The sequence below is a fragment of the Periophthalmus magnuspinnatus genome, chromosome 7 (assembly GCF_009829125.3).
Source record: "Periophthalmus magnuspinnatus isolate fPerMag1 chromosome 7, fPerMag1.2.pri, whole genome shotgun sequence".
Taxonomy (NCBI): Eukaryota; Metazoa; Chordata; class Actinopteri; order Gobiiformes; family Gobiidae; genus Periophthalmus; species Periophthalmus magnuspinnatus.
Window position 1 is genome coordinate 27,786,090 of NC_047132.1, and position 1,149,231 is coordinate 28,935,320.

Genomic DNA, 1,149,231 nt, shown 5'->3' on the forward strand with positions numbered 1-1,149,231 from the left:
GACTTACTGTGACCTTTGTCCACACCTACTAAATGTGACTTAAGTTTCGATCATAAGTTCAGTTGTAAGCTCCACGTGTTAATAATAACTTATAATGTATGCTTTACATTTGTTGGTAGTTGAAGAAATAAAATATTCTTTAGGCAGAATTAAAATTGTGTAGTGGAATTTTCTTTGCGATGTTGTAAAAAGCAAAGGTTAACCTTTTTATTGAGAAAGTCGTGGTGATTCAAAATTATCTTTAGATTAACATCCAACTGCTCTTTGAAGACATGAAGAAGTGTTTGATTTTCGGGGAACCCTTCCACGGGACATGAGTCACTGGTGAGGGGCGTGAGGGGGCAGGGTGTTCCCTTTAGGATGAGTTTCAGCAGGGCTCTCCTCACAGGGCTTCTGCTCCTACATAAGTTTCCACTGAGAGTGACTCCAGTTTAACATAATCTCAAATGAAACAAACAGGGTTACACTTCCTCAAAATGATTTTATAAACACACACCACAAGCCAATGATTCATGTCACTAGTTTCATCTGTGAGTGGGAGCGACAAGATGAACACACCAATTTAGTTTCACTTTTACACTATTTACCATCAATATCATTGTATCATGTATTTCACTGCACTGTTACTCACTGTTGAACTGTTTTGCATGTTTCATCAGCTGTCAGTTATTTTCTCTAAGTCTATATAAAAGCATTAATAACATTACATAGTGGCTCTCAAAGTGTGTTTAGTGGTGTTTGCTGTTTTAGTTTGGTGTAGAGTGTTTACAGCTGCTCTTGTCCTTGATTAATCCTCATGTAGACCTGTGTTTTCTTTGTGTATTCCATTTTGCTCGGTGTGATGAGACTAGTCACTACGACAGAACATCAATGCCTCAGATAATGCTTCAGGTGGACCCTTGTATTAAGTCATGTGTTTTGGTTTTTCGACTTGGCTGGTTGACTGCTGTGGTTTTGGCCCTCCTGCTCGCTCCATCCGCCCGTGCGGTGGCCTGCCTCCTTCCTGTGCGTCCGCGGCAGTTTGGCCTGATTTATGGCTCTGACACAGGCCTGGACCCCACCTCGGAGCTGGATGGCTATTCCATGTGTCGGCCGAGCTGCGAGCTCCACCTGGGTGTTCCACTGATGGGGGTCAGATGTGGTCCATGAGCCGGCCTCACACACCACTGCAGACCTGTAAAATCAGTATAATAGTTAGTACAGATAGACCACCATTTATCAAGAGTAACATGGAACGTAACTTTATGTAATTTGAGTTTTTGTGGTGTGCAGATAATTTTAGGTTTGGTCAAAACAAATAGATAGGTTTACTTATGTCTGTTACTTTCATTGGTGTTGTTTTTATTTACACAAAACAAGCAAACCATGAAACTTTGAGGACATACTTCTCTTTAAAGTGCCAGTATTAATGTCTGTCTGTGAACATTGTGTAACGTGTTGCCTAAAACACATAAACTGCTAAGATAAGACATTGGACAGGGACGTTACAAATAAACATGGCCACCAAAACTGTGACTGTCATGCACAATACAGGGATTCTAGCCATAGGCTTGTTATTTTATCAGTCAGTAGGCCTACTGTCCTCAGAGGTTTACATAAAGCCGTGTTTATATCGTTCATATAAACTTATCTATTTAGTGTAACGCCTGGACTTCTTGCTTCCTCCCTTCTCTGCGCCGGTCGCTGCTCATTGTGCCCTGAGCGCTGCCCGTGGCTGTACCCCCTGCTCTCTCGCTCTCTGTTGTTAAAATGGGCCAAGCCGAGGAGCGGAGAGTGCAAATCTTGTTTGGTCTGGGGCTGTGAACTTCAGCGTGACTTGACGTGCACGGGGGCTAAAAAAATTCCATCCAAACTTACGATGCGTGGATGTGCTCAGTTTGAGTTCAAATAAGAGCTTATAAATGACTTTGGCCAGAGAACAACAACTTGCAACTTACAGTGACAATAGTGATCCAAATGTAGGCTCATAACCAGGGTTTTATCCTTTAACTAATAAAAACTGGTTACAACTTTAAATCCATCTTATTGAAAACGCTGTCCGATAACTGTCTCCGATTCTGTTAGAAATGCTTCATAAAAGCACCAAATTGTCCAGTCAGTGACGTGTGCGCGAGTGACAAGCCTCAGATGACTGGCCAACACGAGGTCCGCGCTCAGAGCTTCCCGCAGCACGCAGGACTTAACAGAGCGGCTGAGATTAGATGTGGGAGGTAGGAGCGGCGAACTACTGAATGGGAATCTATCCGGCAACTTGAGCACAGTGCTGTCACACGGCGACACGCGGGCTCTGCGTAAAACCAAGCAGCGCGTCTCCAAGTCTGGCTCAGCCCCTGCGCTCACACACAGAGAGGACGCTCAAGTTGGATGAGGGCAGCCGCTGCTCAGTCACTCCTCTCTCGATCATGCCTGCGATCAAGAAGGAGCGGCTGGATGGAGACGACATGGCATTGACCGCGTTTAACCAGACCGAATACCTGGCCCCTTTAAATGCCACCGCTATCCCCGTGGTGACCCCGCATCCGCCGCCCTACGAGCACATTTTCGCCCATCACCGCGCGTACTTGGGGCTTCACGACTCGGCGCTGCATCACCAGCACCTCCACCACCACACGGACGACTTAATGCTGGAGCGGTTCTCCTCCATCCCGGACTTTCAGCCCTTTTTTGACAACGGGGAGCCCTGTATCGAGGTGGAATGTGGCGAAAACAAGGCTTTGCTTTATATCAATAAATTGTGTCAAGGAAGTAAGGGACCGTCTATTAAATACAGGGGCGAGTGGCTCACCCCAAACGAATTTCAGTTTGTGAGTGGACGGGAGACGGCCAAGGACTGGAAACGCAGTATTAGACACAAAGGTAAGGATAAGTGGTTCTGTTCGGGTGGTTTATGATGACAAATGGCACGCGTGTTTTCTAATGGCCACTTTTGTTGTTGGGACGAACTTGCTCTCTGGTTTGTTCTGAAGGAGTTACATTCGGCTGTGCGTATTGACGCGATCTTCTACGATGCTGGAACAGAGTGTGGTCATAGATCCAACACGGAACCAGGGCCTCCGAGCTCGAAAGTTTTCGGTCCAGGGGCAAAATATTAGTTTGGGTTGAGCACTTTGTGTGCCACAGACTGTAGCTGTGCCTTATGTTTGTTATATTGCCCGATGCGTAAAGGCGCACACGTGCACACGCGTCACATGTTCAACCCAGAAATTGTTTATGCATCTTTTAATGGCACGATTTTTAGAAATGCTTTAGATACTCGTCACTAAGAGTTACTGAATCTGAAGAATTTCTCTGCGTGATAGGGTTTGCTCTTCCCTGTTATTAAAACTTCCACTGCAACATTAACGCATAATTGCGTATCTTGGGGGCCCTTTCGCCACACACATTAGGTTAGTGAGGCAGAACTGACACGCGTTTGGATGAGGGGGGAGGGAGTCACCCTCAGGTCAAAATTAGAGCCTAATAGTTTGATAAAGCATGCCCACAGACAGATGACAGTAGGCTGTTGTCTCTGTCTCCTCTCACTGCTCTTTAGACACATAACTGAAGATCTGTATCACACAACTCTTTAGACCAACGCTCCACACTATTGTTTAAGTCTAAAACTGACAAGAGATAACTTTTAAGGGTACTTCTCTGTGTTGTAGGGAAAAGTCTGAAGACGCTCATGTCCAAAGGGATTTTACAGGTGCACCCTCCGATCTGTGACTGTCCAGGCTGCAGGATCTCATCTCCAGTGGTAAGATCACTCTCTCAGTCTGTGCAAACTTTTCTACTTTTATGGCCAACAAACTGATCTGAACCAAACAACAAATGAAATGTAATAAAAAAAAAACATTCTGATGGTTGACCTGGTTTTAGTTGGTTTGGGTTTAAGCCGTTTCAACAGAGATAAAAGACATTTGGAGGAAGATCTGCTCATTTTAGTTATACTGCTGGATTTGCATATATCTTTACTAAAACATGTTCCATCTGACTTTATAAAGATTAGGAGAATTTTAGAGGTGAAATCTGTACTGCTAAGTTTCTTTCTCAGTTAAACCCGACATAGTTTGTGTTATAAATATCAAGTATTGTCTGGTTTGTTTGCAGTTGCTATTCAAAGCTGCTGTTTCTGAGCATATCGTTGGTGTGGCTTTTCTGTCCCATTGCCTCCATTTGTCACCTGGCTCTTGAACTTTTGTTTGCCGTGCGTTTCCCTGGGGGCTGGACTGGGGCGCCATGCCAAAGCTGTGGGCTGCGCAGGTGTGTCACGCTCACACCATCTCACCGCGGCTGTCTCTGTGTGTTTGGGCTTTGAGCTCGCACGCCGCCGGCTCAGCGTCGCCAAATCTGTTCACGCAGGTGCAGCGGGGCGTGTTTTTATCACCACGAAGCGCATCTGTCGACGCTCCCAAGCCTTAATCTTGAGGGAAGGGTGTAAGAGGCTTAGCGAGCTACTGAGCGTGGCTACTGCTGATTATTGTGGGCGAGACACGCAAAGGCAGAGGCGGTTTAGATAAGCCAGAGGTGTTTGAGCCGTGCAGGTAAACTGTGACATTTCTCAGGGCCAAGACGTACTTCCTGTATCCATGAGGTATGCAGTAGAATAATGGAGATAAACTGAACTTTAATGTGTATTTTTTATGAGAGAAAGTAGTTTGCATACACGTACATAGACCTAGACCTGGAGTAAAAACACTATCTTAATATATACGTGCTATATATTTGAACATTTTGACAGTTCCGGTTTGAAATAAAGTACCTTAAAAGTGCTGACAGATTCTCACCTTTATGAATCAACACTAGTTTTTTGATGAATATGTGCTGATAAAGTAAAATAGTGAATTTTAATTACACCTGGGACTTAATGAGCTTTGCTAGTCCTGCCTTTTTATGCTGAAATGCTGTTGAGGTTGCTTCCTACAAACATATGAAGCAGAGAATTTGGGTCTTTTTTTGTTGTTGCCTGGGAAACAGTTGGATTTTTCAAACTTCAAACTGCATAATGAGTTGATGATGATAAAAATGTGTTGATCTAGCCAAGCAGTCCCCCCTTTCCTTCATTTTATGTCCCCACTTAATAAGATATCCCAGGTATGGACTTGTGGCCTGTTGGGGCTTGTGCGTCGGTTATTGCTGTGACGAGGCGAACTTTGTATTGACGTAAGCAGGAATATGAAAGGCCTTAAGGTTGTTGTTTTAGCCTTCTACCCTGTCTCTCTCTCTCTCCCTCCACCTCTCGTACTTCCCTTGTCTGATGAAGCTTGAAGTCTCCGAGCGAATACCACGGCGACGCTCTCCCCCCTCTCCCCCTCAGCCCCCCCTCCCCCTCTCTCACATGCTCGGTTGTTGTGCTGGCAGCTCCGTGTGAGAGGCGGCAGCGCGGGCGGAGGCAGGAGGAGTAGGACTTGTATGGCCTGTGCTCTCTTCCCTCGGGGTACGCTAGCATCGCTCCACTGATGAGCGGCGCGCACACACTCGCTCACGCCTTCTACTGACACAAATTACCTCATGCAGACATTTATTTTGAAAGTTTGATGGCTGAACTTTGAGTGATCTTGCTGGGCTACAGGCACGAGGAGGAAAGCGTTCAGGAAAAGTACAGCAGCGGGTACAGAGATGTCTCACCTAGACGTCCTGGACTCACTGAAGTTAATTTGCTGTGTCGGCACAAGTGTAAAGTGTTTGTAATGATAAGGTGTGTTGTGTAAAACTCAAATGTACTTTTAGAAAATGTCAACATATATACTTTTGGCATTCATAAGAATTCATTACTTCAAGCTAGCAAGATATTGTGCAATTCAAACGTGCTTTGTGTTATCCCTGCTTCCTGCTTTACTCAAACAAACTAGATGTTTTATTGATATGTAATATGGTAATTTGGTTATATCTAACTTTTCTGGGAGGTGCGATCTACTTGTTTTACTTGAGACGCTTTGAATGTTCCACAGTATGGAATTAAACTTACTTGTCCTTGTACTTGCGTTTATTCAAGTACAGTTGTTTTTATTGCTCAGAAATGGATGGGAGTTGGATTGCCTCTCCACGGATCTGACATGTGATTTAGTCTGGTAGTGAACTTTTAAGGTAATTGTTCACTCAGTACTTTGAATGTTCTATAAATTAAACTTTTCCTCATATTGTCAGATCATATGTTTTGAGCATCAAGATAACAATTTATGATAGGACTGGTGTTAACGTGTTATCAGTGTATGTTCCTCTTATATTAAGCCTATTCATATTTAGTAAACAAGTCCAAATGATCTCTTTATGTCTCACATCATCCATTGCCCGTGTTATTGCCGTGAATACACACATTTTCCATTATTTACACATTTGGTATTGTATGAAATCGCAGTCGTTCATGTTGCGTGTTAGTGGCTCTTGGCCTGACTCTTGTGTACGGTTGTGTACGTACTGTATTTGTGTGCATGTGTGCGTGTGTGGGTGGGGGGGGTGTCTCCTCCGGGGAGAGCACGGCTTCCTCTGCTCTGTTATTTCAGCGGAACTCGTGGAGGCCGGGAGGAAATTACATTCCCCTCCTCCGGCTCGTAAAGACCTCCTCCAACCAAGGGCCTCTCTGCTCACAAACTATCACACATGCGCAATCCCACTCAGCACAAACTTTATATCAAGTTCCCCAAGGTTGAGTTGAAGCTCAAACTGATCAAATCTGACCTATCTCACCTATAGATTTAGATAAATATTATATTATTCTGTATTTCTTGATCAAGCTCAACAAAACTGTTCACTGAAGTACTCATTGTGTGCAGCCTCCTCATCCTGGATCCACAAAGATTCAGCAAAAAGCAATTTTCAAAACTGTGCAACTGTGATTTTGACAAAGCTGTCCCAGTTTTGTAGAATACTTGAAACTACAAACTTTGTGACGCGTTTTGAAACATTTTCTTATGTAATCATCAATTGGTTTCTGACAAAGCAGCAGAAGTTCAAGTACACAAATTCATTTGGCCAAAACTGTGTCAGTCTTTCATCTCCATGTTGTTGGCAAGTTTTGGGCATGTGTATTTTAAAAGTAACTACACACCTGTTCAAAGGAGGGTATGCCACCTTCTTGTGTCCATGGAGATGTTATTGCTTTGCCTATAATGTTCCACGGTACGGCAGTAAACTCATCTATCGCCCTGGAGACAAACGGGTAACGCCTCCAGACCGAGTCACGGGTCAGTGGTGAGGCGGCCCCTTTCACAGTAAGATGTAAACATTTAGCTGAATAAAACATTTGTAATCGAATACATGCAAAATAGTTAAGTTTAATGCCATACTGTGAAACATTCCCGGCAATCAAAAACATCTTCATGAGGCAGCACTTTTGTCATAAATATAAACTGTTTAAAATGATCTGCCCACTGAAAGCTAAATGCTAATTATCCCAGTCAGCATTTCTCTCTTTTCTCTCCCCTGGCAGTTATTCAAAGCTGATCCTATGCAAAACACATTAATATACAAAACTAAACCATAAGTCTAAATTGTTCTAGAAGTTTCCAAACCTCTTATTAGTTGTTTAGCTACAGAGTTGGGTATTACTGAGTTACGTTTACTCAAGTAACATTTCATAAAACTGCTGTTCTTGGAGTAGTTTTCAAATATTTCACACTTTTACTTCTACTTGACTTATATTTATTTATTTATTTGATTTGTTTATTTATTTAAATTAGGACAGTGCATATTAATCAACATGTCCACAAACAGCATCAGTGTAAATATGCTGGAATTAGCGTAATAGCTCGTTTACATCCGTTGTCCTAAAACAGGTCAGAAACAGAGAACATTTAGAGAAACACACAGATGAGACAAAAGTGCACATAGACATGACGGCAAGTTAACCACAATAGACCATTCTCTGAGTTTAAGAGGCCCCAAGAAGAAAAAAGTGTGCTTATCCCACTGTGAAGCATCTGTGACAAAAGCTCTGTGTTGACAATATTAAATGATCTGAGGGTTTGTGTTCCTTGCGCCGCTCCTTACATTTATTTCAAATTATAGATCAGTTGCCGTGTCCAGATTTACTCAGTAGTTACTTCGTCAACCACTTTTTTCTTGGACCACTACTTTGTACTTGTACTTAGTAATATTATGAAGTAAAAGTACCTATCCTGCCCACCTCTGTGTACCCGACTCTATTTCCTATTTGCTAAAGTGTTTAGTGAGGTGATGTCTGTACACCACTGCCCTGTGACCTGTCCTTAAGCCCTCTCTCTCTCTCTCTCTCTCTTTCTCTCTTGGCGGCAGCAGTACAAACACTCAGAGCGCCCTGTGTGTGTATTTGTGTGCGTTTGTGTGTGTGTTAGGGGGTTGGGGGGGTTGGGGTAGGCTTCTGCTCGCCTGACTGCATTGCCACTGACCTCCCCACACACCCCTCCACGTCTCCCCTGCCCTGTGCCGCTCCACTGGGCTGCGACTGCCGGCTGGGCTCCGCGCGTGGGGCCATCGCTGTGTGCATGTGCGTGTGTGTGTGTTCATATGTATGTATATGTGTGTGTGTGTGTGTGCGTTCGTGTTTGTGTATGAAACGGTCGCACGCTTGCTCTCCCCAAGGAGCTTTCTCACTTTTTTCACTCTTCTCTCACACGGCCTCAAACGCCCAAGTGTTGCCTGAAGTCTGCACAGCACCACATGCACATGCACAGTCCCAAACGAGCAGAGCGGCAAGTTTTTGTCAACAGAACGTGGCATTACACTTAATTTATGTATATATTTTATTTTTATATGACACAGCTTCAGAATATATAGCTACAACAATAATGCATCCAACTATATACCACTTTTGTTGGACGCAAAGTCAAAGTATTTTACATATATTGTGATATTGTTTGGCGATACTGTATCGTTAACTGCTGTGTGAAACGTCTCTATGACTCTGTTGTAGTAGTTACCGTGCCAATTATCAAAAATAACTGTATTTCTTGTATATTGAGGTACTGTATATAGATGTTTTCGCTCAAATTGTGGCTATAAGTTCGTACGTGCGTGTGATAAACCTGTAGATTAGTACCGCCATTTCTGGATAATACTGTGAGCCTTATATTGCGTAATGTATAGAATCGTGAGATACGCTATAATTCCCAGCCCTAACCTTTTATAACCTGTTAGAACATGTTAAATATAATTAGTAGCGCACGATCATTATGTAAAAGTTGAACATATAGTGTACGCTGCATACATATAGGCAGCTCTGTACTACACAGGCTACTCCACACCTTGTTGCAGCTTTTTTTCATAGCGATACAGCCAATATTTTCAACATCCACAACTCCGACCAGTGACCTCCCGCCCCTCACACGCTTATCACAATCGATACACGTTCATAGTGATACATCTATAGCGATCCGTGTATACTGGTGCAGCGGTTCTCTCTCATGTGAAACCTAAAGGCGTGTTTTTAAGAGAAACCTGTTGATATTATTAAAAACAACTCTCCTTTTGTTTGCTGCATAGATGTTTGTTGTGTTGCGTGTTTGTTTATACATTCTGGATATTAATGGGTTTGGACATATGTACGGTTTCCCAGTGTAAAGTGTAAAGGGACATTGTTTTGATTTTGTTTACTGCTATCTGAAGATCTTAAAAGTATAGTGAGTGAGTGTGTTTACTGTGCTTAGCATCTTAGCGGAAAACAACTGAAATGTGAAGCTGCTTTTTGGGATTTTACTGAAGACAAACATAGAGATAAGCACATAGTCATATTATAGCTATTAACACCATTGGTAAGGCTTGGCGATATGGGATATAGAACTTGACTTTCGACTTGACTCATTAATAAAAATCCAAAAAGTCAAATTATTCTTCCAAAGTGTGAACTCGTCTCCAAACCACATGTTTTTCCTGACAGGGGCGTGTCCGTAGAACGCTCCATTAACAAGACCCAAGCTGATCATTAACTATTAAATGTGAGTGAATCTTAATCTCAATTCAAATTTGAGTAACAGCCCAGGCCTAATCGTTGATATACAGAGTAAGTAACTGAATACATTTACCGGAAATACGTATCCTGAATATTTTTGTACAGATACTCTTTCATTTGGTGTTTATCTTCAGAATACAGTTACTTTTCTAAATTATAAAGAACACATGACGGTACTTCATTGAGTAATTTTGGCTTTGAAATGCGCGGTTTTAGTGAGAAAAAAAGAAAACACAGCTCTTGCAGTGTGATTTTTCATCTCCAAGTAGACACATTAATGCAAAACAAACAGTGCAACAAAAAAAAATAAAGCTGTTTGTAATTATATATCACGTTTTGTTCTCCATAATATAATTCAATGCTGTCTAAAAGTATTCCAAGGATTCTGATTGGCCTTTGTAATGGAATATGCTACAGAATACGTTTTAATTTGGTTATTCAGTGTTCTGTTACTAAATCAATTTTCAAAGTCTTCTTCCCATCACTGTCGGTATATGTATATAAATGGTTGGCTTGGTCTTATGAGCTGATTTTAAAGAACCACTCAGACATACACCTGTTAAAATGTTTGCTAATGTGCTAAGCAGTAATGTGTTTTGTATTCCAAATGGTTAGCTTTGGCCTCGCTTCTGAGCCTGCCGTAATGACCGCATCCCCCCGTAACGCACATACTTTTTCCCTGCCTCCTCCTCCTCCTCCTTTCCTCCGCCTCTCCCTCCCTCTTTCCCCAAGCGCTCGCGCCAAGTCGGGCCGCCATCCCGCCTCCACACACACATACGCACACTCATACACACACAAACACGCTGCGAGGTAACGGCAGACAGGCGCGTGACTCATTAGGCATTCGTCCCGCGGGGAGATCGCTGGGGGGGCGCGTGCAAGGGAGAGAGAGCGCCGCAGCTGGAGGAATGTCACGGCCGGCTACCGCTGTGTGTCTATGTGTGCGGTTGTGTGTGTGTGTGCGGTGTGTAGTAATAGTATTTGTGTATGTGCTCACTAATGCTGTTGGAGCCGGCGGCAGGGCACTGCACCTTTCAGGAAATAACGCAAGGAGGAAGAAAAAAAACAGTCCTATTAGTCCTGTTTTCCACCCAGAGCTCATTTAAAAGTCTGAAGTAAATTTAGCCAGAAAAATTGCTTTGTAATTTCTGCTTTATTTTAAACAACTTTCCTTAGCCACAAAGAAAGGCGATATTAGCTACTGTTTTCACTTAAAATTGCAGATCATTTTGTGGTTTTCCATTATGGTTTAGCCTTACATAGAAAAACGAAATGGCAAAATACTTGGACCTATAACTTAACTATTGTTTCATTTGAGTCCATTTGAAGTACATAAAGTGGTTTTGTCACAGAGCACAGAGGTTACACACTTAAAGGGCCCGTATTGCGCTATTTTCTGATTTATGTCATAATGTTGTTTCCTCTTCAAAAACAGACCTGGAGTTGTGTTTTGTATCATTCATGTTTAAAACTTAAACCCTGCATATTTAGGCTGAGTTCTTCTCTCAAACAGAAAACACTCTGTTCCACCTTGTGATGTCATCATGTGGTAATACAGGAAGTGCTCCACTGTGTTTTTAAACTCTATACACATTCAGTAGAATCATTTGGATAGTTTCAGCCCTGGAATTGCCAATCTCTCCTGGACTAAAGGTAAATCGTAGCTGTTTACATTGAAATTTAACGCTTCATGACATCACAAGGTGCAACAGAGCATTTTGAGCTTTGGAGATGTACAGACTAATAATAAAGTGTTACTCAAACATGTGTGAATGAAACAAAACACAACTCTAGGTATGTTTTTGATTAGGTAACAACATCTAGCAAGGTTTAAAGCTCACAAGAGTTGATTTTGCGTAATATAGGACCTTTTACTATCACTTAATTTCAGTCCATTTGAAGTACATCACGTGATTTTGTCGTAGTACACACTTACACACTTAACAATTAGAGACTGCATATACACTTGCTGAGAATCACACAATACAAAGGTGTTATTGTTGGTGTTACAGGTCAAATGTTGATAGAAAATGTCAGTATTGAATTGAACTTTGTTGTAATTTTTTGTTTGAGATGTTACGCTGCAACATTTAGTGAACAAATAATACAGAAAACACGGCTTGATCGGGAATCGACTTCATGATATTGGTTCAGCTGATATCCTAGTTGGGACTTTACAGAATGTAATAAGCAGTGATGGAACAAGTACATACTTTACTTAAAAATAAAAGTATCACATGAAAAATCTACTTAAGTAAACGTAGTACCAGTTTAAAAATGTACTTAAAGAGTAAAAAGTGTTTTATGCAGTTTTTGAGAGCTAATAAAGCTTCTAATGTGTTGGTTTTGATAAAGATTTATGCCAAATTTTGTTCAGTAGAAACAACTGAATCAATCTTTTTTATTCTAGTTGTGTATTTTTGTTTGCTGAAATTATGAATTATAAATAAACCCTCAGCCTTTTCAGCAGGGCCAATATTAAAATAATTAAAAATACTTTTACTTTTCAGCTCTGCAGTATCTGTCCAACAAAGATCAGATACCTGCCCTCAGATGTAGTGAAGTAAAAGTAAAAAGTACCAGAATGTCTCTTTATTCATACAAATCTGTTCTGTGTTTATTTGAAGGACAAATAACAGTTATGTAACACAACTGGAGCCATTTGTAATAAGTTCACTGTTTTTTGGTTCTTCGCTGGTTTTGGTTAATACCAGGAATTGGCAAATACCTAAAGTATCAATATTGGTATCAGAACAGAAAATGCTGGATCAGTGCATCTCTAAATCAAATACAGTTACATTCTCTAATAAAAGTTATCTGGGGCAGGTATCCGGGGTAAGTTGCCTTATCCACATAGAAAAGTGATTTTTACCATATACTAAATCCATAAACCTGACGTGGTTTGACTTTTATGCCATTTTTGTTTGAAATTAAAGTGAGAAAAGAGAAGCAAGTGGCACAAATCTGCCTTGCTGCGCTGGCTTTTCAGTTGCATCCTAATGAATCACCATATTCCTCGTACAGTATATGTGCATATAAACACAGGTCTATTTTTTTACTCCCACAGTGTTGGGCAGAACGTGTGGGCAGAGATATTCTTAGAGGTGCTTTCATTGGGTTTTTATGAGCGACTTTTTCCATGGCTGAGCAGACCCTGACCACACACAGTAACCCGTGAATGTTCAGGTGACCTTCCTCTCGGCGCTCCTCTTCGGGCTGCCGGGGTGCTCTTGGTTTGGTGTTTTTGTTTGGTACAGCCCTCCCTCATGCACAGGAAGTGTTGCCGGAAGCAGTGGGAGCTCACCCCCGGTTCTGCGTCATTGCCACCAGAGAAAAGCATAGGGGCTTTCCGGGGTGCGTCTCAAAGGGGGAGCACGGGGGAGGAGGAGGGAGGAGCAGGAGAGGAGGGAGAGGAGGGAGAGGAGAGTCGGGTATGTCACAGCCATGTGGGCTGTTGTCCACAAGCCTACACAGTCACTGCGACCACTGTTCAAGTGTTGTTGTATCGTACAGTGTCTGGTTAGAGAGTGACGTCTTAGATCTGGAGGGTATTTTTGAGAGTTTTGTGTGCAGTGACTGTTTTATGAATGAAGGAGTAGTTGGACAAGATGGGCATTTTCATTCAGTACATGAAGAGCTTAGGCTTAGCTCATATATTCATACGGCTCCACAAAATATCAACGTTTGAGTTGGTGCAATTATCAAATCGCAAAGGCAGCAATTATTCAGATAATAGAAAGAACAAAAAAAAAAAATGAAAGTAGGATCTTGTTGTACCTGTAGTTTAGAGCTCTACACATACCGTCTAAAATGAAGGGATTCATTTCAGTCTTTCAGTCTTTACGTCTTATAGCGTGTTGTGTAGTATTACAGTCAAATTTGCCTCCACAAGAATACAAAAGCTCCATTCTGTTCTATGTTCGATGATATATATATATATATATATATTAATACAGTCCAGGTATTTAGTTGTGTTTTTAGGACATGAGCAAAGACACAAAAAGTCTATTATAGTATAAATATATTTGTAACACTTTATATTAACTTGATCTTGATGAGCCTTAATAAAGCATGAAGAAAGTCTTAATTATAATAATATTTCAAAAGTCCCAAAATAGTTTATTAAGAATTATTCTAACTTAATATCATAATAATGTAATATATTTTGTATATTCTAAACCATTAATTAACTACTTATTAAGCCTGGGTCATTCTTAATAAACTACTTGTTCATTTTGAATTAAGTCTGTCTTCATGCTTTATTAAGGCTGTTAATAGTATAATTTCTTGAGCAGGTATTTTGCCGAACTTGTTGAACTTCTGTATTGTTAATGTAACTTAGCAAAAGTAACAGTAAACTGATCTGCTGTCATTTGGTGCTACTGCTGTATACAACTTCTTAAAGGAAAGAAAGAAGGAAAAAAGTGTTTTCCTGGCGAGGTTTTAAAAGAGAATTGTGCAGAACTGTGGCCTGTTCGTCCTCAGGGATGTTTTCATCTTCCTCTGTCTCCCCCCAAACTCTTTTTAAAGTCTGCCATTTGAGAGACTCCAGAGGGGCTGCACCTGTTTGCCTCTTGGCTAGGAGCCCCCAAATCCCTCCTCCTGCCCCCGCCTGCCACTCAGGCTGCCGCGCCTCTCGGGACAGGGGGAGGAGAGAGGAGGAGAGGGGCGACGGGCTGCGCGTGGTGGAGGGATAGCTGCAGGGCTCAGAGGCGTCCGGGAATAAGAACCAGGATGTGGGCAGGAGAGAGAGAGAGACTTTAAACCCAGGTCCAGTGTCCCACATCGGGCTGGGCTGCATCCGTGTAGCCTCTTATGTCTGGACTCGGCACAGTCTCTTTCATTTTTACATTTCTCTCACCTTCTGCAAAAACAAGTCCGCTCTGCTCACTTCCCTCTGTACCTCAGCCCAGAGTTTGCCCACTTTCTCTCTCCTTCCTCTTCCTGTGTTCTTCTCATCTCCTTTACTGCTGCAGCCTGGTCTGTGCTGGACTTTCTCTGACTGACTTTTCCAAATCAGAGCCGTCAGGTCACATTAAAGGTCATCCAGCATGACTTCCTGAACCCACCATCCAACATACGCAATGATATATTTACATTATTTTATCAGTTAAAATGGTTTGTTCTGTTTATGTGGAGTTATACTGTACATTTAATGATATTCTATGAAAATAAGTGGTTTTATTATGATGTGCGGTAACATAATTGGTGTGGAGAACTGGTGTTAAATTAAAGTTAGCAACATGACAGCGCTCTTACTGGGTATTTCTCATTTTTCGGTCCTAGTCAGATAACCCTTTGTCTTTTTATTACTGTTATTAAATAATTATATACACAAGTCTAAAAAACTTTTCACATTGTTGCATGAACTTCTGAACTTCTTACTAACTGTGATTTGTAGCCTATGCTATATAAAGTGCCTTGTTTTGCACGCAGAACCGGGGGCGACTGGCTGAGAAGCGCACCATCCCGCTCCCTCCAAATCGGGTGCCAAAGAAGGAGCTGGCCTCTATCTTCAGCAGTGACGACAGCGAAGGCAGCGAGCGGGCCAGCGGGGACCATGCCCACATCAAGCAGGAGGATGAACTGCATTTTAGTATCATGAGAAAAAGGTGAGACACAACCTCCTCTTTGCTGTTTTTTTTTGTGCCATTGAAATCTCTCATGTTAAAGTGGGTGTATAATTCACATGTATGTTGTGAAATGTCACCCTAGCCTTCGACTTGTCACTTCTCTCTCTCCTACGTTCAGTTTTGTTTGCTTCTCTTCACTTCCTGTTTAAAAGTGAGCCCTCACCTAATGATAGAAATTAGTTGTTGTTACTTTTAAAAGGATTTGGTGTAATTTATATGTGTTATATGGCTCTGACAAAAACGCCTGTTTTAAAAATGCTCTTACAGCTTTTCTTTGCACTGTCTAATGGAAGATGTGCACGAGGCTCGCAAAGTGTTAATTGGTTTGTTGTTTGTGTTTGGTACAACTGCTGCCAAGAATCACTATATCTGTTCTGTCTTATACTGAAGGCCTGCGTATACAAGGTTTCTACTTCAGCCAAAGTTGTGCCGTGATCGGCTTTGTCTGGAAATGTACATTGAAAGTGCTTTCAATTTAGGCTTATTTTGTATCAAAGGCTAAAAATATACCCCCAATAACAGCAGGACCTGATTTATTTATGAAGCCAAACAGGATTTTTATGTACAAACATTATGGATGATGGACTAATTGTCACAACTGGATCGTTAGAGTTTGTGGAGTATTTTGTGAGCTAATTAATCACATAATTCATAATTATGTTTACTAAAACATGTTCTACTTTAAGACTTTCATTAAGATGTGCGCAGATGGCCGTCCACAGAGACAGAGGTTTATTTCATCATGACATTTGTATTGGACAGTAATAAGGATGCTGTTTGGTTTGTGAGATTCACATAATGCTGTTCATTGATTAGGCCCAGTGTTTCTGTCTGCATCATAAGCCTTCAGCCTCATTACAGAGGATGTTTTTTATTTCTGAAATGAGCGTGCGACACAGCGGACAGCGTGGCAACTGCGCGGCTTTAAATGGATCCACTAACCTCGTTTAAGAGGGCTTCCCCTCCCCCTGACACTTGTGCTGCCGGCGCGTTAAGATGATAATGAATTTAAAGAACACTTATGACTAATATGTCAGGCTTTTACCCTTTGAGAGGCGACGGACTCGCTGGAGCCGCAGCCCCAGTCTGTCCCGGGCTTTAGCCCTCTATGTGAGTCTGGATGGGCCGGATAATGGGATGTCCAATCACGGAAATGTGATTTCCATTGACCGCAGCTTCGTAAGTGAGTCGTAGAAGGGTCTTAACAAATTGGATTTGGCCAATGGATGTGAAAAATACAGAGGCTGTGTATACATGTGTGTGAGGGTGTGCTGGTCGCCCTCACATCATCAGCCACTGGGCCTGATCACTGTCATCTGTCACTCAGACTGGTATTAGCACTGCTCATTCACAGAGCCGTGTCCACACTGCACTTTCCTTTTGAAATGCAGTGATGGACAATAGACCTCAAAATGTGTCCACTCAGCAGCATTTTAATAACAAGGACCAAAGTTTAATATTTGAATCTGGAGCTGGAGCTTGTGAGAGAATTATTCAAAACTATAATTTCTCCAGAGAAAGTGCTTTGACCTCGGTGGAGTTATAGATGTTTTTATGTGACTCACTGGTTAACACTGATTTATAGATTTCATCTCGGGGACTAAATATTTGATAGCTCTAATTTAGGATTGTGTGTCTTACTCCCGGGAAAAGCCTTCTTTGGTTTTAGATAACAAGTGCTTTATTGAAAGGTGCTGAGTCAGTCTCTGGATAATTGTTACGCTGCCACTTTTTGGATATTGAAAACCTTGCCTTGTAAAAACCTTTCTTTGGTAAAATAAGAGAAGTACTGAAGACCTTTCACTGTTTAAAGTCCTAAATGTGGTGAGAGTGTTGTATATAGATAGAACATATAGGAGCAGTAACATTGTTTGACTTTGGGTCCCGTGGCTTTATTGAACGCTGTGTCATTGGCTGATGCGTGTAAAGGTCGTGGACAGTGAGACATTACTGGAAAAGCATTGCCCTAAAGCACTAATTAGTCAGGCTGAGGAGGTTTTATAGTTTACTGGAGGAGATTTCCACTTCTAGAAAATGTGGCCTTATTTACACTCGTTTCCCATGACAACGCAATCACACCAGTTTAATTCCTTACAAGGCGTTGGCTAACAGCAAAACATTATACGCATTCTACAATTGGCTAATTGCATTATCAACATAAGATGGAAAGTCACGCACTGTTGGCTCGGTTTACATTATGTGGCTGTGTTGTAACCTTGTGTTGGAAGCTGGATTGTCGTAAAGTTTGAGTTTTCAAACTGAGGAGCATCCATCTTGTAGTGCTCCCGCGTATCCATTTGACTCTGCCCTTTTGGCTTTTGGCGCCGAGCAGAATGTGCATATGTTCCAACAAAATACTTTTTATTAATAACTGCTCAGTAGTTTTGGATTTTCCCAAGTTAGCTGTTAGTTGGACAATATAGAGTAGCTATGGTAGACTCTTGAAACAGTTTATTTTACTGTCTTCACATTTATTTCAAACCCCTCTAATAATTCTCCAAATGTTACGTATTGAAGACATATAGGAGAGGATATATCAATATTAGTCCATTCTTTCAAAATCTCCTGTTTTCCCTGGTATGTTATATTGTTTATTGTGAGCTTTACTACAACCTTTTCATTCTGTATATCACTTGATGCGCTTCTTTTGGTGCTCAGAGGCCAATGTCCCATTTTATCTGATATATGAAAATTAATTGTTTATAATAATGGATAATACTCTGCTGTATCAATCATACTCCCTGTTTTATACCCCACGCTGTACTCTTTTTACGGCTTTGCATATGAAACGTTGCCAGGACTCTACCTGATCCCACCTTATGTCGAAGTTGCTGACTATTGCCCACAATCTGCTGGAGTTTCTCAGTGCTGCTGCGGGCCACATGTGCCGGCTGGAGTGGGCTTCAATGGTCATGGCTGGAGGAGGGAACAGCATAAGCCCTTTAAGCACCAGATGTTGGAACTCTTGTGATAGTCTTGGGTCTATCTCCTCTCCTCCCCTTTTTCTCTCTCCCCACTTCTCTCTCACTTCTCTCTCTCTCCTCCTGTTTGTGTCTCAGTGTGAGAGACGTGGCGACTGGGAACTGCCACTCTGTGCCAGCTCATGCAGACACCTCAGCCCCTGGTGCCAATGTTTCAGTAGGGCAGCGAGAGGATCTTACACACAAGCAACAGACCAGCCAGGGAAAGGCCATAGTGAAAGTGCTGGTCTGCTGCTCCTAACATATATATGACATAAACAAATCAGATCTTAAATAAGGTCAGACAGCAACATATTACGAAGAAAAGCGTAAAGCAAGACAATATTTTTAATGTGCACATGTTTTTCCTCATCATAATTCGTTCTTACTTGGGATTTTTGGAATAATTTAGACTCCAGGCCATACACGTAACCGCTGAAAATATATTGCTTGCTCTATGGTGAAATACAACTATGAAGAGACAGGACTAGCAGCAGAGAATCAGTATTGGGGTTTTGAACAGGAAGTTAGTGGATTTCTTTCTATTACAAAGTCAATTTTAGCTCACCATTAAGGTTAAGAGTGAACGAAATGTAAAACAGTGAGTGAGTTTATTGCAAAATACTAGGTCTAAGTCTAGGTCTAAGTCTAATATGACTGATTCTAAAGTTCTCAAACAAAACCTCTTGACTATACACAGTATTTATGACCCATTACATTCATGATACTACTGTCTGAATACCTCATCCTCCCTAGTGATCTCTCTATTATTGGTAGTATCCATGACCCGTTGTGTATCTTATAGCACGTATTAGCCCGGCTCTATCCAGGTCAGTTTGTGTGTGCGTGTGTGTGTACGTGCACTTGGGGGCTGTATTCACCGCTGCGGGCCGAGCGGAGGATGAGATGAGGGTGGCGGGCGTGCACCTGGACGATAAGACCGGCTCATGTCCTTCTTAGCTCCCAAAGCCTCCAGACATTTTCCCCGCGGCGCCGTCCTTCCCGCGCTAACCCCCGCCTTAGCATCTCCTCAGGGAGCGCTGACTCAGGTGACTGGGTTTTAGACACCCTCCCTCGCCCCCCCTCCCTCCATCGTCAGGCCTATAATATGACCTTGCCTTTGCCTCCTAAAGATAGCACAGAGGTGGTGAGGGAGGGGAGGAGGGGGGGGGGCAGAGGTGGGGGGGCAGCGGGACCAAGCCCTCATTAGCTGGAGCACAGGCGGGACGGCTCAGGAAAAGTGCGTCTAATTACCCCACTAACTATGTCCTTGCAGCTTAAAACGGCCTCTTTGCCATTGGATAATAACCCCAACACGCGCTGATAGCTGGAATAGCTGGGGAATCTTATAGTCTACAGGGTGTGTGTTGTGTAAGTCAATGTACAAAGACTTTTTCTACAAATATTTTAGTAAAAACTGTTAGAAAAAGTCATTGGCATTTGTAAACATCAGTTACCTTTTTGTTAAAATAATGTGTATCTTTTTTACATTTAATTTTATTCTTGGGACACTGTGTCTTGAAGTCATGCGTAAACCATAGACTGTATATATAAATGGACATAGCTAACCTGCTAGCCGCTGCATTCCAAATAGGAAGTGAGATTGGGCGCGCTTCCGTTTCCATCGACTCTGGTTCCAATTCACTTTGCGTTCAAGAACTGTCACCCCTCTCTCTGTAACTGTTGTTGTCACGCTCGTAGTTTTGGTCTTAAAATGCTTGTATTGACCCACTTTACATGATCCTGGTATTTTTATTTCTCTTTCGTGTCCGTAAATCAAGATAAGAACTACTGAGCGTTACCAACAGTTTTGATTGACAGCTAAACCAGTGGTGTGGGCTGGAAGAGGTGTTACCGTCAACAGCTCGCTCCGGATTGGCTCTTTGGTTGCTATGATACAACTTGGCTCCAAATTGACCCCTATAACCGCTAGCGTCTATGAACTTCATTTGACTGGAGCCGAACTCTACGGATGACGTCACACTCACTTAGTCCACTTCTTTATACAGTTTATGACCTAGACTCTTGTTAAAGTTTTAATTTGTGAACATTTGAAACACAGCTGACACGCATCAGAAATATCAATATATAACATTTTCTCCACTGGCACAACTCAAAAATGGGTTGGCAGTAGGGGTGTGCAGTTAATTAAATTTTAATTGAGATCCAGTTATTTCTAATTGTCCACAGCCGATCCTCTGTCCATAAAAGTATGCGGTTTGGAGCGGAATTCAAAAGTCTGTATTGTTTATGTTTCCAAAATGTTTTATTGAAAGCCTCTTTTATTTGTTCTAAACAGACCAAATTAAATCAAATTAAAAGTGGTTCAATATGAAGAAAAAAATGGTAGTTTATGTTTCTGTCATATCACTCAGCCCTAGTTTTGTTTCTTTTCCTGGTAAAACATTTAGAGGTAAAACACATCTTTATCCCATTTACCTTTTGGTACTTTTAGACCGAAAAAGCCACTATTTAAGTTAATTTAAGTTCCTTACTAAAATAGAAATAGTGATTAGTCCAAAAATGATCATAGCAACCAACTTGGTGACAGTTTGGTCCTGAACTTTTCCTTTCTCCTTGAACAAGTCCATCTCTGACTGAAAGGTGCCCGGGTGCCGCATTAAGCCCTCCGCTCTAACCTCCATCTCCGCGGTGGCGTGTGGAAAACAGTCTGGCGACCGGTAGCCTGACATTACAGCAGCAGCCTGTAATCACAGGGCTGTAAAAACCCAAATGCAGCAGCCACAAACCGCGTGTCCCGTCACAGCGGTGCAGCCACTCAGCGCCCCTGTCCCAACGCTCCACAGACCCCGTCATAACCAGACCCCCGGCACAGATCACGCCGCCGCAGTAAAGAGGACACACGACAACGGAGAGACGTGATGTCAGCCTTATGTCTAGACCTGTCACGATAATTACTGTATCGACTTATTGTTCAATGAAAGCTGGAATAATATTTTTTAAGTGCAGTTTCTTTTTGCACTACTGGAAGATTTTGGGTTATTTTTTGCCGAAATGATGAGATTTAAGCTGTAACGATTATTTTTTCAAGCCACATTAAATAGTAAATAGTCACATTTTTATATAGCGCTTTTCCACCCTCAAGGCATTCAAAGTGCTTTACATCAAGGAACCACTCACCCATTCGCACACACATTCATACACTAATGTACGCAGACACTGAGCGAGGAGGGTTAAGTGTCTTGCCGAAGGATACAGCGGCAGTAATCATCTGTGGGAGCTGGAATCGTGCCGCTACTGACCTACTGCCTTCACTTTACTATATTACTTTAATAGAACCTCCCTTCTGTAACACAGAATCTTCATCACTAAGAGTTTTTGTGTTGCCCGACTCCAGATTCAAACCAGCAACAATCATTTTAAACAGAAATAACTGTCACGAAACAAGTTACTGAGTTGCATTACCAAAATGGTCAGTAGTCATGTTCCTCTCACAGAACACTAAGCTACAACAGTCACAGACGTACAAAGAGTCTTTAAGCTGCTGAAGTTCTTATGAGTTTGAATATGGTGGTTAATACATCCTAATATGGCTGATGAGATGGGATGAGACCCAAAAGTGCTGGATACAGGAGTCTGTCAAAGTGAGCATGTATGTAGTACACTGTAAATACCAGTGTATATTGTTTGTACGTTAGCTCGGATTTTGATTCTAATATTATTTTTGTGTTGTGTGTTGCAGTCGGGACAGTGACCTCTCCACAATAATCTCCAACCTTCACCACACGAGGCAGCACGGCATGTCTGAGAGCCAATCTGAGCGCAGCAGCACCGGACAAACAGGTGGGACCAACTACCCAGACTTGGACACTACACATGCTCTGTGTTTGTTACATGTGGTTAGGTCATAATGCAATTTCCTAAGTCATTTTTCAAGGTTTTCGGGAAAATACTTGCTTGGGATCAAGAATACACATTTCTTCAATACGTTACGAAGATGTGAGTTTGAATCGTTTTCAAATAGGTGTGATTGACAGGTGAATTAGCCAATTGGGGACATGCACGGTCTGTCTGTATCGGAAAAACTAAAGGAAAAACATGGCGGATTTCTCCAGCGAAGCACTTAAACTGTGTTAATCTGAGCTGAGATACATTTGATTTCATTTGTAAATCGTAGGTGACCATTGAGCTCCTTCGTTTCACATGTGTCACTGAAAAAAACAAATCTGATTGGGCGATCACATTTGACGTGAGACGCAACAGAGAACGTGGAGACCAGACTGATATCAATCTACACAAAAATACAGAGAGACGTCATTCTGGATTTGCCAGGCAAGGAAAATACTAAAATAAACTGTCAGTAAGATGACTGGGGCGGTTTGTGTTCTTTAAAAAAAATATATTCTAATTGGCTGAGGAGGGAGCCAGTAACACCTACAGATGCAGCAGGGTCTGGAGAGTATAATGAGACAGAAAACTCAATTTGGCTAAAAGAATGACTTGGGCAGTTATGCTGTGACGCCGGTGATATTGGATATTAGGTTCTGCAATTACAGTATTTATCTGCTTCCAACTACTATTAGCTTTGGAGTTGTATTTTGTCTCTTATGTCTGGTCTGCTGTTCTTTTCCAACCCCTCACCTTTTCTCTCTCCGTAACTCATGTAATTATTCCATTATCCATCTAATGCACCCTAATTTGTGTGATTGGGAGAATTTAACATAAGCTTATTAGTCATTCCTGATGGTGGCTCTCAACTTGATTACTTAATGTTCTTCCCACATTTCCTGCTGCACTCCAGGATTTTTGCTAAAGCCCCTGTTTTAAATTACCTCTGAATAAATAGCTTTGTTTGCCATTAATCCATTTGGTTGTGAGCAGAAGAAACCGGCGTGTGTGCTAAGCTAAGAGCCTTTCCCTTGGCTTACAGACACAACACAGACAGAGTTTAATCACAGCTATTTGTCAAGGAGCTCGTATGAGGATATTGTGCTGTGACCAGGATATATGGCTGTGGCTGGGGCATTGGTAAGGCAATGCAGACTGGGTACTTATGTGTTATTTGCATATTATTTAGGATACTCTTGAATCTCTTTTATATTGTTAGTCCATCGTAAGCAATATCCTGTCATATTATTGCACCAGTTCAACTTAAAATCAACTCAACACAAATATTTATTCATCAGGCATCAAATAGTGGCAAAAAACCTCAAAATTCAACTCTAACTAAGCATTTTATCAGTTGCAATAATGTTACACTATGTCCTTTACTTTGTTGTATATTACGTATACAGCCAACCCTTCACTCTCACTCTCACTCACTGGACATTACAGGGAATTGTTGTACATTTTTTAAAACTTCACAATGCATCTCTGGTACTACCTGATTTTCCAGTTTAATCTTGCATTACAATGACCTATTGCCGCCCGTTGTGCCCCGACATAACCCCTCCTCTTATCCCATTAGCCGATGGCACAGCAAGTGGCATCGTGAGGCCAGACCCAACACCTCAGCCGCCCCTCTCTGTGTGACCATCTCGACGAAGAGATTAATTATCCATACGGTCAGACTGGGTGGGGGGTGTAGGGTATTACTCACAACTCATAAGACCTGAAGTTTAGGGATAATACGAAATAATGAACAAATTATTACATATAAATACAACTTCTTGCAGTTCTATAACCATACAGAAGGAAAAAACACAGTGTACATAGTCCTATTGTTGTTATTAAAATGGTGGATGTACGAGGGGAGAACATAGGGGAGAACATGCTGCTGCTCCAGTCTGAGGGTGCCGGGGCCCTAAAAGCTGTTAGTTTGGGCGTTAGAGGCAGATTTAAAAGGTAGTATTAGCGGCTAGCCTGGTGTCTGTAAACAAGTCAATCCGATCAGCCCTAAGTCTGACTGTCAGTGAAACGCACATATCCACAGACTCACCATTTAACATGGTAGAGCCCACGCCAAAGGAACAGGAGGACCGCCAACAGGTGGGTGTCAGAGAAATAAAGTTTGAGAGTAAGTGCAAAGAGGATTAAAGGACTCTTTTTGTTATGTCCTCTCCTATAGCAGTCCTGCTCTGGACATACAATAGTTTAATGATTTACAGTAGAGCTCTGAAAGAGCAGAGCAGATTAAAACACAGTGATGGGTGGAACATTTGGAGACAGACGCTGAAGACGAGAGATGAATGAGTGTGGTGTTGGGGGAGGCCCGCGTCGCTGTGGCGGCTGCTCGTCTGTGTGTGCGCGTGTGCATGTGGAGTTTGTGTGTGTTTATAGTTTGTGTGTGTTCAGGTTTGGGTGTGTATGGGTCAGGCGGAGGAAGCAGCGCTGGGTTCTTACTGTGCCGTAGCGGGCCGTTAATTAAATCTGAGGGACAGACGGGAGGGCTGCCTCCCCCTCTCTCTTTGCTCTTCTCTCTCTCTTTCTCTCTCTCTCTCTTGTTCTCTTTCTCTCTCTCCCTCTCCAGTCGGTGGTGAGGTGTGTGAGTGTGGAGGGGGGCGGGCGCCTGGCTGCCTGTGGAGACTGTAAACTGTGGCTCTGCGGTCAGACCGGAGACTCAGGCAGATAAGGTGTTTTTGGACCGCTCTCTCTCGCTCTCCTGCTCACACTCCCACAGGCAGTTACTGCTGTGTGTGTGTGTGTGTGTGCACTTAAGCACACACGTGTGTGTGCATTTGTGCACCTTTAAATGGCTGGTTCAGGCAGAGCTCGCGTGAGCCAGCCCAGCGTGTTCGTGCAAGGCACACATGATGATTAGTTTTCACCAAGCACTTATTACACCATTAGCATAAAAGGCAAAGTCAAATGGTTAAGAATCATGATTGCACTGGTCGGCATGTATTAGAATATAGTATTGAATTTGTTGAATTGGGGAAGGCCATAGAAAGAGTAATAATCCTTCATACTCATTATATCTTTATACAAACTATAAATTCACTGTGAACAAAGGAGTGTGTTTTTATAAGGAAATTAATATTCAGCATTAGCTTGATTGTTCCCTAGCAACAGTAACCAAAAGTGAACGAGTGTGGATTAGCCCTCGGATTGCAAAAATAATTAACTAATATTAATGAAAGAAACAAAAGAATAAATATAGTCCCACCATTTTTAAAATGTAGCCTGACTCAAAGTTAGACATATGCTAATAACTTTTTTTCTGTTTTCTAAGCCCTAAAACAGTGGCTTCAATTGAGTCTCATTTGTGTCAGATTTGGTTGAAGATCATTTACTGAAGTTGACTAAAGGAAGTGATTTTACCAGACCTGTTGTTTCATGTAGTGATGAGTGCACACTTGAGCGCTCCATGTGTGACACTCGTCTTGCAGCTTCTCTAAATTGTGTCTTTATTTTGACCTCTCAAGCTCAAACATGTGTGACCCAGAGGAGCACTGTTTGTAGATTTGCATGTGTTGACAGCAGCGTCCCCTCAGCGCATGCCTCCGGCCCCTCTGCCCGTCCCCCCCCTCTGCCCGTCCTGCCGTCGGCCGTAAGCCAATCAATGGCAGGGCTTTCAGGGCCGGCGGAGGCCCCCGTCGCACGCGGAGGGATCAATAAGTTATTAGCACCATTCTGTCAGCTGTAATGTGGAGATTGATCGGGGGTCTGCGGCTAGAGGCCCACCCCTCCTCCCCCCGCCCGCCCCACGACCAGCCTGATAAAGATGACAGATTAACGGAGTAAGAGAGGAATTAAGGAGTCTGGCTGTCTGAGCTGTCACCACGCTCCACGGGACGGAGCGCCGACAGGACGACAGCTAAAGTTTGAGGGAGGAGCGGAAATCATAGGCTGAAAGGAAAAATGACGGTCGGCTCCACTCTGTCAGATCAGCCAAAGTGGTTTAAGTCCCTCTGTTTTTTCTAAGACCTGGCCTGATCCCTGAGGAAAGACCAATGTGTAACAGGTTAGAGACAGAGGGTCTAATGTTGAACAAGGACCCTCCAAGCACATCGCCAACTTTAGAGCCAATTGACTTATTCAGCCAATGGAGAGTCAAAACAACTCCACAACATCCAAAGAAATATTGGAAGTTTTTGTGCTTCATGTAACATAAGCAGTTTGTAACTCCAACTTTAACTTTGTAACCTCCAACTTTAACTCAACAGCATTCAGAACATTCAGAATCCATCATTATTTTTGCTGCCCCAACTTCGTAGCCCTACTAAGAATGAGCCACCAGGGGAGAGCCTGAGGTAGCCGACCTGACTGTTAGCGCTGCTGGTAGGAGTAACAGGGTTAGCGGATTGAGCTGGGAGTCGGGCATTAAAAGGAGCGCTGGTGCTCTAAGAAGCCCCATTTAATTGGCTTTAAAAGCTTTCCGCCCTCAAATCTCTGGCCCCGGGGCCCGGAGCAGGAGACGCAGTGTCTTGAGTGAGGTGGGCCTGAGAGACGACTCAAGTGTGTGCGTTTGATCATGAGAGGGCTGTGGGTGTGTGTGCGAGATGGAGTTTAACTAATGGGGGTGTCTTTGTTGTTGAGACATGAAGTATTTTTTGAAAGGATCGGTGAACGAAAGAAACATTATTTGGAAACGAAGGAGTGAGATGGTAAAGGAGGTGAAAAAGGTGTGCGTCCATTAACCTCATCCAGTGTAGACCTACTGACCCTGCCTCAGACACACACACACACACACCCCCACACACACACTTTGGGCCAGTGGATCTCCTCGGGAATGGCATATACTTCAAACGGTAGATCATTAGTGAACCTCCCCTCGCCATCCTCTGTTCCTCCATCTTGTCTTTCCCGTGTGCAGCTTTCATCGACACCACGGCTTCTGCAGTGGCTCCAACAAAGTCCTCAGAGCCCCCTTTAAGTGTTCCCCCTCAGCCCAACTGTCTTGTTACGGAAAAGAAAGGACACAAGTGTGGTTGGGAATGATATAGGAAAGGTTAAGGGTCAAAGCGGCTATACATTTAAACAACCACTTGCAAAGGCTATCTGATCAAAGACGAGCATGTTTTTGATGCCGAAGTGCAGGTAGGTCCCCAATGTTCAAAATGTGCTGTTTGTTTCACGTGAAGGATCTGATTTTTGAGGCTGCAGGTGCTCTATTGACTAGCTGTGCTGTGAGAAACAAGCGATTCTCTCACTCAGTCCAGCCTGCGCTTATAGTTGTATATAATGTTTGAAAAGGGTAAAGACATTCCACTTTTTTACTCCATAATTACTAGACCTCTTCTCCCTGGCATTTAACACTCGCTAGACAGGATAGCTTGGATTTTTATTGTTCTTTCCCTCACTTTGGGCAGCTGAAGTTGTTTTTATATATAAATGCTATATAAATGAAATCAAATTCAAAGTCTTCGCTGGTATTGTTTTTAAAATGTTTCCCTTGGATGGAGGTGGGATTAGGGATTTTTCTGTTAAAATAAAACAGAATTTAAGTCGAAATCATAAAGTAAATGGCATTTTATAAAATTCACATATTAAATTATAAAAAAAAACTTTCTCTGAACCCTTGCTAAGCTCGAGAGTATTTAAAAAAAACAACAGAATAATAGCTACCTCTAAAGCAGGAACAGTGGCTGAACAGTGGCTGAGGCTGTTAGCGAAGGTGCATGAAATAGATACTATTAAAAGAGATAGAACAATGACAAACAGCCTCTTCCTTCCTGTGTGCTCTGCATCCCCTCTCTCGCTGATTAGGGCCCTATTGATTGGAGGTGTGTTTAGGGGGAGTGTGAGGAGGCAAAGCGAGGAAAGAGGGATGAGGGAAGACGAGTGAAGGAGTGCTCTGATTGTACATAATGTGAAGGAGGGAGATGGGGATTCTGATGAGGAGCCTTTAAAGACCCTTGAAAGGAAAGAGAAGGAAGGAGACAAACTAAGCCAGGGATTGATACCTAATGATACCTAAAACAGCGATACCCCATGTATTGTTTTTACGAAGGTTTATGACGCACCGGACGACCGTCTTTCCAGCTTTACTTTTCATTTAAATTTCTGTTTTTCTTTTATTATAAATGTGAATGTTAAAATTATAGCGTTATAGTATTGTTGGCTTGAGCTCACATAGCAACTACTCACCTAGAAATGAGCGACTCCAAATAAATGTCCAGTCTTTCCCCAATATTTTTCCATGATTCATTGCCTTGTCAAAAATAAAAGACCGAAAACACTATAATTCACGCTACTGATCCTTTAGCAGCCACGGAATATGTATATAATGAGATCAAACTTTGCTGTATTTTGCCGCAGTTTAACACGGGATCTTTTGATTGCTTTGTCCTCGCTGACTTTCCTGTTGTGTTTTTGGTTTTTCAGACGACCTTCTGGGCAAAAGACGAAGCTTCTCTCCGAACAGCAGCAGCGACTGTCCCTCGGAAAGCAAGAAGTCACGTAGCGTTTCTCCTAAAGGTAGGACAACTGCGGTGCTGTGGGTTTGTGGTGTGTAGCTACTGAGAAAGCTAAAGCTATAGCTATATTTTCATACTGATTGCTGTTGTAATGAAAACAACAATGCATGACTCCGGACAGTGACATCCCGTATATGTAATAACGACAAATACTGACTTCACTGACATATGACATAAACAATACACTTCATAGTTTTGGTCTTTTAGCAGTAGCAAAAACTTGTGAGAGTTTTATATAGGAGGATTTTTTTCAGTTGTTATATAGCATACGCCTTGGCAAGGTCTGTGCCCATAAAGCGCTTCTAGTTTGCAAGACGTAAATTATTGTTTCATTTTTCATTTCATTTATCTTTATTTATACAGGGAGAGGCCAATGACAATACCAGACTCTTTTTCAACAAAACAAACAACTGCATAGGGCCATTTAAAACATTAAAAACAGGAGTAGGTGTGATTATAAATGATCACCAGATTATTAAAGCGCATTAGTGGCACCGATCTATCCAGTTTTGCTTGTCCTTGAAATGTATTCCATTTCCAGGAAGCAAAAGAACCAAAAGCTTTTTCCCCATTTCAGTTGTAGCGTGGTGTTTTTTCAGACATAGGCAATCATGAATTAAAAGCTCCTGTATCAAAGTTCAACTAACAAGTCAGACATTCGGGCAATTTATGAAGTAGTCCCTTATAAATACATGTTATACAGTGTTGTTCTCTTTTGACTGATAGAGATGGCCGACCTACTTTTTCGTAGAGTGTTGTTAATAACGTTTACCATCAAATAACAGTAGTTAGCAGACAGTGAAAACAACTATATTATAATTTTACTGTGAAAAAAGTTGTTTAAGCTCTCACTTTTCATGTGTTTTTAAATATTCGTAGTTAGTTACCGTACTCTTCTGTGTCCTATCTGTATTAGTTACTTATTCATATATTTCTTGTGTGCCAGTTAGCTAAGCCTGTCCATGTGGTCACTTCCTGGAGCTTTAAAACAGGCAAAACCAAGAGCAGCTCACCACACATCCGTCCGTTATTTCACATAGAAAACACACTCTGAATCTAACCTAAACTCTATTGATTACTACACACCAGTGATGCTCAAATACAGGAAGAATAGATCGAAGCCGATTTGTTTGCTTGAACTTTGACCTTTTTGTGGCCCTGCCTGGAGCTGTGTGTTTCTGTGTCAAGAGAAGCACTCACTCATGGTTTTTCACTCGACCCAAGTCCGAGACGATCTCCTGAAAGATGTATGGCCCAAAGAGCAGTGTTACTATGAGGCAAGAGCGGTGGCCTCGTTTTAGGGCAAAGTGCATGTCTTTTTACAATCTACTCTACCAGGCAAAAGTTTGAACACACCATCTCATTCAGTGTTTTTTGTACTTTATTTTTATATGCAAACAGAAGACATCAAGTATATAAAGTGAGATGTTTGGAATTAGCAAAGAAAAAAGTTAAACAACTCTACTAAATATATACATAATTCCATATATCTTGCTTCATATATTTAAAGTCTTCCATATGTATATAAAATGTAGAAAGTAGAAAACATTGAACAGCATTGAACAACACTGAATGAGAGGGTGTGTCCAAACGTGTGTGTGTGTGTGTCGTGTCCGACTGGTTGGAAGTTTTCTCAGCTTCTTCTCAGTGTTACTGTTGCATTTACCAGCGGGAGGGCTGTATGTAAGTTTGCACAACTTTTGTATCGGCTAAAAAGTGCATAAAATAAAATTGAAAGTCAGAAACTAGTAGCTAAACATCACTGGAACACCCTGTTAAAATACCCACTGGAGCATGGGTCTTGAATATCTTTTAGGCTAAGGTCCCAGAAATGACAGTGAGATGAGGTGGGGATCCCCATCTTTCACCCAGAGTATCAGATTATGTTTATACGTCTGTTGAGTATTATATTTTATAGTTTAGTACAAATGTATATATAGAATACAATTTGTAATTTGATAGTGGAAAGCATGTACGTTTAAACATTAATTGGATTTAGGGGAAATGAATAATGCGTCTGCTCTATGGTTATAATCTATGACACCTGTGGGTCATTATGTTACAATTTGGCCATTTAAAATCGCAATATTAATAAAAAATGATGAAAATAAAAGAAATAAGTCTGCAGATTTCCATGTTAGAAAACCGCAGTACACAATGGGAACTGACACCGCTGTAAACGTCATCACAACAAAGAGTCGGCGTAGGATATGGATAGATGCACATCAAGCCAACAAGCAGAAGATTTTTTTAAATTTGCACCAAAATGACTATGTGATGCTGCCAAATCCTACTTGTATCACTGATTAGGAAAATAAAATTGGAAAAAACGAAGTAAGTACATAGCAGTGGGCATATACCGGGGACACGAGTTGATTTGCAATATGGAGTCTTGAAAATAAGCGATTAAAGATTGCTCAAATATGCACAAATCACTCCAAATACAACTTCTAGAGGGTAAATGGTGAGGAGACAACAACTACAACATGGTTAAAATCTTTAAAGAGTCAATTTTGCACAATTATATTAAATAAACTACATTATTTTGCTACCCTACCATCGTACTTCACAGCCAACTTTGAACACCCTTGCACTATAGTATGAATCATGAGTAGTTTTTTGTACGTTTCTTTGTCGTCTTGTGTCTGTTTGCATTTATCCAGACATCCAGACACTAACTTGGGACTTCCGGCTTCTAAAAAAGTCAAATCAACCTTCAACAATTCCTCGCCATCACATTTTCAAAGTCTCGTGTTTGCTGTACGTCTGTTGAGGCTTTATTTGAACATGGCTGCTGCTGCTGTGTTGAGTGCGCTTTCGTCCAGCTGAAGTGCCTTTAAGCCGTCAGAAAACACGACTGATCCAGTGTGTTTAACCCTGATCTGCCTCCCCTCCCTTCACACCGCACCTGTGTGTCTCTGCTCGTCACATCCCCATATCCTCTTTTCCGTTTTGGCAGCACGCTCTATCCCTTAATGACCAACGCAGGCGGAGGAATAAATTGCGAGTATAGTGGATGGCCTGAGCCTCAGAGACCGGCCTCCGCTGCGTAAATGATGTCTGTTTTTCTTCTTTTCGGTGCGAAGACGGCGCCCCTGCTGTGACTAAACGCTCAGCAAAGTTTGGGCAGGCACACACTAGTTACACACAAATACAGATGAGCAGACATATAGGGATTCTGCATATGCTTGGATTAGCTAGAGAGGTGGAAAACATACTGACCTGAGTTACCTTCAAAGAAATAGCAGGTAACTCAAGTTGAGGTTGAGGTGGGCGGCCATAGTATTGATAAATAGTAATAGAACATATGTGTATCTCCAGTGTTTTTTAGATTCTCCGTATGACTTCCTGTTTTTGCTGTAGATCCGATAATGCTGACGCTTGCCCGTAAATCCCATGGCTGAGTGTAACACAAATGAACCACAAAAGCCACAAATTATTTCTAGAATTTCACCAGCATCTTTTTTGTTCATTTTCTTTCTTATAGCTTTCTTAGTAACAAGTAATGAAAGTAAAAAGTTTCAGTTCCACGCTTACAAGTTCCTTTCCTTTTTTCCCTCCTACTAATGGCTTTGGGGCAGATGGGGCAGCACCCCCACCCTCTCCCGCCCCATCCCGCCACTCGTTCGCCCGGGGCCGAGCTCAGTGTCAATAGGGAGCGAGAGAGTATAAGTAAAAATAACCCCAGCTTCCCAGCGCTCCCGCCTCCTCTGTCTTTCCCCATTCCCAAACCACCTCCCGCCACCCGCACCTCAGATCAGGTTACTGTTGACTGAGGGGGGCAGGGGAGAGGAGAGGGAGAGGGAGGGGGCATAGGAATTAACAACAGAGAGAAATCAATCAAACACAGCGTCATTTTTCCAAAGACACTAAAGTAAAAGCACAACAACACAGAGCTTTTATGCTTTTTATGTGTTGCATGTTAAAGTTTACACCATCATTTCACTTCAATACATGTTTATACTTTTCAAATCAGTTTTAGCTTTTTAAATTTCTGTAAACTGCACATAGATGTCTTTAATTCAACCATGAAAATACGCCAGAAAGAATTATATTTCTTTTGGGGTATTTGGTCACATCTTTAGTCAATACTGGATGTAGAGTTGGAAAAATCCTGTACCAACCCTCTTTTACTAACCTCTCACCTGCAGCCTGTGAGCGCTGGGTGCTGCCGTGTCTGTCAGAGCAGAGCTGGGTTCAGGCTGGGGTCAGGCTCGGGGCATTAACTATGCATGGACATGTGTAGAGCTTCATCTGCAGAGGCTTCTATCTGAAAACATGGACTCCTCGGTGAATGATACGCGCCGAAAACTGTCTTGTGGTTCAGTTGTAAGAGCCAGTCTGCTGTGATTGGAAATGTAAACTCAGCGGTTTCCAAACTGCGGGTCAGGGTCCTGTCCAGTTCACTTTGAAAATAGTTTAAATGGAGTGAACGAGTTGTATTAAGTAAAAAAAACGAAAACATTCTTAAAGCAGAACTAAATCACTTCTACGATAGAGCTCCCCCTGCTGCTCCTTTGTGAGAATACACTGTAAAAGAACAGCTCCAAAAGCGTTTGTTTTGTCTCCTTTTTCTCTTTTACTGAAATAAGTCTGGATGATCACATACAAAAACATTTAACATTGCCAAATATAAGAAAGCCGAGGTTTCCCTGGAGAATTCTTTCTTGATTGGAGTCGGCCACGTTGCGAGGCTGGTTTTCCGCCCGGAGATAGCAAGGAGAAGCAAGGAGAGGCCATCACAGAGACTTACAAAGACGTTTAATAAGGTATTGTCCTGGTTTAGTTGACACATAGCTAATTAGTTGTGAGACGAGGGAAAAAGGAATGGGAAATATACTTCCAGAACCTAAGTGGTGCGCAGTCACTGTTGAGCTCCTGAACACCAGAAATTCCTTGGTCTGGAAAAGTTTAAGGTTTTTAATAGTGTTTGTTCCCCTCTATCCCTCAGAGAACCCGCAGAGCCCGGTGGTGGAGGCAGGGGGCAGTGTGGGTCACATGAGTCCTGAAGACCACTACAGAAGGATGATGTTCAGTCTGAGTGAGCAGGGCAGCTACGAGGAGCAGCAGCAGAGACTGTACCAGTTGGCCAGCAGCATGGGCCTGCCAGGACACGGTCAGTACAAATAAGCTGCTGTCAGTGGGGGAAGGGCAGATTTAGATTTTTTCATGTCAGTTAAGCTCAAATAATACAGTTTTACTTCTTGGTCTGGATCAATTTTAGTGTAAATTACTCGGTTTTTTTTTAAATATTTGTCTATATCTGGACTAACTTTGCTATCAGCTGTTGTAGAAGAATAATAGAAGTAGGCAGGGGACTCATGAGAAGTTTATCCACCACTCAGCACATTGCGGTAGTATTGTCCATTCAAATGCTTCTGTTGTAGAGCGTACGTGTAACACTGTACTGAGTCACTTTTTTCACAAAGAGCTTAAAATGTGTGTCATTTTTTGGAGCTGACTGAAACCGGTGAATAGTTCGATTCAACGCAACCTACATTTTGAAATTAGATGTTTTGTGAGGTAAAAAAATTTGTAATAAATTCTACTTGATGAATACGTTGGAGATGGAGGTGAAGCCACAATCAGAAAGTGTGAATTTGTAGCTTTTTCATGAGATTGTCCTGTTGGTCGACTATTGACATTTTTCTTCTGTCTCTATAGAATTGAATTATTATCAAAGGAATATATGACTCCTATTATGCAGTTATGTCATTTAAGGATAGGCATTTCTGATTTTACTTCCGATTATCCTTTTAAAGCGCCCAAGCAGCATTTATAACACCTCTGTCCTTCTGAGTGAGCGCTCAGTGCTCTGGGTGCCGTGCTAAAGCGTGCCACGCTGCTGCCGGCTCTGCCCCAGCCACAGTCGTGCTGACATTTCTATTTGTAGAGCTTGCCCACCCAGCGCCAATGTGTCACTCAGGGTGATTTCTGACCACGCGCCTCTGTGTTAACACCCACAATCCTTTGCATGCATCAACGGCAACCATTGATCGGACTCTTGCTGGCCCAGTGCCAAGCCTAGAAATCTACTTGTCCTAGTTTTAACTCAGTTTCTGTCAACACACACAGAAACACACACACACAAATATTGTTTTTAAGAGAATAGTAGCTCCAATTGGGAATCATGCCCTGTTTGAGTTTTATAAGTTAGTTTTATGTATGTTCACTGCGTTTTCCATTAAACTGTAACCTTTTCGCATTTTTCTACAGAACATACATTAAGCCATTGCAGTGTTTACGAGCTCTTTTGCTGAAGCATAAATCCTCGCAGCGCCCGCCTGAATTGTACTTGGAGCTACTTTTATTTTTATTTGATTAGTAATGATTTTTAATTGCCGGCTGCAAATCTAGGGGGCGAAGCTTATAAACACGTTAATAGCCTTTTCCTTGTGTCTTGGAGGAGACGTGGTCGGGGCAGGGGGATTTTATGACGCAGGGTAAAGTCTGATGGCGGCTTCCTTTTCCCAGAAGCCTCGGCGCTTGGAGGCAGACGTTGTGGCGCAACTCAGACATGCTGCTCACTTCCACATTCCTCACTTTGACAGTTTCCACACTATTCTTCTATACTCTTCAAGGGAATTTAAAAGTTAGTCGGAAAGTGAACTCACATGATGGTTTTATTTAAAGGAAACGCATGAGGTTTTACCAAAAAAATAAGATGTTGGAATGTCAGCAACTTTGACTTTTTCAACTGAATTTAAACTTGTAAACACATACATGGACTGGTATACTGGCACACAGCTTCAGCTTGTATAAAGATTTTATTATACAGACAGTGTGAAGCATGAAATGGGGGCAAAGAGTGGGGAGAGACATTCAGAAAATTGCAGTCGCCAGAGAGACAAAGAGAAAAGGCATGACGCTGGAGTTCTAATTTAAGAGAAGTTTATTTACCATCAGTACGTGAACGTGAACCCTCAAGACATTATGATAGTGTTGTCCATTCCAGTCTAGTACAGTCCAGTCTCCCTATGCTTCTGTTGTAGGGAGCATTATACCTCTGATGACGCAGGCTAAGATAACACGGACTGAGCCGGCAGTGAAAGCCCTCAGTACAGCATAGAAATTTCAGATAATACAACTAAAACCTATAGAGCAGAATGTAGTTTTTTGTTCCTTATACTGTTGAATAATTTTTTATCTGCACTGGGCAACAGATTTGAACTCGTCCATTCACCGAGCCTGACCTGGACTCATCATCGTCAAGCTACGTCCACTCGTATTTAAGCAGAAAAGGTCAAAAGCTCCATTTTGTAATTTGTCAGTCTATTGTAGCTGTACTTTTCGAATATAACAAAAGCAGGTGGTAAAGACACAGTTTGCGATTGTTGATAGAAACAACAACGTTTTCAGGTATCTTTACTTTTACCATCTGCCAAAAAGACACGGAAATGAGTTACAGCAAAGTGTGAATAACTCCAATCAAAATACAAGTTTGCGCTTCATTACCGTTCTCATGGAAGTGTCTGCATCTCCTCTGTTTTCTCTATCAGATCTTTTAAGTGGATGGGCCTCACAGCTTTTGCCAGCACTGCTCACAGCCAAGTTTTGTGTTGTTAACGTTTAGTTCCACACCTGGCTACTTCCTCTGTCTGTCCCCTACACCATTTACAAAGAGAAAACTTCTTCTAACACTACCCCCACATCTATCCTTCTCTAATTAACAGTTTGGAGCTTGTTAAGAAACTGAAACTTGCGACGTACAAAACAGTTTGACATAGAGACAGCTGCTTAGACCCATTGGGATATTGAGACCACTTTGTTAAGAGAGTCCTTGGCGTTGACCTTGCGTAGCCCGGGCCCCTATGACCCCTTGCACCCTCACTCGTCTCCTACACTCCACAAGTACTGCTTTCAAAACTCCCTTCCTATTTTTTCTTGTACCCAGCACCACCTCCAGCTTTCCCTTTAGCCTTGGTCCCTGCAGAGCATCCTTTCATGTGTTTGAAGTGTGGGGCACAGAAAATGAAAGTGCGGAGGGGGTGTACCAGTGAGCAAGGTGTTTTTGGAGAGGCCCTCGCCGGACCTGATGGGCCGAGGAGGAGAAAGAGAGAGGAGGGTGTGTGGTGGGGTGCAAATGGCTAGAAGGGCTTTCCCGCTCACCTCATGATGATGAAAGGAGAGCCGAAAAGAGGCGGAGCATCCAGATGAAAAAGGAAGCATGGGTGGGGTTTTGTCCCATGTTAAGAAGCTGCACACAATTAGTTTGGAGGTGAAATTGGTCCAGCGCCTGTTACAATGATAAATTTGGACCCAGGTAGAAAGATTGATGGTGTCTTTGTCTTAATAAAGGGTTAAATTGGTAAGAGTAAAAGTTGGTCGGCTGGAGATTAACTGGCCGGGATCCAAGGTCTGCCTCATGATGAAGGGATCTCCAAGGCACCTATGAGCTCTCTTAGGACAAAGTGTGTTTTTTATGTTTTCTGACTGCTTTTATGTCTAATAAAAGCAGACACAGGTTGGCCTAGTGCAGAAAGTGTATTTGTGCATTGTTTTAGTCCTTACGTTCAACATTAAACCGACTCTTTCTAACATTCAAGCCATCGACTGTATATATATCAATGGACATAGCTAACCTGCTAGCCGCTGCATTCAAAACAGGAAGTGAGACTGGGCGCGCTTCCGGCTCAATCGACTCTGGCTCCAGTTCATCTTAAATTAGAAAACTGTCACCTCCCGCTGTAACTGCTGCTGTCAGGCTGTCCGCAACTCAAGATATGAACATTAATAACAAACAAATCAGGCGCCTTTGTTCCCTGAGGTTGCTCCTGCTAGCTTTAGCAACAGGTTTGATTGACAGCGTTTAGCCTAGCCCGCTCTCTGCTAAACCGGTGATGCAACCGGGAATGGGCGTTACTTTCAACAGCTTCGCTTCAGATTGGTTCTTTGGTTCCTATGATTCAAATATCAATATCAGTAGTTTGTGCAATGAATGTTCAACGTTGGCCATCGCAGCGACCCCAAAGTGTGCTGTCCAAAGTCTATACGAGCTGATTGAGCCGTCATTAAAGAGCAGGGATGCACCGATCCAATACAGATATTGACGCCAGTGCTGAAAATTAGCTGGATGAAATATTAGCTTCCAAATATTGGTTCAGCTGTTATCCCGGTTGGACATATACATTGATGTAATTAGACTATGTACTGTTGTAGTCTCATAATGTTTGAACTTTTTTTTATACAAAGTTGTTCTGTAGTTATTTGTGGGGTAAATAACAGCTACATAACACATAAGGATTAGCTTTATCTTATTTTGTTTTTGTTAAAAGGAAATAAATGCCGTTTTCAGTCTCTGCACTTATATCGCCCGATATCAGGAAACGGCAGATATTTACAGCTTTAGTATCGAAATCGGTATCAGAACTGAAAAGGCTGGATCAGTGCCTCCCTATTAAAGAGTTAAACTAGATAAAAATATGCATGCACTGGTTTAAAACAGAACCAAATCACCAATCAGATATAGTGTACCTTTTATTTAACCGCATGATTCTGGCAGTAGTAGAAGTGTGTCTTCTTGATAACATATTTACTGCTGTATGGAATACCAGTTGGATGCCGTCTTTTGTGTACCTGCCAATGCTCAAATCCTCCACACGTCTGGCTGGTCGGCATGTGCTCACTACTATTCCATATTCTCACGCAGAGGAAAACCCGGCTTAACCACGGGGATTTAGGCCTAACTCCAGGAGCGATGGCAGAGAGGAAAATGGGATGGCACAATGGAGGGATAAGCTGGATTGGTCTAAGTGGGAAACTGGGACCTCCCGAAATAACTCCTGCAAACTCACAGGCAGAGATGTGAGTGGTATGTGTTATTGTGCTCAATTAGGACTCTCATTTCCACCACAGAGTTTAGCCTGAAACAGCAGCTGCAACATAATGAGTTTTAGAGAAGGGGGATCTGCGCATATGTTATACAGACACCAAAGCGGAAGCATAGGTTTTTGGTTGCCTGGGATCCAGACTGGTGCTCGCTGTATATTTTTATGCACCGATCTTTCAGTCTGGTCTCCACCTCCTCCGCAACATCTCACGGTAAACTCACAATGAGCCGTGCAATCAGGTCTGCTCATTTCAGTGACGTTTCGGAAATGAATACACAAAATCCAACTTCTCTCACCTCAGATTAACAGCATTTACTACATCACCCATTGATTTTACAGTATTTTTTAGTGTTTCCTCATGTAAAAGTATTGGAGAAGCATGTATTTTTGGCTGGCCTGGCATTTCCAGCAAAATTTCTGGCTAAAATGATTGAAAAAGACGGACATATCACTCCTTTGAGCATGAACAAAGTAGAGTCCAAGAAGCATCTCTGGCTCAAACATGAGGACTAAAATCTAAGGAAACAATAAGCACAGTTGCTGACTTCTTGACAATTCAAGTTAGATCTTGCACCTCCAACCAGCTTGGGATGCTGCATCTACTGGTTCTTGTACCTGTTAAAGGGGAGATGAAAGTTTGCATTTGGCTGTGTGTGAAGGTGCAAGTACCAAGTTCACTACAATTAAGTAACTGAGACATGTCACACTTAAGCTGTACTTACTCTATTGAACACTTCTATGTTTGCATCTCCTCCTGCGAGTACTCGGACCAAACCACTGATACCGCTCTGTATTTTTCAGAATGAGGACCATAGATGTAAGCGCTCTCGAGGCTCTGTAGACACTTAAAACATCCTGATAATGACAAAAAGGCCATTTGTGTTACCTCTTCTACCTTCATTTAGCCTTTGGTGCGAATGCTGAACTTGGTAAAATGACTACGGAGAGAGTGCAGTCTAACAACAACGCTAACACGACAACAGCGCTAACATGGACTTTGTTTACTCTGCATAATTATCCACGTGCTCCGAGGATGAGTGTCTTTTTAGGCATCGCTGTTGTTTTTATCCAAGCTCTGTGGGAGAAAGTGACAAAGTAGAAAAGTAAAAGTGCTTAAATCAGCACATCTCATCATTATACATTTGACTTTAACACTTAAGTCTCAAAAGCTTTTTTATTCTTGTAGATTTTCTTTAGAGATAGCCTTTTAGTAGATTTAGTTTTTGTTCCATTCTACAATTGATTGATAGTATCGTATTGGATTTAAAAAATAAACAACTTAACTGAACAATAGTACTTACCAGCATTTCTGTCACTGTTACTACCCCTTCCACTACTTCTATATACTTTTACTATCGCTAAAAAGTACTTCTCAAGTTACTTCCGGCATCTTTTGTATGAATTTTGCCATCAGTGTTAATAGAAGTGCCATGGAAAATTGCCAGAGTGCCCCTTTAACCGCGCCGGCCGTACAAAATAATTGGTGAGGTGGGATCGTGACCACAGGAAACTCTCAGAGGTCAACCTGCCACCCCGGCAATGCACCCACCCGCTCATGTGTGTGTCCGATTCCCTCTGATGTGGGCCTTATCTCTCTCTCCACCCCCCTCTGCCTCACACACACACCCTCGTCTGCCGCCAGCCTAGTCCCCCGCGGCCCGGCGCAGCAAACAGATCGATACACCGGAGCTCGGCCGCATTAATATCTGTCGCCTCTCTACCCCCTTCTATCCCGGCCCCTCCCCGCCTTCCCTCCTCCCCCCTTCCCCGCCCGCCTCACACACGCGCACCTAAATCACACACACACAGGCGCACATCACACCCCGTACCGGCAGCGGAAATGGCCCCTAGCTCCCGAGGGATCTGTCTAATTAAAAAAGTGGGGGCGGCGGAGTGGAGCGCGGAGATAGATTGAGGTAGCGAGTGAGAGGAGAGGGAGAGAGAGAAAGAGAGAGAGGGAGAGAGGGAGGGATGGATTTTTCTCTCATTAGAAGCCGTGTCTCCTGGTGTGGCCGGGCCGGCGCTGATAATGATGAGGCCTCTTCTCCGGAGAGGGCAGGAGGGAGCAGGGCATGCTGGGAGAAATGGTGGAAGGAGGGGGAGGAGGGGTAAGAGATAGAGCAACGACAGTTCAAGGTGAGAGGGCTACGAAATCCCCGGACCAAGGGAACATATACATAGGGACTGGCTCTTTTAAACAACGGTGGTCAAAATAAGTTCAAAACAAGCACAATATAATAAAGCTATTCAACAGTTAAAGGTGCGGTACGAGATTTTTACTTCAAAACTTAAGAACTTTGAAAAACAGAACTAGTTTTAAACAGTTTGCAGAGGTGAACTTCTTCATTATTCACTGTGATAAGCTTATAAGCTCTTTTCTCAACTCTCACAGACCAGAGCGGAGGTTTGCCATGTTGGTAAAGGTAACAACTAGCATGCTAACGTGTGCTTCCTGATTGGCGGACAGTAAAATGGTACAGGCCCTTTAAGTGACATAATTCCAGCAGTCGATGGTCACCTCCATTATGTCTGTCTGCTATTGTGTGTTTAAAGGATTAGAAGAACAAGCATAACAGTAAGCGGCTTAGTGGCTGATTTTGGATTGTCGTTTACTACTTCTATTTCAGTTCAAACCACAGCCATATTGTTTTTCATGTGACTTGCAAACGGGTTGTTGTAAAACTGAATCGTCTTATCGTCCCATTCTCTCGCCTTGTTTAGATCTGCTCAGAGCTCGTCAGGAGGCGCTGGTGGCTGCAGTGAGGAGTCCGGCTCTTGAAGCTCATCTGCCTTCAGGAAGTTCATCCTCGTCCAGCCAGAGACGCAAACAGGGCCTGCCTCAGCACCGGGACGCGCACTATTCAGACAGGTAACACAGTCAGCGGTCTGCTTTCCTATAGTCCTATAGTTTGATGTCATCCTTATCTGCCAGGTCAGTCCAGTCTGAAAAGCCAAGTTTGAGAAGATAAATCACTAACTTCAATGTAAATATCTATGCATTAGCTTGAATTGATTATGTACTTATCAGTGTTGAAGACTAAGTACACATCAGAGTGACAATTTCCCTATACATGTCTTTTATGGGAAGAAAGAAGAAACTGTGAAGGCTGAATCACAACAAAATGGGATAAAAGAAGTAGACTGAACTTTCATTTTAATGTTTGTTTTTCTCCAGCCTCACAATATCAGCATATATGAGCAGGCTAGAGTTAAAATTATATGCTTTATAACCAACCTAGGTTTGATAATGCGTCCTTCACATGGAGTAGCACAAACAAGCTGAATCAGTTATCTTTGACTAATCTGTCGGATTTGTGAAGTGCTTCCATTTCCTGTTCCACTGGACCACAAACATACTATGTAGCATGTTCTCGTGTTGGTATATGGAAGAAGTAGCATAGTCTCTAAATGCAGAAAGTGGCACACGTGTAAAAATCGGTTTATTTCCGTGCCTGTTTCTATCCGCAGTTTCCTGCTACTTTCTTTGCTTGATCCAATTTCATTTCTGGCTCATTGTGCTTCAGTGCACGTCTGTGTAAGACCGTGTGTACGAACATGGCTAAACTAAGGATCCAATAACCTCTTGGCTACTGCTGTGGAGCCGCACGCCTGCATCTCTGGCTCTTCCTCCCCGCCCTCCCCCCAGCCACGGCCCCTACGCCTCCCAAACAAAGCCGGGGGCAGCGGGAGTGGGCGGGTAATTGCTTGTCGATTATTTATGTGGCGCGGGGAGAGGCGGGGGATCGATAATAGGCCGGCGGTGCAGCAGCGGGAGGGTGCGTGTATGTGTGTATGTGTGTGTGTGCGTGCGGAGGCAGAGGAGGAGGGGGTGGGGGGCAGGAAGCGCAGTGGCCGGGCAGGCGCTGTGGTGATGGGGGCTGTGTGCTGAGGCGGGAAGCACAGATTCGCCTGTTTGTTTGCTCCATTTCTCGAGCGCTGCGTGCTCATCTGTGCGCACAGAAATTGGGTCTGTTTGTGTGAATATGTCTGCTAATTCTTGTGTGTCCAGTGTTAGGTGCAGTCAGCCTGTTCTCCGACAGCAGAGTAATTAGCCACTCTGGAGCAGGGGCGAGTTAACTAGGCCTCAGCCCCTCCCTCCCCAGCACACTCCAGGTGCTCTTTAACCCTTGCAGATTCACTGGACGTTTTGAGTTAAATTAAATGGTTAATAGAAGTATAGGCTCTTCAGATCATTCAGCTTTTTTTTAAGGAAAAAGCCATGCTATAATTGTAGCATCTAAAACAACACAACAGGGACTCACAGTTTATGCCACAAAATAATTATAACTTACCTACCCAGCAACTGTCTACCAACTTAGCTTTCTACTTGTATCTTTGTTATCAGGCGCTACAGTGTTGACTTGTTTTTAATTACTTAAATGGGCATTTCTCTGTATAAGGAGAACTACTAAATGTTTTGTATTATTTCAAACATTGATTTCTTGAATAAGATACATGTGCATGACTGCAGCTTTAGTTGACCAAAGAAATAAATGAAGCTTTACCCAGAACAGCTATTAATGATAATCAAACAAGCAAATGTAGTATATACACGTTTGGGAGACGTGATGATGTAAAGTCCAATGCAACTAACTTAACCTAATGCAAAATGATGAAGATTTTACAGAAAAGACTTAAAGCAGATACATTCAAAACTACAGAGACACAAATTGAAAAAAAAAAAATGGAAAAGAAGTAGTATAATTTTTTAAAATTCTCAGGGACACTGATCTGATGCTGAGGAAGTGAGTTAGAGACGCCGCTCCCTCGCTCTGACTGTGGCTCACCTTTCCATCGACCCCTCATCATTGATTATCTGGGGCCCATTAGGACCCATTGTTAAAAACAAATCATTAGGGCCGCTCGATGGGCTTAGAGCCTGGCGCTCCATTTGTCTGGCCTTAAATGGCACTAAGCTCATGAGCATCTGCAAGGCAAATAGGAGGAAGACAGAGGCTGTGGAAAACAGGATAAAATAAAGCAAAAGATACAGAGGAAAGGAAGGAACAAGTGAGAGATGAAGCGAGGAGGAGAGCGTGCGATAGGAGGCGGCGGGCGCTGTGCGAGATACGGGGCGGGAGAGCACGAGGGAGCCTCATCCATTTTAATGAGCTTCCTGTGTAAATGTGTTCCTGCGGAGAAGGAGCCGAGGGCGTCCGCGCGGCGCTCCTAATCCCCCCACGCTCCGTCATTAAGGGCAGCCCTGTCACAGCGCGCTCTCCGCGCCCCGGCTGCAGCGGGACGGGCCTGTCGCACTCTGACAGGTCGTCACACTCCACTGAATTCCCCAGGAGCCCCTGGTCTCACTGCAGGCAGGAGACACAGCATCCAGCCAAATAGTTTGATTATGAGCCCACCTCTATCTGAGTCTTCAGTCCACATGCAGAAAGTAGGCTATGTGAGGTGTTTGTGTGGCTCTTTTTATAGCCTGTTAGTGGTTTGTGAACAAAATGCACAGATAGGCCGCCCTGACACATGAAGACGCAGAGACACATGGAGACAGACAGACAGGCAGGCGTACACGCAAACACACAGCCCAGAGCAAAACGACATGTCTGACACTCCTCCCTCAAAATTGCCTCCTATAAAAGAAGAAAGACAGGAGAGATAGCGGAAGGGACTGTCTCTCTGCCTGCGTCTCTCTCGCTCCCCGTGATTAGGCCTAATTATGGTGGCGCAGACGCCTGGCAGCCCCAGTCATGCAGCTTTAATTGACCGTTATTCATCTGCGGGCGAATGCTCGCCGAGGGTAGGCGGTGCTGAGTGGAGAAGAAAGCAAGGAGGGAATCAGAATGGAAGGGGTGGGGGTTGATGGGACACTGGCATTCTGGAGTCATGGGGGGCTAAAGTGTGTATGTTTTTTTTTTTTCTTTGGCGGGTGCCTTGGCGTAGCCTAGTGGAACTGTGCGTCGCAGGGCTAATTGCTAGCCTCCAGGGATTAGGCCAGGTGATTACACACTGGGCGGTGTAATTACATAAGCAGCGGCTAGCGAGGCCCCAGCTCACGGCGTCGGGGTCACGCGCCGCAGCCCTCACCCAAGATTAATTGGAGCTGCCACTGGAGTGCGAGGCACCGCCAGAGAGAGCGGTTATACGATTAGCATTAACATTTCAGCGGCGGAGGCGATCGATGAATGGCCCCCACCACTTCCTCCTCCACCCCTTCTATATCTCATCTCCACACTCACTCTGCCTTTCCCTCTGCTCCCTCACCATTTAGTGAGGCGGGAGACATACAGGCGCTAGGTAATTTGAACACGGTTGCAAAACAATATTTGCGGTTGCATGCGTCCCCATGTTGGGTCTGATTTAGTTGTTTTCCTCAGCTTGTTTCTCATGTAAGCTTTGTGAGGCGGCCGTCACACACAGCTGAGCCCTGATTGGTGTGATAGCAGCAGCTCCAGAGCACAGACTGGAGAAACAGAAAAGACCCGTGAAGGTCCCTGAGAATGGATCTTACCAGAGTGTGCAGTTGTACTGAAAAAAGTGGGAGGGAAAGTACCTATCCATTCTGTGGGAGGCCAGCCAGCTTAGCTTAAGTTGGTGTTATTTTGAGCTCCTAGTGATAATGCATGTTGAAGGCCTGCATAGACCACCCACTCTGAATCTCTCAAACATCACCTGGTCAACATCGCAGGGCAAGGTGATGCAGGGTTCAGCTTTTTATGAACTAGATGAAAAACATCTCCAAAATGTATCCAAAATGAGAACATCCACTAAGGATGGTGTTGAATAAGGACATTTACAGAAAAGCTAAAATCTAAAAGTATGTAAGAAGACAGATGAAGACCACATCAAAACCTACAGCCAGGAATAGAAGGATAAAAAAGAAAACTGATGAAAAAGGAAGAACAATTCTAGAGGTCGTGTAGCCACTGCAGAGACAAACAGCAAAAAGATGGTTTAGACAGAGCGGAGACAGAGAGCAGCTTGGAGAGGTGAGAGGCGCCGTTCCCCCTGAAGGAGGACAAAAGATGAAGCCAATAATGGAGAAGAGGCCTTTTCAGAAGTGGAGGTTGCAGGACGCTCCATCCTTTTCAGCGGCCCAGAGAGCGCGAGGGAGCGAGGGAGGGAAGAAGGGCGTAAAAAGGGAGCCGAGCGGAGGGATGAGTGTTAATTAGGAGGTCCTTCAGCCCGTGGCCCGGTCAAGACGCAGGGGCCGCCCCAGCTGTCAGAGCATGACACACTGGCATTGTGCATTCAGCCCTCATTATGTGTGTGGCTCCGCTGTGTGTGCGTGTGTGTGCGGGTGTGTGTGGGGGTGTGTGTGTGTGTGTGTGTGTGTGTGTGTGTGTGTGTGGTGGCAGGGGAGGGAGGCTGCGTCCAGGGTACAGCTATGGCCAGCGGCGCTTGCTGCGGCGTGACAAGACTGATGAGGCGCTGGGGCGACATGGAGGCCTCTGAGCCGCTCTGATAAAAATACTCCACATACACTGTGCCCCTGCAGAGGAGAAGTACAGCAGCTCCTTACAACAATTACACCTCTGCTACTCTATCAATATTAATGACCCATTAAAATATTTGTTAAAACACAGACATGAACATACTACATTTTGTTTCCGCAGGGATCTCTCTCAGCCTCCTCCTCTGCTGTCTCCCCCCACGGCGCCCCACATCACGTTAGGACCTCACCTGCGGCCTCCTTTTCTGGGCATGCCCACTGCTCTGTGCCAGGCGCCAGGTGAGTTAATGTCATCAGCGAATGATAAAAGGCAGTTGAGTCATATAGCGGCAATGGTCTTGAAACCAGACGTCACCTTCTGATTAGCTCTGCCTCAAGTCGAGTCGAAGGCTTCATCAGTGAAGTCACCCACTGAGGCGACTGATTGGATGAAAAACTGCAGCCTCTCAAAGGCTCACATACTGTCGATACAGTCTATGTTCAGAACTTAATAAGTGTGTATGTGCAATGGTGGAAGACACTACTGATTCCTTTATATACATGTTATAGCTTGAACTTAAGGTTCAGCAACTTCTGACCCAATTAAAAATATATATTTTGTCAACTGTAGGTTTTGGGTTCCTTCCGCCTGCTCAAGCTGAGATATTTGCCCGTCAACAGGAGATGCTGAGGAAACAGAACCTGGCCAGGTGTGCATTATTATGATGTTTTTATGTTTACATATACCACACACGTTACTAAAAGAAAGTCAATACGTTGCATAAGCATTTTGTCAAACATTGTGTTTAGATGTGTCCATTTACCTCTTTTGGTGCTTGTGTGTGAACAGACTGGAGATGTCTGCAGAGCTGCTGAGACAGAAGGAGCTGGAGAACCTACGACAGCAGCGCCTCTTGGGCTCTGACCCTGTGGGGGCCCTTTCTGGAGCGCTGCCTGCTGACCACCCTGCCCTCCGTAACATCCAGGACCTGCCTGAGGGGCACCCACTGCGGGAAGAACTCGCCCGTCGTGCCAGTGCCATGCTGGTGCTGCGTCATGGGGCCACGCCTCCTCTGCTCTCTCTAAACCAGCCACAGTCAGGGACCTCCACACCTAAAGACCCCCACGGACATAGCTCGGCCACTGGCTCTGACTCCCGCAAATGCCCCAGTGGAGGTTCGGGGGGTCCGCCAGGGCCCAGGCACCACCAAGAGGAGGACTCTGACAGTGAGGCAGACACATGTGAGGACAAACCGGAGGGAGCAGAGGCCAAGTCCAGAAGTAAGCTCCAGGACAGGGAGAGGGGGGAGGGTAAAGAGGCCACTAAGGGACTGTGTGTCAGGGCTAAAGAAAGCACTGAAAGCTCGGGTCGAAACAGCGCCCCCTGCAATTCATCAGAGATAGACTCACCGAGCCGCCTCTTCTCTGCGGGACAAGCCAAAGACGTCAAGTACCACCTTCCACCCGGCTTCATGCCCCCGCTGCCTGCACTCCATGGACAGAGCTTCCCATTCGGCTTTCCCTACGCCAACCCCTACTTTCACTCGGGTGAGCCCTGCACTGCGACCACCTAAACACAAACACTGCAGCGACATGTGAAAGCCATTAGCGTCACTGTGTGCTCCTCTCTATGAGGGGCCCTGTATGACCCCGGTGTGACCTCAAGCCACGTGGGCAGAGAATCCGCTTAAATACACGCACCCATTTAACCTGAAAAATATTGATTTTGTCATTAGGTCTAATACATAAAATATACATTTGGTTGGTTTGAATATTCTTGACAAAGGTCTATGTTCTGATGTGTAGATAGTAGCTTATAAATGACAAAAACTGAAAACAGCATTACCTAGCAATATGCTGAACGATGATTGTAAATGACGCCTTTATAGGAAAATATTTAAGAATTACCGAACTAACTTAAAAAATTTAAACTTCAATAAAACTTTTTATATGGACACACGGATTGACCCAGTGCTGCTCCTGTAGGTGCAATGGGAGGTCTTTTCACGGATGGGGAGGACTCGTCCACAGCAAACCCAGCGGAGGACATCAGCAAGTGGAGTGTGGAAGACGTGTGTGGCTTCATAAGCAGCTTGGCCGGATGTGCCGAGTACACACAGGTGAGATAGAGCACAGGACGGTGAGAGGGACCCAGGGGCAGGCTAACTTCAAAACCAAAAACATTTTCAGTGTTTAGAAGTGATGTAGTGATTTAGGTTGTAGTAAATGCATTTAAGTTGTACTTTCTGCATGTGTGTCTGTGAGGAAGGCTTCAGCAGGTCTGAAATCAGAAGCTTTGGCACCTCTAAGTAACTCATTTCTACTTTCTTTGGTCATCTCAAAAACATATCTGCAGTTGTGTGTGTTTCTGAGGCTGAACAGAAATACTCCACGTCAGACCACTCTCTGCAGGATGTGACATTCACTGGACTCATTCTTATCTTGGTGAATAATGTGGTTGTTAATAGCTGTGCTGTTAATTAACCATTTAAACACATTATCTTCACATTTTATATTATAAAACATGAATTACCACGAATGCATAAGCCGCACATTATTTTATTATTTCTTAAAGACTGCATAAAGCATAATGTGTGATATTTAATAACAAAAACAGAACTATTTCTCTTATTCATACTACTCATTCAAGTTTTGCTCAAACATTATATTGTACACGGCCTGTCTTTCAAAAATATATTTATCAGTTTTACTTTTAGTTTTAGACCTTCAGAAGAACCTTATCATATCAAACAAATGCAGCAGGAGAGGAGCAACTATCCAAACATGTCGAGAAAACCTAAGACAACAAATCTCACTGCGACAGGCTGATGCGATTATGTTTAGATTACTAATGATCCCTCAACATGGCCACACAGGTGGATAACTATTCTGACACCAAATTCAAGCATTTGAAGTATTACTAGTGCAGAAACTATGTAGAAGTGAATATCAAGAGGGTACGTCACATCTCCTGAGGTGAGCAGTGTAGGCAGCGTGGCAGCTGTGTGGATGTGGGTGCCTGTGCTCTGGCTGCTGTGGCTGAAGCAGCTGTGTCTCTGCCAGGTGTTTCGGGAGCAAGCCATTGATGGAGAGACTTTACCTCTGCTCACCGAGGGGCACCTGCTACACTCCATGGGACTAAAGCTGGGCCCGGCACTCAAGATCCGCTCTCAGGTACAGCCCGCCTGCCAGGCTCCAGAGTGACTGGGACTGAAGAGAGTGAGAGAGGCAGTAGGACAGCTCAGTAGTGTAGCTCAGATTCATGTCAAAGTAGCCTGCCCCATAGAAACCCTTTCTTTTTCTTTCTGTAACATTGGCGCGATCGTTTTTCATAAGCTAGAAACACATTTTTATAATGCCTTGTTTGTTCCATAGGTGGCTCGGCGCTTTGGTAGACTTTTCTACATGACTGGCTTCCCCTTCGCGTTCCCTTTCCCGCCGGCTATCCTGCGGCCTCCAGAGCGAGACCTGAGCACACCTGACTCCTCTCTGCCCCCAAACACATCACAATTGAACAGACCCACCTCAACAAGCAGCAGCTCTTCTCCATACAGTGGCCCCACCCCTGGAGGCTCCTCCCCCAAACAACAGAATGGTACAAGCTCAAGTATGGCAACACGGTTTGAAGCGAAAACGCCTTCGTAGGACACACAGGGACAGATACAAGTGAATCAAGGCTGCTCATATTTGCTACTTTTACCAGACTTTGTCCTGACCTCTCCCATCGCCTTGGGATCTTTAAAACTGATTTCATGGAAAAGTATTGGATTGGATTAAAAGGCAAGAGGACGTGGTGTTTTTTCCGTTTGTCTGCATTGTGGCAGAATCCAAAGAAACAGAGTTTGGAGCGGAGACACGTGAAGTGACAGAGGAATAGAGAAAAGGAAAGGGAGACAGCTGGTCACAGACAGCCTGCCAAAAACCCGGAGCGAGCGGCACACATGCGACATTCTTGCGAGTCAGACACAGGCGGAGCCGAGTCCTTCCTTCCTGGGATGGAGGAAGCTCTGCGTTCCCTTCTGCCTGTTTCTCTGTGACTGCTGCGAGCACAAGCACTGCTCCCTCCTCTCGCCTTTCTCCCGGAGCCAAACAGCAGCGAGGGGTCGTCTCTTCAAAGGCTGGAGTCCAAGCATACGGCCAACAGCACACGATCTGACCAGCTCTGGCTTAGCACTGCTAACTATGCATTCCACTGTCCCGATACCAAAGATGACCGGATGTGTGGAGTTGAACACGTTTCACATGGTGTCTGCCTCATTTTGCATTAAGAAAAGACTATTTGAACCCCGTGAACATGATGCACTCTGTGGCACTGAAGTCGAGGTGGTGAAGCCTTGACAGTGTCTGTACATGTGCTGACTACTGTTGGTGAAGGACTACGATGCAAATTGTACAGAATCATGATGAAAAAACCCTGAAGGTTACATGCGTGGTACTTTGACTTTTGTTATTTGTAGTTGCACGAAAAGTTTTTCTTTACTGAAAAATGTGACTTGCTGAATTTATGTGGTACTTTGACTTTTTGTGTTGCCACTTTTTAAAAAGGTAATATTAAGAGATGCTCCAATCTTGAATGCTCCTTCGGCATATAAATATGAGGACAGATATTTATAGGACTTTTGATGTGGTAGATAAAGCAGAATATGATATGTATTATAATTAGCCCTTAAGATGGATCCCAAAGATAATTTTACTTTGTTTTCTCTTGGTTACAGGGGAAAGAAAGGCACAGAGCTCTTAATGCAAACATGTTGAATTTGTTATGATTTTTTTAAAGCAATGAATTAAAAAAGATCTCTAGATTTCCCTTCAAAATGTTTGTCTTCATCCTATTTTTCTATTCACCACGCAGGCGAAATAAATCCTAAACAAACAGCGTTGCTACTTGGTCTGTTTATAAAGACTCTTTTCTCCAGGTAACTCAGCGTGGGTTGTGTGGAAGTGACCGTGAGCCACACTTTAGGTCAACAGCAGCTGTCGCAGAGCGAGGTGCAGCCCCAGGCCAGGCCCTCAGAGCCTGGGGGATAACCTGACCCCCGTCACACCATGCACTTTTCTCCTTCAAATACTGAAGCTCTGCTCTCTCCACTGGGACCTCCCCTCGCTTTAGGCGGGCCCTCCACCATGTGTTCACCCAAAGTGATGCACTAAAGCCTTTCACAAAATATTCCAAAATAATGCTCACTCTTGTGATGCTTTATTCACACTGTACACACATCAACAAATGAGCAAAGTGCGCCAGCTAAACTTTAAAGGTGCTATATGTATAAGGTAAAGTACAGGAGCTAAAAACAAATTACATCAGTTCTTTAGAGCCAAGATCACAATTTCAAGTTCCAAACTTTCTTCTCATTTGAGCTCACACTTTGCTATCATTGGTTAAATCCACCCGTCACTCAGTGAGAGCACGTCAGAGGTTGACCAATAGGAGGAGGAGGTGGAAAAAGTGTCAATGTTTAAGCAATGTTGCGTTACACAGGAGTGCGGAAACATCATTTCACCAAAATGGCATATTGACACAGATCACGATTACATTTTCGTCATATTACCCTGGATGTTTTATATTGTGAATAAATAAACATGAATATTATATGTATAATCAATATTTGGGACTCAATTGGGTATGAAATCACTAGATATAAATTCCTACTTATTCCATGTATTAAGTGGAAATGCATCAAAGTCGCAGTAAAAACTTAATAGATTTACACCTTGTCTCTTGTTTAATAAATCGATCAATTTATTACTTTACTTTCATTTGTATTAAAATGAGCTTAAATATGCAGTTGGCTTGTTCAGAGCCGTGCCTACAGACAGAGGGGCCCGGGTGGGTGGGGGGCGGGGCTGGCACGCAGACAGACCAGCCTGTGTGCGGCTCCACCACCTGGGCAGAGACACTTGGCACAGCATCAGACGGGACCCTGGCAGCCTGGCACCGCACCGCACCCCCAGGCCTCCTCGCCCCCCCTGCACCCCTCCTCACCCCTCCCCTTGGCCCGTCCAGTCTGGCTTGGCCCATCGCAGTCATCCCGCTCCAAATAGCCCCTACTCTGAAGGCCTGGGGGCTCCTACAGGTGTGCACATCACCAGAAATGGCTTGTTTTTTGAGGGAAAGACATGCTCTGGTAGTTTAACTCATTAGCAGCTGAGAAAGGCAACACTTTCTGTTGAGTTTTTTGGAGTTGTTTATGTAGTTTCAATGTTAATAAAATGACATCACATACAAGTTTCCACTGTACATATGAAGCAATATAAAACAGGAGCAGAGGAAGTCCAAAAATAGTTTGTAGTACGGATGGAAGAAAGTGTCTCAGGTGAGCTCGCTGTGTGCTGCCTGAACTCAGTCATCATCAGACAGCTCCAGGTCCTCCACCACATCCTCTCCTCCCTCGGCCAGTTTTATCAGAGCATCTGAAGACAGAGGCTGAGGAGCGCCCGAGGCCTGCTCATCCTCCTCCTCTTCATCATCTTCAGCACCTGCAAAACAAGCAAAGGAACAAACATTTCAGAGCTCCAGGAACCACAAGCAAAACAGAAACAGCATCTAGATGGGATAGAATTATTATTTATCAGTATGCAAAATGTATTTTAGTAATAAACAATCTTTTGCACTCTGCCAGGACCTACCACACATCAAATCCTGTAATCAAAAGATAGTTTTTTTTTGCATCATACTGGTACCTTTGCACAGCCCTTCACCAAAACATGATATTTTATACCTTTTACTACAAAATAAAAGTGCAAATGAACAAGTAGTACAATATATAGACCGGACAGACTCCAAGTTAATGACATTAAAATTAGTAAAACTAGCCAGCATTTTCTTTTGTGTTAGATGTCTCCAGAAATAGATTACAAGGAGGAGTAAGATTTGAACTCTGTTTGTTGCACATTTTACCAGTTCAGAGCCAGAAGAGAGACCAGTTTGGTAATGTCTCCCATAAATAGGACGATGCTGTTATTTAAATAATCTATTAAACATTACACAAACCTGAGTCATCCTCCAGTCCCTCATCTTCGCTCATATCTGACAAGTCTTCAAGTTCTTCATCATCATCATCATCATCTGAGCCGCCGCCACCGCTCTTCTTACCTGGAGGGAGAAGCAAAACAAAATATCAAGACTTGTGCTTTCAGATGGCGTGTTACTTTATTGGGATATTCCTCTGCTCGGCACGTCTGACGTCTAAAGGACTTCGGAGACACCTGTATGTGGGGCAAACATCACAGGCAGCTGGAGGTGTCTATTTCCTCCCGAGATGGAACGGAGAGTCGATTACCAACCAAACACCCATGACAGTTTACTACCGGCAGTTTTAGACATCTTAACGCTCATGGCCTAAATATAGAAAATGAGATAGAGAGCGGGTTCCATAGCTGCAGTGATGAGAGTAAGGAAGTTTGTCTAAAAATGTGTTGCAGGATGTGCTAAACAGGACAACCAGGTCCAGTGGCTTTGATGTGGAAGTGTGATGAGACCAGGACTGGGATGTAAAACTGAACAACTGCTACGTGTAGGGGATACTGTATATAAAAAACATTTGCAAGTATAAATTGCAAAATATATAATTATAATTTTATGTCCTTATTTGAAAGATTACAAATGATATTAAAATAATTTATTTTTATTATAGATGATAGACTAGATATTCTCCAAAACAACAATTGTTATATTATCCTTTTGTTATAAAAATAACATTGTGTGAGTGGGGTAACTCCCTCAAGCACAGACACTGATGTAAACAAACATATGCTGCATAGCTTAACCCAGTATGGTCCTATGGCTTCCCTCTACATCTCTATCATGCGCATATCTCTGTCACTTTCTTCTGTTCCGGAGGCTCTCAGACCTGTTGCCTCTGCAGTTGCCCCCAGATGACCTCCAGACTTGCCCCCTCCACATACGCAAACGCACACACACACGCGTACACACAAATCTAGTCTAAATCGGCGCTGGCCCCCTCCTCTTTCACTCCTCCTCTTTCCGGGACTCAGAGCGCGACCACAAAGGGCTTTGGTGAGCTGCCTGAAAAGATTCTGGCTTGTGGAGACTGGACGTCGGGGAGGTGGGCGTTTGCCGGCGCTGCTCTGTGAAAGCACGTGTTTTAAGGACATGCGGGGGCAGCTGCTCTAGCCCAATGTGAATGATGGAGCGAAGAGATTAATGAGAAATAAGTAGGAGGAGACCTAAGCACCTAATGAACAAAATAGTTTGATGATCATACTTTACAAATGTGGATCACAAAACTTTGTGTGTTTTATGATAAGGATCCCAGCGAATTCAGTCCAAGGGGCATTTTGGCATCCACGGTGCAAAATCTCATATTTCACATTTTTATTAGCCCTCAGGCCTTCTGCTGAACTGGCCCAATTGGTCATAGCCAGTCATTTTTACAGCAAAATGAAGTATTTCTACCACTATAACCTGAATAACATCACACTGTATTGTGATACAGACCCAAAAGTAACGTTTCAAGTCTTATTAAAGGGAAGGTGAAGGCGATGGTGTCAAAACTATATCGGAATGATCCATTGTACTGACCCCTGGTCTGTGGCCCTCTGCTTCCAATAGGTTTCAAGATGTGGTCCTCATTGAAAAAAAGTTTGGACATCCCTACTTTAAAGGATCCCACAGCTTTATTTCGCATCAGCCACTTATGCTCTTATCGAATATAGAAGAAATGACACAGTTCAATGCTGAAATTATGTGGCATAAAGAGAAATATCATCGAACAAAAATGTGAAAAAAGGGAGAGAGTGGTGTGGGAGCGGCCACCTCTGGCTGTTCCACTGGGCTGGTTTGAATTAGGCTCTCCCGCTGGGATCCAAGCCTGTACTTCCTGTGTGGGGTGTGTGGGGTGTGAGCGTGCTCGCTGCAGCTGCCCATGCGCTCATGGGGACTCTCCCTTCAATACAGCGCAGATGGATTAAAATCCCCGGCTGCCTCCATGTGTCTGTGCGCGGCACTTGAGTGTAAAGCTGTCACAGCTCAACAGCAGCTGAGTGTGACCTGTAGATGACCTCTGAGGAGACAAGGCCAGAGAGCCCAGAGCCAATCAGAAGCTCTGATTGAGGACAGATACCAATAAGGTAAAATGAGCATTAGTGAAGTATTAAATGTGTTTTCATAACACCTGCCACTGCATATGTGCCTATAACATATTAAAATGACTATAAACAAGGGGAACACCAAATGTTGAACTTGAAAGGAAGTTGGAGCAAAACACAGCCCTCTAGAGGTCACGGTAGGCATTGCAGATGAATAGGTAGTGGTTCAGAACAGACTAATGACCAAAGCAGGACAGAGCTCACCTTTGATTTTGAATCCAGAGTCTCCCTCAGAGTCACTATCAGAGTCAAACAGGTCCTTGAATTCCTTCTTGTCCTCTTCTTTCTTCTCCTGAATCTTCCTGCGCTTGATTTCAGGAAGGTTCAGATCCTCCATCTACAACACACAAAAGTAAAGACAGAAAATAAGAACTATGCTCCACAGAAATGACTCCCCATTACGCCCATAATCTAAAAGTGAAGGGGACAAACACTCACTCTTTCTTTGCCAGAGATCTCCAGCTGGATTTCTTTCTCTCTGAGTTTCTTCCACTGGCTGTAGTATCTGCTCAGGGGGGTGCCTTCTTCATGAACCTGCTTCTCCCATTCAACCTGCAACAGACACATCACTCACAATGTGGCCAGCTAAAGAATACAGAATTTACTAAAAGTTATTGTTTTTGGTATAAAATAAAAATGTAGGAACTTGAGAACAAAGTAAACACAGAAGACGCAAAGTGATTGATAGGGAGGAGTAAACCAATTGAAGGAAGCTGAAAACGGAGACAGGCGGATCTTCTCCAGCCTTCCCCTAAAGGTCTTTGTGGATGATATTGATTAGACCCAATCACATTATCCAGCCAACAAATCCAATTGAGCGCACCGACCACAGCCTCCCGCGCCCGCCTGCCCGACACATTTACTACAATTTACTGTGCTGCTATTAAGATGGGTGACATCGTATGAGAGAGGAGGAAAAACAAGAAAATAAAAAATAAACTCAGCCTGGAATCAGACACATAACAAATGCAGAGGATGAGCAGCACAGTGAAGTGACCGGGCAGGCAGGGCAGTAATTAGGTGAGCTGTGGCATTGGGGACATGTTGTGGGGGGTGTGGGGCCAGAGGGGGGTCGTGACCTTTTGCACATCAGCAGCAGAGGACAGTCCCGTTAGCCCGCAGTGACAACTGCCGCTGCCACCGTGCCACACGGGAGCCGCGCTGTCTGACTGCTCTAGTCTGACACACAAACCTCTGTGAGCACACACACTTTCTCAGAGTCAAACACACACAAAACATTCCCTTTAATTTAATGTTAAAATTCTCTGAAATATTAAACAGCACTTCTACTGCAAACAGATTCATGTGTTTGTACCGGTAACATGCGCATACTAATAACTGCTCAATCAGGACAAACCAAGTACCAATAGAAGCCTGTAGCCGTGAGTGTAGCAGGGATGTGCTTTTGTGGAACAGAGCATTACAACACCATATTTCTAGTAATGAATTTTCTGCATCTGTTTTCAAAAGAGCTAATCGTGGCTTGTAGGATTTTGAGGTACAAACAGTGTAAGGTTAACTAAGGACTTGGGAATGACAGCAGGTGAGATTGGGACAAGCCTGAGCTCTGTGGCCCCTTTAAAAAACTCACCACAGCAGCAGTATCAGCGACTCCGAACGCCACCTTCTGTCGCCGCGATGTGATGTAGCTGCTGTTCTCCTGCACCTTCTCCAGCAGCTGCCGAACCGGCTTTGAGTAATTGGCCACTTTGCATTCCTTCAGGAAGGCTTTCAGCTGTAGGGACCAGAGCAGAGAGAGGGGGGCACAGGGAAAGAACGGTTCAATTTAAATCAAGTTGCGTATGTTATTACCATTTATTAAGAAAAATAGCAGCAATAAGAGTACATTCAATCACTGACCAACTTTTTAATAAACCAAATTTGCACAATTCCTTCAGTTTAATAAATTACTTCAAATACTTTAAATTACAAATACTTTGAATTACATGAACTGGGACTCATTTGAGGGGGTTAAATGCCTTTTGTGTTATCATTAAATATTAAACATAATATAAAAGACATTCTTGGTCAACATAATTTGATTGTAAGACAGACAGAAGTTTGTATGTTTTGTCAAATATTCTAAAATAAAATGTACTGAATATTATGTGACTAGAACTGTGACTAGAACTGTGACTTTACCTGAATAATTGTTGGAAGGGCGATCTCTGGGAAGCCAATCGAGTTGTGCTGAGTGTAAAAATACTCCAGCATGATGTCATACAGCTGGTCAATCAAACCATCCTTTGAAAAAGAACATTAACATTAACTACAAAAATCTGCGCTCAGAGTATTGTCATATGTGATTGGTCAAAAAAACTAAAACTCTGTCACGTTTTACTTACTGATAAGTGAAATGCATCAACTGGTTTATTGAAAATTTACTTTGAGTAAGTAGACAGCACCAGATGCATTTTGTTTTAAATCTATAATGACTAACACAACATTTTCTTCCATTAAACATTAAGTTACTTTATGACCAAGTCAATATATCTATTAGAAGTTCTTTCAAATGGGTAACCCAAATATTACAGGTGATTTAGTGCTGTATTAGGCAGAGCCCAGGTACAGAGGTGAGACAGCAGAGACAAGGCCAAAGATACCAATAAACCATAACTTTTTAAAAGAAATATCTGACAACGTATTAGTGAACAGATTTGTAAGAATCAACAGTACATGAGTTAGGAACTATTTATTGTCCTGTTCACAGTGTGTGATGTGCAGTGATGTGCATTATGGGAGTTCTGGGGAGAATTACTTTTATTCATCCCTGAAGGGAAAAATCACATGCAGCCAACCAGCAAAAGAATGAAGTTATCAAAATAAAGTTAAAAAAGTAAAAACAAGTGTTAATAAAATTACATTGTAGCTTTAATGATAAGAATATAGTATCCTCATAACATATTACCTCTTCATATACAGTTGAATGAACAGAATATTGCAAAAGGATTGTACAGTGAAACAAAAGTCCTCTCAGTTTTAACAGATTGGTCATAGGGCTATAGACCTGGTATGAATATGGACTACCAATCCTTCATAAGTAGCAGACCTATTTTTTTTTAATTATTCTTAAAACTGCCATTATATACATCATTAATAGTCTTTCAATAATAACTTTACACTTACCTTGTATGCTTTCTCCATAAGGTTGACTTTGCCAAGTTTCAGAATAACTGCAAAGTTGATTGGCTTCTTGCTCATGCGGCTTGGTTTCTTGTTGAAGTCCACTTGTTGAAAGATCTGAAATATAAAAGAAGCTCTAACACATGTCGAGGGTTTGAAACTACAAAAAGAAACTGGAGTTTAACACCATCACCATCTCAAGTGTAGAACAGATTTTCAGAGAACAAAATAAGAATTTTACTTTGTAGAAAATACTGATACAATTTATACTGTATCTTTCATAACACAATTGGCAACATTGCTATGAAATGCAAAGTTTACAGCAGTACACCCTGTCTGAGTTGACACTAGTGGTTGGTGATATTTATCTTGGACAGTAAATAGAGTTGATTGTACACAGTTTTGTTACACTGTACTATGGCTGTATTACATGTGACTCTTTGTGAAAGTACAGCCAACATGTGGGCTATCTGTCTTCACTCTTCAGCTTTCACATCTGCCCACATGGAGCAAGCGAAATTTGTGTATTGGTGTATGAGGCTATTTCTGCCAGCTGTATCGCCGTGTACTTCTGTGTGTGGTCGTTAATGCACACGGCGTGTGAAGCAGAGCTGCGCTGCTGGCCGCTGCTGTCTGTACAAACATCGGATGTGGTGGCGGTCTGTGGGGGAGCCAGGGGGAAGTGGGAAGGCCTGGGCCAGTCCTGAAGCACGCACACACACACATACAGTGGAGCAGGAAGCTCCAAATCATACGCCCCCCTCGGAGAAGAACACACAGACGCAGACAGAGCAGGGGAAGGGGCTGCTCTAATTAAAACAGTAGCAGTGTACCTCAGTCAGCTTTAACAAGGGGAACAGCAGAGCAGAGAAACAACACAGGAAACACGGTGCGTCATAAATAAGCGCTGCTTGCTGTCGGAGGGAGAGAGGGAGAGAGGGTGGGAGGCGGGTGGGGGGTCATGGGCTGAGAGGATGTGGGCCGTGCAGCGTGTTGGGACTCGAATGTAAACCGCAACCTGCCTTTGTCACTTTGGTCAAACTGTTGCAAGCACAAACAGAGGGGGCTGGACCGGTCCCTATCACCAAAGCATGCATGAAACAACAGGAGGCAGTCATGTGGGGAACACCTGACCTAGGCACAGGCTGGCGGTTAGGGGCTGCTGCCGCTCTGATAACAAACCAGAGTCTTATATGAACAGCTGAAGGCTCTGAGGTGCTTCCCTTCAGTTGTGGCCGTTGAGTCTTTCAAATGCCGATGAGATGTTTCCACGGCGAACCACCATGGAACATTTCATCACCTACTTTTTCATTGTTTCCATATGTGACAACAACAGGTGGCTCTTACTCCTACACTTCATTGCTCTGCTGTATACTATTACATTAACTTAACTAGAATCTCTGTGAAAATGCCATTAAATAGGCATTTATGTGGATGGATGTCTTACCTCCAACAGAAATGGCACCACAGGGACAAATGTGTTGGTGCTGCTGGATAACAAGGTAAGAGCTCTGCAACAGTGCATCCTCAGAGGGTAGTAGTTTGCAGTGGGCACCAGCCTGTTCACACACAGGAAATAAAGGGTCAATGGCTCCATCTTGTGGTTGCATTAAGAATTGACAAAGAAATCTGTGCTTGGTTGTAAATTAGAAATATCAGAGAAAAAAAAGCATAATACAAGTATGAAAAATGTAATTGCTAGCACTTTCTTACAAGTCAATTTATGTTAATGTGTTAAGTGAAATAAGACAAAAACTGCATCAAAATGAAACAAATTTAGGACTAAATAAAAATTCATAGATAATTTAAGGTTTAATATTTAAAATGGTCTACACGATTACAGTACTAACAATACAGAAAAAACTCAAATAAACACACTTACTTGATAGTGCCTAAGATGACCTGGCAGAGTGGATAGATGAGAGGCTGAAGGACATCACTGGGATATAATGTGCTCAGGACACGGCACCACAGATACAAACAGTGAACGAACTGCCAGTTATACACCGACTGGTACGTTTCCTATCAAAAAAGCACACACTCTTATGGACTATAGGAAAAATGTACTTCTGTGTTATAGTTCATATCTTGGTTTAGTGAGGCACATGGATGTGTTTTGTGTTTGCTAACCTTTTTCTTCATGGTCATGGCATTCCTGAGGTGGATGGCCAATTGCCTGATGTAAATGAATGCATGCTGGTATGTGGCCGGCGTGTCCAAAGCATACATCTCTGTGAGAGACCTCTGCATAAAGTTGATCATTGGCAGCACATTGGGAGATGTGAACTTGCAGTTTTTTACATAGGCAATGTACATTTGCTGAAATATGAAGAAAAAATGGGAATGGAACCAAAATGTGCACATTCAGATTTTAAAAACAAATGTACTCAGTGCTTTTAGCTCACCTTAAGTATAGAGTTTAGGTAAGCATCTTGTTTATGTCTGCAAATTTTGTTGAGAGCTAGAAAAGCTAGAACACGACTCGTCTCCTCTCCTGTACTCCACTGCTTCAACAATTGCTATTAAAAATGACAAGAATATTGAGAAACTGTGCCAACTAAGTCAAACCACCTTTGGGTATGCACTACACATTTCACAATGATTTACCTTGATAAGGTGCCGACACTGTTTGGGCAAACACAGATAATAAGGAATAAGTTGGTTGGCGTGCCTGAGGACAGCACTGATGACTGTGCTCTCTGTGAGACAAGACAACAACTGCAAAACAAACGTTTGAGATAAAATTTGATAAAAATTTGAGCTTGCAAAAAAAGACTGCGATTTTAAAGGACAATTTTGATGCCCTTAAGGCAGTTAATTAATTACACACACCTGAACAACTCCACTGAGGTACATCTTGATGTCTATCTGAATCTTTTGCCATCTTGGACTAGATGATGGCAACACCAGCCTGAAAGCAGAACATATGTAGAACATTTACATTTTAATATAAAACACATAAAAATAGTAATAGAAAATGCAATATGTCTAATACTTTTTGTCATCCTGATTGGCTTTCAGTGTAAGCATTTTCTGAAGCGCTGGATGGATATCTTTGATGCAAAACAGGACCAAAGCATTGAACACTGCAATCAACACAGAAAATATAAACAACAGTTTTGTTTAAATGGATTTGCTTGTTTCAGCTCAAAAACAAGTATTTAAAAAACTTTTGCTATTTAAATAATATTCAACTAATTTACTAATTGAATAATCATTATCTACTATGCACAGACTCCAAAACAGGACGTGTGGTGAGAGATGGTTTAATGACAAAGCAGTAATTACATAGAAATGATACCGGAAATGTGTAGAATTAGTGTTTTTGATCGTACTGTACTTTCTGTAAGCATACTCAGCCAAGATGTCCTCAAGCAGCATCACTTTCTAATTCTGTAAACATTTTATTTATGATCTAACAAATTTTAAAAATGCATTTGATGTGATGCATTTACCTGAACTGTCAGCTATTTTGTACCGGCACTCTCCAGCTCCCTCTCCTTTGGTTGTGGCCACAGCAGCTTTAAAAGCCTGAGTGACTTCTCTAAAGAGTCGCTGATTTGGCTCCTTTTTCAGGGCAGCTTTCCATTCTCCAACCATTTTGTCTGTAACTTTAATTGTGTCGTCCTTATTGGATTTCTTTGAAACTTTCTGATCATCGTCACCGTCCTCATCACCTGAACTGGCCTCCTGTAAAAACATTACAATACACAGCATAGACTCTCAATTTAGGTTTTGGCTTTAGCCCTGTTTCACAAATGAAGTTCAATTAACTCTGGCTGTATATATAACATTAGAGATTTCACCTGTAACATGTAGCAAAGCATGAATATGCAAGGCTCATTGTACAAATTGTTTTCCAAATGCATTAATTCAAATAATAATTAATGTATTAAATTTCAGTTAAATAAACAAAGCAGAAATCTCAGTTTTATCAAGTGCCAAAATATCAACAACTTGTTAATCTTTTTTATTGCTAGTGCATCAATAAACACAGCAGAAAAACTCATGTTCAGTTTAGCAAAGTGATGGCTAATATTGTACTCTTTGAAAACCGCAACAGTTTCTTGGCATATTGGGCATACAAGCCTTTGATTGGACTTCAGCGAAAAAATATTTTGTTGTCCACTCCATATTAAACACTCGGCGCTCACTATCCACTTTACTTTTCTTTGATAAGCTAATTTTTGCAGAAGGGCTGATAAGAGAATAGGAAAGTAATACACGCAAAGCAGGTTGATATAGCTGAAGTGCACCATCTTTTGGGGAAATGTTGGCATTACAGGAGAAAGGTAAATTGAACAAGGTTTACCCTGACCTATGTTAATATAATTTGGCACGTTCGGTGGGCCTGGATTAATAAGCCCAACGAGCCGTGTGTAGAAACCGGGCCGTAGTTCGCCCACCCCTGACCTAGTCCATCTGTGACTGGCCGATTAGAGCTCTCCTTCAGGAGCAGACTCTGGTCAAACTCAGGGTTAGAGGAAAAAAACAGCTCTGGACTAGGTTAGGTTCACAGAGTGAGTTACCATGGCGACTGGCTCAGATTTTAGGTTAACTCTGTGAAACAAAAAACTCTTTTCAGGGTTAAAAAGTCTAAGTTTGGCCTAAACCTGCTTCATGAAACAGGCCTTTGCCTTTTACACAGAGCAGTAACAAGAACAACATACCTCCAGTTTGGATGGCAGTTTGTGGTACTTCTTCTCATCTTCATCCTCAGAGCTGTCCGTGTCGTCGAAGTTTAACAGGGTTTGGTCGTTGTCTTGTAAAAATTTGTAAAACTCAGGATCTTTGTTTTTTAACCTTGATAGCTGTTCTTTGTGCTCTGATGCCTTGCCCTTTTTCTCATCAGACCTTTAAAAATACATTATGTACAGTAGCATATACATGAGTGAGAACCTTAAAAAACAATATAACAACACAATACAAAGTCAACAAAAGTGTAACTCACACATTATTCATAGCTATAATAGTCTGCATTTATAGTGCTATTTTTATACTTTTAGATTTTGGCAATTTAAACGTAACATTTTAGATAAAGTATAGCAAACTTTTATAGCACAATTTATAGCTCAACATTACAGATTCTCTACTTATTGTGCATTTTTTGCCATGCTGTACACCCACGGATTTGAATATTGAATCAGTAAAGATGTTAGAAATAAAGTTCAAGCTCTTATTTTATATCCTTGTCCAAATGGGTTCACATGGACTATCTCACTTGTTCTTGAGTTCTTTCTTTTTGCTGGTCTTCTTTTTTGTATCACTCTTTTTGGGCACCTCTTCCTCGGAGTCATCTGCTCCATCATCATCTGAGTCAAAGCCTGACAGCAGAAACTCATCCACACTCAGGTCCTCCAGCTTTCTGCAAGAGGACATGGGAGTAAGATATTACTACTAATGATGTGCAGCCAACATCACAGCGAAATTACAGAAACAACATGGGTATATTTCAGAAGATAATCAATCAATCAATCAATCAACGTTTATTTATAGAGTGCTTTACAACACTCATGGTGACCAAAGTGCTAAAAACTGTTCTAACCAGGGGTGTTTTTAACTCCAAATGTGAAAAAAATACTATCATAACCTAAGTAACTAGCAAGAGAAGAAGTTTAAGTCTGTCAAATGGACAAATTGTTGTAAGAGTGAAGACGTTTCACTGCTCATCATTCAATTTTGGTCAGATTGCTGGTGGACACTGCCTTATATCTATCTGAAGAGTGGGGCTAACTAAACTGAAACTGTAAACAGTCATTATCTCCAGTTTCAGACTTTAATGTTCTAGTTCAACCTTTAATGGCCTTACTCTTGCTCTATTTTGTTTCTGTAGTTTTGGGTCTGAGGATGGAATCACAGATCTGTGAGAGATTATCATGTCCCCATTCCTGTTTAAGGAATGGTTATCTTTCCTAATAAAAATAGCTTCTTGAACTCCACTCTCAAACCATTTCTTTTCTCTGACTATGATCTGAACCTCACTATTTTCAAAGGAGTGGTTAGTGGCTAAGTAGGTAACTAAACTTTAGATGTGATACAGGCCTAAAATAATTGCCCCAAGCCTTATTAACTGGTGGTTCAGTCAAACTTAAATTAAATACAACCTTTTGAATGATTCACTTCATTGTTTCAATATGTGGTGTTCTGTGAAAAAAGTTTAGACACCTCTGTTCTAACCCAACAACTAGCACAGGGTTTACATTTTGCTAGACATGACACTACATAAACCTCTACAAGTGTGACTAAATCAACAGTGTGTCATGTGAACATTTATCCGATAAGCGAGACAAACTTCTCATCATACATTTCTAGTAATAAAGGTGTTATACACGTGTAAAATCGCATAAAATCCAACGTACCGCTTCTGTTTGGTTGCCATGCTGCTAGCACAACGTGACTCCTGAGACGCATTACCCACAATCCACCGCGGCGCAGAGAGGAGGTTGGTTTAACGTTTCACGGACAAAGTCAAACGGTTAAGTTTAGCCCAAAACTTAAAACCACGAAACAGAGGCGTCATTTATAAAGCAGAAAATACGTAAAGATGCTTTTTATCTTATAACAAACGAAAAACACAACAATAAAATGAATAAATACCGAAAGAAACACTTTTTAAACAACGACTGGGAGAGGATGCTAACCTCATTATTAACGCGGTGGACTCAATGAGACAAGAGAAAGCAGTGTTTTGATTCTACACGTGAGCTTTAAATTGAATTATCGGCTCTATTCACGAGACAGGAAGCGAGAACCGAATCGTCTTATGTATTATTTGTCATTTAGAGGAGATACGCGTCCATCACAAAGCTGGGCAAGCTCGCAAACAAGAGAAAGGCACTGCTGTCAGATCGACACAGGCGACGGCTGCTAGTGAGCTTGCATACATTACAGTAAAGCTGGCTAATCTCACTCAGCTTCCTCTATAGGTCAAGATGGATGCTCTTTATGTACATGCAACCCACCAAGTTGCGCTGTACAACATGTATTACTCGGTGTTGCAGCATCCTTCCTGTAATGTGCTAATTATGGGAAAACCTGCTAGCTTTATTATCCATGCAATGTTTTTCACCTTTCTCGTGTATTAAATTTCTTCCCAGGTGTCTTTAATATACAGGCAATACGTTTTAGGAGATAATAGTTTGATTAATTGTACAGGGTTTTTTTTACGTGTGAGTCAGCCGGTCCTAGGGGCGGGAGGATGGGTTCCGTCTGACCAATCAGAACGCGCCTTTGCAACAAACCCCGCCCACCGTGTTACCATAGCACAATTTATTCAACACACTTCCGGAGTTAAACCAGACAAAAGACGTCGTTTAAGGTCGTTGTTGTCTATTTCATTGATGATTCATTACTACGTGTTAATTCGCGTCTGTGTTCGTATACTTGCTGTTTCATAGACCCGCAGGTTCTCCACTGTGACTGGATGTATTATTTCTGCGTTACTCGGGGCAACGCCTCTTCTACATACGGCTGTATCCGCTCCACCTTAACAGCCCCATGTCAGCGTTCATACAATGTTTTTTGCATTGACGTCAACTGCAAAGGGCACAAAACAGACTATGGACAGATAGTCAGACATTGGTGCCAATTTTAAACCAATCTGACAACGACAGCCGCAGATTCACAAGCATCACATCGAGGGAGACAGGCTGGGTCCGACCACCACCGCGACACAGGCACCGGTAACGACATGACATCTCCATCCGCTGCTGGATCACTGCAGCTCTTATTCAGAATATACGCTGTGGGGGCTGGGGGTCCATTAGATCACAAAAGGAGACTGTTATATGATCAGAATTGTATGAGGTGTTAAAGATGTTACCGCATGACAGCTGCGTCCTCGTGCATCACTGCACGCGCTGTCTGCTAAAGAGCCTCAGTGGAGGCTTCTGGGATACAATAGAATCATATTTAGATTTTATGAAGCCAGCTTGTGTACGCCAGGTTAGTGTCAGTGCTGCTTTAGTCCGTTAGGTTTAACAGTGCGGTTTTTGGTTCTCCATCCTCCTATCTTTCGTCTCAGTTTGCAGTATTGTCCCATGTTTTTCCCCAGAGGTTTTGTCCAGACAGGAACACGCTTGTTGTGTTTTTGTGGTCTATTGTGCTGTGGAAAGTGGAAGCCCTTATGGCCAACGCTGAGCAGCTGTGCTGCTGACATCTGAGATAAGTGTTAATTGAACACTGTATACAATTTGTACAAAGCTTTATTTAAACCAGATGGCGTCCAAGGTGAACTGTACAACCTTTATAAATGCTATAGGTTGCTGCATTATTAGACTATTATTGTTTTGTTTGTTTTTTTGTTGTTTTCTTCAGATTCACAAAATAAACAGGTGCTGTTTATTTTGGAGCATGGTCACTAACTAAACGAAGTATCTTAACTTGGAGGCACGCTGTTGATACTTTCCTAGGCTGCTTGTCTATACATTTTCCCTGATAACATTGCAAGATTCATCCATGTCTTTTTAAAAAGCTACAATCAGTGACCACATTTATGGTTTCTCACAATTGTATAGGGCATTGTTGATATTTAGAAGAAAATTGCCTTTGAAGTGCAGCGTGATGATGGTTATGCAACCGTCTCTGAGTGAGGGGCGGATGAGAGTGCCAAGGCAAAGGCAAACTCAGGCTACAGCCGCCTCTCCGCCCACCCTCCTGCAGCTGGGATGAGGTGGAGATCGAACAGCTTTAACTCTAACCATTTTAATCTTCTGTCTAGAAAAAGATAAGCAAATGTTATTACTTCAAATTCCAATTTTAGACTTCTGAATCTCTTCGTTGTACTGAATGTTATTGCCATCTCTAAGGACATCGTAAGGATTTTCTCATGCTAGTCATCTGCTGTCGCTGTCAAAATGGTCACTACTTGAATGACAAAATGTGATGTGATTTTTAGGGCACCTGTCTGGACACATACACACCTACAATATCTTACACAATGAACTTTTTGATGACTAAATGCATTTTCCCTCAGCTGTCATGTCGTTCACAGATGAGTATTTTAACACTGAGTGACATTGTGTCCGTTCTGCTTCATCTGCTTCAGTTGCCCAGAGTGCGGCCCAGGCAGGAGCTCATGATGGAGGGGGGTATGCAGCTGCTGAACCGCGATGGCCACAGCATCTCGCACAACTCCAAACGCCACTATCATGACTCCTTTGTGTCCATGAACCGCATGAGACAGCGGGGCCTGCTCTGTGACATCGTCCTCCATGTGTCCAACAAAGAAATCAAAGCTCACAAAGTGGTGCTGGCCTCGTGCAGCCCCTACTTCCATGCCATGTTTACAAGTAAGTCCCATAGAATCTGTCTTATAAGTTTCTATTCAACTCAACACTAAATACACATGTTTTTGTCACAATACAAAAATTTCAAACTCAATTTTTGATACTGGGGAATAGACATTATTCTAAATACAGATTCCAATATCACAGCCATAATAATAATAAAAAAATAAAACAACACTCTTTATTTAGACAATAGAATGTCATTTTCAACATTATATTTCTTGTTATATTGCCATGTGGCTGTATGCTATTCTTTTAGTATCAGTTAGTATCTGATTTTTGATTTTTGACAACCCTAACTCAAAATGCGGTAACAAATAAGATAAGATAAGATATGTCTTTAGTGGGGAAGTCCCACACTGGGGATGTTGTTTGTACATAGGAATCAAAGAAGCATCTGGCATATAACCAGGTCTTAAACTAGCAGGGCTCCAGAGTGCGCCCATTTTGTCTGATGCAACTAAAAATTTTCCTTGGGCACACCAGTGCATTATAAATGCTGATTAAATTATATAGAACGCACTTTATTATTATTGTTTGTTATTGTTTAATTGACAACTAAAAAAAAAGGTGTTAATTCACCCTCTCTCTCCTCACCTCTGACCAGACCTATAATGTGAGTCCGAGTGGTTAAAGCCAATGTGCTCAGGTCGCGCTCTGGTGCAGAGCTTAATGCACTGCAGAGACCATAAGTTTGACTTTTTCATCTATTAAAAATAAAACTTCAGTCAAACGACATCAAAGATCAACTACTGAAATTAAGAGGACTCACTCTGAACGTATGATAACTACAGTCAGTGTAGTGTAGAGAATAAATTGTACATTCAAGTTAAGTTTATTAAGTCATTTATTCAGCCCTTACATAAAGATGACTTAAATAAGCGACGGGCTTTGGTGCACTCAAATCATGTTCTGGTGCACCCAAATGAAAAATTTTGACGCATCGGTGCACCCCACTCAGACTGTTAGTCTGGAGTCCTGAGGAAGTTAAACGGGTCAATGAAATGGGGAAGTAAATATAACCACTGTACCAATTATTAGGCAAAATCAAATACAATATATAAATGCACTGGAACATTATTTGGTCTCAGTTCTGCTTTATAATATTTCAACATTAGTCTATGTCTAAGTCTAAATTGAGAAAGGACTGTGTAGTAACATTACCATAACAGTTTTTATGCAAGTTTAGATAATTCTGTTAACATTAGTGAAACACTGGAGGCAGCCTATTTTGACCCCATCAAACATTTGGTCTAGATCTGTTTTTACATCAGTTAAATTTGGCAAAGTCTTCATTAGGTTTAGGTTTGTGGATATTGACATTGCCCTATTGCCTTGAACAGTGGTATTTATATAATCACCATTTTAAATAAAATGGAAACTTGAAGGCACTTAATACCCAGAGCCAAGAAAATCAAATGAGATCTGACCAGTCCTTGACCACTGTGTATTCCAAGCAGTATATTGTGTGTTATGTCTTTCTTGCAGCTCACATAGTTTTATATCATTGTTCCATTCCCCCTTTTTACTACTTGGCTCATTTATTCCAACCTCTACTGCCACAGTCCTGCTTTTCCCATCTGTATTATATTTTCACACTTCTGCGATATTTGTTTGGCCTCGTCGATAGGTGTTTGGCCTGGTGGTAGATTTAGGGAGTGTTTTATCTTGATGCAGTTCAAAGGGTGTGGATGTGGTTCAGGAATTTAAAAACATAAAGTGAAAGTGCAATAATAAATCACCACGGTTTATATCAGGTTGTATAATTTAAGAAGCTAGCATTTGCCAGCAGACCCTCTTCATTAACACTCAGGCGCAAACGCCGTTGTTGTTTACAGTGATTATTATGGAAGAGGCTATAATGCATTGCTCTTTTATGCAGATGAGATGTCAGAGAGCCGTCAAACCCATGTGACTCTTCACGACATTGACCCTCAAGCCTTGGAGCAGCTGGTGCAGTATGCCTACACCGCTGAGATCGTGGTCGGGGAGGGCAACGTGCAGGTTGGTTAGACAAAGACAAGGACAAATTAGTGATGGATTACTGTTTAAATCAAAGCAGCTAAATGTTAATAACACTCAAGAGTTTTAAATGGAGATGGAGGGTAGGTAAAAATGTTATAGTTCAAACGTCTAAAAGTGGTGGTGGCAAAGGTTTCATCTGGGTAATGTTTTAGAAATCGAGACGTTTACTGACATACGCTTGTCATTTTGAATCTGATGTCATGTCTAAGTGGTATAATTTAATCACTGCTGTTAAAGACTGTCCCATTAATACAGAGAGCTTGTGGATCAAGAGTACAAGGTGCATGCATCCTTGTCATTAATCAGTTTTTACATCATCAACTCAGGCTGTCCAATTTTGAAAATTATTGGGCGTACAACGATACCAGTATTATTAGGGATGCACTGATCTGATCAGCTGAATCGGTATTGAACAGCCAATATCTGATCGAGCTAATTTTTCAGGTTTCTCGTTTCTGGTTGGGCCAAGAAACTGATGTAATAAGACTATTAACTGGTCGTAGTCGGCCAAGAAAGTCTCATAATGTTTGAATTTTTATTTATACAAAGCTGTTCAGTAGTTACGTGAGAGATAAATAACAGCTACATAACATATCTGGATCAGTTTTGTCTTATTTAATTTTTGTTTAAAGTAAATAAATGCTTTTTTTAGTCTCTGCACTGGTATTCATTGATATAGGATATTGGCAGATACTTAAAGCTTTAGTATCAAAATTGGTAAAGGAACTGAACTGTGCATCCCTTGGTATTACTGCAAAATTCATATACACTTTTAACTCATTAATTGTAGTTGTAATTAAACAAAATTGGTAAAAAAAATAATAAAATAAAACACAAAAAAAAAATAAAAGACAAAACAAGACTAAATCAAGGCTAATTTTAATAAAAGTTTTATTCAACATTTTCATTAAAAACAGTACATTCCTGTAAGTTGTCATTGTGATACTAGATGTATTGTACAGGCTTATAATCAACATGACAACACTAAACTGAGAACCTACTGCCCTGTGTTTAGACATTACTCCCGGCTGCCAGCCTTCTGCAGCTGAACGGGGTGCGTGATGCCTGCTGTAAGTTCCTCCTGAGTCAGCTGGACCCCTCCAACTGCCTGGGCATCCGGGGCTTCGCCGACACTCACTCGTGCAGCGACCTCCTCAAGTCTGCACACAAGTACGTCCTGCAGCACTTTGTGGAGGTGTCCAAGACTGAGGAGTTCATGCTGCTGCCACTCAAACAGGTCTGTATTTGTCTGCCTGGTTTAAAGCAGGCCTGTTAACTTTTCACTTTTAACCATCATGCCTTTTTCAATGATGCTATATATTTTTTAAATGGTTTAGCATACTAGACTTATCCCAATTTGTTATTGTGTCAGTGGCATAAAAGATAATATAGTTCCAATATTATCGTTTATCGCAATATTCCTCTGTAGCTATATCATGCTTCAAAAGTTGTTATTGTGACAGGTCTAGTAATCAGAGATGTTATAAGCCTCTGTGAATCTATGTCTCCATTATGCCAATGCAGACCATCAGCTGAGCTTGGCAGCAGAAGCACTGTGGTATGTTTTTCTATGGGGGTCATAAGGTAAGAGGGATCGTTATCCATAGTGGGGATCGTTATCCATAGTAGTTCTAGGTTGTTTTAGGTTTGAATAGAGGAAATGTAAACTGCTGGAACTGGAGGCCTCACTTTCTAATTATCTTTTCGCCTTCTAAAAAAAGTATCTCAAAGCAACAAAAAGGCATCCCCCCAGAGTGTAAATGCTACACTTTGCACTCTGTAGAAAGGAAATGCCACCAAAATGTGTGGGCTCAGTCTATAAAACACTAAAGATTAGCAGCAAAACAATGGTTTAAAAATAACACTCCTATTCCTGCTCTGTCTCATGTCTGTGACTATTCTATTCTCAAATCTGCACCAAGTCTAGATTTATGCATTGCGTAGATTAGGAGACTCCTATTTTTCACTGTGTGAATGACTAGTGCTATTTGCATTTGTTCATAAATGCAGCATCACATGCAAAGATAATAAACCCTGCCAAGGATGGTTGCATCATAATTTGACTGAGCTGCACGAATGCGTATTACACACAGGCACATGTCAGTGAAAATCATGTGAACTGCGTTTAGTTTTGAGAAGATGAAGACACTTGTAAGCCTGTGTAACGCAGACTGCACACAGAGCTGGAGGAGGTCTGCAGGGCGGGGCAGCACAGTGGCTGTGGATTAGAGCCTGTTCCTGAGGCTGATAACCGTTGCCTTGATCCGGACACAAACACAGCAGCAGCTGCTGGCTCTGGCCCCACCCCTCTCTGTCAGCTCTGGGCTGCACTGGAACACAGCCAGCCACTCACACTGCACCACTCACCAATGCACGCATATTGTTCAGTATCCCAGCAATTTACTAAACATGCACATGTTAACAACTTATCTGGTTTAGAATACCAACCTTACCTTGTATTTGTCAAAAGAATTCACGTTTGATAAACCTTTTCAGGCCAAGGAATCCTGATCGATTTGAAAATATCTCTCTTATCGTTCTCCATGTTGGCATCACAACAACATTCAGAAGTTTAAACCAAGAATAAAACCAAATTTGGAGGAAACATTAATTTCACATAGTCCTTATTTTATTGGTGTAGTTGTTTCCATAAAAACATATGTTTGGGATTGTATATTATAAGAAACTGTAGTATTCAAGTAATTATTTGTGATACCCACATTTTTGGGATGTTTGCAACTCATGACCCAGCGGACCCCACTTTGACAACCACTGTATTAAATCACATAGTCTAGCATTATTATATATATATACAAAATGTTGTACTCTTTGGTCGATTGTGTACTTGTAAACTGTAAACATGTTACTGTGTCCTTGTCTCAGGTTCTGGATTTGATCTCCAGTGATAATCTCAATGTGCCATCTGAAGAGGAAGTGTATCGATCAGTACTCAGTTGGGTGAAACATGACATAGATGGCCGGCGACAGCATGTTCCCTGGGTAACAACTGCTCTCGTACCGTCCTTTTATATTTAGACCTGAACATTTAAATAAAAGTACTTTCCCCACAGCTGATGAAGTGTGTGAGGCTGCCGCTGCTCAGGCGTGACTTCCTCATGAGTAATGTGGACACTGAGCTGTTGGTGCGGCACCACTCCGAGTGTAAAGACCTGCTCATCGAGGCTCTCAAGTACCACCTGATGCCCGAGCAGAGGGGCGTCCTGAGCAACAGCCGCACCAGGCCACGCCGCTGTGAGGGGGCCAGCCCAGTGCTCTTCGCTGTAGGTCAGTGGGATCTTTTGGAAACTAGTTTTCACTATAAGGCTTTTAGTATTATAGCCTTACATTACAAACACTGCATTTACAATATGCAAATAAAACAAATTATACATTTAATCTATTTCCAAGTGTTGTTAAGTAGGTCCACAGATTACTGTAAAGTGTAGACACTTCAAAATATTCACACCAATAGGCAGACACATTTGAGCTGAAGCTGAAGTACCCAAACAGCAGCTCAAGCATAAAGGCCATTCTGAATTGGTCTGCAGTTTCAGCTGTCATTAGATCCAGTGTGAAACCTCAATCATTTTGGGTCTTGGCCAAAATGACTTCCTTCTTAAACCTTGGAATTCCTAAGATAGAAAATGTTGTAATGTCCTTGTTGTTTCAAGAGCTCCTCTTCTGTTTATTACTGTGCGTCAGGTGGGGGCAGCCTGTTTGCCATCCATGGAGACTGTGAGGCCTATGACACCCGGACAGACCGTTGGCACATGGTGGCGTCTATGTCTACTCGGCGGGCACGAGTGGGAGTGGCTGCCATCGGGAATAGACTGTATGCAGTGGGAGGGTGAGTCGAGCTGGGGGATAATGAGGAGGTGTATGAAACTGTAGTGAGCTTCTTTCATCATCGCCCCTCCCTCACTTAGGTATGATGGGACCTCTGACCTTGCAACTGTGGAGTCATATGATCCCATCACTAATGCCTGGCAACCCGAGGTTTCTATGGGAACGAGACGAAGCTGTCTGGGTGTGGCAGTACTTCACGGCCTGCTGTATGCTGCCGGAGGCTATGACGGTGCTTCCTGTCTAAATAGGTACAAGATTATTCTCTGATGCATTTGGCTAGTATTATCTATGGTGTTCACACTAGAAAAAACATCATGGAGAAAGATAATAATATAATATATAATAGTAGCTACTAAAATGCTCAAAGTAGCATTAAAGTTATAGATTTTAAGTATTTAACATTATCAGTCTAAATTATTAATAAATCTGTCTTTATGTCCATATTAGTGCTGAGCGCTACGACCCTCTGACCAGCACATGGACCTCCATCGCTGCCATGAGCACCCGCAGGAGGTATGTGCGGGTAGCTACTCTCGGTAAGATCTCTACCTCAAACTCAGCATTTTTAAACAGAACATTGTGTTTACTTAAAATGCTGTTATCTTGAGCTAACCTTCACTTTGTGCCTGTTTCTTCCAGACGGCAGCTTGTACGCCGTGGGAGGTTATGACAGCTCTTCACATCTGGCAACAGTGGAGAAATATGATCCACAGGTATGCTCTGCGCTATCACTGTTATTTATCAGTGGTCAGGTGAATAAGAAAATAAACAGTGCGAGAAAGGTTTTCAAGGAATCTATGGTAGGCCTGTGCAATTTAAATCGAGATAGACGTTCAGTAATTGCTAATCATCAATGACATGCTTGGATCTTTTTAATCAGTAAAAACATATGGTCTGGAGTAAGTCTAAGTTTGAACTTTAGAGAAAGAAATCTGAATATTGTTTTTGTCTTGCTTATCAGGAAATTAATATGCATTTTTAATAAGACAAAATCAAAACTAACCAACAATGTTTGATCAATATGAGGAAAACAATTTGGTTACAGTGCGTTTTTTGTTATGTCGCTCTCATCTGTCATGTTGTGGTTTGAACAGAGTAACACTTGGACAGCCATTGCCAACATGCTGAGCCGGCGCAGCAGTGCGGGCGTGGCGGTGCTGGACGGGATGCTGTATGTGGCAGGAGGCAATGACGGCACCAGCTGTCTCAACTCTGTGGAACGATTCAACCCCAAAACCAACACCTGGGAAGCAGTTGCCCCCATGAACATCCGCAGGTCAGACACATCACACATACTCCAAACTTTACACATCTACTTATGCATTTCAGATTACCTGGCCTTTTAGCCTGGGTGAATTCTGTATAAGATATTTACTTTGCAATTTCCCTACTATCAAATGATATATTTTGTATGATAGAATAAAACCGTGATTATATTTTGCTTGGTAGAATTGAGGCTGAATCACTTCCATGCCTGAAATTTGCATAAATACCAAATGACCTATTTTCCACCACAGATGGGTTTCCCTTGGCCTAAATCTTGAAATTAGCCATGAGCTTGTCAAACAGACCGACACAGTGACAGTCAACAACAACTTTCCCAGTTTTGTTTTTTTTTTTTAGCAGGAAAAGATGAGCAAATTCACCAGGCGCCCTGAATCTAAGCAGACATTACTGTGTGAGTGGGCCACTGTAGGAGGAAACCTGACAACAGCTGACGGTCCACCCCATGAATAAACCATGGTGTAATCAGTCCTCAGCCTTTTCTTATCCCGTTGCCATGAAGCCCCATTTACATAAACAAAACCAAAACACAACTAAAATCAAATCTGACCTGATCTAGTTCTAATGCCAACGCAGACCTGTTCATCTCATGTTAAATATACATATTGTTTCTTCACAACAGGAGCACCCATGACCTCGTTGCCATGGACGGCTGGTTGTACGCAGTGGGTGGCAACGACGGCAGCTCCAGTCTCAACTCCATAGAGAAATACAACCCGCGCAGTAACAAGTGGGTGGCTGCGTCCTGCATGTTTACGCGCCGCAGCAGTGTCGGGGTGGCTGTACTGGAGCTGCTCAATTTCCCTCCGCCCTCATCGCCCACGCTCTCTGTCTCCTCCACCAGCCTTTGACACGGGGTCACGGCCTGGCTGATCTCTGCCTCTGCTGCTACAGCCCAGACCGGCTCTGGGAAGAGACGCAACTGCTCGGTGTAATAATGGGGTTACAGGAGGTAAAGGTGCAAAGAGTCACTGAGGGTCTATGCAAAAGACAGAAGTGTAGTTTAAAAGTGGCACATTTGGTGAAGAAAGGAAAACAATGCTATTATGAATTAAGAGTCACAGACCAATTCAGTCCTGTAACAGTGCACTAGTTAAAGGATGAAAAGCGGGTTTTAAATTACACGCCCAGGAACCAGTTCTTGAGGCGTGAACAATTTGGCACTTTTTCAAATCTTTTGCCACTAACACATTGATCGTCTTGGCTGAAGCCTCACTTTACCACTGTACTACGCAGATCACAGTTGTCATATCTATAGGAGCATGTTGTAAAATATTTGTCCACCCAATGAGTGTTTGACACACTTACCTTGAAAGTGGTGGTTGATGTTGTGTTTTGCAAATTTTGTTTACTCTTTTTTTTTGCAATATTGTAACAAAACAAAAAAACAGAAGAGGAGAACCTGAATGCTTTTAATTTAAGGAATGTATCTTTGCCTGACTCTACGCTGCATGTTCATATCAGCATCAACTCTCAACAAGAGAGAAACACGCTGTAGTGCCGCTGATCCACGCTAGGTGGCAGTAAGAGGCAATGTTGTCACAGCCCTTATTCAAGAGGACAAAAAGCTATGAGAATTGTAATGTTTTTTTTGTACTCAAAGATTATCAAGTTGGTGACATCTATTTATAAAGTCTAATATATTCTGTTTAAAAGAGCTTTAGAGAACAGAGCAGACCTATAGAAGAGTGTATTTATTTAGGTGTGCAGATATTTGGTCATGAATGTTTTGTGTAAGAGAAGTAGTTTGCATTTAGCGATAGTTCAGAAAAGTCTACACTGCAGAACAGTTTCTGTTCTTTCTTCACTGCCTCATGCACGATCTCACCAGCGTATGGTTCAGTCACATCTACACAGTGCTCTCCACCTTAATGTAAATGTGAAAGGTGATGGATCTAATCTGCTGCAGTGTCAGCTCTGTCTCACATGACACTGTATAAATGCTTTAGTCGTCCACAGTGTATCCACACTTGACTCAAATATGTAACGCTGGTGACAGATGCTGTCAGATTCCCATCCACACTGCACTTGACCGAGTGTGGTGTCCTGTTCTTTTACCTCATCACTGGAAAGCATCCAGGCTATTGCTACTCCACCAAGTTTACCCATAATAGAAATACTTAGACTTACCAAAACAACAGTTTGACTGGCTAACACATGTGGGTACAAATACCAGCAGGTTCAGTTCATGTGTATCGCAGTGTTATCATTCACTTCTGAGAAGTTGCCTTTTTTTCCTGTTTTAAAGGATGTTAATTATTTGGCCTGGTTATTTTGTATGAGTCAGTCCCCAGTGGAAGGGGGAGTAGTTTGTCTTATGGAAAAGTGTTTACAGCAGGCACTAAGAAATGGGCACAAAAACACATTGGCTTCTTAGTAGTAAATTGAACTGTAAAAAAAAAAAAGACTTGCTCTCAGCTAATTTGTGCAATTTATGTGTGGCTAGCTTTTATGTTTATTTATGTGGTGACCTTGTTTATTTATTAAATGTTATTTATGAAAAAATGCACTATTGCAAACTGAAGCAATACACTGTAAACAAAAATAAATCTGTTTTCAAACGTGAATGTGTTCTTTCCTTATACAGACTCATACATGAATCTTTAAGTACTTCTCACTTTCACTTCCATGTCTTGTCTGTTCAATGCATAACTAAAGAGACTAAATAAGTGAAAAGTCTGGTAAAGTCTAACATGCACACACTAAAGCTTCTGTTGAGCATAACACTGTTGCTAGGAGCGACATACACTGTTACCTTCTCAACGTGCTCCTCGTGCTCCTCTTTCACAGTGATCTGAGTGGACAGCTGAGCACTCTCCCTTACCCCTCCTGACCTCAGTCACATGGCATTTACACCTGTGCCGCTCCGGACCCCAGCCCCAAATGCACACAAACAGAACGTGTGTAGAAAACATGCTAAACACTAAAGTATATTTGAGTTTGTGACATGAGGGAGAAATACCTGGAGGGCTCAGAGCAAACAACCTGAAGGGACAATGTAGGACTCATGAGAAAACAGGTGAACTGCACATTTTATGCTTATATTAATAGTATAATTATAATAAATATATTTTAAGCTGAAGACAAATACAGTTAGATAATAGCAGAAATAGTCAGAACATAATAATTAACTGTGTTTTTTGGAAAGGGAGGAGTAAACATGAGGCTTGTGAGAAGAATCCGGTTTGATTTTTTGTGTTTACATTTTTGCTTTTTTACATTTTGCAAAATGTAAAGTAAATATTTAAATTAATTTAGCTGTTTTTGCTGTTGGATCCACACTTTTTACATTTTGAACTGTATTTTATGTTGTTTTCTGTTATTTTTGTTTTGTAAAATCTATCAATAAATATTTAAATTAGAAACTATTGTGTCCTTTATGTCTTTTTTTTTTTTTTTTTCTATGGTCACAGGAGACTAAACCAAAGCGTCTCCCAGCGGCTTGGGCACAGGACAGGACTCACTCTGCACAATCAAATGCTAATTGCGGGGCTAACACAGACATGCACTGACAGACAACCTCAGGCAATTACATGGGCTGGGATGGAGAAATCATTTGACCAATCTGCCAACTAGTCTGTGGACTGTTACTGGAACCAAGCCTAGAGGTAACTACCTATTATCCATGACTTCACACATAATACTAACCCAAGCTCATGACCTCCGTCCAACAAAACAGTTATCTTTTGTAAATACACCCTTTTAGTTTATTTTGGTCTGTTTTTCTCATCTCTTCTCGCTGACGTCTTGCAGCAGTAGCAGTGAGTGACCTGGGCTGGTGTGAAAACTCTAATGACTTTCCAGTGTGGTGTAAATGAATGTGCTCAGTGTGGAGGCTGCAGCTGCCCTCCTCCCTCTGTCCATCCCTCACTCATTTACTCACTCTCAGAGCTTATCAGGTCAGAGCTAGTCCATGCCTCCTCCTCCCGATAAAACCAACTTGCTCTGAAGAATATCAACGTCATCAAGTAGAAAGAAAGACTTGGTTACGTAACACTGGCTCATTTTCAGGAAGTTATGATCTATTTTACACCTATTTCCTAATAAAGCTCCTATTTCATTGGCAAATACAGTACAGACTCACTGACTATGTTAACATGCGCACAAAATACCTGATCATTATCTGATTTCTGGAGTTATCAGATTATTGAAATGCAAATTGTTATCTTTGATGTGGGTGATCTGATTTCTGTCTGATTGTTCACACGTGTGCAGGTTTTGACAAGAAAAATATACAAAAAAATGACAAACTAATGTGGCAAAGACAAAATGCGCTATTATAAAATACACTAGCTTGTCAGATCCAGGGTTCTACATGCACCAAACTCACTGGTAAAAGGGCAAACATCCTGATGAACAATGGACTGATATTTGATCTTTAGTATGAAACAGCACTCACACCTTTAAAGTAGCTCTTATCTACCAAACATAAATACTTTCCTCCTGAATCAGTCGTGTTTATTCACAATTACACCACATTATTATGCCCAATAAATTCCAATGTAATGTTTTGTTGTTGTTAACTGTGTTTTTGCTTCACTTTACAACAGTAACTCTAGATACCATAAGCTACATTATAATTAAGAATGCTTCACTTGAGATCGCAAAGTTGACGTAATCTTGCTTCAAAGAGAGCACAGGGTCCAATCAAGCTTCCTTTATGGCGGTCCCGTGTGAGAACTTTGGCGCGTGGGGTCCTCCGTCGGACGCCTGATGTTGGGGGCCCAGACCTCAGGCTCCACTTTACTGTCCTGAGGTGTGACTTTCACACTGTGGCCTCATCAGCTCTGTGTGGATAAACACCAAAGAGAGAGGGAGAGACAGAGTCCAGGCCCCACACCAGGAGGGGGTCTGTGTGAGCGTGGACACACGGGATAGACTCATGCCAAACTATTCACTTAAAGTCTCATTGCAGCAGTTATTCAGGAAAATGAAACTAAGTAGCGAGGCAATTTAAATTATTGTAAATGTACTGTTTTTTGAAATATCGTGTCCAAAACTGCAGTAATATTTTTTGATATGTAACACTGCCCATTTTATCCTGAAAATAATAATAATCTAATCTAATAATCTAAGTTTATATATGAAAATCAGCAACAACATTTTTAAAAACACATCATTTCTGTGTCAGTCTAACCTGAAACACAATGGCTTTTAAAAAAATATTGTATACGATTTTCAACAACTGAAATTCTTAATTTTGTATTGAGAATTACTTAAATAAATTTCCTATGTGTGTTGGGAATTGTTAGTTATATCAACCTACATCTATTGGGTTCATGTGTCACAGATCCTTAAGACTGGACTGAAAACCCATCTCTCCTCCCTGGCATTTAACACTAACTAGACAGGATATCTTGATGTTTTATTATTTTTGTTCCTATGTATGGTATTATCTGTATATTTGTTGTTTTTGTTGGATTTTATGTGAATCACTTTGAGCAGCTGAAGTTGTTTTAAATGTGCTACATACATAAATAAACTTGAATATGAATGAATAATGTTACTAGAAAAGTGCATTTTAGATAATAAGTGTGTCCATATTAGTCTCGTTCATTTGTCCTGTTGTGTTTACACTTTAAAAACTTGCACATAATGATTTTTAATATGCGTATGGACTGTAGGAAACATACTGTGTTGGACGTGGTGACATTTTATTGTATTTTACTGCAGATGTTAATGATAAACTGTCTTATAGCGTCATTGCAATGAAACCTGCCGAGGAACTATACATGGAAAGAGGCAGTGGCTAAATATTGGTACAAATATTTTTTTCTTTTGTAATGAATTTGTAGATGGTCCCTGACAAATAAAGAACATGTAAAGACAACCGAAAGTATCCATGAGCTTATACTAGTGTGCTTTTAATGGGAAACTATGCGGGGTATTCCGTGTACAGCTCATTCAGGAATGATGTGGCCACTGTTATAAAGTAACGTGAATGAGCTGTTATCCTTACTCCGTGTGGTGTTTCTTTTGGCAAAGCGCTCCCTATTTCCCCTTCCTCTTCCTGTTGTGGCAGCGGGACGCAAAACCATCACGATCCCACTGTACGACTTAATCTGTGAGACAAATGTGTGATACCGAGGAACGTGTTGTAATGGATAATGACGGAGTATGTGAAGTGGATTTCATGCACCTGTAATTTGGAGCAAAACAATTGAAAGAGTTACACTGGGCTTGTTCAAACATGAGCAGAAACATAACAGAAACTGGATTGACCTAGGTATGAAATTCCCAGTATAAACTTACCCCTTACATTTTTCCTGTCTTAAAGAAATTGTGTACGCAGACTGAATCACTTCACAGGTACAGTGATGTCATGTCCAATCACCAAAAACTTCCACATATATTATGCCCAACACTTACATTTCCAAGAAGCTCAGTGAATTTATTTAGTATGTGATCAATTTCTAAGGAATGAGACACAAACGGCCCGATAAGGACATTTACTTTATCAGAAATGGAAGGAGAAGACTCATCGTTATTCAAAAAACTGTACACTTGAATGAAACTTATGCATAGATCTGTCACGATAACATATTTGAACTTTGATATATTACTGAAGTAAACATTTCAAACCAGTTTATGCCACTGATGCACAAACCAAAGAGCGGATTTAACCTGATTTAAGTGTACGATATTGTCGAAAAAATCCTGAGCTGCACCAAATAAACAGCGGAATGAAACACTTTAGTACTGTTTACATCTGTAATGAGTCATAGAAGTTATGAATTCAACCTTTTACAGCTTCTTATTGTACTAACAAAAACTAACTACCGTATAAATGTCCCACTCCTGCAAAGAAAATGTGCAGATGATAAATATTGGTGACATGAAACTATGAAATTATGTACAGGGAAAATAATATAGTTGGAGCTGGAGTCAAACGGCTCCACTAAACTAATGATCTAATCTATTATTGCTTTGTGAAAGAAAGTATTTTGTGTTATTTTTCGCATCAGAATCTACAATTTAAACTTTAAAATAACATATTTTTTGTTAATACCACGCAATATGCGCTCTAACAGTAAGTTTTAACCACAATCACATTAATAGCTTGCAGTCAAAACATAAACAAATCCAGTTTTATCAAGCAATCAACCAAAATGTATTTATAGAGCACATTTAAAACAGCCAAGGCTTATCGAGGTGCTGAGCAACAAGCAGAACAAGTACAAGTAGTATTTACAATAGAATAAAACATACTAGTAAACTAAATAATCATAAAAAAACAAGATTTCAAGGGGTTTCTTACTACGTCGGGTTAAATGACAACGTCCTCGACACAGTCTGAGCTCATTTATGTAAAACTAACAGGTATAAAAACTCGTCCATAAAACTGATTAACAACATGGAGCGATTGTGCAGATATCTGAAGCCTGAGTGACGGTATATTGTCCAGTTTTTTTTGTTATGTCATGTCTGTATGTTAATGCTACTGACCCCTGCTCCGACTCAAATTACTCCACGAGGAGACGGAAATAAATGAAACCTGAAACCTGAGACTTGAATGTGATGTTATAATTGTTACTGAGCACATCCACTTTTACTTGTTGTGTTGTGGGTTCACTTTTTGTACGCAAACCACATCATGATTTGGACTAAACCCAGAACTAAACCAAAACTAGGAACAGGAGCAAAACAAATCTGCATCAGGACTAAACTGAGCTCAAATCTGGACCAAACCAGCTCACAAAACATACCGCATGACTAAATACTGTACATACATTCCGGGATGTATTTCCTGTCCCTATATTTAAATGAAAAATGTGAAATGTGTGTGTTAACCAGTCGTGGAAGTGCTGTACTTAAGTAGAATATTTAGGTATCTGGACTTTACTTAAGTACATTTTACAGTGGATACGTTTCTGTTTTACTTCACTACATCTGAGAGCAGTATCTGTACTTTCTACTCCAGTATATATTTGAACTGGACTGAAAAGTAAAAAGTACTTTTCATATGACATTCTGACTAAAGTTTTCGAGTTCAAGCTTCGTCAAACAAAATAAATACGCAAAATCCATGAGAAAAATTAAGAAGTTGATTTGTCTTGCTGCTGTTGTCTAAAATAATTATCATTTTTAATCCATTTCACTACATTTAACGCTTAATAAGGGAATAACACTTGTGTAAAAATACCTTTACTAAGTATATTTTTAAACAGGTACTTAAATACTTTCCCTTAAGTGGATTTTTTCATGTGATATTTTTACTTTTACTCAACCAGACTGAGTGCTTCTTCCACCACTACTGTATGCTAACACATGTAAGCGCAGACATGTCCCTCGAGCCTGGGACATTAGATTAGTGAGCAGGTTAATCTGACACGCTTCACACTTCGTCCCGTGTATTAGCATAACAAACAGCACCCCTGAGTCTCCATCTATCATGTGATGAAGAGGGATTATCCAGTTAAAGGGGATCACTCCTTAACCCCTGATCATATTATGTGTCTGTGAAGCACTTTTGATTAGTCCTGTCTCTCACATGTGTTTTCACTCATCTGCACCATTAAAGCCGTGGAGACTTATCACTGTGGCACGATTGAATTAGGCCAACAGTGCAGCATTGTTAGACAGCGGTTTAAACATGTGTGCATGACTGTTGCAGCCCGGGGTGCAAACGTTGGAAAACAATCCGGTTGGACTGGTTGGCATCAGCAGGACGCAGCTCCCTGGATGTTACAGACCACAGACAGGTTAATTTACTCCGCAAACATCGATCCATCAACAAAACGACTTCACGCTCGGAAAAAGCTGTCAAACTGTGCATTCAACCTTTACTGATATGAATCGTAAGACAAATAAACACATATAATTTAGATTTTTTTGGAATATAAAGCCAAAATAGATGTAGCCATAGTTCTACAAAAGTTGGAGTAAAAGAAGTAGCAGGAAGTACGCAGACATTTTTCATCGTAACAATATCTTTCATTTGGGACATATACGTTAGAGCTGTTTGCACACAGCTCTGTTTAAACCTCTTGACTTAGGAAAACGAGTCTTTGAATACACAAACGTACTGACACCCTAACTTACATGCTGTTCACAGATTATTGAGGGTGAAAAGGAAAGAAATTTAGTAGCATAGCACCAAAAAGTATAAATATCTAAAGCACATGCAATAAATGTGCAATTATACACAGTTATTTCATGAATGGGAACAGCAAAGTTGATTCCTACTTTATAAACAGGTTGTCTAATTGGTGGTTTTCATATTCCAGTGTGCACTCTGCTCTTTAAATGTTACTTTTATGATGATTATTTCTGTTTTAATTTGTTTGAATTGTGATTTTAATGTTTTTCTTATTCTGTAAAGCACTTTGAATTACTTTGTGTATGAACTGTGCCTATTGATCACATTGTACTTTCCCATGAAATATCCAAGAGGTAAATTCACAAATGTTGAACCTGATCATTTGCATTAGTGTCTAGACCCTAGAGCTCACTATACTGCAACAGAAATCTGCATTTTAACCATATAAATTTTAGCTGCCCCCCATTTGTATTAAATATTATTGGGTTATAGAAAGTTGTGACGTCATCTGAAACTACGGATGTAAAAATAACCAAAATATTGTGATATCGTACTGTCAAAAGTCACACAAAAACATCAATTTACAAGTCCCTTTACTTAAATTCATTGTTATGGTGCAGCAATAGGGAAGGAACTACATAGACCATGATCCTTTGCTCTGTTTCATTGCAGACTACATGAAGAAACAACTGTTATTAAGCGCTTTTATACCTTAGCTCTTTGGATTATGACAGAACTAGAGGCTTGTCCAGGCATTTTAAAAGGAAAAAGTTGCATATTCATAATGTTGTTAGACTCCACAAAATAAATATCTCAATAAATATCAACCCGGGAGATTTGGATATCGTTACATCACTATCTCAAACTGAGCCATGGTTCAAACATCTGTTAATCAATGTTGGTTAGTTTACATTTTAGTAGGAACTGAACATATAGAGAACTTTAACAACCCATTTACTGTATATTAGGATGTGTATTCATTATTTTCGTACATATTGCCTATAAAAATGATGTCCAAATCTCAATCTCATCACAATTTGTCCTTTTGTTTTAACTAATTGGTCACTAATTCCTCCAAACTGCAATATCACATTTTCCACACACTAGTTAAGTTTCAAATTGATGTTCCTTAGTTTCATCATAACAAACATATTTCTTCAGGGTTAAAGAAAACCACGAGTCTGGACATGTGTTTTGGTTCCCATCTCTATTTCTGACTGACGCACACCGAGTAACCATCAGCAGTGCCTTTAGTTCACCATCATCCCAGGGTTAAGCGCAATAATGAGCCCCATTTGGCCTCTTGAAGGTGTGAAACGGCACGCTTCGACCCTCTCCCTCCTCCTCCTCCTCCTCTCCCTTCCCCTCCCTCTTCTGGTCTTTGTGGGACTGCTACATCAGACAGTAGGTGTGTGTGTGTGAGCCTTGATTATTCACTAGTCTGTCACAGCTTAGCTCCTCCCCCTTTACGCAGATAGCCCTGTCTAAACAGCCCTCAGCGCCTGCAGGAGTCTCACTACAAACTGACTTCAGCCGGGAGCACACTACTGTACGCTTCACTATAGGATTACAGTCATCCATCAGCTCAGGACTGCACAGTTTCTCCAGGAACCAACACCAACTGTAAAGGGCAGCATGGGGACGAGCATGTCATGTGTCCCCCAGCACAACTTCAGATTCTCCAGCAAGAGTTTCATTCGCAGAAACAGGTAAGAAATGTCCATTATAACTTCATTCATGTCATTCATTTGTGCCAGAGTGTCTACAGCCTGGCCTTGACTGTCTGTCGCTGTTATTTTCGAAGTGGAAGGAATCTCTGGTATTTGTCAGTGTTTGAGGACTTGAGGTGAAGCAGGGGTTGTGAATTTTTAAAGGGAGATCATGAATCAAGCTTAGGAGGATCAAATTGAAATGTAACAGGAAAGTCCCATACCCTGTGTCCCGTCTCTGGCCGTGAAGGTGTCACTGATACAGTAACCATTTGACTCCCGTTTGCATCTCTGTGAAGATGATCCAGGCAGCTGTCGGTGAATCTGGTTTCTCTCTGAAATCAGACTGGACTACACTTTCTTTTACTGTAACGTGTGGGTTATAAAGTGAGATTGATTAGAGAAGGTAAAGAGGAGGAGGTATGAGTTTGCTTTGGATGTGAAGTGCCAGATCAAACAGTGTTGTATTCAGACCTGTCTTCGCTTTTTGGATGACAACTTTGGGCATCTTAATATTTAAAAATGATTTGAAACAGAACAATGTCAATACTGTGCACAAGCTGAGACTCCACGCTCCAAAAAAAGTTAAATATACTGTCACGTTTTTAAAATATTCCATGTTAAATCAACATATTTCAAGCAGATCAACTTGAAATCTAAATTATTATTACTCTGAATCAATATTAAGTGCAAAAAGTGACATTGTATATTTAAATACGATCAACAATTCCTTTAATTTTTTTTTTTTATGCAGTTTTGGGGAAACATTCTGATCTAAAACTTATCTTGTATTTAGTAGTTTTTATCATCATAGTTTTATTCTTATTTTTTTCTTAACTACTGACTACTGGAGCTCATTTGTTGCAATGTAAACAGACACCACTTTAAAAAGTTTTTCTAATTCAATGTCCAATGAGAGCAATAACAATTTAGACAAACTAACACCAGGAATGTCAAATTTCTGTTAGTTCTGACCTTGCTTTCTCAGCCTGTGGAGGTTTTTGCCAGGACACGTTCCCCGGGTCTCAGTCCACTCAGCTGGACCCACACACCTGACTCTGATTAGCCCACTGCTGCGCTCTGGCTCAGGGCTGGACTCCTCTCCGCATGTGGCCAGAGATTTCAAATCAAACAGAACCGTTACACACCTTTGAAACGCGGCGGGAGTTTGAATGCTGATACGTTCAAATTTAGATAGGAACAATACGCCCTGTGTCCCCGTTTCCTGAGGTAACCACCCCCTTTTTGTGCAGGGAACCAGGCCGGGCTCAGGTATTCCCCACTGTGGATTCGTCCTGAATACCACGGCATCATGTTGTCAAAGAGCGGTCTACCTGTCTATTATCCACATTCCTCTTTCACTTTGCACCGGTGCATTGCATCAGCAGCAAACGATTTCCATATTTTTAAACTTAGCACAACTTTAAAGGGCATGACTTGGTGAACTCCGATGTAGATAATAATTAATAGTGGCTTCCTGATGAGATGGACCTTGATTCCCACAACCTGAACAAAGGCGGGTCTTGTTGCCTTAAGGACGCTGGCACACACATGCACAGATAAGCGGATATGCTTCATGCTGAGATTGTAAACGCAGTCATCGCCATCTTTATCGCTGCAGTGTGGGAGCTTCCCCATCCAGATGTGACACTAATGGTAACAGATGGGGGCCAGTCAAAACAATGAGAGACATTGAAGCTCCATTTTCCTATGCATATCCCTTTGCTATCACAGACACAAACCCTTATTGTTCCTATAGTTTTAAATGACCGAGGAAAGCATTAGCAGGAAATTATTGTACAACAGGAAGCACAAACTAAAGGCATCAACTTTTCTAAATGACTGAGCTAAAACAAAGCGCCAATTTAAAATGCAAATCACTAAAGTTTGTCTTGAGGTCACAATACTTTTGACACCAGTGAACTTGTTTTTCAGTACTGACTGCATTTCAGAAGTGAATCAAATAGAACATAGGCCCATTTGTAAATGTTAATTCTGGTAAACAGTGTTATGTAAATATGCCAATGCTAATATATGTTTTTCTTTGAGCAGCAGTCGTCTGTTTCGCAAGAAGAATCCCCAGGAGGGCCAGGAGAAGTCCAACAGTATCATCAATATACTGTGTACTGTCACACCCAGAAAGGTATGGACATCCTTGTTATAAACCCATTCACTCACATACCAGAGCAAATACTTTGTCATAATTAGCTTTAAACAGCTGGTTTGACTGGTTCTAACTGCAAATGTACATTGTCTATTTGCAGGAAATGTCACATAAAGACCTGCAGACAATAGAGAACATCAAATGGGATCCTCCGTTTCCCTACGACCCGGCAAGTGGCTGGAAGAAAAGCAGCATCAACGTCAAGAATTACGGACGAATGATCCACAGCTCCAAAGTTCGGTTTCGCTTCCAACATTGCCAGGTTAGTAACACAATCAGCACCCGCAAACAAAGAGCTAAGGCGTTGGTTCTTTCTCGCAATGGCCAAGAAGAGATAAACTCATATCTCACAAAAGCAAAGAATCCCCCCAAACTTATCATTCCCTCCTGTACTGACCCCATGTGTCTGTGGTTTGTATCTTTGGCAGTAGTGAACGCTTTCAAATACCTCAAGCCAGAGTTTAAAGTCTTCTACGAAACCCTACGCTCTCCTAACTTTCCGGAAAATACATTATAATACATATATAACAGTTTATAATAACCACAATAAATCAGAAGACTCACAAACCAACTGACCAATGAGCAAGTCGATAATAGGAAACGAACGAAATGACGCATGTAACACCACAGGAACGCGAATTACAAGAACAACAAAAACTCAAAACCCAAAAAATGAAAATAAAAAGAATGACCCAGCCTTTAAATGCCACACCATCCCTGTCACCCACCACTGCAGTAAAAAGTCTGAAAAAAAAATAACAGGATGTACTTTCTGAGTCCCACATGTATTGTAACTCTTTGCGGTTGATATGATGGTTGTTTGTGAATCGGGCAAAACATTTTTTTTCTCCTCACCACCGCAGCCTGTGTCAGGGCACGCTCCTCTGCGCTACAGTTGTGAAAGACTGTTCAGAAAACCTCAGGGTAGAGAGTGTTCTTCTGATCCCAAAGCCTGATACGGGACGCTGCGGCTCCTCCAACGTGGGAACTGTAATTTGTCAGAGCGGGTGACACAACAGACCTGTCAAAAACATGAAAGGAAAGATTGATATGAGGAATGTTCGGCGAGATAGTGACGAAACGAGCGCAAAGTATTTAGGAGGAGAAAAGAAAAGAAAAGGAAGTGGTAGAATTTTGAACATGTGGGTGATTCATTTTGGATGAGCAATTAATGTGGTTTCCTAAATTACATGTGGGTCTATAGGAACAATGCAGACGTCATGTTGTAACACTGGGACATTTAAGGACAACATGTTCTATACAACAACACCGGCTGTAAAGTTCTTTGGCACTTTTTATAACAGACTATAAATGGCCGAGTAAGCAGAATTATACTGTAAGTAAACAACTTAAATGACAGCAAAAACTTGTCTCAGATTCGGTCTGTCAATAAGGCTGAGCGGCAAAGCAAAACAAAGACAAATAAAACAAACCGATGTCTTTTCAAAAACAAATAAGGCTTTCAACTTAAACAAGATAAGAGTGAGACATGTGGACATAAACAAAATAAAGTCAGAGCCGCTACCTTTTAAAACCAAAAATAGCCAAATTTCTTCCTCAAACCACATGCTTTTACTGACAGAGGAGAGAGTTTCCATTAAAAAAAAACAAGAATATCATTTACAGATTGTTTTGAAATGAATGATTCAGCTCAAATTTGGTTAAAATCCCTAACGCCGCCTGCATTTATCGCTCAGATCTACTAAAGTGGGGCAAAAAACCCAAATCATGCTTCATTGTGCTCTTTGTGCAGCTGGGTGAAGTTATTTTAGACAATGGCCAACTTCTTATTCCCCTGGCAGTTTATTGTCTCATAAAAAGAGTTGAGCAGTTGATCTAACCTGTCTCCTCTGTACCCTCAGGACATACACGACTGTTACCTGGACCTTTTCCAGACGCACCTCCATTTTGTGTCCAACAACACCACAGGCCTCACCTACCAGGTAACTATTCACTATCTCACATCCATTTTAAAGACATTTTTGTTACTCCTTTGGGCCATAGGTTTTATGTAATGCTATAATGGGTGAGACGTGCGTTCCCTGTCTACCTCCTGAGTGTTAGTAAACAGAGAGTATGATCCCATACCTTCACCTGTCTCGTAAAGTTGAAGCAGCATTAATCATCACTGCAATGAGTCTGTCTGGACAAAGTAAAATATCCCCAAGCGTGTGTATGTTAGTCAGGAGACGCCGACGGTGAAGACAGTAAGTGCTCGACCGTAAAGATGACTTCATCATAAAATGACTTAATTATTTGAAAAGTTAAAATGGAGCCGTCACGCTTTCGGCAGTGACTATCAGGCCTTAATAACTGAAGTTGAAGTAAGGACAAATCTTAATAATGCACAACATCTAGTATTTCTGAAAGATAGACCACAAAAAATAGAAAAAACTAAAACATATTTGAAGAAACGGTTCAAGAAACACGAATGTTCAAATCAATACTGTCAATATTACCTAGACAGGGTGATAAGAGTAACTAAAACTTTTACTCAAACATTTCTGAACTGGACTGAAAAGTAAAAGTATTTTGAATTTGATAGACTGTAGCTGTTTATTTGTATATTTTTGTACAAATAAAAGAAAAATCACGCAAAATTCAGCACAAATCTGTATCAGAATCACTACTTCTGATGCTTTTTTACATCTCAAAATCTGCGAGAAATACTTTTTACTCTTTAAGTACATTTTTCTTACTTTTACTTGAGTATTTTTTTGCACTGTACTTTTACTTAAGGAATAAAACTGAGTACTTCTTCCACCACTGCTTAAGTAGGAGTAAAAGTATGCCGTCTCGAAAACCACTCTTTCAAAAGTTAATACGTAAATGTACCCGAGTACCACCCACTTCTATCTTTCAGTTATTTTTAATTATTTTTTTGTTGAATTGCAGGGAACGCTTCCACTGAAGGAGATCACAATATGCAACCTCCAACAGAACTGCAACCACAGCCAAGCCCAGGAATTCAGTTTTCAAATAAACGGTAAGAAACATATGGTTACAGTATAATGGGTGTTGGCTCAAACCACTGAAATGCAACTTAATTAAGGCGTTTCATTAATTGGCAGCGATCTAAATTATAAAAACAGGATAATCCGCTCTTCAATGTATTACATAGTTTCCCATGCAAAACTCATCTAGTAAAAATCTACAGTATGTCGCTCCTCCCTTTTCCCAGTGCGATGAAACAAAAAATTGTCCAAAACTTAAGCGAACACAGTTGCCCGTTGCTCTATTTCCGCTGTAGTCGCATTCCAGTCACTTAAAGGTGCTGTGACCCTCTTCACCTCCTCTCAACCTAAAGACTAACTAGAACGGGGCCTCTCACCCTCGGTCACGGGGCCCAGCGAAGCTCCATAGTGCTCCACTTGTTAGACGACAGGTGCACTTCAGTGGGCCCAGCTGTCGCATACAAAAGACCAGATACCGCCCATAGCCGTGTCACCACCAATAATCTATGGCACATTCCCGCATCGACTCAGGTTAATGCCTCGGAGTAACGCCACTTATCTTTTCAACTCCACCGAGGCTAAAATAATCCCAAACTGATTTATTATTATTGGAGATGAAAAGGTTATGGGTGTGGTGAACCGAGAGCTTTGATTCTGCATTGGGTTAACATTTAAAACCGGTGAAGTCAAGGGGTTAAGGTAAATTGCCATACAAACTCATTCTCAGGCAAAGCATCTCACTTTCATCTGAGCCGTCTTGAAATCCGAACTGGTTCCAAATATTGACCTGCTTTGAGGATTACTGATTATTTGTAATATTTCCCAGATCTAGCTTGTTATTTCACGGCATTGTGTTTCAGGCTGAGCTTACCACAGAGAGGCTGATAACATTTTATACAGGAAGTATGACAAACAACTGAGTCAAGTAATACATTTGAGTTTAAGAGTGATTTTTTCCTGTGAGACCACTGCTTCCGCTCACCAAGCTGAAAACGTGAATCAGCTGTCTGAAGTGTGAGTTGGACGTGACGTAGAAAATTTGAACCAAATGTGTGGAAAAAAATACTTGGAAGTCCTCACATGGTTTTAATACCTACAGCTGAGAGTTACATAATGGATGTTAGTTAGTTTAAAGGCTTTGTCTCACTCAAATTCATTGCCAGTGTGGGAATAAGAGCCGGAATCGATCTAAAGTCAACAAACCAGTAGCAGTGGTTGCTTATGAAGTAGCAGCCCGTCGACTACGTTCTTAACAAGCACAACACAAAGCTTTGGTTATCTGTGCTGGTTATCTGAGGTATGTGTGGGGCGGACAAAGGGAGATTCCAGCTCTTTTCATGCAGCTCTGGCTCTCTGCTCTGAGGAAGCAAACTTTGGGAAGACATGGATGTGCCAAAAGCAACAGGTCATTGAGAATATACAATAAAACTCAAGTTCACTAAATAAAAATCACCCTGCTGGATTTTACTTACTTGCTGAACACCTTGTAAACATTAAAGGGAGTGGGCCACTCAGAGGTTGAGATGTTAATCATTGCCTCTGTGGCCTTCGCAAGCCTCGGTGACACTTTCCCTTTTTGAACTTGTGCCCTTTGACCCCTGCAGGTGTAAGTCTCAATCCCATTATCGTCTACTGTGCAAACCAAGAAGAAATGGACCAGTGGTTTGGACTTCTGAAAGAAAACATTGAAGCAAATGGAGGCACTCCGATTGCACCAGAAAACTTCACAAGGGTCAAAGTAAGTGTGATATTTTTGATGTGAGTCTGGTATGTCTGCTGACCTGCACAAGTTCAACAGAGCCTCATGTTCAAACACGTTGTGCGTGTGGTCAGGTTTAATCCACAGAGGATTAACAAAAACAGCTATGGCCTCCACAGCTGAGATAAAACAGGATGTGTATGAACATGTGAGTTTATGAGTCAAGTGGGTCAGTGCTGGCTCTCCCTGAGGGCTGAGAGCAGGGAGCGGCCAGTGCCCGTCACATCTGGGGCAAAGTGCTGACTCCACACACACAGGTGGGACGGGGCTGATGAAACACAGAGACATACATGTGTCACAACAATAGAAACCATGATAACTGACGATGAGCTATTTTCACACACACAAATCTACGTCTATTCTGGAAAACACAGTGATGTCATCAACATGTGCAATGGCCTGATGGGGTAATAATGTGTTTTTTATCTACCTGTAGTTACACCAGGAGGGGACTAAAGTCGGAAAAGAGGAGCTGAGGAACTCCATCAACAGGGAGCCTATCTACGAGTGGGAAGGCTCTCAGCGCGACAGCCTGGGCCCAATCACTTATGTGACCAAAGTCCGCCTGCAGCACCTCCCCTGTCAGGTATGGCCTCCGTTCTGTTAGGTCAAGTCACCATTTATGGTAAAAATGGACCGGTCTGTCTAGTGAAACTTGTGATGCATGGCTTAAAGTCTGGGAATAAAACCAAAAAAGATCTTTTAATCTTGGTGACTCATGAAGTTACTTCAGTAGAAAAGTATAAAAGGGCGTGGATAGTTTGACACCATTTTTCTTGTGCAAGACGGTGTAAACATATTACTTTTTCTGACTCCTGGACTGGCAAAAATGCAAAAACATAATACTGCTTCCAAAAGTTCCCAGAGCAGCCAAACTGAAACAGCAGTCATGACAGAGCCGTCGGAAACCTGCGGCTAATATCATGTGGGAAATAGCGGCAGCTCCATTGAAGCTGGTGAGATTTAGAGGCTGGGTGTGTGAGAGGCACCGCTCACCTCACAGCTGGAATGTCAGCTGTCCATTTGACACGCCCAATGAGCAGGACACCACTGCACCTTTAAATGACTCGTGCAACTGCAGCACTCACTGGGATTGAATTAATAAAACATTAACTTACACGAGTGCAACTAATGATCTATTTTATTTTATTTTTTACAGATTTTTTTACTGGTTTAGTCACATTTGCACAGATTTTCAAACTTATGTTAACTGAATAAAATAAACTGCTGTTGTTATGAGCAAATACAGGAATACATATTTTAATAGCCTTGCTTTCGATGCAAAAGCTGATCAAATGTTGTGTCAGCAGGAACAAAGTGACAGAATCCTAGTGATGTACACGTCCACACTGATCATCCTCTCAGAAGAGAAAGATGGCCTGTTCTACAAGGTATCACTCATCCCACTATTACCTTTTAAATGCAGCCATTGTGTTTTGATGCATTTAATTTTTCCAATACCCAAAAATCATGTTCGGTCTCATTCATAATTACAGGGAAAGCTTCCTCTGAACATGGTTACTGTGACCACTCCCTGCCAAGACGTCAAGCCCAACACATTTATGATTGAAGGTAAATACAGTGAGCACCAACACTCCACTGTGACGCACTGTTAGTCCACAAGTTAAAGGGGTTTAATGAGCCCATTTCTTATGCATGCTTTAACCTAAGGGTTTTTTTCACATTACGTCACAACATGAACCCCACATGAATGAGTCTGTTTTATCCCCACTGAATGCCACACTGACTTAAGCACATTCCTCTGAACAAATGGACCAATTGACATCCTTTGTGTCTGTGCTCTGTTTCAGGCAAACTGATCAACCCCATAGTAGTGTCCTGCCTGGACAGGAGTGAGTTTTGTGACTGGATACAGCATTTCAAAGCTGCTGATGTCCCAGTTCTCAGCCCCCCTCCCCCTGTATATGACATTATCTATACTCCAACACAAAAAGAGGTGAGTTGAGAACACATGGTAAAATATGTATTATTGGTACTTTGTTTATTATTAACATGACTTTTTATATGCATTTGCTCTCAGGGTCCACAAATTGACAGGTGGAGTGTTAACAGTCAAGATAAGAAGGACTCTCTGAGGTTCAGCCAGAATGGACGAACTTCTCAAAACATCCCATTTCCAATACAAGAAGACAACCCTCTTTCTCCGGGATACGCAGAGCCCCTTTGTGTGAGTAAACAGGCATAAGACTTTCAGGACGAGGTAGCACTAAGTCTACTTTGTTTTGGTAACTGGATTGCAATGCTTTACCTGGCCAAGTTAACTATTAAAGAAGGTCGGCCTGCTCCTGTTACAACACAGACTCAAGAGTGTTTTTACTCTGAAGAATCTCTGGATGAAAATAAAAGCCAATATTTGAAATAAAGGAAGATGAAAATAGCTTTGATGATGATTCATCAGAAAACTTAGCTTGTTAGCGTTACTGCATTATCAGGACTTTCTACTCCCTGAGCAAAGTTTTTTAGTGGGCCAAGTGCCCATCTAATTACTTGTGAGAAAAGCTCTCTGCCTCAAAAAACATGTTATTGGGTTATGGTGAGGAGAGTCTGACCAGAACCATCACTTTTCCAATTAGACTGATAGAGATATACTAACAGTGTATTTATTTCATTATTTAATGACTTCCTTTGTAGATACTCAAGGTCACTAGAGATAATAAACAGAACAGAACTCAAAATAAAATGTGAAATCAACAGAACAACTGCATTTGCTTTTTCAGTGAAATGTAGGCAATAGAAAAAGGATGTAGAAACTATTTTTGGTATTAATGAACCATTTTAAACCAAACTGACTGACGTTATGTGCCTTTTGCTTCACAGTACTCCAGCCGACCCTCATCCATAGAAACCGCTCGCTACGGCAGTCGAAACAACAGTGTGTCGTCTCACACGCGACCCCCCTCCCTGCGCTACTCCTCCCCTCAGCGTGGCTCCTACCTCCAGCCCAGCGAGACCTCTGCACTGTACAGCACGCCATACTCTGCCAAAATGCACCCACACGCACAGCGCCTGGAGAAAGCCCCACTCGTAAAGGTAATTTAGTCCGTCCCCTAATTCGATTACCAAATATTCTTCCAGACGGAGGACGGATCATGTGCACTGAGACTAAAATAGATGCTACATGTGGAGGCATGTAGTGAATTTAAACCTTACTATAAAATACTGATAAGTGGAGGAAAGTTATAAAGTACTAATGTAAAAGTACTGCAAGTATTTTTAAGTATCTGTTCTTTACTTTCCTCTACTTCTACTTGTCTATATGGTTAGAGACCTGCTGAAATGGCCCAGGAGTATTGAGTTATACATATGCATAAATATATATACATAAAAGTGACTAAAAGATACATGTAGTTATTGATTCTTAACACAGACATCTGCCACTATAACAGCTCCCAAAATCTTTCGTTTCATTCATTTTTCAAGTAGTTCTTCAATACTTTTACTTGCTTACTAAGTAGATTTTTTATATATTTTAACTTTTACTTGAGTAATTATTTTTCTCCTACTTGTTTTTTACTTAAGTATCAAAACAGAGTACTTCTTCTACCACTCCCAATAACTAACTCAATACTTTTGTTATTTTTCTGATCAGTCGAACAGCTGGAGCACCCCTCAGAACTCCTACAACTGCTCAATCAGCTCAAACCAGAGGCATTCAGACCTGTGCGCCCCTCGCCAGCCCCTGTCGCCCCTGTACGACGAGCCCTGCACCCCTGAGATCTACTCCCTGGAAGAGGCACTACCAACGGTAAGTGGGCCAATGACACTAGATCCACAGCCTCACTTTACATGGTACATGTCTGCTGGTCTGACATCCAGCACTGCCAACACACCACAGATACCTAACGCTAAAGCAACTGTGAAATGCACAAAATGTACGTAATCAAACAGGGCAATATACACAGTAATATAAAGGAACGTGGATGATTTTGGTTTTCCTCACAACTCAAGTAGCCTTGCCTTTAAGGGATGCAAGGAGATTTATAATTTTTTATATTTTTACTATTGTACTTTCTGTGAGATCAAAATCAAATCAAAATAGATACTTATTACAAATCTCAGTACTTTACAGGTCAAATTAAATCCACACGGGTGCCAAGTTTGGGAGAGGAGCAGTGAATCACGATTTCACTAAAATATCATAACATCACAAAGATCACATCACAATTACCAGCACATTTGTTTCGCCATATCACGAACCGAAATACTGATATCATCTTCGTTCCCTATAGTGTGAAACTTGGCAGGAGCCCATGCACAGCCACCAGCAGCCCCCACAGTTCCAGCTCAAGACCCCTCCGATGGGCCGACGCTGCCAAAGGAGCCTGGTCCTGACCAACCCCCAGGGACATGCTCTGGGGCTGGACATGGAGCTGCCCCAGAGCCAAGCGGAGAGGAGGGCGGAAGCAGTGTCCAGACTCAAGCTGCTGCCAATACCCAGCCACGTCCAAGAGCAGGTGAGAATCACAGAGAGACTCATGTCCCAGGACGCTCCAGTTTCGGGAATGCCGTAGAGCAGCTATAGTGTACGTAAACACGAGCTCTGCAGGCAGTATTTTAACAGATGCCAGAAATGAAAGAAATATTTGAAGTAGTACGTGCAATATTTGTTTGGATGTTCACAGGAAGTAACTTTGTTTTGTTATGACATTTTTTGACAGACTCTCCCTCCTTTAAACCCAGCGATGAACACTTCTCAGATGTCTTGCGGTTACTCACCAGGTAAGAACCAAAGGAATGCAGTAATAAAACAATCTCGTTTGTACATGTGTGCAGGCTATAAATACTCAAATACAATAGGCAGCTCGTGCTTAAACGTGTTGCTAGCTGTAAAATCTCTTCCTACAAAGTGACAAAAATGGCAGTTTCAAACCCATTTTAAAAAGAAGCAGCTGAGGGCCAAAGTCTTGTACTGGAATAACAACAGCTATCTCTGACAGTAGTAAGCCTCCAGACAGGGCACATCATATTTTATTTTGATAGACAACAGACGATAACCACAATAGTCCATGATCATATTTCCTAACAAGTTGTATTTAGAAACTCTGCCATGCTCCTGACTAAATACAACCAAGGGCACAGCGTTGCAGCAAACATTATACCTATATTAAACCCTGGAATCAATGACCCCGACAACAGGTTAGACTTCAGAGACTGCACCTCACAAAGTACAGGAAATGTGCAAATGCGCCAATGAAACGGAGCTCAACGCGGCGTGAAATAGGTCCCACAGGGAAGCTTAATGTAAGACAACACTGGTCCATAAACGGGATTTTTCCAGGACATTGATGGACGGCACACAGCTGGACAGGGGTTACAGTACAAGTATATTATTATGAACAGACTATAGCACGTTGTTTTACTTAAAGGTTCTACGTTAAGCAAAATTGACTCTTGTGAGTGTTTAGCCATGTTAGGACGTTGTTACCTCCTCAAAAACATACTCGGAATTGTGTTTTGTTTCGTTCACACATGTTTGATTAATCTTTTATTATTATTCTGTGCATCTCCAAACCTCAAAATGCTCCGTTCCCCCTTGTGATGTCATGAAGTGGTAGTTTACAAGTTAACAGCTCCTTTTAACTTTTGTTCGGTAGAGATTAGAAATTCCTGTGCTAAAATTATCTAAATGATTCCAGTGAAGGAGTGTGGAGATTGTGTATTGCGTACCACCATGTTTTAGCCCACAAACTGACAAGTAAAACCAGAAAAAATTATATGTACCATGACTAGGAAAAAGGTGCAAATGTGACTTCCTCTTAACTTGAAAATATTTAAATAGTTGTCCGTTTCAAAGCTGAGACGTTTCAGCCAACATAGCCTTTACTTTTCTACATTTACTGCCTAAACTTTGCATATTGTGTATTTGTATATAATATAATGGTGGTGCACATCTAGAGTCCACCTCTTATCTGGGTTTGTCCTTGCACCCTGATAAAAGCTGCATATGTGTAAGCCAAGAGAATGAATGCTTTTTAACTTTTTTAAACAGACAGTGCCTTGTTTTGTTTTTTTTATTTATTTATTTGTCTGATTTTCTGTATGTATTTTTTGAGATTTGACCCTACAGACAACTACTTTAATATTTTTAAGTTAAAAAAGCCCTCTCCAAAGAGCACCTGTCTACAGTTTTGACCTACACATGTGCCCACACAGCCCTGTTCATTGTTTTCTGTAACTTCCTCTTCTGCGTGATCACTTTCAAAGAGGAAACCAATTGCTACTCTCTCTAGACTGTGGTTTTAAGAAGCAGTTAGCATATGTAAAAAACAAAAGGAAGTCTATGTGAAATTCTACACTATTTGTTGCGTCACTGGTATTCTGTGAAAATGAGTCCAGTTCACTTTAAATTTTACATTTCACAAGTGTAAAGTTGAGCGTGATGGCTAAAGTTGAGAGTGATGGCTATTATTACAGACGGACACAGACACAATTGCAGGTGCAGCTGTGATGGCATGTGCCTGTACTGGTTTTACAGACAGATTAGATGTTGGGACGAGGCCAGTCAGAACAAAAGTTCACAGATGTTAAGGAGTTAGGGAGAGGTTTAAATGTTTAAATGGACTTTGAAACTAAACATATGAATCTTTTCTTTCCTCCAGGTCGGCATTCGTACCTTGAACCGACAGACCCAGATGACCAGGAACTCGACTATGACAACATTTGGGAGTTTGACTGTGATCCCGGGATGATTCAGCCCATGTCTGGCATTTCAACACACTGGACGGGATTAGAGTATGGGGCCAGGGGCCTTGGTGCCATGGCGACGCAGCAGAGATGGTCATAAAGCTGAACAAAAGGTCGGCACTCGTTTGGACGTGTGCTCACAGCAGATCCCTATCACAGAGACGTTAACAGTGGGTCTGTACTGTCTGTACCAACCACTCCAATGGAATCACAAGACTGTTGTGTTAATAAGGACTGAGGAATGTGACAGAGACAATTAAACATTATGAGAAATGGGAGGACGGCTCCCTGTTGTTTATGTAGCAAGTTTAAATGGTTTGTCCTGGAGAGTGAATGACTGTATAAAACAGCTTTAGTTCATAATATTTATACTGTTTTCTAATATGCTGTATGGTTTAATAGTAGCTTAACTATACTGTAAAATGCATTCCAAAATGGCATGGAAAATGGCTGTATATTTTGTACATAATGTAAATGTAATATTTTATTTTATTTTCTAAAGCTGAAAATGCTCAAAGACGTTACAGTCTGTGGTAAAGGTGTGGCTTATTTTGTTGTAATGTTTGGAATGTTTGAAGTGCTTATTTATACTTAAAATAAAAGTGGAGACTTAAACCAATTTATTCATCAGTGTTTTCATTCAGATCTATCTTCAGATCATCACCTGGTACTCTTTACTTAAAGTTACATTGCTTTTGCAGTAAGTGTAAAATAAATAAATGAATGAATAAAAAAATAAAGTTTTTTTGGCTAATGGTCCTGTGCAACCAACTGTGGACGTCTAGTAGTTTTAAATGTTGTTGCTTCAGACTATTCTAAATATACAGGCAAATTTATTCAAGTAAGCAAATTTAATGAAAAAATAATGATTAACTAAAAGCAGAATATAAAACATATTTTGCGTAGGGTTCTTATTGGTCTTCATACAAAAAAAAAAAAGAGTTTTAGTACTTTTTATACCAATTTTAACTGAGGTGAGCTGAGAATCTCTAGTTATTTGACACTGCCATCTGGTGGTAAATTAGTATAACACAAGACAAAACATTTCCAGCTTTTTTCATTAAGTTGCAACAGATATGAGAGGACAAAAAAGAACACAATTTGGACAATAAATAAATAAGCTAAATAAAAATATAAAATAAAACATTTAAATAAGAAAGTACTATTATGCAGATGACCAGATATAATTGTAACTCTAAAGCAATTTAAAAGACTGAGGTTTAAGTTGTGATCCAGAGTTATAGCGCCCTCTTGTGTGTATTTCATAAGTGACATGTTTCCAGAGCCACCAAACAGATGCGATGACACAAAAAATTAGTATACAACTTTTATTTATTGGCTTAAGACCTATATACAGTATACTTAATTCAGGAAAACAGAAGTGTTTACTGGCGCAGAAAAAGTCCCTTTAAGTGTGACTTTCAGTTTAGTTTTGTGATAAATGTGATCAAATGTCTCAGTTTCATTGTGTAATTATTTTAACATCATTACATGAAACCAAACATGCTCAAACAACAGGTTCAAACTGTTGAAACTAACTCTGTTCCCACTTGTCAAATTTCACAAGACAACTCAGTACACGTCAGACTTGACATTGACACTCGTAAAGGCATCACCATCTCTTCTTTGGTCATCTCACACTCTCTCTAGTAATCACATCCAAATAATCCCTATTCAGTCAGAACTAATGTATTTCTTTACGTAACAAAATTATGACAATATAAAAAATGTGCATAATTTTGTCATTGATTCAAGAAGAACTGAGAGCTTTGAGGTTGGGTTTCTTCTCGCCGGGTGCAGTCTCGCCTTTGACGTACTTACGCAGATACCGGATAGCTGACAGAGCACTTACATTCGCCAAAAGAACTGCATGGTAATCAGACAATAGTGTTAACTGCCCTACTAAATATAAACACAACACTGAGTCCAGTGGCAATCTGATCTGTTGTTATCATGAGATACATACCGGCCTTCCAGGCGTCTCCGACCTGTGGGTTAGCGCTCTTCAGCACCCAGGATGCAAAAGCAATGCAAATAAGGCACATGTCTGACTGTTTGAGAGGAAGCAGCGGGGCATCCAAGTCTGTAAACAAAATGTTATGTGTAAAATGGGTGAAAATAACCTAAATGATGTTGTAATTTTACACAAATATAATGGGAAACCCTTTATAAGAACAACATTAACAGCCTTAATAAAGAATAAACAAAGACTTAATTCATAATCATTTTAAATAAACTATTTGTTCATTATGAATAGTAACTACTTTTTTAGGAGTTACCCTAAATCTAAACCTTAATCTGAGCGTTAAGCCTGAATCATTCTTAAGAAACTCTTAATTTAGTCTTTGTTCGTCCTTTCTGTGGTATGACATAATGCCACCAACCAGACAATAATAGGACAGCCGATCTATTATATGATGATCTGACCTGAGGTGGAACGTAAGTAGTAAAGTACAGTACTTAATTACAACTTTTAGGTATCTGTACTTTACTTAAGTAGATTTGTGGATACTTTTTACTTTTACTTCACTACATATGAGAGCAGCTATCTGTACTTTCTACTCCACTACATTTTTTAAAAGAACTGAAAAGTCAAAGAATGTTGTATTTTTGTTTGAGACCCGCTTTTTCACGTTCATAGTTTGTAAAAATATACAAATTCAGATTCAATTTTTTTGTTATAAAATTCAACACAACATGTTTGAGTAACACTATTATTATTCTGTCTACATCTGTCTACATCAAAGCTCAAAATGCTCTGTTCCACCTTGTGATGTCACGTGGTTGTTTTCAAGTTAACCGCTCCTTTTACCTTTCGTTCAGTAGATTGGCAATTCCAAGGCTAAAATCATCCAAGATACTGGAGCAAAAAAAAAAAAAAAAAAAAAAACTTGAAAAAACCTATTTAAGTAAAAGTATTAAAGTACCAGTTTACTTGAAGAGTAAAAAGTAAAAGTATTTTGTGGAGATTTTGAGATCAAATAAATCTTCAAATGTAGTGATTTTGATAAAGAATTGTGCTGAATTTTGTTCAACAGAAACAACTAAATTCATATTTTTTCCTAGCTGTTTTTATTGGTATATTTTAGTTTGCTCTAATTATAAACGTGTTAAAAATAAACGCTTCAGCCTTTTTAGCGCATCTCAAACAAGAATAAAAATACTTACTTTTCAGTCCCCTTCAAAAATATAGTGGAGTGTAGTGTAGTGGAAAGTACAGATACCTGCTCTCAAATGTAGTAAAAGTAAAAAGTGTCCAAATTTAATTAAGTAAAGTACAAATACCTACAATTTTTACTTTAGTACAGTACTTTGCTAGTTTTACTTTGTTACATTCCAGCACTGGTTCTGTATGATTGTAAAATTGTAGATATGTACTTACTTGGATTGGCCACAGCAGTCTGCAGATTTTCGTATATTAGAGGTTGTTGTAGTCTGGTGAGGATCTCGTCATCGAAGTTACACAGAACAGAATCTGGAAACACTAAGTCTTGATTTTCCAGGAGAGTTATGGGCATTGCTTTGATACGACATGTCCTTGAGTGTTGTTTTAAAGGTCTAACATCCAAAGCATTTGTTGACATATTTTTGTTTGTACTTGTATTTCCCATTAAATTAATATTTCTAAATGAGAAAGTGGTCTTGAAAAAGTCTTGTTTGAGGTCACGGTCTGTGTAGAAATTCTCATATGCATCAGTGACGACATCGTTTGAGCTTGGTTTACGAGTGAACCGCGTAACCACTCGAATCGGAGCACGCTCTGGACCGTCTTCTTCATCAGACTCGGAGCTGGAATTATCAGAAGATGAGACGAGGAAATAATTGTAACCATCATGAAGCTTCACTTTTGATTTTGACGATCGGGAGCATGAAAAAATAGGCACCAGCTCAGGTTTGCGTTCCTCTGCGTGGAAGAAGGTGTCTGTGTCAAACTCCGAGAAGAAATGATCGTAGTTTTCAGACACGGAATCGCCACTGGTAAAATTATCAACTATATCTTCCGTTGGAGACTCCAGACTGGAATCAGGTTGTTTTTCACTAAAGAAATAACTATACATATCAGAAATAGAAAATCTGAAGTTTTCAATTATAGAGGAGCGTTTGGGATCAACATTAGGCACAGGATCTTCTGGAAGGTAACCCATATCTTTACACGCATCTTTATCAAATGGTTTTAGCGTAGACTGGCTGCTAAACATCTCTTCTTCAAGTGATCGAAGATTTTGCACGCTAATTTTCTTGGACATCCTCCTTAAACCCCTCTGAACACCTGGAGTAATTATGGGTCCAGTAATGTCATTCAGAGTTATCTTACCGTTATAATTCTTTTCTGGATGTAGGCGCTTTGGGACCGGCTCATTCTCCCACAGGACATTTCTTGACGACGTTTCACTTTTTAAACCATTACTCAAATTACCGTCTACTGGACCTGGGATGCTAGGGTGTGCGTTCTTACAATCTTGACCCAGTTTTTTGTCTTCTGTCTGAGTACAGCAGCCAAAGTCAGACAGGGCAAAGCAGTCAGGGTCATCTACTTCCTGCAAAGACGGGAGGAAACTGGATGGGGCTTTGTTCTCTTTTCGTAATCCCAAGATATCATTTATTGTCAACTTTTCCATTTCTTTCCAAAACGAGGACATGGCGAAAACTGTGTGATCTGATTTTAATACAGGTTCAGTCAGTTTCTCTGATTCGCAATTTGTCAACGCAACTTCTACCTCATCCCAACATGGCTCCTCCGCATTATCTGATACGTGCTGACTATTTCTCAGCAAATTTTGATACATTTTTCCATCCTTACTAATGACTTGTGAACGTTCTTCTGACAAACTTGGACCATCCTGACAAAGACCAGAGCATTCCAAAGTCTGTAAGATATTTTCATTTGGCAGAGGTTCAGTTTCCGGGGTATGACAAGAAGATAGTGTAGAGAATGATGTGGACCGTGACTGGTTTTCCAAAAATCCTTGTAACTCACTAATCTGATCCATATTCCCACTTGCGATAAGACTTCCTTCAACTGACTCCTGTGGTGCTTCAGTCTCACATACCTCAGTGATTTCATGGTTTGGTGATAAATCTTGGTTTAAGCCATTTTCAGTAAGATGCACTGGTTTTTGCACGTTACCATCCATAAATAGGTTACAGGTGAGTGGAGTTAGCTTATGTAATGTTGTACTAGTTTCCTCAGATGTCGTGCAAGTGCTTTGAAAGTTGTGATGTCTTGTTTTGTCATCAAGCGGATCTGTTACAGTTACAGTAGAAATACTCATAGCCGTTTTATTTGGTGGAGGTGTCATGTTTTCCACCCTATGACTCCTTTGGTGCACGATGAGACGCGGGGTTTCCAGCTGCTCATGGGGTCCGGTCTCTCTTTGACGCGGCAAGACTTTCTTGGATTCAGCCTCCTCACGCATGAACAACTCAGCATTAGATCCTCTGTCGATTTGGCTCAGAGCCGGTCTACGATCATTTGACTCAGCGCATGGGAAAATAGAATCGGTTATTGATTTGACCTCGTTCCTAGAAGTGTCAATGGGTGCAACACTTTCCACATGGTTGGCGTTAAGTTTAATGTCTTCCTTTGGTTTAGTCACCTCGTTATAACCAGCGAAACCTTCATTCGCTTTTCCACTATATTTAACTAAGTCATTTTTCACTTCATGATCAGTCCATATTTTTGGCAAAGTTGGGTCATAATTAGCTTGTGTCAACACGCTCTGGTATTGACGGTGTCTTGGGTGAGGCTGATTATCTTTAGCCTCCACTCCGGCTGGGAGGCTACTGCTGAGTGTATACTGACCCAAAGGAGGCATGAAACCACATTTTAGATGCTGGTGTTTTAAGCCAGACCAATTACAAAAGCATGGATCTATGGCTCGTCTCCACGTAAACAGCTCATCTTCAGAGTCGTACAGTCTGTCACATGTGAACAGATTCTCTACAGGTTCAACACTGAGTCTGCGCTTCTTTCTTCTCTTTCTTTTTACAGAGGTGCAGGGTGATGACTCCTTGCTCGGCGGTTTGTGGGTGCCGTCTGTGTCCGACTGTGAGACTTGGGTGCTTTTGTCCTCTGTCCATTTACCGTTCACTACTGGACTCTGATGAATACTCAAATGTGAGGTTTTCTGGTGAGCTGAATAATCTTTTACATTACATATGTGCATTTCTTTACCCATATTTATCACTTTGCTTGAATGAGGTGTAAATCTGTTGGCCCTGTTTACAGGGTCATGCTCATTTGCTGTGTTTTCTGAGCTGGATTCGATGTAGAGTTGTGTTTTAAGGTAAGGATGCCTTATGTAGAGACTGGTGGAGGATTCAGAGCTGGACTCGTCTGTTCTTACAGAGTATGTGTTACGGGGGGTGCTGACAGCTCCTGTGGTCTTTACGCCAGTAGCTGCTTTTGGGATATTTTTTGGCAATGCACGGCCATTACATCTGGCCGACAGCCCACCTCCCTTCAGCTCCCCTTGCACTGCTCTGTTTTGCATAGATCTCTCCTCGCCCTGCTCGCCTGTTCTCTTACTATCAGAGGAGCTTTTCATCTGCTCAAAGAACATATTGACAGACTGCAGGTGAATGTCCTCCTCGCTGCCAGACAAGATGCTCTCTATCCCCCTTGAGCTGTGTCTGCCTGGGCACAGCTCCTCAGCAGGACCCTCACACGGAGAACCAGCCGGCTCATCCTCCTCCAGGAGACCTATAGTGTTTAAATCACTTTTCTGAGCCTTCTTTGCAAAGAGAGCTATGTCGTCCATGTCACTCATCCCAGAGTCCTCCAGACCAGCGAGAGACGGAGGAAGTACATTACACTCCTCACACTGAGTAAAGAAGCACTCCCAGTCCCGGTCACTTATGTCCACACTGAATTCAAATTCATCCATTTTCGAGGGTCATCTATGAAAGAAATTTAAATATGAATAAATATGTTATATACATATATATATATATATATATATATATATATATATATATATACAAGAACAAAAGACAGTTATAGATCATTGTAGAGAACTGTAATCAACTTTTAAAATAAAAATAGCAAAATGTCAAATAACACAGGTAATGTATAACATAATATAATATATATATACAGTATTATTAAATAAATATTTAAGCATATATAGAATATAAATTGTCTAATGTAACAGCAAGCTATTTCATTTTAAATAAATAACAAAGCAGCCACAAACATATAGTCATATATTGCTCTGCTGTACAGGTGTCCTACCTGTTGGGTCTCCTGTGGGTCCTGGTCTGTGCAGTGCGTCTCCGTAGCCCCATGTTGGCCGTCCTCTGCTGGTCGCCCTCGTGCACGAGCAGGCCCCATGATTAGATAAATATAGAGCGGTGCTTGTGATCACGTAATACACGCAATGTTCTCACCGAGCTATCTCCCACAGAGGCATACAGTTTCAGCTCTTTAAATATAGACTTCACACCAATCAACTGCCACAAGTGTTACGCAACACACACTTTCTGATTGTTATTTATATTTGACCTCAATTTTCACAACCTTTTTTTTTTTTTTTTTCACTTTTTTAATCAAATGGGATCGCGATCCATAAGGTCAGTTTTGCACATATGTATGTGATTGTCAGTTGATAGCTTACCACTTTGTCCTGAAAGTTGATCTTGATGTTGGTCTTTCCAGAGTCAGTTCCAAAGTCCCACATGGATTAAACAGGAGCCACACAATGACAGAATAACCTGGATGACATTTATAATTGTAAGGTGATTACCAAGTCACTCAGCACAGAAAAAAAAACACCCCCAGTCACAATATACTATATCCTTCACCAGCGTCACCACGATGACGTCTCATTTTGAATATTCTCTGTATTAATTATGATACAAATGACAAAATCTTTTAATAAGCTGCTATATTTTCTTATTAATACGGAAACAAACAGCTTTTTACAAAAACATTTTCTGTGTTTATTAAACACCAAAAACAATTATCTTGGTGTAGTCTTTAATCAGTGCCCCATTGTGTGCTGAGTCTGATTTGCATTTTAATCCCCCTCATTCATAACATGACACCAGAAGCTCACAAATATTGTTGCAACAAATAAAAGATCATTATGCTCTTAGCCTTCTTCAATGACAGTCCAGATGCCAGGCAGATGCCAAGGTTTATTTTCTTCTTAAAAGTGCAATCTACAATTAGTGAAGTCTGCTTATCTGAGGTGAGGCTGGGACTTTGTTTGGGGTTATCAGAAGGACTTAGTAAAGACAATGTGATTACAGGGCCCTCCTCGCTCTTGAGATGTCACTGACACTGAAGATACAGAGATAACCTATCAGACTTGATCTCATTAGAAGCTGTTAAACTGCCCTAACAGATGCCTAATGTAGATCAACAGACACAAATAAACAAGCCTTAATCAGTCAAAGGAGGAATTAGTGTGAATATAAAATCATGATGATAAAAGCCCATCAGTGCGGCTCATAGCTGTAGTTCATATCTGCAACATCCACAGTCTTCACCAATACACTAAAATAGAGATGTTTCAGAGGACTTGACCTTACTGTGAGCTACAATAGAGGATAACTCTAAATTGAGCTGTGGTACTGAAACCTTATTGCTGCACTGGTTTGGGGTCCCTCTGCTGCCCCAAAATTAGCATTTTCTGCCTCAACACTTTCACATGCTGTAACTACTCATTATGGGTCTCATTTTCATTACTATAGATATTTATGAGAAAACATAGTCTCTAATTAGCCAAACCACAGCCCGGGCTGTGTGCCCAAGAGGGCTCTCCCAATTCACAAGCAGTGATAAAAGGACAGGCCCGGGCCTGTGAGGCTGCACCTGGGGCACAGCTTTGACTGGGGTGGGATTCTGTTTCCATCAACGGGATTAGCCACTCGTGAGTCAGGTTTGGAGTTAAGATCAGGCTGTGTTTGGACTGCTTCACTGCAGCTAATGTGAGAACATTTCATCCTAATTGTGGACTATGTCAGCTCCGCCAACTGAGCGTCGATTAAACAAAGCCCAGTAAACACACATTCAGAGTTTGAACAGAGGAGAGCTTGTGTTTGGGCCTGTTACCAAGCATCCTGCCTGGTGGCATCTTTTGTGTCAGCAGGGCCCAAATTTAATTATGGCAAACTAAAGCCTAAAAACAGAAAACACAAGACAATGATTCTTGTTACAGATCACAATACAGTTTAAACATTGACCAATGCCACACAAGTTGATGAGTCTCACACTTAAGAGAAGAGAGCGCGAGAGGACATGGTGATGAGTCATTTCTCATTCCAAGTCATTAATTTAGTTCCACAGAATCAAATTAAAAACTATGTAGGCCACACAGGTAAATTAAATCAGTAATCGTTATAAAAATAGCTCTAGTCTCCTTTAAGGGACCCCATAGCTTGAGTAGCCAATTCTGTCACTTAGATTAAAATGACATTTTGTTTACAGTAATTATTTATATTCATACAGTAAACTGGGCATTTGGCTTAGCCCCAGTGTTAAAGGCATGGTTTACCTTTTGAACCCAGGTATTTGAGCAGGAGGCCTGGATGGATCAGAATACTGAAGTGGCAGCCGCAGATGACATGAGAATCCCGTAAAGGCAGAGAGCGCCTGCAGCACCTCGGGAGGATTAAGGGCCTGACAATGGTGAGATTTGATCAGACACACCAACAAAACATCATTGTCTTCTCCTCAAACCGTCTCACTCTCAGATATCACAGCACCGACTGTTTGACTTCATGTCTTATGTGCCACGTCTGCTCCACAGAGGCCTCGGTCCATGTTAGTACAAAGATCATTTAATTTGAACAGTTATTACTCCAAAAAAGCGTCCATCCCACGTCAGAGCACGTGGCACAGCAGGCATAGCTTAATCATGCTAACATCATCCGAAGTAGTAGCCATTTATGTATGTAGCCAAATAAATTAATCTAATTTCAAAAAGGAACCCTACAAACTATCTTCATAATTAATGTACATTTTTGTTGAAAATTAATGAGGGGACTAACCAAATGTTTTGGGTGTCCAGCCCAGGCAGACGGACCGGCATTCAACGAAAAGATGAACTACAGTACCCACAATCCTCCACAAGATGGCGACCAACAACCACCAACTGTCCACGCGGCCAACGTCCCGCGTCTCAGCGTCATCACCATGGTAACCACCTCACTGCTTTTCCCTGCGTTTAAATCACACCATTAGAAATAAACTGTGAACATGTGAAAGCTGCTTTTACAAAAACTTTAAACTTTTTTTTAAATTATTATTATTATTATTATTATTATTATTACTATTATTATTTACGTGTAAAAAGTAGAGTTACTTAAATAGCTTGAGGCAATATTATTATATTTATATTAATTTATTTTATATTTGTAGTATGAATCCCATTGTGACACTTACGTTAATCTATATAGTGTGATCTTATATTATTGTAAACAACCCAGTTACACATTAGCTGTTCATTGGTCCTTTATCACAGACAAGCGGGTTGCATATTTTTTGTTTCCAGTCCTGAGGCATTCTCACCACCCTGTTTGACCCACTTTGGATTCTCAGTATGAAAGCTGAAGTTGTTCTGGAAGCAGTGGTGCTGAAGGAGGGCGGACGACGCGTGACTCCGGCGCAGGGCCCGAGGTGTGGGGTGACCTTGGCTGACACCCCCCTGTCTCTGGTTTCTGTCTGTCCCTGCAGCCGTCAGAGGGGGCAACTATCAGTGTCCTCTCAACAGCTGACATTTGTCTCTAATGGAACAAAATATTCTAGTATTAACTTAAATTATGCAAGTATGTTGGTATATCGAGGGGAAGGCCAGTTTGAGTAGACATATTCCTCTTAACTGGAAATGCTAATTTGGAAAAGCAATAATGAATACCAGTGGATCTGGTGTTTAATATATTTTCATTTTTATTGATAGCCATTTCTGACACAATATATTATGAAACAATTCCTTGGACCATATGCATTTTCTCTTCAAATGTCTCCATCGTCCCCTTGTTCCCATTAGAAAGTTGATGCGTTAGGGCCTGGGGCATAGTATCGGGGCTATAAGGTTAATTTGGGTGAATTGGTGACTCTAAATTGCCCCTTTAGGGAAAGAATGTGAGAGTGGATCATTGTTTTTCTGTCAACCCTCTATTTAAGAGTTAAAAAGTTACACCCATCTAATGACTAGAGGATAGGGGCATTCTACAGGTGACCATAAGTGAAAGAATGCAGATCAAATGATTGTTTTGGTTTGGTGTTGCTACTATCTGCTTGTCCGATATCTGACAATAGTGTGAATACCTTTTCTACAACAACTTCTCCTTAAATTAACGAAGACCTGTTGTGCTTGTGTCTGCTGTATAGTTATAATCTATGACACCTGTTGATCATTATGTTATCATTTGGACATTTTAACTCGCAATCTTTACCTAAAACAACTTAATAAAAGAAACAAGTTTGCTGATTAGACAACGGCGGTCCCCAGATCATGATGGCAAGCAACTTTTTTTTTTTGTTTAATTTATACAAAAATGACTACTCCCTGCGTATATCACTGATTTAAGAAAATAAAATTGGAAAACAAAGTAAGTAGAAAGCAGTGGGCATATGTCAGTGTCGAAAATATGGCGTCTTTAAAATAAACAATTTACGATTACTCAAACATGCATGAATCTTCACATATACAACTTGAGCAAACATTGAGAGGAAACAACTATAACGCCATTAAAAGCTCTAGAAAGTGGATTTTGTAGAACAGGTCTGCTTTAAACCCACTTTTTGTTATTGCCTCTGCACCTCATTAGACGACATCCTGCAAAACTGTTTACTCTGGTTAAGCGTAGTGACAAATCATTCATTTATCTGCGCTGCACTGGGTTAATAAGTTATCTGAACACAAAGACCTGACAAGCCTTATGCTGCTATCCATGCTTGGGCCTTCCTTCCTCCGTCTCGGGTCGCGGGGTTATCACCGACAGGGAAACAATAGGAAGTGGTCGGACCAATCCAGCTAACTTCTGGCATGCCTCTGTGGAGATTTGACAGGTGTCGCCGTGGAGACCGAGCTGTCCGTCATGCGCTGCCACTGGCTCCTGTGTTGTCATCGCTGTGGCTGCTGGTGTGTCATATGTGGTTGAACTTTGACCTCATTTATGAAGTGCATTACTCACTGTCTGGACTGGACATAAAGCAGACACACTTGTAGCTACGGTAACGTGCAATGCAAAAGAGTGTCTGTGTTTCACTGATTTGACAGCAGAGGCCAGGCTGTGCATTGAACATGACAGTTGCTTATCATTTGTTTTTGGGAAGAAACCAAGAAATTCAAAGTATTTCATGCTATCTTACAAAATTAACATTACAGTAAGATATTCAGGTTGTTATATATACAGTACCAGTTAATAACATTGTTTTATCCTCCTTCAACCCTCTACTTTTCCTATTTTTCTGGCGTGCCTTTTGCAAGTCTTTCCTTAAATCAGGTTTGGGAGTCACACAGTCAAGCAGTGGAGCATTAATTTTTTATATATTTTCTTTTACCTCCACTGCTCGTTACCTCAAAAGCACGCTATTGGGTTATTGGATTAAACTAACTACAGCCAAGCACAGTTTATTTTAAATGGGTTACTCTGCAAAATAGTGCTGTTCTATGTATGATTCATATTGAACATATTGCCCCCTGTAGTGTTAGTGACAGATTTGGCCTGTAACATGATCAGGAAGTATCTAGGCTGTCTCCTCCATACTGAGACGACATAGGGCACGGATTGCAGCCTGTCAGGAGCAGGAGTGTAAATCACTGGGGTCCAGAGGGCGCACCCACAGACCTCCTGCGTTTCCTGTTTGAGCTGGGTGCCCCTGTGCCCTCTCGCTCTGAGTAACTATTCCATCGTGGGTGGGGTGTGCTGTGGCTGTGGGGCGCCCCCTGTGTAACCTCACTCTTGTTTGTGTGGCTTTGTCTGTGTGGCAGAATGACTGGGCACAAGTTTTACAGTGCGCAAACATCCACCCCACTCTGCGGAACGCTTTAACAGCCTCCGAGTTCCTCTCAAACGCAGAGCTTGTTTGTTTCCTGACTCGGGATCACCCACTGTGTCAGGACGACTCTTGTGAAAACACCGAGCACACAGGGTTATCAATGCCTGACAGTGAGGTGAACTGTAGAGCCCACGTCTTCCTGGTTTGTTTAACTACAGCTGCTTGTTTGCTGGGAGACGCTTGTTAATGGTGCATCTCCAACAAGCTGAACACTGCATTCTTACCCTGACACTCCACATGCTTTTACTCTTGTTCCACTATTGAAGAACACTGTGGATGTAGTATAGGGTTGAAAGAAGCTAAATTGGCCCAGTCAGTCAGAGACGGCCTTTGCCACCTCCAAGTGCTGCTGAATTTGCATTGAGCTCACACCATTCATGTGACAATACACCGGGTCCTCGACAAGTGCTCCGGCTGGTCTGGGGTCGCTCTAAGGGGAGAGACTCTTCACTTGGGGAGAGACTCTTCACTTGTAGATGCTAGAGGCCAAACAGGAGCTTAGGGGAAAGAAAAGGTGAATTGTATGGTACGTGCCAAAACAGGCTGATAATAAGTAATGTAGGCTAATGGGAGCGCACACTGCATAATGACGATGTCTCAGCTCATTACTACAAATTTCGCAAACATCTTCATAGTATTTGTGAATGAATGTGAGAGTAAATTGTTGCCTGGTTGTGTTTTGTAACCTGCTATTGTCCAGGGTGTACTTTGGCTCGGTCCCAAAGCAGGAGAAAGTCTATTCTAATATTCTGATCAACATAAACACAAATATATACCTGTGTTTATATGAATCACAGGAACGAATTTAGACATTTAAATAAGCTCATTGTTTTTTCAGCTCCCTTCTCTAGATTTTCAGGGACTAAAATCGGTTGTTGTTTTGTCCAACTGAAGGGATTTTCATGTTCTGGTAAAATAAATGTATAAACGATTAAAGTGGAAGAAACAATGAGCTGTTAGACTCATTGTAAATAGCTCTGATCTGATCTTGCAGTCATACTGTATGCCGTGATGTGTGTCAGAGCTTTTGGTTTGAGTGAGGCTTTCCACACTTTAATCTGTGGTATCTGACTAAGAAGATGTAATTGCAAGCTTACAGCAAGTACCAAATTGCAAAGGTGGCACTGGAAAACCATATGATTTACACAATGATTTAGGATGTATGACATTTTATTTATTTTATTTGACTTATTTCATTTGGTTTCGAGATGAATCCTATAGTGTTATCCATAAAATTGATACTTCATCGGACTCATCTTCTGCCATTTCAAACCAAAATCTTTCTCCTGCTTTGGTTGCTCGATGTTTCTTTCTGTGGAGTTTGATTCCATAGTTTGAACATTCACTTTTCTCCTTGGGCTTTTAATTCACCGTTGACCTCTTGGTGACTGGAGGAACTTGGGGTGTTGTTTGACTCAATAATTGGTGTATCTTCACTAGTCATCTCCTCTTTTCTGTTTTGATTTGGGATCCTGCCATCATCTGTTTTTTCCGTTGAAGGATTTCTCAAAGAATCTTGATGATCATGCCCCTCGACATCTCCAAAGTGTATCTCAACTTCTGCGGCAACTCCAAACCAAAACCATCTCCTGCCTAAGTTGCTCTGCTGGCTTCTCTTTTTGTGTGTCATTTGTGTTGCTCAATGGCGGCTTGTTCAATACAGACTTGATAGTAAACCAGTCAATATCTTCAAAGTAGATTTCAACTTTTGGAGTTTTGTAAGGTAACTCCAACCGCTGTGTTACTGGAAGCACCTTAACTTGAGAATCTTTTGGAGTCAAACCTTCTACCATGACTTCCGTTGAGGTCTCTTCACTATTTGGGTTGACTGTTCCGATTAGTTGAATACTGACTTCTCAACTTCACCAAAGCAGCAGTAGTCGACATCTGGAACATCATAAGGTAACTCCAACTAATCTCGAACCTTAAAGCCTTTACGGTTTAGTTTTCTGAGCTTCATAGTACGCTCTTTGCTAACTTTTGTCACACTTTCGCCAATGTCTCTGTTTCATTATGCACAGACTCATGAAGAGTTTCACTTCTGGTTTGTCGTGTGGGATCTCCGGCATCTCCAACCAACAGCAATCATCTGTTTTTTGTTGAATCGTGCTTTGTTTTTGTAGTTTTCCACATTTCGATCGGGCTGACTGAGATATAGGGGTTGTGACCACCACCTTGACCATAGGCTGAGTCTCCTCCTTCACAGGTGACACTTCTAAGGACTTCACTAGTTACTGTCAAACTTGTGCCTGGTGCAGTGAGCGTCGTTTGGTCTGAGAGTTTGGGCCTTCTCACTCTGTTCAGACACAGCTAGGAGGGAGGACTTGTTCAATGGTCTGAAGGTGAACTCATTGTTTGATTCGTCATCGGGCATTTCGAACCAGAAGCGGTCACCGGCCCTGATAGCAGAACACCAACACTTTCATTCCAGCCGGCTTTTGTGTCGGTGCCTGAAAAGCTAAGTCCTCCTCTGTGGTAGATCTATGTCTACATTCTCAAGACACTGTTTGGCCTCTTAGTTGTTGTTACAGACCATATCGCTAAATGTTTTAAAATGCTTTCTTCATCCCATTTTGAACAGTTTTTTTTTTTATTCTGCTCAGGTCAACATTGTAAATCTGGGTTTTAATCTGGTAAAAAAAATCTCTCTTATTCTCATTTACTATTATTTACATTTATTTTTTCATTTCTTTTACTTTTTTATTTGCAAATATTAGTCTATCTCTGGTTAAAAAGAATATAACTCTGTTTTTTAAATCCATATACATCTTCATTCAACTCAAAGAAAACAAAAATTAATCTTAATTTGGAGGCTAATAGCTATTGTTTTAGCCTAATTTAAACTGTTTGCACACTTTGTTATGAATTGCATTAATTTGTAAGTTCTGAAATATGGAATTAGTTCAATACAAACATAGGACAATAGTTCAGTAGTTTGGCAGTGATTAAGGCTGAGTTTTTAGTTTGAATGTTTTATATGTTTTATATCGTGGCCTGGTTGAGTGCAGGAGCTTGAATGTTTAGTGAGCATTAAACAAGCAGTTTTGATTTGGAAATGGATTTGTGTATTTGTATTCGTAAGCAAACCGTTGGAGGAACAGTCAGGCATTTGTATATATTCTAAAATCGAGTAGTGAATAGGTATGTGTTTAACTCCTCCTTCTTTTAGTTAAAGCTTCACTTGCTGGGACAAAGTTATTTCTCTCCAGTGAGATACAGCGTAAATTGCATGAAACAAAGTTATGTCTCACTTTTTATTTTTACTTTGTGTCATACATCAGCCTGGAAATGCGTCTCTTGTCCCGACACAGTGTCATTGCCAAAAATCCCCATGATGTTTTGGAAAACTGCACAGTGTTTCCCTCATTACCACATTTATTCAGGTTTATTTAGGGCACAAACTGGCATGTAAACACTACGCTCCAACTATAGAATGCAACTGAATTTGAATAGCAAATAAGTCAACAATAGTCCCGTTCATGCTGTTTCTCTGCCCCTCTGAGCCAGATGACCTGTGCACTACCCATAGTTACGCCCTCGACTACTAGATACCTCACCGTTTTAATCAAACTACACAGAGCAGTGCATGCTGGGAGCCGTGAGAACCCCACCACATCACTTTTTTCCCTGCGAGCTCCTACTGGGATGTAATATAGGCAAAGACAAGGCCATTACTATGAGGCCGGCTGCACATGATATTAGTAAATAGTAACGGAGCCGGAGATGTTGCTGAGGTGAAGCGCTGGTTTGCAGGTGGTCGGGGGTGGAGCTGTGCAGGGAGGAACAGTTGATTAAAAGTGTCTTGGTGAAAAATTGTCCCCATGGAAATAACGGTCTCATATATTAGCTGGTGTTTCCACTGCAGTGAGGGCATGAGAAGAGGTTGAGGGACTTTTAATATGATGCCAGTGACTAGATTGCAGCTGACCCTTTTCACCCAGGACACGGGCTATTTGAGCCACTCCCCCCGGGACAGGATCCAATCGAACCAAAACCTCTTATGGAGCTCAACAGTGACAGTCTGCTCAGGTTCCGGAGGCCAGTTTTCCATTAGACCTTTCAAAAAACTCTAATATTAAGTGCTCAAAGGCTCAAAACGGTTCTGTTTAGCTCTGCATATGACTGAAAGGTTTTTAGTCTGCACTCCACTCTTTTAATATTAAATTTATGATGATTATTTGTGATTATTTATGTTTTGATTTGTTTGCATTATGATTTTAATGTCTTTCTTATTCTGTAAAGCACTTTGAATTAGTTTGCGCCTTGCCATAGTAGAAGCTAACCAGATACGTGCTAACTAATATCTATAATGCTGTAGTTTTAAGTCCAAAATGGCCATTTAAAATGCAAACTTCTGATAAATGTTTTAATGATGTTGCAGTTTACAAAGTTTCAATACAATTCTAGATCGTGTGGACATTAGTTATCACGTAGCTGATTATCCCAGAGCAAGCTTTTGAACTTTTAATAAGATTTTTTTTCAGAAAGTCTACAAGAAAAATGAATAGGGGATTTTGTTCCGGAGCTGTGGGTTGCGCGGTCACTGTTGAGCTCCATTACGAGAAGTTGCTAACCCATCTACCGCTGGGTCTAACTTGTATAATAATTAATATATTTCATTACTAGTTTGTGCCTGTTGTTCTGTCCATAGTGCACATTTAGTATTTATATTTAATCAGTTTATTTCAATTCTAATACCTTACTTTTCAGGCATACACTTTATTTGATCTCGTCTTGCACATTCCTAGTTCACTGACAAAAGCTAGAAAGCTGATTCTGATTCTAGATGAGGTATGAAAGGTCTTTGCACTTCAAAAAATACTGAAGTGATGTCGATCGCAGTATTTTTTTAGTGGCAATTTTTATTTTTTATTCACCTAAACAACTACAATACAACAGGTCTAACTTACACAACCTGTTGCGCTAACATTCCCCTTGTTTTCAGTCTATTTTGTTGTGAACTCAAGCCTGTAGTCCGTTGTGTTTTTGTGCTTTGGTTGAAATTTAAGGACGCATTTCTCAAAATTTTACAAGATTTAAAAATGACAGATTTAATTACAGACTATATTCTCTTAATGAAGTGCAGCTAGTTAATCCAGGATGTGATTTTCTAGTAAAAGGCCCACAGTGAGGAAGCCTAAACCACAAGCGTTCCTATAAAAGACGAACATTAACATTTATATTTCTACTATTGGAAGCACTCTAGTTTTAGTTAAAGATCTTCAGCGACTTCATACATGAAAAGAGAGTTGGAAAAGACCATAAGCTCATTTCGAACTCTCACATAAAGGCATGGAAATGGGTCCATAGTATTTTTTGACCCCACTGTGATAAGTAGTAAGCACTGTCAAAAGCATTAACTGACTGGCTTAAACCTTTTCATTCATTTCGTTAGTTTCAGTTGAGAATCCCCGGCCCCCCAACGCTGCGCCCCCTCTTGTTTCCACCTCAGGCTAAAAGTAAGTGTCGCTTTTACTCTTACCTTCTCTGCCCCCCTGCCAAGCCGCCTCTCTGCAGGTACAAGCGGCCCGAGGACTAGCCCCCCTGCGGTCCTGGGACAATGTTTGCACTTCCTCCAATAGCCTCCAATACAATTAGTTTTTTTTACAGTAGCGAGTCACATATGCCGGCAGTACGCAGACACGCACTCACATATGCCGGTGATCGCAGTGGAGTTGAATAGGGGTGTTTTTTTAAATTTGTTTGAGCTCTCGGCGTGAGCTCCCGGATCATCCACCTGTTGCAGTAAACCTCATTGTGAAACAAAAGAGAGGCGAAGTGAAAAGAGGCTCACAATGGACTGAACTGCAGCGTTAAGTTCAACATATACTGTTTACAATCCGGGCTTAGGCAAGAGCTGGTAGAATGAACAAAAAACGAGATGAGGATCACTGTAACACAGCAAGGGACCAGTAAATACTACAGTTTTAGCTACTTCCTCCAACACATAGATCTTGTTTTGACCAAATTATGTATTGATTATGTTTATTTCAAATCAAGTTTTTTTAAATAGCATATTAAAACAACTTCAACTGCACCAAAGTTCTTCACAAAAATGTCAATAGATGAACAAATATATAGATGACATGAATTATTGGTGTGCTATTTCAAACTGATCTGACCGAGAACAACTGAAAAACTTTGAGAAAGTTGAATAAATATTGATATTTATGGATAGACATATGGAAAGACATTTTGAACACAGTGATCAGACAATATAATCCTCTCAGTTCTATATTAGTCTGTGCTGCATGTGTCTGATCGTGTCTCCACCTCCAGATCCCTCACACGGCCGGGCCACGCACTCAGAGCCTCCCCGCTGCGACCTGCTTTCACTCCTGTGCCATTTCCAAAGCTTATATCGACAACCATGCAACTGCCCCGCCGCAATAGGTTACAAGTCCAGCTCCCCGCTCATTAGCCTCTAATTGATTGTAATCTGGCCTTTGAGAAGTGCCTGTCCCACTATGGGGTTGTTCCGCACATGCCAGCGCCCCCACTGTCTCCTGCACTTGTCCGGCGCACTCAGCAGCAGGGCTCGGACTACACTTACAATTGGTGCTCTCAGATGGAATCATTAAAACAGGCGGGATAGCATGCGGCTCTTTCATACGAGCCGCTTCTGTGGACCAGCTTGAGACCAGGGACAGTGGCCACTCTTGCCTAGTGGGAGAGCACCATCCTGGGCTGGCCATTGTCGACATCACCCCTTGACTGGCTGCCTGCGGTTCCGGCTGCATTGGCTCGATTTGTATGCCAAGGTTTTCAAGGACTAAAGAGAACCTCGCAGGGGGGCTGGGTCAATATTGGTTTTGAGAGCTTGAGGAGAAATGTCTAAATGTTAAATTCTATTGACTGTCCCCCCACTGCTATTTGTTTCTGTGGCCAAAGAGCCTAGTGGGCCGTTAGTGTAAACAGGGCTTTGTTTCAGGGCGAGGTGCAGCAGGAGGCAGCCAGCACAAAAAGATGGAGGTGCGGAGTTGACTTTGGCTTAAAATGGCTAAGCTGTGGGACCCGAGCGGGACCTTACATGACAAAGACCAGATAAAGAAAACAAACTAATGCCATCTCGGATACATCCAATAAATAATTAGGCTAAGGGTTTTGACATTTAAAATGAAATGGATAGAAAGAATGAAGCACTCTTGTGTCTTAATACTATGCTTTGTATTGGTACATTCAAACCAAATGTTCAGTATAACAATGGTAAAAAGGTGTTTTGTGTAAATTTTAGATACAATTAAGGTGGACAGTGAAGACTAAGTTATACGAGAAGCTTCAAATGAACATTACGATAAGTTTCAAGTTTCAAATGGGCTACTTTATTTTAATACATGCGTTATTTATTATTTTATGTTGCAACGTAACACCAAAGCACGTTACTGGTTTAGTTTAACTTCTCTTCTGCTGAAATACAGTAATTGAATAAACTATTACTTCATCCTTTGTTTCCCAGTCCCTTATTTACTTGGGATGTCTTACTATTTTTGGACAAGAACCACCATTTCATTATGCTAAACTACATAAATCTAGGGCTGTGCTAAACATCTATGGTGAAAATTTGGTGATGCAGTTATTTTTTTACACCGCTGCAAAGGTGTATTTTAAATTAGGTTTGTGCAGATACTGGTGGTTTAAGAAAGAAATACCGTTCTTAAAATGTATTCTTCTCAAAAAATAGTGATGTATCTCAATGTAAGCCGTTTGTTGTGTATAATATAGAATCATGAGGGGCCCTGTGAATCCCAACACTAATCTTTACATCAAAACTAAAATGGTATGGGGAGATTTGCCGCTCACTCACAATCCCGTGATCCAGTGAAGGTTTTGTTAGTGTGGACAGAACTCCATTCCCCATTGATGCTGTTATAATCTTATACTGTATGACCCAAGGCTGTATCTATCAAAAGCGTGTATGTATTCTGCATGAAACCTGCTTTCATTCGTTCCACATGTGTATCTGAGCCTGTTGTTACTTTGTTGGTAAAAGTGAAGTAAGCAGCTGCTTTACTGCCTCTTGCTCAGTCTCCACTGTCTCTTTTAGCCCTCCAGGGATACTGCAGGCCGCTATTTAAAATCACTTTTATTAACACAGGCCATAAAACTGTACTGGTCTAGTCCTTTCACAATTCTCTCTTTGCTTTCTCCACTGCTCCGAGCGTATTTCACTCACTTTATGAGAGTCTTTGTTTGCACGGGACGCTTCCTCCTCCACAGGTATAGGACAGGGGCAGGACAGGGGTAGGGTAGGGGCAGGACAGGGACACAACAGACCGGCCTGAAGGCTGTTTCCACTCTTTGACTGTAGCACATAGAATCACATCAAAAGGATCTGAAAACAAAATAACAGCAGTGAGACTTCTGCTCATTTGGGGGTCTGGGCTTTACAGGTTTGTGTCCTTTTACCAGAGCACTGTTGATGGAATATATTTTTCTGGTAGAATATCTAATCATTTATATGATTTCTCCTGCAAAGGTTCATGCTTGAAAATGTTTTTTTGACTTTTAAACTTCAATATGTACAAGCAAATCCTCCCCATGGGTTCATGCTTTGATGGAGGTCCAGGTTCTGTTCAGTGATAAACGTTTGTGATTCTGATTCTGATTGATGCAGTCACAGATACAAAATGGATTTCCAAAGAATGCCAAAACATCACTGGTACCTTAAGCAACAATGAAAAGTTCATTTGTTGTGGAAACACTGAGTTAGTGTTGACCTTGTTTGTCTGTTTTTATGGCACAGTTTAGAGAATTGCACTTGAACAACTCGAGTGAGTCCACTGGAGCTCAATGAGAGACGTGTCACCTTGCAGCGACGTGTGACTTCCCACACATAGTGTTTCTAATGACGAGTGCTAAGTAATCTATTAGCAGCTAATGCTAACTACACATGACCCTGAGGTGAGATGAGGTCGGGGTTATATGACAGCAAATCTTCACATGCAGAGAACCTTGTTTTGTTTAACTAATCTAAACTGTTTCATTTGACTGTGGCAACCAATTTACAGACCCTCACTCCAAGCTCTAAAAAAGTGATAATCTGATAGTAACCAATAGAAAGGGGGTGTTTATTGTTACGATTTTATTTCACTAAAGCACCAGAATACATGGGTAAAATTATCATTTAAAATCTGTCATATATTTCTCCGCCAAGCATAGTGTTCTTATAATGTCTGAGACCAGAGCAGCTTTAGTACTCTAATAAAAGCACTACAGCCTACACAGTATTCACAAAAGCCCAGCATAGAAAATCAATGTGCATTCAACTGCCTGCAGGTCAGAGAATAACAAACTCAGAAAGCGTCTGGATGGAAACACTTTTACAACTTGAAGCCTTCGGTTCTTTGTACATTTTTTGAAGACGTGACCTGTATTTGACCAGAGAGTATCCCCAGTTTTGTGTGAAGCTTGTCTCAGCGTATTGCAACTTCTTTAAGTGCTGTGCTTAGATCCAGGAGCACAAAAACCTACAGTCTGCACTTGTGGAAAAGACATCCGTCACCAGGGAGACTACACACACATGAAAGACCCCTCTCACTTGTAAACAGCAAGGGGCACATGTGGTCTTCACGGGACGTCCCAACCCAAACGGTGTCCCGCATACGCCAACAAACGGTCACAGCCCCCCCTTGTGTGAGTTAGATACATATTTGCTGATTGGGAATGCCAGGTCTCAGACAGGCCCTTTAGCTAGGAGAGTTAGCAAACATGAAACTGTCCCCTGCGGACATGCTGTTGTAAAACTGAGAGACCCGGGACAAAGGGAGGAAAAGAGCAGTCAGGAAGGTAAAGAAAAGAGGAGCAGAATTTGAATCGGAATAAACAGAGTGCGTTTGTATTCACTGCTGTACCAGGAAAGGGCAACAAAGTATCCAAACTAGACAATGTCCGAGAACTTTCACTCAACTTCAGCTTTGCCTAGAATATTCCACAGTATGGCATTAAACATATCTATCTTACATTTATTCAATTACAGGTGAATAATTGTTTTGAAACAGAAGCATTTTTAGTGTGAGCAGGGTTGCCTCTCCACAGATCTGACCTCTATCCTGGCCTGGTGAACATTTACATAAAATAATAACATCTCCATACATAGAGGACCCTCAACTGGAAAAGTTACATAGTGCAACTTTAAAGCGGTTGAGATACATAAGGTTTCCAATAAAAAAACAATGTACAAACACTGTCGAAAGAGCAGCTCAGGACACCAATCTGCTGCACATCTTCATCTACATGACACTGAGCACTCCTTTGAAGACAGAAAAATAGATAGTTTAAGAGTTAAAGAGGCAATTTTTGTTAGAAAAGACAATCTATCTTTGAACAAGAATGGGTGGCTTAGGCATCATTTATCCCCCATTTCTTACTCCATCCTCAGACTTAAATCAAAACAAGGAAAACAACAGTGCTAGCCAGTATGCTAATAGGCGTGAGAGCGGCCGTTAGGGGCTTGAATGATTATGCAAAATATGACTCAGGCACAGTTCACACTTGTAGTCACAGTGGAGTTCAAAAGACCTAGCTAACAAACAAAAACTGTAAACAAATAGGTGTGTTAGTTTCAGTGTCGTTAGCTCCTCCATTCAGACAGATATAAGGCAATAAAGCAGCGTCCACCGGCAATCCGACCAGAACTGAAGAAGCAACTGGTATGAGCGGCAAAACGTCTCAAAGATCTTCATTCTAAAACTTTTGTCCAGTTAACAGAATTGAATTTTTCTTTTGCTAATAAAAAAAACAAAAAAAACCCCAGAAGAAATCCCGCATATTTAAGCCTCAAATTTCCAGTTACTAATTCCCTTGGCACTGCAGAATAAAGAGTGTAAATATGCCTTACCTGTCACTTATTCATAAAAGATGGATATAACTGATATATTGGGAATGTGCTGTTATTTGAGATTTATTATACATACTCACAATAAAAATCCCCTTAAAAGCATTCCATATAAACCTGGCGTACCACATCAAAACCTTGTGAAGTAGACCGTGTATCAATCTTGAATTAAATGTCCTTTTCAAAATTGCTTTAGATTTATAACTAACGCAATGCTATAATAACGGAAGGATGTATTCAAGACTTTTATGTACTGGGAATTAATACAGTAATGGTCTATTGAGAATGCTGAGTGCCCAGGAAACAGCTGCCCATCTTTTGTCGTCTGGAGTTTTGGTTTACGCTCCCGAGCTCGTGACAAAGGGAGTCTGTGTATGACAATAGCCTAAGTAGGAGGCAGAACCAAGGGCACACTGCGCTAAGTGAAGTGCAATGTCAGGGTTTTTTACATGTTTTTACTGGCCACTGGAGTGAACAGGGAGCGGGCGGGATAGCAGTTACTGAGAGAGGGGAGGGCGCTTTCACACTTAGGTGTCTATCCTGTCATTGAACCATTAGTAATGCTGACAGGGTGAAGTGTCGGAGGAACAGGGTAGAGCCGTAGGTACACACTGGTCCATTGTGCGAGCTCTGATAAAGCTCTCACTGACTTTTATAATGACATATATATGGTCATGTGATTTCCTTTTTCAAAATAATGAGCTTTCATCGTGTTATAGAGCGCTGACAATAGCCCATTTGTGGTATTGTGTAACAGGTTGGCTGAGGTTGAGCGGAGACGCCTGCAGGGGGTGTCCAGCTTTGACTGTCCCACTTTAAACAAATAAACAAACAAACAAAAAAAACGGGATATGTTCATTGCATTTTCAAACTTGATGATCGAGTTAGGCTAAGTTGCGCCATCCCACCTTGAGAATTCCCAGTCTCGTCTGGTCCGAAAAGCTACGGGTTGAGTCCGGTTTGTACTTGAATGTTCGACCACGGGGTTGCTGGGTTCTTAAGCAAGACATTTCACCCGCTTTGACTACGTCTAAATGTGGTCTGTGGGTGTTGGGGCCGCAGATGGAATTGCTTTTTGAGACGTAGCTACACAAGACAACACGCTTTCACTGAACTGGACACTTTAAAGACTGAAATATTAGCCAGTGAGTTGAAATGTAGACAATACAAACAGTTATACAGCTTGTACTTTTGTTGTAGCACCAAGCGTGGACAGATTTCTTGGATCATAATGCCAAATCCATGTGTGTGCCGCTGACAGCAATCACCTCACACAGACTTAATCCTAAGAAGAGACTTTAGTCAAACAACTTCAGCTGCTCTTCCTTCCCTTTCAGGTTCACACTGTTTATGAAATGAGAAAAAATCCATTCATTCAAACTATTAAAGCGTGGATTACGTGTGTCCAACAAGTCAAAGCACACTGATCCGGTGCCACAGGTGCTCAAATACCTGTGTAAGCAAAGTTCAAGCTCATAAAAGCTTTGGGAGGGAGCAGGTACAAGTTCCCACACTATTCTGTTTTGTCTTTTTTCCTTCGTCAATCCAGCAGTGTGTCAGCATGAATGAAGCCACGAGGGTAACGCGGCGGTGGGGGTAGCTTGTGCCGCTCACCTGTTGGATTTTGTTTAGTATATTCATTGGGTTGGGCCCCTCCCGCAGACGCCCCGGGTTCCCAGGTACAGACGGCAGCAGTGAAGGGAGGAGAGTTCCCACCAATGCAGGTAACCGTTCTCACCGCAGCTGATTGGTGGAGCCTTACCTCATCTCTGTAACCTGACACAGGGGAGGGAGGGGGGGCAGGTGTAGTAAGCAGAGACACACGTATTGCCACACACGAGCACAAAGAGGAAAGAAAAGACAGGCGAGTTTCAGTCTGCATTGTCATACCTTTAGACTTCTGTCAAATATGCCTGCATGTCTGTGTTTGTTTCTGTGTGTGTGTGTGTGTGTGTGAGAGAGAGAGAGAGAGTGAGAGAGGAGGGGGGTTATGGGCAGCTGTGGCCAACCTCAGGGCAGGTGTACACAAACACACATACTATTTTGCCAATACATAGGCAAATCAGGCTCTTACATCAAATACTGCTGCTTTCAAGGAGCGCTGGGAAAGTAAACACTGTTTTGGGTTACATGTGTCTCAGTGTGTTTTGTACCAAGAACTGATATGAATAGAATTTACATACAACAGTGACAGAATGCAGAAGTAGACCCTTTGATTATAACCACATCAGAATCTGAAAATAAAAGACTGGTAAAGGCATTACAAAAACATATTTTAGATGAAGTATTTTGTTACTTATTATAGGAGATATATGGACTTTTATAAGAGTTCTACCTGATCATGGTGTTACCTTATCATTATAGCATACTTTGAGCTGTAATTATTCATGTTAGTCCTTGCCTGGCGAATCCAGAATGATGTCTCTGTATTTTTATACAGATTAATATCAGTCTGGTCCACGTCCTCTGTTGCCTTTCGAGCTCAGTCAATCAGACACATGTGAAACAAAGGAGGCCATTGGTCACTTATGATTAACAAATAAAAACTTATTTATCTCACCTCAGATTAAGAGAGTTTAGAACTTCGCTTATTAATTCTGCAGAAATCTGCAATGTTTTTCAGCCCCCTGCGATATGCTTATCCTTTATTTTTTCTGATATGGGCGGACTATGGCTAATCCACCTGTCAGTCACACCCATTGGAAAACAGGGAGATTCATTGGTGTCCAGACTCACATTTTTGTCAAGTGTCTGTTCTGAATCCCAGGCAAGAATTTTCCTGCACTTGAAGCTTGAGACTCGTTTTCACCTATCTCTTATCTCTGCCCACAGCTCTGTAACTTCTGGTGATTCAAAAATAAAACGTTGTCATACAAGTTCAAAAATCTTGCATAACCACTCTTCAAAAATAACAACACGTAAACAAATATCTGCAGCCAGTTCCTGTGAAATGCAATTATGAAGAGGTGGGGCCTCTTAGTTCTGTAGTTTTAAACTGGAAAAAATATGATATAGTTTACTACTAAATCGGGAAAAAAATAAATATATCTTCTTTAAATGCATTTGCATAATAAACGCTGGCATAAAAGCTGCTATATCCAAATCTATGAGAACAAACACATAGTGTACATAAATATTAACATCAAGCGATGTGCAGCCCTGTCTTTATCAAATACTGCAAAATATTCCAACAGCAGAATAACCAGGCCGATAATATTAGTTAGTTAATATTACATATACAGGTAAAATCTTTGAAAAATTCTCAGTTTATTGATTCAAACAAGCCATACTATTTGCCAGACTCCATGTTATCACTAAGAGCTAAGAAATGTCGTGAGGGTCACATAAAGGTTTGAAGTTCAACAAGTCATCCATGCCCTATCTCAGTTCAGTTCAGACTAATGTTTCTGAATGAAAAGAAGATATGAAGAAACCGCTGGTGCACCTGGGAACACACCTGAACCCTTAAGTCTACCTGAGGAGGGCTCTTATCACCGGATTTAACACCTCTGCAAACACAGATGACTCATTTCCTGGTTTTGGATTTCAACATGGCTTTCGTGCCTCGCGCGGGCATGTCCTCACCTGAGAGCACATCACCTGTGACTAATGCTGCAGGAGATATCATTAAAACTATTGTGTTTGATGCTCTTGGCTTATGTTGGACTTACTGTCATTGTGATTTACTGACACTTGTCTATGATTTACATTTCTGATTAACAGGAACAAGCCAGGCCCATTGAACAGAATGTTTGGGACCCAGGACAAGCTCACATGATCTCCCTTTGATAGAAAGTAATAGGAAGACATGTATGACGTGCATTTATGGGCCTTAAGACCCTGCAGCACTGGACAAAATACTCATTTGTCCCCCCTTGACAACCGCCCTGCATACAACATCCATCAAGTGTGCATATTTCTACAGTACCAGGCCCCCAGGTGCAGACTAAACTGACTGAAGGTGCATTCAAGTTTTAAAGCAGTGTAAACATAATACAGTTCCATTAAGTGTCATTATTTTATGTGTGCAAACATTTTAACTGAGGTCACAATGCATCCTTTTTCACTCCTGTAAACCTGGACCTGTACAGTGCAAAGGTTTATTTTACACAATAACAGATTATGTATCAAGTGCAGGCTTTTTTCACTTATGAAGGTACTCCAAAAGTCATTTTTGTGAAACATTAACCTCCATTGTTTATCTCTCCTGAGCATTAGCGCCTTAAGTGTCTCTACCTGTGGGCGGTGTGTCCATGGACTTTATTAATCCTGCAGCAGTGGTGTGCGAGGGAGGCTACCAGTCTCCTGCTCTGCTCTTGTTAATTATCCGCCGTGTGCTGTGAGCTAGGCATTGAGCCAGGCTGCGTGCCCGCTAGCCTGCTGGATCCGTGTCACTATCAGGGCTGCACATCTCTGGCTCTGTCTGTGTTGACACTCTGCCCCGGGGGAGGTGGAGGAGGCGTGGGGCGGTGTGCAGAGGTTGAGGAGAGCAGCGGTTTCCCACGGCTGCTCGGGCCCTGCCTCTGCATTCCTGGGCTGCCAGTGCTCAGTAAATGTTTGGACAGCCTTGAACAAATAGCACACCTTGAAAGGCACCAGCGCGAGCCGTGTGCAGCAGCAGCTCCCTCTTACCTCCTTAAGCTCACACATCTTTAACACCTCCCCACGCCCCTAAACCTCCCCAAACCGCAGGCCCTCTCCGCTCCTCCCGCCCAGCCACCCGCCAAGCTCCAACTTTCCCAGCGTGGCTTTCGTTGCACAAATAAACATGAGTCTCGCAGCCGCACACACCTGTGCTGGGTAAATAGACAGAAGCCTATTCTTTCTCAGAGCTGTTTGAACTTTGGAGGATTAGTTTTACATACAAACGCAGGAATGGAGAAGAAATATATTCATGAAACAAATGTATATTTTCCTAAATGTGTGCGGTAAAAAGTGTACAATGAGGCACCTATATGACTATTCCAGACCGATATTACAGAAATAACCTTATTAATGCTATAATATTAACAGTTTTACCATTCACATTCACGTGCAAAGAACAGCCCAAAAATCTGTGTCATTCAAATGTCTCTGGCACCAACAGACGCACTGATCATCCAACAGCTGTCTCCCATTATACATGGATAACACCTGTGAGACCTGACCTGATTTCTTGCTACTCCAAACTTGTTGCTAGGTGAGTTTACGTATTGTGATAAACCAATCTGTCATCAAGTAATTAACATCAACTTTGAAGCACAAATGACTAGTTTAGCAACACTGAAAGCATCCACATATTACTTACTTCATGTCTGATACTGCGGTTGAAATAAAAAAATACAGATCTTTGTCTAAGAGTTTCCAACCTTTGCTATACAGTAGAGTATTTAACAGGTCCCATGATGTCCTGATAATGCTCCCTGTCCTGCCCCGGTCTGTTCCCACACTCGTGCCCACACGTGCGGGCTGATGTCTGCCAGCAGCTGTGCCTCTGGCAGTGCTCTCTGCTTGTAACATAATCTAACATAATGCATGAGGACTTCCAGCACAGAAGCCTCTCAAACGCAACTCTGTTTCTCCTGTCAGTCCACTGGTCGGGCGACATATTTCTGTAATTTGGCCTTTGTGCTCAGCAGTTTTGCAGCTGTGATGACATTTGGGTGTCGCCCCCTTGTTTCTCACGGTCTCTCTGCCAACGCCAGGCCGCTGGCTGGGTGGCTGCCAGATCTGCCCTCTCTGAGCTGTGTACACATGAGCAGTGAAAGAAGGAGCTTGAGCAGAATGTTCCTGGCACTGGGCTGACCGCAGTGGGCCGTGCTCTCGGGGTCAGGCGGGAGTGTGCGGTGATGGAGGTTAGTAGAAGAAGGGTGTGAGGAGGTCCGCTGTACACAGACAGGCCTTGTTTGGGGTCTTTGAAGTGGCCTCAGGTGATGTTCCTCTGGCTTTTGTCGACACTGCAGTGAAAATGACGTTTTGTGGTGTTGAAAGTGAGGCGGGTCATTTGATGTATAACTTCTGACACTGCTAATAATGCGCCAGTGTTTTTTCAGTACACTGCACTCATTCATGTTCACTTCTTTTATGTCTTTGAGTTCACTTAATGGTTCATACACAGTGTTTTATTCAAGCTTTTATGCTGAAAATGAAGATGAAATGAAAGTAATGTGAATGACTGAATTATGTTGGTATGAGTTTCTTCTTATTGGTTTTTCAGACATAGTCCACCACCAGCTTGTTTCATGAAAATGTTATGATTTTGCCTGGTATGTTCCACAGTAAGGCATTGAAGATCTATGGATCATTAATGCACATTTTTCAAGGTATATTTAAGCAAAAAAACAAATAAAACTGTAATTAAATAGACTTTTAAAAATCCATGGTGTGATATTAGACTAGATTAGATAAAAATAGACAAAACTTACAAAATGCTTAACATTCTTACATTCTCCAGGTCTCTAAACAACACAGACTGACTCTACCAGCAGGAGGGACTTTCCGGTCTTCGCCAGCCCCTTGTCCTGGTGCTGACAGTGTAATGTATGCAGTTGTGTAGATGGATCACCGTATCACTCATTCAGACCGCAGTAATGATTTCCTGGTTGGGGCGTGGCCTGTAGTTTCGGTCCCAGGGGAGTGATAATGGGTGTTCCCTTTGGTTCTGTCCTGCTCTTTCTCAGCTGTCCTCCCGGAAACCTGCCCCAGCTGCTGCCCATTACACCAGGAATGTGCGCCCTGGGTCAGATGGCAGGAGTGTGGGCTGGCACATGAATAACAGCAGTGACCACGGGCCTAGGACACTTGCGAGTTATTAACAGGGGCAAACTCCAGTACCTTCCCATGCCCCCCTGCGGCCCCCGTGCCCCTAAACCCCATGGTCCTGACGGCAGCTGCTGATCTGAGCATTTCCACTGGCTCGGGCTGGAGGGAGCGTGCCTGTGCGTGTGTGTCTCTCATGAAGCGCAGTCAATCACATTAATTGGGCACAAATCCATGTCAGTAGTTCATAAAGAATTTACATTAGAACATACATCAATGCTTCTTTCGTGGCAAAAGTAATATTTGAGGATGTACTCTCGAATGGTAAATGTTAAAGGATCGGCCACTTGTTTGTCTCCATCTATATGTTAAAATTGTTCCTTGAATGTTCCGTAGTTGTCAGGATTTGTTGTTTTTTGTGTATCCTGTGCTGTTTTCCCCCCTCCCTTCTGTGTTTGAGCCTGGAGCTGAGCGGAGACGCTGGCACCGCCTCCACACACCTGTTTCTAATCAAGAAATCAAGCCTTCACCTGTGAGTAGAAAAGCACTGACGATCCAACACTCAGGGCCACATCGTCTTGTCATTTCCCAGTTTTTCTTCATGTCATGCTCCGGTTTATTTATTCGTGTATCCGCCGCGATCCCGCACCGTGGAACCACTCTGCTCCTCCGTCTCCGACCCAGCTCTCCACGTCCGATACGAACACCTCAGCCTCCGACCCTGCGACCCAACTGTCTGCTCTGTCTACCTTCATTCACATTCTGCATCTGCAAATAAACTCTGTTGAACTGTTTCCCGAGTCTGTATCTTTGGTCCCTCTGTCAGTCTTTACGACAGCAGTACGCCATTAAACTCATCTATCGCGCACTTGTTTAATTTTGCGGCGACGGTAGCAGCGTTTGCCTCTGATCCAAAGGTTGGCACTTCGAATCCATAAACATCATTGGTTGAACGTCAAATCCAGTGATCTACAGGTTGGCGGTACGATTCTAGCTCCCACAGATGGAGGCTGTCGTTGTGTCCTTGGGCAAGACACTTAACCATCCTCGCTCCCAGTGTTTGCGTACACTGGTTTCTTGATGTAAAGCGCTTTGAAAAGTGTCTTGAAGATGGAAAAGCACTGTAAAATGTGAACCTTAACCAGTTTAACATGACAGGTGTGGAAAAACCTTGGGGTCCCACCGGAGGAGCTGGAGGATGTGTCTGGGGTGAGGGAAGTCTGGGAGTCCCTGCTTAGACTGCTGCCCCCGTGACTCAGCTCCAGATAAGTGGAAGGAAAAGGATGGATGGACGGAAGTGAAAAACGTGCATTCTTACTGTGAGCAGACTTGCCTCTCTGCAGATCTGACCCCTAACCTGGCTTAACACTTGTTCACCTGATTGTTTCTATGGAGATATGTAAGTGTAATACCATACTTTGTTGTTCCACACCTCCATGGAAACGAGCATCTGGTGAACACTCCACATTGTACCTTTTAAGAATGACCATAAAGCATTAGTATCAAATGAACAAAAATCAAACCAACTATTCCATTAATCACAGTGTAATAAAGGCTCATAATGAAATGGAAAAGCCCTCGTTCTCAGCAATGGTAGAAATGTAATCCGGCTGGTTATGTTATTGAATTATTTCTTAAACCTCAAAGCAAGTGAAATGTCAAATAAAATACTCAAATAATTAGCGGTTTTAAAGAGAGACGGTGGAAAATCTCAGTGAATGAGCATGACGCATGAATGTGGTGAAGTACGGCCTCTGAGCCACTTCCTGGAGCTGCATCCACGACAACCTCCAGACAACACTGTAGCCTTTATACACCGAGAAGAGCCCAGAAGACATGTCATCGGAGCAGAGGACAGAGACGAGGTGACACATAGGTTTGAAAATGTGTTAAAAAGCCTTTCAGCCACCCATGTTAAGTTATGAATGCGATTAAATTACTGTTGCTATTGTTGTTTTTGTTAGACTTTTATTCAAAACATTTCGAACTGAATTCTAATTTCCATTATTAAAAGACAAACTTCTCCAGAGAATGATTGCACCTCATTACTTTGATTAACTGCTAATGCTAATTGTCATCTTTAAATTGTTTTTTAACTTCCTAAGACCCGAGCTCTTGCATGACATTTTTTTTTTTATTAATTTCTCTTTGTTTTTATACTTATCAGGTCCCAATCAGCCTAAATAACAAAGAATTATCTTTTTAGTTTGTAGTTTCTGAGAAAAGTGATGTAAAACGAATGTCCTCATATGTGGACGTTTTAAGCATTTTGATAAAACATTTGAATAATGATTTGCAAAAACTATTTATTATGACCCTGAACACAGCAACATTTGTCCTGAATGTAAAAACAAAATGAGAAACAACAATTGTGCCTCTTAGAACAATGTGTCTCATGTGAAGAGCTGCTGACAGGAGCAGGAAGACATGGGCCTTTACAAAAAAAATAAAAATATTCTGAACATTCTAAACTCTTAAAAAAGATTCTAAATTGAACATTTTACATCATTGCTGTTCTTGTATGCTGTTTTTCTTCTACAAATTTGCATTGTGGCTTAGACAACCCAAAATGTGTTGTCCACATATGTACACACCAGGTCCTAGGAGGTTAAAATACAAACTAAAATCTCTATTTAGACTCAAACGTGGTTAAAAGTCCTATGTAACACAAAATTGACTCTTTTATCCATGTTATAATGCTGTTATCTCATCAAAAACAGACCTGGAGTTGTGTTTTATTTCATTCACACATGTCTGAGAATATTTTTATTATTAGTCTGTATACATCTCCAAAGCTCAAAATGCTCCGTTCCACCTTGTGATGTCATGAAGTGGTAGTTTTCAAATTAACAGCTCCTTTTTACCTTAAATTCAGCAGAGATTGGCAATTCCAGGACTGAAATTTTCCAAATGATTTTAATAATGAAGGTGTATAGCGTTTAAAAACACAGTGGAGCACTTCCTGTATGACCACATGATGACATCACAAGGTGGAACAGAGTGTTTTCCGTTTGAGACAAAAACTAAACATGCAGGATTTGTGTATTTAACATGAATGAAACAAACTCCAGGTATGTTTTTGATGCGGAAACAACATTATAACAGATCAGAAGACGGTATTTTTTATCCATGGGTGTCAGAATAATACAAAATTAGGACTGTTGCCATAGCGATTAACAATTTAAAACAAAATATTATAACTTCTGAATGGGAAATAGTTCTTAAAATCTTACCAGGACATCGAAACTGTTGAATACACTCCCTGACGAAGTTTCCAAACATACCCCCCATTGTGACCCGTGTCCTAATTGTCCCAAAGACCCCGTTCTATTGAGCATCTACGAGCGGGACAGGACCTCTGGAGATTGTCCCACTGCAGTTTTTCTTTACATGATGTCTTAATATATTTAGGCTGTGAGCACTTGGGCGGGAAATTTAGGGCTTAATGATATAGCAGCACAACAAAACAACTCAAACGGTACTTGAGGAAGTTTTTGGGAACCTGGTACTAATTGCAACGGGGGACAAAAAAATCAAGCCACCCCGGACTTAATTGGCTTCTTTTCTTTCATGCTCCTATACGTGGCCATTCAAACATGAGATGGAGCCAAACAAAACGTGCACCCTCCTTGAACCACACACTTCACTAATTGCAGCAATGGGGACGTCCTATAGAGGAGGGGCTCAGCTATAAGATTCACTCACAATGGACAATCAGTGGGAAAAGGCCTGGGATAGGGAATTATTTCTGTCCTCCGTATACACCCCGGTAAATAAATATGCAGGTTTTTATATAGAAAAACGTGTGGAATACTGCGTAAGAAAAATGCCTGGTTATTATGATATAAGGGAGTGTATTTTTGTCATTAAATACAGAGGAATTATGAGTAAAAACACCGATTTGATAGGTTCGTTTTAATATTTGTAACAGTAGTAATGAGCTCTGAAAACATAAAAGACTACCTGATTATTTTTATACGCAGAATACTTCAGTTTGTGGTGTTGTTTTTAATATTTAGTATGCTTCAAAATTACCATTAGCGTTAGCAACATGTCTCTTTCTAATCACCTGTCCTCTAGCGAAGTATTCATTTTATTTGCGTAGTTTTAATATGTTTTCAGTGACATCCCCACCCTCAGCTCCCTATCCACTGCCTAATCTTAAATATTTATTCATTTTAGCGTGACAAAACCTCATAGAAATATAATTGGACAGGAAAAAGCGGCACAAACAGTGAGGTTGCTGGGTGTTGTTGCGCGCAGAGCTAATTGGTGGGTTTTTAGATACTAAAACGTGATGATGTCATACTCCCAGAAGGGGCATTAACTTGATTTTCTTACTAATTCACAAAGATTTAACCTGCTTATTTGCATTAGCGACTACACGCTAGAAAGTGCTACTGGTGGTTGATGTCATACGGCCAGATGGAGGCAAGAGACAGTTTTTCCTATTGATTATATTGTACTTTGCCATGAAATCTCCAAAAGATAAATCCACAAACGTTGTACTTGATCATTTCTATTCATAACTGGACCCAAAAACCCACTATATCGTATAATTTCTTGTTGTGATATCAGCATTATAACGTAAAGTATTGCAGTTTCAAATGTGTATGAATTTCCAATAACGAAATCACACAATCGTAGAACTTGTCGAATGTGAAACACCAACAAAGTGTCTAACTGTAAATTGCTAAATGTAAATGCGTCGTCATTGCGTCAGTAAAACTGGTTTGAAACACCAGAATTCACCTGTGGTACTTCTGAAATGAGGTCACTTGTGCTGTAGTCTAGATTCGTGTCCTCTCGCACTCCCCTGTCTGCTCTCTGGGGACGAGTTACCGCTTGGTGTGTTTGTGTGTATGCGTCTTCTGCTTCTGCTGCTGAGGTCACGACCCCGCACATTCACACATGAGGCATGACGGCTGCGTGCCAGAGCTGTGTGCGGCCGCAGTCACAGCCAATGGGGCGTGTGCAGACAGACAGAGAAACACTACCTCCACTAACGACAACCACGGCTCCCGATTCATCCAATGTAAACTGGAAATGCACGTTTACGCCAAAGGATAGTCAAAGAACTCCTGTTAGTCTAATCACTAAAGAGTTGACAAGTTGCAAGTGCAGTTGGATTATTACTATTATTAGCTCCGACACTGCCAAGTTGTGATCAATCTTTGACTTTTAAGATTATAAAAATGCAAAATTGGCAAACTTTTAAACAGTAATTCGTCAGAAATTTAGAATTTGTTCGCCTACTACTTGGATTTCGTACCGATATATATATATATATATATATATATATATATATATATATATATATATATATATATATATATATATATATATATATATATTTTTTTTTTATTATTATTTTTTTTTATGTCATAATGCATTCATTTGTCCATATATCTCTTGTATGTTAATGTCCAGATGCACAAAATAGGACAGAAGCAATAAAAAACAATCTACTTTAGTGTGTCAGTGTCATTATGCCGAGCTGCGTAATCTCTGACCCATCACTAAGATATACTCAAAGTCCCTCACACAGACTCGTCCAGACCGCCTTGCTCCGCTGCAGGGGGAGAGCCATGGGAATCGCACTCCTAATTGTGCCCTGAACCTTTTGAAAGAATATTAAGCTGCATTAGTCGACGGTGGGCCATTCATCTGGGACTTTTTTCTCGAGAGGGCTACAGCAGCTCCACTCACCCAGCGCCCCATTAAACGTGACAGGCCTTTGTGATGAACTCGGAGCAAAGTGGGAGCGGCTAACTCTGAGGCTAGCAGGTTAGCCATCCAAGCGTCTGGTTCTTGTCAAACACCAAAACCTCAGGCCTATTAGGAGCTATTTAGCATCCCAGCGGAGGCTGTGGCTATGCGCTGTTAGCCATAACTAAAGCAAGACAGATCAGAACAGACACAATACAGGGATCATTAGACCAAGGACTTTCCAGCTTCACTGATGTCATTGTTGCTGTATAATACTCTAAACACCTTGCAACAGCCCCGTCTCGCAATCAGCTCACTTCATAAAAAGGTTACCACAAAGTAAATCTAGAATTACTGTCAAAATATCAAGAGAACACTAAAGGATCTTGTACCGTTGATTTTCTTGGAGAACACGTAAGGTATTTCTTTTTAAAAATCAAATTGCGTCCAAAATTGTCAATGCAAATCAGCGTTTGGACTCGGACAAAGTTCCAGTCTGTGTGGAAGCTTTTTGTGTGGGCTTTGCATGTTCTGGCTGTGTCTGGGTTTCTAGTGAGGGTCGTAGTACAGCGTAATGACACGAAATGTAAAAAACTTGTACTGTATGCGCCGCAGCTTAATCGAAGAATGGATCAAATGTGCCAGTCAATCTAAAACATGCACGATATGGAAAAATCCTCCAGCTAAGACAACCCTGACCCGGCGTAGCTCAAGATCTAGAGATGGGTTCCCGGTTGGCACTGCTCTCTAGCACACACTGGTCCCAGACAACGTCGAGGAATGGGACAAATTTCTTTAAACGGATAACAAAGTGAGGCAAATACCATAACCTCGCTAACCTTTATGTAGCATTGGAACAAGACCAGTAATGTGGAAATCTGAGCACATTAAAATTGCCAATTGTATCTTGGATTTGAACACTGCTTCCCAAAAAACTTCCCATATACAAACTTCCAACAGTGCTGCCTTTTACCAAGCAAGTCAGACATAACCTGTTTCTCCACCGATGCCAAACTAAACCAAATTTGTTATGTCCACAATCCTAATAGCAGCCTTTAGTAACCCGAAACCCTCATTTGAATGGACGACAGAGACTTTCTTGATGTTTCGAGATGTGACTTGTATTATTTTAGACACCTGACCCGGGCGGCCTCCGGGGCAGCACCATTGTGAAGCACATTAGTGTCGTTAGGGAGAGTTTGGCGGCTCGTGTGGGCCAGCTCTGGTTAAGGCCGGTGTTAAGCTGCTGCTCTCTCTGCGTCGTCAGGCCTGGACTCGCCCCAAGCCCTTAGTGACACGAAGGGATTTAAAAGGGAATGGGGTTAGATTGGAGAGCGGTGTAGGGTAATTTAAGAGGTCACATCATCTCTGAGGGTTATATTTAGAGGAAGAGGACAAAGGAAGGACGAGGGCCAGATGGGTGGATGGGATAGTAACATATACACATTTAGACATTTATTGTGTCAGGATTCTGCAAGAGCTGGTTGGAATGAATCCGAACAGAAATGAAAGGTGCCGAGACTTTGCTTTACATATTGGCGAACAAATTTTATGTCACGTACTTTCACATCATGTTGTAACGACTGACAGGAGGGACCAAACAAACAGAACTCGTGGAAAGGTTTAACAGTGTTTATTTACAGATTTTCAAAGTGCAATATGACGGTAAATCGATTGGTGAGTTGAGAGTGGGGGTTTGTTGTGGTCCAGGGGTAGAGCGGGAGTAGCAGAGTCTGAGACGAGATGAATGGTACCGTAGAGAAGAGCAGGGTCGGAGACTGAAGAGCTGAGCGGGTCCAGAGAGCGGGATCACAAAGATACGCGGACGATCTGGCGCCGAGTGTAAGGTCCTGGCTCCTCTTATCCTCCCCAGGTGCAGCTGATTGTGGATTAGGTCCAGGTGTGAACGGGAGGAGCCAAGATCTCCGCCCAGCTCCAGGATTAGATACAGAGAAAGTGCAAAAAAGGGCAGGACTGACAGGGATCATGACACATCATTAAAAAGGGACGACATAACTGGCGACAGTAGCTCAGTTGCTAAAGAATGTCCGCTGATCCGAAGGTTAGTGGTTCAAATGACCAGTCTCAACGTAAACATCTTTGATTGAGAGGTCACATCCACTGGCCTATAGGTTGACGGTGCGATTCCAGCTCCCACAAATGAATACCATTGCTGTGTAAAGTGCCTTGAAGGTGATATTTTGCCATGACGTTCGCAAACTGTAGAAGCAAGAGAAGATGAAGTTGGCTGCTGTAAAGTAGAAAATATGGAAGGCTCAGGTACGTTAATGAGTTAATAAGGTATTGGTAACCAGGGATGCAATAAAATTATGTTGAATTTAAATTAAAGACGCAAATTGAAAGGCCTATGGTGGTCCTACAAATGTCACTTGTGGTTGCGGTTTGTTTCTCAGGCAAGGCGAGTTTATTTGTATAGCACAATTCGCACACAAAGTAATTCAAAATGCTTTACAGAATAAGAAAGACATTAAAATAACACAAATCAAAAACATAAATAATCACAAATAATCATCATAAAATTAACATTAAAACAGAAGAGTGCAGAATAAAATCCTTTCAGTCGTATGCACAGCTAAACAGAACTGTTTTGAGCCTGGATTGTCAAAGTAGAGGTCTGTCTCACATCTTCAGGAAGACTGTTCTAGGTTTTAGCTGCGTAAAACTGAAACACTGATTCCCCATGTTTAGTCCTGACTCTGGGCACCAGCAGGAGGCCGGTCCCTGAAGTCTTCAGAGTGTGAGATGGTTCATGTGGCACTAACATATTGGAGATATACTTTGGACCTACGCCATGGAGAGACTTATACACAAGCAGAGCTGCTTTAAAGTCAATTCTCTGAGCTACAGGAGCCAGTGCAGAGACCTGAGCACAGGACTTATGTGCTCGTACTTCCTGGTTCTAGTCAGGACTCGAGCAGTAGCATTCTGGCAACTGTGTTAAGGCTCGTTTGGAGAGGCCAATGAGCAGGACGTTACAGTCGTCTAACCTACTGGAGACAAATGCATGGATAAGTCTCTCTAAGTCTGGTTTTGACAGTATAACTTTGATTTTTGCAATGTTTTTTAGATGTTAAAAAGCTGCAGATGTTTTATTTGGCTGTTAAAGTTCAAGTCTGAGTCCATTATTACCCCTCGATTTGTAGCCTGATTTGAAGGTTTTAGAGAGCGAGACTGGAGGTGACTGCTGACACTTTCTCTATGTTTCTGTGGTCAAAGATGACGACTTCAGTCTTGTCTGAGTTTATCTGAAGAAAGTTGTTTTGCATCCACACACTGATCTGTTGGATGCAGTGGCAGAGTGAATCCACTGGTCCATATTCACCTGCTGCAGTGAGACATAGATCTGATTGTCATCCGCATAGTTGTGCAGCATATAATTACGTAAACAGCTTCAAACTAGAACAACACCGTAGATTAGACTGTTCACTAATATGTATTTGAACTCATTATAATTATTATTAGACTAAGACAAGACAATGCTAACCAGAAAGGGGAGAACATCACCAAACAAAAGCTCCTGCCCACTGCGATGAGTAAAGAGCCATTGTCTATTAACGCAACACATAAACAAAGCCTTTACTGCCCACAGATCTACAAGTGAGTCCATGAATGAGACCATCTCTGCCTTTCTCTCACTCATCCCGGGACTCAACTCTGACCTGGCCACATCATTACTCACCATCTGCAAATGGAGCTTCCCCCGTTTGGGACTTAAAACACGGCATATGCTGCAGTGAATGAGCCTCCATTAATCAACACTGGTTAGGTGCTAAGTAGACACGACTCGGACAAGGAAACAAAACAAGAAGTCATCTACAAAAGACAATTGAGCAACGCCAGCACCCCCTATAACTCTTATACCACTTTGTAGTACACAGTGGAAGGAAGTACTTTTAGATTTTTAACATGTACCTGCTCTTGTAGTCGAGTAAAGGTCTAGTCATGTGATTGTAATTAGTTAGATTTAAACGCATATGTCCCAATCGACTGTCTCCCTTCTGCATTTGCTCATTTCTATACCTACAAACGCACAAAATCAGTGAAATTCTGATAAAAAGTTGCTAAAGTTGTATTAAAAAGTAGCTAGTAACTTGTACTTTAAGTTATTACTTTTTGGCAACTACTTGTTCTTAATTTTTAGCCATGTAACTGTACTTTTACTTGCAAACTTCCACGAATACTTGTGTAGCCCGCAATCTACAACCCCGTATTTGAGTAAAACTATGAATATATTGCCTGTCGCATATAAGGACTTAGCAGCGATGGTCAAGAATGGGCGGGGCCTCCTTGTTGCCGACACAAAGCGGTCGCCGTGCAATCATCTCGGTGTAAAATCGCCAGGACAAAGCCAAACAAAGGCAGGGGGCTGGTGGCTGGGCCGGGACAGCTGTGAGCAGAGCCTACACATCCCGCCTCAATATGGGCCCTCCTCACATCTGTAGCAGCTTGGCCCCTGCTTCCGCCAGCGTCCCGGGGACAATGAAGACCCTCAGAGCGCCTCTTTGTGTCACATGTTTCAAGAGAGCCTTTTTAGCCTAAATCTTAAATATTTCATTAGGCCTCACCCTCGCCCCGGCTGCGCCTCTTTCTATGGGCAGTGTTTTTGGAGAGCGCCACCCTGGACCCTTGCTCCTATCCGCCCTCCCTTCTGCTAAGGTAACGCCCAACACAACAAAAGATGTCTTACAAAACAGTTTGGGACCTGTTTTACTCAAAAAACAGTTAAGATTAAACAGACAGCAGCCTCAGATCCTAAATTATAATGCATATGACGTCCACCTATTGTCTGGGGATTTAGGGAATGTCATAAAAAGTCATAAGTTTTTAAGCAGATATTACTGTATTGCTGTGTGTTGTAAAAACTAAAAATAAAAAGTTAAGCTGAATACATGTGTGCATACTTGTGTACAACTACTTATGCATTTCATTTAATTTCAGTTAAGTTTAAAACATACGGCCTTCAAATATGTCATTAATGTAACACTTAATCAACAGCAACACTTTTAATAGCCCAGGCCTTTTTCCCTTGATATTATCATTTGAATATTCTTGTGTATCTGGTTGTAATATTAGTTTGAGCCCATATATGCACATGTAAATCAGCACCCAACGCTTTCACCTATTGCACACGTGTCAAACTTATGGCCTGTGAGCCAAATGTGGCCCATCACGTCATTTTATGTGGCTCATGACAACGTAAATTAAAAGGAATGACTGTCTTAAAATGTCAGTTTATCAGGAGATACACAGTTACACAGCCATATTTTACATCTATGGAAATCCATATGCAATATTTGTAACTTGACTAAGTAATAAATTCAGAAACAGTTAATTAACAAGTTGCAAGTAGTTGCATTTATTTTACATTACATATGGCCCTTTGAAGGAAACCATTTTGCTGATGTGGCCCTTGGGAAAAATGTGTTTGACACTCCTGACCTGTTGTCTGGGGATTTAGGGAAAGTCATAAAAAGTCATACTTTTTCAATCACCGATGATAATAATGACGCGAATGAAAAATAAATGTAGTGTTATGAAAACTAAAACTAAAGAGTTAAACTGTATAAATGTGTGTGTGTGTGTGTGTGTATATATATATATATATATATATATATATATATATATATATATATATATATATATATATATATATATATATATATATGCACATTTAAATCAACACTTGACACTTTCACCTGTTGCCTGGGGATTTAGGGAATGTCATAAAAAGTCATACTTTTACAAGCACTGATATTACTGACACAACTATTTTTTTTAATATTTTTTTCCAGTTACATTTCAAACATATATATGGCCTGCAAAAGTGCCATAAATGCCCGGGCCTTTTTTCTTTTTTCTTATGTTATTATTTGAATATTCTTGTGTGTGTAATATTAGTTTGAGCCCATATACGCACATGTAAATCACATGTAAATCACATGTAAATCAGCTCCTATAGATCCTACAGTGACCACATGCCTATAGACTGTGACCACCTCATTGACACAAACTGCAGTGTATTGGTAGCAAATGTATTCATGACATTACAGAGTCATTATGGAGTGCTGAGGCTCCACTCTCAAAGCGCAGAGGGTCCGCGCGTCAGAAAGAGGTGGTCAAACACTCCCATCTAAATATTGAACACTTGCTAATAACTTTTTGGCCCCTTCTGCACAACTTCTGTCACATCGAATCAAAAGCCCTCAAAGGATTTGTCTTTATGCCCGGCTTTAAAACGTGCACGATCGGATTGGGCGACAAAGAAGAGCTTTTGTGGCAAACAGAATCGAGAGGGGGTGGGTTTATTCGGCACTTTACGAGAGCCTAATGAATAATTCAGTGTTATCATTCAACTTGATGCCCGATTATTATGTTTTTCTTCTCTCTTCACACGTGAGGGACCCGGGCGTGACGGGGGGTATGACGCAGGGGGCACCTGGGGGGAAGTAACGCGCACACACAGAGAGGCCGCAGTGCAGTCACTCTCCGTCAGCTTGATAAATATAATGTGTCAGCAATTAAAAACTCGTTGCCATTCTTTAATTCAGCGGAGCCCTTGTTAACCGCGGCCCGGCAGGAGGCTGCACTGTGGCCCCTGCCCTGCACCAGCTCCACCAGAAAGGAGGCCCCGGCGTTCCCATCCTTTTAGCCCACAGCTTGTCCCATTGGCATGTAAATAAGACATTCATTGGGCAACACTTTTCCGATAGAAAAAATGACCATCAACCTCTTTGATTTTCATCTTTTTTCCCGGAGAAAACAAAGAATTCTATAGTTTCAGATTTTTATTCAAAAAAAAACTTTTCGGGCCTTTCTTTTGGGGCATTCTCATGGTAATGGTGTTGACTCAACTTTGTACAACGTGGCTATACAAGGCATATGAACCCTAGCAGGAGTCCATTACAGAAATACCATTTAGCAAGCTGTTTCTGTGAGAAAGTCAAACGTTTAGAAGGTTTTTTTGTGGCAAACAGGGAGCAGGGTCCTGGAGCAGCAGCAGGAGGCCTTTTGGAAAGAGGAGTGAGACTAAAGAGCTGGAGCGCTGAGATCCTCCACAGCTGAAGTCACAACTGTGGAAAACGCAGCAAAAGCACTTTTCAACAATGTCCTGATCGTTGTCAGCCATGACGGCAGCGCCATTTAGCAACTGATGCATTGACATGGGATAAGTAGTTGTCAATAACACTCCATATATACAAAGAGGCTAGACGTCAATCATGAACTTAAATAGATGAGATCAGGGAAAGTCAGGGAATCAAGAGTGTAATAAATGTGAAATATGAGTAAAAGAATGAACATATCCTGCAGTGGTAACAAAAAACTGTGATAAAGACAACAGCGGATCAGTTTATGGACATAGTTTCATCTTCTTTGTTTAGGTTGACATGTAAATTACAAGTTTGCATGTTATTTCATTTGCTACACAGTTTTAATAACGAATAACACGATTTTCTGCTCAGTCCTGAAGGAGAACCCAAAGCACTTTTCTCTGTTTTGTGTCCTCATTCAAATGCCCACACCATTTCTTTGCGTCATGCCTTTTTGTTTGGACTCAATTGCTCACTGTTTAAAGATGCTGTAGTGGGAAAAATATCTGAGTTTGGACACATTTGTGAGAGCTGAATCGTAGGAATTCTGGAGGTCACTCTGCTTTATAATGCCCATTCTCTCTGTCCCTCATCAGCCCCATTCACGTCCCATAGATGGAATTTAAAATATTTGCAGAGACAAAACCCGAGGCTGGTCATCGTGGAAACATTAAAGCCTGGAGTGTAATCTAAAAGCATAAAGGCTGAACTTGTGAATCCAGCTCCCCCTTCTGCAGCCTGCTCATTATCCCTGTCACACCGGACCGGGCCCTCTTGGCACAGCCTTGCGGACTTAATTGAATTAGACATACCCGCTTGTTTAGGCATTGTGCGCTGGCATGAGAACCTCACAGCCACGGCGGCGCAGACAGGAGGAGAGGGCGGCTTCGGCGGCACTTGTGGGGCAGATCTGAGGCCCAGGCGACTACACAAGATGGGAACCATGGACCACCAGCCTCCCATTGAGGCGGGGCCAGTGCCAAGAGCACAGGGCTGGTCCGGCAGCTCATCACCACACAGAGCAGTTCTGTTAGCCAAAACCTCAGATGTCTTTGAATGTAATCCTTTATGGACATAAAGTGTGTGGTTGACTCACTTTTCTTTGAAATCCTCAGGTGAAAGAAGCTTGGCCTTATTTACTATATAATTCTATTGAAAACGTGTTTATTTAATAACAAGTGTTTTTGTGTAGAGAATATTACTCTGATGGGTGAAAGATGGGTGAGGTGAGGTGAAAGATGAAAGATGACGGAACTTTCAACCTACATGTTTAGAAACTAAACCTCATATTAACTTTGTGAAGAGCATTCAAATTTACATTGTGTTTATTATTCCAAAATAAAAATGATCCAAAAGGTAAATCAGTTAAACTCTTCAGACTCTACTGTAAATCAAACTATATTTTGAGGCTGGTTTCATTTCTGGATTCTTTCCTCGTGGTCTTTGTCAGATGGACAGCACACAGCGTGCCCGTTTAACCCTCTGACACTGCCTTTTCCAGCCTTTAAAACCCACAAGAAATCACTTTGTGTATGAAGATTTCTGTGAGTTCAGATAGTTGAGTCCCCTCTTCTAATGTGATTGGCCTTTTCCCTTTAAGCAGATGTGTTATAAATGGATGGTACTAGCAGACACCTCAGTGCTGTCACTACAGAAGGCTGCAGCTCTAACCCCGGGGTCAGGCCCAGATTGACACCATAACCCACAGCCCTGATCCTCCTTCAGTCTCTTTAGAAGTGCACCCGGCCGGCAGTAACTTTATTCACCGGGAGATCAGTCAGCCTGAAAAGATAAGCTCTGAATAATTGGGAGTCCACGGACCACGTAGAATCTGATGAGATCTGGCAGTCTTTAACTCTTTTTGTGATCTTTCTTCAGTGATGGAGGACAGCCCTTGTTAGGCTCAGAACAGGACAGATGGGACAGAAGACGGGTGACTGCGGTGGGACAGGGGTGGTGTCAGTCACGTGTTGTTGGAGTCAATGTGGAAATGAATGAATCTTAACAGCCACCAGTGGAACAGCCCCGATCGACGTGGACACCAGACGCTGCCGTACGAAGTGTTTGATTAGATTATCTCCTACAATTTCAGAGTCTCCTAATGTTAAAGACTCACCTGACATTCACTTTACTTAATGTTTACATCATATATTATAAGTAATCAAAGGAAAAAGTATGGCTGCAATGGAATTTTTGGGGGATTTATACTGATTTAAATAATAATAATGCACTAGATTTGCATAGTGCCTTTTCAAAAAACCCAAAGTACAGAACATTTACAGTAGATTTTTGATTCACTCTACACTCTGAGGTGGTAAACTACTACTGCACTACTACTGCAATGTGGATGAAGTGTCTTGCCTAAGGACACAACAACACTTTCCACTGTAGTACCTGGACTAGACAAGGAGGCCACATAGAAGAAAGATTGACGTTCTGGTTTTCAGTTCTCTCAAATTCATTTTTCAGATGTTAACTTTAACTTCTCTGCTGCATTTGTGTGTTTTGGCTGAGAATAAAGTTTAAAAAAGCCCATATTGTACTAATAAAACTCTCGAAGACTTTCCAAAATGCAAAGCAACTGTTGAGGCGCTTCATTTCACTCCACTGCTCATTAATAGAGCGATGACATTTGTCCACAGGAGGCGCACTCAAAACAATGGCCCGTGTAAACAAGGCACTTAGCTTGTGTAGCCGCCGCAGTTAATCATCCTTGTGTCAAATTAGCATTTCGCTGCTCTGCGTGGATGACACCGCAGTGGATACACAGTGCATCGTTAGCAACAAAAGCTAACAAAAGCTAACAAAAGCAAAGCGATGGGAGGTGGCAGCTCTACTGGTAATGTCAGGTCCCAGGTCAGGCGGGTACGGAGCCAGAGGAGGCCCATAATAATGTCCTAACACAAGGCAGTACTGTACCCGGGCGTGGGGAGAGACAGGGTAGGCCTCAGAAAAGGACCACACACTCATGTCTCATTACCATCCAGCACCCAAAGGCGGGTCAAAGCTTTTATCTTTCTCCTCAGATGTATGGGCAAAGACACACTTGGAGCAAACACAAGAAACACGGTTAATCTGAAGTGGAGCTGCACAAAGGGACTGATCAGAGCTGAGCGCGCAGTTAGCTTTCATCTGCTACAGGAAGACGTGATTTTAGCAATTAGCCAAAAGCTGTCACGCCTGCTGCTTATTACGGTGATTGCGGCATTACTTTTATGGATTCAGGAAAGTAAATAGTTTTTCTGGATTCTATTTAAAGAGGCTGCACCTGATTGTTTTGCAAGTAATAAAAATATGGTTATAATGTAATGGCATGTCTTCTTCTTTTTATCGTCTGCATACCAGGAAGTGCGCTGTTAGCTTGCCAGTTGTTGTTAGCATTACTGTGACTGCAAAACTCAGTACTACAACTATAAAATTTGTCTTACCCTAGTACAGTTATAATGTAATAGCATGTCTTAGGGTCAAAATGAGACCACCGTGTGCTGTCTGGATCATCCAGGAAGTAATGCTGGTGCACTGTTAGCATGCTAGTTGTTGTTAGAATTACTATGACTGCAAAACTCAGTACTAAAATTATAAAAATTTGTCTTGTCTTAGTACCAGTTATAATGTAATAGCATCTTTTAGGGTCAAAATGAGACCACCGTGCGCTGTCTGCCTCATCCAGGAAGTAATGCTGGTGCGCTGTTAGCATGCTAGTTGTTATTAGCACTATTGTGACTGTTATTGTACTAAAACAATAACATTTGTCTTGCCTTCGTACAGTTATAATGTAATAGCATCAAAATGAGACCACCATGTGGTCAGAATGAGACCATGTGCTGTCAGCATAATTAGAACATTTTTTTATCATTTACAAACCAGGAAGTAATGCTGGTGGGCGGTTAGCATGCTAGTTGTGGTTAGCATTACTGTAACTGCAAAAATCATTACTAAAACAATACAATTTGTCTTGCCCTAATACAGTTATAATGTAATAGCATCTCTTAGGGCCTGTCTGCATCATTCAGGAAGTAATGCTGGTGGGCTGTTAGCTTGCTAGTTGTTGTTAGCATTAGTGTGACTGCAAAACCCAGTACTAAAACATTAAAATTTGTCTTGACCTAGTACAGTTATAATGTAATAGCATCTCTTAGGGTCAAAATGAGACCCCCGTGCGCTGTCTGCCTCATCCAGGAAGTAATGCTGGTGCGCTGTTAGCATGCTAGTTGTTGTTTTAGCATTACCGTGACTGCAAACTCAGCTCTGGCCTCTGAAAGTTGCGAAAAGCCCATAGAAACTCATCGCACAACTTCTCTCAATATACTTTTGAGCATGAAACATGACTCACGGGGGAATTATATGGGAATATTCTTTTTTACCGTAAAACTATTGTAATGTTAACGTATAATTTGGGGATTTACAATGGCCACTGAGATATAAAGGTCTTAAACTGTACCCTTAATGTAGTCTCCAGACATCAGGTCCACATAAATATTTTGACTTGCCAATCTAGAGGCGCACCGCTTCCTCTCGTCAGAATGCACTCGCTCAGTACTGTATGTTTTATAAGTGACTTTCCTGCACTTATAGAAAGAATACACAAATGTCAGTGCAGGGAAAGCGGAGTCATAGATTAGATATGGATTGACTGACATGAAACGGTATATTACCTCAAGCGTATTGTGTCCTCACTCAGCCACGTTAAAAGAAAGTGCGTACTGTGAACATACTGTACACTTCTGGTCTTTGTCTTGATTTCTGTGGTGAAATCATGCGCAATTTCTGTTATGTTTTGCAAAAATCTACTGTTCAATCGACTGCTTTTAACCGTGTCATAGTTGTTTCCTCTTCTCCTTTACCCTCTGACGTTGTATTTAGTGTGATTCATGCATCTTTCGCTAATCGTTATAGCCCAGTATTCAACACGTCATTGCTCAAAGCTCTGTACTTTCTTTGTTCTCCGGTTTTATTTTCTTAATCCGGGACACGCATAGGATTCAGCAGCCATTTTTGTACGCGTTTTTAAAAATCCAGTGTGATCAGCAGCTGTCTATCGGAGGTGGCGACAACTTTGCGGGTCTTCTAACGGTGAAGTCGGCTGAGTTGCTTCTTTTATGAAGTCGTTTTGATGAAGATTGCGATTTACAATGTGCAAATTATGACGTAATTATCCACGGGTGTCTATTATAACTATAGAGCAGACACAAGCACAATAGGTTTTGTTTAACGTTAGTTATTATAGACAAAAGACAATGATGACTGTGTTCACTACAGAAATATAACACCACAGCTCCTCTCCCACAGTAACAGGACATATTTAAAACATCTAAAGGCCTATTTATACCAGCCTCTTAAAGCCTAGACACTAATATATTTACTGTAATATATTGTACACATACACATACATACTTGTACAAATATATTGCTATTTATTCTCTCTTTGTTAAACATTCTGATATAGTTATTGGTGAAGTCAAAGTATAAAACAAATGCAGATGTTTAACTGTTTTAAATGCTGTTCCTTTTTGTTTCTAGACACTTCATCAGCTTCATCACTTTTACATTCTGAACTGCCACACATAAAATAATACTTCATGTGTCGTCCCAGACAGTATAAATAGAGTTGTCCCTCGCTATAACGCGGTTCCGCTTTCGCGATCTCACTGTTTCGCTGAGTTTTTTATTGCAATTTTTCATGCTTTTTCACATCGTATGATCGTGCATTGTGTTCTGCGTCCTGATTGGCTAAGGGACCGTAGATAATTGTCCATCAGTCTCCTCCGTGCCGTGTCTCCTGTACAGTACAAAACATGTTCAGACAAATTTACATAAACGTTCGATCGCGGTGTGACTCTGAAGTGCTGTACGTTTGCAATTTGTTTTCTCCGCGACAAAACCCACAATGTCGATGAAACGTTCTGCACCGACGAAGATTTGAACTTTGAGAGTGTTTAAGCGAGAGAGAAATGTGAGAAAATGTTAATGCCTGTGTGAGAAAAGTGTATAAAGTGTGTGGTGAGGGGTTTTACAGCCAAAAACATCTAGAATAACTGTGAAAAATAAAGCTGATACCTCACGGATTTCACTTATTGCGGGTTATTTTTAGAACGTAACCCCCGCGATAAACGAGGGACCACTGTAATCTTAAATTGATTACTGTATAATTGCTCTATTGTAGTTTAATTAGCTCACATCCTCGCTGACATAAACGTGTACAGTGGCTCTTCTCCTCTCTCCAAGTCTGAGTGTTTAAAGTGTCTTTTATCTCCTTTACCCATCAGCGCTGAAGTGCCCCTAATTTTATAAATCAATGGCAGTTTGTAATTCTCTTCATTTAAACAAAGGCCAAGGGAATAAAAAGCCATTAAGATGACATGTGAATTGGCAGACAAACTGTTTAATTTGTGTGTGCGCAGTGAAGGGGGCTTTCCTGAGTGGGTCCAGGGGCAGCCCAAATTTACATCTGATTGGAGTTTAATGGTCCATGGACACTTTTCTCCTTCGCCATCACCATGACGACCAAGCTTTTCTCAAGATTTTTTTTTTCCAACCGGCTAAAACATCCCCTTTTTTTTTTTTTTTGTCCATTTGGGGCGCGTCATGCGAGCCAAATGGGACTGGGGGCTTGTATGTATCAATTTGTTTCTGTTGCAGCGCCCACACTAGCTCCGGCAATGAATATATGGTCCATTGAATTCGCCGGGACAAAGGCCACAGCTGATGCGGTTTCCACGGAGACACGCCCACACAAAGCATAGGAATGATGACATATGGTCCCAACCTGCCCAGTCAGGCGGACCCCCAATAGTCCCCCCCTCCTCCCCTGCATTGATGAGACAAAACCCCACGTTAGTCATTTATCCGTGCTTACTCATTTCATGGTAAAATAAACTTCTTATAAAGTTTGGGGCTGGTGAAAAAAAGCTTCCGTGTAAAGTGGGGGGGATTCATCATGAAGTCATTAACAAAGGCTCCTTTACCACCTGCTTCTGCGTTAATACGGCCATTAAGGAGCCGAGGTTTTGTTTAAGGAGAAAAGCGAAGGAGACGGAGCCAAAAAGCATGAAGTTAAAGACATTAGTGAATGAATGTCACTTTGAATATAAGCCAAAATATCAAATCAGAGGAAAGGGGGGGGGGTTTCGTATGACTTTAAACAGCTCATTAATATGAAACGACTACGAACTTATGTGTCGACTGTTAAAAGGTTTGGGTTATGTAATAAAATAGAAATAGTAATTCAAACGTTTCAAAAATCACTCTCGAACTGTTTTTTCTCTTAGTTTATAAAGTGAAGACATCGCGCTGAAACTATATTTTTATGTTACGCTGACACCATCCTTACAACAGTATCAAGAAAAGCTACACAGTGCATCTTTAATGAACTCAACCAAAAGAACAACTAAACATAGATAAGAATTAGAGCTTTCTAGTAATGTGATACACGACATTTATTACTAGTAAATCTTAAAAACATATGATGTCCTCTTTTACATATTGTACACACTTGTACACACTCAGCAGCAGCAGTAGTAGCAGTGTGTGTGTGTTTGTGTGTGTGTGGTTGTGTGTCTGAGCTGTGGGGAAGTCCCCCGTCCCTCACAGAACAGGTGTTTTGGTGCTGGGGCCTGGTGCCTTCAGGAAAGATAAGCTCTGTGTGAACCAGACGATTGGTCGAACTAAGGCATGAGTCACCGCTCACCAATGTGCTGACGTCACTCAGTCTGTCTACGGGACGCTGGGAGACTCAGAGGAGCTGCTGCATGTATGTACGCTAAACAAATCAATCCAACTAATATAATAGCATTTACTGAAGAAAACACCTCAAATGTAATCTAATGTATCATCTCAGGCGCTCAGTTATGGTGTTCAAATGCAAAATGACTCAGTGTTACATGCGTTCAGTTTGCTGGTCTGTGTGATTCTTCAGTCGTCCAGGTATGATTCATAATAAAAGAAAAGTTCAAATCTGTCAACTGAATCAGAATCAGAATCAAAAGACTTTTATTGAACACAGCTCACAAACTAGGAACTTACTGCGGTGATAAAGTGCAACGTAAAAACGCACCGAATAAATACAAATAAGGGCCTGCACAAAGTTAAAAAAGACATGCTTAAAAATGAAATAAAACACTTAGAGGTAGAAAATATATACAACAGCAGCATCAGAACAACAAAAGAGCTCCTACAACGTTTTGTCCAGTGCCAGATTTGAATTTTTTTCGTTCAGTTTGCTTGTTTGTCAAATATGTTTCAACCAAAAGATGTTGTATTTTGTGATGACCTCATGTCTCATTTACACAATCTACAGTTTTGACGCTATATCAGTGTGATTAATGTGAACGTAGAATGTAACTGTTAAGTGATGATACACAGATGATCACTTTGGTTTGAAACAAAACAAACTTTTCTCCCACGGTTTGCACACAATAAAGCTTGACCTGGTTAACTAACACTTAATTATTGATTAGTGACTAATCCCTTACAAAAGGCTTTTAAAGATTCATTGATCCCAGGGGAAATCCCGAGTGGCTTTCCCATCCCAGGCGTGAAAATGTGGAATTCTCAGGGCTACAATCTGATTCAGTTTAACACAGAAGATGGCTCTCAGACTTTGCAGTGATTAGCATTATTGATTAGGAACATGTTTAATGCTGGTTTCCATTTATGCAGTTGCTCTTTTACTAGCTCACAACGTTGAATCGATAAAATGCAAAACTCAGTAACTTCTTTTTGCCATTCATTAAACTGTTTTCGTGCTGGTTAAAATGATTTCGGGGGAATTCCTGAGCTGCATACCATCCTCTTGCCAAAAAGCATGTTTCCAAAAGTGAACATTACCAACCTGTTTTCCCTTAAGCCCTGTGTCTAGCCAGAAACTGCCACGCACGCTTGCTTTATTCATTCATTGTTTCAGAAGAGTGTAGACATAACCAGACTTGTACGCTTGTAAGTTCTGATGATAACGATCTCCCATATGTGCAAAACAAGAACGTTACCCAGTTTAAATTCAACTCACTATTTAACAAAAACTCTCATTGTGTGTTGGGTTTTGGAGATGTCAGCACCACAAAAGGACTTTCCGAGTTTTTATGACCAAAACTTTAATGCTCGTTTCCGCTGACTAAAAGCTTGGTAATACTGCGCCGGATGTTACATTTCGCTGAGCGTCCCCTCCCTCGTGCACACGCTCACACAAAGATACTATCCTCCGCTCAGGCCGGGTCACGCCACATGTCAGTCGAGGTGACGGGGGCGACAGTGACACCCGGAAGGAGAGACCGGTTGGTTTTTATGGAGAAGATGACAAGTCCTTCTGGATATGACCTGTCTATTCCCCCTCTTCACCCCGACTGACCGCCCGGCTGTCCACTGCATGGCCAGTCCCATTGAGCTCCTCCAAAGAAGAAGCACATTATTCGGGAGGGGTCAGGACCTCCAGGTGACCCCCCGAAACAGTCCAGCGAACACCAGTGTCCCCGAGCAGGGCTGTATCCGAGAGGGGCTCAGCAGGCCAATCTGGAGCTGTCACATCGGGATCTGCTGCTAAATACAGCGTGAAATTTCACATGGGACAGTTTTAGCGTCCGTCTCAATCAAAGGCAGCTGTGGCCTGAGAAAAGGAGCAGACAATAAGTAAAAGAGAGGCATTTTTGGTCTGTTTAGATCCATTATGAGCGATAGACTATTCAAACATTGTTCAATTAAAATGCCAGAAGCAAACAGTGAACTAAAGATAAAATGTGGGAAGAATTATAAGGAGTAAATCTGAAACGGTACAGATTCTGGGAACTCAAATGATAGACTTAAGTGAGGGTCATTCTGCTTCCTGATTGAGAAATAAAACACCAAATTATAACATGACTCTTGTTGAAATTATAATTGAAATCAGTAAAAAACATATTTGATTTAAACACGTGTACTGCCTCATATCTGGGACACATACAGGTCAAATTGAACTCTATAAAATTCTATACAAACAGCAACTGTCTGGCAAAACGGGAGCATAATGTTGACTTTTTCTATCTAGAATATAAACTGTTCAGCTGATTTTTTTGTAGACAAGCATGACATTTGGATTCAGTGGCTGTATTGACTGTCAGTATCCAGCGCCTCCACACACAGATCACTTGACACATGGCTCGGAGAGATTCTTGGAAAAAAAAAAAAAAAAAAAAAAGCTCTCTTCAAAGTGCCACATACATCCTGCATTAGCTCATCCGAACCTGATTCCCACACGAGCTGCACACGGCCCGCCCTGCGACCCCACACCCGCGCACACCACCCGGCATTATGCGGCACTGTGTCCCATTCACACACACTGCTCTAAAAATACCCCGGAGGGAGGAAATCCCCGCATTCCGGCGCATCGGGTCCGCATTACAAAGACGTCCGAACAATGAGCCTTCCCCACAGCTCGGAATCATCCCAGACGATTTCGGAAGAGCAATGCCTCGGTGGAGCGGTGTTCCCGGACAGTCTGTTGTGTCTAGGACCGTTGGCCATAAGAAATACTGGACAGAAGCCGTAGCACAGGATAAACATGTGGAGAAGGAGAGAAAGGGAGGTGTGGAGAAGAAGGTGAAACAGGAGAAAGGGTTAAGACACTGGAGAGAGAGGCTGAGGTTACATGTATTAGACTCATATGGTTCTATTGTTGTGCAGCTATTAGTGTCAACACATGCAACAAGTGCTTAAGTCGGGGATATACAGTAGGCAGGATTCCCACAGTGTTCATTACATTATTAACCAGGCTCAGATGCACATGAGGACAACTGGGGAATAATATTAGCAATGCCACTGGGATAACACGGAGGCAATGGATCACCTTCGGTTTCATAATGTACTCATGGGGTTCAAGCTTCCTGTAAGAGTAAGACATTTTGAGGATGTTCGAAAGATCTAATACTGTAGCGTTTCTGGTGTAAGGAAACGAGCCGGATTTCTTCTGGTTGTTTATTCTCTGAACACGAGGGCTACTGTAGGTCGTAACTCACGGCAAAACTAGAGCAAAACAACAGCAGTTTCAACTCACTAGAAACAGAAACCAGAAAGTGACCAATAGAAACTTTACATCAGCGTGTCGGCATAGCAACCAAGTGTCACATGCAAAAGTGACACATACATTAACAACAACAACAACAAAAGGTGTCAACTTTGAACTAAACGCAAAATACACTTTTATGGCGATGGCCTTAGTTTCTCGTCATTCTGACACTCATACCTCACATTTTGACATTTCACCATTAAAAAGATATAATATTTAGTTTTAAGTTGTTTTAAATAGTTTGTAAAATGAATACTGACTGTAAAAAAATACAACTTGATGAAGTAAGTATTGGATTAAATCTGGTCATTTTTTCTGGCAATATTTTTTCATTTTTTTCAATTGTTTTAATTAAAAAGAATGAAAATGAATGAAACTGAAATGTAAAATCAAATTAGGTTTAAATCTAGCAAAATATATTTAATAAAATATAGAGATAGACCAATATATCGGGTCGATATTTGGACTTTTTAGAGTATCTGCTATCAGACTTAAATCTCCAGGACAGGCTGATATTTTGTTTTGGATGATCTGCTGCACAACGCAACACTTTAATATGAAGAGATCACTGCACAAAACATGAATACACAGCTCTTATAGGTTTGTGGTAAAAAAGGGGCTTGTGGGGAGTTTGTATTAATCATATCGGCAGAGGTTATCGGTTGCTCTGTGTTCTAAACAATCAGTATCTGTATCGGCTCTCGATATCTAATTAAATACATCCAAAAATTGTTGACGTTTTGGGAATTCTAACTGTATTGATTTGCTAAATGCCGTCTCGTCTCTTCTTCTGTGGTCCAGCGTCACTCATGCGTGAGGACAGTGACTCTACAGCTCAGATCCTTCATTTAGACAAAGACGTTTAATGAGTCGAAAAACTTTTACCATCCGACACCTGACGGACACTGGCTTTGTGTGACTACCGCGTGAATGTGGAGAGATGAGCTTTTACTGTGCACTGAGCTTTGTCAGCAGTATATTTACTTCATGTAGGATGGTACATTAAAATACTTCTACATACCATTAGTAGTACAGAGTTTCAAGGGATTTTAAAGGTGTATTTGTGTGAAGTAGTGGAGCAGAAAAGGACATTTTAGTAACAGTAAGTGTTTAAATGTGCAGATAACAGTAAAGTGTCCCAACTCCAGCCATTTGAAAATAGAGCTGTGTATTGTCATGCTTTATTTGTATAATTTTAAGGTAAAATTTGTGGTGCACAGTTATATAAGAAGTATAAGAAGATGTCTGTGTAATCCGTCAGTCGTCCAGGTCTGATCCATAAAATCCAAAGTTAAATCTGACAACCGGACAAAAAGTTGTAGGGGTGAAGACGTTTCGCTGCCCATCCAAGCCGCTTCTTCACTTCTGGTCCGATTGTTGGATCAGCGTCGAAACGTCTTCACTCTAAAACGTTTGCCCAGTTACAGAGTTTTTACTTTTACTAGGCAAGGCAAGTTTATTTGTATAGCACAATTTCTACACAAAGTAATTCAAGGTGCTTTACAGAATAAGAAAGACCTTAAAATCACATCAAAACTTAAATAATCACAAATAATCATCATAAAATTACCATTAAAACAGAAGATCACACCTGGAAGACTGAGGGCTTACACAGACATCTTTATAGGAAGCCTAGTTTAAAACAGAAAAGGTGATTTAAAGTGATTTACTATTTGAAGTAATTTGTCAAATATTGGACCTGTCTGTCACGATAACACATTTTGAAGTTCAATATATCGCTGAAGTAAATACAGACAACAAACGATAATACTGAAACTCATTTACGCCACTGATACAAACTCTCAAGAGCAGATTTAAACCACAAAAACTATTCAAAATCTACAATATTGTAAAAAAAACAAACGAAAACAAAAAAACTGCCGTATGAAACACTTTAGTCATTATGCCTGTAGTTCTTGAGAAGATGTCTGTGTGCACCCTCAGTCGTCCAGGTCTGATCCATCGCAAAAGACAAAGTTTAAATCTGTCAACTGGATAAATCGTTGTAGGAGTGAGCAGCGAAACGTCTTCACTCTAACAACGATTTGTCCAGTTGACAGATTTAAACTTCGTCTTTTGCTACTTTAGTCATTAGTTTGCATCTGAAATCATTAATAGAAGTTATTAATTCAACATTCTACAGCCCAAATTTTATCACAAATCTTATCATATAACCAGAAATTTCCCAGTAGTGCAAAAACAAAGTCCACACGATAAATACTGACCCCAAAAAATACTGTTCCAGCTTCATATAGTGAACGATAAGTGGATATAGTGATTGATAACATGTAGTTTTCCCACTTTCCACTTAACCCCACATGCCACAGGATCAAGCCGGGGCAACACACCTCGTCGTGATTGACAGGTGCACAAAGCCAATGGGTGAGAGTGATTTGTCTGCGGTAGAGGTCTCCACACAGAGGTATTGAGCGGCTGCAGAGAAAGAGCACAGGACAAAGAGGGCAGTGGGATCTGGGCTGATCAATGCAGCGGTGTGCGTCAGGAGGCATCAGTGTGTATACAGTCAGACAGAGCAAAGATCAACTATTGTACAGCGTCCACGAGCTGTCACTCAGAGCACAGGCCCTCAGCGGGAGGCCAGGCCCGCTCAGATACGGGACACAAGAGACCAGAGCTGCAGCGATCAGGGGTGTGAGGGCAGAAACTGATACACAGGGACGTGACGCCAAAGGACTATACTGAATATATGACACTAGTGGTGGAAGAAGTACTGCATTTTGTTGCCTAAGTGAAAGTACAGATACCGGAGCAAAAAAATACTCAAGTAAATGTAAAAGTGTCACATGAAAAAATCAAATTAAGTAAAAGTACAGATACTAGAGCAAAAAAAATACAATGTAAAAGTATCACATGAAAAAAATCTAACTGAGTAAAAGTGCAGATACCGCAGCAAAAAAAAAACTCAAGTAAAAGACAGTAAAAGTATCACAAAAATCTAATTGAGTAAAAGTACAGACACCGGAGCAAACAAATACTCAAACAAATGTAAAAGTATCACATGAAAAAATCTAATTGAGTAAAAGTGCAGATACCAGAGCAAAAAAATACTCCGGTAAACGTAAAAGTATCACATGACAAAATCTAATTAAGTAAAAGTACAGATACTGGAGCAAAAAAATACCTAAGTAAAAGTATCAAGTGAAAAAATGTACTGAAGTAAAAGTATTAAAGTACCCGTTTAAACATGTACTTTCACTCAAGTGTCCATTTGTTAAAGTGTTAAATGTGGTGACATGGATTGAAATGATTTTGGTCCGTATCTGTTTAAAAATGCACTTTAAGAGTAAAAAGTAAAAGTATTTTGCGCTGATTTTCACACCAAATATAGTGATTTTGATACAGATTTGTGCTGAACAGAAACAATAGAATGGAGAGTTTTTTTGTGGTTGTAGTTGTTTTTATTTCTAGGTTTTTGTTTGCTCAAATTATTAATGTGTTAAAAATAAACCCTTCAGCCTTTTCAGCAGCTCTCAAACTATCATAACAAATACTTTTACTTTACAGTCCAACTCAAAAATGTAGTGGGGGAGGAAGTACAGATACCTGCTCTGTAATGTAGTAAAGTAAAAGTAAAAAGCATCCAAAGTATCCAAAGTACACATACCTGCTCTCTAATGTAGTAAAGTAAAAGTAAAAAGCATCCAAAGTACAGATACCTGCTCTCTAATGTAGTAAAGTAAAAGTAAAAAGCATCCAAAGTATCCAAAGTACAGATACCTGCTCTCTAATGTAGTAAAGTAAAAGTAAAAAGCATCCAAAGTATCTTAAGTACATCTACCTCAAATGCAGTAACGTAAAAGTAAAAACTATCCAAAGTATCCAAAGTATCTTATGTATAAATACCTAAAATATTTCCAGTACTTTACCACTTTTACTTTGTTACATTCCACTATTGGATACTATATAGACACATAAACTACAAAGAAACATGTTAAGAAAGTCTGACTCACTGAAAAAAGTCTAAAATAACGAACACAACACTTTTACAAATACTACTTCAGACAGTGTTTTTCAGGTGGTTTTATTACTATTTACCCTGAGTTCGGTGTCAATACCAGTTCAAATGAGACTCTAGTTCAGATGAAGCATTGATTACAATCTATTCATCTGGTTTTGTGTGTTATACCGACTGGTCATTCGATTGATGACTCACAGACAGTTTCTAAGACATGATCTATACAATATCACGCTCTCAGTACTGAACAGAATCCTGCGCTTCTTAAATCAAAGTGTGAATGTGATGGCGACAGTACAGACCTTTGACGTGAAGAGGAAAAGTGACAGAAGAAGAAAAGTGTTATTAATGTTATTACACACATGCACAATACAGGATCAATGCCTTTACGCAAATACTTCTTCAGAAATCCACTTTACGTATCTATTTTTAAGTTTAGAGCTCAGTACAAGCAGCCAGTGGTGGAAAGTACTGTATTTAAGTAGAATTTTTAGGTATCTGTACTGTAATAAATTTTAAAATGGGTACTTTTACTTCACTACATTCAAAAGCAGTATCTGTACTTTCTACTCTTCTACATTTTTGACCAGGATTGACAAGTTAAAAGTACTTTTCATATGATTTAAAGGGTTATTTTGACCATGTTAGCGGTAACATCTTGACTAAAGTTTTCGAGTTCATGCTCCGACTTTGAAGCAAACACAAAAAAATACACAAAATTCATTAGAAAAATACAAAAACTGATTCGTCTTGCTACTTTTGACCAAAAATATGCATCATTTTTGAATCAATATCACTACATTTTACACAAATCAACTTTTACTTTTTACTCTTAAAGTACATTTTTAAACAGTTACAGGGATTTTTTCACGTGATACTTTTACTGGAGTAACTTTTTACCTCTGCACCAAGCAACAAAACTGCGTACTTCCATCATCCATCACTGCAAACAACACACACGCACACGCAATCTTACATAACCCAGAAGCTAACCACTCTGCCACTGCGCTATAAAACCTCATCATTCAAATTACATCGTGAGAACTGTTTACACATGAACCAGTGAGACCGCAAATGTGCCTGTAAGCGTATGCAGACAAGTCCAATGGGCGACGGGACGGGGACAGAGATGACAGGAGCGTGACAGACAGGCGTCCAGACGGGCTCAGAGGGAGGGCATTATGAGCTGACAGGGACGGGGAGGACGTACGTACACAGTGGCCCTTGTGTTTGGTTGGCACTAATCTTATCAAAGCCTTATATTCATCAGGAGGAGGCCCTTCTCTGGAGCCGTGAATGTGGAGTTAGGAGGCGTCACGGGACAAGTCCAGCCACTGGGAATCATTTATTATAAGGAAAAGAAGATTGTAGCTCAAAATGCATATGACAGGTTAGACGACGGCACTAAAACTTTATTATTATTTGAGATCTTGCTTAGTTTTTAGCTATTTTGGTGAAGTTTAATTCCAAAACTATATAGCAAACTTGTCTTGCACGCTTGTCTAATTGATATTATTGTTTGAGGGATTAAAAAACACCTGTATTTTATTAAACAAATCTGTCCTTTGTGTGTAAATGGATGTTAAAGTGATGCAATTTCGTGTGTTGATTGAGTAGGCCTGTCTCGGTCTGTCACTCTGGACCCCACACACCTGCAGCACAAACTCCCGCTTCATTGCTCTAGGTCACATATGTCAAATGTGGCCCTCCACATCATTTCATGTGGCCCTCGACAGGGTAAACTCAAAGGTATGATGGTCTTAAAATGTAATTTTTTCAGAAGATACGCAGTTACACAGCCACATTTTTACATCTAGGCAAATGCATATGTAATATTTGTAACTTGAACAAGTAATAAATACAGAAACAGTTAATTAACAAGTAAAAAAAAAAGTAGTTAGATTTATTTTACATCCGGCCCTTTGAAGGCAGCTATTTTGCTAATGTGGCCCCCGGTGAAAATATGTTTGACACCCCTGCTCTAGGTGGTGCTTTGTGATCCTTCAGGGGAAAACCAAATGCTACAGGGACAGGAGCGGTGTTTAGGTGGAATCCCGGTCTTAAACAGAACCTGTGGCTTCTGCTGAGCTCACACTGTGACGACTGGAAGCTGCCTGATGTCTGTTTGAACGCACTTCTGCAAACACATTTTCCCTCGGGTAAAGAAACCTAGAACATAGAGACTAGACTATTTTCAGCTTTTTTAAAACAAATTGCCACTTGACTGGTGTAAAACAATGATATTTAGATTTGTTCTGTTGTACTGTGGTTTAAAAAAGTGTTTAACCACATTGGGGTCTGCATTTTTGTGAGTTCCGCGATCATTTGCAGACCGCTGGATTGGAAGGATTTCTTCTTTCTCTGTGGGGTTGTGTTAAAGATGTTGTATATTGAACAAAGATACAGGACACTACTGAACCAAAGCAAAAGATAATGGATGCGATTACAATCATCGATGAGGCAAATACGGGAAGAAATCCAGCCCCGTCTTGATGTGCCTCGTGCGACTAATGGAGCACATATAGAGATGTATTAAATGAGGTAAAACACCACACTTTTGGAAACCACTGAGTAGATTTTTTTTATTGTAAAGACACTTTAAAGACACCCTGTATATTTGTCATCATCACCAAACATGAGAAACTAACCAGTTTGAGTGACTGGATCAAGTTTACTCTACAATTCTATTCAGTTAATCATGTAAATTCTCCAGGATGACCTCATTTGCCGGAGCCTAGTGTTACAGACAGCGGCTGTTCTGTCCCAAAGGCCTGTTTAAAATGCCTGTGTAAAATGCCTCTAATCAGCTGTGGCCCTGCTGATCTGCTCCAAAGACAGTCTGCGTGTCTTCAGGGGAGGGGAGCAGTGAAAGTATTTGTTTAACTCGTTTCTGTCTTGAACTCAGAGGAAAAGTTTGAATTTATAACCCTTCAACGGGGAAAGATAATAGTATAATGTATAAAATGTGTATATTCAACTCAAATAATACAGTTTTTAGCAACGTTTTTGGCATCTGACAACCGGAGACTGGAGCTGAATCTGAACACTTTGAGTATGTAGGTTATGTTTACGATTGGACGACCTGCAGTTTAGAAATAATTAGGGGCAACAGATGAAGAAAAGTATTATTATCGGCGTATCTATTGGCCCATTTGAACTGAATTGTAACATGTAAGGCCTATGTTTCTACGCCATTTTGTTGCTAAGTTATATTTAGTACAAGTGCAAGTGTATTTTGTTCTACCTCACGCAGAGTTATCCAGAGAAAGTGTGTACCCAGCTGCACTCACGTTCAGGCCCATTCACTGCACACATTTGTTTGGACTGAGCCTATCCACTTCTTGACACTTGTCTCTGGGCCTCTTGCATGACAATCCAAGCAATAAAGTAGGAGTGGAGGCAGCCCGCGCTCAACAGTTACCAAAGAGAAGACAAGAGCTCAGGGCGCAAGTGTTTACCTTCCCAGGCCATGAAAAGACAAGGAGGCAAAACAGTCCGTCCCCAAAAACCAAAAAAACCACAGCGCACACGGCTCTGGTGCACTTCTGCTTAATGTGAATGAGGAAGCTGGGACTGTTTATGAAATTAGAACCTAGGAATGAATATTATCTGCTGTTTGAGGTGAATTCTGTTATTGTGAGACCTAATTTGAGTTGTGAAATCGCAGTCAGTGAAAGGCAAAGAGGGCATCAGGTTCTTTTTTAACACAATATGATTTTGCAAATACAGAATGTGCACAAAAATACTTTATATTTTGTATGTCTGTGTAAACCCTCAGTCGTCCAGGTCTGATCCATCGCAAAAGACGAAAGTTTAAGACGTTACATGAGCTTAAATCAGCAGTAAAACGACTTCACTCTTACAACAATTCGTCCAGTTGATAGATTTAAACCTCGTCTTTTGCTTTATATTTTGTAACTTATCATATATCATAAGTAAAATTTTTCAAATCTGCTTCATTTTTGCACTGTGTTTAAAACGAAACCTCCGAATCTAAAATCATTTGGATAAGAAACACAAAAACACAAAAGACGTGGGCAGCAGTTGGTTGTTTGTCTGTTTGCGGATTTAAAATGTTTGCAAGCGCTCGAATGCTAGATCTGGTTTAAGCATTTGTGTGTGTGTGTGTGTCCTGTGAAGTACAGAAGTGGGATGGGGCGGCAGGACGTCCTGTCGAGGGACAATGCCACAGCTAAAGTGATAATACAGTTGGACAGAGGGCTGTCAGCTCCTCTTAGACCTCGGAGCTCAGGAAACTGCACCTTTCAACAACTCACGGCCAGAATATCCTTTTGTCACACGGCCGTATATCAGCCACTAAATATACGACCGGGCCTGAGACTTCCCATGATCCTCTGGGGCTAGTGATGGGAATAGGCGCAAACATAATGCTAACGCTGCACTTCTGAAACATGAGCCAGCATGAGGTCAGTTAAATACATTGTTTCTGAGTCACCTGGACAATAGAAAGGATCTGAAAAGGCTGGGCAGGACCAGACATGTCCAGAAGCATCAATCGTTCACTTACTGCACTTACGTTTGTTAACTGTTGTTCATTAATAACCTAAAATTGTGTGAATATATTTATTTTACAGCAGCGCAAAACAGAAACAACAAAAAGTGTGGAAAAAAGTGTAATATTTTCCTATCATTGGGTCATTTTTTTTAATTTTTGTACTATAACTTTTCTTGTCGATAAAAATAAACAAAGAACAAACAGTAACATTTAAAGTAGCATGTCACTAAAACAAAACTCGGTACAAACTTTGTATGTCGATCTATGCATGTTTGTCTAAAGCTCCACTGTGTTTTTTACCCTAACAGACCGTTCTAGATCTCACATTAGTAAGAACATAGTGGCGTGTCAGGGCTGTGACAGTTCCTCATTTAACAGGTGTATAATTTATTATGTTAATGAAAACAAACAACCACAATCTCAGAGAAACAAAAAGAGTGAGTCAGCTCCGAGACAGTGAGGCGTCGGCGCTCGTGCAAAATATATCAGAGTCATAAAATATAAGCAACAAAAACAAAATCAGAATCAGTCTGCGGTTTAGTGATGGAAGCTGCAGAACTGGGACAAAGGCATTTTCTCACAGTGGCACCTGACCACATCACTTCCTGCCACTTCGCACCAGGACGGCCCCACCCCTCCTCCCCACACACACACACGTACACACACACACATGCCATTATGCACACACACTCCAGCCCCATGATGCAGACAGATATGAGTCAGTACGGCCTATTCTCAGTGTCACACAGGGGACAAGTCTGGGCAAGTGTATGTGACTGATGTGATGCGGTACATGAAATGGAGCCTGCATCAGCCTCGTACGACCCGTCACAAATATCATTAGGGTCGTATGGCATGAGACGTACACACACGCGGGTGGGCGGAGGGTATCAGCTAAATAAAACTGTGCTTCTCAAAAAGGCTCATTTGCGCATTTCCCCCACTTTCACTTCCACTTTTACGTTGGGAAACCGAAAGATAACAGTGATTTCAGAGGTCGGTAGGTAGATAGTGGCTGATCTATCTGCAAGAAACAGTTTAATATCACACGGTAAAACTACATTACATTCTTTTTAACAATACTGACAGCTCTATTATTAGATGTACTAGTAGCGTTTGCTTAATTGCTAATCAGTGACTAAATATTACAGAAATAAAACAGTCTTCTCTCTATGATGTTAATGTTTTGTGTTGGATTGAGGTTGTAATTAGCTTAATACTCAATTGTGTCTTCTAATAATAGTAAAATGCAAAATCAGTGTGGTCATGGCGCAGTTTGGACACTAGGAGGAGACACTGAGTTGTCCACTTTGAAGACAGAAATCTGAAGTGACCTCTGTTCACCTGAGCTAAATAATACCCTCATAATCATGCATGTTTTGAGAAGAAATAATGAGCGGATGTTGGTTATTTATATTTCTTAAAACTAATCTGAAACTGGTTGGTAAAACGTAGCAGAAATGATAAGACACAAATGAAAACCTGAGCTAAAGACTGACAAAGAGCCGGGTCACTTTTCTGTGTTAAAGGGGCGAATAGGTTCCTCTGACAATAAGATAAAGCAAATCAATGTCCACTCTCAAATGGGACCTTCAACTGTGGATAAAGTCTGGGAACTCTGGCCTTCTATTGATCTGTGTTGTCTTTTACATACCTATAGGAACAACAGGTGGAAATTAGCATATTTGATTTAATCTGGCGCTGCAGTGGTGGATGAAGTACTCAATTTTGTCACTTAAGCAAAGGTACAGATACAGAGGTAAAAAGTTGTTCAAGTAAAGATAGTAAAAGTGTCACATGACAAAATTGATTTAAGTAAAGGTATTTAAGTAGCTGTTTGAAAAGGTGCTTTAAGAGTAACGTTTTCACACCAGTGTTGTTCATTAGTTAAAGTGTAAATGTAGTGATATTTATTTAAAAATGAGACATATTTTGGTCACAGTAACAATACAAATCAGTTTACTAATTATTCTTATCAATTTAAGTCAGGATGTTCCCACGAATATGGTAAAAAGAAGCCTTCAAACCACGTGAAAAGTACTTTTTACTTTTTTGTCCAGTTCAAAAGTGTAGTGGAGTAGAAAGTACAGATACCTGCTCCCTAATGCAGTGAAATAAAAGTAAAAAGTAGTAAATAAAGTACAGATACCTGCTCTTAAATGTAGTAAAATAAAGGTAAAAAGTAGTAAATAAAGTACAGATACCTGCTCTTAAATGTAGTAAAATAAAGGTAAAAAGTAGTAAATAAAGTACAGATACCTGCTCTTAAATGTAGTAAAATAAAGGTAAAAAGTAGTAAATAAAGTACAGATACCTGCTCTTAAATGTAGTAAAATAAAGGTAAAAAGTAGTAAATAAAGTACAGATACCTGCTCTTAAAAAAAAAAAGGTAAAAAGCAGTAAATAAAGTACAGATACCTGCTCTTAAATGTAGTAAAATAAAGGTAAAAAGCAGTAAATAAAGTACAGATACCTGCTCTTAAATGTAGTAAAATAAAGGTAAAAAGCAGTAAATAAAGTACAGATACCTGCTCTTAAATGTAGTAAAATAAAGGTAAAAAGTAGTAAATAAAGTACAGATACCTGCTCTACAGATAAAGGTAAAAAGTAGTAATTAAAGTACAGATACTGCTCTTAAATGTAGTGAAATAAAGGTAAAAAGTAGTAATTACAGATACCTAACAATTCAACTTAAATAAAGTACTTCACTTGTACTTTATTACCTTCCGCCGCTGATTCACTGTCTCTATCAAACACATGAAACAAAATAAAGGTTTGGGTTGTTTGCAAACCGCAGGGGAAAACAACTATACCCAAAATTGTGTACATCCACACCACTACTTAGAGCAGAGGTGAAGCACAGGGACTTTCTGAGCTGAAATAGATCAGCAGCTGCAGACTGGTATGACCAGGATAAATCCATGGCCGAAATAAAAAGGGGAGCTCCTTGAAGGCCACCTCGGAGCCTCCGGTTTGACCTCCAGCCCCGTGAAGACACTTTCTCCCCTGGAATCTGCACACTGGCGCAGACTAGACGCGCCACACATTCTGCCTTGAAACAGGAGAGGCTGCTAAAAGCCAAAAGTGGGCTCAGAAATACGTCCTGTAGACAAGCGGTGAGGATCAACAACACCCCGCTCCTCTGATATGTGATCGCGCCTGCCACCCTGCACCACCTCCTCCACCTGCCACCCCACACGGCCTGTCACAATAATTAATATATCCACTATTTGTCCAATACAGGATCGATGGAACAATCATTTTCGGGTTTCGATGTTTATCGGGGGGGCTTTTTCCTTTTAGTAGTGGAACATTTTTGGTTATTTCTTCTGCAGTATGATAAGATTTGAGCTGTAGAAGGTTGAATCATGAACTTTTATGACTTTTTATAGATACAAACTAACAATACTGTACATTTTGAATCGTTTTTTTGGGAATAATTGTGCTTTATGGCTTCAATGTTATCGTTTATGGTCTATATTTACTTCAGCGATATATCACACATCAGCATTTTTTTTATCGGTCATCGAAAATACTCAATAAACAAGAGAGGGGGGCACCCGGGACCATGAGGAAAGGGTGGAAGGGGTTTTTTATACTTTATATACTTTATATATTAAAAAAAAACATATTAAATGATCTGAGAAACTTACAAAATGGTGGTTACTGTCATAGCCAACTAAAGAAAAAATGAAATATGTTATAAAATCCACTTAAAGGTGCTCTGTGCAACTGTTTTGAGGGAGGATACGCCACCTACTCGTCGCCATGGAGATGCTATTTCTTTGACTTGAATGTTCACAGTATGGCTTTATTCAGACTATTTCATAACGTGCAGTAAAGTGACTATTAATAACCCAAATATTGAACTACTTTTTACTTTCTTGCGTTGTTTTAGCGCCTTTTTTATTCTATGGGTTATTTGTTTGAAGCATCATTACAATTTCATACGTTTTATCACTAAGATGTAATTAGGTTGAAACAGCTCGATAGTAAAAAGCCCTAAACATTCAGCTAGACCCGTTTCTTTTTGCGGTTCAAGCGGGAACGTAAGCCAAGTACATATTTTGAACAAAGCCAGATCGTTTAACTCCAGTAGTGTTAGGAGATTTACATTGGATTGGATTAATTAGCTATAAAATACAGTTCTTCATCTTAAGACAAACAACAAAACAGGTGGAAGCAACTTTATAGTGATACCTTGTAGACGCACGCTTCCTCTTCCACTCTGCAGAAACTGGACTCTGCATCGTGCATCACTGAGGTTTATCGCCGCTGCTAAACCCCTCACTCATCACTGCACTCTTTATGGCTTAGTTGGCCGGACAGCACTGACAACTCGCAGAAAACAGCGTTGGTTCATGTTTATTTACAAAGCCATACTGGGGAAACTGGGGAAACCTTGGTAACCTTCTTAATCAACTCGGGTACCGGCTCTGCTCCTCTTTCCGTTTACTTTCCATGTGTCTCGGTGCCTCGCTGAGCTGCTAAAATCTGCTTTTTCCTGCTCTTGGAATCATTTACAGAAATATCTTAAATTGGAATCTCTGGTGTCACTTGATAAGTTCAAGAAAATTGTAAAAAGTCCAGTGACCGAGACGTGTATGTTTTTCTTGAGAGATGCCAGTGGTTTTATAATGTGATATTTGTGATTTTACTGTTTTGTATTGGTCGTGCTGGCTGCCACTTTGGCCCGGTCTCTCTTGAAAAGAAAAATCTGAATCTCAATGGGACCTCCTGGTTTAATAAAGGTCAAATAAAATAAACACATGAAAAGTTTGTCGTGTTTGTAAGTTGTGAACTCACTCAAGGAGCACACAGTCTTTTTTTTTCAAAGTTTATGTGGCTTACCTGGTTAAGTGCAAACCATCTGTCCCACTTTCACTCCTCTTAGGCCTCTTTTTTGTATCTTTCCTGTGGTATCTGCAGGTAAAACACAGAGTAGACATTTTAACTTTTACCAAAACAGTCACATTATTTTGTACATTCAGATCCAACTTGTTTCTGGGTCTATCTATCTGTCTGTCTGCGTCTTTGCCCTTTCTGTCACTGCTGAACCTCAGAAGAGCAGGTGCAAAAGGAGCGTCCCAGGACACCCTCCCCCCCTCAACACAAGGCTCAACACAACCCTCATCACAACCTGTGGCCAAACCATCCAGAACATGTGCTTCTGTTCTTCTCACAAGACTTAAGATCCAGGGACAAAAATAGACTATATTTCTCCTCAATGTAAAAGTAAAAGGACGACGCACAGATCCATATGTTTCTTAAAATGCTTCTGTCAAGTTGGGCCTTTAGTTGGGCCTATTGTCAAAAATAAAACCAGCAGCTACAAAACAACGACTAAATTACACAGTTTATACAAATAGTCACATAAATATGATGTGTTGGGTGAATCCTTAAAACTTGCCAGCTTCAAAATCTTGTGTTTGACTCATTTTTCACAAATTCTGACGAGAACTTCATGTTAAAACTACAGCTCTCGCCTTCGCCTACATAAAAGCAAACGTTTTGGATTTGGAGATACTATACCAATGGTTTTTTTTCAACTCATAGTAACAAAATGTGTGTTTTGGTCATTTTCTACTGAACTGGTGAATTGTGAGTAAGACTACAGTGAAAACCAATCTGTGCCATGTGGAAGAATAAGCTCCATAAATAAAGATGCAGCAGGTCCATGTGAAGCAGATCAAATATGGGTGAAGCGCACAGAGGTTTTCACCACAACTTGATTTCTAGAAACACCTGGTGCTGCATGTATCCACAGATGTGTCCCTGGTGAAGCTCTAAACCTGAGCACAGAGGTTTTATGTGTATTGTGCCCATGGATCAGGCTGGAGAATGTCATACGGAAATCCCCCCCGCGTGATCCATCAAATGTACTCCACTGTACGGATACTACATAAACACATTTCTGTTGACGGGGTAAACAAAACCTGGTGGGAACAAACTGCTATTTTGGAGGGAAAAGTTCTCCTAAGTTTGGCGGTAAGTTTGAGCGCGCGCCCGCCCCATTGAGTCGCTAATGAGAATGGTAATTTGTGGCCGCACTGATGACCCCTGCCCCCTTCAATTGGTGACTTCTCCCTGGGGACGCACGGCGCACTGCCCCACGGGACTCTGCGTGCCCTCTGTGGGAATCTCTTTCATCAGAGAAGGTGGGTTCCCGCCTGATTTAAGCAGTGCTCAAGAAGTCCTAGTTTGACAGTTGTTTCATTTTGGCAATTAAAGCGTTACCTCTATGGACACTCTGTGCGTAAACAGCATGTAGAGCTCGTTATTGTTTGAGAACATAGCCCTCGTGGATGGTTTGGTGTAAATTATCGGTAGGATTTAGGTTATTGCTATTTCCAAACAGTTTGGTTGGACCCAGGGACGTTGGCTTAAAAAGTAGTGGACCAGTGTGTGCGACTTCACGCTTTACATGAAAAGTCCAGTTACATGTTCTGCTGTGTGCCGGCCGTGTTTACAGGCCTCTCCGCGTCTTCACGCGTGTACTCGCCTCTTCACCTCCGCTCAGCCAGCGGGGATTTACTGTTTGGCACAGCGCCCGGCCGCAGGCGGACTAGTTCGCTCGGTTCTCACGACCTCAGCTGCACAAAGGCATCTCTGAACTATTAACTCGAAGGCACGAAGGCAGTAGTGCGACCGCAGAAGCCACACGCGCTGCCAACTGGTGTTTGAGTGTGTCTGTGCGCAGGAGGAAGCAGTGTCACGCGGAGGGCATTGGCACAGCGCGGGGTTAGAGAGAGAGCGCAACTACACAGATGAACAATGTCCAACTGCAAAGGGAAACTCGGCTGTCACGTAGGCCAATTATGGTTTCAAATTTTATATGTTCGACTTGGAAAAACAATGACTTTCAAACTGTGAGTGGAACAGGGACGCAAAATAATAAAATGATGGAGGTAGAGTTCAAAGTATCACGGGCCTGAATAACCCTGAGCTGACGCACATCACATGTCTTTCCTTCTAATATGTTGATGGTTTAGGCTCGTGCCCGTTTGGCAGCGCTGCTAGACGCTATTAAATGTAGACCATTATTATATCATTTAACTGACAGCCTACATACAACGAGAGCTAATAGTGTTCTTTCATAATTACAGTCTAAAACACTCTAAAAATGTCCTACCTGTGACAAGCCACAAAGGGTTTGTTGTTTTCTTTAATATCAGATCGTGCGCAGTGGTGAGTTTCGATCTCTTAGAACTCTCAGTGTGAAGTCAGTAAAAACACACAGCCCTGGGGAGGATCCACACCGAAACCAGTTCTTATTTCACCTGCACGTCTGCTTTACACAGGCTTTGATGTTTGACAAATTAATGCGCGTCTACTTTAAGGACTTACAGGCATGGACTATATAAATTGACAATCAGGAGTCCAGCCCTTTGACGCACACTGGACAAGTTTTTTTTTCTTTCCCGTGACTGAAACCCTGTGACTGAAGCGTCTGGCTCAATGTCTACAGGCTGAAGTGGTATTAAATGTTGTGGATGTTTAAGCGGCGGTCTCCAGTCTGAAACCTAATCCGAGGCTCAGGGGCCGCGAGCTGCAAGTGGCGGGCACACGGCCTGCGCCACGCCACGGTCCTGCAGCCCACACTGAGTTTACACTGACCACGAAAAGAACAGACTATGGCCATATCTGTGCGTAAAAGTGTCTCAAAATGTGGTCACATCCACTCTCGCTCTCAGAGTTCCCTCGCTTTTTCTTTTATGGAGGTGAAGACCTATTGAGAGTGTCACTGAACAATTGACGCACAAAAGGAAGTGAGGATCTTTCCATATTCTCTTTTCACTCAGGCAATCTGTTAGTGACATTAACCTCTGCGCGCATTTCCCAGGCTCATGAATAGGCTTTAAGGCTTTTAAAGCTCCCGCTGCATACAGGATGAGACCCTTTCAAACGTTTCATTACCTTTATGGCAATAAAAACAGGGCATGTCCATAATGTCAGGCACATTTGTCTCATTGCCTCAGATCTCTGAACCAGAAGTTAAATGTTCACATACTATCAGTTTAGTTCAGTGTAACTCTGTAAAGTTAAGCCTTACACTGCATGACTTTAGTTTAATGTGACACAGGACACATGAGTGTGAAGACAAAAAAGTAATGTTTAAAAATATCTTTTATTTAAACAATGGGTCAAGCCCACTTCTTATATTTCGTGTTCAACACAAACAACAAAGAAAAGAATATAAAACACTTTGGTTTGACAAACAGTTACAAGTCTGTACAAAACTAGACTAAGTACTTTCAACAGTGTCTCTAATGTCCAAATGCATTTACATCACTTTATCATCCGCATCCAAATGTTGGAGTGGACGATAAATTAATAATCACAGCCAGAACAGGCTCGTCCCTTAAAACGGAACAACTAGTGGGACAACTACGTCCCAAAGCACGGGTACACCCACGTGTTACAGTCCAGAACCCGGTGCTGAAATCACCAGGGCCGCCACACCGGCTCACTGCTCTCGGAGCCGGTGCTTAGGCTCACAGGGCTGACCGCCTGAGGAGCCCCGGAGAACGATGTCATGCCATGGACAGGGGAAGCTGCTGGTGGCACAGAGCTGCCATGAACCGGACTGGCGTTAACAGCCACGGGCCCGGCGTTGGCGTACAGCGGGATGACGGGGGACGGGCTGGGGATGAGGAAGGCAAACTGTCCATCAGTGGCGGGCACGAGCTGGAAGCCACCCAGGACCTTAGGGCAGGCGGCCTCGGCGGGGCTGAGTTTAGAGGCGTTGAGGGGCAGAGTGGAGGGCAGCTGCACGTGGAGAGGCTGCGCGATGTGCTGCTGAGATGGGGCCTGCTGCGGGTACATCATCTGACCCATGCAGCCGGACAGGTGGCTCAGAAGCCGGGAGCGCACCTCTGCGTTTACTCCCTCTGAGGTGGACAAGAAGCGCGTCACCTCGTTCATGCACTCGTTAAAACCAGCACGATACTTGCTCAGAACCGTAGCATCAGCGGAGAGAGCTGCTGGAAGGAAGAGGAGAAATATAAGTAACATGAAAATAAAACAACAGAGAGAAATGTTGTTATTGTGTGTAATTGTCTGTTATTGTCTGGTAAAACCAGTGGATCTGCACGTACCGCTCATCTGCACGCGCTGCAGGTTCCGCAGGTGTTTGACAGTCATCTCCAGGATGTCTGCTTTCTCCAGTTTAGAGTGTCTGGAGCTCTGTAAAAGGAGACAGGAAAAGTTAATCACTGTCCTTTAATGAAGCAAGCAACGCTTAAACCCGTAGTGTGCGTAAAGTTAACTGTAAAATGAACTTACATCTTTTTTGAGAGCGTCCAGGATGAGGGTCTTGAGTTGACCCAGACTCTCGTTGATACGAGCTCTGCGCCGTTTCTCCATGATGGGTTTGGACGACTGCAAACAGTACAAAGTTACATTAGTGGCTGTAGTGAAGTACTTTGAAAGATGCGAGTATCCCGCATCCTTAAAACCATAATGTCAGCGCAGGGATGGAGCCAGTCCTTACCTTTCTGTGCTCGCTGGCGTTTTTAGGTTTGTCCGGAGTGTGTGATCCGGACGCAGGGGCACCGGCGATTGGTGACGCGGTCTGCTTCTCCATCGTGTCTGCAGGCATCATTAACCAAACCAAGAACAAGCAAAAATAATATCCCTTTGGCAATGGAAGAAAAGGCGACGTTAGGAAAAAAGTTGGAGGAGAGTCTCCGCGTGTCCCGCTAGAACATCCAGGAGTGTCTCACGATGTGTTTATCTGCGCGTCTCGAGGAGCGTGGTGCGCTTCTGCCACTGACACGCGCCGTGGAGCTACTTATAGCCGGCCTGCGTGCTCCCAGTTCGTGTGAAACCCTCTCTGCATTCTTTCCCACACTCGCCTCAGCCAATGGCAGAAAGGACTCACCCATTGGGCGCGGGGCAGGCTGCTGATTGGACAACACCCCCGCGGGCCGTCAGTCACGCGCTGCGCAATCAGCCCTGCAGGGACAAACAACAAAGCGAGCGAGGTGCACGGCGGCGGCTGTGAAGCGATAACAGGGGAATGCGCCTTGCTCCTCGAGAAATGTAGCTGTTTGGTGCGTGCTGTGGAAGAATGTGGACTCCACACCAAGTCCAGTGAACAGAGGAGTGCGGTCTGAGGAGCAACAACAGCCACGAGATTCTGCAGTAAAATGTGTATAATAAAAAGTCAGAAACACGCAGAAAAACTTGGACTCATTTTGGAGATGAGAACGAGTCATGGATTTAACTATATTTTGAGTAGACCTGTGGTAAATCCTTGAATCTTTGAGTTTAAAATTGGCGTTAAGAGTTTAAATGAGTAGAAACATCAAAAGTTTGTCATTGAAATACAGTATTTTGAAATAAGTGTCACTTGTTTTTCGTTTGCTGCAGTTTGTCCTGATCCACATTAACCTCATGTCTCTAAATAAGTACCAGCCTATCATTTTTAAAGCGTCAGTGCACATTTATTAAACACAGTAGAGTCTTGTCTGTACGCGCCTTAAACAAACACACTTCACACTATTTTTATCCTGCTCGCGCTTCTGGGGAGCAGACGTCTGATGGCACGCGAGGCGGTTTGCAGCGGCACGCTCCGGGCCAATGGCGAGGCACCGCTTCAATGCAAAAGAGGCGCTGCAACTTGTGATTGGCTCAGCGGCAGAGGCCCTGTGTGCTCCAGCGCGAGGACCGGGAGGGTGGGGCCACATCTGTCCGCGTGCCACTCGCGCACACGGCCGTCCCCGTTCACCGTTTAGCACGTGCCGAATACTGAAACTACATCACAGAAATGAGAGCTAGAAATGTGTGATTACTCCTGGTATTGGTTGTTAAAATACACCTTTGGTCTCTGTGAGAAGAACGCGCATAAAGATGGACAAAACATAAACAGCAAAACTAAACTTGGTTAAACTAAGTAGACAGAAGTAAATACTACACATTTTTGCTTTGTTAAGATATAAATTCATAAATGGACAGCCACCAAATGAAAGATAAACTCATTTTGATAATCCGCTAGGCAAAGTGAGTAGCTGTCAGAAGATAAAGAGCGCCGCCTGCTGGTCAATGTGATGGAAAGTCAAGCAAATGGACAGTTAATTCAAGTGCAGGCCTATACAAACATTATATAAAGAGATTTCATAAATATAAATCATACAACACTTTTCACATTCAATAAAATATAAAATCCAGACAGTAATAAATTTAGAATTAAAACTGTAAAGGGAATCACTATGACCATGCACGTTTATGACCAGCAGGTGGCGCATGTGTTTATAATGCTGCTGCTATTTGATGAACAGCAGGTAAATCTAACACTTTAATGATATAAAAAACACTAAAACATAGCAGTAACAGCATCATTTCCGTGCCTTTCCTTTTATAATAATACATTTTAGTGTGAACCTCTAAAAAAATAAACTTAAATAGAGCTAAAAGTTATATATAGTGCTAAAAGTGCAGCCAACTAAGTAACTGTGAGTGAATATACTTGAATACTTGCCTGTCTGGTCCTGCGGTTTCAACTTATGCAGCAAAAAATGATCACGCTTTTAGTTTTAAAGTGTTTCATTCATAATTTTTTTTTTTTTTTTTCTGAACTGTGTCTTCAAGTAGCTGCTAAAGGTGCCAAAAAAACAGTCTTTTATTTGTTACCTAAAGCACTATGTAAGTGTCTTTGTGCTTTTGTAAACCGCCATAGATCAACAGACCATTCAATCAGCTGAAAGAAATTAAATCTGTGTCCACAATAAGAACTCAAAGTTGTCATTTTTTGGTATTTAAGCTTTCACAATGATCGGCCTGATGACATGTTTTAACCGTATATGGGTAAGTGTTTAGTTTAGAGCTCCAGACTCTGTTTCATGAGTGTCCTGTTAAAATCCAGAACAATACAAACAAAAACAAGGAACACATAACTGCACAGGTCCATTTAAAATGTTAAAAACAGGAGTAGGTGTGAGTATAAATGTATATCACCAGATTATTAAAGTGCATTAGTGGCATCGATGTATCCAGTTTTGCATGTTCTTGAAATGTTCTCCATTCTTGGGAAGCAAAATAACCCGTTTCAATTGTAGTGTGGCCAGTTTTTACATGTAAACAGTCATGAGATCTGGTATTAAAAGTTCCCGTATCAAAGTTCAACAAGCAAGTGCGATATCCAGCCAGTCTATGAAGTATTCCCTTATAAATACATGATAAATACAACATTACCAACTTCACATTCTCCTGTTACCATTTGCAACAGTGACCCTCATTCACCTCTAACATGAGCAGCATTTTCCATCTTAAACCTGTGGGCGTTTTTCCACAATGCATCAGTCTAAGGAGACCCGGATTCACCATAATCTCAGAACTAATGTCAAAGTCTGTGATCCTCTTTCGGCCCGAGTCCATTGAAAGAGTCCAAATGTAATAAAAATTTGCTAAGCCGGGCTATAGTCCAGTGTGTAGTGAAGTATTAGCCATTGTTGTAGAGCTCATGCAGCAGAGGCTCAGGCATGCCGGACACTTGTTTACCCAGGATCTGAGCTGACTCAAGGACCAGCTGTGTGTGCTTGGCTCCGCTCTCTTATTTGCACACTTCGGGGTCTTTCCAAATCATACGAGTCTAATGCTGTTTCGGATAAACTGGTCAACAGGAGGGGATCGGTGAAGGGAGATGAGGTGGAGGAGAGGCACCTGTTGAACCTGATCTAAGCGCGCCGTGATAAGACTAGTGTTTCAAAGAGTTTAAGATGGCTGGGGTAGTTTTAGTTTCTTATACCCTGGTGGTCCCGGTGTAGTGTTGCTTCATTAAACTTCTAGATTAAGTCTGGTTTACTCCTGGATCAATTCTGGATTAGTTCTCATTTGTCTTGGATTAGCGAAGATGATGACACAAACAGTTCTTGTTCAGTGCTGATTTCATCCTATTTAGGTTCAGTTTGTTCATGCAGTATCTATTTTTTTAAGTTTTTCTTTGAGTATTGGTTTGGTTTGCACAGACAGATTCAGTCCTAGTCTATTTTTTGTGTATAAATCTGGTAAAATTACTAGTTTAGTTTATATGTTTTGGAGTGAAATCGGGCCCTTGGCTTTTGCCCCGTCAGTCTTGGTTTCTTTGTTGCATTAAAACTCGCTCAATATATAGTTTTTTTTTAGTATATTATAATAAGTTACTTCTAAAATATTTTCACAACAGCTGTTTCTTCAAAGACTTTCATGATTTGTGCAAGGCAATACCCCCATGCCCTTGGACATTGCATCAAACAACAAGGTGAACCACTGAAGGGCGTATCCTCTCTAAAGAATCACGGCATAACAGAGGAGAGGTGAATAATAAATCAAATGTGATTCAGTACCTGCAATACAGACCAAGAGTTGCATCCCGTGCAGAAGGAGTACGTCTTCACTGAGGTCCTCTTGTTTCCCATCAACATGGCAGCTTCCTGTGTAAGAAAGAAGAAGACACAGTCGAGTCAGTGAGATGAACGTGAGAAAGAAATTATCTGTTATTCTAAAATATAGTTGTCCGTCCATCCATTTTCTCCTGTTTATCCGAGGCCGGGTCACGGGGGCAGTAGTCTAAGCAGGGACGCCCAGACTTCCCTCATATAATAAGAAATATTGAAAAATAAATAAGAAATATTGTTCTGTTATTCTGTTATTTGTGTCTAGTGCAGGCTTCTTGGTTTATTTCAGTTTTAGTTTCAACTTTTAAAGCACAGTATAACTTTTCTGAGGAGGGTCTGCCACCTGCTCGTCTCTGTGGATGTTATTGTTTAGTCCACACTATCTAAATAACAGGTCAGATCTGTGGAGAGGTGCTCCACTCACAGTAAGAAAGCAGGTTTTTCAAGGTGTTTCTAGTGATAAAACGTCTTTCATTGAATATATGCAACATAGATTCCTGACAAAGTAGAAACAGCCCCAAAGAGACAAGCAGGTGGCATGTCCTCCACTAGAAAAGTTGCAGAGTGCACCTTTAAGTTGGCCAAAATCTCATTAAATCCTGGTTTATTCTTGATCAAGTTGAGTCCTGCAATCAATTACGCTGGATGCCCTTCTTATACTTATCTCACTTGAAAGGAGGTTGCACACGTTTTTTTATTTGTAAGATGAAAAACATGTGATGTTAATTCAATTCACAATCCCGTTATTTGAAGTTATGCCAACATCAGTAACTCTTGTCATTCCTGCATTTCAAAACCCATCTCCTCTAACCGCACAACCAAACAGGAATTCCTCTTCACCTGAAAGAAAAGTGACAAACGATTGTGCGGTGAGAGCGTCATTAAAGTCGACGCCAGCGATGCCGGAATGTTTTTAAAAGACGATCAGCATTCACCAGACAAGAGCCAGGAGTGCTTTGCTTTTTGACTTAAGTTTTAGAAGAAGGACCCAGAAGGGCGGAGATGTCGGGCGGATGAAAGGGCCCGAGTTGTGTTTGGTGATTTGGTTTGGACTCGGGTAGCCCTGCGGTGAATGCAGCCGAGTTTCCTTTGAGCGGTGCTTGCTTAATTTGTTGTTGTACAATGAGGCGTACACTCCAAATCCACGTGGAGAATGCAGGAGCGCAGTCAATTATATGTGAATTAGCTGGTGTTGGCTGGACAATCCCTTTATACACAGTCCCCAGTCTGCACACTGTGTTTACTGCCATGAATCCTTAACATCCAGAGCCTAAAGGATGTTTGGGCGGCTCATTGTGGACACTGTGGCAATACGGGAAAGTTGGGATCAAACGCAGGCCAAATGCAGGAATGTTGGAGTGTACAGATGCAAGCTGCTTAAAACACAATAAGTCTGGAGTTTTGGACATGGGTGAACCTTTATACGTCACACAGATCATGATTTGCAATTCCAAAAAGTGAAGAAAGTTAGAAAAATTAGAAAATGAACACACTATAATACAAAATAATGGGTAGTTTTGACGGGTAGACATTGAAATAGAGATCACATTTAGCTCCAGTACTAGTGCCAGTGGTGGTAACGGTGGTTGTAGTATCTTAAATATATTTTTTAAACACCCAACAGTATTTGAAAAAGGTTTACATTCAAATTCCCATTCACTCTCATGTTCTGAAGTACCTCCCTAACTTGAACTTTTCTTGTTATTTTACAGCAAGGCTTGTTCTTTTTCCACACGAATACTGTTTTTATATCAAAAACTTGAGTACTTCCATAGTGCACGGCCAAGTAAACGAACATTTATACCAACAGAAAAGAGTACAACAACCGTCGTATTACGTAAAAACAACTTTTCTTCGCGTTCCACCCTGTAAACCCAACATCAACAGCCCAAAATGACCCTAAACAAGATTCACGCTGATGATAAAGATGACCGCCCTGTACCAAGTTTCCAAATCAGAGCTGACAACAGGACTTCAAAGCTGCAGTTAGCTGAGGTTTGTGCCTGGCCCTTTGAAACAAGCAAAGCCACAATCCCAACAGCCGCGGCCCTAAGCTCCCGTTTGAAAGGACACCTGTGGCTTCCATTCACCCCCCACTCTCTCCGCAAAGGGATTCAGACTCCCAAAACACTGCCTTGATGCGAGCACTAATTAAACTAAATATTGAGGGAACAAATATTGGGGTAAAACATGTGCACTTTTTCACATTGAGTTCAAAGCGCTTTTCTTTTGTGCCAACTTGAAATATTTTGCATGCATTGTTGCTAGGGATTGTCCTAAAATGGGAGTGGCCACATGTATTAAATTGTGGTATTAAAAATCTTCACGCTATGATCAGTTATTTGTCGTTTGATGTGTTGGCGGGACAGCAGGGGGCAGTAATAAAAAAAAAAATGTAATTAGTTATTATGAGTAAGGAAATATTTCTCTTGGTTCTCTGGAAGGCAAGGGGCCAATCAGTCAATGGCTCTAAAAGCATCAAAGCCAAATGTCTGCACCCAAAACGTGACTGAAGTGGTATTTCCCTATTCATATATTCTTCTATAATCTGATTACTCCTCTGGCTGTTTTCATACCTAAAAAAAACTGAGATCAATTATTTTTGCCTCACTTTTGCAGAGCCTTGTTGTCATTTTGCCATCTGTGGACCAGCATGTCCAGTACAATGTGGTGCATTCAGTGGAGACAGAGGCCTTTCTCTTGCTTCTCGCCCCAATTCAGCTCTTTCTTGTGCCTTTAAAGCGGCCTGTTGATGAGGTTAGTCTAATCAGATTAAGTCAACTCGCATTGGTCGCTGCAGTTTGTTTTCTCCCCAAAAGCGTCCTGACATCTCCTATACTTTTTTTAGTTCCTTTATCCTCCTTTTTGCACTTTTCATCCCTTTGAGCATAGGGCCCAATGGACTCCATTATAAAGCGCAGTTCCCCAATGATATAGGTTATTTAGAATGGGTCACTAGACGGCAATGCCACGGGAAAGGCTTTTAAAGTTGTGCACTGACGCATCGGGACGTTTTCACTGGTGTCTCTGTGAGTGCCAGAGATTAGCTAAACACAAAGGCCTAAATCGAATTTGGGGAAATTGCTAGAACCGTTAATTTGATTCCTGGGTAAATCTGTGTGCGATGTGATTTAAACTACAAGACTAATGCAATCTCACTTTTATCTGGAGTTTGGCACTAGAGAGGGTTTTCATGGCCAGCTTGTTAAGTAGTTTTTAAGTGAAATTATTTAACTCTTTAGATTGTGCTCAGTTACCACCATGTCTAAAATGTATGGTTTTGTTTAAGCCAGATTTGGAGACTTGGGTAAGAATCTGCCCATCACAAACTGTACGCAGGTCATGCAAAGGCCGGTTAAGTGTTGTTTGTTATAATAAAGGTTGAAACTTCGCCTATCACACTAAAAATACTTCTTCTTTGTGATGCTTTTTCAGCTTTGTCAATTCAACAATAAAGAAACTAACTAAAACTGGCTAAAAAGAAACAAAACAATAACGCAAAGTAAAAGTCCTATATTATACAGAATTGACTCTTGCAAGCTGTTAGCCATGTTATAATGTTCTTATCTCAAAGAAAACATACCTAGAGTTGTGTTTTGTTTCATTCACACATCCTTTATTACTAATCTTTCTACATCTCCATACCTCAAAGTGCTTTTTTTCCACCTTGTGATGTCACGTAGCGGTATAGTTTTGAAGTTAACAGCTACTTTTTACCTTTATTTCAGTATGAAATTGTCAATTCCATAGCTGAAATCACCCAAATGATTCAAGTAAAGGTGTGTGGAGTTTAAAAACACGGTGGAGCACTTCCTGTATTACCCCGTGACATCACAAGGTGGAACAGAGTGTTTTCCGTCAGCCTGAATACGCGGCGTTTGTGCGTTAAACATGTGCGAATGAAACAAAACACAACTCCAGATATGTTTGTGATGAGGAAACGACATTATAACACAGCGTAACACGAGCACTTTAAGCTAAACATTGTCGTTTTACACGGCTAATGCAAAAACACAGAACACGCAGCTTCCGCACGTAACACAGATGCAAAACATTACCAACAGTCATCGTGATAGAAAGGCTCCGATTTAAGCCCATTAGCCAAACGCGCTGCTTCGATAACAATATTGCAAAGCTCCTATTCTAACCAGGAAGCAATTATACCCACAATGCAACATTTTCAATCATATAAAAGCTGATGAACTGTCCTCTCTATAATAGACCTATAGGACAAGACGAATGCGTGGTACTGTTCCTTCACAATACAGCGGCTCGATGATTAATGAGTATTTAAACCCACATAATCCGTTGAAAAGGTCTTAATACCTACAAGGCATCATCAAAGCCTGCCCTGAATGGACAGCTAAGTTGGCTCTTGTCATTAAATTTGATTTGTTTTCCCCCGACGCCCGTTAAAATACACTCTCCACCTGAAACTGTAAAATCTCATTGCTTTTCATCATCGGTGGCACGCTGTAACCCGATTCTACGACTAATAACAGCCCTGCAAAGACAAAGACCACAATGAATACAGAGGAGGCCCTTTCAGATGACTCCAGAGACCCCCCCCTTCCCTCCTTCTGGGTTGCACTCAATGGGTTTTGGTTTGGGAGGGGGTGCAGGAGAAACAGTTCAAACTAATAGATCTGAGAGACTGTCCACATAATTACATTACACAGATTGACCATGCAGGGCCTTTGAGCTGCTGCACACACACTCCTGCGCTCCTACCACAGCCCTTCATTCATATCATAGCGGCACAGAGGAATGCACAGTGACAGATATGAGCCCCCTCGCACACCCCGGGACAGCCCCCTAGTCGCACTGCAGCCAGGCCACATCTGAAAACAGAGGGTGGTCACTACAAGACAAAAGATCAAACGTGCAGGAATGTAAAATTGACTTAGCGCCGAAGAGCAGCTCAATGAATCTATCAGAGATGCTTTGATTTCGTGTGCGTAGCTTAAAGCATGTGCACTGTCTGGCACGCGAGGTAATGAAGTCGATATAAAACGTGGAGTGCGTAAGATTTGTTAAGTCTCGGACACATTTTTCAGCTGGGTTCTGTTGTTACGTTAGGGTCAGCACACCCTGCGACAGACGCTGAATCGCTTTCAGTCATCGTCATCGTGTAATCCGAATATTGTCTATAAATAATACAGTAATGCAATTATGGGGCTCCTTCACCGAGTTTATATCTGACTTAAAAAACAGATGCCAGAACGTTTTTCTTTCACTCTTATCACATAAATATCCCGTTTACTTGCTGTTTAAAGATGCACTTTGTAACATTTTTGATAGAGGGTTCACTACCTTCTTGCTTCTATGGAGATGTCATTGCTTTGCCTGTAATGTTCTACAGTTTAGCATTGATAAGAGACAGACAAATGACAAGGTACAGGTCAGATCTATGGAAAGGAGACCCCTTAACAATAAGAATGAAGGTTAAGGTAAGGTTAAGATATATAGTACTTCATCCACAGGGAAATTTGTACTTTTGACCCATTCTTTGACGTATCCCGCTGCATATGGCAACCTGTCAGGAGCAGTGGGCGCCATATTGAGGACCCAGCTCTACATTTTGAGATAAGCTTGGTTAGGACTACCTTAGCTGGAGGATTTGACCTACTGTGCATGTTTTTGAGTACTTCAGAGCATTAAAAACCCATAATTTCAATGTGTTTAGTTCAGATTTGACTCGTTTTGTTCTTGTAACTTTGCATATGTTGTTGTTAATGTAGCTGCTTTTGTTTGTGACATTTGGTTGCTATGCCGACAAGTTGATGTGATGTTTCTATTGGTCAGTTGCTGTTCTGTTTTGGAGACTGGCTTTATGAGTTGAGGCTGCTGTTGTTTTGCTCTTGTTTTGGCGTTGGTTGTGGCCTACAGTAGCTCTTATGTTCAGAAAATAAACAGCTAGACGAAATTTTACACCAGAACGTTACAATACATTTAATTCCAGGTATAACGTCTCCATGAAAACAAACAAGCAGGTAGTGGATCCTTCATCAAAAAATACACAGTGCATCTTTGGCTTATATTCATTATATGCACATGCACTTGTATTGTACTTTTAATATTGTGTATTAAAAGCTACCTGGACATGTGAATCCCTCCACTGTGAGAACAATAACGTTTCATCTCTTTTCTCTTTTCAGATTGGCTTTAACCTACATATAACTTCTTTTTTTTTTTAATTAAAGATCCTATATTACACAAAATGGATTCTCATGAGCTTTTAGCTGTGTTATAATGCTGTTCCCTCCTCAAAAACATACCTGAAGTTGTGTTTTGTTTCATTCACACATGTTTGAGTTACCCCTATTATTAGGCTTTCTAGATATCCATACCTCAAAATGCCCTGTTCCACTTTGTGATGTCATGCAGTGGTAGTTTTCAAGTTAACATCTACCTTTTTACCTTTAGTGCAGTAGACATAGGCAATTCCAGGACTGAAATTGTCCAAATGATTCAAGTGAAGGTGTATGGAGTTTAAAAACACAGTGGAGCACTTCATGTATTACCACACAATGACATCACAAGGTGGAACAGAGTTTTATCAGTTTGACAGAATAACTCAGGGTTAATACGCAGGGTTTGTGTGTTAAACATGTGTGAATGAAACAAAACACAACTCCAGATGTGTTTGTGATGAGGAAACAACATTATAACAAAGCACAGAAAGTAGCTTAATATGGGCTGTTTAAGTAAAAAGTATTACGACTACATTCAATATATTCTGTTTTGATAATGTTGCTTTCTATCTCTCCATATTAATAGATTTTAAATAGATTTTATGACCTATCTGTGCACTTTGTTGGTTGCAGCACACGTGAACAGCCCAAGACAAGCTCGTTTTGTTTTATGAGACAGTAAAGTTTGTGTTTTTTTGTTCATTTTGACTCTTTTTACTTCAACTGTCTGCTGTTTAAGATAAGATACAGTTTATTAGAATAGTATATTGCTGCAACTTGGCCTGTCGTTATAATACTTATATTGACTTATTGCTCAATACATGATCCATGGAACAATATTTTTTGCGGATCAATAATTATCGTGGGCACTTTTTGCAGTAGTGTGATATTTTTGGTTATTTTTTGGTTATCAGGGAATAGTGTAATATTTTATACACTATTTTTATTTTTTTTGTACCGCCATCTTGGATTATCAGTGACTCCAGCTCCGCGTCTGCACGACCTGCGCAGCTCCAACAGCCCACATCCATTACATTTCAAACAAGCTCATTCTTGGCATTCCCCCGATCGACTCTTGTCCTCTTTAATTCTCACATTCTGTTTGCGAACTGTTCAGGTCGTTGTAAATAATCAGCCACTCCAACCGAAAAACCAAGCAGAAAATCAGCCTCTTTCCTCTTTTTGGCTTAAATTGAGCTTGTGTCTAATCTATTGCAAACAGCACTTTAGAAGCAGACATGTTTTTTCACACGCTTTAGTCACTGCTGTTGAATTCGACCTAAACGAGAACACAAGGCTGAGAAAGAAGCAATAGACGCCTTCCTAACAATCGTGAAGCAGGTTTGATTGATAAGACGACTCACGGATCTCCCCAAATTAGTTAAATTTAGAGTGATGTGTCTCAATTTGGCGAAACTACACAAAAGTCAGTCTATACGCCTGGAGACCGTGTGGAAAATCCTTCAGCCTGACACGACACAAAAGCTAACGTTTGAGATCTGCCTCTTTGATAGCCATATTTAATAGCGCCATTGATCCCATTATTCCTACAGAAACACGGTGCTATTTGGTTCTTTCCGCAAAAAAAAATGACTGCTTTTATATAAGGCCCAAAATCAATGCAAATTAATCCTTTCTCCATTTTCCAGTGAAGAATAGGCGTCTTGGCACTTTTGTTTGGGGCCCGCGAGCTAAACAAAATCATAAGAAAAGGTGGAGAATGGCGAGGTTTACTGGCCGGTGGAGGAGCGGGATGACCCTGTTGAAGCGCTCACAAAGAGGCCATTATGGCATTGGCGTGAACTCATGAAGAAGTCTGAGTGACCAGCACTGCGGGAGTCCCAACACGCGCAAAACCACTAAAACTAACTCCCTTTTTCAGCGCGTTAAAGGAGGTTAGGGAGCCCAGAGCTGTAATCTGCCCCATTCACACAGCTCATTCTGGGGATGAGCCGGCTCTGGCAGATGGCCAACCACCGACTGCAGCAGATAATGGACTTCAATGCGCCGCAGTGGCTCTGAAGTCCGCCGTCACACACTATAGGGTTATGAATACAGATCACGGAGTTAAAAGTGTAATAAAATAGTCCCAGTTGTAAATTTTGAGCGTATAAAAATGTCTTGTTAAGGGCATGTTTCTATTAAATATGGGAGCTATTGTTTTCTTTATAAAGGCATATGGTCTGTTATTACATTTATTGGATTAGTCGTAACTCAAATCTATATAAATGTGTCAATAATATTCAATGCGTACTGTCCAGTGGTAAAAGAAGTACGCAGTTTTGTTACTTAAATACAAGTACAGATAAGTAAAAGTATCACATGAACATCTACTTAAGTAAAAGTATGTAAAATGTACTTATAGAGTAAAAAGTAAGTATTTCATGCCGATTTTAATTAAGCTTCAAATGTAGTGATTTTGATAAATATTTGCACTGAATCTTGTCCAACAGAAACAACCGAATCAATAGCTTTTTTTCCTACATGTTTCATTTTTGTTTCACTCAAACTATGACTGTGTTAAAAATAAACCCTCAGCCTTTTCTGCAGCTCTAAGACAGTAATGAGAAATACTTTTACTTTTCAGCCCTTATTCAAAGATGTAGTGGAGTGGAAAGTACAAGATTCATGCTCTCAAATGTAGTGGAGTAAAAGTAAAAAGTATCCACTGTAAACTTTAGTTACGTAAAGTACAGATACCTACATTTTTTACTTCAGTACAGTACTTTACTACTTTTACTTTGTCACGTTCCACATCTGATATTGTCTGAATGTTAGTGAACCACTTCATGTTCAAGAGATAAGTAAGATTAATATAGTAATGGTAATATTTTTATCCACATTTGAAGCTAAATGTAAAAGATGGTTCAATATTTGTGTCTTTTTAATGTTTTAAATAATTTCATTTGATACAATTAAACAATAATGAATCTTTCTATATGTTAGCCTCATGAAATGCAAATAGCTCTTCATCAAGCTTGTCACCAGGACATGTTTTAAACCTGATCACGTTCTAAAAATATGAGGTTTAGTATCAGGCTACAGCTCCACTAAAGGTCAGAGGTAAACCCAGGCCGCTGTCAGCCCAAGTGCGTGAAAACAGGTGAGTGTGGCATCAGCGCTTGGATCAGATAGGCTAATAATGCAGAGTTTGCAACATGTTTGTGGTTACCTTGATCGTCATCCCGTGATCAAAGTCTGTCCATAACCCCAAACATGGCCGAACTTCCTGCTGCCTCTGATGTGGAGATGTGCTCTGTGTCTCTACCGCTTCTTTCATACATTTTATTTTGGGGCAAACATTGCAGAGGACACTATTTGTGTCTTTGAAAACATTGTGTATCAATCACTTCAAAAGGCCAAGGAAACAAAAGCAGAGGCTGGCAGCATCAGACAAACACTGCCATTAGTCACTGCATTGTACGAGAAGGAGGCTCTGTTTACATGGGCATATCTGACACTATACCTACCGCCTGGCTATTCAAACTAGGCCTACACAAGTGGACTACTGTGTAATTACAATAAACACAAGTATCAAAGACTCTTAGTATACACCACCTTTCTCCTCACTCCCTCTTCCCACACTCGCGGTCCATTAATAAGCCCAAGAACAGTGCGATTACGCCTCTATATAGGTCTCTCTGCTCCTTGTCCTATGCATCCCAACCACCATGCCCCCTGCTTGGTCCTGACCCAGCCGGCAGACCCTCCGTGCCCCCACCGCAGCCCCCTCCAACCCTGGGAAGAAGAGGCCCAACGCCGGAGTTGCGGCTGGGGCTCATTAACAGCGCCCACCTGGAGGCTTGAGGCAGGCTGTAATGGAAGGACCTTCATCTGGGGCCGCCGAGTGGGTCATACAGACGGTCGGGGAGAAGAGGTGGTGGTGGTGGTCAGATCGCAGGCGAATATTCAGACTTTGAAATCGTTTGCTGTAAAAGACAAACACGACTCGATCAGGCCTAAGTGTTTCCTTGCCTGACAAAAGCCCACCTCTGTCTGCGCTCCAGCCACGTGCCCCCTGTAGGTAGGACAGGGTTATGAGCGTCTGAGCTGATGCTATCACTGCAGAGAAAACAGAAGGTAAAACAATTATGGAGAGGCCAGGCAGTCGTTTACATTTAATGCTCTGCTACTTTATGCAAATGATACAAGTGATGCAAATGAGCCTGTTATCAGACCCGAGATCAAGCCTGTAGCCCTCCAGACTCAACGTGGGGCAAGAGGAAACTCGTGTTTGGGTGTAAAGGGCTATGAATATTTGACGATTACTGCAGATAAAGTTTAATTGATTCCTGTGTGCTTTTAGCTGTTACAATGCTGTTACCACCGCAAAAACTTCCCCTGAGTTGTGTTTTGTTTCATTCTCACATGTTTGAGTAACCCTTTATTGTTTCGCTGTCTACATTTCTAAAGCTCAAAATGCTCTGTTCCACCTTGTGATGTCATAAAGTGGTAGTTTTCATGTTAACCGCTACCTTTTATCTGTATTTTACTAGAGATTGGCAATTCCAGGGCTGAAATAATCCAAATGATTCTAATGGAATCTATGTATGGAGTTAAAAAAAACACAATGAAGCACTTCCTGTATGACATGACATCACAAGGTGGAACAGAGTGTTTTCTGTTTGAAAGAAGAACTCAGCCTAAATATGCAGGGTTTGCGTGTTAAACATGTGTGAATGAACCAAAACACAACTCTAGATATTTATGATGAGGAAACAATATAATATAGATCAGAGAATGGCGTAATATGAACCCTTTAAATATGTAATAAAGTTTGTATAAGAGACAAGCTAAATTTTGGCTGTTTAGACCCATTAGCTGAAATTGTACATAATCATAGGACAGCAAGTGTATTTTGATCTGTTTATCTGTTTATTTATTATGTCTTGTACGTGTGATTTAACGGAGAATCAGTGAGGAGCAGCTTTTTAAATATGTTGCACAGTTTGTGCTTCTGATTCTGATAATTGTGTAGTTGGAGCTGTCGATATAAATTTGTACATCTCCCTTTTTTGTAAAGTGCAGATGTGCAAACCATAAAGCAGTGAAGTGTTTTACCCAAAGGCGCATCCACAGTATAAGCCACAAGTTAGAATTAATTACTTGTTATGTATTGTGTGATTGACATGTTCATTTTGTGTGTCTTGTGTTTGGGGGCTCTTGTTGGTATTTGTGCAATGCTGAGATGCGCCTGTGTGTCTCAGGCTCACACTGGGCTGGTGCCACTGTGCTCCCCATATCACACGCACACACACACGCACACACACACACACACACACACACACACTGCAGCCTCACAGTCCCGCAGACAAGACCCAGGGATCCACGTTACTATTTAACCTCTCTGTATGTACACAACAGCCTTCACAGAGGAATATGCATTAAGGGAACTGCAAACAAGCAAAGTTCAAATACTTTCAATTCCTCGCAAGATCGTCCCGGTGAGGAGCTCTAATACACAAATCTACAAACATACAAATAACGCCTTCAAAACGTTACGAGATGTAAACAATCAACAAATGATTTCCTTTTGTTTTTCTTCTATTGTTAACTACAATGAGTCCTGTCTCTTTGCCTGAAAAAAGTCATAGCACTAATGATAAACAACAAAAGTAACACACACTATCGGTCAAACATTTGGACACACCCTCTCATTAATGTGACTATTTTCTACATTTTAGATGCATCCAGACGACACAAATGTATGAAGCATGATATATGGAATTACGTAGAAAAATTTAAATAACGCTACAATTTTTTTATACTAAATTCGTCAAAGTAGCCCCGTTTTTTGTGTCAAAAAATATTCAGTAGAATTATTTTACTTTTTTCTTCTTTACTACATAATTTCATATATGTTTCTTCATATATTTGACGTCTTCTATATGTATACAAAATGTAGAAATAAGATAAAATTGTATCCAAACTTTTGACTGCTAGTTTATGCTACTTTTTTGCTGTTGTTTTAAACCAAACAACCAAGATTTCTTATTTCTAATTAATCATCAATACTTTGTTTTGAGTTCAGACCCCAGCAGCACTGTGAACTTTAAAGACATGAACACGCACCTGTACCACTCAGGAGCTACGCCCAGCCCCCCCTTTACCCACCTGTCCTTTACCTCTCTGTTCTACTCTTCACTTGAGATAAAGCATTACTTTGAAAACAGATCCTGTGACGCTCTGGCTCTTAATTTCTCACATCAAAATGAATGGGGTTGGACGATGGGCTGGTCAGTATTACTGTTAAGTCACGGGCCATCAAATCAAGCATAATTAACATTAGTTAGACTCTCCAGGCTTTACCTCTTTAGTGAATAAAACCTGCTGACTGACCACATTCCACCTGCACCCTCCAGTTCAAAGCCCTGTGTGGTGGCTCCCCTCTGCAGCTACCACCTCACCACTCCTGTCTACTGCTCCATCCCACTGCCCCAGGGCACCTTAATACCCCCGCCACCCTTTAACTCCGCGGGTGAGTGAATGCTCTGTCATCATGGGGACATCCCTCTCACATCAGTGGCCTGGGTACTATACCTGCCAGCCAAGTGCCTCAGGTGATGTTTGAATGGCTCCTCTAGAGAACAGAGAGGAGCACTGAGTGAGGGAGCATATGGCAGTTTCTAGGATGAATTCCTCCACTGTCTTACAGGGCTGCAGGGTGATTGGCACGTCATGCTCCTCTTTACTAGATTAAGTCTAATAATCTGCCAGTAACGAGACTTTAAATCAAGAGCGTAAAACACCAGGCCCCAGGGATCACTTACACACAAGGGCATGTGGTTTGGTCCTTAACGTTTTATTTTATGGCCACAGGTAAGAGTTAATGTTGCTCATCCACTTTCACTTGGAGAAAGTACTGCACATGATGTCATTGTATAATGTTACAACTCAATAAATACATCTATCATTTCTACTTAACAGCAAAAAAGTAAATATGCCAGACTTTGTGAGAACTTTGTTTCATTAAAAACCATGGCTATGAGAGTGAGACTGGTCAGGAGGCCGGAGCCCAGAGCGCCCCAGGTGTCTTTGTGAAAAAATGTCCTTCATAAGTGCTGCAGGACTCCCACTGCACTGCTGCTGAGGCAAATGCCCCCAGCACGCAGCCCCCTGTCTGCAGCCCCAGGTCCCACGGCCCAGAGCCACTGTAACTCAGAGACACCATGCCTTCTTCGCGTTCTAATTTAGTCTGGAGCGGAGGCAGGAAGGAACCCCAGTGATGGAAGATATTACATCCGTGATGCAATTTGAGTGGGAGAGAAACGTCAAGATGGAAATTTTAGACAGTTAAAAATAGCTCTACCATGAATGAGCGCCCACATCCTTTTGTCTAGAAATACAGATATTCCTCAATGATGAGCCACAGCTATGCTTTTGTAAATCTGAAGTATAAATAAAAATGCATTCTTCATGTCTAATTTGGCCCTTGGTATGATTATATCAGTACCTGATACCTATCAGTACAATGTATCAGACACAAATACATCTGTCCCTGTCTGACAAATCTAGATTGTGTGTTTACACTGTGAAAGCGGTCCAAACATCAGACCTAAAAGGCCTAACCTGTGGCTGGAGCAGAGGACAATGACATTCCTGTTTGGAGACGTCCACAGGCTCCTGATGGAGCAGGGTCCAGAACGCAGCCTCTGTCTCTTTAACCTTACGGCAGACGACTGACTGAAATGCCAGGAATGCTAGACTGCTGCTCGATAGGAGAGCATGTTCCTCTTATTGGCTACTGGGGAGCAGAGCTGCAGGGACAATGTCCACCAGGGCTCCCACACAATAGGAACAAGACATTTATGACTTTTGGGCCAAAGGAAGAAGATGAAGGTTCACTAGCGGGACAGTCTCACAGGCAGCGTCCATGGGGCAGACAGCACACATCAGTAAGGCCAGAGAAAGGCCCTGTCCTGTGAGCTGATTTAAACACACTCTTATTACCTTTCCCAGACACTGTCTGTCCACTGGTATTTCAGCCTGATGAACTTTTCAATTATCTCTTACTACACATCAAATGAGACTGGTGCCAGCTGACTGAGGAGCAGCACTTCACCAGAACAAAAAAAAAAAAAGACTTCTGAAACCCTGGGAAACACAATAAGAACAGATATGTTCTTATTATCATGTTCCATGAAAATGAAAGAATACAAAAAACATAATTATGTCTAAAATTCCTTTTAACATGTGCTGTGAAAATAGTATAATATACCGTTTATTTATGTATGTGTGTGTGTGTGTGTGTTTTATTAATAATATTGTGTTTTATTAATAATATATTTTAATAATAATGTTAATAATAAAATATGCTGGATGAAAAATACAGTTTTCACTGAACAGAGGAGTTATATGGAACATTTTATGCATTTTTGATTTAGTTAGTATGGTCTGGGAGAATATTCCGGTGAAATAACACAAACCCTCAAGCCATTACTACCACCTACTGGAGGAACGCACAAAGAGCACTGAGTATCATCAGAGGCAGGCATCTACTGTGTCTATGCTACTGCTGTAATAAAAATTTAAATGTGTAATTAGGTGCTTCATCTTGGTTGAGATTATTTTAAAGCATTAAAGCATTAAAGCATATTTTAAAGGATATTTTAAAGTTCCCATTCAAATCAAAGGTGTTTAGTTGACCCAATTAGCGACCATGCCGTGGATCATTACACATTCATGCCTCCAATTAGAAGGTATGAGCGCCACCATCTTTTGGGGCGTCTTCCTCCTCTTCACTGATATCCATTGTGCTCTTTAAAGTTGTCCGGGGACTATTTAAACAGCATATACATTTCCCCAATTAGAAGCACCTTGCATTCTGATTGTGAAGGTTTGGTTTCTTCAAGACGATAGAGGTCTTTTAATAAGCGGGCCCCTCTCCTGTTGTTCTGTGAGGAAGTTTACCCACATCTGTCTTAGGCCCTAACCCCTGGAAGAGAACAGGTCAGTGCCAAGAGCAGAGGTCAGCACTTGTGCCATTGTGAGCTAGAACCAACATGAACCCCAATGTAAAGGCAGCGGTCAGCGGGACATACAGCCGGCTCGGTTTTTAGAGCCACAGACGTGTGAACTGAGCAGGAGCCGGGCTTTGAGGCGGCTCGCGGGCGGAAGCGTTTGAAAGGGACCCTTCAGGTTGCTTCGTTAAGGAAAGGGACAAATAGATGTAGAGCTTTGTTGGCCTCAATGGCAAACAGAAAACAAAAATGATTGGAGAATTTGCAGGTGTGCAGGGATGCGTGTGAAGCTAGCCTGGGGAACACACCCATGACTGTGGCTCTCGAGGAGGAGGTCTGTGTGAGAACAGATCTAGTTAAGAACATCAACAGAGAAACTGACAAAACAAGCGGTCAGGTCAGGCCATGCTAACTGTGGTCACCCAGCAGTGTTCGGGCAAATGGTTTCCAAAAAAACAGCACTCCTGTGTCTTTCCCCTCTTTCTCCTGCTCGCTCTCTTTCTGTCTTATCAGCAAGCCACCAACCATAATTGACCTGATTCCCAGATTTCTGCCGCGCTGACCACCCTTGCCGCTGCATAAAAGTTGGCAGCTTAGGTGGCAGAGGCTGCGCGGCACCTAAAAAAGGAGGTATTCTTCTAATGTCTTAAAGAGAAAAGGGGAAATCAGCATAATGACTCCCCTGCCACACATTCACTCACTCCCCTTCTACGCAGGACCTCCTCCCACTACCCCAAAAAAGTCTGCATCCAAATCTTGATTAACCTCCTCGCTCACTCCCCCTTCCCCACCCACTTGCATTCACACTTCGGGGGCCCCCTGACAGATGGGGAGAGCAGCTCTGGGGGGGTGCACCCTGGTTCAGTGTGGTGTTGTCAGGGGCTGAATTGATCCCCGGGACTACAGAGGCTTCTCTCTGCCAGTGTGTCACAATGGCAACAAGTGTTGGGAGCTGGGAGCAAGCTTGTACAGGCATGGGACCCATAGCTCATGAATGATAGCTTAGCAAATGGCCCTCTTTTCACCGGCTTTCATTGTAGGGCCATCTCTCGTCCTCTTTCATAGCCTACTCAAAAACCTGGCCCGGCTTTGTTTCGTTTTATTGGGTTTGATTGGTTTGCAATTCTGAAACGTGTCGGGTTTTGTGCCATTTTGTATTTGTGAACTTTGGCGCTGGATATTTAGAGAATAGGGTCAGGGAGGGGTGCATTTTTGTACATTTTTGCTTGTTAAATTGAGTGGTCTCACGGTATGTTCGGTCGAATGATGTAAAGCTATCCGTCATTGGCTAAAGCCGGTGAATGTGGCTCAGTTTTATATGAAAAGCACTTCCTGGGAGGTCGGGATGTTTTTCACTCGTGAGATAAACAACATGTGCACAATTTTCACTGCCCGCAATAAATTTTACAACATACCTTCAAGGCCTCTTTTCCAGTATAAAGCAACAAGTGGCAAACATAGACACGATTCCCACAATTTCTAAAACACAAAGCGATGGTTTGTGGCAGTTTGTGAAAATAGGCCTGAAGTTCAAAAGGTGAACGTTACTACTTCTGTGCTACAAGTCCAACAGCGGTGTTGTGTTTGGAATGATTTTGGGGCCTTGAAAACATCACACTGGGAACAGAATATCTACAGCTGTTGTACTTGGTTGTATAGTGTATGGTATTGCAGTGTCAATCAAACATGACTTTTATACAGAAAAAAAACACTAATAATAAATTTGTTAAATGGGGAAATGATTTAACTATAATATTTGAGGTTTGAAGACACTTTTGCTTTATTTTGTCTATGGCTAATCAAAAACATGCATTCCGCTACTACACAAAAATTGATACTGACAAATGCAAAGGCTGTTGATGGATTATACTTATCCAATCAGCATCACAAAAATAACGCAGGGTCAGAACTTCCATCGGATTACAAGAGTCCCTTTGACTGTATTTCTGTGCTTGTTCTCCTGTTGTATATTTGCTAATAGCAGCTAATATATCAGCATAATGAGCTCCTGTCTCTTCTTGCAGATAAAGCCGTGCGCAGAGTCCGTTCTGACCTCTGGCTTGACCCCTGGGAGCAGTTTACAGGCCACAAACAATTGTCCCATTGGTAAGTAACAGCAGTGTCTTCCCTGCAGCCGCACTCCATCACTGTCACTCTCTTGCGTGTGGTTAATGTTTCACTACGCCTCTATTTTTGAGCCACAAAACTGGGGAAGAGAAACGCACAGGAGGTTTGGTAAATCACAAAAGCACAACAGAAGTCTGATCGATGGATTGGTAAACAAACAGGATGGACATCCCTGAGCCACTGAAGCCGAGACGGAGCGGAGCGAGTGAGAGACGAAACTCCCTATCAGAGCCAGGTGACACCTCCATCCATCACAGCTCATTACAGACTATCAGGAGGTGATGACAGGGGCCGTCTACCTGCCTGCTATCAAATCTCACTTTAGCACTTCAGATAGTTGGGGGTGAAGCTTTAGGAATTCTAATCAGAGCCATCATTACTTTTGTACAAAGCATCAAACTCTCAAATAAAATGATGACAGGTGTCATGACGTCTGGGCTGATGACATGTTCAGTAGTCTGAGCTTTTAATCTGACTTCTTCTATGTGAAGTGTTATAGGTGAAACAATGATGATGATGAAAGCATTTGAAACTATGTTCCCCATGTTTTCAAAAGTGTGCCAAAAATTACTTCTTTTGAACATTTAGACTCTTAACTTTCAAACTAAATCAGGTAAAACTAAATCAGGTAAATTGAACACTGATCTGTTTTAATGATGTGTCATTTACAAAATGCAACACTTCACTGAAGTATTCATCTGTATTTTAATTCACATGACAATATTCAGAAGGAGAGTTTTCTTTTGAAATTCACGATTCATGAATTTTAAAACACATATTACAATATGTATGCTACTGGAAATCAGTGCCTTTAAGTGCATTTAAGGGGGGGTAATTGAGAGGAGGGGGTCATTGAATTGTGTTCTATGGTTAGATCAGTGTACATTTAAAAGACACAAGGTTTTACAAGCAGATTAAAGAAATATATTTGTGTTTTAAATGCATTGTAGAAAACATTAATTTGTTGCTTAAGCCCTCTTACTTATATTCAATAGTTTCGTTATCTTATTTATGTGCTATATTATTCGTAAGAAAAAATTGAATGGATTTGAAATACAGCATCGATAAATAGTAATTAACTTTTTTATTGCTTTTTTGGACAAAGATTTTTAAAGCTGGAGGAAGAACATTTGTTTACTTGTGTTTTAAAGCAAAATAGAAGGCCTTCTTCTGACAGACCAAAGATACAAAAAACATCCTAAGCAAAACATTTGTGAAACTATCTATTTAAATAATGCATTATGCATCGTCTCTTCCCAATTATCAAATGGAAAGTCTATTCATCCAAATGCAAATAAAGTTGAGATTTTGACTAGCCTGTATACTATGAATCTGTCTAACTGATTAAGATGCCACCACACCCATGAGCAGGAGTCTCACCGGAGCACGTCTCATACATATCTAGGTGTGAACACTGTAGAAACTGTGTGTTCTTTGTAAAGTTTGTTCTGCATAGCAATGGAAGAACACTGCAGTGAGTGGGAATCGTCAAGGTGAAGGGTGTGTATTGTTGCAGAGGCTGGGTCTGCATATTAAGAAAACACAGAGGGAGAACAGGCGACTGAATGGCTCTTTGAATGAGAATCAATTAATTTTCATTTACCTCCATTAGCACTGGGCAGGGATTTGCATCTGTGAACCTATTGCCAAACTGGCAGCGGCCCTTTTAGCCGAGGGCCACATTAGGGTAATGATGGGGGGCAGAGGGAAAGACAAAGAGCAGTGTGTGTGGGAGGCGAGGCCCGGCCATCCTCTCTGCTCATTAGCACCACAGTGGCCCACACCACTGTCACAACCAGGCCGCACAGGCAGACCATTAAACGCTGCTGCAAAATATAATAAACAAAAAGACAAAAAGAATATTATGAATATTAAGCCAAAGAAAACATTTAATTCACCCAAATGCTTAGTAGTCTAAGTACTAAAAAACTGAATTGAAAATTTTAACCAAGAAATACACATGATCAGAATGGATGGCTATGTAAATACAACTCATCTCATTAGCAACTCTTCACACTTATAGGTCCATATTAACCAAAAACAGCTAATATTAGAGTTCACGCCTCATTTTACAGGTGTGAAGTCTATACAGTGAGGCAAAGGATGCAAATATTAGCTTAAAGTCTCGTTTGCCATACGCTTTGGGTTTGTAAACTGTATGAACACATGTGGATAAATATCAAAACTTCACACACAGAACACAGGTTGCATAGTGTGAATATATCCACCGGTGGCACCTAATAAAATAAAGAGTCTTACTTTTGGATTTGTGATGTACTTAACCAAGGTTGAAAATCATGACACGATCACTATGGAGTTGCACCCTGCAGGTCTCGAAGTTTTGACTTTTTTATCTAGGCCTTTTGTACAGCCATTGTACATCCAACCACTTGCTATTGACAAAGTATATGCATTTCCGTTACAACGTCTGCAGTTTGTGAGTTACTGGTCAAGTGTCAAATCAAATTAATTTAGGATTAGTCCAAGGACCTTTCACAGTCACCACCACGCCGCTCAGCTATGCCTCCACGTGTTGGGAGGGACCCAGACAGTATGAAATGGAGCGGAAGGTATGAGCAAAGAAGAGGATGAAAAGGCCATCGAAGAGGGGAGCAGACAGGGGTGCAGATGTGACATTACACTGACAAAGGCAGCGGCAGGGCTAAAGTGTGCAGACATGCCATCTTGGTGAAAGCTGTGGCCCAGCTGTTTAGGTCACCTGTCTATTAAAAGGGAACATAATTCTTTGTGGCTTCAGAAAAAGAGACAGATTTATTAGGGTTACAAGGAGGAGGTCCTGAAGTGGTTTGATTATTAGTCTGGAGCTGTAAATCACTTGTTCTCTGCTACTGTGAGGCTGAACCATCCACATGCATCTTAGCACATGGCAGCAGAGGGACTGTTGAGTTACAGTATTGGCACAGTGTTTGTTGCGAGAAAGAAAATGCAAGGGTTGTATGTTTTGGAGGAAGTCCCATCTGGGAGGTTTTGTGTTATTTAGGGCCACATGGGGAGGGTTTTACATTTAGGGCCAGACAGATATTGAAGTGACCTCCAGCCCTTTCATGTACGCAGGCAGCTCCTCTTTAAAACAAAGCAGACTCGACAAGAGGAGAGAGGAGAAATCAGATGGCTTAATTGTTCCATGACAATTAGACCATCACTCAACACAAGACTGAGCAGCACTGCAAAAGTGGCAAAAGGGATGAGGCAGCAGAAGAAAGGGATGAAAGCAGAGGGCACTAAAACACCCACTGAGTGAGAGGGCCCAGCTATTGAGGCCCACAGCCCAAAAGGACCAGGGAGCACTTTACAATACTGTACAATGCTGCTCTGAACCATTAAGTGGTGTGGAGGGCAGGGCCTGGACAATAGCTCTCCGTCCCAAAGGAGAAGCCCAGAAAATTCTTCTTTAAGCCCATATGTTTGTGGCTCAGACACAGGATGCTGCACTTACCGTGCCGCATGCTTAGCATCTGGACACATGCAGTTAAAGAGCCACCCCTCAGTGACCACTGTCCAAACCAAGAGGGGGCTGGGTCTCCGCGGTAACACTCATAATATACTAAAAGATTCCAGGCAGCACTTGAAAGATTAAAGAAAGGAAGTACTTATAAAATCACAATTTTGTTGGATTTAGAGCCTCAGAGAAGAGTGGAGCGACCGCCCTGAAATAAATGAAAAAGTCAAAGCTGAGATTATTTTGGACAATTCATTGTAAAGTGGGAATTACTTTTAATTTTATAACTTATGAGTGTAAATAGTTTGTTGTACCAAATAAATAATTTCTACTACATAGCTTAGCTCATCAGTTTGCTACATAGCGATACTGCTTCATCTTGCTCCACTGACTTGTGTCTTGTTTGGACCAATGACAAAGAGCTGTCAGGAAGATTAATGATGGAGTTGCAGCTAAACTTTCACAAAAGACATATTTTAAATGATGTCCATCGTTAAACATGCAGATCCCATCTGAAATATTGAAGCTAGTGCAGAGAAAAGAGCTGAGGGCAGCACTGAAGAAGCATCTTAACAAGTGTTTACTCTCTTTGTGTTGCCAAGCTGTGGAGCAATAACTGAGCGTAGCAAAAGGCCCGTCCTGATCCTGGAAGAAAGGCCTCAGCTCAAGGGTCAGGGGTCACTAACTCTGCCATTGTGTCTGACGGGGTGAGCACACTTCAGCTTTTCTCCCACTTTCAAAGCATCGAGATGGGGGTGGTAAAGATAGGCCTGAAAACACTGGGTCAGGACCAGGGGCCTTGGGGTAGCCACAGCAGAAAGCTTCTGCACCCTAAAGGTTAAATGAAGAGCGAAAGGGCCCTTCTGTCCAATTACGGCGGGACAAATGCTCCCTCTGACCCGGCCGGGTTAAAGTTCAGTAGAGCCATTGGGAGCGGCACACTTTGGCTTATTGTGGTCCAGATGAGATGAACCTCCGCTGTGTTTATCTAAGTGACACCCAACCAACAACCGCAGTATAATAATATGGGGGTTGTGTGTTGCCACTTAGCGGAATTAATTTATAGACCAGGCCTATATTAGGTCAAAGCAATGGAGCAGGTAATTGTGTTCCCTTCTTGGTGGCAAAAGCGCTGTTGGCGTCAGCATTAATCTACCCTTTGATGCAGTCATGGAAAACTCAAGTTGTCCCAAGTTATGTGCAAATGAATAAATCCACTCAGTAACTCCTACTTCCAGTTTTTATCAAATCGCCCAGTTGCTCGCCCAATCAAGTGCCCATCTCGGTCTGAGGCGGCACTTGTGGTGTTAATACCTGCCGATACAAAGGCCCGGCGGAGTGTCCCATATCCGGATAGGGTTGGATTAGACTGGTCCTCAATCACTTCCTCCTAAACCCATGGGCCGCCAAGGATTAGGTTGGTGAATTTAATCATCTGTGCTTGTTAACCAGCAAAGTGCAACATATAAAGTTTTTGAGCTGAGTTAACACACAGAGATATTCTATAGAGAAAATATCCACCTTTGAAATCTGTATAGTGCAGAGGGGTTAAAACATTACTTAACAGAAAGAATGAAAGAACTCATCTATGAAGGACAGTTCTGTAATGCACTGCTCAACAAGACTAACGCATAACAAGCATACATTGAAGCAAGAAATAAAGGTTTATCTCATTTGAGCAAACCAAATATAATCTGATATTAGCTCCATAAACTTTTGCACCAAACCAGTTTTAATGATATTCTTAAACCTGTATGTAAATTCTCTTGCCTCAATATTACATTTCATAAGTATGGGACAACAAAAAGGAAGAAGTGATCAAGTAAATGAATAAAGAAAACTATATTCGGTTTGGTTAATGCTCATTTAAAAGAAGCTGGTATTTATTGGTACTGGTTTTAAGATTTCTTTAATTTTGATGCTGTTGAAAAGACAGAGTTGGTCCCAAAGGCTTTAATCTTGGTCAGCAAATGAAGTAGACTTTAGGTGAACCACAGGTGCTATAGAAAACCAAATGTCTTGTTACAAAACCCTCAGAAAACCAGTGCTGCATGGAGTCACCTCCAAGATACATTAACACAATCAAGGAGATAATCCAGAAATGAGCCTCAGAACAATCCTTCAAAGCAGAGAGGTTTGGCCGTCCGGAACACACCAAGGCCTATCAAAGCCCTAAATCTCTTCCTCTGTGAATCCATTTAACATGCTCTGCTCTGCTCTTCCAGGGGGACCGTGACTGCACCTCACTCCTCCGTCCTTGTGTGGCTAAATCTCAGCGCACTTTTCTTCTCTCTGGGACTCCACTCGGCAGGCCTCCTCCGGCCTGCATAAGCCTGTTGGACACACATCGGGCACTGAAGGGAGCCAGCGCTGGTCCCAGGGTATTACAGGCCCTTAGAAGGGACTGGATGACCTTTAATATGGGATCATAAGTCTGGATGATCCTGGGGTCCACAGGAGACCATGCCACGGGTCACCCTCCAGCTGGCTCTCCTCCTGCAGCAGGGGCCGGCACACAGGGGCTTGGGCGGATGAAGCTCTGAGTGCTGGCATGGAGTGAACATTTATGGTGCTCATGAAATCTTCATCGATCAGGACTGAACTGGTCTCGCCCTAGGGCACGTGTCGAAATGTGTCCCTCTCAGTATGCCATGAGAACACGTTTGTCAGTCAGAATTTTCACAAAAGGAACCAAGATATAAAGAATGCACGGTCGATTTAAAGAGTGAAAGATTTGTCCACAGATATATTGTGTCTTGATAATTGTGTGTTTTAGGTTGGTGGGAGATACAGTTTGTAATGACACAAAAAGAGTAGAAACAGACAAAAAGAGACAGCAACTGAAAAAGTGTTTAAATATATAATTAGGTTATAGTTAGAACATAAAGTAATTACTGTCATTGTGGTCCTGTTATAGAAGCTCACCAATAGAGGGCAAACTATGGTGGATTTACTCCTAAAACGTCCAGCTTCTGTATTACGAGGTGTTAACCCAGTCAACATATATAGTGTAAATTTACAAACAGGCTTTACATACGTATCCGCCCATTCATACACACTGTAGTCCTCCACCCTTGCACACCATCACACCCCCCCTTTCTCTTTCTCTACCCCACAGATTAGCCCCCTGCCCCCACTTGTCCCAAACTACTACCCCTCTTGCCCTATTATCATATTTGATCCACAACTGCTCACCCCTCCTAAAACTCCCTTTTTCTTATGCTCCCGCGTGCACCACCAGTAAGGCATGCCCGGCGCTCACAGAGGAGAGGCGGAGGACGGAGAGGCGGAGGATGGAGGAGAGGCTGCGGCTTTGAGTGGCGAACAATCTGCCATGGGAGACGAAGAAAGCCCGGGCACTCAATTAAGAGCTGCCCATTGAGCTTGCAGAGTGAGCCTGAATATGGGCCCCTCCAAAGGAATGAGGTCCCATGAATAGATTGCGGCCCTTCATGAAATATTAAAGAGCGCACGGATTTCCCACAATATTTGTACACCTCCCTTTGTGAGGATTTCTCCCTCCATTGAGCCTGAAACTGTTAACACATCCGCTCTTCTGGGACACGGCTGCAGACGGCACCTATAGCTCCCAATTTGGTATTTGAAAATCACTATTCTTTTACTGTTTTATCCAAAAGCAAAAGTAACACATTTTAATATAGACACTGCAGAAATTTGCCTTAAAATGGTCAATACGTAGGATTGGATGTGAATCAATGACTGAAAAGTAGTGTATACTTTTTCCTTAGTATATAAAATATTCTAATTCTGAACTATGTAATACACACAAGGACTTGATTTTTCTCTTTATTTGTTGGTACTTTCAGCTGGTAGTATCCGGAGGAGTACTCACAGCTAAAAGAATCAACAGTGCAGTAAACACCATCACCTCTCATCTCGTCCTGATCTCCACATACATCTGTCCTCCTGCACATGAGCTATTCATGAAGCGGATTACAGCACTTTTAATGACCACCTGTTCTCACCGCTGCGCTGTTGTGTCATGCCAGGCCGAGCAGCAAGCATCTTCCTGGTATTAGGAGGGTCACGGCGTTAACTACTGACCCCTGTCTTCACAAGCGCAGGGCTGACAATCCGTACCAGCGCCACAGGCAAATCTGAAAAATAAACACAAGAAGGATGTTGGCAAAATCTTGAAATGGTTTGGTAATCTAGTCAACATTTTTGTTTCAATCGTATACAAATTAGGATAATACTATGACAAGCTTCACAATATTGATTTGACACCAAGTAATACAAGAATTTCAATGTCAATCTGTGGCAAATATTGCAATATCTTTCTGATATTAGAACCAATGAGTTTGAATTATATGTGTTAAAACTCCACTCCATATGCCCTACTCTAGATACTCTAACCAAGTATTAATTTTAACACTCTACACCAGGCATGCCCAAACTGTGGTCCACTGGCCAAATGCAGCCCTCAGACCAATTTTTCTTGGCCCAGTACTTTTTACTGTACATTTCTGAAAATCTACTTTAACAAGCCCATATCAAATATTTAATGTGTCCAACTGAGGATTTATGCGTGAATAAAGGTCTAGTGGTTCAGTCTAACTTGAAATAATAACACAGATTTGATGTATTGACTGTATTGGCGGCCAGTCTATGACCCTCAATCGGCCCTCAGCTTTTTTGTGTTTTTATATGTGGCCCTTAATGAGAAAAGTTTGGACATCTCTGCTCTACACTCTATGACAAACGACTTAAACTGATCGGGTTCACTTCCAATATCCTTCCAATCCCTCTTAGAAAATGAATGTTTTACTCCGCATTAACTTTAAAACTCTAAGTTGCTTCTGACACCACTATAAGGTCACTGAAAAAAACTACACTGTTATGGGCACTTAATTATGGAACAGGAAGAAACCAAGAATTAAAATGTATATTATACCAATTTAAACCATCAGGGGGCGTCAGTCTTCCTGATTTCAGATAGTATTCATGGTGTTTTAGCGTACATGCACTTGCTCTTCAGTTCAAACCACATATACCTGCAGAGACCAGCAGAAGAGAATTTATTGCAGCCTCAAGATGCGCAGCGTTTTTGATATTCCAATGTACCATCTCAGGCAGCAAAAAGCAAGTACGGCCCTTTTATCGCTCATGTTGTCTCGACTTGGTATAAGGTTAATCAATTCATGAAGATAACAAACAAACAAACAAACAAACAAAATCCAAGACCTATAGAAAACCTACAATCAACCTGCTGCATCCTTCTATTTTTGTTTGCAGCTATATCCAAAGTATATCTCCGACATGTTAGTGCCATATGAACCATCTCGCAATTTGAGGATCTCAGGGACCGGCCTCCTGCTGGTGCCCAGAGTCAGGACTAAACATGGGGAATCAGCGTTTAAGTTTTATGCAGCTAAAACTTGGAACAGTCTTCCTGAAGATGTGAGACAGGCCTCTACTTTGACAATGTTTAAATCCAGGCTCAAAACGGTTCTGTTTAGCTGTGCATACGACTGAAAGGTTTTAATTCTGCACTCTTCTCTTTTAATGTTAATTTTATAATGATTATTTGTGATTATTTATGTTTTGATTTGTGTGATTTTAATGTCTTTCTTATTCTGTAAAGCACTTTGAATTACCTTGTGTGCGAATTGTGCTGTACAAATAAACTTGCCTTGCCTTGCCTATGTGTCCCATGGAAAATCAACCCATCCACACCATTTTAAACAGAGAGAAAAGCAATGGTATTGTCTCTGATCTCTGTGAAACTATCATTAAAAGGCGTCTTACAAACACCTGCCCATTAAACAACTTTGAAAAACAGGTGAAAGGTCAGTCTGAGTGGGACTGGACCTGCAGTTGGTCCTATGTGTCTCTGTCGTCCAAAAATCCAAACCACCAAATTACTTACTATAAATGTATACACAGGTCCTACCTCGCCCCTAGGAGACTACATATGATGAAACGTAAAGATAATGCATACTGTTATTTATGTTCAGATAATACCGCTGGCACTTCAGATGGTGTGGCAAGGTCCATACATTTTGGTATTGAATCCCACATCACTACTGGACCCATCTTATGTTGAATATCACACTCTTACTTCAAGTCAGTCAGATTCTTAACTTACATTTCTCCAGTCTTTACAAGTGAAGCATCTGATGGAAAACATTTGCCAAATCAATATTCTGCACACAGACAAACCCAATGTTATACAACCTTTCAATTCATCCAATCAATAAAAATAAAATATTAAATAATAAAATATTTTTATGTAAAATTCCAACAGTGAATTTCGCTGATATTTTCGAATAGTGAGGTGTTGCCAAATCTATGATGACATTTGTATTCATATTTCACTTTTCACAGACTTTTTCCTCTTAACTTTTTGATTTGAAAAGTGATTTGTTTTAGCACTGCTTTCTCAGTCATCCAGTCCCTTTTTCTTTTGCATCTTCTTTCTCCCTCCTTCTCTTGCCCTCTCTCCCTTTGTTCATTCCTCCCTCCCTCTCATCCCTCCTTCCCTCTCTTCATCCCTCCCTCTTTCTTCCTCTCTCCCTTTGTCCATCCATCCCTCGCTCTATCCTCTGTCCAGCCCTCCCTCTTTCTCTCTCTCTGACAAGCCTCCCCCCCTCTCCCTATCCATCCCTCCCTCTTTCTCCCCCTCTCTCTCTTTGTCCATCCATCCCTCTACCTCTGTCCATCCCTCCTTCTTTCTCTCTCTCTATCAAGCCTCCCTCCTTCTCCCTGTCCATCAATCCCTCCCCATCTCTCTTCCTCTGTCCATCCCTCCCTCTTTCTCCCTCTCTCTCCCTTTGTCCATCCATCCATCCATCCCTCTCCCTCTGCCCCTTCGTCTCTCTCCCTCTCCCCCTGTTCATCCCTCTCTCCCCCTCTCCCTCTGTCCATCCCTCTCTCTTTCTCTCTCTCTCTGCCAAGCTTTCCTCCCTCTCCCTGTCCATACATCCCTCCCTCCTCTGTCCATTCATCCCTTCCTCTCTCTCCCTCTGTCAAGGCCCCCCCCCTCTCTCTCTCTCTCCCTCTGTCAAGCCTCCCTCCCTCTGCCTCTCCCTCTCTCTCCGTCCCTCCCTCCCTCTCCCTCTCTCCATCCCTACCTCTCCCTCCCCCTCTCTCTCCCTCCCTCCCCCCTTCTCCCTCCCTCTGCCTCTCCCTCTCTCTCTGTCCCTCCCTCCATCTCCTTCCCCCTCCCCCCCCTCCCTCTCCCTCCCCCCTTCTCCCTCCCTCTGCCTCTCCCTCTCTCTCTGTCCCTCCCTCCCTCCATCTCCTTCCCCCTCTCCCTCTCCCTCCCCCCTTCTCCCTCCCTCTGCCTCTCCCTCTCTCTCTGTCCCTCCCTCCCTCCATCTCCTTCCCCCTCTCCCCCCCTCCCTCTCCCTCCCCCCTTCTCCCTCCCTCTGCCTCTCCCTCTATCTCCCTCCCTCTGCCTCTCCCTCCCTCTCCCTCCCTCTCCCTCCCTCACAAACAGAGCGTAGGAAGAGGTTGAGTGGTCTTGTATAGAGGTCCGGGGCTGTGTGGTTAAGTAGGTGGTTAAAACTTCCATTAGCATCAGAATAGGCTCATATTTGTGTCGCGAGTCAACATTAGTTCATGTTGAATTGAACTTTCTCTCTTTTACACAAGACAGGAGCACAACTACACAACAGTCTGACTTTAATCTTTATATTCTGTAAATTAAGTGACTTTGCACGGGCCATTTAACATAAACTTTTTCAAGAATACACTGCATTACTGTCAAAAAGTATTAGACAACTTATTCAACCGTTGGCAAGAAAGATGAAATTATAATGTGAAAGAGAAGCAATATGGAAGTGATTAGGACTCGTTTTTTCACCATATGCTGCGTTTTACATCCAGTACTCAATCCAAAAAATACAATTCCAGTGAAATCTGAATTAGAATATGTTTTACTGCCATCGTCATTGAGCAAAATTAAAAACTAGGAACTTGCAATACGAAATCTACTTCCAAAATGTTAATATTTATTGGCTTTAGTTGCATAATAAGTGCGTCACGTCATTGGTTGGGACACATATGATCTGTAAACTTATTAATTTAACTATCCACTACTGCTATCATACAATAAAAGTTTGTTATTTTAAAGACAAAGTGTTCACAGACTGGGAGGCGGTGGAGCGGAGAGAGTAGAGGGATGTGTGACATGAAAACATAGATTATTTCCTCATACTTTGCCTGATTTCACCTAATTCCGTGCACCCCCTCGGACGACCATGTGGCAGTATGGGACCTACTTGTCCACTGGGGCAGCTCCCCAGCTGTGGAGCACATGGCAGGGCAGCCCCTCTGGTCTGTCCCCCATATGCCGGTGTCCTGGGTCCAGGCTGTGAGTGCGGCTGCAGCACATGGGAGGGCAGCCGGGGGTCTCTGTATGAGTTAGTGGAGCGGTGGAAGGAGTGTGGGGGGGGACAGTGGTCTAGTATTGTAAAGGGCAGGACAAGGGCTGAGCGGGACGCAGCGGGAGGGAGGGGCATGCTTTCTAAAGAGTGATCAACTAGGGCTGCTTTTCTCACAGCCGGCTCGCTTTAACTGCTCTGTAACTCCTCCTCGAGCGCCCGAGTCCCCCTCCAAACCATGTCAGATTGATACACTAGTTCATACGTGATCTCCTTGACTTCTTGCATGAAACTTGACGCTATTCGTGGCCTCCTCGTCTTCACACTTGTCCATTCAGACCTCTGCCACACCGGATTAGACCAGAGCTAGTGCGTTTTGTCTTGCGATCATCTTCTCCACATCAAAGTCACTCATGAGTGGATGGTAAAAAATAGGAAGGGGGCCACGGATGAGACAAATCTCTTTGGCTTTTTAGCTGAACAATGCTTCTCATTTGAATGTGGCCTATATATTGGTGATCAGCCTTTTGAATGGTGCCCCTGATGAAGTGTTGTTTTTGACTGGAATACCAAAAGCCCCAGGGATACATTTTCCTCTTTTTGTCTTTCACTTCAAAGTTATCTGCAAAAGGACGTGTCAGGGTAAAGAAACGCTGTTCAAATGGATGTTGTTTACCAAGTCAATCAGCATCAACTATGCGGTCACCATGGGGTTGAACATAAAGCATTTTTCAGGCATGAAGCTTGTTTTCAGCCCAGACTCCTTGTAATGGGACAAACATTTCTCTAACTTTTGTTTCAGCGGAGACAGGGCCCCTCTGCTTTAGGTTATAAGGCACACCCCACCGGGCATTTACATATATGATCATCCTGTTTTTGTCCGCAGTGTTGCATTGTGGTCCCGGCTCATAATGGATAACATCTATGGGGTCACGCAGTTCATTCAATTACAAGTTTGCATTTCATGAGAACACTGCAGTTTCACTTTAAGACACATGGATTTGTAATGATAAGAACTAAAATGAATACAGTTTTACACAGTTATAGCTACCAAAAAAATAGCCAAATGGAAGCACTAGTTACAAAAGTGTACGTTAACTTATAAAAAACATACAAATATAATCTGCATAAAACAAAATTGCTGTTGCGGTTTGTAAGAAATTATTATTATTGCAGTGTTCTGATGTAAGGAAACATAACCAAATTTCTTCTGGTTGATTATTTTCTGAACACAAAAGCTACTCTATGTCGTAACCCAACACCAAAACAAGAGCAAAACAACAAGAGTCTCAGCTCACTAACTGAGGAATAGAACCATCACATCAACCAATTGTCGCATACAAAAGCAGTTACAATAACAACAAAAGATGTCAACTCTAAGCTAAACACAGAATACGAGCTCATTACAGTAATAAGAGATCATTTTTGTCAAAAGGATATTACTTTGTCTACGTTAAACTTTTAATTGTAGAGAAGAAAGTATGCTCATTGTTTGGGAATGTTCCACTGCTGCCCTCTTCTGTCACTGATGGGTATGTTTGAGGATGTAAGTTTTAACAGGCCTAAATATTGAAGCACTATTTTCTGCAAAGGGATAATGGACTTTTTATATGAGCTTCAAAACCATTTAAAACATCTTTAAAATCAAAACAAGTTTAAACAGTGATATGAATGTGTGACATGTGTGTTATCAGGTAATGTCTTTTTTTCATATTTTGCAGCTGACGTCATCAACGTTTCCTGGGGTGTGATGATAACTGTAGGCACAGCTCTGTCTGACACTGTTAATTAAGTTAGACCTTAATCTGAACACAATCTGACCATCAAACCAGCTTGCATTAGCCTATAGTTTTATAGTTAGTCACTCTCACTTTTTTGTTGAAAAACAAACTCCTGAATAGAACCATGGATGCTCAGATTGTTCACATGCTCCTGAAAATGTGTTGTTTAAATCCATTGTGTTTTTTTCTCCAGTTTTCAGACTATTATAAAACTATCAAAGTGTTATGTCACTGTTATGTCAATACACAATTAAATAAAACAAATACAATCATAATGGCACATTATTTTGACTGACCGTTTTCAGCAATTTAAAGCAAGGTGCTTAGTCGATTGATTTATTCAGAATCCTGAAATATGGAAAGCGCCCTCTGTCGTTGAACCGCTGTAAAACAACGCCCCAGGTAAAAAGCCATTGAAAAACCCACAGCTGGGAATTAAAAACAGGAGCCTACCTATAGACTCCAAACTCTAAAATATATATATACACAATAAGGCTACCACACAGTAAAAAGCAAAGCCTAAGCTTAATCGTATGACAAACGTTGAATTATGAATGACTTATGGACCGTGCACACACTCTGTTTTGATAAATGTACACATTTATTTTACACAGTCAATTCATAGGGACGTGCCTCACTTTTGGGGACAAAATCAGGCCCTCGTGACTTAAATCCTTTAGGTTATTATTGGGTCAACGACATGAAGTTGAGATATAGGTCAAAAAAGTTTATGGCAGGGTTAAGGTTAAACAAGTAGGTACTATGATTGACGTTAGGATCAGTCTCCAGGAAATGAATGTAGGTCCAGGTAAAGTCCCCTGAAACATTGGAGCCCCGTGCGTCAGGGCAGGTGCCAGTGTGCGTCGCTAAATGATTGGCTTCTGCTGACCTCTTCTGACAGGACGAGGTACTACTGTGGAAAATTGACTCATTTATAAATCTTGTTAAACCTGTTTAACTATATAGAAGCGTTAGAGTCAGTGGAACATTAAATTGTATGTATATATATTATAATTTGTTATTCTTTGTGCTCATAAAATAGGAGACATATCCTTCATCTTCGATGATTACAAAGATATATTTTTATATAACACCACTAGATGGCGCACACGTGCAGTCAATATGGTTGTATTTAACATGACGGAGGAAGAGACACATTGAAAATGTGTATTTTGAATTAGGCCTAAGTGAAAGTGTACAGCTTCAGTAAATTTTTCGAAGAAATATATATTTCACAAATTGAACACTTAAGAATAGAGAACTACAACTACTCATGTATCCCAATGTGCCTGCAATAAAAAAGGTGCTTCACTATGCTTTTAAAAACACCTTTTTTTCCTACACAATGCAAATCATGTTTTTACAACAACTAATTCAACAAGTTAAAAACAATCCAATAATTAAATTAGACACTTTCCAAATCACATAACTACAACACATAGCAACGTCAACACAATATTATTTTGGCAACCATTAGCATTTGTTTTGGTACAATGAGAACTCATGTGGAAGGGATTTTGACAAATATGATTTGACAAAGCGATGTGTCAAAGCCTCAGTGTAATCGCTGTACCAATCGGCCTGTGGTGCCAGTTCTGTGCCAAAAGTCAAGAACATACCACAGAAAAAAACAATGCATGACACTTTAATAGTAGGGACACCTGTGGCAACATCAAGTCAAGCAGGAAGTCACTCTTTTTCTAAATGTGTTGAGGGTAAAAAGAAATAATAAAAAACATTTTATTTTGAAAACAAAAAATGAATTAAGGGCTTATTAATATTTTAAACATTTTATATTTTTGTTGTGTCTTTCATTTCCTCTTCATGTGCAATGTGCTGCTACTTGTCATCACTGTCAAGCTTACATTCTTGTCAACTCAGACAATAAATGAAATACAGCTTGGAAATGTTTGTAGAGGAAGAGGCAGGTGTTGTGGGAGTGTTAACTGGAGAGGAACTGGCAATGGCTGTTGAAAAGTGTTGACAGCATCTTCTCAACAAAAGATGAACTGTGAAGTACACATCATGGGTCACTGGCATTACGACAATAACAGGGAACTTTACCACACCTTGAAAGTGAAGAGTTTTAGGAGAGCAGTGCTACTAGAAATCTATTTGTATGTGTGATGGTTTGCATTCATTTTTTTGATCATTGCCCTCTTTTCATACCTGGTAATTGGATAGATTTAGTCCTACAGTGAACAAGTTAACCTGTAAACTGCAAACGGTAAAATAAAAAGAAAGAGTAAGGTAATTTAATGATTTCACTACAAAATAAATTATTTACGATTGCAAAAACACAAGTATTAGTCAGAAGACACATGTCAGACATGATCAGATATAAGAAGTCTTTCGTATTTTTCAAACCTGAACTGAGGAACAGATAATGTGCATGAAAGGTATGCTGTCATTACGCAAGACTGGAAGTTTCTTACTGCAACAACTCCAAAGTCAATATTGTCTTTAATTCCCCACTATGCGCTTCCTGGATGAACCTAATATGTCTGTGCTGACTGACTGTTGACGACCTATGCTGGACTGTGCATAGGTAAGTCAAAAATGTTAAGTAGTCTAATGGGGACATGGAGTGATAGGGAGTGATAAGTCTGGCAGCCAATAGAGGTCATGTCTTCAGCCTTAAAAGTTTAGCTGCTGACTTGTGTGCACAGTTTGTGAAGAGCTGTACACTATTTCAGATTGATTAACAAGACAAACTTGTTGAGTCACCTTCACCTTTTCTATTATTTATTCCCAACAAACTTTATCTACAAATAAGACATCAGTCATCTTAAAAATCCTTAACTAGATTCATCATTTGTGTAAATCTATATCAAATCATGCCTCACTTGTTCGCTGTGTATCTCCAATGTTTCGATGTGTCCCTGTGTCAGTTCAGAGGAGACAGGCTGTCTGGTGAGTGCAGGTGATCATTATCTGGCTTCTCAGTGGACAGAGCTCACTGCTGTTGGTGTTTTTTTCTGTATGTGGGTGGCATGAGCTGTGATACCTGTAAGCCTTAATACTCCTCTGGTCTGTGGCATGAGCGCTGGAAAGCCCCACTCATCACTTGAGTCTTGACACCATCAACTGCTTATGCTAGCTGTAACAAAAAGTGCAGAAATGGTTCATATGTTATTGGGCATTAGATCTGGTTTAGTTAACAATATTAGAAATAGAGTGTTGATATGTATGTACACTAATGATGCTATTTCTATGTCTTGTTATATTTATACATATTTCTGGGAACATATTTATTTGATATTTCACAGCTTTTTTAAAATTACTTTCCTACAAAAGCTGAGATTAAAGGTTTCTCTTCTCTGAAGTTGGCAGCATTAGAGGCGTGTTGGTAAATATATCCAGGTGTGCTCAACGTAACTTGTAGTTGACTCGGGACAGGCACCAGAACTTGAACAAATGGGGCTTTGATTGTCTGGGAATATTTGATAACACTGATTTCCCAGGTCGCTGACCCCATCTTCAGTCTGAAACATGTAGCGAAAAGTGTGAGAAACTAGGGGCCATCAAAGTTCAAAGCACACGGTGTTTGTAGGAGGAGTTTGCACCTGCAGACACCGACCTCACTGACACAAAGGCACCGTGAATTACGCACCTTAGCCATGGACGCGACGGAGAAGTGCCCAACCGAGGAGGGAGCGCAACTACTGGACATCAGCGTCAACTCGCCCCCGGAGGAGCCCGGAGGTTCAGAAGAGAAGCCGGGTGCACTGGAGAAGCCGGGTGCGCCAGAGAAGCCGCTCTACTCCTACGTGGCTCTCATCACCATGGCCATAAAGGACAGTCGAGAGAGGAGGATGACTTTGAGTGAGATTTACGACTACATCTCGTCCCGGTTCCCTTACTACGAAAAGAACAAGAAGGGATGGCAGAATAGCATCAGGCACAACTTGTCTCTAAACGAGTGCTTTGTAAAGGTCCCGAGAGAGAGCGCTCGGGATAAGAAAGGCCACTACTGGATGCTGGACCCCGCGTTTGAAGACATGTTTGAAAAAGGAAACTACAGACGGAGGCGCAGAGTGAGGAGACCCTACTTCACCCCTGGAGTCCCATACATGCACGGGGCCACAGTGGACTACGATCCGCGATACCTGCAACCTTGTATGAGCTGCCCCTGGAGCCAAACACCACCCAGCCTGACCACCAGCGGAGCGCTCAACTCCTTCTGCCCTTCGCCTCACTGGCATCACGCGACCTACGGGACCTTTCAGCGCCACCCCGCCGCCCTGGTGCCCCACAGCAGTTGCCCTTACGGCGGAGTGACGCAGCCCGCGAGCCCAGAGGCAGCTGGGGTCTCCGTTGCGTGCAGCTACCAGCAATTCACTTCTTTCTCAACTTACCCAGATGCGCCACTTTACAAGTAAAATAGGCCTGTGAACTACAAGTTATTATTCAGAGACTGTTGTAAGGTAGGGCACGGTTGACTGATTAAAACAACCATATGTTTTTGAAATGTGCTCCCTATTTTGTTTATGTTCATGTGGCACAGTTTAAGGCTATTTGTTTCAGAAAATACAATCACAAGAATTAAGTTAAATAAAAAGAAATACAACCCAAGGTTGTAATCGAGTTCCATGTATTATTCTGTATGACGTTCACCTGTAGCCTATGGTTTGCAGAGTAATTTATTATGTTAATATTTTTGTTATGCCCAGTTCTGGAGCTGCTATGCAATACTTTGATCATACTAAAGCACTGGAAGTTAGTGAATCTGTGAATGTTTACATACAATAAATTGTGTTATTCTTATTATGTTTGTTTAAATAAACTTTTTTTTTTTTAAATTTGAGCTCATCTCATCCTTTTAGATTTATGGCTTTTAAAGCATAACATTGCCAAACAGGTCGAACGACTGTGTTTAGCTTAAAGTTAACATGCAAATGCTAACTAATTGTTAGCTAAACGAATATGGCTAAAAGTTTGTGTTTTTTATTTGAGCACATTATCGCAGTAGTGCTTGTGTAAATTGTTTCATTGATAGTAGATATAGAGATAAAGTGCATGTCAATACATGTCAAATTCGAATGAATAATACGTTACCTTCATTTTACTTTGAGTAAACATTGTATAAAAGTGAGAAGAGCATGTCTTATACAAATCTCTATGAGCGCTCCGTCGTCAATGGAAACGGTGACGTGTTTCCGTTTCCGGATGAGGGGCGGAACAAAAGAAGAGCTCATTTTGCCGCGTGCGCGCTCGCGCTGCAATTTTGTGTCTGAATCGCCACAGTTTAGTAGTTTGCAGAATCTTGTGCGTTTACTTTAGATATGGAGGCGTTAAATCAGCTTCTAGCGGAGTATCCGGAGCTGATGTTCAGCGGGATGGGCGCCACAGCTGTGGTGGCAGGAGGAGCGCTCCTCTACAAACTGTCCTCCAGGTAAGTTCACAGGACTCACCGTCGTTTCGTGGGTCTTTACTATGTTTATGGGAGTGGTTCAGTAAGCACTGATGGTCATTGTGTTCCATCTTCAAAAGTATCATGTGTCAGTTCGCAAATGCACAATGTACATGTGCGATCTGTTATATAGCTTTGTGTTGTTGTCCTTGTGCTAGCCTCGATGCTAAACACCATCATTTACGGCTACAACACCATTATAATCAGTGATAATTTAAAGATGCAACTTTCCTTTGACTTGTATAGGCCTATGTATGTCCGTGAGTCTGCATAATACTGAGTATTTTAATGTTTACATGTGATTATTCTTTGCACAACCCCTCCATCTTCCCAGAAAGAAACCGTCCCATGCCAGTGTGAACTGTTGGTTCTGTAATCAGAACAGTGTGGTGCCCTATGGGAACAGGAATTGCTGGGACTGTCCGAACTGTGATCAGTATAATGGCTTTCAGGAGGTACATTTCAAATTTATTGTAAAGGTGTTTGTCTTTTTTTTACTTGTTTTGACAATTTCTTTATCTTCTTTAGAATGGAGATTACAACAAACCTATCCCCGCTCAGTACATGGAGCACTTAAACCATGGCGTCTCTGGAAGCCATCCATCTCCAGATCCTCCAAAAACCCTGCAATGGGTAAACTGTCAGATGCTGCTATGCAGGAAGTGCAATAATAACCAAACGTCAAAGATCAAGCAGCTAGCGTCATTTATACCAAGAGATGATGTATGACCTCGTCCCTCACCATCAATATTGATATATTATATGGCTTATGTCTTCTACATTTATTTATTTTTTGTTATAGGAAAATTATGATGAAGAGATTGAAGCCTACAAGCATCATCTTGAACAGACATACAAGTTGTGTAGGCCATGTCAGGCTGCTGTGGAATACTATATTAAATATCAAAATCGTCAACTTAGGACTGTGCTGCTAAACCATCAGCTTCGGCGTAGTCGTGACACAGACAAGGGTTTTATAAAGGTCAGCATAAAAAAAATAGAGCTTCAACTTGAATAGCTCATCTGTAGTATTGATTATTTCCCCTTTTACTTTTACAGAGCCCTTACAGTGCATCTTGTCCTACAGCAGTAATACTTCTACGAATCCTTGCCTTTCTCATTTGCGCTTTCTTGTTTGCATCATCTTTTGTTGACTTGGCTGATGTGTCCACCTCGCCCAGTATCACTCCACAATCTACTGTCAACGAATCTGCTATTAAAAATCAAAGTAATGACACTGTACATGTTTGGCAAGGCCTGCTCGAGCTGCTTCCAGAAAAGACCTTTGAAAAGTCCAAGGCAGTGTTGCAGTTTGGCAAAGACAGTCAGGTGGCTGTAGTATCTCTTGGCCTGTTGATTTGTCTTACCAGTATCTTCCTAGCCGGACCCACAAGGTGAGACTTCCTTTTCTAGATGATGCACATATGTGAGAAAAACTATGGTAATCTCTCTATTAAGATAACTTGTGTATTTCCTTTTAGGTTGAGAAGAATTGATGCAGTGGCGTCCATTTTGTGGTTTCTGATCCTGTGTCTTCACATGGCTGAGAGCTTCAGACCTGGTGCCTCAGACTGGACAGATACAGCCAAACTCTGTGCCGTGTCCACCTGTTGTCTGGTCAGCTTTGGTGCAGCTGTGGCCACTCGCAAACCACTGGGTTCAAGAAGAGGCAGATACCGAAGGTCAGAATCTGAGCACTAATGGGTTTCGCAGGTGACTTTGGGTTAGTTATTTCACACTGTTAGTGGTTATTGGATATCACATCTGTATGTATGTCTGCTACAAAAACTACATAAGCACTGAAAGTGCCACACCTGTGTGACAGCTCCGGGAGCTGAGGTGATCAAATACTTTCTTCTTTTCATTACATCTTGTTGTAATCATGTCAGACTCATTCAAAGCTGGAGACAAATCTAAGAAACTTTTCCAGTTATTGTGTGTGTTGTGTTGCCATTTAGAATCACCAGCATTGCGATGATGGTGGCTTTTACATAAAGTTTGAATATTTTGGCTTTTAACTAGTTTTTTGCACTTGACATGCTCATTTTTAATATTATTGTGACAGCATGAAACAGATTTGCTAATTAACCTGTTGTGAATGTTAATGACCAGAGACTAACTTGGTTAGTTTGCTAACTTGTAGGGCTACTGTGTTTATTATATAGACAGGAATAATGTTTGTTGGCCTTTTTGCCTTTTTGATTTTCTCTTGATTTTAGTTGCACTGAAAAATGACATTTCCTGGCTAACATTGTGCCCAGCTCACTACTAACATCTTGCATGCACCCACTAACCTTTTTTCGGGGTGGTGAAGATGGTTTGATGGTAATGTGAAAGTGATACATGTTTAAACGTACTGTGTTTTCACAAAGTACTGTGTGTCCTGTAAATGGAGTTGTTGTGAAAGTGTGTTGGTGCAGTTTGTCCAGTTGATTGAGACAGTAGATGTAAAGCTTCTGATAATTCTAGACTGATGAAATGAAGTAGTTGATCTTTTTTTTTTTTTTTCAATAAAATGCATTTGACCATGTTTTTACGTGACAAACTGCATCTTGGAACTTGACAAAATGGCATTGTTTTTTGTCATTGCCAATATTTTTATGCTGTGATTTTTATGTTGTTGTTAAAGTAATTGTCTGTATGGTAACTCATAAGCTAGAATCTAGCTAGGTGCTAGATGAACATTAGCCGTATATTAACAGAAACATATTATGGCCTTTATATTACCTATTCCTGAATGTATTAACCTCCTTTGTATGTGAGTAACCTTTATAAATGTGATGGTGTGGTACTGTAGAACAAGTTGGAGTATTTAAGAAGTTATCACTTTGGTATTTGCTACCGCAAGGATTATGACAATACTTTATACAATTTACAGTATTAAAACGGTGTTTAGTGAAATTGCTTTAACAAACGACTCTTCTGTACCACTATTCCCTCATTAATAAGGGAATAGGGGTTTGTACTTTACTCCTTGAATTTAAACATGTTTTTGTAAACAAATACTCATAATAAACATGTAGAAAACATGCAGTTTTGTAATTTTTTTTGTGCACTTATCAAACACTGTTGGGGGGTTTCAACCTCTTTCCATATTTGTCATTAAATTTACATTTTACAAGCTGATGCAGGCATGGAGATTGAAAAGCACAAACTGTCTTTTGCTTGAAGCTTTTTTTTGTTTGCAGCTGCCAAATGACAACTGCAGCAGCCACATGTCAGACGCCGCCATGTCCTTCCACTCTGTCATACAGTTTGCAAACATGTTTTTCTACTGACTTCATAGTAGTGTCACGTGAATAACAGGATTACTTTAATTAAAATACCGATTGTAGACTTTTTGCATTTTGTTTTGCAGACATTTTCCCAGCGGTTTCCAGCCTCCGTTGCCTGTTTCTGACCTGACAGACTCCATTGTTCTAACTCCTCCACCCAATCTTTGCAAACTCATACACCAACAGACTCCACAGGAGCGCAAGGCCTCCCCCACATCACTCCCAGGACGCCTCAACAGAGCGCTCCGACTTGGGACTATTCCAACACTCACTCGCACAGGTAAGTTTTGAATCTTTTTTTTTTTTTCCTTTTGATAGATTGATCAGCTGGTTTTTGATGACCTCTAGTGGCAACATTTAATTGCTCTTCAATACCAAAATGTGTAGACAATGAAAGTTCTATGTTTTTGTTTTTTTTCCTGTTGTGGACTTGAATTTTGTCATTTTCAGATTCTGGTTATCTGTTCAGTGGAAGCAGGCCACCTTCGGTTTACAAAGGCTCCCCGTCTTCAGGTATGTTTTTTTATTTATTTTTTTATGTACCATATATAAAGTTTTGTTAATCCTATTTATAATCTATGCAGATTATTTTTCTCTCAAATCTGGAAGCCGGCCCTCGTCCCCTGGCCCTTCCCCGACCCCCTCTGTGGCTGGGTCGGTCACCTCCAGCTCTGGGTCAGCCCGGTTCCGTAGACCCCTCATCAGCCCAGCTCGACTCAACATCAGTGGTCAGAAACTGAGGCTTTTCTCCAATGAGAGGGAGTCGACTCTCAGGACCCCTCCTGTGTCCCCATCTGTGTCCCCCTCACACATGGGTCATGAGCCGGCACCTTCAGTCTACAACACCTGCTTTTCTTCAGACGTTTTCTCTCTGCACAGTCAAAATGGTCAGTTTGTTTGTTTGTTTATTATCACTGTCCCATTATATAATGAGAAGTTGATATTCATCAACATGTGACTGTACAGCATTTAAGTGCGCCAGAGTTAGCCAAGCAGACTCGTTTTCATCCATAGGTCCGGGTTTATGACAACACAGAAAACGGGACATAACAAGCACAAAACAGTCCATACACATGACGAAAACATTACAGTGAAATACAAAATGTAGTGATATTAGAAAAATGAGAACATGGTAAAAGCCACACAGTACAGAGTAAAGACGATGGACAAAATCACAATTTTTCAACAAGACGAACATTTAAGATGTTAAACTCATATAGATTAGTTAATGTTGGTGCACCACCTTCTTATGTTTTTTTTTTTTTTTATTAGGAATTAGGAATTTTTATTTGTCATTTTAATTAACAAAAACAACAAATATTCTGTCTTTTGCATGGTCAAAAGATCTCAAAATGCTGCATGTAAACAATGCATAGACAACACTGAGGACTGTTTACTATTTAAAAGATGTATTTTATTTAAAATGGTTAATCACTATGGCAATGGTCCTAATTTTTCATCATTCTGAAATCTACGGATATTAATTTATAATGCTGTTCAATGTAACACTTCTACCACTAGATGGGGCCATTAAATCAGACCGACCCTCAAGCAAAACCATTGTATAATACTACGTGGAATATGCTGTACAACATTATAACAATATGACGTACTTCCTCCTTTGTTTGTAATTATGTCCCTTCTATTTCTGTACAGATTTGACATTTAATTGCCGAGATGGCAGTGTAATAGAGGAGGAGAAGAAAGGAAGCTCTTCTGAATCCTCCGCATGTTTGGTCGACACTACAACACAAGGGCCAGACACCAGTTCTTCAGATAAAAGTGAGTTCATTGTAGGTTTAAACAAAACAAATGTAGCACTGGGCTTTCAAATTAATCAACATAAACGAGAAAATCTGGAAAAGCAGTCTTCTATTGAAAGTGAGAGCACCTTCTGTCCCACAATGGGGAAATTCCAATGTTATAAGGCAGAGTGCAAGAAGAGCAGGAGAATAACAAAGACTATTAAAATAGACTTAAATCTAACTAACTTGAATATTAAAATACCATTTGAATAGTTAAAGGTTCTAAAATGATAGATCACTCAACCTCAACAAAGACATACCTGGTTTTGTGTTCTGTTTCATTCACTCATGTTAAAGTAAACCTGCGTTATTAGGTTGTCTACATGTCCAAAGCTCAAAATGTCCCACCTTGTGATGTCATAAGGTGGTAGTTTTCAAGTTGACAGCTCCTTTTACCTTTTATTTTAGTAGATATTGGCAATTCCAGGCCTGAAATTATCCAAATGATTCTAGTGAAGGTGTATAGAGTTTAAAAACACAATGGGGCACTTCCTGTATTTCCGCATGACATCACAAGGTGGAGCAGAGTGTTTTCTGTTTGAGAGAAGAACACAGCTTAAATGCAGGTTTTTTTGTGCATTTTTGTGTGTGAAACAAAACAACTCTACATAATAACATGGATCAGAAAATAATGTAAAGGCTTTAAAACTAATATAGGCTATGACTGTTTGCCATATTTTAACATTTTAATCTTATTCCTCTATTGTGCCCTCTAGGTTTTTGGAGGCAAGTCATTTGGCCAGGACTGTTATTGGTCAGCCTCAGCACTAACTTGGTCTTTGGCTCTATTTATGTGTACAATAACTGGAGATGAACTTGAACTGCTGCCTCTGCTGCATTGACCTACATGTAGTGAGCGGTCCGTAGAAGCCCGGGTCCCGTCCCCTGCTCTCAGGATGCTGTGGATGTACTTCTACTCCGTCATATTTGGTTTAGGAGTCAAAAGGTTGTTTTTTGTCCTTCTCCAAGCCCTAAGTTTCGTGTACATTTAGTTTAGACACTACTGTTTGGCTGTGAAATGTGCAATGACAAAGTACTGTTGTTTTCATGCTGCTGTTTACATGTCTTAATTACCGACACTGATTGTATTTTAGGTTTAATGATCTGGACGACTGAGGGATTAAAGAGAATCTGACAAAGTAGTAAAACCTAAATATAATGCAGCATGTTTTCTATTGACTCTTAAAACATTTTTTTCTAATTGTAGTATTCAGTATTTCTATTTGTTTTCAGTTTTTCTGATGCCAAAGCAGTAAATTATGTACTACGGTATTGGTTTTCTGTAACCAACATTTTTGTTATGCATATGGTACGGTGCTAGAGGCGAGCTGTGGGTCAAACATTTCATCTACTTTTGAAGTATCACTTGCATAATGTGGCTTATTAATTTTGAAGAAAATTATGTATTAACTGTATGTGTTTTATGAATTTCATGTCAAATGTAAGTATTTGGCAACATTTGTAGTGCTTGACACTTTTGTAATGGGACGCATGTTTTTTAAGTGCGTTTGCATTTTCAATTTTTTTTTTTTTTTTTGAGCTAAAAATGAGCAGAATCAAATATGCTACTGATATAAAGTGACTACTTCTCCAGTTGTACTGTATAAAGTAGGTATTTTACAGTTTTTCTGAACAGTTTGTGCGAGTGGTGAATTGTAAATAATGGTCTGGAGACATTAGGTCTTATGCATATTGTGGGTGCTCATTGAATCAAATTGTATTTAAATTTGATTTGAAAAGATAAATTACAGTGACATTTGTCTTAATGTTTTGTTTTATGCCTGAAAACAGCATTTTAATAAATGATTTGTATCATAATCGTGTGCGACTCTTTCCTTCTCCGGACCTTAAATGTTCTTCTGGTAAATGTTCACTGTAGGAAGAGCAGAATTTGGTGTAAAAAGTACAGTTGTATGTTTGCTAAAATGGTTAATCTTGTGTTGTCTCCTGTGATTTTAGTTCACACTTGGGAATCTCAGTGAAGATGTTGGAGTCAGTGCTGAGGCGAGGGGTAGGAGCAGGTCACCTCAGTTTCTCTTTATATTCACTTTGTTTTCAGCAGCAGCTCTTCAGTCTTGTTTATCTTTTTAATGAACGATGTTTGTGTGAAACTGTACACCTCTATTTCCCCTGCATTGTATTATTGTGTGTGTTCTTTCACGCACACTTTGGGAAAAACAATACAGTTTATACAATCATTGTAACATTCACTGTAACAAATACTCTATTCTCTTCAGTTTTTTGTGAATAACATTTTACTGGTGAAGTGGGACATAAGCAGAAGTCTGCTTCCTCTGAAAACAGAAGCTCAGTGACATTACCTGGAACTGCACTTGACCACTGCCTGTATTACAAGAAAGGAAACATATTTTTGGTGTATAAAAATATATTTATTTTTACATACATATACAATACATATTTTCTTGGGTACATAGGTAAATTATATGTTATAGATGCAGTGGTGGAAAGTAACAAAGTGAAAGCGGTAAAGCACTCTACTTGAGTACAAATTTTAGGTATCTACTTTACTCGAGTACAGTTTAAAGTATTTACTTTTTGTTTCCACTCCACTGCGTTTTTGAACAGGACTGAAAAGTAAAAGTATTTTTTGTTTGAGACCTGAAAAGGCTGAGGTTTTATTTTAAACCAAGTTCATAGTTTGACTAAACAAAAGTATACACAAATGAAAAAGGCTACAGAAATACATTGATTCAGCAAAATTACTACATCTGAAGATTTATTAGATTTATTAGATCTGAAAATACAAGCGAAATACTTTTATTTACATTTTATAAGTACATTTTTAAATGGGCACTTTAATACTTTTATTTTTCATGTGAAATGAGTATTTTCTTTCAGTATCTGTACTTCAGCTGTAACTTAAATAACAACACTGAGTACTTCTTCCACCAGTGTATAGCTGAATAATCAGTTTGTCCAATGTTCCTCCAGTGTGTGGATATTTTAGACACTTTCCCTTCTGTAAAAATGTTTGATTCTTTATTTGAACATTTCCTGTGTGAAAATTCACTTATGTATTTTAGTATTTTATCCTTTTTTCTACTTACCTAGATTTAATGAACATTCTAAACTGGGTAAAGCAATAACACTTTGGAGTTGAGCAAGTGGCAGACGGACACAACCTCAGAGAAAGTTACGTAGTGCGCCTTTAAATATAAACTCTGTTATTCTTTTCATTTCAGTGTGACTCCTTTTTCACAGAAGACACCTTTAAGAGTGTTTACACGTCAAACTCGTGCGTTATTCTGGTTTGTTCTGCTGTGAGGGGCCGGCGGTAGGTGGCGTTGAACTTTGCCGGGTCCCTGCGCCCTGTGGGAGCTGTGGGCAGGACGCGCAGCTCAGGACGCGCAGCTCAGGACGCACCGCTCAGTCCGCCTCAGTGCAGCATCACATGAGGATGGACGCCAGCCCCCCGCGCGCATGAACCATCCACCGGGGGACAACCACAGCGACTCCACCGCAGCTTTCACCCCGGAACCAGCGCCAAAACTGCGGAGAATTCAGCATGACACCGCGGCGCTACAGAAACACAGCCTCCATGTTTTTACTGCACTAAGACCATGAAGAAAAGGTGACCGCGGCGCTGACAGGCAAGTGTGCGCAGTAACAGGTTGGCTGCAAAACGGTGTGGCATTTGGGCTGTGGAGAAACACTGGAATTTCATCATTTTACGCATTGCAACAACTTAAAAAAAATCTATTGCACCTATTTAAAGAGATACACCAGGTTGACACTTGCAAAACTAATTCAGACTAATGTGGTTTGGTGACATCCAGCATCTTTTTTGTATGTACAGACTGCAACTAAACTGTGGAGCTTATGTTGTAAGATAAGGAGGACTATAGGCAACCTCACTGCTCACTGTCCCTCGTAGGGCAAAGTGCTGAGTGCTGCTGCATAGCCTACATTCAGCTCAACACACAGTACACAACTTACACTGTAGACACTGTAGACACTATAGCCAACATATCTCAAGTATAGCCTTATAAGCGCACACGTACTACACTATTTTGTAATTTGAAAGCTCAGACTTCATGTTCACCTGCCGTGACCTTGATAAACCCATCTGTTATAGCCTAATTTGAAACTTTACTTCTTGTTTTGACATTACCACGTAGATGTTGTGCACCTTTCTACCCGTGAACGTTATAATCAAAAGGTGAATATCATAATTTTTGACATAAACTTGAAAAAATCAAAGCAAATCAAAGCATTGGACTCCAAATCAATACTTTCCCGTGTCATCAAATGTAGTTTTAATACACGAGCAATATATATGACTCTTACTCGTGACATAACAGTTGTTTCTTGCTACTTAAGGACTAATATTAGCACGTAAAGAAAGTCTGTAACTACTATGCGATACCGTGCAGGCCACTGACACACAAACTGCGCTACTACCCTTGTTAATATTGGACATATTAACCTCACATGTGTTTCCTCTTGTTCTCGTGAGCAGCAGCAGCAGCAGCGGTGGTGCTTTGTCGCTGACGGTAAATGCATAGCCGTCACCATGCCCCCGGGGAATGGGATGCAGGAGGAGTGGGAGAAGGAGGAGGCTTGGGACCAAGGGATCATGATGGACTTCCTGCTGCCCACTGGGATCTTCCTCAAATTCCCAGTGTCTCGGAACGACACCATTAAAACCATCAAAAAGGTACAGACGTGATTCCTCATCCTATAGAACTGACAACAGACACCGGCAATGGGATATATGATCCACTGGGCATCTGCTATCGGAACTGTCCGTGTCACGAGTCTGCTGCAGTCGGGCAGTATGGCTCTGGAAAGATGACAAAAGTGTTACTCAATAGGGACGTACAAATACGAGCGAATATATCAGAATTCCTCTTAAGAAGAAAAGAAAATAAGCCTGAATTCTATGTTAAACTGTGGTGTTATCAGGAAAAGAAACATTACACTTCATTTCACAGTTATTATTATTACTAGAAAGGTCAAATTCTCTTTTATTTTTATAGTCTTTTTTTAGGTTTACGTTTTTGGAGCAAAGGTAGAATCAACAATATGTGTTTTTCTTAGTTTTTTTTGCTTTATTCTGACTTGAACGCTTCCAATTATTGATTAAGTGAATAATCTTGACATGCATATTCATTGGTTTATGTTGAACGTCTAGACTAATACACACAGTGACTCTTTTTGCGTGTTCATTTGTGAGTTTTCCAAAATATTACCAACAAAATGACATATTGTTTCCATATTCTGCAGCCCTCGAAATCATTTAAACCAATGCACATCCATGTAACCTTTGTCATATGATATTTGCCTGGTGTGTTATATCAAAACCTTCATCTGTAGAGAAGTTTGAAGCGTAGGGAGCTCAGTGTATCTTTTTATAAGCAGCCAAATGGGTCTGCTGTCTGATGAGGATGTGCCATTGAAAGTGCTAGTTTCTATGCCAACAGTTCTGCGCTCCAGCCTGTTTGATTTTGCTGTGTTTAAGGGCTGATACTCGAAGAGGAGGCTGTTAAGATGATTAAGAGATTAGATGTTGTCAGGCTCTCACAAGGAATTTATAAAAATGTCCAAAAACTGACTAAGCTACCCCAGGATGTCCCCATTTTTTTCCCCCATGAAGTAAATTATAGAAATGGGCAATATCGTCTTTTGCTTTTAAAGAGCGTTTTTGCTTTGGCCTTGTCTAGTCTCAAGTACTTGGTGATGCTATTATCTGTAGAAGTATAAGACAAGCCTCTTCTTGTGGTCTTATATCGTGTTGATTATTATCTTTTTTTAGGTAGGCCAACACATTTTGAAACACGATATATTGCCTCGTCTCAGAGATTTACTATGATAAGTATTGAAACTACTTTATGCCATTGACACAAAGCAAGAAACTGCCAGTGGATCTGCTTTAAAATATTCTGTATTCGTTAAAAGGCTTGAGTTGCAACAAATAAATCAAAAAAACATGGAAGTTACAGTATTTATTCAACCTTTTAGAGCTAAAATCTGATCGTATCACCTAAAAATGGCAAAAAATCTCCCTATTATTGCCAAGAAATTGTGCGCACGATAAATATACAAGCACCAAAATATATTGTTCCAACTTTTATGTACTGAATGATAAGTTGATATAGTAATTGTCGCAGCAGGTCTAATTTTAGGTTTGATTATGACATAAACGCTTAAAAAATATATATGTATATGTATAGAAATGGCAAATTTGTTGTTTGAAAATGTCCCAATGTGTGTTTTCTTTTCTTGGAGATCTATCAAATTTCCAATACGTTTACAATTCCATACGGTAGATGATCACTTTCTGAATCAACGTCTTATTTTGCTGCTTTAAAATAGTCTTCCTTGTTTAGCGACACTGTTATAACTTCACTTTGACCAACCTGCATGAACAAAGACTTAATACATAATGAAGAAATTGTTTATTTAGAGTAATTCAGGCTTAATATCTACTTAACGTAATACTCTGACCACAAGGACATGTTAATTTAGAGTCTTATATGGATACGAGCGCACTCCCTCCCTGTACTGTGTTTGTTTCGGTGTTTTGTTTAAATGTAGCTAGGCCCTGCAGCCATTTATACATTTTGTTTTTATTATAGTCTAATTTTGAACATTCGGGTTGCCATTTGAACATTTTTAGCCTGATGTGTTATGAAAGTGGGGCAAAAATCTTCAGGGAGCTATGAGACGAGCACTGGCCGTTCTAGGGGAGGTAGGGCCCCCTCAAAGCCCCCCCATCTCCCTTCCCTGGCACCGCCCCTGCTTAATCATAACTTCTAATAATTAATTCAGCAGATATTAAGCCTGACTCATTCTTAAGAAACTATTTTGTTCGCTGTGTAGTAGGTATTTGTTCATGCTTTATTAAGATTAATTAAGGTGTAGTTATTATAAACTGGAACATATTATTCCTGTCAGTGGAAGTGCAGTTGAAAATTTATGTTTATAGCTAACTCTGGCACATTTACACTGTCCCATAACTAATAAATAAACATAAAAGTTCTTTATATTTTCACGCAGTGGTGGAATGTAATGAAGTACAAGTGTTAAAGTACTGTACTTTAGCAGAATATTTAGGTATCTGTACTTTGGATACTTTTACTTCCCTACATTTGAGAGCAGCATCTGTACGTTCTACTCCACTGCGTTTTTAACAGGACTAAAAAGTAAAAAGTACTTTTCATATCATTTGAGATGTTATTTTTGGCCATTTTTGTGGTAACATCATGACTAAAAGTTTTCAAGTTCAAGTTTTAGCAAAAAAAATACACAGAATTCATGAGAAAAATGAAGACATTGATTGGTCTTGTTGCTGTTGACCAAAATATGTATCATTTTTAAATCGATATCACTACATTTAACAACATTTGTGTGAAATACTTTTATATTTTACTCTTAAAGTCAATTTTTAAACAGGTACTTAAAACTTTTACTTAAATAGATCTTTTCATGTGAGACTTTTGCTCCTACTTGAGTAACTTTTTACCTTTTTATCTGTACTTTTACTTCAGTAACAAAACTGAATACATCATTAATGTATATTTTCACTGACCAATGTTTAGTGACTCTGAGTTGAGCAGTAATTCTTGAAGCTTGAGTGTTTTATACCAGACTAACTTCACTATATGTGTGGATACGGCTGTAGTGAGACTTCATTGAACACAGACTTTGGCAGAGTGTATGCTTTTCTCACAGTCGCCTTGTGTTTCAGATGGTTTGGAAGAATGCCAGAAGCGAGGCCTTGTTCTCAGCTCTGGGCGACCCCGATGCTTATGTCTTCACCTGCATTAACCAGACAGCAGAGCGCGAGGAGCTGGAGGAGGAGTCGCGGCGTATCAGCGACGTCCGCCCCTTCATGTGTGTCCTCAGGCTCGTGGCCAGAGAGGGAGACCGAGTGGAGAAGCTCACCAACGCTCAAATCAGCCTTTTAATCGGGAAAGGTCAGCAGCACCTCAGAATCATACACTGAAGTCATGTATGAAGTGTCACGATGAGTTTGGGATTTCACTGGAGGGTTCTTGTGCAATCGACTAAGTTGAAGATTAGATAAACGAGTCGAGTGACCAGAGATCAGATCTTTGTATAAGTGTTTAAACAAGTATAAGGCCACATGGTAATAATATACAAGCTGCTTTTATGTTGTATTGACAATTTACATTCTTTTGTGTAAAAATTGTGTTGTGGTATCAAAATTCTTATCGGACATTAAGCCTTTTTCTTACTATCCAAACTGCATTTTACAACACTAGCATAAGTTAATCCTGTTTAAACAAGAGCTAAAATTGCAAATTGTTATTATCTGGGAATGCGATAAAACAAAAATTGCAAATTGTCACAAATGATCACGTTTTTATCAAGCATCTTAGCATGTACTGTAAAACATATTATTTACATCACTGCCCTATATTTGTATCCTAGGTCTGCACGAGTTTGAAGCCCAAAAGAACCATGAGGTGAATGAGTTTCGGACAAAGATGCGAGTGTTTGTCGAGGAGAAAGCTCTGGAGCGGCAGCTGTTGCCATGGCACCAGTGGATGGAGTACAGTTTCCCGTGCGACCTGGAGCCCTGCTGCTGTCCACCTGATGGAGGGAGCAACAACAAGACCAAAAACACCAAGAAAATCTTTGTCAACATCAAGTTTGAGTCTTCAGATGTGAGTGCATGTATTATTCAGGTTTGACTGAGCTCTGGGTACGAGTGTTTGCACATAAGTTGACATTTTGGTGCGTTTTCTCTTCCAAACATCACAAAACTAATCCAAATCATTTGAGTTATAAAAAACAAACACATCATCTCAAAAGTAAGAGCCATTGTGAGTTATTCCCTACATAGATCAGTTCTCAAATGAAGTCAAAGATGGTGATTTTCTGGAAAGAGGTTAACGTTTTACTTATGAGCAAGTATTTGAAGTATTTTTAAGTACATTAGGATAAATTTGTTCAAGAAAAAAAATCTTAGCGTGTGCATCTTAGTGTGTTTTCCCCTTCTTCCCACTCCTTATTAATGCCTACACGTTTTAGATGATCACCCTTTGATGGGGGTGGACCTCCCAAAAACAGAATTATTTTTTCTACGCAAATATCTGGAAATCCCTCTCTTTACCTCAACCTTCAGCTTTAACCTTTGCACTTTCCCTGTTTGTTAAATGACCTTCACAGGAGAGCTTCATGCTGCAGCAGAACCCTCAGGACCGGCCTCTCTGTCTGGTGAAGAGCGCTCTGAAGAAGAAGGCCACAGTTTTCCGCTCAATTCGACAGGAGCCAGAGGACTACACCCTCCAGGTCAACGGCAGGTGGGACTTCATCTACGGGGACCACCCTCTCTGCCAGTTTAAAGTAAGTTCACTTAATAATACAGGGTAAGTCTCGTTATAATACAAAAATACATATATAAATTAGAAAGTCAATTGATAAGATATTTTAATCAGACTTGTTCTATTGTGCTCAGTGGTTTCCAAAGTTGTTTTTTTGTTTTTTTTTACTTCATTTAATACACCTCTATATCAAGCACTATCAGTCACATGACGCACATCAAGACCGGACTGGATTTCTTGCCATTTTCGCTGTAGCCGAGCCTCATCAATGGTTCAATCGCAACTTTTATCTTTTGTTTTAGTTCAGCAATGTCCCATATATTTTCCAAAACGAAGCCTCTTTAATCAACAGGACGCCTCAAATGCAAAAATGCAATGTGATTAAAAACTTGTGTAACCACTGAGTCCAACAGAACAAACCTAATTAATGTATTTCATCAATAAACTTTGCAATTAAATTAAAAAAAAAATGTAAACAGACTCTATGTAAACCCGCTATACTTGTTTAAATAATCAAAAATGTTAAAACACCCTCTCAAATGTCTGTTTTCTTGTTTTGTAGCTTAAAAAATGACGTATAAATGTATCAGTTGTCAATCATATCGAGAAAACAGCTTTTGCCACCAGATTGTTGTTGAAGAAAAACAACTACAGCAGATGACACCATTTCAAAACAGAGCTGACACAGATATTTTACGACGAGTGTTATTTAAGGTGACGGAGGGGCTTTGCTGTGCGTTTGTGTTGCTGTCATCAATTACAGCGATGAATGGCTAAATTTAGGTTTAAATTGGTTAAATATATCAGTAGATTTAATGTGTTATAAGGGCGGGTTCAGTATTTAAAGCTTTGCGTGATTTTAATGACAGAATATTCAACTTTAGATTTAACCAAGTCATACAACCTCACAGTTTATGACAATGTACAAGGACATAAGATTAAAAACAACTTAAAAAAGATCATTTAAGTTTAATAAAAAGTGCGATAATACATTTTGACTGTCACGATAACACATTTTGAATTTCGCGATATATTGTAACTAAATACAGACAATAAACGATAATTTTGAAACCAAACCAGCAGAATTATCCCCCAAAATGTTTTCTAAATGTACAATATTGTAAAAAAAATATGAGTTGCTGTAAATAAATAGCAGAATGGAACAGTTAAGTAGTTAGTCTGTGTCTATAAGGAGTTGTAAAACTTCATAATTCAACTTTCTACAGCTCAAATGTTATCATAAAACTGAAAAATAATCAAAATTTCCCTACTAGTGCAAAGAAAAAGTCCCTATGTTAAATATTGACTCCCAAAAATAATAGTTCCTTGTACCATGTGGTGAGCGATAAGTCTTTAGAGGATTTAGCGTGACAGGCTTAAGTGCGATGCCACGATATGGCGGTTTATAGTTTATTTAAAAGACCAATAACGGAAGGGACAAAAGAGTTTTTTTTAGATTGGATTTTTTTCTTCTTATGCCATTTTTACAAATCTCTTTTTCTTATACACAGTCCCCTTTAGGCCTGTCACGATAACGCATTTTGAAGTTCAATATATATATAAGTAATATAGACGATAAACGATAATATTGAAACTAATTTACACCATTGACACAATGAGCCAAGAGCAGATTTAAACCACAAAAACACTCGAATATTGTTAAAAAAAACTATGAGCTGTAAGAAATAAACAGCAGAATTAAACACTTTTGTCGTTAGTTTGCATCTGAAATGAGTCAAAAAAGTTATTAATTCAGCTTTTTATGGCTTCAATCTTATCATACAGCCAAAAAATAACAAAAAAAAATCCCTGTAGTGCTAAGAAAATGCACATACGATAAATATGAAGTGGATATAGTGATTATCGTGACAGGCCTAGTCGCTGTACGCCCTTATAAACCCACTGCGCTAACACATATACACGATCGTAACTTGAAAACTGAAGTCTCCCTCCAGTTTTGGTTCACCTTTTTTTTTTTTCGAAGTTCTGCGTCCTATTCTAGGAAAATCCCTTTTTGTGAATTTCTTGCAAATATCCATTCATCTGACACCTGTTAACTGTGAACCAAACCCCTGATACTCTACATAAGATTCACTTCACTACAACCTTTTCCATTTCCTCTTTAAAGAGAATAACCTTACTGTACTTATGCATACGCAGTGTCCGTGAGTTTCTTATAAACGTCCTCATGTGAAAATCTATTTTAAACACTTCCTCTGCTTCTATTTTATATTTCTCTAAACTCAGCAGATTCCCATTGTGAGAAAATGTGGTTGTTGCATAAAGACTTAAGTGACTTTTTCCCTCATAGTTTTTTTCAGATTTTTGATTTGCATTTTCACCAAACACCTCATTTGTAAATTTAAGTCATATCAGAAGTGGGTGGGACAAGAGTATTGGTGGCAGGAGTCTCCCATGTTGATTTTGAAACCCACTGTACCTGTAAAAGTGACTCATATCAGTCACTGCAGCAGCTGTGCCCTGGGAACTCCATCTATTGACATGTAATGAGATTAAGGCTACATTAAGCTACTGCGAATGAACAGCCTGGAGGAGCTAACCAGAGCTGCCACATCACACACACGACACGCTCTAATAAACTCCTACGCCGTTTTCTTTGTCTCTTTCAGTATATCTTTAACTGTCTAAGAAACGGCCAGAACCCTCAGCTCACTATGGTCCACCATTCGACCATCACGAAGTACCAGGAGGAGCAGGGACGAATGTGCAACCAGGTTTTTAAGAGCCGTACTTTGTCCAGACCTCCGCCACTGCCACTTAAGAAAGTAAGACGTCACTGAGCTTCTGGGAATAGAGCTATGAGCCATCATTGGTTTATCTGTGCCCTGCGTGTGTGGTGCCATTTCAGAGATCAAGGGTGTATAGTGTCTTTTTAAGTTCATAATCAAAAATTTTCAATGCAAATGTACATATTAATAGCGTAGCAAAAGAAAAATTCTGTTCTGAGTAAAGACTTTTCGCCGCTCATCCAAGCAGCTTTGTGTTCTTATTCTTTTTATAGTAAAAGCACTTAATTAAATCTGACCTTTTTTCCCATCGTCGAGCAATTACTTCCTAATTTACATGTATTTTTACACAGTTAATGTTGTCAATCGCTGCTAAAAACAACCCCAGACTGTTTCCTTTGTTCAAATACAAAGCCTAGACTAAAGATTGCGTCGTTTTTTGATTGGATAAAAAAACGCTGATGTGTTCTTGTTTATGTCATTAGCAAATAGCAGTAACTCGACCTCTTAATGGAAAACGAAGAGGAAAGGAACAAAGGAACATCTCAGATTTTGCTTACTCATTTAATGCTTACTTGAGTCTTTTGTTGGGTTCAGTTGTGTTTAAGTTTTACAGCAATGCTAAAAATTCCCACAAGAAAGAAATGGCGTATAAGGAAAACGTTCATGCAGCTTCCAAAAGGTTTATATGTTTGTAATATTTTTGATCATTTGCATTAATATCTGCACTTCTTCTACTTATTTTCCCCCAAAATAAATGGTCATTCTGGTTCAAATTATTGCTGTTTTTTTCCACAAAATACTGCTATATTTTCCGACTAAGTTGTAAGTAATTTCTCTAATCATTTTTCAGCAAAACACATCATCTCTCTGGTCCATATCCGAGCCGTTCCACATTCAGCTGCTGCAGGGGAGCCGCGTGAACGCAGACGAAGGCATGAAGGTCGGTGCGGTTTGACGGGTGTTCATCTCACTCAATGAAATGTGGAAATCTACCAATATCTCGATTTCAGTTGTAAAAACGCATCCGAGTTTGACATGTAAATGACAGGGGGTCACATGGTCCCGACCACACATTTCCCATAATTCAACTAGTCGGTTGGTTTAAAACATCAAAACAGGAAGTGGGGAGGGCCTATCTGGTTTACACGTCTCATTCTTAGCTCAGGCTTCTAAGAAAAACACTTTATCTTGCATTGCGCGTCTCACATTATGCTCCTTTTTTAAAAACAAAGCAGAGTTTCTGTTTCTATAGCCTGGTTGTAGCTGGTGTCATATTGTGTGTAGATGTCCAGTGCTTTCACATTCGCGAGTCTCATTTTGCTAAGTAAGTGTTTTTGCAGACGCTTAGACAAACAGGAAAGGCTTTGAGAGCACATGTGAGGAATTCTATCAATGTTTATCTCTAAAATTCAGTTTCATAACTCGCCACGTTACTGTTTACTCGGGTCATTAGGTTCAGATGTACTTCCGGCTGCTGCCTCAAGAGCGGCGTGACTCAGGAGAAAGTGTTCTGTCACTTAATCTACGACTAGCAAAGCGTTGACCCACACCCAAACAGGAAGTGGACCCTTATAGATACTATAGCTGTCTGGACGGTGCATGTCAGGCAGTTCTATTTATTCACACAAAATGCATCGCGCTGACACTTGCAGACGATTAGAGCTGTGGGGGTTTAGATGTTTAGTCGAAAAAATATGAGCTGCAGTAGATAAATAACGGAATGAAACACTTAAGTAGTTAGTTTGTGTCTGTAATGAGTCAGAGAAGTTCGTAATTCAATGTTCTACAGCTCAAATCTCATCGTGGAACAGAAAAATAACCAAAATGTCTAGACTACTACAAACAAAACATGTCCTCGATAAATATTGACCCAAAAAATGATTGTTCCATCTGTTATTTATTAAAATTGATATAGTTTTTATCGCAACAGGCCTAAGGACAATAGGACAATATGGTGCAGCATCATGTCATTGCCTTTATGTATATTTATTTAAAAAACAAATAACAGTATATATATATTTTAATATTTTTTCTTACCATTTTCACAATTTTTACAATTTTTTTTTTTATTTTTTTTTTACAATTAAAGCTGTAGACCTTTAGTCGTTTAGTCGATTAATTGGCCAATTGAGGCTTAGTTGACAGAAATCTGCATAATTTTATTTATATTATTAGGATTTATATGCGACAACAGCAAAAAGTAGATGTTATTGAGAGAGTTAGCTGGAGATTTTAGTTTTGTTTGGTATCTATGTGTAAAAAGGCAGATTAAACTCACGATTCACAAGTTTAATCTGTCTTTATACACATTTATTGTCTCCTCGTACATTTTTTCTGCATAAATTGTTGTTGTTTTTGCCTGAACTCCAGAGATGCTTTAACCGCTGCCAGTTTTTAGTTGACTAATCGATCGGCAGGACATGTCTACAGTCGAATACAGCCCTAAAAACAATGCATTTTGCTATGAGTACACTTTTAAAACATTTAAAATCACATTTGTCATAGCAGTTATAGCTAAATTTCAGGAAAAAAGTTAATAGTATTTTCTACAGTAAATGAATTTTTATTAATAAACTTGAAAATACGCGTCTTCCGGTGTGCGGTTGTGGAAAGAACAGATTACAAAAGTGGTAAAAAACAAATATTTCAGATGGTTTAATCAAAAGTTATCGCATTAGACTGAACCTGATGGCTTATATGATACTGTATCCCACGGGCGACGCATTTAAAACCATATAATCCTCAAAAAATCAAACTGTTGTAACTGTTTTGGGGGGCTTTTATCAATAGATGCTGCGACTTTAGACTCATTACATAAATAACACAGGAAACTCTGAATCATCCTGAAAACTTAAACATTTGACAAACAACATTCTTCACACTCAAATGCAGCTTCCAAACCACATTTCATGCCAACACAGATATGGGCAATGTGTCAACATGGCACAAAAACCACACAAAGATGCTGTATCAGATGTAGTTTGCATGTGAAAGGACCGTCTTCCGCTTATTTCGGTTCAGTGTTGCGTGCGATTTAGGCCTATAGTCTGGCAATTTTGTATTATTCTGGAATAATTATAGCTTTTGGTAGTGACAGTGAACCACATTTTGGTTAAAAGCGTTTATTTTGTGTCACTTACAGCAGTTAAAACGTGACGAGATGTGATGTTTCCTTTAATAATGGGAGAATTACACTATTTTTCCAATTGTAGGCCAGTTATGACTCCTCTTGCCCCACTGTTTTTTTTATTTTTGTCAGTTTTTTATGTCCTTGATTGTTCTTATTGGAGCCGGAAAATCTCATTTATCTTATGGCTAATAATAGTTTATCCTAATGTCGATATTCAGATATTGTGACGGCTAAAATGTGCCTATAAATGCCTTGGTTGAGGTTCAAGTATCACAAAAAACTGTAGGGTTAGATGATATTTAGAGTTTTTAGCGTATCTTCTATCAGGCTTAAATCTCCAGCATAAGCCGATATTTTGTTTTGGTCGATCTGCGAGCTAAAAATACACTTTATAGCTTTATTTTAACACTTTAATACAAAGAGATAGCTGCACAAAACGTGAGCACACAGGTTTCTTACAGGTTTGCGGTAAAAAAGGGGGTTGGAGGGAGTTTGTACAAAATTTAAATGACATAATTCGGGGAAAATAATCAAAATCGGTCCTACATTTCAACATCGGACATGAAAAAACCTAATCAAACCTTATCAACGTATTCAAATGTGCAGAAATATCATGTTATGTGAATGTTTAGAACGTTGCGTTGCCAGTTTCTGTTTAATGTATTTTAATTTTAGATGATTTACTTCTAATTTTCTCCAAAACAACAATTGCAATCCATGTTTTAATACATCTTCTGCCTCTAGTTGAGATCCTTTTGCATCTTGATGTTAGGCTTGTCAAGATATTTACTATATCTTCAATAAATGAAAGCTGTAACAGTTTATTTTGGTGCTCAAAATTGATCGTGTGCACAATTTCTTCGCCAAAGTGGGGAGATTTGGGGTATTTTTGTTGTAATACGATAAGATTAGAGCTGTAAAGAGGTGAAAAGGTAAGTTCTGTGGCTAATGATTGCTTCATTTTGCTATGTATGTGCTGCAGCTCATGATACTTAATGAAACAGTCAATTTAAAAATGATTTACTGGGATTATTTTGCTTTATTGTTATTGTGTCAGTGGCGTAAATTATTTTTAATATTATCGTTTATCGCTGTACATCTCTGTAGCAATTTGTCTTTATTGTGACAGACCTATATGAATGGCACATGTGCATGTCTCTAAGTGTAAATTCGTTAGTTCTACTTTGTTGTAATGTGCGTCTTTGTCCGTACAGTTGGTGGTCCAGGCCGGTCTGTTCCACGGCAGCGAGCTCTTGTGCAAAGTGGTGACGAGTTCAGAGGTCACGGTGTGTTCGGAGCCGCTCTGGGACCAAAAACTGGAGTTCGACATCAACGTTTCCGACCTGCCCCGAATGAGCCGCCTGTGTTTCGCCCTGTACGCCGTCATCGAGAAGACCAAGAAGCCCCGCGGGACGAAGAAGAAGAACAAGAAGGCCGTGAGTATCTAAGGCAACAAGATGCATTTAAATCTATTATTTTTTACTCTTATTTGAGCTATATGCAAACTTAGCAGCTGCAAACAGATAGGAAATGTCACACAAAGCTCAAAAGGAGTAAGCAGAAGTGCAAATAGTTATGAGAGGTGAGCCCTATCGCAAAAATCTGAACTGGCCTTTACGATATGTATTTGGATGAGTAAAGCAAACGTTTCACTTCTGATATGATTAAGCCCTTCTTCCAGACTACTACTTTTTGTGTGAAAGAGCTGAGAAAATTCATGATAAACAACGTAACATCTTCTAATAAGAACAAAACAAAATGGTCTGATGCCCACGTCAAGGCGAAAATGCAAGTATAAGTATAAGTATGCCACAGGGATGGGCAATTCCCAGTGTTAGTATTCAGACAAACACGAAATACCGTAAGTGTAAATACGGAAATGCAGTTTTTATTACAGATCTTATCTTCGTAGCTTCGTGCCTCTAAAACTACAGTTGTGATGTTATAAGTTTTCAGTCTACCTTCCACCTTTAGTATGAAGAGATAAACTTTCATTTGAATGTACACAACGAAACAACGAAACAACGAAACAACGAAACATACATGGGTGATTTTTGGGGCTGTTGTGGTTTTGGTACTTAGAACACCTTTGAACACTGTGAACAGTGTTTGTTTGTTGTTGCAAGTGTTTGTGCGTGTGTGCGTGTGTATGTATGTATGCGTGGGTGTGTGGATGTGTGTGTGTGTGTGCGTGTGCATGTGTCTGTGTCGCAGTAAACAGCTCAGTGTGTAACTGTGCAATATCTGGTTGTGCAAGTGTGTTCAGTGGCAAAGCTGTGGTCTCCATTTCATCCGCTTTTACACTTTTATCTGAGCATCAGGAAGGAATCGGCAACAATTTCAAGGAATTTTAAATTTGTCTCCGCTCATAGAAACATCGTGATGCAGACGCTCAGTCTCAGTTAATGTGACAGCCGTCATTCTGTCTGGTGTTTTTAACGCCTCGAGTCTGCTCAGCCGAGTGGATGGTTTTGATATGTGTTGAACTTTGTCTGACTATTATGAATCGACTGTTTAAGTGTAGGTTTGTAGGCACATTAAAACATTTTCCAGTGATAGATTTTCAACAGGTTTTAACTTTTTATTTAACTTAGGGAACATGTTTCGTGTTTTTTTCTGTTTTGAAGCTTTGATTTTTCCATGTGATATATTTTTATAGTGGCCAATAATGGAAGCACAACAACAACTTAAACTATATACATCTAAATATACAAATAATAACTCATCACCATGTTTGCAGCTATATTTTCTAAGCCTTGTAGTAACTGTATTTGACTTAACACACTGTAATCATGGACCAGTAACCTCATTTAAAACTTTCATTCAACCGGATGTTTTTTTCTTATCTTACTTTTGTAGAAATGGCAGTAGTTACTATAAATGTTCTACACCTGGCACGCCTACATAGTGTGTCTACAGTGTGTAAAGTGAAGTACAGTGTTCAGCTTCCTCTTTTCTGTGGCCGTGGTCTACTTGTGTTAAACCATGGGCCTATGGCACAGTGTAAACAGCCCCCCGCCCCCAGCTGTTTGTCAGGGCACTTCTGCTTTCACTAAAACTTCTCTGTTTCTCTGCCCGGAACACAAGAAAGTACCAGACATGTCAAACTTGAGCTATTTTAAACTGGAGTGACCTAAATTCCTTTATTATTTAGGCATTTGCCAGACTATATCAATACCAGGTTAATGAGGTTAATATTGTTGTTTGTTCTAAATTTAAATGTGGTTTTGAATATTTGCAAAAAAAGAAGTCTGATTTTGATTGATGGACTGGCAGTTTATGTATGAACTAAACATAGACTGTATAAAAAAGTGGAGTAAGAGAGTGTGTCGTCACCCATAGCGTTCGGCTCCGGTTAAATGAAGCTTGTTGATACTAGCGGAGTAGCAGCAGGGGAAAATTTGCAGCCGAGTTCCTTATCTGATGAAGGTACATTTCATTTTATATTAGGGTTAGGGCTAAATTGATTATTTTAAAAGGTGCAGGGTACCTTGGGTAATTAACAAACAAACAAACATCAAAACATTTACCCAATTGTCTGCAGAAAATCGACCCTATCTTGAACGCTAAAACACGTCTAAATGTCTAACTACACAATTCTAACTCCCAAATTGGTGTTGTTGATTCTTCCAAAGGACTGTCCTATTGCCTGGGTCAACACCATGGTTTTCGACTACAAGGACCAGCTGAAGACCGGGGAGTTCCTTCTGTCCACTTGGCCCTCGGTTCCCGGTACGACAGACTTTCTATTTAGTCTAAAAATGTCTTAGTCTAAAAGCATGTTCACAGCCTCCTCCAAAGCACCTGCCATGTGCCACTAAACCACATTACATAAGGTCAATGAGGGGTTTTTGAATTTCAAATAAAACCAGACCAAACACAGCTGCTGCTCTAACTACTGACCTGCGACTGGTTCGGAATATACATACAGTAAATACAACCCGCGTCAGGCTTGATTTGAACTTTTAGAATCATTTTTGTGGCCCTAAGTACATATAATGTCTCTTCTTTTTTTCACAGACGACAAAAGTGACCTGCTGAATCCTATGGGGACCGTTGAGAAGAATCCTAATGTAGACAGTGCCGCTGGGCTCCTCATTCGCTTCCCCAACATCAGACCACATCCTCTTTATTATCCACCGCTCGACAAGGTCATTTAGACGAAATTGTTTGCTAATTAAAAGTCTTTTCCTACAAAATCTGACAGAGGGTGAATGAATTTCCTGTCTGTAACCGTGTTTTTAACTGCAAACCGTGAAGTAGGCAAGGCGAGTTTATTTAGTTTGTACATAAAGTAATTCAAAGTGTTTTAGAGAATAAGAAAGACTTTAAAATCCCAGTACAACAATCAAGTAAAACAAATTATTAAAATTGTTGTATTCAAAATGTTTTAAAATCCAGATCTCCAACTTTTTTTTAATTTAAATATTACTTTTTAATTTGCACACCTTCGTAATCCTAATCTGAGTACACACTATAGCAGAGGTAACGAAGTACAAGTAGTAAAGTACTTAAGTAGAATTTTTTGTTATCTGTACATTACTTAAGTACATTTTGCAGTGGATACTTTTTAATTTTACTTCACTACATTTGAGAACAGGCATCGGTTCTTTCTACTCTACTACATTATTGAACAGGACTAAAAGTAAAAAGTACTTTTCATGTGATTTGAGGGGTTATTTTTATCATGTTCGCGGTAATATCCTGACTAAAGTTTACGAGTTCAAGCTTCGGCTTTGACAAACAGCAATAAATAATTGTTTCACACGAAAAATTAAGAAACTGATTCAAATTGATTCATTTTAATCAGTATCACTTTAACAAACTGGAAAAACTTGCGTGAGATACTTTTACTTTTCATGCAATACTTTTACTTTTGCTTGAGTAACTTTTTACCTCAGGATCTGTACTTCTACTTAAGTAACAAATCTGAGTACTTCATCCGCCACTGCTCTATACTTATTTGTAAATCCTTTCAGATCACAGATATGGAGAAGAACGGTGACGCTTCGACTGTCTCCAAAGATGAGGTAAAACTCTTCCCAAACTCGCTCTCATGTCACATCAAATTGACCATAATAGTGACTTTTTGTTTGGTTTTCTGTCTGAAGTTGTTGAGGCTGAAAGAAATAATGGACAACAAAAACTACACTGAGTTTTTTGAGGATGAGAAGGAACTGCTGTGGAAGCTGAGATACGAAGTCCGAGATCATTACCCGGAAAGTCTGTCCAAACTGCTGCTCATCACCAAGTGGAGCAAACGAGAGGATGTGGTCCAGGTACGTCCAAGTCTCAGGCTGAATGTCCGAATGTCCCCCCATCCCTTAACCCCTCACTCCCTGCACTGACTCTATAGCGCCTCATTCACGGAGCGAGTCGGACACGCAGCTCACGACATTCGCACTACGACAAACCCTAGATCTAGATGAAAAAAGTCCTCTAAACCCTGATAAAACTTGATTTCTGTAACAAATAATGATCAGATTCGACTGACACGCAAGTATATATGGACTAATCAAGCTGGATCTCATGTAAACGGACTGGATTATTCTTTTTTTTTATCTCAAATGCGGAAATTATCGCTCTGTTAACAGCTCAAGTGAAGGCGAGTGGCTAACATTAGCAACTTTACACAGCGCTGGTTTATTTAAGTGTGTTTTATTCATAATCAGTGCTCAAAAGTGCGATAAAAGAGCACTTTTATCTACTTTGTGACCAGTTAAAGACCGGTAAAGTACCCACTGATGCCTACTACTTTTCAAGGTGCATTGTGGGAAATTTTAAGTGCACTATTGTAACTCTAAATAGTGCCCCCTGTAGGGAAAAGTGTGCACATTCGGATACAGCCTGAGTATATGGTATTTTCACTGTTTTAAAGTATAACATTTACATTTATACTGCGGAGAGCTTCACTGTATTGTAGTATTTGTTGTAAAAATGACCTCGATATACAGTTTAATGATATGAACTTTAAATAGTGTCATATTATGTCTCTTATCAGATGGTGAGTTTGCTCGGACACTGGCCCGACCTCCCGGCCATCCATGCCCTGGAGCTCCTAGACTACAGTTTCCCTGACCCGGCCGTCCGCTCTTTCACAATAAGATGTCTAAAAAAACTCAGGTAACAACATTATCACAACTATTTTTTCATTTCTGGTGATATTTTCTTTGTTTTTCTTTTTAATTGTTGTATTTTGTTTCCGTAGTGACCGTGAGCTGCTGCAGTACCTCATTCAGCTGGTCCAGGTCCTGAAGTACGAGTCTTATCTGGACTGTGACCTCACCATGTTTCTCCTGGAGCGCGCTCTGTCCAACCGCAAGATTGGGCACTTCCTGTTTTGGCATCTCAGGTGAGACTTTGTCAATCACATTTAAAACTTAACAACTTTAAATACAACTTCAATTTTGCCTCTGTAAATTTTGGACATTTCTGGGTCTGAAAACTGTTTGTAAAAGGTCAGCCACCATTGGTCAAAGCTTTTCAGTGTATTAGTTATTTGTTTAAAGGTCCTATATTATGCAAATTTGACTCATTTGAGCTTTAGGCCATGTTAAAATCCTGTTACCACCTCAAAAACAGACCTGGAGTTGTGTTTTGTTTGAGTAGCTCTTTATTATTAGCCTGTCAACGTCTCCAAAGCTCAAAATGCTCTGTTCTACCTAAAGTTATGAAGCTGTAGTTTTCAAGTTAACAGCTCCTTTTACATTTTGTTTATCAGAGATGGGCAATTCCAGGGCTGAATTTATCCAGATGATTCTAGTGAAGGTGTGTTGAGTTTAAAAACACAGTGAAGCACTTCCTGTATTACCACATGACATAACAATGAACAGAGTGTTTTCTGTTTGAGAGAAGAACTCAGTGACATTATAACAGATCAGAAATTAGCGTAACATGGGCCCTTTAATCCTCTTCCCAGAGACATGCAGACGTTTAGACATTCCTCTGTGTTTTCTGTTCTAGACTTTTTTTTCTGTAGGAAAAACAACATTTATGTACAGCTCTTTTATGCACATCTGATAAGGACATTATCATCAGCACTCATTGTTGGACACAGCCCCGGGACATTTTAGGCTGTAAAACAAATTAATTTGTTTGATTTTGTAAGCTAAAAATTGCAATTGAAACAGTGCACTACAGACAATAGAGGCTTATAGTGGATCCTATTTATAAGTTTGAATGTCATCAGTTTTGAGTTATTTTTACTCTTGCTTACACTGGGTCCGTGGCTGACAGATGACAGGTCATCTCCTGGTCACTTCCTGCAGCTGCACAGATGTTTTCCTTGTGTCTGCTTTAGTTTTGTTTGTGTCCACATGAGCTGTGAGCTACATGTCTCTATGGGAACATGGACAGTACTGGACTTACATGTATTAATATTATTGTGACCAAAATGAGGAGATGTTCATAAACTTCAACAACATAAACAAAGCTGCACATCTAGTTCTACATTGCTCACCGTGTGCTAATAATAACTTTTTTTGTAAGCCTAGTGCATTGTATTCCATAATTGTTTTCCTCAATAGGCTCAACGTGACTCAACTCGACAGAAAACCAGTGGTACAAAATGTGCACTGCAGAAACAATCCTGTAAAACTATGTAGTGGAATAGGTCACTGTTACTGTAAAAGGTTTTAAAAGATTTCACTTCAGTTAAATGAGCGTTTTATTGCTTTTTGTGCATGTTACACCGCTGTGCTTTTATATAATTTGTGTTGGAATTTTCTGTGAGACGACACTGTAGCAGCTAAATGTTCTAACTAATAAGGATCATTTTTACACAAACAAATACATTTTAGATTTTTCATTCACTTCTCTGCAGGTCAGAGATGCATGTGTCCTCCGTTGGTTTGAGATTTGGCCTTATTCTGGAGGCGTATTGCAGAGGAAACATCCACCACATCAGACTTTTAACGAAACAGGTAATGTTCAAATAAGTCTAGTTGTCTTTATAAACAGGTCAGAACCTTAAAGTGGGAGATAGTGAAGGAAGATGAATCGTTATATGAAGTGGGAAATGTCTTAATTTTCTCAACCTGTTGATTAGAAGTGTGCCAGGTCACGATAACACATTTTAAAACACGCTATATTGCTACCATAGACTGTAAATATAAATGAACATAGCTAACGCCAAATAGGAGCTGATCATGAGCGTGCTCTTCCGACTCATCGACCATTTCACTTTACATTGAAATTTGTCACCCCTCTCTCCGTAACTGGTCTTAAAATCTTCATATTAACCCATTTTACATGATCCTGCTGTTTTTATTTTGTTGTTTTGTTAATAAATCAAGTTATAGACATTAATAACAGACAAATCAGGCGCCTGCTTTCCTCAAGGGAGCATTAGCAACAGATTTGATTGACAGTGTTGCTAAGCGGGAAAATAAACAAAAATATGATCCCAGTAAACCTTTTTTTGAATAAACAGTGCCATTAAAAGATATGAGCCGCATCAAATCTATAGCAGGATGATAATTAGCCATAGAAGCTACTTAGTAATTATCGTGACAGGCTTAAAGTGTATATTTATTTGTTATTTTTCATGACACAGAATGAAGCTCTGAGTAAAATGAAGGCGCTCAGTGACTTTGTGAAGTCCGGCTCACAGAAGATGACAGCAGAGGACCTAAAACTGTGCATTAAACAGGAGTCGTATGTGGAGGCTCTGTCTGACCTGCTGTCCCCCCTCAACCCCAGCATCATCCTCAACGAGATATGGTGAGGAAGACACACGGCACCAGGATAAACAGGACAGCTAGATAGAAAATGTCATATATTTGTGGATTTTTAGAGAAAATTAAACGGCGATTTTTGCGATTAGATTTGCGATATATGTTTAAAAAGTAGGATTGTGTTTAGACTGTGCATTTTCAACAACTCCAGTTTCATTAACATCTGAGAAAAGACTGAAATTTAAACTGATAAACTAATAAAAGAATCCCATGCATTTCAGAACCTGTTTGTAGGGGTCTAAGAAACACGATTTTGCTATAAAAACACTGGATATTTCGTTTTTTTGGAGAGAAAGAGAGACATTTTCTTGCCTAAATAATTGCCTAAATAATTGCAATAACGTTTGTAATATGAAAACAGTCGACTCAAACTGCAATTTTTATTTGATTGTGAAATATTGTGCAGCCAAATATAACTGACTGTGTACTACTGATATAACTAAACTACTAATAGTGTTAGCAAGTAACTGAATACATGTACCGGAAATACTATTCAGAATGCTAATGTTGAATAACTGGTGGTGTTCAGAATACAGGTAAATTAAAAGAAATACAAGGTGGTACTTCATTATGTACTTTTGGCTTTGAACTGCACAGTATTGAGTGTGTGAGCGTGTGTGATTTTTCAAGTGAACACAAATGAATGCATAACAAACAGTGCAACAATTTTTTATTTTTATTTTATTAAACCTTTAGTTAACCAGGAAAGTCCCATTGAGATTACTACACATCACAAAATGGATTCTTAAAAGCAATCACAAATCATTGACTTAATTTCCAAACCTTTCAACATAGATTTAAACTGAATTATTGAAGTCAGTTCTTGTAATTTCAAGACTTTTTGTAAATTATTCTATGTTGAAGGTGCAGAATATTGAAATGCCACTTTACCGGTCTCTGTGTGAACAGTTGGGACAGAAAGAAGCTGCAGTTTTGTGATCAAATTAAAGCTCTTTGTAATTATATAACATGTTTTTTCACTATAATATAATGCAACTCAATGTAAAAATATTCCAAGTACTCATAAGACTGTACTCTTGGCCCAGGTATACAATACTTTTTAATTCGGGTATTCAGTATTCTTTAACTAAATACATTTTCAAAGTATTCTTCCCATGATTGACGCTGATTATTCCTACTGTACTAACATGACTTGTGTTTTTGTGTTTGCAGTGCGGATAAATGCAGGTTCATGGACTCTAAAATGAAGCCGTTGTGGATGATGTACAGAAATTCAAGTGTTCAGGGAGAAATGGTGGGAATCATATTCAAGAATGGAGACGGTGAGCAGATTACTCACACTCAATTTTTTTTACTCAATGTCATTTAAATCTCTTTTGTTTAAGGGGCATTGTTCCCATCCTCAAAAAGCCAAGTCAGGTTTTAAAAATGGAAATGTATAAATTATCAGCTAAAAAGTGCCTCCAGATAATATATTTAAAAGCTTGTGACTCACGTAATAAATTGGGGTTTTATTGCCTGCCTGTATTTCTGGTTATTGTTTGTGCATTGTCATCTGAATCCTCACACTTAAGAAAATGAAATTGTAACACAACAGATCTACGGCAAGACATGTTAACCCTTCAGATGATCCACCTGATGGAAAATCTCTGGAAGAAAGAGGGATTAGATCTCAGGTAACAGCTGTGAAATAAAAGAACTGTGCACTCTTTACAAAACTGATATAAAAGGCTTGTTTTTCCCCCGAATCTCTCAGGATGATCCCGTACGGCTGCCTCTCCACTGGAAACAAAATGGGTCTTATTGAAGTTGTGAAAAACTCAGACACTATCGCCAATATTCAACGCAACAGCAGTAACAGCGCGGCCACAGCTGCCTTCAACAAGGACGCCCTGCTCAACTGGCTCAAGTCCAAAAATCCTGGGTGAGTTTTAGTTAATATTTTAGGAGGCGTTTGTCAAAATAGAAATCACAATCACAAGTATTTGATGTCATTTGTGGGTTTTAGACTGGGGAATAATTAGCAACTTAATGACACTTCCAAACAAAATATTATTATTGTATCTTTTAAATGATACTCCTCAAAATGTCATCTGTAAAAAAGGAAGCTGAAACTTTAGAATTTGTTTAAAATACTACTAGATCTTGCCACTGACTGAAAGACAGCTGTCTAAGAAAGAAAAACAGAGGAAGAGGAAGCAGGCTGAGACATGGAAAAATATTTGCAAAGCATTCAGGTCATGCATAATCACAGGAGAGAATGGTTGATGACTAAACTCAGAAGTTTAACTCTGTTTATATGTTAACTAAATGAGTCCGCTTTTAACTCAACTATAGCAGGAAATAAAACGTGTTGTTGCTTGAGGATTTGCCAGTGCATTATATCTATGTTGAGTAATATTTATAATAATTATTTACTAGAGCAGGACTAAACGCTCCACATCCCATTCTGTGTAACGCCAAAGAAGAGTAGAGTTTTCTTTGGTGCCAGGCAGTCTGAAGGTCTTATCCATTCACAAAGCTCCTTGAAGAGTGAACCATTGAATGTAATGAATCAGCCTTTGTACGTCACATTGGCAGAACAGAGCCAGCTGACTGTACAACACAACAGCACAGTAATTAGCCTGAAATGCTGAAGCGCCCAAAATGAAGCCAGAGAGATCTTGTCAAAGCAGTTGAACCCCACATACGTCAAAACCGTGAAAGGATAAAACAGCTCATTATTATTCTGATAAAGAATAGCTCTATGATTATTACGCAAATTATGCTTTAATTCATTTTTGTGGGTAATTAAATCATTACTACAAAATACCGCCGGCAATGGACCACACTCAGCTAAAAAAAAAAAAGTTGCAAAGTGAATCATTTTATTCATAATCAGTAAATAAATAATAACCCATTTGTCTTACTGTTATTCTTCACAGGGACAAATTAGAACAAGCGATAGAGGAGTTCACTCTGTCATGTGCTGGCTACTGTGTAGCTACTTACGTCTTGGGGATTGGAGATCGTCACAATGACAACATCATGATCAGAGAAACTGGACAGGTTTGTCATTCACAACCATTTTCTGTTAGACAATCTGTATTAAGCTACATTAGTTAGCGGCTTTCAGCTTATCACAAATCGGGATTTTTAAGTCTAAATAATACGAATATTGCAATTTATATTAAAGATGTATTTTAAGTTGGGGTGTAGCGGAATATTCTGGTCCTGCACATATTGTAGAAACAAGTATCCAGTACCCACCCAGTCCAATGTGCCTATTTTAAGGAAGTAAATAACCAAATTACATACAAACATAAAAAAACAGGAACCATTAAAGTGCTGCACTGGATCAAAACTTACAAACACAGGTGCTCATCAGACCAGGAGACTTAAATACTTGTCGAGATAAGAAGGATGACAGAGGCAGTGTATTTATTGGTGATCATGCCAACATGTTTTGCCTATTTTCGAGTCTTCATCAGGGCTCAAACACAACATAACACTGAACTTGGAGTAGTTACTCACACAAATACAATATAATGCAATGATTTTATGAGCTGAATGATCCCTAAATGAATTCACTTTGAAGCAGACCATCTCTTTCTGTTCCCCTACAGCTCTTTCACATTGATTTTGGACATTTCTTGGGAAACTTCAAACGAAAGCTGGGCATCAACCGGGAGCGAGTGCCTTTCATTCTGACGTACGATTTTGTCCACGTGATTCAACAGGGACGCACCAACAACAGCGAGAAGTTTGAGAGGTACTTCAACACGGTTCAACATGGGCCATTTTGAACAATACAAATAACTGCACAGGTCCATTTAAAACATTAAAAACAGGAGCAAGTGTGAGTATAAATGTTTATCACCAGATTATTAAAGGACATTTGTGGCACCAATCTATCCAGTTTCGCTCGTCCTTGAAATATATTCCATTTTTGGGAAGCAAAGTAGCCAAAAGCTTTTTTTCCGTAGACCATCATGAGATCTGGCATTAAAAGTATCAAAGCTCAACAAACAAGTGAGATATTCAGGTCGTCTATCAAGGAGCCCCTTATAAAGACATTTCATACAGTGTTGTTCTCTTCTGACGAGGGCCAGCCTACTTTTTCATAGAGTGAACAGTGATGGGTTTTAAATATCACCTGTGTATTTAAAGATTTCGAAGTAGAGGCTGAAGTTTGCTTGTTTATTATATCTCCATAATTTAGTACAGAAAGAAAGGTTGCTTGAACAATTTCTTTTCTGTAATTCAATGGGATACAAGATTTGTTTCTATAGTAAAAACATAATTCTGAGATATGTATTTTAAAGGATACGTTTTCATTAAGCCAAAACCCAAGATATTTATTGGTGGTGACTCCTTCAATACTTGGATCATTTAGTGTATAAATATTTGTATTCATTTTGTGTTAATTTTAAATCACAGTTTCTGACTTAAGATAAGCAGTTCAGTCATTTATTTCACTGTTTTCAGGTTCAGAGAGTACTGTGAATGGGCCTATAAGATCCTGTGTCGTAACGGGACACTGTTTGTGAACCTCTTTGCCATGATGAAGGCGGCTGGACTGCCCGAGCTCACCTCATTCAAAGACATTCAATATCTTAAGGTATTTGCCTCTATTTAAAATCAAGAACAAAGCGTGCACAGATAAGATGAAGCTGTGGTTGCTCACGTTGGGAGGCCACATACACAGAGTAAATCGACAAAAGTCACACATTGAACTATCAAATTCATTTGTAAAGCTACACTATAATGCACCATGGCAATTATATAATGTTTTTACTACATGTTTTTGATTTTATTTTAGGATTCTTTGGCTTTGGGCAAATCTGAGGAAGAAGCTCTCAAGAATTTCAAAGTGAAATTTAATGAAGCGCTACGAGAAAGTTGGAAGACCAAGGTGAACTGGATGATGCACTCTTTGGCCAAAGACAATAGACCCTGATCAAACAGGAACAAGCAAACACAGTATTTTAACTTATAAAAGTGTAAATGGACAAGTTGTATTTTAAATGAGGGCATCCCTGGAAACTCAAACGTTTACATCTGCCTGGCCAGTGAGCATAACATCTGCATCTTTTAAGGACAATTTATGTCGACACGGTTGTTGAACAGAGCTACTGCAGCCACAGCTCCATAAAGACTGAAGATCCATCTTTACATTCTCCAGCAGGCAGTCAATGCCACATAGATGTGTATTATTATTATTATTATTATTATTAGTATTAGTATTATTATTATTATTATTATTATTATTAGCTGATTTATTACTAAACTCATTTGAAGGTTTTATGGGTTTACAAAGTGTTGATGGTTCTAATGTCCCTGATTTAAAAAATCTCTTTGTTGTTGTGTATTTTTATTGTATTTTATTTAATCTTCACAATTTGTACATGGATTGTATTCAGTTAAAATCCTGCCTTGAAGAGATGCCATTGCTGTGCAAATCAAAAGCCACCAACTTGATGAATAGAGATGTGTCAGAGGACAGATGCAGCTAATGATCCTATTGGTCCAAGACAATCTTTGAGTGAACCCTGGACTCATGTCTGTGCCTCCACAATAAGGACTGTGCGTTAAGACCTTTATCATGAACATTCAAATGTACTGCTTAATATGATGGAGACTGCAATGTTGTTTTATGCAAACACTGTGATTTCATTGTTTTTTTAAAGTATTCTATTCAGAGGGAGCCGATGATGTACAGTGCCATTTAACTTTAACAAGCTCACCCAACCATGGCCTACTTCAGTGTTTTAGTTTTTTAAAGTATAGCAGCCATATTATATTAAACAGGGTGTAACCTTGTAGTCCAAGAAGGACAACTTGAATGAAATGTATGCATCGTCTGCCGTTAAAAAGTGCCACTGTTGAAAACATGTGCATACTCAATGTTGTTGGGTACAAAAATCTAGTTTGAAACGTTGAGATAAAATATTGACATCCAAATGATGTCATATGGTACATAAATGTGAATGTAAAACATGCAGCTAATCTGTCCATAGGCTATAAACATTGTCATTGTAAACCTGGATGACTCAAGTGGTCTGACTCTGCATGAAAAAGTACCTTTAGTTCAGTATAAATGAGTTGTTTTCATTTTTATCTATATTAAATTGTAGCTTATATAGATTTAGCCTAGAATTTCCTCTTCATTTGAGTCTGAGTTTCTCGTAGAGCTGAGAGTTTGTGCAGTGTGTAGCGCCCCCAGCGGCCACTCCTCACAGCGCAGGCTCTGCTCTGTTGTAGCTGTAGCTCAGTTCGCTGTAGCTCAGTGTGTTGTAGCTCTGTGTTGTAGCTCAGTCTGGTGTAGCTCAGTCTGGTGTAGCTCAGTTCGCTGTAGCGCTGCCGCTGGAGGGATGTGACCCCGGAACAGGACGCCTTCTTCAACAACACACCATTCAAACACGCACACAAGAAAGAAAAGCTGGACCAGGAGGGGTGAGTACGAGCCCTGACCGCAGAATAAACGTGAACTTTGTCATGTGTTATAAACGTGCTTGAATCCTGCGTGAGCCTCTGGAGCGGCACCTGGACGCGTCTCACTCGGCAACTTCATTCAGGCTTTGTCTCGGCGGCTAACAGCTAGCTCCGCTGTTAGCACCAGCAGCTTCACCGGGCTGTGCTCAGGATTTACCCCCGAACACAGGCGAGGGAGTGTGTGGAAATACAGCCGGGATATGGATCCCTCTGGAAACGTGCTCTGCCGGTTCTTTTCCTGTCTGATTTTCTCTTAATCGTGTTTTCGAGTCACGGCTGAGGCTAACAGCAGCAGCAGCTGTTTGCTGCAGTTGAACTGGCTCCTGTAAATGAAACACCTTGTTTCACATGTGCCCTCAGACTCTGCTCTCTGCTCTCTCTGTGGAGCATGGAGATGTGTTCACTGGTGATGTGTTTGTCGTACTTAGGGTCAAAATAATGTGCTCAATAACTTCCTGAGAGTTGACAGCCTGGTGATATGCTGCTTTATACCTGTGTGTCCAGAGGTGAAATAACCAGTCCAGTAGGATTCAGATCATTTGTAATGTCACATATTTGTCAAGGCTGAAAAGAGTTAAACTTGCTAACATCACATACTGCATGTTTAATTGATTAAAGTGTGGCTCCTTTCTTTCTCAGCAGGGCAGTGTAGTTTCTGAGCAGTGCTTGGACACGTCTCCTGAACAGTTGTCTATCTTTGGCTCTTTCTCCTGGTTTACATTTGCCTGGCTGTTCTGTCAGATGCTGACAGCAGAGAGGGTGAGGTGGTGAAGCTGGCACGCGGTCCCTGTGGGCAGTGATGGCAGACACAGGCTGTGAGTGTGGGACTTAGCCCAGGGCTAAGTGCTCTCACTCCTCTGGCACCTCCACACTGGTGTTCAGCACATGACAGGCCCACCTCTCACTGCACATTATCTGAGCTGCAGAAATCAGAGGGAGACCTCTGGCCCCTGAGCTCCTCACACAGGGACAGGTGCTCTGTCAGCCTGAGGGGACCTTCTCAGCTGTGAGCAAATCTGCACGGGTCTCAGGCTGTGCTTTGGCACTGCTCTCGTCATGCTATTTACATTGTAAATTGTTTTATGTTTTGCAAGATATTTGGTGCTGACTACAACAATCCCATTCATCCCTTAAGCAGCAATGTTCAGGGCAGCAGAATATTTCCCCCTTAGAATGCTGATTTGCTCCTGCGTGAGGTTTCTCCAGTCCTCATCATCAAATCATTGTTATTTACTATAGCCTATTTTAGGAAATGTGCTTATCGTCATTTTCTTCTAAAATGTATTTCAACTATAAATGTTAGGCTTCTAGTGGACATGGTATCTGTCAGTTTGTGCTTAAGATATGTAAGATTTCAGTAATTTTATATCACTACTACATTTTTTTAATATATATCTTTCATACACAACATCTTATACATTTCAGTTGCATTGTTATCTCATGCACAAAGACCATATAACTATTCTCAAATCAGAATTTTATGCTGCGCTTTGACGCTGGCGCCTTTGAAATCTCGCAGTGACAGCCCCAGGGGACCAGCTTAAGGCGGGCGCTCTAGCTTCTGTTATAATTCCTCTGAGAGACCCCTGGGGAGCGAGCCGCTATACACCAAGATCACAGTCCAGACTTAATTGTGATCTATAGTCAAGTTTCTGGAAATCTGGCTTTGTGAAATTAAATTTAAAATGCAAATCATAATATAACTCGTAGTCCCATAGCGCTACACCAGAGAAGAGGCTCGTGACTTGTTTTCCATGTCACTTTTGGCTCTTCAGTATGATTTCTGATGATTGAGACTTGACTCTGGGTTGGGGGTTTCCAAGGAGTGGTCATTACTCGACATGTGAACCAAGGACAGACTTGGACTCAGACTTGACAAGTTATTGCTGACCTCTGTGCAATCCTTAAAAGGTGAACAGATGTCTTTAAATTGGTTTGAAAATGCTAAGACTTTTAAATATAATAGTGATAATATAGCACCTGTCTTTTGCGTGGCGGGCAAAATATCCAGATTGAAGTAAACTCTGCAACTGAATCCTGAAGCTTTCCGTAGAGATATTACATAACCAGACATCGCTAAATGTTGTGTGAACGTTCTTTCCTCATTCCTGCTTTGGGCTGATGTCTGCTGTCTTTTGTATGTCAGTAAAGAATAAATACATATCCTGGAACAAGTAACTTCTATGAGACAGCTGCATATTTACTTAGCTGGTAAAAATGTCTTTCTTTCGTCCATTTCTAAGTCGATTATTGAAGGTCTTAAAATGATTCCTGAGCCATTTGATTTTCCAGCATCGGAGCCAATACCGATTTCCAGCATTGGTACATCCCAGGACTGCCAACTATCAAAGCTGTTTTCGTGCAAATGCTACACAATGGCACTTTAAAGAAGACCAATTGTGGTTGCCTGCTATATACTTATAATCTATGACACCCTTGAATCATCTTATAATTTGCACATTTTAGATCGTCTGCTATATACTTATAATCTATGACACCCTTGAATCTATGACACCCTTGAATCATGTTATAATTTGCACATTTTAGATCGCAATATTCATCTAAAACGACTTAATAAAAGAAACAAGTCCGCTATCAAAACAAAGAGCCATGTAGTTGTCCGCGCCTCCTATGGATAGCTGCAGATCACAAGTAGCATTTTTGTTTCTTTTTGTACCAAAATGACTACGCGATGCTGCCAAATCCTACACGTAGCACAGATTAAGAAAAGAAAATTGTAGAACGAAGTAAGTACAGAGCAGTGGGCATGTACCAGTGGCGATGAAAACGAGGGTTGGCAATGTGGCGTCTTAAAAATAAGCACTTAAAGATCGCTCAAACATGCACAAATCACCCCGACAATAACCTTGAGAGGGTAAATGCGAAGGCGAAACACCTATAACATGGTTAAAAGCTCTGAAAAGTTGATTTTGCAGAATGGGTCTGGTTTAATCTCAGCCTTCCAGTATGTTGGCGAAAAACGTCTGAATTCACCCCAAACGCCCGGAGCTGGGGGAGAGCTGGAGTTCATGCCTCACGTGGTGACAACAAGACATGACCTACTTATCAGTGGTAGTCCCCTTCACCGCCATTGTCCCCAGATACTGTAGCCTTTGTTGGAGGCACAGCCCATATGTGTGTCTGGGCAGTAGAGGCGGCAGGGCAGCAGGCATTCGGTAAATCCCCGTCCAGGTTGGTCTACCCCCCACTGCTCCGGGACCTCAGGCTGCCCCCCAGACCCTCAGGAGGGCACTCTGCTGGTGATGTCCATTTGGCTGCTAGCACACTGGGCAGCGTTGGGCAGCCAGTAATGCATAAGAGGCAAACTTATCAATTATTCGGTGGTCTTTCTATCTATAACTAATATCTTTATTTATATTTTGTCTGTTACTGACCCATGTCTGTTTCACTGTTGGATTTTCTAACTTTCTGTGGGTTAAATCAGTGATCCTACTAATCCCCAAGACGCGACTGCTGTTGTGAATTTGAGCTTTACAAAAATGAATTGAATTGAATACAGGGAGAGCCCAATGAGACCACCAAACCCTCTTTTTCATGGCGCCCTGTTAAATAAAACGATCCAAACAAAACCGATAATTACATGGGTCCATTTAAACATTAAAAACCTGAGCAGATGTGTGTATAAATGTTTATCATCAGATTATTAAAGTGCGCTAGTGGCACCAATATATCCACTTTTGCATGTCTTTGAAATGTATTCCTTTCTTGGGATGCAAAATAATCCGTTTCAGTTCTAGTGCGGCCCGTGTTTAGACGTAGACAGTCATGAGATCTTGTATTAAAAGTTCCCGTATCACAAGTTCAACAAGCAAGTGCGACTAATATGTTATTGTTAAGATGGCCTCCTTTTGACACACTCTGATAATCGATGACGTGGCCTCAACTAACCCCCTTAAAAATCATTGTTGTCATGCCAACCGAGTACCTTCAGGGTCTGTTTAAAATATGCACAATTTTTGGGAACAGTTGCGCTTCATTGTGATTTGGATGCCGTCCTGTATTTTTCGGCCTGTAGACTTTATTTGACAGGACGGTGTGACAAGAAACGGGGGTGAAGAGCAGGAAGGAGTCGTGATGGAACTTTCTGGTCTTATGGGATCCGAATCTTTTGGATCAATTCACTGCAAAGAGCCGTTCACATGGCTGGCTTTTGTCATATAAATAAAAACAAAAAGAGCCAATGTGAGAACTTAATTTATCTACAAACTAATCGCAGAGACAAATTATCATGACTCAGATGTGTTTAAAATTGTTCAAACTGACAGTGTGTTATTATGATGCCAAATATGTTTTTTTGTTTGTTTGTTAAAAAATCTCTCACTCGCGTCACCCGCTGTGCTTCTGTGCTGATTCTTGTGTTGGTTCGGCCTTAATCAATGTAAAAGTGCATAAAAATTAGAAAGAAAAAGGTGTAGTTCTTTAAAAAAATTAGATCTGCTTCCAGTCGTACAAGGAACCGTTCAAAAGAGCCGAATCCTTTACTAACGTCACATCACTAGGAAGGAGATTCAGCAAATAGTCCGTGTCGGGGATCATTTGACTAATGATATATCGATTTTTCATTCAATAAATAAAGTATTAGAGGGCTCTATAATAATCGTCTGTATGTTTTACTTAGAGTAGTGAGGTAAGTTTTCCTATTTTTGTAACATTTGAGCTGCAGAGGGTAGAATGATACATCTATAAGCCATTTCACTATTGCAGATGATATTTTTTACAATACAGTTCAAAAGGCTTTACTTAGACCGACTTATTGTTCCATATATGTTAGATGGAACAATCATTTTTGGGAGTCAATATTTATCGGGGTACTTTTCATTTTTGATATTTTTCTGTTCTACGATAAGATTTGAGCTGTGGAGTGTTGAATAAATAACTTCTATGACTCATTATAGACACAAACTAACTACTAAAGTGTTTCATTCTGCTGTTTAGTCATTGCAATTTGATACATTTACAGTATTTTTGGGGGGATACTCCTGCTTAAGAGTTGTTGTGTCAGTGGTATAAATTAGTTTGAATATTATCATTTATGGTCTATAATTTCTTCAACAATATATTGTACTTCAAAATGTGTTATCATGACAGACGTAGCTTTACTATCCTGCTAAAATTTCTGTATTATAATTGGTCGATATAGCAATACTAGTGTGGGACTGATGGTAAGAGACAGGCACAGTTAATAATTCTGTAATGCAATTGTTATAGATTCTAAAACACCACCTGTCTCTGCATTATTTTTGGAGATATTTGATTGTTTTTAATATATTAATGTGTACAAGCAGCAAATGGATAAGATTTGAGATGGGGGACACGCTGGGGACACACACAGGCAGGTAAACGCAACTTGGGGAGTCCTCGCAGGTCCTAATAGTAAAGTGTAGCCTGGCGTCAATATCGTGGTCATAGATGTGCGTCTTGTGTTTCAGTGCATATGACAATAAATGGAAGAATATATGTTTTTATTCGACCACAACCAGCCTACGCATGTCCAGCCATATTTATCACAAAGTCAGGACAGGGGCTGGATTTGAAAATGTGTTATTATCATTATTAGTAGTTTGCATTTGTATTTTTTCTCATGCAAAATCTTGGTTCTAAAATATAACTGTCCCACAGATTATGCACTCCTCCTGCAGCGATGTGATTCAGAACATCCCATAATATGAGGCTTACGCTCTTAAATTGCCTGTTGCGTTAGTCATCTTTGTTAATGGCGTTGGCCACAGCTGCTCTGACCCGGTGCTTGGCAGATGCACTGGCTGCCTCTCAGTGCTGGAGCTTGGGTTTCTCACACATTTGCTTTGGCCCAACGGTTTATGACCTTTTTCAACTCCACATTTTATCTGTAAAAATAATGAATGACTCGAAATCACCTTTTAGAAATACTTTAGTTTGCCCTGACTGAAGAATGTCTGATGTAAAAGTCCAGAATCATGCGGCGTGGACTTGTTGGACCGGTTGGAGCTGTGGTTTTCTGAGCCCCTCGTGAGTCCTTCCTTGGGCCAACTTCTGGGCCTATCCTATTGCACTGGACTCCTGGCACCAGCCCATCACATAGACTGCTGGGCTGGTCACTTATTTGGAACGAGGCCTCGAAATTTCAACTTGAGAAATTGGTGACACAGCAGATGGTATAGGTCTGGAATAAGAAAACCATTAGAATATTTTGCTAAAGATGTTTCAGTTCAGTTATATAATATCATAATCATAATTACTGCTCAAGCTTGTTCCAAAGATTCAAGTACTGTAGCCTTAGAATTGTTGTCGTTTTATTATTTTTTTTATGTTATACAAGTAGTTATCATTACGTGGACACTAAGGAGTTACGATTTATTAATAATTTTGAGCATTCCTCAGTGGAAAAACACAAGAACAAAGCAGAAACAAGACACACTAATGTTCTAATGACAAAATCTTTGCTTTTCCCCAGATTTAGCAAACTGTGACTTCCTCATTTGCGTCGCCGTGTTCGCCCAATCAGCATGAAGTATTTGGCTAAACCTTCCTGATCGTTTTCAAAGAGCGTAATCTTAGATGGATAATGTATAGCGTGTCAACACACATCAATCTGGCTTCTCGTTTAACAGCGTTCAACAATAAAGGACTTAACCACACGATATATACACGTCCAGGCTTGATGGATGGAGTGAGACCACGATTAGATTTAATTCTGAGATATCGCCCACTCCTCACACTGCCCCCCACCCGAGCAGTCTGATATCAACCCACTGACAGGAGCCCTATGGCGCAGTGGGACGAGGGTTTAGTCCTAGATCAGCATTAAAGAAAGCCTTTGATTAAGTCTGAAACACGAGCTGTGAGAGGGGACGGAGTATCCCCCAGAGACGAGCGCTGAGCCAGTCCACCTCAAACCTAACGAGCTCCGCGCAGAGACGAGCTCCACATCATTTAAGACGCATCGCACTGGGAGTCGTGTTTATCAGGAAAACACTAAAATAACCGCAAGATGATCAGCGTTTATGTGCACTACCAGTCAAAAGTTTGGACACACTTTTCATTTATTATTATTTTTTCCCCTGATTATTTACATTGTAGATTGTCACTGAAGCATCAAAATTATGAATGGTCATATATGGCATGTAGTAAACGAAAAATAAACTTAAAATAACTCAACACTTCTTTTAAATCTTTAAAATAGCCACCCTTTTTCCTTTGAACCCTGGTTTGGACCATTTCAAGAGACTTTATCATGAAGCTCATTGAGAGAAGGCCAAGGGTTTGCAGCATTGTCCACAAAGCAAACGGAGGATTTGAATATAAAATCTAAAAAATATTTGAGGTATTTAACTTGATTATCTTTGCTACATATATCTTGCTTCATATATTTGATGTCTTCAGTATGTATATAAAATGTAGAAAGTAGAAAACAAAGAAAACACACATTAAATGAGAGGGTGTGTCCAAACTTTTGACTCCGTACTTTTACATTTTATACATCTGATTCTTAGAACTGAACCAGCCCAATAATCAAAATACCCTGATGTTAAATACCTGAATTTGACTATGGAGACAAACTTTTTAGGTTGATTTTGATTCTGTGGGTTTCAGAGTGATGAAAAATTAGCACAATTATCATAGTAATTATCAATTCACAACTAAATATTATATCTTAAATGGTGAACAGTGGAAGAAACTGAACGCCATGAATATTATAGTACACATATTTGCATCACAGTGGGCAAGTTGCTTTTATACTGCATTTTTCTCCGACACAGAGACAGAGCCTATGTAATTGGTGAGTTACATAACAATAATATCATACATGAATGCAGCTCCTGTAGATCCACCGTCTCTTTTATGTTGAACTCGGTCTAATAAAGCATTTGCATATTCCTCTGAAGCTCCAGTTGTTTAAGTATTTTTGACACCAGCTCTGAAGTCGGCAGTGAGACGTCAACAAAGAGAGAGATGGTCCAAGGAAGAATTACAACATTTATGAGATGGAAATAGTTTGTTGGGTTTAACTGATAAGCGCTGAAGTAAAGACGTATATAACCTGGTAATACAAACAAGTGAACCTAGTTGTGAACTTGCTTGCGCCTTATAAAGTTTCATAACTCGGTAGAATAAGCAGACGACTATGATTTCTAGGTCTGACCCATTTTAGTGCACAATTAGTTATATTTAAACTTTGTGTGCAAGTTATAGCAAAGTGTAGTATATTTTCCAAACATGGACAGCTTGTTGGTGCCTAATTAAGACGTATAATATTGTGGATTATAGGCAAGTGGGCACAAATCTTCACTATATTGCCAGTCCTAATTAGTTGGTAAACAAGCCAAGCATGTGTGCCCATGTGTGCCAATGTGTGCTCCATGTCTGCAGCATTCAGGGAAGATTATTGTGAGTGGATGGCACTGAAAATTGGATAGTGTTTTAGGTACCATCTGGTCTCCTGTGGTAATTATAGAAGCTGTTGGAAAAAGCAAGTTTGTATAGCAACCTGCTCCAGCGTCATGTAATTATATAATGGTAAACCTGCTGCTACTGCGTTGGCTTAGTTTTCTTCTAGAACTTAAAATATTCTGTATAAATTATTTCTTTTAAAAAGCTATTATGCAAAAGGAAAGTATCTTTAGAACAACGTCTCTACTTCTGCATTCTAGTGGCTTACAGAACTTGGTCCTCTTTCTTCTGATGAAAATGGGTTAAAAATGAATAACGATAGTGTTGATGCACCTTCTAAAATGTCCTCTGGCCTGTCACGATAACAAAGTAAATATAGACGATAAATGATAGTAGTGAAATTCATTTTTACAACTGACACAAAGAAATGAGAGCAGATTTAAACCACAAAAACTATTCTAAAGCTACATTTTTTATTGCTAAATATCATGAGCTGCAATAAACATCAGGGTGAAACACTTGAGTAGTTATTTTGTATCTATAGTGAGTCGTAGAAGTTATTTATTCAACCTTCTACGGCTCAAATCTTATCGTATTGCCAAAAAATAACAAAATATTTCTCAGTATTTCAAAAAAAGTCCACACGAAAAATATTCACACCAAAAAAGATTGTTCCAGCTTTGATATATTGAACCATAAGCTGATATAGTCATTATCGTGGCAGATCTAACTCTGAGCCGCCTTAAGCTGATACTAAATGTGGCCAGTTTTCAAACTTCAAACGTGAACATGAGTGAATCAGATGCCTCCCTCATGAAAGCTCTGGTCCTGTTTCTGCAGAGGGGAGTCTGAGATATGGCCTTTTCTACCATCAGGAGACGCTGTTTATTTGTGAATATTAATGTATAATTCATACACAAAACTATATATCACATGTCACATATCACATATCATTAGGATCTATTAAAGGAACATGCTGCCACCTGATTTTAAAACATTAAAACTGTAAACAATTTGCAATCTGAAAAAATCTCTAGTGCATAGTTTTGTGAAACAAATTTGGATAAAAATGTGTTGCCATTGCAGGCATTTATTTTTTAAAGGAAGATTCACATTGTTGTCACAAAAATCAAAAGTACAACATTACAGAAAAGACGTTAATGCTAAAGGCCATTCAAATTGAAATTTGGATTAAACTTGTACCATATTTGCATAGTGCGCTTGGATGTATTTGAGTTTTAAACATCTTTCAAGCTGCCTAAACAAACGGCGGATGTCAGCTGATGCTGTATGGGGTCTCTACTGCATGCTCCCAAATCCCAGTCACTTCTGAGTTTGCTCTCAGCTCTTTCTCTGTGCGCTCCTCGTTTGTCTGTAGCTTGTACATGCGATCAAACGACCCCCTCCTCCACAGATTCAGCCTTTAATGCATAATACACACAGCCCTGGTCTGCTCTGGGGCCTCATCCCTGAAGCTGCACTTTGGTCCATGACTCTTCAAATTAAACCACTGCAGCTCAGCTCAAGAAGACTCCACTATGCAGTTTATAACAGATCTACTGCCCAAGCTCATACGCCTGGTGGCATCACCTGCTCGTCTCCATGGCAATAGGTAAGCTTAATGCCATACAGTGGAACATTCCAGACAAAGCCCTAACATTCATGGAGACAAGCGGGTGGTGAAGTGTGTGTCAGAAAGTTACATAGTGCATCTTTAATAAATACATATGGACTAATAATAGACTAATAATGATTTTTCCAGTTTATTTTATTAATACACGTCAGAAGAGATGAAAGACCCGGACATTTTCTAGATTTTAGCATGCCGTTTATATTCTAAATGCTATGAGAGCTATGCCTGAAGCCTCCACTCTCCAGCTGCTCAGGCCTGAGTCCACTTTATCTCCTAATGCCACCGAACAAGAGCCAATGACCAGCCACTGTGCCCGGCTCACCCCCCTCCCCCTGGGCATTTGGGACAAGACGGGGAGGGAGGACAGGGAGAGCATCGGGCTAGCTCCTCAATTAAATATAACCCCACATCAAACAGCCTGTCAACATGCATTAGCGGGCTTTTGTATAGATAAGAGGCCAAAATAAATTGCTAGAACTATAGCGGCGGGTGCCTAAAGATTTTTTTGAAAGGAGGACAATCCACGACTTGCATACTAATGTCGTAAAACCTGCCTGATACTAATTCATTGGAAGATTGGTTTTCCCCTAAATGTTTCGACATTCATTTAGCAGCTTGTCAGTCTTAAATGGAGGGAGCGCCAACACCGCACTGACAACACTAGACCTTGATATATGTAGCTCGGTAGCTGTCGCCCACATTAGCTCTGGCTGTTCCTTTCATCGCCCGCACCCCCCCTCCCCTCTTCCTACTTTTCGCTTCTTCTTCCTATATTTTGCGTGGGGCAGACTGACAGTGAAAATAGGTCATTAGTTAGATAGAGGGGAGAGAGAGGGTGCAGACAGCGGCGAGATCAGTGTGAAAACAGCCATGCAATATTAATGACAGTGGTTCAGACTGTGAAGTGGCCGACCGACGCTGACATGGGGCTTTTCCATATGGATTCTATACAGTTTATCACAACAGCTCCAGTCTGTGCTGTTGTTTACGTGTACGTTTTGACAGACCTTCATTAAACGAGATATGGTTTCATTTGAAGAGGATGCCATTACTTAGAGATGCTCCTATAGCTTCAAGTATCTGCCGGGACCCGATATCAGCTGATACCAGACTGAAAACTGCATTTATTTCCTTAAAACAACAAAAATAAATGAAAGACCAATCCAAACGTGTTATGAAGCTGCTAATTATCCCTTAAGTAACCACTGAACTGCTTTGTGTAAATAAAAAATCAAACATTATGAGACTTTTCAGGGCCAAATACAACCAGTAAATGGTCTTTACATCAATTTGTATGTTGACTTAACCGATATTTGGATGCCAGTATCTGATTAGCGCGTCCCTAATTAGACTGTAATCATTTCTGATGTATACAGTGCAAATTTTGAATGGTATTACTGCAGTTGTAAGTTCCAAACGCAACCAGGACGTTTTATTTATTTATTTTTATTTCACAGTCCTATGCCTGTATGCCTTGTATTATGATTTTATTAAATGTAGAAACTGACTATTTTTACATAATTTGATGTTTATTTTTATTTTGCATTTTTCAGGTTTTTACTAATAAGACTTATCAACCTGAAGTCATAAAAGGCAAGTAGAAAGTAGGTAATTCTTTGTAGTTTAGATACGGTCCATGCATAATTGGTGTTGGTCTGATCTGGTTTGGCTATTAATGCTGTTTTATCATGTAAATAAGCAGGTCCGTCAACAGAAATTTGGGGGCCTGGAGCAAAAAGCCTCAGATGGGGCCTTTCTAATATAAATTAATAGGAAGAGGGTTCAATTCTGGGCTTCTGAGACCCTGGGGCCCGGCACAACACACCCCTTGGCCTCACAAAGTACTCATGATAAATATTTACTGCCAAAAATGACTTTTCCATCTATCATATACTGATTGATAAGTGGATATATAATAAGTATGGTGACAGGCCTAATCACAAATCAGTGACATAAATGGTGCTGCTTTGTATTGTTTTGGTCATCTGTCTAAATAGTAATTGCACTGTGTGTTTGCAGAGCCACAGGAGCAGAGGGGATGAACCGCGAGGAGGCCCCGGGGAAGTCTCCTGAAGACATGTACATCCAACAGAAAGTGCGGGTCCTTCTCATGCTCAAGAAAATGGGATCAAATGTACGTAAAGCTCCTTGACTCTAAAGTGGTGATTTCACTGATGACTTAAGTAATAATGGTTACAGTTGGACTCAGAATAATTACTAAATGTTGTCCTGCAGAGGAAGAACATAATCATTCATGAGTAATATTTGTGGTTCAGTTTGGTTCAGCTCAGAACGCACATTGTTAAAAAAACTCCAGGAGCATTAGCATTTGAGAGAAGACTGAAATATGAACTAATAAACTAATATACATACATTTCAGAACATGTTTGTAAGGAAGGGCAAGTTTATTTGTACAGCACAATTCGCACGCAAAGTAATTAGATGTTACTGTAGAATTACAATACAAACAAATCAAAACATTATCATCATAAAAAGAGTGCAGAATAAAAACCTTTCAGCCATATGCAACAGAACCATTTTGAACCTTAAACACTGTGAAAGTAGAGGCCGGCCACATCTTCAGGATGACTGTTTTAGCTTCATGTAGAGGTCGTGACAGGAGACCAGGGGTGTCCAAACTTTTCTCATTAAGGGCCACATATAAAAACACAGACAAAGCTGAGAGTTGATTGAGGGCCATAGACTGGTCGCCAATACAGTGAATACTTCAAATCTGCTTTATTATTACAAGTTAGACTGAACCACTAGACCTTTATTCATGTTTACATCCTCAATGGGACACATAAAATCAGTGGTTCTTAACCTGGGTTTGATCGAACCCTGGGGTTCGGTGAGTCAGTCTCAGGGGTTCGGTGGAGGTCAAGACACGCACCCGACTCATATGATTTGCAGACTGCGAGCATCTCCAGAAGCCGGCCGTATCCCAATTTGACAAATGCACCCTTCGATGTGTCTATCGGAGTACCCACCTGACTTAAATGCGTTGTTCGAATGGCGCATTTAAGGGCACTTAGGTGAATTGAGACACAGCATGAGACACGGCCAGAGTGATGCCCCGGCATTGACTGGGAGGATCCCTGCGACAACTGCGCTCTGATTGGTCATCTTCATGGGACCACGAAAGCACATTACCGTAATGACAGTAACATATTTAAAGAGCCTCATGCCTCTGCTTTGACATGCCATTTGAATTTACATGAGAGCACAGTTGGTTATGGAGTTACGGTGTGTGTTAAAATGTTAAAAATAATGAATAGCATAAATACAATAAGTACATTATTGGAATACATAAGGTTAAAAATTTTAATAATTTCAGTGTGGTAGTATTAAAAAAGGTCATGTCTTTGTGAAAATGTATGTATGTCATTTGTTGTGAGTTCATGCATTGTATTGGTTTTATTCTTTGAACACAGTGATGTTAATGCACCGTTCATTTTGTGCACCAGTAAAACATACATGTCTTGAATTTGAAAAAAATCATATTTTATTTTTCAATAAAGAAGGGTTCGGTGAATGTGCATATAAAACTGGTGGGGTTCAGTACCTCCAACAAGGTTAAGAACCACTGCATTAAATATTTGATATGGGCTTGTTAAAGTAGATTTTCAGAAATATACAGTAAAAATACTGTTTAAGGTAATATGGGACAATTCACCTGGAAGCTTGAGGGCTGACAAAAAAATGGTCTGAGGGCCGCATTTGGTTCCAGGGCCACAGTTTGGACAAACCTGCAGTAGACAGTGGCACAGTTGGTAGAGTGTTTGGCCACTGATCCAAAGGCCGTTCAACTCAAGATCAACCAACCCACTATCAACATAAACATCAGTGGTTGAGCGGTCAGATCCACTGTCCTTGTGTCCTTGGGCAAGACACTAAACCCTCCTCTCCCCTAGCGTCTGCGTACACTGGTGTATGAATGTGTGTGTGAATGGATGAGTGGTTCCTTGATGAAAACCGCTTTGAGACAGAATATTTAGTTCGTCACAGAGCGCATTATTTTTGTCTTAAGATTTTATAATAGCACTAACTCAAATGGCGTTCTCAATATATTATGCTGCCCTAGTATGGTGTAATAACTGTAATTACGATTAAAACTGGAATCACTGCACAGTCTTACTCTCTTAACAAAAACATAATGAAAGAAGCCATCCACTGAGCAGCTCCTATTGACTATAATAAAATCACAGCTCCTCATCTCATGCGCGATTGACTTCAACGCCGATGTCGGTTTTCCTGAAACGTGACACTTCTTTCACAAACCTGATTCACCCTAATAACCTGGTATTGATTCAGTCGGTTTTTCTGCCTCATTTGATGTGATTTATGTCTTTGTTTCAGCTCACGCCCAATGAAGAGGCTTTCCTCCGAAACTACGCCGGGGTGGTCCACAGTCAGATGAGTCAGCTACCGCAGCACAACATCGACCAAGGTGAGAGCGTCATGAGATTCAGGCTTTTTCGTTTCACCACAGTTTTCCGTGTAGGCCTGTAAGCAGATGAACCAGCACTTGTTTGCATAAGTATTTAATTTTCCAGACACGAGACAACCTTGACCTTGAACATGCCCTGTGTTCAAATGAAGTACTAAGTCTGTTTCCTGGCTAATGCAATTGAAAGTACAGTGGGGAGACGTAATGTGCGCACTTGTTTACCTCAAATTCCTATTATTTATGGTCGGGGATTGTAAATTAAATAGTGCGCCAACATATAATTCAATTTATTTTTGTATAGGCCAAAATCACAACAGCAGCCACTTTACAAAACAGTCCACATTCATCGCTCAATAAAAGACGAGCAGATCAGCCAAGATTCATAATGGGTAATAAATAATACTAAGAGTTTTAATCAGACTTAAGTCCATCAAGTTGGTGCTTTATCCTCGTTACGATCTTCCCCAAATGTTCCAGTTTTCAGTGTTCCCAGATTTAAACCAGACAAAGTCCCCGCACGCACTCCAGTCCTCTGCAGACCCCAGCCGCTCCTGACTACTCACCAGAGATCCCCAAGCCCCTCATTAGTCATAGAGCTAACAGCAGTCTGAAAACCACTGACTCATTCTGTGTGTGTGTGTGTGCGTGTGTGTGCGCTGCATCTCTCACATACACCATCTACAGCTGTCTGCATCATGCCGTTATGCTCGTTTTACCACCAGAGGGCAATATTGCACTTTTGTGAACGATAAGCCCCTATTGTAAGCAGACGGATCTTTAGACGGTGGGTAAGATGAGGTTTTTGAGAAGCGCGGGTTCGGATTTTAGGTTTCAAAATGTGAAATTGTGACAAAATCCTAAAAGTTGCCATGAAAAGAATGCGCCAAAACTAATAGCTAATTAAATGTATAACTGTAATTCCTTATAGTATTGTTTATAAGAGTGGATTTGGCTAATTTGAATAGTTTTCCTCTGATATTCAAAAAATTCATTCTCAAAAAGTCCTGGCTATTCACAGTACGAGTTTTTAGTAGCCTTTTCTGACCACTAGAGGGCACAAGCTGAACAGAAATCCCTCCCACATCCACTGCTGTTGTCTCAAAGCTGTGGTGAATCCAGGTGATGTCTTTTTGTGTGTGGATTATCAGTTTGTCCCAGGCTCAGTCTGAGCAGTGTTGTCAGATGGAGCGTGCTGTCCTCCTGCTGGGTCCTGGCCCTCGCTGTGAGTCCATAATGAGATTCAGCCCTTTGGGGAGGCTTAGAGTCGGGAAAATTGCCCACCAGCTCGGCCTGCAATGATGCCCCTGTCTCCTTGATCATGTCCTTACTCAGTGGAGAGCCAGCCACAGCTGTTTGAAATGATAGATATGGGGATGGAAGATGGTTTTTGAGACTTTGAGATCTTGATTTTTTTGAGAATATGTCAAAAGTCAATCAATTTATTTTTCCTGAAAGTAAACGCTACAACTGGGGGATTTCTGGGCACAAGGAGCAATCAGTTGAATTAGGGATGGGATAATAAATAAAAATACAGTTTATCGTGTTAAAAAGAGTTGGCGATTATTACAATTGTGTAAAATGTCCCACAAATTATTATTGCCAACAGAGATAATCACCATTACATCACCAGAATGTGCAAAAAAAGAACTTTTTATCGCTGATGGTCTCTTCTAGATCACTGTTGTTTTCACTTATAACAAAAGTACAACACTATAACAGTTTAAACAAGTATTCATGTCCATAACATTTTTAAACTGTCAGCAACTTTAAGCATTATCTTTAATCATTAACTGCAATTATTTGGCTTTGACAATCGTGACACCAAATGTCAATATCATCCCGTGCCTTGGCTGAATCACAGTATTTTGTCAAAAGCAGAATAATTCAAACAATTATGGCTCAGAGATTCAAAAGAATTTGTCAAAGGCTAATCAGCGAGATCCTCGTTTGGGAAATGAACATTTGATTGAATTCCAATGTAATTATCAGAATGTCCTCAGTTGTATTGTGTTTTTCAGTCTGCTTTATTAAATTAATCAATGCAACTTGGAGAGAATTATAGTGACGGGCAAAAAAGTTCAGAAGAGACGTGACTGACAATCAAACTGAGATCTTTATAATGGGAAATAATGAAATACTGTAAACTAGAACTGTCACGATAACACATTTTGAAGCACGATAGGAGTATTGTAATAAACGATAATGTTGAAACTACTTTATGCCACTGATCCATTTAAAATAAAGCAAAGTAATCACAGTGAACCATTTTTAAATGGACAGTATCATTAAAAGCCCCGAGCTGCAACACATAAATAGCAAAATGAAGCAATAATTAGCCATAGAAGTCACTTATTCAAACTTCTGCAGCTCAAATCTTATCATTTTGCAACAAAAATAACAAAAATCGTACCACTTTTTCAAAGAAAATGTACACACAAGAGATTGTTCCAGCTTTCATATAGTGAACCATAATTATCTTGACAGGCCTGCTGTAAACTATAACAGAAACGCACATTACTCAGAATATCAGCTCCCTGCAGTGATTCAAGGAGTAAATCATGTAAATGTGTTTCTTATGTCAGGATTGCTCCGTCAGTACACGCTTTGGCTTCAGCGGAACAAATGCTTATAGCTATCTGTGTTGATTGGCTTCGAGCTGCAAATAAGAGAAGAAAGGACATGAGTGTAAACTGCATATTTTTGTGATTGAATGTTGTTGACATTTTCAAATGTCAAACACACACTGCTACATCTGAGCCTTTTGGTGAATGCAAATGTCTTTTCTTTTGTTGTTCTGATTAGTAGTATGTTTTACACCAGATGCTCCCTTCCACTTTAGTGCTATGGGCTCTCTCCTCTCTGCTCTGAAGTGTAACCCTACAGCTCCAGGCCCGTGCCGCGTCAATACTGCGAGAAGAGCCTTGTTAATAATGGATGCTGACTGTAGAAGGTGCTGGGCCGATGCATTATACATCAAAAAACGCACATTTAGTGTCATTTGGCCGCGTGCCACCTCCACACCGCTCCTATGAATTATTAGCGTTCTGCATCTCCTCCAAAGCTCTGTGATGAGCTCTGTGACCGTCGTCTTAATTGCTCTTAATATGGGAAACGGCTTCAGCGCGATGAGGAAGCTCTGAGGTGGGAAATACAGAAGAGAGGCTACTGTTTGATCCCGTTTACAGCTCCGCAAGATGAAAGCAGACTTTTTTTTCCTCAGTCTTGTGCAGCAGATGGGCTTGTTTTGCATTTGAATCATAAAACTATAGACCGGAGTGATAAAATATTGTACGGAGGAAGAAAAAGTGACTGTGCTATTGAGAATAAAGGCATAACAATTCATGCAAGATGTTGTTCCCTTTGGTCAACATTTGAAAGGAAACTTGCAAACACCCCAGCACAACAGATACTGCACTGTAATGAGTGTGCCTGTGTGCTTGTGTGTGTGGGGGGGTGTGTGCGTGCGTGTGTGTGTGTGGTAAATGTGGTAAATGTTAATGTGCAGGGATTTACATATTCAAGGCAAGGCAAGTTTATTTGTACAGCACAATTTGTCCACAAAGTAATTCAAAGTGCTTTACAGAATAAGAAAAACATTAAAATCACAATATAAACAAATCAAAACATTAAAAAATCATCATAAAATTAACATTAAAAAGAATAGTGTAGAATAAAAACCTTGCAGTCACACACATGGCTAAACAGAACCGTTTTGAGCTTTAGCTTTCAGTTTTAGCTACAGAAAATTGAAAGACTTGATTCATATTTAGTCCTGACTCTGGGCACCAGCAGGAGGCCTGTCCCTGAAGTCCTCAGAGTGCGAGTGGTTCATATTTGGCACTAACATGTGGGAGATGTACTTTGCTTGTGTACAAATCTCTTCTTGACCCAACACCAGAGCTGCTTTAAAGTCTATTCTCTGAGGAGCCAGTGCAGAGACCTGAGCTCAGGACTTATGAGCTCGTACTTCCTGGTTCTAGTCAGGAGCCGAGCAGCATTTGGCAGATTCATTCATTTATTCATTATTCATTTGGCAAAGACCTTATTTCAAATGTTCTTGCGGCTCAAACTTTTTCTACGTAACTTGAGCTCAACAAACAGTACCCTGGATTCTAACTTCCTTTCACTGAAGCATAGATCTTCTGCTGTTATATTCCTTTTGTCGGCCTGGCACCATAATTAATATATCAACTTATCGTTCACTATATGAAACCTGGAATATTTATATTATTTTTTGGGGGTCAGTATTTGTCATGTGTACTTTCTTTGCATTACCAGGATTTTTTGGTTACAGTAAGATTTAAAAGGACTAACACCAAGTTTTTCATTCTGCTGTTTAATTATTGTAGCTGATGATGTTTTAACAATATTGTAGATTTAGAATAGTTTTTGGAAGGGAATCCTGCTTTTGAGTTTTTGTGTCAGTGGCATTCATTTGTTTCAATATTATCGTTTATCTTCTATATTTTCTTCATCAATTTATCACACATCAAAATCTGTTAGCTTGACAGGCCTTCCTGCGTGTGGCCAGCACTGCTTTTGATGAATGAGGCTAAACTTGAGGTTAAAGTTCAACCCTGGCATCAGAGTAGAGGTGGCATGTCCTCACTAAAGAGTTTCATTTAATCCCCTGAAGTCCAAACTCTGCTTCAAGTACTCAAGTTTGTTACTGAAGTAAAAGTACAGATACACAGGTAAAAAGTTCCTAAAGTAAAAGCATCACGTGAAAATCTACTCGAGTAAAAGTATTTAAGTCGCTGTTTAAAAATGTACTAAAAGTATTTCACACAACTGTTGCTAATTTAAGTGTTAAATGCAGTGATATGGATTAAAAATGTTGCAGTACAAATCAATGTCTTATTTTTTTCTAATGAATTTTGTGTCATTACTTTTGTTTTGGTCAAAGCAGAAGGTTGAACTCAAAAACTTTGGTCAGGATGGTAAAAATAAGCCCTCAAATCATATGAAAAGTACTTTTTACCGTTCAAAAATGTAGTGGAAAGTACAGATACCTGCTCTCAAGTGTATTAAAGTAAAAATATCCACTGTAAAGTTTGCTTAAGTAAAGTACAGATACCTTAAAATTCTACTTAACTACAGTACTTGACTATTTGTACTGGCTTCAAATCACATGCTTCTGACAGAATTGGCTACACCTCTACATTAAAAACTACACTATCTTCCGACAGTACACCACACCTTTGCATGTTTCACTTGCACAGCTCTGTCCCTCTGGCTAAAACGCGTGGGTTTGCATATCTGTAGCACAAACCCTCAAGTCCTGGCTCACTTTCAGATTATCCTCGTCTGCTCTTGGATGTAACTTTACCATTGCGAATCAAACGTCTTGCTCAGTATTGGTTTTTGCTGTGAGACTGTGTGCCCCGCTCCTCAAACACAGCAGTTTCCATTCACACTCTGTTTGTCTGAGTCTGATCCAGGTCATTACTGCAGCTCTGACCTGTCTGCTCCATCTCAACAGCTGAATACAAAAACACTGTTTAATTTCCAGGCTGCTGTTGTATTCCAACTTACGTACAGGTTGTAAAATTGTTTCTGGAGGCAAGATAAGGAAGTTATTGTAAATTCACACACGTCTTGATCTTAGTTCTGACTTGAAAATAGCGCTTTTGTTTTTACAGCATATGGTGGTGTATATATATATATTTTAAATGTATCTTTATTTCTACAGGGAGAGCCCACACTCTACTTTTCATAGGTGTACAAACAAAAATACATATGGTGTAAGTGACAAGAAAAAACTTTAATAACTAATATATGTTCAAGGGCTGTAGTTGTTTAGATTAATTGGTCTATGGTGTAGATTTTGCCAGTCGACCTGTTAATTTATTTACAGTTTCTATGGCGGAAAGCAAAAGGCATGAAGGGGGTTAGCTGGAAAGTTTTGGGAGTAAATTGTGAGTTTTTTTCAGGCTTTTACATTAAAATATGCAGTTTATCAGTACTTTTCTTCGCTGGGCAGTTCACCTTATGTCATATATGGGCAGATCATACGTAGTTTTGAGGCGTTTTGATAAAATTTCACCTGCTTTTACTTGAGTTATCCGTGGACCTGTCATGATAACAAATTTTGAAGCACGATATACAGGATGTCCAAGTCTCTTTACAATTTAAAAATAAAAAAAGTTAAAATATATTAATTAGATTTGTTCTGTTGTACTCAGTGGTTCTAAAATGTGTAATCACATTGGGGTCTGCATGTTTACGAGTTCCTCAATCAAACATGGACCAGTCCCATGGCCACTACGTTCACCCGATATCACACCTTGGGATTTCTTTCTTTGTGGCTATGCTAAAGATGTCGTGTATCGAACAAAGATACGGGACATTACTGAACTAAAGCAAAAGATAACTGATGCGATTGCAACTGTTGATGAGGCTCTGCTACAGTCAACATTGCAAGAAAATCCAGTCCTGTCTTGATGTGCTTCATGTGACTAATGTTGCCCATATAGAGGTGCAATAAATGAGGTAAAACACTTTGGAAACCACTGCGTACAATGGAACAAGTCTAATAAAGATATGGTATCAATTGCATTTGTAATACATTTTTTAAATTGCAAAGAGACTTTATGGACACTGTATTGCTACAGAGAAATATTGCAATAAACAAAAGTACTGAAACTACTTTATGTTACTAATTAAAATTTAAATAATGTAAGATTATCCCAGTGAACTATTGTAAATGGACTGTTTTATTAAAAGACATGAGCTGCAACAAATAAATAGCACAATGTACCAGCAATTAGCCATAGGGGGGACTTTTTCACCCCTCCACAGCTCAAATCTTATCATACTGCAACAAAAATACCCAAATCCCTCCACTTTTACAAAGAAAAAGACTCACGATAAATATTGAACTCCAAAATCTATTGTCCCAACTTTTATATATAGAATGATAAGTGGATGTAGTGATCATCATGACAGGCCTACTAATCAGTACACAGGACAAATCTGTAGTCGATTAAGAATTTCAAGTCCATTACAGCCCTTTCATGTCCAGTAGACACAATAATACTCACTGTATATCTTTGCCCCTTCTATGTACTCGCAATCTAGTAAAATACTTTCCTTTAGCATTTCAAGCAGGTAATGCAAATGTAAAATGCTTGTTAGAGGACACTGGGGGCATCTCTCGTGGTGGGTATATTGATTAGGTTAAGGCCTGGCTGTTTGAGGAAGTCTTTAATCCAAAGGTCATTACAAGAACAGACTTGAGCCAATGTATCAATCAGATAATATAGAGCGTCTGTGTAGTGATGATATATTATAGCCGTGCAGTTAGAACTCTCCCAGAATATTTTCTCACTCAATTCATTTGCATTTTACTGAGAGAAACCAGGGCTCCATCTTGAATTATTCTCACAGATTTGACTTTCTTATCAAATATTATTCTGGTTCTCTTCTTTGAGACGTGAAACTTGGGGGCTGCCACTCAATTTTCTGCTAAGTCGAGGGTCACTAGATTTACATTTCAAATAGATGTAATTGGCTCATTAGCATACATGCAAATATACTAATTTGTTGTTCGATTTTAATCAGACCAAAGTGGGATTTGCACCAATGCCCCTGCAGAAATGTATTTTTTTTCATTGGCTTTTGTTTTGGTAAAGAAGAGAATTGTGGAAAAACAACCTCTCGGCACATTATAATATTAAGATAGTTTGTTTGAGCTTGTGGATTTTAAATTGACTATAATACTGGCCCTGTCTCGTGATGCTAAATACATACACCCATAATGCTAGTACATAGACCTCTTTTATAGTTCTGTAGGGCAAATGATTGTTCACCAGATTATCAGACGTATCAGCAGATCCTCAAAACTGGTTCATGTTCTTGTTACTGCCCTCTTGTGGTTAAAGTTGGTAGCTTTTCTCTCGTTTGTCTAAGAATAACACAGGCCTGAACCTTCTTGTCAGAGGTAATGATAACCTTTTCCGTCAAACTGAAATTAAAACGGCAACACATCACTTTATTCTTTTTTTAAATCCAACTTTTTCTTTTTGACATCTCACGTATTCAACAATGTACCCACTCAAAGCTAACAATCGGAGCACTTGTTAGCCTGTCTAATTTGACGAAGGGAAGTTTACGCCCTTCGAGAGGATGGCTCGGGGAAAGAGGATGAGAGTGGGTTGCCATGGTGATCCTGACATCCTGGGAAAACTGCATCTTCCCCACGGGCTATAGGATGTTGTTGCTGCACGCTGGGGCAGGTGCTGTTAAGCCTGAGGCGGGCTGAGCCGCTAATCGCAACAACAATTCTTCCCAACTCTTCCCTTCCATTCTTAAAAGGGTCTAAGAGTAAAACAGCCCTAGTGCAGATATGTTGCCCAAAAGTCAGTGACAGCTGAAAAAAATCCATAACTCTTTTGTTTCTAAATATTTTTCTTTTTTTCAGACCATTTATAACGACCCTTCCGACATCAATATGAGCAAATACAACACCGAGGAACGAACCCTCATTGTACAGTGGTACTTTGAGTCACATGGGTCAAATCCACATTTTAATACCAGAGATGCCCCGAGCGTAAACGCCATTAAAGGAATAATAAGTGTTTTTCAAAGACAGGGGGCAGTATGTGATCTCCACAGACCTGACTAGTCCTGATTTCTTCCTGTGAGGCGATCTTAAAGAAAAGGTGTTTGTGAATAAACCACAGACAGTAAACGACTCAAACGTAATATCGAGGATCAAATAAGAGCCATAAGCCCAGAAATGCTTTTAAATGTTATGCAAAGTGTTGGATCGGGCTGTTCAGGGCAAAATTGAAAATGGAGGACACTTAAAAAACATTATTCTTAAAAATTAGGTCATTTTTACTTTCCCTAGTTTAAGTTGTGGTAAGTTCAAGTGTAAGTGAACAATTATAAACGTATATACTCTCAAAAATCTCAGAACTTTATCTACTGCAAAAATTTGATGAGTTTAACTTAAGAACTATAGGAGCGACTGAAGATTTAAAAGTGTCAGTGACTTGAGGTCAAAATAGGTCTGCTGTGTTTTGTCTGCATCTAATACAAGTGTTTTCTTGACAAAGTTTCTGATGGTAAAACTTTCACTGGCCTCTGAAAGTTGTGAACAGCACTTATAAACTCATCACTTTGAATAATTACGACACTCAGAATGCTTAATTAAGTGAAGAATAACTTTGGACCACTGCTAACCGTTTAAATTGGATTAGTTCTGTTTTTCACTTTGAGAAAAAATGCCTCCGCGGTTTCAGATAACAGTTGCCCCGAGCATTCGCTACACAATCTTGTTCCTTTTTGTCTGCTCCAGTGTTTTCTCCTCAGACCTGTCATTTGAACTAAAGCCCTGTGAGGAGAGCCTCTTTTGTTGAACTGCTTTCACCGAGTATCGATTCCTGCTTTACTTTGTTCTTAACTCAAACAGAAAGACCACTCACACTGATTTGGCACTACTTTACTCCGTGTCTTGAATTCCTCAGTTACTGTGTCGCTATCGTGGGCAGCTGTCGTCGTGTAGTTTTGTCTTAATCAAAAAATATTACAACACTCTGAACAGTTAACTTCACTCATCACAGCACGTCAATGCAGGAGTTGTTCAGTTTTAAAATAACACGTTGACGTTGATGTTAAAGGTGTAGAGTTTAACGTTTCTGGTGGGAATATGCAACCATATTTTCTCAATGAAGATTTTATTACTTTGCTTAGAATGTTCCGCAGTATGGCATTAAGTTTTTCGATTTTGCAACTGTTCAATTACATGTGTTTTTATTACTGGGGGAAAAAAAACAAAAAAAAAACATGCATTCTTACTGTGATCCAAACTGTGACTTGGAAAACTGGAGTTACTTCCTTGTCTCTCTGGAGAAGATGGATCCGTCCAATAACATTACCATGGAAACAAGCAGTTGGGAGCAGACCATCCACCAGAAAAGTTACATAGTGGATCTTTTATATCAAAGTTGGTTATACAGCTAATTTACTGTACATGTTCACTGCGAGTAGAGTCACAAAAACTCTTATAAAGCTGTAGAAAACTCCACAGTCGAACATTGACCACCCAGGCGGCCATCTTGTGTATTTTGATATTTACTGATAAAGATCCAATCCTGCTGCTGTTGTGTAGAGACGAGTCCTGTGACCTTCTCCTCTGGACTGACCCTGACTCGACCTCAAGACCACATTTCTCTGAAGCCGTAACACCTTTTCCTCTCCTGTCTCCATATCTGAGCCCACCCTTTCCTCCTGGCCCACCTCTGCTCTGCACCCTGGCCCCGGGCGATTTTTTAGGAGAAGACTTTTAACTTCAAACGCTTTCCTTTCGAGTGGATCTAACGGCTCTCGCACATCAAGACCTGTCTCTGGAACATTCTGCTTTTATTTCTAATTTTAGCTTTACCTTCTCCGCAGCACATCGATCGTCACAGAGCAGCCTCATGTTGTTAAAGCTCCATGCGGTGTTATTTTGACAAAACAACATGAAAAGCCATTGATGGTTTGTTCGTGTTGAGTGGATCTCAGCAGCAACATCTGTTAATTCCACAGTTCGGTTGTTTATTTCTTGCTCAAATTATGTATAATGCCATTAACACTTTTCTAATCAAACTTGGTCAGGTGATATGTTAATACAAAACAAAATAAGACTTTATTATTCAGATTATTCATTGGTTTGTCTAAATGTAAACCCAATGTTTTCTTCGATATTTAATTTAATTTTTTCACGTTTTTCCAGGAGCATTGACAATACATATTAGCTTGTATTCGATCATATCTAATGCAGATACAATGCAGTTTATTTTTTTTACATTCTGCTCATAGATTGTGTATATAAGTGGGACATAGCTAACATGCTAGCCGCTTTTCAGATAGGAAATGATCATGGGCATGCTTCCAGCTCCATCGACTACACCTACAATTCACTTTACGTTTAAATATTGCCAGCTCTCCCTCTGCAATTGCTTCAGTGAATCCTGTCATTTTGGTCTTAAAATGTTCATATTAATCTGCTCTACATGATCCTGATGTTTTTATTCATCTATTTTGTTCAAGATTCAAGATATGAACATTAATAACAGACAAATCAGGCACCTTTTTCCCCTAGCAACAGGTTTGATTGACAGCTCTCTCAGCGGTGGCGGTTCATGTTAAAGGAAGTATCAGAATGTACTGCATTTTTTCACACAACTACCTCTACTTTACATATCCATCCGTATTTTTCCTTTGACACGTTGAGAAACTGACTGGGAAAATCTCTGCGGCACCTGCGCTCTGATTGGTCGTCTTCGAGGGACAACATAAACAGATTACCGTAATGACAGTAAAATATTTAAAGAGCCACATGCCTTTGCTTTGAGACTACGTCTGCGTTTGAATTTACATGAAGCACAATTGGTTGTGGCGTTACGGTAATGGAAAGTCAGCAACTGCAAGTCTATTGGCGACGATAGCATCCAACGCTATAGAGTTAAAGAGCCTCGCATCGGATTGGCTCTTTGGTTGCTATGATACTCACGCTACGGGTCACATCACACTCACTTAATCCACTTCTTTATACAGTCTACGATTCTACTCATTAAAAGTGTTAATAGATTTCATTCAGTTTATCCTATGTAAGTATTATGTAACTGTACAGGGCTCTAAAAACAACGTGTTCCTCAATAGCCTGGCATCCAGACTCATTTAAAGTTTCTATTTTTGAGTGCAGAGCTTTGAGCTATTTGTTTATGGTGCTAGAATAGTCTTGTTGATAAGTGTGATATGAATCATGTTTTCCGATGCAGATGGGCTCTTCCTCTGAGTATTTATGGAGAACTGAGGTGAAACACGACTATTGTTCTTACTAAGGTCGATATTTTGACGGTTAAACATATGGGCTATCGGCTTTAAATCTCCAGCAGAGGTTGACATTTTGTTTTGGTTTATCCGCGTGCTAAAAATACACACAGAGCTTTATATTAACACGAAGAGATGGCTGCACAAAACGTGACAACACAGCTCTTTTATAGCAAATTTATATTACGTAATTTGGAGAAAATAATCGAAATCGGCCCAAAAATATCAACAGATCTCATCAGTCATTAGTTGCTCTGTTTCTAAACAATCAGCCGTGGAAAAAAAGCTCTTGTTCTTATGTAATCCAGTGTCCAGAACAGCCCCCTCTCACGATGTCCACTGAGGGGGATCAGTGCAGGGGGGAGGATTTGGACCGAAACACCATCTGCTCCGATTGGTCGACTCTCCGCTGTCCACTGATGCTGCCTTATCTGTAGCTAGGCAACAGCTTTATGGGACCATCTCCATCCCAGCAGCTAGGGCTCATCTAAATGTGTCTGTGGTTATGGCAGGGCCGAAAACAGCTCACGGCAAAGTGGCCCAGTAAGACGGATATAGCCCAGACAGTTACCCCAGGGTCCCTTAGGTGCTAATGTATTTTCTGATTTATTTTTGGGTGACTCACGTTGCACAGTCCTACCCCTGAAGTGCTGCTGTAGAATCTAGTTTATTTTGTCCTCACTGTAGAAATGTATAGCATTTTTTTTTCCATTTTTATATTGTTTGTTTTGAAGAATAATCATAAAATACAATCGTGTTTGTGAACGTTGGCTGTTCGAATCCCGCTTTCAACGTAAACATCAACGGTTGCACCACAGATCTGCTGGTCTACAGGTTGGCGGTGCGATTCTAGCTCACACGGATGAATACTGTCATTGTGTCCTTGGGCAAAACACTTGATCCAACTCACCCCCAGTGTTTGCGTTCGCTAGTTTATGAATGTGTTTGTGTGAATACGTGAGTGGTTCTTTGATTTAAAGCGTTTTGAGTGTCTTTTGAGTGGAAAAAAAACATAATTCGCCCAAAAATATGACTTTAAGACTTTGTCAGAATCCTAGACTAAGCCAGTGTTATCCAAATACTGCAGTCACCATTGTGTGATGTTACATAACTGCCTTTGTACTGCAGTGATTACATGCGCTTAGTCTTTGGATCTGGACAACAAGTCAGTCTGTGTTTTTAATTATATCACTATTGTCTCATTATTCACTCTAACCTCATTTAGTAAGACCAGTAAGCTCCCTTAAGAACGAGGAAGTTAAAATTTCATATTAAAAACCCGCACTAATCCCACCCCTCCTCCTTTTTCGCTGTTAGCTGCGATGGTAAGACGCGCCGCAGCCTCCCCGTCCTAATTAATCTCCGCATAAACAAAGGCAAACTTGAACCAAAATGCGGTGTTTTTTTTTCCAGATTCGAGATGAGAGGGTCGACTTGACTAGGAGAAGCTCGCAGACTCTTGGCCTACTTTCATATCTTCATAATAATTAAATGTAACGAACTCTTCAGGGCTGTGTTGGAGAGGAAGACGGTGGTGGTGGGGGTTTACAGAGAAGGTGTAGGAAAGGTTCTCGTTTCTGTGAAGATGTTCGGAGGGAGTGTTAATGAATTTATACGAGGACGACTTGTCAAATGCGCTCCGTGATAAAACTTTCTAAAGTCTGCCGATAAAAAGCCCGACTTTAGACTTTAAGACTTTAATTAGACTTTAATTTTCATCTAATAAAATAATAATCGAGATGGAAATTATGACAAGGGAACAAGGAATGAGTCATTGTTTTAGCAGATTTTTGCAGTGATGATATTGAGATGTTAATCAGAGCATTAAAGGAGAGCATGAGCATGGACACATTTATTAAAAATCTAGTTTGGAAAAATGGTTATTCATAAATCAATTAAAAAATCTGCGTTAAATGACTTGTTGGGCTGAAAAATGAGGGCAAAACCAGAATTTTCTCGAAGAATTAAAGCAACTGTGATTGGAAAAGTGGTTGGATACCTCAATAAACTGATTATCAACATCTGACAAATACATGAAATCATTGTATTGTGTGTAAATGAGTAAACACGCATTGCACTGATGTTAAAAATGTCTTTCATCGTTCATGCAAAAATAGCTTTAGTGGGACTTAAAGGGCCAGTATTACGCTATTTTCTGATCTATGTTATAATGTTTCCTCATCAAAAACAGACTTTCAGTTGTGTTTTGTTTCATTCACACACGTTTAACGCACAAACTCTGCATTGTTAGGCCATGTTTTAGGCCCTGGAATCGCTAATCGCTACTAAACAAAAGATAAAACGCAGCTATTAACTTGAAAACTACCACTACATGACATCACAAGGTGGAACAGAGCATTTTGAGCTTTGTAGATGTACACAGACTAATAATAAACAGTTACGCAACTTGTGTGAATGAAACAAAACACAACTGCAGGTGCTTTTTTGTGAAAGTAACATCATAACATGGCTTAAAGCTCACATTTTGTATAATATAGGACCCCTAAAGGTGAACAGTCAAGCCTTTTTGTTAGTTCCTGAATGCTCCTTTAATTAAACAGAATAGTAATTTTTTTCTGAATAAGAACAATATAAAGCGTTTCATTAAATAGGCTTTTCCCTTGTTGCAAAATGAGCCCATAGCGGAGTGGGTTACAGCAGCAGCAGCACAGCGCTCCTCTCAGTGTGGGCCTGGAACCAAGCCGCAGAATCATTTGGCTCTGCACTAATGAAGTCTTGTTAAACAAAAACCTCTGCAGCCTCCTGGTGGGCTCTGGCAAAGATTATACAAGGGAACTGTTCAAATTAGTCAGCACTAATCAACTTGGTGAATTTCATAGACAAAAATAAGCGGTTTAATAAAACACACATTTACTGTTTAACTAACTGATAATGTTTGGTACAAGGGAGAAAGTCTTTTAAACGAGGCGCCTGTTCGTGTGTGGGATGCTGCAATACGTGAACATTATTATCCTGATGTTTTTGTCCTTGGATGTGTCAGATCTGGAAGTGGGGAAACATAATACTTTTGATTTTTACGGTCTCTTTTTAGACACTCAGGGACATTTACAAAGAAACAGTTAGACATAAGGGGTTAGACATGGGCGACAGTGGCTCAGTTGGTCCACTTTTCGTCCTCTGACCCGAAGGTTGCCGGTTCGAAACCCGCTCTCGACGTAAACATCGTTGGTAGAGGGGTCAGATCCAGAGTCTGCGTACACTGGTGTATGAATGTGCGTGTGACTGGGTGAGTGGTTTCTTGAGTAAATCGCTTTGAGTGACTTGAAAGTGGAAAAGCGCTATGTAAAAATGTGACGATTTACTTTAAGGGTGAAATTGAGTTTTGAGGGTTGTTGTGTCCAGTCTGCAGTGGTCAGTTTGTGTCTGAACAAACATGAAGAATGGTGATGGTGGGGCCTGGGGATATGACTTATTTTTTTCCTCAATTGATCACAGTTTTGAATTTGATGATATGTTTTCTTATTAACTTCCGAGGACCTGGCACATTTTGGATTGTCTAGGCCACAATATAATTTTTTAGAAGAAGAACAGTTTTGTATTGTTGCTGTTCAATTTAGAATCTTTTTTAAAAGTTTAGAATGTTCAGAATTTTTTTTTTTTTTTTGTAAAGGCTCATGTTTTCCTGCTCCTGTCAGCAGCTCTTCACATGAGACACATTGTTCCAAGAGACACACTTGTTGTTTCTCATTTTGTTTTTACTCAAATGTTACTGTGTTCAGGCTCTTAATATCAAATCATTATTCAAATGTTCTATTAAAATCAACAAATGTCCTCATATGTGGGCATCATTTTTCTCAGAAACTACATAATCTAAAGAGATAATTCCTTGTTTTTACACTCATCAGGTCCAATCAGCTCAAATAACGAAGACAAATTAATAAAATCATGCAAGAGCTCGGGTCCTAGGAGGTTAAATCAACATTTCAGTATTGGCTACGTAAACAATAGTTCCTGCAGAGACTAAACTCTGCTCGAAACCGCACGTTTTTACTGACAGAGGACTGACTGTAGATGCTTTGATTTAAAAAAAAAAAAAACAAGCTGATAAGTGTTTAGAAATGACTGAATCTCATTTAATTCAAGTTTATTTAAATAGCACATTTAAATCAAGTGAAGCTGACCAAAGAGCTTCACATAAAAGTAGGAAAAGAGCAATAAAACACCAAGATATCCTATGTAGCTAGTATTAAATGCCAGGGAGGAGAGGTGGGTTTTTAGTCTAGTCTTAAACTGCGGTAAAGACTAATTAAAATTCAAATTGCCCAGCCCTGTGATGGTCAGATATCGTGTATGATTAAACATTATGTAGTGGGTCATAATGTTTTGCCTGATCGCTCTTGTTCTCTCCGGCAGCTCCGTGAATCTTAATCTTTTCCCGAACAGAACAGCGTTGTCAGCAGGTCACGCGGTGCACTGCGGCGTCTCCCGTCAACACTTTCCTTGATGGCAGGTGCTGGCAGGTGCCGTCTGAACGCTATACATAAAAATCCACCTGCACGCTCCGATTGGATTTTCACAGCCGTTTACTGTTGGTGCCTTTTGTCCGACCGTCACACAAGACAGGATTTAACGAGCTGAGTGAGTGTCCCCCATAGAGAGCTCAGCCCACTTTGCACATCAGAATACGTTTAGTTTTTGGGGGATGACAAGTGGAAAACTGTATGTGGATTGGACGACTCCCAAAATCATTCCAAATACTGCAGTTGCGCATCTAGCGAAAGGTCAAAGGTTGAGGGAAACAATAGAAGGATCCTGTTCCAGATTATACCCGTCATCTTACAAATATAGAAATCAGTTACTCTTTCGTAAGGCAGGAGTTTCCACCGAACAAAATGACTCTCTATCAGTCTGCTGAGTCATATTTTAAGCCTTTAAAGCTGCGTTGCAAAAGTATATTAGTCATTCCTGGTTTTAGTTTATCTGTAAGAGGCTTCTAAGATCCTCACGCAAAAGGACAAATGTTAATTGTTGTGGGAGGTTTGGTTCACACATAGAATTAGAGGAAATCTGATTATCCACAGTGAGTCACAGCAAAAGTGAAAAGGGTTTTAGTGTCAAAACGGAGTCACACATAGTCAATCTGAAGCTTTCTGCGGGTAAAGAACATTCAAAATAGATCAGGTAACTGTGGCACAAGTGTTTTTAAATGTTGTTTTTTTTACTGGGAGACTTAAGAATGAATAAAAACATCTGATATCAACTAGGGATGCATCGATCCAGCTTTTTTTCTGTTCCAGGACTGATGTCTGTGTAATCACTCAGTCGTCCAGGTCTGATTCAGAGCAAATCAATCAATCAAATTTTATTTCTAAAGCACCTTCCAATAACTAAAGCTGAACGAAGTGCTGTACAACATTAAAAACAAGATTAAAAACAATAAACATCATACAAATAGGTCAACAAAGCACATTACACTATTAAATGATGAAGTGTAAATCTGTTAACTGGACAAACCTACAACAATTTGTCAGTTTTTTTCTAATACTGATGTCGATACTTTGGCTTTAAGTATCTGGCAATACCTGATACCCACTGATACTAGAGCAGAGACTGAAAGTATCGTTTATTTCTTTTAAACATAAACGGCATAAGGTAAAATGTGTTCAAATGTGTTTCGTTTTTATCATTTGAAGTAACAACAGATAAAAAAATACAAGTTTGATATTATGTCACGTTCTGGGCCAACATTTGTCCAGTAAATTGTGTTAATAAACTAGTTTTTATTGACCAAAAAAAGGGAATACTGGCTGAACCGACATCTTGGAAACCGGTATCTGATCCACTAAAACGCTCAATATTGACAGCGATACCAGATACCAGTATTGTATCTTTGCATCCTTCATATGAACTGGCATCGACTGTAACGCCCAGGTTTTACTTATACTATAATCATGTTTTATTTTTGTTTTTTTTGTGACGTCTTTGATAATCACTTGATGTTGAATATTGTAGTATTATATTATATTCAGAATCAGAAGACTTTTATTGTCATTGTCAGTGAACACATCTCACAAACTAAGAACTTTCTTCGATGATAAAGTGCAACATAAAACACTGAATAATAATAATGTATAAGTTAAAAAAGATATGCTTAAAAATATAATATAATTGGTGTGGAAAAAGATGAATATTGGACGGCCATGTTACGAGTTCAGACTGTGGGAATTAGATACGTATAACTTGCTAAAACCAGGGAAAGTTTGCAATTTCCTGATATTTTTTTAATTATTATTACACTTACAACACAAATATATGTTAATTTGTTGTTATTTATTGAATTTTTTGCCACATTTAAGATTTATTGTGATGCACCTTTTGCGTTGTTGTTGATGTTGACACTGCTCTTTAGTAATTGATCTAAAAAATTAAAAAAAATGCCTCACCTCACCTGTTTTGTGTTCCCAGGGGCGGAGGACGTGGTAATGGCGTTCTCGCGGTCAGAGACAGAGGACCGTCGACAGTGACCCAGGCCCTCCTCAACGACCTGCACTGCACCACACTGCGCCGCGCCCCACTCTGCCCCCTAGTGGTCCAGTCACACAAGTCAAACTCCCACCAACACCACACCACGAGCTCAGGAGAGACCCAGGAGAAGCCCACGAGGGAGTCGAAGAGGGTGGGATGAGACTCCTCCTCCCCACCCCCCGTCCCATAGGGGCTCCTCAAACAGGACACACCAGTACAGGACATGCACTCACGCGGGACACTGTGGGGTGAAGGGCGTTTGCTGGAAACAATAGTGTGGTTCCAGATCAATTTTTTTTTTTAGAGTTTTTTAATTTAGCGCGACGAGGGGTGAGGTTTGTCTTTTTTGCGTTGAGACAGTGTTAATTTACTGGTCACTGGAGAAACAATTGGCCAGGTTAAAGCAATGATCAAAAAGGTCAGGGGAGAGATTTTTGAATATTTTCTGCGTCGTTTTGTTCTTAATTTGTTTTCTATCATACCGGGGCCTCATTTGTAAATACTACACACAAGAAGGGATGAATAGTTAGCTTGTATATCTTTAGCTTTTTCCTTTTTTTGCTTTTTTTCTGCTTTACCGATGCTGTTGTGCGTCTCCTGGGTTACAGTGGGTTTGCATGTTAATTTGGATGGATTTGCGTCTCTTAACTCCTTAAAACGGCAACATTAAAACAAGGCTTTGTCACGTATTATAATCATATTTACCGTCTTGCGCCGTTTAGCGAACTAGAAGGCGGAAAAGCGGTTCGGGCCACGTACTAATTGTAAAAAAGTGAGCGTTTCCATGGCAACGGTGACCTAGTTTAGTTGATTTTCTCCATTGATAAAGTGATTAGCGCTCCGCTCCAGCCACACCTGTGCCCAGAGAGGTTTTTACGCATTTTAAATTGTTTTTTTTAAATATTATCAACATGTATTTTATGAAAAGAAGTCGCCACATGATGTTCCTATGACAAACTTTGAATAAATAAGCCTATAAACATTTAACAATATACCGGTTTTACTAGTCTAATTGCAGTCACCACACTCCACACAAGTCCACACTACAGGGAATATCAACTCTATTTATTTTATTCATCGTGCAAAATTAAATATATTTTGTGATTTGAGATTCGAGGCCATTGTAGTTTTACAAATGAGGCCCCTAATTCTTCTGCTGCTTTATTTCAAGTGCAACAAAGCTTTTCATTCGAGAAGCAACAACAAGTGAACACTATCCAACATAATCACTGAAACAAAATCTCCCCTATAATTTAAACCTTTTGTGTTTTGGGAAGTCTTTTCAAGTGTGTAAACGGTTCGAGAATACGACATTAAACTGATTATGCCAACAATGATTTTTTTCATTTTATTTTTTATTTTTTTGGAAGTGTAAAAACTAAACTCGAATTTAGATACGTTTTTGTAATTTATTTTGTCCCTTTTGTAGATAGCGACAGTTCATCAGCAGTGGTTTTTACAGTCATTTAAATAGTCGTTTACTACGTTTTAACTTAAGTTCAAACATACAAATACGTGCTGTACTGTATCTCTTGCACTATTATCAATGGGATATTCATACATTTTAACATTAAGCACACACATTTTTATTTTAAATTCAACTTTTAGGGTTAATTGAAGAGTTAATTTGCAAAAACAGATAAGAGCTATTTTAAAAAGTCATGGGAGGATTATAGTCTACTCTTTGTATGGAAGTATTTTCAAAAGCCAAATGTATTTTACTGAAATAAAAACAGTATTCCACCTCTCGTTGATAAAATCCACTATACAAGATCATAACAAAGAAATACTTTTTGACAATTTTTCAAAATGCACATATCTGTTTTTGAAATTCAACTCTTCAATTTAACTCAATTTAAAGATTAAGTTTGATCCAACTGGAGTTAATAAATCTACACTTTTCATTTTCCTAGTGACACTCAATACAAATGTGCAGTTTGTTAACTTGTATAACTTAAAATAATTGTTTTAAAGCATGTCTCCCTGCTTGTTAAAACCCATTACCATTATTTGTATGTTTTTGTGGACGCTGTATCTTTAAAAATCATTTTGTAAAAGTGTCATATATGGTTGGCAATAACTCTTTACTGAATGTCATTGTCGTGGCAAAGTAAACGCCAACTGCTCCTCATACGATTTTGTTTACTCTGTGTTAAAACATTCTTTATTTGTCTATGCATATTTCTTTAAATGTGTCTTATTGTATATTTTAGCAGGGTTGCTACGGCCTTGTTCAGTTTGTGTATGAACGAACGTGAGCGTGTGTGACATTTTTGATCATGAGTTGTTTAGATTTTTGGCATGCTGTGGACTGTGTGTTTTTACTGTTTTGGCTCGTCTAAAACATTTCGGTTGATCTGTGTTGCCTTTGTTTTTTGGGTTTTTTTTGGAATAGTTGGTTCATTTTTGTACAGCTGCTGAACATGTTGTGACTTAATGCTTCCAAATCCTATACCAACTGAACCATTAAACAGATTTTAAACGTGAAATTACTGTTCTTTTTGTAGTTTTTTCTCAAATCTATACACATTTTTGTATATCATGTATAGTTGAAACTGGACCACGGGGAGCCAGAGGGTTTGAACAGAACTGTTGACGGAAATTTGGGAGCTCGAGGCAAGAAACCTCACATGGGCCCCCGTAATATAAATTAATAGGAAGATCCCCTAAGATCCTGGGGCCCAAGACAAAAGACTCCTTTGTCTGCGCCTCTGTCGACTCCCCTGGGTGTAAAACGCAGAATTCTGGCCCTGGTACGAATCATCTTTATGTCCAACAGCAGATAACAGATACTGTAGAAAGATCAGAACTAAATCTTCTATGCAATGCAGTTAAATATAATGAAATGTGCTTGGTTTTTTGCTTTGGTTTCGCCTTGAGTTCAGTCATGTGGCCATAAAGAAACAGAGGGCCCGAGTGTAAAACTGGTTTAGAACTAAACAAATAGCAAATAAATGATAAAGCGCTTGCTACGTCTTGACAAGATTAGACATCAAAGCTTCACAGAGCGGCTTGTTTCTGAAAGTGTATCTGCTTTGATTTAGAAAAACTTCAAACAGAACATGCAAGTGAGAAAACAGACGAGAAAAGTGTATTCTTTATGGTCTAGTACTTTTTTCCAATAGGATTTTTTTTTAAATCACTAAAAAGTCCACTATGTAACCTTTTCTAGTGAGAGGTCTCTGTGCACATCAGCACCTGGCAACCTCACTGTTATCGTCACAACTTCTGTCCAGTTGTATCTCTGAGCTTTTTGCAGAGTCACGCTTAAATTTCTAAATATTTAAAGACGAGGCAGTGGACGGAGCTGCGGGTGAATGACACTGACGACATGTTAAACAATACGCAAATTAAATGAATACTTCACCGGAGAACACTAATGCTAATGCTAATTTTAGACATAATAAATATTAAAACAGTTCCACAAATTGAAGTATTCTACATATAAAAATAATTGGATGGTCTTTATTTGAATTAATTTGAATTTTAATAGGTTCTTTATTTAATTTTTCCAATTTTAAGCTTAAAAACACTGAGCATGTTACTTACTTTACCTATAAACGTTGCACAGTAAGGCATTAAATACATCTTATCGCCATGGAGACAAGCAGGCGATGCCACCAGGTCAAGCTGAGGTCTGATCTATGGAGAGGCGACACACAGTAAGAATGTATTTTTTCATTTAAGGCATTTCTTTTAGCAATATATATAAGTTTAATACTGTACGGTGGAACATTCCAGGCAAAGCAATAACATTTCCATGGCGACAAGCAGAAAAGCTACACAGAAAAAAACAGAAATGGTGACCTGGACGTATTTGTTTTGCAGCTGTGGCCACGTGACACTAAACATGGAGGTTATATCGTTGTTTTGTTCTGCGCTTTTACACGTTAGACACATGTTTTTTTACACGTTACACACACATTTTGCCTGTATGAGAATCCAAGGTGGCTAAAAGTAAACTGTGCCATTTTTAATTATGTTCTAATATGATCCAAACAGCAGTGACAGTGGCCTCTTAATATAGCCTTCCTCATTAGCTCGCAATTAGCCGCTGTCAGGTGTTAACATATGCCTGATGCTAAGGACGGCGATGATGTCGTTTTGAATGTGAGTCCCTGGTTTTCTGCTAATGATCAACATCTGTTCCCACATCGAACACAGAACCAGAGACGTGTTGTGTTCAAGGAAGTATCTGCAATATGAAGTACTGAGAGTAGACCACAGCAGAACACAGAGAACTAGAGACCAGGAGGTACACACGTGGAAAAATGTTGGTACCTTCCGGTTAATGAAAGAAAAAAAAAAAAAACGCACAATGGACACAGGAATAACTTGAATCTGATCTGACAAAACTAATAATAAATAAAAATTCTATGAAATTTAACCAGTGAAAGTCAGACATTGCTTTCCAACCATGCATCAACAGAATTATTTAAAAAAATAAACTCATGAAACAGGCCTTTATCCACTTTATTAATATAGCACATTTCACAAACAAATACAGTTTCCAAAGTGCTGCACAAATACATTATAGATAAAAACAACTGGTTAAGTAAATCAACATTTAGACTAAAATCAAATAGCAAAATTAAAATAATAAATATGTATATAAAAGCGATAAAACAATTACCAATAAAACAATAAAATCAAACAAAACAAGCAAATAAAATCAAAAGGAACAAATCAATAAAAGACAACATTCATTGAGTTTCAGATATACAAATCCTCTTTTGTACACATTCACTAACGGGTGCACATTTGCTTTGATATTAGCCATTTCTTTGTCACCTTTGTCACTAGCTAAACTAATAACTTAAAACAACAACAACAAAGTCACCCAGACACACAGAGAACATGCAGCTCACAGAACCCACGCCTTTTTGTAGTGAAGTTGACCCATGGGCCACTGTGCTTCCACGAGTGACATACAACATGCATTTATTAACTACTACTGTTTAACTCACACATGTTTGAGCTTGTGAATATAAACTAAACAGATAAAATATGACAAGACAACGAGATTGAACCCACAGTCTTTTTGTCACAATGCAACATATGATTAGCGTGAGTGAGAAACATTTTTCTGAAGAGCTGAGCGCGTCGACTCTCCCTGACTAATAAACGTTTTAGCTTCGATAAATGGATCTCTGAAAACTTTGGCTTAATTAATAAAGGTTAATGCATTAAAAAAACAAAAACAACTCACCATTTACTTATAAAAGATATTATATTTTATTTTAAATCGCTAATCAATTTGACAACTGTTCAATTTTTCATTTTTATATAGTTATTTTTGAATATTTTTTCGGTTTTTTAACATGTTTTTTTCAGTTTATTCGCCTTAGCTGTTCAGAAGAGAAAATCTGACAATACGGCAAAGAATGAATCCTGATTAAGTTTGCCTTGTTTGTTCACAGTTCGACGACACGGCTGATAACGAGCGAGTGTTTCTTAACTACTGAAGCAAAGATCATTTTCTAATCAACAAGTGCATATTTTAATGTGAACGAGAGGCTGATTACGCTTTGAATGGTTTGAATGTTATTGTCTTTCAATCAGCCTGTGCACAGCCTTTTCTCCGCGTTTCATTTTTCTTAGACTTGAGTTTTTTTTTAGCTACGCTGCTGCCGGGTAAATGTGCATCACTTTTTAATTATCTGATGTCTGCTGTTTGCCACTTTTGATCAGAGCAGTAATAAAAAGTTCATAAGACGGGCTGAAATGGTCCGTGTTGTGCAATAAAAAATGCAGTTTTGTGTCCACTCAGTTTAGGGTTTTGAGTTTAAGATTCATTCGGTGTTTCATTCATTGGTTTTCTGTCTTAATTTCATGATGTTCAGAAAAAAGTAATGTGTTGCTATAGTCCAGCGTGGGTGGAGTGCTCAGTTTTGTTACTTAATTAAAAGTGCAGACACAGAGGTAAAAAGTTATCACATGAAAAAATTGTAGTACCCGTTTAAAAATGTACTTTCAGAGTAAAAAATAAAAGTATTTCACTCAAGTGTTCATTTGTTAAAGTGTTAAATGCGGGGATATTGATTAAAATGATACATATTTTGGTCAACAGTAACAATACGAATCAATTTCTTCATTTTTCTTATGAATTTTGTGTATTTATTCTTGTTTGCTCAAAGCCGAAGCTTGAAGTCGGAAACTTTAGTCAGGATGTTACCACAAAAATGATCAAAATAACCCCTCAAATTATACAAAAAGTACTTTTAAACAAATGTACTTGTCACAATTCTGCCTGTTTTTCTTGTTTATCCTCAGTCCAGCTCCATTTCCAGCCTGTTCCGGTTCTTCGTTTGCTGCCTCCCTGTTTTCCCCACACCTGATGTTTATTTACTAATCAGAGGTTTAGCCTAAATGTTCTCCCTCTGTTTAGTTTGTATATATTTGGATTGTCATTTGTTCTTTTCATTCTGTTTGTTCCGTGAGAGATATGCAGCCACTGTCTTCGAATAAACCTGTTGTTTTCACCAGAAGCTGAGATGTTTTGGGGTTTTCTTTGTGTTCCTTTTAAGTCCAGTTTACCACCTGTGCGACAGTAGTGGAGTAGAAAGTACAGATACTGCTCTCAAATGTAGTAAAGTACAAAGTATCCACTGTAAAATGCACTTAAGTAAAGAACAGATACCTAAAAACTCACAGTACTTTACTATTGTCAAGATCCCAGTCTGTCCTGGGTTTTTTTTGTACTGTTTCCCCCCTCCCTTCTGTGTCAGACCCTAGAGCTGGGTGGAGATTCTGGCTCCTCCCACACACATCTGCGCCCCATCTCGTTAATCAAGCTACACCTGGGGAGGACAAAGGGACCCAGGACCCAGGATCTGACACTCAGCACCGGATCGTCTACGTATCCACTGTGGTACATCTCTGCTTGGCTCATTCTCACGTTTTGCATTTATTACCTTTTTTTGCTCCTCGTCAGATCTCGCTCCCTGGACCTGCTCAGCTCCTCTGTCTCCGACCCAGCTCTCCTCATCTCTGACCCCGCTGCCCACAAACCACCCAAGGACTACTGCAAACAACCCCGCTCTCAACTGTGTGATCCGTCTACTTCTATTTGCACGTTTCAATCTGTAAATAAACGTTGTTAAACTGCTCCTTGAGTTCTGTATCTTTGATTCCCCATCAGTCCTTACAACTATTTGTACTTTGTTACCTTCTACCACTGCTATAGTCCAGTGTATTTTTGATTTAACGCCATTTTTTCTGCCACAGGACTCACTGTATAGATAGACCTCTTGAATGACACATCACTGACATTAAAAATGGCTGAATTACTATTTTAATTCGACCATATATAATTTATTTAAGAGTTGACTGTGTGCAGCCCAAATTGAAAGAAATCAGAGCAGGAAAAGAACCGTACTGTCTCAAAATAATGAAAAAAAGAAGCCGCTTTATTGCAAATGTTTATATTTAAGTTCATTTCCGGGTGTTTGTTACGATGATTTACATTTATGACAAAGCGTGACATTATTAACATCTACACAGAGCTCCATATCTCCTGACCCTCATTAGCTCCCGCACGAACATCTCCTCTAAAAACTGACATAAAGGGTTTTTATAACGGGTCAAATGAAAGAAATATCTGCACCTTTAATCTTCAAAGGCCCGAAACGGCTCAGAGCACACAGAAGGAGCGCCGGGAGCCAGAGGAGAGCCCTGCCTACTTCTTTATATGACTCAACCGTAGTTTTATATTTGAGCTGGAGCAGTACAGGGCAGAGCTATTTATGTATTTTAAACCAACTGCTGAGAAGTTTTAGCGGGAAACCAGGCCTGTCGACAGGAATTTCAGGGCCCTGGAGCAAGAAGCCTCACGTGGGCCCCCCTCTAACCCTCTAATATAAACTAAAAGGATGAAGATAAAACCCTGGGGCCTGGGACAAAAGACTCGTTTGCCCCGTCCGCCGTCTACTTCCCTGATTGACTCCATGATTCAAACAAACGTGGACTCACTCATTTCATTTCTCTGCCTTTGTTTAAGTGACTAATTCATAGGTTTGCCTCGCCTCCGGTCTAATCTCTTTGTAGTTATTTATTGATAGAGGAAGTGGGTGAGTCTGGACAGATAACAAGTACGTGACCAGCTTTACGAAATCACACTTTCTGTAAATAAACAAAAATAATAAAGAAAAAAACTTTAGATTTAGGTGAACTTGTCTGGACTATATTGCATTGGAATGATTTATTTTTCTTCCAAAATTTGTATTATATTGAGAGAGCCTTTTTTGTGGAATCACCCAGACTATATATAACTAAAAACCCACCCGTCCACCCTGGCATTTAATAATACAAACTATCTCGGTTGAACATCTTGGTGTCTTATTGTTCTTTTCCTATGTATCGTGTTATCTGTATATTTGTTTTTGTTGACTTTTTATGCATAGACTGTATATATAAATGGACGTTCCAAATAGTAAGCGAGCACGAGCGCATTTCCAGTGATTCGACTCGGCTCAGTTCACTTTCTATTGAAAAACCGTGGCCTGTCTCTCTGTAACTGCTGTCGTCAGACTCGTCATTTTGGTCTTAAAATGTTCGTATTGACCCGCTCTGTATGATCCTGGTGGTTTTATTATGTTATTCTGTCCGTAAATCAAGATATGAAAGGGTAATAACGGACAAATCACGTGCCTCAGACTCACTTAGTCACTTCTTTATACAGTCTATGGTTTTATGTGAAGTATTTTTGTTTTAAATGTGAATTGAATTGAAATTTTTGAGTTTTGTTTTCTTTTTCATTTAACTGAATAGTCTTATCCCTCGTACAAATGATACATATTAGTATTTTTATTATATTGCAGTACAATTTAAACATGTTTGGACTCTGCTCTTGAAAAGTCTTGATAATAAATATACAACACAGTATACGTTTTACCCATTTTTCCAGCGTAATCTTTAGTACTGTTACCATAATATGCAAACTAGCTCAAGGCTGTCTCCAAATGTCAATGCACGACTTTTGTGTTTATCATCTCAGGCTCAGATCCACGATGAAACGCTGCAGTTCTTCAGCCGCGCAGACGACACAACTGATGTTTGCGTCGTTTTACTGCCACATAAAGACACTGACGCCTTCACATGTGCTGAGAAGATGTACATTTCTGCAGCACGTGTTGTCTGTTTTTTTTTTTTTCTATTGGCAGATGAGACAGAGACTAAACCCAGCAGACTTTAAAGTGGTGTATTCTTGTCTATAGCTGCTGCAAGCCGTCATGTTTTAGTAATGAAGCTCAGCAGTGGACCGGCGGAGATAACAGAGCTGCAGATGCAATGGATTCTCTTTATGCTATGTATTTTATTGACAGCCAGCTCACTAACAATCTTTCTAAAACAAATTACTCCTACACGGTGGAAAATTGGTTCTATAAATCTGAAATAGCTTCCTCTATATCGCCAACAAGTGCAACTATTGTATTGAGTTTAAGACTAGACTGTAAACACCTTTTTCCCACAAAATAATCCTTAATCTATTCCGTTTCAGTCACATCTGGATTTGGTTGTCGCTGTTTACGGTAATTTTCTTACTAAACTAAACTATATTTGACAAGTTTATTAAAGATAACAGCCTGATTTATGTGATGTTCTCCAGCTTTCTGTTCCCTCTGACCGTCTCCTCAGCCGCCCTGGAACTCACTCCCAGCTTGACCTCCGCAACATCGACTCCTTTCATCTCTTCAAATCACGATTCAAAACTATAAATTGCATATATAAATGGACATAGCTAACCTGCAAGCCGCCATGTTCCAAATAAGTAGTGAGCATGGGCGTGCATCCGGCTCCATCGATTTCGAAAACTTTCTGTAACTGCTGCTGTCAGACTTGTTTTGGTCTTGTAACAAACAGCCAGGTTTATTACCAAATTAACAGCACTTTTCACTATATGCACTTTAAATTTCACGTACGCTTTAATAGCACACAGCACTTTGAACATTATTTGCACTTTTAAAAAAAAGACAATTGCACAGAAGGATTTGAAAATGTTGATTTAACTTGTCTGTTTTTACCCAGTTTTAGATCTGGAGGCACAGTGGCACTTTAAGTTTGTCCTCTTTCCCCTCCAGGACATGCAGCTTCAATTAAAGTTAACAGCTAATTAATAAAACTGAATATGTGCAATAATTGTGCAATGTTTGTTTGGAATCTCTTTAAGTGTTTTTAGTGAAATAGTGTTTTAAAAATGTTTAATTTACCACCTCTGTCTTTGTGTCCAGGTGTCAAAGAGGTCCCCTGGGAAACAAGCTCCCATAAAAAAAGGTTCCGGGGCAAGACCAAGGCAGGGAACGCGTAGGGGAAGTATATTGGGTATTTTAAATGGTTTATGGGTTTTTTAAGTATATTTGGTGTTTGGTTTTAGGGTTTATGTGCTTAATACGTATAAAGTTTGGTTTGGTTTATGGGTTTATTTGGTTTGATGGAGGTTTAAAAAGAGGTTTATAAGAGCTAATGTTATTTTTCAAACACCCCTCTTAATTAACAGTGGCTTAATCCAGTTAGTGGGACAGGACAAAAGCCGCCTGAAACAATCATGCAATGTTCTGCTGCTGGAGGAGATGCTGCTCTTCTAACCTCCGTCTGCACAATGCACTTTGCACTTTGATAATAGATGAAAAAAAAAAAAATTAAAATTGTGGACCAGACCCGTGCTTCTGTCTTCTGTCCCACATCTTCCCGCTAAACATGATCCTAGTGTTTTTATTTCGCTTTTGTGTCCGTAACTCAAGATATGAACATTAACAAGAGACAAATCTGCTTCCTACTTTCCCTGACGTTGATCCTAGTAGCGTTAGCAACAGGTTTGATTGACAGCGTTGCTAAGTGCCCCCTCCCTGCTAAACCAGAGGTGCGGGCAGGAAGAGGCGGTAACTTCAACAAGTTCGCTCCGGATTGGCTCTTTGGTTGCTATGATACTCGCGGTCGGGATTCCAAATATGAAACTCAGCTCGAAACTGTCCGTTATAACCGCTAGCCTCGATTAGCTTCATTCGACTATGCTCAAAACTGACCTGTTCAGACAGTCCTAAACCACACATCCAATCACACCATCATCCAGTTCTGTATTAACATGTTCTGTACAGTGTCTACGGGGAATTCGGTAATGCATTATTATAATTATTGTTTTTCCATTTGTGAATAAAGTCAACCGCATCCTTCCCCCTGAATCAGTTCTTTTATATGAGATGAAATGACTCTTGTATTTCCACATCCTCCTCTTTACATGGGATAATACGGACAGGTCCATTCAGGTCGCTGTGCTTGTGTTTGTTTTCTGGCCTCTAACCAAAAGAGCAGACTAAATAAACACAGGTGCTGCCAGTCATCCACAGTACTTTATACTGTTTATTGATGTATACAAAGACACTGACAATACACTGAACTTTCTCTAACCCCGACAGTGAACGCCGTTTTATTATAAGTCTCATCTTTATGTATTAAAACAAGTTCCATCTCACCTGTGATTACACCCGAGTCCCACTTGCTCAACACCTACAATGGCACTTATCACTTTTGCTGCAAGAAAAAGTGTTGGGAAGAAACTGAATATATGAACTGCAAATGCATGTACAGAATACTTATTTTGTGTAACTGTATTCCGGTGCAGTTACTTTTCATCTGGTGGTATTCAGAATAGTTACTTTTCTAAAATCAAAGGAGCACATGGTGGTATTTGACTGTGTGATTTAGGCTTCAAACTGCACATGATCAGTGAGAAAAATAGTCAACTCTGCTTTTGTCGTGAGGCATGTGTGATTTTTCCTTCTTCAATCAGTGATAGAAAACACAGAACAAGCAGTGAAACAAACATGAAGCTGCTTTTTATCCTATGTTACAGTATAATTTAAATGCAACTTGATGTAAAAGTATTCTAAGTATTCAGAATACAGTACTCTGATTCAGTATTCTATAACTAAATACATTTTCATAGTATTCTTCCCATCACCGGTTGTACATAATGTAACATAACTAGTACACAGCCTTTTATAATACATGAAAAAGACCTTTAAAGATGCATTCTGTAACTTTTCTGTTGAGGGTGATTTGAACCAATGATTTTTTGTCACAACAGAAAATACTATTTAATCTGGCAAAAAAAACACAGATCTGATCTGGAGCTCCACCGGCACCTCCACCGGCACCACCGGACTGCACGCCGTACCAGCTGCACTCCTCTCATAATCTGTACATTATGGAATACTCGTGGCCACCGGAGCTGCACCGCGCGCAGTCTGAGCCCGGAGATACTGTCACTTTAATAATTCATCATTAAAACTAACTCTTTGAATTTTCTCTGACTGTGGGGGTTTAACAGAGTCCATGTATTCAACTATTTGATGAGTGAAACTTCACAAAAGAAAAAGAAAGTCAATCCATTTTTGAACAGGAATGGAGGCCTTAGACATTATTTATTTCTTATTTATAACTCCATCCTCCCTAAAGCCCTAAATAAAAACAAGGAAAACAATAGTGCTAGCCAGTATGCTAATAGTTGTGAGAGGAGCCATTAGGGGCCTGAATGATTCTGCTAAATATGACTCAGGCACAGTTCACACTTACAAATAGAACCTGTGAACAGCAGGTGTGTTAGTTTCAGTGTAGTTAGCTCCTCCCTCCACACAGACATAAGGCCGTGTCTGACCAGGACTGAAGAAGCCCCTTGGATGAGCAGAGAAACATCTTCACTCAAAAAACTTTCTGTCCCGCTGACAGAATTGAATTTTTCTTTTACTATTTTGTCATTTCAGCAGTTCCAGCATACATCCTCCATGTGTCATCTGTGAAGCACATCCCGCTTAAAACCAATCAGGTATATAAAATAAGACATGCTTCTGCCATTATAACACCAAGCTCCAAGAGACACATCTGCTACAACTGTCTCCCGCACATATACGACTGACAGAAGACTATTTCCTCAATGCTTTTCAGATCAGCACGTCCACCCCCTCTGTCCTCCCACTGTGACAGAAGAGGTTTACTGTGCACTGCGGAGGAAAACAATAAGAAAATGTCATCTCTGCTTTTTGCATTTAACATTTGATGAGTGGGTCACCGTGGGAACAAACCAAACCAAATCCCCGTTGAGTGTACGCACAGGAGGTCTGCTGATGTCTTTATAGTGTTATGTTCTGAACGGGGCGGTAAAGTGAGAGACAGGCTATTGAAGGAGCAGCAGCAGCGGTCACCTGTGATACACATCTGCACTAGAGACGACACGGCGACTGTACTGTATGTGAAATCACTTCCTGGTTGTAGATTATTGTTGTGGGAGATAATGCAATTTGTCATGCCCGGTCAATCAAAACAAACATTTCAACTGTTGTATGTGCAATTTAGAGATTGTGGTGTGAATAAATGAAAACAAAAAAACAGGTAATAAGAACAAAATTGGTAGATGCCTTTAATATTAAGCTACTACAAGGCTAAATCTAAATCAAAGGTACCCAAACTCTTTTTTTTATCGAGGGCGACATCTCAAAACATCTTCGAAGCGGACGACTTGTATATTAATAATCTTTAAACAAAAACATACATTTTAGGTCTGTATCACACTGATTTTTGAGGTTATACTGATAGAAATAGTTTAATTTGTTGTTAAAAGTCGGTTCTGCAGGAAGCCTGAGGGCCAATAAAAACTGGTTTGAGGTCCGCATTTGGCCCCAGAGCCATACTTTGGACACCCCTGATCTAAATAAATGAAATCACAGTACTTTTTTTTTTTAAATTCACATACTTTTTTTTTTAATAAATGCTTGAATAAAACAGATCTATATTTTGCCTGTGTAATGTGCGTTATAAACAGTAATGGGAAGAATCCTTACTACGAATTAAAATGTAGTTTGTAGCATATTCCGTTGCATGGTCTAATCAGAGTAGTGTTTTCTGACTTACTTTTACAGATTTATAGTCGTTGCTCTGTTTGTTATGCATTCATTCATGGCTAAACTCTGGTTATAAATGGCAGTAACTTAACTTAATCTTTTATTCAGCCTTGGTACACCAGACCATTAGATTATTGTGCGTCTAAACGGCTGGTGCTGGGTGACTAGAATAACTGAGGCTGTTGTCTGAGCTGTGAGACGAGGACGCAGACTGTTTGTGGAGATGGAGCAGCAGCACTGGTCCAGGTGGTGCAGCCAACTGTACTGTCTGAGTCCACACTGCCGGATCACTCTGGGACTAAGCACTTCTGCTGCTCTGTGAACATTCAACCAGGGAAAGTTTTGCCCAATGCAGATAACTATAAGGCACGTAATCGAATTAAAGTGGGACTAAACACCTAAACTCCACCCAGAAACATTTCCAAATAGACACTGTGGAAGTACCTGGAGGACTAAAGATGAGAGTGAGGGGGGACGATGGGCGGAGTCTGGACGTATTGACCTTATTACGCCCCGCCCACATTTCCCCCTAAATGCTACTAAACAGCTCTTTCCTTGTGGTGGTACGTCCGGTCAAGATCGACAGCCCTGTGCGCTATAACACAACCCGAATGACGATGGCGGCGCCCACAGTAACGTCCAGTATAAGGTGAATAAGGAACATTTTGATGGGTCTAAAATGTATCCACACACTTCCTGCTCCACCCCTGCAGCCAGGTGTTTGTAATCAGAAATACAGGCCATATACATATACGAAATACCTGGCTTTAATCAGACTAGTGCTGTGTGATGTCACGTAGTACTTGAAATTGCAGTGGCCACTAGAGGCGATACAGTTTTTGAATGTGTTTGACTCATAATCTGCATATATAACTGGATATACACTGCCTGTCCAAAAAAAAAAAAGGTCACACACTCTAATATTTGGTTGTTCCGCCTTTAGCTTTGATTACATCACACATTCACTGTGGCATTGTTTCATTTTCGCTTCTGCAACATCACAAGATTTATTTCCATCCAGCGTTGCATTAATTTCTCACCCTGATCTTGCATTGATGCTGGTCGAGTCTGACGCTGCACAAAGCTTCTCCAGCTCATCCCAAAGATTCTCAATGGGGTTAAGGTCTGGACTCTGTGGTGGACAATCCATGTGTGAAAATGATGTCTCATGCTCCTGAACCACTCTGTCACGATTTGAGCCCGATGAATCCTGTCATTGTCATCTTGGAATATGCCCGTGTCATCAGGGAAGAAAAAATCCACTGCTGGAATAACCTGGTCATTCAGTATATTCAGGTGTCAGTTGACCTCATTCTGCTGAACCTAGACCGGACCAACTGCAGCAACACCAACATATTTGCTTAGTTAAATCCAGGTGGTGACTTGACTTTTTTTGGCCAAGCAGTTCTGGCTCCAATTCACTTTACATTGAAAAACTGTGGCCTCTCTCTGTAACTGCTACTGTCACGCTCGTCATTTTGGTCTTAAAATGTTCGTATTAACCCGCTCTACATGATCCTGGCATTTTTATTTTGCTATTGTGTCTGTAAATCAAGATATGAACATTAAAAACAGACAAATCAGGGGTCTTCTTTGCCTGAGGTCACTCCCGATAGCGTTAGCAACAGGTTTGAGTGACAGCGTTGCTAAGCTAAGCCAGCGATGCAGATGGAGAAGGGCGTTACTTTAAACAGCCTCACTCTGGATTGGCTCTTTGGTTGCTATGATACTCGCGGTCGGACTTCCAAATATGAAACTCGGCTCCAAATTCGCCGCTATAACTGCTAGCATCGACGAGCTTCATTTGACTGGAGCCGAATGCTGTGGGTGACGTCAAACTTGCTTAGTCCACTTCTTTATACAGTCTATGGTTTGACTAGAAAACAGCAAATATATCTAGTTTGTACTAAATTGACTAGAAACTTTAGACACTGCTATTAAAACACCATGTACACCGTCTAGTTGCAAACAAAGTTGATTTAGTGTTTGGCTTCACTTTAACCTAACTCTTTCTCCAGAGTGGTATTCGGGCAGCTGCAGGAGCACAGTGGGTTATCGTGACTTAAAAAAAGCAGGAGGTGATAAGCAGTTTCCCAGTGGAGTTTGCACCGCAGCAGCATCTGTCTGGCATTGATCCACGAGCGCGCACTCGAAACTCTCCAGTTCAAAGCTGAATTTATGGCATCTCTTTAAAAGTCGATAAACTGTAAAAACCACAAATATAAACTCTTCAGTGTGTCACCACAGACGGACAGAGGCGTGCTTTTTTCAAAGACGCCCTGATTACAGCTTAGTTTTCACATTGATAGTGATAAACATCTTGTCTGCAGATGGGTGAATTATCAAAAACGATTTTCTTGGAGGCTGGATTTGGCTAGTTTATCACAGTACATGTTTTAAGAGGTAAGAAAAGCTCAGGCTCAGGTCTACAGAGTGCAAATGGGGGCACTGTAACCTCATTTTAAAAAGCTTGCGCTCTCATTTTTAGTGATTAAAGTAATGACACTTTGGCATTTAGGCAAGTTTATTTGTTGGTACACAAGGTAATTCAAAGTCCTTTACAGAAAAAGAAACACATTAAAATCATAATAAAACAAATGAAAGCATAAATAATGACAAATAATCATCATAAAATTAACATTAAAGGAGAAAAGTGCAGAATAAAACCCTTTCAGTCATATTCACAGCTAAACAGAACCATTTTGAGCCTGGATTTAAACATTGTCAAAGTAGAGGCCTGTCTCACATCTTTAGGAAGACTGTTCCATGTTTTAGCTGCATAAAATTGAAAACGCTGATTCTCCATGTTTAGTCCTGACTCTGGGCACCAGCAGGAGGCCGGTCCCTGAAGTCCTCAGAGTGTGAGATGGTTCATGTGGCACTAACTTTGGTGCTGGTCCATGGAGAGACTTGTTCACAAACAGAACAGCTTTAAAGTCCATTCTATACTAGTCTATACTTAATGAAAGAGTAGTGTCTTTGCAGCCCTTTGAAGCTTAAATCCCCCAGTCAGTTTTAGTCTGGAGCTGCTACTTGTAAAACTAAATTCTTCTTGTTAGTTCACTGATTGGGCACTCACTCAGAGCATGACAGACTGACCAAAAAGAAGAGTGGGTGAGATGTATTTATTGCAGAATTTATTGCTCGTAGTGCTGGACAATAAATCTAACAACACTGTGACGTAGGGTGGCTGTTAGCGGTTTGGAGTGAGCGAGGTGACAAACACAGACAAAGGCAATAATAATAATTCCAAAGTGCAGATGCAGTTTCTTCTCCAGCAGCAGAGCACAGACTGATGGACTGAGGCGACTTATTCACCTTATTAGAAACCATCATCATTCGGGTTGTATTATTTTGCATGGGGCTGCCGATCTTGACAGTTAATAACTCCAGAGAATCAGCGCAGTGTTGAACATTGAACATTTTACACAAATTAACCTACTACAGATTTTAGCTGCATAACTTTTTCCTTAACTCTCAAAGACAATAATTAAATTTATACATTTTTAAAACCAACTCTGTGCAATTCTGTCCTTTTTTCTATGTGCAAATATCTTTAAAAGTGCAGTATACTGTCAAACGTGCTATATGGGATTCAAAGTGTCTTACGTAAAGGGTGAAGGTGCCGAGTTCTGCTGAGTCCTGTTTGTTCCAAGTGCATTATATTATTTGCAGGTTCTAAGGCACATTCACAGCACTGTGAGACAGAAACTATTGAATCATGGTCAATGAACTCTCTATTCCATCCAGATAAACCCAATTTCTGGTCCATTAGGAGATTTATTCATTATTCAACTGATTCCCTGCATAAAAATGTTCACCAATGTTCCAGTGACTCAGTGTTTTATCATGAGATCTGCTCCAGCCGCCACCTCCGCCCTGCAGGTCTCTACAGCCCAGAGAGCTACTGCCCCAGTCAAAAATAAATCTACTATGAATATGAACTCCTGGATAATACCAAAAGTGACATAACCATCCTCAAGAGGGAAATGAAATGAAGGAGTCGTTATACTGCAAAATAAATCAGAGTGATGTGTTCACTGTGATGAGGAAAGAGATTCATATTTAAGGGTTTTGAAGTTTTAGTTTTTCTTTTCCGGCTCTCGCTGAAAATATTTTTGAGTTTTATGCCAAACATGAAAGGAATGCTTAAAATAGGAAATAAACATATTGTCAAATTATTTCCAACATGAATGGAGAAAATAAATCCGTTCATATAAATCCACATTTTGTTTTGGCCATCGCCCCAAGATATAGGTTCACAGAAAAAACAGAACAATAAAGAGACCTTAATATTAATGTTCATTATGATTTTAGCCTCTGACTTGTGCCTGACCTGGTGCATGACCTGTGTCTGACCTGGTGCATGACCTGTGTCTGACCTGGTGTATGACCTGTGTCTGACCTGGTGTATGACCTGTGTCTGACCTGGTGCATGACCTGTGTTTGACATGTATCTGACCTGTGTCTGACCTGGTGCATGACCTGTGTCTGACCTGATGTCTGACCTGGTGTATGACCTGTGTTTGACCTGGTGTATGACCTATGTCTGACCTGGTGTATGATCTGTGTCTGACCTGATGTCTGACCTAGTGTATGACCTGTGTCTGACCTGTGTCTGACCTGGTGTATGACCTGTGTCTGACCTGATGTCTGACCTGATGTTGACCTGGTGTATGACCTGTGTCTGACCTGGTGCATGACCTGTGTCTGACCTGGTGTATGACCTGTGTCTGACCTGGTGCATGACCTGATGTATGACCTAGTGTATGACCTGTGTCTGACCTGTGTCTGACCTGGTGTATGACCTGGTGCACTGAACATTCACACATGCAGATACAGAGCGTCCCTAAAGCTGCAGAGGCCGAGTGAACTCTGTCACTTCACAAACATTTGAGCCGATCGATGGAGCTCATCAACACTAATGAACCAGCGGCTCTTATGCAACAGTTTAAATCAGACATATTGTGCTTGTCTCTGCTCTATAGTTATAATATCTGACACCCACGGATCATTATGTTATAATTTGCACATTTTAAATTGCAATATTCATCTAAAACAACTTAATATAAGTCACAAGTCTGCTGACTTCCACATTAGAAAACTGCAGTGCCCAGTGGGAACTGACAACAGTGTAAACCTCATCAGTGCAGACGGCCGTAAAGCTGTCGGCCCCTCCTTTGGACAGCTGCACTTTTTTTTTCATTTGTACCAAAATGAATACGTGACGCTGCCAAATCCTACACCTATCATTGATTAAAAAACTAAAATTGGAAAACAAAGTAAGTACAGAGCAGTGGGTTTATACTGATGGGGATTGATCAGCAAAATGGCGTCTTGAAAATAAGCGATTAAAGATTGTTCAAACATGCACAAATCACTCCAAACACAACTTTGAGAGGGTAAATAAGAAGGAAACAACTACAACATGGTTAATGAAAAGTCGATTTTGCAGAATAATAATGTTGCACAACCACAGCCATTTTGTTTCTCCGTTCTTACACTAGTAATGGAAAGATTTCACTTATATTAATATCAGATCAGCGTATAGAAAAATGAACTACTTCTCAGTAATGTGTCAACCAAATGCCACTCTGTACATAAACATTAACATATACAGACAGTTCACGCCAATATTGCCAGCATTTATCTAAAACAATACCAATAAAAATCTAGAAAGAACTCGCAGACTGACACGCTCATCAGAAAAAGACAGAGAAACAATCTGAAACTTTAAAATGAAGAGAGATGAGTGACGGAGGCAGAGCTGAGTAAATGTGTTTGTAGAATTATGAATGATGGATTTCCTTATTAAATCCACACAGAGGAGGCGGCGCTGGTACGGCCTCCACGTCCTACTCCGGGCGTTGTTGCCACGGTAACAGCAGATGAAATCGTCCAAAGTGAATCATGAATGGAGATCAGGGCCCGACCTCTTTGGGACCCAAGGGAGCAATGACTCAGGAAACTCCACTTACACATACGAACGGCGTTAATAAGTGTAAGCTCATAACGGTGCGGGTTAGGCAAGGATATAAACTGGTACATGAGGCCAGCTGTACCGAAGTTTTATTATATTTTAAGGAAAACTAAAAGAGCTCTGCATCTTAATGAGGATAAGACCTTAAATGGCCGTTTTAGTTAGGTCTGTCTCACAAAACGCACCACAACATACCTTAAAGCCGACCTATTCTGCAAAATGGACTTTTAAGAACCATATTTAACCATGTGAAAGTCGTTTCCCTTCAACATTTACTCACCTGAAGTTGTATTTGGAGCGATTTGTGCACGTTTGAGTCATATTTAAACGCTTATTTTCAAGACGCCATGTAGCTGATCGATGTGCTTACTTCGTTCTCCAGTTTTATTTTCTTAATCGGTGATATACGCAGGATTTAACAGCGTCACACAGTCATTTAGGTATAAAAAAATAAATAAATAATCCACTATCTGCTAGCGTGATGTGCAGATATCCATAGGAGGTGCCGAGTCTTTGTTGTGTTGATGTTTAAGGTGATGTCAGCTCCTACCGGGCACTGCGGTTTTCTAACGCAGAAGTCAGCAAGTTTGTTTCTTACATTAAGTCGTTTTAGATGAATTTTGCGATTTAAAATGTGCAAATTATAACATAATGATCCACGGGTGTCATGGATTATAACTAAAGAGCGACACAAACACAACACATTTAAACATAACTGTATCAAATCTGAAATGTGGCCTATTTTTGAGCTTAATTTTGTAATTACACATTTATTTCAGTCTAATATCAATACGTATGACAAGTATCAAAGCAGCTGTGTTACGCAATATGACGTAAATATTGTGTTTTTACTGTTGAAAAAAAGAAAAAAATCAACCAGCGTTCAGCAACTTTATCCTCACATTCACACCAGCAGCTGCAGGGACTATCCCAGGACTTTCCTATCCTGAGACCGTTGCCTCAAATAGCGGGACAGAGTGACCCCGATGGAGACATGGAGGAGGGAGCCATTTTGGGGACAGGTCTACGCAAACAGCTATTTTGAACCGGCAGTAATCGGAAGACATCGTCAATGAGTGTTTACTAGTGTAACTAACATGGGTCAGCGTCCTGTTTTAGCTTTGGGAGTAAAATTAGCACGAGCGGGACGACGGGAGGGTTCGGTGATGGCGACCGCTGCGTCAGATAATGAACACGTTTAAAGGCAGACAGTGGCTTAACGCTGGATTTTAGGTGTTCACAATAAACTACAGGCAAAAAATATATACAAGGGCCCATATTAGATTATTTTCTGATCTATGTTGTAGTGGTTCCTCATCACAAACAGACCTGGAGTCGTTTTGTTTCATTCATACACTTCTCTCAAACAGAAAACACCCTGTTCCACCTTGTGATGTCATCATGTGGTAATACAGGAAGTGCTCCACTGTGTTTTTAAACTCCACACACCTTCACTACAATCATTTGGATCATTTCAGCCCCAAAATTCCCAATCTCCACTGAACTAAAGGAGCTGATAACATGAAAACTACCACTTCATGACATCACAAGGTGGAATAGAGCATTTTGAGCTTTGGAGATGTAGAGAGACTAACAATAAAGGGTTATAAAAACATGTGTGAACACAACTCCGGGTATGTTTTTGATGAGGAAACAACATTACAACATGGCTAAACGCTCACAAGAATCAATTTTTGTGTAATATAGGACCTTTAACATGGATGCGGAGTTAAAATTCACATGTTTTTTGTCACTAGAAATGATTTTACCTTTTAAAAACTACAATGCAACCGAATTAGTAGTGACTCTTACCCCGATGTGGGAGTATCACATCAAACCATCACATTCTGCATCTGAAAACCACCAGTATTTTATTTTTTTATCTTGTAAAATGGTTTTGTTGTTCATAAAAATGTTGATAATTAACATATTACACAAACAGCAGAGCAATTCTTTTATGTCAAAGTGCAAAAAGTGACTACTCTGCTGTTTCTAAGTATGTAGTTTTGTACTTGCCCTCATTTCTAAACCAATCTTTGTATATAGCTTTGCAGGAGAAACCATGGGGAATATATTATAGCGTGTTCAACCCACAGAAGTGCCGGCCCGGTCTCCCTGCAGACCTCCTAACAGTGTGGTGACAGTCTATTTACAGTTGTGTCCTGTAGGGCTGCTACTGCTGCTACTATAGAAAACATCCCAAACCACAGACGGCTGGAGCGCACATCTCTGAGCATCTGCAATCTCATTTTTGGGTTATACTTAAAGCTAAATATTGTAATTCGCTCACTTCTACTGCAGAGAAGTCGGTGATTTCCCAATGAGAGTGGTGCAGCTGCATAAAACCGTCAGCGTGAGGCGTTTAATGAGCGTTGGATTATTGATGCCTGGGAGGTGGTGCGCTGCTGGGCTCTGAGCTGCCTGTCTCCTCCGAGGGGTGAGTGTGGAGGGTTGAGGGGAGAGGTGTGACAGTGGATATGAATTACATTCCCCATTCACACCCCCCCACCAACCAACCCACCAACACCACCAACCCCCAACCTCACACCCCCCCGCTGACACTGCAGCTATTGGCCACTGGCATTTTTAATATGGAGGGAGTGGAGAAGGAGGAAAAACAGACTCAGGAAGACAGGGTAAAATTGCGTTGTGGAGGTGCGCAGGTGGTGGTTCAAGATGTTGAGTTAATTTCCTCGTGTTCCGGGGGGCGGATCTGTACTTTAATATGATCAAAACAAAAGAATTATTACATCACATCATCGTCTGTTTATCAAAGGTGCACAAGGTGTGGCTTTTCTGTCTCCATGAGCCACATTTGTAGATGCTTTGCCTGGAATGTTCCTCACTATTGGCATTAATCTGTGCTGCATGCGTTTGTGCAGTTATAGGCGTTCTACTGCTAAAAATGCATTGAAAAAACAACGTTATTTATATCTGGTGGTGTCTTTAGGGTGATAGATAAGCTTAATGCTACACTGTGGAAGATTTCAATTCAAGTTTGCTTATATCGCACATTTAAAACAACTTCAGCTGCTCAAAATGCACATAAAAGTCAATAAAAATAAATATACACAGCACGATACATAGGAAAAGAACAATTAAACAACAAGATATGATGTTTAGCTAGTATTAAATGCCAGGGAGGAGCGTGGGTTTTCAGTGTCATCTTAAACTGCGTGAAAGACTGAGAGGATCTGATTCTAGGAAAATCAAAAGCATCTCCATGGATACAAGCAGGTGAAGTTACATAGTGCATCTTTTATGTGTGATGAATATATAAAAAAACAGATCATATAGAAAGGTGTAGCATCCAGGGCTAATATTGTAACGGTTTACAATGTACACACCTTAAAACATGTACGTGTAACAGACGGTCAAAAAAAACCAAGTGAGTGAGTGAGTGAGAAAAAACAAAAACAAGAACAAAAAACTGAATATGTGCTACTGAAACACTTCGCATAGTTAGATCAGCCACTTGATATCCACAAACATACGAAATAAAAGAGTCAAAGATGTGACATGATCTAAAAAAGGTAATCAGACTTCAGTAAATTTAGAATCAGAGCGTATTTTCTCCAGTTTCGTGAAAGACCGGCCATCTTTTATCCACTGAGAGTGAGCCTGTGGGGGAGGGTCTTTCTAGCGCAACAGGACGGACCGCCTGGCCAGCAACGTAAGAAAGGCAACGAAACAGGGTGACAGGGAGTGATCGGCTGGAAGAATCCCAAAAAAGAGCAGTCGATGTGGACCGCTGAACTCTAGCATTGCAAATACAGAAAGAGAATCAAAAATAGTGTCCCAGTATCTTTAAAAATAAATGTACATTTTTCCATTGAATGAATTACTTAACTATACATAACTATACCACTTCACTGTATATAGTGGTCCATGTTAGATTATACATGCTTTTGTCTGTTTTTCTTTACTTTTACCAAAACTATTGTATTAATAAACTGTTCTGCAAACACAATTATTCACATTTAGTTCAAGTTTATTTATATTTTATATTTAAAACAACTTGAACTGCCCGAAATGCTTCACATAAAAATCAATAAAAATAAATATACACAAAGCACGATACATAGGAAAAGAACAGTAAAGCACTAACATATCCTGTCTAGCTAGTATTAAATGCCAGGGAGAAGAGGTGGGTTTCCAGTGTCGTCTTAAACTGTGTTAAAGACAGAGAAGATCTGATTCTAGGCAAATCAATAACATCTCCATGGATACAAGCATCTGAAGTTACATAGTGCATCTTTAAAAATCAACTTCCTTAACTTATTTTTCTATTGAATGAATTACCTAACTATACATAATTATACCACTTTACTGTATATAGTCTTCCGTGTTAAATTATACATGCTTTTGTCTGTTCTTCTTTACTTTTACCAAAACTTTTGTATCATGAACTGTTCTGTAAACACAATTATTCACATTCCGTTCAAGTTTGATTATATAGCACGTTTAAAACAACTTCAGACGACCAAAGTGCTTCACAGAAAAGTCAACAAAGAACAAATATACACAGACCAGGACACACGGAAAAGAACAATAAAACACTAAGATATCCTGTCTAGCTAGTATTAAATGCCAGGGAGGAGAGGTTGGTTTCCAGTCTAGTCTTAAACTGCGTCATTCACACATTATTCCCATTAAAAGTCATTGCTCCAGGCTGTTCTTCTACCCCAGTGTTACGCTCCTTCTGTTTGAGCTCATCTTTCACCATTGATTCTGCATCTCATTGACATCACCTCCCAATTCTGCGCGCGGGTATTACATCACAGCGTCCCGTATAGCATTACCGCGGTCTGAAAACTGCATAATATCACACCAGACCCTATAGGTATGGAGATCCCCGTGATCCGTGCTATATTACTATTCACATCCCAGCAGTCTGATTAAACGGTTTGCATCTGGGCCGCTGCAGAATCCTGAAAATGGGGAGTGGTTGCGGAGAGTCGGAGGGAGAGCAGGATGGAGAATCAATAATTAAAGGTCAGAGAAAAGCAGAGGCAGAGATGGAGAGATGCGAGCACAGTTTGTCTTTGCTCACTAAATATGATCTTAATCCCACATTAACATGCACCAAAGCGCCAGATCTGCAGATTTCTATAACGTCATGAACGCCAAACCAGAGAGAGGCACTTTTTTCATAGTTTGTCCGAGGGTGCGACTTATACTCAGATACGACTTATATGTATCTACGTTATTGACACACTGACGACCACGTGAGGGCTCTCCAGGTTTGTGTACCAGTATCTACTACTCCTGTACTATTGAAAATGTAAAATTTCAACATTAGTTTAATTAATTTAAAAGACATCAGAGACAGACTGAACAAAAATGCCCCTAAAAGAAAATCGTATTCTGCTGAGTCTGATGAGCCACGCAGAAGAGGAAACGGTGCTTCATCTACCTCCGAAAATGGCGAAGTTGTTCAATAGTGACACTGAGAAAGAAGAATTCAATGGATTTAGTGATTTGGAGTGAGATCCAGAGTAAACTTGTTAGCTTTTATGCTTTAGTTATTGGATTAACTGTTAATAACAAACCAGACACATGTTCAGTTCTGTTTATGCTTCATGTAGCTGGATAAATATTAGCGTGCTGTACTGATATTCAGCCTGTGGTTCTCTAATTTATTATTATTATAACTTGCCTTTAAAGATAAAATGTCTGTTCTTGGTACTTGGATTTTGTAAAATAAATTTCCTCAAAAAATGCAACTTATACTCCAGAGCGACTTATATATGTTTTTTTCTTCATTATTATGCTTTTTTTTGGTGCGACTTATACTCCAGAGCGACTTATATATGTTTTTTTCTTCATTATTATGCATTTTTGGCTGGTGCGACTTATACTCCAGAGCAAATAATGAAATGAAAATACGGTTTATAAATGGACATAGCTAACCTGCTAGCCGCCGTGTTCCAAATACAAAGTGAGCATGGGTGCGCTTCTGGCTCCATTAACTCTGGCTCCACTTTACTGGCTACTACTTTACTTTACTGCTATTGTGTCCGTAATTCAAGATATGAACAATAATAAGAGACAAATCAGCTGCCTTCTTTCCTCAGGTCGCTCCCTGCTAAAGCAGAGGTGTGGACGGAAAGGGGTCGTTACCTTCCACAGCTTCGCTCCAGATTGGCTCTTTGGTTGCTATGATACTCTCGGGCGGAATTCCCGGCTCCAAATTCGCCCCGTAACTGCTAGCATCGATGAGTTTCATTTGACTGGACGCTATAGGTGACGTCACACTCACTTAAGTCGTTTTCACACCTAATAGTCCAGTAGACTCGGTTTGATTCGGGACCAAAATTGAAACATTGTTAACATTTTCAACTGGAGCGGTTTGCTTTCACACTGCTTTTTGTCAAACAAACCAAACCTTTTGAGAAGCTTGTCTAATCCTTCACATGTGGTGGCGCTGTACCAAAAACCATGGAAGGAAACGAGACAAAAAACCATGAAGAAGAAACGCCGCTCGTCTATTGGTCAATACAACGCAACTTCTTGTCATGTATTTTTATGTATTGTTGTATTATTTATTTATAAACCTCGTTGTTTTTGTGCGTGGTCACGAGTAACTGACATATTTTCGTCAGACCATATTTCTATGAGGGCTTTTACCTCCTCTTCACTCCACGTCTGACCACGAGCCATTTCTCTGCTCCGCTAGCTTTGCACCCGTGTTTGTTTTGGTTTTATTTACCCAGAATGCTCTGCATGTAATCCGCTTCCTGTCTTTGGAGCGGCCTGTGGTCCGCTTGGCGTTCACATATGCATTCGAACCGTACCAGAGTTCGCTTCAACCGGACCGAGACCTAGGTTTTTTGGCGGACCAGAGTTCGCTTTTTTTGGACCGTATCAGAGTTCGATTGCGCATTCACACCTGACCAAACGAACCGGACTTTGTGGCCAAAAGAACTAGAGTTTGATTAAAGCGTATTAACCAGTGCTAGTATGAACACGACCTTAATCCACTTGTTTATACAGTTTATGGGCAAGAGCTAGTTTTGACTATTTATTGGTGTTTTCACATTAATTACAAAAAATGAAAATTACATTAGTGACCTGACCCTGGATTTTTAAACATTACAAAAAAATAAAGCGTATTTACCTGTGAAAATCCAGGGTTACTGCGTTCCACATTTATATCTTTTCATTTTCCTTAGCACAGGATATTTTAAAAGACAGCCTTAGAATGTGTGATTGCTCATTAGTTTGTATAAATGAATTGACTTTTGTGACAGCTGAGGTCAACGGAGATTTTAACGTGTTTCTATGGCAACACTTTGAGGTTTAGCTTCAGAGGATCAAGGAGCAGCTCAATTATAGTTGCTGGGAGTCACAAAATTGTAGTAATAATGTTTTAGATAGAAATTGGCTTGCCTGTGTCTGCAAATGTTATGTTAAGGACAAACAAAACAATCTTATGAGTTTGAGCCAGACAACTTTCTTTATTTTCCATTAAACGTTTGATGCTTTTGACGGATATTAGTCTACAGTTTTACCCCATAACATTAAGACTACTGACACGTGTTGTTTCCTCATCAAAAACAGACCTGGAGTTGTGTTTTGGTTCATTTACACATGATACAAACCCTGTATATTTAGTTCTTCTCTTAGACTGAAAACACTCTGTTCCACCTTGTGATGTCATTAAGTGGCAATACAGGAAGTGCTTCACTGTGTTTTTAAACTCCACACACCTTCACTAGAATCATATGGATGATTTCAGCTCTGGAATTGCCGATGTCTACTGAACTGGAAGTAAAACGTAGCTGTTAACATGAAAACTACCACTTCATGACATCACAAGGTGGAACTGAGCATTTTTAGTTTAATAACGGGTTACTGAAACATGTGTGAATGAAACAAAACACAACTCCAGGTTTGTTTTATGGCTTAAAACTCACAAAAGTCAATTTTTCTGTAATACAGTGATGGAAAATTTTGACCGTACGTGGGTTTGAGAATGAATCTAGAACCGTTTCCGTAGCGATTAACAATTCAAACCTACATTTTTAAACTTTTGAAATGGAGAAAACTCAAAATGTTGCATATACAGTAACACGAAGCTGAACCTCATGAATACCAAAACGAAAAGGTAATAAAATCTAACGTAATATAAACAGTGTGAACACAACCTTTTGCCGCATTTGAAGTAAAATAGCTACATCTCAAAGGACCTATCGCAAAGACTCAACTACGTTATTGAATTACGCTGGCAAATTCTCCGAGAGCGCCTTAATCCTAACAAATGACTGTAAATCACTACCTATTCAGACCCGATGGGAACATTCCTGACCCTAAGTCTTGCCCCCTTTCGTATAATGTGTTTTGTTTTATGGCGCTCATATCATGTTACTGCTATGGGATCGTGAACCCTAGTTACACATGACCACGGTATTTCCACCTCCTGACGGCCGTATACCATAGTAAACGATGTAGGGGCAACGCCGGGCTAACAACATAATGACGCCCGACCAGGGAGCAGCCCGGGCAGCGTAATGAGGCCATAATCAGCATGCTAAAGCTAATAGGTGCAAGCGATTTACTCCAATAAGACTCACAGTGATTTCTGGTGCAGTTTATGTCCCACAGGCTGAGGTTAAACTGTTAAATTATACCAGGGGAGAGATCAGGAAGAGGAAGTGGACAATAAGTATCATTAAGTGTGTACTGCAGTGGGTCTATAGGGGAGCACTGGTAGGTAAAGGCGGCGTAGAATGTAATTGTATCTTCTATAAACACAGCGAAACCGAAATGTGGGGAAAATAACTTGACCAATTTCCACAAAATTCAATAAAAGCATAAGTGAAAGTGTTACCGGACTGTATAAAGAAGTGGAATAAGGGAGTGTGGCATCATTCATAGCGTTCGGCTCCAGTTAAATGAAGCTCGTCGAGGCTAGAAGTTATAACGAGAGAATTTGGAGCCATATTTGGAATTTTGCTCGCGGTCATATCTTGATTTACAGACAAAATAGCAAAATAAAAATACCAGGATGATGTAGAGCGGGTTAATACGAACATTTTAGGCCTGACAGCAGCAGTTCCACAGAGAAGGGTGACAGTTTTTCAATAGAAAGTGAATTGGAGCCAGAATCGATGGAGCTAAACGAGCACTCATAGCAGTGCTTGGTCTGTTAGTATAAACACATTTTGGTTTAGGTATTGCATTTTCAACAGGCAAGGCAAGACAAGTGCTTTACAGAATAAGAAGGACATTAAAATCACGCAAATCAAAACATAAATAATCACAAATCATCATAAAACATTAGAACAGAGGAAACAGAAGAGTGCAGAATAAACCCCTTTCAGTCATATGCACAGCTAAACAGAGCAGTTTTGAGCCTGGATTTAAACATTGTCAAAGTAGAGGCCTGTCTCACATCTTCAGAGAGACTGTTCCAGGTTTTCGCTGCATGAAACTGAAACTCTGATTCTTCATGTTTAGTCCTGACTCTGGGACCAGCAGGAGGCCGGTCCCTGAAGTCCTCAGAGTGTGAGATGGTTCATGGAATAAACAATAACTTGACCACACAACCTGTCCTGGGACAAAAGTGTGGCTGACATTCTGTTTCTTGCACAAGGATGAAACATTACGAACTGTATGAACATGTACATTTGAGAGTAGTTCCTGTTATTCAAAGTATTGTTCTCTATTAGTCCATATTACTGTTGTCACGATTAATGCACCGATTCAATGCTGATATTCTGTTATTTATATGAAGGTCAAGGTGTGACGAGGTAGAAGGCACCGGTACTGGCAAAAAAAAACTATTAAGGAAAGAAACAAAGTGGCAAATGGAAAGAAAGGGAAGGATGGAGAAAAGGGAATATATTTTTAAAAAAGGAGTTGATAAGAATAAAAATAACCTCACTAAATCATTTATTTTTTCCTCTTCTCTCTAAATTTTCTGCCTTTCCCCTCTTATTTCTTTAGTTTTCTTTTTGTTTTATTAGTTACCTACCCCCCCTCACACACACAGACACACCCCTACACACACACACACACACACACACTCCAATATAAGAAGATAAAATGAGCAGATTATTATTGTCCCACCTCTTTCAAACCTGGATGTACATTATGCACTCCATCTTCCCTCAAGTCAAAATGTCTAATGTCTTTTATTGTTTGTATTGTCTCTAATGTCACAATGAAAAAAAAAAAAAAAAGTGATTTGAAGGATAATTAACAGTTGTATAATAAGTCAACTTTCAAACACGTCCAGTGCCAATAACTTGGTACACAATGCAGCTTTTTATACGACAATGATGATGTTTTGTGCAATAGTTTTCAACACAAGATAAGAGCCATTTATTAAACTCTTCAGGAAATGTCTGAGTACGTCCTATTAATTTATTTATTCATTCAGTACGGCCACAATGATTCAAACGAGTCCGGTTTTAATCACAATTATCTGAGAATTGATTAAACCAAACCTATTCCGTGTTGAACTACAGCACAGTCGTAACAACAGCTCCATTGTTACATAAATGCCACACTGAGCTTCTATTAATAGCGCCACGTAATGATGTCCTGATGTAACGCGCTCTGATGCGGCTCCTTCTTTGGGTCACCCCGCTCCTTTAACCCGGGGTCAAATGCACCAAAGACACGCCTCGCTGACTCTTCTGTATTTAAGACCACCTCTGATATCCCCGCCCTCTGCCCACTCCCCACATGAGCTTCACATCTGCAATCTGGACACCACATTTCCTCTGAAGCTCGCATACGGTGAGCACATTTCAATTACAAACACAAGGGACACGTTTAATAGCGACCCGGGGAATGTTACTTTGGGCCGTGGGTGGCGAGCGCGGGATGTAGGTTATTATGTTTATACGCTGGAGCTGGAGGCGGACGTCTTTAATGTGTTCCAAGTCTAACTTATGTTGGTTTTATCTGTCCAATGCATTAAACAACAAATGCATTAAGTCAACAAGAGAATGGAAGCGTCATGTTCCAGTATTATATTTAACGTGAATAAAAAGATATGTCCTAAAGGCTGACGGGGGGGACCAAAGATACAGACTCGGGAAAACAGGTCAATAGAGTTTATTTGCAGATATAGGTCGTAGGCAGTAGTCTTGGAGCTGGTCGTGAGTCGCAGGGTCAGAGGCTGAGGTGTTCGTACCGGTCGAGACGAGCTGGATCTGAGGCTGAGATGTTCGTAGCGGTTGTGCAGAGCTGGGTCAGAGACGGAGGTGCAGAGTGGGTTCAGGGAGCGGGATCACTGAGGAGGCCAAATAAACCGGAAGATGATAAGAAAATGCAGGAAGGTGACGGTCTGGCCCTGAGTGTTGGATCCTCGGTGCTTTTCTACTCACAGGTGAAGGCTTTATTGGTTGATTAGAAACAGGTTTGTGGAGGTGGTGCCAGAGTCTCCGCCCAGCTCCAGGCTCAAACACAGAAGGGAGGGGGAAAACAGCACAAAAAAAACCCCAAATCCTGACAAAATATTATAAAAAAAATAAATAAATTACTGATTTCACCTAAATCCTTACCTTAAAACAGACCTCTTGTGCTTGTGTCTGCTCTATACTTATAATCTATGACACCTGTGGATTGTTATGTTATAATTTGCGCATTTTAATTCACAATATTCATGTAAAATGACTTAATAAAAGGAACAAATCCGGTGATTTCTGCGTCAGAAAACTGCGGTGTCCAATAAGAGCTAACGTCACAGTAAACGTCATCATAATAAATACCAAATACCTTTGCATAGTCATTTGTACCAAAAGCTGCCAAATCCTACTGTCAAGATCCCAGTCTGCCATGTGTTTTGTGCTGTTTTCCCCCCACCCTTTTGTGTCAGAGCCTGGAGCTGGGCGGAGATTCGGGCTCCTCCCCTGCACACCTGCAACTAATCCGTAATCAAACTCAGCGCCAGATCATCCGCATATCCTCAGTGGTACTGCTCTACTTGGCTCAGTCTCGTTTTTGCATTCATGCCTTTTGCACTCAGGTGGACATCTTTGTTCCTCGCCAGATCCTTCCTGAACCTGCACCGCTCCTCCGTCTCCGACCCAGCTCTCCATGCCCCACTCGAAGGCTACTGCCCACGACCCCGCTCTCAATTGTCTGCTCCGTCAACCTTCATTTGCATAACGTTATCTGTAAATAAACATTGATGAACTGTTCACCCGAGTTCTGAATATTTGGTCTCCCTGTCAGTCGTTATGACACCTGCACATATCAGCGATTAAGAAAATAAAATTGGAGAATTACGTGACAGTGGGCGTGTGCTGGTGCAGGTGAAAACAGGGGTTCATCGACAATATGGTGTCTTGAAAATAAGCGATTAACGATAATTCAAACATGCACGACTCACTCCAAATACAACTTCGGGTGAGTAAATTGTGAAGGGGAACAACTATAACATGGCTAACAGCTCTAAAAAGTCGATTTTTTTCAGTCTACAGAATGTGACAAATACCTGCCCAGAATTTTGCTCATTTCTGGCCCAAAACAAACGTAAACATCTGATGATTTTCCAAGTTACATTTTCCCAAAACTGCTAATCTATTCTATGACATTTCTCACTTCAGTAAGAAAATATACAACTGTCAAGATGACCTTTAACTAACTTTAATTCAAATAAAAATGAATGAAAAAGTGACAAACTTCTATCATGATGAACTTTCAGAGAGTGGGACATCTATATGCAGCTGGCAGCTCTCACCCTTTCAAAATAAAAGTCTCTGGGGATCTGCTGCCGCCCATCAAACATGAGTGATTAGACTGGATATGACAGCCCCAGCCCCAAACTCTCACAGGCAAATAAAGACGAGCAGAGGAGAGCGCGACCCCTGTGCGACCCCCGCGTGACCCCTCCCTGTGGAGTGTCAGAGGTGACCTTCTGGAGGGGTCATAGGTCGAGGTCCTAAAACATGAACCTCAAAATAAAGGCGCTCGTCGTAGCAACTTGAGGCCATCTGCAGGAATCCACGACGCAAAACTTCTGATCAGTTAATAGTGTCTGGTGACGGGATAGACACTGGAGTAAGAGGGTCCCAGGCAGTGGGTGATGAAGTACTCAATAGTGTTACTTAAGTAAAAGTACAGATACAGACGTAAAAGTATTTAAAATGTACTTTAAGAGAAAAAAATAAAAGTATTTCACACAATTGTTGTTCATTTATTAGTGTAAATGTAGTGGTATTGATTAAAAATGATACATATTTTGTCTAAAAGTAACAATATGAATTATTTTCTTAATTTTTCTTATGAATTTTGTGTACTTATTTTTGTTTACTCGAAGCATAAACTCGAAAACTTTAGTCGGGATGTGACCGCAAACATGGCCAAAGTAAGCGCTCAAATCATATGAAAAATACTTTTTACTTTTCAGTCTTGTTCAAAAATGTAGTAGAGTAGAAAGTACAGATACTGCTCTCAAATGTAGTGAAGTAAAAGTAAAAAAGTATCCACTGTAAAATGTACTTAAGTAAAGTACAGATACCTAAAAATTCTACTTAAGTACAGTACCTTGATTTCAGATCACACATTCTCCAAATTATTGTAAAAATGCATACAAAGTAATTCTCTAAGTGAATTTCCAAGCCCTGATATCTGATTTAGTTTTCAGCAGGTTTGATTGATGTGAGGGTGTTGAATGGGACATAATCTGTGTTGTTCGTGTGCCCTGGTGCATTGTGGGTTTTTTTGTGGCGATCAAAGCTCCAAAGCTCCATCTGTCAGCTTCAGAATCACTGATGTGTGCTTATTTGGAAGAGCAATGAAAGCAAGAGTAGGTTTTGTTATTAGTAATTAGACGGTGACCCATCCCTGGATAAGCACAAGAAGATGGACAGATTAGACATTAGATTACACTAAAAACAACAACAAGCGATGAAATACAGACTTTTTTAAAGGTACTAGATTACACAAAATTGATTCCTGTCAGGTTTTAGCCATGTTATAATGCGGTTACCTCATCGAAAACATACCTGGAGGTGTCTTTTGTTTCTTTCACACATCCTGGTTTATCAGTCTGTACATCTCCAAAGCTCAAAATGGTCTGTTCCACTTTGTGATGTCGTGAAGTGATAGTTTTCAAATTAATAGCTACCTTTTTCCTTTAGTTCAGTAGAGATTGGCAATTCCGGGGCTGAAATGATCCAAATGATTGTAATCAAGGTGTATGGAGCTTAAATATATGTCATGATGCACGCAATTCTGTCTCCTGTGTTGTTTCCCTGTGTGCTTTTCCCCTCCCTCACCTGCCTGAACCTGGAGCTGAGCGGAGTTCCTGGCTCCTCCCACACGCACCTGCATCCCATCAGTACAATCATCTCCACCTGCCGTGGATAAGAGGAGCCTGGACCAGACACTCGTTGCCAGATCGTCCGCGTGTCAAACGTGACTATTCCTGCTCTGTTTTTTTGTACTCTCTTGTTACCTTTTTGACTGGATTTTGACTTCACTCAGATACCTGCTCTCTGGACTGTCCCAGCCCCTCCGTGTTCCTGCTCCGGTATTGTCTGTTCTGTCTCCACCACCTTGTCTCGTCCTGGACCCCGGCTTGCACCCCGCTTCCCGCTCTGGTTCCCGCTCCCTGCCTCCGTTGTCCCTGGCTCCGTCCCTGTTCCTGTCTCCCGCTCCGGTACTGGTTACTCCCTGTTCTTGTCCCTGCTCTCTGCGACGCATTCCTGGACTCTGGCTCGCACCCGGCTCCTCGCCTCTCGCCGGGCTAATCTATACTTGTCTGTTATTTCACAAACTGTAAATAAACACTGTAAACTTGCTCCGAGTTCTGCACCCTTTTGGTCCCACCTGCACCAGCATACGACAATATATGTAAATGAACCTAAACTAAAGTAATATTTTTGATGAGGAAACAACATTATAACATAGATCAGAAAATAGTATAATATGGGCTCATTAAGTTTTAGTTTTTAATTCCTGCTACAACTTCTAATGTGACTGAATAGACTGTTGGGGAGGTGTCTGGTAGTATGCGTGGATTTATGTGGAAATTGCACATCCAACCTTATGGAAAATGGGCAACCTGCTTCACTTCTTGCACCACTCCAAATCCAATAGTCTCTGTGTCAATACTTCCTGTCCAATAAATAATTAAAGACAAATAAGTGGAAAGGGAGCTGCAGGTGGATGTCACTGACAACATGTTAGACGCTACACAAATAAAACACTTCACCGGAGGATACTTATGTTTAGAGAAAGACATGTTTCTCTGCCTCAAGTGGAGAAGTTCAAGTATCTCGGGGTCTTGTTCATGAGTGAGGGAAGATTGGAGTGTGAGATTGGCGTCTGTAGTGATGCGGTCGCGATGTGGTAAAGAAGGAGCTGAGTCAAAAGGCAAAGCTCTCAATTTACCGGTCAATCTACGTTCCTACCCTCCCCTATGGTCACGAGCTCTGAGTAATGACCGAAAGGACAAGATCGCGGATACAAGCGGCCGAAATGGGTTTCCCCCGCAGGACGATTTGGCGCTCCCTTAGAGATAGAGTGAGGAGCTCGGTCACATGGGAGGAGGAGAGCTGGAGGACGTGTCTGGGGTGAGAGAAGTCTGGGAGTCCCTGTTTAAACTGCTGCCCCCGTGACCCGACCCTGGATAACCGGAAAAAAAAAATGGATGGATGGATGTTTGTGTCTCAATGCTAACGCTAATGGTAATTTTGAGACATAATAAATATTCAAACAACACCAAACTGAAGTATTCATCATTTAAAAACAATCAGGTAATCTTCATTTTAATTAATTTGAATATTAATAGCTTGTTTATTTTATGAGACACAGTGAGCTAGCTGCCATGCCGCTGTGCACAAAGCCTATTCCAGTTCTTTATCAGATTCATTCAGCCTCCATCTGTGCTAACCTGAAGGAAAAATGGCTGGATCATTAGAAAGAAGAACACGGACTAATCACTGCAATCGTCTCCCACCCGAAGCACTTGGATTTGTGAAGGAACACAGCTGTTTTTGGATAACACTGGATAATAGATAGTAATTTCATTGTGGGCACAGCGTTAATACAGTCAAAACTAAATTATAGATTCGTGTCTTGTGCTGTTAACTTGGCAATAAAACTGTCAGGAACCGCTAATTAAGACAAACGACTTAAGCTTTTTCAAAACAGCTTAACAATGTGTGTATGTAAGTATGCACGCGGAGCTCTGAAGTGAAATCTGGGAGCGACAGGAGGGAGCGGGATCAATCAGAGCAAGTTAAGTGTAAGGAAATCTGTCAAGTTTTAAACAGTCTAAGTGGAGGAGCGAGCGTCGGTCCACGGCTTCATGGTTCATTTGTGAATATAGCCAAAAGCACACAGACCAACCGCCCCGCTTAAAATGATCTGATACCATCCACAAGTTATGAAAAGAGATTTAATTTCCCTCCAGTCGGCAAAGGATTTTAAAATATGTATTCATGAGCGCAGACAGCAGCACCCAGGCGAAAAAGATTGAAGCTCTGTAAAAGTAATCTTTCAGCACAAATGTCTATAGAAAATTGGGCCTTACGAGATTTATAAGACAGATTTCAAATGGTGTGTTTTTCCTTGTTAGATAAATGAGAAAGGGACGGCAAAATCAAAAGAACTGGGCCATTAAAGCGGCCATTTTACGCTATTTTCTGATCTGTGCTATAAAGCTGTTTGTTCTTGTGTTTGGTGTTTTGTTTTATTGACGCAAACCCTGCATATTTACTCAAACTGAAAACACTCTGTTCCACCTTGTGATGTCATCATGTGGTAATACAGGAAGTGCTCCGTGGCGTTTTTACTCCATTCAACTCCATTCACCTTCACTAGAATCATTTGGATGATTTCAGACCTGGAATTGCCAATCTCTGCTGAAAAAAAGGAGATGTTAACTTGGAAACTACCACTTCATGACATCACAAGGAGGAACAGAGCATTTTGAGTTTTGGAGATGTGGACAGTATTACTTAAAAGATTTGTGAATGAACCAAAACACAACTCCAGGTCGGTTTTTGATGCGGTAACAACTTTATAACATGGTTTTGTATAAGACCATGTATTTTATTTTGAACTTATTCATTTTTTTCTTATTTTGATTACTTTTTATGTTTTATATCTAAGTAAAATAAAATAAAATAAAATAAAATAAAATAAAACATATATAAAATAAAATAAAATAACATTACTAAATACTTTTTTATATTTTATTAAAATTCCAACACCAATAACAACACCAGTCAAAACTTTGGCCACACCCCTTCATTCAATGTTTTTTTTATTTTATTTTTTTATTTTTATTTTACTACTCCCTTTTTATATACATAGATATGAAATATATGAAGCAAGATACATGAAATTATGTAGTAAATAAGAACATAAATATTTTCTGACTAAGCAAAGAGTGGATTTGAACATAAAATATTTTCAGCACATACCATTTTTTTCTTTGCTACATAGTTCCATATATCTTGCTTCATATATTTGTCTTCTGTGTGTATATAATATGTAGAAAGTAGAAAAAAAAACACTGAAAGAGAGGTTGTGTTGTACAAAAGACAAGGAAGCAATTTTAGTCTAGACGCATAAGGGAAATAGGTGAAGATTAACGATTAAGAGTGTGTACTGAGTAGTGGTCAGCCATGTTAGTTCAGCATAATGTCCCCTTGTCACGGTCTGTCTGGTGCAGCCACCCACAGACTGCTGCAGCCCCAAGAGAACATCCCCCAAAACGCAGTCTCGCACCCCCACCTCGTCTGCTCCCGCTCCCATCTGTGGGTGGCTGCTGCTGAGTAAGGAGCTGGACAGGTGGAAAGTTATTCGAGTAAGCTCACAAAATCCTCAGTAAGTCTTCAAATGTGTTTGGTGGACACAATAGTTTTCAGTTTTTTTTTATTTCCTTGACATTTTTTTTTTATTTTTACAATTATTCTATATGTTTCTGGCTGTAAAACCCCTCACCACACACTTTATACACTTTTCTCACACAGGCGTTAACATTTTCTCACATTTCTCTCTCGTTTAAACACAAAGTTCAAACCTTCGTAGGCGCCTTTGTCGGTGCAGAACGTTTCATCGACATTGTGGGTTTTGTCGTGGAGAAAACAAATTGCAAACATACAGCACTTCAGAGTAACACTGCAATCGAACGTTTACGTAAATTTGTCTGAACACATTCTGCACTGTACAGGAGACACGGCACGGAGGAGACTGATGGACAATGGTCTACAGTCCAACAGCCAATCAGGACGCAGAACACAATGCACGTTCAGACGCTGTAAAAAAAAATCTGCGAAACAGCGAGACCGTGAAAGGTGAGCCGTGTTATAGTGAGGGACAACTGTACTTTTTTTAAAATTTAGACAACAAGCAATAGGGATACAGGTGACGTTTTCCTTTTAAAGCATTTCCCTTCTCGAAGTTGTATTTGCAGTGATTCGTGCAGGTTTGAGCGATCTTTAATGGCAATATTTTTATTTTCAAGACGCCATATTGCCAATCAATCCCCATTTCACCTGCATCGGCGCACGGCCACTGTGACGTACTTACTTTGTTCTCCAGTTTTATTTTCTTAATCATTAATACACATAGGATTTGGCAGCGTTGCATAGTCATTTTAGTACAAATGGAAACAAGATTCGTCAGCTCCCATTGGGCAGTTTTCTAACGTGGAACTTGATGGACTTGTTCCTTTTATTAAGTCGTTTTGGATGAATATCGCGATTTAAAATGTGCAAATTGTAACATAATGATCCACAGGTGTCAGATTATAACTTTATAGCAGACGCAAGCACAATATGTCTGCTTTAAACGTGCTTGTTTTTGATAACCGCCATTCAGAGGTAAATAGGCTAAAAAGTGAATGAAGCGCACATACAGAATAAACAGTGTATATCACCCAAAAACCTTGTGAGGAAGCGCTAACTCTGACACCTAAACAAACCGAAAACAAAGCACATATTAACATCTATAGCCCATAAACCTTTAGCTCACGTGTACAATGGGACCAGCTTGTAAAACTGTTGAGAACATCTGCCAGTCACAGCAGAGTGGAAGTAACACCTCTCTAACTGTCCTATGACGTCTCTCACCTTGTCGTCGAATCATCCCGGGATCGTTTTTGTGTTTTATTCGCGGGATAATCACAGTTCCATGCCATAGACTTCAGCTGGAGGAGTTAGACGTTTACCCAGTTCACTTCATGTCCTGCCAAAGACAAACAAACACACATTGTACTGGAGAAGGGCTGCAGCTCGGACGCTCTCGCTGTTTATAGACTGGTCACTTCATTGTGGCCTCATATAGTGTAAGTGCAGCCATTCAGTGCGGTTTGGAGTTAATGGGTGTAACACTGAGTCTGGGGTAAGACACTTAGTAGCCGCACTATACTATGAGCTAAATTTACATCAGAGTCACGCGTTTCACGACTCAACACTGGAACAGATTGTGGGACGGGTTGGTAGGATGCCAAACAGTCACCAGTCCTACACCAGTCAGATGTCAAATTAATCCAAAATTGGTTCAGCTAAAGGCCCATATTATTCTATTTTCTGATCTACTGTGTGTTGTAATGTTGTTTTCTCATTACAAACATGCCTGGAGTTGTGTTTTTTTCATTCACACATGTTTAACACACAAGGCTTGAGTTCTTTTCTCAAACTGAAAACACTCTGTTCCACCTTGTGATGTCATGTGGTAAAACAGGAAGTGCTCCACTGTGTTTTTAAGCTCCCTAAAGCTTCTCAGAAAACATTTGGATCATTTCAAACCTGGAAATGCCAATGTCTAATAAAAAAAAAAAAGATAAAAGGTAACTTGGAAACTATCACTTCATGACATCACAAGGTGGAACGGAGCATTTTGAGCTTTGGAGATGTAGACAGACTAATAATATAGGGTTATTCAAACGTGCGAATGAAACAAAACGCAACTCCAGGTATGTTTTTCAATGCGGTAACAACATTATAACATGACTTAAAGACTCAAACTTGCTTTAAGTTTCAAGTTGTGATAGAATTGTATATTTGTGATAACTAGATTTTGAAGTGTTCTACTAAGTCTGCTTGCAATTTATGTTTTGTTCATGAGACTTGACATAACATTCGGCAATTAGAACAGCATCTCTGAGCACATAAAAGCTTTGGACCTGCGGAGGTAAACCATAGCTCCACGTTATTCGAAGCAAAAATATTCCCTAACGCTGTCTTTGTGAAAAACGACTATAGCTCCACCTGTTATCATGAAAATAAATGTTAAAATTGGGAGTCTTTGTCACAATATTCCTGGCCTTGCTTCCTCGCCGTGACTTGGATACATTTTACTCTCCTGATAGTGAAGCAGTGGGATCACCATATCAAGGCTGACTTATGCAAAAAACATGATGCAGACACAACAAACTGTTCTCCCGTCGGGGCGCTGCTTTCTGGGTGAGGGCTGATTAGATACAACCTGCTCTCTGCTCGGAATGCACGGCCTCACTACTCCACTGTGCATCTGTTATTGTTGTGGAGCACTCTGAAGAGAGAGTGATGAATCAATTTCACATTTTAATGATTATTTTATATCTTACATTAAATGCGTCTCAGTACTCGGTAATTACAAATAGATGAGCTGTAGCACTGTGCCATCAAATGCACTATTACTGTGTTCATCAGAATCTGAGACTTTCTTTGTTTCTTTGTACTTTCATTCCCAGTGAGTTGCTTCATTTAGCCCATGCCTGATTATGCGGATATGGTGCACACATTATGCAGATATAATGCACACACATTTGCTATTGTGACGGTCAAAGGGACAAACCGAATCAAGTTTGCAGCTAAGCACGGATTATTAACAATGTAATGTCACTGGGGCCACAATGAGAAGGTAAATGAGTGTCATTTAGAAGGTGTCAGCACAGATGTAAATGGCCTAATCCAGCATTTGTTTATTAATGGAGCGGCTCAGTCCAAACCTCAGTCCAACATGACGCATGTCCTTCTCACATTAGAGACGAATGAACAGCTCCTCATTCAGCCTCAGCAGCAGCACGTTGGCCCCGGCCTCGCCCCCGTCTCTGAAATACCCCCCAGTCTGCACGAGCTGCGCGCGCTCCCACAATAACAGTACTGACGTCACGAGCCATGGTTGGACACGCGTTGCATTCACGCGCCAGAGTCAGGGTCAGAATTTGGACTGTCTGTGTTATAGCTCTGGATATGGACTAGAAGGAATGAAAGAAGATAAAGGACAGGGAACGCGTGACTTTTTGTTTTATTTTTACATTTAAAACACCACAGTATAAGAAAACAATAAGAATACAACATAAATCTACTGTCACTGCTATAGCCAAACTGATTTATGTCTTTTTTCCTTTGTTTTTACATTATTTTCTCGATACTACAGTGCTAAACCAAACCAACCTGCTGCTACAAACGTCTGAAAAACGCAGCTTGTCTAAAATCAAATCACATGTGACAGGATTTTTACAGCCTATGTCAAATATAAAAAGGCAGTGTCACTCTTTAGTCCCCAGTTGCTATTGTGTTCCAACAATGTAGCAAATAAAGCCTCTGCATTTACTAAGAGGGATTAATAATATCTCACATTCATCATTTCTCCAAGTAAAATGCTCCATAAATCCTCTCATTCCATCTCCTCTTGTGTTCTGTCTGCACAGGGTCAACACGCACCACACGTCACTCCCTCCACTACATCCCGGGGAGAGCCTCTGGAGGGAGCCTACTCAAAACCCACCCACGTTTCCCACAGTCCCTGAACGCCTCTCAGTGCAAACCTGTGAGAAGCGCAGACAGAGGCTTGGAGCACAGAGCGGAGAGGAGAGCGCACTGGGCACGACGGCCATCTTAGGCACGCGCACCTCCCGGATTTACTCTTCTGGTTTATAAACGAAACATCCATCCTGACTGAAGGGGGAGAAGACACAAGGAGGCATCGGTTTCCACTTCGCCGAGGTTCAAACTCCAAGTCGGGATGCGGTTTCGAGGGAATAAACCTTTTGCATCCGCTGGACTGGTCCTCGGACTGTTGTTATGCGCGGCGCAGGCGGCTAAAGGTACTAAGCTGGGGATTTGTATAGCCTTGTCTTTTGGGCTAGCGTGTTTTCTTGCGGGATAGCAGTACAGAGGATATTCTTTCTGTACCAGTGGTGTAAATTGCCTTATTCTGACCTTGGCGCTGGTGTTATTGGGTGGAAACTGGGATGCGCGTTCAGGATGGTCCGCTGCGCAAGGATGAGGCGGAGTATCCAGTCCGCAGCAAGTGCATCTCTCTGCAATTCCACATTTTGATTCATTTATCCCAAAGCAAACCACATAAATAGTCCCTTGGATACACTATATTATTTTTAAACTGTTAATTCTTCACGTTAAAAATAATTCGCGCTCACCAAATGACCTCCTGTACCATCCAATCTATTCTTGGTTCCAGATCATTCTCAGTTCCACCAGTTGAAATAATGTATAAAACCTCTGTAACACTCAGCATATGCTTTATAATTTACTTTAATCTCCATCATTTTCTTCCCAATTCCTCCTTATCCACGTATGGTTTCGTTTTTACGCACAGTAGTAGACTCGTAGGCCTAATGCTTTGGCTTGGCAGCGCTCTTTGGCTACGCATTGCAGATGATCCTCTTCAAAAGCCTCTGTTTTTGTCGCTGGATTAAAAATATATGATGTGATCACCAGGATTAAGCATAATGCATCAGTGGCAGGTCCTGTTTGGGTTTATGTGACCACATAGAACATGATTTTGCACAGAGAGAACCTTGTGCTGGTGCTATTTCTATACAATGTAGCTATAAGTGGACACCATTGCAGTGACCAAAAGTGTGGATTTACTTGCTTCACATGCTGCACATTACACACTGACATTCTAGCACCTCTTATAGGCTGTTGACTTCTTAAACTGAGTCTTACCCATGCTTCTGGTAGCTCTAATTTAGCTGGATTCTGTGTTTCTTTCTTGTTTCAGTTTTGCTTTATGTGGCTTGTCCTGATTTAGTCCCTGCTTAAGTCCCATTCCTTAGTTTAGACCCGCAAATCTAGTCTATTTCTAAACGTAAGCCTATATTTTTTAACAATTTCCAAACCTCTTGTGCGTTCAGGGAGTGGAGAGGCAGGTGGGTATTGAGTCACTGGTCTTTTAAGCATGCCATAGCAGTCCCACCATGCTGCAAGCGATTTACTCCGCTGCTTTTCAGTATTTCTGTCACACCCCTTGAATGAAATAACACCGTGAAACTTATATGGTTCCTGTGAAAAACAAGACTGTAGTTTGCGTCCATATATTTTTCCCCGTTGCCAAGTCCAGAAGCAGGGAATGCACTTTGGAGCCAGCGTATTGTTAGCGCAATGGTTTATGTCTGTTTTTATTAATGCTAGCGCTGTTTCAAGTCGTCTTTTTATCTGGGGACGATTTGTGTGCGTTGACGGTGCACCTGCTGGGCTTTACGTTCTTATCTGTAAAGGCATGAGAAATTGCCAGGTTGGTGGCAGCTTATCTTCAATCATCCAAAGGTCACCACGTGCAATTATTGAGGAAACAATTTTGAGTTTTTTTTTTATGTCTTTCAAGATATTATCGTCTCAAATTGCACCCGGGGTTGCACACAAATGTTGAAAGTAGTGTTAGAGCTATTACCACATCTTTTATCAGGACTATCATATCATTTTGTCTTTGCCCCAGTTTCAAATCATCAAATGGCAGCATTGTATAGTGTATTTATTGAAGTTAATGGTCAGTTTTGCTTGCGATGCTAAAGCAGACCTATTATACTATACTATATACTATAACGCACGACACCCGTGGATCATTATGTTCTAATTTCCACATTTAAAATCGCAATACTCATCTAAAACGACTGGAATAAACTTCTACGTTAGAAAACCGCGGTGTCAAATGGGAAATGACGTCGCGGTAAACGTCATCGCGAACGAAGAGCCGTGTATCTGCAGATCACGCTAGCATTTGTGTCAAAATGGCTACGCGACGCTGCTGAATCTTATACGTATCATCGATTAAGGAAATAAAACTGAAGAATGTAAATAAGTACGTCACAGTCGCAATATGGCGTTTGGAAAATAAGCGATTAAAGACGATTCAGACCTGCACAAATCACTCCAAATACAACTTTGAGAGGGTAAATGAGAAGGAAACAACTGTAACGTCAGTGTCAGAATCAGAATCAGAAGACTTTTATTGCCATCGTCTGTGAACACAAACTTACTGCGGTGATAAAGTGCAACATAATAAACACGTTGAATAAATACAAATACAAATAAGGGCATGCACAAAGTTATAAAAGATATGCTTAAAAACAGAATAAAATACTTAGGTAGAAAAGCTATACAACAGCAGAATCAGAATAACGCGGTTAAAAGCTCTGAAAAGTTGATTTTGCAGAAGGACCAGGTCTGATTTAAATATTTATGCAGTTATAGTTCTGACTGAGGCTGGATGAATGAAGAGGGACACATGAATTTGGGCATCTGTTATAACAAAAAAAGCCAAATCACTGCTTTAATGTCTCCAAAAGAAACCCAAATATAAAATAGACACTGAATATAAAAGCATAATTATCATATTCCTCAAACATCTACATACGGATGCTTCAGTCTCTTATATCTCGCTGTGTTTGATTCACGACTTCATCAGTGCTGGTCTGTGCCGTTGCTGTGAACCGGAGCAGCCATACATCACCAGGGGCACGCCTCATCCCTCATCCCTCCGCTAAATGTTCTCAATCAATTCCTGTTCTTTATTGATTTTAACCTCCGCCGTCCGATGTCCCACAGCTGTCCGGTGTTTTGACCAGTCTAAGTCCGGGCTTTTTGGTTCAGCAGCGGCTTCTTGTGTGTAAACAGACTCGCACAAAAGAGACGCAGGCTGCTGGGAAGTTTTGTGGCTCATTCATCATCACATTAACTGATCCCACTAGAGCAAATTGGGGGCCCTGCTTCTTTGTGGGAGCTTAGTTAACATATGCATGGTATATTCAGCTGTGGGGGCATCCTACACACAAGTCCACTGAGATTACTACTGCGGTTTGAAATGACGTTAACACAGGTGGACGCTGCAAGAGAAAGAGGTTGACTAGAAGCGTGATGTTACTTTACGTCCCTGGCTGTTTGTTTTTGAGTATTGGGGTCCCGATTCTTGATGCAAAAACGATTCTTAAGTCAATTCTGAAGCTGTTTTTCGTTCAAAAACAAGAAACAAGTTCTCTGTTTTAACTATCTTTTATATAAACTATGCATCCAAACAGAAAAGAGCTGCTCAGATCAGACAAGAATCTCACAGAAGACACTTGAAATTGCCTCTATTTGTATTTATATTATTAGTTTATAATTTAATAAAAATAACAGATGTATTCAGTCATTATACAGGCCCAGTTAATTCATCCTGCAGTCATTAAACTTGAATACGTTTGCCTAAAATTATAAATATTTTCTGATAAATGCAATCACGTATTTGCCTCAAATGGAGCTCTGACCTTTTAGCTTCGACAAATTGTAGCTGTAGTTAGCGCTTTAGCTTTCCTTCGCTGCGAACATCAACACGGCAAAGCAAACCACAGCGTTAAAGCGATGCAAAGTAGCACTGATGTCCTGGTCATCTCTCCTTTGTCTCAGTGCGGTGTCACATAAGTCTCCTGCTCTCTGCTCTGTGTGTGTGTGTGTGTGTGTGTGTGTGTGTGTGTGTGTCAGTTTGCTCTAAAACAACCCCCCCACCTCTCCTCGCTCTGGACCGTGGAGAGGTGGAAAGTCCAGCAGCAAACCATGTCTTAAAACCATGAAAAAAACCCATTTAACCCAAGGCGGAGGCTTACACAGGAGAAACGTGTGTAAACTCCACAGAGGCAGTGTCAGGTGAATTTAAAGGGGGTATTTTACCGTGGCGGAAATCGTGATCCTTTTAAGAATCAATTTTTTTCAACACTCCTCTAGACTGGACTTAGTTTTGCACTTTGAGTTTCAGTTGGTGCACTGTAAACAAAATTCTCCTGTCTGACAAAATAACTTATGTAGCCTCACATTTTCACATACGGCATTGGCACCATTATGTTCATTAAGTATTATTAAAACCCGGGTACCACCATTTTATCTATTGCAAACCAGGAAGTACGAGCCGTCAGCTGGGTAGGACTGACAGTACGTTGGCTGTCTGCTCCTGCTGAGTAAAAAAAGCTCTTCTAAAGCTGTGCACGTAGCCAAAAATGTATATTAATAGTCCGATAGCAACGTGCCAAAGAGCGGTTCAAACTGGTTAGATTTAACGTCCTCCCTCCTTTTTGTGTTTTGTATTTTGTAAAACAGGTAACTTAGCTTTAATTTGTGGTAAATGGGCCTGTCCATTCCCACGCATTTAAAGTAAACCCCACACTGTTCCACTGACAGCCCTCGACAATAGCGCTCATAAACATCCCGTGACTGTTTTGTTTTGTGTTTTGTTCCTGTTACATAACCAAAGGCAAATGCTAATTGGATGTTTTACCCCTGGAAGTAGTCGAGAATAATGTTTGGTGTCACTTTTACATTGGTTAGCTCATCTTTGGGGGTAAAACCATAGATTGTGACTCCAATTCGCTTTCTATTGAAAAACTGTTGCCGCTCTCTCTGTAACAGCTGCAGAACAATGAGAAAGTATTCAGTGAACAGTTTATGTACAAATAAGCTAACTGTACAAAATACTGTTGAACAAAATGAAAATATGAACAAAATTCAACACTTAATTGTTCTAAAAACTCCATGTACGTCTTTCATTATTTAGGCTTTATTGAAATTCGCTAATAAACAGCTAATGGCGGACACATTTTCTCTAATTTTTGTCTCTTTGCCGCGAAAAATTAAGCAAATTAAGCGTCGTCGGAGCAATGGACTAAACCAACGAGTGACAACAAGGAGGGGTGGATCGATTTTTCATTTTCAGACTTATCTAATGACTGTCAACTGCGTGGATACTGTAGACGCTTTTTAAAAAAAATAAATTGTTAATGCAAGAGGAGAGGGGGACAGTGCGAGGGGAGAGCGGGACACTAGTCAGCAAAGGGGGGTCCGTGACGTCCGATTATTCTGTCAGACTCATCATTTTGCTCTTTGTTATGTTCATTTTAACCCGCTCTAGGTTACAGGTTTGATTGACAGCGTTGCTAGGCAGTGTTGGCAGGAAGGGGGGCGTTACCTTCAACAGCCTCGCTCCTGATTCGCTCTTTGGTTGCTATGATACTCGCGGTCGGAATTGCAGCTATGGAACTCTGCTCCAAATTCGCTCCTGTAACCGCTAACCTCGACGAGCTTCATTTGACTAAAACCGAACGCTGTGGGTGACGTCAAATTCAACTTAATCCACTTTTTGTACAGTCTAAGCGTAAAAGACACAATGCTTTTTTTAAACATTTATTGTAGAGTTTGGAGAAATTAGCTGCAGAATTGTGAAAAAGTCAAGTTTAAGTTCAGCCCTTACGTTACCCATAAGCTTTTGCATCATTTTAACTTCCTACAATGCAAACCTGTGCACCACCATGATGTAGTAACCCGAGCCTTATGACACCAGCGCATTTCTATCCCTCGGTCTGTCAGCGGTCACTGTGTCCCGTGTCATGCAGCTTGTATGTTATGACAAACTCGAAACTATGTGAGTTCTCACAGCTGACAATGACTGCTTTGTTCCCATGCCGCTCTCTGCACATCTGCATACCACCATTCACAATCAGTTGTTTTTCTGCAGAATGATGGCACAATACTAACATTTTGAACTCAATTTTGATTCTTAGGATGAGGTTTAATTCACAAAACTGATGTAATAATTGCATCTTTAATGTTGCGTAGTTTGATAGGAGTTCAAAAACTACTCAGGAAACATACAAATTTGGACTATTTATGTGATTTATTTTCATTATTATTATTATTTGGTCAAATGAGGATCTAGTTTTGATGCTAGTTTTAGTTGCTGGGTATCGTAATTTTGGATATCTGAAGTTGTAGGATTGTCAAAAATATCGAAAATCAGACACTAATCAATACCGAAGTTAGTATTGAAACTAAATACTCATTTGAGCAGGTATTGATAGTAAAAAAGTCACATTTACAGGAGAGAAATGAACCTTTCCTGAATATTTTTACAATGATCTTCAGCTGTATAAGACCAAATGGTGATATAAAAGAAAGTACTATGATTTAAAGTTGAAGTATTGTCTAAATAAGTAGTGTTTTTCATCATCATCGCGGTATTGGAAGTGAGTATCGAGTCTATTCCTTAGTATCGTGACAACGCAAGTGAACGTTTTTATTGTTTATTACTTATATGACTCTGCGGTAAACACCTTGCGACACTCGGAGTAGAAATGCTAAAGAAGGTTTTTATCAGAAAACAAAGGTGGCAGCTGTGAAAGAGTCTAATAGATCGCTCTTTTTGAATTGGATAAAAGAAGTCAGACATGAAATTTCCAATAATTGCTGTATTTATCTTCCACAAGGCCAGACTGCAGTTTTGAAGCCATAATTTCCCCCCAGAGTCCACAGCTAAATTGTGTTTTCATAAATGCCGTGCGGCTACGTGTAGTTAAAGATAAGAGGGCCTTTATTAACTCCGCAGCAGGTGAAGCCACATGTCACAACAGCACGGGACAATATTCACTGACAGAGTGACGCCAGATAATAAGGTGTGGTGTATTGTGGTGGAGAATGCAAAAACTATTCAGAATTCGCCGTTGACTGCATGTATGAATGGACGTAGCGAAAACAGGAAGTGAGCATGTGCGCGCTTCCGGCTCCATCGACTCTCTCTGTAACTGCTGTGAAGTTGCTCCCGCTAGCGTTAGCAACAGGAATGGACAGTGTTGCTCCTGATTGGCTCTTTGGTTGCTATGATACTTGCGGTGAGAATTCCTATTATGCAACTTAACTCCTAATTATAACTACGATGAGCTTCATTTGACCGGAGCCGAACGCTATGGGTGACGACAATCTATGGAACTCACAAAGATTTGTTGGAATACAAAGCAACTGAACAGGAAATGAATCAGTAAGAAAATACATGCAAAGTTGATGTCGTGGAATAAATTGAAATAGCCTGAGAGTTGAAGAGACGACGCATGACGCTGGATTTAAGATAAGATAAGATAAGATATGCCTTTATTAGTCCCACAGTGGGGAAATTCCAGTATTGCACCGCACAGTTAAAGAACAGAAGCAAAATGGTACATGCAATAAAACAAGATAATAGATAAATTGCTTAAAATAATTAAAAAAATAGACTTAAAAATAAACTAAAAATAGACTCTAATATAACATTTCTGACGCAGGAGAAGTTTGTTTACCATCATTACGACCCAGCACCACAGATCTGAACCCTCAAGACACTGTTATAATGGCCATTCTCGCCTAGTGCGGTCCAATCTCCCTATGCTTCTGTTGTAGGGAGTATTATACCTGTGACGATGCAGGCTAAGATAACAATAACAAGTGTTGAGCTGGCAGTGAGGCCTTCAGGACAGTATAAAAGTGGGATTTCTATAACAGTTGTTGCTTTTCAATATAAAAAAAGCCATTCCTCTAAGGTCCCAAGCTGCCTTTTTTCCAAACAAAAGACAAAGTTTAAATCTGGGAGCTGTTGACAGATTTAAACTTCGTATTTTGCCGTGGATCAGACCTGGACGACTGAGGGGTTGCACAGATATTTTTTCCAAACATTAACCTGTGTGTTCATTTCCAAATAGTCTTTTTTTTAGTTGTATTCTTGTTTAATTTTTTCAAGATACACGGCCGAAAAATGCCAATTCCATCCAAAAAGTTGATATAATTAAAGCCTGTTTGTATTCATGGGTTAGTACAGTTTTAATACTGTCACACTAGCATTTTCTACATATTTGAGAGGCCGCGGTGTGAAAAACCCCTTTATCACTACAGTTCTTGTAAGTTCACAGTTGCATTAGTTTCCATATTTCTCCTCAGATTAGTCACGAGAACAAAGGGCTTTCAGGTCCACACTTTGGCCGGGGGGCTTGTCACAATGTGCTCCCTGTTTGAAGGATCACAACTCTCAAGCCTCTTAAGAATCTGGACTAATCTTTGTGAATTGGTGCAAAGAGGTTGTTGAAGTTGAAGCGAAGTGATTTTTGTGGCCTGAGAACACTGCGCTGGATTGGGGTCGGCCCTGACTCCGTGCTCATTTGTGCCTTTTAGGTTTGAAAGGAGGCGGTGAACTGTAAAGAATGGGTCCTGCTGCCGGATGATGAGAAAGTCCAGAAGAATCGCATTTAGTTTTTATGCAAATACTACCACAGGGAATAATAACGACACTTGAAACTGTAGACTTCTGCACTTTGGTCAAGATAAAATACCCAGATATTAAATTAACATCAGAGCTAAAGCCTCAAAGCCTTAAAAGTGCTGTATGTAACTTCCACACCTGCTTTTCTCCATGGAGATGTTATTGCTTTTGCCTGGAATGTTCCAAAGTATGGCATTACGGTTATCTGGTTCCATTAAGACAAGCAGGTGACGTTGCCAGACCAGATTTGCGGCAAGGCAGGCACAAAATAACAATGCGTTTTCAATTCTTTTTCTTTTTTAGCAAGCAAATTGGCTGAACGTCTCTCCCCACTCTTTACCCCCGTGGTGCTAATTGTCCCGTCTGAAATTAAAATAAATATTTGCATCTTCTTAAACAATTTATTATACCTGATATTGTAACTATCACAGCATTTCTTTTAAAACATTCATTAAGATAAAAATCACTGCTCTAGATTTGCATTGTAAACATCATCATCTAGGCTGTATTTCTCATTTGCATACGTTTGTGGTTTGAAAATAGCTCAAAGATGAATAATTTATGAATATTTATTAGTAGTTTTGAACCGAACTCAATGCCTCTTACGCCTCCTCCCACGTGTATAAATAATGATAGGTTTGGTCAAGCCACAGGTAATATTTTGCAATAGTAGTGTTGCAATAGTGCTGCTTAAACACATCCCATAGGATTTATATAAAGCCAAGCCTCTGTGGCCTCTGTGGTTTCCCATGAGTCCCTTTGTTTCCAGGAGAGACGGTGCTGCTGCCTCGTTTTGCCGCTGCCTCTGCGCTAATGTGAGAAAAGGGGCATTAGCTTGAGGAATGGGTAACAGGAGAGGCCATTACCTGCAGACCGGAGCCGCAGGTCATCCACAGATGGTTATTAATACGGATAAACCCTGTGGTGTAGACAAATATAATACTGTTTTTGTTCAAAGATAGTCCGTTGTTGTCTTCCTGAAGATGTGAGACGGGCCTTTACTTTGACGATGTTTAAATCCAGGTTCTGTTCAGCTGTGCATACGACTGAAACGTTTTTTTATTCTGCACTCTTCTGTTTTACTGTTAATTTTATGATGATTATTTACGTTTTGATTTGTTTGTATTGTCATTTTAATGTCTTTCTCATTCTGTAAAGCACTTTGTGTAGGAATTGCGCTGTACAAATAAACTTGCCTTGCCTTTATTGTAGCAAAGATGACCTCATTGCATCCAAAACCAGAAGCTGTCCGCCCCATAGCTTCCAACAGTGCAGGAGTGTTTTACATTACATTACTAACATTTGACACCCTGGATCTGTGGCCTCGCTTCCATCAGTCTACCCCAGAGCAGTTGTGGTTACACTTTCATACCACCATCGTGTATGCAGTGACTGATGGTTTGCAATGAATGATTTGTGAACTAAATTGCAAAGTGTCAGTAGTTCAGTTGGTGTCAGATGCGCCGACCCGCAGGTTGGCGGTGTGATTCCAGCTCCCACAGATAACTGCTGTCGTTGTGTCCTTGGGCAAGAAACTTAAACCATCTCGCCACCAGTGTCTGCGTACACTGGGGTATGAGTGTGCGTGTGAATGGGTGAGTGGTTCCTTGATGTAAAGTGCTTTGAGTGGCTTATACATTTCATTTCATTTCCTCTCATTTTAATTTAATTTAATTTATTTTATTGTATTTTTATTTATTTATTTTAATTTAATTTTATTATTTATTTTAATGTATTTATTTTTATTTTATTTTATTTATTTATTTATTCAGTCATTACATTCAAATCAATCATTATTCAACTTGTATGACATTGTTGTACATCACATTTCTATCATGACCGAAAGGGTTTAGGCTGAAGTAAAAAAAAAAAAACTTACAACGCCTAAACCATTTTAATAATAACACACAAGAATTCAAAGAAAAGCAGCATCAGTTCTACAACATATGACTCAATATATAAACAAAAGAAAAAAACTACAAACCACGACAGCCCACGTTAATCATTCCTGAGTGTAATTTTCAAAAAGTAATGTTTTATACTGTACCTCTTTTTAAATGTTTCTATTGTGTAGGAGCTTTTTAATTTATCATCGAGGTTGTTCCACACACTTAACCCCTCGAACAGAAACACAATGACGTTTTTTACTGGTTCTAGTCTTAATTTTTTTGAATAAACCTGTTCATTTAAGATGATATTGACTCTTTATCTGTTTGAATAACATCTGTAAACAAGGGGGGACCTTAATGTGACAATTTTCAAGTGATTTTGATAAGAAAAGAGAAAATGGATCATGTACAAAGCAGGACAACTATGCTTTCCTGCGGTGACCCGAAAAAAACGTAACATATTTTCTCTTCAGCGTGAGAAAACATTTGAAGCTGCGTAATTAGAGATCGCACTACCTGCCGCCTAAATGTGCAGGTCAGCTGGAGTCTGGCCCCTGGTCCCTGCTCCCTCACTGTGGCCCTTTGTGTGCTTCACAGAGACCTGATTGAGTCGCACGAAACCTCAGCGACCCTCCCAACCCCCCCTCATCCTCCAGACGCGTTTCAGGCCGTGGAGGAGGGTGGGTCCGCTGCTGAGATGGCGCGTAGGACAAACAAATGTTGCTACTTGGCAGGGAAACTGAGAGGCTCTCCTGTTTGAGTGCTGAGAGGGGCCCAGGGCTGTGCGTGTGTTTTTTTTTCTTTTTTTTCTTTAAGGGCCACAAGTTTGAATCGTCACAAGTCTGAACTGCACCAGCTCTGTGCCGAAACAAGCTGTGCAAAAGATAGACAAACAAGGAAGTGTGCCTGCCAACGGGGGCTTTAGTCCGAGGTCAGTAGAGTAGCCATGATTGTACCATAGGAAAAGTACCATTACTTCAAAATAATACGACTTCAGTGGTCCAACAAATTACTCAAGTAAAAGTAAAGAGTATTTGGATAGAAAGTGGCAACCATTTATTGACTGACACCCCCCCATCCGTCCCCCTTATTTATTTTTGATTTACGTATAATATTAGTACTATTATTTATTTTGTTATGATTTATAATATATTTTTTATTATTTATTGTGTGATGCTCTTATTCATATATTTACTCAAGATTTGTGTGACTAATTAATTCATTAATTTTTGTACTATTACTATTATTATTTTATGTATTATTATTATATTATTTTATTTATTTATTTATTTTTTTTAAGTTTTAGTTCTTGTTATATAAAAAATTAAAAAGGTGTGTATGCATTTGTCGTTTTAAATGACTGTGCACTGTAATATTTGTTCACACATGAATAAAAATATGAAAAAAGAAAAAAGAAAAGGAGTATTTGGGTAAACTATGACTCAAAACTCATCGTATCGTCATCTGGACATTTGAAGTTAATGTAATTGGAATGACAAAAACATAAACTGTTGTGCAAAATGTGGTAAGGATAGACCTCAAAACTGAGAAAAATGAAATCATATGTGAAGGAGCGGGTCAAGATTATCAACATAAAGCTTTTGTCACTTGTCGACTTAGAAGTAGGAAGTAACCAAAAACTTTTACTCAAGTTAAGATAGTGAACTTAAGTAAATGAGTAAAGGCAACGAATACTTGCACCACCTCTGGCTTTACTTGACCAAGATCTGACCAGAAAAAGAGGAGGTCGGCTGCGAATATGAGCCAGACCTAAAGTTGGATCTACATACCTTCACCGATCGGGCTGCGCTTTGTTTGTCCAAGCGGGATATTTCGGGCTGAAGCTCCATGAAGGGGTTGTGTGTTTAGAAACAGACCTGTGTAACGCGCTGACCCCGACTCCTCTTATATAAGAACGTAGCATATGTTCCCTGGTCACGGTTACTTAAGATTATTTCCAGTTTGTACTAATGATGTGGATGAGAGAGTTTACAGCAGATTTACACAAACATATTGATTCATGGGAGAAATTATTTGGATTGTTGTTCTAAAATGTGTAGTCGATAATGCAGTTTAGGTCACAATTGTCTTGTTTTAGCTTCAAAATTGCACATTGTGTCATCCCACCCCTTAAAAAACACACATATTTCCACCATTTCTGTGCCATTAGAATGACTCAAGCTGCGATCATTATCCCAGCACTATCACTAGTATTATCAAAATACCCAGTGCCCAAAGACGGTACAAATAGCCTTGAATTGCCGTACAGAAGTGGCTCTTTTTTACAGCGACTGGAGTGGTTCAGATTGTTCAGTTCTTCTCCTCGTCTCCGTGGAAACACCTCGCGGTCTGCAGTGTGCCATTGGAGCTGCGACACTCCCTCCTTCTGTCCTTTTCCTCACTGTACTAAAGCAGCAAATGGGAGTATTCTGAGAGCCAACCTGGCAACACAAAGCTTTTATTTACGCCCCTGCAATAATGAGGCAGAACACAAAAAGTCCCTGAGTGTTAGACGATACAGTTACAGGTATTTTTACAGAGCGGAGATGTTGGGTTTGGCTTTACATGTGTTGATTTCATCGCGTAAAACATGTTCATTGTGATTTTTTTTACGCACTTGCGACACGAGAAATACCTGTTTGGAGCTAATACTTGAACAAAAAACCCACAATTGCATCTATGATATGTTTTAAAAGTCAATTAATCCTTCAATATTATATGTAAGCATTAAAAAACGAGCAGCTAGGTGTTACTGTCAGACCAATATCGTTTTAGGATCCAGAGAAACCAATAGCGAATTAGCTCTGCCGATATTTTTGGGCTGATATTTATGGGGCTGGTTTTGGTATTTTTACCCAAATGATCTAATTTGAATTTAGTACAAACACGCCCAACGTTTTTCTACAACAAACTGGATCTGAGAGCAGTGTAGACACATTTTTGTAGTAACATCTCTGCTTTAAAGTGTCCATATCTCTCTGTATATTTTTACGAGATGCATTTCACAGTACCATATTTATTGCGAGATTTTGTGGACGCTAGCACAATAAATATGAATATGCTACTTTTTCTTTTTAAAATGCCTTGACAAGCCTTTATTTCTGTCAAAATCCAAAGAATTCAGATATAAACGTGCTTAATAACTGCTATTTCTTCATGTAGTCTGCACTGAAACGGAGCAAAGGATCATGGTCTATGTAGTTCTCTCTGTTTTTTTAGCTGATTCTGCACCATAACAATGAATTTAAGCAAACAGACTTGTAAATTCCATATATTGTGATGACCCATGATATTATTATGAGAATTTTGACGATATGATATTTCAATATTTCGATTATTGTTGGATCTTTACTCTTTACTTGATTTTAATGTCTTTCTTATTCTGTAAAGCACTTTGAATTACCTTGTGTACGAATTGTGCTATACAAATAAACTTGCCTTGCCTTTATGCATATGGAGGCAGCAGGTCGACCAAACAAAATATCAACCTCTGCTGGAAATCTGTCTATCTCTAGTGAAAAATATTAGTTATTAGTTGTTTCTCTGTTTTATATGAAGACTCAAAGCAGTTTTATAGACTCAAAGCAGTGAAGCATTGTTGCATGTTTATCCTTATGGCAATGGCGGCAGAGCAGTGACACAGAACAGTGATTTAACTGTTTTCCGAACGACTTGTCCTTTTTGTCATGTTAACACACATCAGTTAGCATAATGGTTCTCACTGACTATTGTTTTAAAGCAGACCTATTACACAAAATCGACGTTTCAAAGCTAATCTCTTTTTTTCCAAGACGCCATATTTCCGATAAATCCCCATTTTTACCTCTACTGGTACACATTACCACATTACCTGCCCTTTATTTACTTTTTTCTTCAAGTTTATTTTCTTCGATGATACACATAAGATTAGGCAGCTTTGTGTATTCATTTTAGTACAAATAAAAAAAAGTCTTCTACTTTCTAGTGAGATCTGCAGCTCTCCGTGGGAGGGGGACATCTCTTTGTTGTGATGATGTTTTCGGCGACATCAGCTCCCATTGGGCACCGCAGATTTCTAACGCGGAACTCAGCAGACTTGTTTCTTTTATTAAGTCGTTTTAGATTCATGTTGCTTTTTAAAATGGGCGAATTATAACATAATGATCCACGGGTGTCAGAGATGATAACTATAGCGTTAAGCCCAAAGCATTTAGAAACGAAATAGCTTAAGGAACACATTGTATAGATGACCTAGTGACCCTAAACGGCACTTGTTGGTTTTTTGTTGGTTTCTCTGCAGTTAAGCACTGATTGCCAGGGCTGTCAACCTTTCCGCCTCCTGACCTGGCGCTAACCCGACGTTAACACTTGTACCGTCTTTGCAATCAGTGTATCTGTGTTATTGATTGGGAAGTGACTATATCAACTTGAGTGGAGAATCCTATAGTCAATATTATATACAAAAAAATGTATTCACTGGAGGTTTTAATCCCAAAGTAGAGCTGTAAAGAAAAGGTCAATACCCAGATAGTAGTAGATATAAAACAAATGGATATTTATTATTAAAAGATCAATCAAATGTGGAAAATATACACAAAAAAGACAAAAAAAGTACATTTACTGAGTAGTTTCGAATGGTCTTCATCTATAAAAGAATTGTTATAAAACCACACAAGTATTATTATTATTAAAAAGCTACTATTGTTTTCATTTTTTTTAGTTTAAGTGGTGTCGAAATCGGTATCTAGCATCAAGCCTTAACCTTAGTTTGTGCAAATACAGAAAGTGCAGTACAAGAAAGTATAAAACATACCTCAAGTTATACGCTTCCGGCTCCATCGACTCTGGCTCCAATTCACTTTACATTGAGAAATTGTCATCTCTCTCTGTAACTGCTGCAGTGAGACTCATCATTTTGGTCTTAAAATGTTCGTATTAACCCGTTCGACATGATCCGGGTGTTTTCATTTCGCATTTGTGTCCGTAAATCAAGATATGAACATTAATAACAGACAAATCAGGCGCCTTCTTTCCCCGAGGTCACTCCCTTTAGCCTTAGCAACAGGTTTGATTGACAGCGTTACAGGCGATGCGGGCGGGATGGGGCGTTACCTTCAACAGCCTGGCTCCGGATTGGCTCTTTGGTTGCTATGATACTCACGGTTGGAATTTAGCTTCAAAAATTCGCCCCTGTAACTACTAGCCTCGATGAGCTTCATTTGACTGGAGCAAAACGCCCTTAGTCCACCTCTTTACCCAGTCTATAGAATATAAAAGTATATACTGTTAGCCCTGTACCATAGCTGTTTAACATACCCTAAAGGTGAGTCACTGTTTGTAAAGTGTTGAATACAGTGTTTAGCGTCTGTTGTCGTGTTGGATCTCAGGATTAACGGGACTTTTGTCGGCCTTACATTCCCGCAGGAAGCGTTCTATCACGGTTATTGGTCAAACTGTATTGGTTAAGCTTCCATAAAAGATACTACAAAGCTCTTTTGTTTGTGTGCCGCATTCACTGGTCAATATGTTACCGCAGGCTTTTGGGGGGCGACATGAAAGGAGCTGGCAACCCTCCCTTGTCCAAAGTACCAGAGAATTTACACGTCCCACGGGAGCACAGGGGATGTCACTGGTCATAACTGTCTCTGTGCTCATTTGGCAAACGCAAAATAGTTATGAGAACAGTGTGATATCTATGTAACGTGAGTGTTGGCAGCAGTGGGGGATGAAGCACTCTTTGGTTACTTAAGTAAAAGTATTAAAGTACCTGTTAAAAAATGTACTTAGGAGTAAAAATAGCAGTATATCTCTACATTTAACCCTTTGACAAATTGACAAATGATTCAGATTTTGGTCCACAGTAGCAAAACGAATCAATTTCGCCATTTTTCGTAGCAATTTTGTGTATTTATTTCTGTTTGCTCAAAATCAAAGCTTGAAATCAAAAACTTTAGTCAGGATTTTACCACGAACATGGTAAAAATAATCCCTCAAATCATGTGAAAAGTACTAGAACAGTGTGACATCTATGTAACGTGAGTGCTAGCGGCAGTGGGGGACTTTTTCGTTACTTAAGTATTAAGGAGTAAAAAGGAAAAGTATTTGACGCAAGCGTTGTCAATTTGTCAAAGGGTTAAATGTAATGATAAAGATTTAAAAATGATTCAGATTTTGGTCCACAGTTGCAAAACAAATCAATTTTTTCATTTTTTCGTAGCAATTTTGTGTATTTATTTTTGTTTGCTCAAAATCAAAGCTTGAACTCAAACTTTCGTCAGGATTTTACCACGAACATGGTAAAAATACTCCCTCAAATCATGGGAAAAGTACTTTTTACTATTCAGTCCTGTTCAAAAACATATTGAAGTAGAAAGTACAGATACTGCTCTCAAGTGTAGTGAAGTAAAAGTAAAAAGTATCCACTGCAAAATTGACTTAAGTAGAATTTTTAGGCATCTGTACTTTACTTCAGTTCAGTACTTTACTACTTGTACTTCGTTACCTTCCACCACTGGCTCACAGGGCACTCACAACAGGGTTTTTAAGTTCATACATATTATATTGAGTGCAGATATCAGATAATTTGTTTTGGCGCAGCGTGGATAGTGAGTGCACCTCTACAAATGTGTGATTGGAGGGTGTCCTTGTTTACTAATGGGACATAATTAGTTTTGCAGTGGTTGCTTTTTCGTTTTTTTTTTTAGAGATGCTTTTTGTCGTTGCAAATGGTGAATAGGCACATGACCGAATAAATAAAATAAAATAAAATAAAATAAAATAAAATAAAATAAAATAAAATAAAATAAAATAAAATAAAATAAAATAAAATAAAATAAAATAAAATAAAATAAAATAAAATAAAATAAAATAAAATAAAATAAAAATTATATAGCACTTTTCCAGCGTAGAGACATGCAAAGAGCTTTACATCAAGGAGCCACTTACCTATTTACACACAGATTCATACAACAGTGTACGCAGACACTGGGGGCGAAGTGGGTTAAGTGTCTTGCCCAAAGACACAACGACAGCATTCATCTGACCGCTTAACCAACAGTGTTTACGTTGAGCGAGATTCAAATCGCCAACCTTCAGATCAGTGGACAAACCCTCTACAAACTAAGACGCTTGTGTTGTGCTAAATAGTTATTAGACGAGATTTATGTGATATTATTGTGACATAAACGTAGATATTTTGGTTATAGATTGCAAATTGTATGTTCTGAGAGAATGATTCGATTAGTATCTTCCCTTTCCTTTAGTTTCTACCATCTAGTTCCTCAAAGTACACATCATCATCATAAAGCGCATCTCCAAAAGTTCTATTCTCGGTATCCACTTGAGGTAAAAACCCATTCAACCCACTCCTGTCTTTGAAACACACAGCCCACAGACATGTGTCATTGGAGATTCACGATTTAATTCAAACTTGCGATCCGTGGCGTACCGTGTTCCTTCTGCGCTCTGGTACAGCCTGTTTCCTGTGTAAAGATGCATGTTCTTGGCAGCCCTCTTTTCGTTCTGTCTGCGCTCGACCTTGTTGTTAGTGAATGAAATCAGTGCATCCCATTATCAGATTAAATTGCATTGGCTTTATTTGCTGTAACAGGATTGAGAAGCTTCTCCTCTGTTGTTTCCTCGTCTAAGAAGGTTGCCATCTGTGGCCTTTGTCTCATTAGGACGTAACAGAGATTGTGTACTTTATACTGCTACTTCATACTATTTTACGCATTCAGTACAACTCAGTAGGTATACATCTGATCTGTAATCCACGCATTGTTGATCTGTTGATGTTAGGCCTGTCACGATAATTACCATATCGATTTATCGTTCAATATCAATATCGTTTGTACATTTTCTTTGCGAAAGTGGCAAAGTTTAGGGTATTTTTGTTGTAATACGATACGATTTGAGCTGTAGACGACTAAATAAGTCCCTTTTATGGCTAATTATTGGTACATTCTGTTGTTTTTTTGTGCTTTACTAGGGTTATCCTGCATTATCGTACTGTAGTTTCCAGCATTAAGTAGTTTCAATATTATCGTTTATCATGATATTTTTCTACAGCGATGCATCATCCTCGAAATCATGTTATCGTGACAGGTCTAGTTGATGTTTTATTTATGTTCGGGGAGACAGTTTGATTGAGGAAACGTGCGGTATTTGTCACTCCGGAGTCCATTTTATTTTAACTTGAGCGTCGGTGTATTTTCTGTGCCCTCAGGTGAGATGGAAGGTGACGCAGATTAAAAAGTCATCCATCTTGCGTTTTCTCCTGGAGGCGGGTGTGAATGATTGAGCGAGGGGGGAAATGGCATTCATGCACTTCATATGGATGTTTTTTCGAAATCAAATATGGGATCATTTCTGAATTCCTGTCACGATAATTACTATATCTACTTGCTGTTCAGTATTTGAAAGTTGGAAGTGTATTTTTGAGGGTCAGTATTTATCGTGGGTAAAATTTTTTGGCAATATGATAAGATTTGAGCTTTAGAAAGTTGATTTATAAACTTCTATGACTTATTATAGATGCAAACTAACCATATTGTACATTTATAATAGTTTTATGGGGGTATTTCTTTTTTTATGGTTTGGTTTCAATATTATCGTTTATCGTCTATATTTACTTTATATCGCAATATATCGGACTCCAAAGTGCGTTATTGTGAACTGTGGCTTGAAATGTGTTGAAAAAAGTTTGAAATTGGGCAAAGATGCATTTTTCTTCTTGTCGTTTCCTTCACCTTACCTTACTCTTGATAAAATCTGTTTTTATCATTTTCTTATTGTGTTGAAAGTTCCTGTGATTTTTATACTATTAAAGTAAAGTGTGAAAGTGTCTGCTCGATGTTTGTTACCAATAATGGGTTGGTCCCTTTGACAGATTCTTTTCTCAAATAGAATTGACGGGGTTTTTTGAGTTCATACATATTGTATTGAGTGCAGATGTAACATTACTTGTTTTGGCACAGACGGAGATAGTTGGGATAGTGAGAACACATCCACAAAGGCTCGTGGGGAGGCTGGCCTTGTTTGCTAATGGGGTATAATTAGTTTTGCAGTGGTTGCTTTTTAGGTTTTCTTTGAATAGATCTTTTATATAAAACTCTAAGTGTGCTGTTCATAATTGAGTCTTTAATGATTGCGGTTTGGACCTAATGATTTGCTCTATACCAGTGTTTGAATAACTTCTGTTCTGCTGAAAATGAGACGTCTGTATGGGTTACATCTATAAACATTATATTTTTTGTTCTAATCTTGTCGCTCCCCAACTCCAAGAAATTCTACAAATACATAACGTGATATAATGTGAGTTCTTGTTTGCTCATCTCCAAAGTTTGTGTCTTTCCGTGTTCTTTGCAGGTTTGCAGGAGGATGGTGAGCCTGTCTTGTCCCAAAGCTCTTGTTGGCGATTTCACAGTGTGTCTGTGAAAATGTGGCGCTTTGTATGAAGTCGTGTTTTAGATTTGGATTTGCACAGAAGTGTGCTCGGCTCAAAGAGGCTTTGATTTCCAGTGTGGTGGAGTTCACGTTGAATCCACCACAGACCTTCAGGGCCTGGCTCCTAATGCACACCTGCCCCACATTTTTCAGACTCCTTTTCAAGTTTAAACCTATCAGCGTTTGGCTTTATTTGATCTCGGCTTCTTAAAGACTGAATGCATTTTCAAAAAGAGTCTTTTTTTCCAACAGTATAACATTTATTCTGTGATTGCAGTTAATAGTTAAAGGTGAGCAGATTATTGAGAGATAGATCATATTCTGAATGTTGTTTTGAAGATATAACAAACTGGAAAATCAAGTAAATTGTTTGTGGATAAGTAATTTCACATTTCACAAGCTGAAGTAATCCATTTAAAGACACATTTTAGCACATATCTGTTAAGTGTCATCTGAATATTATTATACCAGAAAATTGTGTTGAAATTGCGTCTTGAGATACAGCTGATATTATACTTAGTCCTATTTCATTTGAATAATGTCAGAATCTCCATTTGAATTTGAAAGTCTAGTGCCTTGAAAAATAGAGCAGGCAGTATAATATTTAATACCATCCTCATCATGAAAAATGTGTAATGTAATCCCAGTATTTGATTAATATTGTAGTGATTTATAGCGAGATACAGTGTTATTCCTATAGGGCTTGTGAAAACGCTGTGTCGGGACGGTCCTGGTTGGGTGCCCCTCTGTCTCTGCTGCTGGTTTGATGCCATGTGACCGGGCTCAGACTGTGCCAGACTCTAAAGCAGATTACTGTAGTCGTCTGCTCTGTTGGCAATCTGTCTAAAGGTTTCCGCTCGCCAAGACGAAGCTCAGCAAACACTTAGATTTATGACCTGATCAATTTGCAAATGGCAACCGCAGCAGCTGCTCCACACGTAGCCTCACTTATAGGTCTAAATGGATTTAAAGACACACTGAGGGGCTGCGGCTAACGATTATGTTGGCAGTCGAATAGTCAGCGATTATTTTTTCGATTAGTTGAACCATAAAACTTTTGTCCAGTGACAGAATTGAAGTTTTCTTGCAGTAGATCCGAAGGACGACTGAGAGATTTCACAGACTAGTGAAACAATCGTTATTCTTATGCTTTTTATTGAAGTTTTTTTGGCATAATAGTTGGTAATAACCTTATATATGAGTTATAAATATAGCTTAATAGATAAAAGTAAAATAATAAGTAATACATAAAATCAATATATAAACAAAAAATACATTGAAAAAAACTAAAAATAAGTAACACAAACAAATAATAATAAAATGGGCAAATAAATAAATACAAATTAAAATTTAATAAAATAAGAATAATTAGCTAACAGTGAAATAACTATTTTTATTTCATTTTGAGACTTTTTAAAAAATATATAATAACAAAATAAAGACCTCTAAATAGAGAATATTTGCGAATACAGAGCATTATTGATGAAATCCGGAAATATTTAATTATTCTTTGACATTTGTCTTTTTGTTTGTGTTTTATAATCTTTAGAGACCAGATAATGATTACATTTATTACAAAATACAACTACAAAACATTTTAAAGTGCGATATATTGCTGAAACTACAAAAAACACAATACAGTACTATTAAAATATCATCAATAAACAGCAGAATTAACTCTTTAGTTCTTAGTTTGCATCTGTAATGAGTCATAGAACTTTTTCATTCAACTTTTTACGGCTTAAATCTTAACCAAAAATTTTCCAGTAGTGCAGCGAAAATGTACACACGATAAATATTGACCCCCAAAAAACCTAGTTGATATTTTTGGGCCGATATATAGGTCAGATTTAGATCAATTCCTCCCAAATCGTTTAAGTAGAATTTAGCACAAACTCAATCACAAACCTGTTTTAGTACAGATGATGTAGAGAGCAGTGTACTCACATTTGTGCAGTACATTCTTTGGTCTAAAATGAACAGATAAAGCTTTGTTGCATATATATTTTCATGTATTTTTAGGCTGCTGGCTGGACCAAACAAAATACTGGCCGATAGCTGATCTGCTAAAAACTCTGTCTCTGCTGTAGACTTTTGCCACGACTTGATATCGGTGCCTGAAAATAACCCTCTCAAAAAAAAGCATGTGCTGTTTAATTACATGGAGCTCATATTATACCAGCCCAGCGCAAATAGCTTGTAATTAATTTCCATTGATCATGAAATCATTGTAAATTACTCTAAATTAAGTAATGAGGCGTCACAAACCATTTGCTCTGCTGAAATTGGATTTGGTAAACAGACACTAAAATACTCTCTATTTTCAACTTTTTGATTGTTTTTGTCGCTGGTGAAAAACATATTTTAATGGGATGATGTATTTTATGTTGAGGTGAAGTCGTGCTAAAAAGTTCAGTGGGTTTACAAATAGGCCTGTCACGATAACACGCTTAAAAGTGCGATATATTGCAGTAAATATCGCAGATAAACGATAATATTGAAGCAAATTTATGACATTGACACAAAAACCCAAATCCCAAATCTGTTAAACCACAAAAACTATTCTACATCTACTATGTTGTTATTAATTCGACCTTTTACGGCTCAAATCTTACCAAAAATGTCCCACTACTGCAAAGAAAACGCATTGTTCCACTCATCATGATTGAAAAATTAGTTAATATTGTATTAATCGTGACAGGTTTACTTACAAATTCAATTAATCAGTACATGTTTGCTGCACCTATTTTCACGTGTAGGTTAAAGCTAATTTTTCTCCCACCCACGGATGCAGTTGCCATGGAAACATTACCTCACCTGTCATAGGTCATAATGTTATGGCTCGTCTGTGTATCGCATTGATTGTAGGTTATGTAATGCTGCACCAAAGCATAAAAAGTTTCCACGGGTGACTCAGTACTCTTTTGTTTTATAGTTTGATGGTTTCTTCTAAGGTTGTCCAAAAAAACTAAACAAAAGTGGTTTCCAGGCAAGGCGAGTTTATTTGTACAGCGCAGTTTGTACACGAAGTAATTCAAAGTGCTTTACGGAATAAGAAAGACGTTAAAATCACACAAATTGAAGCATAAATAATCACAAATTATCATCATAAAATTAAGATTATAACAGAAGAGTGCAGAATAAAAACCTTCAAACAGATAATAAAGCTAGAATCTGAAATATATAATCATTTAAGCAGTTATGAATAGTTAGTTTCAGTTTCAGCTTGTAGGAGACCATGGTAACATTAAAAAACTGGCTTTTTTTTAGGCTGAAATTTACATTAGACCATATATAAAGAATGCGTATTATTTATGTGATAGCAAAATGAGTATAAGTCACATTTTTATATAGTTTTTCCATCTTTAAGGCACTCAAAACGCTTTATATCATGGAACCACTCAACCATTCATACACCAGTGTACGTAGACAATGGGGACAAAGGGTTAAGTGTCTTGCCCAAGTACACAACGATAGTATTCATCTGTTAGAGCTAGAATCACACTGCCAACCCGTGGGCACTCTACCAATGATAAACCGTATATGTCGAGAGTGGGATTCGAACCGCCAACCTTCAGAACAGCTCGCAAATACTCTACAAACTGAGCTACCTGTATCACGTTTCATACCTTTTCCTTAGTATCGGAATCAACTTTCTGTCCCGTAACAACACTACCAGCTTGTCCGCAGCACGTAACACGCTCAAGTGGAAGTAAACGGGGGATATACTGTAAAAATCCTTCATCTTATTGGTTGAACTTTCAAATTATGCACCAGATGGTCTCTTATGTAAGTCTTAATTAAGTGCACACATATCCTGCAGTGGTTTATTCACACCTTTATTCCACCACACATACCGTACCATCTACAGCGTGTGCCAATACAGTCTTTCCAGCATTAAATAATCATGAATCTGAAGTTTCAAAGCAATGCATCTGCAGTTGTTTTCCAGTCCTGTTTTATCTCTGTAATGCCAGTAGGGTGCCTTTGAAAACAACTTGGGTCTTCTCTTTACAGTAATGAGCTGAAGGCAACAAGCGGCTTCCTCTAAAATGAACTAATGCTTCCCTGCAACATTAATCAGCCATTTATTTACTGATTTTGATGGATTTTTTGCTGAGTTGCTATAAAGTAATTTCATATTTATCACCACAAACAACAGAGGATTGGCTGTGGACTAGTCAAATAACAGACCCAAGCTCATCATTAACTCAAATTTGATTAATTACAAAGCTCCAAATGATCGTTAGCGTCAAACACCTTCAGAAAACGTGCGTTCTTATTGTGACGGGCTCTCCTTTCCATTGCTCTGACCTGTAACTTGGCTTGTTGGTGCAATCTGCTTGTCTTTATAGATATCGATACCCAATCTTTGTGTAATCTCAGTCGTTCAGGGTCAAGAAAAATCCAAATCAACTGTCAACTGTCCTTTTCCTATATAGAAACCAGGTGAGCAGCAATATCTCCATTGAGACAAGCTAATGGCAGACTCTCCACCACGAAAGTTACAACGTACGCTTTAAATATACTGAAATAATTCACGATGCCAGTGTGACTTTGACATTTTGGAGGTGCGGGTACTGTGAGGTATTTTCTAGCAGTGCAGCACTACTTCAAACTAGTATCTTGATTTACTAATGCTAAGGTAAATGACATGTGCGCACCAGTGGATATGGAAACGTGGGGCTTAAATGGACGTGGGGACAATTAGATAAACAGCTATGTTCTGGGCATGTAGGTTAAGGCCACATTTCTCATCTGTAGCCACTCTTAGTAAGGAACCCTTACTGTGTGACCCTTTGCAAAACACTCACCTTGTTCGACTGTGCCTAAAGTTTCTTAATGTGTAACGCCATGCAGATCAAAAAAAGACCTGCCCCACACATAAATACACTGAGGGACACTATAAAAGCTGTCAACATGCACATCCCAGGACTCTTTTCCTCTCCTTTCCTGAGAGTCCACTGCTTCATTGTTCACTTTACCCGTGTTGGAATTGTGTGGACAATATATAAATGTAATATTGCTTATTTTCTTATAATGGTGTAAAACTTCCTGACGCGATCACATTGTTCGACTTCCCGATTCAGTCACATTGTTCGATTGTGCTTTAAATTTCTTATCTATAGAACGTTAGCTTCTACTGCTCGAGTAACAGAAAACACTGGTGCAAGCTCAACCTTCTCCAGAATCTGTGAGATTGTGAGACTGACTTTGTTAAACCCTGGTACAATCTCACCGTGTACTGCTTTTAACCCGACTGCACTGCTGTAACCGACACTAAAGATCTACAGAACAATCCCTGTGCCTCTGCGCCTGTTCTTCATGCAACAGAACAGAAACCAACCAACAGAACTCATTAAAACCTTTCTGACTTTATGTTTCAGACTCTTGGTCCTCTTTGACGCTAACATCAGAAACGAACATTCTTACAGTACATCCCCCCTGCTGCCGGCCTGTCCTCCAGTCATCCATCACACGTTCACTCACATAAGACCCTCGTGTGTCGTCTCACCACAAACCCGGTCACATTTTGATTGTAAAACATAGAGATCGACCAATATGGGTTTTTTCATGTCCAATTCCGATACTGATTGTTTAGAATTCAGAGCAACCGATGTCCGATTAGCTCTGACGATATTTTCAAGCTGATATTTTGATTATTTTCCCCAAATTTAATGCCCTCCAAGCCCCTTTTGGTGCAGCTATCTCTTCATATGAAAGTGTCAATATAAAGTTATTTTGTGTGTGTTTTATAGACAGCAGATCGACCAAAAACAAAATATCTGGAGTCCAAATAACAACCAACCGATATATCTGCCTATCTCTAGTACCAGAGCCCCCCATCTCCGCCTTTGCCTCTGCCGTTTCAGCCCAAATGTGTCACTCAGTGCTGTTTTCTGCATCTTCACCGGAGGCTTCTGCTCAGTACTGCAGATAGCGCTACGGTTTTTAAGAGTAAACAGTACCACAAATAATCCAACTTCCACTTCATAAATCAGCCTGAAAGCCATATCCACAGACGTCTTCATCCTTTTGATACTAAACTTTAAAATATATTCACAGATTGTCAGCGTTTGTCGCCCCGAAACACTAAACCGGTGCAATGAATCAGCTTGAAAAATGTGCCTTTTGTAATTAAAGTTTCACTACCAGGCGAGATTTAAAGTGAAGAGTAATGAGAACAGACATTAAAATGACTTGCGATTTTCTCCTCAGCCTCCCTCGGTTCTTCGTGTTTTTGATGGGATTGTTAAGACCGTTGAAGTGGTGTGAGGAACAGCTCATTAGTATGCTTCAAAACCTGTTATCATGACAGGTCTATGCGGACGCACATTTGGAAGCGTTAACTTGAATGTTTATTTGTAATTAGTAATGGTTAAAATTTGATTTGAGGGCCAGAAGCAAGTTGGACGAGTTGACCTATAAAAAGAAGAAAAAAACTTTGCATTTGCTTGAATAAATTGACCTGGATTTGATGAGACTGTCAGTTTTAATATTTCGCCTGGTGTCTTTGGGGCGTCAGTAGCTCAGTTTGTAGAGTGTGATCTGAAGGTTGGCGGTTCGAATCCCGCTCTCGACGTAAACATCCTTCGTAGAGCGATCAGATCCACTGACCCACAAGTTGGCGGTGCGATTCCAGCTCCCACAGATGATTGCTTTTTTTTGTATTTATTGATATGTGCATGTATATCGTGTGCATCTGCTAAAACCATTTCCCAGTAATATTTGTTTTCAAAAGATAATCAGCCTTTTCTCTTTTGTTTCATACTGGGAGTCCCAGGGTTCGATTCAGATCAAGTAAATTGTCACTCCTTACGTAATCTAATGTCACTGTTCGTTGTTCTGCTGTGTGTCTGTGATGGTGGACACGGCTCCTTGGCCTTTGCTGACCTCGCTTATACAGGCCCACTGACCGTCCATGGACTCCTTCCACAAAGTCACCGTATTATCTCCTAACAATTTGGCTTTCATTTTGGCGTTCAAACCTTCGTAGGCGCCTTTGTCGGTGCAGAACGTTTCATCGACATTGTGGGTTTTGTCGGGGAGAAACAAAAAAACAAATTGCAAACATACAGCACTTCAGAGTCACACTGCGATCCAACATTTATGTAAATTTGTCTGAACACATTCTGTACTGTACAGGAGACACGGCACGGAAGAGACTGATGGACAATGGTCTACAGTCCAACAGCCAATCAGGACGCAGAACACAATGCATGATCATACTTTGTAAAAAAATCAGGCCGCGAAAGGTGAACCGCGTTATACTGAGGCACAACTGTACCTAGAAGTTGATTTCTATACAAAGGAAAACGCTCAACAAAGTAATAGTGCCTTTTATAATTTACATAGTACTCGTTTTGTAGTTCCGATATAGATCCAGCTTTACCCCATTTATGTAATTTCTTTAGTATCCATACATGCTCATACGAATATCTAGTTTCATTAATAGTTTTAGAATTGATTCACATCTGGATATCGATTTTATGACAACCCTATTTTATCCACCGTACACAACACGCTTGAAATTATCATGAGAATTGACAATAACGTGGATAAACTGCCTTGGACTTTCTCAAATCCCCCAGTCTGAGGTTTAAAAGTGTATGACACGATGTTGAATAGCTCATTAGCGAAGGAAGCACTTTGCCGTTCTAGACACTTCGCCTCAGGACATGGGTAATTAGTGAAGCCTCCTTACGCAGATGCTGACTCCTTCTCCTTTTTTCCTTGTTTTTTTTTTTACAGTTAATAAACACAAACCCTGGATCGAGACGACATACCATGGGATCGTGACAGAAAACGATGACAAAGTGCTCCTGGACCCTCCTCTTATCGCTCTGGACAAGGACGCTCCGCTCCGTTACGCAGGTGAGGGGGGGGATGGTCCTGAGTTTTGACACATTTTAAGGTAATATTTAACAGTTTTATAGTGTTTTTTTTTAAATCACATGTCAAGTTTGTAGAGCAAAGACATCACTATTGTGCACGGATGCTAATTGGCCAAGGTTAGCCAAGGTTTCTATGGCAACAGCATAGATACGAAAACTTTTAATGTGAACCAATTGTGATAGCATTTAAGGAACATTTTAAAACTTTTCTGTCTCTTTATTTGTCTCCATGGAGATGCTATTGTTTTGCCGACGATGTGCCACAGTATGACATTAAACTTATACTCAAGGACTACAAGAAGGGCCCACTCAGGCTAAAAATGCACGTTCTCCAAGGTTTTTTTTTTTATTAGCAATACAATAAAATCTCCTGTTATATGTACAGGAGAAATACAGGATAGATAGAAGTTTAATGCCACATCGTGAAACATCCCAGACAAAGCAATAACATCTCTACAGAGACAAGAAGGTGACCTGAAAAGTTACATGTGCCCCGTAAATTATATTAGGATTTTAATATAAATTGTACGCCCATGTGTTTTCAGTTCACGTTTTAATGCCGCACAGTCGATGGTTTTGTTCCTGTTTACTCCCAACTATCTACTGAGAACTTCTGCATTATAAAATCCTAAACTTTCACTCGTTTCACTCTTGGGTTACAATTGTGTTAATGAACTTCAAGGATCAAACTGCTCCAACACATTCCCCACATTCTGTTTTTATTAGGATTTAACTCTTTTGAAATTCAGATCAAAATCTTCTTTCATGTGTGGAACTCCCAATGGAGAGGCACAATTAGTATGCTTTATGTACGTGGCAGTGCTAGCTCTGTTAGCTTTGGGCAGCTTTAATCACACTGGGATTGACTTTGGCGGCGATTCAAGACACCATTTCTCCGTCAAGAGTCACATGAGCCCTGTGATCCGGGGGTAGACCGACTATATGCTTGGTTTTAGTCCTTTTGTGTGTTACATTTGTCCGAGCTGGATTTTGCAGCATGTGACCTGGCCTCGGATAAGTGGAAGAAAATGGAGGGATGGATGGATGGATTTTGCATCGTGTGTTCTCTGAGTGAAAAAGAATAGCTGTAGACACATGACAAATCATCCCCTTTGATAAAATGAATAAAATCTAAGTAGTGATTGTCCAGCTCTATTGTAATTGCCCTAATTTCCAATACTACTCAGATTACTGCTACTAATACTACTCAAATTTCATTATCCCCATTGTGGGACAAATAAAGGTTTATCTTATTAAATAATATTAGGGCTGAATAATGATTTTGACTTAAGCCCAGCTTTGTCTCGTTTTCAAAAGAGCTGCTTCTTGTGAGTGTGATGTTTGCTGCCTTTAGTCATTCGTGAGAGCAGAGGCTGTGGAGGAGCTGCGATGTGATTGGCTGTTGTCCCTGTGAGCTCAGTGTGAGGATTCACGTGGCAACAGGACTGACCCACTCTGCTGCCAGCCTCCTCCACACTGCAGAGAGAGTGTGAGCGCGTGAGTGTGTGGTGCGTGTGCTTGTGTGAGTGTGCGTGAGTGTGCGTGAGTGTGAGTGAGTGCGTGTGCTCACTCTGAGGCCAATAAATATAATGATACGCTCTCAAGGTGAGCCTGCAGTGGCCTCTCAGTCTGATGGATTTCTGCTGTTCATTTTGAGTGTATGACATGACCGTATGATAGACATAGAACTGGGCTCTCATTTCATTAATAATATTGAACATTTAATAGACAAACCAGTATATTTCTGCTCTTTGACGATATCAAAGATTAACTGAATGAAGAAAAATGTGTAATAGGTGAAATATTAAACATAGCTTTTGCATTATGTATTATAATTACACTTTTGATTCTCAACTGGTCAAACAGTCAAGCTTCTACTTCTTACAGAGACAAACTGTGAAAGCAAAGGAAATAAAATACAAGTTGGTTACTCTTTTGCACAGTCCTTAGTTTAATTTCCTTATTTTATTTTTAGTGAATTGGCAGGTCTAAATCTAGACGCCACTAAACTAAAATACGTCTGTCAGTTTGATTGGATTTCCGGGATATGTGTATGAACAAAGTGTGCATATATAGTAGATCATTTTAGGTCAGCCTATCTTAATCATTTCAGAGCACTTGCCAATCAACAAATCATTTCAACAGCTGTTATTCAATCTCCCTCAGAATAACTCCAGGCTATAATTGACTTGTACATTCACCATCAGTCTCAGCAGCTACGTCCGGGGACCAGGTCAAGGCCAGGATCAATACTGCGTTTGAGTTCAGACTGGAGCACAGAGGACAGAGGCGAGCTGAGGCCTCCTCATTATAACACAAAGGCCCTTCACTCTGCCGCATGACTGCCCCAGAACAGCAGCCGCTTATGTCAAACTACTGGCCCTGGGTTTGCTTAATTCCAGTGACTTCTGTAACAAACATCGGAATGGGTACTATATGATCGCAAGTATATTGTCGTCCTTTATAAAACAATACTAACTCAATGAAAGTCCATATACACTCAAACTGGGCAGGATGTAGCCTATTGCATCAAGTTATGAAACAAGAACACAGGCAGTAGATGTAGCTTTTGTAAACCAAGTCTTAAATGCAACGAGTATAGTGTTTGTAGATGAATAAACTCACAATTTATAAGATGTGAGAGTTTGTTCATCTACGTTTGATTCTTATACAGTAGTTCATATATATATTCTATGCCGCTTCTCACTCTCAGATATGTAGAAATTTCTAACTAGGTATTTCAGTATTTTGCATCATACATTTTTCTGTCATATGGAAACTTTCTGAACATGCTCCAAAAGCAACCGAGATGCAGCATTTTGAAGCCTTGCATCAGCCCCCTGTGGTGCTCGCCTGAATACTTAACCGCTCTTATCCTGTAGTTTGGGTTTTAAAAATACATGGGATTTCATACGCAGGCGGTGTCAGGTGTAATTGGCTGTTTTGTCAGTTTCTTCCTTCTGAAGCTGAGTCGTTAATACAACAGACAGGTCACGTCGGAGTTTTGTTTTACATCCTTGTCGATCAGATAGCGGTGGGCGATATTGTCAAAAACGTTTCTGCGTAGACTCTTCGCACCTGAGTCGGCGACAGGTGCGTTGGAGGAGAGACACTTATCTTATTAGCACAACGGTTCGGTTCTTCTGATACCTGAGGAAGACCAGAGCGACCCAAACGTTGCACTGGTAAAGGTGAACCGACCTGTCACGATAACACATTTTGAAGCATGATATATAACTATAGAGAAATACTGCGATAAACGATAGGACTGAAACTACTTAATGCCACTGGCCACATGCTACAAAATTAAGCAGAATTAACAAAAATAGAAGTCCATAGAAGTCATGTATTCTACCCTCTACAGCTCAAGTCTTACCTTAATCCATAAAAATGTCAAAAATCTCCCCATTTTTGCAAAGAAACTGTTCAGAATATATAGTTCCAGCTTTTATATACTAAAGGAAAAGTCGATGTAGTAAATACGGTGACAGCTTTGTGAATGAAGAGTGAGACAGTTTGCGGGAGTCTTTGTAAAAAATGATACTGTCAAAAATGAATATATCAACATTTTTGTGCATTTTCAGACAATACTTTAGCAGGAATGTGCAAAACTGTGCCTGTAAAGCATGAATGGACCATGTAATTAACCACAAAAGGACAAAAATATGTCTTATAGATTACACTAGATGTTTCTGTCTCTTTTCTAGGTTATTTTAAATCATTTTAATAATATATGATACACTCTATATTCTAACTTTGCTTATGTCCTTAACAGCAACTGTGAGCTAAACAGTATTTCTGACACTCGCTACCATCTCAAAAGTTTGGACACACCTCTTATTTAGTGTTTTTTTCCTTCACGTTTACTACTTGACTACATTTTATGCATATGGAAGACGTCAAATATATGAAGCAAGATGTATGGAATTATGTAGCAAAGACAAAAACTCAATTTTGTCGAAAAAATATTTAGTAAAGTTGTTATAGTAAAGTGTGGCTCAACAATCACTGTATCAACAAATGAAGGTTGAATTTGTGGTTATTTTTTGGCGATATGATAAGATTTAAGCTGTAAAAAGTTAAATTAATAACTTCCAAGACTCGTTACAGATGCAAACTAATGATTAAAGTGTTTCATTTTAACAATATTGTAGATTTTGAATAGTTTTTGTGGTTTAAATCTTGGGTTTTTGTGTCAGTGGCATAAATTAGTTTCCATATTATCATTTATCATCTGTATTTCATAGATCGAACTTCAAAATATGTTATCGTGACAGGCCTAGCTTGTATTAAGTACAGTTATTTAACTTTTTTTTCTTTACTACATTATTCCATATATCTTAATTCATATATTTGATGTGTTCTGTGTGTATCTAAAATGTATAAAGTAGTAAAAATAAAGAAAAATAACATTAAATGAGATGATATGTCCAAACTTTTGACTGGTACTGACTGGTATCTTCCACCTTTACTTTCAATACAAGAACTCCACTTCTCTTTTTCCTGTTTTTCTGTGCCTCTCTTTCACCGGGTCTGTCTCTTCTCCTTCTTGTAGAGAGTTTTGAGGTGACCCTCACTGAAGAAGGTGATCTTTCCTCTGCCTTGTTTCTTAGTATTAACCCACTAACGCTAAACTACATCTGCACTTTGACACAGAAATCCTGCCATGCTCTTTTAATCTCCCCATTTTCAGTTGTTATTATTATTATTTGAGTATTTTTGTTCATTCTTCTGATTCTGGATATTTTTAACTATAATGACAGCTGGATGAAAAGTGTGTTGTGGGGCTGGCTGCTCTTAGAAATATCTATGCATGAGACATCCATTGCAGTTTGCAGACCCTAACAGTGTTCAGCCGTCTACTGGAAAAAAACAAAAAAAAAAACAAAAACTACTTACTTACGAACAGGAGTGCCAGCATTTTTCCCAAACCAAAATTCCTTTACACATCAATTTGTTTCATTTCTAATCAAAAAACTGCACAAAATTGGCCTGAAAACGATTGATCTCAGTCAGATAAAACCACTCCTGTGAATCTTGTGATCTAAAGCTGCTGAGATTGTTAACAAATGCAAACTCTCCGCTAAGTTTTCTGTTCTTGCATCTTCGCCTCAGTGGACCTCTTGAGTTAATTTGCTGCCACTAATCTCACCATTATAGCATGGCTGCAGTTGTCATTTTGATGTGGATGTCGAGCAAGTTGATATTTCTAACCCCAGTTCTCATCCAGTTTTTATTTTGTTTCTCAATACTGTTGTGGGATGTTTTGTTTGGGGCTAATTTGCACAGGAAGACATCATTTAGTTGAAAAAAGATGAGGTTAATTACAAGGTTTCTGGGTTGCTTTCTTTCAGAGAGAATAGGTCTTGATGACTGAATTGTTGTGGGACCAGCGTCACACAAGTTTAACCAATCCCGTTGTTTAGTTCACGTTTTGTAATTAACGGGCTTCTTGTGATCTGCGTTCATGTGGTCTGCGGGCGGGCTTGTGTTTGTCCCCCCTCAAAACATCTACTAATTAGAAGTTAAGTGATTGGAAAAGTCAATCCAATACTTTCAAGTACATTCAGGCCTAGAGGGTTAATTAAATATAGCCATTGTGCCCTTTTTCAGCTATAAAAGTACCACGTGAATGCAGTATGCAAGAAAGTACGCTTAGAAAGAAAGGGAAAACGACAATATGCTCTACGTACTTTCACTATGATTTGAAATACCCAGAGATCTCCTGTGAAATGCCTGTCCACATCTTTCGGTTTTGCCTGCATGACTGATTGGATGCAATGTTTTCAGTGGCTTAGAAAATACACTCTATTCTGTGATATTTACTGCCCTCCTCACCTTGCCCCAGCTACCCCCGCCTCCCCCTTTTTACTCACCCATTTGAACAGTGCTCCTGGGCTGCCCTCCACCGACACTACCTCACCCCAAACTCCTCTTCCTCCTCCCCCCTTAGCTCCCCAAAAGCCTATGGCTGTGTATTATTTTGCTGTGAATTATCTAACGTTAAAGTAAAACGCCCTCCCTCTGTCTACGTCCAGTTAATGGTAAATATTCTGGCTTGTTCAGGTGAGATTTGCGGGTTCAGGATCCATGGCCAGAACGTCCCATTTGAGGCGGTGGTCCTGGACAAATCCACGGGGGAGGGGGTGATCCGCGCCAAAGACAAGCTGGACTGTGAGCTGCAGAAGGAGCACACGTTCACCATCCAGGCGTACGACTGCGGAGAGGGGCCCGACGGAGCCAACATGAAGAAATCACACAAGTACGTTACATACTAGAGCCTTTAACTCGAGTCAGGCAGCTCAAAACGACTTCAGATACATCCCTGCGTAAGTCTGTAATATGCTTTTCATGTTTGGACTTTCTCTTTCTGAAATAGAATCAGAATTGTTATCTTAATAGGCTTATACTTTTTATAATATTAGCTATATTTTCAAATACCAATTATTCCTCAAATTAAAATAGGTATAGTAAACAGGTAACACTTTACAACACAGTAAAGCCTGGTATTATCATTTATTTTCTTTAAACCAGACATGCCCAAACTGTGGTCCTGGGGCTAAATGTGGCCCTCAGACCAATTTTTCTTGGTCCTCAAGCTTCCAGGTGAATTGGCCCACATTACCTTAAACAGAATATTTTACTGTACATTTCTGAAAATCTACGTTAACAAGCCCATATCAAATATTTAATGCGTCCCACTGAGGATTTAAGCGTGAATAAAGGTCTAGTGGTTCAGTCTAACTTGTAATAATAACACAGATTTGAAGTATTCACTGTATTGGTGACCAGTCTATGGCCCTCAATTCGACCTCAGCTTTGTCTATATTTTAATGAGAAAAGTTTGAACACTCCTGATTTCAACAAACAAAAAAGACAAAACTGATCCAAATATGTTACGTAGCTGTTAATCATCCCTTAAGTAACTACTGAACTACTTTGTATAAATAAAAGTTTGAACATTATGAGACTTTCTGGGCCGACTACAACCATTATATCATCTAATTATATCAATTTACAATGTACAACCAAGATATCAGCTGAACCGATATTTGGAAGCCGATATTAGTGTGGGATTGGTGCTAAAATTATAGTTATGGTATATACTCATGGCAACTGAACACATTTCTACTTTATTTTATGCAAATTCAATTAACCCTGAATCTAATAATGTGCTAGCAAATCCGCAATAAGTATCCCAGTTTTCATTCTAATATGTGTCATGTTTTGAAAGCGATTTGAAAGGAACAAGACTATTTTTGACCATCAGAAGACACCATGTTGTTACCCATATTTCATTGATTTTTCTTTTCCCTTCCAGAGCCACTGTCCACATCCAGGTGAACGACATCAATGAATACTCCCCAGTGTTCAAGGAGAAATCGTACAAAGCCACGGTCATCGAAGGCAAGAAGTACGACAGCATCCTGAAAGTGGAGGCGGTGGATGCAGATTGCTCCTTCCAGTTCAGCCAAATCTGCAGCTACGAGATTGTCACCCCCGATGTGCCATTCTCCATCGACAAGGACGGTACGCTCCTCTCCATCGTAGTGGTTTTTATTGACACACTTCTCATTGTTTATTGATCTGGGTAAACAACAGCCTTCGCCAAATGCCCGATTGAAATTCAGAGCGTCTTTTTGCCTTGAGGAGGGTTTGCTGCTCTCCTTGAAATGACAAAACGTTGGATACTTTTCCCCCTCTGCTCTCCTGAAACTTAATAACACAGCCAATAAAAGTTTGTTATGAAAAGCAAGCGATTCAGAGGTGGAGATGTCACGCAGTGATTTCTGAATATAAACCGAGGATAGTGCCAGACGTAGAAATGTGCGATATTATAATTGTTATATCAAACACGCAAAAACACGCTGGAGGAAGCTGAGACTATATTCTTTGCACATGTTAACGGTGTGCTATGTAACTTTTCTGGTGAAGAGCATACCACCTGCTTGTTTCCATGGTTATGATGAACATTTTCTGGCTATGTTCAACAGTATGGCATTAAACGTATCTATCTCCGTGACGACGAACAGTTCACGTCGCCAGGCCAAGTTACTGGTTAGCAAATGTCCGGAGAGACTAACCTGCTCACAGAAAGAACGTTTTTGTTTGAGCGTCTGTGATTGAACACAGGCCAAATAGATAAGTTTAATGCAATGCGGAACATTCCAGGCAAAGCAAGAGCATCTCCCTGGAGACAAGTGGGTGGTGGAACGTCTACCAGCAAATTACATAGCACAACATTATCATTAACTTTTTTAAAGGGAAAAAAAACACGATTTCCTAGTTGCAATTTATTACAGTATCATAAAAGTAGAAGAGATCACGCTAAAACTGGAGGATTTGGACTTGGCAGAGCTCATAAATGAATTCAAACGCACGGTGCTTTTAAACTCCCACCTTCTCTGAATTTGAATACATCTAGTAAATTAAACACGCTTCTTCTCCCTGAATAATAACTACTACTATACCGCTGTGTTTTCTCAGGTTTCATCAAGAACACAGAGAAGCTGAGCTATGGCAAAGAGCACATGTACAAGCTGACAGTGACGGCCTACGACTGTGGGAAGAACAGAGCCTCTGAGGACGTCCTGGTCAAGATCAGCGTGAAGCCCACCTGCAAACCCAGCTGGCAAAGTACCAACGCCTCCTCCAGCCTCCCATTACATTTACTGCAACTGTATTTCAGTGTAGAACTAAAACAGGCTGCGTACTAGTGCTGTCACGATTCTAACATTTCAGATTACTGTTATAAGCAGCAGCAGACTAAGCACACATTGTCCTGCCTTTGTTTTATAATTTAAGTCCAATGTGGGCGAAAACACCTCAAGTAATCATTATAAAGTGTAGTATTGAGTGCCCCCTTGACCAGTTCCCTTATGCACTACGAACTTGTTTTCTCTTACGTCTTTAGGCTTCAGTAAGAGGATTGAATACGAGCCCGGCACTGGCAGCCTAGCCCTGTTTCCCGGCATGCACCTGGAGACCTGCGACGAGCCGATCACCTCCATCCGGGCCACAGTCGAACTGGAAACCAACCACATCGGGAAAGGCTGCGACCGGGACACTTACTCCGAGAAGTCCCTGCACAAGCTCTGTGGTAAGTCGCTGTTACTCACTGCTCTGCGTCACCATTTGATGAAGTAACCCCTTATCACTGCGGCGTTTGAGTCAATATTTAATGATGTAATCCCATGAATAATTTATGAAGCGTATTTTACGTACTGGACCCTGTATTACTCTTTTATCGTAAGTTATGATTCCGAGGTGGGGCAGTCCAATCAGGAAATTAGTATTACAAGACGTTTTTATTTTAATGAGACAAAATAAAATTGAATTGTAATCAATCCTGGGTAACAAGAGCAAGCTCAACAGAATAGGAAAGAGCACAGGGAAGATCAATGGCAAAAAGCAGTAAAAATTGGAGCGTCCTTTACCAGTTAGATGTGCACGGGATGGAACAGAATGCTTTTAGCGACAAAGAGGGGGTATAAAGTCTCATTTGTGCCTAATGCGATCTGCTTGTTAAATAAGCACTCATGAAATATATGTGTATGTGCAGCACGCTTACCTCTTTACATCTTTTAAATGTAGTGGACATTTTAACCCATTTATTGACTCTTAACCTGTGATGGAATGATTGACGTGATGGGGAACACTGTGGTTTAAGTTAAGTTTTTGTCATAATGGTCATCCCTACACTAAGGATGTTGTAGACTCAATTTTGACTTGAGCTGTCCCATTTTAGTATAGAAGAGGCAAGGCAGGTTTATTTGTATAGCACAATTTGTACACAAAGTAATTCAAAGTGCTTTACAGAATTAGAAATGATTAAAACCACAGTACAAATAATCCGCGATACATGACCATTCACACAGACAGTGTCTCCCGGTCATCCGCACCATTTGAGGAAAAACAAAAGCTAAAACACAACTCTGCCCACACCAGTCCATCTTTCCCACAATCAGGGAATAATTTAGCTCGATAAATGCTTCTGTATAAAAGAAAAATAAATAAATAGATAAATAGATCGCGGATACAAGAGATCGAAATGGGTTTCCTCCGCTGGGTGGTTAAGTGCTCCCTTAGAGATAAGATGAGGAGCTCTGTCACACAGGAGGAGCTCGGAGTAGAGCTGCTGCTTCTACACGTCGAGAGCAGCAGTTGACTCAGGCATTTGTTCAGGATGTCTCACTGGGGAGTTGTTCTGAGCATGTCCCACCAGAAGGAGAAGGGGAAGACTCAGCACATCCTGGAGGACATGTCTGGGGTGTGGGGAGTCTGGGGGTCCCTGCTTAGACTGCTGCCCCTGCGACCTAGACCCGGATAAGCGGAAGAAAATGGATGGATGGACAATACAAACAAATCAAAATATAAATAAACATAAATAATCATTATAAAATTAACATTAAAAGATCAGAATATAGAATAAAAACCTTAAAAAAGAGCAGTAAAATGTAATTACACAATTGTTATTAACCGGGACATAAACATTAGTAGGTACTTATATTAATTCCATTCTTTGTTAATATGATCCATGAACATTTCTATATTTTTGTTAAGTTGTAAAATGCCAAAAGCTTGTGAAACTATGAAACGGCAGGCATATCACACAAATAACAAAAATTGTGTAAAGATTTTCCCCGACACACTTCCTAATACATTCAAATGAATACGACCCCCATTGTGTCTGTGTTTTATTTTTAGGAGCAACCTCAGGCACCGTGGAGCTGCTGCCCGCCCCCAGCAGCTCTGCCAACTGGACCGTCGGACTGCCCACTGACAACGGCCACGATAGCGACCAGGTCTTCGAGTTCAATGGGACTCAAGCCATAAAAGTTCCAGATGGTTTGGTCAGCACCAGCCTCAAGGATCCTTTCACCATCTCAGTGTGGATGAGGCACGGACCAGGGGCGCACGAGAAGGAGACGATTCTCTGTAACTCGGACAAGACAGGTGAGCACTGCAGATATACACCGCCAGTCAAACATTTGGACACACCCTCTCATTCAGTGTCAAATCCTCAAACTAGTATCCTTTGCTTTGTCGAAAAATAATTATGTAGTAAAGAAAAAAAGTTTAATAACTCTACTAATTCCATATATCTTGCTTCATGTATTTGATGTATTCTGCATCTAAATTGTAAAAAGTAGGCAAGGCAAGTTTATTTGTTTAGCACAATTCACACACAAAGTAATTCAAAGTGCTTTACAGAATAAGAAAGACATTAAAGAAACAGAAGAGTGCAGAATAGAGACATTTCAGTCATATGCACAGCTAAACAGAACTGTTTTGAGCCTGGATTTGAACATTGTCAAAGTAGAGGCCTGTCTCACATCTTCAGGGAGACTGTTCCAGGTTTTAGCTGCAGAAAACTGAAACACTGATACTCCATGTTTAGTCCTGACTCTGGGACCAGCAGGAGGCCGGTCCCTGAAGTCCTCAGAGTGTGAGATGGTTCATGTGGCTCTAACATGTGGGAGATGTTCTTTGGTGCTGGTCCATGGAGAGACTTGTTCACACAGAGCTGCTTTAAAGTCTGTTCTCTGAGCCACAGGACACATGTGTGAAGTACTTCCTGGTTCTAGTCATGAACTGAGCAGCAGTGTTCTGGATGTACTGCAGCTGTCTTAAGGCTCGTTTGGAGAGATTCGTTTCTCCAAGTCTGGTTTTGACAGTAAATCTTTCATTTTTGACATGTTTTATGATGGTAAAAAGCTGCAGATATTATTGATTGAAGTAGTTAAAATAAATAAATAAATAAACATTGAATGAGATAGTCCTCCCGTGGACCCACCACCTGCGGGAGGAGCCATGAGGGGCGGGTGCGGAGAGATCCGGGTAGCAGTCGAAGGCGGGGACCTCGACGACCGGATCTCCGGACATGGAGACTAGCTCTGGGGACATGGAATGTCACCTCGCTGGGGGGGAAGGAGCCTGAGCTTGTGCGGGAGGTTGAGCGTTACCGGCTAGATATAGTCGGCCTCACCTCCACGCACAGCTTGGGCTCTGGAACCCATCTTCTTGAGAGGGGTTGGACTCTCCATTTCTCTGGCGTTGCCCGCGGGGAGTGGCGGCGAGCTGGTGTGGGCTTGCTCATTGCCCCACAGCTCAGCCACTGCGTGTTGGGGTTCACTCCGGTGAACGAGAGGGTCGCGTCCCTGCGCCTTCGGGTCGGGGACAGGTCTCTCACTGTTGTGTCGGCCTACGGGCCAAACAGCAGTGCAGAGTACCCGGCCTTCTTGGAGTCCCTGGGAGGGGTACTAGACAGTGCACCAACCGGGGACTCCGTTGTTCTCCTGGGGGACTTCAACGCCCATGTGGGTAACGACAGTGACACTTGGAGGGGCGTGATTGGGAGGAACGGCCTCCCCGATCTGAACCCGAGCGGTGTTTTGTTATTGGACTTCTGTGCTAGTCACAGCTTGTCCATAACAAACACCATGTTCGAGCACAAGGGTGTCCATCGGTGCACATGGCACCAGGACACTCTAGGTCGGAGGTCGATGATCGACTTTGTTGTCGTGTCATCTGACCTCCGACCGCGTGTCTTGGACACTCGGGTGAAGAGAGGGGCTGAGCTGTCAACTGATCACCACCTGGTGGTGAGTTGGATCCGCTGGCGGAGGAGGAAGCCGGACAGACCTGGCAGGCCCAAGCGCATTGTGAGGGTCTGCTGGGAACGTCTGGCGGAGCCCTCTGTCAGGGGGGTCTTCAACTCCCACCTCCGGGAGAGCTTCTCCCTGATCCCGGGGGAGGTTGGAGACATGGACTCCGAGTGGGCCATGTTCTCCACCTCTATTGTTGATGCGGCTGCTCGTAGCTGTGGTCGTAAGGTCTGTGGTGCTTGTCGCGGCGGCAATCCCCGAACCCGGTGGTGGACACCGGAAGTAAGGGATGCCGTCAAGCTGAAGAAGGAGTCCTATCGAGCCTTGTTGGCTCGTGGGACTCCTGAGGCAGCTGATGAGTACCGGCAGGCCAAGCGTGCCGCGGCTCGGGCAGTCACAGAGGCAAAAACTCGGGGTTGGGAGGAGTTCGGGGAGGCCATGGAGGAGGACTATCGGACGGCCTCAAAGAGATTCTGGCAAACCGTCCGACGCCTCAGGAGGGGAAAGCAGTGCTTCACCAACACTGTTTACAGTGCGGGTGGAGAGCTGCTGACCTCGACTGGGGATGTTGTCGGGCGGTGGAAGGAATACTTTGAGGATCTCCTCAATCCCACTGTCACGTCTTCCGAGGAGGAAGCAGAAACTGGGGACCCAGAGGCGGACTCGTCCATCACCCTGGCTGAAGTCACTGAGGTGGTTGGCAAGCTCCTCGGTGGCAAGGCTCCGGGGGTGGATGAGATCCGTCCTGAGTACCTCAAGTCTCTGGATGTTGTGGGACTGTCTTGGCTGACACGTCTCTGCAACATCGCGTGGCGGTCGGGGACAGTACCTGTGGAATGGCAGACCGGGGTGGTGGTCCCTCTGTATAAAAAGGGGGACCGGAGGGTGTGTTCCAATTACAGGGGAATCACACTCCTCAGCCTTCCCGGTAAGGTCTATTCCAGGGTGCTGGAGAGGAGAATCCGACCGATAGTCGAACCTCGGATTCAGGAAGAGCAGTGTGGTTTTCGTCCTGGTCGTGGAACACTGGACCAGCTCTATACTCTCCATCGGGTCCTCGAGGGCTCATGGGAGTATGCCCAACCAGTCCACATGTGTTTTGTGGATCTGGAGAAGGCATTCGACCGTGTCCCTCGTGGTGTTCTTTGGGGGGTGCTCTGGGAGTATGGGGTCCGGGGCTCTTTGCTAAGGGCTGTCCGGTCCCTGTATGACCGGAGCAGGAGCTGTGTTCGCATTGCCGGCAGTAAGTCAGACCTGTTCCCAGTGCATGTTGGACTCCGCCAGGGCTGCCCTTTGTCACCGGTTCTGTTCATTATATTTATGGACAGAATTTCTAGGCGCAGTCAGGGGCCGGAGGGGGCCTGGTTTGGGAACCACAGGATTTCATCTCTGCTGTTTGCAGATGATGTTGTCCTGATGGCTTCTTCGAGCCAGGACCTGCAGCAGGCACTGGGGCGGTTTGCAGCCGAGTGTGAAGCGGCTGGGATGAGAATCAGCTCCTCCAAATCCGAGGCCATGGTTCTCGACCGGAAAAAGGTGGTTTGCTCCCTCCGGGTGGGTGGTGAGTCTCTGCCCCAAGTGGAGGAGTTCAAGTATCTCGGGGTCTTGTTCACGAGTGAGGGAAGGATGGAGCGTGAGATTGACAGGCGGATCGGTGCAGCGTCTGCAGTGATGCGGTCGCTGTATCGGTCCGTTGTGGTAAAGAAGGAGCTGAGCCGGAAGGCGAAGCTCTCGATTTACCGGTCAATCTACGTTCCTACCCTCACCTATGGTCATGAGCTTTGGGTAATGACCGAAAGGACAAGATCGCGGATACAAGCGGCTGAAATGGGCTTCCTCCGCAGAGTGGCCGGGCGCACCCTTAGGGATAGGGTGAGGAGCTCGGTCACACGGGAGGAGCTCGGAGTAGAGCCGCTGCTCCTACACGTTGAGAGGAACCAGCTGAGGTGGCTCGGGCATCTGCTCAGGATGCCTCCTGGACGCCTCCCTAGGGAGGTGTTCTGGGCATGTCCCACCGGGAGGAGGCCCCGGGGAAGACCCAGGACACGCTGGAGGGACTATGTCTCTCGGCTGGCCTGGGAACGCCTTGGGGTCCCACCGGAGGAGCTGGAGGACGTGTCCGGGGTGAGGGAAGTCTGGGAGTCCCTGCTTAGACTGCTGCCCCCGCGACCCGGCCCCGGATAAGCGGAAGAAAATGGATGGATGGATGAATGAGATAGTGTGTCCAAACTTTTGACTGACTAGTTTATAGTGAAGATATTTTTGAATGATAAAGCTTTAACCTAGGAATTATTTTGCTGTAGCCTATATATTTACATATTATTACAAAACATGGCAACTCCAGTGTGTGTAAATAATATAAAAGACGCTGAAAAAATGTCCTCATCAACCAATATCCATTATTATTTTTGATTATTTTTTATAGATTGACCCATCTCAACATTATCTAGGTATTCACATATCATTTCTATTATTTTTTACTTTACATGAGGCCATTTTTACCCTAATATGTTTGAGTTATGCTTAATAAACACAATAAATAAATAATGCTTTCTGAGTTATTTTAATTCACTCTTCACAAAAACTACATATAAACTGTGTCTAAAAATGATTTGATTTATATAACATAACATAATTTGCCAAACACTGATGAAATTGGAACATGATCACTGAATCCCAGCTGCTTTACCAACTCCCTGGTGCGAGCCTATTTTTGTCTCCAGTTGTAATTTTCACACTCCTTGATCTCGTTGACTGTAAAGTCTCGGTTATATCCAGCAAAAAAAGGGGCGGGCCGATCATCAGCTTGTGTCCCATAGCTTATATAAGAAGGATCAGAGCGTCACGGGTGGAACATAAGCTCCTCTGACCACTGTCTAAACGAGAATTATGACCGCTATGCTTCTGTGTACAAAAGCATATAAAACACAGGAATACATTTTGTTGTTGAAAAATGTAACTATCACTTTATATGTCATGGAGTGTTAATCAAATCATTTGGAAATAATGAAGGGTAAAAGTACAAGCTGCTAAACACATGAGCTGTAATTGAGTTGTGATGTTGCCTTTGTTTTTATCTCTTTCAATAGAAGAATCTTGTTATACTTTGTCCTCCACAGAGATGAACCGACACCACTACTCCCTGTACGTCCACAACTGCAGACTGATCCTGCTGCTGCGTCAGGACCCCTCAGAGGCCGAGAACTACAAACCAGCAGAATTTCACTGGAAACTGGACCAGGTCAGACACTGCCAATAACACAACTATTACTTATAAGGCTTGTGATGTATCATGATATATGTGGATAATATGAAATGTATGTGGACTGCAGCGTCTCTAAGGAAAGCAGACAGGGTTCGTGGCTTATTGCTACCACTGAAAACCTAAATACTGACTGTGGAGGCTCTGCGGGGGCTAAAAACTAATAATGAAAATGATGAATAAAATAAGACGAGAGGACTGGGAGAAGAACTTATAACTATAACTTAAGTGTCATATACAATTGTAAATAGCTGTTACGTCTAGAAACCATGCTATGTCTTGGTATGTCTTGGTATATTTTGGTCTGGTTTGGTATATTTCTGACTGTCTTGGTATATTTTGGTATATTTTGGTCTGTCTTGGTATGTGTTATCACCCTTTGTCACTACTGTATACGACTGGTCACTATATTTGTCTGTTTTGCATTAAAAAAAAAAAAAAAAAAGGCCTGAAACAAGGACAAAAATATTATGAAAGCCACCATTAATTAGATTTATTTTTATTTTATTTAATCTTTTTTCAATCTTTATTTAACCAGGTAAAAACAAATTCTCATTTACCAACGTGACCTGGCCATTAAGCAAAGTTAGTTAAGTATTTCAAACAGTTATATCATGGTTTATAGAGTCTTTTATATTCTGATTAAAAAACGTTTGGCCATATCACCTTATACTGCAACCTACTGTGAAATTAAACTATGAGTTGTCCTGCTACACCAGCTCCATCTCCTTCTCCTACCGTTCAGACCTGCACTTGTTGTTTCTTTATACTTACACTTGTCTCTCGTCTCTGTAGGCGTGTGATAAAGAGTGGCATCACTATGTGCTGAATGTGGAGTTCCCAACAGTGTCTCTGTTTGTGGATGGGAACACGTTTGAACCCTTCCTGGTCACAGAGGACTACCCACTGCACGCCTCCAAGATCGAAACTCAGCTCACTATCGGAGCCTGCTGGCAAGGTACTTTACACTACTTTCATCTGAAGAATGCTTAAGTGTCATATGTGAGACTGGAAAATAAATAACGTATCAAATCCGCATTCTTTTTCTGGTTTGCTTCTGGTTTGAGATCAGTTATGTCTTGATGTAGACTTGGTTTTGGTCTTATCCTGGTCCACGTTTAATTAGTTCAGCCCCAATTATAATGTAAAACTTTGCGAGTATGAACTAAAATCTGTTTTGGAATAGTTTTTTTTAAAAGTATTTGTCTTTGTGAGTTGTATATCTCTCAAATGACAGATTATTATGTGTATGTATGTATGCTTCTTATTGGTCATATATAACTATTTAATTGCATTCTGATGTGCTATATTTTTGCTAATATATTCACTGGTTCTACTCTTTCAATTCAAGCTAATTTAACACTGACTACTCTTTTTCCAAATGTTTTTTATTAGGAACATCAACAAAGAAAACAAATTACAATGGAATAACATGTAGTTGTCCCTGGTTTTTGTTTTTGTTAATGAACATCCCCCTCCCACCCCATCTCAGCTCAACATATAAAACGCATACCACCGATTAAGTATTCACAAATACTACAGACATCACAAGAGTCAGGTACAAGCACACATTCATATCGACAACACCTGCAAATTTGTGAAATAGGAGATAAAGCATTGCCACACCTGGAAAAATCTGTCTGTACGTCCTCTTAATGTGTATTTAATTTTTTCAAGTTTCAGAAAATGCATCATATCTCTGAGCCATAGAGAGAAAGAAGGACCTTTAGGCGATTTCCAATGTAGTAACAATAAGCGTCTCGCAATTAGAGACGTAAAAGCTATAATGCCCCTCTGTGTGGAAGTCAACGCAAGTGATGAGTCAGTGATCCCAAATATGGCAACAAGAGGACAAAGTTGCAGGTTTACACCAAGAATAGCAGACATAGTGGTGAAGTAACTAGACCAATAACAGTGAAGATTAGGACAGAAAAAAAACATGTGGCTAAGGTGACAAGGGGAACCATTACACTTTACACATTTGTCTTCAATTTCTGGGTACATTTCAGAGAGTCTTGATTTCGAAAAAGTGCACCCTATGTACAACTTTGATTTGGATAAGACACAGACGAGCACAGGTAGTAGTAGATCGTATTCTATCAATGGCATCCTCCCAGAGATCCTCACTCAGTAATATTCCCAACTCCTTTTCCCATGCATCTTTAATTTTAATGGTTGAATTGTCACTTAATGACAAAATGAAGTTATACATCTTCGATATCAGCCCTTTCTGATGGGGATTATATGACAGCAATTATTCCCAGGACTCTGTAGGAAGTACGGAGTGGAAATGAGGAAAACACTTAGTAACAAAATTACGGACCTGAAAGTAACGAAACAAATGAGTACGAGGTAGGTTAAACTTGGAGGAGAGAGCAACAAAACTATCAAACACTCCAGCTGTATATAAGTCCTTGATTTGCTTAATACCACTGTTGTACCAAATTGAAAAAAATGAGTCAGCGATAGATGGAGGGAATAAGTGGTTGTTGGTTAACGGGCCTTGAGAAGAGGCAGATATAAATCTAAATCGCCGTCTAAACTGGTACCAAATTTAAGAACCACCAGATTATCAGTGTATGATGACGGTTTTGTGGGTATTGAAGAAAAAATTAGAGCTGAAATAGATGATCCTCTACAAGACAGAAGTTCCAACTTGCACCAAGGGGAGTCTGGTGATTTCAACCAATAGCAAAGTTTGTGGATATGAGCTGCCCAGTAATATGACTGAAAATTGGGCAATGCAAGACCTCCGCTCAATTTACATCTTTGCAACAATGATTTTTGGACTCTAGGTGGTTTCCCATCCCAAATAAAAACACCAATAATCTTGTCTAATAATTCAAAAAAATGTTTTGGCAGAAAAAGAGGAATCGACTGGAATAAGAAAAGAAATCTAGGCAAAATATTCATTTTAACAATGTTAATCCTATGTTAATCTTGAAATAAGAGGTGTAAAATTGGCAGATGCCAAAGTATGAAAAGAGCGGGTCACATTTACCCCTAAATACTTGAACCCTGTGGGGCTCATTTTAAAAGGTAACCCAGACTGTTGGAGATTACAAGCAGGGAGGTTTATCAGGAAGCATACACTTTTCTCCAAGTTCAATTTATACCCAGAGAAAGAGCTGAAATTATTCAGAATGTTCAAAACTGTAGGGATAGAAATGCACCAGCCCTAGCCATGTTAGGATTTAAAGTGGTCGTAGCCATTTAAACCAGATAAAGAAAATACATAAACAATAAAGAGCTGAGATGGGATCCTTCCCCCCAAAAACCCCAAAACATAAACGACACCCAAAGTCCCCATAAAACATCAGAACAGTGGAGACAGCAGTGTTATACACAATAAGAAAAAAAATGCCCACAAGATGTGAACAACTCAGCGATGTGGACCAATAAGCTATTCGCATGAAGAAAGAAAAAATTAATAGAAAAAGTGAAAAAGTGACTCCTACCAATTTGGCCGCTCGGCCACACCCCCCAACACTGACTACTCTTAATTAATTGCAATAAAATGGAGCTCTAATTTATGCAGCCTGTATAAAAGCAGGAAATAATGAGTCTCCTGTATTCTGAATCTGCTATAGCTCTTCTGCTTAGCTCCTTGGTGCAAAGTGTGCTTGTTTCTTGACCTGGTTTTAGCCTCTCCTGCAGATCCTCACCCCTCCTTTCTCTCTCCTCTTTCTCTCCTCGTCTGTCTCTGTCCTCTGCAGAAATCTCAGGACATGACAATGACACTGAAACTCCCTCTGAGCCCGCTTCAGGTTGCCTCCCTTAACTACTGTGTCCCATGCGTCACAATAATGCCCCCCCCATCCTGTTTGCATCATTATAACTCCCACCAACTCCCATTTCATTTTTGACACAGAAATGCGTTCTATTTTTAGCCTGACACGGTTTCTAATGTGCTAGCTCATATAGGTCTGCTTTTGTCTCCATCATCCCCATATTAATGTTTAGTTTTTCATCGCATTACATGTTAAAAAAAACTGAAATAGCACTGAAGAGAAATAGATACCCCACGCCTGCCTGTGGTATTTTGCATTGCTGGCTTTTTTTTCGACCTTGGGGTCAGTAGCTTCATCATATCCGATAACAAAGAATACACCGTACACTGGATGGCTGTGACCTTGAGATGTATTCACCTCAGTCTGGCCTCGTTGCAGTGGTGCAGTCTGTTCGTATTATTATCACCGAGACGCATCAGACTGTTCTTTGAGCTTATATTAAAAAGGATTTATGCATTTCACTGCTGTATATGAGCAGCTAGCAGATGCTATGTGACCTTAAGATGCTCAGTGAATCCATTTTTAGCACTTTGCATGAGTATATTTGACATCTCATTTTAATTTGTTCCACTCGAATGCTTTTGTTTTTGTATTAAAGATAAGCTATGTAACTTTTGTGGTGGAGTTCTGTGCCACATCCTTGTCTCCATGGCGATGTTAGTGCTTTATCTGATGGCATTAAACTAACTCGCTAACTTTCTTCAATCTATACTTTAGAGTTTTGTTGCTAAAAACATACTCTCCTGATTGTTTATATGGGAATTGATGTGTTTTATGCCATATTCTGCAACATTCCACACAAACTAATAATATCTCCATGGAAACAAGCTAATGCAGGACCCTGAAAGTTACATAGTGCGCTTTTAAATCCATGCACCAGCCATTTTGATCCAGATAGAGCATGTGCTTACAGTCTGTACAAGATCATTTTGTCTCGTTTGTGCCTTGAATCTCTTTTGCCGCGTTCACTAACATGCATGATTCAAGGCAGTTTCGCACATCAAGACGGCATGTTTCTCTGGCTTAGAAAAACGTCTTCGGAAATGTTTTTATTAACTACTGCTCTTGTTTTTTCTACAATGAATCCAGGTGGAAACGCTCGCATGGCCCAGTTTTTCAGAGGGAACTTGGCAGGACTCATGATCCGCTCCGGAAAACTGGAGAACAAGAAGGTCATCGACTGTCTGTACACCTGCAAGGAGGGCCTGGATGTGCAGCTGCCCGAGGAGGTGGCTTCTGCTGTGAAGGTGAAGCTGTTATTGGACGTAGAGGGTTTGTTAATATGTGAATTTTGTAAGAGGCACAGAAAAACTTAAAGGGCCCATGTTGCGCTACTTTCTGTTCTATTTTATAATGTTGTTTCCTCGTCACAAACAGACCTGGAGTTGTGTTTCGTTTCATTCACACATGTTTAACACACAAACCCTGCAGATTTTGGCTGAGTTCGTCTAAAAAAAAAAAAAAAATCTGTTCTCTTTTTGATGTCGTGTGGTAATACAGGAAGTGCTCCACTGTGTTTTTAAACTCCATACACCTTCACTAGAATCATTTGGATAATTTTACCCCTGGAATTGCCAATCTCTACGGTACTAAAGGTAAAAGGAGCTGTTAAGTAAACTACTGCTTCATGACATCACAAGGTGGAACTGAGCATTTTATTTAGACAGACTAATATTGCAAATTAATGAAAACACAACACAACTTTTTGATAAGGTAATAGCATTATAACACAGTTTAAAGCTCACAAGAGTCAGTTTTGCATTTAAAATATGGGAATATCTCACTTTATTCACTCCTTGCCATGGTGAAAAGGCTCTATAAAAAGGCCGGGCTTATCAGGTCCCCCTTTCCCCCTCAAAAACCATAATATCTTCTTTGGTATATCTTCACTATCCGCACACATGAAGTGGAATTAGGGGAGTGTCAAAATCTGAATTCCCCTCTGTAATATAAATCACTGCCCTCCATCTCAGATTATGATAGGATACAATTCTAGACCCTGAACAACTTTTATTGACTGATTTATCACAATACTCAATATTCTACCTGTGTTCTATCCAGGTGGACTTCAATCCAAACCAGTCGTCTCTGACAGTGGAGGGTGATGACATCGACGCCTTTGAGAAAGTGATGCAGCACATCTCTTACCTCAATTCCCGCCAGTTCCCCACCCCCGGCATCAGGCACCTGCGCATCTCCACCACCGTCAAGTAAGACTCAAATCTACTTACACTTTTTTGTAACATAGGAACGGATGAGTATAACTTTTGTTTTTACTTAAAAATTATGAAGAAATGCAGCATATGCCACCGGTTTACCTCATTTCCATAACAAAGAGAATAAACATGTCAGTGACTGCTGGGAGCCACAGACGCAAGGAACATTTTGTTGTTTAATTCTCTCTGATGTATTTTTGTAAGAAAGGGCATGCATTTTTTTACAGTAAGGAGTAGGGTTTGTACGCAGCAGCACGTTAGCTCGCTCACTGTGTCTCAAACTTGACAGCAACTTTTATAAAATCAGGAAACATAACATGAAATTCAAATTAATTAAAGCAAAGTCTACTCAGTTATTTTTATATGTAGAATACTTCAGTTTGTGGTGTTTTAATGGGGTATTTATTATGCCTAGGGTGACCAGATTTTCAAAATTAAAAACTGGGACACTCGGGTTGTGGTGGTTGGTATTAAAATTGTGAAAAGCGCTCGTAAATGTCATGCACTCAGCCTATTCTCGATTCACTTCTGAGTTAGTTTATAATCTGAGAGACTTCTGTCAGTACAACTAAGTAGATTCTTGACCATGTTCAAGCTCAGTTTTCTGTAGTTTGACTGAATAAATGATATATATTCTCCTCTTTACTATTGTCGGAGATCAAATTGGTCAAAAATAAGGACACCTGGGACATTTCTTGTATAAAATTGGGTCAAATTACTGGTTTTGGATAAATCTACTGGGACATAGGACTATCCAGGGTAACTAGAGATGTCTGGTCGCCCTAATTATGCCTCAAAATTAGCATTGAGACACAAACATCCCACTTTCTAAACACAGAAGAGCCCTCCAGTGAAGTATTCAGTTTATTTGTATAGCGTTTAACATCTTGTCAGTGTCATCCACCCGCAGCTCCCTGTCCACTGTCTGATCTTTAAATATTTATTCATTTCAGCGTGAATCAGCAAGAACCTCACAGAGATAAAATTGGACAGGAACAGTGAGGTTGGCAGACGCTGGCGTGTGCGGAGCCTATCGTGCATTTAATGTCTTATACGGTTTGGCAAAGAGATATAATGGACAGCTTTAGTTTGTCTCTTTGGCTTTTTGCAACACTGCATTAAACCATCTGTGTATTTGAAACGATATAGACCAAATCTGCACAAATATTACACTTTATGGCGATTCCTACAAATGTCAAACTCATCATAAAACCAAGATGGGTCAAAATAAATTCTGCAAATCCATGTGTCTGCGAGAACAATGTAATTATTTGAGAGTTAAAAGAAAATGTAACCTCTTTGAAGCACAAGATGGGGTAAATATTGTGCATTTATTCACCCGTACATGCATTTCTTACAACCGTGCAGGTGTTTCAATGAGGAGACGTGTGTGACCGTGCCAGATGCAGAGGGCTACGTGATGGTGCTGCAGCCAGAGGAGCCAAAGATCAGCCTGAGCGGCATCGACCACTTCGCCCGCAGCTCGGCCGAGTTCGAGAGCTCCGAGGGCGTCACCCTGTTCCCCGAGCTGCGCATCGTCAGCACCATCACCAGGGAAGTGGAGGCCGACCCGGAGACGGAGGTGACCGAGGGGAACGACGATGACCCTACAGGTAAGCGACCTCAGAGTGGTGATATGAACATGTAAATATATAAATAAATACCGTGACAGGAGTAGATTTGACTAAATAAACCATAAATCAAGTTTCTTCACATTTTCTGGGTGTAGTTTTGTCACGATACTAATATTTCTTGACTTGTTTTGAACTCAATTTTGCTAAGGATAAGTCTTGATATTCGGCATTGATTTCAGTAACACACTGAAAATAAAGAATGCTATTTTTATACAATATAGTGTCATTTTCAGTACAAATTAGTTGGTTATTTTATGTTAACAGGCCTTATACTAGTTCTGATATAAATGAAGATCTTTTTTACCATTCCATTTACCATCTATTGATACTTTTGTCCACCCAGTCTGATTGTGGCTTTACTTTTGCGACATATCAGTACAGCCCAGATCTCGTTTCTTAATAACTCTGCCGCACGACGTCTTTATCTGTCAAGTTTGTAATTCTCACTTATTATAATCCTCATCTAGGAAACGTTGCAGAATTTAGTTGTGTGTTAAAGTGCAAAAAAATACTTCCCGTGTAGTGACAAAATGTCCATAATGCAGAGCTAAAACAAACAGTGGAAAGACGCTCTGTGTAATTGTTTTTGAAATGTGAGAAAACATCCAAGGGCTTTTTACATTTTAGAATAAATTGACATGGAGATGCAGCATTCGGCATATACTATAATAGTTTTTAAAAGGGTTGTAGTAAGACGTTTGCAGTAAGAAGTCTGGTTTACTTACATTGCTGCACACAAATGTCATGTAATCTAAATCTCATATACAAAAATGCGGTTTCGTGGAAAAGGATGCTGCTTTAGTCACGAAAGGGCATTAAAGGTACAGTACAGAACAGATGACAGCTGTGTATATTTGCCTACAGTAGACTGGCATTTGAGGATTAACCCTATGGGAATAAATGGGATGAAGAGAAGGCCTGTTTACTACAGCCAGGGCGGGGTTATTGCACCATCTGTTAGACCTGTGTAAGTACTGAGGCCAGAGGAGACAATGGACATACACCAGAGACTGACACAGATACAGCCAGATTCAATGTCTTGTGGAGAACGGCAAGCCATAAGGGACAAAAGGGATTACAGTGATCTCTTACCTGTATTAACCCGCCCCTCTTTTATATAGGGAACAAAGGGGGGGATGTTACAAGAGGTTAGGATGAATCACAAACGATTACGTGTATCAAAGCTGGACAAGTTAAAGCTTGTTTTGCAGATGACTTTCTACCATTTGGCAATTCGGAAAACACACTGTATTTATTGTCTATCCCAGAATACTTTTTGCTGTGCCCCTAAATGCAGCCTGGACCTTTTGGTTAATGATTGGTTTTGTCACTATTGCACACTCTTACAGTTTATTGTTAATCTTAGAGGTTGTTGTGCCAAATAATGTAGGATATCCCAACATTTAACAACAAACATAACAAAAAAAACCTGGAATATCCTACATTCTTACTGACTGGGCTCACCTCTCCACAGATCTTGGCTTTAATTTGTCCTGGTGACCTCACTTGTCTTCATTCAAATCGGATCTACAACAAAAATAAGCGGAAAAAAAATCTACGTTGTGCAGAATTTTTAAAGAGCGATTCTGTGTCGTAATATTTATGAAAATGTGTGAATATTTTGCCTGTTTTGTGTTCCAGTTCAGGAGACAGTGGTGTCGGAGGAGATCATGCACAACCTGGACACGTGTGAAGTGACGGTGATCGGGGACGAACTGGACGGAGAGCACGAGAGTCTGGAGCTGGACATGTCCCAACTGCAGCAGCGTGGCCTCGAGATGAGCGCCTCTAATCTGGGCCTGGTCATCACAGGTGAACACTACACAGCAAAACAAACGGGCTGTGGGCAAAAACCATAGACTGTATGTATAAATGGACATAGCTAACCTGCTAGCCACTGCGTTCTAAATAGGAAGTGAGCATGGGCGCGCTTCCGGCTCCATCGACTCTGGCTACAAATTCACTTTACATTGAAAAATTATCACCCCTCTCTCTGTAACTGCTGCAGTGAGCCTCATTTTGCTCTTAAAATGTCCATATTAACTTGCTCTAAATGATCCTGGTGTTTTTATTTCACTATTATCCCAGTAAAATCAAGATATGAACATTAATAACAGACAAATCAGGTGCCTCGTTTCCCCGACTTTGCTCCAGCTCGTGTTAGCAACAGGTTTAATTGACAGTATTGTTAAGCGCCTGCTGGTTTAGCGGGGAACGGGTGGGAAGGGGGCGTTACCTTCAACAGACTCACTCCGGATTGGCTCTTTGGCTCCAAATCCCTCCCTGTAACCACGAGCCTGGACGTCACACTTACTTAGTCCACTTCTTTACACAGTCTATGGGGAAATACTGACCCTGCACATGGAATAGTTATGCAAACACACCAGTCCTATTTGTAGTATGTACGCAGCAGACTCAAGAGGGTTATGGATGCTGGGACAGAGAGTATTGTTAGCCCTTTCTGCTCTGTCAGTTGTATTATTTGTCTGTTATGAATTGCAAAATTGTATTTATTTTATTCTAACTAAAGCAAACAACAAACAAGGTGGTCAGACAATCAGAAATCTAAAAAATAATCCTTGTATTTCAATATTAGTATTTAGGAATAAATACCTGTGTGCATACAAGACAGTTCTGAGTATATGTTAGGTCAGAGAATTGTCTGTTGTATGTCAGTTATCATTATTTGTATATGATTAAATTACAAATACAATCAGCCTAGACATATTAGTAAAAAAAAAAAGTCTTATTAATACATATTTAAAGGCAACAGTTCAACAGTTCTTGAGAAATATGTAAAATCATAAACCATCCTGTGGGAAAATTGTATCATGTTGCATTGTACCAGCTGTTTTTGCACATAATTATGCCTGAATGAAGGTTAAATGACTATAAAATACTGCATGTTGCTAACACAGTCCTTGTGCTTTAGGTGTGAACACCATGTCCAACTACGAGCAGGTCCTGCACTTGATCCGTTACAAGAACTGGCACACGGAGGCGCTCTTCGACAGGAAGTTTAAACTGGTGTGCTCCGAGCTCAACGGCCGCTACATCAGCAACGACTTTAAAGTTGAGGTATGACCTGCCTGTGTGTTCCTCCCAGTAGAGTTACGTTGAAGTTCCTCTGGGCTCAATTTGACCCCAGTTTATTTTTCTTATAACTCAGCCATAAAATAACATACTTTTCTTTTTTTTTTTGGTTAGTAGGCCGTATTTTAGTAAAGATTGTGCATTTTTGGACCTGAAAATCTTCTGCAACTCTTAATTTTCACCACTGTACTGTGTTTGTCAAGTACAATGGTGGAAATTAAGTTGATCTGAGTTATAAGAGAAACAAATTGGGGTCAAATTGAACTTTAACGTAACTTGTTTATCAGACAGTTCTCATTGTACACTCAACATTTTTTCAAGTGGCCAAATTTTCAACCTCTTTGATGAAAAAATGTCCAAGTTCTGCTGTGAGTGAGTTATTTTTGGGGTCATAAATTACCACAGGACAACACAAGGGTTAAACCTGTAATCGTGTTAATAATTTATAAACAGGTAAGAATCTAAAACGTACATCGAAAACAAAATATTCAGAATACAAGATGCGGATTTCAATGCGGATTAGAAAAAATAAACAACTTCTTAGCAAAAATTTCACACTCTAACTTTAAAAATATAATGTAGACAAACATAAATTCCAGATAAAGTGTTTACAGTGATCCTGATGTTTTCTTTTAGGTGAACGTCATCCACACAGCTAGTCCCGTGGAACACGCCAACAACGCCATGATGCAGGCCAGCTTCATCAACCCGATTCACCACGCCTCTGTGGACCTGTCCGGACACAACCTGGTCAACGCTCACCAGGCCTCAGGTAATGGGACAGCACAGTTACTTCAAGCTGTAAATATAGGACCAAGATTAAGTATCTCGGAGTAACAGGCTGTTGTTTGGAGATAATATTTGCGATATAACCTTTTGATGATTGCTAACAGAAACTGGAATATGTCAGTCTATTTTAACACATTATTTTTTGCATGTCTTTATTTCATTTTTATCATAGTCTTATGTTTACAGCTGTTAATTGCTTTATTTTGCTCTATATCATGAAGCAAATTCCTGTTTTTTGATTTTCTTTCCTGACAATGGCAATAATTCTGATTGAACTCTTACTCTAAGATTTAAAGAACAATTTGTTTCTTATACGGCATCTATATCGACATGTAATCTTCTTATTTGCCTGATAAAAAACTACTTGCCCTTCTACCATTAGCACTGCAGCGGATTACAGCCCATAAAGCAGAAGTAGAGCACATATAATAGACCAGTTGTTTTGCAGCTTTTTTTAATGGGACAAGTTTCGGGATTATAGTTGAGTGCTTTCTCCATGTGACATCTGTGTAGGGCGCCCTGTGTGCGCAACCTTTTTGTTCCCTGATTCAGTAATCTGCTGCCTGTCAAGCCTTTCAACACACTCAAGACAGGTTTTTCTGCAAATCTGGGACAAACCGGTTGGGAAGGGAGACTGTAGCTGGTATAATAACAGGGTTCCCACGCGTCCTGGAAAACCTGGACAATAATTGGCTTGTTTTCCAGATGCAGAAAACAAATGGAAAATGAGGGAAATGTCCTGGAAAATGTATTTTTTGTCCACAATTTGCTTTGCTGAATAATTGGATATCAAATGAATAGACTTTTACTGCCACTATAGAGTTAAAATCCATCAAAATGCAAAAGATTACACCTATTCTGTAGAAAATATCTTTGACTCCCAAACTCCCAACACCTTTTTTTTTTTAATGTTACCTGCTTGGTGGAACTTTGGTGTCACATATAGGTGTCTGATATCCCTGTGTTATAAGCGCAACACTAGACTCAATGTACCATTCAAATGTGCAGAACCCGTACTTGTTTATTCAAAGTCAATATGAGTGAGCTTACTGTGCTCTCCATCTAATTTAAGTTCTTCCAGGAAATATCTTGGATCATCTACGCAACAAAATATAATGTGTTTACCATGGTGTGCAGTCTTACGCTTAGACAACATCTTTAAAATACAATCAGTATAAAAGGGGTGATCATGTGAGGCTTATTCTGCCTTCTGATTGGATAATTAGAAAGACTTGACCATCAGGCTCAACGTTTTAGCAATGAAGACTATACCAACATTACAATTATCGCCATTAAAAGCATTGACTTGAACATGTTTAAGTTGTATCTTGGGACACAAAATAAATCAATTAAATTAAAAATGCATAATTCTACATGCCCTCCCCTTAAATCTTATACTTCAGAGTGGATTTAAGCCACGTAGTCGTTGTATGAGTAAATCTTTAGGGTAAAATGTCTTAAATGTATAAAGAAATACGTGTCTAATCAGTTTATCTCTATGTAAAGCAGTTAAAATGAAAGGAGAAGTTAAAACTAAACTAAAATTGCGTTAAAATGATTGCCTGGATTACTTACCATTTAACTCCTACTGCGAAATCATTTGAGAGCATCTTTAGTGACGCACGTTTATATCCAGATGCATCACTTCACTTCTGGCTAAACATAAAAGGTAGCATCAAAAAAGAAAGAAAAAAAAAGAGTCCTCAAAAACACCTACTGTGATTTTAATAGGCTTGTAATGGAAAGTGTCGGTCTAACCTTGACAACAGCTTTACTTTACCTATAATTGCCTGTCTGTGTATTTTGCAGTGGTCCCCAGCGCCGCCACCATTGTGATCGTGGTGTGTGTCAGTTTCCTGGTGTTCATGATCATCCTGGGAGTGTTCAGGATCCGCGCGGCCCACCAACGCACCATGAGAGACCAGGAGAACGGCAAAGAAAACGAGATGGACTGGGACGACTCCGCGCTCACCATCACTGTCAACCCCATGGAGGTAACGCTTTATTCGCAAAACATATTCTAGGTGATTAGCCTGAGAAAATGTGTCAAGGCAAGCTGCTTTTTTGACGTTTAAGTTTGCGGGTTTGAGATTTGTTTTGACGTTTAAAGCCTCGGTGTGGGGATGCGACTGTGGTTTTGTTTAGTTTGGGCTGTTCTGCGGAAAGAAAAGGACATTTTTGGCAGGCTAGGGGAAAGAAATGTCCACTAAATGTGCTATCATCTCAAAATTTCATAGCTATTATAAAAACGGTCAAACTGAGAATGTTTTAACAAATAGGACATATAGTTTTGGGGGTCATTAGTGATTACTCAATTCCTTTCAATTCAACAGTCAGAACCGCAGTCGCCTCTTAGTTCTGAACATGATCATTGATTTAAACAAAAGAAAGTTAGAAAATCAAGCAAATCAACACAAAACAAGCAAATAGAGACCTGTCCCAGAGCGCCCCCTGTCCTTAGACCTTCCTTCTCAGCAAAGAAAACTCAAAAAACCCAGTGGGAAAAAGGGAAACCTGAAGGAGAGATCCACTCCTATGGACGAGCAACTGCAGATGTGTCCAGGACTAATGGGCGTCCACTTGCAGATTGTGTTCAAGTGTGTAAGGCCAGAGACACTCAACCAAAAGACAGAGGAGGGCTCAGTTACAATAGAAAGAATCTATAATACTAAACATTTACTGTTGCTGTGGACTGCATGTTGCTTCGATGCTCATGATTGTTACATGCTGGGGCCCCTTTGCCCCATTATCTTCCATATATTTTATATTTATGCTTGTTTTGGGGAGTGTCTGGTCACCGTATAAATAGGCTGCCCATCCAGTGCACCGTCCTTGTTTTACTTTGGCTGGCTCACCATGGTCCCTTTTCTTTGTTACTTTGTTTTTTGGTTGGGCACAGGGTTTAGTAAGGGTTTTTTTCCCACCTGTCTTTCACTTTTGATAAAAAACAAAGCCATATAAAAATAAACACCAGCTTGAACCCTTACCCTTGTTTCCCTGTGTCTTTTCATGAATATGTTTGATTCCTGTTTAATCCACCTGGGTCATAACAATGATCACGGTATTAATGTATTTTTTGCTTAAACCTGATCAAAAATATGCCCATAGTAGACACTCAATGGTCCATGTAGATGTGGAAATATGTCAGTAAGATCCATCAGAATCCAGACTTTCGGTAAAGATATTGGGTGATGATAGATCTCTAGTTTAGCTAATTAGATGTGACCTTTATTGTAAACATAACTCATTATTAAAAGACTTGTTTTTGAAGATGGTGTTTGGACAAGGATGAGTCAGTTCAACACCATACAGAGAGGCTATTTAAAGTGCGATGGTGACATCATAATGTGCCGTCTCCCACAGACATACGAGGACCAGCACAGCAGCGAGGAGGAGGAGGAAGAGGAGGAGGAGAGCGAGGAGGGCGAGGAGGAAGACGACATCACAAGCGCCGAGTCGGACAGCAGCGAAGAGGACGAGGGCCCCGAACCGGAGGACCAGCCCGGAGCCAGCAGACAGCAGCAGCTGGAGTGGGACGACTCCACTCTCACCTACTAAACCCACAGAGCTCCTTCCACAACACACGTCTCCACCATCGCACATCTGCAAGGAGCCCTCATGTAAAAATACAAGTCATACATTTACTTCAGCGTATATAAATACATATATATATGGTCAAGATTTTCCTGTCGTTCTTAGTGGTGGTACTCAGTGTAGTGTAGTCATCACCAGATTGCTGAATTTTACTATTTTTTTTATTTATTATGTTTGAATTCCCAGGAAAACTTGGCCTACATTTGTTTTGAACTGTTTGCGGAAGCCAACCCTGCACTTTTGTTTTTATTTCTTAATTTTAACGGCTTTCAAACTGAGTCCCAGTGTACAATATTCCTTATTGCTTTATGTTTTAGATTAGTTTGCAGCAAACCCACAGCTTGAGTTGTAGTTGACAGTGAATAAGCTTTGAATCAGTAACCATCTTTTCCCTCCTGTTTTTAGTGCATGAGTGCATTTGAGACATCACATGTAGAGAAATGCTTTTTAACATTTTTGTAAATATAAAGAAATCATGTAATTAGTCAGTGTCTTAGTGATGGCCTTTCTCCATTGGGTCCAATATATAATGCAAAGTTGTGTCCAATACTTGTGTTACAAAGAAGCTGTAGCATGTGGCTAAATTACTGCAAAAAGCTGTGTAGTCATGCTAATGCAGGAGGTGTCCATGACAAAGAGCTTTCTTTTTTCCTACAGTTTCAGCTCTCGCTTAGCTTGCACAGGTAGCAGTTCTCTTTTTCCATTCCCCAAATATTTTGATGTTGTACAAAGGGTTGTGGATATTTGGCAAATGCTTGATACAAAGCCACAGGTGCAAACTTGAGTTCAGTCACAGTGCAAATGCACATTTCTCAGCAGATATTATCTTATCAGATATTATCTTATCTTATCTTGTCAGAAGGAGAAAGAAAAGAAGCTTCTACAGTTTCTACAGTTTATGTGATTCTGGATTGGTCTGCTGGCAGTGTATGTACATTATGGAGTTGATTTGATTTTTTCTGTTTACATTTGGTAAACTGCTTTTGGTGTGGCACAATTCATTTGGGAAAATTATATCAAATCACTGCTTCTACTACTGCAACACTCCTCATTGTAAATAGTTTTCACCTCAACACATGTTAATGTTTGTCAAGGTACAGCGTAAAATTTCCAGACGTGTTTTAATTTGGAAGAAGAATGTTATTCAAATCTGTCAGTTCTTGTATGTTACAATAACCGATGCTCGTATGTTTGCTAACTTTAGTAGCACAATTGTAATTTAGATTAATTTATGATTTTATGATTTGAGTTGGTGAACAGTCTCCCTTCATGATGACCTGCACATGTTCAGGTCTGAGCTTGTCGAGATGGGAATGCCTTTTTACCAATCATATTAATTAATATTAATTTTTGTATCCATTTCTTACGACGCTGGGGATTACACTTCATAAAGCATTGATAGTTTGTGTTTCACATAGTTGTTTGTGTCCATGTTGATGTGTAGTTAGCTCCATATTGTACCTTCTATAGATATTGTACTAAATCATATTGTTCTGAATCTCAACCTCTAAAATCTAAAATGTTGTACAGAAACATGAAATATGAAAAATTGCTTTGACAGCATACATGGGTATACTGTTAAATTGACTTATTTGTGTATAGTGAGACAGTCATTTTGAAGTGTCTTATTGCCTGGGTTGTTGAGAGAGGGTTTTGAGGGCAGCATGTATTTCACAGGGATATAATGATGACGCTTGTTGACTCAGAATTCACAATTTCATCACATAAAACAAACATTATCCATAACTTCATGTATAGTATCAGAGTCATTGTCATTTTTCAGATTTTATTCTTTTATTACCAGTCCCTGTTCATTGGTTGAATTGAATGTCACTGCCTATCAATCTAACTAGCAGCCATAATGTGAAAGACAATAACAACTTACTTTGCATGACCCACAAATATTGACTGGATAATGCCATGTTGAATAGAACGCAATACACTATTTAAATCTCAGATCACATGTCCACAGCACTCCAGATGTTTTTATTTTTGTCTGTTTTCAATTTTTTTTTTCCTCAAAATGAAAAGATTCAAGTTGTTTTCAGGACGGTTGGATTCTTCCTTTGTGCTTGTTGGAGCTGCTCTCACTTTTCTACCAATTCAAAGGCAAATTGTAGTAAAGTCGATGCTTGCTCGTGAACAAAATAAAGGATGATGAGACGGGATATAAACGTGGTGTGATGTTGTTTTTCTTTCTCCACTGCAGTAGCTTCAGGTAGGACACTGCGTACTGAGGAAGGTAGACGCCCTGTTCGAAAAGAAATACATGAAACACAAGCTACCCCTAGTGGTGGTAATAGAGCAGCTGTGGAGAACTAAAAATATAGGTAAAATGTCACAAAAATATACTGGGTGAAAGTTAAAATAGTGTTATGAACGGTCTGCATATTTGATCGAAATCATTAAATATAATTATAAATCTTTTCAAGCAGTATACAGTTGTAATCAGTGGTGCAATGTAACAAAGTAAAAGTAGTAAAGGTCTGTACTAAAGTAAAAATTGTAGGTGTCTCTACTTTACTTCTATTCTAAAGTGGGTACTTTTTACTTTTACATTCACTGCATTTAAGAGAAACTATCTGTACTTGCTAGTTCACTACATTTTTAAACAGGAATGTAGTATTTTTGTGAGAGTTTGAGACCTGCTGAAAAGCCTGAGGAGTTTGTTTTTAATGTTCATAGTTTGAGCAAACAAAAATATACAAATAAAAACAGCTAGGTAAAAAAAAAAAAACATCAATTCTGCTGTTTCTGTTTATCAAAATTCAGCACAAATCTTTATTAAAATCACTACATTTCAAGATTCAATACATCTTAAAATCTGTGCAAAATACTTTTACTTTTTACTCTTGAAGTACATTTCAGCAACAGGTTCAACAGGTACTTAAATACTGAAATAAGAAAAAAATCTACTAAGTTTTACTACATTTTTTTGCTCGGTATCTGTGTTATAATATAGTTACTTAAATTCTACACATTGTTACTTAAACTGCCAAACTGTGAAATCTTACATCTATAAAAGGTGCGTTCAGTTATGTGTATGAAATGTGCAAACAAATAAAAAATCTTACATTAACCTTAACACTTTTTATCCTTAAGAACTTCACAACTGAAAACACAAAGTTTCAAGAAGTTCAGATCCACACATTGTTTATTCTATACGAAACACAATAGAAATACTACATACATAATTACAGATAATATCCACATTGTGCCAACACGGTAAACCACATTCATTTACGCATCTTTGTATTTGATTTCGTCTGTACCTTAGGACTACCTACTTCATTCTGGACAGATAAAATACATTTACAAAAGTTATAAAAGAACACTATAAAAAGTGTTAGCTCAAATAGCCACACCAAAGTGCACCAGTTATTTACAATAAAGAGTAAATTGGCACATATCATATTCACACAGAAATGACTAGGGGTGGGACAAGACACAATTTCCACAAGATGAGACATGAAATTGGGACCATGAGAACGAGACTTTAAGATCTGAACATAAGTCCTAATATATAAATTTTGTGATTCAGTTTCCAATTTTGTCCTCACAATTTTTTTATTTATTTTTTGTCATTCTAGTACTGTTTTTTGGAACTATACGAGATGTTACTCACCGACACTTTTTGCCCAAACCAAATGTAAACACATGGGCTAAAAAAATCGTATTTCTCATGTATGGACAATCTTGTGGCTATTTTGTCTTGCCAGATCTTGTGCCACGAAATCTTGTCCCATCCCTGGAAATGACTTATGCTTTGCTTTTCACACCAGAGCTAGCTAAGGCCATAATTTTATCCTCAGATCCTGAAATAAAGAAAACAGAATTCAAATATTTCGCCAACAAGTACATTTTCTCCCAAAATATGTAAAATTCTCACCTAAATTTGCAGTGATTTTTTCAAACTGGCTCAGAGTTGCTGTAGCGTTTTCTGCCAAGAACGACTCATCTTCTGGAGTAAGCTGTCAGAATATGTTCAGAAATGTTTAATTTGCAAGGAAATATAAAAATAAGAAGAGAACAAGATTTATGCAATAATTTGTTAGTAAATTTGAACAAAGGGTAAACTGAGAAATGACTAAACATGTTATCCCAGTTCCTAACAGGGTGTTGTCTTAAATTGGCAGTATCATACAAACTAAACAGATAAATCAAAGTAGACAACTTTTTTAAACAACAACAGTGAAACCAGTGAAGCTAATTTAATTAAATACACGTGACCGTTATGTACTCAAAACTAGATAAATGACAGATTGCCCAAGTCACTTTATCTGATGTGGATATTTTAAGCAGTGCAACAACAAATCTAGTTGCAGCTCTCGTTACATCAGCCCAGAGACGACCAAATGACTGCCATAAATAACAACTGTTGCACACTCAGCCTCACGAGCCACTGAATCATCCTGACCCGGGACGATAACTCTCCTCTCAAAACAGACAAGAGCCTCACCTTCTCGCCCAGTTTTCTCAAGGCTGTGAGGATTTCCATTTTCTGCTGAGTGTAGATGTCCCGTGACAATTTCCCCACCATGACATCTCTGTCCATCTGTGCAGAATGTCACACAACAGTTAGACGGGCCTCAACTACTGCAGAAGTGAATAGTTCATTTTTGAGTAAAGCACCAGGGTACTGCATGCCTTTACTTTTCTTTTAACACTCAACAGGAACATTAAAGGGCCTATATTATGCCATTTCCTGATCTATGATAATGTTGTTTCCTCATCAAAAACATACCTGAAGTTGTGTTTTGTTTTCATTCACACATGTCTAATACACAAAACACAAACATATTTAGGTTGAGTGTTTTTCTCCACTGAATAAAAAGGTAAAAGGAGCTGTTAACTTGAAAACTACCACTACATGACATCACAAGGTGGAACAGAGCATTTTGACCTTTGGAGATGTAGGCAGACTAAATAATAAAGGATTACTCAAGATGTGTGAATGAAACAACACACAACTTCAGGTATGTTTTTGATTAGGTAACAACATTATAACATGACTCAAAGCTCACAAGTACCCATTTGTGTAGTAAAGGACCTTTAAAGTATACATCATTCAGCATCCACTCTCCTGTAAAAATAACATACAACAATAATAGTTTCAGTTCTTACTTCTCCTAGCCTGGTCCTTAATTGCCCCGGCTGTTTCTTGGCAAATAATCGGATGACCTCAGGTGTTTTGAATGCTTGGCTGATGGCAGCTTGGATTGCCTGGTGAGGACATTTACACATAGCGAATGTAAACAATATGCATAATTTCTGTTCCTTACAAATATGGTTTAGATTTCTTTCATACCAGCTGCATGCCACCCAGTTCATCCACTAGTGTCATGTCCCCGGTCATGATCTTCTTCAGGGAGTCATTAAACTCACTGAGCTGCTCCAATGTCTCCTTTTTTGTCTCTTCATACTCATCTTCATCCAGCTCTTCTCTGAAAACCAAACCAAATTCATTACTTTTGTAAAACGTAGAGTACAGATTTAGAATAAGGTATTATTTTTACTAGTTTTTCATTTTTTTTGAAGATCTATACTCATGTTGAGTTAAAAAGGTTATTTAATTGTATAACATTGGCTACCAACGTGCCAAACGAACCTGCATTCTTCCAAGTCTTGAAGCTGCTGCATCAGTCTGTCAAGCTGCTCCTCCATATTCTGCCTCAATTTACCAGTCTCCGTTTTGCCACGGGATGCCATGGTTATCTGGAATATTGATAAATAACCAGTGATGCGAATAGACCTAATAATTCTTTGAAAATGTATTTAGTTGCAGAATACTGAATACCTACATTAAAATATATTTTGTAACATATTCCATTGCAGAGGAGAATTAGAATGCTGTATTCTGAATACTTGGAATACTTTTACTCCAATTTGCATAATATTATAGGGTAAAATTATAGTATTGTTTTTGTTGTCATCATTCATTTATGTCTAAACAAAGATGAAAAATCACACATGCACGCCCTGCAAGAGCTGTGTTTTATTTTTTCTCACTAATACTGTGCAGTTCAAAGCCAAGAGTACATGATGAAGTAACGGCACGTATTCCTTTTAATTTAAGAAAGTAACTGTGAAAGAGTGTACAGGAATACAGGTACTCAAAATGAGTATTCAGATTACAGATTTTCGCACACTTCCCAACACTGTTAATAAGTAATGTACAAAACTAGTAAAAGTACCACAAAATGTTAAAGTGTAAGAACCATGGCACTTTAAAACAGAAGGATATAAACAAAAACTATGAAGAAACTCGAGGCGCCCGACAGCATGCACGGGAAATATTATCTATACTCGGGTAACGAGAAGCATAACTGGGTTACCATTATTCGAATATTGTGACTGATATTATTAGATTTTGATCCTAAGTAGGATTCCTCTGTAGGAGCATTGTTGATAGCTTTGGCTAGCAAGCTAAAAAAAAAAAAAAAAAAAAAAGACTCCTCACCTGTTTATAAACCGTGGTCAGAAGTAGAATTCAGAGCTGTCAAAACGAAACAGTATTTTGTTTTTGTTTTTGAGCATTAAAATGTGTAAAGAGTTCGTAATAAAGTATGTTTTGCCATTTTAAAGCTTACTTACAGCCTGTGGGTGCGGTTCATTTGTTCCGGGTGTGTTAACCAATCACATTCGCAGCTCTCTTGCTACATTCAAGAATATCGTTCTCTTTGGTCTTATTAATACACAAACAAAAGTAGCGTATAAAATTAAATAACATGAATCATATTTCAAATTCACACCTTGTTTTTTTTTAAATAAATGCTTAAAATGTTGAGCAAATAGTTGTAGAATTGTTTCTATTGAAGGAACCTTGCTAACAAATTTAGAAATCTAGAGTTCATGAACGCGACATCAATGTAGCCTACCGGAAATCAACAGCACACTGTGGGCAAACTTCTGTCTGACCGGTAATGTATTTATCCGTTATTTTACTGGGGGTTCATCTAATAAAGTGACAGTGACTATTAGTGTCTAATTGGGCCGAATGTCTTACAAGGTCTTAGCTAACTGAACTAAGATACAAATAACTATCGCTAACCGACTTAACTGTCAAATCTGAGTTTTGTTTGTCATTTCACATCATCTCATTGACTTGTATGTGTTTGTGCTGTGGCAGTGAGTGTCGATGCAGCATGAGGCATGGATGGAACAGCTGGGACCAGAGTGGTGCTGTTGGCCTGTGGATCCTTCAACCCCATCACCAACATGCACCTGAGGATGTTTGAACTGGCCCGAGATCATTTGGAAGACTCTGGTACATACCTCACAATTATTCATTTGTCTACATAATTGAACACAATCATTGTGAACTCACTGTAGGGTTTGTTTTATCATCATAAAAAATACTATGCAGATTATACTGTCCCCCAAGTGTCAGTAGTAGCAAACATAGTTAATTAATTTAATTAGAGAAATGTAAAGACAAAGGGATAATATAAGATAATAACATTTGGATAGTGATGGTCTACTTCTCTATTAGGCCACATTGTCATATTTATTGTTTCAGGTTTCCGAGTGGTGAAAGGAATCATCTCCCCGGTTGGTGATGGCTACAAAAAGAAAGGTTTAATTGAGGCCAGACATCGGCTGGAGATGGCCCGACTGGCCTCAGAAAACTCCTGGATCACAGTGGACTCCTGGGAGGGCTTGCAGGCAGAATGGGTAGAGACTTGTAAAGTTGTACGGTGAGTTATCAGTTCAGTATCTCCTCTCCTCTCCTCTAATTATATCTTATCTATCTTATCTTATCTTATCTTATGAAAGAGAAAGCTTGTACAATGAGGAAGTATGAAATAAAAGAGCTTCTGTAAGTTACTGAACATTTATTTACAGTAATTAACTTTGAATAAATGTTTGCTACAATTATTGATAATTTTTTTTTTTTTTTTTTTTTTTTTTACAAAAAAATTACAATAAGATAAGATAAGATATGCCTTTATTAGTCCCACAGTGGGGAAATTTCCAGTATTGCACCGCACAATTAAAGGACAGAAGGAAAATGGTACATGCAATAAAACAAGATAATAGATAAATAGCTTAAAATAATTTAAAAAATAGACTTAAAAATAAACAAAAATAGACTCTAATATAGCATCTCTGTTAAGTGACTTAAGTATTGCACATAGGTGTGGTTGAATGACACATGTTCAGTGTTAACAGTGTTCATTGTACAGTCTGACAGCAGCAGGAAGGAAAGACCTGCGAAACCTCTCCTTTACACAACGAGGGTGGATCAGTCTGTCACTGAAGCTGCTCTCCAGGGCAGACAGAGCATCCTGCAGGGGCTGAGACCCATGGCCCGGCATAGAAATGACCTTAGCCAGAACCCTCCTGTCCCCCACCTCCTGCACTGAGTCCAGAGGACAGCCCAGGACAGAGCTGGACTTCTTAATGACCTTGTCCAGCTTCTTCCTCTCCCTCTCTGTGATGCTGCTGCTCCAGCAGACCACACCGTACAGGATGGCTGATACCACCACAGAGTCATAGAAGGTCTTCAGGAGTGGCCCTCTCACTCCAAAAGACCTGAGTCTCCTCAGGAGATAGAGCCTGCTCTGGCCCTTCCTGTACAGTACATTTGTGTTGTGAATCCAGTCCAGTTTGTTGTTCAGATGAACACCCAGGTACTTGTATGAGTCCACTCTCTCAATGGATGTTCACTGAGGGGGCAGTAGAGTGGCATCTGCGGAAGTCCACCACCATCTCCTTAGTCTTCTCTGCATTGATGATGAGGTGGTTCTGCTGACACTAGTCCACAAAGTCCTGTGTTAGTCCTTTGTACTCCACATCGTCATCATCCTTGATGAGGCCAATGATGGCAGAGTCATCAGAGAACTTCTGCAGGACGCAGCTGTCCGTGTCGTGTCTGAAGTCTGCAGTGTAAAGGGTGAAAAGAAAGGACGCAAGGACAGTGCCCTCGGGTGCCCCCACACTGCAGGTCATGAGATCAGACATACAGTTCTTGGCTCTCACAAACTGGGGCCGGTTTGTGAGATAGTCCAGGATCCAGTCTGCCAGGTCACAGTCCACCCCAGCGGTCTCCAGCTTTGCCTCAGGAGCAGTGGCTGGATGGTGTTGAAAGAACTGGAGAAGTCAAAGAAGAGAATCCTCACAGTGCTGCCGGGGTTCTCCAGGTGAGACAGTGAGCGGTGCAGCAGGTAGATGACGGCGTCCTCCACTCCGATGCCAGGCCGGTACGCAAACTGCAGCGGGTCCATCGCTGAGCTCACGGTGGAGGGGAGGTGGCCAAGGACCAGTTTCTCCAGTGTCTTCATCAGGTGAGATGTTAGAGCCACCGGCCTGAAGCTGCTGAGCTCCTTGGCCTGTGGCGTCTTGGGCACCGGTACCACGCAGGAGGTCTTCCAGAGTTGTGGTACCACCCTCAGCTTTAGGCTCATGTTGAAGACATGCTCCATAACTCCGCACAGTTCATCTGCACAGGACTTAAGGAATCTGGAGCTGATGCCGTCTGGTCCTGCTGCTTTCCTGGGTCTGATGTCTGTTCCTGCTATCTTCCTGGGTCTGATACTTAGCAAAGCATTATTTTTCTCTTCTGTTTTTAAAGAGTACACAAAAACAACTGACTGACTCCTGCAGCCTGTTTTGTGGCATGTTTAGTTTCCAGTAGTTTCTCAGATTTGTGGAATGTTTGGCTTTTACTTTTTAGGTCACAAACACTTTTACTGTCTCATACTCTCTACCACAGTTAGAGAGTAGAATGTAATTTCCAGCACAAAATAATAGTGTTTTCTTTACATTACCATGTGTTTTTATACTGGTATTAATACTCTAAAACTGTTAAAGAAAGGTCAGATTTGGTCATGTTTATGTTTTTTTGTTTTGTTCAGTATCAATACTTGTTAAATTAAGTATTTATTTACAGTACTGGCTTTGGTATTGATTAGTGTCTGATTTTCGATACTTTTGACAACTCCATTCTCCACACATGATGCTAGTTAGAAGCTAGACCAAAAGCTTACATAGTATACTTATAAAAATGCATGACTACCTTCAATTATTACATATGTTAAATTTATTAGTCCTTTTTTTTGTGTTTTTTTTTTTTTTTTTTCGATCAGGCATCACCACAATGAACTACTTGCTCAAGAGCAAAACAGCGACGATGTGGACACTGTCAAATACAGAAAAAAGAGACGCATTGAAGACAAATATTATGTGCCTTCATCATCTCAAAACAAAGGTAAGTCTAGTATTGCATAATGTACATGTACTTAAGACATCTCCATCCTAAACCGTCTGCTCTGGCTGTGTGTATTGCTTCACTGTATTCAGGCTTTTCACATACACAGGTCTTTGTTGGGTGTGTAGGGTGACACTTAATTTCACTGTTTGTGAGTCTGAAGAAAATAAAAACGGCTCACTCAGTAGTAGTAAATGAGGTCACAAAATACATCCACAAATCCTGTTTCCTACTGTAAATTAATCCATCCTCTAACTTATGTGTTCACTCCAAATCTTCTAGATATTTGTTTTCCTTGTTTCAAGCATTTTATAATGCAAATATTGTTTATTTCACATCTATTAATGCAGTGTTGAAAAGGTGGTTGATTAAGTTTCCATGAATTTTTATTTAACTTGACAAAGTATAATATCTCCCACAACAATGTTAGAACACACATGATCACATTAAACTATTAAAGAGACAGGCACTTCATGTTTATTCACTTTTTCTTGTACATAGATGGAACTCGTCTGATGTTGCTGTGTGGTGCTGACGTCCTGGAGTCTTTTGGTGTTCCCAATTTGTGGAAGCAGGAGGACATAGAGGAAATTGTTGGCCGGTTTGGTTTAGTTTGCATCACACGCTCTGGCAATGAACCTTTTAAGTTCATTCATCAGTCAGATACACTGTGGAAGCACCGTAAAAACATCCATATTGTCCAGGAGTGGGTGACGAACGACATCTCGGCCACTCACGTCCGCCGAGCCCTTCGCCGTGGCCACAGTGTCCGATACTTGCTGCCCGATAATGTACTCAACTACATCCATGAACACAAGCTGTACAATGAAGAGAGCGAGCAGAAAAACACTGGGGTGGTCCTTGCACCTTTCCAGAGATACAGTGGTGCCTCCTCAAGCTAAACGCTACCTACTAAGAACAGCAACTAAAAGTCTAGGAGCTACTGCAACATAGGTATAATCTTCCAATTATAATGCATTCATAGACAATGCTGTTATGTTTGCCATCATTTTTGCCATAAAAATCAGTTAATTATTGAATATTTGCCTCAAATTTATTTTCTTATTTTCTAAACATGTGAAGAATGACTTATTTTTAGTAGAGACATCAACCTTAAAGAAGCCCTTTTGTAATAATGTATGTATATGGCTGGGGCTTATTTGTTTTATTTTACAAGCTGCTAAAAATATGTCTATCTTTTCACAATCATGTTTATGCAATGGGAAAAACATTTTTAAAGTATCACATACAGGGTTTCCAGCTCTAGCTAAAACCTTGATCAGTAACTTCAATAAACTTCTCTTTGTTTTGCACTACACTGGTTTTCGTTGCCATTTTCTTCTTGTTAACATATAGAGGCAACGACAACGGCACCTCTGATTGATTAGAATGATTTACTAAAAGACTTCTTATCTTGATTGTCAGCAATTACAGTGTTCATAGCTGAAACAACTGCACTGATTAAGTGTGACTTATTTTAGCTCAACAGATTAATTTTGATTTAATTTTAATTCTCTGTAATTCCTATCTTTAGGGCGGGTGCAACATTAGAGGATGATTAATTTAAATCGAGTTGTCAGCTTTGTTAGAAGCCTGTCAACTTTAACTGCCACAAAACACGTGCTGAATAGCTGAATCAAAGCTTGTGACACATTTTCTCATTTGCAAGAGTTAGGAGATATACAAAGCTAACACTGCTGATCTTAATTGCCTATAATTAAATCAATAATCTATTATCATTTAACTGTTTTACTATTTTTAGAATATGGCGTCAAATAAACAAGGAAATATTTTTTGTATGACATGTGACCTGAGTAGATGTTTTAGATTTATTATCTCTGACACATGTATTTGGAATATTTTAGACTACACCTGCCTAGGGCAAGTGTTGTATTTACTGTTGCACCTGTCCCCAGTCTGACCCGCCCCGGCTTCAGTCCAAAACCCCGTGGTTAAGCCCCTCCCTGTTGTCATACGATGCTCAGGTGTTGGCGAATGGGATGAGAGCTCACCTATCCTTATAGCTGTCCCACAGTCTGCTTTCCCACAGCTTCCTCTGATCAGTGCTGGACCCTGTTGACTACATCTTAGGCATCACTAAGGTTTTCAGTAGGATCAAGAAGGAAGTCAAGATGCCCACCAGCTTCTGTGGAACGTGGGACATGGTCAGCAATGTCAACTTTGAGGGCTACATGATTGCACTGGGTAAGTTTAGAACAAAATTCAATTTGAAATTTGAATGACATGTGATTTATAGATAAATAATTATCAGAACAAACAACTTATTATACTTTTACTTTTGAGAAAAATTTGAAGTAGCTTTATTCTTTACAGATTTTGCTTTGATGAACTCTCATATATGTGATAGTTCAATGTGCATGCAAAAAATGTCTTGGACCACTTAGTAGGAAGTTGCATTGAAATAAATGTTGAAATAAATTGCTGCAACATGGGTGAAAAGTGGTTTTGTAAAAGCTCTGGTATGCGTGGGAATGACTGACATGTTTGTAGCCTCAGACTGACTTGACAGCACCAGTCTTTGTACAATGTGTTCAAGGAAGCTTTTTTTGGCTTTAGGTATCAGTGCATACCTCAGAAAGATTGCTCTGAAGCTGAAGCTGAAGAAGGTGATTGAGCAACAAGGAGATCAGTACATCGTCAAAACTCTCAGCTCTCTCAGAAACTACACTATCATCTTCAGAGTGGGAGAGGAGTTTGCGGAATCCACCCAGGGACTCGACAACAGACATGTCAAGGTATGAATATTTGTATGTGATTTGTAATTTCATTTTCAGCATAATTTGTAATAAACTATCTATCTAAAATCATCTAAATAATGTTATTTTCTTTCTGATGTCTATTCATAATCTCTGTTCTGTCCGTACACTAATTTACTTGCTTTTGGTGTGCCATCTGTGCAGTCCCTGGTGAAGTGGGAGGGACATAAACTGGTGTGTGAACAGATTGGAGAGAAGAAGAACCGAGGATGGACTCATTGGATCGAAGGCGACAAATTACACTTGGTATGACTCAGATACAAGCACAACTCTGTCAAAAGTGGGGCCAATACTGATCACTGCTGTCTTTTGCCTCTGTAGGAGCTGTACTGTGAAGGAGAAGTCTGCAAGCAAGTTTTCAAGAAAAATACATAAGCTTAGCTTTGTGGAAATTACACTGAAGGAATAGTTCTCTGTAAATATGGGTTGAGTTATATGGCACTGTTCTATACCCTAAAGCACAAAGCCAATTGGGTATTTTTGTATTGAAGTTTAACATAAGAGTATAGGTCTTCTACCACTAGGTGGCATAGGTGCCAAGGTTGCGGCTGGACTGTTGCTTCTTTCAGCTGGCTGAAATAAAACGAGAGTTATAATGTTTAAATATATTTTCTTATTTCTTGATACAAATTTGTAAAAAAAATAAAATAAAAATATAAATTATAATAAAAACGTGTCAAAACATTTAAGCTGTGTGTCCTCTGAAAATCCTTCCAGGTCTGTTTCCCTAAATATTTTTTTTGTCGTTATATTTGTTGTACACCCAGGATACCTTGTAAAAATTGGGAAGTGCGCACATTTCATTAGGCACCTCACACATCAGTATGTGGATCTTGGGTCACGTGACCCCGGTGGTGTAGATCCAAAATGGCCGCTGTTGTATTTTGACGTACGCTAGCTAGCCGCTTTTCTTTTTGTTTCATTCCTTGTAAAGCGAACAAAATCCTGTTTTGGGGAGCAGTTTGTTGCCATCCTATATATATTAGCGCGCTGGTTACTGACTCGAAGACAATCACTGCTGACATCCATTTACAAGAGGAGCTTGACTATGCATTTTTAGTTCAAATAGAAGCTAGCTAGCTGGCTCTGGCTGGCATACATCAGAAGGCAGTCGAAAGTGAAACAGGGAGCTAAGCTAACTTAGCTGCAATGGAGGAGTTGAGCGCAGATGAGGTAAGATGACAAAGTGTAATCACGTAAATTTAATGCATTACTCTTTTATACTAACCTTTAATTGAAATAGAATGCGACATGCATATATTTTAATGGGTTTTATTATTTGGTACTCCGTGTCTCCTGGTTACTACTGCTAACGTTACCAGTGTTAGTTACAAGCTAGCCTTAAGTTCTAAAGACAAAAATACAATGAGAGAGTGAAATGAACTACATGACAGACTTATAAGAGACTCCCTGGCGCCAGTTTAAAACTCTAATCAGAAATACAGCCGGATAGTTCTGCTCAGTTTGACAGATTAACGGTAGTCTTTTGTCAAACCTCCCTGTCACTGTTCATTATTTTCACCGGAGTAAGATGCTTACTCACTAGCGTCTACTAAATTTATCCCAATTAGAGATGGTGGTGAGATTGTTTACATGTTGTTTTCTTTAACGAATTTAGAGTTTGGCATCGTTCAATTCTGTCTGTTGACTTGATTGACGTGTCGTTTGGAGAACGCTAGCTGTCATTTGCTAACGTTGTTTTGCTAACATCCGAAAATTAGCCTGGAAGGCGACTCAGCATAAAAACAAAGTGGGCCACCATTGTGCAATCCCCGTTTCCCGGCGAGCCCGAGCATTTGGCCAATAGGACTATTGCCTCGTTTCATACGCATCATACATATTCATCTAGATAAAAAAAATCTGTTTATGTAAAACTAAGCTATTTAATGTGTAAATGCCTGCGTTGTAAGAGTTAACGTTAGATACATGTTTTGTTTGATGATGCAGTAAGCATCATCAAACAGATTTTCCTTAATTGTATATTTTTTTGTAACTCAATTAATTTAAACTGTCATTCAAGATTCGTCGAAGGAGACTGGCCCGATTGGCAGGGGGGCCTACGTCACAGCCTTGCACCCCCCTCAGCACACCTTTGACCTCCCCACAGAGAGAGACCCCGCCTGGACCCCTTCCTGGACCCTCAGGTGCAAACCAGCCCATGCCACCAGCTGCCTCTCAGTCTTTGGGGCTTAATGTCCACAGTGGTACCCCTGCCACATCCCCTATGGGCACGTCTGGTAAGAATGATCCTTCGTTCTACCATATTGTTAGCTAAGTGTCAAGGACATTTTAGCACTCTGAGATGTTGTGGCTCACATAAAAAAGACCTTGGCACCTCTCTGAAAGAGACCTTTATATCCCTGTGACCTTGACATTTGAACTGCAAAACGATTCAGGTCAAATATGTACTGCTTTGCCATGAGTGTGGCCATTTCTGTCCTAGTTCTGAAGTATGAAAAAGCAAGCTGATGATTTCATCGGCTCTAGAAGAAGCAGTTTGTGTTGGTGCAACTGTAGTGTTTTCTTTTGTTGGTGGAATACTCATGTTGTTTTAACAGAACCATCTGTCTTTGACCTCTTTTACACATTTTCACCTTTGAATGTGCAACTGTGTAGGAAGGTGATTGCTAATATTTTTTAAGCAGAATGTTGGTTTTTGTTTGTAGGAGTGGCTTTTGGGAGTCAGAGCAGTGAGGGTGTGAGTTCCCTCTCCAGTTCTCCTTCCAACAGCCTTGAGACCCAGTCCCAGAGTTTGTCCCGATCACAGAGCATGGACATAGATACAGCCTCCTGCGAAAAGAGGTACAAGTTGGTTGCATTTAACTTCCGAGAAAGTAAATATGTGCAATTTACACCAAACAGTTATGTGGTTTAAGTGGTGAATGTGAAGATTCAGTTCTACTCAGAACTACAGTTCATAGAGTCTTCCATTGCAGCATGTCCCAGGTGGACGTGGACTCAGGAATAGAGAACATGGAGGTGGATGACAGTGATCGTAGAGAAAAGAGAAACCTGACCGAAAAGGTAAATGGAAACTTTACTTTTCAGTTTTTGTTGTCAGGGTGTATTTTCTGACTGCTCTCTTAACTGCTTCAGGAAGCAGCTTCAAACTCTGATGTGTCTGAGGAGCAGGCTCTGCAGCTCATGTGTAAGATCCTGCGTGTGTCGTGGAAGGAGCAGGACAGAGACGTCATCTTTCTCCCTTCACTTGCTGTTGACTTTCAGCAGAACCCTAAAGATGGTAGGTTTGATCAACAATAGTGACCATTTAAAAACAACATGCTTCTGAATGGTGTTGCATGTTTGCTGAACAATGTTATGTTTTTGTGTAGTCTATGCTGACTTCAAAGACCTGATCAGTCAGATCCTCATGGAGGTTTTGACGATGTCCACACAGTCTCCAATCCATAACCCTTTTGCGAGCTTGACTGCCACCTCTCAGCCAATAGCAGCAGCCAAATCTCCTGACCACCGCCTGACCCTGATACAGCCCTCGAGCCAAGGTGGCAGCCCTATGGGCCCTAGTACGGCCTCCTTTGGAGCCAGTTCTTTATCCAGGCAAGTCTTAACATTTTTAACATTTAATACATAAGACTTGTGACAAAGAGTGATATGTCACTACTTTTTAAAGCTATTTATCATTAAATGTTCAATGTTATTTTCAGTCTTTATGGGTGTGGTAGTCCCCACCCAATGGCTTTGGATGCAGCCACATGGACCTCTCCATCCCCTTGTACCTCCTCCTCTTCTTTACCATCCACACCATCCACACCAGCTACTCCTCAGTTGATTGTTCCCCCCAGCCCACCCGCTGCAGCTAGTTCCAGACATGTGTTAAACTCTCCCTCTGCCCCTATGCCCATCTCCCAGCGTTATCGACCCTATGCTGTTTCTACACCTTGGGTGCCTCCTTCTCCATCTAGCTCTGGCTACAGACCATTTAGTTTCTCTGGTCCATCTCCCAGCTCAGTGGGTCCTGTTGTCCCCCCAAACACCCCGGTCCCTCTGCCCCCACCCAGCCCCCAGTCTTTGAACTCCCCCAGGGCTCCTACCCATTCATCCACAGCACCGCTTCCTATGGTGCCCCCTTCACCTCGAACAAGGGCTAGACATGCTGCATTTGCTACCAGGATTCCACCATCTAGGTATCTCAAAAGATTTGTGCATGGCCATTTGTTAACAACTAACAAAAACTGTACTACTGAAACATATTCAACTGGGTGTGGCATAGTTGAAAAAGTTGAATCATTAAGCCATGCTCAAAGTCCCTTCCCTTAAAACATACTGAGATATCATATTAGTATCTTAATGACTTTAGCACTGCATGGTTTGCTGCTGTATTATTCAGTTGAAAATGCATTTCTTTTAAATGAGTAGTTAATAATGAATACATTAAGTCTCTGGGTCAGCTTTAGCCATTGTTATATCTTGAGACTGGTTAGACTGGTCTTTACTGAAATGGCTTCAGGTTTGTGAAATGAGATTACAGGGGTCATGTGTAAATGACATTTTAGAACAATTTCTGCTACCTGTAAGGTTTTTGTGTGGCAGTTCTTTTAATATCTGTAAAATTGTGTTTTTTTTTAGCATGTTTCATATTGTCTTTCTGTTTTTATTTGGGTTTATAGTATGTTTTTCTATGTTCATCTTTCCTTCCTTTTCTTTCTTTCACTGTTTTTGTTTTCCTTCCTCACTTGTCTGGTCCACTTTGTGTTAGCCCCTTGTCGTTCCTGTTCTTTGCGCTGTCTGACATGAATCAGGACAGCAGTGATGAAGAGTCTGAGGAGGAGGAGAATTTTTCTCGGGTTCAGTTTGGGTCCAGGTACACGCTGCTGCACGGTGTGTGCTTTCTGCTTGTAAAGTGTGTAGTTCCACTAACGGCACACACCAAGGTGAAGTGAGTGAGCAATCGATAGTGGTTTAAATATAGACAGGCTCTATGTCCGTGCACCTTTTGGAGAGGTAGGGGAAGCGTTTTGAAAACGTTATCAACAAAAAGGGCTACACAGTGGAGTTAAACATGCACAGTACAACAACTATGTTAAATATTACAACCAAGTAAAATGGTAAAAGTACTTTTGATTTGTATAGTGCACTCTCAAGGCACATTACATGACGTTCTTGAGTAGAGACATGGTAAGTTCAGTACATGCTAATAATCTACCTGCCCAACTCTGGTCATAGTTAATAAAAGGAAATGTAGACTTGAAAGACTAAACTAACCAACTATTAACCAACTAGATACATTGAAAGCAATGGTTTCAAATTATTTCAAATGATGTTGCCTTTGCAATGCTATAAGCATATTGTTCATGTTACTTCATTTAACCCATTAGTTCCATGTGTTATTGTGTTTTTTCAGGTACTAGTCAAAGACATCCTGTGTGGTTCCTTTTGGAAATGGCTGGATGATTCTTCACTTGCTGTCTCATGGCTTACAGATTTATTTTTTTTCATATATTTTGTCCATTTACTGCTGATAACTAACCTTAGTGCAGTACTGACACCCACTACCATTTTGCATGTCTAAATGAAGTTGTCCTTTTTGTTTTTAGTCTTGGTGCCTGTGGAGGGAGCCTGTCCTGCAGCTCTGCAGGGGACCGCTTCACTATCGAAACCTGTAAAGAGACGGAGATGCTGAACTACCTCATCGAGCGCTTTGACAGTGTTGGTATGGAGGAAAGAAAAGCTCCTAAGGTACAATTTTTACAGTATTAAAATAGTATCTTTTCTCTGGCTTATGCTCTTAATAAGATAAACCTCTTAGCTCATGTGAACTTTCAAAATCAATCCTCTTTTGCAAGTTTAAGCCCCTTTCCCCTGTCGGTAATGAAGCACTGCACTGGTGAAGACGCAGTATGTCCCTCAAAAAAACAAGAACAGTGTGTCTGAAAACGCATTGAATCATGGGAGACTTTCTGTGAAATTGGCAGCAGCATTTTCCAACACCTCTGAAAGTGTTTTGTCCTGTGTTTTCTTAGATGTGTAGCCAACCAAATGTCAGCCTACTCCTCAGCAACATTCGCTCCCAGTGTATCTCCCACGTTGCCCTGGTTCTTCAAGGCGCCCTGACCCATCCCCGGTAAGAAGCTCATTAGACATATCTTATCATCACATCTTTGTTTATCTGTCATTTACCATTGGTACACTCTGCTCTGTTCCTTTGTATTGCTTCCCAGTCTCCATGGAAACTCCTCTTTCAGCTTGCTCACGGCCTACATGTGTTATTGCTGACTGTTCCTCTTTCTTGTGCTCATGTAGGAGTCCTCTGCAGCCTTCTCTGCTGGTCCCTTATATGCTGTGTCGCAACCTTCCCTATGGCTTTATACAAGAACTGGTCCGCATTACCCACCAGGAGGATGAAGTGTTCAGACAGGTGAAAGTGGACCCCAGTGTTGAATAACCACCTAAACGTAGCTCATGTTTTAATATACGGTAGATTCACTGTTCAACAAGCAAATATTATTATTACAGGAAACATGGTTGGAATGTCCTGGATAATAACATGGACAGGGACTGCAAAAAAGCGTTATTCTTTCATTTTAGTTGTCATTCAATTATTGTCTTGTAAATTGTAATTAAAAATGTAGTATTTTATCTCGGGTGACAGATTATCCATTTCATCGAAAAATTTTCACAGATGTAACTTTTTTCTTCTTTCAGATCTTCATTCCTATCCTCCATGGTTTGGCTTTGGCAGTGAAAGAATGTTCCTTTGACAGTGATAACTTTAAATACCCTCTGATGGTGAGGAGATTATGTTTTGTCTTAACATGACCTTCTGCAGCTATACATAGTGTTAGTAATAATGTTGAAAATAAATGATTCATGACTTAATGATTTTTGGGCAGTTGAAAGATGGATGCGGCCTATTACTGTCTCCTGTGAAAAGAATAATGTTATAAAAACGTGCTTCATTAGATCGATTCAGTAACTCATTTCTTCCTTGTTAGTTTAAATGATTTGTTTTTTATCCTCAGGCATTAGCTGAGTTATGTGACATAAAATTTGGAAAGACACATCCTGTGTGCAACTTGGTGAGTAGAAATATATATATTTACTTTGATTCTTCTCATATTCTGACAGTTTGTCAAGTCCTTGGATTAACATTTTGACATGTTTTTTTTTCTGTTTTGCAGGTGACGTCATTGCCTCTTTGGTCTCCTAAAACTGTGAGCCCTGGTTGTGGGCGAGAGATCCAGAGACTCTCTTACTTGGGAGCATTCTTCAGCCTTTCGGTTTTTGCTGAGGATGATGTATGTTTACCAACTAATGAAGAATACCTTTGTATATTCAATGCAATGAACAGACAACATGGATATTACCTAATGGTCCTTGTCCTTGCTTAGACTAAAGTTGGGGACAAATATTTCTCTGGCCCAGCCATCACCATGGAGAACACACGAGTTGTCAGCCAGTCTTTACAGCACTACTTGGAATCTGCAAGAGTAGGTCTTGTATTTGTATTCAATTAGGCAACAACTGTGAAATAACCACCTTCATTTTTATCAGGGGGACCTCTTTAAGATACTCCATAACATTTTACTAAATGGAGAAACTCGTGACTTGGCCCTCAACTACATGGCAGCTCTTGTCAACTACAATGTGAAAAAAGCCCAGATGCAGGTTTGACTTTTACAACTAATAAACCTAATATTTTCTTTTAGACTTTTTATTTAACTGTAAAAATATCCATTTCATTGGTTCATATTGTAATATTTTCTTATTCTCTTTGTCTAGACCAATGACAATCTTGTGTCGACTGATGGCTTCATGCTGAACTTCTTGTGGGTGCTGCAGCAGCTGAGCATGAAGATCAAGCTGGAGACTGTGGACCCGTTTTATATTTTTCACCCACGATGTCGCCTTGCTGTTAGTCCAGAAGAGACACGCCTCAAAGCTACTATGGAGGAGCTCAAGACTTGGCTGGCAGAACTACGTAAGTTCACCTAATATAGTTTACTTTTCTCTGTTAAAAATGAAAAAGGTTGTACCTATTTTCTTATTTTTGAATTTTACAGATGAGGACCCCTCAAAGTTCTCAGACCCCAAATTTCCCACAGAGTGTTTCTTTTTAACTTTGCACACTCATCATTTATCGATCCTACCAAGCTGTAGGCGCTACATCCGCCGGTTGCGGGCTATTCGGGAGCTCAACAGGTAAAACATTCAACAAACCTGCACAATTCTCCTTGTTATATTAACATCTGTGTAACATAATCTGTCTTTTTTGTCATTGTAGGACTGTAGAAGAACTGAAGAACAGTGAAAGTCAATGGAAAGACTCTCCCTTAGCTAGTAGACACAGGGAAATGCTCAAAAGATGCAAAACTCAGCTTAAGGTTAGATATTTGTGGCTGATATTCTAAAATATATAACAGTGTATTTATTTACATGTGTTTCATGTGCAACTCTCTTCTCAGAAACTAGTGCGCGCCAAAGCTTGTGCTGATGTGGGTCTTTTAGATGAGAACCTGCTCCGGAGATCTCTGCAGTTTTACAGCACTGTTATTCAGCTCATCCTTCGTATTGTGGACCCTGCCTACCCCCAGTGAGTCCTCAACATGTTATCATGTACAAATTCTAATGTTTTCAGTAAAGAAGAAGTGGACACAAGAATAACCCTCTTCATCTTTACATAGCATGACCCTGCCTCTGAACCCTGAGGTCCCCAAAAGCTTTGCTGCTCTGCCAGAGTTCTACATCGAAGATGTGGCTGAATTTCTGCTTTTTGTTGTGCAGTGAGTGTTGTCTCTTCGCTTTAAACTTTTACATCCTTTGACCTCATCTGACTGATCTGTTTCTTTCTTTGTTCTGTAGGTATTCTCCCCAGGTTTTATATGAGCCCTGCGTGCAGGACATCGTGACCTTCCTGGTGGTCTTCATCTGCAGTCAGAACTACATCAGAAATCCATACCTGATTGCTAAGTTGGTGGAGGTGCTGTTTGTCACTAACCCTGCAGTGCAGCCTCGAACTCAGCGATTCTTTGAAATGATGGAAAACCACCCTCTGTCTATCAAACAGCTGGTCCCAGCCCTCATGAAGTTTTATACAGGTAATTAAACCACATGACGTTTGAACTAGGCCCATTCTGCGTGCAGGCAGTAAATAATTCCATTGGTTGTCCAGATGTCGAGCATACTGGTGCGACTAGTGAGTTTTATGATAAGTTCACCATACGGTACCACATCAGTACGATCTTCAAGAGTCTGTGGCAAAACATGGGTCATCATGGCACCTTTATGGAGGAGTTCAAGTGAGTTTTAAAATAACATCTGCCAGCCTGTAGTTTTCTATTGTCATCTAACATGCCCTGCTATTCTGCCCCTTCAGCTCTGGTAAACAGTTTGTGCGCTACATCAACATGCTCATCAATGACACCACCTTCTTGCTGGACGAGAGCCTCGAATCTTTGAAGAGGATCCATGAAGTGCAAGAGGAGATGAAGAACAAGGAGCAGTGGGATCAACTACCGAGGGTTTGTCTACTTGTTTTTGTTTTTCTTCATATAAAGTACACGATTATTGTTTTAAAGTTGTGGCCTTGAGAGTTACTGTTCTTGTCTGATTTTGGAAGCCAAGTAGGGCTGTGCTTTGTTATTCATGGGGTGGGAGGTCACTCAGAATACTAGGTTCCATAGTGAGGCGGCAGTGTCTGTAGTTCATACTGTGATCATGTTCTTGGGCAAGACACTTCACACACCTTACCTCCAGTGTCCATGTACGCTGATGTATGAGTGTTTGTGAGAGTGAATGTGGGACAGTAGAAATGGGGCTCATGGCTACAATTTACAAAATATATACCATGTTATTAACATGGAGCCAGGCCTGGGGTGGGTGCTCGGCAGCGAGCGCCTGGTGGGCCCGGTCGGGCCCAGCCCGAAGGAACGACGTGGGGCCGTCCTCCCGTGGACCCACCACCTGCGGGAGTAGCCATGAGGGGCGGGTGCGGAGACATGGAGACTAGCTCTGGGGACGTGGAACGTCACCTCGCTGGGGGGGAAGGAGCCTGAGCTTGTGCGGGAGGTTGAGCGTTACCGGCTAGATATAGTCGGCCTCACCTCCACGCACAGCTTGGGCTCTGGAACCCAACTTCTTGAGAGGGGTTGGACTCTCCATTTCTCTGGCGTTGCCCGCGGGGAGCGGTGGCGAGCTGGTGTGGGCTTGCTCATTGCCCCACAGCTCAGCCGCTGCGTGTTGGGATTCACCCCGGTGAACGAGAGGGTCGCGTCCCTGCGCCTTCGGGTCGGGGACAGGTCTCTCACTGTTGTGTCGGCCTACGGGCCAAACAGCAGTGCAGAGTACCCGGCCTTCTTGGAGTCCCTGGGAGGGGTACTAGACAGTGCACCAACCGGGGACTCCGTTGTTCTCCTGGGGGACTTCAACGCCCATGTGGGTAACGACAGTGACACTTGGAGGGGCGTGATTGGGAGGAACGGCCTCCCCGATCTGAACCCGAGCGGTGTTTTGTTATTGGACTTCTGTGCTAGTCACAGCTTGTCCATAACAAACACCATGTTCGAGCACAAGGGTGTCCATCGGTGCACATGGCACCAGGACACTCTAGGTCGGAGGTCGATGATCGACTTTGTTGTCGTGTCATCTGACCTCCGACCGCGTGTCTTGGACACTCGGGTGAAGAGAGGGGCTGAGCTGTCAACTGATCACCACCTGGTGGTGAGTTGGATCCGCTGGTGGAGGAGGAAGCCGGACAGACCTGGCAGACCCAAGCGCATCGTGAGGGTCTGCTGGGAACGTCTGGCGGAGCCCTCTGTCAGGGGGGTCTTCAACTCCCACCTCCAGGAGAGCTTCTTCCTGATCCCGGGGGAGGTTGGAGACATGGACTCCGAGTGGGCCATGTTCTCCACCTCTATTGTCGATGCGGCTGCTCGTAGCTGTGGTCGTAAGGTCTGTGGTGCTTGTCGCGGCGGCAATCCCCGAACCCGGTGGTGGACACCGGAAGTAAGGGATGCCGTCAAGCTGAAGAAGGAGTCCTATCGAGCCTTGTTGGCTCGTGGGACTCCTGAGGCAGCAGATGAGTACCGGCGGGCCAAGCGTGCCGCGGCTCGGGCAGTCACAGAGGCAAAAACTCGGGGTTGGGAGGAGTTCGAGGAGGCCATGGAGGAGGACTATCGGACGGCCTCAAAGAGATTCTGGCAAACCGTCCGACGCCTCAGGAGGGGGAAGCAGTGCTTCACCAACACTGTTTACAGTGCGGGTGGAGAGCTGCTGACTTCGACTGGGGATGTTGTGGGGCGGTGGAAGGAATACTTTGAGGATCTCCTCAATCCCACTGTCACGTCTTCCGAGGAGGAAGCAGAAACTGGGGACCCAGAGGCGGACTCGTCCATCACCCTGGCTGAAGTCACTGAGGTGGTTGGCAAGCTCCTCGGTGGCAAGGCTCCGGGGGTGGACGAGATCCGTCCTGAGTACCTCAAGTCTCTGGATGTTGTGGGGCTGTCTTGGCTGACACGTCTCTGCAACATCGCGTGGCGGTCGGGGACAGTGCCTGTGGAATGGCAGACCGGGGTGGTGGTCCCTCTGTATAAGAAGGGGGACCGGAGGGTGTGTTCCAATTACAGGGGAATCACACTCCTCAGCCTTCCCGGTAAGGTCTATTCCAGGGTACTGGAGAGGAGAATCCGACCGATAGTCGAACCTCGGATTCAGGAGGAGCAGTGTGGTTTTCGTCCTGGTCGTGGAACACTGGACCAGCTCTATACTCTCCATCGGGTCCTCGAGGGCTCATGGGAGTATGCCCAACCAGTCCACATGTGTTTTGTGGATCTGGAGAAGGCATTCGACCGTGTCCCTCGTGGTGTCCTTTGGGGGGTGCTCTGGGAGTATGGGGTCCGGGGCTCTTTGCTAAGGGCTGTCCGGTCCCTGTATGACCGGAGCAGGAGCTGTGTTCGCATTGCCGGCAGTAAGTCAGACCTGTTCCCGGTGCATGTTGGACTCCGCCAGGGCTGCCCTTTGTCACCGGTTCTGTTCATTATATTTATGGACAGAATTTCTAGGCGCAGCCAGGGGCCGGAGGGGGCCTGGTTTGGGAACCACAGGATTTCATCTCTGCTGTTTGCAGATGATGTTGTCCTGATGGCTTCTTCGAGCCAGGACCTGCAGCAGGCACTGGGGCGGTTTGCAGCCGAGTGTGAAGCGGCTGGGATGAGAATCAGCTCCTCCAAATCCGAGGCCATGGTTCTCGACCGGAAAAAGGTGGTTTGCTCTCTCCGGGTGGGTGGTGAGTCTCTGCCCCAAGTGGAGGAGTTCAAGTATCTCGGGGTCTTGTTCACGAGTGAGGGAAGGATGGAGCGTGAGATTGACAGGCGGATCGGTGCAGCGTCTGCAGTGATGCGGACGCTGTATCGGTCCGTTGTGGCAAAGAAGGAGCTGAGCCGGAAGGCGAAGCTCTCGATTTACCGGTCAATCTACGTTCCTACCCTCACCTATGGTCATGAGCTCTGGGTAATGACCGAAAGGACAAGATCGCGGATACAAGCGGCTGAAATGGGCTTCCTCCGCAGAGTTTCCGGGCACACCCTTAGGGATAGGGTGAGGAGCTCGGTCACACGGGAGGAGCTCGGAGTAGAGCCGCTGCTCCTGCACGTTGAGAGGAACCAGCTGAGGTGGCTCGGGCATCTGCTCAGGATGCCTCCTGGACGCCTCCCTAGGGAGGTGTTCTGGGCATGTCCCACCGGGAGGAGGCCCCGGGGAAGACCCAGGACACGCTGGAGGGACTATGTCTCTCGGCTGGCCTGGGAACGCCTTGGGGTCCCACCGGAGGAGCTGGAGGATGTGTCCGGGGTGAGGGAAGTCTGGGAGTCCCTGCTTAGACTGCTGCCCCCGCGACCCGGCCCCGGATAAGCGGAAGAAAAATGGATGGATGGATGGCATTAACATGCAATGTCCTGACCCAATAAACACATAATTATAGTTTTGATCTTTATTCATAATGTAGGTGTAATAATTGTTCATTGCATATTGACATATTTTGTAGGAGCAGCAACAGAGCCGCCAGTCCCAGTTGACTCAAGATGAGCGTGTCTCTCGGTCTTACTTGGCCCTTGCTACTGAAACTGTTGAAATGTTTCATATTCTCACAAAGCAGGTTCAGAAGCCTTTCCTCAGACCTGTAAGTGCTGCATTCTTTAATGCTTGCAAGCAACAAAACAATTTGGTTAAAAAACGTCTTCTAAATGTAATTTTACAACATTTTTACAGGAGCTTGGGCCTCGTTTAGCTGCAATGCTGAACTATAACCTCCAGCAGCTTTGCGGCCCTAAATGTCGGGATCTTAAGGTGGAGAACCCTGAGAAATACGGCTTTGAGCCCAAGAAGCTGCTCGACCAGTTGACTGATATCTACCTGCAACTAGACTGTGCCCGCTTTGCTAAAGCTATTGCAGATGACCAGGTTAGCATTTACTCACAAAAAAAAAAAATATAAAAAAATATGAATATACTTGTTTTGATATCCTAACACTTTCCCTTTATTCTTTGTGCACAAAAGCTTAAATATCTTGTAGGAACTGTTTATACACACCATCAATCAGAGAAGACTTTCCCTGCATTTGCAGTGTTTTTTTGATGTTGTTTATTTTCTTTTCAGCGCTCATACAGTAGAGAACTCTTTGAAGAGGTGATCTCAAAGATGAGAAAAGCTGGTATAAAGTCCTCCATAGCCATTGAGAAATTTAAGCTGCTGTCAGAGAAAGTGGAAGAAATAGTCGCCAAGAACTCCCAGTCTGAAATGGACTACAGTGATGCACCAGATGAGTTCAAAGGTGTGTGCCTCTTACTTTCTAGTGTTTTATAGGGACAGGTTAATGTGGTTTTGAGGAGGTTAAAAAAAACATTGCTTTGAAGAAATAATTTGAGGACAAGCATTTCACCAAAGAAAATATTTAAGCATTTAGATTTGTAATGACAAAGCCAGTTGTATTGCCATGATGTTTACACAACCTGGTTTATAAATCTGACCCTCATGACCCAGTGAGGACAGCCAGGATCCTTGCAGCTTGTGTCTTTGTGGAATTCTAGACATTTGCAGAGGATTTTTGTGGCTCACGGAGATCATATAGTCGGCTTAGAGCTATTCCACACTCTGACCGCAGACTTAATATAATCTTGACAGAGAATGTGTTCTGCATACCTCCTTTGATATTCACATTCACCAACGAACCCACCGCCGTCGGCTAAAGTGTGTCGGACAGGAGGTCTGAGGATCAGCTTTCAATGTGGTCGGGATCCCCCGCACCAGTTTTATTTTTGTGGCGTTCAAGTTCTACTGTAACAACCTTATGACATTTCAATCTAGGCCACTCGTTTTTATTTGATACATCCACCATGTGGCTTTCATAATAACAAGCAACATTTTATACCATGGTGACCTGGTACAATTACCAACAAGAAAAAAGACTCTTGTGACTTAATTGTAGCAATTTTAGGGCTGTAAATAATCCTTATTTTAATTATAACCCCAATAATCATTGTATTTTTTCACAACTGAGCAGCCCTGGCAGATGTAGTTGATAATAAATGTCAATCCTGAGTGTATTTTATTACCCATGTGTCTTTGTGGTAACAGACCCTCTGATGGACACTCTGATGACTGACCCTGTGATGCTGCCTTCTGGGAACATTATGGATCGATCCATCATCCTGCGCCACCTGCTCAATTCTCCCACTGACCCCTTCAACAGACAGCCGCTGACCGAGAGCATGCTGGAGTCAGGTAACCACAAGCATGGTTCTGCTCGTGACCTCTGGGTAAATCCAGGCCATTATTGTCATTGAAGAACTGATCTTGATTGAAATGTCTTCTGTAGTTCCTGAGCTAAAGGAGAGGATCCATGCTTGGATGAGAGAGAAGCAGAGTGGCCGGCAATGACCTCAAGATGAAACTTGTCTAGACTTCAGCAAGGGATTGGTCCAAAATCACCCAAAACATTTTTAATGAAAAAAGGAAACCTGATTTGTTTTTCCCCATGCATTTACCCTCTTTGTCACAAACCATGATCATGGTTAAAAATATAATAAAGCTAAAACTTTTACTTTTTTTTCTCATGAGTTTTATGTAAAAATATAGTATAAATATTTACAAATATTGAACAAGACCTAATGACGTTATATGCTGCAAGAGGACTTTTCCTACAACAGGTTTACCAGTGAGGCTAGTTTTATGAGTTTTCCTTATTGCTTCTCATTTGATTGTAATACTGTGTTTTGGAGCCATTAAAACGTATCATTTGAAGTTTCTGTGTATGGGAGCATGGTTGGGGCTTAATAGAGTTGCTAGCCCTTACTTGTGACAGAATCAAGACAGTGTTTCCATTCTTCAAATAACTAGGGATATTGAAGATCTGTAACACTATGTGAACTAACCCTATAATTATAGACTTCAGGTCTAGCAACTGCACTATTGATGATTTGACATTCTCCAACTGAGAAACTTCTGTCCAAGCTAAATTTACCTGTGAATGTAGCATGAACACTAGGAGCATACTATAACCAAGGCTGTTCATATGAGCCCCGGATTTCCCTCCTCAGAAACAGCCTCTTGAATCACATGGTACCTGACATGATTTTAGTGACCTTAACTGTACAGGAAGTCATTTCATATAACATACTGGTTTTGGAAACTAAAGTTTTGATTGAAATAAATGATGCACATATGTATACAACTTGTCAACTATTTGTTACCCCGTAACATTAGGCAATGCATCATGTAATCACATATAATGCATTCTGTGATGAAAGGCTATATTTTGTTCAGATTTGCATAGAAATTCCAACAAAAAAGGTCTTCATTTTAATCATCTAAGACAGAACTAGGACTGTAGATAATCCAAATGCGCTTTTTAACCCATAATCAACTCAAAAACATGAATTATGTCCTCCTGAATTTACATAGGGTTGTTGTGGAACAAGTACTGGCAACTGATTTTCCAAGATGTTTCTAGAAATAAACCATATGCCAAATAATGTGACGCTCAAAAAGAAATCTCTAGTTGTAGATAAAGCCCTTTTTATTCGCTGGGTGGCGCTATTTATTACTGTGGTGGGTGTTGCGGTGACAGTACTGGGAGCGGTGGGAGAAATCCTGCAGTGTGGCGTCACGTTGAGGGAAAAAAAAACTAGCCCCGCCCAAGGTCTCTGATTTTCTGTCTCGCTATTGGCTACGCCGCGCATTAGTCACTAATGTCTTGTCTCTGATTGGTCGACTGAGCTGTCACTTACCACGCTCAGAGGGAGTTGACGTAATCTCTTCGGTAAATCAAGCGATACATCAATTCTTCTCTCCGCTCGGGCGCAGAAACACGTCCGCCTTGAACTGGAAAACACTAACTAAGGATTTAAACAACGATTTCAATGACCATCCGGCGGAGGATATGTTTATAATGGGTGGTTTGCATGTACGCGGAGTTATTAGCAGATTTCATGAGACGGGATTGTGATAAAAACAACACATTTTGACGGTTGCTAGCTCACGGTACTACTCGCCGCTATCCTATGGTTTTGGTGTGACCTCGGGGAGATTATTTAAGGGTAAGTAACACAATTTGATCAGCAGTTTGAACTAACTATGCACAACAGAGGTATTGCTGTTGAATAGAGTGCCTGCTGTCTCGTTGGTTTTGTTAGATTTAGCTGTTAGCTAGTCAAACACGGGTAACCGTCTGGGAGCCTGATACTTTGGTCCGTTACTTCTTAATTAGCCGTTGGCAGCCATTTGCATGTAATATTGCAACTAAACACTTTATTATTCTGCACATATCTTTAAGTTTCTGCATCTAATTATGTTTAAGTAAAGAGTAATGGGTAAGATTCCTGTAGACAAGACTGAAATCACAGCTGTCATTGCGCATTTTTGTTTTGGAATACACTACATAATCTTTACAATCAAACATACGTATTAAAATATGTTTATGAATGACTTTTATCAGAGAGCTGCTATTTGGGGGTTGTTGCAAAAGAAATAAACATTGATTTGTGTCCTTACAGCAGAAGCAGCAGTGAGGATGAGACTAGCCTACTTCCTGTAATCAGCGAATTAAAATTTTGGGACAGAGAAAGCTCGCCAGCTGTTGCCCTGTCTGTACAATATCAACATTAGATGTAGCGGATAGGCCCTGCTTTCTATCCCACTGTGGCCCACTGCAAATGGGGCAGATAGGATTTCATGGGCGTATGCTTTTAGCAAGTATGGCTGACTGACTGGCAGGACGAAGAAAACATGGGGCGAAAGATGTATGGATGTTAATTGGGTAAAGTGCATTAGTAAGACAATTGGGGTGGCATTAATAAAGGCCACACTGTTTAAAGTGACAGGCTTTTGTAAGGTACTCTTATGTTGTTTTGGTTGAAGATCCAATGCATTTCCACTGTGTTTATGACGTGCAAACAGTAGCTCAAACCAGTTCTTGTAGTCTACTGAAATATTTGAGAAACACGCAAACATGCCTGGAGGAAACCTGCCTGAAGAAAATTTCATTAAGAAAACACTTACACATATTATAAGTTTCTCTATTCACATGAACAAATGATTCTGTTGCATGTTAATTAACTTCTGCTTTTTTCTTTTAACAGGAAGGACATACATTAGTGCATAAAGGGTCGGCCTAGAGCTGCCAACATGTCCGGGGCATCTGTAAAGGTCGCTGTCCGGGTTCGTCCCTTCAACACAAGGGAGACAAGCAAAGAATCAAAATGTATCATCCAGATGCAAGGCAACACCACAAGTGAGTATCTGACTGCCACCATAATGTATACACAAATTCCATTTATGCTAAATACATGTATGACTGGGTTCAGTTTCACATGCCACCACATGCTTTTGGGCTCAAAGCAGAGAACAGCACAATGAGCAAACTGAATGGCTAACGGTTGGGGCACAAACGGGATTGAATGAGAATAAAAGGCTTCACAGAGGAAGGGGGCTGCATGCCTGAGGAGTCTGTGTGAGAAATGCTGAGTTTGGGCCGGGCTATGGGACGTGGGGGTTCACCTCGATGCCAGTGCTCCCAGTTCGATCACAGCTTTATTATGGAGTTGGTATTTGGAAAGTGAAATAGTGAAACTGTTTAAGGTTGTGTGTTATCTATTTGTATAAACACATAGAGCTTTGTACATCCATATAAATAGGTTGTAAAATTATATTGTTAGCAAATCTTTTACTAGATAAGGCAGGCAAGTTTTGTCATTCTCAAAAGGGCAGATTCTTAAGCATTTTTGTGTATGGGTATTGCTGGTTGTTGTGGCTAAAAGTCATGCTAATGCTTTGTTTGCTAGCCTTTTAAATGTAATCATCCATTATCAAAGAGTCATGAGCTTCCACCTGTTTTTGCGTGACTCACTGTGTGCTGCGCTAGCTGTTGTCGTAGCTAGCGCCGCGCTTCAAGTTCGTTCAGCACATCCCTGACATTCATACGATCCTTGTAATGCTTCCATAATATGACAGAAACCTGTTTTAACATCAACTGCTGTTCATTCGCCCATATATTTTCCTGCCAGTCTATGTTAGGCTCAACTGGGAGTAAGCCTTTCAAAATCTCCCATAACATCGTATGTCCTCCCTGTTATGCTCACTTGCCCTTTATCCTCTCCACCAGCTTTGTTTCAAATCCCCACCACTCCCAGTATATTTCTTAAGAGGTTTTCATTATGCCCAAGCCACGGGAGCTTGCTGGAGGGTGACTGGCAGTAGCTTGTAGCAGAGATGCGGATATAATATGCAGTAGTTTTAAAAGGAGAGAGTGTGTGGAGTTGGGGAGGCTGCAGCGTTGCCTACTCTACCTTTGTCACATGGGCACATTGCGGAGCAGGAGCAGAGGGGGAGGCTGGCACACGGCCACGCTCTCCTTCATTGCAGATGGTGGTATGCTGAGAATGTTACTGTCTTTAATAGGACGCAGCCAAACTGTACCTCTGACAATGCTTCCTGTTTTTGAGTTTGGTGAAGTCATTCATTCACATTTGTCCACAGGGGAAGTTTATTCTTGTTTTATGAGTTTTGAGTTTATTTATTGCAGCAAATATCCACAAATTGAAAATGTCTTATGATACTTAAAGTTTGGAGGTTATGTAAGGACAGAGCTGGTAGCAGTGAGGGAAAAAGCAAAGTTGTATGTTGTGCTCAGATGTTATAATGGAGATGCACCAATCAAGGTTTCTCTGTTCCGATGTCAATACTTTGGTTTTAAGTATCTGCCGATACCTGATATCTGCCTATAATACTAGGGCAGAGACTGAAAATATAATTTATTTCCATTAAACACAAACACCAAAAGGAAAGATATGATCCAAATGTATTTTGTAGCTACAAAACATGTTTGTATATATTCAAGTTTAATATTATGGAACATTTTTGAGTCAGTGAAACCTCTTATTATACCAATTTATAGATCAAAATGGGATATCAGCTAAACTGATACCTTGGAAGCTGATATCTAATTTTCGATATTGGTGCTGATATCTGATACCAGTATTGTATCGGTGCATCCCTAATAGTAAACCATTTTTCAATGTAAATGTCATATTAGCTGTTTTAGTTATTATTTTATTTTACAGTACTCTTGTGTATAGCAGCAGGTTTAGTGTGAAAAATGCAGTATATTGATTGAATGGAACTAGGCCTACAGGCTTGTGATTGTTAGAAAAGACAGTATTACAACTGTAAGTCGCTGACAAACGTAGAACTGCTAATAACATTTCTGACCATATTTTATGACATCTCACCCTCTGATGGCAAAGACCTTCTTCCAAAGTGTGGAGTGGTCAGCTGTAGTGTCCAGCAGATGTGCCGGTGAATGCCTGACACTCCCCTTATTGTTATGGGTGGCTCAAGGGCACAGTGCTTCTGTCGCTGTGCGTATGTCAACACCACAGGAGGAGATCAGGGGGCACCCATTGCTCCTCCTAAATGACATGCACTGGAGGCTGGGGTCAACATTGAAGAAGTTTTCATCAGGAAATGTGTTCAGAGCCAGAGTTAGAACTAAAAAAGGCCTCTTCAGTAAATACATTTAAACACACCAGAGCTAATGCAGTTTCAAAGAGGTGACATGAGCCTATTGTTTTTACTCTGTGTGCTGCTCCAAATGTTGGGTAAGACTCCATTCATTATAGGCTTCAGATCTCTGTTGAAGTTATGTAACGCATGTGGCATGTTCTGCTTCTGCCACTGAGCACCTACTCATGAATGTACGGCCAAGCATGCTCCTGAGAGGTGCCCTGCATACAGATCAACCAACCAGTGCTGCGTTTACACTGGAGGTCTGAAACATCTTTGGTGTCACGTGGATTTGTTGGTCTTTACTATTACTATTTAAGATATATATATTTAAAAAAACAAGCACTACCTAATTCCATTTATATTCCAGTCCAATTGTCAATTACATAAGAATGAAAATGCCCTAAAGCAGTTTTTTAAGAAGACATGTTGTGCTTGAGCCTTCTATATAGTTATAATCTATGACACCTTGGATCATTATGTTATAACTTGCACATTTTAAATCATAATATTTATCTTAAACAGCTTAATAAAAGAAACAAGTCCGCTGACGTCCATGTTTTAAAACTGCAGTGCCCAGTGAGAGCTGATGTTGCCGTAAACGTCATCACAACAAACAGCTGTGAAGTTGTCGGAATATCCCATGGATATCTGCACGTCACGCTTGCAAGCAGTGGATATTTTTTATTTGTACCAAAATGAGTATGCAACAGGTCAGAAAAGGTCAACAATATGTATGCTAAAACAATCTAATCAATGCTTTTACTGACAAGAAGAAACTTTTAAAGGCTTATTCGATCGGCTTATTTGATACAAGAGCAACAGGGTTGCCCCCAAGGTAAAAGGTAAACAAATTGACAAATTGATAGAACCAAGCGAAGGTCAGGCCTCTGCTAAGTAGTCACCTTTCAAACACAATTTTGCTGAATGTCTTTGAGGTCTGTGTAAGTGGATGGTGACCTTAGAAATCCCTGGAATAGCAGGCGGCTGAGTGCACATAAGAGGATAGCATTATTCCCAAATGTCAATAAAACCTCTTTGATATGCTTCAGCTGATTGGGCACGGGTAATAATCGCTGGTTTAGATTTTAGATATGGCATGTGGTGGTCACCCGGATGTTGGGTCCTCTCCAGACGAGGCCGCTGACCTGATTAGGAGCAGTAATCCTGACGACCTACTGCGCTAATCCTCTGGCCCTTGAGGTGCGTAGACCACACTTAAGGCGTTACATTCTTCAACGCACTGCACCCATTCACAAACATCAGTACATTACATTGTCCTTCACTTGGGCATTTCAGTTTGTCTCAAAATAGTTCAATACACACCTGGCCCTGTTTGTATCACTATTGTGTAACTCTTTCAGTAAAACACAGCTTCACAGCTTTTTGTGTTTTTTAAACTGTGGCTGGTTTTTGCTCATTGCTCACTGTCAACAACCGCCTTTGTCACTCACACCTTTTCTATACACTATGAAGATCGCAGATGTTGTTAGCACAAAGTGCACACTGTTTGCCAAAGTTTTGCAGCTGTTTTGGGTGATGTTAATGATAGTATAATTAAGAAAGCTCTCAAAAGTTGAGATCTGTGTAATCCCTCAGTCATCCAGGTATGATCCAAAGAGAAAAAAAAAAAGAAAAATACAAGTCTGTGAAGACATTTCACTGCTCATCCAAACGGTCTCTTCAGTTCTGGTCAGATTACTGGAGGACACTGCCTTATCTATCTGAAGGGAGGAGTTAGCTACATTGAAACTAACATCTATTTGTGTAGTTCAATAGACCTAGCTAACAAACTGTATACAAAGTGTGAACTGTGCCTGAGTCATATTTTGATAATCGTTTAGTGCCCTAATGGGTGCTCTCACACTTATTAGCATACTGGCTATCACTATTGTTTATTGGCTATCACTGTTTTATTGTCGAGTCTTCTCTAAATGGTATAGGGACAACAGTAGGCTATGTGAAATTGGCTCCTAATGGTGGCCACATAAAAAGAGTGTTATTCACTGGGTTGGATTAAACCTTTGCTTAAAAATGTTAATTCCATAACAAGCTAAAATAAATGACATGTAATAACTGTCCAAATTTGCTGGGAAATTGTGTTTAGTTGTCAAGATAATTGCTCTTGTTACTGTAGACTTCCACTCTATTCCTAAGCAAATTGTCACTAAATGTCACCTATTATATTTAGTCTTTTGAATAAAGGAGTTTTTACAAATTTTGTTCTGTTACCAATCATTCTACAATTACTATCAAAATCACACCTATTGACACCTATACCAGATTATTATTATTATTATTATTATTATTATTACACAACTCTTGGATCAAATTTAACATCAAGTATAAATCCATATCACACTGTATATTCCCTGCTGTAAACTTTGACTCAACACTTTTTTACGAGTTGGAAACGAGCGCCGAGCCACACCACGACTCTTCTCATTAGGTCTGCTGCTAGAATGTGCTTGATTTGTCGAGGTCGCGAGGGGAAAGTGATAAATGCCTTCGCTTAGTAAAATGCAGTTTCAGCTTTGCAGCGACGGGCCACTTGTGGTTTTCACTCTGCCATATGTGTGAAGTTTTTTTTTTTTTTTTTCCACTTTTAAACTTGAGATGCATATTTCCTCTGCTCATCATCTTGTAAAATATTATAGTTATAGAGAGGTTTGCAGTTGTGCTGATGTAAAGATGACCTATCGTGCTTGTGTCTGCTATATAGTTGTTATAATTTGCACATTTTAAATCATAATATCTAAAATAGCTTAATAGAAGAAACAAGTCCGCTGAATTCGGCGTTAGAAAACTGCGATGCCCAATGAGAGCTGACGTTGGCGTACACATCACAACAAAGAGGCACGTAGCTGTCGGCTTCTATGGATAGTTGCACATGACGCTAGCGATACCAAAATACCTACACACCTCTGCCAAATCCTCCACGTGTCATTGATAAAAAAAATTAAAATTGAAGAAGGAAGTATGTACAGAGCAGTGGGCGTGTACCGTTGGCGGTGAAAGCGTTGATTGATTGGCAACATGGCGTATTGAAAATAAGCCATTAAAGATTGCTCAGACTTGCACGAATCACTGAAAAAACGACTTCGAGAGGGTAAATGAGAAGGGGTAACAAGTATAACATGGTTAAAAGGTCTCAAAACTTGATTTTGTAGAATAGACCTGTCATGTCTTTTTGTTTACTTATTTAAAAAAAAAAAAGTCAACTAGATCCAAGCTGTCAATGAAATGGCCCAGTTTTAATATTGTTAGTCATAATGAATTCTGGTTTATGCTGCAGCTATTTGAGGATTTCGCGAACACAACCAAGAGCAGGCCTGCAATGGAAACACATTTTGAAGCATATATTGTAATAAATGATAATATTGAAACTACTTTATGCCACTTAAACAGGATAATCCCAGAGAACCATTTTAAAGTATGCAGAATGAACCAATATTTAACCAAGTTATTTGATCTACAGCTCAAGCTGATCATAGTACAGAAAAAGGGCTAAAATCTCCTCACTATTGCAAAAAAAAGTACAAATTATAAAACTGAGCCCAAAAATTTGTGCTCCAGCTTTCATATCTTGAACGATAAGTTGATATTGTAATTATCATGACAGGCCTAACCAAGAGTTGCCTTTCGCTAATCCATTTTCCACATCTCTCTCCTTATTGAACCACTGTGTCTGTAACAGTCTGATCAGTTCGGTGGTGACGTAGCAGAGTGGAAAGTGTGCTAGTGTCTTTTGCAGAAGTGTCTGGGTGTGAGTGGAGACTGAGGATGCAGAGCTGAGGAGGGGGAGGTGAAGGCAGCCACATCATCAGCAGCAGCAGCAGCAGACCGAGCCGTGCACTGGCCTCCATCACGTGTGCTCCAGCGTGAGGCGTTGCACATATAAACTCACAGAGGCATGATGGGAGAACACTAGGCTTTCTTGGCTAGGCTGCATTGTAAACAAATCTTTGTAAAATCCATGTTAACATAAAAATACTGAAAGTTTGCCAATATATCAAATCGGTAATGCTAAATTTAAATATTAGGTATGTTGTTTGTAATATCTCAAAGTGCTGCAAAAAGATGAGAGCTGATTTATGATGGATTTTTCAAAAGTAATCCATGGAATCAATCATCTTTTCCCCAGCATTTTAATTGTAGTTTAATAGGATGATAGTGTATTACTTTCCACTCCTGAATTGCCTATAAACACTATAATGTATGAAGTTGGTGAAACTCACTAACCCTAATGGAAAGCAAGATTACTAAGCTTTAAAAAACTTAATTTAAAAGTTCAGACCAAATGAAACAATACAACGAATCACATAATCACAATGCAGCCAGCTGTAAAGGCCAAAGCATAGTGTGCCATTGTAACAGTAATAGCAGCTGAATCATTCGTGGAAAAGTGGCGCTGTTTCATATTAGACCCAATCGGATAAAAGGTTAACAGCTGCAGACAAGTCTTTGGTGTGTTCCATTGCATTTATTCATTTTATGATGTAGGTTTGCTGCATGAGAGATTTAGGACCAATTTGGGTTTATTTTTGCTGAATGAACAATGGCTAATGACATCGTTTTCATAATTTTCATCTTTAGTTCCCAATTAGTATATATTCTGTCTTATCTGATTCTGAACAATGGAATACAATAGCCACATTACATCAGTCCTTTCTCTTTGCATATTTGCTTGTTTTGGCTAAAATCGCTGCCCACACTGTACTCTATAATGTTTTTAGCTTCGCCCTGGCTGACACTGCTCTCCCGGTGAGGCAGTGTTGTTTGGTCCCTCTGTCGTCACTGTTTGAATCCTGACTACAAACCAGGATCTTGGCAGTCCAGGCACGAGCCACATCTCTGCTGCCCAATGCTGCTCACTTGTATAATTCATGAGGACCAAGTGGAAGGCTGGCAGTGAATTATTTTTTAAACTCTAATTAATAAGTCCAGGGACCCGTATCTCCCTTTGCTTGGCTGCTCTCCTGCTTCAAAAACTGAGCTGTTTACCAACTTTGTGTAAAGGTGCATTATGTAACTTTTCTGGTGGGAAGGTCTGCCAACGGCTTGAATCAATGGAGATGTTATTGTTTTGCCTGGAAAGTTCTAGATTATGGCATTTAACTGTATCTTGTATTCAATCACAGGTTTCTTTATTTAAAAAAAAAAAACAAAAACAAAAAACAACCCAAAACTTAAAAACTTAGAGCGAGTTTGCCTCTCCACAGATCTGACCTGTAACTTGCCTGTGTGGTGTCATCTACTTGTCTCCATGGAAATAAGTTTAATGCCATACTGTTCAGCCACTGCGTTCTAAATAGGATGTGAACAGTGAACTTCCAACTCCATTAACTCAGGGTCCAATTCACTTTCTATTGAAAAACTGTCGCCGCTCTCTCTGTAACAGCTGCTCGTCATTTTGGTTAAACTATTTTGCTATTGCTATTTTGTCCTCCAAATTCACCTCTATAACCGCTAGCCTCAATGAGCTTTATTTGGCCGAACCCGAACTCTATGGGCGACATCACACTCACTTAGTCCACTTCTTTATACAGTGCTTCTGTATGCTTCTAACATGGAGGTGAGAAAAACATCATTAAACTGTAAAGTGCAACCAATCAGGGACCAGTGTTTGTGACGCCATGATGCTTACATAAAGAAAGCTTTTAACGCCAGTCTGTGGTCCCCGAGCGGAAGCGAGATGAAGAGAATCCAGGTCAGTGCGCAGAGAAATGCCTCCTGATGTCCTGATGTGAGCGCTACTGTACACACTCAACAGCAAAGGCTCATTTAGGAAGAGTTTGGTAAATGTAGTCGCTCAGTTAACATTGATTTACACAATTATTGGATTGAACAATTGTAATGGTTAGGCCTGTTACGATAAATACTACATCAACTTATTGTTCAGTATATGTGAGATGGAACAGTCATTATTGTTTGTACTAGTTGGGAACTTTTTATCATTTTTGCTGCTCTAAGATTAGATTTGAGCTGTTTGGGGATGAATAAATCACTTCTATGACTCATTATAGATACAATCTAACTACCAAATGTTTCAATCTGCTATTTATATATTTTATCTTTTGTTTTTTTAACCATATCGTACATTTAGAATTGTTGTTTGGGGATAATTCTACTTAAATTAATACATTTTTGTGTCAGTAGCATAAATTAGTTTCAATATTATCGTTTATTGTCTATATTTTCTCCAGCAATATATCGCACTTCAAAATTTGTTATCGTGACAGACTTAGTAATGTCTTAACTGGCCATATATTGTCTATTGAAATAGTTGAGAGCGAAAACAGGCAGTGATATTTGTAGATTCATGATGTGACATTTGAATACTCAATTGGGCAGTGACTTGTGCTTATGACTTTCTTGCCCTCATTGACCTATCAGTACTGGAGTAAATTTATTCAGGGGTCACATTTCAAAGGTCTCGGACTAATTTGTGACCTCGCAAAAACTCACTGCCACTATAACAAATTCTGAAGTGCGATATATTGCTCAAGTAAATATAGACGATAAGCGTTAATATTGAAACCTAACCCTAAAGCAGAATTATCCCCTATAAAAAAAAAGAAAAAAAAAAGTACTACAATAAGTAAATACCAGAATATAAGTTTTAAGTAGTTAGTTTGAGTTTATAATGAGTCTATAATTCAACTTTCCATAGCTCAAATTTGATCACAGTGCAGAAAAGTACCAAATACCGAATATTTCCCACTAGTGCAAAGATAAAGTATCCAGGATATATATTGACCCCTAAAAATAATTGCTCCAAATAACTCGTATTGAACAATAAGTCGATATAGTAATTACTGTGACTGGCTGAGAGCTACTGCAATGCGTCTTAACTTGTCAAGTACATAAAACGGTATATATTTCATGGGGACAGAAGGTACACTGCACATTTAACACCCACCATCGGTACAGTGTTTTTCTTAGGGTCACGGAGGACAGCAAATTAGCCCTTTATTTAAATGGGGAAGTCCCAGTCTGGTCTGATCTCGTCTAGAACCATGACTACGCGTTTCCATGAGACAGGATTTGTGGAAGATGACCTCTGCCCTTTGAGCCAGCACCTGTACTGGGAGAATATCATATCCTTCCTGGAGGCGCTCCATCAGAAATAACAGCTGTAGCCCCCGGTGCAGACTCGTATATCAGAGAGTTAACACCGAGGTGCAGACAGCTCACATGTTTACTGAATCAAACGCGGACATATATATCTATACATTTCAACTACATTTAATTGTCACTAAATAGATGCCGCTGATGTGTATGTAGTAGCTGACATGGCTGCACTTTTGTTCAGATAGGCCTACTGTTTGTTTAGCATCTGAATAAGTCCTGCTAGCGTAGCATATTTTAGCTGCACAGTGGCTTCTAGAAAATTCTGTGTGCCAATGTGAACTATCAGCTATCAATGTCCGTGGCCAAGTGCGATTTACAGTGTGGCTAAGGCTAAAGCTAAAAGGTTTGGTAGCTGAAATGTGTCCATTCCTTCCTGTCACTGCAGTCTGTTGGCGTTAGCGCTGGGAGCATCTGCTGCTGTATAAATAGATTGACTCAGGGTTGAACAGCTGGCACATGGGACGTCTGACTTGGCCTCTCAGATGGATCTTAAGACACTCACCTCTAGTGTACTGAATAATCTTATTAGTCCTTTGAACTGACCTGCCCTACAACTTATCATAAAATATGTTTTAATAACCTCCTATACCCACAATGATGTGTTTTTAGGAAGACCAATTTAATTAGGTAAAATCATATCTGAATCTAATTGAAATTCAAGATTCATTGCCTAGAGTGTTGGCTATAACTTAAAACTAATAAAGTTTTGCCTATTTACAATTATGACATAGGTTAAGTATTATAGTAGGAATTGTCCAGGTTTGGCGTTTAAGTACATATTTTTTCTAAACATATACAAAATAAAAATACCAGGATCATGTAGAGCTTGAATTAATTTGTACATTTTAATATCGAAAAGTGAGCCTGACAGCAGTTACGAAGAGACGGGCGACAGTTTTTGAATGAATTGGAATTGAGTGAACTGGAGCCAGAGTCGATGGAGTCGGAAGCACGTCCATTCTCACTTCCTATTTGGAATGCAGTGGCTAGCAGGTTAGCTACGTCCATTTATGTATACAGTCTATGATGCCACCTGAATATTTCTTTTATATTCTTAGGTTTTGGAATGATGAAAAGATACAACTGTTGTCATAGCAATTAACAATTCAAAACAAAAATATACCATCCTCAAAATGGCACGATACACCAGGAAGCTGAAACCCACGAATAGTTAGCTTCTACTTTACTACTACTCTTTATGAATGCCTTTAAGTCTCTGAAAGGGTCATTGTGGTGGAGGCTCTGTCTGAATACTTGTCATAATAGATTACCTAATGTGTTTAGCAGGCCCAGTTGTCAGCTGCAGTAGCACACATTCTGTCCATTGTTCTCGGATCTTCCTGTGGTTTTTCCCCAGCTCCTCTCGGCCTGTCCACACCAACACGACCAGAGCTGTATTCTGAGCAGAGGGCTTTATTGGCGCTTCAGTGACTAAGGAAATTCTTTCTTTGTGGTATAATAATAGTGAGTGTTGGAGGAAAGTGATGAGCTGTGATTGTAAAAAAAAACATGTGGTAAGTCGTAAGGCAGTGGTTCTACAAACTGGTACGCAAGCTCCTTTTGGTGGCACTCTGGGTTTTTTATATTTTTTCTTTATGCTGTAATCTATCCCTTATTATTCAAAGTGTTAAGTATTGGTTGTGGACATAATTCAAGTAGCCCAAAAGTTGTAGAGAGAGGCAGGAGGAAGTCTCAAGAAAAGTTTATTTATCATCAGTACATAAACCAAGGACAAACTAACCAAGGAAATTGCAGCATTATTGTCCATTCAAGTTTGTCCAGACTTCCTTTGTAGGGAGTATTATAACCTCTTAATGGCTTGTGTCAGATATACAGAGCTGTTGGGAAAAAAAATGTCCTCAAGGTCCAAGCGAGAGGTGTTTTTAGTTACTGTAGTGCAATTCAATGCACAATCAGTGTTCAGTTGGTTTACATCCAGTTTACTCATGTTTTTTAGGCATAGTTTAGTCCTGACTTAGATCCTAATGTGTAAGATATTTTAGGTGAGGCTTAATCCTGGTGACACATTCCATTCCATTCCAGTAGTTTTTATAGGTGGAACTTACTGTGGAAAGTTTGGAATTGTCTCGTTTAGAATGATTATTTGCAGACAAACCATATACTAGACATGGCAAAAGATGAAATAAAATAAAGCATCAAAATCAATCAGTGAGAAATGTAGAATTACAGAACAATAACTGTGAATCGCTTCCCATTATGTGACCAAAACAATGTGGCAAGACAAGTTTGTCTGTACAGCACAGTTCAGACACAAAGTAATTCAAAGTGCTTTACAGAATAAGGAATACATTTAAATCACAATACACACAAACTCTGAATAGTCATCACAAAATTAACATTAAAGAAGAAGTGTGCAGAATAGAAATCTTTCAGTTGTATGCACAACTAAACAGCCCTGTTTTGAGCCTGGATTTAAATTGTCAAAGCAGAGGCCTATCTCATATCGTCAGGAAAACCGCTGATTTCCCATGTGTGTTCTTATTTCAGATACAGCCATTTTGTTTGCTTACATTTGCCTTTTTGACAAATGTGCAGCCTTAATCTTTATGAGACAAACTTCATGACAAATGCGTTTAATCTCTAGATATAGCTGACTCCAATCAAGCCCATCCCAGCTGTTGACCAGGTGTGAAAGTGCGCGAGGCCTCTGAAAATGTGACTCTCCCATCTCTCTGTTTTGGAAATGTTGCTGTAGCTTGTTTTGGTGCAACAAGCTCAGCTGTCTGTGAAAAGTCCACGCCTTGTTCAGACTCTACTTTTAGCCTGAGCTCTGGGCCAGTGTCACCTGCTGCTGCCCTGACAACACGCCATCACAGCCTCATCACAGACACCGTAGAACCGCATGTCTGTGGTCAGCCCAAATATGTGCATGTGTTTTTAGGCCTGTCACAATAAATAGTATCTTGAAACATCGGTCTGTGGTTTGCTGGGATTTATTTTTTTGTTGGGGTTTTTTTGCTATATGAGACAATTTGAGCCATAGAAGGTTGAATTAATACATTTTTGACTCATTACAGATGCAAACTAAGTAAAGTTTTTCATTCACATATTTTTCTTTTTTTATATTGTAGATTTAGAATGTTTTTTGTGGTTTAAATCTTGTCTCGGGTTATTGTGTCGGTACATAAATTAGTTTCAGTGTTATCGTTTACCGTTTATATTTTCTTCAGCAATATATCACACTTCAAAATTGGTTATTGTGGCAGGCCTGTGCGTTCTGACGGAAAGAAGCTCAAATGTCTGCATGTGTTCTGCTGTAGAGAACCTGAATGAGCCCAGTGCACTGATGCTTAGTCTCATGTCAGCAGCAGATCAGCTCTACCACTCACCCCTAACCAGCTGTGAGCGCAGGAGGCATGTGGTAGTGGAGATACGCAGCTTTAAACATGTGCTGCTGCTGACTCGATTAACTCTATTGTATTTGAGTCACAATACAGTGCCACCAACTCTTTACACTATTTGTATACATGAAGGTCTGTATGAATAACGGTGCTTTTGAACTTGACTGTCATTTATATTCAACTATAGGTCTGCATCATTAATCAAATTTAAATTGAATCAAACAATCAATCAATTTGTTGAGGTCCTAACAAAACCGATTGGCTCATATCGGGCAGTGTCACTCCAAATGAAATGAAGAAAGAGCCGTTTTTGCCTCATGTAAGTTGTGTTGAGTGCAATGTATGAGCCTTCAGAATGTTGGGATTATGTAAAGTAGGGTTTGTTATCTAAACAGACTGAAACGCTTGTTTTAAAGGGCTGTTACATCACGCGTCAGCCCATATGCACTCACCCCGGGGAGGCTATTAAAATTCCGCCTTCAGTCGTCTGAAAAAAGCCTGCTTTGTAAATACAATCCTTAAGTTTCTGAATAGAGCCGTTTATCCATTTGCCTTTTCACAGTTTGTTCATTAGCATTATTTACGTTTGTATCCTCTTCCTGATCCACATTGATCCACTCTGCCCCAGGCCAGTCCACAGAGAGACGACAGAGATGGGAGGTAGCGCTCCACCATTTTACACTCCAATACATGTCCACTGGTCTCCGGTGAAGGAGCCGATGCCTAGTCCCATCTGCAGCTCCAGACCACCTAACAACCTAATTACCAGGCTTGGTTTGACTTTTCCTGGCTGTTTTATTGGCCTCATGTCTGACACCAGAGGGGCAATACAAAATGTCTGCCGGCCGTATCCAGCTGATGAGGTTTCTCAGATAGCAGGATGTGGTTAGTTAGACAGGTATCCAAGAGGTTTTAAATGGAGCGCCCCTGTGGAGAACCAGCTTTGTACAGTATATGGAATGGACAAGAATTAAGTGTGGTCAAATGCACATGAGTATTGGCGTGAGTATTGCCATTTTAGTGTATTCTTTTGCCTAAAGAGGATATGTTATTCATGTTAACATTGTTGTGTTCATGTGTTGGGAATGGTAAGCTTAAAACACTTTCACGGTTTACTGTCACTTTCACATAGTGACACAACTGCTTTCTGGAATACTTGAGAGTAATTTGTTTCAAGCTTGATAAACATTATCACCCTATGTGGGTTTGTATAAGAATATATTGGTTTTATACAGTCAGAATTTGTCATCAAGGCACTCAAGAACTTTACATCAAGGGAATACTCACCCTTTATACAGACACTGGGGGTCAGGTGGATTAAGTGTCTTGCTCAAAGACACAAAGACAGTGTTCATTTGTGGGAGCTGGAATCACACCACCAACCTGTGGGTCAGTGGATCTGACTGCCCTACCAATGATGTTTATGTTGAGAGCGGGATTTGAACCACAAACCTTTCGATCAGAGTCCAAACACTCACTACTAACTGAGCTGGTGTGTTAGAACCTATGATCGCATTTGTTACTGGCATTATCTTTTGCACCGTGTTAGAATGAATATATATGCATTTCATTGTTCTTTAAGCTTAAAGGAAGGTTGAAGTTAAAAGTTAAATATGATTATGACCTTGTAAAAATACATTAAGTAGCTTTACTTAAACCCTAAAGCTTTTTACTTTCTGCCAATTGCCTGGCGGATTATGAAAAATCCATTCCATTCCATTCGTCTTGGATAACTACCCTGTTCCAGTTCTTGTGTATTTTGGCTATAATTTTGAAAGAAAAACTGCGTGTGCTTCATCCTTGCATCCTTCTGTGTCACGTTGAGGTTGTTATGGAAACCGATTCTCGTCTCCACCTGTTGCCATGAGAGCACCGCATTGATGACGTGGTTTATTAGGCACCATTTTAAGGGCAGGATGTGGCTGGTGGGAATATTGGCTTTCTATAAATGGCAACACTTGATATGGTCACAGGCTTTAGCGTAGACGTACAGGTGCCATAACTTGCTGGTGTAATTATGTCAGATGTAGGTGGATGAGATGCTGAAGATCACTGGCGTAGAGGAGAGTGAGTCATGCAAAGATGTGGGGCAGTGGAGCATCGGCCTCTTGTTTTGGTGCGCAATCCAGGCAAAAATTCTTCACTTTGTCACTGTTGAAAACTTATGTTACAGGTTAATGATATAACTGTTGTAACTGTATTAAAAAAGACAGGATATTGGCAGATTTATGTCCTAAGACCTGTCCCCTTGAGAGGCTTTTGGTGACGCACGGGCCGATGCTCAGGGGAGAAGACTGCTCTGTGTGGGCACTGGAGTGAGATGTCTCCGCCACATCAAAAATCGTGACTCACTTTTGGTGGAGCACAGCAGACCCCTGCTAAGTGCTGCGAGGTGGGCTACAGACGCCTCACTCTGACAAAAAAAACCTGAGAAACAGATGGAAAATTAAAAAAAAAACAAATGAAATGGAAAAATTCTCAAGTCGGTAAATGTAATAGTTGAAAATGACCAGTGTCGATACTGCCCGTTCCATGATTTTGTTTTTGCCGATATCCTGATTGGGCCTTTAACTGGATGTAATAAGACTATTTACAGGCTGTTTCATATTGTTTTAAGTTTTCTTCATACAAAGCTGTGTAGTAGTCATTTGAAAGATAAATACCAGCTGCATAAGACAATTGGATCTCTTGTGTAAAACGTTAACTATGTTTTAAGAAAATGAGTGCCATTTTCTGTCCCTACGCTGGTATCGATTATCACCTATTGGCAGATACTTGAAGGGAAAGTACCAATATATTAGTATCAGAACTGAAAAAGCTGGATCGGTGCATCCCTAACTAAAACTGGTATCAAAACTATATAGTCATTTGAGAAAGTATCGATTATAAAAGTTGCGACTGAGGGATTACACAAATATAAGGCCACATGGGATTGGAATATAAAAGAAAGTACTATGATTTAATGTTGAAAATTATGTTTTATCGTCTAAATAAAGAGTGTTTCATCGTGGGATCAGATTCAGAATTAAGTATCAAGTCTATTCTATTAGTATCTCAGTCAAGTTTGAAATGGTATTATACACTAAAAGCTATACTATCACACATTTTCTTCTACTGTTTCACAACAACATTCAAAAAATAAGTGTTTATTTAAACCTGTAAATATTGGATCCAGCAACCTCACTTATCACGTATTATATCTTATCTTCCTGGATATTGTACAGTGCAAATCTACGGTACTTAATTAATGTTGCTGTGGTGGGGGAGGTTTTTGTAAATAATAAATGGACTATTGATTGCTACATCATTTGCTAATGCTAACGGATATAGAAATAAAAAGTAATTAGGTACCATAATTTCCGTCCGTATTGAAAGCAGAGACATTTTAAAAGATTTATTCCAAAATGCACATTAAGATTTTCTCTGATCAAAGATTATATTTGTAAACTTGTCCTTTGCACTTGCACCACGATTTCTGCATCTTCGCTCACTCAGTTGAGAATGGCCACTTGCTAATAGCTGCTGGGGATTGTTCCAGGAAAGGGGAGCAGGGGCAGTGGTAACTTTAACCCCCTCTTGGTTACTTTCTCCAATTGGCATGACTCTAGTTTCTCTTTAGAGGGAGGTCAAAGGGGAACAGGGGACTTAATTTAGCCACCTGTCGGGCTATCTTCTCTTCCCAATATGGACGCCCCTACTGCTCTCTGCACCTTAACACTCCATTGTAGCGCTTGTTCAATAGCATCTTCCTGTAAATGTAGGCCATAGCGTGCCCGTTTTCTGAGGACACTCTGTGCTCTGCTACCAGCATGTGACCTGAGGAGGGCGAAATGCAATCCCTGTCTCTCCACATCTCCTGCATTATTGATTAGTGCAGTAGCGAAATCCACAGCACAAGCCACTCTGTCGAGGGCGTCTTGATTCAAAAGCGTTTCTCGTCGAGCACCCTCACGTCAAGGAGATGAGAGCCCATTCATATCCCCATTAGACGAATTAGCATGAAATAACGCTAATCGCTAATGAGAAGAGTGCTGACGGTAACAATAGCAGAAGTGCAGATGCGTAGTTTGACAGCAGTCTTTGTATTGGTGCACTGTTTGGATGGTTGCTAGGCTCTTGAGGCCTGTAGATTACTTTTATTAGATTTTCTCCTCTCCCTCACTGTGCCTCCATATCTCTGCAGTTGCGGTGATGAAAGTATTTGGCTCTCAAGATTATGTAAAAAATGTGTTTACTTTAGATCCAGTTTATACTATTGTACTGTTGAAAATCTTTAGTTAATGCAGGGTTCCTCTCTCCTGACTGTCGCCCCTGTTCCTCCTCGGAGCAGTGAAAGCTTGTCCCAAGGGTTAGTGCGAGTGTGGCTGGGAGGGACAACATGCCAGGGATGACTGCGGATTCAGCTTCATTAACAAGCGCCTATAGCTTCACACAATGCAAGGGCAGAGCTTTAAACTACATCACTTTACTCCGAGAATAACCAGCGGGTAAATCTTTGTGAAGCAACTCTAATGTGACGATATACTGTACTGTGTAAATATCTGTAGATCTGCAGGAAAAGGCTATAGACAAAGCTTGGTACTAATGCACAAAATGTAAACTTGATTTTACTTTGCCCAAACTCAGATATCCTAGCCTAGCCTAACGATAACACATTTTTGAAGCACGATATATTGCCATAGAGGTATACTGTGATAAATGATAATATTGACAATACTTTATGCCACTGCTACAATAATAATAGATTTTAAATAGACTGTATCATTAAAAGGGCTGAGTTGCAACAGATAAGTACAAAAATGAAAAAATAATTCACCATAGAAGTGATTTATTGCATCCTGTACAGCTCAAATCTTACGATATTACATAAAAATGCCAAAAATCCTCTGACTATTGCAATGAAACTCTACACAAGAAAAATAATGAGCACCAAAATATATTCTTCCATGTGTCATATATTGAACGATAAGTCGATATAGTAATTACCGAGACAGACTAATCTTAGGTCTTGTGTTTGAATGTGTATTTCTACTTAAAAATGAATTATTACGTTGGCCCATTACTTCCTCACCCTCCATTACTTATTATTGCTGTCTAACCGAACATTTTAAAGTGGCATGTTGTGGAAACATCGACATTTTTTCCTCTGCTAAAAATGCTTTGGCAAAGACGTTCATCACCATTATCCGTTCATGTGACGTTAGTCCAAATATAGCAGTGGTAAAGTGGTGTGATTGAGGAACAAGACAGAGTTAGCCAACATGGATCAGACTGAGCTTTCTATAAACCAAGAGACAGACTTTTACGGGGATTATGAAACTGTATAAAAAATATTGCTGTTTCATGACTTTTTGTGGCAGATTTTGACAGATAATTGACTCAAACTTTTACTTTAAGATCCTTTGCCTAACGTTTGACCCATAATAAAAAAAAAAAATCAAAACTATGAGTTGACCCGGGAAAACTGAGAAGAATCCTATTCATTTTAGCCATTCTGAAAATGTAGTGTTTTTGCTAGTTGGTTGGGCAGTTTTTAGAAGGATATGGGCTATAAACATTTGTGGTGTTGAATGAGAATGAATGAATTTATACAATACACAATTATTTGGACAATTTAAACATTTTGCCGATTTATTTATACAAATTGACCCTTTTTGTTTTTTCTCTTTCAGCTATTCTCAACCCCAAAGCGCCAAAAGAACCAGCAAAGACATTCAGTTTTGACTATTCCTACTGGTCACACACTTCGGTAAGTGTAGTGTAATAAGTTATAGAATGATAATAGAATAATGTTTCAAAATGTAAAACTTCAATACTGATTTTACACATTTCTGTCTTTTTTTGTTGCACAGCCTGACGACCCGAGCTTTGCTTCTCAAGACCGTGTATATAATGACATTGGAAAGGAAATGCTGGAGCACGCCTTTGAGGGCTACAACGTCTGCATCTTCGCTTATGGCCAGACTGGAGCTGGCAAATCCTACACCATGATGGGCAAAGAGGGCCAGGAAGGAATCATCCCCATGGTTTGTGATGCCAGATTGCACATTTCTATTATAAGTTATTCCAGTACTTTTAAATGCCTAATCCCTAATCAATACTGTACATATTAGTTCCAAAGTTATAACCTTACCTTCAGTTAAAAATGTACTAAAATTATACATGACGTTTTGCTTTTATTGTGGACTAAATCATTTGTTCTCACTTAAATCTTTGCTCTGTCTGTTCAGCTCTGTGAAGATCTATTTGAGAAAATCAGTTTAGACAACAAAAAAGAAGAGCTCTCCTACTCAGTTGAGGTAAACCATAAAAAACAAATATGACAGACTGAACATTCCTGGACTTGCCTATTGCACCAAATACTTTTACTATCACAAGATAACTCTGGGTGATGGTTTGTAGGTCAGTTACATGGAGATCTACTGTGAGCGGGTCCGGGACTTGCTCAATCCCAAAAACAAAGGGAACTTGCGAGTGCGTGAACACCCCCTCCTCGGCCCCTATGTGGAGGACCTGTCCAAGCTCGCTGTTACCTCCTACACAGATATCGCAGATCTTATGGATGCAGGAAACAAAGCCAGGTATGTGCTCATAACTGTGACCACAAACTCACAAAATATATTTACTTCTACATGGAAAAATGGAAGCAGAATAGTAAAGTGAACTATACTGACAATTGGTTAATTTCACAACATTGAAATATTAGAATTGATACATTTCAGTCGATATAATGGTGGTATCCAACACACTAGCTAGGCCACTGTGTCTCAAAGCTAACAGTCACTTTTATTAAAACTGCAAAGCATAAAATAAACAACATGTTAAAATTCAAATTAATTCAAATACAGATTACCCAATTATGTTTATATGTAGAATACTTCAGTTTGTGGTGTTTTTTTAAATATTTATTATGCCTCAGAATTACCATTAGCGTTAGCATTGAGACGCAAACATCTCTCTAAACACAAAACTGTCATTTTATTTGTGTAGTGTTTAACACCAACAGATCCCTGAACTTTAAATATTTATTCATTTTGGCGTGACTCGGCAAAAACCTCAGGGAGATAAAATAGGACAGGAAGTGGTGAGGCTAACACTGAGGTTGCCCGGCGTTACTGTGCACAGAGCCTGTTGTTTACTTATTTTTACTTATCAGTATGTATGAATTTGCTTTTGTGTTCCGTTCCAAAACAACATAATTTTAGGATCTTTGCCGAGTGTATGTTGCTGTATCGCGTTAATATTGTGTTTATATTAATATTAGAATGGGTCTAGTCTATAGCTTTAATTATGGCAAGTTTTTTTATAAATGTTTTGTACCTCTGAGCAGGTGATGTATGTGTAAGTCACGGGAGCTCCCTGGGGAGGAGTGAGCCCTGTCCTAATCTTCTGTGCTGACTCAGAGGGCTTATTTCGAGAACATGCCGTGTAAAGCCACTATCTCCCCTGTGGCCGCGCTCTTCCACTCCCCACTGTATTTGTGTTCAGTATTATCCTTACACTTATCCTCCTCTGCTGTATAAAGCAGTACCTAAATTCTTCCTAATAGCCTAAAAATCCAATAGCATTTAATACATAGTGTCAAGTGCTGGTTTTCAAATGAATCCACCACACTCTATAGGCCTGTAGTGTGCCTGATTTTTACTGTCTTTAAAACATGACAAACAAGTTCATTTTGAAATGTGCAGTGGTCCAGACATGTTCCTTACTTTCTTACAGACTGAGTTATAGGCTGTTTTCTCAGCTTACAAATAACAACAACTAGCATACTAACAGGCCAATGGCTCTACTTCCTGCTTCACAGAGGAAAAACATTTAAGGTCAAAATGTGAACGTAAAGTGCTATCTGAAGAGCTGCTATTACAATATGTGTGAAAAAATTTTGGTTATAGCCCTTTTAACTGAGGTGGGAGCAGGAAAATGACTATTGTTTAATATTTTGTAATGGACCACACCCCCAGATGTCAGTGTGAACGTAATAACATTTCAGCATCTGTAAACAGACTATAATTTGTGCATTGAAGTAGAGTTAATCTTTTGTTCATGTTGAGAATATAATGTTTTTTTATTTACAGGACTGTGGCTGCCACCAACATGAACGAAACCAGCAGCAGGTCACATGCAGTGTTCACCATTGTCTTCACACAGAGGAAACATGACAACGAGACGGACCTCTCCACAGAGAAGGTCAGAGGGGACACTTTGACTTGAATTTCAATGAGTCCTTTCTCCCCAGAGAGTTTGATGTCCCACTGTCTCCTACATTTTAAAAGGATCATTTATGGCGCCGTACAGTTATGTGTATCTGTCATTTGATTGCTTTGATGTGTCCTCTGATGACGTTACTAGTGAATGAATTGTGGTAGAAAAAGTCAATTTTGATGCAAGGTTGCTTCCTGTGATTTTCATAAAACAAAGAGCCCTCTCTTCTGAAAACACATGGCCTATTGTAGTGAGCAACATCCGATTTATGGGTCTTGGTCAGCAATGAGTTTAAAGAGTTCCTATTTGAATTGTCTTAATAAAATTAAACATGATGCTAACAATTAAAATGTTTCTTTTTAGGTCAGCAAAATCAGTCTAGTAGATTTGGCAGGAAGTGAGCGCGCGGACTCCACTGGTGCAAAAGGAACCAGATTAAAGGTATGACTCATTACAGCGGTTACAATTGTCAATAGGGTTGAATGAATAATTGCAATAGAATTGAAATCGCAATTTGAATGGACTCACAACAACAAGCAACAACATATCCGGTCTTATTCTGCTTAAAAAAAACTGCTAACCCTATATTTCAAATCTGTACAAAGATGTTCTGAAATACATGTGAATCTTCTACTGTATTACTTTGTCACATTAAAATGCCAATTTTATAAATCTAATCACAATGCTTTTAAGAAAAAAACAAAAACAAAACACAATTAGATATTTTTCACAAGTCATTCAGTTCTAATTATCAATACTCTAATATATTCCCATATTTTATTGCAGGAAGGAGCAAACATCAACAAGTCTCTGACCACATTAGGAAAAGTCATATCTGCTTTGGCTGAAGTGGTGAGTGTTTTTCCATTTGCCCTTCTCCAGCTGTTATCCTGAACCACCCTGCCCTGTTTTTGGGAGGAGACAATGTTGGAAGTGAGGCATGCTGTAATATTTGCCCTTCTTTTTCTCTTGTCCTTTAACGCCTACTATCTCAGGATAACTGTACCAGCAAGGTAAACCCTCGGACAGTCCAGTCATTCGCATCTAATCCCTTCCATCAGCCTGATGTGACGAGCTGTTGCTCTGCACTAGTTCATTTCACTGCAGATTTTAGCAGCCTGTTTAGGCAGTATAATATTTATACTAGAGATCGACCGATACACGTTTTCAAACGCTGGACAATGCCAATACTAATATTTTAGGATCTAGAGCAGCCGATCGCCGATAAGTTTTGTGGACATTTCTGGACATGACTGCAAACTCAAATACTGTATATACAATGCAGTGTTCTACATAATAGGAACATTTATAGGGACGTTTAAGCTTTGTGTCTTTACTTTAAGCAGCTGTCAGCCCAAACAACCTTCTTATGCTAGAGATACGCTAAAAAGTTCAAATATCGGCCAATATATCGGTCTATCTCTAATCTGTTACAGTAGCATCAGGACATAGTATCTGAACTTTACTCATATTTACCCTTTGCTGAATGTTTCATGTGATTCAAACTTTGTAAAATGCAAGTCTATTAACCCCTCAATACTATTTTGTTTGCAGAGTAAGAAAAAGAAGAAGACTGATTTCATACCATATCGAGACTCTGTTTTGACCTGGCTTCTTCGGGAGAACTTGGGTAAAACTAAACTAATTCATCTAAAAAGCTTTCTATCACCCGGTTAATCGTCTCTACAGGGAAAAGAAAGTTTATGTAATCCATGTCCTAGTATCCATATCGTAGACAGCTAGAAAAATTAGCCACCTGCATCCTGTCAGAATAAAAAATGGAGAGGAGCAAGTGTGCGTTACACTCTGCCAATTTAAGAAGAACACTGTCAGCATGCTGTATTTCAACTTAACAAGATAAGCGCTCTGTTACCCTGCGGTCACACATGTTTACAGTAGATCTCCCATATTTGGTGCTACATGTAGTACATAGCTGTTAGGAGTCAAAACACTGCCAGCTCATACATTACTTCAGCCTCACTTCAAACAGACCAAACCTGGGCTAGCATTACTTATTATTGTGGCCCCTATCTGACCCTACAATCAATTCCAGGTGGAAACTCCAGAACGGCCATGGTTGCTGCTCTGAGTCCTGCTGATATCAACTACGACGAGACCCTTAGTACTCTCCGGTAGGTTTGAAATAATAATAAATAAATAGACTGACTGTTGTTTTTTTGTCTTCCATTTTGGCCTCAAATGAAGTTGGTAATTTAAACTTTAAAATACTTGATGTAGAGTTGTTTCAAGTCCACTCCAAAACCAGTTAGAACATATTAGTATACCTGTTATTTTGATACTTGTCCAACTTGATTTTAATACTGGAGACTCAGTACCAAATTTGATACCATGCTAATAAAAACACATTTTTAGAGTGTAATTTTAAACCCTTAATGTTAGTGTCTTTAATATTAACCCATAGTCTCATACTAACTCTGATAAAGATGAAGACTAAAACTAAAAGCTAAAAAAACTAGGGGAAAGGTAAATTTTTCAGTATTGATGCTTTCACTTATTAAGTATTTAGTTAGTATTGATTAGTATCTCTGCAACGTACATATAGTTAGTCAGCATCTCAAATTATTTTTTTCCATGTTTTTCTGTTTACAGCTATGCCGACAGGGCCAAGAACATCAAATGCAATGCTGTCATCAATGAAGATCCCAACAACAAGCTGGTGCGTGATCTTAAGGATGAAGTGGCTCGTCTGAAGGAGCTGCTGCGTGCACAGGGCCTGGGAGACATCCTGGACAGTGAGTTTTGTACACGGCAGCGCACACGGCAGCGCACACGGCAGCGCACACGGCAGCGCACACGGCAGCGCACACGGCAGCGCACACGGCAGCGCACACGGCATCTATTACTACACTTTCTCTTTTCTTCATCACCGTCCTATCACTTCATACTTTGTTTGTATTTTAGTGCATGGATGTGTACTTTGTAGGTATCATAAAACATGGCCGTACTACTAACTTTTCAATTGACCATAGGGATAACCAGAGAGATGAGAATAATAATGAATTCATATTTAAGATGTAATATGTGTAGTTAATATAGCTAGCACTGCTTCAAACCTATCAGTTCAGTGTATAAATATCATCAGATTCTTTCCAGTTTAAAGGAAACATAGTTCATTTTGAAGTTCATAGTACGGGGCAGTAAGAGTTTGTTTTAGAATATTTAAAGGGACCATATTACACATTTTCTAATCTGTTATAATATTGTTTCTTCATAGAAAACATACCTAGAGTTGTGTTTTGTTTCATTCACGTGTTTAATACACAAGCACTTCATATTTAAGCTGAATTCTTCTCTCAAATGGAACACACTCTGTTCCACCTTATGATATCATGTGGTAATACGGGAAGTGCTCTACTGTGTTTTTAAACTCCTAATACCTTCACTAGAATCATATGGATGATTTCAACCCTGGAAAGTCTCTACTAAACAAAGTATAAGGTTACTCTTAAGTTGAAAACTACTACTTCATGACATCACAAGGTGGAACAGAGCATTTTGAGCTTTGGAGAGAGAGACTAACGATAAAATATTACTCAAACATGTGTGAATGAAACAAAACACAACTCCAGGTATGTTTTAGAGGCGGTAACAATATTTTAACATGGCTTAAACCTCCATTTAGTGTAATTTAATTATTAAAAATAAATAAAAATAAATCCAATTGTGGCATTTTATTTCTTAACATTTATCATTTTGAAAAGCCCCAATTTTGTCCAGGTTAGTGTAGTTTAGATTAAACAAACTGCCCCATAGAACAGTGATTTCATGACAGCAGCACATTTGTAGAGTGGTTATTGTTCAGTGGTTGTTGTCATATTTACAACACAGTCATCGCCTCATTCAACTGCGAACTGTGGAAAAAAGAAATCTCCCCAGCTCATGTATCTGAATTATCTCATAAATCTGTTAATCAAACGCTGGACTAACCCTTTATCACATATTTAACATCAGAGTTAACAGCTCCTCATCACATTTTGTTGTGTCTGTAACGGTTTCCTCACATTGTACTGGTGCTAACACGTCTCATCTTCTCCTGCCTCCCTCAGTCGATCCTATGGGGGATGATTACCCAGGAAGTGGAATCAAATGTGTGTATATGTGCCCTAGCCAAACCTTATCTCACCGCTCTGGCCTAACTTTGCTCTTACTGCTAACATAAGCCTGCTACAAACTTGCATGCCTCTTGAGTGAATAATGTAAGAAATACGAGGGGCTTGAAATCTAGATAAGAAAAGCATGCAGCTGTTTTATGTTGCACAATGAGGGTGGAGAGGCAGCTAAATACACACAATTTAATTAGTTTGATTAAACAAAGAAATGCGTTTTTTGGAATAATTCCTGTCTCCCCAACCCCCAGTTCTTCATGCTCATTCATCTGCGTGTGTCTGTGTGCTTTTTCTTTTTTTGTTTGACAAATAATGTGCTGAAGCTGCGGCTCAGAGCTACAGAAGAAAAGGTGCATGTATTTGAATGGTAGCTAGCTAATGGTAGCAGTAGTTATAATCTCTGCTTTTTAAACAGACTGGATTCAAAAGGATCTCACTATCTCCAACATTACACCCTTGCCTAAGTTTAGTTTTAGTACCTGTGACTTTTGATAGATAAAACAAAACCTTGCATATCAAGTTCACCTGCCTGATCTGATATGGATGTAATCTGACTAGCAATCTGTGAGCCTACACTTTAATGGCTATTGTTTTAATTGTGGTTTGGATTGGGGTGAGGTCTCAGTTACCCTCCTGTCCTTGAGTGCGTTATGTTAGCATGAGCTGACCTCTAGCGAAGCTGCATTGGCTCTGTTACACTGTGTTTGTGTGGGGGTGACTCAAAATGCTTGACTGTGGGCTGAACTTTGGCTGCATGTTGCAACTATTTGTCACCCGCATTAGTATTTTGGGTTCTCCCAGCTCCTTCCATCCCATATGTGATCACTGATGGCAGTTTTCACCCTTTTTAGCTTAATACAAAAGATAACACAATGACATCAAGTGGACCAGTTTAGAATAGATGCACTGCAAATTAAGTTATCAGGGTAATTGGAATGCCTCTGTAATTACATGGGCCAAGTATTATAGTTCAGAGTGAGAGCCTAGTTAAAACACAACCTTGAATTTTGTGTGTAGCTACACTGCCAAAATGGAATATCTAACCTTGGTTATAATGATGTCAATTCAGAATATTAATCTTAATTTGAGAAGTTTTCACCAAGTTGGACTTTGTTGCTTATGTAAAACATTTTTCTAATATTTTCAACAGGTTACAAGATAATAAGGGCCCATATTGTAATCATTATTATTATGTTATAACGTTGTTTCCTCATCAAAAACCTGGAGTGGTGTTTTCTTTCATTCACACATGTTTAACACACTAACCCTGCATATTTTGAGTTCTTCTCTCAAACTGAAAACACTCACAAGGTGGAACAAAGTATTTTGTGCTTTGGAGACAGATTAATAACAGAGTTACTCAAACATCTGTGAATAAAGCAAAATTCAACTCTAGCTATGTTTTTGAGGAGGTAATGACATTCTAACATGTCTTAAAGCTCACAAGTGTCAATTTTACATAATATAGGCCTCTTAACAAAATGTATTAAATGATTTAAGTGAGAGCTCTTACTTTTGAATTGACCTAATACTTAAACTTGAAATTAGAAGTAAAGTATTGAAAAAATCTTGAAACAATAAATCTGTCAAGTAAATACAAGCTATCAAGTGAATACTACTGAAGTTAAGATAAATATTCTGAATTATTTGAAGTAACTCTTTTTGTATTTCATGGGCTTTCTGTCATTGGGTGAAAACTGCTCTATAGCTGGTCACTTAACTGAACTTGTCTTAATGTACAATGTGTGTCTTACATTGGTTTCCCCCTTTCCTTGTCTTCTCTCCTCCCTTGTTTCGTCCACTCCTTCTTTTCACCATTTGTTTTTCATTTTTGTGTGGTTTATCCTTCCTCTCCTTATCCCCGGGCCTATCCATCCTCTCTCCTCCTTCCCTTCTCTCCCTTTCTTGCTGTGGCCTCAGACCTCAAAGACATTCAGAACAATAAGAATAGATACTTGCTAGCCTCAGAGAATCAACGGCCTGGCCATTTTTCCACAGCACCCATTGGTTCTCTGACAGCCTCTCCGTCCCTGGGCTCGCTCTGCTCCCAGGGCCTGCAGTCCGTCTCCAGCATCCAGGAGAGAATCATGTCCACGCCCGGAGGAGAGGAGGCCATCGAGAGGCTCAAGGTAAATACACACGGGGCAACAATGGAGACTGAATCACACTGCTGATTGATCGTTATATGTTTACAAAAATATAAAAAAAATAGATGACCAGGGCAAGGCAATTTAATTTCATTCAAAGTGCTTTACAGAATAAGAAAGACCTTAAAATCACAATACAAACAAATCGAGCATAAATAATTATCACAAAATGAACATTAAAAGAGAAGAGGCAGAATAAAAACACAGATAAACACAACCAGACTGAGGCCTGTCTCACATCTTCAGGAAAACTGGTCCAGGTTTTAGCTGCATAAAATGAAACAATGAAAGTTATTAGAAGAAAAAATATAAATATTCAAAAAGTGTTTGGTGAAATAAAGATCTTACTCATTCAGTGAACAAGACAAGACAATACAATAACAAAACCAGAACTGCTCTTTATCTGCCTTTTTTTTGTCAAAGTTTGTGATAATTTAATATGCATTTTACAGACATTTGGATAGATTTTAAAACGTTTGAAGACACTGTGTAATTGGTTTTATACATTTAAAGGACCAACTAATTAATTCTGTATTATTACTGATAAAATTATATAAATCTTTAAACTCTAAAACAGTAGAAACAAGGAGCTGTTGGTGTCCATATAAAGAATGGTGCTCATGAGGAAGGGTACTATCTTGCCCTCATGAAATCAAGGCTTTTTTTTAACCAAGCCTGATATTTCTGTTTTTGTTATATACATTTGGTTTCGGTAATCAGCCTTTTACAAATAAGAACTAACACGGTTTACACCAACGTAATAAGATCTAAAAATAGATCCGCTACCTGGCAGTTCTTCGCAGCACATTCATCCCACGCATAAGATCTATAGTGGTTTAGCCTCACCGTTTACTACATGCTCCTTTATATTTACAACATTCACGTTTTCTTATGAAGTTCAAACACTGGGAAGCACGAAGACACAAAGCAACCCACACTCAGAAGCTGCAGTTTCCATGACAACCCCAGAGCGCACTGTCTGTCATCGAGTGACGTCAAACACCGATGCACGCACAGGGAAATTAGACCAAAATAGAACCAGACTTTGTGGCCTTTTAGTTTTGATAATGAGCCATTTGTTAAACATTGCATAGGGTACGATTTGATTACAATGTGGTATTTTAAAATGCCAATGTTTTCTGTGTCCCATCTTTTCTAAGGTAATTTGGGATTTAATACATTTTCTTTTTCACACTCCTTTTCAAGCTTAAATACAAAAAAAAAAAATCTAAAATGTCCATTAAGTGTACTGGATACATGTATACTGTCGTCTTGTGTTCATTAATCTGCTCATATAAAAAGTAAATACATTTAAAAAGTTGTAAAAATGCAAACACCGTGTATACATGTGAGTGGTATTTACAGTTGTTTTCAGATTATACAATTTTGCTGTATTTATTCATGTGTATTATAAAACATACATATTTTACCTGCTTTCATTATCGGTTAATTCGTCATGTCATTAGAAAAACTGCAATATATAATGTGTTATTTTACCCCTTTTACTCAGGAATCGGAAAAGATCATCGCCGAGCTCAATGAGACCTGGGAGGAAAAACTACGAAAAACTGAGGCGATTCGAATGGAAAGGTAAGTACCAGCCGTAGTAGATATCTCAATCCTTGTGTTTCAAGGGTGGAGCAGTTTGTCTCACGAGACATCACTCATTTGGATCCTGTCTGTCTCAAGCACTTCCCCAAAGACTTGTCTCCATCTCCACATTTTAGGTTTAGACTGTCTGCTACTATGACCATTGTGTCTGATCCTATTCTGTCCATTTCCCCTTTATATCTGTATATCTGTTGTCTGAACTTTACCCATCAAACACATGCTAAAACATCTTCATTTTATTGCCATTCTCTGCCTGTTTCTTGAATGAAATAATTAGTGTCATACTAATCAAGCGAAATAGTATAAACTAAATAGTGAAATACTATAAACTGGCTCTTTGGGGCTACAACTTTTATTTGTATTTTTGTATATTGTCATTTTCAAATCAATTTTTATTTATATAGTACACTTAAACTCTTTATATATGTGTGTGTGTGTGTGTTTTTTTTTTTTGTTGACTTTTTATGTGAAGCACTTTGGGCATCTTAAGTTGTTTAAATTAATTGAATTGTCTTATTTTTAGTCTATATTTAGCCTTGATTATGTGCCAGTTATATGCGTGTTTTTTCCAAAGATGGATTTACTGGGATATAGATAAATCCAAAATATTATAGTCATACAGTGTTATCAATGTTTCTTCCGCTGAGCAGCAACCACCTCCAGACTCGATAGAAATAGTTTTAATCTGGTGCCGGTTTATTAATTCAAGCAGTGACGCATCAAAGCAAAATGACTAACGCTGGATTTAATTTCCTTTGGGATTTTCAAAAGTTTTAGCCATCATTGATTCTTAAAGTTACGTTAATAAAAAGCACAGGACACCCATTATCAGCTGTGGGTAAAGTGGGTTTTTGGATTCAATTAGAAATGAAACCAAATCAGAGAAGGAAAATGTCACTTGAAACTTTAGGTTTGAATATATATTAATGACGTTGAAGTTATTGCGTTTCATTTATTTAAAGGGCCCATATTACGCTATTTTCTGATCTGTTATAATGTTACCTCATCACAAACATACCTAGAGTTGTGTTTTGTTTCATTCACACATGTTTAACACACAAACACTTCATATTTAGGCTGAGTTTTTCTCTCAAACGGAAAACACTCTGCTCCACCTTGTGATGTCATGCAGTAATACAGAAAGTGCTCCACTGTTTTTAAACTTTATATACGTTCACTAGAATCATATGGATAATTTCTGCCCTATAATTGCCAATCTCTACTGAACTAAAGGTAAAAGGAGCTGTTAACTTCAAAAATACCACTACATGACATCACAAGGTGGAACAGAGCATTTTGAGATTTGGAGATGTAGAGAGACTAATAATAAAGGGTTACTCAAGCATGTGTGAATGAAACAAAACACAACTCTGGGTCTGTTTTTGATGAGGTAATAACTTTTGAACTTCAACTTAAAGTTCACAAGAGTCAATTTTGTGTAATATAGGACCTTTTTTAATAACCTTTTACCAGACATAAGCAGATTTTTGTACTCGATCAAGTTCACACAAAGTCAAAATTATTGTGTTGCAGAGAGGCCTTACTGGCAGAAATGGGTGTTGCGATCCGTGAAGATGGCGGCACGTTGGGCGTATTCTCCCCTAAAAAGGTACGTCATGGACAAAGCACGACTCAGACTGGACCTAAACTGTATAAACTGTTCCATTGCTGCTGATGCTCACGTTTCAATCATCACTTCCTCTGCTGCGCCTGTGTGATCTTTCTCATGGGAACTTCCCTTCATTGTCCTTGTATTTTCTCACTCTTTATCATCTCTTTTCCTCTCTTTTATTTGCTTTGATTTTATAGCTTAGTCAGGAATTTCAGGGTCCTTTTGAATTGCCAGCCCAAAAGGTTTGTTAAATGAGTTTGGCAGTGAACAGATCTCTCTACAGTAGTTGAAATGAGGCTGATTAGTGTTGTATAATCCTGCAAAAACATATAAAATAATGCCTATAGCTTGCTTATTTTCACTCCCTTGTAATGACTAGAACTTAAAGGGCCTTTATTACGCTTTTCTTTCTAATGTATGTTAAAATGTTGTTTCCTCTTCACAAACTGATCTGAAGTTATGTTTTGTTTCATTCACACATGTTTAACACACATTGGACACTGTGTTCCACCTTGTGATGTCATTTGATAACACAGAAAGTGCTCCACTCTGTTTTTAAAATTCATACACCAATTTGAATGATTTTAGCCTTGGGATTACCAAGCTCTACTGAAGTTAAAGGTAGTTGTTTACTTAAACTACCATTACATGACATTATAAGGTGGAGCAGAACATTTTGGGCTTTGGAGATGTAGACAGACAAGGATATAAATCAGGATTACTCAAACATGTGTGAATGAGACACAGCACCGGATATGTTTTTGAAGAGGTAACAGCATTATAACATGGCGTAAACATCACAAAATGGTGTTTCTTTCTTGTCACGTCACACAATTAGCATTAGCAACCCTTAGATCAACAGTTAAATGAAAAGTTGTGTAGTTAAATGAAATGCCTCCATAGCTTTCCCCATCCCTCCTATTTCCTGTTTAACTGCATTCGTTTTTTGTTATTCTATTCACATTTGTTTGTTTTTTCATTCTCTCTTCTTTCCACCATTGCTCTTCCATGGCTTAGCATTTTGTTGAGAAGTCTTTTGAGTTCTATGTAGATCATGGGTTCTTTTCCCCCAAAAAGGTTGGTGTTTTGGGCCATAGTCAGTAGCTTTAAATGTTGAAGATATATCTGATGTGTTTCAAATTGCTTTGACTTTGATTTATTCATTACTGCATATTGATGAACAATTGATCCTCCAAAAACATGCTTGTGGTAAAATGTTTGTCTCATGTTTTGTATCTAGACTCCACATTTGGTTAACCTGAACGAAGACCCGCTCATGTCAGAGTGTCTGCTCTACTACATCAAAGACGGCATCACAAGGTAACAGCAGTTTCAATATACACTGTGAAAAACATAGAGGTCCAGGGCTTTTATAAACTACACTTCACTAAAGCCAAGTCTACTGATGAGTCACAAGCAAAAAGTGGGTTTGTGATGTTACACATGTGTCAGTTAATCAATCTTCATGTGTTGCACTTAACAAAAGCAACAACCACTGGATCAAAGTGCTTTCCGTAAGTGCAGCAATCAATACATCTGTGTGTCATTGGGAAAATTGTATATGTAAACGATTTGCACTACATTTAGAAATCTTTATTGTAAAAACTGATTCTCATGACCTATTTTTGGATTTTTCTTTATGATCAGTTATCAATACTCGTGTGACCGCAACAAAAAAGGTGGCAGACATGACTGTAAAGGTTTTAGCTCCCCGCTGAAACTTTTTTTTAACAAGTTACAATAAATATGTGCAAATTGTGGCGATCGGCTGATAGTGTGACCAGGTGGAGTGGAATCAGAGGAGCAGTGAGAGGGCGTAGGAGGCAGGTCCCATTTTATAGCACGCCTGGGTCACCTCATAACAGACAGAATTGGTATTAATAAAAAACATGGTACAACAGGGCCTGTCAAAAGGCAATTGAGGTAAAATTAAGAACTATAACAGAAAGAAATATAACAGGTTTATACTTTTGGGAAGACCAAATAATTCAAAATAAACATGTCTTTTCCAGGGTGGGTCAAGCAGATGCTGAAAGACGACAGGACATTGTTCTGAGTGGAGCTCATATCAAAGAGGAGCACTGCATTTTCCGCAGTGAGAGAAATGCCAATGGAGATGGTAAGAAAAATGTATTTGTTTTTTCATATCTAGTTGGCAAAAAGATCTGTTGACTACTTGCAAGTGGTACTGTACTAACATTTAAGTGGTTTAAAATTTCAGACATCCAAAAAGAATAAAACTAGACATAGACTAGACTTATTTTGTACTAACTATGTTTTTGATTTCTGCTGAAGTGGTGGTCTTGTTGGTGCCTTGTGAGGGATCAGAAACATACGTCAATGGAAAACGTGTCGAGGATGCCATCCAGCTCCGCTCAGGTACAACATTTACTTGGCATAAAATCAATAAAACTGTATTTCTGATGGGTAGCCACCACTAATACACTGGGATATTGAACCTGTTTTCTATTCCTCTTGTATCCAGGCAACCGCATAATCATGGGCAAGAACCATGTTTTCCGGTTCAACCACCCAGAGCAGGCGCGTGCCGAGAGGGAGAAGACGCCTTCCGCCGAGACCCCTGTGGAGCCAGTGGACTGGACCTTTGCCCAAAGGGAGCTCTTGGAGAAACAGGGCATCGACATGAAGCAGGAAATGGAGAAAAGGTGAGTGACGATATTGTGCTCGAGGTTAAAAGTTGAGTATGATAAGTATTTGAGATGACATATGGTTGTGTTGTTCAGGCTGACTGAAATGGAAATACTGTACAAAAAAGAGAAAGAAGAAGCAGATCAGCTCCTGGAACAACAGAGACTGGTGAGTGGAGACAACATTTAAGATTTCAAGTATAGCCATCCAAAGCCAGATTCACAAAGAGAGATTCAATATTATATTTTTTTTTATTTTTTAGTGCACATGAATAAAATCTGTTTCACTGATACTGTTATGTCAGCCTGTATCAGTGATTTTTTTTATTTTTAATATGGCTTCTAAAAGACGCCCTAATGTTAAAGCTGTGGTCATCTGGACAATATTTTTGAAATGATTGTCCAGATAACTTTGAAACCTTGTCTACCATTGCAAGATATATGTAGCTGAACAGTGTTTTTCCAGAGATTAAATCTCTTTGTGAAACTGGCTTATGTTTTTAAAGAGTAAAAATAAGTTAGTAAATTTTTTTAAAGTTTTTAGTTGATTGTTTATATTACCTGGATTCTATTTTGTATGAAGTGATAAAAAGTTAAAGCATGGTTTTTGGCCACCTTGAATACAGTCATTTTGGGCTTTTGGATCCTCTTGTAGTTCCCCTGGGTCTGTTTAATCCTGTCTAGTACTAATTCTCACTCTGAGCTCTGACACTGAGATGTGTGAAGCGCATGTCCGTTCTTCTTGCATGGAGGATTTTCTGGTTTTTAGACTGAAGAGCTTTCTCTCGTCTCCTTTGATTTTCCGTAGCGATTTGATTGAGTCAGAAATAGACTATGAAGCTTTCTATTTTCTCCCCTTTTCTTGTCTTTCCCATAGAACCTTAGGAATCCTGCAAAACAGCACCCTGTAGCTAATGCCAAATAGTTCAACAAAGACACAAAATAAAAAAATAATTATCTATTGAATAAAATAATGTTGTAGACCTGTTTTCAGACAACGCTGCTTTGCATGGTTCTTGTTAATAATAGCATGGTTTTTTAACTCCTTGAGTGCTGGTTCTGGACTAAAGTGAAGCCAACTTTTAGGCGGCTGTTGATTTGCTTGAATTAGATTTTCTGCTCTAGTTTTCTTGCTCTGTTTTGTCTTGAGTTTAATTTTTTCAATGCAGTTGCTGACAAGTTCAATGCATTGTGTTAACTCAATTCTTCTGTAGTTTTTACAGTGACAATGTGGTTTCTCATTGACTTCTTTGGCTACCCTTTTGCTTTTGTTTAGCACACTAGGGCTCAGCAACAGAGATTGTATTTGTCAAAGTTTTTAAAAATAATTTTGGTTTGATGTGCCATGCTATAGACACAGGAATCCCATCTCACAAAATCTATCAAATGCCACAGCGATATCCTCAAAAATGGAAGATTGGACCAGCTGGTTGTGATCTGTAATGGACTTTGTCAATAGAAATGAGAAACTGCATTTTTCCAACTAACATTTTTCTTGTAGTGGATTAACACCGCTCACATCTGCCTCTTGTCTTTCTACTGGCTTTCTGATCAGCTGCACAACTCTCCTAACACAAAGCTAACACTCAAACCTTCTGGACTAAAGGGGAAAGTTCCCAAATCGAACTACATGCATGCCACAGTTTTTGGGATCAGAAGATGAAGACGATCACAAGGCTCCAATAAGCGCCTTTGCTTCATTGATTTACTTTATCTAATATTATATACATGCTTTACCTTTACTTTTAATATCAGTATGCAACATTGGGAACAATCATGACAATCACGTCAACCATTTTTCATCAATTCCATGTATTCAGTCATTCCTTCACCAGTGAATCATTGTGAAAAAGTCTGAACAAGAAAGTCAATGAAAGCCTCTTTTGGTTGAATTTTAGTTTTAAGTTTGATTTTTGTGTTGTTTTGCATGTTGGCATACATTTTACTCATCATTGATGTATGCATAAAAACAGTACATCTTGAATGTGTTAATGCTCTCAAAAGCTATGAAATGATCCAAGCTAATGCTATTTGATTACATGAAAATTGCTCCTTACTCTGTTCCCATGTTGCATATTCATACCCTAAATCATTCTTTTAAAACAAAAGCCATCTTTTCATCTTCCTTTGATTTCTCATTGTAATTTCTCCTTTTTGGGGCTCATTTGGTTTGTTTTCTTAAGGATGGCGACTCTGATAGTGGGGATGACTCAGATAAGAGGTCTTGTGAAGAGAGCTGGAGACTGATCACATCACTGAGGGAAAAGCTGCCCCCCAGCAAACTCCAGACCATAGTGAAAAAGTGTGGCCTTCCCAGCAGTGGCAAGAAGAGAGAGCCCGTTAAGATGTACCAGATACCCCAACGCCGGCGCATCACTAAGGACTCCAAGTGGGTCACCATCTCAGACCTGAAGATCCAGGCCGTCAAAGAGATCTGCTATGAAGTGGCCCTCAATGATTTCCGGCACACGCGCCAGGAAATCGAAGCATTGGCTATAGTCAAGATGAAGGAGCTCTGCGCCAGCTACAGCAAGAAAGACCCCAACGAGCGTGATTCATGGAGAGCCGTGGCCCGGGACGTTTGGGACACTGTGGGGGTGGGAGATGAGCGCATCGAGGACGTCATCACCAACGGGACTCGACCAGGTTCTGGTGTGATGGATGAGCTCAAGGTGCACATCGATAAACTGGAAGACATCCTGCAGGAGGTGAAAAAACAGAACAACATGAAAGATGAGGAGATCCGAGCTCTGAGGAACAAGATGGTGAAAATGGAGAAGGTTCTTCCCTTCATGGACGGTCAGGAGAAGCCTCAGACTGCCCAGCCAGCTGCTCTGCCCCCCTCTTTGCCCCTCGCTCTGCCCCCTGCCCAGCCCAATGCCCAGCCCAATGCCCAGCCCCCTGCCCTACCCGTGGCCCAGTCCTCTGCTCAGAGCTCGATGAGGACTCCCAGTCCCCAAGAGGGAAAGCCTCCTGTGCCCGAAAAGTTTGATGTGGAGGAAGCAGATCCACAGTCAGGCCTCCTCTCAGGAGAGGACCCAGCCCTGAAGCGGGGGCATATGCGCTGGATGAGGCAGGAGCAGCAGCGACTAAAAAACATGCAGCAGCAGGAGATCTCTAAACAGCTGCGCAGGAACAACGGGCCACACCGATTCATCCCCCCAGAGGATCGTAAACTTCGCTTTCCCTTCAGAAGTAACCCCAAGCATCGAAACTCCTGGAGCCCTGGCACCCACATTATCATCACAGATGAGCAGGTGATTGAGCTGAAGGTGCCTAAAGAAGCCGTGCAGGAGGAAGAGGAGGAAGAGGAGGCTCAGTGCAGAGAGAGAGTGGCAGCAGCAGTGGTCCAGGTGGCTCTGCCCAGCCCAGCAGCACAGAGGAGGAGCAGTGAATCTGATCAGAGCCAGGGGCCCAGGCACAACCACAGGAACCAGCAGAAGCAGCAGTACGAACGTGGACGCAGCAACTCCTTTAACCACCGTCAGAGGGCGTCGGGGTCTATGGGATCCATAGGGTCTATGGGGTCCATGGGATCCATGGGGTCCATGGGGTCCATGGAGTCCTTACAGCAGCCTGAGCCCCGGAGGCACATACAGCCATTTTACCCCCCGCGAAACCACCTGCCCCCTCACCTGCCCCCGCCCATGTACCCTCCTCAGCAATACCACCAACCCTGCCAGTATAATGGCATGTTTTACCCTGATGGCAGCTACAGTGGTTTCCAGGAGTACCCTCACACTGACCAACCAAACCATCCAATCAGCTTCCAGCCCCCACCCCGAATGCGCAGACAGTTGTCTGCTCCTAATCTCAAAGCCAACAGAGAGACCGTGGTTTGAGTCAGTGTTAGTCCAATGTTTCTATGGACAAAGACATTACAGATCACAAACTGCGAACAACGCTGACTTTTGCACTTGAATAGTGTTTTATTGGTTGATCCAAAAATATGTGTTTATACATAGACTTTTTATTGTCATCATAATATAAGCCGTGTTATCAGTTCTGCTGCGTTGTGTATAGTCATCATTAGGATGGGAAAACTGTCAGGGGCAACTGGAGAGGGCAGACAGTAAGGAGACAGTATTAAAGAAAAACTCGTACCGACCCCTCATTAGCTTGTTTGACAATTGATGAATCATGATTTGATTTGCCAAATCTTTTTTCTGAGTTTACATATTTGCCATGTTAGTATTTGCATCAGCCGCTGCAGTTTAAATCATGATTGAATTGAATCATTTGTTTTTGCCAAGAACAAGAGAATGCTACATTTATATGGTCATTGGCCATAATAACGACTCAAAATGTTTAGCTCCCCTCATTGTTTTTTTGTCTGAAATCAGTGGATTAGATCAGGAATCTAACCTCCAGTATTTTCTTTCAGTAAATTATTTGTTGATGCATCAGTCAGTTATGATATTTTCGGTCAGTCTGTAATTGTAAACCGGTTTTGTTAGCTCTATACATTACAATATGTCTAATGAGAAATGCTGTTCATTAATGAGATTAATCAAGGCTTCCTGAATGATCTTTTAAAAACTATTGTATAATACAAAATATGCTGCCTTCTAAAAACCATATTTGCACTCCCCATTTTATAAGTTCTAATTACTCAGAGAGCACATGCAGTAACTTAAAAAATAAAATCAAAATACCAATCACATTTTCATGTTATAAAAAGCTGCTGGTATGTCCTTAGCACAGAAGTGAGCATGTCATTGTCAATCATAATTATTTTTGCTCTCATAAAAAAAAAAAGACTGCTCTCATTTGTTGTTTCATTTGTATCAAAATGTCATTCATTTTTGTGTTTCAAACTTTCACTAAATAAGCCCTCCGCCTCATCTCCTATCCAATGGAGGTCTCACAGTGTTGTCATGGTTCCCAAAGACTCGCCTTGCAAATGTTGGAGGGAAGACAAAGACTTGAACTATTTGCATAATGTTTTTTTTGTTTTTGTTTTTTTTTGTTTTTTTCAAAAAAGACTGTCCATGTGAAATGAGGTTTTGATGACTGCCTTATTGGTTTTACACTCACACTGTCTGCATAGACATTGCATTCTTTAGTCTGTTATTTGTTGTATGTCTAGAAAGTCAATCTCCAGATCTGCTGCTGTCGTAGCTTTAACTCATTCACACATCTATATCACAGATGGCCTCTCAATCAGTCATGTTGCAGCTTGGATGTCTTTTTTAAACAATCAAACATAGTCCTGTTTGATATTGAACTTATCAGTATGTTATGCCTTATTATTCTATAACAAAAACCAAATAATCTGATGCTCTGCAAGTGTCTTCCCCATGTGCTCTTCTTGCCTTATATGTTGCATGGAGTCCTCCATCTGTTATTATTATTACACATCTGTACTGGTGCTGATGGCTACCAGGTAGCTGGAAAGTAAACTATCAAATAGACATTGTACAGAAAAGTATTTTAAATATTATATACCCTTCAGTGTAAGTGTCCACATCAGGTTCATATGTTGTATGTCTGTTGTTCCGTCTGACTTTTTCAAGTGCCTCTTGTGGCTGTGTTGAAGTTCATATTTGAACAATATACTGTTTCAGTGGAATTTCTGTATTACTGGAGGTTTATTTGAAGGTATGACTGAAATAAAATGACAAGCTCTGAGTGCAGTTATTTTGTGTTGAAATGGTTTTATGAAATTATAACAAATTTAACAATTGGTCAAAAGGATGAGATCACTATCTGCCTGCTGTACCAAAAGGGCAATGAGGTTGTTATTAAAGTAGGAAAACAAAACATTCCAGCTTAACTATATTAGTAATAACACTAGACTTTACCATCAGACATTTTCAAAGACAAGTGATAATCAGACATCTCATTTGTATTTAGAGCACTATGTTGAGTCTGTTTCCACACACCCACCTTCAGTTTAGTTTTTTGTTTTTTTTTCCCTCAAGATTAAGTTGTTTTGATGTTGGCTGGATTTGAGCAAGGAAGAGGTTAATGACCAATGAATAGCCCCCATTGTTTCTCCAGAAGACACTGAAAGCACCAGATGAGGTCATTGGGACCACAGCCCGTCCTGCCCCGAAGAGAATGGCGCCCCTCATTGGATTACATAGACTCAGCTCTCACCAGCTACGTATCTACTTTCTCCCCAGGCTATGGACAGTCGGCAAAATGTGCATCTCTAGGTTTTTTAGATCAACTGTTTTGCAGTCCTTTACACCCATATATATTTTTTTTATTTGAATTTGTAGCAAAATGTCAATTTGGGAAGAATAGAAACATTGACGTGTAAAGATGAAAAGAACAGTCCTAGATAGCTGTTACTGACCTTCTTTTGCTTTTTTTCATTAATTCAAATTTATGCATCTTATTTTTTGTTGCGTAAGCTATGCCTCTTTATTATTGAGGAACTTTGCTAAAGAATGAGAAAAATAGTCCAAACAAAAATGAGCTCTTAAAGTATTTTTTTAATTCTTTTTTTATGTGCATATGATTTTAGACCAGGGACAAAGATTACTTTCCTTTAGGCACATTTGTCCTCTGCATTTAACCTTCCATTCACTCATCTCCAGATCTTGAACTAGGCTTCGTCAGGAATACGTTAGCTGGAGGATTTGACTTATTGTGCATGTTTTGGATTGAAAGGAGAAAGCGGAGTGCCCTTAGAAAACCCAACCAGACACGGGGAGAAATGTGCAAACTTCACAGAGAAAGGCCTGGACGCCCCTAGAACCTTCTTATTGTGTGGTGAGAGTGAAAACATAATTAGTCTGAGTTAAGTGAATGAAAGTGTAGAATTACCAATCCCACATTGAGGAATTGTCTTTGTTATATCAAGGGAGCAAGAAGTAAACAATATTAAGTTTAAGATTTTTATATTTGGAAACATGGCCTGTCTGATATAGCCAATTTGCAAGTAGACTAAAGAAAATAAATGTTTTAAATACAATTTATATAAATGTTGATTCTCTTCCACCTGAGTGTGTAGCAGTAGTCCATATGGCGTCTCCCTGTTTGTATGTGTCCAGGTTTACGAGAGCAAACTACAGGAGCTTCAAAAACAGGTGGAGACTCGCTCACTGGTCGCTGAGACGCCGGACGAAGATGATTTGGAAGATGAGGAGGAAGAGGAAGGTGCGTGTTGTATTTCTATGGTGGCATTATGTCTACACTAAAGAGCAGCAGAGTAAATGAATTCTGTGTTTATATTTTCTATAGAGCCTAAACTATTTGGATGTACGTATTGTTTCTATCAAAACCAATTTTACAAACCCTTCATATTAACCGTTCCATTACAGTTAGTCTACATGTGTTGCTGATAATGTCATAAATAACATTACCACCATTAAACAACTGTATACAATCATTAACATTACATAACTTTTATCTTACTGAGACATTAGTACTTATTTTAACCCTTGGTCTGCAATAACTGACTGTGTGCTGAATACAATGCCGAGATATATAGTCACATATTACACTGTTTTCTTATCTATGTTATAATGTTGTTTCCTCATCACAAACATACTTTGAGCTGTGTTTTCTTTCATTCACACATGTTAAACACACAAAAACTCCATACACCATATGTGTCAAACTCAAAGCCCGGGGGCCAAATGGTTGCCCGCTACGTCATTTTATGTGGCCGCTAGAAGGTAAATTAAAAGGACTGTCATTTTAAAATAAGTCTATGCTGCTTTAATGTGTGCACTGACAATAGTCTAATGAGATTTTCCCAACAAGTGGAACTGAGAAATATTTGAAAATAATGATCCCAAAATGTTCAGGAAGAGGAAAATTGTAGACCGGTTCAAGAAAGGTGAAGGTGAATACAAGTTTGTGCTTCAAGAAGAAAAACCTGTATGTTTTATGGTGGGGTCAGTACTGGAGAAAGTTAGCCAAGAAAGTCAAGAAAAACAACAAATTGTCCAATAATTAAAAGACTATAAAAGTCTATATTTGAAGCAGTGTGAAGGTCTGTGAGCAGGTGTGCCCCCGAACAGATTTTTAAAAATGTCAGTTTATCAGGGGATACACAATTACATAGACATGTAATATTTGCAACTTGAATAAGTATTATTTAACAAGTTAAAAAGGAGTTGTATTTATTTAAATGACATTTGGTTATATTTAGTGACATTTATACTGCCTTACAGTTACATCTGTCTCTTGATGGCAACCATTTTGCTGATGTGACTCAGTGAAAATGAGTTTGACGCCCCTGCCATACACCTTCACTAGAATCATTTGTATCATTTTAGCGGTGAGAGGTAGCTGTTAACCTGAAAACTACAGCTTCATGACATCACAAGCTGGAACAGAGCATTTCGAGCTTTGGAGATGTTACTCAAACATGTGTGAATGAAACAAAACACAACTCCAGGTATATTTTTGATGAGGTAACAGCATTCTAACACAACTCAAAGCTCACAAGAGGCAATTTTGTGTAATATAGGACCTTTTAAAGTTATTTTTCTACAATTTGAGAATAAAGTAAATCTATGTATATTGATCATTTTGGAACGTACAATAGGAAGTGGATTAGATGGACTAGAACAGATAGAAACCTATACACTTACATATCATTCATACAATAGCAGAATTAACCTGTTTAATTATATTGCTTATATATAATATCTTTTGCATCACATCTACAGTGCCATGGACCCAGCATGAGTATGAGCTGGCTCAGTGGGCCTTCAGGAAGTGGAGGTACCACCAGTTTACCTCCCTCAGAGACCAGCTGTGGGGCAACGCTGTCTATCTCAAAGAGGCCAATGCAATCAGTGTGGAGCTAAAGAAGAAGGTTGGTTAAATAATGCAATTTCATTTATTATTCACCGCATTAGATTTAACCTTATGTGATTTTTTTAAAATTGTAAATATCTTGAAATCTCCACAAAGCACAAGTTGTTTGCTAAAATAATCAAGAGATCCCAGTTGTTACATTGTAAAACAGATAGTAAACTTGTTCTAAATCAATAAACACCTTTGCCATGAATCACCACATGAGTAATATATCTGTCAAACTGTGGTGCTGGAAATTTGTCAAAGTGTATATTTACTTTAATTTATATTGTTTGAACATGGTAGGCTCCCGGGAATAGAAATTACCTCTTGACCTCGACCTCAAAAGCTGTAAATCGTGACACTCTATTACCTGTCCACTACTATTACTGCATCTTCTGATTCGAGCATCCATCAAACAAATAGAAAGCAATGTTTTTTTTTCTTCTTCTTTAGGTCCAGTTCCAGTTTGTGTTGCTGACAGACACGCTGTACTCCCCGCTGCCTCCGGAGCTCCTGCCTCCTGAACCAGAGAAGGACCGTGACCCCCGACCTTTCCCCCGAACCGTTGTGGCTGTGGAAGTCCAAGACCTTAAGAATGGGGCCACACACTACTGGTCCCTCGAAAAACTCAAGTAAATGCCATTTGTATAATAATTCACATTTGTAGGTTATAGCACTAGGAATGTAATTTTAACTATTTTCAAAAGTCTAACAAATTATCTGGACCTAAAAAGTCATATATTGGTGAAATTTCATGTATAATAAATGATTGTTTATAAGCCAATATACAGAAATTACTGTCATTATATTTACTTTTAATAGTTTGTAACAATAATGGTTGGATAAAACAATTGTCCGAGCTTTACGAGAGTCAACTGAGCATTTTTTCAGTAACGCAATATCTCATAAAATATAGATAATAATGTAGAGTTGTTGTTTTGGAGATATGCAAAATTAGAAAATAAAGTATATTTAAAATGTTCTAAACAAGGGTATAAAGTTTGTGTTGGTTAATTTTAGCACATTCTGGACGCCTTGGTGAAATGTGGTCTAAAATTATCAACATAATCTTTAAAAAAAAAAGTTGCGATATTGTCAATATTGCCTATCCCTAAAGTGCCGTAAAACTAGTGCTAGTATCAAATCTCTTGCTGAAAACCGCATGCTCTTTTGACCTCTCATTAAAATTTAATGTTTGATGTTCTGCAGACAGAGGCTGGACCAGATGAGGGAGATGTACGATCGCGCTGGGGAAATGGCTTCCAATCACCAGGACGACGGAGAGGGCGCGCTCACAGGAAACGACCCCTTCTACGACCGCTTCCACTGGTTCAAACTGGTCGGCAGGTATGTCATGCACGCCACATGTTTTATATACGTACAGCTGTGTGGAAATGTAGTTTGCATTTGATCAGTTTATCACTTTTTGGTTTCTGTTTGCTTTTTGTTACATTCATAATCATTATAATCTATGTACAGACTATGAGTAGATGTCTTTAATAAACCATACATAACACAGTTCATTTTTCATTTTGTTAATATGTTTGTACTTTTGATTTATAATTTTTTCATATTTTATTTGTAATTATATCTGTGTTTTTTTTCCATATCATCATTGTAAACTTTATTTTTTCTTTTGTTTTTTGAACCTGGCCAGCCAGTTTATGTGTGCGTTCTATTTGTTTAGAATCAGAATAAGTTTACAGTATTGCCATCGTCTGCAAACAAAATGCAGAAACTAGAAACTTTCTTGTTTCACAAACTTGCTTAAACAAAGAATAACAATATAAACTGTAAGGGCATCCATTAAATCAAGTCAAATTATTTCATATTGTGTAGTAAGTCAAGTTAGTCAAGAAACATTTATTTAAAACATGTTTCTCCAGTTGGTAAAATAATAATCAAATTGTTCTAACATCAGACTCACTCAAATTGGCCAATACCAAATGACTGGTCAGGTTACTTTTTGTTTTATTTTTATTTTATGGTACTATTATTCACTTTTTATTAATTTAATTGTATAAATTACCTTTTGACTGTTAAACATTATTGTGAAAACACCTTTATGTTCTGTTGGTTAGTGTCTCTCCTCTTGAAACCTACAGATTTGAGTATATTTATGGAAATCCTCTTAAGGCACCATTAATTTGTTATAAAATAGTGTTTCCATCCTCCCTGCAGCTTTCGGTAATACCTGCTCCAAATTAATATATCAGCCCCATGTTTTATTCGCTGTCACAGTAAGAGCTGTGAAATTATGTGTAAATTGTTTAGCGTTCTGTGAGGGGCAAAACCAATTTATGTACAAATCTGGTTTATTTCGTAGCACTTAAATGCTGCTAGGTTTGTGTGGTAGAATAGCAATCTGAAGTCAATTTTTTTGCTTTTTTTGTGCGTTGGTGGTCCTCATTAGGCCTTTTTTATAGATTGTAGATAGGCCTGTCACAATATATGAAAGATGGAACAATCATTTTTGAGCGTCAGTATTTATAATGGGGACCTTTTTCTTTGTACTAGTGGGAACGTTTTGTTATTTTTCTCTTCTATAATAAAATTTGAGCTTGAGAGGGTTGACTAAACAGCTATTTATAGATACAAACTTATTTAAGAGTTTCATTCTGCTGTTTATTTATTGCAGCTCATGATTTTTTAACCATATTGTACATTTACAATAGCTTTTTGTTCATAATCCTACTTTAGGCTTATTTTGGCAGTGGTATAAATTTGTTTCAGTATTATTGTTTATTGTCTATATTTTCTTCAGCAATGTATCCCACTTCAAAGTTTGTTATTGTGACAGACCTAATTGTAGATTTCATAACTTCTTATTGAGAGAACATTGTTATTCTAAAATCAACTATAATTCTAACGCTAAATTGAAATGCCCTTCAGACTCGTAATAGTGTCCACACCCCTTCACAAGTAAATTAGGATGATATATTTTATAGCATATTTCCTCTGTAGCTTTACTATCCTGTTTTTACATTTATTTACTATTGGCTTTCCCTGACCACCTCCATTGTCCCCAACACAACCATTCCCCCGTGCAGCAGTTCGCCCATTTTCAACGGCTGCGTGAACGAGCGCCTGGCAGACCGCACTCCGTCGCCCACCTTCTCCACGACCGACTCGGAGATCACGGAGCTGGCAGACGAGCGGCAGAGCGAGATGTCCGACCTCATCGACGACGAGGCATTTGTGGACGACACGAGTTCAGACGCCGGGACAGAGGAGGGCTCCGATATATTCAGCGATGGACAGGACCCCTTTTACGACCGCTCCCCCTGGTTCATCCTGGTGGGAAGGTTGGTGACCGCCATTTTGCACATCAGCTGAGGCAGAGGTGGGGTTAAAGGTGGTGCTGGTTTTCTGGTCGGGAGGTTAGGACTGAGCAACATAGTGTTCAAAATTTAATTATGATCTCATCCCTGTGACGATCCCATTTTAAAGAAACTGCTCTGTTTGAAATTCAGTTCAAACTCTGAGATGCGTCCCCGCCCACTCTTCCTATTGGTCAGCTTCTGTAAGGTTCTGAGTGATTGACAGGTGGATATAACCAATCACAGAGAAGCGTGAACTCTCAGGGGCAACAGCTGACTTTAGTTACCTCTTGTAGGCAATGTTAATGCTTTGCCATATTCTCCAAACTGGTTAAATAAACAATATTTGTGAAGCCCTCTGAGGTGACTGCTGTTGTGATTTTGGGTGATACAAAAATATATTTAATTGAATCAGCAAATGGCAGCAGGAGGCAAAATAGGGCACATTTTATAGTGTAGTATTTGGTAATGTAGCAATTTTAGCAGTGGGTTGCAAAAAACGTTGGGATATAATTTGATATATTGACATTACAGTTCTCGTCTAGATAAAAAGAGGCAACTATTTGTAAAAAGTTCAGTAGTAGTATTTGAAGAGGGTAGGGACTTCTGCATAAACATTGCGCCAGTTCACAGGTAAAACAAATTCTTTGCTGAGTATCATGTGTAAGTTATGAAGCATACATCTTCCGTCACTGTTCTTGTCCTAGCTTGTCTAAATTGTCTTGCAAAACATTCAGCTCACTAAGATCTGTATGACCTAGATAGCATCAAAAGCAGTGTAGTATTCCTGTTCTCTGCTATATTAAAAAAACGCAAATAAAGCAAATAAAATGATAAATCTGAGCCCTCATATGACTTCATAATTATAAGCCTTCCATGCTGTGAAAATAATTTCCAGAATCAGATCCTGTATTCATCGCGGCGTTGCAAAGATAAATGAAAAACAGCTTTGGACGAATGCGATTAGCCAGCCTTCAGCGCTTTGTGAGAGTTTAAAATCATTCACCAGAAAGCCACCGCCGTCTCCCCCCTCCTCCCCGTCTCAGCCTGACGCCTCACCCCCCACCGCCATCGCAGCGCTGACTGTATTAACTCCATCTGTGTGGCTCCGTTAAAGTTCAGCTCCATGTCACATTTGTTTTAATGACCTGTCAAACCCTTGAACCATTTTTATTTTGTCATTATGTTGTGAGCATTTGTTTTTGGTAACCTTTTATTCTTAACCACAGTGTTTTGTAAAGGTTTGGCTAATAATAACATGCAGAAACACATTTGTAATAGCTTTTGAAGTGCCATGTACATACACTATTCTTAACAGATGCAAAAACGTGGGAACTTGATGTTATTATAATGATTGGGGTACTGGGTTTAGACTAGTTTATGCAGCAAAAAAGGGAATTTTTCAGCCAGTATGATATCTGATATTTGACTGACTGTTGAGGTCAGTAACTTGAATTTGCCAAAATATTGTAAAATCCATGGCAAGACCCACAAACTGAAGTAAAATTATTCACAAATATTTTCTCTTTTGTAAAAATTATTAAGAAAAATATATATAATTTTCACAGATACATATATTTTCTTGTACTTTTTATGACGATCATGTTAGAATATCATTAGGGATGCACCAACCCAGCTTTTTCAGTTCCAACACGATTCTGATACTGGAGCTTTAAGTATCTGCCAAACCCGATATATACCGATACCAGTGCAGAGACTGAAAACAACATTTATTTCATTTAAACAAAAACAAAACAAAACTGAAATTATATAAATGTGTTATGTAGGTGCTACGAAGCTCTCAAGAACAACATTGTATTGATAAAAATTCAAACATGAGACTTTCCTGGTCCAACTATATCCAGTGAATAGTCTTATTACATCAATTTATATGTCCGGTCATGATATTTAGAAGCTGATATTCGACTCAGCAGTTTTTTCACTATCTGCGCTGATACCCGATACCAGCATCAGACTGGTGCATCCCTAAATACCATCACCGCTTTAGCTTCATCATTGCTCTTATATTTCCATTAGAAGCTGAAAAAATATTGGCCTGATCTACTGTGAAATGTTGCCAATATCAGCATTTCCATATTCCCACCAATATGTTGTCCATCTCTGTTTTTTTTAATGTCCAAGAGATTCATGATGCAGTTCTGATTATGTGGGCTTCTGACTGGCACAAAATAATACATATTTTCCCTAATATACTTTCTGTACTTGTAATTCTCCATCAGAAGTCTCCATGTTAGCTGGTAGTCTGTTAATCAAGTGAATGCGGTCACAGCCAAAGATGACGAATTAAACCAGGCACCGGGCCAAACACAGTCTCAGCTCCAGCCGTAGCTCAGCATCTGTGTCACTGTAACTTCAGACCGGCCTGATTTATTTCTCTCTCCTTCGCCACGGCCTTGGAGCGGCGAGAGCAGCAAAACATAAGCGCACAAATAAAATGTCACCAAGCTTGTAAATTGTAAAGAAAGAGACATACGGACAAGACAAGCATAAAAAAACGTACTAGATTATGTGTGGTGGTCAAAAAACACATTAAATCAGTTGAGCAGTGATGATTAATATGAAGAGATGTGCCACTGGAAATATTTAACTTTATTTTTTTTATCTAATTAACTAACTGCTGTTGTTTTTAATGTATTTATTTTTACTTTCTGTCCTCCCTTTGTTTGTTGTAAGCTTCCCCCACTCCCATTCATTTTTCATTTTTTATCATGTCATTAATTTATGTATTTTTTTCCCTTTTTGATTTATTTCTACCTTGGGTGAGAAAATGCTTCTACTTATTTAAATGCAATGTGTTTTGTGTTGTATAACCATTAAGAATCCCTAATTCATCTTAATTAGAAAAGCAGTACAACAAAAATGCAGTTATGCAGGAGTCCATTTTAAGCCTTAATGTGTTCTTATCTCCCTTTCTTCCTCTCCTCCTTTCGTCAGGGCCTTCGTGTACCTGAGTAACCTCCTGTACCCGGTGCCGCTGGTGCACCGCGTTGCCGTAGTAACGGAGAAGGGCGAGGTGCGCGGTTTCCTGCGTGTGGGGGTCCAGGCCATAGCTGGTGAGTAATTGATGAGGCTCCCAAATGAGCTGTTACAGACGCAAGCCATTTCCACACCCCACAGTATAACCCATGATGTCATATTCACCGCTTAAAACAGCTGCAGGTAGTAGTCACTGGTGGAAAATATATACACAATATTTCTAAAGGCATCAACAAAATATATATCGCAACATATGTAAAAAATAGGTGGCTGTTACCTTGAAAACTATCCCTTCATGACATAACGAGGAACAGAGCATTTTGAGTTTTGGAGATGTAGCCAGACTAATAATAAAGTGTTACTCAAACATGTGTGAATGAAACAAAACACAATTCCAGGTCTGTTTTTGAGGAGGTAACACCATTATAACATGGCTCAAAGCTCTCAAGAGTCAATTGTTTGCAATATAGGACCTTTAATATTGCAGCATGTCCCAGGGTTAGGCTGCTGCACATGTCATGAGATTGATTTTTAGTTCCAAGTATTGGCTGAATGTCTTTCCTTGCCGTGCTCCCAAGACACAGTCCTTCCAGTCCTTTACGCTAGAGCTTATGGGTGGTTAAAAAACATTAAGTGATGCCAAATACTGTGAACATGCCTGGTTAAAAAATGTTAAGTGATGCAAATACTGTGGACATTATAATTTTATGGCTTTTCGTATCAAGCTGATGATTTAATTTTCACACACATCACACATTTGTAGCTTGGTAAGTACTTTTTTTGATGCTTTTTCCTGTTTTCTTGAAAGGGTAGCCCATGTACTTGATGTGAGAGCAACAGAAACTCCCTACGTCGCTTTGATGCGCTGTCAGTTTCGGTCTGTTCTGAATTCTGCTCTAAAGCCTTACTCTGTGTTTTGTGTCTTTGTAGCTGACGAGGAGGCCCCAGACTACGGGTCCGGAGTGAGACAGTCTGGAACAGCCAAGATTTCTTTTGATGATGAGTATTTCAAAAAGGTAAGTCCTATTCACTTTAAAAAAGAGCCAGTACCGTAGAGTTTTTTTGTACCTTGTTGTGTATGTTTTCCAATATCTATTTATACAACAACTACAATTACTACTACTACAACAGCTACTATGCTTAGTACTAGTGCTCCTAAATTTGCCACTAGTCCCTAATACAGAACAATATTACTAGTATGCTATTACCATATGAATATTGCAACAATTACTATGTCTAGACTACATAACCCCTTTCAGTGAATCCAAAAGCACCTTATATTAAGAGATGACGATGATACTTATACATTCCCACCCCCGTGTTATGCATATAAAATACTTTTCTAATATCCTCCCTGTATTTGCATTATAAAGTCACACAAATCTCATAATATTAATACTCACAAGGATTCAGATGCAATTACAGCACTGGTGATGACAGTAATTAGATAAATAAAGTGTAAAGTCCCTTATAGCTCGCTTCTATACTGTGAAAATATTAGGTTTTTATGCATTTTCTTAGATTTGTGAATAGGTTGTGTTGCTCCCCAAGACTGTTCCAAGACTGTTCAGATGATGTTAAGTTAAAAATTGCTCAAAAACTGGTCCAAGTTGATTGCGTCCCTCTCGACATCTGAATAGTTTGTGTATATCGCCAGGCAGTGCGTTATAGTCTGCCCGATACAAGAGTTTGGCTGTGGAATATTGAACAAGATCATTCAGTTTAAGTCATTTAGAATGCAAGAATAAAGAATTGGTGTGGTCCATTGATCTTTTTTGAAGCATTGATAGAGATTAAGTTAAGTAAAACAACAAACAAACAAGTATCAAAATTATGGAGGCACTGGCTGTACACTGCTTTGCTTCTGTCTATCCTGCTGTATGCTAATGCACCTTGCCTCTCTGTGTCTCCTGTCAAACCAGAATGATTTCCCATCCACGGTTATGACCCGGTCTGGGATGTCCCTGGAGGAGCTGCGCATCGTGGAGGGACAAGGCCAGAGTTCAGAGGTCATCACACCCTCAGAGGAGCTCAACCGAATCAATGACATGGGTACGGCTAGCTAGCAGGCCACCTCCATAAATCCTTAGCCCTCTGCGCGGCACACACGCGGCAGATGGTGGGGCTCAATGCATGGGAGAACTTACTATAGTTGTTATGCAAATGAAGTCCCATGCAGCGGAATGTGCTAGAGTGGAGGCTACAAATCACATAGAAAACCTGTTGAATTATGCAAATTTAGGATCCTATAGACATTGTCCCATTTTGGAATTGCACAGCTGTAGGTAAATTTCAATACATCAAAGTCCTCAGTCTCTATTATTGTCTTTGTTTAGATCTTAAGATGGGGAACATGGCCGACCCCAAGCTGAGTGAAGGTTCGGCAGGGCAGCTGGAAGTGGGGAGTATCTTCACTTTCAGAGTCACTGTGCTGCAGGCCAGCGGCATCCCACCCGAGTATGCTGACATCTTCTGCCAGTTCAAGTAAGGCTCAAACAACACGTGGGACCTTTGATATTTAGATATTTATAAGATGAAACCCAACACGTTTTGTTTTTGCAGTTTCTTGCACCGCCATGATGAAGCCTTTTCTACAGAGCCATTGAAGAACACAGGCAAAGGAGCTCCGCTGGGCTTTTACCATGTTCAAAATGTAAGACTTTTTATAAACAAAAACAAGGTAGTCACTAAGTCAAATTATGTTTGCTTGTCAATTATTATATGTTCTCTCATCAGTTTGAGGATTCTGACAACTATTAGGTTTAACATCGGTATTATTGATTATCTAGTTTGGTTAGCATTGATTGTAAACAATTATTAGAGAGATGTAGACAGACTAATGATAAACTGTTACTCAAACATGTGTGAATGAAACAAAACACAACTCCAGGTCTGTTTTTGAGGAGGTAACATGGTTTAAAGCTCAATTTTGTGTGATCTAGGACCTTTAAATGTTTGTATGGACTGTAGTTTGGCACAGTTACACAACCTAACTCTAACATGAATGTACATATCTATGGGGATTAGAGTGATGAACATTTTAATACACAATTTTTTAACCTTTTGAATTGTGGATCTCAACATGGCGCCTATAAACAGGAAACTGAGATCACCGAGTAGCAGTGGACAAACCAGGCCTTTTGTTTTCTTATTTGAACAGATCTCCGTCGAAGTTACCGAGTCCTTCATCGAATACATCAAAACCAAACCCATTGTGTTTGAGGTTTTTGGACATTATCAGCAGCACCCACTGCATGTTCATGGCCAGGATATAATCAGGTAAGACAAGAATGAATAAATAAAAATATACAATTCATTGTTTTGGGTATTTCCTTTAATTGTTCTTTTTGATTGCAGTCCTCCCACTCCTTCAAGAAAATATTACCCAATTCCCATGCCACTGTCCAAACCAGGTAAGAACTGCATTTGCATAATCCGCCATCACCATTAATTTACAAGTATTCCATTGTTTTTGCTGTTGTTTTTATTCCATTGTTTTGCATGACTCACATGTCTATTTCATTTTGTCTCATTTACGGCTTCCTTGGGATTTATTTCCATCTAATTTCTCCTCCACCTTTAATCTTCTTAACCCATTTTGAAATATCCTCCGTTACTTTTGCAACAACACAACGCAATTCTAGACCACACCCGAAAGATAGAGCTAGTGTGCTACCTCATGAGCGGTTATGTGAATGGCAAAGTGCTGGATACTCTGTCTGAACATGCTAATGCGCTAGCCGCCTCCGCTGTGGCCAGTCTGGATGACGAGCAGCTCTCTCACTTCCCCTTCATCCCAGTGCCTGATAACCCGGTGCTAACTGTGCCCAGGCATGATGGTTGGTCCACGAGAGAAGTAGAGTAGAAGTAGACGAGATATCGGATATGCATTTTCTGTAGAGACTAGGCTTGTGTGGTGGTATGAGTATTTTGTTATTCTGTTTGTGCTTTAGTTTGTCTACTAGAAGATAGTGAAGTTGTTGTTGTGAAATATATAATCCTCTTTATCCCTATGCATCCCTCAATATGTACTGTGCTGTATACTAGCGTACTGGGTAAATCGGGGGCACGTCTAAGGACTTTATTTGTGCCCTGAAAAACATGGGATTTCAGTGTAATTAATCCCCAAATGCCCCAAACTGTTTTACATTTTAATTTAAACCCCAATCAATTTCCATATACACTTTTGTAAACTCAGAAAGCAAAACGAATCCTATTTTTACCATTTATAAAGCCAGTAGTAATTTACTGTGTGATCATCTGCATTTTACTTCATAGTAAATGTATATGTGAAGTTTAGTCATATTTAAATGTTCATAATTTTTCCGGTTGTAAGTGTTTTAAATGCTTAAAGAGGCCTCACATTGCGGTAGGAGTGTGGTGTTCTTTTCATTTATGGTTACAACATATTTTTCAGTGTATTTCGTTTCATTTATGCCCAGAGGTTCTCAGCAAGCACTATGTAAACAAGCTAAACATAATTTATAACCAAATCAAATCTGCAATTACATAACGTGTCCGCAATAAATAATAACAGCGTAACTCTGCACTGCTGACGTTTGACGCGTTTAAAGTCGTATTCTTACCAATTTGACAACACCTTAGCTACTGAATATCCCAAATCCCAAATATTACAAAGAAGATTTTGTTAGAATCATGAAGGATCACTGACAAAGCACCAGTCACAGAGGCTTAAGGCTTTTCTACCATCAGGACCTGTCTAATTATAATAGTTTTCATATGGAGCTGTATTAGTTTTATTGAACATGAACATACCAGAAAAGATGTACCTGTGCTGCAGAGATTAGCCTGTTAAACCAAACATAATCCTGATATGTTGACAGCTGGACCCAATAACCAGTGTAAGCTGTGGTTTAGTTTCACAGTGAATTTGAAGTTTGCTGGGTATAGCTTTTCACATGCCACATTAAAAAGCAAGACTGTCTTAATTTATCTGTAGATTGTGGACTTCATGTAGATTTATACTAAACACGTTTTTGTCCAGTACTTTAATCATTTTACATATGTTTTGTTTCTATGATATCTAATTTGTCTTGTTTTTATATTTTATTTATTAGTTCCAGCCACAAAGTTGAACACTTTCACCAAGTCCTATTTGGGCCAGAGCATCAGCAAGTACGACCTGTTAGTGTGGTTTGAGATCAGCGAGCTTGAGCCCACTGGAGAGTAAGTTATAAACACCTAGATGTATGCATATTTTACATTAAGTCGATGGTTTTAACAGCAACTAAGTACATTTACAAGGTGTCATCACAGCTTTCCTGATTACATAGACTTAACCAGAGATGGACAATTCTATAGATTTTTGTGCTCGGAAGTTGATTTGAGCCCAAACTAACCTTTACCCCCATCTACACAGGTACATCCCAGCTGTTGTGGATCACAGCGGCGGCCTTCCCTGTCATGGCACCTACTTACTTCACCAGGTATGGAAATGCATTTTGGTCTCATGGTCACATTTGATCATGGTCACATTTTTATATATCACTTTTCCACCTTCAAGACACTCGCAGCGCTTTACATCTCACCCATTCACACACACATTCATACACCAGTGCACGCAGATACTGGGGGCAAGGTGGGTTAAGTGTATTGTCCAAGGGAGTGGGACTCGGTGTATAAATGCTCTACTAACTGAGCTACTGCATGATTTGTCAAGAATAAATCCTTAGAAGGTGTATTTTTTAAGTCAGTTATCATGAAATATCAGTATACAATCTGACAACTTAAACTGACCATAGCTTCTCCTGCACATTGCATTTTTTCCCTTTTAAACTTGCCTCATCTTAAGTAATATCACATTGTTTTGTAATAACTCTGGCAACTGTATACAGTGTTCATTGTGAAACGTTTTTTTGTATGACCTTTTCACAAAGAACAACCCATTATTTTTATTGGAGCACTCTTCCCTCTCTGTTCATAACCTAATGTGCGTCACTTTGGCTGCAGGGGATCCAGCGCAGGATCACAGTGACCCTCATCCACGAGAAAGGCAGCGAACTGCACTGGAAGGACGTCCGTGAACTGGTCGTGGGTGAGTTCTCCCTTCGAGCATTAGGGCCCAACACTGCAGAAACAAAACACTCTTGTTTCTCTAATGCTACAACACAAAAGGCGTGATGGTACAAGCGTGGGCTGAAAGATTAATTGGAATCAAATCGAAATCCCAATTTGAATGGTTACTGTTACCAAAACACTGCAAATAGATAACAAAATATTCAGCAATAAACAAACAAGGCGACATGAAAGACTTGCTAATGCTGCGGTTAAGATGTCTGCAAGTGTCATCTGAACTGCATGAGATTTTTTATCTGTTCATATTTTGCCTAATTCACAGTTCACAGTGCACATTTTAAACATGTTGCCTTAAAATCTGAGAGAAAAAAACAATCTCAAAACCTGTCATAATTAATATTTCGTTCATATTGTTCAGCCCTACTACAGGGAATTGAACAATTAAGTTGTTTAAGTCAGCATGAGGCCTGACAGTGAAATAATGTTTTTGGCCTGGAGCAGTATTCCTGACGCAGTTGTGAAAAATGAAATGGTTTCTTCAGTTATGTTTTTGAGTCTGGAGGAGAGCGCGTGGTTCACCTCCGGCCGCGCACACAGACCCTCAGTCCGATGCTGCAGATAATCACATTTCACCTTATTCGACATGCCTGGTCCAGACAGCGGCTGACATTGTGCAGCTCATGTGTTAGCAGACATGTTTGGACTGATGCTCCTGGGCACTGTGACAATATGGACATTAACGAACAGAGGAGACAGTGTTCCCAAAGATCATGCCTGCTCTGCCAGTGGGAGCTATTGGCTAAAATAGACTTCTAGATAGATTATTTAAATTGTGTAATGCATGGATTAAAGGTCTGCTATTGTATATTCATGAAAACCTGATTTAGTTGAAAGTTAAGATAAGCTAGAACTTTGATCACAGTTGTTGAAATTCACTTTTCAAGGCTGCTCTTAATGCACTATAAAATGAAAAATATGCATGCTATAAAATGAAGGCAAGAGAATAATAATCATAACTGAAAAAAGCAAAAACTATAAGTGACCTAAATGGTAAAAATGGTCACATTTTTATACAGCGCCACTGCCTCGTCCAGGTCTAGCATAACAAAAGAAAAATATAAAATCTGTCAACTGGACAAAACGTTGTAGGTGTGAAGACGTTTGGCTGCTCATCCAAGCCGCTTCTTCAGTTCTGGTCAGATTCCTGGTGGACAATGCCTTATATCTATCTGAAGGAGAAACTAGCTACACTGAAACTAAAACATCTACAACTTTTTGTCCAGTTGACTGATTTTATATTTTTCTTTTGCTATCTACCAACTGAGCTACTGTTCCCTGCATACTGCTACTACTAGCTATTTTGATGCAGCAAATTTTAATGAAAGTAGCGTGTTACTATTCACAAGAGTTCTCTAAAAGGACATCAACACGAACAGCACCCTTTACTCTATTTCTAATGCAAACCTCATTTGATGATTTTATTCAGCCATATTAATTATCATTCTTTCTCCCCAAGGTCGTATCCGAAACAAAGCTGAAGTGGACGAGACTGCCGCGGATGCCGTCCTGTCTCTCAACATAATTTCCGCAAAAAACATCAAGTCCTCTCACAACTCCAATAGGTACATTATGAACACACTCGACCACAATCGCACTAACCCACTTCAAATCTAGGACAGTGCTGTTTGCTTGTTTATTTCTGGCTATTGTAAATTATGGCTTCACTGTTTTCCATGTCGGTTTTATGTTTTCTTTGTTATATCTGACATTTTGTGCTTCTCTTCTTTTCTCTTCTTCTTCCTCTCTTTTTTTTGCTGTCCTCGCTTTCTCCTGCTCGGGCCGGATTCTCAGCCTTTCTATTGATAAGGATATCGCTAGGTATCAGCTCCCCATAGAGCTCTTTAAGTGATAGACCCCTGTTTTCCTCTATATTTACACAGACACGCCCTTAGCACTTAGTTATACCCAGTAGTGTTGTTTGTGATTGCATTAAGTGTCGCCTTAATATTTCATCTTTGGATCAGGATTTTTATTTGAAGGAATACATTTGGATATCAAAAATGGCCATGTTTGTATATTACAGGTGCACTATGTTAACTGCTAAAAAATACATTGAAAAACATGCATTCTTACTGTGAGTGGGCTTGCCTTTCCATGGATCTGACCTGCAACTTTATCTGGAGGTGCCACCTGCTTTTTCTCAATAGAAATCAAACAGGCAAAACAATAAATTTCCCATGGAGATAAATGGCTGACCGTCCACCAGAAAAGTAAAATACTGCACCTTTGACTGAAAATGAATACTGTTTACTTTTATAATATTTACGATTATGAAAAATTTGGTAATGAGCTAGATTTGAGACTGATCCTAAATATATAACGGGCAAACTTCCATGTAATCACACCCCTTCTCGTGCCTGTGCTTCCTGTAACACTGTGGTTAAGACCAGAACAAGCTCAGTTCACTGTTTTGTTGATCTAATCTACATCAAGACTTCAAAATGAATGATTTCTCCTCATTGTTTTTCACTGAGTAAACAGCCACCATGAGTCAGGGAGGGCATTTAGTCCAGTCAGATTATGGCTAAGGGCGCCCCCTGCTGTCAATCAGGGAAACGGAATGAGTCACCAACAAAGGCAGATAAACAGCCACTGACTGACAGAGGACACAGTGTATGTAGTATGGAAAAGGGATGACTCATTGTGGTGTTATCATATGGAGTATTTCTTATTTTAGATATCTAGAAGAACCATTGTATATGCATATAGATATATTAATTTCTATGTTTTAATGTCAAAAAAGATTATTCTTGCATAATTATAACCATAACCATTATTATAAATGTTGTTATAAGTAAGATACTGTTAATATTTTACAGTTTCTCTAAAATTTTGATAGTTTTAATCAGTCTGTACAAGTTCAATTAACTGTAATTCAAAAACTGGATACTCTGGTTATATTTCTGTCTTTCCCATGATAACTCTGTCAACACCTTGCTACTTCACCTTCACCTTCGTGGTTTTACTCACACCATCACTTGTCTCGGATTTAACACTTAAGTCACTGCATTGATTATTTCCAGTCTGATAGCATTTTTCCTTCTTAAGGCTATAAAAATCATTCTATGCGTAATATTTCTTATAGTAATTAAGTTATATTTTTGTCATTTAGGACCTTCTACCGCTTCGAGGCCGTATGGGACAGCTCCCTTCACAACTCCCTCCTCTTAAACCGTGTGACACCGTATGGAGAGAAAATCTACATGACACTTTCGGCATATCTGGAGGTAAAGGTCTCTTTTATGATTATTTAGGTAAAAACACTTCATAATCGTGTGCATATTAAATGACTATTTCCTCTCCGTCTCCAGCTCGACCACTGCATCCAACCAGCGATCATCACCAAAGACATCTGCATGGTCTTCTACTCCAGAGACGCAAAAATCTCTCCTCCACGATCGCTCCGGAATCTGTTTGGAAGTGGATACTCGAAAACTCCCGACTGGTAAGAACGAAATATCTGTATTGTTTGTTTGTGAGTTATTTAAAACTGATGTAGTTGTGAATTAATCAAGAGTTTATCATGTGTGTTACAGCAACAGGGTGACTGGCATCTATGAGCTGAGCTTGTGTAAGATGTCTGACACGGGAAGTCCAGGTGAGCTCTCAAAACACTCATATGGTTTTCATATCGTTAAGTATAAAAATATATTCTGTTTGATTGTGTTTTTAAGTACTAGTAAGTCTTATTCAGAGACAAATCTATTGTCCTCCTTTGGTGTAATCATTGTTTGTACGTACTTTACAGTTTAGTCTCATATTAGACTATGTTTATCCCTGGTTTAAGCCTGAAATAGTCCAGGTTTAGGAAAGGAAAGCCAAATATTATCTTAGTGGTACACAGGGGTTTCCATTTGAGTGTTTGTTTTATTCAGAGACAAATCTATTAACGTGTTGTCCTCCCTTGTCTTAATCATTAGTTAGAACTACTTTATTTATGTTTAGTCCTGGTTTAGCCCTGAAATAGTCCAAGTTTAGATCTAGTGGTTCTCAGAAAGCCAAATATTATCTTGATGGTTCTTTGTAGGATAAAATTGCCTTATGTTATTGCTAACCATTTCTGTGTTGGTGAACAGGGATGCAGCGCAGACGGAGGAAGGTCCTAGACACCTCTGTGGCGTATGTCCGAGGGGAGGAGAACCTGGCCGGGTGGAGGCCCAGAGGAGACAGCCTGATCCTGGAGCACCAGTGGGAGCTGGAGAAGATGGAGCAGCTACACGAGGTGAGACCATTTTACCTGCAAGGCATATAAGACGTGTTATACACCCTTAAAAGTGCACTATGTAACTTTTACGATGGATGTGATTGTTCCACATTAAACCCGTCTATCTTTCATTTACTCAATTACAGGCGTTTTCAAAAATATCTTGAAAAACTAGATCTGACCTGTGATTTGGTCTGGTTGTGTCCATGGAGTTATTTTAATGCCATACTGTAGAACATTTTTTTTATTATTATTGTAGTTTATTTATCTTTATTTATACAGAGAGATGCAATGACAGACTTTTTTTTTGTTCCAAATACAATACAAACAAAATAAGTTTATAAGTCCGTGGATAAAAGATTTTTACCAGATTATTAAATTGCTATTGTGGCACCAAAGTATCCAATTTTGCTTGTCCTTGAAATTGCCGGCAACTCAATAAAATCCCCATGCAGACAAACAGGTGGTGGTCTATTCACCAGCAAAGTTACATAGTGCATCATTACACCAACAAAGACGTTAAAATGACCATAGAAAACATAAGTGCATCATTTCATTTCACACTGAAGACTGAGTGCTGTTAAAGACAAATTTCATCTTTGATCTTTTTTCCAGGTGGAGAAGACTCGTCACCTGCTCCTCCTCAGGGAGAAATTGGGCGATGCTGCTCCATTGGGCCCAGCCCCCACCACGAAGTCCCTGAGCGACCTGTCCCCCAGCATGAGCTCCGGGACCCTCTCCACCTCCACTTCCATCTCCTCCCAGATTTCCAGCACCACCTTTGAGAGCGCCATCACCCCCAGCGAGAGCAGCGGTTACGACTCGGCTGATATAGAGAGCCTTGTGGACCGCGAGAAGGAGCTGGCCACCAAGGTACGTCACTTACACTGTCTTAAGTCTTACAAATGCAAAAAATATAGTAATAGTTTATTTTAGATGTTTTGAAATGGTCCATACTTATTCCTCACTTTCTAAACTCTAAACTTATTAAAATTAATTAATGTGAGACCAGATGAAACTCATTGGGCTACGCTAAATATTGACTGTCTTGAGTTGAGTTAATCACTTTTCACAACTTTCAGAGACCAGAGCGGAGTTTTGCCATTAGAGTAATGCTCATAATTAGGATCATAATTACTCTAATACATGTAAACATTAGCATGCTAACAGTGCACTTTCTGAGGATAAAACACTTAAATACAGACAGAACTCATGTCTACCCTGCCTGTTCTGGGGCAAAATAAATTCTGTTCAAATATATGGGAAAAGATTGAACCATTTTAAGAGCGATGAATAAATACATTTTTGTTGTTGTGTTGTAGTGCCTGCGCCTCATGACTCACACCTTTAACAGTGAATACAACCAGGTGGTCAACAGCATCAGCGACTGCAGACTGCAGGTAAAAACAAAAACTATACAAAATATATCAACTTAAACTCCACATAGAAACAATATTATTATTTGCAAGTTGGTGCTGTGTATTCACAAAATAAACTGTATTTCTTGCTTAAATGTTTCCACTAAGAAGAAAAAACACAAAAGTAATACATTTCCTCTCTTTACATCAGCTGTCAGACCTCTCCCCACTTGGACGGGACCCTTCAGTGACCAGCCTGAGCAGTGCCACCCTCACCCCCTCCTCCACCTGCCCCTCTCTGGCCGACTCCCGATGCAGCTCCATGGACCAAAAGTAAATGCATATTATATCAAATGAGCCACAGTAAACCATTTTATAGCAGTGTTAATGATGTGTGTGTATTATTCCTGTAGGACTCCAGAAAACAGCTCCAGAGCCACCAGCCCGTCCTGCTCAGACTATGAGAACTTCCCCATGGTTCCCACTTTGGAGATGTCCATTTTGGCTCGCGCCGGAAAGCACGAGTTCCTCAACCTGGTGCCTGATATAGAAGAGATGAGGCCGGGGTAAGTTTGACTCTGGATCTGTGCCAACTGCACTTTATTTTGTCTGAGCAGGTTTTCATATTGATTTGAAGTAATGTAATTGTACGCTAGGGTTGCACAATATATTGCAATCAAATCAAAATTGCATTTTGAGTTGACACAATTGGCTCTGTGCACAGTAGTGCCCGCCGTCTGTCAACCTCAATATTGGACTCACTGTTCCCTGTCCAGTTTTGTCTCTCAGGGTTTTGCAAAGTCATGCTAAAATGAATAAATTTTTAAAGATCAGACAGTGGACAGGGAGCTGCAGGTGAATGTCACTGACAACATGTTAAACACTACACAAATAAAATGGACACTTCACCAGAGAACGCTTCTGTGTTTAGGAGGAGAGATGTTTGTGTCTCAATGCTAACGCTAATGTTAATTTTGAGGCATAATAAATATCAAAGCAACACCACAAACTGAAGTATTCTACATATAAACATAATGAGGTACAATGCAATACTTTTTTTTAACCAAAATCTTGCTGCTGTGTTGTTCACCATGCGCAGGTTTGTAAATGATCTTAAAAGTACACCATGTAGTAATGCTAGTTTTTCACTCTTTCCCTCGCTCAGATCTGTAGTGTCAAAGAAAGGTTTCCTGAGCTTCATGGAGCCGCGCTCAAACTCGTGGGTGAAGCACTTTGTGGTGGTGCGCCGGCCATACGTGTTCATCTACAACAGTGACAAGGACCCAGTGGAGAGAGGCGTCCTCAACCTGTCCACAGCCCAAGTGGAGTACAGCGAAGACCAGCAGGCCATGCTCAAGGTACACGCACATGCCTCTTATAGTAACGGTCTAAACTTAAAGCTATTTATTTTAAATATTTTTATACTGCATAACACACAAGTAGTTGGGCAACAATTAAATCACATTCTTCCCTACAGCCATCACCATGACATCATCATTGCAATGGGTAAACACATGCTGATTGATTAAGGTGTAGGGACGAGCTTCATTTAAAACACAGAAATATTTGAGACATTTCTAGACAGTGAATGGGCTTTTCAGATTCGCAGATGAGACATTTCTGTTTGTAGCTGTGGTATAACCGCATTAAACAACTAAGAGCCGTGCCTTTTGCAATTTTAACGCACTTCATGAAGGAACATCACAGCGCACAGCAGAGTGGTGTTCTTCAACTCCACATTGTGCTTTAAAACTGAATAATGCACGGCTCCTTGTTGTTTAATGTTTACTTATTGTATTATAGAAATGTGCGTGTTGAATGGAGACAATAAACTGTGTACAGATATAAAATACTGAAGCTGAAAATTCTACATAGTGTCTACACTATATATTACTAAAGAAAATAACTCAAAATGAGTTACAAATATTATGTAACCAATGCAATAAAGTATGATTTGATTTCTTTCAGACTCCCAACACATTTGCCGTGTGCACCAAACACAGAGGGATCCTGCTGCAGGCCAACAATGAGAAGGACATGAATGACTGGTTGTATGCGTTTAACCCATTACTGGCAGGAACAATACGGTAAAGATGTTTATATAGATAAATGGTTCAATAATAAACTCCATTAAAGCATTAAACTTTTGTCATTTCCACAGGTCAAAGCTGGCTCGGCGGCGCAGTGGCCTCCCCAAGAACTGAGGCATGCAGGGAACAGTTCACTCTTCTGAAGCCTTTGAACTTACAAGTGTTACCACTTTACTAATCATTGTGAATCTTGACGGTTTTCTCTTGTCAGTAGACTTGTGGCTTAAGTCTCCTTTCATGCGACAGTTTCATGCCCCTCCCTCCAGCTCCTCCTCCCGCTCTGTGTTCTGTTTCTGACGATGTTTGGGTTGAGTTTGTTCAGCTTCGTTGTCATTCCCAAACCCCCTCCTCCCCCGACTAGTAGCATGTTGTAATAGTCGACTTGTGTGTGCACGATCCTTCAGAAGCTGTTCTTTCTGGCCATCAACTTTGAGTTTGCCAATCACATGTACAAATCGTCTATCAGTGTTATCTGTAGTTGATTTCACTTTTGTACATTTAAGAGCCCGAACATAACTGCAGAAGTCCTCAGGAGAAGACCCTGTTTGCTTACACACCGAGACCTAAGGAAAATATTGAGTTGTAGTTTAATACTGCAGAAAGAAAAACTACATCCACTATTGCTGCTAATTAATTATCAGATCTGTATCTCCTCATGTAGTACAACCTAAAAGCCTGTGAAGATCTAAGTTAAATAGCATAGTTTCAACTCTGCGGTACTACCATCGTCCATTCTAACCTCTCCTCCTCTATCTGTGTGCGTAGAGCCAACCCCAGTAGTGCCGTCGGTCAGTGAGCTAACTTCATGCATCAGTGTCTGTACAACGCGCGCCAACTGCAGAAACATGCAAAAAATACAATTTGTATCAAGATATTTGTTATTTGTTGCAGCTTTTCCGCCATTTTAAGTTGAATAAATACTAAAAACAGGGTTCGGAGGAGGACAGACAGATGAACAGACGGACAGACTTGAGAGATATTTGTACATACAGTAATTTCTGAAGTAGTGTGAAGTAGTCGCTTTAATAAGTAAGACATTCCTCCCAGCTTAATTAACTACAATTCCTTTTTCTAACGTCAGTGACTTGTGATTCAAGCAACAAAACATACACGATTGAAGGAAAACGATTCGGTCATGTAGTCAGTACTGATGACGCTGCTAGTTTTCAACCTGCAGGACAGATCTGTAAAGTAAAGTACATTCTGAAGTAGTGTGGACGCCGCAAACTACTTCTGTTCTCACTTGTGAATCTTAAACATGCATCATTCTAATTTGATTATGTTTTTGTATCACGCTTCTAGTGAAGATTTCTATATCGGAAGCAAGAGAGGGCATTTATTTCTGTATAATTTCTAACCGGCTGTGATGGTGTTTAACCTTATTTTGCACATTAACACGTATCTATAGCAAGAATAGGTCAATAATGTCGTGGTGAAAATGGAGTATCAGGAACACTTTTGAGAGCTTATATCAAAGCTACACTGGATAGCTGTTTATTGAAGGAAAAAGAAGATATGTTTTAAGGGACAAGATGTTCTCAAAGTTTTTATTTAATCGAGGTGAAAATTTTTGCTCTTAAAATTTGAAGTCTAACCCGCTGTGGTCCCTCTGCGTCTTAGTTCGGTTGAATAATGATTGGTGCAAGACGACGTTTTGAAACTCTGGCCAACCAACCAGCAGTGTCGTCTGTACAAATGATAGTGAGGATGAAGACGCAGAGGGGTTTTTTTTTTTTAGTGGGCAGCACTTTTTACTTGTTACAACGCACATAAAAATTCAAAAAACTGCACAGAAATGGAAGGGACATGGTCAAAAGATAAAGAGGGAATCAACCACTGTTTGAAAAAAAAATGATAGTGTGGGGTTTTAAATGCAAAAGATATTAAAGGGAGAGTTGGTTAGCTAGCATACTTAAATACATACTTTTAATATGGCGCGTTTACACAGATTTAACCAATGCATCACATTTGAGTGACTTCATTGTAAGAAAATTCCACTATTATCAAACCCTGTGCATCCTCAGGTCTGCCAGCCTGTCGGACACGTAGACAATTCACTTCTATGCACTGATAAACAAAACATTTTACCTCAGAATTAAGGTTACAGCAAGAGCAAAGATTTTCACTCTTGTCTATCAGAGGTGTATAATTTTGAACTGTGTATTTATTGTTTTGCAATGTACATATTAGTTTGCAGCTCTTTGCACAATAAGGAAAGGTTCAACTAACTGATCATACATGAAGTGGTTACGTTGTTCTGCTCGGATTGAACCAAAAGAAAGCGTGAATGTATCGAACATATTAAAAAACGGTTAAAAAGTGAACAAAGACGTGACCCGCTTTGTGTCTTACGAGGACAGCTGGTTTACATGAGTGCTTCCTTTTGGTTAAAATGATGGTTTAAATGAAATTATATTAAGGAAATGCATATTCACTCATGCTCACAGCCACTAAAAGGTCAATTTTATTTTTTTTTCTAATATCAGGGATAACTCACAGTAGCTAGTGACAGTGCTTTCTTCACCTAACACTTTTCCGTTGATGCCTTTTGATCAAAACTAGCCATGGATTAATCTTTCATTTACCCCTATAATTAAAATAACACCAAAATGAACAAAAACATTAACACTGTACATTATTTATCAGACTGGTTTCATTTTCATACTTATTTTGTAAATATCTGTGTTGTATGAGCTTGAATTCAAATGTAAATATGTTTTCTGTATTTGTAATAATTATAATCCATTCGCTGTATAGCATAGATGTGTCATGCAGATATCCTAATTCTGTGTATGGTAATCTTGCACCATTGAACTGTTTAGTGAATGAGGCAACAATAAAAGTGCAAACTGTGCATTAGCAGAACTACTCATCTCTCAGTGAGTTTTCTCTTATACATTCATTCATTCATTCATATTCATTTGTGACATTTTAAGGCAGAGTTTTGTTGAAGTGGTCACCAGCATTTGTCTTTGTGACTGGTTGCTTGTCCTTCTCAATGTTAATACGTCAATGAACTATTTATTCAGGGTTTATTTCGTTTAAGGTTAATATTTCATGCCAGAGAATCAATCTTATTTAAAGGTATATTACGCAAAATTGACTCTTGAGAGCGTTAAGTCATGTCGCAATGTTGTTACCTCCTCAAAAACAGACCTGGACTTGTGTTTTGTTTCATTCACACATGTTTGACTAATCCTGGTTTATTAGACTTTCTACATTTCCAAAGCTCAAAATGCTCTGTTCCAACTTGTGATGTCATAAAGTGGACATTTTCACGTGAACAGCTACGTTTTTGCTTTTGTTCAGTAGAGATTGGAAATTCCAGGGCTGAAATTATCCAAATGATTCTAGTGAAGGTGTGTGGAGTTTAAAAACACAGTGGAGCACTTCCTGTATTACTGCATGACATCACAAGGTGGAACAGAGTGTTTTCTGTTTGAGAGAAGAACTTTTGATGAGGAAACAACATAATAACAGATCAGAACATTGTGTAATATGGGGCTTTTAACTTCAGAGTGTTAAAATGTAATGGGTTGAATGCACTAGAATGACTAAGACACAATTATAACAATATATGGACTTTCCCTTGCTCCTTCATACACTGCAATTTGAGTTAGCACTAAACTGGTATAAATGGATCATTATGAGGAAGAGAGGCATTTAGTGAAACCCCACACTGTAAGAGAAGTGTATTTCTGGGAATGCAGTGCTGGGTGTACATGGCCTAAGTATTTGGTTGTAGTCTTGGTTATTTTTAGTCCGCTCAGTGGTCAGATTAACCTGTAGGCTTTAAAAAAAAACTGTCCTAAAATACATAAACCAAATAATTTAAAGGTCATTTTCTGTTGCATGGTACCAATCTTCCACAGTATGTTTTGTTTTTTTTTGCCATACGTTTATTCTATTACCACCTCTCCACAGATCAGACCTGTGACATAGCTTGGTGGTGTCAGCTGGGAAGTTTAATGCCATACTATGGAGCATGCTTGACAAAGCAATAGCATCTCCATGGAAACAAGCAGGTGGCAGACCCTCCATCATAAAGACTACATTAGTGCAGCTTTAAAGTGCATTCGTGTCCATTTAAATGCAAAGGGCAGGAAAATTTGGAGGATAATTTGTTTATTTAGTTCAATATTAATTTTAATTATTAAAATATACCAAAAAAAAAAACAACTGAATTAAATAAAATAAATTACAGTACGCATTTTCTTTGAGGGCGTGTGTTGTGAAATAAGATTGACAGTTGGAATAACCAATAGAAAACGGTACACCTCTGCTCAGTGTTTTGGACCAATCAGAGCACAGAATCAGTGTCGCTTCACTTCACGAGCTGGCCTCTGATTGGCTGATCTCTCTTCGTCGGTGGAGTCACGTTCGCCTCAGTTCAAGGAAGTGAAATCCTCCGCTGAGAGTGATCACTGATCAGTTGAACTCATCGCTGTCATCTGCAGACTTCAGGGATCCTCTCCTCCGAGCACCATGGCACAGTACGTCTTTTTACGCACGATACAGACGCTAGAATAGAGACAAAACTGTAGTATGCCATTTTCAGTATGTTCTCTGTCCGTGGTATGACTCTGTTTGTGCTCTTTAAAGTTGTTAGCTTGTTAGCCTAGCCGTGGAGTTTCATTGAAGACTTGCCAGTCTCTAAAGCAACCAAACAAGTTCTTATTGGATATTTAATGACTCTGTCCTTTGTGTCCCCTGTGAAGCCTTGTGTTTATTTGGTTGGTAATAATGTAAAGTCACTTTTTTAATTAATTTTATTGAGAATAGAGGAAGTAATAAATGTAATGTCCATTACTGATCTAATATATAATTTACTTTAGCGTCTTATGATGACTGTTTCTTCACAGAGCAGACATTGCCCTGATTGGTTTGGCTGTTATGGGCCAAAACCTCATCATGAACATGAACGACCATGGTTTTGTGGTAAGAGCCTATACCTGTCCTTATTTTAAATGCTTATCACTTTAAAAAATGTAAATAATGCCCAAACTCGTTCAACAGGTGTGTGCCTACAACCGCACCGTGTCCAAGGTGCACGACTTCCTACAGAATGAAGCCAAAGGCTCTAAGGTGATCGGGGCAGAGTCACTCGAGGACATGGTGTCAAAGCTGAAGAAGCCCAGGAGGATCATCCTGCTGGTGAAGGCTGGGCAGGCTGTGGATGACTTCATAGACAAACTGGTGAGTTATGGTCAACAGTGAGCTTTGAATAGTGAGAAGTTATTGTCAAATTTGTATAACAATAATCTGTAATATTCTGTGACATTAACTTATGTAAAGAAACTATAAATATTAAAATAATATGTTTTACTTTGTTTTATATAAGGTTCCTCTCCTTGAACCTGGAGATATCATCATCGATGGTGGCAACTCTGAATACAGAGACACAACTGTAAGTCACCAGGACGCTGATATTTCTCAATACTTCATACTTAAAGATGCAAATGAAACGTTTTCCCCTCCAGCGCCGGTGTAAAAGTCTAAAGGAGAAAAACCTGCTGTTTGTCGGCAGTGGGGTCAGCGGTGGAGAGGAGGGAGCACGATTTGGTCCATCTCTGATGCCTGGTGGACACAAAGAGGCCTGGTAAACCAGTCAACTACTTTATAAAGGGCAAAATCCACACATACAACTGAACAAAGCATAATCATTGGAACCTTTCTTTTAGGCCACACATAAAAGATATTTTTCAAAGTATTGCAGCAAAGGTCGGCACAGGAGAACCATGTTGTGACTGGGTAAGTGGAGACTTATTATGTTTTCTTTGCCACCTTCACATAGTTCTAGCTGCGAAGCTGACGTTTGTCTAATTCTATACAAGAGCTTTAACATATAAAACTATTGATATATGTATATTTTTTTTATATTTATTTTTTTGTCTGTTTTTTTAGGTTGGGGATGAAGGCGCAGGGCATTTTGTGAAAATGGTGCACAATGGTATTGAATATGGAGACATGCAGCTAATCTGTGAGGCCTACCATCTGATGAAGGATGTACTGGGCATGGACCACGATGAGATGGCACAGGTGAGGCTCGTACCCTTGTGTCATTGTCTATATTAAGAAAAACATTAAGCAAAGCACTACTTCTCTCTTGTTAGGCTTTCGACAGCTGGAACAAAACCGAGCTAGACTCCTTCCTCATTGAGATCACAGCCAACATCCTCAAATACAGAGACTCAGATGGGAAACACCTACTGCCTAAGATCCGAGACAGTGCAGGACAAAAGGGCACCGGGAAATGGACAGCTATTTCAGCTTTGGAGTATGGCACACCTGTTACTCTCATAGGTAAGAGGAAATTCAGGTTTCAGATGACACAGGGAGATATGATGTCTGTTGTAGATATGCAGATTCATGGTGATATAGGTCTAGTGACATTGCATTCTGGTTCATATTATCCAAACATAAATATTACGTCCTGCTCCCGCCTGGGTGTGTAACGTCATCACATTCTAAAGCTATAAACCAGGAAGTATCTGTTTTCTATTGTTGGCTGCTTTCTGAAATCTTCATTTGTCACTGTGACATAGTGTAACGTTACTTCATCGCTGGCTTAGGATTTCACCACAATGTCAGAGCGGAGCAGGAGGCGGGAGTTGCTTGTAGTTGTTGTGACTGTCCATAAGAAGATTGAGGGCTTTAGTGGAGGCCTGTTCATCAGAGGTGACATAAGGGGGATTTGTGAGGCTCTCAAGCACTGCTCTCTGACTGTTCATGGACAAGTGTTTGTCAGTGGAACTTTAGGTAATGCAGCAGGCAACAGCAATACAGTTTTGGGACGATACTATCTGCCCCCTTATTATGAGAGTCTCCTTTATGTTTTCCTTTTGATCGTTTTTAAATTTAACCCATTAGTAAAAGCTATATTTATATACACTACCACTCAAGTGCTTTTTCTTTATTTTTACTACTTTCTACATTTTAGATACAAACAGAAGACATCAAATATTGAAAGTAAGATATATGGAATTATGTAGTAAAGAAAAAGGTTAAATAACTCTCCTAAAAATTGTTCATATACTTTATATTGAAATCCTCAAATCCTCAAAGTAGCAGCCCTTTGTTTTGTCAAAGTATTCAGTGTTTAGAGAGTTATTTACCTTTTTTTCTTTACTACATAATTCCATATATTTTGCTTCATATATTTGATGCCTTTATTTGCACATAAAATCTAGAAAGTAGTAAAACTTAAGAAAAGAAAAAAAGACATTAAATGAGAGGATGTGTCCAAACTTTTGACTGGTTTGTTAGTGTTAAACATACACTATCTTTTTGAGAGTTTGATTATAAAATATTAAAAGAGTCATTGCCTTTTTTTATCATTATTCCTCGAAGCATGTTCCTCAGTTCTCTTTGCATATCATATCATTACTAAAGCAATTATATGGAACTATTTGCGTTGCTAACTAATATAAGTGTCCTATCAACCGTATTATCCACTACCCATATTCTCAAAGAGTTGAGTCAGAAAACCAGAAAATCATAAATCTGCTGCATAATAAATCATATAAATCAAAATCTAGATGGTGTAGCCTTTGCATTATCGGCATCCCTGTCTGAGCTGGAGATCCTCTGCTGTCTGCCACATCGCTGCAGTACAAAAGGGCTCATTGTGAGAGCTGAGCCCGTCTCTGTAGTGAAGCACATCTGATTAAAGCCGATGGGACATACCAATGCCGTTCAATGGACACGTGTTCCTTTGGCTGCACACATTTAGCAAGTCATGCCTACTCATCAGTTTTACATGAATTAAATGTTAAATTATGAAGTTATGCAATGGTAAGATAAGTGTTTTTAAGTATATCAAAAATCGCTGAGTCATTGTGTAGCTTTTGTTTGCCCTTCCCATTTGCAACTGAAGGATTTGTTTGATCCGTTAAGTAATGAACAAAATAGTCTAACCCTTTTACAGGAAACCACCCACTTCTTGTGCTAAATGTGTTAGTAGGGCTGTAAAGTTTATCACAATCAGATCTGAATTACAAATGACAAATGCTGTTTTCTGGTCTATGTTATAATGTTGTTTCCTCATCAAAAACATTCCTGGAGTTGTGTTTTATTTCATTCGCACATGTTTAACACACAAACCCTGCAGATTTAGGCTCCTCTCTTTTAAATTCTTTCAAACAGAAAACACTCTGTTCCACCTTGTGATGTCACGTGGTAATATAGAAAGCTCTCCACTGTGTTTTTAAACTACATACGCATTCACTAGAATCATTTCAAGCTGGAATTATCCAAATGATTCAAGTCTTTAATGAACTAAAGGTAAAAGGTAGCTGTTAACTTAAAAACTACCACTACATGATGTCACAAGTTGGAACAGAGCATTTTGAGCTTTGGAGATATAGACAGTTTTACTCAAACATGTGTGAATGAAACACAACTCCAGGTCTGTTTTTGAGGAGGTAACAACATTATAACATGACTTAAAGCTCACAAGTCAATTTGGCATAATATGGAACCTTTTTTTTAAGTAATTTAAGATCCACTGCAAACACAAAATGGCTCATCTTCATGGGGTCACATAATGAAATCTACTTATTTTGTAGTATGGAAAAAAACATGTTCTGAAATGTGTGATTCTTCTCTTGCTTTGGTAGTTGACAGTATTTAATATTCTCTCATATTAACCAGTGATTTTTGCACATTTAAACTTGCAACTTTTATTTGTGGGTGGTCTTGCGATTTCATTATTTGTAACATGACTTGTGCTTAAAGATTACATGTTATAAATGTAAAATAGCAAATGAATCTATTTTAACATTCCTAGACTTGTGTGAAATTTGCCCTATGCATTGAATCTTTATTTTTAACTGCAGCACTGGTCATAAGAATTGAAAAAAATAAGTCTTTCTATGCTCTCAGATACCATAACGTTACAGTTCAAGTCTGAGAATCCATCCTGTTAGAAAGGCTGGTCGATTTTGTAAATAATTTTCACAATGACGTCTGCACAGATCTAACCAGGTTAACTTCGAGCTCCCTGTGTCTCCGTCTGTGTCTGTGTGCGTCCCAGGGGAGGCTGTCTTTGCCAGATGTCTGTCCTCTCTGAAGGATGAGCGAGTGGAGGCCAGCCGCAGTCTCTCCGGGCCGCAGGGGGTCAAGTTCAGCGGAAACAAGGCTACTTTCCTCGAGGACATTAGAAAGGTAAATAGTAACTTAACATCGTGCCTAAATATGCTCATTTTAATACAATTTCATAAGCATAAGGTATAGAAACAGATGCACAGTTGTGTAAACTCGTATTGGTCACTGTTGTTTTATAATTTTAGCAGTCTGCTGATGCTTTCTGGTTGTTGATTGACCAAATCCTCTTGCTAAGGCGTACTTCACAATTGCTACCTAGATCACTGTGTCTCAAAACTAACAGTCACTTAGTTAAGTCGTAAAACATAAAATAAACAACCTATTAAAATTCAAATTAATTAAAATAAAGTCCACCCACTAATTTTTATATGTAGAAACAACACCACAAATTGACTTAAGTTGTTTTAATACTGATTATGCCTCAAAATTAGCATTAGTGTTAGCATTGAGACACAAACATGTCCCTTTATTTTTACTTTATTTGCGTAGTTTTTAACATGTTGTCAGTGGCATTCACCTTCAGCTCCCTGTCCTGTCTTATCTTTAATTATTTATCCATTTTAGCGTGACTCGACAAAGGCCCCATCGAAAACAAATTGGACAGGAAGTAGTGATGAGAAGAGTGAGGTTGCCGGGTGCTGTCGGTCACAAATCCCTAATAGGATTTGTGCACAATAGAGCCCGGCAGTTACGTGTAATTTGTGTTCAATTAATCAAATTTATAATGATTAAATTACCAAAATGTTAAGCAAAAAATACAATTACTTAACTTTTGTTCAGACTGATATGTGCTCCACCTGTCTACTCTAAAGTTGTCACAAAACGTTACTGATAAATATTAGCTCTATACATTTTGACTCAATAGAAGTAATCGTGATGTAAATTTTGAGCCAATTGATAATGATATTTGCTGTAGGATTTCTGTGCCATTGTATATTTCCTGTCAATCGTACACGTTGCCGTTATAAACTATTATTTGGCAGCAATTTCTCACCTTTCTGTGTTTGTTGGCATTTATTTCGTTATTGTTATACGTTTAATATAACCATTTCCTATCACCATTTTATTGTTTTTAGGCCCTCTACGCCTCCAAAATCATCTCGTACGCACAGGGCTTCATGCTGCTCAGACAGGCCGCCAAAGAGTTCGGCTGGTCGCTGAACTACGGAGCTATCGCCCTCATGTGGAGAGGAGGCTGCATCATCCGCAGGTTCGGTTCACATCAGTTTGTGTCACTTCAGCTTTAGTCATGTCGACACTTATGATGAAACACTAACCTGTGTTGTGTCAAGTTAGTTTTATTGTAAGAGCGCACTTAGGGAAGTAACTCTGTTTGGTAATTCTGGGAAGGCTTGGACAATATACTGTAACTTCTGTGTTTCTGCATTCCTTTGTATGAGTGGGCGAAATACCAAAAGAATTACTATTTTCTTAGAGTCACAGTTTTTATCATGTGCATTTTGTATCTTCATTTTGACTTAAAGAGGTAATCACACCAATCACTTTACTGTGATTGGTTAAATCCTGACAGACAGAGGCCTGACCAATGGGGGAAATGGGTGGGTAATACTTTATAAATACTTAAAATACTCCCGCGCACTGTCTCACTGTTGGTTCACTTCTTGGTTCAGTCTTCTTAAAACCTTTTTATCTAAGTGCCTTTCCTCCACCTCACCTGTCGCCCTCTCAGGTGTCCAGACTCTACACATAAATGTATAAATACAAAATAACTTGGCATCACAACATTCTTATCACTTCTATCTTACTGTCCTTCACTTTTTCTTCAATGTTATTTTGTATTTTATCACAACACATTTAGCACACAGATGCAGTAGGAGCGTTACAGTTGAATTTGTTCATTTTAAAAGCATAATATTGCTGTTTTGTGGTAAATTGCTTCTGGTCTGTCCGCAGTGTGTTTTTGGGTAAAATCAAAGAGGCGTTCGACAGAGATTCAGACCTGCAGAATCTGCTGCTGGACTCTTTCTTCAGTAACGCCGTTCAGGACTGTCAGGTAAAAGGAACAAGGAAGTGGCTTCACATAGTGGCTACACAAACGCAACAGCCGCAATGACAAAACCAGGAATCGTTTGGCAACTACATCACTAGAAGTTGGGCAATGTCAACAATGGGCTGTCACAACTCAGAGTTAAAATACCTATTATTTAACATTTTATTAAGATTTTAAGCATAAAGAAGTTGCATTACAGATATATTATTGTAATTGAACTTGTCACAGTATTAAAATTTGGAAAAAGAAACAGTCTTCACAAGTACATTAATTAATTGTATTGCTAATTCATATATTACTGTATTTATATGGATAATTGTACTGTATCAGCTTAAAACAATTTATTAATGTTTTATCAGATGGTCTTTCACTACTTCCAATAAAGATCAAGATCATTGTAAAAATATTCAGACAAGGTCCAAATTTGTCCCATAGAAGATGAAAAAGAAAAACACAAAAATCCTAAATACTTGAGTGAACACAGTATTTTGTGTGTGTTTAGGAGTCTTGGCGTCGAACGGTGAGCACAGGCGTCCAGCACGGGATCCCAATGCCCTGCTTCACCACAGCCCTGTCCTTTTACGACGGCTACAGACACGACATGCTGCCAGCCAATCTCCTCCAGGTACAGCTCCACTCCACCAGAGGGACCGAGGATTTTTGAGATGTTTGGGTTTTTTTTTTTTTTACTGATACAGCAATTAGATAAGCATTTTCTTCAAGATTAGATCAGTGCTTTTTTTCTTTTACAAATCAAAGAGCATTAGCATTTGAGAGAAGATGGAAATATACATGTCACATTTCAGACATAGACTGTACATATAAATGGACATGGCTAACCTGCTAGCCACGGTGTTGAAATTAGGAAGTGAACATGCCCGCAATTCCCTCAACTTTGGCTCCTCTATCCATAACTGCTGCTGTCAGACTCATCATTTTGCTCTTAAAAACACCAGGATCATTTAGGGCAGATTAATACGAACATTTTACTTGCCTATTTTGTTCGTAAATCAAGCTATGAACGTTAAAAACAGACCTCTTTTCCTGAGGCCAACATTAGCAACAGATTTGATTGACAGTCGCTGCCAAACAGTGGGGAAGGAGCATTACATTTCGGCTCTTTAGTTGCTTTGACACTCGCAATCGGAAATTCAGATATGGCACCCGGCTCCAGCTTCTCCCCTGTAACCGCGAGCCTCGATGAGCTTCACTTGGCTGGAGCTGAACGTTATAAATGACTTCTCACTCGCTTAGTCCTCTTCTTCTATACAGTCTGTGATTTCAGAACATGTCTGGTTGGGTTAGCTGGTTAAAGGTCTAAATGGAGACAGGATATTTAGTCAGTAGCAGCCTTGGGATCATTCAATTTGCAATTTAGACTCTGATGCGATTAATGTTGTAGCTCACAGCGCACATCGCCCTGACTGAGAGGAAGTTCATCTGATTAGAACAATACATGGACTATAACTATAACACTAGTTCTATTTTTATATCCTTGAGACATTGTTTTTTTCAGTATGAACCTCCTGCGAACATAATTGTGGTGTTTCTTTATTTAATTGTTAATACTTTGTCTTCTAGGCCCAGAGAGATTACTTTGGCGCTCACACATATGAGCTGCTATCAAACCCGGGACAGTTTATCCACACAAACTGGACAGGCCACGGCGGAAACGTCTCCTCCTCGTCCTACAACGCCTAAGGACACAACCCGCATCAAATTTTACGCGAAGAACGATTTTACATTCCGACAAAATGCAAAAGTATTTAAGTCTGTAATCAACATCTTAATACAACGTTTTATCCACTTCAATTTTGTGTAACTGTAGTCTTATTTATGAGTCCTAGTACTTGTCCCTTCAGTGTTGTTCAGCTGATTACACGCCTGGATAGGGGGCAGTAGAGAGTCTCTTTTTGTGCTGATTGCTAAATATAGGGGCTAATGTTGGCCAGTCATATTTGGCCCAAGGTTCAAGGTGTTAGCACTGGATTAAAGCAGCTCGTTGCACTGTACTGTATTAGGCTAAATAAAGATTTCAATCCCTTTATAATTAGCTTGTATGGTCCTTACTCGTGAGGTGTGGTAAACAGGATTGAGGTGTGTAGCGCTAAAAAAGCCTCCAGTTGTCTAAGAAGTTGTCTAGTTCATGTTGACATAGGTTTAAAATAGAGCAAATAATGTAATATGAAGTAGTAAAGTTCAGATACCTAAAATTTGCTACTTTTTTACTTTTCACTACATTTGAAAGCGGGTATCTGTAGTTTATATCCACAACATTTTTTATTACCGTTTGAGAGCTGATGAAAAGTCGGAAAATGGTTTATTTTTAACACGTTCATAGTCTGAGCAAATATATACAAATAAAAACTAGGAAAAAACTTAAATTCAGCACAAATATTCAACAAAATCAGTTCATTTTAAGCCTTACAAGACCTCAAAATCTGCATGAAGTACTTTTTTTAAGCACATTTTCAAAGGGATGGTTTAATACTTTTACTTCGGTAGATTTTTTTCATGTGATGGTTTTACTTGAGTATTTTTTGCTCTTGTATCTGTCCTTTTACTTAACAGAACGGAGTACGTCTTCACCATTAAACTTCAACGATATAAACCTTTTTAATAATAATGCATTGGATTTATATAGCACCTTGCAAACACTCAGTGCTTTACAAGGCATTATTCATTCACTCCTTAAGCTCTTCCACATTTAGGTCATGAAGTCTTTGGTTTAGGTAATGACGAGGGCAGATTAAGCACAAGTTTGAATAAAACACATTTTATTTAGTCACATATAAAAAAGTCTATTCAATAGATCCTTTTTGACAAATATAAAACCTTCACTACAAATGTATAAAACAAAACAGCTGTTCGATTGCTTCAAGTCATTTTTAATTAATTCACTTATTTGTGATGAGATGTTGACCAGTAGGTGGCACTAACATCCAACGTGCAACTTCACAAAATATGCAGTCTGATTAATACTTATATCAGTTATTTGGTTAAAAACACACAGGCTAAATAACAAAAACAGCCTAATACTTGTGGTGTGTTACTTCTTTTGTAATGTTCTAATGTGAACAATGGCTGACAGGTGCGTGCTACATCTGCACCTGCCAACAGTCGACAAAGCCCCCTGTACCTGTGAAGGGGTTAACTGTTTAGTGTTTACACAGGTCCTCAGTGTGTTACCGCCCTGGGACACTTCAAACATCTCACTATAAAAGCTTTGATTCTGAGAGTAGTGCCATATTTCACAATGAGCCATTCAAACACAAAGCTGCCGGTTTACATTAGCAGCCTCACATGACAAAAGGCCGTGGTGATAATGTGAAGCTAGTTTATCTTTCTGTGCTTTGAAGACGCTGACTAGAACAATGTAATGGATAGTTTAATGGTAAAGGAAGCATTGCGTACTGAATAATAACATTTTTTTCACAAGAGAGATACTGAATATTGATCTATCCTCGAGCCAAAGTGGTCTTCAAGATAATAATGCAAATCCTTACAATGCAAAAGTGTTAGGTTTTAAACATTTACCAATTTGTTCTTAGATTTTGTTAGTGGTTTAACTACAAAACTGCAGGTAAATGAGTAGCTCCTACATTGTTAGTTACGCCAATTGCATCTCAAAGCTTTTAATCCACATATCTTTAATTATGATAAAATAGTCAAGAAACTGTGATACCCGTCAAAATCAATTTTAATTTTCCCTTTGTTTCACAAACATAGAAAAGCATTCATAACGTGCTTCAAACACAAACTTTCAATGGTAACTTTTCAGCCACTCGCCACATCAGCGCTCACCACGCTCCCAGTGCTGTCTCCACACAGACTTCATGTTCACAAAAGGATGGTCACAGGGAGAATACAATCAGGCACAGCACTCACAAATCAGACAGCAAAAGAATGCTAGCAAACTATACAAAAACTCAAAGCACTTGACATTTCACTGTTGTTAAGAATTTCAAACGATGTGAAAAGCTGTTGTCCTGGTGATGGGGCCACACATTCGTACTGGCTTGTTCCTCTCACACTCACAAAGCACAGGTCCGGTCTCTCGCAGGCAGCCATTTGTCGCTTAAAAAACAGACAGTCTTTCCACACGTGCTCTTTTCATTTGGCCTTCGCTCGCACTCGCACTCTGTCCAACACCTACTCACTCAACGATCTCCAAAGTGACAGGGTTCTACTCCTTAAAAAGGGGAGAGGAAAAAAAACAACACCCACCGTCTAACACAGTGTACGTGGAGGCACTCTTTCACGACAAAGCGTTTGGGACGGAGGGGAAAGATACTGTGGTCGGACTGGGCTTCCTCCCAGGGAACTGGGAAGAGATGGTGAGCTGCAGGTGTTTCCAGGAGATGTAAAACATAAAACAAAACAAAATGATCCAATCAACTGCATACAGATATATGATTACAACAAATTAGGCCCACATTATACAGGCTGGAGGGGGCATAGATACTCGTGCATGTTTAGAAATATATACTTTGCATGCACAGTCATCGCTTCAACAATTTTTCAAAAACAAAATCTAGTGTGGCAGATCCCACTACAACTTTTCACTCATTCAATGCATGACTTATAAATAAATCATCTCTTTCATCTCTGTAACAAAATAAAAGGCAGTGTATTTTTAAATTATATGAACTTAAGAAAGGTGCCCCCAGCCGTGGCATACTTACCAGATTAGTCTACAAAAATAAAAAGGGCAACAGGTGCTCTCTATATTCCCCAGTTAGATGATTTTGACTCCATTGAGTTGAAGCCCGAGTTGAAGCTACCTCCGGAGGGTGTGGTGTTGCTCCCAGTCCAGCCCAGGGAGGCTGAGTTGGGGCTGCTGTAGCTGGTGCTAGGGGAGCTGTAGGTCTGGTCTCGTGTGGTGGGGGCAGTGCCAGCTGTGGTGGTCAGGCCCTGTTGACTGGCCAACATACCCATCATGCCCCAGCTACTCTGCAGGGCGGCCTGAGCAGCAGCCACCATCGCAGGGGGGAGACCCAAAGCCCCAAAATTGACCCCTCCACTCCCACCTCCCATCCCACCGCGGTTATTGCCAAAGCCCTTATTGAATCCACCTGTCCCCCCAAAGCGCCCGCGATCCATCATTTGCCTACTATTGTTGTGTTTGGGCTCAGCATTCGAGATGTGTACGCTGACCCCTTTGATGATCAAGTCCTCCCCACACAAGGCCTGTGCGACCTGGGACAAAAATAACACATTAAACAATAACTGTCCAATGTATGACACAAGTTAAACATGTCCTGACAGAGGCCAAACCTGATCATCTGCAAAAGTGACGAAGGCGAAGGCTCTGAACGGCTTTGGGATGAACACGTCAGTGACTTCTCCATACTGCATGAAGTACTGCCTCAGGTCATCAGGGCTCATATCCTCTGTGCAGCGGCCCACAAAAATTTTTCTACACCGTGTGGGCTCGTCGGGGGAAGTCTAAAACAGATAGAGTTCATTTCTTTTTAGAATAAAATAATTTAAAATGGAAATAACTTATATCGTAGTGTAAAAAGCAAACCTTTGAGTTGGGGAGTTTGCAGTCACACCATCGTCCATCAATCATGTGTCGTTGAGAAATAACTTTAGTTTGTATTTCATAATCAGTGAACCGGACAAAGCCGAAGCCCTTCGAGTTTCCAGTGGCTGTGTCTCTCTTGACCTAAAAGTAAAAAAAGAAACATGTCAAAAAAAAAGAGGTTGTTACCCTTTAAACCATAATTACACTACTCTCACCTGCACCATGATAACTTCTCCAAAGGTGCTGAAATAGTCTTTTAAATCTTGCTCTGTCGTCTTCCATGGCAACCCGAGCACAATGAGATCTGACGTCTTTTGAAAGCCTCTTTTGATTTTCACAGCCGACGCAGCATCAATTTCTTCCATCTTCCTTTTATTATCTGCAAAAAAAGAGTCTGGGATCAGTTCAGTGATTAAATGAGCCCTGATACTCCCAAACACTCACAAACTAAAGCTGATGTCTAAAAGAGGACTGGCTTTCTGCATTTATTTAGTCAATTTTTGATTTTATTCTGTGGTTAATTGAAGCAGTGTTCCAGTGAAGCATATATGTTACATTGTGAATTATGCTAATACATTATGCTAATAAATTCTACCTGTTTATTATTAATCTTTGTCTCTTCTCAGTCTCTTCATGTCAGCTGCTGTGACAGTCCTTGAAAGGTTCTTTTTGTACAACTTTTTTTTTTTTTTTTTAATGGAAGACAGACCAACATAGTGACAATACGTATACAGTAGTAGTTATGCAGTAAAACCCGGAACAAACGTCCTGAAGATGTGAAAATGTGTAAATCCAGGCTCAAAACAGTTCTGTTTAGCTGTGTATATGACTGGAAGGTTTTTATTCTGCACTTTTCTCGTTTAATGGTAATTTTATGATGATTATTTGTGTTTGATTTGCTGTATTGTGATTTTAATGTCTATCTTATTCTGGTCATTTTGAATTACCTTCTGTATGAATTGTGCTATACAAATAAAATGCCTTGTCTAGTGACAAGTGGTAATAAGACCTACCAAAAACACACCAAAACATACCATTTGTCCAACTTTTCAGATGTTGGCTGCAGTCTGTACAGTGTGTTCTCGTGAGCTCACCTTTGGGGTAGTTGACCACGTAGACCAAGTTGCCCCAGTCACTCTCAGGCGCGTGCAGGACCCCCTCCACCAGCCGGACCCCCCTCATGCACTGGGTCTCGGGGTTGCGGTACCTGAGCCCGCACGCCCCGGGGAACTGCGCGGCCACGGAGGACAGCAGCACCGTCCCGTCGTCTTCGGTCGGGATCTCCATGGGCTCCTCATTCTCGTCCTCCGCCACACGGATGTACATGTCGGACATGCTTCTGCGGCTGAGTCCGAGCGGAACCAGCCCGAGTGATCAGTAAACACCACACTGAAGCACGAGTGACGCGGCTAAAGCTAATCCCAAAGCTAAATCAGGTGAACAGATTTCAAACGCAGACACAGAGGCAAATCACTGAAATCACTCAAAACTCCACCACTTGTGAAAGCTCAACGCTCAAAAAGTCTTAAAAATAAAACAAACTTGCTCCAAAACAGCGTGAGAGTTTAGCTTGCTAACAAGCTAAAACTCCAGACCGATTGTGCAATGAATGACTAGTACATTTAAGCCTCCGCGTGGTGTCATCACTCACAAAAGCCTCGTTTCACTGCACAGATTCAACCCCAGCGACTACGCACAAAACAAAACATGAAATACTTATTCTCTCTGCACAGATTTAACTCCAGACTGGCCACTTGAAACGTGTCCGCTAATCCTTTAACCAGAAGCTAGCGGTTGAGCTAACAAAATGGCCGCTCACCTTTAGGGATGATGTCATAGGTTTGGGAAGCGCGCGCCGGGCTCGGTGGGAGAACAACAAAAATAATTAATAAATAAACAAGAAAAAAAAGTAAGAAAGAAAATTAAAGTAAAAGGGAAAAAAATAATAAATGGAAAAAAAGCTTTGTGGGAGAACAAAAATAATAATAAAAAAATAAATAAAAGAAAAGAAAAGAAAAAAATATAAGAAAAATAATATATATTAAAAAAAAAAGCTTTGTGGGAGAACAAAAATAAATAAGAAAAGAAAGGAAAAGAAATAATTAATGAAAAAAAAGCTTTGTGGGAGAACTAAAATAAATAAATAACCAAAAAATAAATAAGAAAAGAAAGGAAGAGAAAAAATAGAAATAATAATAATCTTTACCAGAGAACAAAACATTCCAACTCATTTAGTGGATTTTAGTCAAATAAACAATCTGAACTATATGAGGCTCCCAGTAGTTCATAATTTTATTAATTTATTTTGGTTGTAGTCAAACCTTTCAAATGAAAATAGACTATCAATGCTTATTTGTATTGTATTTTATTTTATTAGGCTACTGCACAGACCTGCATATAACACAGGTGACTTCGTGCAGGTGTGCCTCTCAGTTGTTTCAGCGCAGACACTGGATAGTTTTTGGAGACAGTTGAGCCCTGATGCAAACTGCGGATCTGTCTGTGGCCCATTATATCTTGATATTCACAAATTTCCAATGTTGAGTGCTGACATCTCACATGTGGAGGAGCCATAAATCCTCCCTTCCTCTTCCTGAGTTCTTGGCACCTGCGTTTCACACTCTAAAGTGAATACAGGGTCTGTTGTTCCTGAACAGGTGACACCAGACCCTCAGATACAAATAGACCGCACTGTGCTGAAGTGAAGATTCTACTTTGAAGACATCATCATGAAGAAGAAGGCGACACTAAGAACAACTTTGAGAATTATGTGAGTACAGAGCTCAGAAAAATGAAAACAGTTATAGTTTAGATTTTAATTAATAACGTGGTATATTTGCAGTGTGTTTCTATGTTTTGCCTCAAAATCAGCACTGGCCCGTCAGAAAAGGGACCTGGTTGACGGAACAGTAATATTACCAGGTAAGGCTTGTCTTGTCACATTAAACACAATATTAATTCAAATATAATTATTCATAAATAATTACTACAAGAGAAACTGGCTCAAAATAATGAGATGGTACTGAGAAAATAGTTGCTGGGTGTTTTGGTTGTATCTCAAAAAGTGGAGATTTGTCTTTGCATTAACATGAAGAAACTTGTTTTCTTGTTCCAGAATGGGAGGTTTTGTGTTTTTCTGAGTACATGGAGCTGTGTGTCCACTCTTCAGTTGTGGATGGACTGGGAGTGTGGCTGTGCGGAGCTTTGCAGATTCCTTATAACTCACTAGATACAGCATCATCTTTAGATCAGTTCAACTCACAGATTTCCGCCTGTGGTTTCACTTTATACAAAGACACAGAAAACAACTTCACTTTGAGAGTCAGCTACAGTGGATGTTTGGTCCAGCAACAGGTCAGTGTGTTTCTCAGGGCAATCACCTGCCCCTCTTTTGGTTGTCCTGCCCACACATTTTTATTTATTTATTTGATAGAGAGAGTATATGAATAAACATCTGTAATTATAGTGTAAATATGACAGTTTATGGCAAAAATGCCCATTTCCACGTGTTGTCCTGAGGCAGGTGACACAGAAGATATTTACAAAATCAAAAGACATAACACAGAACGGTAAAAGACCTGGATTAAAAGTGCGTACACAGTTTAGTTGCAGTTTGAAAGTGAATAGTGACGAACTTTCTCTTATTGGTCAGAGGAAAATTATTTCAATATTTAGTCCCTTTGACAGACAACACAGTCTGTCCAAATCTCTCTATGTAGACCCCATACTGGACCTGTTCCACTTATTTTTAAAAAATGTCCCAGAATTGTCTTAAAAGTGAGATTTACATAGAAAACACGAATTTAAAAGTGTTTACTGGCAGTCAGGGTTCTTATAACATATTGCTATTCCAGATTCTCTGAAAAAAACCCTGAAAAATCATATGGTGTTATCGCAATCACAGTATCTATGAGCTTCAGTTTCCCCATGCCCCGCCTCATTCAACAACGTGTCCCTCTTTATACAGTTTAAGATGGACCAAAAACTCAGTGCTACTTTGTGTGTTTTCTTCTTCTACGTGAACATTTGATCCTTGCTTTAGACTGAGCTTTACATCCTGACCTTAAATCTGATGAAGCGGACAAGTCATTTTGGAGGACGGTCCCATATGTTGGTCATGAGGTGTCCAGTGGTTTCTGTCCCAAACACAGAGCACATCCAGTGTGATCCAGAGTCTATAGAGGTGTGTACGGTAAATATGCATGAACACTGCAACAGGGGTTTCCTATATATATATATATATATATATATATATATATATATATATATATACACACACACACTACCAGTCAAAGGTTTGACCATACCGGCTCATTCAGTGTTTTTTTCTTTATTTTTACTATTTTTTTCCTTACATCCATATGTAAGACATCAAATATATGAAGTAAGTAAGTAAGACTAATTATGTAGTAAAGAAAGAAAGAGTCACATTATTTCACTTTTTTTCTTTGAGATGTTGTGTCCAAACTATTCTTGCAAACAACATTAAACATTCTGTCAATTTCATTTTGAATTGGGGGTACTGATTTGGTTGCAGGAATATTTTGGGTACTTTTGCATACAATTTTAGGATTCTTTGTGATACTTTGGTTTACTAAAATGTCCATACTAATACTATCTGTAAATGCATCAACAGGTGACAAGGCCGGTGCCCTATGATAACTGGAATAATGAGGTAAACCTTCTTTTTGGGGAAACTTTACATCTGCATATTGATTTATTAACTTACCTTACTCCCACTACTACCCCTCCTGTTATTACTTTTAACTAGAAAGTGTCTGAAATACGGCATGTTTTGTATTTTGTAGCTTTCATGGTCGCTATCTCTTGGTGACCAGATCGTCGTGGCTCTTGAAGACGCCAGCCTGATCCAGATGAACGTGGACATGAACAGAGCAAACATCAGTGTCCAGGGGAGGAGGAAAGAGGTCCTCAGTCCAGTCAAGGTGAGTCTCCCCCCGGTGGTCAGAGGGATAACTGCGATCTACAACACAGTTAAGGCAGTTTTTGTTTGCATTCTAGCATTTATAGTGGACAATTTGAAGTTTAAAGCTATACAATATCATTAAAGCTCTGAATATAATGTATTTTGTTCATAGGTGTTGAACTATGACAGTGAATTCCTGGCGTTAAAGCTGGTCAGTGGTCAGCACTCCTACAGTATGGAGGCCACATGTCCCACAGGTATGGATCAAAAAGATGCCTACAATATATAATAAATAATGAAATCTAGAGGTTACCATTAAATTGCTTGATTGTAACGTCTTACTTTTGATGCACATACATTGCTAAGAAGACATTTTCTTAGTTGTTTTTGTCCTAACACTATAGTGGAGTAGCACTGATGTTTTCCAAATGTGTGTGATATTGTTGCGTTATGCTATAGATAATTTGCACAGATTTGAATACTAGTATGTGTATATTTTCTCAGTGCATGTCTTGCTTTCCAGTGACTGATCCTACAGCTGAGGAGACAGTTCTTCACATCTATAAACGTCGAATGGGTTTGATCAAACGTGGCAGCCATGTCCCTGAAACTCTCACAGTTCATAATGTGACTCTGAAACAAACAGAAAACTTCACATTTCATGACAGCAGCCGATTTGTGACGGTTATTATTCCCACTGCACAAATCCTACGACTAAAGGTTAGTGCGAACTTCTGTGTGAGTCCATTACTATCCACTGCTTTCAAGTGAGGACCATGACTGAGTAATTTGGGATCAATGTCAAATTTCAGTATTGGGTTTATGATTATTGACACCGGAATCAAACAACAGTGCAAATTTTAATTAAATATAGTCTAAAGAATTTATCAAATCAGGCTTTCTGAATTAGTGTGGGGAAGCTGGCCTGACATGGTCAAAGTAGGAGGCAGACTCAGAAAAATCCCAATTGACAAAATTTATTTGAAGCACTGTGGTAAAGCGTGGACAAAAAAAAAATACATATTTACAAAAAAAAATAACTGCACTCAACTTTACAAAGCAAAAGGAATTCAGAAACTAAGGAGAAAATCCACATGTACCCTGATTGCACTGATCTTTCCAAACATCTAATTGGCGCCACTTATATACCCCCCTGCACAGGACGCACCTCCCCCCCACACACCATATTCTTCACAGGTGCTGTGGGTATAACTTTAGCTGTATGTCGTGCTCATCTCACTCTGGGCCCAAGTCCATTAACTAAAAAGTGTTTAAAAATAAACTATAAACACTTAAAACATTGAAACTAAATACATAAGACATTGAATCAAAAGAACCAAACAAACTTAACCCAGTTCTCCCTCCACATGGTCCAGCCCAAGACCATACCCCAAGCCTATGAACATGGCCGACATAGGCCACGCCCCCTCTTTGTCTGGACCATGTGGAGATTCAGGTTACTGGATGAATGTATTGAACTAAATTGACTAAATATAACCAAGTAAAATATCTTTAAAGTGACAAGTGTTTGACGGTTAAATTAAAAGGTGATATTAAAAGGAGATTCAGTTGAAATTACTGTAGCGTTGTGGCGTGAGGGCCAGGGCTGTTGACAGAGTGGGCCAAAGGAGTCTGTTGTCCCAGGCCTCAGGGTCTTAGGGGCCTAAAATTGGACCCTCTTCCTATTAATTTATATTAGAGGAAACCATGTGAGGTTTCTTGCCCTGAGCCTCCATATTTCTGTTTACGGGCCTGAAAACAAACACAAAACAGCAGCCTCAACTCAGCCGAACCAATCTCCAAACTGACCAGTAACTCACAATAGAGGTTCCACATAAACTTGTCGGCATAGCAACCAAGTGTCACATACAAAAGCATTAACAACAACACATAAACAGTTACAAAAACAAAAAAAAGTTGTCAACCAACCATAGACTATATATATTCTTATACTGTATATTCTTTATACAGTCTATGGTGTTACCCCTGAACCACACACAAAATATGAGATCATTACACTTATTTTTGCTTCTAAAGATTTCATTTATAGTTTTTGCGATTATATTGTGTCCTATATAAAATAAAACAGGCTGATTTATATTTTTTTAAAGGAATAAAATCCTTCAAAACAGGAATCAGCCTTGTCATTGAAACGCATGAAAAGTTTTACACTCACAGCCAATATCTCTGTGTCAAGCTCAAATATTGAACCGGATCATTTCTATTGTTGATTCTGCTACTATTTTTATCCAACCAAACTAAAGATTTACATATAAATATTAGTAATTTTCCTATGTCAAACTAACTCTACAGGCCTATAGAAAGCTGTGAAACCCAGCAATGGAGCAGCAAATCCCATTCTGTGCATTTGTTGTTTTCCCATAAGACTTTATTGTGGTGTAAAACATCTAAATGAGCTTTGTTTTACAGAGCTGCCCGGACAACAAACAAATATGGCAGCCGGTGTACAGGGCCGACGTGGTGCTACGCTTCAGGGAGACAAATCAGGCGGTGCGGTGGAGCGTGGAGAGCGTGCTAGCCTGCACAGGTGAGGAGGCAGCTCGTCAACTGTGTAAAACTAAAACTGCTGCTTAATTATGAGACGCTGTCGTGAACACACAGACGTCCGCGCGGCTTTTACTGTCACGCCAAGCACCTATGTGTGTGGCTCAATTAATCTGCTTTACTTAGGGGCACAGTTTGATCATGTCAGAAAGGATCAGATTCAATTAAAATGTGTGGATTTGATGAGATCTGGTGTTACTACTGTGTGTGAGGAGTTGAAAACACATACATTTATTAAGTATTTTAAGTGATCCAACTAAATAAATTCCTGCCATAGATGTTTTTTCACACGAGGTCAGACATTTTTTAATCTGTCATGGACCACATAAGTTTAAAAAAGGACTAGGAATACATAAACAAATACTAAGTAGTAGTAGCAGTAATCAAATCTGATGTTTTGCAGGTTTCTCATTGCTCTATTATTACATATGGAGCCTATATTATTATTCCCATCTGCGTTTCTGTACTTGGCTCACGGCGACACTCATGATAAATACTTCTACATATCTCACTTTCTAAAATATTGTATTAATAAGTATCATTTGCAAATAGTTTACACAGACCACACTTAGTAGTATATCTCTTTTATTAATGACTATACTTTCTCCATACATACAGCAGATCTTCCGAAACTCAAATCAACGAAGAATTTACCCTAAAAACCATCGCAGAGTGGCAGAAAACAAACAAGATGATTCCAGGTAAAGAAAACCGTTTAAAGACTGAAAATAAAACCAGAAATCTGTATTAGAAACAATAGGACAATGCAATTCATAGGTTTTGTCTGTTTATATTTGAAGAACTTTAGACTATTCAAAAAACGTAATATTTTGTTTTCAGTTGTGCATTTAGGAAAATAGAAAGATGGATTACATTGAAATATAGTTTAGATTTAGTTGGGTTTTTTTCCCAAACGCACAAGCACAGTGTGGTAGAATTGTACAAAATACGAGCACATAAATATAGAAATATCACCCACCCTGTACAAGTGCTCAAATAAATAAATACAAATTTAAAAGAACATCCCCAGCCCAACATTTAGAGCACATATCACCAATTAAATATCCACAAATATTACAGACGTCACAACAGCTAAGTACTGACACACATAACGACAACATCTGCAAATTTGTGAAATAGGAGATAAAGCAATGCCACACCTGGAAAAATCTGTGTGTACGTCCTCTTAATGTGCATTTAATTTTTTTGAGTTTCAGAAAACACATCTCTCTGAGCCATAAAGAGAAAGAAGGTCATCCAGGAGATTTCCAATGTAGTAACAATAAGCGTCTTGCAATTTAGAGACGTAAACGCTGTCAGTTGTGTATTTTTGTGACATTCAGGCCTGTCTACAGAAATTTGGGGGCCCAGGGTAAGAATCCTCACGTGGGACCCCCTTGTAATATAAATGAATAGGGAGAGGGTCAAATTCTGGGCCTCTAAGACCTCGTGGCCCGGGACAACAGACCCCTTTGTCCCCTCCTGTCGATTCCCCTGGTGGCAACTGTACAAATTTTTCATCAAACTGAAAACCTATGGATATAACGCTGTTTTAATTAAGTCTGTTGTGTTGTCTTGCGTCTGTTTTAACCAGGAATTTGTCATTGGATTCATTTGCTACACAATTAGCCTCACAAATTAGATCAAATATGTGTAATTTTCACTGCGGTAGCTTTAACATTTTGCAACCATGAGACTGAAACATCACAAACAGCTCAACGTATTAAGCCTGACCATTTTCATCTTGTTTATTTTGCCAGCAGCTGTTTTGTGGCATCACTGGTTTGTGTTATTCAGCCTCTTTTCACTTGCACATGCACAATTTGCAGGTTTTCCTCTGGGGTTTTGGTCAGTCGGCACAGATAAGGCCAGACTTATGTCAACCCGTAGCCTGTGGGCATTTTACACACAGTACGAGAGTGGCCGAATAAACGTTTTTGTCTGTCTGTGGTCATAAATAGCTTATATAAAGACTCTAGCACATAGAATAATACATAATAGTGGAGTTTGGGGTTAGATTTGTAATTTTCTTCTATTTTTGTTTGAATATGAAACAGATTTTTGTACTTTTTAGCAGACTTTTCCTGAGTTTCTCTTTCTCACCAGCAGAGGGCACTGTTGTATGTGTTTTGGAGTCGCAGAGGGCACAGGAGCAAGCAGCACACACAGCTTGGAACTAAATCAAATATTCGTTCATGTAAGTTCTGCAAGAAAAACCTCTAATCGCTCCAAATATTATTCTTTTACCGGTAAGAATCACCCGTAGATTGTCTGGTCAGGCGACAGGAAAACGCACAAAGTTGGGCCTGTATCTATGGCATCAACACAATAGTTTATTTTATTTTGTTTAGTTTTTTCAAATGATTAAGACATTATGTGCAAACTTACTATGTTTTATCCGGCATCTAGCTAAATAAAACAACACGTCCTTTCACATTTTGCAATTGTTCTAAGTTATAAAAGAAAGAAATGAATGTATTGTTTGCAGGATGAGTAATAAATAGTGGTAGAAAAAAAACACATTTTCTGTACAATACCATAGGAAACAGCAGCTTCTGGGTCTTCTGTTGAACCGCACTACAGCATTATGTTTCTGCATGAAATGGAATATTTTTAATGTTTATAGACGCCCTTGTAAAGTCCTTGTTCTTTTTCCCCACAATACAAACGCACATTGTTGTCCATAGTTGTATCCTTGTGTGTTGCTCATTTTATTATGTGTTATTGTGACCTCCATGTATGCTTCACAGCCTTTGTAAATGATAATGTAACATCCATCATATAAAAGCCCCACTTCCTCAAGCCCCCCATCTGCAGGCTGAACTAGTGAGCGGGAAATAAAAAATAAAACAAAAGTTTGATAACAAAGATAAATCAGATTTCCTTTTCATGTGGGCTCCCTCTGTCCATTCTCTATTTGTTACTTCCTGCTATGTGTCCTCACAAAGTTACCGAGCTGCACCCTTTCAAGTCTTCAGTGTTGAGTTTTTTGTTTTAATTTCAGGCAGAGCATATGGTTCGCACATCTGGGAGAGGCTGAGCGTGATGCCCCCCCCTCACGCACACGCACACACACTGCACACACACACACTCCACACACACACACATAGTGAAGATAGGGCTGCTGTGAAGTGATCCATATATGGTCGTCATTGTTATTGCTCATAATCACTCATCATGATTATAAACAACTGGGCTCTAGATTGGCTGCTTAGGGGATTTCAGACAAATAAAGAACAGCTTTGAGGAAAAGTGAAGTATGTCACATTATTAATATAAGATGTTTGGTACATATTTATTTGTTTGTGTATTTTTTTATATTATTCTATCTATTTAAGCTATAAAGTTCTATAGTCGTGCAGCACTTCTATTTATTTATAGCTACGTTTTTGTCTTAACTTGAGCAATATGGGTTTTTTTCTTGGCTGATGCTGATACTGATATATTTGGGTTGACATGTGGGGCTAATTTTGATTATTTTCCCCAAATTATGTCAATTTAGATTTAAATTTACGACAGACTCCCCCACGTAAAGATTTGTGCAGCAGACTGAGCAAAACAAAATATCGGCCTATACTATATGCTGGGTTTTAGGAAGCCGACACGCTAAAACTTGCAAAAATCTGCGCTATTTCTACATGGAACACTGAAAACTACATGTTCCTTAAGGCTCTTCATTGTGAGGACTAAATGTAAAGATTGTACTTAACGATTCTGAGAGTGCTGCCTATAGGAGCCACTGGGACATAACTTAAAATCTTTGACTTTTGTGCTGTCGTGAGTGAGAATACGCTGAAATGGCAACTGGTTCTGCAAGAAATGTCCTCTTTTCTTCAAACAGGGCACATATTTGCTGTCAGATCTAGTGTAAAAACAGCTCAAGTCACCAAGTTCACTGTCACCGCTACAACACACAAACAATAAACTAATTACTATTATATAAAGCCTTATTTGTGCATGTTTTAATCTAAATATAAATCACTACTGGCCTGTTTTAATATGTTATCTAATTTTTGTATAAGTCGGTCAACAATATTTAATCTGGAACTCATAATCTGCTTTGCACCAGCTCCAGATTGATGTAACGATAATAATAAACTTGTATTTGACTTTTCATGAGTATTTAAGGTATATAAGGCAGATAGAAGCGAATCTGTAAAACTGCTTTAATAACAAGCCATTTGATAAGTATATTTAGTACATTTGATAGAGATTTGTTGCCATTTTTGTATCTAAAAATGCACCTGTTTAATTGGGCATTCCCCCTCATGATTAATGCCATTGTTTTCTTCTGTTTTATTGTTTGTAAAGGGTCTTGGAGTGTCTACATAAGCATTAAATAAGTCAGATGTATTATTATTATTATTATTATTATAAAAATTGCGCTCAAAAGGCTTGGTCAAACTATGATGGATGTGTGCGTGTTCTTTCAAATTTGACAGAGCATTGAATTCAGACTGACAAATGTTATTATTTCTCCTCCATAGGCAGGGCGTGTTGGTGTTGATGCCCCTATAACCCTGTGGAGAGGCGGAAGGCAAAGACTGGCTTTTGGTCGGTTTTCAGGCCTCTTTATTTTGCCTGGCGGGTAATTACAGAATCACGGGTCAACCACGCATGTAACCACGGCCAGCGCACAGTAGCAGATGTGCTCCTGACACTATCCAGCGGCAAGGTAAATAAAAACAGATGTAGCCCGTTGCTACGAACCTGGGCCAAACTCGTGCCGTGGTGCCATAATTGTTCCCATGTGGGCCTGTTGAGCGGCTGCGGGGGGGGGGGGCGGAGGAGGGGAAAAAGGGGGAGGAGGGGATAGGTTTCTCAACGGGGCACCACTTTATGAATGGGACAAGGCTGAGTGTGTTTATTTGGGGGAATTAGGAACAAAGTGGGTCTCAGCAAGTACGACGACAGTTCATGATTGAAAAAAATTGAAAATATTTGTTCCACTATTTTATATTTAGACTTTTTGAGGTTGTCTTTGGGACTAGATTTAACTTCTGTGTAACCCCAACAATTCAGAATCAGTTATTTGACATTAATGTGTTAGTGGATGTGGTTTCCTTTTTGTAAATATAGATTTCAACTTGTGTCCAGTTGAAGAAAGTTAATTAATGGAGCAGTGGGAAAATGATTAGGATTTTTATCATCTGGGAAAAAGCTCTGTAATGGACACGTATCTTAAATGTGCTAAAAAATAGACTACTTTAGGTTTATCTCTATACCAACCTGAGTGTCTCTTTATGTTTACACCTGTCCTCAAGCCCGTCGACAGAAATTTGAGGGCAAGAAGCCTCACATGGGCCCCTCTCCCAAGATGAATGTGTCAAGATCCCCAGTTTGTCTTGTGTTTTGTGCTGTTTTCCCCCTCCCTTCTGTGTCAGAGTCTGGAGTTGGGCGGAGACTCGGGCTCCTCCCATGCACACCTGCAACTAATTGTCAATCAAGCTGCACCTGGGGAGGACAAAGGGAGTGAGGACCTGACACTCGGAGCCAGATCGTCCGCGTATCCACAGCTCTATTTGACTCAATCTCTTGTTTTTGCATGTTGCTGCTCATTTCTAAGTTGGATGTTTTTGCTCCGCATCAGATCCCGCTCCTCTGTCTCCGACCCAGCGCTCCACAACCGGTACGAACCTCACACCTTCCGACCCAGTTCACCTCGTTTGTGCCCCCCCGCTGTCAACGATCTACTCCTGTACTACTGCAAACACCGCCTGCTCTCAACTATCTGATCAATCCACCTTCATTCGCACATTTAAAAACACATGTAAAATAAATATTGTTAAACTCTTCCCTGAATTCTGTCTCTTTGGTCCACCCTGTCAGTCGTCAGTGTGTGAATGCAAACGTTAATATGTCCAAATAATCAGAAACATGCATTAAGTAGCTTCATCTCATCTATAAAATAAAACACATAAAACTAAAATGTGAAAGTGGTTAAACTTATTTGAAATTTATGAATGGCATCTGTGCTGTTTGTGTTGAATGAGCGCTTCTGTTTGTACGTTTATACCACTGTCCCCCCCCCGATGTCCCCCTCTGTCCAGGCCTGCCGTGTGGGTGTGACTCTGGACAGTGTCTGGGAGGTCTGAATGAAGCAGAACCAGAGCACAGGAGGAGTGAGGAAGAGGCGGCGGAGGAGGAGGCGGGGTGCGTCCTGTCAGTGGTCTGCATCATATTAGTGAACAGAGCTGATGTCATACAGAGCAGGTTAACATCACACTGGACATGAGGTAATTACACTCGGACAAGAACGACGGCCTTGAGAAAGCCGGTGTGAATGGCAGATTTAGTTTTTTTTGCTTTATTTTGTGAGGGAGGCCATTAAAAACATTAAATAAGGCGTTTTACAAAGGCATTAAAAAGAAAAAGTGCATTGTCAGATTGATATTGAACAGTCGGGATCAACGATGAGCTTAATTCACATTGGAGGATGAGAACGTTCTGTCCCATTCTGTTTGCTGAAAATACTGAAAATTGGACGGTTACCAATTTACAGTATTTTCATGGATAACTTTTAGCTTTGAGTATAATATTATAACGTGGAATATTAAACCTTATCGATATTAAGCTCTGAACATCAATCATGCGCAGGGTTGTGTTACCTAAGTGATGTCTAGCGTCTGCTTTTTTCCCCCCAAAATTCCCCAAATTCTACGTTAAAGGTGTAACTTTTCTGCAAGAAGATGTTACTGCTTTCCTTCAGATGTCCCACACCATAGCATTTAACATATCTATCTCCATGGAAACAAGAGTTCAGGTCTGTTGAAATGAATCTTATTGACGTTTTAGCAATAATAACAGCTGTAAACAAATGCAAAACCTCCCGGAGACCTCTGGGAATACTGAATGTGGTTTGTGTGCCTGTGTTGGTAGTGGTCAGATGGCGCATATTGGCAGCCTCACTTCTGTCAGTCTGTCCCAGGGCAGCTGTGGCTACAATAGTATCGTACCACCAGCAGGTCTGGAATGAATAGTGCATGAAATTGTAAAGTGTAATTGTGAAGGAAGAGACTGCAGACCAGGTAGAGGGTTGAAAGAAGTTTATCTGGTCTGGTTCCAGTGAAGACGTTTTAAAATAAGCGTGTGTCACATTCTTAAAGAGAAACAAGTTCACCTCAATGCTTAAGACACAAAGTATTCAACACAAGGGTTTAAGAGTAAAGTAAAAATCATGTTTTCGTAAAGCGACTTTGAGCGTCTGGAAAAGTGCATCATTATTAAAACAGACACGTTTAATTCTCTGCTGCTGAACTGCTGGAGTTGGAGAAAATTTAGCTGTTATTTTTATAAATTTTGACAGCCCTCTTAAGTTTTTTATAATCCACGATGTGTTATGTAATTAAAAACATACAAATCAATCATTTCAATCATATTCACTTCATATCTATAACATTAACAATTTTACTTTAGATTTTTATATATATATTTGGCCCATCTACTGTTGAACCCTTGATCGATATTAAAACAGATACGTTTAATTCTCTGCTGCTGAACATTGGAGTTGGACAAAATGTTGCTGTTGTTTTTATAAATATATGCACTGGACAAATCGTCTCAGCTCTGCTCTGTTCCTCGTCAAAACTGCTAAGGTTGCTCTCCGGGCGATTACACAATGCAATTAACTCTAATCTAAATCAGGCATGCCCAAACTGTGGCCCGGGGGCAAAATGCGGCCTACAGACTAATTTTTCTTGGCCCTCAAGCTTCAGGTGAATTTCCCATATTACTTTAAACAGTACTTTTTACTTTACATTTCTGAAAATCTACTTTAACAAGCCCATATCAAATATTTAATGTGTCCCATTGAGGATGTAAGCATAAATAAAGGTCTAGTGGTTCAGTCTAACTAATAATAACGCAGATTTGAAGTATTCACTGTGTTGGCGATCAGTCTATGTCCTCAATCGACCCTCAGCTTTGTATTTTTTATGTGGCCCTTAATGAGAAAAGTTTGGACACCCCTGGTCTAGTGGTTCAGTCTAACTTGTAATAATAGATGTGAAGTATTGACTGTATTGGTGACCAGTCTATGACCCTCAATCGGCCCTCAGCTTTGTTTGTGTTTTTATATGTGGCCCTTAATGAGAAAAGTTTGGACACCCCTGATCTAAAGTTCCAATAGATACGACACCTTTAAGTCAAAACACATACATATTTTTCCATGGACCCCTGAACAAATCTCAAAACATCCGAACTCCAGCCCCGCTTTAACTTGTTGCTGTCTCCTTATTCCACTTTACCTCCTCAGAACATGTTTCCCAGTGACGCCCCAACTCCAGCAGCTCTCTCCTCTCTCCCTTTTCTCTCTCATTAACCACAACTGTCAGATCCTCCAGATGAGGACCAATTAAAGCCTGTAATAAACACTCGCCATCACGTCCTGTTTGTTGATGTTGTTGTTTGCCGTGGATGTCGACGATCCTGCCACCTCCGCCGCTAACTAGTACTTGAGTAACCAAGAGGGGCCTGTACCTCAGCACGGGGATCAGAGAATAAGACACAGCCAATGTTAACAATTAGATCCTAATCATGCACGACTGGCCCAGACTGCTCTTTTCAGACGCCCAGAAAAGGCAAATAAAGAGCAAGGAACTGTCAAGGTAACGCAGTACAGGGGGGGGGATTGGCGGTGTCTTAAAGGTGCAGGAGAGCGGAGGGAGGGGGGTAGTTAAGACGGGTGTGTTTGCTCATGTGTTGGAGTGATAAGGTTGGAGCTTGTCATGCTTCTATAGACAGAAGGACCAGCAGAGGGAGAGAGAGGAGAGTGTAAGAGAAAAGGCCAACGTTGAAAGGTTTAGATTAAGGTTAAGGCTGCTAAATTACAACAAGAAATAGTTAGAAGGTTGAAATTAGAAGTTATGTGATGGCGGCTTTGTGGTTAGAAGCGTCGGCGCATCTCCATGAATCCAAATATCAAGCTTAAAAAAAAAGGGTCTAAGAGAAGGTATGCATCGCGTTGATGTAAGGGCTGTGCAATCAATCAAATTTTAATCAAGTTATTCGAAATTGTCAATGTTCAGTTTGCGATTTTGTTTAAGAGACAGGTTTAAAGTCGCTCCAGTCACTAACAGCATGCGGTTTGGTTGCCTGGCAAATCCAGAATGATATATCTCCACAGATTGATATTCGTCTGGCCCCCACGCCCTCCTCCGTTGCATCTCAAACCCGGCCAAACGTAATCGCCCAATCAGATTTGTTTTTTTCCGTGACACATTTGAAACGAAGGCGCTCATTGGTCACCTATGATCTCACCTCGGATTAAGAGAGTTTAGTGCTGCGCCCATTGATTCTGCAGAAACTCGGGGTGTTTTTCAGCCCCGTGTGATATTTTTTCCAATATAGACGGAGCACGTGTATCCCCGATTGGTTAATCCACCTGTCAATCACGCCGTGGATTCACCGGTGACACGACTTTGTATTGATAGTCTATTTTCGAGATCCCAGGCAAGTAGTTTGGGGCATATTTTAGACTTTAGAAGGATAAACTGCCTTTTTCCTTACGCTAAATGACAATAACAGATGTTGCGTCATTGTGAGCAACTATGAGCTATTTTCTTAATGTCTTTCCCCGCTCTTCACCCCCATTTTACACTTCAAACTCCAAAATACTGCAGTTACTTCGATAGTGTGCGCTTTTTCCTGGCACACATTTCATTTACTTGCTTTTCCTCTTGTTCCAAAACCAACCCAAATCTTATTATATTGCATTTTTAAAATTACCACATAGAATAGTCCTACCGTTTATAAAATAGCGAAAGTGAAAAACATTGCACAACATGTATAAAAATGTCTTTAGCTGCGATCTCATGACCTCCTCTTGACCTCCTGTCCGCTCCTGCACTTCACATGATTGTTTTAGTTCAGGCTCGGATGGTTTTCCACTTAAAATCTGAGTGCCGGACGAAGCATTCTTAGGAATTTTCAAAGACAATACCCTTTCTTTGGGAGGCTATAAAAACATGTATACAGCTGTACGAGGAGTTTCCTGACCTTAACCGCAAAAATATGCTGTCAGATATTCCTATTACAGATCAGGATGCCCTCCCTTGGAAAATCAACGCTCAAACTTGAAAAAGATCTCAATTTCCCCTTTGGAAAAATGGTCCCTTGTTTTGAGTCTTAAAAACACTCAGACTAAGCTAAACAATTTTGACAAAGTGGGATTTATTGTCGCAAACACTATTGTCTTTGGTTGCTATTGTTTGCAGGTTTGCCATGGAAACGGAGAGCGTATTTATCTTGACGGAGCTTTTTACAATAACGTCCCTTTCCTGACAAAATAACAGAGGAAATATCGGGTCAAGCCTCTTCCCCTTCAATAATGATCGGGTCATTGAGACTGTTTGACACGCGCGCCGCACTCACACCACATCTATATGACAAATGTGGCACTTCCCTGGTCCTGGTGGGTATTTGTTTAAGGTGTGCTCTGTATAGTGTCAGGTAAAAGAGGAAGGAGCGGAGGAAACACGCTGTGCACGGAGACACTAGATGGAGACAGAGGAAGCTTAGAGAACACGCAAGCTGAGTTTCAAAGTTGCACAAGATCTAATTGGAGGAAAGTCTGCGGTGTTTTTTTTTTGTTCTGTAACTTGGCAAAGATCGTTTTCAATGGAAGCTGCTGCATTTAGGCCTATGTGGATCTGTGTTCTCTATGAAAATGAAGGTTGTTAGTAGAGAACAACACTGTATGAAATGTATTTAAGGTATTACTTCATATACAGCTGGAATATCTCACTTGTTTGTTAATCATTGATGCAGGAACTTTTAATACAACATGTACGTACAAGATGAATGTAAATTTAAGGAGTAGCCACAATGGAAGTCAGACGGAGAAAAGGCCTTTTGACTGTGTTGATGAGCGAAATTGGATATTTTGGTGCCATAAATGCAAATTAATAATCTGGTAATAAACTTTTACACTCACACCTTCTCCTGTTTTTAATATTTTAATATTATTAAATATTTAGTAATATATTTCTATATATATATATATATATATATATATATTTTTTTTTTCTGTATTTTGAACAGGGTGCCCATGAAAAAGAATAAAGATAAATGGATAAATAAATGGATAAATAAATAGATAAATAAATACATGGATAAATAAATGGATGGATAAATAGATCAATAAATAAATGAATAGATAAATAGATAAATGTGAAATTTTTAAAGAGAATGAAAAAGTTATCTTTACCTTCAGAACATTATGAGCTCTAAACATCCACAGAAAGTTTTTGACTTCTAACGTCAAGCCAGTCATTCATTCATCATCATCTTTGATTTGCTTTTGTGAACTTAAGACAGAAATGTCTGAAACAAACAAAGTACACAAAGTCTGAAAATGAAATAGGCAGAAGCCTAAGCTTATGATGCCTACACCTTCAGTAATCGTATCCATACATGTGTGTACTATATACAGAACATCCTGTGATACAATAGATATGACGGATGTAGAATAATAAAGCAGAGAAGAAAAAAAGTGCACATTTTGACAGCCCTCTTCAGTTTTTTATAGTCCACGATGTGTTATGTAATTGAAAATATACAAATCAACGCATTTCTGTGTTTACGCATTTCATTTCCTTATGATCTATTCACTTTATATCTATAACATATTAACAATTTTATTTTAGATTTTTTTATATATATATTTGGCACATCTACTGTTAACCCCTTAATCAAATTTAGCTTTGGTTCTCTTTATGAGAGGCACTAATGTTTCTTGAGTGATTAGTAATATCTATAGGCTGAGGCGCCCCCTACAGTTCCAGCCTTTAGCTCGTCAAAATATTTTGGCTAATTAGTTTATGATTAATAAAGGTGTGCTGGTTATGACAAACACAGCTATTTTCCTATATTTTAAGCCGTGAAATGCAGCTTCTCGATACATTCTCTAACCCTGTTTTGTGTCTTTGTGACGTCTTAATAAGGACACGCCGCACATGCTAATAGATTTTAATGCTTAATCCTAAAACACTGAAACACTGAGCCATAACCATAAGACAGTTATCTTTTCTTTTCTCTCTGATTTATGCTCATAAATTCCATTCCTCCACAATTTGCACATTATCCCCACAAATGTCTGAGGCACTTAACGCATTTATGCCCAAGTCAAGTGTGCACTTTACTACATCTTTTCAGCAAAAAAAAAAAAGAGCACAGATAATGAATTTAATGCTAATCAGGCTAAATCTAATAAAACCCATTTTTGCAGACAAAATGAGCCGTGCGCAGTCAACTTTGTGCAAATCTCTGTGACTTCAGCTGTCTCTTTTCGATGAGCAATTACTCCTTTTAAGAAGCAGGTCTAGTGGAAGTTGTTTTAGATTGCTCTGTGTCTCGCAGCATCCACAGATAATAGAATAAAGTGGCTTTTCAGGACCAGGTGAATACGAGTAAAAGCAGAGAGGTGCGTTCAGAGTGCACGTCACAATTAAAAGACTTAATGGGCGCACGTCCCGGGACAGATCACATGTAATTTACATCAAGGCCCCGCCATAATAAAGACTTAGTCAAACTTACATAGAAATTCAATTAGAATGTTGAATGCATAACCAAAGCCGTGAAGAATGAACTCATTGGGGGTCCCTTTTCATTACCGGCCCTGAGGCAAAAGAGCCCATTAATTTAATACAGTCCATGTTTTTTCGCACACACATTTCCAAGTTAGTGCTGCATTTCCGCTTTTACTTATGCAGCTAACACAATGAGAGAGCCTGCCAAAGACTGCATTATACTGTACCAAAGAAGCAGTCGTCCTCCTCTCTCTCTCTCCGGCTGTTACCTTGAGTACCACTTTCAATCAGTCAAGCTTGAAAAACGACCTGGGACGCTCAGAAAATACGAACAACAAAAGAAGAAATTATGATATTGTTTTATTGATTCATAGAGTGGTGACTATATGTGGGGGGGGTAGGTGTGGCGCTAAGAGACAAACGGCAGCGTCTGAAATATGAAGTAATATTATTATTAAGTATTTTATCTACAAGCAGTACAGGTTTACAGCTGTTAGTTTACAGTGGGCTATTGAGTGCCAGGTTTATAGAAGATAAGATTAATAGCAATCAAATCAAAAAGAGAATGTGAAGAAAACAAAAAAAAAAAAAACAACCTTAAATCCGTTTTTACATCTGGCTAAGGGACTACCAATTAAAACTAACTCACAGTTGAAAATTGTGTAGCTCTACGTGTGTTACTGTGTATATTTACAATCTATTTTCTGTATTTTCTTAAAAAATAAAGGGTTGTGATGAAATTTTTGCAATATCACATGTTTACTGACCTTGAGGAGAACATGACCCCACAAAACGCCCACAATTCTCTCAAAAAATGTTAGTAAACTTATTTAAATTTAACCCAGGACTATGATTTTTGGTACACATCGTCTTTAAGGTCTCTAGTAATGATAAATGCAGTTGTAACTACTCTACTTTATTTTGGTCTCAGTGTAGGATGGAAAACCTGTTGGTCATAATTGTGATCGGTGGGATAGTACAGGGCAGTATACATAGGAACGCGCATATTTCTTTACATATAATAAATGTGTTATGGATCTCTCAGCTTTTTCAGTTGGTTTATCTCCATCTTCAGGGAAACTCGTATGTTGGATGAAGGTGAAGTAGCCGTCAAGGCCTGGAACTAAGGATTTGTCCCTAAAAATGAGAACTTCCTCCTTGTTACTGATCGGCCTGATATAAGCTGTGAAGGGGAGATGTCCAGTAGTTTGTTCAATGTTCCACACTGACCTGGTGGAGTCGGGTGAGGACACTGATGTCGACCACTAGCTCCACCCCTTCTCCATTACCTCCAGTTACTGAAAAGTGAAGGTCACCCAGCTGCTACTGAGACAAGTCTGAGGAACATCAAAAATCCTCTATGGTCTGTGGAGAGAAATATGAAGAACATCCAGGGTCCTTTAGCTGCTTTTGGGACAAGTGTGAAGAACATCCAAGGTTCTCTCAGAAATGCCCCATCTGCCCCTAATATTCCATGGACAACAGCATCGTTCTCATTTTGAGGAATAACCGCATTGTATTATATGAAACGCAAAATATGTCGAACTGAAAACAATATAATCTTAATTTTAAAATGTCATAAAAAATTAATGTCACTATCTCAGTGACTATTTATTTTATTTAACCAGGAAAGTCCCATTGAGATTAAAAACCTCTATTTCAAAGGAGTCCTGGCCAAGAGGCAGCAGCAAATATAAAAATAGTTACATAATTTAAAAGAGAAGAGATCACAAGAAAAGACAAACAGATTATGAAAAACAAGTGCATGTTGTGGAGTCGGCCTCGAGACCTCTCAGTTTAGATTTAAAAGCATTCAAGGAAATCAACTCTGTCAAGTTCCAGTCTTTCTTCAACATGTTCCATGCATAAGGTGCAGAATGGACAAAAGCCTTTTTGCCCAGTTCAGTGCGACTAAATGGAACAGAACAACACATGATCTTGACTAAAGTCGAAATGGAGAGCATTTTTACATTCATTTGATCAAAAATGTCTTATGGCACTTATGGCTTTAATTCACAAAATAAAGTATTGTTAGTGTTATTCATTGTGACAAACCATAGAACTCACTTTTAGATGTACTGACAATTTTCATAAACATAGTGCTTGATTGTGCCAAAGTATTACAACTGGAACGTCAATTTCTTAAGTTCATCTTTGGGGAAAAATGTGGGCATCAACTGGTTAATATTCAATGTCCTTTTTCAAATAAATAAAATATATAAATAAACAATCCAGCCTTAGAAGCAAACAATAACCTCACAACCCCATAACAGACAGACGACTCCGTAACCATCAAACTGTCTCTGGCGGGCCCTGGGGAGCTGCTGGACCCCAGGTTAGGAGCCTGCCCTCTGGGATGAACACTGCCGCTGACTTGGACTGTACAAACACTGAAAGATGGGTCTTAATTAAGATATTGGTGTTTTTACTGTGAGCGAGATCTGCACCCTTCAGTCAACCACAAAGCCAAAACAAAACAGGCCCCGCTCAGATGTGGCGCCCTTAAGAGGAGTGCTAATTAAAAGACTGTTTCATTAACTGTTCCAGCTTGGTAAATATAAGTGTACTAGGGGTCAATAGACTTTACAACACATAATGATTTACAATATAATTACTGTGTGAAGGGAGTCGTGGAAATACCTTCAAAATAAAGTTGTTTGTTGGAGTGAAACGGCGAGACGCGGCGTGTGGGTTTAGGGCTGTGCAGCTCAGGGAGGGCATCCTGTACCAGCAGAACAGCACCGAGCCAGACGGGAGCCAGACGGGAGCCAGACGGGAGCCAGACGGGAGCCAGACGGGAGCCAGACGGGAGCCAGACGGGAGCCAGACGGGAGCCAGACGGGAGCCAGACGGGAGCCAGACGGGAGCCAGGACTGGAGTAAACTTGTTTTCTTTACTGTGAAGTTCTAGTCTCTTATCTCCAGTACATTAACTTTGAACTTTCTTTGTATTCAGAGTGCAGTGTTTTTTTTGTTTTGTTTTTTTAATCAAATGAGACCCGTATAGATAAATAAATGATCCTTTTCCTGATTTATCAATGCATTTGGTTGGCAACTAAGTTTTTTTTTATTATTTGTTCCTAACAGGTTCATTTGTGTGATGCTTTTTAAAAAATACTTTTTCACAACATTTTGAGAAGTGAAGCTTAAATCGCACTAGTAATTTGCAGTGATGGAAGGTAATGAAGTAAAAGTATTAAAGTACTGAACTAAAGTCGAGGGTTGTTTTTTGTTTTTTTTTAAGGTATCTATTGTTTACTTAAGTCAGTTTTACAGTGGATACTTTTTACTTTTACTTCACTAAATTTGAGAGCAGTACTTTCTACTCCACTACATTTTTGAACAGGACTGAAAAGTAAAAAGTACTTTTCATATGATTTGAGGAGTTATTTTTAGCACGTTCGTGGCAAGATCCTGACTAAAGTTTTCGATTTCAAGCTCAAAAACGAAAATAAATACACAAAATTCATAAGAAACATTAAGAAATTGATTCGTATTGTTACTGTTGACCAAAATATGTATCACAATCAACATTTAACACTTTTGTGAAATACTTTTAAGTAGATTTTTTTACGAGATACTTTCACTTTTACTCAAAACTGTATCATCCACTACTGCAAACTTCCATTAGGTCACATCAGGTTTCCAATAACCCGCTTTATTTTAGTCCTGATGTTTATGTCGGCCGAGAAACTTAAAGAATCACTCCGTTTTCCCTAAAATCCACCGTTTAAATCAACATTTCAAATCTAACCACAGCACTTTTGTCGACCATGGGAATTGTTCTCCAAAGACCGTTCCGTCTCCATAATGTATGTGTCATTTCCATTGTTTCCAGTCTTTTCCGTCTGCTTTCCCGCGTTCCTTATAGCACTTGCACTTGTGTAGGCTGCTAATGTAATCACCCGGAGAACAATACATACAATACTTCAACCATTTGTAATTAGTGTCAGCGGCGTCTATAAAAAGCTTTTGCATGTGAAAAGTTCCGCACATTTTTTAAGGCTACTGTCTGAGCGAGTCCGTGTAAGACCGGAATAACATGTATAATTCATTCCAAAACTCCATCTTTTCCTTGTTTCCACGCGCATTTTTCCATTTGTCTTGTGATGCTAAATTTTTTAACATTTTCTGCATTGCGTCGTAGCTACATATAATTACTAACTTTGGCGTGAAATGCTTTCTGACACCGTCGCGCTGGCAAATTAGGAATACTTCAAATCTCGGCTTAAAAAGTCATCGGGGAGGGAACGCAAACAGCAGACGTGTAAATATTGGATGCAGTGTCCCGGAAATGTGACAAAATCATTTGAATTAACACAAAAAGAGACGCCAGCGCTAATTGGAAAGTCTTGGGTTATTTATGCCCGGGTGGAGAGCAGACGCGACGCAGTATTCACAGGCTGAAAAAGTGCACGAAAAACACTCAAGTGCGTATTTGATTTATTTATTCTGGCCCAGACGGATACTCAGAGCTTTATACGGATTTTGCCATTTGGAGGCTGAAATAATGGATGGGGCGTCTCATGTATGTTTAATGGCGGCATGTTGTGTTAGGGGTAAACATGTTGTTGGAGTTGTCTTTTCTCTGCTCTGCCCTGTTTTCACTTCAGAAGACTCGGTGTGAGGAGGAGAAACAGGCGGGAAGGGCAACAAGTCACAGTTTGATTGTGTCTGGAAGCTGAAGTTCGAGTTGGGAAGATTCGGGTAATAACTTTTAGGGTAGGAACTGTTTTTAAAGGTGCGCTGTGTATCTGTTCAGGTTGAGAGTCCACCACCTACTGTTATTGCTTTGTCTGGAATTTTTCACTTTCTTTTCTTTATTAGTTTAATTGACAGCTAGTTTCCATCTGTTGTCCCTGAGCAGGTGAGAAATACAATATAAAATGTAAGCAATATAATCAATACACTCTCACACACTACAAATGACCAATTACTACACAATAAACTTTTACAATAAAATCTCACAAAAACTATATCATACCAATTACCATTCTTAATGCTGACACTGCTGATTCTCTAATAAGTTTTTCATGTCAGAGGAAAGTTTCAGACTTTGTGGCAGTTTGTTCAGTTTGACATTACATTGATCCATTTCCTTGGAGGTCAGATCTGTGGAGAAGCAAGCCTGTTCACTGTAAGAATGCATGTTTTATAATGCGTTTAAGCTATAAAAACACCTGTGATTGCAAGTCGTTTCTTGAGTTCTGTAATTATGAAAGAAGAGATCGCAGATGAGGTAAAGAGTTGAAAGACATTTATTTGATCAGATGAAGGAAGTTACATTTCAAAGGAGTTTTTCTAGTACTTATAGCCCGAGAAAGGTACCATCTATAGAACGCTGGTCTTATAAGAACTTAATAATAAATTGATATACACTAGCTGTTTACAGTAAAGTACAATATGTCACTAAAAGATGCCTGCAGTCACTAAAAACATGTATTACAACACCTCTTGATAAGTATGTGTCGCGTTCTTACTAAAAAACAAGTTCACCTCAATGTTAGTAACACACAGTATTCAACACAAGGTTTAAGAGTAAAATAAATAAAACAAAAATCACGCTTTCAAGTTCATACACTCATAAATCAGGTTGAAAGTTGTCTTTTCGTTACCAGTTTCATTGTTATTTTGATTCTAGTGACCAAATCCATTGCACTTATTTATCTAACATTATGGATATAAGAAAACGTACTGAAAATGTAACATTCTACCAGTACTTTTTTCTGTACTGCTGTAGAGAGTCATAGTACTATTTTACTGCTGTTATGTGCTATTATTGCCCTATGCCTAATGAATGTTAAAAAAAAAAAGTTTCAATTAGAGAAAGACCTGTATATAAGTATTGGCTGATATATCAGGCTAATATTTGGACTTTTTTTTTAATCTCCACCATAGATATTTTGTTTTTGGTCCGTCTGTTTCCTAAAGACACGAAACTTCATGTTAGCAGCTGCACAAACATGACTACACAGCTCTTTTATCGGATTGCGGTTAAAAAAAAAAGGGCTTGCGGGGAGGTTGTTTCAAATTTAAATGACATGTTTTGGAGAAAATAATCAAAATCTGCCCAAGATATCAGCCCAAAAAACATCAGTAGAGCTTATCGGCTATTGTTTGCTCTGTATTTTAAAGATCTGGGTCGACATCGGTCACGAAAACCGCCATATCGGCCGATCTCTAGTTTCAATAACACTGTACAATACCCACATTAACCTCAGTATAATATTGCTTTCCCGTCTTGTGCATATCCCACGATTTTTTTCCTCATCCGCTTTGGAATTAGAAGCAGAAAAAACGTGTTACAAACTCATTTATTGCAACAAGTCGAAGAAGCCAACTAATCCATGAACAGATCCCCCCCCAAAGCAGTTTCTGAACCCAAAGGAGCCTCCTCACTATTAGCGTCACACAAACCCAATGATAACTGTAATTTCACTGTAATTAATTTGTACTGTGCAGCGATGTAAAGACAGGGACTTTGTTGACAGACCGAACTCATGGGGAGATGTTGTGTTAGTAATTCGGTGTGGACCTGTACAGAAGCAGCCCACAGATCCTTTGATAATTTGGAATCATTTTTAATAAGTCGTAATTACACCCAGGGTCTGATTGTGCTCCGCAGCCCTTGAAAATGAAATATGTTACACGGGCTTGATGGTAAAGGATATTGCTTGCCGTTCATACATAATTGAGCGATCTTGAATGTCAAACCAGTGGGAGAAAAAGGCAACAGAACAGCAACCCTCGCCACAAAAACGATACGGCACTTAGCTGGGTCCCCTCCACGGGCGAGAATACACCGGGACACGTGTCTGCGGTGAACCGACCTGCCCCCGAAGAGGTGTTCAGACAGCGGTACTTTTAATGGGACAACGCGTTCGATTGCAGTCGGACGTGTTCAATGAAAGCGGCGAGTTTTCCGAGTGTTTTTAAAGAAACGGTGACAGATTTAAAGGAGATACGCTACGCAAATTCAACTTTTATAAGCTCCCGTCGTAGTTTACTTTGTAGAGCACATGTGTCAAACTCAAGGCCCGGGGGCCAAATGTGGCCCGCCACGTCATTTTATGTGGCCTGCGAGAAGGTAAATTAAGGCTTGAGTGTCATTTTAAAATAAGTCTAAACTGCTTTAATGTGTGCATTGACATTAAACTAATGAGATTTTCCCAACAAGTGACACTGAGAAATATTTGTTGTTCAGGAAGAGGAAAATTGTCCACGTGGAAGGCAGTTTCAAGAAAGATGCTAAAGGTGAATACAAGTTTGTGCTTTAAGGAGAAAATCTGTATGTTTTTTGTGTTATGAGGCGGGGTCGGTACAATCTGTCAACATTTTGACACCAAACACAGAGCTAAGTATGAAAAAGTTAGCCTTCAAGAAAAACAACAAATTGTCCAATAATTAAAAGGCTAAAAAAGTCTGTTTTTGAAGCAGTGCTGAAGGTGTGCTCTGACCAGATACACACTTTTAAAAATGTCAGTTTATCAGGATACACACAGTTACACGGAGTGACACAGACAAGTAATATTTGCAACTTGAATAAGTAATAAATACAGAAACAGTTATTTAACAAGTTTAAAAGTAGTTACATTTATTTTACATGACATTTGTTTACATTTAGTGACATTTATCCTGCCGCACAGTTACATCTGGCCCTTGATGGCGGCCATTTTGCTGAGGTGGCCCTCAGTGAAAATGAGTTTGACACCTCTGTTGTGGAGCGTTTGTCCAGTGATCCGGAGGTTGGCGGTTCGAATCCCGCTCCCTACATAAACGTCATTGGTGAGCTATATAAAAATGCGACCATTACTAGGATGTAGATTGATCATTTCCTGTTCGAGTAATCCCGTATTGTCCTGTGTTTTAGGCTTGAGTCGTATGGAGATGTATATGTACTTGTTGGGGGCATCAGTTACGTCATTTATTTATTTTTTATCTTAATGTCAAATTCATGGTATATAACTGCTACCTTTTCCGAGCTATGCTAATCTTTATATTTTTCTAGCCATTATCCATGCGTTTTAACTCACAAAAGTCGTGTGTAAAGTGAATTATGCACAATTTTGCGGGTACTTTGGGGTCTAATCATCAATGTATATTTGTTCGCTATTGTGATTGGCTGATTAAACTGAAGGGGGCGGTCCCTTAACTTATGTAAGAGGAGCAGAAGGAACTTGAACGTCAGAGTGACCGAAACATTGTGGGAATCAAACTGAATCAAGAGTGAGACTGTGTACGGGAGGTTTTTTTTTACTTTTCAGACCATAAAGCTTAAGTCATCAGAAAATTCCAGTTTTCACGTATCTCCGCCCACTGCTTTGTTGTCATTATTCATATACATTTTAACACGGTGTGACATACAAAGGATTAAAACTGTTGCATAGCCGTTTTACACAAATAAAAACACATGAAAACCCGATGCTTGGAACAGTGAAATAGCAGTTTGAGGGGTGCGGTGCATCTCAGGTTAGCAGTTTTGATCAGAACCATTATAGTTCCATTTCTATCAAGCCGCTCAATATCACGGTTTAGACTGAAGAAAATGTCGAATAACTCGTAAAAACTCACAATTACTACCCCAAAACTGTACTTGGAGCAGTTGGATTCTTGAAGTACGCATATTTATCTGAATATTAGTCATATATTAGTAGCTCAGTTGGTGTTTGTCCCTTGATCCGAAGGTCGCCGGTTCGAATCCCGCTCTCAACATAAACATCATTGGTAAAAAAACGATTAGATCCAATGACGCACAGGTTGGTGGTGCGATTCCAGCTCCCACAGATGAACGCTGTTGTGTCCTTGGGTAAAACGCTTAACTTATGAATAGGTGAGTGGTTCCATTGATGTAAAGCGCTGTGAGTGCCCTGAACCTGGAAAAGCGTGATATTTAATGTGACCATTTACCATTTACAGTTACTAGTACGTACATTGATTCATTTCTGGTGGAGTAATCCTGTATTTTAGGCTTGAGTCGTCCCAAAAATGTACTTGGTGCAGTTGGATTCTTGACGTTCACACATATTTATCAGAATATTAGTCATATATTAGTAGCTCAGTTGGTGGTTGGCAGTTCGAATCCGGCTCTCGACACGTCATTGGTAAAGTCTGCGTACTCTTTTGTGTGAATATGTGTGAAAAGCGCTACATAAAATTTGCCCATTTACAATTTTAGCCATATAGTCTTGCTAATATGTTCCTCTTTTACATATTTTTAAGGCTAAACCTACGCAGACATCGATAAAGTAAACTCCTTTATCCACTTAGACCCAAAAATTTGATCCAAAACTTTCTCGCTGTGAGGCGTAACTGTTCAATTTCTACATTTCAATCCTATCCCACCGCGCCCCGTCCCGAGTCTGTCTCTCACCGTCGCGTCTCGCCTTCTTCTTCAATACAACCGCACTTACATAACACTGAACCATCACTTTAAACTCTCCTCCCGTCAGCACTCCTGTTTCGAGTAGCATAGCTTTATCCGGGACAAGCCAGCGAAATAGTAAATATATTTGTAAATGATCCACTCTCCCGGTCTCTTGTCTCTCAGATAAACGACCGTGCTTCCTCCGCGTGCACACCACTCTCCATATTTGTGACATTTCCCTGTTTAGCGCCTGTATATTTTATGTGCGTCTTTATGCTCTGGGCCTTTTGCATTTTCCTTTAAAGCTCAAACCCCGTTATTGATGCCTTCCCTCTGGTACATTATGCATTATTTGCTTTGTAAGTACCGCTTTTGCATATTGACGGTAACAAGAAAATGCATGTATGGAAATTCTAATATAAATTGACTTATACGTATAGGCTGGCAGTGGTGCTCGGTAAGCTGTTTTGCAAATAAAATATTGTCCTTTTTGCGCCGCTAATCTAGAGGAGCAGTTTTAAGGAGTGCGGCGGCGACGGGGAAACAAAACAAGTCGTACCTTTGGCTTTTAAACATGTGACAGATCGCGCCTCTTTCCAACACTTTTATGCCGCGTTTCTTTAAGGCGATTCGCGTGACTTAAGGCGGTTTTGATAAGACTGGAAGGAGCGGAGCAGTGTACTTGGCCGTAATGCTGCTTTATGGTGTCCTTTTTCATTTAGCGTGAATGCACTTTATGATTTCATTTCTCCGTGGAACGAGGAGGAAAGCAGAACGCTCACACTCGCACGCAGAACGCTCTTAACACATCCAAATAGTCTCAAAGTTGAGATTTGGTGCGCTCGACTGAGGAGGAATTTATGGCAGATAAATATTTCCTCAAACTGGTTTCCGAGCTGTTAATAAGCTGCTATTTCTGCTCAAAGTCTTCGCTCCTCGTTAACAATTTGCACGTTTTGCGCAGACACAGTTATTGCCTTATTATCAGATTTTATTCGACACAAATCACCACAATTCACTGTTCTGGAAGTAATTTTATCTGTTTCCATCTGCAACGTGTGATGGGAGCGAGCGCTGGGACAGAAGCTGTTTCCTTTGTTTTGCTGAAGTGTGAGAAGGAAAACTGCAACATCTAGAAATCCAATCAATGCTCAACCTATTAACAGGATTTTTAGGGCTGAGTGCCGTTTATGTCGTTATTATGTACTTCATAGAGGAATAATGATCCAAGAGTCCACATGTGCTTTATAACAGTCACAGCTCAGGTCTGTGGAGAGGCTACCGTTTACATGACGCCACCAATTACAGCTCAGATCTATGGAGACATTACCCTGCAGATGACGCTACCAGTTACAGCTCAAGTCTATGGAGAGGCTACCCTGCAGAGGATGCGACCAAATACAGCTCAGGTCTATGGAGAGGCTACCCTGCAGTTACAGCTCAAATCTGTGGAGAGGCTACCCTGTACATGACGCTAGCAGTTACAGCTCAAGTCTATGGAGAGGCTACCCTGCAGTTACAGCTCAAATCTGTGGAGAGGCTACCCTGTACATGACGCTAGCAGTTACAGCTCAAGTCTATGGAGAGGCTACCCTGCAGTTACAGCTCAAATCTGTGGAGAGGCTACCCTGTCCATGACGCTAGCAGTTACAGCTCAAGTCTGTGGAGAGATTACCCTGCAGATGGCGCAACCAGTTATAGCTCAAATCTGTGGAGAGGATGCCCTGCAGTCACAGCTCAGGTCTGTGGAGACAAGTCCAAATGACTGTCCTTGTCTGCATCTACTCTGCAGAGGACGCTACCAGTTACAGCTCAAGTCTATGGAGAGGCTACCCTGCTCACCTGTGTTCTAGCAAAGAAATCACTAATAATTGAATAAATGCATGAAAGATACGCTTAATGCCGTACTGTGGAACATTCCAGAATATGCAGTACGCACATTCATCAAAATATTAAGATATGAGTAGTAGTAGTAGAGTGTTTGTTCTCTGATCTGAAGGTTGGCAGTTCGAATCCCGCTGTCAACATAAACGTCATTGGTTGAGCGGTGTCAGATCCACTGACCCGCAGGTTGTCGGTGCGACTCCAGCTCCCACAGATGAATGCTGTCGTTGTGTCCTTGGGCAAGACACTTAACCCACCTCGCCCCCAGTGTCTGTGTACAGTGGTGCATGAATGTACGTGTCAGTGGGTGAGTGGTTCCTTTTTTATAACTAAATCTACTTCACAGAGGAACAATGATCTAAAAATCCAAACACACCAGGAGATGCTACCAATTACAGCTCGAGTCTGTGGAGAGGCTGCCCTGCTCGACATTTTTTTTTAGCAATTAAATCACTTATAATTGAATACACGCTCGATATACACTGTACGTTTAATGCCTTACTGTGAAACATTCCAAGATATGCAACAAAACCTGGAAACAAGCCGGTTTTGACATCCCAGAACGTAGAATCTATCCCACCTCCACCCAAATGACACAAACGGAACAAACTGAGATTTCACGGTCACTTTAAACTTTTCTCTAACGACTTTATCAGCTTCTGTTTATAATACTTCCTCTGTGCGCACCTGTGTATTTTTACCCTCGCCTCCTTTAGATTGAGCTGAACCAGAAGAGCTGTAAAACAAATGACTGTCCTTGTCTAAACCTCAGGAAGGAGGATGCTGCACCTTCGATCTGATAACCGTCTCTCAGCTCCTCAACCAGAACAGAAAAGCTTCGTAAAACCTATTAGAGAAACAGTTTAGATCGGCCTCTTCCTTAGCCCCTACTCGACCATCTCCACTGTGAGATTTCAATGGCGATAGTGGCATTTAAGGAGCGCGGAGGGGCATCAGTTTTCTGCCCTCAATATGGTTCTGTGGTTTTAATCCAGCGTATCCGGGCACATAAAGGCTTTATAAGGGTGCTTACAGACATCCAGGCCTTTTGAATCTCCTAAATGATTCTGGGGGCGGGGCCACGGGCTTATGATGGGCTGATTTATGTCTTCCCCTCTCTTAGTTCAGATTGATGTTTTGCTTTTCCGTGCCTTCCTGCTTTTATGGCATCATCTTGTGTCCAGAGATCTGCGCTCCTTCTATAAAGAGCCTTTTAACTTTGGCTCTCAATTCAATAAAAACAGAAAGGATGAGGAAGTGATTAAGAACTTATGCAAATTGAGTTATGATGTATTTACACGGCTCTTTCATGTGTGTGCTGTGGTGAGAAATGACAAACTGACTCATGTAGAAGTAGCGCGCGATTGGCAGCTTGTGAACATGTGACGTTTTGTTGGCCAAAAAAAAAAAAAAATTCTAAAATTCAAAATGAGTACAGTTGTCATAGCAATTAACAATTCAAAGCTAAATATTCCATTTTCTGAATAGTGAGTACTAATATGGTGCAGCTGAAGTATAAGTACTAATTCCGGTCATATATATTTATCTGTATTTATGTAACAAGTCTGAGGTGCAGCGGTGGAAGAAGTACTCAGTTTTGTTTAGTTTTAAGTAAAAGTACAGATACCAGGGCAAAAAAATACTAAAGTAAAAGTGTCACATGAAAAAATCTACTTGAGTAAAAGTATTTAAGTACCTACTGTATATATGTTTTCTGATCTAATTCTGTTTTCTGTTCTAATGTTTCCTCGTCACAAACAGACCTGGAGTTGTTTTGTTTCATTCACACATGTTCTTTTCTTTAATGGAAAACACTCTGTTCCACCTTGTGATGTCATGCAGTAATACAGGAAGTGCTCCACTGTGTTTTTAAGCTCCACACACCTTCTGTACTGGCGTCGTAGAACCCCGTTTCTACTATCCAGGAGTTAAACACCTCCACACAATAAGTCACTGACGCCAGGATGGGTGTAGACTGTCTTTATATGGCAGGTGTGAAACTAACAGCATAATACACAGTACATTAGCGACTTAACAATGGAAACGGCAAATAGCAACATGCTAATACACCAAATTCATGCCAGCAACGCAACATAAGTAGCATGTAAATTAGCCTGTGAATTGTTCTTTTTTTTGTACCTTTTTAATTACTTACACATTTTATTATGAATATCTTTAACTTTTAGACTTGTATACTTACAGGAAATGCCTTCATGAACTACAGCGTGACTAACACATGTCAGCCGAACAAGACCTTTCTGTTACACTTATGTCTGTTACACACGCATTACCGCACGTGACCTGTAGGGACAACGTCCTGATTTTCTTAAAGGGCCAGCGCACTTGGCCAAACTAACACAGAAAATAGTCAAAATAGACAGGTCAGAACACCTTCACTAGATCCATTTGGATAACTTCAGCCCTGGAATTGCAAATCTCTACTGAGCCAAAACTAAGAAGTAGCTGTTAACTTGAAAAGTACTGTTTCATGACATCACAAGGTGGAACGGAGCATTTTGAGGTTTGGAGATGTTACAGACTAATAATAAAGTGTTACTCAAACTTGTGAATGAAACAAAACACAACTCCAGGTATGTTTTTGACAGTAGCAGCATCAGTAAAAGTGTTTTGCACAGATTTTGAGATCTTATGAGGCTTGAAATGTAGTGATTTTGATAAAGATTCTAACTTTTTATTTGTATACTATATTTGCGTTTGCTCAAATTATGAACAAGTAAAAAATAAACCCTCAGCCTTTTCAACAGGTCTCAGACAATACTGAAAAGTACTTTTACTTTTCAGTCCTGTTCAAAAATGTAGTGGAGTAGAAAGTACAGATACATGCTCTCAAATGTAGAGAAGTAAAAGTAAAAAGTAAAGTACAGATACAAAAAATGATCAATGGTGAGTACTCAAAATGGTGCATGTACATGTATTTATGTCACTAAAATACTAAAAACTAGTGTATAGTGCCAGTATTAGATTATTATTATTAATATTTTTGATGATTTATTTTACATTCTGTTAATATCACTCTGTTAATTTACTCTTATGTCTAAAACGTTTTTCCCCTCATCGACAGCCCTGATCACACTGAAGGACAGGACGATGGGGTGTAAATGGGTTGGTAATCAGATCAGTTTGGTGTTTTTGTCTTTTTAAATTATAGCTGTGTATTTCAAAGCTCTTTTATGTTTGTGTAACAATGTGATCTTGAACACGCACTTTTAATGGACTCCTCAGAAGCCTTTGAAAAGCCTGTTGTCAGTGTCAGACTCTGGTGTTGTCTCTAAACAAAGCCATAGATGGGACAGCGGACACAGGCACACACCCGGGTGACTTATCGGTTACTCATCCCCCTCTCTCTCACTCCTTTTCTCTTTCTTCCTCCCTCTCTGCCCTTCTTTCTCTGTCCTTCCCTCAGTTTCTCTGTCATCTCCCCTCCCTCTTTTTCTCCCTGTCTCTTTCTATCTCCCATGCCTTCTCTCTCCCTCTCTCTGTCTTTCTCTCACTCTGTCTCTCTACACCTCTCTCGTCTTACTTCTCTGTCTCCCTTCATTATCCCCCCGCTCTCTCTGTGTCCCTTCATTATCCCTCCTCTTTCTTATCCTCTCTCTGTGTCCCGCTGTCTCTAATCTCCTCGCACTCACTCTGTTTCTCTCTACTCACACCCTTTCTCTCTCTCTCTTTTTCTGGCTCCCTCCATCATCCCCCTCTCTCTCTCAACCTTTCGCTCCTTCATCCGCATCGCCTCGTACAAATCATTTCTTTTTTGTAGTCATTGGGACAAACAGGGTGATGTCTGCTGTCCTAACCCCATGAGGGGAGGGGGGGGAAGACATTTGGGACAAAGAGAAAGCGAGAGAGACAGGGTGAAAGAGAGAGAGAGATAGAGAGAAAGGTGGGAGGGTGTGAACGCTACTGCACTAACCCTGACACACCATCACGTGAGCTGGAAGAGAGGAGGGTAGAAAGAGACAGATGTAGAGAGAGACAAGAGTGCAAGAGAGGGGGATGATAAGGAGAGAGAGGGGGATAGAGAGTAGAGAGAGTGTCCCCCTCTCTCACCCTGTCTCCCTCTGGCTCAAACAGGTGAGTCATGACCCTGACACACCGTCTCGTGAGCGGGGTGAGAGAGGGGAGTTGAGAGAGAGACAGGGTGAGAGAAAGAGAGAGGGGGATGATGGAGGGAGACAGAGAGAGATGAAGGTAAAGACAGACGGTGAGAGAGAGGGAGACAGGATGAGAGAGACGGGGGTGGGGTGACAGGCGCTGCTCTAACCCTGACACACCATCACGTGAGCTGGAAGAGAGAGGGAGGTAGAGGGAGACAGAGGGGTAGAGAGAGACGAGTGAAAGAGTGGGATGATGGAGAGAGGGGGGGTAGAGAGAGGCAGAGTAAGCGAAAGGGAGATGGGGTGAGAGAGGGGGACAAACAGGGTGAGTCATGACCCTGACACACTGTCACGTGAGCTGGGAGAAAGAGGGGAGTTGAGAGAGAGACATGGTGAGAGAAAGAGAGAGGGGGATGATGGAGGGAGACAGTGAGATGAAGGTAAAGACAGCTGGTGAGGGAGACGGGATGAGAGAGACGGGGTGGGGTGACAGGCGCTGCTCTAACCCTGACACACCATCACGTGAGCTGGGAGAAAGAAGGGAGTTAGCGAGAGACAAAGTGAGAGACAGAGAGAAGGGGAGACGGGGTGAAAGAGAGGGATGGCGGGGGTGAGGGGTGGTGACTGCTCTAACCCTGACACACCGTCACGCGAGCTGGGAGCCGGGGAGAGGCGAGCGGAGCCTGTAAAATGACTGATGTTTGTAAAAAGCGACGTTTCTGCCTCGTAAGCTCTTCCTCGGAGACGCTCTCCTCTTTTATGCACGTCTTCATAAACTCGCCGCCTAATGCGCCCTGACACTCTGTTTTGATATCATTACACCATTATACTCATCCCCCCTTTTTTTGAGCGAAAAAATGCAAGTACTTAGAAAGTCGAAATTCATAAATACATTTATGTCAAACTGCACTTAATATTGATTTTGTTAGTGTACGGATTCAATAATAAGGTAGCGAGTGCATGAATATTTAAATATAATCCTCATTTCTGCATCTCCTAATGGCCTTTTCTCCTCTACACTCAATTTAAACACAATTTGGAACTATAATGTATTGAAAATGACTGGAATTCGGCTATAAATCATTGCTGGGATACTGACCGCCTTTTATAAGTCCCCGTATTAGTCCCTAGGGGGAGCTACCCACACAATTAGATTTCAGATTTTTTTTTTTTTTTTTTAAGCTTGGCAATTATCATCGCACTATCAGAAAGTGCCATGGTTTCAATGTCTATGCAGAAATGGAGGAAATGGACTGGGCCACAGCGAGGTCATAGGTCACGTTCAGACCGCACATGCTTCTAATGCTTCCAATACGACGTCCACTGATTTTACTGTTCGCTCCTATAGAAAGCACCTTATTGTTACCAGCTAATGGATAAAAGTAAGAGAAGTAGAGTGATAGGAGGCAGCAGCAGCTTAAATGAATGAACCAAAGCGGCTAATAGGCATGTGCACAGAGCCACGGCCCAATCCATACCATGTCTATCAATAATTCATTCCTCGCTTGTGGCCTTTTGGGAGACATTAAGGTAATATGAAGAGCAGTCAGGCCAAATGGTTTGCAAATCCTTTTTAAGCAGGATACGCCGGATCATTTACCTGATTTCTGCACAAGTAGCAAGTTTGGCCCCGCTACGATTGTTTCACATGGACCGCACTTAAGTTTCATTGGATTTGATGGAGTTAGGACATCATACGTGCCTAAGGATTCAAGGGGTATCACAACAAGCTGATCAATGTTACGTAGATGGATACTTCCTGTGAGCGTTGTTAAGAAGCAAAGCAGATAAGGTAACACGTGCGCTAAGGCATGCACTCAAGGAACAACCGAAAACACTTTTACTAACACTTTAAACACTCATCAGGCGTGCCTCAGGATGGCGCCTTTTGCTGCAGGGTGTGCACTACTGGAAAACGGTCATATGTTTAAGGAAAAGCTTGGGAATTGATTGACATGTTATATTGGAAGGATGCATAATAGTTGTATAATCTGAGGAATTTGAGTTGGTTAGAATTGAACAGTTTTAGCTGAAAATGTCCCTTATTTCAGAACATAGTAGCTCAGTTGGTAGAGCGTCCATTGATCGGAAGATTGGAAGTTGAAGCAGGAAAACCGCTTCATAAAAATCTGACCTTTACCATTTGAGATTTGCCAAAACGAAACCAAGTATTTTGAAATAATCATTAATAAACCTCACATTATAAACAGAGATGGGCAATCGGTTCAAATATCAGCTTCAATCGGCAGTCGTCCAATGGTCCAATGGTCCAATATTGAAAATTTACCAGATATTTGGCACCAATTTTCTTCGATTCGATTGTGAAAACATGATATCGTATCGGCTAGTATTAATTATTGGCCACAGCAGCAAGACGAATGTTGGTATGAGCTCAAAAAATCCAAATCGAACCATCTGTCGCTACAAGGTCTTGCGCACAATACTCGAAAATAACTGCTAATAATGTATAAGTTCGTCCAATCTTCTGTCCCGAACACATCACCACGTGCTAATGTTGTGTTGGGACTTCCCGTGTAAGCGCTAAGTCCATGTGGCTCTGGCTGAGTTTTCTTTACAGTCTAAAAAAAAAAAAGTACCTCTTCAGCATTTTTACTCTGGCTTTTTACACTCGGATTTGTTCTCCAGTTCGGACGAAACATCTGGAGGTAATTTGTTTTGGAGAAGCAGGCTCCCTTTCACGCACAAACACACAAACGACCAATTGATTTCATATGATAAAAGTTAGCAAAGCATTAGCACATTTTAATGGTTACGCAAAGTGGAGCCAAGGGATGGGAATTTGATGAAAATGTGGTAACAGCAATGCAGAGCTGAATGCAAGACTGTAAAGGGACGCATTGACTTCAGTATAAAGCTCATTCACTTGTGCTAATCACTGTAGTAATAACTTTAATATGAAAACTAAATATGACACCTGCGGGAACTACTTTTTTGTTTGTCCTTCTTTAATTAGTGATGCGTTTATAAAAGGCCGTGCAACAAGCATTAGCTGTTTTAATCCTGTGTCATTAGGATTCATATTTACATAATGGAGTATTCTATTGGCCTTATTCCGCACCGCCCACTTTTGCTGTAAATCAGTTGTGTCCAAACTTTTCTCATAAAGGGCCAAATATAAAAACACAGACAAAGCTGAGGGTCGATTGAGGGCCATAGACTGGTCACCAATACAGTGAATACGTCAAATCTGTGTTATTACAAATAAGCCTGAACCACTTGACCTTTATTCATGCTAACCTTCTCTGTGGGACACATTAAATATTTGAAACGGGCTTGTTAAAGTAGATTTTCAGAAATATACAGTAAAAAGTACTGTTTAAGGTATTATGTGCTAATTCACCTGGAAGCGTGAGGGCCAAGAAAAATTGGTCTGAGGGCCGTATTTGGTCCACGGGCCACAGTTTGGACATGCCTACTGTAAATGCTACTAAACTGCGTTATCTTTGTGGTGGTAATTCCGGTTTAGCGAGGGATTTGGGAGAAGTTTTGCAGCTAAAATGTGCAAAACGTTTCCCAAATTAATGGAGATTTGGGAAAAGTTTTGCAGCTAAAATGTGATATAAAGTAGATTGATGTGTAAAAGTGTTCATGTGCAACAGCAAGTCAATAAATACCGATTCTCTGGAGGTTTTAAAACGGCTCTGTAGTCTGTAGATCGGCAGCTCCGTGCAAAATAATACAACACGAATGACAACTTAAGGAATAAGGTGAATATATTCCGAATACACATTGAGCCATGTAACCAAATACGTAAAATTTGACTAAGTATTCAGGATTCTGTACATAAGTATATTTTAAACGTATTCTTGCCCAATGAGCATCTATGCATTCATTTTCACCAAGCGTATTTACTTTATTATCATTCTGCAGTTTTTCAATAGGAAATAGCTTCTAAAACCAATTAAAGACTAAAAAACAGAGCCCCATCCCTCCATTATATCCACAATGAGTTCACCGTGTAATCTTTGTATGCGGCTATACCATGATTATTCCACATACTCATATTATGTAAAGGTGGCGGTGCTGGCTAATAGCTGGGTTGTCAGTGTAAGTTATGGGTGTCACCTCTTGTGCAGCAGGGTCACACATAAAGGCCTCTAGTTTAATTCACACTCACCCTGGTCAGGCTAAATGGCCGATAGTGGAATTGGAGCATTGCGTTTTATTCCTATGAACATACATATATACATTTGCTATTAACATTGATCAAAAATTCAAACGGCTTTTTGCTACATTCGTCCAAGGTTAAACATGTACTGCGTGTAGCTCAGTGATATTACATGACACAGGTCTCAGCGTAAAGTGAATGTGCTGTGTTTAAAGTCGTAGCGGATTTTATGGTTTGTTTTTTTAAGCAATTTACCTTCAGTTTGCATAAGGATCAGCCTCTTTTTTTACATTTGTTTAAGTCCATTCTGGTCAGTGCTGTAAAGTAACTCAATTCATGTACCAAAAATACTTATTGGTAATACAGATACTTTCTTAAAATCAAAGGAATATATTGCACTATTTGATCACGCAAGTTAGTCTTCAAACTGCATGGTATTAGTAAAAACTGTTACAAAACGCGGCTCTTATGGTGAGTAAATGTGATTTCCTTCTCAAATCTGTGAAAAGTAAATGTGGCAAATATAAAGTTGTTTTAATTAGAGATATTTAGCTGATATTTGGACTTTTAAGCGTATCTATCAGCCTTAAATCTCCAGCTCAGGCCGATATTTTGTTTTGGTCAATCTGCGGCATGAAAAAGTACACACAGTAGCACTTTTATATGAAGAGATAGCTGCAAAAACGTGACTACACAGCTCTCTTATAGATTAATGATGACAAAAGGGCTGTGGGTGAGTATGTAGTATATTTAAACTACATAATTTGGGGAAAATGATCAAAATCTGTCCCATTTATCGGCTATCGGTTGCTCTGGATTCGAAACAATCGGTATCGGTATCGTCCGTGGAAAAACTCATATCGGTCCAGCTCTAGTTTTAATGTAATCCCTCAGTCGTCCACGTATGACGACGACACGTAAAAGAAATATTTTGTTCTGTAAACTGGACAAAAAGTTATGTGAGTGAAGTTGTTTTAATGTCCTGTTTTATGTTTTTCGAATACTGGACGATGTAACAAACTATGCTACATAATCCATTTTAATGCAAGTATTCAGTATTCTGTGACTAAATATATCCTCAAACTATTCTTCCCAACAACATCTCTAAATGCCGCTGTTGTATATGGACTAAAAAGCAGTGACAAAGAGACTTCCAGAGCCGTCACATGATGTATACTGTACTCTGTGGCGTTCCAAGCACTTAGCGCCGCAGCCCTACCAGTGTAACGCTTGTATTTCTTTATTATTTATGTTTTCATTTGCATTTGCCAGTCCAAATTAAAGACTGGGCATTAAACTTTACGAGCGTTTGTGTAAATTATGAGATTTGAAAGAAAGATTGCGCTTATTGTTGTGAACGGAAAACATAACTTTATAGCGTTTTTTTCTTTCCAAAAACATGCCATAAAACCACAGAATGTGAGTTGTGTATAGTAAATGTGCCAGTGCATTGTATCCACCTGGCAGCACCGTAATTCATATTTCTAATTCAACTTCAGAACATGAAAGCTTGGCCTGCAAAAGCCTCTCATGTTAATTGTGTGGAGGCCTTAAAACAAAGCACGCTGTTTACAAAATGTCGGCGAATCCTGATATGTGCATTTCTGAGCGGAGCGTCATTTTTCCTCCTTCAGTACGGCATTAAAAATTGATCACTCTTTGTAATAGCCTCATTTCTGTCGGTTTTCATATTTTAGCCCGGTTTTAAGGAAAACACGAAACATTAATCAGCCATGACAGAACATACTCTTAATGTAATCATGCAGGGAATATGAATTGCAAATGTCACTAGTTCCCCCCCCCCACCGCCTTTCACAACCCAAATGCGCTTCCATTAATGTTACAAAATAAAATAATCATGACCGTTTTAAATAGAAATCAGCTACAACGAATGCAACGGGATATTTAAGAATCCGAGTTTGTGCGAAAAGACTGAAAACGCACAGGGTTGTACATTAGCAAGAGGCGCTGCAACTGCTGTCCCGGGATAAGTGAAGACAAATGTAGGGTGACGCGTGCCCTGCTTCGATACGTTTCCACCCTGATGGAGACGAACACGAGTTTCTGTGTCGAGAACAAAGATTCCTCACGCTGACATAGCTCATGACTAATGCTACGAGATCAGTAGGGGAGTAGTCAGGTATGTGTTTTTGTTTCTGCTCATTTTTGTCTTCTCGATAAACAGTATTTCCAAATATCAGTGGCTCCAAATTGCGCCAAAGTTGTACTAAGGTCACAAATTAGCAAATATAAGTAAACGTTCAAATTTATATTGGTTATTATGGTCCTCGAAATTTACTGTGAGTATTTTTCTTGGTAAAATTAGGGAGATTTCGAGTATTTTTGTTGTAATATGATCAAATTTGAGCCGTAGAGGGGTGAAAAAGTCCCTTAAGGCTAATTATTGGTGCATTCTGCTATGGATTTGTCTATTAAAGTCTATTAAAAAATGGTATACTGGGATTAACTTGCATTATTTCAATTCATTAGTGGCTTCAATATTATCGTTTATCACAATATTTCTCTGTAGTGATATATTGTGCTTCAAAATTAATTATCATGACAGGGCTAAGTGATCTAGGCCTACATGGTACACTCCTATCTCCAACTCTGTGCCTTTAGTGCAGGTGTAATTGGTCCATGTAAAGTAATTCTGTTGCATTTTGTCATGTTTTAGTGTGTTCCATATTTCTAAATGGGTCACGTCCTACTAATGACACTTAACTATTATTATAAACAATGATATGCAGAAGGTCATGCTAATATGCTTTATTTACAGAATTGGGCATCATTCTGCTCAGAGGTCCCATGGGTGTGGGTCCCTCTTTAGATGGTCTCCTCGTGGTTCAGGGGCTGGACCATGGCTGTGTTGGTCTGAACAAACATCAGTGCAGGTTTGGTTTGCCTCAGGAACATCTCCATGACCTCCTCTTTAGTGTAGTCTGTCTCGTCCTTCACCTCAGAGATGGTGTGGAGCTTTCTCTTTGGAAAGGTGAGCTTAGGCCACACAGGTGCAGCTGATGTTTACGTTTCATCAACCTGAACAAAACTGACTGGTGTTGGTTTGCTCTGTTTGATGAAGATCTCAATGGCCTCTTCACGAGAGTAGTCAGGGAGGATGTACCTCTCTCTTATTATGGTCTACACAACTATTAATAGATTTTATTTGTAATATATTTCCATATCAGACCAATATTGATATATGAATGGATTTTGAAATATCAACTGATATAAATAATAGCACCAACATACCTAGAAATGTTCTTTTTCCATTTACTCTTGTTGTATTTTGTGTTTTAAACTAATAAAACTAAAAACATCAGGCCACATTACTCTGTATTTTGTAATAAAGTAAAGAAACATTGAAAGTTAGTGTGTACTGTTTTGTACTTGTTTTAAACTCCTTTTTTTTTACGACTTTTGTTCTGACTTTCTGACGCCACCCAAAAAGCCAATAGTCTGAATTCTGCAGTGCATATCTCACATGTGTCTATTTGAGAAATAAACCAAAACAACTGGTGCTTAGAGGGGTCGTTTCTGAAGTGGAAATTAGAGCACTGATAACATCCTGCAATTAACATGATACATTATGAAGGTCCAGGCGCCACAATAGATCCGCGTTTATGGCCTAAAATATCTCCTCAGCTGCCTTTAGGAGTCATCTTTACAGAGAGCGGGACGGAGCATTCGACAGACACACGCTCAAAATGGAGAGGCACCTTTCAAAACAAGTCAATATCCAGCACGCAACAAAGAGGTCCTCATTAGATTCATTTGGCTCCCGGATCAATGTTTTCCTCGGGATGTGAGTTATAAAGTCAGAGTGCAGCATAAATAATCAAAAACAAATAAAGATTGTGTTTGGAGAAATACGGCCGATAGTGCTCATAAAATCCGCACGCAAAAGCACTGGATGAATATTTAAAGATGGGGAATGAGAAAATTAGCCCAGGATGGAAAAATTGGGTTGCTAAAAAGGACTGAATGAACACTAAACGCAGGACTGAACTCAACTCAGAAACAAAGCTGTGAAACCACATTTTTAAATCATCTAACTCTTATGTGGAACGTTACCTCAAGTATTTGCCTTCTCATTGTTTTAATGTTACTAGTGTTTAACTATTGAAGTCACTTTACTGAGATTTATTCTTTTCATATGCTGCACTGTTACTTATTGTACATAATAGTCTATTTTTTTATTGGAGTTTATTTTATTTATTTTATTTTTTTAAGTCTATTTTTAGTTTATTTTAAGCTATTATCTATTATCTTGTTTTATTTCATGTTACCATTTTCCTGCTGTTCTTGGACTGTGTGGTGCAATACTGGAATTTCCCCACTATGGGACTAATAAAGGCATATCTTATCTTAACTACCTTTTATAGACACTTTTATAAGATCTCACCTGGATGTAGACCAAAACCCAACTGGGCTTATATTAGGCCAAAATAAACCAATAAAACAAGTTAAAATTCATTCAAAATGTTTCTACCATTATGATGATCAAACAGGTAGCATCACCAAAGACTTGCAGGGGAATTGTAGATCAGGAATACATATAAACCGTGATTAATCTCTGAGCGAAACAATGTAGCTGTATACTATAAATAAACACAGGTCATGTTGAAAAGGACTGCATCAGGACTAAACCTGGACAACGCTGGGGCTGAATCTCACTAAAACACGGTATGAATATTTAAATATGTGTCGGAAATGCATTGTGTCAAGTAGAAAAACAGCAGTTTCTAAAAAGGTCTGACCTTGTCTGGCGGCCGGAGGAATCCTTCAGAGGGTACCTTGGCCATACTTAGTGAAAAGTAGATAATTTGTTAATGTCACGCACTTGTTGGAAATGGCAGATAAATGGATTTCAGCCATTATTTTCGGGCCTAAGTGAAGTGAAGGAGGAAACGCTGCGGAGAGGACAAACCCAGTTATGACTGATAAGTGTCTAAGAGCTAATGAAGGCTGGCCGGGCCAAGGTCAATGGCTGCTGGGGAGATGCTCCGAGCTGCTCCGTCGTCCTGCAGTTTAAACCTGGTGGAAATATACATTGAGCTTTTAACACCTTGAAACATAGAGACTGGGATATGAAATATGGCCGTGTAATGTCTTTTTAATGACAGCCCCCCAGCCCACTGTTCTGGCCTGAGATTGGAAATGGGAGGTGAACCTTGGTATGACTGCGCTAAGTGCTTGTAATGCACCGTAACTTCTGTCCGTCCCACTGAGTGAGACAGTCCAGGCCACGAGATGAATGCTCCGGACAGGCCCAGCGCAGGAGGACACTGCACTCCCTGTGATCCCAGCATAGGGCAGTGGTAGTATAGAGTCAGAGACAGTGTGAAGGTGGGTCACATCTGTACTCACTGTGGAGCGCAAAGAAGTGTGCAGAGGGTGTTTTTTATATTTGGTTAACTTTGATTAGATAGATGCATACATTATTGGTATTTAAATTAACTTTATATGTTTATTTGGGAAGACATAGCTCATTTCAGACTCGACTTTGAAACTTTTAGATACACTTGTTCACTCGGCCCTTCGTTTCACAACAGCTGATGAATTCAAACCCATCACTGTTCGCTTTATGAAAAAAAAGAGAATGAAAAATTTCATACAGAATCACTGTATGAAATGTATTTATATATTTATATAGTAATTCGTGCACGGCCAGAATATGTAACTTCTTGTTGATCACTGATAAGGAAACTTTAATACAAGATCTTATAATTGTATCAGAATGAGGAGGAAAAAGGGCTTTTGGTTGTTTTACTTTACAAAAATCAAATACATTTCAAGAATAAGTTGGAAAAAATTTGATACTTTTATGCCACAAATGTAATTTAATAATCTGGTAACAAAAAATTATAGTCAAACCTGCTCTTATTTTGCTGTTGTATATATTTTTATTATAATAGCTATATTTCTACTTCTTTATATTATAGAAAGTTCCTAGTTTGTGAGTTGTGTTCACTGACAATGGCAATAAGTCGTCTGATTCTGATTTTAATGTCTTAAATGTACAGGGCACCCATGAAAAAGAGTCTGGGTGGTCTCATTGGGGTCTCCCTGTATAAATAGACACATAAAAATAAAATAAATATTGGCAGGACTGTTGTTGGGCAAAACACTTTGTCCTTTGGAGCTTGCAACACATTAACCTTTGCAACACGAAGCCTTTATCACTATGTTCATTCATCATTTTATTGTTCATTCATCATTTTATTGTAGCCAAAACACTATTTTCCTCTTACAGTGTCATTTGTTATACATATATTCTCTACAAAGCATCATTTTTGCTTCACCTTTAGCATAATAATTTGTCAAATATCCATTAATCCTGTACGGAGTGACGGGATGTGCCATTTTTGATGCAGTTCTTAACTTTAACACTAGATGCCACTGAAGTGCAGACACCACATTTTTCCACACCTTAAGAATTAACCCGTGTTTACCTCGGACTTCCTGTTAATACGCTGAGAACCCGATGGAGCCCACAGTCTCTCTCTCTCTGTGCTTGTATTGCTTCTGTGATTTGGGCTCGCACTGACCCTTGGCTGGACTCTCCATTTTGACTCCTTTAATCCAATCAGCCCAGTGAATAATTACTAAATAATAACACCCGGCGCAACATCATCTTGGCTCCATCTTGTAGAGTGGCTTCTTCGCCTGCTTAATGTCCTCTAAAGACCCACATTACACCCCGATTAGATGGCACTCTTGTTTCCTTACATCCAGGGCTTGACTCTATACTGGCTTGTCACCCTGCCTTTGGCCTAATCAATTTCATTACTCTAGTTACAGCCCCAGTGGCCTTAAACTTCAGCTCCTGCTCTGCGCCGATCAATAGCCCGCTGCGTCCCTGCCAAGGTTCCATTTAAAGTTCATTTATTTCGAGCCATCATATAAAACAAGACAGAGCATCGATGCAGGCCCACTTTGTTTTATTTGACTGAGGATTTCCAGCGTGACACTCAAATCCACTCCGCTGCTCTCCCCAAAGGTGTCCCAGGTAAGAGGGACAGTTTGTTTACTTCCTGTGAGGGGAGAGGTCGCCCGGGCTGTGGGAGATAAAAATAGCAAGTGGTTATTTTTATCCAAGAGCAAAAGAAAACAGCAAGGTGAGTGGTTAGTATTCTCACATCACAGCATCGGGCTTTCCTGTGTGCATGTTGCGTTTTTTTCCATTTCCAGGAACTCCAGTTTATCACGTCAACCCAAAACATGCATCATAGGTAAAAGTCCTCTAGCTAAACTTAAATAGACTTATCCTTGCGTTTGTCTCCAGTAGGTTAGACGACTGTAACGTCCTGTTCACTGGACTCTCCAAACGAGCCTTAAGACAGAACAGAACATCCAGAACACTGCTGCTCGGGTCAGGACTAGAATCAGGAAGTACTTCACACATGTGTCCTGTGGCTCAGGTCTCTGGCTCCTGTGGCTCAGAGAATAAACTTTAAAGCAGCTCTGTGTGAACAAGTCTCTCCATGGACCAGCACCAAAGAACATCTCCCACATGAGCCACATGAACCATCTCACATGAGGAGGACTTCAGGGACCGGCCTCCTACTGGTCCCAGAGTCAGGACTAATCAGAGTATCAGTGTTTCAGTTTTCTGCAGCTAAAACCTGGAACAGTCTCCCTGAAGATGTGAGACAGGCCTCTACTTTGACAATGTTTAAATCCAGGCTCAAAATGATTCTGTTTAGCTGTGAATATGACTGAAAAGTTTTTATTTTGCATTCTTCTGTTTTAATATTAATTTTATGATGATTATTTGTGATTATGTTTTGATTTACGCGATTTAACGTCTTTCTTATTCTGTGAAGCACTTTGAATTACTTTGTGTACCAATTGTGCGATACAAATACATTTGCCTTGCTTTGCCTAAACTGGTCCTGACCAAGTTTAGCTCAAAATATGGAGATGGGTCACGGCAGCACCCACTGCTCCTGACAAGATGCACCAGCAGCGTTGGATGGGTCAAATGCAGAGACAAGGTAAGGCAAGTTCATTTGTACAGCACAATTGGTACACAAAGTCATTCAAAGTGCTTTACAGAATAAGAAAGACATTAAAATCACAACATAAACAAAAAAATTTCTCTACTGGGACAATAATACGTTCTACTTTTTTGATAAAGGTAACACATCTTGTATATTAGGTTTGCGTGTCGTCTTGTTTTAAATAACAAACCTGGGCCAATTGGCTTATAGAAGTTATACACTGACATCATTTTAATAAAAAAAAAAAATGCTCTAAAAAGCTGAAACAGAGCTACGGGAAGCCTAAATGGCCAAATCTGTTTCTTTGCTGCTTTATTGCGTTTTTATTTTTGTCCACGGAGCTGTTGTTTTCGCCCCACAATAGCCATTTCCTCCGCACACAAACACAGATATTTTATTTTAGAAGAGACGTGTTAGCTTGCCTGCAGTATCCGTGTTGTTTAGCCAACGTTAACTGTTTTTTTTTTGTACTACTGTTGACTTGATTTTCTTGTTTTAGATGTCAGCTGCAAACTAAATATGAAGCAGCATTGTCGACTTTTATATTTGCTGCTAGACTGTTGCACATTTCACATTTAATATTGTTTTTTTGAGCTTTTACAGAAGAAAACGCCATTGCGCACCATTGGCACACATCTATCTTACCTTTGCCATTCGCTAATACAGTTCCAAAAATTGTGATATCATCTGTAAAACTTATTTATTTCAATGTTTTTTGCACAAACCATAACTTTCTCTGCTAAGAAACAAACATAAATGCAGAATTTTGAGTCTGGCTAAAAGGTGGAGGGCAGGGTTCCCAGACTTGACTTCATTTGTTTAGAATATTTTGAGAAATTCTGTCTGGCTGTACGGCTCGCCAGGCTATTAGGCTAAGTACAAATTCAAGTGCACTCTGACTCAAGTATTTTGGCCAAATGAAATCATGATAGCGCTAATGGCTGTCTGAAACATTTAGCCTACATGTTTCCTAATAAGGTTAATATAAAAATGATGTAGTTTGACTTTTAAACACAGTATTATAGTATTGTAAGACTTCACTAATTGCCTGTTTTGCATGTAGAGCGTAACAGATATGATCTCACTTCTAAAACTAGTCGTAGGATCAAACTTGTGCTGCCGGAGAGTGCTGCAGTTTAAATATTCCTCTTCTCTCAGTTCGTCTCACAGTGATAAAACTCAAAAGCGTTCACAGCTTTTAGGTAACAATCACACTCCGACAACCTCAAACCCTGCACCTTCCTGCTTCACAGCCCCCCGCCGAAGCTGCCACTGTAACATCCTATATTATCACTACTTAATACAGTTCAATCATTGTCATACATATATATATATACACACACACATCGCGCTTCCCCCATTATACAGAAGTCTATTTGTGAAGTCTATAGAGATGCCAAGCGTTGGTGCACAATTACATATAGAATTATAATACTGAAATATTCATAAGGCTTATATAGAAGATGAGCCTTTCATTAACACACAACTTCATTACGATTCACAGCTTGACAAATCAGTGGCGTGGTTTCAGCGCTCTAATGGGGATAATTTGCTTTGGATCTTGGTGAATGGGGTTCCAATTTACATGAAAGTGGGCCCCCAGCATTGACTGAAGTGGTGTGTTTTTACTTATTTTGATGCCTGCGAGGATGCGAGAGGACTAATTTACAGGGTGATGTATGTATAGCGGGTTAGGACGGTGAGCGGGGAGGGCCAGACTGAAGGTGGAGCGTTCAGGTGGACCGAGTTAGAAGTATCATCGATCAGATTACTAAAATAATCGATACTTAAAGGTCTTATATTACACAAAATTGACTCTTGTGAGCTTCGAGCCACGTTATAATGCTTTTACCTCCTCAAAAACACACCTGGAGTTGTTTTGTTTCATTCACACCTGTTTGAGTAACACTTTATTATTACTTTGTCTACGTCTCCAAAGCTCAAAATGCTCCGTTCCACCTTGTGATGTCATATAGTGGTAGTTTTCAAGTTACTTTTTACTTTTTTTACTCTTTTTTTCAGTCGAGATTGGCAGTTCCAGGGCTGAAATGATCCAAATGATTCTGGTGAAGTGGATTTGAAAAACACAGTGGAGCGCTTCCTGTATTACCACACGATGACATCACAAGGTGGAACAGAGTGTTTTCTGTTTGAGACCTGTCTAAATATGCAGAATTTGTGTGTTAAACATGTGTGAATGAAACAAAACACAACTCCAGGTCTGTTTGTGATGAGGAAATGACATAACATAAGAAAATGGCGTAATATGGAGCCTTTAAACTAGTACTGGAACTTTAGTTTAAGATCTTAAGGTAGCATTAAAGAAGCTATTTTGTGTGGAAAAGTACATTCTATTGGCTATAAAATTGGTACCAGAAAATTAGATCTAAATGTTTAAATTGTGACAGCACCAACTGCCGAATTAAAGCCTTAAGTGTCTCCTTCTATAGCATTAACAGAGCTGTAGAGTTATACTGGAAAACTCATTTTTACAAGAATACATAGTGGATTATTGGATCATTTGAGTGGATTTGGATAAAACCATAGTCTGCGTTTATAAATGGACATGGCTAATCCACTAGCCGCCACATTCCAAACAGGAAGTGAGCATGGCCGTGCTTCATGCTCCATCGACTCTGGCTCCAGTTCACTCTCTATTGAAAAGCTGGCACCTCTCTGTGTAACTGCTGCTGTCAAACTCGTCATTTTGGTCTTTAAATGTTTGCACTAACCCACTCTACATGATCCTGGTGTTTTTATTTCGCTATTGTTTCTGTAAATCAAGATTATGAACATTAATAATAGGGAAATCAGGCAGTTTCTTTCGCCAAGGTCACTCCCGCTAACGTTAGCAACAGGTTTGATTGACGGCGTTGCCAGCATCCAGTCTCTGCTAAACTAGTGGTGCGGGTGGGAAGAGGCATTACCTTGAACAGCTTCGCTCCGGATTGACTCTTTGGTTGCTATGATACTCACAGAGAGAATTCCAAATATGTAACTCGGCTCCAAATTAGCCACTATAACTGCTAGCATTGATGAGCTTCATTTGACTGGAGCCAAACATTGTCCACTTCTTTATACAGTCTAAGGATAAGACACAGGTCATCAATTAGTCTATGTACAGATATACAGTAGTCCCTCGTTTATCGCGGGGGTTACATTCTAAAAATAACCTGCAATAAGCAAAATCTGCGAAGTATCAGCTTTATTTTTACAATTATTCTATGTTTTTTTGCTATAAAACCTCTCACCACACACTTTATACACTTTTCTCACACAGGCATTAACATTTTCTCACATCTCTCTCTTGTTTAAACTCTTTCAAAGTTCAAACCTTCGTAGGCGCCTTTGTCGGTGCAGAACGTTTCATCGACATTGTGGGTTTTGTCGGGGAGAAAACAAATTGCAAACGTACAGCACTTCAGAGTCACACTGCGATCCAACGTTTATGTAAATTTGTCTGAACACATTCTGTACTGTACAGGAGACACGGCACAGAGGAGACTGATGGACAATGGTCTACAGTCCAACAGCCAATCAGGACGCAGAACACAAAAAAGCATGCAAAAAATCACTAAAAAATCTGCGAAATATCGAGACCACGAAAGGTGAACAGCGACATAGCGAGGGACAACTGTAAGGCATAAAAATATTGTATTAGACCATTTATTTTGGATAGCATTAACCACTTCAGAAAGCAAACATTTTTATTAAGTATTCATTTTTAATCTCACAAGTTTCCAGCTCTACTACAGAGTTTATCTTCGTATCTGCTGTTTGCCACACTGTAAAATAAAATGTAGCAAAAGTGGCCTATCCCTGCGACACTAAACTTAAAACAGCCGCGGTCACAAATCTGAAACCATTGACCATAAAAAACATTACAAGTGAAACCATAGAGACTGTAATGGTTAAAACATGCCTTTAATGCACTCATAAATATCTCTCTCATTGATGTCGTAAACACTGAAAATAAACCGTAAGGCCCTGAAAACTCTATAATCCACCTCAATCTGTGCTGAACTCCTCACGTTTATTAAAAGGTTGAATTGATCTAACAGTAGGCCTCGTGAAGAACGTGCTTATTACAGGCCATTTTGTGTCTCTGTGAAAAGTTATAATAAAATGAGAGGGGCCGGCTCCAGGATGACCTCAGAGGTATTGGTTTTTAATAACAGTGTGTTTAATGTCATATGGCTGGACTGGTACAGCGGTGGTGCTAGTTGTACACGTTCAGGAGCAATAGATTTTGAAAAATATTGTTCGAAATTAGTTCTGGTAGTGCTGTTTTTGTTTTGTTTTTAAGCTGCGATGTTTACTTTTACTCAGTTCCTCTTGAGGGAAATTCATTCTCTGCATCTTTGGGGATCTGGGGACACATCTCCAGATCTTGAGACTTCAGGATTATTTTAGCTCACATGTGTCAAACTCAAGGCCCACGGACCAAATGTCGCCCTCCACATCATTTTACCTGGCCCTCGACAGGTAAATTAAAAGGTATGATGGTCTTATAATGTCATTTTATCAGGAGATACACAGTTGCACAGCCATATTTTTACATCTAGGCAAATGCATATGGAATATTTGTAACTTGAATAAGTAATAAATACAGAAACGGTTTATTCAAAAGTTAAAAACGTAGAAGAAGATGTCCGTATTATCTCGCTCGACATGAACCTGGTGTTTTTATTTCACTATTGTGTCCGTAAATCAAGATATGAACATTAATAACAGACGAATTAGCCGTCTACACACACTAGCATTAGCAACAGGTTTGACTGACAGTTTCTAAGCGGGAAGCGTTACCTCCATCAACCTCGCTCTTGATTGGCTCTTTGGTTGCTATGATACTCACGGTCTGAAATCCAAATATGTAACTCAGCTGCTAGCCTCGTTGAGCTATGGGCGACGTCACACTCACTTAATCCACTTCTTTCCATTTCTTTACACAGTCTGACCCTGACATGGGGAGAAACGTACAAAGTGTGCACAGAAAGATCCTCACCAACTACAAGTCTAACCCGGAACTTTGCTATAAATAGAATAAAATTTAGAATATAGTGTTGTGTTTTTGCTAATTATAAGAGCGCATTAAACTTACAGGCCTTTCTAAGTATATTTCATTTTGTATATTTTATATTTAATTTGAAAATTACAGGACTCAGGAATGATTCATGTGAACTGTCGTGGTTTGTAGTTCTTTCTTTTGTTTACATATTTAGTCATATGTTGTGGAACTGATGCTGCTTTTCTTTGAATTCTTGTGTGTTATTAATATGGGTTAGGCATTATAAGTATTTTTTTTCTTTACTTCAGCCTAAACCCTTTCAGTCATGATAGATGTTGTGTACAACCTTATACAAGTTGAATAATGTTTGATTTGAATGTAATGAGCGAATAAATCTAATAAATCTAAAAAAAAAAAGTAGCAGCAGTACTCTGTGAGATATACAAAGCATGCATTATTATTCTTTACGTATTTTATTAAATTATATTACTGTGTTCTGTTTTCTAATATTTTACCACTACATGCAGTTTGAAGTAACATCACTTTTATCTACAACCGTGTGGGGATGGATAATTAAAGAGCAAAATCACTTCATACCAGAATTTCCTGAGGCAACCCCGAAAGGCAAAATAATCAAAAGTACTTTTACCCGATTACTCTAGAGCACGTTTAGCGTACTCAGCCAGTAGCACATTTGGGTTCGAACCAAGGCGAGTCTTTTTCTACAATGCCGGGGTTGCCATGTGTGGCGAACTGCAGCGCGGGGCTTGGCAGGAACAGCCCCAAATGAGAGCATCTTGTTTTAATCAGTGATTCTGGCTGCGATCGCTGTGGAGGGAGCTGCGAGGACTTGGCAACGCGGTCCGTGGCACTCGTACAAAATACACAAATATTTCCACAGTAATTATGTGTCAAGTGAAACAAGCTATTGAGGGCTGGGGCTCGCATGTGTTAGGAGGGAGGGCGAAAAGCTGTGGATGCAGGGGATTGAGAGAGACCCCCAAAGTGACAAATTAGGCCGTCAGACTTTGATAGGCTCGGGGAGGTTTTTCTGGCAGCAGACGCAGCCAGCGGTGTAATAGTGGATCTGGGTTTGGATCATATGGTGTGGTTTCCCAGAGGAGGAAGCTAAGTTCACCAAATCCACTTCAAACAGCCGAGTGCAGGCCAGCGGCGAGCATTCATCATCAGATCAGTGTTTCTGCTCGTTCCAGGATTATACAGCCACATTTGTAAATCTACATTGGCATCAGAGACTATTGAGACGGCTGAGTCAATGGTTCCACTAGAAACTGTTGGGGAAAAGAGTGGAAATCCCGTAATGGCCGAAGACGTTTGTTTTGGTGCACAAAGAGGACAGAAGGAAGGGAAGCAGTTTGGAGCAGAAAAGACTGGATTTTGAGCCTAATACAGAGAGTAATACTGAGGTTCAAACACTTTTTTCAATAACTGACAATCTCTTAATAAAAAACTGTGAAGGAAGTTGTTTTTGGAGGATGAAAAGTGTAAATCTGCTCCCTCCTGTCCTAGAGTTCATTTGCAAAAACAGATAAGTGCCATTTGAAAAAGTCATCGGAGGCTTGTAGTTTACTTTTTGTGTAGCGATATTTCCAAAAGCCAAGTGTGTTTTACTGCGATCAACATATTATTCCATCCCTTCTTGATAAAACCCACTTAATATTATTGTCATTGCTAATATCTCTAAAGCACATGTGTCAAACTTAAGGCCCGTGAGCCAAATGTGGCCCGCAATGTCATTTTATGTGGCCCCGCTACAAGGTAAATTAAAAGGTATGACTGTCTTAAAATATCAGTTTATCAGGAGATACAGTTAGACATATCTATGCAAATTCATATCCAATATTTGTAACTTGTAGCAAATACAGAAACAGTTAATTAACAAGATATAAAAAGGTACATTTATTTTACATTACATTTGATTACATTTAGTTACATTTATACTGTTATACTGTCTTCCATTTACATCTGGCTCTTAACGAACAACCATTTTGCTGTTGTGGCCCTCAGTGAAAATGATTGACACCGTTGCTCTTGAGCGTGGTAAGAAAAAGAAAAACACTTTTTGGCAATTTTTCCAAACGGAGATATCTGTTTTTGCGATTGAACTCTTCATATGAAAGACCAATATTTTAAATGAATAACAGTTCGACCCAATAACCTTCATCTGCAGGTTCTTTGGTTCAGTCCATCGCCGAGCCACTTGTCACGTCCCGTTTGTCCACTCCTCCGAGCAGAGCGTTTTAGACTGAAGCAGTGAAACCCGGAGGAGCAGAGCACTTGAGACTGAAGCAGTGAAACTTGGGCTGGTCCTGAGTCAGATTGTCTCTGTCAAACTAACTTGTGTGCCCTTCAGCGGCACAGTATCAGAGCTGCTGATCTGAACAGAAACATTAGACTTTGGGATCAGCGAAAACCAAATCCTCTTCTTTACACAAACACACCTCTGCCTTTGACAACTGCCCCGGGCTCATGCTCAAGTTTTACAGAGGCCACCAAATACCACTGTACTTCTTTATTCATTTGGATGTTTTTAGTGGTGTAAACTGTGATTACAAAGGCTCTTCTATAAAATATGTTTGAGACCCTCTGAGTTATTTTGCCACAGCTCCCAGTCAGATCATGATTCAGGAGACAAACACTGTATTTTATTTATTCTGGAAAAAAATTGTTGAATAACAAAAAAAAATGAAACATTTTTTGTGATTTTTTAATTTTTATTTTATTATTTATTTATTTTTTTGTGACTTATTATTTTCATTTTTTGTTTTGTTTTAGTTTGACTTTTTAACAGCTGAAAAAATGCAGATGTTTGACCTTTGATTCTAAGTTTGGAGCTTTTACATATTACAAGTTTTTTAAATCTTTTTTTTAGTGATCAATTTTAACATGTGAATGAATTGCAATAGACTTTACGTCTCAAATAACATTGAATAATCAATTTAGCTGCTGTGATGCCTTGTTAGGTCCAGGTCCAAGTATTGATAACCACTGTCCTTGTCTCTTTCCAACAGGCTCAAAGGTAAAGTATCAATATCTTTCTAAGGTCTTATCTTTGACTCGCAGCAGCAAAATGAAATGCTAAATATTTCTATTCTCTTAAAATATTCCGACGTTCTGCTTAAATAAATCACCTGTCCTATCACCTCCCTCTAATAACTACACTTTAACAAACACAGTGTGGCTCTGACAGTCTCGTGTACCCGTACTTCATGTCGTTAGCCTGAGCCCCTCACAGCGGTGCTCCTCTGACACCCTCATTACACCCATTCCAAGACCCTTCTCCCACCTCCCACTTCACCCCCGTCTTTCCTCCTTCACCTATCTCTTCACCGTATAGTATATGGGGGCAGCGTGCAAAAGTGACACCCGCCCCTCTGAAAGAATCTGCTCATTAGCCAAAGCAGCTAACAGTAGATCTCCGCATGTCTATTAGCGTTACATTTACCGCGGGCGTGACAGTGATTCATCACAAATATTAGCTTTGACTGGAATCCTGTCTCTGTGCTCTTGTGTGACAAGCATTAAATCACCTGCCACTTTACCCGGGCTCGGCGCTAATGCTACACGCAGGCCCGCACACTTTACCGACAATATGAAAAGCCCACAGCAATACTTCAGGTTTTTATGCAAAGATATGTGCGCTATCCTGTGAATAGTTACGGTATTTGGTTTGCGTAAGTGTCATAAAGGAGCCGCGGAAACATATTTTACAAAGCAGTACAATTAGATAGATTTACTACTGCTATACCTCTTCAATTATAGAATTTTCCTCCATCAGTCAAGTTATACATTCTCAGATAACTAGAGCACACACTGGCTAAAACAATAAAGTTAAGTGGAGGCCGAGGAGACAGTGCAGGCCCTATGCGAGCTTTTATTTGAAGAAGCACTACGTAATTTTTCTGTTGGTGACTGAGTGTTATAGAAATAAGACTGTCTTTGCTTCAACATTCATCCGAGCCTGCAAAAAGAAAGAGTTTATTTTTTGCAAGAAGGTCCGACAGCATCTCCCCCTAATGTCAGACCCCGAATGATGGAAATCACCAGGTTTATATAGTTTGAGATGAACCAGAGGACACATATTTCAAAGTGTGGATGAGACACTACTGAGGTGTGGTCAGACGAGCTCCTGGAAGCTTCATGAGCTGAATCACCTCAGGATGTAACATGTGGAGTCAAAACAATACAAACTGTGATGCATTTCAAAGGAGAGGGATCTCAAAGCCAACTGTCTGGTTTGATTGCATCTATCAGCACATACGTTATAAATATTAATATATGTGCAGATATTTTCATTACAAACTTGACAAGATTAGCAATCAAAAGGGAACAAAAGTGTTTACATGAAAAGTTATTACACTGTCTTTGACGACCAAACCAAATGAGTTTTAGTTACAGACCAAGTTATTTGTAAAAGGTATAATAATCTCACAAAATTTTAATTTCCTTTTCATGAGTCTGCCAGCTTCTTGATTCCAGGTAGATGAAGCTAAATTGTCTGAAATTTTCCACATTAAGACATTACACGTCTCTATTTTGCATTTATTTAATTAGTATGTTTAGCAATTTTTTTATATCAATTTTTTTTATGAGCAATAACAACTCCTTTCTCACTGTGGGCAGGGTCACCTCTCCACAGATCTGACCCGTAACTTGGTGTGGTAGCATCACCTGTTCACCTGCTCGTCTCCATAGCGATGATACATTTACTGCATCTACATCTACGGAGGGAAATCTTCCACGTAAAGGCATGACAAAATCTGGTTTGCATTTATTTGATTGGGAGTTATTTACTGCTTGTGAAATACCTGGATAAACATGTTTTCTCAATGTGAGCGTGGCCACCTCTCCACAGATCTGACCTGTAACTTCACCTCACCTTAATTTAGTGCCATCTACATCTACATAAATAAATCTTCCACACATATCTATTTTGCATTTATTTGACTAAGTTTTATTGCTTATGAAATACCCTGCTAAACATGTTTCTCAGTGTGACCAGGGCTACCTCTCCACAGATCTGACCTGTAACCTGTAACTTGGCCTGGTTGCGTTACATTTTCACCTGCTCTTTTCCATAGAGACACACACGTGGACAAAATTGTTGGAAAAGAAATAACTTGAATTATTGAATCAAAAGGTTGTGCAACAAAACATTAAGTATTTTCGTTCAGGCCTGTTTCACGAGTTTATTTTTTTAAGTAATTCTGTTAAAGCCTGGTTGAAAAGCAATGTCTGACTTTCATTGGTTGAATTTCATAGAATTTTTATTTATTATTAGTCAGATTCAAGAACAACTTTGTGTACGACTCGTGCTATAAAAATATACATTACCGTTGCCGGATCCGTGTCGACTTCTTTGCTAGCGGGACTCTTCTTACAGAACTAGCGCAAAACCAAAGTATCACTTGTAAAATTGAGAAGTGAAAATAACTGAACCATATGTGTCTTTTTATCAACACGGCACAAACAATTATCACATGCCATCGACTTAAAATGGATTCCACTTTTCCGCGTATTCCTGAGGGTTTGCGTTTTCTCACCGTCGCACTTTTTGTCTCTTTCTTACGTGCTTCTTTCAAGCGCTTGAAGTGGGAATTGAGAAAGTGAACAAATCAGGTGGGCTCCGCTGTTATCCCTTATTTAAATAGTCACATTGTCTTGAGCCAAAACCGTGATTTCCCTCCTCACGCCGACGCACACAAAGATACACGCTCCCAGTCGACCCGCGTGGTACAGATGGCAGTAACAGGTATTTTCCGTTTGAAGCTGTTGTCCTGGGTTTTTGTGTAAATCCATTATTTAGACGGCGATGCTGCGGCTGTTGAGATTTGGAGGAAGTTTGGAACGTCTCTTGGATATTTTAACCGTGCCAAGTTTGAAAAGTTGATTTCTGGAGTAAACATTTAGTATCTGTTATAGACGAGGGGAAGAAAAATGTGTACTCAAAAGATTATTTCACATGTTTTAAGCCATTTTACCTCATCAAAAACAGACCCGGAGTTGTGTTTTGGTTAATTCACGCATGTTTGACTAACCTTTTATTATTAGTCTGTTGCTCTGTTCCACCTTGTGATGTCATGAAGTGGTAGTTTTCAACTTAACAGCCACCTTTGACCTTTTGTTTAGTAGAAATCGGTAAATCCAGGGCTGAAATTATCCACATGATTCTAGTGAAGGTGTGTGGAGTTTAAAAACACAGCGGAGCACTTCCTGTATTACCACATGATGACATCACAAGGTGGAACAGAGTGTTTCCAGTTTGAGAAAGATGCAGGGTTTGTGTTAAACGTGTGTGAATGAAAGAAAACACAACTCCAGGTCTGTTTTTGATGAGGAAATAATGTTATAAATGATCAGAAAACAGAGTAAAATGGGCCCTTGAACAAACTTATAGAAAATTATTCAAAAAGTGAGTAAAAGTTTAAAAAAAATACTTGTGAATACTACTACACTCCCTTAACGCTACACTGTGTAACACCTGCTTTCTCCATGGATGCTGAATTTATCTATATTCACGGAGACAAGCAGCAACCAGGCCAACTTACAGGTTAAGTTTATGGAGAGGCGACTCTACTCACACTATGCATGTTTTTCAAGGCAATAAAACACTTAGAATTCAATAAATGCATGATAGAAACGTCTATACTTTGGAATATTTCGAGCAAAACAGTAACATCACCATGGAAACAAGCAGGTAGCGGATTCCCCAATTGAAAAGTTACACAGAGCGCCTTCAATATGCAGTAAAATGGATTTAAATATGAAATCTGTGTTACTTAAAAGCTCATTTTTATAGGAAAGTTGAACGTGTCTGATATTTGTACTGCTGTCCCAAACTGGTTCCATGTAATACACGACTTTTAGTGAGTATTTTTCTTCAATACGGTGTTACATTTTCTAAACTTGTCACTCAAACAACAACTGAGAACCTGAGATACGCAGCAGACGGCTCGGTTTCACTCAAATAAAAGTGAGAGTGTTGTAGCTAAAACAAATGCGTTGATCGTTTGTTGAGGGGCAGATGTATCAGGGGGGCAGTTGTCCGGTCTGAGTCTCAGCTGGTCAGAAGCATCACGGGGGCATTTAGCTCTTTGGACATTTGTCGCTTCATCTGTCTTCTGTAATTTCCTGTCACTCTTCTACATAATCCACCAGAAAGTCCCTGATTTGAACATGTCTGGAGATGAGGTTAAAGATAAATTTAACTACGCAACAAAAGAATAAAGAGCGTTTAGTAACACACTGGGGCCACAATTCAAACTAATTCAATTTGATTTTTACAGCACGTTTAAACAAGTTAAACTGTCCAAACAAGTTAAAAATACTCTTTAATTGACTAATAAGTTAAAGTAAAAGTACGTTTACCTCACTTATAATGAACAAACACTAAAGTACAAATAGTAATCCTAAAACTTTTAAAAGAATTGTATTAAAATGTAATCAATTCACTGTTATTAAACATTAAAATACTAAATTAAATGATGTTCATAGATTCCTAAAAACCTGAAAACAAACTGTTGAGGCGTTACTCTTTATTTCCTTTGCTGAGAGGTTGATGGGTTTAAAGATTACTTCCTGAATCCGCCAGTGGGGGGCGCTGTAGCAGTGCTGTATTCAGCGGAGGCGCCCGGACTGGAGGAAAGGAGCTTATGAGAAACTTTGTGACACTTCTTCATTCATTCATTTATTCTTTAAGGCTAAACATACACGCGATAAAGTGAGAACACAGATATTTACAGTATTTTATGTGCGCATTTTTTTTATTTCTCACAGATTAAGACCAAAATAAATGTGGGAAACGGTGTATTTTTGTTTTTTATCTTGTCCTTTTTGACTGAGCAAGTTCACTTAGTTGGAGGAAGGTTTAACTCGTGTAAAATAAAGATCTACACTTTGGTTTGACCCGTGCGTAATGGGAACACAGCCGTGCGTAAAAGCGGCAAAGTGGTTGTTTAGGTCTAAATTGTTGGACCTCGCGGAGACACGCATGGCTGATTTAAGAGCCAAACGTCCAAATATTGTTGCGTGTCCAATTAATAAAGTCCTCGCAGCTGGTGACGGATGGGCTCAGGGTCAAAAGTGGCGCTTCTCAAATTTCAGTTCATTTGCGCAAAGACAGTCCGACGCCTGGCCCCAGTGCGAGTCAATATTGTTAATAACAAAAGGACAGGAGGGACAACGCCTTCAAGTTGTCCGCGCGCACAGGAACAGGAAGAAACCTTGTCTTTTTAACTGTCATTTGAAAAAAGGCTTCTGGATATTAAATAGTTTATAGAAAATGAAAGCTTTTTGAGGTGGCTGTAAACGACCTGGCTGCATCTGTCTTGTCCCTATTGCTATAATAATAAGACATTGATATTCCTACAATGGCTGGCCTAATGCGTTTAAATACAAGTCCTATTATTTTTTATTGTTATTTTGCATTTTCTCATTCCCGGCCTCGCATCTTTGGCTACCAGATGTGTCTCCACGTTGAAGAATTATTCCTCCTCCCCAGAGTCAAATAAATGCAATCAATATGAGTATTGCTCTCAGGCCCCTGAAATATTGCATTAATGTTCCATGTGGTGACATTTTAGCTGGAATTTTCAAATACATCATGAAGGCTCAAATTAATATTTATCAGCGGAGAGAGGCTTTTATGCTTTGCAAAACAGTATTAGCGTGAAGTCCAATAATCTTGTCCTGTAAGCAGTGAGATGTGTCCAGGTTTAACTCAGCGCTGCAGTTTGGAGACAGTAAATACAGGACTTCTTCTAGCCTGTTGTTCTTATACAGCTCCATATAAAGGCAGAATAAATGTTCACACTGCTTATTATTCCCTGAAGGTGCTGAGATTTCACCTCTTTTGATTTAAGGAAGCTGCTGCTGCATCAACGCTATTATTTATTCAGGTATGTTAAACAATTTGTCCTTCCTATCTTTGCTGATCAGAGCAGAAAAGCGTAAGAAATTCACAAAAGATCGATTTCTCAATATGTACTTGAACTCACCAGAGGCTCCCAGCAGGGCGGCCGTTAATGCACAGCCATGCCTAATATTATGTCTGTTTTTGCATTAGCAAAGAGGAAGCATCCTGTCAATCCACACAATTGTTATGCATCTGTGTCCACAGGGAACGGCTTTCTATCATTTATAGATCTGTTTTAAATTATTCTTGTCATTGAGTCCCCAAATTTATGCTAGCATTGATCCAGCAAGGAAAATATGAAACGAATTGGGCTTGCTATTTGATGACCCGTGGGTCAAGGAGATTTTAACATTGGTATTATTGAGCGTGGCATCTGCCGTTTTTCACCTGGTCGCTGCCCCTTCCCTCTCTCTGCTCCGAGGAGCACAATGAAAACAAACTGCAGCGTCTTGAGCTCAGAGTGAGAGAGGAGAAGGTGACAGCTCTGTCTGCCTGTGCTCACACACACTCAGGACATGAGACTGGATTTATACGTCTACACAACAGGAGGTTAGTGAGAAGGAGAGGAATCACTCAGGACAGCACTACTCTGACTTCATGTTTTGTTTTTTTTTTAGAGTTTTAACAATACTGCCCAAAGTGAATTTGTGAAAATCTTGTTCAATTTATTTAAACAATGTAAAAACACACCATATAAACAGATATTTATAGAACACAAGCCTGAGCCTATTTTTTGTGCTAGTCTCACGCCTGGAGACATGACAAAGTGCAAACACAGCTCTACAAATATGTTGATTCTAAGGATTCAAATGAGAGACTCCTCTTCCTCTTTGCCCAGTTTCTTTTTAGCAGCTTAGAAAAGGATGTGCTAATGTGCATGTTTCATGAATATTCATGTAAGTGATGAAACTAAGAAGAGGTGTGTTCAAATCTGCATGAGCCCTATATCTATACACTGTACACGCTCTATGCATTATTTAAGCCTCACATTGTTCCTAAAGTTTCCAAAGTTACATGTCATCTGAAGAGCAGAGGCAGCGCCCTCCCTATGTTTCCACTGGGCCAGTGTATTATGTATCAGAAAAGCATGTGCCGGGATCATATCATCAATAAGACAAAGATTTAAAGCATTTACATTAGTAGAGATACAGTACATTAGATTACTTATGTGTATAAAGTGTGTTCTTATCTAGAGTAACAGAGTACAGTCCTGTCTTTGTCTCTGAGTGTATTGTATGCATTGGTGCTTGTGGCGGTGTGGGCAGGTGTTTGGGTAACAGCCTCCCCTGTGGCCCACTGATGAACAACAGCTGGAGTTGCTCTGCTCCTCTCCTCCTGTCCCTGATCTGACCAGGCGATGTAGCGAACAGGCCGCCGCGTGTCGACACATGGTCCCAGGTCCCAGGATGTTCTCAGAGTCGCGGCTGTATTTAAAGCTGACAGGCCGGGCGGGCTGACACACTCCGCTCTGCCTCCATATGTGTGCGGGGCAGGGCTGAGGGCAGAGGTGGGAGGGGGCGTGACCCACTCATTCATACAGTGCTGTGTGTGCGCGAGGCTTCAGAGCTGCAGGGATGGGCCGTTTGCAGACTCAGTTTCCCCTGAACAAACTGAACACAAACACTTATCCACTGTGGTTGTATTTGTCTCAGTATTTGTATAAAATCTCACTCCACATCAGTATCTCTGGTCTGAATTCAATTTGCAACTATTGACTTTCTCGTGCCATTTTCATTTTGTTTATAGTGTGTATTTAGAACAATACAGTTTAAGGTTTATTTGGGGAAAGAAATAATTTGGCCAGTGTGAATTATAAGAGACAGACTCAAGCCAGAAAATACAAGCCTCAGGTGAGCGACACCTATAAGTTGTTACATGCTACAAATGCTCAAAATACTTGCTGTACTTTTGAAAATATGCAAGACGAATACCAATACTTCACTATTATTGCTACAGGCTTAAAACTTCTACTACTGGTTATGAGCGGAGCAGAATTTGACATGAATTAAAGGGACCTTTCACATGTAACACTAAAGTTAATTATATTGGTCTGTCCATCTCTGAGTCCGGGGGACGACTCCCGCGAGAGACCAAAGACAAATCATTTTGAGCTGCAGATTGTCAAAGATATACTGTATTCTTTAGGGAATATTCTCCACCTGACAAACGTGATATTTATACACTCTAGTGTCAGCCTTGAATCCTGGCCTCACACCACACACACACACACAGATACACACATGCACATGGAGAAACACAGGCACACACACATAAAGAAACACAGGCACGTACAGACACACGCACACACACATGCATATACAGACATACACACAGACAGATGAACATACAGACACACACACACAAATGCACCCACAGACACATGCACATACACACACCCACATATAGACACATATGCACTTACAGACATACACACACACGTACACACACACATACACACTCACAGATGAACATACAGACACATGCACACACACACAAACACACTCACAGACACACTCACAAAGAGACAAATACAGACACACACATGTACACACACACATGTACACACACGCGCGCACACCTACATACATACAGACACACACACACGCACACATATAGACAAATATGCACTTACAGATACACACAGGCACATCCATGCACTCACACACAGACACACACACACAAATGCACCCACAGACACATGCACATACACACACCCACATATAGACACATATGCAGTTACAGACATACACACACACGTACAGACACACACACACACACTCACAAAGAGACAGATACAGACAGACACACACGTACACACACACACACACATATAGACAAATATGCACTTACAGATACACACAGGCACATCCATGCACATACAGACAGACACACACACATACAGACATGCACTTACACACACACGCACATACAGACATGCACTTACACACACACACACACACACACACACGCACATACAGACATGCACTTACACACACACATACACAGACATGCACTTACACACACACACACACATACAGACATACACACCCCGACATGCACTTACACACACACACACACACACACACACACACATGCACTTACACACACATGCACATACAGACATGCACTTACACACACAGGTGCGCGTCTTATTTACATGTGCACTTCATTCATCGCGCTCTGCTTTGTCCTCAGGGGGTGACAGCTGAGGACACCAAGAGTTAAATCCGCTGGATCCCTGCCCCGCTGCCCAATCGAACGTCAATACCCCCGCCATCCAAAACACCCTCTGCACCAAATCAAACAATATAAAGAAACACGCAATACTGGGATTTCATTTTCCTCGCACCATCCATTTATATAATACATGAAATGAAGCTCAAATTAATTTGCGCCGAGCCTCTAAAGTAACAATGTAATCTCGGCGTTATAGCACACTTCCAAATGGATTTCTGTCTCTTGTAATTTCATAAGACGCACTCTCGGGGTCACCTTAAAACATGTCGCTATTTTTTAAAAGCCCAAACTACCCGGGCCGCCTGTCAGCAAAAGAATTCTCCCCTCAATGCAATCTGTTTTGTAGCATCGATTTGTCCTGGGATGGGGGCTTGTCACGCGCTTGGGTCTGTTACGGGGGCTAGGACGGGCAGAGATGACTAATATTATACCCAGATGTCTATAATAAAGTGTAAAGTATCTGCTTACTCCTCAAAGTTCCTGACCAGAGCAGAATGACTTGAACCCGGCTAAATGCTAAACGCCAAATGCTAAAGGAACGACATTACATTACAGGGCACAGCGAGAAGCAGAGGAGAGGGGCATCAGCAGAATATGATGATCCTCCATTAGCGACCCCCCGCCGAGGACCTGTGCATAAGATCTGTGCAAATTAAAGGCGGCCGCTGGAGCTCTGATTGTATTTATATGGCATTTAAGTAGAGGAATGTGTAAAAATAGGCTTTTGGGGTTGGCTGTTAATGACATTATGGTAAAACAGTGATGTATGTACACAGTAGTGGGTGAAGTACTTAAGTAAAAGTAGAGATACGGAGCTAAAAACGTTTGTCAAGTAAAAGTATTGCATGAAAAATTGACTTAAGTGGAAGTAAACAGGAAGTAAATAAGTAAAAAGTGATTTCACACCAGTGTTGTTCATTTGTGCGTAAATGTAGTGATACTGATTAAAAACGATGCATATTTTGGTCAGCAGTAAAAATCCGAATCAGTTTCTTAGTTTTTCTTATGAATTTTGTGTGTTTATTTGTGTTTAGTCAGGATTTTACCGCAAACATGGTAAAAACAACCTCTCAAATCATACGAAAAGTAGTTTTTAGCTTTCAGTCCAGCTCAAAAATGTAGTGAAGTAGAAGTAAAAAGTACTCACTGTCATACTGGCTTAAGTAAAGTACAGATACCTCAAAAAATCTACTTAAGCGCAGTATTTTACTACTTCCACCTCTGATACTAACACACGCAGACAGGTAATTTGCCAGAAATTGCAAAACGCCAAACCAAGACGTAATAATTGCAAAAGATTTATTACAGTTATTTGTTCACTGGAATGCACAAAAGTTAATGCCGCACCCTGGAAGTTTAATAGCTGGTCCAAAACAACTATGACAACGATAAAGTTCCAGTATTATGAGTCTTCAGCGCTAAAAGTATTTGCTCTTTCAGTGTTTGCTTGTGGTTGGAGTTAGTCTGCGTTTCTCTCTTAGCCCATGTGACGAATTTTTGTGACTAATCATTTTGTAATTTCCGTTCTTCTGTCCAGGGACGTGAGTCAGTTGGTTAAGCATTCACTACCCGGTAACCAGAATGTCGACAGTTTGAATCTCAGCTTAGTATGCAGTAATCGGATCCTTTGCAAGACGTCACTTATGTTTTTGTGATCAATCAGGGGGCAAAGTTGTATTGTAGTGAGGTTATTTTAGTGATATCATCTTGAAAAATAAAGTAAAAGTTAGTTAAAGTTTGATTTTTTTGTGCTAATCAGGCAGCAGCTGTACTGTCCCAGCGCTATCAGCCCCATCAGGTCTCTCCCCGCCCTCACCACAGTACAGTATGTATCAGCTTTTATACTCCAAAACCACTCCAACTTTTCAGACGTCACCGGAGCCCACCCAGATCTGTGCTGCATGGACATAGCACAGCACCTAAATTTAGTCATTATATTTGACTGTAAAACACTGGCCCCTGCCCCGCTCCGAGCACCACTGCCTTCTTTGGGAGTGTTTGGGACAGAGGTGCTTGTCACAACTTCTATTATTTACAGTTTTGGTAAAAGTCATTCTCGATACACAACATCCCTAGGCAATAACATTTACTCAAGTTTATGTTGGAAGGCATTTCAAAGGTTACGTTTTTACACAATTGGGAGGTGTCGAGTGTCGAGATGAGATCAAATTGGACGTGACCTTCGCCAAAAATCCCCTAAAAAACCCTTAAAAGACTCATCTATCTCATAACCAGGCTTTAAGAAGACTGTGTGAGCGCTCCCTTGGTGTGACCATTTTCTCCGAAGCAGGAATTCTGAGCTCTGAAAGTTTAAAAATAATCCTTCTATCAAGTTCCACAACAGCTGTGACCCCAGTGTCCTAAAACTGAACACTTTGAGTGGCTGAGATTTGGCCTGGCTGTCACGGCATTTGCCCTATTTCACGATGTTAAAGATAAAGTGACAATGGACTAAATAAACAGGCTAAATGCGGAGCTATAAAGTTGGGGGGTAAATTCCCTCCTGGGCCATAAAGCCTTGATCTTTCCAGGTATTTGTGCACATTTTAACCACAGTCCAGAATTCGTACATCTTTGGAGTTAAGGATTTTGAATCTTTAAAAAGAACACTATCATGTAGCACAACAGGTGTGACGACGTGTCCTAAAAGCAGACACTTTGAGGCCTGAGACTCCGCTCCACGAGGAGGACATCCTGGATTCTTTATTGAGTCCTTGGTATGTGATATGTTATTTTTAAAACAAATATGGCGGCCTTCTTAACAACAGCTCTTAACTGTGACAAAGTGCTCTGTGAGGCCGCTCCGACTGCACAATAGCAGCTGTAGTGGGGACAGACATGTCAAGTTCTGTCTCTGCCAGGGGACTTTCAGCTATTCAATGAGGCTTTCAAGGATAAACGCCATATCAGGTGATGTACAGGATCAGAGCACTCAGAGGGACAGGGGGAGGCACGCTGCTGATGGTTCAACAAATGCAGAAGAGCAGGGGAATGTGCCAGAGAAGTTATGAAGGACCAACGTCTTTTCAACGCCGGGTTTCAGAGGGAGGAGGCACTATTTACTGCGACTGCAACTGTGACTGAGAATCACAAACGCGACAAGAAAGACACCGGCCTGCGTATTCTGCTCGAAACAGTGTAAGAATCAGCCTCGAGTTTGTGCCAAAGTACGAAGACGTGGTACCAGCTGACGTGTAAAGTCATTTGACCACTTTCGCCACATTCTCGACAGGGGAGTCATTACACTGCACTGAGGGTTTGTACAAAGGTTAAGTTCCAGATTTTTTTAGCCAAATGGAGGTGTGAAGCTTTAGCGATGGTGGACATTTTGGAACTGCGCTTTGCGAGGTGCTGATCGCTCTAAACAAAAGAGTTATGACGATGATAAAATTTGTTGGCCCGTCATTCAAATACGCACTTCAGCCTCTACTTTGAAGCCTTTAGATTCACACTTTCGCTCAGCGCTTCGTTTCATAACAGGTGATGAATTTAAAACCTATCACTGTTCAGTCAAATGAAAAAGTACGTTGGCCATCGCTATCTGTCCGAAGAGAAAAACACTGTATAAAATGTATTTATAAGGGACAACTTCATTAAACAGCTGGAATATTTCGCTTGTTAATCATTGATACAGGAACTTTTAAAACAAGATAAGTGAATAAGTGATATCCGCAACATATCAGCTTTATTTTTTTACAATAATTCTATGTTTTTGGCTGTAAAACCCCTCACCACACACTTTATACACTTTTCTCACACAGGCGTTAATATTTTCTCGCATTTCTCTCTCATTTAAACTCTCTCAAAGTTCAAACCTTCGTAGGCGTCTTTGTCGGTGCAGAACGTTTCATCGACATTGTGGGTTTTGTCGAGGAGAAAACAAATTGCAAACGTACAGCACTTCAGAGTCACACTGCGATCCAACGTTTATGGAAATTTGTCTGAACACATTCTGTACTGTACAGGAGACACGGCACGGAGGAGACTGATGGACAATGGTCTACAGTCCAACAGCCAATCAGGACGCAGAACACAATGCACATTCAGACAATGTAAAAAAAGCATGAAAAATCGCTCTAAAAAAAATCCACGAAACCGCGAAACCGTGACAGGTGAACCACGATATAGCGAGGGACAACTGTACATTTCAAGGACATGCAAAACTGGATACTTTGGTGCCACAACTGCAATTTAATAAACCTCCACCTGTATTAATGTTTTAAATGGACTTATATACTTAGTTTTGTTTGTTTTCCCTATGTATTTTTCCCGGTTTTGACCAGAGCGCTCATGAAAAGGAGAGTCTGAGCGCTTTCACTGGGCTCTCCCTATATAAATAAACATTAAATAAATAAATAAACAAATAAACATACGTGTAGCGCTGTAGCTGGAGTCTTGAAAAGGCTTTTTATGTAATTTCCAAATCCCTGTAACCACACACACACGCAAGGAACGACCCTGAAGCACAATCCAGGACATCGCTTCCACTGAACCTCACCAAAAACTGTCTCTTTTACACGATGATACACCTCAGATTAGCGCTGTATAATTTGTAACCTGGGAATAAATAGAAGCGCGTGTGAGGCAGAAGTGGAGCACAGGTGTGTCTCCGAGCGCCTCCTCCTGACACCTGGGCTATAGGAGTTAATGCTCGTTCTGTGAGATTAAATGTTTCCACTTTTACATCAATTAAACGGGAAGTCGGATGCAAACGCCGTCCTCTGGCTTCAGTTTTCACTATATTTGCAAACGAGTCCTCGAAAAAAACAACAAGAAATCTCCGCAATTTACTCGATCAAGTGGGAATATTTAAAGGTAATAATAAATACGAAGCGTACGGCGAAGGAGATGATTGTTTAAATGCAGCTAAAATCAAAATCTCATTCATGCGGAACGCTCTCTGGTCCCTGCAGGTTAGCGCTGATGAGGCTAAGTGCACCGTGCGTTCACCTGCGCTTCACTTTAGAACAGAAGCAAAGTTCACAAATGATGAACATAACAGAGTTGTGATCGGTTGGTTCGCTTTTTTTATGTAAAAAATGTAGCGTCTGATGAACTTAAAGGTCCTATATTACGCAAAATGGACTGTTGCGAGCTTTACGTCATGTTATAATGCTGTTACCTCATCAAAAACACGCCTGGAGTTGTGTTTTGTTTCATTTACACATGTTTAAGTAATTGTAGATTATTAGTCTGTACATCTCCAAAGCTCAAAAGGCTCTGTTCCATCTTGTGATGTCATGAAGTAGTAGTTTTCACGTTAACATCTAACTTTTACTTTTTTGTTCAGTGGGCAATTCCAGATCTGAAATAATCCAAAAGATTCTAGTGAGGGTGAGTTTAAGAACACAGTGGAGCCCAGGCCCAGGGACCAAAGAGACATAACTCGTGGAAAGGTTTAACAGTGTTTATTTACAGATTCTCAAAGTGCAATATGACGGTGGATCGACCGGTGAGTTGAGAGCAGGGGGTTTGTCGTGGTCCAGGGGTAGAGCAGGAGTAGCAGAGTCTGAGACGAGATGAAAGGTACCGGTAGAGAAGAGCGGGGTCGGAGACTGAAGAGCTGAGCGGATCCAGGGAGCGGGATCTGGTGAGGAGCAAAAGTCTCCAATCAGCAGGAGTCAAAAAGCGAAAAAAACATGAATTGAGCCAAGCAGGGAATACCACAAAGATCCGCGGATGATCTGGCGCCCAGTGTCAGGTCCTGGCTCCTCTTATCCTCCCCAGGTGCAGCTGATTGCGGATTAGGTCCAGGTGTGGATGGGAGGAGCCAAGATCTCCGCCCAGATCCAGGATCAGACACAGAAGGAAGGGGAGAAAGGGCAAAAAAGGGCAGGACTGACAGGGATCATGACAGGGCAGCAGTCTAATCAGAGACTCCCAGACTAACCACACTCCAGATATGTACTCCAGCTCCTCCGGTGTGACCCCAAGGTGTACCCAGGCCAGCCGAGACACACATAGTCCCTCCAGCGTGTCCTTCGCCGACTAAATATGGAGGATTTGTGAGTTAAACATGCCTGAATGAAACAAAACACAACTCCAGCTCTGTTTTTGATGAGGAAACGACATTATACTCTAACATAGATCAGAAAACTACGTAGTATCGGACCTTTAAACTGGGTACGAGAAGTAAACGATATCCACAAACCATTAACAACAGCTCTCATTCGTACCTTTTCACCTAATTTAACCAAAAAACTATAGCGAACACTGATGGGAGGACCTTTTCCAGTATTCTCAGCTGTAGCGGGAAGGACGTTACATATACTGTACACCTATTTGAGAGAAGTCACATGACTGCACCGTCGCTCTATTTTTGCCTTTTCCTCCTCAAAACAAAACCACAGACTGAAAACAGAAGCGGGAAAAGTACTTTATATCCACAAAATGACAGGTAGACGATTCAGCTCCTTCACCGTAACGGATCTTTTGATGGCGTACGCGAGGAAACCCGAGTGTCCATGTTTCACCGCAGACCCGGGTCTTATTGGCTGCTGGATTGTTATTAAGTGTTATATTTTGGCTTAGAGCGGGTGAGGATGATTGCTGACAGGGAGGAGGAGAGGGGGGGATTTATTTACTTACACACGAGCCCGGGGTAATGGTGGGTAAAATGGTCTCTACTCGTCTGTCCTTAAACGCTCCGCCCCCGTCCCGTGTCAACTGAGAGTGGCAGGTGAGCCAAGACCCAAAGCTCCTGGGATTCTTTTACATTATATCAATTAATTATTCAAATGTCACTTGATGAGGCATGGGTCTACGGCAATAGTTCCCCAAACGTTTTCATCTCGAGTTCCCCTTTAGCTGATGTCTTACCCCCTGAGGACCCCCTGAGGACCCCCTAACTCACTCCGCGCTTCTTTGGGCCAATAACTCTGTCATTTATTATACTTTTTTGTTTTAAAGATTCACAGTGGAGCGTTTCTGGAGGACAAATGCAACTTATGACGTTACCCCTTTGCCAGGAATGATGGGAATGATCCACTGTTGGCATTTAACTTTACTATCTCCATGGAAACAGTCCGATAATGCTGTTACGCTATGGTGCAGGTCAGATCTGTGGAGATGTGACCCCGCTCACAGTAAAAGTGCATGTTTTGAATCTATTTTTTGAGCAATAAAAGCTTTTGTACGTGAATAAATGCAAAATAATGCCATGTTTATCTCCTAAGACGGGTGTCCAAACTATGGCCCAGGGGCTAAATGCGGCCCTCAGACTGATTTTTATTGGCCCTATTGATCATAATTGGTACTTTTTTATGGCAAATTTGAATAATCTTACCAATATAACCTAAATAACATCACAGTGCATTATCAGACAGGCCTAATAATAATACTTCAAGCCTTATTTAAAGTATGTTAAATGCACCGTCTGAATTATCCACTGTTTTGACCACTGGCCCTCGGTGTTGAGTATTTTTCAAGATATGGCTCTTGGCGAAAGTCCCACAGAGCACCTTTAATGAAACTGATGTCCAAAATGTTTAGGTAAAATGTTATTATGACTGACAACACCACAATTTAAACTACTCCTACTACTACAAAGACATGTTTTATATTGAAATGCTATTCAATTTGACCTTCTTTTGATACTTAGAGCTTTTTTCTGGAGCGAGAACACACTCCAAGCACAACATCGGATCCAGTTTGGACTAGTTTAACAATATCCCCTTTCCACATATTAACAGCAGATGAGTCGTACAGTCTTACAGAAGTGCGCAGGATCTGTCATACTGTAAAGAGTGTCAAAAACACATAAATATTTCAAAGCAAGGCGTGTGTCGGGCCTCTCCATCAGACGTCTGCTCCGTTCACTCTCCCAGGGAAACAGGTGCAGCTCAAGAAGGCAAATTTCATTTCAAAAATAGCGTTTAGCATTTTGCTCGTCCTGGAGGCCTTCTCGCAGACAAATTCTCATGTAATCATACACCGCGGTTACTGAAAACTCCTGAAGCTGATCCACAGAGACATATGGCGTCTTCGAGAGGGGAGGAGCGGTCGGGCGCAACACACAAATGGGATTTCGATGTTTGCTTTGTGATTATTAGCAAGAGGCAGATTCCTGTTACAACTCGAGGAAATGACCTGTTTTGATGCTTCATAAACCCAGTGTTGTAATAAGAGAAAAATGCACATTCTTAACGCGAGTTTGACAATGAGGGATTTTGCAACGTACAAAAGAAAAAAATAATCTGCATATTTCAGTTTAACAAAATGTTACTGAGTACTTCCTGAAACGGCAGGAATGTAACACTAAACAAAATATATCACAGTGGACCTCTGTGTAAATGCAAACAGAGGGAACTACATAGACCATGATCCTTTGCTCCGTTTCAGTGCAACGAACATGGAATCACTTTTGTTTCTTAATTCTTTGTTATACAGCACCAACAAAATAACATATCCACATTTCTAAATCCTGTACCGTGAGATGAAGATCATGATAATAAAATTCACATATAATTATGTCCCTAATGAACCGGTGATTCATTTAGTTCAGTGGTAAATGATGTAACAGGAAACCACAGAACCCTCACTAAATACTAACTAAATACTAACAAATACTTCACAAAATGTCAGTGACCCCCTGTGATTGGACTTATAAAATAGCACTTATACCTTATATGTGCATATAAGCTCTAACTGTAGCATTCGATCATTACCACAGTGAGTCGCTTCTAAGAACAATACAATTGTCCACACACTGTCATCGCCTCATCCATTGTATCTTATTTTTGAGTCATTGGCGTCACCAACTGCTGCCTACCTCATAATGAGAGATGTGCCAATTAATTTTCTTTTAATCAAGGTCGAAACAGAGTAAATTGGTGCAGCTTGGCGAGCCCCCATTTTCTATTTTTGCAGCGATGCAAAACAAATACGATAAAACGCTGGCCCTCCTCACCTCCTGTAATTAGAAAGCATGAAAAAGCAGACGATATGTGCCACAGCACACCTCCACCTCACTACATCAGATCAGCTCAGCAGAGGCCTGGTTTACCTGAGGTCTGTCAGCAGCACAGACACTAAAATATGTTGTTTTTAAAGTCCCCGTAGGGACATTTGTCCTCTGCATTTGACCCATTCTTCAATGTCACTGGGACATCTCCTCAGGAGCAGTGAGCACAGCAGTGCAATGGGATTGACCCGGGGATTGAACCCAGAACCTTCTTACTGTGACGTGTGAGAGCAAGTCACTCAGCCGCCGTCCTGTCCGCCGCGTCCCATATTAAGTGTTTTCTTGGCAGTGGGCCAGTGGAATGAGTTCTGCGTGAAATGTTAACTGAACATTTTAGGTCAGTTAACTTTCTAAGCCCCACATCTCTGTGACTGCACACACCAGCTATGAGCTTCAGAATGATGAAAAGTTAGGACTGGACATTCAAAACTATAGCCTATTATATCTTTTGAATGGTCAACCTCCAAATGGCAACAGAGTCTATAACAGGAAGCTGAAACCCAGGCTCGTATTGATCATCTGGCACCAGTGTGTACTCTGTTAGCTTTATATGGCTAATATCTGAAAATTTTAAAGGAATAGGCACAAAACAAGAATCACCTGAAAAATGTTTATATGTCTAAGGTGGTATAACGTGGTCTGTCCATATTATTTCATTAGAATACTAATGTGTCCTGTTAGATTTTTAGAAATCCTAATGTGTCTGACTGTTCTGTCCAGTATTTTGTGAGTATAGTACACGTGAATCACTGAAGTATTTGCTCACATTTCCATGTTTATTTGCTGCTCTTCAGACAGACAGTGGCTGTGACATTGAGTGCAGTGTTGTTGTAATGCTGCTCAAATCTTATTAAGGACCACAGCTGTGAGGGCCCTCGCTGACTCCACACATTCACATTAACCACGTTGTTTCAGGATCCCTCCAAGCTGATTAGGAATTTATTAAAATTAGATTCTACCTGGCCATCTTATCACCGCCATATGGTGCAGTGACCAGCTCCTTCCAACATGGCGTTTGTTTTCACTTCTTAATACACTAACAGCACAAAGGCTTATTGTTCATATGTCCGTGCACTATTAGCGTGAGGAGCTAAATTTCCAGTGAGATTTAATTTGAAAAATCCAGCGGCGCTGAGGCAGTTTGTGCAGAAAAGTTAAGATTGGTGCGATACCGAGCGCCTACACCTTAATTTCCTGTTGGAAGTGATTGAGGAAGTAGCCACCTAGCTCGTATTGTCCACGAACTAAACGTGTAAATAATCCCAATGGGGAAACATATTGGGATGTGATAAAGCCGCTAATAATCCAAAATTAGACTGAGTTTGTATAACTGTTGTATTTGCTTCTCTCATGTCTTGTTTGAGTAAAAAACACATCTACAAACAAACACTGAAGATACTGAATGTCACTGTAATGAGATGAAAAACATTTAATTATGAAAAAGCTCAACTGGTGTCAAATGATGTAGAACTTTTAATGAGGTTTTCAGGTTTTCAAACTACTTCTGGACACTACTTTTCATTCTTCGCAAAAATAAGTGACACACTCAATGTTTTTTTTAATTTTTATTTATGTTTGTATAATCTTTGTTGTCCTGTGTTTGAGGCGTCTTTACTCTGAGAGCTCTTTTTTTCCACCTACCCTACCTAGTCTGTACTTTGCTTTTTCAAATCAGTAGATTTTGAGTTTTTTGAGCAATATTAGAGATATTACAATATAAAATAAAATCGTGTGTTTGTCATAGATTATAACTACATTGTCTATGATCCCTTGAATCCATAGCTCTATTATTGTGATATTACTGTATATTGGTGTTTACTTCAATCTTCCCACTGATTGATGAACAGTTAGTGAAAAGATGGCGTTAGTTGCATTTTGTGTTTTGGCACATTGTCAGTTTGAATAAAAAGCTTTGGCCTATGCAGATTTCTCCCATAGACTTCCATTGTAAATACATAGTTTTATCTCTGCTATAATTTATGGACACACTTCTTGTGCCTTTTACAGTCATGAACTGTCCGAATGTGACTATGTTTTGTACATGGTGGTGATGGTGGGAGGGGTTAAAAGTCACACATTTCCACATCATGCCCAGTATACAGAACAACAGGGCTGTGACTGTGGTTCAGGTTCTTTGTGTGATTGATGGTCCAAAAAGCTCTTGGTGCTGATTGGCAGCCACTTTTCCATCAGTCAGCCCCAGGGCAATTGTGGCCAGAAGTAACTTACTCTAGTTTTGTAAACAGCAGTCTCTTCTGTCTCATTTGGGACACTTCATAGAAATCCCACTTGGGGTCTTTGGGTTCACATAGTTCAACAGTGGCTCGGTCTTGTCCTCTGCTCCTCACGTGCTCTGCATCTGTCACACCAAATGTCCCTGTGTGTGTGTGTATGTGTGTGTGTGCGTGTGGTGTGTGTGTGTACGCACTAAACTCCTCTGCACCATGTCAAAACGCACTGGAGAAATATATACAGAGGCCTGATAGAGCATTAGTTGTAAGTCAGCACAGTGAGGTAGGTATGGAGACAGCTGTCCAATCTAACCACACAGCACACACACCAGCGCTGCTCAAAAACGCTCGTGTTTACCAGACTCCGGCAGCTGCCACCTCTGCTAACTTCCATGAGACAGCCACCTGCTAAAGGACATTTGTACATGTCTTTATTTCATTAAGGTGAATGCGGCTCATGCAGCAGCTCATGCAAAGTGACTGAAAACAAGTCGACCTTCATCAGGTTTGTGCCACTGCTCCGTTCACCGGCGACAGGTCTGCGAGGCCCCGCCGCACTTTTATCAATAAATTATGACCAACATTTATGCATTCTAAACATGCATGAGTGTAATTAAGGAAGACATCACATGACCAGCTGTTCTGCGAGTCAAATGTTTGCTACGAGTGAGGTTAAAAGGTGCACTATGGAACTTTTCTGCCACGTGTTAAACTCTATGGAGATGTTATTACTTTGCTTTGGCTGGAATGGCAAAAGAAAATGTTTTACAGTGAGGACGTTTTGCCTCTCATCCAAGCGGCTCCTTCAGTTCTGTCAGATTGCAGGTGGACATCTTTGGATCTATCTGAAGTCTGGTTTCTGTTTGTTCGCTAGGTCTATTGAACCAGCCAGGAATGTTCCACAGTACGGCATTGAACTTACCTTTCTTGTATTCATTTTCAAGTGTTTATAGTGAGTAAAACAGGCATTCTTATTCTCTCTATCGACCTCACTAGCAACTACGGAACAGCGCATGTTGCATCTATAAACTTATTCTGATGGACTTTAATTATTGATTGTATTTGGTCCTCAAAAAGAATCAGGCAAAGTGAGTTTAGCAAAAAGATACACCAGTTCCTCAGGTTTCTCGCATCAATTCAACCTAAAGGTGAATCCTCCAGATAGGCGGTCTGCGGATTTTGGCTCAGGATCTGGAGAAGGATCCCCCACGGCTCGTAAAAAGGTCCTCAACAGACCATTCTCCTTCACATTTGAACAAAGCCGTTTAGTTATTTAAGTTTAGAATAGCAGGAGAAAGTTAAATACTCTGAGATAACCCACATCCGTCTGGTCTTGTCACAAAAGCTAACCACCCCATTACGCACTCGTCGACCAATTCGCTTCTTCTTGTGTTAGTTCTGATCTCAGTGAGGCGTCAGGATCCATACGGTTGAGCGAAGAGGTTAGAACTTTTCCTTAAAATTGATTTTCAACTAGAATTATGCTTTCAAGTTTCGAGTACGTTCAATACTCGCAACCTATTGAGTAAAATGTGTCAAGTTAAAATTACTACATTTTTTCCACTTTCAAAGCACTCAAATCATACGGCAGTGCACGCAGACACTGGGGGCGAGGTGGGTTAAGTGTCTTGCCCAAGGACACGACAACAGCATTCATCTGTGGGAGCTGGAATTGAACCGGCAACCTTCAGGTCAGTGGATAAACGCTCTACAAACTGAACTAGTAACCAAGATTCTTATATTTTGTGAGCTTTAAACCGTGTTATAATGTTGTTACCGCCTCAAAAACATACCTTGAGTTGTGTTTTGTTTCATTCACACACGTCTGAGTAACTCTTTATTATTAATCTGTACGTTTTTCCAAAGCTCGAAATGCTCTGTTCCACCTCGTGATGTCATGAAGTGGTAGTTTTCAAGTTAACAGCTACTTTTTTTTTACCTTTAGTTCAGTAGAAATTGGCAATTCTAGAGCTGAAATTAACCAAATAATTCTAGCGAAGATGTGTATGGAGTTTAAAAACACAGTGGAGCACTTCATGTATTACCACATGATGACATCACAAGGTGGAACAGAGCGTTTTGAGTCTGAGAGAAGAACGCAGCCTAAATATGCAAGATTTGTGTGTTAAACATGTGAGAATGAAACAAAACACAACTCCAGGTCTATTTGTGATGAGGAAACAACATTATAACATAGATCAGAAAACTGTGTAGTACGGGCCCTTTAAGGTGTAGTACTTTTACTACTGAACTACTGAATACAACACACACAAAACAACAGGGATGGCAGCACACACAGTACACAGCGGTAACCTTTTGACACAGATATTCTCTTTTTATGTTCACGCAGATAGAAAAATCTTTAGTTTATGCAAAGTGTGTCTTTTTAACCTTGGGTCGCAGTGATTAGTTTTTAATGTTTGATAATTAGTGGGCCCACGGCAGGAGTCAGCGGGGCAGAGGTGGGCCGTCTGCACGTGCCCTTGAGAGCGGCCTGTATGAATCAAAGCAGCTAAATGCACTGGATCATTACTGAATCAAGTGATCTGCAGAATAATCTATTGATTTTCTGGTCTTTCTTACGTCTTTATAATTCGCTATCACAGTATTGCAACATCAGGAGAAGCTCTGATGGATGGGCGGCCTGCTGCGGTCACTGTGGACGGACTGGAGGAGGAGGAGGAGCACGGGTCAGGATTGATATTGGGGGTTTTGGGTTCAAATCAGATGGAGTCACGCTCATGCTACCAGCTGAAGGTTTGGAAATCTCATTCAGTGTGTTTTTCTTTTACGACTTTCTACATTTTATATGCAGAAAACATCAAATATATGAAGTAAGATGCGTTAAAGACATGTTATAATGCTATTACTTCCTCAAAAACACACCTGGAGTTGTGTTTTGTTTCATTTACACATGTTTGAGTAACACTTTATTATTAATCTGTACATCTCCACAGCTCAAAACGCTCTGTTCCACCTTGTGATGTCATGAAGTGGTAGTTTTCAAGTTAGCAGCTACATGTTTTTACCGTTAGTTCAGTAAATATTGGCAATTCCAGAGCTGAAATGACCCAAATGATTCAAGTTAACGTGTGTGAAGTTCGAAAACGCAGTGAAGCACTTCCTGTATTGCCACATGATGACATCACAAGGGGGAACGGAGCGTTTTCTGAGAGAAGAACTCCGCCTAAATACGCAGGGTTTGGGCGTTAAACATGTAAAAATGAAACAAAACACAACTCCAGGTCTGTTTTTAATTAGGAAACCGCATTATAACAGATCAGAAAATGGTAAAAAGTCATAAAAATTAAATAAAAAGAGGTTGTGCCCAAACTTTTGACTGGTGCGTATCACAAAATATCCATAAAAACCCATAAGAACCATATGTGTGATTATATAGTTTAAAAAATATCATCATCCAGACTTGTATTGGAAATGTCACTACTTTTTGTCTCGCCGATATATAAAAACATTACATCATTATATCTGACATTTAGAAACATATAAAAATGTTGCAATTATGTTGAATATAGATTTTACATTTTGCAGTTTTTCTTTTCCGCTGTGGCTGATTATTTCAATTATATTTGGTAAACTGGAAAGATTTCGTCCCTGGCTTTTTTTTTTTTTAGCACTAAATTATAATACTAATATTTAAAACACAACATCTGAAGTGTTTAAACGCTGTTATCTGACCACATGACCCCAGACGGTTTGTGAATGATTGAACGGTTGGATCTGGATCTCGTTTTTTAAAAGAAACGACTCTTTTTCTTTCAAATTTGCATGCGTTTTCACACTGATTAACAAAAAAAAAAACAGCTCAGGAGCAGAGCAAATGACACAAATGAGAGTTTTATGCACCAAAAAAACATACCTGGCATCATAATAACAGTTAGTTTTAAACATTTATATCATTGTAGTGCAGCGTTTTATTTAGATTATTCATAATTCTCTTAGTTTGAACCATTTTTAACACATCTTAGTCGTTTCTTTATGTGATTAGTTTATAAATAAAATGAGTTCTGACATTGGTTTTTGTAGTATTAATAAGTAGTAAACGAGCTAGTGTTTTGAACGGCTCTTTGACGTGACGACGGACAACAGATCCAGAAGATTCGGATCCTGTAAAAGAGCCAAAAGTCACAAAAGGACTAGGACTCAATGTAAGTTTATGTTGTTGTTTTTTTGCAAACATTTCCTAAAATTACTTGTAACCACCAGTTTATGAAATGCCACAAATGGGATTCCTCTTATTCAGTTTTTTAGTTTTCAAATGCATTTTCTGCCACATATGCATCAGCCCCAATCTCTCCGGTCAATTATTTTGCACAGTCTTTTCATTCGCCTTTATAACTTTAAATGGCGACTTGAAATTCCGTTTTGCACTTTACATTTAACCGACACATCTCCGAGTATTTCTCACACCTAACCTCTGAGAAAGGCAGGGATTAAGGCATTATCTTCCTTGTTAGTTGACTTTGCCATCGATCCTCTCTATTCTTTATTATGTACAACAGGACACATCACAAAACTGCTAATTGGCAATAATCTGTTTGTCAATAGACCGGGACACTGCAGAATTTAGATAAGGCGGGTTCGAGTTTAAAAAACATGATCAGAGGCGCGCTGTTCCTGTGGGCTTTACCTGTGCTCTACCTGCAGCCGTCACACCAGCAGAATATGTTATAGTGCGTTATTGATGTGAGCGCTGATAGGAAAGGTGAAGAGAAACACGGGGACGGCCGGTTGCGTCTCCGGGGAGTCTCCAAGTAGGTCTGTGGTAAGACTCGACGCGCGTTTAAAATGTACTTGTAACAAACTGATCGATCTCAAATGTAAATGTTTCCTTAAAACTAAATAATCATCGATTTTAATGAGGATTTTAATGAGAATAATGGTATTAATATAAATATAGGCCACATGTGAAGATGGAGGAGAGCGGCCAATCAGAATAGAGGAATATGAATGAGTAGCCAATCAGAATAGAGGAATAAAGAGGAGAGCAGCTAATCACAATAAAGGAATAATAATGAGAGGAACCAATCAGAATAGAGGAATATGGAGGAAATGAACCAATCAGAATAGAGGAATATGGAGGAAATGAACCAATCAGAATAGAGGACTAATGATGAGAGGATCCAATCACAGTAGAGGAATCTGGAAGAGAGTGGCCAATCAGAATAGAGGAATACGAATGAGTAGCCAATCAGAATAGAGGAATACGAATGAGTAGCCAATCAGAATAGAGGAATACGAATGAGTAGCCAATCAGAATAGAGGAATAAAGAGGAGAGTAGCCAATCACAATAAAGGAATAATGATGAGAGGAACCAATCAGAATAGAGGAATAATGATGAGAGGAACCAATCAGAATAGAGGACTAATGATGAGAGGAACCAATCAGAATAGAGGAATAATGATGAGAGGAACCAATCAGAATAGAGGAATAATGATGAGAGTATCCAGTCACGTGGTTAGTTTAACCTCTTTACATCTGTGCTTCATCATTGTGTCTGCTCTCAAAGAACTGATTTTAAATGTAACTAAAATCCCACAAATAAAATAAAACTACTCAAATGTGTGGGATTCATAAACAGATGTAGATCTAGGCCTGTTTGTTTCGTGTTTTTCCTTCATGTTTCATCTCTGCTGAAGCTCAAACAGGTGAGACTCTGCTGCTTCTGTGTCAGAATGAACAGAGTCCTGATAAACTTTGCACAGCTCGTTTCTGCTGAGGTAAAATCAGTGTGTGACTCTGACGGTGAGTCCAGTCCTGCTTTTCCACGCGCCACCTGCGCGGCCATAAATTCAATTAAGGCTCCTCTTCCCTCTCCAGCCGGTCTCCAGGGCGCGTCTTCCGGGCGACTCGCCTTGGAAGAAATTACAAAAAGCAACAATAAAAAACATCAAAACTGGAAAAGGTGTCAACTTTGAGAATGACAGCTCTTGTTGTCATAAACATTCACGCCCCTCTGGATGGAAGTGAGCGGAAGAAGCAGCGCAGGAAGCTCAGGTAAGAGTTTGTCTTCTCTCAACTACAGCCTCATGACACACCGCGGAAAGCGACGCCAAACTGTCCCTCCACACGTGTGAGGGACGCACAGCGAGCACTTTGGCACACTTTGAAACAGGACACGGAGCGCACGGGCTCGAGGAGTGAGCGGAGTGAGCGGAGTGAGCCGCGTGAGCCGCACGAGCCGCGCGGTGAAGCGGCGCCAGCGGCGGCAGGTCCCCGCTGCAGGTCCCCGCTGCTGCGCGCTCAGTCCTGCGCTCTGTGCCGCTCTGTGCCGCTCTGTGCCGCTCTGTGCTTCTCTCTGTGCTGCTCAGAGCTGCTCAGAGCCGCTGTCAGTCCCGCTGCGTGGACAGGGGAGCAGGGGGAAGGGGCGATGCTCGTGACCGGGGACACCGGAAGGCGCTGTCCTGTCGCACAGACGGATCCTGCTCCAAAAGTTGACACTTCTGTGTGGAACTTTTCTCTCAGTTTGGGCTCAGTTGTTAAAGCGCCTCACGCGGTCCACAAAACAAGAGAAGGTGGAATCCAGAGCGTTTAGTGCGTTTACACTGAGATATTACACAGACACAGACACAAGAGATGCGACATATTTATACAAATGATTTTACAAAAGACCAAAGGCAGCACACTGTCAGTGAAATAAACTACACTGATAAAGTGAAGCTCAGTATTTAGGCAGAAGCTGCAGAAAGTTTCCTAAAGAGGTAGTAATGCACTGTTCATTTACTGTTAATAGAGGAAGTATTAAATCAATATTTAGCTAAAGCAAAAATGAGGAAGTTCCTCTGAAATATGTGAGACCTTTATAACAGTCAATAGATATAAAAGAAGTGTGTTTTGTTGTGCTGTAAGTTTACACTGAGCATGTCACTTAAGAGAAGTGAAAGGGAAAGAGTGATGTATTGATACATGTCACACATGCTGCTGTGGAGCTGTGAGGGTTTTGTCTCCTCTCTCTGTGCAGGAAGCGCTCATGTGTAAATGACCCAAACAAAAGCATGTACAATGTGTGATTTTAATAAAGGCCTGTTTTGTGCTGTTATCCGTGTGCACTTGTGTGTTTAGAGCTGTGTGTGTTTGTTGTGACTCATGATGAAGACGCACACAGGAATAGATCAGTGGCACTTTAAAGCCCCAGTTCTCATATTCTCGCCGGATCTTTCTCCTTTGCTAATTATTGTGTTGTTTTCAGAGCAAATATGTCATATCCATGGCGACCAGGCAGGTTTATTGTCTGAGCCGTGCACTCGCTCACAAAAGTAATTAATTATCCCTTTTTTCTCTCCCTCCTGTCTGCAGTTAAACAGATCATTCATGGAAAGCCATCTTCTTTATTAAAAATGCCACAGCGCGTACAACACAAGGTAAACACCAAAGTTTATTCTTTTCATTTCCATGCCGTGCACCTTTTGATGCTCTGCTGTTTTTTCTCTATTACCAAACAGCTGTAGATGAAATAATTATCTAATGTTAAAAGATTCATGCATGCTTTTGAGGTATTTTCCATAGCAGCTGTGCAGTGGGTCTGTGGCAGATGCATGCGAGACCGGTACACACTTGAACAGAGAGGCTCAAAAAACACATGTTTAGACACGAAATCAGCTGCATTTTGTGTGATTTCAATAGAGAGGTTTACCCAGACCTACACACAGTTTACTCAGCGGCGTCTCGTATTTTATGAGCTTATGAAAACTATAATCAAGAGCAGGTGACAGACACACAGCACAGATCCACGGGCCAGTCAAGTGGAAGTATAAGGCTGCAGTCTGGGCTGGCAGCTTTAAATACTGATAAGATACTGTTGAAATACTGCTAAGAATGTAAATGTTGACTGTATCATTCTTTCTTCTCTCATAGTGTTTGTTACTTTAATGTGTTTGGATAGTACGGAGCTTAGATTAATCGCAAAATAATTGAAATCACAGCAAATTGTAAATATTTCTCACCATAATCACTATATCCACTTATTGTTGTCTATATAAAAGCTGGAACAGTATTTTTTTAGGTCAGTATTTATCGTGGGGACTTATTCTTTGCGCTGCTGGGAATTTTTGGGTTATTTTGTGCCTGTACGATAAGATTTAAGCCGTAAAGACGAGTATGAAACTATGAAACAAACTAAGTACTGAAGCGTTACGTTTGTGCGATTTATTCCACGGCGTTTTTTTAAAATTTTGCTCTTGTGTTTTTGTGTCAGAGGCATAAATTAGTTTCAATATCATCGTTTATCGTCTATATTTACTTCAGCGATATATCAGATGTTATCCTGACAGGCTTAATCGTAGTTTTATCTGCAAAATGAACAACAAATCCTGTTTTATTACGTTTCAAACACGCGATCCCTGTAGTTTAAACTTCTACAACAAGTTCTGAAACACAAGTACGTAAGTAACTTTTGCAATTGATATTTCAGCCTTATTTGAAACGCTAATACATCTACATGTGTTTAAATTGCAGCGTTTGTCAAGAAAAAATGTCCATTTGCGATATCTTTCCAAAAATAGTCCAAAAACAGAATCCGGAAACACAAAATCTGCCAGTTAAAGTGCGTTATTGTGTTTAAATGATGGAGTTGGGACACTTTAAGAAGGAGAATGTGAAGGTTAAGATCAGGTTAAGTCTATTTCAGCTTCTATATTTTAAAAAACGGCCTGTATTTAGAAGCGGAATTACAGTTATAGTATAGACATAGTGTAGTATTGTGTGTTATAGTCGGCGTAGTAACATTACTGGCAGTAGAAGTAGACAAAATATATCCTTTTTTTTATTATTCCGGTGATAATATGGTCTAAAACATGCCTGTGAATGGTCCTGTGTTTGGAATTGTAAGATTAGCTTGTATTAAAGAAGATAAAACATGATATTAAATTTTTTTCCCAAACAAAAATTCCAATTTTATACATTTTCCCTTATACATCCCTCCTCCATCCCACATATCCCAGATGGTTTTGTGCAAAGAGCATTTATGCCCGCCTGCTCCTTGCCTTGTTGTGATTGCGTGTCTCTCCCTGAATCTGCACTTAAACTGTTGTTTGCGATGCCGTTGTTCCTGGTTGACTTCACCGACGCAGCATCTCATTGGTTAATCAGCGCGACGTTCCCATTTCCCGCGGCCCTATCAGTCACCGAAATGCCCCATGTCTCATAAGCACCAATCTACATTTGTCAAAGGGCTGTGTAGAATTAAACCCCGGTGGATTCGTCTCTCTCTGACCTTGGGGCTGGACCTTGGATCTGTGATGTCAAAATAGCAGTGATAATACCGAAGCACCGTTTGACAAGCTTCTACTTCTTCCTTGTGGTAAATGAACAAACTACTGTGTGTACTGCAGATGTGATCACGAATACAAGTTTCTTCGTTTTTTAAAATACTTTTTTTACTACAGATAAACCGATATTTGGTCTTTTTAGCTTATCTACCATCAGCTTTAAACCTCCAGCATAGGCCGATATTTAGTTTTGGCCGATTTGTTGCCTAAAAAGTGCACACAAACGTTTATTTTAACACTTTTAGCTGCACGAACGTGACTACACTGCTCTCTTATAGGTTTATGTTGAAGGGAGTTTGTAGTAAATAGTGTTGGGACTTTCAGGTCTTTTATGGGAGCCGAATCTCTTGGATGTGTTCATTTAAAAGAGCCGTTCAAAAGCCGACTCTTTTGCTATTTATTCATATGACAGAAGCTAATGTGAGAAGTCATTTTAACTACAAACTAATCACATAGGGACTCATACGTGTTTAAAATGGTCCAAACTGAAAGTAGGAGAGAGTTCACCCTTTGGTCTTATGCAAAATGTAAATAAAACGTTGCACGACAATAATAGTAATTAAAAGTCGAACTGTTATTATGACGCCAGATATGTTTTTTTTTTTCTCACCTGTGTCGCCTGCTCTGCTTCTGTTCTGATTTTTGTGTTGGTTCGGCATAAATCAGGATAAAAATGCAGATAAATTAGAAAAAAATAGGTTTGGGTTGTTCACGTTAAGGAAACATTCGAAAGAGCCGAGTCGTTCAAGTGCGTCACATCGCTAGCAGTTAATTTAAATGACAGAATTTGGGGTAAATCATCAAAATCGGCCTTATATATCGATCAAAAAATATCGCCAGAGCTCATCGGCCATTCTAAACAATCGATATCGGAATCGGCCATGAAAAAACCCATATTTGTCAATCTACTTTTTATTTTATGATCCGATACTGGTCATTATTATTATTAAACTGGTGCCACAATATAATCGTAAGAAATAACTTTAAAGGTGACAGTTTTATAAGCAAAAACAAGTCATTTCTATTCAGTTTATACCCAAAGAACTGAACCTAAATGACTTTCTTATCTGATCCTTATGTCGCATTCTCTTCCTTATCATTTTGTTTGTTTCATCGCGTTTGATTTTGACTCATGGATTTCACAGTTTGTTCCTCGATTCAGTGTTTTTGTGTCTTTTAAATACTTCATCGGGAGCTCGAACTAAACCCGGAACCGTTTTTACCCTCTGACGATTCGCTCTCGTTTAACTAACCTCCTTTATCCATCGATTCCAATCCTATTATATTTGACCCTATATTTCCCACTTTATCTTTGCATCTTAAGTATCGTGTTCTCCGGGTCATTGTCCCCAGCTCCGGCATGCATCAATTTGGCCGAACAGTAAGTTTTATCAATTGCTTTTTTAGTAATGACTTTGTATACAAACCCACCGTCGCATATCCCCTTGTAAGAATATACTGCCTTCACCACATACCGTAATACCAGCATAAATAGCACACATGTTTTTTTAATCATCATTATTGTTTTTATTTTAGTGCGGAGGAAATGTCCTTTTTGCATGCTTGATCAGCCAGTGGAGAAATCCAATATAATGGAGGTTCAAGGTGAATTGCATCCCACCCCCCCTTACCCACGAACACCACCAACACCCCCCAACACCGCACCCCCACCTCCTCGTACTTCCATAGCGACGAATATTCACCAAGCCAAATAAACAAATCATGCAGACAACAGTAATATAGGCTTTGATTTTGAAGGCATGAAATAAGTATCGATTAAACGCGGCCGTTCGTAGATGAAAATGGGCTTTTTGGTGATTTGTCCTGGGGTCCCTTCAATACGCCGGCGTAGGGAGAGGAGAGGAAAGGAGGCGAGGAGAAGGAGAGAGGAGGAGGAGGAGAGAGGAGGAGAGGAGACACGCTGCCCCCTCTGCGAGCTCATTATCATTCTTAATAAGTCTTAAGGAAAGTAGGAGAGTGTAAATGCAAGGTAATCCGTACACACTGGCCAAGGTTAGCGGGGACGGGTGGAGCGCATCCCAGCTGGCCACTTTTGGGACAGGGAGGTGGAGTCTCGGCGCTTTGTAACGGGGAGAAACTCGAGGAGAGGCGTTCAGAGGTGAGGACACGTCGCTCGGTTTGGGACGCTACGCCACCTGGTACTTCGACGTAAAGGTGAACGCGTAGAGACGGATACGCGCTTTAGTCGATAAGTTTGGGATTCTCGTCACAAAACGTGCTCCACTTGTTGGTCACGATAAGACATTTTGAAGTGCGATATGTTGCTGAAGTAAATATAGACGATAAACGATGATATTGAAACCGAATCACGAAGCAGAATTATCCCCCAAATGATCACAAAATATGAGTTTCAATAAATAAATGACAGAACGCAACAGTTAAGTAGTTAGTTGGGTCTTTAATGAGTCATACAAGTTCATAATCCACAGTTTAAATTGTCATCTTAACCTCCTGAGCTCTTGCATGTCAGGCTTTATTAATTTTTCTTTGTTATTTGGGCTGATTGGGACCTGATGAGTGTAAAAACAAGGAATTATCTTTTTACGTTGTGTAGCTTCTGAGAAAAATGATCAGAATCAGTTGACTTTTATTGCCATTGTCAGTGAACACAGCTCACAAACTAGGAACTGTCTTTGGTGATAAAGTGCAACATAAAACACTGAATAATAATAACAATGATAATAATATATAAAAAAGTAGAAATATAGGTATTATAATTACAAATAAGGGCATGCATAAAGTTAAAAAAATATGCTTAAAATAAAATAGTCATAGAGGTAAATGATGTCCACATATGAGGACATTCGTTCTACGTTTGAATCATTTTGATAGAACATTTTAATAATGATTTGCAAAAACTATTGAACATGGCAACATTTGTCACACGTAAAAACAATTGCACATCTTGGAACAATGTGGCTCATTTGAAGTGCTGCAAAGAAGACGTATGCCTTTACAAAAAAAATAAATTAAAAAAATAATAATAATAATGATGATAAAAAAATATTCTGAACATTCTAAACTCTAAAAAATATTAAAAATTGAACACTTTTGCATTGTTGCTGTTCTTGTATACTGTTTTTCTTCTAAAAATGTGCATTGTGGCCTAGACAACCCAAAATGTGTTGTCCTCATATGTACACGCCAGGTCCCAGGAGAATAATACACAAAAATAACCAAAAATGTCCAATTGACTCCCAAAAATGATTGTTCTATGTGTCATGTATTGAATGATAAGTCGATATAGTAGTTGTAGTGACAAACTTTTGCACATAAACTTACTATAAAAGCAACTATTCTAGAAAAGCTCACACAACAGCGGAACACAACTGAAGTAGGGATGCGCTGATATGATACTGGTGTTGGATATTGCTCTGATACTTTTGCTGGATTGGATATCGGCTTCTAAATATCGGTACAGTCGATATCCTGGTTGGACATATAAACTGATGTAATACGATGTAGTAAAACGTAGAAACTCTCATGATTCATACAAAGCAGTTACTTGAGGAATAAAGAACAGCTACATTTGGATGAGTTTTGTTTCATATTATTTTTGCATATTATTTAAATGCAATCTCTGCACTGGTATCGGCTGATATCGGGTATCGGCAGATCCTTAAAGCTATAGTGTCAGAAAATTTGAGAGACAGAAGCTGAAGTGTATTTTTTACTTTAAACTTTTTGCTTTTATCTCCCAGTCCGAAGCGTTTTCTAAGGTGCATCGCTCAAATCAAATGACTTCAGAGTTTCGCAGCTTTTCCGATTGTGAGTCGTAACCATTTTCCAAACACAATTGCAAACTCCAAAGCTTGTTAAAATCCCCGATCACTTCTTTTAGTCCACTGACACTTGTCCACGCTGTCTGGAGGACTGCTGGCTTCGCCTCCTGCTAACTCTACGCTCTTTGGGTGAGCTCCAAAAACAAGCATTAAGATGAATTGGATGAACTGGTGACCAATTAACTCCTCTAACAAATTGCCAGAGACTTGTAGCGGTTGTTGAGCTATGCCGTTTTAATGGAAATCCAATGCGGCATGTGTTTCTATCATGTAGACTGCAGCAGGATGGAGTGTGGCGTCACTCACTTTGCAGTGTTGGTAATAATGCACGTTCCTCTCATTAATCACATCAGATGTATGTGTGAAGTGCAGCAGATTAATCCAGTTCTGTGAAATCACCGTGAGTGTTCTTATATCACGACCCCTGGTTTGGTCAGGGGTTGTTTTTTTTTTACTTCTCTTCTTTACGTCTTAGTTTAAATCAGATTCATTCTACAGTTTAACCCAGTGAGTTTAGCCCAGAAGTGTCAAACTCATTTTCACTGAGGGACAGATCACAAAATGGCTGCCCTCGAGGAGCCAGATGTAACTGTAACCCAGTAAAAACGCAACCAAATGAGTACTTTTAGACTTGTTAATTAACTTTTCTTGTATTTTTTACAACTTGAAGTTACAAATATTACAAAAAAAATGTGTGTAACTGCATATTTCATGATAAACTAGCATTTTTAAAAGTCTGTTTCTGCCTTTCAGTCTGTCATACCTTTCAATTCACATTCTCGCGGGCCACTTACAGTGACCTGACGGGCCACATTTGGTCCACGGGCCTTGAGTTTGACACATGCGGTTTAGCCTATTCTGCCCTTATATTATTCAAAAGTGTTAGATATTTTCCCAGCATTGCTAAAGTAACTGAAATTGTCTATATATTTATGCAATCATGCTTATTTTTAAACGTCCTTCAACATTTTTCAAACAAAGTAATCTATATTTAATTTGAAATGACTTTTGAATCCTGCAGTACTTTTCACGCTTGATTACTTTAATAAGATAAACGTATACAGTATTCCGCTTATTTTTAAAACTTTCCATAGCATACACACGGGAATTTTAATTACATACAGTAGTTTGACAAGTAACAAACACTTCTTTCAGTTTCAATTAAATGAATATTTTTGAAAACAAAGAAATTCATTATTTTGTTTTACAGTCGACGCCGTGTTCAGTTGTCAGTGTTGTTATAGTTAGCCGGGATGGAGGTAAATGCGTATGAAACTGGATCCCGGCGCGGAGTGAGTGCCCTTTGTGGTGCGCGCACTGTAACACAGGCTCGGTGCTTTTCTGTCATATCCAGATGATTTACTCCGAGACAGGTGTTCACGCTTTTGCTCGTGAACCCGAAACATTTTCTTCTATTTATTGCCCATCTGTGTGGAGTCACGGGCGTACGATTCAGCAGCCTCTTTGAACTGATCAAATACGTGTGATTTGTGCCGTAGTCGACAAGTGACCAATTTATCCTCAAAGTTCACGTGTCAGGAGCTGGAAGAATTTACAAGTTTAATAAATTTGGGGATTGACAAATTGTGATGGTGAAACGACATCTCCGAAACGTAAATCTTGCGGGACGGCAGGAGGAGTCGGTATCCAAAAATGTATCAATGAAAGAGCAGTTGTGAATATACGAAAGTGCGCATGACGAGTGTAAAATACGCGGTGGTCCAATCCCTCACATCAGAGGTTTTGTAGTTCAGATTATTCCTGGTTGTCATAGCGATCATTCTAAGTACAATAAAAATAGCTAGTAACAGATTTTAGCTTTGAGTAGTCCAAAGACGTGCATCTGGTCTCCCGTTAATGCATTTTAATAGTTTTTTTTCAGAGCGAGGTTTAGTTTGTTTTCACACCTGACAGTTTTTCTTCAGGTGGTCTTCCTAGCGGCGGAGGCAGGACGACAGCGCCATCTGCAGTCCGGCTAAGTCCCGCTTTATAGTGTGACCTGGGATGCTGTCCTGAAGAAGTCTGCAGTCTGACTTTTTCAGGACATTATCTCAGGTTACGGGACTATAAACCGGGACGAGGGGGCTTTTTTACTCTCGGACACCTCAGATACTGTTCTGAAGAAGTCTGCAGTCCGGCTTTTTCAGGACAGTATCCGAGATCACAGGACTATAAACCGGGACGAGGGGGCTTTTTTACTTGCACACACTTGGGATACTGTCCTGAAAAAGTCTGCAGTCCAAATTTTTCAGGACAGTATCTCAGGTTGTGGGACTATAAACCGGGATGAGGGGGCTTTTTTTCTCTAACACACCTGGGATACAGTCCTGAAGAAGTCGGACTGCAGATGGCGCTGTCGTCCTGCCTCCACCGGTAGGAAAACGGCACCAAAACCTGTTTAAATCTCTAATGAGGAGCATGAACTGTCTGTATTATTTTGGCTTAACCATCTTATAGTCAAAGTTTTGTCTTTTTATTTTGGCAGTTGACCCCAATTCTAACCATTTCTGCATTTATGACATCAACATTATACTTCTGCAATCGAAACCGAAGTGAACTCAGCTGGTTCAAAAGTTCACCTAATCTTTCCTTTCAATCTAACTTTCACTTTTACTTCTAGGTGTGTGTTTCCATGTAACGTGACGGCCGCCTTTATACATTATTATGCAGCTGTATTTAGTGGCAGCTCCTCAGCCCCCTCCAGGGAGCTTTGGGAGGCAGAGAGGCGTCTCCATGGTGACGTGAACACAGACCCCCCCCCCCCATCCCTTTACCTCATTACGCACACGCATATAGACACACAGACACACATGCGCGGTCCACTGTGGTTGTCGTGTGGAGGTGAGATGGGAACAAAATGTCACGGCAACAGGTTTTTCTGTGTGTTTTTGTTTTTGACCCAACTCTCGGCGGGATTTCACCTCAGATCCTTCAGTAACTCCGGGCTGCCTTCAGTAACTCCTGGGAGATACGGACTGGGAGATATGGAAACAAGTGACACATTTGAATACACGGGAGGAGTGAAAGGGCATGTTTTGAGTGACAGTTGTTTCTGATATAAGTGTGCGCCGCAGTATTATGTAATCAGAACAGTAAGGTTCAAACGCCTTTAATTTGCTGTGTGTACATGACCTTTAAAGTGAAAGGCCTGGTATTTAATGAGCTCGTATGTGTTTGAAAACTTGAAAAATGAAAAATGATCGCAGATTATCAGAAAACATTGTGTCCCTGAAAATGTGACACTATAGGCGTACGTTTATAGAGCTTTACGCAGAGTTTTAACTTCAGAATTTTAATTTTATGGAACAAAACCAGTCAAGTTTGGACGCACAATCGATTTCAGTTTCAGTTTTTTTTTTTTTTTTTTTTTTTTTTTTTTTTAGAATACATGGAAATATGTAGCCAAGAAAAAAACAAAACTTTACTAATTTTTTTTTTTGTAGCCCCCCTTTGTTTTGTTGTTAAAATATTTTGTAGTTATTTAACTTTTCTTTACTACATATTTACAGCGTAATTCCAACTATAATACTATCCTACCTCATACATTTGATGTTTTCTGTATTTATATAAAATGTAGAAATAAATAGTAAAAATAAAGAATAAAAAAACATTGATATTTATGAATTATTATTTTATTTTATTTTATTTTTTTTAAACACATGTAAAAAAAAAAAAGAAAAGAAAAAGGTAACCAGTGTTAACTAAAGCACAGGAAAGTACGATGCCAATGCAATACAACTATGACACATTTAGAATTTTTTTTTTGTTTCTTGGAGGAAACACTTTACTTTTAAAATGTTCACAAATATCTCCTAAACATCTAGTACACACATTAAAACTAAAATAATAATATAATAAATAATCCCAGGCCCATGCTACAAATACACATACAAATACAGCAATAATCACTCAGAGAAGGGACTTTTTCAACTCTTACAGACAAATCTTAGCACATTACAACAGTTCCAACGCTCATAAGTAATTATCATAACAGGCCTAGTAGTAGTCTAGTAGTAGTAATAGTAGTATTAGTAGTACATGTGGTATTGCATCGTAACTGTTCTACTCTATCCTTTACTAGCCACGAGCTGCGTTCTGTTGATATTGATATAGTAAATATTGCATAGTATAAATCAATGTAGTAATTATCATGACAGGCCTAGTAGTAGTAGTAGTAGTAGTAGTAGTAGTAGTAGTAGTTGTAGTAGTACATGTGGTATTGCATTAGAATTGGTCCTATCCTCTCTCTTACTAAACACCAGCTGCGTTCTGTTGATATTAATATAGTAAAAATCATATTGTATAAATAGAAAAAGTAATTATAATGACAGGCCTAATAGTAGTAGTAGCAGTAATAGTAGTAGTAGTAGTGGTACATGTGGTATTGCATCAGAATTGGTTCTATCCTCTCTCTTACAAAGCACAAGCTGCGTTCTGTTGATATTGATATTGTAAAAATCCTATAGTATAAATAAGTAAAGTAATTATCATGACAGGCCTAGTAGTAGTAGTAATAGTAGTAATAGTACGTGTAGTATTGCATCATAACTGTTCTATCCTCTCCTTTACCAACCACGAGCTGCATTCTATTGATATCGATATAGTAAATATTGTATAGTATAAATCAATATAGTAATTATCATGACAGGGCTAGTAGCAGTAGTAGTTGTAGTAGTAGTAGTAGTAGTAGCAGTAGCAGTAGCAGTAGCACATATGGTATTGCATCGGAATTGGTCCTCTCCTCTCTCTTACTAGGCACAAGCTGCGTTCTATTGATATCAATGTAGTAAAAATCATATTATATAAATAAATACAGCGATTATCATGACAGGCCTAATAGTAGTAGTAGTAGTAGTAGTAGTGGTAGTACATGTGGTATTGCATCATAAATGGCTCTATCCTCTCCTTTACTAGTCACAAACTGCGTTCTATTGATATCGATATAGTAAAAATCATATTGTATAAATAACTATAGTAATTATCATGACATGCCTAGTAGTTGTAGTAGTAGTAATAGTAGTAGTAGTACATGTAGTATTGCATCATAACTGTTCTATCCTCTCCTTTACTCGCCGAAAGCTTTGTTCTGTTCTATTTCGCTGATAACCACACTTCTTTACCCCGTGGCGTTGTCGGGACGGGCTCTGTTCGGCCTTTACCTCTCGGCTCCTGACAGCCTCAGCGTTGGCCCCAGGCTCTGAGGTCGAGAGGTAAAGTGCGGGGCAAAAGAGCACGTTAGCGGCTTCAAACCCACAACCCGAGCGTCTGGCACGGTGTCTGCACTCGCTGGCCTTTGCTCTAAACGGAGACAGCGCTGAAGCGAGTTTTGTCTTCTCGTATTGTTGTTTTGTTGATATCGCCGTGGTAACCTATAGTGAGTTTATCAGGATTAAAGGAGCGGTTGCATCATTAATTATTGTAGATATGTAAATACGGGATCTAGACTTTCTGATGTTAATGAAGCAAAAGCCTCGTCTCTATGAACTCGTTAAATTATTGTGATATTTAGTCGACTATTTTTGTTTGTGATTTGAATTTCGATATTTTTGAACCAGTTTGCAGTTTTATCATAGATACAAGAGCCACTGAAATGTACAGGAATAACATGGATCAAGGTTTGTCCAAAGCAACTTGTAGTAAATAAGCTTCAGTTACAGAACAGGTTTTAATTAGTACTACACCAAGACTAAATCAGGACTAAAGCAGGACTAAAGCAGGACTAAAGCAGGACTAAATCAGGACTAAATCAGGACTACACCAGGACTAAATCAGGACTAAAGCAGGACCAAACCAGGACTAAACCAGAGCTAAACCGGGATTGAACCAGGAGTAAACCAGGACTAAAGCAGAACAAAACCAGGTCTAAACCAGGTCCAAACTAGGTCTTAACCGAGTCTAAACCGGGACTAAACCGGGACTAAACCAGGACTAAACCAGGTCTAAACTGGGTCTAAACTGGGTCTAAACTGGGTCTAAACCGGGTCTAAACTGGGTCTAAACCAGGACTAAACCAGGTCTAAACCAGGTCTAAACCAGGTCTAAACTAGGGTTAAACCAGGTCTAAACCGGGTCTAAACCGGGTCTAAACCGGGTCTAAACCAGGACTAAACCAGGTCTAAACTAGGGCTAAACCAGGTCTAAACCAGGTCTAAACCAGGTCTAAACCAAGTCTAAACCAAGTCTAAACCAAGTCTAAACCAAGACTAAACCAAGACTAAACCAGGACTAAACCAGGACTAAACCAGGACTAAACCAGGACTAAACCAGGACTAAACCAGGACTAAACCAGGACTAAACCAGGACTAAACCAGGATCATGCAGCTTTACAGGTTTGACGATATGTTTGAGCTTTTTCCCACCAGTGAAACAACACCCAAAACATTAATTTCTTTTGAATTTGTGATTCTGGTGATTATCCCAACAACTCTGAAATGGGACGTTTAAATCCTCAGTTTACAATGTCACAATTTTGAGTCAACACCTCCCAATTTATGTTAATGTGTTTTTCTCAGGACTGATACTGTGTTCAACCGAATTTCTAGTTTTGTTTGTAATTTTAGTATCAGATTTTAAAATACTTTGTGGTTTATATTTGTTGTAGGTTGCCAGTGTAATGTAATGGGCAGAGGACTTGCAGACTCTCACACGTTTGTCTCCTCCTGCTCACCTATTGTGCAGAAGAGATCCACTTGTGTTATATATCTTGTATATATGCACACCCAAAGTAGCAGTTACCTCATTAATTATTGTTGATGTGTAGCTATAGCAGTCAGGCCTTTTCATGCCAAGCCTTTAGGACTCAGCGCTGCCTCTCGGAGCAGATGCAAAGGTGCGGATCCTGGGAGACCCTTTTATGTTTCCAGACCTCTCTCTCCTCTCTCTCGTCTTTCTCTCCTCTCCTTCCTCTCTCCACTCTCTTTGCTCCCCTCTCTCGACCCCAGCCTCTGTCTCAATCAGCCCTAATCCCACTCCAGAGTTCCTCTTGGCTCGTGGAGTAAATAAATTTTTCAGCGTTTATTAGAATACAGCTTGCCAGAAGGGACTCTCCTATAGCCGCTTCAGTAATTAGCAAATTGATTAGGAGAACTTTAACACACCACCTTGGCTCTTATCTCTCCTGTTCTAGGACAATATTGTGGTGCCACGGGATCGGCGTAAATATTTTAAGGCAGGACCCCCTTCAGTGACTGGTTGAAATGGCCGAGGGGCGCAGCGGCTGTCTCTCGTGGAAGGTCCCAGCCAATTTTCTAAACTATGATTAAAGAAAAGTTTTGGATATTTAAACAGGCCTTGTCCTTTGGGTTTGTTTGATTACACAGAAGAACACCAGATCACGCCCCCTCTCGCGCCCCTCTGCGGTACCAGGACCGTCCCATCGGATCCATTAGCACGAAACGGTTTGAGTGATGACTCTTTGTTTCAGGGTGAACGTCGCATGTCCGGTCCTTTCAAAGACAGCTCCTTTATCCACAAATGCAAATTAAATATTTGAGCCCATTTCCAGCAAACTCCCCCGTGCTCCTCGCCCCCCGACTGCCGTCCCAGAGCGGCGGCGACAGCTACTCGGCAATTTGGCACAAAATCAAATTGAATTTCAAATGGAGCCGTTTAAGAATTGGGTTTGATTTGAGCAAGACATACGGTACAGGCTGGGTGTCATGAGCAGCAATAAAAGGGACAAGACTCACAGAACGCGCAGAGATCTTGGTTGTTTGAAAATCATATCATTAGACCTGTCGTGATGATGATTATATCGACTTCTCATTCAGTATATGAAAGCTCAAACTATATTTTTTAGCTTAGTATTTATCATGTTTACTTTTTCTTTGCACTGCCAGGAAACGTTTGGTTATTTTTTGGTCATACGATAAGATTAAAAGCGTAAAATCACTTTGACTCATGACTATGACTCATTATAGATGCAAACTAACAACTAAAAAGTTTCATTCTGCTGTTATTTTTTGCATCTCGGGTTTTTTTGTAACAGTATTGTAGATTTAGAATAGTTTTTGTGGTTTAAATCTGCTCTTGGGTTTTTGTGTCAGTGGCGTAAGTTTGTTTATCAGGAAATACGCAGTTATACAGACATATTTTTTACATCTATTTAATATTTGTGACCTGAATTAGTAATAAATACAGATACAGAATAGTTAATTAACAAGTAAAAAAGTACTTAAATTGATTTGAAATGACTTTTGATTACATTTATTCTGCCTTACAGTTACATCTGGCCCCTTGAGGACAACCATTTTGCTGATGTGGCCCTCAATGAAAATCAGTTTGACGCTGCTGGTTTATCGTCTGTATTTACTTCAGCGATACATCGGACATCTAAATTATCGTGACAGGCCTAGTTATCATAAAAAATATGTGTTTTTTTGCCAATTCTGTGCACAATAAACAAATAGCAGTGGGATAGTGCCAGGGCCTATGTACAAATTTTACAGTTTCTATTTTGCTGCTGTATTTTTCTAAATCGACTGCACATCTTTCCTCAAAAATGTACATTTCTAAAAACATCATTAAGGCAAAAGAAACCAGATGATTTCCTTTGGACTCTTGCACAACAGACGCGTTTTGTTCTTCTTTTTCGTTCTTTTAATTTTACACTTTAAGCCCGAGAGAAGCTGTGTGAAAACCTTGTCAAAAGAGATGTTTGTCTACAAAAATGCAGCTCCGGAGCCGTCCCCCCACATTTGGTTTACATCATTAAGCTCCTCGTGGCCAATCAAATCACGGCTCACACGGCATTCCAGCTCCCATTAGTGACATCTCGTTAGCGGAATACACAAAACTGACACAAAAATTTGAGAAAAACAAGCCTGAATTGTTTATCTGTCAGAAAGTGTAATTCTGTCTGTGTTGAGTTAAGTTCACTAAGCTTTGAACAAATAAACGTTTTCAAGTGTTTCACCAGCTCAAAGTCCTATAAATATCCTGTTTTCTATCTCAGGCCTGCACAACGTGGATTCAAGGAGATTTTAATCAAGGAAAAATCAGGAAGTAAGTCGATTTACAACAGGAATTACAAGAAAAAAAGTTTGATTATGTTTGGTCTTAACTGCGAAAGAGTCAATCGGAACTAAACCAGGATTAAATCAGATCCAAACGGGAAAGTAAGTCTTGAATGAGTCTAAACTTTTATCCCAAGTAAAATGGAAACACAACTGAAGTACGTAAACCCGGACTTGATATGAAAACCCCCACATACCTGTAACTCGAGAGCCGCAGCCATCAGAACTGCTTCATATCCATAAAACCTATTACGGACAGCACAACAAGTGAAGCCTGACTTGTAAGTTTAAAGGCTTGTTAATTGGCTGTGATTTGCCGTAGTGCAGGAGCTGGAGCAGGGCTCTAATGATCCTGCCTGGATGATACACGACTCGTGGGGGGACTTATTGCACCTTAATGTCCGGATCTAACTGTGGCCCACCCGTTAAACTGTTGGCTTCATCTCGGCTCCGGCGCTGACTGACACGGCAATGCGTTTGACCTTTGACACCCGGGCTGAGTTAGAGTAGATCTCACCTTGACCTCCACTTCCTCAACTGGTGCGCACTTCAGGAAGGCACTGGAGAGAGTCATCCACATGGAAATAGGGAGCGCTTTACGAGGAGCGAGGATTGGATTGGCCGTCCTCCGTTGCTACTGGAAATGCTGCCAGTTAAATACTTTTACTTAAAGCAGATCTATAATTATAATCTATGACACCCGTGGATCATTACGTTATACTTTGCACATTTTCAATCGCAAAAATTATCTAAAACAACTTAATAAAAGAAACATGTCCGCTGACTTCCACGTTAGAAAACTGCCGCGGCCGTAAAAGTCATCACAGCAAAGAGCCGTGCGGCTGTCGGCGCCTCCGATGGATCGCTGCAGAACGCACTAGCAAGTAGCAATAAAAGAAAAAATTGTACCAAAATGACTACGTGATGCTGCCAAATCCTATGATTATCATCGATTAAAAAAATTAAATTGAAGAAGGAAGTAGGTACGTCATAGTGATCATGTAAAAGGGGGCAAAATGGCGTATTGAAAGTAAGAGATTAAAGGTTGCTCAAACTTAAATCAACTTTGAGAGGGTAAATGAGAAGGAATCACGTATAAAATGGTTAAAAGCTCTGAAAAGTCCATAGTGCGTAATAGGTCGGCTTTAAAGGCACAGTATGTAACTCTCTAGACGTGGCTCATCATCTGCCGGACTCCATGGAAATAGAAAGTTAAAACCATACTTCAGACCAGGGGTGTCAAACTCATTTTCACCGAGGGCCGCATCAACAAAATGGTTGCTCTCAAAGGGCCAGATCTAACTATAGGATAAATGTCACTACGTTTTAATCTTGTTAATTAACCATTTCTATATTTAATACTTAGTCAAGTTATAAATATTGCATATGGATTTGCATAGACATGAAAAAAATGACTGTTTAACTGTGTATCTCCTGATAAACTGACATTTTAAGACAGTCATACCTTTTAATTTACTTTGTCGCGGGCCACATAAAATAACATGGCGGGCCGAATTTGGCCCACAGGCCTTGAGTTTGACACATGTGTTTAGACTATTCTCTGTGGAAATAGATTAGTTTTCTGCAATATTGCGAAAACTAAAGCCAAAAGGAACCACATAAGAGTCAGGTTTATGGAAAAGCAAGCCCACGAAGAGAAAGGACGCATGTTTTCAGTTCAATAAACATGATAAAAATGGAAAAAGATGCTTCTGTTGTAGTCTATTTGTAGCTTTATATTCCTTAAAAGTAAGCCTAAATTTGCACATAAAAATGCTTATTAAACATTACAGTTAGAACCACGTGCAGCCAAAAACAGACTGGATCATTTAGATGTTTCGAATGCACTGAAAAATGCAGAAAAACCCGTGTCCTTATCCGTACCCGAGTGGAAAATACGTTTGAAGGGCGACACGCAGCATATTTCAATGAACATGTGAAACTATCGGCTTTTACACTACGGCGGCGTGGCTTTGGAAGAGCCTATGTGTGTTTGTATTGATTATCTATAGTAACCGATCTTTATCACGCAGCAGAAACACGGCCGCGCAGATATGTCGTGTTTTACTTTATTATATTTTTGCTGAAACTCATCTTTTCTTTCCGTCAGAATCGAAGGAGCGGCTCTAATTGGCGCCACACTGAGCTGCTTTATGACGCTGATTGACAAACATTGTTGCAGAGCTAATGGCACAAGAGGGATTGGATTGATCAAGTGGATGGCTGATCATAAAACTTCAGTCAATATTTGGCCGAGGCTTGATTTCCTCCTCTCTGGCAGAACATCTGAAGAGCGAACGCAGATTTACACTTAGGGCGCCTCTGTCTGTTTGTCCTACAGTAAATAATGAGCAGACTGGCGCATATGTATTCAGAAAGAGGAGATGCTGTACTACTAAAAATCTTGTCTATAGTTTTTTTCCTGGTTAGATGTGGACGGCAGATGTGGTATATGTGGTATATGTACTTCCATAGCTGTTACCTATAGCAACCGTAATGTAAACAAGGGCTGACAACAACGTTTTTATGAGTAAGTTGAGTTGAGTTGAATCGTTTACTCTGTCAGAAAGAAAATTCAGTCATTCGTACCATAGACTGTTTATATAAATGGACATAGCTAACCTGCTAGCCGCCATGTTCCTAACAGGAAGTGATCATGTGCGCACTTCCGGCTTCATCGACTCTGGCTCCAATTCACTTTCTATTGAAAAACTGTCGCCGCTCTCTCTGTAACCGCTGCTTGTCACTTTGGTCTTAAAATGTCCGTTAACCCGCTCGTTAACCCGAGGTCATTTCTGCTAGCGTTAGCAACAAGTTCGATTGACAGTGCTGCTAAACGTCTGCCCATTTCCCAATCAGCGGCGCTGGCAGGAATGGGCGTTACCTTCAACAGCCTCAATCCTGACTGGCTTGTTGGTTGCTATGATACTCGAGGTTGTAATTCCAAATATGAAACTTCGCTCCAAATTCGCCGCTATAACCGCTAGCCTCGATGAGCTTCATTTGACTGAAGCTGAACACTCATTTAACCAAGTTCTTTATACAGTCTATGGTTTCTACGCATTTTTGATCAAAAGTTCCGTGTTGATGACATAAGTTGTTGACCCTTTAAGGACTGAGCACATTATAGGCCAGTGTAGCTCGCCTAGACTTTTATTCCTTTTTTAGCCATAAAAATCATGTTAAAGTATCAGAATGTACTGCATTTTCTCACACAACTACCTCTATTTTACATATCCATACGTATTTTTCTTTGACGCATCGAATAAGTGAAATCTCCGCGTCACCTGTGCTCTGATTGGTCGTTTTCAAGGGACCACGTAAGCAGATTACCGTAATGACAGTAAAATATTTAAAGATCCCCATGCCTCTGCTTTGAGACGTCATTTGAATTTACACGAAGCACAGTTGGTTGCGGAGTTACGGTAATGGAAAGTCCGCAACCGCGCTCCATTGGCAACGATAGCATCCAACACTATAGGGCTAAGGGGTGAGTGTTTGGCCCCTTGGCGATTCGAATCCCACTCTTGACACAATGGTTGAGCGGTCAGACCCACTTACACGCAGGTTGGCGGTTGCGTCCTTGGGCAAGACACTCAACCCACCTCGCCCCCAGTGTCCGTGTGCACTGGTGCATGAACGCGTGTGTGAATCGGCGAGCGGTTCCTTGATGTAAAACGCTTTGAGTGTCTTGAAGGTGGAAAATGTATATAAAAATGTGACCGTTTACCATTTATCTAGAACTCAGCGCTCCCTCCTGTAGTTCTTTCCAACTTCCTTTCCACAAACTTCAACCAAACAAATAATAATTAAAAAAACACGAAAACCTATGCACTATAAAGCTGACCAATTCTGCAGAGGCTATGACCAAAACCTCCCACTAATTACTGTAGAGCAAGTCCCTGTCCCTCTGCTGCAAATGACAGCATTAAAATCCCCTCTTTTATTCACAGAAGTAAAATTTTAGCTTCAGAGACAATAGGCCAGTCCGGTTTTACGGCACAGTAGACTTTATCATTTTAATAAAAACTGGTGACTTGGTGAAAGTTTAATTAATAAGGGACTTAAAGGTAGTGGAAGGGGCAGGGGAGTTAGCTCTTGAAGGGGCCTCTTACTTTTCCATCTGGGCTATCCTCCAAAAAAATGCTCAATTAGTGCGTTAAGCTGAACAGACAAAAACGTCATTAGTTTGGTGCTAAAAGAATAATGGGTTTTAAAGACCAAAAGCACAAGAGTGGCGCTAATGCGTTTTCACCTATTTCCTGCAATATCCCAGGTTTGACAGAGTGGAGTTAGGGAGGGCGGGAGTGGGCATCTGGGGGTTTGTCAGTGACTGTGCATCTCCGCTCGCACTCTGCGGTTTAGGGATGTTTTAGAAATATTGATGAACTTGAGGAAGGCAGGAAATAGACAGAGATTGAGAAGTTAGAGTAAGGAAGAGTGCTGCAAGGATTCATTTCGTTCTCAAATACGAAGATGATCATTTAAATTTTAATGAGGCATCAACTGACCAAAAAACGTTCTTTCTTTTGATGACCTTTGCTCTCAGTTCGCTGATGGACATTGGTCAGTTTACCAAGGTAATACAATAAACTGTTTTTGTGCAATATTTTCAATCATCAGAAGACCTCGAATTACCATCCTTAACCGGAAAAATCATGCGACTGAACACACATTATTATATTAAAGCTCCTATATTACACAAATCTGACTCTTTTGAGCTTTAAACCATGTTATAATGTTGTTACCTCCTCAAAAACATACCCAAAGTTGTGTTTTGTTACATTCACAATTTATCATTAGTGTGTTTACTTCTCCAACAAGCTCAAAATGCTCTGTTCCACCTGGTGATGTCATGAAGTGCTGATTTTCAAGTTAACAGTCACCATTTACATTTTGTTTTAGTAGAGATTGGAAATTCCAGACACTGAAATGATCCAAATGATTCTAGTGAAGGTGCATGGAGTTTAAAAACACAGTGGAGCACTTCCTGTATCACCACTTGATGACATCACGAGGTGGAACAGTGTGTTTTCAAAAGATCTCAGCTTAAATATGCAGGGTTTGTGGGTTAAACAGGTGTAAATTAAGCAAAACACAACTCCAGGTTTGTTTGTGATAACGAAACATTAAAACAGATCAGAAAATAGCGTAATATGGGCAGTTTAAAGTGATTTTAATTCAGTTCAAGTGCGTTTTATACACACACCAGTTGTATTGTGTTAAGACAAACAGAAGAAGGTCCAGATCCGACATCCAAAAGGTGCCATGTTGTTCCGTCTCCTGTGTGAGCCGTAGTGAGACAGTGGTGCGCTCCCATTATGTAAGTGGGCAGCAGGAGGTTTCTGCCTCGTGCCACACACAACAGGAGACGGGGCTTGGCAACGCGGCGAGCTCCAGTAAATGATTGGTTACAGGAGATCCTCCAATAAATGAATTGTTTCCACTTGATGGTTAAGTATGTGCTACTCTTCCAAATCGAGAGCTGGTTCTTGGTTATTACACTTTAATAGCTCGCTTGCCAAACTAAGGATATATTACTCCACGTGCTGGCTCCGATCACACAAGATGAATTGGCTATTAATTAGAGTTGCACTGAGAGGGCACAGGGGAGAGACTACTCATAGCCCTGCAATCAGTGTCAGAGGGGCTTTTTCTGACGGGGCCGTCCCGGGGCAGGTCCAGGTCACTGCCCCCGACATAAAACCTCGGGATCTGAGGAAACCGACCCAACATGGCCGCTGTTTACACAAGTCAAACAAAGGATGCTACAGGTTTATAAGAGTATACGGAGCTGGATTCAACTGGCTTTAATGAGGACGTCATCGGCTTTGGGGGACGTGATGTGATTTTTATTTTTATTTTTATTTTAGTAGAACATAACTGGGTTCTTAAAATAGATCATAAATTACCCATCTGCTGTTAGTCCATATTCAGAGTGAACTTTAGAGAATTGACATGCAGAATCAGAGGTGTCATATGAGTAAAAACATTAAATTATGTTTATTTATTTTGTTAATTTATTACTTTTTGTAAGTTTCATATTTGATTTAACTCAAAATCTAAATTAAAGGGACAATATTGCGCTATTTTCTAATCTATGTTAATGTTTCTTCATCACAAACAGACCTGGAGTTGTGTTTTGTTTCATTCACGTATGTTTAACACACAAATTCTACATATTTAGGCTTCTCTAAAACAGAAAACACTCCGTCCCACCTTGTGATGTCATCATATGGTAATACAGGAAGTGCTCTGCTGTGTTTTTAAACTCCATACATCTTCACTAGAATCATTTGGATCATTTCAGCCCTGGAATTGCCAATCTCTACTAAACAAAAGGGTAAAAGGAGCTTGAAAACTTTGAATGTTTTGATTTTTGGAGATGTAGTCTGACTAATAATAAAGGATTACTCAGGTGTGAATGAAACAAAACATAACTCCAGGTATTTTTTTGAGGAAGTAACAACACTATAACGTGGCTTAAAGCTCACGAGAATCAATTTTGCATGATACCTTTAAGGACCTTTAAGGAAAACACTAAAAGTAAATCATAATATCAACTTTTGTTCATATAAGTCTAGTTTAAATTCACATTATTATGCATGAAATATCCATAACATACATAAATATACATGTGTTTAACCGTATCTCAGCTGTGATCCCACAAACAAACGCCCTTAACAAAAGCCTCACGTTCAAGGACTCGTAAAGTTATGGGGGAAACGTTTGACAAGGCGATATGATTTGTGGTCGAATATTATTGTTTGGCTCACTTTTCTCGTGCTGCCTCTGAAATGTGCCTTTTATCACAATTAATTAGCGTGGCCTATAGGAGCCGTTCCATCTTGAGCTCATCGCCACCGGATAAATAAGTCACCGTCCCACGATATATGTCCTTTTATTGGCTGACTTGTTCTTCCCGGCATCACAACACGGCGACTTTGTGCCTCACGCTGCTCTCATCCGTCACTTTGAACGCGTTTTTTATGAGCGTTTTGTTAAAATCCTATTTTTTAATGCAGGTATCAGGAGTTATGAGCTGTCTATGCAAATGAGAAGAAATTGACAGTTTGCTATTCATGTCATCGCCTTTTTAAACACTTAACGGCCGTAAATACCGCCATGACAGCCCCCGGCGAAATTGCCACTAAATATTATTAAATATTTTAACAAGTTCCCTGTAAATATGCCTTAAATGTTTGAACGATGGGCAGAAAGAAAAATGGCTTTGCATCAACTTATTAGAGGCTATAAAAGTGCCGGTGATTTATCTGCGGCGGTGTGCGACGCAGGGCATCTCGTTGCGTTGTTTTGCGTCTGCTTTGTCCTGATGAGCACATTTAAGAGGTATTGTGTTAAAAGCCTGCCGCTCTACTGGAGATATGGCCCTGCCTAAGTGATATTGGACAACAGCGGTTTAAACTTTAAAACAGCCCATAGGCATTTATCGTTTTTAATGTAAAATTTTGTGATATCATATGATTTGATGCTGCCGTGAGTTACGGCGAAGCTTTTAGTTGTTTTAAGTCTTGCCATTAAAACAATGTGCTTCTCTCTGCTGTGAATGACCTGAATTATTCATTCCCTCCGCACACAGGAACGTGAGATACTTTTGTAGCCACAGCTGCCCTGGGGGAGACGGATGGATGCGAGGCTGCCGGTATGCGCCACCTATAGGCCTGTTATGGTAACACATTAAGTAATACAAACGATAAATGATACTACTGAAACCAAACTGTAACGCAGAATTATTCACAAAAAGTATCCTAAATGTACAAAAATGCAAGACTTAAGTAATTAGTTTGTGCAATTTAGTTCATAATTCAAACTTCCACAGCTCAAATCTTATCATATTGTACAAAAAATTTCCAAAAATGTCCCACTACTAGAAGAAAAAGTCCCCTCGATGAATATTAACCCCCAAAAATGATCCAGATGTTCCATTTATAATATATTGAACAATAAATCAACTGTGACCGTCCAATCACGGTTCTGGAACAAAATTTCTCATTCAGTTTTCTCATCGATTTCCCAAAAAAATAGAAATATGATTAGATTTCTTAAAGTTTGCTCGAGGATAATCAACTACGTGGAACTAATGACCACAAGACGTAGAGTTTTGTTCAAAATCTGTATCTGAAACTTCATAAACCGCAAAGTTATTAAAACATTTAGCAGGCTGTCACTGTTGAGCTCCTTTATTGTGACAGTCCTAACCACCAAACCACCAATCACTCAATCAATCAGCTTTCACACATGACCTGACTAGTCTTGCCCAAGGACACAACAACAGCAGCACATCCAGAACCAAACTGTCGCTTTTGAGTCGCTGGACGAACGCTAAAACACACATCCACCGCTGCTTTTCAAACTAAAAGAGTTAAACGTTTTAGCACACTCCCCGTAACCTTTTGCACCTCAGCTTATGAAATCATGGAAAATAACTCGAGTCTGATTTAGACATCAGAAATGAGCGCAGTTGAGTTAATTACAAAGTGCGTCTCCACTCAGATGCCTCTAAAAATAGTGTCAGATGTGAGCGCGTCCTGTGGGCTCGAGCACCTTGTGATTGGCTGGAGCTGCACAGATTCTGTCACATCAGGGTCACTCGGAGCAGAGCCAGGTTCTCAGGGACTTCTGCCGCTGTAGTCTTTTATCAGAGTCACTCCAGGTTTTTATATTCAAAACGCGGCTTTTCTGTGACCCAGACCCTGCCATTTTGGGACTTTGAGTGGTTTGCTAATTTATTGCTCTTCAGTTATGATTAAGTTCAGCGAGAAGTTATAAAGGGATAGAAAGTCAGTGCTTTGAATCAGAAGTGGATTGTGAGATTCGCTTGAACACACTGTCTTTTACTTTCACTTCGTAGCGTTAGTTATTGTGAAGCTACAGTTTTGCTTCAGTGAAATCTTTGGCCGTGATGTTTTTGTTTTGGAAATACCACAATGAACATTTTTGTATCATTTCTGCCGTGTTGTGTTTGCAGTTTTTTCTTGATTTAATATATTTAATATGTATGTTTTCTTTGGAGGGGACACACACTTTGTCATCTCTTAATCCCTTTGTTCTTACTCTCCTTGAAGATGGAGCGATATAAAGACGAGTCAATGGTGGGTCAGGTCGTCCACAGCGCGCTCCACTTCTGCTCCGTCTGAGCTCATCACTGCTGCTGCTTAGTGTGACGTGACGGCTGCCATGTCAGCAGCGGGGCCCATCTCTGCTCTCTCTCTCTCCCCAGCCTGGGTGACTGCTCCCTGGGGTGGGCAGAGGATGAGTGCCCCTCTCTGACTGGATATAACCTTGCCACCAGCGCGTGTTTGTGTGTGTCTCCTCCGGTTCTAAAGACTTGAGCAGCGATGACTAGAGCCTCGCACACAGCACCTCGGGGAGAAGAGTGTGGAAATAAAAATAACAAGTGCATTTTGACTGCAGTCAGATGTGGAGGAGCCGCGCTGGCACTGGGCTAAAAGCTTGGACAGAAATGCCCCCTCCAAACCCCCGCTTCATTAGATTACACTGTCTCGGATGCAGGAAGTGCTGAAAGGCACAGCAGATCCTATCTGCACAAAATACTGTCCTGATGTCCACAGACACATGCCAGTCCTACTCCCAGAGTCCTCTGTAATGCTCAATCCACTTACATCCCAGTCTGTGATACAGATCTTGGTAGTAAAAGTTTTAAATCCCCGGAAATGCCTTTCAACATTTAGTATTTATTTATTGTTTTTTATGTGAATGCTACTGTCACATATAAAGGTCAGATGCCCTTTCAGATGCCACTTTGTTCCATTTATCCAGATTTGGGGCCAGAATAAAACATCACAAGAGCAATTAGTCATAATATGTATCTCTAATAATCGTTTCTATGCTGCGTACTGAGTATTCTCCACTTTAACCATCACTTTATTAATACAATGTTTTATATACTTTTGTTACTTAAACAATAGTCTGCCCCATGTGTTTCTTCTTAGAGCGGTTAAGCACTCTACAGTGCTGCTGTACTGTCCCTGTAGCTGCTCATCTGCCTTGCACACATGAATTTCTCCTAAATTATTTATTTTCCTGACACCTCCATATGGCGCTGTTACGTGTTTGTTTTGGAGCATGCAGCCGAAAAGCAAGATCTAAAGTGGATTACTTGTGGTGTGTATACTTGGGAGACCCTCTTCAAACAATGCCTGTTTTCTGTTATTTCTACTGCTGGGTGGGCTTTGTTGATGCAATTCCAAGCAATCCGCTACAAGATCTTCCCTCTTATCTTCCCATAAACATAATAGCGCCAAAATGCAGGGATGCTAAGGTAGACTGTTACGGGGAAGCACGAAGAAGCCTTGCAAAAATGGGCTCTTGATCTTCTTTGAAATGCCACAATTAATTGCAATGCGTTGTCCCCGATGCATGGATGATTAAACGTGCCCCTAAACTGCCCTGATTTGTGGGGGCACCTTGCCGATTTTATTTGGCACTGTTAACATTTTCCTCCCTGCATTATGCATGGTGCTGTGGGGCAAGGAGGAGCGGCAAACAAATGGCCTGCGGAATGGGCGTAAACACAGAGGGGAGAAGACTAACTGTTCTGGACTGGCTCTCGGAGCTCACAAACGGCACCGTCGCAGTGAATCTGAGGGGACGCACACGAGGCCAGCAGTAGTATTAGTATAGTAGTATTTTTATGGCTTTTAAATATAAAAATAGAAAGACTCTCAGGCTCTGACGATCTTGCAAAACGTGAGCTTTTTTTACTGTAACATTTTAGATACAAACAATAGCATGATCACGGTTTCTAAAGGGCCTCGAATCCAAAAGTTGCTGGTTCTATCTCCGCTCCAGCCAGTGTAGTGTTCATGTCCTTGAGCAAGACACTTAATCCTCATTCCCTCCAATATCTGCACACTCTGGTATAAAGTATAATCATTTACATTTTTACACTTTTAAATATCCATCCATCTTCATCTGTCTATTCCAGGTGATATTTGCACTTTTTAATGAATCAACTATCAGCCTTAAATCTCCAGCACAGGCCGTTATTTGGTTTTGGCCCGACTTGCTGCCTAAAGAATACACATAATGCTTAAATTGAACACTTTAGTGCCAAGAGATAAGTGCACAAAACGTGACTACACTGCACTGCTCTCTTATAGGTTTATAGGGGAGTGAGTTTGTAGTAATTTAAATGACATAATTGAAAGGAAATGACTAAAATCGCCTCAATATATCGGCGAAAAAAAGCATATTGGTCATGAAAAAACCCATATTGGTCGATTTCTAGTGCCGGGAGCAGCCGTTTTAACCAGGAACTCCCAGATTTCCCATGTAAAATGTGTTGAATTACTATAAAGTTCTATTTATTGGTTGTTTTGTTACTATTAAAACATGTGTCACTTGGTGTAGTGCTTTAGATTTAACAGTAATGACGCACTGAGCAGAGAAACTGATATATCACAGGGCAAAAATACTGTAAATTAGTTAAAATTTCAATGTGGGATTAATTTGGTGGATGTATTCCTGTCACGATAATCACTATATCGACTAATCGTTCCATATATGTAGTATTTTCCATAGTATATCAGTATTTAGAGTACTTTCTCTCTGTAAAAGTGGGAGATTTGGGGTATTTTTCTTGTAATACGATACGATTTGAGCTGTAAACGTGTAAATAAGTCCCTTTTATGGCGAATTATTGGTACATTCTGCTGTTTATTCGTTGCAGCACACGTCTATTAGTGAAACAGCCTATTTAAAAATGGTTTAATGTGGGATTATCTCGCATTATTTCAGTCTTAATCGGTGGCATAACGTGTTTTCGCAGTATTTCTGTGCAGCTTCAAAATGCGTTATGGTGACAGGGCAAAGTGGATGTCAAAATCAGAAAATTATCACACGTCATGTCGTCTAGCCAGTTTCTCAAAGACGGAAATGAAATCGGATTTACTTTGATGTAACATTGTCATCGTTAGAGACTTATCCCAAACTTTCCCTGTAAAAGTGCGGATGTTATCGGGAATGTGAGGACTGAACTGGGACCGGCTGAAACGCAGTATGCTCATCCGTATCTTTATTAATCAACAGTGAGCGCGTGTCTGATAGAATACTTCTGTTGGACTAATTGAATGTGATTCCCCTTCTTTCGGCTCGTATAGGCCGGGGTCACTTTCACTAGTTAATTCTGACAGCCGGAGCCGTGCCGTGCCGCTTCCTTTGTGTTCGGGGAGTTTAATTCCACATTGCAATAATCAGTGAGAGATGGAAGCCTTAGCGTTGCATGAAGGCGAACCAAATGACAAGCCCCTTTGAACATGAAACACTCGGCAGAAGTCTGGATTTTACCATTAGGGCCACATTAGCCGTGTGATTAGGAGCCAGTCGATGTGGGATTCTCGGAGGTTGGAACACGGTCGGCCCGAGTCGTCAGCTGTCACGGCCGCGTCCCAGGGCAGCGCACTTGGCAGGTCTCCACCCCCTCACCGCGGGCTGACAACGCAAATACAAGCAAAAGACGTGTAGCCGGCGGACAGCTTTGTGTACTCTACTGTAATTCTAGATGGAATTAGGACGCCTTTTACGACGGTGCTCCTCGCGTTTTGAACAAGAGATTTCTTTATCAATAAAAGCAGTAAAGGAATGTCTCACCTCAGCACCCTTCCGCCGTGCAGCGCGCTCGCTCGCTCTGATCCGCTCCAAATGTTCTCACCACTTTCATTTATTTATAGGATCAATCTCGGTGTCATCCTTCTACCTATGAATTCTCTCTATAACAAAGAAAATATTACAACAGTAGCTCAGCCGGGAGAGCGTTTATCCACTCGTCTGAGGGTTGGCGGTTCGAATCCTGCTCTCGACATAGTTTCTTCTTATTTTTTTGAGTCTCATTTTGGTAAGTTTCTCGTTTTACTTCCTGGTTACACACGGACAGCAGATATCATATACGTAGAGATACTTCCATAGCTGTTACCCATAGCAACCATAACGTAAACAAGCTCCAATAACGACATTTTTATGATTAGACTAATGAGAATGGATGACGTCACCTTATGAATTGAAACGTTTCGTGTATCAGAAAGAAAATGAATTCGTTTGTGCGCATTTTCGATCAAACGTTCCATTCCGTGTTGACTGTAGTCCTCAGTTGGTCGAGCGTTTGTCCACGGATCCGAACGTTGGCGGCTCGAATCCCGCTCTCGATATAAACATCATTGGTTGCGCGGTCAGATCCAGTGACCCACAGGTTGGCGGTGCGATTCCAGCTCCTGCAGATGAATCCGCGAAGTATCAGCTTTATTTTTTACAGTTATTTTATGTTTTTGGCTGTAAAACCCCTCACCACACACTTTATACACTTTTCTCACACAGGCGTTAACATTTTCTCACATTTCTCTCTCGTTTAAACTCTCTCAAAGTTCAAACCTTCGTCGGCGCCTTTGTCGGTGCGGAACGTTTCATCGACATTGTGGGTTTTGTCGGGGAGAAAACAAATTGCAAACATACAGCATTTCAGAGTCACACTGAGATCGAACGTTTATGTAAATTTGTCTGAACACATTCTGTACTGTACAGGAGACACGGCACGGAGGAGACTGATGGACAATGGTCTACAGTCCAACAGCCAATCAGGACGCAGAACACAATGCACGCTGTAAAAAAACATGCAAAATTTCACACAAAAAATCCGCAAGACAGCAAAAGGTGAGCCGCGTTATAGCGAGGGACAACTATATATAAAAATGCGACCAGTTTCCATTTACAAACCTCTGGCTACTTCTAAAAGTAAAGCCTATACTTAAACGTACTTTTAAATCTAAGAAGTTCGATGACGACTGCGGGATCTGACAATATATAACAACATACACACAGCAAATTCTCAAACTTGCGTTGTTTGGTCATCAGCATTTTTATTGTTCTTGAAGACACATGGATCTCAGCTTCAGTTTACCTAATGTTCCTTCCATTTACAATTCTGACTTTTGCAATCCCTATCCAAAACATAAAAACTTCACCTCATTATAACCAAATCAAAACACTATAAATTCCCCACAATGCACCGCACGGCGAGCCCCGCTAAGTTCACGCCCGTAACCCACCTCCAATTGTTGCCGTTTGCCGTTAGCTGCATACATCTCCACCCCAGGCCTGTGCCATTCTGCCAAATCTGCATAGCATTATCAATAACTAATGCGGGATGCTCTAGAAAGAGGGCAGATATTGTGTTTTATGGCCTGACCTTTGAGGCGTTATTATTTTTATGATGAATAAGTGTTTACTCTCAAAGCGGCCATTAAACAAGTTTCCTTTAAGGCTCCAAGTCATTGCCCCCGGTGCAATTGTCAAAACAGAAAACACCTCAGCCCGTTCGCAGCCAAAGTGAAGTGAAGATGTCAGCCGTCGCTACGCTAACTCGGCGGTGTTAAAGAGGTGGCTCCCAGTTCATTAGGATGCCTTTCGGAGCATGAAGAATGACCTTTTGCCTTGTAATTGTTCCGCGGGTTCACACATAGTTGACTATAACCGAAGCGTACTCTACACTGACAAGGATCACTGCAAACAATTAGCGCGCGCCATCTTTGTCCACGTTCAAAAACTCCTATCTGTGTGAGTTTATATCTTCCAGGGAAACTGCCATTTTGATCTGATTGGATCTGACAGCGGAAAAGAGTTTTTATTTGGTAAACTGCACTGAGATGAGTGTAATTTATTTTGTGTCACTTTGAGAGGATAGTAATACTGTTCTTATTCAGGTTTCTCGCTCTTTCGTATTCTGGTCACGTTTTTTTTTTACTTTTTGGGATTAAAAAGAGGCTTGAAAGTGTCACAAAATGTTAAAGTGATATTTCTCAGCTTCACCGAGGTTGCACCTTTGTGTTTCAGTTCAATTCTTTGTGCGTTTTGTTAACACTGACTTCAATCTTTAGCCAATCGTAGACAAATTGGGAAGTTGGTGAATCTGTAACAGCCCTGGATGAGCGTTTCTTATGTCGAAACGAAGGGCAGTTTATAAAGATGTTCAATCCGTTAAAGAGGCAACAAGGATCAAACTGGCAAGACACACAAAAAAAAACCCCAGACGCTCCAAAAAATGTGAGGTGCACAAGGAAGTAAAAGGTCTTTATTTACCCGACATGTTTCAACTTACAACGATCTTTATCAGGGCTTGCATAAAACATAAAAATGAGTTTTGGAGTTTTTATGTTGCGTCTTGATACCGGGACAGTTCATCTCCGCCTCTAAACGTGCAGTACCATCACTGTCCACTTGGAAACTCATTGGATTATCCCATAAAAACACTAGTATATTTGAGTATTGTGTAATGAATCATTCCGTTCTGTTGAGTCTCAATGGCAGTGATGTTGTTTGTCCCTCTTTCAGTTTTATTTACATGTTTTAAGTGCATAAAAATAATAGTATCCTCTGGCTTTTATGATAAATTTTATATACCTCTGAGTGAGATAATCTTGTCGTGACATTAGCGTGAACCTAAGGGAGTGCTATATATCTAGTGTGCTTGTGGAAAGATTCAAAAATGTGTTTGTCAATATTTATGGACATCTGTAGGCCTGTTTTTAGCCCGGGTCACGGCGGGGACACCGCACGCAGATAACGACGATGCTTTTGAGCTTTTATCGCTGGCGTCATCAGAAATTTGCTCCGACTCTGTGGTGTTTAGAGAAAGCAAATGCGGTTGAAGCAAGCAAATATTTAAGGTATCTGCAAATGTGATGCACATCTGTGGAACAGCCCAGGGGTGAAGAGCGCCGCATAACAAGGCAACAACTGCTGATCCGGGGCTTCTCTGCGGCAAAATAAAATATGGCTCAAGTTTTCATTAAGGTGCTATTGATTAGCTTTTCCTGGCAATGAATTATGGGCCACATTAAATAAAAGGGAAAATATTTTTATGACTTTGCAAAGGCCATGCCAGATCCTCCGCTTGCTTTGTGTGTGCTCGTCCCGACAGGCTTTTTGTTTTCTGACGGATTCTTGTGGCTTTCAGGACTGTGAGGTCTGAGATGAAGGAAAAATAAGGTTATTTCACCTCACATTAAAATGCACGCCACTTAAAAAGCTGAATTTGGATCTTGGCTCTTGTAAAACGAACATGAATAGACTTATTCAATTCAAACACTGATAACTTTTCTAAATATACATCTGTAAATGTACTGCAATAATAGGTCTGTCATTGGTGACGATACATGAAACTGTTACACAATAGTTTGAGTTTACAAAGGGATTTGCTTCTGTTGCATCATGTGACTGGTTCTAGTTGTGTTTAACATCTAATACAGCATGAGTAACAAAAGGAAATGTCAATGTGCCAAACGCAAACACGAGCCAAACCAACCATAGACCTGTTGGTCTATTGTCACCTTTAATGTTGTGCGTTCATATCCTCTGTTGGATCAATGCAGCTGTTTGTGTTGTTGGCTCAGGAGACAGTGTGGTCACTGTGCAGGTCCCCAAAGGAAGTAGGAGTAATTCTTATTTGTCATTAAATGTGCCAACTCTTGGCTTTCCTTTATTTATTTAGTGCAGCAAATGAACCAGCTCATCCAGTTTGAGGTTCTGTGCCTTAAAACTTTCTTTAAATGAATTTTTATCTCATAAAACAAATCCAACCAGGTTTAAAACATATAAGTGTAACATTTAAATGTATTTCACATTTTTTCTTCTTATAGTGTACATGTAAAACTAGATTCTTAAAATATGTGTAAAAAGTATGTCCGTGGCATTCACAGACGGCACAGTGGTGTCATTAGCCGTGCGTGCACTATGTGGGAGATAAGGGTTTCAAAATAACATGTATCTCAACAAAAAATTCAGCAGGTGCTCAAACCCGTTTCTCCAGAAAATGACATAAATACGGGTAGTGACAAAATGTACAGTAAAAACAGGGTCACAGAAAGAGGAAATTCACCAGCTAAAACTTAAAAGTCAAGTTTATTCACACGCGAGCAGATACCACATAATATGGCACAATGATTACAACATGATGAGGGCGAGTGCTGGTATTACTCAAACTACCTTCATTGGAAAAAGTGAGACTACAGACATGTACTTATATAACGTTATATAAAGTTATTGAGTTTTTTGAACTGTTGAGTTAAAAAGTCAGACTGTCATGATAATTACTATGTCCACTTATAGTTCAATATATGAAAATTGGAACAATATGTTTTCGGGGGTCAGTATGCACAACTGAGAAATGTTTTTTGTTATTTTTTTAATCTATATAATAAGTTTTAAGCCATAGAAAGTTGAATTAATAACTTCTATGACTCATTACAGACGCAAACTAACGACTAAAGACTTTCATTCTGCTGTTTATTTCTTGCAGCTCATGATTTTTTAACAATATTTTACATTTTAAATAGTTTTTGTGGTTTAAATCTGCTCTTGAGTTTTTGTGTCAGTGGCATAAATTAGGTTCAATACATATATATATATTTACTTCAGCGATATATCAAACTTTCAAAATGTGTTATCCCAACAGGCTTATTAAAAAAGTGCATTTGAACGTGAGATATCTGTCCTGGTTCTGTTTGAATACCTTCATAAAGGAGTTATTTAAAACATCACAAATGCTGCAAACAACCCACGATCAGGCTTATTATATGAATAAGTCTGTCATGTTTTATTAATACTTCCACTGCGATGCATTAACTGGAACAGAACAGTGTGCTAAAAGCTCACTGATTTGAATGATATGTTTTTAAACAGATCACTTTTTATTGTTTTAGTTAATTTAGCAGCTAAAGAGCCTTGAATCCTGTCTTTGGAAGCTCATTAAGTTGCCTCATAATTACAATCAAGAAATGACAAGCCAGTTTTCATGGAGTCCCGCATATTAAATGGGCAGACGTTGGCGTTGTGACAGGGCGGTGACTGCTAGCTGCTCCTCACTGTTCAGACCCAAAGCACTTAGAGCGACCAGGTGTTTTGACCGAGATTCTTTTTTCCGCAAGACAAATGGAAAAGTGTCGTATCCCTTTAAACACGCCATTAATATGTCTTGTAAGACTCGCCGCAACTGCGTACTTTTATGACAGTTTCTCAGTGTCTTTGTCAGACATAGCTTCCAGTTTACGTTTTGCAGGTAATTATAGCGTTGTGCACACCGGAGTGGCACAAATGAGCACTTTGGGGGAAGAATCAGTTTGGCTGTGTGCCCATCAGGACAGGGTAAACACTCCAGTACAAAACGCCTATAAAAAACACCCAAAGTCTGTCACGGTTTTTAATAGTGGAGGTGTCCGGACGCTGAGTGGGTTTACACACTCAAACTGAAAAATATAACAAGTTTGTGAGCTATTATGTGACACGGGGAAAGCGGTAAAATCAAGTCTTTGTATGTAACTGGCGTGTCCGTTGGTGGTGCGAATGTGTTTGTCACCGTCTGATATTAACCGAGAAGGATGGCGTGGCAAGAACCGATCTGGCCCTTTGTTGTTTTTTTTTTGTGAGGACAGAATAAAAAACACAATTTGAAACCACAAGAGTCATTATGATGGGCAGTGTCCTTTTAAACCATCAGAATATCTCAGAGGAAAAGCGGGTTTGTTCCACACTCTGCAAATCATGGCTCGCTTTTGTTATTGAAGTAAAAGTACGGATGCTGGAGCAAAAAAAAAACGCTCAAAAATTAAAAGTATCACATGGCAAAATCTACGTAAGTAAAGGTATTAAAGCACCTGTTTAAAATTGTCCTTAAAGAGTAAAAACTTCAAGTATTTCGTGCAGATTTTGAGATCTAATAAAGCGTCAAATGTAGTGATTTTGACAGATTTATGCTGAAACAATTAAATCGATCTTTTTTTCCAGCTGTTTTTATTTGTTGTTCATAATTTGAGCAAAGAAAAATATAACGTCTAAAAAAAAACTAATAAAAAACAAAACAAAAACCTAAATAAAACCCTTTTCAGCAGGTGTCAGACAATAATAAACAGTACTTTTACTTTTCAGTCCTGTTCAAAAATGTAGTGGAGTAGAAAGTGAAGTAGTGAAGTAAAAGTAAAAAGTATCCACTTAATTTTACTTTAGTGCAATTTTTAGGTATCTGTACTTTACGTAAGGTCAGTACTTTACTACTTTTACTCTGCTCTACATATTCTACTGCACTTTCAAACTTATAAAATGCCTTAAGTCTTGATATAGTGACATTTAAGGGCAGCAATAGTTTCAATGCATAAAAACTATAACAAAGGTACTTGATATATGAAAGTGTACAGGTCCATAGTTGTTAGTACTCTCATTAGATTGGCTGTGTACAGTGAAGGAGGGAGATTATGTTGATTGTGCGATAGTGTCATTGTTGCTGTTTCCTGATTGAAGTGTCACATAAAGCAGCCACATTCAAACAGCGGGAGGTTAATCTAAGAATGATCAGAAAGAGAGTGATGAATGGAGGTCTGAGCTCTGACGCTGTTGACATATTTGACGTATTTTTATATATTTGTGACCTCACTCAGTAGTTCGTGAATGTGCACCGGTGTACTGAATGTCCCCACAATGTCATTTTTTTCAGTGTAAGTTCAGAAATTTTATTATATATGTTATTTATATTCAGATGACCAAGTGCGTCACATAAAAGTCAACAAAAAACAAATATACAGATACATGATACGTAGGAAAATAACAATAAATAGGTGAGTTTTCAGTGTAGTCTTAAACTGCACTAAAGACTGAGAGGTCTGACAGGCAGAGGGCGCTGTTCCATAGTCTAGGCGCTGCCACTGGAAAGGTTCTGTCACTTCTGGTCTTGAGCCTGGCTTTGGGTACAGCTCAGGGCTCAAGGAGGACCCATAGAGTGCAGACCGAGGACCCGTAGAATGCAGACCGAGGAGCCATAGAGTGCAGACAGAGGAGCCATAGAGTGCAAACAGAGGAGCCATAGAGTGAGGACGGAAGACCCATAGAATGCAGACCGAGGAGCCGTAGAGTGCAGACGGGGGACCCGTAGAGTGCAGACGGAGAACCCACAGAGCGCAGACGGAAGACCCAAAGAGTGTGGATGGAAGACCCATAGACTGCACTCATTTAAACACAATAAACCTGTTTTTACTTGACCAATACACTTTCTTCATTACCTGGTCCTGTATGAATCAATATCTATCTAAATAAGGTCACATTGGCTAAAAACTAGCTTATTTAACGCAGTTTAAGACAAGACTGAAAACCCACCTCTTCTCCCTGGCATTTAATACCAGCTAGACAGAATATCTTGGTGTTTTACTGTTCTTTTCCTACATAATGTGTGATCTGTATATTTGTTGTATATATGTTTTTGTTTTGTTTTGCTTTTTTAAGCACTTTAGTCAGCGGAAGTTGTTTTAAATTTGAATTAATCTTGCCCATTTTTCCCCTAAAAAGTGCAAAAGAAAGTGTATTCCCGACTGAACTATTAGACTGTAATTTTGTATTGTTTTTTTCCTTATTTGCAATTGTATTTTGTAACTTTGCGTGCATTTTCTGCGCCTTTCATACACTACTATCTATTCAAAATCAATACAACTTTAACTACCCAATAAAAGTATTTTCTAATCAAGTACTAACAGCTACAAAAGCACATTTTATTATGCAAGGAAGTGTTGTCAGCCAGCATTAATGCACATCTGTTCTGTACGTATGTAGTAATCGATAGATGCCAAGAAATACGATATAGTTTACAGTGCGATCATGTGGAGGCAAAAATAACAATAAGTAATCTCATGTCATTTAGCTGTTCTATGCAAAGTTAATGTAATCCTCTAATGTTTAGTGTAACGCATCAATCATGCAAAAATCTATTGTTGCATTAGCCTTGAAAGAACAATAATAATAAAAATGCTGTAATGGTTTGAGCTTCCTTTCCATAAATCATGCACAGGCTGGGGAGGGGGCATCTTAACTTGCCATTTCAGCTCATCTGGTCTTCGGAGGGGATGCAGAATACTGATATCGTATTGAACAGGGAGCCGCGGTGCCGTTTGGTCACTTTGAGATCGGAGCGCGGTGAAATACTGCGGGGACTCAAGCTGCAGCCGTATGTGGAGTTGACCCAACGCTTTGTACAATGACATCAAGCAGTTTTCAGTTCAATAGCCACTCAAGCAGACACAGTAAATCAACGAGAAATGCATAAAAACTGAGCGGGCCGTGGGATTTATTGGAACAAAGCAAATCCGGCGAAACAAATATAAAAATAAGCCTCAAATCAATGGGGAATGTATTAAACCGGACTTCTACGGTTGTGTGGATCTCAGCCGTAAAAAGGCCACAGGTGTATTTTCGTGCCAGTCCCAAGCTTATTAACATTTACATTTACGAAATAATTATGCAAATGAGCACGGGCGAGGAGCTATGAATCACCAGCTCTTCAGCATTTGTCATATTCACTTGTATATGAAGACACAAATAAATAAATGAGCATGTGTAGATAATGTGTCAAAATCACCATGTTTCATCTTTCCATTCATTTTGTCCCTTTCTCATGCTAATACAAGTCAGGCTGAGTTACATTTGTTTTGCAGCATTCCTCAGCTCTTATTCATACAGTTTCTAGGGCTTATACCTGTGAAAGTTTGGGTTGGCGCTCTGGCAACATAAAAAAAACAACAACAACAAAACGTTAAGTTATTTTTACAGAGCCAGAGATCAGAATATATATTTTTTATTTTAAATTCATGGTCACTTGGTAGTTTTACCTTTGAAGCTAAAATATAACTTGTGTATGTAACTAGGGCTGGGGAATATTGATAAAAATGAGTATCTTGTGTATATATATGTATTTTTTTATTATCCTGATGAGATTCTGGCAATCCATCAGGAATTTTATAAAATGTGCACATAAAGTATTGGACAAAATGTGTAAAATTAACCTCAACACCTCATGCAAAATATATACACTTCTATTTTAAAGATTATAAAGCAAGTTGGTTTTATTTTTAATTGTAATCTACTTTTTTGCAGACTTTTGCTTGTATTTTTTAATTATTATTATTATTTTTTAGATTTAATTTTAGATTTTTCCATTTTTTCCATAGAACACTTGCGACAATATCAATTTTCTGATCCATCTCCTCACCTCCATAAGTCGTCTTTTCCCTGTAAAGCTAAATGACTTCTACGCTTGTGGCTATTTCACATTTGCACAGAAACATTGTAGGTGTAGTAAAATAGTGCACAGAGATCAGCAGTAGAGCCAGTGTTTAGATTTGATAAGTGAAGTGCATTTGCAGAGTGCGGTTTCAACCTGGGACCTTGAGGAGAGCAGTGGAGGAGCTGAGTGCGTCTGAAGAGGCTGTTCCATTTCACACAAAGCACTACACAGGCAGAGGGAGGAGAAGATAATACTCCAAACCAGACCCAAAAACGCAAAGTGCAAAATTAATAAAGCTTTTTAGTCGCCATAATCATCCATTTTGAACATAAACTGCGCAGAGCAACAAAACAAATCATTTTTGGTGAAAGAATACATGTATTTTAATGCCCTCAAGCAAAACTAATTAAAGACGACACCTCATTTACATAAATAAGCATTATAATTTGCATGCAGGCACAGGGGAAAAGAGTCAGAAAAGAAAGCAATATTTTGCAGTCTGCTAATTTCATTTTATTCAGGATTTAAGCTTAATAAAGATTCATTTTGGAGGGGAAAGGAAAATAATCAAAGGGGAAATTTGAACTATCTCCAAAGATGCAGCAGCGTCTATTCAAAGGGCTTTTTGCGAGTCACCAGATGACTCCTAATCTGGAGTGGCACCGCCTGGAAGCGCTCCAACCCAACTCCTTGAAAGGTAAAAAAAATTTAGAGTCCAATTTATTAGTATGCAGTTCTGGCATCGGGTGGAGAATTAATGGCGGTGACTGATAATGACTGTAATCGCGGCATAAATGGGGTGTTGAAATAGCAAACAACGGGCACAAGGCATGTAATGGGGATTTTATTAATTAGCCCATGTCCCTAGCATGAGCAGTCTGCAGGATTTACTGTGGCCACGCAGCCGGTCAGGGAGGGGTCGGACAGGCTACGGCAACTGAGAGGGGGTCAATGTGGAGACTGTAGACTGGGCCAGAGCACGCCATCAGCCACTGTTTTAAAGTACTGCTAATAAGTCCTCGAGATTTATATGTGTTTATTAGGCATATTTTATGAAATGGACTTAAGGAATTATGATGTAGTGAAAGCAGTCTCCTATATAACCACAGGCCCAACCTAACTGTATACTTTTTATATATAGCTTTGCAAGGTGTTATCAAGGTGTTTGCAAGAAGTATCGATGGCACGCTGGTTCTATGTGGAATACAAGGAGCGGGAAGTTAATTTAAAGGTCCGATATTACACAAAATTGACTCTTGTGACCTTTACGCCACGTTATAATGCTGTTAACTCATCGAAAATATACCCGGAGTACTGTTTTGTTTAATTCACACATGTTTAATTAACCGTTTATTATTAGTCTGTACTTTTCTGAAGCTCAAAACGCTCTGTTCAACCTTGTGATGTCATGAAGTGGTAGTTTTCAAGTTCACAGCAACCGTTTACCTTTTGTTTGGTGAAGATTGGTAGTTCCAGGGAAGAAATGATCCACAGTAGTGAAGGTGTATGGAGTTTAAAAACACAGTGAAGCACTTCCTGTTTTACTACGTGACATCACAAGGTGGAACAGAGTGTTTTCTGATTGAGAGAAGGACTAAATATGTAGGGTTTTTGGGTTAAACATGTGTAAATGAAACAAAACACAAGTCCAAGTGTGTTTTTGATGAGGAAATATTATAACGTAGACAAGAAAATACTGTAATAAGACTAGTGGCAGTGGTTTTAGGAGTAAATGTCAAAAGTACTGTTGGTATTTCTTTACTTTAGTTGGTGTACTTGTTCTACTTTGTATTTTAAAACCCACCTTACCTTTCCTTGTACTTGGATGTTACCAGGAGAACTGAACATATGGTGGCAGTGTCGCAGGAAGAGCATTCACACATCAGCTCATCAACAGGAGAGGATTGATTAAAAGTCCTTTTTATTACTCACTGCTTCCTTAATGGACGCCAGACTTTCAAAATGGAAGAAACAATTAGACTTTTACTGCTTTGTGGCCACTACTGATTTATATCAATCACTGTGCGGGTGTAAATTTTCCAATAAAAGACGGGACCACTCCTAGCATACATAATCAACATCTCTGTGTGCACATAGGACTGCAGCTTGTCTTTAAGTGAGCAGGTCTGAACAGTTCACCTCATCAACAGAGTGACTGATGGACTTCCTAAAATACTCTCGGGCTCGGCTCTCAATCACCACGAGTGCTAAAAGATGACAGATCTCTCACTCTGGATCAAAACACTTTATTTTGATGTGTCAATCAATGGAGGGGACGTTTAATGGATAGATGACACTGAAGCCACAATCAGACTCAATCTTTTTACAAATAATGCTATTTTCCCTCACACTGTTGTACTGGACCGTCACAACAAATCATCCGCCTTTTAGGGTTGAGGTTCAGTAAAGGTTATAATGTGCATCAGATGAGAATCCAGACACAACTCTCACCAATCACAACAGCAATTGGTGGCCAAGAGAGCTCAAGACTGTATCATAAAACTAAGACTTTACGACACTGCTAAAACTTGTTTCACTCAAGGCCCACAGTGCCACCATGCTTCTGGCCCACAGCTCATCTAAGGCCCACAGTGCCGTCCTGCTTCTGGCCCGTCTTCTTAATTAACAAATGTGAAATAAAATGTCTAGTTCTGTGGTTCCTCAACTATGAAAGTAGACGACTGTTTCCTTTGGGTCCGTCCACTATAGAATTGTATCAATAAGAAAATGAATATATTTGATTACATATGAGAAAAGGTTTTTAATTGATCAACCTGATCCTGACATCACAACCTCGTGACACCAAACTGAACATTCAAAGTCAAACGGAAGTCTCTCTGTCTCCATTATTCAATATTATCTCTGAACGCCTCCACACAAAAGCACTGAACATATGAAACAATGGAAATTGCAGCTCAATCTTCAAGGGACCAGTGCATTTCTGTCCTGTGCAGAATGAACCAGTGTCTCATAGATCCTGAGTCAACCCAGACTAAATCTATAAAGGCTCAAAAGGCTAAAGACAGAACCTCTTGTACTGAGGCCAATACCTGGGACTGGAGACCAAAGCCAAGAAGATCAGCAGCTCTAGGAGGAGGTTCTGGACGCACAATAATCCACGTGGACAAACCTGAACCCAAAGTCCAAGTGACAGAACCATCCTTTGACCTTGAGTCTGACTTCCCTGCTCTCAAGAAGAGAAATCTTAAACTTCAACCTGAGGAGAGTCTAAATAATTAAAAGTATGGATTTGTGACAGTTGTGGGACTTTACTCTGCAGAAATGCTCTTAGAATGAGCCCATACATCGTCTATATGACTGACAAAACCCTGTTCATTTGGGCAAAACATGCTCTCACTAAAAGCATTTCAAGTCATTTCTCTCCCTTTATTCACAAGCACAATGTTTAAGATAATACATTTTCAAAATAACAACCTTTAAAATTCATGACATTTTAATTGAAATCACCAAATGCCAAGTTTACACCGAGCAGGATTAATCATTTGTAATTAAAACTGTGGTCCAACAGAAGTGGCCAGCTTTCATTTTAGTAACACAATAATGTCTATCATCTAAATATTCGGTGTCAGTGGCCGTAGCCTATACCCTCAGGTGACACAGTTGAAGTATATAAAACAGATGGCGTCTGTATTAGAGCAAAAATATAAAACGGCCACTCCCTGTAACATACTCTCACTTTAAAATGGTATTTTAAAGTTGGCTGAGTCCCGAGTTGCAGTCAAAGCACTACTCCACCCAAAAATGTCTTTGCACAAGCTCACGTTGTTGACAGCTTTGTGTAAAAAGTGTGTTTTTGCCCTCACACTGAAACCAGCCGAGGGGCAACTGTATTCATGTCAGTTACAAGATACTGTTTTTCAATGTGCCGTGTCATTTTATTGTAGAAAGTCGTTTTCTCACACTGATAGGGTGCCACCTTAAACAAATAAATGCACTGTTGTAACCTACTTCAGACACAAGTGCACATAGCATAAAAACCCTTAGAGGAGCATCATCTGAAAGCGTGTGCGCACTGAAACTCGCTCTGCGGCCTTAGACCTAAACATACGACACTTCCTGAAACGCTGCAAAATTAATGTTGTTTTATGAGTTGTTTTCTTTACATGCGTGCCACCGTGCAATTAATGGTTTGCAAAAAGAATGTAACCCGGATTGTTCCTACAGTTTAAAGATGCCTGAACAACTTAAGTACCGACATAAAACACAAGAAGTTGGAAGATTATACATTTACACGGCAAAAGAGATAAGAAAAATGTTGGAGGCATCTGTAACGTTGGACCTCTGCCAAGATGTCAAACGGATCCGCGATATCAGTTGGCTACAGCAGCTATGACTTCTTCTACTTAAAGGTGAACTAAGTAACTTTTCTGGTTGCGGGTCGGCCACGTGCTCGTCTCTATGAAAGTGTTTTTTGCGTTGCCTGGAATGCTCTACAGTATGACATCAACTTACCTTTGGACGACAGTAGCTCAGATGGTAGAGCTTTTATCCACCGATCTGAAAGTCAGCGTTTGAATCCCGCTCTTGACGTAAACATCAGAGGTTGACGGCGCGATTTTAGCTCCCACAGACGAATGCTTTTATTGTGTTTTTGGTTAAACCCAGCGAAGGGTTCTGTTACCCCGGGCCCCAGCGTCTTACGGGCCGAAAATCGCACCTTTTTCCTATTAATTTGTATTAGAGGGGGGCCCATGCGAGTCTTCTTCCCCCGGGCCCCCAAATTTCTGCCGACGGCCCCGCTCTCGTCCCAGATCGTAGTTGTTTTCACTGGTAAAGTATAATCATATAAAACATATTTAAACACGTAACTTACTCACAGCAGTAACGTTATAATTATTCATATCGAGCTTTTTTAAACCGTCAGCAACTTTAATCGTTATAGTCGTTAATCACAATTATTTCCGGGATGATAATTGTGACAGTAACAAGGTATTTGTAAGCAATAAACACCTGTAATCGCGTACGTGCAAGGTGGACAGGTCAATCAGAAAAGTTACACTGTGAGCCTTTAACTATTGCTCATGACTTACGACTATGTTTGGGTTAATCTCGAAAAGAATACGTTTTTGCAGCCGACTTCTGTTTGCATTTTGCTGTTCTTATAATAACAAACGGTGACAGTGATAGACAAGAATCCTTCATAACTTTGCTCTGGATTGTGGCAGTAATAAAGAACAGAAATGCCTTCCCATTGCGTGACAAAGGTGTGTGTATATTGTGCTGTATATTTATCTCATACTAATGCCCAAGGCCAAATGTTGGTAACACAAGCTGCGACAATCTCACCATTCAGGTTCAGATTCAACACTTTTTTGTCATTGGCTTTTAATGGAATGAGCAGAGAAACCTTAAGTGGCTTTTCGCGCAATTCATTAAATATATTGGGAGCAATTCAAACTTTGCTTTTATTGAAATGACTTAAAATAATGAATTCTAATTATGGAGACGTGTAAAAGCTACACAATGCTGAGTAACCAAAATGCATTGTTTTTGTAAAGCGGCGAGGAGATGGAATACGGCAAAATAGTCTCCGTCTTGGCTGGAAAAAATGAGTAAAAGCCGACATTGATCAGGTGAAATAAGGTTCTGATCACTGAGTAAAACCGTCTCTCTTCATCTTGGCGATTTGTTGTTTGAATTTTCCGAGTTGGCGCGGTAGAAACTGACAAAAAGGCACGTTTATGAATCGTTTTGAGATTGTACGGCCCAGAAAATAGAGGCAGGGGATGGTTGTGGGGAGGGTCTAGTGGGGAATAGACCTTTCATGGTAACATATTTCGAAGTACGATATATATTGGTAAGTTAATATTGATGATAAATGACAATATTGCAATTCATTTATGCCACTGACCCAAAAATCCAACGCAAAATGTCCGTACGGTAAATGTTGACTCAAAAAACTTGTTCCAGGAGTAGGCGTTTGTCACAATACGCTTTATGTGGGTATGTACAGTTGTCGCTCGCTATATCGCGGTTCACCTTTCGCAGTCTCGCTGTTTCGTGCATTGTGTTCTGCGTCCTGATTGGCTATGGGACTGTAGACCATTGTCCATCAGTCTCCTCGCAGTGTGACTCTGAAGTGCTGTATGTTTGCAATTTGTTTTCTCCCCGACAAAACCCACAATGTCGATGAAACGTTCTGCACCGACAAAGACGCCTACGAAGGTTTGAACTTTGAGAGAGTTTAAACGAGAGAGAAATGTGAGAAAATGTTAACGGCTGTGTGAGAAAAGTGTATAAAGTGTGTGGTGAGAGGTTTTACAGCCAAAAATATATAGAATAATTGTAAAACTAAAGCTGATACTTTGCGGATTTTGCCTGTTGTGGGTTATTTTTAGAACGTAACCCCCGCGATAAACGAGGGGCCACTGTATTCACAAAACTACATTCTTAAACAAACATATATTGCTCATTTATTTTGACTGACTAAAGTTTACTACCAAACACTGAACAAGAAATGATGCAGGGGAGTTTGATACTGTCATTATAGCGAGTTTGTTACTTACTGACTTGTGAAATCTCTTTTTGTGGTGTTTTACCTCAAGTACCTGTTCCTTTGGGCGTGTGTGCAGTGTTTTCCAACCCCCGATGAGGTCACATACAAAAAATGTGTTGAAAAACAGTCAGGCTGAAACATATCAAAACCTGTTTTTATGTAATCATAGAGGCATTTCTCTGGGTATCTCCCATCTCAAAAACATGAAGTCAATGTTCTTTTATGACTTTGTTTTTGTTAGTTTTTCTGTCTTTTTGTGGGGCTGTGATGAAAGAGGGGCAGATGAGAAGTTGGCAGCATTCCTTGGCAGTGACACAAGACTTACACACAGGTATCACCTTATTGTGAACACATAAAACACAGTATAAAGCAGACGTGCAGCTACCGCTCTGAAAGTGGAGCTTCATAAGACATATCCACACCAGAGAAGCTAACATTTCAAACAAAGCCTTGCACTCTCAGGTTGCAGATAGTGAAACATGTTTTATTTGATAACGTTGTTGCCTTGTTACACCAGAAAAGCTACTACTGGATCAAGAAACCAAGGATTTGGATGAGAATAATGTAATAGTATTTAAAAAAAAAACAGTTTTGGGTCAATAACATGAGGCAAGTTTGGCAATAAAAATACATTTCGCTATATTATAAGGAAAATATAAAGATTCTCTGTTCTCTTACACTGTTTGACCAAAAAAAAAAGGACACACACACTCTAATATTTGGTTGTTCCTCCTTTAGCTTTGATTTCGCTGTGGCATTGTTTCGATTTCGCTTCTGCAACGTCACAAGATTTATTTCCATCCAGTGTTGCATTCATTTTCCACCCTGATCTTGCATTGATGCTGGTCGAGTCTGATGCTGCACAAATCTTCTCCAGCTCATCCCAAAGATTCTCAATGGGGTTAAGGTCTGGACTCTGTGGTGGACAATCCATGTGTGAAAATGACGTCTCACGCTCCTGATCCACTCTGTCACAATTTGAGCCCGATGAATCCTGGCATTGTCATCTTGGAACATGCCCGTGTCATCAGGGAAGAGAAAATCCACTGATGGAATAACCTGGTCATTCAGTATATTCAGGTGTCAGCTGACCTCATTCTGCTGAACCTAGACCGGACCAACTGCAGCAACACCAACATATTTGCTTAGTTAAATCCAGGTGGTGACTTGTTTTTTTTAAGTTTTTTTTGGCCAGGCTGTGTACTTTGACATTGATCTTGGCATGTTTTCAGAATAGATTTGTTTTTCAGTTACATTTAAACGGCAACAACGATGTACGACCCATGTTATTGTGAGTTCTGTTGTTTCTCAGACCCTGGGTTAGGAGACCGGCCCATCCACCTTGTTCTGGACGTTACTGTGTGCACTACCATCGCTTCTTCTTCTTGTTGTATTGTTTTGCATCCTCAGAGAATCGGTGCAGTGTTGACTCGTTGTTGCACATAAACATTGAACACTTTACGCAAATCAAATTACTTTATATTAGACTTTTCGTGGTGACACTTTTCCCAAATTCTCAGTTGTAATGAACGGGATTCCCACTTAACCTGACGTGCCGCGACAAAGAAAGCGTGGCAAAAGTGGGCGGGGCAGAATAAGGTCAATACTGTAAGAGTGTGTGATTGTTTTTCTATGTTTTGTAGCTGCAAACTAAGCTCATAGTGGTTGGATAAGCAGCAGTCACATGAAACTCCTAATGGGAAGTGAAACAAACAGTAAGAGAGAAAATATGTATTTACGTATTTGCTTTATCTACACTTTTTTGAGAATAAAACAAACACGAGATATGAGAGCGGTGCAGCGCAATACCAGCGGTGTTTGACTTTGAGCTTCTATGTTGTGTTGTGTTTTTTCTTAAAGCGTACCTCACAAATCTCCTTTTTTTCTCTCTCGTTCTCGTATGTTCAGAAGCGATCCTCTGTACAAATAATTTCCCATGCAAAATTAAGCAGAAGTAGTCAAATCAATCATAATGCTGATTTAGTCACGGATTGCAAAAACAAGTTTGTATTGATCTTATTCCAAGATGCCGGAGGAAAGTTTGTGAATCGGGCCGGTCCCGCGGGTGTACGGAGTTGGGAGATCCCCGTGAGCCGCGGAGGTGCCTCAGACAGGAGTGTTGCCTCACCTGCTCCTGTGTTTACCTCAGATGGTGGGATTAGGAGGCAGCCATGTGGAAGATATGACCGTAATCCAGAGCGCTTTGAGTTGGCAGTCACATATACCACATCCGCTAAAGGTAGAGCACAGAGGTAGAGTTAGGAGAGTGAGAAACCCCAGTAGAACTTAGAAAGACTCTTGGGTTTGAGTCTGACTTTTGGAAAAGGTGAGAGGGAGACGGATAGTTGGGTGGATTGTGGATTCTATTAAATAACACATGGATGGATTTGGCCAGTCTGGCTATATATATATATAATTAACCGTAACATAGCCATAGTTAACAAACAAAGAAGATGGAAATATGGGCGAAGATTTGAGTGAGTTTGACAGAGGCTCGATTGTGATGGTTGGAAAGGGTCAAAACTATGTTCCTAAGTTTGGGGGAACAGAATATAAAAAGAAAAAAAACACAACGCAGAAGCTTGAGAAACTGCAGATTTCTTCAGAATCAACAATCGAAGCTTATATCAGGTAAAATACGTTATATATTTTGTTCTGAATTGGTTCTATTTTGTTGTGAAATGTCTTCAGCGTTTGAGAAACTCGACTGGACTGTCCCACATTAATAATAATAATAATAATGCATTTTATTTATAAGTGCCTTTCAAAACACCCAGGGACACTGAATAAGATCAAATTAGATAAAAAATATACAAATACAATAAAACATGACAAAAAACTGATTGATAAAAGATGTGTTAGTACAGAGGTTTTTCATTCCTCGTGGTCCGGTTCCTTCTGGATTCAAACAGAACAGAAAAGAGACAAGCTGGTCAGGCAAGTCACATACAACCATGTCATTTTACTTCTCAAATAAAGTACGTCCTGTCGATCCTGCTTTGATTACCCGGTGTTGGACCATTTCCATAAGTTCTTTTGTGCGCCGGGACGCGGAAATGATCCGGCAGGTCCCACGGGCGGCATGCACGGGACGTATCTTATGAGAGAAGGGAGATTTGTTTATTAATCCAGTGGACCGTTAATCCGACGCGGTCCAGCTCCTGTACGCTGGGACCTCTGTGTAGCACGATGTCCACTTCTGTAAAATAAGGTAAATATAAAAAACAAGAAAGTGATCAGCGTGTTAGTTATTGCAATCAATCTGCAATTTTACTTTATACATTTTGAGATGACATAAGATAAGAATGTACGTCCCATAGACTGGACTAAGTGAATGTGACGTCACCCACAGCGTTCGGGTCCAATCAAATGAAGCTTATCGAGGGTCACAGTGAACAGCGGCGAATTTGGAGCTGATTTGCGTATTTGGAATTCGAATCGCGAGTATCATAGCAACCAAAGAGCCAATCCAGAGCGAGGCTGTTGAAGGTAACTCCTCTTCCCTTAGCAACGCTGTCACTCAAACCTGTTGCTAACGATAGAGGAAAGAAGGCAGCTGATGTGTCTGTTATTAATGTTCATATCTTGATTTACAGACACAATAGCGCACATGTGTCAAACTCAAGGCCCGGGGGCCAAATGCGGCCCACTATGTCATTTTATGTGGCCCGCGACAAGGTAAATTTAAATGTGTGACCGTCTTAAAATGTCAGTTTATCAGGAGTTACGCCGTTACACAGACATATTTTTTATTTCTTTGCAAATTTGAGACAAACCATTTTGCTGATGCGGCCCTCGGTGAAATTGAGTTTGACACCTCTGCAATAGCGGAATAAAAACACCAGGATAATGTAAAGCGGGTTAATACGAACATTTGCAAAGTGAATCGGAGCCGGACGTTCACCCATGATCCCTTCCTATTTTGAACGTAGCGGCTAGCAGGTTAGCTATGTCCATTGATATATACAGTCCGTGGTACGTCCTCGACCAGTTATTTCAATATTTTCCACCAAATTGAACGTTATTCTTCTAAAAACGCACCAATAACCGTTCGAAAACACGACCCAACAGCACCACAAGAGGAAGTGTTTAGTTGTTCTCACGTCCAGCAAGCCCATCAGCGCTCACTTTGCATCCTGGGTAATACTTGTCTAGATGTAAATATTAAAACAAAATGGATGGCCAAATTAAATCTGTTTGAATGTGCGTTTCCTGATCATACGTCAGCTGAAGAAGTCGTGTTAAACTTGTGATTTGTTGTCTGTGGTCCAAGCGCCATCGCCCGCACCATCACAAACAGGCTAACGCTAAACTCTTATTTATCCATTGTTCTGATAATTAAACCCTTCTCATTAGTGACATAATTGGAAGTGTAATTAGCAATAGTAATAATTATTGCATTTAATACGTTTTCTCTTTTGGTTATCAGCCTCGTTCACAGCTAATTAGCAGTCAAGAGAATTTCATACTTTTGTCCTTGTTCATTTTACCACCAATTATTTCAGATATATTTTTCCTCCAAACTTGGCTAAAAAATCAGTTTGGCTTTGTATCGCAGACAGTTATTTGTTTTCATAATGTAAAGTCCCATTTGCAGTCTGAACTGTGCATTAGTTTGTTAAATGAGAGAAGGTGAAATTGGTTCGGTGACATATGCGGTTTTTAAGTTTGACCTACGCAAGGCCCCGATCCTTTTACACCAAAAAGTGCTCTTTAGAGACGGCCTCCGAAGCGCACATAGAGACGTATGTGCGTGGAGCGGTAATGAAAACATATTTAGTTTAGTGTCTTCAACAACATAAAGGGCATTACCTCCAAGCAATCATCCTGAGATCTCATGTTGTACAGATTATTGGTTCAGACTTTAACCTTTTGCATAAATCTGCTGTGGGATGCTGTTAAAATGCCTCATGCATATACTTTTTTACATATATTAAATCACAATACTATGTTATTCAGTCTAAAACGCTTTAATTTCTAACTAAAGAGTCACAGATCTCTTTGTTTTTCTGCAGAGTTGTACTACGAAGAGCATCTGATTTTGCAAAAACGATGATTTGAAGGAAAATATATTTGTTAACAGGCACATTTTTGTATTATTATGAATTAACCACTGCTGTTATTGTGTCCCGGGGCAAGACACATCACCCACGTGGCTCATGAATGTAATGCGTAAGTGTGTGGTGGTTGTCGGTTCAGTTAATCAGGGCAGTTGTGGCTACAGAAGTATAATAAAGTCATCATCATCTTTAATAATGTTCATATTATTCATCTTTAAATAACCTTTTTCACGTGTTTTATTCGCTTGTAAACGTTTTAGATTTGTGACATCTTTGGTATAATCTGCTAAAAAGCTCCGGGCCTTGAACCACTTGATGTCAAAGAAACGAGTGTAGATGAGATGCTGAACAGCTGTTTTATGTTTATCTACAGAAATCATATGGAGGAAGAGTGAGCGGTGGCTGCAGGCGATAACTCCTCTGTGGATCCAGCTACTGCACATTCTTCAATAAGGAGGTAAGGCTTTTATTCCTGTATCTAGGCAACATTTGTACAATTAAGTGACGGAGGCGAGTGAGACTTTGTGCATTTAGCAAACGATGGATAAAGTCAGATCTGATGTAATTTAGCAACATCAGACATTAAAACGAGACGGAGACGTTGAAATTAAACTGTCAATGCAGCTGTTGTGCTTAAACAAATAAATAAAATAAATAAATAAATAAATACATTAATAATAATAATAATAATAATAATAATAATAATAATAAATACATAAATAAATACATAAATAAAAAATAAATAAATAAATAAAACATGCAAATTTTAACCATTTTCTAACCGCGCTCATATATATCGTAGTGAATTAGCGGCACTTGCAGATGGTCTATATATTTAGCGTTCGGTGTTACGCAAACTTTTATAAATCAGTGTCACTATTCGACAGTTAGCATCACACGCCGTCAATCTCGGTGTCCCATAATATAAAGTTATCACAGAGAATTCAAAGCGATGTCACCGTTTACCTCGCGTCAGTTTTGGCATAAAAAAGTTGCCCCTCTGCTTCATGGGACGGCTTAATTGTGCGAGACACCGAGTGGAGTCATGATGCCCCAAGGTCTGGATTAATTTAGCTGTGAGCCCACGAGCAGGCAGCGTTCAGCAGGTGCCGCTTTCTCTTCAGATGGGACTTGTCTTTGGCACCGGTGCAGCGGCTCATTATAAATCTGTAATTAAGTTACGTTTTTATTTGCTTTTTTTAACTCTCTGTCACGAGGGATCGACATAGTGTAAACTCAGTCTCTGCTAAGTGCACTCCTGGCTACATCAAACTCACAGCCTTTATTCTTCCATGGGAGGTTCAGTTTGCCAAATAACTCAATGTGAAAGTGGAAGTGTCTCCTGCTGCTTGTTATCCCGATTCATTTACAACTAACTCTTACCTCGTGATAAAGCGTAATCCGTGTTTACGTTTCATTATTTACGTTTATTAATAGATTCAGATTCAGTTTATGGCGACAAAGACGATAACGTGATACAATAGTGACTTGAAATCCTGCAGAATTCGTGAAATCTCTCAATTTGTTTCTAATCTGTACCAGTTTGCTCCGCCCTCTGTGTGTGCACAAACAAACAGTGTGCCCCCGCTGGGCTGGAGGGATAGTCCCCTGCCCCCTGTGGCTCGGCTCATCCGGTGCGGGGCGTGTTGCCAGAGCTAAGTGAGCGCACCAAGGCTCTACAGTCACCTGCCACGGGAGAGAGAGGGAGAGGGAGAGGAGGAGGAGGGAGAGAGAGAGGAGGGAGAGAGAGGGAGGGAGGGGAGGAGGAGGGAGAGAGAGAGGGGGGAGGAGGAGGGAGGGAGAGGAAGAGGAGAGAGAGGGGAGGAGGGAGGGAGGGAGAGAGAGAGAGAGGAAGGGGAGAGAGAGGGAGAGGAGGAGGAGGAAGGTGACAGAGAGGAGGGAGAGAAAGAGGAGGGAGAGACAGGGAGGGAGAGAGAGAAAGAGGAGGGAGAGAGAGAGGGAGGGGAGGAGGAGGGAGGGAGAGAGGAAGAGGAAGGAGAGAGAGGGAGGGAGGGGACGAGGAGGGAGAGAGAGAAAGAGGAGGGAGAGAGAGAGGGAGGGGAGGAGGAGGGACGGAGGGAGAGAGGAAGAGGAGAGAGAGTGAGAGAGGGAGAGGAGGAGGGAGGTGAGAGGAAGAGGGAAGGAGAGAGGGGGAGGAGGAGGAGGGAGAGAGGGAGGGGAGGAGGAGGGAGGGAGAGAGGAAGAGGAGAGAGAGGGAGAGGAGGAAGGTGAGAGAGAGAGGGAGGGAGAGAGAGAGGAAGAGGAGAGAGAGAGGGAGAGAAGGAGGAGGGAGGGAGAGAGGAAGAGGGAGACTGGGAAAGATAAAGAGAGGATGGAGAGAAGGGAGAGAGAGGAAGAGGGAGGAGAGAGGGAGGGTGAAAAAGATACAGAGAGAAGAGAGGGGAGAGAGGCAGAAAGAGGTGAGAGGGTGAGAAAGATAAAGAGAGAGGTGCGGGAGAGAAAGAGGTGAGAGAAAGTGGGAGGGTGAGACGGGTAAAGAGAGAACGGAGTGAAGAGCGGGAAGAAAGAGAGAAAGAGGTGAGAGGAAGAGGTAGGGTGGGAAAGATAGGGAGAGAAGAGAGAGGGGGAGAGGTGAGAGAAAAAGGGAGGAGAGAGAGGGAAAGGGTGGAGGGAGAGAGAGGTGAGAGAAAGAGGGAGGTGAGGATGAGAAAGATAAAGAGAGAAGAGAGGGGAGAGAGAGGGAGAAAGAGGTGAGAGGAAGAGGGAGGGTGGGAAAGATAAAGAGAGAAGAGAGAGGAGAGGAAGAGAAGGAAGAGAGAGAAGAGGGAGGGGAGAGAAGAGGGGGAAGAGAGAAAGAAAGAGGTGAGAGGAAGAAGGAGGGTGAAAAAGATAAAGAGCGAAGAGAGAACAGAGAGAAGGGAGAGGAGAGAGAGACAGTGGGAGGAGGAGAAAGACAAAGGGAGAAGAAAGAGAGGGCAGAGAGCGGGGAGAGAGCAGATAGAGGGAGGTGGGTGCTCTGCGGGGGCCTGAGAAGGATGAGCGCGGATCGGGCAGAGAATAGCCGCCTGCAGGGTGGTCAGGCTCAATGAGAAGCACCACTGCGGCGCCGGCGTTTGCCAAGAGCCTGCTCCTGCTAACAGCTATAACAGTGTGGCCTGTGGAGGGCCAGTGGACAGGAAATTGAGGTTAACAACATTGTTACATATTAAACAGGGTTTAGCCGAGCGCAGAGTAAATGTGGGAAAGGGAATTCCAGCAGTTGAAATAATGGTTATGGAAGCAGAAAAGGTTGATTTTGGATCTAGTAACAGAAAAGTTATTTTAATTATTTCTTATCAGTCACTGAACTTTACTCTCTGGCTGGTTCAGTCCTTTTCCATTACAAAGTTTTGTAAGTGGCGTTTTTCCCCCAAATCTAAGCATAAGCCTGTCACTTTATTGATTTATCATCCTATATATGGAAGCTGGAACAGTATATCTTTGAGCTCAATATTTATTTTATGTACATTTTCTTTACAATAATGGAGAGATTTGTGTTATTTTAGTTGCAAAATGATTAGATTTGAGCTGCAGAAAGTAAAATAAGTCACTTCTATGGCTATTTTTGCTTCATTCTGCTATTTATTTGTAGCAGCTCAGGCCTTTTCATGACACACTGCACTGGGATTATCCTGATTTGTGTCTTTCAGTATTATCGTTTATCGTTATTTTTTGTAGCAAGATATCGTGCTTCAAAATGTGTTATCGTGACAGGCCGATCTAAACATGTATTGTGCAGTTATGTGGCTGAACAATCTCCTAAACCATTACCAGTCTATGATCTCATACGCTGATCACTTTTATGTGTTTCTTTGGCAATAGATTTGAAATAAGATGCTCTTTGTAACACACCCCCTTTATGTGGGCTAAGGACAGACACAAAACCCTTAAAACAAAACTTTTACAGTGTTGTCTTTAACCGAATAGTGTTCAAGGGAATATAATTACAAACTCCCCTCTGAACTGTATGTGAACGTGCAGATATTCAGGTCACGTTTGCAGCTCGCCGAGACATTAAGATGTTCAGGTTACTGTTTACTTTTAGTTAGTTGTCAAAGTCATCGTGATTCCTGCAGTTCCTTATCATCTCCCAGTGAAGTGAGTTGTCAGCATCACAATGAGCACTTTCTTAGGTGCCTCTTACATGACATACGTGTTTGGATTCCTGCGCCGGAGCCTTCCCAGAGAATCTCACCGCTTTCCATCACACTTTCCCCACTGCGCTTTGCCTCGGGGAGCGGCGCCTGCTACGTGTTGTAATAAGGAGAGCTGATATAATGAAGGTCATTGTAATCACAGCTAATGTGCCAAAGAGTCAAGCCACTGTAGCTTTATTTGCAGCAAGACTGTGCATTGTGCGCCCGGGGGAGGGGCCTGATAGTGTTATCTTAGCTAACCTGACTCTAATACTACTGTTTGTGTCAGGGAGGTGAACTTCTCCCTATGATCCCGTTGGCGGATGGGTACAGATTGGGCTTCTGCGTTGCATCCTGGTTAAATCCCCTCCCCAGGTGTGCGCCTCCTCTCAGACCCTGAGCACAGATATCTGCGGCTCTGCCTGACTGACTGGGCTCTGACATGGGCACGCAGCGCTCAAACTGATGACCTCTAAATCTAATCCCCTCCCCCAGGAAATGCAAATGACCTCAGCTCAAATTTGATTTGTTTTTCTTACTTCAGGACGCAGCAATTTGCAGTAATTATCGATAGTATTAGCATAATGCCAATCATATGGTTTTGGACAGTCTGATAAATGCACATGTTTAGCGTGTTTCTACTGCAGGGGGTAAAGTTAGCATCAGGTTTGCAATGTTGATATCTCAGTAAGTTCTGCTGCTTTCAATATGGAGGAACACGAGCCTTTTGTAAACGTTTGGATGCTTGTCTAAAGTGTCTTAAGCGTGCATATTTTGACTCTCTGCTGCCTCCTTTTATCACAGGTTCAGCTAAAAGTTTTATAGTGAAAAACTCTGTGATGACAGAAGAACACATAAAACAACCATCACTGACTATGACGTAACTAACCACAAAATCAGACACATTCATTCATGTTAAAATTAAAGTTCCTCAGATATTTTGGATTTTCTTTTTTAAGTAATTCAATTATTTACTCTGTCACTGTCACTTCCACAGCATCTTCTGGCAGCATGTTCCATCGACCTCTCCTTCCACAGTTTAATTTTAATTTTATGACTTTTTACCTTTCCACATTTTGCATCAAATCATCATATCTCATTTCCCCCCCACCTCCAAACACCCAAACCCCGCACAAACCCCCTGCTCCGATCGTTCAAACTTCCACAGGCCTCTCTCTGTGGCTTCCTCCTGGACCCCGGTGAAATGATCTCTTTTGTTTCGCATCATTAGCTCCATCTGTTGTGCGCGGGTCCTGTCTGTTCCGGCGGCTGGCGATGTGACGGTAGCCGGGGGCGACAGGGTGCGGCTCGTGGGTCGACCTCCGCCACCACAGCCGCCTCTGCCACGGAGCGTCCCTGATCCCCCTGACATGGCAACACACGGCTGACGCTCGGCTCTTATTTATGCGCACAACAACAGAAACGCAAGCCAGGATGGAATCAAGTCTGCGATAAATGGTTGAGTTTACAGTGTTTGTACGTCACATTTTTTTTACTTTTATTCATAGATTGCAATCAAATGTTGGATTTTACAGCCTAGCATCAGCAATGGCAGCATTATAAATCTAATTCCATATGTTATGATTGACAGATGTGACGTCCTGCCTTCTCCATTCTTTCTTCTCAGTCTAAACGCACAGGCAGGTACACTTGATATACGGTTTAGAAATGCACTTTTAAAGCAAATCTGTTCTGCAAAATTGACTTTTCAGAGCTTTTAACCATGCTATAGTTGTTTCCCCTTCTCATTTACCCTCTCGAAGTTGTTTTTTCAGTGATTCGTGCATGTTTGAGTCGCCATACTGCTACTCGATCCCACTTTTTCACGCCCACTGTGACGTACGCACTTTGTTCTTTAATTTTATTTTCTTAATCGGTGATAGACATAGGATTCATGTAGTTATTTTGGTACAAATGGAAAAAAAAAAAAAATCTAGTACTCGCTAGTATGATCTGTTGCTATCCATTGTTTCTATCCATCCATCCATTTTCTTCCGCTTATCCGTTGCCAGGTCGCGGGGGCATCAGTCTAAGCAGGGACTCCCAGACTTCCCTCACCCCAGACAAGTCCTCCAGCTCCTCCGGTGGGACCCTAAGGCATTCCCAGGCCAGCCGAGAAGACACAGTCCCTCTAGCATGTCCATTTTAGATGAATATTTTGGTTCATCTAGAGATTGTAACTATATAGGAGACACAAGCGCTTTAAGGAGTCTTTAAGAGACGTCTATCGTGCCAAACATTGTGAATAATGTTGGTAAATGATTAAAAAAACTCACTTTTTAGCAGCATAAATAACCTTTTGATTACTGACAGACAGGTAGACGCATCATTTTGTTAGACTCTTTACTTCGTTCTTGTCGTTCTTGTTAGTTCTTTTTCAATAATGCACTGATTTTGTTCTATACTTACATCTAAATTCACATAATCATCTCCACCACTCATCCCAATCTTCCCGCATAACTTGTCAGAAGAGAAAGCCGCTATTTCCCTTACAGCCCAGACTTTGTTTCTAAGTTTGAAATGCTCCTCATAAATCTCAATGACCTGACTCGTCTTGTCTCCAAACTGGCTTTAATAGGTCAGATCTGCGCGCTGTACTTTCCGCAGTCGGGAGCAAAACAACGTATCAAACAGATGTAGCATTTTCTCTCAACAAGGAAATATTTAATTCATGATTTACATGAATGGTAAATCTTCAGAAAGTCTTCGCCGCTGATGGGCATACACAATTTAACATCTGTCTTGCTCAGAATAATGAATCACTTTGCCAAACACTCGGGACTACAGTTTTTCCTCTCACTTGGCTCTGCTTTTAAAGAACTAGCTCCCTCCGCAAACATACGCCGCGCTAATGACAATATTACGGAAATCTCTGAAAGTGGTGTTCTGCTAATGACTGCCTTTTAGCCCCTGTCACTGTAAAACACCCGGCATGCGTAAAAAATACTGCAAAACGCGCCCTTTCTAATTATAATTTTTAATTCCCAAATGAATATATCCGTAATGTCTCCCGCGAATTGCTTTGGCCTTATCTCTGCGCGGTACCAAGGGCATTTGTGTTGCATGCCAATGTGTAGAGATCATTTTCATTGGAGATATAGAGCCATCAAAGGTCATCACCGTCCCAATGACCTAACCTTGCAATGTAACACCTGGGTGTAAAAGTGGACTCATCCTATCTTCTGGGATGGCTGTAATGTACCTCTAATGTATAAAGTGGGGGAATAAAATAAGAGTTATAGGCGGGCCGTGAGGAAGAAGGGGCGGGAGACGGTAACCCTATCGCCTGAAATCGCGGCGTTCTGGAGAGGTGACAGTCTAATGCCAAAGTACCGTATTTGTTGGAGACGATTATGAAATAAAGTCTGCGAAAAAGGCCAATATTGGGTTTGAATTGATTCCTGAAGACTGCACAAGTGAATATGCTTTCATTTTGATGGTGTTACTATGGACCCGGCGTGTTAGTGTGTCAGTTTCACCTCAGCCATTACTTTGCTCCATTAGCCCTTAAAGCGGCTGATTTTATTTTTGCCCAGTCTATTTGGTGTGATAAAATGAAAAATCTGGAGTGCTTTATTAAGTCTGAGCGACACCTAAAGCCGCGAGCCAACAGGAAAATAAGTCATGTGGGATCCAGTTTCAGCTCATTTTTGCTCAATTTACCATCTCCTGATCAAATACAGCACTTTCCAGTACGAGCCTAATGGGAGTGTCAAGTTCACCCAAGCCTCTCTTCCGCTCACTCAGTTACCACAGAACAGAGCGCTGTCAATGGGGATTTTCACTGCTGTTTAGATACACATCGAAATTGCACTTGTTACTATAAGTGGTTGAGTCCGACAGGCGGGGTGGAGGTTGCGGGGTTGAGTCCTGTGTTTGCTGTTATAGTCTCACTAAACGGGGGTCATTCATTAAAATATATTGTTCCAGCTTTCGTATATTGAACCATAACTTGATATAGTAAGTAAATGTGTTGAAGAATGCGAAGGAGAGTTGATGCGTCTTGCCCGAAACCACACTAGTAGAACAAACTATGCAGAAGAAACCATCAGCTTCCTGCAAAAAACGTATTTTCTGTTTGTTTAGTCGACTTTTCGTATTTTGGAATAAGTTTAAACAAGGTTGGTGTTGTAACGTCGGACAGGATGGACCAAAAAGACAGAACTCGCAAAGATTTAACAGTTTATTTACAGGAGTGCAAGTGCAAAAATGACGGTAGATCAGTCGGTGAGTCGAGAGCGGGGTGTTTGCCGTGGTCCGAGGGTAGAGCGAGAGTAGCAGAGTCTGAGACGGGACGGACTGTACCGGTAGAGAAGAGCAGGGTCCATGGAGCGGGATCTGGTGAGGAGCAAAAGTGTCCAGGTTAGCAAAGTCCAAAAGCGAAAAAACATGAACTGAGCCAAGCAGGGAGTACCACAGAGATACACGGACGATCTGGCGGCGAGTGTCAGGTCCTGGCTCCTCGTATCCTCCCCAGGTGCAGCTGATTGCGGATTAGCTCCAGGTGTGGACGGGAGGAGCCAAGATCTCCACCCCAGCTCCAGGATCAGACACAGAAGGGAGGGGAGAAAGTGACAGTTGGCTACTACTGTCCAAGGCCAGTGTAGTGTAGTGTTTTTTTTTTGTTTTTAATGTAAAAGAAGAGTACGTTTCACCAAAAAATAGCGCCATTTTTATCTTAGCGTGTGGTCTTCATTGTTCATTGTGGTAAAGATCAACAAACATTCTTCAGCTATTCAGGAAAAAATGGTATAACTATGTGTGACAGGTGGACTTCTGAGTCGTTGTTGTTGTTTTGTGAGGTGCTGAGGAGCCACGAGACACAGCGGGAACTTTTGGAGGCCGTCACCTTTAATTTGTTTCATAAAAATATAAAACTGTACGAACACGTGCCTCAGTTTGGTCCAGCCCACACTCCACGAGAGAAGACGAAGTTAACATCTCCCCACAAATGAAAACAACAGAACAACAAATGAGCTAAATATTAACTTAAATACACAAAATATAACCACACATGTAAACAAAAGCAAAGATCATTACAAGAGGACACTTTAACCCCGAATTTATACAAGGGGCAATGCGAAGGACACACAAAAAGAAAGAAAAACATAGAAGAAGAAGTGGCTGGAGGACCAAGGCTGCACGTAAAATTAAACACCAGGTATGAACAAAAGCACCATTTTGTGTAATTATACATACACTATTTCAACACTGCTTAAATCTAGTTTTTTTTTTTTTCCCCCTGGGTATCGATTTTGTTATTCTATATTTTCACAGTCCTACCAGGCTGTGCACAGTCTACACACTCGCTGCACCGCGCTCAGCCTAAATCTGCAGTAATTGTTGCTCTAACGCAGCTTTGTACATTCATAAATCTTTCCTCGTTGTGTGTCAGTTTCCCATCTGATTTTGGCTGCTGTCTTGGGCGCATCATTCCCCTTTAAGCTAAACAAACATGACCGGTGATGTCTTGGGTTCAGGGCCTTTCAAACAACCTTTCAATAAAACAAGCTGAGCTGTGAGAGACATACAGGATCTCTCACGCTGGGTCGCCCCGCTGAAAATACCCTCCCTCCGGATTCAAAGGCTGCAGCGTTTGGTTCCCCCCCGGGAGAGCCAGCATTATCCATGGGGTTTATTTAAACTTGTTGGGAAGGTCTTGGTGCTTTTTTCTCTTTTTAGCAGTAGGTTACGTGACATTTAAAAGAAGCTCAGCGCATTTGAAACTGATTTTATTTGGATTATTGATCGTCTGACAGTTTCCGGGGGCGGTTTCAGTGAGTGGTGGGTGGCACTTCTTTAGTGACACATGCTCTGAAAGGTTATGTGTTTTTGGACTTTTCCCAAATGGCAGTAACCTCCAGACAAATTTGACAAGAGCATCTTTAGAGAGATATAGTGTGCTTTGTTTCATTGACATTTCCTCATTTCTTCTTCATGTCTTTCTGCAGTACTGAAGAAGAAGAAGAAGCCACTTAAGCAAATGTCACCCAGATACTGACACGTGGTATTTCTGAGATTTCATTCAATTGGCTGTTACAGAGAATTTTGTGCTGCTTTTGTGCGTAGAAAAGCCCAGACTTGTGTGAACTACCATCTCATTTCCATGTGGCTCTGCTCCATGTGGCTTTGTTAATGTGATTTTTTTTTTTAGATGACTCATTTTTGACATGGATTTTACGCTGGAGGCTCTTCTACGTTCAGCCAGGACTGGGTTTGGGTTGAGATTTTTACTTATTTATCTTTATTTATACAGGGAGCATCCAGTGATTGCGCTCAGACTCGGCTTTTCACGGGCGCCCTGCTCAAATACAGAACAAAACAAACAAAAACAAATAAAACAAATGGGTATATAAGTCCGTTTAAAACATTAAAAACAGTTACGGTAATGGAAAGTCCGCAACCGCGATCGATCGGCAACGATAGCATTCGACCCTATAGGGTTAAAGTGCATTTGTGGCACCAAAGTATCCAGTTTTGTTTGTTTTTGAAATATATTCCAAACAGTTTCAATGCTGGCTGCACTGTCAGGAGCAGAGGGTGACTTTAGTGTAGTACTTTAGTGTAGTACTTTAGTGTAATACTTTAGTGTAGTACTTCAGTGTAGTACTTCAGTGTAGTACTTCAGTGTAGTACCTGGTGAACCATCTCCAGATCTTGAGCTAAGTACTAACTCAGGAGTCACTGTGCTGCTCCTTGTCCACCTTGTGTATATAGCTGAGATAGATTTAGTATTTAGTATGTTTTTATTTTTATATAATTGTGCCTTATTTGACACCAGTTTCTATTTTTTTTACTACATATTCAGAGTAAAAGAACAATTCAAATCTTTCAACTAAACAAAAAGTTGCACGAGTGAAGATGTTTCGCTGCTCATCCAAGCCGCTTCTTCAGTTCTGGTCAGATTATTGGTGGTCACTGCCTTATATTTGTCTGAAGGGCAGTATCCACCACTGATCTGACCAGAACTGAAGAAGTTTGATGGAATTGATTTACTATGGATCATACCTGGACGACTGAGGGACTACACAGACTAACTTATTTAGAATTAATTACCACTTTCATCATTTATATGTTTGCTCTTTATTATTATATTATATTGTGCTATTTCCCTCGTCTAACATCACTTTCTGAGTATCTGATCGTGTTTATCTGAGCTGAGCGGGGTTGGGTCCGTTAGTACTTGGATGAGAGACTTATGAAAACGCCCGGTGCTGTAGTGAGGCAGCTGTGGCTCTGTTCGTACTGTTATTGTGTCCTTAGGCAAGACATTTCACCCACTTTGCTACTTTTTTTTTCAGAATGCGTAGTTAAAGGGCCTTTCTTCCGTCTATCCTGGGACAGCTGTGGCTACAAAAGCAGTTCAGGTGTGGAGTGAATAAATAATGCACTGCCAGATCATCCAAATCAAATATAATATCATGATTATAAACACAAACTAAAAGTCCAGGCATCACTTGGAATACTATTTGTCTGAGTAAATGTCCACTTTTGCGAAACCTCCCTTTATAATCACTCCCGCGCTCACCTTAACGGCCTCTTTAAGCTCACACAGGTCAGTGCTGCGTGTTACTGCGCTGCCCTGTCCTGGGAGTGCAGCTTCCGACATTACTGAGCCATTAAAGCAGGGCCCCTCCCGCCCCCGTGCACTTATACTTCTGTATAAATGCATCGGAATGACTCCGGGAGAGCGGCTGGTGAAAAAGGACCACAGGAAAGACTACTTATTCTCCTAATGATGTCCTGTCCTTTTAAAAGTCGTCATCTTCGTTCACAAATGGATGAGTAAGGCCCAGGAGCACCCAAGGGACTGAGGTCATCCCAACCTCCGTGTCCCGCCTCAGGAAGTTACTCCCTCTCAATTGAACCGAAGCAGATGGAATTAAAAGTTAAATTTCTTGATGAGGAGATGGATGGAAGGCTTCAAATGGTTAACCAGACAATAGTGGTTAATTAATGCATTTTTACATTCACACTTAAAACTATATTGGTGTAATTTAAAACGTGTTAGACATCGTTTATCCACTGGTAAACACAAGACCACACACCTGTAAAATGCATGTTTTTAATGAATGCTTTTAGTCATAATCTCTATAATTAGTAAACAGCCGTATACCATCACTTTCTCCTCAAAGTGTTTCATCTTCCCTGATTTTACATTGTTTTTGTCTCTATAATTACATGCAAATGCTCTCAATTAGAGATGTTGTTAATGTTACATATGCAGTAACATTACACCAGGCTTAGGATGTGTTTGATTATTCGTTTTATATAAATGTTTTGAACTTGTGATTACAGGTTCAAATAGGCTAAAGTGGCCATTTTGCAGGGCGTTTTCTAAATGGTCACACGGTAAAAGTACAGAATGGGTTCAGACAAATCTACATAAATGTTGGATCGCAGTGTGACTCTGAAGTGCTGTATGTTTGCAATTTGTTTTCTCCTCGACAAAACCCACAATGTCGATGAAACAATGTCGTTCTGCACCGACAAAGGCGCCTACGAAGGTTTGAACTTTGTGTTTAAACGAGAGACAAATGTGAGAAAATGTTAACGCCTTTGTGAGAAAAGTGTATAAAGTGTGTGGTGAGGGGTTTTACAGCCAAAAACATGTAGAATAATCGTAAAAAATAACGCTGATACTTCGCGGATTTTATTTTTAAAACGTAACCCCCGCGATAAACGAGGGTTCACCGTGCGCTGGAGGTGAGGGGGCGTTTAAGCGTTTTGGGAAGGACACGATGACAACATTCATCTGTGGGAGCTGGAATCGCACCGCCAACTTGTGCGTCAGTGGATCTGAGCGCTCAACCATTGATGTTTATGTCGAGAGCGGGATTCGAACTCACAACCTTAGGAACACAGGACAAACCAACTGCACAACTGTCAAACCAATAATTCACAAGTAATACTATCTTCTACGTCAGAGGTGTCAAACTAATTTTCACCGAGGGCCACATCAGCAAAATGGCCGCCATCAAGAGCCAGATGTATCTGTGCGGCAGGATAAATGTCACTAAATGTAAACAAATGTCATGTAAAATAAATGTAACTAATTTTAAACTTGTTAAATAACTGTTTCTGTATTTATTACTTATTCAAGTTGCAAATATTATGTATCTGTGTATGTGAATTTCCTCAAAACTGACATTTTTAAAAGTGTATCTGGTCAGAGCACACCTTCAGCACTGCTTCAAAAACAGACTTTTTAGCCTTTTAATTATTGGACAATTTGTTGTTTTTCTTGAAGGCTAACTTTTTCATACTTAGCTCTGTGTTTGGTGTCAAAATGTTGACAGATTGTACCGACCCCGCCTCATAACACAAAAAACATACAGATTTTCTCCTTAAAGCACAAACTTGTATTCACCTTTAGCAATTTTCTTGAAACTGCCTTCCACTCTGAAAATTTTCCTCTTCCTGAACAACTTGGGGTCACTTGTTGGGAAAATCTCATTAGTTTATTGTCAATGCACACATTAAAGCAGTATAGACTTATATTTAAAATGACCTTCAAGCCTTAATTTTCCTTCTCGCGGGCCACAGAAAATGATGTGGCGGGCCGCATTTGGCCCCCGGGCCTTGAGTTTGACATGTGTTCTACGTAAAGCTAAATGCACTTTTTAAGCATATTTTTAAATGTAACTTCTAAATGTACTATAAAAACAATCCATAGAGTAATATAATTCATGTACTACAAACTTATTTATTCTCGAGTATATAAATAAATATAAATAAATGCGTTGCTTCCTAAACTTCCCTTTCAGCATGATGATGAGACCTGGCTCAGCTCTGGCTCATGTGCAGTTCGTCCCACTGTAATAAACAGTAATGAGAGGCTGCAGCACCTCTGGGCTGTGAACAAGCTCACATCAAGCAGCGGAGGTGTACTGCCTGATACACATGACACCGCTCTCCCAGGAATCTGATTTGTATAATATCCTTCAGACAAGGTCAGAGCAGCCCCAACGTCTTTGAAGATAGAGCAAGGAGAGCCCCGGTACAAACGTGAGCGTGCGGCATCGAGGGGCTGCCACTCTTCAAAGTTGATATGAATCAGACACGCGGCGATTCGGATTAAGTGATCTTTGTTATCTTTGTTATCTTGATTCTCGGTGCCGTTTCGCTGGATCGGCAGACAGCGTTTAGGCAAAGGGGGCTGTGTTTTAGTGTGAATTCCCGGGGAAATGTATCCATCTGGACCATGCATAATTTAGGAGGCTCAAGTTGGTTCCTGTTGCTGTAGTGTTTGCGCTCTCTCCCCCCTCCCGAACATCACTCTGGAGGCTTGTTTGTGATGCTTAAAGGAAAGTGGGGCCACAGGAGGAACAGCTGGGAGGAGGAGGACTGCACTTTACCCCTTCACACGGACCTCTTCAACTGCCCGTCCTCTGAGCTAATCCTACGTTTGAGTATTCTTCAATTACAAACGTCAAATCGAACTATCTACAGCTGGACTACTAGTTATTATCGTATGTAGTATTTGTATTTTATGTTTGTAGTATAGCCTATGCATATTTTATGTAATTAAATGTAGTAATTAGCAGTTTTACTTTAGCTAGTAAGTGCCTGCGCCTGATTTTTGTTCATGATGTAGTTTTCCCAGCACAGATATATCGTTAAATGGTCAGTGGTCACATTTTTATATAGCACTTTTCCATTTTCAAGACTCTCAAAGAGCTTTACGTCAAGGAACTACTCACCTAGTGTACGCAGACACTGGGTATGAAGTGAGTTAAGTGTCTTGCCCAAGGACACAACATCTGCATTCATCTGTGGGAACTGGAATCGCACCGACAACCTGTGGGTCAGTGGATCTGCGCTTTACCGATGATGTTTTATGTTGAGAGAAGGATTCGAACTGCCAACGTAAACCAGAACTTTGGGTCATTTGGGTTTGCATATAATTACAATGCTTTTTTTTTTTTTTTTTTATTAGTTTTTTATTTATGAATTTTAGTGTTTTACAATGGCGGCAACATTTAACATGCACATTTCTTCTCTTCCCAACACCCATTTCCCATCATTTCTACCTGAAATCGTAACACAAATGTAACAGAAGAGAGCGACTACAAACTGCACATCAGTCATCTATTTCACATGTGTCAAACTCATGGCCCACGGGCTAAATCTTGCCCTCCACATCATTTTTGTGGCCCTCGACAGGGTAAATTAAACGGTATGATGGTCTTAAAATGTCACTTTATCAGGAGACACGCAGTTACACAGACATATTTTTTACATCTTTGCCTATGTAATATTTGTAACTTGAAGTAATAAATACAGAAACAGTTAATAAATTTTTTTTTAAAAGTGCTGATGTGGCCCTCGATTAAAATGTATTTGACACTCTTAAATAAAATCGGGCATTTTTAGATTTGCATATTCAACCCACTTTTCCCAACAAGACACAAACCAACCTTGTTTATAATTACGAAGCGTTTTATCGTCTTGACAACCAGGAAGTGCGCTGTTAGCTTGCGTAGTTCTTTGCACCATTACCGTGACAGCAAAACTCCATTCTGGTCTCGTAGAGTTGTAAAAAAACACTTATAAACTCATCACAGTGATTAATTTGGATGCTACGTGTTAGAAAAGTGAGGAATACCTACTTCTGTTTTTGTGCGTTTTTAAATCGGGTACAGCGGCTTTTATATCATTTAAAAAACAAACATATTAAATGACTAAGTTCGGCCTCTGTCTTAATAAAGCGGTACGTTCCGGCGAAGTTACAGCCGAGATTCTGTGGTAATCAGGAGATGGAACAGCAGACTGGAAAGAAACCGAATTAGGCCTGTCACTAAGTAGTTGTACACATTTGGTACCGTATGCTAAGATGTCTAAAAAGGTTTTCTATCAATTATTAGTGAGCCAAGACCATTTTGTTAATAATCATGGGTGTGTCTTTATATAGTACTTTGACAACACACTGCACTTATGTATCCATTATACATTACCTATGTTGTACAGTTTATTGATGGAGGTAAGTGGAACGGAGCAGCCACACTGACTCATTCACAGCTATGTAAAGCCATCCGAAATTGACGCAAACTACGCCGATTTGCAGAAATAACAAGGTTTTCGTGTAGTCTGCGAGCTATTTTTATAACGGCAATTAGCACGATAGCAAAAACACGAGGATAGCCGGAGTTTCGTAACATGCCGGTGTTTGCAAACAAGTGTAGAACATGCAAACGAACCGGCAGCTTTAGCGTGCCCACGTTCGTTTATTTATTGTGAAAAAGCCGGCGCGCTGGGGCCCACTCGTGTCCTGTGTGTAATCCAGTCTGTGTCTTTAAACTTGTGCGAGGAGGAGCGGAGAAAAGGAGGGGGGGAAGAGGAAAGAAAAAAGGAGGAGGAGGGGGATGTGACAGGCCCCTGGAATCTCAACCCCTCTCTCCTGGCGCCCGCACTAATCAACCCCTGTAATTTATGCAGAAAATATGATTTATATTTAATTTCAGTACACTTGCATTGTTAATTTGAGATGTAATTAACGCGTCGCCACGGCAACTAATTTCTCAATGCCGTAAATTATCACCGGCTTTTCATCAAAATTCAGTTACTTTGGCTCCTCTGTGCTCTGTTGTGATGCAATTAGGTTACCCGGGCAACCCCAAAGTGTTAATTTTCTTTTGTTGTATAGCGGCGGAGGCAGAAGTTTTTCTATAACGCCAAGACGGTTTAAGGCGTAGAGCGCGGAAAGGGAGGAAAATGGGGAAGGAAGGGAAGGGAGGGAGAGGGGGGAAGCTTGCGGGACAGGGGCGGCACGTGCTAAATAGGAGCCTAAGGAGCGGGCGGCCTGTGAACGCAAATATACAACACTGTCCCAGCAGCGCGCAGTCACGGCGGGCAAGTGAGCCGAGTGATGATGAGACGCGGCGTGCACATCGAGAAACGGTTAAAAAACAAACTTAAAATAACAATTAATAATGCAATTTGTATAAAAAAGTACGTAAGATATTTTCCAAAGCGCTGGACTATTGTAAAGTGATGACTGTTCAGTAGCTCAGTTGGTGTTTGTCCGCTGATCCGAAGGTTGCCGGTTCAAATCCCGCTCTCGACATAAAAAAACAAAAAAAAAAACATTGGTAGAGCGATCAGATACTAACCCAAACGTCAGCAGTGCGACTCCAGCTGAATTTGTGTGTGGTTTCTTGATATAAAGCGCTTAAAAGTTGGAAAAGTGTTATATATACACGTGACTGTTTACCAAGGACACTGCAATAGATTTAGTCAGGGTCAGAGTTCATCTACAGACACAAAACTGTACAGAAATTAAAGTTTAAGTTCTGTTTTTGAAGCCACGTTTAGGCTCGTCACAGTGATTACTGCATGGACTTCACATTCAATAAACGACGGAACGATACCTTTTGCGGCTGAGTGTTAATCTTGTTTCCATTTTCTTTGCTAAGAGGGTCAGGGATGCACCGATCCAGCTTTTTCAGGTCCGATACTATGACTTTAAGCATCTGCCGATCCTCGATTTCAACCGATACCGGCGCAAGAGACTGAAAACTGCATTTTTATGTCTTTAAACTAAACTAAAATAAGACAAAACTGATTGAAATATGTTATGTCGCTTTTACTCATCTCTCAAATAACTACACAACAGCTTAGTATGACTAGAAATTCAAACATTATGAGATTTTCCGGGCCAACAACGACCAGAAAATAGCGTTATATGTGAGTTTTTGTAGTATTATATCGCACGTCAACATTAATTATCGTAACAGGGCAGGCCGCAGTTTGTTTTCCACTAAAAACAACACTAAAAAGAATCAATCCTACGTCATTTCCACTGGAGTAGTGTTTGCAGTAGTGACTGTGTTGTGTGCCCAGTGGACGTGTGTGTGTGTGTGTGTGAGTGTGTGTGCGTTTGTCTCGCCTCTTACTCCAGTCTCTGTGGTCCTTCAGCCAGTCTTCAGCGGAGGCATCAGGTCATTGGCTGCTCAGCTTTGGTTAACGGCAAAGCTAATTCAATTTGCGGCAGGCGTCGGGAATCTTTTTAGCCTCTTCCTGAATACCTGTGGGATTCGGTGCATTTTTGAATCGCAGTTTGGAGAAAATGGTAAAATAGTGATATAATTAAAACGTTTCAAGCTGGTTCATGTTGTGTTATGAGTTTGTTAGTGGCTTGATTTTAAAAACAGGCTTATAACGTGTTTCAAATTGAACATAGAGCTTGAAATTGAACATAAAAAACCCCCAAAACTGTGAGAAAATGTCTAAAGAAATACAAAGAACAGTGGAAAAACGAGATCAGCTACTAGGGTACTGCAGGTAAATGCGTTTTTTATACTATTATCTGAAGATTTTTGAATAAAATGAAGGTATTTACTATATTAAAGCCTCCGTAGATTCATTTTCGGGGCCATTTGAAACGTCTATATGGCACGAAAACACTCCCCATTACCCGCTTCCACCTCATTTCGCTGGATCGTATCTTTTGATAAATAATTCCAAACCTTTTTACACCAACTATTATCAAACCAAAACTGATTTCAACAGCTCCCGGCTTTAAACAACAGCCGGCTCGAGTTGAGTCTTTGTAGAGTTGGGCCATAGGGACACCGCCGGCAGAATCCCGTTTGATTTCCACACATTTTGTTTATCATGTGTTTTATGTATTGGAGGGATTTACCTGCTTCCTGCTTTGATCCCTGCCCTCTGATCTTGCACCTTGCAGTTTTCAGCAAGCTCCGACTTGTTCCCGAGCTGCACCTGTGGGATCGCAAATACCGGGAATTATGTAGAAATTTACAACGGCGTATTGCATAAAAGAAAAGCGTGTTACTGTCAAAGCGTATGGTTAGCTTTGTCATTCGTCGCAAAGAAGTAACACGTACGACGACATAACAAAGCGGTTTTATCTATTTATACTAAAAAGTTTGGCTACACTTCACATGAGTATAATGTTATAGACGTATAGGTCTGTGTAATTATAGGACGAGCCGTTTCCCAAAGAGCCTCTGGGCCTTTAGTATGTGTAGTTCAGTGTTTTCGCTTCTTAACAGCAGTGTGAGATTAGAAATTACAAAGCCTACCAAGAACTATTTCAGTACAGAACACCAGCAGAGGGCGCTATGGACCGTATCTGCTGACATTGAAAATAGAAATACAGTGGTCCCTCATTTATCTCGGGGGTTATGTTCTAAAAACAACCCGCAATAGGCGAAATCTGCGAAGTATCAGCTTTATTTTTACAATTATTCTATATATTTTTTGCTGTAAAACCCCTCACCACACACTTTATACACTTTTCTCACACAGGCGTTAACATTTTCTCACATTTCTCTCTCGTTTAAACTCTCTCAAAGTTCAAACCTTCGTAGGCGCCTTTGTCGGTGCAGAACGTTTCATCGACATTGTGGGTTTTGTCGGGGAGAAAACAAATTGCAAACGTACAGCACTTCAGAGTCACACTGCGAGGAGACTGATGGACAATGGTCTACAGTCCAACAGCCAATCAGGATGCAGAACAATGCACGTTCATACGATGTAAAAAGTGTGTAAAATTGCGAAATATTGCGAAAGGTGAACCGCAATATAGCGAGGGACAACTGTAATCTGAATGAAGCTAAAAACATCCATAGCGTGCACAGTTGAGTAGGAGGTAATTACAATATTGACGTGTTCAAATTTACTTTTACATGAACTTTTAGATACACAAAGGACCTACTAATAGTAATGAGTCACAGCTGCCTTTTTATCCATGTTATTTTATTTTAATACATTCCTTTTCCAGATCAAGGTTTAGTTTGTTTGTATATGTGACAGTTTCGAGGCAGGACGACAGCGCCATCCGCAGTCCGGCTTCTTCAGGTGTGCGAGAGTAAAAAGGCCCCCTCGTCCCGGTTTAAAGTCCCATGGGCAAGTTCTCGTATATGGTCTTCTGTCCCAGTGATGTTTGCTCCGTCCCATAATGTGGTTCTCTCTTTTAGAAAGGTCAGACACGGCAGATTTGATTTCCTCCTGCTTTTCGTTTTGTTTTTCGTGTGCACGCCTTCACTGTTTCCTTCTCACGTTCTGTCCTGTGTTCCTTTTTCCGTGCACTAAACATCCTCCGTTTTTCCCCGATGTATGTTTTATTCAGACCTGCAGGGTATTTCATATATAACATTACATTTGTGCTAAGGTTTTATCCTTTTTTGTATGTTTTTTGTATGATTTTACCAGTGTGTTTATATTTTTGATATTGTTTTTTCGTGGCCTTTTTATATCCTTTTATTTTTGTTATTTGTTTTTATATTCATTTTATTTTTGTTTTTTCATTTTACATTAGTTTTTTTCATTTTATATTTGTTTTTTCCATGTCCTTCTGCACTTTCTTCTAAATGATCAGACCACATGAACCTCACTGGACTATTAAACTTTTCCTATTTATCCATTTAACTTGTGTCTTTGCTGAAATCTTAGTTTTCACTTCTGATTAATCACAATAAATACAATATCCACTTAACAATCACTATATGAAAGCTTGAACAGGTTTTTGTGGGTCAATATTTATCATTTGTGCATTTTCTTTGCGCTACTAGGATTTCTTTTGTTATTTTTTTGGCTACGTGATAAGATGTAAGCCATAAAATGTTGAATAAATCACTTCTATAACTCATTACAGATGCAAAATAGCAACTAAACTGTTTCATCCTGCTGTTTATTTCTCGCAGCTCATGATTTTTTTTTAACAATATTGTAGATTTAGAATAGTTTTTGTGGTTTAAATCTGCTCTTGGTTGTTGTGTCAGTGGCATAAATTAGTTTCAATATTACCGTTTATCGTTTATATTTACTGCAGCGATATACAGGGGCGGTGCTAGACATTTTTGGTTGGAGGACCTAAGCGGGGGGCTAAGTTTTTCAATGTGGGTGCTCACTTAACATGTAAATATAGAGCTTTTTAACAGGGAAAGCGAACATTCCACCCCCAACTAAACAAGTTTCAATGAAGTTAACCCTTTGTGGTGATTTACAAAACTTAATATGGAATTATGTTTATTTATTTATTGTTTTATTTCATTTTGAGCACTCTCTTGTTGCTATTTGAACATTTATAGTTGAGATTGGATCTTGAAAGTGGGGCAAAAATCTATGGGGGAGCACTGGCTGTTTTAGGGGAGGCTAGGGCCCCCTTAAGCCCCCCCCCACCAGCACCACCCCTGGCAACAAATCAAACTGCAAAATGTGTTATCGAGACAGGCCTACATCGGACTGAACAAAAACAGGACGTCAGAGAAGGTGTTACAGACGCGATGAGGCAGAAAATAACCCTTTTGTGGTGATTTACAAAACTGAATATGGAATTATTTTTATTGTAATCTAATTGTAATCTAATTTTGAACACCATTTGGGACCATTTGAACATTTTTAGTTGAGATTGTAGCTTTATGAAGTGGGGGAAAAATCTATGGGGAAGCTACAGAGCATTGGCCATTTTAGGGGAGGCTAGGGCCCCCTTAAGCCCCCCCACTGGCGCCGCCCCTGGGAACATATCGAACTTCAAAATGTGTTATCGAGACAGGCCTACATCTGACTGAACAAAAACAGGATGTCAGAGAAGGTGTTACAGACGCGATGAGGCAGAAAATAACCGTTTTGTGGCGATTTACAAAACTGAATATGGAATTATTTTTATTGTAATGTAATTTTGAACACAATTTGGGACCATTTGAACATTTTTAGTTGAGATTGTAGCTTGAATGTGGGGCAAAAATCTATGGGGAAGCTACAGAGCATTGGTCATTCTAGGGGAGACTAGGGCCCCGTCGAGCCCCCCCCCCCACTAGCACCGCCCCCGGCAACATATCGAACTTCAAAATGTGTTATCGAGACAGGCCTACTACACAATAATAATAAGAATAGCTCACTGAATAAAGGGCATTTTTGTCTTTTATTAAAATTATCTTAAACAAATGTCTTCATTAGCTCAAAGCAATACAGGAGTTATTTGTCAGCTGGATTCTCCCGGAAAGCTCCTAATTTCCAAAAGCCGTAATAATAATAATAATAACAACGAACCTGTCTTTTTAATTTGATGAGAAAAACAGCGTGTGCTATGTCCTGGCGGATGCACAGCACAAGCTCGCGAAAAGGTCACGCCAAGTTTTTATGTAACTGACTCGGTAAAAACACTAAGTTGATTAGACTTGTTTATTTATTCAGCCTCCAAAAGACTATTTGCTTTTGTCGCATTTATTCCCATTTTGCCTGCACAAGAGGGCCCTGCGAAGACGAGTTACCAAGGAACACAAAATTTTAATTAGTGTATTTTAATCATTCAGGCTTTTCGAGCTAATCCACGGACCCCTGAGAATTCCCAAGATGCAGCTCTCTCAGTGCTCTGCTTTACCATTTATTGTGGAGTCTATTATAATTACTGTTAGCAGGTGGGGGCAGGGAGACGCTTATTATGTTTTTCCATCTTTATTATAATTACCAGAAAAAATGAAAGGATGCCGTGCCATTACGTTTGGAGATGGTTCCGTTTTGCCCCTGTTTTGCGCCTCGTTCGTGCCTTTGTTTTACTAATGCCATTGTCTCGAGCGTTTTGCCGGCAGCCTTTTATACATTGCGCGGTTTTATAGAGGAAAAACAACATGAAGAAACAGATATTAGGAAGGAAAAAGGGAGGGGATATGGTCTTAAAGAAGTGCGTTTCTGAAACACTTCCTTGGATAAAGTTATTCGAATGGAGTTGGACTGGGATCAGAACAGCTAAACAGTTCAAACTCGTCAGTAATGGGAGATAACACAGTAAATCTTTAAGCCCCTTTTGCGTTTTATGCTCTGTTGGGATTTTAGCGTCTTCCAGAAATATTTTTGTTTGTGTCTGTTTAAACGCTATTGTGCCGCCGCCGCCGCCACTCCCGCTCCCAAATGTGCGGTATTCCGAGACAATCGAGCTGAAGCGGTGCCAAGCCACACAACTTTTCCTCGTATCTTTATTTGAAACGATTCTTTGAACTTTTTTTTTTTTAACGACATGCGACGACCTATTCTCGGGCCGTATCGTGTAATCTGTGATCTGTAATTGCGGATGCGCTCGCTAAAAACCGAACGCGATTGTTTAGCAAAGTCAGTCGTCAGTAGGTTTTCTCATTGACTTTCTGATTATAGTGGCAGTTATGGTTGGCTCGTACACATCACATAAAAGTTAACGCCCGCTCTCTCCCCAATGTGTGTCAAGGGCACCATTTTGGCAACATCAATTTTCTTAAGACGCCACTTCACTGACTGTCACTGCGCCACTGAGCAACACTCCAGTTTATGCCCCAGCAAGACTGCATCTGTCAAGCAACGATACTGATAACTTCAAATATATATAAAGAACAAGAAGAGCCAGTGTTCCACCTCGTACACGCGTAAACTTAACGATATATGGACTGTGTGACTGTATGTGGTCACTGTGGAGTTTATATACACGACCAGTCAAACTTTTGGACACACACTTTGTTTAATACTTTTTTTTTTTCTCTTCATGTTTACTACTTTTGCTACGACTACTACTACTACAATGTTTTATATATATATACAGAAGACGTCAAATATATGAAGTAAGATATATATGGTGTTATGTAGCAAAGAAAAAAAGTTGACAAGGCAAAGTTTGGCTGCTTTGAGGATTTGAATATAATGTATAAATATATATAAAAAACAGTAGAGTTATTTTCTTTGCTAAGTAATTTAATGATATATGACCTCCTTGACTTTTTTTTTTCTTTATGTTTACTACTTTTACCACTACTATGTTTTATATATATATACAGAAGACGTCAAATATATGAAGTAAGATATATGGAGTTATGTAGTAGAGTAACAGTAGAGTTATTTTCTTTGCTAAGTAATTCCAGTTTTCCACCTTTTACACACATCCACTTAACGATATATGAACTTCCCGACTGTTTTTTTCTTTATGTTTACTACTTTTACTACTACTACAACATTTTATATATATAGAAGACGTCAAATATATGAAGTAAGATATATAGAGTTATGTAGCAAAGAACAAAAGTTGAAAAAAGTTTGCTGCTTTGAGGGTTTGAATATACTATTTTTTATATATATACATTTTAGAGTTATTTTCTTTGCTACATAATTCCAGTTTTCCACCTCGTACAAACTTAACGATATATGAACTTCCTGCCTGTATGTGGTCACTGTAGAATTTATATACACTAGCAGTCAAAAGTTTGGACACACCCTTCATTCAATCCTTTTTTTTTTCTTCATGTTTACTACTTTTACCACTACAACATTTTATATATATACAGAAGACGTCAAATATATGAAGTAAGATATATGGAGTTATGTAGCAAAGAAAAAAAGCTGAAAAAAGGTGACATGGCAAAGGTTGGCTGCTTTGAGGATTTGAATATTACATGTATATATATATAAAAAAAACAGTAGAGTTATTTTCTTTGCTAAGTAATTCCAGTTTTCCACCTTGTACACACATCCACTTAACGATATATGAACTTCCCGACTTTTTTTTTTCTTTATGTTTACTACTTTTACTACTACTACTACAACGTTTTATATATATACAGAAGACGTCAAATATATGAAGTAAGATATATAGAGTTATGTAGCAAAGAACAAAAGTTGAAAAAAGTTTGCTGCTTTGAGGGTTTGAATATACTATTTTTTATATATATACATTTTAGAGTTATTTTCTTTGCTACATAATTCCAGTTTTCCACCTCGTACACACTTAACGATATATGAACTTCCTGCCTGTATATTTTCACTGTAGAATTTATATACACTAGCAGTAAAACATTTGAGACACACCCTTCATTCAATCCTTTTTTTCTCTTCATGTTTGCTACTTTTGCTACGACTACTACTACTACAATGTTTTATATATATACAGAAGACGTCAAATATATGAAGTAAGATATATATGGTGTTATGTAGCAAAGAAAAAAAGTTGACAAGGCAAAGTTTGGCTGCTTTGACGATTTGAATATAATGTATAAATATATATAAAAAACAGTAGAGTTATTGTCTTTGCTAAGTAATTCCAGTTTTCCACCTTGTACACACATCCACTTAACGATATATGAACTTCCCGACTTTTTTTTTTCTTTATGTTTACTACTTTTACTACTACTACAACGTTTTATATATATACAGAAGACGTCAAATATATGAAGTAAGATATATGGAGTTATGTAGCAAAGAACAAAAGTTGAAAAAAGTTTGCTGCTTTGAGGGTTTGAATATACTACTTTTTATATATATACATTTTAGAGTTATTTTCTTTGCTACATAATTCCAGTTTTCCACCTCGTACACACTTAACGATATATGAACTTCCTGACTGTATGTGGTCACTGTGGAATTTATATACACTAGCAGTAAAACATTTGAGACACACCCTCTCATTTAATGTTATTTTTTTCTTTATTTTTACCACTTTATGCATTTTATATAGATGCGGAAGACGTCGAATATATGAAGCAAGATACAGTTGAGACCAGAACTTTACACACTATTTTTTTTCTTACTGTCTGACATAAAATTAGACTAAACTTTTCCTGTGAGTATCATAGCAACCAAAGAGCCAATCCGGAGCGAATCTGTTAAAGGTAACGCCCCTTTGCGCCTGCACAGTTGATTTACCTGGGAGCAACTGAGCGAGCAACTTAGCTTAGCAACGCTGTCAATCAAACCTGTTGCTAACGCTAGTGGGAGCAACCTCGGGGAAAGAACGTCATATGTTGATTTATGGGCAAAATTGTGAAATAAAAACCCCAGGATCATGTAGAGCCAGTTAATACCAACATTTTAAGACCAAAATGACGAGTCTGACAGCAGCAGTTACAGAGAGAGGAGACACAGTTTTTCAATGTAAAGTGAGTTGGAGCCACTGGAGTCGAAGGAGCTGGAAGTGCGTCCATGCTCACTTCCTATTTGGGATGTTTTGGGTTTGTTTTCTTTATTTTTACTACTTTCTACATTTTAGATACATACAGAAGACATCAAATATATGAATATAATATAATTTATAATATAACATATGATACAGTTGAAAACATACACTGTATAAAAAGGCACATACACTTTTTTTTTCCCCCTCACTGTCTGACATGAAATCAGACTAAACCTTTCCTGTTTTAGGTCAGTTAGGATTACCAAAATTATTTATATTTGCTAAATGCCAGAATAATGTGAAAAAGGATAAACCCCTTCCAAAGACATGGCCTCATCATCTGGGTTTTCTCAAATAGTTTAAATGCATCGTAATCTTACTGTATGTAAACTTCTGACTTTGAAGAAAGAATAAGCAGCGAAACGTCTTCACTCCTACAACGTTTTGTCCAGTTGACAGATTTAACTTTGGCTTTTACTTTGATGAAAGTAATGAAACATCGTCTTCTCTCATTATTCTGGCATTTAGCGAATAGAAATAATTTTGTTAATCCTAATTGACCTAAAACAAAAAAAGTTTAGTCTGATTTGAATATAAAAAATAATAAATACATTAATAATAATAATAATAATAATAATAATAATAATAATAATAATAATAATTATTATTATTATTATTATTATTATTATTATTATTATTATTATTATTATTATTATTATTATTATTATTATTATTAATAATAATAATAATAATAATAATAATAATAATAATAATAATAATAATAATAATTCAATATCTCTTACTTAATAGTTTAGTCTGATTTCATGTCAGACAGTGAGAAAAAAAGCGCATGTATTTTTATATAGTGTATATAAACCTCTGCTTTCAACTGTATTTGGAATTATGTAGTAAAGAAAAAAGCAAAGGATGGCTACTTTGAGGGTTTTAATATATAAAAAAAAACAAAACAAAAAAACATTAATAATAATAATAATTCAATATATCTTACTTCATAGATTTGATGTTTTCTGTATGTGTAAAAAATTTATAAAGTAGTAAATATAAATAAAAAAGAATAATGAGAGGTTGCATCCAAACCTTTGACTGTAGTGTATTCATATATTTTTAGGTATGTCCATCTCTCAAATAACAAGACTTAAGACACTTATACTCGTGATTCTCTTTAAAATACATTGTTTGTTCGTCACTCTCATCACTGCGAGTCCCAAATCATAAACGATCTTAACTGTCATGTAACACTTCACATAAAACAGAATATATTGGTGCGGACATGACCAGTGCGGAAATATCTTTGAAGTTAAAGTCACATTAATAAACCCACATGATTATTAACGAGCAAACAGGAAACATTAGAATTTATAATAAACGGCTTTGTAACAACAGCTATTTTTTAATTAAGTTGAGCCACCACAAAGACCAGCTAAAAACACACAGAAAAACATGAAACTGTCGCAGAGAAACCCAAATATACAAATGATATAAAACAAATTGACAGCAACTTAATTATAAACCGCAATGTCAACAGATAAACGGGCATTTTGTTTTGCTGGTAACGGTTAAATATTTGAATAATAAGTTTGCGCTAGAAGCCGGTATGACTTGTTTTTATGATTTTTGGCTGTGATAATAATCTTTTGCGATCATTAGCTTCTTAACTTATAAACGCGGACGTCAGTTTGTGTTGAAATGTCAGGAATGCCCCCGAGATCGTCCTCAGACTGCGCTCGCGAGTTCAGTCCGGTTCAGAAGAGGCGAGTTTTGCATGGCACCCGGGATGGCACCGGTCCAATCTTTTCAACGAACAGCTACATCGACGTCGTAAATTCTCGCTCAAACGGCTCGATTATGACTGGAAATGTAAGTACCGGTTGTTGCTTGGAGACGAAAGTTACGGCAGGAGAATGCAGTGAAAATACTAGGAATATTACTGTTATTATTTACTGCAATACACACTTAACTTCGCGTGACATAATTGGAGTTAAAGCTTCCATCTGTGTCTTTATTTTTTCTTTTTTTACCAGTAGATGTCAGATGTGAAAGCTGTTCCTCTTTCCGCTTTCCTCCCTCGTCTCCTCTGGCGTTTGTTCAACTCCCCTGCGCTTTGTTGTCTTCTTCTGTCCACTTACGCTGTCAGGCAGAAGTAACATAGGCAGCATCTAGTGGTGATACGCGAGAATGCAACACGGGTGGGTCGGCCAATCTAATAACCGACGGTAGCTTTTTTTTTTTTTTTTTTTTTTATTTAAATGAAATTAGGACAGTGCATATTAATCAACATGTCAACAAACAGCGTCAATGTAAATATGCCGGAATTAGCATAATAGCGAGTTTACATCCGTTGTCCTAAGGCAGGTCAGAAACACAACATTTAGAGAAAGTAAAGTAAAGCAAGTTAATCACAATAGACCATATTCTGAGTTTAAGAGGCCCCAAGAAGAAAATAATCTACCTGTGTGAGCATGTTTGATTATTTTTCAACCAATGTTTCAGAGTGTTCTTGAAGGTTCAATGTGTTCCATGACTGTGATCCTCTGATAGACGTCACCATTTGGCCAAATTTGGTCCTGCGTCTCTGTACGTTACAGTCTCCTCTGGTCAATGCTCTCGTGTTTCACTCGGTCAGTCGTTTTTTTACTTATAAAATCCATTAATGGTGGAGGAGCAAGTCCATTAAGTCCTTTAAGAAGGTGACATGCGGTTTTACACTTGTTATGATGCAACCGCTCTAAAAATACTCTAAATAGGGGCAGTTTTGTTGTATTTATTTACGCTGTACAGTGGTCCCTTGTTTATCACGGGGATTACGTTCTAAAAATAACCCGCAATAGCGTAGTCAGCTTTATTTTTTGCAGTTATTCTATGTTTTGCATCTGTAAAACCCCTCACCACACACTTTATACACTTTTCTCACACAGGCATTAACGTTTTCTCACATTTCTCTCTTGTTTAAACACTTCAGAGTCACACAACGATCAAACGTTTATGTAAATTTGTCTGAACACAATTTGTCTGTACTGTACAGGAGACACGGAACGGAGGAGACTGATGGACAATGGTCTAATGGTTTGGTAAAAAAAAGCATGTAAAATTTCACCAAAAAAATCCACGAAACACCAAGGCCGCGAAAGGTGAGGCACAACTGCACATTTTCTGTATCACTACCTGCTCAAAAGCTTCTACTGTCGCTCTGTTTGCTGCTACTTTACCCGTATTATGTCTTTACGGACTTCTCCTGATTTGAGAGCAGAAAGAGCAGCGAGGTGGAAGTGTCAAGTGACTGTTATTCAAGTTTTCATGAAAAATTCCACACGCTCTTATGAGGAGTGTTTCAGTAAAAACAGAGCTACTGGAGCACACGTCCGAGAGGGGGTAACGACCGGCCCTGTGAAGTGTGAAAGGCCATTCCACTTCAATTATAGACTCTTTGTGAAGTATTTTGGGATAATACAGAGGCTGCAGAGCGACGGTAAGAATAGAGGCGTAGGGCCGAACTCTCAGCCTAGTATAACATTAAATATGTACAGTCTGCTTATAAAAATCACATATTGTAGAGCTGTTTATGTTGTCAGCATAGGCTATACAGTTGTCCGGCAGTGTGACTCTGAAGTGCTGTACGTTTGCAATTTATTTTCTCCCCGACAAAACCCACAATGTCGATGAAACGTTCTGCACCGACAAAGGCGCCTACGAAGGTTTGAAGTTTGAGAGAGTTTAAACAAGAGAGAAATGTGAGAAAATGTTAATGCCTGTGTGAGAAAAGTGTATAAAGTGTGTGGTGAGGGGTTTTACAGCCAAAAACATATAGAATAATTGTAAAAAATTGCGGATTTCACTTATTGCAGGTTATTTTTGGAACGTAACCCCCGCGATAAACGAGGGACCACTGTATAAAGAAGCGGGCGAGTGAGTGTGACGTCACCAGCTGCGTTCAACTCCAGTCGTTCCATAGAGTTCCTGATTTGTCTGTTATTAATGTTCATATCTTGATTTAGGGACAAAATAGCGAAATAAAACCCGCAGAATCATGTAGAGTTGAACATTTTAAGACCAAAATTATGAGTCTGACAGCAGCAGTTATGGAAAGGGGCGACAGTTTTTCAATAGAAAGTGAATTGGAGCCAGGGTCGACGGAGCAGGAAGCGCGCCAATGATCACTTCGTATTCGGAACGCGCCGGCTAGCACGTTAGCTATGTCCATTTATATATACAGTCTATGGTTGTGGGGTTTGGCAGTCTGAGTCCGTTATGATCTCGGTGGAGGAGGAGCTTGTTAAGTAAAAGAATGACCACAAGGATAAGCAGTCTCCAGAGCCCAGAGTGCCAAAAATGTACCAAATTGTATTAATCGTGAGCATTAGCTTTTAAACTACTGTACATTTCACACTATTTGTTTATATTAGACCTGTCACGATAACACATTTTGAAGTTTGATGCATTGTTTAAGTAAATATAGACGATAACTACTACTAAAACTACTCTAAATGTACAATATTGTTACCAAAAAACATAAGCTGCAACAAATAAACAGCAAAATGAAGCACTTTTAGTTGTTATTTTGCATCTTGTCTTGCAATCTTGTCATTTATTTAAAAAAAAATAACCCAAATTTTCTCAGTAACGCAAAGAAAAAGTGAAAAAAATACACGTGATAAATAAAACTGACCCCAAAAATATACAGTTCCACAGAAGTTGGTGTAGCGTTTACCGTGACAGGCTTGGTTTATATCTAGAAATGGTTTTGTCCAAAGACGCTGAAAGACGAGACGTGGCCTCTCAAACAGAAATGAACAATATGACACCTCTGCCCCTGGAGGTGACGTGGTGAATATTGGTGTGTGTAATTAGATGAGTTAATAAACACACTTATTGTCTGGTCTAAATTATGCATATTCCTCCAGATTTCATCATTTGACTCCTGTTTTCACTCATACACAGTCCTACAATCACACACTAACCCTGTATTTGACTGATATAAAGGGTAGAATAACTAAAATGACTCCTAAAGTGATTTGTAGTTAATATGTTATTGTTTAAACATATTTTGGTATTCAGTTTTATTCCTAGGGCTGTCACGATAACAAAAATACTGACACCTACGAAGGTTTGAACTTTGAGAGTGTTTAAAAAAAAGAGAAATGTGAGAAAATGTTAATGCCTGTGTGAGAAAAGTGTATAAAGTGTGTGGTGAGGGGTTTTACAGCAAAAAACATATAGAATAATTGTAAAAAAACCTGACTTCTTTGCGGATTTCGTCTATTGCGGGTTAGTTTTTGAAAGTAACCCCCCGCGATAAACGTAGGACCACTGTATATATAAACTTGCCTTGTCTACTACTACAGAGAAATATTGCTATAAAAACGATATAACTGAAACTACTATATGTTCCAGTAAACACATTTTTAAATATACAGTATCATTAAAAGACAAATGAACAGCAAAATGGAGCTAAAGTTATTTATTCTGCAGCTCAGATTTGACCGTCTTACATAAAAATGGCAAAAATCTCCCCACGTCTGCAAAGAAATTGTGCACGTTTTAAATACTGAGCCACAAAATATATACTTCTAGGTCTCATATACTGAACGCTAAGCTGATATAGTTATTATCATGACACACCTACTTATTCCTGTTCTCCTAGAGTCTGTTGAAACTGTCCATGATGCTAAACCCGGCGTAGTGCGGAGGCCACTTTAGGATCCCGGTATCAGTGATATCAGAGCCCATCAGAGAGTACGCGCTGCCCTAACCAGGTCTGATAAAAGTGCCATTAAAGCTCAGGGCTCGCTCTGCACCGCATACACGTCCACATCGGACAAATTACTGCTCAATTTGACTGCAATCATGCTCTTAACATGGAGCTGCTCTGAGAGGAGCTTTCCTAATTATGGCCAATCTGTAAGAGATTGTTGTTGTGATTACACACAGACATATGCCCCAGTGCGGAGACATACAAACAGATTCAGCGGCGGAAAAGAGCAAAGAGGCGAGCCGTCGATGTCTTTGTTTCGGGGGAGCAATGTTTTATTTGGTACGAGTTTCTTTACAATATAGAAAACATTTCACTCTGGTGTCCTATGCAAATACTAGTGTTGTCAGCCCATAGTCTGTATATATAAACGGACATAGCTAACCTGCTAGCCGCCGCGTTCCAAATAACAAGTGATCACGGGTGCGCTTCCGGCTCCATCGACTCTGGCTTCATTTCACTATCTATTGAAAAACCGCTGCCCCTCTCTGCGTAACTGCTGTTTTCAGGCACATCATTTTGGTCTTAACATGTGTGTATTAACCCTATAGAGGCGGATGCTATCGTCGCCGTTAGACTCGCGGTTGCAGACTTTTCATTACCGTAACTCCGGAACCAATTGTGCTTCATGTAAATTCAAGCGCTGTCTCAAAGCAGAGGCATGAGGCTATTTAAATATTTTACTGTCATTACGGTAATCTGCCTCCGTTGTCCCTCAAAGATGATCAATCAGAGCGCAGGTGTCCAGTCACGTATTCAATGCGTCAAAGAAAAAATACAGATGGATATGTAAAATAGAGGTAGCTGTGTGAAAAAATGCAGTAAATTCTGATACTTCCTTTAACATGATTTTTATGCGAGATGTACTGGTCTATAATGTGCTCACTCCTTAAAGTGTCAAACTCAAGGCCCGCGAACCAAATGTGGCCCTCCACATCATTTTATGTGGTCCTCGAAAGATAAATTAAAAGGTATGATGGCCTTAAAATCTCAATTTATCAAGAGATATGCAGTTACACAGCCATATTTTTACATCTAGGCAAATGCATATGCAATATTTGTAACTTCAATAAGCAATAAATACCAAAAGAGTTAATTAACAAGTTATAAAATTTGTTAGATTTATTTTACATTTGACCCTTTGAGAGCAGCCATTTTGCTGATGTGGCCCTTGGTGAAAATGTGTTTGACACCTCTGACGTAAAGGGTTTTAACCCGCTCTACATCCAGGTATCTTTATTTCACTATTGTGTGCTCGTAAATCAAGATATGGACATTAATAAGAGACAAATCGGACGCCTTCTTTTCCCGAGGTCGCTCCTGCTAGCTTTAGCAACAGGTTTGATTGACAGCGTTGCTAAACCAGCGATGCGGGCCAGACGGGGCGTTACCTTCAACATCCTCACTCCGGATTCGCTCTTTGGTTGCTAGGATACTTGCAGTCGGAATTCCAAATAGGAAACTCAGTCCAAATTGTCCCGCGTAACCGCTAGCATCGACGAGCTTCATTTGACTGGAGCTGAACACGATGGGTGACGTCACACTCCTTAAATCCACTTCTTTATACCGTCTCTGGGGCAGCCAAATGGACTTTTCTGCGCTATACGATAAACTCTGAGCTATAGTGAGCGCGGCGCTAAACACCGTTCATCTGCGGCGAGACAAGTTTGTTATATAGTTTGGAAGATGACCAGTGAGCTTGTTTGTTTCCATGTGTCACTGAGATAAACAGACATCGAGTTTGGCTGGAGATGCAACAGGGGAAATGGTGCCCAGACTGGCAGCCTCTTGGATATACAACGCAAACAGTGCTAATCAGTTTGAAATTGAGAGTAAAGGGTCACCGGATCACGACGGAGACTATGATGTATTGTATTGTGACATATTCTGGAGATACGGCCGTCACCTGGTTTATTGAAAGTGCGTTTGTCCTTTAAGATCTCTTCTTTCTTTAGTCGTACTCCACCTCTGGCTCAGGTCAAACTGCGAGGGAGGATCTGAGGCAGGACCAAAGTGCCGGGGCTGGTGTTGTTTTTCCCGTTTGCCCTTCATGTACATAATTATCTCCATCTGACTGTACGCCCTTGTCTCTCCTTTGTGATTTTGTAATTCTAATTATCATTTCTTGATCCTGTCTCTGTGCTTATTTTCAGATCAGAGCAAAAATGTCATCACCGTTTTGTTCTTGTCTTAGGCAATTTTAGAATAAATTGTGTTTTTGATATCGTCTGCCTCGAGTTCATTGGGAAATAATGGACGTGATGCATCTTTGTTTACGGAATTTTTATGCACGAGGATGAGTTTTTGTGGGAGGAGAGCGAGTTATCTGTGAATGGAAGTGGCGTCGTCGCAGTGCATTCTGGGGCAGGTGGGATGTACTTAAACATTCTGATACGTTAGTAGTACTTTAAACTGTCACTGATCACAATACAACAGTTCAAATACTGTATGTACTTTGTGTGTAGTTGTGGGATAATGCTAGTCTTTGTACTCTATTGTTGTGTACTACATGGCCAATTCAAGGTGTGTGTGTTTTTGTTTTGTTTTTTTACCTGTAACAGATGATTTACACCAAAACTGATGGTAGTTTTTAAAAGAAAAAAACGTTTAAAAAAGTAAAAAAAATACGAAAAATACTTAATATTTTGATACCAGAATGATACAAAAAAACTCATATTTTGTAGACAATAAAATGCAATGCAATGTGATTTTATAATGTTCTTTAATATTATAATGTAGTAGTTTTTAGACTAGTTTTTAACACAAAAGTTTTGACTCACTCTCTCTTTCAGTGTGCTTTTTTCTCTTAATTTTGTAATACTTTCTACATTTTATATACACACAGAAGACATCAAATATATGGAATTATGTAGCAAAAATACATTTTATACATATATTAATATTCTCAAATTATCTACACTTTGCTTTGTGGAAAAATATTTAGTAGACTTTCTTTATGACATAATTAATATTATAATTCATATATTTTATGTTTTCTTTGTGTATTTAAAATGTGGAAAGTAGTAAACGTAGTAGTGGTAGTAATAGTAGTAGTAGTAATAGTAGTAGTAGTAATAATAGCAGTGGTAGTAATAATAGTAATAGTAGTACTGGTAGTAGTAGTAATAGTAGTGGTAGTAGTAGTAGTAATAGTAGTAGGAGTAGTGGTAGTAATAATAGCAGTAGTAATAGTGGTAGTACTAATAGTAGTAATAGTAGTAGTAGTAGTGGTAGTAATAGTAATAGTGGTAGTAGTAATAGTAGTAGTATTAGTAGTAGTGGTAGTAATAGTAATAGTAGTAGTGGTAGTAGTAGGGGTAGTAGTGGTAGTAATAGTAATAGTGGTAGTAGTAATAGTAGTAGTGGTAGTAATAGTAATAGTAGTAGTGGTAGTAGTAGGGGTAGTAGTGGTAGTAATAGTAATAGTGGTAGTAGTAATAGTAGTAGTATTAGTAGTAGTGGTAGTAATAGTAATAGTAGTAGTGGTAGTAGTAGGGGTAGTAGTGGTAGTAATAGTAATAGTGGTAGTAGTAATAGTAGTAGTGGTAGTAGTAATAGTAGTAATAGTAGTAGTAGGGGTAGTAGTAATCATACTAGTAGTAAACAGCTAAAAAAAAACATAAAATGAGAGGTTGTGTCCAAACTGTTTCATATCAAGTCCATTTTAAAATTATTCTGTAAAATCTAAATTTGTGTGTCGTTATTTCAGCTTCAATATTTGCTCCAATGAGAATCTCATTTTAATAGTTTTAGTATTGATTAACATCCGAGTTCACACGTTGGACACCCTGCCCACAGTCCCCTCTCCCCGCCCCTCGTGTCCTCTTGCCCCGCCCCTCGTGTCCTCTTGCCCCGCCCCTCGCGCTGCCCTCTCCTCTGTCTCACACCTCCATCATGTCCCGCCGCATCCTCTTCTCCAGCGCAGCCCCATGTGTTCCCAGTTAAACACAATTTGGTTTTCTCATCACTCACTCCGCCGTGTGCCAAGCCAAAAGCGTTGAGAAAGCCCCACTTCTGTCGATCTGATAGTGTCTTTCCGCCGCGTTTTTACGATTTCACATGATTGAGGTTTTCAATTAATTTACAGCCACAACAAAAGATGGCAGCTCTCTAACGCCATTGTAAGTAATTTTAACTTAATTCCGTAACCTTTGAAATAGAGTTCAGGCAAATCGTAAATCGTGGTTTGTGTTGACGAACGCCGGGGTCACGCAGAGGCCTCCCGCGCCATCAAAGCGTTAGCGTCATTTTAGCTTTTTAACCAAAGAACCTAAAATGTGTTACTAATACATACTGAAGAAATTAAATCTTCCAACACTTCATGTATCATTTCTGGTATGTCATTTAAAAGTCGTCATAATTATAATTGATCGAAATTAATAACAGGCTTGTATTACTGGTAGAAAGAAAAACAGAACTAAAACTCTACACAGGCGGCGTAATTAACCATCCACTATCATCAGGGTAAACAAAATCAGATTTACAGGTCTTATATTACACAAAATGGATGATTCTGAGCTTCAAACCGTGTTATAATGTTGTTTCCTCATCAAAAACATACCTGGAGTTGTGTTTTGTTTCATTCGCGCATGTTTAAGTCACACAAAATGCTCCGTTCCACCTTGTGATGTCATCAAGTGGTAGTTTAACAGCTACGTTTTAGCTTTTGTTCGGTAGAGACTGGAAATTCCGGTGGTGAAATGATCCAAATGATTCAAGTGAAGGTGTGTGGAGTTTGAAAACACACCGGAGCACTTCCTGTATTACCACATGATGACATCACAAGGTGGAACAGACTGTTTTCAGTTTGAGAGAAGAACGAAGCTTAAATTTGCAGAGTTTTTGTGAATGAAACAAAACACAAGTCCAGGTTTGTTTGTGATGAGGAAATATTATATCATAGATCAGAAAACGGTGTAAAACAGTTGTGTCCAAACTTTTTTCACCGAGCGCCGCGTACTGAAACATATTTGAAGCGGAGGGCAACAAAGCTATTTTTAGGTCTGTGTCACAATGCAGTGTGATGCTATTCAGGTTAAAGAGGGAGAATTTCTTCAATTTGGAGTAAAAAATACTTCCTGATCAATTGGGCCAGTTTAGGAGGAGCCATGAGGGCCAACAAAAATTGGTCTGAGGGCCGCATTTGGCCCCGGGGCCGTAGTTTGGGCAACCCTGGTGTAAAATGAACTTTGTAAGATGAGATTTGCCGCTAGGTCCAGACAACTGAACCCATTCATGTAAGGTTAATTCAGTACTGAAACCTGCTTAATTATTTTTAGAACATAACCCCCACGATAAACAAAACCGGTAAATCAATGATGTTTATGTCGAGAGCGGGATTCGAACCGGTAACCTTCAGATCAGTGGACAAACGCTCTACAAACTGAGCTTCTATCGCTCTGTATATTGTGCATTGTATAATTGTTTCTCTATCTGGAGGTTTATATTGGATTATAAATATCAATTTTCTCTGTTGGCAAGACGGGGAGCTTTCATAACCGTTTCAAATGTGTTGTTTTTTGATTATTATTACAGAAAGTGTATTTGAGGGGTTTGAAATAGGCGTCGTTTGGGTAATTGGAGAACACATTCAAAATTAAACTGTGAATTTAACCATAGTTTTCCATTACAGTTTTACAGTAACAGCACGATTAGGGAAAAGCACCAAATGATCGATTATCACAGTGTGTCTGCAGACGGTTCATCACACAATGGGCCACGCACAAGTGGGCCATGCACAAAATGGTCCACGCACGAAATGGCCCACATGCAAAAGGTCCACACACAGAATGGTCCATGCACAAAGTGGTCCACTCTTAAGATGGGCCACGCACAACATGGGCCACGCACAAAATGCTCCACATACAAAGTGGTCGAGACACAAAGTGGTCCACACACTAAATGGTCCAGACACAAAGTGGTCCACACACTAAATGGTCCACTCACAAAATGGTCCACTCACAAAATGATCCACGCACAAAGTGGTCCACGCACAAGATGATACACAAACAAAATGGTCCGCACAATAAATGGTCCACACACAAAATGACCCACAGACTAAATGGTCCACACACTAAATGGCTCACGATGACGGCTCCTTTTATGTATGTTTCCTCTCTCTTTGACTGTGCAGTGTTATGGGGCCCAGAGGAGAGACGAGTCTATTTTCCACTGATGTTGTGATCCATGTGGTGCCCCCCAGAGACGAGGAGGTAATCAGGCTCTCCATCTAAAAGGAGGGGCCAGGTTTAGGCGGGGATTTCTGCTCTTTATGATCATGAGCTAGCTCGAGTTCGCCGCTATTAACATATCTGATGATAAACAAATGTTCTCTACATTTGAAGTCAGAAGTTGAACAGTGAACGTGCACCTGCACCAGTCCTGGTGTGAGTGTTGGTCCGCTCTGGCATAAACACTGTTGGCTGAGTGGTCAGATTACCAGGCCCGGAGGTTGATGGTGCGATTCCAGCTGTCGTTCTGTGTCCTTGGGCAAGACACTTAACGTGCTTTGTAAGCCTGTGCTATATGCTAAATTAGCTATGTTTTTTCAGGCTCAGTATTTATCACGTGTACTTTTTCTTTTACATATTTTTTTTTTCCTACTATTTTATTTTGCATACATCAATATTTACAATATGGAGTGCTTATACAAGTAAGAAAGGAGCATTAAGTGGATCTAGTTGTCAAAGTAAAGGAGGAGACGCAACCATATAAATATTTCTAAATTTGATGCAGTGTTAGGCCTATATGACGACATTTGAGTTGTAAATGGCCCATTAATAACTTACACATTGACACATTATAGATAATACTGTTTCATTGTAGTTTATATCAGGGATATCAAACACATTTTCACTGAGGGCCACATCAGCAAAATGGCTGCCCTTAAAGGGCCAGATGTAAAATAAATCAAACTACTTTTTTAACTTGTTAATTAATTGTTTCTGTATTCATTACTTATTCAAGTTACAAATATTGCATATGCATGACATTTTAAAACCATCATACCTTTTAATTTACCCTGTGGAGGGCCACATAAAATGATGTGAAGGGCCACATTTGGCCCGTGGGCCATGGGTTTGACACATGTATTTTATATATTTCTGGCCACATTATGTTTCATATAATTGTCGTGACATTTTCAAAATCAATATATTGTACTTCAAAATGTGTTATTGTGACGGGTTATTGCTTCACTCTCAGTGCTGCCGTACACTGGTATAGGACATTTTATTGGACAGGCTCTGATCCAGAAAAAATGCCAGATTGGTGATTGGTATTACTAATATTCTAAGATATTTACTGACTGCTGTTGCCCAAACGTCTCTTAATGTTTGACCCTTTACAGAGCTGTTCTGGTATTATGTAATGAAAAGTAACATCACACATTTAAACCAGTTTTGTGTTATAGAAGCAAATGTTATTTTTATTGTAAATTCGGCCACATTCTGAAATTAAGACTCAAAGTGGAACAACAAGGACATGACAAATAAGAGATATTCTAATCAAATGCAATAAATTTACTTTGAATAGTTGAGTTTAATAATTATCTGCTAAAATAACCCATAGACGCCGTGTATGAGTTGTACATGGGCCTGTCACGATAACACATCTTCAAACTAATGTATGCCACTAATACAAAAACCCAAGAGCAGATTTAAACCACAAAAACTATTCTAAATCTACAATATTGTTAAAATGAAACACTTTAGTCGTTAGTTTGCATGTGTAATGAGTCATAGATGTTATTAATTCAACTTTTTATGGCTTAAATTTTATCAAACAGCCAAAAAATTACAAAAAAATGTCCAAGTTGTGCAGAAAAAAAGTACAAACGATGAATATTGACCCCTAAAATACTGTTCCAGCTTCCATATAGTGAACGTTAAGTCCATATAGTAATTATCATGGCAGGCCTGGCTGTACATAAATATAAATGTGTAATATAAATGTTCACTATGGCGGAGTATTTGAATCTGGCAGTTTATTACAACAATGTTTTCCGTCTGACAAACCAAACTCCTTATAGTAATTGCCCAAAGTGTTTATGTTTTGCTGTGAAAATAATGACTAAGAATTAGTTCACGTTTATTAGCTCAACCCCCAAATTTCGTAAAAGTCCAAATCCTAAATTCCCTCATTAAAGCGTGCGGGTCCTGAGAGGCTGCGGATCCTCGTCTGCATTCCTCTGTGTAGGTGTGGAAACAATGGCAGTGTTGAAACGCTGCACCTCCTTAGAATAGCAGACGTACAGAGCTTGTAAGAAAATTAGTCAATTTAATTTCCTTGAGTAATGAAAATGTCATGCACCATTTAATAAAACTGCAAGAAAAAAGTGGCCTGCCTCGTCCTTGTGGAGATACGGAGGCCCGGCGGATTTGGAACTTTGACAGTTGCTCCTTTTGATGTTTTCTCTGAGTTTTGTTTCGTTTTCTTTCTTGATGTGATTTCAAATTAATGTGAACAGCTCGGATGTAAATATGAAAATGAGACTTGTTTGGTCTCCTCCTGGCTTCCCGGAGCACTGCGGGCTGAGCTCACCATATCTCCAGCCCCTTTAAACTGCAAATTATTTTACCTTTATGAGTTTGTCTCATCTTCAAGGTCAAAAATGTAATTTTTGCTCTTTCAAAGGGTTATAACCTTAAAAGCGAGCCTCCATCCTCACTGATTAATGAAAGACTCGTGCATTTGATGTTTCAACGGTGACATTTTCAACTTTAAATATTTTATATGCATACCTGTGGAAAAAACAGCAGCTATGCATTCATGTGGAATAAAGGGGATTGCTGAGAAGAAAGGCCGGGCCGGGTATCATTTTAATAGAACAGTTAGAGTGCAATGGTTTTTCTTGGTGATTTTTATTTGAGGTTTTTATGTGTGCGCAAGCTGATTTAAAGGCACACTAAATCACTGGGGATGGGGAGTGCTGGATTATGCATTTAATCAAGGAGCGGGCCGGGAGAGAGGCTGGCCCGCTGCACTCACACACGGGGCTGTCCTCTTTGTTCCTCGTCGTAATGGGCCATTTTTACACCATTTGAGAGAAAAATGAAGCAGCTCGTAGCGGCGCTCCAGCTGTGTTCGCCCTGATCACCACAATCGTGTCCTACTTTATGTGAGAATGTACAATAGCTGGTGCGCCTCGCTGCAGTGATGGGACACTACTTAGAGCGGTTTGGACAGAAAGTCATCACACAGGCTGGAGAGGGCAACGTTATTGGGAATTATGATCTAATACTCCACTCTGCAGAATAATGGCGGAATACACAAATCTGCCTACTCTATAAGATTAAAGGCAAAACATAGATCTTAAAGGCATTGTGCATCCATCAATACTTGGTTTAATACTTGGTTTTCTGTGTAACATCATTTTACAAACAAACGATATACATATAAGCCTGTCATTGTACTTAGAATATCAACGTGTCTTTCAGTATATGGAAGCTGGAACAGTATTTTTGGGGTCAATATTTATTGTGGGGACTTTTTCTTTGCAGTACAAGGAATCTCTTTGCTATTTTTGTGTCATTATGATGAGAATTAAGACGTAGAAGGTTGAATTAATAACATCTATGCCTCATTACACATGCAAACTAATGAGTAAGTGTTTAATTTTAACCTTATTGCAGATTTAGAATAGCTAAAGATGACGTTTAAATCAGTAAACTGGACAAATTGTTGTAGGAGTGAAGATGTTTCTCTGCTCATCCAAGCCGCTTCTTCAGTTCTGGTCAGATAACTGCTGGACACTGCCTTATATCTGTCTGAAGAGAGGGGCTACACTGAAACTGTAAACATCTATTGTGTCCAGTTTCAGCTGAAATTACCTTATTCAACCTTTAACGATCCTGCTATTGTTTGCTTTGTTTGGGTCTGAGGATGGAGTTTAAGGAAAGATTGTCTTTCCTAACAAAAATAGCTTCTTTAACTCCTCTCTTAAACCATTTCTTTTCTCTGGCGAAGATCTGAACTTCACTATCTTCAGAGGAGTAGTTAGCGTCTTTGAGCTGGAGATGTACAGCAGACTGGGGTCCTGAGCAGCTCTCACGCCGGTGTTGGTACATCCTCTTATGAAGTGGCTGCTTAGTTTCTCCAATATAACGCTCAGTGCGCTCTTCACTACACTGAATGGAGTAGACTACGTTACTTTGTTTATGGCTCGGGGTTTTGTCCAGTTGACAGATTTAAACTTAGTCTTTTGCTGTGGATCAGACCTGGACGACTGAGGGATTACACAGACAGATCTACAATAGTTTTTGTGGTTTAAATCTGGGTTTTTGTGTCCGTGGTATAAATCAGTTTCAATATTATCGTCTTCAGCAATATATCAAACTTCAAAAACTTCAAAATGTGTGACCAGTGCTGCAAGATAGCGAATCAAAATTTGAATATTCACAATGAAACTAGCACAGTTTCTTCTGCAGGCTACAAAATTGGATGTGGAATAATGTATAGAACCTGCTAACCCTGTAGTTTAGCAGTCAAGTTCTGAAATACATGGGATTTTTGTAAGTTTAGCAGTTTATATTTCAGTTTTTTCCCCAATGTTAATGTTAAAAATGTGAACTTTGAACGGAATCTTGCTAATACAAAAATAAAAATATAGCCACAATCATAATGGGCAATGATCACATTTTTATATAGCGTTTTTTTCACCTTCAAGGGACTCAAAGAATGTTATTTAGCACAAACATTCATTCACCACTGGACACAGACACTGGGAATCGCACCACCAACCTTTAGATCATTGGATTTGACCGCTCAACCAATGACGTTTATGTCGAGAGCGGGATTTGAGCCGCCAACGTTCAGATCAGCGGACGAACACTCTACCAACTATGCTCCTGTCGCTCCGTAATGCTCGTCGGATTCGTTTTCCGGACTTTTTCATGCCTTATAGACAATTGAAACACATCTGAAATATTATTATTTTTACAGCCTGCATAATCTGCCATCCACTGTCATTTAATCTGAATAAAACCACAAATAGCGCATATTTTATTAAGCTGTTTTCAAGTACGGAATACAAAATGAGCCCAAACTGTAAATTGAAAAAATAGCTTTTCTCTGATTATTACTAAGCACAAAGGACGTCCTCATTGCCATTTCTGTGCCTCATCTGACCAGCCCTCTTCGTTATTAACAATGCCCCTGTTTTCCGGCTGAAACGTAATTATGAAATTGGAAACAAGCCAAAGAGGAGTGTATCAAAGCGTCAATATTTTGCTGTGTAATTGTAATTTTATATATTCATGCGTTTCTCTGCTCCGTGAATGACTGTTCAAACTGGAGGCTCTGTGTGGTCTGCGTCATGGCCCTTATCTGGGCTCCCACAGAGTTCCCCGTGAAATTCAAATGGTTCACGGCTCTCTGTTTAGACCCCGTGACGTCAGATATAACATGGGTGACAGTTTTAGTTACCTGTCATAGTTAACTGGTTTTTAAAAATAACCTACAGGACGTGTGGTTAACGCGGGGGGACTGTTAGAGTATAGAGGTGACGCCGTTGTTTATGTCTTAATCAGGATGGAGGCGTGAAGGCAAATGGAAATGAACACTCAACAGGAGCTTTAGGGAGAGTACTTACTTTGAACTGGAAGGTTTAAACACACAGAAATGGTCAAAACATTTATATACAGGTGTCCCTCGCTATATCGCGGTTCAACTTTCGCGGTCTCGCTGTTTTTCGCAGATTTTTTTCCACAGTTTTGGCCATTGTCCATCAGTCTCCTCCGTGCCGTGTCTCCTGTACAGTACAGAATGTGTTCAGACAAATTTACATAAATGTTGGATCGCAGTGTGACTCTGAAGTGCTGTGTGTTTGCAATTTGTTTTCTCCCCGACAAAACCCACAATGTCGATGAAACGTTCTGCTCCGACAAAGACGCCTACGAAGGTTTGAACTTTGAGAGAGTTTAAACGAGAGAGAAATGTGAGAAAATGTTAATGCCTGTGTGAGAAAAGTGTATAAAGTGTGTGGTGAGGGGTTTTACAGCCAAAAACATAGAGAATAATTGTAAAAAATAAAGGTGATACTTCGTGGATTTCGACTATTGCGGGTTATTTTCAGAACGTAACCCCCGCGATACACGAGGGACCACTGTATAGCGCTTCTGTGGGAGCTGGAATCGCACCGCCCAATGTCTGAGTCTGACCGCTCAACCAATGACGTTTGTCGAGAGCGGGACTCGAACACTTTACCAACTCATCTACTGTCGCAACAACATAGGATGGGCATCTGAACTAAAATCCTGTCAAATTTGCGTGACTGTCTGGAAAAGCGGACGTGAATCATTTTGCCTTTTAATATTACATAACCACCTTCTTTTGCCATAACAGATGTTAGCTTAGAAACTGTACAACAACACAACCTATACAGCGTATACACACACAACAATAAGAAATGAACACGTGTGTATACCTGCATGCAAACAATCACAGGGTCCATTACTTTTCGAGTCGATACAATGATGTCCCAAGATGGACATGTAATAATCAATATATTGCTCAAAATATAAAAAAATAAATAAATAAATAAAAATAAAAATAATAATAACAATAATAATAATAATAATAAATGTAATAATAGTAATAATAATATATGCAATAATAATAATAAAGGTAATAATAATACAAATAATAATAATAATAATAATAATAATAATAATAATAATAATAATAATAATAATAATAATAATAAATATTTCATACATGCACAAATTCACAAAATATTTTAATAATCCAAACTATGATTAACCCTTAAATACTCATGGTGATACAGTTATACAGCAGCCTGCAATACTCAGAAAGTACACAGTAAAAAGTAGTAAAAAGTAACACGATCTAGCTAGGTCTGTCATGATAATAAATATATCCACTTATAGTTTAATATATGAAAAATAGGGGTCAGTATTAACTGTGTGTACTTTTTCTTTTGCATTACTGGGAAATTGGGTTATTTTTTGTCCATATAAGATTTAAGCTCCTGATTTTTGAACAACATTATAGGTTTAGAACAGTTTTTGCAGTTTAAATCTGCTGCCGGGTCGCTATTATCATTTATCGTCTCTATTTTCTTCAGCGATATCTATAAAACTTCAAATTACGTTACCGTGACAGGCCTAGCTATCGCGAAGTTCTGACATTTTCACACACCGCTAACAAACATAAACACAGAGCTTTATTTTTGAGCAAGTCAGCGTTCCCCTGCAGTTCCTAAAACGCACGTTGATGCCATTAAATAAAGTCCACAGAGAGCTCCTTTCTGAAATTGACTTCGTCCAATTATGCATCTCCCTCTTGTTAACCTCCAAACAACACCCCGCACGCTCACCACCACTGCGCTATTAGATAGGTGCAATATTTACCCAAAGTCGGATTTAAACAGGGCCATGTTTTCTATAAGGGGCACCGTTTGTTTTCTCCTCCTATTTGCTCCTGTGGGGGATTAATGCTGCCAATCAAACTGACGGGCACCTCTCAAATCACACCCAGGCAGAAGAGCGCTCGCTGATTTTGTCAAGAGAGAGAGAGAGGGAGAATAGTCTTATCGGTACAACCTTGTTTGGAGACTCACAAAACCGCTAAAGCCGCAATTCATGGGAGATCTGTTTACAATCTGCTTCGGCCATTGACTGCTAAACAACCCGGGCCACTGGCAGAGGGGGAGCGGAGAAGAGCAGAGCAATTACATCCTCAAACAGCGATCTAAAGGCCCCGCGCCACATGCAAACAACAAACAAACACAACGTAGAGTTTGTCCAGGACTTGGAAGCGGAAGGAAGTTGCCAGATCTGAATGGAGTGTTAGCGGTATTCGGTGGTTTGGCTGACAAGTTCTTATTTTCCGAAAAAAAAAAAAAAAAAAAAAAGAGGGTGCGGGGGACAAGGGGAAGTGGCAGATGTGAGCCTTATGGTGCGTGGTTCACTGCTGGTAAACATCCAACGACACGTGAATTATTCTCGGCTTCAAAGGGTGACTTCAGATGGCTGGACGTATTACGGGTTTATGGCTGTTAATGTCAGGAAGGAATTGTCTTTACCGCCAATACAAGGCAATGTCAGATTTTATACGTTTGTAATTTGTGGGTGATTAAAATGTATGTGTGTAGTTGTATAGACGGAAATGGAAAAAGAGGTTGGACTTTGGTAAAATTTTGTGCAAATATTAACCGCGGGACTTTTATTAGATGCTGTTGTTATGATGAATCCATTCACCGTTTTACTTTGTTTTTTTGTTGTTGTTTTTAACATGAGGGGTAAAGAGTAGGGAGAGACATTAAGCTATGACCCTGTAGCTGTGTTCTGAAATTTTAAGTCGCTTCGTTGTTGCGATGGATATCAAAATATTTCTTGTAGAACTTTTTTTTTTACCATGTTTTTACCATTTTTATATTTTGTGGTATTTTGAGGTTTGTAAACATGATGACGAAGAGTTGGGAGAGACATTAAGCTATTAAACTGTAACTATTTTCAGAAATTTTAAGTCAATTCTTTGTTGTCATCGATGCCAAAATATTTCTTGTAGAACTTTGAGCAATTGTCTACAACATTTTTGCCATATTTTTGCCAATTTTGTATATTTTGTGGCCTTTTGAGGTTTCTGAACATGAATGGTGAAGAGTTGGGAGAGACATTAAGCTTTTAAACTGTAACTATTTTCAGAAATTTGAAGTCAATTCTTTGTTGCCATTGATGCCAAAATATTTCTGTCAACATACCATATTTTTTACAAATTGTTTTTATATTCTGTGGCCTTTTGAGGTTTGTAAACATAAATGCCGAAGAGTTGGGAGAGACATTAAGCTGTAAATATTTTCTGCTATTTCTGCTATTTAATGCTGTTACTATTTTGGAATTTTAAGTCAATTCTTTGTTGCGATCAATGTCAAAATATTTCTTGTAGAACTTTTTTTTTTTTTTTTACCATATTTTTGCATTTTTTAAATATTTTGTGGCCAGTAGGTTTGGAGGCATGGATGACGAAGAGCTGGGAGAGACATTCATCTACTGAGTTGTAACTATGTTCTGAAATTTGAAGTTAACTCTTTGTTGCGATTGATGTATTGAAATATTTCTTGTTGAAGTTTTTTTTTTTACCTTTTTTTTTTTACCATTTTGTATATTTTGTGGCCTTTTGAGGTTTATAAACATGAATGACGAAGAGTTGGGAGAGACATTAAGCTATTAAGCTGTAACTATTTTTCGAAAATTTTAAGTACATTTTTTGTCGCAATCAATGTCAAAATATTTCTTGTAGAACTTTGAACGATTGTCTACAACATTTTTACCATATTTTTTACAAATGTTTTATATTCTATGGCCTTTTGACATTTCTAAACATGAACGATGAAGAGTTGGGAGAGACATTAAGCTATTAAGCTGGAAATATTTTCAGCTATTTAATGCAGTTACAATTTTCGGAAATTTTAAGTCAGTTCTTTGTTATGATCGATCTTTTTTTTTTTTTTTTACCATATTTTTTCTTTTTTTTAATATTTTGTGGCCTTTTGAGGTTTATAAACATGAATGACGAAGAGTTGGGAGAGACATTAAGCTATTAAGATGTAAATATATTCTGAAATTTTAAGTAAATTCTTTGTTGTGATCGATGTCAAAATATTTCCTGTAGAACTTTTTTTTTTTTTTTTTTACCATATTTTTTCTTTTTTTTAATATTTTGTGGCCTTTTGAGGTTTCTAAACATGAATGGCGAAGAGTTGGGAGAGACATTAAGCTATTAAGATGTAAATATATTCTGAAATTTTAAGTAAATTCTTTGTTGTGATCGATGTCAAAATATTTCTTGTAGAACTTTTTTTTTTTTTTTTACTTTATTTTTTACATGTTTTTAATATTTTTTGGCCTGAAAGTTTGTAAACATGAATGACGAAGAGTTGAGACATTAAGCTAATAAGCTGCAACTATTTTTGGAAAATTTTAAGTACATTTTTTGTTGAGATCAATGTTAAAATATTTCTCGTACAACTTTTTTACCTTTTTTTATATATATATTTTTTTTTTACCAATTTTTGAATATATTTTGTGGCCTTTTGAGGTTTCTAAACATGAACGACAAAAAGTTATGAGAAACATCAAGCTATCACGCTAACCTCCACGCCGATAATCTCCTCAAACTCCACGTCTATTGTCCGTCTGTTGTCTGCTGATTCGTAAAGATCCCCAAGTTGTTATTTGTGAACGTGTTCCCGAGTGATGGAATGGGCATTTTTAATGACACTGTACATGTGAAAGATCTGCTTCTACACTGTGTCTGTTTATGGATGCATGTTGTCTGCATGAGAGCACACAAACACAGCCCATCCACTGTGTCAAGAATTAATTATTAATTCATGCTTCCCCCTGTTTACTAAATACGACGACAGATACTGCAGAACGCGCCGCCATTTTGACCCCAGTCCAAAAAAATTCATCTTCAATGCAAGGTTAAGAGCTATAAAGAGGAGACGAAAAGCATTAGCGGAGATGCCGGTGGATCATTTTATTTTGCCCAGCCCAGTGGTAGTCAGCACCTTTTGAGTTGTTGGTAAAGGACATATGGCTTTTTAATCCAGAGAGGCTGATTGTAGTTTTTACAGCGCAGGAAGTGTTTCTCGATGGGGGAGGTGTTAAATCATGGGGCTGTTCGATGATGTTAAATAAAATGGGTAAAGGTGGTCCAAGAGGGACTGTGCACTGTGTTCCTGTTGTCTTCTGCAGACCAAGCAGCTTCTCCATTGTTCATTTCATTAAAGTTAAGTGTGCCTTCTACAAAACACCAGCGACTTCCTGCCAAGTTTTAATACCAACATATCAGCTTGTTTTTACACTTGTGTCGTATAATGGCTGCTTCGGCATCGGTTGGAAATCAGATGACTACAGATAAATTCGTAATAAAGAGCCCATATTGCGCTATTTTCTGATCCGTTATGATGTTGTTTTCTCATCAAAAACAGACCTGGAGTTGCGTTTTGTTTCATTCACACACGTTTAACGCGCAAAACCCTGCGTATTTGAGTTGTTCGCGCAAACGGAAAACGCTCCGCTCCACCTTGTGATGTCATGCGGTGATACAGGAAGTGCTCTGGTGTGTTTTTAAACTCCACACACCTTCACTATGACATGAATTAAAGCTCATAAGAGTCGATTTTTGCATAATTATAGGACTTTAAGGACATTTTAACACAAATATTACAACTACATTGAGTAAGAATCCATCAAAATGTGCTAAACTGTATTATATTGAAGATTTGCAAGGGAAAATTCCATGACATTTCTTTTTAAAACCAAGTTATAAGACATGGACTTAACCAAAAAGTAGAGATGCTTTCAAGGATTCAAGGTTTTACTGTCATTATCACGATCATTTCTGAAGTGCGATATATTTCCCTAGAAAAATATCACGATACACAATGATATTGAAACTACTTAGTGCCACAGTTATATGATCGTAGAGCTTGATAATCCCAAAAAACCTGTTTATAAATGTGTCAAACCTGCAATAAATAAATAAATAGGAAAACAGATTTTAGTCGTAGTAGTAGTAGTCATAGAAACTACTTTTTTGACTTTGATCTACAGCAGCAACTAATTTTTTAACTGGTCAATTAACTGTTTCTGTATTTGTTACTTATTCAAGTTACAGATATTGCATATGAATTTGCCTAGATGTAAAAATATGGCTGTGTAACTGCGTATCTCCTGAAAAATTGAGATTTTAAGACCATCGTACCTTTTAATTTACCATGTCAAGGACCACGTAAAATGATGTGGAGGGCCGCATTTCGCCCGTGGGCCTTGAGTTTGACACATGTGATCTACAGCTTAAATCTTATAGTACTACAAAAAAATGACTAGATTCCCAATTGGAGCAAAAAAAAAGTTAAAAAAAAAAAAGTACACAGGATAAATATTGAACCCCAAAATATATTTAAATATTGTTCCAGCTTTGATATATTGAACAATAAGTCAATATAGTATTTAGTGTGACAGACCCAGCAACAAAATGACATTTAGAGCGTTAAACAGTAGGCGTGGCTAGTTTAAGACAGTATTAGTGCCATTCATAAAGTGCAAATAGTAGAACGTAAACAGATCCGCTATTGAGGTACTTATAGCAGTAACACAACAACAGTAGATACAACAGTACACGGTGTAGATGAGTTTATTTGTTGCTTCTGCGCTGAGTCCAGTCACAGTTTTGGCAGCTGTGGGAAGATCCTGTTCTTTTTCTATACAAATCTTTTATGTGTAATCCCAAATTTACATCAACCTTGGGCAAAACACGCCACACATGTTTTAGTAATCGAACCATAATGGCGTGTTCGTACTGTTTGATCCCTCTTTATATATACGTACCGAACGCAGCGCTCACCGGGCTCATGTCACAATGGCGTCTTGCTTTACAACCCCTGGATCGCAGTCTTATTGTGGATAGTGCTTATGGGCATTAAAGCCAGGAGATGATGCAAACATCTTAGTATATTGCCTCATCCATTACAGGATTTTAATAGTTGAGTTGCTGTATCGATTTTATTTTTACAGTGATAAATACATCACTGATTGAAGGTTTTTCACTCCAAAGATGAATTGCATTAGCCGGCCCACACGTACGTACCGTGTATAGGAGACATGAAAGCAATAAAATCCATATATGTGACACTTAATGTGGGGATTACAAGTATAGCTACAGAAGCAGGCTTTCCACACAAGTGTTTAAAAAGGCCCAATGAGCAATCAGGCTGAAATAACACTGCTATAGGCACCAGCCAACTTGTTTTCATGCCCGAGCTCCAACACAATATTACTTCAATTACTGTGGAAATGCTTGTAGTCCAGAGCGATGCTGACAGACAGATGTATATGTCGAATGGAGTTGAGAAAGAACATTAAGTGCAACTGTTAAAGGTCCTATATTACGCAAACTCGCGACTCTTCTGAGCTTTAAGCCGTGTTATAATGTTGTTACCTCATCAAAAACATACCCAGAGTTGTGTTTTGTTTCATTCATACACGTTTGAGTAATCTTGGTTTATCTGTCTGTCTAAATCTGCAAAGCTCAAAATGCTCCGTTCCACCTTGTGACGTCATGAAGTGGTAGTTTTCAAGTTAGCCGCTACGTTTTACATTTAGTTCAGTACAGATTAGAAATTCCAGGGCTGAAATGATCCAAATGATTCTAGTGAAGGTGCGTGGAGTTTGAAAACACACCGGAGCGCTTCCTGTATTACCACGCGATGACATCACAAGGTGGAACAGAGTGTTTTCTGTTTGAGAGAAGAATAACTCAGCCTAAATAGGAACGATTTGTGTGTTAAACATGTGCAAATTATCCGAAAATTGCATTAAAAAACAGCTTTGCGCAGTACAAAACAAATGATGCTATTCTTTGTTACTTAATTACCTATTTTTAATTTCAAACAACAAACTAATTATAGATTTAACTAAGTATTTGACAGAATTTAGCAGCGTATTTCTGCCACAAGCCTATTTTTATTTAATTTAATATGAATGTTTTTTCTTTTTTTCTTTAACCATAACGCATTTTTTCCCAAAATACAACACTTTTGGGGTTTAAACATATTAAATTACAAGTACCCCAATAGCGATTCCGTGTATAATTGTGTACTTTGAATATTTCAAGTACTACACGCTTGCATACATGTTGTTTACAAAGAAAGCGTATTGAATATTTGTTTTGTCACTTTCTAATAATCTCGGAGCAACAGCAGGAAAACACATTAATGAATAACGCTAAATAAATGGATCTCTCCGCGTTTGCCGTTTTTATCTGAATTCTGGTATTTGGACGATTCCGTGTGAATGATGATACGTGACAATCAGTCCCAGCAATTAGTGTAACTGTTAAGAAGCCTTTTTGTTTTCTCTCACCCATACAGAATGTCACAAATAAATCCTCACTCGCATTTGCATATTAATTGGATCTGAGACGTCAAGCATCTTTCATTAAGCAAAATGATCTGCATATTTGGAGACATAAAATAGTTTATTTCAGTGCGGGGAGAAGAAGTCATCGAGAGCGGACGGCGTATGGGAGGTAAACTTTGGCGGCTGCATTAACCCCTCAGCCCCCAGTGAGATGAACACAAAGACACAACAGGCTGATTAACAATGGGGATGATGTCGCTTCACGCACACATAAAGCTCGGACCAGCGCACTGAAAGGAAAAGACGTAATTAGTAGAAGATCTTTTTATTAGCATTAGCGGATATTCGGAATTGTGACATTTTCGATGTTAATTAAGATGTGATTTCGTTGTGGACATACGCAAGTCGTAGTAACAGACTTCTGCTGTTTTTTTTGGGAATGTATACGCTCCCGGTCAAAGGTCAAAGGTCAAAGGTTTGGACCATAGACTGTTTAAAGAAGTTAGCTAAGCGAGTGTGACGTTGAAGCTAATCGAGGCTAGCGGTTATAGCGGCGAATTTGGAGCTGAATTCTACGTTTGGAATTCCGACCGTGAGTGTCATAGCAACCAACGAGCCAATCAGGACCGACGCACCGCTAGTTTAGCACAGAGCGAGCGCTTAGCAACGCTGTCAATCAAACCTGTTGCTAACACTAGTGGGGGTGACCTCGGGGAAAGAAGGCGCTGATTTGTCTGTTATTAAGGTTTATATCTTGGATCATGGACAAAAAATGGAAATAAAATCACCAGGATCATGTTAAGCGGGTTAATATGAACATTTTAAGACCAAAATGATGAGTCTGACAGCAGCAGGTGCAGAGACAGAGTTAACAGTTTTTTAATGTAAAGTGAATTGGAGCCAGAGTTGATGGAGCAGGAAGCGCGCCCATGCTCACTTCCTGTTTGGAACGCAGCGGCTAGCGGGTTAGCTATGTCCATTTATATATACAGTCTCTTGTGTGGACATACTCTCTCATTCAATCTTTCTACATTTTATAGCCTATACCTACAGAAAACATCAAATACATGAAGTAAGATTTATGGAATTATGTGTTAAAATGTTTTGGTGTTTTCTTGTTCTTTGCTTTTGTGTCGTATTTTGTGTATATCTGCTTCTTTGGAGATTTTTGTGTGAAGCAGCTGAAGTGGTATTTTAAATGTGCTGTATAAATACAACTGAAACTGAAAATAACTAAATATTATTTTTTATATTTTATATTCACTTTGTCAAAAAATATTTAGTAGTTATTTACCTTTTTTTTCCTTCTTTTCTACATAATTCCATATATCTTACTTCATATATTTGATGGTTTCTGGATGTATATAACATGTAGAAAGTAGTAAAAAAAAATAATAATAAAAAAAATTGAGAGTGTCCAATTTATCAGTTTATCAATATTCTAGTCCTAATACATGCTTTTAATTTAGTGTTTTTTATCATTTTTTAAATCATATTTATTTATTTATTTTTCCTGTACGTTTTTTTATTTTATTTTTTTTATGTACATTTTATTTGACAGAATCGCACCGGTCCAAATGGGGGTGAAGAGCAGCGTTGACATTCAGTTAAAACCAGTCAACTACGTCACGATGAGGATTTTCTTGTGACTGAATGGTACGTAAAAAATCATTACGCATTAGCGATTTTAAACAGACCACGCGCCCAACGTCCTGCTAAATATCTTCTCCTGGACTATGGACGAAAACACATTTAAACATAATTTCAACACCGAATCATCAATGCGTAACTCCAAATTCAAATGTGTTCCTCCATATTCCATATTATCTGTATCAGCACTTGTGTTGATCTTCTTTTGGGATTAGACCCTGAGGGAACCAACCCTGCCCTTATCCAAAATCCCCGGCGTCATCTGCGCTCGTCTCTCCCAACTTTACTCTCAGTCCTCTCTCTGCTAATTGCTCTTACAACCCACTTCCTTCAAATCAGCCGACAAAAACATTGCGCTATTGTTTTAAGATTGTGCGCTTCCACTGATAAACAAACTCCTGGCGTTCTTAGAAATGAAATAAAACTCCCAAACGCCGGCGTAGTGGACAATCTTTGCACGTCAGACGCTCGCTTTGTTTATTCTGAAGGGACGAGTGACATTGGCGTGGTGAGATTAAGGTGTTTGGTAATGGAAAAAGCTCTATGTAGTTAGTAAGAGGCCAGACTTGTGAATAATTTGATTAGGTTGCAGGGGAATATATCTGGCGGATTATGTTAATGGCCGTGCCCCCGAGTTGAATTCTTTTGAACCCTTTCACAACTCAACATCTGCCGGGGTCGGATGGCTAGACGGCGAAGACGGCAAAGACGGCGAAGACGGCAAAGACGACTCCGCTCGCCTCGTTCCTGCGCTTACTTGGAGGTCATCTCTCCCACAAACAGGCTTGTCCTCAAAGACCTCCGTATTCCTCAAGAACTTCATTTATTTTTTTTCCGCGCTCGCACAATTATCATTTTCTTTTGAGTCAACAATCACTCAGCTTAGGACAATTATCGCCGTATACTAATTAGCCGCCGCGGTGCCGTTGTGTCACCTCCACGCGCAAATGTACACAACGCAACAGCTTGGACCTGCTTAACAATATATTTACCACATCTATATCAGCCTCTCCCTCTCTTTCTGATTATGAGATTTTTCCCTGTGCCTTATTTGGTGTATTTCTGGGTGGGGATGTGTTTGTGTAGAGCTCTATGGCAACCAAAGTCAAGGTGACCAAGAGCATGTTGCACACATTAGATTAGCCGAATAGAAGCAGGAAGAACAATGCAGTCAGCACAAAATAGCATTTATCTGCAGGCTGATTGTTAGGGGTCCAGAGACCAGCGGCCGGCCGACGTCAGAGGATTTATTGCCTTGGTGAGTTTGAGCACTTCTCTGTACTAAATGTGTGTTCTGTTTGGGCCACTGCAGGCACATTGGGTGTTTCTTAGCACGTGACCGCTCTGGTACACAATACTTGTTTTATTACTCATGGTGTTTGATTTAGAGGGGGCGCGATGGGACTGGGGCTGTGTGTTTTAAGGACGTGTAACTTTAAACTTTAAACTTAAGCAAAAACATTAGATAGATGGGCTGTGTTGTGTCTGTACTGCACTTGACCTCTAAGAAGCAGGTGTGTGTAGTAGGTACGTGATTGGCTGTTAGCAGTGGTGGAACGTAATGAAGTAAAAGTAGTCAAGTACTGTGCTTAAATATATTTTAAAGTGGATGTTTTTTTTTTTACTTTTGCTTCACTACATTTGAGAGTAGTATCTGTACTTTCTACTCCACTACATTTTTGAACTGGGCTGAAAAGTGAAATGATTTTTTTTATTACTTTGACACCTTCGGAAAAGTTTGTGGCTTGAGCAAACAAAAATATACAAATAAAAATATCTAGGGGGAAAAAAATATTGACTTAATTGTATCTGTTGGACAAAATACAGCACAAATCTTGATCGAAATCTACATTTGAAGCCTTATAAGACCTTAAAACCTGCGTAGAAACCTTTTACTTTTTACTCTTTAAGTACATTTACTTTGATGTGATACTTTTAATTGAGTATTTTTTACTCCGGTAACTGTACTTGTACTTAAGTAACAAAACTGAGTACTTCTTCCAGCACTGGCTATCAGAATGGGAAGAGAAAACCTTTCATAAACTTAAGTGTTAACCACATAACCACTTTTCTGACAAAACCAACTTGTTGATATTTTTCACGCTGACGACAAAGACAATAATTATATTTTCTGTAACACCAAACACTTTATATAAACCAGAAATGAGCTAATCACAGCACTTCCTCTCTAATTGTAGTATTACATGTCACATTTTTGAAAAGCTTTTATTTCTTCCTTTTTTACAAACACGTTTTGTCACAATCTCGTTAACCGATTTGTGAATAGCAAAGAGCGTGTTCAGTGAAGTCAACTTTTTTAAAACTAAGGCGCAGTGTAGCAGTAGAGCCATTCTTAGTAACCCCATTACACCAAATGTGATTGTGGGTCTGTGGAATAAAAAGCTATGAAATTAGCAGCTGCTTAAGTCTGTCAGGCTTGCGGCGGCACATGTTTGGTAATTCTACGACGACTGTGTGCGTCGTTTTTTCAGTGCGGCCTCTCGTGTATGTTCAAGCCTTCGGAGATGAAGTGTTTGGGGCTGCTGTGCTCCAACTCAGGCCCTGGTGCCAACACAGTAAAAACTTAATCACTTTGGCAGGCCGCGGAGTTGTGGGATTCGGTCTCACTCGACAAAACATGAAAAAGAAAAACAAGGCTGATTTTTTACAGTGCTTAAAGCTCCCGGTTGGTGCTCGCTTCCTTCAACACGGAACCTCCCACTGTGATGGACGCGTGAGTTATGGACAGTTTTCAAAGTTTTATTCCGTACCTTCTGCCTCTCTGACCACAAACAAGCATACGTTCATACATATGGGCTGGCAGATGGATATGTACAGGCCTGTTGACAGAAATTTAGAGGAGTGGGGCAAAAAGCCTCACATGGGCCCCCGTCTAATATAAATTCAGAGGAAGAAGGTCCAATTCCTTTATCCCCCCTTCCTGTCGACTCCCCTGGCTGTCTATGATACTACAGTTTTACTATCGAAACAGGATTTGAACTGCCAGACATAAGCATCACCCTGTTATTCTTTACGTATATGTAATACCACCCCTTACCACCAGATGGAGTCAAGAATTTTGCAATGCTGAAACAATCTGAAGTGGTTGGTTTAGCTTGTTACTTATTCTACTCCTGCGACACTGAAGGATGGGTCAAGTGCAGAGAGAGGACAAAAAATTGACTTTTCTCTGCAAATCCAAGCCGCTTCTTCAGTTCTGGTCAGATTACTGGTGGACACAGCGAGGAGCTAACTACACTGAAGCTAACACGCCTGTTTGTTGGAGGTTTACAGGGCCGGTGCAGCCTATAAGCAGACTAAGCAGCTGCCACCAGGGGGCCCCCAAGAGCACATACATTTATATTGAAAATAACATAATATATCACGTTTTATTGGAAACAGTTTGTGTTTTTACAGCAGCCTGAATATCCCTCTAAAACAATTACACTAGCAAAAATATCTATTGCTGCTACATGTGTTTTTGAGTCAGGTAGAGGTGAGGGCAACTGGAACACATTAAAATCCACCAGAAATTAAGAAAAAATGTCTAGAATTTCCAAAAATCTTGACCCCCCTATTTATTTATTTGCGTTCTGTTCTTGTGACGATAGTAGTTGTGACATTCTGGATGTTTTCAGTCTGATGTTGGTCAGATAAACACAAAAACAACTGGTCAAAGTGATGAGAGCAGAGTCAGAATGTGTCAAATGTGAATCACCAACAGCTGAGCCAAGATGTCTGCTGCCGGGGGCCCCAGAGACAAATTCAGCTTAGGGCCCCCTGAAAGCTAGAACCGGCCCTGGCTGTTTATGAAACTACACTGTCTGAACTGTGTCCGAGTCATATTTTGCATAATTGTCCAAAACAGTTAACAGAATTGACTTTTTCTTTTCCTATGGCTCTTACCTGTTCTGCTGAAGGATTACACAGACTTGACATGTGGGAATTACGTAAAGCAAATGATACATGACAAATAATATATAAGGGATGTCACTTTTGGCCCTAAAGTACAGAGTGAAAATAAAAACCTTGTCAACCTCCCACTTCCCTTCTCCGAGCTGTTTTTGTGCACAATGGAATGTATTCACAAAGATACACCAACAGGAAGGATGATACTGGGACAAACTATAATTATGTTTCAGTGATACATTTTCAGCCCAGTTTTTACTTGTTAAACTTGAGCAATCCATGCAGGAATCCTGAAAAATCCTCTTTTGTGGTTGTGCTGTTGAGAAAAGCCAGCTCTGCCTCGGCTTGTGACCACTTGTCGAAGGGGTTGGGAGTGATTTAGAGAAGGCAGCTGGATAACAGACATTTTATTTATCTATTCTGAGGAGGCCTTTATTTCTCCAAGCACTTCTCGGCGCGCAGTTGTCGCTTTCATGACTTTGTGGCGGATTTTGTGAATTGTGTGAACTGGGTATGACTAAAGAGAGGAACAGCTGAGGAAGATTTGGTTAGAAAAGTGGGGAAAAGCAGGCCACAAAGGCTGTAATGGAGCAGAGTGTTAGCAACTGAAACTGTAGTGTTTAAGCCATGAGTTATGAGATTTTTGGGGTTCACGAAGAGGAGCTCAAATGTTTTTCTAAACTTTACTTCTATATTGCAGTAATTGGTAAAAACAGATGGAAAAAAATGGGTTATCTTGATAGTAGGTCTGTCATGAAAGCTGGAAACAATTTTGGGAGGGTTCAGTATTTATAGCGTGTATAATTTTGGATTTGGTGGAATATTTTGTCATTTTTTCTGCACTGCGATAAGATTTGAGCTGTACAGGGATGAACACAAACACACATGCTTCTATAGACTCATTATAAATACAAACTAATACGCTAGTTCCTCGTTTATCGCGGAGGTGACGTTCTAAAAATAACCCACAATAGGCGAAATCCGCGAAGAATCAGCGTTATTTTTTACAATTATTCTATACGTTTTTGGCTGTAAAACCCCTCACCACACACTTTATACACTTTTCTCACACAGGCATTAACATTTTCTCACATTTCTCTCGTTTAAACCAAAGTTCAAACCTTCGTAGGCGCCTTTGTCGGTGCAGAACGTTTCATCGACATTGGGGGTTTTGTCGGGGAGAAAACAAATTGCAAACATACAGCACTTCAGAGTCACACTGCGATCCAACGTTTATGTAAATTTGTCTGAACACATTCTGTACTGGACAGGAGACACGGCACGGAGGAGACTGATGGACAATGGTCTACAGTCCGACAGCCAATCAGGACGCAGAACACAATGGTCTACAGTCCAACAGCCAATCAGGACGCAGAACACAATGCACGTTCGTTTACTGTAAAAAAGTGTGAAAAATAGCACTAAAAACGTCCGTGAAACAGTGAGGAACAACTGTTTTTTCTCTTATATCCCAAGTGATTATGTGCTACAGAAACTCTCTACTCCCTCTAGTGGTATGGAAGCTATTTTACATCCAAATTAAAAATATACAGGACAGCAATTCACTTTTAACTCAAGGCATAATGACGTGTAGATGGAATAGTTAGTGCTAGCATGCATTCACTTCTATTAAATACAACTTTGTCAATGCAAATTTGGACTAACCGTGATATTTCGACTCTGATATTTACAGAAACACAAGATTGGGTGGTAAAAAAAAGTTTTAAAAAAGCAATATGCAGATTTGTCCAGCTCACGATACGCCACTTTTTATTAATTTCATACGCGCCATCGCTCCAATCCCGCTGTGTCATATAGTCAAACCGTAATTTAGTCTTAAATAAATAAGTTTACCTCAAAACTTTTAACATTCTTGGGTATATTCATCAGCGTTTCCCTGCGCTGGGTGAATCCTCACAGGCATCTGAATATGTGATTGCTCTTTTCCGCTACGTGTGTGAGGATAGATACGGAGGCATTATTACCCAGGAGAGGTCAAGGGTCAAGCATTAAGCAAGCTGCCTGCCCGGATCCCCGCATCAGAGACTTCACCGCGCCGACTCTGGAAATACTCCGGTGTCTTGTCGAAATAATCAAGAAGTCCTTGAGCGTACAAATATGAAAACTGATAAATAAACACTAGAGACACAGATTAAGTAGGAAGTTGCGAAGGAAGTTGAGATTTCCACTTTGTAATTATAGATGTTTACAAGAAAGAGTGGCCTTAGGAACAGGAACCGCGCTTGGGCCAATTCGGTTACCTTTACGCTCATTTTCAGAGGCTCGCAGACAATGTTATTTGACCTTCTGCATAGGAACAGTTTGTTTTAACCTCATTCTTAAAAAGCAGGAAAACAATGGGGCCGGAGTGGGGCTGAGGAAGTCACATCTCACCATATCAAAAACAGATTAGACGCAGAAGAAAAGGCCAAAGACGTGCGGCCTGAAATGTGTGAAAAACAAGTGGAAAAACATATGTAGTCACACGTGGGTTATGAAAGGGTGGACTATGTTACTGCGCTTTGTTTACAATAGCACCGCCGATACAGAGAGAGATTACGCAGAGACTGAACGCTTTAGTTACTCAAGGTTTGCACAACGTTGTAACGAACACGGTTTTCGGATAAGATTTCGAATTCAAAATGAGCATTGAGCTTTTGTGAGTTGTTCGCTTCAGCCCTCAAAAGTTTAATATGACCCGATAAACATTACGCTAGCTGTTTACACTTTATAACTAGCCTACTTTTTTTTTTTTAGAAAGAGTTAACGGTAATTCATAGTGATCAGATAGTTTATTATTAGTTTATTCAAAATGATCAGGGTTCGCAGATACTTAAATAAGACGTTAGGAGTATGCAGCATTTGAACACTTGTCCACATGTGTCAAACTCAAGGCCCGGGGACCAAATATGGCCCGCCACGTCATTTTATGTGGCCGCGAGAAGGTAAATTAAAAGGACTGTCATTTAAAAATAAGTCTATGCTGCTTTAATCTGTGCATTGACCATAAACTAATGAGATTTTCCCAACAAGTGGAACTGAGAAATATTTGCGAATAGTGATCACAAAATGTTCAGGAAGAGGAAAATTGTAGGCAGGTTCAAGAAAAAGTAAAGGTGAATACAAGTTTGTGCTTCAAGGAGAAAGAACTGTATGTTTTTTTTGTGTTATGAGGTGGGGTCAGTAGTAAAAGAGAACAATCTACGTCGATATTTTGACACCAAACACGGAGCTAAGTATGTAAAAGTTAGCCTTCAAGCAAAACAACAAATTGACCAATAGTTAAAAGACGGTAAAAGTCTGTTTTTGAAACAGTGTGAAGGTCTGTGAGCAGGTCTGTCCAGATACACACTTTTAAAAATATCAGTTTATCAGGGGCTATGCAGTTACACAGACATGTAATATTTGCAACTTGAAAAAGTAATAAATACAGAAACAGTTATTTAACAAGTCAAAAAGTAGTTACATTTATTTTACATGACATTCCTGCTTTAGTCCAAAGAGGGCGCTGCAAAAACATGACCTATTCAGTTGGAACCATTTTTTTGTGGGGTTCAATATTTATAGCATGTACAATTTCTTTGGATTTAGGGGAATGTTTTTTCATTTTTTTCTGCAGTGCGATAAGATTTGAGCTATAGAGCGATGAATACACACATACATACATACTTCTCATTATAAATACAAACTATACTACTATATCCCAAGCTATTATGTACTACAGAAACTCTCTACTCCATCTAGTGGTATGGAAGCTATTTTACATCCAAATTTAAAAATATACAAAACCGTAATTCACTTTTAACTTAAGGTATAATGAAATGTGTACATGGAAAAGTGCTAACATGAATTTACTTCTATTGAATAAAACTTTGTAAATGCAAACTTGGACTGACTAAATTGGATATTTTCTGTGGAAATGTATCTGACATTTACAGAAACACAAGATTATGGAAGCAGTTTGTAGTAAAATAAAGTTGTGAAAGGTTAGATTTGGGGAAAATGGTCAAAATCAGTCTTGCAAATGTATCTGTGGATCTGTAGTATTAATGGAGTATTTAGCGTAGTATTAAGCATGAATCTATTGTGAAGTGAATCAAGTCTTGCATGAGAAACCAAACCTTTTTTTTTTTTCTTTTTTTGAGTTTTGTTCAGGGCTGTCATGATAATTACTATAATGACCAAATAAATTATACATGGGAAGATTATTTTGGGAGTTTTTTTTTGCACTTTTTCTTTGTACTAGTGGGACATTTGGGGTTATATTTTTGCATTATGACAAGATTCGAACTATAAAAGTCTGAATTCTTCTTCTGCTATGACTCATTATAAAGCCTTGTGATTTATTTATTTCAGCTCGTGTATTTTTTGTTAATTTTGTACATTTAGAAAACTTTTTTGGGGAATAATTCTGCTTATCGTCTATTTTTTTTCAGCAATATATCGCACTTCAAAACTGCAATCCCACTATCATAACATGCAAAAGGTTAATATAAATACAATTAAATAGAGATTCGTCATATTCTTGCTCATAATTATGGTTTATGATATTTTGGTTTGTAATTAAGTCTTTTCTCCTGTTTTATTATTTTATTTTTTGTTGTAGTTATTATAAAGTGTTCCCGATGTGTTTGTGTATGTTGTAACTAGGGACGACCATTACTCCACACACACTCGAAAAATAGTTCATCATATATTTTAAATTCCTTACTTGTCATTTTAAGTTTTCTAAGTATATTCTGAGGACTAGTGGAACATAAACTGTCCAGTGTGCAATCAGTATTTAAGTATTTCTCTGTCCTTTTGCAAGAATCAGTGCACAAACACAGATTTTGCATCATCATGTGACCCAAAAAAAACATTTGAGTCACTGCCGTATTAGGCTCTGAATCCACAAAGAAGAGGAAGCTCACACATTTTACTGACAGCGTGCGTTCCTCCGCGTCCGGGAGAAGGACAGTCTAACCTCAGATCGTATTTTTGGCTGCAGGCTTTACTTTCAGATCTGTTAGAAAAGTCTCAGCGCTCCACGTGTCACTCTGCAGCCCGTACGATGCCGCAGGTGCCATTTATAGTGTGTGTGATCTAACTGTATATGCCATGGCCACAGGGGGCGTCACCTGTCACCACGACTGAATAACTCCCTGTGTAATTGAACTGGAGAAGTCTATTGGAGTTTTCTCACCACTGTGTCATATATGATGTTATAATGGTATAGAATAACTGCTCGCTCATAGCGTCGTCAAGGTACATCATTGTCAGTCTGTTGTAACGGAGGGACTCGGCTTATGGGGGTGGGGGTCTTTACTTTTAGTGCTGTAGTTTCAGTTGATTTTTGAAGATTTTTTAGGTTAGGTTAAGGGTTGTGTCAGGTTTCTTTTTTTCTTCTTCTTCTTTTTTCTTTTTTTTAAGGTTAGGTTTAGAGTTTTGTCAGGTTTCTTTCTTTTTTTTAGGTTAGTTTTAGGGTTGTGTCAGGTTTTTGGCTTTTTTGGGGGGGGTTGGGGTTTTTTAAGATTAGGTTTAGGGTTTTGTCAGTTGTTGTTGTTTTTTTTTTGTTAAGGTTAGGCTTAGGGTTGTGTCAGGTTTCTTTCTTTTTTTTGGGTTAGTTTTAGGGTTGTGTCAGGGGTTTTTTTGTTTGTTTTTTGGGTTTTTTTGTTTGGTTTTTTTTGTGTTTTTTTAAGGTTAGGTTTAGGGTTGCGTCAGTTTGTTGTTTTGTTTTTTTAATATATATTTTTTTATGATGACATGTTGAATTAAAAACCCATTTCTTTAACTAATTATGCAGAATACTTTTAAAAAAATATTTAAATCCAGGCTCAAAACAGTTCTTTTCAGCTGCGCATATGACTTAAAGCTTTTTATTCTGCAATTTCCTCCTTTAATTTTAATCTTCTGATGAGTATTTATGATTATTTATGCTTCGATTTGTTATATTGTGATTCTAATGTCTTTTTTTATTTATATATAAAGCACTTTGAATTACCTCATGTACAAATCGTGCTATACAAATAAACTTACCTTTTCTTCTTCTCACTACTTTTTGAGCTTATATAAGGATTTATTTGTGAAAAGTGCTTTAAGTGTACCCGATATATGTGCCTGAATAAATTAAAAAAAAGAAAAGCCTTGCCTTAAAAGGGTGTAACTGTCTTACCCTAACTCTGCTTGTTTCCATGGATATGTAAGTACTTTGCTTTACATGTTCCACAGTAAACGTATCAAAACCAGATTTTTTATGCTGAAAAGTGCCTTAAAAACATGCATTTGTATTAAGAGTGGGCTTGCCTCTCAACAGATCTGACCTATAATCTGGTTTTATGGAGTCTCGTGCTTGTCTACATAGTTATGTCGATTACTGCGCTGTGTTGTTTCTAGGTTTCTAGGCAAAGCAATAATAGTTAGATAGACGTTTATTGCACTCGTGGTCCAGAGTACAGTAACCTCACGGACACAGACCTTTAGCAGAAAAGTTACATAGTGCACGTTTAATCTTATTTTTAATCACTGGATACAAACTTTCCGTAGTGTTTTGATTTAGTCGAGCACTTTCACTTGTATCTGAGTACTTAAAAGCTGTACCCGCACTTATTTCGAGCCCCTTAACGCACAGAGTTTGTTTGAATCCGGCCTACCGCGTGCCTTTGTTGTTTTTGTTCTATTCTGGACCTGATTGTGCCCTTGAAAAGGACAAGAAAACTGACAGGGAGTGGAGCATGTGCAGTACAAGTGGCGGTCCGGCAGATAGGGAGGAGCGGGGCCATGGCGTCACCACAGCTCCAGTTTAGGAAAAGTGACACTTTGCCTTGAAACACTCTTCAGCCCAGTGAGATAAGGAATTTAGTGGCTTTATCACAAATGCCAGGGTTTAATTTAAAAGGGTGAGGCTCTTAGGATCTGGCACCGGGCTTTCAGGCTAGTGATAAATTTGCAAGAAAGTGGAAAAGATTGGAGCAGAGGGGCAGATTAGCAGGATACAAATATAGATGTGACATTATACTGGTATTAGTCAGGTGCTGTTCTGAACAAGTGGCTGTGCGCTGATAGGTCTGAGAATGGGGCACAGGCTGAGGCAGGAGCGCTGTGGGAAAACAACAAGTCCACGGAATTAGCGGATTTGTTATGTCGTTTTATAATTACATATTACTGTGTTTCTGGGGTTGTTAGTTTGGCGAAGTGCTAAAGTTTGCACGTGCATGAGAAACCACGACTATTTTTTTTTCTTTTTTTGGAGTTTTGTTCAGGGCTGTCATGATAATTACTATATCGGGTAAATAAATTATACATAGAAAGATCATTTTGGGAGTTTTTTTGCACTTTTTCTTTGTACTAGTGGGATATTTTGAGGTCTATTTTTGCAAGATTTGAACTATAAAAATCTGAATTCTTCTTCTGCTATGACTCATTATAAAGCCTTGTGATTTATTTATTTCAGCTCGTGTATTTTTTTGTTAATTTTGTACATTTAGAAAACTTTTTTGGGGGATAATTCTGCTTATCGTCTATTTTTTTCAGCAATATATCACACTTCAAAACTATAATCCCACTATCATAACATGCAAAAAGTTAATATAAATACAATTAAATAGAGATTCGTCATATTCTTGCTCGTAATTATGGTTTATGATATTGTGGTTTGTAACACAGTCCTGAGTTTGTTTTATTTTCTTTCCTGTTAACACAAGTTTCTTCGTTCTCATAATTGTTACTTCTATGATCATTTGCTCTTTATATTTCCACAGTCTGATTTTGTTACAGAAAATCTCACATTTGTGCCCACGTGCCGCTTCACTCACTCCTGCTCTCTCCTTCTCTCTCCTCCTGTCTCTTCCCTCACTCTCTCTCCCAAGCTTGTTCTCTTTTCTCCCCCTTCTCTTTCTTTCTCACCCTCCCTTTATCTGTTCCCCCTTTCTCTCCGCTTCGTCCTCTCCTCACTTTTTCCATTCTCTCCTCTCTCCCTCTCCCCCCTTCTCCCTCTTCTCTCCCTCCTCCCTCTCCCTCTTACTTCCTTCCCTCTCTCCCTCCTCTGTCCCTCTCCCTCCTTTCCCCTTCCTTCCACGCGCTCATTCCTCTCTCCGTGCTCTGTCCCTCTGCTTTCTCTCCCCCTCTCTCCCTCCTCCACCTCCCTCCTTTCTCTCTCTCTCTCCTCTGTCTCTCTCCCTCTCTCCCCGCCTCTTCCTCCTCTCTCCTTTTTCTCCCGCTCCTCTCCCTCCTCTGTGTCTCTCCCCCCTCCCTCCTCTCTCCTTTTCTCTCTCCTCTGTCTCTCTCACCCTCCCCCCTCTCTCTTCCTTCACTCCCTCCTCCCTCTCTCCCTCCTGTCTCCCTTTTCTCTCTTTCCACTGTCCTTCTCCCTCTTCTCACCCCCTCTCCCTCCCTCCCTCCTCTCTCCTTCTTCTCTCCCTCCTATGTCCCCCTCCCTCCTCTGTGTCTCTTCCCCTCTCTCCCTCCTCTCTCCTTCATCCCTTACTCCTCTGTCCCTCTCCCCCTCTCCCCTCTCTCCGCCCTCTCCCTCCTCTCTCCCTCTTGTCCTTCTTCTCTCCTCCCTCTCTCCTTCTTCTCTCCCTCCTCTCTCCTTCATCCCTTACTCCTGTCCCTCTCCGCCCTCTCCCTCTTGCCCTTCTCCTCTCTCCCCCTCTCCTCTCTCTTTCTTCTCTCCCTCCTCTGTGCCGCTACCCCTCTCTCCCTCTTCTCTCCCTCCTCTCTCCTTCATCCCTTACTCCTCTGTCCCTCTCCCCCCTCTCTGCTCTCTCCCTCCTCTCTCCCTCTCTCCCTCTTGCCCTTCTTCTCTCCTCCCTCTCTCCTCTCTCCTTCTTCTCTCCCTCCTCTCTCCTTCATCCCTTACTCCTGTCCCTCTCCGCCCTCTCCCTCTTGCCCTTCTCCTCTCTCCCCCTCTCATCTCTCTTTCTTCTCTCCCTCCTCTGTGCCGCTACCCCTCTCTCCCTCTTCTCTCCCTCCTCTCTCCTTCATCCCTTACTCCTCTGTCCCTCTCCCCCCTGTCTGCTCTCTCCCTCCTCTCTCCCTCTCTCCCTCTTGCCCTTCTTCTCTCCTCCCTCTCTCCTCTCTCCTTCTTCTCTCCCTCCTCTCTCCTTCATCCCTTACTCCTGTCCCTCTCCGCCCTCTCCCTCTTGCCCTTCTCCTCTCTCCCCCTCTCCTCTCTCTTTCTTCTCTCCCTCCTCTGTGCCGCTACCCCTCTCTCCCTCTTCTCTCCCTCCTCTCTCCTTCATCCCTTACTCCTCTGTCCCTCTCCCCCCTCTCTGCTCTCTCCCTCCTCTCTCCCTCTCTCCCTCTTGCCCTTCTTCTCTCCTCCCTCTCTCCTCTCTCCTTCTTCTCTCCCTCCTCTCTCCTTCATCCCTTACTCCTCTGTCCCTCTCCCCCCTCTCCCTCCTCTCTCCCTCTTGCCCTTCTCCTCTCTCCTTCTTCTCTCCCTCCTCTGTCCCTCTCCCCCCTCACCGCCCTCTCTGCCCTCTTCTTTTCTCCTCCCTCCTTTCCTCTCCTCTCCTCCCTCCGTCTCTCCGTGTGTTCCTTCTCTCACAGTTGGTGTGCTGTGTGTGTTGTGTGTGGTGTGTGTAGTGTGTTGGTGTGTGTGCTTTGTTTGTGTGGTGTGTGTGCTGTGTGTGTAGTGTGTTGATGCGGTGTGTGCTGTGTGTGCTGTGTGTGCTGTGTGTGCTGTGTGTAGTGTATTGGTGTGTGTGGTGTGTGTTGCTGTGTGTGTGTGTGCGATGTGTGTGGGCTGTGTGCGGTGTGTGTAGTGTGTGTAGTGTGTTGGTGTGTGGGCTGTGTGTGCTGTGTGTCGTGTGTGTTGCTGCGTGTGTGTTGTGTGTGTAGTGTGTTGGTGTGTGTGATGTGTGTGTTGGTGTGTGTGCTGTGTGTGTGTGGTGTGTGTGTTGGTGTGTGCTGTGTGTAGTGTGTTGCTGTGTGTGTGGTGTGTGTGTGTGTGCGATGTGTGTGTGTGTGTGCTCTGTGTGTGTGTCGTGTGCTATGTGCTGTGTGTTGGTGTTGGCAGCGCTCCATAGTGTGTTTGATGTGGTTTCCAGAAGTCGGGCGTCTCTTTCTGTCATCATTGGACCTGCTGGCTCTTTAGCCTCCATTGACTCCGTTTAACCTCCTCCTGGCCGAGCTCACACGGGGGCAGCTGTTTCTGGCTCTGCTGCACATTTTTCTCCATTAAAAATGAGCTAATTTACATTTGGTGTGAATGGGACGATGCTGGAGTCTGAACACAAAACGCACTTTAATGTGACGTGTTTGTTGAGTTTTAAATGAGCCACTGACTCAAAGCTCTGGAAAGAGTCAGAACGTTACTACAGTTATGTCATTATGTCAAAAGTAAATATTTGAAAAGTTTATGAGCGTGCAGATCTTTCTTCCTTCTTTCTGTTTACTTCCTTTTGTGAATGAGCTGGAGCTACAAGCAGAAAAGTGTATCTGGGGATGATTTTTTTTTTCTTTGTCCTTCAAAAACTGCTGTACTAAAGTGATTTGAAAGTTTGAGAAGTTGCCCGTCACCCCTCATTTTTTCTAATATGTTTTGGTAATTTGCTGTAAATTACTTTGTTAAACATATCTATTTTATATGTAAGTAGTTGTAAAAGTTCTAAGTCGTTATATCCAGTGTGTGGATGGGTTGAAGCCTCAGTTCCGGTGACCTCTGTAATCTGAGTGACAGACTCAATGGTGGAGGCGAAGTAGAGGACAGGCAGTGACCCTATATGGGCGCCTTTCCTGCCCATCCCAGCACGTTTAAAGGGAAACTGATAGGCAGGTGAAATATCTGCCACTTCCAGAAAACAGGAGCAGGAGCTGGGAGGGCAGACAGGACACAATGGATATGGATTGGGTCACAAGGCTGACGAGGCCTTCCTAAGGAAATGAATATTCCTTGTAAAGTACTCCAGGTGACACTGAGGTCTAAGGACAGAACGCCGGCGCAGAGCAGATCCATTGCTCACTTTTATTTGGCGGACAAAAGGCATGGATCACAGGAGTGGCCTCTCCGAGCGCCGCACAGCGCTAAGAGCCTGCTCCCTGTGACATTACAGTGAACCTGCCTGTTCTGACATCTGCTTTTATTACACTGCACACAGCCTTGAGTTCTGTCTCTGTGATAGAGAGAACATGGACAGATGCTTGATTGGTGTAAAAATACTAAATGTCTTTCCTTTCATGAAATAATATTGGAAGAACTCTCCTGATAACAGTCTTATCTTATCTTCAGTGATTCCTTCTTTTCTGGCCCTGTTTTGTTTGTATGTTCCCCCTGCACTTATGCTGCATGTCTGACCATTTATTTATTTATTTGAGCTTAAGATATGAAACATGATTACAGGACAGACACCACTTGTGTTATGTGTGACTTTTTAAACAGTCCATAAACTGATCTTTATTTAAGAATGCAATATTGAACTTATGTGATTTTATGTACATTCATAGTTATGAAGAGCAGAGCTCAAACCCCAGATGAATCAATGGGCTTTTCTTTGTGTAGTTTATGCAGTAAATCTATATCATCTTACACCTTGTGCAGACACATATTATGACGGCTGGACTTCCACTTTGGATCAGATGAAGACGATGTGGTGAGGCACGTAAACATGCCCAGGGGGCAGTGCAGCGGGTGTCTGGTGTTGGGACGACACTCGTACAGGCAGCAGACACCACTGTCAAAGCACTGTCACTGCACCCTCAGCTCCATGTCAGGCCCCGGGGCAGGAGCACAGAGGGCAGCAAGGGAGAGGGCAGGAGGGGAGAGGGCAGGAGGGGAGAGGGCAGGACCAGCCAGGACAGCAGCAACCAGGGCCGGAGCTACCAGGACAGGAGTAGGCTGACCAGGAGGAGAGAGGGCAGGAGCACACAGGACAGGAGCAACCAGGGCAGGAACAACTAAGGCAGGAGTGACCAGGGCAGGAGTGGGCTGAATTGGAGCAGAGGGGGCAGTAGTGGAGAGGACAGGAGCAGAAAGAGCTGGAGCAGCCAGGACAGGAACAACCAGGGTAGAAGTAACTAGGGCAGGAGCTGCCAGGATCAGAGAGGGTAGGGGCAGGAGCAGAGGGGGCAGGAGCAGAGAGGGTAGGGGCAGGAGCAGAGGGCATCTTGCTGATGCCTCTAGTGCACAGACATAGGGCAGGTTTGCTCTGCTCTAATGTCCCTGTATGAGGTGTCATATCTGCTGGGATCACTGTCTGACCTTCAGATAAAAAGCCTCAGATTTAGTCACAAACGAGGCTCCATTTTTAACTTTCCCAGATTGATCAGTGATTGTGCTGGCGCCGAGCAGCTGTATAGCTTTACATGAGACTGGAGGTTCAGTGGTTTTCCGTAGTATTTCAGGATATCCACGCTGCTGCAGTTTGGGCAGAACAGCTGCCACCAGCATTAGTGCAGAGCCCACACGTCTTAAAGCTCAGCCTCATGTGTCACATGGAGCAGTGCTACAGGAGTGACAGTAGTGACAGAAGTGACAGGAGCCAGAACCAGAACTGATCCTATACAACAGAGACACCGGGACCACAGGGCTTTAGGCTGCTCCTACTGTGCATTCAGTTTAATGGGTTTTCTATTTAGAGTGAAATGTGTGGGGCACATCTAGTTACAGTTATAACTGTAGATGTATTTATTCACTGACAAATGAGAAGTTTGTTTAACCTTTATCTAATTTTTTCCTTAAAGTCTGTGCAGGGTTTGGGCTCTCAGGGACCAGTAACTCCTAAAATGAAGCGTTATGTTTTAGACCTCTCTGCTTTTTTCGATCAGAACATGGTTAGAATCAGTATTAGGTCAACAATTACAACGTGCTCGGGGACTGTCTCCTCATTTGGGTCTGAGGTTAGTCAAAGATCTGTCCAGTTCAGTTGCTCTGTTTACCCACAGAAGCCAAACAGTGTGAAGAGACCTCACTAATTATATGCAATTTATTATCACACATGAAAAGTGTTATTTTTTTTAACAATGCACGGACCAGGGGAAATTAGTAACATAGCCCTGTTGCTTATAATTTGACAACACTGCCTTGAATCCACTCAGATGTAAAATTAATTCTTGCAGTTATTTACAATGGGACTTTCGTGTTTGCTTTGCTCACTGTTAAAAATCTGCAGAAAATACAAATGATTGGGCTTGGCTGAGTAACTTCATTGTGCTGGGGAAAAAAGAGAAGCCAAACGGACGGGGTTCACTGGTTTAGGCCTTTGGAGGGTTTGCACTGTCAGGATTTATGTATTTAATTACACACTCATTCTCCTAATGGAAGAGCTGAAAACAGGAAAATGGATAAAAACCATTATCAAGGATACGGCTCTTGGGAAAAAAATAATATGAGAAGAAACCCATCAAGTTTTTTTTGTTTTAAAGGTCCTACGTTACGCAAAATTGGAAGTTTCAAGCTGTGTTAGGATCAAAAACAGACCTGGAGTTGTGTTTTGATTCATTCACATATTTAAATAATCCTTTATTATTTGTGCTGTGTTCCACTTTGCGATGTCATGAAGCTGTTTTCAAGTTAACAGCTCCTTTTATCTCTCCGCTTGTGGATGTCCAAAGTGGGCCTTCAATAGACCTAAGGTGTTAGAAAAATGTCAGAGAATGTTCAGACAGTATGAGAGTCTTGTCTTTTTGAAACCTACAAACACTTTAAGACAAAAAGTGGTTCAAAAAAGGACAAAACCTCGAGCCATAAACAAAGAAATGTAGTTAGAGGATGTTCCAACACCGGCGTGAGAGCTGCTCGGGACCACAGTCTGCTGTTCATCTCCATTTCCAAGACACTAACTACTCCTCTGAAGATAGTGAGGTTCAGATCTTAGCCAGAGAAATGGTTTGAGAGAGGAGTTAAATAAGCTATTTTTGTTTGGAAAGACAATCCTTCCTTAAACAGGAACAAGGGCCTTAGACATCATCTCTCACCGATCTATGATTCCATCCTCAGACCCAAAGCAAACAAAAAGAACAATCGCAGGGTCGTTAAAGGTTGAATAGGGTCGTTTGAGCTGAAACTGGGGAGAAAAGCTGTTTACAGTTTACATTTTCAGTGTAGTTAGCTCCTCCCTTCAGACAGATATAATGCAGTGTCCACCAACGATCTGAGCAGAACTGAAGAAGCAGCGAAACGTCTTCACTCCTACAACGATTTGTCCATTTTGACAGATTTAAACTTAATCTTTTGCTACGGATCAGACTCGGACAACTGAGGTTTTACACAGTCATCTTTTACCTTTTGTTTATTAGAAATCTGAAATTCCAAAGCTGAAATGATCCAAATGATTCAAGTGAAAGTGGATCAAGTTTAAAAACACAATGAAGCACTTCCTGTATTACCATCACAAGACATGACATCACAAGGTGGAACAGAGTGTTTTCAGTTTGGGAGAAAACTCAGCCTAAATATGCAGGTGTGTTTGTGTGTTAAACATGCGTAAATGAAACAAAACACAACTCCAGGTCTGTTCGTGATAGAAAACACCATTATAACATCGTAATATGGGCTCGTTAAACAGCCGGCGTAGTTCACAATCCAACCACAAGGGGCAGTATGTTTTTACGCCAGTTCCAAGCCTGGATAAATGAGACTGTAGCCGAGTATTTTCCAAATCAATATGCAAATGAATACACATTAGGAGGCAGACAATTTGCTACGACTAATTGAACATTGTGACCTGCTGGCAATATTTCAATCGTATAATTATAATACGTCAAAATAACAACATTCAGAAGAAATGTGCGACAGTGGCTCAGCTGGCGGAGTGTTCGCCCTCTGATCTGAAGGTTGGCGGTTCGAATCTAGCTCTTGACGGTGCGATTACAGCTCCTGGGTGTGTAGTTCCTTGAGGTAAAGTGCTCTGAGTACTGTATAAAAATGGGCCAGAAGTAAAAACCTGACCGTCCAGTAACCAAAACTTTAATCTCCAGCTAATGCCATTGTGTCCTCGAGCAACACACGTCACCCTCTGCGCACGTTTAATCTGACTTTACTTAATGGCAAGGCAAGGAGAGTTTATTTGTATAGCAGAAAGCGATTCAAAGTGCTTTACCGAATAACAAATCTCGTTTTTTTCACGTCGTTGAGTCGATTTCGTTCTGGTATCTACAGCTAAAAAGTCCCATCCTGTCCCGCATAAGCTCGTGTTCTGCTCTCAGGAAAAGTTGGCCGCCGCTGCTGTTGAAGTAGGCTAATGCTTGTCTCCTCGGATTAGGATTAGAGTTTGTGGCATGGATAGACTCAGGGCCCTGTAATCTAATAAATCTCGATAAAAAACTCTGAGATTGGTTTACAGCGAGATTCACTATTGGCCATCTCAGGGAAACAGGGATTAACACAGTATTTGGAGGTTTAGCCGCACGCCCCTGAACGCGCACACGTGGAGAGGAGAGGAGAGGAGGGGGAGGGCATCAGGGTTAATTTGGCCGAACAGACAGAGAGGTAAAGTGGCAGTGACAGCCAGGGTCAGGTTAGTTCTGGTACAAAAGGCTTTGTTCCAGCGGAGGATAAAAGGTCTCTCTGACAGTTTCTACGATTTTGGACGGTGTTGTGCTTGTTGGAGGTAATCCCGTCTGCGGAGGAGGGAGGGAGAGAGGGAGGGAGAGGGAGGGAGGGAGCTGAGCTGTGCAGAGCAGAGGGAGGGAGAAAGAGACAGAGAGAGAGAGAAAGAAGAGAGAGGGAGGAGAGTAAGAAAAAAGAGGGGGGGTGATCGGGAGGCGAGAGAGCTGAGCTGTGCCGAGCGGAGGGAGGGAGGGAGAGAGAGAGGAGAAAGAAAGAGGGAGAGAGGGAGGAAGAAAGAGACAGAGAGAGAAAGAAGAGAGAGAGAGGAGAGTGGGACAAAAAGAAGGGGGGGTGAGGGAGGTGCGCTGTGCTGAGCGGAGGGAGAGAGAGACAGAAGACAGAGAGGGAGGAGAATGAGACAAAAAGAAGGGGAGGGGGCGGGAGGTGAGGGAGCTGAGCTGTGCAGAGTGGAGGGAGGGAGGGAAGGAGGGAGAGAGGGAGGGAGGGAGAAAGAGAGAGAGAAACAGAAGAGAGAGGGAGAGTGTGTAAAAGAAGTGAGAGAGGGAGGGGAGTGAGACAAAAGGAAGAGGGGGGGTGAGCTGAGGCGCGCATGCTGAGCTGGGAGAGAGAGAGGTGAGCGGGGGCACACACACAGAGGGGAGAGAGAGAGAGCAAGAGAGCAACAGAAGAAGAAGAGAGAGGGAGGAGAGAGATAAAAAAGAAGTGAGGGGTGAGCGAGGACACACACACTGAGCTGCACACAGTGGAGAGAGAGAGGAAAGAAGTGAAGAACGAGAGAGAGAAGAGTAGAGTTAGAGGAAAGAGAGACAAAAAGAAGTGACAGAGTAGGGAGAGAAAGGGAGAGAAGGGTAGAGTTAGAGAATAGAGAGAATGAGAGATAGAGTGATGATGTTATTGTGGAATATTCTAGAAATTAATTTTACAGTTAAGTAAAAACAAACTTATAAACATAAAAGAATAACACACAAGTACACGCAGTACACACACTGGATACAGTACTACTACCTCTACTACTATTGTAAACCAAGGTGTACTACATATAAAGGAAAATTACTGCTTTATAAACAAATCTGCAAAAAAGAAAAAAGATGAAGAGGGTTAGAGTTATGTTTTTGGTTTTTTTTGGGGTTTTTTTGCAGATTCATTTATAAACCAGCGTTCCCAAAAAGTAAATGTATTTTCAGTGGTAAATTTAAAAATATAAATGATATAACTTATGATCTTTCCATTTGTGTTTGAGTAAATACACGTGCACAGGCTGAATAATAGAAATGCCATTCTAAACCATTTCTAAGGCTGAGTCTATATTAGTCCCGTTGTTATCCGACCACAGGAAGACATTTTTCAGCAGGTCACAAAACATTTGATAGTTTTGGTAGAATTTGCGTAATGTTTCTGATTGAGATGCACGAAACTGTTTGATAATGTGATAAGGCCGTGTCATAAACCCCACTTTTATAACCCGTTTGCGAGTAAACTATAGTGTAATATCTTTGTATATCTTTGTCTTTGTATCAGTGAGGGCAAAGTGTTTGTACTGGAGTGATAAACTGCCGACTCCAATGCCGCTCCGTGACAGTTATCTATCTGTCTCACTGACGTTCTTTTCCGGCTAAGCATTTTTCTGAGAAACGGGACAAAAATATCCCCCGTACCTGACATCCGAGCTCCTTCTATTTTCTCTGCAATGCTGGGGTTTCATATAAAGTTTTACATATCAACAGCGGAATGTGTTTAATCTATCGCGAACCATTTTGAACGATATCAAACGTAGGAAAGGCTGAAAAATCCCAGCAACACATCCATAAACTGTTTAAAGACGTGGACTAAGCGAGCGTGGATCACCCATAACGCTTAGTTCAGTGAAGCTAATCGAGGCTAGCGGTTATAGGGACGAATTTGGAGCCGAGATGCGTATTTAGAATTCCGACTGCGAGTATCATAGCAACCAAAGAGCTAATCCGGAGCGAGGATGTTGAAGGTAACGCCTCTTCCCGTCTGCACCGCTGGTTTAGCAGAGAGCGGACGCTTAGAAACGCTGTCAATCAAACCTGTTGCTATGGCTAGAAAGAGCAACCTCGGGTCAAAGAAGGCGCCTGATTCGTCTGTTATTAATGCTCGTATCTTGATTTAGCGAAATAAAAACACCAGGATCATGCACACAGCGGGTTAATCCGAACATTTTAAGACCAAAATGACGAGGTTCACAGCAGCAGCTACATAAAGAGGAGCCACAGTTTCTCAAACAAAGTGAATTGTGAGCCAGAGTTAATAGAACCGGAAGCGCACCCATGCTCACTTCCTATTTAGAACGTGGCGGCTAGCAGGTTTAGCTACGTGCATTTATATATACAGTCTATGACCACATCGCAGCTACTTTTCATTCATTTAGAAGAGAAGTGCAGAGCAATATCACTGCAATTAGCAAAGGAATGGAGAGGGCAAAATGGGGACGGCAATTACTTGTGAGAGTTAGCTAAAGGCCATTTTAAACTGTGTGCCCATGACATAATAATGTTTATGGTAAATATTATAGCTGGAGACAGTGAGTGCATGGAGCGAGAGACGAGAGGCGAAGGGGAAAAAAAACAGCATCAATCTCCAGATCCAGAATAATTTATTAAGATCTGAGATGCGGCAATTATGTGGAAAGGACTAAAAAGAAAAAAAAATGAAGAAGCCAAGTCTCTCCAGGAACGGCATACATGATTGCAATCTTGATTAAATCCCCCTGGATCTAATGAGTTGATTTTCTGCTGTTAATATTGCATTGGCTGATGATGGATTCGTTAAGATAATGGAACGAAGCTAAAATATAAATGACTCCCTGTCAAGGAGCAGATTTTCGTCATTTTCCGTCTGACACCTCTGCCGTGGGGATTTGCTCCGGCCGCTCTGTTTAGAACCATCAGGAACTAGAATACTAATTGCTCGTATGTGGACGCCTCTAATGTTTTGCCTCCCTTCCCTCTTCACCGCTGCCTCCCCCACCGCTCCCTTCATAGTAAATACAGTATGTCTTCTTCATTTCAAAGACACAATGCACTTCTTTTACATTGTGCTACATAACCTTTACTATTACGGTCTATCTTTATGGGGCACACGGCACGGGACTTCCTCCTGTTAATAATTAAATTGTGTTGTTTTGTAAGTTCAACAACTGAACCAAGTCACCGTGTCATTGTCTGTATCACTGTGTAGGTTTTTATTCAATTTTTATTCAAGTTTATGTATATAGCACATGTAAAACGACTTCAGGTGACCAAAATGCTTCACAGAAAGTCAACAAAAAACAAATTTACACATAATACAATAGGAAAAGAACAAGAAAACACCAAGATATCTTTTACAGCTAGTGTTAAATGCCAGGGAGTCTTAAACTGCATCAAAGACTAACCTGAAAACATAATAATACATGCATTTAATACTAGTGCAGGTTTGGTTCTCCACAGATCTGACCTGTAACTTTGTCCAGATGCTGTTTAATGCCATGCTGTGGGACATTCCATGCAAAGCAGTCACATTCCCGTGGAGACTAGCAGGTGGCATACTGTCTGCAAGAAAAGTTACCAAGTGCAACCTTAAAGTATCTGACGAAAAACGTTTTTCTGGCTCAGTTGGTAAAGTGTTCGTTGTCTGATTCGAAGGTTGACGGTTCGAAACCCGCTCTCGACATCGGTCCAGCTTCCACAGGCGAATACCGTCGCTGTGTCCTCGTGCAAGACACTTAACGCACCTCGCCCCTAGTGTCTGCGTACACTGGTTTATGAAGTCGTGAGTGAGTAGTCGTTCCTTGATGTAAACTGTTTTGAGTGTCTTAAATGTGGAAAAGCGCCTTACAAAGTTACAATTTCGGAGATGATTTGAATGCATTTATCGCAATAATCCTGCTCGAACTCAGTTAAAACGTTATGCTCCAGTTTTTGCAGCTTCCAACTTATCAGCAAAAAGCCCAAATGTTCAAAATCCTCTGTTAGAATCATAATAATGGTGGTCATAATGTTTTGCCTCATCCATGCTATATTACATGATACGACCAATCATTATCCACGTCTGTATTTACCTATCAAATGATGAGGTCAGATATTTAAAGCAACTGTATAGAGCTGGGGAATGGCAACAAAAAGCAAACATGTAAGCAATAGGCAGCAGATATCGACCTGCGCTGTTGAGATAAATGAATAATGCGCTGTCCCTTTGAGCCCCGTGTGCAGCCGAGACGCTCTCTGTGAGTTTAAATGGTGTGTCCTAGAGTCAAATGGAGGCGTAAAATGGACAATGCAAAGTCTATTGATCTCGAAAGGTAAGTGTAACAGTATCGTTTTAATCTCAAAGTGCGGCAAGGGCTTAATGTAAAACTCTAGCGCTAAAAGGAGTTGGAACAATATGGAAAAACATTGATAAAGTAGCGATTTTCTTTGTTAAAGGTCCTATATTCCTCAAAATTGACTCTTGTGATGGTTACCTCATCAGAAACATAGCTGGAGTTGTGTTTTGTTTCATTCACACATGTTTTTAACCCTTTATTCCCCCTCTATTCCACCTTGTAATGTCATGAAGTGGTAGTTTTCAAGTTAACAGCTACGTTTTTCCTTTATTTCAGTAGAGATTACCAATTCCAGGTCTGAAATAATCCAAATTATTCTAGTAATGAAGGTGCGTGGAGTTTAAAAACACAGTGCAGCACTTCCTGTATTACCACATGATGACATCACAAGGTGGAACAGAGTGTTTTCTGTATGAGAGAAGAACTCCTAAGCCTAAATATGCAGGGTTTGTGTGTTAAACATGTGTGTAGTGAACAATATTATATCATAAATCAGAAAATACCGCAACACGGGCCGCTTAAGTATATTATTGTTTTATCACTTTGCCACGTAATGAACCAAACACTTCATTAAACTTGATTCCTTCTTTTAAAACAAATTTATCAGTGCTAAATAATTACAGGTATTATGTTTGACGCAATTAAAGAGATTATTTTAATTGTTTGATTTTCATATGTGCGTTTAAAAATTTAACTTGTCATTGTTCAGCTCTGTAGCTCGACTGGACTCCACCCACTAATGACCCATAAAAGAATAATACAACTGGAATGAATTCATACTTGCTTGGACAAAAAAAAAAAAAAAAAGTTGAGCAAATATGTTGGTGTTGCTGCAGTTGGTCCAGTCTAGGTTCAACAGAATGAGGTCAGCTGACACCTGAATATACTGAATGACCAGGTTATTCCATCAGTGGATTTTTTCTTCCCTGATGACACGGGCATATTCCAAGATGACAATGCCAGGATTCATCGGGCTCAAATTGTGACAGAGTGGATCAGGAGCATGAGACATAATTTTCACACATGGATTGTCCACCACAGAGTCCAGACCTTAACCCCATTGAGAATCTTTGGGATGTGCTGGAGAAGCTTTGTGCAGCGTCAGACTCGACCATCATCAATGCAACATCCTGGTGGAAAATGAATGCGACACTGGATGGAAATAAATCTTGTGACGTTGCAGAAGCGAAATCGAAACAATGCCACAGCAAAATCAAAGCTAAAGGTGGAACAACCAAATATTAGAGTGTGTAACCTTTTTTTTTTGGTGGTGGCGACTATTTTTTTGGCTAGGCAGTGTACATTTATATAGCGCTTTTCCACTTTCAAGACACTTAAACGCTTTACATCAAGTAACTTCTCACCCATTCACACAAATATTCATACACCGATGTACGCAGACAATTTGGGCGATTTGGGTTAAGCGTCTTGCCCAAGTACACAACAACACCATTCATCTGTGGGCGCTGGAATCAGACCGCCAACCTTCGGATCATTGGACAAACGCTCGACCAACTGAGCTACTCCCGACCATCTCCATCCCATCTAAAAAAAAAAAAAAGTAGTTGTCCGATTTTACAAAGTTTCTCCAAAGATCAAACTTTACGCTTGAGAAAATTGTTAAACCGGATTCCAGTTATGAGCTCCAAACCTAATTATAGTCCTTTATCATCCAATAGTCAAGCTGTCAACCGCAAACAACGCCAAACCTGACAAACGTGGATGTCATCACTGCGTCTAAATTAAAATAGCATATTTATGTATAGCCACACAAGGTCATAGTGTCTGGAACAAAGACTTAGCTGTTTCACATGTTAATAAGTACAGTTAAATCTGACTTTTCTATCAGCGCTGATCACTATTGTTGGTGCGTTTCATGCTTCGACCTAACCCCTTCTTTGTGATTATGATTTTGTCCATCTTTTTTCACTGGAAACTCATCTGATTGGCCCTTCCCCGGGGGCTCCATTCTCCCTTCTGTCACTTTAACATGGTTTTACTCAAAAGTCCTTTTTAATCTATCAAGACACAGGCAGAAAATAGGCTTTGTCAAGGCTTGGGCCGGGGGTCGCGCTCTGCCCTCTGCTGCCCACTGACAGCTCCTCAAAAGCGGATGAAAGGGAATATTTTGAGGGGAAAATGAGGGTTTCCATGGCAGCGGCACTTGTTGCACACGGATGGCTTTTCTTCTGCGGTGGCGTGAGATTGAGCGTTCAAAGGCGGGACGACAGAAATTAGGCGAGGAGAGGACAAGAGGGGACGGCCGGGATTGTAAAGGTAGCTGCGGTCGGCCACTGTGCGCTGTCCCGGGGCAGAACGGAGAGGCAAAAGTCACACGGATGAAAGGGGCCCGTCAAGGTGCTGTCAAATCTGATGAAAGTGTCTATTTCTTACTTGTTTGTGTCAGAGTTTGTGAGGAAGAAAATAAGTAACCAGTATATGTTGTTTATGTTGTGTATATACATATGTTCACTCAGAGAAAAAGTGAGTACAATCTAATCAATAAAACAGTAACTAAATGTAATGTAAAATAAACACAACTACCTTTTAATCTCGTTAATTAAACATTTACGTTATTCAAGTTACAAATATTGTGTATGGATTTGCATGGATATGAAAAAATGGCTGTGTAACTGTGTATCTCCTCATAAACTCATATTTTACCTTTTCATTTACCTTGTCGCGGCCACATAAAACGATGTGGCGGACCACATTTGGCACACGGGCCTTGAGTTTGACACATGTGATCTAAGGAGTACTTTTATGCCTGAATATCAGAACTACTCTTAGGGAACACTTTTATAAAGCAGTGGAGTTAAATTATGGAGTGGTTGCTGCTATGAGCTAAAAAAAAAGCTACTTCTCGTTGACAATTAATACAAAGAAAATAGTGATGTAAAAATATTTGAAAGAATAACAACGGTAAGGAGAGTTTCGTGATAATTTGTTTAATAATTGCTGATTTTTTTTTCTTTTTTCTTTATGATGTAAATGTCCAGTGACAGTTGAATTGAGTTTTAACACTGGGAATCGAACAGAACAGACTTTGTTTTGGCCCCTGAATGCAGTTAAAGATGCCGTACCATGAGTGAATAACATGTGTTCGTAATGCTCATAAGCCCCGCCCACTTAGTTATTTCTCTCGTTTTTACGTTAAACTGTGACAAACAACTATAACAACTGTTTCTGATAGTCCCAGGCAGCTGTTTCCACATGGTCCTCATCCAACACCGTTCCCGATTGGACAAAAACAGCAGCTTTTACCGCGGCTGTGACACTGATGTAAAGGGTAGAAACAAAAGTCAGACAGAGGACCATTTTAGTCCATGTCTATTTTTAGGTACAATATAGATTCCTTTGTGTCACTTTCAGATGTCCAAGTTTAGTGCATAAGTTTGTGAGACAGAAACAGCGCCGCAGACTCCTCGGAGCACAGGCCTCTCAGGGAGAAGTGTATATTGGTGTTGCGGCTTCCACTTCGTGTAATGAGAGGTTGTTTCGTTGAGACTGAGGTCATGTAAAGTCGTGAGTTTGTGGATTTATGTGTGGGAAATGAAAGCAGGAAACCTAAACAATAGATTGGCAGCCATTACAGTGAGAGGCTTATTATTTTAAACTGCTCTGTTTAGTTAAGTGCCTCTCTGTGTTCCTGTTATTTCATTTGGTAATAATTAACAACACGCTTTGTCAGTGCGGCCACGGTTTACTGTAGGCTCTTAGGTTTAGCTAATATTGAGATTACCATTTTTGATCCACCTTGAGTCTCTTTGTAGCTCCACATCACGGGTCAAGGTTTCTGCGTGTCAGGAATCATTTAAGCAATTTGCAATCATTTCCATAGCATCATCAGCGTCGCCTTCTATAGCAGCCAAGGTCACATGTGCCGCTCTGTGGTCACAAACAGCAGAGCGCAGTGCAGAGGTCACCGTCTTAAACACACTTTTTAAAGTGACCTCATTGTGTTTGTGGACAGAGAGCTGTCTTTACTGTCCTGTTGATTCTATGCTTCACTATGACTTGAGTCTTTTTCTGGACTTTCAGGTCCTCCGCTCTCTGCTGCAGTGAGTAAAAGGTTAAGGCAGTCGGGATATGTTCCTTGATGGGATTTTATCATGCTAGGCATGCTCTGTTTCCTGATGAATATATTAAAATTATTACTGTGCAAACAGAGTTTCTAATTACTGACCTGCTTGCCATTGTACTGTGCGTTCTGCCCCCCTCCTCCCCCTTTCTCCATGCCTTGTTTATTTATCTGCACCAGTGAATACAGAATAGTCTATGCAATGTCATTTCCATCCACATGAAAATGATTTTGAAAATGCCAATCTTGCCTATTATACAGTGTAATTACTTGTCTGCTTTTTGATTTTATCATATCTTCAGCCAGTGGGAAGGCACTTGGAGAGGCTAAACATCTTAGAAAGCTCATCGACTGATGAAAAACGCTGTTTGTGAAAGAAATGTGTTATCTGAGAAACAAAGTCATCGCTGTGTGTTTGGTGCATATCTGCTGGGCACTGTCTGTGGCACCAGAGTCAAACAAGGATAGAGTTACAGATTTATAGACTTCACAATTACACCTCCCTCAGTGACTAAATATGTTCTGAATGGTGTGTTTCATGTAGGTATGTGAAATATGGATCAGATGATACACCTTATGCATTCTTACTTCACTAACAGGCCCATGCCTTGTTTTCTTTTAGCAGGTTTTTCTACTTTCCAGGCCAAAATCTTATCTTTTTCAGTTTGTTCTAACTGGCACTCCTGGTGCGTCATGAGGTGTATATGCAGTAATGCGGTGTATATGGTATATGGCGCCGCACATTAGCAGACATTAGCTCGATGCGGAGCAAAGGCCTGCCCTGTTGTTTATCCGTCTGCTGCAACCATGCACCGGGGCTTGATGGAGTTGATAGGAGCTGCAATTTAAAAGAGGACAGTGCAGCTCGGAACAAAAACAATTAAAGCAAAATGAAAGACGGCCCCTAAGGGTTAAAAATAGAAATTATCAACATGCATACTGGATCCACTACCCCCAGTACCCACGCCCTCCCCCGCCTCCCTAAACTTCCTGGGCCTGCATTGTTATGTACGATCAGATCTGCCAGTTCCTCCTCTAAGCTCCTTGTCACATTTTGACTTAATGAAGTGCAACTTAGAAGGGAATTGGGTTCATCATGCTAGTCGCACGCTGCTCCCTTGTTGTAGCAAACAGGAGTGGCATGGGACCAAGGCGCTACAGCGTGAGTCGTTATCATTCCGGTCAGTCTGTTTAACACAAAATTAAACAAAGAACTAATTAGAGCCTCATGAATTAATAACCGCGGTGTTGCCGAGAAGAAGTTGGGGTGCGGAGGGGAGATATAAAATAAGTAGGAAGATCAGGTTAGAATTGTTGTGACTTTTTCAAACGGGGTGTGCGGCTCTGGAGGTGAGGAAAGTTTGGAGCGGATTTAAAGTGACTGGACTGGTTATGTGTCCTTATGTCACACACGCAGGGTTAATGGATGTCACGTAAGAAGTGCACTTTTTTATTTCTCTGTAATCCTCAAATGAGTTTAGACACTTCTATCTTTACGAAACAGTCTCCGCGCTAAATTCATTCTATTACGGAATGGCGGTTAGTCTGTACGTAGTATTTAAAGTTAATCTACTTTTGGGAGAGAGGAATAGAAACAGTTTTGAATGGAATTTTCTCACTTTGGGCTTGATTCATCATAGATATGACCTGTCACTGGCCTTGTCTCCATGGCGATAAGGTTAATATGTCATACTGTGGAAAATTCAGACGTCCCGGAAGACTAACGGACAGTGGACCCTTTGAAAAGTACCATATTGCGGCTTTAAACTCGCTTAAACCACGTATTACCAGTGTGATTAGTTGCTTTTAATAGAACTTTTTATTAAATTTACATGACAATATAAACAGTCGTCGTGTTGCATCGGAAACGGGCGACAGCAGCTGAGTTTGTAGAGCGTTTTCTGAAGGTCACCGGTTCGAATCCCGCTCGTTCGATCCACTGATCCACAGGTTGATATGTGACCAGCTCCCACGCACGAATACTGCCGCTCTGTCCTTGGGCAAGACACTTAAAGTAAAGTACTTTGAGTGTCTCGAAGGTGGAAAAGCGCTATATAACAACGTAATGATTTATAATTTGACTTGACTATCGCTGCATCAAGCTCAATAACATGTGCCCCAAGCTTATTCCCATGTAAAAAAGCAGAAAGTCAAATGAACATACAATCTATGTCCTATTTGAGATAATTACTGACTGTTTTGTATCAGTGCCATGTATTATTAGTAGGCTGTTGAATTCCTCACTCCAGGTTATAATATGCAAATCGCTCTCTTAGCCTGTTTGTCAGCACTTGCCTTTAACAAAACAGACATTCTTATTTTATTTTTTTTGCGTAGGACTGCCATACACGAAATTATTATCCAACTGTGAACTTTTAATGAGTATTCCAACATTTCCAGCTTGAAAAGTTCCCTGGAAACCAATAAATACCTTCCAATTCCGCACTCGCTTTGGATAAAAAGTAAAAAGCTACAATTAAAATCCCGATATTAGCTGTAGATTTTAGGTTTGCTGACTAAATTATTACATGCCAGCTTTAAAAGTAGGCACCAGAAATGAGATCACCACAATAGCTCCTCTCCTCCTCTTCTCCTCTGCTGCTGTAAAACCCGTGCACTTTTAAACCCTACATCACCCAGACAGCAGTGAACACAAAAGTATACATTTCCCTCTCTGGCTAGGGCTGGGTAAATTATGTCAAGAGCTACGGATGAGCTCGGTAAATGTATGGATTTCTGTGTGACATGTTTGCATAATAACAAAGTGCCTCGGTTTTTAATGTCCCTTTTTCCCGCTTTTGCTGTGCTCCATAGATCCTTTGCATGGCGTGACTCCCCAGGAAGAGATCGTGTACGAGGTAGGACAAATCCACTACATGACTGATTACTGTCCCCAGCATCTCCCCTGTTCATATCTGCAACAATATCAGGCATCTTCATTAATCCCCGCGGATCAATGTGTCTGGGGGTTGTAAAAATTGACAAATGACTTATTAGGATCCCAGCGTTTTATTTTCCAACTGATTAACTCACAGCAATGTCGGACGCTATACAGGCACACTGATGTATCTGTTTTGCAAAGAGGCCCCCCCCTTTCCTTCCTTCTTTTCTCTCTCACTTTCCCTCTTTCCCTCTCTCTCTTTCTAATGCTCTATCTGTCGCTCTTTCATACCCCGCCATGAAGAATCTATACTGTAGATGTCTAACGCGGTGCATTAAAAAAAAAAAAAAAGGGCTTGAAAATATCGGGCTGCCTTGAAAAACGCCGTGAATGTGCGCTCCCCCGGTTGACATGTACAAGTGTAATTTAGCTGGCTGACAGAAACAGCTGTTGGGCATTGCTTTGGCTGACTTCCAGTGCAAAAATACACGAGTAAACACAAAACGGTACTGTACATGAGTCAGGGAGTATTAGCGCCACTAAAGGGGTAATATGTCCAAATTTGAGCTTGTATCGACTTTTATGTTCCCCGTTATACGCTAAAATGTGCTTTAACTTCCACGTACATGTCTGGTTTTGTCTTTTCGACGGTGGTGTTGTAGAATATGTGAGCGGTTGGTGCAGCGGTTGGCGCTTTCACCCGCTAACCCGAAGCTTCGTGGTTGTATTTCGGCTCGAACCAGTGCGTCTTGTTGGTTTTTTTGGTGTCCTTGAACAAGACTTTTCGCTTTGACTCACTTGGCGTGTGAATGAGTGGTACAAGAAGCAGTTGGCGCAGATTGGCAGCCATATTTGTGTTTGCAGGCGTCAGGGCGGGTGTGGCTACAGGTGTGCGGTTTATCACGACAGAAAGCGTCAGCGCAATGTAAAAAGCATGTTCGTGTTCGGTATTATTATAGATTTGACGTGACAAATCCCTGATATTTTTGTTAGATCAACTACATGAACTGTTTTACTTTTATAAACCTCGTCTTGCCTCTGTACATCGAACCGGCTGTTATCTCGGACGCACCCAACCTAACCTAAGACCCACAGTTTCAAATGCATTATTCATACACGATATTCTCTGTGAGTTAGCGCGAGAGAGAATAAACGCAGTCAGCAGCGCTTTTTTTTTTTTACCAGATCTGACACATGAAAAGTATATTTCCTCACAGATCCGCTCTGTTCCCATTATGAGCGTAATTACATTTGGCTGCTCTTTTGCGTCTCTTGTTGTCGCCGTATCATTCCCCATTGTATGACAAAATAATATCATTTCTCCACTATAGCGCATTTATTACTGTAGCGCACATTAGACACAGACATGTAAGTGCAGATGACATCCACCAAATTAACAGGAGAATAAAACCTTTTCTGCGCTGATGAAAAAACCTGCCTCTGTACAATTTGACTCTCTGGAGGACACTAATGACTTGTGACTTAAAGAAACCGGGTTATTTCTGCCCTTCTTCTCTCCCCACCCCACCCTCGCTCCACTCGCGTTAATGATGTTAGCCTGTCTGAGCACAATGCTGATGTGGGAGTCTGTCATGGAGGATGCTTACATACATACAGCAGCAGCAGCAGCCCTTGCCCCTGGCCTCTTCGTCAAACGGGATCTAAGACGTTGAGAAGGGACATTGTGGGCTGTCTCATGTCACGGGGGGGGGGTGGAGGGTGGAGGGTGGAGGGGTAAGGTTGCGGTATGTGCGTGTTTGTGCGCGGGGTGGACTTTTGTTTCTGCTGGTGTCGGAGAGAAGACACACTCCGAGCATCAATCAGGAGCTCATAAACAAGAAGAGGGGAGGTTAAGAAACACAGGAGCTGGCAACCCTGATACAGACCCATATGTGCACAATGAGGACTGGCACGAGGCTTTTGGGAGCGCTAACAACTTTTACAACTTTTTATTTAAATGTCACGTGACCAGATTTGTGTAATTGTCCTTAAACACGTTCGATCTGCTACGTCAACTATGAACAGATGGCTTTTGTTGCGTCTTAACGGCGGTTAAAAGACGTAAACGGCACGAATTGCGGTCTCGTTTTCGTCCTCCGATTCAAAGGTCGGCGGTGCGATTCGAGCTCCGACGGATACACCTTGTCACCGTGTCCTTGGGCAAGACACTTAACCCATATGTTTATGAATTTCTGAAAAGTTGAGGGGTGGTTTCTTGCTGTAAAGCGCCGTTTACGTCACCGTTTTTCACCCAATTATCGTCCTTTCTGTTGATTTCTGTTTGTTTTATGTGTCGCTCAACCTCACAGACTTTATTTTTCATTTTTAAGTTGACTTTGTTTGCTCAGATTTCATTGACAGAACCGTCCAGTGTCGAAATACTTGTTTTTTTTTGGCTCCACGCGCTCAGTTGTACACAGCACCTCTTCTGAGCTCGCCGCCTCTGTTTGACAGTGGGAGGAAAATTAAACTGCCAAATTTGTTTTCATTGGTTTCAGGGGCGATCTCGGGGGAATCCTGGGCTTTTAATTGAGCGCAGTGAGCAGAGATGTTTTGGGCGGCCAACCAACAACCAAAACCAGCTCGGGTTTAGTCAGCTCCGTGACAATCTGCGAGTTTTATCTTTATAAATGTAAATATCGTAGGTGTTCTTCCAGTTTGTTGAGCGTCATTTCGGGGTAATTTTCTGTGTAGGAGGCAGTAACTCAATTATATGGAGGTTTTTTTTTCATTCAGATTTGAAGTTACATAAGCCTTGGTAAATAAGAAAGGACAAAAACACCATTTGCACATTGTATTTTGAATGTAGTGATTCTGCTGACATAGTACTTTTACTTTATATTGTTTAAAAATATACAATTAAATATTTGTAATGCAAAATGTAACTTATACTGTATATAGCAATTGAAAAACACCAGTTGTACTATAATTAACATACATATAAAGTAATGCAGTAACCCATGATAGTTGTGTCGACATATTTAGCACATTTAACACTTTTAATTATCTTTTAAAGGCCCATATTTCACTATTTTCTGATCTATAATGTCATTTCCTCATCAAAAACATACCTGGAGTTGTGTTTTGTTTCATTCACACACGTTTAACACACAAACCCTGCAGATTTAGGCCTGAAAACACTCTGTTCCACCTTGTGATGTCATCATGTGATAAAACAGGAAGTGCTCCAATGTGTTTTTAAACTCCATGCACCTTCACTAGAATCATTTGGATGAGTTCAGCCCTGGAATTGCCAATCTGTACTGAACTAAAGGTAAAAGGAGCTGATAACTTGAAAAGTACCAGTTCATGACATCACAAGGTGGAACACAGCATTTTAAGCTTTTGGAGATGAGTCAAACACGTGTGAATGAAACCAAACTCAACTCCAGGTCTGTTTTTGATGAGGAAATGACATTATAACATAGATTAAAGCTTACAAGAGTACATTTTGGGTAATATAAAACCTTTAAATACTCGCTATTTTTGAAGCAACAGTACGGTTTTACTTTAACTTTAGATTCCGAGTCGTTCCAGTTGCTCCTCATTTCCACTTTCCCCAGTCCCTCTCTTTTATCCTCTTCATTTCACTGTGAGCCTGTACAAGCCAGCGCTACATGGAAACGGGCGCCTGTGTAAATATTTATGATGTAACATCTCCATGTGAATAGGCCTTCCTCTGAATCCATCCATCATCACGGGCATATTCTGAAAGCCCCCCTCCCGCCCGCTGCTTTGGGCCTTAGGAAGCGCCGTGTCCCCCTCTCATTCATACTATTTGTTTTTCCTTTGACCAAAAACTTCCCAGCTGTGAGGGCATTTCATGTGTCAGCCCCACCGTTTTTATTCGGCGTCGACTTCAAAGCGCATTTGGGGCTATTGTTTGCGTGACGTGGCAGTTGGACCCCAAAATGGCCAAACAGAAAAATGTGATGTAGGTCAAATTACAGCAGTTGCGCCTCTGAAAAAATAGAATTCTTATGGGACGAACATAAAGCCCCGGTTACCGCTTTGCCCCGGCTTTTGTGCGCCTTGTCCACCTCGCTCTTTAGTGTTCACAGCACGGCTCGACGGGAGGCAAAGCATGTGGAATAAAGAGTTGTAGTTTACCACACCAGGCAGAAAATCAATGTTTTGGGATAAGGGACGAGACGAGTAGCATTTTTAGACTGGGAGGATAAATAGGCTACAGTGTCGGCCGGAGTCGCTAGGCAGATTTAGACGAAAGGGTTAGAAAATGGTCTGTCTGTAACGCAAACGAAACAAACAGAACGTATCAAGAAACTGTTAGCGTCTCTACTTCCTGTCCAGTTTTATCGTGATGAAGTTTTTGCGAAAATGAATAAATATTTGAAGATACAGCTGCGGGTGGATGTCACTGACGACGTTAAAAACTACACAGTGTCTAGAAAGAGGGACGTGTGTGTCTCAATGCTAAAGCTAATGCAAATTTGAGACGCAATAAATATTAAAACAACACCACAAACTGAAATACTCTACATAGAAAAGTAATTGGGTAAATTTTTTAGTAGATTTGGGTACATTTTTAATAGATTTGGGTAAAATTTTTAATAGATTTGGGTAAAATTTTTATAGATTTGGGTAGTTTTTTAATAGATTTGGGTAAATTTTTAATAGATTTGGGCACATTTTTTATAGATTTCAGTAGTTTTTTAGTAGATTTAGGTACATTTTTTATAGATTTGGGAAAATTTTTTATAGATTTGGGTACATTTGTATTAGATTTGGGTAGTTTTTTAATAGATTTGGGTACATTTTTAATAGATTTGGGTAAAATTTTTAATAGATTTGGGTAAAATTTTTATAGATTTGGGTAGTTTTTTAATAGATTTGGGTAGATTTTTAATAGATTTAGGTAGATGTTTAATAGATTTGGGTAAATTTTTTATAGATTTGAGTAAATTTTTATAGATTTGGGTAATTTTTTTTATAGATTTGGGTAATTTTTTAATTGATTTGGGTACATTTATAGTAGAAAACTTGTCCTTAAAGTTGATAAGTTAACTAAAGAATTGGCATCGTGTATGTATTTAAGCGGTCACCTTTTTTTTAATAGCTCGACAAAAAAAGTAAGTAAGTCGGGCCAGCGGGGTCTCATTTAGAGCATTAAACAGGTGGCCATTTTGTTTTTTGCTTTGTTTGTTTGTAGTCTTAAACTATAGGGATAAGACCCGTGTATGCACAGGTGGATTTCCCAGTGTTGACTCTTTAAGCTGAGAGGCAGATTTCTGAGGTTGAGTGTTTGCAAAAGTAGCTAAGTCCACTGCCTTACCTAAGTGGATTACATGGTTTTAGGCTTTTCTTCTTGCACAACTTATCGGCACAAAATAGGCGTTGCAGACGTTCCACCAAATATTACCTCCCAGACTCTCTCGTAACATGAGCATTATTCACGGCGGATTGCTAACACGTGATTAATACGTCCTTGATTTTGACAGACCCGTCCCGAAAAGGTAACACGAACGATTACAATAGTTCTCGTAGTCAATAACCCCATCACAGTTTATCTATTTATCTGCAGCGAGGAGGCTCTTTTGTGCAGCATCTGTCTTGATAACAAAAGCTCCCGTACACATTGTTAATATTCCGACAGCACACATGGGACAACTGACTCCAAAACCAAAGGAAAGTCCAACAAACATGAATATGAGCGTTACAAATCGATTCTTCAGAGCCCGCAGCGCTGGACACTCTCCCCTCGCCTTCAGGATCTGATTACCTTCAAACCCAAATATTGCTCCTGTATTGTTCACTTACAAGTGCTTTGAGTGCTGAGTGATGTAATTCCCTCCAAGTGCTATTCCTCTTTCTTTGTTTATCGGCAGCGTGTGTGTTTGGTTGAGTCGTCCTTGGATGATATGCTTTGAATAAATGCCATTTTTCTGCCGTTTCAAGTGGCTCTTTTCTGCAGTAGGATCCATTCAGCCTTTCAATACCTTTCCCCCCCTCGTCTCCTGTCTCTTTTTCCACGAGCACGAGGGTTTTACTTTTCTCCTTTGTCATCCTAATTGATTGCATTAACCTTTTGAGTATTGAATTTCCTGTGCATCACGCCGAGCACAATGTGGAATATTATCATAATCCCTCCAAGTAATGGACACAGGGCAATCAACAATGCTTTAGGAAAAGTACATCTTTGAAGGATGGAGAGCCATATTGTTTTCAGGCCAAAGACCCACATGGAGTTTATGGCTTTGAAAAAACTTTGGCAGGTTTTTTATTTATGTTTGATTTGTGAACAGTTGTTATGGTTGAAAGAAATGTAACACTAGAGCCGCTCCAATTATTTTGGCTTTCAGTGTTGGCTTTACGTTGTATTTCATATTTTGTTTGTTTAATTATATGTTTTTGTTGTTGTTTTTATGCAAAGTTATTTTAAATGCGTGGTTCTTGTGTTTGTGATCGTGTGCTGTCTTTCAAATGTTCTATGGACCGGAACGACTCTTTCGTTTTCCTTGTCTCTCGCTATCTTAAAAAAACAAACAAACAAAAAAAACAAACAAACTTGATCCCAGTGACATTTAAAGGTTTAAAATGCCCTTTTCAAGCTTTTTACATTTTTTCTTGATATTTTGGTTTGTGAAATGAAGTACTGCACGTACTTGATGTTTGTGGACTCGCCTCTTTTAACTAGAGGTCACTGAGTTTAACTGTTTGAGTTTTGAGTTTACTTCCAAAAAATGCCACGGCCTTTGGAGTTTATGGCTTTGAAGAAAAGGTTTTTTTTTTGTTTTTTTGTTTAAATTTATGTTTGAATTGTGAAGAGTTGGTAAGAACGAAAGAAATGTAACACAGGAGCCACTCTGCAACATTTTTACTGTCTTTCAAATGTTCTATGGACCGTGACTACTGTTTCATTTTTCTTCTCTCTCTCTTTCTCTCTCTCTACCTATCTACCTACCTCTCGCTCTCTCTCTTGCTCTCTTTCTCTGTATCTCTCTTTCTTTCCCTCTTTCTATCTCTCCTTCTCTCTCTTTCTCTCTCTATCATATCTATCTATCTATCCATCTCTCTATCTACCTCTCTCTCTCTTTCTCTCTGTCTATCTATCTATCTACCTACCTCTCTATCTCTTTCTCTCTCTATCTAGCTATCTATCATCTATCTCTCTGTCCGTCTGTCCATCTATCATCTATCTATCTATCTATCTATCTATCCATCTACCTATCTACCTCTCTCTCCCTCCCTTTCTCTCTCTTTCTCTGTATCTCTCTTTCTCTCTCTCATTCTCTCTCTTTTTCTATCTATCTGTCTGTCTATCTATCTACTTGCCTACCTCTCTCTCTTTCTTTGTATCTCTCTATTTCTATCTCTCTGTCTCTATCATATTTATCTGTCTACCTACCTCTCTCTCTTTCTCTCTCTCTTTCTATCTATCTACATCTCTCTACCCCCCTCTCTTTCTCTGTCCCCTAAAAACAACATGGAACTTGTTATTTTTGTCATAGGTAATGTTTATTTCTTACATTTTTGAGAACAATATTTGTGGCCTCAGTGTGAAAAACTCTATTAAGTCTAAACTAAACCCAAACAAAAATAAAAATGGTGCATTTCCTGTGATGCAGAGTTGAGTGAGTTTACTTGTACTTACACTAAAGTACCTGTGCCTTTGGTGTATTTCACACTCTGTTCCACCTGTCTGTTGCGCAACACCCAAAGTACAGTAAGATATTTGCTCTGCTCTACATACAAACGTGCTCTTTAAAGGTTTGGAACGCGCATTTACTTTAAAGCCTAAATAAATACTTCAAATTACCCTTTTGACCTCATGCGGCGTATTATATTTACTTTCACGTGTCAAATTTGCTTTTTGTTTTAAAGTATTTTTGAGCCTGACAATGGCTGTGCGGAGTACGTGGAGTGGCCTAGACCTGGTGCTATCTTTAGATTCATGGACTTGTTTTTGAGGACTCATATGACAATACAGATGACTTTTCCCCTACAAGCCACAGCTGTCAAACCCAAATATTCCCCTTGTGATTCTGATAACAACACCACTGTTTTGGCTTGAGACAGTGACCTTTGCTCTATATTTGCGACACTTCGTAATAAATGCCCACTGACGTTTTTGTTTCAAGCCTCACCTTATTTGTTGTAGTCAAATTGTGAATGAACCCTAACCCTAGCCTAACCAAACCTGAACCTATCCCTAACCTAATACTAAACCTAGCCATAACCCTAACCTAACCCTAATCCTGTCCATAACCTAACGCTAATCCTAACCTAACCCTAGCCTAACTCTAATAAACCCTTGCCTAACCCTAAAACTAGCCTATCCCTAACCTAACGGTAATCCTAACCTAACCCTAGCCTAATCCGAGCCTAACTCTAACTTTAACCCTAATCCTAGCCTTACTCTCACCTAATCCTAAACCTAGCCATAACCCTAACCTAACCCTAATCCTGTCCATAACCTAACGCTAATCCTAACCTAACCCTATCCTAACTTTAATAATCCCTTGCCTAACCCTAAAACTAGCCTATCCCTAACCTAAACCTAATCCTGTCCATAACCTAATGCTAATCCTAACCTAACCCTAGCCTAATCCTACCCTAACTCTAACCCAACCCTAAACCTAGCCATAGCCCTAACCTAGCCCTAACCTAACCCTATCCTAATTCTAGCCTAACTCTAACATTACTCTTGCCTAATCCTAAAACTAGTCATAAACATAACCTAACCCTAATCCTGTCCCTAACACAACACTAACCCTAACCTAAAGCTAGCCTAATCCTAGCCTAACTCTAACCTAATCCTAACCTGACCCTATCCCTACGCCTAACCATAACCCTAATCCTATTCATAACCATAACACTAACCTTAACCTAACCCTAGCCTAATCTGAGCCTAACTCTAACTTTACCCTAATCTAACCTTATCTAACCCTGACTCTAGCCTCACTCTGACTATAACCCTAAAGTTGAGCTACTTGGAAACCTGAGGAATTCCAATTTATTTTAGCAAAAAAGTAAACCAGTAACCAGCTGTGAGGACAGGATTAAGCATTACACAGATACTAAACCGTGGAATGCATAGACTCTTTAACAATCATTCGTTCTGCTATTGTTTACAGCATTTTGCTCTTAAAATCAGTTGTTGTTGGCTCACATAAGAAATTCTGAGTATATTTGATGTATAAAACCCCAAGTCAAACTATAGAAGAATATTTGGAGTCTTAGGCTGATAACAGGGACGTGCAAGTTACTGTCCCGTTGGGTTAAGTCACTTCTCCTGTTGTTTTACTTAAAGACATAAATAGTTCATGTTGTACGATGTAATAGTCATAACTGTCGAAGTCGTTGTTAGAAGGTTTGAGAGGAAGCGTCAATAGAATCACCAGATCAGCCTTGAGCTCAGGAATTAGACACTGCAAATCCCGGAGCATAACATGACGGCTGTCACTTAGAGAAACATACACCTTCACCCCCCCACGGATGAGACATTTTAACATGTTTGGATATGTTTGGTTTTCAAAGTGTGGAATAATAATGTATCAGGCACATAGCAGCCAAAACTGGAGTAGCTCGGAGTAGATTTGCTGCTCTTCTTTGGGTTAAAGGTCCGATAATACACAAAATTGACTCTTTTTAGCTTTAAATTGTGTTATAATCATCGTATTTCATCAAAAACAGACCTGGAGTTTCATTCACACGTTTGCGTAACTCTTTATTATTCGTCTGTAACATCTCCAAAGCTCAAAATGCTCCGTTCCACCTTGTGATGTCATAAAGTGGCAGTTTTCAAGTAAATTTCTACCTCTTACATTTTGTTCAGTAGACATTGGCAATTGCTGGGCTGAAATCACCCAAATCAGGCATGTCCAAACTGTGGCCCGGGGGCAAAATGCGGCCCTCAGACCAATTTTTCTCGGCCCATATTACCTTAAACAGTACTTTTTACTGTACATTTCTGAAAATCTACTTCAACAAGCCCATGTCAAATATTTAATATGTCCCACTGAGAATGTAAGCATGAATAAAAATCTAGTGGTTCAGTTTAATTGGTAATAAACACACAGATTTGAAGTATTCACTGTTTTGGCGACCAGGCGGCCCTCAGCTTTGTCTGTGTTTTTATACGTGGCCCTTATTGAGAAAAGTTTGGACACAACTGATCGAAATGATTTTAGTGAAAGTGTATGGAGTTTAAAAACACAGTGGAGCACTTCCTGTATTACCATATGATGACATCACAAGGTGGAACAGAGTGTTTTCAGTTTGAGAGATAACTCAGCCTAAATATGCATTTTTTTTGTTTTAAACATGTGTGAATGAAACAAAACACACATTGAAACATTACAACATAGCTAGCGTAATATGGGCCTTTTAAATGTTCTAATGTAGATTTTTTTTTTTTTCCGAGCGACCCAAAACACGCACCATCAGTAAATTCCTCCAGCTAATGTAGCCCGGAACAAGCCTAGCTCAAAATCTAGATTGCGAGATGTGATTTTTTTTACAATTTTACCCCTTGAGTTACAGAAAATACAGGCTTTTTTTTTTTTAATGCTACATGCTACGGCTAACCATCGCAACGCCAATACAAAACACCATCGCAAATTCGCCATTATGTTTTATTTTCATGCTAACGCTAACGGCTGTGATGTGTTTCTCTGTAAACACTAAACGCATTAAAGTCATTGATTGAAAAAAAAAAAAAAGGGGGCCAAAACTGTTATCATGTTTCCGTGGCAACTGCAGGCTTTATCTGGCCCGTGTTGATGAATTGAAGCCAAACACCCTGTAATTCATATCAAGTCTATTATATTTTTTGTGCTCAAAGAGGAAAAATCAATTGGAACAAGCTCTTACGCGTGGATAGATGCTAGTTTTGATCGATATTATTTTACAGAGGGATAGTGCCTTTGAGTTGACTGAGGTTACGCGCTGTTATGGTCAATATTAATCGCAAAATGGGTGGTCGTTTAGGGCTTTATTCGGTCTCGTTTTGACTCAGATTGCGTAAAAAATCCGGGTTTGAGCGAGGATACGGGTCGGGAAACGGGTCAAGGTCGGTCAACGGAGCACAATGCCGAATCCTGTCCGTCTTTTGTCTTCCATTTTCCATCAAACGTCGCTACGATTCCCACGGGACACGGGCAGCCCCAAAGCGTATGGAAACTAAGGCCCTTTACTTCAATTATACAAGCCCATCGAGCTCCAGGTATTGACAGTTCCCTGGTATTCTGAAAATGTCAGGGATAATGATCAACTGGTTCAGTGAAAAATTATTTAATAAAAAACATGGATCTTGAGGACAGAGCTGCGAAAGTGAATGGACAGAAGGTTTAAGGTGTGAAATACATATAGAGGGTATTTATAAATGTGCGATTATGGGTTATATTTCACTCAAACAATAACAAGGTGAAAGAGGATTAGGTCAGCGGCTTGGAAAATTAGACGTAACAACACAGACATAGAGGGATATCAGCGGAAATAAAGTAATGAGCTGGAAATGAAGTAAATAAATATGAAATATAGGTAATTGTAGCACAAATTGGACCATTTTGTCGTGGAGAAAAATGTAAATATATGTTTTTAAGGTCTTGTTTGTGCTGTATAGAGAAAATGGATGACACCCGTGGATCGTTGTGTTATAATTTGCACGATTTTAAAAGCAATATTCATCTAAAACGACTTAATAAAACAGGGGTGTCAAACTCATTTTCACAAACGGCCACATCAACAAAATGGTCGCTCTCAAAGGGCCAGATGTAACTAACTGTAAGATAAATGTCACTAAAAGTAACAAAATTTAATGTAAAATAGATGCAACTACATTTGAATATTGTTAATTAACCGTTTCTATATTTATTACTCATTCAATTTACAAATATTGCGTATGGATTTGTATAGATATGAAAAAAATGGCTGCTTAACTATGTATCTAATGATAAATTGACATATTAAAACGGTCATACCTTTTAATTTACTTTGTCGCGGGCCACATAAAATGACGTGGAGGGCCGCATTTGGCCCACGGGCCTTGAGTTTGACATATGTGTGATAAATGAAATAAATTTGCTGATTCTGTGTAAGAAAACCGTCGTCTCCAATGAAAGTCGACGTCGTCGCAACTAAAATCAGCGTCTCCAATGGATCGCTTCAGATCACAGTAGCGAAAAGCAGATTTTTTCAAACCGTTCGCACCAAAATGACTACGCTGCGGGAAAACTACACGTATCAGCGATATTGGACAACAAAGTAAATACGTTACAGTAGGAGGGTGAAAACGAGGATTGATCGACGAAATACGCGATTAAAGATGACTCAAACATGCGCAAGTCGCTCCTAAATACAACTTCGGGTGCGTAAATGTTGAGAGTTTTAAAATTTTGTCTGATACGCGACGACCTGCTTCTCTCATTACAATATTCTCGCGGTTTATGGCGTGTTCTGTATGACACAAACCCATTTATTCATGCTAAAACACACTTGGTTTGGTGGTTGTTTCCATAGAGATTATTGAACTTTACACCATTTTGTGGAACATTCCTGACAAAAAAAATACAAAAACACATCTATAACCGTACACGACCTCTTTAAACGCAGGTGTGTGACCCTGATCTACGAATATAAGCCTCAATTATTACAAACAACAACGTTACAGTACATTAGATTTACTGCTGTTTGCGCATTAGTACATCAGACAAATCTAAAAAAACACACAAAAAACAGTGCTTCCCTAAATAAAAAGATACACATGCGAGTGAGGAAGTTCATAAAGTGTTGTATAAGAGTAATTATGTTCACTATAGTCTATTGTTTCTCCTTTGCACATTTCAATTTCGATCCTCCGCCATCACAACTTCTCAACGTTTCCACCGTGCAACTGATCCGACCACATTCTTAATCGCTCTAATTTGTTTAGCACTTGCTATTTTTAACAGTTCCATTAGAAAAGTTGCGTCCTCCCCTCCTCTCCCTCCTCTCTCCGCTCTCTCGCTCTCTCCGTCCCCTCCCCTCCGCGCTCTCTACCCCCCTCCGGCCTGACCTACATGGCAGTCACATGGCCCCAGTCCTCCCCGGCTTGGCATTTTATGGAAAATCTGCAGGAGATAAAGCCGCGGGGTTTAAAGTGTTATCCAGTGCTGTCCTTTGAGAAGGGCTGAACACTGAATGAGGTGTTATTGCATCAATGCCGCCGACACACACACACACGCACACACACGCACACACACGCACAAACGTACACACACGGGCTGGTAAAGAGGATCTCTGCCTCCCTGCTTCTCCTTCCTCACTTTGATTGGATTTACCGCTGGGACTGTGAGGGATTTCTGTTTTCCTGTCACTGTCTTCTGCAGGTCTGCCCGGGTTATTTACTTAACTTGTCCGCAAAATGGACTGTGATCTGCAGCTTTACCGCCGGAGCTCGAGTCAGGGTGAAGAGGCTGGTTAAGACGGAGCGGACAGACACCTGCTGCTGCTGCTTTACCCCGCAACTAGTGTGGAGCGAGAGTTAACCTGGATTTAACTAAGCAAATATGTTGGTGTTGCTGCAGTTGGTCCGGTCTAGGTTCAGCAGAATGAGGTCAGCTGACACCTGAATATACTGAATGACCAGGTTATTCCAGCAGTGGAGTTTTTCTTCCCTGATGACACGGGCATATTCTAAGATGACAATGCCAGGATTCATCGGGCTCAAATTGTGAAAGAGTGGATCAGGGAGGATGAATACAGAGAGAGAGGGAGGAGAAGGGAGAGAAAGGGAGGCTGAGAGGGAGAGGGAAGAGAGAAGCAGAGAGAGGGAGAGGGCCAGACAGAGAGAGGGGGGGAGGGAGAGAGAGAGAAACAGAGGCAAGGAGAGAGAAGCGGAGAGGGAGAGAGAAAGCAGAGAGAGAGATGCACTGAGAGAGGAAGAGGGAGAAAGAGAGAGATGGAGGCAGAGAGAGAAAGAGAAGCAGAGAGAGGGAGAAGCAGAAAGAGAGAGACAGAGAGGGAGAGGGGGAGGGAGAGAGAGAAACAGAGGCAGGGAGAGAGAGAAAGAGAAAGCAGAGAGAGGGGGAGAAACAGAGGCAGAGAGAGAGATGCACTGAGAGAGAGATAGAGAAAGAGAGAAAGAGAAGCAGAGAGAGACAGAGAGAGAGATGCACAGAGAGAGAGAGGAAGAGAGAGAGATGAACAGAGAGAGAGAGGAAGAGAGAGGGAGAGAGAGAGATGCACAGAGAGAGAGGAAGAGGAAGAGAGAGAGAGGCAGAGAGAGAGATGCACAGAGAGAGAAAGAGGGAGGGATAGAGAAATAGAAGCAGAGAGGGAGGCAGAGCGAGAAAGAGAAGCAGAGAGAGACAGAGAGAGAGAGGAAGAGGAAGAGAGAGAGAGAGAGGCAGAGAGAGAGATGCACAGAGAGAGAGAGACAGAGACATCATTTTCACACATGGATTGTCCACCACAGAGTCCAGACCTTAACCCCATTGAGAATCTTTGGGATGAGCTGGAGCTTTGTGCAGCGTCAGACTCGACCATCATCAATGCAACATCTTGGTGAAGAATTAATGCAACACTGGATGGAAATAAATCATGTGACATTGTAGAAGTCTTAATCAAAGCTAAATAGCTAGTCCAACGACCTTTTTTTTTTAGTGCCGACTATTTGTTTGGCCAGGCAGTGTATAAACTTATGCAGGATTTTAGGGACACAAATTAATCACAGTTTGGATGGAGAATATGAAGATGTGAGATGTTTTTGAAGAGGGTGACAGTAGCTCAGTTGTAAGAGTATTTTGTCCACTGATCCGAAGTTTGGCGGTTCGAATCCCACTCTCAACATAAAAACATCATTGGTAGAGCGATCAGACCAATTGACCCACACGTTGGCAGTGCAATTCCGGTTTCCACAGTCCGTCATATTGTCATTACGTCCTTGAGCAAGACGCTTAACCCACCTCACCAACCACTGACCAAGGACATTTTTGGGTTTAAAAGGGAAAAAATGTTTTGCCCAAGTGCACATATATTGTAAAAGTATCTCATCTCTGCATCTGCTTCTACAAAACAACACATTTTTATCGTCCGTGAACCAGGAAGTAACGCTGGTGCACCGTTAGCTTGTTAGTTATTGTCACTTCTGCTCTGGCCTTTAAAAATTATGAAACATGCTAATAAACTCATCGAGAAATTGGATGCTAGGAGTGAGTTTGGACGGCTACACGCAGTTTAAAGGGAAGTAGTTCTGTTTTTAATGTTTTTTATGTAATAATCAAGTACAGTGACTTTCTAGTAGTAGGTCTAGATGAATCTGAATTGTGTCAAGTCCCGTAATACAAAGAACACATTGATTACCGCTCCTGATCAAGGGTTGGATTGATCATTTGCAGCTGATGTCGTCAATATTCCCGGGGGGTGTGATGCTAACTAAAGGCATGCTCTGTCTGAAGCCTGGTTAGACTTTAATCTGAGTTTTACTTTAACACAATTTGACCAGAAAGAGCTAACTGAGCTGGAACTACAACACGTGAACTGTGCTGTTAAACAAGTCCTTCTCAAATAGCATTACAGTCGCACGCTAGCTAGCATTAGCCAACATTTCTTCCGTTATCTGTGTAATTCCTGAATTCTCCGAAGCAAAAGATGAAGTTTAAATCCGTCAAATGAACAAATCGTTGTAGGAGGGAAGACGTTTTGCTGCTCATTCTTCAGAACCGAACAAGCGGCTTCGAGCGGCAGATTTAAACTTTGTCTTTTGCTACGTCTTCAGTTCGTCGCCCTCACCTCTTTGTTGAAAATCAAACTCCTAAACTGCACTATGAACGCTCGTATTCATCACATTCTTTTGAAAATATGTTGTTTAAATCCATTTTGCATTTCTTTCTTGAGCTTTCAGTCAATCTAAACACTTTTTTGGCTGCGTTTGCTAATGTTTACGTCGCGTCTCCGTGGTAACCGGCGCACATCCCCCCCCTCCAGCGTGACGTCAGTGCGAAGCATCAACGAAAGATCCGGTACCATTGCGAGATAGGGCCAATGAAAGCAAGTCATTCTAACCAGAAGGGGTCAGAGTAGCGAGCTGCAGCCGTCAACCCTCCAATTTTGTGCAATTTGTGTGTAAAATCACGAATAAACCACTTGACTTTTATGTCCGACAAGTCCCACATTAATGACGTTCACAGACAGAGCATTTACGCCAGAACTAGCTCCAAAAACGTGAGTTAAATCCTCGCTCTTAAAGCAGAACAACACAAAGATAACACTGTCACCATCCTGCCAGTGCTGCCGCTGAGGGCTTAGTGCTGGCCTGTGACCGAGTCCCCTTCACACTGTTGTCTCCCTGTAAATTTTCTGCTGCCCTTGCTATTCAGCCAATTACAGCAAAAGAGCTTTAGCGATTTTTTTTTTTTTTCTCTTCCCTCCTCTTCCTCCTGCCGTGTTTATATATTTATTACAACAAGCGAATGACAAGCAATACTCAAGGTTAAAAAAATGCTGAATTTCATAGCGCACATAATGTCAACTTTTTCCACTATGGCTAATCAATAAAAGTCAGCTGTATTCTGTGCCCCACAAACATGCGCAGTGCAGATATAAGCAAATAGACCCGCCTCCTGTTGCTTTTCCATGTAAATCTTACGCTCCTCTTTCACTGGAATCGATATGTTTAAAGGACACTGTAAGAAATAGCGGCGGTTTAAGCAGGTTTGCGTTTGTGTTGAAGTGTCTAAAGTGTGTTTTGAGATACTTAGGGGGCGTTCACATTTGCACAGACACCACAGCGAAACTGAGACTAAAACTGGAGCAAAATTCAGGACTAAACGGGGACTAGAACAGCACCAAACCAAGACTAAACTAGGACTTAAACCAGGGCCAAAAAATGACAAGTGTGAAAGCACCCTTAATATCCTATTGCATTGTGTGATACTTAGGGAGCGTTCACATTTGCACAGTCACCACAACAAAACTGAGACTAAAACTGGAGCAAAATCCAGATTTGACCAGAACTAAACCAGGACTAGAACAGCACCAAACCAAGACTAAACTAGGACTTAAACTAAGGCCAAAAAAAAATGTATATCCTACTGCATTGTAGGATAGAAGTTTTTTTTTTTATATATATATCTACCTCTAAGACTATTTTATTTTTAAGCATATCTTTTTTAACTTTATGCATGCCTTTATTTTGTATTTATTCAGTGTTTCATGTTGCACTATCACCAAAGAAAGTTCCTAGTTCGTGAGTTGTGTTCACTGACGATTGCAATAAAAGTCTTCTGATTGTGATCTGATCTGGTGTACTCATACTGTAACTGAAATGTATTTTGCTGGACTTAAATGAGAGAAGATCAATGAGAATGTTAAATTAGAGAATAGTTCAGTCTATAGCACATTTTTACATTTTACATTTTGCACTTTATCTTATGGCAACTGCAAAAATGTTGTCTGTTTCCTAAAAAAAGGTGTTCTCAACTGACTTACTTCATAAAATATCGAGAAAAAAATGTTATGTTCTTTTTTTGGCATACATTTTAAAAAATATATATATTAAATTGTCAGTGTGTGTGCGTATATATGTAGGTGTTTATTATGATTATATCTTTTCCCATTATTATTATAATTTTTATTATCTCTACTGTTGCATCTCCACCTTTTACTTTGACGTAAGTTGAAGAATCTAACTACAAACCTCTGTATTTTCTCCCATATTTCCCTCACTTTTGTATGTCCACTTAATGTATCTTTAACTCCTGTAAATGTGCACTTCAAGCTGTAATTATTGATGTTTGAAAAAAATAAAAAATAAAAAATAAAAAATAAAAAATAAAAAATAAAAATAAAAATAAAAATAAAAATAAAAATAAAAATAAAAATAAAAATAAAAATAAAAATAATAAATAAATACATAAAAAATAAAAATCTATAAATAAATAAATACATAAAAAATAAATAAATAAAATAAAATGATAGACAGTACAATTCTGCAAACATATGTAGGCCTATATATTTCAGTACATTTTTGATCTCTAGACTTTGTAGAGTTTTGGCAGTAAAGACAGAGCCCCAGTCCATCAGCAATAACACAAGAGTCTATATGTTGAGTAACTGATTAAAAAGTCCACTCTCTTCATCTTCACCCACAGAATAATGAACTCCTATTGTATTTCACTACGCAGCCGTGCAGTGTGACGTTTTTATGGCAAATCCTCCTATAACTGAACACTATTTCACAAAATACTATAGCGCGGTGTAAGTGTGGTTGTGTGATTCAAACCTGGGGGGGCAGTTGTCATGTAGGTGTAAAGAACGCAGTGATAAATGTGAGTTTTGAAACCACGCTACACGGTGTGCAACCTTAGTCAGTACACCATATGTTCCTGTCATGTGTTTTTGGAGGCTTTATTCAGCTTGGTACTGCCACTGAATCTGTTTGACCTGATGTCGCTAAAGGGCGCCCCATGACTATCAATACAATGTCAAATGTAATACAGAGCCACAAAGCAGGCGAGAAATGCATCCAAAGTGCCCTGCCAGGTTGCATTCTGGTGCTAACAGGAACCAGTCAAAATACGCTGTAAGATGAGACCTTCCAAGCGCCTGGATATTTTATTTTTTTTACCAAACAGGACAAGATCGAGACAGTATTTCATGAGTTAAGTTAGATTTAAAGGTACTGCATTACAACAAATTGACTCTTGTGAGCTTTAAACTGTGTTATAATGTCGTTTCCTCCTCAAAAACAGACCTGGAGTTGTGTTTTGTTTCATTTAACACATGTTTTAACCTTTTATTATTCGTCTGTCCAAGTTTATGGAGTTTAAAAACACAGTGGAGCACTTCCTGTATCACCACGTGACATCACAAAGTGGAACAGAGTGTTTTCAATGTGAGAAGAATTTGCAGGGTTTGTGTGTTAAACATGTACAAATGAAACAAAACACAACTCCAGGTCTGTTTGTGATGAGGAAACAACATTATAACAGACCAGAAAATGGTGTAATATGAACTTTTAACAAATATTTCACTACTATTTTCACAACTGCCAGAGTGAAGTCGTCTGCGTTTGGTGATTTTACATATTGATTCGAGCTCACACCAGAAGCAACGGTTCATTTAAAAGGTAAAAACGGATATAAACATATTTGGTGTGCAGTAGTTATAATACTATAAATAAATAAATGAATGGATGAATAAATAAATAAATAAATATATAAATAAATAAATGGAAAAATGAATGAATGAATTAATAACAAATCAAATAAATGAATGAATGAATAAATATTAAATAAATAGGTAAATAAATAGATAAATAAATGGAAAAATGAATGAATTAATTAATAGAAAATCAAATAAACGAATGAATTAATAATTAATAAATAAATAGGTAAATAAATAAATGGAAAAATGAATGAATTAATTAATAGAAAATCAAATAAATAAATTAATAAATAGGTAAATAAATAGATAAATAAATAAATAAATGGAAAAATGAATGAATGAATTAATAGAAAACCAAATGAATGAATGAATGAATAAATAAATAGGTAAATAAATAGATAAATAAATGGAAAAATGAATTAATGAATTAATAGAAAATCAAATAAATAAATGAATGTATGAAAAAATAAATAATTGAATTGATAAGTGAATGAATGAGTGAATAAATGAATAACAAAATAAATAAATACACACATCACACTAGGGAGTATCAGATTTTTTGCCGAATGCTACGTGTACGACCGATTAAGAAAATCAAATCAGAGATGGCGTAAGCACAGAGCAGTGGGTGTCTGCCGGCAGCGATGAAATCAGAAATTGATCATCGATATAGTCCTAGACCAGGAGTGGGCAAACTTTTCCCACACAGGACACAGTGGGCTCTAAAATTTAACAGACGGGCCGGGACAGGACGTAAAGATGTTTATATCACATTAGAGATTTGGCCTGTAACAATCAAGTTCAAAAAGATCAGCAACTTCTTGAAAAGGCAAATTGAACAAGGTTTACTCTTACCTATTTTAATATAATTTGGTCACATTTGGCGGGCCGGATTAATAAGCTCAAAGGGCCGTGTGTGGTCCCCGGGCCGTAGTTTGCCCATGCCCGCCCTCGCCTCTCCCAGAATGACCGAGGCTCCACCAAACATTTCGCATTGCATTTTTTACAGCACGGCCAACATCGCTTTAAAAAAAAGTCAAATGGCGACCTCAGAGTGTTTCATGTTAGTTTTCATTAATAAATACAGGGGCAAATTGCAGTAAAACATTAAAACATGATACAGGAAGAGCACTCGCATCACATAAGACCCATATAAATGACGACTTTAGCACCTCTATAGCTCCTCCCACCAAAAATATCTGGCGTCCCTAAGTAGTAGTAGTAGTAATATTAGTTAGTTGTGTATAAGTAGTGAGATTTAAACTTCGTATTCGTCACATCCTTCTGAAAATACGTCGTTTAAATCCATTTTGTATGTTTTTTTCTTGAGTTTTCAGACAAATCTAAACACTTCTTTCGCTGCGTTTGCTAATGTTTACGTTGCGTTTCCGTGGTAATCGGCGCACATCGCTCACAGACAGAGCATTTACCCCAGGACTAGCTCCAAAAACGTGAGTTAAATCCTCGCTCTTAAGTATAAATTGTACTTTTCAGCGCTGCACGTGTATCAGATTATCGTTTTGTCCTTCTGCGCGACATAGTACAAGAGAAGCGTATTCATTTCAGTGTAGTATAACATTACATTACACGATTGTTTGACCTCTGAATGAGATATACATTAAAAAAAAAAAAAAAAAAGTATTTGGCATGTTCGTGGTCACATGGTTAACAATACCAGCGTTACACCAACCCCACAACCGCCTAAAATAAGCACATCACAAACATTATAAGCACATGACAAACATTATTGTTGTGTGTCTCATAAAAGAAAACCAGAAGTTACACAAGTCGTAATTGTGAATAAAAGCAGCGACACCACAAAATGTTCTGTGTTCCAAAACAAGAGAAGCTGCAGGATCCACCACGCCTCGCAGTGGGAACGGAAAGAAAAGTGCTTCATGTGAGAGAATACAGCGGCACAAACACTCGGAGCCAAAGTTGAGCTCGGATCCTGAAAGATTTATGCCCCCTTTTTATTTATAATTTGTTTTCTTTTGCTTATTGGAATTGAGTTGCAACTGAATATTTGATGAAGAAGACAGCCCAGAAGTAAGGATGTTTTGTCAGCAAGGAAACAAAAAGAAACGTATTGTGCAAGCTTTGGAATAAATGCTTTGTGCTAATGCTAAGTGCTAAATTAAGACGGGGGGTCGTTAAGTGGAGCAAAATTGGTTTTAAATGCAGCACTCATAGTTATTGTGCCACTGCTTTGTTATTACTATGAGTATGAATATTGTAACTGCAATGACCGGCGTTATTGTGATAATTACATCGGTATTAATTGCAGTAATTAAAGTAATAATATTGTAGTAATAGTATCAAGTAGTTATAGTGCGCTCTTCCAGTTTTTAAATATGTTAATTTGTAGATTTCTGGTCATAGACTGGATGTGTAAATGGACATAGCTACAGCGCTTCCAGCTCCATCAACTCTGGCTCCAATTCACTTTCTATTTAAAAATCGTTGGTTTTCTCGCTGTAACTGCCGCTGTCAGACTTGTCATTTTGGTTTTAAAATGTTCAAATTAACCCGCTCTAGGTGATCCAGGGTTTATTTTGCCATTTTATCCCAAGATATGAACATTTATAACAGACAAATCCTGCATTTTCTTTCCCCGAGGTCGCTCCCACTAGCGTTAGCAACGGTTTTGATTGACAGCGTTGCTAAGTGCCCGTTCCCTGCCAAACCAGCGTTGCGGACGGTAAGGGGCGTTACCTTCAACAGCCTCGCTCTGGATTGGCTCTTTGGTTGCTATGATACTCACGGTTGGATTTCTAAATAAGGAAGTTGGCACTAAATTCGCCGTCTCTGGAGCCGAACGCTACGGATGACGTCACTTTCACTTCGTCCACTTCTTTATACAGTCTGTGTTTCAGGCATGGTCCCCCGTTGCTATAGTAATAACATAATGCACATGTAAATATTATAACTTTTGAATGTGGAGAGGCCTCATTTCTACAGGGAGTGGCCCAACGTGAGCACCAGATTCTTTTTCCTGAACGTCCTGTTAAAATACAGAACAATACAAACAAAAACAGAACAAATAACTGCACAGGTCCATTTAAAACATGACAAACAGGAGCAGGTGTGAGTATAAATGTTTGTTTTCAGATTATTAAAGTGCATTAGTGGCACCAGTCTATCCAGTTTTGCATGTCGTTGAAATGTATTCAATTTTTGGGAAGTAAAACCATTCAAAAGCTTTTTTCCCCATTTCAGTTCTAGTGCTGCCCGTTTTGAGACGTAGACAATCATCAGATCTTGTGTTAAAATTCCTGTATCCAGGTTCAACAAACAAGTGAGATATTCAGCCTATAAAAGTCACCGACACTTTTAAATCTTCAGTTGCTCCTATAATTCTTAAGTTAAACTCACCAGATTTTAGCAGTAGATAAACTGAACCTTCCGAGATTTTTGGCGATATATACGGTTATAATTGTTCACTTACACTTGAACTTATCGCTACTTGAACTACAGGAAGCAAAATAATGTTTTTTTAAGTGTTCACCATTTTCAGTTTCGCCCTGAATCGCCCGATCCAACACACTTTGCATAACATTTTCAGCATTTCCAGGCTTATGTCTCATATTTGATCCTCAATATTACATTTTAAGTCATTTATTGTCTGAGGTTTATTCACAAACACCTTTTCTTTAAGATCGCCCCACAGGAAGAAATCGGGACTAGTCAGGTCTGTGGAGATCACATACTGCTCCCTGTCTTTGAAAAACACTTATTATTCCTTTAATGACATTTACACTTGGGGCATCTCTGGTGTTCAAATGTGGATTTGACCCATGTGACTCAAAGTCCCACTGTACAATGAGGGTTTGTTCCTGTCAAAAGGGTAGTTTTAAATGCTCTGAAAAAATAAAATAAAAATATTTAGAAACAGAAGAGTTATGAAGTTTTTTCAACTGTCAGTGACTTTTATTATTATTATTTTATTATTTTTATTGTATTATGTCGTCCCTTATACAGTGTTGTTTTTCTGACAGAGCGATGGTCAACCTGTTTTTTTCCTAGAGTGAACAGTAATGAGTTTTAAGTTCATCACCTGTTAAGAAAGAATCATTTGACTGAAACCATTTTGAGGACTTAGACCACATATGTCAAACTCAAGGCCCGCGGGCCAAATGCGGCCCTCCGTATCATTTTATGTGGCCCTCGACAGGCTAAATTTAAAGGTATGATGGTCTTAAAATGTCATTTTAGCAGGAGACACAGTTACATAGCCATATATTTACATCTAGGCAAATGCGTATGCAATATTTGTAACTTGAATAAATAATAAATACGGAAACAATGAATAAACACGTTAAAAAAGTAGTTAGATCTATTTTACATCTGGCCTTTTGAGGGTCGCCATTTTGCTGATGTGGTCCTCTGGGAAAATGAGCTTGACACCCCTGACTTAGACCATTCAAAAAATAGAATATATTGTTTTAAATTGTTAATCGCTATGACAACAATCCTCATTTTTCACCTTTCCGACGATCATGAATAGCTGAAAGTCCATATGTGCGTTGTTAATAGTGGGGGTTGCTTGTAGGCGTATAGTGTCTGTCTTTGCAGGTTACACTGAGCCCCGTGGCGCTCTGGTCCAGCTCCTCTCTGAGCTGAGCGCACTCTGCCGCACACTGCACCATCTGCATTTTGCTGTTAACGCTCCTCCACATCCGAGAGAGGATTAGGAGAAAATCCCCAGGTTTTTTTCAACCTGTTGACAAATATCAGATTTGTCTCTTAAAAAATTAGCTCCATCTCTATCTGCGACCATATGACACACAGAAAAGATTATCGCTAATACCCCGGCAGCTTGGGTGTGGAAAAAGCAGATTAAAGTTTCAGTTCAGTCATATTCACAGCCACTTCAGGACTGAGAGCGTTGTACCTTCAGCGGGACACGCTTAGAACGAAGATTTACTCCTTTAAAACAATCAGTGGAGCAAGAAGTAATCAATTTTGTGACTTAAGTAAAAGTAGAGCAAATAATACTGAAATAAAAGTAAAGATATCGCATGAAAAAACTACAAAAAGTATTAAAGTACTTGTTTGAAAGTGGTCTTAAAGAGTATTTCACACAGATTTTGAGTCTTATAAAGCTTCAAATATAGTGATTTTGATGAAGATTTGTGCTGAATTTTGTTCAAATAGAAAAGTTAATTAATTAAATAAATTTTTCTAGCTGTTTTTTATTTTTGTTTTTGTTTTTTTGGTCAAACTACGAATTTGTTAAAAATATAAACCCCTCAGCCTTTTCAACAGGGCTCAAATGTAGTGAAGTAAAAGTAAAATGTACCCACTGTAAAATGTACTTAAGTAAAGCACAGATTTTTTATTTTTATTTTTTTAACTCCGACAAAGAAAGGGTTAAGTCCTGGTTATTTCTATTGAGACGTTGACCCCGTGACCCCAAAAATACAACATTGAAATAGAAATTGTGAGGTCAAAATTGTGTTACTTTCAGTGGTGGAAGGTAATGAACTAATAGTAATGAAGTACTAAAGAGGATACTTTTTAGTTTCTACTCCACTACATTTTTGAACTGGACTGAAGTAAAAAGTACTTTTCACATGATTTGTGGAGTTATTTTTACCATGTTCGTGGAAACATTCTGACTAAAGTTTTCGAGTTCAAGCTTCGTCTTTGAGCAAAACAAAAGTAAATCCACAAAATTCATCAGAAAAATTCAGAAATTGATTCATATTGTTACTGTCAAACAAAATATGCATAATTTTAATTAATATCACTGCATTTAACACTTTAAATACAAAAAAAACTTGTGTTAAATACTTTTACTTTTTACTCTTTAAGTACATTTTTAAACAGGTACTTAAATATTTTTACTTAAGTAGATTTTTTCATGTGATACATTTACTTTTACTTGAGTAATTTTTCACCTCTGTGTCTGTACTTTTTCTTCGTCCACCTGTGGTTACTTTTGAGTATACAATTTTGGTATTTTTTTGTATTTTAATGTTTTGTTTTGTTGTTTTTTTTTCTATTTTTATGTTTTTGTTTTTTGTATTTTTATGTATTTATGTATTTTTTTATTTTATGTATTTATTTTATGCATCTTTATTAATACAGGAAGACCAAATGAGATCACTTAGACTCTCCTCAAATAGTATAGAAGTCAATTTAAAACATTAAACAGTAACTTGCAAATTTTGAACACACATTTCTTCAACTACGATACTCCGCTCCCCAGAATAAGACCGTCCCTTCATTATTTCCCTTCTCCCTTTGCTCTGCACCTGCCCGCCGCCCCGACACTCCACCATTCAAACCCGAGCGCCTGAAACAATGGGACATCTTGCTTAAATGCTTCATCATGTGGCGGTCAGTGTGTCTCTTCTGCCCGCGTCTTTTGGGCCGAGCTCAGAGGGACCACGGCAGCAGCGGGTGTCCTTTCACTGGGCTCTTTGTGGCGAGTGGAGGGCGCTGTTCTGTTATGGGACCGTCCCACTGGTCAGGAGCGGGGGGTGGCTGGGAATGAGACCTGGGGGATGACCCGAGACCCCCGAGCTGTCCTGTTAGCAAACCAAACCACCCCCCCTTTTCCTCACCTCACGCTTTAAACTCACACAACAAACACGTTCAGGCTGTGGCTAATGCTACAATGGAAATTAATAGAGACGTTAGCAGCGTGTTAGCATTCTGTCTTTTTTTATATATATTTTTGATAATTTCACAAACACAGTATCTGCTTATGTACTAGTTTTGATTTGTTTGTTTAGTTTATAGTCCTCTTAGTCCTCTGAATACTTTACTTTCTACGGGACGTACTTATAAACTGTATATTTAAACGGACATACTTTAGCTAACGTAACATTTGTGCGTTTCCGGCTCTAGCGGCTCCATTCCTGCACTGATCCTCGTCATTTTGGTGTTCAAATGTTCGTATTAACCCGCTCTACGTGATAATCATCTTTTAATTTAGCTGTTTAGTCCTTAAATCAACATACGAGCATTAATAACAGACAAATTCAGCGTCGTATTTCCCCGAAGTCGCTTTATTTTTACATTACGTCTGTGTCTTTAATAGGTCAAAGCGACTCGTTATGTCCGGTCATCGTCCCTCCGAAGTCTTCCTCATATAATATCGTCCGTTTTTCAGATTGGCTCTTGTGATGAATAAAACACGGGCCTATTTCAAACCACAAACGATGCCCGGCCATTGACACTTGGACCACGTTTGGTAAATCTATTAGCTGGGAATAGGACTAACCTGGGATTTAAAAATGCAGCACTGGCACACTCACTTATGAGGTTAACAAACTCACATAAGCCGCTTTTGAAATGTAAAAATGTGAGCCAGTCCTTGAAGGAGGTCATTTGCTTTCCCGGTGACAGATTGTGTGGCTGGACGTGCATGGTTATTAGCTATCAGCATGTATCACAGGGATTTGGACATACTAGTCAGATGCTCTTAAGCCTCTGCTAAGTCAGTATGTTCCTTCCTGACCATTTCATTATCAAATGCATAATCGGCCAGCGCCCAGGACGGGACAGAGGGCCCGCGGCGCTACCTGGCCCCATCCTCTATGTGGACTTTAAGCTTCCGCCGAGACCGCCGCCCCACCCAGCGGTTTGCTTTATGAACGCAGGAGCCCCATAAATGAAATTAAGGTGTCAATTAGTCAATTAGGCCATAATAACTCTGAGGGCAGACGTTTAGAGGCACAGAACCTGGGCTAAGTTCATTTGAGCCGGGCGCTGGGCACACGTCACTGCCCGCCCCAGACCGCCCTCAACGAGACCCAGTGCTCCACCTAATGTTATTTTCCCCTCTGTATCTTTTTGGATCAACAATTTCCTTTCATGGCTTTGTTTTGTGCATGCAGGGGATGCACTTTTTCTATCCCCAATTTGGCTAGGGAGAATTTTATAATTTAGTAATTAAAATCTTTGTTAGGGTTTAGAAATTGCATCTAATTGAATTTAATGGGAAGATGAATTTCAATTTTATTTGATTAGTAGGACCCCTGGCATAGGTATTTATGGAAAAAAACTGTACAAAAATATGCTGTGTGGGCTAAGATGGTATAATAGAATTACAGATAATCGCATTTGGCTGTCATGAATTTCACTCTAATTTCACTATAATTTTCCATTAGATAGCTGCTTTACAAATATTTGCTCGTCTGCGATGGGAAAGGCTATCTGTCTAAAATGATTACGGAGGCAGGCTTCAGAAATATGTCCCCCTTTTTCCCCTCCCTTTTAAAAACCAGATTGCGAGGGATCAAAATTAGGCAGATTGCATTATGGATGTCTGCATCCGGCGAGCAGTGGGGGAGATATGATGATTACGGCCGGGGGATGAAAGCAGCGTCAAGAAAAATGTATGAGTCAAAAACATAGGGCCGTTTCTATCTCCAAAATCTGTGCTCTCAGCGCCGTGGCACCGAGCGGACGGCCCGGCCATAACTCACCGGGGATTATGAAGAGGGATGTTTTCAAAGTATCGTGACAAATACAACTAGGAAGAGCGGTCAGTGTTGTAAGATTGTTGTTATTGCAAAAATGACCAAATTATCGTCTCTTGAGGCATTTTTTTAGGATCGTAAAAGTAAAATATTACACCGAACTGACTCACGTGCGCTTTAAGCTGTGTTATAAAGCTGTTACCTCATCAAAAACAGACTTAAGTTGTGTTTTGTTTCATTCGCACATGTTTGAGTAACTCTTTATTATCAGTCTTTCTATATCTCCTTAGCTCAAAATGCTCCGTTCCACCTTGTGATGTCATAAAGTGGTAGTTTTCAAGCTTCAGCAGCGGCTTTTTTACCTTTAGTTCAGTCAAGTTTGGCAATTTTCAAAGCTGAAATCGTCCAAATGATTCAAGTGAAGCTGTACGGAGTTTAAAAACACAGTGGAGCGCTTCCTGTTTTACCACACGATGACATCACAAGGTGGAACAGAGTGTTTTCAGTTTGAGAGAAGAACTCAGCCTAAATGTGCAGGGTTTGTGTGAATGAAAGGTACATTTTTTGATGAGGAAACAACATTATAACATAGAAAATAGCGTAATATTGTCCCTTTAAGGCACGACCTCGGATATAAAGTTGAACGCTGACCGCTTTCCCGCCGCGCTCCCACAAATATCACGTTAATTGGTTTAAGAATACGATCTCAGTATGTGCGTTATGTATGTACTCAACTGCAATTATGAAAATCAAATGAGAATGTGAAGCATCATTGTGGTGAATGATGCAAATGGGGATCATCAAGAAGCGCACTATTGTTTTGCCTATACTTCCGTTTTAATATTCAGGCCCTTTCCTGGCTCTAAAATAAATATATAATGCAATCTAAACAGACGTGAGAGGGAATAATGCAGCTCACAGCAGACAACCTACCAAAACAGCACAGTGAACTCCGGCTCTATCCCACTTAAAAACCCTGCTGCAGAATTAAGCTTTTACACATTCAATTTCCTGCCAATTTGACGACAACATGACAGTGAATATCTGCCGGGATAAAACGCCAACTTTGTTTGTCTGTTTGAGCGAGAACGACGGAGCTGTTTTACAACTGGTTTTTAGCCAAGTTTACAGTCAATAGAGGGACGCCGATGAATTTGCATAAAAGAATAAAAGACAATACGAGACGGAGCAATTACAGAGACACAAAAAGATGCGTAAACTGCAACAAATTTCTTTTTTCTTTGAATTATTGTTCCCGAAACTCCAAAAATCTGCATGTTACTGATCAGCGGTCATGATATTATGTGACGGTAGCGCAGTTGGTAGAGGGTTTATGCGCCGATCTGAAGGTTGGTAGTGCGGTTCCAGGTCCTACGCGTGAACGCTGTTGTCGTGTCCATGGGCAAGACACTTAACCCAGCTCCCGAGAGTCTATTTACACTAGTGGATGAAAAAAAACAAAAAAACATGTGACCGTTTGCGATTATGTTTTGCCAAATAGCCACTAGCAGTACGTCCAGTTTAATTTTTTTACGTTTTTCTGGTTTGTTAATTAGTTTTTTGTTCGTAAACTGCATTTAAACACTTTTTTTTTAACCTTTGTCACCTCCAGGTTTATTCGTTCTATCCATCATTTTTGTAAGAATGCTCTTCATCTTCCTTTTCCATGTGTTTTTCTACTTTCTGACCTCTGCTAAGGCCCGCCCTCGGACACCTGCAGCCATCACTCGCTCCGTAATAAACTTGATCTCTAGTTGAGTGCGACTCGAGTGTTCGCACCCCCACCTGTACCTCCACCAGTCCGGACATCCCGCCTCCTCTTTCCCCTCCTCTCTCCTCTGCCCCATGCTGCTCGCGCCCACTCCATCTCTTCCCCGTTGCCCTGAACTGCCATCGCTGCGGTGAGGGCTTCAAAAACACAATCCGACTGTCGGCAAAGGTCAGATTTCTCACTCTGCGTGTCTCTGCGCTTTGGGCACAAAAGCCACTGAATTCACATCTTTCAAGCCGGCCCTGCGCCTTTGTCCGTGGGATCGGAGGGGGACCCCGCGCCAGACCTGCCCCCCCCGGAGCGCGCGATCGGGGGGCGAGCCGGACGTCTGCAGCCCCTGGTTTTTTGACTGATGTCACGTGCACACAAACCGCTCACACGCACGGCCAGGGTTTTCTGAGGCTGGCCTGGACATTCCCCCCGCGCGGCGTCCAACAATAGCCCTCTGCCCACTTCAAACAGAAAGCCCTGCAGATGCCTTTGAAAACGAACGGTTTTAGGCCTCTAAGATGGCAGCTCGGGCCAGAGGGCTGTAATGAATGAAGTGGAGTAACCTGCCTCCCACAGCCTCTCAATGGAGTTTTTTTTTTTTTTTTTTTTTAGCACTGCCAACCAAAAATGCCCCAAATATCACAATATCAAGCGTAAGATCCTAGAGGGTTTTTGTTCTCATCGCTTCACAAAGGACAAACCAGCTCAATGTAAGGGGATAAGACGCATGTTCTCATTTCCTCACCTGAGATAACCCACTGCTGTAAATCACTCACCTGCGAGTTCAAAGACGCGCACAGTAGCCCGCGTACTTGGGGTGAACGGCTGTCCTCACGCTACTTTAAAAAGCGTAAGTGTCAGAGCAGAGTATTGCAGATTAGATTGAACATTATAAAGACCTAAAACATCATCATTCCACTGAAATTTCCTTATCAAAAACATACCCAGAGTTGCATTTTGTTTTATTCACAAGTTAATTAACACACAAACCTATATTTTAGATTCTTCTCTCAGTCAGAAAACGCTCCGTTGCACCTTGTGATGTCACGTGGTGATACAGGAAGTGCTTCACTGCGTTTTTAAACTCCACCACCAACACTACGCTAGAATCACTAGAATTATTTGGATCATTTCAGCTCTGGAATTGCCAATTTCTACTGAAAAAGAGGTGAAAAGTAGCTGTTAAGTAAAAAACAAACAAAAAACTACCACTTTATGACATCACAAGGTGGAACGGAGCATTTTAAGCTTTGACTGATAATAAAGCGTTACTCAGACATGTGCGAACGAAACAAAACTCAACTCTAGGTCTGTTTTTGACGAGTTAACACGGCTTAAATCTCACAAAAGTCAGATTTGCGTAATATACCTTTAAAAAATACATCATTTTCCTCTTTTTTCATCATCATCCAACCATTTTCCAAACACGCCGGATTACACGTTGACGGTTAGCCCTCACTTTTCTTTCTTTGATAGTTTAAAGTTAGGTGTGTCCAGTGATTCACAACATCATTTATCATTTTTAGCTTCATTTTAGACATAATTCTTTCACAACTGATACAAGCTTCAGCTGTGACTTATGTGTCTTATTCTTATTCCACAGTTTATATAAAGAATATTTGAGTAGATTTTCCCCAAAGCAGCTGTTATGACTCATTATAAAGCTTGTTTTAGATCCCTGGTTGGCGGTGTGTAGGTACAATGGTGGTAGGGGGATTGGGTTACGTCGTAGCGTAACGTTGGCACATAGTGAACTTGTCAAAACACATATTGTTAAGTGTTCTTTCTCCATAGGAACTTGTTTATCCGGTAAACTAAACATGCAAAGATGTGCTGTTTGACAAATAGATGACAGATTTAATCAACTTAACAGAAAACGAGTGCGTGCCAACTTTAGTCACAATATAAAATGTCACCAAAACAATATGTGTGATTACAGTTGAAAGTTGGGGCTGAGGGTTGGACTTTTTGACCATATAAGGCTATTTCTCTTTCTGTCAGTTAAAAAGGAGGAGACTATCTTTATTTCACCATTATTAACCTGCGTGAGTCATCATTTCAAATCAACCAAAACCTGTTTTATGTGCATACTTTGGACTTTGCAAACAACAGCCGCGGGAACTGAAGCCTGTCCTGCGTATCATTTAAGCCATAAAGGTGCTGTTTCCTCTTTTCTGTCGCTGTAATAAAGCAGCTCAAAAGTCACGTTCAAACTCTTGACTTGACTCCACATTTTTCAAATATAACCCTGTTTATCCCAAGTATGTATTTTGTTCAGATGGAGTCGCTTTGCATGGCACCGCGGAAGAAACTGCCAGGCAAATCAGGGGTTTGTCTTATAAAGTATTCATTGTCACCTGGTAACGGCTGGCCTTTATCGTTTCACCTGAAATTACAATGAAAAAACTGATAGCGTGTTATCAGACTCAGAGGGAACTGAGCACAGCCACCGCAGCGCACCGAAGGGACGCTTTTGAATACTTTTTTTTACCGTTTTTATCAATTAACTGCTGCTCCATCTGAAAAATGTAGGGGAAAAAACGCTTTGGTTGTATCAGGAAAAGGCAGAGGAAGCATTTTATTTGTAAATTACGCTAAATATACCAGCGTGGAAGTATGAGCGAAACAGAAACGAGCTAAAAAAAACCAACTAAACTAGAGAGTAAATATGTAGCTTTTGATTTTTGGCGTTTTTTGGAGTGGAAAAGCGCCGTTAAACACTTTTTAGCATTGCGAGATAGAGCCAAAATATCATTTTTCGCCACTAGAGGTCAGTAGTTGGCTTAGTGGTTAGTTTTAGTACATTACAGCTGCTAGTACTACTACTCTAAGCCTAGAAATACAACATTACGAATTCATTTTAAAGCTCGTAAAAGAGTAAGTACGTAAGTAGAGGAAATTATTAGCTTTTTATGCTAGTTTTAGGTTTAAAATGTGAATTAAAACATGTGAAACTGACAAACACAACCAATATTTCAGTAAACGAAACAAAAAAACCCAACTAAACTAGAGAGTAAATATGTAGCTTTTGATTTTTGGCGTTTTTTGGTGTGGAAAAGCGCTGTTAAACACTTTTTAGCATTGCGAGATAGAGCCAAGATATAATTTTTCACCACTAGAGGTCAGTAGGAAGCTTAGTGGTTAGTTTTAGTACATTACAGCTGCTACTAATACTACTAGTACTACTCTAAGTCTAAATATACAACACTACAAATTCATTTTAAAGCTCGTAAAAGAGTACGTGAGTAAATAAATAGGAAATTATTAGCTTTTTTATGCTAGTTTTAGGTTTAAAATGTGAATTTAAACACGTGAAACTGACAAACACAACCAGTATTTCAGTAAACGAAACAAAAAAACCCACAAAAAAGCATATACGTTTTAATTTCTAAGCTGCTATAAAGCCGTAAAAGTACTTCATAACTCAGTACTTCTTCTCTTGTTCTATCTAAACTCTCGTGTTCTTTCCCCGTATTGTCCAAACTGTCACTTTCCTGTACCTCCTCCCTTTTAAAGCCTCCGCCGTGGCTCATTTGAATAGAGGCAGAGCAGGCTCCACCCCGAGAGAGTTGAAAGGCTAGACGACCACAAAGATGGAGAAGGCCAGCCCACTCAGGGAGGGGGAAAAAACAGTGGCCCGGCTCCTCTGCCATAATTTCCTATGAGCCTATTGAGACAACATCACCAACCAACTGCTTAGGCTCCGCTCGTGTGCGTGCTCGTGTGTGTGTGTGTGCGTTTGTGCGCTCTAGTTGTGCGAGCAGAAGAGGAGGAAGACAGGAGAGAAGGAGAGAGCGACACAGACACACAGAGAGAGCCGGGGAAGAGGAAGGGAAGGGAGAAGGGGGCAGGTTCAACCCCCTCACTCCCCCCCCCCTCCACCCTGCCGCTTTTACACACACACACACACACACACGCACCACCTTCCACCACCGCCGCCGCCGCCACTGTTGTCGAACCGCGAGAAGGAGGCGGGGCCAAAACCAGGAGAGCTGCCAATCAAACGTGCTCGTGGCAGCCGGCATTATCTCAGCAACAAACTATTGACAGATTACATGTCAAGGAGTTTAGTGCATGATTGAGAGGCAAGGCTTGTTTTTTTTTTTTTTAGTGACTTTTCTTCAACTTCTCAACCATTCGAATGACTTTGAATCCAGAGTTTGAAGTTGTATTATGAAAGTTACATGTCTGAGAGGATTTAAGATCGACTTCCCTGAATATGGTGAGTACTATTACTTCTTCTACTACTACAACTACAACTCCTATCGTCTTCTTCTTTTTATTAGCTGTCAGTTTTAAGGAGTGCCTTTATCTCCGTGTATACAAACGCAGAGTTAGGTGCCCGCGTATAGCCTAGGTGCCCGGCAGTTGCGACACCCTTATTTATAGCTCTTTGACAGTGCCCAGAGGTGACTACAATATCAAATATGATTCTTACGAGCGCAGTACGAGCGGTGGCGCCGGGGCAGAAAGTTCATCCAAAGCAGTTTCATTTTCTCTCACCGACAAAACCTTCATTTATCTGAGTTCGTACGTGCGTGTGTGTGTGTGTGTGTGTGTGTGTGTTTGTGTCTTTTCTCTGTCATACACTCGCAGGTATTAGTGTTAGTTACAAACGCGATGCTATTGAATGGCCTTAGGGCTAGTTGCCAAGGGGACAAAGCAAACAAACTGTTGTGTTGCTTATGCTGCGTCTCACATGTAAAAGAGAACAGGGCTAGCACCTTTTAGCGGCTACTTCATATGTGTCTGTATTTCACACGTAGTAGAGTCATTGTGATAATACGCTGGACTGGTGGTGTGAGATCTGCGTTTGTTTGCTGTAACTATTATTTTTGCAACTGCGACTTGACTTTGCATGGTAGAATATTACACGGGGGGCTTTATCGATGTGCAAAATAGTAAAAAAACATGTGCTGTAAATAGTTAATAACAGTATTTCAAATAAGCAGTGGGAGTACTACAGCAAAGTTGGGTGTAAGTTCGCAGCATTTTCAATTTTCTCCTGTTACAAATTAACTCTTTTACATCTAATAAGTCTGTCTTTATATTTTGAATTTGCAAAATAATCAATGGGGCTTCACGTGTACACGGTTGCATGACGCCGTAGCTCAAGTTTCCTTTTTTTTTTTAACTCTCCGTGCTAATATTTATACTAAAATAATCTGAATCTCACATGTCAAACATCGCCGGGCCGAGCGAGTTCTCGTCTGAGCACAGCATGCTTTTTATAGGAGAACACGGCAGAGACGCTGGTGCTCGTCTTATATATAAAATTATGACAACTCCACAAGTGAGCTGCAACTTTTCAAACACGCTCGAGTCGAACCTATTTGCGGACGGCGTCTTCTTAACCTGTTACTCTAAAACGAAATATTTATAACGAGGAAGAGATAGGTTGTTTTTTTATTTTTAGACTCGTATAACTTGCTGGGGGTTATATTTAATTTTATCAACTGAATTTGAACTTTTGATACAGAAAGTAAAGTGTAATCTCGTTTCTTTATGTGTTTATATAATTTTAAATGCTGTACGGTGCTTTTTTTGCTGCGTTTGTGTTGAGTTTCCATTGCAGATTTGAGTTGTAAAGGTTGTGTGCTTGGCTGTGTGTGACCGCATAGTTGCACAAACACGTTTTCACAGTCCTGGGTGTCTGTTCATTATTATTACGCTCGGTTATTTAAGGTACCTTTGCATTACGCTCGCAAAATCACAACAAACAGGTACAAGTGTTATTCCGACACTGGCACACCTTCATTTCCAAGTTTTCGTCAGCGAGGGAAACGCTTTTCTAGCCTCCCATGACTCATAATGTTGATTGCATTCTACTTCACTGGCTTGTCTCATTAACCCCAGCTATATTTTTATGCTCTTTTTATCATTTTTTATTTATTTTTTTTAACAAACGTGCAAAAAAAATAACAAAAATACAAAACGAAGCTGCATTTCAAACAGGCCCTTTCATCAATTTTCCCACAAATTTCGCAATAAACCCCGAATCAATTTGACGTCTTAAGTAATAAAATATGCTGTTGCGCTCTTCCTATTCCTTGGTAGTAAATTTCCATTTTTTAATTAAACTAGCTGGAATTTTTATTAGGGGGCAGGGCTATGCTAATGGGAATGTTGTGTACAGCAGATTAACACAGTTTGGATATAAATTTAAACAGAGAAAGAAAGAAGAGCCGTGGATTAAAATCGGAATATACGTGAAATATGGGACAGTGTTTAACCCCTTTGATGGCTGTCTCTCCAGAGGCGTCCTGGAAGTGTCAGGGCTCCACGGCAACGAGGTGATTAGGATCGCCTTGTCAACCGAGGGAAAAACACAGCCAGGAAAATAGAATATATTCAAATAGGCTCGAGTGTGTGTGTTTTTGCAGGCGCAGATCGATATTCCACGTGTCTCTGTGGTAAATATTTAGCTGTACGCTCAATTAAAGTACTTTTATTAAATCCATAATTATAATATTGTTTATTTGATGTAATCTGATGTTGCTGACCTGATTATGTTTCCTACGTTAGTTCGTTAAAGCTGGAATATATATTTAAATTTTGATATTTAAATAGGTTTACGTAGATGCTCGAAAATCCTCCCTCTTCTTTTCTCACTTTTCCACAAAATTTCAACAAATTCCAACTGTAATATCAGAAAATTTCGAAAGTTTTTAACATGCATTTGAATTTTTACAGTGTGGATTAAAACTAAGATGAGTTTATGTATAAACTGTGTTGAATTCTGTGTAGTTGTGATATAGTTTTCGTAGTTTTCCGGTGCGTTTTTTGGTGTGTGTATAGTAGCTCATCGGGGGGAGAGTAGAAAGAGGAGAGGAGGAAAGGAGGAGGAGGGGGTGGGGGTGGTGGTGGTGGGGGGGGGACCAGCGGGACCAGGCCACACGGGACGGGGTGGGAGGTGCGTGCGTGTGCGTGTGTGTGTGTACGTGTGTGTCAGGACTGGGGGGGGGGGATGCACCCGAAACAGCAAAGACAGCTGATAGACCATGTGCCCAGTCATCTCCAACAAGCACACCATAATTACCTTAACCCCCGTCTTTTAAACCTTTCCAAGTGGATTTTGTTTCTCTTTTCTTGTGGGCGAAAGACATCAAACGGTTCTTCTAAAGTCCGGATGCACGTGTATGTCTGTGTGTGTACGTGTGTGTGAGTGTGTGTGTGGGGGGCCGCGCGGCGCTGCATCGCTCTAAGTGGGCTAGAGTTGATACGGACCGGCGAGCGCACGCAAAGAGCCGGCTCCTCGTCCCTCCCTGCTCCTCTCCAGCTCTGGCCAGCATCTAATTAAAACCTCAAAGCTTCCCAATCTGGATTAATGGGCTAATTAATACGAGAATTTTTCCTCAATGATAAACAGGTAGCTCCTCAGATATATCGCTCGCGTTTGGGATGTCAGATCTGTCAAGTTTTAGTAACGCTACAGATACATACGCTTTATTATGCAGTAATAAAGGAGTAATACACATGTAGTAACGCAGATCAGCGAGTTTGAATTTTTAAATAGGTTTGGAATTAGTCAGGATTAAAATTTTATTAGGTTTTACATCCAAATAATTATGTTAAAATATGTGTATTTCAACTTTAATAATATTACGTCTTAAAAATTATTTATATTTTGATGTGTAGATATTTTAAAAAAAATTCTTACATATAAAAAAAATCGCATTTGTTAAAGTAAAAAAATAAACAAAAATTAAAAAATTAAACCTGATATTTTAAAGGATTAAAACTGTAAAATCCGTTTGATTTTGCCATGTCATGCTCTGCCAGTAAATGCCCCCTTTTAGTGTTCTTTATGACATCCTAATCTCACATATGAAAACGATAATTTCATGCAAAGTAAAGGGAGAGGCGTAATCTCCAGTGTCTGATACGGCGTAGACGAGGAAGAAAAGGGTCCAAAATGAAGATATAATTAGTGAAGTGGAAGAGACTGGGGCCGGGGCTGGATCCCGCGCCTCTGCCTATGAATGAATTTGCATGCCCTGCTTATCGACATGCTCTTATTAGGCCGTGGCTAAAAGAGCGATTAAGGCGCACAAAAACGTGGTACTAATCCCTTTAAATTTGGCGAGGGAGGGGGTCTGACTTTGGCTAGGAGGGGGGTCTTTAAGGTGCGGAAAGGTTGTGCGGAATGTGACACGGCGCAAGTTTCCGGTTTGGAGGGGAGATGAGAGGAGAGGAAAGGAGGAAGAGGAGGGTTAACTGTTTAATGACAACACCAGTGATTGACACCAGTAATAAAGTGATGGTTTATCTGGCAACCCTCTTATCAGGGGGGAGCAAATATATCCGGCGGGGGGTCAGCCGGGGTTAAGACAATGATGGAAGAGCTCGGAGTGGCCCATAAGCTTTGCACCGGCCACGCTAGTTTTTCAGGTGGCTTTAAAAGTTTGTCAAACAACACAGGAATGCGCAAGACAATCTCTGTTCAAACTTTGGGAAATTCTGAAATCAGTCGTGTTGTTTCGAGGAACAAATTCGCGGTGAAGCTTATAGACTTGTTGACTCAGAGCAGAACGTGCAAGAGGATTTGGAAAGCGAATTAAAATGCAAAACTCACACTTAACTTAAACGATATTAGCTGAAGTTTGAGTTTAAATTCGATGCTGGAAACACATCGCAAAAAAGTCTGGAAAACGAGCATAAAAACGTCAAAAATCACGCTTAAACATAACAGTTCTGATCTTGTTTTTTTTTTTTTCATTGCCAAATTTTCTCCACGCATTTCAGTCCTAAAATTCCCCTAAAAATTTCGATTCTAACTTTCAATTTCAACACATTTTATAACGTGAACATGTGCGGAAACAATTCAAACCAGCGTTAATTACTCTTACTCATATGTTTTGTCGTAATATCTGTCCCAAACCAGTCATTTCAACGCTATCTCTTGTCTCTCCCCCACTTCGGCACTTTTTTTCCCCTCTTTCTCTCTCTCCTCTTGGGTCAGTAGCCGGCGCACCCGTAATAATGAGTGTCTGTACATGATAAATCCGCAGCTGTTCTTTTCTGTCACTGGCCAACTGCGAGAGATAGACGAGACTGAGGGACACATGCTGGTATTAGGGAGAAGGGAGGAGGGGGCCAGGGAGGGGGCAGAGGGAGAGAGGGACGGACCTCAGGAGTTTGCAGTTTGTAGGATTTCGTGTCTTTTTTTTTTTTCCTGCTCTGTAACTTGATAGGATTACATGGTTGCAGAGCCCACACCTGTTAAAGAGGCTGTTAGCGGAGCAGTTGGCAGTGCGGCGTATTAGCTGCAACTTAGCCCTTTTTGTACTGCGTTGTGTATGTATGCAGGCTATCAGTTTACGCTGTGGTTTTGCGGTGGCTTTATGTCGCGAAAATGGGAAAATATATGAAAATTCGTGCTTCGTGTTGTTGTCGATTCGATTGTAATTCTCTTTTTTTTTCATTATTTTAAAATTCATGAATGCTGAATATATGCTTTTTGTATATAGGCCTTCTGCTTTCACATTATTCATGCTTAAATACATAATTGGATCTAATTGTAGCTCATAATATTTTGAAATTAAAACAAAATCTTTTCAATAGCCCTTAGCTATGTGGCGTGTTAGGTCAGGTGACTCCCCTAAGCCCCTCCCCCCCGTCTCCGTGAACTCAATCACACCCATAACGATGCATATGTGCTTAAGAATTCAAATTGTTTTTCATAGCGTTAAGGTTAAATGTTGGCACTGTGCAAAAATACCCAGATACAGGTTAAACCAGACTTTTTGAAACAATTAAAGGTTAAGTTAGGACATTTTCTGCGCATGTGAGGAGTGCCAAATCCGAGCTGACAATTCTATGTAAATACTTGGCGAAGGAGTGGAGAAATGAGTTGAATGCGTTCGTTGGTGGATTTTCATGTCTCTTTATCGACCTGCGTTGCCCTGAAAGCTCAGCAGTCGCACTACGAGGCTGCTTGTTTTGTCGTTGCGTTGCATCGCTGCCTTATTTGGCAACCCGGCTCTTTGGCTTTCCGTGAACCCTTACCACCTGTTCCCCCTATTGTGTCGGAATTTTCTATATTTGGCAAGCCTCTCAATTGGGTGCGGGTTGCCATTTAAGAGATTTTGATACTGTGTTTGTCTCGGGGTTGTTTAAAAGTCATTATCTGGCAACCACCAAATCCACTCGGGGAAGTAAATAGGCATCTCTCGCTCGTTCTAAATGCCATGTTTGTCCCGTCGTGTGCTATTGAGGGCGCAAATTATCTCCCGTTCTCGAGCCAAATCAAAAAGTGCAAAGTTAATAGATATCCAACTTCTAATTGTTCTGATATGTAATCGCTAAATGACAATAAAAATGAAACTGCGGCCACTCTAAAAGGTTTACCTCCCTCTCTTCTCTTTGCTCCGTGCCCAAAGTGTCATGACCATAACCGCACCACCTGATCTACTGAGTAAAATAACCGCTAAGCCTTATTGTTTGGACAATATTGGCACCCCCCCTCCCCCCGTTCCCTCCCGCTCCACCTCACTCACCCACCACCCACTCGTGCACCGACCCCTCCACCACCACCACCACCACCACCACCACCACCCGCTCCTCTCCCCTTCTCCCTTGATTCATTTCACCCACTGTCCTCGGCTGCCTGGCAAAATGGCGTTAATTTTTTTATTACCTGTTTGACTCTCCAGCCTTATTACTGTAGCCCCTTAATGTTCTCTGTAACCGTGGAAACCAGATGAATAAATGTCCGCCAAAGAAAATGAGATGATTAAACAGGTCACCCTTGCAAAACAAATTCGCTTGGTCGAGCGCAATTTGTGTACCGAGCGGCTGTCTTAACAGTTTGCTAACAAGGGGATTGTTTGCCAGGCAGAGCGGGCAGCGGCAGAGGGGCGGGCGGCGCGGCCAAATGAAGATATCTGGAATATGATTGAAGAGATGTGTGGTTTTTTTTTTCCACTGTTTGTCCAAGCTTTGACTGTAATTAACGGTTTTGTATTAGCAAAATCTCAAGTTTGGAGCAAGCGTCCATATTGTTGTTGCCATGCGTTTGGTTTGTGATCATCAGCAAAGTAGTGCAGTGGCAAATTCATTTATGTGGCAACCAATCATTACTGCTAATTGTCCTTGAGGCCATCTGTATATGGGATGGCTTGTCCTCTATTGGTGTTGGAACAGTGCAGCCCATGGATTTACAAGTCTGATAATAATAATAACAAGCAACACTCCTCCATAGTCAGCAATGGGAAGATGCAACTCCGGTTCATAATGCGAGAACTTCTTATTTAGTTTAATTTTTCTACAAAATGCTACAGCTATGGCACATTTGGTCCTGGCTTCATGTTAAAGCTTAGATTTTACATAATTTTGTTAAATAGATGCTTATTTTTTAATAATAATAAAAAATAAACTGTACAAATAATATATGGTTATTTATAGGCTGCTGCTTCTGTCTTCTCTAGTCCCAGTTTGCAACAGGAAGTTATGAGTTTTCATGTCTTTTTTGAAATTACAGTAGCTCTCAAGTTAGTTTTGGTGTTTAATTTGTAATAATAAAAAATAAACTATACAAAAAATGGATGGATTATTTATGGGGGCTGCTTCTGTCTCCTCTAGTTGTGCAACAGGTAGAGTTTTCATGTCTTTTTTTTAAATTACAGTGGCTCTCAAGTTGGTTTTGATGTTCAATTTGTAATATTTAATCCATATATTTTTAGTTTAGTTTATTTATTTTATTTATGGCTCGCTATTTCTGTCTCCTCTAGTCTCAGTGTGCAACAAGAAGACCAAGTTTACGAGTTTTTTCATGTCTTTTTTTGAAATTACAGTAGCTCTCAAGTTGGTTTTCATGTTTAATTTGTAATAATGAATCCATATTATTGGGGATAGTTTATTGTTTTATTCATGGCTCGCTGCTTCTGTCTCCTCCAGTCTCAGTACGCAACAGGAAGAGCCAGTTCGGCACCGAGTTTACGAGTTTTTCATCCCATTTTTTGAAATTACAGTAGCTCTCAAGTTGGTTTTGAGGTGCCACAAAGCTCCCATGATGTCTTCCCCACCCTTTGAAAAGTCCTTTAAACTCCGATGTTCTCATATGTTGAAAGCTAACCATATCAAAATGAGAAAATAAGAGGGTAAGTCAAGTTGGATTTAGCCGTGTAAGGACAGGGGAGTCAGATCATGGGACAGGACCTCGCGTTGCCACGACGACCACAAATCGTAACTGTGGGTGATGTTGTTTATGGAAGTCCGCTACGCTGCGCCACTCCAGGGTGTTGCCTGTTTGCATTGATGCGCCGCAAACGCTTAACCGCCTCTCGCCTTAAAACAACTTTTAGGTTCAACCGTTTTGTCTCCAGGAATCGCAAAGAAGTTCACCGCAAAATGTTCACCGGGATGAAGCCAGTCAACGCCGTTCTCGTGTGGTTTTTCGAAACGGTGCGGAGTATTTCATCCCAATCCGAGGCCTCTATATCTCAAAAACTGAAAAGCGCTTATGCATTATTGATGTTTTAATTTGTACAAATGCCCAAGTCTTTGTTAAGTGATTATAGAGCTAGGGAGATAAGAGAGGAGGCACTTCTCTATGAAACAGGAGCTGGGGCTGTGGCCACATTGGAGACCAGTGTAATGAACCCACTGCGTGAGAAAGCCATGAGGGAAGCATCTGTGGAAAGCCTGAGTACTCAATATTTGTAGTTAATTTTAGAAATACTCGATTACATGCAAAAGAGTTACCTTTAGGAAGTCGGTGCCGCAACTGTCAACTCGTACGGGTCAAACGTGAGGCCTGTCATGATGCTATATTTGGAAGTGCGATGTATGGGTGAAGTAAGTGATGATGTTGAAACAGATTTATGCCACTGACGCAAAAGCCCAAGAGTAGATTTAAACCACAAAAAGTATTCTAAATTTGCAATATTGTAAGACATGAGCGGCAATGCATAAACGGCAGATTGAAACACTTTAAAGGACTAAAAAAAAAAGTGAATTCAACAGCGCAGGTCATATAAAACAGCCAAAAATAAGTAGTAATAAGTTGTCAGTAGTGAAAAGTAAATATTAACTCCAAAAAAATATAGTTCCACTCTCATATATTGCAGGATGAGTTGATATAGTGATTATTATCCCATCAAACACTTTTACCAACTTGTCCAGTCCAGTCCAAAAGTATATTTAAATGTTCTTTTACTGTAGTTTTGCGAACTCTTAGAATCCACTATGCCAAAGAGTAAACCCAACTTTGATAAGAAACGTCCTGCTGATCTTTTGTCCTTATTCTAGCTACACCTCTCCCATTTACGATGTTGGTTTTATAGTGCTTTTACATCCCCTTATCAAAAATTATTTGATGCAAATACAATGGAACTGACCTGAAAAGCCCTGCACATAACACACCTCGACCTTGGGAAGAAGGCAAAAGTTATAACGCTTGCAAAACAGGACAATAAAATAATAGGCCGCCTAAAGGAGGTAGTTTGGTAAATATGAAATAGAGAAGGCATTTTTCTACAGTGTAATCATTAACGCTGAGCAAAGGTTATCAGCGCTGACATTTTTTTTTTTTACTCAGTAATTTATGTAATTGCCCGCTGCAGCTACTTTACCAGATAAACAATCAGAGAGAATTTTTTTTTTTTATGAACAGGTGTTTGCACAAGTTTACTTCTGACTCACTTTGGCTCATGAGTGTCAAGTCATGCTGCACTTTCACAAACCAAAACCAACTTTTTGCACAGAGGCTGGTGGGAAAATGCTCTTTTTACTCACAAAGTTATCATAATGGTGAAAATCTGCCTACCCAATCTGACTCACACTCAGATTGCCGTGTCAAAGCGATGCCATTATACTTCGAAACATCTGCGAGCGTGCATACTTTGAAATATATTTTGAACAAAACTCCAAACTCTAACCTTCAGAGTTCAGTTTTAGCTCAGGTTTAGCTCAGGCTCCTTAAGGTATCGTACTTTTACACGAGTAATGCATTGACTTAACTGTACATTTAGCTGCAGCTCTTAATACTTAATTACTTCAACAGCGAGTATACTTAGATTACCGTAAATGGCATGGGTCATTAGTACCCTTGTAAGTACTCGTTAACTACTTGCTAGGCCCGCACCGCACCCATTACAGCACGTTCACCTCTTTAACTCTAACTACTATGAGCGTCATCGCCAAATCGTTTTCCGAAATTCCCTTTTTTGTGTCAGTTCTACTCATCCATTGATACTTTTAACCTCCCAAATCGCTCTTTTCATTCATCTCCACTGGGTTTTAGCACGAGCGCTATCTGTGTCAACCCTGGAGAGAAGTGGCTACAGTTTAGTCTGTGGATTCCCCCTTTTGTTCGCTGTCTTTTTCTCTCTATTCTTTCGTAAAAAAAAAATAAAAAAAATTCTTTGGATCATGGCAGCAGCAGCAGCAGCAGCCGCTTCGCCTCGCGCCGGCGGTCCCCAGCGGAGGTCCGGCGCGCGTTTACTGCGTTATTAAGCTGTCTTGTGAACCCACTCAGAGAACATGAGAATCTAGCCAAAAAAAAAAAAAGAAAAAAATGAAAGAAAAAAGATAAACCCTATTGCTTTCGCTGATTCGATGTCATTTGCGTCGAGTACAAAACTGCTAGCTTGATTATAGCGTGCACGCAGGGAGCAGGGAGACCAGAAGTTGGCTTAGAAATTCAGAATTTCAATTAGTAATCTGAACCTGCCGCCTTTGATAGAGCCTTTTTTTTTTTTTCACCGAGAATACAGCGGCACTTGTAAAACATTAATTAAGCCGACTTGTTTTTTTAAAGGATGGAGTAAAGTGCGCTTTTTATGCGGCTAACAAAAGGTACCTCAAACAGATGAGCGCTGCAGCCAAAAAGCGTTTAGTGGGTAAATTTTCAACTGAAAGAATAACATAAAAAGAACGACGGAAGGGTCTTTGAGAGTGGAGATGATCTGATATGAGAGGCTTTTGCTGAAGAATAGAATTGTATCCGTATACCTCGGTGAAACCCAAGACGAGCGCAGGAAGACGAGACCCTATTTTAATGACTTTGTACCTGACAGATGACTGCGGAGCGCACGCTGGATCACATTGCCCTGACTTTGTCTCTTGCATCATCAAAAGCATGGATTATTAATAGTCAATATGAATAGTTAATTTGTTTTGATGGCGACCTGCAACCACAAACTCCAAACTCACTTTTTACGTCAACGCAGGACGTGCAGAAATGTCTCGGATTACGTGAGTTTGTGGCAGTAAAACATTTCATACAGGCAAGAAAAGCGAGTTTATTTGACTTTTTGATTCGATAAAAGGTTGTACAGTTTATAAAGTGCGTAGTACAGTGGTATTTGTGTAGCGCAGTTCGTATCCAAAGTCATTCAAAGTCTTCCTTTAATCCAAACTCTCATCTCCGTGATTTGCATGTGCACTTTAAGTTACACCAGATGTCCTACCGTAAAGGTTTAACATGATTGGATAAAAGTTTGGACAGTTTATATAGTGTCTGGTGCAGTATTTGTATAGCGCAGTTCGTACCAAAGTCATTCAAAGTGCTTTACAGAATAATCTTCCTTTCATCCAAACGGTCATTTCTGTGATTTGCATGTAGACCGTAAAAGTTTAACATGATTGGATAAAAGGTTATAGAAAAAGACAATTTATAAAGTGTCTGGTACAGTATTCGTATAGCGCAGTTCGTACCAAAGTCATTCAAAGTGCTTTACAGAATAAGAAACACATTAAAATCATAATGCAAGCGAATTAAAACATAAATAATCATCATAAAATCAATCAATAAATCAATCAAACTTTATTTATATAGCACTTTACAACAGCAAAAACTGAACCAAAGTGCTTTTCAAGTGCGTTAAAATGTAAAATGTAAAAACAACAACAACAAAAATTCTATATACAAAACAACAAACAATAAAAACGGTCATTAGCTGAAGGCAGTAGTGACTGAGCGTAACTCCAGGGGCAAGACAGAAAATCAACTTTAAAAGACAAAAGAGTGTAGAATAAAAGCCTTTCAGTCACATGTGCAGCTAAATAATAAACATACAGAATCATAGCGGTGTCAGATGCACAGAATTCAGCTAAAAAGCAAGTAAAAACAGGGAACTTTTCAGTAAACTTGTGACTTAGAACATTCACACATTTTTGCACAAAATTTGCTTAGCTTTTTTTTATCCATTATGCAATGTTTTCACAATGACTGTTTGTGGCTAAAATAGCAACTTACGTACATTTTTGACTCATCTGGTTTGCGCAGACGGAAACTGCACGCTCAAAGTGCCATAAAACGAGTCAAATGTTTTTTTGTTTTTTTTTAAATAAACAGATTTTCGCGTTGCGTGCGTTTCGATCTGGGCCCGGTCTCGGCGTAATAAATGGCGTCGGGCCGGGTGATGAGTACACATGCACATGATACATTAAAAGTCCCATAGCTCGCACACCCGGCAAAGCTCCCGATCAATGTGAACAGATAGTTAAGCCAGGCCTCTAAAAATCAATGAGCAATTCATGTCCTTGATCACACTGTGTCATTCCCCTCAATGTTAGAGACTGAAGAGGAGGCAGGCCCGATACACACAGGAAGTACACTACCACTGTCAAAACGTACACCATACAACTCTACTTTTCTCGTACTTTTACCGGACCGTCTTCTACAAACCTATCAGCGCGTGCAAAGAGGTGAACGCGTCTTATAATATAGGGGGAAAATAACTTTTTACAGGAACCCAAAATAGCCCGGACTCGTATTTCAAAGCCAGTGATTTGGAAAAGGACACTAAAGTGGGCTGTTGGAAAGTTGAAATAGTGTGTGAGGGGTTTTTTTGCAGCCTAAATATAGTTGTCATTAAAATAGTGAAACTGATAACGCATTTGGCACTTAAAAATCATCCAAACTGACATCTGCGTGTAGACTTGAAGTTATACCAGATGCCCTACCACTAAGGTTTAGCGTGATTGGATAAAAGATTGTAGAAATATACTGTTTATAAAGTGTATCGTGCAGTATTTGTATAAGGCAGTTCGTCGTAAAATCATTCAAAGTGCTTTACCAAATAATCTTCCTTTCGTGCAAACTGCCATTTTGTGATTTGCATGTAGATTTAACTTATACCAGATGCCCTACCACAAAGGTTTAGCGTAATTGGATAAAAGATTGTAGAAAAATACTGTTTTTAAAGTGTACGGTACAACGATAAAGCCGGAAATCGGGTTTGTCAGTGAGACCAGACCCACCAGTTGAGAATCCTGCTTCCAACCGTGCAAATCGGGACAGTGTCAGGATAGAATGACAACTTAAATAAAAGCAGATGAAAATCCAGAGCTTGAAAATAGTCGCTCTGCCCTTATTAATGCCATTAGTGTAACAGTCAAAAAGCATCAAATCAACCGCTGACCGAAGCCTCCGCCGTAGTGACAGCGTCGCGTCCAGAACCATTTGGGCGTTTTGCGTTGACGAGCTTAACCGTGTCGTAAAATAACCCCAAAACAGCACTCGTTTTGATTTTTAATACCTTTAAAACATATTCGGATGTGTCTTAATGAGCAGAATTAGCCTCGGTTAAGCTAAAGGCGTCGTCACTGTCTTGTCTCTTCCTCTTGGGCGCTTGTCACTCACACTTCTCCAAGAATAGCCACAGTCTGACCAATCCAGCGCGATTTATGACGGCATTATTTGGTTCCTCTTTCGCTATTGGTGGTTTTTTCGGATAGTGGAGTGTGATGATGTCACGCTCCCAGACGGTCGAGGGGGAACAAGAGCCAGTTTTCCCTGTTGATAACATTGCACTTTTTGTTGAAATATCTAAAAAGTACATCCACAAATGCACATCCTGACCGTGCCTTTTATGACTCGACCTTACATCCCGCTTTTTTCATCTCTAACCAAGTTAAGTTACACCAGATGCCCTACCGTAAAGGTTTAAGCGTATGGCACAATGATATTTCTACAGCACAGTTTGTACCCAAAGTCACTCAAAGTGGTTTTCCGATGACGTTTTTTGGTTCCCCTTTCGCTATTGGTGGTTTTCAGACGCTAGCGTGTGATGACGTCGTGCTCCCAGTTGGTGCGCAAGACCCAGTTTTCCTTATACAATGTACTTTTTGTTGAAATATCTGCAAATTAAAGTCACAAATGTTGGAACTTGACCATTTCTATTGCGACTGGACCTTAAATCTGGCTATTTTACAACAAAACGCATCTGTATTAAACACGATTAGCCTTTAGAAAGTTGTGATGTCCCCTGAAAACCCAACCATGACTCTATTCTGCCTTATTTGTGCAGCAGCCTGTGTGGGAAATTGCGTATGAGTTGTAACAGTTGCTTGGCCTTAACAGGTGGCTATCCTTTATGGTTTATTATACTGCTAACATTTGAAGGGGTCGCTTAAATACCACAGATTTGGGGGTAGAGAGAAAGAAGAGCGAGGAGGAGGAGGTGGAGGAGGAGGAACGGAGTGGGCCTTCAGAACAGTTGTCGTCTGTCAGAGGGTCGGTCAAGAAGCAGGAACAGTTGCTTTGCTTTAGCGTTGAGGTGAGCTGAGCCAGTTTCCACCAGCTGTCACACGCTCCCTTTATACTTTTGTTTTTCTAAAAAGCGCTTGGTCTTTTTGGCGTTTTGCAATAAAGCATAAATGAATGTTTGTGGCGAAAGGAGAGAGGGAGGGCAGAGGAGGGGGAGTCACTCACGACGCCAGCCGTGTGTGTCCTCCCCGAGACGGCTTACATGTCTCATCAAGCGCCAATCATAAGCGGCACGCGGGAGCTTCGTCTTTTCATTTACCGAAAAGGTCTGCTGGTTTTTCCTCGATGTTTGCACTCTAAAAAAACTGGAGATCGTTTAAGATTTCAGTAAAGGTGACTCGTTTTCGCCGCAAACCTTGTGTAAATCTGCAGGATGAACAGGCGTTTGTAACTACGCCTGTCTCGATAATGACGATATCGACTTCAATATACGTTAGATTCAACAATGATTTACGGGGGACAATATTTATCGTTGGGAATTTTCCTTTGGACTACTGGGGAACTTTACTTTTCTGAAGATTTGAGCTGTAAAAGGTTGATTAAATAACTTCTACGCCTAATATATGCCTCTCATGTTCATTCAAATACTGCACATTTAGACTTTGGTTTAATTAAGAGGCTTCAATTATCACATGCAATGATTTTTTTTACATTTTTATCTTTAAATAAAATAAAATCGACACTTAAAAACCACGCAATCCACTACAGAATCCACACATCGAACATACAGATGCCAATTCATTACTATACTGTGGCGTACGCATCCACGCTATGGCTCTCGTTGGTGTATTTTTATGTCGTTTGCATGGTGTCGATAAAATATTTAAAAAATCAAGACATGCGTAACCAAAGTCTGAACATTTTTTGTCACGTTTATTTTATTTTTTTTAAAGAATTTGACCGAAATTTTAAATCTCGAAGTCGCGCAGCAGAAAACGCATCGATTTGCAAACCCCCTGCGTACCACGAACACGCCATCCATCGCATCCCTCCAGTCGTACAGTCGGTTCGGTGCTGGTTCTACTCCTCTCAGTATCGCTCGTTCTAACGCTCCCCCCTCCGCCCCCTCCCCCCAATCCATCTGCATCATGTCGATCTGTCAGACTGCCAGTGTCTGTTCCAATTAGATTCCACTTAATACACGTAACCTCGATTAACACGCAATCAAGCCCAGATAAATCACCTCCTTTGAGCCCCCCCTTTCTCCCTGCTTCTACCGTGTTCCTCTGCACGGCTCCAGTTTTTTAACCAACAATCTCTCTTTGTCTTCTACGATCGCCACGTTGAGCTTGGAATCGCGAAGCTTTGAAACAGTTCCGCTTCCTTTGGCATTTAACTACCTCCATTTCTTTCTTTTTTTTTCATTCGTAATTCTTCTTCTTCTTCTAACTCGGTGTCTCACTAGCGGCGGACCGGTGCTGCTGACCTCCTCAACCCCCGAAGATGAAGGTGTCTTAATTACATCTTTGGTTAAAAAGCTACAAACGGCGTTGCGAGGGTTTCTCAGTGTTGCACCCGGGCTGTGTAGTCTATTGTGTGTATGACCTTTTTAGCTGGCGGAGAATTGGTTTGACTAGATTACAAATTAAGACATAGTACCAGACACTTAGAACGCGAGTCTGTTAGGGCGGGAGTTCTGTTACTGAAGAAAAACACGAACATGGGCACCTTTTAAAGCAAACTCAAGCATCTCACGCTCGCTGTTTGTTCCCATATCTATAAAATATAAAGTTGCGTTTGTTTTAATACCCACAATGGAGTAAGTTTGACGCCACTGGCAAAAAAAAAAAAAAGAAAAAAATGCTATAGAAGCGAGGATTCAGCGCCAATTATAATTCTTTTAGCAAAGTTAATAATTTACAGTGTTTATGCTAATAGCCGGAAAGGAGGACCATAGAATAAGCAAACAGCAAAAACACTAAAAATACAAATGAAATGAGGAAAACAACCCGGGGCAGTGGAAACGCACACACAGCACTCTCGGGGTCTTCTTTTATTAATCGCTGCTAAAAGTGCTAGCATTGACATGTTGAACAGATTAGCCTCTTTAATAACGGGGCGGGTCAACGTGGCCCGAGCTGATCCACGAGGAGAGGCTGTCCAGAGGGCGATAGTCTGGTTTCATATCAGGACCTGCCCCTGCCCCTGTGCGCTCAGAGACACACCCCCAGCCATGGTACAGTAATGGACGCACAAAGAGCTTCAAGTGTGCTTTCCAAAACTGGGTTAGGACGTGGGTTGGCGGAAGTGTCGGAAAGCGAACGCTGATCTAGACCGAAACTAGCACGAGTGAAGTGTTAATATGGAAAAATGCAGGACGATAAACAGGACGACATTGGATCTTTCGTGAACAGCGTTAGAATGATCTGTTTAGTGTTGAAAATGACATTCTGGAGTTAAAAAAAAAAAGTGTTGTTTTTGTTTTTTTTATCATTGTGGTCGCATCAAGACAAGGGCTGTGTTGGTTTTCTAGCATTAAAATGTGTTATTGTTGTACTTTTACATCGAAAATCTGCACTAATTGCATCATTTATGGTAAAAAATATATATATTCCAGGATATATTAAAAGAATCTGTCCAACATAGCCCTCTCCATGTGCTATTACCCACTTCATAAACCCCTGTAGTGTCCTGTAGTACAGTGTATACAGTTTAAAAGGGCTCGGTCTCAGTCCCAGCGTTTGGCTTCACACGGCGACAGCTTGTGTCACAGGCGCCGGGGCTGCCGCTGCTCTTCAACATTAATGCTTTTAAATATCTGCGCGCTAGTTGGAGCTGACAAGGCCTGCCGGTGTGCGCTGTGTAAATAGGCCTGGATTTAAAATAAATGAAGCTATGAGAGCAGCTCAGGCTGATCCACGGCGTATCTGAGCTGTTGCCTTGTCAGCTCCGGGCTTTTCACACGCCAAAGACGAGCTAACAGACAAACGAGATGGCAGAATTATACGTATAGGATCTATAGTTACAAGTGTAGTGCGATGTCAGCGAAAAGCAATTAAAAAGTTGTGCGGGTTTTATGTAATTAGTATCGGGTGCAAACAGAATGAATATTGAATTGACACCCAATCGCTCGCTGTCCTGTCCCTTTCAATTTAGAAAAAGCTACAAGAAGTTTTCCATTACCTTATTTATTCTGGTTTCTGAAATACGAGGAAACAGAAGTGAAGAATGTTGAGCTAATGCACGGGTTTCAGAGTGATAAACACGTGCGACTGTTGCCATGGCAATCAACAAAATATTCTAGTTTTTAAATGGTCAAAAGTCCTCATAATGGTGCCTATAACCATGAATATCACTTACTCGCTTGAATAACCCAATACTTTATCCATTAACTGATATATTTATTGCATATCTTTTGTTTGATAGTTGCCTAAACTATTTTAAATCCAAATATTTGTCTTTCTCTTGACATTTGTGCTGGAATCCCCCCGTCTCTCCCTCGTTCCCTCACTCAGTCCTCGATAAGTTGATCCTGTTTTTCGCTCTTTCCCAGAGAAATAACGCTGATGAGTTCTAGCAGCTTCAGCCGGGCCATGGGCAAATATAATGAGTGTTTTTGTAGACGTCACTGGCGATTATCTCCCCTGCGCGTTTTGGGTGAATGTGGTGGATTTAGGAGGCTCCTGCCCCCATTGTGCTGACATCATCCTACAACAAACACATTCAAATCGTTTAAAACTTCCCAGAGAAGAGTGTGAAACAGCCAAACCGCACAAGTCTGGGAAAAATAGGCCGGGGGACAAATGACACCACAGATTGAATAATAGGATTGTGTATTAAAACCAAATTTCGAAACAATGCAAGTATTTTTTTCATTATAAACCACAAATACTTTTCATTTGCACTTTTTTCTTCTACATTTTAAGATTTGCTGCTGCCATAAATTGTGAAATCTGCAGTTTTCTTTGCTGAAATTGTAAAGCGGGAATCATCTTTGACCATTTTAGAAAACATTTTGGAATCACTTTGGAGTCATATCCGAACCCGTAGACGCTAACTCCTTTATAGACTTTGACGTGGAAACTCCTCTGTAAGGAAAATCTCAGAAGGCATATAAAAAGTGAACTCTAAGTCGGGCTTGATATAGCTGCACTTTTATAGATAGAAAGTCAGATTAAAGGGCAACAGTGTCCAGTTTCCTGAGCCAGCCGCCTGGTGGAAAATCTGTTTTGATACTGATACCACTATGAACGCACCAGACAAGGCACAATGACTCCTCTATATTTTATAAACATCATCAGTGACTTGCATTGGATTTCACTTTTACCTGTCCTAAAGTTTATGCTCAAAAATAAGACACGGCTTTTAAAAGTGTGAACTCGTCGGGGTTCATAGTAATGCCGAGAAAGCCTCAATTTCTTGTAATAAATAAAGTTTATATCAGCGCCAACAAAACACACCAATAAATGTTTATGGGTATTAAGAATTCACAGCATGATAAACCATTTTCACACCGTAAATTCTGGCTGTTTATTAACTTTGGTACTTTGTAACAGAGCAATATCGCTGGAGTTTGTGAAGGGGAATTTTCAATATATAGTTTGTCATTGGAAAATGCAATTCACTTTTGTAAACTGTTAGAACTAGTGCAAAATAGTGCAGTGATATAGTGGCAAAAGAACCTTGATTTTTACAGCAAGGGTGACAAAAGTGCTTAAAACACACTCCTCTCATTTCAGCTGATATTTGTGTCATGAAACATCTTGACATACCATTAAGAGTGTTGTGCATAACACTCTAATAATAATAATAATGAGCATTTTAAAGTCCATTCAGAGCTGACCACTCACTGGAGGTGGAGGGTCCAGTACATTCTGTGACATCCTTGGTGTTGCCCTTCTTTATTTGTTGTACATTTTATCCATAAGATAAGCTCGTGTGCGCCTGGTTTCGTCAGCTGTCCCGCCACTCACCCACCCGTGACCTTGTGAAATGAACACGGCAACGCGCCGTAGTGACTGAGAGGAGGCAGTGCGGAGTGCGGAGGTGCGCAGAGGTGGGTGGAGGGGTGTGTGGAGAGGGGGTGGAGGAGGGGGTGGACGGGGTGGGAGCACTGCTAAAGGCCTCTGCCCAGCCAACGTAGCCCGAAGTGACAGGATTAGCTGCGCCCCGGTGAGCAGGGCTGCTACTCCGAGTGTGCGTGTGTGTGTGTGAGAGAGAGAGGGGGGGGAGAGGGGGAGAGACTGAGAGAGAGAGAGAAGAGAGAGAAGAGAGGACCCTCAACTGCTGCTCACCACCAGCTGAGCAGCGCAGCCCAGTCACAGCACAGTCACAGCACAGTCACTGAGAGAGCTGGTGCCAGAGCACACAGAGCACGGTGAGACAGGGGACCAGTCACGGAGGGACAGAGACACTGAAGGGGGCTGGTGGGCGGGCAGCTGGGGTTAAAGCCAGCGCGAGGTAGAAATTAACCCATTAAATTGAATTAAAGAGGCAGTCTTCATTTGGCCCAAGAATGATGGATTTGTATAATTAACAGTGTTAATGCAGACTGGCTGGAGCACGGACTGGGCATTCTACGTAAAGAGAGCAGTGTGTCCTGAGATCTTACAAATATAAGAATATGCAGAAGTGTAAGAGCTTGAGTATTATTGTAGTAGTATTGAGTGTGACTCTGAGTGTCCCCAGTGAACTTGTCAGTCTGATACGTTGAGCGTTATTGCTCGGCTGGAGTGAGTACATTTCACTACTTTCACGTCCTCATCTCTAGACCTAATTATGGCAGTAGTGCTTTCAGTTTGCGCGCTGCACAAACCCTATCTGCATGTCCTTAATTCTTGATGATGTGTCGGCCTCAGGCAGTGGCTGTGATGGAGAGGAGCCTGTGTGCCAAGTACAAGTGATGTGTGAGCGCAGGCCACAAGGCCTCAGACTCTGCTGCTGCTGCTGCTGCTAGTGCAGCCTCTGCTGCTGGTGCAGCCTCTGTGGAGCAGATTTACAGGCCACAGTCTGCAGCTTGTCTATTACTGAGGAGGTAATGGCTAATCCTGACGAAAGGAGCAGTTAGCCTCATGTACATGTTCACACTCACTGGTTTGGTTCATCCTTTTATATGGTGTTTATATGGGCTCAGTGTTGGGGGTCAACCAGTGTCATTTTTCACTGGATTGTGGGTCGAGTAATTGTTTTGACAACTCTCCAAGTGTGCGTTCGTTTGGATGGTGTGTAGTGCAGCTTACCTGGGCCTGATTAGGCACAGAACGTCTTAAGTAAGGGGATCAAATAATTTGATGCTACTTTCCTCCTTTATAAAAAATTACCACAGTGGTGGGATGTGTGTGTAAGTGAGAGAGTGATAGACTGTGTGGAAAAAAACAATCTCATCAAGCAGGAGGCCGTTTGCTTAGAGCTGACAGTCTTTGTGTATGTAAATGAAGAATTTAGACTAATGGAGTTGAACCATTTCTAATTTTGTGATGGCAAGAGGATTTTGATTGAAAGTAATTAAGCAAGCTAGCTGTAAAATTAATTAAAGCCAAAGGAGGGGGGGCTTTTATTGGATTGGATAGCGATATAGCTGCTGTCAGGCAGGGGGACAAATGGGGGTGACCTGGATTCTCTGCCCTCCCTCCTCCCACGCGGGACTTTTATGTCACTTTAATCTCCTTAGAGCGGCTGGTGTGCATTTGTTCGAAATAATCAAGGAAATATGGTCAGAAATTGTCAGCTTTCAGATCTAATTTACCTGACAGCGGCGCGAGTGTGTGTGCACGCGCGCGTGTGTGTATGTGCGCGCGTGTGGCAGGTCTCTCTCCTCAGCTCTGTGGAAAATGCTTTTGACAGTCGCAGGCATGTGGCTGCATGTGCCGGGGAGACTTGGGTGGTTTTAAGATGGACATTTGAATGAGGCTGTTTGGCCCGGCTTAGCACCTCTGACACTGGAGCTCGCACACACACTAACATGCTTAATTGCCTCAGTAACATATTCCGAGTGTTTGGCTGCAGCCGCTCCTCTTAGCTCTGCCTCTGCAGGTACCAGCCAGCACAAGCAGATTACAGCCATGACAAAGCCTGTTACAGCTACTTAACCACTGACAAATAAGATTGTCCAATGCTGCGCACATAGAAAGGGTTTTCAGCACACAAAGTATCGTTTAGATTTTCATATATTTCCCTTGTTTCCGACTTTCATTTGGAGCTTATGGCACATTGTGGAAGTGTGGAGCTATCACCCACCTGAGCGTTATCATTTGTGCTAAACTAATAACTAGTCATAACGTGGCCGTGCTAATGTCCTGCGACATGTATATGGCTTTAGCAGGATGGGGCCCATATTAAAGGTCCACAGGGTGTCCCATGCAGGGCTGGTGCCACTTCCTCTAAAGCCCTTCTGTCAGTGTGCTGCTGGTGCTGTGTGCACCCCCTGACGATACACTTAATTACGGCCGGGCCAGACTCTCTCCTCCTGCCCTGTGCTCACGGAGCAGCCGCTCTGCCATGGGCCCTAACAGGATTAGCCCTGTGAAAACAGGACCTCAGCTCCAGAATCTGCACCAGCTTCATCTGCCCAGAGGACCCCCGTCTGCCGCAGACCCACCCCCCATAGACGCTGCACCCAGGCTCCATTTTATCAATTAATGTAATAAAAGGTGGAACAAAGCGCTTTCTTTCCCCTCTGTAATTAGAGGCCTGGATCTCCTGAGGACAGACATTCTTGTGCCCAAAAAAAGCTGGTTGTCACCCCCCTCACTGCGCCTCCACTCAGGCGGAACATGGCTGCTCGATGTATAAGGGTGATAATGTAAATGTAGTGTATCTGCCAGGCTAAAGCAGCCAGTGGTTCTGCAGGAGCTTTATCTAAGTGTGAACAAATGAATGTAGCATTTGAAGAGTGCTACATTATTAACTCTAATTGATACCTTTATAACAGTATACGTCGGCTGTTACCTCCACTTTGACTTGCTTGAGTAGCTGCACCCTGAATCAGTGTCCCTATTTTAACACGTTACGTGTCACCACACACTGTTAACAAATGTGATAAAAGCACCTGAATCGAGAACATCAGCCTATGTGTGTTTTTGTCTGTTAAGGTGAGATCCAGAAGTCGTGTGTCTTCACGGGTGTGAAAGAGAGAGACCGAGCAGCCGCCCGCCCGCCTGTGCTCACTGTCACTGGAGCTTTGGATAGAAATTAGTTTTACAACATATGCAAATGTTCCCCCCTCGAAAAAATAACTCAGGTCTTTAAGTGACAGGTTGATATGTGATTAAACGACAATTAGAGTGCTGAAAATACGTGTCGGCAGTAGGTCAAGCACTCTGCCGCTGCACTAAAAGGTAGCAGAGTATTGAGGAGAAAACACTCCCAGGCGGAGGCCACGAACAGGACCCCAAACAAATTAGAGAGGTTTAGAGAGGTGAAGAGGAGCGCGGTCCCACTCTGCTCTGCACAACACAACAGGAGAGAGATCTGCCTCATCAGAAACATACAGGGACCTTCCCCTGTACTTTTACAACAGAGATTTAAATGTAAGCGCAGATACATTTTTGAACTTATAGTAATACAGCTGGAAATATAACTGCACATTTGATCACTCACTGTTTGTCTTTTTGATTTTAAAGTCATTATTTCCTTTCTTTTTAATTTTAAACATACCAGACTGCACCCCCTCTGTCTGATTTGGCCTTTGTAAGTTGACCTACAGCAGGCCGGAGCTGCCCTTTGAGTTGAAAGTGCAGGGCGGACATGAGTGCGGGCTCCCGTGTCTCTCTGTGTTCCCCAGTAGCGCACACACACACACACACACACACACACACACACAGATAGACCCTCACAGAGACGTACAGGCTGCCACATTAAAGGGACGGTTCTTCTGCAGCAGATGGGCCAGTGCCTGTAATCCCCTTTGAAGCCACATTGGCCAGTGAACATCTCCAAAGCCTCCGCAAAAAAAAAACTTGAGCTACTTTTCCTTTAACTGACCCCAATTGGAGCAGAGCTGTCAGCTGTCAGAGCCGGTTAAGACTGACTTTACCGGGACAGAACGAAGAGCTCCACACAGCAAAAAAAAACAACTTCTTACTGGTGTCACTTTTTTAATCCAAAAGGCCGACAAAAAGTAATCACACTGTTTAAATATATCATCTTACAGTTCATTGTGTTACTCTACATGAACGCAAGAAACAGGCAAAATGTCCCAACAAAATGATATGAAGAAATACAGACATAGATTTAATAGTAATTGTAAAAGTACTGCACACTAGTTATTGCATCTGATGTTTAAATATATCTTCTTCCAGTTCCTTCTGTTGTCAAAAGTATAAATTTATGACAAAAATCAATGCAAGATGAAGGCAAAATGTCCCAACGAAATGATATGGAGAAATACATGCATAGATTTAATAGTAATTGTAAAAAAAAAAAAAAAAAAAAAAAAAAAAAAAAAAAAAAAAAAGTACTACAAACTAGAAATTTGATGTTTAAATATATATATAATTGCAATGCCTTGTGTTACTCACAAAAATACAAATTCATGACTTGTGAATGAACGCAAGAAACAGGCAAAATGTCCCAACAAAATGAAGAACTAAAAACTGAAGAAATACATACACAGATTAAGTAGTAATTGTAAAAGTACTACAAACTAGGAATTGCATCTGATGTTTAAATATATCTACTTCTTGTGTTACTGTCAAAAATGCACAAGAAAGAGGCAAAATGTCCCAACAAAACGATATGAAGAAATGCATATACAGATTTAATAGTAATTGTAAAAGTACCACAGACTAGGAATTACATCTGATGTTTAAATATATCTTCTTCCAGTTCCTTGAGTTGTCAAAAGTACAAATTCATGACTTGTGAATGAACGCAAGACAAAAGAAAAGTGTCCAACAAACTGAAGAACTAAACACTGAAGAAATACATAAATAGATTAAATAGTAATTGTAAAAGTACTACAAACTAGTAATTTGGTGTTTAAATATATATACTTCCAGTTGCTTGTGTTACTGTCAAAAATACAAATTCATGATTTGTGAATGAACACGAGAAACAGGCAAAACTAGACAAAAAACTAAAACAAACTGAAGAACAAAAAACTGAAGAAATACATACACAGATTTAATAGTAACTGTAAAAGTACTACAAACTAATAATTGCATTTAATGAGACACTTTATGACTATTTTCCTTAGATAAACAAAGTGATTTTACTCACTTAAAATCGTATTGACACTCAAATGAAAGTTTAATAATCTCGTTTTACGGCGTGGCGGCCCGTTATGTGTCTGCCCACTATACCATAATCTACGCACTTATTCCCGGTTCATCTTTCCTCCCACTCTGTAATATCGAGGTCCAGATGGTGGAGGTGGCCTAAGAGGCTTACATTTCATCAAAGCGCTCACCTTAATCATGGCCAATAGACTCAAAAGACGGTTTCTACCTGTTGACAGTAAACAAAGAATATATTAAAGACAGTGGCACTAAAGCCTTGTAATTCAGAGCACAGATCGTCTTTGTCAGCTTCGAGTATGACGCGATTTTACCTTTTTAATAGTCTTTTGTGCGCCTGGCGGAGCGATAGAGCGGGAGAGAGACGAGTGATTGAAAAAAGACTTGAAAGTGGTTTATTAAATGGAATCCCCCAGACAGAAATGAGCTGAGTAATAGAGATTTTAGCACAATTTTACTCAATTTAAAACATTTTTACCAAGAGAGCAATCCGTTAGCAATTTGTTCAAACGTTCCGCACATTCCCATTTATTTTTCCAAAAGGATTACAGAAACAGAATGCTTGATCGGAACCAAATTTTCCATGATTTATGAAAAATAATTTGGCTTTTTGATATAGATTCTGCATTTAACCTATGTTTTATAAGCAATATTTACGTCTAGATTTTTTTTGTTATCAGTTTCGCTCTTATGTCTATATCAGTTTCCAGCACCGGGCCCCCCGATTAGCGCCCCCTAGCTGTGACGTTCGAACCTTTGACGCTTACGTTCGCTTTGATAACGTTGCGATCATGTGAGAGCTTTACGGGATAATGCTCACGTTTCTACAGGTCTGCTGAGATGCATGTACGCGGCTAATGGGATTTAAGATTTTTTTTGCCCTCTCTTTCTCTCTCTTCCTCCCTCCCTCTCTTCTCCCCCTCCCTTTCTCTCTCCCTATGGCGTTATGGGGCTGGCAGCTGAACTTGAACGGATGCGCCTGGTGCTGAGTCGTGCGCGGGACTATTTCAAGACTGAAATGCGATTGTTTTAATACTTTAATCCACCTGTCCTTGGCTTTGAGGATGTTGCAGAAGTCGCCTAATTATTTCAGTGCCCTCTATCTGCTCGCTATACCGCTCTGAAATACAGCAGACACAGCACTAAAGACGCCCATAAGTACACGGACTGGAGAATTATAAGGCAAACACTCACTTCCAGAGTTTTATGATCGCGCACGGGGGAAAGTTGGGCGAAGATTTGGCGTGAAAAATCATAACGGACCTAAAGTTCTGCGTAATTATATCTGTGATTCATTTTTACATTTTATTTTGTGGTGTTACTGCGATGATAAACAACTTTGGGGGAGACTAGGAAAAGCTCGTACAACCTCTGAGCTCCATTTTTAATTTAATCTTTGGAATGACTGTGTTCGTTTTGCATTAAGTCAACGATACTTCTCTATGTTGAATACACAGCAATGTCGGTTCATCCGGTCCGGCCTTTGCTCGAAGAAGTAACGCGCCCTGTCCGAGGCTTTGAGAACCACAATTACACACAGAACTGAATAATTTAAAGAGCGTAATTATTGACCTCTATTAGAATTCCTTTGAAAGCTACATTAAGATATAGAAACGCACCGTACAGGCTGGGGAATGTGGTGGAGTACTATGGATATATATATATAGGGAGGAGTGGAACAGGCCTGGGATAATGCAATATCCTACTTCCTGTAAACCCCTGACGTTCCCGCTCACTTAACCAACTTTTGGATTGTATTATTTGAACGACAAAAGCTTGAAATTGTCTAATATTTCAAAATAAATCAGTTTTATTCAACATTTTGAAGCAGTAAAGTGTTTATGATCTAGTTTTTCTCGTCAAAACCAGACCTGGAGTTGTGTTTTGTTTCATTCGCTCACGTTTAACGCACAAACCCTGCACGTTTCGGCTGAGTTCTCAGACAGGAAACGCTCTGTTCCACCTTGTGATGTCATCATGTGGTTATACAGGAAGTGCTCCATTGTGTTTTTAAACTCTGCACACCTCCGCTAGAATCATTTGGATGATTTCAGCTCTGGAATTGACAATCTCTGCTAAACTAAAGGCAGCTGTTAACTTGAAAACGACCACTTTATGACATCACAAGGTGCAATGGAGCGTTTTGAGCTATGGAGATTGCTCGGACATGTGTGAATGAAGCAAAACGCAACTCGAGGTATGTTTTTTGAGGACGTAACAGCATTATAACATGATTTAAAGAGTCAAAAGAGTCAATTTCGTGTAATATAAGACCTTTAAAATCGCAATTCGATGTCTTTTTCTCTCAAAATCGTACCTCCTCATCCCCTCGTCTAAGCAGTCCGTGCCAGAGACAGTGCTGCCAGCCTGGGACGCAGTGACTAAGGGGGTGGGGGAGCAATAGCTGGATGCATACAGAGGGGTGTTCTGCGGGTTAACTGTCCCTCAGGGGGCTATCACCACACTGGGCTAGCTTCCCTGCTGGTGTCCCCTGCCCCTCCATTGACAACTAACCTCCAACACATTAGCAGCCAGTCGCAGCAAACTCTACGCTAATCTATGAGGAAACAATGAGAGAAATGCCTCAAAATTTGAATATAGCGTGAGCGATGCGGGTGAGGGGCGCTCAGGGTACCGCTCTAGTATCGGGGGAGGATGCACGGCCAGCGGGCAGTTTTAATTAAAAGAAAATATTTGTGTTTGCGTTCTATCTCAGTATGGGACGATTTGTAGACGCAGATTTGAAACGAGGGGACGTGGACGGGGCTTAGCGTGCGGCGGCGTTTGCGGACATCGTAGGCCTATACCGTTATGTTTCAGCGTGAAGAATTTCTCAAATGAACTTCCAAACACATCAGCACCCCGTATCCGGCAGTGTGGGAATGTTTAGATTGGGACCCAAGCGTGTTATTTCTGTTACATGGAGACAGAGGGAAGCCCAAACTGCGAGCGTAGCAAAAATAAAAATCCAAAAGTTTCTTAACAAAGCCCCGTGTGTTGACGCTGTAGTGGCCGTGATAACATGGCCAGTTCACAACGCGATCCTCATTATGAACACATGGACTGGCAGGCTCTGGGCATCTCACTGGTGTCACCAATATTTATATGTATCCAGCAGTGACAGCCTGCAGAGAGCGGGAGCCAAAAGGAGCGTACAGTGTTGTCGGCCTGTGAGGAAGACTATAATTACTGTCTGGCCGTTCATCTAGTCAGTGTATAAAATAGTGTTTATCCAGTAGCACGGCTGCAGAGGGAGGGCCGCCGTGTACGAGTCAGACAGCCACGGCAATCAGCAGGAGAATCGTGACTCTTCTTTTTCTGCTCAAACGCCTTTTCTCTCCCAGTCTGAGGCTTTGTACATGAGAGCCCTCAACACTCCCCCTCACAAATAAACATAAAAGCCTCATTTGTTAGCAGGCTGGTTTCAGGCCCAAGCAGCAGAATATTGTTGAGGAAAAGTAATGCTTTGTCAAATGTTGACATGTGTAGCAAACACGGGCCTGTGAGAGCCGCTACAGAGCACAGAGCCGACTGTCAGCGCGTGAGGGAGGAGGCTACGGAACAAGATTAGCTCCAAATGGCCCTCCTTCCCCCATCCATACTGTGCATAATGTGGGCCTGTGCCATGCTAAATGATCACATCCACTCAAATATTTCTCTTCTGTTTTCTCAAAGCCCTACGTCACGGTAAGGTGTGTACCCATGTAGCACATTTGAGTCCCGTTCACGTCCGACACCTCAGGGTGCCCCCTTTAGCTGTGGGTCAGGGTGACAGTGGCAGGGGGAGGACACAACCTGCCCCTTAAGAATAAATCAAAATTGGAAAACAACATGCAGGTCTGGCTAATACAGGAACACTGGCAATATGCTGATGTTTTGCTTTGCACACTGTGTTTGCTAAATTGCCTTTGACTGCGTGCATCAGTAATGAAACTTTATGTCCTTGTGGAGAGGGCAGCAAGTCCGTTCCAGTTAGGACCAGGACCATCTCTGCTGTCGGGCTTTGTAAGACTTTTCTCTAATACACATCCTTATGAATAAATGAAGCCCATGAAGTCATTTTTTCCATATTTGTGTAAATTGCTTTAAAAGCATTTTATCATGTCATAAAAACGCGCAATTGATCTGCTGGGCTTAGCCCATTGGACAGCTGTGTGTTTTGTTAATGGCCACTTTGCTCCAAGCAGCTTATTAAAAAATTTATATATAAACGCTAAAATTGCATAAATTATTTAGATACAGTAAGCATTTTTTTGCTGTGTCCGTGCAGGGAGGGGCTGTTATCAGTATGGAAATGCACCTTAGTATATTATGTATAGAAATATAGTCATATATCTGTCCAGACACATGTGTCCTCCTCACGGCTCCCCCTCTCCGGCAGAGGCGCAGAAAAAAGTATATATTTTTTGATGACTTCGTTTCAGCAACCGCGGAATGTCACCCATATCCTGGTTGATTGTACTTGTGAGTTTTATGATGTTTTTCCATTGATTTGTTTCCCCGGCGCAGCTGCCGACCTCTATTGAGGGACGAACGTAATCAGCGCTGACGCAAATTAGATGGTTATTCGTTTCGAAAATTGACAGAAAAACAATAAAAAAGATGAAATGCTCCCAAATCAATAGATATAATGAAATTCAAATAATCCGAGAGATGAGGTCTCCATGGCAACTGATAATGTGGAAAAGAAAACAATTTAATAAAGGACAGACACGCTTTGAAAACAGATTGGGGAGGGGGCGGCAGTAAAGCGCAGAGGAGAGATAGAGGGATAGGGCTGAGGGCTGAGGGGGGGCAGTGTGGCTGTAGAGCAGCTCCAGAGCGTGTGAAGGATCTGTGTCTGTCCCAAGGACACCGCAATAATTAGAAAAGCTTTCAGGCCAGAAAGTGCAGATTCAGGTTTTAATACACAAAATTATTTCAGGGGCAGTGAATCGGAAAACCATTTGTTGGTGACCTTCCTGAGAGGCCTCCCCCTCCCGGTACAGGGCAAGATGGAGGCAGTGTGGCAGCGCTGCCTGAGTTATGGCATATTTGTGTTTTTATAGAGGCAGGGGGAATGGAGTTGGGGAAGTTGGGAGGGGCAGCGGGCTAAATGTGTAGGCTGCTGTTAATGCAGAGGGCGCTGGGGGAGGGAGGGGTCACACAGACACCTCCATGTCCTCTGTGTCCACCCCGTCCTCTTTCATAACGGAGCCAATAGTGACCCTTCTCAGGCCCGGCTCTCAGCGTCCAATCACAACGTCCTGCGCCTTATTGAGGGGGATAGTATTTGAGACAGCCACAAGCCTGCAGAAATGAAACAAGTCAGACACCACGGCAGAGAAACACGTCACATAAATTATAATCAAATGTTATAGACGCATCATTTAAAAGTTTACAGTTTCTCAAGCTTATAAAAAAAATACTTCTAATAAATCTGCATTTGGCGCTCCACTGTAATTGTGCTATTGTCTGTCTAAGTTTTAAGTGTGGCGGTGGTTTTTTTTAGGGGGGGAGGCAGAGGGGGGCCGTGGTGGATCCCGCTGTATTTACAGATCAGTTGTCAAAAGGCTCCATTTAAGGGGAAAGAGCGTGTTCCCGCTTCTGTCGCAGCCGTGCAGCCTGTTTAAAAGCAAAAGACAACAGCTCTGAAGCGGAGGAGAGGGAGACACAGGAACACAGGAGTTTTCTTGTTGAAGACAGACAGAGCGCGGGGTGACGGGGGAGCGGGGGTGTTAAGTGACTTCATTTGTAGTCTATTTAAGGTATGTTTTACTTGTCCTTGTACCGCAGCTCCCACAGTGAATATAGGGGCAGCGCAGACAGGGAATAATGAATTGTTATTTTTGTGAAACATTTCCTTTATGTGACTATAAGTGTGCTTCGGTTTTTGGAGTCAAGGAAGTTTTGAAAATTCACATCCGAAAATTTTAGATTCAAGCTTTTGTTGAGACCTCGTGTCACGCTGCAAGAAAGTTATCATTAAGTCGCACGGTACGCAAAGATTTTCACACAATTGCACATGAAAAGTTCGATATATAGCGCTGAAGTAACTATAAATCATGATATCGCAGCAGATTTAAACTTCGTCTTGTCATATAGTCAAAAAAATAACCCAAAAATCCCCAGTAAAAACACACAAATTAAATATTGAAGTTGTATTATCTCAAGGAGCACCTGTCAGCTTCGCATATAAACTATTAAAACATAATGTAATCCAGTTTTTTTATGCAAACATTGAAAGTCAAATCTCTATCTCCACCTTCCTGATCCTACATCCGTGTCCTGTTTCCCTACATCCTATTTTCTTTATTACTCTTTCATTGGTGCGGTTTGGGCGTTGGGAGTTTGTCAACATCATTTTTGTGTCATTATAAGGCTTTGTTTGACTCAAATAAAAGCGATCCACCCTCTCTTCAAACCGTACCCGCTGCACGACCAGGATTTCCAGACGACCGTACCCTGTTCCCTGCGACACAAAGCCCTGATAATTACTAGTGATATTTTAACGTAGAGGAGCCGTGATCGGTTAGACTCGGAGAAAAAGAGACCTTATCCTTGTTAAATAACTGGTTTATGCCTGGTAAAAATGTCCACACTTGCTAGATTCGGATTCAGCTGTTGCACATAAGCGATAATTACAGGTTTTAACTTTATATCTTTAGCCCGAGGGAGAGAGAGACAAAAACATCTGACATTCTTGAGCTGGGTAGCTAATATTATCCTGTATCGATATTGCAATGTGAAATGTGCTCCACAAGTAGGACAGAAACTAGAAATTCCCCACTGTATTCTAGCTAGGAGTCTTCAAATCTCACATGCCGGTGTCAATGAACACTGCAAAGTTTTGTTTTTTTATATACAAAAAGAGGAAGCTGATATATGAGTGGATGTACTGATGTTTCCAACCGACATCAGGGGAGAGGCAGGTGAAAGCGTCTTCGTTTTGGCAGCTTCCAACCCCGGTGTAAGCTAATCCCGAGGGTCTCCAGGTTTCACCGCAGGGGCCAGGAGCCAGGAGCCAGGACCGGTGCCCAGGATAGTGCAGCTAGAACTGGGCAAGCGGAGGATTAGAAAGAAGGTGAGGCTCCAAGGCTCTCGAAGAAATGAAAAGGAATGTGTTAGAAAGGTCACTTGGGTTAAAAATCGTGCGTGGGACAGTGTGCAAATCATGTAAGCTGTAAGATTTAAACTCTAATAAACATAAAGATCATAAAGGGAATTATTTGGAGATGACAGCACGTGTGAGTTTTAATAATAAATATGTTTAATTTAGGGAAAATAATGCAACTTATAGGGCGACGTACAGAAAGTTTATTCATGTAACTCTAAAAAAAACTCATTTTATGTGTGACAAGTTTTAAGTATTTTAAGTATTTAGTATTTTAATAAGTGACAGTAGTGAAATAGTGTTTTCTAATGGCACAAAAGCCCTGTTAATATTAATATTATCTATGCAAATATTGTCTTAACTGTCAAAAGAAAAGAAAAGAAATCACATGACATCCCTCGCACACATTATATTTGGGACTGTGCCGTCTCAGCATTACGCTCAAACTGCAGCTGTGATCGCGGGGTCCCGTTAAGTAGCTGTCGTCCCGGGCCCGCGTGCGCCTGTAAGCATCTGTGTGAGCGTTTTCGACCCCCCCCCCCCACACCCCCGCGACGGCACCTCGCGAGGGGCGGGAGGAAGAAGGGCGATCAAGGACCCCTACCGGTAAAGTGGGTAAACTCTCTCACCAGCCTGCCGCGACATCTGCACGGAGAGTGGGATGAACAAAAAAAAATTATACATAAAGGGTACGAGGGGAGGGCAGAGAGGGAGAGAGAGAGAGGAAGATAAGGAGAGAGGAGGGAGGAGGTAGGAGGGAGGAGAGATAGACGGTGAGAAAGGAAGGATAGGACAGGGGACAGGCAGAGGAGGCAGTTGGGGAGAAAATGCCTTGCTTTGTGGAGAGAATTCATCCAGGGCAGGAGGGGAGCACCAAGGGCGGTCTGCTGCTGCCAGGTAAGACTCTCTCTCTCCCTCCATACAGCGCAGAGGGGGGGAAGAGAGAGAGAGAGAAAGAAAGAGAGAGAGTGTGAGGAGGGAGGGAGGGAGGAGGAGGGGGGGGGGGGGTGCTACTAGTTGCTGTTGCCTCGCGCGGTGACGGTTGAGGGGGGAGGCGTCTGGCGGCGGTGACGAAACGCGGCAGGTGGAACGTATGTGAAAACACGGGAGTTTTGGTGTTTGTTCAGAAAGGCGGATGTCAGCGCGGCGTTTGATTACTTTTAGAGGTGTGTTCCTTTCGAGTGTAAAAAAAAAAAAGAAAAGAAAGTTTGGTTGTTGACTTTGCAGCTCCGTTTTGGGACTTTCTGTTACATGTTTGACTTTGAGGCTGATTCAATTTGAGAAAAGGACGTCGCAGCTGTTGTGTTTGGGGACAAGTGTTTCAGAACTATTATTATTATTATCAAGTTTTGAATACATATGTTTGTTTTTTTTATTATTTTTATTATCAAGTTTCATTTATATGTTTCGATTTTTTTGTGTAACACTGTATTTTTGTATTAAATTATAAAACACACACATAATTATTTAAGCTGTTAGAATACTTTTAAAAGGTGTGTAAGGTTATTTTGGTGACCTTTGAACTTTACTGTTACACTATGACATCATGGTTTATTTTTTTTATTATTATTTTTTTTTTTATATAAATTTACGATTGACAATTTAAATATTAATTCATATCTCTATTAATAATTTTTTACACTTTTTTTTTTTACATTTTTTTTTTTTTTTTTTTTCACTTAAATTTGGTGATGATTCAGACCCTCCTCAATTTTCAGGTGTGTTGCCACATTAGTCAGAATCCAGTAACTGGGATGTGTAAACAGATGCTCAAGTGGAACGCTTTGTCACTCTGGGGATTTTCCAGTCCTGTGCCGCAAACAGTAAACGATTTGTATACATTTTTTTTCCTATTTCAACCAAACGCTGTAAAAAAACAAACACTCCAGGCCCTGCGTTTGCTCGTCTCTGCTTCAGGCCTGTGATTTTTTCTTCTGCCCGAGGCCTTAAAACCAAAATAGAGCGAGCCGAAGGAAAAAGCGTGTAGCTGAAGTTGGCTGGCCCTAAGTTGACGCTGATTGTTTATTTGTTTTTCTAACAAATGGGAGCCGCTTCCCGAGTGAAAGGTGAAGTCAGAATTGAATTTGGCTTGCGTTACCGTGGCGATCTGGCACAGTGCTCCGCTCCTCTCTCCCCTCTCTCCCAACGGACCGCTCTGGTTGCTGTGTGCCTGGCGCGTGTGTTTGTTATTTAACTGGTTCTTGCTACTGCGCTACAGGCTCAGTGAAGGCGTGTGTGTGTGTATATGTGTGTGGGTGTGTGTATATATGTGCGTGCGTGCGTATCTGTGTGTGTGTGTGTGTGTGTGTGAGCGGTGGGTGGCGGGAGCTACAGCATTCACCAGAGAGACATTTTACTAAGCAGACATTTCCCCCTGTGTTTTCACTCTGACCTGGTAGGAGATTGATGACTGAATTGTGGAGTACATGTTAACAGTAACTCGTGATTTATGAAGATACTTAGGGTAAGTGAGGCCGCACAGGCTGAGAGGAAAGAAAAAAAGATATAGGCCTTTTAAGTTAATGCAAAAATATAGCCTTTTTAAGTAATAATTGTTATTACTACTGCAGGGCCCGAGGAAAGTGACTGACTCCGACTTGGAAGCGCACAAAAGCTTTTCCGTTTGGCTCTGTGCCGCTGTTGTTTAGGCCACTTTGAAACTTTGGCATAGTTTGATAAAGTTGTGTGGAGTTTGAATGGGGGATATTTACTCGAGTAGTCCGTAGGGGGCGCTGTGCAGTGAATGTATCAGCTAAATAACTTGCAAACTTTTTTATTTTACAATAAACATGAATCACATAAAGAAAAATCACCGTAAGAACATGTGACGTTATTCCACAGCTAAAACCAATTCTGTTTCAGCTCACAACTCCATCTAGTGGTAGGAAGTGGTATGACAAACATCCCAAAACAGCATTTTCGGAGTTTTTTAAATTCTTTTTGTACAGCTGAATAAATAAATGTAAGCTACAGCTCACATTTGTGGATAGGCAAGTTCACAGACAGTACAAACGATATTTCCCGAACCATAAAAAGCACAAATTAAATGCCGTACTGTGGAGCATTTCAGCCAAAGTCAAATATCCAGTTAAGTAGTGGACTCCCCCGCCATAAAAGTGAAATATTACACCTTTACCTGTAAATTCTCATCTTTAAAATATATAACTCAAATAGATTTATGGTTATTTTCTCATGTCAAAACAACATCCGCTCCCTCACCTACCACAGCGGAAAAGTTTCTGGGATGAACCCTTGAACTGCAACAAGTGCCCGGTGTGTTTTTACAGCCTCCCCGGGTCTAAAGATCCCTTTGCAAATCCACATGCAATTTCAGAAGAATCAGATCCTCACTTCCTCCCCTGAACTCCGCTGATATTATGCACCCGAGAACCTTCTCCTCCATTCACATATGAGATTCAGTCCACTTGAACGTGATGTATGGCATTTTGAAGGAATAAAGCAATTTTAGGGGGATAGCGCTTTCCCCGAGCAAGAAGTATGGCGTTCATTTTTTTTCAAGGCACTTCTTCTTTGAGTAAAATGTTTCCTCTCTTCGCTCAGGGACGACTTTATTTCTTACCTGGGATTTAACACTCACTCAGTCCCCCCATAAATACAGCGTCCCCCGGCCCCCCGCTCCCCATAACTCATGCGCTAACTCCGAAGCTAGCTAAACTCATACAGCAGAGCCAACACTTGTTTGTCTTTTACCTTTAGCCGTTCTCGCTCAGTCTCGGGGTAATTTATGACGGGATCTTGTGTGACTACTGTACCAGCTCTCGTGCTCCATCCTCTTGGCCCATTTGCGGAGTGGGGTTTTAGCAGAAATGTGCAGTTGAATATGAGCCAGGCTAATCTGCTTGAGGCTATTTAGAGGAAGCCTAATGCTCCAAGAATGAACGAGATCAGCCCGAGTGGAAATGTCCCTTGCAGCGTGTCATAACATAGCTCAGGTTTGCACTCTTTGATTTAAGCAGCTCGCTCTGTGAAGTTTAGCGCTGAAAAGTGGGTTTCGTGGCACCTGTTCAAACTCTTCATGTTCTTTGACTCTCAGATCTGAATTTGTACCTTTTTTAAATCCCCAAATCGTTTGAAGCGCTCTTATTATGCAAGAATTTCGATGTTATCTTTCGCTTGAGGTTCGCATCAGTTAAAAAGACAATATGCGACCACGTTTTGTCCGGGTTTACGTTCTTTTCCTGCGAGCCAACTTTATTAAATTAATCATGTTGCAACTACTACCAAAGCCTGATCGCACAAAACGTCCCGTGAAGTCTGTAAGCGCCAACTTTTACCATTCCAGCCCTCAAAGTGTTTCCCAATCCGATGTAGATATGGAAAACCGAAGCGTTTATTTGCAGTTCCTAAGAAGTTTGGCGCCTCAACTGGATTACCCAAACATCTGTGAGCGAAGCAAATTGTTACCTCGGGCGAGTTTTTGACAAGGAACTGTCAGCAATTGTGAAAAGCCCAGAAAAATCCCGTTAGCATAATAGGACCCTTTTCAGTACTAGAATAATCGCTTCATGGTGGATACAAGCGCTCAGGTGGGGCTGGTTACAATACTGCGGAAGCCCTCAGTGATGTGTTGTCGATTGGCATTTTGGGGAAGGCTGTTCTGGCACTGTTCCCTCACTGGCTGTTAGGCGGCTGCCAGCACCTTCTGTTCTCCACCCCGGGTCCCCACGGCCTATCACTGACAACTCCTCCAAGCATCTGAAGACCCTCTGAAGTCAAAATCGCCCATTTTGATGTCCCGTGGCGTGGCATCCTGGCGTTTTGTTGCGTTTGAGACTGAAAACACAGGGCCTTGCTTCGAGGAATTACCCCCAGTATGATCCCAGAGAGGAGGGCTTCCTTTCCTCTTCCCTTCCCCCTTTTTTTGCGCGATGCTCCTCTGTCCTTTCTTTTGCTTTTTGATCTTACCATCAGATCTCCTCTGGTTTTTATGAGTGACGTTTACCCGGGAGCGTCTTGGGAAATGGCTGGGTTGAAGAAGACGTTTGAGAAAATCTGCCCGAGCAAGCTATCACCTTTGATAACGCCATAGGTCCGGCGGGACGGGAAGAAGAAAGCCAAAGCGCCTAAGTATTGTTGGTAATGAAGAGACGCCATGAGGGAACCCAGCGATGATCCCCGCCTATTAAATCAACAACGTACAGTACAAAGTATATACAGCGCTGAAACATATAGCTGCACGTGTTAGATGTGATAGACGACATGTTTCAGACTCCACGGGGGTAGTAACTGATCAACTAAAGCGAAGTTTAGTTGAGAGAAACTACGAGAACTTTAAAGTGTAGAGATGGTAGGGATAGCCACTCCGCCATCGTGCATCCCAAATAGCCTCGTTGATTTGTTTATTCAAAACATTGAAAAAACAAATCAATCGCCGGTTTATTTTGCTTAATTATAATCCCAACTCCTCAAAGTAGCATGAAATTGCGAGATTATGTTCAACGTGGACTTGTATCACCAAAAAAACGGAGAGGAACGTGAACATGAATGAGGCTAGATCGCGAAATGTTAGCTTTAGTAATTACTACCTCCACAGAGCAGCAGCAGCGGCGATGGTGGCGGCGGCGGCGGTGGTGGTGGTGGTGGAGGAGGAGAGCGAGGAGAGGACAGTGCTGTGTGCGAGGAGGCCCCTGCTCAGATAATGACCGGGTATCATTGTGCTACTGACAGTGTTAATCTTAGAGCGCTGCAGACTCGCCATCGAACGCCTGCGTATGAACTGCTACGGAGGATGTGTTCTACGCCAACAGGCCACGTGACCGTCCTTATGTATTCATATTAAGTCGCTCTAGTAAATATTCTGCCTTTGTGTTAATCGATCAATATGGCGTTGAGGTTTTTACGAGGTTTTATCAGGTGCCTTCCCGCTGAAAGACGTGAAATCAGCTCGAATAGTTACAAGGGCTTGGGTTATATATGCAGAGAAGATATGAAAAGTGAAGTTTAGAGCGTTTTAGATTATGATGCAATGTGTCAAACTCAAGGCCCAGGGACCAAATTTCGGCCCGCCATGTCATTTTATGTGGCCGCGACAAAGTAAATTTAAATGTGTGACTGTCTTTAAATGTCAGTTTATCAGGAGTTACGCAGTTACACAAACATTTTTTTTAAAATATCTTTTCGAATTTGAGACGCACCATTTTGCTGATATGGCCCTCGGTGAAATTGAGTTTGACACCCCTGATGTAATCGATCAATATGCGTGCGTTGAGGCTAAACGAGGTTAAATGAGGTTTTATGTCAGATGCCCTTCCACAAAAACACATGAAACCAACTCGAATAGTGGATTAACAAGTGACGAGGGTCATATATACGGTCATATATACAGAGAAAATGTGGAAAAGTGAAAAGTTTAGTGCGTTTTAGATCGTGATGTAATTGATTAATATGGCGTTGAGGGTTTATGTCAGATGCCCTCCCAATGAAAGACACGTAAGCAACTCGGATCGTGGCGTGACAACTGAGAAACGTCACAGAAGATATGAAAAGTCAAGTTTAGATTGTTTTAGATTGTGATGTAATTGATCAATATGGGCGATATGTTTTGAGGTTTTATGAGGTTTTATGTCAGATGCCCTCCCATTGAAGACATGTAACCAACTCGGAGTAGTTACAAGGGCAGAGAAGATGTGAAAAGTCACGTTTAGGGCATGTTAGATTGTGTTGTAAAGAGTCAGTTATCAAAAATATGTAAATATAACCAGGTAGATTAAGTTTCGGTTTCAAGCCTGTTTTGAATGTATATGTTTTGTGTTTTGTGACTAAGTTTATTTGCTAATGAAGGTGGAACAATGCCCCCACTCCCCATGCTAAAACTTTCCAGTAAGATGGCTATAATAAGATGGGTCTTGCAGTGTAATGGTCCTGTGACAGTTGCAGTTGGTTACATCATCCAAAATCACCAAACCACTCACGATCAGATCTGAGCAGTGCAAGATTATTTTCCCATTACCAAAAAGAGCAATCAACTTTCTCCCTTTTTGGCCCACCTTTTTTTTTTTTCCCCCTTCGTCTCATTTGAAGTTGCAAGGTGCTCATTTAAGCCTCGTTGCACCGCGATACAGAACACACGCACAAGTGTTATGAATATGTATCACGGCAGCATATGGCGGCAGTTGCGCTGGGACTAGGTGTGTCCAGAAGGTAGAGCGCTCCTGATGCATTATTCTCCATTCAAATGAAGCAGCGCAGGATGTTGTGCAGCTCTTTAGACGGGCCACTGCCACAGCACAAGTTCTGATCAGACACACAGCAGGGTCTGAGGAGATGTGATGAGCCAAAACACTTTCCTTGATTTGGTCCATTTTTTTAGCGGCTTTTGCGACGTGCCTCTCACTGACACGAGCGTGATTAAAAGTGATATTTCTGACACATTAGGATGCGCACGGGAAGTAACCTCCTCTAAAGCGTTCATTATTAGATGCATGACAGAGCTGAATATTTATAAAATAGGTTTTAATAATTAATAGCGGCAATCTGCTCCTGTAATTCATCAGATTTGCACTTCAACAGAGTATCCGTTTTCACTTTAAAATAATAATAAGAGGAATATTAATGTTGCAGAAATGTAAAACGGGCAGCTGGATGCAGCCCAAATCTGTCAGTGTGCTGTGTTCACTTCAGAGCAGCTTTTGCCTTTTACCTGTCACTTTTCAAACAAAATTACATTTAGGCTTTTAACACGGTGGGAGCGTTTGTGAAAAAGGGGAACACTTGTTTATTGAGCAGCTTCTGAAAATGTGACAAGTCATGAAGATAAAAATGCAGGAAACACAGTGGGTTTGGCGTTGAATGCAAAAGTAGTCAGTGTGGTTTTATCAAAAGCAAATTTATTTGTTTGAGTCAACTCAGCAGCACTTCCTTTTGAGTAGTGCTACCCAAAATAGAGCGCTTTTTTCCTGTAAAGCGGTTCTACTCGTTTCATAGGTTCACAGACATTTGTGTTTTTTATCGTGAGTGTTGTTTTTATCACATTTAGTCACAACACATTTAGACTCGAGAAACTGTCTGTCTGAAGTTTCAGTCTGCTGATGGTTTGAGGTGGGTGAGTTTTCAGAGCGTTCCTCCCCCTTTTGTGTAGATAGAGTCAGTGGAATTAAACTAGTTAAGAGACCTGTAGCCACTGGTCAGACACTGGAGCTGCAGACACAACGCAGTGCGGTCAGGCCCAAGAGCAGCACCCAAACACACACATGCACACATACAGGATTTTCATGTTTTAACATCGATTATATTACATTTCCTGGAGACTAACCCTAACCGTAACCAATAATACTACTTGCCTAACCTTAAACCTAACCTATTTTAACCCATATCTGAATTTTAAACCATGCTGTTAATCAAAAAATAAAAGATTTTACAGATTATTACACGCCCATAAACTTAAATACTTTTTTGTGCACTATTGCTACGCACATGCTCTTCAAATACCCTCGTAATTTCACTCTACAGCTACTTTTGTCTCAGTTTTAGGTGAATAATCCTGCAGAACATTACTTCCGTCTTGAAAATACACCGTCTACTAAAGATCCATTCTGTATTCTGCACAGTGAACCACAAAAACAAAGCCATCACAACCCAATTACCACTTCATCTGAAAAGCCAAAGTTCTGACAAGAGACCCTGTGCCCGAGGGTCTGAAAATGCAAATGTACAAACAGGAAGACTCAAGACGCCATTACTTCCTTCTCTTTCAAAGAATCTATTTTGATCACATTTTAATCATGCTCGAAGAAGACAGCTCTGAAAGTTTGCAAAAGTCTGCAGTTACGTAGTTGTCGGGGTCCGGTGTCGGTGCCTGGCTCGAGCTGACATTTTAACGGGCACCTGTGATTCACTGTAGCGCATCTAAAGTCCAAAAGAGGAAAAGTCTGTCAGGCAGAGCAAATGTTTTAATGGGAGCCAGGGATCGATGGAGTCGGTAAAGGCATCCTGTCTGGAAATACATGCTTTTCTGGGGCTTAATGTGGCGTGCCAGTTTTTGTTTTCAAGGAGAGAATGAGCAACTAGAGGACGGGTAGGAAAGGGGACAATAAGGATTTAATTTTCTTTCTTTTCTTTTTTTTTTTACTGACTGTTGAACACACTGCTTTGGATGTGGCAGAAAATGTTGTTTTTGGCACGAAATATAACAAATAAAAATGTAGAAAAAATAATTAGGTCAATGTGAAATCAGGTAATAAGTTTGCATTTAAATAGGGCTATGAAATCAATGCATCAATACTCTTATAAACCATTTTTATTTTGTTTTTAAATTAAAAAAAATCAAGAAAGGAGATAAATAATAAAATATATATATATATGGAGAGAGAATTTTATTTATTTATTTATTTTATTTATTTATTTTTTATTTTTTTTATTTTTTATTTTTTTTATCGTCGCCCAGCAACAACATTTTAACCATATTTATTTTGAGGTAGATCACTGGTGTACTGTATGTGTATGTGGGCCAAAATCCTTCAAAATTTCTATACAGTACTGAGAATAATAATGATAATAATACATCTGACTTATATACCGCTTTTTTGGACGTTTTACAAACAATAAGAAAACAGAAGAAGACGACGATGGAAAGAAAGCGGTTGGAAATGCTATAGCTAACAGATTTTGTCCTAACAGCACCCTGGACAGTCGTAGTAAAATCTGGTATGGTTCAAGTTTGAGGAAATGGTTCAAAAAACATTAACTTCACGTGGCCTTCTGTATCTGAGAAACAAATTTACCAGTGTAACCTTGGAAAACAATTAAGCGGTCCCCAAGAGCTGGAGCAGAAAACAGCACTTCTTTTTCCCATTTCCCTCCACGCACTCAGAACAGGGACTCGAATCTGCCGCTCACATCCCCTCGGCACGTGAAAACGCCTCTGTCAGTGTGCCGTATATGCTGTCAAAATGCCTTAAGAGTCTTATTAAAGAAATGCCAGCGTTCATTTGCTCCTGATGCTATTGGTGTGGTGCTGAAAGGGGAGCATGTCTAAAGATCTAAACAGCTTTGCTTTTTAGGCTTCACATTAGGGTTATCTGGGAGGGCCTGGCACTGATGGACATTATCTGAGCTGACAGCGGCGGGTATCAAGGTTAACCTCATGGACGAGAGCGGCACCCACGCGGACACGGCCACCCGAAAAAAAAACATGGCTGGATTTAGATTCCCGCCAGAATCGTTCGCTTGTAGAGTGATTATGAGCGAATATTGCAAATGTCACTATGATTTTGCTATTTTGAGATACGGTTTGCGTAGTAGGGTGGTGGGACGTTTCAAAAATCATATATTAATCAAAAACAAAACTAGATTTGATCCAAAAAATTAGTATTGATAAAAAAAAAACACATAAATAACACAAAATTTGACTTTTACTGAACAGTTTTAGAGCGATATTCAGCGTTATCAGAGCTAGACCACATGGTAAAGAAGAAAAGTTTGAAAAAGTAGCATCATTTAGTGTTGAAAATGGCATTATATTGAAAAAAAAGAGTTTTTCAAATTATTACGGTATCAAAATTGGTAAAGCATATCAAGACTATTCGTTAGCATCAACATCAAGTTTAAAATTTAAGTAACACGTGACAGTACTTCATATATTCTGTACAACCACCTGTCTAACTATATGTAAAGGAAATTTGACCACTGCATTTGACCCATTCTTCAATATAGTGGTCCATCTGGTCAGAAACACGGGGCGATCACTGCGACCCATCTCTAAATATCGATCTGGGAGATGTAGGAGTTGCTGATTCATGTATTGATTTCATCGCACCACTAAAAATCAAAAATCAATACTTAATTTTTACGTTTGCTCATAATATTCCGCCATATGACCATTTTTTTTCCTACACCACCGGTCTCCTCCCTTCGGCGTGTGCGTTACAGAGCCATCGCTTGTGTGTGGATAAGCCAGGTGGAGATTTCCAGACTTAATTGATAACTAATGGGGCGGCATGTGCCTGAGTTTGCCCCAGAGGATTGGCAGTGGTGCTGTGTGTAAGAGGGTGTCCTGTGGTGAGACGGAGGGGGGCAGGGGGGAGAGAGGAAGAGGATGAAGACGACTTACTCAGCAGTCTAGCCGGATCCTGGTGAATTAAATATGGGCCCAAAGATAATGACGTGGGGCGATGGCGAACCTAAGAAAAGAACCAACATGGCCGACGCGTACTGTATATTGGCTTGAAAATGCGTTTCATTAGGGTCATTTTGTTTCGTACTATACTTACACGTAGCAGGTTATGTATAGCAATCTTGTCAGGTCGTTGAGTTCATTTTGACATAACGTCCTACGGGATATAAATAGTTCGGAGTCGTGTATTCGTTGCTCCTTAAACCTCCAGCAATGTAGTCTTTAGAGATTAGAATACAATATAATACGATATAACTTAGCGCTTTCGTTCATTTTCGCTACATAAACTCATTTTGTTATTGCGATCTAAACCCGCACACAAGCGCACACACTCCCTCTTCCCCAACACACCACAGAGCCAAAGAGATCCCCGTGACCAAACTACTACTGAAGCAGTTAATCTGTACAGATATTAGCTCAAGGGCCCTCGAGAGGTGCACCGCCGAGCCCCCTTCTCTCCACTGTACACTCTACCCACAATGCCTCGCTCTTGCCACAGTCACGAGGGAGGGACACGGGGGTCGCTTGTTCATTTACCGTGACGCGCGCCTTATCAAACCGCACTCTTCAAACCAAAGGGCTTCAAAGGAGTTGTTTGGGTTAGTTAAGGCAATGAACGTTACATTAAAGTTGTGTATTTTAGATTCGTTCTAGTTTAGGTTAAGGTTTAGAGCTCAGCGTGGACTTTAGTGCGTTCAAAGTACAAACAGAGACTTTTCTGGACCTAGTTAAGCGCTTATGTTCTGACCCTTGACCCAGACCTGGATTATTCTCCGATTTTTGTAAACGTTAACTATGATTATTGTGTTTCACTGCCTCATAAAGATTGAGATTGAATAATGGAACTTGGCACTCAGTTGCGTTTGCTGTTAAATATTCAACAACAAAAAAATTCTTTCAGCTTAAAAAAACAACCAAAAAATGTTTGAACAAAATATTTAACTCAACAAAATTAACACTGAAGCCTGGAGTGAAACATTTCAACCAGATGCCCCTCCAGAATCCATGCATAATTTTAGTTAGCTGCTCAGAGCGGCTAACTGAATATAAAAGTTGTCTGTTTTGGCCCGTGCCTGTCAGAACGCTTCTCATCACTCATGTCATGTTTTTTCTCTGGTTTTCGCTTCTGGAAAATACCATAATTACCGTGTTTGTGATGAAGCTCGGAGGGCGTATGTGTCCTTAGATTTGAACGTTCCGCCCTGATTGCCCCTCCGAGTTCAACGTCTTTCCTCTTTCCGCCTTAACTTTGAAATATACATTGTTTGTGTGGAGCTATTGTCTTGGTCACAGCCTCATGTGCGCTCGGGGGGTCTGCCATTTCCTGTGGTGGCGTGTTTTTTCAGTCTCGCGGCTGTGTGGCAGAAGCGTGGCACTTGGTTTGAATGTGTGTTGATAACAAACCCATAGACTTAACAGAACACGGGGCGGGTACTCGAGTCGAATAGCCCAAGCGGTGGGTCCTTCAAGGTCGGGAACGGGCAAGGTCACATTGGAGACTAAAAGCTATAAGTGCTTTATTGATAGAAAAAATAGGCAACAAGCAGACAGATGTGCAGCGGAGTGATTCATAATAAAATAGATTTGTGAGAGAGAAAAGGCCGGGCTGGGTGCAAGGGGAAGACAGGGTGCCAGTGCTGGGTGGGCGCGTGCTAGTTAGCGTGTACTACAACAGCGCGCTCCATCATTGATTCTGCAGTGGAACCTAAAAAAGCCATTACAAATCGGATGGTTAAAACCGAACCAAATGTGACAGGTTGATGCTAGTGGCGTTTTCCGAGCCGACTCTATCCAAGCTAGTTTATCTATTTTTCAAAACACTCACATGTAGTATTGATGTTTCAGCGTGTTGTTAGTTTTGAGGCACAGTTTTTCAAAAGCGAGAACAGTTTTGACGTGTTTTTATTAAAGATGCGCACTGTAACTTTTTCGGTTGAGGGTCTACCGCCTGCTAGTCCCCGTGAGGCTGTCGCTGCTTCTCGCGTAATGTCGCACAGTATGGCATTACGCATGTCTGTCTTGACGTTATTCAGTTTATTCAGCTTTTTATTGAAAATACCTTGAACGGCATGTGTTTTTAATGTGACTGAGGACGTCTCTCCGCAGATTAGACCTGTAACTCGGCCTGGTTGCATCATCTGTGGAGCGTCTAAGCCAGGGGTGTCAAACTCAATTTTACCGAGGGCCACATCAGCAAAATAGGCCAGATGTAACTGTAAAACCATATAAATGTAATGTAAAATAAACATAACTGCTTTTTTTAACTTGTTACTTGACTACAAACTTTGCAAATGAGTTTAGATGTAAAAAATATGACTGTAACTGCGTATCTCCTGATAAACTGACATTTTAAGACAGCCATACGTTTTAATTTACCTTGTCGCGGGCCACATACAATGACGTGGCGGGCCGCATTTGGCCCCCGGGCCTTGAGTTTGACACATGTGGTCTAAGCAAAGCGATGACATGGAAACAAACAGGTGGCAGACTCTAGAAACGTCCCATAGTGCAGCTTTAACACTGTTTTTTTAGTCTTTTTAGCCTTAATTTGTTAAAAAAAAACATCTATAAACTGCACAGCTTTTTAACTCCACAGTACTTGACTCGTGTAGTCACTAATCTGTATCTCATTCTCCTATATCTCCTCAGCATCATGTTTTATTACACACAGCAGCCACTTTAGACTCTCTTTTTCCACTAACTCTCTTTAGGAACAATGTGCCTTTTGTGCTGCCCTGCCGTGCCATTATGTTTTTATGAAAATAAGCCGAGTGCATTGGCCTGTCGTCATCTTTTATGTGGCTTTATCATAACCCTGTATCCTCTGTGGTGCCGCCTCTGCCCCAACCCACCAAACCTGTTCAGTCAGTGGATTTACATTAAAACTCCAAAGCACTTTTTTACGAGGAGAGATTTGAACGCCATTGATCATTTTTTCGTCTTTATAGCTCGCCGTGGCCACCCCCAAAAACCCCCATCTATCAACTAGTTGGCAATGGCATTGTTTTTAATCATCCGAACCTCAAAATTATTATTATCGCTTGTGATGCGGCAATTAAAACTTCAGGTCAGAGGCACAACGAGCGGTGATCAGCAGTCGAGCTGAGAAGTTTTAATTAGACGATCAGAACCATTAATGCGCCCCAAAAAAAAAAAAAAAGGTGTGCGCTGGGAAATTACCGGCAACGTCTTAATCAGGGTTAGCGACTCCGAAGAGGAGTCAAGTGAACAGAGAGCAAAAAACAAATCATTTCCGCACCACTGGGACAAAACTCAATTAAATATGCATGCGGAAAAATGGAAATTCGTCGGCATCGGAGGCGCAGACTGCTGGAAAACGGTGGCGAAATCTCAGTGCGGGGTGAGCGACCTGCTTATTGTTATTCTCGTGTAATAAAATGAGAGAGGGGCCAGATGCCGGGGTCTGAGGGGGTCTAAGAGGGGCTGGGTGTCAGGGCGCGGGTGTCCATCAGTGGCTTTTCGCTTGACTTCTCCAGGGCCCTCGTTGCGTACGCTGCAGCTCAATGGGAAAACACACAAACATTCAGTGAGGTGTAAAGTTAGCGCAGCGATTCAGACGTCTTTAGCTGAGTTTTTATTAAATACAGTGCAGATATGTCGATGGATTTCACGTCGCAATCTCTGAAAAAAAGAAACTGAACCGGCCACAGTCATTGCAAAATAATCTAGAAACTTGCTGGCGAACTATTTCTGGGTTTCAGGCTAAATCTTGCTTCCTGATTTGAACTTTGTGAGGTTTTTTCCCAATGAAATGATACAATACTTTGATTTATATTACTTAATTGCTATGACGACATCAGACAGTTGCCATAGCTCGAAAACCGATGAACACTGTGTCTCTAGCCTAGTGGTAGAATTTGTGGCTTGAGTCTGGCGTCGTGTATCCGTCGCGTTTCAGAATGATAAAAAAATCAAGACCGTTGCCGTAGTGATTAACAATTATAAACGGAATATTACGAATACAAAATGTGGCGGATAAGGAGCCGAAACCCTTGAATAGCATCGCGCGTTTCCTTAAAAGTAAATATAAAAATGAGCAGGGTTTTTCTAGCTGGCGTTAATAAAAACATGTATTCACAAATATTCACACATTATTTCAGTTTGTGTCTCGATGACTTCTCTAAACGTCTCCCCTGAGAGTTTCCTGTGCACCGAGCAGCAGCGGCGTCGATTAATCTGCCCCAGGTTCATAAAGTTCTTACCAGGCTTTTTACATTTCACTAGCGCTGCTCCAGCCCTGGTTTACATACTGTCTACTAATCCAGGCAGCCCTGTTTGGCTTAATTAAGAGCAGATATTGCGGGGGGCTTGTCCCAGTGTCAGTCATGTCGAAAACACAGCAGGGATCTTAGAAGACGCAGTACCTGTGTTTGATTAGCTTTAAACGGCTAAATATCGACATCGCTCACACCGCGGGGAGTCTTTAAGTTTTTCTCTGGCTCTTTAACTTAAATCATACATTAGAAAAAGTTGAGACTGTTGACTTTGATTGCAGTCTTCGCACGTTCGCGCAAATAAAGCACTTCCAACAGAGTTATTAGGGTCTGAAATGAAACTTGATTGGGCACAATATTTATGCTGGATATATAGGCAATATTAAAAGTGAAGCGTTGGGTGTTGGGATGTTAAACGGAAAAACTGAAATGTGAGACTCTACTGAAACAGCTCAAAAACGACCGTAGAAGTGCTATTTGGTTCATCTTTTTTTAGACCGTTTGGACTGCTCACTAGCGCCTCGGAGTGGTCGTGTCCGGTCAGTGGATTTAAACAGGTTTTAGCTCTGTTTTTCTACCGGTGGAGGCAGGACGACAGCGCCACCTGCAGTCCGATTTCTTCAAAACAGTATCCTAGGTGTGCGAGAGTAAAAAGGCCCCCTCATCCCGGTTTAACGCCTTTTTCCAGTCGAAACTGTCAAGTATGAAAGCAAACTAAGCCTTGTTAGGAAAAAAAACAAAAAAAAACAATTAAAATAAATTAACAGAAGGTCAGATAAACCTCGTTGGATTTGGACTTGGACATTTTTGTTTTGTCGTTATGTGAAAATCTGAAAATATAAGCTATGTTCTATTGTATTGATTGATTTGATAACCAGCAACTACACGAGCCAGACACATTTGAAGCAACTATACACCAGTGATGATTAGTAGTACTTCTAGATCGTGTTAGTCCTATGAGTATTCAAATCTGGAACAGGCCTTAGACTTTAGATATTTCGAGGTAGCTTTAAAAGTGTTGGCCCAGACATCGGACTCGTGTCATCTCCCTTTGACAAGAAGCAGCATCCTAAAATAACTTTGTCTTTTTTGGAGCAAACATGAAAAAGACCTTGCCGTGGTCCAAACTTCACTTTTTGCTCTTCCCCTGCAGGTTTTGGCCTTATACAGACATTATATGGCAGTGGATAGAGCAGCCCTGCTTTGCCTCCAGTAAAACGAATGTCACGGCTAACATAAGCAGGGGAGAAGGCATTTGTTTCAGCGCTTGTGTACAAATTCAAAGTGTTTTTTTTTCTTACTTTTCTCCCCCGCATTGCTTACCGAGGTGTCTGCTCCTTTGACAATTAGCACACCGGGCTAAAACAGGCTGTGAATAATGTCCGGTGCGTGTGACAGTTGTTGTTGTTCATTCTGATATTCATTAATAAGGCAGAGATTGCTTACTGGACTCCTGGAAAGGTTTGTGTTTGGAGGTGGGGGGGGGGAGGTGGAAGAAGTCAGTCCCTCTGGGGAAAGTTGTTCTTTCATGTAGGTCCCAATAGATTTTATCTCATTGTACGCTATCATGCACACAAATGACTTGAGGTAAACAGCTTAGCGTTACCATAGCAATGCCCGTCGTAAGCAATGGTAAAAAGGAAAGCGTGTGGACAAGAAAACCCTTAGCATAAATAATACTTTCGACAGCTTCCATGAACCACTGAAGCATGGGTCTCCGTGGGGATGGCTAACGATATTTCATTTGTTTGAATAGACTTGCACCTTAACAATAGGAATAATGAGTCAAGATCATGTTAACTGAAGAAAAGAAGTTCAACTCTTTGCAAATACAGAGGCGAGAATGCTTTGATAAAAATAAAATAAAGCCAGGTGTTGTTGTTGTTAAAATATTACAGAGAACATATTAAAAAAATGGTAGAGTATGGCAATTTTTCCGTAGTTTTATATTAGATTGTTGCAGCTTTGTTCATGCAATCTGGAACGTACCATTTTACTATTAATGGGGATTTCGGCTCTTTTATGGGATTCGAATCTTTTAAGACTGCCGCTTTTACTTTTTATTCAAATGCCAATGCGAGAACTCATTTTAACAGCAAAATAATCACAGAGAGAAGCAACCAAGGGTGTTTAAAATGGTTCAAACTGAGAGCGGGAGAGTGCGTACCCTTTCAAATTACACATAATCGAAGTAAAACGTTGCATTACAGTAATAATAATATCAAAACTAACTGTTATTATGATGTCAGATATGATTTTTTTTGTGCACAAAGCTGTCACTCGTCCTGCTTGCTCCGCTTCTGTGCTGATTCTTCACGTTAAGGGATCGTTCAAAAGACCCAACGTATCGCATATCACCAACGTCTCCCATCTCACTACATTTTCCACATTGCGAAAACAGCCCAACGCCTTTACAACGTTCTATACTTGTACAATTTTGTCATCGATACACGTGTCTCGTACACTTAAAACCTGGCTTTTGTTCAACACTGTAAATAGTCCCTAAACAGATATGTAGGGGTCATTTCCTACAAGGAGCTGGGGTTTTCAATGCAAAGGAAATGGGTAGTTAAAGCATGAAATACAGAACGCCATAAACAGAAAAAGTGACCTCCTCTGCAACACCCAAATGACCTCAATCTTCCTCGTGGAAAAAAAAAAATCGTGAAAATTTATGTCTTCCACTTCCTAATAGTTTTTCCAGCTGATTTTTCTTTCCCCAAAATTGCTGTCTTCTAAACGCTGACCCTTTCACCTCATGCCTGCGATTGTCTAGCACTAAATTGTACAGTAATGCGCAACCCCCCCCCCCATCTTCAAAACGCTATAACTCCTGCATTCATTGTTTCATACAGGAAGCCAGCAGAGTAAATAGTGTAACTGAGAAAGCATGTGTGTAGGACCGGGTTCATTGTCATAGCACCGGGGCGATCAGCAAATTGTATATATCCTCTAATGATTTTGAGCTTTGCAAAAGAAAATGAAAATGCAGTTTTATGTCACGCCGCCGCTATTTACATAATGCCGGCAATGGCTCACGTATGATTGTGCGTGGCTCTTTATGGCGTAGGGGGAAATGAAGAGGAGAGGGGAGGTTATGAACAAAGCCGATTGGGTCTTTAAGATAGAAGTTAGTTACTGTTGATATCGCGCAATTCTCTACATAAAAAAGGCAAGTAGCAGGTTTGAAATCGTGGTGCTTCTACTCGAGTTTTGAAAGTTTTAATTCAACTTTTTTGGCCAGTGTTTAAACAAAAAACAACTAAACTTTGACAATGTGCAGCGTTTGACTCAACTCATCTCTCCTACTTACCACTTTACACATAATACTTTAGATTTTTACGCTGTTATTTAGATGGTTACTGTTGGTATTGCAGATGTTTTAGTCCTTAAAAGTAACTTTTACTTAACTTATATATTTGCAGTACTTTTTGCTCACTGTGCACAGTTTATGACTCAACTCATCTTTTCTACTTACCACATTGCTGCATTACCCATAATATTCTTTGGGTTTTACGTTGTTTTTCAGATACTTGGTACTGCATGTGCATTAGTTTTTAAAAGCAGCAATACTTTTACATATTTGCAGTACTTTTTTCTAACTCTGCACAGTATATGACTCAACTCGACTGTTCTACTTACACTTTACCCATAATACTTTTGATTTTTACGCTGTTATTTAGATAGTTACTGTTGGTATTGCAGATGTTTTAGTCCTTAAAAGTAACAGTACTTTTACTTAACTTATATATTTGCGGTACTTTTTACTAACTGTGCACACTTTATGACTCAAATCGTCTCTTCTACTTACCACATTGCCATATTACCCATAATGCTCCCTGGTTTTTAACTTGCTATTTCGATACTTATTCTTGGCACTTCACGCGTCTTCGTTTTTAAATGTAACAGTACTTTTACATATTTGCAGTAGTTTTTCCTAACTGAGCACAGTATCTGACTCAACGCATCTGTTCCACTCACCACATCGCTGTATTACCCATAATACTCTTTCGTTTTTACGTCGTTATTTAGATTCCCCTTGATATTTCACGTGTCTTCGTTTTTAAATGTAACAGTACTTTTATGTATCTGCAGTACTTTTTCCTCGCTCTGTACAGTCGATGACTCAACTAATCTGCCCTACTTTTAAATACCACAATGCTATACTACTCATAATTATCCTCTCTTTGGTTTTTACATCGTTATTTATACTCGATAATCATCTCTTTGTAGTTTGGAGCGTGGAAAGGCCTTGGTGGTAGTGGGGGGATATGAAGTAAAAGGTAACAGAGTGCACTTTCTGCCCTAAAAAGGCAGGGCCTGGATGAGGAATGCCACCAGCAGCTGTTCGTGCCTCATCACAGGACATGTTATAAAGATAGCCCCACTTGGGTTGAAATAATGCCACCCATTCCTGTCCCAAAGCGTGCCCTATTGTTCACACAGAGGCCGCACTGGGGAAAACGTCCCGGGACTCTGCTCTGTGTCTTCTTATGTAAAGTTTTTTTTTCCCATTTTGTACCTGTAGACGGCGTTTATGTCAGAGAACAACAGGCTCCACTCTGAATTTAAAGGGAGGTCGTCCAGAAAATAGATTGTAGTAAAACTTTATCTTTCATTTATCCAATTACAGGCGTTTTTAATCAACAAAAATACTTGGAGGTGGAGTCATTTGCTTGTCTCCATCAAGATTCCTAAGTGTTATGCTATTTAGTGGAACATTCCAGACAAAACGATAACTTCTCGATTAAGAATAGAAGGTTTTGGACTTGTAAACTTACATAGTTCCCCTTGAATCAACATAAAACCCAATTATTATGCACAACAATTTCATAACTCTGTATTTTTTTTTTTTTACTTTTTATTGCTTCATATGCGTTACTAAAATAGCCAGGCCCGTTCAAAGTGCTACTAAAAAGGTCTAAAACTAGTTTGCGTCAGTTGGGACAGTGTGCAGCCGTCTCCGTGGCAGCAGCAGAGCCTCTTGAGGTGAGAGTGAACATTTGACAGAGGCCTACAGTGGTGTGAAGGATTATGTGGCTCTGCGCTGGCTCTAGTGCAGTAGGGGGTCTGATACTTATCTGCCTGAACTCACTGTGGCTTGTTCTGCTTGTTTTCCACTACACTGACCACAGACATATGTACTGTAGTGTCTCAGCGTGGATGTGAAGAGCTCGCACAGGTTAAGAATAGCAGCAGCTGCAGCAGCCCCCATTGTGCACCTCAGATTGTTATGATAAAGGACCAATATGTACACTGCACTTAGCAGTTAAGTGTATTGTTAAATGATTGTTTCATGTGTAACGTATTTCCCTTTCCTTTTCGGTCTTGTGTCTTCCAGCTGAAAGGAGTTTATGCACTGAACCGACCTCAGGAAAACCCAAGATGGCCGCCAAAAGGAAAGGTGGCCTAAAACTCAATGCTATCTGTGCCAAGCTGAGCCGCCAGAATGCCGAGGGAGACCAGAGCGTAGCAGAGAACAGTGAGAGAGGCAGTTCCCACTATGACGATAATGAGACCAACTTCCCCGAGAGCCTGAGCTTGAGCCAGAGCCTGGAGGAGGACCAGAAGAGGCGCGAGGCCATCGAGAAGTGGGTGAACGGAGAGTACGGGGAGGAACCCCTGGGCGACTGTGACGATGAGGAGAGCTCACTCAGAGTCAGTAATGATGAGGACTGCCCCCCAGAGGGCGTGTACATGGTACAGCCCAAAGGCTGCAGCGACGACGAGGACAACGCGGAGGAGGCCGAGCCGCTCGCCGGCTCTCAGGACGACAGTTACCATGACGACAAAGACACAGAGAGCAGGCCCCCCAAAGACACCTCCTACATGCCGAGTGAAGGCCAGAGCCGGCCACAGTTCTCCTCTTCAGGTAAATGCTCTGGTCAAACCTGTCGGTGTGTCCTCTTCAATGAGTCATGTCCCATTAAAGACAGGGACTGTCAGCAAAAGGGACCAAGGTCACAGATTATTCCAAAAATAATCAAAATACATTATTAAAGTAATTACAAGATTGATTTGAGTTTGGTAAAAAGTAAAAGAGGACAGTGGTGCAGTGGAGTTTAAATGTTTAAAGTTGTTGTTAACATCTCACTGACACATACTATTCTCACGTGAAGTTCCTGGTTGCTTCATCAGTAACAGAATCCCACAGCATAAACTGTGCCGTGACATTTCTGGGAGCTCGGTGAAATGCTACCTTTCAGAGAAATGCCCTGTAGGCCTGGATTAAGGCTGTTTGTGCAGACGAATCAGCAGCATGTAAAAATGTAAAAACATGTAATGGTCCAGTTCAAGTGCAGTACTCAATAGCCCAGCGCTGACTCGAGAGCAGGTGACATATACTTAAGTGAGCCTATTATTGGAAAGAGCCTCCCCGCTGCTCCATTATGAATAGGCCCGGCACAGACCCAGGGGGACGGGGGAACTAGTCTGTGTGTGGCTACGGCGTATGAACAAATGCATAAATGGAGTAGACGTACAACATGCCTGTGTCTGTGCTCCGGCAGCAGCTGAGGGCCAGAGCAGGGCTGGTCCACGCTAAGCTTCATATTACACACGGATTACATACTGCGTCTTTGATTTTCCTCTAAGCTCACTAAAGTTAGACCCCCCGCTCCAAACTCCTCTGTTACAATGTTCAACCGAGGAGTTCAAGTGCGTCTGGAAAGCACCTTTTCTCCAATTCACTTAAACAGCAAGAAAATCTGAAGGAGTGGAGCATTTTATTTTGCAGCTGTGGAGGAAATACACCGAATTTGTCACTTGAAAAATAGTATTATAAAGGAAAGATATGTACAAAATATTCAGTACATATATTGCTGTGTATAGTGGTAATGCAAAAATCTAAAATACTTTACTAGATCCACTTTCACTTTTACCTTAACTGCATTTTTATACCTTCTCAAAACTAATCTCTATGGTTACTTTTCACCTTTGCTATCTCAATAAATACTCTTATCTCTGCACTTTCGACTATGTTTTATAAAATTCTTTAATAACTGCACTCGTGATTACGGTAACCTCTTACTTAATCATGCCATTTTCCACTGTAATAATTTCACCATTATCAAACTGATAAGACTTCTAAAGCAGAATATACTTATAGCGAACAAACTTTTAGTGCATTTTTACACTCCCCTGACCTTGGATCTCTTTCTCAGTTCCAGTCAGGACAGGCTTTGTTAAAAAATACATTGTAAAAACGCTCTCAATAATGAACGATAAAGAGGCAAACAAACAGAGGAGAGCAGCAGCGCATTGTGCAGGTGGAACCGGTTGTCGCGGTTATGTGTCACCTCAGTTTTGGATCTTTCATCTGCGCACATGTACATCACTTGTTTTGTTTTTTTGATGCCGTATCTTTTTGATTTTCTTGTATACTTTTGGCCACACACAAATGCGAATCGAGAGCAGGGGCTTCTGAGAAAAACAGGTTTCAGTCGCAGCAGCCTTTGTGGTTTTAATTAGTCATTTTGTGTTTATTTCATGAGCACTAAATATGCATCGTCTTCCGTGTTTTTTTCGACTTACTCTACTAGCGTGAATGTTTAAAGACTAGCACAAGCGCTCTTTTCTTTGTTGATTGTAACTAGGGCATCTATATTGCCATGTTTTGCCTTGACGCTCAATTAAAACTTTTTTTTTTTTCCCCCCTCTCCTCTTCTCGCCGCTGTCTTTCAAAGGCTGATGCGGAGTGCACACAATTATGCATATAAACATAGTGGCTTAATTATCTCCCACAACATCAGTGACAATGTAATTAACAAACATAGCAAGATCAATGAGAGAAAGTGCGACCTTCAAAACATTTAACTCCTCACACGGCGGCGGCGAGGAGCACGTCCCCCCATCGAGCCCCAACCCCACAACACTGCTCCTGGAACGTTTAGACAACGCAGTCGACACGGGGAGGGAAAAGTATGAAATAAAACAAGAAATAGAACAGATTTACTCAGTCCTATGTTTGATACAGATAATTTGTAGGATTGGAGTAGCAGAATTAGTATTGAAAACAACATAAAATAAGGTTCTCGAGTTTGTATAGATTGAGAGAATTCAGTAGTAGTAGTACACGCATGTAGAAAAACGATATAATCCCCAGTAGTAGGAGTAGGAGTAGTAATAGTAGTAATCCTTAAGTTAAAAGTAGGATTGTAGTAGCAGAAGTAGTAACAGTAGCAGTAGCAGCAGTATTGGACAAAACATAAAGTAAGGTTCCCACGTTTGTATAAACTGAGAGATTAGTAGTAGTAGTAGTAATGGTAGTAGTAGTAATAGCAGAAGTAGTAACAGTAGTAGTAGCAGCAGTAGCAGCAGCAGTAGTGGTAGTAGTTTTTGACAAAACATAAAATAAGGTTCCCAAGTTTGTATAAATTGAGAGAATTCGGTAGTAGTAGTAACAATAGTAAGTATTTAAGTTAAAAGTAGAATAGCAGTAGCTGAAGTAGCAACAGTAGCAGCAGAAGCAGCAGCAGCAGTAGTAGTAGTAGTAGTAGTAGTAGTAGTAGTAGTAGTGGACAAAACATAAAGTAAGGTTGCCAAGTTTGTATAAATTGAGAGAATCCGGTAGTAGAAGAAGTAGTAGTAGTAGTAGTAGTAGTAGTAGTAGTAGTAGTAGTAGTAGTAGTAGTAGTAGTAGTAGTAGTAGTAGTAGTAGTAGTAGTAGTAGTAGTAGTAGTAGTAGTAGTAGTAGTAGTAGTAGTAGTAGTAGTAGTAGTAGTAGTAGCAACAAACATCACAAGATCAATGAGAGAAAGTACGACCTTCAAAACATTTAACTCCTCAAACAGCGACGAGCACATTCCCCCATCAAGCCCCAACCCCACAACACTGCTCCTAGATCTTTGAGACAACACATTCGTCATAGCGAGAAAAAAAAAAAAAGAGTGAATTAAACCAAGCGCTGAGAGAGATTGCAGTGGATCAAACGGGCTTGACCATGACTTCCATTTGCGATTCGGGGTTCACACAGAAAGGTTATTGTTCATTTGGAGCGGTTTTCAAAGCCCCCCCTATTTACTGGCTGTTAATTAACTAAGCAAACAGGGTGGAAGTTTGAAGCGACAGCAGCGATGTGCACTTTAGTGTGTGTCAAATTAGGCCCAACCCGTGCACATCATGTCATTTATTCAAAGCAGCTCTATTAGGATACCAGCGGCCATTTAAACAAACACACTTATACTCATTTGCCCACATAAATGCAAATAGCTTTTGAAAAAGTGTTGAAATTAGTGTAGCATGAGGAGTTCATCTTGCAGCACTATAGATTTCGGTCATTATTTCTGTTTAAAATGTCTTTTCGTAGGTCAACACGTCGTTCGTCTCTCGTAATGTACTTATTTTGAGTTGTTCAATCTGGCATTAGTTAAACCGGGTTGACACGATCCTCAACTTATCGTCCAGCTTGAACTTACGCCGATTTACGTTAATCTTAATGTAAAAGTAATGCTGTAATTAAGCGTTTTTATACCTGCAAATGCGTAAACTTGTGTGTTGTAGTACTCAGTTTTGGTTTCTTAAGTAAAAGTACAAACGTAGAGGTAAAAACGCACTCAATTAAAAGTAAAAGTGTCACATGAACAAATCGACTTGAAGTACCTGTTTAAAAATGTGCTTTAAGAGTCAAAAATAAAAGTATACATTATAGTACAAGTGCGAAACGTAGTGATACTGATTAAAAATGAGACATATTTTAGTCAACAGTAATAATATGAATCAGTTCCTCAGTTTTTCTCATGAATTTTGTGTATTTATTTGTGCGTGAACTCGAAACTTTAGTCAAGATTTGACCACGAACACGGTAAAAATAACCCCTGAAATCATACGAAAAGTACTTTTTACTGTTCAGTCTTGTTCATAGATGTAGTGCGGTAGAAAGTACAGATACTGCTCTCAAAGGTAGTGAAGGAAAAGTAAAAAGCATCCTCTTTAAAACGTACAGATACCCAAAAATATACTTAACAATTTGTACTTCGTTACCTTCCACCACTGATTGTCACTGAGACAAACTGTGAGTTGGATCAGTACAGTTTTTATTATATTTTAAGAGGCAGTTCAGATTATAAAACTCTATAAAATCAACAATGAGTAAATGAACTTCCTCATAGCGTGTTGTATTGTGCTTCAAAGTGTCACCCTTCAGAATCCATTGTGCCTGTAGATTAGTCCATATATAGCTCCCAGCATGGCCCTTATCTCAGTAACACCTCTGCCTCTCAGAGCTGTGTGCGCCGACCGCCACACCGACCGCCATGTTTGGTCAGTGCCACACATATCAAGCCGCTGGTTATCGTGTCCAGCTCAGAAAATGTCCTCTAATTGCCTCAAATGCAGACAAGGCCGGTCTGTTTAGTGTAGAAACTTCAGCGTCCGGAGGTGTCCAGATAGGAGCCACTTCTGTGCGGGTTTGATATCAGTGAAACGGAGGAAGTCAAACGGGCGAGTCGGGACAACTTTGTGATTGAGAGAGGAACTTTTTATAATTGCGCTATAGCATAGACTCGGTATATAAATGGACATAGCTAACGCGCTAGCCGTCGCGTTCCAAATAAGAAGTGAGCATTGGCGCGCTCAACTCTGGCTCCAATTCACTTTACATTGAAAAATTATCACCTCTCTCTCTGTAACTGCTGCAGTGAGCTTCGTCATTTTGCTTTTAAAATGATTCATATTAACCCGATCTACATGATCCTGGTGTTTTTATTTCACTATTTTGTCCGTGAATCAAGATATAAACATTAATAACAGAGGTCACGCCCGCTAACGTTACCAAAAGGTTTGATTGACAGCGTCGCTAAACACCCGCGCTCAGCTAAACCAGCGTTGCGGGCGTAAAAGGGGCGTTACCTTCAACAGCCTCGCTCCGGATTGGCTCTTTGGTTGCTATGATACTACTAGAATAATCCTATAACTGCTACAGCCTCGATGATCTTTGCTCTATAGTCAGAATCTAGATATAATATAGAATGAGTGAAAGTTTAGCATATACCGTCTTAAAATCTGCATTGTTTGGCATTAGGACAGGCATGCCCAAACTGTGGCCCGGGGGCGAAATGTGGCCCTCAGACGAATTTTTCTCGGTCCTTAAGCTTCCAGGTGAATTGGCTTTTTACTTTTTACTGTACATTTCTGAAAATCTACTTTAACAAGCCCATATCAAATATTTAATGCGTCTCATTGAGGATGTAAACGTGAATAAAGGTCTTGTGGTTCAGTCTAACTTGTAATAATAACGCAGATTTGAAGTATTCACTGTATTCGCGATCAGTCTATGGCCCTCAATTCGAGACACAAACTCAGCGTCTATTAACTACAGCTTTTTTTGGACCTAATTCAACTAAAGTGTCACCTAAAATTAAAAAATACTACATTTCCTGTATTGGCATTTTTCTAATCTGCTCCTACTTCAAACTGTATTTTTACGGTTACTGCAAAATCGCATCAATCATAGCAGTAAAACACAGCCTCATACATATATATTGCTATTAAACATATTTAGTTTGAAGCCAAAGTCTCCTCCAGCGCTCCTCTGTACACTCCGCCACCTGGAGTCACATGATAGTATTAACGCGCCGCAGATAAGGGCTGAGTACAGACCTCATTTACACAGTGTTTTGTAAAGGTTATCTGTGGTCGCCCCAGTCATAATCCTTTCACGTCCAATCATCGGGCTTTCAGTGATAGCATGACACTGATGAGACTCGAGCTCGTTTTGAGGAGAGCGCGATAAAATTACACGCAGCAAATACAATGTGAATGGCTATATCTGTTCTTGCATGAAAGAAAGCACCCGTGTATTTTGTGTCACAATTACCACTTTGCTCTCGACATCAGAAATAATCTCTGGTGTTACGGTAAAATCATGCTCTTATTGTAAGATTGGGCTCAAGAGTGAGATAAATACATATGCCACTTCTGCTGCGTTTTTTTCTGTAGACATCAATGCATAAGAAGCTAGTAGTAGTAGTAGTAGTAGTTAGAGTTGCATTGTGGTAAGTAGTTATAATTGTAATTGAAACCACAGAGCACTAGTGTTATGTAGTAATGAAGTACTTATAATTGTAGTTGTAACCATAGTGCCCTGGCGTTATGTAGTAATGAATAGCTCTAAGGTTATTTATTTTTTTCTTCTCATAAAAGTACTTGCAAATGGGGAGTATTCTGATGCGAACTACTTTTAAATCAAACTTTTTTTTTTGGAAATATCAGTATCCATAAATGAGTAGTACTGCTGCAGTAGTATTCAGTAAGCTAGAGGTAATGAATAGTACAAATTTCCAAGTAAAGAGGAGGTGTTTTTGATGTTCTAGGTATGCTCGATACTAGTACTACTTAGAAGTACTGGTGGTGACTATGTCCTAATCTCAAATAAAAAACAACAGCTAAATTATCCTGTTGATAACATTGTATAATTATTGTATTTGCTATAGTACTACAATAATAAAAGTATTTTAAAGGGCCCCGTATTATGCTATATTTTAATGCTAATGCTAATGCTAATGTTGTTTCTTCATCACAAACACACCTGGAGTTATGTTTTGTTTCACTCACACACGTTTAACACACAAACTCTGCATCTTTAAACAGATTTTTCTTAAACAGAAAACGCTCTGTTCCACCTTGTGATGTCATCATGTGGTAATCCAGGAAGCGCTCCACTGTGTTTTTAAACTCCACACACCTTCACTAGAGTCTTTTGGATCACTTCAGCCACAGAATTCCCCAAATGTCTAATGAACGAAACGTAGCTGATGACATGAAAACTACCACTTCATGACATCACGAGGTGGAACGGAGCATTTTGAGCTTTGGAGATGTAACACACGCGACTCAAACATGTGTGAATGAAAGTAAACGCAACTCTAGGTATGTTTTTGAGGTGGTAACAACATTCAGAAGAGCGTGTAATATAGGACCTTTATGAGTTTTTTCTCCGCCGTCTGTATTAAACAACATTGGCCAATAGAATGTTGTGATGTCATCTGAAACCGCGCTATACGATACAGCTCGACCTCACATGGCCTTATAAATACAGTAACAGTACGTACCAGCGGAGGGGGCGCGTACATCAACACATTCATCATATCTGCAGAAAGGTATATCTGAAGAAACATTTTATACATCCAGATCTGGTTTCATGGCTGAAGTTTACAAATCCCAAACATGAAAAACATGAACTGTTACCAATGGATGCAAGAAATATGATAGTTTTACTCAATCACATATTTGATACAGATACTTAATGCAGGAAATATTTGGTTTGAATTCTATTTTTGTACTTAAGTTTAAAGCAGGATAGTCGTAGCAAAAGGAGTAGCAGTTGCAGCAGTAGTAGTACTAGTAGTAGTACTCAATGTTCAAGTAAATTGTAAAGTAAATTGAAAGAATTTAGTTGTATTAGTAGTAGTAGTAGTAGTAGTAGTAGTAGTAGCAGTAGTAGTAGCAGTAGTAGTAGCAGTAGTAGTAGCAGTAGTAGTAGCAGTAGTAGTAGCAGTAGTAGTAGTAGTAGTAGTAGTAGTAGTAGCAATACTCAATGTTCAAGTAAATTGTAAAGTAAATTGAAAGAATTTAGTTGTATTAGTAGTAGTAGTAGTAGTAGTAGTAGTAGTAGTAGTAGTAGTAGTAGTAGCAGTAGTAGTAGCAGTAGTAGTAGTAGTAGTAGTAGTAGCAATACTCAATGTTCAAGTAAATTGTAAAGTAAATTGAAAGAATTTAGTTGTATTAGTAGAAGAAGTAGTAGTAGTAGTAGTAGTAGTAGTAGTAGTAGTAGTAGTAGTAGTAGTAGCAGTAGTAGTAGCAGTAGTAGTAGCAGTAGTAGTAGCAGTAGTAGTAGTAGTAGTAGTAGTAGTAGTAGTAGTAGTAGTAGCAGTAATAGTAGTAGCAGTACTCAATGATCAAGTAAATTGTAAATTAAATTGTAAAGTAAATTGAAAGAATTCAGTGGTATTAGAAGTAGTAGTAAGAATAGAAGTAGCAGTAGCAGTAGTAGTAGTAGCAGTGATCAAGTATTACTTTTTTGAGTTACACATGTAAAAACAAAATACAATTTACTCATTAAACACAACATACAATGGGGTTAAATGTGCCATTCCCAAGCCTGTATAAATTGAAAAAATTCAGTAGTAGTAGTAATAGTAGTAGTAGTAGTAATAGTAGTGATAGTAGTAATAAAATTGCATCACTTTTAGATTTAGCAGCAGTATATCTGTTTTTCCCATTCAAATTCTACACTCTTTTTTCAGTTTTCATATATATTTTTTGTACCTTTCTTTACTTTTACCCAGTGATTAAAAAAAGTACTTCTCTCCCGTGTATTTGTTACCATGAAGACAACAGTGGTGTGAAGTGAACTGGATCCCTCACTTAGGACGGAGGCCAGCGGCGGCGTGTCAGCCTGTGGTTAGGGTACATGTGAAAACACCGTAGATCTGCTCAAGCGATCGGCTGCAAACATGGCGGTATTTCCTCTCAAATCCCTCATCTACTTCTCCTACATTTTTCATGCCCTTTCGATCCACCTTCTCCTCTTTCATACTGATCTGTCGCTCACGGGAGCCACCCTCCACAACACGGCCAGTGGAAATTTGGGGATTATTTTACACGCTGCGCTGGAGATGTGAAAAGCCGGGGCCAGAGAGACTGATTTAGCAAGAAATTTGAGACAAGAGAAGAAATATTTGTGTATTAATTACGCCGGCGGTAGGTGGGTTTACCTCTGGGCAGATCGTGTGTACTCTGCTGATGAGGAACGCAATAAAGCAAAATGCGAGAAAATAAGTGAAGTGATTGTGCCATGAATTAATTAAGATTTTAACTTGGGTTTATTTTTTGAAAGCCTTGACTCTCCATGTCTCACACACTCAGAAATCTCAATGTCTTTTCCCTTTTACTCAATGGAGCCTTGCAATAACCTGCGACTTAATGGGCCAGAATTAATCTCAACATAATGCAATTAAACTATACATTGACGGCCACACTCCAGCTGCGTCCTTGAGGAAGTCGTCCCTGTGTGGACTTGTCTAATGTACAGAGGAGGTTCCTATAGATTTTGGTTAGTTGCAGATTGAGCCGCTGTGTCACATGGTGCAGAACAGGAAGAGTGCAGAGTCACTGTGCACTTGTCAAAGCAGCAGATTTGTCGAATTTGGGCTTGTTCTACTTTCTGTGTCGAGTGGTGTAAATGTGTTTATTGAGTTAACTAACTTTGCCTAATGAGTTCATCTGTAACTTGAAATGACAAACAAAAACTAAGTGTGTGTGACATTTGTTGAGCAGGCATCAGTCAAAGTGACATAACAAAGTCATTCATAAAACTGATGGAGTGACCTCCAGTCAATGTGTTGTTTGTCATTATTTTGATCAATTGGTGTAATTATTCATGCAATGGACAATCTTTAAAGTGAAGATTTGAAATGAAATGAAATTGTAGCGATCCTAATGTCAGTTTCCTCTTTTGTTCAGGAGAGACCGCGGCCCTGCAAGACTATGCAGCCAACACCATGAATGAGTTTCTGGGAATGTTTGGTTACGATGACCAGCAGGTAAGGGATGAGCTGACCAAGAAGATCAGCTTTGAGAAGCTCAAAGCGTCTACCTCAGACCCCTCGTCCCTCAGCAGCGAGGAGGCCTCCCGCCGCGCTCGCTTCTCCAAGTACGAAGAGTACATCCGTAAGCTGAAAGCTGGAGAGAGCCCCTGGCCCCTGCACGCTTCCCCTCCCAAACCAGATGACCTCAACACAAAGATGGCCCAAGACAAGAGCGCCCTGCTGCAGGGCTCCGGTCTGCCAGGAGCAGAGGCACAGATCTTCCCTTCAAGTCTGGACCACAAGCCCCGAGGAGGACCCCAGGCCTCACAGCCCCCCGCGCCCTCACTGCACATGTCCAACATGGCGTCACGATCCTCCAAATATGACTTCTTTATCCAGAAGCTGAAGAGGGGCGAGAGTCTGCAGCCGCAGAATGGTAACGCCTACAAGCGTCCCTCCAAGTACGATCTGGAGAACGTCAAGTATCTTCAGCTGTTCAAACCCGGGGACGGAAACCCCGACATGGGCGGAGCCATCGCCTTCAAGACTGTCAAAGGGGGGCGCTCCTCCAAATACGACATCAGAACAATACAGAAGCTGATGCCCGGAAACCCCGAGGCCTCGCTCATGCCCAACGTCCTGGCCTCTGTCCCAGGGAACCCGGGCACACCGGGGGTCCCCACTGCAGGGGCCGCAGGGGCCATCGCCCCCGGCCTCACCATGGACCAGAGCGGACACCTCAGCTTCAGCACCGCCGAGTACCTCAAGTCCAGCTTCTCCAAGACTGACTCCATCACCTCCGGAACTGTGTCCTCTGTCAAGTAAGTCACGGCTGGGTTTTTCTACTGGGAAAAGCAAAGCAAAAGTTAACTTTTTTATACAATGAAAACAAATCTCTTAAACTAAATTAATTTAAAACCTTTCATGATCGATCATTGGCTAGACAGTGTCCTTCACGGTCTCTCAGAGAAACACTAATGTACAGCCTGCATCCACTTAACTGCTCCTGTGACTCCTCAGTCTAACACACAGGTAATTGCAGCTCCGCTGCAGCCAATAAGAATGTAGTGTGAAATAGCGCATAGCGCCCAATAGATCCACGACATGATGAGTTGCGAAGGCACATGAAGTGTTTACTCGCTGTAGTACTCCGTGGAGACTGATTTAGCACAGTCATCGCAAAGTGACTGACTTCTTGGTTTGGCTGGGGTCTAACAACTCTCCCGTAATTACTTTGGAGCCATGACTAACCTGGCACCAGCCGCAGGGGGCTGAGTGTTCTTTAAAACAAGTGGGCAGAGCTTTGGGGACATGGTCCAGTGGACTGGAGCTGCTACAGTGTCCTTGTCCTCTCTCAGTCAGGACAGCCCCAGCCTGTTGTGCCCTGGCAGGGTGGTCAGGGCGGGCAGCGCAGCCACTGTAAGCAGTGTTGCCAGGTTGGCTGCTGCAGCGCTGCTTGGCTAACACTGAGCTGCCTGCACAGTGACGAGGGGCTGCTGAGGAGAGTCTGGCAGCCTGCCTCCCTCAGGGCAAGATTAACCTCGGGTCATCCCCCGTGTGGAGCGGCTCTCACTGAGCTAAATGCCACTGCTGTGAAGAGCCAAGCACAACCAATACTGTGTAATCACACTTATTATATACACAGTGAAAAGAATGAGAAGCATACTACTGCTGTGGTCTCTTTAACATGTGAACATTCATTTAAAATGAATTAAAGGTAAACTTCCTTTGTGACAGCCGGGTTTGGCCTCTTTTGGCTGTAGTCTTGCCTGTGCTTTTTGTTTGAGACTGATTGGAGACAACTTGACATCAGCATTAGAGCCAAGGCCCTCGGGGACGATCAGAAAAGACCTTTTCAGAGCTTTTCTTCCCATCCCCATTATAGCGTTTTGCATACAAGCACTCACCAAAATACCCCATAAAAGATTAATGTCCCTTTGCTCCAGCATTTTGCCTTTCATTGGTCGGGAGCCCATGCATCAAAGTGCACGGCTTCCCTCCCTGATTCATAAGCCACATGAAAACGCGGTTATGCCACAAGAAAATGCATATTGATAGTGCAAAGTTTGGGAGCGGCTGTAAGTAAATATTGTGTCAGTTTGTTTTTATTAACAACAGGCAGGCCCACCTAACCATTAATCCTGTCTCTTTTGTGTTTGCTGTTGCATTAGGAATGGCCTGCCACCAGATAAACCTACCGGCGACGATGTCAACGTCTACCAGAAATATATTGCCAGGTATGCAAATCCCTCACCGAGCCTCCCTCTGCTGTAAAAAATATGTCCAAAACGCAGACAAACACTCTCTCAGCCCCCGCTATGCTCTGTTTTATTCACTCATATAACTCGACTTCTACGACAATGTTGAACGCACAGTAAATTAATTAAGAAAGAGTCAAATTTATGTGCTATGCTGAAGTAGAGGGGTGTAATGAAAGAGAAATTGCTTAATGGGAACTTACTGTAACGGGCAGAGCGAACATTATTCTGTGACATTAGCGGCGACTGAAAAACCAAGGATATGAACTGAGGCTATGGCCGCTTTATACGGAGGCTAACTGATCTAAAGGGGAGTCATTCACACCAATAGAGAGCCGTGCCTTTGAATGGGCCGAGAACAATGTGGCCGTCCTCAATTCATTCACTATAAAGGTGATTATCGCTTGTTTGTTTATTCTGTCTCTAAAAAGGAAAGAAAAAGCGCATTTGAAAAGTGGCGTTAACGATTACTTCTCCAAGCCATAACATGAAGGGCACAAATCAAAGCGCTGGCACTGACAGACACACACGTACGCACATCCTCTCCTCTCTCCACGCACACACAGAGCAGCAGCCTTCCTTGGACTGATTACATTTTGCAAGAAGATTTAATTAAGGAATTTTTAATGAGGCTTCTGCTGGCAGTGCCAAGAACTGTTTTGATATTTGCGCTGCATAATGCATAAAATTTGTCTAAACATCTCGGCGGTTGATGCACAGGGAGGCTGCAGATAAGCCCAGATACAGTTTCAATTTCCGTGTTGAGGTTGAGGAAAAAAGACGAGAGAAGGAGGGTTGCGAAAATGGGATAGGAGGGTACATAAAAAGGGTAAATGTTGCAAAGGGATTGTCGGGCTAATGGGTGATTTTGCAAAACAAGCTTCCGCAAAAAACGCTGCTTTCTTCTGCTGCTGGAGTTTGACGGTATAAAAAGATTCATTGGCGTCTGTGTCATACTTTTTAAATGCTTTCATGCACACACTTTGATCCGTGTATCCGTATTGTAACCAGAGATGCGCTGCAATCTGTGTGTGTCGTGGTGGCTATATTAATATTTAATCTGCTGCTGAATAGTGGCGTGCCCATTAGGCCCCCTGATGCGGCAAGAGGGAATTGTCCACAGGCAAAGTGATACAGCTGGGCAATGAGCAGTAAGGGAGGGGGCAGCGTCTCAGGGGACAGGGGGCTTTGTACGCCTAAGTGTATATGGGACATGTAGGGTAAATATATGTACTCGGTTTTCTGTTCTGCGAGGTGGAAGAGGTGTTACTGCAAAATAATACATCCGAATGAAGTATAAGTAATTTCCAAAAAAGTAAAACATATACTAGCTAATGTGATTTTGTTTTTTAGGTGACTGTATGTAAAATAAATAAATAAATAAAAAGCATAAAAAAAGGACAATTCTGCACATTGCAAATATAATGATAGTCGTAATTTTTAAACCAAATTGAAAAGTAAATAAAAATGTGTTTTGTATATAGAAAAATGCACAGAAATATGCTCTTTTTATTTATTTATTTATTTTTTTACTTTATTAATCTACAAAGAAAATTCAATGTTGTTACCTGCAGGATCAAAATACATAGTGGATGATTTTTTTTCTTTTTTTTTAATAGGGACAACAAACACAAATTAGCAATTCAGTAATCTCAGGCAGGTATCACAGTGTTTATATTTTATTTATGTATTTATTTATTTTTTACTTTATTAATCTCCAAAGAAAATTCAGTGTTCTTATCTGGGGGTTTTTTTCGTTTTTTTTCTTTCTTTTCTTTTCTTTCTTTTTTTTTTTTTTTTTTTTTTTTTTTTTTTTGAATAGGAACAATAAACACAGATTAACAATTCCATAATCTCATGCAGGTTTCGCAGTGTTTATATTTGAATTCACAACACAAAACACAAGTCGTCACCTCCTTATCCTATGTCCTTTGACACAAAACAAACTTCAAGTCTCTACATAAGCAACAAACAAAAAAAAGTGATCTGTAAATGTTGTTCGGAGATAATCCTAACAAGGCAAAAACATTAAAAAAAACTTGCTCTCCCTTCTCCCTCCTCCACCTCCCTCCACCCTCCCTCTCATGCACTACAGACGGAGCTCTTGGCAGCAGAAGAGCAAATGTTTATTTGTGTGTTTTTTGCTCGTAATTGGAGGATTTTAAGAGTCATCATCATCAGGCTTATTATCGCGCTGTGAAAGTGCTGTACTGTAGCAAAAAAAAAAAAAAAAGCGAAGCCGGGTTTTTCTTTTTACTAGAAACCGACTGAAATGCAGACATATAAGTGGAATGAGCTGAAGCGATGTGATGTCTTTCTGTGGTTAACCTGCCCTCGTTTAACAAGGTTTTTCACGGCTCGGTAAAAGAAATACAAGGTTCCCCGTCCCTCTTTGAGCGCGTGGAGGGAAAAGGTTTCACAGTATTAAGTGTCTCTTTGGAAGTAAATGCAGCTAATTTGAGTGGAATTGGTGTGACAGACTCGTAAATTGTGGCGGTGGCGGTGGTGCGGGAGTCTGAACGGGGGAAACGGGTGGGGTAGGGGGCTTTGTGAAGGTGAGCGAAGAACAAAAGGTAGTGAAATATATCGTAACATTAATCCTGTTTATGTTTATGTTGTATTTGGGTGCTGTTTTTCAGGTTTTCAGGCAGTCAGCATTGCGGCCACGTGCACTGTGCCTATCAGTACAGGGAGCACTACCACTGCATGGACCCAGAGTGTAACTACCAGGTGAGCGTGAGTACTTTATAATTTTTGAGCACCGCCCAAATACACATTTAATATTATGGAAAAAGATTGCTATTTATGCTGTTTGGAAGTGTTTCGTAACTTATAATTGTGTGGCAGAAAGCAACTAATTATGGAATGTTGAATATGTATTTTATTTTCATTTCGTGTGTTTTGTGTTTCTTTAAAATACAACCCCCCCGTTTTGTTCAAATTGCACAACTAGAGGTATTTTTCCATGGTTTAGAGCAGTTAAATATGGGGTGTTATTTGATTATTTCGTTGCACAACAAGAAAGTGTGAGATAAACAGTTTTTCAGATTTTAGATTCATTTTATTGTAATTTGAAGGTCTTATATTACGCAAAGTTGACTCTTGTGAGCTTTAAACCACGTTATAATGTTGTTATATCCTCAAAAACATATCTGGAATTGTGTTTTCTTTCATTCACACATGTTTCAGTAAATCTCCAAAGCTCAAAACGCTCTGTCCCACCTTGTGATGTCATAAAGTGGTCGTTTTCAAGAAGTTAACAGCTACTTTTTAGCTTTTGCTTAGTACAGTTTGACAATTCCCCAGCTGAAATTATCTAAATGATTCTAATGAAGCTGTTTGAAGTTTAAAAACACAGCGGAGCACTTCCTGTATCACCACATGATGACATCACAACGTGGAACAGAGCGTTTTGAGAGCGTTTGAGAGAATAACTCCGCCAAAATACGCCGGGTTTGCGTGTTAAACATATGAGAATGAAAGAAAACACAACTCCGGAAACAAGATTATAACACAGATCAGAAAATAGCGCAGTATGGGGCTTTAATACTTACATAAGACCAACATCCAGTTCTGCAGTACAACTTATCAACAAATATAAAACACAAGTGCAAAGTTCCTAGCTATTTTTTAAAAGTTTATCAGGGAGGACGTTTGAAAGCAAGGAAGGAAAACAAATTAACCAACTTCTATTGTCAAGCAAAAATGTCTCCTCTTATGATGTTACGGTTCATGAGGGTCAGGTGAGGTTTAGCTGAGGACAGAGTAAAAGGATGTGGCCATCGGTGCAGTATATACAAACACAAAAGTGCGTCATCTCGTCAGTAGTCGTTACACAGCGACCTGAAGTTTGTTTGCCTTTGAGGTGCTGAGTAAGCTGAGGGCAGGTCTCACTCACTGCAACACCCCGAGCTCACGGTGACAGTTGGCCTATCATTAGAAAGGGTTAATTGTAAATACAGCTCCTTCTCATCTATATCTGAAGACATCTGCTGTGCCTTTAATCCCCTCTCACATTATTAATCTTGTCCCGATGCCAGCGCTAGTCATGTATATGTAAGCGCCACAAAGCAGATGAGAATACTCCTGTTTGCCGTAGCATATGGCTGGAGAGAGTTAGTCAAACACGGCTAGATTTGTTCAAAGACAACAAAAATCCATGCTCGTTCTCCCGTTTGTTTTCCTTTCCTTTTTTCCTCCCAGTTTTCTGAATGAAGCCGTCTTCAGATGTAATCTCCAGTGTCTGCTCCCGATCAGTGAAAGATTAGCGCTCGATAAATATTGTTTATGTGCCCAAAGCATTACGGATCGCGGCTCACTTCACAGTCTGATGAGGAGACACGTTCTTGGAGGGATACAAAGGAAAAACCATCTCGTGTCATTATTTAGAGCGTTAGTTCAGGTTATCAGGGCGATTTACACGGTCAGGCCGCCGCATTTCTCTGCAGAGGAGGTGTTGGATATGCATTAGGAGTCAGACGTGAAAGGCAGAAGCGGAAAGGAGTACTCAAGTAGAAGTATTGTTACTGCAAAAATAATCGTAAAATAAGTAGCACTGCGTAAAAAAAAAGACCTTTTTCATTCGTGCTGCAAACTAATTGGCCAAAAAATAAAAGTAGAAAGTACAAAATGAATCAACAACTACTATTTTGTTACTGCTTTGTCTGAAATGTTCCCCACTATGGCATTAAATCTATCTATATATTTACCAAAAGGTGTTTTTATTGCTCAAAAATACCTTAAATATTACGCATTTATACTATCAGCGAGCTCGCCTCTCTACAGATCTGAGCTGTATCTTGACCTTATAGCATCACCTCCAAGCGGTAACATCTCCACGGAGATGGTAGCGGACCATCCACTCGAAAAGCCCCATAGTGCACCTTTATGTAAAAGTATTGATAATAGTGAAATAAATAGTATTGGGTAAAAAAAAACAACAAAGCTTCAGACCTTATTCATTCGTGCTACAAACTAATTCACCAAAAAATAAAAGAATAAAGTACAAAATGAATCAACGACTACTATTATGTTACTGCGTCGTCTGAAATATTCCACACTATCGCATTAAATGTACCAAAAGGTATTTTTATTGCTTAAAAACACCTTAAATATTATGCATTTACACTATCAGCGAGCTCGCCTCCCTACAGATCTGAGCTGTATCTTGGCCTTACAGCATCACCTCCTTGTTTAATTTAAGACAGTGGAACAAACACAGAGACAAGAAAAGCCCCATAGTGCACCTTTATGTAAAAAGCATTGTTACTACACGATAAGAGTATTGGATAAAACAACAAAAAACAAAACAGTGCTAATGCAGTTCATTTAAGTATTTATTTTGAGCACATGTATCAGGTTCACTTAAGGACATTTCACACATTTGTTCATATTTAAGCTCGAAAAGTAGTGGGAAGAAGAAAACGTATTAAATCCCACTGCTAAATCACTGTAACTACTACACCAAGCAGCTTCGAAGACGTTATTCATTCATGCTGCAAACAAACAGGCCAAAAAATAAAAGTATAAAGTACAAAATTAATCAAAAACTACTACTGCTTTGCTTATAAATGTATCTATCTGTATCTATTTTTATTGCTTGAAAATACCCTATGCATTTATACTATCAACGAGCTCGCCTCTTCACAGATCTGAGCTGTATCTCGGCTTTATAGCATCACCTCCTTGTTTAATTTCTACAGCGGAACAGACAGAGTAGTAGATGACACGGTAACATCTCCACGGAGACAAACAGGTAGCGGACCGTCCACCCGAAAAGCCCCGTCGTGCACCTTTATGTAAAAGTACTTCTCTTTTCCCTTCTCTGTACTCGGGGCAGAGATGATCAGGTCTTTGGAAGCGATAACTCATGAAACGCCGCGCACATGACACACAGAGTTGGAATATTACCCCAGTGCCAGCCCGCTCCATTGGCTCAGAACTGACATTCTCCTTTCATGGGCTCGTACAGCAGCGAGTACGGAGCCGTGTTCATCGTCACTCTGGTGGGAATCCCAAAATAAATGTAGCAAGTGGCTCCCAACCTTCATCACCACTCCACTGAAAATGAGATCTTTTTCCCAGTCAGCTCCGGGCCTATTTTGGAACGCCCCAATAGATCAAATGTACGGCACCAATCGGGCAAAACATTACGACCACTGACAGGTGAAGTGAGCGGGACAGATTATAACTTCATCGTGGCAAGAGGAAGTTCACATTTTGTACAGTAAGACAGTAAAAAATAGGATATAATTTAAAAAAACAGTGATTATAGTGTCCAAAAGTGCAGCTTTTTTGGGTGTTTCCCTGTTTACACTGGTTAGAATCTTTCAAAAGTGTCAGGAATGCGCAAAGAATGAAAACAATTTTGACCTGTTTAACATAATTACAGTAAAAAAGTCATTCCTATCTGCGAAAAACTACCTTAAACCTCCATGTAGAACTGATTACTTTGCCTGAAATGCCCCGCGGTATGGCATTAACGTGTATATCTGCGTGAAGACTAGCAGGTGACGCTAACATCTCAAGTTACAGGCCAGATTTGTGCGGAGTCAAGTCCGTTCGCAGCAAGAACACGTGTTTTTTTAGGTTTTTCGAACATTCCGAGAAAAGTAATAACAATAATGGACCCCTGCTGGAAAAGTGACGTAGTTCCGCTTTAAAGACGCATGTAGTTATAATGATTTGCACAGTTATTGTCTCGTAACCCGCCTGATAATTCTTGAAATGTTTAAATCGGATGCATTCGTTAGCAGCACTAGGAAAGCTTAATCTTTTCTATCAAAGAAATTAGCAATAAAACCCGTCCTAGAGCAGAGAGTGAGCTTTGCAATCTTGTCTTTTTTTTTTTCCCTAGCGCACCACTGGAACACATGACACAAAGCAATTACCCTACTTTGTACCGCAATTAACTGCTTTTAAGAATGCTGCTTTCTGATGTTTTTCTCTCAACTGGAGATAAATATGGATTGAACGCAGCACTGAGTCACTGATTCGCGCATCTCCTCTTACACTTTCTGTAATATCAGCTTAAGCCCAATTACAGCAGATTTGGGTGTCTCCGCAGAGCGACTTTGCGTGTATTTGCGTGTATATGTGTGTGTGTGTGTGTGTGTGTGTGAGAGAGAAAGAGAGAGGGGGGATTTTGAGAATTTAGTTGTGATTTTACACAGAGGAGAGCCTGGGAATATTCTGTGTTAATGCATTCATTAGAAGAGGAATGATATCTTAGTGAGGAGAATGGCTTTTTGGTTCACTTGTTTGTTTGTTTCGGTTGCCCTATGTTCCCCCCCGAGCACGTCTCCGAAATCATCTGCATGGAACAGGGTTTTTCCAGAGTGCAGACATCACTGTGATCTTGCATGTCAATTGATCCGTCTTAATTAAAAAAAGATATTTTGGGAGAAGATAAAGGAAACAGTGTAGCGATAGGAAAAAACAAGGAGTGTTGTTTCTATGGCCTACGTATCGCTACAGCCAGTACATTTCCCATAGCGTAAAAGTGTTTTTTCAGCTACCTTTACCATACACCTCGCAAAAAATGTTTCACGAAAACATAACGTCATTTAAATTAAAGTTGGTGCATGTATGAAAAGCAGATTCTATGTGAAATACTTGAAAATCCGGCCTGAGAAGGACTGGACTTACGCAAGGACAAACGGATCGAATGGACACTTCACAACATCTTTTTGTTCAGTTTTTGTTCGTCTGAGTATCTTGTCGTACAAAAAACATCAAATTAAATAAACAGATGAATAAATAGGGTTAAGGTGGATGGTAATAAAACTCATATTTCTATTTTCCACTGCCTGTTATGGATAGAGTTGGCCACTTTGCTAAAACTGTCCCAGAGGCTCAGGGGCAGCAGCTCACATAGATATGCAAAGTAAATCAATAACTGCACAACATGTCACATTTAGAGACATCTCACACTTTCTTGGCTCTTGCGACTTGCAGCTGCCACACAGATAAAGTTGCTGATTCTGTTTCTGGTTTAAATAAACACCAACCTGTTGCTGTACATTTTTCCCCATACCACCCTCCCCCTCCTCTCTCCTCTCTCCTCTCGCTTCTCTCCTCTCCCTCCTCCTCCTCCTCCCTCCTCTTGCTCTTCCATATTGGTTTGTTTTACAGAGGTTCACCAGTAAGCAGGATGTGATCAGGCACTACAACATGCATAAGAAGAGGGACAACTCTCTTCAGCACGGGTTCATGCGCTTTAGCCCCCTGGACGACTGCAGCGTCTACTACCACGGCTGCCATTTGAACGGAAAAAGCACCCACTACCACTGCATGCAGGTAGAGTATAGACCGAAACTGGCACCGTGTCCTCCGCTGCCCCCGAACTCACCACATGTATGACGCAGATCCACGGAAATACTATATAACGGAGCTACCCACCTATGAAGCACGAGATTTTGCAGATTAAGTGTTGTTCTAAGCGTGACGTTAGCATCAACCCTCAAAACGTGGCGCAAACTCTGCCATGACTTCCCGTCCATTTAGCGTGAGTGTTAGGTGGCTTTTTTAAAGATCTCTCGTCCCAAAAAGTTTCACCAGCAGCATGAAAACGATGCTCTATAGTCCTGGATTTTGAAATTTAACATTAGCTGCTTCTTCTACACCAAACTCCAACTCCAAAACCTTAACGCCTTCATCAAATAAGCCTCAATCTTCCTCTTTATAAATGATTTCTCTCATGATTTATTAAGGTAAATTGAGATGATTCCCTTCCGTGATATCATATAGGCGTCTTTACTGTAAAAAGGCAGACCGCATGTCCACATTTGGGTTGTCTATTCCATATTATAAACAGGTTCCTGGGTGGCAGAGCGACTCCCCGAGAACACCGAGGAGCAGTGACAGTTCGCACCTTCTCCATTTCATCCGATGCTCCGGTCTTAAGTAAATACAAGAAAACTGAAAAATGCTGAGCCCACACGAGGGCCTCCATTGGCTCCTATCGTCCCTCTCTCTCTCCATAATTGGCATGGATAAAATTCCCCCAGCTGTTTACATAAACTTCACATTTTTCATTTTTTTAGTACCAAGCGGCCCGTCGAAGATCATTCACCCTTTTGTTTAATTTTTTACATCTGCTTATTTTCAAAAGTGTCATTGTGCCGAGAGCGGAGGAGGACCAGAGATAGATTTTCCTTTTAGACCTTTCTAACTGCGTAATTGTTATTAGGACATTTCAGGGCTTGTTTTAACTGTGCTGAGAACCTGCAGATGTTGGCACCGCCGCTTTTGATGTACGACGAAAAGAAAAAAAAAACACACACAATTGCATTTTTTCCATTGTTTGACTCAACATGGAGAAGTTGCCCCGTTTGTGTGCAGGGAAAATGCCAGGATGATATATACTTTGTGCTTTTAATTCAAACATGAGCTGTCTTTCCCCTCACTGCTGGCTCTCGGCTTCACTGTAGATTTATCTCACTGTAGTGTCTCCCACACACCCTCTGAAACTACTTACAGTAACTTTGTGGTGTACACATCATACTTCAAATATGACTTTCTATACCTAGTTTTTATCTCTGTACCTTCTTGGGTTTACTAGTCTCATGCACGTGTTTTGTAGTTAGAAGAGAACCTGTATTTGTTCTACAATTGGGAAATTCCAGCGTTGCAATGCAAAGCTCAAGAACTGCAAGGGTAAAGAGACATGCGATCAAAATCAAGATAAATGAGTATTAAAAGATTCAGATCAGTTTTAAATGTATTTGTTGGAGACTGAATTTCTTTGTTGGATGAACAATCAAAATCCATAGTTAACGTGACAAAATCAGTTTCTTCCACTCATTTCTAGGCCACTTTAACATTGTGGTAACCACCCCCCATGTCCTGTCTAAACCCATTATCAGATTTCTCGTTTCCAACCTTTGTAGCAAAGTGAAACTATTGTTGGTGCAGTAAGTCTAGATGTGCCCTTGATTTGATTTTTGCAGGTGGGTTGTAGCAAAGTGTACACCAGCACCTCCGACGTCATGACCCATGAGAACTTCCACAAGAAGAACGCGCAGCTCATCAACGACGGCTTCCAAAGGTTCAGAGCTACAGAGGACTGTGGGACAGTGGGCTGCCAGTTCTACGGCCAGAAGACCACTCACTTCCACTGCAGGTTAGAGTCAACATGGCTTTATTGTTATAAAATTATGGCTTGTCAAAAAACCTGACAACACAATGGATAACAAAATTTGCAAATACCAATGTCACAATAATCTAACAATACAAATATATATATATTTTTACTTGTCCACATTCGTGTACCGCTTTGTATCTTTACTGCACTTGACAAAATAATCTAAATATACATTCCCAATAGCCTGCAAAATATTGCAATATTTTCCAACCGGCCCTATTAGATTTTTTTGGAGGCTTGGCCCAGTAAATCTTCATCAGTGGCACTTGTTTGGCTTGATTCATTAAACTCTTTGCGAGCCTCTGGCAGTGGATACAGGTGGCAATATGTGGGCCACTACTGCTGCCTCTGTTATGACTCTGCCTTTCTAATGGATTACAAAGTGAGCTTGGTCCATTCCTCTGCGCTGCAGCAAATGACTGCACGAGCTCTGATCCTTTTCTGTTTGTTCTGGTGCTTTAGGCGTCCAGGCTGCACCTTCACCTTCAAGAACAAGTGTGACATCGAGAAGCACAAGAGTTATCACATCAAGGACGACGCGTACGCCAAAGACGGCTTCAAGAAGTTCTACAAATATGAAGAGTGCAAATATGAGGGCTGCGTGTACAGCAAGGCCACCAACCACTTCCACTGCATCCGGTCAGGCTGCGGCTTCACCTTCACCTCCACCAGCCAAATGACATCGCACAAACGCAAACACGAGCGCCGCCACATCCGTTCTTCGGGCGTCCTGGGCCTGTCCAGCTCCTCCTTCATGGCCCCCAAAGATGAACCAGAGGAGTCCAGTAATGATGATCTGGTGGACTTCTCCACCATCAGCAGTAAGAACTCCAGCCTGAGCGCCTCTCCAACCACACAGTCCACTACAGCCTCTCACCTGATGGCCACGCCCACCACCTCCGTGTCCTCCTCACCCTCCAGCCACACCCTCAAGTCCACTCCCAACATGGCGGCTGGGGCGGGACAGAGGATGAGTAACCTGCTGTCCCAGACGCTGCCCAGTAACATGCCCGTGGCTCTGGCCCTGTCCAGCAGCGCTCTGGCCGCTCCAAACCCGTTCTTCCCCCTCATGCCCAGACTGCCCCTGCAGCCGCCACCCCCTTCTGCTGCTAGTCTCATCTCTGCTGTGTCGTCTGGAGCCCTGTCCATGACCTCCGACTCTCTGAGTCAGGGCTACTCCAGCGCTGGGGCAGATGGAGCCATGGCTTCCACCCCGACCTCCTACGCCACCTCCTCCATCATGGAGAAGATCTCAGCCAGCAAAGGAGTCATCTCACCCATGATGGCCAGGCTGGCAGCTGCAGCGCTCAAACCCAACAACTCTGAGACAGGTGAGTGTGTGAGCCATTTCAGCATTTGTCCTGTTCATGTTCAGGTAAATGACATTTAATTCTACTTAAAATGCTGCATTTATATAGTAACTGAGAAACCTGCCTACACTCAATCAGATTTCATTTAGAATTTTCCAAAAGTACATTTAAAAAAACTAGCACATGCTGTTATCCAGTGGAGTAACAGGCTCCTCCTGCTGCTCTTCTGTGGATTGGCTCCTCTCACACTGTCGCCACCTCCAAAGTGCACTCAGGGGTCACCCGCGCTGTGTCTATCCCACAGTGAGTGCTCCGAGCTGGGCCAGGCATTACCAGCCCTCCCAGGCTTCCAGGGACACAGCGGAGGGAGACGCGGCCCTCTCCTTCGCTGCGGGCCGCCTGTTATTGTGTTGATCGCTTGTTAGATAGCCACAATCCATTTGGAGATAAATGCGCTGACAGGGGAAGAGGAGAGCCTGTAAAAGTCTGCTGTGATGCTCCGAGTGGGGGCTCCTGGGGCCTGTGTCGAACATGTTTCCTCATCATTGCTCTCTTATCTGTGCGCTGCGCCGTTCCAGCCAAATGGAGGTGGAATGAAATTAAGTTCAGAAAATTGTGAGAACAAAATATTTTTTCCCCCATATCCTCTTCGCGGGACTGATAAAAAAACAGAAGTCGCTCAGGCAGAAACAGCTCTATGCACTATGCTCCCGTGCATCTGCAAAGTTGAATTTCTAGAAAGCTCATGTTTCCTCAAAACATGTCAACAACTATTTAGCATAAACATAATTCTCATACGTTTCAGGGGTAATTGGCTTGTCTGGGTTTATCTCATTGCTTCAAACAAGGCGAATACAGAACACACAAAACACATTTGCATCCTGCTGGAATTATTATATATTTTGCATATTTCTACAAACCTAATATTTCAGATCATCAAACATTAGACAAAGATATTAACTAGAGCCAATAGACAATGCAGAGTACGGCTTTTAAAAATGTAACATTACAAATTATTTTAAAAGTATTTGATGTTTTCTCCCATTTATTTAATTATTTTCATTTGTCGCTTTAGACTTGGTAATGCAGAAATATTAACAAAGAATTCTCATCTTATTTTATCCCTTTACATCAATTTTAAGGGAGACAGATGATGCAGAATTGACTTTTAAGACTCCATAAAAGATTATTTAGAGTGATTTATGCGTAATCGTTGTTTTCCTGCTTTCAAGACGCCCCAAAACATCCCTGTTTTCCGCTACTCCTCACACACACACACTGTTCTCAATACTAGGAACGTTATAGTGTCATTTGTACATAACCTATTTAAGAAATCCCCAAACTAAATCCCTATTTCTCTGTACAGTTATACAGTGTGCGTAAAAACAGAGCAGGTGGAGTTTGTTCTGGGGGCAGCGTGAGTTTATAGAGGGAGGAGGTGAAATTCCGGATGTTGGGAATTGGAAGGATTAGAATTCCTGATGGTGTTGCAATATGGAGCTGTCAGCCTGAGCTCCACCTCTGGGCTGCAGCAGGTACTGTCAAAAGAGTGGGGGGGGCGTCCCACTGGAGGCAGGGTCTCTACAGATGGTCGCACCCCTCCCTCCCTCCCTCCCTGCACACACATACGCAGCTCCTCTACAAGATAAGAGTGGTGCTTTATGGTTTTTGTTCTCATATTTTGTGTTTTAACATGTGTGAACAGGACATTTGGGGCTAAATCGGGGAGGAAGTGGTTTGTATTTTTCCAGACCAAAAAAAAATACTGTGACAAGTGTCTGTTGTGTTTGTGGCTGTTTTGTCACAATGCGTTTTGTTCATGAGGTTGTGAAACTTTGCTGTGAATGTGGCCAATTGTGCATTTAATATTCCTCTTTCGGCTTGTGAGTAATTTCTTTAGTTTTTCTTATTAATGTTCCACTCCAATTTGGCCCTAAGTGTTTTTCCTCGCGATTGGAGCATCTGAAGGGTTTACTAATTAGACACACAGTACAAATGATCTTTCCCAAGCGCTGTATCTTATCCACAGTAATTACAGGCTGGTACATTATTCCTGGATAATTTCCAGAAAGAAGCTGCTTTGAGTCAAACTCATTTGTTCTCCTTGTTTGGAAAGTGGAGAAAGAAAATGTATTATGGACTAGAGAACAAGAGGCACTTCCAATGCAGCTGCTGTTTAGGAAAGCTCCAGCCAGAATATCCGTAGTATTCCTCATGACGTGCGCTGATTGGGTCAAAGTTGATGTAATTGTGAATGACAAGGCAGGGTTTATGTCACTGGTTAATTTTGGGTGCTCTTTGGGTGGAGTCGAAGGGGGAAGGGAAGGCGCGAGCATTAAATGACCTCAAATCAAAAATACTGTCTGTTTAGTTTGGCCCCGCCCCCAGCCCATTGTCAAAGTGAACTGACACTTCTCGATCTCGCCGCTTTCCGCTGACAAGACCCAAGTCTGGCTTTTCCGCTCGTATTCAGCCTGATATGTCTCTGGGTCATTGTGTAGTGGGGGGCTCTGTTCACACCCCCTCATGTACGGGGTTGCCCTGAGTGAAAAAAAAGAGGGGCTCCACAGGGCTAAAGGCACACTCTGCTCCGGACACGACCTTGTCACAATCCCTCAGCACCGCACACATTATTAAACAACACATTTTTGACCTGACCAATCACTGCGCTGTTGTTTTTATGGCTTAAGAGGCTTTGCTGGGACCATCTTGAGCTGTAGCCTCGGGACAAATGAATATTTCAGTCCCTCGGGGGTGGTTGGGGTGGGGCTGCACTCACCTTCCTGTCTGTCAGCGTTTCTTCTGCACACCAGCCGCATGGCATTTATTTATTTAATCTTCTGTCCTCTGAATACCTCTTTGGAGAAGAATGTGATTGAGAGGTCACGCTATTTGAACCAATCTGATTGGCTGTCAGCTCCAATCTGACCGACATGGCGCCCTGTTCCTTGTGGGTACGCTCAGTGGCACCGTTGTCAGGCCAACGCCGAGCCCGGGATGGGGGTGGGAGGGGGAGGAGGGGGCCGTCCAATCTGAGACTGCCACTTTCCCTCAGCATTAGCATCTCACTTAATGACCAGTTAAGAGGCAGCCCGCCAAATGAGTTGTGACAAGTGCTGCAGAAAACCCAGTGTTTTTCCCTCATATCTGCCGCCTCTCAATCACTGTTTAAAAGCCTTGACGGCCTGACATCATTTCACAATAATTATCACTGGGAGTATTCGTTTGGGGCCAGGACAGAAGTCACATTAGATCTCATCAGGCCTAACAATGCTGACCAACAATAACTTTGTTGTGTGTCTCTCCTCAGGGAATGGCCAGCCTCCATCAGGCCAGTACAATCTGGTCCAAGTGAAGCAGGAGCCCATGGAGTCGGGGTCCGTAGGGTCCCAGGACTCTGCCCAGGAGCACAGCCTGGACCTCAGCAAGAAGGACCACAGGTACTACACACAGGCCCAATGAGCGCTGTACTGTAATGTAAACAGAGTGAGTGGAATATTCATATGATAAATTGGCTTGGAAAAATAACGATGGTTTTGTGATTTAAAAAGTCATTTTTATCCATTTAGTTTGCTGCCATATATCAAAAATCCACTATGCATACATCTATTAAAAATTCATCGCTTTTGTTCACTTTTGTGCAGAATGCTCTGCATAAACCTGAGATCATGCTTCTGTAGATGCTATTTCTTAATAAGACAGCATTTTTCTTCTTCATTATACAGCACACCTTGCGTGATAAATAGTAATATTTACTGTTCTCATGCAAATCTTGACTAAACATTGTTCATTTGACTTGTTCCAGTAATGAATCAAACGGACACGCCGTACCGGGGAATACATCTCTTTTATCCTCGCTTATGAATAAGGTAAGATCCATCCATCAAACGCCTTTCATCCCGAGACAAATTAGCGGCACACGGAGGGGCCTGTTTGTTTTTGAATGTTTCACCGCTAATAAGATGAGTTTGTATCATTTAAATTTTCCAGCCATTTTTCATATGGCGTAATTTTCGCTGCACCTCTCACAAATTAATATAATGAAGGAGTAGCTGGGTGCCATGCCAGATATATAGAGATGTTTGTTTTTTGATGAGCTGTTTTGAACTCCACGTCCATTTTTCCTCCTCCTTTATCCTTTTTCTCTCCTGCCTCATGCTACATTTATTTATAGACTTTGTAAATTATTTGATTAAAAAGTCTGGGGAGAAAAAAACTGGCAGGCAGGCGCGGCTATCATTTTTTAGCCGCTCTAAGTGTCGGCGTATGGAAATTTAAATGTGTGTGTTTTTTCTTGAAGATTAAAATGGACATTGTTTTAATCATACATCTCGCTTGACGCCTACAAATGACTCAGGTGTTTACAGCAGTTTGTTGATGTCATGGCAGCTGGGTATGTTCAGGCTGTACTTCTAGGTACAAAGCACTGTGGCTTTGGTAAATTAGTCAAAATTCTGTATTTTTCACACAGAAAGCGAGATGTATAATTTTACCTATACGGCTATAACTGTTTTTCCCATGAATAAATAAACCAGATCTCGATTCCCACTGCAACTCATCTGGTTACTGGGCTGTGGTTAGTGTGTCATTTTATGTTTTAAACAAGATGCCCTTCCTTGAGAAATTGGAATTTATTATAGTGAGATACGCACAAAGTGATTCAAACATTGTTGACAGTGAAATGAGTGAAAAGTATGTTATACAAAGAAGCTACACTCCTGCATTCTTGTGTGTCGCCTCTCTGGGACAACAGTACTTATCAAACAGACAGGATGTGCTTGAGGAGCGTTAGTCCAACAGCTCGTGGTGTCACTGTAGCCTCAGTCAGGCCACACGCCACATAAAAGACAGTCCCACAGGACACTTGGCAAATGGGCCTGGCCCGCACTCAAGCTCCTGTCTAGTCTTTATAAATCTGCCGCTGCTTTCTTCTCTTTCCAGATCACATGTCTCTCAGTCCATACATATTTGGACACATTTAACCACAGACAAACAAGTGCTGAACTAATCGTGGTGGAAATGTGGGTGTATGTGTTTTTAGATGACGCATGTGAACCCCTCCCTCTTTAATGCCATGAATATCAAATCTGAGATGGACGGAAATCATGGGGGAGACCACGCAGAGGCGGGTCACTATCTGAACCAGGTGCTCAAGAGATCCCTGCCCGAGAAACCCAATGAGATCTGGAGAACATACCTACGCAGGTACCACACACAGTCAGGTTTAGATCTGTCCTCTTTAGGCTGTCTCTGGGTGTCAGAATTACATTTAAAGTCAAACTTTTTTTAAACTTGTACATCCCACTGACCTCACTTTGTCCTCGCTCAGGTTCGACACTGATGACTTTTGTGAGGCGCACTGCGACTTCCTTCAGAAGGTGCACTTCCACTGCCTGGTGGAGGACTGTGGGGCGCTCTTCAGCACTGTGGACGGGGCCATAAAACACGCTAAGTGAGTGTCACCCCGAGTCATGATCAGGGAAAACACCATCTACATTTGAGAGTGGAGATTTATAGAGCTGTGTAAGAATGAGCTCCTGTTTGTTGTGCAGCTTTCACCTCCGGGCCACTTTGAAAGTGAAGTCTGAGGGCTCGTACAGTGAGAAGGAGTCTGGAGAGCCCGCTGCCCCAGTGTCCATGGCCAATAACCCCCCTGTGGATGTGTCCCACCTCAGCTCCTCAGGGGGCTACAGCTCGCCCCCTCCCTCCATGTTGGCATGGAAACAGCTGACCGGTACCATCCCTCAGATGCCCGCCTCAATGCCCACTCTGCCAGCCAGCTCCCCTCTGCCCACGACTTCACTGGAGAACGCCAAGCCTCAAGTCAAACCGGGCTTCTTGCAGTTCCAAGAAAAGTAAGAGAAACATTGCGATCTTTCTAGTGTTGAATTCAGGTTCAACAGAAATATTAACTATTAAAGCCTGGCTTCTAGTGGTAAATATCTATGGCCAATATTGTATGTAAATGTTTCTAATTGTCATTTTTTGTCCAGTGACCCTTGTTTGGCTACTGACTGTAAATACTCAAACAAGTTTCACTTCCACTGCTTGTTTGGGAACTGCAAGTACGTCTGTAAGACGTCTGGAAAGGCCGAGTCCCACTGCTTGGACCACATCAACCCCAACAACAACCTGGTGAATGTGAGGGACCAGTTCTCCTACTACTCTCTGCAGTGTCTGTGCCCCAACCAGGTGAGCCCTGCACGCAGCCGATCACTTCCTGTCAGACCCACACATTCTCACTGTGAAGTATGCTATCTATTAGAGCAGCATTTGAGCTTATTTGACTCAAGGCTTTCACAAGCACTGCTCCCTGTCTTCCATCTCCGCTGAAAAGACAGTCGACTCACCCCAGTAATGCCTGTTTATATGTCAATGATGTCATTTTGACTGCCGCATTCTCCTCTCAGAAAAGGCCAATTTAGCTGATATTACCCAATAAATCATTGTCAGTGGCACAGTAAACAAGGCTGTCTGGAATAGGGCAAAAATCAGGGGAATGCTCCGTAAATGAAACCTAAATGGCAGCCCGTGCCTACTCTCATGAGCTCGTATTTGGAGAAGCGTTTAAATGAATTCATTAATGTGTTGAAAATCAGCCCTTCACCAAAGGCCCCCTCCTCCTCAGTGGCACCGCTGCACACAGATCTTATTTGGGCTGTCCTTGGGGAGGGAGGGGGGCAGACAGATGGGGCTGTGCGGTGGCAGAGGAGGGGTCTGGGGCTGTGATGAGGGAACGCACAGGATTGTGAGGTGTGGATCATTTTGTGTGAAACTTTGAACACAGACATCAAACACAGTTAATCAGCGTCTCCGGCTCACACTCTCATCGTGCCTGACTCAGGAAATTGAAATGATGCGTCTGGTCCACAGCACTGCGAGTTCAGAATGAGAGGCCACTATCACTGTCTGCGGCCAGGCTGCTACTTCGTCACCAACATCACCACCAAGCTGCCCTGGCACGTCAAGAAGCACGAGAAGGCAGAGCGCCGCGCGGCCAACGGATTCAAGTACTTCACTAAGAGAGAGGAGTGTGGCCGTCTGGGTAAGAAAACACACAAAAACACTTAACAATGCGGACGGCAAAAGAGTTAAACCATATCAGGGCCCGACTAAATTATAAAACTATCCAAGAGTAGATAAAAACACGACTCACCCCATGATTAATAGACTTTTATATGTTATCAAGGCTGAGTTAGCAGTAATAACCAGGGAACCATTAGCCAAGCCCCATTGTTCAAATAAAGACAGTAACACCAGAATTCTAACTGGAAAGCTAATATTGACTTGTGTATATTATTACCTTTTTTTGAATGTGAGTCAATGGAACGGAGCCAGGCGTCTAGGAGCCAAGACTTTATAACTTCCGGATCGGATTCAACTTTTACCCTTTAACGTGATGTCTGCCTGTTCAACTGGCTAGTTTTCTTACAACGCATAAGTCTTTCTGAATAGCTCTCTAACCCTGTATTAAAGTATTACGGACTTAAGGCAACACTTGATTTTGCATGTCTGTTGTTAGCGCATACGTTCTTTTGTTTACACACTGGGCGAAACTTGGTGTATGTTGGCAAACACCGAGCGCAGGTATGGCTCGTTCTGTTGCATATGCACGCCGGTATATCCCTCCCCAAGTCCCTAAGGTAGTCCTCCTTTCTCTCTCCGTATACGAGCGGTAACGTCATCGGGGGCAATCACATCCAGGTTGTTTTCTTCTTCCTTTTTGCCCCTGTCAGAAATGAGCAATTAGCTTTGTGTTTGTTAATTATCCGGCTTGTCTGGTTTAGCCTGTTTGTGTTGCGGAGCTGCGCCTCTCCGCCACCGCTGCCATCCAAATGAATTAAAAGTGATGTGTATTTTTTTTCCTTTCTTTCTTTTTTCAGGCGGTTACACAAGCTTTTCAGAGCGCGGGAACAAAGCAAACAAAAAAGCGGGCCCGAAACAGCTGTTTTTTGTCCTGAGTCCGTTCTGCCAGGCGTATTGTTTGAGAGGATTAGGATTGCTAGCACTACAGTCATAAAGAATTGATGGCTTGCCAGTATCCATGGCAGCAGCTCTAAATTGAACATGGACGATGATGCTACCTGGATTGGGTCGCAACAAAAGGGCCCTGCGTGTCACGGGGGTTAACATTATTTGCTCAACTTGCAGCGTTTGGAGCGGTGTGCAAAAAGCGATTTGATGACACAGGGCTGTTTGTGCTCCTAAAGCGGGCGCCATGGTTACTGACATGCTAGCACCTGCCCAGCATGCAACTCTTTCAATTATTTCTGCCTGCTTTTATATAATGGTATTTGATTAACAGGCACAAAACGGAACATTCATTTAATTTGAAATCATAAAGCAATTAGAGCTACGGCGCTTAAAACAAGGGGAAAGCGGATAGGAGAATAGGACGCAGACGGCAGGAGAACAAAAGGCAAAAATGACAATGGAGATACTTTGAAAAATGAATTTAATATGGTAATAATTGTATATTTACTTTGGTTTGCAGGGGCGTGTGCGCATTATTGGCCCTCCGAAAATGAGAATTTATTTATGTAAATTCCTAATTGAATAAAGCATGTCAGTGTAATAAAAGAGCTCCACAGGTTTAGTGCAGGGAAGGCTTGACTTCTCAGTGTGACACCACAGTGATCTAATATTCCTCCTACATGTACACTCTACACAAACACTTGGAAATGCAATCCCTCTTTAGTCACCAACTCATAGAAACTACAAATATTTCACTTCGGATTCAATTTAATAACCACTCACGCAGGGGTAATGTATAGCACAAAGGTACAGACTGAAACCATCGACGGAAACCAAGATTAAAACATAAACGTGAGCAAAGAACACTGCGTTGGATAAGCGGAAAGTTGCTATATTTCTACTTTTATTTATCGGTAGGCTCATGAGCAGGAAAAGATACAAGTTTCTATCAAACAATACGGAAAATGTATGCATAAAATAGCAGTATAATTACAATCATTAGTCCCAGCAACTTGTTCTATGAGATTCCAGCAATTAGGGATCATAGCTACTACACAATAGACCGACAGTTACTCACTAATCATTCACAAATTCACTGTGAGAAATTAAAAGAATCCAACCCACAACCTCCTGTATTTAATTATGTACTGTACTAGCTCGGTTGTATTGTTTTGTTTTCTCCGTGGCGTGCACTTAGGACAAAAAGTAGAATAAAGGAATACTTCAGATTTTTGTTAGGTGAAACTGGGACCAGTACCAGAATACTGATACCGATACTGATGACATTTGTATGAAATATATTGAAACTCCTGAACTCCTCCTCTTAATCTGCGCTCCACCCCTGTTTGAACTGATCCAAGAGTTGAATATACAGTATGTGCAGAGAAAAGGAAATATAAGTTACAAAAATGTGTTAAAAACTGATTAAAAAATGGTTACAGTTCAGTTATACTTTGTCCTTCGTGTATACATTATCAGCGTGGAACTGTGTGTTTTACGTTAAACTAATTCATGTTTTTTTGTTTTATTTCCTTAGGCTGCAAGTACAACCAGGTGAACAGCCACTTCCACTGCATCCGTGAGGGCTGCCAGTTCTCCTTCCTGCTCAAGCACCAGATGACCTCACACGCTCGCAAGCACATGAGGAGGATGCTGGGAAAAAACTTTGACCGAGTCCCGTCCCAGGTACAAAATGCAAACAGCACAATGCTAAAAAAAAAACTAGACAAACAGCCGCTATTGTCACATGCCAATCTCAAAAAAAGAGGGTTATTATCTCCAAATATGGGCTGCGCACCTCAGGGGACTATAACAGGTGTTGAATTGTTTATGGAAACATCTGGAAACAAAGCCAAGTACCTCACACGCCCTCCGCTATTGTCAGCCATTTTATCCCATTTTTAACTCTTATGTAGGTTAATGGTGACTTAACTGTAATTTGACAAACGTGTTGAAAGTCAGAACACAAAAACAACATATTTACTTAAACGTAGACTTAATATAAAGTCGTCGACGTTGAATAAGCGCGCCGGTTTTGCTTCCTGTCATGAGTCACTGCAAAAAAAAGCAGATTGGTGCCCATATCTCGTCACACCAGTCAATTTTAATCCATGCATGACATTCTCAAGACATATTTCGGCTCTGCTTAATTTCCTAACTTAACCTCTCGTGGGCGAAGCTAGATAGATTAAAACATGTGGATTTACCCGTTCTCATTGTTGCTTTTCTTTTCAAAGTCGGCCTATAATGACAAGAAGTATGACGTTTGTACTTTCTTGCTAAATACTGCTGTGTGCAAATATTTGGTTTTATGCCAGCAACCAACACCTGTTTTTGAGAACTTGTTCTTTTTTGGGACATGTTTGTTGAGCAGTCGCTGCTTTTGCGTGCCAGTACAAAAGTTTGATTTATTGCCTAATCAGATTATTATGTTATTATGAAATTTTTATTAGAATGACACACCTGGAAAATGGTTCAAATTCTCAGTATTGTGGCAGGATACCGCAGATTACAATCCAGATTATAGAAAAACAACAACATATATAACCAAAAGTCTTATAGCTGTGGTGGGAGGTAATGAAGTAAAAGTAGTACAGCACAGTATTTAAGTGTTTAGACATCTGCACTTTACTTATGTACATTTTAAACTGGATATTTTTTACTTTTACTTCACTAGATTTGAGAAGAGGTATCTGATCCTTCTACTACACTACATTTTTGAACAGGAAAAGTATATGAAAAGTATTTATTTTATTCATGTTTGAGACAAAATTAATAGCACGTTAATATTTTGAGCAAACAAAAATATACAAATAAAATCAGCTTGAAAAAATGATTGTTGCAAATTTCAGCACAAATCAAAATCAACACATTTGACGTCTTATAAGACCTCAGAATATGTGCGAAATATTTGTACTTTTTACTCTTTAAGTACATTTTTAAACAGGTACTTTAATACTTTTACTTAAGTAGATTTTTTCATGTGATATTTTGACTTTTACGTGAGTATTTTCTGCTCCGGTATCTATACTTTTACTTACATCTTACTTCTTCCACTACTGCTTATATGTAAAAGAGCAATATGAAACTTTCCTGATGTTTTCGTCATGAAATGTTCCACAGTGCGCCTCAAAGTTATTATTTTTTTTCTTAGGTCATCTGTCCTTTGGTAAACTTCATGTTTTATTGACTTAGTGTCATTTAACGAATTTGAATAATGCACGTTCTTGCCAAATATGTCATAAGATTAGCGAGATGAGGGATAATGTTCTGATTTGCATTGCACAAGTCATTTTTGATTTTTGCATAATACTAAAAGGCAAATTATTAGTTGGAATGAAACATAATAAACTCAAAATCAAGTAGACACGCGTAGGTGGAGTGATAAGTCTAACCTGAAGTCGCCGTGTTGTTTTTAGGTGCTGCCTCTGGGTCACAGGGCGGAGGACATGCAGCACCCCTCCGGCCTCGTGTCCGGTCCGGTCCCCAGTCAGACCAGCCTCTCCGCCAGCTTCTCCAACACCTCCATGGACGATACCGAAGACTACGTGGACTACACCGGGGGCAGTCCTCTGGGTCTGTCCTCCGAATCCTCCAACCAGGACAGGAGCTGCACCAGCACACCCGTGGGGAACGACGCCTCGCCTGCAGGTAACCCCACCGCTGAAACAACCACGTTCTCAGGATTGCCATTTCATACATTCTTCAATCACGTTTTTGATTTACTTCTATTTGAATCAATAGCATAATGATACATCAGCCAAAATATTAAGAGAAAACCATTACAGTTTTATTGGACAGTCTCATAAAGCATCCTTTTTGCACTTGAGGCCATTGTAGATAATTACATTGTCCACTGGCCGGAAAACATCCCTGTGGCATTTTGTTTACTTGAGCAGTTTTACTGACCTGGGGCTAAATGCATAGATCACAAACCAGTTTTTCATCATAATTTTTATCTTAGTGTTTACCTTTGCTTTGTTTTCTATCTTAGCCTGCCTGCAAACTTCACATTTCACATGCCAATATATGATCTACTTATTATTCTCATCATGTTGTTTTGGCTGGTGTTTGGGTAACTTGTCTTGAATGGGGCTCATTTTGTATCATCTCTTCTCTTTTATCTTTCCCTTTTTCTACCTCCCATCCCTGTGTCTGTGGTTGTGTTTGTGGATACGTGGGTGTGTGTGTCTCCCCCTCTGTCCGTGTCCCCCCTCCACCCCTTCTGGTCACCCTGTCTCTCCAGGACAAGGCTGCCCCACCACACCTTCTGCTCCCACCACCCCTGCCGACACCACCCAAACTGCACGTCCTTCTCCTCCTCCTCCTCCACCTCCTCCTCTTCCTCCTGCTCCTCCAGCTCTCCCCACCCTGGCCCCTCCTCAGCCGGGGCTCCAGGCCCCGGCCCTCCCCCCTGCCCTTCTGCGCCCGCCCCTCTCCTCACTCCCATACCTCCTGTCTCCACCCTGTCTGTCATACTCTCTGCTCAGCGCCTCTCTGGGAGCCACTCGGAGTGTTGTCATGCCAACCAACACACCAGCTTACAGCCCCATCATTGCCACTCCGTCTCCGGTTAAAAATGACGTCCCTATAGTGCAGGATGCTGCAGGTACTTACTCCGGCGCAAACCAACACTGCAGCTGTCACTCAGGCCAGGCCTCTCTGCACTTGTGTTTGTAAAGCATGCCCAAAGGAAACATGAGGAAAGTGCATGCACAAAACAAACATGTATGAACTCACTGACTCTTTACTGGGAGAATCCACTCAAGCATTAGCCGCTATATTACAGATAAAGGCGTCCTGCTGTACCAAGCACGGCCCTGGTTAGCTTCCATTAACTGGTCTGCATCAGCAGTCTCTTATTTTAATCACGCCGCAAGTTTTATCGAAGCCCACTGCTTCCTGTCTCGCAGAACAGGGAGCACATCATTAGGAGTGACCCTAGGGTGTAGCAAAAGGTGGGTGCCCCCCATAAAACAACATAAAGATAAGAGGGTTGGTTAAGACCCACAGCTCTCCGTGTGTTTGGAGGCTGAGACACCCTGTAAAAGTGTCATGTTTCAAAGTCAATCTATCATTCGCTCTCTTTTAATCATTCAGGGAATTAGGAATTCTAAAAGTGTGGCTCCCTGTGCTTACTCAGCTGTGAGTGAGTTACATTAGAGCTGCAGCAGGAGGCTGTGGCTGCTGTGATATGCCTGTTGTCTGCAGCTTTGCTTTGGTCTCACTCACTGTTTTCTGTGCTCCTCCTCCAGGCAACACTATCTCCATTCCCACGGCCACCGGGGCCAAGAAGCGCTTCTGGATCATCGAGGACATGTCCCCTTTCGGTAAACGCCGTAAGACCGCCTCATCGCGCAAGATGCTGGACGAGGGCATGATGCTGGAGGGCTTTCGCCGCTATGACCTCTATGAAAACTGCAAAGATATCAACTGTCAGTTCTCTCTGAAGGTGACCCACTATCACTGCACCAGGGAGAACTGTGGGTACAAGTTCTGTGGGCGCACGCACATGTACAAGCACGCGCAGCACCACGACCGCGTTGACAACCTGGTCCTGGACGACTTCAAGCGCTTCAAGTCGTCGCTCATCTGTAACTTCCCTGACTGCCAGTTTTCAGGGAACAGCACCCACTTCCACTGCCTGCGCTGCGGCTTCCGCTGCACCGACAGCACCAAGGTGACGGCCCACCGCAAACACCACGGCAAACAGGACGTGATCAGCGCGGCCGGGTTCTGCCAGTTCAGCTCCAGCGCTGACTGTGAGGTCCCTGACTGCAAGTACAAGCTCAAGTGCTCGCACTTCCACTGCACCTTCCCCGAGTGCAAGCACACTGTGGTGGGCATGTCCCAGATGGACTCCCACAAGAGGAAGCATGAGAAACAGGAGCGCGGAGAGCTGCCCTCTGTGTCTCCTAAACAAGAAGGACCCCATCTGAGCGGAGTGGTGTCAGCGGTCACCCCTGTGTCTATGAGCATGCCCCACATGAACAGCACCCCCTCCATGCTGTACCCGGGGGGAGCCTTGGGCTCAGACTACAGCCACCCGTACCCCCCGTCCTCCATGGGCATGGACACGGCCCTGGACAGCTCCCTGAACCTGACGGACACCAGCAGCTCCATGTTCTTCCTGAAGAACGCCGCTGGGCTGGGCCTCAACGACTCTCTGGACCTCAGTAAAAAGATGCTCCAGGACACAGGCCTGTCCAACCACACCTCCACCCCCCTGAGAGGGGGCTCCGGCCCGGACGACACCACCGGGACTTCCGGGGAGGCGGAGGACGACCTGTCCCCCGAGGAGGAGGACATGAACTCTGACTCAAATGACGACTCGATGGCAGAGGGCGATAGAGAGAAGGACAGTGCAGAGGCTCTGAGTGCTTCCGTTAACCACTCTTCCCCACTGCAGAGCCCCCCAGTGGAACAGCAGGAGCCCTGAACTCTAAGTTAAGACTGAGAAGTGAGAACAAAGACATGGAGAGGCCGCACACATCCTGTTCAGACTTTTACTCAAACTAGTGATGGCCCACACTGATGATCATGTTTACAAGATGACCAACATTATTAATTCAATTATGCATTAAGAAAAAATATGAACAGAGACACAGTAACAGGGCCCACTTTTACAAATAAGGGGGCAGCAATGTAAAACATTTTACTACACATCAGTCTTTTGTGTGGGTGCATGTTTGACTTTAATTTATTTTTATTTTTTCACTTTACTATGTGTGAAAAAAACAAGAAAAACAAAAACAAATCTCTCTATATAACTATATATGTAAGTGTGTGCGTGTGTGAACGATGATCTAAGGAGAAAAGTGCTGTGGATATTCTATAAGCAAAGACAAGCGGATCACCAAGGGGATTGCCCTCAGAAGTTTGGATCTTTTCTGTATTATGAATAATAATAATATTAATATTATTAGACATTGTGAGGAAGAGTATAAAGCTCCGTCTCTGATGTTTTACTTCGTTCTCAATCTGGATTTGACCAGTAGCTGTTTGGTCAGTCTCTACAGTTCTCGTGACATTCTGCTAGCTGTGTCCCACTAGCACCAAAAACCAAGCTAAGTCCCTGTAATGTACCCCTCCTGTCTCGGGCCCCGCCCAAGGGCCCCTCAGAGGAATCGAGTCTGTGTGTGGATAGTGCACTTTTCTATATTAGCTGACCATTACAAACATAGAGAACTCCTGCTCATATTTAAGACTATTTTTGTTACCGTTGGCATCACTGCATTAAATTGTCATTTTGTTGTGTTATAGTTAGATGCATATCGATTTGGATGAAGCTGTATTTAAATCAAAAGGGGAGGGTTGGACTGCCCACAGGAAGTAAAGAGACATTTGGATGCAGTGGGATATTTCAGCACCGGGAAAGTAGTTTTATGTTGAAAATGTACAGACCCAAAAATGTCCGAACGGCATTGTTGGTTTTTTCTTTTTCACTTTGGCTGTGGTTGAACTCCTGTTAATGTTATGCTTTTAATTTAATATTTATGTGACCTTCCAATGAGACATTTTTAGGGTGTTATTGCACTTTTTAGGTTCATTTTTACCGTCAGAAAAAATATGATATATATCTTTTAACAGGGAATTTGCTTTAATGTTGTTTTAGTTCACTTTGCTTTGATGCACAAATAGATGTTAGTGTGACAAAGAACTCTTGTTATGTGACTTATTTAAAAACTGGTTTTTATTTTTTGATTTTCTGTGATTGGACAAAATGGAGCGCCCCTGACATGGGTGTGGCTTGGTTAGGAACACTAATATGGACTGTAATTGAAGAGGTTGTGAAGAGGCTGACTTACTGTAGTTCTAAATTATTATTATTATGTATTGAACCGTGGACACACGCAAAGGGAAGATTTCCAGAGCTCGGCATTGGAAAAATAATCACAATAGGGAAAAGTGTGTGTCAATGATATTCCACCAAACATTGTTTTAAAAAAATAAAAAATGGTTGTACAGTATTTTCCTCTGTAAAAAATAACTATATATGAACAAAATGCTCTTTGATGAACAGCTTCCTTTAAAAAGAAAAGTCGTAAAAGGAGAAATGAAATAATAAAAAGTTCAAAATTCAAATAGCCTCACTTTAGTTTGCTTGTGTGTGTGACTTTACTTTCTGTTGGTTCAGCCACATGGAAGAAAATGGTCAAGCAGAATTAATATTTACTCTCATTTTGTCAAAACTCAGTTTTAAAGTACACAGACTTTCTGTTTTATTTATACGCACTTTGTGTGTTATATTTTTTCTTTAGATGAAAATATTTTCTTTGAGCTCAAGCTTCACAGACTGAGTCACCCAGCCTCCCGTCAAACTCCTGTGCACTTGAATTTAGTTTCTTTTTGTGTGTGCAGCTGTGAAGTAGCAGGATTTGTATAAAGTTGACATTAAATAAACTATAAATACAGATACAATGTACTGTATAGTGTTTGAAGCCTGTGGGCAGACCTAACATGCGAGCGGCGCTCCAAAAGAGGTTCCTCTTGGCTCTGTCCCAGCTCCGATTCATATTTCATGACCTTGTGCTTCTCCCTCTGCTTTGTTCTGCCATTAATCCAACTGGAGCGATACAAAGCACAGCAGACCTGCCTCTGTGCAGCCACACACCAGAGTCTGAGCTCCATCAGGACCAGAACAGAACACCTCTGTGTGGGTCCAGCCTCAGGCCCTGCTCCTGCTGCCCTATCTCTCCTCTGCCTCGCTCGCCCATTATCGCTGTCTCTCCTCTGCCTTGCTCGTCCAGTGTCTCTCTCTCCTCTGCCTCGCTCGCCCTCTCCGCGCTCCCGTCCAGTGGCCCGGGCGTCACTCGCTCTGTCCCGTCTACAGCTGTTCCTGTCCTTCCTGCTTCTTCTGAGGCTTTTTCTAATAAAAAGACAGACATGGGTAAAGGCATCACCATCTGTCAGCCAGCTGGCTCCTGTATATAATCTACGAGAAAAAAATGAATAAACAGAAAATTATATTACACTAAAACCAGACGGAAACGACCTCCAAATCCAGCTTCAGCTTCTGCTGAAACGACAGATCCTTTTACAGGAGAAATTAATTCAGTAAGAGATGGTGCACACAAGTGGTGAAGAAACAGGGAGATGTATTTCCAGAGCTGGAGAATGTAATCTGAAAGACGCCTGCTCACTGCAGCAGCCACATTTTAGACTTTGTAAAATATATTGCACTTTTGGACTAAAAGCCATCTCCCGTTAGCATTCAATTTAGTGAGATTCATGAGACGTTTTCTATGAGAAGTTGACAAAGAAGCAATTTTGTAAGTCTCCACTTGAATTTGTTGCCCTCAGCACTGCTCTCTTTAGTGTTTCAGATTTATTTCCCTGGAATCAGTGCTTTCATCTTCATTGTGCTATATTTATGTTTTCTCTGTTTGTGCATGTCTTATGCAAAGATTGAGCTTTTCACTCAGTGAAATAAAAACATACTGAACCAACATGAGCTTCCTGTCTGAGAGTGTGTGTGACGGGTGCGTACTTCACACAGGGTGTACACTGTAAATGCCCCGTGAGTGTGCACGTACACGTGCGTGAGGAGCTGATGTGCCAGGAGCAGACTGGGAGAGTGCGACAGGTGTGCTCTGCATATGTGGTCACATGATGCCTATAAGGCCCATTAGGCCCAAACAGATGAAGCGCTGCTTAATGGCAGCTTTTATTAAGTTCACAAAGCACAGAGGGAGGGGTACAGAGAGAGGGACAGAGGGAGGGGGCAGAGGAAGAGCAGGTGGCCATGTCTCTGCTCCTCAGATAAAGACAGATACTGTACAGTGAGTCTGAGGCCAAGCTACGATTTATGAAGACCGACGCTGCTACAGGCCGAGGAGGAGCTGGCTGCAAACACCAATGTGACAAAGACACAAAACGGTAGAAAAAACAACACACATCCCAGCGAGAAACGAGAGGATGAAAAAGGCAACCAGAGTTTAACTAATAACATGCATATTTGTTTGTGACTGACTTTCACTTTCATTATTATCACACTCGTTAGGTTTGCTGAGAGGCCTGTTGTTAGACCCTGTGGCTAAAAGAGCCTCATGTGCCTGTTTGGCAGCAGACAGTGTCCTGTGTGTCTCACAGATCAAGTGTATTTGAACTCATTCCACTTCATCTATGGTTCAGATTATAGATGTCTCTCATCTCCCTGGTGCGCTGCCCCAGTCAGACCCCTCTTTACATCAGCGCCCTCTCCCAATAGCTCTTCATTTATCTATTTTTGCATGTGTATGGGCTTATTTTGGAGCGCCCTCATCACACGGCAGAAAGAGAGGGCAGCTTCGCTATTGGTAGCAGCTGTTGCACCCGAGACACCTCTGAGGAAACACAGAATTGGACACACAGTCATCCAATTTAACATTAACAAGACCTTATTGGAGGCAGGGGCCGTCGGAACATGCGGGTTGGCCTTATGTGGCTCTGTGTGGATTGCCCTGGCATCTGTGCGCGCAGCAGTCTCTGGTGTGTTGGCTCAAATCTGGCCCGATACAAATTGTTGAGTTTATAGAGCAGAAGGAAGATACAATCAGTAGGTGTAGGTGTCGTCATGAAATAGTTTTACTGAAATAGAGAAGAGTTATCATTAAGAGTCTCTTGATCCAGCAGTCAATTTATGTTTTCTTCTCTCGTCTATGGTCATGAGCTTTGGGTAATGACCGAAAAGACAAGATTGAAATGAGGGTGGGTGCTCCCTCATTCATACAGAAGGAGCTTGGAGTAGAGTGAGCTGAGGTTGTATCAAATATTAAGAGTTTTAGGGCACAATGAAGGGTCTGTGCTAACAAATGTCCAAAAAACACAGTCCAAACAGTGAGTGGAGCTGATTAATGAGCACACTTAATGCACATTTTACATATTTTACTTGCTTTACTAGCTTGAAAAAGAGTGAGAAGAAGAAAAACGTATTAAATCCCGCCTCGGTCTTCCATTAGAACTCACGTTAAATCCTTTGTTTAAGTGTCCTTCTTTTTACTCTAGTACTCTGGTTGCATTACGAATCTGAAAAATACATTTGCCATAAAGACTTCATCTGTTTGCAAATCAAGTCTGATGCACAGAGCTGTACTAAGTGACAGTACAGCAAAGTCAATGTGAGAAGAACAGGTCTACTTTATATAGTACTATTTTCCACTCACTTCGGAGAGCCACTATGAAAACCACAGATCGGAAACTTGTCTGATGGAGGCATGAGATAGTTTCAAGATCAAAGTTCTGAAAAAAGAGCCATTTCCACTACTTTTATATTTTCCACTGGTCGTCCCACACCACAACTGAAAATCTGTGTTGTTTTAGCTTAGCAACGACCGGTCAAACTGCACTGACCTCATCGCACTCAAATGGGTCATCTTAAAAAACACACAGTACTTTTAACACAAATCAGACACAAGTAGTAGTACTTTTGAAAACTACTCAGCATCGCCTGTGGAAAACAAGGTCTAAAGAGTCACTGTAGGTCGTTAAGGCGCGGTAGGTAACTTTTCTTGTGAATGTTTTGCCACTTTTTACCAATATACGGCCTTAAACGTATTTATTTCGAAGGAGATAAGTAGGTCATGACGCTAGACCAAACAGAAGTCAGATCTGCGGAAAGGCAAGTGGGCGTGTACGCTTGGACCACCCACAAGAAATGCGCCTTAAAGTTGTGATAAAACTTGAAATAAATGTATTTATTTTTGCACGCAACTACAATATGAATCTACTTAAAATATATCAGATCGGAAAGTAACATAAAGTAAGTGTTGCACGTTTAACCTTTATAAAAAAAACAAAACAACTGCAGCTTTGTGTACTGCTTCCTCTCCCCGCTGCGTACACTCCGTCCTCATGTTTTGCGTCTGACCTAGCCACATTTTTCCATCAACACACCTCGCATTCTTTACATTGAGGTGTATCTCCGAATCTTTTGCCTTTCAACACAGTTTTTTTTTCTGCGCAGACAAAGATGTTAACAAAGCATTCTTCTCCTCACCGTTTGAGCGCTGGGCTGGTCCAAACAAACATGGAGATTATTAATGCTGAAAACCTGCAAAACTGGCCCAGGTGATGCCAGGTAACAGCGATGTGGGTCAGAGGCTCTGCGTGACGTGGAACGGAATAAAAAAAACATATTTGAGTTTCAGTGGAGTCGAGAAAAGGCTGAGTGATGTATTGTGTCGGACACGTTAAGCTTCAGGTAGATTATATTGTTCTGATATGGACGATTTGTTCTGTGTGTTTGAACATCTTTAGATTTGGTTCTTTTTCTAGGATTGTGGTGAGGAGTACTTAGATTGTAGGCTTTTGTGTTGTGGTAAACTGGAGCGTGTCCGTCCTGTAGCTGGATCCATAGAGTCTGGGGATAAAACTTGGGATCTTCTTGCTGTGAGGTGAGCGTCTAACTATGTGCTTCCATGCTATGACAACAGTGTACACAGTTGCCTTTTAAATAACCTTAAATAGGATCTATAGCAATCAAATTATATACACTACCAGTCAAAAGTCCATATTATTTGTAGATTATCACTGAAGGCATTAAAACTACGAATGAACACGTACGTATGTAATGTAGCAAACGAAAATTAAACTCCAAATAACTTCAAATTTATTTTAGATTTTAGAATTTTAAAAGTTCCCACGCTTTGCTTTGTACCTCGGTTTGTACTTTTTACGTTTCTTGACCCAGACAAGACACATCTGTGAAGTGAAAACCATGTCAGGAAACTTCATCAAGAACCTCAGTGACAAACGTCTGAGAGTTTGCGGCGCTGTCGACAAAGCAAAGGGTGGAACGAACATTTGAAAATAAAATATATAAAAACATTTAGTGGGATTATTTAACTTTTTTTGTCCTTCCATCCATTTTCTTCCGCTTATCCTCCCAGACTTTCCTCACCCCAGACACGTCCTCCAACTCCTCCTGTGGGGCCTCAAGGTGTTCCCAGGCCAGCCCAGAGACATAGTCCCTCCAGCGTGTCCTGGTTCTCCTCAGGGGCCTCCTCCTAGTGGGACATGCCCAAAACACCTCCCTAGAGTGGCGTCCAGGAGGCATCCTCAGCCGGCTCCTCTCGATGTGCAGGAGCAGCGACTCTACTCCGAGCTCCTTCGGTGTAAATTAACTTCTTTCTTTGCTACATAATTCCACAGATCTTACATAAAATATTAGATGTCTCTTGTTTGCATCTAAAATGTAGAAAGTAGTAAACATAAAGAAAAAAAACTGAATAAGGGGGCGTTGTCCAGACTTTTGACTGACTTTTTAGAACTTTCAGAGATCAGAGCAGGGTTTTGCGGTTACATTAATGCTAACAACCGAGCACTTCCTGATTATCTTAAAATAAAACACTTAATAATTAGATGCAAACAGTTCACAGCCGACTTATAATATTATACTACACAATTACTTTACTATTTTCTCTTCAGAATCTTTGTTTAATGTATTTCTGAGCTACTGTTCCCATGTAATTTCCCTTGTGAGTCTAAATAGTCGGTTTAAAATGGTTCAACTAAACGGCGCAGTTACGGATTGAATACAAAAAGAACATTTCCATAAATGTGTTGAGCCGGGACTAAACTGTTACTTAATTTGAAGTGAGCACATTTAGATAAAGCCGGGCGTTTGGGGGTTGGGGGTTGGGGGTGGTGGGCTTCTGTTACAGTGGAGATGTTATTTGGTAAACACGCGGTTGTCATCTTCCAAGCACAAACACAATCCAGTGGAAAGATTAGCGTCCCCGTCCTTTAAACAGCTCGTGAAAAATGAGCCTCCATCGGCGCCCTCCACAAATGTTTACCCAGAAATACCAAACATTGTGTTCTATTTGTTTTACTTTGCCTTGGGTTTGCCCACTGCAGCAGATTAGTCATCCCCAGAGCTAAACACTGAATAAACAGCTAGTAGCGAACGGCCACCATAGAACAAGTGAACAAGATGGTGGCTGGCATCGGGCCTTGTAGCCATTAGAGCCTTCAAGTGGTTAGATCTGTCCTGAAGTGTGAACGTTGTGTACGCGAGTGACTGTTGAGCGTTTCAAACCAAGTAACAATGGATGTCTTTAGAAAAAACCTGGACAAACTGACGAAACCTGGATTAAAGTAAAGCTAAAACAAGATTTATCTCACTTCAGGAGCAGAATGGCTGTCAGTTTTGTCCAGCGCAGGCCCAAAACAGATGCAGGTACGATTGAACTTATTCTCGAAGTCGCCACAGGTGCCGCCATGATCATTTCGGTTGGATAATTTTGCAAAAAACCGACAATCACCACAGCAAATAAGTTATAAACAGACGACAAAACTGTTTTCAAGCCAAGAGAAAGGCATGTGGGTGGCCTCAGTGCACATGAACATCGAAACGTGACGTGATATTTTAGAGGCGGGACGTTTTTTTTGTATTTCTCCGTGGTAATATATAGGATTCCTGCTGAACTGGAAGTGCCGACACAACTGGAAAAGCAGTTTATAAAGCGTCAAATGTAAAGTAGGCGGGACTTGACTAACTGTGAAGAGTGAGTGAATAATGCCCCAATATCTGAGAAACTTACACGGTGCGCTATGTGCTCGTTTCCATGGCGATGTTATCGTTTTTGCCTTGAATATTACTCAGCACGGCGTTAAGGTAAGGCAAGTTTATTTGTATAGAACAATTCGTACACAAAGTAATTCAAAGTGTTTTACGGAATAAGAACGACATTAAAATCGCACAAATCAAAACATAAATAATCATAAACAATCATCATAAAATTAATATTAAAACAGAAGTGTGCAGAATAAAAAACCTTTCAGTCGTTAAACGTGATATCTCCATGAGGACAAGCCAGTCGCGTCACCAGACTGAGTTACAGATCAGATCCGTGGAGAGAAAACCTTAAAAGGAATAACCTCCGTTTTTGTTCTAGAGCAATAACGGCAATAGGGAAAGAAATCCTAAGAAAATTTAACGCTGTACTGATGAAACTGACGGGAAAATCTATAACATCTTCATGAAAACAAGCAGGTATTAGACTGTCCACTAAAAAAATTACTTAGTCCATCTTTAGGCTCCTAACCAGAATAGAAGTACAACCGAAACAATGCCTCACAATGTGCAAACGCCGTACAGAAAAAGCCTCGTCCTCACAGTCGGCGACACAGGCCCACCGCCGCTGCCACTGCTCTTGGCAAACGGGGAACTTCTTAAGTGCTAAGCTGTAAATTTGCTTAATTTGACATGAGTCCGAGGGGAATGGGATCGTTTAGTTTCAGGGAAAAAGCCTGGATATTGGCTGACAATGAGCTGGAATAGTCCAACATGACGACTACAGCACTGTTAGGCCTGGCACGGACGCCTCTGACTCATTCTTATGTTAATGTACTAAAAGCTCTCAACAGTCATTTCTGCATGTGGAAGTAATGCTTTCTCATAAAAGCCCTGCTCTATTTACTGAAAAGCACGGTTTATGGAGACATGCTGTACAAAGCCCACGGCATTGTGAACACTTATGTCATTCTGTCAAGATGTGGTCGCGATGATGAAAAATAAATCTAGGGTAATGCCAGTGAAAATACTGCGATCAGGCATAACATTATGACCACTGACTACTGTACAATACTACAATATTATGAGCAATATGGAGACAAAAGGGCTGAAAATCCCACTGTATGGCTGCTACGTTTGGACATTTTAATAGCTAATATTTTTGTAGTATTTTTTTTGTTGATTTCAAATTTTTTCCTATTTTTTTGCATATATTTCATCAAGTTTTCTTTTTGTTTTGCACACCCCGGAGCTTTTAAACAACGTATATCTAAAAAAAAAAAAAAAAAAAAAAGCATTTAACCATTACCTTTATTTTCTGTGTCCTTACTAAATATGTTTTGATTTTAGTTTTGGAGCATAACCATGACATTAAACATATCTATCTGGTGTTTATCCATATACAGGTGTTGTTATTGCTGCAAAAATGCCTTGGGGAAAAGTTACATACTGCACGTTTACACCTTATTTTTGGCTTGACTAACCAATGCTGCATCAACAACACAGAAACACAAGTCTATTTCCTGGGACACCTGTAATAGCGTTGTTACAGTATTTTAACGAACTGCCCTTTGACTGGAGACGATCTGGTTACCAAGACAAACATAGAAATCTAATGGCTGTTTCTGTCTGCGTGTAACAGTGAAGTACGGAGACGTTTTCACACAGCAGAAGACAGCGGCGTAGGTGGTGAGTGATTGGCTAAAGTCAGTCTTATCAGATCTGAGTTGCGGGTAATTAGCAATGCCCTTGTGCTTGTACTTGTTCTTAATAGACCCGAAATGAACTGAGCGCAAATGTAAAGTATGTGGGGTAATGTAGAAGTCTGAGCTTGGACATGTGCCAGTGACATGCACTCAAATGACATGGGCGGGGTCCTTTTTACTAAATCTATAATTACACAGGAGGATTAGGCATTATTTAAAGAGCTCGTTAAAGTTTTGTTGTAACTTACAAAGAAAGTTTGAGAAAGCGTAATGTATATTGGAACAGCACATCACAGAAATAAGACGACTATTAGTATATACATTGATTATATACAGTTTTTTCTATTTCTTTTAGCCAAATTTGACCTCTGCATTTGACCCATCCTTCAGTGGCGCTAAGGAAAGCATCAGGAGCAGTGGACTCATCTCCAGATTTTGCGCTAGGTTTGGTCCGGACTACGTTTGCTGGAGGATTTGACCTAGAATCAACGTATTTAACGGGATTTTCTTTTACCCGTAGCGTATTTACTCCACATATCCACAAAACTGGCCAGTTCACATTGAAAATAAAATGTCGCCATACTTTGTGTTGTCCACAGATGTGACTTTCTGTGACTTTCCGGTCAAATGAAGCTCATCGACGCTAGCAGTTATAGCGGCGAATTTGAAGTCGACTTTCATATTTGTAATTCCGACGGCGAGTATCATAGCAACCAAAGTAAAACCGCGCCGGTGGTTTTACAGGGAGTGGGAGCTTAGCAACGCTGTCAATCAAACCTGTTGCTCACGCTAACAGGAGCGACCTCGGGGAACGAAGGTGCTTGATTTGTCTTGATTTACGGACACAATAGCAAAATAAAAACACTAGAATCATGTAGAGCGGGTTAATACGAAAATTTTAAGACCAAAATGACGAGTCTGACAGTGGCAGTTAAGGACAGAGGCAACAGTTTTTCAATAGAAAGTGAATCGGAACCAGAGTCAACAGAGCCGGAAGAGTGCCTACGTTCCTTTTCTATTTGAATCGTAGAGGCTAGCAGGTTAGCTATGTCCACTTATATATATATAAGTGTATGGTGTTGTCCCTGTAAGCAGTGAGAACATATGCGAGATTAGACACTTTCTCAGTATTATTGCCAAACATTATTTACACGTGGACATTTGGCACACACCAAGCATCTGATGGAACTTGAACCCAGGAAAACAACTCTTCTTATGTGTTGAGTTATGTTTTACGTTCCACATGAAATCATTTGCGATATCATGTGCCGTAACATAGGCCTATATACACTTCAGTTTTAGTGAGAGATACCATTCTAGACGCCCTGCTCTTCTAACTTTTCATTTGTTTTGGCTTGTTCAGTTATTTTTGGTTACATCTGTGCCAGTTCGAAACGTAACAGCCCATAGTTTCGCGCAGAAGTCTTCGCTAAATCTGGACTTGGGGAGTTTGGTCTCTTGTTACACTGCTGTCCATGTGAATTCAAACTGCCCCAAACCGCTTTATTCCTGCCGTATGACTCCCGATTCACATTGACCATCGCGCGGACCTTTAAAAAGACCACTTTGAGTCTCACAGCTGCGACCTTCATAAAAGTGACAACAGGTGGCTCTCATGTGTGCGCTAATCTAGCACATTATGGTTGTTGATAACAGACACTGCGCCGGCCCGCTCCTTTAAAACTCAGACATTTAATATGGAATACATCAGCAATGTGATATTTGCGGCAAAGGTTGGGAAGATTCTGCCGAGGCTAAGAATAGATCATGTCCATCATTCACGTCGGTGTGTGTTACTCAAAGAATCCCAGGACCGTCCAAAACAAGACATTGGGCGTCCAGCGAGGGATTTGAGGATTACGGTTTTCTCCAGCTCCACTCCTTACTGAGGCCATGTGCAAATGTGGCTTGTGTTTCATTGTAAGAGTCCTGGCCAGTTTTGTAAGGACAAGGTCATGGTTGTGGGCACAATCCCCAGCAAAGATCAGAGTAATAAAACATTTCTGTCTGGATATTTTGGCGGTTTTCATAGTTAGACTGAGATGATGTCATACTCTCAAGCGAGGGGAGTGAAAAAAGTGAGTTCTTTAGTGGTAACATTGTGTTTTTTGTATCTCAAAAGGTAAATTTGCAAATGTTTAACCAGATTTTAAGTTTTAGTGACTGCGCTCAGGCATTAACACTGACAAATAATTGCATTTCAAGCATATTTTTGTATCTTATTGGCCTAAAGAAAGGTGCGAAGTAATCTAAAACCCAACAAAACACAAGTTATTCGTATATATCAGTGTGGGTAAATTTGTTCTATGAATCTGACCCATCTTCAAGCAATTTATCGATGGAAACAACAAACGAAAACCCCCACGTTTGGAAACTGAACTGTGAACCATCTTGCTATAAGGGAAAGATGATCCTTCCTTATAGGCACATTAGCCAAGACCAAGATTCTCAAACGCAAACAAAACAGAATATGAAGTAAAACGAAATCTAAAAATAGTCTTGGGATCTCCGTTTCAAAATGAGCTAAATGAACAGCTGTAAAAGCTGCAATGTGCATGAAGCTGGGAACAAAAATAGAAAGTCAATTTCCAAAGTGTAAAACAATCTATGCTCTAATTTGTAGCATTCCTTGACAAATTAAGACAATTTCCACAACTATGAGCCTTAAGTATGGTTCATTCTCGTGAGAAAGATGCCAGTTACCTTATAAGAGATAACAAAACAAAATGGCTAAGAGCTCCAGGAATCACTACAAAATATTCAAACAAGTGCATATTTTTTCAACCAAGCCTGAAAAATGTTATTCCTTTTCCTGCTGCTTTAGTTTCCCTGCAATACAGTGACTTAAAGAGCCCATATTATGCCATTTTCTGTCATTATAAAATTGCTTCCTCATCAAAAACATACCTGACCTTTTGGTTTGTTTAATTCTCACATGTTTAACACACAAACCCTGCATATTTAGGCCGAGTTCTTCCGAAAATACAGAAAGTGCTCCACTGCTCACACACTTTCACGAATAATTTGTATGATTTCAACTCTGAAATTGTCGATCTTTACTATCCTAAAGACAAAACGTAGCTGTTAATTTGAAAACTACCACTACATGACATCACACGGTGCACAGACTAATAATAAAGTGTTACTCAAACATGTGTGAATGAAACAAAACACAACTCCAGGTACGTTTTTGCTGAGGAACAACATTATAACATAGCGTCCATGTTGTGTAATACAGAACGTTTAAGACATTTTGGTGTTGGTCCAAAGTCCTCCCTGCGTGTCCCTCTGTCCCTATAGTTTCAGGTGCTGTACAGACCTGTGCGATTAGTCTCATTTAGCGGACACTGGTGAGAGGTGCACCTGTTGCCCCCCTGAGCCTGCAGCCCTGCTCCCTCAGCCACTGACAGGCCCGCCTACCCATAATCCAATCTGCCCCACCCGCTCAGAACGAGGGCATCTTTTCTCCACTTTGTGTTCCAAATCTGGGTCCGCTCCTGCAAGATGCATTACTGGGTCATCCATACTGGTAGCTACAGCACAGCTAGTTATCGTCGTTTTAACTGCAACAAAGTTCGATTTTCAAACCAACCACACAAGTTCAGATGCATTTGAAGTTATAGTCTAAACAAGCGGATGAGGGACGTAGGGGTGAACATGATACCAGATTGTTAAGAGTTGATATAGCGGCTGTTGACAAAGTGCTTTATGACTTCTCCACGTTACATGACCTTGGCCAGTCATACAGTCTATTTTACGGTGACCTATTCAGAGCCGATCCAGAGGTGAGCAGGTTTATTTTGACTGTAGGAACATAAAACAGAGAAAATATAAAAATAAAATGGTAGAAATGAAAAAAATGCATGAAAAAAGACGTGTTATATTTGGACAAATCATTACAAACACACCAAAAAAAACAAATAAAATAAAAATATGTTTGTTTAAGTTTTACAAAACATACTGGAAATTGATGCTGACATAAACAAGGGGCAGAATAACAAACCTAAAGTTGCCTATTCTTGCCTTTTTTTTTTTTGCTAAACCCTTCTGAGCCCACAGTACACATGCTGTAGATTAAGATAGCATCATTCTGAACAAGGCTTCCTGATGAGTAAGCGGATATTTGCCGAAGGCTGAGGTGAGCAGTGGCTTTCCCGAGGGCAGTGTCACGCATCAGGTAGTGCATAGGATGGTTCCCAGCTGGACCTTATCTCAGTGGGAGGAGGAAGGACAGGAACACAACCAGATCCACGTCCGTCTGTGACCTTTCCTATATGCTAATGTATGGAGGGGGGCTTCCTGTTTGTAAGCAGCATTGACACTGCGGGGGGGGGGGGGGGCTGGGATTGGAGGACAGTAAACAAACAAATGTTACAGCTGTACTCAAAAGTATTCTCTGCCTGAAGATGTCATAGTGCACTGTGTATGTTCTTGCTTCGCCTTGAATGTTCCACAGTATGAAATAGTCTACTATTCTTTTATTAGCTGTAGGTGTGTTTTTATTGCCAAAAGTATTTGATTGGGTGTAGTCAACTGCTTCTCTTCATGAAAATTGTTGATCTATTGTACTTGAGTCTGCTCTATAGGTATAATCTGACACGCGTAGTTTACAATGTTATAATTTGTTACACATCGCTGTAAACGTCATCACAACAAAAAGTTGGCACCTCTGATAGCTGCAGATCACGCAAGAGTGCAACAGATTTTTTTCAGTTGTAGCAAAGTGAGCGCAGTGGGCGTGTGCTGGTGGCGGTGAAAACATGGATATAAATATGGAGTCTTGAAAATGGCTCAAATATGCACAAATCACTCCACCTACAACTTCAGGTGAGTAAATGTTGAGTGGAAACAATTATAACATGGTTTAAGGCTTTAAGAAGTCACTTTTGCATAATAGGTCTGCTTTAAGAATAATGGCATTTGTGGAACGTTCAAAGCAAAACAATATCAGAGAACAGAAGATTTCAGACCCACTACCAAAAAACTAGTATAGTACCTCTACAAAGAATACTCAGAATACATTGTTTGGGTGACTGTATGATGTTATCTAATGGTAAAGAATACAAGTACATTAAAAAAGTACACTGGCTGAGTTGTTAGTACACAGCTCAACTAGAAAATCTAGAAAGCAAATGTGCAAATAAAAAAGTGGAATAAGACAGACAAGACAGGTGACTATTGCACTTTATGGGGCTGCGTACTGGAAGATTAAAGTCATATACTACACAAGACTGACTCATGTAAACTTTTAGCAATGTTACGATGTTGTTACCTCTTCAAAAATATCAAGTTTTTTGTTTTATTTCATTCACACACGTTTGAGTAATCCTGGATTATTAGGCAGTCTGCGTCTACAAAACTCATAATGACATCACCTTGTGTCATGAAGCGGTAGTTTTCAAGTTAACAGCTCCTTTTACCTTTTGTTCAATAGAGACTTAAACTTCCAAAACTGAAATTACCAGATTGATTCTAATGAAGGTTTATGGAGTTCAAAAACACAGTGAAGCATGTCCTGAAGTACCACTTGAGATCACAAAATGGACAAGTATTACCTCTGTTTTAGAGAAGAAATCGGCTTAAATATGTAGGATTTGTGCGTTAAACGTGTAAATGAAATAAAACACAATTGAGGGTATGTTTTTGATGAAGAAACAGATACAACAGATCGGAAAATAGTGTAATATGCCCTTTAACAAAGCCTTTTAAACTAACAATCAGTAAGACAAACGAATAGGCAAAATCTACTTTATGAGCGGCGTTGACGGTCTTTAAGTTGAAATGAAATGAGTAAAAAAGGGAGTGTCCCCATGTTTGACTGGCTGCTAAAGGCCAACAACGACTGCATTGATCAGGGAGACACCGGGCCCTCTAACCTGCTGAGTGCTCAGTTCCAGCCAACAATAGAGTTCACCGTGCATCGATACACTATCCTATTGAGTGCTCTCCGTTTAGCAGCAAGATTGATGAGGTTAGGGCTTAAACCAGGGGCGGCCGGCACTGTCAAAACCGAGGTGTTGCTATGGACAATCCAGACACCTAGCATAGCATAACACACAAGTAAGCTAACGTAAGGATTTATACAGACTTGACGTTTCTTGATTGGCAAACGGCATTAGTTAAGAATCCGAAATGGGGGAAACGAGGGTGGCATATGGGGCGCTTTCTGAGGAGAAAATTCCCCCAAGACACTAAATGATGTACAAGTGGATTTATTACAGTTGGGCCCTATAAATCTAAGGTTGGTCTGAACTCTAGGGAGAGGTTAATGGATTACAAAGGGATGTGGTATCGAACGCTGCAGAAGTTTATATACCTCATCAATATGTGAAATGCTATTGATCATTCCGAGCTTGATAAATTAAATTCATACGCCTGATAATGCACGGTGCGACTCGGTATGAGGGAAAAGCGGCTTTTCCAGAGATGAGGATGTGGGAAGCGTATTGGCAAAGCTATAGAATAAAGCAAACGTTTAGATAAGAAATAGAGCCAACACATGATTTAGAACGTGGAAGCAGGTGCCTGCAGGAGTAAACTAGTCAATGGCTTTGTACAAATGTTTGGCTTCGAATCGATAGAACAGAAAAATTGTCATGAGTTTGGGTTCATTTTTGCGCCTCTCCAGAGTCTAGATCACATATGTCAAACTCAAGGCCCACGGGCAAAACGTGGCCCTTTACATCATTTTACGTGGCCCTCGACAATGTAAATTAAAAGGTATGATGTTCTTAAAATGTCATTATATCAGGAATACACAGTTACACAACCATATTTTTACATCTAGGCAAATGCATATGCAGTATTTGTAACTTGAATAAGTAATAAATACAGGAAACAGTTAAAAAGTTAAAAAAGTAGTTCGATTTATTTTACATCTGGGCCTTTAAGAGCAGCCATTTTGCTCATGTGGCCCTCGGTGAAAATGTTTGACACCCCTGCTCTACATAAACAACGAGAAACTAATTACGATGGGCAACCGGTTAAAATCTATAACAAATATATAAAGGTGCATTATGTAACTTTTCTGGTGGGGAGTCTGCCACTTGCTGTAGTCTCCATGGATACGATATTACTTTTCCTGGAATGTAAAACTGATCTATGTTGCATTTATTCAATTACAGGTTTTTAATTGCTCAAAAATACCTTGGAAAACCTGCAGTCTTACTATGAGAAGTGATCGCCTCTGCACAGATCTAACCAGTAATTAGGCCTAGTGATGATGAAATTGAATGCCGTATAGAAGAGCGGTCTAGGCAAAGCAATAATCCATGAAGACAACCTGTAGAATCAGATTAGGGTGAGAGTTGTGTGGGAGGCAACATGGAAAAAAAAACTATTTACTGAAGAAACCCACCCAAAACTATAACTACAGTGTTTACCGTGTTTTTTCTCAAAACTTTGGCTTTCAATACCGAAACCAAAAGATACGCCTACCTTCCCAAAACGAGTGAGGTAAAAGTATGTCAGCAAGTAATTTCTGGAGTGAATGATGAAACAACATAAAAGCCCCAACACAGGTTCTGAAAGTTTTAAAAAAAGTGATTCATCATAAGGCACACTGTACAAAGATCAAACGATATTATTGTGACTGTTCAGTTCAAGATCAACAGAGTCAACGAGCCAATCAGGAATTATTTATGCTGGTTTAGTTAAATTAGTAAATAAAAAAGGCTTACATAATGGAAAACAATAGAAAATGAAATAGGGATTTATCATATTAACGTTTAATTCATGTTTTTAAGGGTTTTTAAGGAGAACTAATGCAAAATAGTAATGTTTCCTGATGTATGTAATAACTAATGATAACAATTTAACCAACAGAAAGTTTAAAAAAAAACTATTTGAATCACTAAAAAATAAAATTACAATTTCGGTAGCTTAGTTTTATTATTTTATTGCTTTATTAAAATTATGTACAAGCTTAAGGTCAGATAGACAGAGCGTGTTACAGAGGATTCGTCAAAGATTAAAACACACCTTTTGAATACAGCTTTTTAACAACTGCCTTTTATCCAACACACCACCAAAACGTCATGTAATTTGTCTACGTAGCGCTTTTCAATACTTGCGTTTCATACTGTGCACCATGAGAAGTGGTGGGGATGGCAGTGCCGCTGTGTCCTTTTCCTCTCACTCATGGACTCTTCTTGTTTGCTGGAGACAAGAGTGAGTAATTCAATAAGTCAAAGTATTCATTTATTACTTTCCGTTTCAATCACGGGGCATTTTCTGCACCTCCACCACTGCGCGAGAAACAAACAACTTATGATGCAACTTCTACAGCTTCCAGTCTCATCGCGCCTCTTTCCGTGGCTTAATTACAAAATATTGGCGGCGTTTTCTGTAAAGATTGCTCACCGTGGGAGGCCCAACGTAATTTGGTCCTGAGGCTTTGTCACAGAAAATAATACAACGCAACTGGGCTTTCTCGATTAGATTTGCGCTTTTAGCCTCGTTGACATTTCAAGCCGCATGAACTAATACATCTGTTATTTGTTGATCATTTGATTATTAACAAACTTCACAAAGCAAATCAGCTGCCCTGCTGGAGACGCAGACGCGGCTTTGGCTCTGTCTAGGTTGTTTTGTCTAGCGCACAATTTAGTCGGAGGTATAAAACGTAGCCCGTAGTGAAAGAGGGAAAAACATTCATCTTCTCCTGCTTTGAGAGAATGAGTACATCAGCACCAGGACTGGAACAACAGCCGTCATCACATCGTAATCTCCAATTTCAGAGCTTTTATTTCAGCCCAATGCCACCCGCTGCTGGCCTTGTGAATTATTGACAGACTGACACCAATGCGAAAGGACATATAAAAGAGGCTAAAAGCTGGGGCCCTGAAGAGCACGTCCTCTCCTATCCCCGTCAACAGGGAGACAAACGCTGCTAACCTCTCTGGAAAAAAGGTACGGCGTGTGCGTTTAGTCTAGATACAGTAAAACGTATTTAAAAGTATCAAATATCAAATCAAACTTTGAGAAAATATGTTATTTATTTGCGATTGGACACAGGGACGCTGGGTTATAATCTCATCATGACTCATACATGTAATCAAAAAATGCCAATGAGAGATCACTGACACTAAAAAACGTAGACAAAATTAGAGTGGCGCTTAAGTTGAAACTGCCTCGTGTTATGCAAGATATTTGGGTCGAACGGTAAGAAAAAATATTACAGAGCGACGCACCCGATGCCACAGGTTGAAATAAAAGGATAAAGTGGTGCAAGCTTTAGAAGAGTGATAAACTGATAATGTATGGATTCTATAGTAATCAATATAAGTTAGCGCCGTGATTGTCTCCCTCATTCTTCGTCTGTGTCTCCAAAAGAGCTGAAGCAACAGTTTTAAAAAGTGCAGATTGAACTATTCCTCGTCACTTCTCATTTCAGAAATCCCAGCATATTTGCAGTTGGTTTGATGTGTAATCATTTCTCTGACTTGATGAAAAGTACACGGAGGTAAGCCCCTTGTCAACCCTACACTCCGCTATGTCAAGTTTCTCGAGCCGACGCCTCGATTTGCACAAGATTAAAATATTAGAGGAAAGAAAAGGGGAAAAAGATGGTGAAAATTGACAGAAAAGACCCAAAGCCACCAGTGTGTGGACAGTACATTTCTGCATTTACAGCTTTAATCCACCTCGCTCTCATTACTGGCCCCTTCAGGCCTCCGTAGTTTGTCCACCTGTTCATTTATCTGTCCGTCCCCGCCTCTTCGGTCCTCCGTCTGTAGGCTCAACTCTTCTTCTTCCTCCTCCTCTTCCTCCTCCTCCTCTTCATCCTCGACGTGGGTTAGATCCTCGTCGGTCTTCTTCTCCTCCCCCTGTACCTCCATGCGCAGACCCGTGGAGCAGGTGTCCCCGTTCAGCCCCCCCGCACTGTCCTGGGTTGGGTGGGTGGGCGGTTCTTTGATGGGGGAGGAGCTAGGGGACTCGACGCTGACGGGGGAGATGTCGCTGCTGCTGTTGTTGGCCTGGTTCACTGGGGGTGAGGTGGAGGGCTTCAGGGGGATCTGCCATGATGGGATCTTTGGGATGGTGGGGGTGGAGGGGAACTGTTTCCTGTTATGGGACGGACGAAGAAGACACATTTTAATTGATTACAGAACGTTTGTGAAGTTGTTTTTAATAAGGTATTGGTGGAAATGTTCAAAAGTGGATGTTCTGATTGTGTTTTAGCTGAACCTGATGTAGTTACTGTCATGTCTACAGTGTTTTATTGAATACAATTAATGTGAAATACACAGTCGGTAATAAAAATGACACTGAAATGGTCACACATGGTCACATAGCGCTTTTCCACCTTCTAGGCACTCAAAGCGCTTTACATCAAGGAACCACTCACCCATCCACACACACACACACACATTCACACGCAAACTCTGAGGCGAGGTGGGTTAAGTGTTTTGCTGGAATCACACTACCAACCTGTGGGTCAAAAAACCAATAACGTTTATGTCGAGAGCGGGATTTGAACTGCCAACTTTCGGATCAGTGGACAAATAAACTAAGCTACGGCAAAGTCCCCAATGTCCAGTGTATTTTTTTTAGATTGGGGTTATATATTGTACCTTATCGTCTCTGTAGATCACATGTGTGAAACTCAAGGCTCGTGGGCCAAATTCGGCCCGCCACGTCATTTTATGTGGCCCGTGACAAAGTAAATTAAAAGGTATGACTGTCTTAAAATGTCAGTTTATCAGGAGATACACAGTTAAACATATTTTTTTCATGTCTATGCAAATCCATATGCAATATTTGTAACTTATATATAGAAACGGTTAATTAACAAGATTAAAACGTAGTGACATTTATCTTGCAGTTACATCTGGCCCTTTGAGAGCAACTATTTTGTTGATGGCCCTCGGTGAAAATGAGTTTGACACCCCTGCTGTAGATACATTTTTTCGATATGTTTTTTAGAGTGGGGAACAGGCACGATGAGAATTACATGGAACGATCCAAATTGTATTGTTTTCTTTGCATAATAAAGCCACAGCTACAGCAGCGTTAATGATAAAGAAAATATAGCGTTAACATATGAAGTACAGTTATCTGTTACTGATATGGAAACAAAGATGTAGTTACTCGCTAAATGTCGGATTTCATACTCCTCATACAAATGATCTAAACACAGCCCCACAGAGAACAGAATGCAGAACATGAGACCATAATTATACCTGTAAAATAATTATTGACCTTGTATTTTGAGCTGTTTTTGCATGAGTCAATGAGAGACAGGCTTCTTGGAGCCAACTGCCATGTCCACATGAGACTTCCTATTCATTTCTTATGGCTATTACGGCAGAACAAAGAGAAACAGCTTGTGTTTTTTCAGAAAGACACAAAAGAGTTGAGTCACTTTCAAACTATAAGCCGTGTGATTTTGTTCTAAAACTTGTATATTTAAAGTTTAAGTGGGAACACATTGTCAGATACGGTTCAGCGCGCAGCCCCACATCAAGAGCTCAGACTAAATCACATAATTACACCAGAGAAATTGTCTTTTCTGCCCAAACAACCAGATGTTCTTCACACCTGGCAGGCTCCGTCTCTGAGTGTTTTTTAATTATATCCATGGCTTTTAAGATCAAAAAGACAATGTTAAATCACAACAGGATGAGCTCTTCTTAGTACTTTAAAACACTGATTTGAATCATTTGAAAAAAAGCGCGAGTGAGTGGAGAGACAGATGGTGTTACCGACGCCTTTATTTCGTGATTTAAGCCTTTGCTGGGAAAACTCATTGTGAGAAGTCAGGATGAAGTCAAGAAAGCAAATGACAAAGGGATTATTACTGATTAGGATGTACGAGCGGGAACAAAACATGCTCAACTAGACGCTTCAGAGGCAATTTTCCTCTGCGGCGACGCGTTTCTGATGTACACCCTTTACTTGGGCTTCATTATAGACACTGATACATAATCATGCATGCTAATGGGACAGGGGGAGCCGCCAAGAGGAGATTGGGAACAGAGCAAGAAATACAACCTGACTTTTAATAAGAGCAGGGCAAAAAGCTTACACTGACATTAACCCGTGCCACCAGCCGGAGCGATTGACACAACGCTATGTAAGGTCACAGGCAAAAGAGACACGTACAGGGGATCACATTACATTTATAATGAAAGACATCACAGATCACATCTGTACTTTCTGTGGCAGTATGCAAAAAGGTCACTACTGTTTGATATATATTGGATAAAGGGAGGATATGTAGTACTATAAGTAAAGATACCTGGGCAATATCATTGGTCTGGCCTGTACAAACTGAATTTATAACTGGATTAGGTTTATTTAATATATTTACAGTGCACATATGTCTCAGTTTCAGTTTTTCTGAGGTATTTTTTGTGGAATGTAAAAAAGAAAGACAAAAATCTGTATATATGTTTGCATGTACAGTATAATCCAAACTGCTTTAAACTTTCAGGCAAAACCGTTTAGACACTAGGTGCATGATGTAACTACTGGACCGGTCACATGGTCTGTATTGGGGAGTTAAAAGTGAAGCACACCTCCGTGACACCTGGGTGTTTCATGTGCCAGGAGACTGGGTGACTTTGTTACCTGCTGAGCAGTAAGCCCTTCAAAGAGGCCACCTCAGCCTTCAGCTCTCCCACTGTCTGAGCGTCCAGGAAACGACTGCTGGACGACGCCATCTGAAAGGACACAGGACAGTGAGACACAGCAACTGCCTCATATTCACAAATATGTACACAAGATATATACAAGATGTACATGAGATATATACAAGATATACAGGAGATATGCAGTATGGGTCATCAGAGCACAATGCAGTGCACTCAACGTTATAATACAAAATGCACTTTAACAGATCAGTTCATTTAAAAAGAATCCTGTTACACTGAGCAATAGTTTGTCCTGCACCCACTGAGGCCCAGACAACAATATACCCCATGTAGCCTGCTCATACACAGTACAGGTGCAATGGAGGGGTAGAAGCAAACACCCAGTACAGGCCACTCAGCAGCTGCCCACTTGTTTACCTTTCATAATGTAAATTGATAAACTTCAGTGTTTAAAATAAGGACCAGGTTACCAGGGAAAACAAATGTGACCAATGCAAATGTTAAACGCCGGATGTTCTTTTGTAAGTTGTACTACTGTCATAACAACCTCAAAACGACCAGTGAACAGTGGCAACAAAAACAGACCAAACCCTTTGATCTTACAGCTCCAGGAAACATCCCCATTGGCATAATTTCCATATAAACTCCAAAACATTAGGCTTCTGTGCTTGTGATTTGGATCAGTCAACAACACATTGACTTGAGCTATGATTATAATGTGACTTTTGTTTAGACTTTGTCCTTTATCGTGTGTTTGATATGATTTGAATAGCAAATTACATTAAAAATATGCTTCTACCGAATAAAGAATGGGCACGTATTAGCACATTTCTAAGGCACATTTCTTTTGTGGAAGAGTTGGAGCCACACGAGGACAATGAGTAGAGTGGGATTGTTGGACAGGAGTCTCGGGGGACCTAACAGATAAATCAGTCATAAAACAATTAACAAGAAGGAGGAGGAGATAATTGTGTCCAAAATCACTCCATTGTTCAGTTCGCATGTCTTTACTGTAACGTATGTCCAGGAAGGTTTTACGCACTACATCACTGCCCTATAGACAGAGTGACATCATAAAAGACACCGCTCTAAATACAGAAATATCAGGCCAGAACTTACTAGAGTTAGTCAAATTAATGTGTGTGTTGTGGCCAAACCTTCTTGTCAAAGCCTGATATTGTTAGAGCACAGAATTTAAACAAGGCCACAGTGGCAAAACTGTTCACTCACACTGCGTAGTATTAATGTGATCTGTGTGAGTGTTGCTTCTAAACTAAAAACTATTGTAGCCACAGCTGCCCCGGAGTAGACCGAGTATAGAGTAAATGAATAATGCCTGAAATTGTAAAGCAACTTTGAGCATTCACTGTAAGACCAATGCATTATTTTTATTTTTATTGGATATGTTTCGTACGGTGATACGCTAAATAATTAAAAGATCAAATGTTTGCTTGTTTGCAAAGACACCAACATCTTAGTTACAGTGAAGGAAGGAAAGAATGGGAGATGATAGGCAGATCGTTCAGCATTTCCAGAGGAGAAGAGAAGGAAAGTCAGGACAAAAACGGCAAGATCGTGACAGTAGGAGAAGCTTTGAGGACATACTGGGGGGACTACGTCTTGGCTGGCTCTTGGATGAATCATGTGTTATGTAAAATGCATGACTGTGATATTTTATGGGCTAAATATACTTTTTTAAGTTCTGTATTGAGTGACAGATCAGGTGTGGTGTTACAAGAGTACAAACTTAACATCACTTCAGATCTGAGACTAGAGTAGGCCATATAAAATCAAATGTTAGGCTGTGAGAGGGGAGACCTTAAGAGGTTCTTCATTGGATATTAACCGTATAAACCAATAAAAAAGTGACTATAATTGCCTTGGTGGGTCTTCTGCTACTATTAAATAAACTACACACTCTGCGCTTAAAGGGGAGATAGAGTGACGAGACCAGAGGGAGGAGTGAGAGAAGACCAGGGGAAAGTGGGATAAAAGCAAACTAAAAAGTGTAATTAAGCCCGTGCTACTCGCCGGAGGAAGCTCGTTAGAAAGCGCAGACCCCCTATAGAGGCTGGAGCAGAACTTGGATGCTTTGGCTTGTAATTAAATCTAAGTGAAATTAATTGAATCACATGTGAAAAGGATCGGAGGCAGAGTGAACTGTTTTGGCTCTCTTATCGACTGCTAAACCTGCCCGATAAGGAGTGGTGTTGTGGAGGTGCAACGAAGACACTCTTATTACAACCATCACCTCATTAGACCGTCTTAATCCCTCTCCTCCCTCAGGCGCACATATAATAAGGCCCGATTCTCTTCCATTTTACGCTGAAAAAATTAATTGCCGAACGGGCAGGTCTGAAAGATTTCTAAAGGGACGGAATAAACCCAAATAAAGGCTGATTTCTGTGTCTGTAATTGGATTGCTATATGCCTGTGTCACTCATAGACGGGCAAAACCGAATTGTTAACCTCGAACTGGAGACATAATGTGTATTATCTATGGAGCAACAGTCCATAATAACTCACATCAAAGCCTGTCACACAACACTACCTCTGACATATGTCTTATTAAGGCTGGGGAAACCTAATTAAATGTTGGGCCAGTGCAGAATTTGAGCTCTGAAACGCATTAGGATGGTGTGTATATACAATAGATCGGCATTATGTAAGAGTCATGTGTTAAGTGCAGTGGTGCTTTCAATAAGAGGCTGAGTGGAGGGTATCAGTGACCGGGCTGATCCAGGCTTCAAACGCTGCAGCTCCAAGCGCCGACACCGGAGCTAAAGACCACACTTCAAGTCTGGTGAGTTTGGGTGTTTAAGTTCACTGCCGATCACAATGCGTTAGCCGCTGCCCACGGATTTAACTGCTCCGAGGTTCCAGAGGGTCGCGTCATTGAAAAGCTGCTGAGCCAAAAGCAGCTAAAAGTGAAAAGTCGTACCATTTACTGCCATAGTGTTATTATCTTGTCTTTCTAAGATGGATTTTTAGCAGGGAGATTAAAACTGGTCCATCTGAAAACTTCCATCTTTGGACAATTACCGCAGTATCATAACTATGACAGTTCCTTCCTTTTTAAATAATTACACCAGGCCATTTCCTCAAATTTTGTATCTTGTGTGTTTTATCTCATCAGTTGTACAGAAGTTGATAATTTTAATAATATTTCCACAGTCCAATTTTTATAACAATTTGATTTTCTAGTAAACTAATCAAGGGTTTCAGCTTCCTGCTACATACTGATGACAGCTGACCGCTCAAAAGATACAATATTTTGTTTTGAATTGTAAATTGCAATGGCAAAGGTTCAGACTTTGGATAAAACCTTCTCATTTGGTCTAAGTGAAGGATCATTTGTCGCTGGTGTTAAACAGCCAGGCCTAGTGTTTCCCTGTTCCACTTACAGATCAGCCTGTTAACTGTGTTTGCTCTCCTGTCTTAACTCACTGATCGCCCTCTTTATTAGTGGATGGTACGTCGAAGATTAGAAGCCTCCTCCTTCGCCTGCTCCAGACAAACTGCCAGTGGGAAAGTGCATAAATAGAGTGGAATCAATTGCGCTGTAGCTGTGTTTCCACTCAAAAACGCTCCTCTGGGGACTTTGCCTTTTGAAACTAATTCCATCATAAATATACATGTGTTACACGAAAGCACAGTGTCTGCCGGCAGAGTAACGGAGAATTAATTTGCTTTCCGACACTCTTAAACAAGCCTTGTTAAAGATCTTATCTTGCTGCTAATGGTCCACGGGCATTTATCTTCATTTAGCCAGATGCGTCCTTGGGTGCCGCTGCAGTTAATAGTAATTTCTTTCTATGCTTGTAATATGTATACATCTTTTTTCCCCTTTCTTGGATCACATAGTTAAGCAGCAGAAAGATGCCGACCCCCATCACACCCAGGCACCCACCCGAGACACATTACTTAAAAGGCGATGGAGGCGGCTACAGCAAATGTTGTTTTTTTTCCCCGTGTATTTTCTATGAGCCGGGGTGCAGTGACATTAGATCCGCGGTGTATGTGTGACAGGTGCTCCTTTTTGGTTCTGGATGGCTGATTCATTTGTTTGTTCAGGCAAGATCTGGGTGATGAGAAGTGTCGAGTGCCAATGCCAAGTGCAGTATTATGTTCTCGAGTGTTTAGGCCATGCAGAGCTGCTAGAGTCGCCCACCTGTACCTCCACAGAGCATAAACAAACTATACGTGACAGTAAAGTCGGAGCGAGGGCTACACAAACTGTCCATGCTGGAAGTTTGAAAGTTTTTTTAATGTGCAAAACTCGATGGCTTGTTGATCTGAACAATAAATTATAGATAAACAGGCGTACTTATCAGATGATACCTGAATAACTAAGGGTTTTTCCACCTTCAAGGCACTCAAACCACTTTACATCAAGGAACCACTAACCCATTCACGTACACATTCATACACCAGTGTGCATAAACACTAGGAGTGAGGTGGGTTAAGTGTCTTGCCCAAGGACGGTAGCAGTTATCTGTCGGAGCTGGACTCGCACCGCCAACCTGTGGATCACTGGATCTAAACGGTCAATGTTCATGTCGAGAGCGGAATCTAAACATGTGCATCCTACGTGTGTCCACAGATATAAAGTAGATTTTTCTTCTTAATTGGAAAAAGATATTGATGGTCAAGTACACTGCTTGGCCAAAAAAAGTCACCACCTGGATTTAACTAAGCAAATATGTTGGTGTTGCTGCAGTTGGTCCGGTCTAAGTTCAGCAGAATGAGGTCAGCTGACACCTGAATATACTGAATGACCAGGTTATACCTGGATTTTTTCTTCCCTGATGACACGGGCATATTCCAAGATGACAATGCCAGGATTCATCGGGCTCAAATTGTGACAGAGTGGATCAGGAGCATGAGACGTCATTTTCACACATGGATTGTCCACCACAGAGTCCAGACCTTAACCCCAATGAGAATCTTTCGGATGTGCTGGAGAAGCTTTGTGCAGCGTCAGACTCGACCAGCATCAATGCAACATCTTGGTGAAAAATTAACGCAACACTGGATGGAAATAAATCTTGTGACGTTGCAGAAGCGAAAACGAAACAATGCCACAGTGAATGTGTGACGTAATCAAAGCTAAAGGCGGAACAACCAAATATTAGAGTGTGTGACCTTTTTCTTTTGGTGGCGACTTTTTTTTTGGCCAGGCAGTGTACATTTCCATTTTGTATTTTGGTTCTCAAGACCATTATGATAAAGCAGAATACTCACTTTGGTTTGCCAGATCCTACGACTAAAACCAGTTAAATAAACTGTAAAGGCGTCTCTCTGATCTGAATATTAAAGCCCCAGCAACTGCAGCCAATCGTTAATCAGGAAAGGCAAGGCAAGTTTATTTATATAGCACAATTCGTACAGACAGTGCTTTACAGAAAAAGAAAGGCATTAAAATCACAAATCAAACATAAATAATCACAAATAATCATCATAAAATTAACATTTAAACTGAAAAGTAACAGCTCCCACATGGTCAGACTCACACTAGAACTCAGTGACAGTCAGTGAGAATGAGTAAAAATTTCTACACTTTTCGGCGCTGGCAGATTAAGTTTTAATTTCCATTTACGCTGTACATTACTCATTGCATCCTAAGTACACCACACCTATATCAATATGTTACTTTAGATAATGTACGTGAACTTTTCTCTGTAGTAGAAAAGCAGTAAACATGACATGATAAATGTTTTCAAATGCATGCCAGTAATTTTCAAGGTATTGTGCTAACTTCATCAAAAAGAAGTAATAAATCAGATCAACATCAGATCTGAAAATGTGCGTAATCATCAAACTCACTTTCAGGATTCTTAAACGCACTTTGCAGTTGAGTGGTTTCTAAACACTGAGCGCCGTTCCCGTGGCAGCTGAGGACCAGAAGCCTCCATGTGTTTTGGGTTAAGGGCACATTTCCGTGTTGAGAAGTCTAATTGCTACGTGTGGCTCCCAGTGAGAGGCGCGGCGAAGCTAACCCCCAAAGCCACAAACGGTGAGCTGGTCCACTGCGACATGTGTTTCTCATCAGGAACTCGGGACCTGAAAACAATTTACCAATTTCCCACATGGCCCGGGACAACACTGCGCTGGTGCCGACTCACGCTTACAATTTAAGATCAACCCTATAGCTATGAAGTGGGCTTTATGATTTGTTTAATGGGTGTTTTGATGAGAAATACATATTTTTATACTAAGGCTGTTCACTGCTAGGTACTCGTAGCCAATAAATTAAATACGTTACTATGCAAAGCTAGAAGTAAAAAACAGAAAAACGAAAATATTTTTTTTTTTTAATTCACAGACAGATTAATACATATATAACAAAATAACTAATTGAGATTGGATCAGAGCCAGTGACCATTACTACGAAAGCACTTTACCGCTTTAATTAGTCCACACACCATATCTTTTAGTGAATAAAATGGTACTTTCCCCATTTACACAACTACACGCTCTATCTGCAAATAGAACTGTATCCCATGTTACTGTAATCCTCCTGTTTAAAACTGTATTAGTGAAAATTGAGCCTCTGAGCTCAGCCTGAGGTAATCTTCCCGCTGATATTCACAAGGACTACTGCTGTTTCCAACACTAATCATCGCAGTTAAAGATGATTTGAAATATCGAGAAAAACCCGGGAGTCATCAGATTTTGATGAAGCTCGTCCGGGGAAACACATTCAGACATTTCTTTCCGAAACAGATGTGTTCGCATATGTTTTCTGGCGATATCCAGATGCTACAGTGGAACAACCATGTGCCTAACAAGCTGTGGACATAAAACATTGTCTAAGATTGTCTCTTCCAGAGCACTTTTTCAGAGCGCGGAGACTATAAAGCACTTTACGAGCGGCTGATAAAAAGCAAGCGACATTTCATCCTTCGCACATAAGTTTTTAGAACAATCATTCAGTCGGATTCACCTAAACACTTCCAATTCGAGAGAGATTACGAACGGAGCTCTATAAAAATCAAGGCGAAGGGGAACGACAACATGGTTAAACATTATGGTCCCATGATGAGATGCACCGTACTTTTAAGTAGCGCGTGTTGAGCTGATATACAGTTATCGTAAGGCTGTCCATCTCAGCTAGTTATGATTCAGGGCGGCGCTTCAGGTTTTAGTACACAAAGACCTCGAGAAAGCTGCGCACATCAATCTAAAGGATTCAACCCTGCAACTTTTACATTCACAGACCTCTTCTGTAATGTCAAAGTTACGGCCTGTCTGGCTTTCCCAAAAACATCAATCAGACGCTCAAATCTGGTGTCCTGCTCAAAGTGCAGTAAATGTGACACAGCAGCTATTGTAACCTTGGTTATGCTTTATATAATACTCCCTTCAATAACATCAAAGTGAACTTGATGTAAGAGGAAAAGCTCGAGCTACTCTTGGTACATTATCAGGTTATTTTGGTGTGCTTCTGTCTCTATAGGGAAATAATGTCACATTTCCCCCAAATAATCTTTATTCGGTAGTTTTATTTCATAAGTTTAAAAGTGCACTGTCACTGTGGAACTTTTCAGGTTGGGGTCCACAATATACTTGTTACATTGAAATATTTTGAATGTTCAGCACTTATGGCATTATACTGAATCTCGCATGTATTAAATTATGTGTTTTATGCCTAAAATATACATGGAAAATGAAAAACTTGTATTCTTGCTGTGAGCAGACTCGTCCCTCCATGAGTCTGACCAGTAACTTGGCCCGGTGGAATAATTAATGCTCGTCTCCATGGAAATAAGATTAGTTTAATGTTACACGGTGACGTTACACTGTTCCGCGAAGACAACAAGTGGCAGACCGTCTACCAGAAAAACTTACATAATGCACCTTTCCACTCTTTTTTAATTCATTAATGACTTCATACATGCAGAAAAGCAAGCATGAGCTAAGCAGCAAAAGGTATCATTTAACGCAGTAATTGATGTGCTAGTGAAGTGTTTACCTGCGCTCTGGACAGTTCTTGGGACAGCTCCTGGATTTTCTGCTGCTGTTGAACCAGGAGCTCTTGGACCTGGGCGAGAGTCTGCTGCAGCTGGGTCACTGTGAAGTCAATACAATAACAGGGTCAGCTCTGTGATTACACTTTCATCATCAGACAAAACTAGTCTTTATTGCGACTAAACTGACAGAGACAATGGACTCAAACTCCCATCAAAGCTGTCTTTTAAGATATGTAATCACTTAATACCGCGTAACTTTAGCTGCATCTTTTGGTCCTCTCGGTGTAAAGGGTGGGATGGGGGGGCACAACTTTGGATGGTGATATTAATCTCAAGTGTCTGAACTTAAATCAAATAACAGTGTCTAACCCTCCATTATCCGCCCAGACACTGGCTTCTAATGCATCTTAAACCCTCAAACGATCAACAAAGAGGAAAAAAAACAAGGCGCTCATTTGGGAGGAGGCTGCCAGACAAAATGTCCCTCCTAATCCTAATAAATATTGTTCTTTTTCCATTGACTTTGAAGATTGAATTAGTTCAAGTGTTGGTGTTGGGCGAGGGTGTATGATTTCAAATAACACCAGGCGCAGTTTGTTGTTGCCCCCTGCTTCCAGTCACCCGTGTATTACCAAACAATGCATTAAGTTTCCCCGAGCTGATTATATTACAGAAAACCAATAAACATTCATATAAATCATGGGCGTGTAAAGTGTTAAATCAAGCCTATTGGATTAACATCAACAGATATTGTGGCGGTCCACTGCTGGGGTTGTCAGGCCAGTGGTTAAAAGCCCAAGCTGCAGTCGGCTAGTCTCCAAAAAAAAAAAAAAGGTGGTTCCCTTATTAACGGAGATTAGGACAAAAAAGACAGAAGGGCTCGAGGCTCAGTTTCTTTTGAAAAACATCAGAGAGAAAAAAAAAATCATGTTTAAAGAATATCTTAGTGACACCTGTGTTTAACCGGGTGGAGTTATATCAATAGGAGGAGCGTTTGATCCTCTCATGCGAGCACAATCCGACAAAATACGAGTTTGAGCAGGACCGAAGCGAAAAAAAAAGCAAACAGTTTAAGTTTGTGATCATAAGTGTGACCAACCGCTATGAAGACGGCCATAAAACTAAAATACTGAGGCTGTCCGCGCTTACAAAGGTGTTACTATGATAGGGTGCGCTTACTAAACCCAAAGCTGCCCTATTAGTGTCCGATTCTGCCTCGCCACAAAACGGCTTCTCCAGATGTGCGGGTCAGCCAGCCCAGCCAGCCGGTAAAGCTGTGCCTGCTGGATTACCATTGGCACCGCTTCTTTACGGCACCTCAGCCAAAACAGCTCATGCTCCAACTCTTTTCATGTCCCCCTGCAAACTTGACTCCTTTGTAGTCTACAGACACTTGACAAAAATGCATAAAGTTATCAGAGAAATGAAGCCAAGTATAATGTAGTCTCTTTTGGCTCGGCTTGAATCAAGAACAAGTCTGAAACTGTGTTGAAAATGCGACCTGCAGCTGCTACTGTATTGTATATTCAGTAAATGATTCTGTAAATACCTCGATATAATGTACACTACATATGTCCAGGCCTGTCTACTGTCTTTAACGGCCAGCTGGTCAGCAATATGGCTCAGTGTGCCCAAACAGCCCGGCAATTCTATTAGTCTGGGAAAGGCTGAAGTACTTCCAAGATCCATTCATTAATTGTCTGTGTGAAGTTGTAGGCAAATCATAATGGGAGTCAAGGCCTGGAGCTCCTGAGCCGGTGGACTGGCGAGAGTCTAATGCAGTCCCCCATTCACCTCATTGGGTCCGGCACTAGAGAAATACATGAACTTTAACAAAAGGGGGTTCAAGCAATTGGCAGCGGTGAGGCGGACGAGCGCTATTACAGAGGAGAGAGAGAGAGGGGAAGACAAAAGCAAATCCGAGGGAGAAACTCTCAGTGTAATTGCAACCCCTCTCCCCAACTGTTAACTACAACAGTCATTAACTACAATAGCAGCTTGGCCACTGCAGTCATAGCAAATTAGTTTGCAACATTGGCTGAAGAATAGGACCGTATTTTTTTTTACAGGAGGTATAAAGTGTAGAAAACCTGCCACCAAAACAAAGCATGGGTTGTGCTTTGGCAAGTGTCCAAAAAGCAGGAACAAGAAAGGGCAGCGCGATACAGGGAGGAAATGTGTTTGCATAGTTGGTAAAAATGACCATAAAAGAGCACATATTTGTTAAACAGATTTAGGTTGGCAGACTCGCACGCAACAGCACACTCTCTGCTCGACTCCGATCTGAAAAGAATGGCCAGGGTGTGCCTACAGATGAAATGATAACCATCGTATTTTTATCGTTATTCAGTTGTCACAAAGTTGGACCAGGATATCAGCTTTAAAATCAAACATGAATTTATTTATCTTTAGACAGAGCTGAACAGGATATGGCGAACTTGGGAACAATGTATGTAATGGCTAATGAGAGTATTAATACAGATATGCTAAAAAAACATGCTAACAGAGGACATCAGACATCCTACATCGAAAAGTCATATCATCAATCAGCTCTGCGTTTATTTTTTCCAAAGTTATTTTATCAATCTGGAATACACCAACATTAATTGTACTGTATTTTTTCAATGTAATGCTTTCTATTATTAAGTGCTAAAAGAACATCAAAACAAGACAGCTTCTAATGTTGTAGTATTCATACAGTTTTAAAGTCAAGATGATTAAATATTGATTGGAGTAATCAATTTACCACTCAAATTAATACATGATTGATGATGAAATGTCTAAATATTGAACACATTAATATGTTTATTCACAGATGGAGGAAAATAGTCATTGTAATTTTAATGCCATTTTCCACCAAACGTTATCAGTGCAACTTAATTAAAATAAAAGCACACCACTTTTGCAACATCACAAGCAAACCGGAGAGTAGAGGTTGCCTGCTTTGTAATGGGCTCAAATTATCAAATAGTGAAGAGTGTCTTTCAGGTGAAAACACACTTGAGCTCGTCACTGCTGCTAACGAGACCAAACTTTGTGAGATGCCTCTCTCATTTACGCCTCCCTGGATTTTTAATTATCCTGACGACGAAAGCATCCCTCTCTCCTGTAGTTTGACAGCCAGGTTGAGATTCCTCACCTGTCCAACATGGGAGCCGCACCTGTCACTGTACACTTAATCACACTAGGGCCAGTGCTGAGCCCAGACAACACGCAGTGTCGCTAGGCTAACACACACAGACCTATACATGCATGTACACACTCAAATTAAAATGAACTTTCTCGCCACCTATGGGGAGGAGGCTGTAGAGGATGACAGAGGTTTGGATGGGGGTGAGGCTGTCGAGGGGGAGACAGATGGGAGGGGGCGAGAGTGGATGAGGCGAGAGGAAGAAAAGTTGTCATTTCCCAACTCCTCATTAATATTCGGAGGTTAAGAGCTTTTCAGCGAAACGTAATTAATTGAGCCCGAGCCTGACAGTAAACAAGCAATTTCAAATTAAAGCGAAATGACAGCGGCGTCATTTGTTAAAAACGTGCGGGGCCCCCGATTTTGGCGACAGATAAATGAGGGAAAATGTTAAGGAGGGAGAAAGTGATGAAGATATTAATCTTCACCTGTCTGTGTCAGCGTGCCACTCATCGCCGCAATGTTGTTCTCCATCCGCTGCAGATGCTTCTTGTCCTCTCGGCTGCCCATAATGAGGGGAAGGATGTATTTCTGCAATTAGAAACAAGCCACAGTGTTTCAGTCTCTGGAGGAAGAGACAAGGCCAGTAACACCATACAGCGATACATGGTCAAAGACATTGTCTAATTTGGGCCAACTCTGTTTATAGAAATAATGCACTCTTATATGTTAATGGACAATAAAAACAACACTTTGTTTTTCAAGTGAAGATTTGTTGATTTTGCTGGTTAAACTCCTGGAAACTCAGTCTGTACCTAACAGATTCAGGGTAATTTGTAAATGCAATGACGTAAGCCACTATCTCTGGCATTACTGTTACATTACAGATATATAAAACTAGGAAATTTATTTAAAACAGACAGGATTAATAAGTGTAGATGTTGAGGAACAATTGTTCATGCGGGAATGGACCATCAAAAACTGCATATGTTGCTTTGTATATTTAAAAAATGATTCCAGTTAGCATAGCTTGCTGCCAGAATTTCTTTCCAACCCAGGTGCCAACTGGCCACACTAGCGTGAGTAATAAACACTTTTTAGAGAAAAAGATTAAATGAGTGTCAACACGTGGTAATTAATAAGTGTGCTGCTGTGAGTGTGGTGTTTACAAGGCGCTGTAGAACGTAAATAAAGTATGGGCAGAAGCTCGGACATATGGTGCGACTGGCGCCACGCTACAGTGACATGACAGCAACCTGTGCAGTCCCGCTGGGGAAGCACCTCCCGGGATACACAGGAGAGCCGGAGGACTGGTTCAATGTGGTTTTGTCAATAAAGAGCATGAGGAGACAAGGATAAGGGCCCTAAATGTGCATGTCTGTTGAAAGGCCGTGTAAGAAGAATGAAATATCGGGACATAACAGGATCTGAGGAGGAGCCAATATGTGGCACAGGGTCAGATGGGCATCTGCATGTACATGACAGACACTCACTTACACAGAGAGGTGAGCAGCTTGTCATCCACACCAACACCAGTGCACCAGCCCGAGTCCTGCTCTAAGAGGAGAGTAATGGCTTCCACATGCCACTCAGACTACTACTAACAACCACTATGGGATTAATGTCAGCGAGGACAAGGGGCCCATGAGCTCCTGTTCAAGGGCTGCTAAGCCTGATAAAAACCAGGCGATTATTTTTAGATGGGCCTACGTCAAAAACAGGGATGTGTGCTGTGTGGGCAACTATATTTTGTAAAAGAGGGAAAATATATAACAGCAGGAGGAGGAGGAGGAGGAGGAGAAAGTTTAAAAGGAGGGTTTCAAATGAGCTCATGCTTTGACGTAAAGCAGGAGCTTTAATAACAAGGCCCTAGTGATGTTACATACTGCACAGGCACCATCATTCATCATAAACTGATGTACTAGCAAAGCCCACCAATTTAAAATGCACTATCAGGGAGAGGCAGACGTGACAGATCTTAGGATGCGCTGCATAATGTGTGTGATAAATTTAAGAGAAAAATTAACAGTAAAAATGAAAGCTCGCTACAGTTACGACAGAGAGGTATATGACTTACTTTGTAGAGCTGATGAAAGCCAAAGGCGATGCCCACCATGATGACCGTGAGCGCACCATAGTCCCTCCATCTGTAGCCTCTTGGACCTGGCATTTAAAAAGTAGAATTATTATGTCGAATTATGAGTTCAGTACAAAACTATCCACACCAGAATAAAACCTTTGAGGTATAGGATTTAAAAGTGCACTGTATAACTTTTTTTTTTTTTTTTTCTGGTCAGGGAGTGCCACCTACTTGTCTCCATAGTGATGTTATTGCTATGCCTGCAATGTTCCGCAGTGTGGCAACATATCTATTTTGCATCCATTCAATGACATTTGTTTTCATCTTACTGTGAGCAGACTCCCCTCTCCACAAATCTGACTTGTAACTTGGTGGCAGGTGACGTCACCAGCTTATCTCCATGGCAATAGATAAAGCTAATTTCACACTATGCAACATTCCTTTCAAAGCAGTAACATCTCCAATCTGTAAAGTTAAAAAAGTGCAGCTTTAATGTACATGCCAATCCTAAAATATTGGGGATTTTTTTTTTTTTTTTAAATAAACTAGTATTTGTGTACATTTTCTACATGATTTACTGTGGTGTTTTTAAAATGTGGAAAGTCAACAGTTCCTGGCACGTGCATTTTTTAAACAGACAGTTTAGTTGAGTGACAGATCAAATGAAAGTGTGTCATTGTTCTGGCTGTCATCTGGGTAGGCCAACTGTCTGTCAAGGTGGAAATTCCCCACATAAGAGGCATTCAACTGAAAATGTCACTAAACGACAATCTGCTTCGAAGAAATTATAGCCATTTTGTCTTTATTTACGTTAGTGCAGTCAAAATGAATAGCAAATTATCAGAGGCTTGTCCACTGAAGAATACCATTGATATTCTATTATAGCTCTGATTTCACCTAATGGGCTCAGTAAATTCAAGTAAGTAAACTGGATTGATTTGTAGCTTAGCACTTGCATGATTTGACATGCAAATCAAACAGGACGCACTGTCACACTGGACTTTATGCTCCATTTTCAAGGTGAATGCTGTATTATTCTCCTGCACATTTTTCATGGCTGCTGCTGCATCTGGAGGTGAACTTGTAACCTTTACTATCGAAAATTTTGAATCATTTTCCCCCACATCCATATGGTAACCACATAAATTTGGGTCCTCATCAACATTACAGCTGCAATAGCCTGCCTCCTATCCCACAATGCTTTTGAAAGGCCTGGGAGTCCTTGGAGAGGGTTGACCCTGAACCAGACTGCCTGCATCACGGGGGTCTTGCCGTGCTCTCTAGCCTCTTTAGGACCTCTCATTCTGCCTCCATTGCCGCTTTTTCCCCTCTTCCACTTCCACTCTGCCATCTTCCTTTTTTATTTGGTCACTTAAGCCGTTGGAACTGTGGTCTCCATCCCCCGTTTTTCCAATCTCCTCTCAAATTTATTGGGTTCAGTGGAGGCCTTCCTGTCCTTCTACCGCGTGAAAATAGAGATCAGAGTATCCATTACTTGGACAGAGATGGATGCGGGTCCCCGTGCACCGTCCCCATAACAAGGACATCAAAGGGAGGTAGCCCCCTCTTTTCGGCGTGACCCCCCATACAAGACTCCTCACACTCACCTCATTATGCAGCTCCCTTATAGCCGTTTTGATATAAAACCCCCACTATGGACAGAGAGCCGCTAGTCTCCCCTAACTACATGGCCATCCCATCAACATCACTTTCATTACAAAACATGAGATGCCGAGGGAGTCAAGGACAGTGTGGTAATAAATGAGGGTGGAATACATCTGGAATCATTGTCATATAGGTTAAGCATTACGCCGGACTTCATTCTGCATTGGTAAATCAGTGGACAGCACTCATAACCTCCTGAGGTAATAAAGATACTGGTGCCGTGGAAAGGTCCTGCCAGGGTGGAGCCCTCTGTGACAAGATGGCAGACGGACACTTGAACAGCTCTGAAGCTCATGTCACAGCGCTTTGAGGAAAATCTGGGAGAACACCAAGTAATGAGCACAAGCTGTTAAGCACTTAAGTTCACACCAAGTCAGATTTTGATCAATACATCCGCAATATGGTACGGACATTTAGTTAGTGGGACAAGATGGGATGGGACAGGATCTAGGGTCACAAGATCTCACAAAATAAAATGGCCACAAAATTGTGCACATATGTGAAAAATTATCTTGTGGGATTTTTCATCTCACATTTAGCTTGGGAAAAAGGCACTAGCGAGTTACATTTTGAGAAAGCAGAGTTTAAAAAAAAAAGTTCTACATTGAAAAAAAAACTGAGACCAAAACTGTCAATGTATGAAGTTCAGACATGTCAAAAATCTCATTTGATCTCATTCCATATGTAGACTAAAACTTTGCTTATTAACAAAAACTTTCAGATGGTGTTGACAAGTAGAAATGGTTGAAATGAAAGACATAATTTAATAAAACTTCACTTTTATTTTCTCTAGGGCTGTGAAAGAATAGAAACTAATATTCGCCGTATACGTGGCACTCTGAACAATGACCAGTCAAAATATAAACTGACAATCATTCACTGTTGTATGTATTTACGATAGTGGAGGTGTTTATGGTCCCGTTTCTAAATAGGTTTGCAAAAGGAAGTGGCTACAGGTAAAATTTAAACCTGTGATAAGCACTCACTGGGTGGTCCTGGGACCAGGTGGGCTGCTGGTACAGGATACGCAGGTCCCACAGGGCTCAGCGGCAGGACCTCCTCTGTGCTGCCGGAGCGCTGCAAAGCCAACTCCACCTCCACATCCGTCAGGCCTGAACCAAAAGAAGAAGCACATAGAAGATATTAGAGACCGCAGAAGGGACTGTGTTAATGGAATGGACCGAATGGGTCTTTGCTCTGCGATATTACATGCTTAAATACTTCCCAAGTTCCTCGCAAACCTTCAAAGTACAACTTGGTGGAACTATGTCTAATCTCCATTCAATTTTCCCTCTTCTCAAAAACGCATTTTCATTTTATAATTCTGAAATCCCACGGAGGGCTTCTGTTTCAGGGACATCCATCAAAGCGAGATAGTGTGGAGCACTTGGTACAATGAAATCTGAAACTCGCCGAACCCATTAACGGCCACCAAAGGCACAGAAAATAACAGTCTGACCAATTCTGCAGTTATATTTCCCATGTGGAGATTTCATACACCCCAGACAGCCAAAATGCATTATTTTAATTTCTTCATTGTAATGTAAATGTATTACATAATTTTGCAAATGCCAATATAATTTAATCTTCAGATCTTTTTAATGATTTTAGTGATGATTAAATTGCAAAGGGCTCCCTGATGGAGAGTCAGAGGGGAGGAGGAGAAAAAAATCTAATATGAACATCTCCTTTTGTGGCAAGAAAGGATTTTATTTCAAGCACCATATGCCGCTATTGCTGTGGGTCTCTTCTTTTAATAAGCAGCTCAGTCTAAACAAAGAAAGAACAATTAAAACTTCTCAGACATAATTTGAAGAAAAAATATTAAACAACAGATTAAGTGTAAGTATAAGTAATATATTTACTGTAAGCTTAATAACTTTGCTCTTTATAAGAACAATATTGCTTCGGTAAGTCTAGATACCATTGTCTGCCCTGACAACCTTCTTATTGACAGAAAATCCCTTTGAAACACAACCTTTTACTTGACTTACTCCCCTGGGATCCAGAGCATTTATAAAAGCTTAGAAAAGAGCTTCCACTTTCCTATGAGAGACTAACAGGAAAAGAGTGTAGTGTTTTCAGTGATCGCTCTTAGGTTTTATTAATAGTAGCAGCAGAAAATGACTGATACTTAAAGAGGTAAACACGCAGAAGTCAGACAGCATAGTGGAGCAACATGTTCATACAAATATGTTATGAAGTAGTTACATTATATTAAAACAGTCACTGTGGCACCAAGCCTGGACAAATGGGAACCTGCTGGAAGGATATACAACGTAAGTCTACGGCAGGGAACTTTATTTGTATAGAGTAATCCAAAGTGCTTTATAGAATAAGAAAGGCATTAAATTCACATAAATAAGCATCATAAAATTAACATTAATAGAGAGGAGTGCAGATAAAACATTTAAGTAAAATGCACAGCTAAACCGTTCTGAGCCTGGATTTAAACATTGTCAAAGTCAAGGCCTGTCTCACATCTTCAGGAAGGCTGTTCCATGTTTTAGCTGCACAAATTGAAACGCTGATTCCACATGCTTAGTCCTGACTCTGGGCACCAGCAGGAGGCCGGGACTAAACCAGAACTAAATCAGGACTACAGCAGTACTGCGTCAGGAGGCCGGTCCCTGAAGTCCTCAGAGTGTGAGATGGTTCATGTGGCTCTAACATGTGGGAGATGTTCTTTGGTGCTGGTCCATGGTGAGACTTGTTCACAAGCAGAGCTGCTCTCTGAACCACAAGCCGACTTATTCACTTGAGGATCTACTCCATTCTAAGGCATTTTGTGCCAACAGTTTTACCAGGAAGGGCATCTCACATAAGCACATAGCACATCAATATGCAAATCACAAAGTGTAGAGACAGCACAATTTTGTCTCAGTATTTAGCTCTTAGTGGTGTAAAAAAAAATATTATAGTGAATGATAGACAAAGTTGTTATGATTAAAACAAACTGCCTCATAATCTCATCTTGATTACCTGAAAGCACAAATAAAAAGCTCTTTACCTTTTCCTTAATAGCTGTCTAAAGCATAAAGAAAGCATTTGATAATTTACCACAAATCTCACGCCAACAGGAGGTGCCTCCGTCACCTATTTAAAAGCTCGGGGGACTTCAAATGGCCATGAAAATGGTTGAATAATTGAAGGCAAATATTGGCCAGCCCCGAGTCTCGAGCAGGTCCTGAGTGCCAGGAAGTGGTGAGCGCCATGTGCTGAGTTTGTGCAGTCCGACTCACTGTCAAATAAGCAATAATGTGTCCCTGGACTCCGGCTCCATCTGACCACAGCAGACTGCATGGTGGCAGACTATTGAGTGAGACACAAGGATCTCAGATTCTCCCAATGCAAAGAAATAAAAACATGCTTCAGGTTTTCTCCTTTCACCTTGAAATCTGTTGGCTTTTTCAAACTCCAGTTCCGGGTCTGTGCGGAGCTTAATGTATGTACATCTAAATGAATGTTAGCATCTTTGATGTTATTTATGCAACAAATGAAAGGGTTTTTATCTTGTAGCACAAACAAAACGCATGGAAATACCACACTAAAGCTGTTTCTAGTTAAATTACAGCTCCCCAAGTTGTTGTAGTCTCTGATCTGTTTATTGTTGAGGGGAAGACAACAGTAAATGAAAGCGCCCTTAGATCCACACGCACAGGGAGCAAGGTGAAAGTGAGTTTTACATATAAAAGGAAAAAGACAAAAAGGATTTGAAAATGTATTATCTGTTCCCAAACCTGTGGAATGACCCTCGCACCCCCATTTCACATCGACCTGAGGGAGATGATTTTTTTAAAACATGAATTACACCTAATGACGACACCATAAAAAAGCACAATAATGGAAAGCTATTCTGTATTTCATTATACTGTATTATTTGGTGCACCTGATACACGCGGGGCCTGTTTATGAGTCACCGTATTAGCAGATGCTCAGCCAAAGCATTTGCTTTGACCTTGCCATTCTCATTGGGGCATGAAATTACGGTGCTGGCACCTCGATATTACAGCTATAAATACTGTAAACTGCATATCTGGGCTACGTTTTCTATTGTCTTTCAACATAAACCTGATCGGTATTTATTTAAAGGAAAACCCATTGCTCGTCATGTTATTTACAGCTCTATTTTCACCGCCTCATATTCTCTCAGCTTTTTTTAAAGGGCAAAGACGCAGCAAGGCCCACACATTAAATCCATTTCTCTGTTTCTGGCACTTCTGGACTTTATGGGTCAAGACTTAGGCTGGACAGCCAATTATAAAAATTGCTTACTAAAATATTTGAGGCGGTAAAAGGTGAATGTCATTTTCCCCGTCTTCCAAGGCCTGAATTATCAAAGTGCCCTTGAAAGAAAATGACTTACATTTTGAATATCAGATTTGGAAAAAGAGAAAGGAATAGGTCAGAAATAAATGGGGGTCAATGGTTTATTAAGAAGTAAGTGCAACTTGTTTTTGATGACCCTGATTGTCCATATTGTTTGGCCCAGGACAAATGCAGTGCTAAATAATGACCACTCTCATACACTATTCATTTATGTATTAAAAAGGGGGACTCTGCTCTCATTTCCCTGCTTTATTACCTGCTTGTAGTCATGACAAAGTAGGCAAGGCCTCGGCTAGGTGGCGCCGTAGAGTAATTTATAACCACATCAATTTCTTTACCTTCTCCACAGGCCTTGGTCATTGTCATTTTTGTCCGGGAGGTGAGTGGCATAACCCCACTTACAAACTGCATCCTATTAATATGTGGGATGATGAAGCCTTTCCTTACCTTCAGAGCAGCTATGGTAATGGTCCTACAGCCTACCTGTGTTCGGATGACCCTCGACCGTTGGCCCTCTGCTCAGGGTGAAAGCTATTAGCATTATTTATTCAGCTCAACCCGGACAGCATAAAAAAGGAATCAGTCATGAGGATATTTATGTCTATGAGAAAGCACTGCATCCCTTTGACACGCTGATTTTACTTATAAAGCAGAATGTCAAACCAGTTGCCATTCTGTGTATCTATGTCATTCTGCAAAACACGGGTCAATTTCCTCTTTGGTGGCATAAATAACTGTCCATTATTTATAACATGCTTTAAGTTCACTTTGCATAAAAGTTACGTTACAAGCTTAAAGTTGGTGGCTGTGCATAACTGTGGCTGTGGAAGCGTTCAAATTATGCAAAAATAAAAAGCAGTTTAACATTTACACTGTTATAAGACTCTCTCCAAATGAGTACTGCATAGCTAAGCATTCCCGTGGTTTTGCATTATTGTTTAGCCGTAGTGTACGTTATAAAAAGTAACCTGAGAGCAGTGATTCTGTGGAGGTGGTGTTTCTTAGAACTGTCAGGTTTGAAGTCACGGTCAAATTGACACGCGGTGCTGTAAAACGCTGTTGACTTAGCACTGAGAATTGGATTTTTTGGTAATTATGTGAGTAACTGCTAATTGTCTGCGCTAAATGGTACTGCTAAAATGGCGCTCTTTAGTTGTTACATCTGCTAATTGTAGAGGACATAGACGGCACAATTCACTAAATGAATGTGGCGCACATTATATTTCACTCAAACTCAATAAAATTTACTTGATCTTGGAACCGAGGAGTAAAACTAAATTGCTTCAAGATGGCTGCCTGACAACTTAAATGCACTTCATTTCCTTAGTCTGGTAAAAAAAAAAGGCTTGAATGGAGATTCATATTAAGCCTGAGCGTTGAAGTTTCAACATTTGAGCCAGTTTATTCAACAAGCACAGAAGGGCAGCTCGAAATATTAGACTGCATAATTGCCAATTCATACCCTGAAATTGACAGTTGAAGGAAAACAGAAAATTATATTTTTCAATGAATATTGAAATAAACCAGGCTATTAAGATCTCTTTGGAAAACAGGCATTGCAACCAGAGAGCCATCCTTCAGTGCAGATTAGGGCACAAATGTGCAGTGGAATAATATGCACGGGCGAGATTATTGTGTAAAGATCCTGCAACATGCAATCAAAGTGGGCCCTATTTTCCCCTTCATCAGCTGTCCAGCATAAACACTGCAGCAAGAGGAATCCAATTTAAATTCCACTCCACCGGGAGATGGTATTGTTTTATTTTATGTGTGCTTTGACATTTCTGGCTGTTAATACAGAGTCAAATCCAGCAGTATTTACATAAATATGACATTAAACTGTATTAGAAATTAAGACAGACACATTTGCTGCAGCAGCAGAGGGAGGGAGCGTGTGATTGAGTTTCTGGGTCAAAAGGTTGAGAGGGCTATATAGGGCTAGTAAAAAAAATAAGGGAATTGTTATGAGGATTTCATCCTACAGAGCACAGCTTATGAGAAAACACAGGAAAAAATGTGTCTTTCCCCAAGAGGCTGAATAAACACGCTGCATCAAAGTGAATGTTTTACACAACTATTTTGTAACAACAACCTTTATATGAAAAGAGCACAGCCACTATTTTTTTGTACAGCCCATTTGATATCTGTGCCTTGGCTTTTGTTTAAATTTTGGTTTGTAGCAATTTGTCACAGCACATATACAAGAAGTTTGATAAGTTATGGTTATGGTCAAATCCAGCTGTCCCACCGTCTTTGGTCCAATGCATTATAATGTACATGTGGCAGAAGGACAGCACGGTGGGAGAGCAGTAGATTCATTGTGTAGGTTTGTGCTGAGCAGTGCAGCCTCTACAGTCTTTCATGGAGTGTATTCTATTTAAATGTGATTCAAAGTCAAAAGTTATATTGCAGAGTGCTACTCAAAAGTACTCTGTGCCTGGTGTTTCATTGCTCTATTTTCTCTGATCTTTAGCCTCTCTCTTCCTGAGATCAATGCCTTTATGCAAATCCAGCCTTCTTGTTTAGATCTACAGTGGAACCGACTTTCCAAAATAAATCTGCATTAAGGCGTCATACATATTTCATGGGCGCAAAGTGCAGTAAGACTCTGTTTTAGAGGCTGAGCTCAGTGGGACTTTTTAAACAAAGCACAAACTCAAAACTAAAATGGTGTAACCCGACATCATGTAGTATTGATGAGTGTATTTTGACCAATCATAAACAGGCTTTTGTTGTCAATAATGAGAAAAAAGAGCAATTTAAAGGGAGTCATTGGAGACGTGTGTAGTAGCAGCCGGCAGCCATGGATTTGGTGTCGGGTTACGGCGGGCAGTCATCAGCTTTTAGGCTCACTTTTCACAGTTTGGCTTCTCTAATGCTATGGCAAACTCCCAGAGCACTCACATACAGCCATACAGTCTCAGAAGTAAAGAACTGCGCTATAAAAATACGGAGTTTAAGTCAGGTGACGGCTATAGGCTGAGTCAAAGATTACATGGCAAATCTGTGCGCATTTCCACCCAGCTAGTCATATTGACTAGCCGACTTAAATGAGTTCGGAGTAATAAAGGCTTTTTGCAAGTTTTATTGGGCAAACAATATTCAGGCCTTGTGTCAGAAACAATCTCAATGAATTGAAAAGAAATTGAAGAGCCAGCAAACGATTTCTGGCTGCCTGGAAAAACCTTTGTGCGTCACGCCTCAAATTTATGATAACAGTTAAATTAAGTAAAAGGGTTAAAACGCTGGAAGGCAATATTGATAATTCCATTGAAAATGCAGAGAGAGTTTGTCAATATTAATTTGCCTGAACCCAAAGGAGCATCCCGACTGGTTTGTCATTTATTCACAGTGGCTGAATCATGCTCTCCCAAGCTCAAATCGACCCTGTTGCGTTCCCCTGGGGGCGAAGAGCGACAGCCGTGACCTATGACCTTTTACACACAAAAAAATCGGACATTGGCAGCGCACATCTCACACCGCAACATCAGCATATGGATTTTAGCATTAGCTGCAACTGGTATATATCAAAAACTAATCAAATCTCTCACCTTTTTTCTTGAGGAAGGCTTTCCGAGTTGTCAAGGGACTCTGACGTACTTTCGGGTTCTGGAGAAATTTCACAGCGGTGGTAATCTGCGCAGAAAGAGAGATGTGATTTAATTCATCATAATGAGATAATGTGTGAGGTAGAAGCTTGCAGCAAAGTGGGGCTTTCAACTCGGGCAAACAACAGTCTAGACCATCTTTAAGAAAATGGTTCGTTATGAAAAAATAAATGGATTTGATAGTTGCTTCTAAGCCCCTTTACGCCCCGGCTCGCAGTATAGAGAAGACCACACCTGACCACTTTCCAGCTAAATGTGGGGAATGACCAAATCAGCAGTTATAAAATTAGCCCATCAGGAGTGCTGGACAAATGGAGGATGGAGCTTAATTCGCTATTAGACTCTTAAAGACAAACTTCCATTCTTAAGTGCACACTGGGAGAAAATCTATACTTAATGCAGAGGTGATCATTTGGATCTAATAACTTGAGAATCCTAGGCTGAAAAGTTCTGTAATTCTTCCAGTTAAAAACCTGCCGTGATCGAATCAGCCAAGCCGGGATGTTGTAATGACTTGAAACGTTAATGCACCAGAACGTTAAATAGCATCAGAACAGTAGTCGTTTTAAGTGCACCACGTTCATCGATTCTATTATGTTTTCCTTCGAGATGCACCTTAATTTTCCACCCCAGTATGCATTTCCAAGAATAAGAGGAGGTTGGAAAAAAAGTCCTCTTCAAATGGCATTAAAACATAAATTTGCAGAGGGCGCCTTGAAGTGGCGCCGCTTAAAATAGATAAATATGGAAGATCGCGGAGAATGGGGGAAAGGCGCTGGAGGAGGGGTATAGATGACTTATTATCGCACCTGTGGTCCCCGTGATTCAATTGTAAAAGTCATCCCTGTAATAGGTTGAAAGGTTTTGATTACTCTTCTTTTCTCTTAGTGTTGAAAGATACAAAGTGATTGAACGCCCTGCCAGTGGTAATTCGCTTTGGGTAATGCATTGCATATACTCTGAACCGTTTCAATCCAAAACAATAGCAGTTTAAACTTGTCTGGGGTAACTGCGGTGCAGAAGGACCTATAATGTACGGGAAATGTGGAAACTTCAGAAACCAACTAAAGTTTCGGTCATTAAGCCCACAAATGTGAACGCAGAGATGAGTATACAAGAGTCTGGCCATTATAATTAATATGAAAAACCTCAATCTGAAATAGCAAAACATTCACTTGAAAATTAAAGTTTCTTGGGTGTACTTTCAACTCCCTTAGTGGAATATTATATTAATAAATAATGCAAGTAAGAGGCAATCAACTGGTCTGATGCATAGTGATACAAAACAATGACATGTTTAGGAATGAGGAAGCAATGAACTGTAATCTCACTCATTAAAGCTGCACACGTATATAACGTAATGTTCTTCAAATATATATGCTGTTCTTCACACATATACACCCTGTTCTTCACACATATACACCCTGTTCTTCACACATATATACACTCTTCTCATATACACGCTGTTCTTCTCATATATACACTCTGAGAAGAACAGCGTGTATATATGAGAAGAACATATATACACGCTGTTCTTCACATATATACACTATTCTTATATATTCAATGTTCTGCTCATATATACACACTGTTCTTCACATATATATGCTGTTCTTCTCATATACACGCTGTTCTTCTCATATATATGCTGTTCTTCTCATATACACACTATTCTTCCATATATATGCTGTTCTTCACATATACACACTATTCTTCCATATATATGCTGTTCTTCACATATACACACTCTTCTTGTGTTTTTCTCAAGATTTGGTTTAAGTAAAATTTTGATGTGTTTATTTGTTTTCTTGTTTGTAGTAATTGTTTTGTTTTTTTTTGTTTTTTTTTTTCACTTTAGAATCTTTCTGATAAATGTGCAGTTTTATTTAATGCACTGGTATAGCTCCTTGCTTTCACAAACACGTGGCAATTATGGACCTGACCAATTAAGTACCGTATAAATAATGCATACAAATGTGGCTTAATTTCTCCAGTAGATGTGCATCTCTTCCATTCTCTCTTGAATAATACAGTTACTAAACCTAAACAGAGGCAAATTTGCAGTGGTTTCCCAGGAGACGACCCCTCCATTTATCCCAACACTAATGTGGCGTTTGAGTGTGACACAGGCGTGACCTTGATGTACATAAGGGTTACACCAAGGCTATGGCACTTTCCGGATCTCTATATGCTCAGGGCTTATTAAAGTCACTCACCCGGAACCTTCATTGTGACAAGCAGATTAAAGCATTTGCATGGTGGAGACCCAAGTCGTGTTCAGGGCCAAAAGATACAGTCAAAACACTGGCAAAATATCCTTTTGATAACCAGGCAACATCATCCCGCTGTTGGCAAAGCTCGCGGGCCTAAGTGCACCGATAGGACTACTTGTGGTAAAAGTAGCAATAATAAACACAATGAAATCTAATAGCGCTATGTTCATTCCAGTAAATAAGAGAATTACCAAGGCGCTAAGTGACCTAATAGAGGAGGAATATGCTGAATGGGCAAACCTTGTTTACGTTCTCTTAAAGTTTCAATTGCAAAGTATTGACTAAATCCGTGTCTGTGTTAATAGGAGGTAAGTATTACATCTTCGGAGGACCACAGCTAGCTCAGCGGACAACTAATGAGCTAAATGTCCATTGGGTTAAAACTGTATTGGGGGGATCTTTGGGGAAAAGTGCACTTCTTAGCAGATGACATAGACGCTTTGCACAAGTTCCACCCAGACATCTCAATCAATTATAACCACATTGGGCAGATTTCAGTCCTGTCTTATTATTGACTTGTAGATCATCTTTGTTATGACATGGCTAGCACATGACAAGGCTTTTAGAGTCCTAATGCCCCATGGTCTAAACCCATTAACTTCATCAAATGACAAAAAAGTTGTTTGAAACGACTGGATGTTTGGGTTAAGATCAACTATTAGACAGCTTGGTAAATCTTGTAGTAAAGCTCTACTTACTAATGTGTCAGAGTGCTTCATGTTAAAAGCAATAATCTTTACAAACCGGATAACCAATGAGGTATGAGGTAAAGGCCAAAAAGAGGTGAAAACTCAATCATAGGAACAGATAACATTAACCAACACACTTAAAGGGGCTGAAGTTGATGAACGGACAAGATTACAGCAATGTTATTGAGTTTGAATTGGACTAGTCTTAGCGATGCACTTGTCTGAAAATTACAATTGTGATGCCTCGGATTGTGAGAAATGAGCCTGAAATCCAATTAAGTTCGAACCACACGCTTGGACGCCTGTGGGAATTTATGTAACCAGTTGTATATTTTTCTCTAACTAGTGATAGCTCCTAACCATTATATACTGGAGCTTGTGAATGTATAGATATGGTGTATTGTGGTGTGTTAAGGTGCTGGGGTATGAGAGAACTAGTAAAGAGGCTTTGGGGAATTAGTACTTGTAGAATCTTTTTGCATTGCATGTTAGATTGACGTACATTTTAAACCTAGGACCTACTGTTTTAAACTCAGTACCTGCCGTTTTGCACCCAGTACCTACCTTTTTAAACTCAAAACCTACCATTTTAAACTCAATACCTACTGTTTTAAACCCAGTACCTACCGTTTTAGACATACCTACCACTTAAACATAGTACCTACAGTTTTAAACCCAGTACCTACCATTTTAAACTCAGTACCTACAGTTTTAGACACAGTACTTACCATTTTGAACTAATCTAATCCCATTGCACTGATAAAACAAGAAAAAGTTTACATGGGGCATAGTAAAGTGTAGATAACTGATCTTCATCCAAGTCACTAAAGAAAAAAAAAGGTCAACAACAGTATAGGAGAATACAGTAATCAGTCCAAAGATTTAGACTTACTTCTATTAGGACTGAATAAAATATAATTTAAAAAAATACTAATATAAGTATTAATAGTACTAATATAAAGAATCTAAACAGGCTTTTTTTTTTAATCACAAATTACACTATGTTATAAAAAGCAGTGTTTTAATCATCATTATCAAAAACGGTATTTCTTTTCTTAACATCGAAATCCAGTTTAAAATGTTCAAATTGTGAAACACGACCTCGCACACATGTCAAAATGTAACTGCATGTGTTTGGTGCCCTTTAACACACAAATGGCATGAGTGCAATGAAGGGTCTAAAAGGAAATCATTAGCAAGTACAGGATTCAGTCTCAGTGTGAATCAATTCATTCCAAATGGCCCCGGCCTGTACATTTGAGCAGAAGTGCCCCTGATATAATAACACACTGATAGACATGGACAAAAATTACGTTAGCCTGGTCTCAGATTTCCCCCCAAACACGCGTCGGAAGAACCAAAAAGACAAGAGAAAGTGCGAGACGCCGAAAAATGAAGCTCTTTATTAATTTGCTGCTTCCGTGGATGATTTGTGATCAGAGCCAGGGCACTTAAATGACTTAACCTAATGCCTCACACTGATACCAGAAACCTACCAGAAAGGAATGAACTTTTAATGCAATTATTGTATTTGCTATCGCCGCCTGACTGCTCGCTGTGGCTAACATTGCTTTTTAATCTTTTCGGGCGACCAGCGTTAAATGCCCTTCTAATTGTGACATCTTTCCCGCCTTAATGTGACCTTTGGAGGAGGAAGTGCGGCCCCACGGGAGAGGCTGGAGGAAATTATTGAACATGAAAGACACCGGGACGTGAGGCAGGGAGCTGGCCATTTAGCACCCGGTTACAAGCTCCGGAGGCATCTAGAAAGAAAAATATATACATGTAGCTAATGCAGCAACATCAAATAAGAGTGAGTCATTGTATTTTTTAATAACGTGGGCTAAAAATATATTATCAAAAGTTTGGACACACCCTCATTCAATATTTTTTTTTCCCTTTATGTTTACATTTTATATACACAGGGGAGACATCAAATATATAATGCAAGATATAAATGATTATGTAATAAAGAAAAAATGTTAAATGACTCAATAATTATATTCAAATGCTCAAAGTAGCCACCCTTTGCTACGTCAGGGTCAAGAAATGCCAGTTTTGAGTTATTTTTAACTTTTTTGTTTTTGGTTTACTACATTCTCTGTGTCCATTCATAGTTTTGATGCCTTCAGTAAGAATCTACGCTGTAAATAGCTATGGAAATAAAGAAGAAAAAGCGTGTACAAACTTTTAACTGGTAGTGCATGTAATTCCTCTACACAAAAAGGACAAATCTATCTTCAATACAAACAGATACTGATCAAAACAGACCTAAAACGACATTCCAGTGCTGCAGAAACAAGGCCCCGCCCTGGATCGATAACATAATCCAAAGATAACTGACCATTTCTGAAGATTTTAAGACGCAAACGTTTTGAGCAAAGTTAAAATGTGCTTTATAAAATTACACAACACAATAAAAAGTGTCCTTGTTATTTTACCAGCTCTGAGTTTTAATGAAAAACTGTTGAAGGATTTGTACACATGGAAACCCTGAGAATAAAATGAGATTTGCGAGGCATCAAAGTAAAATCTCTGTTCTCAATTTGACTATTAATGGTTTATGATCTTCTTGGAACACATTTGCATACAGTGTAACCAGAATAAAAGCAAAAGGAATGAGTTGCATTCATTTTAAGCGCATGTTTGCTGCTTGTTTCTTAATCGTCGTAACAGTTTAAGCTATAGCCAAATATAACTCCTCCCTGAAAAGCTACTGACCGACCAGACTTTCTCATAAACATCGTTCTCGCTGTTGTGTTTTAAGCTTTCCTAAAAATGACAACAGTTCATGACCCATATTCGTTTTTTGTTTTTTTTCCCCTTCCAGTGATTGCAATGTGAATTTAAGGTTAGAGTCAACGTGAATTTGGCATGTAAAAGGGCAGTGGAAAAGTGCATTGACATGTGCTGTGCAAATGTTTAAAAATAACAGTAGAGCGTACAGTATCAGTGAGAGAGACAGAGACGGGCAGGGCCATCACGCTCACATCAAAAGCACATTATGCAAGTTCAGTGCAGGGGAGGGCTGTTGGACGGAAATCAGGGTTTTTTAAGACCAGAGCAAACTTTCCACTCTATAGTTTCTCTGTCACAACGCTGTCAAAACACACATGGAAAAGAAGATTGGGTTCAACGTAAACACGATTGGGCTCAAAACTACAACGGGATTAAATAATGAAACGTTTCTTGCGCAGGTCGTACTCAAAAATGTAAACTTCAAATGTAAAATTCGAAGTTTCTTGATACTGACAGGATGAGCATTACTAGACGCGACTCTGGTATTCCGTTGAATTACAGAAAAGATATTGTTCAAGCACCTTTCTTTCCGTCCTAGATTATGTAAATATAATAAACATGCAGACTTCAGACTCTACTTTGAAACATTTAGATCCGCTCTTTCACTCAGCCCTTCGTTTCATAACAGGTGATGAATTTAAAACCCGTCACTGTTCACTCTATGAAAAAGTAGGTTGGCCATCGCTATCTGTCAGAAGAGAACAACACTGTATAAAATGTATTTATAAGGGACGACGACGATAGACTGCCTGAATATCTCACTTGTTTGTTAACAGGAACTTTTAATACATAGTTATGTTGCTTCTTAAAATGAATGGAATACACTTTAAGGACATGCAAAACTGGATAGATTGGTGCCACTAATGCACTTTAATAATCTGGTGATAAACGTTTATAATCACACCTGCTCCTCTTCTTAATGTTTTGTTTCTGTTTGTATTGTTCTGTACTTTAACAGGTCGCCCATGACAAAGACAGCCTGGTTCTCTCATTGGGCCTCTCCCTGTATAAATAAAGATGAAATGGAAAAACATACAGTGAAGTCACATTACCTACTATCTATTTATTCTAGTCCTTATGCTGCAGTGTACATAAACATAGCCACAGTTTTTATAGCCTTATACTTTTACTCTACAATTGCACACTGATTTTTCTCTTTATAGCTATTTATCTTGATTTTATTGCATACATTTTAAGTTCTACTGTTCTTGAACTTTGCATTGTAATTTCCCCTTTGAAGAACAAATATTTTTTTCTTATCTTAAACTTGCCTCATCTAATACGTTGTTTTAAAAAATGTCTGTTGGGTTGAAGTAATTTTGTTTGAATATCTTTATTGAGATACTCCAAAAAATATCACCCATCCCTATCCTAGACGATTTATATTTGATATATTATATTGATTCAAAGTCAAGCCATCCATAAATTCATAAAAATCTATACGAAGCCGTGCCCTAACGCGGGGATATTCTGAGCTGAATGAGATAAAACAGAGCTTTTATCTGAGAGCTTGTTGCACTGAGTCTGTTTAAAGCACTTTGAGGAATCCGCTCTGAACCTACCTCTGACATTTCTTCATGTGTAACTGTCAGACGCGGCTGGGGCAGACCAAGCTAAACGAGCGAGACAGATGACTGTTGAGATAAGGACACCCCCAACGGGGCTCCCGGGGGCCCAGGGGAGTCCTGAGAGCCCATGACTAAAGAGCTGTGCCTCAGTCACTGACACCTCACACACTCCAGCACAGCCCCAACACGGATCCACCACAAATTCATTTTAATTCAGGTAAAAGGCCCAAAGGCTGCAGCCAGAGGCCAGGGTCAACTCAGATTAACCCATGGCACTTTACTATAAGGTGGAGGGAGAGGGGGGGCGAGGAGGGTGGGGGGACAGTGGGCGTAGAGGGGAAATAGAGAGGTAGAGCGCATCACTGCGCAGCAACAAACTACTTAACCACCACAAAACATTTCAGACCCTTCTCAACTGCAATCCAGTAATGGATACTTCCGCAGCGCCACGATTGGTCAAAATGTTTTCATACAATAATTTAATTCTGAAACACATTTACAAAGCTATGAGTAATCAATTTTAATTAGTTGATTTTTTTCCATTCGCATAAAATTTAATGTACTGCCATCGATCTCCTTTGTTCTTTAATGCAGTGCCTTCTTCCTGTAATTCAAATCCAGCCTTTTCTTTTACAGTCATTGATGACACTGTGACAGCGCCTGGGTGTGATTCTGAGAAGAGGAAGCGCCACGGTAAAAGGTGCAAGCGGGGCACTTCTGAAGCACTTCTGAAGCACTCCAACAACTATCCAACAATACGGGGATTCTTCTAATGGAAAGACCTTACATAAATGGAAACTAAAGTTTAAAATTGATAGTCTTGCTGCCATTTAGAATTTTACTGAACAATCATTAGAAAACTCTTAAACCAGTAAAAATGTATGATGATTTAAACATTAGAATTCCTCTGATGTGTTTAAGGAACACAAAGGATTGAGTTGAAGTGCCACTGGCCACAGTGTCGTCCTTCATATCACCAGGCCCAGTGCCTTTCACTTTGGATTAGCTAAATGGGGCCAAATGTGAGCGGCACCAGCAGCTAACAGTGTGGAGCTGTGTCTGAGCGACGCTCCACAGAAGTTATGTTGGTGTCAGAGAAGAGCCTCCGTCACCAGCAACTTACAGTGACAAGCCTATCCTCTCCAAACTGATCCTGTGTCTGCTGTGCACCTACAGCACACACATAAACACACAGACACACAAAGAAGCACACAGACAGACAGACAATACCATGTGGCACAGTACACAACTCTATGAGCCAAATAAAACTCCAGCAGTGAGTCCAGCACTGATGAGAGGCTTCCTCCATCGATCCAGTGGTTCCTGTTTGGCTTCACTGTTACAGGACACTCAAAAGACAATGAGGAACATTGTGACATTCTCCTGACATTATAACTGCATGTCAGGCCTTCTCCAGTCAAAAGGCTGAATGCACTAATTGTGCGTCTTGGATCAACAATTTCATGGTCTTCAAAGAGGTCCAGGAATTGGTGGCATGACCCTCACATAGGGTGAGACCCTCTTTCCTCAGCAGCGCTACAGCCGGTGTAGCTGAGTGGAGAGGCTGAAAGCAGGAGCGCTGCCAGGGAAGATTAACATCGCCATCTACTGGTCACTACTTGTATGAGATGAGTGCAGAGGCTGGCTGCTTCCCCTTCAGCCTATGCTCACTGAACACTGCCACAAACAGTTAGACACACACATCAAGAAGACAAAGGGCCACACAGCAGCAGCCCTCTGAAATAACTGCACATGTGAAGAGAAACCTAATCTCATTTGAATCAGTTTAAAGCAAAAGCACACAGGTCTGATACTGATGAGACTCTGACAAAAAAATGCTGCCAAATTCCTCTTCTTTCTTTCTTTACCTCGTCAGTATAGCCACATAAGCATTTAAATGTGTGTTCCTGACAGCATCGAAAACAAGTGCTGTGAACCTGAACCACAGGGAGTTTAAACATGGTGTGGACAGGTCAAATCATCAATTAAAGTTTAACATGCAAGTCCAGACCGCACTTAGCCCCAAGCTCTCACAACAACTCACAACAGACATGATCGTTTTCAGCTTACTGCAGCCTGTGTGCACCGACAAATATTTATTACAAACAAGTACTGCAAACTTTTAGAATCCAAACATTAACTCCGAGTGTAGTTAAACTTTTACTTAAATCAGGTTTGAAACACATTTTCCTACAAAATCATTAAACAACTTCACACTATTTGTTTGTAGTATTTAGCAGATTCAATTCAGAACTCAAAAGATAAAAAAGGAAAAAAAAAGAATGTGTGACATCTATAAACACCACACCCATAATTTCCGTGAAGCAATGATAGAAGGTACAAGTTTTGCAACGCGTTTCCCTGGTTCAGAATGTGAAGTGTACAATTTTGGAGCATGTAGATGTGGCCAAAATATTCAATTATTAAAAAAACATATTGTTGTTTTGAAGATATGCAAAATTTGAGCATCAGGGACATTTCACATCTCAAAATGCTGCAACAAAATTCAAGTAAAAATGCTGTAATCTTTCAAAAAAGCAAGTGATATATTTCCACTTTTGAGAGTCGTTAATAATTTTACAGAGTTTTTTCACGTTTGTCTTTTATGGAAACTGGAAAATGACCAAAATATGTCTGAGAATCATTACTGAGACACAAAAAAAAACCATAAAAATGTACTCCAAGTAGAAAAAGTCAGTTCTTGTCAAGTCAATTTTTGTGTTAGGAAAGAGACACGTCAAGTAAACCTGTATTAAAATTTTAATAGTGTGTACGTTTTTTTAAAAATAGGAATGCATGGTAGAAATCTTTGAGCAGTCTGAGAGATTTGAAGTGAGCAGTTGAATGTGACACAGTGGTGCGTTCTTAAAAGGGGCTGAGCTGGCAGCGGCCGAGCAGCAGACACGCACCTGTTCTGACATTTTCTCTCGACCTTGACACAGAAAAACACATGACAATGCCACTCTGAGCGTCATCTGAAGAAAGACCCTCCTTAGCATTAAAGTGCGTCTGACAGGTTAGAGATTACACATTTCTCCAGCAAATGTACTTAATATTAAAGCTTTAACGAAAGAGATTAGTTCCGTAATTTGACATCTTTTGTGAATTGGATTTTTGTCATATTTGCGGCCTGTGTCCAACCAAGAAGTACACACAGTAGAGTTAATACCATGACTGTTACCTAACAAAAATACTGTAAACAAGTGCCACATCTTATCTAACTCATGCCATTGCAATTACTTAACAGATAAAAATATATAACAACACCTTAAGAAAAACATGTTCCTTGTGTAAGTTATTGTCCCTGCATTTTGTTTGGAATTTTGTTTATAATGAAACTAACACTGAGCTCTAAAAAGGAATTTATGTCTTCTTTTTTCCAACACAAAATACCACTTGACTCGTGTAAACTTATTAGAGATGGACCTATTGTTTGGCTGATATATCAGTTGTCCGGTATATCGATTGGTCAATATTTGGACTTTTTTAACGTATCGGCTATTGGCCTTAAACAGCACTGCTTCTACAGCACAGGCCGATATTTTGCTGCCTGGAACATACACACAAAGCTTTATTTGAACACGTTAATATGAAGAGAAAACTGCATTAAATGTGATACACAGCTCTCTAAAAGGTCTGTAGTTGAATGAATAATGACTATAGTGTAGCGATTTGAGAGACTTTGAAAAAGCGCATTACAAGTGTAAGCCATTATTATTATTATTAGTAAAAAAAAAAAAAGGGCTGTGGGTATGTTTGTAGTAAATTTAAATAACATAATTTGAGGAAAATAATTAAAATCGACCCAAAAATATCGGCAGAGCTCATCAGCCATCGGTTGCTCCGGATTCTAACAGGGTATCAGCATTGGCCATGAAAAAAATATGTCGTCCCATCTGTAAAACCTTTGATAAACTTACTTATGTTAATTCCTACCTTATGAAACAAAGTCATACTTAAAAAAAAACATGGAGTCCCGTTATCTGCACTTAAACCTCTGCTTGTCCTGCCAGAGAAACTGCCTGAATGGACCTGTGCGCGTGACACAACATGGGACAGGAAAAGTGCACGTCGTTTATTGACTATAAACAACACTAACCTTGACTTATTCTGGAATACGATTTGACGAGATGAGTTTGTCGGCAATCTTACAATCGAGATTTGTATCCGCCGCTGTAAAAACAAAATGTGCCTGGTTTATTTATTCCGTTGCATTCTCACACTTTGATTTGAAGTTCATGACAAAGCTGCGATGCATCCATCCATCTACTATTTTAATCAAAGAGAAAGCAAAGTGGTGGTGCCAGGAGAGCTGCAAAGCAAAACAAATGCAATCTTCCTCTTAATCACTGCATTAACAACAAGTCGACAGTGTAGCCTGTAGGAGCAGGAGGGGAGCCGGTCCAGGTGTCGGACGCGTAATTGTTAGCTGCACCGCTAGTTTTCTTGGCGTTTCTTTTTCATTTATTGATTTTATTTATTTTTTTACCGCTCCAATCTTGGTTCCACTGCTGTTCTGCGTTTGTGCCCTAACTTCACAATAGCTTTTAAAAGTCAGATTTTTGAAGAAGATGGCGTTTGAAGTGTTGTTTCGTGTCAAATGGAGTAGAGCTTAGGTTTAAAAATGCAAGAAGAGCAAGTCTGCTTTGAACGAGAGCTCATATGTTGAACTTATGATTGTATGAAGAAATAGTTGATCACTGTAGAAGCAGTTGGTGGTGTCAAAAAGATCTATTTGTTTTGCTTCCTGTTTACTTTCAGAAGCTCCATATGAAACGGTCTTGTCTTTCAGAAAATGACATCAGTTTCACAGCTCTATTCAAGTGACCTCACAAACAAAACAAAACCAAAATGAACAAAACTGACTCAATGCACAACTTAACAGTGACATATTTGTATGTATTTGACTTCAAGGAAAGTTCACAGTGATAAGATTTCTGCGAAACTACACTACAAGTCAAAAGTTTAGACACACAGTCGCATTCAGTGTTGTTTTTTTCTTTATTTTGACTACTTTCTAATGTTTCAGATAGACATAGAGCGCAGTTATTTAACATTTTTCTTTACTACATAATTCCATATATATGTTTCACGTCTTCTGTATGTATATAAAATGTAGAAAGTCGTAAAAATAAAATTAAAAAAACAAACACTGAATGACACTTTTGATTGGCAGTGTATGTATGTTTAGACACACCATCTTATTCAAGTTTTTTTTCCTTTAGTTTACCACTATATGGACAAAGAAAAACACTAAATAAATTATATTCAAATCCTCAAAGTAGCCAAAATATTGCATAGAGTTAACTTTTTTCTTTACTACATAATCCCATATATCTTACTTCATATATTTCTATGGTATGTATCTAAAAATGTAGAAAGTAGTAAACATAAAGAAAAAAGTATACATATATCCCTCTCAACTTTTGGACTTTTGAACATTTTTTAAAACAAAATACAACAGTTATTTGCCAAGACGTATTTGTGATTCGATACATTTGTAAGATCCCATAAAGCAGTCAGTAAAAACGCATTAAGTAGATGCCATAACGCTGTGATTTGTATTATATTGATCGATCAGCCGTACCCTGAACTCTACATCCTCGGGTAAAAGCAAAACAACAACACAAAACCACAGGCTAAACTTTTAAACCTTCCCTCCATCACTGCTGAATCATAGTTGTAAGTTTTCCTTAATTAGCCTGCACTACCATGGCACGAGCGCTCCAACGCCGCCGCTTTAAGAAGATTTATCTCACTTTCCTATACACTGTCACTTTCATTTTAGCCAATGAGCGGCCCATTATCTTTTTCCTCAGATTCCTCAGATAAAGACACAATCTCGGGGCGCCACACACAGAGAAACAGCCAAATCCCATTAGCATGCCGCTTTCATTATTTTTAATCAAACCACGCAAAAGTGACACGTATTAATTAATATCCATTAGCAGTTTTTGCCCCCTCTCTCTCCCGCAGAAGACGTTATGGGGAAAAGAAGCAATTAACTTAACAAAATAATCAAAAAAATGCTGATAAATGCCATGTGAGGTCCCGTCTAAGTGTAAGAAGTGCAATACATTCTGGCTGTCATATTCCATTAAACTGCTATTACGGTCTTGATAGAACTATTAGTCACTACATTATTAATAACAATAATGAATTTGCATTTTTGGTGTACAAGGCTGCTTTCACATGATAATTTATGAAGCAGATACGGCGTAACAGTCGCCCATCTCGTCTCTTTTGAGCTTCGCATTGATTGGTGAAAAACGCCAAAAAATGTGCTGGCGGGCCCCTCCCCCCGTTGTCCTAATGTATTGGACTGCGCTGTTTACATTAAAGGAGGAGAATAAAGTGCATTTACATCTGAGGCATAACTTCATAATTTACATTGCAACATTTATTAGAGGTGACAAACGAGCATTTGGTCCACTCTTGCTTTTCCACAATGCAGCACTCATTCAATCCATATAAATTACAACTGGGCTACGGAGTGCAAGAGCAAATTATTTTATTATATTTATGCATGTATGACTCTATAGGGGGTTACTAAGATAAACAGGGAATTACTTGATTAGGCCAACTGTGGCTAACAAAGAAAGAAATATGACTTTAAAGCGTGGGCCAATCAAGTTTCTGCATCGTTTAAATGTTTTGCCCAAATGCAAATATGAGAAGTACATAGAAGAGCTGTATAAAAGCTGTAAATGTAATACAGTACAGTGGGCTGTAATACGCCGCGCAGCCACTTTGTATTTTATCCCAGAGAGAGAGCTCTTTAAAGTATTGCCTGAGCCTCTGGGGAGTTTCTTTTAATTTATGTTCAGGAATAAGAAAGCATAGATTAAGTTATGTGAAAGCGGACAGAATAAAGAAGTTTCTTTACAATATGTGGCTATGGACAAAGAACAATAACATTTAATCAGCTTTTATAGAGTTTAAGAACTGAAGCACTGAGGCATAAACCAACTTTAGGTGAATAAACTATATTGAATTATGTTTAGTTCAATTGGAGTCCACATTCTGCAGTTCCTTCCTTTCTTTAACCATAACTGTTTAACCTCAACATTACTATAAAAAATCCATTTGTATGATTATAATGTTCTCTACAACCAACTTGTTTGCCACAGTAAATGTTTTTGTTTTGGCTTCAATAAAACAGTTGAATTCCCCATATGAGCGTTTTCTGTGAGCATTAGCTCATTTGTGCTGTTCCCAGAGCAAACTCTTAGCTAGAGCTAATATTATTCAATTAAAACAAACTTGCCTAAAAGGCAATATTATATTACATAATTAGACAGGGCAACGTTTTTCAGAAGTGTAGTTACAAATGCACTGAGGGGATCCCACCATTTGAACAAATATCTGCTGCTGTAGGGGAGCGCGCAGACAAATTAACAGCTAATAACTTACTGGGAAGCCAGATAAAAAGAAAAAAAATGCTCCCCAAAGTGTCAATTACAAATAATTTTTCCTCTGATTTGCGCACTTGTGAAAGCACAAACGCTAAAGGGATTTCGACTTGCCAAACTCTGTACTGTTCAGTTTGTGGTTTTTCCAAACTGGGCTCATTCAACTTTAAATGGTCTTTCTTTATACGAGCACAGAGCAGAGGCAGACAGTGCAGCAACAGAGGGATAAGATTCACTAAACCAGAGGACATCTGAAATTGTGTAAGATGCTGACGAATCACAGGTCTCTACCTGAACCACCAGAGTCATTTACTTATTAAAGTCAGGAGGCTTCCTGTCAATCAAGGGCCATCACACTCGCCATTTACGGCGGAAAGCCAGTGTAATTGCTTCTCATACTAATCAACACAACTTGTGTAATTATGCCTTGAAAGTGACATTGGAGGCTGCAGCGATGTGAGCAGTCTTGACAGCGGAGACATCTCCGATTCATCGGGAGATTTCCAGCCTCACTGCAAAGAGACAAGCCACTCTCAGACCGAGCTCCTCACTCCAGCAGTTTACAGCCATAAACACAAAGAAAAGAGCATAAATCAGGCTCATGTAATTACAAAGGCGAGGCGGCGGAGAGGAAGCAGGGCTCAATGAGGCCACTTTCCCAAGTATATTGAGGCAAAATGACTGCACTGTAATTAAACTGGTGTCATATTTCTGCCATTTCTTAAGTAAACATATTATGACAGTTCACTAAATTGTGGGAGAATAGGAAATTACAGCTGTGTTACCAGGCTGTTTACATTAATATACTCGCTGAGGCGAAAACCCTGCGAATCAAGCTCTAAGTATTCATTAAGTTTATTGAATTCGCCTTAATCACAGACTTTACAGATGTCTCCAAAATGAACTTTCTGAGCAAAGGAACACGACCCAAACCATATTCCCATGGTGCATCTGTCCCTGGTGAGGCTGTGGCCTCGGAGGGAGGTCACCCTGAGGTCAAACTACTGTAACAAATCAAGCCCACGGCTTCTGACATAAAACACTGAGCTATGTCAGATATGTGCATTATTGACACAGAGACGCCACCTCTGCTGCCCACGGACAATTTAGTGTTTGCATAAACAAACACGAGTGTCAGAGGAAGATTCAGGTCCATCTGAGCAGGACGACAAATCGCTGAATAAAGAAAATGCATAAAACGACTCATCTGTTCTCATCATTTTCAGAGAAGTGGGCGGGGCCATCAGAAAAAATAGGCACAGACATCAAAAAGCCTGATAATTCTGGCGTACAATGTGGAGAAGCGGCGTAATGATTTGATCTGCAAACAGACACAAGATGAGAGATTTATGGTCCATAAAAAGTTCAAACAGCAGAAAAACCCCAAACTCTCCTCAGTCTCAGTACACATTCATGACCTCCATTTGACACTTGTTGACTTAAAAATATACTCTCTTTTAGCGGAAATGCTGCGTGTCACCCTCTGTGTACAGCTCCTAATGCGCCCAACTGTCTGACCTGCACTTAAACCAGACTGCAGCAGCTGTACTCACCAAGAGCCACAGCCACATGGGCAGGACCTGAAGATGTGCTCCGAGCTGCACCATAAATCTGACGTGAAATCATAATCATAAAAGCAATTAGCTGACCCTGCGCAGGCTGCACTCGTCCTTGGACATGACAGTGAGGATTCATACAGAGGACTGGAGCCTGGCATTGGGCACGGACGCAGAAATGTGCAACACAGCAACAATAAAACGGAGGGCCTTTGCTGTATCATTAAGCACGGAAACAAACAGCGCATGATGCACAATGAATTAAAGCGAGAAACACAACAGAATGCTGCTTTTATGCCTTTCAGAAAGCCAAAGCTCTATAATTAAAACAGACTGTGGGGTGCAGATGTTTCCCATTCAGACAATAGGGCAAAGGGTTAGAAAAATGACAAATGTGGCTTCACAACCATTTTATACAACCGCATTGTTTGTATTTTATGTTATAATGATTTTCTATTTCCAACTTTTCACAATGCCATGAAGCAACAGGACCAGTGAAAGGGACGGCTTGATGATAGGGCTTAGATTGAATACAAATGTTTTATTGTTTTACTTTGGCCAAAATAGCCCTGTCTAAAAGTGCAGTGACACCAATGAAATGAACACTGGATTAATGTGACAACAAACTATGACAAATCAAAAGTGATTTATGCCGAGGACTAGAGGTGGTCAATGTCAACCGTTAACGATAATCAGAAGATATTTTGGCAATCCAACAGAAATGTGCTACAACTTTTACTAGCCGAGGTAGGATCAGGCGTGTGGCTATAACAAAATCAATAAGCCCTATGCAATATCCGGACTAATAATACACAAATGTGAACAGAAGATGTGATCACAAAACAAAAATAGGTGCATTTTTGTTTTTAATTCAGTTTTTTTGCTGTAATTTATTTATTTTTATTATAAACAATCCAATATTCCAATCTAATATTCAGATTTTGCATAACTAATTATACAGCTACTTTACCATTTGCTATTGACAACACAGAATACATTTAATTTTCATTCAAATTGATGTACAACATGTTACTTACTACAGATTTAGAATAACAAAACCCCAGCAAATAATAAAAAAATCTTTGCCTGGCAACACCCACTGCTCAGATGAGTTAAACTTTTCTCCTCCTGTCCCTCTCATACATAAACGCATATGAACATGTACCTCGCCATCACTTTCCTCCTACTCTCCCTCTCATACATAAACACATATGAACACGTACCTCGCCATCACTTTGCCGCCGAGCAATTACAGTTGGGCCGAACTAGTGGCTGCCACCTAGTGACCGTCTTCTCCAATAATCATGAAATATCTCCATGGCTCGCGCCCCCTCTCCGGCCATAACTCTCCTTTACTGCAGACAGCTCCAATAAAGGATTACAATTACAATTAAAGTAATGAGCAAAGAGGAAAAAAAGGAAAATCTCACAGAAGGTTCCCCTGGCTAACTAAATGGTAGCCCAGGTTCTCCACAGAATGCACTGAACATACCAGACTCATTACATGTGGCTCTTTCTAATTCAGGGCACAATAATTAATTTGGACAATGATGAAACCTAGTGTCCACAAAATTAGAATAATATGTTAAAAGGTGGTAGATATTAAATTAATTCAAATAGAAACTTTATCGATGGTTAGTTGGAGGAAATTCTCATAAGTTTTAGACAGCGTTATTAAAGTGATTAGGAAATTACACGACCTCCAGATCGAGCCCTCTTCACACGACAGGCTCCTTTAGGGAAACACTTTATGCATGTTTTGTTTATTGAATATCCAAACTTATATCAACCATATCTTCTAATTTGAAAAGAGGCTAAACTAAAAGGGAGAAGGAGATTGGAGGAAGCAGTTGCGCTGTGTTTATTGAGCATTTGTGTGGAAAAAAATATTTGGCAACCAGGTTAACATCGTCTTCTGCCAAAAATAAAAATAAAATAAAAGAGGAGAAAACAAGAAGAAAGAGAAAAAGGTGCTAAAACTTAAAAAGCCCAACTAAAATTGACTTTTACCCTCAGCGTCTGTCTAACTTCAGGGAAAGTCGCTGGTCTCGGGTTGAGATATAACAAAAACGTAAGCATAGACACATGGGCAGTAGCGGCGGTGGCACTTTTATGTTGTCAAAAGTCCTGATAACTATACGTACCAACAGTGAGGTTCTCCCTGTGATGGCTATTGCACAGGGGCTACGGAAATTTGGAGACTGCTGAGCCAAAACAGTTCACTTCAAAGCGGCTTATTTAACGCTTGCTAAATTTTTCATCACAGTCGCCTAATATCCTGGGGAAGGGAGCTTTTGAAGTTGCTGTGTGAGACCGAGGATGTTCATCTTATTCAGATTTCTCCTCCCATAACCGGCATCCCTCTGTTGCAGCTACAAACCCAAAACTAAACACCGACATAATGGTCCTATACACGATAAGGACAGTTTAGGAGTAGTTTAAGAGATTGCTGAATCAACAAGGGCATTTTTTTTATTCAAACACAAAAATGCTGATAATACAAAATTTACTTCACAACTGCTTCAAGCAAGTTGGAGCGTTCGCAATGGACAATTTGTCTCCAGCTTGATTTTTAGTGCCAATATAAACATTTTTGATTTTTTTCCCCATGACTTAAACTCCTGGTCTTGAGATAACTCTACTTCATTATTTAACAGATTACATTTAATAAAACCTTTTAGGGTTATAGTTTGGTCTATGAGAGACGTTTGTTGTGTTTACTTGACTAAAAAGGGGATGAGGAGCTCCATGTATCCAAGTATCTCTAAGATCTGCAAACTTACAAGACCACGAGTTCATGTGAAAAGTACTAAACAGCCCATTTGTAAGTAGGAAAGCTGAATAAACAGACCAGTCAAAGTTCCAGCTAACTCACTCAATGCCTCAAATAAATCAAATCAAACAACAACAACAAACTTTTTTTACACAAAGATTCAACATTCCTGGTTAAATACGAGTGGATTCATGGCGTCTTGTTAAAAAAAAGCGCATGAGTCAGAGAAGCAGATGAACACGGTTGGACGGATGGTTGGATTATTTGTTCCTACTTTAAAGTTAAAAAGAACATTAAAAATCTAACAAAATATTGGGATATTAGTATACTTCCACAGCTTCCATATGGTAGTTAGTTGACCATATTTTGTGTATAATTGTGCTTCTTACAGGCTGCAGTGGATATAAGACAATGAGGTTAGGATGAAAAATGGCCACAAAGGACAAACACTAGCGGTAGGAGTGGCCAGCAGCAGGATAATGCCATGTCAGTGATAAGTGAAGGAGGGAGGGGCTTGGTTTTAGACAGGCACTGATGCGAGTGTGAGCGTGCGATCCCAAAGAGCGAAGCTGGAGGCCAAAGCAGCGCCTGGCACCGACTGGTCACACTCTGCCTCCACACTGCAGGTCCGACGCCCCCCTCTGGCCTCCGGTGGCACTTTGGCCCCAGAGCCGTGCCACGCTCCACTGAAAGAGGGAGAGGAGGGACGGTGGGTGGGGGGGGGCGTACCAAGCCAAGGCGTGCTGATGTGGGCGAGGTGAGTCACAACCTGTTAACATGACTGCTGTCCCCGGCCTGACACCAACGCGCACACGAACCCACCAGCCCTATCCGAGGCCCAACCCTGCCAGGGCTCCCTCTTCTCTCATCCAGATCAAATTCTTTCAGACACAAATTTCAATTATTCACCTCATCCAAATAATGCCATGTGACAAGAATTATCCCTACTGTAATAATCCACTTAACTGGGAAAGAGCAGCTCATCAAAAAGAGAGGCAGAAAAGGAGCAGGAAGGAAGGCTGGTGGTGCTGGGGGGAGATGGAGGGAGGGGGGACTTGTCAACCACTCTCGAATCAGGACCCTCGTAACAAGAATTTCTTCCCTTTTTGAGGAGGCAGTCTTGAAGCACAGTGGGATGATGAAATTGAAGTAAATTGAAAGAAAGCCTGAGAGAATGCTCCCACAATCAATAACCCCAGGATTAAATTAGCTTTGGCATGAAGGGATGATGGGGGGAGGATGAAGAGTGAATGGTGCTGAATGACATTGAGACATGTAGGCTCGACAATACAGCACTTTGGAGAGCCGGACACTGCGCCTAAACAAGGACAGTGAACACACCTGCAAAATACACTGCACTAAAAAGACATGAATGAAGGCTATCGTCAGTTAAACAACAAAAGTTATACTAAAACGTGACACACTACACTTTGGACAGTCATGAGCACATCTTTGTTTTCTGTCAATATGCAAACTAAGAATGCTTGAGTTAATGATCTATATGTGGCCACATTAGTGAATCAATCAATGATATCCAAATATTGTGAATGTTGCTTTTAAGACATATTCAATATTCAACGTTTTGCATATCATTTTCATAATGCAAAAAGAATAGATTAAAAATAAAAATGGCAAAAACTTGTGCTGTATTGTAAATGTACCAATAAGGGTATAAACAGATATCTCTGCACTTTTGGAGGTAATTTGAACGTCACATTTGTCTAATACTTAACCCTCAATGTGTTTTAGCACATTTCTGATGGATTGCATTGCCCGACTATTATTATCAGGATTGGGAAAAAATATTGTTCTTCTTTTCTGTCAATATCACCCACCTGTACACAGTGAACACACAAAATGAAAGCTATTATTATACCAACAAAATTGAAGGAACATTCTTTCCATTTCAGTTTTAACCCATCTTTGTTAAGTCTCTACCATCTTCACAACTGCTGGAAAACGTCAAATCATAATAAATATACCATATACACATCGTCTTGAACAACATTTAACCTAAAGTAAAGCTGGAAAGTTAAATTTGACCGGTTGACCAAAGATGTGACAGTGCAAATTCTCTTTGTAAAATCCAGTATGGATAAATACATGCACACCAAAGTCTGCCCATTCGGGACATTTTATAAAATTTTGTGCTGCATGAACATAATATGGTAACTAATTATTTTCTGGCCAGCCACACTTAAAAAAACAACATTGATCAAAAGTATTTTAAAAGACAGTAATTTGCTTTGAGCTGTGGGAATTGTAGTACCGTCAAGTTCTATAATTAACTAAAAATCACAAACTAAACACTAAATCTTTGATCCAAGTGTTGCTCAAGAGTCAGAGTTCAACTAAACACAACAATGGCCTCCACCAATTATTTAAAAGCAGGTGGTGGAATAAAAACATGATTAAAGCCCTTTGGCTGATAAAATGAACCTTTCTCTGTGCTTTTCCTCTAAAGCACAAGAACATGAAGAAGTCTCTCATTATGAGCTTGGGGACGTCAGTGTGCCACCAAAGCAGCTAATTGGGAACCTTTAACACTTGATCTTGTATGGGGAATATGCCGTATAATCCTATTTGATTAAAAATTGCTCCTTGGAAAAAACAAAGGTCTTTCAAGCTGAGGTGACTGTCAAGTCTTTGAAAATAATAAAATAGAAGCATTTTCTTAGAACAAAGTTCGATATAACTCATTCATTATTAGGCAACTAGTAAAGTTTACCCAATATGTAAGATAAAAAGATGAGCCAGGCTAATAAGTTGTTGAGACTCACCAGAGCTTCTCGAGGAGGTGCTGTAGCCTCATCTCCAGGAACAAGAGACGTCTGAAGAGATGAACAAACACTTATGTTAGAGTGCCATCTACTGGACTTTATATTTATTACGATAACTTGATACGCAGACAAGATATAGATATGCTGCTAAATACTGTATATAACCCTACTATAATATGAAGCACATGTAACTTGTTCAACGGTGGACTGAATATGCAACTTTTCTGTTGGAGTGTCAGCCACCTGCTTGACCCCATGGAGAAGTTATTGTTTTGCCTGAATACCTCCACAGTGTGATATTTAACTTATTCATCTTACAACTATGAAATTATAGGTGCTATTGCTCAAAAATACCATGGAAAACATGTATTCTTGACACTGACACTTTATTTCTTATTGCATGACACTTTATTCTTATTGCACAAATTTTATTCTTATTTAAATGACTTTATTTTTATTCTTAAATTCTACCCTGTGGTTGTGGCATCTGGTAACTAAGAGAATTTCCCTTCGGGGATCAATAAAAGTGATTCTGATTCTGATCTGATTCTGATTCTGATTCTTACTGTGAGTAGGTCCTTGCCTCTCCACAGATTTGAACAGAAACTTGGAATGTGGCTTTACTCTCTTATTTCCATGGATATAGAGAAGTTCAGTGCCAAACTGTGGACGATTCTTGGCAAAGAAGTAACATCTGCATGGAGACGAGCAAGTCCACAAGCAGGCCCTCCACAGAAGAAATATATTGTGCATCTTTAAATACACCACTGCAGTATGGGTAAAATATAGGAGTTTAGTAGTAATAATAATAATAATAGTAATCACCACATGTTAATAATGCCTGGCACACATTATGAATACAATATACAGTCTTATATATTGTAAACTATGTTGCAGCCTAACACACAACATCACAGGGTTAACTATTGTAATGGGTGCAAGCATTGTTCACTCTTGAGATGTGTCCATATCTATTATTATCATTTGTATCTGTGCCACAGGCTGCATTCTTGCTCAATCAAGGACACAGATTCGCCACAGACTGCACTGCACTGAGTCTTATCTTGGTCAGACATAGATGCTACAGCCAGCACCTGCAAAAGCAATGCATTATTGTTTGCTAACATTGACCTTTTTCCAATGTCTGTTTAGTGACTAAAATCTAAGAATGTAGAATACAAGTAACAGAATATACAACACTGCCCGGGAGGATCTTACAGAGAAATTTGGACAGTATCTGGTAAAGCAGACAAGCACCGTGGCACCTGTCAAACTCATGTCTTGCTGTGAACTTTTCTACTGTTAGCTAAAGCATGCTAACTAGCCCTTATGCTAACATGTGTCATAGAAAGACCATTTGAACCCGCAAACATGGGCAATCTTCACACTAAACACGTACAATTACTGAAACACTTGATAACACACGTGTCAGCAAAATAAATGTTATTTTTAGGAAAAGGCATAGACCTGTGTTGATGGGTCAGACTCTGTGGATGTCATCTTTCTTCGTTCTCTTCTGGCTGGTTCTGCGGTTCGAGTACATCCGGCTCGATTACTCTGCCTGCATAAGATTTTTTTTTTTTTATATATTTTTTTAATTGATGTATTTATTTAAACATGAAAGTAGAACAAATAGCAGTGATGGAAATAATACTTGGAAAATATATGTAGTTAGAGAATACTTAAAATGTATTTTGTGACGTATGTCGGCACATGGTCCAATCAGAGTGCTGTATTCTAACGTTTACATCGAGTTGTGTTATTTTGTTTCACCGTTTTAAGGCTTTTTTTTTTTTTAATTAAATGTTTTTATTACAATAACTTGCAAGGGTATCACGACATGAAATGATGTAGAACAAATAATATGGGGATTACAGCTTTTGTAAGGCATAAAAAAGGAGCACATTATACTTAGATTATAGAACCAAAATTAAAACAAAAGGACTCGGGACATTGAATATAACATTTTCTTGCCACAGACAGATTTAAGCAATTTCAGGGAGAAGCAGAAGTAGTAGTTTACATTGATTCATAAAATGTTGAAAGCAAGGGGTAGAGTCTCACCATTTACAACAATGAATACTGTATTTAGCCAGTAGGAAAACAATGTTCACAGTGTCAGTCGTTTGATTGCAGAAAAACCACACATGCCTCACCACAAGTGCAGAGTTTCAGTTTTTCTCACTGATTATATGCAGGTTGAACCTTATTTACATGATCAAGCACCACAATGCTTTCTTTAATTTTAGAAACGTAACTGTATTCTGAATATCACCAAATGAAAAAGTAACTGTACCAAAGTAAGGTTACTCAAAATTAGTATTCTGAATATGTCTTCTTGGTGCATGTATTCAGTTACTTCCCAGCAATGGCAAACAGATATAGCACAATAACTGGTTTGTGTTTACATAAATAAATGTGATAATCAAAACACAGAATTTGGTTGAATGACTGTTAAGATAGTTTTCAATATTTACCACCTTTCATGTTAAGTTTTTTTTTTTTTTTTTCTGTATTTTGAACAGGGCACCCATGAAAAAGACAGTCCAAGTGCTGTCACTGGTCTCCCTGTATAAATTAATATAAATAAAATAATAAATGTTTCATTGCCCCTTTTTGCATAATTTCCTTTTTCAAAATATGCACAAGTGTGAAGAATCAAAACTAAATCAGATTACACACATGAGATGGAACAGTTTATAACAATTCATTCATCTTACAATCATATCTCACCAGTTTTTGAGTGTGCATGTTAACAAAGCCAACGCTAGGTGGCAGCAGAGCGATTTCTGCAGTTCAAAAACGCGAAGAAGAAACAGTAACATAGCGACACTTCCGCATTGGTTTAAGCTGAAAATCGGCGGCTGGTTGTCCCTCTCTGTCATTCGATTGGACAGTGATAAAGTAATAACAAAAAGTTCTGTTTACTCATCAAGCGACTGGACGAGGATGGCGGGTGGAAAACCGTGTCGAGTTTGTAATTACACACGCCAGAAATCCATTGGTTTGGCTGTACCGTCTATAGATGAACTCAAGATAAAGGGTAAGTTTTGTTTTTTAATATGTAGCAGTAATCTTTAGGAGTTTGCTGTGTTTCAATACTTGGTTTAGGGGAGTTAGTTTCAGTTAATCAGTTTCAGTTTTTATGCATTTTGATATTATGTGTATGAGAGATCTGCATAGTCATTTCACACATGTTGAAACTTGTTGGATTACTTTCATTCCTAGAGTTCAGAAAAGGCGTTGTCCAAAGCACCTGGATCTCTATCTATTCTACTTTTCCTACAGAATATTATGCATGTATTTTATATTAAAGGTTGAATAATACAAGTTTTATATTGGGCTGTGTTTAAATCTAGGTTTTTAATTAAGTTTTGCACTTTGGGAGTTGCTTGTTCACACACACACAAAAAAGCAGAATGAAACATCAGTCATTGTAGCTTTAGTTCATGAAGTACAACAACAACATTGACACACAAACCTGTCTTTGTCTCACATACCAATGCTATGTGTAACCTGCGAAACACTCCTGTTTACACTGCACCTTTTATGTTTATCTATTAGTATTTTTTTCTATAAGTTAAGCAGATGATTATGTAGTAGTTCCATTTGTAAACTTTAACTTGTCTAAAAATGTAGAAGTTGTGTGTTTATAATAACAAGCTGCATTTTCTGTTGAAGTTTTGTCAAAATGTGGGCCCCCGGGCTTCAGCTTTTATGACGCACGTGTTTGTATCCCCAGGGAACGTAAAGAGTAAAGTAGCTTCCGTGTTCCTTTTTTTCAGGTGGGGAGTCCCTTGGTTTCAATCCGAGCTCCTCAGTCAGGGTGGTTCTTGAAGAAGATGGGACAATTGTGGAGGATCAAGCCTACTTTTTGTGTTTACCACTCAACACAAAGTTTATGCTTTTGGCTGAGAAAGAGACATGGTCACCACTTAAAAAGAGTATGTTATGTAATCTTGCTGTAAATTTCCTACAGTACAATGTAAGTGCAATCATGTATAATGATGTAATAAAGTGATGGTGTTGTTTTGCAGTGGATGGTGGCACAGCGTGGATGGCCCGGGACTCTGTGCTGATGGACGCAGATGAGGTGGATGCTGCTGTTTTTCCCTGGGTGAGTTTGGCTCAGCGGCTGAAGGAGGACATGGCAAGTGTCATTCTCATGGCAGAAGCAGATTTACAGGTACAGCAACATTATTTCTTATGAATGCCATTTGCATTCACTACATACGCAGTGCCTTTCTTTTTAAGACTACACAAAGAGCACTGAAGAGTTACTATTATAAATGCATTTCTCTCCTGTAGATGTTAATAGATGTCCCTCACACTGAGCTGGCCTCTGCTCTGGGCTATGATGAGAAAAAGACCAAGGACCTTCAGGGGACACTGCAGGGATATTTGGACAGAAAGGAGGAGGAGAGACAGTCTAAAGAGCTGCTCCAGCTTTACTTTAAAACCATCAATCAAGGGCAAGACACTGAAAATCCAGGTAATTCAATTTCATTACAACCGATACAATATTCCTGTCCAATGTTCCGTCTAATTTTTCACGAGTCTGAGCAAACACACAAACTCCCTGAGCGTCCCATGGACCACTGTGAGCGACATCAGACGTGCACACTGTGGTCATGCTGCATCGAATCCATCCAAGTTAAATGGTTTATTAAAAGAATCAAATTACCGCATTTACATTTCTGTTATAAGACTTTTAATTAAGTACTTTAGCCACTTGTACAATGAAAATGACAAAAATCTTGCTCATGATCTGTGTAGTATGTTAATGCTATTGGAAGTATAAATATTTAATTTTAACTATGGCAAAACATGAGCTTCCAACCAAACCAAGACAACTGTAAACTCCAATGTTGAAAACACACTTAACATTTTTATTATAAAGCTCTGACTTGTATTATGAGTAAAAGCCATTGTGTGAAGCTTTTGCTGTGACTGAGTGAGATTGTCCTACTGTGTCTGGGAGACAGTCCGTTAACTCTTTTTCAGTATATGACACGATCATTTGATTTTTACAACTCATAAACTAGTGACAGTCAATGACCAACACACACTGAGAGGAATCTGTATCTGCACAGCTGCTCTATTACTGTACAATTATATATCATATCAAAACACAATATATAATGTGTATTTGTATATAAAATATATTCAAAACAAGTGCTATGGGCCAAAATAAATATATATTTGCAAACCACACACTGCAAACAGTGAACAAACACACACTGTACATGATTGTACAGTGAGACAGTCATTCTGCAACAGTGGCTGAGTGCTTAGAGGTTGGAGGATCGAGTCCCGCTCGGACCAACTTCTGTCATTGTGTCCTTAGGCAAGACACTTCACCCAAGTGGTGTGTGCGTGATGATTGGTGGTGGTCGGGGGGCGCAAATCAGCATTAGCTAATGCTAATAATTACACATAATACACATTTGACCCACAATTAAGTCAATAGCAGAATAAACCACGCTTACCGATCAGGAACAGCATCCAGTCCATCAGCACATAAGGTCCTCTGCTCCTGAGTCCACCATGAGATCTTCACTCGGTTCCACGAACCGCTCCGGGTCCGAGATGCCTCTAGTTTAACTTGTACAAACATCCACAGTGTCCTCGTTCGCGTTTGTTTTGTCCGTTTCGTCATGTTTAAAACGCAAAACTGCTGCAAAACAGTGCGCAACAGTGCGCCCGAGGGCGGGCCGTCGGAACATTAAGGGGTTAAACACTTAGCGTCATTAGCGAGTCTTCTCTCCACATTGGTCACATCGGCCGTGTCCCAATTCGCCAAACTGGCCTTAGGATCACCATATGAAGTTATATTTTGTTAACCCTTTAAAGTTATGATGTAGCTACAAATGAGAAAAAAATCACCTTGAACGTTATAATTGCCTGTTGATATTCAATCTAAAAAATAAAAAGAAACGGCTGTGACGACGATATCTTGACTTTTCTTCTATTAAATAATACATCATTAAAAAATAACGTACGTAATGAACGTATCGTACGCTCAAAGCGGTACGATACAAGTGCGGTCCGTGGTGTAGACCTGTCCCACTTCAGCAAGATGGCGGCTACACTGAGGAGGGCAGATTCTCGACCGGAACCTTCAAACTACACTTTGAAGAGTACTTCGAAGGGACCCTTCAAAGGGTGCATTTGGCGAATTGGGACACGGCCTTTGGCTAAAACACTGATAGCGGCCCATGAGGACGCCTGTCAATGACGTGGATAAGCTGCGCAAATACGTATGTGAATCACATAATTGTCTGGAGCAGCTCGTCACGGTCACACTCACTGACTCACATTGAAAAATAGCGCAGAATGAATTGTTGTGTGTTTATTTTATTTTCAGTTCCGGTTCGATTTTTTTGTGCGCAGCACAGATTTTCTGTGCCGGAGCAGTGTGCAATTGCGCACGCGCGCAGCTTAGAGGGAACAGTGTTCCTGTCTACTATTTTAAAGTATAAAGTATATGCCTGCCATGTTCTGCAGTATATTTTTTGTAACTGGCTATAGGCTCTGTGCACAATAGCGCCCCTCAATCTCACTGTTACGTCACTACTTCCTGTCCAATTTTATGTTTATGAGGTTTTTGCTGAGTCACTTTAAAATTTAAAAGGAAATATTTAAATATTTAAAGATAAGACAGTGGACAGAGCTGCAGGTGGATGTTACTGACATGTTAAAAACTACGCAAATAAAATCAATACTTCACCGGACGACACTTCTGTGTTTAGAGAGATCTTTGTGTCTCAATGCTAACGCTAATGCTAATTTTGAGGGAAAATAAATATTAAAACAACATCACAAACTGAAGTATTCTACATATAAAAATAACTGGATGGTCTTAATTTTAATTTACACACTAGCAGAGAATATACCCTCTTCTTATTTTATCTTGTGAGATGTACTTCTGATATAATGCCACCAGGGGGAGCCATTGTCTCTGTATTCCAAATTGAATAGAACCTGTACTAACCTGTCCTCCTTACAGCTGAATCTAGTGCGGCAGACCTGGATGTCCCTGACGGGCTGGAGGTGGACTCAGTGTCTGGGTTCCCGACCCGGACAATCATGGTTCTGAAAGGAAAAACTAGCCCTGAAACCAGGCTCTCCACAGAAGACCTGCAGGTACTCTAGTCATTCAGGCTGTGTTCACACATGTCCTTGATTCTGGTTTGATCTGGTCCTGGTTTTATGGGTGACATTGAGGTGGTGAAATGAGGCAAAATATTGTTCCTTTCAAATTGTACAACTGATAATTGTTTCAATGACGTTACTTCTCTTGATTCACTCCAGTCTATAACTTTATTGATTAATGTTTACATTGCTCAGATTGGTGTTGTTGTCATTAATGTAATAATCAATTAAATCTAGTTTAAATGCAGATGTTTTCACATTAAAGCATGTTTTATTTCAGCTTTATAATTACCACAGCTAAATTGGCCATATTAAAGCATGAATAAAGGCTTATAACTACATTAAACAAACAGGGTTAATTCAGTTGTTGCTAAGCTTAAATTGTATAATTATAAATAACTATATTACTTTTAACCTTAAAGCAAGACTTATATCATTTATATATCATATTGCATTATATTATATCATTCAATAAAGAATGACTCAAGCTTAGGAGCAACTTAATGAATACCCTATGATAATTATAAAGAGTTAACCATCTTTCTTCCTGTTTTAGCTGGTGGTGAGCCGAGGAGTGGAAGCCATGGAGCAGATTTTGGGCTGGGACACAACCAGGACGTCATCTCTGCTGGAGGCCTGTGAGACAGAGCTGAAGAAGAGACTTGAACAGATCAAGGCAGTCCAATTTCTCAGGACTAACTCTCAAATTGACAGCAACCCAACATAAAACAACAGAAGCACAGGACACAGCAGCCCAGGACAACCGATAGAGGAACGCCTACACCTGAGAAAAGACTGATTAAAGTTTATATTACTGCCTCAGGGTTGAAGGAATGGGCTGTTACTTATAATTTCTGTGAGTTACGAATGTTAATATTATGTTTATACCACTTTTTTAGCTGGTTTAGTCACTTGGAACTGGGTGATTAGGTGCCAAAAACGAATTACCACTTTGGAAACTTTTCATATTGTCTTTGTTATGCAACGATCATGTGCCATAAGTTTTTTGAACATATATTTTTATTAAGAAATATACCTTTGAAACTATACTGTTTTTTTGCTACCTATTAGGACCAAAGTATGTAACTGACTTAAGAAAATTACTTTCAACTTGAACTCTTTATGTTTACTCTTCAGGTTTTGTTTAAGAAGAAAGTATATTTTGTTTTCCTGAGAGGGTTTTAATGTATTTTTTAGGATGCAATAATGAGGGAAATCAGCCAAACTTTTGATAATCTATTTGATAAGTTGAATTAATGGTCTAACTTTGTATTTGTTTTGATTGGACTGCATCCTAAGGGTCAAACCACGGTACAGTTAATCATTGTAGTACCCCAGATCTTGCACTACTTTTAAATTGCATTTTCCATGTTTATTTTCTCCAGCTTCATAAATATGACGTAGTTACATTTGGTACATCATGTTGAATGGAGTTGTTTCACTGGAGAACTTGTCTGTGGTTGACGTAGGGGTAATATTACTATGTACATACAAAAGTTGCACTAAAGCAGTATTTCTGGATGAATGCTCCTATAATCATGTACCATTGTAGAAGTTCTGCGTCTATTGGCTGTAAGATGCGGGGAAAATGAGTCATAGGTCACGTCTGCTGTCAACACGGGCATCTCCTCATAAAATAATGCAAATCCCACTGTTTTGATTTAAAAACGATTATCCAGCAGCTGTGTTTGTGCCACCAAAGTCTTGTAGTTGAATATTAGATACAAGAAGCGTTTATTGCTTGACTCTCTTCTTATTTTTCATATTTTCGAAGTGACAGTGCCGAGACGACGCTGACAAAACATCACAAAACTGAAACGCCAAATAAAATAAAGTAATACAAGAAATCTCAATGGTAACTGTCGAACTTTTACAACAAAAATCCTATCTTTTTTTTGTTTTGTTTTCCCCAGAAAGGCAGTTAAAACAGGAAGTAGTTGTGTCCATATTAAGTTGTGTTATTAATAAGGGGGAGATAATCAAATGTGTCGTAGTTGAAGTCAAACTGTGCGTTCGTTTTAATCACATTTAGTGTTCAGTATGACGAAATAAGCTACTAAAACCGATTTTTTTAACTGTCATCCTTCCCTTATGTTTGATGTTTCACTGATGATTACTTCATTCATTCATACTCCAGGCCTATTTGCTGCATGCTGCTGCCAAGTATCTCCCAACAGTTGTCTAATAGGAGTCATGGTGTGCGTAATTCCTGTGAAATTGGCCCCGACCAGGCACAACACAAGGACTAAGTGAGCATTCGACAGCACTGATCCCCGCCACACTGGGATTACATTAGGAGTTAACCGACTTCAGCTCCAGTAAGAACAGTTTCACCTTGGCTTTGTAAGAAATCCCTGCCCTAAGGAGCCTGTGGACATTTCATGCTGCAGACCTTATTTCTTGCGGTTTGATGATTTTTCAGAAAACAGAGTAGACCTTTAGCCGCTGGGATCCAAATGCCAAACCAGTGCATGGGTCAGTGGGTTTGATTTACCAGCAGTAACCACATAGTTTATTATTGCACTTTTAAAATTATAACCTTAAAATCCAATTAAAAAGGGCTGGGTGATAAGGTAATAGAGGCTGAATTTGATGTAAACCATGCGCTAAACTACTTAAATATGCTCCTAATTGGTCAGGCTTCTTCATGCTCCGACCGAGTGACAGGTGAATTGAACCCCACACATGAAGCGTAACCTTAGACGGAGCAAATACTTACAGTTACCTCCATGTACATGACTCATAATGACACTGAATTGCACGCTCTTCAAAAACCATGAGCTATATTTCCTTTTAGCGTAATTACCCACCCCTTTAATTAAATAGGTCTTAGGGGCAGATCCATTTTGATAGATTTCATATTGATCAAAATTGTAATAATGTGTCACTGTGCTCATTTAACACCTACGGCAGTTTTAGTCCTGAGAAAACGTCTGTGTAATCGCTCAGTCATCCAGGTATGATCCACAGTAAAAGAAAAAGTCTGTGAACTGGATAAAAATGTAGAAGTGAAGACGTTTCGCTGCTATTTCTTCAGTTCTGATCAGATTGATGGAGATATAAAGCAGTGTCCTTCAATAATCTGACCAGAACTGAAAGAAGTGGCTTGGATGAGAAGCGAAATGTCTTGTCCGTTTCTGTTCTGTTGCATGAAGAACAGACGAAGAGGTGTTTTATAAACCTCCCAGACATTTCCTAGACATTTTTTCTTCATCTCTGTTGGATTTTAATGTGTTCCGGTTGGCGACAGTGGGCTTAAATTTACATTATATCGGGTCCTTGCACCGGTGTAAACACATAGCTGCCCTCACCTCTGCCCGACTCAAAAACAAACGTAGCAGCAGCAGATATTTTGCTACTATAGATAAGTATACAACAAATGCTCCAAACACCAAAACCCTGTGTCCAATAAAACTTGCTATATTATATTATTTTCTATATAAATGTATGGGCTCTTGGGGGCTCTCTGCTTGCTTCGGGGCCCTAAGCAGCTGCCTAGTCTGCTTATAGTCTGGACCGGCCCTGTGGTCACTGCTGCATGGGAAACAGAAAAGTAAGGATTGTATTATATTTGTATATTGTCCACAACTCCTATATTTTTTTGTCCAGCAGAATTTGACTATAGTCCTGAGAAAAGCTTGTTTTTCACACTTCTTCATCACTGAATAACTGGACATGTAATCCCCGGTGAAGGATTCCAATATGAAGCGATTGACAACTGTGACGCTGTCAGACAACCGCCAGGGATCGGTCCTGTCACGTGCATGTCTTTGGATGGATTACATAAGACGGCGAATACATATAGAGCCAACATTAGGGGAGAGCGTGAGTCAGACAGCCCCAAAAATACTAAAACAGGTTGAGCTGAGTCACATACACTATTTTACACCACAGCTCTACATTAAAAGCAGCATCCACCTCAATGCAGAGAGACTTAACTTAATAGATTCTTCAACATGATTTATTTATTTTAATTAGGACGGTGCATATTAATCAACATGTCAACAAACAGCGTCAATGTAAATATGCCGGAATTAGCATAATAGCGAGTTTACATCCGTTGTCCTAAGGCAGGTCAGAAACAGAACATTTAGAGAAACACACAGACAAGACAAAAGTGCACATAGACATGACGACAAGTGAACCACAATAGACCATTCTCTGAGTTTAAGAGGCCCCAAGAAGAAAATAATCTACCTGTGTGAGCATGTTTGATTATTTTTCAACCAATGTTTCAGAGTGTTCTTGAAGGTTCAATGTGTTCCATGACTGTGATCCTCTGATAGACGTCACCATTTGGCCAAATTTGGTCCTGCGTCTCTGTACGTTACAGTCTCCTCTGGTCAATGCTCTCGTGTTCACTCGGTCAGTAGTTTTTTTACTTATAAAATCCATTAATGGTGGAGGAGCAAGTCCATTTAAAACTCTAAAAATAAGGCAAGCATCCATAAATACCTGATAACTTTCAAGATCCAAAATATTATGCTTACTTAAGATATTACAATAGTGATACTGTAGAGCAGGGGTGTCAAACTCATTTTCTCTGAGGGCCAGATTTAACAGTAAGATAAATGTCACTACGTTTTAATCTTGTTAATTAACCGTTTCTACATTTATTGCTTATTCTAGTTATAAATATCCCATATGAATTTGTATAGGTATGAAAAAATGGCTGTTTAACTGTGTATCTAATGATAAACTGACATTTTAAGACAGTGAGACCTTCTAATTTACTTTGTCGCGGGCCACATAAAATGACATGGCGGGCCGCATTTGGCCCACAGGCCTTGAGTTTGACACGTGCTGTAGAGGCTTTTTGTCCAGTGTTTTCAATGTTTTTTTGAAGAGGGACTTTAGGGGCTTCAGGTTGGCCTCTGACGTATGAGACCATGTGGTATAGCAGTAAGATATGTGACTGAATATCATGATCACCAGTTGTGCTACGTGGACATGTGCCTTGCAGGAGTAACACACACCCTGGAAGAATCAACCTGAGAGAATTTCCATCGTTTATCCAAGTAGACAGAGACAGCGTGCTCTCCTGCCCCTCTCGAGCGCCACAGATGGAGGAAGTGTTAGTGAGTGCGTTCAAAAGTGCCCAACAAGAGGCAATTTGACAGACCTGAAGAAGCCCGTAATGACTGTTTGGAAACAGAAGAACAGCTAAAGAGTGTCTGAATGAGATGAATAATGCATCAGGGTTAAACGTCTTCCCTGCATGGAGAAATGAGCTGAGAGACTTCTATGTTACGCTATGTATGCATCGTTTTAACCTGGCATATGGTGTGTCAGATATAATGAGACTCATACAATATTTATCACACAGGCTACGCACAAATTTGATATTGGTATTTATAGGCCTAGTCATAAAGTTGTGTTTTAATTAGTCCTTCAATTATTTATTCTGTAATCGTAAACATCTGATTAAACTAGTTAGATTAAAACAAAAGTGCACATGTCTTAATAAAAGAGTGACAAAATAAAACGTAACTAAAACAAGACCAAAATAACTTTAAAGCAGAACTTAAAGGGCCTATTTTATAATATGTTGTTTCATTCGCACAATGTTTTACACACAAACCCTGTATATTAAAGCTGTGTTCTTCTCTCAAACTGGAAAAAAAACACTCTGTTCCACCTTGTGATGTCATCATGTGGTAATACAGGAAGTGCTCCACTGTGTTTTTAAACCCCATGCACTTTCACAAGAATCATTTGGATGATTTCAGCCCTGGAATCACTAATCTCTACTGAACTTAAAGTAAAAGGAGCTGTTAAGTTGAAAAAAATGCCCCTTCATGACATCACAAGGTGGAACAAAGCATTTTGAGCTTTGGAGATTTAGACAGACTAATACAATTCAGTTCAATTTATTTTTGTAAAGCCCAAAATCACAACAGCAGTCGCGTCTTAGAACTGAACATGAGAAATGATTTAACCAACAGAAAGTTAGAAAATCAACAATGAAAGAGAAACAGACGAGCAAATTAATCAACAGAAAATGAGCAAATGGAGAACTGTCCCAGAACATCCCTTGTCCTTAGACCCTCCTCCTGCAGGAACCACTGTCCCCGAGCGCCCCCTGTCCTTAGACCCTCCTTTTCGGCAAAAAAACACAAAAAAACCCAGTGGGAAAAAGAGAAACCTCGAGGAGAACCACAGTAATAAACCAGGATTAGGTGCGAATGAAACAAAACACAACTCTGGGTATGTTTTTTGCTGAAGTAACACCATTCTAACATGGCTTAAAGCTCACAAGAGTCAATTCTGTGTAATATAGGACCTTTTAGAAGCAAATCATGAGATGCCTTTTATTTTACTTTATGAAAATAGTCGATTTCTGATGGAGAACTTGTGTTGTTGCGATACTGTCCTGCAAAACCTCACCTTGGGGCAGTTTAACAAAGAAGTGTCACCTATTCCGTAACCTTTTCCAATAACACCAACAGGTTCAGATTGTAAGAAAGTGAGTCTCTTGAGGGTGCCAGGAAGGTAAAATCCTGAGAGAGGGTCTAGTGTAGTAATAAAAAAACACATGAACTTCACAAAAAAAGAAAAAAAAGAAAGATCAATCTAGCCAAGATGTCAAACTTGCCATTAATTTAACCGCTGTCAACAGTCCATCTCATACAGACACGTTTTTAACCACAGGGGATGGTCCATTTTTGTAGTTTTATTGAATGAATAATGAAAAATAGCCATACGTTTAACTCTCCCATCAGCTGTCTCCCGTTACACTCGACATCGATCAAACTTTGACACTACTATACTTCATCTTCCAGCCTTTGTTTCTCCCAGTGCTGTCCGATCTGAAAGCCACACGGACTTGGTAACTTCCCGTATCGATGTTATTCGGAGGTACAGATCCACAGAAAGGCCCGTACTCTTGTCCGGCAGTAGAAATCTTTCAAACAGGGAGACACATTCAGTCACTACACTCTCGCCTGATTGATGCCTGCCTAAAAAAACGTACATATGCATAGCCCCACCTGTCTAAGCAGTTTGTCTCCGCTGTGGGACAGATCGGCGATAGTCCTCCCACACATAAGCATGAGGTGGAATATATTGAGGTGCATGACTTACTCGGAGCAGGTCGTAGGGACAGGGGACTTCCGGGTGGCTCTCTATATCAAACGGTGCAGCGAAGGCCAGCAGGATTCGGTAGCCCTCCGGTAAACTGATGGTGTGGTTACACTGGGTCATGGGAGGGTACGGGTTTGGGTATCCAGGACTGGTCAGGACGCCAGAGAGGTCGGTCCAGAGTTGGCTCTTACATGGCACTACAGGGAGATAATCTGTTTTAAAAATTTGGATATTGATGTAGATGTTTAGTACTTTTGTTCTTCTGTGTAACCAAAGAGTAGCGTACTTGTAAATACACTGCCTGGCCAAAAAAAAAAGAAGTCGCCGCTTGGATTTAACTAAGCAAATATGTTGGTGTTGCTGCAGTTGGTCCGGTCTAGGTTCAGCAGAATGAGGTCAGCTGACACCTGAATATACTGAATGACCAGGTTATTCCATCAGTGGATTTTTTCTTCCCTGATGACACGGGCGTATTCCAAGATGAAAATGCCAGGATTTATCGGGCTCAAATTGTGAAAGAGTGGATCAGGGAGGATGAATACAGAGAGAGACAGAAAGAGAGGGAGGAGAAGGGAGAGAAAGGGAGGCTGAGAGGGAGAGAGAAGGAGAGAGAGAGAGAGAGAGAGAGAGAGACAGAAAGAGAGAGAGGGAGAGAGAGAGAGAGAGAAAACAGTGGCAGGGAGAGAGATGCACAGAGAGAGAAAGAGAGAAAGCACAGAGAGGGAGAGAAACAGAGGCAGAGAGAGATACACAGAGAGAGAGACAGAGAGAGAAAGAGAAAGCAGAGAGAGAGAGAGAGAAATAGAAGCAGAGAGGGAGGCAGAGCGAGAAAGAGAAGCAGAGAGAGAGATGCACAGAGTGAAAGAGAGAGAGACAGAGAGAGAGGGGGAGGGAGAGAAAGGGAGGCTGAGAGGGAGAGGGGAGAGAGAAAGAGAAGCAGAGAGAGGGAGAGAGAGAAAGCAGAGAGAGAGGGAGAAACAGAGATGCACTGAGAGAGAGAGAGAGAGAGAGAGAGAGAGAGAGAGAGAGAGAGAGGGCAGATGGAGGGAGAGAGAAATAGAAGCAGAGAGGGAGGCAGAGTGAGAAAGAGAAGCAGAGAGAGACACAGAGAGAGAGATGCACAGAGTGAAAGAGAGAGGAAGAGGGTGAGAGGGAGAGAGAGAAAGAGAAGCAGAGAGAGAGAGACAGAGAGAGAGATGCACAGAAAGAGAGAGGAAGAGTGAGAGAGAGAGGGAGGCAGAGAAAGAGAAGCAGAGAGAGGGAGAAGCAGAAAGAGAGAGACAGAGACATCATTTTCACATATGGATTGTCCACCACAGAGTCCAGACCTTAACCCCATTGAGAATCTTTGGGATGAGCTGGAGAAGCTTTGTGCAGCGTCAGACTCGACCAGCATCAATGCAACACTTTGGTGGAAAATTAAAGCAACACTGGATGGAAATAAATCTTATGACATTGCAGAACAACTGAATATTAGACTGTGTGACCTCTTTTACATTGTACATCTCTGTATAAACACATTGAAAACATCTCAGTTCTGTGTTAAAACTACCGTCTGTAAGTTGATTTGATGTTTTTACTAGTCTGTCAGGCCAAAGCTGGCACACTATCAGACAGCAGTAATGTAGACAGCATCTAGTGGTGATATATGAGAATACAACAAGGGCAGCAAATATAATTACACATAGCTTTTTACACATACAGTTTTGCCTTTGGTGTTGCTGTTTCTTCCATTCATGCTGTGTGCAAGTATTAATGAAGTTTAACAATGAAAGGCAACTTTTTTTATGCTGATTTAGACATTTCCCATAAATGATGACCTTCATTTAGCTGGTGTTATTGCATCGGCATGTGCGCAGATGTGGCACCCGACCATACAAATGAGCCGCGCACAGGGGCACAGTCAATGCCATTCGTATTATTAGTGAAATCTAGAGGCAGATAATCATTTTTGCCTATTCATTGCATGATTTGTTTTGTCAGTGTTTTTTTTATTTTTCCTCTGGCACAGAATAATAATGTGCAAAACATCAAGAGGTAATTGTGATTAATTACCCAGTGCCAGTGGACTATTAGCACTGTGCACAGGTTTCAATTTTTAATGCCTTTTTAAAGTCACTTTTCCCACAGGATTCCACAGTAATTAACCTTGCCTCTGCACCAACTGGCAAAGATCAGCTACTGAAAATAGTTAGCACAAGCCAGCTGTGATCAAGTGAAAACCAGCCACGAGCGCTAACAAGAAGAGGGCCGATCAATGGCTACTTTTACCATTTTCGATTTAGAAATGAGTTAAACAGGATGGAACAGACATCTTTCTTTGCTTTGTCGGACCAAATGTATTTAAAAACTGTTTGGCATGTCCCTGATCTATCAACAGTTTCCTTCTCGGCAAGGAAAAGTAACGAAAAACCAAGTGGGAAAAAGATAAACGTCAAAGTGAAAGAGAGATCCAGTGCTATGAATATGCAGCTGTAGATGTGTCCAGGACTGACACCAATTTGCAGATAGAGCAGTTAGTGGCCAGATATCTGAATAAATAACATTGTAGTCTTGTTTTTCAAGGGATGGAAGATAGAAAACAACATCTCCATGGCGACAAGAAAGTACCCCCAACCAGAAAAGTTGCATAGGAGGTCTACACCTTTTCGTTTTTTGCAGAAGCAGATGAACGCCATTGTAGCAGTTAAGAGAAAAGGTATTTGTCTGTTGTGTTTTGCCTTGAGAACACATTTTGAATACTTCTTTGACTTCTGACCCTAACGCAGACCAAAAAACGATCCATAGCCTATTTTCATTGCAGCAGGTGACACTTCCCGCAAATGGACACAGTATTGAAAATGGCTTTAGAGCCCTGTGTATTTGACCTCACAGTAATAGCACGGATTCTGAGAAATAGTTACATTACAAAATCCACTACTATTAGAGAGATCAATATTTGGTCAAACAGCTTTGCGTCGAGGTCCTGCCCCCTTTCCCGGTTGATTCGGATTGAACCACAGATAAACATCCCCCTTTTGAGTCGGTTACCTGTGCACGATCTGTTGTTGTCATGGAGAAAGTATCCCTGTCGACAAGTGCAGTAATATCCCCCGATGTAATTGTGGCAGAAATGATCGCACAAACGCTCTCCGTCCACCTTCAAGACGCACTCGTTGATGTCTACAAAACGTCATGAATATAAATGTGGTTACTTTTTAGCGGAATAACATCGGAATTCCACATTTGACACGTTTTAGCAAGAGAACAACCAAATAAAGTGAAGATATAGTCATTTGTCAGTAGTGTTAGTAGTAGTTTTACTGCGGCAGTCAAAGCCAATGTTCCCCAGACTCACTTACTCAATTAAAACCAGATTCACGCTGCTTTGTAAGAGCTATTTAGGGATCTCTTCAACAATTAGAACTGGTTTTAATGGATTCTTGTGTGTTTTAATCCAGTCACAACGAGTCAAAGCTGCCAGTTCGCTCTATCTCTTCGCAAATTACCTCTGGAACGGCATCTGACATCATTTCATCTGCGGAATAAAGCCTAAAGATAAAGAAAAGGCTGTCTGAAAAACAACTGCGTAAGAAGAAACTCTCAGGAGGGCGCATGAACTTTGGAAACTTTGGGGAATGGAGGTTTTTCCCCGCAAAGTTCCAGATGACTTTTGGCTATTAACCCAGTATGATGTCTTTGTATATGTTACGCTTTAATCTCACGACAGATTAGTTTAACACACCGTGACCGCAAACATCTGTCGGCGATTGCAACATTCGCATTGACTTTTCCCAGCTCGAAAGAAAGGATAGTTGGTTTTAAATTGTTCCCATCATTCTGACACCCCCAAGGATAAGTGTCGTCACCTTCTGCAGCGTAGAAAGCCCGGAACCCCGTGAATCGGCCCTCGTTGGAGAAGTCGCTCCTGAAGACCACCGACAGGAAGTTTGAGGCCGATAGGATGACGGCGTTCCTGGGGCTGCCCTCGTAGTTCTTCTTCTCCTCTCCACAAAACCGCAACGTTTCACTGCCCTCTGCGAAAACCTGCACTGACAGGGTCCAAGATCACAGCAAATTATCAAACCAATTCAGGTGGTCAAAGTACTGCATGTCAGTACTTGAATAAAAGTACAAATACAACTGGTCAAAAATGATTCGAAGTACTTGTTACATGCAATTATAACTTGTAAATGTCTTGGTATGTCACTCCTGTACATGACTGGTCACCATGTTTGTCTGTCTTGCATTAAATAAATAAATAAATAAAAAATAAATAAATAAATTAAAAATAAATAAATAAATTTTAAAAAGAAAAAAAAGTAAAAATAGATTAAATTACTATTACTTACTAGCTGATGTATTTGCTATATTTTGTAAGTATTTCAAGGTCCTATATTACGCACATTTTATTCTTCTGAGCTTTAAAGTCTCCAAAGCTCATAATGCTCTGTTCCACCTTGTGATGTCATGAAGTGGTAGTAGTTTTCAAGTGAACAGCTACTTTTTATACCTTTAATTCAGCAGAGATTAGAAATTCCAGATCTGAAATTATCCCAGTGATTCTAATGAAGGTGTATGGAGTTTAAAAACACAGTGGAGCACTTCCTGTATTACGACATGACATCATAAGGTGGAACAGAGTGTTTTTTCAGTTTGAGAGAAGAGCTCAGCCTAAATATGTAGGATTTGTGTGTAAAACATGTGTGAATGAAACAAAACACAACTCCGGGTCTGTTTGTAACTCTATAACGCAGATAAAAAATAAAAAATAGTGTAATATGACCATTTATGTATTGTAGGATAACTTTTCAGCATCAAAATAATAAAATACAGTTTCTTCTAAAAACAAAATGCAAATTGTGTCGTCATTTTAAGTTTACTCTGTGTAGTAGGTATACATATTCTGAAAGATTAGAAGGACAAGAGACTTACTTGGTTTGATAAGGATTTAGAAAAAAAGTTAGCCTATGTCTTTTATATTTACTATCTCCAAGCAAGAATAAGCCAGCTCAAAGCGGTTTAGAACCACAGACCCCAAAAATAGATTAAAGCCAAGTCATAACAAACTGACTTATTAGTGACATTTCACCCACATCCTGCACAGGGGGGAAAACTTTGTGACTTTGAGACTGTTACAGCACATCTACACTTCAAGTTTGTAAGTGAGCAGCATGGGGCTTTAAATGGGACCAACAAAACACAGAAAACACCTCCACATATTAAGAAACTTTGAGACATTTTAGTGCAGTGGAATCTGAGTAATCCAGTCCCTCGGTCGTCCAGGGACTGAGGGACTGAGTCCATGGCAAAAAGAAAAAGGGTCTAGAACTGAAGAAGCAGCTTGGATGAGCAACAAAACATCTTCACTCAAATAACTTTTTGTCCAGTTGATAGATTTTTGTTTTGCTATGGATCGTACCTGCATGACTGAGGGATTACACAGAAGAACTTTGGGCAAACCAGCCTCAAACCAGAAGTAAAGAAGCAATGTTTTCACTCAATTCAACTCTGACAACTGGACAAAAAGTTATTTAAGTATCAAGTTAAATGCAGATCCCCAAAAAGTACATTTACTTCGATACTAACATCTTCTGGTCAGCAATGTAACACATACAATACAAGCAGACCCATGAACAGAAATTTGAAGGGCAAAGAACCTCATATGGGCCCCCCTCTAATATAAATGTAAGAGGGTCCGTGTGATTCTGCGCCTCTAAGACCCTGGGACCTAAGACAACAGACCCCTTTGTCCCCCCTTTGTCAACTCCCCTGGATACACGTGTAGTTTGTACCTGGACATAATCGTATTCACACTGGTCTGAAGGCTCCAAACTGAAGTGGGTGAAGTACAGTTTGACCCTGTGTCCCGATGGACCGCTGATGTTCCACACTTGGATCTGGTCATCGGGGTACGGCTGAGGGAAGCCCGGAGAGCTGAAGCTGCCGTATAAACCAGTCAACTCCACGCTCACACACACATGAAGAGCAGAGAACAGGGCAAAGGCACAGCGCCCCCTGACAAAACGAGGTGAGATCACAGTTGCTTTGAGCATTGTCGCACTTTAAATTGCTTCTTTAATGCTTACCTGGTCATGGTGGATTGTGTTGTCCGTGTGTTAGGAGAGAGAGCAGGCGGACCGATCAAAAGGTGAATGAACCGGGTCTTAGTCCAGAAAACATTTAAGCAAACAAAGATAAAAAAGAGTCAATTTCCTCCATAGTAACAAAAAACTAGCACGCAAACTCTACTATTTATGGGCTTTGCAAACACATGTTGGACCCCATGTTTTACTGTCACTAGATTTGTAGTTTATCAATTAACCAATCCACTGAAATGTTACAACACTAAAATTTCAAACTGGATTTCAATGCAGGTTCTATTCTTGAGATCGATTTCAGTGCCACAATACCACAATGTTCATCCGCTGAATCGAAGGTTTGTGGTCAGGGCCGGAGCAGCCTATAAGCTTAGCGCCCCGTCCAGCAGAGGGCCCCCAAGAGCGCATACATTTACATTGAAAATAATAAAATATATCAAGTTTTATTGGACACAGGGGTTGTGTGTTTGGAGCAGTATAAATATCCCTCTCAAACGATTGTATTTGTTTTATATCTATAATAGTAGTAGCCTAGAGCCTAGACCCCCCTTATATGTTTGTGTTCTGTTCTTGTGACTATAGTAGTTGTGACACTTTAGATGTTTTCAGTCTGATGTTGGTCAGATAAACACAAATACAACTGGTCAAAGTGATGAGAGCAGAGTCAGAATGTGTCAAATGTGAATCACCAATAGTTGAGCCAAGATATATCCGCTGCAGGGGGCCCCAGAGACAAATTCAGCTTAGGGCCCCCTGAAAACTAGAACCGGCCCTGCTCACAAGAGTCACTTTGTGTAATATAGCACCTTTAATACAGTGGGAATCATTGCATTGGTTGATTTGTTGTTGTCTGTTCTCATCCTAGATATAATAATTAGGTGAAAAAAACATCTTTGTGGGTAAGAGAGGCTGGCCTTTTTGTTTAATTGTTCAAATCCACTGCCCCACAGGCTCGCAATCTGATTCTAGCTCCCACAGATGAATGCTATTGTTGTGTCCCTGGGTACAAGACACTCACGAGATCTTGCCCCCAGTGTTTGCGTACACTGGTGTATGAACGTGTGTGAATGTCTCTGTGAATAGGTAAGTGGTTTCTTTATGTAAAACGCTTTGAGTGCCTTGAAGGTGGAAAAGTGCTATATAAAAGTGTGACCATTTACCATTATGACCATTTACAAGGATAATAACGGTCTTGTAATACAGTATATAATGTCATTTTTAACACAAGATAATAGTACTTTGTGTAAAATAATCCAATGGTCTTATACTACCATGCTCAAATACTCAGGATAGGTCCAATTTAGTCGATTTTATCATTTGTTTTTCAGTACCAATACACACTCGAATTAGTATTTAAATGCTAGTTATAGTATCTAAGCATCAACCTTTTGGACAAGCATATTTCAAAGTACATTACCACCATGGACAATACCATCAACATGAGGTGACAATCTGAAAAATACACTGAAGGTTCATGATAGTTGGCTCGTCTTCCTCTAAGAATCCATTGCAATCTTCAGTTAGACCGAAGAAGATGAACGAACAAACTAATGCGTTTTTACAGCTCCCCTGTGCAGTGCAAGTAAACTAAACATCTACCTCATTAATAAACATAGCCAAGATTAAACCTACTACAAAACTTCCCCTTTGTTAACTTTGAGGATAGACCCTGTTAAATGAGATTGTATTCACAGCATGTTGTCACACACTGGAGTAGCTGGGGAACTTTTTTGTTTTTATGTGGGTAGAGACAGTGATGTTGATCAATCCCGACTTGAGCGGCTAATTATTTCAGGCCCTGCGCTCTTGATGGCCCACGCTAGCCTTACGAAACAAAAAGGCCAGCCTCGCTTACCCACAAAGATGTTTTTTCACCTGATTATTATATCTAGGATGAGAACAGCCAACAACAAATCAACCAATGCAATGATTCCCACTGTATTAAAGGTCCTATATTGCACAAAATGACTAGAATGAGCTAGTTTTTAGGGGGCCCTAAGCTGAATTTGCCTCTGGGGCCCCCCGCAGCAGATATATCCTGGTTCAGCTGTTGGTGATTCACATTTGAAGACATTATGACTCTGCTCTCATCATCTTGACCAGTTGTATTTGTGTTTATCTGACCAACATCAGACTGAAAACATCCAGAATGTCACAACTACCACAGTCAGAAGAACAGAACACAAACATATAAGGGAGGAGCAAGAATTCTAGACAAGTTTCTGATGGTTTTTAATGTGTTCCAGTTGGCTACAGTGGGTTTACATTTACATTATAAAGGGTCCTTGCTCCGGTGTAAACACAGAGCTGCCCTCACCTCCGCCCGACTCAAAAACAAATGTAGCAGCAGATATTTTGCTACTTTAAATATAAAACAAATGTGATTGTTTGAGAGGGATATTTTAGCCCTGTTTCCAATAAAACTTAATATATTATTTTCAATATAATTGTATGGGCTCTAGGGGGCCCTCTGGTGACCTAAGCGTTAGTCTGCTTATAGTCTTGGCCGGGCCTGCTTGTGAGATTTAAGTCATGTCATAATGCTGTTACCTTCTCAAAAACAGACCTGGAGTTGTGTTTTGTTTCAGTTACACGTGTTTGGGTAATCCTTTATTATTAGTCTGTACATCTCCAAAGCTCAAAATGCTCCGTTCCACCCTGTGATGTCATGAAGCGCTAGTTTTCAAGTTAACAGCTCCTTTTACCTTTAGTTCAATAGAGATTGGAAATTCCAGGGCTAAAATCATCCAAATGATTCTAGTGAAGTGGTACGGAGTTTAAAAACACAGTGGTGCACTTCCTGTATGACCACATGATGACATCACAAGGTGTTTTCCGTTGGATAGAAAAAAAAAATCAGCCTAAATTTGCAGGTTTTGTGTGTTGAACTTGTGTGAATGAAACAAAACACAACTCCAGGTGTGTTTGGGACAGGGAAACAACATTATAACATCGATCAGAAAATGAGCCCTTTAAATTCAGTAAAGTTAATTATTATTGTTATTATTATTATTGGGCCTTTACTGTAAACACCTGGGCAGTGCTAAGTGCTCAAGGTGAGACCATGTTGTGAAAGGTCTTTTGAATAACGCTTTGTTTTGATAGGGACTGGACCATAGAAAACTGACCGGTGGTATGATTAGTAAGCTCATAATAACCGGGACCATTTCCGCCAAACAAAGCCCTAATGGTTTGGATTTGAACGGGATTATAGTAATTATCCGCATATAGATCTATGTTGATTTCCCCTTGCAAATAACCTCTAATGGCCCAGTTTAAATGGCGTTGTATTCGAGTTCAGCTGATTGTGAAGCCAAATAATGAAACGGTGATGTTGAATGTGTTTTTTCATCTGTTTTATGTAACGGCAGGAGTGATGTGTCTGGTAACAGTCCTTTAGCAATAAAATAAATAGATAAATACAAATAAAAATATGCAAAACTGTTATTCTGAAGCCTTGTTGTAGGAAAAAAAATCACTATTATTCAAATATTTTAAAAAACAAAACTCTTTATTTTAACTTTAATCTAGAAAAATTGGAAGGTGCCACTCTACCTGCATGTCTATGGAGTCTATGCTGGCTAATGAAGACCTTGTGTACGCGTTGGAGCAAATGTTATTGATTAAATTAACTATAATCAATCCCTGGGTCTCAGATGACATCACCACATTCTATAGGCCAATAATAATTAATATTGCTCAAGTGCAGATTTTTGTTTTGAACTTGGGTCTAGTCACTAATAGAAATGATCAGTTTCAACGTTTGTGAATTTACCTTTTGAATATTTCGTGGCAAAGTCCAGTGTAATCAATAGGAAAAACTGTCTATCGCCGCCATCTGAGAGTATGACATCACAGTCAAGAATATGAAAACCACCAATAACATATCTGTGTAGACCCTCAGTCGTCCAGGTCTGATCCATAGCAAAAGACAAAGTTCAAATCTGTCAAGTTCTTCAGTTCTGTTGGACCAGACCAGGCGACCAGAACTGAAGAAGCGGCTTGGATGAGCAGCGAAACGTCTTCACTCCTACAACGATTTGTCCAGTTGACAGATTTAAACTTTGTCTTTTTCTCCGATAACATATAATCACTCACTGTCAAACTGAGCACATCGAAAACGTCAAGGGTCCTATAGATCCACATGAAAAAATTTGTGTGTTCTTTTGGAAACGGAAAGGAATTTAATGGCACCTACACTACAGGATTTTTCAGTCTTAAACCATTTTTAATAAAGCAGCAAAAAGCGTAAACACAAAAAGTTTCTGAACACAAAGACTTCTGCAGGATATGGCAGCGAAGAGACCGCACACCACAAGCTGAAAGTGGACTTTGCACTTTAAAACAACTCCCTTTGAGATGATAAAGTGTTCCAAAGATCAGAGCATTTCATTTCTAGTTTAGATGAAAAGCTGTGTTATTATTATTTGTGAAATGTGGCACAGTAGCTCAGATAAATGTTTACGTTTTAATGGCGGTACATGACACAGGAAGTACAGTCACTATCGCTAATCTGCAGGGGCTTCATCTTCAACAGACACATGAGGAAGTACTCTCACCTTTTTACTATTAAAACGACACTTGTAACTGGATCAAAAGCGTCGTTTTGTGGACTGCGTGTCATGAGTTGGTTAAATTCTCTGGAGAATCTGGATGAGAATGCTGCAGTATAACTTAAGAGAGTTAAGGAGCTCAACAGTGATGCCTGCTCAGGTTCTGGAAGTAAATTTTACATTCATTTTTCCCACAGACTTTTCAAAAAATTAAAATATTAAGAGTTTAAAAGTTCTGAAGGCTAACCAGCTACGTGCAAGCTAATATCCACAACATGGTTAAGTCCAAAAAGGTAATTTAAAATATAAGATTCTCTAAAATGTTTTAATAACTTTGTGGTTTATACAATTTCTGAAACAGATTTTAAATTAAATTATAGGTGGTTATTAGTTACGACACAGCTGATTATCCCTGAGCAAGCTTTAGAACTTTTTAATATAATTTTTGGGAAAGTCTATGACAAAAATGAATGGGAAATGTAGTTTTGAAACCGTGGGGTGGGCGGTCCCTCCAGGAGAGTTCGTACGTTGCGCCTCTGTGTGCGTCTCTGCGTTTGCCCCTTTTATTGGTTGTTGCCGTGGTGATGTTTTGTGGTTATATGACACGACAGAACAGCTCAGAATCGCACTGACACCACACAAACGAGGATCGCAGCGGCTTAAATGTGACATACGAGGATCCATAGTGTGTGGCAACCTCCCCAAAGCCCATAACAGGATCAGAATCATTGTATTAAATTCAGGAGAAAAAAAAAAAAAGTTAAAATTGAGAGTGACATTTTCAACTGATTATGTATTTTTCCAGTTAGCATTTGACAATCCAAACACACTGGATTGTCTCTAAAAGCACTTATAAATAAAAAAAACCCGGAATTCTCTCTTCACTAAAAAGGTTAATTTGTGAAAGTCACTGTAAATGTCAGTGTTGGCGTAATTGGTACTAAATGCCAGTCTTAAATAATAAATCTATTTCCTGTTCGGTGGGTCAACACTTAAGACTCATCTGTGTTTTGATTTGTGCAACACATTTTAAGTAGATTCTGCATCCGTCGAATAGTTTTTCCTCGAGGGATGCAGAAAAGAGGGAACGGTCATGTATGTTAGATTTTTTTAACATCACATTTAAAACAAACGAGTCTTTACCGTTCTCACCTCGGACCCACCTGACCTGGTTTGAATATGAAGTTATAAATGAAAACAAAAAAGAAAAAAAACAAGAGAAGCAGTTGTGGTAGTTTCTGGATTCAGGTTTGCACTGCACCCACTTAATCATCGTCATTCATTTATTTCCATGCTCTTTACGATGGATCACAATCTGTACGTCCCAGTATATGTCTGTGAACGCACCAGGACGGAAGAATAATTAAAACACACATACATTATAGTCCCTCAAATCCATAGAAACTTGTAATAATGAGACAGCCTTTACAGGACATGCTGATTCAGACACTAAAATACGTTATAATAAGTTAAAAATAAGTTAAAAATGAAATATTTCCCCTACTTTTCATCGCCCAAACAAAAACCTGGATGCTGAACAGTTATTTATTATGGCAAGCAAATACACTGTCACATGGATTGTAGTAATAAAAAACATACCAAACATCTGATTCTGTTCGTTCTGTGTTTATCAATGGAAGTGTTGATGGTGGTCTCAGCTTTTATGTATCTGATCTGAAGTATTGGACGTAATCGTACAGAAGTGATGGCAGTGAGTAGTGTAATACTTCCTGTTACTGGGTTTAAGATGACATCAATATTCTATAAGTCAGTACTGGTAATATTTAATATAGATGGGGGCAATTAGAATAAATATTGTTAAAAATGCTGATTTTTGTTGTAATGCAGCAAGTATCCGGTACCTAGCCACGAGTGATGGAAGGTAACAAAGAACAAGTAGTAAAATATTGTACTTTGAGTCAATTTTACAGTGGATACTTTACTTTTACGTCACTATTTTGAGAGCAGTATTTGTACTTTCTACTCCGCTACGTTTTTGAACAGGACTGAAAAGTAAAAAGTACTTTTCATATGATTTGAGGGGTTATTTTACACATGTTCGTGGTAACATCCTGACTAGAGTTTTCGAGTACAAGCTTTGACTTTGAGCAGACAAAAGTAAATTCACAAAATTCTTTAGAAAAATTAAAAAATGTGTTCATATTGCTGCTTTTGAAATAAATACACTTTACTTTGTTCTCTTATAGTACATTTGTAAACTTAAATACTGTTACTTAAGTAGATTTTTTCATGTGATACTTTTACTTGTGTAACTTTTTACCTCTGTATTTGTACTTTTAAGTAACAAAACTGAGTACTTCATCCTCCACTGCTACTCACTGATGACAAACGGTGGAGGATGAACATTAGTACGTTTTTCATTTTGATATTTCTCCTAAAAAAGTCATCAACAGGAAAATCTCAGCGTCATCTGGGAGTGTGACACATCACATTCTCGAATCTAAAAACTACCGATATTTTCGAGACCTCAAGTCCAATCGGCGGAGCGTGTGTATTTATGATGACACCACTTGTACCGGTGCAACAACTTATGAATGAAAAAGCGCGGCGTCTGGTCTGGGGTGGCGGATGACGTCATTCACAGACAAAACCTGCCTCTGCTCTTTGAGAGTGAGGCATCGTCGTGACACCCAGCGCTCTCTGAATCACAGCTGGATCTATTGAGAGCTCACTGGGACGGCGCTAATGCTATAGTTCCATAGACGGCACCTGTGTTAGCCAAAAAGCCAAGAAGAGGAATGATTACGCCTCTGCCTGCACGCTGCATATGAATATTGACATGTGACGGGCAAATTGTAAGAAGAAGAGGTTACTCGGATTTAAAAACAATTTGGAAAGTGGTTGTAAGAACAATTTACCTCAAATGAATCTGTTTCGGTGACACATGCGGTTAATAAAAAACGAAGACAGTAGCTCAGTTTGTAGCGTGATCGTCCTCTGATCCGAAGTTTGGCAGTTTGAAATCTGCTCTTGACATAAACATAATGGGTAGAATTGTCCAGCTCCCACAGACGAATATTGTTGTGTTCTTGGGCCGTTGGAGAAACTAAATAGCTACTCCGTAAGAGGATGTACCAACACCGGCGTGAGAGCAGCTCAGGACCCCAGTCTGCTGTACATCTCCATCTCAAAGACGCTAACCACTCCTCTGAAGATAGTGAGGTTCAGATCTTAGCCAGAGAAAAGAAATGGTTTGAGAGGGGAGTTAAAGAAGCTATTTTTGTTAGGAAAGACAGTCCTTCCTTAAACAGAAATGGGGGCCTGAGACATAATCTATCCCCCATCTATAACTATATGACCCAGAACAATGAGAATAATAGCAGGGTTGTTAACAGCTGAACAGGGTAGTTCCATCTGAAACTGGAGACAATAGATGTTTACAGTTTCAATGTGGTTAGCCCCTCCCCCTCAGACAGATATAAGGCAGTGTCCAGCAGTAATCTGACCAGAACTGAAGAATGGATGAATTGGATGAGCAGCGAAACGTCTTCAATCTCAACAATTTGTCCACTTGACTGATTTAAACTTTGTCTTTTCCTTGGGTAAGACACTTAAAACCCTTGACTCCAGTGTCTGTGTGAATAAATGAGTAGTTTCTTGATGTAAAAGGCTTTGAGCGGCTTGAAAATATAACCATTTACCAAAACGTTTGATTATTTGATTGGCAGAAATAGTAAAACTATCTCAAAACTTCATACTACTGCATTGTGACTTGTTGACTTCAAGCTGCACTATGTATCTTTTACGTTGGAGAGGCTTCCACTTGTTATTGCTGTGCCTGGAATGTTCCACAGTACGGCATTAAACGCTTTTATCTCAACAGACAAAAGTAGTGATATCACCAAACCAAATCACAGCTCAGATTGATGGAAAGCATGTTTTTTTTTAAAGGTATTTAAGCGATAAGAAAACAACTCCCACTAAAAAGTTACATAGTGAACCTTTAAGTCGATAGATTAAAACATTGGAACATCTCTGGGTTCCTTGATGTCCATGTATGTTTTAAGATTTTTTTTAGCTTGGCAGTTGCTGGGAGACAGAATAAGTAAATGAAGAGGAACACATAATAAATCATAGAAAACAATAACAAAGGCCTAATGTTCAGTGGTCTACAATCTACATTTCCAAAGTGTACTTCCCCCCGATTAGACTAAAAGTCCTGGACAAAGCGCTCGTCTGCCCCTGACCTGACACTTCATGTCTCCAGTGCACTTCCCTTTTATAGTTATTCATTATTTTGTTTGGAGTACGGCTACAGATGGCACGAAACGACTCGCGACATGTCTGGATGTAAGTGATCCTGAGAGTCACGGGTCCAACGAGCATTTACCCAAAGTCTAGTGAAGACGTGCGTCACAGCCTCATTTAAGAGGGTTTGTGCACAAGACGAGGGTAATCTAACAGAAAGTACGCACGTGATGGAGAGAAAGAGGGAGGGAGAGAGAGAAACAGAGACAAACAAAGATACAGAGAGAGGGAGAGACAGTAAGGGACAGAGAGAGAGCAAGTGGGAGAGAAAGAGGGAGGGAGAGAAACACCGACAAACAAAGAGACAGAGAGAGAGCAAGTGGGAGAGAAAGAGGGAGGGAGAGAAACACCGACAAACAAAGAGACAGAGAGAGAGCAAGTGGGAGAGAAAGAGGGAGGGAGAGAGAGAAACAGAGACAAACAAAGAGACAGAGAGAGGGAGAGACACAGTAAGAGACAGAGAGAGGGAGAGACACAGTAAGAGACAGACAGAGAGAGAGCAAGTGGGAGAGAAAGAGGGAGGGAGAGGGAAAGAAACACAGACAAACAAAGAGACAGAGAGAGGGAGAGACACAGTAAGAGACAGAGAGAGACCAAGTGGGAGAGAAAGGAAGACAAAAAAGAGAGAGGGAGAAACAGAGACAGATTGAGTGAGAGAGAGACAAAGAGATAGACAGACAAAAAGGAACATAGACAGAGAAAGACAGAAGGAGAGACAGAAAGAGACAGAGAGAGAGAGTGAGTGAAAGAGAGGGATAGAGAGAGTCAGACAGACAAACAGAGAAAGAGAGAGACAGATGGACAGAAAGAGAGGCATAGAGAAAGACAGAGAGAGAGGGAGAGACAGGCAGAGACACAAACAGAGTGAGACAGAGCGAGAGAGGGAGATATAGAGTGATAATGAGAGAGAGGGGGAAATAGAGAGAGGGAGAAACATAAAGAGATAGAGAGAAAGAGAGACAGAGAGGGGTAAAGACAGAGGGAGAGAGAGAGAGATTGAGCCAGAGGGAGGGACAGAAAGAGCGACAGAGAGGGAGAGACAGAGAGAAAAAGTGAGACAGACAGAGAGAGACAGACAGAGCGATAGAGAGACAGACAGAGCGATAGAGAGACAGACAGACAGACAGACAGAGAAAAAGAGAGACAGACAGAGACAGAAAGGCAGAGAGAGACAGACAGACAGACAGAGACACAGAGAGAGGGGAGAGAGAGCGGCATAAGATGTTTTGATCAGGCCTGAGTAAAATGTCTGGAAAATAAACAGCGTCCTAGTTTGACTGTCAGCTGCATATTGTACTGAGCTGTAATGAAGAGGTTTCTCTGAGTCAGACCATCATTAGAGTTCAAGACACATCAAAGACAGAGGTTGAATTCTGCATGTTCTCAAAAACATAGGTAAACAGCACTCTTAAAGGTGCACCATGTAACTTTTCTCCTGAGGATTGGCCATGCACGTGCCTTCTGAAGATTTTATTACTTTGCCTGAATGTTTCACAGCAGTCGTCTATTCTATTACAAGTATATTTAGTGTTCAAAAATACTTGTAACTTAGTGGCATCACCTGGTTGTGTGTATGGAGACAGATACGTCTAATGCCACTGTGGAATATTCTGAGCCAAGCAATAATTTCCATGGAGACAAGCAACTGGCACCCGTCTGCCAGAAGTCACACTGTGCATTTTTCATTCAAATATAATCAATCAATGTAACCTTTCTTGTGGAGAGAGACCGAGTAAACAACACTCTTAATTTAAGTGCTGACAACTGTTACGCACAAAATAATACGTGTGTAGATTTTAGTTTATGTCATGGATTCTTCAAATGTCACAAATAGACGTTAGTAATGTTCAATTTGTATTTGCGAAAAGGATTGGGTCTGTGTAATCGCTCAGTCATCCAGGTTTGATCCACAGCAAAAGATGAAATTTAAGTCTGTCAACGGGAGAAATTGTTGTAGGAGTGAAAACATTTGTAGAAGTGAAGACGTTTGTAGGAGTGAAGATGTTTGTAGAAGTGAAGATGTTTGTAGGAGAGAAAATGTTTGTAGAAGTGAAGATTTTTGTAGGTTTGTAGGTGTGAAGACGTTTGCAGGAGTGAAGATGTTTGTAGAAGTGAAGACTTTTGAAGGTTTGTAGGAGTGAAGATGTTTGTAGGAGAGAAAACGTCTGTAGGAGTGAAGACGTCTGCAGGAGTGAAGATGTTTGTAGGAGAGAAAATGTTTGTAGAAGTGAAGATTTTTGAAGGTTTGTAGGAGAGAAAACGTCTGTAGGAGTGAAGACGTCTGCAGGAGTGAAGACGTCTGTAGAAGTGAGGACGTTTGTAGGTTTGTAGGAGTGAAGACGTTTGTAGGAGAGAAGGCATTTCGCTTCTCATTCAAGTCACTTATTGGACGAGCAGCGAAACATTTTCACTCCTACAATGATTTGTCCATTTGACAGATTTAACTTTCGTCTTTTGCTTATCAAAGGATTGGGGTTATATACAGTAGTAATAGAAGTCAATCTGTTCGCCTAGAATCCCGCTCTTGACATAAATATCATTGATAGAGCGGTCAGATCCACTAATCCACAGGTTGGGGGTGCGACTCCAGTGAATGGATGAGTGGTTCCTTGACTTTAAGTGCTTTGAGTGCCTTGAAAGTGTAAAAACGCTAACTAAAAATCTGACCATTTACAGCTGCAAAAGTGTTCCATAATTAAGAGCACCACAAGCCCGCTAATCCTTTCTGTATTATTTTAAAACTAGTAAAAACAGCGCCACTATGTCCTGCGATAACCTCCATTGCCCACCCCTGACCTCAATGTCCTCATCATCGAATTCTGATTTTTACTTCCCTTTCCCCCCCCTTTTATTTCTTCCTCTTGCAATCAGCGCAGTCTCCACCACCCACAGCTCGTAAACTGTAATTAACAGCTTGAATACGTGAGAATGTGTCAGAGTGGCTGAATGCTGGGGACAATGCAGAGTTAATCCACTGTAATTTGCCCATCCACTGTGGTTATGCCAAACGCGAAAGGAGTTTAGGCTCGGCACCTGCTACAAAGTGCCACGTATCCCCCGTCAATGTCACTTCAGTCATTTTCCCATCTATCTCTCACCCCACAAACATCTGCCTTCGCTCCTTATGATACGCCAAATTAAGACGCTTTATTCTGCGAGTGGGGCTTAATATTTCCATTAGACCCTCCATTGTACTTGTTCATTGTGCGTAGGCGTGGAAAATCAACATGAAAGCACCCAATGCACCTGAAATGTCTTACGCAAAATGTCTTCATCCTGTTTCTCTTTGGCACTGGTTTATGGGGAAATAATGAACTCAGGTGAAACTCTCCAGTGACTCACAACTTGCACAAGCGGAATTTTAAAGAAGACCTATTGCGCTTGTCTCTGCTATAGAGCTATCATCCATCATTTGTTATTATTTGCCATTTTCACGTCACAATATTCATCTAAAATGACTTAATAAAAGAACCAAGTCTAAAGTTCCGCGCTAGAAAACTGCAGTGCCCATTGTATCATTGAGTAAGAAAACAAAACTGGAGAACGAAGTAAGTACGTCACAGTGGGTGTATGTCGGTGGCGGTGAAAACGTGGATTAAATGGCAATATGGCGTCCTCAAACATGCACGAATCACTCCAAATACAACTTCGAGAGGGTAAATAAGAAGGGTAAACAACTATAACATGCTTAATAGCTCTGAAAAGTCGATTTTACAGAATAGATTTGCTTTAAAGTATAGATATTCAACTTACAAATCATCAAATATCATATTCTAGGTTGAATATTCCATGTTTCACTTGATGGAAATGAAGTATTTTTAAAGTCACAGCTGCCCAGAGACTGACTGACCGAAATGTGGCTGCCAATCTGCTCCATCAGCCCCTTCAACCGCCACTAATCACTCACTCACACACACATCACATTTATACTAGACAATGTGGAACAACAGTATGCAAAAGAGTCACTGCTGCCCTACTACAGCACCAACCATAGTAGATTTTTAAAGTTTATCATCAGAATGTTATCATGACCATCAGAGTTCATCAACAAGTGGATATCTTTGACTGAATCTCTGCATAATTTCAGCAAAGCACCTAAAATGTCTTCATCTTGTTGCAGGATTACATAAGAGGGTAAATTACACTGGTGTTTTTCCTGACAATAAGGATAAATGTCATCTACTAACACTGAAGAAAGGGGGTGATTCAAGGCAGGGGTCTTATCTGCAGAAGCCTCCTTTTATAGACCTATTATTGCTATTTTTACATTTACTGAAAAGAGCATCCGATCCTAAACCGAGGAGCGTGTTTTCCGTGGCTGCTAATGATGAATATTGTCTTTTGATGAGTTGAGTTTGTAGGTTTTTGCGTGGCAGATTCTAACAATGACATTAGGCAAGTTACATTTTTTGTTTCATATATTTTTTATTGATGTGTGAACAGATATAGCGCTGTTATTTGGACTTTTTCACCCCATTTTTATGTAGCAAAAACTAAAAAAAAAAACAACTAAAAAATCACACAAATCTTGAGTAAATACATGAATATGAACAGCATCACACAATAAATAATAAAAAATATGATAAACTATAAATAAAATGTTAATGATACGAATAATGAAAATTAAAAATGGGAGCGGTGGGGCTTAGACAGTTTAAAAAAAGTCAATAAATGGTTACTACTTTCGATAAAATTAGTTTACAATACCCTTCTTGGAATATCTAATCTTCTCTGCTTTAAAAAAGGACATAACCTCATTTATCCATTGACTGCTGGATGGGGAATTGTTGATTTCCAATGTTAGAGAAGATGGCGTCTTGCAACACGAGAGGTAAAAGCCAAAATCTGTAGCTTTAAAGTTGAATACCGAGTGAAGTTTTCTAGAAGACCAAAGATAGCCACATGCAGAGAAGGCTAGTTCAATTTTACAATGTGCAAAGGAGCGATACAGATAGGAACACAAATGCCACACATTCCACGCACTCTTTTCCAGCCTAATTCAAACAGACAAAGGCTACGGCGGTGCGCTGGACACCCCTAAGTTGCTAAAGCGGCCGGTGGCGACAACATAGTGAAACAATGATGAGATATGGCACGGAGATGCTGCTCCGAGCCCAGAATACAGACAGCCACCTCCACCAAGCGCCTTCTTCATTATGCTTCAAATTACACCCGTAAGACAGAGGAAATCTGGTTCACATAAATCCCACTTTTCAAAGCAGGTTTTATATTAGAGAGGAAATAAGTTAGAAAGGAGCGTGTTCTCTAAAAGGCTGCTATATGGATTCAACTAAAATTCAATTAACTCTTTTGTTAGTCTTCAAGGAAAGGCAGACCGAAAATCTATCCATGGACAGCACTGTTTCAAAAGAAAAAAAGTTTCCTAAAGGTATCTTAAAGTTAAATGTAAAGTTGCAAACATTTTTTCACGAACTTGGGAGTATTCTGAAGTTGTTAAGTGTGTCATTTCGTGCAGCATCACAGGTCGGGCGGCTGCGTGGCTAGCAAGGAGGTTCCAGGTTTGAGTCCTTGCTTCTCTGTGTCTACGTGGGTTTCCTCCGGCTACTCCAGTTTCTCCCATCAACCCAAACATTCACAATAGGTAAAATCCTCCAGCCAAGGCACTCCTGACCAAGCCTAGCTCAAGATCTGGAGATGGGTCCCCGGGCGTGGCGCTCTGGACCCCATCGCTCCAGACAGGTTGCCCCAGCTTCATTGAAAGACGAGTCAATCGCAGAGGACATATTTCTCTACGTGCAGCTTAACGTAAACCTGAACTACTCATATTTAAGTGTTTTTAAAGGATAAAATTGAACTTTTACTGTTAACGTAGTGGAGATATTCACACGTGTTCTACCAACTGAGCCACTGCCAGACCCGGGTCTATAGAGGTACAAAAGAGTGCATTGCAATCTCAGTTTAAAATGTTTCCAGTCTTATTTCAGTGACTAAAATAATGCCACTTAAGGGAAGCGAGGTATGTTTGCAACTCTTTGAAACTCAAATACACTCTCAGTCACTTTGGTCTGCACACGGACCTGGCCACTGCCGTCCAAGATATTGCGGATATAAAATGTGTTCCAATCCATACACAGCAGAAACAGCATAAATAGTGTGTGGCAGAGTGGGCCTTTGTCTTTTAATATCACTATAATGAACTATCCCAGGTTTGTTTTGTTTAGTCGTTCAGTTAGTCTACCTTTAATTTAATCACCACACACACCTGTAACTTTAAAGATATTTTATTTGTCTTACCTGACTCTCCACATGGTCCAGAAAAAGAGGGGGCGTGGTCTGTGTTGGCCATTTTTAAAAGCTTGGGTGTGGTCCTGGGTTTTTTTTTTGTTTTTTTTCAATGTCTTTGCGTATTTGTTTCAGTATTTAAGTCTATAGTTTTGTTTTAAACACTTTGAGTTAAAGGGATTCAGGCCCTCATAAGTCCACAGTGTATAATGAGATCCTGGTAAAGTTGTACCTAATGTACGTGAGAAGTAAATGGTGTTTACCTGGGAGAGAAGCTTCTGGTTTGAGAGGGGATATAAGCAGGGCAAGTTAGGTTTTCGGGAGAATCAGGAAGCACGTGGGGTTTTCCTGTTGCCTTTGTTTTAGTGAAGCACAGTTACTTTTTGTAAATATGTATTCTTTCCGAGTCTGCCTCCTACTTCCACCACATCGGACCAGCTCCCCATTTCAACACCCTTTTCTATCGATACATTTCATAATAGTCATTGATCTGTTGTGTAACTCTGATGCGTGGGGGCGTGTCCTAAGCGCCACGGTGACCCTCAGAGGCGGGGCTAAGTTTGTTTACCATGAGTTGCTGGGGTTTCCTGCCAACCCCTTTTATTTAAAGTCTTTTCCTTACATCAGACTTGAGTCATCGGAGCAGCGCTGACAGACCATGACTCAATGATCACTAAGAGGAATATGAATAGCCTTTATGTCCTGTCTAATTGATTGAATACTTTCAGGTCTGTTAAGCTCGAGATAAACGACAGGTCAGCGTGAACATTAAGCATAGATTTCCTACATGAATTATGGTCGATTGTCTGCAACGGTTCTAATTTTATATGTCGTTAATAAATGAAAGGCAATCTTCATAATTCTACCTTGACATTTAGGATCTCAATAACTCAAGCCACCTTGTTTTCTCAATTACACTAAGTAGGTATTAGCTGTATTTTTATTTGTTTATATGTTTTTTTTTATCCAAACAGCTAACCCGATCCCTAGTATTTTCGAAGAAGAGTCATATTCTGCGCTAGAAAATGATAGGATTGGGGACCCTTTACCCGCTGCTGTGGCAACAAATCTATTACATGGACAAAAAGGACGTGAAGTAAAGTCAATGTGGGAGTTAATCACGGAAGCAGTGATTAGAGACCTATCATACAAGACCTCAACAAGATCGTCAATATCTTCTTGTACCCTGTCCCGTTAATGGCGCCATCAACACGAGTGGGTCTGAATCGATGAGAAAACTAATGAACTGCTAGAGCATCACCTCAGCTTATCAAGACAGATTCCCGTACAGGTGAAGTATGAGGCAACACAACAGTTTAAGATATGGGTCTATGGGTGTCTTCTTTCATCGGTTGTAATTAGTATTTTAGATTTAATTAGCTTCCTCGATTGTCAGATCAATGGCAAACTAATAGCGCGATTCTTCACAATGAGACATATTTCTTCGCTGACGGGAGTGAAAAAGGTTAAAAAGTTGACGTCATAAACTTTGAGGGTAGCAAAGATGGATCGTTATTTGCGGGGACGACACATCATCTTGGTGGGGAACACTTGGAACCACAAGCTGAGTTACCAGTGAGTCAATCAAACGCTCAGTGAAGCGCCAAAACAATTAATGTGAACATGTTTTATGACAAAAATGTATGTCCACGTCTGCACAGTATTCATTATGAGACACTGAGGATACTTTTTGGGTCAGTAGAGGAAGATAAAGGAGATTTAAAATGGCTGACTATGTCCAGTGGTGTAAAGAAATAGGAATTAAAAGCATCTCGTATCCTGGAAGAAATGTATCAACCAAAAATTGGACTTATGCAACAAAGGCGCCAAAGAATAATCACCAAACAGCAAAGGTTGTGTTTAGTTAATGTGCAAAACGTATTAACCTTATAGTTTAGACCTACGCAAAAGTCTGAAATGCATTGCAAAAGACAAAGTTTAAATCTGTCAACTGGACAAATCGTTGTAAGAATGAAGACGTTTCGCAGCTCATTCAAGCCGCTTCTTTAGTTCTGAAAGATGAGCAGCGAAACGTCTTCACTCTTACAACGATTTGTCCACTTGACAGATTTAAACTTCGTCTTTTGCTACGGATCAGACCTGGACGACTGAGGGATTACACAGACATATTTCAGTCTTTTGTTAACACCATAACATCGTCAAAACGTACATGAACGTGAACGAAATCTTGATTCTAAACCATAAATTGCACATATTTGTCAGAAAAATCCCAATTACGTTGCTCAGTCCTAAACAGGCCTCGAAACCTCTTGAATGTCTCTTATGTCAGGATTTTTAATTGCCAACTTTTGAGTCAGTTTTTGTTGAATCGGAATCTTCCCTGTTTACTCTATAAAAACGAAATTGGAGAAACAGTAATTTGGCCAAAACACACATTTTTCAGGCACCTAATTACAATGTCGAGGCAAAGCAAACCTCGGGAGAGAGCGGCCCCCCTCACTGCAAACCAATTAGATGGGGCTGAACACATCTCCAATCAAACTAATAGGATTTCAAAGTTTTGGCTGCGAGAGAAACGCGACCTGTGGTGTGCATCCAACACTTAGCGGCGCTCGTTAAGCACTTGTGGCCCTGTGTTTAGTGTTACCAACCTGGCAACCGCGCGGGCTCCTCTCGAGTGCCGACAGCTCATTTTTGGAGGCACGGCTTCAGGAGTGAAAGAGCACTGAGGCCTGTAATGATCAGCTTTTAGCGCTGCACCGGGGCGACTGAATAAGCCATCAGGCGACATTATTAAGGCCGGCAGGGGAAAACAATCTCAACCTAAGCCGCTCCCGTGTGCTCCTCCAGCGGGCCACTCCACGGGACAAAGTCATCAGGGACACTTGTTGGCTGCACAATGTCTCGCCTCAGTCACAACAAACGGATTCCCAGCCTCCATATATTACTCACGACGCAACGCTTTATGATGCTTTTGAAATCTCTGAAAGGCACTCGGTTTCATTTCGCTGCAAAAATCTGGTTACGCGCACCAGCCGCATTCAACGCAGGCAGACATTTGAAAGTGAATAGACGTGAGCCGCTCCTGAAAGGCACTAATGACTCCGCAAAAGAGTGAAGCTAGTCTATTATTTCCACAACATTTTTTTTTTTTTTTACCAAGAGAAACACTTTCAAAACTACTCGTGTTTGCATCCGAGACCTCGTGGCCGTCCAACCACTCCGCGTTTGTTCAGGTACGTGCAACCTGAAATGTCAGATGCAAACAAATTGCTGTGGACTGATGGAGAAAAAGAGGTCAGCTGCAGGCTCGGTGGAAGTCACTGGGTTAATCTAGCGCCGATATGAGTCCGAGTACTTCCATATCCATTTATCAAGTAAGCAAAACAGCTCTTTACTTGACCGTGTAGCAAATAACAAATCTCTCACCGCTTCGTGCAATCTTTCTACCTTATGTAACACAACATTTCACACATGCTCGCGGCGCTCCATCTTAAATCAATACCAAACCTGCTAGAAACTTGAGCCCAGACTATTAATAATAAGTTCCCCACGACCTTGATCGATACACTTGATTGATTCGGAAAGATCAATCAGTTATTTTAGTCAATTTCGTGGTTAGGTGTGAAAAGATGAGGCTTTGGGGGGCAGAAAGAAGAAACCACACACGATGTACCTCTGTAGAAATGACTCAATCGCTGTAGCGCTAATTGGACAGTTTGTTACTATGGGAACTCTTTGTATTATCTGGGATTTTCCAATACTGGCCAATGGAAAATTAATGAATATAATGCGATGTAATGCCAAGTAATTCACTAGTTAGAGCGGTAAGAGTATAAATTGAATGGTGCGCTATGAAACTGTTCTGGTTTGGAGTCTGGCACCTGCTTGTCTCCATGGAGATGTTATTGCTTTGCCTGGAATGTTCCGCAATATGCAAGGCAAGGCAGGTTTATTTGTACAGCACAATTCGTTAACAAAGCGATTCAAAGTGCTTTATGGAATAAGACAGACATAAATATGGTGTTAAACTGACCTGACATCTATGGAGAGAAGCAGGTGACACCACTGGACCAAGTTACAGGTCAGATCTGTGGAGAGATGACCGAAACTTGCAGTAAGAATGCAGTTTTTTCAAGTTTTTTTTGAGCAATAAAAACATCTCTGATTGAATAAATGCAAGGAACACATATTTATAGTTCATAGTTCATATTACGCTATTTTCTGATCTATGTTATAGTGTTTTCGAATCAAAAACATACCCAGAGTTGTGTTTTCTTTCATTCACACATGTTTAATACAAAAATCCTGCATATTTAGGCTGAGTTCTTCTCTCAAACACTCTCAAAACACTCTGTTCCACCTTGTGATGTCATCATGTGGTAATACAGGAAGTGCTCCACTGTGTTTTTAAATTCCACACACCTTCACTAGAATAATTTGGATGATTTCAGGCCTGGAATTGCCCATGTGTACTAAGTAAAAGGTAAAACGTAGCTGTTAACTTGAAAACTACCATTACATGACATCACAAAGTGGAACAGAGCATTTTGAGCTTTGGAGATGTAGACTAAACGGTTACAAAAATGTGCAAATGAAACAAAACAGAACTCCACGTATGTTTTTGAGGAGGTAACATGGTTCTCACATGGTTTAAAGCTAGCAAGGATCCATTTTGGACCTTTAATGAATCAATTAATGAATCAAACTGTAAATCTTTCCGTTTATCATACAGTGAAGAGCCACTTCTTAGACACCGTAGACCTTACCGTAGTTTTACTATCATCAAACTACAGGGGAAGTGTCTTTATTTTTACCCCACAGAAACAGAAGCTAACAGAATTATAATTGATAAATCACTCATATTTTGTTGGGGCGATAATTCACATACAAATATTAAAGGTCCTATATTACACAAAATTGACTCTAGTGAACTTAAAGCCATGCTGTTACCTCATCAAAAACAGACCTGGAGTTGTGTTTTGTTTCATTCACACCCTTTATTGTTAGTTTTTCTATATCTCCAAAGCTCAAAATGCTCTGTTCCACCTCGTGATGTCATGAAGTGGTAGTTTTCAAGTTAACAGCTGCTTTTTACCTTTTGTTCAGTCGAGATTGGTAATTCCTGGTCTGAAATAATCCAAATGATTCTAGTAATGAAGGTGCATGGAGTTTAAAAACACAGTGGAGCACTTCCTGTATTACCACGTGACATCACAAGGTGGAGCAGAGCATTTTGAAAGTGTTGTTGTTTGTTGTCGGGTATGTTTTTGGTGTGGAAACAACATTAAAACACAGATCAGAAAGTAGCGTAGTATGGGCCCTTTAAATCACCATTACAAACACCCAGCGTTGTATTTGAGCTGCACTTTGACGTACCTATAGTTCGAAATAGCAACAAAATCCTAAAAAGTCTTTGTTATTTTTCATCCAGCGTCACCTATGGAGTCACAGAGAAATTTGAATTACACAGTTAGTTCCGAGCACTACTTCCTGACCGCTTTTTCAGATCAAAAGGAAAACCAATAAAATGTCTTGCTTGCAGGCATCGTCTTTGAAGTGGCTCCCGCTCGCTCATTTAGACCAGCGGCGCAGAGAGACGAGCGAACACACCTAAAAACCAACAGATCGTCCTGTTTATATTTGAAAAGGCGATTGACAACAGCATCGGGTTGAACATTTTGTATCGTATAAACATCTAGAGTTACATAGGCATAAGACAAAACAATATAACTTGAGTGTAGCCTGCAAAAAAGCTTCACTGTGTAAGTTTACCTGCTTGTTTCCATGGAGATATCATCTAGGCGGTATGGTAGTTGCATAGCTAGACCTTATGCCTCACAGCAACAAGGTTCTCAGTTCGATTCCTGAGTTTTTATGGATTATATTGACTTATAGTTCTATATACTGTAAGTGGAACAATCATTTTTGGGGTAAATATTTATTGAAACGACTTTTTCCTTGTAGTAGTGGGACATTTTTGGTTATTTTTTCCGCAGAATGATAAGATTTGAGCTGTAGGAGTATAATGTAGCTAATCCATTACATGTGTCTATCTTTGAGGCTTGCAGAAAGGACAATAGACACAAAAGTTTAAAATGTTTTATTGATAAATTGTTGTATCAGCTAATTGATTAATTGAATTGTTGCAAATTTTAACTTACCCATGTTGTCTGCCTTAGGTGTTTCGGCCAAATGAGTCCCCGGGGAGCCGAAGCACCTTTAGAAAGTTCCGGGGCAGACAACTGGGTGCTAACAAGAAGGGATGTCTTTTATTTTAGCTTTTTGGGTTGTCTAATTAGTGTTCACTGTTAAAGTAAAGCAAAAACATAGAGCTCTATTTTAACTAACAACTTAATTGAATAAATGATTACACTGTTTGATTGGGGAAAACTTACCTGTAATACAGAGTGGGCTCAACCAATTAGGGAGGTGCTGTATAAAAGGAGCAAACCTCAGTTGGCTACGAGGGGGTGCTGTATGTATGGGATGTACTGCCATGCTGATTCTTTTAACATTTTTCTTGGTTTTGTAAATATTTTTGGTGTTCAAATAAACGTACTTGGGTCTGCACTGGACACACTGTCTCAGCTCTGCTCTGTTCCTCAACGAACCACTAAAGTAGCTATCTGGGCGATTACAAGAGGATTGAATTAACTGAAATTACACAAACTGAGCAAAACTTGTTATCATGACAGGTTTACGCGTGGGTTTCCTTCGAGAACTTTCCATCTTTTCCCCATCAACTCCTGACCAAATCTAGCTTAAGACATGGAGATGGGTCGCTGCGTACTGCGCTCGGGCGTTGAAGGATGGGTCATAATTGATTAAATGCAAGATGAAAACCTGGCAACACAGTAACAACTCCAGGAAAAACAAGCAGAAAAGTTACTCCAACTTTCAGCATCTATAATAAACAATGGGGTAATCACTTATTCTTACCACCACCACTGGAGTCTTTCTACGCTCTGACAAAACAGGGTCAGCTGCTGCAACAACGGCGTAATTATAGAGCTTTGTAATTCAACTGTAACGTTCATGTGCTTCTCTGGTATAAATTTGCATTAAAAAGGAATTCAAAGTGTTTATTTCCTTACATTTAAGCTCATATACAAACCCTGCAGGAGATCAGTGAGTAGGAAGAAAGCGTCCTTTTTATAGCGTAATCAATCAGAACTGTGAACTTGCATTAAATTGTGTCTTTGCGTGTGCTCAGCGTGATATAGGACCGTATCTGTTGTCCATCACTGTCACACAAAAGCTGGTGGCGGAGATAGGCAAAGTGAGTACGCTGTGTGTGTCCCCCAGGGGTTTCCGTAAGATTTAGATCTACCAACGACGAGTTTTATATAAGAAGACGATTAAACACAGGGCTGTCAGTGAATCACAACAGTGCGTATGTTTAAATATGTTAATAATAAGTCATATGTTTGATCAATAAATGTAATAAGGTGCATTTACTCGCTGCAAACAAGTTCATTCGAGTTCATCTTCATTCTTGTTCAGTGCAGATTAGGCAGGAAAATGACCTTCTCCCCAGAGTCAACGGGAGCTATAATAATAAAATAATAAAAATCATCACCCACTGTTCTGTTTGCGTAGCATTATTATTGAGAAGGAAATTAGTTCCACCACCGCATTTATTTCCTGTTTTTATTTTTGTCTAAATAGGATGTGAGTAGGGCTCTATTATCATGTGAGTTTTTTGTGTTTTGAGTGTTATCTGGCTTCATTTCTTCTTGATTCTTGTAAATTAAAGTGTTTTGCTTTAAAATATGTTGTATTAAGTACTCCTTAAATAGTCTTAATAAAGCGTGAAGTTTGACAGGTGGATCGGAGCAGCGTTTGCGGTGATGCGGTGGTAAAGAAGGAGCTGAGTCGAAAGGAGAATCTTTGTTCATGAGCTTTGGGTAATGATCAAAAGGATAAGATCGAAGATACAAACGGTCAAAATAAGCTTCCTCCGCAGGGTAGCTATGCGCTCCCTTAGAGATAAAATGAGGAGCTCAGTCACATGGGAGGAGCTCGATGTAGAGTCGCTGCTCCTCCACGTGAAGAGGAGCCGGCTGAAGTAGCTCGGGTGTCTGTTCTGGAAGCCTCCTGGACGCCTTCCTGGGGCTTGGAGTCCCACCAGAGGAGCTGGATGAAGAGAAGAATGGTTGAGGGAAGTCTGGGAATCCCTGCTTAGACCCCTGCCCCGCGACCTGCCCTCGGATAAGTGGAAGAAGATGGACGGATGGTTGGAAATGTCCTGGATGGAAGAAATAACTAATTAATAATCAATCAATCAACATTTATTTGTAGAGCACTTTACAACACTCAAAGTGACCAAAGTGCTTCCCAGTAAAATCAAATTAATGAACAAAGAGTTTATTAAGAAGTCTGTCTTTATGTTTTATTAAGGCAGTAAATAGGGTAGTAGTTATCAGAACATTTGCTTGTATGTTTTTTTTAGAGTTGTAGTACCGGTAGTTGTCTAAAAAAAACCAAAAAAAAAACAAAGCTTCAATCAAAATGCCAAACATCATTATTATTATTATTATTATTATTATTATTATTATTATTATTATTATTATTATTATTATTATTATTATTATTATTATTATTATTATTATTGTTGTTGTTGTTGTTGTTGTTGTTGTTATTATTATTATTATTTATGTATTCTTTTATTTATTCTTTTACTTTATTTTATTATTTTTTATTTATTATTGTGCTATATCATTCTTGCTCATTGTTTTGTGTCAGACTTGAGTGCAGTTATATTTTTCTGTATTAAAACTAGGGCAACAATGAATATGATTCCTTTATGTGCCAGTTTGTTAAATGGGCAACGCGAGCCTATATCCCCCTTTTATGTGCGTTGACGTATACTGCATATTGTGTTCTTTTAAGACTGTAAATTATTCTAGACCATGAACCTGTTAAGCTCGTTGTAGCCTACATGAAGTAATGCAACAGTAATCTCAACCCTGAGCCAATTGTGTGTATGTCATTTTTCTATGGGGTGTTTAGAAACGAGGAGAGGATTTGAAAAGGGTTTGAACAAAGAAGCCTATTCACTTTTGACATGTTGACTCACTCCTATAACCACAACCTGTTATTTAAACCATATTAGTAACTTCACTCATGAAAGGATCTGCACATTTCTGCAACAAGTTTGAGCATAAAGTACACAAAAAATGAAACAGTGGCAGAAGAATAGTTGATTTATTGCATGACTGTAACAGCGGGGCTCCCGTGAGTAAAGCCTTTTCTCTGAGTGCGTTGCAAAGTGCTGTTTTTATTTGTTTATTCACGGCATGATTAGCCATCTGTGTGCGCTCGCCATTTGTACGGGCTTTAACAGCGGGAAACTGCACCTGAATGTAATTTGCCCACCTCATATTCATCAACCCCATAAAAAACGAACCGCACCGGTCGATATTTGATTGTGGCCGGTGTCTAGAACGCAGTAGGTGGTGACTAAAAAAACACACATATAATAGGGCTGGATGCCAGGAGTGGTAATTGTTTTGGAAAGGATCGAAGCCGCTTATGTCAAAGGTGTTTTTTTTTTTTGGTCCCTAAAATCTAAAAGTACATTGATGCGTTATCCCAGTCAGAGCTATGGAATGTGACTTTTATGGATTAGTGTTGGTTAAACTGAGTTAAATTTACTGTGGCACATATGGGCTTGTTATTAATGGTGGAATTGAGTTAATTTGTTTTGCAGGATTTGATTGACAGACTTCTACAATGTGTTTGCTGACCTTTGGCTCTGACCTGGGGCGGTAGGAATGAATAAAGCCGTCTTGTTTGGGTAAATTACTAAAGAATCAATGCAAAAATTGTGTTGTGTTGGCTTTGTATGTTCCACTGATGTCATTTGAAGCTTGGGATTACACTATATAAGTTACAAGATGTTCTTATGTGTTGTTTTTTGGTGATTCTCACAAATGTTATAGATAAATATGGTACAAAATTGTCAGATTTTTTTGAGATGTTCATTTTATATGGATGTACTCATGGACTTAAAATTAAATACTGGGGATTTTTAAAAATTTTATAAATAAAACAAAAGCAAATTATCAAAATAAACTACATTTTTAAAAGTTCTGAGTTACCTTTGTGAAATTATGACTGAATATTAGCAAATAAAAATCAACCAACTCAAGTTACCTCATGTCAAACATTAGATCATGCTTTATTTGGCCCAAAAATAAATACATAAATACATCCATTGTACATAAATACATAAATAAATCATATTTAGCAAACAGACACGCGTCTCAGTGAAGTCCATAGATGTCTGATGAGGAAATATACAGTTGAGGTCTACTAAAAGTTCATGTGGTCTGCCTCGCAAAATCGTTGTCGCAAATTCGTCATTTCACCTTTTCTTGTTCGGTCTCGCTTTTTGGCGTTGTTAGCAGGACGTGAAGGTTTTCCAGAAGAAGTTTTTACAGGGGGCTTTGCGATCACGTTGGGGCAGCGATAGTCTGTTGTACACCGCCCTCTCCTCCAAGCGGGACTCCAGCGGCTCCTCCAAATCCAGGGATGGCGACGCCTCTCCGGGAAGCATGTTCGTGTCCAGTGCCCCGTCCAGCAAACCGGACACCAGCTTCAAAATGAGCTCTTTACGCTCTTTACTCAACTCCTGCAAAGACAAACGTGATGTCAGTATCTGCAGATTATCACTGTGAAAGAACCAAGAACTATTTTCTCCTTACCCTGCTTGGATGGAGCGGAGTTCTGTCATCCACAGGTAGAGCGGAGGCTGCTTTGATGCTGAAGACCACCCCCATGAGAGCTGCTAAGATCACCAAAAGCTGCATGCTGCGTACTTAAAGGTCCAAAGTGCTATACAGTTAATTCTAAGCCAATTAGGAGATCCGGTGATGAGAGAGGAGAAGAAGAAAGCAGGCAGCAGCAGCAGCAGCAGCAGTAGCAGCAGCAGTGGCGGTGGTAGAAATACTAGTTGGTTGGTCACTGGAGACTTGGTTGGTTCTTATGCCTCTACCTCCAAAGTCCCCCCCTCTTTTATACGCCTCTCCCCCGTGGTGCAGCTGACGTAGAGGGGTTGGTGGGTGTGCGACGACAGGGCTGCCGCTGGTGCTGAAAACGCTGAGGGGAGGGGTCTATAAGGGGTCAGGACAGAACAAATTGAGCCATTGAGTAGTTAGCCTTTTTGACAAATTGTTGTGGTGGGTTTCGAGTGCGGTAAACACACACGTCATCTCGCTTTTGATGTCTTAAAACGCCACTCATATTCAAGCTTTTGTTAAAAATCGACTCATCTGCGAGGGGTAATATGAAGCGGTGACCCTACAATCCTGGAAGACAAGAAAAGGGGTCAGAATTCTGAATAGGGGGAAGTACAAAGTGGTCATATAGCCATCCTGCCCACAGTGATTACAGTTCTTTTGTTTACCATTGTACTTGTATCACACACGGATTCCTCGCTGACACCTGCAGATTACAATTGAGCGGTCAGACACTGGGCACAGGGGAGGAAGAAGAGCCCCCGGGGGAATCACGCATGACAGATCTGCTCAAGTAAAAGGCGCCACTAAAAGCAATTGTTCTTTCTCTATCAGATATCACAGAAAGCAACTATAAGGTTACAATGGCGGGGCTATTCAACAGGCTGGAGATAATCATAACTAAATGGGATCTATTGTTTGATTTTATTCTATTATATCACGCGTATGGTGTGTATTATACTGTTGTCAAGGATGTAATTGGGGTTAGGTATTGGAAAAAGTAGATATTCATTTACATAATACTAAAACTGGAAAGAAAATCACAGAAGTAGAACAAAATTGGACACTTTCAGAACACTTTTATAACAGTCTGGGTCTATAATAGAACTATGCTGCGTTAAATTATTATTATTTTGTGTGAAAGAATATTATAATGTCTCATTTTTATTGCTATTATCCTATAGAAGAATCAAAATCAGTATCAAGTATGAAGCATTTTTATTAGTATAGAAAAAAAACATTGGCATTTCTGTCTCATTACAACATGAACGTATTACGCATTAATGTTGGAATGATAAATAAAGTCTTTATTTATGACTTAAGTGTGTATGAGGCAGGTGATTTTTGATTCGTGATGATTCTTACTTGTGAAAAGGTTTGAGACGAGCCCCAAACAGAGCTCATAACTGTGGGCCTCAGATCAACAGTCACACAGATGACAGAGATAAACCGTGAACAATACTGCAGCTCATTTTAGTCTACGATGAGAACAAACGTTATTTTGAGTTTTGGTTTTGTTGAAGATTAAATTCTCCTTTAAAGCCGCTCACTCGAGATCACTTTTGATTCAGTTAGAAAACCTCCCTTTTGTTATAGACTCTGTTGAATTAAACATGTCCGCTCTAAAGTTACATTAAAGTGAGTTTTCAGGCTGTTTACACTTCAAGACTTTTTGGTGGTGAATTCAAAGTTTTAGAGGTTCTTGAAAACATTTGGCTTTGTCTCACTTTGTACTGAAGTGAGTAGGTAGGAATTATAAGATAATAAGAGCAAAATATAGTTGATTTTTTTTTTCTTTTTTTAAAATTATGATTTAAGAAAACACAGTTAAAGTGGGCTGTAGACATGGCCATACAAAGATCTGTGCACATTTTTAAAAGTCTAGAATTGAAAAGGGTTATGGACATTATTTCCTAAGAGTAAAAACAGGCAGGTTGGCCTTATACCAACTTCACACTCAGTTTCTCAAAACTACATTTTGGTGCTACATTTGGCGCAAACATTTTGATGAACCAAAGTGACACTTTTAACCCAGAGGCCTGGGCGAGTTATTGTTCTTTAAAAAGCTATTAAAATGACAAAGAGTGAAGAGCCATGTAATTGTCAATCCTCATTTCAATAATATTCAAGAGCCTTGTGTCTGTCACTCACCTCCTAAGTCACTCACCTGCGCAAACAGAGCGCAAACAGCGCAGAGGATGAGCTGCATGTGCGCCACGTGGATGTGCAGCAGAGCTCTTCATGTGAGAAAACCTGGGGCCAAACCAAAGATCAGCACAGTTCAAACGTTTACATCGTGATTTCAGTGTGACGCATGTGGCCAGACATAAGTTTCCTTTACAGAAAAGATCAGACTTAAGGACGAGTCCTGGAGCTCTGTCTATATTTGGCTATATTCTGTCTATATTTTAAAAAGATAAAATAAAATCAGGTAATTAACGTGAACAGTTGCAGCATGACTTTTAATATGACGAGGACAGTTCTCAAAGATGGTGGATTATTTGTTTTAAATAGAGATTTCATCTGCTGCTTTAGAGTCAAACCATCGCCACATGATGCACTGGAGTTTGATGTTGACTGGCGCCATCTTTTGGCTAAACATTGACACTGCCGCTGATCTGCTGCAGCAGACAATACATGAAAACCATGTAAATCTCTTACACGAAAGTAACTTTTGAAGACATTCAATATAGACCATGAAAACAAGTCCAGGTGTAGTCTAGCACTGATTATACGGATTTATTAACAGTTCATAATTATTATGAAAACAGTTTTATAGCTCATTAGCATCAAACATCCCAATGTTTTACTACAAGGTACAAGTCATATTACATCAACTGTAATGCTTCATCTTTGCATTGGGATAAATTACATGATAATAGTCTTACGCCTGATGCACATACTGTATATGGCGAGACAAGGTTTGAAGTTACACTTGCATAATCCCATCAATACGTCTATTTGCTGGATTACAAATCTTAAAATACTATAATAATTCATAACCATTTCCCTGCCTGCTCTGAATAGGACAACCTTTAGCCACAGGTTTAAGATGACAGGCACTATAAGGTTCATGAGCAGAGATGAGTTAAACATGTATGACCCATGACACAGTAAAGCAGGAGGTAAATTTGTAACATTAAAAATAAAAAGCAACACATGTATATATACTGCATACACTGTACATACTGAGCGATACAATGACATTGATAAAGGGAACACTAGTTTTAGTCTGAGGTCAGCTTTCATGGTTATACTTCACTAGTTTGATCAAGTTGACAATAAAAAAGTAAACAGTTTGAGTGAAACAGACTGGTAACAGTGAAAGACTGAAATGATCTCCCTCTACACAGGACATAATTCCTCTGTAGATTTCAGAGATTTCTGATGCGAGTGCTGAGCTTTGAGGTGCAGACGCTTCTGGGTCTGGGTGCAGTGGTCATGCATCATTCAAAACCTGCCAGAAGAGGTTTATAGGTCAAAGTCATGCATTTGTATCAGGACATTTTGAGTGTATAGTTATGTTTACCTTTCTTGCGAACTCTGGCAGGATGAATGAAGCTTTGTGGATTTCAGCATTGTAATATTTAAGATTCATACTTTCAATATCGTCTTTGGACAGCTCTTTCAGGGGCACACGGAAATTTGTTTCCTAAATAAAAGACGAAATAATGAGTCTTAATGATACATGGATGCTTCCGGTATTACGGCATTTAGTGATGAATCAGCTAAGACTCACAGCGTTTTTACTGCAGCACATGAATCCAATTTGCCCACTGGGGTAAGTGGGGATGGTGCAGTAGGCATAGTCCACCACTGGGAATAAGGACTTGCAAAAGGTTTGCATGTCCTTTATCAGCTGCAAATGAAGCCACTGGCACTCTCCTGTGGAATGATACAAGAGACACATTCCAAGAAACAAGATGAGGGAGTGGTCTGAGGCCAGCTGTTATTGTGGTAAAAAAGATTTATTACAGATTAGAAGTTTTTACCCTGGCAGCAAAGAATCCCATTTGGCCTTAATGCAGTCTTCATCAGCTGATAGTATGATTCTTTGAAAAGACTCTCCGCAGGGCCTGAATCAACATTATGGATAAATACTTGGATCTGCTCCTTTGTTCAGCACATAGTCTGTAAACAGTCTGTGGTGGTCTGAGTATGACAACTCACCAACAGGATCTGAGGAGTCTGTTATAATGATGTCAAACGCATCCTGATTTTGTTTCATAAATTCAAAGCCATCACCAACATGGAGGGTCAGCTTTGGGCTGAAAAAACCTTTGGCCATTCCCGGGAGGTACTTTTTGGATGCATTTATTACGTCCTGTACAAGAAACAATGTTATAATTCAGACGCCCTACAGCGACTAGTGAGACACAAATGTACAAAAATGCATTACCTCATCGATCTCACACTGAACAACGTTTTGAACCTGTGGATGTTTGACCACCTCTCGGAGCACGCCCCCATCCCCTCCACCAATAATAAGCACCTGTCAAATTGGGACAGACAGTTAAAAAAAGCACAGTTTTGATCTAACAATTGTAAACAGTTATATGTATACCTTCTCGGGATTGGGGTGACTACAGATTGCAAGGTTTGCAATCATTTCCTGATAAGCAAACTCATCTCGTTCTGTGCATTGAATCACTCCATCCAACACCAAGACATTTCCATATGTTTTACTGCAAAATCAGAGTCAGCCAGTCATTAGGTATGGGTATGAAATAAAAGCATGTAAGTAACTATGTGTAAAACAGAATATTGAAAAAATCCCAAACTAAGTGGTAGGTCTCATAATGTTTGCCTAGAGACTTGCCTGAGATAATGATTGATAAGCAGTAGTGCAAGTAGTAAGTATTGACCCTGTAGAAAATTGATGGATGGCTGCACTTGCATATTGCCATAGTCTAAAAGTTAAACTGTCAAACGCACTGGTTACTTTTGTAATAAAACCAATATGAACTAACTGGTTTGTCTGGGTTCCATACAACCTTGAGGCAAAATGTGAGAAGCTTAAACTGAATTTATGATGAAGACTAGGTTAATTTACAGATTTGTTTGATTATTTATGCACACTGATACACATTTGGCAACAAATTCAAGTTAACTCTATTACAATCTTAAGTAATCACTGCACTGGCTCCCCGTTTCATCCCAGATTGAATACAAAATCCTTCTGCAGACCCATAAATGCATCACTGATCAGGCACCACTGTATCTGCAAGACCTGATCACTCTGCAATCTTCCAACCCCACCTTCAGATCTTCAGGTAGCTCCTTCAGGCCCCACCCACTAGGCTCTGTATAATGGGAAACCTGTTCAGCTGCACCAAGACTCTGGAACTACCTCCCTGTCCAGCTGAGAGCCACACAGAGCCTGGACTTTTCTTTTTTTTTTTTTTTAAAGCTAATCTACAGACCTTTTTAAGCTTACTGTTGATGTTTTTATAGCTTTTAGCAATTAGTATTGGTTTAAAGTTCTTGTTTTATTGTAGCACACTGAGATTCTATGGAATGAAGAGTGCATTATAAATAAATTAAAACTAAAAAAGTGGAGAAAGTGACTGGTACAGTTGGTAAAGATTAACAGCAGAAAGGAACAAGGTGCAGCTGCTGACTTGAGCTGCCAAATACTGACTCAGTCCTGAGGCATTAGTGAGACCTGTGAGCCAGACACGTGTTACTCACCTGCACTCTGAGAAACAATTACCTGAAAATCAGTAAGATTCAAAAGAAAGAAGCTTTATCACGGAAGGATTAGACCAACACATGGAGAATGAAATGAAGATCGAGGCTTTTACTGCAGACTTATAGTGAACGTTTCCAAATATAACAGATGGATGCAGTATTTAAGGACTGCCCGGTGTCAGATTTGAGACAAACGCGTGGTGCTTCTCTTCAAACTGTCAAGTTACACAGCACATGGTTACACACTTCCACTACAGACAGGAAGTTAGAAAAATAACGCTAAACCTAACTGAGATTAAAATAAATAACCTAAACTGGTGTCAATCACTTAATTTGTGATCACTTCGGCTTCAGATGATGATGTTTACGTATGAGCCCGATGAACTGTGTGTGTGGGAGGCTAAGAAGAAGCTAGCACTGCAGCAAAGTTGAGAGTAGTCACCTCTTAAAAACGAGCACATCTTGAAATTTGGACTTCTTGTTGTACAGAACCTCTTCCACCTGGAGGCTCATGGCTTGTCCCGGCCACAGCGTGCATGTCTCGGTGAACCAGCCTTCCTTGATGTTGTCCATGACGCTAAAATCGCCACTAGCTGCACTGATGCGTAAAGCCAATGTGGCACCGTGAGCGCGGCGCATGCGCAGAGAGCGGTGCTTCCTCTGTCTTCTTCACGGCCGCAGCACAGAGGCCCACGGGCGTGTTACTGCCCCCTAGTGGCTAAACACGCACACACAGCTCCATAACCATGATCTAAACCTTATGAAGCCGTTATACACCGCCGAATCATAACATTTTACATTTTCTTTTTAATGATACTAGAACATAACACTGCAAAAAAGCATTTTATATTTAAATTCCATCTTTGTATAAAATCTGAAATCACTTCAAATGTCCCCTGGCCAAGTGCTCACAGACCCCTGGTTGGGAAACACTGATCCAAACAGTTTTTTATTGCTTTATAAAAAATATATTAGCCGTACAAGAAATGAGGAATAAATGTGGTCTAAAATAAGTGTGCACTTGAGCGATAAATGCCAACAAGAGAAAAAATCTTTTGTGTGAGATTTGCATTACATAAAAATATTAGTGTGGGTATTTAAAGAAAAACAGCTGACACTCCTCTAAAAACACTTTAATAATAATAATAATAAAGATGTCTTAGTGTAAGAGTCTTAATCTTAGTCATATTTACACAAATACTCAAAGCCAAGGGCAAAAATGTGTTTAGAAATCTATTCTTCAAATGGCCAACTGAATGAATTACCTGAAATGTTAACTAAAAACATTACTGTCAACAGGAAACTATAAAACAAACCATGGCAAAATGAACATCTATCTCTTGGGCCAGTTGTGTCTGAATCCTCTGTGGAACAAGACCAAAAGTTTTAGTTAAAAGTCTGTACATTCAAAGCATTATTTTGATGAGCTCATGTTTTTACCTGTTTGACTTGGCAGGCTGGTAGGACATACTCCGATTCCCAGCACCAGGGTTTGATTTTGGTCCCTTACCAAACTTTTGATAAGAAAATATTTAATAACTGAAAGAATTGGCATTACAAATAACCGTATAAATAATTACCTTTTTCTTAGAGTCATGTCCTTGTCTGTACGGATCAAACTGTGTGTCGTCTTTTGATTTCGCCCCTACAACGGTCCATTTAAACATGAATTATCGTGTAATAGAACATAGATTACTGACAGGAAGAGCCGTGCATACCACTAGAAAACACTTTGAGCTGTGACTGGCTGTAGTCGAATGGGGTGAAGGCGTGTGCTGATGCTGCCTCTGTCTGTGGAGGCTTCGATTTTTTCGTGGGTTTGGGAGTGGACTCTCCAACCTCACTGGGAACCCTGTCTCTCTTCTTACCAACTGCTTTTCCAGATTCCTAATAGAACAGAAAACCCACATTAATTGCTATACAAATTATTATCAACAATTTTAATATTAATAACGTAGCATTTTCTGTTTTGCATCTTCAATTTTGCGATAGTAGATGAACTGAGGTCCTAAAATCTGTTATGTAAAGTGCATATCGTGACAAAAATATACTGGTAAAATATATGTTGTCCAATTAAAGATAATGATTGTCCCTTGACACCTGCTCTCCACATATGGCACAGACACATCAACCATATGAATATTACGAGAGTGAATGAATTAACTTGAGATTTTAATAGTGCAAACAATTATAAATCTAACCCTATTTAAACTCATTTCGAAACCATCTGTTGCAGGCAATATGGCTCGTTTAGGAAAATCCCCTGACTAAAGCTTTTGATTTTGACAACTCACAAATAAAAACTGTAAATACTGGACTGTATCGGATTATTCAAACACAAATATACTATGTAGAATAATAAATGTAAAGGCTTCAAATGCTTCATCTGCTCGTCACCTTGGAAATCTCATTAAACTGCATGTGACAAGTTAGACTATCAAAATATCAACTATGTTTTAGAGAGTAAAGGTTGTAGCTTTATTTCCTGGATGGACATGAACAGCATATGACATGGAGGTTTATTATCTTGCAACTATAATGTTAACAAAGACCAAAAGATGTCTACATTACACAACAGCTATTTTATTAAATCAATGTTTAAACTGTCAGAAAAATCCCTTCCTTGTGTGTACGATACGCTGTCCCTGTATTTTAGATGAAATGGATGAAAGTTGATTATATAGATGTGAGTTCTAAAACAGAATAACTTCACATACTTCTGTATTTTTCAACTTTTTTTTAAAGTTTTCCTCACAGCCTGACATTAAACTCATGTAAAACTATAAAAAATATTTGCTACAATTATTATTCCACCAAACCAAATACTAATACTAACACTAATAATAATGATGATTAACAGAATAATTTGTTAATCTGTCAAATTTAATCCTAATCTTTAAACTTTCCTCTGTAGTTCTACAAAGACATACACATTTGATCTTTACATTTGTCTAATACTCTGCACCCACTTGGTCTCTAAACCACGACTAATTGTGGTGCTGTTAGTCGCGGTTTAGAGACAAACAGTCGATCGACCTGCATGGAAAAGTGAGCGCTGTGTTTAAATTGCCTGGTAACTCTAGAATGAGGCCTCTGTATTTTTTATACAGACTGATATCAATCTGATCCCCAGACCCTGCGCTGCGTCTCAGCTCGGTCAAACGTGATCGTGCAATTTGTTTCTTTTCAGTGACACATGTGAAAGAAAAGAGCTCATTGTTCATTTATGATTTACACACCAGAATCTCTGTATTTGAGCAGGCTTGAAGGCTTAAAGCATCATTTTTGTTTTACTCTTAATGTTTGTAACACGCAGTATTCAACACAAGGTTTGAGGTTAAGTTGTTTCTCAGTAAGAATGCGACACACTTATTTTAAGACGTCTAAACTGGAACCTGCTACTTTGGTCACATGACACAGCTGTTCATCTTCAGGTTGACTAGAGGCCTTGGGATACATCTTTTCAGTGACTGCAAACATCTTTTAATGACGTATTCTACCTTTCTGTAAACAGCTAACAGTATATATCCATTTATGACCTTGTACGGACAGTATGTAAAATGAGTTAAGTCCTTATAAGACTAGCCTTTTATAGATAGTACCTTTCTTGGGCTATAAGTACTAGAAAAACTCCTTTGAAATGTAACTTCCTTCATCTGATCAGATAAACGTCTTTCTCTTCTTTCACAATTACAAAGTCAATCTGAATGTTTGTAAAGGGCTTGCATGTCAGGAATATTACAATGCAGCATTATGATCATGTCCTACTGAATTTCACAATAGCAGCCACCTACTCGTTTCCATGGAGATTATTGGTATTGCTTTTTCAGGAATGCTCCACAATGTCATTAAATCTATCCATCTCTATGCAGACAAACAATTGGCATATTCAGGTCATGCTACGGGTCAAATCTGAGGAGAGGCGAGTTCGGTCAGAGCAAGAATGCATTTCAATTAACCCTCTGATGCATGAATTATGAAAGCCTTGGTCAAGATTTTTTTCTGAAGTGTTTTTATTCTTCTCAGGCCATGAAACAACATTGTGAACTGCCTGTAAAAATGAATTAACTTGGTGCAATGTTTAGGCCTGAATAAGAAAACCAATCAGTGGAAATTTACTTGCAGTTACACCGACTGACCACTGAACTGATCTCAATGGAGTGTGGCAGCAGAGAGCACTCTAGAGGCTCCAATACTTAAACCAATGCATTAAAGAGAAAGTTATGTTTTAATAACTGTCCACTGCAGTGACCGCTGTGCACCAGAGGGTTAAAACACCCGCAAGAAAATATGAAGGCCATACTGTGGAGAGTTCCAGGCGAAGCACTAGCATCTCCATGTAGACTAGCATGTGGTGGACCCCTCAAAAGAAAAGTTACATAGTGCGCCTTTGATTTGATTTCGTGAACAATTTGCTTTTACAATTGTCTATAGAGGAGGAAAAGAAATATACAAATTGTCCAGAAAATGGTTGAGTACCTCATCGTTAAGACAATACTGATCGTGGTTTAATACCAACCCTTTCATTGCAAACATGCCATTGTACACATTTATCAAAACAAATTGGCTTTAAAACCTCAGTGCCAGAGAGCTTCGGCTGAAACTGACAGTGAGTTCGCTCTGCCAATATTTGTTGGGAGTTGGCAGAAAGACGAGCACCACTTTCAGTTTCGCTTCCAGCACTGTGATGCATTCATCCAGACTTTGCCAACGCACATATCTAAAGATGTTGTCTCAAAAAGAACTGTTTTAAAGCTAACTTTTCACCTAGGCCGACATCAAACCGGTAGCCTGCTGTTATTGTTATTATAGTTATTGTACCTCAAGTGACTCATGGCTCAAGGCTCATGCTGTTCCGAGTCAAAAGAAAAATGGCAAAGACATTCTCTCTGCTGCGGTCAAAGAAAAGGCTTTTGTGCGAGTGAATTGAGACGCTAAAACGAGGCGCCATATGGTGAATAAACAGCATATGACTAACCAAGCGGGATAGTGCCAGGCTAAACCCCATTGAGATAGCGCTAACAGGAAGTGGGCTTTTGGGGGAGCCACTGTGGCGTCCCAGGAGCAAAAGAAAAGCACTGAGCATTTGATGAGTGGAGAACATGTCACTAATGCTTTGGTCCCATGCCGATCCCTCCCTTCAGCACGCCATGTGACAGATATAAATACAAAAAGGCCACAAGCAAGCGAGCATTTCTAAAGCCTGGAAGCTAAATTTTAGTCTCTATTTTTATACTTAGAGATGCAAACCAAACAGGTGGCGTAATAGAGGGTTCAAATGGCTAATAAATTGCGTTTGGAAGAAGCATGCGCCAGGCTCTGGGGTGAATATGACTCGCGCTTTTTGTGAGCATCTACTTTCCCAACAGGGGCGTAAAAAAGCTGTCAAAGAGTGAGAGGCCTATTTGAGATGGGAAATTGAAAAGTAAAGATGAGAGAGCACATTACTCACTGCTGCTTTCTGGCGCACTGTGGCTACATCCTGCAGAGATTCCTGGTAGCTCTTTTTAGCCTTCTTTCTTTCCTCTGCAGAGACATTATTGAATTACATGGGCACTGACATTTCACCGTATTATTTTGGAACCTATCCAAGTTGCATATAAATGTGGGTTTTAAGCTCCTTACCTGTCACTTTTCTTGCCTCTTCCTTAGCTTTTTTCTTAGCCTCCAGTTCTTTCTGTTGTTGCTCTATACTCTGCAGCTTCCAGCGTTTACTAATCTGTAAACGAAGCGAACATTTAATATAATTCTAAACTTAGCATTTCAACAATTACCTCTGATGTATCCGTTTACCTCGAATATTTTGGAGTTGGGGTCAAACTTTGCATTTTTGTTGACGTGCACATCTAAAGGTAAATACTAAAAAACAAATGATATCATGTTAATTTTAATATATTTTTTATATTCAGTGTTTTCAGGGGTTTTTGTTACCATTCTAAAAGGATTTTCAAATGCCTCTATGATACGTCTGGCTTTCATTTGAGACCCAGAAAGTGAATCTTCCGCTTTCTTAGTTAACACTTCCTGCAAAACAAACACACTGACTTTCAGAGATTCAATGACATCTATATAATTTATTTAAATGCGTTTTTGATATTTTCAGACCTCAAATACGGTGATTTTAGGCTTTGCCATTAGACTGCTTAGTTTATCTACATCAATCTCTATCCTCGTCTCTTCAGAAAAAAGAATTCCTTGTTTGACTGGCATTTCTTGGAAGAAATCAAAAATATAATATCAGGAAACCACAATATTATATGCGTGATTTATTGTGTCACACTCACCGTGAGATAAAAACTGGGGGATGTCACTTTCAGAGACACGTGACGTATCATGCGGACCAAACAAAGTAACCTCTGGCTAAATACACAGAAGAACACATTAGTACGAAGCATCAACAACAAAATTAACACGATTTACTACAATTTAACAAACCTTTTTAACAGGCGTAAGTCCTTTGTTCTTTTGAGCTACAATTTCGGCCTGTATGGAAAAAAAAAAAAAGTTTAGCCTATAACGTCTGTGCACTTAAACATTCTGATACACACCGATTTTTACCTTAAGGAGGGGCATTTCTCTGGCCTGTTGTACTAATAAATGTAGTTCATTGACCTGTTGTCTGACCAATGGGGGTACAGGGTTACAACAAGCAATGATGCCCTGTGGCTCTCTGAAGAAACGAAAAAACAAACAAACATAACGTTCTTAAATAAATTCACTTCGTTAAAGGAAATGAATGAATGCAATGACATACTTAGGCAGTTCCTCCGATATCTTGTTCATCATGTGCGTGGGCAGGACGTATCTAATCAGACAGATAAAAAACAAAATATAATGTGGTAGAACAAACTGTATAAAAAGTGTCACAGCATGTGGGCTGAAGAAATATGGCAGAGCACCAACTAAAAATAGACAAACATCTCCTGCAGGTCTCCCCAAACAGTGTGTCTGTCCATCTCCAAGCAGCCTACCCTGTGCTTTCATCTTCCTGCCTGGCAAGCTTGTCCCTCCAGGCAAACAGTAATCTGAAGGCAGTGAGCTGCTGTGTGTTATAAGACTTTTTCTGCTTCCTCTGCACCTCCAGATATGAGTCCTCTGTGTAAATAGGCTTGACGTATTTCTATAAGGAACCAGGGCAAAAGGTAAAGATGACAAGTGTCTTGAAGATCATAATAAACAGGCTATTTAACAACAAATAGCAGTTAGGTAAGATAGCTCAGTTTATATGTGGATCTTTGTGGGATACCTTGAGGGAAATGTCTTTGCTCTTGTTCCAAACGCTCTGTAAAAGTCCTGGCTGCCCGTGGTTGAAGTCCAACAGTTGAGCCCTCATGCGATCGTAGATGTAGAGCAGATAGTGGGTGTCTGAGCGAGCATACTGTACCATCTCCTCGGGCAACGGACTGTGAGGTACCAGGTAAAGGAACACTGTTATTTTTCACTACATATTGAGAGAAAGACGAGAACTGTTTTGACCATTATCATAATCTACTGTATCATAATCAACAAATCATCCATTCAATGTCCATCCAAATATGTCTGGAATAGTGTTTCTATACCGTATCCTCCAGTCAGCGAGTTGGTAGCGTTTGTCCGCGTCCACATTACAATAAAGTTTAAGCAGATGGTCTAATGAATGTCGGGCCAGGTTGAGAGCGCGACTGGCCTGATGTGTGTCAAACAGGTTGACAATATACAAGCCGAAGTCTCTTTGCAGCCACTCTATGTCCGAGTCTGCACCATGGAAAACCTGTCAAAAAATGGACAAAACAACCAAGTAGGCATTAATACATTTGTTAATAATTATTTAAAGTTATGCATTTATACAGTATTGTTAATCTTCCTTAAACAAACATTTTCACAGCTCATATCTGTCTGACAAGATGAAGCCCACATATTTTCGCAGGTGGCCCACATAGTGAGTCATGGGCCACCCACACACACCACGGGGCACCTGCTAACTCCATTGAACATATAACCAATTACAGATTAGCCAACAAGTAAAAGTTGCACAAACTTTTATCTATGTACAATGCAGAACCAGCACTTTGTCAGTTTCTCTCCAATTTTATCAGCACCACTTAGAGGATTTGGAATGAGATTGTGAACTCATTATGTAGTCTGAGCCCCTTTCTCTCTAATATTATTATAATATATTCTCCCTGAGGTTATTTTAAAACCACTATAATCTCTCAAGTTGGTGAATGCAGTGACACAGCTTAATTGTGGGAACCAATATGTCGGACATAATCCTAGGTTTAATTATCCGAGACCAAAGGACCACGCCAGAAACATCAGCAGCTGCCAAGAGCTTTAGCTATTCTTAGCAATGCATGGCGAAAATATTAGCAACTTTATGGCATACGACTTCCCCAGTCTCCATTAGCACACAGCAGTACAAAGCTGTGTGACATTTACCTTGACAATGGCAGGATCTGTGAAGGATTCATTGAGGATGTACATCTCACTGCGCAGCTCTAGTGTGTCTATGATGAAGTCCTCTTCTCTGGTGGAGATTTGCATCAGACACGTGATGCCCAAGAAGCTTCTGTAGGAATGGTGCTGCGGGAGAAAGTAAAAATATGACTGCGCCCAGGTCTGTCACGATAACAAAATTTGAAGAATGATAAATCGCTATAGAGAAATATTTTGATAAACGATAATAACTACTTTATACCACTGATTAAGATTAAAATAAAGCATGATAATCCCCGCAAAGCCTTTTTAAACAGACAGTATCATTAAAAGACCTGAGCTGCAACAGTTAAACAGCAGAATAAACCAATAATCAGCCAAAAGAGTGACTTATTTAACCTGCTAAAGCTCAAATCTTATTGTATTACAACAAAAATGACAAAAATCTGTCCACTTTTGCCATAAAAAGTACCTAGCTCCAAAATATATGATTTGAACTTTCAGATAGTGAACCATAAATCAATATTGTAATTATTGGGACAGACCTAGTTATGTCTAATGTTGGGACACGGCATTACACGTACCTCAAGATCCACGGCAAATTCATGCTGTTGGCAAAGCTTCTCATTCAATGTAACCAATTCTTCCAAGGTGTCAATATAAGTCAGTTTTGTCTCTGCAAGCTCTTTGTACATCTGCAAAACAATTCATTGTTTTAACATCAATATCTATGAATATCAGAATTTGAGTATCAGCTCTACCTGAGGCTCTGGCTTTGTTAAAAGACTGTCTGTTGTTGTAAGATGATCAATTTCATACTGATAAGGATGTGCAAACCTATAAAGTATAAAGCATTATGCATTTGGAACTAAATTAAATGTACAACACAAAAAGACAGAAATGTATTACATGTCGTCTACGTGCTCCTGAGTCCGTTGTTGGTGAATAAAATCAGCCAGTGCAGTCGGGACGTCCAGGTCCTCTGGTCTTTCTTTGCGGATTTGTTTGTTACTGAAATCTGTTTAAGACAATGTTTAAAAGAATAATACTGGTGTAATGTGGCAGCACAGACAAACATTTAAAGCAGAAATACCAAAGTCTTACAGGATGGAAGAGGCTTAATTGCATTGGGTTTAATAAAGATCTTGGGGATAAATGGCGTGTTGCTGTTGTCAACCTTTTCTTTAAATTTCAGCTGTGGCCTTGCCACATTCTTGGCATGTAGAAGTTTAAATGTCTCTGAGCTTCTGCCAAGACCCTGGAAAACAATAAAAAATATATATATTTCAGCAATAATTAGACTTTAAGAAACTGTCTTTTACCTTAAAGGTCATACAAGAATTTACTCTTGTGAGCTTTAAGCCGTGTTAGGATGTAGTTAGATCATCAAAAACATTCCCAGAGTACCGTTTTCTTTCCTTCACATGTTTGAATAATCCAGGATTATGAATCTGTCTTCATCTCCAAAGCTCAAAATGCTCTGTCCCACCTCGTGATGTCATGTAGTGGTACTTTTCAAGTTAACAGCTATCTTTTTCCTTTTGTTCAGTAGAGATGAGCAATTCCAGGGCTGAAATTATCCAAATGATTCTAGTGAAAGTGTATGAAGTTTAAAAACACAGTGGAGTATTTCCTGTTTTACCACATGACATCACAAGGTGGAACAGTGCGTTTTCCATTTGAGAGAAGAACTCAGTCTAATATGCAGAGTTTGTGTGTTAAACATGTGTGACTGAAACAAAGCAAAACTCCAGGTATGTTTGTGATGAGGAAACAACATTACAACATAGATCGGAATATAGCATAATGTGGGCCTTTTAAATTGCTAAAAGACAGAGACTGGCACATAATGTTTCAACTTGATCACAGCCAAATCAGAGAGTGACATCTGCAGTATCAGAGCTGAGGGGTTAATTAGCCAACCTTGCGATTCCAACTGGAGACCACAATCTTGGGAGGCTGAAATCCTGCGGGCATGACAGGCTGCTGGCTCCTGTTCACCCCATCAGCTTCATCAAGGAGCATGCCCTGAAATCAGACACATCAGTTTTCACTCCCGTTTCCTCCTACCCCTTTTACTGACAAAAGCAATGTTGTTCATACCACTCGCTCCAAGATGACATCATTTGAATCCACAACCAAATCAAACCTCTCCTCCAACCCCGTCAGCTTACTGCGGTCCCTCAAGTGAGATCTGCAGCCGTGATGTTGCATAATCTGGCTCATACTTAAAAAAACAAACAAAAAACAACAATAATTAAATGGATATTCTTAATACAGCTAATTACTAACCAACCAATCTATTTATTTTTAAGTTACAAAAGGCCTGTGTGATCTGAATGAGATTTTTAGTAGATTTGAATGAAATTATGCTAAATTTATCACAAAAAGATACACTGCCTGGCCCACAAAAAACATTGCCACCAACAAAAAAAAAAAAGGAGCATACACTAATATTTCGTTGTTCCACCTTTAGCTTTGATTACGGCACACATTCGCGGTGGCATTGTTTTGATACGCTTCTGCAATGTCACAAGATTTATTTCCATCCAGTGTTGCATTAATTTTTTCACCAAGATCTTGCATAAAATAACCTGGTCGTTCAGTATATTCAGGTGTCAGCTGACCTCATTCTTTAAGCACAGACTGTTGCTGAACCTAGACCTGACCAACTGGAGGAGGCTCGTACCCATTTGCGACTTTTTTTTGACCACGCAGTGTATAATTATATGCTTTTCATCAATTCCACAAAACATAAAACTAAATTAGTGATGGTATCAAAACTCAGCACATGGCAGATCTGGTATTGTCAAGTGTAAGCTAGTTGAAAAAAAAATTGATACCTAGGTACCATCCCCTGAACAGTTTTAGATTAACCATGATCAGAACTAGTACAAGATCCGTAAAGAAACAAGCGGATTAACTGCTGCACATGGAATTGTCCAATCAAAATTTCTACATCAGACCAGGCTGTGCATAATTTTGTGACTACGTCTAGTGCATAAATCATATTCAACTTGTACCTATATGGTGCTACTGCAGATGTTTAAACAATGATAAGAAATCCTCTTTATGCTTTCCTAAAAATCGCAGTATGTGTGATATATAATCTCACCAAAGCAGAAGCTTATCTCCTTGACTTTCACAGAACTCTTGAAATCCAGGAAAGCTCCGATAGAAATCAAACTCATCTCCAGCTTGAGGCAGGCCAGCAGAGGCTTTGGTGGCTGACAACACGGCCCCCAGTCCATACTGCAGAACAGACAGGTGTAAGATCAAATATTAGGATTACGGATATGGAAAAAAGATGTTGCAGTAAGTGAAGTGCTTTAATGAGAATACAAACATTTACCATTCACTAGATAATCTGTAAATAAACAAAACTTTTCTTTAGAGTGGAATAGGTGCATACAAACTTTGGCTGCAGAGTACAAGCAGGCCAACTTTGTATTTATTTACCTATAACACCTGCATTATAGACACAAGAGGATTTGAGTTTCCAAGTAAGAACAAAGCACTAACACTACCATAATACAATCCTATGTTTGTTGTTGAGTAGATATAGTTGTGATTATAGCAAAAGCAATAGCTTCATCCGCATAGATCCAACTTTAGCCTATAAATTAATGCCAATAAAGTATCTGCACTGTCACAACTGATACAGATGATGCAGCCAACAGATATTGAATAAAAACATATTTGCAGCAGCATCAGGAGGAGAGTAACCCACGTTTTCCGATTTGGTTTGCTAGCATCAAGATACAAACTTACTTTGACAAACGCATCAGCGTCTTTAAATCCTGGACACAGCTCGGGTTTGTCCTCCTCTGTTGTTTCCGAACTGCTGTCTTGTCCGCCAGACTTGGAGGATTCTTTGTTTTTAGAAGAATCCATCATAAAATTTAAAGTAGTGCGTATAACGTGCCTGATGTGTACATGTGTGCCACCGGAAGCAGGAGACACTGTTTCTATGTAGGCTCTGTTAGAGTGCGCCACCACAGCGCCATCCTGCGGCGGGGAGGGGAACTGCGCCGAACTAAAATCCTCATTATGTGTCATTGTAGGAGTGTATAGGAAGTAATCATGTGCAAATCAGTATAATTATATGACTCATCACCAGTACAGTCACTTTACCTGTTGTTTACTCTGTCCATATGCTGTATTGTATGTATAATAGCGTAATTATCTGATATTTTGCATTTACTTCAGGGTTGACACCTTTTCTTGTTCTTGTAACTGTTTACATGTTCTTGTTAATGGAACAGCTTTTGTATGTGACACTCGGTTGCTATGCCGACAAGTTGATGTGAAGGTTCTATTTGTCAGTTACTTGTCTTTTTTGGAGACTGGCTTTATGAGTGGAGACTGCTGCGGCTGCTTTGCTCTTGTTTTGGCGTGGGTTACAGTCTACAGTAGCCCTTGTGTTCAGAAAATAAACAACCAGAAGAAATTCGGCGTGTTTCTTTACAGCAGAATGCAGAATAGGCATAGTCACTTGTTTTGTAACCTTATAGTTTTACTTGCACGGTGTTGTTTTTCAATAATAGGTTAATAATAGGTAAAAATAAGAGAAATATAGGCTCTTTAATTAACCATGCACCGTTTTGTATCTGAAGTCTATTCAAAGTATTTCTATTATTTTAGTTGGGTTGTTATATTGATTTTTTTTTTTTTTTTTTTTTTTTAATATTCATCTTAATTTTTGATTGCATATTTCTACTCTCATGCTGATCTTGAACTTTGTCTCACTATAATTTCCCCACTGTGGGAGTAGTTTATTATCTAATCACATAGAGATCAATACATCATTACTTGAAAAGGTGTTTTTACCACCCACAATATACAATTTATATTATTTGTCAAACAGGTGGGTGCAAATTGTGCTAATACCGTCAATATAGCCTATAGTGTAGCCTTATTACATTATAAAATCCAAATAAGACATGGGTAAGACATAGCAAAATATGAGGTTGGAATTTCATCAAACTTTTTCTATTATTAAAGCAAAAACTGGCAGTATATAAGCCTAATATTTCCATGAGTCTGTTTCCTGATTGTAGAAAAGGGTTAAATAAGTCCATAATTCTGCATAATCTGCTCAGCCTTTTATCTGGTGACAAGTTGTAACATGTCATGAACTCAGCAATGTTTATTCATCAACCAATCTCGTGGCTTTCGATTAAATGACCAAACTGCATTTGTCACTGCACCCATTGAATGCTGGGAGACTGCAGACACAGCTCTATCTTTCCCTGTTTATCGACTCGTTTACCAAAAACCACTGATGCATTTTCCAAGTGCTGACATTGGGGGGCAGTGTTGATTTTTGCAATGTGTTGTTGAATGCAGCTTCCTCACAGGTGAAAAATACCCCACTGGAAATTGAAAACTGACTTAACTACATCTGTCTTAAGATTTCCAATAGCAGTTTTGATTTAGATATTACTGCAATGATGTGAGATAAAGTGAAATGTATACTGTAACCTATATATACACTGGGCAATCTTTACAGTAGCTCATTTGGTGCTTAAGCAGTGAGTAGCCTTTGCCTTTAGAGTACTGACACACCAACTCATTATGGATGATCTGTGGTGTGCAGAGAGAACCCCAGCTTTTCTTCACTTCCCTCTGCTATTGATCTCTTAGCAGAGGGTCCTCTCCCTCTTATTATCTTAAAAGCATCTCTGCAACACTGCCTCGATCAATATTTCACAGTAGCTTTCCATGTCATTCTGCTGTTTTTAGCGGGAACTGTCTCAACTTGAGCGGTGTCCCATAATAATCTCAGGAACAGGTTCAGTGGCTGTAATCATGTGTTTGTGTTGAGTCTTTGCGTCATTGCCGGCCTGATGTCAAAATCTGCTGCATTTGAATGAACCTTTAATCTGTAATAAAATGCTTAAATTTGGTAAATGTATTCTTTAACCACTGTAAAGGATATTACTCCTGCCATTTACTCTCATTTATATGCTTATTCATAATGTTATGCATTTTATAGCTTTGATGGTGCCCCGAGGCGCCACTCATTCTTTCAGGCAGTAAAAGACAGTAAAATCTGCTGAAGCTGAAAATGACAAGGTGCAAAGCATAATTCAGAAAGACTCCAGGAGAGGAATCACCCCTCAGTGAGTTGTTTTTATTAAGTTGTTCGTTTTAGAAAACACAAATGCACAAAACAATATCATACATGCACGGCTCCAACGGCTCAAGATCAGCTGATGACACTTTTCAATGTGAAAATGTTTCCTCGATCTCACAGAGATCACGGTCAGGTCAAAAATACTGTTACAACAGAAAGGTCAAGCGTTGTCACCCACATGTCGGATTTTAGATGGACCATCCCATTCCTCGTGCTGCAGACTTTCCAATTTATACGTGGTGTTTCTCAAATGGACACGGAAAACGGTAAAGCTCAAAACTAAGAGGATCTGGGTTAGTGTTGATTTAGGGCTGGTTTTGTAGTTTTAAATGGTGCGAAGCCCAATAGTATCTGAAAATAACTGTTGTCCTAGCGTTATTATTACGTCTGCAACAGCATCTATGTTGACCTAACCCAGTCGCCCTCTGCACGCTAACCTACTGGACGAAAAAGAACCCTGCCATATGATAACTATTCACTTGTTTGTCTCTTTTCTGCTTTCACTTCACGCATCTTGAAAACGCTTGCCCTCCTCAGGCCTAATCGGGGCGGGGCCTCGTAATCAGTGACCACACCCAGTGCAGCCATCTTTATCCCGGTGCTCCATCCAATCGTAACGCGCTCATGGGAGGTCTGCAGCACAGCAAAACCCGATGGTGCCGATATCGTCTTTTGGGTAACCCTTACACTAGTTTGATCAAATCTGGAAAACAGCAAGAAAATTGGAAAGGCTTATAAAAAGGACAAAAATACAACTACTACCTTGTAACAGGTAGAGTGTCACTGCAGCAGAAGGCCGTGTGGAGAGAGACAGCAGCTGTTCTGAGTCCTGGCTGCATGTTGATTTCTTCCAGATTGTGTTTGAGTACGAATAACAATTGAAAAGTGGGACACATTGATTTGGCCTCGCTGTCGGTGGTGCTGCTTCAAATCACAACAGAGCACATACAGTATGCATGGATCCCACGCACAAAAGGGGGGAGAGCGCGCTTGGCTTTCCAATGAGCCGATACTCGCTTGTAAATTTCACGTCTCAAAGCAACACTTGACCTTTATGCGAAATGTAAAAACAATTAGGAACAATTTTGGTTTAAAAAAAAAAGAATAAAAGAAGCAAAAACAGCTTTACAATACGTTACCAAACAAAAGTGTTGCATCTACTTTGTACCGTTGATAAACTTATATCAAGAAGTCCGTCCAGAAGATGCATTCGTCAGTGTAAACATTGGAGACATTTGGAGACAAACATAAGACAAGTTAAGCCACAAAACGACAAGGATTCAAAGCCAGCGTTTGGGACACCTAATTAAAAGAGGATGCTTGGAAAAACTTCACACTGAATACAAAGTTAATCTTGCAAGGTGCTGACTGGCCTCCCGAGCATTTTTTAATTAGATTCTTTGCAATCTGTGGTGCATCGACATTTCAACCTCTTTCTGAGTTTTCGAGTTTTTTTTCTTTTTCTTTCTATCTCAAGTTTTTGAATGCTTCCTAGCTGCCCAAAGTACAAATGGTTTAAGAACTAGATTCCTTTCTCTAAACTTAAAAACTGGCCTTGCCGAAGATACACTAATAATGACTCGAAACGCAAACACACGCACACACACATACGCACACACATCCTTGAAATGTCCCATTGCTCTGCGAATGGGATTGTCCTAAATCCTGGTGTATCTATCTACCATCAATCCAATGCCCTTTTCTGTGGACACCCTCCAGGCTAGCTCTAATTTAAGACGCTTTAATGTCAGCTAAATCAGAGCATTGGATTCGCCCAGGGTCAAGTCCAACTGGTAAATAGAGCTCTGCGTGGTAAAGTGGGACTGCCAACCTGAGCAGTGAACAGTCTGCAAATATGGAAATGAACGACAGCATACAATATCAGGGCTGCACAATAAGATACAGTAGGTTCACTAGTTTTGTGATGTTGCGATAAGAATAGGCTTTATATTAATTCAAATTCTAAATAGGCCTGATTTTGTTGTGCTCTGGTTGTGAGTTCAGTAAATTTCTATTATCCACGAGTGTTTCATAGTAACAAAGTCTTCAAAAAGTATTCGTCAGTACAAGTTTTTAAGCTCAAGATGTTTTACAACTCATTCAAGAGGTGTTTTTCAGTTGTGAAGGACAAAAATATTCGCGCTAATTATATGGTCCCGTGCTGTATATTATTTTGTATTTATATTTAGTCAAAGTCTGGACACACCCTCTCATTCAATGGTTTTTTACTCATTATTTTTACAACTTTCTACGTTTTATATATACCGTATTTTCCAGCCTATAAGTCGTAGTTTTTTCATAGTTTGTCCAGGGGTGCGACTTATACTCAGATGCGACTTATAGGTGAAATTATTAAAATATATAAGTTCACATCTTTGTTATTGTCACACTGATAACTGTGCAAGGGAACTCTAGACTTGTGTACTAGTATCTACTCCTCCTGTACCACTGAACATTTAAAATTTCAGTGTTACAATAATTTAAAAGACGTCTGAGAAAGACTGAACAAAAATACATTAGCGTGCTGCACTGCTTTTTTGATTTCTGATTTTATTATTATTATTATTATAACTTGCCTTTAAAAATAAAATGTCTGTTCTTGGTCTTGGATTTTGTAAAATAAATTTCCCCCAAAAAATGTGACTTATAGTCCAGTGCGACTTATATATGTTTTTTTTCCTTCATTATTATGCATTTTTTGGCTGGTGCGACTTATACTCCAGAGCGACTTATAGTCCAGAAAATACTGTACACAGAAAACATCAAATACAGGAAGTAAGATATATGGAATTATGTAGTAAATAAATAAAGTTAAATAGCTTAAACTAGTTAAATAATTCCTTTATACTCAAATCCTCAATGTAGTCGCCCTTTGCTTTGTCGCAGAGAATATTTAGTCGAGTTATTTCACTTTTTTCTTTATATCTTACTTTATATATTTGATTTCTTCTGTGTGTATGTAAAATGTAGTAAAAATAAAGAAAAAAAAAACCCTGAATGAGAGGGTGTGTCCAAACCTCTGACTGGTATTGTATATTTAAACTAAACTATTTTTGTAACTATTATTTCTTGTTTAATATTGCATCATATCTCGCCAAGGCACATTCAGAGTTTGAGAATTTTGTTCGCTGACAATGCCTAAAAAAGCTTTTCTTATTCAGATTAACTGTATCTTTTTATGACAATGGCATCTCAGTAGGACTCAAAACCGAGTACAACTGCAACGTTTTGAAACTTATGTCACTATATAACTTTAGTGAATTTAAACGGCTCATTTTACGCCATTTTCTGATCTGTTATAATGTTGTTTCATCACAAATACAGCTGGAGTTGTGTTTTGTTTCATTCACACACGTTTTACACACAAACCTGCAGATTTAGGCTGAGTTCTCAAATCCAATACACTCTGTTCCACCTTGTGATGTCATGTGGTGATACAGGAAGTGCTCCGCTGTGTTTTTAAACCCCATACACTTCATTTTTTTCAATCATTTGGTTAATTTCAGCCCCGGGATTGCCAATTTCTACTGAACAAAAGGTAAAAAAATAGCTGTTTACTTAAAAAAAAAGCCACTTCATGACATCACGAGGTGCAACAGAGCATTTTGCACTTTGGAGATGTACAGACTAATAATCCAGCATTACGCAAACATGTGAACAAAACAAAACACAACTCCACGTATGTTTTTGTTTAATTACATTATAACACGCCTTGAATCTCACAATTTTGCGTCACGTAGAACCTTTAAACTGTTTTTAGACTCGTCCTGATTTGGTTTTGTCCTGATTTAGAACCAATCTGGATAATTTAATTCCGAGTAAGTCTTGCCAATCCTCATCCCCATCACAACACAGTTTCATTTGCGACTCTTTATCTATAATATTGTCCAGCCTTTTGTATGTATAGCGAACAAAACGATAACAATAACAAAGAACAGCTTCATTAAATATTCACACACAGATGAGTGGACATGTTGCCAGATAATGTCCAAGCTGGTGGGTACTTTCCTTTACCAGCCTGGCACAGTTGGCACACTATTTAAACCCTCAGTGAGTCTCGGAGACGACAATAGAGATGGTTGGATTTCTGCGAGCTGCCCAGATGGATATACAAAGCACTGCAGCGAAACTATTACATCCATTTGTCCGTGAAACAATAGATTTATCTCTAAACATGGCAAAACTAGTAAACACAACTTTCACGGTTTACCAGGGTCAACAAATCCAAAATGTACAGTTGTGATGGATAACACCCAAAGAGGCGCATGTTACAGTTTTGGTTTTTCAAATTGAAGCACATATTTGTGTTAAATGTTTAGATGCGACAACGGATTCATTGTGGAGGGTGCGCCGCCTGTTTGTCTGCAGGGAGATGTTATTGTTTTGCAAGTCTGATCTGTGGAAAGATGAGTCCACTTAGAGTAAGAATGCATGTTATCAAGGGTATTTCTGAGCGATACATTTACCTCACACCTGTCTGTTGACGCTAAACGGCCTGTGGTTTTACTTATGTTGGACTTACCGGCGGTTTTTGACATCTTTGACCCCTCGATTCTGTTGTCTCGCCTTAATAAAGTTGTCAGCATTTGTGGCACCGTACTTTCAAGGTTCAAGCTGTATCTGACAAATAGAACGTTTTCTGTCAGGATTGGGGACCTGTCCATGTTCTGTGGCGTGCCTCAGGGCTCCATTCTAGGGCCCATGTTATTTTCATTGTACATGTTGCCGCTGGGGTCAGTTTTTGCGAGGCACAGACTGGATTTTCGTTGTTATGTAGACGACCTGCAGATTTATTGACCTGTTTATTCAGACAAAAGAGGTGCTCTTAAATCTGTAAGCGACTGTGTTAAAGACCGAACGATGTGGTTGGGACAGAATTTCTTTCACGTAAAAGAGGACAAAACAGTATATTTCATTTGGTGACTCTTCTTCAGATTTTGGTTGGTTATTGTCAAAGTTTAAATCAACTATAAGGAGAGATTATTGATAACAATTTTAAGTTTGACAAACAAGTCAGCTCAAGTTTTTTTTTTTATCAACTACGTCTTTTATCGAAAGTAAAGCCTTTTTCAAAACAGCACCAACCTTGAAAAGACTATTCACGCTTTTATCAGCTCCAGATTAGACAACAGCAACGCACTTTATGTGGGTGTGTCCCAGTCCGCCCTCAGTCGCCTCCAGCTCGTGCAGAACGCTGCAGCACGTTTTTTAAGCAACACCCCCAGACATCAGCACATCACTCCGGTCCTTTTATCTTTTCGTTGGTTTTCAGCTTCTTTTAGAGTCAATTTTAAAATTATATTTGTTTTTAAAGCTCTTAACGGCCTCGCTCGCTCCTATTTGACTGAACTCCTGTCTGTCCACAGCTCAAATAGGGCGTTAAGGTCAAGCACCAGCTCTTTCTGGACGTCCCCAGAGGCTCAAACACTGGGGTGATGAGACTGTCTCTGTCGCTCGCCCCAGACATTGGAAAAAAAACGATCACTGCACCTGCACTAACACTGAGTTTGGCCAGTTTAAATCCAGACTCAAGACTTATTTATTTATTCAGACTATCCTTTAACACTTAATAATGCAGTGACACTTTGTACAATTTGTTTTTATTTCACTGTTTTACTGTTTTGAATGTTCTTATATTGCGTTGGATTTATTGCACTTTGGTCACCTTGAGTGTTGTAAAGGGCTCTATAAATAAAGTTTAATTGATTGATTGATTAGATGGATAGCTTTAATGCCATACTGCAGACCATTCCAGGCAAATCAATAGCATCTCCACGGCGACAAGCAGCTGGTGGACCCCCGAACTGTTGTAAATTTAATGTTTTGTTTTTGTTTTGGGCATATCTTTAGTATGTATATTTTTTCTTGTCATAAAAACATATTCCTGTCTATTCTTTAAAATAAAATACAGCGTGTGTTTTCATTAGACGTGTACTGTAGTCTCAGCGTAGACGTCTTTTACAGTCGGGAGTTGTAGTAATAGCTTTTGTTCTATGTCTTATCCTGTTGTTTTTAGCTTTACTCTATTTGCAAGTAATTCTATTTCCCCATGAGCGCAAACCTCTTCCACTGACAGCACTGTATCGGTTGCTTCTACTTTATTCACCAGGTTTTGTTATATTTAGAAGCCAATTTATGTTCATTTATTACCTGTCTGTTCGAGACAGAGCTGCAATTATGTTATTTTCTATCTACCAATTACAGGTATAATGCTCTAAAAGCTTTCACGTACATATACTGGAGTTAAACCGATGACACCTGCGTTTGTTTCTTGTCAGACAAATGTGAAGCGTTATGACATCTGTTAACAAAAAGAGACAAGAAAATTAGAGATATGGGTTGTTTCGAGGCCGATTGTCTAGAATCCGGAGAATATTGGAGTTATTTTTGTGTAGATTTGGATTATTTTTGTCAAATTATGTTATTATATTCACTATAAACGCACCCACAACCTTTTTTTTCTACTACAAACCAATAAGAGAACCTGTACGTGCCCTTTGCTGGAGATTTATCAAACCAATATACACGTCTTAGTATTTGGAGACATCTCATCTTAACATAAACGTTGTCTGTAGCTGCTCTATACAAAACTAAACATAGCTCTGCATTGGAAAGTTGGACACAAAATGGCCATGGGGGAGACCTTGGGCCAGCCCTAATATTACTCAAATATTTTATGACAGTGGAGTTTCGAAACGCATTGAGGAGAAACTAAAGTGTTTTGGCGAGTGGCCTTGCACACGTCGTTTGGACAAAATGGATTTCATGCACCTCTTGGATGTTATTCATAGCGCACCTGTTGAAGGCTTACAAAAGCAAAGCATTTCTCGTACATCAGAGACCAATGTCAAAATGAAATGAATTTTGCCATCCAATAAACTTGATTAGAATCTGCAATATTTTAGCGTTTTGGAGCAAGATTTCAACTCGTCATTGGTCCCCACTACAAAATGCTTTAAAGTTTAAGCAGCCCTAGAGGTGCATTTAGCTCTTCAGCACAAAATGATCAGGAGGTAAATGTCCGACACTGCGCTGTGGGCTGTTTTATGACTTTCATTGGGGACACAAGCAGCTTTTAGCTCCGCACATAAAGACCGGACGGCTGCACTGTGTTTCTGTGAATCTGTCCAAAGGCACAGCCGAATGAGCACTGAAGGAAACTGGTACTATATCAAAACACAAAGCAAAGAACAGCTAATAGGGAGAGAAGATTTTAAGGATTCGTGTGGCTATTTTAGCAAGAACAACCAGAAGGCTGAGACTACTTTGGCACATGAATGGAAGTAAGGCATCTGTAACTTTCTAGAGTCAAAATGGGCCATTGTATTCCCGCCTGGCAATAAAACAAGAAATTAAAAATAAGCAAAATCTGAAATCTGACAGCAAAGTGTGCCGTTGTGCTGCCTCTCATACCGTATACAACACTAACACTGCAAAAACTAGAACTCAAAAGTAAAATAGTCCACTTTGGAAAGTTTGGAAAAGGAAAATACTGAAATCTGTGAAAGTGAAAGTCTTTTGCAGTGTCATGAAGTTGACCTGACTGTTGATATCGCAATGGTGAGGAGCAGAGAGAGGGGAGAGGTTTCCAGGATACACCCACCGGAGCCACGCGCGCTCATACCTGTAAATACAAAAGAAAGAAAGAAAAGAAAGAACAAGGTGAAAGTGATGCAAGCCGCGCTTCAGGACTAAGACGTTTGGCAGCGGTCGGTGCACAGTTTTTGTGTGAAAAACATAGTGTTTTTTCGACACCAGTCTGAGAAACTCATCTCCACACTTAAAACAGAGGCATGTATTTCACTGTGTGTTATATATATATTTAAGAGCTCACTCTATACATTTGTTTATCTACTCGCATAAGCATGAGATTTTTGACAATCCCACTGCAAATCTTTCATCACCACATGAATTTACATTAGACTGCAGTGCGTTCATTTATATTTACTGTATCTGTTTAAATATTTACATATTTTTGGTGAGAAGCCGAATCTGCAACTATTATGATATTGGATTGTACATTACAACATGACCCTTTCTAAGATGAAAAATATAAATATATATGAGCAACTTGTGGCATAATCTAGCTGCTATTTACATTAAAAAAAACTTTCATAGAAAAAAAAAAAACAAAAGCAACAACATGATGAGCATTTATAATTAATGTTACATTCATGAGTGACCTTTCATAACTCAAGATATATTTCCACGTTGCAGCTTCCTAAATATTACATTCATTTATTCTGTTTTATTAGAGCTTAAAAACAGAGAGACTCCTGCAAATGGTTTGTCTGAGACTGTGGAGCCGTTTTAAATATGTGCAGCTGGAGTGACACCCAATGGGAGCGCAGAACGTGTGATGAAAAATACACACATACACAATAAATAAGTAGAACATGTAGCTATACAAGATGCAGAATATCTATAATATAGCTAAATATATATAGAAAGGTGTACGAAATAGCAGCAGACAGGTAAAGGGACAAACCTGCAGGTGAATGTTCATAACACTACGTGCACCTGGGAGATACCACAAAAGAGTGAACACATTTCCCAGTTTGAGCATGTTGGAAATAGTTGTTGTTGTTGTTGTTGTATTGTTGTGTTGTGCGCAGCTACCACAATGATCACTTCCATGTGGTACGGCCGACAGAAGCGTTTGTCCAGATAACGCTGCAGGAGTGACACGGACGTGGACAAGGTGATCCCTCAAATTTTGACCTCTGTTATGTTCTGACATCCACCTCTTTTCGTCAATAGCAGAGAGTTCAGGGTCAGATGTGAAAATATGCCAATGTTTTCTGAAGACAGTCTTTAGAGCTGCAGAATGGACGGACTATTTTTTTCAGCACTTCAGAGCGTGTTTTTCTTAAGGCTCTATTGTACCTATTGTAAACTCGGTCATGGTGCTGGATATCATCACTGTAAAAATCTTACACATTAACGTCATCATTGGACTGACAGATTATATCAAGTCTTAAAAAAATGAGTCATCTGTAAACCGTTTTTAAGTGAGGTTGGATGAAAGCTAGAAGTTAATAATAAGGAGTTTCTGTCTGTTTCTTTTTTATATAGTGGAGTCATGATTGTTCCATTTGATTCGATCACTTGCACGTCCAAAAAATTGACTTTTTTCTTTACCGAACTGAGGTTTAAAAATTAAACTTGGCTCAAAACTATTCACCAGAGAGACGAATTCTGTGACATCATGAGCACTGCCTCTGAAGATACAGATAATGTCATATGTGTATTTAATAAATCTGGGCATATGGATGTTTTGGGTTTCACTGAACACATATTTCCAAACTTAATTTTAAAATATCCCACAATCAAACTGGCCTAATTTGGTGCACAGACAGTTCCCATAGTTGTGCCAGAAATTAAATAAAAAAGCAAACAGTAAATAAAAGTCTTTTTTTAAATCGAAATAATTGTATTTCATTATGAACTCAGTAAGGTCCAAAATCAGTTGGTTTGGAGGATTGGAGGCGTCACTGCTCGGCTGGAGATGGAAACTAAAAGCCTCAAGGAAAAGACAGATTTGTGATGTTCATGGTTAAAAAAACATCTTCAGGTAAAATTCTCAGCAGAGTCTCTTGTATAAGCAGGAAGCGTCAGTACAAACGGTTAAAAATGACGACCACATCTAGGCCAAATAGGTCACAATATGAAATTTTGAAGTGAGATACATTTTTAAAGATAATACAGACGATAAATGATAATATTGAAACTAACTTATGTCACTGATATAATAAATCTAAAGCAGGATTATACCCAAAAATATTCTAAAAACCTGAGCAGTAATGAATTAATAGTAGAATGAAGCACTTTAGCAGTTATTTTCTATCTATAATGAGTCAAAAAACGTATTTATTCAACCTTCTACATCTCAAATTGCATCATAGAACAGAAAAATACCCCAAAGTTGACTATTTATATTAAAAAAAAAGTACCCTCGATAAATACTAACCCTCAAAATGTCGATATTGTAATAATCTTGACCTCAACGAGTTAGTTTGTGCAACAATGGAACAATCTGGGAGATAAACAGCTGATGTATTTCGTGTAGAGCGTTGCGTTTCTATTTCCTATTAGTTTTATTAGCGGTTACCATGGAGATAAACAGTGAAGCGGTGAAAACATACGTACCACCGCGCCCGATACTATTTATTATTGCACATTATTAAAGCATTAATACAGCTACCTTATTGCAGAGGAGAAAAGGGAGTGTCCAAGCTTTGCCTCGCGCTACACTTTACGGTTTCCTTGCGACAGATAAGCTACCGTTCTCATTTTCTTTTGTTAATGCTGAAAATCGATGCTAACTGCGCCAGCCGAAAAGAGCCAGCCATTAAAGAAAACACACTTTAAACACGCTACTGCGCCACTGTAGAGCCCATCTCAGATTATATACATTACGTTTGAGCATTTAAGGTAGAGTAGACAGTGAAAAAGACAGATTGAGGCATTCAGCGCTCCGTTCTTGGCATAACTCACTGCTGTATATGCTCCGTGCACTCACAGCCCACTTGCACTTATCTGTAAAATATGTATTAAAGTGAAGGGAAGTCATCTCTCATCACTTTCTCATGTAAGATTTAAGCCAGTCAATTAGCTCTTCTGGATCCCTGACAACTCTGTAATGAGATAATATCCTGGTAAAATCTTTCCTGGCATGAAAATATAATATTAATGCAAAAGAAATTATACCTGATTGAAGGCTTATGTTGTGCTCGTAAAAACACATTCGGGCTAAAAAGCAGTGGGGGTTTTAAAAAAAAAGCAAAAAAAAAACGACCGGAGTTGGTGAATTTTAATACAGTGAATTAACAATGCAAATGAGGTTTTCCCAGCTGCAGCAGAGAAGCCTACTGCCCCGCTCCCAACGGGCCAGAATCGTATCCAGTAACAGGGGGAGTCAAGCTCGCAGACAGAGATGAATTGTGCTACAAATTTCAGCAAATTTTGAGCCAGCGGAGGTTAGCAAGGACACGGATTATAATGAGTCAATGAGGACACATCGCCCCAGTTGGCTTTGAAAAGGGATAAGTGGCTTCATTTACAAGCGTGTGTAAATAATATAAAATAGATTATCCCAGCGGCTAAGGTTATGGCAACATGTCAAGTTTCTATCGTGCAAAATCAGCATGTTTTATTCCGAGAGAAAGAGAGATTAAAGAGGGAGAGGTTGGCGTGAGCGGATTGTTCTTTCGTTACAAAAAAAAAAACAAAAAAAAAAACGCTTTCTAGTTTTTGTTTTTGAAGAAGTAGAGAACTGACACAGATTTTCAAATGGCTTGTTTTCTGAATCTTGCACCTAATCTCGCAAAAACAGAGAACCCGCCAAGAACACCCTTGGCACGTATAAACACGATAATTGTGATACGAGAACATTTTGTATCTTCAAACCAATCAGCGTCACTGCTCCTCTCTAATTATTTTCAGTCACTTTTAACCCCCCTCGTCCTCTCTGCCTGCGGGACCCCGGCCATGCGCTTGACACTAGAAACATTACGGAGTTTGCCCCTTTCGCTGCTCACGAGAATCTGTTCCCATAATGCACTGCTGTTCCTGCCAGTAAAGAGAGCAAATTTACCACGGATTCTGTAACCTCTTGTTCTGTGTGTGTTCCTGTCAAAATGTTGAGTATATTTTAATGTTTTTTTTTTTTTTATACGCTCAGTTTTCTTCCGTGGGCTGAAGAACTACAGGGTTTAGTGGACGGTTATTTATTTACTGAACAACTCACTATTTCACTCAGATATCAAGCTGGTGATGTTAGTATTAAGTGAGACTATAAGGGTTATGATATAAAATGTAAAAAAAATAAATTAAAAAAAATCAGTAAAAAGTGGTTTTGTCACATTAATTTGGCTTGCTGAAATCAAACTTTCTGAAGGATACAGCCGTCACTTTTAGATCAAGAGTCTCAAACTCGCGGCCTGGGTGCCAATTGCGGCCCGCGAGATGATATTTTGTGGCCCGCAGGACGATATGAAAGTTTAATGTTAGCGTGTTGCGTGTAGGAGGTTCCGCCAAATCGGTAAAACCCCAAACGCACGTGTCACTCGCGCTGTGTCCTCCCGTCACAAAAGATTCAACAAATAACGATGTATGTCCATAAAAAACACAAGAATTGACATATTTCCTCATGTATGTTGAAAACAGCGATGACGTTTGAGATTTTAACCTTTAGCTTTTTTTTTGTGGAATACCAGCTTCACCCAGACTCTGCCTCCTGCGGCCCCCAGATAATGTGAATTTAAGACCCCTGGATTAGATGAGTAGTTAAAGCAGGAATGAAACGCATTAAGAACGTTACTATCGTTTTGTAACAGATCTGGTGTCAATAATCAAACATAATCATGCAATTTCTCGTGGATATTCCTAGAAACTTACTCTGTCTCTGCAGTTACACAGAATCGATGACCATCATTTAACTCTCTCTCTCTCTCAATAATGACAGAAATAAAAAACACGAGCAGGTCTAAGTTTATTGCCTGGGAGCTCTTGGTTGCGTCAGCCCGTTCTACTCGCAATATTTCACTTTCCCACCACTCGCAGTGTACGTAGTTTATTTTTGCACATAAACTGTACTCACTGAGCTGGTGGACCCTGATGGGGTCTGAGGCCGGTCCCAGTCCCCCCTCGCTCACGGTCCTGATGTGGATGATGTAGTCTTCGTCCTCCTCCGGAAGAGTCAGCTCGGCCGATGAGTTACTTATGGCGAGCGTGTTCACCTCTTTGTGCCTCTGCCTCCTGTACGACAGCTACGAGAGGAGAAAAAAAAACAAAAAACGGTAGAGCGAGAAGACAGGTCTCCTCGGAAATACTTATATACTCCGCTAAAGACGAGCACTTTTAGCGGGAGTCGACTGGCAAAAGCTCAAGCAATAACAACTGAGAGGTACTACGTGGCGCGGCACTGGAAAAACCTCTCAAATCTATCTATAAAAAACAATTTAAAACTGAAATAAACTAACAAATCACTCTAAAAAAAAAACCAAAACACCAGCTAACTCACGCTATTCCTGCTTCTTTCCGTCGCTGTCCATAAAAATCCTCGTAATCCCAAGAAGTAATTAGTCGTCTAATAAAAATATTGATCTACTAAGACGACATCTACAGATTAATCGAGTGAGTAACCGTAACGTGGCTGCGCAGTTAACTGAATTTTAATCAAATTCTGATCTAATCGTTGCAAATTTTCAACGCGCTTAGGGTTTTTAAACGGACATGGTCGACAGCCAATACTCCGGCAGTATGCAGTTTGGAGAAATTGGATTTGTCTGTGTTAAAGGTCGCTCGAGCGGAAAGTATTTTTAAAGCGGAGGTTAAATTTTAAAAGTCTGTCTTGTATAGCTAACATACATGACCGTGGCTTCTTCTCGAAGAAAAACGGAAACAATAACACAAATCTACCCACGCCGGTCCAGTTTTTCCCACAATAGGGAATCATTTAGCTCCATAAAATGCTTCTGTATGAAAGAAACATGCATATTTATAAAGCTGTACATGCACGAAACTTCTTGATTCTTCAAAGCTATGTGTTTTTATAATGAAAGATGGGGAAACAAAACTGGATCATTTGTAATTTCCGATTGCCCGGTGACCGTGCGCTTGCAGCATTTGTCCCCGCACATTCCCCACGCACTTCCAGCCTCTGTAACAAAAAATAAACAGCTGATGATGCGAGATCGAGGAGGAGCGCTCACCTCGTAGCCTGTGACTTCCGACTCGGACTCCATCGCCACCACGGGCTCCCAGTAAAGAGACAGGTGAGAGCCAATTAAAGTCCATTCCACGTTGAGCGGGGGCTGGGCAGGAGCTGCACGACGGGCAAAATAATTTAAAATGTCACAATCGGATCGTAACATTGACACCCGAGGTCCTAAAATATATAAGATTATGCAATATTATCCCAGCGCTGACAGCCAAATTTCATTGACTTCTGACTTTTTTGGATTTGAGTTTGCAAACTTTTTTCTGTTGAGTGAGTTTGTATAAGCAAGAGACCTAAAAGTACGCATAGAACTGGCTGTTTTTCTTTAATTCAAATGTTCTTTTTCTCCAACTATGAGCCTCGGAGCAAAGGAGAGTTTGTTACAGCGCTGGAAAAAAAAAACACAAACAACTATTCGCTGTACATTCAATAGAAATATTTTCCCATCCCCAAAAGATTTCCCTAAAAAAACTCCACAAATATTGTATTCTGGCCAAGGATTAAGCCCCAAACGTCCTTGCGGAGAGAAGAAGAGCTACCCATTTCGTATTATATGGGGCTTTTTTTCATTTTAGATGCTTATTAAAAAAAATAATAATGAAAGATTTGCACTGTGCAGCCTTGGGGTTGTATCTCACACTAAGATGACGAATGTATTTAGACATTAGCATACCTGTGCATTTAAATGATTCATTTCATGCCAATATGAAGATTACTGTGTTATTATGCAAATCAGGTAGTATCAAAAGTACATTGTGTAAAAGAGATGCATTTGAACACAGGATGGACATACAAGTCTGTCACGATAACACATTTTGAAGCTCGATACAGAGAAATATTGCAATAAATGATAATAATGAAAATGCTTAATGTCACTGAGATTTAACTAATGCAAAGTCATCCCAGTAAATCATTTTTTAAAGTAAATAGATCTTTTCTTTATTTTTATCTTTATTTATTTACACAGGGGGACCCAATGACAGCACTTGGACTCTTTTTTTCATGTGCGCCCTGTTTAAAATACAATACAAACTGGGAAAAGAAACAATCTACAAGAAATAAATCCATATAAAACATCAAAAACAGAAGTGCGGGTGTGTGTAAAAGTTTGTTATCAGATTATTAAATTGCGAATGTGTCACCAACGTGTCCAGTTTTGCTTTTCCTTGGAGCGTTTTGCATTTTTCCGAAGCAAAACTGCTAAAAATCCTAAAATGTTCCGGTATCAATGATTAAGAAACAGGTGAGAATGCAGAATGTACCAATAATTAGCCATAAAACGGACTTATTCACTCATCCACAGCTCAAATTTTATCGTATTACAACAAAAATACTCCAAAATCTCTTCGCTTTTACGGTGGAAGTACTTAAAATAAACACTGAGCTCCAAAATATATTGTTAATAATAAGTCGAAATAGTGATTATTATGACAGATCGATGTACATAAAGACGTTGTTCTCATCATATACTTTTAAATGGACAGTAAAGCATTGAAAAATTGGCTAAATTGATTGAACAACTGTGAACACTAACTCCAAATGATCAGAAATAGCGTAAAAACGTCGTCGCAGTTAATACAATAAAAGCAGAATCGTTCTAACAGCGATACTGCGATTTCAGCATCAGGGTTTTTAAGTAATACCCAAATAATTGTTTTATAAAATTAGTCAAAGGGTCAAAGTACCAAAATTAGAAGGTGTTATACAAAAGCTGCATAAGGGAAATAAATGAGCAATGTCACTATCAATGTTATTGTCAATACTTAAGTAAAAGTAAAAGTATCACATGAAAAAATCAACTCATGCAAAAGGATTAATCTACGTGTTTAAAAATGTACTTAAAGTGTAAAAAACTAAAGTATTTCGTGTGTATTTTGAGGTCTTACAAAGCTTCAAATGTATTGATTTTGATAAAGTTTTGTGCTGAATTTGGTTCAACAGAAACAATCGAATCCTCGCTTATTTTGTTTGCGTATTTGTGTTTGCTCAAAGTATGAACGTGCTAAAAATAAACCCCTCGGCCTTTTCAGCGGGGCTCAAACAATAATAAAAAAGTAGTTTTACGTTTCAGTTTTGTTCGAAAATGTAGTGGAGTAGAAAGTACAAATACTGCTCTCGAATGTAGTGAAGTAAAAGTAATAAAAAGCATCCAAAATGTACGTACAGATACATACAGTTTTGAATTAAGTGCAGTACTTTATCATTTAACTTTACGTTCCAACACTGCACACATCTATACTGACCGGTAAGTAAAAAGTTGTAGCGCTGTCGGACGTTTTAAAAGTAAATTACCGCAAAACTTCAAAAAACAAACTTTATTTTGTATCAGATTTCTGACTACACAGAGTGACACCGTAAAAGGCATCTATCAAAAGTTTCAGTATTGACAGATCCATTAGCCTCAAGCGCTTGTATTCACTTAATCTCAAACTCCATTTTTGACACGTCCTGAAAGTTCACTCCGAGTTTAACCCTCACATATATATTTATTTCAGACTTTAGCCTTTCCCCACCTCAAAACCTCCACTACATGTACAAAATCACAAAGCTGAACGGCGCTGATACTCGGGGCGCTCGAAAAAAAAACCCCCAACTTACGTGGTTTTTTGGTGGTGACATTGATTGCGGGCAGAAAGGGCCCGGTGCCTGCGGTGTTGAACGCGCTCACAGTCAGGAAGTACTGGGTGTGTCCCGCCAGTCCGCTCACTGTGGCCGACGTCTGGTTCCACGGCACGCGGACTTTTCCCATCGTCTCCGGTTTGGTGTCGTCCTCCCAGTAAACGACCTAGTGCAGGAATGTCACTGTTATAGAAGGACAGCACAAAAGTCTCTGACAGAAGAAAAATCAGAACTCTTTTGTTTCTAAATGTTTGTCTTTCAGTCTGATGTCGTGTGTTTCAGTCTGATGTTTCAGTTTGATGTTTCAGTTTGATGTTGTGTGTTTCAGTCTGATGTCACGTGTTTCAGTATGATGTTTCAGTCTGATGTCGTGTGTGTCATCTGATGTTTCAGTCTGATGTTGTGTGTTTCAGTCTGATGTTGTGTGTTTCAGTCTGATGTTTCATGTGTTTCAGTCTGATGTTTCACGTGTTTCAGTCTAATGTCACGTGTTTCAGTCTGATGTCACGTGTCAGTCTGATGTCCTGTGTTTCAGTCTGATGTCACGTGTTTCAGTCTGATGTCACGTGTTTCAGTCTGATGTCACGTGTTTCAGTCTGATGTCACGTGTTTCAGTCTGATGTCATATGTTTCAGTCTGATGTCACGTGTTTCAGTCTGATGTCACATGTTTCAGTCTGATGTCATATGTTTCAGTCTGATTTCACGTGTTTCAGTCCGATGTCACGTGTGTCAGTCTGATGTCGTGTGTTTCAGTCTGATTTCACGTGTTTCAGTCTGATGTCGTGTGTTTCAGTCTGATGTCACGTGTTTCAGTCTGATGTCGTGTGTTTCAGTCTGATGTCACGTGTTTCAGTCTGATGTCGTGTGTTTCAGTCTGATGTCACGTGTGTCAGTCTGATGTCGTGTGTTTCAGTCTGATGTCACGTGTGTCAGTCTGATTTCATGTGTGTTTCAGTCTGATGTCACGTGTTTCAGTCTGATGTCACGTGTTTCAGTCTGATTTCACGTGTGTCAGTCTGATGTCGTGTGTGTCAGTCTGATGTCATGTGTTTCAGTCTGATGTCGTGTGTTTCAGTCTGATGTCATGTGTTTCAGTCTGATGTCGTGTGTGTCAGTCTGATTTCACGTGTTTCAGTCTGATGTCACGTGTTTCAGTCTGATGTCACGTGTTTCAGTCTGATGTCGTGTGTTTCAGTCTGATGTCACGTGTTTCAGTCTGATGTCGTGTGTTTCAGTCTGATGTCATGTGTTTCAGTCTGATGTCACGTGTTTCAGTCTGATGTCACGTGTTTCAGTCTGATGTTTCAGTCTGATTTCACGTGTGTCAGTCTGATGTCGTGTGTTTCAGTCTGATGTCGTGTTTCAGTCTGATGTCGTGTGTTTCAGTCCGATGTCATGTGTGTTTCAGTCTGATGTCACGTGTTTCAGTCTGATTTCACGTGTGTTTCAGTCTGATGTCACGTGTTTCAGTCTGATTTCACGTGTGTCAGTCTGATGTCGTGTGTTTCAGTCTGATGTCGTGTGTTTCAGTCTGATGTCGTGTGTTTCAGTCTGATGTTACGTGTTTCAGTCTGATGTCGTGTGTTTCAGTCTGATTTCACGTGTTTCAGTCTGATGTTTCAGTCTGATGTTGTGTGTTTCAGTCTGATGTTGTGTGTTTCAGTCTGATGTTTCATGTGTTTCAGTCTGATGTTTCACGTGTTTCAGTCTAATGTCACGTGTTTCAGTCTGATGTCACGTGTCAGTCTGATGTCCTGTGTTTCAGTCTGATGTCACGTGTTTCAGTCTGATGTCACGTGTTTCAGTCTGATGTCATATGTTTCAGTCTGATTTCACGTGTTTCAGTCCGATGTCACGTGTGTCAGTCTGATGTCGTGTGTTTCAGTCTGATTTCACGTGTTTCAGTCTGATTTCACGTGTTTCAGTCTGATGTCGTGTGTTTCAGTCTGATGTCACGTGTTTCAGTCTGATGTCGTGTGTTTCAGTCTGATGTCGTGTGTTTCAGTCTGATGTCACGTGTTTCAGTCTGATGTCGTGTGTTTCAGTCTGATGTCACGTGTGTCAGTCTGATGTCGTGTGTTTCAGTCTGATGTCACGTGTGTCAGTCTGATTTCACGTGTGTTTCAGTCTGATGTCACGTGTTTCAGTCTGATGTCACGTGTTTCAGTCTGATGTCACGTGTTTCAGTCTGATGTCACGTGTTTCAGTCTGATTTCACGTGTGTCAGTCTGATGTCGTGTGTGTCAGTCTGATGTCATGTGTTTCAGTCTGATGTCGTGTGTTTCAGTCTGATGTCATGTGTTTCAGTCTGATGTCGTGTGTGTCAGTCTGATTTCACGTGTTTCAGTCTGATGTCACGTGTTTCAGTCTGATGTCACGTGTTTCAGTCTGATGTCGTGTGTTTCAGTCTGATGTCACGTGTTTCAGTCTGATGTCGTGTGTTTCAGTCTGATGTCATGTGTTTCAGTCTGATGTCACGTGTTTCAGTCTGATGTCACGTGTTTCAGTCTGATGTTTCAGTCTGATTTCACGTGTGTCAGTCTGATGTCGTGTGTTTCAGTCTGATGTCGTGTTTCAGTCTGATGTCGTGTGTTTCAGTCCGATGTCATGTGTGTTTCAGTCTGATGTCACGTGTTTCAGTCTGATTTCACGTGTGTTTCAGTCTGATGTCACGTGTTTCAGTCTGATTTCACGTGTGTCAGTCTGATGTCGTGTGTTTCAGTCTGATGTCGTGTGTTTCAGTCTGATGTCGTGTGTTTCAGTCTGATGTTACGTGTTTCAGTCTGATGTCGTGTGTTTCAGTCTGATTTCACGTGTTTCAGTCTGATGTTTCAGTCTGATGTCATGTGTTTCAGTCTAATTTCACGTGTGTTTCAGTCTGATGTTGTGTGTTTCAGTCTGATGTTGTGTGTTTCAGTCTGATGTTTCAGTCTGATGTTGTGTGTTTTTCCAGAGCATTTAGAACGATCCTTCCGACATTAATATGATCAAATACAGCACCGAGGAGCAAACCCTCATTGTACAGTTGTACTTTGAGTCACATGGGTCAAATCCACATTTTAACACCAGAGATGCCCCGAGCGTAAACGCCATTAAAGGAATAATAAGTGTTTTTCAAAGACAGGGGGCAGTATGTGATCTCCACAGACCTGACTAGTCCCGATTTCTTCCTGTGGGGCGATCTTAAAGAAAAGGTGTTTGTGAATAAACCTCAGACGATAAAAGACTTAAAACGTAATATCGAGGATCAAATAAGAGACATAAGCCCGGAAATGCTTCAAATATTCTGTAAAGTGTTGGATCGGGCGATTCAGGGCAAAAATTTGATCATTTTTACTTCCTGTAGTTTAAGTAGTGATAAGTTCAAGTGTAAGTGAACAATTATAACCGTATATATTCCCAAAAATCTCGGAAGGTTCAGTTTATCTACTGCTAAAATTTGGTGAGTTTAACTGAAGAATTATAGGAGCAGCTGAAGATTTAAAAGTGTCAGTGACTTTTGAAACAGTATTAGGATTTTATAAGGATGTAGTGAGTGCACATGATGTTAACAACACATATTCACTATAATGTACGACAACAATAACGGCCTAATGAGAATTTATCATTGTAATAATTAAATACAGACATGTTAACAGTACAAATGTATTTACGTTGGATATACCTTTTTTTTTTTTTGCTTCAGCACAACAATCTCTCGTCATATCGTGTATTTCCAGGACAGAAATACACTGCCTGACCAAAAAATAAGTCGCTACCTGGGTTAACTAAGCAAATAGGTAGGCAGTGTATATAAAAAATAACAACAAATACTTTTATTAGATGAATGAATGTGATCTTCATGAGGAATAATGTAATATGCATCGTTAAATGGCATATACTTGATGTTTTTCCATGTACAGATACAGTCTATAGTCTATAAACAGCTCTCGAGGGCAAAATAAGTACATTGCGTGCCGTCTGCATCTAATCATAAGTCTGAGCCACTGCAAAACGTTTAAAATGAACTTGTTTTCTTGGTTTTTATGTGAAGCGCTTTGGTCAGCTGGGATTGTTTTAAATGTGCTGTAAAAATAAACTTGAATTGAACTGAATTGACTAGAATAGTTCATGTTTCAAGAAAGAAATCAGCAGTACAGTACTTTTAATACAAAAATAAATCGTCAGAATCTGAAGTTCAAGTCAATGTTGAGCAAAAAACGTAACACAAAAACTCTCAATTTGAAGCTACAAAAGAATATGGGTTTGAGAAAAGGTATTATTTAATTTTTCAAGGACAAGGCTTGCATAATAATACATATATAAATAAATGATCGACAAAATGGATGCCGAATTAAACAATAAATGCAGCCCAAACAAAGCTTAAAGTTTCTTGTTTACAAACCCGACGAGGGAAACTGGAGTCCAGATCGGCACAAGACAGATCAGAGTCGGTTACAGAGCCCGGCGCGAGGCTTTCATGGGCTGCACAAAAGTTTAGGCTCGTCTCTGAAACTGGAGATCACAGCTGGGTTTGGAGTTTGTACCAACTTTAAACGGTTCACCATGTTTGTTTGTTGGAGCGAGGAGGAAGATTCGGTAATACTTTATGCAGTGCTGAAGTAAACACTGGTTTTGGCTCTTTCACACAGGAGAGGTGCAGCTCCGCAGGTGAAGACCACAGGGAACAGTTTAAAATCCAAATAAAAACAAATTAAGAAGTAGTTTTATTGTTTGTTTAAATAAGTGACATTTTAGTGCCTCCATTCGCAGACTTTGGTGATGTGGTCTGAATAGCAATCAGCCACTTTCTAACGTTTGCTGGTTCCTAAAACAGCTTTTATCCCTGTTCTGTATTTAACAAAGCAGGACAAATGCCAAATGAAATTTCATTCTACCTGAATACCAAGAAGAATAATTTATTCAATCATTTACAGAAAATGGCTTGATTGATTTCCATTGTTCTGCTTGTTAGACTGCACCAACATTTAAAATGCTAAATCTTTTGTGCTTTATAAAACGTGTCGCGGGGTAGTGTATACAGCCCGAGCTCATGGCCTCAGCACAGCGGCTATAACTGACAGCAGCAGAAAAGACACATGTGGACAGGCAATCTCCCTTTGTTCTGCCCAAAACGGACTGACATGTTTTCCTGTCGTGTTGCTACAAAGAACTGTATAATTTTTGCTATAACTGTTTTCCAACTGAAGCAGTCATCTCCATGGCGACTGGAGTTTGGAAGTGATGGCTGTGAGGTACAACAGGGTGATGACAAGCATTTGAAATGCGTTGTGTGATTTCTATTTCCATTTAAAAGAGTCAAATGTACCTCATAGCCCAGAACCCTTTCAGGGGTGAAGGAGAGCGCCTGCCAATTCACCTCAATCTCGGAGGCCGAGACACTTCTGGCCCAAACCCCCGCTGGCATCCCACTTGGCTCTGAAAAACACAACAGGACACTGAGCTGGGCCACCTTTCCCACACAGAAAAGCAGCCAGAACAAATCTCTTCATTTCTGTTCCATTTGGAGCACTGTGGAGTTAGTCCTGATCTCTGCTCCATGAATCATCCACAGGTGCAGATGGGAAACAGACTGAGCCCGCTCCACGCGCTGACCCTCACTTAGCATGCTGAGAAGTAGCATGGATCTAAATGCCAACCGCTTCTCATTTTGGCACAGTCATTCAATGGAGTGCTGATATTTGGAGCCATCTATTTGCATGTAAATGAGTAGCATTTTTTAATGTTTTCTTTTCGACTGGACACCAACCACTTACAAAAGCTGCAACACATTTCTCTTACCAGCGCCGTTTTGAATTTTTATACATTTCCCTTTTGTTCAGTGGCCGCAAAATACATTGTAATATCTGGAATATATTGCCTTGTGTAATTTTCTTCCTTTGAGAATAGATTCTACTTTTGCAGTCAACATTTTTACAAGTCATGTAAGAACACTGGGTAAAAGCAGCCATCAAAACAGTGTATAGTCTGTGCGGCGGAATACACAATTGCACTTCCATAGTCGTGGTGTCATGACCTCTTTTTTTCTTAGCAGAATTTGTCTTACCAATTTCAGCGGAATAGATGGTGACCACAGGGCTGAAGGGTCCCTGTCCTTTGCTGTTGTAAGTGCCCACTTTGACATGGAAAGGGGAGAAGGGTGAGATGCTGTCATTTCTGTAAACATAGCGGGCAGCGCCGGGGGCAGAGGTGGCGACGTGGGTCCAGCTCGCGTCCCCAAAGGCCCGAAAGGCGATGATGTAACCGAAGCTTTCACCGTTCTGCAGTTCTTCTGGGACGGGCTGGGAGGGAAACACAAAACTATAGTGATATTAAAACATATACAAACCGCTCACGTTCGCGCTCTCAGGAAGCACAGACAAGAGCGTGACCCTCAAATAGCTTTTTATGACCCACCTGACAGAACTAAACGAGCAGTAAAAAGCCGTTTTATAAAAATCTAAGTTTATTATAGATTCCCTTTAAAAATAAAAAAGTTATTTGTGCACTTAATGAAATAGGAAAACTGAAATAAAGCGATAGCTGTAGCAAACTAATGGCTTCTTTAATATCAACATTGTTTTTCTGCTGCAAACCTGCTTTTGGATTTTGTAATGGTTTTATATTGTGTGAAAGCAATTTGCCACGAGTCCCAGCCTCATTAATGACCATAACTGTCACAGAGTCTTGTATACGTCGCTTTAGGTAAGGAATTACCCCAAATGCAAAGCAACAATTCAATAAAATGATCATTTAAGTCTGAGGGAGGAAAAGGGAGCTGGATTTGATAAAGCTGGGTACTTGATTTTTAAACAGTGGATGTAGGAAGAAGGTATTTAAACAGTTACACATGAGTTTAACTTGTTTTTAGGTGTCACAAAGTCTTTGGCGCATCGCGAGTGTTTATAAGAGGGATTTTTTCAGCCCATAGACTGTATAAAGAAGTGGACTAAGTGAGAGTGACGTCAACCTTAGCGTCCAGCTCCAGCCAACTGGATCTCATCGAGGCTAGAGCCGTTATAAAGGTGAATTTGGAGGCGAAATCAATATTCAGAATCCCAACTGTGAGTATCATAGCAACCAAAGAGCCAATCTGGAGCGAGGCTGTTAAAAGTAACGCCCCTTTCCACCCGCACCACTGGTTTGACAGTCAATCAAATCTGTTTTTAATGCTAACTGGAGCGACCTTGGGGAAAGAAGGAAGCTGATTTGTCTGTTATTTATGTTCATATCTTGAGTTTCCGGACAAAATAGCCAAATAAAAACACCAGGATCATGTAGAGCGGGTTTATACAAACATTTTAAGACCAAAATGACGAGTCTGACAGCAGCAGTTACGGAAAGAGAGGCAACAGTTTTCCAAAGTAAAGTGAATTGGAGCCAGAGTCGATGGAGCCGGAAGTGCGCTCATGCTCACTTCCTGTTTGAAACGCGGTGGTTAGCGGGTTAGCTATGTCTATTTATATTTACAGCCTTTAAACTTCGTGTTCAGACGCAAAGTGAAGCGAGGTGGACCGTCATCGCACAGAATGTAACATAGCTACATATCTGGCTATTTTTTCCCCAATTCCAACTGAAAAGATGTCAAAAGACGAAGTTTAAATCTGTCAACTGGACAAATCGTTGTAAAGTTGACAGATTTAAACTTCGTCTTTTGCTTTGACTCAGACCTGGACGACTGGGGATTACACGGACAACTGAAACGATGCTTTACAATCTAACGCAGACAGGACACAGCGGTCTGATTGTATCGCACAATACTAGTTTTACAATTTACCCTTCGGTGAAACAAACTAAATGTTTTGGGGTTTTTTTTAGAAAGAAAGAAAATAATTGTAAACCCCTGCTTTAAAGAGAGAAATCACAACTTAAGACTGATCACTTACCTCCCAAGTGATGACTAATTCAGATCGACTCCCGCCTCCTCCGCCCACGTTGCCTGGCGCAGCATCAGGAACTACAAGAAAATATATACAATTATGTACTAATTTAGTCTATATGCAATGAAATACTGAGCAAAATTATACACAATGTACAGTATTACAACAATATACTACGGAGAGAAAAGTAAACTATTCAAGAAGAGTTTAATGAGGCTCACATCGGTGCTTTTTATTCACTACTTTTAAAACAGTAAAATGAAAAAAACAACTGATTTTAACTTTCTGGATTTACAGTTTTTCTATCTTTATACTTTTGATTAAAGCTAAAAAGAAACTTGATTGCTATTTTCTATTTTTACTTACGAATTAAACCTGAGAGCGATAACAAAGTATTAAAGGCTTATATTGAAATTGCAGTAGTAGTATAGTTATAAAGTATTTCTAATATCGTGTGGCCGTAGTGGAACATTTAAAATCCTTCGCCTTTACAAACCTGCATCTTCTGTTCTGGTTTTCACAGACACCGGACTCGGCTCGCCAACGCCCACACTGTTTTTGGCCAGGACTCGAAACTCGTACTCCACCCAGGCGTTCAAATCCACCACAGTAGCCGTCAACGTGTTCCCATCTATTACTTCGGGGACTGTGCAAAAACACAATGTAAAAAGGTAAGACAATAATACCATTACAGCCAAATCTATTTATCCTATAGGATTTGGACAGTTAACTGGCTTTACGCAGCCGTGTGAGAAAAGGCCAGGTTGTTATTGGTGAACTCGCAGCTGGAGAGTGGATTGTAATCACATAAATGTCGTTTCTGATCAAGCTATATTATATGCACTTGGAGTTAAATGAAAGAAACTGGTTTGGGTGATGGATCATTCTGTGGAAGACGTTTTATATCGACCGAGGTATGAGTTTTGCTGACGTAGGTTTAACAGGTTTAAATCACATTACTGTAGTACAATTTATAGTTAGGGGTAAGGGTTGGAGATATTGACAAAAATCTATCTTTTTTTTCCTTTTTGATTATCTAAATAACTCCATTCAAACTATATTTTACCAATGCATCAGGAATGAGCGAAACTGTGGCTGTAAATGACTTGGTTGAGGTTCAAGTATTGAACAAAATATGATGAATGTAAATACAAAAGTGCAGAAATATGACTTTTATACCCCTGTTTGGAGAACGACGAAGCTATTTAAAGCAGTTTTTATAGGTTTAAGCAGCTTTAACATTAACTTTAGCTTCGCATGTCTCAAGAATTGTGATGTAATCCTCCTTTTTCATGTTCCACCTCTAGATAGGAGACTTTTTCTAAGCTAAAGCAACAGTAATTCAAAAGTCGCCACCTGGATAGCAAATATGCTGGTGTTGCTGCAGTTGGTCCGGTCTAGGTTCAGCAGAATGAGGTCAGCTGACACCTGAATATACTGAATGACCAGGTTATTCCATCAGTGGATTTTTTCTTCCCTGATGGCACGAGCATATTCCAAGATGACAATGCCAGGATTCATCGGGCTCAAATTGTGACAGAGTGGATCAGGAGCGTGAGACGTCATTTTCACACATGGATTGTCCACCACAGAGTCCAGACCTTAACCCCATTGAGAATCTTTGGGATGAGCTGGAGAAGCTTTGTGCAGCGTCAGACTCGACCATCATCAATGCAAGATCTTGGTGGAAAATTAATGCAACACTGGATGGAAATACATTTTGTGACGTTGCAGAAGCGAAATCGAAACAAGCCATAATCAAAAAATAAAGGCGGAACAACCAAATATTAGAGTGTGTTATGTTTTTTTTTTTTTTTTTTTGGCCAGGCAGTGTATTTATTTATTTTATTTGTATTTAATTTGTATTTAATTTGTATTTAGTTTGTGTTTAATTTATTTAATTTGTATTTAATTTGTATTTAATTTATTTTCTTTGTATTTAATTTTTATTTTATTTATTTATTTTGTATTTTATTTATTTTGTATTTTATGTATTTTTTAATTTAATTTTATTTATTTTTTTATTTATTTATCTATCTTTTGGCCTGATGTTTGTGCTGTAAATGTCAAATGGTCACTTTTTTACATAACACTTTTCCACCTTAAAGTCTCTCAAAAAGTCTCTCTTTACATCAAGGAACTACTCACACATTCACACACACATTCACACACCAGTGTACACACACACTGAGGGCGATGTGGGTTAAGTGTCTTGCTGGAATCGCAACGACAACCTGTGGGTCACTGGATCTGACCGCTCTACCGCCGATTTTTATGTTAACAGCGGGATTCGATCTGCCAACCTTCAGATCAGTGGACAAACACTAAACGAACTGAGCTTAAACCATAGATGTACCAGCAAAATATTACATATACAGTACTTTTAATAAATACATCCCTCTACTGAACTCATATTAGCAAGAACATATCCAAGACCTCTAAATATAATGAGGTGAGCCATATCAGTTTACAGAACAACACGTCGTTATGCCACCAGAACAAGAGCAGATTTGAATCTTTACCGTGGCCAATATTAGCAGAGTGTGAGCAAAAATGATGAGATTTTTAATTAACAAACATTAAAAGTTTGTTGAAATGTGAGACTGAAGGTCACAGAGTTTGCTTACGTCTCTCTACCTGCAGAGGACATTGGGAACTTATTTAAACACTAATCCCGTTTTACATTTTGAATACATCTAATAACCTGACCTTAAGAGGGGACTGTTGGCCTTCATTATGTTAGTACAATTTCCATTTTTCCAGTTTTGAGACGTGTAAAAAGTAACTGGCTTCTGACCACTGTGGCTCGAAATGACGGTTTACTATTAAAAGTGTAAGCAGCTTTTTTATTAGATTAGAATTTTTAACTAGAAATCTCTCACTGAATAAAACAGGCTAATACATATTATTTGGTTACTCTTACCCTTTCTTACCTTAGAAAAAAATAAATAAATAAATAAATAATAATAATAATAATAATAATAATAATAATAATAATAATAATAATAATAATAATAATAATATCCATCCATCCATCCATCCATTTTCTTCCGCTTATCCGGGGCCGGGTCGCGGGGGCAGCAGTCTAAGCAGGGACTCCCAGACTTCCCTCACCCCGGACACGTCCTCCAGCTCCTCCGGTGGGACCCCAAGGCGTTCCCAGGCCAGCCGAGAGACATAGTCCCTCCAGCGTGTCCTGGGTCTTCCCCGGGGCCTCCTCCCGGTGGGACATGCCCAGAACACCTCCCTAGGGAGGTGTCCAGGATAATAATAATAATATTTATTTATTTATTTATTTATTTATTTATTTATTTATTTATTTATTTATTTATTTATTTATTTATTTATTTATTATTATAATAATAATAATAAATAAATAAATAAAATGAAATAAATAAATGGATAGTTAGATACTAAATGAAACTACTACTGACACTTAATATTCCTTTTAAAAATCAAAAATCAATACCGACATGTCTTGTTTTTAGTATAGGACCACACTAAAGGTACAGTATGTAACTTTCTGGAGCTGGCACATCACCTGCATGATTCCTTGGAAACAGTTAAGTTAGAAAGTTAAAACCATACTTTGGAGCATTCTCCATGGACATAAACATGTTTTGTGCCATATTGTGGAAGATTATAGCTAAAAGATCAATATTTCCATGGAAACAAGCAGGAAGAAGCCTCGTCCAGGCCAGATACGATTCAGGTTTGTGGAGATGCAAGTCTGCACACAGTAAGGACGTGTGATTTTCTACGTTGCATGGTGCAATAAACGCAACCAAAATTTAAAAAATATAATAATAATAATAATAATAATAATAATAATAATAATAATAATAATAAAAAGTTAAAAATATATAAAAAACAAAACAAACAAAACAAACAAGCAAAACAAACCCCCCAAAGAGCTTTTATTTTAGTACTTTTTTTTGGGCTAAAAGTTACATAAAGTGGCCTTAAAGAAGCTACTATTATGTTTAGTTGAAAATGACACTTTAGTCTCAAAAAATAGTGTTTTTTCTATCAAAATTAGTGTTGAGTACAAGCCGTTGTCCTTTTAGTATGGTCAAACACCACTCAATGAATATGAACTGAATGTAGTTCTAAACCAAGTACACGCCTAAAGCACAGTTGCACAAAAAATCAAAAAACCTAAACCAAAAAATAGAGAATGCCCTAAATTTAAACCATAATAACTTCTGCTTGTTGCTGCTTTGTCCTTCATATTCATCCTTGAGGAGCCTATTTCGAAATAATTAACAATAAACAAGCAAACAAAATACTGCTGCTATGTCAAACTCGTGAAAACTTGAGGAACACGCTAATTACTCTGTGTGTGTTCATGCATAGACTATTAAACAGCAGCGCACACTGTCATTTGATCCATTTTTGATAGGAGACTATTGATTACGCCGGCTTTTAAACAAACTCTCGGAGCATGAACACAGCAAAAGACAATACCATCTCATTACATGCTCTCACGCCTACAGTAACAAATAAAAAAAAAACGCTAAATCCATACGCTCTTTTATTAATAGCGCGTTTTTCTCCAGCCGTGTTAGCAACCAAAGAGCTGCATGTCATTTCAGTAGCTTTCATTTAAGGGCGTTAGCTGGGGGATTAAAGTTAGAGTGAGTCTGAGGTGTGGAGGTCAACGCAGTGGTGTAAATGAGATCATGTATAAGCCCAGTGCAGTCTAACCCCCACGTCTCTGGGGTAAAAGCCTGGATTTTGACCCTATCCAAATGCCTCGCTCCTTGGCTGACCCCACACCCTGACCTGCCTATTCGAAGGGGGGGGGGGGGGGGCAGAGAAAGTGAAGAAATTTCCCAAAGGGGCTCTCAAGATTATATGAATAAAATCACATGACTACTGACACTGCGTTACACCTCTGCGAGCTTGGACAGTGATGCTTTGAACTCTCAGATGTAAGCTAAAGCTACTGTAAGGGATTTTCAAGCAGCGCAGCGCTACATCAGACTGGTATATTGATTTACTAACGCTAAATAGGTAAATAATGTGAGTCCGTTGCTTTATTGTTCACTTTACCTGTGCAGAACTCATTAAAACCCTACTGACTTTCCGTACACTACTCATGCTTGGTATTCTTTATGTTTATATTTGATCTTTTTTGTCTTATTTTATTTATTTTGAGCACATGTATCGGGTAAACTTAAAGCACATTTCACAAATTAATCCTTATATAAGCTCAAAAAGGAGTGGGAGAAGAAAAACGTATTAAATCCCATTGAATTGTTTGAAGATTATTAGCATTACAAATAAAAAATAAAAAATATAATAAAATAAAAATAAATAAATAAAAAACAACTTAAAAAAAAACCCCAAAAAACTAAAAAACAAACCCTAAAACAGCTTTTATTTTAGTAAATTTTTAGGCTAAAAGTTACATAAAATGGCCTTAAAGAAGCTACTATTATGTTTAGTTGAAAATGACACTTTAGTCTCAAAAAATAGTGTTGTTTCTATCAACATTAGTGTTGAGTATCAAGCCTTTTTTCTTTTTGTATGGTGAAACACTCCTCTAAACCCACAGTGAATATGAACTGAATGTAGTTCTAAACCAAGTACACGCCTAAAGTTGCACAAAAAATCAAAAAACCTAAACCAAAAAATGGAGAATGCCCCAAATTTAAACCATAATAATTGCTGCTTGTTGCTGCTATGTATTGATTGAATATTATTAGCAATGTGTTTTAAGTGTATTTCTTAAATCTGATGAACAGAAACCAAGACACTGCATGTAACTCATGTTCAAACTCTTTTCAACGAGGGCCATATCTTGACAAATATTCGACACGGAGGGCCAATTGTCAATACAGTGGATTATTCAGATGGTGCATTTAACATAGTTTTGACTTCATACTTTAAATAAGGCTTGAAATATTCTGTATGACAATGGGATGTTATTTACGTTATATTGGTAGGATTACTCAAATTTGCCGTAAAAAAGTGCTGATTATGAGCAACTGAAGGTCTGCGGGCCAAAAAAAAATTAGTCTGAGGGCCGCATTTAGCCCCCGGGCCATAGTTTGGACACCCCTTGTATAGACTAAGTGAGTGTGACGTCACCCGTGGCATTCAGCTCCAGTCAAAGAAGCTCATGGAGGCTGGAGCATTTATAGGGGCAAATTTGGAGCCGAGTGCCACATTTGTAATGCCGAGTGCGAATATCATAGCAACCAAAGAGCGAGGCTGTTGAAGGTAACTCCCTTTCCACCCGTACCGCTGGTTTAGAACGGAGCGGGCACTTAGCAACCCTGTTAATCAAACCTGTTTCCTAAGGCTAGCGGGAGCAGCTTCGGGGAAAAAAGGCGCTTGATTTGTCCGCTATTAATGTTCATATCTTGATTTACGGGCACAATAGTGGAAAAAAAATACCAGGATCATGTAGAAAGGGTTAATACGAACAATTTAAGACCAAAATGACGAGTTTGACAGCCGCAGTTCCAAAAAGAGGCTTGGTAATTTGTGTAAAAGTGTAAAAATGTTAAGTGATTTGGAGTCGATGGAGCCGGACGTGCGCTAATGATCACTTCCTATTTAGCTAACGCGACGACTTGCGCGTTATCTATGTCCGTTTATATATACAGCCTCTGACGCAACTATAAAACTTATCCAAAAATCCAAAACATTCCCTAGCACTCAGTACCTGTACGCACACTCACTATATATCTTGTTTTCCCTGATATAATTTATGATAGCGCTGTTGAAAAATGTGCGATCAATCTAGAGTTATATTCTCCTATGGTTTGACAAGACCTGCCAAATCAAACACTGAGCCAAAGAATAGTGCCAATGTAAACACCTGCCAAAAACCTGCCAAAAACCTATCCAAATGACTGTCAATAGTGACCAATTAAGTGACTTTGCATTCTTGTACTGTTGAAGTACTCGAATCAAGCCTCTGCTCACTCCAATATACAAGTCAATGTAGATGTACGGTTTTATTATCTTTTTATTGGCTTACAGAATGAACAGAGATAAATGTAGAAATGATATTGAGGCTGTTGAACTAGTTCTACTTTCAAATCTGGGTCACAGACGCATCCAACATAGAATACATACATGTAGTCTGCAGCACGTACACTCGCTATTGATTTGAGGACATTTCAGGGACTATATTACACTAAAAATGGTCAAAATGGACTGTTTCGAGCTTTTAGACATGTTTTAATGCTGTTACCTCATCACAAACAAACCTGGAGTTGTGTTTGTTTTCATTCACACATGTTTGCAAAACCCTTCATTACGATTTTGTCTGAATCTCCAAAGCTTAAAATGCTCTGTTCCACCTTGTGATGTCATGAAGTGGAAGTTTTCAAGTTTCAAGTTGCTAATCTCTACTGAACTAAAGGAGCTTTTCACAGGAGCTCCTTTAGTTCAGTAGAGATCTGCAATTCCAGGGCTGAAATCATCCAAATGATTCTAGTGGAGGTGTATGAAGTTTAAAAACACAGTGGAGCACTTCCTGTATCACCACATGACATCACAAGGTGGAGTGATTTCTGTTTGAGAGAAGAGCTCAGCCTAAATATGCAGGGTTTGTGTGTTAAACATGTGTGAATGAAACAAAACATAACTCCAGCTCTGTTTGTGATGAGGAAACAACATTATACCAGATCAGACAATAGTGTAATATGTGACTTTTTATATAAAATGGAGTGATCAGTGTGGATTTTGTGCTGAATAGAATAAAATACAGTCTGTTAAGGTGGTCCTACCTGTGTTGACCCTCTGCCAGCCCACGGTGAATGGGGTGCGGGTCTGGATGAGGTAATGGCTGATGGGGCTGCCGTTGTCTCGGCCGGGACTCCAGGCCAGCTGGGCCGTGCTGTCTGTCACCTCCTCCACTGTGACCACGGCTGGAGGGCTGGGGGGGCCTGGCTCCAACACAAGAGCAGACACACAGAGGGACGAAGGAGGACGTGAGGAAACGGTTCAGTCAGTTCAACAGCTCAAACGGCACACAACCAAATACAGCCTCAAATGGCTTTTGTTTATAGTCTAAGGGTGTTAGTCTTGTTATTTTGTACATTTGTTTAACTTTCTGTGTTAGTTTATTATAGTCCCACAGGATCATTATTTATTTATTTCACTAAGTATATTGCAAAGTGAATCTGGTATGAGACACACTAATTGTCGCTAGTCGTTATTCAGACCAGTTTGTCAAACTCGACTCAAGAAAAAAAGAGTGCCCCTTAAATCTAAGATATGCAATTATTTTAATATTTCACTTTTTTGTTATTGTTATTTTGAACACAAAAAACAGGAAGCATTAAAAGCAATTGCTAATTAGCAAGTCTTGTCCTCAGTTACGCTTTCCCAATATATTCTACACAATACTATGCATTATGCATCAAACCAGGACCTATCACCATGGAAACCTCATTAAAATAGCCCCAACTGATTTCATTCACCAAAATATCGCTCATTACTCGACTATATTATGTAAGCTATGGCAAATAACAGTTTCCTTGGTGTTCAGACTCAGAATAGAAACACACTTTTGACGCATTAGGTAAAAAAAAGTTAATCAATAAAAGTTTTGAAAAGATATCGACATCACAAGAGGTTTGTTTTGGTCTAGTTTAAGAGAGTAAGACATTTATAATTGAATGTGGTCAATGAAGTGTGTTGCATAGAGCAGCATAAGCACATTTATAGCACCGCAGAATATCAGTCTGAAAAGCTCCCGTGGCTTTGGACATACTGGGTCTATCTGTGAGACTTTAGGTGGAAAACTGTTAAAAGATTTCACTGGAGGAGGCTGATCCTCATTAAGAATTAACAAGGAATTCAAAATTTATTCTCAAAAATGCAGCAGAGACGCTCTCCCTCCATGATACTAACTGATCAATGCAACAAGCCAGCGCATGGGGAGTCAAATTAAAAGGTAAAAGATTAAACAGCCCTGAAGAAGACAGATTTTTAAATCATTTATTTTCATTATACGACCAATTAAGCTTTGTAATGTTTCACTTGACAGCTTCCTATTATAATGATTGTGTCGGACACTGAAGAGAGATGAGGGAGGTAAGACACCAGAAAAAGCACCTCAGGCTCTCTATACTGTACTTATAACCCCAGTCAGGTGTTACATGTATATTTTTATAACTATATTTTATTATTTATGTACCGGTGTTGATATGTGATCTGCTGCTACACCGTTTCACCATGGCGTTTTGTTTACACTGCTGTTTCGCACACATGACCTCAGTGCCCCGGCTTTAGCGATATTGATCTATGTAAAACTCATTACCAGCTCTTGATACAAAAACCCCTTTAATACACTGGCCTCATTAATACATATGAACGCTGCGGCATACAATCAAGAATCAATTCCTTATCCTCTTAATTATATTTCATTGGCTGAGGCCACGAGGTGCTGTCAGCGTCTACAGGGGGTCAGATAATCCACTTTTAATATAGACAGTCTGCCTGGGCTTTAGAAAGACTAGACCATTAGAGAGGTGTGTTGTGAATACCTGAAACATTAATAATATGGTTTAAAAGAAAGTTGCTGCTAACGTAAATGTCGCTATTCAATGTAATTTACAAAGTTCATGTTTAGGTGCTACATAAAGCTGCAGGATTAATCGAAACTGAATCGAAATCATACTTTAAATGGGGAATTAGCAAATCACAAAGGCAGATTTTTTTTAAGTGCTATAATTTCATCGTTTTTGGCATAAAAACTGCTCACCGTGATGTTTAGATTTGGTAAATGGTCACTTTTTTATAAAACTTTTCCACCTTCAAGACAATCAAAGCGCTTTACATCAACACAGATACAGAGGATGAAGTGGGTTAAGTGTCTTGCCCAAGAACACAATGACAGGATTCATCTGTGGGAGCTGGAGTCGCACCATCAACCTGTGGGCGAGTGGATCTGACTGCGCAACCATTGATGTTTATGTCGAGAGCGGGATTCGAACCGGCAACCTTCAGATCAGTGTGCAAACCAGCCTCTACCAACTGAGCCACTGTCACTTACTGTACGCACGTGTTCGGAAATGGGATTCTTGGATTAGTTTGTCAATTTTACAAAGTCCCACCAGCAGGAGGCCTCGGGGAAGACCCAGGACACGCGGGAGGGACTGTCTCTCGGTGTCTCTGGCCTGGGAACACCTCGGGGTCCCACTGGAGGAGCTGGGGGACGTGTCTGGGGTGTGGGAAGTCCCAGAGTCCCTGCCCCGGATAAGCGGAAAAAAATGGATGGATGGAATTCACAAAGATAATGGACGTGTGCCATTTAAGGCTGCAAGATTCATCGTAATGAATCAAAATCCTAATTCAAACAGAGACAATCAGCAAATCACAAAAACTGCAGATTTTTTAAAAAGTTGTTTAGATCTGTAATAGCATTTTCAGAAACATGATTCTTGTATAAGTTTATCAGTTGACACTCCTTTTGTCAATTTTCCTGGATAAATTTTGAATGTAAACTTTGAACACTCATTAGATTTGCTATTTTTACTAAATCGTTCAGCCACAGTGCAATATTTTGTTTTTGGTCATGTTTCAAACTCATCCCCGACATAAAAAACCCCCAAAAACACGCAGTTGTGGATTTACATTTTCTTTCCTTTTGACTTTTAACAAAATCATGACATATTATGGCATTAACAGCAAATAGTAACTTTATTATTTCGAGGGTGTGGGACGAATCTACAAAAAAAAAAAAAAAAAAAAAGGACTAGCAGATCAAAAATACTGCATTATTAAACTGCAACATGAAAAAAAAGTAGTTGAATCATTATTATTAGTATGTAAGCTGTGTTTTCTAATTAAAACATAGAACATATTTGAGATAAAAGGCAGCTGGAGTGTGCTTTCGGTGTTTCCCTTTAGGCCCATGATGCAATGGAGGAGTTACTGCAGTGAATGCTAATGGAGCAGCCATAACAGTGACCTTCTCATATCCAGCACCACCCAGTGGAGTGTTCGAGACAAGTGGCTTCAAAAACATTTGTGTCGGCTGATGTTGTAAACAGAAGAAAGCCCACACGATCACTCAATAGCCTTTGTCTCACAAACAATTACCACTGACCTTCAGAGCTGTGAGACAAGTGGATAAACAACTGGGACAGAGATGTGGCGTATTAAACAGCAGAGGCGGAATTAGTATTGTCATAATGGAGCTATTGACAGATCCTTTTACTCAAATCAAGGACGATATAGAGAGATAGAAGCAGACCGCACAATGGTCTGTTTAAACTGGTGCCGTTTCAACGAGTGTTTGTGGAAGAACGAGCGTAAAGTAAACACAGTGTAAAGCGTATGTAGCGAGATAAACGTTTCAGTCTTTTTCTCGTCTCATAATTACGTTTTAGTCAGAGTCACTGTTACAACAAGGTATCAATACAATAACTGAAAAGCGAGCACGGAAAGAACGGGTAGAAGACGTTTTAAATTCAAGTATCGCTTCATCGCTGATCAACTTTGGTCTTTTTTAATCGAGAGACGAACTCGAGCTGATCCTCTGTCGGTAAAAGCCTGCAGCTCCAAGCAGAATTCAGACTATTTTTATACGAAAGGTTTTAAGAAGACTCTCGCGCATTGTCTCACCTCTTACTTCACTTTTATTAATACTGAACTCCCTTTATATAAGTAATCAACCAAAATAAATCTGAAAAAACATCAAAATGAGACCCCAGTGTAACCGCAGTATTGTTCACTTTACACCAGTCGTCTGTCAGTTAAAATACATGGATAATGATTGAACGATGATGAAAATATAATGATTATTACCAGCACTAAAGAGGTCACTATTGCATTTCATTATTCTGACATGTTTAACAAAACAAGTGGCACATCGAAGAGTTTACGTGAACCTTCCTCAAGGGCAAACAAATCATTACAGCACCTTTTAGACATTATAAATAGAAACGAAGGGAAGAGGTGCCGCGTTTAAGCTGATTAAAATGAGAGAAGACTGAAATGTTGCACTAATAAAAGTGAAACAAGAGTGAGACAGTGTCAGAAACCTTTTGAGCCAAGTGTGTCCTACATCGCACCTGTCGTCCTGTCAGGTCTGCAGAGTTTTATATTAAATAGTGATTATGTATGTTCAGAAAATTAATATCGATTCTTGCAATTTGATTTGTTTTCGTCTGTTCCAATGGACACAATCCGCAAATGTTCTGAAGTATCGTCATTTTATCCATAAGCAACAACCCTGAAGTTTAAATGTGTGCTAGCATGTTCTGAAATGTGAGTCTTGTATTAGTTTGTCACTTCACAGGCCTTTTGTCAATTCTCCTGGATGTTTCAAATGTCAACTTTGGACAGAATCATTAAAACATAAATTGCAAATCCACTTACAGAAAAATTTGGTGTTTTTACTACTTTTGAATAGTGCATTTTGTTTATTTTTTCATTATGTTTCTAACTACATCCCAAAACACACAATTGTATTTTCACTCCAAATACTAACATAATTTTAAGATAAAAAATGGTAAATGCTCATACACTGCCTGGCCAAAAAAAAAAAAATTAAAAAAAAAAAGACGTCACCTGGATTTAACTAAGCAAACAGGTTGTGGTCGCTGCAGTTGGTCCAGTCTAGGTTCAGCAGAATGAGGTCAGGTGACACCTGAATATACTGAATGACCAGGTTATTCCATCAGTGGATTTTTTCTTCCCTGATGACACGGGCATATTCCAAGACGACAATGCCGGGATTCATCGGGCTCAAATAGTGACAGAGTGGATCAGGAGCATGAGACGTCATTTTCACACATGGATTGTCCACCACAGAGTCCAGACCTTAACCCCATTGAGAATCTTTGGGATGTGCTGGAGAAGCTTTGTGCAGCGTCAGACTCTACCACACATGTGTCAAACTCAAGGCCCGGGGACCAAATGCGGCCCGCCACATCATTTTATGTGGCCCGCAAGAAGATAAATTAAAAGGCATGACTGTCATTTTAAAATAAGTCTATACTGCTTTAATGTGTGCACTGACAATAAACTAATGAGATTTTCCCAGCAAGTGAGAGAAATGAAGTGAGAAATATTTGCAAATAATCATCACAAAATGTTCATGAAGAAGAAAAGGAAGGAAGAAAAGTGAATACAAGTTTGTGCTTTGAGGAGAAAAACCTGTATGTTTTTTGTGTTATGAGGCGGGGTCGGTACAGTCTACGTCGACATTCGGTTACATTTAGTGACATTTACACTGACGCACAGTCACATCTGGCCCTTGATGGTGGCCATTTTGCTGATGTGGCCCTCAGTGAAAATGAGTTTGACGCCCCTGCTCTACCAGCATCAATGCAACATCTTGGTGGAAAATTAATGCGACACTGGATGGAAATAAATCTTGTGACGTTGCAGAAGCGAAATCGAAACAATGCCTTTTTTGTTGGTGGCGATGTTTTTTTGGCCAGGCAGTGTATTCAAAGGCTGAAATCTGTCCTTTTGAATCTTTATTTTCAATATTAGTCTCAATTATCAGAGTAAAAATGCTCTGAGAACCCAACACTTACACAAAAGCCAATCGTGTAACTGCAATAACAGACCTACCCACTTCACTTCACATCACACTTGCATTAAAATCTTTGTATAAATGATATTTCTGTTTGTCACATAATCCCCGTTGCTTCTATCTAAGCCCGTGTAGCAACAATATTTAGTGCCATCTCGTCTGATTTTGGCAGCGCACTCACTGAACACTCGTCACACGGCTGACTACATCCCTGCTTATTGTTGGATTCCAGCCTCCTTTTAATGTTTAATGCTCGGTGATGTGCTGTGGAGCTGGGAGTGGACTGTTTAGTTACCTGTCTGGGCGCACTCATGCAGTATGCAAAGCTCTAGAGACACACACCATTGTCGAGAGCCACACTACACTAAACAGAACAAAATACTACAACGTTCCCTCTGTGCTGTAGCCGGTGTTGTGGAGCTTAACGCCGGAGAGTCCAGTTTTGATCAATGTGCCTCAAATTGACACTGTGCAAATGCATTAAATGTCATGGGGGGTGAGGGATGATTTGGTTGTCAGGATTTGAAAAGGTTGGATCCATATCTCTATCTGGTGAGGCTAGAAAGCACTGTTATGCTTAGAGTGTTGGCAAATGGCAAAAATAAGCACCACTTTCAAAGGCCCAAGTGTCTCCAATATGGCGCCGTTAAGTATGTGGCGTGGTTTCACATACAGTTTTGTCATGCTAAGTTGGACAAATGATGCTCTTGTAATTGTGGCTCGACACACAGATGTTTAACACAGGACTCTACGGTTTCAACATAAAATAAACTGTAAGAACGAATTCAAAACTCTATCACAATCGAAGCCTCAGTTCGATGTGGGCAGATAATTGAAATATTGATAATATTGTTAATTTAGATTTGAAGATTAAATAAATCGAGAAAAAAAAAGTTCATGTTTGTTAAGAGCACCCAGACTCTTTTCTTTTAGTCCTGGTTCAATCCTGATTCAAATTTGATTTAGTCCTGGTTTAGTCCTGGTTTAGTCCTGGTTCACTCCTGGTTTAGTCCTGGTTCAGCCCTGGTTTAGTCTTGGTTTAGTCCTGGTTTAGTCCTGGTTTAGTCCTGGTTTAGTCCTGTTTTAGTCCTGGTCCAATCCTGATTCAAATTTGGTTTAGTCCTGGTTTAGTTCTGGTTCATTCCTGGTTTAGTCCTGGTTCAGCCTTGGTTTAGTCCTGGTATAGTCCTGGTTTAGTCCTGGTCCAATCCTGGTTCAAACTTGGTTTAGTCCTGCTTTAGTCCTGGTTTAGTCCTCGTTTACTCCTGCTTTAGTCCTGGTTTAGTCCTGGTTTACTCCTGGTTTAGTCCTGGTTTAGTCTTGGTTTACTCCTGCTTTAGTCCTGCTTTTTGTCCTAGTTTAGTCCTGGTTTAGTCCTGGTTTAGTCCTCCTCATGTGAGATGGCTCATGTGGCTCATGTGGCTCATGTGGCTCATGTGGCTCATGTGGCTCATGTGGCTCATGTGGGAGATGTTCTTTGGTGCTTTAAAGTCTCTGAGCCACAGGAGCTAGAGCCTTGAGTTCTGGTGCGTCCTTAGACTTATACAGTCATGTGATCTTGTATTAAATGTTCCTGTATCAAAGTTCAACAAGCGAGTGAGATATTCTGCAAAGGAGGATATAAAGTGATATTTGTGCAGCTTTATAGGTAATTTTCCAGTCCTTTGACATTCGTCTGATAGTTAAACCTCAGCAAATACATTCAAACTCATATGGCACATTTTGTTGGGTTGACAAAATGTTGTGCTTCTGGGCGGCTCCTTATATTGAGATAAATATCTACACTTATTTTTGTCAATACTTCCCACCCGTAGCCTCAATAAAAACTCTTTTAATTAAGGAGATATGATTGTGGCGCATTTCATTTCAATATAATCTCACTGTTGATAGTTCAAACATCAGCACTGCCACTGCTTTTGTGTCCTTAGGCAAAACACTGCACCCGCCAAGCGCTATGTAAATCAATATCATTATTATAACATTATGCTTTTTATGAATATATGGCGCCACTATTAAACAAGGTCAGTGGAATATATTTGGCTTCCATCGACAGAAACAAACTCGCCGAGTGTGACTCCGACTGTGCATTATTTACACTTCCTGATCACGGCAGCTGTCACAGTGTCTCGTTCCCGGGATCGAAGCGCGTCCAATGTGAAGGCGCGACGTTCGATCGGAAAACCAGGAACTGTGGCCAATGCTGCGGGTCTGATCACCAGCACAAGAGCTCTGACAAGATGACAGAGGAGCCAAATTTAGATCAAAGGGTTTTGTCACCCCGGGCAACCAGTTACAATGTGGAACCTCCCATTAACCTCACGCCTATGACGGGACAGTGGGGCACGTACCACTCCTGATGCCGGATGGGCTTCTTCTCAGGATCGGTGCATGATTTGTGTGACACCAGCTCCATCATAATTACTCAATTAAAATGCAAGAATCTATGCATTATATATGAGCAGGTGGAATCGAGTCACATGTTTGCACAATTCTATTAATTCCTTTGTTTTTTATACTAAAGCTATAGGCGTTTATGCTCTGTGGTTAACTAAATAAAGGTTATAGCTGAATACGTTATATTATTTTACTGGAGAAACAAAAAAGGAGAGAAAACATGTGCGTGTGTGTGATTGCATTGCATAAAAGTTTGGGACGAAGCTCAAAACGATCGAGGTATCCAATTGATTTAAGAGAATAAATCATAATTTATACATCGTTTAAACAATGAATCAAATTTACAATTAAATCAGATCATTATCCATTGAAATAAAATGTATTTGAAAAAGCAGCTAATAAAATTCGGCGTGTTCGGTGTGTGCCACGTGTCAGAACAAATCGTTTTTATTTTTCGTTTTTTTATTTTTTATTTATTTATTCATTTATTTATTTCAGGGACAATGCACATTAATAAACAGTTGCATGTATTACTTGAATTTCACCCAGTTATTTCCTTCCTCACATCAGACGTTACTTCCAATCTGAAATATATTAAATCGTGCGTCTTGTACCTCTTATACTTTACGTGGGAGGCTGGAGCCCGTCCCAGTTGTTGCGGGTCAGATCCGGGGTGCGTGTTGGACAACTGCCAGTTAAACCAGAGACATGCTCAAAAATCAACCATTTCGATGCTTATTTATTAACAAGGGATCGCTCAAATGCACAAGTTCAACGACGCGCACATCGTTCAAAAATGAGTTTAATTGGGAAGGAAAACACTTTATAGTTTCAGTAATAAAGCAGAATAAATCGTGTCTGAAATGTGAAGTCTAATTACACAGACTAATTGAATTTGGAAGATGTACGTATAGACACTACCTGGACCAAATATAGTTTTTAAGATTAGTTTTAAACATAAAAGTGGTATTTCCGCTCTGACTTTTCCAATAGGTCCATATTTAACCCGGCCCACCCCGCTGCAGACATTAAAAAGTCTGAAATTGAAGATTAAGTAGAAATCAACTGACCAGGAGCTGCATTAGTTCCCAGATGAAATGAGGCTCCGCTTTGTTTATTGCAGCTTCGTCAGCGAGGCACATTTTGTTTTTTGGCAGTGAGGAGCAGAACTCGGAGGGAGTGTTTGCAAGTTTCCTCCGCACATGCACAACAATGAAATTTTAATGTAAAGACAACAACATGAATAATGGAGGCTCGTTTGACTATGATACTGATGCAGGTGTTGTACTTTTCCAGTTGTAGGCGTACGGGGCAGAGGGGGAGGAACGACGTGTTTGAAAGGGATTTTTAAAGAGTTACAGTTTTTTTTGTGCTTCTATTTCATTTGATTTAAAGAGTCTAGAAACAAATGTCACTTGTGCACTCGTGAAATATTAATTTTCTGAGCGACTATGAGTATTTTTACATTATAAAACATATAAAAACAAGCGAAAATAGACGCACAGTCCATCTCCAGCTGCCTTTTATCTCAAATGTGTGTTATGTTTTAATTAAGAAATGCCGTGTACAAACTAATAATAATGATTCAACTTTGGTTTTCCGAGTTGCAGATTAATAATGCGACTCTTGACATAAACATCATTCACATCAGATCCACTAAGTCACAGGTTGGTGGTGCGATTCCAGCTCTCACACATGAATGCTGTCGTTGTGTCCTTGGGCAAGACACTTAACGCAACTGCCTGGCCAAAAAAAAAAAGGTCACACACTCTAATATTTGGTTGTTCCGCCCTTAGCTTTGATTTCGCTGTGGCATTGTTTCGATTTCGCTTCTGCAATGTCACAAGATTTATTTCCATCCAGTGTCGCATTAATTTCTCACCAAGATGTTGCATTGATGCTGGTCGAGTCTGACGCTGCACAAAGCTTCTCCAGCACATCCCAAAGATTCTCAATGGGGTTAAGGTCTGGACTCTGTGGTGGACAATCCATGTGTGAAAATGACGTCTCATGCTCCTGATCCACTCTTTCATAATTTGAGCCTGATGAATCCTGGCATTGTCATCTTGGAATATGCCCGTGTCATCAGGGAAGAAAAAATCCACTGATGGAATAACCTGGTCATTCAGTATATTCAGGTGTCAGCTGACCTCATTCTGCTGAACCTAGACCAGACCAACTGCAGCAACACCAACATATTTGCTTAGTTAAATCCAGGTGGCGACTTTTTATTTCATGACCATTTACCCTTTTTGATCTTAAAGTTATGTTAGTATTTGGAGTTAAAATACAATTGTGTGTTTTTTTATTTATTTAGGATGTAGTTAACAACATAACAAAAAAACTAAACAAAACGCACTATTCGAAAGATTTTAGTAAAAATATAAAATTTTTCTGTAAGTTGATTTGCAATTTATGTTTGAATGATTCTGTTCAACGCCGACATTTGAAACTTACCCAGGAGAAATGACAAAAGGCCTGTGAACTGACAAACTAATACAAGAATCACATTTCAGAACATGCTAGCACACATTTAAACTTCAGGGTTAGTGGTTTTTAAGCCGAAAACGATAGAAATTTTGTTGCTTGTGGATAAAATGATGGTACTTAAATCCAGGTGGCGACTTTTTTTTTTTTTTGGCCACATAGTGTAGTTTTAGAATGATCTGGATTAATACACAAGAAACTACTATCATTTTGCATTAAAAGTTACATTCTATTGCCTTATTTCCATTGTATTATTGAAACTGGGACTTTGCTTCGTATCAAAACCAAGTCTGAAATTTCACTTTCATGGTCACATTTATATAGAGAACTTTTCAACCTTCAAGACGCGCAAAGTGTTTTACAGCAAGTCACCACTCACTCGTGGGTTAAACGTGTTCCTCAAGGACACAACGGCAGCATTCATCTGTGGGAACTGCGCCGCCGACTTGTGCGTTAGTGAATCTGACCGCTCAACCAATGATGTTTATGTCGAGAGCGGGATTCGAACCTCCACGCTTCTGAGCCGAGGGCGTAGAATGGTATTTTTAGATAGCGCTTGGCTAAACCCTCAATCGGACACTAGCTATTGCTGCGCCGAGACTGACAAACTAGGAAATGGCTGCCAATCTACGCCAACGGACTCTCGGACCAACAACCAACTCACTAACAAATCACAAAAACACAATTTCTACTGGCTGAAGGTGGTTTCTGAACCGTTTTGCAGCCACTCTGACAACCTGAGCCACTGTCAGCCACCACATCTGACCTTCTCCTCCTATAAAGACAAACTGCAAGTAGAAATTACGCCTCCAACATGCACAACCCGTCCACCGGTTTGGCCTGTAACTCCAGCGACGTTCACGAGCTCCACACAAACAAAACTGGAGACAGCAGAAGAAGAAGAGTGATTGCTTGGGTGGCACTGCATGTCTAAGAACAGGTCTGTAATCCACCCATGTGATTGCTAATTGTCATTACCACCACTCTACTAGTCAGGACAGCCAATCTAATTAATTTTCTAATCTACTGTACACAATGAATGATTGTGCCGCGTGGAGAGAGGCGGAACAAACACCACGCGAATCGAACTAGCTCAGAATGCAAATCAAAACACACACAACCAATCTGAACCCTGACTGTTTAATTGCAGTGGCAGTAATTAATAAATACTGCATGGAGGATACTTGCAGAAATATCCCAACAGAAATGAAGCAAAGTTATACTAAGTTTGTTTCGCTTCTGTCGGGATATTTATGTTGGTAATGTACGTTGCAATGATGCGTAGGGCGGTGCCAAAAATCGAAAAAGCAACAGATCACAGTCGAAACTTTGGTCGATCTCGGTGATAAGATAAGTACAGTTTAATCGATGGATCTACAGTCGAGTTTTTACTTAAATCTGCACAATCTGAAGTCTTAAGTCCAGTCCCCTCTGTCTCTGTTTGCGCGATGCCGTCAGACCACGCCCCTCTCCCCTCCCGTCTCTCCGATCCAGCGTCATCTCCTCACCTTTTCTCCTCTTCCCCTCCTCTGCTACTTCTCATCATTATAATCAAAGTAACAGAAATTAAACAACCATTTTATCACCATTTATGAGTGAAACTCAGGGCCTAATTTAGCTCACGGACATCGCACCTGTTTCTGCCGCCAGCGATAACTTTTAGGTTTAATATATTATACAAACTCGCTCCAAACTTTAAATGTGTTTGGATTTATCGGTCCTATGAACACAATTAGAAGTGTAGTGATCCTGACACTCTGCTCTTTATGTCTGAAGTCCAACTGTTTGTGTTTTCAATAAAATGGAAGAAGATCGAATCAAAAATCGAGATGGATCAGTCTGGGGAAGAAATCGTGATTCCTTTTTTTTTTCTTATTGCTGTTATGACATTCTTTGCCCTAAATATTCACTTGTATTGATATGTATTGACTTTTATCTGTTTGACCTACTTCCTAAATCCTCATGTGTATTGATATGTAATAGTTTATATGTCTTTGACCTAATTTTCGTGATACTATTTGTTGTTACGCACAGGCATATCTCTTATTTGTTAGCGTAAAAGACGATGTGTCCAGCAGCTTGAAGTCACTTGGACTAGACCAGGGGCGTCAAACTCATTTTCATCAAGGGCCACAACAGCAAAATGGCTGCTATGAAGGGCCAGAAGTGACTGTGCGGCAGTGTAAATATCACTAAATGTAACCGAATGTCGACGTAGACTGTACTAACTCCGCCTCATAACACAAAAAACATACAGTTCTTCCTCCTCAAAGCACAAACTTGTAGTCACCTTCACTTTTCTTCCTTCCAACTTCCTTCCTTGCCAACAATTTTCCTCTTCATGAACATTTTGTGATGATTATTTGCAAATATTTCTCACTTCATTTCTCTCACTTGCTGGGAAAATCTCATTAGTTTATTGTCAGTGCACACATTAAAGCAGTATAGACTTATTTTAAAATGACAGTCATGCCTTTTAATTTATCTTCTCGTGGGCCACATAAAATGACGTGGCGGGCCGCATTTGGCACCCGGGCCTTGAGTTTGACACATGTGGACTAGACTAAGACTAAGATTATTTTGATGGTATAAATACACTGGAGGCTGAGGGCGAGACGACACTATTAGAGACAACAGCTCTTTGACGATTGTGCACAATTGATTCAATAAAACTGACTTTCTGATTCAAGACAACTTCTCTACTGTTTTGATAATAATACACCATCAATACAATCAGATATTTATGCATTTTGAGAATTTTTAGTAGAGATTATGAAGCCTTTATATGGTAAAAAACAAACATTAATTAAGTTATAAAAAATCTGTGGTTAGACTTCATGTTTACAGACGACATACTGACGACTTTTGTGTTTTCAATTGTCACTTTGTCACTTTAAAACCCACAGACATAAAGCCAAATGCCAGTTGTCTTGCTGTGTCTCTTAAATCTCAAAAACAAACATATATTCACATTATTATATAAGACTAGCTGAAATTTTGGACTCTTCTGCCAAGTCCTCCGTTTGCTTCATCCTTCCGTGACGACCGCACGAAAAAGACAACCCCTCCTCCAAACTGACAATAGATAAGTACGCCTGACATCTAAACTGCCCCCCGTGATTTGACAGCCTCCAAAAATAAATAAAAAAACATGCAACAAGCCTGTACACACTCCAATTACATGCCAGTTTAAAAGACCCAGGGAGCCTAAGAGCAGACACATTAATTTTTCTACTGAAAGGGTGCATTTTCTTGTTTGTCATAAAAGCGATACATCAATTTCTTTGGCATTACCTCAAAGAGACACATCGCGCTCGCTATTCTTGCATTTTATGAAAGAGGAACCTTAAAACACCGCGCGGGCTGCATGTAATTAGCCCGAACGACGAGGGGGTTTTCTTACCTTTCACAATCAATACGGCCACGGCTGAGAGGCTCTCCACATCAGTGTCCACCACGCAGATATATTTGCCCGCGTGGTAAAGCTGAATGTTCCTAATCATCAGATCTCCTGCTGTTCTCTGCCAAAAAAAAAAGAGAAAGAAAATATTATGTAGCCTGAAAGATAACAGACCCGGTGACAGCAAATTAAAGTATGAAGTGAGGCATATCTGATAATGGACAAACATGAAATCGTGGGCTCGTGATGATTGTACAAAGGAACGAACAAAACCAGATATTTTCAACACAACAAACATAATGTGAGTATTTCTGAGTCAGATGTCCAGGACTAAAAAGGATCAAGGCAAGAAAAAAATTGCGAATTGATTTTTACGTCAAAAGTGTTTTACTTCGCAGGGCGAAGAGGGAGACAGCGCCAGCTTGGTTTAATTATGGAAATTAATTCCTTGAAGCAGCAGAAGTTAAGTTGATAATCTCTGCGGACTGGGGACATTTTATTCACGGAGGAAATAAGGGGATGAGGGATCACATGCGGACAAGACCAGATTTGAAGAGCAAAATGTCACAACCGCTGACAGACAGTAAGATTCAAAAACCTCACAAATAAGTAAGAATAAATAAATATCAAATAACACCGTTTTTGGTTCTCCTCGGGTACATCTGTCAAAAAACTGATTTGTTAAAGAAGATTTTCTGACAAATTATTATCACATGGTCCCATAAGACATGAAGATTGACAGATGTGATTGACAGCTCATTCTCCTGCGCCTGGTGTCATAGCTATCGCTTCATTATTACATTGAAGACAAGAGCACTGACTCCGCTCTACGTGCAGGGTGTTAGCCAAGACATAAACCTACATTTCTCACTTAAAACAACAAGTTTAGTCGTCTAGTTTATGGGAAATGCAAAATAACATACAATGCATTCACAACTACTGTACGCTGCACGGCCATTGCTTTTCTGGCAGCCTCATTTTCAGAGTTACCGCAGCGAACCGCACTCCCAGGGATTTGGCAGCCACATCCAACCACAAGCTGTAATGTGGGTGAAGTGTCTTGCCCAAGGACACATCAGCAGAGCGTGCACGGGCGGCGTTCCGAACCCTCAGGAACGACGATACTTTTGATACAGAATATATTTGCACAATAATTTTCACTTTCTAAAGAATAGCAGTGGCAGCAATTCCACACAGCGCTGCTAGCATAAGACGCAACACATGCTTAATGCAACCTGAACTTTTTCAAATATGTAAAAACCTTCTGTCTACATAAAACCAGCCAGCTTCTAACACCAATTCCAAGTTCATATGTTTAGAGTCTCAGCCCCACAGCCCATTATTCCCGCTGTATATGGCCCATCATATCTTTTGTGAGTGAGGAGGAAGCCCATAAAAGCAGGAGAATAGGTAATCTCGGAGGTGTGAGGGTGCAGTGGAGGTGTTCTGTCATTCTGAAGTAGACTCAGTCATGCTTTCACTCCCTATAAAATAAAAAGACACCTCAAATGATGTGCATCCTCGTCCTGTTATGAGCCCGGGAGCAGCAGACGGTGTCAAAGTGGGACTTCAAAATAATTCAGGACCAGTCAAACGATTACCACAGCGGAATGAGTGTCAGTAACTCACAAACAGATGAAGACCTGTCAAAATGACTAATGCGTTACCTGCAGCAAAGGTTGTCAAGTGCAGGTACAGGATTTAGGGGCTTAGGATTTTTAGTGACTATTTATAAAAGCAACACTGAAAACAATATAACTCAACAATATAATACAATTTGACATTTGTTGATGTGGTCTACCTGTATTTCTACACTGAATCACTGGATATTCGACGCTTTTATAGGGATATTTCAGCTAGAGTACCCGCCGTAACCACGCAGACAGCTTTTCCATCCTTTAGATAAGTGTTTTTCAACCGTTTTTAAGTCACAGCGCTTTTTAGGTTGAAAATATTCTGCGGCGCACCATTTATGAAAAATATGACCACATCACACACCGTCACATATACGGTAGGAAATACTGTCCGTGCTACTGCGACGGGTACACAGACAGTTTGAAGACGTGGACTAAGTGAGTGTGACGTCATCCATAATGTTCAGCTTCAGTCAAATGAAGCTTATTGAGGCGAGAGGTTATAGGGGTCATGTGGGGAAGCTGGTATTCCAATTCCAATCAAAGTTTATTTCAATCATCATGGTAAAGCGTGAAAAAATAATACATATTTACAAAAAATAACTGTGCTCAACATAAGCAAAAAGCAACAGAACGTAGGAAACTGAGGAAACACCCCACATGTACCTGGTTACACTGACTTGCCCTGCTTATTTACCCTCTCAACCCAGAAGCTCCTCCCCCAGGTAAACACCATTTACTTCTCAGGTACAACTTTAGCAGGATCTCATCATACACTGTGGACTTATGAGGCCCTTTAACTCAAAAAACAGATTAAAATGAAACTATAAACACTTAAATATTACAAAATACAAAAAGACATTGAAACAAAAAGAAAAAAAACTTAACACAGTTCTCCCCTCCACATGGTCCGGCCCACGACCACACCCAAGGCTTTAAAAATGTCCGACATAGACCACGCCCCCTCTTTGTCTGGACCATGTGGAGAGTCAGGTAAAGAGTAAAATGCATGTGTTAAACTGACTAAATATAACCAAATAAAATATCTTTAAAGTAACAGGTGTGTGTGGTGATTAAATTAAAATTAAAAGGTAAACTAACTGAAAAACTAAACAAAACAAACCCAGGATAGTTCTGTTTAGTTGTATATTGCAAAATTATTGAAAATGACCAAATGTGTGAATAAACAAAATTTAAGGTGATATTAAAACAGAGAAAGTATGAGTATCATAGCAACCAAAGAGCCAATCCAGAGTGAGACTGTTGATGGTTTATCAGGGAGTGAGTGCTTAGCAACACTGTCAATCAAACCTGTTGCTAACGCTAGCGGGGCAACCTTGGGGAAAGAAGGCGTGTGATTTGTCTGTTATTAATGTTCATATCTTAATTTATGAACATAATAGCGAAATAAAAACCCCAGGATCATGTAGAGCGGGTTAATACGAACATTTTAAGACCAAAACGACGATTCTGACAGCAGCAGTTACAGAGACAGGGGCGACAGTTTTTCAATAGAAAGTGAATTGCAGCCAGAGAAGTCGATGCTCACTTTGTATTTGGAGCGCGGCGGCTAGCAGGTTGGCTATGTCCATTTATATACAGTCTATGGTCTGGTACCTAAAAATAAATTTGGTTACGGTGATAGTTTTACTTGTTTTGGTTCATAAATTTGCTCAGGAGGATATTTCCAAATAGTAAATTATTCTATAAAATACATGTGTAATAATTTGCTAACTGAAATTGGAAATACTTATAAGGCAAACCTGGCAAAAGCACAAGGCACAGTATTATTCCCAGTACACGGGTCGATAATCAAGGCTTTATATCTTTGAACAGGGACCTATATAACACTTTTAGAGCATTTTAGACAGTACTTGAGAGAGAAAAGCGAAACACAGACTGTGCCGTTTCATTTATTTCTGGAGTGTATTTTGACATAACAGGCAGCATGTTTTCATTCACCGGAGCACAATAGACAAGCTTTGAGTGGATGAGTGATTTAATAGGATCATTTTTTACAAAGAATCTCACATCCCCGGAGCCTATTATTCCTCCAGGAGCACTTTTAAAAGATGGTATCACACCAAATGTTGGCTGTAAATCTCGAGATGTCAAGCGGCAATCTGTCCCTTTAAATCAAAGCCAAAGCGATGAAGCGGCCAGAGAGGTGGCAACTGCCCATTTGCACATTTGTGATAGATATATAGAAAGAACTGAAGAGGTCACTCACCCCGCCCACCAGCTCAAAATGGCCGTCGTCCTTGGCTATGAGCTGTCCGTTAAAGGCCCAGGAGAAGGAGATGTCCAGCACAGGGTCGCTGGACACCTGGCATGGCAGCACGATGCTCTCGCCCACAATGATCTCCATGTCTGACGGGCCCTGCGTGATACGAGTCGGATCTGCGGGGAGGGAAGGAGGGAGGGAGGGAGTGAAACGAACGAGTAGTAAGTGGAACCAAATGTTTTAACTCTACTCCTAAAAAAGCAAAAACGTTTAACACAAATTGGTACTATTTGCGACTTGTATTTTATAATTGCATGTGTTTGGGAGATTACTCTAGTCTTGAGTAAATGGGAATAAACAATGCGCTATTAAAGAACTGAAGATATTTTCGTAAATTAGTACTTTGTTGCATTTTTCTTATGTTGTTATTCTTTGAAAGACAACATCCCGACGTTAATGAAGTCCTTGGTGTATGTGTTCATAAATAGAAGAGCTGCTGTTGTCTATAAAAGATGAAACTTATAAAAGTATAACGAGATGATAATTCTCAAGTAAAAGTGGCGATATAAAGATAAAGAATGTTGTGTAAACATTTATTCTAAAAGGCGCGCATTAATCAAGGGAATTCTTCGTTTTCTCCGCACGACAGACTTCAGAATCTCCTGGTTACACTACGGTAAAGTATCTCGCCATTTTCAACTTTGGATAATGAATATTTACAACTCGAACCTGACCATGGGTGAAGAAGGGCCATCTCCCCTGCACAGCCTAATGCTACACCCATAAAATAAGCCATTCCCAATCTCCCACTGAACATGATGAACAGTGTTAAAATAAAGTCTACCAGGGAACACTGCAAATCACTGGCAGCACCGCAGTGTATTCTCTATATAAAACCCTGTCTCATAAAAGTCTTACTTAAATAATATGATAATGTGCAGCTGCTAAAATGGCCTAATACTTCAGGCTGACACAGCTCGAATAATCCCGATAGCAATTACAATGCGCAGCGGATCTGATAAAGCTTCATGTAATGGGGCCTGCGTGCGAGACAAAAAACCCGGAGCTTTACATCTGCAAAAGGGAATCATTTAGCCAAGTCTCTGTGCTTCAAAAGTCTGGCATAATGAACCTACACGAAAAGGTACAAAGCAAGAAACGCACGCTAAACTAAGTATCCGAAATGGACTATGAACAAGCAAAAAAAGCCCCAAAACGCTCGTAATCAAAAACGTAGGTGACCCTTTTGCGTTACTTTGAAAATAAGCTCGTAATTAGTACAAAAGTAGTAGCGCTAAGTAGTTTCCGCGTGCCCCGTGCCAATCAGGAGTCAATGGCTGAGGGCGGAAGAGCGTTTTCGATAATGTTGACGCACCTCCGCGGCTAACACTAGCACGGAAAAAAGGAATCATTTAGCCAAGTCTCTGTGCTTCAAAAGTCTTGCATAATGAACCTACACGGAAAGGTACAAAGCAAGAAACGCACGCTTAACTAAGTACCCAAAATGGACTACGAACGAATAAAAAAGACACGGAAAGAGCACGGATTGAGCCCCAAAACGCTCGTAATCAAAAACGTAGGTGACCCTTCTGCGTTACTTTGAAAATAAGCTCGTAATTAGTACAAAAGTAGTAGCGCTAAGTAGTTTCCGCGTGCCCCGTGCCAATCAGGAGTCAATGGCTGAGGGCGGAAGCAAATTTTCGATAATGTTGACGTACCTCCGCGGCTAACACTAGCACGGAAAAAAGGAATCATTTAGCCAAGTCTCTGTGCTTCAAAAGTCTTGCATAATGAACCTACACGAAAAGGTACAAAGCAAGAAAAGCACGCTAAACTAAGCACCCGAAATGGACTATGAACGAGCAAAAAAAGACGCGGAAAGAGCACGGATTGAGCCCCAAAACGCTCGTAATCAAAAACGTAGGTGACCCTTCTGCGTTACTTTGAAAATAAGCTCGTAATTAGTACAAAAGTAGTAGCGCTAGGTAGTTTTCACGTGCCCCGTGCCAATCAGGAGTCAATGGCTGAGAGCGGAAGAGCATTTTCGATAATGTTGACGTACCTCCGCGGCTAACGCTAACATCGCTTTGACTCGTCGGGGCTAAATTAGCGGTTTCAGCTACGCAAACGACAAGCGTGATCAAGTGCTGTGTTCAAACTAAGTGCTTTATTGCAGTCACAGCGAAAACGTAATTTGACCAAAGTCGATAAAATTAAGAGCGAAGTTAAACCCCAGCACAGCATCCTCTGCCGTTCAAAATAGAAAGAAGAAATTAATCCCACATGTTTTGAAGGCTGCTACTTAATTATGCTAAGGTTCTTTGTTTATCGCCTAAGAGGACAGTCTTTTCCAATGTTTTGACAGTCTCCTTAGAGCATGTGTTTGTTTATGCTCGCTACCCACCGGTTATTGACTCGCGTCCTTTGCGGTCAGAGGCACCCATTTGTGATAATCTTTACTGTGCAATAAATTGTGCTTACTAAGTGGCGAGCACAACACTTTTCAGGCTACTTAATAGAGCAAACTCACCGGTAACAAGCAGGCGCCCCGTGGTACTAGACATGCCAAATCTATTCCTGGCAAAGCACGTATAGCTGCCCGCGTCCGACTTGCTCACGTTGGCCAGTCTTAATGTGCCGTCGGGGGACAATCGGATCCTGCAGAGGCGGACAGCGCTGTCAGAGGGGCTTCACAATCAACAACTTTACATCTCAGCTTGTCAGTGATGTTGTAATGTTGGGGACAGTTGTGGGTATTTGGTTGGTTTTTCGAGCTTTTTAAGGTGGATGTGGAGTAAATATTTTATAAACAATGGCGAGTTTGTTCAGGTATGACGAGAGCTAAATTAAATATTGCTTTTTTGATTACAATGATGTTAAAATAGCAACAACAACAACAAGTTTAAAACATAATAGATTTTTTTTTTACATTTTGAGTTTTGGTTCTCCATCCAATTATCTGTTCATAAAGAATAAGATAATAGTTTTCAGATTCTCAGACTAAAACTAGTTTGTAATAAACCCTAGAGGGCCCTCGATGCTATGATGTGCCCTCATTATGACCGCTAATGGAATGTGATTGTGTTGCTGTTTTTAATGCTTGTTACAGCTGTTATTTTTTTTATTTTTTTAGCTCTCTCTTTGCTTGAATTAGTGATTTTTTTTTTTTAATGGCTGGAGTAAACGTGAAACTGAGGCATTTATATGGAGAACATGTACTGTTTTTATTTTTCACTTGGATAAAGAAGGCTTGTTAGTCATCCAATCGTTTTTTACGGTAATACTCTTTAATCCTGTGAACACAACTGTGCCTCTGGTTTTGAGATGGTCTGAGTATAAACAGATTTTTAAAGATATAGGAAATCAAACAATAAATATGTTGAAATTAGACATGTATATATATATATATATTAAAAAAATCATTGCAACTGGAACAGCTGAGGTGAATTTTAAACTGGTAACATATGAAAATAATGAGTTGTTACAGGACAAAACAATAGAATGTCAAAAAATGTTAACAAAAAAAAAAAAATTAATTAATAAAATTAAAAAAAGTAAATAGCGGGTCAAATATTTCCTTTTAAAAATTCTACTTTTAAAACTATTACAAAAAACAAACAAACAAAAGAATGCTGGGATCAACTGTTACAATTATTTGGAAATAAATAAATAAAATAAATAAAAATTAAATACATGGGGAATATGAGACTTCAATCCAAAAACTGTTTATTAAAAAGAAAAAGAAAAAAAAAGAAAAATGCAGGGATCAACTATTACTATTAGTTGGAACAAAATAAAAAATAAATAAAATAAATAAAAATGAAATACAGGGGGAGTATGAGACTTCAATCCATAAACTGTTTATTAAAAAAAAAGAAAAACATATTAACATCTTCAGTTCAGTTTGACAGTTATATAGCAGGTTAAACATTTCTTTTTACGATTTGACAGACTTGAAATATCTGTAAAAGTGAATAGTACTTCTGTCAGAAAGGTTAAGGTTAAAGTTAAGGTACACTTTACTGTCCCTGTAGGAAAATCTCCCCTCTGCATTTGACCCATCCTTCAATGCTCCTGGTGTATCTCCTCAGAGGTGGGCTCTCCATCTCTGTGATCTTGTTGCTAGACTCAGGACTATTTTAGCTGGAGGATTTTACTCATGGTGCATGTGTTGGGGGAACCCGAAGTGCCCAGAGGAAACCCTTCCAGATACAGGGAGAGCAAGCAAACTCCACACAGAAAGACCCAACCCGATTGAACCCGGAAACCTTCTCACTGTGAATCGTGCGTTTTTACCCACTCAGCCACGTGCCGACGAAATAAAACGTAGGATAAAATGTATTCTGACTGACCTTTCCTTTTAGCCTGTAGTTGCTTACACTATATTGCAAATCTTTCTCAAAATGCCAAGCAAACAGCTAAGTGCTTTTGAAGTGGAGATAGCGTTTTCACCTGTCGCTGGTGTGAATGGGCAGGTTCCCTTTCTTCCACAGGATACTGGCCATGGGATACGCCTGGGGTTTGCACTCCAATGTTACCGTGGATCCTGCCTTGGCTTTGAGTAAGGCTCTGAGGACGTTCCCTGTGAAGTCCGGAGGAGAGGCTGATGGGGAAAAAAAATAGTAAACCGACTTAAGAAAAGAGCAAAGCGAATCACTCAAGAGCAAAGCATGTGCCAGTTTGATCTTCGGAATAACATCACATTGAGAATTAATGGTTATGGACAGCTCCAAGGTTTGTTAGAGGAACTTAAGACGTGTTAGAACGAACATTGAGGGTGGGTAAAGTAAAAGCATTTCAAAAAGCATTGTGAATGATTTATGACGGAAAAGATTGAGCGCTCTGAATGCCACGACTACCATCCCCGCACATCAAAGACACTCAAGTCCACGATGAAGAACAAATGTTTTTAAAATGCATTTGACCCCGCAAAACCGCCCCCGCGTTGACCCCATTACCCGCTAATCTGTACAACCTTTGCGTCTGACAGTGAGATGACCTTTCAAATCCTGATTGGAGGATCTGACTGACGCGCAGATAAAATGCCGTCCGTACCTAAAACCATGAGTTCGGCCGCGAAGTATATGACTCCGTGCTTGTTTTCGGCCACGCACTGGTACATGCCCGCGTCCGACAGCGTGAGCACCGTTACCGACAGCACGCCGTCCTCAACGTGGATCCTTTCCTGTGAAGAAGAAAACGGGATAAAAGAAAAGCAATTACAAACAAAAGTCTAAAAAGGTGGCTCTTGCTTGGCTCAGCAGGCTTCAGGGCAAAGGAGCAACGAGCAGCGTGTTGGCTTCAAGGCGCTACCACCGGGCGTCGATCAAACAAGGAACACTGGTGCTGTAAATTGGAGAACAAATAAAGTTTTTTCTCAGCACAGCGGTACATTACACAAGACGCGTTCTTTGTTGTTTCGTTGGAGATATTCTCACACTCGGGGCTTGGGTAATAAAATGAGCTGCATATTGTTTAGCTAATCATTTCAGGGCGTGAGTAATGATTGTGCAGGAGGGCAGTTGCTGTAGTTGATAGAGTAATACAAAATCAGCGAGGTACTTCAATGGTTGGCGCGTCTGGCAAATTTCGAAAAAAAATTATACTTAAAAAGGAAAATTATTCTAAAAAACTACTTTCTTTTGAAGACAGAAAGCTGGGTTCAACTATTACTATTATTTGAAAAAAAAAAAAAAAAAAAACTTTGGATATTGTTAAATCAGTTAAATACAGGGGGGTATGAGAGTTCAATCCAAAAAACATTTCTTTAAAAAAACATAACATCGTCGGTTCAGTTTGACACTTGCAAAACCAAAAACGTATCAATTATGGTTATTAAGTTTCAGCTGGTGCGCTCTGTTTCCGAGGGTAGGCTGGATGTGCGGCTTTAAATAGTCCAACTGGAATAAAGGTGCGTGTGAAACGTCATCTGCCACAATCTCCATGTGTTAGTGTTGCCTTTAAATGAGGTCAGGTCCAAAATATTGCGTGTCCTTTTAGGTTCTTAATCCATACACGATAACAAGGCCGACGTGAAATCAATGTTTTTTAGTCTACGTTTTGTGATATTATATGTTTTTAATGCAGAAAACCTAATTGCGTGCATGCAGCAAATGTGAAAAAAACCAAAATGTGCAGCAGTTGTATTGTCTTTAGCTTGACTGAAAGGCAAATAAGGCTAGACTGACACCTAAAAGCGATATGAAAAAGACTCCTATACCATACGGCGTGTAAAACGTGTTGGTAATGACACTGGTGGCGGGAGAATGTAATTGCATCTGTCCTGTTTGAAGGCGGTTGTTAAGCTAATGGTTCGATCAGCTAATCTCAATTTAGCCTCTGTTTCTGTAATGAACCAAGAAAGAGGCACCCAGACACAATCATAAACATCATTTGCATTCTCACATAAAGGAATAGCTCTTGCTCAATGAGATTTTCACCAAACATTCGAAAGATTTGCCGGCTCTGGCAGCAGTCAGCTAAAGTCAGGCGGGGTCATACGCAGCGGTATTAAAAAGACCCACTGTGTGATATCAATCTTTTTCATTTCACAACAGAAGGGTGAATGATTACTTGTTCAGCATACAATGAAATGCACCAATTAATAAGTCTACGGCCAATAGCTGCGCTGCCAGTCAACTTACTCACTTTGATAGCGCCGTCTCTCAGGGAAAGACGTACTACCTCCAAACATATTGTGTAAGGGGACGAGACAAATCATCGCCATATGTTTTTGCTGTTTATTTACTACTTACAAAGGGAAAGCCAATGGATTATAACATTGTTTTCATAGACTCTAGATCACAATTTCATTTTACCACTGCGCAACATCGCTTTTAAGAGAGAACTAAAGTCATTTAATGTCACTGTGACTTTCTGGGACTCAGTTATCAATCCATGTCCTAAACGGCGAGTAAGTCTGTCAAAATAATCACTATTCCAGCTTATCGTTTAATATATGAAAGCTGGAAAAGGATATTTTGTGGCTAGCTATTTATCATGGGTGTATTTTCTTCGCGAAGTACGGAGATTTTTGTTATTTTAGTTGTAATACTGCAAAACTGGAGCTGTAGAGGGTTGAATAACTAACGTCTACGTCTAATTATTGGTTCGTTCTGCTGTTTATTTGTTGCAGCTCATGACTTTTAATGATCCTGTTTGTTTAAAAAATGGTTTACAAGGATTATCGTGCGTTATTGTTGTTGTGTCAGTGAAATCAAGTAGTTTCAGTATCATCGTTTGTCGCGATATTTATCTGTAGCGATATATCGTGCTTCCAAATTATTGTCTTATTGTGAGTATAAACTGAAATCTGTGGGTGTGTTGCATGCGATTTACCATTTGGAAGTGCGTTCATAGTTGGAATAAATCAGACGGGGCCTGTCACAATAACATATTTTGAAGTACATGTACAATATATTGCTGAAGTTGATATAGACGATAAACGATAATATTGAAACCAAACCATATATCACAATTATCCCCAAAAAGTATTCTAAATGTACAAAATAAAATAAATGCAAATGTAAAAATGGTTTACAAGCATTATCGTGCGTTATTGGTATTGTGTCAGTGACATAAAGTAGTTTCAATATCATCTTTTGTCACAATATTTATCTGTAGTGATATATCGTTCTTCCAAATTATTGTCTTATTGTGAGTATAAACTGAAATCTGTGGGTGTGTTGCATGCGATTTACCATTTGGAAGTGTGTTCAGAGCTGTAATAAATCAGACTAGGCCTGTCACAATTACAAATTTTGAAATGCGATATATTGCTGAAGTAAATATAGACAATAAACGATAATATCATATATAAACCAAGCTATATATCAAAATTATCACCCAAAAAGTATTCTAAATTGTAAAAAAAATAAAATAAAATAAATAATTACAATAAATAAATAACAGAAAACACCCCATTTTGCACGTTCATTCACTCACATGAGCAAAACTGCACTGCGTCTCGGCGTTTTTTGCTCCACTTTTAGCGCGTTTAGCTGTTTAGCACGAGAGCAAAAGCTTGATAAATGAGGCCCTCTGTGTTGAAATGAAAACAGCATATTGTTACAGGGATCAGATCACAGCAGGGCTAAGCAATCAATCATGTTTTAATTGTGATTTTGTTATTTTAATCGTCAAAGATCAGCTGGGGTATTTTTAATCAAGGGGCCACTAAAAGCATGTGTTTTGGAGCAGAGACTTTTTGTGTTAAACAGCAGTGAAAAAATCTGCATTGTTTAAGTTCAGGAAATTAATATTGATTTAAATTTGTTTTTTCATAAGACAAAAAAAAAAAAAATAAATATATAAAAAAAAATACAAATAAATAAATACAAAAAATATATAAAATAACAATAATAATAATAATAATACATGCATACATAAATAAATAAAAAATAAATAAATACATAAAAATAAATACATGCATAAATTAAAAAAATAAATACATACAAATAAAAAAATAATAAATAAATAAATGATATGTTTAAATTGTTGCCCATTACTAAATCATAATAATTAAAAAAAAAAACACTGTAATAATGTAAATGCCTTTCTTATGCTGCATTTTTATTAAATTACCCAAACCTCCTAAAATGAAGCTTAAATTTATCAAAACCATGCAGGAGCCAACGCATGCATCTCCGGTGGTCTGAACCAAGGTGTTCTTTTGTATTGTAAACTGCTCTGGAGATTAAGCCCATTGTCCCCTAAATCTGCAGCAGCTTTACCATGCGGCATGAATAATGAAAACAACCAGTGTCCCTATTCACAGGAAATGGACCCATCTCACAGGGACCGCACTGATCCTCCCTAAGACTGTGTAATCTGCCAAAAGGTAGCGCCAAAGGAAGACAGCTACATCCACAACTCATCACCGCCGCAGAACTCGGCACTGTAGGCTGAATAACTGCAATGTGTTTCAGCCCCAACGCTTGACAAAGTACAGAAAACGCAAGAGGAGAGATTTGGTTTTTAAATGAAATGTCAGGAGGTGGTTGAGATGGAAACTGGGCAATTTACCTTTAAAATTAGAAAGTAGAGCAATTTTGAGCAAAAAAATCAGCCCCGGAAATTACAACTCGCATAAAGCTCAATTTGCTTGTTTTAGACTTTTACTTTTCAGGAGTTAATGTGTGAGTTAAACTACAGAAGTGCAAATGTGTGGGCCCGGCCATGCATTTTAAAATACTGATGCTGGAAAATACAGATTATTGGACACAGCTGCAAGACAGATTAGATATTACATCGACTAGAAATAATTAGACAATGAGTTTTTCAAATGTTTTCGGGATCCGGGATCAAACCAGGATATGTACGTTTAAATACATAGAGTCCAGACTGGGAAAACCTCAAAAAACCTTGTGTTTAAAAAAAAAAAAAAAAAAGCTACTTAGGCGAATAATGATAATGATGAAAAATTAATATGTTTATTTTTTCTCTTTTTTTTTTTGCATTATCTCAATCAAAATATTTTCACAATGCATCAGGGATATATTTTTATGTATTTGATTTTATTTTATCAGCAAGTCCCACTGAGATTGCATCGCATTTTCACAAGAAGCCTGTGTACACGTTTAACATTTACAATTAATAAAATGCATAGTAAAATGTGCAGGACCAGAGGCTTCATTAAAACAATTACAACGCTCTGAGAAGATGACAGATATAGTGTGTTTACATTCACTTAAGGGAATTATACTGTTTAGTTTTAGCTGGTTTATGAGGTTGCTCAGTGTAGATTTGTGGTACTGCAGTGGTTTCCAGAGACCTGGTACAGTAATGATAAGAACTGAACTGAATCAGGGAGGTGAGATACTGTGGAATTTACTAAAATGTGCCTGTAAATGTCTTTTTTGAGGATGAAATATCACTGGAAATTTGAATGGAGCATAAAATTAACCACAAAAGAGCAGAAATATCGCTTTGTACATTGGTTTGGGAGATTAAACTTGATTTTGCTGTGCATTTTAACTGTTTAATTTAGAGACAATATGCTCAGTTTTGCCATATATTTCCCACCACTACTCCCACTGTAAAAATATAATGTATTTGAATATTTGGCAGTGCTGCAGACAGATGTAGACTTACCTCTGGCACCAGTGGCTGTCCGTTCTTGAGCCAGGTGTAGGAGGGTTTGGGTTTTCCGTTGGCGCGGCATTCCCAGTACAAACGCTCCTCTATGGCCAGAGCGGTGTCCTTCATGGTCTGAATCCACTGGGGTTTGGCTGTGGACACATCGTATACTGCAGTGAATACGCAGCTAAAGTGCTTTAATTTCGCTCGTCAAATGTGCACTAAAGTCAAGGCCATATCCTTAGTCTGTTGGAAAATGAATATTATTAATACTATATTTTATTGGGTTGTATAACTTATTCTGCGGAGTTTGTTCTTGAGAAGTATTTAGCCCTGACGAAGAAATCTATTTAATTAGCAATTAACATAAAATTGGAAAACATAGTGCTGAAAATGAAGGAATTTACAAACAGCTAGTTCAGGCAGTTCTCATTAGGGATTCTTGGTCTCGCTCATAAACTGTATAAAGAAGTGAATTAAGTGAGTGTGACGTCAGCAGTAGCGTTCGGCTCCAGTCAAATGAAGCTCGTCGAGGCTAACGGTTATAGCGGCGAGTTTGGAGCCAGGTTGCACATTAGGAATTCTGTCCGCGAGTATCATAGCAACCAAAGAGCCAATCTGGAGAGAGGCTGTTGAAGGTAACGCCTCTTCCCGCCTGCAGCGCTGGTTTAGCAGGGAGCGGGCGCTTAGCAACGCTGTCAATCAAACCTGTTGCTAAGGCTAGCGGGGTGACCTCAAGGATAGAAGGCGCCTGATTTATCTGTTATTAATGTTCATATCTGGATTTACGGACACAATAGCGAAATAAAAACACAAGGATCATGTAGCGCGGGTTAATACAAACATTTAAAGACCGAAACAACGAGGCTCACTGCAGGAATTACAGAGGGAGGGATGACAATTTTGCAATGGAGCCAGAGTCGATGGAGCCGGAAGCGTGCCCATGCCCCGCTTCCTATTTGGAACGTGGCGGCTAGCAGGTTAGCTATGTGCATTTATATATACCAGGGGTGTCAAACTCATTGATCCACATCAACAAAACGGTTGCTCTCAAAGGGCCAGATGTAACTGTAGGATAAATGTCACTACATTTTAATCTTGTTAAATAACCGTTTCTATAGTTATTACTCATTCAAGTTACAAATATTGCATATGGATTTGCATAGATATGAAAAAACGGCTGTTTAAATGTGTATCTAATGATAAACTGACATTTTAAAACAGTCATACCTTTTAATTTACTTTGTCACAGGCCATATAAAATGACGTGGTGGGCCGCATTTGGCCCACGGACCTTGAGTTTGACACATGTGATATATACAGTCGGAACATACCATTACATGCAGTAAACCGACAGATTCCACAGTGTATTTATTATATAATGTTGTATAATTGTAACAGCTCAGTTTTACTATTACTCGAACCCACATAAAACAAGCAAATGAATGAACACATTTAGCCCTGCTGTTTTACACTAATTAGCAAGAATCTCTTCTCTGTCAAAGTCTCTCTGAAATCTATTTTTAAGACGTTACTTTGCTCAAGACTCACTTTTCAAACAAACACAAGAATAAACAGGTGCTCTCTCCACACCCCCCTCTCTAAATCCTGAAGAATGTTTGCCCTCATTCAGAACACAATGCCTTTATTTTTCATCCTAGTTTGGCTAATTGAAAATACCCAATCAATACTAGCCCCGCAGTGAGAACACTTTTACCAAGTCAAGTCTCATCTTGAATCAAACACATTTTGCTCTGTTATTGTCTGACACATGGAGGATCTGGGATTTTCAATCAGGGCCAATAAGAATGATTCAAAGAAAACAATAAAATAAAATAAAGTACTGTCACCCATTTTGTGATTTGTTGTGTTCATACTTTACTTCCCCCTGTCATCCTTTATCAGAGGCTTACAAAACAAAATCTGCGCTTTTTATTAGCAAGTCTACAAGAGATCGACTGATATGGGTCTTTTCGTAGCCGATACCGATTGTTTAGAATCCAGAGAAATCGATGGCTGATAAACTCTGACGATATATTTGGGTCGATATGAACAGCCGATTTTGATTTTTTCCTCCAAACAATGTCATTTAAATGTACTACAAACTCACTCACTCAATCTATCTCTTTTTTATTATTATTATTATTTATGGGAAGAAAAAAACAAAAAACTATTGTACAAAACATAACAGGACTTGACAAGAGATAGAAACATGCAAAGGAGACAAAGAAACAGACAAGAAAATGATAAACCTGGTGCAAAGTATACGAAAAGGAACAGAAATAAAACAATGATCAGAGCTTGACGAGGGTTGATGGGTGGGCTGGGGGCTTACAATGAGCTAATGTTTTATTATTGAGCAGGTAAAATGAATGAATAAGTGAGTTTAGTTATGAAGTTAAAACAAATTTTGCCATTCAGTTTATTCAGTTTCAGGGTTGAGTCTCTATTCTCTTTTATTAATTTTTTCCTTTTCCTTTCTTCCTTCTTTTTTCCTCTTTTCCTTTCTTCCCCTCTCCTTCCTTTATTTATTTATTTATTTATTATATTTTTAAATTTCCAAACACTTATTTCCAGGGGTGGCGCCAGGGAGGGGGGCAGAGGGGCTTGAGGGGGCCCCAGCCTCCCCTAGAAAGGCCAACGCTCCCCTATAGCTTCTCCAAAGATGTTAACCCTACTTTCATAGCACATCTAAAAATGTTCAAATGGCAACAAAATGCAACGTGGCGAATGAGAAGAATTGCATATTAGTTTTCATAAATCACTACAGGAGCTAACTACATTTAAATTAGTTTAAAACAGCGACGCAAACATGGTAAATGGAGAAAAGTGTGCTCGCATCCACGTAAAATCCATCTCAAAATGTCAAAATTAATATGTTAAATGAACTTAGCCCCCCCATAGCTCCTCAAACCAAAAAATCTCTAGCGCCGCCCCTGCTTATGTCGCAAAATGGATTCAGTATACGCAGTTTCCCCGTGTGTACACATTTGCTTGACCTTTGCAAGTTACTAAAATGTAAATACACAAGCAAGAACATTAGCGATTCAGATATGACTTAAACAAGCACCCGAACTGTTCCGATACGTCTTGTGTGTGCATAAGGTTGCGGTAATTAACTGATTTACACTGCGTATCAATTATATGTATGTGCACTTGTCCCCTTAAGAGTAGTATTGGGACTATTCCCGGTTACTGTAGACAAGGCTATCAATTCATGAGACAGTGACCCACATAAACTGTATAGTGCTGTACCCTGGGGCCCTGACTCACTTTATGGGCGACACTAATCTAAATGAGCATTTTCTTAGACAACTGAATACTACAGGGGGCCGTTAAAAGTACACAGACAATTGCGGGTCTCCTCAAAGTACTGCCTTGTGTAAACTCCATCATTGAAATGTGTTTTGCACCTCGTGGCGACTGAGCAGAGAGCACTATGAAAGTAAAAGGGTTTTCAATTGCAACCTTCCTCAGCACTCAAAGAATAACCTCTCACCTCGAGTCAGAAAGTTATAAACTACAACTATGGCCTTTGTGCGTTCACCTGTCACACGTAGACTTACTGGTGACCACTTTATTAGGAGCGAGGAACTATTCCATGTCTGTAAAAACAACTGCCCAAGTCCTCTCCAGAGACATATTGAGTATTTTAACAAAAACATTGGAGGACTGACCCTTTCATTGCAGGGTTAGGGTCGAATGGCGAAGAGTTTTTTTTTCCGCTTTGTTGTAAACTTTTGTGTTCTTGCCTTCCCTACAGCTAAAACCCGCTGTGTTTGACTGCGGCTGATGTGGGTGGGATTTGGAGGAGAGTTAAAAGTGCAGGTGCTGACCTCAGAGCTGCATAGTTACTATCAGCGGGTAGAGGAAGGAGTCTATCACTATTCCACATGTCCACTCGGCGAAGACCCTAAAACGATTCTTTCACAAAACCCCCGTCTCTAGATGTTTCGGTGATAACTCTCTAATTAACGAGGCATGGACTTGTAGCGTAACTGCATCAAATCTGCGCGCTCTTTGAAACTACATGAAATATAACGTCCTTTAGATTTGATTTATAGCTGTGCAATTAATAAAATTCAATCGAGATCAAGATTCACTCATTTCTAATTATCAATGATCAGCTCGGGTGTTTTTAATTAAGGCGTCTACAGCCAGTTTTCCGTCAGTAAAAGCATGCGGTTTGGAGCAGTTTTCCAACTCTGGAGAAAGAAATATTACTGTTTTTGTGTTAAATGTCACTTTGAAAGACATTTTTATTTGTATTTTCATATTTGCCCTTTCCTAATTTGAAAATATTGTCCAAAAACCGACTCTGTTTGGTCTGTACCCAGCTATGACAACGTAACAGCCACTTTTTACAACCAATTGCGGAAGAAAAGTTCGACGCTAAACGATAATATTGAAGCGAACAATTTATGCCACTGATACAATGACCCAAGAGTAGAATTATCCCCAAAAAATATTCTAAATGTAACGGCAAAAGTAGAATGAAACACTTTGGTAGCTAAAATCTAACTCTAAAACAGGAAAAATAACAATAAGACCTAGTTCTGAACATGTTAAGCATTAGACTAAGTGATTTTTGTCGCTCTTGAAGCCGATGGTCACAACAAGATAAAAAAAAAAAAAGTAGCTATGGCAACATTAGATATCAGCAGAGTCAGGACGTCACACAAAAAGATTGATATGCCTCGTATCTCGTGTCAGAAATTGATTAGCTGTGCATAGCCACGACTTGATTAGCTTAATTAATATGAGAGTGAGAAGCAGAGAGCGGAGAGAGATGTTGACTAAGATGTTGCTAAGTGTTTATGCAAAAATAAACTATCACGGGAGAGACTTAGCCTAATCAATGTAGTAATCTGACTTGAGACTGTGAGAGGGAGTTGGCACTTGGGTTAAAAGCTTTTCTGCAGTTTTTCTGAGGCGGTACGGCAGCAGAGCGCAGTGTTCTGGGCTGTGCTCCTAAGTCGCTCAGTGTGTGGGAAGAGAAAATGTGGATAATGCTACAGATCGGAGCTGGTGGGGAAGTCACTGGGGGCTTTCTCATTTGGTTTAGACTGATAAAACTATGTAATCCAATAGAAAGTGTTACGCCGCCACACCAACAAATTAGAATATCGAGGAAGGCAGCACATTTCAGTATTCAGTAAGTGATGCACATGCAGGATGCTGTTAGTATAACTGCTCCATGTCTGTGCTAATAAAAATCACAGGCCTCGCTTAACGAAAACAACAGACTGCGAAAGGGATGAGACAAGAGCTCGTGCCACAAGATTTATCAAGATAAAACTGACACAAAAAACTAAACTGTTACAGCACTATTGTCATTATTATTATTATTATTATTATTATTGTTATTATTATTATTATTATTATTGAATAGGAAGCTTAAACAGTATTTAATTTATGTTCTAATGGAGGTGGGGTGGGATTTAATAGGTTTAATAAAAAAAATGCAATGAGAAAATTATTATTATTATTATTATTATTATTTTTATTTTTATTATTATTATTATTATTATTATTGTATTTGTTTATTTATTTTTATTTTATTATTTTTTTCAGGCAGATTAATAACACAAAAAGTCAGTACACATGTATCCAGTACACTTAATACACATTTCACATATTTTTTTCTTATTAAAGTTCAAAAAGGAATGGGAAAAAGAAAACGTATTAAAGCCCACCGTAGTAGTAGTAGTAGTAGTAGTCGTAGTAGTAATAGTAGTAGTAGTAGTAGTAGTAGTAGTAGTAGTAGCAATATTCATTCATTCATTCATTTTATTACTATATTTATTTATTTATTTATTCTTTTTCTTAACCTGATTAATGAACCTGGGAGTCGGGGGCTATAGGTCCTGGGGTGGGGCAGGTTTAGGGTGGGATGGGGTGATGTGTGGTAGTGGTGAAATACTTCCTTCATGCACATATGTGATACTTAGTCTGTGTCAAATCAAATATGTATTTATTGTATGCCAAATAAAACCCTTTCACCCAAGAATCACCATTATCACCATTTCCCCTATGTTTTTACATTTGGACTGGACAAAAAAGGGTTAATGCTGATAAGTATTAACCCTTGTCTTACAGAGAATTAGAGAATTTGAATGATTTATTTATTAATTTTTTACAAAATTGCAAAATATGAATTGAAATAATGCCCACGATCAAAAATACCTTCATGTTCTCCAGGCCACTGCTGTAGCTGTTCTTAAACTATGGTCTTTGTAAATCATATCATGAATTTAAAGAGGGCATATTGTGCAAAATCGACTTTCTACCATGTTACAACATTTGAGACATGAGATTTCAAATGTCATCTATGCATGTTTGAGTAATTTAGCGATCTCTCCAGGGCGCTATTTGAAACCTCCTTAGTGTTAGCTGTACGAGTCTGGCCAATGCTCAACCCACACGCCGACATCACCCGGGCTCCCACACGGCCATTTTACAGGAATATACAAAAGAATTAGACAAAACGATACACTGTACTGTGATTGTGATGCTCTGAAGGGGGAGCGACTTAGCACGTAGAGCAAAGGAAGGTCTCAGAGTGTCCAAAATGAAACTTAAGAAACTTTCAGCTATGTATTTATTGCAGCTCATGTTTTTTTTAAATTATACTGTATATTTAGAACATTTTTTTTTGCATAATTCTGCTTTATGTTCAATAGTATATCGCACTTCAAAATTTGTTATCATGACTGGACTAGTTTTCAGCAAATATAGCGTTTTCAAACCAAAAAAATATAACATGGCGATCTAAATATGTAATTGCAATTAATAACCCCCATAGAAGTGTAATACTCCCTCTTCATAGACGTTTTGTGCGTTCGTTTTACACATTGATTCACGGGTCTTAAGATGCTCTGTTTTGTTTGTATTTTTCATCTTTATTACACCTGAAATGGAAGGAATGGAATGTTCTTTAATTATGAGGTGCTTTTATGTGGTTTAAGAGGAAGCTCAATATATAATTTTTTTTCAAACTCAATTTATTTTTCTTTCTCAATTTAAAAAAAGCTCAAACTTTAATTACATCAAAAGTTTACTGTTGAACAAATAGCACCATTATGTCACTGAAGAATAAGAGGGAAGTCAACTTTTGATGTAAGCTCAAGTCTGTTACAATACATTCCTTTTTCCTCACAGAACAGCTGTCAAAATAATTAGCTTTCGGTATCAACAAATATAGTTCAAAATGTTTCTCCCGTTCGGTCGCCTTTGGCCGCCTTTGTCTTCTTCATGTTAAGTTCAAAGACTATGAACAGTTTGCACACTCTGAAGTTGTGTTTGTTTTCTTTTTCTTCCAATATTTTTTAAACCTTTGTCACATGTCAGTTAATGTCACAAGCCAAATGCCAGAATGCGGAACCTTTGTATAACAGATCCAACTGTTTATCACCACTAGCCTATTTGGAAGTAGTAGTGGAATAACAGCATGGCTTTCATTATTATGTTGTTTTAGTTTGTAAATGCACAAGCCATATTTTGTATATTTCTAAGAAATAGGGTAAAACTGGTTAAAAGTACCTTAAAAAGTACTTTAAAACTTACGAATTACTAGTACTAGCACTCTCCACCTTACCTCCCTCCAAAGTCACAAAAATATCACACACACACACACAACACAGTCTTGTCACATACAATTGTAAATGGCTGTTATATCTACAAACCATGTTATGTCCAAGTTGGTCTGTCTTGGTGTGTCTTGTTTTGTCTTACTATGTCTTGGTATGTCTTGTTTTGTCTTGTATGTCTTGTTTTGTCTTACTATGTCTTGGTATGTCTTGTTTTGTCTTGCATGTCTTGTTTTGTCTTACTATGTCTTGGTATGTCTTGTTTTGTCTTACTATGTCTTAGTATGTCTTGTTTTGTCTTATTTTGTCTTGGTATGTCTTGTTTTGTATCGGTATGTCTTGTTTTGTCTTGGTATGTCTTGTTTTGTCTTGGTATGTCTCGTTTTGTCTTGTATGTCTTGTTTTGTCTTACTATGTCTTAGTATGTCTTGTTTTGTCTTATTTTGTCTTGGTATGTCTTGTTTTGTATCGGTATGTCTTGTTTTGTCTTGGTATGTCTTATTTTGTCTTGGTATGTCTCGTTTTGTCTTACTATGTCTTGTTTTGTCTTACTATGTCTTAGTATGTCTTGTTTTGTCTCACTATGTCTTGGTATGTCTTGTTTTGTCTTGTATGTCTTGTTTTGTCTCACTATGTCTTGGTATGTCTTGTTTTGTCTTGTATGTCTTGGTATGTCTTGGTATGTCTTGGTATGTCTTGTTTTGTCTTGGTTTGTCTTTTGTCACTTTATTTGTCTGTCTTGCATTAAATAAATAAAGAAAAAACTTAAAAAAGGCGTGATCATCAACAAAAAAGGCGAATTACGTGAATTTTCTGGTGGGATTGGTTTGCCACCTGCTTGTCTCTATGGAGCTGTCGCTTTGCCTCGAACGTCCTGCAATATGGTTTGAAACGTCTTCATAAAAACAAGCAGGAGACATCGACACAACCAAACCAAGTTAATGTCGGTGTAATCCCTCAGGCGTCTGGGTATGATCCATAGTAAAAGAAAAATGTATAACGATCAACTGGACAAAAAGCTGTAAAAGTTCCTACAACTTTCGGTCCAGTTGACAGATTTGATTAGCTTTTTCTTTCACTATAAACCAAACTGATGCATCTTTGCTTGAAATGTTCACCAATATGGCTTTAAATGTATCCATCTTCATAAAAACAAGCACGTTTTTTGGCAGGTTCACCACCACACTGAGTTACTGTGGAGAGGCGAGCCCACACATAGTACTTCTGCGCCATAAAAGAATCTGTAATCTGTAATTTAATGCCATACTGGGGAATATTCCAGACAAAGCAATGACTTCTATAAAGAGACAAGCAGTCCCTTCACTATAAAAGCTACACAGTGAACCTTTAACAGAATTTAAAACCATATGCCAGTGACTCATTATTGACTTTTACATGATTATACACTACATTCAGGAAATACTGCACGCACAAATTTGTGAATTGTAATGGCATTTCAAATTGTGAAGGTATCACAAAAGCCTAATTAATAATCTCGAAAAAGTGTGATTTGAGGAGAAAAGGTTGCACAGTGTTCCAATAAAACCTCCCCATGTGCCGTGTAAATATTGAGGGGCTGGCATTAATGGGCGTTATCACAAAGCACAACATTATGCAGCAGAAGAAAATTTACATAATTCTGTGCAAAAGCCAGTGTTAAATGAAAGTCTGTGATCTTAGGAGGAACAGTGCTTACCGTAAAAGGCCAGTTTACCGGTGGCTATGTTTTTGCCCATCTTGTTCTCCGCCACGCACTCGTAGCCTCCGGTATCGTCCTGCTGAAAGCTCGGGATCTCCAGAACTGCGTTGGAGTATTTCATCTTGACTTTGCTCGGAAACGGGACGCCATTTGCTCTTTTCCAGGTGATTTCTGGTACAGGACTTTAGAAAAAAAACAACAAAAAAACAAGAACAAGAAAGCAGAAGTTAGGTGCTACGCTATAGCTAAGGGTTCATGCCAGTGTTAGCGTCATGAGCGGGTGTGTAAAGATTATTCTGTTAATCGATAATCGTGATAGTTCAGGTCAGAATATACGGTATTTTCAGGACTATAAATCGCTCTGGAGTATAAGTCGCACCAGCAAAAAAATGCATAATAATGAAGAAAAAAAACATAAGTCGCACTGGACTATAAGCCACGTTTTTTGGGGAAATTTATTTTAAAAATCCGAGTCCAAGAACAGACATTTTATCTTTAAAGGTAAGTTATATAATAAAATAGAGAACAACAGGCTGAATATCAGTACAGCACGCTAACGTAACACATTTATATTTATTCAGCTACATGAAGTATAGACAGAACTGAACACGTGTCTGGTTTGTTAACGTCAGATATTAACAGTTAATCAGATAAATAAAGAATAAAAAACAAGCAACAAGTTTACTCTCGCACTCCAAGTCACTAAATCCATTGAAAACTTCATCTTCGTCGTTCCTGAACAACTCTGCCAACTCTGGAGGAAGTTACGCTTTCCACTTCCTCTTCTGCGTGGCTTCATCAGACTCAGCAGAATACAATTTTCTTTTAAGGGCATGAACAAAAGTCTTTCTGAAATGTTTTTTAAATTACCGTAACGTTGAAATTTAAATTTTTCAGTGGTACAGGAGGAGTAGATACTGGTACACAAGCCTAGAGTGCCGTTGCGTGTATATACTCAGATACGTCGCATATAGTATAAGTCGCATCCCCGGTCAAACTATTGAAAAATGTGCGATTTATAGTCCAGAAAACACGGTAATTGGAACAAAAAATACAACAATACCCCAAAAATGTAAAATAATTGTAAAGTGCTTTTAATCTGGCTGTTTGTCACATTCACTTTTTCATATAGAAAGATTCAAAAAGCTAGTTGCACACTACAGGAATGGTGACGTATTAGACAGTAGCGTTTGCCCACCTATCCGAAGGTTGGCGGTTTGAATCCCACTCTCAACATAAACGTTGTTGTTTGATTGGTCACATCCACTGACCCATAAGTTGGTGACGTAATTCTAGCGTCCACAGATAAACGCTGTTGTTGTGTCCTTGGACGAGACATTTAACTTGCCCCCGGTGTCTGCGTGAACTTGTGTCTGAATACACATCTGAATCGGTGAGTGTTTTTTTCTTGATGTAAACCGCTTTTGAATGTCTTGAAGGTGGAAAAAAGCGCTGTATAAAAATCGGACCAATTACATTTTAGACCATAGGAGGCTTTCAAGTTGAAGCAAATCACATCAACTACAAAATATTACATTGCTGCTGCTGCTGTTGGTGTTTTTTTTCTAATGCCCAAAGAGCCTATTCACAACATTGATTTATTTGTTCAGGGCAGTTTGCCAATCCATTGTTAAAAAGCAGCTCAGACTAGTTTGCAACGCAGTCAGGATACGAAAAATAATTGCCTTGTTAGTGACTGTATCAAAATTTGGTTATTTTTAGCTTGCATTAAAGTCATGAAGAATTCCTACTCACTTTCCAAGGGCGAAACACTCCAGCGTAACCGTTGATCCTTTAGCGGCTGATACATTGTCTGGAAAATTAACTTCTATTTTGGGCTCGTATTCACCCATCACTCCTGTGCAAATAAAGAAATAAGCAGGAAAAACTCGTTCAGCTTTGCATTATTCATGAGTTACATGCAATACCGCCTGCATCATGGACCAAAACAATAGTGTAGTCAAACTAACAGGGGTAGAAATAAGAGACGCACGCGCTTACAATCCTCTGGTGGGCAAAAGCAAAGTAAAGTGGAGCGTTGCTTTAAATGTGCAACCACCCAAGAGCACCCGGGTATCAGCGAGAAATAATTCAAAAATCTCGTCTTGGTGGGTTACAGTGGGAGCATTTCAGCCGTTGATTTCATTTTTCAATAGCTGAGTGGGCCGTTCTAACAGTGCATTTGTATTAGTATTCCGAATGTGGAGCCCGGGATGTGGAAGTGATGCTGCAGGATTTGAATGTATGCTACAACATGAACGCCAAAACACAACTGGTTAAGCCACAAGAACACTCAATGTAATGGTCCAATGGCGTATGGCTTATGGTTTATTCATTTCGAAGGCAATCTTTATTCACTCCTTCTATGAGAGCGTAACAGTGAAAAGAATAACAGCGCGCGGAGAAAGCTTTTAAAGGGAAATTCAAAGAACGCCGAGTCAGCAAAGAGGAGATTTGGAGGCTTTGTTTGCTGGCCTACATTTAAGCGTAACTGTTTACTTACAGGCATTAGAAGACTGCAGGTCCGGAGAATGGAAGAGGGAGGAGGAGGAGGAGGAGGAGGAGGAGGAGGAGGACTCGCTCTCCGGCCAATTTTTGATAAATAAATGCACTTAAAGGGACACTGCCTGATTATTACCCTCTGATTTTTGCCGGTACCTGCTGCATTTACCACATCAGTTCTCTCAGTCAAAAAGCTCAGATATTGCAGGTAATGGACTGTTGGAAACCGCGTATTTAATCACTTCAGCAGACACAACAGCTTATTTTCTAAGAATAAATAAGCAGTTGAAACAGCCGGAGTAAGATTATTCTCAGATAACTGAAGTATATTGGCAAAATGTCATACTGTTTGTGCGTAGATGAGTTTAGGAACGAAAATGAACCATCGCTATTAGAGAACGAACAATATGGGTTTTTCATGACTGGTGCCGACACCGATTGTTTAGAATTAGCTCGATATTTTTGGACTGATATGATATGAGCCGATTTGGACTATTTTCCTCGATATTCGTGACAATCGGCGACAACAATAATGGCCAGAATGTTCCGAAAAAAAGCTATTTATCCATAATATTCTCCACTAGATAGCAGTTGTTTTCACTGATAAAATACAATTACATAAAAGTTGTTTAAACGTAGAATTTATCACAATTAATGATTATAATTTGAACGTTATGTATATTATCGTTTGTTAGGAAAGACAATCCTTCACTGAACAGGAATGGGGGCCTCAGACATCATTTAGCGCTATCTATAACTTCATTTTTAAAGCCAAAGAGAACAAAGAGAACAAAGAGAACAACAAAGCTAGCCAGGATGTTAACAGGCGTGAAATCACTCATTAGGGGCTTGAATGACTATGCTGCACAGTGCACACTTACGGTAGCACAATAGGCCTAGTCTACAAACCATAAACAATAGTTGTTTTGAGTTTCAGTGCAGTTAACTCCTCCTTTCGGATAAACATAAGGCAGTGTCCAGGAGTAATCTGACCAGAACTGAAGAAACGGCAGAAACGTCTTCGCTCTTACAACGTTTTGTCCAGCTGACAGATTTTATTTTTCATTTGCTATGGATCAGACCTGGACGACTGAGGGATTACACAGATATTAACGTCAATTGCAATTATTTTAGCCATGATAATCGCGACACAAAATTTCAATATCGTGCCAGACCTAACCACAAACCTTTCAGAGAGCAGTGGAACACATTTAGTGCAGTTATCTCTTTGTATTTAAGCGTTAATATAAAGCTTTGTGCGTGTGTTCTAGGCAGAAAATCCACCAAAGCAAAATATCGGAGTGTGCTGGAGATTTAAGAGCGTTTTCTGATTCGCTAAAAAGTCCAAATATCGGCTCGATTTACTGGATTTACTGTCTGTCTCTAGTCGCTATTACTGTTTTCAATACATCTTAACTAAAAACTGTAAATCCTGTCCTAAAAAAAATCCTAAATTTCCTAAATCCTGCACCAATCCACCATTTTAACTAAAGCCACTACGATCAACAAGAATAGTGTTTTTAATAATTAATAGAGCAACAAAAAACAGTCTCACCGTCAGTCCTGAGGATCAAAGATGTGGGCGAACTTTGAACTTTGCCCTTTGTCACGCTGTTCATGACCACACAGGTGTAGTTGCCCACGTCTGACGGCTCCACCTTGGAAATGTAAAGGTTTCCAGTCTGCTGCGACACAAACCGACGATTGTCTTGCTGAACAAAGTATGGGTACTCGTTGAACACCCATGCATATGTTAGGTCTGAGGAGGGGAAAAAAAATAGATTTTACTGCACATGTACATCAAGGAAGCGTAATTATACAGATATCACAATCAGGAGTTATCGTGCGCACATTTTCTTTGCATTTTGGGAGATATTTTGTCATTTTTAGTGGATATTTTGTCATTTTGCGATAAGATCTGAGCTGTAGACGGTTGAACAAATAACTTTTATCACTCGCTATAGAAACAAACTCATACTTACATGTTATTCTGCTGTTTATCTATTGCACATCATGTTCTTTTAACCATATTGTACATTTATAATAGTTTTTTTGCGAGGTATCACTTTGAATAGTTTGAATATTACTGCTTATCTATATGTCTATATTTAATTCCACAATATATCATGCTTCAATTGACAGGTATACATAAATAATACTTCTATTTTTTACAGTTTGTGTATGTACTCTCCTGTTTAAGAATGCAGAATACAAATCTCGGTGTAGTATTAGAGGAGCTGTTGATGAGTTCGATGTGTCGTATATTAACAAACGGTTGTCTGTTCTTTAAATGAGGCTGTAAATCATCAGGCAACTGAACCAAGAGCCTCGAACTCAACATTATCTTTATTTATTACCTTTATTTTTTACAGTTTTGTCGAGTACAGTTTCGGTATCAATCCAAATATTTCACGTTTTAACATTTGCAGTTCGTATTTATGATGAAAAAAAGTAGAGATCGTCCAGTATGTTTTGTTTTTTGTTTTTTGTCTTTTGTTTTTTCATAGTTGACGTCGATACCGGTTGTTTAGAAAAGAGAGAAACTAATAGTCGATAAGATCTGCTGATTGTTTGGGCTGATATATAGGGCCGATTTAGATTATTTTCCCCAAATTATGTTAAATTATGTTAAATTTATTACAAGACCTTTTTTTTTTAACCACAAACCTATTAGAGAACTGTGCAGACGCATTTTGTGCAGCCATCTCTTCATGTCAAAGTGTTAAAATAAAGCTTTGTGTGTTTTCTTGCACATCTCCCACATGTTAGAGCCACATGAACCATCTCACACTCTGAGGACTCCAGGGACCGGCCTCCTGCTGGTCCCAGAGTCAGGACTAAACATGGAGAATCAGCATTTCAGTTTTATGCAGCTTAAACATTCCTCCTGAAGATGTGGGACAAGCCTCTACTTTGACAATGTTTAAATCCAGGCTCAAATGGTTCTGTTTAGCTGCATATGACTGAATGGTTTTATTCTGCACTTTTCTCCTTTAATGTTGATTTTATGATGATTATTTGTGATTATTTAAGCTTCGATTTGGTATAGTGTGAATTTAACTTCTTTTTTATTCTGTAAAGCAGTTTGAATTACCTTGTGTACGAATTGTGCTATAAAAATAAACTTGCCTTATCTTCTCTTAAGGCTGCAGACCAAAACAACGTACGGCCTGTACTGGAGATTTAAGGTTAGAAGCTGATACAGTAAAAAGTCAAAATATCGGCCCAATATATCAGTCCATCTCTGAGAAAAATCTGATTATCACCAAAGATTTAGTAGTTCTTTCAAGCCAAATTCTGTGTAAAATATTTTTGCTCAAGGTTGGCCAACGTTCTATTTTTATAATGAACCTAATATTTTCTAACCAGCACACATGTTTTTTGTTTGTTTGTTTGATATCCTCTTTTAAACTGCCCCAAATACAATGACACACAAGATCTACTGAACGGACTCGAGTCCCACATTGATCTCGGTTCCGCTCAATTAACTGTCTGGCTTTTACCTCCTGAGGAAGTGGGGGTTCCACACAGCAGCACCACTCCTTGTCCCTCTCGTACGGACACGGCGCTTCTGGTGTGCACTTTAAAATGATCTAAATCTGCACAGAGAAAGAGAGGGAGGGAGGGAGGGAGGGGAGAGGGAGCAAGAGAGGGAGGAAGAGGAGGAGGAGAGAAAGAGGAGCATGAAGAGAGAGGAAGGTGAGAGAGACAGAGAGGGATGATGAGGAGAGAGAGGGGGGAGAGAGCGCAAGAGAGCGAGGCGGAGGAGGAGGAGGAGGAGAGAGACACAGAGAGGGAGGGAGGGAGGGAGGGGGAGGAGAGAGAGAGGAGAGGGAGCAAGAGAGGGAGGAAGAACAGGAGGAGAGCAAGAGGAGCATGAAGAGAGAGGAAGGTGAGAGAGACAGAGAGGGATGATGAGGAGAGAGAGAGGGGGGAGAGAGAGCAAGAGAGGTAGGAAGAGAGCGAGTAAGAGGAGGAGGAGAGAGGGACAGATGGAGGGAGGGACGGAGGGGGAGGGGAGAGAGACAGAGAGAGGAGGGATGAGAGGGGGGGAGAGGGAGAAAGACAAGGAGGAAGAGGAGGAGGAGAGAAAGAGGACAGGGAGAAAGAGGAAGAGAGTGAGGCAGGGAGGAGGAGAGGGACCGAGATAGGAGAGCAAGAGAGGGAGGAGGAGAAAAGAGAGAGGGGAGGGAGGAGGGCGAGCAAGAGAATGAGAGGAAGGAGAAGATAGGGAGAGGGACGAGAGAGAGAGACAGAGATATGGGTGAGGAGGAGAGAAAGGAGGGGGGAGAGGGAGCAAGGAAGGGAGGAGGGGGAGAGAGAGCAAGAGGGGGAGAAAGGGAGGAGGAGAGGGACAGAGATTGGAGGGGGGCAAGAGAGGGAGGAGAAGGAGGAGGAGAGAAAGAGGAGGGGGGAGAGAGAGCAAAAGAGTGAGAGGAGGGAGAAGAGACCGCAGGGGGGGGGGGGGGGCAAGAGGGAGGAGGAGGAGGAAAGAAAGAGGAGGGGGGAGAGAGAGCAAGCGAGGGAGGAAAAGGCAAGAGAGGGGGAGAAAGAGGAGAAAGAGAGGAGGGAGGAGAGGGCGCAAGAGAAGGAGGAGAGACGGAAAAGAGGTTTGTGCAGGGAGAAAGAATAGAGGTGGAGTAGAGCGATGGAGAGGGGCGAGAAAGAGGGGAGCAGAGACGGGCGTCAGTGGGACAAAGCGGTCAAGAGGAGAAATATTGGGGGATGGAGAAAGAAAGAGAGTATAACAGAGAAAGACAGAATATGCAGTGGAACAGAGGGACAGACAGAGAGTAGGTAGGTCGAGAGAGGGAGAAACACGGGCAAAGCGTAAGCGGAAAGGAGAAGGGGGGGGCAGATAACGAACGTGAGAAGAGGGTGAGAGGAACAGAGCGACAAAGACAGGGGGGAGGGAGAGAGACAGAGAGATGGGAGGGAGGCAGAGTAGACAGATCAGTGGGGGCTCCCTGGGTCTCAGAGTGGGGTACATCTGAGTAAAAGCTTTCAGCGCAGACACTGACAAAGGCCCATAAGCTAATAGTGCTGCACTGGCAAAGCCCCAGAGAGACACACGGGGAACGCCTCTCAGCATTCAATTTATAAAGCCAACACAAATGTCATCGCGCAGGTTTCGGAGCGCCACGAGAGAAGTTAGCATATATCTCTTAGCCTTGTATAAACAGTAAATACCATCTCTGTACTGTATAAATAATGCATAAATGTCAAGATGTAGCTGTGTGCATTTGTGATACAATCTGGTGTCTTGAAACGGGCGGATATTCACGAGCACACTTCATGCTACAGCTGTCTGGAAGCAGAACGTATAGAAAGAAACGCACTCGAGCGGCAAATCTGGTCCAGTTTTGGTCCAAGGTCTTATATGTTACACAAAATGGATTCTTGTGAACTTTAAGAAATGTTATAATGCTGTTACCTCATCAAAAACAGACCAGGAGTTGTGTTTTGTTTCATTCACACGTGTTTGATTAACAGTTTATTATTAGTCTGTCTACATCTCCGAAGCTCAAAATGATCCGTTCCACCTTGTGATGTCATGAAGTAATAGTTTTCCAGCTACTTTTTACCTTTAGTTCAGTAAAGATCTGCAATTCCAGGGCTGAAATGATCCAAATGATTCTAGTAATGAAGGTGTGTGGAGTTTAAAAACACAGTGGAGCGCTTCCTGTATTACCACATGATGACATCACCAGGTGGAACGTAGTGTTTTCAGTTTGAGAGAAGAACTCCTAACCCTTTAAGGACTGAGCACATTATAGACCAGTATATCTCGCCTAGACTTTTATTCTTTTTTCAGCCATAAAAATCATGTTAAAGTATCAGAATGTACTGCATTTTTTCACACAACTACCTCTATTTTACATATCCATCCGTATTTTTTCCTTTGACGCATCGAATAAGTGACTGGGAAACACCTGCGCTCTGATTGGTCGTCTTCGAGGGACAACGTAAGCACATTACCGTAATGACAGTAAAATATTTAAAGAGCCTCATGCCTCTGATTTGAGACGCCGTTTGAATTTACATGATGGCACGATTGGTTTGTGGAGTTACGGTAATGGAAAGTCCGCAACCGCGAGTCTATTGGCGACGATGGCATTCGACGCTATAGAGCTAAACATGTGTGAATGAAACAAAACACAACTTTAGACGAGGAAACAACTTTATAACATCAGAAAACAGTGTAATATCCAGCGCACTTTAAACTGGACCAAGGTATTTAAATGTAATTTCCTGTAGAAGATAATTGTAATTGTGTTGCCTGGTAACGTCCCACAATATGGTTTTCAACATATCTATCTCCACGGCGAAACACAAAGGTCCCGCTACCACGCCAAGTTACATATTAGCTCTGTGGAGAGGCCCACTGCAGCTTTTTCAATGTATTTTTGAGACATAACAGCACTTATAACTGAATAACGCAAGATATTTATATGTTTAACGCCATAGTGTGGGATATTCTAAGCAAATCGCTAACATCTAAATGAGACAAGCGCATCTAAATGAAACCTTCTAGCAGAAAAGCAAAGTTACATAGTGCAGCTTTAAAAATGAATACCCTTTTTATAGGTACAGGTAGAGCAGTGTATGAGTAAATATTGCAGTGGACAGAAATGCATGGGCTGTATCATATATTAAAAATGTATGAGGAGAGGATCCACCGCTCCTGACATCCATCCAAAGCCATTTACCAAGTCTATAGCAATCTGTCTAACAATATACAGCTATACTTACAACTTAATGCAAGCGCAGGTTCACACAGTTTATATTATGCTAGCTAGCGGCGTTATGACATGAAATGCACCCCTTGGCAACCACGATATAGTTAACAGCCATCTTCACTATAGGAAACTCCCTCCACAAACGCACATGCAATATTAATGTCTGACAGGGTATGTTGCACGATGCAGGTTGCACAGAGATTGTATGGACCACAGATGCTAACTCCTGTATGTCAGGCTGTCAAGCGAAATCAGAAACAAGTATTTAAATAAGCTCTGATCTTTGGGTTTCTGACAAAGACTGTAAATCATCCATACGGTGTACAGAGATGTTTGCGTGATCAGCCAGGCTCTTTTACGTTCGGCTCGACTCCAGGAGGGTCAGGAGTCAGAAAATCCTCCGTCCCAACCTGAGACGGTCCAACCACAGTCGCTCATTTGCATCACGTGTTTCTCAAATGCAGAAGACGGGACATTCAGAACAAAATATAACTTCTTTTACCTGAGATAAATAGGAGTTTGGTGCTTTGAATCTCCTCTGTTTCTCAATTCTTTATGTTTTTTCAATCTTTTTGCATGTAAGTAGCCATGCTTGTTTGTAATCCACCTATGAAAGTAGTAAAGTGCTGTACTTAAGTAGGTTTTTTAGGTATTTGCACTTTACTTGAGTAGATTTTAAACTGGATACTTTTTACTTTTGCTTCACTAGATTTGAGAGCAGTATTTGTACTTTCTACTTCACTACATTTTCAACAGGACTGAAAAGTAAAGGGCACTTTTCATATGATTCGAGTGGTTATTTTGACCATGTTCGTGGTAACATGGTCAAAAGTAAAGTAAAGTAACATGGTAAAGTTTTCGAGTTCAAGCTTTGGCTTTGAGGAAAAAAAATAAATACACAAAATTCATATGAAAAATACAGAAATTGATTCGTATTGTTACTGCTGAACAAAATATGTAGAATTTTAATTAATATCACGTTTACACTTTAACAAATGAACAATGCTTGTGTACAAGTATATTTCAAGAAATCTGAAAATTAAATCAAAAATGAAAAGAAGAAACCATTTAGAACATATAAAACATCATGTATAAGCAGCTACTTCACTTTTGACTTTTTAATGTTAAAATACATTTTTTTTAAACAGGTACTTAAATAGTTTTACTTAAGTAGATTTTTTCATGTGATACTTTTACTTTATTTTATTTTTCTCTGTTTTTTTATTTTATTTTTTTAACCTTCGTATCTGTACTTTTACTATTATATGATACTTTTACTTTTTTCCCCCTCTTTTTAATTTTTTTTTTACCTTTGTGTCTGTACTTTTACTTTAATGTGATACTTTTACTTAATTTTTTTTCCCTCTCTTTTTTATTTTTTATTATTATTTTTTTTACCTTTGTATCTGTACTTTTCTTTCATGTGATACTTTTACTTTATTTTATTTTTCTCTGTTTTTTTATTTTATTTACTTACTTTACTTTTTTTTCCCCTCTTTTTTATTTTTTTTTAACCTTCGTATCTGTACTTTTACTATCATATGATACTTTTACTTTTTTCCCCCTCTTTTTTATTTTTTTTTTACCTTTGTATCTGTACTTTTACTTTAATGTGATACTTTTACTTTATTTTATTTTATTTTTCTCTTTTTTATTTTTATTATAATTTTTTTTTTAACCTTTGTATCTGTACTTTTACGTAAAACTTTTATTTTATTTTTTTTTCCTCTTTTTTATTTTTATTTATTTATTTTTTTTACCTTTGTGTCTGTACTTTTACTTAAGCAACAAATCTGAGCACTTCCTCCGTCGCTGCCTGTCAATCACGCCCTCTGAAATCGGAGAAACAGGACACAGCTCCAGATTCACTCGTCGTTGTAAAGTTTTGTCAAATCGTGTGACTCTAGTTGTCCAGGCAGCAGAGATGGGACAAAATTAACTACTGTAATATCCACTGATGACCAAAATGGGAGTAGTTATTGTAACCATCCTCCAAATACCAATCAGGTCTTACATAACGGCCGGTGATCTTGTTGTAGCGACGGGGAAAATACTACGAGTTTAAAAGACAAGCCCAAACCCAACAAATCGTCACTGTTTAACTGCAGAGCGCACTTTGTCTGCCGTTATCCCTTCTGCAAACACATTTACCTTTGGGTACTAAGAAAGAAACCGTGAACCTTGCAGTTTGCATTACAGCTTTACTTTAATAAACTGTTTTGTATAACTACTCTGCTTATGTTTCTTAACTGAGGCGATGGAAATGATTAAATACAAGACTATAAGGACGAAAAAGCAGGAGTACTCCTCTTAAATCAGACCTACTGCACTGTAGTTATAATCCATGACACCCGCGGATCGTTATGTTAGAATTTGGACATTTTAAATAGCAATATTCATCTAAAACGACTTAATAAAAGAAACAAAACCGCTCAGTGTCGCGTTAAAAAACTGCAGCGTTCAATCGGAGCTGACATCGCCGTAAAAGACATCACAACAAAGCGCCGTGTAGCTGTTGGCGCCCCCTATGGACAGCTGCAGGTCACACTAACAAGTTTTTTTTTTTCATTTATACCAAAATTACTACATAAAGCTGCAGAATTTCATGCGTATTACCAATTAACAAAGTAAAAACGCTAGTAAAAACAATGGTTGATCGACAATATGGCGTCTCAAACACACCCAAATCACTCCAAATACAACTTTGAGAGGGTAAATGAGAAGGAAAACAACTATAAAATGGTTAAAACCTTTGAAAAGTCCATTTTGCGTAGTAGCCCTGCGTTAAAACTTGGGTAAAATACTGTATACATGAAGCTGGACTCTGAATATACTGTAACTTGATGCATTTGTTCTGTTTTGAAAAGCCTGTTATACTTGGAGAAAGTAAGTCGTTCTAATGGAATGTGTGCTTTTGTATTCTGAAACCTTTATCCCACAGAACAATCGGCGATTTGTTTGAGCTATTTCGTTTTACAGTAGCTTTTCTATTGGATTGGACAACGGTAACAAAACACCTTCCTCGTGCATCACCTTCTACAATCGGCTTTAACAGACACTGACAACTGCAGGTTTCATAACTAGAGACGCATTGATCTCGCCTTTTCAGGTCCAATATCAATGTGCAAATCGATACTTAAAGTGGACATATTGTACTACTGTCTGATCTGTGTTATTAATGTAGTTTCCTCATCACAAACAGACCTGGAGTTGTGTTTTTTTGTTTCATTCACACATGTTTGACACGCAAACCCTGCAAATTTATGAGTTCTTTTCTCAAACAAAACACTCTGTTCCACCTTGTGATGTCATGTGGTAATACAGGAAGTGCTCCACTGTGTTTTTAAACTACAGTGGTCCCTCATTTATCACGGGGGTTACATTCTAAAACTAACCCGCAATAGTCAGCTTTATTTTTTACAATTATGCTATATGTTTTTGTCTGTTAAACCCCTCACCACACACTTTATACACTTTTCTCACACAGGCATTAACATTTTCTCACATTTCTCTCTTGTTTAAACTCAAAGTTCAAACCTTCGTAGGCGTCTTTGTCGGTGCAGAACGTTTCATCGACATTGTGGGTTTTGTCGGGGAGAAAACAAATTGCAAACATACAGCACTTCAGAGTCACACTGCGATCGAACGTTTATGTAAATTTGTCTGAACACATTCTGTACTGTACAGGAGACACGGCACGGAGGAGACTGATGGACAATGGTCTACAGTCCAACAGCCAATCAGGACGCACAACACAATGCACGTTCAGACGCTGTGAAAAAGCACAATAAAAATCCACGAAACAGCAAGACCGCGAAAGGTGAACCACGATATAGCGAGGGACAACTGCACATACACCTTAACTAGAATTATTTGGATGATTTCAGCCAGGGAATTACTAATGTCCATCAAACAAAAGGTAAAACGTAGCTTGAAAACTACCACTTCATGACATCACAAGGTGGAACAGAGCATTTTGAGCTTTAGGGATGTAGACAGACTAATAATAAAAGGTTACTCAAACATGTGTGAATGAAAAAAACCACAACTCGAGGTCTGTTTGTGATGAGGTAACAACATTATAACACGGCTTAAAGCTCAGAAGAGTCAGTTTTGCGTAATATAAGGCCTTTAACGATTCACATCAACCAATTTAGATGTCAAAACCGAGACACAACTGCATAAACGAATCAGATCGAAACATGTTCTGTAACTGCCCTTTAGGGATCGATCTGTCCTAGAACTTGGCCTGAAACTCTTAAAGGAATAACAACCACCACATTTAAAAAGCTCCCATGTTACGTTAACATTTAATGCAGCTTAACACCAACACTGTGTCGGTCTGATAAATATTGTACGAGTAACTCACGGGCTCTGGTTGCATGTCGACGCTGTTCCGAAAGTGCTTTTTCAGTGAGCTTATGTGACTGCATGTGCCAGAAGGGATGCACGATGTGAAATATGTGATCACAATATGAGCTAAAGCAATATCCTGATCAGGAAAAAAAAGGAAAAAAAGTTATAAGCTGATTTTCTTGTCTTGAAATTGTATTGTGATCCGATTTGAAATATTGAAAAAGTCTGGCTGATCTTTTAAACTGATCCAAGTGTCCAAGTCTTGTATTGTATCGGAGCTGGTTTACGCTTTATTTTGACATAGTTTGACGAGGAAAAATTTGAGAGAGTTGTTTTTTGGGTAACACTTCATAAAAACTACATAATTTACAGCCTTTGTAAAGCACGAACAAACACTTAATTCATAATCAAAAGATGTTTTATTTTATTTAGAATGATTCAAGCTTGATAACTACTTCATTAAGGGGTTGTGGCATAGTCAAACTCAAGGCCCGCGAGCCAAATATGGCCCTCTACGTCATTTTATGTGGCCCTCGACAGAGTAAATTAAGGGGTATGATGGTCTTAAAATCTCAATTTATCAGGAGATACGCAGTTACACAGCCATATTTTTACATCTAGGCAAATGCATATGCAATATTTGTAACTTGAATAAGTAATAAATACAGAAACAGTTAATTAACAAGTTATAAAATTAGTGTTAGACTGTACACAGTGTTACGTTCTAAAAATAACCCACAATAAGTGAAATCTGAAGTAGTCAGCTTTATTTCTTACAATTATTCTATATGTTTTTTGCTGTAAAACCCCTCACCACACACTTTATACACTTTTCTCAGACAGGCATTAACATTTTCTCACACTTCTCTCTTGTTTAATTAATTAATAGTGACTCATGTGTATTTCGCAGTTCCTCTGACAGTCCCTTAGCCAATCAGGACGCAGAACACAATGCACGATCACACACTGTAACGGAGCTAACCTACTAGCCGCCACGTTGCAAATAAAAAGCGAGCATGGGCACACTTCCATCGACTCTGGGTCCAATTCACTTTACATTGGAAAACTTTCACCTCTCTGTGTAACTGCTGCTGTCAGACTCATCATTTTGGTCTTAAAATCTTCGTATTAACCCGCTCTACATGATCCTGGTGTTTTTATTCCTTTATTGTGTCCGTAACTCAAGATATGAACATTAATAACAGACAAATCAGCGCCTTCTTTCCTCAAGGTCACTCCCTCTCGCGTTAGCAACAGGTTTGATTGACAGCGTTACTAAGCACCTGCTCCCTGTTAAACCAGTGCAGTGCAGGTCGAAAGAGGCTTTACCTTCAACAACCTCGCTCCAGATTGGCTCTTTGTTTGCTATGATACTCGCAGTCAGAATTCCTAATATGGAATTCAGCTCCAAATTCACCGCTATAACCGCTAGCCTCGATTAGCTTCATTTGACTGGAGCTGTGGGCGCTATGGGTGACGTTAAACTCACTTAGTCCACTACAATTTACGGTTAGCTCATTAATATGTAGCTACTACGCCTGAATCATTCTTAATAAAGTGTTTGTTTGTTATAAAGTAAGTCATTGTTCACACTTTAGTAAGACTTTTAAGGTGTAGTTATTATAAAGTGTTACGACTTAGTTTTTTGTTTTTTTCTTAATTAACAGAAAGGGTTTTCATCAAAGTCTTTATCAGTTACTGCTTTATTGACGTGGAGTGTGTTAAGTGAGATAAGCGGGGTAATAAAATGTCTATTCCTATCACACACTGCCGATTTAGTGTGTGTGGATGGCCCAACGCACCGGGATACAAGACCTTTTTACTAATACACGGCTCATGATCAGATACAATTTTGTTTTGGGTATTTCATATGAGAATTGCACACAGCTACAGAAATCCTGGCTCCCCCTCCCCACGCGCCCCCGACTCGGCTGTCATCAGAGTCTATGATCTGAAAGCAACCAATTTCATGTTTATCTCACCTCATGCAGTTCATATACGCCAGGGTAACTTCCATGCAATACTTGTATTTTTATCAAATTCCAGTACCCAATATAAGCCCCTTTTTTACTCATATATTGAACATGATCAGACACATTTTAGTTGTCATTTAAGAGATGTGTTTTTCTATTCAAACGAGTCAAACGATCGAGACTTTTAAATACATTATCATCAAACATGTAAAGGTCGAAGGCTTCTAGACAGATATTTTTGTCATTTTGTTTTAATAATGCCACAGTTTTCGTAATATAAAGGTCTTTTCGTATGTGTTTTAGAGTTTGTATAGTCCGGATAATGCCTGAAGTTCCTGTACAGTGGTCCCTCGTTTATCGCGGGGGTTACGTTCTAAAAATAACCTGCAAAAATCTGAATCTGCGAAGTATCAGCTTTATTTTTTACAGTTATTCTATATGTTTTTTGCTGTAAAACCCCTCACCACACACTTTATACACTTTTCTCACACAGGCGTTAACATTTTCTCACATTTCTCTCTCATTTAAACTCTCTCAAAGTTCAAACCTTCGTAGGCACCTTTGTCGGTGCAGAACGTTTCATCGACATTGTGGGTTTTGTCGGGGAGAAAACAAATACAGACATACAGCACTTCAGAGTCACACTGCGATCCAACGTTTATGTAAATTTGTCTGAACACATTCTGTACTGAACAGGAGACACGGCACGGAGGAGACTGATGGACAATGGTCTACAGTCCAACAGCCAATCAGGACGCAGGACACAATGCACGTAAATACAATGTAAAAAAGCATGAAAAACTGCACAAAATGGCGAGACTGCAAAAGGTGAACCGCAGGGACAACTGCATTACACAAAGTAGACAAAACAAAAACATACCTGGAGTTATGCTTTGTTTCATTTACGCATGTTTGAGTAATCCAGGTTTATTAGTCTGTACATCTCCAAACCTCAAAGTGCTCTGTTCCACCTTGTGATGTCATGAAGTGGTAGTTTTCAAGTTAACAGCTCCTTTTTAACTTCAAGTAGAGATCGGCAATTCCACAGGTGAAATCATCCAAATGATTCTAGTGAAGGTGTGTGGAGTTTAAAAACACAGTGGAGCACTTCCTGTATTACCACCTGATGACATCACAAGGTGGAACAGAGTGTTTTTACAGTGTTTGAGGGAAGAACTCAGCCTAAATATGCAGAGTTTGTGTGTTAAACATGTGCAAATGAAACAAAACACAACTTCAGGTCTGTCTGTGATGAAGAAACATTACGTAGATCAGAAAATAGTGTAATATCGGAGCTTTAAGATGATCAAAATATGACTATGATTCTTTTTTTTAAATAATCAACGAGTCCATATTCATCCTATACGTCATTATCACATTCTACGACCTGAAAACCACAGATTTCACGCCCGTCTCACCTCAACTCAGCCCATAAATACCGGTGTAACTTACATGCGAACTGGAGGCTGGCTCTGCGGCTCAGAATGGCTCCCACTGTGTTGAAGGCCATGCACTGGTACTGCCCCACGTCCTGCACCCGGTCCAGACTGCTGATGATGAGGTTACCCCCGGACAGCCGCCGCCGCCGCTCCGAGCCCAGATTTATGAGAGTCCCGTTCAGCGACCATCTGTGAGGGCAGAGACACCATCAGTGCTGGCAACGCGTTCTGTCTGTCTCTTTCAACTGTCTGGGGTGATACTGCAGCGCGGGGAAGGGCTTGTAAAAGATCTGATACGAGGTTTACAGGTGGAAAAAAATGAAATTCGGGGTCCAATAGCGATGTCGTAATGTGAGGTTTTAGCGTTATAATTATTGTGAGGAGAAATATAACGTTTTATGAAAGTAATAGTTTATCAGCGTGTTCTGTAAAGTGTCTATTGGGGAAGTTAATCACAATCAAATGAAAATCGCAGTTGGAATTTATTAGGAAAACGCAAAGGCTGCAGTTATTTCGGTTATAAACAGTCCACTGCCTTGATAGCCCGATGCTAAATGCTCTGAAATGCATGCGAGTCTTATATTGGTTCAGCGGTTCTTATTTCAGTTCTCTCAAAATGTTCAAACGTCTTTAAGCTATCGTTAATATGTGCACACTGAACTAAATTTTAATTATAACATAAAAGACTAATTGAATTGCAATAATTTGACAAAATTGTTTAGCGCTGCACGATTAAAAGAATTCATGACATCTATATAATCCAATTTCGCTTTGCACCAATGAGCTCTCTCGTCTCATGAGGTTTTGGAAATAAGCCGCAGGTAAATAAGCCCCAGGTAAATTTAAAGTCTCGCGCTCTGTCCGCTCTTCGTCCAGTTAGCGTGTGGAAAATCTCTTTATGGTTTACAGATGTGTAATTGGCTACAGGGGTTACAAGTGTGGAAATAGCCAGAAGTAAATGAGTCAAGCTACATCGAAGCTAAGTTCAAAAGGTTTACATATAAAAGCCTGTTACGACAGCGCATTTTGAAGTTTGTGTAATCCCTCAGTCGTCCAGGTTTGAGTCACAGTAAAAGAAAAATTCTAATCCGTCAGTTGGACAAAAAGTGAAGACGTTTTTGCTGCCGCTTCTTCAGTTCTGGGCAGATTACAGCTGGACACTGTCTCAAAGCTGGCTCCTCCCTTCAGGTAAACACCCAAAAGTCATTGACAGTTATTGAAAAACATAACTCTTTTGTTTCTAAATATTTGTATTTTATTTTTTCAGGGCATTTAGAACTACTCTTCCGACATTAATATGAGCAAATACAACACCGAGGAACGAACCCTCATTGTACAGTGGAACTTTGAGTCACATGGGTCAAATTCACAAACCCAGTGGTATTTTACTGTCGACATTTTAACACCAGAGATGCCCCGAGTGTAAATGTCATTAAAGGAATAATAAGTGGTTTTCAAAGACAGGGGGCAGTGTGTGATCTCCACAGACCTGACTAGTCCTGATTTCTTCCTGTGGGGCGATCTTAAAGAAAAGGTGTTTGTGAATAAACCTCAGACAATAAACGACTTAAAACGTAATATCGAGGATCAAATAAGAGACATAAGCCCGGAAATGCTGAAAATGTGACGCAAAGTGTTGGATCGGGCGATTCAGGGACAAACCCAAAATGATGGACACTTAAAAAACATTATTTTCATCATACATCATTTTTACTTCCCCTAGTTTAGTGTAAATGAACAATTATAACCGTATATATGGCCAAAAATCTCAGAAGGTTCAATTTACCTACTGCTAAAATTTGGTGAGTATAACTTAAGAATCATAGGATCTATTGAACATTTAAAAGTGTATAAGGCCTATTTACATTTTCTGAAGCTGAACTAGTCCTGTCGCAATAATGACATCGACTTATCGTTCAATATATGAAAACTGCAACAATATATTTTGAGCCTCAATATAAAAGTGGAAAAACTTGAGCTGTAGAGGGTAGAATAAATAACTTCTTCTACGGCTTATTATAAGTTCATTCTGATGTTCATTTTTGCAGCTCATGCGTTTTAAGGATACAGTCTATTTAAAAATGGTTGACTGGGATTATCCTGGATTATTATTATCGTGTTACAAATAGGAAGTGATCATGAGTGCGACTCAACCCACACTCAACCCTCTCTCTGTACCTGCTGCCGTCAGACTCGTCATTTTGGTCTTAAAATGTTCGTATTAACCCGCTCTACATGATCCTGGTGTTTTTATTTCACTAATATGTCCGTAACTCAAGATATGAACATTAATAACAGACAAATCAGGCCCCGAGGTCGCTCCATCTAGCCATAGCAACAGGTTTGATTGACAGCGTTGCTAAGTGCCTGCTCCCTGCTAAACGGACAGTGTTAGCGGGAAGGGGCGTTACCTTCCACAGCCTCGCTACGGACTGGCTCTTTGGTTGCTATGATACTCACGGTCAAACTTCCAAATACGCAACTCAGCTCCAAATTCGTCCCTATAACCGCTCGCCACAATGAGCTTAAATTGACTGGAGCCGAACGCTATTTGCGACGCCACACTCACCCAGTCCACCTCTTTATAGTCTACAGTCTACGGTTAAACCCCAATTCATCTCTAATCTTTTTTCCACATAATTTCCTGTCAACAACATCCTAAAAAAAATGATTACTGCACTTAAGTGAAACAAAGCAGCGTATTTTATGTAATTAAACCAAAGCACTAGCACTACAACGCAACAATGTGCTCTGTAACTCAACAGGTAAAACACATTTTATGACTGTTTTTGTTATTTTATTTTTTTTATGTTTTTAGTCAAATTGCCACCTGGAGTTTAGTCAGCTAAAATTGCATCCGGGAGCTTTTTTTTTTTTTTTTCATAAGTAAAAGCTTTCAAAATAACCACATTGTATTGAATTATATATTGTTGTGTTTGAAAACTACACACCTGAACCGATTTACGGCAATCAAACCAACAACAAAAAATGAAAAAATGCTGCTTTTCTTCTGATTTCTCCTCGTTTTCCTCGCAGCAGCAGAAGTGAACGAGTCATTTTAAATTTTACAACTCCCCCTTAGTCCCTCCTCTCATTCATAATGCACTGGTTCGGTCTTGTCTCGCTTTCAGTCGCTTGTCCTCTCCTCGGTATCATAAAATCTCAGGTTTGTTTCTGTCCTATCCTTCTACATTCAACAGAACAGCACGTACGCTCAGGTAAAAACACTTATAGTTTAAAACAAGAATAATTTTGGATCGGATACCTCTTTGGCTGGAGTCCTGAGGGATAAACAAAACAACAAAACAAGCAGCTTCAAATGATACCTCAAGAGTTATTATATACGATGTCCGCTTTTGCCAACAAACAAAATCAGCGTGGACGGGTTTGGCTATGGCGTTCCCTCCCGCGCCCGTGGATCTGCGGTGTACGGGCAGAATCAAGTCCATGTAGCTCCCTAAATTGACTATAACGCTGTAATGAGGCACGCAGTCGGAGGGCAGCTTTTTCGCAAATCCTTTAAAAAAGTTTCTAAGTGAAGCTTGCGCCAATTAAACTGAGGATGGGCGACTAGTTTTGAGCCACAAAAGCGGGGGTTTTTTTTGTTGTTGTTCAAGGTATTTGAACAAAACTGCAGACTTTGACAGGATAAAAAAAAAATGTCAGGTATTGTAATTGAAAAAAATAATTCTTCATAGTAAAAATTCTTTATTAAAGCTGTGTGATATGACGAAAAATGCATTCAAACTCATCTCTAATCGTCTAACCCTAACCCTAATTTGCTGAGGATGAACAAAACAGTTACAATTAAAATAAAAAGGCAAAATTAAGCTGCCAAAGTCTGAACTCTGCTCCAAATCACAGGCTTCTACTGAAAAAGGATTGGACTTTGATCTCTGCATTTTGTAATCACCTTATTTCAATATCTTGTTTTTTAATTTTAATTTTTTATTTAAAACCAGACAGACATCCAATTTATTAACCCTATAGTGTCAGATGCTACCGTCGCTGATAGACTCGTGGTTGTGGATTTTCCATTACTGTAACTCCGCAATCAATTGTGCTTCATGTAAATTCAAACGGCGTCTCAAACCAGAGGCATGAGGCTCTTTAAATGTTTTACTGTCATTACGGTCATTTGCTTACGTTGTCCCTCAAAGACGACCAATCAGAGCGCAGGTGCCACGGGGATTTTTCTAGTTAGTTATTCAAAGCGTCAAAGAAAAAATACGGATGGATATGTAAAATAGAGGTAGCTGTGTGAAAATATGCAGTACATTCTGATACTTTAACAGGATTTTTATGGCTAAAAGATAAAAGTGTAGGCGAGATGTACTGGTCTATAATGTGCTCAGTCCTTAAAGGGTTAATTGCATTTTTAAATACAAGATTGTAGATGGAAAATAAATTAATATCAAGATAGAAGACATAACTGGATGGTTTGTAGACAAGACAAAAAATAAATAAATAAAAATAAACCACTGTGTATATAAATGGACATAGCTAACCTGCTAGCCGTCCATCAACTCTGGCTCCAATTCACTTTACATTAAAAAAACTGTATCCCCTCTCTCTGTAACTGCTGCTGTCAGACTCGTCAAAATTTTTGTATTAACCCACTCTATGTGATCCTGGTGTTTTTATATTTCGCTGTTGTGTCAGTAACTCAAATATGAACATTAATAACAGACAAATTAGGTGCAGAGGTCGCTCCTGCTCGTGTTAGCAACAGGTTTGAGTGACAGCGTTGCTAAGCCTCCGCACCATTTTTTCAGCGCAGAACGGGCGCTGTCAGGGAGGAGCGTTTACCTTCAACAGCCTCGCTCTGGATTGGCTCTTTGGTTGCTATGATACTCACAGTCAGAAGTCCAAATGTGGCACTCGGCTCTAAATTCGCCGCTATAACCACTAGCCTCGACGAGCTTCATTTGACGGGATCTAAACGCGATGGGTGACGCCAAACTCACTTCGTCTACTTCTTTATACAGTTTATGGCGTGTGTGTGTAGCTAAAGTGTGTAAGCGAGAGTGAGAGGGGTGAGCTCAAGGGGAAAAATGAACACAAAGGAAGATAAAATGAAAAATAATAATGATTTACAAGAAATGAAAAAGCAGATCTGGACTCGATATATCTTTAAAATCCGAGCTCTTTAGGTTAGTATCTCTTACTATCAGCCACACACGCATTATTTCAGACACATCTATACTTGTATCCATATTTGTACACTGACAAAAAGACAGGCCACAGTGTGCTGGAGGAGGTGATATGGGAGGTACACCACGGCCAGACTGTCAAAATAAAAGCATTTCAATTATTTATAGACGAGTGTCCTGGTCATTCTGTATTCTGTGTTATTTCAAAAGAGCACCAGAACTTTTGCAGGCAGCTGTCCGGCAAACCCGCAAACCCGGCTTTTAAGACACTTCTTTCAGTGCCACGGTTTGAAAGAGCGTCCATGAGTGCGGACATAGCGCTATGAATAATCTCTTTGGTAAATGAGTTATCCTTGTAAAAAAAAATTTCATTCATTTATTCATTTTTCTGTATTTATTTCTGCTGGAGGTCGCAGGTGGCTTAAACCTTTCACTATGGACAGTGGGCATTGGTTTGAAAACAGAACCTTTCGCTCTTATCTATTCACAAGGGCCAATTTGGATTTGCATTTGAATTCAAGTAATACAGACATGTTATTGGTTAAGAGACAAAAAAGAGTAAGGCAAGAATCAGTTTACTCATTCATTGTACCTGTGAATAAAATATGTATTGTATAACGAGAAAGTAAAGATGTTTTATTTATTTATGCATTTAGCAGAATTGGTGGATACTTTGGAACAAAACTAAACTAATTTGGACAAAACTAAACTTTCAATTCCTCCACTGTGGAGAAGTTCAAGTATCTCGGGGTCTGGTTCACGAGTGAGGGAAGGATGGAGCATGAGACTGGCAGATGGATCAGTGCAGCGTCTGCAGTGATGCGGTCGCTGTATCGGTCCGTTGTGGTGAAGAAGGAGCTGAGTCAAAAGGCAAAGCTCTAAATTTACCGGTCAATCTACGTTCCTACCCTCACCTATGGTCATGAGCTCTGGGCAATGACCGAAAGGATGAGATCGCAGGTACAAGCGGCTGAAATGGGTTTCATCCGCAGGGTGGCTGGGCGCTCCCTTAGAGATAGGGTGAGGAGCTCGATCAAATGGGAGGAGCTTGGAGTAGAGCCACTGCTCCTACACGCCGAGATGACTCGGGCATCTGCTCTGGATGCCTCCTGGATGCCCCCCTAGGGAGGTGTTCTGGGCATGTCCCACCAGGAGGAGGCCCCGGGGACAACCCAGGACACATTGGAGAGACTATGTCTCTCGTCTGGCCTGGGAACACCTTGGAGTCCCACCGGAGGAGCTGGAGGACGTGTCTGGGGTGAGGAAGGTCTGGGAGTCCCTGCTTAGACTGCTGCCCCCGTGACCTGGCCTCTGATAAGTGGAAGAAAATGGATGGATAAACTTTCAGTTTTGAAGATACAGTGGTCCCTCGCTATATCGCAGTTCACCTTTTGCGGTCTCGCTGTTTCACAGATTTTTTTGTGTAATTGTGCATGCTTTTTTCACAGCATATGAACGTGCATTGTGTTCTGCGTCCTGATTGGCTAAGGGACTGTAGACCATTGTCCATCAGTCTCCTCCGTGCCGGTCAGAAGAACTGTGAAATACACGTGAGTCACTATTAATTCATTAAACAGGAGAGAAATGTGAGAAAATATTAATGCCTGTGTGAGAAAAGTGTATAAAGTGTGTGGTGAGGGGTTTTACAGCAAAAAACATATAGAATAATTGTAAAAAACAAAGCTGATACTTCACGGATTTCACCTTTTGCACGTTATTTTTAGAATGTAACCCCCGCGATAAACGTGGGACCACTGTATTGACTTTTTTCTATTGTCCTAAAACCAGGAAAAAAAACATTCATCATTTTGTTAGAACTTACAGATATCAAGATCATTCTCATCACAGCACATCGCACTCACAGAGAAGAAGTGAACTAATGCATCTACTGAATTACTCACTGAATATTCCCCAAACTAAACACACAATACATAATTATTTAAAGAAAACATATTATTATGCTTTTACTGAGTGTCTAAAATTCAGCTTTTTATATTTTGTTCATTGTAAATTGCAATATTGATCTAACGCCTTGGTAATAGAAACAGGTCCATTGAGTTTATGTCCAAAACTGCAGAACTGAGAAGCCCTGCCTCTCTGTAGTCGCATTTCATTTGCCTGACCAGCCAAGGACAGACACGCTTTTACAGGACTTTACAAAGCCAAGACAGCAGAATGTAGGAGGTTCTGGCTGGTCAAGCACGCAGCAGATTTTAATTTACATGTTTTTATTGAAAAAAAAATGGTAATGGAACATGTATAACCCTACATGTATGACCTGGAGTCTCATTTTAGTGATTTTCTCTGTGCGCTCAAGCCTCAAACGCAGGACAATACAAAAATAAATTACAATACAACACGGCTAAGCTAACGAGTAAGCAAATGGTGAGCGAACATACTTATAACATGGTTAAAAACTCATAAAAGTTGATTTTACATAATACGTCCCCTTAAAAGAAACTGCTATCAAATCAGTGGAACAAAGGAGAATGTTTTGTTCATAAAATATAGCCACGTTGAGCCTAGCCCTGAAATGAGTATGACAAAATCTTGCAGAGTTTTGTAGCCTAAAGAGATGGGAGCACTATGAAATGACTGTGCTGCAGATAGACTTATTCTGACTAAAAACAGGTACTTTGCACTTACAATTGCACAAGTGCTTTTGGCAAAACTCATTTCAAGGACAGAAAGCCCAATTATTCACAAAGTCCTTTTCTCCACAGCAACATTTCTCACGGAAACAGAATACCGCAGCTCACATTTTGGTTACTGAGGCATCGTCGCTCTCCGCAGTTGCATATTTATTGCATTTTATGTTTTGTACCTACACTTCCTACTTTCTTTTGTTGTAATTATTTCATAAAGTTCCCCGCCCCTTTGCTGTTCCTTCAGACTTTAATAATGCTCTCTTTACACGTTTCCGTCAGCGGTCTTATTTATATTTTGAATCCATTTGCTGCAGTGACTATGCCATACCCCCCCACCCCACCCCCCACACCCCACACCCCATTGGGATCATTAAAATTTCATCTTAGAGTATCATGCACAAAGCTATCCGGGGCAATTTGAGGCAAGCGTCCATAAAGGTTTTAGGAGGCACTGTCGATATTACCATCAGAATAAACCATAATAACCTCTTCACTGTCACATTATATTTACATAAAGTGACAGTATTCCACCTTTGACTTCTCATTAAGTATAGCTATTAGCGCTTGGCAGGAGCGAGCAGTGGGCAGAGACGACAAGAGAGGGGCTTTGTTCTTTCCGTCACCCCTGTTACGTGATCACAGCAGGTGACCGCATTACACTAATACTAACAATGGAACAATTAGCATTTCTTCAAATAACTGCAACACTTTAAAACGCAGTGTTAATTTATTAAGACAGATTATTCAAAGTGTTGCTCTGCCACCTCTCTGCTTTACAACTACTAAAAGCACTGATGAGTTCAAGAGGCTTTTAATAGTATTTATACGAAGGAATACGCAGAACAGTGCCACATCTGGGCTAATATCGTCCACCACAGAGTCGGAACAGCCCGATCCTTACAGGAGAAATTGTACAAGTCATCACTTTTTGCATAAGTGTACCCCTGTAGATTAGGTTATCATCGTGTAAGTGGAAGCCGGGGAGGAATAATCTTACGATCTAATTCTTCAGGTAACACACTAACCAGAATAGAAGGTTAAAAGTTCACGGCCAATTCGATTTTGAAAGGTTTGATGGTCTGCCAGCTGCATTTCTATAGTGATGTTTGTTTCTACGGAGAGATAGTGTTGTCACATTACTGTTTTTTATGCTAGTGAGAATGCTAAATATTAGTTTTGATCATAGACTGTTTATATAAATGGACGTAGCTAACCTGCTAGCCACTGCGCTCCAAATAGAAAGTGAGCACGTGCTTCTGTGCTCATCATTTTAAGGCTCGTTCGTCTTAAAATATCCGTATTAACCCACTCTACCTGATCCCACGTCCGTAAATAAAGATATGAGCATAAGTAACTGTCAAGATCCCAGTCTGTCTGTGTTTTCTGCACTGTCTTTCCTCGTCCTGTCTGCGCCTAGAACTGGGCGGAGACTCTGGCACGGTGTTTCTTTATGGTTATGGTCATAGTAACTCAGTCGGTGTTTCTCGTTTTTCCCCAGATCCCGTTTCTTGGACCGACCTTCCTACGACTCTTTCAAGCACCTCAGCCTCCGACCCAGCTCCTCCAACCAGCATTCACGACCTCTTGTTTGTAATAAACTCTGTTAAACCTTACTCCGAGTCTGTATCTTTGATCCCGCAGACGTTACAACAATCACAGACAAATCAAGCGCCTTCTTTCCCCGTTTGATTGACAGCGTTGCTAAGCGTCCACTCTATCTTAAACTAGCTGTGCAAGCAGGAAGAGCCGTTATCTTCAACAGCTTCGCTCCAGATCGGCTCTTTGGTTACGATGATACTCACAGTCGGAGTTCCCAATATGGAACTTGGCTCGAAATGCGTCGCTATACCTGCTAGCCTCCAAGAGATAAATTTGACTGAAGCCAGATGCTACAGGTGACGTCACACTCAATTAATCCACTTCTTTACACAGACTATGGTTTTGATATTATATTGGTTTTATATAGATCAATATTTTCCTAAGTCTATTCAGGAAATGTCCAACTGTGTTTTATTATTTTCAGTATCATACTAGCTAAATTAATTTCCACTTTTGATAGTTTTAGTATCTAGGCCTATTAGCATCTGAGTACCAATTTCTCAGACATTCCTACTGCGAGACGGCGCATTTTGAACAAAGTGGAAGGTAAAAAAAAATCTCCTTTTCACTGAAGGTAAACGCTCTTTCAACTGAAGAACAGAGTCTATATATCTCTGAAAAGAATCCGCCAAAAGGCTCAGATCACACTGCATAGTTAGACAAATCTTCTGAAAAAAAACAAAATAAACTCACCAGTGTTGCTAAATTCACAAATGTTACCCTAAACTCGCCAGTGCAAAAGGAAATACAACAAGGTGAATGTGTGCGTGTATATTTTCATTGGGCTCTATGTTGTGATCAAAGGTGTTTGTAGTCTGCTCTGAAACACGCCGGTGAGTTTCTGAGGTTTTAACAACATGGCACGTTTTATGGCACGATATAAAAGAAAACCTGTGAAACCAACTAATCTTGTGACAACATGCAATATCAAATGTGTACCTTGTGTGGAGTAAAAGTAGTTATACAAACTCACTACACCAAAAGAACTACGGTAATTCCCCCAGTTGCTCCGGAGCATATGGACCACAGTAGTAATACTAGGATTGGCGGAGTCTATGGCAGATATTGTGCATTTTTATATTGCTATAGGAACCCATAGGGGAACCGGAGAACTGTGCAGCCGAGCAGCGCCCTTTTAAGTAAAAGTTCAGATTTTTGAAGTGTGCTCACATGCACTACAAAGTTACTGTTTCACCTGAAGTTGACTTATGCTATAACACTGGATAAATAATGCAGTGAGGAAAAATGTATGCTTGAAATACTTTGAACAAATATACATTTTTTTTGCAAACATAACTAGATCTGCTGTTAAAATGAGCTTAATTTCCTTTTTAGAACTTTAAGTGCAAATCACAAATAGCAAAGCAAACACACATGAAATACACTACAGCTTTATTCATTTAAATTTACAATATTCAACTTTTCTGGTGTAGTCTGCTTGTTTCAATGTTAACACTTCGTCTTGAATGTTCTATAATGCTACAGTTGCTGAAAATCCCTTGAAAACCTGCATTCTTACTGTGAATGGTGTTGCCTTTCCACTGTTCTGACCTGTAACTTGGCTTGAGGCACTAGTTTCTTGTATCCATGGAGATCGATACGTTTAACACCACTCTAGGGAAAGCAATAACATCTCAATGGAGACCAACAGTTAGGGGAACCCACGGAAGTATAATGAGATCTAGAAGGTGAAGCCAAGATGGCGTCGTATTGTTTTCAATGGTCTGCGCTCACTGGCGCTTGGGTCCAAAAATAATTCTCTCTTCGGCATTACTCCCTCATTACGGACTAGCACCTCTCACCACGAGACGTCAGAATGAGAGCGATAGCTGCTAGAGCGGAGCTAGCGCAGGCTCAGAGCGGGCTAGGCTAAGTCTTACAAAGCTAACTTTTAAGCACTAAATGTTCATGTTGTGAAAATAGAGAAGAATTGCTGCAAAATCTGACCTTTGTGGAAGCTGTGGATGCTCTGTCAGAACACGGGTAGTTTGAAGTCCTAAAAAATGCATTATGCTCCGTCTCATGGGAGCTGCCGTACCTATGGAGCGGCCACAAGTCGATCTCGCCCCGGGACACAGGGCGAGTGTCTTATCCAATACTTATAGTAGATTTATAGAGGAACCTGCATCAGAAACATTACATAGTGCATTTTTAAGCATAACTTTGAATACCAAATCGGCTTATGCTGTAATAAAAGTATTTAGATATGTGATTTATGTTTACTAAGTCACCTCTTTTCGACTGTGAAGTGTCTCTACAGCTAAGTGATTCTTTGAGCAGGGGGTGAGTGATTGAATAGAAGCTCCAAACCCAATTACTTCTGTTGACTCTGGTTTTGTGCAGATGTGTCACTGGATCACCAAACCGGGCAAAAGCACAAGTACAGAGCCACTGGGGCGTAGACAGAGGCCAGAGAGGGTCAAGTAAAGGTCAAAGTCACTGCGAGTTTGAAATAAGACTTTTATGATCAGACAGGATGCTTCTCTATGTGATTTTTATAATGCGGCGACTACACAGCTTGTCTCTTTGTGAGTCAGTGACAGGGCTGGCAGAAGAACGGAAAGTACAGATCTCATCCAAGTCATTTTTCTTATCTCGCAACGGTAAAGAAATGGAGCGCCCTGACAGAAAAGTAAAGGTTCTGGGGTCTTTCTGTAAAAGGTACACTGCTCTAGTAAGTAACCAATCGCGTATCTGCTGAAGAGCTGCTGAAACTGTAGTCACTATAATCGAAAGTTAAAGATTGTTTTTTGTTCTTTAGTAATACCAATCATTTTGCAAATAGTTAAATAAAGATTATAGCCTACGGTAAATGGTCACATTTTTATATAGCGCTTGCTTTTTCACCTTCAAGGCTCTCAAAACACTTAAACTCCATAACCATTCATACATTAACACTGGGGTGAAGAGAGGTTAAGTGTCTTGCCCAAGGTCACAACAACCACATTTGTTGCAGCTGAGAGTGGGATTTGAACCGCCGACCTTCAGATCAGTGGACAAACACTCTACCAACTGAGCTACTGTGGCCCTCTATTGACAGAAGAAGAATCTGTACAACAATAACAGACAAACAAAGCGCCTTCTTTCCCCGAGGTTGCTCCCACTCAACTAAGCAACAGGTTTGATTGACAGCGTTGCTAAGCGTCCACTCTCTCCTAAACCAGCGGTGCGAGCGGGAAGGGCCGTTAACTTCAACAGCTTCGCTCCAGATTGGCTCTTTGGTTGCGATGATACTTTGTCGGAGTTCCTAGCCTCGATGAGCTTCATTTGACTGAAGCTGAACGCTGTGGGTGACGTCGCAGTCCCTTAGTCCACTTCTTTATACAGTCTATGGTTTTACACTAGTTTTCATCAAAATGTTTCTGTCATGATGTCAGTTTCCCTGTCCTCCCGTGCTCTCTCCCCCTCCCCTACCTGTGTGTCTGGAGCTGGGTGGAGTGCCTGACTCCTCCCGTGCACACCTGGGGTGCATCAGCCTAATCACCACCACCTGCTGCTGAGTACAAGAAGGCTTGGCAGTCTACACTCGGTGCCAGACCGTCCGCGTGTAAAACGTGAATGTTTCTTGCTAAGCTTTGTTATATGGTACTTTCCGGCAAATGCTCATTTGGATTTATGCACCCTCCAGATTCCTGCCTCTACTCGCCCAGCTCCTGCCGCCACGTTCCAGTCCCGGTATCGCTTCCAGCTCGTCTTGTCTCCTGCTCGTCTCGTCCCCTGCTCGTCTCGTCTCCTGCTCGTCTCGTCTCCTGCTCGTCTCGTCTCCTGTCCGGTCCTGGTCTCTGGTTTGTCACCCGCTCCCCGCTCTGGTCTTCGTCTGATCCGCCTGCCCTGGTACCGCACCTGCTTCTATCCCCGTCCTGGTCCTGTCCTGCCCGCCTCTACCTGCACCGCACCCGCCTGACCCGTCTCCCGCTCCCCGGTTCCTGTACCTGCTCTTGTGACCTGTTTAAAGACTGCATTTTCACCGCTGTAAATAAACACTGTTAAAACTGCTCTGGTCTGCATCCTTTGGTCCTATCCGCACCGTTACGACAGAACGGTCTGGCCACTATGGACCAAGCAGGCTCAGATCCGGACCAGACGCGCCGCCTCACGCACTCTCACCCCGAGGCGGTGCTGGGTCAGCATGAACAATCCATTCGGACTCTATTGGAGCTAAATCAGACATTGTCCCAGCAGGTGGCACAGCTTAACCACCAGGTGGCCGCGCTCCTCGTCACCCCGCCTGCTGCAGCCGGAGCGCCGCCACGCCTCCCGGAGCCGAGAGGCACGGATCCGGAGCCGTATGCTGGACAACCTCACCTCTGTCGCGGATTCCTGTTCCAGTGCGAGTTCATGTTCCAGCAATGCCCTTCTCGTTTCAGCTCGGGGGCCACCAAGATCCGATATATATGTGGATTACTCCGGGGCAGAGCTCTCCAGTGGGCAGAGGCGCGCCTAATGAAGACGTCTGTGGATAGCCTGGATTTTAATGAATTTGTGTCCACGTTTAAGCTGGTGTTTGACCACCCGCACTACCAGGACAATGCTGCCTCCCGGTTATTGACTCTCAGCCAGGGCTCCAGGACGGTAGCGGATTATTCCATTGAATTCTGGACACATGCGGCGGAGCTGGACTGGACGGACAGCGCGCTGCGGGCTGTGTTTGTGCGGGGCCTGAACGAGACTTTGAAAGATGAATTGGTTTCCCGGGACGAACCCCCCGACCTGCGGACCCTCATCTCCCTCACTCACCGTATAGACAACCGCCTACGGGCTCGTCGCCGAGAGAGACGCCGGTCACCGGTCCCGCCGGAGCCACGCGCTGCCCCGCCCCCGCCGGATGAGCCCATGCAACTCGACAGGACCCTTGTGTCGGCCGAGGAGCGTCAACGGAGGCGTCGTCTGGCCGGGGCTTGCCTCTACTGCGGTGAGCGCGGACATTATGTGGTCACTTGCCCAGTTCGGCCAAAAGGGGGGGCCCACCAGTAGCACTGGGAGTACTGGTGGGCGAGCAACACATCCTGGACTCTTCTAATAGACTGCGGCTCAGCGCCACCCTGTGCGTTCGCACAGAGACCTTATGCGTTTCCGCCCTTATCGACTCCGGGGCTGAGAGGGACTTTATTGATGCCCAAGTCGCGGAGCAGCTCGGGGTCTACCTGGAGCCCCTCGAACGCCCCTTAAATGCCCAGGGGCTCAATGGACGTTTTCTGGGGCACATCACTCACATCACAGAACCTGTCACCGTGATTCTGTCCGGCAACCACCAAGAGAACCGTCAGTTTCATGTCCTGTCCTCCTCCGCTTCTCCTCTGGTCCTTGGTTACCCCTGGCTACGCGCCCACAACCCTGTTTTCGATTGGGCCAGGGGCGGAGTTTCGGGCTGGAGTCCCGATTGCCACGCCAAGTGCCTTCGGTCCGCCCTCCCTCCGGCCGGGAGGTCCGTTCCTGTCGCTGATCCGTCCCCAGACACCCCCAATCTGTCCTCGGTGCCTGCTGAATATCACGACCTGGGGGAGGTTTTTAGCAAGAGCAAGGCCCTCTCTTTACCGCCCCACCGTCCATATGACTGCGCCATTGACCTCCTGCCGGGTGCCCCACTACCATCTAGCAGGCTATATAACCTGTCTAAACCTGAACGCGAGTCAATGGAGGACTATATCCGTGGGTCCCTGGCTGCCGGAATCATCCGCCCGTCCACTTCACCCGTGGGAGCGGGGTTCTTCTTTGTGGCTAAGAAGGACAAATCCCTGCGGCCTTGCATTGATTACCGGGGTCTGAACAATATAACTGTAAAGAATAAATACCCGCTTCCCTTACTGGACTCGGCATTTACGCCCCTCCACGGTGCGACCATCTTCTCAAAGTTGGATTTGCGGAATGCGTACCACCTGGTGCGCATCAGGGAGGGAGACGAATGGAAGACGGCCTTCAAGACACCCCTGGGACATTTCGAATACTTGGTTATGCCCTTCGGTCTCACCAACGCCCCTGCCGTTTTCCAAGCCCTCATCAACGATGTGCTCCGTGATTTCCTTAACCGATTCGTCTTTGTTTACTTGGATGACATCTTGATTTTCTCGCGGTCCCCCCAGGAGCATCATCAGCACGTTCGCCAGGTTCTCCAGCGCCTCCTCGAGAATAAACTGTTCGTGAAAGCTGAGAAATGCGAGTTTCACGCAGAGGAGGTCAGCTTTTTGGGCTTCATTGTGGGGCGGGGCCAAGTAAGAGCTGACCCTGAAAAGATCCAGGCTGTCACTGAGTGGCCCGTTCCTACCAGCCGGAGACAGCTCCAGAGATTTATCGGCTTTGCCAATTTTTATAGACGTTTCATCCGGGATTTTAGTAGGGTTATCTCGCCCTTAACTAAACTCACCTCTCCTGCTTTGCCGTTTGCCTGGTCTCCTGAGGCGCAGACAGCCTTCGAGAAGCTTAAGAGACTATTTACCTCCGCTCCCATCCTGCACCAGCCCGACCCTTCACGGCAATTCATCGTGGAGGTCGACGCCTCCGACTCGGGAGTGGGGGCCGTGCTTTCGCAGAGGTTCGACCCCCACAACCGCCTCTGTCCCTGCGCCTTCTTTTCCCGGCGATTGTCCTCGGCCGAGGTCAATTATGACGTGGGGGATCGGGAGCTCCTTGCCGTAAAGCTGGCCTTGGAGGAGTGGCGCCACTGGCTCGAAGGGGCGGAGCAACCATTCATCGTCTGGACCGACCATAAAAACTTGGAGTACATCCAGTCCGCCAGGCGCCTCAATCCCCGTCAAGCTCGTTGGTCCCTCTTCTTCAGCCGCTTCAACTTTCTCCTCACCTACCGCCCCGGATCTCGGAACGTCAAACCCGATGCCCTCTCCCGCCAGTTCGCCCTGGAGGATAGCCCGGTCACCGCAGAAACAATTATTCCCTCCTCGTGTGTGGTGGCCGCGGTCCATTGGGATATCGAGGACACCGTCCGAGAGGCCCAGACCAACGACCCCGACCCAGGAAACGGCCCTCCAGGTAAACTGTTTGTTCCCGATTCTGTCCGGTCTCAGGTGCTCCAGTGGGTCCATGCCTCCCGTTTCGCCTGCCATCCTGGTGCCGGTCGCTCTCTCTCCCTCCTCAGGAGACGCTTCTGGTGGCCCACGATGGACACAGACACCCGGGCTTATGTCGCCGCCTGCCAGGTATGTGCTCGGGCCAAGGCCTCCCACTCACCCCCTTCTGGTCTCTTGCATCCTCTCCCAGTTCCTCGTCGCCCTTGGTCCCACATCGCCTTGGACTTCGTGACGGGCCTTCCCCCTTCCCAGGGGAACACGGTGGTTCTCACCATTGTGGACCGCTTCTCCAAGGCCGCCCATTTCGTTGCCCTGCCTAAGCTCCCCACAGCCAAAGAAACTGCCGACCAGCTGACCAGTCATGTCTTCCGACTCCACGGCATCCCGGTGGACATCGTGTCCGACAGAGGGACCCAATTCACCTCTCAGGTATGGCGGTCTTTCTGCGACGGTTTGGGGGCCACGGTTAGCCTCACGTCCGGGTTCCATCCACAATCTAATGGGCAGACGGAGCGGGCCAACCAAGACCTGGAGTCGGCCCTACGGTGCACAGCCTCCGCCAACCCCGCGACCTGGAGTACTCACCTGCCCTGGATAGAGTATGCTCACAACTCCCTCGTGAGTTCCGCCACTGGTATGTCCCCCTTCGAGGCATCGCTGGGATATCAACCCCCTCTCTTTCCCACGGAGGAGAGGGACCTCGCCGTCCCGTCTGTTCAGCGCCATCTCCAGCGCTGTCGCCGGATCTGGAAGAAGGCCAGGGCGGCCCTTCTTCGGGCTGGAGCGCGCACTAAGGCGACGGCCGATCGCCACCGTGTCCCGGCGCCCGTATACCAACCTGGCCAGATGGTTTGGCTCTCCGCCAAGACGGTCCCGCTGAAGACGGACTCCCGTAAGCTGTCCCCCCGATTCCTGGGACCGTTTAAGATCATGAGGATCATAAATCCATCGGCGGTGCGCCTCCAGTTACCCCCGTCTCTCCGGATTCATCCGACCTTTCACGTCTCCCAGGTTAAACCAGTCCGGACCAGCGACCTGTGCCCTCCGGCCGATCCCCCACCGCCCGCCCGAGTCATTGACGGCCACCCGGCGTTCACCGTCCGCCGCCTGATTGACGTTCGTCGCCGTGGTAGGGGCCTCCAGTACCTCGTCGATTGGGAGGGTTACGGTCCGGAGGAGCGATCCTGGGTGCCCAGGGCACGCATTCTGGACCCCGACATGGTGAGAGACTTCCACCGCGCTCATCCTGACAAGCCTGGGGGTCCACCAGGAGGTGGACCTTAGGGGGGGGGTACTGTCATGATGTCAGTTTCCCTGTCCTCCCGTGCTCTCTCCCCCTCCCCTACCTGTGTGTCTGGAGCTGGGTGGAGTGCCTGACTCCTCCCGTGCACACCTGGGGTGCATCAGCCTAATCACCACCACCTGCTGCTGAGTACAAGAAGGCTTGGCAGTCTACACTCGGTGCCAGACCGTCCGCGTGTAAAACGTGAATGTTTCTTGCTAAGCTTTGTTATATGGTACTTTCCGGCAAATGCTCATTTGGATTTATGCACCCTCCAGATTCCTGCCTCTACTCGCCCAGCTCCTGCCGCCACGTTCCAGTCCCGGTATCGCTTCCAGCTCGTCTTGTCTCCTGCTCGTCTCGTCCCCTGCTCGTCTCGTCTCCTGCTCGTCTCGTCTCCTGCTCGTCTCGTCTCCTGTCCGGTCCTGGTCTCTGGTTTGTCACCCGCTCCCCGCTCTGGTCTTCGTCTGATCCGCCTGCCCTGGTACCGCACCTGCTTCTATCCCCGTCCTGGTCCTGTCCTGCCCGCCTCTACCTGCACCGCACCCGCCTGACCCGTCTCCCGCTCCCCGGTTCCTGTACCTGCTCTTGTGACCTGTTTAAAGACTGCATTTTCACCGCTGTAAATAAACACTGTTAAAACTGCTCTGGTCTGCATCCTTTGGTCCTATCCGCACCGTTACGACAGTTTCTAAAACTATTCAGGAAATGTCCAGTTAACAAATGTCGTACCCCAATGAGTTAGAGAAAAGAATTCCTGTCCGTTTTGGATTATGGGGATGTGGTGTACAGACTTCAGCTTCTGCTTCGAAACCATTGGATCCACTATTTTACTCAGCCCTTTGTTTTATTACAGGTGATGGATTTGTAAAGTGGGTTGGCCATCACTGTTTGTTAGAATAAAACAGCACTGTACGAAGTTCATCTATAAAGGACTACTTCAAAAACTGCCAGAAAACCTCACCTGTTTGTTAATCATTGATACTGGAACATTTAACACCAGATCACATGATGCATAAGGCTAAGAACGAGCCGCACCAGAACTGAGACGGGAAAGAGGTTTTTAGCTGTTTTGCTTCACTAAAATGGAAGAAACTCCAAGGAAAAGCAAATTTGGACACGTTGGTGACACAATTGCAATTGAATAATCTGATAACAAACTTTCATACACACACCTGCACTTGTTTTTGATGTTTTATATGGACTTATTTGTGTTTGATTGTTTGTGTTGTATTTTAAAGAGGGCGCCCATGAAAAGGAAAGCCCAAAGTGCTCCCCCTGTATAAATAAAGATAAATAAATAAAATTGTGTTCTATTATTTTCAGTATCATACTAGCTAAACTTAATTTCAACAGCATTCACTAGTTGCAGCTGGAATCCCACGTCGTAGAGAGTGGGATTTGAACCACCAACCTTCAGATCATTGGACAAAAACTCTACAAAACTGAGCCACTGTGGCCCCCTATTGAAGAATCTGTACAGTGTCGTCACGGAATCAAATTTAATTTTGATTCTGAAACTACGGAAAAGGCTTCAATACTCCGATTTTAACCCGCTTTTATCCGCCAATAGATCAACACCATTAAAAGGGAAACTTCTAAATCACTTTTCTCCTTTTTTTAACAAAGTAGTTCATTTCGTTTTTATAATATAATATAATTTTTAGCATCAATTATTTCCTGGGTTCGCTTTGGTTTACTGATAGTCTTGCTTTTATTTTAATAAGCACTAGTGGAGTTTTTTAATATCTCCATTGTATTTTGTATTACGCAGCACTTTAGAAACAGTTTAATACTCACACTATATGCGCTATATCAATAAAGGATTGGATCGGACATGGAGTTTCTTTCTAATAATGTCCTTTTTTTTTTTTTAAAGGCGATTGCAATAAAAAAGTTTCCAGGTCAAGTAGAAGTTGGGTCACCATCCCCAAACTGTTCCCTTTTATGAGTTTGGTGGAAGTGGCTGCTTCTATATGTGATTTTTGTTATGCAGCTACACTGAGGATACTATGGGATCTCATGTCTTTGTGAGTGACAGGACTGGAAGGAGAAAGGATGGAAAGAGTGGGGGCCAATTTACACTTCAAGAGCAGAGCTGCGGAGGTGCTGGGGGCATCGGCAGCCCATCCAGAAGACACAGCAGAGTTAACATGCTCCTCTCACCTTTAATCACTCCATGGTAATGCCTCAGACTTAGATTCGGGGTGGGGGGAGACTACTTGGAAAGCCCTGGAATAATGAGAACACGCACTCGCCGCATCGGTACCATTCGGCTCACACGGCCACGAGTAATTCCAGCAGTGAACACCAAAGACACTCGTAATCAATGGCTGTTGGTTGCGACCGGCGTTCCCATTGGTCCACGGGTGACTTTACAAGCGCGCAACGATCATTAGGATGCTTCACGTGTGTCGCCGAGATAGTATCAGGCGCGACTGCGGGCAGATTGGCAGCGTCTTTGTCAATATGAATTAGTCCGGGGCGCGGTGATGCTACTGCTTAAACTAAAACACATTACGAGTATCTGGAGCGCTGGTGCTGAAAGGTTACGCTTTTAAATAAACTACTGTGAACTTATGGTACTTTTGCGGTGGATTCAGTGTAACGGTTCATCTCCTTGGTGATGCTACGTCTTTACTTGGAATGTTTGTGCAGCATTAAACTTGTTGCGTAATCGATTACAGGTGGTGCTTGAAATAACACTGGGAATCGTGCTTTTTGTCTGTGCTGTCAGTGTTTGTCTCTATGCAGCCATATTAAATTCCCTAGTGGAAAATTCCAGGTAAAGCAATAACATCTTCATGGAGATAAGCAAGTGGCAGACGCTATACCAAAAAAGGTGCAAAGTCCATCTTTAAAATGCATCTGAAATCGCAAACCCAAACACAGATTTTCAGACAGAACTAAATCACAGACTCCTTTTTGGCTCTGTAATTATTGACAGCGTTTTAAACAATCCCATTTTCTGACAACTCAGAAAGGCAACTGGAACATGTAACCCTGGTGCTAATTGCAGCATGCACACAGGAAATGAAACAGGAGTGGAATTAAAAACAAAATTAGTTGGTTTTTTTAATTCTACAAAAGTGGGAAGCTTTTCAGGCAACACTAGTTTTTTTTTTAATTCAAGGTTTTAACTTTTTAGATTAGTAAAAGTAATGGCTTTGAATATATAACGTCAGATTTGATGAAGAAACCTGTGTTTTGTTTGTAGCATCGTTAATTTAATTGTCTTAAAATCGTAGGGTGTGGGGTTGTTGAGTCCAGTGCGGTGACCAGGGGCAGGGCTGTAACAGTGGCCCATATGGAGAGCACTGGATTTGGGACAGATGCTCTACATGCTCCACTCATAAACATTGTTATATAACAGAGAAATAATAGAAATAATTTAAGAAAATATATAACTTACAATCATGAAGGAATTTGAATTTTTTGCAGAAGTTTTTTTGTAATAATATTTTAAAACTGTATAAATTCTATGCTCCACTCATAAACATTATTATATAACAGAGAAATAATATAAATAATAAAAAATATATATATAACTTTCAATCATGAAGGACTAAGAATTTTTTGTAGATTTTTTTGTAATAATATTTTAAAACTGTATAATTTCTATGCTCCACTCATAAACATTATTATATAACAAAGAAATAATATAAATAATACAAAAACATATATAACTTACAATCATGAAGGAATTAGAATTTTTTGTAGCATTTTTAGCGTAATAATATTTTAAAACAGTATATTTTCTGTGCTTATGAGTGCTCCTGGCTGTTTGCAGTGAACCCTAAACATTTTATGGTTGCCAAATGGTTGCCTTAAGTACAAATGTGTTAGCAAGAACTTCCTGAATGAGACCCGTTGTTGTTTAATCGTGATCAAAACTTCCAAGACAGAGATGTATCTACACAATTTCCAGTTTTGGCGAATTGGTTTCTAAAATAAAAATGCTAGTCACAAAGAGGCTCGTTCACGATTTTGAGTTGATCACAATTCATGTACAGTGGTCCCTCGTTTAACGCGGGGTTACGTTCTAAAAATAACCCGTAATAGGCGAAATCCGCGAAGTATCAGCTTTATTTTTTACAATTATTCTCTATGTTTTTGGCTGTAAAACTCCTCACCACACACTTTATACACTTTTCTCACACAGGCGTTAACATTTTCTCACATTTCTCTCTCATTTAAACTCTCTCAAAGTTCAAATCTTCGTAGGCGCCTTTGTCGGTGCAGAACGTTTCATCGACATTGTGGGTTTTGTCGGGGAGAAAACAAATTGCAAACGTACAGCACTTCAGAGTCACACTGCGATCCAACGTTTATGTAAATTTGTCTGAACACATTCTGTACTGTACAGGAGACACGGCACGGAGGAGACTGATGGACAATGGTCTACTGTCCAACAGCCAATCAGGACGCAGGACACAATGCACGATCATATGATTCAACAGGCCATTTGCTTCTCCTGATTGGTTAGCTCCATGTCATTAGCGCGTGAGTCTGACCAATAAGAAGAAACCGTGGAAGAACAGTCAGCGGTTGAGCATAAAGCCGCAAAACGCACAACACGACACGCAAAACACATTGTCACATAGATGAGATTTTTAATCGTTCTACCTGTACTGCGGCGGCGGGCTTCCCTTGGCGTCGCAGGTCAGCGTCGCCTCTTCTTCGATGGAGTCCACGGGGATGAAAAGGTCTCCCGGCTCCATCCTCCAGCTGGGCCCATGGAACGACACACTGTCCAGACACTCTGTCACACACACACACACAGATTTGAGCGCAGAGCTGCAGTAAATCGCACGTTTGATAGGAACAGACCTCGAGTGACCCTAAAGTAATAACATTCAGGCATAGGGAAAGTGGAGTTCTATGAGTACCGACTCTGTAAATTTCACATTATCGACTGGGCCACAAACTGTCTGCTAAAACGGAAAGATAAAGTAGAAGTTTTTTAAGGTAACGCTGGTTTTAGCTGTTTAGTTTTCAAGGTTTTTTTTTAATGAGACTGTTAAATTTGTTACGCTTTTGTCATTTTTAGCACCGCCTTCTCGGATTTGTCAATAACACATAAAAAAAGGCCAATTTGCAGCTGTTCTACGCCGACTTAAAGCGATCGTCAATTGTAATTAGAGTGGCCCACCTGCCCCTGTCGTATTCTCACGTATCACCACTAGATGCTGTCTACGTTACTGCGGTCTGATAGTATTTTTCCCACTTTGGGATGCAGAAGAAGTCCAGAGAGCACAGGTGAGTCAGGGGAGGCGCGGGTAAGTTTCATATCTGCAATTTACTGCTGAAAAAATTAAATAAACGTACAGATGGTAGCCTTAAAGAGTTTTGAAAAATATTTATAGCTGACTAAAAGCTGCTTTGTGGTTGAGTTTTGATTTAACTGAGCAATTTTCTGCCTCGTTCATTTCGTTTCCACTGTCCTGACCTTGTGTGCCATATATGTTATAGATCAAATTAGGCTCTTGTCAGCATTTTTACGCTCTATAAAAGCTCACATTGGGCTGTCTCTTTGCAGTCTGGCTTCCTTCTCCAATAATGTTTCCTAGACAGACGCAGAAAGTGGATTGGACAAGCTACTACAAATCCAACTTGAATCCAGCTAAAGAAAAGACGAAAAGTATGTGTAAACCAGGGGCGTCATACACATTTTCACCGGCCATATCAGCAAAACGGTCACTTTCACTCTTTTTTTTACTTATTCATTAACTGTCTCTGTGCTTATTTCTTATTCGAGTTACAAATATTACATATACATTTCCATAGATGTAAAAATATGGCTGTATAACTGTATCGCCTGATAAACTGACATTTTAACACAGCCAAATCTTTTAATTTATCTTGTTGTGGGCCACATAAAATGACGTGGGGGGGCCACATTCAGCCCGGGGGCCTTGAGTTTGAAAAGTGTAAAATATTAAGTCGTGTCACTGCGTTCAACTGGACTCATCTGTAAAGCTAGATTTCGTTTTTAAAAAAGCCTAAAAAGTATCCAGTTAGCGGGTTACGGATTACACATGGGAGAAAGATGAAGACCGCAGACTCCGTGTTGTGAATGGAAGTCAATATCAAGGAGTGTTTCTTTAAATCAACTCCAGCCCTTCTCTCTCTCTCTCTTTCTCTCTTTTTCACTCGTCGCCGCACAACTGTAAACGTCTCGCAATGTGAAAGAATCATTACTCATGTAAAAAGGTGGTTACCTGCCAGACAGTCCATGATTGATAACAGGAGAAGCTGTTTCCATGGTAACGTCATCTTTGGCACCCAAGGGCAAAAGCGGCTCTCATCCAATAAGCGTCTGAAATGGCACTCGTGTCGTCGCGCAGAGGTGAGCTTGACCTGTTGAACAACAAGTTTCTCTCTTAATGTGAGAATGACAGTGACCCCTGTCCACAAAATAAATGGGCAAATTATAAATATGCATACACGGATTTTATCTTCACAGGGAGTTTTAACGTTTGTCCTGGTTTGTCCCTATTTTGATCATGATTTTTGTAGTTGAATCCTGGTATATAGGCACAGCATGGATTGCATTACTACTATGTCAACTTTTTTATTAATTTATTTATTTTTTGTATTTATTTATTTATTTCATTTGATTTATTTATGTATTTTTTGTTTTTATTTTTTTCATTTTATTTATTTATTTTTTCATTTTATTTATTTATTTTTTCATTTTATTTATTTTTTGTTTTTATTTTTTTGTTATTTTCATTTTATTTATTGATTTATTTATTTGTTTTTATTTTTTTCTTCATTTTATTTATTGATCTATTTATTTATTTTTATTTTATTCAGTCATTACATTCAAATCAAACATTATTCAGCCCGTATAAGGTTGTACATAACATTTCTATCATAACCAAAAGGATTTAAGTAAAAAAAACACTTATAACCTCCAACCCATTTTAATAATAACACAGAAAAAACTATAAACCACGACAGTTCACATGAATCATTCCTGAGTGTAATTTTCACAAAGTAATGTTTTATACTGTTCCTCTTTTTAAACGTTTCTGTTGTGTAGGATCTTTTTAATTTATCATCGAGGTTGTTCCACACACTTAACCCCTCGAACACAAACACAATGATGTTTTTTACTGGTTCTAGTCGTAATTTTTTTTAATATACCTGTTCGTCTAAGATGACATTGACTCTTTCTCCGTTTGAATAACATTTGTAAACAAGGAGCTTATGATTATTTGCCTTGTACATCATTACGGCTGAGCTCATATCAACAAGATCAAACTATTTTACTAGTTTTAACTTAACAAAAATAGCATTTGTCGGTGTGAGACAGTCTGCTTGGTGAACTATTCTAACGATCTTCTTTTGGAGTAGTGGACTTATACAGTATATATATCAATACATGACATATGGGACAGTGAGTTTTGGGCGTTAATATTGATCTTGGGTACTTTTTCTTTGTGCAATTGGGAAATATTTGGTTATTTTTTTATACTATAACAAGATTTGAGCTGTGGGAGGTGGAATTACAAACTTATAGACTCATTATAGACACAAATTAACTAAAATTTTCTACGTTTTACTTTTTGGAGGGTAATTCTGCTTCATGGTTTGGTTTCAATATTATCGTTTATCGTCTATATTTACTTCAACGATACATTAAACTTCAAAATTTGATATATTGACAGGCCTACGGGTATGGTCCAGGTTTAGTCCCAGGTTTAGTCCCAGGTTTAGTCCCAGTTTAGTCTCAGTATATATGTGTACGCAAGTTTGAACACAGCCAAAAAGTTTTATACTAATCCATATTCACAGAAGAGCGCACAAAAGTGATGAGCCTTGAAAATCAGTTTGGAAAATGATATTCGACATGAGTTGTTTAGCCCCTTTTCACTGTACACGTTCCATGTTTTCATTAATCCGAGGAGCTGTCGACACAAGTAAACTTTTAATGTAGTTTTCTCACCCACTCACTTTGTGTCAGTATTTTTCCCGTTCCTCAACCCAGTGGTCTAGTTTTTTCTCTCTATTTTTATGCAAATGCTGTTATTTTGAATGAAAGCATATGCAAAATTTGTCATCATTAAGTATAATCAACCAAATAGTTTTTTTGATTTATTTCACTTATGCGACTGTGCCACACTTCAATCACTCAAATGTAATAAAAGTAACACCAATAATACTGCAATCAAAGGCAAAAGTTACGCAATCTGATTTCAATATTTTAACGTGGACACAATTTGTTTGGCTTTGAAACTGTAAAACACAACTCGCCAGTTTCCAGGGAAAATGTCATTTTGATAAACAAATGAAGTCTTTTTTTACCCTCCTGCCAAATGACTGTATTTTGTGTTACTTATTATACAAAAATGATGCATCAAATAAAATGAAACAGAGTGAGTCAGAGTTGAAATGAAACACTGATACACTGTTATATTGCATTGCCCACATCTCTGGAAACGATAAGGTCTTAATTCGTGCGCCTCATTCTCACATCCACTATCTCATCAGACCAAACCCAGACACAGCGACAGTGCCCCGTGGAGCCACTCGCGTGCACACAGATACGCCAGTGTTGATACCAGAGGCATATGGGGGGACGCCCGTGCCAATATATTATAGGCTGGGCTCATCCTTCACTTGGACGGATCGGCTCTGTGGCTGCCTGAGGAGAGACCTGGACCTGAGAATTGGGTGTCATCCAATCAATTAGATTCACCCACAGCAGCATGTGTCTCCACCGCACGCTGCGCTGAATCAAGACAGCCTGATGAGGAAGCCATTTCACCCCAGTCCATAATCAAGGGCAAGTGCCTGTCTCTCTCTCGGTGCAAATTGCGACGCACCCATTTCTCGCACGTGGGCTCGTAATGATGCAATTATGAAATGTCAAACAGCGTGGACATGCACATGGCAGGAGTGTGTACTCACAACACACAGGAGGCAGAACACACACAGTAGTAGAGTCAGGGTGGCACCTGCAGGGGTCTAAGGTGCACGCACTTTTGCACCGGGACTGAACAGGGACTAAACCAAGGGTAAGCAAACTATGGTCCGGGGGCCACATACGGCTCGTTGGGCTTATTAATCCGGCCCACCGAACGTGACCAAATTATGGCGCACTTCAGATACGTCAACTTTGTATTACTCTTTTATTCTCTTATCAGCCCTTCTGCAAAAACGAGCTTATCAAAGAAAAGAAAAGTGGATAGTGAGCGGTGAGTGTTTCATACGGACTGGACAACAAAATATTTTTCACCGAGGTCCAATCAAAGTACCAAGGCAAGTTTTTTGCTGATGTTCAAATTAACAAAAGCTAGCAAGCCTTTCTCTGACGGCGAGTTTTTAAAAGAATGTATTTGGAAAACAATTTGTACAATGAGCCTTGGATATTCATGTTTTGCTACATGTTACAGGCCAAATCTGTAACGTAATACATACATAAATACATATCCTGGCCCCTCTGTCAAATTTTAAAACCCATTGTGGCCCATGTTTTAAAAAGTTTGCCCACCCCGGGACTAACCCCAGAAACTAGGGTTGGTTGATATTGACACTTTCACATTTTTTGCCTCAAACTGATAAATCACAATGTTCATTTCATTCAATTTTATAACCACATAGTCACATTTCTTCCTTCAAAGTCTGAACTCTGCTCCTAATCTCATACTTTTACTGACAGGACTGGCTGTGAACCTCTTGATTACAAAACCCCAAGTATTTTTGATGATTACAAATGAGAAATAATTGCAGAAGTCTTCCACTTAACCACTACTTAAAGCAGGGGCGTCAAACACATTTTCATCGAGGGCCACATCAGCAAAACGGTCACTCTCAAAGGGCCAGATTTAATGTAAATAAACTCCTTTTTAACTCGTTCATTAACTGTCTCTGTACTTATTTCTTATTAGAGTTACAAATATCACATATACATTTCCATAGAACTACATAAACTGACATTTTTAGACAGTCAAACCTTTTAATTTATCTTGTTGTGGGCCACATAAAATGACGTGGGGGGGCCACATTTAACCCGGGGGCCTTGAGTTTGACACATGTGAGTTAAAGCAACAGTATGTAAATTTCTGGAGATGGTGCATAACTGGCATAATTCCATGGAAACACACAGGACACCCTCCAAAAGGTCAAATAAGAGTCAGGTTTGTGCAGATGCAAGCCTGCTCTTAGTTATAGACACATTTTTTCTGTGTTTTGATTTCATTTTGGTCAATAATTTAAAAATAAATAACATACTTTGGCTTTAATCAGAAGTAAAACCGCGCCAAACCACGTCTCCATCCAAACCAAACAGGGTTCAAACCAGGACCAAACCAACCCGAGTGTGCGCGCACCTTAAAACATAATCGCTGCTCCTCACATGGTTCCACTCTCATTCTCTCAAGAGGTGTTCGAGATATATTAAGGCCACAGACAGATAATAACAGCAGCTGCTAAATGTCATCCCTCTGCCCACACGCGCAGCAAAGCAAACATTTAAAACTCCCCGGCACTGCGCTCACTCACTCTCTATTTAACACACATAGGCGGTGATGTACGGCTCATTTGTGGCCTGATCCCTGGTTCACAGCGCTACTTAAAGAGCAGCTAATTGTTTGTCAGCTGCCCCCTTGGATGTCAAAATCACACACGTGGGGTCTGAGCATGGATTTCTCTCCCAAACCTTTCATGTTTTTGGCTCGTTTTTTTTTTTTCAAAGTCTGCGAAATTGGATTGGTACGCTGGCTGTCATGAAACGGTCCTGGATGCCTCACTGATAGGTCCTCTTTTCTGTTCAAACCGCCGCCACCTCACGACCGAGGGGATTGAGCGGTGCGTGCGGAGGTACAGCGCAGCGGTATAAGCCTTCCGTCGACTTTGCTCTTTGTAACGAGGTTTTGTCAAGTCATGTGGTACTTTTGAAGCGGCTCTTTTACTGCGAAAAACATTGAGCTTAGCGTCCAAAGGTATACGCGTGTTCTGCAGCATATATAGAGTTTCAAAGTAGTTTTTTTTTTTGCCATATAATCAAGTTATGTCCTCTTTGGCATTCCTCTAACGCCTCCTGTCTGGCAGCTCAGACAGAAGCATCCTCCTACACGAATATTCACCATCCCTCCTTCACATGTCCATCTAAAAAAACGTTACCTCGTCTAACATAAGCTGTCCTTTCGCTTGAGACATTAATAACCACGCCTGTCACGATAACGCATTTCCGAGTGCGATACATTGCAAAAGAGGATATAGACGATAAACGATAATACTGAAGCTAATTTATGCCACTGATAAACGCACGTAAACACTTTTCTACATGGACCATATTGTTAAAAAGCATGAGCTGCGGTAAATAAACAGCACAATATATCTATAATGAGTCAAAGAATGAATTATTGGACTGGACCCTCTGCAAAAATCCTAGTTAAAGATCAAGCGATATGTTTTTTTTCATGGCCGATGCTGATACTGATGTTAAAAAAACAAAGAAACCAATGGCCGATAAGATCTCCTGATATTTTTGGGCCGTTATTGATTATTTTCCCCAATTTATACCATTTAAATTTAGTACAAACTCCCCCCTAAGCCGTTTTTTTTTACCACAAACCTATAATAGAGCTGTGTAGTCACGTTTGTGCAGCCATCTCTTCATATTAAAGTGTTAATATAAAGAGGTGTGTGGCAGTTCTACACAGCAGATCGACCAAAATAAAATATCAGCCTATGCTTGAGATTTAAGGCCGATAGCAGATTAGCTGAACAGTCCAAATATCGGCCTGATATATTGGCCGACCGGTATATCGATCTATCTCTTATCAAAGTACTAAAAAAAATGACAAAAAGTACCCACAGTCGCTCTTGACCCCCAAAAGTTATTGTTCCATCCACACAATAAGTCGATATAGTATTTATTGTGACATTTATTGGTAACTGTATGACGCCAACTCTATGGCACTGGAAAAAAATGTAATAATATAATAATATTACAGAATGTCTGGTGAGTCCCAAGACAGCTCTTAAGAAAAAATAAATAAATCAATAAAATAAATAAATAAATAGGTTAAAAAAAATAAATAATAATAATAATACATAAATAAATAATATCTGTGTAAACCCTCAGTTGTCCAGGTCTGATCCGCAGCAAAAGACGAAGTAAAATAAATAAATAAATCATGATACAATCTACAGGTTTTGGATCAAATAAATGGTCTTGACAGTTACTCAATGGTTTGCCCTAAAGGTCGGAGGATTGATTCCCGCACGGACCAACTTCTGTCGTTGTGTCCTTAGGCAAGCTCCACATTTCCTCTGAAAATGGCGTGTGCGTGAGCGTTGGTGCAGATTGGCAGTCTCGCTTCCGTCAGTCTACCCCAGGGCAGCTGCGACTACAACAATAGCTTAACGCCACCGAGTATGTAGCGAATGAATAATGCAGAGTGTATAATGTATCATATATAGCACTGTGAGGTCTTGAAAGGTGCTATAGAAATCCTCTGCATTATTATTATTATTATTATTATTATTAAAAAAATATGTATTATTATTATTTTTATGTTTTTTTATGGGATTTTATAAAGATATTATTCTGTTTTAAGGTTGTAGCAAATGATTAATGCAGCATAGGCACCCAAATAACACATTCGTACTAGTAACGTACCCAGATGTTGCTTAAATCCTGCAAAAATTGAAAGTCGTCTACCTCCTACCGTCTAATGAAACAATCCCCAAGCGGTCTCAGTCGACACGATCGTAAACAGCTGGAGTTCTAGACCAGGAGATACTGTACGAGCAAATTATACGTACAGTACACTCTTATTACAAACCCTCTGCGCCTATGGTTATCCAAAAACATTCATTCAAAAAGTTTTCTTCGGGCCTGACTTTCAAAAAAGAACTTCCAATACTCCAATCTGCCAAAAGGTCAGCAAAGTGTAAAAAATACAAATGAATTCAATTATTAAATAAACATGTTTCTAGACTCACTCTGGCCTTCCAAGAGTGATAAGCATCTCTCGGGTGAAAATAAATGGGAGCGAAATCAGGATACACCGCACTCACAAAAACCATCGGATGTAGCAGTGTTTTTATTTATTTTTTTATCATAGATTTGATGGCGTATCGCTGCCTTTGCTATGATTCACGTATCCCCTCGTGTTTATATAATAGAGGAAGAAGCAGCTCTTTATATTTAACGCCACTGTTTGTGTGTACTGACAAAGACGTGTTTATTTTCCAGTTACGTAACCGTGATTTATGCAACATAAACATAAATGCATCTATAAATTGTATTAACAGTTGCAGTATTTTCAGGTTTAACTCTGATCTGCTGCAGGTGCACACACGGCAATGCAATTAAGACTTCATTTTACGTAGAATATATGAGCAAAACTTAAGCATTTCAACTTTTTTTCACTTATTTTCACTATAGTATACAGGGAGAAAGTGTTAGTATATACACCCATCATAGCCACGTTATCATATTTCTACTTTAAAAAAACTTTCCACACCTCGAGCCTGTTTGTTCGTACCATCTGAAAACGCCACAGCTCACATAGTCACACTGATGCGCCGCTTTGTACGTCACTTGCTGAACGAGAGCGGAGAATCTCGAGCGTCTGTGTCTCCAGAACAGGTGAAGCAGATGTTATTTCTCTCCTTACACTCACTGAAGCTCCGGGGTTCATTCATGGAAGAAACACAGAAACCCCAGAGCTCCCCGGCACATCGCACCCTGTCTGCTCCTATCAGTGTCAGCAGACCAACCCCCCGCCTCATAATGATTCAGAGCAGACCAGTCACATACCTGTTGGTCATTAACGCTCCTCACACTCACAGGGTCAATCTGCTTTTGTTCAGGTAACACTGGCACAGCCTTCAGCATTCTATAATGTAAAATTGTTTATGAAGTATTTACTAGACTAACAAAGACGTATTGGCACTCACAGCACATCCTTATATAACTGAAGGTTTTTCACAGTAAGGGCCTCCCTCCCTCCTCCCCCACTGTCCTCAAAGGTGTGCCCTTGTCTTTCAAGTGCAGTTTGGTCTGGGGACTTAAGATGAGGCACAGTAAGAGGGCTTTAAAAGCTTTTTCAACAAGCTGCAATATAACATTGAGTATATTAATACTAAACTTGCAGCTAGTGAATAAGAAATCTGACAGTAAAATGCCACTGTGTGCGGTTTGTTTATGGTAAATAACCCTGCAATGCAGACGTGTTGTAACAGAGAGGAAACTGTACAGTAAAACTTATACAGTGGAGGAGTGGCACTCTCACAAGAAGGTGCAGGGTTCAACTCCTGGGGGCATTGGGGCTTTTCTGGGCAAAGTTTGCATGTTCTCCTGGTGTCTGGGTGGGTTTTCCTCAGAAACGTGCATGGTAGGCTAAAATCCCCTACTTAACGTACTCCTGACAAACCTAGATCCAGGTCCTCGGGCTCAGTATTAGAGCTGCTCACTGCTCCTGACAGGCTGCTCATCCGGGATTGAAGGACAGGTCAGGATGATGTTTCTTTTAACAATAACAAGAACAGTACAATTGTCAAATCCATGAGCCGACTATTGTACTGCTGTAAATACTTGTACACATTTTACAGTACACTCCACCTGACGACATGTTGTTTTACTAAACCTCTGATGTATAGGTTTGACCTGGATGACTAAGATGCTCCACTGACACAGATAGGAGTTCACAGGCAGCAGGCTCACAGTGCGCCCCTCCACGCTCCAAATGTAAGACTCTGCTGCTGCGTCTTACCATGGAGATGAGGAGAGAGGCTTTACTGTGAATCACTCTATCACATTCACCAATTCACAACTGACACCAAATGAGAAAAAACAAAAATCTCTACCACCTCCATCGCACCAGGCTGCCAGCCTCCAAGTAACACGCAGCCTCAACAAATAGCCCAGCTTGAAGAGTGGGAGTGTACTTAGTTTGAAGGCCCATAGCTGCATTCATCACTACAGACAATATGCCATAGTCAGTGCAATTACTTGCTGAATAATGAATAATGCACAGGGGAGATTCCACCTGATTGTGGATATACACCTTCTTCTTCTACTACCTTTCGAAAACACAGCAAATCACCACCTCAAGACTTGTCCAAGCTCTGCCAAAACCTTTCTTATGTCAGAATACAGCGTACTTCCTCAAAAAACAACACCAACAACACTTAATTTCCTTTCAAATGCACGTAAATCGACCGGTCTACCTAAAATTCCTGCATAAAATCAAACCAGCACAGCACAAAAACGTGCAACAATACGAAATCCAACCATGTGCCTGCTAAAATGCTTTACTTTTGCACCAACAAAACGCACCCAAAACCTCAAAATAAGTCTCCCTCTCGCTGCTGTGGAGGAATTGTCTTGTCTGCAGCTTCCAGGGCACGTCACGCTGCTCACTGCTCACCCTAAAACAAACAATTATCAGCAGCAGTAGTAATTGATAGGCCAGTTGTAGATATTATATGCGGGTCAGGCTGCTACAGAAACCCCCAGCAGACGTGCACATGTTTAGTTCTGCAGGCTCGTAATGGATGAAAAGCAAAACGTGGTGTCCCTAAACCCATAAACGTGTTGTTTTTCTTACCTCTTTTTTTTTATCTTGAAGTGTCTTGAGACCAGCGCGCACCTAATATCTCAGTCCTCACGCAGAAAGAGGCACGCTGCTCCTCCATGGAAACCCCGTTAGGAAAATTTCGGTCACAATTACAAGGTCGTGCATACAGGTGAAACGGAGCCAGTGGAGGTGGTCAGCCGGAGAGAACGAGGAGCCGAGGCGCAAATGCACGAGTCTCATATCGCGGCTCCTCTCCCTGCTCCACTCCCCACAAAAAAAAAGAAAAAAAAAAAAAGAAAAACACACTCACACACACAACACCCACGTTGTTTTCCGTGTGCCTCAATCACATTTGCAACATTCCTACTTTGGAAACAAGACCATCCGCCTCTTCTTGGTTCCCCCGCATTCAAAAACGTCTAAAAATGATGGTTTGTTTTGTAACTCAGTCCGTTTTCCAGAGAGAAGGAAGGAAAAAGAAGAAGAAGAGGAAGGAAGGAGAAGTGTGCCATACGACAGCGATGGAGCAGCAGTAGCAGGAGCAGGAGCAGAGAGGCAGCCGCGCTATGATGATGATGCTGAAGGTGCAGGAGGAGGCAGCAGAAAGACGCACCTGGTGGGGAAGTGCGCCCCCGTGCGTCACGACAGGCGAGGACGCGCGGAGTCTGCAGCGTTTGGGCAGAAAAATGGGTTGAAATGACTAAGATTTAAATGAACAAGAGGAAATATGTTGGCATGAGTGAAGCAAAGACTAAAAGCACTATGTAACTTTTCAAGAAGAGGGTTCATGCAATACATCTGCAGAGTTTTACCATCTAAACAAAAACATTGCAAAAATTAAAGGTGCACTGTCAAAACCAGACTCAGACAGACAAGGTTCACTCAGTTGAACCTGTTTAAACTATTGTATGCTGTAGTTATGAAATGCTATAATATATAAATCCAGTTTGAAAACCCCAAAACTCACTTATTTTAAACATGTCTATAGCAAAAACAATAATTTCATTCATTTCAGAACAAGTTTTAACAGGATCTTTTGTTCCTTGCAGAAGACTTCAATAATTATTGTGATTTGCAAATTATAACCATTCAAATTTCAATGTAGATTCAGTGATTAATCTTTCAGTCCTAAGCAGAATGACGGGAAACTGCATGTCAGTCAGTGCTTTAGTTTAAAGACTTTCAACAAAACAGTTACTACTCAAAGCCATCCCACCTGGAAATAACTGATTTTAGTGGATGAAATGCCAGTCATTGCTCTAAGAATAAATATTAGGTAAACTGTCTAATCCAGACTTAGAGAGACTTGTCCTGCGTTTGTCTCCAGTAGGTTAGACGAATGTAATGTCCTGTTCACTGGACTCTCCAAACGAGCCTTAAGACAGAACAGAACATCCAGAACACTGCTGCTCGGGTCCTGACTAGAACCAGGAAGTACAAACACATGTGTCCTGTGGCTCAGGTCTGTGGCTCCTGTGGCTCAGACTTTAAAGCAGTTCAGTGTGAACAAGTCTCTCCATGGACCAGCACCAAAGAAACATCTCCCACATGAGCCACATGAACCATCTCACATGAGGAGGACTAAAGCAGGACTAAAGCAGGACTAAAGCAGGACTAAAGCAGGACTAAAGCAGGACTAAAGCGGGACTAAAGCGGGACTAAACCGGGACTAAAGCTGGACTAAAGCTGGACTAAACCAGGAGAAAACCGGGTCTAAACCAGGACTAAACCGGGACTGAACCAGGACTAAACCAGGACTAAACATGGAGAACCAGTGTTTCATTTTTATGCAGTTAAAACCTGGAACATTCTTCCTGAAGATGTGAGACAGGCCTCTACTCTGACAATGTTTAAATCCAGACTCAAAACAGTTCTGTTTATCTGTGCATGTGACTGAAAGGGTTTTATTTTGCACTTTTCTGTTTCTATGATAATTTTATGATGATTATTTGTGATAATTTATGTTTTGATTTGTTGTATTGTTATTTTAATGTATTTTTTATTCCGTAAAGCACTTTGACTTACTTTGTGTACGAACTGTGCTATACAAACAAACTCGCTTTGCCTAATTTGCCTGGATTTTTCCACAGTATGGCATTAAGTTCATCTGTCCCCATAGAGACCACCTGTGACTGCACTATGTCAGCTCTGTGGACAATATCCATTCATCCATTCCCTTCCTCTTATCCAGGGTCTAAGCTGGGACTTCCAGACTTCCCTCACCCCAGACACGTCCTCCAGCTCCTCCAGTGGGACCCCAAGGTGTTCCCAGGCCAGCCCAGAGACATAGACTTTCCAACGTGTCCTGAGTCTTCCCCTGGGGGCCTCCTCTCAGTGGGACATGCCCAGCACACGTCCCTAAGGAGGCGTCCTGAACAGATGCCACCTCAGCTGACTCCTCTCGACATGTGGACGATATTAACGCTTATTTTACAACACTTTGCACAATAAATAACAACTATAACTGAATAAACGCATGATTTAGGCGACAACACATCCCAGAAGACAACCAGACGGCACTAAAACTACTAAAAAAAGTCACACACTGCACCTTTACATCTAGTATTCCCATCACATAACAACATGTTTTTAGCCTTTGTTCTCAGTTGCAATCAGGCCGTGGTCGTTCCTCTCTGCAAACCTGCCTTTTCATTAAACGTGATGTAATTAAGTGGCATAATTGGCATTGATACAAGCGATAAGGCACAACAACAGGGTGTCAGCGGGGAGTTGGATCGCTCAATCACTGACCGATACACAACCGAGGAGAGACACACAACGATCAGAGAGGAGAGAGTGTTTAAGATTTCCTCAGAGGCTTTTTAGCAAGTCCAAACAAAACACAGTGTTAATTGTGCTCCTTGCAAAACCAACATTTCTCATTGTTTTTATTGCTTTTATCAACTTTTTTTTTGCAAGATCCTAATAAGACGTTACACAGAAATTGAAGTATCGTTATTCTATCACATCGGAACAATTAGAATAAATGACGACGAGATCCGTGGTGATGTACACGATGTTTGTGTTGAGTTTTAATTATACTTTTCAAGAAATAAAACGCTCTTTCATTTAATAAAGCAGCTCTGGTTGTGTACTCCAAAAGTACATCTCAAAAGTACATGTTAGTGTCAGTCTCACACTCTGATGATTATTTATGATTATTTACGTTTTGATTTGTGTGATTTTCAAGTCTTTCTTAGTCCGTAAAGTACTTTGAATTACTTTGTGTACCAATTGCGCTATAAAAAACTTGCCTTGCCTTAATACAACAGATTCATTCTAAACTAAAACATTATTACTAGATAAAAAGACAAGTAAAAGTACAAGTAAAAGTACTATCTCAATTTATTTTTCATTGTACAGATACAGTACAGATATCGGAGCAAAAAAGTAAAAGTATCACATGGAAAAGACATGAAAAAAATCTACCCAAGTAAAAGTATAAGTAAAAGTAGTATCTCAATTTATTTTTCAGTGTGTATTACGCAGTGGTGGAAGAAGATTTTGTTACTTAAGTAAAAATACAAATATCGGAGCAAAAAAGTAATAGTATCGAATGGAAAAGACATGAAAAAAACTGGCCAAGTAAAAGTACAAGTAAAAGTACAGATATCGGAGCAAAAAAGTAAAAGTACGACATGAAAAAGACATGAAAAAAATCTACCCAAGTAAAAGTACAAGTAAAAGTACTATCTCAATTTATTTTTCAGTGGAAGAAGATTCTGTTACTTAAGTAAAAGTACAGATATTGGAGCAAAAAAGTAAAAGTAAAAAAATCTACCTAAGTAAAAGTACAAGTAAAAGTACAGGTATCGGAGCAAAAAAGTAAAACTATCACATGGAAATGACGTGAAAAAAATCTACCCAAGTAAAAGTACAATTTCAGTTTATTTTTCAGTGTGGATTACGCAGTACTGGAAGAAGATTTTGTTAAGTAAAAGTACAGATAACAGAGCAAAAAGGTTAAAGTATCACATAAAAATGACATGAAAAACCAACCTAAGGAAAAATATCTACTTAAGTAAAAGTAGTAAGTTATGTCTTTAAAAATGCACTTAAAGACTAAAAAATACCAAAAAAAACAAAAAAAACTTGCTTTAATACAACAGATTAATTCTAAACCAGAACATTATAACTAGATAAACACTACGCCAAAGAGTTTCTCCAAAGAAAACCATTTGTGCCAGTCCCAAGTCCAGACGAAACAGACGGTTCCAAAAGAACAGGGCTTTATATAATTTCAATTTGTATTAGCATATTAAATTTCCATCTGGTTCTGGTTCTCTTCATTATGTATTCTACTAAACTGAGTTACACAAGTTGGAATCAAGTTCATCAAGAATCCTTTATAATGAACATATGTCTTTTTTTATTTTATGCAAAACAGAAGAGTGTGTTATTTCACCACCTGTCAGCGCCACAACCAGACGTCTGAGTATAGGGCCTGTTCTTTTGTCGTCTTCACAACACATGCACGTTCGGTCCTCGGTTTTTGTCGTTTCACAATAGACGTAGACACTTAATGAGCAGGAAATGACGTGTTGTTGTTACGGCTATAGATGCAGGGTTCAGTGTGTGTGTGTGTGTGTGTGTGGGGGGGGGGGGGGGGGGCTGGAGTTGGCAGAGTTCACTGTGATGCACCAAGTTTGAGGTGAAGTGGATTTTTAATAAAAGCCGCAAAGACAGTAGCGATAATTAGGACGGCTTTGTGCAAGAGGAGAAAGCACAAAACTGTTATGTAAAAGAACAAATATCAGAGCAAAAAAGTTCAAGTATTACATGGAAAAGACATGAAAAAAAAACTATCTACCCAAGTAAAAGTACAAGTAAAAGTAAAATCACATGAAATTGACATGAAAAAATATACCCAAGTAAAAGTACTATCTCAGTTTATTTTTCAGTGTGTATTATGCAGTGGTGGAAGAAGATTCTGTTACTTAAGTAAAAGTACAAATATCGGAGCAAAAAAGTTCAAGTATTACATGGAAAAGACATGAAAAAAACAACAACAATCTACCCAAGTAAAAGTACAAGTAAAAGTACAGATATCGGAGCAAAAAAGTAAAAGTATCACATGGAAAAGACATGGAAAAAAAAATAAAAATCTACCCAAGTAAAGTACAGATATCGGAGCAAAAAAGTAAAACTATCACATGAAATTGACATGAAAAAATATACCCAAGTAAAAGTACTATCTCAGTTTATTTTTCAGTGTGTATTATGCAGCGGTGGAAGAAGATTCTGTTACTTAAGTAAAAGTTCAGATACTGGAGCAAAAAAGTAAAAGTATCACATGGAAAAGAAATGAAAAAAATCAACTTAAGTAAAAGTACAGGTATAAGAGCAAAAAAGTATCACATGAAAATGACATACCTAAGGAAAAGTATCTATTTAAGTAAAAGTATTAAGGTACGACTTTAAAAATGCACTTAAAGTCTAAAAAGTACACACACAAAAAAAAAAACTTGCACTGCCTTAATACAACAGATTAATATTATAACTAGATAAACACTACGCCAATGAGTTTCTCCAAAGAAAAACATTTGTGCCAGTCCCAAGTCCAGACGAAACAGAAGGCTGCAAAAGTATTTGGGATTTTAAGATCTAATAAAGCTTCAAATATGGTGATTTTTATAGATTTGTGTTGAATATTGTTCAGCAGAAACAACTAAAAAGCTGTTTTTGTCTACATGTTTTTTTCTTTGTATATTTTTATTTGCTCAAATTACGAACATGTTAAAAATAAACCCTCAGTCTTTTCAGCAGGTCTCAGACAAAAATAAACAAATACTTTTACTTTTCAGTCCCGTTCAAAAACGTAGTGGAGTAGAAAGTACAGATACTGCTCTCAAGTAAGTAGTAAAGTAAAAAGTACCCACTGATACCTAAAATTGACTTCACTCCTTTTACCTCCTTCATTACTTTCCACCACTGGTTTGATGTAACCACAGTCCACAGTTTAATACTTTATATTTATTTATCGTGTTGTTTTTCATATATATTTACCATCTTCTGTTATGCAAAAGCAAATTTCCATGTTCTTCTTTTAATTAAGTCTTCACAGCTGACCTGACGCAGTAGACGATCGACTGATGAACAGTTCGTTAGGGCCGATCCAGAGCCTTTTCCAACAAAAATAACGATGGCGTAACTGAAGAACTACCTGCTGTTACCGAGAGATTACAGCCAACCACTCTGCCGCCGTGCACCTGCGTTTTTACTCGACAACTCAACACATCAGGATCACTTCAGACTTTGGAGAAAACAGTGCTTGATACAGAAGTCTAGCGTAGTTCAGTATCATCCGGGGCCATTAGCGTTTAGAGATGGAACTGGGTTTTCACAGTGAGGGCAGACACTGTAGCGACATCTGAAAAATGCCTCCGAATATTGTCTTGGGAAGAAAAGCCAGAGTTTTTTGGTTTGTGTTCACTTTGTTCCTTTTATTTTTATTTCCTGAAATTGACAGTTTGTGGATGTTGCGGGGGGAAAAAAAGAACCCAACCTCTGAGAAATTGGACTTTTATGAATAGAATCTGGCACTATTCAACAAAACAAATGGAAAACACTGGGTTTGTCGGGGGGGTTTCGCAGAAAGCTGACGTTCACTGTTTTTGATAAGATCTGCTGACAGCTTTGGTGAAGGGACGCGTTAGTCCAGACTCGCCGGGTCTCACTCAGACGGGGCCGTGTCTGTGTCTCGCGGCTTCACTCCCACGTTGGCCTTTTTGTCTGAGCCCCCTCCCTTCTGTTCACAACACGTACTGTATTAAACAACCCATTTAGTTTCACTTTTAGATAATGCAACACTTTGAGAATTAGGAAAAAAACTGAAAATAAACAATGTGTTGTACTATTAAGGGAGTGTTGTTCCATCCAGTCTACAAACCAAAGGCGATGGGGCCCGGAACGTTGGATTGAGCTTCCGATCCATGGAAAGAATCTCACATGTGTTGGTCATTTTAAAACTCGCCTCGATTATCTGATCTTGATCTTGTCGTTGCAAATGTCTGGTTGTCATTTTTTTAATATCTTTGTGCTGTTATGTTTTGTTTTTCTGTTTGTGAAGCACTTTAGTACAACTCCATCCATCCATCTTCTTCCGCTTATCCAGAGCCAGGTCGCTGGGGCAGCAGTCTAAGCAGGAACTCCCAGACGTCCCTCACCCCTGGAACACCTCCTGAGCAAACAACCTGAACTGACTCTTCTCAACGTGGAGGAGCAGCGGGTCTACTCCCAGCTCCTCACTCTATCTCTAAGGGAGCGCCCAGCCACCACCCTGCGGAGGAAACCCATTTGGTACAACTCTATTGCTTTTAATTATGCTCTATGAATAAAATGTCTTGCCTTGGCTGGAGTTTGGACCATTACAACGCTGGAAATGTTACACTTTGTCAAAGGTTTGGCATAAACTTAAGTCTGAAACAACAAATTAGACTAATCACAATCAATGACTTACAAAAATAATGAATGACCTATGTAGCAATCCCTTTGGTAAATGGTAAACGGTCGCATTTTTACACAGCTCTTTTCCACCTTTAAGGCTCTTTACATCAAGAAACCACTCGCCCATTCACACACACACTGGGGGCACACGGGGGGTTACGTTAAGCCCAAGGACACAATTCATTTGCAGGAGCTGGAATCTGTGAATCAGTGACCGCTCAACCAATGATGTTTACACCGAGAGCTGGACTCAAACCGCCAACTTTTAGATCAGTGGACAAACACTCAACCAACTGAGCCACTGTCGCCCATAGTAATTTATTTATTTGTCATTTGAACTAAACCCCAAACCATGACACATGCCAATTACATGACAATTTACAGTTTTTAACGCAATATCTAATAAGCCTTCTGTCCGGAATCAAGCTACGCTCTATTAGCATCACTTAAGCCAAATCAGAGTCAAATTTAATTAAAGTCTCCAGATATATTAATTACCAAAACAAACAAATGTCCAGATTAATTTACTATATGTTGGCTCTTGCTAGATTTGTCACATGAGCCAAAGCTGAAACTGAGACGTTGATAATGAGTTCATAATGGCTCACAGAAAATATTTACGCATGTGTGAAGTCCCGTGTTTTCGGCTGCGTCGTTTTCGGAGATGGGCCTGTCATTTATTTATAGCAGTTGTTCGATACGTTGTAAAAACACACATAACCGTTCTTGACACATGCCACAACATCATCAATTTGGCTGGGGCAAGATATGACAGGTAAGAGGGTTTTAAGGACAACTCAAATAACCACTAAAATGTTTTCGTAGAATACAGTTTTAAACTTTTTGTCATTGTTCTGGTTTACAAAAAAAGTTGTTGTGAATATATTACTTGTGAGATCTGATTATACACATACATTATACACAAAAATATAAGATAGTAAAGAGATACTTCTTCACATATTTACAAATTTGCAGCTTTGTAAAAACAATGTTCCCGTCTTTCCCCTGTCAGCCTCCTGAGTATGAACTTGATACTGTGCGTTTGAAGGAAGGAAGAAAAGCTCAATCTCTAAAATCTGCAATGGCCTGTTGGACTTGGAAAACACGCTGGACCACCTAAAGGACGCTTGGCAACAGGACATTGGAGTGAATATAACTGACATTCAATGGACTAAAGCCCAAGACAATGTCCACTCTGTCCACTTCATCAATTTTCGCCCATCATGACTTACTGCAATTTAAATTTTTACATAGATCACATCAGTCAAAGGTGCGACTCCAAAATGTTCCCTGGAGTGGACACAGCTTGTGATCACTGTGGGTGGGACCAAGCCTCTCTCACTTATACCTTTTGGAGTTGTCCAAAAATATCTCCATATATTATACATGTTTGTCAATTACAATTTGATCCTGAGCTCACTCTGTTTGGTGTGTCCTGAGTTACTGCAAATCTTCAGGATGAAAAAAAATTCAGTTGTCAAATTTGTAACATCATTGGATAGAAGATTTATCTTATTGAATTGGAAAAAACAACACAAAAACAAATTCCAACAAATTCCAATTTATATTAATCTTTTGTATGACATAATAAAACATGTCCAACTAGAAAAAAAAAAAAAAAAATTGAACTTGAGGAAAAGTGGACATTTGTGTTTTATTTTATTAATTCATTATTTTTTATTATATACCGTCTTATTTATGTATTTATTTTGTATATTGAGTTCATTATTATTTTTAATTTGATTTATTTATTTTACCAACTATGCTAAAAAATATAAATATATAAAAAAAAGTTGTGAATATTGCTCAACTCTAACACATTTCATTTTTGTCAAGGCTTGAAACTGGTGCAAAAATACAGAGCCTTGACGCCGCCTGACGCTATGTGGCTTTTGAAAAAGTATACATACAAAGAACTAACCTGGAGAGGCACAAAGACAAATGAATAAACACTTTACTAAATGAGTTCTCTTTGGCACTCAGACCTCAGCAGAAGACACTGCGATGAAGATTACGGTTGGTTTACGTTGGCTGATGTCTTTCCCCTGGGGTCTGGACGCTGGAGGTGGTAGAGGTGAGGCCGAGGTGAGCAGAGGCGACCGTGGCACAAACTGAAGCGGCTGTGCATCTGCAATAAGGTTTAAATTGGACAGACTGGGCACTGATTGGACGAAGCAGCAGGAGGAGTAATTGGAGTGAGGTGATAAAGGCTGAGGAGCAGGTAAACTCTGGAGAAGCGGTGATGTAGACAAGTTAGTGCAACCCCCGACTCAAGACAAGTATATTCAAATAATCTAGTAGGTTGGACCAAGCACTAGGTTCGTGCAGGCTACAATAAAAATAAGAGTAGAGTGAGTGTAAATGAAATGGCAGGAGACAGAAATGAGCAATGATGGTTTAGTTAATTAGAAAAAATAAAATAAAATGGTTTACAAACTAACAGCCGACAAACTGTTACATTCACTTGTGTACAATATAAATAAATTTAAAAAAAAAAAGTCCTACTGAGCTCAGCGGTATTTCAGTCATTCAGTCGCAGTCAACTGTCCAAAAGAAAAGTTCCTTGTTGTGGTAGTTTGAGTTGTTACCACGTGATGATCAACAAGAAGAATAGAGAAAGTTGCTGTTTCTCCACTGACAGTTCAGGATTCTGGGACAGGCTCGCCATCTCCTCTGAGAGTCTTCTGAATCGTCAGCATCAACACAAAACCTAGCCAATAATGTATACAGCTAGTTAAAAGTCCATTTCCATTCTCTATAGCTATTACTACAAAGTATTGTATCCCCATTGTACAATTTACAGTATCAGTAACATACATGCACGTTTTAAACTCAAAATATCATTGTTGCATATGAAATTGTTTTTAACAGATGCAATAATACAATGAATTGTTCCTTTAATCTTAACTCATTAACCATATGACTTATGATTAATATTTTTATCCAATTGAATTAGTAACTTTTAATCTTTGTTTTAAGCTTTTGTAAATCATGACATTAACTTATTTACATTACCAAACAGGTAATAATGCAATAACTTATTTAATTTTATCCACTGAATCAGTAAACCTCAACTGGTTTAGCATTACATTACATGCTTTTGCATAAAGCATCTACATGTGCATTTGACATCAAAATAAACACTGCATCTCACCAGGAAATAGTGCAAAATTAAGTAAAAGTATAGTGACATTTGTTGTCAGCTTAATTGTTGCTTTAAAATACGTTTCATATTGACCTTAAGCAGTAGTTTACCACCCGCGATTAGCATTAGCATCACGTTAGCTTATAATAAGCACATGTTGACTCACCAAGATGATGGTTTTGCACAAACATAAAACAGCACACGGCTGCTCCGGTTCACTCATAGAATAAAGTTAAAATAGTATGAACAATTTCCCATTAGAATTATAATTTTGTCCCATATTTACATCAAAATAATTCAACGTGCACTCACCAAAAATCTGTTAGCTTAGCAAATTAACCGGTTCCTCAGCCAGCCTCTGTGTGTCCAAAACGTAAAAGAACGAAAAGCCTCAGGTGAACCTGACGTCACAGCTGAAGGAGGTGGGACTTAATCACTTTCGACAAATAAGAAGGTCAATATCACCCAACGTGACTGACAAAACAGGAAGTCAAAAGAGCAAGTGAGAGGATCACACTTCCTCTTACAAAAATACAAGTTTTCAAAATAAAATGAGTGCATTAACGTTAGGACAGAAATAAGGCACCTTTTATCTACTGGGTTATACCAGGAAGAATTTACATCATAGACTGTAAAAAGCAGTGGACTAAGGGAGTTTGACGTCACCCACAGCATTCGGCTCCAGTCAAATGAAGCTCATGGAAAAAAATAAATAAAAAATGAAGCTCATGGAGGCTCTAGCACAGGGCGAACACGCGGCTCTCTGCCAATAGGAATGCGGCTCTTTGCCTCTCATCATATTTCCTATATACTATGGCTCTTTGCATCGTGCATCATCGTACATCATGTTTCACTTATGTTTTTCTCTCTTAAAACACATTCAAATCCACCAGGGCTTATTAAAACAAATAATAAACAATATATAAAAACTGATTTCTCAGCTTTTTTTTTTTTACGCTGCGTCTGACACGTGACCGCGGGTCATCTGCGGGTCACGTCTAATGCCGCGAAAATAAGTAAACATTTCAAGCGCGTGCGACTGTTACCCTCGTTGGCAAAATGGCAAAATGCAAAACTAAACGAAAATATGAGGATGAACACGGGACATTTCCAGAAGAATGGGGAGATGCTTACTTTTTTATTGAACGGAATGGCACATCACTCTGTTTAATCTGCAATACTACAATATCACATTTCAAGGCTTCAAATCTTCAGCGTCATTTTAGCCTCTCCAGGCTCATATGGACAAGGGATTCCCCAAAGGTTCTGAACTACACAAGCACAAACTGAGCACCTTGAAAAAACAGGTAAAAAGACCGTCTCAAATGTTTGAGCAATTGAACAAGCATGAAGAAACTGTGACACTTGCATCCTATAAAGTGGCCTGGAAGATTGCCCGTGCTAAAAAAAAAAGTTTTTAAAAGTGTTTTGTGGATGTAACTGAAACCTTGGCTCCAGATAATAAAAAATCCCACTGAGATTATCATCCCATCACTCCAACAAGGTAAGAAAATCTGTGATGTAGTTTGGAAATAACATCTGATTTATGCTTGTGTTAATATTTTAATAAGATAAGATAAGATAAGCCTTTATTAGTCCCACAGTGGGGAAATTCCAGTATTGCACCGCACAGTTAAAGAACAGAAGGAAAATGGTACATGCAATAAAACAAAAATAATAGATAAATAGCTTAGAATAATAAAAAAAAGACTTAAAAAATAAACTAAACATATTGCATCAGTTTACATTATACAGGCGCTATATGTGTTTCTGAAGTGTGTTCAGTAGTTGTGTGTGTCAGAGAGAGACAGAGATGAAGATATAGAGAAAATGTGTGTGTTTGTTTGATAGAGTGAGAGAAAGAGAGAGAGGAAGAGATGCCTGTGTGTGTGTTTCTGTGTGTATGTGGGGGGTATCTGACCTCTGGGGTAGGTGCTGTGTTAACTCTGGCTAAGCTGCATTTGATGTGTGTGTTGAGGGTGGACACTTATCTTGAAATGAACAGAAGTACAATGCTTGCTGTTGTTTTGTAAAGAGAGGAGTGTTTTATGGGAAGTAATGTGTGTGTGTGTGTGTGTGTCTGTCTTGGCAGGTCAGTGTGTCGTGTGGCTCTTTGACTCTTACGGTTGAAAATTTTGGCTCTTTGCACCTAACATGTTCGCCACCCCTGCTCTAGCAGTTATAGTATTACCCTTGTAGTATCCTAGCAACCAAAGAGCCAATCCGGAGCAATCAAACCTGTTGCTAACGTTAGCGGAAACAACATTGGGTAAAGAAGGCGCCTGATTTGTCTGTTATTAATGTTCATATCTTGATTCACGGACACAATAGCGAAATAAAATCAACAATGAAAGTGGAACAGAAATCAACAGAAAACAAGCAAATGGATAACTGTCCCAGAGCGCCCCCTGTCCTTAGACCCTCCTCCTGCACGATTCACTGTCCCAGAGCGCCCCCTGTCCTTAGACCCTCCTCCTGCAGGATTCACTGTCCCAGAGCGCCCCCTGTCCTTAGACCCTCCTTCTCGGCAAGGATAAACACAAAAAACCCAGTAGGAAAAAGAGAAACCTCGAGGAGAACCACAGTTTGAACGCGGCGTCTATGATTTATGCTAGCTCCACTCGTACACAAACTGTTTCCTCTGTACTAACATGTATTTTTATATCTAAACTATTACAAACCCCAGTGATGTGATATATCGTGTGTACATTTGACGCACTGCTTTCCCATCTGTGCTGCATTAGAGCATCAGCCTTTTTCTACGCAGGGAACTCATTAAAACATTGACAACTTACATCAGACCGTGGTCCCTTCAACGCGGCCAGTCCGGTGTTAATATTGTCCCGTACACATGCCATTTGACATTCCCTTTAATTATACACCATAATTTATTCATGCTCTTGATCCTCAGAGCTTGTTTTTGAAAAGCTTCCACTAGGAATATTTTAGCCCGCTTTCTCTCGAGGCCGCGGGATTAGCCGTCTTAATAGCAAGTCCTGCAGGTATTACTTCCTCCTCTACGTGTGTACGCGCGCGCGGCGATGAATACATACCGCTATAAGCTGCAAAAGTCATTAGGTCCTATTCGCGAGCATTTAAAGAACTGAATCCGAATTGTCAGTGTATTATGAGCTTGTTTAATTTCAGTGGAGCACAAAGGGAAAAGTGCGAATGGCTGCAAGATCTGCGCTTATCTCCGCACGCAAGGCCCCCCTGTTTAACCCAGATTTGCTCCGCGGAAAGAAGAAGTCACGGTTTAATTTTGCTCAGTCGACAGGTTGGGTTTAAGAGACAGCCAAACACAGCAATTTGCCCACAAAGTACAAAACGCCAGAAATCACAACTATCGTTCAAATGGGATTTAAGATGTTAATTATGATGTTTCGCATAACTGCACACCTGACATAATTTCTAACAGCATGTATGTGTGAAAGGAGAAGAGATACGGGAGAAGCAGAGGCTCTTGTGTGAATGGGACACACACGTCAAAAGCAGTGACGGCACAAGCGGAACAGAAAGAGCTAATTTGTCTGCGGTTTGGCTCCGAAGTCGTTTGTTAATTTGTCAGAACTGGGTGGAACAAGCAGAGCAAGACCTTGTTATTTCATTAAAAAGTAAGAAGACAGAGCTATAAATATGTTTTTTTGTCAAAGATGTAGATGTGGCGAAGTGGAATTTCACGTCAAGACACGTTTCGAAGTGACACGAGTCTGAGTTAAATGTAATTGGGCAGATAATAAACGGGAAGATCAAAACTGGTGATGGAACTGGAGTCTGTCGGTGTTGAGTACATCCATTATTTACCAAAAATCAATCAAACAAACTGTCAAAAATGTTCATAAATATGTGATCAATAACAACGCTCCCAAGTTTTAAGGGCTCATTTTAAGCTAGTTTTCTGGTTCTAATGTTGTTTCTTCGTCACAAACAGACCTGGAGTTGTGTTTTGTTTCATTTACACACGTTAAACACACAAACCTGCAGATTTAGGCGAACAGAAAACACTCCGTTCCACCTTGTGATGTCATGTGGTGATACAGGAAGTGCTCCAATGTGCTTTTAAACTCCATGCTTACATAAAGTGTAAAAAGTAAGTAGTATTTCACGCATATTCTGAGATCTAATAAAGCGTCAAATGTAGTGATTTTGATAAAGATTTGTGCTGAATTTTGTTCAACAGAAACAACTGAATCGATAATTTTTCCTAGTTTTTTTTTTATTCGTATATTTTTGTTTGCTCAAATTCTGAACGTGTTAAAAATAAACCCTCAGCCTTTTCAACATATCTTAGTACAGATACTGCTCTCAAATGTAGTGAAGTAAAAGTACCCACTGTGAAATCTACTTAAGTAAAGTACATATACCTATGTTTTTACTTAAATACAGTACTGTGCTACTTTTATTTTGTTACGTTCCATCCATAGACTATATCAAAAATGGATTAAGGGAGTGCGACGTCACCCACAGTGTTCGGCTCCAGTTAAATGAAGCTCACTGAGGCTAGCAGTTATAGTATTATCCTAAGAGTATCCTAGCAACCAAACAGCCAATCCGGAGCGAGGCTGTTGAAGGTAACGCCTCTTCCTGCCCACGCCACTGGTTTAGCAGGGAGCAAGCGCTTAGCAACGCTGTCAATCAAACCTGTTGCTAACGCTAGCGGAAGCAACCTTGGGTAAAGAAGGCGCCTGATTTGTCTGTTATTAATGTTCATATCTTGATTTACGGGCACAATAGCGAAATAAAAACACCAGGATCATTTAGAGAGGGTTAAGGTGAATTTGGAGCTGGAATTCCACAGTATTCTTTTTTTTTCTTTTCTTTATTTTTGTATTTAGACAATTTAACCTGAACTGGGTGAACAGTTTTATAGTTTGAATAACGTTTTGCCTGTTCTTACATGTATTTATTTACTTACATACCAGCAACTAAAATAAAATAAAAAATCAAGTTCTGGATGTACAAAAAACAAGAAAACGTGATTTGGCTACATCATGTGTTTCCAAAAACTGTTAAATTTGAAGTTAATTTATTTATTTTTGCATAGGCCCCACCTCCCTACCTGTGCACCTGTGAGCTGTATACACTTTATTCCATATTAGCTTAGCAACGCAGTCAATCAAACATGTTGCTAACGCTAGTGGGAGTAACCTCAACGAAAGAAGGCACCTGTTTTCTTTCTTATTAATGTGATCACGTCCAGACCAAAATGACGAGTCTGACAGCAGCAGTTACAGGGAGGGACAATGTTTTTTTAAATTTTTTTTATGTAAATCGAATTGGAGCCAGAGTCGATGGAGCCGAAAGCGCGCCCATGCTCACTTCTTACCTCGAACGCGGCGGCTAGCGGGTTAGCTATGTCCACTTATATATATAGTCTATAGTTCTACCGCTGTTTTGTATATATGTACTGCGTATTACCACAGTGATGAATAAAACAACACCCAGATTGACCCTCTAAATGTGGCTATATTTTGACTCTCTCCCTGTACACCCCTGTTGCTTCAGAATGATTTAAGCCCATAGTCTGTTGCTGTGCGCTGTTGTCTGCTGCCTGCTTACTCCACTATATCACTAGCACTCTGGGGGCCTCCCTTTTCTCTACTCGCTCCGGCAATTTCCTTGTTAGTTTTCTTTTTCAAGCTTTTCTTACTACCTTAGTTCATTAGCCAGAGCCTTCTCAACAACCTCACATTGAAGACTAATGGGCCAGCATACCTTTTATTGCATATTGCAGATCCATGGCAGAGGAGATCCATTACCTTTAGAGCATCAAGAATTTACGCTGGCACCGATAGGGGGCTTAATGAAGGAAAATCCACTCTGAGATAACTCCTCCCGCAGGTCAATAAAAAATTTACTCAGCCACAGACCAAAACCTGCAATTAAAGGGGGGTGCACGGGAGGTCGGCAATGGCAACGCCCCGAGCTGCCTTCACTGTAGAGAGCAGTGGTCCGTTTTGTTCGATTTTGAAGATTATTGACATGTTGTTACATATTGTACCTTGTTAAATACTGTATCTAAGGCCAAAAAAATGAGATTCTTTATAACCATGAGCATGTTTTGGTTCATATTCACTGTTTTGATTATGTAAGGAAATGAAATGTAATGTACAGTGGTCCCTAGTTTATCGCGGGGGTTACGTTCTACAAATAACCCGCAACAGGCGAATTAATTATCGTCAGGTTTATTTTTTGCAATTAATCTATATGTTTCTGGCTGTAAAACCCCTCACCACACACTTTATACACTTTTCTCACAAAGGCATGAACATTTTCTCACTTTTCTCTCTCGTTTAAACTCTCTCAAAGTTCAAACCTTCGTAGGCGCCTTTGTCGGTGCAGAACGTTTCATCGACATTGTGGGTTTTGTCGGGGAGAAAACAAATTGCAAACATACAGCACTTCAGAGTCACACTGCGATCCAACGTTTATGCAAATTTCGTTGAACACGTTCTGTACTGTACAGGAGACACGGCACGGAGGAGACTGATGGACGATGGTCTACAGTCCAACAGCCAATCAGGACGCAGAACACAACGCAGGTTAATATGCCATAAAAAAGCATGTAAAATTGCACACAAAAAAGTAGCAAAACAGCGAGGGGCAACTGTACATGTGAAGGTTTAACAAAGAAATACGGTTGTAAATATTGATTTGACTTTTCAGGACTTTTAACCATGTTACAGTTGTTTCCTCTCACCATTTCCTCGCCAAACTTGTTGTTGGAGTGATTCATGCACGTTTTAGCAATCATCCATCCATCCATTTTTTTCCGTTTATCCGGGACCAGGTTGCGGGGGCAGCAGTCTAAGCAGGTACTCCCAGACTTCCCTCATCCCAGACACGTCCTCCAGCTCCTCCAGTGGGACCCCAAGGCGTTCCCAGGCCACTTAGCAATCATTAATCGTTTATTTTCATTTATTTATCGATGCCATGCTGCCCATCATTGGCACACGTCCACTCTGACATACTTACTTCGTTCTTCAATTACGAACCTTATGACTTTTGCAGTTACAGAGTGATACGTTGCTTGCTAGCATGATCTGCAGCTATTCATTGGAGCTGCCAGCTTTTTGTCACATTTACGGCATCGTCTGCTCCCATTGGGCACCGCAGTTCTCTAACAGGTAAGTCAGCGGATTTGTTACTTTTATTAAGTCGTTTTAGATGAATTTTGCGATTTAAAATGGGGAAATTATAACATAATGATCCACGGATGTCATAGATTATGGCTTTACAGCAGACACAAGCACAAACGGTCTTCTTTTACAATATATCCGTCATAGAATATCATGTACAATATATTGATTACTGCATGTATCTCCAGTAGTGGTGTTTTGTGAGCCATATATTGTATCTTGGAATCGTGAGGGACCCTGAGATCCCCAATAATTATACTCAATAATAAATATCTAGACCAATTTTGCTTTTATTAGATAGTATTTTAGCTTTTTCTTCAGGCTAGCACTAATTAGACTCAGCATTGGCCTATTATAGTTAGAATATTTTATTACACCACTGAACAGCAGTTACTTGCATCACTGGTTATGTTTAAAAGTGCACATCAAATATTCAAGTACTTCTCAGACAATACTAATTTTGCTTAACGACTTTAGGCAACAGTAGCTCAGTTGGTAGAGCGTTACTTATTTGAAGGCTGGAGGTTCAAATCCCGCTCTCGACTTAAACATCATCGGTAAAACGGTCAGATCCAGTGATTTACAGACGCTTTATCTGCCTCCAGCGTCTGTGTAGTCTGGTGTGCGATTGTGTGTGTGTGGATGGGTGAGTGGTTCCTTGATGTAAACCGCTTTGAGTGCCTTGAAAGTAGAAAAGTGCTATATAAAAGTGTGACCATTTACCATGAATGGGTTTTCTTGGTTCTCTGTGTGATCCCTTTTAACAATTGTTGACCACAGCACTACAGTGTTTCTCTATACGCTTTTCTTAGGTTTTATGAACTGCACCTCTGAAACCTCCTAACAAAAATACATAAAAAAACAACAAATGCTGGTTTAAAATTTGTGGAAATCCTGGATTGATTATCAGGGGTTGATTAAAGGAGCTGTGGGGGGCTAAGTTCTTGAATGGGGGCACTCACTTCGCATGATAATATAGAGTCTTATATGGATGCAGGTTTGTTTTGCTGTTTTACATAAGTTTAAATGTATGTCCATCCATCTATTTTCTTCCGCTTATCCGGGGCTGTGTCGCGGGGGCAGCAGTCTAAGCAGGGACTCCCAGACCTCCCTCACCCCGGACACGTCCTCCAGCTCCTCCGGTGGGATCTCAAGGCATTTCCAGGCCATGTATGTGTAATCCCTCAATCCTGATCCATAGCAAAAGACGAAGTTTAAATCTGTCAACTGGACAAGTCGTTGTAAGAGTGAAGACGTTTTGCTGCTCATCTTCTTCTTCTTCAGTTCTGGTCAGATTACAGCTGGACACTGCCTTATATCTATCTGAAGGGAGGAGCTAACTCTAAGCAGCCTCTCCATAAGAGAGGGGGCGACAGTGGCTCAGTGGTTAGAGTATTGGTCCCCCAACCTGAAGGTCGGAGGATCGAGTCCGGCTAAGACCAAGTTCTGTCATTGTGTCCTTAGTCAAGACACTTCACTCACATTGCCTAGTATGATAGTAGCTTACCATCACCAAGTGTGGAAACCATTATTATTATTAAGAGGATGTACCAACACCGACGTGAGAGCTGCTCGGGACCCCAGTCTGCTGTGCATCTCCATCTCAAAGCCACTAACCACTCCTTTGAAGATAGTGAGGTTCAGATCTTCGCCAGAGAAAATAAATGGTTTGAGAGGGGAGTTAAAGAAGCATTTTTTGTTAGGAAAGACAATCTGTCCTTAAACAGGAATGAGGGCCTGAGACATAACCTCTCACAGATCTATGATTCCATCCTCAGACCCAAAGCAAACAAAAAGAACAATCGCAGGGTCGTTAAAGGTTGAAGAGAGTCGTTTAAGATGAATCTGGAGACAATAGGTGTTTACAGCTTCAGTGTAGTTAGCTTCAGATAGATATAAAGCAGTGTCCAGCAGTAATCTGACCAGAACTGATGAAGCGGCTAAAGTTTAAATGTAGTTAGTCCCTGTAGTGATTTATGGAAACTTATACGGAATCCTGTTTTTACTGGTCTCATTTTGAACACTCTGTAGTTGCCATTTGAGTATTTTTAGTTGAGATTGGATGTGCTATGAAAGTGGGGGTTGAGGGGGCCCTAGCGACCATTTTAGGGGTCGCTAGGGCCCCCTCAACCCCCCTCTGGGACCACCCCTGCTGATTAAATTGTAAGCATGCATAACACTTAACAAGGAACAGATTCGTCACTTCTTTTTCTATTATTCATCCATGTTATTTGGAGTAGATACAGACATATCACATAATAAACAAAAAGATGCTATGTGAAAAGAGGAGCTGGAGGAAGTATCCGGGGTGCGAGAAGTCTGGGAGTCCCTGCCCCCGCGACCCGACCGCTGACAGCTTCTCCAAAAACCACACTGTCAAATGAATCTGTTAATAATTCATCGGTTTTGTGCACCAGAGGCGTACGGACTTTCGCCCAAACACAACACCAGCTGATCACCGGGCTGTGTTCCACCACACTCCATAAAAAACAACAATGCTCATATTTGTCCTTTTAATATCTGTTATTTATTCATTGTAACTTACACAATGGATGTTTTGGTAAAATAGCGGCGTTAAGTGCCAAAAACGATTTCTCAGAGTGGGCAGTTGCGACAAAGTGCTTGCCATTCGCGTTTCAGAGCTATTGTCCTGTTGAGCGTTGATGGGCATCTACTTATGACCAATCCAGCTCTTTTTACAGACTATTTGAGCCATATTTTCCGCGGCGGCATTGTGCGACTTAACTGAGTGCGTAAATGAAAGGGCGACAGCCACTACAACAAAAACGCCCTTTCACTGAAGAGAGCAGATAAAGAAAGATAGGAGTCCATAGGAGGCACCGCTCTGGCCACCGTTAAGAGAAGATGCTTAGCGAGGCATAAAGGGAGCGTATAGCAGGAAGTACATCGGTTTTGTGATACTTTTGGGCCGGGATGGGACTTTCCTGGCGGAGTCGTTATGGGGCGTTTGTGGTCTGTAACAGCCACCTTGCAGCTGATAATGTGCGGGTTTAATGGCGTTCACTCCCTCCATAGACTTAAATAGTCAGGGGCTCGTCAAGTGTCGCCGCTGCTTCTACGGGGCAACCTTGAAGCTCAGATTTGGAAATTGCCCTGACATCATCATCTCCTCCAGCCTTTAAGGGAGCGTTAAAAGGTCCCAAAATGTGAAGGCTAAATGCTGACAGCTGAGAGAAAGAGAAAAAGACAGAAAGAGAAAGAGAGTGTGATAGAGAGAGTGAGAGAGAATAAGAGAGAGAGAGTGAGACAGGAAGAGGTCAAGAGAGAGACGGAGGGTGAGAGAGACAGAGAGAGAGAGGATGAGCGGGAGAGAAAGAGAGAGAATAAGAGAGGGGGGAGAGAGTGAGAGATACAGAGAGAGAATGAGCGGGAGACAGGAAGAGATCACGAGAGAGACGGAGGGTGAGAGAGACAGAGAGAGGATGAGCGGGAGAGAAAGAGAGAGAATAAGAGAGGGGGGAGACAGAGAGAAAGGGAGCGAGAATGAGAGGGGGGCGGATGAGCGGGAGACAGGAAGAGAGGGAGAGAGAAAGACAGAGAGTGAGGGAGAAAGAGACAGACAGAAAGAAAGAGAGAGAGGATTAGCGGCAGACAGCATGAGATCGAGAGGGGGGGAATCAGTGGGAGACAGGAAGAGGGAGAAAGAGACAGAAAGAGAGAGTGTGATAGAGAGAATGAGAGCAAGAGAGAGAGTGAGAGATACAGAGAGAGGATGAGCAGGAGACAGGAAGAGATCAAGAGAGAGACGGAGAGTGAGAGAGACAGAGAGAAAACAAAGAGGAAGGGAGAGAGAATGAGAGAGGGGGGAGGATGAGTGGGAGACAGGGAGAGAGAGAGTGAGAAAGACAGAGAGAGAGGGAGAAAGAGACAGACAGAAAGAGAGGATGAGTGGGAGACAGCATGAGATCGAGAGAGGGAGAGAGAGAGGATCAGTGGGAGACAGGAAGAGAGGGAGATAGAGAGGGACAGTGAGAGAGAATTGAGAGAGAGAGAGAGAGAGAGGATGGGTGAGACAAAGTGAGAGAGACAGAAAGAGATGGAGAGACAGACAGAAAGAGAGGGTGAGAAAGAGACAGGGAAAGAGCGAGAGAGAGAGACAAAGAGAGAGGGCGGGTGAGAGAGACTGACAGAGGGAGAGAAGTTGAGCGGGAGACAGGAAGAGAGGGAGAGAGAGAGAGACAGACAGAAAGAGAGAGGTGAGAAAGAGACAAGAAGAGAAAGAGAAAAGGAGGGTGAGAAAGAGAGAAAGAGTGAGATTAAGAGAGAAAGGCAAAAAGAGAGAGAGAGATGGGGTGCAAGAGAAAGAAAGAGAGGGTGAGAAAGGGAGATCGAGTGAGCGAGAGATAAAGGGAGGATGACAGGAAGAGGGGCACAGTGAGGATGAGAGAGAGGGACAGAGAGGAGCAGGTGGTGGGGGACATTTAACTGCCCAAGTCCCAGAGCCAATCAGAACAGACAGTTTCAAAACAGCTCATTTGGTCATACGTTTCGCCAGTAGTCGACACATGACACGATGCCCGAAATCAAATGGCTTTCATCGCAAACACAAAAGAAATGTGTAAAGAGTGGGCAAAAACAAAAGAACATTTTAACTGAAAAAAATGCCATGTTTTTAGAACTGTATTTACCTAAAAAGCATAATAATTCATTATATTTGGCCAATCGCAATAGTAATTTCTTATTCTTTACTAGAAATGAGGCAACTGGCCAAAATATTGAAAAGAAATTTGTAAAAAAAAAAAAAAAAAAAAAAATCTGAATATGAAGCCATGAAGCCACAGGCCTCGTGATGAGTGAATAAGTAAAACATGTGAAATATGTTCATTTGTATTTTTTGTTATTTCTCACCTTGCTTTTAAATTATTCAGACTTTGGTTTTGTCGGAGGATTGCTTGGCCATGTAGTTCCACCTGTGTTCTGGCCGTGTGACTTTTCAATTTATTGAGGCTCCGGTGATAAATAATAAATATTAGGATTGGTTGTGGGGGCTGAAGTACGCCAGGCTGCATATTCAATAGCTATAAATATTTCAACTCTCAATCCTCTGCTTTACGTTGACTCATTCCTGTGCTGGAGACTGCACTGAATGCGGGAACATACCAAGGCGACCATTATGTGATTGCAGATACATTGCAATCAGCCGTTCCACTGAAGCTTCAAGGTCAGGTGGCCTCACTTCAACTTTAAAGACAGTTTTACATTACTTATAATAACGAAGTTTGAATACAAGTTCATCTGCAATCATCACTGAAAGGACGGCACCAGATCAGGGGAAAATGAGTTCAACTGGGCCACACATGTGTAGAACATATGAAGGATGCACCAATATCAACTTCCAAATATCAGTTCAGTTGATATCCAGGTTGGACATATAAATTGATGTAATAAGACGATTTATTGGTTGTAGTTGGGCCAGAAAGTCTCATAATGTTTGATGTTATATTATTTGTACAAAGTTGTTCTGTTGGTACATGAGAGACACATAACAGCTCTGTAACACATTTGGATTAGTTTTGTCTTTTTTATTTTGTTCTAAATGCTGTTTTCAGTCTTTTCAGCCTCATGTGATACCAGTGTGATACCAAACCACTCAACTGATCCTGGTTGATATCGGAAATCAGCAGATCTGACCTGAAAACGCTGCATCAGTGCATCTCTATAAGATAAATCTACAGACTGCTGAATTTTACCTTCACTTAAGATCTTGCAGCACACAATACAGCTAACATGTAAAACTGCACACAAATAAGGAATTAAAGGCTGACAGATGAGCATTTTACTGTCTAATAATCAGGTTAGTATCGTTAGCATGCTAATTGTTGTTAGCTTTACCGTCATGACAAAACTCCGCTCTGATTTCTGAGAGTTGTGTAAAATGTTCATAAACTTATCACAGTGAACGGGTTGGAATCCCGCTCTCGACATAAACATCATTGGTCGAGTGGTCAAATCCACTGACCCACAGGTTGGCGGTGCGTTTCCAGCTCCCACAGATGAACGCTGCCATTGTGTCCTTAGGCAAGACACTTAACATACGTTTCCCCAGTGTCTGTGTTCACTAGTGTATGAATGTGTGTGTGAATGGGTGAGTGGATCCTTGATGTAAAACGCTTTGAGTGCTTAAAAGGTGGAAAAACGCTGTATAAAAATGTGACCATTTAGCATTTAACAGTAATTAGGATGCTCTGAATGCATAAGGTAAGTGAGGAATAACTTTTGAATAAAACTGCAAACTCTTTTTTTAAGAGTAAGAGTAAAAATCAAGAACGGCGTCTTTGATTAAAACATGTCAAATAAAACTGAGTGCATTTAACAAAAATAGTTTTAGCAAATATTGATGTTTATGGTGGCTTCAAATGTGATCAATGAACATGATAGTAATTTAGTCTAGCTATAAAATGGATTCATACTAAAATAAAGATAAAACTGAGTGCTGCAGTGAGACCATGGTCAGACCACTGTTTCGAGCGCTATCGCCTGAGTATAAACATCCACTATCTTCTCCGTCTACTGCAGCCCTCTGGTGAGTCTTCTTGACCTCTCGCTCGGCAGCTCACCTCTCCAATGAAATGTTTGCCTGCTTCATGAGTTCAGGAGGCAGTGGGGAGCGCTGTTTACTTTCATTTTGAGAGCATTACAGGCTTACTCCTCAAGTGAACCCAGTAGAATAATGAAACAAACACAGCCAGTGCGTTTTTCTCCTAAAGTCCACCTTCCCTCCCCATAGAAACCTTTTAGACCCTCTTCACAGATCTCTCGCTTCTTTATGTGTGGCCCTGGCATTTGTTTTCACTCATTGTTTTGGACCATTCGATGAAAAGCAGTCCCAGAAGTGATTGGGATTTAGATATGTATGGTCTAAGGCGCAGACGGCTGTATAGATTTTCAATATTCTCCCTCTAATGAGTGTTTGCATCCACTGCCTGTCAATGGCACAACATCCCAGTGCACTTACCATACATTTAAGGCTACAAGTATGTTAGCTGGCGCATAAAAAATAGAAATTAGCTTGATTTGTAAATTTGAGTCCACATTAAAGACTCCAAAAGATCTCCTCAGTGAATGGGGCGACCCAAAGCAGCTGGCGACAGGCGCTGAGCGGTACTTCACAGTGGAAACTTGCACATTTATTGCTGCCAAATGATGCAGAAATAGTGTTTAATGGCAAAGTTTTTCCATTAAAGTTAAAAGGAGTGGACAGAGATCTGCTCGCTCTCAGTTTTCCATGACTGATCATTAGCTGGTTAAGGGTGAACACAGCTGTTTCCATAATGCTCCGTCAACCTCAACTATGTCAAGTGCATGAATTATTCAACTCATTTAATTAACATACAGAGTACTGCAACAGAGTCAAAATGCTGACTTGGACTGGGAAACAACTGCTATTTAGTTACTGTATTATAACATTAAGAAGTACTGATGTATGAACATGTATTTACTTAACTAAAGGTGCACCATGTAAGTTTAAGTCTGTCAGCTGGACTTATCGTTGTAGGAGTGAAGACGTTTTGCTGCTTGTCCAAGTTCTTCTTCAGTTCTGGTCAGATTGCTGCTGGTGGACACTGCCTTATATCTGTCTGAAGGGAGGAGCTAACTACACTTAAACTGTAAACAACTATCGTCTCCAGTTTCAGCCTTAACGACCCTATTCAACCTTTAATGGCCTTCCTATTGTTCTCTTTTGTTTATTTTGTTTGCTTTGGGTCTGAGGATGGAATCATAGATCTGTGACAGATTTCCTAAGCCTCCATTCCCATCTTTCCTAACAAATATACACTGCCTGGCCAAAAAAAAAGTCACACACTCTAATATTTGGTTGTTCCGCCTTTAGCTTTGATTACGTCACACATTCCCTGTGTCATTGTTTCGATTTCGCTTCTGCAATGTCACAAGATTTATTTCCATCCAGTGTCGCGTTAATTTTTCACCAAGATGTTGCATTGATGATGGTCGAGTCTGATGCTGCACAAAGCTTCTCCAGCTCATCCCAAAGATTCTCAATGGGGTTAAGGTCTGGACTCTGTGGTGGACAATCCATGTGTGAAAATGACGTCTCATGCCCCTGATCCACTCTGTCACAATTTGAGCCTGATGAATCCTGGCATTGTCATCTTGGAATATGCCCGTGTCATCAGGGAAGAAAAAATCCATTGATGGAATAACCTGGTCATTCAGTATATTCAGGTGTCAGATGACCTCATTCTGCTGAACCTAGAACGGACCAACTGCAGCAACACCAACATATTTGCTTAGCTAAATCCAGGTGGCGACTTTTTTTGTGTAGTGTAGCTTCTTTAACTCTCTTCTCAAACCATTTCTTTTCTCTGACTAAGCTCTGAACTTCACTATCTTCAAAGGAGTGGTTAGCGTCTTTGAGATGGAGATGTACAGCAGACTGGGGTCCCGAGGAGCTCTCACGGCGGTGTTGGCTGTTTAGTTTCACCAATGTACCGCTCACTGCAGTTTGTCACCTAGAATATTCCACAGTATGGCATTAAATTCATCTTTCTTGCAATTACTGCTTTTTACTGCTCAAAAACCTGAATTCTTACTGGAATTATGGCACCCTCTCCACGAATCTGACCTCTAATTTTGCCTTCTTGTCTCCAGGGAGATAGATAACTTTACCGCCATATGTCTGTGGAACATTTCAGGCAAAGCAATTACATTTCTATGGAGACTATCTGATTGCAGGATGACTGTAGTTGTAGTACAGTAGTAGCTGGTAAAAAATAATGGCTATCGTATCACTAGGGAAATGCTGGGAACCAGACCAACATGAAAATACTGATTGAGATTCGCAAAGTAGTGTTTTTTTCGGAACAAACTTTTTTTTTTTTTTCTCCGATATTTAAAATACCCGTTCCGCTTCTGCCAATACACGAACGCACGACTGGTCTAGTTTGCATTTACCTTGACCATGGTTTCTCTAGGGACTTTTAGCACACCGGTTTCTACTTGGATTTCTTGTCATATTTTAATCATGTAAATGTGCCCAACCTTTTGCTCAGCTCCGAAAACTGTAAGCATAAGCTGTAACTGACAGTACATAATAACAAGCTCATAAAAGTGGGCACACCAGCTCAGCCCTGAATGTTACAAGCTGCAATTTTTCAGAGGCATAATCTGCTCAATGATCTCCCGAGAAGATTTCCTTCCCACTAAAATTTGGAGCCTTCTGCACTCTGTTTGTTATTTATTCATCTCCTGCTTCTGTCTCCCACTGCAGGTAACGATAAGCTCTATATTTGCCAGAGTAACTGTGGCCAAAGGTGGATACACTGGTATATTTTGGTTAGTTAGCAACAAGTAAACAAGGGACGATATTGAAATTTTGTGTTGAAATTATCATGGCGAAAATAACTGTGATTAACAACAATATCACAATAATTATTCAAATTTCTAACAGGTTAAAGGTGTTATCTTACGCCTAATTGACTCTTGTGAAGTGTAAGCCATGTTATAATGCTGTTACCTCATCAAAAAAATACCTGTAATTGTGTTTTGTTTCATTCTCACATGTTTGAGCAACACTTCTTTATTAGTCTGTCTCCATCTCCAAAGCTCGAAATGCTCTGTTCCACCTTGTGATGTCATGAAGTGGAAGTTTTACGGTTAACAGAGCTACTTTTACCTTTAGTTCAGTAGAGATCGGCAATTCCAGGGCTAAAATTATGCAAATGATTCTAGTGAACATATATAGAGTTTGAAAACACATTGCACTTCCTGTATTGGACCGTGACATCACAAGGTGGAAGGTGGAGTGTTTGAGAGAAGAACTCAACCAAAATATGCAGGGTTTGTGTTGAATGAAACAAAACACAACGTTATGTTATGGATTTTTATAATTATTCAGAATATTTACAAATTATTACAAAATCAAATAAGTACAGCTGTCCCTCGCTATATCGCGGTTCACGTTTCGCGGTCTTGCTGTTTTGTGGATTATTTTAGTGCAATTTTGCCTGCTTTTTTACATCGTATGAACGTGCATTGTGTTGTGCGTCCTGATTGGCTGTTGGACTGTAGACCATTGTCCATCAGTCTCCTCCGTGCCGTGTCTCCTGTACAGCACAGAATGTGTTCAGAAAAATTTACATAAACGTTGGATCGCAGTGTGACTCTGAAGTGCTGTATGTTTGCAATTTATTTTCTCCCCGACAAAACCCACAATGTCGATGAAACGTTCTGCACCGACAAAGGCGCCGACGAAGGTTTGAACTTTGAGAGAGTTTAAACAAGAGAGAGAAATGTGAGAAAATGTTAACGCCTGTGTGAGAAAAGTGTATAAAGTGTGTGGTGAGGGGTTTTACAGCCAAAAACATAGAGAATAATCGTAAAAAATAAAGCTAATACTTCATGGATTTCGCCTATTACGGGTTATTTTTAGAACGTAACCCCCGCGATAAACGAGGGACCACTGCATTAGACTTGTACCTATAACAAGTGAAATCCATTCTTTGCATTTGACCCATCCTTCCACCAAGTTCCAACCGAGGTTACGTGTGAGGAGCAGGGAACAACTGCAGCCGACCCATCTCCAAATCTTCAGCTCGACTCGGCCATGACCACCCAGCTGGAGGATCGTGCGTGTTTTGTTCAAGCCAAATGCAAACACATGGCACAAAATATCGTAGTATTTTCGCCCGCCAGAACATATTCGTTGGTTGCTACTGCAGATATAAACTGTTCACAAACACAATAGCGCATTTTTCAGCCTTGTACTAACCACTCGAAAACAGGAAACAAAAATATCCATAAATTTACAGTCCTGGATTAACTGTCTTTATCATGATGCCCAAACAGAGCAGCTCCCTGTCCCGCGTGTCCCTGGCGTGCGAGTATTAAAGTCATTTAACATTTCTATTGCTCTTCTCCCCCTGGCAGCTCAAGCCGACCCGCCTGTAATGCCGTTAAGTGGTGATGATGTAACTCCTTGTATTCGGCTGCAATGGGGATTTTTCACACACGCTCCAATCTCCGGTAAAACGGGAAAGGCAGGTGGATGATGTGATTCTAATAAGCAGTCAATACTTATATATTTTCTACTCAATCTGTGCTGCTCACTCAATACAGAGCGGTGACATTACCATAGCAGCCAGTGAATAATCACACTCATAATATTCAGACATTTATGGACCTTCTTTTACAGGTCACAGAGGCCCCGGGATATTGAAACGGCTCTACACGGATCAGACAATCAGAATGTAGCCTACTGTACGTTCACTATGAATACTCAATGCGGTTCAGAGTGGAGGTGGGAGATATTGCGACAAATGGATAATTGTTTTGGAGATGTTCGGAATCCAAATGAGCCAAAATAACACGGAAGGTTTTGTCTCTTATTCAAACTGTAAAAATGGCTGAAATATCTAGTAAAATCACCAATGTGAATATAATGTGCGACGGTAGCTCAGTTGGTAGAGTGTTTGTCTACTTTTCCGAAGGTTTGGCGGTTTGAATCTCGGTTTATCGGTCAGATCCACTGATCCACAGAACGGCGGGCGCGGTTCCGGCTCCCACAGATGAACGCTGTTGTTGTGTCCTTGGGCTGTCGTCGCGTCCCGCCTCGTCTCCAGCGTCTGCGTACACCGGTGTATGAATGTACGCGTGAATAGGTGAGTGGTTCCTTGATGAAAAGCGCTTTGAGTGCTTTAAAGGTGGAAAAGCGCTATATAAAAACATGATCATTTACCATAATGTGATATTACTGCTTTTTTATGGTTCATTTTATGGTCCATTCAAGACTTGAACCACATCCATGACAGCTACATTTTAGAAAACTCCTGATTGCGCTGTCAAAATACTGTATGTTCTGAATCGCAATCAAGGTAATCCATAAATATTTCGAGATATTCATTTTTGTTTATGTCGCTAGGCCTGTCATGATAACAAATTTTGCAGCACGATATATTGTTTAAAAGGATAAACAATAATATTCAGAATTAATTATGCCACTGACAAATAATCCTAAAGTAGAATTATCCTCAAAATGTAATCGAAATGTAGAATATGGTTCAAAAAAACAAAACTACTTCAATTCAAACTGAAGATGCGGCTTAGTTGAGCAGCAAAACGTCTTCCCAGTTGACAGATTTAATATTTTTCTTTTGCTGCTAAACGGATAACTTTAGTATCTTTAGTTCTTTAGTTTGTATCTTTAATGAGTCATAGAAGTGATTTATTCATCCCTTTAAAAGTTCAAGTCTTGTAGAGCAGGAAAAATGACAAAAAGTTCCCCAATAGTACAAAGAAAAAGTCCTCATAGTAAATATTGACCCTCAAAAGTCATCGTTCCAGCTAATACACATTGGCTAACAAACATCTGCAGTAACTCATGATTCAGTTCTGTATTTTGCATCAGCTCTCCTCATATTTCTGTAGTCTAAATATAGTATCAACAATTTTCAACTTGAACATGGACAAAAATACAAATTGTTGAGTCAAACCTAAAAGAAATGGGTACAGTGGAAAGCTTCTGAAATCTATGATGAGGTGGTTATTTATAGTTCTCTTCAGTTGAAATGATAGACTGTATAAAGAAGTGGATGTGGGGTCAATACGAACATTTTAAGACCAAAATGATGAGGGAGGCTAGAATGTCCATTTATATATCCAGTCTACAGTTGAAATTGAAGTGTATGTTGAAGATTAATTCTTTCAATTTTCAGTTGGAAGCGTCTTTTTTAGGCTGTAGCTCAGGAATGTCCATTTTTTCTTATTAAGGGCCACATATCAAAACACAGACAAAGCTGAGGGCCGATTGAGGGCCATAGACTCATCGCCAATACAATGAATACTTCAAATCTGCTTTATTATTACAAGTTAGACTGAACCACTAGACCTATATTCATGTTTACATCTGCAATGAGACACATTAAATATTTGATATTTGGGCTTGTTAAAGTAGATTTTCTGAAATGTACAGTAAAAAGTACTGATAAGGCAGAGGCGTCAAACTCATTTTCACTGAGGGCCACATCAGGAAAATCGTTGCCATCAAGGGCCAGATGTGATTGTACGACAAGATAAATGTCACTAAATATAACCAAATGTCATGTAAAATAAATGTAACTACTTTTTAACTTGTGAAATAACTGTTTCTGTATTTATTACTTGCAAATATTACATGTCTGTATAACTGCGTATCCCCTAATAATCTGTCATAGAGTCTGTTTTACAGACTTTTAATTATCGGACAATTTGTTGTTTGACTTTTGCGTACTTAGCTCCGTGTTTGGTGACAAAATGCCAATGTAGATTGTACCGACCCCGCCTCATAACACAAAAAACATACAGGTTTTTCTCCAAGAAGCACAAACTTGTATTCACCTTCACCTTTATTGAAACTGCCCTCCATGCCGACAATTTTCCTCTTCCTGAACAATTTGGGATCATTATTTGCAAATATTTCTCAGTTCCACTTTTAATTTACCTTCTCACCGGCCACATAAAATGACGTCTCGGGCCACATTTTGCCCCCGGGCCTTGAGTTTAACACACGTGGTTTAAGGTAATATGGGCCAATTCACGTGGAAGCTTGAGGGCCAAGAAAAATTGGTCTGAGGGCCGCACATTTTGGGCATGTCTGCTGTCGTCCATGGCACAACTCCCCTGAAATATCCATTACTAATCTCAACGAGACTTTCCGCGTGAAATAACACATTTACACTGAAATAAAGAAAAAAACAGCCCAACGTGGAGCTGTATCTCATCAGGGAATGGTATTAAACTCCGCCCTTATTCCAGCTTAACCCCAGCTCTCCGCAGACTTAACCTTCATTCACTTTAAGTCTGAATTGATGTTTTGAGGCCAACGCGCACAAAGAGAAGAGTGAGTTATTGCGTAGTCCGTCCTGCCTAAACACAGCGCTCATATCTCCTGCCCCCCTTTTCTTCTCATGGCCTTTTCTTTTTGCGCTTTGTTCCTGAAGCTGACACACGGTCGATTCACGCTCTGAAGCACACCTGCGCCATGCTCCACGAACAGAAATATTAAAACTGGTATTGAAGAGAAGGTCTGCGGTCAGTACAGCTACACGCACGCCATCGATACAAAGGGATAGATGTAGTTTAGCCTTCTGCTACTGATAATCCCATAGTTAAAAGCACTGATTTACCCAGTGTGACTGATGGGAGCACACTGGAGCCAGCAGCCGCGGTGACAGTGCTTATTTTCATGGTGGTGATACGAGTTGACAGCTATAGATTTGTTTTCTTTGTCTCTAATTTATGCATGCAGTTGGCTTCATTATAGAAGTCCGCCTCGCTCAAACTCATCCTGAAAACTGGGAGATTTAACAAGGAATTCTTGACGAACGAGAAACACATTAATTTGTCTTGTTTTGTTGTTTACGTAAATGTCATAAATAGATAGAGATTTTTCCACAAACTGTCCAGAATGGTTTTCGTGAGTTGGAAGAAGGACTAAATTTTTTTTCTTTTTTGCAAGTACAGCTATGGAACGTTAAGTCTAGAGATGGCTCGATATTGTTTTTTTCCGCGGCCGATGGCGATACAATTGCTTAGAATACAGATTTGCAGATTTGTGATAAGCTGTGTTGATATTTTTGGGCGAATATAGGGCTGATTTTGATGATTTTCCTCAAATTATGTCATTTAAATTCACTATAAACTCACCCACAGCCCTTTTTTACTCATAAACTGTAGAAGAAGAAAGAATTGGACTAATGGAGTTTGACGTCACCCACAGCGTTCAGCTCCAGTCAAATGAAGCTAATCGAGGCTAGCAGTTATAGCGACGAAGTTCTATATTTGCAAGTATCATAGCAACCAAAGAGCCAATCCGGAGTGAGGCTGTTGAAGATAACGCCCCTTCCTGTCCGCACCGTTGGTTTAGCACGGAGCAGCTGCTTAGCAACGCTGTCAATCAAACCTGTTGCTAAGGCTAGCGGGAGGAACCTCAGGGAAAGAAAGTGCCTGATTTGTCTGTTATTATGTTCATATCTTGATTTATGGATACAATAGCTAAATAAAAACACCAGGATGATGTAGAACGGGTTAATACGAACATTTCAGACCAAAACGACGAGTCTGACAGCAGCAGTTACAGAGAGAGAGGCCACAGTTTTCCAATGTAAAGTGAATTAGAGCCAGAATCGATAGAGCCGGTAGCGCGCTCATGCTCACTTCCTATTTGGAACGCCCCGGGTAGCAGGTTAGCTATGTCCATTTATATATACAGTCTGTGTTTTTATCACAAAGCTTTAAGATATCTATCATTTAGTGCAGCTATCTTTTCATATTGTGAGATGGATTTTGACCCACTGTCACATTTCATCACATTTCATTCGCACTTTTTTTTTTTTCTTTTTGGTTCTTCTCCACTGTTTGGGATTGTGGTATTTGTGTACTCAAGTCCCGTATGCTGATTGGTTAAAATAAAGCTCTGTGCGTATAATCTATGCAGAAATATTGACAAAAAACCCCCAAATCATTGGCCTATGCTGGAGATTTAAGACCGATAGCCCATATGCTAAAAGATCCAAACATCAGCCCCACATGTCGAACAACTGACATATCAGTCAATCTCTAGATAAGACTTTGAAAATAAGTGTCTTCATGAGAGAGAAAGAGAAAGTAATGTTTAAGTATTGGATTTCCATTAACATGCTGGTCTTATCTTGAAGTCTGGATGTGCCTTCTATGCAAACATGGATAAGGGCAGATCCATTTACATTCAAGACATTCTGGACTGAAGAATATACTACGGGAAAAGCACATTAAGAGAACAGGGGTGAGGTTTCGACAGTTTCGTGTTGATTTCTTTATATTCAACTCTATTTATACCCATGACATATGTGGTGATTGTTTCATAACTGTTACCTGGCAACCACCATGTTAAGAAAGGTCAAAAAATTGAGAATAATCTTTTTTCTTTTTTTTTTTTTTTGTGGTTTAAACTGATAGAAAAATGAATTCCTTGCATGTAAACCATCCCAGCATTTTAGATGGAATTTTCCGTGTTGAAGACTTTTTTTTTTTTTTAAAGGTATTCAGTTTTATTAAGTAGTACTATCAAATACACTATAGTTAACATGTAGCTCACGTACTTGCAATTTTATGTACTTTATTAGATTAACTTTTTGTTTAACTATGCCGGTGCTTAGTATTACACTGGCATCATTTACACATTTACGGGACAGTTTTAATTGCAACTCTGTAATTTTATTGGCAATTATGGTATGCAGAAAATGATCATTGCCACAAGCTGTTTCTATGAGTGAAAGCAGCTGTTTACAAGTTCATTATAAAACTTTATAACTACATCAACATAAAGTATGACATGGCAAGATTCTCAAAGTTTTACCAGAAAGCGCTTATAAAATCCAGAATTACTTTTGCAGCCGGGAGCTATGTTAGAAAAAAGAGAGTTATCCCATTGACAAGTAACTCAAAATCTCACTTAATAGAAGAATCGGAGGCTTGTACTATTACTACTACTACTTCTGTCTTTTGTGCGTGTCAGTGTGGGGTGTCACTAGGGGGCATTGTTACACCGCGAGAGCTCGGAAAGGCCTCCGACGTGACAAACCCCCATCACCATAGCAACGTGATCTTCAGAAATCTCCCATTGTGAAGAAGCTTACCATGATTTCTCCTCCGCTCCTCACAGGTCACATACATACCCTGAACCTCTGCATATTGTTAGCCAGAAATTACTTCGCAGCCGCACTGAATCTACAACTTTCTATTCAGTCTCTTGTGTATAATAAACGCCTATATAATAGAATTTACTCATCTTAACATTTGCTCAAACCAACGCAAAGGTCGAATCTGCAGGTCAGGGCGGTAGAGATGTGAGATTTCTATACGTTTGTGTGAGAGGAGGAGGTCGAGGTCGGAGTTCAAAACCCGCTGCGTTCTGGTCATTTTAGCCGTAATTACAACCTAAACATGGCGTCTGGAACTCCTACTTAATATAAATAGAGCCCCCTGGTGCATGGACGCCGACAGTATCATACGTAGATTAGACCGTATGGAAGAATTATTGTTATAGCTGTTGTGAATAATACACAAATATGTTAAATTGCTTACAAAAAGTTGTGTTTTCCATATAACAGTGTCATTTTTTTGTAATGATAGAAAACTCAGACATAACCTTACATTTTGGCTAAGGTCACATTGCGCACTTTTTCACAGTAATCACTCTGGAAGGGTTTAAAACACTGGTGTAATCTCAATTTGTTAGACTCTGCATTTGATTCTGCTTTGGATTTTGCTGCGCGCTGCCTTTAACCCGACTGTACAATAAAGATCTACAGAACAGAAACCGACATTGTTATAGTTATTAATGGAGGATTATGTAAAAAAATGTATTTGTAGCGCGTTTGGGCGAACTCTGGAGGCTCGTGCTTTGCGATCCTGCAGGGAATCGGTAAGTTTTTGGTAACTAACTTTGAAAAACAGCGATTACGTTTTGCATTTACAGGCAAAAAGATAAATTGGAAACGGTGACACTTTAGCTATATGAGTCGTATCGAATATGTTAAGATGCAAAGATGGCTGTAGGTTCCATTTTGATTGGATAAACTAAAATAATGTAGAAATAAGAATGAAAAAAGATTAGTTTTGTCATTAAACTGGACATATTTTAAGTTCCAGTTTAGGTTGAGATATGTTTTTAACTGTTAGAACTACTACGAGGACATTTTACCACTGCAATACTTCACTTTACTCCACGTTTAGGTAAGATAAAGTTGCTTCTCTGGACTTTTTTTTTAATTATATACATTTGTGGCGCTCAAAAGAAACCCACAATTAACCAACCCACAAAGCAGAAGTTTAGATTTCTGTCTGAATTTTGAATCGGCACTGTCAATCTCCTGAGTTTTTCTTGTCGAGTTTTTTTGTCTTAATGTTTTCCAACGCATCCGGTCGTGACAGCAGCGTGACTCACACTGAAGAGATTGGTTCTATAAGGGCATGTCGATGAAGTTCAGGAGTTTTGTATCTAAAACATCCTTTTTATTGATCTATTAGACGTAATCTGTGACAAACGCTCCTTATATTGTATTGTAGGCTCCTCTATCATGATCTTTTACCTCAGAACTGAAGGCATTTTAATTTGAGATTCTTGTGTTACGATTACAGAGGAGAGGAATGCACTCGCTCAACATACCTCTCCGTGGCTTCTTCACATACTCTGGCTCGTGATGAGGCGTTCGGGTGACAATGGCACTGGATTATTTTTCACACATGAATGGGTGAAGTTTATGGTCAACTGATAAGACTGTAGAGTAAACACGGGTGTGTGCCGAGGCGTGGGCCGCGCAAACTGCTTTGAAAAAACAAATGTGGATCATAATTACGTCGATTTTTCATGTATTTAAATAGACCCGTGTTAAATGAACGAATAGGCTCATGCAGTTTTAAATAGATCAGGTTTTTAAATTTTTTTTATTTAACCTTTATTTAACCAGGAAAGTCCCATTGAGATTAAAAACCTCTTTTTCAAGGGAGTCCTTTTATTTTATTTTATTTATTTATTTATTTATTTATTTATTCATTCATTTTATTTTATTTTATTTTATTTTATTTTATTTTATTTTTTATTTTTTATTTTATTATTTTTTTATTTGTATTTATTTTATTATATTTTTATTTATTTTATTTTAGTTATTTTTTTTCAAGCACTGGTGTACTTTATTTTTTTTTACAGGTGATTGCATTCTCTGAAAAAATAGCTTGGCCATCACCGTCTGTTAGAAGAGAACAGCACTGTATGAAGTTTATGTATAAGGGACGACTTCAAAAACTTGTTAATCATTGATACCGGAACATTTAAAACCAGATCAAATGATGATGTATAAGGCTAAGGACGAGCCGCACCAGAACCGAGACAGGAAAGAGGGTTTTTAGCTGTTTTGCTTGAGAAAAATGGAAAACACTCTAAAGAAAAGCAAAACTGGACACGTTGGTGACACAGTTGCAATTTAATAATCTGAATTTTGATGTTTTGTATAGACTTATTTGTTTTAGATTGTTGTTTTTTTCTGTTTGTGTTGTATTTTAAACAGGGAGGCTATGAAAAAGAGAGGCCAGGTGCTGTCATTGGGTCCCCCTGTATAAATAAATAAAGATAAAGATAAAAAATAAAGCACATCTCACAATCTGCTCTTATACAAGCTCAAAAAGTAGTAGAAAGAAGAAAACTACCGGTAGTCGAGTCCCACCTGTATCTTCCATCACGACACAAATCTGACGGTTTGTTTATGCTTCCTGTTCAGGTGAAAGAAAAAAGAAAAGGTGAAAAGAGAAAAAAAAGTATATATATACCTGTACACATATTTGTATAATTACAGAAAATGGGGCTGTTGTTTATTAGTTTAGTTCGTACCTGGTGTTTAATTTTACGTGCAGCCTTGGTCCTCCAGCTGCTTCTTCTATGTTTTTCTTTCTTTTTCGTGTGTCCTTCGCGTTGCCCCTGGTATAAATCCGGGGTTAAAGTGTCCTCTTGTAATTATCTTTGCTTTTGTTTACATCTGTGGTTATATTTTGTGTATTTAAGTTAATATTTAGCTCATTTGTTGTTCCGTTGTTTTCCTTTGTCATGTCGTTGTCTTCTCTCGTGGAGTGTGGGCTGGACCAAACTGAGGCACATGTTCGTACAGTTTTATATTTTTATGAAACAGATTAAAGGTGACAGCCTCCAAAAGTTCTCGCTGTGTCTCGTGGCTCCTCAGCACCTCAAAAAACAACAACAACAATGCAGAAGTCCACCAGTCACACATACATTGGTAGAATCTAAATTTGTCGATTTGCTTTGGATCAAAAAGACAAACAAAGTTTTTGTGAGTGCAGATCATCAGGTTAACTTTATTATTATCATACAGTAAATATACATATAACATAGGTCCAGTTTGTGTCACTGATCATGTTTTAACTGGTAAATAAAAGTGCTATCCCCAAAAAGACGTTCCCAAATTGAACTTAATGGCTGATTTAGTGGCTGTGCGTAATTCTAACCTTTTATCACTCAGTTGGCGCCTTTTTTATTGACAAATGAGGTGTCCACGCTTCAGACACGCGGAAGTAAAGCTGCCATACGATCCTCAGAGCCCCAGAGTGCGTAAAGACCGTGCGCTCATGTATGTGCGTGCCGTTAATAGCATATGAGCGCAGCCGTGGCACAGGCGCGCGCTCTGACTCACTGCGTGTCCTTTGACCTCTGGCGCTTCAAAAATAGAGAGTCGACCTTGCAGGACTCGAGTCACCGCTGCAGTTGTTGAATGCGCAGTTTTGGCTGTCACTCTCTCACTCTCAGAAGATTTTCTACGATGGACAGCTGAGGCGAACGGGATACAAACTTTACGCACGTTACGCACGAGGCACGCGTTTATGATGTGTCTATCAGAGCCGCACGTGCTGACACTTTTCATCACTTTAAAAACGTTTGGAGAAGGATCAAGTCTGAAACAAGCGCGGGGTAAGACACAGTGAGCTCAGAGTTTATAGATCTGTGTGTTTAAAGTGCGTTTAAGTTTATTATGGTAGATTTAAGTCTGTGACAGCCCCGTGGAGAATGTTTACAGTAAAGAGAGAGGGAGGGAGGGAGAGGAAGAGAGAGGGGCAGAGGGAGTGAGAGGGAGGGGGAGAGGAAGAGGGGAAGAGGGGGGACAGAGGGAGAGGGGGGAGGAAGAGGGAGAGAGAGGGGGGGGGACAAAAACAGAAGGGGAGAGAGAGGGGGGAGGAAGAGAGAGAGGGGGGAGACAAAAACAGAGAAGGAGGGAGAGAAGGGAAGAGAGAGGGAGAGGGGGGAGGAAGAGGGAGAGAGGGGGGCAGAGGGAGTGAGAGGGAGGGGGAGAGGAAGAGGGGAAGAGGGGGGACAGAGGGAGAGGGGGGAGGAAGAGGGAGAGAGGAGGGGAGACAAAAACAGAGAAGGAGGGAGAGAAGGGGAGAGAGAGGGAGAGGGGGGAGGAAGAGAGAGAGGGGGGGAGAGAGAGGGAGAAAGAGGGAGGGAGAGAGAGGGAGAAAGAGAGAGGGGAGGAAGAGGGAGAGAGAGGGGAGACAAAAACAGAAGGAGAAAGAGAAGGGGGAGGAAGAGGGAGAGAGAAGGAGAAAGAAGGAGGGAGGGAGGGAGGGAGCGAAAGAGAGAGGGGGGAGGGAGGGGGAGGGGGGAGAGAGAGGGAGAAAGAAGGAGGGAGGGAGGGAGAGAAAGAGAGAGGGGGAGGAAGAGGGAGAGGCGTAGGGGCTGTGAGGGAGAGAGAGAAAGAGTGAGAGATGGGAGCGAAGAGAGGGGGAGTGGGAGGGAGAGAGGAGGGAGGGAGGGAGGGAGGGAGGGAGGGAGAGAGGAGGGCAAGAGGGTGACAGAGACAGGGGGAGAGGGAAAGAGAGAGAGAAAGAGTGAGAGAGAGATGGGGAGAAAGAGAGAGAAGGTAAGTGGGAGAGAGAAGGAGAGACAGGGAGAGGGGGAGAGACACTCTGCTGTTTGTTGTTTATCAGGCATCAGCTCAGATCCGGTGGCTTTGCAGGATCATGACTGATCACTATCGTATTGGTTTTTATCTCCTAAATATGTTTTGATACGCTTATTTTCCTCTGTTTGCCACTCTCATGTTCACTGGCCTGGTGAGAAATTTAACCAATGAAAACATTCACTGGCTACACCTTGTTTGAACAGTTGCCAAAATAACCAGATAGACGACTTATGATTGACTTAGCAATGAATACAACAGTCCCATGAAAGGACAGAAATGCTCTACTTTCACTTATATATTTGTCTATGCAAATAAAAAGTATAACTTACATTTGTTTTGTATAAAAAGATGACACCTCGAGTAAATATGTGTTTATGATGATAAAGTGACAGTGACAGTATCGGCCTGAGTGTTATGATGCTCTAAAGATACAGCAGCAGAATTCGGCCTTAAAGCTTTTGAAAACAAAATGATATTTTGAAGTAGGACTGTCCTGTATATTTCAGCTTTAGTCCTACAGATGGACACATTTCTCTTTCTCCTGCAGTAAACAGTGAGTTATACACTCAGCCCAGTCTATCCACTTTGTGCTATTGTGCATATGACAAAACGCTCTAAAAGCCAGACACCTGCACATGTGCAATTTCTCCAGATCTAATCTGAATAGAGGCTCCCTCGCTCCTAAGGGCTTTTTAACTTTGAAATTAGACCTGGAGTGTGTTTCCATGGCAACAGCCCAGTATCACTTTCTGACCAACTGTTAGCAACAAAAGACAGGAATAAATGGCTCATAATTTGTGGTCTGCTATTGTTCCTATGTAGAGGGAAACGAGAGGAGATTTTTTTAGAAACAGCAGTTCACCACTGGAAACATTCTGCCTGGCCCTCGTCTTTGAACTGAAAACCTTTTAGTGAAAACATAAGGAAAGTGACTGATCATAGTGTGTAATGATGGTACAGTGACATGAACACAACCACAGGCTTTAAGCCCAAAGCAGCAGTGACTCTGCAGAGGTGTGTGGATCAAACAAGACTCTTTACTCAAACTTTTACTTCTCCTTTAACATTTTTATGTGTTTTGTTGTGACTTTTGGCACTTTAAGACCTTTATTATGACTGATTATTTTAGATTTCCTTTTTGTGCTTTTGGGTTTATTAACTTTGCTCTAATAACAGGCAGTACTCTGTGCTAGAATTACCTGCAATTCATAATTTGGTGATGCAGAATTAGAAGCTGCATAAACTCCGTCTTTGTCAAACACCAGGCACATGAGAGTGTAATGTTTAATAATTGCAGTTGTCTTATTTTGCCCTTGAACTTTAAAGGTTTAGTGATTCATTTATAGACTTCTTGTACAAAACTTGAATTTTCTCAGTATGATCTGTAAAGACAAGAAGAGTCTGACTGCTCCACATCTGATTTACAAAGTATAACCTGAGGATTATTATTAGTATTATTATTAGAATTGTCAATTGTTGTAGACGGGGCACATACCAGTATTGCCATAGTTGCGGCCTCTGTACTACATGTTAACGTGATTTCAGCCCATGCCGAGACCTGTCACTTTAACACATTTCGAAAGCCGCTATATTGCTGGAGTTAAACGATGATATCGAAACTAATTTATGCCACTGCCACACAATAACGCAACTTTTAGGGCAGATTTATACCACAAAAACTATTATAAATCTACAATATTGTAAAAAACAAGACACTGTAGTACTTAGTTTGCATCTGTAATGAGTAAAGAAGTTATTTATTCAAACGTCTACAGCTCAAATCTAATCATGTTGTCCTAAAGGCTGATGCTGGGGACGAAAGATACACTCGGGAAAACAGTTCAGCAGAGTTTATTTGCAGATATAGGAACGTGAAGGCAGTAATCGTGTCGTAGTGTCGTAGGCAGGAGTCTTGGAGCAGGTCGTGGGTCGCAGGGTCAGAGGCTGAGGTGCTCGTACCGGACGTGGAGAGCTGGGTCGGAGACGGAGGGTTGTACACGGACGAATAAACTGGAACATGACATGAAAGAACGGCCCGTGGAAATACCGGGAAATGACAAGAAAATACTGGAAGGTGACAAGACGATCGGGCCCCGAGTGTTCCTGGTGGTCCTGGGTCTCTTTGTCGTCCCCAGGTGCAGGTTAATTAACGGGACGGGGTGCAGGTGTACATGGGAGGAGCCAGAATCTCCGTCCAGCTCCAGGCTCTGACACAGAAGGAAGCACAGGACACACAAAAAAACAAATCCTGACACATGAATTAAAAAAGTAAACCAAAAAATGCCCCAGTAGCGCAAGGAAAATGTGCACACGAGAAGTAGCAACCCTTAAAATATATTGTTCCAGTTTCATATATTGAACGAGAAGTCGATATAGGAATTGCCGTAGTAGTAGTAGTAGTAATAGTAGTAGTATCCTCTGTTTGTTTGGTGTAGTGTGCGTTCATCCAGAGAGTAAAGAGGCTGTGGCCCTAAGCACTGACTGGACATTTACTCGAGCCTTTTCAGGTCCGGGCTCTGCTGTCATTGTGGTGAACTGGGTCAGGGCGTTCTTTGTGAGAGCAAACTTTGTGCTCGTGTAGTAATTGGGAAATCCAGGAATCCTCACCCCCACTGGCAAACTTTTTTTTAAGATGTGCTCTCCAATTATCAGTCCAATACAGTACTCCATATTTCACTTTTTCAATGTCAACCGTTTCCTCCAAATCGTCCTTAATGGCGTATTTAAGTAGATACAAACAAACGATTAGTGGTAATTTAGTATAAAAAAAAATCCCTCAAAAACTCATTAGTTATAAAACATACCAAATGCTTGTTTCTAAGTGGCTTTTACGAGCCCATTTTGACTTGATTAGTCATTGAAATCTCTCTCAAAATGACGGATTCGAGACCATTTTCGAATTTCAAAGACAAAACAGAAATTTAGCAAAAACAGCCGACTAACGCAACCATTTAGCACAGTTTAAAAAAAAGAGGAAAACACAAGGATCATCCGCACTCATGTTGACATTATTAAGAGTTGATTTAGTGAATTAGGTTAAGCTGTATTAAGGCGTGTTATGAGAATTACAGTCTCACGCTGCATCATTCCCAGTGATGTGGACGCTATGTCGAACTGTCATGGTAAAGAAAGCTGAGTCCAAAGGCAAAGCTCTCGATTTACCAGTCAATCTACGTTCCTACCCTCACCTATGGTCATGAGCTTTGGGTAATGACCGAAAGGACAAGATCGTGGATACAATGCCTCCTGGACGACTCACTGGAGAGGTGTTCTGGGCACGTCCCACCAGGAAAGACCCATGGCATGTTGGTGGGACTATGTGTCTAAGAGCTGGCCTGGGAACGCCTTGGGGTCCCACCGAAGGAGCTGAAGGAAGTGTCTGGTGTGCGGGAAGTCTGGAAGTTCCTGCTCAAACTGTGACCCCGCTCCGAAAAAGCAGAAGAAAATGGATGGCTGGACGATGATTACAATATCGACTCAGCGTTCAATATATGGCAAATGCAACAAGGTATTTTGGGGCTCAGTCTTTATCGTGGGACTTTTTCTTTGCAATAGTGCGGAGATTTTTTGCCATTTTTATGTTGTACGATAGATCTGAGCTGTAGAAGGTAAAGTAAATAACTGCCATGGCTATGTATCAGTTCATTCTGCCATTTACACACGTGGAAAACACTGGACTATTCTAAAGTGGATTTCTATGAGCGCTGACCTAAATCCTATTGAGCATCTTTGGAAGGAGCTGAAACATGTCATCTGGAAAAGGCGCCCTTCAAACTTGAGACAACTCCAGCAATTTTCTCATGTGCAGTGGGCCAAAATACCCGCTGAGAGGTGCAGAAGTCTCATTGACAGTTACAGGAATCATTTGATTGCAGTGTTTGCCTCAAAAGGTTGTGCAACAAAATATTAAGTTAAGGAAACCATCATTTTCGTCCAGGCCTGTTTCACGAGTTTATTTTTTTAAATAATTCTGTTGATGCCTGGTTGAAAAGCAATGCCTGACTTTCATTGGTTAAATTTCATAGATTTTTAATTTATTATTACTTTTGTCAGATTCAAGTTATTTCTGTGACCATTGTGAGTTTTTTCTTTCATTAACCGACAGGTACCAACGATTTTGTCCACGTGTGTGTGTGTTGCAGCTCAGCCTTTTTAATGATACTGTATATTTCAAAATGTATTTACTGGGACTGTCCTGCTTTGTGTCAGTGTTAAAGTATCATAAAGTATTTTCAATATTATCTTTTATCGCAGTATTTCTCTGTAGTGATATATCGTGCTTCAAAATGTGATATATACTAAAGTGATACAGTGAAATTATAAGTATTCTTGCATGAGTGAATGGAAATAGGTCACGATAATGACTATATCTTTACAAAACTTTGGAGATTTTTGTTATTTTGGTTGCAATTCGATAAGATTTGAGCTGCAGAGAGTTGAATAAGTGACTTTTATAGCTCATAATTGCTTCATTCTGCTTTGTATTTGTTGCAGCTCATGTCTTTTATTGAAACTGTCTATTTAAAATGTTTGATTCGCATTATTTTGCTGTGTTTTAATTGTATCAGTGGCGTAAAATAGTTTCAATATTATCGGTTATCGCGATATCCTGCTTCAGAGTGTGTTATCATGACAATTCTAAAGGTAACACTTGCTTTTCATTTAGTTAAGTCCTCGCCATCACACGTCCAACTTTTACCTTTCTCATAAACTCAAACAAAGCAGCAGGTAGTGACTTTGGGGCAGCTCTGTAATCACATAATGGAGCCCTGTCACTGTCATTTTACCAGCGCGCATTTACCGACTTCAAATCTCGTCAATAAATTGTTTACTCTGTGACTTATCAAACGCTCCCACTGCTTTTGAATCACTGTCAAACGTGTTGTGATGGAGGAGAGTGCGTTTAGCTGCTGTCAGCATCTGAGCGGCTCATTGTGATCCATTAGAAGCAGGGGGTGCCTTTCTCTCCACCCCATCACGCACACACGGGACGAGTAAGCCAATCAGACGTATTTAACAATGCCATGGCACCAATGCAGCTGCCACTCATGGCCATGCCTAACAGGATAAAAGTTAATAGCATTAGAACAAGGAAGTGTTGTTTGTGTAAGACAGCAAACCAGCAAAGTTTGACAATTTAATTTAAAAGGAATGTCAGCTCGGACGCTTTTAGATGAGTGAGGAGATGGAAACGAGGATTTTCTTCATGATGGATAGTCAATATGCTCAACCAAATGCAGTTAAAACTTTAAACAAGACCTACTGTGCTTGTGTCGCTGTATAATTATTATCGCTTTATGTCATAATTTGGAGATATTCATCTAAAACGACTTAATAAAAGAAACAAATCCGCTGACTTCTACGCTAGAAAAGTGCGGTGCCATTGAGAACTGACGTCGCCGTAAATATCATCACAACAAAGAGCCGTGTAGCTGTAGTTCACGCTAACAAGCTGCAGATTTTTTACATTTATACCAAAATGACTACGTGCTGATGCTGAATCCTACGTGTATCCCTGATGGAAGTAACTAGAGAGCAGTCGGCGTGTACCAGTGGAGGTGAAAACGGGGGTTGATCGACAAAATGGTGTCTTGAAAATGAGAATAAACGATTTAAGATTGTTAAAACGTGCACGAATCAATATAAATTTAACTTCAGGTGAGTAAATGGTGAAGGAAACAATGATAACACGGTGAAAAGCTCTAAAAAAATGAGTAATTTGCGTAGTAGGTCTACTTTAAGTTTAGATTTCAAAGCATTTTGAGTTGGGAAAGATGGAAAGATGATCTATGCAGACTTTACTCAGTGGACCTGTCATTTACAATAAACATTTGTTAAAGGGCCCGTATTACGCTACTTTTTGATCTGTTTTATAATCTTGTTTCCTCCTCACAAACTTACCTAGAGTTGTGTTCCATTCTAATATATTTAACTCACAAACTCAAAAACATATTTAGCATTTAGCTCATATCTTAACCTCAGAACACTCCGTTCCACCTTGTGATGTCATCTGATACTACAGGAAGTGCTCCAGTGTGTTTTCAAACTCCTTACACCTTCACTAGAATCATTTGGATCATTTCAGCCCTTAAATTGTCAATTTCTACTGAACAAAAGGTACACAAAAGGTAAACTGTTAACTTGAAAACAACCACTTCATGTCATCACACGGTGGAACAGAGCATTTTGAGCTTTGACTAATAATACAGGATTACTCAGACATGTGTGAATGAAACAAAACACAACTCCAGGTATATTTTTGATGAGGTAACAGCATTATAACACGACTTACAGCTCAGAAGAGTCCATTTTCCTTAATATAGGACCTTTTACGTTTATATGTCAGTTTATATTTTAACCAGCTGATTTGAAAATATCTGAAAAAGTCTTAATATATATATCAGAGACTCAAAGCATAGATGTATTTTGCCTGTAACCTCATTATACAACCCTACGCTATGTGCTGTGATAAATAGACAAAAGGAAAAGAGGGGGTTCGTGTTTCCTGAGAATTCCTTTAATTATTTCTACATATGAATGGCGACAGAATAAAGATCGTTTGGATTAACAGTTGAAGTGGATTAAACATAAAACTGCATACATGAATAATTTCCAAGAGATATTCCCTTGAGAAATTCAGCATTTTTTCTTGTTTAACATTCCGTAGACTCGGGGAAATTAGCTCTACTCATGAAAACACACATTCGAAAACCAACAAAATAAATAGTACATCTGCAGAAACCACATCCGTTTTTGAAGTCGTATTCCCACGGCGCCCCCTGTTGTGTATATTTGTTACTTGCTTAACACTGTGTATAAAAAGATACAGGAATTCCCGCTTCTTTTCATGTTTGTATGCTAATGACGCTTGGTTTGCTTGAATGAAAAGATGAATGGGAAGCTAACTAGCCAACAACTGATGTGTGTGTTTGGCGAAAGGATTTATGGCACCTCTTGTAGCCAGTGAGTCCACTTTAGGAATTCTCGTGAAATATTTACTGGAGTCACTGACACAGGAACTCGCCCAAAAATAGTCGTCCGCTGTTTCAAATGATTCAAACTTCTAATTGTGTCTTGGTGATTTGTCGACCAAACATTCAACACGAAAAGTATGGGAAGTGATAGAGCTGCATGAGTTTGAAGAGAAAAAATATGATAAGCAAGAAAAAAAAAAGTACGGTGAGCAATAGGGCTGCATTATTTTGAAGAAAAAAAAACGTATGGTGAGCAGTAGGGCTACAAGAGTTTGAAAAAAAAAGTATGGTAAACAATAGGGCTGGAATGATTTTGAAGAAAAGAAAGTATGGAAAGTGATAGGGCTGCATGAGTTTGATGAAAAAAAGTACGGTGAGCAATAGGGCTGCATTATTTTGAAGAAAAAAAACGTATGGTGAGCAATAAGGCTACATGATTTTGAAAAAAAGTATGGTAAGAAATAGGGCTGGAATGATTTTGAAGGGGAAAAAAAGGTAAGCAATAGGGCTGCATGAGTTTAAGGGGAAAAATGTGGTATGCAATAGAGCTGCATGAGATTGAAGGAAAAAAAATATGATAAGCAAGAAAAAAAAGTATGGTAAGCAATAGGGCTGGAATGATTTTGAGGGGAAAAGAGTATAGTAAGCAACAGGGAAATAGCTGCATGTTTTTGAATTTAAAAAAAAGTATGGTAAGCAATAAGGCTGGAAAGATTTTGAATTTAAAAAAAAGCATGATAAGCAATAGGGCTGCAGGATTTTGAAGAAAAAAAAAGTATGATAAGCAATAGGGCTGCATGCATTTGTAGGGGGAAAAAGTGTGGTAAGCAATAGGGCTGATGGAATGATTTTGAAGAAAAAAATAATTGAGGCAAGTGATTGAGGCATTGAGAGGAGACTAAAATATGAACTGGAAAACAACATTTCAGAACTACAGATTTTGTTGTTTACAGAGGACTGTATATTTAAAATAATCTAAATAACTGCAGCTTTTGTGATTTGACTCAACTCCAATTTCAATTTCCTTTCCATATATTGTCATTGTAATAAATATAATTATATAAAATCAAATTGTTACTAGGCCTGTCACGATAACAAATTTTGAAGTTTGAATATTGCTGGAGTAAAGTGAAAGTGGAAAAGCGCTATACAAAAATGTGACCATTTACCAAACTAAATATAACAACCTATATTACAACAAATGACACCACAGTTTCCCATCTGACTAAAATGTGCTGTTTTTTTGTAAATATGTGTTTTTAAACGTCCTATATTACACAAAACTGGCTCTTGTGCTTTATAAACCATGTTATAATATCGTTACATCATCAAAAACAGACCTGGAGTTGCGTTTTGTTTCCTTTACACATGTTTGAGCAACTCTTTATTAGCCTGTCTACATCTCCAAAGCTCAAAATGCTCTGTTCCTATTAACCTTTAACCTTTAAACCTTTTAACCTTTAACCTTACCTTTTATCTTTAGTTCAGTAGAGATTGGCATTTCCATTTGTCAAATTATCCAAATGATTCTATTGAAGGTGTATGGAATTTAAAAACACAGCGGAGCACTTCCTGTTTCACTGAATGACATCACAAAGTGGAACAGAGTGTTTTGCATTTGAGAGAAGAATTCAGCCTAAATATGCAGCTTTTGTGTGTTAAACGTGCGAATGAAACATCAGAAAATAGCCTAAATGAGCCGTTTAAATGAAAAAAGAATAGTTTATGTATTATTTTCCTGACTAAGTCCAAAATGATCCTTGGTTTTGTTAATTTTTTGCTTTGTTTTGCTTGTCATATATATCACTATTGCAACCTCTATATAAATTCCAACAAACTCGTACTCGCTTTTTCAAACTAGTTCATGCTGCAGTGTGTGACTTTCTACCCTCTGATTTGCTGGCAGTCCCTAACAACCAAGTTCAAAGGTCACGACCGCTTCAGCCGACAACTGCTTGGAGAAATCAGCGCCTCACATAGGGGGCACAAATAACTTTGCACCCTGTCTGAACCGCACAGATAAAGTTACCCTCGGTCGCACATGGGGAACGGGATAAACCGGACCCCAAACCGCGCACTGTCCCCGGCATCAAACCCTCAACCCCCCGCATAGATGCACTTTCAGCAGCTTATCCGACAAAGGCTTGCATTCCTCCCATCAAGGAAAGAACATGGTCTGCTGGCGCCCGTAACGCTCCTCTCTCATTCATTGGTGTACTTGCTTTTGAACAGTGCCCTCTCTGTTAAGACCTCTCATTCATCGCACACTTTTAAGGGAGACACAGAAATAAGTGGTGACATAAGCGGAGCCCTCACTCGTTGACAGGGACCACAGCTTCCCGTTCGCTAGACGACAGCACAAACAGAATAAACATCCTCTCTGCGTCATTCAAAAATCACTGCGGAATCTCTTTTTGTGGACTTAAAAAACATGGATTTCAAGATCGATAGGATTCAGTGAAATTCTTCTCCTACAACAAAAAACGAAACCACAAAGATGAGATAGCGAGATGGAATTCTACACATGCTCGTACCTGCGAAAACGCTGCTGTGATAAGGTTAAAGTGAAGCTTTCAATTACATTTTTGTATAGCCCGACAAAACAGCAGTTGCCTCGTACAGCTTTACAAAATGATTGATTGAACCAACAGAAAAGTTAGAAAATCAATTAATGAAAGAGTCATAGGTCAAATATAATGAAAAACGAAGAAGTCAGTGTGCCAGTCACCTGTCCTAGACCCTCACGAGCTCAAAAATGCAAAAAAATAACAAACCAGCCTCGCTCCAGATTGGCTCTTTGGTTGCTATGATACTCGCAGTCAGAATTTCTATTATGGAACTCGGCTCTAAATTCGTCGCTATAACTGCTAGCCTCGATGAGCTGCATTTGACTGGAGCTGGACGCTATGGTGACGTCACACTCACTAAGTCCACTCACTGTGCATAGTCTATGGTCCAGAACGGACACGCATCCATTTTCAGATATAATACACTGCCTGCCCAAAAACAAAATCACCACTTGGATTTAACTAAGCAAATATGTTGGTGTTGCTGCAGTTGGTCCGGTCTAAGTTCAGCAGAATGAGGTCAGCTGACACCTGAATATACTGAATGACCAGGTTATTCCATCAATGGATTTTTTCTTCCCTGATGACATGGGCATATTCCAAGATGACAATGCCAGGATTCATCGGGCTCAAATTGTGACAGAGTGGTTCAGGAGCATGAGACGTCATTTTCACACGTGGATTGTCCACCACAGAGTCCAGACCTTAACCCCATTGAGGATCTTTGGGATGTGCTGGAGAAACTTTGTGCAGCGTCAGACTCGACCATCATCAATGCAACATCTTGGTGAGAAATTAATGCGACACTGGATGGAAATAAATCTTGTGACATTGCAGAAGCGAAATCGAAACAATGCCACAGCGAAATCAAAGCTAAAGGCGGAACAACCAAATATTAGAGTGTGTGACCTTTTTTTTGACCAGGCAGTGTCTTTACACAGGAATATTAAGCCATTATTCAACCATAACTCTCTGCAACTGAAATGTATTTAGCCCATAAAATACTGAATCAAACACCTTTTGTAATTTTCTATCACTTGAGAACGTGATTTATACATTGTTGTTTACTTTTCCTGTGAACTGCTCAAAACAAAATGAGCCAAACATCATAATCAGATGGAATTCTTCTTAGTCACGACCTCCATGCCGGCACACGCTTTTTGCTGAAGGCTGGAGAAGAGGCACTTAAGTTAAAACAGCACTTGTCAGCAGCGATGAAAAAGAAATAGTTCTATGTCCAAATGACTGATTTATATTGTAACGTTCCTGTCATGCTGCTGTTGGTATCCGTTGTGTCCCATGGGACTTGCTGTCTCATTATTCCCCATAAATGTACAATAGCTTAACACGGTGGAAACTTTGCCGAAAGTCTGTTATTGAGGTTCCAAAAACACTAATAATCTTTTACAGTGCGATCCTGAAAAGCACTTACATATGATTTACCGGGTTGTAAATACTGAGCTCCCAAAAGTCAATTGTTTTCCATAAATCAGAATACACTCTTTGATGCTTTGAGGTGATAAAAACGAACATTTCAGTCTTATGTCCAGAGTTTTAGAAGTTTGCATTGGTTCAGATTGTTTTTTGAGGGAAAAACTGACTTACGTCTCAGATATTTGCCAATACTTAATAGGCCTGAAGTGCTGGATGTTTGCAAGTTTTCTCCCCGACAAAACCCACAATGTCGATGAAACGTTCTGCACCGACAGTATTTCGAAAAGCTCTCATTTTTCTTCACAGTATAGGAAAATGTTTGTATTTTTATTTCTCAAACAAATCTTTAGGCCTGAAAACAGGTGTTGATCTTTGGTTTCATTCTATAATACTGGACCTTTTAAAAAATCTATGAAGGTTTGAACTTTGAGAGTGTTTAAACAAGAGAGAAATGTGAGAAAATGTCAACACCTGTGTGAGAAAAGTGTATAAAGTGTGTGGTGAGGGGTTTTACAGCTGCAAAACATATAGAATAACCATAAAAAATTAAGCTGACTACTTTGTGGATCTCATCTTTTACGGGTTAAAATATATAATTTATAATAGGAATTGTCTGAGTTGAATCACGACAAAATATTTCTGTTACTTTTGGCATTTTTGTGATCTCAATTCACTAGATGTGTATAACGTACTGGAAAAATAAGAGCTGTATAGTTGTTTTATTTGTGAAAGTTTTGTTTGTGAGACTTAATTTTTTTCTTTTTTTTATGTATATTTTATTTCGGGAAGAACACAGATTACACACACATTGTTTCCAGTTCAAAAATTCTATAAAACAGCATTATTAGAAAGGAAAAAGGAAAAAGAAAACAGAAAAAACTATTTACAAGTACCGGGGAGCTCACATGTAAAAACAAAGTGTAATCAAACACTATATATGCATGATACAATACAACAGGGGCGTCAAACTCATTTTCACCGAGGGCCACATCAGCAAAATGGCCGCCATCAAGGGCCAGATGTATCTGTGCGGCAGGATAAATGTCACTAAATGTAATGAAATGTCATGTAAAATAAATGTAAATACTTTATAACTTGTTAAACAACTTTTTCTGTGATAAACTGACATTTTAAAAGTGTGTATCTGGTCGGGGCACACCTGCTCACAGACAGCACTGCTTTAAAAACAGCCATTTACAGCCTTTTAATTATTGAACAATTTGTTGTTTTTTTTAAGGCTAACTTTTACATACTTAGCTCCGTGTTTGGTGGCAAAACATGGACGTAGATTGTACCGACCCCGCCTCATAACACAAAAAACATTTCTCCTTAAAGCACAAACTTGTATTCGACTTCACCTTTCTTGAAACCACCCTCCTTCCTCTTCCTGAACATTTTGGGATGATTATTTGCAAATATTTTCAAATCTCATTAGTTTATTGTCAGTGTGCACATTAAAATAGTATAGACTTATTTTAAAATGACAGTCATGCCTTTTTATTTACCTTCTCACGGGCCACATAAAATGACATGGCGGGCCGCATTTGGCCCCCGGGCCTTGAGTTTGACACATGTGCAATACAATATACTTAATCCACTTGTTCTAAATAGGGACTTAATTTTTTCATATAGGAACCTGTCGCTACATTTCCAGTAAAGTTCTAGTTTCTCAGGCCTCGCTGTATCTGAAGATCGAGGAAAAGCTCTCACGCTGCATGGGAATCTTATAATATTTGGCGCTGTCTCATCTAATTTTGAGCCTATAATTAAATTGTTGGTTCCACATTTAGTGCACACTGGGCTGGGGATTAGCAGTGCCCTTTGACCTCTTGGTTGTGATTTTGTTGGTTTGATGCCGGTGTCTCTCTCACCGGGCGGTCAACGCGGTGTCCGTCTCTTCCTGCTGTTGGAATCCCATTCATATGATAATGAGCGGAATTCCCATGGTTTTCCCTGTCCACAGTTGAAGATGGCAACCTCATAAACTCTGTGACCCTCCCAGATTTATTCCGCATGAACTGTACGGAGAATTTTACAACACTAATGATTTACTGTATACTTTATTTCACATATACTTTTTTTTTTTGCAGAGTTTATATCAGACTAGGGATGGGACAGTAAACAATAATATCGTTTATCGTGATAAAAAGGGTTGACAATAATCATTTGTGGGACATTTTATATAATTATGATAATCGCCAAACAAAGATAATCACCATAATATCACCTGATTGTGCAGAAAAACACAACTTATCTACAGGGAGGACAAAGGGGGCTGTTGTCCGGGGCATTTGTGGCATGTGAGGCTTATTGCTCCGGGCCCCCAAATTTCAGTTGACGTCCCTGCTTATCCATAATAATCCCTGTTAAAGTTATAATTATTCATATCCATAACAACTTTAATCATTATCGTGATGTACTGTATTTTCCGGACTATAAATCACTCTGGAGTATAAGTCGCACCAGCCAAAAAATGCATAATAATGAATTTAAGTCGCATTTTTGGGGGAAATTTATTTTACAAAATCTGAGACCAAGAACAGACATTTTATCTTTAAAGGCAAGTTATAATAATGACAACAAAATATAGAACAACAGGCTGAATAGCAGTGCAGCACGCTAATGTATTTTTGTTCAGTCTTTCTCACATGTCTTTTAAATTACTGTAATGTTGAAATTTTACATGTTCAGTGGTACAAGAGGAGTAGATACTGGTGCACAAGCCCTCACGCAGTTGACAGTGTGACAATAATCAAGATGTGAAATTATATATTTTAATAATTTCACTTATAAGAGTCCAACCCCCAGCCAAACTATGACAAAAAGTGTGATTTACAGTCCAAAAAATAGGCAAGGCAAGGCACGTTTATTTGTATAGCACAATTCGTACACAAGGTAATTCAAAGTGCTTTACAGAATAAGAAAGACATTAAAATCACACAAATCAAAACATAAATAATCACCCAATCTGCAACTCTCTCACCCACTCGTTTGCACCCTTTAAAAACTCTCTCTCGCACTCTTTAAACACCGTCTTGCTCAGTTTAAGAACTTTCCCATTACTTTACAAAAAACTTTCCTGTCACTTCTCAAATACTTTCCTGTCACTTTACTATGTCTAATAAAAGTCCGTCAGTCCATGTTTCTTTTGTCATCATAAAATTACCATTAAAGGAGAAAAGTGCAGGATAAAAACCTTTCAGTCGTATGCACAGCTAAACAGAACCAACTAACAGAACCAAATACAGTAATTGTTAATCTCAATTATTTTAGCCATGATAATCGTCACACAAAACTTCAATATCGCCCCATGCCTACATCACACATGTCCAAACTATGGCCCGACGACGCTCCTCACATCATTTTCACTGACCCGCATGACTTTCAGTTTAATAGGCCTCAACACAAGTAACTGAAACCCTGATATATAAAGGTTCCGAGCTGATAATGTGCATTGTCTTGGTCAAACCTCGGCTAAATTCATGTTTTATGAATCTCCTGACCCCTGGACTGTAGCCCTCTGCTTTGTAGGCGTTACTCTTAGTAGTTTGTTACTATTTCTAAAGCAACAAGATCCGTTTTAAGCCCAGTGCGAGTTTAATCACTGCCAGGCCTGTCACGATAATCACTATATTGACATATAGATTTATGAAAACTGGAAGAATATTTTTTGGTATCAGTATTTATCGTGTGTACTTTTTCGTCAATTTTTTAGCTGTACGATAATATTTAATTTTATATTTATATTTAATTTTATATTTATATTTATATTTAATTTTTTTTTTGTTTTGATGAATGGTTTCTATGACTCATTACAGATGCAAACTGATTTTTTTTTTTTTTTTTTTTTTTTTTTTAGAAATAATGTAGATTTAGAACAGTTTTTGTGGTTTAAATCTGCTCCTGGTTTGTTGCGTCAGTGGCATAAATTTGTTTCAATATTATCGTTTACTCCAATATATCGCACTTCAAAATGTGTTATCCTGACAGGTCTTGTTTTAAATGCTGTTTGTTTTCCGCACAATCCACATAAACCTAAATTACTTTTAAGTTTATGTGAATTACGTTTTATTATCTTGTGTGACTGAAAGTAAAGCCATTCATCGAGCAAATAATGTTGCCAATCATAAAACCATAATGTACTTTTCTCACAAGTGTAACAACACACACGTTTGACACCCTGGCCTCCCATCTCATAAAAAACAAAGAGGATGTACCTGACTGTGTGGGAAAATCTCATGTAATTGTTTGTTGGCTCGGTCTTAAAGGGAGATGTTGAAATCTCTGAGATCAAGTCCTTGTTGATAACTAACTGTAAACAGACGACAGCCCACCCCGAGTTTAATCACTGCCTGCCAACGTTCTCATAAGCAACAGTGAACAGGTTTATCCACCTGATTCATCAAGCCTGTAGTTGTGTTGCGTCGTGTGATCCACCTGCTCATTCGAAAATGTCAAACGCTCGTCCACTGCATCGATCCACCGCGACTCACAAAACGCTTTTACAACACAGACGAGCTCCAAAAACTTCCGCTGCATCTCCTCCGAACCCTAAAGCACTCTTTAATGGACCCTTTTTAGTGGGATCACGGAGCAGAACAAACACTTTCATTCATGCTCTTCCAGAAATGCAAATGAGGCGGGCGGTGTGTCTTTCACTGGACTCCCCCCTGTCAGTGCTGTGTGTAGGACAGGACCGTGACGGGGTGAAACAAGGTACGGCTCCTCTGCTCGCTGTCTATTCTGTCAGATAGGCCTACAGCTCTGAGGGGGAACCGTGGAGCACTGCTGGACCCGAGCCAATACAGCTCTGTGGTTTTGCATAAATCTGCAGAACAGCTGATTTCATTCCATATGCAAATAACTGATGTTGCTCATAGTCAGGAGAGCACTTGTTCCAGTGTTGATCAGCGTTATAAAAGCTCACCAAACAAGGTTCACTGAGTTGAACCTGTTATTAGTTAGTTATGAAATGCTATAATATATAAATCCAATTTGAAAACCCCAAAACTCACTTATTTTAAACATATCTATAGCAAATACAATAATCTCACTCATTTCAGAACAAGTTTTAACAGGATCTTTTGTTCCTTGCAGAGGACTTCAATAATTATTATGATTTGCAAATTATAACCATTCAAATTTCAGTGTAGATTCAGCGATTAATCTTTCAGTCCTAAGCAAAATGACGGGAAACTGCATGTCAGTCAGTGCTTTAGTTTAAAGACTTTCAACAAAACAATTACTACTGAAAGCCACATCACCTGGAAATAACTGATTTTAGTGGATGAAATGCCAGTCATTGCTCTAAAACTAAATATTAGGTAAACTGTCTAATCCAGACTTAGAGAGACTTATCCATGTGTTTGTCTCCAGTAGGTTAGACGACTGTAACGTCCTGTTCACTGGCCTCTCCAAACGAGCCTTAAGACAGAACAGAACATCCAGAACACTGCTGCTCGGGTCCTGACTAGAACCAGGAAGTACTTCACACATGTGTCCTGTGGCTCAGGTCTCTGCACTGGCTCCTGTCCAGGACTTCAGAGACCGGCCTCCTGCAGTAGTCCTGGTTTAGTCCTGGTTTAGTCCTGGCCTCTCGCTGTTACCCAGAGTCAGGACTAAACAAAGAGAATCAGCGTTTCAGTTTTTTTCAGTTAAAATCCGTAAGTCTTCCTGAAAATGTGAGACTGGCCTCTACTTTGTACTTTGACAATGTTTAAATCCAGGCTCAAAACGGTTCTGTTTAGCTGTGCATACGACTGAAAGGTGTTTATTCTGCACTCTTCTCTATTATTGTTAATTTCATGATGATTATTTGTGTTTTGATTTGTCGTATTGTGATTTAAATGTCTTTCTTATTCCGTAAAGCTCTTTGTATATGAATTGTGCTATACAAACACACTTTGGTTCGCCTATTGTGATCAACCCGACATTCTGATCTTATCGGGTGTTAAGGGCTTGTTTTATACCTGCTTTGTTTTTTGATTTCCTCTTTATTGTACTTGTCGGTCCTTGTTGGTGCTTGCTGCGGTTGTAATCATCTTTCATGAGTCAGAAACACTTTCACTTCACCCATGAGCATTATTCTTAACAAGTCTTGGCGTATTTTTAATAGCGCACAGGCTGTCAGCTCATGGGCGGGTAAAATGATCCTGACATGATTTCTGCTATGTAGTAATAACGATGTTGCCTGATAAGTTGTCTTTTTTGATCGAGTAATGGTTTTACAGTTATATCTCCCATATGGACAGCTGTGCTCGTAACGGCGGCGGCCTCGTCTTCATCGTGTTATGTTCAAGCTTAAGGAGCACATGCCAGGCCCACTGTAAATCCGCTTCTAAATCCAGTTCTAAAGAAAGGACGCCAATTCTGTCAGTGGGAAACAATTTACAACTGCTCTCAAAAGTGATTGCTCTTAGGGTTAGGTCATTTAATCTTCTACAATGCTCATTAAAAAAAGTTTTGATGTTGTCTGCATGCAAAAATAGAATGAACTACGAAATCACTACATCACGTACAGAATGTGTTCAGACAAATTTACATAAACGTTGGATCTCAGTGTGACTCTGAAGTGCTGTACATTTGCAATTTGTTTTCTCCCCGACAAAACCCACAATGTCGATGAAACGTTCTGCACTGACAAAGACGCCTACGGTCGCGGTGGTGAGAATGGCCAATGAATTTCAGCGAGTTGCAGCGGAATGGGACCCTTTTACGTTTAGTTCAGAGGTGTCAAACACATTTTCACCGAGGGCCACATCAGCAAAATGATTGCTCTCAAAGGGCCAGATGTAAAATTAATCTAACAACTTTTTTAACTTGTTAACTGTTTCTGTATTTATTAGTTATTCAAGTTACAAATATTGCATATGTATTTGCCTAGATGTAAAAATATGGCTGTGTAACTGCGTATCTCTTGATAAAATGACATTTTAAGACCATCATACCTTTTAATACCCTGTTGAAGGCCACATAAAATGATGTAGAGGGCCACATTTGGCCCTCGGGCCTTGAGTTTGACACATGTGGTTTAGTTCATTACAGTTCTCAAATATAAATGAAGGTGGCATGTCTGTTTATAAGAATCTTCTCGCCAAAACAGTGACAACAACTACTCATAACTATGTTCTTCACTTGGAAAAAGACGCCAGGACGAAGAGGCGCAGTCAGAGGAACTGTGAAAGACCCGTGAGCCACTATTAATAATTTCTTATGTGTCCAAACTTGTAGGTTCATCATTAAAATTAAATTTGTTACTGTATTTCTAAAAAAAATCATTCATTTTTCTTTACAGTATAGGAAAACCTTTATATTTTTATTTCACAGACAAATGTTTGGGCCTGAAAACAGGTCTTGATCTGTGGTTTCATTCGATAATTCTGTACTTATTTCTTAAAATCGACAAAGGTTTGAACTTTGAGAGTGTTTAAACAGGAGAGAAATGTGAGAAAATGTCTGAGAAAAATGTATAAAGTGTGTGGTGAGGGATTAAAACAGAATAATTATAAAAAAATGAAGCTGATACTTCGTGGATTTCGCCTGTTACGGGTTATTTTTAGAACATAATCCTCACGATAAACGACGTACTAATGTAATACAAAAGCCTGGACTGCACCTATCTAAAGGGCATGGGCAACTTTTACACATCTAGAGAGAAATGGAACTTTAAGAACTTTATTTTAAAACAATAAACTCTGATAACACTCACATCTTCGGGTAAGGTCTTGCATTTTGTAGTTTCTCTGGCTGCCAATTGAAAAACATTTGGCATGTCATAAAACTAAATTTCCAACAAAAACCCATAACGGTTGAGCGGAATTCAGCCAAAACCCAAAACTCCACCAGAATCCGTGGTCTTTTCAATTTTAAAATGCGCTGCTATCTTTTACTCTGTGGCTTATCAGATCAGGTTTGGATCATTATTTAAAGTGTACTCCATTTATATATCCACAAGGGACGGGACGATAAACAATAATATCGTTTATTGTGATAAAAAGGGTTGACAATAATCGTTTGTGGGACATTTTACAAGGAAAATCTCCCTTATATCACCTAAAAGTGCAGAAAAAACGACTTATCCACAGGGGAGTTATGGGACATTTTATATAATCATGATAATCGGCATTATTTCAAGCGAAAGTGCAGAAAAAACGACTTATCCATGGGGGAATCAACGGAGGGGACAAAGGGGTCTGTTGTCCGGGGCCCGTCTGTTGTTAGGGGGCCCGAAATGGACCTTCTTCCTATTAATTTTTATTACTGGAAGGGGAATTTATTGCCCCGGGCCCTCAGATTTCAGTTGACGGCCCTGCTCATCCATAATATCTCTGTTAAAGCTACAATTATTCATATCCTTAACAACTTTAATCATTAGCGCTATCATTATTTTGGCCATGATAATCGTCGCACAAAATCTCAACATCGTCCCGTGCCTTTTACCCACATCAGATACTTTTTTGTGAGTGGACTTTTCCCCTCAGCTTTGTCAAACAGCTACAGAAACATCTTGCCCAATCTGCCCTACGAAATAACAGGTTTAAGAAAAGACTTGTTAAGCCTAATGTGACATCTTTTTGGCCATACCGCCCTGGAGATTGCCCGATCTTGTTTGATTTAAGGAAACGACGCAGGGTTGGGCCTTTGATGGAGGACTGCTGAGAATACTTTTGTTGATTTATTTGGCAAGACACTTCTCTTATAGGAATGTGGTGTGTGTGGGTGATTTGTGGTAGTTTGGGGGTCGATTTCACCGATTGACAGCCTTCTGGTTCGGTCAGTCTACCTCAGGGCAGCTGTGGCTACAATAGAAGTTTACCACCACTGAGTTTGGAGTGAATAAATAATGTAAAGTGCTGTGGATGTTTTGAAACGCACCGTATAAATCCAATGCTTTATCCTGAATCGTTCCCAGTAGTCTGTCTTGTGTTTACAGTGGGTCACATACCTTATCTATCATCAGCCCTCCAAAGTAACTAACAAACTTATGGACCACACTTACGAGATTAAACCCGTCTTTAAGTTTGCACGTATTGAGTCTGAGTCCAAAGTCAACGCAGGAGACACACACACGCATTTTTTAAGCGACTGGGAAATTTCTCCTTCTTTGTTCCCCTTTCTCCTCGACCGTCACGTAGGAGGAGAGTCGTCTACAGTTTGTTTTTGAAGTGTTTACAATCGCTCTAGTACGAGAGGCAAGACCAGGCAGGCCATGATTCAAAGCGAAGATGCAGTGTTCTCCTCCCATGTTTAGCGCAACACATTTTGTACTATATTATTTGCCACGTTATTACAATAATCCATATCCCTCAGCGCAAAGTCTCAATGGAATACCGAATCTGTTTGCAAAGGTGTCAGTTTGCGTCGTTGCTTTAACATAGTCCTGGTCGTCTGCGGTTGTGCGGCTTCAGTTCGTGTTTTTTTTTTCGCTAAACATTTAAAAGATAATTATGTGTAAATTAGTCTGTTGTCAAAAATTACAGGTAGTTATTGAAAAATGTGCATTTCCAACCGGGATTACCCAAGAAAATGTCTGTGTTTTTCAGTTTAGCTTGGAGGCAAATAGTTGGAGGAATGGTATAATATTTCTAACAGCTCGGTTTGAGGTTTAAGCCTTACAGAAGTCACCCTGTTTTTTTTGTTTTTTTCTATTCTCACAGTTACAGCCCACAGTACGCACAGCGGCGAGGAAATATCATGAAGATCAATACAAAGAGTAACTGTGCCGTACATTTAAAATATATAACACCAACGTTGTACCAATATGAGGAGACCTTGTTGGTTTATAGTTTAAATATTGTGCATTTATCTTTTATCGTTTGTTTCTCATCATTTTGATCACTTTGCACACCCCTTTTTCTAAATAAGATGTCTTAAGGCGGTGTTTCTCAAGCTGTGGTATGTGTAGCATTTGTGGTACGTGAGCCGCGTCTGGGGGAAGGCGAGGCCGTCTGAGGTTGAAGTATTTCTTTAAGTATGTTTGTTTTTGTCATCCTTAGGTTTAGTCTCGATTTAAAACGAGCGTATCCATGATTTTGTCTCATTTTACGCCATAGTTTAGATCTTATATCATCCAGGTTTAGATCTCGTGGTAGTTGTGAAGTCAAATATTATCTTTGGTGGTAAAAAGTTTGAGAATCGCTGCGTTAAGGAAGTTCTTAAAAATGTATGAAGTAGTAAAAAGCGCTCCAAAGTCAACTTAATACAGGATGTTCCTCTGACTGTGGACAAAGGGGTTGGAGTTAGTTTAGAGCTTAGAGTTATAACTGCAAAGACACAGTTGCATTGTGGGTAAATTTATGTTCCATTTACTGGGCCTTGGTCAAACAGAGAGTGTCCTGAGGCTCAGTGGTGACAGATTAAAAGTCGTCATGCATCAGCTGTTCTTCACTTCTTCTGCGGTTGAGCGGATTGTCGTGTGAGTACCTGAACTCGCCCATGTACCATCACATTATGAGTCACTGGTTTATTGACATGTCATAAATACTACAAACTCTTTATTGTGTTTATTATGTAACTTTTACGATAGAGGGTCCAAAACACACGCGTCTTCATGGAGATGTTATTGCTCTGCTTGGAATCTTCCACAGAATGGCATTAAGCTTATCTATCTCCATGGAGACAAGCTGGTGACACTATTAGGCCAAGCTACATGTCAGATCTGCGGAGAGGCGACCCTGCTTACCATAAGACCCAACATGTTTTCTATTTTTAGCAATAAAATGGACAGATACAGTAGATTGTTTAATAGAATAAATGCAAAATATGTAGGTTTAATGCAATTCTGTGGAACATTTAAAGTAATATTTCCATGGAGACAAGGAGGTGACACTATTAGGTCAAGCTACAGGTCAGATCTGCGGAGAGGTGTCCCCACTCACCATAACAATGCATGTTTTCCATTTTTGAGAACTAAAATGGATAGACACAATAGATCTTTTAATAGAATAAATATAAAATATGTAGGTTTAATGCAATTCTGTGGAACATTTAAAGTAATATCTCCATGGAGACAAGGAGGTGACACTATTAGGTCAAGCTACAGGTCAGATCTGTGGAGAGGCGACCCCGCTCACCATAAGAATGCATGTTTTTAATTTTTGAGCAATAAAATGGACAGATACAATAGATCTTTTAATAGAATAAATGTAAAATATGTAGGTTTAATGCAATTCTGTGGAACATTTCAAGTAATATTTCCATAGAGACAAGCACGTGACGCTATTAGGCCAAGCTACATGTCAGATCTGCGGAGAGGCGACCCTGCTTACCATAAGACCCAACATGTTTTCTATTTTTTAGCAATAAAATGGACAGATACAGTAGATTGTTTAATAGAATAAATGCAAAATATGTAGGTTTAATGCAATTCTGTGGAACATTTAAAGTAATATTTCCATGGAGACAAGGAGGTGACACTATTAGGTCAAGCTACAGGTCAGATCTGCGGAGAGGTGTCCCCGCTCACCATAAGAATGCATGTTTTCCATTTTTGAGCAATAAAATGGATAGACACAATAGATCTTTTAATAGAATAAATGTAAAATATGTAGGTTTAATGCAATTCTGTGGAACATTTCAAGTCATTTTTCCATGGAGACAAGATGGCAGACCCCTCTCTAGAAAGTTACATAGTGCAGCTTTTAATTAACTGTGATCATAGATGTCAAATTAACACATAAAACACATAAACACATGAAAAACAAAATAGTAAATAAAAACGATAGCGTGTAAATACAGAGATTTAGTTACAATTCAGTGCATTGTTTCTTGAAATGATAAAAAATGCTAACATATTCAAGCTAAACACAAGTATCTGACATGTTGCCCACAGTAAATGCCCTTGTTTACCTGGTAGCCTCAGGTACTGTATGCAGTTACATGCAGTACAGTTTCAAACACGCTCAAAGCTTATGAGTTATTTCTATCTTGTCTTTTGTGCAGTTGCTTCCAGGGGTGTAGCTCCAAATTCTAGGCCCTCGGTACAAATCATGTTTTTTGAGTCTTGATAACATGTTGTGTAATGAAAAATGCGTATTGCGGACTTTGTGAGGGGCCCCTCCCTGCACTGGGCCCTGGGTAAACAGTACCTTTACCCCCCCAGACCGACGCCCCTGGTTATTGTGAAACTTCTGCATCGCCTAAAGAGGATTCGGAAATGAAAGGTCGAGAGATTGGTCCAGTGTTGGCGATGATGCTGCCAATGTGAGTCTTGCATTTTATATTTAAAGTATAGAAGAGCAAGAAAGCCATAAGAAATAATACAAATAACATGATATAAAATAAAAATATAAAATGAAAATGATATGATATAAAATGAATATGATATGATGCAAAGATGGGGTCACTTGACAAGTTGTAAAAATATTATATTAAGTACACTATTTTCTGGATTATACGTCGCTCTGGAATATAAATCGCACCAGCCAAAAAATGTATAATAATGAAAAAAAAAACATATATAAGTCGGACTGGACTATAAGTCACATTTTTGGGGCGAAATTATTTTACAAAATCCGACACCAAGAACTGACATTTTATCTTTAAAGGTAAGTTATAATAATAGCAGTAAAATAAAGAACAAAAGACTCAGTACATCACGCTAACGTAACACATTTATATTTATTCAGCTACATGAAGCACAGACGGAACTGAACACGTGTCTGGTTTGTTAACGTCAGATATTAACAGTTAATCAGATAAATAAAGCAGAAAAAACAAGCAACAAGTTTACTCTGGATCTCACTCCAAATCAATAAATCCATTGAAAACTTCATCCTCGGTGTCGCTTCTGAACAACTCCGCCAACTCTTGAGGCAGATGACGATTTCTTCTTTTAAGGGGCATTTTTGTTCAGTCTTTCTCAGATATCTTGTAAATTACTGTAACGTTAAACTGTACAGGAGTAGTAGACACTGGTACACGAGCCTAGAGCGCCCTCACGCAGTTCTCAGTGTGGCAATAACGAAATATAAGTCGCATCTGAGTATAAGTCGCACCCCTGGACAAACTATAGTCCAGAAAATACAGTATTTCATGATTTGTGAAGACGGTGAAATCAGTATTTTAACCTCCTCACTTCAGTTATGACGTTTTTGACATTTATCTTGTGACATGGATTAAATATTTACCAACGTGTTTAAAATATTGTAGTTTCACTTAATTATTTTAGTGCTGATAGTGTAGAGATTACTTCGACTTGACATGCGGAGTGGAGTACATGTTCGTGTAATGAGTCATGTGTACTTTGCCATGTATTTTGCTGGTACATGGCCCGAGAGCAGACGAGCTGCAGATGAAATGATGCTTCCGTGGAGATTTTGGTTCATTTTCGAACAACATGAAGCTGTTTTTTTTTATAATTCTCAAAAAGATGAATTGCCCCAAAATAATAGAATTCCTAATAATGGAAAAAATAAATGGTTGATTCAGTCAGAGTCGTGTGTTTTTGTTCAAACCACTATAAAAATATCAAATCAGTGAAACAAGGAGCGTTATTTTTGTAGAGAAGGATTTCTAAACAAAGGGATTCTGCTGCTGTACAAGATGGAGACACTGAAAATGCAATACAAACAAATAAAACAACATAAAAAAACTGAAATAATCACTATAAAACACATTTTAAAAGAGAATAGTGCAGGGAAAATCCACTCAGTTGTCTGTGCAGTACAATACATTTCTTTAACAACTACCTAAAAATATAAATTTGACCAGACCGGACGTATAGAAATAAAAGTTGGTAGTTAGTACAAGTTAAATCTAATTATTTACTGTTAAAATTCGATATGTTTCTATTAAAAATGATGGAAGGTATGAGGCCATTTTTCATGCAGAGAATTCACATTTTAAGAGTAAATGGTCATGTCTAATAATATTTTAGCTCAGCGTTCCACAGTTTGAACAATGTGCCCACTCGTGTCATTTAAAGGAGAATAAAGGAGTTACATAAGACAAAAAACACAGGGGAAACTGTATAAATATTATGTTATGAATATTATCTACAGTGATGACGGAAAGAGATAGAAACAGCTGAATGTTTAGGTCTCTGCTACTGCTACTACTGCTACTACTGCTACTACTGCTACTACTGCTACTACTACTACTACTACTACTACTACTACTACTACCACCACCAATACTACCATTACTACCACCACTACTACTTCTATTACTACTACTGATACTAATACAGCTATTACGACAGCTATCACCACCACTTCTACTACCACAACCACTACTAACACTACTACTACTATTGCCACCACTACTACTGCGGCTACCACCACCACCACTACTACTATTACTACAACTCCTGCTACTATTACCACCACCACTACTACTACCACTACTGATACTAATACTGCTATTACTACTGCTAACACTACCACTAACACTACTACTACTACCACTACTATTACCACCACCACCACCTCAGCTACTACGATGACTGCTACTACTACCACTACTACCACTGCTAGTGCTATTACTACTGCTACCACCACTTCTACTACCACAACCACTACTACTCCTTCTGCTATTACCACCAATGCTATTACTACTACTACTACTGCCACCACCAGCACCACCGCTACTACTGCTACTACTGCTACTACTGCTAATACAGTACTACTACTATCACCACAACCATTACTACTATTACTGCCTCCACCTCCACTACTACTACCACCACAGTGACCACTACTACCAACACCACTACCACTACTACAACCGCTGCTACTACCACCGTCACTACTACTATGACTATGTAGTAGTAATACTTAGTAAAACAACAAAAAACATACACTTGACTAATGACTGTACACGTGTATCATTGTGAGTGCCATAGTGAATTGTGCAGTTGTACAGTACAAATATCAGGGAAACCTTCCATTAGTTACTTCACCTGCTTTACCGATAAAAAAAAGTGCTTCTCATTCAATTTGCTAATGTTACTACTACGACTACTACTACTATTACTCTGGGACAGCCCATTTTAATACCACTTTAGATCTCCAGGATTATCCCATCAAGTCATTAGCAGCTTAGTCCGGAGCGCGGGGTGCAGTAGTGTAGTAGTAGTAGTGGTGAGTGTCCAGCCACGGTCCAGCGATTAGCCTTCTGTCATGTTGGATTTGTGGGAGGGGTTTGAGAGCTGGACGTCCCGGGCCAGTGTGGGTAAATGGAGGTAGTCGGCTGTGACGCTTTGCCTCCTCTCTGTCTCTCTCCGATTACAGCAGTGAATCCAACCCTGTCGCATTTTTTCACGCCTCTGCCTTAGACCTAATTAGCCTAAATGGCACGTACTGTGTGGCACTTTTAAGGCTTGTAAACAAAAGGGTGGAACTCTAAAAACCACAAAAAAGATCTAATTGTTTTCTGTGAATGAAATTGCGCTAGATTTGAGGAAAAAGGTGTTACTGGGCAGGGCGTCTCTGTAAAAAAATGTTGTAGTTTTTGCAAAATAAATACAAATTGTGTTTTGTTTTCACTCAGAATAAAGGGCTGTCAGGCTTGGCTGTTGTGTGAAGTTGCTGTTTCTGTTTTTTGGATTAACAAGCATAGTGTAAGTTCACTGTTTTAAGTAAAAATGCTGTTATTTCTACCATGAATCATGTCCAGGGATCAGAAAAAGAGTTTACATTTCTAGTATTCCTGTGGTTTGTTAATACTGACAGTGATAAAGATCAAAATATCATCAACTTGAATTATTAGTTTTACATTTTTGGACAAGAGGAGAGGGGAGAAAGAATGAGTATGTGTTTATTTAACAGTCTAGACATGAAAAAAAGACATTTCTACTGTTTGTTTTTTTTCCTAAAGTATATACTCAGTGTATACTCAAATGCTAAACGATACTGATACTGAAACTAGAATCAAAACTACATAGGACAAAACAGGACAAAATGGTTGTCTTAAAATAGGTCTTCAGAACTATAAGACCACAAGGATGCATTAAATAAAGAGCCTTTTTTCTCCATTTTTAATTATAATACAGTTGTCCCTCGCTATATCGCGGTTCAGCTTTCACGATCTCGCTGTTTTGTGGATTTTCCTGATTGGCTGTTGGACTGTAGACCATTGTCCATCAGTCTCCTCCGTGCCGTGTCTCCTGTCCAGTACAGAATGTGTTCAGACAAATTTACGTAAACGTTGGATCGCAGTGTGACTCTGAAGTGCTGTACGTTTGCAATTTGTTTTCTCCCCGACAAAGCCCACGATGTCGATGAAACGTTCTGCACCGACAAAGACGCCTACGAAGGTTTGAACTTTGAGAGAGTTTAAACGAGAGAGAAATGTGAGAAAATGTTAACGCCTGTGTGAGAAAAGTGTATAAAGTGTGTGGTGAGGGGTTTTACAGCCAAAAACATGGAGAATAACTGTAAAAAATAAAGCTGATACTTCGCGGATTTATGTTTTAGAACGTAACTCCCACGATAAACGAGGGACGGCTGTATATCAGAGTTTGCTGTTACGGTAAAACTAACAACAACAACTAGCATGCTAATACACACTTCCTTATGATCAGACATTAAAACACTTTATAATTTGATGCTGACAGCAATTTGGAAATTAGAAACTTTGAAAAAATCAGCGCCTTTACTGAAAAATTCAACACTGGCTCACGTAATGGCTCTGGCCTTGAGTCAAATTGAAGAGTGTCCAAATAATCTTAATCCAATTTATATTTCTGTTTGCAAGTTTTCTCCTCAACAAAACCCACAGTGTCGATGAAACATTCTGCACTGACAGTATTTCTAAAAGCTAGCATTTTTATTTACAGTACAGCGGTCCCTCGTTACGTTCTAAAAATAATCCGCAAAAATCGAAGTCCGCGAAGTAGTCATCTTTATTTTGTATTTTTTTTGTATTTTTATATTTTTATTGTACATTTTACAGTTATTATATATGTTATATGCTTTATATATACAATTTGGAAATGAGAAACGCTGAAAAAATCTGCTCCTTTACCCAACAGACAAAATTCAACACTGCCTAACGTAATAGTTCTGGCTTTGAGTCATATTGAGGAGTGTCCAAATAATCTTAATCCAATTTATATTTCTGTCAATTCAA

The 1,149,231-nt window shown here is 40.2% G+C and overlaps 26 protein-coding genes across 42 annotated transcripts; 15 read left to right on the top strand and 11 right to left on the bottom strand.

Moving 5' to 3' along the window:
* Nucleotides 1–2,093: 2,093 nt before the first annotated feature.
* On the top strand, nt 2,094–50,842 carry samd11 (sterile alpha motif domain containing 11). 3 transcript variants are annotated; one of them, XM_055222797.1, is made up of 13 exons: nt 2,094–2,856; nt 3,645–3,736; nt 15,341–15,516; nt 22,201–22,301; nt 28,725–28,817; nt 33,768–33,932; nt 41,368–41,515; nt 46,212–46,327; nt 46,659–46,737; nt 46,878–47,308; nt 48,014–48,147; nt 49,091–49,201; nt 49,403–50,842. In XM_055222797.1, exons 1-13 carry the CDS (start codon nt 2,403–2,405, stop codon nt 49,670–49,672), a joined length of 2,370 nt encoding a protein of 789 aa, XP_055078772.1. In that variant the 5' UTR covers nt 2,094–2,402; the 3' UTR covers nt 49,673–50,842. The 3 variants fall into 3 exon arrangements, with proteins under 3 accessions (XP_055078772.1, XP_033825609.1, XP_033825610.1); XM_033969718.2 differs by having other exon boundaries at nt 2,095–2,856; nt 46,878–47,575; XM_033969719.2 differs by lacking the exon at nt 49,091–49,201 and having other exon boundaries at nt 2,101–2,856; nt 46,878–47,575.
* Nucleotides 50,843–52,188: 1,346 nt separating this feature from the next.
* noc2l (NOC2-like nucleolar associated transcriptional repressor) lies at nt 52,189–64,659 on the bottom strand. Its single transcript, XM_033969721.2, has 18 exons — nt 64,618–64,659; nt 63,480–63,623; nt 62,929–63,112; nt 61,714–61,948; nt 61,254–61,344; nt 61,091–61,169; nt 60,866–60,976; nt 60,664–60,777; nt 60,389–60,577; nt 60,141–60,280; nt 59,706–59,817; nt 58,262–58,375; nt 57,278–57,379; nt 56,727–56,870; nt 55,574–55,687; nt 55,340–55,472; nt 53,019–53,120; nt 52,189–52,504 (listed from the first exon to the last, which is right to left on the bottom strand). Exons 1-18 carry the CDS (start codon nt 64,635–64,637, stop codon nt 52,368–52,370), a joined length of 2,265 nt encoding a protein of 754 aa, XP_033825612.1. The 5' UTR covers nt 64,638–64,659; the 3' UTR covers nt 52,189–52,367.
* Nucleotides 64,660–64,935: 276 nt separating this feature from the next.
* klhl17 (kelch-like family member 17) lies at nt 64,936–77,267 on the top strand. Of its 3 annotated transcripts, XM_055222799.1 has the most exons (13): nt 65,555–65,576; nt 65,656–65,940; nt 67,305–67,548; nt 69,428–69,549; nt 70,586–70,807; nt 72,454–72,570; nt 72,642–72,855; nt 73,273–73,417; nt 73,497–73,664; nt 73,864–73,952; nt 74,056–74,129; nt 74,511–74,692; nt 75,323–77,267. In XM_055222799.1, exons 3-13 carry the CDS (start codon nt 67,335–67,337, stop codon nt 75,549–75,551), a joined length of 1,776 nt encoding a protein of 591 aa, XP_055078774.1. In that variant the 5' UTR covers nt 65,555–65,576; nt 65,656–65,940; nt 67,305–67,334; the 3' UTR covers nt 75,552–77,267. The 3 variants fall into 3 exon arrangements, with proteins under 3 accessions (XP_055078773.1, XP_055078774.1, XP_033825614.1); XM_055222798.1 differs by lacking the exons at nt 65,555–65,576; nt 65,656–65,940 and adding an exon at nt 64,936–65,128; XM_033969723.2 differs by lacking the exon at nt 65,555–65,576 and having other exon boundaries at nt 65,618–65,940.
* A 7,975-nt stretch (nt 77,268–85,242) lies between these two features.
* Nucleotides 85,243–99,650, top strand: plekhn1 (pleckstrin homology domain containing, family N member 1). The gene is made up of 16 exons (XM_033969722.2): nt 85,243–85,449; nt 87,502–87,592; nt 87,714–87,875; nt 89,476–89,556; nt 90,509–90,599; nt 92,172–92,305; nt 92,763–92,912; nt 93,637–93,717; nt 93,823–93,898; nt 94,138–94,283; nt 94,368–94,514; nt 95,165–95,377; nt 95,937–96,092; nt 96,577–96,801; nt 97,006–97,066; nt 98,947–99,650. The coding sequence occupies exons 1-16, from the start codon at nt 85,376–85,378 to the stop codon at nt 99,129–99,131; spliced, it is 2,073 nt and encodes a 690-aa protein (XP_033825613.1). The 5' UTR covers nt 85,243–85,375; the 3' UTR covers nt 99,132–99,650.
* An 864-nt stretch (nt 99,651–100,514) lies between these two features.
* LOC117374038 (PPARGC1 and ESRR induced regulator, muscle 1) lies at nt 100,515–106,347 on the bottom strand. Its single transcript, XM_033970175.2, has 4 exons — nt 106,266–106,347; nt 102,414–105,931; nt 100,998–101,114; nt 100,515–100,897 (listed from the first exon to the last, which is right to left on the bottom strand). The coding sequence occupies exons 2-4, from the start codon at nt 105,916–105,918 to the stop codon at nt 100,782–100,784; spliced, it is 3,738 nt and encodes a 1,245-aa protein (XP_033826066.2). The 5' UTR covers nt 105,919–105,931; nt 106,266–106,347; the 3' UTR covers nt 100,515–100,781.
* A 63,719-nt stretch (nt 106,348–170,066) lies between these two features.
* On the bottom strand, nt 170,067–171,749 carry her9 (hairy-related 9). 2 transcript variants are annotated; one of them, XM_033970125.2, is made up of 4 exons: nt 171,451–171,749; nt 171,243–171,338; nt 171,056–171,143; nt 170,067–170,941 (listed from the first exon to the last, which is right to left on the bottom strand). In XM_033970125.2, exons 1-4 carry the CDS (start codon nt 171,559–171,561, stop codon nt 170,403–170,405), a joined length of 834 nt encoding a protein of 277 aa, XP_033826016.1. In that variant the 5' UTR covers nt 171,562–171,749; the 3' UTR covers nt 170,067–170,402. The 2 variants fall into 2 exon arrangements, with proteins under 2 accessions (XP_033826016.1, XP_033826017.1); XM_033970126.2 differs by having other exon boundaries at nt 170,067–170,938; nt 171,451–171,748.
* Nucleotides 171,750–209,761: 38,012 nt separating this feature from the next.
* foxl2l (forkhead box L2-like) lies at nt 209,762–210,650 on the top strand. The gene has a single exon (XM_033970044.2). The coding sequence runs from the start codon at nt 209,824–209,826 to the stop codon at nt 210,583–210,585; it is 762 nt and encodes a 253-aa protein (XP_033825935.1). The 5' UTR covers nt 209,762–209,823; the 3' UTR covers nt 210,586–210,650.
* Nucleotides 210,651–211,364: 714 nt separating this feature from the next.
* On the top strand, nt 211,365–218,512 carry tmem201 (transmembrane protein 201). The gene is made up of 11 exons (XM_033970045.2): nt 211,365–211,598; nt 211,951–212,071; nt 212,145–212,339; nt 212,419–212,598; nt 212,676–213,010; nt 213,098–213,298; nt 214,975–215,171; nt 215,342–215,404; nt 215,476–215,778; nt 216,548–216,673; nt 217,413–218,512. The coding sequence occupies exons 1-11, from the start codon at nt 211,489–211,491 to the stop codon at nt 217,508–217,510; spliced, it is 1,929 nt and encodes a 642-aa protein (XP_033825936.1). The 5' UTR covers nt 211,365–211,488; the 3' UTR covers nt 217,511–218,512.
* A 2,665-nt stretch (nt 218,513–221,177) lies between these two features.
* Nucleotides 221,178–245,526, top strand: pik3cd (phosphatidylinositol-4,5-bisphosphate 3-kinase, catalytic subunit delta). The gene is made up of 22 exons (XM_033969468.2): nt 221,178–221,374; nt 224,408–224,636; nt 225,115–225,350; nt 225,856–226,032; nt 228,641–228,796; nt 229,611–229,700; nt 233,105–233,326; nt 235,526–235,622; nt 235,911–236,041; nt 236,870–236,920; nt 237,002–237,169; nt 237,892–238,013; nt 238,099–238,242; nt 239,713–239,812; nt 240,445–240,611; nt 241,799–241,908; nt 242,184–242,262; nt 242,343–242,510; nt 243,511–243,634; nt 244,192–244,337; nt 245,054–245,186; nt 245,388–245,526. Exons 1-22 carry the CDS (start codon nt 221,231–221,233, stop codon nt 245,523–245,525), a joined length of 3,132 nt encoding a protein of 1,043 aa, XP_033825359.1. The 5' UTR covers nt 221,178–221,230; the 3' UTR covers nt 245,526.
* Nucleotides 245,527–246,906: 1,380 nt separating this feature from the next.
* On the top strand, nt 246,907–282,332 carry ctnnbip1 (catenin, beta interacting protein 1). The gene is made up of 4 exons (XM_033970329.2): nt 246,907–247,021; nt 259,104–259,218; nt 261,444–261,534; nt 279,784–282,332. The coding sequence occupies exons 2-4, from the start codon at nt 259,123–259,125 to the stop codon at nt 279,840–279,842; spliced, it is 246 nt and encodes an 81-aa protein (XP_033826220.1). The 5' UTR covers nt 246,907–247,021; nt 259,104–259,122; the 3' UTR covers nt 279,843–282,332.
* A 39,146-nt stretch (nt 282,333–321,478) lies between these two features.
* clstn1 (calsyntenin 1) lies at nt 321,479–382,314 on the top strand. Of its 4 annotated transcripts, XM_033969049.2 has the most exons (19): nt 321,485–321,727; nt 349,011–349,133; nt 353,709–353,738; nt 355,220–355,415; nt 356,475–356,683; nt 357,641–357,790; nt 358,068–358,253; nt 359,861–360,109; nt 364,881–365,002; nt 365,819–365,981; nt 368,740–368,790; nt 369,904–370,061; nt 370,876–371,024; nt 372,399–372,643; nt 374,306–374,476; nt 375,597–375,742; nt 376,394–376,529; nt 378,356–378,540; nt 379,910–382,314. In XM_033969049.2, exons 1-19 carry the CDS (start codon nt 321,646–321,648, stop codon nt 380,102–380,104), a joined length of 2,946 nt encoding a protein of 981 aa, XP_033824940.1. In that variant the 5' UTR covers nt 321,485–321,645; the 3' UTR covers nt 380,105–382,314. The 4 variants fall into 4 exon arrangements, with proteins under 4 accessions (XP_033824943.1, XP_033824940.1, XP_033824942.1 ...); XM_033969051.2 differs by lacking the exon at nt 368,740–368,790; XM_033969050.2 differs by lacking the exon at nt 353,709–353,738.
* Nucleotides 382,315–382,900: 586 nt separating this feature from the next.
* lzic (leucine zipper and CTNNBIP1 domain containing) lies at nt 382,901–386,796 on the bottom strand. Its single transcript, XM_055222933.1, has 8 exons — nt 386,735–386,796; nt 386,601–386,636; nt 385,749–385,855; nt 385,449–385,584; nt 385,265–385,363; nt 384,600–384,695; nt 384,030–384,111; nt 382,901–383,955 (listed from the first exon to the last, which is right to left on the bottom strand). Exons 3-8 carry the CDS (start codon nt 385,847–385,849, stop codon nt 383,900–383,902), a joined length of 570 nt encoding a protein of 189 aa, XP_055078908.1. The 5' UTR covers nt 385,850–385,855; nt 386,601–386,636; nt 386,735–386,796; the 3' UTR covers nt 382,901–383,899.
* A 207-nt stretch (nt 386,797–387,003) lies between these two features.
* On the top strand, nt 387,004–393,673 carry rbp7a (retinol binding protein 7a, cellular). Of its 3 annotated transcripts, XM_055223112.1 has the most exons (7): nt 387,004–387,060; nt 387,270–387,407; nt 387,660–387,837; nt 390,229–390,350; nt 392,928–393,106; nt 393,272–393,373; nt 393,449–393,673. In XM_055223112.1, the coding sequence occupies exons 2-7, from the start codon at nt 387,293–387,295 to the stop codon at nt 393,500–393,502; spliced, it is 750 nt and encodes a 249-aa protein (XP_055079087.1). In that variant the 5' UTR covers nt 387,004–387,060; nt 387,270–387,292; the 3' UTR covers nt 393,503–393,673. The 3 variants fall into 3 exon arrangements, with proteins under 3 accessions (XP_055079087.1, XP_033825892.1, XP_033825894.1); XM_033970001.2 differs by lacking the exons at nt 392,928–393,106; nt 393,272–393,373; nt 393,449–393,673 and adding an exon at nt 390,852–391,669; XM_033970003.2 differs by lacking the exons at nt 387,004–387,060; nt 387,270–387,407; nt 387,660–387,837; nt 390,229–390,350 and adding an exon at nt 392,338–392,555.
* Nucleotides 393,674–393,953: 280 nt separating this feature from the next.
* ube4b (ubiquitination factor E4B, UFD2 homolog (S. cerevisiae)) lies at nt 393,954–408,179 on the top strand. 2 transcript variants are annotated; one of them, XM_033970000.2, is made up of 29 exons: nt 393,972–394,300; nt 395,148–395,364; nt 395,794–395,929; nt 396,064–396,151; nt 396,224–396,368; nt 396,460–396,685; nt 396,793–397,272; nt 397,845–397,949; nt 398,683–398,824; nt 399,109–399,209; nt 399,389–399,503; nt 399,791–399,874; nt 400,108–400,164; nt 400,267–400,383; nt 400,477–400,575; nt 400,640–400,753; nt 400,868–401,066; nt 401,149–401,287; nt 401,370–401,469; nt 401,551–401,678; nt 401,770–401,868; nt 401,948–402,183; nt 402,258–402,384; nt 402,462–402,606; nt 406,125–406,259; nt 406,349–406,540; nt 406,736–406,910; nt 407,714–407,860; nt 407,955–408,179. In XM_033970000.2, exons 1-29 carry the CDS (start codon nt 394,277–394,279, stop codon nt 408,014–408,016), a joined length of 4,134 nt encoding a protein of 1,377 aa, XP_033825891.1. In that variant the 5' UTR covers nt 393,972–394,276; the 3' UTR covers nt 408,017–408,179. The 2 variants fall into 2 exon arrangements, with proteins under 2 accessions (XP_033825889.1, XP_033825891.1); XM_033969998.2 differs by lacking the exons at nt 396,793–397,272; nt 397,845–397,949 and having other exon boundaries at nt 393,954–394,300.
* Nucleotides 408,180–409,405: 1,226 nt separating this feature from the next.
* On the top strand, nt 409,406–475,678 carry kif1b (kinesin family member 1B). 3 transcript variants are annotated; one of them, XM_055223061.1, is made up of 49 exons: nt 409,406–409,674; nt 410,716–410,867; nt 429,306–429,382; nt 429,486–429,659; nt 429,864–429,932; nt 430,036–430,214; nt 431,709–431,820; nt 432,199–432,276; nt 432,622–432,687; nt 432,831–432,848; nt 433,390–433,465; nt 433,889–433,967; nt 434,446–434,588; nt 435,903–435,944; nt 437,883–438,091; nt 439,620–439,699; nt 441,254–441,329; nt 442,573–442,652; nt 443,345–443,451; nt 443,628–443,711; nt 443,818–443,998; nt 444,077–444,149; nt 450,985–451,090; nt 452,614–452,762; nt 453,200–453,378; nt 453,956–454,093; nt 455,797–456,051; nt 459,022–459,140; nt 459,994–460,079; nt 460,986–461,115; nt 461,400–461,547; nt 461,626–461,716; nt 462,224–462,342; nt 462,421–462,476; nt 464,142–464,250; nt 464,444–464,510; nt 465,034–465,118; nt 466,616–466,721; nt 468,272–468,386; nt 468,471–468,604; nt 468,696–468,757; nt 469,236–469,381; nt 469,979–470,236; nt 470,686–470,763; nt 470,933–471,054; nt 471,135–471,287; nt 471,887–472,079; nt 472,690–472,808; nt 472,883–475,678. In XM_055223061.1, the coding sequence occupies exons 2-49, from the start codon at nt 410,762–410,764 to the stop codon at nt 472,923–472,925; spliced, it is 5,475 nt and encodes a 1,824-aa protein (XP_055079036.1). In that variant the 5' UTR covers nt 409,406–409,674; nt 410,716–410,761; the 3' UTR covers nt 472,926–475,678. The 3 variants fall into 3 exon arrangements, with proteins under 3 accessions (XP_055079036.1, XP_055079037.1, XP_055079038.1); XM_055223062.1 differs by lacking the exons at nt 432,831–432,848; nt 435,903–435,944; nt 455,797–456,051 and having other exon boundaries at nt 409,410–409,674; nt 437,961–438,091; nt 472,883–475,672; XM_055223063.1 differs by lacking the exons at nt 432,831–432,848; nt 435,903–435,944; nt 450,985–451,090; ... (24 more) ...; nt 472,690–472,808; nt 472,883–475,678 and adding an exon at nt 446,164–449,614 and having other exon boundaries at nt 409,412–409,674; nt 437,961–438,091.
* A 1,515-nt stretch (nt 475,679–477,193) lies between these two features.
* On the top strand, nt 477,194–485,971 carry pgd (phosphogluconate dehydrogenase). Its single transcript, XM_033969378.2, has 13 exons — nt 477,194–477,304; nt 477,674–477,749; nt 477,828–478,007; nt 478,153–478,218; nt 478,292–478,410; nt 478,493–478,562; nt 478,716–478,850; nt 478,925–479,114; nt 481,846–481,976; nt 482,993–483,126; nt 483,831–483,930; nt 484,430–484,552; nt 485,509–485,971. Exons 1-13 carry the CDS (start codon nt 477,297–477,299, stop codon nt 485,626–485,628), a joined length of 1,452 nt encoding a protein of 483 aa, XP_033825269.1. The 5' UTR covers nt 477,194–477,296; the 3' UTR covers nt 485,629–485,971.
* On the top strand, nt 483,261–832,199 carry casz1 (castor zinc finger 1). Of its 4 annotated transcripts, XM_033969410.2 has the most exons (20): nt 483,261–483,271; nt 738,505–738,624; nt 790,874–791,404; nt 800,995–801,880; nt 803,231–803,296; nt 805,957–806,053; nt 811,451–811,615; nt 813,268–813,440; nt 813,924–814,792; nt 818,082–818,211; nt 818,577–818,640; nt 819,813–819,976; nt 820,101–820,223; nt 820,324–820,626; nt 820,765–820,963; nt 821,645–821,816; nt 824,283–824,431; nt 826,165–826,396; nt 826,992–827,354; nt 828,001–832,199. In XM_033969410.2, the coding sequence occupies exons 2-20, from the start codon at nt 738,576–738,578 to the stop codon at nt 829,182–829,184; spliced, it is 5,919 nt and encodes a 1,972-aa protein (XP_033825301.1). In that variant the 5' UTR covers nt 483,261–483,271; nt 738,505–738,575; the 3' UTR covers nt 829,185–832,199. The 4 variants fall into 4 exon arrangements, with proteins under 4 accessions (XP_033825301.1, XP_033825302.1, XP_033825303.1 ...); XM_033969411.2 differs by lacking the exon at nt 483,261–483,271 and having other exon boundaries at nt 738,123–738,624; nt 805,957–806,047; XM_033969412.2 differs by lacking the exons at nt 483,261–483,271; nt 826,992–827,354 and having other exon boundaries at nt 738,125–738,624.
* Nucleotides 487,610–491,281, bottom strand: tardbpa (TAR DNA binding protein a). The gene is made up of 5 exons (XM_033969287.2): nt 490,552–491,281; nt 489,673–489,836; nt 489,458–489,598; nt 489,205–489,375; nt 487,610–489,126 (listed from the first exon to the last, which is right to left on the bottom strand). The coding sequence occupies exons 1-5, from the start codon at nt 490,790–490,792 to the stop codon at nt 488,653–488,655; spliced, it is 1,191 nt and encodes a 396-aa protein (XP_033825178.1). The 5' UTR covers nt 490,793–491,281; the 3' UTR covers nt 487,610–488,652.
* c7h1orf127 (chromosome 7 C1orf127 homolog) lies at nt 493,575–512,378 on the top strand. Its single transcript, XM_055222761.1, has 7 exons — nt 493,575–493,649; nt 494,094–494,132; nt 494,266–494,403; nt 494,557–494,641; nt 494,908–495,104; nt 496,815–496,932; nt 512,101–512,378. The coding sequence occupies exons 1-7, from the start codon at nt 493,575–493,577 to the stop codon at nt 512,376–512,378; spliced, it is 930 nt and encodes a 309-aa protein (XP_055078736.1).
* A 14,630-nt stretch (nt 832,200–846,829) lies between the features above and the next one.
* On the bottom strand, nt 846,830–897,732 carry pex14 (peroxisomal biogenesis factor 14). Its single transcript, XM_033969415.2, has 9 exons — nt 897,647–897,732; nt 896,180–896,230; nt 874,273–874,357; nt 867,379–867,504; nt 864,725–864,810; nt 863,136–863,238; nt 859,520–859,617; nt 851,522–851,613; nt 846,830–849,013 (listed from the first exon to the last, which is right to left on the bottom strand). The coding sequence occupies exons 1-9, from the start codon at nt 897,677–897,679 to the stop codon at nt 848,584–848,586; spliced, it is 1,104 nt and encodes a 367-aa protein (XP_033825306.1). The 5' UTR covers nt 897,680–897,732; the 3' UTR covers nt 846,830–848,583.
* Nucleotides 897,733–899,010: 1,278 nt separating this feature from the next.
* Nucleotides 899,011–905,157, top strand: dffa (DNA fragmentation factor, alpha polypeptide). Its single transcript, XM_033969418.2, has 6 exons — nt 899,011–899,222; nt 899,965–900,123; nt 900,217–900,365; nt 900,488–900,671; nt 903,189–903,325; nt 903,891–905,157. The coding sequence occupies exons 1-6, from the start codon at nt 899,129–899,131 to the stop codon at nt 904,059–904,061; spliced, it is 894 nt and encodes a 297-aa protein (XP_033825309.1). The 5' UTR covers nt 899,011–899,128; the 3' UTR covers nt 904,062–905,157.
* Nucleotides 905,158–908,339: 3,182 nt separating this feature from the next.
* On the bottom strand, nt 908,340–916,507 carry masp2 (MBL associated serine protease 2). Its single transcript, XM_033969417.2, has 6 exons — nt 916,486–916,507; nt 916,192–916,414; nt 914,266–914,443; nt 913,448–913,579; nt 910,418–910,614; nt 908,340–910,238 (listed from the first exon to the last, which is right to left on the bottom strand). Exons 1-6 carry the CDS (start codon nt 916,491–916,493, stop codon nt 910,083–910,085), a joined length of 894 nt encoding a protein of 297 aa, XP_033825308.1. The 5' UTR covers nt 916,494–916,507; the 3' UTR covers nt 908,340–910,082.
* Nucleotides 916,508–941,696: 25,189 nt separating this feature from the next.
* sst7 (somatostatin family member 7) lies at nt 941,697–942,664 on the bottom strand. Its single transcript, XM_033969882.2, has 2 exons — nt 942,236–942,664; nt 941,697–942,162 (listed from the first exon to the last, which is right to left on the bottom strand). Exons 1-2 carry the CDS (start codon nt 942,338–942,340, stop codon nt 941,932–941,934), a joined length of 336 nt encoding a protein of 111 aa, XP_033825773.1. The 5' UTR covers nt 942,341–942,664; the 3' UTR covers nt 941,697–941,931.
* A 2,310-nt stretch (nt 942,665–944,974) lies between these two features.
* Nucleotides 944,975–948,614, bottom strand: srm (spermidine synthase). Its single transcript, XM_033969992.2, has 8 exons — nt 948,402–948,614; nt 946,833–946,953; nt 946,668–946,760; nt 946,439–946,592; nt 946,261–946,344; nt 946,008–946,153; nt 945,798–945,920; nt 944,975–945,725 (listed from the first exon to the last, which is right to left on the bottom strand). Exons 1-8 carry the CDS (start codon nt 948,596–948,598, stop codon nt 945,708–945,710), a joined length of 936 nt encoding a protein of 311 aa, XP_033825883.2. The 5' UTR covers nt 948,599–948,614; the 3' UTR covers nt 944,975–945,707.
* A 458-nt stretch (nt 948,615–949,072) lies between these two features.
* Nucleotides 949,073–960,325, bottom strand: exosc10 (exosome component 10). Its single transcript, XM_033969668.2, has 25 exons — nt 960,146–960,325; nt 959,490–959,626; nt 958,478–958,601; nt 958,298–958,402; nt 957,479–957,632; nt 957,284–957,392; nt 957,136–957,211; nt 956,959–957,069; nt 956,378–956,521; nt 955,519–955,709; nt 955,206–955,362; nt 954,931–955,079; nt 954,714–954,764; nt 954,518–954,629; nt 954,395–954,442; nt 954,244–954,319; nt 954,065–954,171; nt 953,891–953,983; nt 953,753–953,818; nt 953,585–953,678; nt 953,412–953,485; nt 949,678–949,846; nt 949,540–949,604; nt 949,400–949,473; nt 949,073–949,323 (listed from the first exon to the last, which is right to left on the bottom strand). Exons 1-25 carry the CDS (start codon nt 960,269–960,271, stop codon nt 949,293–949,295), a joined length of 2,643 nt encoding a protein of 880 aa, XP_033825559.1. The 5' UTR covers nt 960,272–960,325; the 3' UTR covers nt 949,073–949,292.
* A 9,714-nt stretch (nt 960,326–970,039) lies between these two features.
* LOC117373460 (contactin-3-like) lies at nt 970,040–1,072,726 on the bottom strand. Its single transcript, XM_033969494.2, has 22 exons — nt 1,072,672–1,072,726; nt 1,071,077–1,071,212; nt 1,048,760–1,048,935; nt 1,037,742–1,037,837; nt 1,035,794–1,035,997; nt 1,033,492–1,033,594; nt 1,031,734–1,031,918; nt 1,022,464–1,022,600; nt 1,017,427–1,017,556; nt 1,016,824–1,016,974; nt 1,014,902–1,015,029; nt 1,012,378–1,012,547; nt 1,008,517–1,008,634; nt 994,465–994,623; nt 987,213–987,362; nt 986,723–986,793; nt 984,904–985,138; nt 984,166–984,275; nt 978,835–979,021; nt 976,229–976,341; nt 975,115–975,283; nt 970,040–970,137 (listed from the first exon to the last, which is right to left on the bottom strand). Exons 1-22 carry the CDS (start codon nt 1,072,724–1,072,726, stop codon nt 970,040–970,042), a joined length of 3,081 nt encoding a protein of 1,026 aa, XP_033825385.1.
* Between the last annotated feature and the right edge of the window lie 76,505 nt (nt 1,072,727–1,149,231).

Excerpts from the sequence above, each read along its gene's own strand:
- samd11 (XM_033969718.2), top strand. The coding sequence starts at position 2,403 with ATGCCTGCGATCAAGAAGGAGCGGCTGGATGGAGACGACATGGCATTG. Across the intron at positions 15,517-22,200 it reads TTTAGTATCATGAGAAAAAG|TCGGGACAGTGACCTCTCCA; the intron begins GTGAGACACAAC and ends TGTGTGTTGCAG. Across the intron at positions 46,328-46,658 it reads TGCTCTGTGCCAGGCGCCAG|GTTTTGGGTTCCTTCCGCCT; the intron begins GTGAGTTAATGT and ends TGTCAACTGTAG.
- noc2l (XM_033969721.2), bottom strand. The coding sequence starts at position 64,637 with ATGGCAACCAAACAGAAGCG. Across the intron at positions 57,380-58,261 it reads TTATGGAGAAAGCATACAAG|GATGGTTTGATTGACCAGCT; the intron begins GTAAGTGTAAAG and ends TCTTTTTCAAAG. Across the intron at positions 55,688-56,726 it reads TCGCTGATACTGCTGCTGTG|GTTGAATGGGAGAAGCAGGT; the intron begins GTGAGTTTTTTA and ends TGTCTGTTGCAG.
- klhl17 (XM_055222798.1), top strand. The coding sequence starts at position 67,335 with ATGATGGAGGGGGGTATGCAGCTGCTGAACCGCGATGGCCACAGCATC. Across the intron at positions 67,549-69,427 it reads CTTCCATGCCATGTTTACAA|ATGAGATGTCAGAGAGCCGT; the intron begins GTAAGTCCCATA and ends TCTTTTATGCAG. Across the intron at positions 73,418-73,496 it reads AGACTGTATGCAGTGGGAGG|GTATGATGGGACCTCTGACC; the intron begins GTGAGTCGAGCT and ends TCCCTCACTTAG.
- plekhn1 (XM_033969722.2), top strand. The coding sequence starts at position 85,376 with ATGGGGACGAGCATGTCATGTGTCCCCCAGCACAACTTCAGATTCTCC. Across the intron at positions 96,093-96,576 it reads TGGAAGAGGCACTACCAACG|TGTGAAACTTGGCAGGAGCC; the intron begins GTAAGTGGGCCA and ends CGTTCCCTATAG. Across the intron at positions 96,802-97,005 it reads CCAGCCACGTCCAAGAGCAG|ACTCTCCCTCCTTTAAACCC; the intron begins GTGAGAATCACA and ends ATTTTTTGACAG.
- LOC117374038 (XM_033970175.2), bottom strand. The coding sequence starts at position 105,918 with ATGGATGAATTTGAATTCAGTGTGGACATAAGTGACCGGGACTGGGAG. Across the intron at positions 101,115-102,413 it reads GACTGCTGTGGCCAATCCAA|ACTTGGATGCCCCGCTGCTT; the intron begins GTAAGTACATAT and ends TTTTGTTTACAG. Across the intron at positions 100,898-100,997 it reads CGGAGACGCCTGGAAGGCCG|TTCTTTTGGCGAATGTAAGT; the intron begins GTATGTATCTCA and ends ATTACCATGCAG.
- her9 (XM_033970125.2), bottom strand. The coding sequence starts at position 171,561 with ATGATGCCTGCAGACACGATGGAGAAGCAGACCGCGTCACCAATCGCC. Across the intron at positions 171,339-171,450 it reads ACGCCAGCGAGCACAGAAAG|TCGTCCAAACCCATCATGGA; the intron begins GTAAGGACTGGC and ends TACTGTTTGCAG. Across the intron at positions 171,144-171,242 it reads TGGACGCTCTCAAAAAAGAT|AGCTCCAGACACTCTAAACT; the intron begins GTAAGTTCATTT and ends CTCCTTTTACAG.
- foxl2l (XM_033970044.2), top strand. The coding sequence starts at position 209,824 with ATGGACGCGACGGAGAAGTGCCCAACCGAGGAGGGAGCGCAACTACTG.
- tmem201 (XM_033970045.2), top strand. The coding sequence starts at position 211,489 with ATGGAGGCGTTAAATCAGCTTCTAGCGGAGTATCCGGAGCTGATGTTC. Across the intron at positions 212,599-212,675 it reads CAGACAAGGGTTTTATAAAG|AGCCCTTACAGTGCATCTTG; the intron begins GTCAGCATAAAA and ends TTACTTTTACAG. Across the intron at positions 216,674-217,412 it reads CACCAGTTCTTCAGATAAAA|GTTTTTGGAGGCAAGTCATT; the intron begins GTGAGTTCATTG and ends TGTGCCCTCTAG.
- pik3cd (XM_033969468.2), top strand. The coding sequence starts at position 221,231 with ATGCCCCCGGGGAATGGGATGCAGGAGGAGTGGGAGAAGGAGGAGGCT. Across the intron at positions 236,042-236,869 it reads ATTATCCACCGCTCGACAAG|ATCACAGATATGGAGAAGAA; the intron begins GTCATTTAGACG and ends AAATCCTTTCAG. Across the intron at positions 241,909-242,183 it reads CATATTCAAGAATGGAGACG|ATCTACGGCAAGACATGTTA; the intron begins GTGAGCAGATTA and ends GTAACACAACAG.
- ctnnbip1 (XM_033970329.2), top strand. The coding sequence starts at position 259,123 with ATGAACCGCGAGGAGGCCCCGGGGAAGTCTCCTGAAGACATGTACATC. Across the intron at positions 259,219-261,443 it reads TCAAGAAAATGGGATCAAAT|CTCACGCCCAATGAAGAGGC; the intron begins GTACGTAAAGCT and ends TCTTTGTTTCAG. Across the intron at positions 261,535-279,783 it reads GCAGCACAACATCGACCAAG|GGGCGGAGGACGTGGTAATG; the intron begins GTGAGAGCGTCA and ends TTGTGTTCCCAG.
- clstn1 (XM_033969049.2), top strand. The coding sequence starts at position 321,646 with ATGCGGTTTCGAGGGAATAAACCTTTTGCATCCGCTGGACTGGTCCTC. Across the intron at positions 370,062-370,875 it reads AGGTGGCTTCTGCTGTGAAG|GTGGACTTCAATCCAAACCA; the intron begins GTGAAGCTGTTA and ends TGTTCTATCCAG. Across the intron at positions 378,541-379,909 it reads TCACTGTCAACCCCATGGAG|ACATACGAGGACCAGCACAG; the intron begins GTAACGCTTTAT and ends CGTCTCCCACAG.
- lzic (XM_055222933.1), bottom strand. The coding sequence starts at position 385,849 with ATGGCATCCCGTGGCAAAACGGAGACTGGTAAATTGAGGCAGAATATG. Across the intron at positions 385,585-385,748 it reads CAAGACTTGGAAGAATGCAG|AGAAGAGCTGGATGAAGATG; the intron begins GTTCGTTTGGCA and ends TTTGGTTTTCAG. Across the intron at positions 384,112-384,599 it reads TGAGAAAACTGGGCGAGAAG|CTTACTCCAGAAGATGAGTC; the intron begins GTGAGGCTCTTG and ends ATATTCTGACAG.
- rbp7a (XM_033970001.2), top strand. The coding sequence starts at position 387,293 with ATGGATGGAACAGCTGGGACCAGAGTGGTGCTGTTGGCCTGTGGATCC. Across the intron at positions 387,408-387,659 it reads AGATCATTTGGAAGACTCTG|GTTTCCGAGTGGTGAAAGGA; the intron begins GTACATACCTCA and ends TTATTGTTTCAG. Across the intron at positions 390,351-390,851 it reads TTCATCATCTCAAAACAAAG|ATGGAACTCGTCTGATGTTG; the intron begins GTAAGTCTAGTA and ends TCTTGTACATAG.
- ube4b (XM_033970000.2), top strand. The coding sequence starts at position 394,277 with ATGGAGGAGTTGAGCGCAGATGAG. Across the intron at positions 401,288-401,369 it reads GCTATTCGGGAGCTCAACAG|GACTGTAGAAGAACTGAAGA; the intron begins GTAAAACATTCA and ends TTGTCATTGTAG. Across the intron at positions 402,385-402,461 it reads ACCTTTATGGAGGAGTTCAA|CTCTGGTAAACAGTTTGTGC; the intron begins GTGAGTTTTAAA and ends CTGCCCCTTCAG.
- kif1b (XM_055223061.1), top strand. The coding sequence starts at position 410,762 with ATGTCCGGGGCATCTGTAAAGGTCGCTGTCCGGGTTCGTCCCTTCAAC. Across the intron at positions 433,466-433,888 it reads GCTTCTTCGGGAGAACTTGG|GTGGAAACTCCAGAACGGCC; the intron begins GTAAAACTAAAC and ends AATCAATTCCAG. Across the intron at positions 443,999-444,076 it reads AAGCAGGAAATGGAGAAAAG|GCTGACTGAAATGGAAATAC; the intron begins GTGAGTGACGAT and ends TGTGTTGTTCAG.
- pgd (XM_033969378.2), top strand. Across the intron at positions 478,219-478,291 it reads CTGAATACAGAGACACAACT|CGCCGGTGTAAAAGTCTAAA; the intron begins GTAAGTCACCAG and ends TTTCCCCTCCAG. Across the intron at positions 478,563-478,715 it reads GAGAACCATGTTGTGACTGG|GTTGGGGATGAAGGCGCAGG; the intron begins GTAAGTGGAGAC and ends CTGTTTTTTTAG.
- tardbpa (XM_033969287.2), bottom strand. The coding sequence starts at position 490,792 with ATGTCCGACATGTACATCCGTGTGGCGGAGGACGAGAATGAGGAGCCC. Across the intron at positions 489,837-490,551 it reads CGTGGTCAACTACCCCAAAG|ATAATAAAAGGAAGATGGAA; the intron begins GTGAGCTCACGA and ends CTTTTTTTGCAG. Across the intron at positions 489,599-489,672 it reads GAGAAGTTATCATGGTGCAG|GTCAAGAGAGACACAGCCAC; the intron begins GTGAGAGTAGTG and ends TTTTACTTTTAG.
- c7h1orf127 (XM_055222761.1), top strand. The coding sequence starts at position 493,575 with ATGAGGTGTCCAGTGGTTTCTGTCCCAAACACAGAGCACATCCAGTGT. Across the intron at positions 494,642-494,907 it reads GGAGGCCACATGTCCCACAG|TGACTGATCCTACAGCTGAG; the intron begins GTATGGATCAAA and ends CTTGCTTTCCAG. Across the intron at positions 495,105-496,814 it reads CACAAATCCTACGACTAAAG|AGCTGCCCGGACAACAAACA; the intron begins GTTAGTGCGAAC and ends TTTGTTTTACAG.
- casz1 (XM_033969410.2), top strand. The coding sequence starts at position 738,576 with ATGAAAGTTACATGTCTGAGAGGATTTAAGATCGACTTCCCTGAATAT. Across the intron at positions 826,397-826,991 it reads GAACGACGCCTCGCCTGCAG|GACAAGGCTGCCCCACCACA; the intron begins GTAACCCCACCG and ends CTGTCTCTCCAG. Across the intron at positions 827,355-828,000 it reads TATAGTGCAGGATGCTGCAG|GCAACACTATCTCCATTCCC; the intron begins GTACTTACTCCG and ends CTCCTCCTCCAG.
- pex14 (XM_033969415.2), bottom strand. The coding sequence starts at position 897,679 with ATGACATCCACAGAGTCTGACCCATCAACACAG. Across the intron at positions 874,358-896,179 it reads CACCTCCTCGAGAAGCTCTG|ATTACCACCGCTGTGAAATT; the intron begins GTGAGTCTCAAC and ends CTTTCTGCGCAG. Across the intron at positions 851,614-859,519 it reads AAGAACTGTCCAGAGCGCAG|ATGGCGTCGTCCAGCAGTCG; the intron begins GTAAACACTTCA and ends GTGTCCTTTCAG.
- dffa (XM_033969418.2), top strand. The coding sequence starts at position 899,129 with ATGGCGGGTGGAAAACCGTGTCGAGTTTGTAATTACACACGCCAGAAA. Across the intron at positions 900,124-900,216 it reads ATGGTCACCACTTAAAAAGA|TGGATGGTGGCACAGCGTGG; the intron begins GTATGTTATGTA and ends GTTGTTTTGCAG. Across the intron at positions 900,366-900,487 it reads TGGCAGAAGCAGATTTACAG|ATGTTAATAGATGTCCCTCA; the intron begins GTACAGCAACAT and ends TCTCTCCTGTAG.
- masp2 (XM_033969417.2), bottom strand. Across the intron at positions 910,615-913,447 it reads CAACAACAGATCGTGCACAG|TGCCATGTAAGAGCCAACTC; the intron begins GTAACCGACTCA and ends ATCTCCCTGTAG. Across the intron at positions 910,239-910,417 it reads GTCCCTACGACCTGCTCCGA|ATTTCTACTGCCGGACAAGA; the intron begins GTAAGTCATGCA and ends CCTGTTTGAAAG.
- sst7 (XM_033969882.2), bottom strand. The coding sequence starts at position 942,340 with ATGCAGCTTTTGGTGATCTTAGCAGCTCTCATGGGGGTGGTCTTCAGC. Across the intron at positions 942,163-942,235 it reads CTCCGCTCCATCCAAGCAGG|GAGTTGAGTAAAGAGCGTAA; the intron begins GTAAGGAGAAAA and ends TTGTCTTTGCAG.
- srm (XM_033969992.2), bottom strand. The coding sequence starts at position 948,598 with ATGCGCCGCGCTCACGGTGCCACATTGGCTTTACGCATCAGTGCAGCT. Across the intron at positions 946,761-946,832 it reads GTCACCCCAATCCCGAGAAG|GTGCTTATTATTGGTGGAGG; the intron begins GTATACATATAA and ends CCAATTTGACAG. Across the intron at positions 946,593-946,667 it reads TTCAGTGTGAGATCGATGAG|GACGTAATAAATGCATCCAA; the intron begins GTAATGCATTTT and ends TTTCTTGTACAG.
- exosc10 (XM_033969668.2), bottom strand. The coding sequence starts at position 960,271 with ATGATGGATTCTTCTAAAAACAAAGAATCCTCCAAGTCTGGCGGACAA. Across the intron at positions 954,630-954,713 it reads ATATCGGAGGAACTGCCTAA|AGAGCCACAGGGCATCATTG; the intron begins GTATGTCATTGC and ends TCGTTTCTTCAG. Across the intron at positions 954,320-954,394 it reads GACTTACGCCTGTTAAAAAG|CCAGAGGTTACTTTGTTTGG; the intron begins GTTTGTTAAATT and ends CTGTGTATTTAG.
- LOC117373460 (XM_033969494.2), bottom strand. The coding sequence starts at position 1,072,726 with ATGACGTTACCATGGAAACAGCTTCTCCTGTTATCAATCATGGACTGT. Across the intron at positions 1,012,548-1,014,901 it reads GGGGCGCCTGCTTGTTACCG|ATCCGACTCGTATCACGCAG; the intron begins GTGAGTTTGCTC and ends CCCTCCCCGCAG. Across the intron at positions 976,342-978,834 it reads TGTCACCACCAAAAAACCAC|CTCCTGCCCAGCCCCCGCTC; the intron begins GTAAGTTGGGGG and ends CCCGTCGTGCAG.